Consider the following 1,061,448-nt stretch of genomic DNA (forward strand, 5'->3'; position numbering starts at 1 on the left):
AGTCAGGGCTTTCCAGGAAAGTTCTGATCCACCATGCCCACACCCGAGCCCCACCTTCCAACCGGAGGTAGCTGGGCAGCCAGAACCCTCCCTCCAATGGCCAGAACTCGCACTTTGGCTGTGAGGCAGCCCTTTAAACGTCAGGCTGTTCTAGCTGGGGTTTCTTCCCAGAGACTGACTTCACCTATCCGGAAAGCCTCACCTCCCAAACCATTGCGTCCTCCTGGTAAATGGTGGGTTTGCATTTGGCCACAAGGTGGCAGCCTTTCCCGTAAAATCTGCCTGGACTTGGCTTGGGTGTCCTAGACTGTTATAGGGAAGGTGTTAGGCAGCTAGAGGCTGAGAAGAAAGCGTCTGCCAGGAGAGCCAATTCCAGTGACAGGGAAAGTGATCTCCTTATACTTATGCATTCATAGAAACCTTCCCCCAAATGAACTGATGTCATTTGAACTTCACAGCCCCTTGGTGAAACAGGAGAAGATGAGAAACTGAAGCGTAGAGAGGGGACGTGACCAGGTGAAGTCACAGAACAGACCAGGCCCCTCCTAGGTGGCTGTTAATTCCGTTCCCGATCTCAGCCGGCTATCCTATTATTTCCATTCCCAGGCTACGCCCTCGACAACCCTTTACCTTAGTGTTATCTGAGCCGAATGCATGCAGATTTTACTCAAAGCAAGGCAAGAGTCACCAGCCTGAAGGAATTGACCCCATTGTAAGCCAACCACAGGAACATGGAGTAGAGAGGAGACGAAGATGAACACAGGCTGGCTCTGTCCCCAGGTTGCATGACAATATGGATCGGGAGACTGGAGATGGTAAGTGATAGATAGAACCCCAACCCAAAGCAAAAACTGGGAAGTCCAATCGCATGACTGACTTTGGACATGGTTGGATCCAGGGTTCAGAAAACATCTTTGCTTCACCTGCTGTTCCACTTCCCTTGGGATGTGGCTTTACTCCCAGGTGGGCTTTCTCCAGGTGATTACCAGCAGCCCCAAACCTACCTCCTTGTGGCACCCATGGATATGGCAACTCACAAAAGACCTTTGGTTTGGCCCAAATCCCATCAGACCTTTCAGGGCCATAAGGAGAAGGAAGGGGTGGTTCCCCAAGGAAGATACCTGCCCAGACAAAAACGTATTCGGTGCTGATATACTAGCCACAGAAATCAAAATTGTGCATTTGTCCACTCTGTCAACAAATCATGCTGGTAGACAAAGCCCGGTGCCCGGGACCCAAGCATGAATGAAACAGCCATCCGGGAGCCGTCTAGTGGGGAATGCCAACGAGCACATACACAGCAGCAATACACCAAGACATGCTGGGAGGAGAACTAGGTAGGGAGTGAGGGGAACACAAGGCAGGGTGGACAAGAAGTTACTTCAGCTTTGATGGGGATTTAGAAGGGAGGACACAGACATGTAAACAAATAGTGCATTGGGAAGGTCTAGGTTGAACCTTCATTGCTAAAAAGGCATCCAGGCCCTGAGGCTTCCCACCCAGGTTCCTTCCCAACCCCTGAGTACACCATAGGCCTGGCCCTTCCTTGGGGAAGGCAGGAGCCTCATTCCAACACCAGCCTGGAGAACCTGTCTCTGGGCAGAACTGTGGGTGGGGGACTGGATGTCCCCTGTTCCTTCACTCTGGGTCCACGCTCTCTCCCTCTCTCCATATGTGGGAAGCAGGACTTGCCCTCACTGTCAGGCATGTTCCGTCAGCAGAGATGGTTCTGCCCACCACACCAGCCTATGTGCTGGTATAGGGTTTCCCACTCTGGGCACTGAATATTTGGGGTCAGGTGGCTCTGTCGTGGGGGCTGTCCTGTGCATTCATTTAATAGCATCCGTGGCATCTGCCCACTTGATGCCAGCCGCATCCCCAGCATAGCTGTGACAAGCTAAAGTGTCTGCAGACCTTGCCAAATGTCTTCTGGGGAGGGAACATTGCCCTCAGTTTAGAACCACTGTTCCGTGAAGGGAGCTGCCTGGTGCAAGTTCGCACCGCTCCCCAGGGGAAGCCCACATCCAGTGACCGGTCCATAGATTCAGGGGCACAAACGCCTGGCTGCTTGGCTGGGTGAGTGACACATAATATTATCGCAGTCCTGCCTCCCTCCCTGCTTCCCAGGTGTTGTTCTGACACGCTCCCTAAGGAATGCCCAGAGTCTTCTTCCCGGAAACCTCAAACTGAAACACCCTCCCCGTCTCCCTCTAAAGAGGGAAGGTGCACAGGGCGATGGAAGCTGGGCATTGTGGTGCAGGGACTACAGCCCAGGAGGCCCGACAACCCACCCCTGTGTGGGTCTCTCCAGTGGGGTGTGTAGGTGGGTGGTGAGAGGCTGGGGACCCACGAGGTGCTTCCTCAGGAGAGGGATAACACGGCGTGTTTGTGGGTGGTAGCTGCTGTTTTCCAGGCAGGCATCCCTGCTGAAGGGCACCGCAAGGGGAGGAAGACAAAAGAATGTCACGCGCTTTGTGGATGTAGCAACACAGAGGACCTCTGCGGCCTTAGCCACCTGCTCTGTTGGCGACACCAGATCTGAGCAGGCAGATACACACCACCCTCCTCCCTACCTCCAGGTGCAAAACACAAGCCTCCCAAACACACAGCCCACATTGCAGGTCCTGGATTTTCCGTGGAGATAGGAAGCACTCAGCCCGGTTCACATTTCCTGCAGGCTGAAGAAGCGGGCCCCTAGCACCTGTCCATGCCGTCTGCATAACCCTTCAGTGTTCACGGAGCACGTTCGTTCATTCAGCCCTCAAAGCTTCACTGGGCTTGCTGTCACCATCCGGCTGGCTCGGAAGGTCCATTTGTGATGCGTTCCCCACTCACTCTTCACCAGGGGGTACCTGTGAAGCACTGGAAGAAGGGAGTTCCTGGGCCCCCTGTGGATAGGATGGCTCTACTAAACAAACGCCAGGCCGCGGACTGTGTCCATGGCAGTGGTTCCAAGTGTTGGCAGAATGCGCTTGCCACCTCCCCCAGTCATTTCCTTGCCCAATCTAGGCGCTTGCTGATAGCACACCTGTGAACCTTGCCCCCCGCATGGGGGCAACCATGTTACTTGTTAACTTGCTGATTGGAAATTAATTTCTCTTCTGAGACTCTGGAGCTCAGCATGAGTCTATGGAGGGGAAGGGCTTCCTGATCCTCGTACCCTCAGAAAACAGTAACACCAACCTCCATCAAGGTTAATCTAGAACTTCACCAAGCACTCAGTTGCAAGATCTCATGTGTGGGTAGAATCTTCTATATTCCCAGGGCTGGGGGGTGGTTGGTTGTGTCACAGCAGCTACTCTGCAGCCTGGATTTCAATGTCAGGCAGGTCTGAGCACCCAGGGTTACTTACCTTTTGAGGCTGGAATGAGTTGTGGACATGGGAAGTGCCACCTCAGACGCAGGAGACGGAGGCCAGGGAAGGGATTCCACTTGCCCACGATCCCTGTACACCAGGCAGGGGCAAGTCTTCAGCCTTCCAGGCAATTTTGGTCCTTAAGCTGGACAATGGGGTGGACGTCAGAGGGGCTGTGTGCCACCCGCAGCTGAGCTTTTGCAGGGACATCCAGAGAGCTGTCCAGGAAGGTGAAATGAGAGTGTCTCCATCCTTCTTGTTCTGGATCAGGCCAGAAATTGTGACCCTGGTCACATCCAAGTTCAGATGTCTTTTCCCTTATTTGGAACACAGTGGGCAAATTTCTCCTCTTTCTTTTAGTTTGTTTGTTTTCTGTGCTTTCACTATACAAATGTTAACCTATATGGAACACACTTGAAGCTCAGGTCATATGAGTCCCCCAGAGGGAGATGGCTGTTTGCTGGGCTTCTTGGTTATAAAGCTGCTCAAAGCCTGATCTCAGAAATTCATAGGCAGGAACTCAATAGATCATGTTTGGCAATTCTGTGCACATCTTTAGACAACCTGGTATTACAGTTCGGCCAATGTTTACTGCGGTGTGTTCCATGACAGACGCCATGCTACCTGAAATGCTGGGCATTGAACAAAATATAAAATACAGTACCATTTTTTGTTCTTATTTACCGGTTGTCAACATTTTCGCCACCTTTGCATTCTCTCCCTCCCTGCCTCTGAAATGCCCAAATGGTTGCTGAACAATTTGAAAGTAAGTTGTGTGACACTTCACTCCGAAATGCTTCAGCTTATACCTTCTAAGAACAGGACTAATCTCCTGCATAACTATAATACCGCTGTCCCTCCCGAGATGTGTAACACTGACACAATAATTCTGTCTTCAACGTATTCCATAGTCACAAGTCCCCTGTTGTCCCAGGAATGATTTTTTGGAGGTTTTTGTTTTTTTTTTTAAAGTATCCAGGATATACTCACGAATCAGACATTATTTTTAGCTCTGTAAAGAAAGATACAGAGTTCTCAAATAAAGACTTTGAGAAAGATCCATTACACTCAAACTAAAAGAAAAAATGATTCCATAAAAGCCCGTTGGATACTGCATAATTCTCATTCCTCACCACAGATGGGCAAATTATTTCTTAGAGGGGCATATGGGCTCCTAATTATTCCAACAGATTAATGCCATCTGTTCCCTACGAGGAGGAAAACTGGTTTTAAAAAGGTGGTGTCCGGGAGTCTTAGGTCCTGATCGGGGTATGGCCGCCATCCTCTAACACGTGCCCAGGGCAATCTGTGCTGGGCCTGTTTTAGGCACTGCAGAGGTGGGAGAAATAAAAACAACAACAACCCTGACCTCACAGGGTGTAAAGTCTAGTTGGGGGAGAAAAACAAAACAAAGCAGAGAAAAGTAAAGTGATGAAATTAGATTGCCAAAAGTTAAGGTAGAGGGAAGGACACACGATCGGACTTTGAACGGTGAGGGAAGAAGTCACATCTAACGTGGAAGCTGAAGAAGAAGAATCCACAAGCTGAAGACAGGGAGCCAGCCTGTGTGAAGAGTCCAATGTGTGCAAATGCCCGACACAAGCCCAGCTGTGCAGTATGAGGGGATAAAGGCATGAAACTGACACTGGAAAGGTGGCCCACGGCCAGCCCACGCTGGCCCTTATAACACAAGGTAAGGTGCTTGAACTTAATCCTAAACCCAGGGAAGCACCATGAAGGGGTATACCATGATCAGATACCCTGCTATATCGTGTAGAATGAGGGGGCAAGTAGAAGCCCGGTTGGGAGGCAGTACTTGTACAGGTGCTACATCCAACAAGCGGAAGTAGAGATGGAGAGATGGGAACCAGTACATATTCTGTAAACAGGATCCAAGGCTCTCGTAGATGGGATGTAAGGACAAAGGAGAAATCTAGGACGACACCCTGGTCTCTGTAATTAAAATGATGTTTTAGTTACAGAGGTAGGTAAACTAAAACCTGAGGGCCAGTGGCCTGTTTTGTAAATAAAGTTTTATTGGCACACAAACACGCCCATTTGTTTATTTATCATCTCTGGCTGCTTTCAGCTACCGTGAATGAGGTGTGTAGTTTCGACAGAAACAATATGGCCTGCAAAGCTGAAGATATTTATTATCTATTTCTTCACAGAAGTTTTCCAACCCCTGTTTTAGACATTGCACTCCAGAGATGCCTCAGGAAGGAAAAGGATAGTTTGGTGAAATAAGTTTGGGCAATTCTGTATTCTATTTTGTTTTCTTGGCTACGCACCATGGGTGTAGGTACAGTGGAAGCCCTGAGAAGTCCCAAAGTAAAGAAATCTCTTTACTTTTTTAAAGCCAGCACTTCCCAAGTGCATTTGCTTTCAGACCATTTTCTGAGGAATGCGCCTATGCACACATGCTTTAGAAAGAAGGTATGAAGGAGGGGTAAAGGTTGGCAAAAATACACGTTATGAGATAAGTTACGACACATTAAAATGAGAAGAATCAGGCAAAAGGGCTTAGGTCAAAAAGATGGACGTGCCCTGTGGGAGGCCTGAAGACAGAGCCCTCAGTTTCCTGCCTGGATACCTGCAGGGAATAAGAAAGAAGGCGGGGGGGAAGTGCAGGCGCACCAATAGGACAAGACGCTGGCCTGAGGAAAGGGGAGAATTCCAGCTTAGACACGTTGCGTTTTGTTGGCTCTGAGGAAGCAATGGCTTTCTGCTTCCAAGAAGATAGAATAGGTATATTTCCCTTATCCCTCCCACTAAGAACTTGGGACGTATAGATCAAACAAACGTAGGGAGAGTCTGAAAGTGCAGAAAAGGCAGATGGCTAGGGACCTCCTGACCTGAGGAATGACATGCTGACGGGATGGAGTTGCCCGGATTTTCTTTTTGCTTCACATATCCCAGATTGAGTGCTGGAGAAACAGAAAACCCAGGAACGTGACTGGGTCCAAACAAACAAAAAAAATGTCCAAAAAGCCTGCTCTCTCTAGTCAAAGGACCAGGAAAGGGGAAGACTAGCAAACAGAAAAACTTTTAGACAATAACCACCTTGCTCTAGCTAAATACCACAGGAAAAACTGTGGCCCCATTTTCACCCACACCAGCGGTAGGGACCCTAAACTTCCATCCTCAAGAGGATGCGATCAGGCAGTTGCTTCAACACTCCCCTGGGATGGTGTCAGAGAAGGGCAATGGGGACCCTGTCCCCCACCCCTCGCCGGGGGTCACTAAGGCCAAGTGGGAACTCAGACTTCTACCTCTACCTGGAAGTAATGAGGTGCTGTCCTCATGCCCCCCACTCCCCTATTGGAACGGTATCAGAGAAAGCCAGCTAAAACTAGTTTATATAAGATCCAGAGTCTCACAATGTGATATAAAAACGTTCAGGTTTCAGTCAAAAGTCCTTCGTCATACCAAGAACTAGGAAGAGCTCAAATCGAATGAAAAAAAGACAATCAATAGATGCCAACATAAAAATGACAGATGTTAGAATTATTCAATGTAGATTTTAAAGCAGTCATGATAAAAATGCTTCCATAAGCAATCATCAACACACTTGACACAAATGAAAAAAAAAAACAGAAAGCCTCAGCGAAGAAATAAATGACATGAGGGAGAACCAAATGGAAATGCTAAAACTGAAAAATGTAACAACTGAAAAGAATAGCTCAGTGGATGGGTTCAAGAGCAGAATGGAGAGGAAAGAGTCAGTCAGCTGGGAGAACAATAGAAATGACCTAATCTGAACAACAGAGAAAATAGAGTGAAAGAAAAAAAGGAACAGAGGGCCCCAGAGACCAGAGGGACTATAATAAAAGATAGGAGTGCCAGAAATAGAGGAGAAAAGCGGTGGGACTCTAAAAGTTCCTAGAAATAATGGCTGAAAACTTCCTAGCTTTGACAGGAGTCATCAAACTACAGACTGAAGTAGCTGAGTATACTCCAAACAAGATAAACCTAAGAAGCCCACACCAAAACACATAATTAAACTTCTTTGTTTAAGATGGTCTACAATCTTTTATTTATTTATTTTTTATTAAATTCCCTGGGGTGACATTGGTTAATAAAATTATATGGGTTTCAAATTGTACAATTCTACATCCTCTGTATATGCATTGTCTCTTCATCACATACTTAAACATCTGAAAACTAAAGACAGAGTGAGCAGAGTATCCAACCTTTACTACGCTGTCTTAGAACTTTCCAGATTACCGCAGCTGAGTAACCAGGACTGGGGAGTAGGGACTGTTCAGCCTGGATCAGTGCTGGAAACCACATGTTTAGGATCAGAGAACCTTGCAAGATTTTAAGGTGACCACCTCCTAGCTTGGATCCCCAAATGGAAACGACCTCCTGTGGTATTTCAGTGGAATGGAAACAGCAGGGCCCTTTGGGTCTGGTGAGCATGGTAAATGGTCAGCACCTTACTGCATGCTGCTCCCTTAGCCTGCAAAGCACGTCCTTTGCCTCTTCACATCACCGGCAACTTCCGGTGTCTGCTTAAATGTCACTTTCTCAGAAAGGCCTTCTTCTCTGACCCTATCTAGGGCAGATTTTCTACCAAGTCCAAGCCTATGAAACATTGTCAAAGCACTCTATTTCCTTCTTGTTATCAACCACAACGGGCTGTTATTTATTCATTTATTGACTTGTATATTGTGTATCTCCTCTACTAAACTGTAAGCCTCGTGACCAGAAACATGCCAGTGTCCTAGCGTTTGACCCATTGTCTGGCACACAAGTTGCAGACAAGGTTCTTGTGGAATAAACGAATAAAGAGCTGAGAAGGGAAGGGATCCACCTTTGAAAAAAACGCCTGTGTTTCAGGAGCTAAGCTAGCACGTCATTTACATCATCTTATTTCGTTGTCACACATCGACACAGAGGTGGGTATTGTTGCTCTATGTGACAGCTGAGGAAACAGGCTCAAAGAGGTGCAGTCTTTTGCTCAAACTCACACATCAACCAAGATGCAGAGCCAAGTTTCGTGCACAGATTTTTTTTTCCTGCCCATGTATTTTTCAGTACTCCACCCAGCTACCCTGTTGAAGCAACTTAGCTGGGTTTAAGCCCCAAGCCTACACCTTGCTTCCTAGAATCTTGTAAAACTCACTCAGATTGCTCATCTAAAATTCTGAGAACGAGATGTCAGCCGGGATCAGTGGACAGGTAAAGAGCCTTTTATTCCACCAGTGTCTAAGCAGTTGGGCTGGAGTTTAATTTAAGCGCCTGGGTACCATGGCGATGCAAGCTTTATAAATCTCTATAAATACCCTTAGACAGGCTTCTTTCAGCCAGCCTGCTGGTGACTGCACCCCACCCCCATTCCCACCAGGGGTCTTCTTCTGCTGTTGGGGTGGGAATGGAGGAAAGCACTGCTTTGCAGGAACTCCCTCCCTCTGCTCACACGCTTTCTTTCACCTCTCCCCACCCCCACCCTTGAAACTGAGATTTCATCTCCACCTCCTCTTTCAGTGCATAATTCATTTCCTCATTGGTGAAAGACACAATAGCTCCCGGTCCTCAGTACCCAGAGGACTTTTGGTTGGGAGAGTGGAAACCTCTCCTACCAGCCCCAGGATTGCCTCCTATCCCGGAGAAATTCAGTTCATTTAATGAATTGAACCAGCAAGAAAAAGGGGGGTGGGGTGGGGAGTGGAGGGAGAGCAGGCAGCACCGGGAGAAAGGTGCCCCTTCTTTCATGGAGACAGCTCCGCCTGTTAAATGCCCTGATAGCTAACCTCCAGGTGGGTCTGGGTGACAGCACTGGTGGAGGTCAAAACTCAGGTTGATCTATTATCAGCTTAGAATTCAGAACACCCACTTCAACTCTGCCCTTTCCTTGTAAACACAGCTATGACTTCAGCTATGCCCCCTCCCACCTCCAGCCACACCAGATAAATATGCAATCCAAATGGAAGTCCAAGTTCAAGACTAGTCTCCTGGCTGCTCTTCCACCCACGTCCAACCAGACTGTTAGTGCCCCAAAGTTCCTCCTTTGTTGGCAAGGTAGAGGCCACGCTGCTGTGAATTCAGAAGTAAAACCCACTGGGAGTTCAGTTGGAATCTTGGCTGTATTACTTACGACGTGACCATAGGAAAGTCACTTCATCTCTGAGTCTAGGTTACACATCTGTAAAATGGGACTAATAAGAACTAGGGCAATGCTAGACTTATCCATAGAAACTCCATCTCCCTATTTGTAAAAGAAGTAGGCAATGCTAGACTTATTTTATTTTCAAGCACTGAAGACCCAGAGATAAATAAGAAACCGTCTCTTCTGCCTCATCTCTCATACTGCTAAGGTTTCTTCCACCCTAATTTTCCCAGGCTTAGGACATGTTTTCCCATCATTGGGAAAAAAAAAAAAATCAGTCCATGAGTCCAGTTAAGAACTTCATCTAGTGCATGACTAAAGAAAGGGGACATTATCGGCTCAGCCATAGAAACGTAACTGCATTCCCTGGGACGTGTGGGAGGGATAGCATGAGGTAGGGCGGTACAGTTATGGAGTCGGAAGAAAATTCTCGGCAGAGGTTTCCATAGCCTCCACTTCCTTGAAGAATGCAGAAGCTAACCGGAAACTATTGCTGACCTATCTGTTCCTTTTTTTTTTTTTTTTTTTAAGCTGAATTTCTCTTCCTTCCCATCTTCGTGAAATACATTACCCTGATGCTCTGAAATTCTCTGAATCACATTTGTGGAAACTGGCCTTCCTTTGTTGTTGAGTGGGGGAAAGGATTTAAGTGGACTTCTTTTATAAAAACAAGACAATGTATCCCCGGCACAGGTGTCTCCAGTGAGCTGACTGGATATGAAAGCAAATGAAGAAAGGCTTGGCTTGTGGTCACTTCTGCTCGGCCCCCAGGCCGGCCATCCTGTCTCCTCCAGCTCCACTCACGGGCAGCCAGACGTAGCCCCAGGAGAAAGGCCGGGAAAGGCTGGGCCTCTTGCCTTCAGTTCAGATTCCTGCAGTTCAGTCACCTGTAGAGTAACGTCCAATTCACTCTGTCACGTGGCTCAGCCAGTTTTACCTTTAGTCCCTTTCAGGTTTGTCCTCAGCCTTGAAGAATGCCTGGGGATGATTCACCCGCCATCACCTGGGGCAGGCAGTCATCTGTTTTATTACCTCACCCTGCTTGCAGCTCCTGGGAGATAACCTGGGATTCTTTTGTTTCGGGGGGTGTGTTGGGGCGGGGGAGATGGAGGGAAGTACTGTGGACAAACAGACCAAGGCTTTAGAGAGCCAATTCCTGCTATGGTCTCACTTTCCTACTCCCCAGTTGAGGTCTAAAGGTCTGAAGGAACAGCCATTTGGTAAATGCCAGGGCTTCGGCACCTGGGCTAAAAAAGAAAGTCGGATTTGGCAGTGTAGAAGGTGTTTTCCCTTCACGACCAACACCAGCCAGTGAGAAGGGCTTGGTTGCCAAGCAAGACTAAAACAAACCCAGTAATTAGGATTATCACAAGCAACCGTGCACAATTTTCAGGAAGAGGAAAGGCATGGGCTTGTGTTTGGAACAGAAAAGACTTCATCGGTTCACATGTCGCAGGGGAATGCTTGCTGCCAGGCAGTCATGCTCCAGATGTACCACAGTGAGGGCGCTGGGTGATGGCTGCCTGCGGAGTGCCAAGCCCTCTACACTCCTCACTTCCTACTTAGCTCTTTCAACAAGCCTACTGAGTCTGTATTAGTCACAATGTCTTCCAGACCGAAGACTGAGACTTTGTTTAAGCAAGTTCCTCAAGGTCAAAAGGCTAGAAAATAGGGTGGATTAGGGACCCAAACAGACTGATTCCTGAGCAAAATATTATTCAAGGACCTGCTATAATTAAAAAACGAAAGAGAGAGAGAGAGAGAAAGAGAAAGTATAGGTCAGTATTTGAAAGCACAAGTGCAGGAGTAGGACAGACCTGGGTTCACTGATTAGCTCTGTGTCCCTGAGCAACAGAACAACATCTTGGAGCCTCAGTTTTCTCATCAGTGAAATGGATATAATGAGTAGTATTCCCTACTCCAGAGGGTTGTTGTGAGAATTAAATGAGATCATGTGTGTGAAGCACCTAGCACCATGTTGGTTTTACTAATCCATAGTGGGAGACTATTGATTTTTCTATAGTGAAGGCTTGGCCCAAGCAGAGCAAGTGTCAAGGGCTGTGGCAATGCCCCATGAAAGGATGGGGAACTCCTACTTTTCGGTGTTGGTGGTCAGTCGAAGGCCGTTTCTGGACTTTCGTGCATGGCATCCATGGAATGAAAGAGGGGAGGAAGGGCCAAATGCTGAGCCCATACATTGAGACCACAAACATGGGATTCCCACCCTTGCTCAGCACACCTGGGCCCACCCAGTACAGGATGCTGGCTTGTCAGGGAGATTGTGGGATTCAGCCAAGAGGATACACGGCACTGGGCCTCATTCCTCCAGCCCAGCTTCCTGACACGTATCCAGGGCAAAAAATGGCCAACCACACACTTAGGAAACAGACACGTCCGTTGATCCTCAACTCAGTCGTGCTACTTTCTTTTTTGCATTTAATTACACATTCTTCATTTCTCAAGAAATATTGTGTCGGATTTTTGAATTTCTTCTACTTTTTTTCAAGATGGAATTTTGCTTTGCTTTCTTTACTTCTCTTCATAACACCCTCCCTCAAAACCCATAACATACCTACCTCAAGGATATCGCAGGAAAGAACGCCTGTGAAACTGCTAGCCCACAGCCTGGGACAAGGTAAGTATTCAATTTAGCTAAAAACAACAACATCATTACTATTACTTTTACAAAGTGCGCACCCTGACACCCTCTGGAAGACCTCCCGGGAGGGGCTTCATAGCACTCCTAATTTTATGGACCCCTAGGAGAGCCTGCTACATTTGCAAATACGGGGTGGGGTGGGGGATGGGTGGACCAACGTGGGGAGAAGAATGGACTAAGAGGGAGACAGATGGTGCGTGTGTTGGGGGAAGGGATCAAAGATTCTGGAAAACTTATGTTCCCCGATTTACAAGAATGTTTCTATTTAACCACTTCTTGCCTGACTCCTAATTCTACATAACAGAGAAGCGGGGAGTTGTAAGATCTGGGGCACCTGTGCCAAGAGCCTGGACACGCGGGGTGGAGAAAGCCAGGAGCGTTGGGAAACAGAGGCAGAGCGGGTCCTGCTTTAGCGTCCTGGGGCTGCAGTCTGGGTCCGGGACCCAGGTAACGGGAGGTCTCCCCTTGCCCTGACAGGGGCAGCGAAGGGGCGGGGGGCCGGCGGTTCGGACTGTCCCACGAGGGGGCGCGTCGCGGGCCCTAGGACCCGCCCTCGCGGCGCTGGGCGTGGGGAGGAGACCTGGAAACCCAGGCGCCCGGCGCTCCGCCTCCCGTTTCCGGGGCAGCGCGTTACCTGTACCGCCCTAGCCGCACCTGGCGGAGGCAGAAGTCGCAAACCGTGCGAGCGCAGAACGCGGAGCCGAGAGGAGAAGCCGCACGGGGCTGCGGGGAGGGAGAGGCGGCGGCGGCGAGCGGCGTGGAGGGCGCAGCGCGCCGCGCGGCGGAGGAGGGCAGGCGGCCGCTGCGCTCGGCTCCTTCTGCCCCGCCGGCCCGGCGCGCACCCGGGCCCGCACCGCGCGGCTGCGGGCGCACATGGCCGCGTGAGAGGCCGGCGGCCGGAGGAGCGGGCGGCGCCGGGCTGGGGCCGTGGGATCTCAGGGCCGCATGGACAGCCGCGCCACCCGGGCCAGCCCTCGCTAGGGCCCCCAATCCGCGGACGCCCCCCCCCCCATTATGGTGCCTCGGCGGCCGCCCGGGCCGGGTACAGCCAGCCGGAGCCGCTGAGCCTGGGGCCCCCGCGGCTGCCGGGAGCTGCATGGGGGAGCGCGGGCCGCACTTAGGAAGATGCCCCGGCCGGAGCTGCCCCTGCCGGAGGGCTGGGAGGAGGCGCGCGACTTCGACGGCAAGGTCTACTACATAGACCACACGAGCCGCACCACCAGCTGGATCGACCCGCGGGACAGGTAGGACCCCAGGCGGCCCCCACCCCCCAACCCGGGCCCCCTTCTGTCCCAGGGACCACCAGCCGGGACTGGGCAGGGGATGAGGGAGAGCTCTTCCAGCCTCTTGTGCTTTCTTCAGTTTGTCCCCCCCCGCCTCCGCCGCCCCATCCCCTTCTGGAGCGCTGCTCCTGTCCCTGTGAGCTGCTGGGAGGAGGGGACGGCCAGTGAGTTGTCCCAAGCTGCCCCCTCTGCCATCCCTGGATGGAGGACTTAGGCCCCAGCCGGCACCTGCCCAGAGTTTTGACCTTAAGCTCTAGCCCCGCCCCCCGCCCCCTTTAGAAAGAGTAGTCGGCCGGGGGCGCGGGGAGCGACCTAGCGGAGTGATGCTGGGGCTTCCCGGGGGAGGCTTTCCCCAGCAACCCCAGGGGAGAGCGGCGAGGGGGGATGCGGAAGCATCTGGTTTAGAGGGGGTGGTAGGACCCCAGGATTCAGTGGGAGACTGCTGGAGGAAGGACACTACGCGGAGGGAAAGGCTGCCTGGAGTGTGATTTTTGACAGGTGACTTGGAGGCTCTGAGAAGAGTACTGGAGCAGCCGAGGTGGGGTGGGGAGAGGCCTGGAGGCGGGAGTGGGAAGGAAAGGAAGGAGCTAGGGAGGGCTGATGGAGAGACTGGTTCCCCAAGAATCCCACAGCAACTTGGAAGCTGTTAGGGTGTCGATGGGGTGAGAGGCCTCTGGCAAAGCCCAGCCCATCGCCTCTTTCTCCTGCCTTTCTTCCCCCGGGGACCGGGCTCCTCAGTTCTGCACCAGCACGCTCTGACCTTGATGGCCACCACGCCGGCTGTAGCACGGGATTTTTATTCATTTTTTTGCTGAGGCAGGTGGAGTCTGAGATGGCTGGTGTGGCTCTTAGCTTCCAGACTTTCTCCGGGTTTCCACTGGTTGGGATTTCTTTGCACACACGCACTTCCTCCCCGTGTATGTGTGCGGGGGAAGGGAGGACCACCTTCTGGGGTAGCTTTGTTGTCCTTTGCCCCTGCGGTCTGTGGTCAGAGTGGCTTAGGAATGTGACATTTTCACCTGGTCATTGTGACCTTGGGTGTCAGGTGACTGTAAAGCAATGGAGGTGAATTTTTTGGACCCTTCATCTTGCAGGAGTTGGGATGGAGGTCCCACAAGTCCAGAATGGGTGTGTAGCAAGGGGAGGGGTGAGAAACAGAAAAGCGAAAGATGTGAATTGAGATTTCCAGTAGTTTCTGTAAGCGTTTAAATTCGTTCAACATTTACTGGGTTCCTCTATGCTCAGAACCATGATGACTGTCTCATTAAAGTAAATCTGGAAGAGAACATTTCAATGCTAGAAAGCGTCCCTCAGGCAAGCTGCCTTTACCTCTGAGCCTCAGTTTCCCTATTTGTGAGACTAATGGTTAGCTTGGAAGGGGAGGCGTAAAAGTGGAACTTTTAAAAGCGGGGAAGGACGTAGAAGATCTGAGTCCGACTCCTGTTTTCAAACAATAGAAGACTTGAGGCCCGGAGGTGTGATTTGCTGGTTTTGATCCTTCCACTGCCCTGCCATATGCCAGCTCCGAAGGTCTAACCTAACGTGTTCTGACTCACTCGCCTTCGCCACCTACCTCGGGGTCAGTTGTCCCAGGGACTCTGTTACTGTGTGGGTGAACGGGGCAGCCCATCGTCCTCTCCTAGAACAGATACAAGTTCAAGCTTCTGTGTCCTCCCCCAGTTTAGCTTCCTGAGGAAGAAGTGCTGGCAGCAGCAGGACGTCAGAGGTGGACAGCCTCATACCTGCGCTGCGGAGCACCCCAGGTCATGCATCTGCGGACTTTTCTGGGGCTCTGAGAGGATAACACAGCTGCCAAAAGCTTGTCAAACAACAGTGATTCTTTACCCTTGGAAGAGGGGCCAGCAGTATAGCTTCCATGGAAAACCGACTGGGCTAGAGCATAATTTCCCAAATTTTAGTATTACGGGAATCATCTTCATTACTTTTTGCCACATCCACCTATGCTATTGCTTACGTGACACTTGATTTTAAATCAACTCAATTAGAAATTTTTTTACCACTTTCACAAATGGAAAGCTAGCAATATCTGTTGCCATAAATAGAAAGGATCCTTAAAACTACAGTGGAGGAAATAAAACAACCCAGTGCCATTATATTTTAGCTCAATACTTTGACCTGCCCCCGGCCCTAGCAACAGGCCTGTGCAGCCTTTGTTTTTAGACAGATTGGCAAGCAATGGAGAGGGATTAAAACCGTACTGGTGCTTAATGGAGCTGCTCTCTTCTTCACCTTGCAAGCCTTGGGTTTTGTACCTCCCGGTCATCTCACGTGCATTGGGCTGGTGTGAGCCCCTGAGGTTGGGGTGCTGAGTGCAACCCTGGGGTCACTGTTGTGGTGGGCCAAATTTGGAAGTTTTGGGAAAGAGCTGAGCAGAGGGCATCCACTCGTGGCTCTCTGGAATTTCCCTCCTGCACACCCTGGTAGGGATTTCAGCCTTCTAGTCCTGCCTGGGTGGCCTCAGGCAAATTGCTTGAGCTCTCTGAGGTGTAAGTGCTTCATTGGTGAGAGAAGAGAGTTGATGAGATGGCCCCTAAGGACGCTGCCAGCTCTCAGATATGATTTCAGACCCCTAGGCCTCTCTTTCCCCTGCTTCACTCCATGGCAGAATTTGAGAGGTGGGCAGGTGGAGGGTGATGGTGCTTTTAAAAACACCATCACCAAAACATTTAACAAAATTACAAAGAGCCAGACTCCTTCTTTAGGGTGTTGGAGGAGAGAAATTCTGCTAAGGTAGTTACATCTCTGTGACTGGTTAATGCTGTGAGACAAAAAAATCATACAAAAAACTTCTACTCGTTTCAGTGTGTGTGTGTTTGCATTTGTCTTGGCTTTTTCCTTACCTGAATCGAGGAGATGCCTGCCCATTGCCCTGAATTTAAAAGAAGTAAGTCAAATGGTCTTTCAGTCAAAAAAGTGATTTCTTAGCCACCAGAACAAAATAGTGTCTCGGGTTACCAACCCTGAAGAATGTCTTGGCACATTCCTGCCTCTGGGGCTGTGCTCTTTTGTGTGCTGTCCGGCCTGAGGCTGCTGGGGGTAGGGAATTCAGTTTTCAGCTTTCTCTTTCACCAGGAGGTTGGAAGAGCAGCCAGGCAGCTGGCCTTGCCAACTTTCTCCCCTTCTCACCCAGGGCAAGACTGGGAGGCTGGAATTCCTGAGGATGGTTGTCCCAACAACCGGAGAGGGTCCAGTGGGCAGCTTAAGCTCTGCCTACTGGGCCAAAGGCTCCAGCAACACCAGGGGCTGGCTCTTTCTGAGGCAAGGCCGGTCTGGGAGGGTGACCGTCCATGGGGCATCAGGTGCAGCCCCATGCAGAGGTGTTTCTTTAGCAGAATAACTCCCGAAGGTCCTGTGTCCTGCCTGTATTTGACTTACTGGTATGCAAAAAACAAATATGCTGATTATTCTCTAAAGAAGAATGGATTGTCAGAGCTGGCCTTGCCAGGAGAGGTTCCTGCAGCCTAATTCCTGTTTATTCTGTGGTTTGTGGTTAGACCTTCTTGGAGGAACCAGTTGGAAACTCGGGGCACGGTTTTGGGGTCTGTGTGATAAGTACCTGAGGCCCACATGGCTGAGAGGCCATGTTGAGAGGACTCAGCAACTTCTCTCCTAACTTGAGGAAGAACTTGAGCTAACTCTGTTTTTGCAGAAATAATGTGTGTTGTGGGCAGTTGGGTGTACAGCACTCCAAAGCTCTTAACCTCCTCTGGTCACAGACCCTTATGAGAGTCTGACACAAACATGAAGGACGCTTCCCAAAGAAAAGTGCGAACACAGTTTTTGGCACATAATTTCAGGGGGCTCATGGACCCCAGGTTCTTCAGCCCTGCCACAGGTTAACTTGTCACTAGCTATACCCCCTCCTGTTCAGCTAGGTAGGAAGGAAATAGTGAGTGAGCATTTGCTGCACTCAGGCTGTCTGCAAAGAGCTTTACATGGGTGGTTTCTTTTAATCCCCCTAACAACGCTGGGATAGGTGGTTATCTGCCTGGGGCTCAGGGGGCTGCGTTTGGTGAAGCCGCTCAGCTTTTGTGGATCTGAGTGCGAATGAAGGCACTCTGAGTCCAGAGTGCACATTTCTAATCGCTGCACCACTCAGCTGCCAGCTGCATTAAGCTGCTGAATCAAGACCTCTGCTGCACTGCCGAAGGAATTCGGCTTTGGGGAATGGAGCTGGGGCAGGCGTGATTTTACTTACCTGCAGCCATTCTGGCGTGGAGGCCATGGTTAACCAGAGAGCAGGTGGGGACAGTGATGAGAGGGTGAGCCTTCGCATCCCGGCGTCTTGGTTCTGCTACTTGCTACCTGAGTGACCTTGGCAACTTACATATTTTCTCTGAGCCTTGGTTTTGTCTTCTCTGGGATGGGGAGATGCACGTAAGCTGGTAAGGGCAGGTCTGAGCGTGAAATCAGCTAAGTCAGGTAGGGCAGCTAGCTAGCACAGAGCCAGACACGCTGGAGACTCTTGGAAATGCCAGTTCTTTTAGCTTTTACTAGAAGTACCTGCGAAACACTTACGTCAAATGGAGACTGAGTCTCTGTCCAGCTCTGTAGCAATTGTCAGTCAAGATGGACCTTTCTGGTCACGTAATCCAGCATTCTCATTTTATGGGTGAAACTGAGACTCAGAGACAAGTGACTTGCCCAAGCCCACACAGCAAATAAATGTCCACCTTGAGTTTCTAGTACAGGTCTCCTTTCCTCTTTTTTTTTTTTTTTTTTTTTTAATGAAAGCTTGTCCCTAAAAAGAAGATCCAGTTTCTCCTGATCCGTTGTAATAATTTGGGAATATTTATGCTTGTGGTTGAGTTATTCTTCAAAATCCTTTTTCACTGTGGAGACCGGCAAGTTTCTTTCATTGTGTCACAATCATTTGTGCGTTGTGCCACAGGAATTGGTTATGTGTCAAACAGTTAAAGTACCAGCAATTGCTAGTGAGTTACTATTTTTATAATCAATTAAAATGGATTTAAGGTTATTATCAGATTGATGATGTCACTTTCTGCCAATTTACATTTCGACATGCTTTCTTTTGTATTTTTTTTTTTTAAGTGTGTTTTTCCAGGACCCATCAGCTCCAAGTCCAGTAGTTGTTTCAATCTAGTTGTGGAGGGCACAGCTCACAGTGGCCCATATGGGAATCGAACCAGCAACCTTGTTAAGAGTACCGCGCTCTAACCAACTGTGCTAACCGGCCGCCCCTCGACATGCTTTCTTAAGTGGGAGTTATAACCAGCCCTACGAAGAATTTTTCCAAAACCTCTATTCTCTATGCTTCTCCCCTTAATGATCCACTAATACCTATCGATTGGGCCTTTACAAGTTAGTAGAGGGCTTTTCTTCTTTTTTGAACACTTGAGTTTAAGATCCACACATTCCATGGGAGTCTACGATGCATGAGAATATCATGCCAATTATAAGGAAAAAATAAGATTAAAAAGCAGGAGTATAGATAACAGGAAGAAATAAGAGACTTTGGAACCCATAAATGAATAAAATAATAATAAATGCTAACATCTGAATATTTACTCCGTGCTGCACAGTGTTTTATATTATCTCATTTAATCCTTCTGCCAATTCTACGAGATAAGTACTATTATTTCCATCTTCAGATGAGGAAACTGAGACTTAGAAAGGTTAGGTAATTTGCTCAAGGTCACCGGTAGGTGATTCACCCAGGATTGGAACTCAGGTAGTTAGACTCCTCTAACTCCACGCTCATATTGGCTGTAGCATTTCTGGGCTCCAGAGTGTCCTGTTGGCAAGTCGGGCTTGAGAGTTACCATTTAGTCCTCAACTGAGGCAAACCTGCTGTGGATCTCAGGGAGAGATGTGGCAGAGGAGATCTTGAACAGAGAAACCAGTGAGATCCACGTGGTAGGTTAGGAGACTGCTGGGCACACACTCAACCTTCTGGGAGTGTCCAGCTAAACCAGAGCTCTGGGAGGCAGAGAACAGAGATAGATGGAGGAGAGAGACTCTGAAGGATGCAGTGTGTGTAGAGAGTTCAAAGTTATCTCCAAGTCCCTTGAATAAATGCTCCCAACGGCCAGAGATTAGTAGCCAAGGAAGCTGCTCTCTGTCACCACCCCTCCTGCTTCCGGCCTAACCAAACTGACCTGGTTCTGCAATCCCCAGGGACCTCAGGTAGCTGGGAAACACTGCTCTTTTGAAGAGAAGAGAATCAGGTTGCCTTAGTTACTGGGAAGGTTGGAAGGCCAAGCTCAGGTGCATGTAAGGAGAGCAAGGCTAGAGTAAGTGGCAGTTGGAGGTGGCTGTGGTTCGGGTTGCTGCAGAGCTCCTGGGTGGAAGAAGCCTTGGTCAGGTTTTGATGTCACCTGCAAGGGAGGAGGGGGTGTGTGCCCACCTTGTGGCAGTTGGCTGTCCCGTGCTGAGTCAGGAGCTCTCTCCTGCCTGCAGGTGATGAGGTCCCCCAGCTCAGCAAGGGGCCCCGGATGAGAGAAAGCCACTTCTTTTGTGAGAAATGGCTTGGGTGACATCTCCCAGGATTTCCACTGGGACAGAGCTGAGAGCTGGATCTGGGCTGCGTCCGTGTGGAAACTTCCCACCAGAGAGGGCCAGCCGGCTGTACAACTCTTAGGGACAACAGCGAAAGGCTCTGCTGCTGACAGACTTTTCGGCCTCCTTGAATCCCGGTCTCGGAGTGAGCTAAAAGAAGGGAAAACTCAGAAACTGGATACAGTGGTGTTTTGTTATTGAACCTTCACCAGCAGGCCATTAAGCCTCCAGCTCCTGAGCAGAAAACCTGTTGCCAAAATATGGGGGGAGACTGAGGAGGGGACAGTCACTGTTGCTGTGTAGAGAGGACATGGAACATTCTATAAAGATGCTGGACAGGGAAGAGAGGGTGGAGTAGAGTGGGAAGGAGGGGAAAAAGGACAAGTACAGTGGGTCCCATGCCCCCCTCCCCCCATTTCCTTCTCAGTGTTTCTACCCGTGACATCTCACCATTGGGAAGAAATGGGATCTTTCAGTTTCAAATGTCTGCCTAAGCAAAAGGCCCGGGGCTTAAGTTCTCATTCAGTGATCAGCCAGAAAAAAGATGAAGCTGCATCGAGATTAGGGATACGTTTGTTGGCTTTTTTCTTCCCCCTCTCCATTTATCACTCTCTGGCAGCCGGGACACCAGGCCAACGGCAGCTGCTGACTTTCCCCAGCCGGCTGCCTGCTGTCGCTGGGCCTGGTTCAGTGGCAGCCCGGCTGGCTGTCCCCACGCTGGCTTCTTCCCCGCCCAGTGGCAGTTACTCATTCGATGCGTCACTGGGGCAGCCCTTAGGATCCACTGACTGGTACCTGAGTTGGAAGAGTAAAAGTATCAAGATACAGGCATCAGGTGGCTGCTAGGATGAGATGACCCTGGGACAGCCTTCCAATCCTGCATCTGTCGTGGCTTTTCTTGGATAGCAAGGGCTCTGTGAGCCTGTCATTGTGTATTTCCAGGAATTTCTGACAAGCGCGTTGTTTGTCTCTGTGTCACTAACAATGAGAACAATAAGAGGCCCCTGGGAGGGAAGTGGATCGTCGTAATAATCTTCAATCATCTTGATCTAGCGCCTGTCGGGTGCCAAGCACTGTTGCTTATTGCGTTTTTCTGGCATTTTGCAAATGGGGAAATGGAGGCTGAGAATGGTCAAGTGACAAACTCAAGGTCATACAGGTAGAAAGAGGCAGAGTTGGAATCTGAGTCTAGGTCTGTCTGATTTCAAAGCCTCTCTGTACCACTGCATTGTCTTTCAGTGAATTTGGAGAGAGAAAGGGGCAGCAAGGGGAAAGGGACCTTTTAACTACAGAGAAATAAACAGAAACACACCTATTAGCATACATACCTTGTTCACTGTGGAGTAAAATGTTTATGGGGTTCCAGACAAACGTTGGTTTGACATACCGCACTATCTTCAGAGGACACCAAGTCAAGTCCTGGCTCTGCTATTTACATAGTAAGTGACCTTGAATAAGTCCCTTCTCCTTGGCTGTGTGAAACGAGTAAGAGTAGGACCTGCCTACCCCCGAGGCAGTGGTGAGAATGAAATGGGCACCAGACACGTCAAGTCTTAGCCCAATGCCTGGTGCACACCAGGCTTTCCGATGCGAGCAGTGACGCGTTAGGCTCCTTTACCCCCCATGCGTTGGTCGAGGAGCTGGGACCATTGCTCCCTCCTCACCAGCTCAGGTCTCTTCCTGGTAAGCCACTGGTGACATCAGCGCTTGCATGTCACCTTGGCAGCACTCGTTGCATAAATAAGTCAATAAATTCTTTTCCCCCAGTCTTATCGGAGGCAAGCCCTTCTTAGGAATTTCTGGGGTGAAGTGACTCTAGCCAGTGACCTGGCAGCAGGGCTGTATGTGCAGCAGCGGTGATGAACCACAGTTGTCATGGCAGAGCTAAGAAGGCTGAGGCAGAAACCAGAGGTCTCTGGAATTCATGTGGAGCTGCTTTGATACCATGTCCCTTCACTCTGGAAGTCGTCCCCCCGTCCCCACACACACCCAGTTGAGAACCTGCTGATTTTAGCATGGTGATGGCACAGAAAAGCACTGGTTTTTATCTCTTCCCACCCAGTGGGGCCTGGCCATTCATTCAGCAGGTATTTATTGAGTGCCCCCTGGGCTCCAGGCTCCATTGCCAGTGCTGAGGATCAGAGCAAAGTTCTTGCTGCCACAGGTGTACCCTTGGGCGAGGGACATGGACAAACAGTTAAACAGATAAATTGCACTAGGACGGGGGCTTGGTGTTCTCTAGAATCCCTTAGGAAGGTGTGTGTGGGGGGGTGGATGTGTCTGTGACACCTGTTGGCAGTTGTGGTGTGAACTTACATTTGGAGCTGGGAGACCTTTGTGCCGAGATAGGGTGTTACCGAGAGCCTGCTATGATGAGCTGGGCGCTGGATATGCAGGGTGGGACAGGACAGACATTCCCCAACTCAGAGCCTTTCCTACAGATCAGTGTGAGACAGAGCCATCAAGCTGTGCAGCTATAGTATAAATGCCAGGTTCTCTGAATCTCGGTTTCCTTCCTCTCCCGTTTCATCTGGACTCATCCAGTCCTTTGAAAGTATTGAATGCCTGTAAATGGGTAGTGTCTGTAATATGCCAGGGATTGTGCCAGCCCTGGGGCTTCCGCAGTGATTAAACCAATAGAAATCCTGTCCTAGTGGAGTTTACATTCTAAAGGCACGGTTGTCAAATTGGGGGAAGCATCAGAAATGCTCCCCCCTCCCCAGAGCTGGTTAACCCCACTCCTACCTCCAGTTTGTCTGTATGGCTGCTGTGGGTTTGGAAATTTGCATTCCCAACAGGTCCCAGTTGATTCATTGAATCTTCACAATAACTTGGGAGGGGGTACCGTATTATCCCTGTTTTACAGTCGGGGAAACTGAAGAAGGCAAGTGAGGTAACTTGATTCTCCCTCTTACTCGCATGCTAAGAGAGCTGAAGGACGGGTTTCCTGAGGATTGCTAAGGGCGTACCATTGTTCTTCTGGAGGGTGGGGGGATCCAGAAAGGTTTTCTCCATTGTGAAATAAACCACTGAGAAGCAGGAGGTCTGAGGGGACTCCAGAAGCCACAAGGACATTCTCTTTACCTTGGAATGTCCAGAATTACATATCCTTGGTCACGAGAGGATCCACGGAAACACTCCCTCCTGTTTGTCAATGGCGCTGACACTCGTGCTGAGCTGCTCTTCAGAGGAAGGGTCCCTGGGCCCCTTCAGCCCTGGGAACTTCCGCCCCCCCCCCACCGTCCTCATCAGCTCTAGGAGGTGCAGCGACCCCGTGGGGAAGAGGCAAGTCCCTCCTCTGTCCCCTTCTCGCTGAGCCCTCAGCAGCCCCCTAGGGCGGCAGCGTCCCTGACTGCTCTCCTTGACCGTGACTTGGGTTTTACCGTCTGGCCTTCCCACTGGCTAGTCCTGTGACCGTGGTTACATTACTGAACCTTCCAGAGCCTCAGTTTCTTCACTGGCAAAATGAGAATTAATTAAAGCCTGGCTCCTAGGGTGGGTCGGAAGGAATCAAGTTTGAGGTCTCTGGTTATATTCAAATTCCGCTGTCCAGACCATTCTAACTGCAGCCTCGACAGCTTTATCCGTAGTTACATAGTTCCTGCTCAGTTTTTATATTTTTGAAAGCCACATTTTTGGGGGACACAAGCCATTTTCGTGTTTCTCTGGAAAAACCGATCCTACTGAAACAGATAGCCATATTCTCAGTCAACAATGCTGTTTGCCAACAGGAATATTAAGAGGTATCGTAACAGCTCGAGGAGTTTCAAAGCCAGCTTGGTGTACTTCCATTGCTGACATGAAACATTTGCCGACAGCCAGTGGAGAACCCTGGAGGTTTCTTCAGCCTTCTTCTTGGTCACTGCGCCCACGTGGTTCTCCGCATGTGGTCCCAGCCCAGCACATTGCCTTACCTGGGAACTTGTTAGAAACTCCGGTTTTCATATCCCACCTTAGACATAACTGAATCAGAAACTGGGGGGTGGAGCCCTCCAGGTGACTCTGCTGCCCCGTCAAGTCTGGGAACCACCGGCCAAGTGTTTGTAGCCAGAATGACCTCTGAAAGCCGGTTAGTGGTTGCAGGCAAAAACTAGCCAGGTTTGAAGAACCTACTGAGCACACATAGATGCGGCCAGTTGAAATGGTCTTCACTGGCTTATGAACATTTTAATGTCATCCCAAACCCTTGCTGTCCAAGCTGGACCAATTCTCTCCCTTCAACAGGCCCCACCATCACTTGACATCTTATTTGCATTAAGACTCAGCTCACAAACAAAGTTTAGAAAGGCCTTCCCACCTCCTTAGCCTGGGTTCCATGGCACCTTATGCTGTACTATAGTAGGGCAGCTCCCTACTATACTATGTATATACTATGTACTATGGCGGGCGCGCAGTAGGAGCTCCTAAGCCAGGAAATGAATGCGCCCCAGTTGGGAGTTTGGGATTGTGTTTCTGGCCCTTCCCCATAGCAGCAATCACTTGCCTTTCCTGAGTCCTAGGCTCCCTGGCTCTCCACTGGCGGACAATGACCTTTGACCTCCTTTGACCTTTGACCTCCTTTCCATGGCAGAGACTAGGCGGTTGTGTTTGGAGTGAGTGCTTCTCAAGTTCAGGTGTACATTGGACTTACCCGAGGGGAGTGCTGGAAATACTCATGCCCGACCCACTCCCAGAGATTGTGGTTTAATTCGCCTGCAGTTTGGCCTGAACATGGGATTTCTAGAAGTTCCCCAGTCGATTGTGGGGCACAGCCAGGTTGGAGAAGATCTCCTTCCTCAAAATGCTTGTAGAGGTTGAATGAGATTATGCAAACGTACCTTGTAAAGGGCTTTAAAATTTAAGATGTATACAGTTCTGCGTAGGAAAATTGAGTTCCTTCAGGAAGTATTAAAAAAGTTTGTGTGTGGGGAGAAGTAGATATTGGGGGGCCATCAGGCCCCTTGCTATCTAGTAATTTCCCCTCTTCTGTACCTGCCTTGCTATTTCTTTCCTGATGTGTTAAGTATCAAAGAGATTTGGGCTCATCTCTGCCTTAATGTGAAAATCTTTCAACTCCCATTGTATCAGGAATGCTTTTATATAAATTGGTCTCAGCTACTTTAGAGTTGTGGGCCTGGGGGTTGGGCCTCTCAGCTGCTGTCTGCCCTTTGCAGAACCTGGTGTGGATTCCATGCACACGTCTCTGTCCTTGAGACCACAAGGGAGTGGGGAGTGCAGATGTTGTCATATAGATCATATTCTGTGCATAGGAACTGATCATAGCAAACACTGATTCAGACTTTAGATTGTGCCAAGATCTGACCCGTGTCCTTTGAACGTATCGTCGGGTTTAATTCTCATAGCAAGCCTATGAAGTAAGCACTGTTACCATCTCCGTTCTGCTGATGGGGAAACTGAGGCCGAGAGAGTTGAAAACTTGCCCATGATTGCACCGCTGACAAGGAATGGCACTGGGGTGTGAGCCCAGTCTGTCTGCCCTTTACAGTGCATGTCCTTCACCTTCCTGGAGGTCAGACCAGGCTGCCCAGGAGAGCAACACTGACTTATTCCTGGTAATGCAGACCAGAGTCCATTTCACTACTGTGATTCCTGCAGTGGCAACTTCTCCCAGTGGCTCAGGCTCTGTCTGGAGAGCCAGACCTTTCTGTTTGCTCTCCTCCTGTTTTAGCAGATGTCCCTCTCTTGATGAGCAGAGGGCGTGAGCTCTTTTTCTGCGTACACGCGTTTTCTCAAAATCCCTCCAAGGACTGAGTCCCCTGACCACACCCCCTTTCCATGGTGGTGATCAGCATCTCTGCCTCGTCCTCCTTCCACACTGTTCTGCACAAGGGAGCCCCATCTCTTGTTACCCTGACATGAAAGGCTTAGCAGAATCAAGTTCCCTTTGCACGCTGGTGTTGGAGCAGCATACGGGCTTGGTCTGCAGCATTGTTGCTTGCCCAATAGACCATTCTTCAGGATGTTTGTTCTGGGCTCACTAGAAGCCAGATGGGTCATCTGAGACCTGAGGTGGCCCTAGCTGTGCACGAATTACCTTCCGTTGCAATTGGGTCGGACTGACACCAAAGAACGACCTTCCCTTGGTACCGTTTGGTTCTTGGTGGGAGCTGTGCTAGGAAAGGGGTACAGCAGAGAACAAAGACATTGTTCCGCAGGGAGCTTACCGACAAATAATAAAGACATAAACAAAATAATTACAGATTAGGAAAATGGAGAGGATGCCGAATTAGAAATAACAGGCCTTGTGAGTGACACCAAAGATCAAACTACGTTATAAAGTTCCGTCGTCAGAGAAACTGAATTTGCTTTTAATTTTAAATAAGATACCTTTATAGTGATCACCTCTCTACATCTGCAGGAAGATTGTCTTAGTTCCAGTCAGGAGATCGTGGCACCCACCGTAGTGGCAACAAGCAGTGCTGACCTGGACAGAGTTGTTTTTTTTAACTTTGGCAAGGAGCTCTGTTCCCCCCCAAGCAGCGTGATCTGTGACCACAAACATCGGAGCCTCCTTAGAGAGTGGCTGAAATGCAGATTTCCCAGCCAGGCTTCAGTGGACATCAGAACCTCTAGATGGGGTGAAATGCAGGCTCCATGTTTGTAAAAAGAACCCCGAAGTGATTTTGACACCATCTTATGTTTGAGAACCACTGATGGAGGGAATAGACGTGTCACACATTGCAAATCATTCTAAAGACCCCGGCCAGGACTCCAGTCCTTTCAGCCTCCTCCACGGCCTGGCCTACTTCTTGGTCCTCACAACAAAAAAAGTCTCTTCCTTTCTCTAGGCATCCATGGATTTTTCTCCACGGTGCTCAGGTGTTCCTTCTCCAGGAATAGCCTTCAGCCTTTACGCCCCTTTCTCTGAAGAGCTCGGATCAGTTCCATACCCAGTGCTTCCACCGCCCCTGTTCAGACTTCACCCTCCATCCTTCTCCTCCCTCACCCACCTTCTGAGCGTAGTTCCAGGCTGTCACCGGGAGAGGCACAGTGCCATCTTCCATAACCTTCCTTGGTTTCTGACTGTGTCACCGACCTTCCTTTACTGGCAGTCATTCTTATCCAGGAAAGGAAGGCATTTTGCACCTTCTCCCTCGCAGTGTCCTGTGTCCCCAAGGCTTCACCTGCTCTGCCCATTTCCTGTCTCCCGCTGGACAGCGTGTCTCTGTCCAGGCCAGCACTGCACACTCCCACACATCTAGAACGGGGTCCAGCCTGGGGCTCGAACCAACAGCTTTGCCCCTCGTGCCCAGCCCCACCTGTACCTGTCGACACCCCACCTCCCCCACAGACCATGCGTGATGTCACTTGCTCCACGAGGCCGTCCCTCATCCATGGTCTCCCTCCCTGCTCCTGGCTCGAGGTGATCTACGTTAAGTCAGGCCTGTTCTGGTCAAACCACCAGAGGCCCACACAGCGGTGGCTCTAGATAGAGGCTGCTGTGAAGTTGGAGATTTCACAGGAATCTAAAAAAAAGCATCGTGGCCCCCATTGCTGCGCAGGTGGGAGCTGCCGCTGGAGGCCACGAGGACCCGAGGCAGCAGCGTCTCCGTGCACCTCCCTCTATTCCCGTCTGTTTCCCCACCCCCATCGTGGTTTCCTCCAGAAGCTTACAAACAAACTACAGCAGATCTAAACTTTGTTCATCCATTTGTGAACCCTGTTATGAGTCAGTTCTGTCTCCATTGGGCAGGCTGCTTAATCTCTTTGAGCCTCAGTTTCCTCATTCTGTATGAATAAGGCTAAGAGTAATTAAATGACAGCCAAGATTTGATTGAGCGCCAAGCACTGCTCTCCATGTTTTATATGTATTAGCTCAACTGCCTGTCACACCGACCTTCTGTTACTGTGCCTAGTTAGACATGAGGAAGTGAAGGCACAGAGAAGCTAAGTAATTTATCCAAGATCACACAGGTAGAATTCAGACTCAGGCTACCTGGCTCCACAGCTCAGGCTCTTAGACTGCCATCCACTTTGAAGGATTGTCGTGAGAATTACAGCAATGAATTCTCTTGTGTAGGGCACTTAGCAGAGAGCAACGCGCAGAATAAGTACTCAAAAATGTTGACAGGTATGACATCATTACAGCATTAGCTTGCAGGTGACTCCTATGGCCTTCACGACCCCAGCCTATCTCATAACCCTTAGCTCAGCAACCACAGCTAACTCCGTGTCCCCAAATCCAAATTATTGTGACAGATGCTGATTGGGAAAGCTCACAGAGCTGGCCTTGCACTGGATTCACCTGGTACAGGAAACCACGACAGGGGTCGGGGGTCATGTGGTACCCAAAATGGATGGCAGGTGCCCATTCAGGAGAGGCCGTGGGCAGTTGGCCTCCTGAGGTCCTTCTTTCTCCGAACTTCCGGAGTAAAATTGTTCTGAATGCAGTGGCCGTTAGCAGGACCCAGTGATGCTGTGTCTGAGCGCTGTTCGAGTCTGAGCCCTGCTTGTGGCTTCACCCCTGGTGGCAGTCTTCCATTCGCCGTGTGATCCCGACCCTCTTGCTGCTGGAGGTGAGGGCTGTGGACCAGCCTGGTGCATGGGCATGGCCTGGGAGAAAATGCCAGACTCACCAATCGGAACCTGCATTTTAACGAGACTCCCAGTGACTCTTATGTACGTTAAATGTTGAGTGGCACTGACCATTCGCCACTACCTCTGCTCACCCGGCCTTATTGTTTTCTGTCTGTGGCTGACTGCGCCTCTCACCAGCTCTGAGATTGGGCACACCACATAGTTGTCATATTCATAAACAGCAAGTTGTAAACACATTATCAAGGGAAAGGAGCTTCCCTGCCCCTTGCCAGGGCCCCACATGGAATAATAACAATTGAAGCCGGACTGGGGGTTGGTGAAGGGGGCTCAAATGAAAGGGGATCACACCTGCTGAGAAACGGCAGGGTCCTGAGGCCACAGCATGTCCACCTGTAGGGTCAGATGCCAGCGGTCAGAGCAGATGTTGGCTGTGCAGGAAGTCCACCAGGGCACAGAACAGGACCTCGGGGGGCCTGGGGCAGTCAGAAGGTGGGAACCCTTGCAGGAGGGTAGGGCCTGTCGCCTGTAATGCGTAAGGATGACGTGGCCCAGCAGTCACTTGGCAGAGCTCTCACAGGCAGGACTCCATTCCTCAGAGAGCATTGGCAAGAGCAGGACAAGGAGGTCTGGGGTCCCTGATAAGCTTCCCAGGCAGGGGCTTGAGCCAGCAAAATAAATGGCGGGCTCCTTGGAACTAACTGGACGGCAGAAATATTGCCACGAGGGGACGAGCAGAAACAGTGCCTTCAACCGAGGCTTAAGCTGGCTGAGACAGCTGCCCCCCTTGCCCCCCGGCCCTCCAGCAAACCCTGCTCTGAGCTGTAGGGAGCCTGAGTGGGTGGCATTGAGGCTGCAGAGGGCAGGCTCCTGGTGGGGAACCGGTGACCAGAGAGGGGGGAGCCGGCTCCGGCTGCAGAGTAGCTCTGGAAGAGGCCCTGTGGACCGCCTGGCCTTTCCTGGCATGAGGGTGGTGAGGAGGTGTGGCCGGCTTCCAGCAGGCTTTCCCATCCTTGCTCACGGGCTCCGGCTCACCTGTGAACAGTGTTCCGGCATAAGCACGCACCTTGCCTCGACACATTCCCGAGACAACACCCACCACCGTCCTGTGGAACCCAGTGACAGCCCCGCAGCGGGAGCCAGGCTCCTATCACCCTCCCTGCTTTCATTTCCAGTTTGTTTGATGTTGTGTGTATGTCTGTGTAAAATGACTGAAGAACGAGTCATTAGTGAGCTGTCCAAAATTCCTTTGGGGACATTCCAGGAAAATAAACCAATATTCCGTCTAAGCCACAAGTGGCTTCCCCCTCCCTCCCATTCCTTTAAAACAGGATTTCTCAGAGTGTGGTCCACCGGCTTCCTGCATAAAGACTTGTCCAAAGAGCTTGTAAGACACAGATTCCTGGGCCCCCGCCTGAAACCTACCAAATCAGGCTCTCATCAGGGCTTCCAGGAATCTGCATTTTTAATGCTACTCAGAAGATTCTAATATGTCTTAAACTCAAAACTCTCTCCTTCCTCTCACCTATGAGGTGCTTCCTTTCCTTTGCAAACATGTGTGCGCCCTGCCTGCTGATACTTCCTCCCTGGGCTGCTACACCCAGCGAACAGCCACCTCTTCCCGGGAGACTGCCATGTCATCTTTGTCCCAGAGAATGAGGGAGCCAGCTGCGTACCCTTTGACACGAATCTGCCACATAGTTGTCATTTTTCACGTCTGTGTTCTCCACGGAATGGTGAAGTCTCCCCAGGCATAGCACAAAGTTTTGCACATAATCAGTACTAACGAATGAATGAATGAGTGAGTGAATGAATGAATGAATGCAAATGAAGGTGGCTGAGAGGCAACTAGGAAGCTACAAAGTAGAAGAAGATAAGCAAATGCTTCCCAGTAAGAAACTGCCACCTTCCGACTCTTCTCTGGGTCAGTCTGAACTCCTAGGGGAAGCACTGGACCCAAGGACAGTCCAGGGCTTGAAGGAGCAGGGGCACAGCCCACCTGTTTGGGGCTGAGAAGCCCAGCTCTCTATCTACATTTCAGAAAGACAGACGTGGTTTTCCATCCCCGGGCCCAACCCCAAATCCAGGGCGGCTGGAATGCTCCCGCCTCCCCGGGTCAGGCGGGAGGAGGTAAAGGAGAGAGCTGTTGGACCACGTAACTCCCTAGTCCTTTCCCTCAGCATTTCTCAGAGTTTGCTGCCATGATGTTAGTGTGAGGCTCTGCACTGCTATTTGCCAAACCGGTAACGACCGACCCAACCGAAACCACACACCGATCTGAGAAGCCCTGGGCAGGCTGTCTTAATCTTTTGGGGGAAGGGAGAGCCAGGTGCCTGCCATCTGAAGAATGCTGCCCATCGCCTGGCTCTGCAAAACAAAATGCATTTCCTTCTTCTTACCAACTTGAGCACCACAGAAACCTGCTTTTCCAGTCCCGCCAGGGTGCCTCCTCTGATCTTGCTTATCTCTGTGTGGGGGGGAGTGGGGGACCTCTGGGGGCCGATGGTGGGGAGGAGGAAGGGGGCTTTGGAAAGGCTTGACCTAAGGAGACTCTAGGGTCAGTGCAGATTGCTGTGACCGCAGGGGACCTCAGCACAGGAGACAGACTGACCACTTAATGTGTGAGGTCAGGGTGAGGGCAGCCTGCCCTCTCAGTCCCAAGCAGGGTCAGAACCTTCCTTGGTTCTTTGAAAAGAAAGGGTTGGCTGAGTTATTGTCAGAGCAACTGAGGACTCAGTGCAGAGTAGGCCCTCAGCAAATGCTTCTCGAATATGAGCTGGTGAAAGGGGGGCATCCAGTTTTAGTTAAATATGGGCTGTGTCCGAATCTTCCGATGTTGGCTGTAATTCCCTGAGGGAGTCGGGTATTATAAGATTTTAGGTAATTCCTGAGTTTCTCCTGTGCTGTTTTTCACAGGGATGTTATTGCTGAATCCACTCCCTTTTCTCGTCTCATCTCCCCACATTACACGTGGTTTGCTTCCTGAAGGAAGACATTACAGTGTTATCATTTGGTCAGGACTCCATATTCAAAAAAAGGATAAAGTTCCAAAATCTTGTTAGATCCAAAATCCAGCTGGATGCCTGACAGCTGCCATTTCCTGAGGAATTGTACGTGCATTTACTATTTCATTTGTGCTCATCTTCCAGGTGAGGCAGCTGAGGCCCAGAGAGGTTAGGGAATTTGTCAAGTTCACGCAGCAAGCTGGCAAGAAGGTTAGGTGTCGATCCAGAGCTCTCTGGCTCCACAGCCTGAGTGCCTGCCAGTGCTGCATTGGCGCGTTTGATGTAATATTGCGAGCACTCATTGAGTTCTCCACCCTTTCTCAGAGCGTTTTGTGTGGGTCCTGATTGGAGAGTGAGTTAAGCTCTCACAACCTCCGGGGTGCAGTGGCTGCTGGAATCCAGGCTCTGGCAGAAGTTCCGGCCTCCTTCCTAGAGTCTAGATCCCACAGAGCCTGCTCTGTAGTGAGAATGGGAGACGTGGCCCAGTGGCTGGCGGGCAGCATGGCCCTGGGTGCTGAGCAGGTGGGTTGGTGATGACTCACGAGGCGTCTGCTCCCTGTCAGTGCCCAGGCCCCGCCCCCTGCCCAGCCTTCCTCCTACTTCCTCCTTTGCCTCCTGCCCTCTTAGGATCTACAGCTATTTGGAAATGTGAGCACAGGGGCCTTTTCAGAAAGAGTCCTGTTCTCCAGGATCCCCAGTATCCTCCCTGGAAAAGAGAGAGGCAGCATTATGTGGGGAGCATAAGCAAGTGCATGGGAACAGGTTGCATCTGATTGCCAGGCTCCTGGAACGCGTCTCCCCAAGGTCCCCGTTGGCATTCAGGGCCTCTGCCTGCCTTTGTGAGGGGCCACACTGCAGTTCAGTGGTGTGTTATCAGTGCAATGCAATAGCCCAATGACGTCGGGAAAATCCTGCCTTTATGAGGACTTGTTCCTTGACCAGAATGCAGCGATGAGGTGGAAGGGCCTTGTTACACTGTGGCATCCAGTTTTTATTGTGTTACCCTGGGCTTATTGGCCCTTTGTTCCCGTTTTCTTTGACAAAAGAATTTTTTTTTTTTAACTTTCTGATTAGAAATCAGTAGTTTGAGCTTGCTAATCACCTCTTTGGCTTGGCATGCAGACCAAGGAAAGGCCACAGTACTTAATCTATTTTCAAATGTTCTCAGTTCCAGAAGTTCAGAAATGTAGTCAGCACCCTATTACAAAAAGAAAAGAAAAGAAAAGAGTGTAATTCAGGATAATTCCAACTGTAATCATAATAACACACGTTCCAAGGTTTATTACACAGATACTTAGTTTTACTTTACTCTTGTAAAGATTATTTTTAATTGGGGCAAAATATACATGGCATAAAGCTTGCCATTGTAACCATTTTTAAGTGTACAGTTCAGTGGCATTAAGTACATTCACGTTGCTGTGCAGCCAGCCATCACCACCATGAAAGATGAGCTCTTTTCCTCCTGCAAAACTGAAACTCTATACCCGTTAAACACTAAGTCCCATTCTCTCCTCCCCCCAGCCCTTAGCAACCCACCAGCCTACTTTCTGTCTTTACAAATCTGACCACTCCAGGTACCGCATATGAATGGAATCGTACAGTATTTGTCTTTTGTGATTGTCTTGGTTCACTTAGACTAACGTGCTTAAGGTTCAACTATGTTGTAGCTTATGTCAGAATTGCCTTCCTTTTTAGGGCCAAATGATTCTCCATTGTGTGTATAGGCCACATTTTGTTTCTTCACTCATCTCTTCTTGGACAGTTGGCCTGCTTCTATCTGTTGACGCTCTTGAATGATGCCACCATAAACACGGGTGTATAAAATATCTATTCATGTCCCCACTTTTAATTCTTTTGGTTATCTACCCAGAAGTGGAATTGCTGGATCACATGGGAGTTTTATTTTTAATTTTTTGAGGAACAGCTACCCTGTTTTCCACAGTGGCTTCACCACTTTACACTCCCACCAGCAGTGCACAAGTGTTCCAATTTCTGCACACCCTCCCCAACACACCTGTTGTTTTCTGCTTTTTCCTTTTTCTTTTTAGTAGTGACTGTCCTAACGGGTATGAAATGGTTTGTCCTGTGGTTTTGATTTGCATTTCCCTCATGACTAGTTATGTTTAGCATCCACACAGATATTTAAAACAAACAAACAAACACAAAAACACAGCTAACTCCTCATGTCGCTTCAAAAGTAGAGAGGCAATAAAGTGGAACTTCTTTATCATATTAAAAAAAAATGGCTAGTCAGGGTCAGGGAGTGGTGGTTCCATTGTCCCCAGGAACCCAGGTTTCTTATGTCTTTCTGTGCCACCATTCTTAGCATGTGACTTCCATCCTTAAACTTACCTCATAGCCCAACAAAGTTTAAAAAGCTCGAGAGAATTAAATTGATCTGCTAGTAAATTAACTGCTCATCAGGATGAAGTTTAACATTCTTTAAAGAAGAAACATAGAATCCAGATTCTCAACAATTTAGTGTTCACAATGTATAGCACACAGTAGAAAAAGGTATTAAACTTAGGAAGAAAGGCAGTCAATAGAAACGGACTCAGAGATGTCAGAGATGTTGGAATTAGCACAAAATGACTTTAAAATAATTGTCATGTATGTTTAAGGATTTAAAGGAAAATAAATCAGTAGAGAAATGGAACAGAATAAAAATTCTAGATGGAAACTACAGTATTTGAAATGAAATTTTGATAGATGGGTTTAACAGATCAGATGCTGTAAGAAAAAAAGATCACTGAATGTGAAATCAGGGAAGTGGAAACTATTTACACTGAAGCACAGGGAGAAAAAAAAAAACCTGGGAGAAAATAGTCAGGATCTCAGTGATCTGTGGAACATTATTAAGCAGTCTAACAAATGTATATTTGGCTTCTGGAATGGAAAGGAAAGGAGAGAGAGCTATATTGAGAAAGAAAATATATTTGAAGACATAATGGCTGAAAAGTTCCAAAGTTGATGAAAAACATCAACCCACAGATCCAAGAAACTCAACAAATCCCAAGCAAGGTATTCATATGGAAAAACCACACCTAGAGACATCATAGTTAACTTGCTGAAAACTAAAGATAAAGAGAAAAATCCTAAAATCAGCCAGAGAATAAAGACATGTTATATACAGGAGAACAGTGAGAATTACTGCTAACTTCTCATCAGAAACAGTGCAAGCTAAAAGTAATTGAATAATAATCTCTAAGGTGCTCAAAGGGGGTAAAAACTGTCAATCTAGAATTCTATAACCAACAAAATATCCTTTAAAAAATGAGGGCAAAATCAATACATTTTCAGATAAAAGCTGAGAGGAATTCTCATCAGCAGATTTATATGACAGCAAATGTTTATAGAAATTCTTCAGGCTGAAAGAAAATGACATCAGATGGAATCTTGGATCTACCTGAGAAATTAAGACCACTGGTAATACAAAAGACTTAAAATGTTTTTCTTAATTTCTTTAAAAGATAATTGACTGTTTAAAGCAAACACAATATTAGTGTATTGTGTGGGTGAATTTTTTTTTAAGAGGAAAAGAGAATTAAGAAACAGATAATACAGAAAACAACTGGCAAGTTGGTAGACGTCAATCCAGCTATGTTAATAATTCATTAAAAAATGGACCGCACACTCCCATTAAAAGGCAAATACTGTCAGGATGAGGGTGAAAACAAACAAGACAAAAGATTCCCTTTCAATATAAATACACAGGTTAAAAGTCAAAGGATGGGAAAGACATACCATACAAATACTAACCAACCGAAAACTAAGATGGCTATAATGATAACATACATACAAAGTATACTAAAAACAGGAGTATTATCAGATACAGAGGGAGAGCTTTTATAATAACAGGCCGATTCGTCAAACAGACAAAATGATCCTACATGTGTACACACCTAATAGCTGAGTTCAAAATACATGAATAAATGACTGGATCCAGTAGAGCAAGTTTCCCAGCTCTTGCACGGGGAAGGACTGATGGAGGCATTTCCTCATTCCCAGACTGATCTCCTTTGAATCAATGACAGGACAGAAGTGGGCAGAAGCAAGGTGAGCTTCACGGTCTCATTCTGTGCCCACCGGTCTCATTCTGTGCCCACCGCTGTGAGGACTGTGTCCTTCCTATGCCTCTGGGAAGGCAGGCCCTGGGGCTGTCTGACAAGAACCCTTAGGATACTCCTATATCCTCCAGTTCCGCGTAGGATACTCCACCTCTTCTTGCCATCGAGCGTGTTCTGCAACCTGCCAGTCTCACTTGGGATGTCAGCCAGGATGTGGGGTCCTGGTTCCTGAGGTTGGAGAGCTGGGGTCATGGAATGATGGGTGGGGTCAGTGTTTGTCACCGAGAACTTCAGGTGTCCCAGGACACAGGTTAAGGTGGCTGTGTTCACCCTCAGTCTGCCTTCTGCCATTCAGATACTACAAGGGGCTGAGTCAGCCCCAGGTGGGTTGGGGAAGGGGTTGGGGGGTTTTTAAAACAATAATGAAAAGTTGCCTGGAAGAAGAGAGGCGCTTTCCAGATGGGGTGTGCCTGGGTTACAAAGCGTTGCATTGTTTTCAGGCAGTCCCATTAGCTGACAATCCAGCAATGATTGATTGATTCCTTTTAAACTTTTTTACAAATTGTGGTAAAATGCACATACCATAAAATTTACAGTCAAGCATTTTTGAACGTACAGTTCAGTGGTATTAAGTACATTCATATTGCTTATGTAGCCGTCACCGCCATCCGTCTCCAGAACTCTTTTCATCTTGTAAAACTGAAACTCTGTCCCCATTAGCTCCTCATTTCACCTCCTCCCTCCCTACCCCCCGGCAACCACCATCCGACCTTCTTTCTGTCTACGAATTTGACTACTTGGGGCATTGTCTGTAAGTGGAGTCATACAGTGTGTGTGTGTTTTTGTGACTGCCTCATTTCACGTAGCATAATGTCTTCTAGGTTCATCCATGTTCTGGCACGTGTCTGGCTTCTTTTGCATGTTATGGCTTCATTTTTAAGGCTGGATAATATTCCACTGTACATACACACCGCTTGTATCCTATCCACCTGTCTGACCCTGGGGCTGCCTGCACTTTTCCGCTACTGTGAACAATGCTGCTGTGAACATGAGTGTACGGCGAAGATGTTTTTGTTTAATTTTGTTTTGTTTTAAGGTAATGAAGTGAATGTTGGGATTGAAGTTAGTGGGTTCAGGACACTGACGTGACAGCCTCGTTTCATACTTGAGACCTAGAACAAAAAGAAACATTTGGGGGAGTTTATCTTTGCAAATCTGCATGTTTGATGGGACAGAAATGTCCAGAACTTTCAGTAGTTGAGGTCTTTAAAGTCCACCCCACCCTTCTACCAACCCCTTGCCCTTCATGGTCCCCATGGCCGCTGTCTAAGTTATTTACGATGTCGTTTCATGCTTCGGCTATGGTAACAGTCCCTGGCTAACAGGGTGGCCAGACTCCAGAATCATTTTCCAGCAACTCACGCTGCAGCTACTTTTAGAGTTTTCTTCCATTGGGCTTCCCAGAGCAAATTGCTCCCCTTCTCAGAAACTTCTCGTGGTTCTCCAGTGCGCATAGAAGACCCCAAAACTTCTTCACATGCCTCAGGGCCCCCCCTGGCCTTTAGCTCCTTCCTCCTCTTCTTCCCTCCATTCCCTCATTTATTGGTGAGTTCATTTGTTCACCCTGTGTCCTGGATTTTTGCATTTGTTCCTGACATGCATGTTTCATACGGACTCATTGAAATGGTGTGTTAAAAGGCCCAGCACACAGTAAGTGCTGGCTGGAACGTTTATGATAAATAAAGAGTTTTACCTTCTGAGGTCTTGTGAGCTCTTCACTGACAGTCTTGTGAGGGTAAATCATTTCATCCCCCATTGACAGGTCAGGAAATTGAGCTTTAGAAATGCAGAGAAATGGGTTTGTAGTTTTGGTCCTTGGATCAAATTCAGGGTGTTTTTCGGAGTGAGACTGAGGCTGTATGACATACTGGAGGCAGCAAGTAGAAATGCCGAGAGCCTCTGGATGTGCTGTCTGGCCAAGTCACGATGTGGTCTTGCTGGGGCAGAGTTTGAAGAACCATGAAAGGCCTGTAGAAGTTCACTTCACGAAAGCTCGACTGTAAAATGCTTTAGTGTAGTATGAAGTTGTCTGCTTTGCCAACTCTGGAAGGACATAGAATGAGACTAGAAGCTCACATAGGAAGGGACGTGCGTCTCCCATCATAGGGAACCCAGGAGTGAGGAAGAAGCCTTACCAAAATTAGTTGCGATTTGTGCTGGTAAACTTCTGAATGCTCAGCTGGATCAGAGAGGAAGTTGGAACAAGTGGGCGAATGGAGACTCCTTCCTCCAGCATGCAGCCCACTGAAATTCCACTGCTAAGGACAGCGCTGAAGCCAGAAACACTTGCAGAGGGTTGAGTGACTTGTTCAAGGTCACCCGGCTAAAAAATGCTGAGCTAGGCCTCCAATAATTTAGGAGTCCAGGTTCAGTGCTGCTTCTAGCGTATCGTGCAGCCTGCTTTTAGTACACGTCTTCCATGTGGAGGCCTGCAGTGCAGTGGAAGGAGAGTGGAGCTGAGCAAAGTTTGCAACTTTGGCCAGATTAGCTAGCCCCAGTGATCTCATCTGTATGGTGAGATAAGAATACCTGCCTCACTGGACTGGACTGAAAACTGGTGAGCTGATCAGGGAAGGCAGCCCGCAGCAGGACAGAGCTGGTTATTCATGGTGCTATTTCTTGGGGAGTCCTTGCTTCCTCAGCTCTTCTTCACTGCGCAGGGCAGGTAACCATCTGCTGGGACCTGCCTCCCACGGTCAAGATTCTTGGGTGATTGTACCTTACTTAGGTGCTATCGCTGAAGGAATAGAGATTCTGATTGGATACAAACGCCACACCACTTCACGTCCTTCCTTCTCTGACTAGAGCCTTTCCACTGGCCTACACCAGCAGTCTTAGGGAAAGGTATGGTTTCTCTTCTTTTTACTCCGAAGTACCGACATGACGTCAGTGTCTGATGACTCTGCTATCTGGTACTTGCTCAGCCGAGCTGGCGGTGCCCTACCCCTCGCCCACCTCCAATGAATCAAGCACAGCGCATGGAGAAAATCAGCGGTGTCTGGAAGGAGCAGGTGGGGTTCAGGATCTTTCACACCTGTGAAGTTAGCCGTGCCCTTTGGGTCCCCCTTTGTAAGAACCTCTTTCCTCCTCCCCCCTCGGGAATATCTCAGTGAGGAAGAAAGTTCTACCCTAGAGTTTCCAGAAAGTCACTTGATGGCATGGCTGACGGGTAACCCCAGGTCCCCGGGAGCAGAGACCTGCAGTTTTGAGTTATGCCGAGGATTTAAGCCTAAATCCTTGCTGGTGTCAAGGCCAAGTGAAAAGTTGAGAAGGCCCAAGTCAGACATCACCTAGAAGGGGTTGAGGTTTCTTATTTTCATATATTTCAAAAGGGCTCCTTCTTCTTTTGAGACTGAACTTCAAAGGATGCATTCCAGGGCACACTTCCTTTTGGTAAATCTTAACCAATGTAAATGTTTACTTTTGTGTTGTAAATCCCAGGAGGTAGGGAGAGGAGGAATTTCAGGAGCAGGTGTCCTGCCAACAAAAGTTAAAACTTAATCTGCCCCCCCCCTTTATTTTTTGGTACTCGGAGGGGAGAAGGGTCTGGGGAGGGGAACGTTTATAATTACCGAGCCGTGCTAATGAACCTGGGATTAGTAGACGTAGCCTTTTTGCCGAGTTCTGTGAATTCCTGGGCTCTACTCCTGGCCCACTGTAAAGGAGGAAAGCTTAGGAGAACCCACCTTGTCTCCTCCCCTTTTGGGGAGGTCAGTGAATGAACATGAGAGGGACCCAGCGAAAGACTCATTAAAAGGGTAGAAAGATAAAGGGGAAAGTGAAATGATGTAAAGCAATAGCCATTGAAAACGGTTGGCTTTGGTTAAAAATGTAAATTCTTCAAAAGATTTCCAACAGCAGTGTCCGTTCCCCTGTCACCCCGCAGTGGGTCCCTCTTACCATAGCCAAGGACGTAATCGAACCGGAGGATCTTGGGGGTTGGCCTGGGACCCGCACCCTCCAGGAAAAAGATTTCTGCGAGTCAGCTTGCTGCCCAAGAAACACCCCCTTGGAAGAAACCTGTGAAAAACGGGGACATTCTGTGGAGGCAGGCCACTTATGGGTTGTTTAACTTAGGCAAAAGCAGTCACCTTCTCTGAGCCTCAATTTCCCTATCGGTCAAATTGGCACCTTCAGAATTGTGAGGGTTCATGGGAATGGGTGGGCTCAGCGTGGAGTTCAGTAATCATTGTTACCCCCCCCCCCACAGAGCTCACAGTGTGGGTATGGAATGTGCCCGAAGGGGACAGTTTGGTGGCAGGGAAACCTGGGGTCATGAAGCTGAGACCTCCCTTCACCTTCACACGCACTCAGTTATGGAGGCCCCTTTTCCTTCTCTGTCTTCTGTTTATATAGAAGGGGTGGGGGCTGGAAGGGGAGAAAAGAGAGCAGGATGTAGTGAGGGTGTTGGCAGGCAGCCGCTAGGTTTGGGGGCTACAGGGCTCTGTAGTTTAGGAAGAGAGAGATGGGAAAAGAGCGGGGCCCTCTTCACTGTCCTCTCCCCAAAGCTTCTGAATTTCTGACTCTAAGAAGCAGCAGGTACCTCCAGAATCCTCCACACCCAGTCCCTCCCCACCTCCTCAGAGCTTCAAACTGACCTCAAGGCAGATCTGCCAAGAAGTGACGGGATGGTCCCAAGCTGGGGGTCCCAGCTTGGGACCCCCAGACTCCTTCCTGCCTTGCTGGGGACCATACTTCAAATGCAGCTTTGCAGCGTCCTCACTTAACCTTGAGGGTGAGCGCCACAAAACCAGGAAACAGCCGAAATCTCTCACACTGGAGCTGGATAGATGAGTTACAGGACAGCCGTGCAATGGAGTGTGCCATGTAGACAGTGTGCCAAGAGAGCCAGGCAGAGCTAGAGGTGCGGGTGCAGAAAGAATTCCAAGACAGATGATTGAGCAGACAGCAAGATTCAGAATGGCATGTTTGTGTTTAAAAATGGGGTTCAAATTACTCACGCTTCCATATATATTATTATTATTAGGTTGGTGCAAACGTAATTGCAGTTTTTTGCAATGATTTTTAACCTTTTAAACCGCAATTACTTTTGCACCAACCTAATAACATCTTGTAGAGGTGTGTCAAGGAATTCTCTGTCCCATAAAAATGGGTGGCCCACATGGGATTCCAAGCTGCTGGTCCAGGACCCCCCTGGGAGAATCACCACTCTAGAGTCTCCGTGTTCACTGCAGAAGCACCTTTCCCACTTCACCCAGTTACCTGCCTGACTCATGTGATTTCAGTTTGCAAATCCACGTCAACAGAAGGAGTTGAGTTGAAGGAGATTGTGTTTGCACTGACCTGTAATGCATCAATTTTTTCACTTGTTTTGTTGTTGTTGTTTTACAAAAACAAAGCATTAACATCTTCAATTGTTAACTTGTTCAGATAGGGGATGAATCTTAGAAATGCCATTGGCCACGCTCATTGCCAGCACATACACAACTGGTGTCCCTGCTGATGGACCTGGGTCCTGGACCCCTCCACATTTCCGTTGCAAACCATTTAAGAACGACGGTCGACAGACATTTGTTCTTAGCAAAAAAAAAATCTTTCTCTGACATCGTCTGGTAAAATCAAGACAATACCAGGATCAAAACTCCAAGGTACTTTTCAGTGACTTGGAAGAAAATTCCAGAGACATTCTCGGAGCTCTCTTTCAGGAAATGCTGCCTCAATGCTCAAAAGCACAAAGAATGACACAGTGAGAAATACACAGGTGCAGGTGACTCAGCACTGAGAAAGCGTTCTGTCTTATCAACACCTTCGCTCATTTATTTTGCTGATATTTTTCTTTTCATAAATGGGAAAGACAGTCATATAATGAAGTCCGTTTCTACACAAGTCTACAGGAGCATTTTTCAAACCATAAAAAGTAAATAGTCTAAGATAAAGAAAGCATTGGGCCATAGTTTATTGGCAGTGTTTTTCTTTCTTCATTGTATAAATAATAAAACTAGTTTTGTAACTGAGGCTTTCTTTCTTAGGTTTGATGTAGACTGTATGTGCACGTGATCAGCATACATATGTATGTGTGTGTGTGTGCGCGCACGCGCGTGTGTATGTGTGTGTGTGTGCGCGCGCACACACACAGGCTGGGTACGCAAACATGCTGGTATGTCTGTGACAATATTTCTGGAAGGGCAGACAGGAAATCTTAACTTTCCTGTTAACTTTCACTTGCATCCGTGGGTGAGGAGGAAAAAGGTTTTCATTGCCTGTTTTTTAGGGTTGTTTTTGCTGATTTTTTCTGATTTACTTTTATATTTTCTCTGATTTATTATTTTTTTACTCAAGCCCCACCTCAAACCTCTAGGATCTCTGGGGGTGGGGCCCCAAGGTGCAGACAGCCAGGTTTGGTCATCCATCGAACCAGGCTGAAAGCCAGCCAGCTTGTCCACATTCAGGGGACCAAGAACTCCATGAGGCTCATCAGGTTTTCAAAGAAACCACAGCGGGTCTTCGAAGAACATCATGTCGTTGTAATGTTGATGAGATGTTGTGGGAGCTGGCCTCTTGTTGATATATCAAGTAGTCGATGGTAAAATTGGTTTCATTATATGTCATTTTGATGCTGCCGCAAGAATCTATCGATGACAAGAAGCGAGGACTTAACTATACTGATTAACTAGCAGACTAATTGCTGTTTTGCCCTCCTCTCTTCCTCCCTGCCTCCCTTCCTCAAATGTTTTTGGAGCATGTCTCCTGTGTGTAGTGTCAGACAAGCTTCTACAGAACTTCCTGTCCCTTCTGGAGCTGGGGTCGGGGGTGCCCGTTTTGCACTGGAGGTGCATAAAAAGCGTGTATGTCATTACAGTCCTAGGGCATCTCTTCACAGCCTTTAGGCCTGAGAATGGAATGGGAGTCCCCTATGTCCCCTTCCTGGAGTGATCCCGATGCAAGACCAGGTGTATCAGGTTTATCAGATTCTAATGGTGGGCAGCATCTCTGTGACCTTTGCAACCAGAGAGGCTGCTCTGAAGCATTATCCGTCCACGGGCACTGCGCTCAGGGCTGATGCTACCAGAGCTACCAGAGCCTTCCAGAAGGAGAGGATGCAGGAGAATGACATTTGCAAAGAGGACAGGCCACCCAGGCTCCATCTACACAGCACCCCCACCCCCCACCCATCAGCCCAGGTCCATCATTTTGACAGAGATTTTGCAAATGCCAGTCTTTCTACCTGGAATTTTCTTCCCTCCTCTCTTCACCTATACGCCTACTCATTCCTTCAGCCCGGAGCTTAATCACCACTTTCTCAGGGAAGCCGCGTCACCTTGCTGAATATGTAGACCCCCTTCCACACACTCTCTTGCCACTGTGTGCTGCTGCTCCTCCGTAGAACTGCTCACATTGTGTGACAGTCTGTCTTCTCCACTGCATTGCAAGCTGCTCAACAGCTGCAGCTCTGGCTGTTTTCCCGTCATGCTCCATCCCCACTGCCTGGCTCCAGTGAGCTCCGAACACATGTTGCACAAGTGAATGAATGAATGGACAACCCTCCTGCTAAGCAGTGATGCTTCTCCCAGAACCCGTGGCAGGCCTTAGCCCCAGCAGGATATGACTGAGGAGGCTGATTGGTGGGATGGAATGTGACAGGTCCCTCCCGTATCCTGGATACCGAGAGAGTGGGAATGTAAACTGGGCCCAGACACTGCATTCTTGAAATTTCACTTCAGCCCAGGAGGAGCCTTCAGGGAAATGAACCTGACCTTGAAGTTCTTGCCTTTATTTTTTTTTTCCTCTCTTGAAAAAAAAACAAGATAAAAGGTGCAATCATGCAACACATTCTTTCTGAGGTGCTGCAAGGTGGGGACGTGTAAGTCACGCTCCGCTTGTGACCCACTCCTGCTACTTGGTGGTGCAGGTGCGCCTTCCAAGATTCCTCGGCATTGCATACCTTGGAGGAGGTGAGGTTCCTAGTGCATGCCCCTGTTTCGCACTTGTAGGTACATCTCAGCAACCGTTCCCCCAGTGAGGGGCCACAGAGATTAAAAAGTGGTATGATGAGAAGAGCAGGTGTTTACTGAGCAGCTGTTATGTCCCAGACAATGTACTGGTCATGCTCCGTGTGATCTGGGTCCCCTATCTGTAAGGTAGGCATTCTTATGCCAATTCAACAGATGAGGTCAGGGCTCTAAGAATTGAAATAATCTGCCCGTAGTCACACAGTGGGGGTGGAAGTGCCGGAATTGGTACATAGATCCATGTAGGAGCTCTGAATCCTTTGTTCTGACCACTGCACAGTCTCCAAGTGGCCCTGAGAGCCAGCCGCCGACCACTTACCGTCCTCCGAGCCCTTCACATTCACTAGCTCATTTAATTGTGTACAAAACTTGATGAGGAAGATACGCTCTCTCTCCTTTCTCAGATATTAGATTCGAGAACTTTCGTGGCAGAACCCGGCTTCACACACAGCGTCATCAGCCTGCAAAGTCCTTGCTTTCTTCCCCTTCAGGGGACGGGAGTCTGTGTCACTTCAAGCAAATCACTTTTCCACTCTGGTCATCAGATTCTTCAGCTGCAAAGCAAGGGCACTGGACTTTATCCGGGGTGTCCGCACGTTCTTAGCAATGGAGCCATTTCTTCAAGTGGAATCTTACATTGAACCCTGGCATGTGGACCCTCCCCATGCCTCCCACCCTCACTGCTGCCAGCCTGCCTGGATGGGTAGGGCCTGTATATCCCACACAGTCTCAGACAGAACCCAGCTTGAGAGCCTGAGCAGTAGGTGGCTTGCAAAGGCCTTTCCAGTGTGGTCAGCCATCTCTGCTGCTGTAATTTTGGGTCCAGTAGAAGAACCAGGGCACGCTCTCTTTTTCAAAGCAGTACCCCGTGGTCTCCTACCTCCTCAGCACCCCAAGCCGGAGGCATCTGAGCCTGTGTCCCAGAACACCCTGCCCGTGTGTTTAGACACTGACTTTTTCTACTGGGAGTAGGGATGCACGTCACTGTTTTAATTGTGTGGTCGGCGTTTCTGACTTGCTAGGAGACCCATGTATTATTGCGAGGATTGCAATGGGTTCCAATCGCTGCTCCCTCACTTCACAGCTTGCGCCTGTGGGCAGGATCCCTAACCTCTCTGTGCTTCAGTTTCTCCCGTGTGTCAGAAGGTGATGATGCCCGTGTCACGTTCTCATGTTAAACTGGAGGGTGTACGTACTCAACAAATACTAGCCATTCTTAATCACCTTGATTGCAAAGCACGCATTATTATTTCTAATGTACCATGACCACAGTTAGAAATTGACACTGACATGGGTGTCCTTGGGTTATGTAAGGATCAGCGTGACATTCTAAGAAAAAGGGGCATCACCCTCTTCTCTCCTTACCAGCCGCCCAGCCATCTACACCAACTCATGGTGGCAAAATTATTGGGGGTCCTGCAAAGACCTGGACCTGTGTCTCTCCTCTCCCCCTAGACAACTATCTCTGGGGCAGGGCAGCTCCCTCCTTCCCCGAGTCTCAGGACACCCCCCGCCACCCCTCTGCTCTGGGGGAGTCTGGTTTCTACAAGGAGCCCGGCTGATGTGTTCTGCTTCTTCCCTCTCAAAGCTCCTTCGTTCACGTAACTCCATGTGTGTCTTCACACCTACAGGTCAGTGGCTTCCAGGGGGCCCTTGGTCCCTACAGTGGCCAAGCCTGGTTTCTTAGCACCTCACAACATTTTTTTTTTATTATTAAGGTATAATTGACATTCAACGTTAGATTCGTTTCAGGTATGTAACACATTGATTCGATATTTGTACACATTGGGACATGATTACCACAGGAAATCTAGTTAATATCTGTCGCCATGCATAGTAGCATAATTTATTTTCTTGTGATGAGAAATTTGAAGATCTACTGTCTTAGCAACTTTCAAATATGCGGTACAGTATTATGAGCTATAGTCACCATGCTGTACATTACACCCCCATGCCTTGTTTGTTTTATTACTGGAAGTTGTGCCTTTTGACCCCGTTCACCCATTTTGCCCCACTCCCAGCCCCCAGCCTCTGGCAACCACCAGTCTGTTCTCTGTATCCATGAACTTGGTTTTTTTGTTTCAGAGTGCACATATAAGTCGATCATACAGTATTTGTCTTTCTCTGTCTGACTGATTTCATGTATCATAGTACCCTCAAGGTCCATTCATGTTGTTGCAAATGGCAATAATTCCTTCTTTTCTATGACTGAATAATATTCGTGTGTGTGTGTGTGTAATACGTCTTCTGTATTCATTCGTCGGTGGACATTTAGGTTGTTTTCATATCTTGGCTATTGTAAATAATGCTGCAGTGAACATGGGATGCAGATATCTTTTCAAGTTAGTGGTTTTATTTTCTTTAGATAGATACCCAGAAGTGGAATTGCTGGCTCATACGGCAGTTCGGGTCCCAGGACCTTGGGGAGGGGTACTCTCATTCAAAGGAGAAAGTTATTTTGTCTGTTTTTGCCAGGTGGTTCCCACTTCAAGTGCAGAGGCCCTGGATTTGGGGAACATTGTTGTGTGTATATGTGATGGTTCAGTGCACGGGCTTTGCCTGCTTCTGCCACTAACCTGCCATGTTCCCATAGGCAAGTTACTTAATCTCTGGGAGCCTCAGTTTCCTCATCTGTAAAGCGCATGAGGCACCTCGCTGGCTATGAGGTTGAAATAAGGTACGATTTGTAAAGCGCTTAGCAGAGTGCCCAGCGTAGAATCCAGGTTTAATGAGTAGTATTATGTGGTTAGTTTAGGTAAGAAACACTTTCACAAATAATGCATTTAATTTAACCTTTGTAACAACAGTATGAGATAAGTACTATATTTTTTTAAACACCTTTATTGAGATGAAACTTTATTGGGAGAAGTGGCTTTTAGTAAATATATTCACAGAGTTGTGCAACCATGACCACAATCACTTTTAGAACATTTTCACTACCCCGAAAAGAAATCCTGCACCCCTCAGCTATCAGCCCCCACTCTCCTCCCGGCCCACCCCCAGTCCTAGGCAACCTCTGTTCGACTTTCTGTCTCTATAGATTTACCTGTTCTGGACATTTCATGCAAATGACACCAACCGTACAACAGGTGGCCTTTTGCGTCTGGCTTCTTTTACTTAGCATTGTGTTTTCAAGCCTCATCCATGCTGTAGCACGTGTCAGCACTCTGTTCCCTTTCCCTGTCAAGTACTATTCCGTTGTATGGTTCTACCACGTTTTGTTTACCCATTCATTTGTTGCTGGATATTTGGGTTATTTCCACTTTTAGGCTATTATGAGCCATGCTATTATTAACATTCGTTTACAAGCTTCAGTGTGTATGCAAGTTTTCATTTCTTGGGTATCTGGTAGGTACTGGTCTTATCCTTATTTTATAAGTGAGGGAGCTGAGGCACAGAAGGGTAAGTTACTTGCCTTGGTCACCCAGCGCATGGGTGACAGTTGTAATTAGAACTCAGGCCGTCTGGCTCCAGAGTCCATGCTTCCTGAGAGCTTCCTGCGTCGCAGCCGCTGGGCAAGGAGCTGGAGAGACAAGGAGAGCAAAGCAGACACGTCCCTGCCCTTTGGAAGCTTCCAGAGAGACCACAGTGCAATCATCAAAGGCAAACAACTGGTGTGACAGCTGTGACAGTAGAGTTACAAGGTCCTGTCATGGGGCAGGGGTGGGCCTTGTCCTCGTCCTCGTCAGAGGTGTTTGGGCTGAGATCCACAGGATGTGTAAGTGATAACCTGGAAGAGATGGAGGGAAGGGCAGCAGCAGCCTTGCACAGGTGTGAGCCCCCAGCATAGGATGGGCCGGGATAGCATGCCTCCTTCAAAGGCCAAGAATTTACTTAGCATGTAGTTAGCACTCTGTGTAGGCACAGGGCTCCATGGATAATGGGTGCTAGGGGCAGTGCTGACTGAGAAAAACCTCTTCGGCTCAAGGTCCAGGCATGAACAACACATCTTGCTGTCGGGTATTACTGAGGTCTCAGTCAGGGAGACCCAGATTTTCATTCCCACCTTTTATCTTCAACATTAAAAGGCTGGAATGCTTCAGATCTAAACCTGGGGTGGTATTTTTCATCTCCTTCCCTCCAGTGAACTGGCCTTTCAAATGGGGGAGAACATCCATTCCTCCTCAAAGGGATGCTGGTGGCATTTGCTGATGAAGAATGGATGTGAGAAAAAGTAAGGTGTCAGTCACTCGATAATCCCCTGCCAGGGACTTGGGCAGCCATGCCCCCTCCTGCCCCCTTGTTAAGTGAGCCATGAAGAGGACCTGGTGATTCACCCACGTGCAGAAGAGAGCGCTGCCATCTCCTGCTGGCAGCATTTGAGCCCACCCCCATTTTCCCAGGAGGGCTGGGAGCAGGCGTTAGCTAATTATGAGCACCCCCCCACAGAGCCATGCTCCTCCCTGCCCGGTGCCAGTGGGGTTCAGGGCCCAGAGTCAAGTCTGCAGCGTCTCAGACAACAGCCCGCGTGACGGGAGGAAGCAGCTCTCCATCCCCAGGGCATGGGTTCCAAGTACTTCATCAGACGGCAGTTCCACCCTCCACATGGGCGAGTTTCAGTGCAGGCAAGCCGGAGCAGCTGCTGAGAGACGTTCACATGTGGGGAAGACTACCCACAGCTCGAATCCAGATGGCCTGGGGGTATTCTGAACTGCGTGGAGCAGAGGAAGGGAGAGAGAAAAGCTACAGGTCAGGGTAATACGTTCTGGGGGCTGATGGAGCTGAAGCAGGGAGGGACCGTGGAGGGCAGAGGTACTGAGCAGACATCAGGCCATGAGCAGCTGGGCAGACGCTTGGCCGAATCCAAGGCACAGTGTTAGGTGCTGTCAGAGATGACAGAACCCCTGCATCCTACGTAGGAGCTTGCATTCAGCCAGTGATGCGTGTTCACAAGTTTTCAGCAGTGAAATTAGACACGGGGTTGAATTCATGCTGACCGGGTTCCGGCCCAGGGAGGTGCCTGGAGATTTCATGGAGGCCCTGAAGTTTTTGTAGGATTTAGAAAGGCAGGGGGTGGACTTGGCTTGTGGAAGACCCAGGCATGCTGACACGTGGAGGAAGCAGGAACTCTGTGTCTCAACCCTATTGGGTGGAGGAGGGAGTTCACGGAAAGGGAAAAAAACCCAAAGGATAGATGAGGAAGAGCCCAAAGACCCAGCTAAGGAAACCCAGAGGTTTGTTCCTAAGCAGAGAACGTGAAAGTGCTACAGAGAACAGACCATGTTGTGGATCGAGGGCACTGCTGTGGCGCTCCTGAGAATTTCCGCCCGCGTCCAGTGGGCTTATCCAAGTGCCCACTGCCAAGGACCCGTGTCTGGGCGCCAGGCAGGGAGCAAAGGGCATTTTCAATTCCAAAGTCAAGCAGTTGTTTCTGTTTATACCAGAAGCCCACCACCTCAGCCCTAGGAGTTCCCCTGGGGACTCTGTATGCACTTCCCATTGCACATTTGGGCACTCTCCTCCCCAAACTTGCCCACCTGTAATTCTCTCTCCCATTAACACAAACCGATAGTCATGGTTTTGAAGGCTGACTTACACCTCAAGAGTTGAACTCTGGCTTGAGAGTTGTTTCTTCTCCGTGTTCAGGGGTTCGGACCTCTTAGAGCTTTTTCCCAGCACCCCAACTCAGTCTTCCACTGATGGCATTTCTTAATAATTCCTGTGCTTCTTCCTTGGCTCAGTTAAGAATTAGAGAACGCTGCCACATCTAGCTGTAGCCAACAAGAAGCTGTCATGCAGCAAACCCACATAGTGGCTTGCAAGGCTCCTGCCTTCTGACCATATGAATTCGAGTTCCTCTGATACTCATCTTCTACCTAGAACATTCAGGATAGGGCCGTGGACATGTACTAATTATGTACTGCTTTGCTTAATGATTTTAGACTGTTTCTGCGAAAGGAGAGATGTTTGGGTGTGTTAAGGCAGCCTTGCAGATAGTTTCTAAAAAGACTTCATTGGCCTGAAAAAATGTTCATTAGCCTGCAGGATTTTCATTGGTCCTTCTAAGCTTGAGAGAGCCAGGTATCTCATGGGAAAGAATAAGCGGTTAAAACCTGGGGTGCAGTCTGAAACTTTTACCAGTGATTTACGAGGCTTCAAGCACATACGTTTACTCCCTCTGAAGCTCAGTTTCCTCACCTGTAACGTGTGAGTGTTCGTTTTGCAGAATTGTGCTGTGGTCGAGGTGACGGAGGAGAAGGGAGAAGAGCTTTGTAAACTGCAGAGTTTGGGGTTCGTGGGTAGGATAGCAGAACACACTTGAACTGCTGGAGTTCCTGAAGGCAACAGATGAAGCCATACCTGGGAGAGTTCTGGGAAGAGTGAAACGTTCTCTGCATCTCTGAGGCAGTGGGAATATTGGCTGCTCAGCTCTTAGCAAAGCCTCCCACAGCAGGGAGCTGGGAGGTCTTGACAAAGCAGTGCCGAGGCTTCATACTCCAAGGGGAGGTTTCATTTAGAAGACAAACTACTTAAAACAGAGATCAGACATTTATAGTAAATATTGGGGGGGGGCAGATTTTATTAGGGCTTAATTTTGAGAAACAAAAGTGAAAAGTATGACAATATGTGTATTTTAGGTCCCATTTAACAAAATTTAAGTTATCGTTGCAACTATGGCCCCATTCTTAGTACGAATAAAGTGTTGATTTATTTTTCTATAATTATTTGGGCACAATTAACGATAGCAGTAAGGAACAGCTTGCTCTTTTCATTTGACTTTTTCTCAGCAGACGCGTAAGGAAGGTGGTCAGTTTTGCAAAATATTGGAGAGAGTATCACCAGTTTCCCAAGGGCCTCGTTTAATTCCTTACTGGGGTTGGAGTTGTTCTCTTTTGAAGGGCCTATTGTCTGTCCTTCCTCCGCGTGGGTTTTCTCCTTAGTTGTTAACTGAGGAACTCGACCGCTCCTGGGGTGTGATTCGAGTAGTATTACAGCATCACTTTCACCTACTTGATGAAATCCGGCATCAGTTAGAATATCAGACTATCTGCCTTTCAGTGGATGTGCATCGTATTTGCATTGCTTTGTCGACTGCAGAGACATCTAACCAATGCATTAAGATGTTAACTTAAAATGTTAATGGGCTGGGCTGGACACTGATATTGAAAGGAGACTAACGTTTGAGCAGGCACTGATTTTATAAGGGCTCAGTTCACGGGTTACAGTTTTAGATTGTGGTCATTCTTCCCTCCCTAAGCGAGCTAAGTACACGGATCAAGATAATAATAATACATATCCAGTTATTGAGTTTTCCATAATCAAGAGTGTGGGCTTTGGAGTCAAGTGCTTGGGTTTGAATCCCAGTGTCTACTTGTACAATCGGTGTGACCCTTGACGAGATAATTAAATTACAGGTTTTCCCACCTGTGTACAGGGGATAATGTTGATCCCCTAATACATAAGGCTTTTATGAGGATTAAATGAGACAGGTAGTGGAGGTCAAAGAGTTTCGTTCCTGAAACTTCGTATGCCCCCAGCAAGTGTTACTATTATTACCACATGTTGTTCAAGGTTTTCACCAGAATTTTTCACTTATCTTTGGCCCAGTTTTTCTGTGGAGGCGCAGTTCCCTGTGTCAGTGACAGTCTACGTCCAAGTCCGAGGTCTAAAATAAATGAGGCTACAGCAGGAAGGAGGCATCTCAGAACCACATAAAGGTCGGGAACAAGAGTATGACCAGCCGGCGAGGACTTGGTGTGGTGCGAGGGTCTCTACCCAGCACGGCCTTGGTAGGGAAGACTCACTGACCCGTCTCATAACTATCAGATAGCCCACGGAACGCACAGCCCTTCCAGAGTGTGGGACCCAGATGCCGCAGCCCTGCCTCCCCAGGTGCTCCCTGAAGTGAATCAGGTGCCTTGTGCCTGATGGAAGAAGCACAGAGGAAAAGGGTGTGGGAAGGGCAGGTTCTTGCCGACCGATGTCAGCAGGTCTGGCGTTAGGCTAGATATCTGTATTTTGGAGGTGCAAAAACCCTGTCAAGAGAACCACATACTTTGTCCTTAGTAGGCATGCCTGAAATGCTTGTGGAGCGAATAAAGGCATGAAGAATACTTTGGAATACCTCCCGTTTTGCTATGAGCAAGGAATTCAGCTGAGCCATTGTTGAAAAACCTGTACAACTAGTTAGGATTAGTTAAAAAGTAAAAGCTAAGGACCTCCCAGGGCCCAGGCTCGGTATGTATGGTCTTTGAGTGAGATTGTTCTGTAAATTAGTGGCTGTTTAGAAATGATTGCCAGACGTGCCTTCTTTTCTGATGTGACAATGGATGTTTGGGTCCCTGTCAAAGGATTTGAATAGGCGCTGTGTGCTTACGTCAGGCACTGTGTCCGCCTCCCTTCCCAGGTCTTTCCCCCTGATGTTGGAGCACTGGACAAGCATTCAGGGGTCTCTTGGCCGTCTCTGAGGGGGCATGGAGGGCAGTAGGAGCGGAGCACAGCAGGAAATGAGCCTGCTGCCCCTGTCTTAAACAGGCTTTCCCCCCCAATGACCCCTGCTCCCCGCCAAAAAGAATCATTCTCAGTCTATGACACTGGGCCTGCATGCTAAGTTCCTCCTTCCTTTTCCTAAGGGGTCCTGAGAAATCACCCCAGGCATTGGCAATAACCCCCCATCCAGTCCCAGGGCAAGGCCAGGGGCTCTTGCAGCTGTGCAAGGACCTGGGGGCACTCAGGCACGGTTTCCTGGGGCCCGGGATGCTGTGAATTCTTGATGAACTCTTTCGGGCCACGTGCCCTTGGGGCAGACCCCAGAAGGGAGGCCAGTCCAGGAGGCTTATTCAGCCCACCTTGCTTGGAGGGGTCCATTCACAGCCCTCCCCCTGCTCACCCTCGTCTTGCCTGGAGAGAGGGTTTGGAATTCTGTGCCGCAGTTCCCAGCACCGCTCCAGGACCTCCTTGCCCCCTTTCGTCAAGATGCTGGGCTTGAGGAAAGGGTCTTGTGAAGTCCTTGCTCGTTCTGTGGGCGCTTGTTTGTGGGTCCCTCGCTAAAGTGCAACTGAAATCCTCTTTGTGCTACTCTGTCAGCTCATGGCTCCATCTGGACACAGCCTTCATTTTCCCACCTGTACCCTCAACTCTCGTGTCGGGGGCGGGGGAGCTCTGACGAAGGCACAGAGGAAACTGTGAGGAGCTATTGCATGTGTTAGCCTGGGCACAATCTGATAGGGTTGTTTTTCATGAAGTCATCGTCAAGTCCGTCCAAAGAACCAAATCCCGATATATTCGTGATCATCGTATGTGCCAGGACTTCTTCGCGCTATCCCCTGGGGAAACACAGTGAGCTAAACAGTCCCGATGCCTGCCCGGGGCGGTCACTGCCTACAGGAAACATTGTAAGTCATTTGACGCAAAACTGGCATCTCACCTGGTCTGGAGGGTCAGAGGAGTATTGTTTGGTGGTGGTGATTTAATTATTCGACATACCTACCCTGGTAAAGCGTATTGAGCACCTACTGTGTGCAAGCACTGTGCCGACCCCTGGCACGCCCCAGCTCCTTTATTTACCCCTGTGAGATGGGTGTTACTGTCAGCCCCTTTGACAGGTGCAGGGTGCAGCATCGAGAGATGCAGTGCTGTGTGCAGGTGCACAACTGCCGAGTGGCAGAGCTGGTCCTGAGTGCTGGACGCAACTGCTCTGCGTGCGTGCGTGCGTGCGTGTGTGTGTGTGTGTGTGTGGTGTGTGTGTGTTAGGGTACAGCTCGGTTAGACCCGAGCCGTCACCCTCACCCTCTCTCCTGTTTTCCTGCCAAGGAGGGGCACGTCCCCAGGATGTTTGCAGGCTTTATTCCGCCTGGGCACTTACCCAGGCTCCTTTAATCCACGGCCGGATGGGAAGAGCTCCTGGCATTGCTGGCAGAGGGAAGGGCCACACATCATTGTCCCATTCATGAAGCACACCTCTCAAGAAGTTCCGGCGTGGGGTGGGAGCTTGGCCGGGAGCACAGGCCTCCCTTTATCCCACCTCAACATTGGACGGGCCAGAGGAGCCTCTCCAACTTGCCAACTGGAGGTGATAGCCATCACAAACAAGGGCTTCTCCAAGGAGGAAACTCAGAGGCTCCCTCCGGAAAGCTGGGGACGGGGAGGATCGAGGCGTCGTTGTCTGGTTAGGGTCCCCTTGAGAAGCACAAAGAAAGATAGACATCAACCCAGGAAAGGGCCTTCCTAGGGCCCTTCCTGAAGGTAGCCTAGAAGGAATTTGGTTGGGGTGGGGCTAGGGGACGACCAGTCCCCAAACTACAGTCTGGGTTCTTTGTTTGGGGATGTGGGAAGAAAAGGGTTTATCTCCTGGTGGAAAAGGACCGGAGTCGACCCAGAATTATAATAGCTAACATGCCTTGACTGTTTTCTGTATGCCAGATGTAATGCCTGGTGTGTACACACACTGTCCTGTAAACCTCCCAGTAGCCCTGGGAGGTGAGGACGGTGGTTATCCCCATTTTACAGAGGGGGGTCAAGGCACAGCGAGGTTAACTGGCATGCCCAAGGTTCTAGAGCTGGTAAATGCAAGACAGAGGTGGGTTCTCCTCACAGCTCTTCCACTGAGTGACCGTGACCAAGTCACATCCGGTCCCTCAGCCTCAGTTTCCTTGTCTCCAAAACAAGGTGACCAGACACAGTGAATTCAGAGCCCTCTTGCGTTCCCATGATTGTGTCGCAGGGACTTGCAAGGTCATCCAGCCCTAGAATAACCTTGGACGTAGGTCCTCTCGGACCCCTAGGTTTCTGACACCCTGTCCAGTTCTCCTCCCCCCACACACCTATTTCTGAGCAAGCCTCGTAAAAATCTTCTTTTACGTATACTTATCCCCCTTTTCTTGGTTGTTGCTGTTGTTTTCAATGTTTTCCAACTTTGGGCTCAAGAAACCACTTATTTTCTTCCCTAGCAAAGCTCTCTGCCTCCAGCCCCACCTGCAGGGTCTAGTCGTGGCCGGGCAGCCCCTCCTTCGGCACTGCCTGCAGGCCGCTGTCAGCAGCCCTCTAATATTTACTGAGCACCTGTCAGAGGATTTGCTCATTTCACACAGTCCAAGCTGTGCCTCACACCCAGGTCTGCTCTGAGGCACATAGGAGGTCCTCCAAGGGTGCTGTTTTCTCTCCCCCTCGTTAGCCTGGCTCTTCTTCCCTTTGCTTCTATTTGCAGGTGGAGGTAGGGAAGGGCTGGGAGCGGGGTGGTTGCCTCTGGCCCCCTGGGCCAGGGTTTAGACCTGAGACCGGTGATCTGCCCAGTGATCTCCTCACTGTCTGCACACACTCCACCCAGGACACCCTGGTTTGCCCCACCTCCTTTTTCCAGTCTTCCTGGCGTGGCAGCTGGTGTTGTAGAAGGAGCTGCTTTGGATTCAGGTCCCAGAGCTGCTGCTGTCCAGCTGTAGGACCCTCTTTGCTGTTAGTTGGCGGTAACCTGAGGGCCTCCCTCAAAGGGAGACTGAGCACAGAGAGTGCTGAGCACACGGCCTGCCATGGGGCCGGAGCTCAGTAAATATTAACAAACATGGTTTGAAAAATATTGTTCCCCACGTGCTTCCGGATGCTTGCAGTTGAGACACAGGTGGCTTCCTGTCCCCAGTGCTTCCCAGCGCTGTGACTGTAACCAAGTCAACCTCCCTGGGCCTTCGTGTCATCGTCTGAAAAATGGGATCTCAGCTTCAGGGAATGAAATAACATTTCAAAAGTAGGAACCACACAATGCGCCATCTTCAGATACCTCCTTTGCCTGGGTCACTTCAGCCGTGCTTTGGGCTTCTCCAGTCATTAGTCAGGTATCATTCACTGGGCTCCAGCTTGGTGCCCCAGCCTTCCGTACCTTTTTTCCGGATTGTCGGAATAACTCTGCAAGGGATTAATATTTTTAATCCCTGTGTTATTCGTTGCATGGTGCATGGTGGTGAAGAGCACTGAACCTGCTTGCCTGGGTTCAAATCCCAGCTCTACCAGTTTCCAGCTATAGGACCTTGAGCAACTGGCTGAACCTCTCTGTGCCTCAGTTTTCATCTAAAAGGCAGATAGTGATCCTTAATTATACACAATAGTGTCTTCTCACAGGATTGCTATGAAGGTTAAACTAATCTGTGTAACTCGTGGGACAATACCTATCAAACAGTAATGCTCTGTAAATGAGAACTATTATTGTTACTATTGCTGATGAGATGAATGACTGAACTCAAATTCGAACCCAGACCTGCGTGCTGCAAAGCCCTTGTTCCTCCACTGGCGGCCTCCCTCCCATTTGGAAACCCTTCTGTGTCTTTCAGGCCCTTGCAGGGGGCCTGGGACAGCCCCTTCCCTGCTGCCTCTCAGCCTTGGGCCTCTCCAGACTCAGCTCAGCAGTTTTGCTCACCTTCCTCTCCTGCCTTCCCTAAGAAGAGGCCACCACCAACTTTCCCCCCTTCCTCCCCAGGCTTTCCTAGAAATGCCCTGTAACTGGCCTGGCTCTTTCTTCCAGAATTTTCTTCTAGTCCCATGCTATTCTTCCAGACCCCGAGGCAGTTCTTGCCCTTTGTATGTGAAGTTCTTACGTGAAGGTAAAGCGATAAGATGCTACTCCTGTGCGAACGGGACAACCCTGCTCCTGGCATCCTCCTGCTCTGACCTCGCTGCGCCTGGAAAAACCAGGGTTGCTGCCCTTTCCCTTCCTAAGGCCCCAGGGGGCCTGACCTCCATGGCCCCTGGACCATGGTCTTGAGGGCCGTTCCTCCACAGCTGTGTGCCATCGGGCCAATCACAGCCGCTCGCGAGGCCTTAGTTCTCTTCAGCTGCACAGTGGCCTGGTTGTGAAGGTTGAAGACAACCTTGGTTGAAAAATGGCTGCCCTTCAGGACCCAGGCTGCTGCTTCCTGCTTCCTTTCGGGAGCCTCCCGGGAGCAGTGCAGGATGCAGGCATCTCTCCTTTCTCTGAATCCTGGGGCACCTTTCATGAACGTTTCATTTTGAACAACGTCTTCATTGTTTTCCTTCGTAGATGTTATTACGTGTGAATGAATATGTTTATGTGTCTGTTTCCAGCTGGTTTGAAGCTCCTATATGGTATTTGGTGCTGGGCCAGGTAGTAGCTGCGTAACAGATATTTGTTCAAAAACGGCTATTTTTTTAATCTTTTGTTTTTCAGTATTGATGACCGGAACAGACAGAAATCGGAGAGGGGTTCATTGCTGAATCTTTTTTAATGAGTTTGCCTGTTCTCTAAAGAAAAGAGAAATGTAAACTATTTGGATACATTTCCGAAATATATTTTAGCTGACTTAAAAAAAAAAGAAATCATTCTTTCTTTCCTCCATTCTACATTTTTCAGGAACGTGGGGTGTGCCTACCACTCGCAGTGTCCTAGATATAGAAATAATTACGCCTGAAGCTTGTGGGACCCTCGGCTGTTTACTGCAGATCCAGTTCTAGGGCCTAACTTTTGCCCGTCCGCAGAGAGAGGTTTCTGGATGCCATGTGGTCACTCCATTGGCAGGTTTCTCCGGTGTGGACCTGTCCTGGTCCTGTCAGTTCAAAGTCTTCCCAAGGAGTGTTCTCAGAACCTGTTCTTTGGTAGTTCCCGGTGTGCTGTGGGGGGTTCAGAGAGCATTGAGGTGAGAGGGGGAATGACTCCAGCACCGGGCCCTGGTGGAGGGCTTTGGGCTTTGTGCTCCTGGAACTGTAGGAGTCTGGTGCTGGCCTTGTAAGTGTTGGGCTCAGGGGCTTGGCCTTAGGAGGGAGAGCAAAGGGAAAAAGAAAGGCGGAAAAAGAAATCCAAAACTTTTCCCCTTGGAGAGGAAGGGACACTCACAAGTCCTCTGATTCAGTAATTCATCAGGAATAGGGCACATCAACCAACTCTGTACTCCATCATAGTAAGACAGAGGGGAGCTGCGCAGGCTGGACCCATGCACGTGGGAAAGGCCATGCACGTGTCAACCACCAAATCTAGTGATAGGAAGTAACGGGACGGCCCGCTCCGATGGGTCTGCCTGGGAGCGCCTCTCAGAGATGGCGTCAAGGCTGGGAGCTGACAGAGGAAGACAGCCCTGGAAAATATCGATGGATCTGTGGGCAGGGATGTGTGTGAGAGAATTGCGTGAGCAAAGGCTGTGACATGGGAATGAGGTTGCTGAGTTCTGAGAATTACAGAAAGTCAGGCTGGAGAGCGCGAGGCAAGGGTCTGGCTCGGGGAGGTCCCTGTACGGGCCACAGCTCGGAGGGCGGGTTTCATTCTAGTTTTGGTGGCAAGGGGTTGAAGCAGAAGAGCAACAAGATTGGATTTATTGGGGTTTTTTACGGAAAGGTGATGAGCAGGAAAGAGCAGGTGGAAGAACTGAGAAAGCCAACAGCTGGAGAAGTGAGGAGAGGAGGGCTACAAAGTGGCACGAGAGGAAGAGGCTGAGAGAAAGAGAAAAAGACTGACAGAGAGATCAGGAGCAAGCAAGACACCAGTGATTCTCTGCGGGACCGTGATGAGGCCAAATGGGAGGGCTCTCGGGGCTTTGGGAAATCCAGCAGCTGAAGGTCCAGGCCACTGGCTGAGAACAGAAAGCTCAAGGATTAGTTTCCCAGCTATCTGGGGCGTGGAGAGAGCCAGAGGGAAGAATCGTGGTTCCTCAGCTGGTTCTGGACCCAAATATGTTCTTTTCCACCAGGAAATCTTGCCACGTGGTTTCCACTGATTAAACTTGTTAAGTAGCTGAAGAGTTTAGTTCTTGGAAGGCTTCATTCTGGATTGAAAGCAGAAGGCAACAGAGGAACCCACAGTCCTTGAGCCCCGTTCAGTGTTGGGGAGCATAAGCTCATGGCACCAGCTCTCCCAGCTGGGAACCCTGGTCTGTGGTCCCCAAGCTCTTGCCCACTCCCCTGGCCTAGTTAAGGCTCTGGGCTCCCCTGTGTTGGTGTCCGTGCACAAGAAGCCAAAGTACATTAGTGGGAAGCAAGGGCCCTCCGAGGCCCCGGGCTGGGAGAGTTTCCGGGCAGCACACGTGGCGATGGAGTCAGCGGGGACTCCTGCATCGCTGAAGCCTGTGGACAGTCCACAGGATCCTTTCCACCGCTTTTTCCCAGGACTCTTGAGCAGAGCTATTGAATGGCTGTAGCGTGCCTGTGCTGGGGAGGGTTTCGCTTCTCCATGATGATGATTATACTAATGAGAATGAAACAGGAGGAGGAGACAGAGGCCTCCATGGCTACCCAGTGGGTTATTCATTCCCGGGCGAAGGAGAATTGCCTGTTGCCACACTTCTCCAGTTACTAGCTGGGAATGAGGGGGGAAACCCCCACTGGGACAGCTCGTGGTGGAGGGGACCAAGCAGTGGGCCAGAGCTCAGATGGCTCCTGTCCGATCCTGGCACAAACCAGGGACCCGGGAGCACTGTAAGTGTAGGAAAGTCTTGAGTGTTGGTTGATTCATCTGGAAAGTGGGGGCATAGTAGTGTTGGCAATAACGCTACTCTTGCGATGGTTATTTGAGCATCAAATAAGTTCGAGAATGCAAGAGCACTTGGAGGACCCGACCACAGATTTCTCTTTGTTAGGACAGGCCAAGCGAAACTTGGACAGTAGAGGGCCTCGCTGTGAACCCTGCTGGGAATGCCAGTGAAACATTTTTTTCTTTCTTTGTTCTTTTGTGAGCTCGTTTATTCATTCAGTGAGCATTCACGTGGTGCCCTCTCATAGGGTAAGATGCTGAGGTTACAGTGATTAATAAGATACTGCTCGGGTCCTCATGAAACTCACAGACATGACAGACATATGGACACAGAATAAAAGTACATACATTGTAGAGAAACGGTTCTCCAGCCCCTGCCTCAGATAGATACAAGTGCAGGGAAAGGTGTTCTGGGCAGAAGGAACAGCAGAGACAAAGGCATGGAGTGTTTGAAATAGCTTGGAGTATGCATCACGTGGTCTTGGAGTCGTGTCCTGACGACGTCCCCAGGGAGCTGCCAATTTTCTTAGGCTAGAACATTCTCAGGGCAGAGAGGGTCGGGAGGTTGGGTGAGAGTGGTTTTAACAGCGCCTACTGTCGAGTATCCTAACCAGGGCCTCAGCACAGTTGATGTTATGAAAGGCGGGTCTGGTCTCTATCAGCTTTCTGTTTGACACACGGAAATTTCCAAGTGGGCTCTTACTTATCACCGTCCAGCAGCACTTCTCCAGCAAAATGTAACTGGCTGTAATTTGGGGCGATTGCTAATGGTTTGGTTTTCCCTTTGTTCACACCTGGACGCCGGTGGAGGGAGTATCTAGAAGTAGTTTTCAAGTCTCCTCTGGGCCTTTCACGTCAGGTCCTGACGGCCTCCCAGGCTTTAGGGAGGAGACCCGGGAGGGCCCACTCGGTTCTCTCTGGGCAGCTGGACCAGGGCCACTCATCGGCCTCCATTCTGCTTCACGGCCTCTCTTCTAAGCAGGGATCATGTAACTACTCTTTATGCTTGTTTTCTTTCAATCTTTTAATGTTTTTCTGTACTTTGAATTTTTTATAAGAAGAAAATAGGATTCATTTTAGAATAATTTTTTTTTTTATGAAGGCATTGTAAGAGATGCTGAATAGAAGGGCTTAAAGGTGGGTAGAAAAATGTACTTGGCATTTTTGGGTTCTGTGGTCTTATTTCTGGTTATAAAAGCCGCAGAAGCAAATGAGAAAACAAACACACACAAAAACCCTGAACCTTATCCTCAGCACTGAAAAGCAAACACTGTCAACATTGTGGCATTTTTCCTTAGTCATTTTCCCTTTTTCTTGTCGGCAGGTATGATTTTACTGTCTGCACAATGCTTTATCCCGCTTTTTAAATTTCTTTTTAAATTCTGTGACGTAAGCGTTCCCCCCATTCCGTCTTTCAAAATGCTCATGAGCGTACATTGTAAACAGTTGCATCAAATGGTTATAACCACAGTTGACCAGCCATTCATTCCCCATAGATACTGAGGCTGCGTTCATTTTTGTCCCCCGGTAAGTAACGCCGCTTTGCGCATCTTGGTATGTGTATCTTTCCACCTGGGTGAGAACAGCAGCAAGTCACTGACACATTTGTCTTCAGGACAAGCGGGTGAGTTCTTGAGGCCTCTTCTTGTCAGGGCGCTTCTCTGCCTCGTTCTGCCCGTCGTCAGCCGAGACGGCTGCTCTGGGCTGGGCTCCAAAAATGAGCATCTCTTTCCATTTATCCGATGGACGATTCTTTGTCTTTTTTTCTCCCACAGCCTCACCCACAGTGTTCCTAATTAACTAACACTCCTAATGTCCGTTCCTAAAACGTGTATCCAGGGGCAAAAATAGACCCCCTGATTTTCACAGTGTAAAGCTATCAGGGATCGTTTTAAATGCTCTGGTATTTTAAAAATTCCTGCGTCTGTCCACCCAATTGTGTAGAGTTGGCTGTCTCCGTTCACTTTTGAGTCGTAGTTAAGGTCTGAATTCAAATCCTCAGCCTACCTACCTCTTATAGCTGAGAGACCTCGGTCAAGTTAGTATAGCTCTCTAGGGCTCCATTTACTCATTTGTACCATGGGATTGTCAGAGGAAGCCCTGAACTAGACCCCTGTGAGAATTTAATGACCTCTAATACATGTCAAGTGCAGAACATGTTTTAGTGTCATTATTCTCTAGAGCCAGGGGTGTCCAAACTTTTTTCAACGTTTTTCACCAAGGGCCATATGGGGTAAAATACACAAACAGCCGGGCCACTCACTCGAGGTGAAGTACGTATTGCCTCACCTGGTTTATTTAAGTAAACTAAATGTATTTTTGGAATTTGCTGCGGGCCAATTAACAATGGATCATGGGCCGCAGTTGGCCCGTGGGCCGCAGTTTGGACACCGCTGCTCTAGAGGTTTTGACCCTGGGTCTTTACAGAGGAGCATGCAAATCAGTTCTCAGATGCTACATTTTCGTGACAGAATGGCACCATGGAGTGCCCGACCTGGGAGGATTGGCTGAGAGGGAGTCGATCCCCTTGTTTCATTGACGGGGAAACTGAGGCCCACAGAGGCGAAGGGACTTGACCACGATCACTTGGACGGCTACAAGATACGACACCACCGTGGTGCTCCTGTGTTCAGGCAGCGGGAAGGCTGATGGCTTCAGAGTCCAAGTGGAGCCCTTCCGCCAAGCCTGCTGGGTGCAGCCTTTGATGTCCAGACCTTGGGCAGGCTCAGTGTGTGGGGGGGTCAGCTGATGTCCAGATCTCATTGCCTGTTGAGCCTCTAAATCAATCCCAGAGCCGCTGGGAAGCTTGTGGGATATTAGAAACGCCACGCACTCGCAGATTCTTTCTCGTGCTGGGCAGGTGATTGTTTGCCTCCCGCCACCCCCTTACCTCCAACATGCGCACAAACCTCTTGAGCCAATCGGAAATTCATACATTCTCCCCTGGCACCAGGGCTGAAGGCGCCTGCCAACCTGTGGGTTTCTTTTCCGTGTGGCTTACCATCTGGAGTGGCCACCTGGCCTCCTTGTGGGGTGTGTGTGTGTGTCTGTGAGAGAGAGAGAGACAGAAAGAGACAGACAGACAGAGAGAGAGACAGAGAGAGGACACTTGCACGTGTACGCACACACTCGGGCACCCATCCCCAGGACCAGGGTACTGTGTCTGTCCCCTCTCTGTGCTTGAACAGCTGAATGGACAAGAGCAGGAGATCAGAGGACAGTGCCCAGAAGTCATCCTGGCAGTATGAATGAATAATTCATGTTGTAATCCTGATTTCCAGCGCTTCCCAAAATAGCTGTTTTAATTGCTTATTTGTCTCGCTGCTAACTTCAATTCAGCTGCCTCCACTGTGGTCCCTAATGTTGACTTGCAGGTAGGGTTTCCCTTGAGGGAACAACAGTCTATTTTCTTCTTTGAAAAGAAATGACGGGGGGAAATAACCCTTAAAGAAAGTAATACTTTTCAGGGATGAAAACCATTTTCTTCTCAAAGCCTGTGCAGCGCTCCTTTGTAATCAGTTCCTATAAAGCCTCTGTGGTCTTGGAGAATAAAGAAATAGATGGGCAGACAAGGCGAGCTTCTGGGCTATGTCAGTCTGCCCCTTGTGATGCCATCAGCAAACCCTTGGGCGTCTGCAGGTTTTCAGAGCCTCAGACAGTCCAGGCTTGTGCTTCCCTAGACATGCCAGCTATAGCATCTAGGAAAGATATCAGAATGGCCCACCTGCCTGAGCGGACAACCTGGGGGAATGCCCTGCCCCTGCTGCCCATAGAATAGGAGGGGGGCCAGTGTCCCGTCCCCTGGGGCTCTGGCAGGATTCGTCTAGTGTGAAATGCATGGCTCGGCTTCAAAAGAGCTTCTTCCAGTTTTCTAGTGGAAGGACCTGGAAAAGGGGGGTGGTTGGAAGCCAGGCATTTGGAGCCCCTTACGTGTGCATACAGGGCCAGTGAGAGGTAGAGATACAGAGTTTGGAGGGCCTGGGCAGATGAAAGCCCTGTGGGTTACAGTGACATGTCAGGTGTCATTGATAGCGAAGGAGCAGGAGAGGATTTCTTGAATGCAGGTTGGATAGCATTTATTTTTTAGGCCCCTGCAGTTAGGAGGTAGGGATGCTGCACCAATGGGTCCTGAGTGTTGTGGTAAGACCAGCAGCGTCAGCAGCATCTGCGTGCTTGTTGGAAATGCAAATTCTCAGCCCAGCCCAGCATCGGAAACCTATTGAATCAAAAACTGTGGGTGGGTTGCAGCCACCTGCGGTTTACCAAGCCCTTAGGAGGTTCTGATGCAGCTCAGGGTTGCAAACCATTGAGCCGATGCCAGGAGGTATTTTCGGGGAATAAGTGAGTATGGGCAAGGGGAAGAAGAGAGGTGTCAGGAAACCTGGATATCCCGGAGGATCCAATCCTCTGTGCCGCATGACCTTGGACACGGTCTTGGAAACTCAGGTCCCCTGGCAATCACTGTGTCATCTTCTCATGGTGGGGATGGCAAATGGCGGCCTGGGGTGGAAGAGGGGCTTGGCCACACTCAACGGCAGAATCATTTACCTGTCAGGTAGCTGAGGATTCCTGGATGTATCAGCCTCCCACTCTACCCCCAGTTTCCACAGCTGCAAAACGGAGCTGATAGTAGTATTTACAAGATTACTTTACACACGTTAATACCATATTGCACTGAACATGGGTTTCCCGATATTTTTTTCCGTACAACTTTATTGAGGAATTAATTATTGAAATGCTAAATTGTATATATTTAAAGAGTGCAATTCGATGAGTTCTGACACACATACATATGTGTGTGTGTATGTACGTGTGTGTATATAAATATATATATTATATATCTGTGACTCCATCTTCATAATCAATGTGACAGACACCCCATTGGCCCCAAAAGGTTCTCTATGCCCCTTTGTAATCCCTCACTGCCCCTTCCCTCATCTCTAGGCAACCACTGGTCTGCTTTCTGCCCCTACAGGTTAGTTTATATTTTCTAGATTTTTCTATCAATAGAATCATGCAGTATAGTCTGGTTTTTCCTGGACGTCTTATGCCCAATATAATGCTTCTGAGATTCATCGATGCCGTTGCTTGTACTAGTAGTTTGTTACCTTGCGTTACTGAGGAGTGCGGATTCTGTGGTATGGACGTCTGGTCAGGCACCAGCCGCCCAACACTTTAGTCTCCGACAGACCACGTACATGATGGTGGTCCCCTAAGATTACAGCGGAGCTGAAAAATTCCTCTCGCCTGGTGACACTGTGGCTGTCATCATGTCGTAGTGCAATACATTGCTCACGCTGCTGGGGTTGCTGGTGTACACAGACCCACTGCACTGCCGGTCGGAGAAACGCATAGGGCATGCAATTCCGCGCCGTGCGTAACAAACGACTGTTACTGGTTTATGTGTTTACTCTTCATTATTTTAGAGTGTACTCTCTCTATGGAGAAAAACGGTTGCCGTAACCCTGTCATGTTTGTTAAGCTGGCAGCAGCCTCATACATCTCGTGTTTGCGGGGGCTCTTGGTTGCATCGTTTTCCCTTGTGCTTGACTGAATCTCGTGTTGTTTTGTGTAAGTAGCGTGTTGTACAGGCTTGTCGCCTAGGAGCAGGAGGCTGTCCTGTAGCCTAGGTGTGCAGCAGGCTGTACCCTCTCGGTGTGTGTCCGTGACTCTATGACGTTCGCATGGCGACAAAGTCATGTTAACAGTGTATTTCTCAGACTCTATCCCCTTTGCTAAGTGGCACGTGACTGCACTACATTTGTCTATCCATCCATTCAACTATTAATGGACATTTGGGTTGTTTCCAGCTCATTACACTGATTTTAAGAAGCACCACTATTGTATGTGCCCCTAAGAAAGGAACAATGCTGGCAACTAAATTATGGCCCAATTTTTAAAAAATTAACTAGACTGTTGATTTCATACTTGTTGAAATAAATCTTTCACCCTTCGATTTTTTTTTTTTACTCACGTATTGCTTTTATACATACAGCGACAACAACAAAGAAATACATACACAAAACAAAGCTCCAGTGTTCCTAAAACATCTCCCTATTCTGAATCCAGTGCTTTGGAGTCGCCAACTATTACTGTCTGTGCTTTTCATATCGTCCCGGTGTCCTCAGGAGAGTTGGGGGTGTTGCCTCGTGCTGAGGACCCAGGGAGGAATCCGAAGGCTTTGATCTGGGCTCTGCAGCCAGAGGCAATTATGCAAAGTCAACCTACTCTTGCTTTGGGAATGTTGCGGAACGCGTCTGTTGACTGCCTCCTCCAGTCTTCCCCACAACCATTCCATTCCTAGGGGTTAAAAGTGCCCCCCTGTTGTCTCTGGGATTTGGTCCCAAGCCCATGGCACCGCTGACGGCTGTGCACACATAGGCAGTGACAGCTCCATCAGCCACAGCCTGGCTGACAAGGTGGTGAGGGGCCCACGGTGGTAACGCACGCCCCCTTTGCAGAGATGTTAAAAGGTATTTACAAGCGTGCCGCTCAGAACTGTGGGACTAGAGTCTCTGTGAGGGACCCTGAACAGGGCTAGGTGCTTTGTAAACACTCAGTGAAAGTTAGCTTGTATTATTATTACGAGCAAGCGTCCGTTTCCTTGTTGGTTAAATGAGGTGGTGGTGACCTGCCTCACCGAAAAGTCGTGATGATAAAGGAAATGATCTGTTTTACGTAGAGCATGTGGTCCAGTGCCTCGTACTTAATTGGTCTGCAGTAAAAAGATATTTTAATGGTTGTTTCTTTGCAACTTCACAATGCCCTGGAGGGGCCAGGGGGCCAAACGGGCCAGACTGTGGACTTACGCAGGCTGACACTGCAAGGAAGCCTTAGAGATGTTACATCCCAGCTCGTTCTGCACACGGGAAGCCCACAAAGGGTACGTGCCTTGGCCAAGGGCACAGCTAATGGCGGCAGGGTCAGGATGCAAACCCTAATCTGACCACTCTCCTCCCAGTGCTCTGTCTAAACTGCTGTCCTGGAAGGGGCCCTGGGTCAGGCAGGCTCCCGGACAAGCCTTCACAGACAATTCCATGTCTCGAAGGACCAGCAGCTCAGGCTGCATGGCTGGGGTGAGGGTCAGAAATCAAGAAACAGAGAAATGGCCAAATTCCAGGGAAGGGTGGGCTACGACTTCTGTTCTTAGAGCTGGAGGCTCCTGGACAGCCCAGCACCTAGGAAGACCCCGTGGGAACCCAGGTCATAGGACTGGAAGGCGAAAGCTGGGGGTTGAGTGCCCTCTCTGCATGCCTGCCCAAGGCTGTGTGCCAAGTGCAGTGTTGAGTCATGCCTGTGTACTAGTTCAGTTTATCCCTGGGAGAACCCTGCAAGGAAGATTTTCTTGGAGGCTTTGTACCTATGGGGAAAACTGAGGCTTAGAGCTGGGGAAGGAGCAGGCGAAGCTTACGCAGCCAAGAAGGATGGAGCTGGGAGTCCCGTTTGGTTCTGTTGGCCCTTCTCTAGGGCACAGGACTCCCTTAGCCTATTTGGGAACGAGAATGAGGATGAGGCTGGGTGAGGAGAAACACGTTTACCCGCCCTCTGTTCTGCTGTGGTGCTGGGCTGCAGGAAACTACCCCGTCGTGAGGAGATGAGCCAAGTGAGGGCCACAACCTTTTCTTTCCATGAAAGAGAGCATAGTTCCATAGGGGTTCTTGCCCAGTGATCATTTTCCTTCCAGTGTAGTGGGGTTATGACTATTCTGTGACCCCAAATGTACTATCAGTAGCTGTTTCTTGAAGGCTGTTCAGACACCTGCTGCATTTCAGATGGATCCTAACTCGGCACCTGGATGAGTTGCTCTCTTGCTGTTGTGGGTGTGAGGTAGGCCTGGGGCTGTCCCCACCTTTTAGTCTCATCCCTGCCACTGTCCTTGGGTGGCTCTGGGAAAGTCTCTCTGTGCCTCCGTTTTCTCACAGAGAGAAACAAAGCAGTTAGTTTCCAGATATCCCTTTCAATGTGAACACTCTTTAATACCCCTGCATTGGGGCCTCATTTAGATAACAATGGAAAGAATAATCGTGAATGGCTCTCACTTACTGAGCATACACTGTATACCAACATGTTGCTTGCTGCATTATCTCATTTTATCTTCACAGAACACTGTGGGGTGGGTCTGAACGGTTGCCTACCTGAAAGGGTTGTTACCAGGACCAAGTGAGTGAATATATGTAAGGTGCTTGGAACAGTCCCTGGCACATCGTGAGTGCTCAATAAATGTATTCTTATTTTTCCTGTCTTGCAAATGCGAAAGCTGAGGCCCAGAATGGTTAAGTATCTTATCCAAGGTCACACAGCTCAACTATGGCAGAGCCTGGGTTCAAACCCAGGGAGTCTGGCTCCAGAGTCCTGATGCGTCTTGAGAAGACAAGTGGCAGGAGTGACCCATGACAGAGCAGTGGGGACTGTGGGCCAGACACTGCCCGCCCCCAGAAGCCATGCTGATTCCAGTTTCAAAACAGAGCACTGTAATAGACAAACATGTCTACAGTCTGAACTGGACCCAGCAGTAGTCAGTTAGTTGGTCCATGATCTGGTTTTCAGAGTATAACCTTAAATCCCAGCGAATGACACACAGAGAGGAACAGCAGGATGGATTCACCACTGAGTCATTGAGCTGAAGGCACAGAGACATGGGGATGGTGGCCGAGGAAGGGGACAGGCCCAAGGCTCAGGTGTGTGGTCCCAGAACCGAGTGGGGGCAGAGTGAAGGCAAGATTGAGCAGAGAGAGAGGAGCCACTGGTTTGTGGGGACCCAGTTAGAAAGGGACGGGGGAGCAGTCTGGAACCTTCCCTCTAGCTCTCTCCCTCCTCCTCTCTTCCCCATAAAAGAATTCCGGGAGTGGGAGTGACGAGGTCAGGAAAGCTTCTGGATAAACCGGCCCAACCGAAGCAGAGAAACAAGGAGATCCGGAGGTCAGAAAACCAGAATATTGAGAGGAGAGGGAAGGAGAAAACATTTTTAAGAGAAAGAACTTGAAATTTTCTTCAGAGAGCAAATTTTGAGCACCAGATCCACTCCAGCTGCCATTTCCTAACTTCTCTGGTTTAATTTCCAAAAAGAGCGAGCCTGAGCATAAGCCGACAGTTCCCAGCCTCTCTAGGAAGGGAGCTGAGGGGGAACAGCGTGTGGCTTACAGAACTTGTAGGCTGGACAATTACTTTGCCTCGGTCTCCCCCTCATGACAATAGGGTTATACAACCTAACTCATACGAACAGCTCGTTTTAACCAGGGAGTCACACTCTGTACAGATGAAGCACTTCACTAATGAAGAAGCAGAGTCAGACAGAGTAGGGTTTGTGCCCAAGGGGACAGAGCAGGTAAGTGACGTGCCTGCATTGGAAGGTGGTGGCTGACTCTAGAGCCTGTGAGTTTTGTTTTTTGTTTGTTTTCTTAAGATTTTATTGGGGAAGGGGAACAGGACTTTATTTGGGAACAGTCTGTATTTCCAAGACTTTATTGGGGAACAGCGTGTTTTTCCCAGGACCCATCAGCTCCAAGTCAAGTTGTTGTCCTTTCAATTTTAGTTGTGGAGGGCGCAGCTCAGCTCCAGGTCCAGTGGCTGTTGTTCAGCCTTAGTTGCAGGGGGCGCGGCCCACCATCTCTTGCGGGAGTCGAACCGTCAACCTTGTGGTTGAGAGGACGCATTCCAACTAATTGAACCATCCGGCCGCCCGGGGGCTCAGTGGCAGCTCAGCGGCAGCTCATTGTCTTCATTCTAGTTGCAGAGGGCGCAGCTCACTGGCCCATGTGGGAATCGAACCCGCAACCCTGTTGCCCAGAGCTCACGCTCTAATCGAGCCACCCGTCCGCCCTAGAGCCTGTGAGTTTTAACCATCACCCATCGCCGGGCATCTGTTGGGATGAAGAATGATGGTGACGATGATGAGGCTGATAGCTGACATCTGAACCCCTAAAGATGAAAGGTGACACAATTCTCACAGTGCATAGAACACAGAAGTCTCTCGACTGATCACGTTAACAACCCACAAATACCGAGGGCTTAGGCCACGCCAGGCCCTGTGCTCAGCACTTTATGTGGGTTATCTCACTTAATCCCCACAACACCCTCAGGAGATCGGGACTTGTAAGTTTCACAGAGAAGGAACCTCCTCCTGACGAGGTTACGTAACACACCCATGGTTGTCCAAGAGGCAAGCATGTGTTTCAGCCCAGTTTCATTGATTCCTGAGCCTTTGTGGGGAGTATCTACCCCTTCTCTATTAACCGTGAAGCCAACCACCATCTTCTTCCTCTCCAGCCTCCCCTGGCTACACCCCGTTGCTGCTGTCCCTTTGTTCTCCCGATTCTCTGACCTTTCACATCTGTACGGCTGACCTAGCACCTTATCAGCTATCCCTGCATTCTCTAATTGTCTGTGGGGCACAGCCTCAGATAGTGTAACTGCCACATACACTGTCACCAAATGTCATGAGGCTGGGTCACTGCCTGCTCTCAGTGAAGCCGTCCTCCCTGGCTGGACCTTCTGCTGAGGACGGAAACAAGCTGACTCGAACTTCTGAGCCCTTATCACGCCTAGCATGGGATGGAGACGTGGTATCCACATGATATATTCCTGTCGCTTGGAGGACGGATGGAAATGACAGAAAAGAGGGAAGCGGAGGGTGAGGTGGTGAGCTGCTCCAGGTCACCGCCTTCAGGTCGGCACAGGGGTGGTGCTCAGAGCCCTTACCGGGGACCCCAGGGCCCTAGAAACCCAGCTTCTGACTTCTCTCTGCCTCTGCTTCATCACTTGTATCATAAAGAGACACCGTGCGTCTTTCTTTAACATCCCTCAAACTCATCAGCATTATCCCGCCCCAAAGCCTTTGTGCCAGCTGTTCCCTTTGCTTCCACCATCTGGCCTCCCCTCCAAGATCACCTCCCAGAAGCTTCCCTTGACCAGCCCACCCCTTTCACTGGTTCCTGCTGTATTTTTTTAAATGACCACGTTGATTGGCATCCTGGCTGGGGTGTCTCCCGACTAGAATGTAAGGGCAGGGCTGGTGTTGAGTAAATGAGGTTTGTCTCTGATCTGGGCAATCAGCCCTCCTAACAAAGTTGTCAGATGGTGATTTTTATTATCCCCACATTTGTTAAATGAATGAATGAAGGTGTTTGAACCGAGCTGAATTAAAGGAAGGAAGAACTTCCTTAGTGCACTTTCTTCCCGCCCACCCCAGCCTCCAAGATGCGAAAGGTGGAATTTGCCACTTAGAAATGGTGCTGAGCAGCAGCCCGGAGGTGAAGGAGTGGAATGAGGGCTTGTGAAATCTAAGCTATGGGAACTATGCGTGTGAAACACCCCGGGGAGGGAGGAGAACCAGCCTGTCCATTGTGCTGCGCAGGGAGGAGCGGTTCAGCTGAAAGTTTGGACAGTTCTTGGCATGGAGTCTGGGGGGCCCTTTAGAAAGTGGTCCCGCCCAGCTGGCCCAAGGAGAGAGCCGGGTCGGGGGCCAGCATCCTGCTAGAGGAGATAAAGAGGTTACTGTGGGAAGCGTTGGGATTGCTCGGGAAGCACCAGGAACTTGAAAGATATGTTATGTGTTTTTCAGTCCCCAGAGAATCACCACCCAGTGTTAGACTTGGCAAAAGCCTTTCCGCTCCTTCTCTGAGCTGCCTTCTTAGAAAAGACGCACTGTCTGAATACTGAATGCCGGGCGGCCGTGGCAGTGTGCTCCCAGACCCTCTCCCATAGCCCACAGGAAAGCAACGTGGAGCTGGGAGGCGGGACAAGGGTGCCGTGTGCTCAGGGATCCGCCAGAACCTACCTGTCTCCAAGGTGACACATCCGGGCCCATTTTCCAGGAGGGCCTATTGTGAAACACTCTGGAATGTTTGTATTCCTTCAGAGATTTGTAATTAAGAAGAGGCAAAACTAGTTCTTGCTTGGCACCTTTCCTTCCCTCTCCTCCCTCCCTCTCGCCCTTCCAGCATTTGGGTCATTTGATTTCACATCGGGGTTTTCAGCAGCCCAGGGAGTGGAGGCTGAAGGCTGGGACCGGATTGGGGCAAACCGCTTCATGGGAGGGCAGGGGGCTGAGAGTTCCAGGCAGGGCCCCCAAGTCCTGGCCACATCTGAAAGCGGACATCTCTTCCCAGCTCACATTCTTGGCACTAGCCCAAGGGGAAACGTTGCAGACCAGAGAAGCACCCACAGTTTCCCGGGAGGACTGGTTTAAACACTTCCTCTCCCTGGCAGGAAGAGGAGCACGTGCACGGGTATATGCGTGTGTGTGTGTGTGTGTGTGTGTGTGTGTGTGTGTGTGTTTAAATCCTCATGCAGCTCAAAACACTTCTCTTCATCCTGATTCTCTGAATGACACGTCTCTGCACACTGAATAATTCATCTCCCTCTTGGCATTTCTTCCAGAGAGATGCTTGCTGTCCAGATTTTTTGCAAGTTGTATAGTCTTCTAATAGAAGGGTCCTCTTTCCCATGGAAGAGCTCTAGGAGTCAGGATACCAGCCCTCCGCTCCCGCCCATGGTCACGTAGAAGGGAACCCTACACATCAAACCACCGCCCTCCTTTCCCCTCGCCCTCTCCCTGAGTGGGTCCTCTTTACTCCTTCTTCTTCAGCCCCGCGAGGCACTGTTCCGTACTCCTGCCGGTGAGAATCAGCATGTCAGCAGCCTCCCCGCCATCCACACGTCAGTCACATTACGGGTTCTTGTGGCTACCGTTTATTTCAGTCCTGACTTCTCGGTGTCTAAGACGGGAGCAATCTGCGGAGTTCATGGTTTCCTGGGAAAGGGATGCATTTTTGGTGTTTCAGTCCTGCCTCCCCCATCCCCATCTTCATACCCAGAGAGCACAGTGAATCTCTTGGGTTAATGACTTTGAAACGTTTAATTGCCTCTTCATTAAGCAGCTGTGGGTTTTCCAAGTGATGTCTTTGTATGGCGGGATATACGCGTGTAACTAAAGGTACAAATACGCCGGAGCTCCAGTGCCTTTTGCCTGCGTCAGACTTCCCTCTGGTCCATCTGTATCTCTAACATAGCTTACTCTGTATTCTCAGACTCTCGTGGTCTCATGGTCTCATTCATTTTTGTTAGCAAAGCTCAGGTTTGGAAATCAGGCCGTGGGGCTTCATATTATATTCTGGGGTTTACTAACTGCATGATGCTGATCTTTTCACATTGGTAAAATGGAGTAAGGGTGCCTGCTACCCAGAGAGGGAATATAATGTGTGTAATGTGCTTTCTAGGCCTAGATTTAGCCATTAGTAAATATTTTAGTAACAATTAATACAAGTAGTATATGAACACTATGGAGAAATTAGTAAAAAAAAAGAAAAAAGGAAAAAATTTAAATCAACATCGAAATCCCTGGGCCGAGATAACCTTTTACTGTATATCTTTCCAGTTTCTCTTCTACACACACACACACTCACACACACTTTAAGGCAAAATACACATAGCAGTATCCTGTAGATGTTCTTTTACCAATGTTTTTCTCATAGATTGAGAGCATCCTTCCATGATAGCAAACTATAGAACACATTGTTACATATAATATAGAATACATTGTTACTTTTTGTTCCTACGTCGCATTATTGTGTTCACCCATTCCACAAATATTTACTGAGCACCAGTTAGAAGGGACGTAGGATTCCGTTGCTCAGATGCATCCTGGATGGAATCATGTCATTAATCCCCAGGGAGGAATGTTGAAAGGTGGTGAGCCTTATACCGGAAGGTGCAGGGGGCTGTTGGAAAGGGACATATATCTTCTCGGTTTCCTGGGTTGCAAACTGTATGTATCATAAGATTTCTCTCTCCACAGCCAGGCTGGCAGGCAGGGTTTTCAGGGCAGCGTGCAGGGAGAGAAATGAGCCAGCAAGAGAGGTCTTGAGTGGGTTCGGCCTGAGCTTCCCTGTTTCCTCAGATGTACCTGTCTTCATTGATAGGGTCACTCACCGTGCAGGGGTATGCCCATGTGTGCTTTTCTTCAGAGACCCTTTCAAAGCTTTGTTGGGTAAAATGATGTTGGATGAGATTGGCCTCTTGGTCCCTGGCCTTCACTCTCCATAAGGAAGAAGGAGCAAACACATAGAGAAGATGGAGGAGGCGGAGGTGCTCTGGGATGGGGCCTTTTGTTTCTGAAATCTGGGGGGAGCACGGGGTGGTGGGGGGTGGGCTGAAGGCAGTTTTGCAAAAACTGTATCCAGACTGGCACGGACACTCCTGAACGAAGTGCATTCTTAGTTGAGGAAAGTTCCCTCCACGTGTGTATCTTCTCCATTTTTTCCTCCTTTTACTCCAAGGCAGTGGCTTGTGATTTATTTTCCTTGGGGCTGGGGAGATGCATAGAAGATGTCAGCTTTTAAGAGAACCCCTTGGCTCACAGCAGGGGCTCTGCACACACTGCCTTCTTTGACATCCCAGTTTTGTCATTGACATTGAGAATGTCATTCTTTCTTAGCCTCAGTTTCCCTTCTGGGAAACAGAATATAATAACTAATGTCTTCTGAGCACACCAGGACCTGTGCTAAATGTTCTTGCGCACGTGAGCTTATTTAAGCTAACCAATGACCTGGAGAATTATTATTATCCCCACTTTGCAGATAAAAATTCTGGGGCTCAGAGAGGTTAAGTAAGTTGTCAGACTCACACAGCTAATACAAGTAATGCTTATTGAACACTTATTAGATAGTGTGTAGTCTGTTGCATATCATACATACCTCTGGCTTCACCCTTATTATCTCCTACAGTATAGCTATAAATTACTAATAGAAACTTTTGAGCTATCCATTCATTCAGTCAATAGATAGTTTTTGCAGCCTACCAGACTCTGGATATACAGTGGTCGTGAACACACCAGATCTCTTTACCCGAGACTCTTAAGGTGTTGCTGTTTTTCCATGTATTTTGCTTTAAATTTGATTTGGAGTGAGTGTAAGAAGGAAGGAAATTGCACAGGACGAGAGAGAGTAGGTTTCTGTGGCCTGGAGGGAAGCTCTCGATGAGGAATCCCAGACGCCAACCTAGGCATCTTTCTTCCTGTCCTGTTGAACTTCAGTTTACCAGTCTGTAGAAAGAGTGGCGACTCCGAAGCTGAGCCTCTGGGCTTCCGAAATTGGGAGGCGGGTGGGAGCGGACAGGAGAGGGAGAAGATCCGAATATGTATTTTAGGCAGAGGCAGTAAGTGGGAGTAACCAAAGGAACTGTCTGGAGGGGCCCCTCAGTCTGACTGTTGTATGTCTAGATTCCTGGCTCCCTGCACTCTGGCTGAAATACTTGACCAGTGGTCTGTGGCGTTTTCCAAGCTTGACAAGCCTTTGTTCATTTAGCTGGGTGATTTCTTTGTCTGACTGGGTGCTTACTGCCACTCCACTCCCCGCAGAATGGGGACTTAGAGGGTGGTTAGTGCCGAAAGATCAGTTTGGCCTGGCTTGTCTAGGGAAGGCCATCAGGGGTGCCGGCATTGGGGAACCAGCGCAGGAGGCAAATAAACACTACTTTTGGCCAAACTCACAGGGATGGAACATCTGCTATTCTAGATGCTGCTCCTGCAGCTTTGCAGAGGGGAAGCGGGCTTGGCACACACGGGCTGGGGCCAGGAGGAAGACTGGGCATGGGCTGGGTGCGTGAGTTGCAGGTGGAGAAGCCAGAGAGGGCTGGAGTCCCAGCTTAGAAGCAGGACTGGACCTGCGAGCCCTTTCCCGCAAAGCCCTCCGTTAGAGATGCAGAAACAGAAGCCCCGAAGAGGAAGGTGACCTGCTCAAATTACTCTTTGTTAGTGGCAAAGCTGGGACGGGAACTCAGATTCCCTGCCTCCTTCCATGTGTTCTCCTTCCCGGGACACCAGGGCAGGTCTGGTGGCAGCGCAGTGTCTGGATCTGTTGGGCTAGCCCTGAAGAGCAGGAAAGCCAAGAGAAGCAGCGAGCTTCAGGGGCTTGGGGGCTGTCGGCTGATACGCTCTGTTTCTCCTCTCCCTGCCAGGTACACCAAACCGCTCACCTTTGCCGACTGCATCAGTAATGAGCTGCCGCTAGGATGGGAAGAGGCGTACGACCCACAGGTTGGAGATTACTTCATAGACCACAACACCAGTAAGTTCCTGGCCATCCTCCTTTCCCCATTCCCCTCCCTCCACGCTCACCCCCAAGTCTGGAAGAGCTACCAGCGGAGGTTCTTGAAGCCGGATTGTGTTTTGTGTTATTAGTTCTATAGAGATGTCAATGTAGAGATAGCTAGAAAATGTATGCTCGTGTAAGATAGCAGTTTCGAAGAGGTTTAAATAGAATCCGAAACTCCACCTCTTGCAACCCATCTCCCCAGGTTTACAGAGCCAGAGCCCTGCTGACAATTTCTTATGTATCATTCCAGAAATTTCCCAAACGTGTGTGTTTATGTGTGTGCGTGCATGCATTCTTTTCTTTTCTCCATGTATCAATTCATGTGCGTAAGGTTTTTTTTCATAAAAGGTAGAGGTGTCATTGTCATTGCCAGATCATTTTGGAGCAGCCAGAGCCCCAGCAAGTTCCCAGCCGCGTGCACACATGTGTCCATAGTGGGTTGATATGTGCGTCTCTACCCGACCCGTCCACCACCCTCGCTTTGCATCTGTGATCCAAATATCCCGATCCAGAATGAAGACTCCTAGGGTCTTTCTCCTTGGGCCTGTGATGGAGGACTAGGTTGAGAAAGGGAGAAGCATGTTGTCTGACAGGTGGAGGAAGCCAGGTTGTGGTCCTCCAGCCAGGGAGAGTTGATGTGTATTTGGGCCTCATCCGTCGTGTACCTTCTTGGCCAAGAGCACTCCTGTCCTCTGAAATTTGCTGCCCCATTTGTTCATGTGTACAGAGGAAAGAGGGTTTTTCTGTTTTTCTGTCTCCATTCTCAACCTTCTGAACAAGAGGATTTCCTTTATCCTTTCAGGCAGGAGGAGAATGGATTGAGATGAGACAGGCCTGGCAAAGCCTGCGGCTCCAAATCCTAGCAGCCCATTCACGGAGCATATACTCTGTGCCCTGTGCTGGGCGAGGCCCTTGATGGGCCGCTTCTCATTTAATCCTCTCAACTACCCTGAGGCGTGTAGGATGATTGTCCCCATCTTATAAATGGGACGAAGTGGTAGTAATTGACCGCTCCATACGCAGCTAAAACACCGCAGAGCTGGGGTTTGAACCAGCACTGGGATGCTTCTCCATCCACATCCACTTCCCTCTCTGGGTGTCAGTAGCACCTGGCCATACCTCTGTGAGCCCCTCAGCACCCTGCAGTGTAACCACTTAGCTGTTGCTGCAATTGTTTCTGGAGTAGGAGAGTGTCCATTTCATCTCTCTGACCCCAGGCCTTTGCCTGGTAGGACACACAGTAGGTGTGCACTTGACCTCTGCTAGAAAGAAAAGGGCGTACACGCATGAATGCGTGACTACAATGGATGAATGAACGGACTGTTGTTGGTGCCAAGGGGTAGAAGAGTTTCTGAGAGACAGCTAATGGCATTAATCGCATTGTTGGGGGTAGCAGAGCTTTTTATTAGCACTCATGATTGCATACTGGATAATGAGAAGTAAGTATGCCTAATTGAGTGTGTATGGGGAAGGAGGTTAATGCTGCAGGGCCGCATGGTGTGCGGGGTGAAACACGGAGGTACAGGAACCCTGATCAGTCCTTTCCTGTTTCTAATTGCTGAGTGCATCCCCCTCATTAAAGCCTGATGGTGAGAGCGGGCTTTGAAGGCGCTTCTGGGAGACGATGGAGAGATGGAAGGAAGGAAGGAGTAGCGGACAGGAGCAGAGTTTATTCTTGAGGGGACGATGGCAGAAATGGGGTGGGGATGTGGAGGGGAGTGAGTAAATGGGGGTCAGAATAGGAGTAATTCTGTCTGGTCATTTTACCAGCTATTAGGCTGCTGCTTTCCTTCTGGTTGGAAGGTGCCCTTGTTGCATGGAGGGTGCCCCCTGTGTAGATGGAGCCAGTGATACAAATGCGGTCTGAAGGAGACCATCGAGGCCCAAGCATTCAGGGCTGTGGACTCGGACCCGTCCTCTGTGTGTGTGTTTTGTACACCGACTGAAATTACACTCTTAAGAGTTATAGACACAACAGAATGGAACAACAAATTAAATCCACCATCTAGCCTTCATTCATTCAGCAAATGTGTATTGACTACCTGTCACGTTCCAGGCACTGTCCTGGGAGCTCGGGATACATGAGAGGGAAATGATCCTTGCTCTTAGAGAGCTTCCATTGTGGCAAATGAGGAAATAAACAGAATAAATAAGCAGATTGTGTAGTATGTTAGAAAATTATCAGTATTATGGGAAAATTTGAAAGCCGAGTGTGAGGCCGGGGTGTGCTGGGATGGGTTTGCGGGTGGCCGGGGGAGGGCGGGGGAAAGACTTGTTGAGAAAATGAGGTGTGAGCCAAGCCTTAAAGGAGGTGAGGGAGCGTTTCAAGTAGAGAGGACAGACAGAGCAAAAAACTAAGGTGTGATCACATTCAGCTTGCTCCAGGGATGGCAAGGAGGCAGGCGTGCAGACCGCGGGATGAGTGGGGCAGCAGGGAGAAGGACAGCAGGCCAGAGAACAGCAGGATGTAGGTGGGCAGTGTTCTGCCTTAAGGGTTCTTCTGGCTTTGGCTCCATGTCAGGTGGGAGCCAGTGGAGAGTTTCAAGCTGCGAGTGGCACGTTCTCCTGGTTTTGAATACCAGTACTTCAAAGGCCTTTGGGCTAAGCAAAACCTGTCTGCAGGCTGGATGTACCAGGTGGCCCCGATTATACCATTTCTGGTGTGTCAGTCATCCCTGACTCCACCCACCGAGCGGGAAATGACTGAGGAGTTGACAGTCTTGGGCATTGATGCTTTGACCTCTTGTACATCTGCTCAGCTTCTGGCTAGCCTCTTTTCTTTAACGTCTCTTTGTCTTCTGACTCCTCCCCCCCAAAAAAATTATCACTGCACATATTTATTGTACATAAAATTTAAAAAATTAAAATGAAGAATCAAGACAGTGACTATTGATCATTTGCTAAGTTTCCGCTTAATCTTTGGGAGAACTGCATATTTATTTTGATAAATACAAAATTATGCAGTTTTGCACCCTGTACTTTCACTTTTGTATCAGAAGCACCTTTCCAGTTTATTAATTTTCTTCAAAGACATTTTTAAAGACTGTATTAGTATATTATGTAAATATAACATACTTATGTGAACACTTATTTCCTGCATGACCTTGAGCAAGCTACTTAACCTCTCTCTCTGTTTCAGTTTTCTCTTTTGTGTAATGGGGGTAGTGAGAGAATCTCCCTTGATAGGGTTTGTGAAAGGATTGAAGGAATAAATAGATATAAAGTAATTAGAATAGTACTTGGCATAGAATAAACATTATTAAGTGCTTGTTATTTATTTTCATTGTTGTTATCATTATTATCATGGTTTTGTACCAATGCATCTTTGCCTGAATTTTTTATTAGTTTTTATAATAAATTAGGGGGAATTATTGGTCAAAGGGTATGAACATTTGCAGGCTCTCAATGTGCATGGTCAGATGGCCCTCTAGTTAGGGTGTTCTAATTTACATTTCCAGTAGGTATGGAGGTGCCGCTTTCTTCATATCCTCTGAAATGTTAGTTGTTTTACTTTACTCTTTGTCAAAACAGGTGTTAAACATCTACAATGTCGTTGAGACTCTTTGTCTAGATTAGAACTCAAGTCTGGTCTTTCTCCTAGCTGTTTTCAGACAGATTGACTTTAGGTTTGGAAACCGATCCTGGTTTATGGTGTGTGTATTTGCTTAATCGCAATGAAGAGTCTCTGTTCTTTAACAGGTAAGTTTAACCCATTCACATTGATTGTGGTTTTGTATTCATTATGCTTTTTGTTCTCTGGTAGTGGATTCCACAGGCCCCCAGCCCAACAAAGAGTTGTGAGGTGCTGACCTAGAGTCTCTGGGGTCTGTTCCAGAAACCACTCAGATCGAGGACCCCCGGGTACAATGGCGGCGGGAGCAGGAGCACATGCTGAAGGATTACCTGGTGGTGGCCCAGGAGGCCCTAAGTGCACAAAAGGAGATCTACCAGGTGAAGCAGCAGCGCCTGGAGCTTGCGCAGCAGGAGTATCAGCAGCTGCACGCCGTCTGGGAGCACAAGCTGGGCTCCCAGGTCAGCTGTGAGTACCTCCCCCCACCCCTGCAGCCCATCCCCCCCACCCCTGCCAGTGCCCATCCCCCAACCCCCCACCAGCACCCAGCCCCGCCCCCACCCCCACTACAGGGAGAGGGGAATGGCTGCCCTGAATCCTGCCTGTACCGCCTCTCAGTGCTTCTCTCTTCTGCCTGTTTTCCTTCGTGTCCACTCCTGCGCAAACCCTCTCTCCCTGCTCCTGCCCTGCAATGATTCATTTGCCATTTTCATTTCATTGTTTGTTCATTCATCTATAGTCACCTCCTCAGAATGCCAGTCCGGTTACATTATCTCCTTGTTTAAAACCCTTCCGGGGCTGGGGGACGTGGGGTGTGGAGAGTTCATGTTTAACGGGTATGGATTTTCAGGTGGGAAGATGAAAAAGTTCTGGAGACAGATGGTGGAGATGTTTGCACAACGGTGGGAATGCACTTACTGTCCCTGAACTGTACACTTAAAAATGGTGAAAGTGGTCGATTTTATGGTGCATATGTGTTACCACAATGTCAAAGCCCGTCTTCAGGGGCTTCCCATTGCCCTTTCTGTGGCCTCCACAGCCCTAGGTGGTCAGGCCTCTGCCAGCCACTTCCAGCCCATCTCGTGCTCTCATTCTTTAATCTCCAGATGCACGGAGGCCGCCCCTCCCCGACTTCTACTTCCCTGTCCTGTCCTGTACCTTTGCACCTCGGCACTTCTGCACGCGCGCTCGTTCCCTCTCATCCGTCCAGTCTTATCCTTCAGGTCATGTACTCCGAGAGTCCTACTTGTGACAACTCTATCAGCAGACCCCCCTGCGCCCCAAAGTCACCCTCTGTAATGGTGCTCTGTGTATTTTCTTCATAGCACGTATCACAGGACATCTGCTTAGATGCCTGTCGGTATTTCCTCCACTAGAAGAGAAACTATACAGCCAGGGCCTCTTTGTGCTCCCTGCTCCCTGCAAGGGGGCAGCAGGCATGTCAGAGCCCCCCCATTCTTCACTCCCCCTGCATGGCCACACCAGAACGGGGACTGTCACGGAGCCCGCTAACCTCGTCCAACGTGACTTTGTTTAAATCTTTGACCACTATTTCTAACACCCAAGCCTTTCCTGTGGTTGACGAGTGCTTACTTACATGATGGGCATTCTGCAAAGGTCTGAATTTGCTATTTCAGTTCATCCTTGTACCGACTCTATAGGCAAGTACAATTAATACGTCTTCTCACATATAAGGAAACTGAGGTTTAAAGGGGATCGATAACATGCCTAGGGTCCTACAGCTGGTGAGAGGCAATAAGTTCCAAACCCATTCCGTCTGTCTCCCCAACATTTTCAGTGTGGGCCAACGAGCCACCATTAGGGCCATGGTGTCAGGGAGGTGTCAGACCCCACTCCTCCTTATGAGGCCCTCACTTTGAGAAGTTTGGTCTGCCAGAAGCAAGTTTGGACAGAACTTACCAGGTCACTCACTGTCCCAGCCCCGCCCTTTTCCTGAGCAACTCAAGAAAAATCCCAGGATTTCAGATTATAGAAACAAATTCTATTATACTCATTAGCTATTTCTGGGTCAAATTATGTCCTAGAAACTGTCGTGAGGGTTTTAGCACTTAATCTGTCTTAGCTCAGGCTGCCATGACAAAAATACTACATAGACTGGGTGGTGTAAGCAACAGAAATGTATCTTCCCACAATTCTGGAGGCTGGCAGTCCAAGATCAGGGAGCCAGCATGGTCTGGTTCTGGTGAGAGCCCTCTTCCTGGGTGCCAGACGGCCACCTCTCACTGTGTCATCACATGGCAGAGAGAGAGACAGCATGCTGTCTGTTGTCTCGCTTCTTATAAGGACACTAATCCCATCATGAAGACCCCACCCTTGTGACCTTACCTGAACCAAATCACCTCCAAACGGCCCCACCTCCAAACACCGTCACATTAGGGGTTAAGGCTTCAACACATGATTTTTCGGGGATACAATTTAGGCAGTCTATAGCATTGCCCTTACCGCAATCCTGGAAGGGAGATACTGTCCCTAGTGAAACTGAAGAAGCAATTTTTTTTTGTCTCTAAATTCACGCAGTCTGAAAAAAATGACAAGTGTATAAACCTTTCTGTTTGAGGGGCAGGATGTTTACATAGACCCAAAGTATCAGCCCACAAATCAAGTAACTGATTTCGGAGGATGAAATGTGTCTGCACGTGGCGCAGAGCTGCAGCCACCGCCTTACCCAGGAGATAAGTTAGCGTTGCCAAGAATGAGACAGACTGACATCGTGTGTTTTCTGATGAGGGGCAGTAGGAACCGCGTAGAGGAGTCTTGACAAGAACGTTTACTCTCAATCGCATCATGACGACACAGCCAGACAAATCCATAACGTGGAACATCCTACAAGATAGTGGGCTTGGACTCTTCAAACACAATTGCTTTGAAAGACCAAAAAGAAAGGAAGCTGTTCTAGACTTTTACAAAAGTCTCAGGAGGCATAAACCAAATAAAATGTTTGCACCTTGATAAGACCCTGGATGAGGGGGTGAGGGTGGGAGGGGAAGCAGCCATAAAAGACATTCTCAGACAACTGAGACCTTTTCATAATGATGCGGTGGCTTTATAGGACCATGTCCTTGTTCTTAGGACACGCATGCCTGCGACTTAATTCCAAAAAGAAGGGGAGGGAGATTACGGTGTCAGTCTCAGTGAGCAGATGAATGGATGTCAGTGACACATTGATGGCTTTGAATATGGGATAGGTTTTCATCTTTGCCACCATGTCCGGTGATCATTCACCGAGGACTTACTATGAACCAGACATCTTACTGAGAGAAAGAATTGGGGTGGAGGGAGGGATAGACAGAACAAATGTGGGGACATGCTAAAACTTGGATCTAGGTGAAAGATATAGCAATATTCATTGTGTTGTGCTTTCAAATTTTCTGCAAATGTAGTTTCCAAAATAAAGTCAGGGTGGAGAAAAGAGGCGCACGGGCAAGAATGAAGAATGAAGTGCAGAGCAGCACTGTGGGGGGAGGTGCGGTCACTGGACTGCAAAGTCAGAAGTCTCGGGTTCTGGTCCCCGTTCTGTCGTTACTATGTCCACTTGGGGAACGTACCTCATCTCTGTAAGTCTGAGCTTCGTTCTGTTTAAATGTAGAACTATTCATAGTATGGACCTTCCTCTCATGGCTTCATGGCAGGGTTTCTTCGCCTCAGTACTACTGACATTTGGGTCAGGTAAATCTTCGTTGTAGGCGTTATCCTGTATATTGTAGGATGTTTTGTAGCGTCCCTGGTCTCTATCCACTAGACACCAGTCGTCCTCCTGACCCCAAGTTGTGACAACCAAAAATGTCTCTAAACATTGCCAAATGTGTCCTTGGGGGCAAGATTTCCCCATCAAAAACCACTGGTCCAGGTAAAACAATTCCCTTAGAATATATTAACAGCTCAATAAATATTCTTCTTGGCGGGAAACACTTTACGTAATATTTTGAGTATGTGGACTTTGGAGCTGGCCTGCCTGGGTCCAAATCCAGGATATGCAACTTACTAGCCGTGTACCCATGCCCAAGTTATGCCACTTTTCTCTGCCTCAAATTCTTCATTTATAAATGGACACAGTAATAGTATTACCTTCATTGGGGTGTTACGGGGCTTAAAGTAGTTAACAAATGTAGAGGGCTTGGAATAGTCCTTGTCATATCCTTAAGCTGTCAATAAATAATAAGTTTTTATTTGATATTATTAATTCATTGGCATTGAAATGACAAAGATTTTTGACAGATTCTTGGAACCTATTGAATAAATCCATGATTAATGCTAGGGAGTAAACAATGTAGTCCTGTCGTATGACTTCTGGATGCTCCCAAGAGCGCCCTCAGGCCCAAAGACACCTCTGTTAAAGAATGTTAAAGAACTTCCATCTGACGGGAGTGGGATCATCTCAGGCAACCTGAGCTGAGATCCACACTGGCCAGGAATTGGGGCGTCCCCCAGCCCAACCATCCCGGTTAAAGTGAAATGACCCAAGCTTCCTCATGACTTTCTTCGGGTTTTACAAGCCAGGTTTGCCTTCCAGGTCGAGCTCTTCCGCCTGTCGATAGACGGGTGAGGTTACATGCCTCGCTTCTAACTCACATGGCCTGCTGGGGCTTGTGAGAGGTTTGCCACCTGGCCTTGGAATGTGGGGCCTGGCCAAAGTGGATCCCCGCTCTGGGGATGGAGATTTTGTTGTCACCTCTGGTGCAATCTCTAGCTCCATGGGGAAGGAGAAGACAACTAACATTTAATGTGCACCTGTTATATTCCTGCAGGGCAATGTGCTGGCCACTCTACACGTGCCATTTAAAGTAACCTCCCCCCCCACTCACGTACACATAGACACACACAATCCTGCAGGATACTGCTGTTCTCATTTTATAGATAAGGAAATGGAGGCCCAGAGCGGGGAAGTAGCTTCCCCAAGGTCACCCTGGTAAAAAGTGGCAGAGCTAGTCTAGCCTCCTTACCCAGAGTGTCTTACCTTAAAGCCAATTCTCTTTAATTGAATCCAAGTCAGCCAAACAACTTCTAAGGTTCTAGGGCTAGACTGGGGTCTTCCCATCCTCTGAAAGATGAGAACTCAAGCGTGCTGGGTTCTTTGGGACTTCACCATGCTCTTTCCTCTCTCCAGGTCTTGGAGACAGAAAATTCGAAAAATAAATCATTGGGAGCCTTGCAATTAAAAAGGCCAGTTGAACCACCCATATGATTTCACTCACTCCTAAGAAAAGATCAGATAAGAGATTTTTAAAGGCATACGTGCAGAAAGACAGGGAAACTTGGAGAAAAAAGAACAGCAGTAAAAGGTGAAAGCAGACAGGTGGCAACCTAACTGATAGACCTGAGAAAAGAGAAAATGGACCAGGAGTGAGAAAAACCAACACTCTAGTCTACATAGTGCAAATTGGAGATGCACCTATGTCTGGGAGTGGGAGTGAGGTGAGGATGGTCTCAAATAGAGAGGGTTGGAAGAAAGTTGTTTCTGGGACAGACCGCCAGATCTCCTTCCCAAATTGGAACAGCCAGGCAACTGCCCATCCCCAACCTGGAAAAAGACTTGAGGTGTATTTTTTTGGAGAGAGTAAAACAGAGTTTCTGGACTCCAGGATCAAGGTAAGTTCAATGCCAGCGTGTACCATACTGACAACGTGATTAAGTGAACGTGGACAGTCAGGATTTTGCAGATCCCAGCCCCGTGTACTCCTTGGTTCCCAGAATGGTGCCAGGCTATTACCCTCCAGGCGGGACAGTAGAAGAGTCTGGGGAAATCTGAACAGAGAAAAGAGATGGAAAGATGTAAAGACACTGACAGTGAGGATTCCTGATGAAACAGTCCAGCCAAGTCATGTACCACGGAACCCACAGTGAACAGCTCTGCTCCAGTCAACGTTTTGGGCCCCCACTCCTAAATGTGAGCCGATAGCGGAGATTGCAGACATTAAAGAAAGGCTCACACATGAAAAATAGAGATTGATACAAACACATGGTGAAGGGAGGGCCTCGGAGGGAACAGGAAGTATACGTGGAGAAGAAAACAGAGAGGCTACACAACCATGAAGCAAGAACAGGAGGCTACCTCTTATCAAAAGGATCCTCCAGACAACAGGAAAGAACCTTTTTGGAAATTAAAATACGATAGAAATGAAAAATCTGTGTGAAGACTAGAAAGTAAAACTGGGGAAATCTTCTAAAAAAGCAGAAGAAAAATAAAATGAGGTGGAATATGAGAGGGAAAAATAGAGCACCCGGCCAGGAAATCTACTTTCCGAATAATGAAAGTTCAGACAGAGCAGAGGAAACGGGGAAAGAAGTATCAATGAAATTATGCAGAAGAGTTTCCCAGAACTGATGGCAGAGGGTTTTTAGATGGAAAAGGCTCTGGGAACAACCCCACACAGTGGATACAAGTCAACCTCACTAAGGCCTGTCGTTGTGCAACTTCAAACACTGGGAACGATTCCACATCTTAAAAGCTTTCAGAGAATAAAACCAGGTCACACAAAAATTATTAGGGCTCCAAACAGCTCCGGACTTCTCAGTGGTAACACCGAAAACCTAAAAGACAAAAGAGCAATGCCTTCAAACTTTTGAGGGTAATAATCGTTTCCGACCTACAATTCTATATCCAGCAAAACTACCTTGAATTAAGTATAGAACAGAATAAAGATATTTTTAGGGCCGGCCCGGTGGCTCAGGTGATTGGAGCCCCGTGCTCCTAACGCCGAGATTGTCAGTTCAATTCTCACATGAGCCAGTAAGCTGCGCCCTCTACAGCTAAGATTGTGATCAATTGCTCTCCCTGGAGCTGGGCTACCCTGTGCAGCGTGAGTGACAGGGGGGAAAAAAAGATACATTTAGACACACAAGAGTTCAAAAACATTATTTCCTTTGTGCTTTCCTTCTCATGAAGCTCCTAGAAGTGGTGTTCTACCAAAATGAAGGGGTAGGCTACAGAAGAGAAGACATGGTATGTAGGAAGGAGGCGGAGGCAAGTAGGGAATCTCGGGATGCCAGCTGTGCAGACAAGAGTGAGCAGTTCACACTGAAGCTAACACGCCTGGTGCCTGGTGAGGCAGAGCCAAATAGAGCAACCCGGCAGACTGGGCATACTGGCCTGGACTCTGAGAGGAGACTGAATTAACTGGCAGCCTGTAAGGTTGAATCAGTGATAAGTTTGTAGACAAACATAAAAATGACAATTATTAACTCTTGGAAAAATAAACGTGCTTGGAAAGGAAAAGCAAGCAAGAGGCTACATGCCTCTGCCCCAAATAGTGTTTACAGAGTAAAAGCAATGCAAACACCAAAGATTGCTTTCACCCAAATTACGCTGTCTCTGAGGGGTCTGGGGCATTGGGAGGGGTGCACAAGTGTGGTGTAGGGGCTGAGAAGTGAGGGGACCTAAGGCTTCCTTCTTCAGAGAGACAAGTGAATAAATAATGCCTAAAACTGATAAAAATCAAGAAGTAGCAATACAAGCATATTACACACATATAGGTGGATACCCGAGAAACTAGCTGACAGCGTTGAAATGGTTCCCTTACAGGGAGTGAAATATGGGGGCAGGGACCTGTGGCATGCTCTTTGTTTAATAGCAAAACTCGTACTGTGTTGGACCATTAAGCTGTGTGCCTATATAACTTGAGCAAAAACTAAAAATTAAAAACTATGAAAAGGTGAGACTTTAAAGGCAGTCACTAAGGTCCTTTTCAAATACAAACTTCTTTTTGTTGGAGGGGCAGTGAGGGGACACAGACACAAGCTGATGACCTGTTTCTTGATGGGGGAGGCTAGTTTGTTGAGTGTATTTTTATGAAAATTCTTCAAGCTGCCCACATATGGTTTGTGCACTTTTCCATATGTATTTTTTTACTTTGATAAAATGTTTACTTAAAAATGATAACAGGCCACATCCCATTTCAGCAGCTTTGGGTACAAATAGTGTGCATTTCTGAATGGTACTCCAGAGGATAATACTTCAAGCCCCGGTGGCCCAGGTGGCGGAGTCTGTTCTTTTTGGGGTTCCTGTTCCTTCAGGATGTATGAGCATGCCCAAGGAATGCTCCCACGTTCCACAAGTCAGCCCGGTATTGCTGGTCCCTGCAACCACCCTCGCTGTGTTAGGGACAGGTCTTGCCGTTTTTTATGAGTTCTCCCAGGCGGCTCCCATGCTCATCCGAACATTTCCCCGAAGTGTGGACCCAAGTCCAGCACCACGATCTGATGAGCGGGGTGGTTGGTAGGGCGGGGCGCTTGCTAAACAGGCACCCCCTTTTTGTGTGTATCCCCATCTCATTACTGGAGATGATTCTTGTCTTTCCCCAGGTTTTTTTCTTATTGATCAGTGGGTAACAAGTATATTAGCTACCTTAACATTTTGTTGCCCACCTGGGGAATATGCTTAAGTCACTGCCTCCAGCTCTGCATCCAACCAGGTTGTCCCCCCCGCCCCCAATCCCCAAGAGCAGCAAAGACCAGAGAAGTTAGCATGCAGGAAGCGGAAGCTTCCGTTTGGAAACGAAACGTCGCTGTGCCTGGAGACCCTGTGCCATGCTCACCACGAGGGCCACAAGGCCCTCCCCTCCTCACCTCTTCTGGGAAAGCCCAGCCTCAGTCATCCTCCTCAGCCTCACCATCACCGTCATCACCATTGTACACCCGGCAGAAATGCAACACTGCCCATGTGCAAACCATCCCATGTGCTGTTACGCAGAGCAGTTTTAGCTCTCTTTCCCACCACCACCCCCCCCCCACAACTTCCCAGTGTTACGTTGTAACTTCCCTCATGCAAAATCAGAAGGCCCATTCAAGTGTTTTGGCCACATCCGGAGAGGAGCATCCCCTTCACTCTGTGTGTCCCCGTTGATCTCCAAATAAGCTGCTCTATCCTCAGAAAACTCCGGGCAGGTCTGTAGCCAGCAGGTGGTCTTGCTCCACAGGAATAGGCAGCGTGCTGGGGAGTCGGTGGGATTGCTCACACAGGTGGGATTGCGGACTCATGGGAGAAACACATCTCTGGCCTCCCGGCCAGGAATGACTGTCCTTTTCCCAAACAGTGGGGTTGTGTTCCCCTTAAGGACACCGTGAATCCTTTATCAGCCCTGTTTCCCTCTTCACAGCTCCAGGGAGGAAGCTCAGCCAGGTTTGTGGCGACTGGTCAGGAAGTGGGACCTCATGGATGCTGTGAGCCCTAAGCTCACACCTGTCGCCACGTTGCTGCCTCATTCTTATTTTCCCTTTTGTCTCATTTCTCTTTAAATGGATTTTACTCTGTTGTGTTTATTTTTGCAAGCCTTAAAATCCTTTTTCAAGACATAACTATTTTTAAAATGCAGTAAGATGACAGTACGCGATGGAACTGTAGATAAACATTGGAAGGCAACTTGGAGGGAAAAAAAATCATTGTGTTAGGACAATAGGTTTATGGGTAATTCATTTTCCTTTTCAAATGTACCTTAATATTGTAAAGTACAATAAGTAATATTTTTTTTTTCTTTTTTTTCTGATTGTAAAAATATGTTTGTGTTAGAAAATGTGGAAATGTAGCAAAGATAAAAACACAAAGATGAAAATTAATAGTATCCATCATCCAGATTTGTAGATAATCAATGCTATCTTTTTGGTTTATTTCTTTCCAGTCTTTTTTTAGAGGTATATGTATATGTATATATTTATTTACTGTGTATGTTTTCCATATTTAAGTTATTTATAATTTTCTTATAAACTATCATTTTCACGTACGTTTTGGACCTTTTCTCTTTTGTTCAATACTCTTCTGCACCATTATTTTAAATCATATAAGTTGTATAGTCCCCATTTTATGCGTGTACCATATTTATTCAACAAACTCCCCTTTGTTGGACATTTAGGTTGTTCACTACTAGTCATTCCTTTCTGGGTTTATCCAGATGGCCAAACAAGCCAACTTTGCCAAAACGTGTTTCTTCTACAGAATTTTTTTTTTTTTCTTTTTCATTGCAGTGGTCTCCGGTTCATCATCCAGCTCTAAGTATGACCCTGAGATCCTGAAAGCTGAAATTGCCACTGCAAAATCCCGGGTAGGGCCTCTTTGTCTGTGCTATTGATGGGGTGGGGGGGTCACTAAAGCAGCCTTAGGCCCCTGGCCACCCCCTACCCCCCCAAAAAAAACAACAAAAAACAGAGTAAATCCTTCAACCAGGCAGTGGCAGCCAGTGCTGACTAAGGAGTCCCTAAACAGTAACATAAGTAGCAGTAGTTGTCATCGTCATCATAGGAATAGTAACAGTAACAGCAGCTTCCATTTCACAACCAGTCACTATATACCAGGCATGGTGCTAAAAGCTCCGCATGCATTGCCTCAGGTCCTTAGGACAACCCCATGAAGTAGCTACTGTCAGTATCTGCATTTGAAGATGAGTAAACAGAGGCTTAGGGGAGAAGTAACTTGCCCAAGGTCACCAGGGACGGAGTCTTATTCCAGAGTTCGTAGTGTAGTGTGCTACCTTCCTAGCTACTGCTCGTGCTACGTTAGCTTATTTAATTACATCACAATTACCATTTTGCTGACGTAGAAACTGAAGCACAGCAATTAAGTGATGTGTTCAAGGTAAAGTCAGTATTTAGAGCACTGGTTTAGTTAAGCTTCAGATGGGTTCTACCCACGCAGATGCCTGCAAGCAGCCATACAAGTGGGGCGAGGGCTGGGGGTGCGGGAGGCAGACCCTCTAACCTGGACACAGGCACCCTCTCTAAAGGAGCTGAATTTCGGCCCTCGCCTACCGTGGCCATGCAGGAATGTGGGCTCAGTGCTGGCACACCTTCAAGTATTTTTAGAGAAGAACTGCATAGCTAAGCTTATTATATGAAATTTCTCAATATTTAATTATTAGCCACTCATTTTTAAAAATTTAAAAACCCCGCAGGCCACGCACAGCATTCCTGCCTGCCGGAGCTGGCTCCCGGCCATGTCTTGTCTCTGAAGTTACTGTATTGCCTCTTGCATCCATGCACAGCACTCCCACACCCATTACCTGCTTTAAGGAATGCCATCGTTGTCATTCAGCAGAACCGGAGGGGAGGCTCAGCGAGGGGAGAGAACTCACCCAGCGAGGTAGTGGGCAGGCCAAGCTCTGTGGCACGTCCGCCAACTCCTGTCCGCCTCCTGTTTCCCTGGAGCAAGGGCTGGCTATGGATGACGTCCCGGACACCGGGCTGCAATGCCGGCTGAAGGGGCAGGCGCAGAGACCAAGGCAGCACCGGCGAGGGGAGGGTATTGTGACCAATGTGGCCCATGTGGTGGTGACCTGAGTCATTATGCCGGCAGTGGGGGTGTCTGGGGTTCCCTTTGGGGATAAGGCAGCTTGCAGCTAAGTGCCAACCTCTTACCTAGTCCCGTGTGTGTGTGTGTGTGTGTGTGTGTGTGTGTGTGTGTGTGTGTGTGTGTGTGTGTGTGTGTGTGTGGTTTTCTGTCACCCAGGTCAACAAGCTGAAGAGAGAGATGGTTCACCTCCAGCAGGAGCTACAATTCAAAGAGCGAGGCTTTCAGACCCTGAAGAAGTGAGTCCACTCCGCCGTGCCCCCCCACCTGCCCTCTGTCCTTCTCTCTGTCAGGCCCTTTCCTCCTTCTCTAAATGTGGCTTTCTAATCATTCGATTCCGTTCTGTTCCATGGGCATTTACTGACGATGTCATCACCCCCAGTTCAGGTTTAGAAAGGGAAAGGGGGAATCATTTCAGACCAGAGTTCCGTCGTCCCCTGAATTCCCGAAGCCGTTCAAGTCTGTTCCATTCAGTTGAGTTTTACAGGTCAGTCCTAGAAACACGTATCGTGGAGCATTTCTGTGCCCCATCTCATCCCCTCCAGTAGAGCCAGGAGAACCTCGCAGGCACACCAACAAAACAAGCTCTTTTTTCACCCACGACCTCCCTAACACAGCAGTGCCTTCCTCTGGTGTGCTCCACGGAAGGAGCAAGGATGTCCCCCACAAGAAACAAATTACTAGAAGAGTGCTTTATGGTGACTTACGGAGTTTCCGGGATAACTCTGACCGAGTTATCCTGGGTAACGATAATTCTCGCGTTTAGAAGCTGACTTGCAGCCAAGCAAGATGTAGCTCTGTCGTTTCCTGAGAGCAGATGTGTTGTTCACTGTCGTCCCCGCGGCTGTGCTAGCTCAGAGCAGTTGCTCCCTGCCAGAAAGTATTTTCAGTGTTTCTGCCTGAGTGACCTCGTTTGATCCTCACTGCAACTCTCTAAGAAATGTTGTTTTAGCTAACTCCATCTTAATAGACGAGGAAACCGAGTCACATAGTAAGTGCTCAGTAAGTGTTAGCTTACTGTTGTTATTGACGACACATGTGAGCAAGACTTACGCTTTGAGTACCGTTCAGTGTATCTGATGGACTCATTGTACAGTCATTACCACGGTGCCTGGTCTTGGCAGCTCCAGGGAGGACATCCAGTGGGACACTCTCTGTTCTCAGGGACATATCTCATAGATTCCCAAGGAGGTCACATCTGTACAGACAGCAGCTTCTGTAGTCACTGTGCTTTTTCTCTCTCCCTGATGGTACCTTTTCCTTATCCTCTGAACCTCAAATCCACTTCTACCAGTCTGTGGCCACAGCCTGAGCCTTTCGACGTCTAGCTCTAAGACCAATTTATTGAAGGAACTGTGACCACCAGTTGAGGGGCCGGTTGGTTCTTATTCACATCTTCCCACCCCCAAGTCCCCAGTGCCTGGGGTGAATCCCCCACAAGGTACAGGAAAGTACGTCTTTGTGTTATAGATGGTGTGTAATACATTTCTGCATTATAAATTACCACAAATTATGGTTTTATACGTATGTGCTCATATAGATATATGTTATTTACCTACGTATGGATACATACTCCATCCTGTCTCAAACCGGATTCTAATCTCATGAAGGGATCGTGCTTTATGTTTCTCGCTGATCTTTAGTGCTGCCAGGGATGGTTGTGGGCAGTCATGTGAGCTTAGGAAATACATATTCCTGACCTGGGCAGCCTGCTCAGACCTCCACTTCGCTCGCAGCGGAGCGGCTTCTGGGCACTTAGTTTCGGGCCCCTTGCTCCCTCCTCATCTTGCCCCAGCGCCCTCCCCTCTGCCCTCTTCTTACAGTCCTCAGGAGCTTGTGGTGAGAACACTTCCCATTATTCTCTGAGCCGCCACAAACCTGTTTTACCACTTTGTCACCCTGTAGCAGCATTGAAAATTCTTGTCGTTTGGTAAGCTGAGCTGAAACCCCAAAGACAAGCCTCCTTTTGATTCCCTCCCTCCTCCCACCCGACGTTTGATATCAGCCCAGATAAGTCAGACTCCACCGCAGCTCTGGCTGCCCACGCTCCCCAGCTGGAAGCTCGCTCCCGTGTTCCGTTTGGGGGAACTTCTGCTTTAATGCACACCTTGCCGTAGGGTCTTGGGAATGTAGCCTCAGGAGGAGATGGCCTGGGTTCAAATGCGTTTCCTGGAATCTCTGGGTTTCTGTTTCCTTATCTGAAAAATAAGTCATTGTAAAGATTGAATTGGAAAAGTCGCGTCAGATGTGTGCCAGTGCCTGGTACATAGGGGGAACCCAGTGAGTGGGAGGGGAGTGGGGTGACCTCTAGCTAGTTGCCTGCTTGGCCTTGGGAAAGAACTTGGATGAAGTAAATATCGGCCCTGGGCTAGAGGCTGTGCTGGGTAAGCACTACGCCTCATTTCATTGCCTTTACCCTGCTAAGAGACGTTTTTGTTCTGACCCATTTTATAAATGAGGCACTGATGGGGTGGAAAATATTCCCAAGGCCCCCCAGCTAGTAAGCGTCAGAGCTGGGATTAGAACCCAGCACAGTTGGCTTTCGAAGCCTGTTTCCTAATGTATACCTATGTCCCTTACTGGCATCATCCCAGATTACCCCCGCCCCGTCCAGAAAGCATAGGCTCCCTTGCCATCTATCTCCCTTAGGATTCTTTTCAGAGTCTAGTAGGGGACAATGCAGCCACTTCTACTTCCTGTCTGCCCTTCTTTGCGTTCCATGGGGCAAGGTGGAACGTAGCCATTTTTTGTTCAGTTCATGGTCACCAACCACAGTTTACAAAAGAAAAAAGCTTGGAGACTGAAGAATACCTCTTAGAGGAGACTAAAAAGTGAAGTCAAAAGCTGGGGACAGGGGCCTGCCAGCTGCCTTGAGCACAAGTAAATAGAAGAGTTGGGATGTGGCACATTACCCCTATGGGAGGAGGGCAGCGCCGTGTCTTTCTGCATGTCCCCAACGTCACCCTGCCCAGGTGAGAGCTGCCTGGATAAGACCAAGAGGAGCTGGCTGCCGTCAGAGCCTTTCCTTTGCCTTTCTTCTCTGTGGTGGTCCTGTGGCTCCCGGGCGTGTGAATCTCTGGAGTGCTGAGAGAAAGGACAGCTGCGTCATTTGGAAATCCTAAAACACATGTACCCCTCCCTTCCCCACAACCACACAACTTTTCTTTTCCCTTAAAAAAAAAAAAAAAAGATTCATTCACTGAGTACATAATGGTGACCCTTTGTTCCCCTCCCCCCATCCCAATCCCAAGAGTGTTCCCTCTCTGGAGCCAAATTCCAGAGCCGGGGTTGCTAAGGCTCCTGAGAGAAATCAGGTAGAGGCTGTCTGAAGAGCCAGAGGCCCAGAGACAGACCGCTTCTGTCTCATCCTGCTGAGGATTCAAAGCCATCCTGACCCTGTTGGCGGAGGACGACTGGGCACAGCCCCCTCCCCAGAGCCCCCAGCCCCTGCATGGACTCAAGCGCACAGCGCCTGCCCTGCTCTCCCCACCCCCCCCAATTTGGGACAGGGCCCCCTCCAGTCCAGGACACTTGCCCTCAGTGATCCTCCTTTGCATGGGGCGCCTTGGGCAGGCCTCCACTGGGGAAAGCTCCCTTTAGACTAAGTTTCTCAAAAATCGGAGACCAGTCTTCACTGACCTGGCAGGCTTGCCCAGGCCCAAGTTCTCGAAAGGAATAGACAGGCTATTTTTAGTGAGGAGACATAAATGGGGCTTTGTTTTCTCTCCACGGAGGCTGAAATAACGGAAGGGAAGGGGGAGGGCTGGTCTGAGGCGGTGGTCCCTCCCTCCCTCCCTCCTTCCCTCCCTCCCTCCCTCCTTCCCTCCCTCCCTCCCTCCCTCTCTCTTCCCCACTCTTGCTCAGAAGCTGAGACATGAGACCAGGATGAAAACCTGCTCCCGGTCAGTGATTCCCCACTCAGGTTATTTTTAGCCCAGGACAATTTGGCCTCTAGCAAGAAACCAGAAAGAAATGCCTATGAGCTGTTTCTCGTCCTGAAGTAATAGGTTTGTGGTGTTCCCTCAGACTGTAAAACTTCCTTTTCTCTACCTGGGACTGAAACCTGAGGCCTCCTCACCTTGGGCGATAGTGAGAAGCAGTTAAAATTCTTCTCTGTCCTCAGACCCTTTCCAACCACAGCCCGCCTGTCCCCGGAGGGTTGGGATCCACACCATCTCTGGTTTGATCTGACCCTCAGGAAACATCACGACTCTTAACTTTTTTTTTTTTTTTGATTTTTCCGTCCCCATCAAAATGCACCTGTGTGGGACCCCGATGAACTGATGAGTGCTCCAGGCTGGAAGTATTTGAATCCCTTACGTTTGTCTAGTACTTCCCAGTTCACCACCCACCTTTCCATCCTTTATCCCGCTGGCCGTTCCTAACAGCTCTGTGACATAAGCGGGGCAGGTGACAATATCAAGCTTATTTTAAAGGGAGAAACTGGAGGCTCCTTGTGGCTGAGGGCCATGCCCAAGGTCACATTATGAAGTGGTAGGTCTGGGGGTTTTCATCCTTCTAACCTTTCTTTCATTGTGTTCTCAACTCCACTCATGCTTATGACAGAGGGTAATTTTGTTCTTCTCCCCCAGATGACATTAGGCAAAGTAGGGAAACCTTTTGGGTTGTCACAACTTAGGGTCAAGATGATACTGGCATCTAGTGGGAAGAGGCTAGGCGTGATACTAAACATCGTCCAATACACAGGATGCATCCCCCCCAAAAAAACAAAGAATAATCCAGCCTCAAATATCAAGAGTTCTGAGGGTGAGAGATTAAAGAAATAGTCTATGCCAGATACTAAAACTACTCAAATATATTCCAGCCTGCCAGAGTCAAATGAAGGACACTGCCACATACATTATTAATTATAACACAACGTAGTGAGTGCAGTGTCGCATCTCTGTGCCATGTTATGGGAACACCAAGCCCTGCCTAGAGGACCCAGGGAGGTAGTCAGGGAAGGCTTCATGTAAGAGCTGACACTTAGGGGATCCTTGACTTCCAGAGTGGGATTGCCTCTGCCAGCCCACACTACGGGACATTTGCCATTTAACAGGCTCCTTCTGTGTCTTGTCCCCTAGGCAGGACAGAGAGGAGACTTCTTGAGGGAAGGAAGCACTGTGGTCTGTGCTTTTCTCCTGGGGAAACCCCTTCGCTCACCCCATCTTCATGTGACCTTTCCCATTGACTGTCTCCTAGAATCGATAAGAAAATGTCTGACGCTCAAGGCAGCTACAAACTGGACGAAGCTCAGGCTGTCTTGAGAGAAACAAAAGCCATCAAAAAGGCTATCACCTGTGGAGAAAAGGAAAAGCAAGATCTCATTAAGGTATGCGCGTTCCCTTGATGTGGACCCCTTCTCCATTTCTCCTGCACACTTTTCTGGGCCAGGACTCCTGCAGGCTATTTCCACTTGCTACACAGATCTCTGAGTTCTCCTCACTCGTCGCCTCGAGCTTTCAGTCTCGTCTTATAGGGGAGGAAACGGTGGTTCAGAAGCACTGAATGACTTGCCTAAGGTCACACGGCTAGTGTCAGTGGCAGAGCTGGACCAGGATCCCTTGAGTCCAAAGCCCATGTCCTTGCCACTAGCTCAGGGCGCTTGGATTACTTTTCAAACAACCAAATGGAGGGAGGTGTTTCAGCATCGCTAACCTTGACATCAAAATGGAGCATCTTGATAAGCATTTCGTTGCGTGTTCTGACTTTATGCTGGGGACTGAACAAACGGTAATGGATGTGATTTAACATGCCAGGCAGTTGTGTCTAGCGCTTCACTTGTGCTTCACTTATTCCTCACCTCAACCCTACTTTATCCCCATGATACAGATGAACTTACGGCTCAGAGAGTACATGGTAGAGCCAGGATGCAAACCCATGAACACCTGACTCAGAAGCCCCTTCTCTCCACCCCGGTACCTCTCCCTGCCTCTCCCAGGAGCCACCCCGACCTCTGAGATATGATTGTTCTCGTCAGCCGAGTAGGAGCCTGAGGCTCAGAGATGCTATACACTACTTGCTGCAGGAAGCGTTACGCTCTGTCCCAAACAGAATAATTTCGAAGCTCCTGCTCAGGGAGAGCATTCAGATGAGGCAGCAGTGGGCAGTGAGGCGTGTTCCTGTCAGGATGAGTAGTTCAGAGCACCGAGTCTCAAGGCAGATAGACCAGGACCAAATCCTGCCCTGTCAAGTGCCAGCTTCTCCATGTCACAACTCCCTCATGGGTAAAATGGGGATAATCGTGTCATTCCTGGCAGGACAATGGTCAGACTTGCATAAGACAGTGGCAAAGCTGACAGTTACCGAGTATTGGCTGTACCAGCTCTTTCCATTGGTCATCTCGTTTGATCAGAATGGTAGCCATGTGAGGTCGGACCTGTGATTATTCCCATTTTGCAGGAGAGGCAACTGAGGCACAGAGAGGTGAATCAACTAGCTCAGATCACACAGCTAGGAAATAGCAGAGCAGGGGTGCCTTGCAGAAAGTGTGACTCCCGAGCCAATGTCCACCCCGTGGAAGTCGCTCCCATGTAAGGGCCCTGGCACCTACTAAGTATCCACTCATTGCTAACTCTGTACAAGATGAGCAGAATGTCTGGATGAGCATGGGTTCCTACTAAATTACGAAAGGTAGAGAGAGAGGCACATGGAGTGTGACAGGCCCAGAGCTCCCTCCCAGGATAGATGTGTCCCTAACTCTGCCCTCCCCTCTTCAGAGCCTTGCCATGCTGAAGGACGGCTTCCGCACCGACAGAGGGTCCCACTCTGACCTGTGGTCTAGCAGTAGCTCTCTGGAGAGTTCGGGTTTCCCACTGCCGAAACAGTATCTGGACGTGAGCTCCCAGACAGACATCTCGGGAAGTGTGAGTATGCAGTGCGCGCTGCTGGGGGCCAGCCTAGGGGAAGCTGCTGTGGTGGGCGGTCACCTTCTCCTTACTCACCTGAGGCGTGGGTTGGTGGCTCTCTGTGGGGCTGGCTCTTAACTCAGCCTTCGGGAGCTCCGTCCTCCTCCAGCCCTCCTGGCCCCAGCGTGACAGTAGATAAACCAGCCCTGACTCCACGTCCGCCGGGTTGCCTGGTCATGTGCTTGTGTCTCTAGATACTGCACAGAAAGTGTTCTTGAAGGACCAAGGGTCTTTCTCTGGTTTCCTTCATACCATTTGGCAGCAGCGTTCTGTTTTTCTTTCAGTAGCTGGAAAACAGAAGATATTTTCCTCCTTTTCGTCCCGAAACAATGCTGCAGCTTTCAGACAGCTGCCTAACCCCCAGTTCAAAAGCTCAGTAGCGTCAGAAAATTAAACAGGGCAAGTCTGTCCAGATGTCGCTCAAGGAAGCAAGAGTAGGACTGACCTGTGGCAAGCCATTATTTTTAGAGAGCTTTTGTTTCCTAGAGCAGGTGACATTGAACAAACTCTCCTCCCAGCCTCCGTGCCTAAAATGCTATTCCTATCTGATTTCTATAGTTGTGTTCCCACTTGTGAAGAGAAGCTATATCTACGTCTGATTGGGTGAGCCTTGTAGCTTTTTGCTGCTCTTGTCAGATTGGCATGGCCCACAGGGCTGCCCCCTCTGCTCCCACGCCACCCATTGTCCATCTCTAAGCCACCTGTAGGCCAAAGTATTTATGAAGGAACTGTGTACCTCCTTCCACTTCTAGGACCTTTTCCTCGCTCACCCAGTGTTTTGCTCCTGACTGCAGCCTCCTGAGTTTTCAGTTGAGCCTCCCCTGTGCCCACAGAATGGCTTTCTTGTATATTGGCTGTCCCGATTTCCTCCTGACCAGCTGTCCTCCATGTTTCTGTGGTTTGAATGGGCTCCAAGCCATTTGTGGCTGCAAGATGATATTCTGGGCCCTCGGCTTTTCTTCTAGACAGGATCGAAGTCTGCATTTGGGGCTCTTCCCACGGCCTGAAAGAAGGAGAATTTTTGCCTCACTAGCTTCCTTGCGATCCTCACAGCTAGCTCAGTAATTGGGGGCTGTTCTTAGCTACTTCCCACGCAAGCTGTCAAGTCTCTCCTGAGTTCCTGAAATCCCACTCAGCCCTGGCCACACCAGCCATATAATTCCTGACTTTGTTCTTTCCTCCAGTTTGGCAGCAGCAGCAACAATCAGTTGGCAGAGAAGGTTAGATTGCGCCTTCGATATGAAGAGGCTAAGAGAAGGTAATGAGAGGCTGGGGGCTGGGGATGGATGGTTCCAATAGTAATGATAATAGTAAGAATATAACTGTTGTAGAGGGTCTGCTCTGTGCTTGGCTTTTTACATGCCTCATCTTGTTTAATCCTACAAAGGTTATGAAGATAGATACTGTAATCTTCATGTTTTAATCCTCTCTGAAACTCGGGAGAGGAAATGACTGACCCAGGGACACTTAGATAAAGGGTAGAGCTATGCTTTGAAGCCAGATCTGGTAAACCTCAAAGCCTAGTTAGTTATCTTTCCCTTTGTGGCCTCAGTTTCTATAATCAGGGTTTTCCAATGATCCTATATGCAGTTTAGTTTGAAGGAACATAACTGGGGTTTTAGCAACAGGCTAAAAAACTATGGATCTGACCCACTCCAGTGTTTACTGCCCAGCTGGGAGCAAGCTGTGCTTTTCAACTGTGTGGAGACCCCAGTGACTTTACGTGTTCTGTGGCTTCACAGAATCCTAAGCAGTTGCATTCCATTGCCACAAATAAAATTAAAATAACAATCAAAGCCGATGTATTTAGAGCGTCTGTTATGGGCCAGGCATTGTACTAAAACATTTGTATGTGCATTGTCTCATGTAATTTTAAAAGCAGCCATGTAGCATAGCTTATATCATGTTATCTTGATGTGAGAGAGGAGAAAGTTAAGATCAAAATGTTTCATGACTTTTTAAGGTGGTGGAGTCCAAATTTGAACCTGGTTGATCTGGCTTCAAGTTCATGATCTTGCTATACACTGAGCCAGCCTTCCTGGGAAAGGCCCTGTAGGGCAACATGTTAGTGAAAGAAATCAGGCATGTTGCATCCATTCCTCCTTAGGCTAAGTTGCCTGGCCCATCGATCTTCTAAGCCAGTTCCAGGTGGACTGTGGCAGCGCCCAGCTCTTGCCCTCTCTCAGCTCTGTGTGAGCAGCAGAACCTTTTGAGCAATGACAGAAATTCAATAGGAGCTAAAGGAAGCAAAAAAAGGAATTTCTTGGCTTCTTGAACTGCAAAGTACTGGGGCAAACTAGCTTCAGGCACAGCTGGATCCAGGGACTAACATGGAATTACACAGACTCCCTTTCTCCACTCTGCTTGCCTTTGTGTTGACAGATTTCCTGTCAAAGTGGCGAGATGACCCCTCGCAGTTCTCTGCTTACATTCTGCCAGGTTAGCAACCCCCAGCTGAAAGAATGCCTACCTTTCCCAACAGTTTTAACAAGTGTGGGGGCTGAGACTGACAGGCTTTTCTGAGTAAACCAATCATTATTGCAGGATGGGGGGGAATTAGAATTATCTGTGGGTCCAGGCATGGGTCACGTGCTCAACTCTGTGTAGAAGGGAGATTGAAGTCAGCTTTGTGGGAACCAAGTGACCTGAGAATACCGGAGGAGTGATTTCCCAAAGAAAACTTGGAATATTAACAACAGCAGGAAAATTGGATACTTGTCAGGTAGAAAAAACATGTGCTGTGCACTATTTCAGCTCCCCCTAGAGGTACAGCAAAACAACAGGATTTCGGCGCTGGGACAGCCACTTCTTGTCCCGTCTGAAGGGGGCCACCCTGAGCCCTAGATTTCTTCCAGCCGGCAGTCGTGCCTGTCTTAGGTGATGAGTCTGGAGAGACTAAAGGATTGGAATCTTCCCTCTGCGGTTGAGCCGTTACACTTCTCATCACTGAGAGACATTGCATCACAACTTCTCATCTCCTCTCATCCTGGCTTATCTGCATTTACAACTTTGTGTGCCCCACCCCCACCACCAAAGCTAGTTTAAGTGTAAGGGACAGAGCAGCCTGCGGAATGGGAAGACAGAGGCTGCAGGACTTGATGGAGGGAGGGCAGATGGCTGTAATGCAAAGTCTGGTCACTGTATGCCAAGCTTTGTCACATATGCATTTCTAGGGAGTGAGTCTAGTAGTTTTCATCAGATTTTCCAAAGGATAGATGGCCCTGAGTTTAAGGAGCACTGGCATAGGGAAAGTGCCACTAGAAAGAACATCCAAGAAAGCATCAATCACCCCTTCAATGTCCCACGCGTAGTGGAGCCCCTGCCAGATCTGGCCATACTGCTCTATTCTCAAAGCAGCCGGAGAACAGCAGCTATGAAGTTGTTCCAAAGCCGGTCTTGATGGATTGCTGTATATGTGAACATGGAATCAAAATTAATTAACTCTAAGAATCCCTGCTGAGACACTTGGCTGGGGAATGAAACACCTAGGTGTGTCTCTCCGTATAGAATTTTCACTACACAACCTGGAGATCTTGTCTCCAACAGTGTTTTCTTAAACTGAGAGTTGGGCCATGTTGTCTGCACATAGGATCAAACTGGGAGTCCAGCAGCCTCAGCTCTCAACAACTATTGGGCATGCTGAAGACTTGCAGTCTTGAGTGAGCCAGGTCCTTTCTGGACATCCGCCTGAAAGGGTTAGCCACCAGGTCTTACCCACCCCTTGAGGGCAGGCTGAGGGTAGGACACGGTCAACGAAAGCACTTTGCAAAGACTGAATCCTAAAGGACCACGTGAGTGCTTTGAGATACTTGTGTTAGCACTCTTAATTATACTATGACTCTTAATTTGGCCCAACCAGCCCCGTACCTGATACCTAAAAGCACTTGGCAGTATATAAAGAGCTCTTAATGGTAAGTTCTCACTGGTCCTCATAACCCATCTCACAGGCACCATTATTATCCCCCCCTTACAGATGACGATATTGAGTGTCAAAGCAGTGAAAGGATAGGGTTTCCAGCTCCCTCCTTTGACATCGTTTAAGTGCCTGCAGTGTACCAGGCACTGTACTAGGAGCCCATGATACCAAAATGATTTCTTAACCGAAGTTCCCTTTTGTCACAAAGGCCAGAAGCAGGACTCCATCTCAAGGCCTCTGGCCCCAAATCCGCAGTGGTTCACATTGCTGCCACCACTCTGAACTGGGGACACGTGGTTAGCAGTTGTAGTGTGTGCTGTCGTTGCAGTCGGCCCGTGACTGCCACTGGTTTAGCGGCTGTTATGTGCCTGGCAATGGCTCATTTTCACAATTCTGAAGCGTGAACGATTGTTTTCTTACCTGTGAGGCTCATGGGTTTCTCCGATGTTAATACCTAACAAATGGTCAAACCAGATGATAACAGCACAGGCAGTAGAGACATTCACTGAGTGCTTACTATGTGCCAAGTACTGTGCTTTGAGCACTTGCGGATTTTGTCATTAAGCCTTCACGCTCAACCCACGAGGAAAGAGCTTGTGTGACTCCCTTCAGAGAGACGGCACGACTTGCCCAAGGTCACAGAGCGAGTGGGAAGAGGCTATTGCCTAGTGATGAATCTTTCTATTCTGTCAGGCTCAGTGTCCCTCCGGGCAAGGGCATGGCTTGGTTTATGTGTCTCCCCTGTCTCTGCAGAGGGTATTCACTGTTGGTACATGGCAGGTACCACATGGGTTTGTTAGATAACAATATGTTCCTTCAGACGCCACGCTGATCCAAAGGAAATCAGTAACTGTCAGGTGACTCCGAGCTGTCATGGCTCCTGGTCCCTCAGGATCTTGGCCACGCAGCCTGGTACCCTGCCCCTGCAGTGCCATGGGCACAGCAGTCACCCTCACCTTCTCGGCACATAGGATCGCCAACCTGAAGATCCAGCTCGCCAAGCTGGACAGTGAGGCCTGGCCAGGTGTGCTGGACTCGGAGAGGGACCGGCTGATCCTCATCAATGAGAAGGAGGAGCTGCTAAAGGAGATGCACTTTATCAGCCCCCGGAAGTGGTCCCAGGGGGAAGTGGAGCAGCTGGAGATGGCCCGGAAGCGGCTGGAGAAGGACCTGCAGGCCGCCCGCGACACCCAGAGCAAGGCGCTGACGGAAAGGTGGGCTGGGCTGGGCCCGGGAGGGAGCCTGGGACCCATCCCTCACTGCCGGTCAGTCCTCCAGCCCCCAGCACGGAGAAGGGAGGAGGGGGACCACCTGGGACACTTGGGCTCCACCCTGAGAGCGCTCGGGTTAGAGATCTTGCAACTTTCCAAAGTGGCAAATTGGGGGACGTGAGTCACCATGCGACTACCCCAGGACGTCACATAGGGCGTCTCACTACCGAAAGGGTCCACACAGGTGCGGGTTTTCAGAAATTATCTTCTGACTGAGGTAAGCCACGTGACTATAGAATTTAGAGCAGTCGATTTCCTACTTTGTGACAGTGACTCAATTTATACAAAAGTTTCACAAAACAGTGCCTACTTTTTCCTTTGTGTGGTGGCCCTGTGATGTTTTCTCTCTCGTTTTGCATTTTTTTTATGCTGCTCACACTAAATTGATTGCAGGCCACGTGCTAAGGAGTTGCAATTTTTGGTCTGTAAAACACTTTTGGATTTAGATGGAAGTTGTAAACTGAGACATTATTGGGGTCAAGCAGATGACATAAATGCTAGAGGGCCACCTGGCCGTGGACCAAGTCAGACTGGAGTGGGTGCACCCCATTTGTCTGACGTGGGCGCCTGCGGCGAGTGGGAGTGCAGTGCCCAGGCTGCCAGAGGCCATATCTCAAGGAAAACATTGTTTGGATTGTTTTTTTAAATATTGGCAACGAATCCAAATTTTTCTTTTAAATGCTATAAAAGCGAAATCAGCTTCATCGGTGGGTTTGTTTTAACCTAAAAGCCACACTGGTTTACATTCTCTGGTTTAGTCCTCGTAACAGACTTTATTTCCTTCAGCGTCCCACCAGCCTCAACACCCACATTACACAGAGGACAACCCCGTGTTCACAGGAGGTGGTGTAATCCTCAGCTTCCCATTCATTCATTCATTCATTCGTTCTGTCTATCAGCCCAATGTTTATTCACTCATTGAAGAAACGTTTTGTTGTATGTTCTGTGTGCAAGGCAATTCGGAGGATTCAGAAAAGAATAAGTCATGATCCCTGCCCTGATGCTTTAAAATCTAGTTGTTTTCACTTTTCCTGGCAGCACACTTTATGGAGCAGGATCCTTGCCCTTAAGGAACCTAGATTTGAAGACAGTGATTTTCAAGCACATGCGTGTGTGTATGTTTGGGGGCAAGGGAATTCCTTTCCATGGTGAAATCAGAGGTTGAAGCCCGTTTATAAAGTAGTACACTTGCCTGTGCCCCAGTGGAAGCAGGCTGGGAGTCCTAGGTGCCTGGATATGCTCTCTCTATGTCACCGCAGGATGGGTCCTAAGACACCGTCAGGGAGCCTGTGAACTCTAAGGCACCCAGCTGACAATCCCATTCTAGCAACTGAGTAAGCGCCATTTGCACACGGTGGGGTGCCGAGACGGATCAAGCTGACCAACCTCTGCCTGGCCTCTTGTAAAACATCAGAGTCCATTGACCGGTCAATATCCGGGGCTCTCTCCCCACCAAGCCCTTTGTGAGGATTGTTACTGGGGACAGGTCACTTTCCTCCTGTATCCTCCCCTGGGAGGGACGGCTGATTCACACTGACCCACCACCAGGCAGGTGGGAGGAGGAGAAGGATAGGGCTTCAGTAACTGGCATTTTGGAAGCACTTTCTAGAAATCTCCTTTAGCGCCCAGACTCTCTGTCCTGCTTTCCCTCAGACTGTGTACCTTGGGGATCAGGCCCGTGTCTCTACACCCTCGTGCCTTTAGTGTTAGTTGAAAGAATAAGTGGTGAGTCGGCTTGGGCAGACCTTACCAGGTCTCTGTCTGCATATCCTGGTCTGTCCACAAGTCCTTTGGGTCCCTCCCTTGTTCCCAGAACTTACAGCTGCCACCAGGAAGTACTTAGCCGTTGCTCACAGCCAGCTGCTAAAGAGAATCAGACTCGTGGCAGCCTCACTCCTTGTTGGATCAAAGGAGGTCTCCTGCTTGCTGCTGCCCTTGAGCAGGTCATTGACCCGTGTGGACTTCAGTTGCCTAATAGGGAAAAGAAAAAAAACTGGAAATTACATTGAATACCTCTATAGTCTGACACAGGTGGTTGGATCAGTTTATGAATTGAGGCTTTTCCCTGGTACCTGCAAAACGTACCCTTATGGCAGACCCTGTAATAACCTATCTCATCTCATTGAAACGTCCCGGCCACCTTGAGGTTAATCTCCATTTTATAGATGAGGAAACTGAGGCTCACCCAACATCACCACGTGGCAGAGCTGGGATTAGAACACAGGCTCGCTGGCTCTGGAGCCCGTGTTTGCTTTAGGCGGCTCGCTGCCCACTCCTCTCTTCTCTCTCTTTCTCTTTCAAAACGAGAGTGTTGTGCTCCTCACCTTCACACACTGGCCTCTCCACTCAAGGTGCCTTTGACAAGGACAGGGATAAACGCCTCCTGAAAGCCACATAACTGAGCGTGCCAAACCCCACTCACAAACCAGTCAGTGCTGTAGACATCCCGACACCTCTCGTCCTCCCCTGCTTCCCCTCCCTTCCCGGGCGCCCTCCCCACCACTGCCGAGCGCTGCCCTGCAGTCATGCAGCTGCTTGTCGGAGCGTAGACTCCCTGGCTTCACCCTAGGGACCGGTTTCCCAGGCTCTTGCATTTTTAACCAGCACCCCAGGTGCTGAGCTAAGCTTGTGGGGAGTCCAGCCCCACCTTCTGGATCCTCTGCCTTCTACGCTTGATGTGTTTTTGGCCTCCCAGCATTTGCCAGGCGTCACACACAAATGCCACCTGGCCTGGGGAGGGGGCCTCAGCACCTGCCTATTGCTGCCGGTCGCCACACCCCGTGCTCAGGAAGTCAAGGCCACCTGACTCCCAGGGCCCTCAGCATCCTGTTGGGGGCTCCAGTGGGGGCTGCAGTGGGGACCTGCCTTTCCACCTGGGACACGCCTCTGTGGTTTGCTCCCAGGGAAGAGGAAAATGGAGGCAGTGGTGGTGAGCCCCAGAGCTCACACCGTCTCAGTGCTTTGTGCTTATGGAGGGTCGGGAGAGTCCATAGTCCTGTCCATTCCGTGGAGAGTCAAGCATTTTGTTCACTGTGGGCTCTGTCTGCCAGTCTGCTCCTGTCCCGCCCCAGAGAGGACTCTGGAAGAACAGTCCCAGGGGTTGAGCTGACCCAGGACCGTGCTGAGGCTGCTCTGCCCACTGCTCCAGTAGCCTTTTCTAGAACTTCACAAGTCTAGTTGCCCAGTACCTGGCCCCGCCCATCCCTCCCCACTTCTCAGTTGTTCTAGAGCCAGGTCTGGTCTTCACTGCAGGGCCCGTGGTTGCTGGAGGGAGGGTGTGGTTAGGCTTTTCTGCGGAAATGAACTCTTTCTCCCAGGCCCTAGGCTGCGTTGGCTATGCTTTGGGAGCACCAGGTCAGCCAGTCCCCTTCCTGCAGGATGGCATAGGGGGGCCATCATCCAAGAGGCCGCCCGTGGAACACATCTATGCATGGGAGATTGGAGGTCTAGGTCTTTCAGCAGAGCAAATGAACTTGGCCTACTTCAACTGGGGAAAAGTCCTGCCTGCGGCAGTTACTTGTTGAGCAGATGTGCATGCTGGGGGCTGGGGGAGACACAGAGCCTTGCAGTGCCCAGTCGGTGCAGCAGCTCCTAAAGCTAGTGTGCCTGCAACTCACCCGCCTCTTCCTCAGTAACCCCCTTGCCCCCCACGCGCTCTTGTGTCTCCTCCAGTGTCGCCTCCATCCAGACCATCTGCATCACACCATTGCAGCCACCCGGTCATTAGCCCACAGCCTCTGGCCCATTTTCTGCACAGTAGTCAGGATGACCTGAAAATGAAAGAGGCCTCTACTGAAATTCCCTGCTTGGAATGTTCTTTCCACTGCACTGCTCCTGTCCATCCTTTGTATCAGCTTAAATTTTTTTACTAATCAGAGAAAGCCAACTGCTGTTAAGAAACTGCCCTCCAAGTCTCTGTGGCCTAACCCCGTAGAAGTTTATTTCTTCCCTACGTAACCTCCAGGTGGATATTCCTGGCTGACAGGCAGCCTTCTGTGTGGTTGGTCATTCTAGGCCCAGACTCTTCTCGTCTTGCGGCCCCTCCCCTTTGGAGCCAAAAGAGACCTCCAAGGGACAGTGGAGAAGACCCAGCCACCTCTCTAAACCACACCAGCCTGATGCTCATGACGTCTCTCACATCCTATTGGCCAGAACCTCGTCACATGCCCCACCCAGCCAGCTGCAAGGGAGGCTAGGAGGGCGGTCCAGCTGTGGGTCCCGGGAGCTAAGGAGAGCACACACCTGGGCCACACCCACAGGCTCAACCACAGAGTCATGTGCCCAGAGAGGCTCACCTGCCCGTCGAAGGCAGGTCTCTCGGGACTCATGTTCTTTTTCTGTCATTCTGTACTTTGCCCTCATGGACCTTGTCACACAGTATTTTAATGAGATATTAGATAGTTGAGTATTTCTTAATATCTGTGCTCCCCCAACCCTCCCCAGTAGAAGGTAAGCTCCATAAGAGCAGAGACAACTTCTGTCTTGCTCACAGCGATCTCCAGTGCCAGTATAAGATGGGCATTCTACGAGTGGGTGGAGGGGTGGATAGATGGATGGGAGGAAGGGAGAAGAGGAGAGGGAAGAGGAGGGAGGGATGGTTGGGATTTAGGGAATCCTAATTCTGCCACTAAATCTGTAGCTTTAACTAAATTATTTAACTCTAAGAACCTCAATTTCCTTGTATGGAAAGTGGTAAAAACCATTCTGACCACGCAGGGTTATTATACACGTGAACTGAAGCAATGTCATACGTTTCCCAGCACAGCACCTGGTATATAGTAGGTGATGAATAATATAGGAGTTCTTATAGGATTCCATATCTCCCCAAATATCAGAGTAAAATGCCTCCAGGAAGTTCCTGTGTCTGTGGGTCTACCTGCAATTCCTCTTTCAGGGAGACAGAGGCTGGATTCCTTGGGGCTCCCACCTCATGACGTCTCTCCCTTTAGGTTAAAGCTGAACAGTAAGAGGAGCCAGCTGGTGAGAGAACTGGAGGAAGCCACTCGGCAGGTGGCAGCTCTACACTTCCAGCTGAAAAGGTGAGTGGTGGGCAGTGAGGGACTGCCCTGCTGGGGCTGGCCAGGTGCAGGCGTCCCGAGGTGGCCCCGCCCAGGATCTGCCCTGTGTGTGTCCTCTGGGGCCCGCGTGCACATGTTTAGAAGCACAGCAGGGGCCGGTTCACCTAGCAGACTCTGGCTGGGCCTGACATGGCCGAGGGCAGGGCACATCACCTCTCCAGCCTACAGCCCCCAGTCCTTCTGACAACACAGAGGACCAAGGCCCCGTCAGGTGCGGGTGTGTCTTATTCACGTCTCTAATTCCTGCCAACCCACGTCCACAGCGCACAGAATAGGCCTTGGGCCTGGGCCTTGGCCTGGTGGGCACAGTGTGTCACTGGAATTTCATCCCATTTTGTTTCTGTCAGATATTTGTAACAGTTGCCTTCTGTCTGTAGTAAGTGATACTGCTTTTCAAATTATGCTTAGGATAGAAAGTTTCCTTTTAAGATAAATGTATTAAAGCATAAAAAAAACTGAGTTGATTTGAAGAAAAATATTCAGAAGTATTATTTTGGAGTAGATTCAACTATGGAGAACTATCATGAAAATGGAATGCAGCCAGCAGAGGTCTGGGAAACAGAGACGCAGAGAGGAAAACGGCTTTTTAAGGCAGTTGGCTTGGGTTTGAATCCCGTGCCTGCCACGTTCTGATGATGTGGCCGTTTCGGGGTATCAGATTCCTCTTTAACGAAATGGGGGTGCATGGTCTCCACTGGAGACTGTCAGGAAAGCTCAGGGAGGTGATGTGTTCTAAGTACCTGTGGTGCTTTGCAGAGCCAGGCGGGATGTTCCCGGTGGCCCAGCCACCCTGTGTGTCCTCAGCCTCATTCTCCCCGTCCCCAGCCTCTCGAGCAGCATGCAGTCCCTATCCTCGGGCAGCAGCCCCGGCTCCCTCACCTCCAGCCGGGGCTCCCTGGCGGCCTCCAGCCTGGACTCCTCCACCTCGGCCAGCTTCACTGACCTCTACTATGACCCGTTCGAGCAGCTGGACTCGGAACTGCAGAGCAAGGTGGAGTTCCTACTCCTGGAGGGGGCCACGGGCTTCCGGCCCTCGGGCTGCATCACCACCATCCACGAGGACGAGGTGGCCAAGACTCAGAAGGCAGAGGGGGGCGGCCGCCTGCAGGCCCTGCGCTCCCTGTCTGGCACCCCAAAGTCCATGACCTCCCTGTCGCCCCGCTCCTCCCTGTCCTCCCCGTCCCCGCCCTGCTCCCCTCTCATCGCTGACCCCCTCCTGGCTGGAGACACCTTCCTGAGCCCCCTGGAGTTTGAGGACCCGGAGCTGAGTGCTGCTCTTTGCGAGCTGAGCCTTGGTAGCAGTTCCCGGGAGAAGTACCAGCTGGAGGAACCGGGGACAGAGGACAAGCCGTTGGGCCAAGGTAGAGAGCACCCCCCACCCGAAGGGTGGGAACCCCGAGGAGGGCGGAAGGTGGGCTGTGCCCAGGCCTGAACTCGGGGCCCAGGGATCCTTACGGCCATCACTGACTGCTTTCTATGTGCCAGATCTTGACGTGGTGTATCGTGTTGTTTATTCATTCAGTGCGTATTTATTATGTGTTCACTATGTCCCAGGTCCTGGGCAGAGGAAGGGTTTTTCTGTGGTGGATTCATTCCACAGATAATTATTATTCAGTACCTACTTAAACTAAATGCCAGGTCCTGTGCTAATGGATGGACATGGTTCATTCATTCAGTCACCAAAGAGGCCCTGTCCCAGGCACTAGTTTAGTCATCAGGATCCAGTGCTGAGGACAGGTGCCTGTTCCCATGAAGCATATGTGCAAATGGAGGCACAGATGGTAACTGTCCAACCAGACCAATCAAAGCCCTGGGAAGAAAACAGAACAGGATATGGTAGAGCCTTTCAGGTGAGGGTGGGCCTGCCCGTCCAGATGGGGTTGGGAAGGAAGGGGACATTTGAAGGGAGGCTTCAGCAGTGAGAAGGAGCCAGCTTTGGGAAAAGCAAGAGCAAGATCTCTGAGGTGGAGCAAGGGGCTGCAAGAGGAGCCCGAGGTAGGGGGTCGCCCACAACGCTGGAAACTCAGGCAGAGCCCGGGTCACGTAAGCCCTGTGGTGAGGACTTTGGGTTCTGTCCTACTGGCATGGGGATGCACATGACTGTTTGTAGCCAGGGAATGATCTGACTCCCGTCTGCATGGGGTCAGAAGGACCATTCTGATATGGATTGAGATTCAAGAAGTAATCTTCCAAAAACATGACGACGCTGGTGGTGACCACTGAGACTTACTGAGAGAAAACCTCTCTTTAGCAACAACCACATCCTAAATCCTACTAGTTAACATTTCCTGGGGTACATTACATGGTGAGCAGTGTGCTTTATACAGGTGCCTTTGGTTACGTCTGTTGTGCCCGTTTCACAGATGAGGAAATGGGGGTTCAGAAATGGGACGTCATTTGCCTTAGGTGCCCTAGCGAGCAAGTGGGAAAGCAAGGATTGGAGCCCACCCACTTTGTCATCACTCACCACACTCCTCTTAGGATGCTCGATAGCTCAGTGTGTTTGTACCTAAGACACTCTGGTCCTCGCTGGCCCCACCACGTCCATCTGGCCGTGGGAGTGAAGGTCGGGACTGAGCAAGGTGGTCAGTAAGCTCCCCGGGGTTCCTGGGCCTTCCTGGCCATGACTGACTGAGGACAGGTATACAAGACACAGGTACCGTTACCCGCGTTTACTCGTTTAAGCCTCATAACAACGCTGAGGTTGGTGCTGCTTCATCCCCATCTTACAGGTGAAAGAAGTGAGGCACAGTGAGGTTAGACGATGTCCAAGGCTAGTGGCATAGCTCCAAAGCAGTCGAGTCGGGACTGGTAGCAGGACTACCTGCCTAGAACCCTCATGAAGGCATGGACTGACTCCTGCTCCTGGTGAGCCAGCTAGGGAGGGGAAGCTGGACCCATCTGAGGCCTAAGGCTCCAGGAGGGGACAGGAGGCCGCTGCCGTGCCCAGCATCCACCATTCGTGTGCAAGAACCAGTGGCAGCAAGGGGGGAAGACGAGATTTCCTGGTTGTGAAAGACTCTGCTGGGTGAGTGCCAGCCATTCCCTTAGACAGGAGCCGAGTGATCCCTGGGGCTCCCTCCTCAGGAAGAGAGTCATGCTGAGTGCTCTCCAACAAAAATAAAAGCAGGCTTCCTACTACAGCAGGTGGCAAACTTCAGAAAATTATTATCTGGAGAGGAGGAGGTGCAGGTGGAACCTCTGACGAGGCTCAGGAAGAGTTCCCGATGCTTCCCACGGGAGTGTTAGAGCCAGCGGGGGACCCGATCCCGGTGCCGGGAGTGATCCTCCTTCCGTCCCCCACAGCATCGCTGGGGCTGGGGGCCAGACACTGCGTGTCTCAGGATGGCGTTCCCTTCATGCCACCTCCAGAACCCTTCCCTCCGTGAGCGATGCCGGGCTGAGCGCAGACGCTAAGCAGGTTGCGCGATTAGTGCTGCTGTTCAGTCAGCAGACACATTAATCTCCTTAAGTGGTTCAGTGGGGTGTGGGGGTGTGGGGGTGTGGGGGTGTGGGGGTGTGGAGGCGGGAGGTCTCCGCAGGCTGCAGCAGGCGGGGACACAGGCTGGGAAAGCTGCACCTGGATGGCTGCTTGCGTCTCCCAGGCGTGCTGCCACCATCCCTTGCCCCAGCCTGCCCCCCCAGTCTCTTCTCCAGCCTGTCCCCGGCACCTAGCAGGCAGCTGGTGCTCAGTAGCAATGGCTTTGAAGTTGAGGGACCTGAATTTGGCCTTTTGCCGTGTGGAGGGCAGGAATTGTCCTCTTCATCGTGGTCGCTCTGAACCTAGCAATGGGCCCGGCACAGTCAGCGCCCGTGATGGGGCAGGAAGGGAATGTGCAGCGTTTGCCAAGCGGCTGGTCTCAACTGTGGGTCCCAGACTTGTAAGGGCCTCCGTCAAGGGCAGGGAGACAAATGGGGTAGGCCGAGGGGGAGAGCCTGTGCTTCAGTCCTTCCCTCCCCGTTCGTCGCCTTCGCCGTCCCCTTCCCCAGGGTGCAGGGGCTGTTCCTTTGCCCCAGACTTGTAGGGATCCATCTAGAAGCCCTCGCCATAGCGAGAGGAATGACAGTCACGGTAAGGACATCGGTGACGGGTTTGATAGAGCACTCCCTCCGCACGAGTCTCTGTGCTGTGGACGTCCCTGTAATGTCTCATTGCATCCCCTCAACAGCCCCACAAGGTTAAGTATCATGATCTCTGTTTTACGGATGAGAAATTGGGGCTGAGAGGGGTTAAAGCGGTGTCCCAATATCATGAAGCAGTAAGTGGTGGAGCTGAGGTCTGAACCTGGGCGGTCTGACTCCAGAGGCTGGGATGCCAGACGCAGCATCTGGTGCTACCCTTCGCTTCACCCTAACGCAAGGCAGGGCCTGGCTGTTGAGTTCAGGGGTGGTTGGAACTCGGCAGGACCATCTTAAAACAGAGGGTGAACCGATCAAAAGCGTGTTGCAAAAATGGTACCTTGGTTTCTGAACCCCGTCTTGCCATCCTTCCTTTTCCCACTTCTTCCTCCAGCGGTGAATACAGCCCAGGGGTGTGGCCTCAAAGTGGCCTGTGTCTCAGCTGCCGTGTCAGATGAATCCGTGGCTGGGGACAGTGGTGTGTATGAGGCGTCCGTACAGAGGTGAGTCCTGGATCTCTGGGAACTCTGTGTCCACAGAGTTTGGGCCCCCAGGGTATGGGGGAGGGACCCACAGGAGGACTTTCCTGGGTGACCCCACGCCCCAGCCCCCCAGGCAGCCCTGTTTGGAGAAATGCCAAAGATGCAGACGACGGAGCTTCTTCTAGGGCTTGGCACGCTTCGAATTTGGGAGAAGGCTAGTTCCACGATTGCCATTAGGGGTGTAAGGCTGGGGGGACAAGTACTGGAGACAGGGCAGCCCCTTTGAAAGGGATCCAGAGCAATGATGGGATGGAAGGGTCTGCAGGGCAGTTGAGCAGACCTCCCCACACTTTCCTCCTTAGGATCCAATTGTACCTTTCCAGACAGAACCCTGTTTCTGGAAAATGACTTTGGCCCCAGGTCGCCGCAAGGATGTATGACCCTTTTTCTTTCCGATATTGCCTTCCAGACTGGGTGCTTCAGAAGCCGCTGCTTTTGACAGTGACGAATCAGAAGCAGTGGGTGCAACGCGGGTTCAGATTGCCCTGAAGTAAGTGACAGGGAGGGCAAGGTCAGAGGGGAGAGAGTGGTCTGTGCAGGGTCCCTTCCTCGAGGGCAGCGTCTTACCGGCATTTACCTACCCGGCTGCACAGAGAGGAAGGCAGCACCACCGGGACCTGCTGACAATTGTAGGCTCCTAGCTAAAGGGGACCTGCCTCTTCCCCTGCCTCCCAGCTCCTCACTTTACAGAAGAGAAACGTGAGGTTTTTGAAGACCTTATGACCTGCCCTGACTCACTGAGCTGCCCAGTGAGTCTGTTTGGTCCTTGCCCTGTGGCTTTTGTCTGACCATCCCATCGAGATGTCAGCCACCTGGACCGAAGTGGACCCCTGGGGCCTGCAGCCAGACTTATTGTTGTTTTCTCTTGATGGGGGGATGGCCTCAATATGTTTGTAATAGGAATTAATTGCCAACATTTAAATATCAGGACATGCCTCACACACGTCTGGCTTCTCTTTTAAAATTGAGACCGATAGCGCCTACATTTCTGAATGGCAGCAAAACCCTGGGTCTGTGCTCTTGGGCTCACCGCAGTGCCCGGAGCAGCCAGCAGCCACCACACCTGTGATGATTAGCGAGAGAGAGAGAGAGAGAGAGAGAGAGAGAGAGAGAGAGAGAGAGAGAGAGAGAAACGTTACTAAGAGATTCTCTATATGCCCCTTTCCGTTTCAGGTATGATGAGAAGAGTAAGCAATTTGCAATATTTGTCATCCAGCTGAGTAACCTTTCTGCTCTGTTGCTGCAACAAGACCAGAAAGTGTGAGTATGTAGCCCACGGAGTGTGGAGTGTGTATTATCCTGTCACCGCCTGCGGCCATCCCCAGGTCACTCTCTTTCGCTCTGTCCTGCTCAGACAATAGGCCCTGTAAACCCACTGGGGGTACTTAATGCCTATGGCTTGATGCCGTGTCAGTGCTGCGAATGTGGATGCAGGCGTGAGGGCAAACATGCTTCACAAACCCGTCCTGCGCACCTACCATGTGCCAGCACGAAGAACAGGGTGCTGAGCAGATCCCTGCCCTTGTGAACTTGCAACCTCATGGAGAAGAAGGTCATGGCCCCTTGTATCTGCTCTCACAAGTATTTCACGCAGAAAGACACAGGTCTTCCATTCTCAAGAGTCAGCGCCCGTCACTGTACTTCTATTGGAGGTGATGGGTGTTCCCTTGAAATTGATAATTCGGCCAATTCCTTCACCGTCTGCCTGTTGGCTGCTCCCAGCGCTGACTGGGTGTATGTTTCACTGCAGTCACCTGCCTCCATGTTCCCCTTTAACTACACCGTAGCCTCACAGCAGCCGTAGGAGCTTTGTATGTATCTGCGGTCTGCACCCAGCCAGCATCGGGGGTGCAACATGTGGGAAGGAGAAAGAAAGGCAAGAGGAAAGCAGACCACACAGACGGAAGATGAGATTGGACCCTGGGGTTGTTTTCAGTCTTTTGCTCGCACACACGGCGCCAGGGTGAATAACCTCCGGGTGTCATTGGCACTCGTGCAAGGGTTTCAGTGCGAGGGTGCCTAGAAGCGAGCTGTCTGGGTCAAAAGGGTAAATGCATCTGAGATTTTGTTAGGACTGGCACGTTCCCCTCCGCAGGGGTTGGCCGTCATGGTTTGCCCTCCTCCCAGCAATAATATGAGGATTCCTGTGTGTGAACAAGCACCCTCACCATAGAAGTTCACACGCTGCTGGCCTCAGGCTCCTTATGCTGTGAGGTCCTAAGGATTTAGGGGGTTCAGGAGAAGGAAGAGCCATGTATTATTCTTCTTAGGGGACCTTTCTGCAGCCCTCGCAAATACCTGCGTGACCTCTTGAGAGATAACAGGCCCTGGTCCACGGTTTTCCTCGTCATTTGCAGCAGCTAGTTAGCTCAACACGATCCCAGACCTGCGCTGACCCAGGCTGCCCTGCGTTTGTCTCCCTGTAGGAACATCCGGGTGGCTGTCCTTCCCTGCTCTGAAAGCACCACCTGCCTGTTCCGGACCCGGCCCCTGGACGCCTCAGACACCCTCGTGTTCAACGAGGTGTTCTGGGTGTCCATGTCCTACCCGGCCCTTCACCAGAAGACCTTAAGAGTCGACGTCTGTACCACCGACCAGACCCTTCTGGAGGACTGCCTGGTGAGGGCTCTTTGTCTGTCTGTCTGGACTTCTGTCCTTCTGGGGGTTGGTCCACCGTGTACTTCATGATGAAGGCTTAGAGAAAACACAGATTGGTGTCAGCCAGGATCATCTGGGGCTCTAGGCAGACTCTTCCGCAGGGAAACAGCATTCTCAGACTGACTGGGGATGAGAAGAGCTCTTTTCACGGGACGAAGAGTAACAGACCTGAAAATGTTTTTCTACACTATCAGAACCTGGAAGGAACTAGCCACATGCCATAGATTTACCATGCAGCATTAGAGGAGAACAAATAGACAGGAGCTCAGGTCCCACCTTTACCACTCATTATACAGCTGGGTGACTTTGGGTGAGTTACTTAACCTCTCTGATCCTCAGTGTTCTGATCCATAAAATGCAAATGATAATGCCTCCCTCATGCCCACTGGAAGAGTCATTATAAAGATGAAGTGAGAGAGTTCATGTAAAGCACCTACTCACATGTCTGACACACAGTAGGTTCTCATTGGATGGGACCACTGCTAGTCCCCTCGCTAGAGCAGAGCTCCTCCAGTGTCGTTGTCGTCCTCCTCCTCCTCCACTTCCACCTCCCTCTCCCCTCCCGTCCCCCAGCATTGGCAGGAGTCAGGATTGGAGAGGAAGTAGCCCTGGGTCCCTAGAGTCAGGCAGACCCAAGTGCAGATGGATGTTCCTCAGCTTTCTCATCTCTAAAATGGGGATTCGTAACTAATGCAGCGGCTTGATGTGGCGCCCAAATGATTTAAAAGAAGTGAAAGCTTTGTTACCCCTGTGCCGGTTAGAGTTCAGAGCATTTGAATGATAATAAGCCACCTTTGATGGCTACCCCTTAAACCAGTGAGGATAAATGCCGCGTTGTGTCGAGGGCCCTGTTGGAGAAGGATGGCTTTAGGTAACAGGAAACATGGGCACCTGCAAAGGGGAGACACAGGGTGTGAACGCCTCTCGGAGCTTCTCCCGCCCCGCCATGTCTGGAAGCTGGGACAGTGGCAGTGGCAGTCCTGCCTCCTTACGGGCTGGTGGGAGCCACACGTGACCCGCAATCTCCTTGCTCTCCATACTTGACGCATGTGCTTGTGCTATAAAACCTTTCTGTGCCATGGAATTGTGGGGCCACATGCCTTGGCCCTGAGCCTGAGTCACCAGCCCTGCCCTTCCCTGCCACGTCACCTAAGCCTCTTCCAATCTCAGTCTCAGCTTCTTCATCTGTAAAATACAGCTGACACTGCCTGTCTCACAGGTGGTTCTCTGGGGATTAAAGAGGCTTCAAAGCAGCACTTCCCAAACTTTCACCACCCCCCCCCACACACACACACACACACGAGTTCCCTGGGGCTCTGGTTACAATGCAGATTCTGATTCCCCACGTCTGGAATGAGGCCCGAGATTCTGCATTTCTAACTGGCTCCCAGGTCGTGCTGGTGCTGCTGGTCCCTGGACCGCACCTTGGACAGGAAAGATGGAAAGCAGCGAGGAGTCTGCAGGATGCCAGTTCCCCTCCCTCTCCTCCTCAGCTGGGGTACATACCAGCTTCGTTGCCACTTGCGTTGTGATTATCACTGACAACAGCGCAATAGCTAGTGTCGATTGGGGGCAATTTATGTGGCAGGCACTGAGCTGAGCTCCTTACATGTGTGATCTCTGTTGAGCTTCAGTCAGTCTTATAAATAGGTCCTGTTATACCAGTGAAGAAACCGAGGCACAAAGATGAGAAAGAACTTTCCCAAGGACACACAGTCAGGAAGTGGCAGGAACACAGTGAGAACCCACCTCTGAGGCCCCCCCACATCAGATTCCTGGTGTTGTCTCTGTGCCAGCACAGCACAGGTGGGGATGGTAACCGGCGGATGTGGCAAGCATGGTGGACGCTGAATGACAGGGCAGAACGCTTGTCCAAACCAGGGCTCCTCCAGTGAAGCGGTGCCTCAGCCCTGGCCATTCCGAAAGGAGGAGAGACTCAATCCTGTTTTCTTCTCCTAATTGGATGCCTTTTATTCCTCTTCCCTAATTGAAGTCTGGCCATTGCTGGTTGCCATGGCAGCAGCCAAGCGCTCATCCCACGGTGGCTTTTCTCCATCCGTGGCCAATGGGAAACCTACTTCTCCGTATCCTGTGGGGACATGGAGTGTCAGGCTATCATGTTTTGGTGGCTGGAGGAGGCGAGGTAGTGAGCTACGAGGAGAAAGGGCTGTCTGCTCCCACACAGAGTCTCCCTGCACTGCTGCGTTTGCAGAATCCCTGGTCTGTTCAGAGCCATTGAATCAGCCAGGCCACAATAGTACGTGTCCTGAGCGGTGTCTGTGTGTCCAGTACTGGCCTAAGAACTGTGTGCAGTACCTCATTTAATCCTCACAACAGCCCTAGGAAGAAGCATTAGGATTTCCCCCATTTGACAGATAAGGGATCAAGGCCCAGAGAGGCTAAGTAACCTGCCCGGGTTGTCCAGCACATAGGTTTAGAGGCCTGGATTTCAGCACAGATTCCAGCTTCCTTACGCGTAGCCATCAAACTCTCCGATCTTTCACAGGGTGACTTTAAGGGTCTCTCATGTCCTTGGACCTGGATTATGGTTTAGGAAGAATACGTGGCCTGCCTTCCCCAATACCACAGGCACCAGTTCTCCCCAAAGCTTTCGTGCGGCATTAACGGGTCCCAGCCTTTCCAGCTGGACCCTCGTTGCCCACCCCGCCCCCACCCCACCCCAGCTGCTAAGCTCAGTGCCACTAAGCTCAGGTTCCGTGGAGGCAGCCTTCTTCCCAGCCCCCACTCGTGTCCCATAGTTAACAACAGTTAATTACACCATTTCCTTGGCCCCTTTCTCACTTTGCCATCCCCACTTGGCAAAATCCTGGCCCTGTCAAAGTGAACTGTCCACCTCCTTTCCACCTATGCAACTGGACAAAAACACACATAGCCACACCAGATGGTGTCATTTTAAAGTCATGGTCACCAGGCTCCCGTGAGCCCTAATGCTGCCCAACTTACACAGCATCTCCGCAGACTTACACGGCATCACTGCAGACTTACACGGCATCTCCGCAGACTTACACGGCATCTCCGCAGACTTACACGGCATCTCCGCAGACTTACACGGCATCTCCGCAGACTTACACGGCATCTCCACAGACCTGACTCTCCGGTTTGTCCCAGGGGTGAACCCGTATCCTCCCCTACCCTGAAAGTTTCCGCAGCGGTCACCCATGTCTAGCTGTTCTCATAGCTTCTGCCATTTCTCCTGGCTCTAAGGATGGGCCCTCCCCAGTCCCATCTAAGGCCATTCTCTCTCAAGGGCATCACGCCAATAGTTACTCTCCTGCTCTCTCCTCTGTCTTCAGTTCTTCCTCCTCCACTGGATCTGACCTGTCAGTATCCCAACATGCAGCTTTTTCCCCATGCTTAAAAATCAATCTTTTCTTTACCCCACTTCTGCCTCCAGCTACGACATCATTTCTTTTCTTTATAGCAAAGCATGAAGGAGGCGTTCATGTTCTCTGTAACCCAGCCCACATGGGCCTTTCCCCTCATCATTCCACCGGAAATGTGTTCGGCAGGTCCCCAGGGACCTGCTTGTTGCTAAATCCAGTGGCAGGTTCTCCATCATCTCATGGCCTGACCACTGCACGGGGCTCGGTTGCTCACTCCACCTTCCTCGGCAGCTTTGCTGTGACATTTCGCTCCACTAGCATTTTCCCACCTCACTGGCTTCTCTCTGTGTCTCCTTTGCCAATTCTTCCTCATTTCCCCGGGGCTCTTTAGGTTGGAGGGACCCCGGGCTCAGGCCGTGCTCCTCTTCCCTTTTCTATTTGCATTGATTCCCTTGGTGATATCCTATCTCGGCTTCAAACACTGTCCCAAATGTATGACTCCAGCCTGAGCCTCCCCGCTCATCTCTACCTTACATGTTGGCTACCTATTCCACGCCTTCTCTTGCATGTCCAGTAGGCATCTCAGATAACTTGTCCACGAGTGCACCCTGATCATTCCTCCCGTGCCTTCACCGTCTCAGCTGATGGTGACACCGGTCTTCCATTGCCCAGGCCAGAGACCACAAGGTCATCCTTGACCCTCTCTTCCTGTTGTGCCCCACACAGTCTTTCAGGAACTCCTGGTAGCTCCATCTTGAAAAGAGCCCCAGCCCCCAGCCACCTCTCAACACTGCCCACACTACCATCTGTCACGTGGCGTGTTGCAGCGGTCTCCTTCTGGGTCTCCCCGCCTCTGTCCTCTGTCCTCGCCTCCCTTCATGTCTTCAACACAGTAGCCAGGGTGATTCTATTAAAATTGCAAATCAGTGTATGCCACTCCTGCTTGAAAGCTTCCTTCCCATGGCTTCTGTCTCCACCTAGAGTCCGCACCTGGGCCCTTTACCTGGCCTCCAAGGCCCTCCAGGATCTACTCCTTGTTACCTCTTAGATTTCATCCTCAAGACTCTTTTTCCGCCGTTTTGTGCCCCTGGAATACACCAGCATGCTCCCCACTCCAGACCTTTGTACTTGCTGCTTCCTCTGGCTGGAATTCTCTGTTCCCAGATATCGAGGCAGAAGGCTCGCTGCCTCGCCTCATTCTGGGTTTGGCCCAAGTGTCACCACCTATTGACAATTACATTCCCCTCCACTCTCCTATCCCCTCCCACCCTGTTTCCCCGAAAAGAAGACCTAGCCGGACAATCAGCTCCAATGCGTCTTTTGGAGCAAAAATTAATATAAGACCCGGTATTATATTATATTATTATATTATAATTATATCATATTAAAGACCCCGTCTTATATTAAAATAAGACCAGGTCTTATATTAATTTTTGCTCCAAAAGACGCATTAGAGCCAATTGTCCGGCTAGGTCTTATTTTCGGGGAAACATGGTATCCGCTTTTCCTGTATTATTTTGCTCTACAACTTTTCATCATCTAATAACATTTCTCTATATCATAGATTTTAGGGTACGCGTTATTTTCACATTTTATCATCTCTGAAGTCAAGATGCAGTTTATACTAGATGGCAGGCAGTTCATAGTTTAATTGGCAACTTTTTAATTTTTGTTCATAGTTTAATTGGCAACAAGTTTAATTTTTCTTTCTTTGTGGTGCATGAAATAATGTATGTATTCTTATCCCTCTCTCCATTTCTTGTACAAAAAGTAGCACACTGTGTATCCTCTTCTGCACTGTCCTATTTTTTCCATTAACGTATATCCTGGAGAGCTGGCTGTATCAGTATCTATAGAGGAACATTTAATCAACGTTTTGCAAGTGAGTAAACTGATGACTGACTAAGTCAGTGAATGAGTGAGTTATTGGAAATGATTAACAACTAGCACTTTCTTCCTCCAAGGGAGCTTCCATCTCACCTGGACAGGTATTGCCCATACTTTTCCCAGGAGCCAAATTCCCCGGAACTCCTTTTCCAGTCTTTGCTTATACTCTCCCATTTCGTATCCTCAACAGGGAGGTGCCCAGATCAGCCTGGCTGAGGTCTGCCGGTCTGGGGAGAGGTCGACTCGCTGGTACAACCTGCTGAGCTACAAATACTTGAAGAACCAGAGCCGGGGGTCCAAGCCAGGGGGAGCGCTGGCCCCCAGCCCGGGGCCTGAGAGCACGGTGAGCTGAGCCTCAGGTTTGCGCCACCCTCTCACCCATGCGGCACCGGGATGCAAGGAAGGAAGAAGCTCTCCCAGAATGGGAGATGTCTGGGTATCTGAGGTGGAAGAAATGGAGCAGAGGGGAGTGAGAAGAGAGGGAGAGGGGGCCAGGGTAGGAGAGATCTCTGTGAGGGGCCAGTCCCCCAGCTGCAACTGTCCCCCTTCCCGGTCGTGCTCTTCCTTCGGTACTCTGCTTGACCTAATTTGAAAACCTTAATTGATTTTTTTAAAAAATTAAGTGAAGAACGAAGGCGAAACCTGTGGAAGTCAGAAAATTCAGACCCTGCTACGTGCAGAGTAGTCTGTAATGGAGGCTTTCTGTAAGAGGCAGAGGAAGGTCACAGGAAGGACGGTCAGAAGACTGACCTGGTGTTTCTTAGTGGGCTGACGGGGGTCAATATTGTACCTCCCTACCCCTCCATTTCTTCATGTCAAATCTATTAAATCTAAAAGGGTTGTTATGAATTTTGGAAGAAGTACAAAGTTTTAAAGAGCACTTGGTAAGAGCTTGATCCATGCTATCTGTTTCATTATTTATTTCTGGAAAATCTTACCTTTGCCTGTTTTGGGCTAAAGATATGTGTTGTTTTCACTTTAGTGCAGTATACTTTAACCTATAAAACTATCCTTAAACTGTTTCCTGCCCTTGGAAAGTCCACATCTGCTGGCCAACTAGACTGGCCAGAACTCCAACGGAGCAGTGAAATTGCGCTTGAACATAGTGCCCCAGTGTATGGGATCCCATACACTGATGGTCGGTTCCTTGGGACATCAGTGCCCAGAATCGCAATGGAGGCGATGGGCTAGGTCACACAGGGAGGGCTAGGGTAAGGATGAAATCTATTTGCTCCCCTGCCTCCTCCTCCTCCTTTTTTATCATCATCCTCATTTAATGCACTTCCTATGATGTCAGGCGCTGTCCTGTTTGTTATGTGCATTTTACCAAGGCTCAGAACGGTTACCTAAGGACATATGTCTCCTAAGCAACCAAGCCCACTCCAAAAGGAGTCTGCGAAGGTCTAAAAAATAGACCCCTCTACTTTCTAGCGCCTTTTCGTGGATGAGGAACATCAAATTTAGCCATATTGGTTTCCTCATTCCCATTTCCCAAGGGACTAATCATAATCTCTCCCTATCGGGATGGTTGTAAAGATTCGATAAAATGCTGTATCTGTCAGGGCCTGGCGTATACCAGGCCTTCAGCTGATTTTCAATTTCCTCTTTCTTTCCCCAAAGAAAATTTCAGGAATTACCCAGACTCTGGCTCAGGGTTTTTGCAAATTAGCCGTTTTCTCAGGAAACTACGAGATCAGTTTCACTTTGCTACTAGCTGCCATTTACTGAGTGCTAATTATGTGCTAGGTACTCTTCTGCACACCTTACGTATATATTCTCAATTCATCTTCATAGCCACCCTTTGTGGTAGGTATTAGAGGAAACTGAGTCTCAGAGAGCGTAAAGCATTTCTTCAAGTCACACAGGCTTTTCCACTCTAAACAACATTCAGTATAGACCTTCCTCCTCCAGGAAGCCTTCCCGGACTGCAACCCCCCAAGCTGGCTCTGCCATTGTTCCTCTGTTCCCAAACATCCACACTTACCTCTCTCACAGTGCTTCTCACGTTGTTTGGTTATTGATGGTTCCTGTGATAGTCTCCCTGACTACATTGTGATCTCCTTACAGCCAAAAACCTCTAATTCTGTCTCACTCAACTACTGAACTTGGCTGTCTTCCAACACTGTCCACATAGACTAGGGTTCTTCTCAAGAGAACTGTTAGTTAGGAGAACTAAGCCCTGTATTTCTAATGTAGAAGTGACCCTGGGGCAAGACACTTACCCTCTGGTCTTCAGTTTTACCCTCCGTTCACTGGGAGGCTCACGCTCTGAGAAGCTCTGATTCTTGCCAGGAGGAGCGGCGTCCGTGGTGTGCAGATGAGCCCATGAGCCTTTGTCTCCACAGGACGCCGTGTCTGCTCTGTTGGAACAGACAGCAGTGGAGCTGGAGAAGAGGCAGGAAGGAAGGAGCGGCACCCAGACCCTGCAAGACAGCTGGTACGTGAGCGTTCCCTGGAGCCTCAGGAACGGGTCTGGCTTGGACCTGGGCCTAGGGCAGAGATCCCCAAACACCGGGGCAACCAAGCGACGTGATCCCCTGGGGAAACTGAGACACTCTCTCTCCTCATGGCTTCTCCACAGGCAACGGTGGAGTACAATAGCCTGGTATAGTGGTTCCCCAAATCCCTTCCCAATTTGTTATGTTGTGTTCTCGGAAACAGTCATGCTAGTTCACCTCTAATGTTAGTTTCTCTTGATGCACTTATATTTGTTTTGGTAAGAAAAAAAAGGAGAAAAAAAAACTTAAAGGCATTTTATATTATTATAAATGGGAAAGAAATGTAATTTGCCATTAAGTGAAGATTCCTCATTAAGGAATGGCGTTTGACTGCTACGAATAGAGAGCAGAAGTTTATTTCTTTGTGGCTTAGAAAGAGGGATGGGAGAAGGCAATCCAAGGCTCATCTGTCAGCTCCAAGATGTTACTGGGAACCCCGACTCCTTCTCTCCCTCTGCTTTGTGTCCTTACTGTGTGGCCTCCACCATCAACACTGCGTTAGAGCCCCAAATGGCTGCTGAATCACCAGCCATCGCACGCATCAGGAACAAGGAAAGCCAAACGTGTGTCTTTGTGCCTTTTAACCAAGGAGCGTTCCCAAAAGTCCCACCCAGCATTTTCTACTTGCTTCTCATTGGCCGAGCATAGCCAGTTGGCCTATCTAACTGCAAGGGAGGCTGGGAAATGAGGTCTGTTGAATTGAGTACAAAAATCAGCATTCTATTACTAAGGAGGAAAGTGGAACTGGGTATCGGATGGGCCATGAGCCAAGCCTGCCTCAGAAGGTAACCATGGACTATTAAATGTAATGAAAATAAGAGTATTGTTAGATATATTGCTTGCTATGGAAAGGTCTGAACGAATAGCTATTAATGAAGATTAAAAAGCTCACAGTAGACGCTCAATAGATGGTAGAAATTATTAAGAAAGCAAGAAGGTTGGGCAGCCGGTTGGTTCAGTGGTTAGAGCACAGTGCTGGTAACACCAAAGTTGCTGGTTTGATTCCCACATGGACCGGTGAGTTGCACCCTCCACGGCTAGATTGAAAACAACGACTTGACATGGAGCTGATGGGTCCTGGAAAAACACACTGTTCCCCAATAAAAATTTAAAAAAAAAAATAAGAAAACAAGAAGGAACACTGCTAACTGCGAGCTCAAAAGGAAGAAGGCAGATTCCATCTAGAAGATGATCATAGCCTATGAGTCTTGTCATTTGGGAGGAAGGACGTTGGGCTGCTTCCTGTGGGAGCCCAGGTCTGGGTGAGGCCTGAGCATCAGTACATTTTAAAACTCCCCCCCCCGGGTGATTCTAATGTGTAACCTGGGCTGAGAACCATGGCTCGAAGCCTCCTTTTGCTCATCTGTGAAATACAGATTTTAGGAATAGCCACCACCCATGGGTATTTTCGAGACTCAATAAAATGATGCGTAATAAGTTCAACACAGACCCTGACCCACAGGAAGCACTCAATAACTCTTCTGTATTATTCTGTTCCATCCCGAAATTCTACATGTGGTCTCAGGAGGAATCTTTCCTTAATCGCTTTTACTCCAGGGGTCAGCACATGTTTGCTGCAAAGGCCCAGAGAGTACCTGTCTGCTTTACAGGCCACATAGATCCTGTTGCATCTACTCACACTGCTGTTTCGGGTGTGAAAACAGCCACAGACCAAATGCACACCAACCACTGTCACTGCCCCTGTCACTGAAACTTTGATCCAAAATAGATAGTGGGCCGGATTTGGCCCTCGGGCTGACCTCTCTGTTACGCATCTTTACTATCCCTCCATGTGATGACGGGTATGGCAGCGTGCCTTAATTGTCATATGTTCATTTGTTTGTTTTAGGGTTCTCTCTAAATTGTCTCAATTCCTCCCTCCCCTACTCTCCCTCCCTCCCTGCCCCCACTTCTCTCTCTCTTCTCTCCTCTCCCCCACTCCCCTTTCCCCCTTCCTTTCTGCCTCCCTTTCTCTATCTCCCTCCCTCTCTCTAGCACACTGCTGGGCTGGACTGGGGTTCATACAGGCAAAGGTCTGATGCCGGAAATAGGCTCAGGACCTGTCTTCCAAAACCTTGGCACAACATCAGTGCTTTCCCCAAATTCCAAGCTTGTGTTGAGACTTTTCACACCATTGCCTAGCAACCGCCTTCTGTTCTCTCTCCCTTTGTGTCCCCTCTCTCCCCACCCTTTGCCATTCAAACTCCCCTAGACACTGACTTGCAAAGAGGGCTGGGAATCCCAGAGCTGCTCTACTGGGGTACATCCATCTGCAGCCCCCTCCCCCAGGCGGCAGGCTTCTTTGGGCCCTGGAATGTTAACTAGCCTTGCTGTGCCTGCCCCGCTCAGGAGTCATGTGCAGAGGCCTCCAAAAGAGCAGCCCTCTCTCCTCATTTACTCTCCTTCTCCCCCCCCCCCCCCCCAGTACCCAAGGCCCAGGGTGCCCTGTCTTTCCCTCCTTTGATTTGGTTAGGTTTCTTCAGCGCATATACTCAGAAGACTGGATTTTTTTTTTTTAAGATTCACAAGCAAAGCAAAACTCTAAAAGTGTTAGACAATAGAGGAGAATATAATCACAAACAATGCTAGAGTGGAAATCCCTGGGTTGGCCTCCTTGGGAACTTGTGTCGGTCTAGGGCAGATGTTGAGAAGTGGCCTTGTGGAATAGTTCTCAAATAAGACGATGCTAGGAAATGCTCCTGCCAGCAGTGATTACGAGTACCCCCAAACCTGCTGCCCCTCCGCCACTCAGTATAATCCAACTACCGTACTTCATAAAGACTCTGTCCATGCTGTATTCTGGCAGATTCTGCCAAGTTGACTTCAGAGTGTCAACCGGCTGCTCTAATTTACACGCCCCACAGGGATACGCCTGTTACCCCCACCTTCACCAGCCCTCGAGATTATCAGATATTTCTTTTCATGCTGCTCCAAAGGGTAAAAAGGTGTTGTCTATTTTAATTATTTTTCTCTTTACAATTGAGGTGCGTGTTTTCTTTTCTTTCTGAAAATATTTAAATCAGATTCATAATCAAAGGAGATTTCCATATGGTTGAGCGCTTAGAGGATTTGAACAAACCTGGGTTGGAAACCTGGCTCCACCACTGAGCAGCCCGTGAACGGGACGAGGCCTGTCAACTGTCTGAGCCTCAGCTTGTGAATCTATAAAATGGAGGCAGTAATCACTCGCTGCAGTGCTGCAAGGCCTTAGCATAGCACCTGGAGCTTATTAAGTCCTCAGTAAATGCTGGTTAATGTGGCGTCTGCAGAATTCCGGAGGAGGTCCTTTTTGCATGTTCCCATGTTTAATGGTTCTTTTATAAGGAGACAGAGAGGCTGCGGGTGCCGTGGAAGGGAGAGCAAAGCCCCGCCGTATCCAAGCCCCCATCTAAGTGCAGAAGAGGTTTTAATGGTGGGGCTGGGGGTAGAGAACCAAGACCTCCCCACTGGGAAAATCCTGAGGGAGATTTTAGGTTTACCCACAGTCTCACTGAGCCAGCCATCTCGATGTCAGATTTTCTGCTTTTGGCTGGAATTCCTTCAGCTCAGTGTGGTAATGCTGTCTCATGCTGATCAGAAGCCTGGCGGTTATGTATGTCTTTGAGAAGGAAAAGATGGACTAGAGATAGATTACTAATTAATAAATGGGGTCCATTTGTCACACCAACCGCTTCCAACCGTGAAGTCCATGGAAAAGACTAATTATGAAGAATATCACCAAAAGGAAAGCCTCTTCAACAAAGGATGCTGGAACAAGTGAATATCCATATAGAAAAAATAAATAAACTTTGAGCATCATGTACAAAAATTAATCTGAAATGGAGCGTAGAGCTACACATAAAAGCTGAAAACTATAAAACTCCTACAAGAAAATACAGGAGAATTTCTTTGCAACTTTGAGGTAGGCAAAGATTTCTTAGGTAGGACATAAAAAGCACAAGCCATTTTTAAAAATTGATAAATTGGACTTTATCACAATCAAAAGCCTCTGCTCTTTGAAAGGCACCATTTGGAAAATGAAAAGTTAAGCCACAGACTTGGGGAAAATATTTGCAAAGGGTTTATATCCAAAATGTGCAATGAACTCTTACAACTCAATAATAAAAAAGCAACCCAGTATTTAAATGGGCTAAGGATTGTAAAAGACACTTTGCAGAAGAAAATATAGGGATGGCCAATAAATGCATGAAAAGATTGTCAGTGGGAAAGTGCAAATTAAAACCACTGTGAGACGTGAGTACACACCCTGTAGAATGACTAAATTTAAAGACTGGCAATACCAAGTCTAGATGAGGAACTGGAATTCTCATAGCATTGCTGGTGGGAATGTAAAGTGGCTGTGGGGACAGAGCCCCAGAAAGCAGTTTCCAGGCTCTCGGCCTCATGTGGAAAGGTGCTGGCTCAGGTAGTAGATAGCCATCAGCTGTAACTGGTTGGCCGTCAGCTGTAACCATTGAGCCATTGGCCACTAATATAACTGCCGTGGCTACGGAGGGAAGTCGAGGAGAGAGGAGGAGACTGAAGGAGAGTGGAGGAGAGTGGAAGAAAGTCGGTCGGTTGGCAGCAAAGTGGACAGCAGGTCGCACGTCGTGTAAACCCAGCCGCCAGTGAGAGTATAGTGGTGTGACTCCCCTACCTATGGCTCCGTGGGTGTTCCTTTTTGGCCTAGCCATATCCTGCGTTTTTGTGTGGGGAGCGGGACCAGAGACCCCGCCGGACGCCCTGCACGACAGTGGCGTAACCACATTGGAGAACCAGTTTGTTGGTTTCTTAAAAGTATAAACTTAGACTTACTGTATGACCCCGCAATTCTATCCCTAGGTATGTATCTGTTATGTTCTGAATTATGTCCCCTGCAAAACACATATATTGAAGCCGGGACCCCAGGACCTCAGAATGGACTGCGTTTGAAGATACGGCTTTAAAAGGTGATTAGCTTAACATGAGGTTGTTAAAGTTACAATGAGCCCTAATTCAATATAACCGGTATCTTTGTAAGAAGAGGAAATTTCAGCACACGGAGAAATATCAATGACGGGAAAACCATCAGAGGACACAGCAAGAAGGTGGCCGTCTGCAAGCCACAGAGAGAAACCTCAGAGGAAACCAAGCCTGCCCACACCGTGATTTTGGACTTTTAGACCTACGAGAAATAAATATCTGTTATGTTAAGCCATCTACTCAGTGGTATTATGTTATGGCATCACTAGCAAACTAACACAATATCCAGGAGACATGAAAACCTGTATCTACACAGACCTGTCGGTGAATATCTATAGAAGCTTTATTCATAATTGCTAAGAAATGGAAACAATCCAAATGTTGATCACCTGATAAATAATAGCTAAACAAACTGTGGTCCGCCTATCCGATGGAATATTACTCAGCCACAAAAAGGAGTGAACTATTTGATACAATCACCAACATGGATGAATCTCAGAAACATTCTGCTGAGAGACAAAGGAGCACGTAGTCTCTGATTCCCATATATATGAAATGCTGGAAAAATCAGATTTCATCTATAGTGACAGAAAGCTGACCAGTGCTGGGCTGGAGGTGGAGGGAAATTAACTGAGAAAGGACATAAGAGAAGCTTTCAGGGTAATGGAATGGTCTCTATCTTGGTGGTATTGGTCACAGAGGAATACATTAGTCAAAACTTGTCACACTGTACACTGAAAAGGCGTTTTGCCATATGTAAGTTATATCTCACTAAAATGGATTTTTTTTCCTTCAAAACTACGTCTTAAAACATCCTGGAAGCCCTCCCCTGGGCACATTTAAAGGCAGGCGAGCAGATCAGGGTGGTCTCTGGGTGGGTGACCAGAGTTCTGTGTCATCACAGGAGGTTCGAGGAGGAGACCAGCGAAAACGAGGCAGCAGCAGAGGAGGAAGAGGGAGAGGAGGACATGTTCAGTGAGAAATCCTCCCCAGAAATGGATGAGTGCCCAGCGGTAAAGGTAGGGAGGGCCGGGGAGATGGGAAGGGCTATCTTAGGGAAATTACCTTCAACCTTTGAGCCCGGGCAGTTAGAAAAGGCTCAGGGCTAAACTAAGTAAGTTTTGTCCTCCAGCTTCAGGGGACAGGCCTTTGGAATGGGTTGACCTGCAGAAGGTGTAAAGTAGTCGTTGCCTATACTTTGGCTTATTTCGGTGATGGACAACCAGGAGAGGCGGACTTACCCCCTCTTCTCTCCTGCCATGTGCAGTTCCCCCTGTTGCTCTGGACAGACCCCTACCTAGCTTTGCAGTCAGAGGGGTCTGGGTTCCAACGCTGGTTCTGCTATGGCCTAGCTGCGTCATCTTCGGCAGGTGACTCCATCCCTCTCGAGCCTTCATTGCCTCATCTCTACACCAGACAGAGTAATGCTCACCGTGCAGACAGGTGCTGGAATGCATGTCTTCATTTGGGTCGGCCCAAAGTGCACCAGCAGAAGCAGGGAGTCTAGTCAGGTTCCTCTCGCCCCCAGCTTCACTGCTGCACTAAGGTGACGTGTTACAACAGGACTCACTCTCCACAGACATCTCTGCGCTCTTTCCACCGGCAGGACTCCTGGAAATAGAGCCCCTCCACTGTGTTTGTGCAGGGCTCCTGGAGGCGGAGCTGCAGGCCTTGCACAAAGGTGCCTGGCCAAGGGGGACCGGAGAAAAATCCAGGGTCGCCTTCTGACCACTCCACACCAAGGGGAAACCGTTTCGCAGTTTCTCCAGCCAAAGGGGGTGCCGTTTTCAAAATTACCCAAAGGCAGTGTTAAGGCTAACAGAGGCCCCGCATTTAGGTGTTTTGGTTTGCTTATCTTTTACTGGTGACTACCGTGAAAGGGCGGGAGAAAACCGAATCACCTAGTGTAAGAAACGAGATTTGCAGGTTGCCTCCGTAATTCCAAGAAAACATCAGCAGTTCTCGGCTGGGGCAGTGGAGGCCTTGGGTGTGACTTTGTCAAAATGCGCCTGGCACATAAGGCTTGAGGATGTGAAATCCAGGACATGCGTGTTTGAGGTGTGTTTGCTACTCATGCGAGCTAGCTTGGGGACTGAATATGCTCCCCTTAGCCCCAAGGAATAGCAGCCGGCACTCGGGACCTTGGGCTCTGTCCCGGCTGAGCAGGGCTGGGGCCAAGGAGATTTGTGGGACAAAGGCGAGGTGACAGGAGTGGGGAGTCGCTGGAGAGTCTTCCCCGTGGGTCTCGGGTTTGGTGGCTGAGACCCTGTGGTTATTGGGGTCCTCACAGCTGTGGCTTCTCCCTCAGGTGGACAAAGAGACCAACACAGAGACCCCAGCCCCCTCCCCCACAGTGGTGCGGCCCAAGGACCGGCGGGTGGGCACACCATCTCCGGGGCCATTTCTTCGAGGAAGCACCATCATCCGCTCCAAGACCTTCTCCCCCGGACCCCAGAGCCAATACGTGTGCAGGGTAAGCAAATGCTACGTTGTTCTTTCCTCCTCCCAGAGGGCCTGCTTCCCACAGGGTAGCCAAGAGCCTTCAGCCTCACACGGTTCTGAGTGCAAATCCCCATTGCGCTCCCATTGTCAGGTCACCTCAGGCAAGGTAACGCCTCTGAGCCTCAGTTTCCTCACATGGAGTTAATGGGCCGACTTTATAGGGTTGTTTGAAGGATTGACTTTGATAAAGTGTGGGAAAGGCTCGGTAACTTGTACGTGGCCAATATTATTATAATTCCAACCGACTCTCCCTCCTCCCTGTTCACACCCTGCCCTTCCACTCAGCTACTTGCTGAGATCACACTGACCCCTCACGGTCCCTGAACGGGTATTTCTTCCTCACTTCCTGGGCATTGATCCCAGGGTGCAGGTTCCATAATGACCACAGACTTAGGAAACTTAGGAAAACTTAGGAAAGGCTATTAAACATAGAAGAAACAGGGAGCAATTTCACTCAATGTCAGTTTCTCTTGAAGAAAAGGGATGGTCTGGCACCACGAGCCGCACATTCTCTCCCAGCAACAAGTGGCTGGAGCTGAGAAGTTGGGGTATCCGCCAACTCCTTAGGTGATTGGAGGGGAGGGGGTTTTCCGGTTCGCTCTGGCCCCCTGGCTCTTTTTACGTATTGGGTTGCCAACCTGTCTGGCAGGCCCTGCTAGCATGTAGAAGCCCTGCTCCCCACATAGTCTGCCCCTTTCCTAGACCAGCCCACTCCTTTTAGTCTTATTGTGAATGAGGGTTTGAGCACGTGCGTGGTGGTTGCTGGGGTTAGAGAGCAAGACCTGTTCCTGACCTTCCTCCGAGGATGGCACGGATGTGACACCTGTACATCTTACCTGAGTCCTGGGTTCAAGTGATGTGTCAACATCTATTTTTCCCTGCCACCATACAGAACCAGTGAACAGTAACTGGATGTGTAAGCAGAGCTTTCCTGCCTAATGTTCCAATAAATCATTGCGGTCGGAGAGGCCCGTGGAACCCGCCCTGTGTCTTCAACCTGCCACCTACCTATCTACTGTTATTTGCGAGGGGCAGGGCATATGGAGGGGGGTTCTCGAGATCAGATATTCAGTATCCAAGGCCTACAAGTATAAGATTGAGTAGAGGATCTAAAGTCTTCAATATATGAAAATTCCACTAATTTACTGGCTACTTATCAAATTAGTCCCCCCAGAAATATTCTCTCCAGTGCCTCCCAGAAATACCATAAACCCATCCCTTCTGTGTCAAGTCTCAAAAGAGCTAATTGTTTGAGCTTGTAAGACTTCGAATGAACGGTGTACGCAGTGTACGTTTGAATGAACAGTAAGCGCAGTGTACATTGGCTGCCTGTATTGCAAAAGGTACAGGGGTTTCCTGACGTCACTGCATGTGACCTGGACACTGGGGATTCCTGAATCACAGTCAAAGAATCCTGCAGTCAAACCAGCTCACAGCTGAAGAAGAGAAAAACCCAATCCCTGTTTTCAGATGTATTTTGAAGGATTTAGAAAAGCCCTTAGGATAGTAGTTAAAACCCTCTGTTTGGGGTAACATTACCGCCTTTATGAACACACCGTGGAAATCAAATACAAAGTGAAGAATGTCGTGGAAGAAAAATCATACCGAAAGAAATTAGTGTTAGAGTCATTCTGTTTCATCAGGATTAGCATGCAGTTGTAAGTTTGTTAAATGGAAGACATAAAACACAACTTTTGTAACGTGTCTTTCTTTTCCAACTGAAGACTCAAAACTTCCCTCCCCCCACCCGCACCCCAATGTTTGCTGTAAAATTCTGGTCCCCTGTTTAAATGGGTTGATTTTCAGGGGCCCTTTTCCAGGTATGGCACCCTCAAATAACCAGGCGCTCAGTTCTATTTATTAAGCATCGATAGCACACCTAGCACCACACTCCCCGTGTTTTATCATCTGAACCAGTTTCCAAACCTGCACGGCTGCAGATTAAGAAATTCCCAGTCAGCATGGATCATATACTTCAGGCCGAGAGGGCTTTTCTCAGTAAAGCCGTGTGGGTTTCCTTCCTGGCTTTCCACCTGGCCCCCTTCAGCCCAAGTTTACCTCTTTCTTGTACAATCTTACTGAAAGCTACAAGAAGTCGTCCCTGCTACAACACCCTGAATTGTTTCCCATCTTTCACCCTAAATCTCCTTAGCCATGTAGTCTGTCTCCCAAGATACGACAGGTAACAATTTAGCTCTCTGTCCTGTACCCTCAAAACGAGCATTATGATCCCCAACAGGGGACGCTGGGCTCTGTGCTGCTCCCCCACCGACCCCCAGTACCCAGCCAGCTCCACGTTTTCCAGTCTGTGACATGTCACTCCGCTTCCTAGCACCAAGTCCTGTGCTACTAAGTCTCCGTGGCAGGCAACAGAACCAAACTGTGGTCAATTGACGCGGGAAAGAAATTTTTGGAAAGGAAGTTGAGTCACCCACATATTTATCAGATGCCTGTAGAACCCGCCTCAGAAATCAGGGAGGAGCAAGATGGGCCAGACCACAGCCAAAATCATACCACAGAGGCAGTCAGGTGAGGACATCGCCCGTGCTGGTAGAACTCGGCCCCAGCTCACCCCACCATGGCCTCGGGGTTCAACACCAAGGCCTCCACGGGACTCCTGCCATTGCAGGAGGTCACAGCTCTGGGCACTGCTACTCACCACTCCTCGCTTCTTCCTGAGACACCAATGAACGTGGCATGCTGGTGGAACAAGAGGGTGGCCCGGGTGCTCCCAGAGGCTCAGTAACAGAGAACTGGGTCCAGCTAACCTGGCTGTGATTCAAAGATTGTGGCAGTTGCATCTAATTGTCTGAGTCTAGTCCTGTGCCTGCTTTTAGCTGAAAGGGAAGCCACCAAAACGAGACTGTGCCTTCAGCTTCATTAGTGGGAGGTGGGCCTTGTCTCCCCCCATGAGTTATAAAGTGGGGATTTCCCCACCCATCAAATCTTACAAACAATCCTACAAGGCACATTGCATTAACCCCATTTCATAGATGCGGAAACTGAGACTCAGAAAGTGAGAGCACTTTGTTCAAGGTCAAGAACTACTAAGTGCAAAGCCAAGAGTCTGACTCCAGGGCCCTCAGCCTTTGTATTACTCAGAGCAACCTCCTGAAGGACTTCTCTTCCTTCCTGCAGTCGAATAACAAGTAAGCCCCTCCACTGGCCTGGTGCCAACCTCTGTTGGCTGTGTCCCTCCTGTGGTCTTCAGCATGGCCTGCGTCAGTTGGTTAGTGTCCTGGGCTTGGGCCCCCACTGAGCTCCAAGTCCACGAGAGTAGGGACAGTGAATTGCACCCCTTACAGCTCTCTAGTACCCCATGTCTTAAAAACCTACGTATTGATCGGCAGTGCTGCTGAATGGGCTGGTTGGCTCACCCGCTGGATACAGTCCTTCTGAAATTCTCATTCCTGAACTAGCTGTCTGTGGCTTGCAGTTCTTTCAGTTTCCCTCCTTCGTCCATGGAAATAATAACAAGGCAGCAATATATTCTGCCCTGTTTGAGATAAAATGCATTATAATATTTTCTGTAAGAAAAAAACCCCGTTAACTTCAAGGACTTATTACGGATTTCCATCACTCACGTATAACATGGTCTTTAACACATCAACCCTTAAGGATCAAGTGTCCTGATTCTGCAAGTGCCACCTTTGGATTGAAGCAATGCAGAATAAAGCTCCCTTCTGGTATGACAGCCAGTCTGCCCATTTGTACGAATTCACCCCAGTCACAATGGTCCACACCTCCATCTGTGTATTAGTTTCATCTCTGAGCCTTGTGTGCATCCTGGGGACCAGGACAGGACGTGGCCTTGGAGTCAGACTGGATGTTGAACTGTTATTCTGATGCTCACCAGCGGTACGGCTTGTAAAAGTGTCTTGAACTCTCTGGTCCTCCCGTCCCTCTATTAGGATTGTTTGAGGATTAAATGAAATCATCAGTAAAGCACATGGCCCCGAGTAGCTGCTCTGACACGTGGCTGTAATTATTGCTACTATTCTAGTTCTGGTTCTGGTCGAGACTCTGCCTGGCACAGTAACCGTTTCATCTGTTACGTCCCTGGGGTGGCTGTTCATCAACGTAGCAGGACTATTGGTATCATTATCACTAATAATTATTAATAACCACAAAAATGATGACACACACACAGCTTCTCAAGAGAGATCTGCAGCAGTCAGCTGCCAGCTGCCAGAACAAACAGGCTCTGTAGCATCGGCCTTTGGGGATCCCACTGACTTGGAAAAATAGGACTCAAGAAAGAAGCCCCTGCCCCACACGTGCGGGGATGTGCTGTCATCCCAGCCTCCCTCTCCAGTCCTGTGGGGGACACGCACACTCAGCAGAAAAGCATCTCCCTGGACCACAGCCTTGATCACTGGCCATGGATGGAGAACGTCAGCTTTCTCGGGAGGATACAAATAACCAAAGGATTGAAGGGATTCTGAGGAGGGGAGAGCTGCGATGGGCGCAGCCCTTGACAGCCTGTCTGCCCCACCTTCTCCTAGGATACTACCCCTGGGGCTTTGCTCTTGTGCTACATTATATATATATATTTCAGCCATAAAGGGTGACAGGGAGAGTCTACGCAAATAGGAGTTTTTGTGATAGGTCACGGGGTAGTATATACAGGAGTCACACTGCTGCTACCAGCTCTCCACCCATGGGAAAGTCCCGCAATCCCTAAGTCTCTCTCTCCTCATTGGTAAAAGGAGGGTGCCCCCATGCCACGCGGTTGTTGGAAGGATTAAATGAGGTGTCACACGTATAGCATGTAACAGCATGCACTGTGCTGAGTACGTGCTCAGTAAACATTCTTCTAGAAAGGAAAGGCGGGTCAGAATGAAACCTGCCTCCTGCAGTCCCCAGGGAACAGGAACTCTGGGTGTTTGCACAGGAGAGCAAAGACTGGGCTGAGTGGGGGGAAAACACCACCCTTCTGGCCCCCACCTGCCTTCCGAATGCATTTGGACCTTAACTTCCATGACTTTTTTCCTTGTAGCTAAATCGGAGTGATAGTGACAGCTCCACGCTGTCCAAGAAGCCACCTTTTGTGCGGAACTCCTTGGAGCGGCGCAGCGTCCGGGTGAAGCGGGTAAGACCGTCCGCTCAAAGCCATTTGAACATGTGCTCTGCCCTTGTTTCCCCAAGCACATCCCCTGACTTCTGACTGTTTCTCCTCAGCCACTGGATTTAAGAAAGCCATTCTTGCGATTGTGATGGTGTTTGAGAATGGATGTTTGTGAACTATAAGGCCTGTGTAGGCCCCAGGGAAGGTGCCAGAGGGTAAATGTAACATGATCATCATAACGAATATGTTAGATCAGGAATGTGGCTTCCTGGGTAGAAATCCATGTCGCTAAGAACTAACCAACCCAAGACGTCGCGGTCACCGATGGGAGCCTGCCTCCCACAAGACTGCTCAGTGTGGCGTCCAGCTGGCTGAGTGGTTAAAGGCTCTGACAGCCCTCCTTGACGGCATAGACGCCAGGCACTTCCAGCACCAACCGGAAGCAGGGAGGCAGGAGTGGGCTTCTCTCAGTGCAGCTGGAAACGCCCAGAAGAGGCCACAGCTGTCCCTGGAGGGAAATCTCACCTTTCCTTATGGAGACTTGGCTGAGGGATGCGGGTGGGTGGCATGAGGCAAAGGACTGACTCCTGATCGGGACTTTTAGCAGTCATGCTACTGGAGAGGCAGAGAGGCCCTCCCCTCTTTGTGCTTGGAACACAGACTTCACAGCACTTCTGGTGAGTTTGCAGAACTAGAAGAAACCAAAAGCCAGAATGTCAGAAAGAGGTAGACAAAGGGAAAGGGAAAAGAGAGCGTGCTGACGGCCCCGAGCAGGGAAAGGGCTCCTGCGTGTCTCCTGCAGACCTGCGTGTCTGCTGCTGATGGCCGGAGTCAGGAGTTGGTCCTTTGTCGATCACCACCTGGCCCACAAATCTCCAGAAAGAACTAGAGTGAGCAGGAGAAAGCAGTGCAGACGAGGGTGCTGGCTGTGGGAGAATGTGGACAGGCATCAGGTGACGGGATGGCCGACTGCCCACCCTGGGTCTCCTACCCCTCCCCTGTCTCCTGTGGCTGCCGGGTGCTGCACAGTCTCCTGGGGAGCTTTGGATGATGCACCCTCCAAGGCCACATTCCAAGACCGTTGAATTCAGCAGCTGGGGTGGGGCCCTGGAAACTGCATTTTTAACAAGGTCCTCAGAGGATTCTAGATCCATTCTGGGAGAAATGCCACTGCAGAAGTTCCCCCTTCCTCACCTCCTCTTCCTCGTAGCCAAGGGGATGACTTCCTCAGGAACCTTTGGTGGTGGGTCTGAGCCCACATTTCCGGGGGGCCAAACTACACGCTGGGGAACAGGAGAGTCCAGAGACTGGGCCAGGGCCCCAGACGCTGCCCTGAGCTGTGCCTCCGTCTCCTGTCGGTAGGTTTTTAAGACTGGACATCAGTCAGTGCGAAGCAAAAGAATCTTCACTTCTTGCTCTGAGAACTGGAGCCACATAGATCCTCAGCAGGGTTTCCTGACCCTGTTCATTTCTGAGCACAGACCAGACAATGGCCACCCAACAAGCCTTCTAGAATTTCTGCACTGAGCTGTTTCCTATTCCCAAAAGTATACAGGTCAGCCTTAAGTGAGGAAGTCTCAGGGGAACATTTTATGTACCATGTCACAAATCCCTTCACTAGTCGTATTTGTTTTCTGTTGCTGCGTCACAAGGTACCATCAGCTTAGCTTAAAATCATACAAATTCATTATCTCACAGTGTCCATGCGTCAGGAGTTCAGGCACAGGTTAGCTGGAGCTTCTGCTCAGGATCTCACCGGACTGAAATCTAAGAATCGACGGACTGCATCCTCATCTGGAATTTTAGATTTCCTTCCCGGCTCCCTCAGGCCTTGGCAGGATTCATTTCCTTGTGTTTTCTTGCTAGCTGCAGGACTGGGGCTATTCACAACTCCTACAGGTCACTCCCTGGTCCTGGCCATGTGGCCCTCTCCACAACATACATTGCTGCAAGGCTGGCAGGAGATCTCTCTCCAGGAACAGCCCAGTTCACCTTTTAAGGAGTCACCTGATTAGGTCAGGCCCACCTGGGATAATCTCCATTTCTATTAACTCAGAGTCACCTGATTAGTTACCTAATCATGGGAGTGATATCCCATCGTATTCATAGGTCCCACCCACACTGAAGGGGAGAGCATTATACAGGTGTGTGGGTTAGGGGGTGGGAATCCTAGGGGCCAGCTTAGAATTCAGTCTTCCACCGTCGCTTAGCTGTTCTGTTTTAATCATGACTGGGTTTTGGTAGGAGAAGGAGAGTTAATGGTTCTATTACTCAGGACTTTTACATACAGATAACTGAAGAACTCAAACACAGCTTGAAAATGAAAGGGAGACATCATTGGCTCATTTAATGGAAAACTCCAGGATGTTGTGCTAGTTTCAGGCATGGATTGATCCAGGATTTGAAAGAATGTCCTCAAGCCTCCGTCCCCCTCCCGTGGCGCTGCTCCCTCCAGATAGCTTACTTCTTAAACAAAGTCACCCCGTGTGATGATAAAGGTTTATATATTGCCAGCTTAACAACCTCTGTGTAAATATACTGCCTTTTGTTCCAAGTAGCTCAGCAAAAGTCGCAGAATTGAGTATTATTGGCTGGCTTTCAATAACATACTCACCCCCAGAGCAGTCACTGCAGTTCTGATTGGCCACGTTCGGGTGGCACTCCCATCCCACAGGGGTTGAGCATGGAGGAGGAGTGGATCCCCAAGGGAAGATAAGGGTGCTTTGCTATAGGCCTGGGGAAGTAGAGGCTGGACAAGCAGAAACAATAGATGTCCATTACAGGAATACCAGGTCAGGAAGACTAGGCTTCTGCTCTCAAAGGGAAGCGGATCTGCATTGAGGAAACAGCTGGAAAGCAGGATGACACAGGAATGCACCAACTGAGTGTGAACGTTGAGAGCACTGAGAGTGGGGAATCGGGCATGTGTGGGGAGTGAGTGGGTAGGGTCTGGAGCCAGCTGCCTGGGCTGGCCTCTCAGCTTTCCCACTGCTGATCTGTGTGACTTAGCCTCTAGGAGCCTCATCTGTGCAATGATAACAGAGGAGCCCTCACGGGGTGGAGAAAAGGCCAGGAGGTAGTGGGAGTAAAGCACCTAGCACCATGCCCGGGACCTAAAAATGCTCAAAACGCATGAGCTGTAGAAGTGGGAAAAATCAAGACAGGTCGTGGGAGGCCTGGAGGTGGGTATTTGAGGATCAAAGATGAATGGAGGATGGGATTTGCGGTTCAGAGGAGGGGGTCACGTGGCCTCACTAGTCCCGGCCCAGTGCTAAGCAGTCAAAGCCGTCTTCGTCCCCGCAGCCTTCATCCTTCAGATCGCTGCGCAACGAGCACCTGATGCGCACCTCGCTGGACCTCGAGTTAGACCTGCAGGCCACCAGGACCTGGCACAGCCAGCTGACTCAGGAGATCTCGGTGCTGAAGGAGCTCAAGGAGCAGCTCGAACAAGCCAAGAGCCACGGGGAGAAAGAGCTGCCGCAGTGGGTGCGGGAGGATGAGCGCTTCCGCCTGCTGCTGAGGATGCTGGAGAAGCGGGTAAGTGCGGCGCGCCCAAGGCGAGGGGGGGCGGCGCCCGGCTGCAAAGGAGACAGGCCCGAGCTTTGAATGGGTCCCACAGTCCTGAGCCCCACGGCGAGTGTGGGTCCCTCGTTCGCATCAGCAAAGGGATGCTTTGGCTGACCCATTCCTGGAGGTCCTAAGGATTCTCCACCACCTCATGGCTTTGCCCTACAGATGGACCAAGCAGAGCACAAGGGTGAGCTTCAGACAGACAAGATGATGAGGGCAGCCGCCAAGGACGTGCACAGGCTCCGAGGCCAGAGCTGTAAGGAGCCCCCAGAAGTGCAGTCTTTCAGGTAAGCGAGCGGGCTGCCAGCTGCCCGCCAGCCCTCCTTTCCCTGTCACACCAGCCTACCGAGCCGCAGACTTCTCTCTCCGTCTCACGGCTCTCTTCTCTAGCACAGCAGCAGCATTGTCTGTATCAGCTGTCCATCCTCTGCCAAGGGGTCCCTGGTGATCTGTGCGCTCTGCAGTACTTTTCCTAGGCTGTCTTGCTCAGTCCCCGCACAACTCGAGCTAATTTGTCAGATCCTCTTGTTTAATGAACGAGCCACCTGTCCCGGCCTCTCCTCCTAGCATTTCATCACCAGTAATTGTGGAGGATTGGCTGAATGATAAATAAGCTGGAGGTGATGGATGCCTGCTGGGCCCCCCTGGCTCTGCCTGCTTCCAGCCAGGATCTCAGGGAGGCGCATTCTTGCTGTGCTGGACCCAGGCGGTTCACAGCAGGGCCCCCAGCACCAGTGATCCGGGCCTCCCATCCACAGAGGGCCTTGTGTTTAGACTCATGATATCCTCTCAGATAAGACTAACAAACATTCCTTTGTGGTACAGAAACATTTAAAATGTACTGTAATTTATATAACCATGTTTGGACATCTTCTAATTTTCAGCCAGTTAGGAATCTAAAACAAACAAACACTACAAGTAGCCCAAAGGTCCTTTTAAACTCAGAGAGGTCCCTGATTTGAACTAAAAGTCACTGACTCCGCTAATGCCCCCTAAAGCACTGGTTCTAAACCATGGATGATTTGGGCCCCCCCCCAGGGACATTTGGCAGTGTCTGGGGACGTTGTTGGTTGTCACAACTAGAAGAAAGGGTGGGGAAGCTGCAACTGGCATGCAGCGAGCAGAGGCCAGGGCTGCTGCATATCCTACAATGCACAGGACAGCCCGCACAGCAACGAATGGTCCTGCCCATGCTAGCTACCAGGCGAGGTTGGAAACTCCTGCTCTGAAGGGATGGCCTCTTTCACAGGGAGAAGATGGCATTTTTCACCCGGCCTCGGATGAATATCCCAACCCTCTCTGCAGATGACGTCTAATCGCCAGAAAAGTATTTCCTTTGTTCTCATGACCACGCTGTGAACATAGACTGTGGCTAAAGTTATTTATGTGGTGTTATATGAAGGTATTGAGTCACAAGTCCTCTAGCGCTCCTGTTGGTTGGAAGATGAACAGATTTTTTAGTTTGGGTTCTATTATTATTAAAAAAAACAAAAAACAAAAAACCAGCATTAAAATGACGAGATTGTATAGTTTGTATATTTAGGAATGTATTTTTGAGAAAAAAAATTTAAATGAACTAAAGCAGTGTTAAGTCGCTGCTCTTCTTAAAGTTGTTTAGATTTTTCTTTTTTTTTTTTTTTGTACAGCTCTACCTTCTAGAGGTTTCACTGCAATAAGTAAGTAATGTTTTGGGGACGGTAATCCTAAAAGGACGTCCTCCAGGCATCACAGCACAGCTGACCTTTCCTACTTAACATATTTTGTACAATATTTTAAAAATGCACAGGAACTGTTTGGGGGATTCTGGGGTGAATCCGTGAGTCTTCTTTGAGCTGTGATGTGTTTTTCTGTGGCCGCCTGATGTGGAGTGGGCAGCGCGGAGCTGGCAACGGGCCTGCCCACACTGGTCTCAGATGCCCCGTGAAGCCACTGAAGTGAATGAGGGAGGGCTGCGGAGAATTCCTTTCCGTTTTATCTCCATCAATAAAGTGGCCTTTCTGAACGAATTTCCTCTCTTTTTCTCCCCGACCCCTCCCGTCATCTGTTTCTCTGATTGTTAACTCCTCCCCTTCCCAAGCATTTCCTTCCCACCCATCCCCAACCCAGTCCAGGTGATGTTTGGTTTGGTTTGGTTTGGTTTTGGTTTTTTGCCCACCCTTCCACTCATTAAATGAAAATGGCTGCTCAGCTGGGACTATTGCGGACAATTGGAAGCCCACCTTTAACAAACAAGTGGCAAAATCTCTTCCTCCTTCCTTTCTCTAACATTGTCCAGTTCAACTTTCCTCAAAGTCTGTTGCCCCACCTGCCACATCAGAATCACGTGGGGCAGCTTGTTAAAAATACAGACTCCTGGAGCCTCCCCCGACCAGGATGGGCCCAGAGACCTGCTTTTTTATCCATGCTCCCACTGTCAGGCTTATGCACACTGCAGTTTTTGAGGGACCAACTAGTATAATGTGAATGAAACCCAGACAGAGATGGAAGCGTTCTATTAGAGAGTCACACAGGGGACACTAACATGCGGGCACTGAAGGCCACTGGGGGAGGCATGGTGGAGGAAGTGGAGCCTCCTTCACTTGGCTGTGGAGACTCCCCCACGTCCCCACTACATTGCTTACCTGGCTGTTTCTCCTTTTGTGGAAGGAACCTACGATGGCATTGAAGCCACCATTATTCCCGACATGGCTTCCAGGGCTTTCGATAGCCAAGCCTCCCTCCAACTCTCCAGTCCAGTTTCTCACCACCAGCTGGGACTTCCTCTTTCCCCAGGGTGTCACTTCTCTGAACACACCGGTGTCCAGTGCACTCTCTCTCCTTTGTGAAATTCCATCCCACACGTTGAGGATTGGCTTTGCATTTTCTTCAAATGAATATCAATGTCCCCAATCAATTGCAGCATGCCCAAGAGCTGAAGTATTGTGTCTTGTGCTGCTCTTTCTTGTGCACCCTAATACCTGCACAGCTCAGAGCTTTGAGACACCTGCTGTCCTTGCCCTTCTGTTAAGGGCACTGGCAGCAGCGATGGAGCAGATGACCCAAACTGGGCAGTCAGAGTGACCCATCTCATTGGCTATCAAGGATAGACGTGGGATCCCAGCTGGGCCAGTGAGAGCCGTTCCCCTGCATTTTCTACCTGAAGGTTAAAGACTGGATTTTCTCTTCCAAAAGCCACCTAGAGCCATGGTTCCAGCTTCTGGAGCCAACCCAGCAGAGAGAAGCATATAAGTAGTGGGCAAAGAAGGGGTGACCTTGGGGTCAGCTGCATCCTCGCTCTATTTGTAAAATGGGGTGGACTGTGTCAAGAGTGCTCAACAAAACTGGAAGTTCGTGCGATGGGATTTTTTCACTCAGTCACACCTTTATCCGTGTTCAGCTTTCCCAGCAAGGGTCAGCCCCTCACAACTCCGGAGCAGCAGCTTCTGTGAAGGAGAACTCTAAACGGCCTCCTTGTGTGTGGGAAAGGCTACATAGAGCAAATCCTCCTGCCTGAGAAGTGTGTTTCGGTGTCGCTTCAGCTGACGGAGCATTTGAGGGGAGAGCCAGACCCCCTCTTCAGAAGAAGAGGGCCCTCTGTCTACCATGGCATTGAATTCTCTAGAAACAGTCACAGGCCAACTACCAGGGCTTCCGTTGTTGTTTGCCTGGCAAGAAATTGAAGAATAAATAAACTGCCACTCATAAGCATGTACACGTGTTCTCCAGAATCTTCAGGAAACAGGAACTTAGAAATGTGAAATGACCTGCCCAAGGTCACTCAGATAATAAATGGCCAGAGCTAGAATGCACCTCCTGTCTTCAGACTCCAAAGTCTGTATTACCTTTCAGCTCTAGTTTCTGTTTCACAGCAATGTGGTCACATGAGGCCCTACTTGAAGGGACTTAGAACATGTGGTTTTCAGGAATGCAGTCCGGAGTCGTCTGGTTTCTCTGCATGGAGGTATAAAGATACTAGGATACTAGCCTGAGAAAAGACACTCAGCAAACCTCACTGTGTCTGATGGTCCTGTTCATAAAACCCATGGTTGCCTTTTGACTACAAATCTTTTGCAATACGCACACTGGCTATCGTTCTGCTTCCTGCCTCTAAGAAGGCTAACAAGTGAGGTTTGTTCACTTAACTGCTAATCAGACTCCAGCCATGCCCATCTTTTTCTTCTTCCTTCCCACCACAGAGCCTTTGCAATTCCAGTTCCTTCTGCCTGGCATGCTCTTCCACTGTGTCCTCATCCCGTCTTCATATGGCCCTCTCTTGATCACGATTCAGATCTCAGCTCAAGCCTCACCTGCTTGGAGAGCTGTTTTGACCCTGACGTTAGGCCTGCCCATGCCCTTACTCTCCCACAGGTCGCTCTGGCACGGCAACCTGATTTATTGGCTTCTCTTCCCTCCAGAATGTAAGACCTTAAAGAGAGACCTTGTTTGCCTTGTTTTCTGTTGGACTGGACAAAGAATGGATACTTAATAAATATTTGTGGGATGAATGAATGAGATTAAATGTTTGCCCCAGAGATGAGTTTAGTCCCTTCTCCTTTGTAATTACCAATCAGGAAAAGGGTTCTGGGTGGGATGGGAATACCGAAGGCTTCACCTTTTTGCCAGTCTCTCCACCATTGCCCATATCCAATACCCCTCCTGTTTTCAAATAAATTTAGTTCTTGCCTCATGCAATTTGCATTTGCTACCTCTCTGCCGAGAAGCCTTCTATTCTTTCAGTTAAGAAATAGTTTTTGAGTAATGCGCTGTGACAAGCTCCCCTCTAGAAGGGTCTTCCAAGCCAAGCTATAAGCACCCCGGCATAGAGGAAGACAGTTTAAGGGGCCTGGAAACATTATGGGAATCCGTTCCTGATCCTGAATTTTTGTATATCCGTACTCTTTCCTAAAATTGATTAGCCTGCAAACTCAGTCACCCAATTCTCTTTATACATATCCCCTTCTACAGGGAAAGGCATACCACCCTTCCTATTGCCGTAAGTGTAAAGTAACAGGAACTGAACGAGATACTCCAAGAATATGTCTCTCCTGAGGGTGACTCCTTGAGCGCCAAGCAAAGGGAGCTTAGTAAGAAGACGGCCCTTACTTTCTGCTTCATCTTGAAGGTGGAGATGTATCTGTCCATCGATTTGTCCATTCACCAACTCATCCATCCTTCCCGCCATCCTTCTTGGAATTAAGAAACGAGAAGGTGTCACGGGGACATAATATTAACACTTTTATTTGGTTTAAAAGTTAAAAATAAAGGCAAATAACTTTTAAATTTAAAAAAAGTAAGCATGATTTAGATTATTTGAATTGACAGAGGATTGACTTTGCCAATTAATATGGTAGATACTTCCCATGAATCGGATGAGCTACGTTTACAGCTCCACAGTTTTGATGAAAATACGTGATAGCACTCACACAAGAAGCGACATGCCATAATATAGTCCATGGCTATAATACTATTTAAAGTTGTGGCAAGAGTTTTCAGATGTCAACTTTTACAAATCTACCTGGAGTATGAATTTTAAAAATTCTTTCATGGGGCAGAGAAACAAAAAAGTTTAGAGAGCGCTGCTTCAAAGTACTGGGGCTACAGGGAAGAGTGGACAAGATGGGTAAGGCACCTGTCTTCTCAAAACGTACATCTCAGGGTAGCTGTTTAAAATGTTAACTCAAATGTTGCACAGAGAGGGGGCTTCCCTGACCCAAGTCACTCCAACACGTTATTTTCCTGGCAAATAAAACGATGAGATTGATAGCTACTATTTTTGTCCTGTATATATCTTCACTCTAAAATGTAACCTCCATAAGAGCGGGGACTTTGTCTGACTTGTTCCAGCTTGTGTTCCAGCGCCTGGACTAGTGTCTGGCATATTAATGTGCCCAATAAATTCTTGATGAATAAATAGATTTTGTTCTGTACCCATTTCACAGAGGGGCAGACTGTAGCCCTTGAGAGACATTAGCTCTAGGTAAGTGCCTCTGTCCAAGTCAGTCCACGCACAGAGCCGCTCTGGTCCGATTCCCCAGAAATCCTCTGCCCTCGCCCCAACAACGGAGTCTAAGGACGCATCCTCCCCGCCTTCCCCGCCGATTCTCCCCGCAGTGCCTCCTGGATTCCGCCAGGAGGCAGCAGAGGCGGAGGCACCCAATCAGCCTCCAGACGGCGGGAGGGGAGGGTTTCCGCTTCCGGGCAGGGCTGGCCGCTTCCGCTTCCGGCCACTTGTTGCAGGAGGTGCTGGCAGGAGGATGGAAGGGTTGGTGGCTCAGTGCTCCGCACGGCTGCAGCAGCAGGTAGGACCGCGTGGGGCCCGTGGAAAGGCTTGGAGGGGAGGGAGCAGGCGGCGTCGACGCGGGCAGACGGAGGGGTCCCGAGACCCGGGCCTGCCTGCCTCGGAGGCGATCGCCCTCCCCGGGACGCTCTCCCAGGGGTGGGAGAGGAGGAGCCCATCCTTCGAGGACCCCTGTGACAGTGAGGTTCAGTGGAACGGAGGGTCCCGCTCTCTCGTAGACCCTCCAAACCAGCATCTCCGGTGGCCGGAGCCTTGCGTTCGGTACAGACTCTCTCCACTGTCTCTTTGCCCGCGCACACGTGCTCCCGGGGGAGGCGGGAGTACAGGCAGAGGGAAGGGGGGGATCAGAGCAGGACCGCTGGGTTTGCAGCTCAGCCGCTGTCTGTCCATGACCTGAGCAGCAGGAATCCTCAGTAGCCCATGGAGTGGTTCATTATCCAATAGGAGTTTGCTGTCTGCCGTCATGGTCATAGTAGCTCCTAAAACTGAAAGTGGAACAGTTCCTTTACCTTTTATGCCCAACAGGGAGGAGTGATGTGAAAGTAGTTTATTCTTATCATATCAAAGGAACTGCTTTGTAGGTGGTACTAAGTCAGCAGTCACAAAGTACAAGTTGGTCAAGTAAATTGTTCACTGTTCTGAGCATACGTTCTTTGTCATTGGGGAGATATAATAAGTACCTCTTCACTGGGTTAGGGTAAGAATTACAGAGATAATTTCTGAAAAGTGTTCAGCTCAGTGCCTAGAGCATAATGTATGCTTATTTATGCCACCCTTTTTTTTCGGCCGTAGTTATGTCCTGGTAAACATTCTGAAATTTCAAATGAGGCCTGTCTCCCTTAGTAATGCAGTTAGGTTGGAAGCTTGGCTTCCGTCAGAGTTGGTGTATCTTTTGTTTTAGGTATTAGAGTAAAGAGCCTGGTCTAGGTCATAAGACACTGGAAACAAAGAGGAAAAACATGAGAAAATTGTTTTGTCCCAGAAAGGGCAAAAGGCAGACAGTTGAGCCAAGGAAAAAACTAGGGATATGAGGCTTATCCCACTGTGTGCTTAGCACTCCTATTCCTCTTCCCCAACACGTACACTTAATTTGTTCATATTACGGGTAATATGCTAATGTCATGAAAGACCTTGAGGAAGAAAAGTCACAATTTATCAAAGAGACAGTCCTTCATTCCTGTTACGTCTGCCATGCCCCGGTGGAGAGGGGAAATGAAGTTAAGTTTATGGACAATTTATTACATCATGGAGGTTATCCATCATACTGGACCAAACAAAGTGCCTTTTCTTTCCTAGGAAAAAGAGATTAAGTCTCTGACTGCAGAAATTGAACGGTTGAAAAACTGTGGCTGTTTAGAAGCTTCTCCAAATTTGGAGCAGTTGCGGGAAGAAAATTTAAAATTAAAGTATCGACTGAATATCCTTCAAAAGGTGAGTACTCAGTTCTGGTTTCATCCTACAAGTGGAATTATTGCACCTTTTTTTTTAAAACCCTTGTCAAAGATTCTGAAAGTAAACCCTGATGAACGTGGAAAAAGGAGAACAACCCTATTCTTCTCCCTGCCTGAAACAAGTTAAGACTAAGTTGTTGGTGCAAGTAATAGAGAAGTTGGTGTCCTGTACTCCCAGGGCTCATTGAAATGTTTCATCGTACTTAATGTTTGGCCAGCTTAACACTGGCTTCAGGTAGGGTTTGAGACATTTCTTCCAACAGTGTATGCCTGTGCCCTTTAAAAAAAATTTTGTTTTTGAATTTTAAGTAATTGCTTCAATCAAAGGGAAGTGTTTTAAAATACATGCACAGTCAATACATGCACTCCTTCACTGCCCTAAGTTGGTTTTTTTACAATTTTAGTTTTATATTTTACATAAAGTGTCATAGTGGCTGGGGATTTTTTTATTCCACTTAATATTTCAGAACTTTGTTTTCCATAAAGCTTGTGCTGTGTTTGTTATTTAATGACCTCATACTCTCACAGTGTTTATCAGTTTTGTCAAAAAATTGAGCTTGCTTCATTTGGGGTTTAATTTTTCGGCCTGCCTTTTGGGTCTGTCAATGACGCATCCTAAAGGGTGACCTCACTTCCATAATTGTCCTCCTGTGTGTGTGTAAACTACTTCCAGCCAGGCTGCACTGGCACTGTATCTGAGTTTTTCATCTTAGACTCTGCCTGACCCACGTCCTTGAAGTCTTTCTTATTATCTACGTATGATCTGTTCTGCTTCAATAGCTTTGTCTTAGCCTTCTAAAATCACAAAGTTCCTTTTCCATGGAATCTTCCCAGAAATACCTCACTTTTCTGATGACCTCATTCATTCCACACTTATTTATTATACTTATTCCTCTATTTATTTCAATTCAAAAGTATTATTTAAATGCCTAATATTTGCTGATGGCTATGATGGACAAGATACAAAAGGAAGTACGCACGGTGTATGCTAATACACGTGTCTGTAATAGAAATTAGCTCTGACGTGTAAATAGGAGAGTACAGTCAGTGTAATGTGGAAGGCGTATGGTTTCTTTCACAAATACTTTGGCCTGCGGAGTAACATTGGCAGAGCTGAACACGAGGTGCACAGACACACTGGAAAACAGCAAGCCACAGAAGGAGACACTCCTGTGTGGGACGCCCATTCACCCCGCCTCTGGCCCTGGCTCCCTCGCCACAGGTCCGACGTAGAAACACTTACTGGATGTCTGTCTCCGAGGCAGTCTACCCTTGTTTTCCTGATCTCAGCCACTTCACCTCTTCTTATCCCTCTATCTTCTTATAACATAAAGTCTCATGTTTAATTAGTACTTACTGAGAATTACGGATACCTGTTTAACAGTGATGAGTTTAAGACTGCTGTTGTAATAGTGCCCTTGTTACAAAAGCAGTGATTATGAGTAACCTGCTTCTGCTGCTGTTCCTCATAAACTGTTATTTTTAGGACGTCATTTCTTTGCATATTGTGAGGTGTTTCAGAAAGTGTTTCCGAGATGTTTGAGTTATAGCAGAGTTACAGCTTATGTTGAGTTACAGCAGAGATGTTCGTATCTTATGTAATATTTCTTAACCTCATGGAGCTTACTATTTTTGAGGAGAAAAGACTTGCACAAATCTTTGGGAAAAAGTATTAAATGTAATGAAATATGAAATTGCATGGTGCAGAAATGAAGTACAGTGGATTCATATGTGTGTGTTTACATATATATACACAGAAACCGACATGTGTGCATATATACTGGTATCTCTATCCTTTAAAAATACAAAGATAGAGATGTATTTATAGTAGGTTTGGGGTGTTAGGATCATATCTTGAAAGCTTCAGTATTTGCTATTGGAAATCTTTAGATTGTGAAAAGCGTATCTTCCCCTTTTTTGAGTGTCACCACAGAGGGGTGTCAATTATTGATCAACTGAAAACTTAAATCGGTGTTTTAGTAAATATAAGAACATAATTTTTTCCATATACTAAAGGGGGTGCTGAGGACGCATACAACTTGGCTTTTTTGCTCCGTAGAATTGAGCTGGAATCCAGACTTTGCCACTTAACCTTTGTTACCTTTGGCAAGTTACTCAATCTCTAGCCCACATGGAAAGGTGATACAAGTGACAAACTCAGTTTTGTTGTGTTAGATGAAGTAAGATGATGCATATAAGTACAGCACGTGGTTCAGTTCTTGGCACAGTACTACTTGAATAGTAGCTTTAATTATTGTTGCTGTTAATACTGCACGTCACTGACATTTTGAGTAACATAAAACTGTGACTCGTGTGCAGGCAGTATTTCGTTTGTACCCCATTAAAAGCATATGTGTTCCCTCACCACTTCCTGACCTTGGCAGGTACAGTGCTAGGGGCCGGGGGTAGAGCCATGAATGAGCACTTTCCCTGCGTCCAGAAGTCTGGTGGTTCAGGCATCTAATTCTGTGGAGGTATGATAAGTGCAGTGATAGAGGTAATTAAGTATACGCCATCTTAAGTGAATATGTTCGACTTCAAAGAAAATGCGAAATAGGTAGGTATCCAGCATGGGATTATTTAATATTAAGGCAAAACAACCTATGTTTCTGATATATTGATATTATCTATCAATACAATGCTCCATTTCATTTTGTGCGTGGAAGAGTTAACATTTTAATGAAGAGAATATATGAATACATTTTTTTACTTGTTTTTGTCCATAGAGTTTTCACTGTCATTTGACATACATATATCAAATTTTATAGTATTTTCTCAGAACTTGAGAGAAACTGAGATTTAGTCAGCCCTTTATGCTCCCTACTCCCAGTTTCTGTTCTGATAAAATGACTGCAGAAGGAGAACTGAGAGCATTTCCCATGTCCGCCTCAGGTGCTGTGGGGTAGACTTGTCCTGTTACCTTTCCTGGCATCTCCCAGATAGGAGAGCGTGGCGCTAGGAGTGTACGTTACCTTTTGATTCTTCTGCAGACATTTGAAGGTTTCTCAAAATATTTGGATACATTTTATATGATAGCTTTTTATTTTATTGGCATATTTTTCATTCTTGTCTTAACAGAGTCTTCAAGCAGAAAGGAAGAGACCAACTAAAAATATGATTAACATCAATAGCCGCCTACAAGAGGTCTTTGGTTGTGCCATTAAGGCTGCGTATCCAGATTTGGAAAATCCTCCTCTAATAGTGACACCAAGTCAACAGCCCAAGTTTGGGGACTATCAGTGTAATAGTGCTATGGGTATCTCTCAGGTGACTGTATTATTACAAAGCACTCTTGGTGATTTCATTTTCTTAAGTATTATCGTCATCGTTACCATCTATATAAATAATAGTGAATTGTTGTATCCTGAACTAAAATATTTTCCACAATTCTGAAAAACTTGAGAAAGGGAGATACATGTTTTTCTTTTTCAAAAAGCACATATTTAAATATTCAGTTAAATTTTTGTGTGTATTCTCAATATTGAAGGGCGATAGTAGGGACCGTTTTGTTTTGTTTGTTCTTCCTGTGTGTCCAAGATTGCTGTGTTATTGGTGAGTGTCGGAAGGGGAGGAATTCAAAGTTAGCCACTTACCAACCAACATTTGCATCAAATACTTGGTGCAGCTGTGGGCAGATATATTTCATTTCCAGTCAGAAGAATTCCCTATTTTTAATAGCTACATTGTCTAATGTGTTTATGGCTCATTGTACCTGGTTTGGGACTTTTTGCTTTCCTGTCTTTGTTGAATAGAAAGGGTTAATCTAAAGAGTCCAGATTTTTCTTCCAGATAATTTTTGTGTGTCTGCGTTGGGGTTGAGTTTATAAGGGTGCTATTTATTTCCCAGCTCTGCATGTTGCACGCTTCTGTGATTGGAAAATGAGAAATGTAAATATCTTGGAAACAGGCATAATAACTAAAGACTCTGTTATGTCTTCATTGAAAAGTTATAGATGTTTGTGGCAACTCATTTTCAAATGGAGATCGTGTGGTTTGGGCACTTTTGTATTCCTCTTAAGACTATTGATGCTTGAATCTGTCCATTTACAAGGTCATTGGACTTCTCTGCTTCTACCTTTTGATCGGTCTTATGTCAGATGCTTCTAATGCTTTGTCAGTTGTGCATTTCAGAGTAACTTGCTGAAACGTCTGTGTAATGAATCATTTTATATTGTGTTATAGATGCTCAAAACCAAGGAACAGAAAGTTAATCCAAGAGAAATTGCCGAAAACATTACCAAACACCTCCCAGACAATGAATGTATTGAAAAAGTTGAAATTGCTGGTCCTGGTATGACAATGTTACCCTTCTTAAGTAGTTGTATTGATGCTGGTCCTTTTTAAAATAAAAAAATGAAAACCACTTTTAAATATAAATGTAGGATTAAGACTTGTATACTGAATAAGGTGATGAAAGCATCTCGGATTAAGAGGTAGGAAACTGAGGTTTAGTCTAGACTTAGCTGCCCAATCTTGGGTGAGTTACTTTACCTCGTGATTCAGTTTTTGATCAGCAAAAAGGACATAGATAATGGCAGGTAAACCTGTGGCAAAAGGGCTATTTTCTGTTAAGGGGTGAACAGATCATTTGCTGAGTACGAGGGGCCCTGGATCAAGTAAGAAGCTGTCAGGAGAGTGGTGGTGTTTGAAACAGGTGCTGAAACTAGGAGCTGGTAAGAGAGCTTAAGTCAAGGCCCTAGGTAGTATTGGGATCCAGAAGCATTTTGCCAGAGCCAATCAGCGCTCTGGAGCCAGCACCAGTGACATCGAGGAAGCCTTTGGGTGTGCGCAGTCCTTCAAGACAGGAGGCTATCTGATTTTTTTCCTCTCCTCTGCTGTTCTTTAGGTTTTATTAATATCCACTTAAGAAAGGACTTTGTATCAGAACAGTTGACCAGTCTCCTGGTGAATGGCGTTCAGCTACCTGCCCTTGGAGAGCATAAAAAGGTATATGTACAATTTTCAGTTGACACCAATCGATACCTTAGAACTGTGTGAAAAGTTCTGTAACTGGGAATGCTTTCATTTATATTGAAATTTAGTCATTAATGTTTGAGATTATGAACATAACTGATGTAGCCTTTCTCCTGGGTCTTGTTTTGTGATTTTTCTTTTCACTTCATTCCACAAGGTCCAGCTGATACTTTTGAGCTGTCGCTGAAATAGAGAATGATAATTTGTATAAATGAGTTTGACTCTTTTTTTACTTAATGGTGAACAAGTAGATTCATCAGAAAACTTAACACAGTTGAATTACAAGCCAAGCTACTGTTTAAGTCTCTTTCAGTTTATTATTAAATATGTTATTAACGAATGTGTTAGCAGAATATAATGTTTACACCCCTTTAAAAAAAAAATCTTTGTTATTGAATATATTTGACATATTTGTGTAAATTTAAGGTGTACACGTGTTATTTGATTCAGTTATATATTGTAATATGATTGCCTTTGTAGCTGTATTTGTCACATTACATAATAGTAGTACAATATTGTTGTCTATAAAAAACAAATCTCTCTTTATTTTCTGTCCCAGGTTGTAGTTGATTTTTCCTCTCCCAACATAGCTAAAGAGATGCACGTAGGCCATCTCAGGTCAACAATCATAGGAGAGAGCATGTGCCGCCTCTTTGAATTTGCAGGGTATGACGTGCTAAGGTACGTGCTCTTGCCTTTGGAGATTCCCATAGAAATAACACATGTCACTTGAGAAAGAATCTAACTCAATCAGTGATTCATAAGTGTGGTTCTGCTTCTATTCACCCAGTAAGTAGGCCTTTAACATCAGTTATGTCCTGGATCTCTCTGAACTAGTGACTGTAGATTCTGTGGGGGTAGAACCAAGGAAAAGGTCCCCCCACCCCTCCTTCATTCCACAGATATTTCTAGAGTGTCTCCAGCATACCAAGGGTTTCTATTCTAGTATGGGGAGACGTAGGTGGGGGACAGATTATGTTGGGCCTTGTAGGCCATGGTAGGAAATTGGGATTTTATTAACTGTAATGAGAAGCTATTGGAGAGTCTTAATTAGTAGAGCAATGTATAGGCAGACCTCAGAGATGGTGCAGGTTCAGGTCCAGACCACCTCGATAAAGCAAGTGTCACAATAAAGTGAGTCATAATTTTTTTGCTGGTGGGGGGTCTTGCCGTCAATTTTTTTTTTTTTTAATGCAACATCTGTGAAGCACAAGCAGAGTGCAGTAAAATGAGGTATGCCTATAATCTAATTAAAGATTACTCTGGCTTCTGTGAAGAAGCTAGGCAAAGAAGGGAGAAGTATGGTAATCAGTTAGAAGGCTATTGTAATAATCTAGGCAAATCTGGCGGTTTGAGATTAGAAGCAGTGAGAGATGGGAAGAGGTTGGATTGTCATATTTTGAAGAATTTAGTCCATTGACATTTGAGAACCACTGGTATATAAATTAACCCTAAGAAAATTGGTTGAAGTTAAATTTTCATGAAATTGTGGTGCATGAGCTCAGCTTTCATTGTCTCAGTTAACTACACAATAAACATTATAATCCATGGATAGAAACCTCAGTCATTTCGCAAATCCTGGAGGCCTGCTGTGTGCAGTCTCTGCAACTGGGTATGCATTGCTAAACAGAACAGGTGTTGTCTTTGCCTCTCCTGGAGCTTGCAGACCACTTGAGGAAGCAACTAAGTAAAGAAGATATTACTAAATGTGATGTACTGGCACTTAAATGGTAGTGGTTCCTAATGGAATATAATTCCCCTAATTTAAATATATTTATCATTTAAAAATTATTTTATGTTCTCTGATTGGTATTAGATTAAACCATGTAGGAGACTGGGGGACCCAGTTTGGCATGCTCATCGCTCACCTGCAAGATAAATTTCCGGATTATCTAACAGTTTCACCTCCTATTGGGGATCTGCAGGCCTTTTATAAGGTTTGATACCATTTATTGTTGTGTTATTGGTGTGTTTACCATTCCGCATGATTACCCGTCTTCCTTAGGGAGTTCAGAATGGTATTTGAACCTTCCGTGGGGTAAATAAAAGTCGCTAAACTCTCCACCCCTTAACATCTCATGTTTGCTTTTGTATTGGTGTCTGCTAACAATTGAATTCTAATACGTTACCCATTAAGTGGGTTGGGAGTTTGTTAATCCAAATTTTAGTATTTAAAATGTTTTTGATGCTCTTGTCTTCTTCACAATACTTTGAAAATGTCATTAAGTATATGTAAGAGCAGTTTTATAAAAGACAAATTTACCATAAACCATAATTTTAGAGTCGAGTGCCAACCATTACACAAGGGAACCCATAAACCATAATTTCAAATCAATCACTGTGGTCAGCTTTTTTTGATTTTTTGACTCATCCATATACAAACATCAGTTTCATCATTTGTGATTGTATAGTATTGTGATTATTTAACATTTAATTACACACTTTATTGTTGCTTTATGATATGACTGCACATTGTTTTGTTGGATTGATGTACAAAGTTTATGTTAATCTCTTGATGATTTTTCCCCCCCATTTTGGGGAGGCTCTTTGTTTAGTAAACAACCTTGTCCACATAGGTTTTCTTCACTGTTTAAAATTGTATTCCAATGATAGACAACTTCCCAACAATAGGATTGCTGCATTAAAAAGTAAACATTTTAAAGAAATAAAAGAAAGAACCAGTGTTTTTAGATCTCGTAACTGAGGCTGTATAATGAGAGAGACATCTGGATTATAAATTTAGAGATTATGAATTCTGACTTAGTGATTATGACGTTTCTGGTTGTGCTATAGGAAAATGGTATGATCCGATTTTACCTCAGTTAAGTCATTTGTAATATAAACAATATCTACTGTGGCTGTTAAGAAATGAAAATAAATAGTACAATCAATTCTTGATTATTAAGGCATTACCTGCTTTGGGGAATTTTCTATAATTTTGTTTCATTTTCATTTAGTCTACACTACCCTTGTTTTGAAAATTTTGCCATTTATTATTGATTATATTGCAGTAGTTATTAATACAGAGCAATAGATTGTAAAAAAAATAAACATTTGTGGGTTGTTTTGTTGTTTGTCTTGGGGAGATTTTTTTTGTCTTTTGGTAAATATTTTCTAATGAAAAAATTGAAAACAACTGAAATGTTTACTGATACCAGACAGGTTAAATAACTAATGTTATAATCACTTTTTAGAATTCTGTACTCTGAATATAATGAGGCATATCTATGAGTGCAAGAAAATATTTATATACACTGCTAAATTTTAAAACCACTGTAAGAGAAAAGCCGTATATTTCCAGTTTTTGTTAAAATACAGTGGTGTGTGTTTGCAAAGAAATGTCCAGAATTATACACCAAAATGTTGTCACTGGTTTGGAGTGGGATTAACTATATACATATATATGTATTTTTTTTTTACAGTAAGCATGTATTACTTAGAAATAGAAATAAAACTATGAAAGTATTTTTATTTTTATTTGCAAAAAAAATAATTACTCATCTAGGACCACAGGCAGAATGAAAAATTGAACCCAGAAAATTCACTCCTACCTGTTAGCTATTTTTTACGTGTACTCTACTGGAACACAGTAGCATTGGTGTGAGTAGGCTTGTGTGAATTAGAAAAGTGGAGGTAGCACTGTGATGAGAATTTTGTGTTTTCAGGAAAAATGATTTCAAATGAAATAATAGGATTCTTGGGAACATTAATTTGTAACAATATGCTTGACTATCAAGATAGAACACATCTTTTGTTTTTGTTCTGGTGTTCTAAATTTTCACTTTCTAGTTTTTTTCTTTTGGGTTTTGTTTATTTGTTTTTTGAAAAATGAATAAATTCTTAATACAGAAATGCAGGTTTGGCTCTTTTTTAGAAACCTTACTTTTTTTTTTTTTAACACAGGAATCCAAGAAGAGATTTGATACTGAGGAAGAATTTAAAAAGCGCGCATACCAAAGTGTAGTTCTGCTCCAGAGTAAAAATCCAGACATCATAAAAGCTTGGAAGCTTATCTGTGATGTCTCCCGCCAAGGTGAGTTTCTGGGCTTTTTTTCATTCATTCAACAAATACTATTGCATGTAGTGTCCTTGAGAATTGACGTTAGGGTCCTTCAGAATTGACCTTACATGACGTGTTAAACTTTAAAGGACTAGCAAACAGATTTGTTTCTTAAACATTTTCTGAAACAAACAACTAAGAATGAACTAGAATAAACTCAAGAAAGTTTATTAAGACAGGCAGATGCAAAATTTAACTTTCTCAGAAGTCAGCAAAAATTAATTAGGGAAGAAAAAGAAAAGATCCTATTCACAGTAGCAACCAAAGCTATAAACACTTAGGGATGCATTTATCCAGAAATGTATAGGACAAAATGAAGATAAATACACAACAGATATAGTAGAATGTCTGAATAGGGTATCATGCACAGTCCCCCAGTGCTCCAAATTCATCTGTCGTTTTAAGACAATTTCAAGTTTTCAAACTTGATAAAGTAATTTTAAGTCACTTTGAAGGATAAATGGACAAAAATAGCCAGTAGATCTTTGAAAAAGAAGGCTAATGGTGGCTGTTTTCAGTACTAGGTAGTAAAATGGTTTCTAATGCTGCCATAGGTAATCTTGTGTCACTGATGCATGGCTAGACAGATAGGTAAATGGTACAAATTAGGAAAAACTATAAGAAAATTTAGTAAATATTTAATCTACAAATAAGAAAGGTTTTTCTCTTTTTGTACTCATGTACATTTTTTAATTTTTTAAAAGTCACACAAGAAGTATGTGTTCTTTGCAGAAAAAAAGTAAATGTAGACAGGAAAAAAGAAAATAAAAATTATCTATATAGTCCCATGCACTTTAATATTTTGAATGTGTGTCTTACTGTATTCTTTCCACATTTTCAAAATGGCAGTATGTATATAATATTCTGTATTGTACATTTTTTAATATTAATTTTCCTCCATATATTTCAATAAATAAAAAATGTATTTTAATATAAGATGCATGTTTCCTGTTTGTTTAAATTCTTAACCCTTTTGTTTTTTTTTCCCCTAGAGTTTAATAAAATCTACGATGCATTGGACATCTCTTTAATAGAAAGGGGGGAATCCTTCTATCAAGATAGGATGGATGATGTTGTAAAGGAATTTGAAGATAAAGGTAGGCACTCTTTAACTTTTATGAAAAATTTCAAACAAAGGCAAAAGTGGAGAGAATATTTTAGTACCCCCCTCCTTTATGCACGTGTCACCCAACTTCAGCAGTTATAAATACAGGCCAACCAATATGTCTGTACATTGCTTCCGTCATACAATTTGTCTATAACTATTTTGGTGTGTGTCTTTAAAAGAACCAGGCCTTTTCTCCAACTCCAAAAGCACGGTGTCACTGTCACTCCATGAAAATTCATAATGATTTTTTAATGTCATTAAGTAGCCAGTCAGAGTTTAAATTTCCCAGATTGATTCATAATCTTTTTTAATCAGGAGGGTTTTTTTCAGAGTCTGAACATTACATTTGTTTAATATATGTCTTAAGTTCTGTAAATCCGTAGGTATCTCTTTCCCTCCCTTTTTGAAGAAACTGGGCCGTTTACTTGTTTTACAGAAATTCCCACCTGGTGTTATTTAACCTAATTCCATTTTCTGTATTTTCTAAAGCGGTTTGATTAGATTGTGGTTTGTGTTCTCTTTTCTTCCTTATTCTGTCTTTTGTTTAGTTTTAGAATGCAGACAATGTCTGGTTGGCTCTTTTATGATGTTAAGATGGATTAGTGGGTTAAAGTGTTGTCGGCCGATCTAGCATTAATTTCCCTATTAAACTTTCCTCTAGTGGTTGTAGCAGGTATTAATGATCATGACTTGGATCCGTTACTTCATTAGAGGTTAGAAAGTAGTAGTATTCTGTCATTCTTTCTTTGTCTGTTGCCTGGAATTCTCCTGCACAGAGCTTTGTCACATAATTTTTTGGGTTATCCTGAGGTACAATTCACATAAGACCAGCAGTATAAATGCATGATTCTTTATTTTTCTTTATCAATTTTCAGAATAATAAATTAGTTTCTTAGCATCTTCCAGATAGGACAGCTGAATTGTTTTTATCATTAATATGAATGAGGATGAGTATATTTTTATATTTCTCGGTCATTTGCCTTTATTCTTTTTAATGCTCAAATTATTCCATTTTTGGCTAATGGTAAGCTCTTCAAATTGTCTTTCCTTTTTTTTTTTTTTCCTGACCCCTGTAATCTTTGATAGTTTACTTGCTTCCTGATACATAATATTTGAGAATTATTTTGCACATTCCCTGCCTTGTATCTGAAGTCAGCTAATCTGGTATCTCCAAGAAAGCCTGGTTCCTTGAATGGGAAATGGTATTTATTAGTCTGGGTCCAAGGGACCATACTTGTAAGATAATAAAATTGTAAGGACTTTCTTTTTAATGATGAGAAAAGAGGCAGAGAAGTTAGTAACTTGCCAAGGTCACAGAGCTGTTAAGTGATAAATCTGAGGTTCAAACCGAGGCAGTCTAGCTTCAGAGCTTGTTTTTAACCGTCCTCTTATACTGCCTTTACCTTACCAAGTATCAGTTTGCTAAACTGTAAAATAGCAATAATAGTATTTGACACATAGTAGCACTCATATATAGCTGTTATGATCATCATGTTCTTTCAATACATTTTAAGAGGCAGTGATAGAAATTGCATCTTTCTCCCAGAAGAAGGCTATGGCTCCGGCTCAGCTTGAAAACAAAGCACGGAAAACAAATGTTCTGTACCTGCTGAGCAGGTGGACTCCAGTGAGGTTCTACAAAGAGTTTGGGAGCCAAGTGTAGTGTGGGTCCAGAAAACTGTTCCCTGAAAACACCCGAGGTGCCTCGACAACCTTGCTTGACAGGAGCCATTTCCCAAGGTTCATAGTTGGTCATGGTGAGAAAAAAACGTGATTTCTTGAGCTCACTAATAAATATCCTGTGATAGCTAAGCATTTATATTGCTTCAGGGTTCTTTTAATGAAGTTTATTTTTTTAGGATTTGTGCAAATGGATGATGGCAGAAAGATTGTATTTGTCCCAGGATGTTCCATACCATTAACCATAGTAAAATCAGATGGAGGTTATACCTATGATACATCTGACCTGGCTGCTATTAAACAAAGACTACTTGAGGAGAAAGCAAATATGATTATCTATGTGGTGGACAGTGGACAAGTGAGTTTGTAGATCTTTATATGTTCTTACATTGTCTGATTGGAGACGAGGTGCTATGGTGAGGTCTGTGGCATGTGGCACTTGCAGACTATAAATTTTCTCCCAGAACAGCACTGTAACTAACATAGGTGAAAGAACAGGGTTTGGATTTGGCGCTTCCCAGCTTTTCAGTTTATCTCTGTAAACTGGAACCAGTGTTACTTCCCTGAACCTCAGTGACCATTCCTATCTGAAAAGACAGTTGTGAGACATGAAATTTAATTGAAATTAGTGCCCATGAACCGGCCCTAAATTCAGTTGCTTTAAAACCCTTCGAATATAGAAAGTATCTTTAACAGTCCTGCTCTTACTGTTTCTCATACATAGGGAATAAAAAAGAGCTTTTGTAATTATACTTGCCTTCCAAATTTTGTGAGTGATTTGAATTTTCCATATCTTTATTCTTAAGTGCGAGAGCTGTAAGTCATTTTTTTATTATTAGAAAGTTTAGCACGTCACTTCCTAATTTTGTTCTTTTGTAGTCTGTGCATTTTCAGACAGTGTTTGCTGCTGCTCAGATGATCGGTTGGTATGACCCAAAAGTAACTCGAGTGTCTCATGCTGGATTTGGTGTGGTGCTGGGGGAGGACAAGTAAGTCTGGACCATCCACAGGTGACAATGATATACCTGACCCCAGATTTCTTTGGAAGAGGCTGCATTTCGTTTGATTCCATATTAGAATTTAATTTAGTTCACAATTTTTTTTTTTTAAGTCTACATATGTTCTAATGGTGAATCAGCTGAGCTGTTTTGTACCTGTATCTTATCACTGCCAGAAAATGTAGCCTTTTAGGGAGATTTGTACAAAGTTGAATGGAAGCCAGACTATAGACTTAACAGATTACAAAGAGGGTTTCCGTTCCCACAGATGTAAATTGTAAAATCTATCACAGTACCGCCTCAATTCAAACAAAATACTCATTAGTGTATCTCAAACGTTTTGTAAATGTCTGTTTCTTCCTTCACTGTTGAACACCTGGCCAACACACAGAAGTTTATTGAGATTCCAGTTGAGTTTTAAGGTTGCCAGCTTTCATTTTTATGCTCATCTCAAAAATATATGTTTATTGAGACCTACATGTTAATATCCATATTTTCAGTTTTTTGTATTTTCCAGTTCTTTTCCCAGTTCTCTTTAATAAACATTCTACCAATGTTTATCAAATAAAAAGGTAAATACAAGCAAATATTTATATACAATACTCACCAATTCAAAGGCACAAAATTTTTAACAGTACCTTGGGATCACTTAACTAATTAATCGACATGTCTTCAAAATCTGGCGTTTTAGATTTAGATTAGGTGACACAGCCCAAATAGTACCGTTGCACAAAGATGGTAACGCTTCTGAAAGCCACATGAAGTAGCTCGGGCTGCTCCAGCCAATGTACAGAAGCCCCAGTTAAGCATATAAAAGGCGGGCTAGGTGTGTCAGGGTCTTCCTTCAGGTACAGGTTATATGGAGGTCATAGACCTTGTTGGCATCAGCAGCGGACATTTTTTAAGTATAACATACGAATCTTCTGTAGAGCTGGACTGTTTTGGAATCAGAAGACACTGGTCCTACGTAGTACGGTGTCCCTGATCCTGAGATGGTGCTGAGCTAACCAATGAGTTGAATATTGCTTATAGTATCTTAGTTTCTTAACTTGGGTTTTTGGACTGTCATTTAGATGATTCTTCCTACAGTTGGGTAAAATTATCAAATTTGCTTTTATTCCTGATATTTATCACCAATATTCGTATCTTACATTGAATTTGTTTATCATGTAATGGATAAGGGATTTTTCCCCTTGATTATTTTTTCAGTGTTGTTTTATATTTCTGCACTCTCAGCATCATGTAATTATGGCATCCTAGGCCATGAAAAATGAAGAATAATTTCAATGATACTTAACCAGTGGCAGCCTGCCATATTTTAAATATTTCCATTAAAATGCTCCCAGGTTCTTCCACCTATTTTTCAGTGAGATTTTTCTCTTTTAAGAGTTCTTACAATAAATAATTCCTCCTTTTTTTGAAACATCTTCCTGATGTTTCGTGGACAGCAGTCTTTTGAGCACCTGCTGTGCATGGCATTGGCTGGGTGCTGCACGGTGTACACACGAAGGTACATAGAACATGACCTCTTCCCTGACGGAGCCTGTCGCCTAGAGCAGGGCAGTGCTCTGGAGCCCTGGCCCCACCGGGGGTTACTGACTTACTAGGTCTAACGTGAGTATTAGGCTTGTTTTCAAAGCTCCTTCGGTATTCAGATATGCATCCCTTCACTGGTTAGAGGCGTAAACACAAAAAATTCAAGGCGCGCACAGGTCGGGAGTAATGAAAAAGACCAGTTATTGCAAAGTAGAGACATTAAGGAAGGCTTTCCTTAGCACTTTGGGTAGGCTTTAGGATGGGTATCATCTCATCAGACAGAAAATTTGGAAGCTGTTGGACACTCAAGAAGGAGAGGAAGGCATAAGGAAAGCCATGAAGTATTTAATATATTTTGGGGATAATAAAAGAGTCTTAATTCTGTGATAAAGGGCAAGAAGATCTTTCTAAGGCAACTCTGAAAATATAACTTTAGTAGGAAGTATCACAATTATTTTGGTAGGCTTTGTGTTAGAAAAGTATGCTTCATTTGTATCATTGTTGTGTTTGAAAGATTTTTAACTTGAAAGAAAAAGACAAATTATATACTCGGTGTTGTGCAAACTTCTGTTTAATAGGTAAAAGCCAGTTTTCATGAAAAGCTTTTAATGATGCAGTTGCCCAGGGCAGTGCTTACCAGTGCCTTTGCCCCATCCACAGATAGTCGGATTTTAGTTAAGTGTGAATGGCGTCCTGGCATCATTTTAAAGTTCTCTAGCTGATTCCAGCATGCACCCAGGGTTGGTTAGCACTGAACAAGTGGAATTCCTATGTAGAGAAATGCGACTGAGATTCCAGTTAGGAATTTGCCTACTTCCCAAACAATTCTAGAAGCAAAGTGTATTTTATTAGTAATTTTTCAAAGATAAAACAACGAAGCCAAACTTTGTGTTCAGGAAAATGAACAAAAGAACAAATGTCTCCTTTCTTTCCCTTTTAGGAAATGTATTAAAGGTGAACATGTAGGGAAAGCTGTTAGGAGCCTAACGCATAGAGTGCTTTGAGTTGAGGGTGCCAGATGAAAGACACTTGGAAGTACCCGTTTTCTTTCTTTTGGCACCCTCCCTGGTTGCCAGGTGGAACAGATTGGGGTCAGACCTTCATTTACAAAGGTTTCTAAGTCGGATGGTCTACTTCAAAATCTACTTAATGAGGACTTTCCTTGAATTTTTTAGGAAGAAGTTTAAAACACGTTCAGGTGAAACAGTGCGCCTCATAGACCTTTTGGAAGAAGGACTAAAACGATCCATGGACAAATTGAAGGAAAAAGAAAGAGACAAGGTAACCCAAGGCCTCATTTGCATATTGTGCACCATGCATTCTATTGTGGTTTTTTTCATTTTTGTTTCATTCAGAGAACTGAGAAGAATTATAAGGGGTTAGTCCACTTGGGACAGGCTTATGTTATTCAGATTTTATTGCACAGTAAGTTTGTTTCATGAATTGCTGCGCATTTATTTTTAAAATACAGTTCTTTTATACAAGGCCATGGCCTTTTTGCCTTTTGTTAGTGTGCATGTGGTCTCTGCCTTTTATTGGCAGTTCACCTGTCACTGCTTTGAACCAGTGGTGGGAGAACCTTGCAGACCGAGATGGGGTGAGTGTCCGGCTTCCGGCAGAGTCGACATCTGCTGAGCTTCTTTCTCCGGAGCTTTTGTAGAGCAGTCACCGCAGTCAGCATTGCCCACCCCAGGCCGCTGCTGAGCCATCAGAGTAAGGAACATGACGGGCTTTCATAGTGCCCTTACAAAGGATTATGGCTGGATTCGTCTGCAATTTGGAGGAATGACATCACAATGAAGAAAATGCAATGAGAAAATTTTTCAAGATGGGGTAACAGAGGTCAAGGATTGAGATTCAAAGGGTCTTATGTCTTTTACTCTCCAGCAAGTCAGGTGATACTTGACATAAACATAACAACTGTAAATGCAAAGGTAAAATTACAGAAGGAAAAACAATAGGATTAAATGTAGACATGAAAGAGCCAGTCACGGGCAGGAGTCCTTTGAGGAGGCGCGCCCTCAGAGATCCTTGATGACCCAGAGAGTAAGAAGGTGGGCCCTGAGGCCACGTTCTCTCCACCTACTCCCTCAAAAAAAATTGCTAGCAAAATGAAATGTAAAATCATTTTGCTATCTACTTCTAGTAGGTGGGTGCCCGGTGAACCCAGCTGGTTTCTCCAGAGTAGCTTGACCTTTTAGTCCTGGCCTAGGCACATCTGGTGCAATCAAATGAAAAGTGGAAATTTAGTTATCTAATAATTTGTTTACTCTGCATGATGACAAAAACTACTTTGGCTGTTTTTTGTGGCCAGTCCAGCAACAATTTTTTGAAGTTAATGTGCATGCAATAAAATATAAAGCTTCATGAATTGTTTTATATTCCTGGTAACACCAGCCAATCAAGTTCCATTTCCATCATCCCTGAAAGTTTTCTGTAACCGTAGATCACTTTTGTTCATTCTAGAACTTCATATAAATGAAACCGTAAAGTATGTGCTGTTTTCTGTGTATATCATTAGTTCATTTCTTTTTATTGCTGAGTAATAATACTGTTATACAAATATGCCACATTTTGTTTATTCTTTCCCCTGTTGGTGGACATTACGGTTGTTTCCATTTGTTGGCTATTATGAGTAAAAGTCTAATTTCAGTATTGTCATTCAAGCCCTTTTATGGGTACATGCACTTTTGCTCTATGATACATATCTAGGAATGGCATTGCTGGGCTGTAGGGTGGGCTTATGCTTAACCTTATTAAAAATTTCCAGGACTCAGGCTGTTAGAGCTCCATGCTCCTGACCCCAAAGGCTGCCTGTTCGATTCCCACATGGGCCAGTGGGCTCTCAACCACAAGGTTGCCAGTTCAACTCTTCGAGGCCCGCACGGGATTGTGGGCAGCGCCCCCTGCAACTAAGATTGAACAGCACCTTGAGCTGAGCTGCCTCCCTGATGGCTCAGTTGGTTGGAGTGCGTCCTCTCAACCACAAGGTTGCCAGTTCAATTCCTCGATTCCTGCAAGGGATGGTGGGCAGCGCCCCCTGCAACTGAGATTGAGCACAGCACCTTGAGCTGAGCTCCCCGATGGCTCGGTTGGAGCGTGTCCTCTCAACCACAAGGTTGCCGGTTCGACTCCCGCAAGGGATGGTGGGCTGCGCCCCCTGCAACTAGAAACGGCAACTGGACCTGGAGCTGAGCTGTGCCCTCCACAACTAAGACTGAAAGGACAACAACTTGACTTGGAAAAAAAAAAGTTCCCCAATAAAGTCCTGTTCCCCTTCTGTTCCCCTTCCCCAATAAAATCTTTAAAAAAAAAAATTTATAAGGAGCTCACCACGAATATATGATTGTTCCAGTTGCCCCATATCTTTACCAGCACTTGATTTTGTAGGTGTTTTTCGCCTTTCTCATGAGTGTAATGGCATCTCATCCCACTGTGGTTAAACTGTGTTTCCCTGATGAATAATGATGTTGACTACCTTTTCTTACACTTCGTGGCCATTTAGGTATCTTCTTTTGTGAAGGGTCTCTGTTCAAGTCTTTTGTCCAGAGTTTGTTTGTTTCAAACTATCAATGTTATGTTTATCTACATATTTATTCTTCCTGTGCATTTTATTCTTTCCCAGAGTTTTTTACTTCTATGTGGGATTACTTTCCTTCATTCTCCTTTCGGTATTTTTTGGTAGTGCAGGTCTGCTGGTGACAAATTCTATCAGTATTTGTCTGAAAACATCTTTATATTGCCTTCAGTTTGAACAATATTTTTATTGGTTGTAGAATTCTAGTTTGGCAGCTGTTCTTTCAGTATTTTAAAGATGACATTCCATTGTCTTCCAGCTTCCATGGTTTCTTTTGAATATCGCTATTCTTGTTGCTCAATTAAAGATAATGTATCTTTTTCTCAGACTGTTTTCACTGTGTTTCTTAGTCTTTGTTTTGGTGCTTTGACTAAGAAATGGTTGGTTGTGGTTTGGGGTTGGAGGGAAGTTGTTTCTCTCGTTTGTACTTACCCTGAGCTTCCTAAATCTGTGGGTTGAGTTCTTTTATCAGTTTAGGAAAATTCTTAGTCATATCACTTCAAATATTGTATTTTTCCCGTATTCTGTTCTTTCTAGACTTCCACGTACCTGTGTTATAACTTTAATTGTGTCCTACATATGTCTCTCACATTGATTTTTTTCTTGCACTTGTTTTCTCTCTGCTTCATTTTGAATATTTTCTACTTCAGGTATTATATTTTGTTCTACATTCCAAATATCTTGAAATTTTGCATCTTTTTATCTTAATTCTGTCCTCCTAATTTTTTGAATACCTTAATCATAATTTTCTTTTAGCCTTTCATTTTGAAATAATTTTAGGCATGAAAATTTACAAAGTAGTTCAAAGAATTCCCTTAATAGCTTCCCTAAATATTAATATTTTACATAGCCATAGTAGGATTGTCAAAATCAGGAAATTAACAGTGATACAATACTATTGTGTAATCTGTAGACTGTATTCAAGTTTCCCCTTTTGTCTCATGAATGTCCTTTCTCTAGGACAGGATCCAGTCCGGGGTCACATGTTGCATTTAGTCATCCCATCTGTTTAATCTTTTTTAACCTGAGCTGTTCTTTGCTTTCTTTGATTTTCATGACCTTGACACTTTCGAAGGGTGCTGATCAGTTTTCTTGTAGCATTTCCGTTGGCTGGATTTGTCTGATATTTCCTCATAATTAAATTCAAGTTATGCAGTCTTGGCAAGAGTTCTTACTTCATTATTTCAGGAGGCACATGATGTTGATAAGTCTCATAAATAAACGTTAATGTTGATTTTGAGGACTTTGTTACAGTACTATGTTTAGTTTTCTCCACTGTGTAGTTACAGTTTGTTGATAAAGGAGCACCATTAGATACTCATGCTCGCCTTGTGCCTGTGAGACACCAGGACAAAGGCAGCGGTCAGCAAGCTGTGAAGTATTCTGTTTGTTTTTCCACCAGGTCTTAACCACAGAGGAACTGAAGGCTGCCCAGACATCCGTTGCTTATGGCTGTATCAAATACGCCGATCTCTCCCATAACCGGTTGAATGACTACATCTTCTCCTTTGACAAAATGCTGGATGACAGAGGAAACACAGCTGCTTACCTGTTGTATGCCTTCACCAGAATCAGGTAATTGTGGGCACAACATTGTTTTATTTTGAATCAAATAATGATAATTTCTCATTTCTATCAGTCACTTCATGTTACATGTTTTTGAGTGAATAAGAATGTGTCTGGCAAAGGGAACGATGGCTATTGCCTGATTTTTCAGGTCTATTGCACGTCTGGCCAATATTGATGAAGAGATGCTCCAGAAAGCTGCTCGAGAGACCAAGATAATCCTGGACCATGAGAAAGAATGGAAATTAGGCCGGTGCATTTTACGGTTCCCTGAGATTCTGCAGAAGATTTTAGATGACTTATTTCTCCACACGCTCTGTGATTATATCTATGAGCTGGCAACTACTTTCACGGAATTCTACGATAGCTGCTACTGTGTGGAAAAAGATCGACAGACTGGTGAGTGCCTCCTCCAGTGATCACACTGGGGAAAGGGCACCTTTGGGGAAGGCACGTATTTGAATTGGGTGTGGGTGGTTTTCAGCTTGTTTTATTTATAGAAACCGCCCCCCCTTTTTTTCACAAACAGTTACCCAGTGAGTCATATTACATAATAGACAAAATTAAACTAGCTCTAATAAAAGCGTTAGTGGAATTCATCCCATTCCCAAACAGACTATTTTTTCCACACACAGGCACGTGGCATGAAACCGTAAGCCTCCAAAGAAAACAATTGAAGACCATTCATTAGGAATGGGACGTTTCCAACAGAGCGGTGTGACTGAGGGTCCCAGCATGAGTCTGTAGGAGTTCTTGATAATGGAAGCTGCCCTTGGGAAAAAAATGATCAATTTTCTTACCTTAGGCTTTCTGCTCTGTCATGTTCCATAGTTAATGACGTCGACTGAAATAAGGTGTCACAGGGCAGGTAGGTGTTTCAGAGGGGCATGCCTGTGAGCTGAAACTTTATTAGGAAAAGCCATCTCACCATTATCATGGTATTAAAGTTGATACTTATTTCAGACCCTGAGGCCTAGGAAAGAACTCTACATTTTAAAAAGCAATATAAAATTTACAGTCTAATCATTGCAAACCCTGTACCTCTTGTCCTCGTTATCAGATAAAAATAGACTTCTGGAACAGGAACACCTTTATTTCTTGGATTGTCTCTTTATAGTTCAAGGTAAAGTGATTCTAGTTTAAGCACAAGACACATATGGGTTAGGCTGTTCAGTTCTCAGTAAAATCCAGAAGTAACATAGATTCTTTAATAGTGATTTTCAAAGAGAAAAACGGATTAATGCCCATGCTCTTCTCTCTGTCTTCTCAGGAAACGTGTTGAAGGTGAACATGTGGCGTATGCTGCTGTGTGAGGCAGTGGCTGCGGTCATGGCCAAGGGCTTTGACATCCTGGGGATAAAACCCGTCCAGAGAATGTAGTCCTTCCTAGGTTCGAGCACTGTGTGTTTCTACCAAAGTGGCCATTAGCACTGTTTGCTTTTTTACAATCATGGATACAAAAACAAGTAAAAGAAATTTGTCAACTATCTACATAACATGTGGTTCTTTATCTCTAACACCTAGGCTTCTGAAAAGAAAAACAAAAATTCTTTCACGCATATGCTTGTTTCTGCTGAGCATTAACCCAGAATGACTTAGTGGGCACACGGAGTAACAGGGTTCGGGTACCAGTGAGAGTGTGTATTGGCTGAGCAGGGATGTGGTTTCATGCATTTTCATTAGATAAGGAATCCCATTGATTGAGCCCTGACATAGGCCCATGAACTTTGCACACCTTCATTGTCCCATTTATTCCTTATTCCATTGTTCTATCGTAGATACTGTCCCTGTTTCACAAATGACAAAACTGAGATTCCACAGAAATAAGTAGTTTGCTGTGGATTGCTCAGAAACAAAACTGACATTCGTATCCATGTATGTATCTAACTCAACTGTAAGCTCTTTCTATTTTAGCAAAATACGACACTGGCAATACAATAGCCCTGGATTCAAGGGAAGGAGCAAGAAAATGTAACAGATGGGAAATTTTCATGAAGTTCCAGATTAACCTCATTGGTCATAATGCCGATCCCAGTTGCAGGGAAAGCTGGAAGAACTTGACTATCTAAGCAAAGAACAGGATTGCCATGATTTGCTCAGATCAGTCAAGATTCATCCCCTGACCTTGGTATCATTTCACTCCATGAAATGGAGTTTTGCTCGCAAGATAGAAGGGGGAGGTTTTTGATGACAGTGGGGGGGGGTCAGCGGAAGGGAAGTAAGCGTGATGGTTGGGTCAGTTGTTGATGTAATCTGCCAACACAAAGCTGACATGAGGATTCCTGTAAAGAAGCTAACACAGTACCTGGAAAAACAAGCGCTTGATAAACCCGAACAGTATTGCTCCAGGCTGTTTCAAAGGGTCTCCAAGTTCAGAGAAACCTTAGGGAAGATCATCATGAGTGATAACAGGATCTGCCAGTTACAAACAAACTGGTATATAAAAGTTGAATGAGGCTGGCCTGGTGGCTCAGGTGGTTGGAGCACTGTCCTCCGAGGTCGCCGGTTCAATTCCCACATGGGCCAGTGAGCTGCGCCCTCTACAGCTAAGATTGTGAACAACAGCTCTCCCGGGAACTGGGCTGCCCTGAGCGTCCAGAAGTCAGCGTAAGCTGCCACACCGGTAGCCAGCATGAGTGGCCAGCAGCCATCATAGGCTGGCATGAATGGCCAATGGCCGGCAGCCAGCGTGAGCGGCCAGCAACCGGCGAGAGCTGCTGTGAGCTGCTGTGAGCGGCCGACCAACGATTGGCAACCGACTGTCTCAGCTGCCTGGGAGCGCAAGGCTCGTAATCCCAGCATGGACCAGGGAGCTGTGTCCTACACAACTAGACTGAAACGACGGCTTGAGCCAGAGGGGGCGGGGCAGAAAATGGGGGGAGGGAAAAGTTAGTTGGAAGGAAAAATAAGGAACGTAAAAGAAAAAGTTGAATGTGTCCACGTCAGATCACTGCTCCCTCCAGCAAACAAGGGAAGCTAAGCGGTGTCTCCCTAGCCTGCCGACTGCAGAGACCATCTACCTGTACTACTGAGTCCATGGGTCAGGAGATCTGGGAAACTTTATGGGTAAAAAACAGCATTCAATGAGGTATAGAAGGAAATCATGAAACCCCATGGGAGTATGTTACATTAACTGAAGGTCATGATTAGTTCATATATTGACAAATGGGGACTCGTGGCTTCCTGCATCTGATTATTTCATCTTTAAAATGTCTTACTAGAAATCATGGAAATGTGAATATGAGGTAACTGATATCAGACACTCTTCCCTTAGCAAGTAGTAAACCTGATGAGCCAGTTTTGGATGTGCTAGACTTTAGGAGAAGTAAGACTGTCGGAAAACAAAGCTAGACTTCTCAGTGGGGGAGTGAGGTTGGGGGAGAGTGAAATGTTACCAGACCAGACCTCGGGATGAGGGAAGGACTAGAGGCAGCCCTGTGTCAGACAGCCCCAGGTTAGGAGTCTTGGCAGATAGACCTAGCTCTGCCCACAGCTCCTGTGTGGCCTTTGGCCCTCGGGCTCCTTGTAAACGGGAGGAGCAGACTAGAACATTTCTACTGTCCTGCTTTACAACCCTGGCATCCAATGATTGTGACGTGCGGTTTAGTAACTGGCTGGCTGCTAGATTCTAATCGTCTTTGTCACTGAGTTCTGTTTTAATTCCATTATTGGAAAATTATATATACATTCCTAGTCTAAAATAGTTGTTTAGTTTTTATAAATGCTTCATGTGCACTTGAAAATATGTAATGTCTGCAGTTTTTTGGGTACACTGTCCTTTATAGTTCTTTCAATCCCTTATACGCTGTTTCCCAAAAATAAGACCTAGCCAGACAATCAGCTCTAATGCGTCTTTTGGAGCAAAAATGAAGACCGAGTCTTACAGTAAATGAGACTGGGTCCTGTATTAATTTTTGCTCCAAAAGATGCATTCGAGATGATTGTCTGCCTAGGTCTTATTTTCGGAGAAAGACGGTATATAAACTGCAGCAAAAATGGTGGAGTAAGGAACTTCAAAAGTCTGCCCCTCCAAAAAAGGAATAAAAAACTGGCAAAACCTGTTATAATCAAAGTTTCCAGAATTCTGGAAACTAACTAACAGTTTGCAATAACCAGGGCAATATAATCAACAAGAAACAGTTGAATCTTGGTAAGGATGGAGAGCTTTGTGGCATTTTAACTTACCTGGTCTCATCTCCCTCTCCGCCAGCTCAGCATTGGCTTTGAAGATAACAGCCACGTTCCCTGTGAGTGTACCAGTACTACGGCGAGTACAGCAGCACTAATTTGCAAGGAATTGTCTTTGTTTCTTTTGAACTGTCTGGTTGCTCCCTGGAGTACCAGCTCCAAGGCTTTGCCTCTGTCTTACCTAACTCATAACTCTTCCAGTACAAAAATGGTTACCTAGAGAGTACTTCTTGAAAACATTTACAGGTAAGTGTATTAGTTGCTGTTGCCAGGGGGGAATGGATAACAATTGGGGAAAACAATAGACTAACCAAAGAGCTCGGGTAAAGAAAGGCTGGGGAATGAGGTGCTTTGGAGAATAAGGACTTGAAAACTTCTGATAAACAGCTGGGTACCTAGAAATCCATGGCCATGCCCAGGGCTGTGCAAATCCTCTGGAAAGACTTGAAAAGGCCCTAAGCTCTTACCTTTAGCTGCTCGTAAGGCTTCATGCAAGCAGGAAGTAAATACTAAGGCGGAGTTGTGAACTTCCTGGCTGAGTGTTGAAGGTTGCACCAACATGCACAGAGCACATCTGCAAGACTTGGAGATATTTTGGAATTCCAGTCTTTTAAGGAAATACCTCTCCAATCACTAGTGAGCCACTAAAGTAATAGAACAGAGACTCCAGTGGCTACACACAACAAATAATACAGACTGTACAAAATTAGTTCAGAAAGTCATTAAACAAGCAATAACAATCCCTGGAAAGGGGGAAGAACCTGATTTCCACAGTTGACACACCAAAATATTCAAAATGTTGGGTTTTCAAATATTAAAAAAAAAAATTACAAGGCATGTAAAGAAACATACATAAGAAAAAATAATAGAAACTGGAGACGTGGAGAAAAGGGAACCCTTGTGCACCGTTGGTGGGAAGGTTAATTGGTACAGCCACTATAGAAAACAGTATGGTGGTTCCTCAAAAAATTAAAACTATATGATCCAGCAATTCTACTCTGGATATGTACTTGAAGGAAATAGAATCACCGTGTCAAAGAGATATCTGCAGCCCCATGTTCATTGGAGCATTATTTTCTATAGCCAAGGCATGGGAACAACCTAAATGTCGATGGATGAATATAAAGAAAATGTGAGCTATAGATGTATATATCAATATAACTCTATATATAAATGAAATATTACGCCATAAAAAAGGATATCCTGCCATTTGTGACAACACGGATGAAACTTGAAGGCATGCTAAGTGAAATAAGTCAGACAGTGAAAGACAATACTGTATGATCTTGGTGTATGTGGAATTTGAAAAACCATACCCCTAGAAATAGATTGATGGTTGCCAGAGGCAAGATGGGGTGGGGCATAAGGAAAGTGGGTGAAGGTGGTGAAAGGGTACAAACTTCGAAATTTGCTAAGAGTAGATCTTAAAAGTTGTCACTACACACAAAAGAAATGTTAACTATGTAAGGTGATGGATGTACTGGTGAGCACTTCACAATATATATACACTGATCACGTCCACCTTAAATTTACTCAATGTTAAATGTCCATTACAGATAGCTCAGTAAAGCTGGGAAAAAATAAAAATAAACTGATTTTATGTTTATTGAAACCACTTTCAATTGTCTGACACCTGGGAGAACTTCAATGGCAACTGGAATCATCCAGAGGTCAGTGGTACAGGAGGGGTCTCCTTTATTCTCATTATTTCTTTCTGGAAGCCTTTGATTTTCCCCGTCTTCCTAGAAATTCCTAAAGGGCAGAGACCAGGTTATAAACATGAGGTTCGGGTTCAGAAGGAGTCATGGGGTTATTTTAGAAAAAGTTTTGTCAGGCTCTGAATCTGACTGCTCTGACAAAACGAAAAATTCCTAGAGGCCACAAACAGGTTGTTTAGAGTTCCTTGGGGTCAGAGAGGATCTGTGAGAGCAACTGAAGCCCAAATATGTTGTTTCAGTTTTTGTGCCTATGTTTGGGGGTTTCCTGTTGACCATCAGATTCATAGAAAGCAGAGCAAACTAATGGTACAAATGCACTCATAGAAAACTTATTTTGAATATTGGGATAAATGAGTCATTTGGCAGCCTTGATTTTCCCCGTTGAACAATTATTCTTACAGTGGACTTAAATAAACTCGGGCATGAATAGTATCAAGGAGAGATTACTCAAAGTTAATTTGCATCAACAACGTAATTTTATTTTAATTTTTCCAGTCAGCCTTTGACATTCCTTCGTGGCCAATGTCAGCCCCAAATGGCCAGCATTAACTATCCTAGGAACTTGGTTAGATAATACTCAGTTGGGTCACAGAAACTTCATTGAGGTTAATGAAAGTCCATGGGGTCAGTGGAAGTAAAAAAAAAAAAAAAAAAAAAAAAAACTGCTATATTTTGTGTTTGGCATGCTTTGCGTTTTCTTATTGGCCAACAATTTCATGACAAGTGTAGGCATTGCTTGCAAAAGATAAAATGTAATGGACTGAAGGAGAGCCCAATTAGGCTGACTGTATTTTTGTAGGGTTTTAGATAATTTGTAGCAACTTGTGGATGGTTTAAGGATTTGTGGTGTGGACAAGCCAGCTAGCCTCTGAATCACAATTTCTTATTCTGTAAAAAGAGAAATTACTAATGATTTCCAAGGATTCTTCGAGAAAGAAGACCTTTGGAAAAGTAACTCATTACGATAGACTTAATTGTGTCTCCCCAAAATTCATGTGTTGAAGCCCTAACTCTCAGTGTCTGTATTTGGAGGAAGGCAGTCATTAAGGTTAAAGGAGGTCATATGGTGTGGCACTAATAGCTCACTCTGTCCCCACCTTAGAAGGACACAGTAAGAAGGCAGCCATCTCCAAGCCAGAAAGATAGAGGTCTCACCAGAAAGTGGCCGGACTGGTCCCCTGATCTTAGACTGCCGGCCTCAAGAACTGAAAAAAGGAACTTCTGTTTCTCTGGAGAACCCTGGCTGAAACACCTATTTAAGCCTCGTGAGCATTTACTGAGTGCCGGTCACTAGTTCTGTAGAGGGAAATAGAATGAGAGCCGGGGACAGTCCAGGGATGAAGTGCCACAGCAGCAAGGTAATGGCCAAATGGCATGGGATCCCAATTAAGGGACCTGAGCTGTTCTCCAAGGCCCAGAGACTAGAAAAGGCGAGACAGTTCTCTTTTTGTACTTCGTTCAACAAGACTATTAGCTATGACGGGATAGATTAGGACTCTGGGTTTTAATCATGTGGTAGTAAAAGGTATGACTTTTTGTCTTGATACATACATTTAGATATATGCACCTTAAACAGTAGATTTTGTGTGTGATCTTTATGTTGGGTACACGGTCCAGGCGCGCCAGCCTGACATCATGCAGGGGTAGCTGTGGCGAACTCAGTTATTGTTCACCCATTGTCCCACTCACATCTCCCAGCTGCCTTTCAGTGAGGGCGCGTGAGACTGGTTCTGGCCAGTGCATTGAGAATAGAATTGACTGTGTCAAACCCAAGGCCAAAACAGAAAAAAAGAATGTGAGTTCTCCATGTGTTCTCTTCCCCCATGGTAACAATGGAAGCCTTCTCATTTCTCATGTTACAGCCACAAGATGTTAGCGCCTGAGCCCTTCAGTGAACTGTGGAGCAAACTTCATACGGACCTTCACTGGACATGAAACGTAAGCAAGTAATAAACACAGTTGTATTAATGCATTGAGATTTGGGGGTTATATGTTTCTGCATCATGGCCCAGCTCATCATGACCAGATACAGCTGTGGCTGGCACCGGGGGTGGGGGGAGTAGACATGCAAATGCCTTGAGTCACCTTTGGAAGTGAACTATGGCTTACAGAAAACAGGTGGGAGAAGCCACTTGGCTCATGAATGATTAAGTACTAATGAGAACTGGCGTGGGGAGTCACAGCCTACAGCTATTCCAGTTTTACCTAAATCATGGCAGTCCCTCCTCAGGCGATTTTCTGGAATGGTGTAGGACAGAAGTAGAGCAGATTCTCACGTGTCTTGTTGAGTTTGTGTGTAGGACTGATGTACCCCATGTTCACTACCGGGGCCCAGCACAGATAGAACTGTGAACATCAGTACACGCATATCTTTCAGAATAAGAAGTCAGTTGTAATGTGAACAAATGTTGAAGTGACCACAGTTGTTCCTATTGGCTGTCAGAAATGTCTGGATCATAACGTCAGTTTATCCTTTTAGGAAGCATCTTGAGTAGATGGATCTCACTGCTAAAGAACCTTTGGGAATGAGACAGATTTAATGTTGTCAGCAGCCCGAGATGAAAGTTTTAGTGTAACAGTTTTTTTGACACCTCAGGCCCCTTATAATGCCAGTACTTGGCGTGAGTCCCTGCCTTGCTAGCATTCCGGGGTCAGGACAGTCATGCTGGCTGACGGGTGCTCCCAGCTGTAGCATCCCAACAGATGGGCTGTAACAAACGGCTGTACCAGGTTGGGGTCAAAGCCAGGAGACAAAAGGTGTCCGTGAGAGTCATCACACACCGCCCTGAGAAAGGACGCCTCTGGTCAGAAGCAAGATCTGAGAACTGTGGTTTGGGTCCCTTCCAAGACTGTCACCAGCAGTGAGGCAGTGAGGAAAGGCCTGAGTCAGCTGCCCTGGGCTTGCATACCTTGAGGGAGGATGGTTCTGGAACCCTTAGCAGATTATTGGTAATGACAGCAGTAACATGGTGAAATTGATGGGTAGCCTGGGGCAGATGTGGGAAGATACCTGGAGAAATTGTCACTGCTAGAGCATAATGGAGGCTGCCTTAGTAGGAAATCTAGTGAGCAGGATGGGACACGAAAACCTAGGGGAACAGGTACCACCAGCCAGGTGGCCCATCCTATTGGTGGTTTACAGTAATTATTCCCCAAGGTAACTCTAAATTCATGAACATGTTGCCCATTAGATGGAGCGTTTGTAATCACCAGCCACCCCTCAGTACCGTGTAGTGGCTCACACAGGAATGCACGACACCCTTGAGAGTATGCATCAGTTCTGAAATTAACAGCAAGTGCACTAAAAAGGGCACCTCAGTCCATTTAAAACAGAGGCTATGAACGCGGGTCTGGGAGATATTTGTGGTAAAGGAGAGTTAATGACAACATAGCAAAGTGATAAGACAAAGGTCAGAGTGTGTCAGTAGGTGTGCTCTCAAAGGCTTAAACCTGGAGTGGTGAACAGAATTATCCACTCTACCTAAAATTATCCACTTTACCTAAAGCAATTTAGGTAAAATTTTGGCGGAGCTCTTGGTGTTGGGTTTGCATCTTCAGTAGCCTGAGGCATAACAGGGAGGACTCATTGTGCGGGATTGGGCTTTAGTACTTTGAATAAAAGCAAAGAAGGAATAAGCTATCCAAATGTAACTGCAGACCTCTGTGATCCTGCGTACCACAGTGAAAAGTATTACTATTCATGGATGAGGATTTTGTACGGAGTTGAGTATCTGTATTACAGGTAGTATTAGTACATTTATAGTACGACTTTCTTTCCTGGTATAAGCAGCTTTATGAGCCCTTGTCCATTTTCTGAGTTACAAAGTCCTGGTAGTATCTGAGATGCAGTGGTCAAGTGAAGCAGGCACTGTCGATGCCCTACCCAATATGCCCGGTCCACTTCTGAGTTCACCTCAGGTGCCTACCTGTCTGCCTGAGAACTCTGCTGTTTCAGGGGAGTTTGCTGAGCCATCCACAGGAGCAACACAGAGGGCAAGGAAGTTAATGCCCTAGAAACAGCTGACAGTGGGGGACAGGAGAATGATGGATTAATGCCCCCGCCTCCCAGCCTGCCGTGGAACAATTCTGAGTTGCCGTCCACAGTTTCTCACAGGGTGCTCAGAACAAGTGAGCCCTAATCACCCAATGTGTTAATCTGCTCGTTAATGCACCCTTTCTTACAGCCTTTCTACCGTCCCTGTCTCATTTTCCCCAACCCTGTAAGTGCTTCCTGGGATCACCTCCCAAAAAACCACCTGGACCCAAGTCCTTGTGTCAGGGTCTGTATTAGTCATGGTTCTCCAGAGAACACAACCAGTAGGATAGGTAGACTGAGCTATCAATATCTGTATCTACATCTGTATAGAGGGATTCTAAGGAAATAGTTCACATACTGTGTTTCCCTGAAAATAAGACCTAGCTGGACAATCGGCTCTAATGTGTCTTTTGGAGCAAAAATTAATATAAGACCCGGTATAATATTATATTATAGTATAGTATAGTATAGTATACCCAGTCTTATATAAGATCCAGTCTTATAGTAAAATAAGATCAGGTCTTATATTAATTTTTGCTCCAAAAGACATATTAGAGCTGATTGTCCAGCTAGGTTTTATTTTTGGGGAAACATGGTAATTATGGAGGCTCAAAAGTCCAAAATCTGCAGAGCCAATGTTGCAGTTCAAGTCCAAAGGCAGACAAGCTGCTATAGGTAGAACCAGGAAGAGTCAGTATGCCTGTTCCAAGGCCGTCAGGCAGGAGAATTCTCTCTTACTTGGGGGAGGGTCAGCCTTTTTTAATTCAGACCTTAAGTGATGGGATGAGGCCCACCCACATTAGGGAGTGCAAGCTGCTTTACTCAGTTTACCAATTTAAATGTTATTTTTATCCCAAAACATCCCCACAGGACGACTCAGAATAATGTTTGACCAAATATCTGGGCACCCTGTGGCCCAGTCAAGTTGACGTATAAAATTAACCGTTACAGGGTCTAATTTGGGGGAACTTGAGTCCACAGCACCAGGCATAGCCCATCATTCTGGGGGGCACTCCTTAATTTGTAATGAGAGCAAGAGCCTCTAAGGAGAGTGTTTTTCGTGAACCAACCTCCTCAGGAATCATCCATTGCACTCTCTGACTTCCTGTCCACATTCCAACATATGGACTTGTGGCCCCCGTTCAGGAGGCACTTTTGCCCTCAGGGAAAACCAGACCTGGTGTTGCTGTCCATGAATTTGAAGAGTCCTGGTATAGGATGGAATGAAAGCTTTGCTGTGTGCACATTCGGCACCCTCTGCCTGATATTTTCCCTGATCTTCAGGTACATTTTGTCTCACATTGGAGCAGGCAGCTAGTCCCACTAATATGGAGGTCTGCTAGTTGCTTACACCACCTACACCACCTTCCCAGGCTATTGGGTGGGCCTCAAGCTAGCTCCAGTAGCAAAAAAATGGCCCCAATCGGTGTCGCTGTCCGTGGTACTGACCAAACGCTCAAGCTTCTGCGTTGGCATCTGTTTGCTGTCCTTGGTGCTTCCTAATGTTTGTTTGTTTGTTTGTTTGTTTACTCAAGAAGAGATTGCAGACAGAAAGAGCGGATTTTTGAAACATAGACTAGAATTCAAGGGTAAACATGAGATTTTGGCTCCTGCTGAGGTGTATTATAGGATTTAGGGCTCCGGCCTGTGTATCCCCATTCACACTGAAGAATCAACAGTTTCTTGCTGCCCCATGTTCCCAGAACAGGTTCTGGGATGTAGCACGGTTGATGGAAGAGAGAAGACTAAGTAGAAAGCAACTGTGGCTGCAGTTTGCAGGCTGTTCGCCACAGCAGAGAAGCACTATACTTTGGCAACCCCTGGCTTGGAATTTTCCTCCTTCTGACTTCCTATATCCAATCTATCAGAAAGTCCTGTGAATTCTGTCTTCTAAGTATCTCTTGGATTAGTCTTCTTCATCTCACCTCCACCACTACTTCCATGAGAATAATGGTCTTCACCAATGCTGCCATCACCACCCTTGTAGTTCTAACTGCTATCGTTGGTCATTGCTGGGCTCATCCCTTTAGGGTAAAATTTTCAAATTAGTTAACTAAGTCGAAGTTTAGGTACATCGTTTAAGTGTTTTGTATGTGTACCAATTTGCATCCCCACTAACTCTGTATAAGAGTGCCAGAGCCACTCACAGGTGGCAAACGCTCTAACAGCAATACATTTGTTTAAAACAAAATGGTACGTTGTTGTGTATGTAAACTATACCTCAGTAAAAAGACTGGCCAGAGGAAATACATTTTTTAAAAGAGCTAATGCTAATAGAGCACTTCGCATGTGCCATGGCTGGGTAGGTTGTGTTTACAGATGGGATGATGAGACACAGATAGCTCAAGACACTTGCTCAAGTTCAAACAGGATCCTCAGAGAGGGGTCACGTAAGCTTCCCGAGACCACACAGCAGGCGAGTGGCAGGGCAAGGTCCGAAGCCCATGCTTGTGTCCCCATCTCCTGCCGAGGAGACGCCCCCTTCCCCGCGGCTCGAGAGGTGCCAGGAATTCCTGATAAAGCAGAGGATGAGGAGGCGGGCAGAGGGGGCGTCACAAGGCCGCAGGCTGCCTGTGCGCCTGGTCTGGGAAGAGGGGCTTCCGGGGCTACAGAGTCGCCAAAGCGGGTGTGATGCAATCACGCCAGTCTCTGCGTCAAAGGGCGGCTCCAAGGCTGCGGGGACTGCGGTGCAGCTGGTCCCGACCGCTGCCCACAACGTCCCCGCCGAGGCTGAGCTGGCCGGCCGCCGCCGCCGCCGCCAACCGTCGCCCCGCGCCAGGGCCGCCGCCTGGAGCCACCGGTAACGCCTGACAACCGCCACCGGGCACCCAGGGCGCGCCATGAAGTCCGCGGCCAGCTCGCGCGGGGGTGGGTCTGGGGGGCGCGGGGGCGGCGGCTGGGGCGGCGGCTGGGGCGGCGGCTGGGGGGGCGGCAAGGGCGGAGGCGGCGGCGATGGCGGCGGCCCGGGCGCCAAGGGCTTCGGGACGCGGGCGCGCGGCTCGGGCGGAGGCCGGGGCCGGGGGCGCGGGGGCGGCGGGCAGCGGCGCGGCGGAGCGGCCAAGAGCAAGAGCCGCCGCAGGAAAGGCGCCACCGCGGTGTGCGTGGAGCCGCACCGGCACGAGGGCGTCTTCATCTACCGCGGCGCGGAGGACGCGCTGGTCACGCTGAACATGGTGCCGGGACAGTCGGTGTACGGCGAGCGGCGGGTCACGGTGAGCGAGGGCGGCGTGAAGCAGGAGTACCGCACGTGGAACCCCTTCCGCTCCAAGCTGGCCGCCGCCATCCTGGGCGGGGTGGACCAGATCCACATCAAGCCCAAGGCCAAAGTGCTGTACCTCGGCGCCGCGTCGGGGACCACGGTGTCGCACGTCTCCGACATCGTCGGCCCCGACGGCCTGGTCTACGCCGTCGAGTTCTCCCACCGCGCCGGCCGCGATCTGGTCAACGTGGCCAAGAAGCGAACCAACATCATCCCGGTGCTGGAAGATGCCCGGCACCCGCTCAAGTACCGCATGCTCATCGGGATGGTGGACGTGATCTTCGCCGACGTGGCGCAGCCCGACCAGTCCCGCATCGTGGCCCTGAACGCCCACACCTTCCTGCGCAACGGGGGCCACTTCCTCATTTCCATCAAGGCCAACTGCATCGATTCCACCGCGTCTGCCGAGGCCGTGTTTGCCTCCGAGGTGAAGAAGTTGCAGCAGGAGAACTTAAAGCCTCAAGAGCAGCTGACCCTGGAGCCCTACGAGAGGGACCACGCCGTGGTGGTCGGGGTCTACAGACCCCTCCCCAAGAGCGGCAGCAAGTAGCGCCCAGCTCAGGCTGCTCCACCCCCCACCCCCTCCCCAGATCGCCCCAGGACTGCTGTGTTCAGCGTTACTGTGTGTGTGCTGTGTGTGGTGTTTTCCTTACTTTCGTTTTTCTATTAAATGGCATAAAAACAGCCTCCAGGTGTATTGGTGAGATCAGATTGGGTTCTGCTGCACTAGCAATCCCCCAATCTCCAAATCCCCAAATCCCTCAAACAGCTGATAGCAGTCCGTCAAGGAACAGCTTGGGAGCTGTGCTTACTCTAATCATTCAGGGCACTGACTGCCCAGCGCCCCTCTTCACGCGTGCTTCTGCATCCCAGGGTGAGCAGGGAGAGCTGGGGAATTGGTAATGCGCTTGTAAAGTCCCCCTTGGAGCTGAGGGGCACTTCCTACACATTCCAAGTCCCGTGAGCAAGCCTGATTCCAGGGAGTGACATTGGATACTGAAGGACCATAATATAGTACAGTCCAACACACTCAGCCTGCCTGTCTCCAAACCAGGGTCCTGACCACCACAGATGTTTAGTACTTCACTCTTCAATTAAGCCCCTTTGCACCCCCATAGTCCATAATCACCACCACAGCCTAAGAAGGCTTCGTTACCATTTCTCTTGTACCAGGGAAGCATCGCGGCTTCTGAAGGCGAACTGGTTGCCCAAGTTTCCACAGCCTGTAAGGAGGAGGGACTTAAATGCCAGACTTTTGGTCTTGAATCCCCTGCGATTTCCTCTACACCAGTGGGACCTTCCCTCTTCTCCACGTGCCTCACACTGGACAGACGGCAAGTCTCAACACAGGAACACACAGCGTGGGCTCTCTGGCTGCACTGTTTTTTCTTCCACCTTCCCGTGCTACCCTTTTCTTAGATTTCAAAGTAGGATGTGGATCCACCTTGCAGAGTGTTCCACTGTAAGGCATGACATCACCACATGTCTGCGAAACCGCCGGAGAAGTGATTCTCAGAAAGTACCCGTCTCTGAAGGGCATTTCCTGCAGACCCTGAGTTGCTGGACTCAGCACATTAAATTCTGGTTCTCCAAACAAGTCCGAAGGGAGCGGGAGAGTAGGCAGTCCCAGGAGAGCTGGGAGTGCTCCAACACCAGGCCTTACTAAGGCCCCTCATTTACTCATTCACACACACTCTCAAAAAATCCCCATTCCCAATTGGCAAGGTCGTGGACATGTATTCCGAAATGACGGCTCCCTGGTGCATCTTTCAGAGAGTGGGTCTACCTTCCTAAAGATGTACTTGGGCAGAGATTGCGGTGAGTCTGCATTTTTCTGAGGGCATAGTTTTTGAACCCCAAAAGAAGAAAAATGAGATTTTTCTAAAAGGCAGCCACCATTCTACTCCTCCCCACCAGGCCCCCACCACACAATTCCAGGGGGAGAGCTACAGTTCAGATTTGTTGGCCCGACTGACTCAGGAAGAGAGGGTGAAGGGAGTAAATGTCTGTAAAATCCCAAAACAGACATTTCCATACAGTGTGAAATCTTCATTACAGCTCTGCAAAGGATTATTATTCCCATTTAACAGATGGGAAACTGCAGTTCAGAGAGATGACATGGATTGCTACAGATACCCCAGTGAGACTCACAGCCAGAAATCAAAACCATAGGAGTCTGACTCCAAAATCTATGGCGTTTCCATAGAGGTCTATGCTGGCTCCTTTGCTTTGAAAAGCCGTCTCTCCAGTCCTAGGCTAATTTGTTGCTGGGCTGAAACCCTGAGGCTAGAAATGGACTCCCAGGAAACAGATCCAGCCCTTCCTCAGAGCCAGCTCAGCCTCCATGAGAAGCTCTTGGTTCTGCCCTAGGGACAGAGCAGAAGAAACTTGACCTCTTTCCCTGGCATGAGCATTCGCACATACACACACAAAGACAGTTCACACAGCCCATGTCTGCAGCATGAAATGAGAGCATCAGTGGAGAAATGGCCTGAAAACAACCTCCCAAAGAATGCCTTTGAGTTTCAGGTGGGTTCCTGACCCAATAGAACGGCATAGTCAGCATCAAGAGAAATACGGGAATAAGCACTAAGAGAATATAGAAGGGTTTCGGAGAATCAGGGCAGAGGAAAGTGTGGGGCTGTAGCTCCAGTGGGCAGGAAGGCCCAGGAAATAGACAGCAGTGACACTGGGCACCTGACCTGCCCAGAGCCCAGAAAGCTTGGGTTCCCAGAAGGCTTGGAATTTGGGATCTCTAGGTGTCTTAGACTGCTCAGGCGGCCATAACCAAATACTACAGTCTGGGTGGCTTGAACAGCAGACGTTTATTTTCATACAGTTCTGGAGGCTGGAAATCTAAGTCAAGGTGCCAACAGGTTTGGTTTCTGGTGGAGTTTTTCTCCCCGCTTTGTTGATGGCTGCCTTTTCCCTTTGTCTTCACATGGCCTTTTCTCTGTGTTCCTAGGGAAAGAGGGAGAGATTGAGAGAGAAGAAGGGAGGGAGGAAGGGGTGGGGGAGAGAGGGAGGAAGGAGAGAGAAAAGAAGGGGAGGGGGAACGGAGCGGAGGGGAGAGGAAGGGAAGAGAGAAGGATCTCTGGTGTCTCTCTTGTAAGGACACGAGTCCCATCAAATTAGGCTCCACCCTTATTATCTCATTTAACCTTAATTACCTTTATGGCCTCATCTCCAAATACAGTCACACTGAGGGTTAGCGTTTCAACAATTGAATTTGGGGGAACACAATTCAGCGCATAACACTAGGGCTAGATGGGAACTTTCAGCTAAAAATCCTGTCTTATTGGCTTGTGAGAATTGACTGAGGAAACCAGTGCGCAACGTGAAATGCCTGCACGGAGCTCTGCATCTTGTTCTTTCCTCCTTGTTTCCTGTTACTATGATCACAAGGTCGCTGAGAGTCAGCCCAGAGGCCTGGGGTTGCATTGGTGTGTGGCTCTTAGTAGGGCTGCTAAGGAGTCTGGTTCACGCTGGGATCCGGGTGGAACTTCACCCAGCGGGTCGGCAGCCTGACAGCGGGTTGAGCCCGGCCCACATGTCCGTCTGTCTGTGAGTGGCCAGCTGCATTCACTTTCCGCAGCAGCTGCCCTGAGCAGGGAGGCTGGTGCTCAAAGACCAGGAGTGATGGATCCTGGAGCCAGAAGAAGTCGGCCAGCGGGAAGGAACACCCAGATCGGACCTCCCCCCACCCTGTGTCAGCCTCCCCCTGCCCAGACTCCTCCTGGGGTGAAGGGAGGAAGAATGGGGAGGGAGACGTTTTGAAGGAATGAACCTTTGTTTAGAAGGGACTATTTTAAACCAGAAGAAACCAACTTCCTTTAAATCGGCGGCTTCCCTCGCAGCTGCAATCCTGCTACCAAGCAACCACAGTGAGTACGTTTGGATTCTTCTATTCCCATTTATCAAGCACTTATGATGTCCCAGGCATACAGCTCAGCACTTATTTGTTTTTAAAATGTATTGTTTTAAAACTAACAATGAGAAGAAACATACCAGAAAATAGTGAAACGTCAATGTTCAGCGTAATGAATTGCTGTGAAATGAGCACTAATGTCGGAGCTTCCCCTAACATCTGGGTGGCCCGACGTGGCCTGTCCCCTGCTCTTTCCACCCTCATTTGTCCCAGATCCTGCAAGGCCTCAGGAGCCATGTCTGTAGAATCGCAGCCCTCAAGGTGGAGATGCATTTCCATGCCCTTCAAACAGCCTCTTTAAGCCATCCCTTGGGACCTGAGTTGCAAACTGGGAGCGAGGTCCCCTCTCAAGAGGACTGGCCTGAGGAAGATGATGGAAGCAGGCTCAGGCTGTGCAGGCTGGTTCTGGTTCTGGGTGCTTGCTCTAGAAAGTGGGAATATGGGCTCCCGGGGTCATGGGAGTTGTTTCCTATGGATCCCTGGCCCCGTGGGGCAGGTGGGGTCAGAGAAAGGCCACAGGGCAGTCCTCCAAAGTGCAGGGCCCAGGACAGGGACTCTGGTGTAAGACTGGTCCCATGGCCTCCCCACCCACCCAGGTCTCAGCATTCCCCCTTAAGGAGGCAAGTCCAGCCCTTCCAAGTTGTCTTGCAAGCCCTTAGGCTGAAAGAAATCTCCTCTTCTGAAAGCTCTAGATTCATGTTCTGGTGGAGACACCGTTTACATATTATGTGTCAGGTGCTTCCAGACTCCTTGTTTCACTCCCATATCACAGAAGAGGAAACTGAGGCTCAAGAAAGTGATGTGAATCACCCAAGGTGGTGTAGCTCGAAAGTAGGACACCTGGGATGTTATGGAACAGATTGGATCCCTTTTCTAAGTCAGTGGAATTAATATCAGAAGGTCAGAGGAAGGCATCGCTTCGGTGTGTTTTTATAAGTCCCCCGGTGATTCTAATGTGTGTGCAAGGCTTACACCCACTAGTTAAAAACCCCACACAATTCTCGTCATTGATGGGGAAAGGCCGACTCTGGACAGTATTTTGAACGACAGCTGAGCTTTTCTGCGGCACCTGTTGGTACCTGGGGCCTCTGTGACAGCAAAGGTTGCTCCCAGATCCCAAAGAGGAGGAGGGTTGAAGTCAGTGCCTGAAAACGCAGCGTTGACGCGCTGCGTGCAGATGGCAGTTGGTCTGGAGCTCAGCTGAGCTGGGAGGGAGCACTGAGCTGTCAGGTCTCAGAGCAGCTCAGAGAGCAAGGAGCGAAAAATGAAGGAGTTAAGTGTTTACAGGTGCAACTTAGGATTTTTCGACTTTACAGTGGTGCAGAAGTGATACATATGCAGTAGAAGCCACACTTCGAATTTTGAATTTTGGTCTTTTCCCTGGCTAGCAGCATGTGGGTGCGATAGATACTGTCTGCAATACTCCCTGTTGATGCTGGCAACACCCGTGAGCCCAGCGCCCGGTCAGCCCCGCGATCACAGGGTCCACAGCCCATCCCCTCGTGTACTGTGATTTTTGGATATTGTGTTTCCCATCCCATCATGACTACAGAACGCCTGTCCCTGCCAGGGTGCCTTCAGCTGTGTCCGCTAATGACGAGTACCACGTGACCACCCTCTTTTTCACTTTCCGTACAGTATTCAATAAATACACGAGCCACTCAACACTGCGTTGCACAGTAGGCTTTGCGTGAGATGACTTTTCCCAACTGCAGGCTGAGGTGCGTGTCCTGAGCACGTCTCAGGCAGGCTGGGCTAGCGATGGTGTTCGGTCAGTTAGGTGTAGTACACGCCTTTTCAACTGGGATATTGTCAACTTACGATGGGTTTCTCAGGACACAACCCCGTCGTAAGTCAAGGAGCATCTGTACTTACTGCCAGGAAATCAGCAACAGGGTGAAAGTGAGAAATCACCGACTCCCCTGTTCCGTTTCCCCATGGAATGGGGTGCGTTAGCCAAGGGTCAGGGTGATCAGAGCTACGTGGGGCCAGCTCATTGTTGAGGACGCCCAAACAAAAGGCTCTGGCAGCTTATGGCCCCTGAGGCGGGTGGTGCAGGGACAGGGGGAAAGGTCAGGAGGGGGAAAGTTCTGAGTACTGAGTCTGAGGGGGGAAGGAGGGGGAAAGAAAGGGGAAAGGGGAAAGCGCCTTCAAGTTCCCCCCTCCCCTCCAGGACACTTGCTTTTAACCAAAAGCCGTCAGCAAATATGTACATTTTTATCTTCTTGTTATTGTCCTGTAACTTAATTGTGATGTGCTTAGAGAATGTGGTCTTTTTTTTTTTTTATTGAGACTAACTCTATGGTCTTGTATGTGATCAATTTTTGTAAATGTTCCATGTGTGCTAGAGAAAAATGTGTACTCTCTTATTGCTGGATGCAGAATTTAATGTGTGTCCATTAGGTCAAGCTTAACTGTGGTGTTCCAACTTATATTTTGTTGATTTTTTTGTTTGCTTGAACTATCAGTAATTGACAGAGGTGTTGAAGTCTCCAACTGTGATAGCAGTTTCATGCCTTGTGTTTCATCAATGTTAACTTTATTTCCTGGCTGTTTTATTATTTGCATATATTTTTTGTTGTCTTGTTGGTTAATTGAACTTTTTATGATTATGTAATGACCCTATTTCTGATGATGACTTTTGTGTTCAGGATTATTTTACTTACCTTAATATAGGCACATAAGGTTTCTTTTCCTGTTTGCCTGATCTGTCTCTTTTTACCCCTTTGATTTCAAACTGTTCAGGTCCTAGCTAATATTTATTACAAAGAGCATATAGATTTTTCTCTTTTAAACCCAATCTCCTTTAATTGGCAAATTTAGTCCACTTATATTTGTGTTTATGGAGATATTTGCACTATTTCCTATAATTTTTCTTGTTCTGCTTTTTCTATATTGATTGTTCTTTCTTGATAGGGTGTTATAACCTAATTATTTTTTATTTATTTGATAACATTCTGGTGCCATATGCTATTATACTTCGCCAAGACGGAAAGGGTTTTGTTTTTTGTTTTTTGGGTTTTGTTTTTTTTTTAGCACTGGAATGGGTAAGGAGAGTTAGGGTTGAGCTTTGGTTCCGCCGATAAACTGCTGTGTGACCTAAGACAATCCATTGACTTCTCTGAGCTTTATTCCTCCCTGTAAAATCCTGTGTTTGAATTAGCAGCCTGTGAGATTCCTTCTAACTCTTGGATCCTCTGTTCGCAAACCTGGCTCGTCACTGGTTTGTGGTGTGTGAAAGATCTTAGGGCACCTCTGAAGTTCGCTCTTAGGCTAGGTGTCTTTTTATTTTTTCTAGCTTTATTGAGATGAGTCTGTTGAAGATTCAAAATAGCCTTCCTTTCTTTACAGTATTGGGAAGATTTCAGACTAATTGGGAAGATTTCAGACTAAATTAGCGTTATGAAAAGGCACCCGAGACAAAAAACAGACCATCAGTAGTTTCGTTTTACTTACTTGTCCAGAATTGGTTGAATCATAAATTTCATAATTAGGATCAAGAGAGGGAAGTGGCTGTGTTGACACAAGCGAGGGGTTACTTTGTATCTTTTTTTAAGCTTTATTTAGGCATAATCGATGCACAATAAACTACATATTTAAAATAGACACTTTGATGAGTTTCGACATAGGTATAGATCTGTGAAACATCACCAGTTAAGACCTGATCATACCCATCTCTCCCACAATCTTCCTCCTGATTCTTTGTAATTCTTGCTTCCCTCCAATCCCTGGACCCCACACATCAAAGGAGTAAGTATAGTGTTTTCAACAAATGATGCTGATCAACTGGGTGTCCATATGCCAACAAAGCAAACAACCAACCACCCCTTGACTCTTGACTCATGCAGTTATAGACCTAAATATAAAAACTAAAACTACAAAATGCCTAGACTAACACAAGATAAAATATTCATGATCTTGGGTAGGCAAAGATTTCTTAGGACATAAAAAATATAAACCATAAAGAAAAAAATGAGAAAAACGGACTGCCACAAAAGTTCTATTCTTAAAAATAAGAAAATAAAAAGAGAAGCCACAAACTGTGAGAAAATATCCAAACATATATCCAACAAAGGACTTCCAACTGGAATAACTATAACAATTTAGTAATAACAGACAACACAAAAATGGGTAAAAGATGTGAAGTCTTTACAAGATATATGAAAGACCAATAAGCATCTGAAAAGGTGCTCGGCATCAGTAATCAAGGAAATGCAAATGAAAACCACAGAGATACCACCCCATACACAAAAATGGCTAAAATTTAAAAAGACAGACAATACTAAGTGTTGAGATGCAGAGCAAGTGGAACTCTTGCTTTGCTGGTGGGCATGTGGAAATGTAATCTCTTTGGCAGCTTTCCAGTTGTTATAACAACCCAGCAATTCCACTATTTACCCCAGAGAAAAAACATGTCCACTAGAAGACTTGCATATGAATGGGTTAGTTCTAGAAAGCCTAAAGCTGGGAGGGATGGGGGATTGGGAGATGGGAAAAGAAAGGTGCGTACTGTAGGAGCCCACTTAGATGAAAACTCTAAAAAGATAAATTATAATCTAGTGACAGAAAGATCAGTGGTTGCCAGGGGATGGGGATGGGAGGGGCTTGACTGGTGGGGGGGGGGCAAGGGAACTTTGTAGAATGATGGCAGTATCTCTGAGTGGTGCTGACATGGGTGCATACATTTATCAAACTTATTTGAATGTTATTGTACTTAAACCATACCTCTATAGAGTTGACTATAAAAAAACCCAAACAGTTCTAAAACCAAAGTAAGCAAAAATTAGTCGTAGTTACAAAATTTACCAAAATCATTTTTTTAAGTATTAAACAGTTGTCCTGAACAATTGATGGGGTGTTTTAGGAAATCTGAAACCACAAAGTATCAGGATTTTTGATGCAAGCTGTTGAAATATAACTCCCAAAAAAAACCCCTACATAGTATGTATTCACTTGTTTCTCCAGGTTCAGGGCCCTGAATTTTCTGAAAGGTTTAATATAATGTTTTTTGGGTTTTTTTTTTGTTGTTGTTTTTGTTTTGTTTTGTTTTGTTTTGCAAAGAAATCAGGGTAGCTGACTCCAAACTCTTGCTGGAGAAAAATGAGTAAATTGGGTTCTTTACTTCCCAAGAACATGCCTTTGTGGCTTTGGCAGTCTGTGTTACTATTTCCAGAAACTATAAAGTCTCTGCTTAAAGCCCTCACTGGAAATATGAACTTCTTTATTCAAATGTCCAGTCAACTGCCTTTCTGGAGTGTATGCTGACCTCTGAGAAAAGCAACATTAAAAGGTACCAGTTTTTATGTAAAGGAAGAGGTAAGGTCCCAGAGATGAGTCAGGTTTGCCAAGTTTATCTTAGGAAAAAACAAAACTTAAACCCCCTCAAAACCCAGAAGCATAGGAATATCTTAAAGTAGGAATTTAGAAATCTTTTTGCATAGAAGTGATCAATAGACTTTAGATGCTGAAACAGTAACAATGTTTGCTCAATATACAATACACTCAGTTTTGGAACCTGTAAATAGGAGACTTCTTACTTTCAGAATTTACATACAATCCAATACAAACCCCTTTTCCCTCCTGGAGTAAGCTTATTTTGAATGAAGCTTACTCACACTTAGGTAAGTAGCCTGGAACTGTCTGCGCTTCAGTACTTCTAGTTGGAGAACTAACTACACCTCAATCTAGTAGTTATTTCCATACCAAACTCATTTCTCCCTTAGTCACCATCTCATACTTTTTTCATCCTAGTTCCTGCTGAATTTTTTTTTTAACAGAAAGGATTACGTCCTTCACATGGTAGTCTTCACATTTTAAACCATTCCTGTATACATGAAGTCTAGACAATCATATGGTTTGAAAACACACAAGTTAGTTTTCCAACTGAATTCCTCATGTATTAAAAATCAATGCCTTTTTTTTATAAAGCAAATTTAAAGGCTTACTATAGTAATTGCTTACTATAAATAAATAAAGTTTTGGTTTAAAGGAAACGTGTGAAATAACCCTCCCCCAACTGTGATACCAAAGCACCACAGGAGTTCTGGCTTCTCTCCTGTGAAGCACAGCTAAGAGGACAAAACGATGTCCACGTTTATTTCTGGTGTGGGATAACATGGCCTCATTTCAAGGAAAAGCAGAGCTTTTCACATGTTAACAAATGAAAGTCTTGAATTTCAAGGTTTTGCATCTTTGAAGAACTAACATTTGTGTTTTCTAATGTTGTGAAGAGGAAGGTGATGAAAACTTTAATTACTTTTACACAGACCAGACAGATAACACTTTCTTTATAATTAATTCACTCAACAACTATTTCCTGAATGCCTTCTCCGTGCCAAGTACTGGGGGGATCCAGAGCTGAACAAGATTATGCAAAGTTCTTGCTCTCAGAGTTTACATTCTACTATAGCTCATTTCAGTTAAACCTCACATTTAATCAGAGTGGAAACGTGGGAGTACACTCTCTAAGATAAAGAAATAATAAAAAGATACACATAGTAAACAACTTAGAGAATTTATTTATAAAGTAGGAAATAAAAAGCATGATTTTAACATTTATTTAGAATATGAACAAAACTAGAAAGTTCAACTACAGAAAAGGCAGAGAGTACTGAAGTTGGCTCAAAGGCCATACAATGTGTTTACATACAAACCAGCCAAACCCATTTCTTTCATGCAAGTAAGCGTTAAGGAAGAGTGTGGTAATGTTTCTAGAACAGGTCACAACAAATATTTTAAAAATTTACAGAAGAAACTGTACACAAATGAAAAAATAAATTAGACAATTTACAAGAAATGTCTTATAGGTTATAATAGGCTATAACTTAGTTTATTATGAATAAAATCTGTAGTATATCCATCATACATTTTTACATTGCAGATGCAGTGTTAGAAGAATTCCAACATGACAAACCTTAGACTTGACAAGAAGAATGCAATAGAGAGAATAAGGCAACTTAAACTGAAATGGCTTGTATAAGTAAAATGAACACATACCAAGATCTATGTATGATTTGGTCAATAACTTGGAAGAATTAAGACAACTTCAGTTACAAAGTCAAAAGTTTCACTGTAGTTCAAATAAAAAGTGAAAGCACACAATGTATTAAAAAAATGATAAAACTATCTTATCATGACTCACATCCTAATTCCAATAGTTACATTTGGAAAAGGAGACGAGGAAACTGATGTCAGGTCTATAAAGTTATCTTCTGTTTCTAAATGTTGTAAACTAAAAGGAGTACCTCAGAAAAAAGTGGCAAATTTCAAAATGGCTTAATATCTGCGACAACTACTGACTGTGTCAGTATAATATCCATATGATTCAGATATGATGTAAGGCTAAAATAATCTCAGACTACCTCCATTATTTGTGTAGACTTTACACATTCTGTAAAAGCAGCTCTGTCTCATTGGAAAGCTATTGGAACTGTTGAGCACTGCAGTGTAGGAAAGATGTTAGTAACAAAAAATATATAGCACTAGCTTAGAATTGAAGTTTACTTGCATATTTATACAATTCAAAATCTTGAATTTTAACTTCATTTACTCCTTTGAAAAATACATTCCTCATTAGTTCTTTTGAACACAAAACTAGTGGCAGCTGCGGCAAAGACTGAACATCTAAAAGAAAAATAACCTCTGACTACAGAAAGAGCCAGAGTGTAAAGATTTTCTTTTTCTTAAGGGGGGAAAGAAACCCGACTTCCCCCTTATGCATCACTCAGCACTGACTCAGCACCTGAAGTCCCACTGTCAGCTCACTGCTACACTGATTTTCAGTAGTACACTGGGAATGTCATACACAGGTCCAATCTGATTCTCCTCAGACATCCCGAAGGATAAAAGTGTTTCAGGTCTTCATTACATTTGAAGAAGACGACTATAATCCATAATGAAAGATTTCAACTAACTTGTAGGTAATTAAAATCGTGTTTTATAAATTTCGCTACAAATTATTTGACAAAAGCAATAAATAATTCCAGGAGGGGTTTATGACACATCTATCCCCACTCACAATGTTTAGAAATAAACAGCTTGAAGAAAAGGCCACTAAAACCCTCCCCCAAAATACCTAATATTCAAATATCTATGGATTTAGTGGGATGTTTTTCTGTACAATGGAAGAGCTATAATAATGCCCATATAATTTTGAAGTTAACAAAATTAAAATTCCAGACACCTTTACAGATTAAAGTACACACACTTTTATGGACATACTTGTACATAAAATCCTTCAGATTACTTTAAGGTAAACCTATCTGGCCCTTACAGGCAGTAACACAACATTATGAGAGAATAACTAATACCATTCTGTTGGTTTGGTGAGAATTCAAAATCTAGTACCTGTCAACATATACAAATAAAATAAATTCCCAAACATAATGCTAGTTATCTGAACAAGCTGTTTTAGTCATTCCAAATGCTGCCATGAATGCAGCAAAAAAACTCTTTCTCAGGATCCTGATGGTAACTGATCCTATTGTAACAAATCAAATCTCCTCATTTTACAAATAAAGAACATAACCTTCGAAGAAGTTACACTGGTAACCGGTGTTGTTGCTAACACAGTATCAAATTATGATCCCATATCCACTGACCACTTAAGACAGATAACGCAAAAGGGATCGCTTTAAGAAGATGTGAACTTTCTGGAAGTGGAGATTACTCAAAATTTAGATAAGGCTGCAAAGCTGGGATGACTTTTCATGCCATAATTTTTAACAGGCTATTAAAATACTTTAACGGAAGAAAAAAATTACTTTTTTGGGACTTTGATGATTTTTACCAGGCTCAGTAGAAAATATAAGACAATTACTGTCTAAAGTATTGAAAACAGGCGGTGGTATAAAGCACATTATTTGTGAGATTATCTGATGATAGATAAAAGTTGGCTGAATTCCTCCGGTATTAGAATAAAACACTGTAATAAACTTACTGGGGAAAATAGGACATCAATGACATTTCATGGCAAATCATCTTCAATAGGTCAAAGAGTAAGTAGTATTACAAAAAGGCAATATATTCCTAGTTTTTTTGTTTATACGTACCACAAAATAGTAAGTTAAATGCAAAATAATGCACACTCACTTTCCTGGTGATTATTCTGTTTCACATGGCTTTAAAGGAGAGTTTTTAAACTAGATTCTCAAATGCAATAGATTAAAAAGCATTACGTGCTCAACCAGAAAAAAAAAAAGATAAAACATGAAAAATTTTGAACATAACAAACAGCGGTTATGAAAGACATCTGGAAGCTATTGCCTTTCTAAGTGTTCCACCCAAGAATGCAACCTTAGAAGTCAAGGCCAGATGTGATGGACTGCTTTTAGAGGCAAGACTTATCGCTAGACATACGGGAATACCTTTTCCCTTTCAGCTGCATCCTTTTGCTTACAGAAATGAAACCGTCAGGAAGCAGTACTTATACAGCAATCACAGTGGCACACAGAGGCAAGAACTCAGGAATCTTTAGAGAGTCTAATATTTGGCAAATATTCTGACCCTCTTGAAGGACTGTCAGTTGCCACGTACGTATTATTGGCAATGGCACTGACTACCTAAACTCAGAGTCCACCCGTTTAGAGGAGCTGAGCAAGTAACTGCCCAGGTCGACAGGCAACCGAGTCAACTAATACTTTGTCTTTGAAGAAGTCAGGGTGCAGAACTGAAAGCCACGACTTGTGCAAGTCTCTGGTTATAAAAGGCAGTCTATTTTGAGTGGTGGTGGAAAGTTCTAGACCTTGTTCTTTACCAAGCCCCAACACAAATTGATAGTCCTCCCTGCATTTGCAATGTTATCGGAATTTTTAGGAATGAAAATTAAATCCGAAAGGTATAAAGAAGATTCTCTTGGTTGCACAAAACTCAAGGAAGAATTAAAAGGGCCTCTGTTTACTCCTAGACGATTGGCTTCTGACAGTTTAATTAGATAAGGTGGGGGGAAGTGTAAGTCCCTAGAATCATCAAATTTGCTTCAGTGAAGGAAATGTGCATTTTGGAGACTGAGGGCAGTCAGAATGTGTCTTGGGCAACTCCATCAGTATCACTGGAAAACGATACGCACGACGGTGAGATGGCAGGATGCAATGGAAGGTATTTTTGGAATGGTCAGAAATACAACTTGTCTGGGCGAAATAAACTTGCCCAAATGAGCTTCCTATCTATCCCTCTTTATCTGAAAAACAAGCTTCCCATATTTTCCCCTCAAACATTCTTTAAAAGCACATCTTCATGAAATTTTAGTGGATACATCACAGTACTCGTTCTAAAACTGCATTCATACAGTAACCACTACCCAAATGTGGCTACCGAGAACCATGGCTACTGAAGCGTGGTTAGTCTAAACAGAGATGCGCTGGAAATGCAAACTACAAACTGCCTTTGACGATTAAGTACAAAAAAACCAGAACGTAAAATGTCTCCTAAATAACTTTTAATATTGATTACATGTTGAAATAACATAGAGGATATACTGTATTCAACAGAAATATATGAGAATGAATTTCATCTATTTCCTTTTACTTTTTAAATGTGCCTACTAGAAAATGTAAAAATTACACGTGGCTCACGTTTTATTTGTTAGCTCTTTTCAAGAACGCAGATCTCGGAGGCATTATGTTGACTGGGACTAGAATCAAACCTATTCACCATTGTACACTTACAAGGAATTTGAAATCATAATAAAAAACTAGAAATCTTGGCAGCCTCCATCATAATTCTGTTATTATTCCAGTAATTCTAGGATACCCATGAGAAAAGTCAAGAGCAAGAGTGGTGGGGTGGTACTCCCCTTATATGCATTATAGCAGGTAACTTCAGTTACAAAGGACAAGAAGTCTGAATCAGTTCCAAATTAACCGAGGTATTGATGAAATTAACTTACATAGACTTTGATCATTCCATTTCTTTTCTTGAAGACCGCTCCAAACCCATAGCTGCTAACATACAGTTTGCCACAGGAATATAACTTGAAGTTATTGTCATTTAGAACGAAACACTTTTTGTACAGCTCAAATCACAGAATTTTAAAATAGACCGGAGAGATAGCTTTGGCCGAAATGTCTAGTCATTACAATGGAAACATTAAACGAAGAAACTTTTAGTCATTGTAGGTTTTCAAAATGACCACTGGTTGACATAAATTCAAAGTTCCAAATATTCCAAATTCTAAACATTACCTTGACATACTTTGCCCCTTACCCACTCACTTCTGTTATTCACGTTAGTGTCTTTAGGGAAAGCAAACTGGATTTTAAGTAATTGAGCACAAAATTTGAAAACTACAGAAATGTCTTTATCAAGCAAGCACCTCTTAATAGTCTAATGAAAATTATTCTCCACGGAGCAAAACTGTGTGTTCTGTAAAAACACATCGTAATACTTCTTTCTGTAATGTAAACAATTTTTAAGCTCTTCGGAGCACATCCAGATTTCCTGGTAATTTCAGGAGGCAAACATTTCCCCCAAGTCTCTCTACTTTGAAAAAATGATTCAAAATAAAGAACAAATTCCAAGGCAAAAGGATTTACAAATTTTGAAACTATAATCCCATTATTACCAGAATGTATAAAACACTGATCCTTTTGTAATTCTGCAAATTATTGAAACTCAGAACCCCAGTTTCAAAACAACTCATTTTTCAGATTTCTGTTAACATCCTTTTAGAATAAACATGATTTTGTTGCTGTTCGTAACAGAAGGAAATCTTTAGCTTTGATGGTTCAGAACTAATTAAACAGAACTGACTGAGTCTGGGCCTGAGAGAAGTACGGGATAGGAAGCGCAGGAACTCTACCAATGCATGCAAACCATACTCCATTAGAATAGTCCTGGGACTGCATCGAATGGGCTTTCAAATAAGTAATTAAGTCTCCAGTTAAAAAATATTAAACATTTTTAAATGTATTGATTAACTAATAAAATACAGAAAATGCAATGTCACCAAATATGTGCATTTTCTAGGATTCACTTAAAATTCAGGCTAATAGTTAACAGTATTTCAATTAAATTATGGCATTTGAAAAAGGTACTTCTGGGAAAAGATCACATAAACGTACTTTTTTGGAGGGGAGGGATATGTTAGGAAAACTACAATAGTGAAAATTAATATTGCCTTAACATTTCTAAAATCACATAAAAATGATCATCTTTGATTGCCATTTCACTTAACTTTGATACAGGGAATGTTACTGTCTGATTACTAGTAACCAAAACACACATAGAACAGACTTGTAACAAATATTCGGAATCAATTATTTTCATGAGCTGAACATTTCTGAGATTTTTAAGATTTGTGTTTGAGCATACAGTACTGTAATGTTGGCTGCATAAAATAAATAGAAAATCTTTTTGAGAGAAAGCTCAATTATCAGAGGCTGTATTGCATTGAACACTGAATATATACAGAAGGGAAAGCCCTTCAATTAGAAATACTTCACCTGTTACCGAGTTCTGTCTTTTAATACGGCAACATTTAGCGGCTTTCCATTTTGACATTTAAAAATCAACAGGAATAGTGCTACTCTTTTATCCTTTGGTTCCCAGTGACAAACAATGCAGTAATAACGCCTCTGGTTTTCAGTTCCTCTTGGATGACATTTATTAGCAGAGAGAAACTTGATGCTTTAGCTGAAATTTGGCAGCCCAAGAAGTGCACCAACTGCTCCAAAGTATCCCTGTAAAATGTGAAAGCAATTATTAATGAAGAACAGCTTTTTAAATGAGCATACAGCACTAACTACTATTAAGAACACATATTTATGTTATAAACTATTTAAGAACAGCTATTCAGATATTAACAATGTCTGTGTTGTCAGCTATTATAGAGTTTTTTTAACTGTATTCTCAATATATACACCTTTGCAATACCTATTTAAGTGTGGCTTTTAGACACTAAAGCTTCTAAGGCTATTATCACAGTTCTGTGCCCTGTCCCGTTTCCTCAGTAAACTTCCCATTGCTCCCGCTGCCACTCTCACAGCATAGCCCACGCCACGCGGATCAGACCATTCTGATCTGTCCAGTCAGAGCAGCAGCAGTGAAGCACGGGCACTTCTAAGGAACAAATACTGACTCTGTGTTATTACATTTGCAATATATCCCATCCCTTTGAATGACCAGAAACAAAGTAATTCAAGCTAGGTTTACTTAATCCAAAACATTATATGAATTGGTATTTGCTTAGATCAGAATTTAACTGGATGTAGTGAATAAATACCAAAGAAAAAAATAAATAAAAAACCTGGAAGAATAAACTCCAAAATATTAACAGTGGTCACCTCTGGAAGTGGGGGTTAGGTTGTGGTGGGAAGATTAAGAACAGTTTTCATTGCTAAATTACATATTTTTGTATTGTTCACATTTAACACTTGTTATCTCATGGGAGGGGGAAAAAAAGAAAAACAATTTAACAAAGCAAATCATCTAGTAAGTACACAAGTAGCCCCAGCATTTAAGGCGCTCGCAGACCTGATATAACTCTTAGAAGGCCTGTGCGTTCTCATGTTAATGGGGTGCCTGCCAGGTCCCACTAACCTCCCGTCCCCCAACTCAAAGGGAAGTGAGGGAATCAATGGACTACTCCGGTAAAGCGTCGTTTTATAGTTTTCTTATAACTACAGAGCAAGAAGCACTACATGGAACCTGCATGTAAAAGCATTATATTAAAATTCACAAAACATTCTTTCCTGTCCTACCTCATGTTCTAGAAACAATGCTTTCAGTTGACCTTTTGACCAATAATCCAGTGCATATGCCAAAAGTTTCATTGAGAGAGTATTGACACGTAAAAAGTTTCCAACAAAGACAACTCTGTTTATTTTCTAAAAGAAAAGAACAAAGAAAATGACTTGAAAAAAGAATTATGACGTAGATTTCACAATGCAAGTATCTTGACTTAATAACGTAAACTACCTTATATTAGTGTCTACTAACTCCTGGTACATACCTCCATAATCCTGACTATTTAACAATTAGTTCTGGACATGTCACTGCACACTTGTCAAAACCCATAGGATGTACACCCAGTGAACCCAAATGTAACCTGCGGACTTGGGGTGAGAACGCTGTCAGTGCAGGCTCCCCCGACTGGAACAGAGCAGCCATGTGGTGCAGCGTGTGGACGGTAGGGGGCGCTGTTCCTGTGGAGCCAGGAACATATGGGAACTCTGTACTCGCCACTCATTTTTGCTGTGAACCTAAAACTGCTCTAAAAAATAAAGTCTATTTTAAAAAGGAAAAGTTCTGGAAAGACTGTAATACATGGTTATAGATGAGACTGTTTTTGAAAATGGCCAAGAAATAATCTGTTTAACAACGTAATTTGGAGAAACGTTACTGATGAGATTAAAGGAGACAAACCAAGGAAGAGTATTTTAAATGTGTTTAGGGGTAAACCAAGCTGTAAACTTGGCCAGCATGTTGCAGCGTATGCTCAACAATGACGTGCAAGCCGTGGACTTTACAGGCAACACTGACTGGGGTGTCGCTTCTAGTATTCTCTGTCCCAGCCCAACCCGTCAGGTCACTCTCTCTGCTAAGATTCCACTCACTAATGGTTCCTTAGGTATCCCTGTGATTAGGAAATCTTAGCTGGAGGAACTGGTGTCTGTATCTACAGAAAACCTGTTTCTACTGTCGCAATCATACATTGACTTTTGAGTATACATTTTTGCACATTAAATTTGGACAGCGTCAACTATGGCCTTAGTTACTGTTAAGACGATTGGCCAGTGAAAATCTAGACCTGCAGGGCTACGAAAAAACGCCCCGTGTTATTGTGAGCCCCCAAAAGTGAAATACCGCCAAAACCTAGGTTAGAACGCCTGCCAGCGGCTCTTCCACCGACTTCCTACACTGTTACTAAGAAACTAAAGAGATACAACTCTGGATTTAAACAGAATAATTCAGAGGATCAATTCGGGTTTGTACAGTTATTCTCTCTGTTGGAGCCTCTTCCCCTGCTAAATATCTACATGTATGATTCTCTCACGAACTTCAGATCTTTGCCTAAAGGTCACAATTTCAAAAAAGCTTCCGTCAATCACCCAATTACTCAGCAATCTGTTCTCTGTCACTCTGGTCTATTCTCAATTCTCTTTGTCCTGTTTTATTTTCTCTTTTTGAAAAAGAGCACTTGTCACCTAATACAAACTAAACAATTTCCTTATTTACTACATCATTAGAATGAATGCAAGCTCCAGATCATCGTTTACTTCACAAATGTACCCCAAGTGCCTAGAACAATCCCTGGCACATGGTGTTCTGTAAATATTTACTTGATAAATGAATGAACAAATGAAGGGTTCCTTCAAAAAGCAAAATTCTCTATTCATTTTAAAGTGCTTGACATTTACAAAAATTAGATGGACAAACATATCTATCACACGCACGCAGAATTGTACAGCCTCCTTCAAATAAAAACCACCCGCCTATGAGCTAGCTGGAACAGTAAAAGCCGCAGATCTCGTGTGAAGAACAAGCCTCCGTGCCTTCATAGCCCTGTACAATGCTGCTTGATCCATATGCAACAAGGCAGCACTGTAAAGAAGCCGAGGGCAGGAAGCAAACTCCCAGGCATTCCACTCCTCAAATGCAACAGCAGCAGGAAAAAAACGAACAAAAAAAACCCACTTTTTTCCTTTCACATCCGCAAGAGATTTAGTTTGTATATAGTCATGTGCCACATGCCAACATTTTGATCAACAACTGACCGCATATACGATGGTGTTCCTGGAAGATGATGGACCAGAGAAATTCCTATTGCCTAGCGATGTCACAGCCATGTCACAGCCATTTTAACTGTTGTAGCACAACGCATTACTCACGTTTGTGGCAATGCTGGTGTAAACAAACCTACAGCCCTGCCAGTCTTATGAAAGTGCAGCATGTGCAACTGTGTTCAGAACATAATACTTTATAATGATTAACTATGTTCCTGGTTTATGTCTTTAGTATACTACACGTTTTATTGTTACTTTACAGTGTACTCTTTCTACTTATAAAAACAAAGCTCAGGGTAGAACAGTATGTCATATTATGCCAGCAGCGGCCTCGTGCATCTGTGTTTACCAGGGCTCTTGGTTGCATCATTTTCCCTCGCGCTTGACTGAAGCTTGTGTTGTTTTGTGTAAGTAATGTGCTGTATAGGCTTGTAGCCTAGGAGCAGGAGGCTGTTCTATAGCCTAGGTGTGCAGCAGGCTGTACCCTCTAGGTTTCGTAAGAGCTCTCCGTGATGTTTGCACAAGGAAATTGCCTATCGTTACGTGGCACATGACTGTATTTCTTTTTGAAAAGGTGAAATGTACATATCTGTTTGTCCTATTTCCGATTTGAGTGATCTACATTCTTTAAAGGTAATGTAACAACTGAGACTTAATGAGTCTTGGGATTTAATGGGTTAGGAGACCTCAACCCTATAGGCCTCCTTAAGGAACATGAAGAAGCCCAGCTAGACGTACATCGACTCCAATTCCCATTTTTCCTATAATTATAAATGTTCTTACCTCATTAACAGCACACATTCGTGCCACAGAACCAATGTTATTGGTGATAGTTACTAAAGTAGCTCTTGCTAGATCTTCTTTACTAACAGATTCTCGCTTCTCCTTATAAATCATATTCCCAAAACTGCAGAGAAATGAGAAAACAAACAAAATCAAATCTGATCAAAAGCAACATTTCATACATTTGGGGAATTTAGCCTACAAATAAATCTACGCGTACACAGGGTCACTCATTGATCTACGAAATGGACACAGCAAAATCCTGGAAACAAACACCATCAAACAATGAAATACCATGAAGCTGTTAAGAAAGGGAGGGAGGGAGAAAGGTTCAGGGAAGAAAAGGGAGGGAGGCAGACAGACTACCACAGAATATACTGCTGTTGGAGTGTATATACAGTACACTTGTTAATGGTATATAAATGTTACCTTCTGCATAAGGGAGGGTAAGGATATGTATTTATTTGTATAGAGAAACACTGAGGGGATACTCAAGAATTAATGAAAATACTTTCCTATAGGGTGCGCTCAGAAAGATTTTTCGTATCTAACTTTCAAACTAAAGGAGTGTTCAAAATTTAAAACCTAAACTGGGCAAGAGGAAGCCCTCTTCCAACTTCCTTCAATCACAGTTGACAAATAATATTATGTTAGTTTCAGGTGTGCAGCATAGTGATTAGACATTGTATAACTTACGATGTGATTCCCTCCATAAGTCTAACACCCATTTGACAGTATACATAGTTATTACATTATTATGCTGTACTTTACAGCCCCACGACTGTTTTTAATAACTGGCAATTTGTACATCTTAATCCTTTCCCCTTTTTCACCCGTTCTCCCAACTCTCCTTCCATCTGGCCACCACCAATTTGTTCTCTGTATCTATGAGTTTCTGCTGTTTGTTCTGTGCTCGCTTTGGCAGCACATATACTAAAACTGTTTTGTTTGTTCATTTATTTTGTTCTTTAGATCCCACATATAAGTGAAATTATATGGTATACGCCTTTCTCTGTCTGATTTACATCACTTAGTATAATGTCCTCGAGGTCCATCCACGTTGTCACAAATGATAAGATTTCATTCTGTTTTATGGCTAATATTCCATTGTATATATGTACCACATTTTCTTTATCCATTCATCTATCAGTGGACACTTAGGTTGCTTCCATATCTTGGCTATTGCAAATGACACTACAGAGAACATAGGGGTGCGTATGTCTTTTCGAATTAGTATTTTGGATTTCTTCTGATAAATACCCAGAAGTGGAATTGCTGGGTCCTAAGGTAGTTCTATTTTTAATTTTTTGAGGAAACTCCAAACTGTTTGCCATAGAAGCTGCAACAATTTGCAATCCCACCAACAGTGCATGAGGGTTCCCTTTCCTCCACACCCTCCCCAACATTTGTTATTTGTTGATTTACTGACAATAAGTGATACCTCATTGTGGTTTTAATGTGCATTTCTTGATGATTAGTGACGTTGAGCATCTTGTCATGTGTCTGTTGGCCATCTGTCTGTCTTCTTTGCAGAAATGTGTATTTAGGTCCTCGGCCCATTTTTCAATTGGAGTTGTGTGTGTGTGTGTGTGTGTGTGTGTGTAAGTTGTATTGAGTTCCTTACATATTTTGGATATAAATAAACAACTTCAATTACAACATAAATGTTAAACTTACCTAGATGCTACAGCCCAACCTGGCAGACCAAATCTTTCATAATCTCCTCCATAAATATCACGGACCAACTTGTCAGCGTGGGTGCTGTCACCTTTGGATGCCATTTCAAGAGCCTCTTCAAAACTTTCACAGCCAGTCAATAAACTGCATAAGCCCAGAAAAGTACCCCCTCCAAGGCTAAAGAAAGTAAAGAAACATGATGAGCGGTAATATACTACTAAGTGCTGACATATTAACATAATGAGGAAAGGTGAACAATGCTTAGCAAAACCAACTTGTCAGATCAAAGAATAAACTGAAGGAATAAATCACTTGCTGGAAACAGCATGAGGAGAGGAAGAGATCTTTTTACCTTCCACTATCTTCAGTTGACACTTTATATGTTGTAATTGCTAAACATAAATGTTTTTGTATGCATTAAAAAGGAATGTGTTAAAATCAGTACTATATTAAAAGGAGAGAAAACTTGTAATTCTAAATGGCTTCCCGGAAATGATTTTCTGAAAGGCCAATTTACTTGGCCTGACAAGGCTGAAATCAATTCAGTGTGATACGTTAACATTTCACATGACCTAGAAATGAACACAGTGAGGAAATTTACATCAGGCTGGTCATTATGTTAGTGGAAATTACCTGGTTCTGTTATCCTTTTGGATATGCTCACAAAATGAAACCAAGTGCTCGCTAATTCTTAAAATCAAAACCTTTGCTTCCTAGTCTCACTTAAAATTCTAACAGGGTCTATCCCTGAATAACTGTTGGAATTTAGTTAACAGGCTGAATTTCTGTGTTTTAGAATGAAGTAAGGTAATACTGTAGTCCCCTCTTACCTGCAGGGAATGAATTCTGAAACCTCTAGTAGGTGCCGGAAACTGTAGACAGCAATGAACCCTATGTTATTTGCTATATATACTTACTTATGATCAAGTGTGATGTATAAATTAGGCACAGTAAGAGATTAACAATAACTAATGCTAAAATAGAACAATGATAACAATGCACTGTAAGAAAAGTTGTGACTGTGGTCACTCGTGTCAGGGGATCCCTTGCTGAAGTCTTTCTGGCGCAACGCATTGCCATCAATCAGAACCCGTTTTCTGTTCGCGTCTTCCACCCGCAAATTTGATGCCTTTTCCATCGTAACTAAGCACTTACCACGCACTATGGCTTAATTTTTGCAGTTTGAGACATGATAGCAAAACTAGCAGGCATTTTTTTTTTCCTTCTTCACAATTTCAAGCATCGAAAATTCGTTCTTACCATAGATCTTAGGAAACTCAGCACACTCTTTTTCTTCTTTCCTTATTAAGAACCTTCCCCTTTTCACTTAAAGCACTTTAAGACTTCTTGGGATATCCGAATTGCCAGCATCACTACTCTTGTGCTTTGGGACCATTATTATTCAGTAAGAGTTACTTGAATACAAACACTGGGATACTGAGAGTCTATCTGATAACCAAGTTGGCCATTAAGTGACTAACGGGCAGGGAGTGTGAACACGTGGTGACACTGGATGAAGCAGGACAGCTATTCAGAACGGTGTGCAATTTCTAGCTTATAAATTTTCTCAGGAAATTTTGATTTAATATTTTCTGACTGCAGTTGACCACAGGTAACTAAAACTGTGCAAAGCAAAATCGTGGATGGGGGAGAGGGAAACTACTGTACTTCCCTGTAATTCTCTGGAGGTAGATTTTTAGCCATTACGGAAATGAAATACTAATTAATAATTTAAGTATCATTTAAGTAGGAGGACTATGTTGAAACTGAAATGAGTTTTTTCTACAAACCAATCTAAAGTATCCCCGAATCTTTCTTCCTCAATTAAATATAGAAGTCTCCACCCTCCTTAAAAGTTGATAAAAATACATATCAGAATCATAAAGAAAATTTAAAAATCTCATTTCACATTCATGTTTTAGGTAGTATAGAAAATTTGATAGGATATTAGGGACATTAATATTATCCCATAAACAGCTCATGTTAAATTAATCCTATAAGAATTCATTACAGTGTTGCCCTGTACTCTGCATGAAATCAGCATGTAGCAAGCTCTAGGCTGAAATACATCTATAAAAAAGTGAAAAATAAGGAAAGAAAAATGCTTTGGAAAATAGTTACTGGTACCATTCCAGACAAAACTTCACTCATGACATTATGGAAATTTTAATGCCAACTGATGCTAACGAAACATAAATATTTAATGATTTTAATTTGAGTCGTTAACACATACTTGATACAACGGTATAATCAGCAACACTTGCACTGATATTTGCACATCTACATTTTTGCTGTGGAACAAATGCACGTTATTTTCCTGATGAAGCTAGTATTAATTTAATGATTTTAGAACTTCTGTGTACAAAGCAATATGGAGGCTGCGAAAGAAAAAGGTTACTTACCTTGTCCCAGTGACTCGTTTATAGTTGTCTTTGGAATGGACTGCTAAAATGCTGACTCCCGAGCCAATGTTCACTACCAGCAGTGGGTAGGGGTCATCCAGGTTAAAAGGCATCTTTTGGCATCGCTCAGGTTCTGAGGCATTAGCGAAATAATAGCACTCTGCTTGTCCATTGAAACTGACAGAATCTATATACAGCAAGCCCTTTACAAGGCAGTCAAGTTCATCCAGTTTGTGCAGGTGGAGGTTTCCAATCTGTAAAATAATACCAAAAAAAAACCCCAAGAGAAACGTTTTACAAAGCGAACAAAAAACAGCATTCAGAATACTGAGTCAATTATACTGTATAATTTTCAAAATCATTTACAACCCCCCTCAGTTTCACTTGTCTTGTTTCGTGTCAAAATCTCTATGGGACTTCATTGAGTCCAGCGGTTCTCAATGATGGTGGTGGTACCTCTTAGAGGCATTTTGAAAATTTGTGGGGACATTTTAGTTTTCACAAAGATGCGGGAGAAGGGAGGACAGAAATAACATCTAGAAGCAGGGACTTAGGATGCCAGACATCTGTAATGGGTGGAGCAGTTGTGCGAAACCCAGAATTACCCCATTCCTGCATTATCTTGGTTTTAATGGACATTTTGTAGGTAGCAGAGGAAAATCTGTTTATAGTTACCATATCTGAGCCTATGTAAGCACAAAGTATTTATCTATCTGTGTGTATAAACATAGTCTTATTTACCTGGTTTTAATATACACTAAATTGCTAGGATGCAACCACCAAATTAACTGAGGGAGTACTTCTTATTGCTTGAAATTTTACCAAGTGTGGTTTTAGCATCTTATAAAGTTATATCCCAACAGCAACAACATATATGTTATTAGATTCTCCAATAAAACACACCATATCTAATCTAGGATTTGAGCTTTAGAGTTCACGGTGAATCTATGTAGGTGCAGGCATCTAACTACTTCATTACACCCTCCCCTGTGCTCGTACCAGAGGATCTACCTACTGACACACACACCCTGTTTCCCCGAAAATAAGACCTAGTCAGTCAGCTCTAATGCGTCTTTTGGAGCAAAAATTAATATAAAGCCCAGTGTTATATTATATTATATTAATGATATTATATTATTTATATTGTATTGTATTTATTATATGAAAGACCTGGTCTTATATTATAGTAAAATAAGACCGGGTCTTACATTAATTTTTGCTCCAAAAGATACATTAGGGCTTATTGTCCAGCTAGGTCTTATTTTTGGGGAAACACGGTGTGGGTTTGTGTGTGTGTGTGTGTGTGTGTGTGTGTGTGTATGCCTTAATTTCCTATCTTCATGTTACAGTTTGGGTACTAGTTTGAAATTATTAAATTCATTACAAATTCATTAGTAAAGAGTCTATTATAAAATATTTGTTATAAAAGACCTCAACTTAGATAACACTTCCTCTGGGAAGCTTTTCAATTCTCTTGGACTTATGTAGCACTCCTCTGGTGTTCCTATGGCACCTCTTTCCATAACAATAGTATTAATTATAAGGCATTGTACTCTTACTTGTAATTCACTTAAGATCTGTGTAGTCTAGAATACTGCACTTTGAGGGCTAAGTTTATGTGTTATTCCCAGCAAAGTGTCTATCTAGCACAGTAACTGACACATATTAGATGCTCAAATATTATCTTAATGATTGAGCATCAATAAAAACAAGTATGACAGAAACTCATCACTAGAAAAGAACTGATACTTTAAAAAAAAAAAAATCAGAAGTCCATGTTTGGATGCCAGTTATTTTCACTGCTTTTGGCAAACATATCCAACCAAACTGGGCTCAGATTCCTGAAATTTATGTTCAAATAACTCAATACGTTGAATACAAATCAGTATTATCCATCAAAGAGAAAAAATTTTAATAAAAATTTAGACTTTTAAATTATCCCAAATTGTTAGGGGCTCACTTATTGTAAGCCATGTAAGCGATCACTTACTTATGTTCTAGTAACAGACTTTTCTATGAATTGAGAAATTAAATGGTGTACATGCACATTTTCAAGGAAAACAAATTTCAGTAGCCCCAAATACCAACTTTTTAATCTTTATTCTAATGAAAAGGACTAGAAGCCTGGCAAACCCCAACTAGCATATACCTCAAATTAACACTTAGACAGTCCTCTTGCCACATCCAAATGGCCCCCTTTGAGACAACATAAAACCAGGAAAAAAAGGGTAACGAACTTTCCATCAGGTGTCTACTAATCAAAAGACACTGGCTTCAGTTGGGGTTTGGGAAGGAGATGGCCCTGGGAGAGATGACTATATGGATAACATTCCAAAAAACATGCAAGCACAGCACACAAGAACAGTGAAAGTAATTGAAGCCCCATTTATATCTGGCTTTGTACACTGCCAAATTCACTTAAGTCCTTTTTATTGTAGCAGTCTCTAAAGTTAGCAGGTTTTACCAAATATTATGTACAACAATGATCCCAAATCTGGGCAATTTTTACTAATCCTATAAAGGTATTTAAATGCCCCAAATCAAAACCTAGTCATAAATACGTACTTCCTCTGCATCAGCAGGAAGAACTAATGTACGAAACATGCCAGATGGCAACTTAGCCTCGTATTTTAAAAACTGAAGTGAATGGGTATCAATTTTTGGCTTTGAGTAAAGATACCTACTGTACGAAAATCTTTCTCAAACTTGTAAGCACCACCTCCTGTAGCACATAGCACCGTGTGTAACGTTGAGAAGTTTTTATCTCTTCCCATTTGGATAAAAGTAGGCAGGTCCTGGGTTGGAAACCTGATGAAGTGCAGGTTTCCTCTTCGGCCAAAAAGTGTTAAATCCTTCAGTTCAAGGTGTACGTCCCGAATACCAGTGGATCCATATGCTACATTAGAAGTCAAATATTTCCGGATACTTTTCAAGCTCTCCACTTCTTCTTGTTCTTCCTCTGCTGTGATATCAATAGGTTCAAAATATGAAAGCTTTACTAGAGTTCCCCCAATGTCCATGCCAAACCATGGGAAAGCTGTGGATTAAAAAAAAGAAAAACAAGAATAAAAGATAAAAAGATATTTTTGGAAATGCAAATTAGGAACTGGTTCGTTAGCCACAAACTTCATTTACTTGCAATCATGCATTCAGTCCGTAATACTTTGGGGTAAGACGTATCTTCTACGAGCAACTTACTTTTTCCCCTTCAAAGTGTTGTGTATTTTCTAGACTCCTAACATAGGATGCTGATAGAGTTGGCCCAGAGCCTTTTAACTCCCAGTCCGGTAGGCTTTCCTTTTCCTTTATGAAATCTTTAACATGTGAAAAATTTGGGCCAGTTCTGTTTTAAATAAATAGGTCATCACCTAGGGCTTGAAAACATTTCTAAAAAGATTTTAATGTAATAAAATTGGCCAATAATCACTTCAGGTACACTCCAGGGGAAAGTACTTCCTTGAAAACAAATCTTGGGCCCTCCCGGTGGCTCAGGTGGTTGGAGCGCTGTGCTCCTAACGCCGAGGTCGCTGGTTCGATTCCCACATGGGCCAGTAAGCTGCGTCCTCTACAACTAAGATTGTGAACAATGGCTCTCCCTGCAGCTGGGCTGCTGTGTGCTGCCATGGACTACCATATGCTGCCAGGAGCAGCCGGAGACCAGCGTGAATGGCCCCCAGCTGGAGGGAGCACAAGCCTCATAACACCAGCTGGGCCAGGGAGCTGTGTCCTACACAACTAGACTGAGAAACAACGGTTTGAACCTAAGTGAGGGAAGGAGGTGGCGGAAGATGGGGGGAAAAAAACCAAAAAAATATTTTCTTTGTTTATTGAGCATATTAGGTTTCTTTAGTACACCTGGTTAATAAAATTAGCTGTTAATAATATTGAAGGTACGTGTATTTGGGGGCAAGCACATTCTGGGGGGAGGGCAAGCCATGTATTTGGGTTTGGGACTTGGGGCTTTCTCACTGAGTGGGCCATATGACTTTGGAAAAGCCAATAACCTCTGAATCTTAGTTTCCTCAGTGTCTGTTTCTGTTCTCTGGGATTTTTATTACTATGACAGAGACTCAAAAATAATTTAAGACTTAAGATACATAGATTACAAAATGCCTGGTAAAATGTATTAATAATTTTTAATGTAAAAGTTGTCAAAGAAAACTACTTCCCTCTAAAATTCTACATTGTTTCTTAAGTATTCATATTTTATTTATCCGATACGTGTGTACCATTAGAAACTCAGAACATAATTCAATGAGAAAGCATTCTCTACATTTCTCTATTTCAGAATTTATACTTATTGAAATTAGTAAATGAAACTGAAGATGAGGAAGGAGTAATTCTCATTATCTTCTGGTGGAGAAATAGCTCATTTATTTTTTGTATTTGAAACCCAAGTTGCAGATCCAGCTCTACTTACATTAAGGACAATCTTTATAAAGAAATATATGTGTGTGTGTGTGTGTGTGTGTGTGTGTGTGTGTGTGTGTGTGTGTGTGTGTGTGTGTGTGTGTGTTTAAAGTAAAATGACTTTAGAACATCATTTGGGAAGCTAGGGCAGCAAGACCTTTTTTTATGTCACCTGTAGATTTGTGTAAACAACTAAGATGCAGAAGAAACGGACTCAATTTTCTCAACTCGTTGGGTGGCTAGCAACGGAGGCCATCTTAGATAATAATCTCTTGAAATGATCGACAGGCTATTTGCAATTTAAAAAAAAGTAGAAACCATATAATAATATACCTTTAGGTAAAAAGAAATGTGCTATCACTACATTTTACTTTCAGTTTACTTATGAAATCCAGAATTCCTGCTTTGAGATTCATCACGTAAAAGGTTACATATCATCTTTCTCCCCCAAGTTCAAATTAAGTCACTAGTAGCAAGCAGCAGTACTAGCAGTTAGAGGGGGAATTCACGGCAAGTGGTTGCTTAGACAAACATATTTAAAGAAAACAATATGGAATAACTCTATTGATCCAATAAACCAGAGATTCCTTCGGAATTTTCCTAATTTGTTCAACAGATGTGTAATTAGGACACTTCTCATTGGGCATTAGATAAAATAGGGGTCCTTCTGCGATTACATAACCAAAATGAATTCTCCCTATTTGATACTCGATTATTGCCTGCGTGGGGACGGGAGTGTGGAAATCACTACTGCCACATGAAGTTCATTTTAGGATAGAAAAATTTCTACAAGGCGAGATTACTAAGCTAAAAACCTTTATTTTCCAAAATTCAAAACACATTAAAAATCATTGAACGTTTTTAGTTTTTCTTTCTGTGCCTTCATCCGTGTCAAACACACAGATGTCAAAGTATACACACAAATAAAAACGTTACTCAGAGAGCAAACTACAAAGCTGAAGCTTTACCAGGTTCAAAGTTCATGGCATTTTTATTTTCAGTCGGAAGCCTCTCTTTGCTCCTAGGTAATAAATACCTGAACACTGTCCTTCTTCAAAGCAAAAATTCCCGTCAACTTATGTGAAGAACTTTGAATTCTTACATAAAACCATGAATTAAGTTTCAAAGTAACCTTACTGCCTAGGAAAACATTTCAAGTTTATAGTAAAATATTGCAGAGTGAGAAATGATCTGATTTTCTAAAGCTTATGTATGAGCACCAAGGTTTTTGATCCAAGGTATATCAGCAGCCAATTCCAAAAGACATAACTCTGGGGTGGGCAGTAGAAAGACTCACTGAATGAAAACCTATTTTTAAAGTCTAGACTGCTGGAAAGTGTCGTTTGACTCTTTCCCATAGAAAGAAAATGATTGTTTGGGTGTAACTATCATAAAATGATAAAGAAAAACCAAAACCTGCCACTGCTTCTTTTTTACAAGGCTTTTTGTTGATCTAGTTTCATCAAACAACCAAACTTGTCCTACCTCAAAAACATTACAGAGAAAGTAAAACACCTGTAAACAAAGCTATGTTATATTATTACAATACATTGCATCTCTCATTTGTCTTAAATTACATTCAGTACTGAAGAAAATTATAAAATTTGTATGGTATGTAAGACACAAAGAATAACAACCATCAATAACCAGGAACTCATGAAACAGAAAAGGACATTACCACTCAATTTTAAACCGTTGTGTGACCCGCTCGTTTGTATGTATATTTGACTAGAGAAACAGGTTTTATGAAATAACTAAATTGGAAAATGATTACATTTCCTTAAGGGGTACTGGCCACAGAGGTAGGTTTTTTTAAATCAACAATGCCAAAAGTCCAAGACTCATCTCACATCTAGCCTATTAGCTACGTCTGTCTTGTCTTTTAGCGCTGTCCTTAAATGGAGGATAACTAGAGAGGCCAGCTGGCAAATTTCTTAGGAACCATAATATGCAAACATTACATGTCCCTTCTATTTCTAGCAGATCTCAATTACGATAATTTTCTTACTATTTGGAAGGTAGGGACTGAAAGAGAACTCAGTATTGCCAGTAGTTCCAAAAAAAAAAAAAAAAAAGTTGGTAATAGCCATCTTTTGCATAGGGAGCCTTCCGACTGAGCAGATCTGGGATTCATTCCCTTAGGCCAGAGAAGCAGTCACCAAGAAAAAGTGTGGGGAGGCTCCAAGACCACGGAAGATACAAATCTTAAGTATGATCCATCCTGTCATTTAGCAATTGGTCTAATTAGGCACATTTACATTTTTCAGTGCATTAGGGAAAAAACAAACAAAAAACACCTTTATGTTTGTCGTGTTGTCACTGACCAAAAGGAGAGCGGGAGAGGGCACGGAGCCCAAACATTACGTGCAATGAAAGTATGAAAATATTAAGGGTATTAAGTACAACCACAGGTCCAGTAATAGTTCCACGAGGTAAGAAAAATATCAGTTTCCTAAGACGTCAGGCAAGGATCTAGCTTTGTGGCTGCAGCCAAGGTTAATAGGTGACCAGTGCATAAGAAGCCTACTAACTGCACAGAACCTAACATTTCCTATTCTTTTAAGAAGAAAATCATCCACTGCCAAGGTGAAAAGTGAACCAAAATACACATGTAAAAAACAAAATAACACATTCCATAAATTTAAGTAAGTACTTTGATGATGGCAAATATACATTACCTTCTCTAAACTGAGAATTTCCTAGAATCTCTATGATCTGTATATTCATTCGGTCTTCAAAAAATAGTAGCTTCTATTGTTTCTGATGGGAGCCTACAACTAGTTCCCCGTATGTTGCAAAAATATCCAAAACGATCATAAGGATAGTGCTATCAAAAATTATGTTTCTTATCAGATAATGTAAGCAAAAGAAGAAATCCACATGTCCGATCATCTTTTTATTTTAATACGAAAAGCAGTTACAATTCAACTCAGCCGATCATGTTTTGAAATGACTAAACAGCTTTAGATATCTAGCCACAAGGGCAGACTGATAATTTCTTAAACGCTTTGTTACAAAAGTTTGGTATCTTGCTAAGTATCAGTAAAGGGATGGGAGGAGAATCATTTAATTGTTATTGGCTCAATGCAGATTTAACCCAAAGGGATCCTATGTCAAATTAGGCTTTTTCTTTTGCATAGAGAAAACAAATGCTGAATATGTTCAAAACATTATTGGATTATATTAAGGAACACAATTCTAAAATGGGCATGTGTACTCGTAAATTCCAGATATGTTTCAAGTTTTTGGATAAAAAAACCCTTCACTCTTCCTAATAATCATTCCAAATTAAAATATTGGTGTTTTGAAACAGACTGAAAAGAAAACCAACATCTTCACACATTATAACTCGTTACATCTTCACATATTGTAATTCCTTAGAAGAGCTCCAAGTAACCCCTCTCCCCCACCTTTGCTAAATTAGTTACATCCATGGGGTTATCAGAAACTATCATATCCAATTGCACCTTATTATCTACTGGAAGTGGTAATTCCTCTTTTTTTAAATTAAATTGGAGTAACACTGGTTAATAACATGTAAGTTTCAGGTGTACAGTTCTAATACCTCATCTGTACAATGCATTGTCTGCTCACCCCCAAAGTCTAGACTCCATCCCTCACCTTACATTTGACCCCTTTAACCTTCTTCATCCTCCCGCCACCCCCGTAACCACCATATTGCTGTGTCTGAGTTTGTCGCTTTGTTGTTTTTGCGTCCTACATGAGTGAAATCATATGGTTCTTGTCCTTTTCCATCTAACTTCTTTCACTTAGCATGATACTCTCAAGACCCATCCATGCTGTCGCAAATGGCAATATTTCATCTTTTTTTATGGCTTAAATAGATTACATTATACGAGTATATATGTACCATATCTTCTTTATCCAATCATCTATCAAAAGATACTTGTTTCCATGTGTTGGCTATAGAGAATAAAGGTGCAAGGAAACAAGGGTGCATGTATCTTTATAAGCGTTGTCTAAAGGGACTGCGAGGTCATATGGTAGCGCCATTCTTAATTTTTTCAGGAACCCTGTTTTCCATAGTGTGTGCACCAGTTTACATTACCACCAGCAGTATAGGAGGCTTCCCTTTTCTCTGCGTCCTCTGCATCACTTTTTTCTTCCCTCATTGATAATAGCCTTCTAACGGGTGTGAGAGTATCTCATAATGGTTTTGTTTTGCATTTCCCTTCTACCTAGTTACACTGAGTGTCTTTTCAGATCTCTGTTAGCCATGTGTATGTGTTCTTGGGAAAAGAGTCTGTCTGTTCAGATCCTCTGTCCATTTTTTAATTGGATTTTTTGTTGTTTAGTTGTATGAGTTCTTTACATATTTTGGATATTAGCTCCTTACCGGAGCCATCATTTGCAAATATCTTCTCACATTCAGTTGGTTGCCTTTTGTTTTGATGATAGTTTCTTTTGCTGTACAGAAGCTTTTTAGTTTGATACAGTCCCATTCATTTATTTTTGCTTTCATTTCCCCTGCTTTCAGGGTCAAGTTCACAAAACCTCCTCTGAGACCAAGGTCTGTAAGTTTAATACCTGCCTATGATTTCTGGAAGTGATAATTCTCAAGTAATGATTCAATTTACAAACAGGGCAACCAAATTATACAGACGCTAACTACAAACATGTTAAATACTTCTCTCTGGTTTTGACAAAAGCTTCAGGTACTTTATTGCTTGGGTTAGCAAAGCCAGACGCAAAAACTGTATCACATCCAATTTTTATACATATATATATACTGTATGTATTTTACTATCACTTTGTTAATCACGTTACATGCCGTATGGGTAAGCAAAACAAAAGTTTTGCTTAAAAAATTATGTCAGTTAAGGTACAGCGAAACATGACTGTTCAGATTTTTAACATCTTTAATATCTAATATTTAAGCAGTATGAAAAACACAAGTCAAAGCAAACAAACATTGCCATTATTTTGGTTCTCATATTTTAACTAGCCAAAATTTTTCATTAGGTTGATGTTTGATTTCATCCTTACCCTGGAGTGGATTTAACACACAATTCCAAATGCTAAGTTTTCAATTATACAACCTAGAGGATAAAACCAATTCCTTTTTTTTAAATTTTCTAGTTAAACACATGCATTTGTTTTATAACCTGGTAACATATTAGAGATCTATCTAAAAGCAAATGTTTTCTAACACTTAGGGGAATAATGTAAGAAAGTGTGTGAAGCCACAGTCGCTTGTTCAACCAATATGAGAGAAAACTTCTAGTTACTGGTGCTGTTGTACGGGCTAAATGAGGTACAATGCATATAAATAGCGCCTTACACATACTAAGGGCTCACTAAATTTATAATTATTATTAAAAAAAAAATCCTAGACAAGTACTCAAAAAACAAAACAAATATCTTTAGCTAATTCAAGTAGTTTAAAAAATTAGAAACACTTTCCAGTTATAAACAGTGCCAAAAAAATGTATACACATTTTAAGAAAGGAAAAACCTGTATTAAAAGTACACGGATGGTAACCACTTTGAGCCCCTCTTGTAATTACAGAAGTCAAACGTGACTTGTAGTCATCTTTTGTTATTGGTATATATTGATTATTACAATTTTAATACAGTTTTTCTTTCTTAAAATGTGTCTACACTTTTTTGGCACCCTCTGTATTTCCAGGGCAGTTCATACTTTCTTTAACATACACACAAAGATATTCTTTATTTTTACCATAAAGAATTGAGTAGGCAGTAAAATCACCTTTTACATATAAGGAACTGAAAATGACATTTCAGACTTCTACATCAAATTAACTGACTAGGTTTTCAACACGACCCTATTTTAATATTAATGGTCTCACAATGTAATAGATAAGTTACTTTTAAACAATAGGTGTCCTTTTATTTCTCAAACTAATGTTTATTTTATAAACTGTTAATCTTTTCCAAAAACCTTTGACAGAGGTGGTATTCATACCTTATTACTAGTTTGCCCAAATCTAAGTAAGCAAATCACTATCATAGCAAGAAAAAAACCACAACAAAAAAACCCGTAAGAGTCAGAATCGGAGCTGGTCATTATTAAACTCATTTTACTAAATGGAAATTCCAAGACAAGCAGAGAAAAATATATGTGTTGAGGGAAGATGCCCAAGTGTTTCACATACTGCATCTGTTCAAGATTAGTTTAATTCAGCAAATGTAAATTAGAAGTGTTTCTATTTACTTTGTCATTTAAGCCTTCACATCACTATTTTATAGACTCTTTGAACAAAACTCTTTAGTTATCACGAGAAATCACCATTGATTTCTTTAAATTGGTAACTATAACTACCGGATCAGAAAGGTTTGTGTTTCTCAGGGTATTTAGACTATGCCCTATGGGTGCAGAAGAAAGAACACTAGACTATGAGTCAGCTGACTTCAGGTCCTGAACTTCATTAGCACAGAGTTGGTTGGCTTAGCCTTGGAAAAGTTACTCTAGGCCTCAGTAAGTTCAATTTACTCAACTGTAAAATTCAGAACAAATTATCTTACATTTAAATAACAATTAGCAGTTTTCAGAGTGCTTTGGTATGTTTCCTCTCCTTTGAGGGTTACAAGAACCTTGATGGGTGGGAAAAGATGGTGCTTCCCTTTTATAGATTTCTTAGAACTGTTGGAAAGATCACATGTGACACTCTAAAAACTGCAAAGTATCAACACCATTCTGAGATATAAGCATGCATTCTCACATTCCGAGTTGCTCTGTTAGAATGGACTTAAACTACGGGAATCACAACGACTGAGGGATTAAAACAGACCATTTACAGAGGCAAAAGGTTTTAAAAGGCTAAAAATAAAAGGAAGCAAATGAAAGTTGATCTGTTCTCTGAAAACATGGAAAGAATGTTTTCAAAAAGTACATACATATGTAGTCATTAAAAAAAATCTTAGTATTCACCAAAATATTTCATAATGGTTTCACAGTAGTCAACCACTAAGAGAGGTTAGCTCCGACTGGTGGAAACATCGCGATTTTTCTTTTTGTTCATCTGTTAGTTTTTTTTAAACAAACATAAACTCGTTATTCTTCTAAACAAAAATAAGCCGCTAGCAGGTTACAAGCATGTATATTTAAAAGCGCTAATTCTGACTACAGTGACAACTCCCGGGAACCCATCGAGATTTCAAGGACACAAGCAGGAAGCCCAGAAATCAGTAAAAATGGGTGGTATCTGCCCCTGCGCAATTTGACAGCCATGACCACCCATTTTCAACCTGACTGCAGAGGAAGCACAGAGAGGGCACTGGTATGGTAGCTCGAGTCAAAAATTTCCTCCAGCACCTACCAGATCTCGAGGAGGAAGTAGGAGAAAAGGGCCAGGGGGCTGCAGGCGTTGGTCGCACAAGTATAGGGGGATAGGGAGGGAGCCTCGAACCCCAGGCTGAAATGGCCCCTCCACCCCCAACCCATGCAAGGCACCGGCGATGAGCGACGGGTTTGGAACCAGGCCGCTCTGCCAAGAGGCTTCCAGACGGGGCCCATGGTGCTCTCCCAACCCAGAGGGCCCAAGTCCCCATCTTACAAGGTTTCTTGGCATCCTTGATCTTCATGGCGACGGCCTGACGGAAGAGGGGCTGCCTCGGGTTCAGTGCTCCGAGGGTAGTGGTGGCGACTCCGGAGGTGGCCGGGCAGCTCCGAGGCCTGGCGGGTTCCTCCCCGTAGGCCGGGCAGGCGGGGCGGGCCGAGGGCGGGGCAGCGGGCCCGAGGTGAGGCCCAGCCTCGGGGGCGGCCCCCCACCCCTGCGAGGGGCGGCCGGACCGAGGGAGCTGGGGAAGGCCACCGGCCTCGCCGCTCCAGGGCCCCCCCTCCCGCAGCTGCTCCAAACAAAAGGCCCGGGTCCCCGAGCCACCACCGCCGCACTGAGAAATAGCCCGCCCAGGCAGGGCGCCCACGTGATGCCAGCCCCCCTTCTCTCCGCTCTCTGTCAGGCTGCTGGGAACTGTAGTTCTCCGGGTCCTGAGACCCAACTCTCCGGCTGCAAGTGTGCAGATGGACTACGAAGCCCGGGATGCATCACGGTCGCCCCTCCAAGGCCCCTCCGATCCCTAAGATCTCCTCAGAGTGGTCCCAGAGAGAAGGGGGCGGGGTCTTAATCACGCCAGTGACGAGGCGACCAATGGTGACATATGGGTGGGCTGAAAAGTCTAGGGTTCTGGCCAAGCCCCGCCGCCAAAAGAGAAGAAGGGGAAGGGAACTCTGCGGGTACTGTCATGGCTGTCCTACGAGTCGCAGGCTTTCCCCGGAGGCAAGAAACCTAGTCCTTGTACCATGGAAAGCGCTAAGTACAGGGCTCTAGAGGCACTCCTTAGACAGACCGTTGAGTGCATTTACAAATTAGTCATTCACAAAGGAACCCCCTGGTTTTCATAGAGACATGTCAGATACTGGGTTTGGAGTGATGATGACGGCAAGAGTAGTACTAGGTAACATTTATTAAATGCTTAGCACGTCCAAGGCACGCGGCTAGGTACTCTTGGTGAATTATTTGATTTAATTTAGCAACCTTGTGAACTACTGACAATTATTATTCATTTTATTACTCATTTTAAAGATGGGGCAGGATATGAGAAGTCACTTGCAGAGCACATGCTCTTTGTCACCATTCCATGGTCCCCTGGGGAGCTCTGCAGCCCAGCTCCCTCCTCCCAAAGGGGAAATTGATTCCCAGGGAAGAAACTTAGGTGCTCTAGTTCTCCTAGCAAAGCCAGGGCACCCTTTTCCCTCTGCCTCCTAGATTGTGAGTCCTCTAGCTGGAAAAGGAAGGGATGGCATTGGGAATCTTCTCCTGGCCTCCCTTCCGCATCTGTCCCCCGTTAGCTGACCCAGGACTCAGGTCACAAATGGTTTGAGAATTGGCAATGGAGGATTGAGCCTTCTTGCCGTATTGCCCCTTCCTTGTACAGGATAAACCAAGGGTTGTGAATAAGGACAGGGAAGGACACAAACTACCACTTAGGGAGCATGCTCTAAGACCTGGCACTATGCAAGGTGATTTACTTCTAAAATTTTAATTTAAACTTAATCCTCATCACCACCCTTTGAAATATTATGATAAAGAACTCAAACTTGGAGCGGCCGGTTGTCTCAGTCAGAGTGCAGTGTCCTTAACAACAAGGTTGCCGGTTCGATCCCCACATGGGCCACTGTGAGCTGCACCCTCCACAACTAGATGGAAACAACTACTTGACTTGGAGCTGATGGGTCCTGGAAAAACACACTTAAAAATAATTTTTTTAAAAACAGTTAAAAAAAGAAAAGAACTCAAACTTGCATTTACATTTTGGTCCTACAACTTGGTGATAAATTTGAGCAAACTATTTCATCTCTCTGGTTCTCATTGGAAATAATGATGCTAGCCACGTTTCAAGGGATTGAGTTGGGGATTAGATGAAAGAAAGCATATAGAGTGCTTAAGGCATGGCCTGGCATGTAGGTAATGATAAGTAAGTGATGTCTACGTTTATTATTGTATTACAATTGTTATCCTTATCTTAAAAATAAGAAAGAAAGTTTAAGTGTCTATACTGCCCAAGGTAATTATTTAGGATTGGACCCCAAGACTGATTGGTGCTTTGTTACCTTTTGTAATTTTGATCCCAGGTTCCACATTTATTGTTTAGAAATATATTTTTTATCTAGGTTGTTTTATAGAAACATTCTTCCAGGCTCCAAGATATGTGACCTGATAACTTAGAACCCTGAGTGGTAGACTTAACTTTCTTCTCCTCTTGTTTTTCCCCTTTTGTCACTACATCCCACATAGAACCCCACATATTCTTGAATGGTCTTGTTTTCTCACAGTTTTATGGGGTGAGAGTCATGATTTCTGATTTGACATAACTTCAAACAGTGTTCATTATCTAATATGATTCACCCGCTGGTTGCGTAACTCTTGTATGCACACCCTGTTCTCTACCAGCATGTATCTTTTGGTTGGTTCCTGCCTCGTTTTGATAGCATCAGCTTGGAAGTCAAAGGAGAAGTGACACACATACCTTATGATAGGCTGGCCATAGTCCAAGAGGAAGGAGGGCTAGAAATGAGAAGCCATAGGAATTTGGGTGATTTTTCGACATAGACTCTTGTATCTGTGGCCACAGAGATGAGAGGACACATGGATGACTTAGCTTAATGTAGCTTAAAAGTTAGGTTTACAACAGTGATGTTATATGCTAGGAAACCAGGGAACTTTAAATAGTAAGAATTCTGAATATATGGTGATGGAAAGAGAACTGACTCTGGGTGGTGAACACACAATGTGAGATGTGGATAATGCATTACAGAATTGTACACCTGAAATCTATGTAACTTTACTAGCAATTGTCACCCCAATAAACTTTAAAAAAAAAAAAAAAGAATTCTAGTCTTAGATCAGCCCCAAAATTTCTTTGTGACTTTGAGAAAGTCCTTTTTCCTCTCTGGGCTTCAAATTCCCCATCTGTAAAACGAAATGTTTGTGTGAGATTTCTTCCATCTCTGCTTTTTGAGGTTCACAAAACTATGTCTCTTTCAGGAGCAATACGAGATGTGTCCAACTATGTTTGCCTCTAAGTTTCCCTCCCCCCCCCCCACCCCGTGTTACTGAAATTGACAGGTCATCCTGCTTCATGTTTTGGCAAGAGTCTTCTGTAGCCCCTGCTGCCTGTCAGCCCCAGTCCTCACCTCCAGGACTGTCTGGTTACCTGCCTTTTCTCTTTGCTCTAGCATGTCTTCAAAATCTTTCCCAGTAGAGTGGGTGTGAGAACTGGGAAGAGCATCTAAAGGGGCAAAGGGACTGTCTTCCTGTCTCAGTATTTATTGTCTACCAAACACAATAAATCCACCCTATGTTGCAAAGTGATAGAGGACATTTGACACATCTTCATTTTGCTTTTACTGAGTGGGTATCCATGGAGGCAGGCGGTAAATTATACCTAATGAGGACTCTGAGGTCCCCTGGCGTGAATTAAACACACACACACACACACACACACACACACACACACACACACACACTAGCTTCAAAGCCCAGCCCACACTTGTAACAATGGATTCTTTTTCTAATTAGATGGTCAAGAACATGCTATAGTCAATCCTTGGATCCACAAACTCAAACCAGCGTCTCACCCTGGGAGAGCATCGTCGTCTGAGCTTCATCGTCGTCATCACCATCGTCACCACCATCCTGACAGTGGGAGCATAATTTCATCCAAGAAATATTAATTGAGCTTTAACTATATCCCGGGCACTGGAGTACATGATGTGGGGAAGAGAGGTAAAAAGGGAGAGAAACAAAACTCAGGTTAACAAATCTATAAACAAGAGGAGGCTGGGATAAGCGATGTGAAGGAAACGGTCGGGTTGACGGGCTGGAGGGTATCTGGAGTTGCAGGAGAGGAGGAGGCTCTAGTTTAGTTTGGATGGTCAGAGAAGGCTTCTGGGACGAGGTGGAGGAGGTGGCATAGGGGCTGGGATCCACGCAGGTTGCTGGGGAAGACAGAGGTGTGGCTGGTCCTGGAGGTGGGTTTGGTTTGAAGAACAAAAGCCAAGGATGGGGAGTAGGGAGCAAGGAGTGAAGTGGATGGAGGTGAAGCTGGAGAACTGGGCATGCTAGGCCTTGAGGGCCACTGGAAGAGTGTAAGCAGGGGAGTGACATGATGTATGATTTTGGAGAGCTACTCTGGCTGCTTTGTGGAGAATGGGTGGATTGGAGAATTGCCACAACTTGGAAATGGAAAGACTAGTCACCTCAGGCCCGTCCCTCGCCCTCCTGGCCCACAGGCAGTCAGTCACCAAGTCTGGGGGGCTCCAGGAGTTGTGCGGGGGCTTAAATCCGTGTAGTGACAGCAGAGATGAGAGAAGTGCTTGAATCAAGAGCTCCATTGAACAGATGCTATTGAGCTCCTACCGTGTGCCAGGCACTGTTCTAGGGATTAGGGATATGGAGAGGAACAGGACAAGCCCCTGCCCTCCTGGAGCTTACATTCCAGGAGAGGAGGGAATAGACAGGAAACAAGTGGACAGAGGTATAAGATTATTTTAGATAGTATAAAGCAGATAGATAGTAATATTTAGAGAACGTCAATGCTGTGAAGAGAAAGAAGGAAAGGGGCGTCAAGAGTGAGCCGGCTGCTTAAGATAGAGTGGTGATGGATGAATTAGATGAGGTGGGCGGGGGAAGGGAAGGGAGGCTTTAGATGAGGGGAGGTTTTAGGGTTTGGGCTTGTGCTTTGGGGGTGCATGGTGCTGACACCAAGAAGGAGGCCCTTGGGGAGTAAATAAGTGGGACATTAGGGTTCTGCCTTGGCCTTGCTGCTCCTCCAGCGCCATCCAGTCCCCAGCTTGGGGACGGAATCCATGTCCTGTCACTTGTTTTAGCCGTTGACGATTAACAGCTTAGAGACCCCCAGCCTGGTTATCACATACTTCCATCCTGCCTGGGCTTGCGTCCTCCCAGACATTTGCTTATGGGAACAGGGTCGAGCCTCTCTCTGGAGCTGTGCTCTGCCTGCTGATCCCTACCTCCTGGCACTGTCCCTGAAGCCCAGACTCGAATCGCCACCCGCCCAGCCCTCTTCTCTTGCCTGCTCCCTTTCCTGAAGACCCTGCCTCAGCTGGTGCTGCCAGCACCTACCGACTCACCTGCCGTAAAGGTTGAGAGTCATCCTGGACTCTCTCGCCCCCCACAGCCCACGTCCAACGAGTCACTCAGTCCTCTCACTGCGATCCATGTGTGTCCCTCCTGTCCCGCCTCCCTGCTCTGGCCTGACCACCAGACTCCTCATCTCACAGTTTTATACTTATAAAGGCCCTCCTTGCCTCTTGGCTGGCTTTTTCCCACCCACCCTCCTTACTGATGCCAGAGTGAGTTTTCTCAAAAGCAAAGCAGACTGTATTATTTCCAGGGCTTAGAAACATGCCTCTCTCCCACCTTGTCTTCAGGATAAAAACCCCAGCCTTTTAGTTTAAGATATAAGACCCGTCATGATTGGCTGCTGTGAACCAATTTAGCTGCATCACTTGCATCTATGTACCCTTCATTATATGCTCCAATAGGACCAAAACTGCTTATAGTAAACTGAGTACACGCAACGGCTGATGCCTTCACCCCTTTTGGCATGTGTAAGGCTCTCTTCTTGAGTTCCTGTTGAACACCTATTCATACCTTACAACCCAACCCAGAAATCCCCTCCTCCAGAAGACTTTCTGTTGTCTGTGCTACTTTCGGTCCTTGTATATGCTTTTATCTTTGCCACTCATTGCATAGTAACATAGTGAGCCATTTACTTGCCTGTCCCCTTCAATACTAGAAGAGCTCTTTGAAGACTAGGGTTGTGATTTATTCTACTTGGAGCGCCCAAACCTATCATAGGATCTGGCCCAGAATGGTGGCTCACAAATAATTCAATTGGATGAGTTTGGACCTACGTCCTTCACAAGTAACCTAGAAGTTCTCATCCTTCTAGAAGCTTACAGCAACCAATAATTATTTACAACAAAGGCAGTTTAGGGGTGTGAAAGGTACTTTATGGGCATAATATTGAAGAGAGTATGACCTGGGAATCATCCTGTACTTCCTACCGCCATGTTGAATCAGGGGCAGTCCTAATTACAGCTGGCCTCTTCCTGGGCCTAGGATGCCTAGAAAAACGTATTCATCAGGGCTTTGACAAGGTAGAGTAGAGTGAAATAGTTGTAAACTAGGCAGCACAATCAGGCAAAATTAGGTTCCGATGTCTGATTGGTTGTGCAACTTTGGAGTGGTAAGTTTACCTGCCTCTGCCTTGGTTTCCTCATCTGTAGAATGGGGATAAAAATGGCTTCCCTGCCTTTCAGGCTTTGTGAAGATGAAGTGACTTCCTGCATATAAATTGCTTAACACAGTACCTGGCACATGGGAACAAAACGGTGGCGTTGACGGTGACTATTAGAGAATAAAGCATTCATGCTGATATTTGAGCATTGATTTATGTCTTTCTGCCTCACTAGTGTACACATCTAGCAGACTAGATTAGGGTGCCTGTCTGACCTTCTAAAACTTTGGTACTTTTTTTTTTTTTTATTGGGGGAAGGGGAATAGGACTTTATTGGGGAACAGTGTGTACTTCTAGGCCTTTTTTCCAAGTCAGGTTGTTGTCCTTTCAGTCTTAGTTGTGGAGGGTGCAGCTCAGCTCCAGGTCCAGTTGCCATTGTTAGTTGCAGGGGGCACTGCCCACCATCCCTTGCGGGACTCGAGGAGTTGAACTGGCAAACTTGTGGTTGAGAGCCCACTGGCCCATGTGGGAATCGAACCGGCAGCCTTCGGAGTTAGGAGCACAGAGCTCCAACCGCCTGAGCCACTGGGCCGGCCCCAAACTGTGGTACTTTTGTTCATAGCATTCCTCATGGTATTATTTCAATTACATTTGGTCTAACTTCCTCTCTAGGCTCAGAAAACTCTTAGAGAACAAGGGCCCTGTCCTTTAATCCTCAACTCTTAACACAGTTTCTGGCACATAGCAAGTTCTCACTGAATGTTTGAATGAATGAGCAAACCTTCCCTACTGGCTGCTACCACTACAGATCTTGGCATGGGGTGTGTGTGTGTGTATGTCTGTGTGTGTGTGTGTGTGTGTGTGTGTGTGTGTGTGCAGGGTGGCTATCTGGTGAGGTCAGAGGTGAAAACTGGTAGAAAACCATGGTGATGGCGAATGGTGGCAGACAGTTTAGGAGCTCAGTACCAGTATATCAGGAGACTAAGAGCACATAAGGACAGGCGCCTGGCATTTTTAAGGCTGTCACTGCCTCGGGCTGTGAGGCCAGTATGGACAAGAATAGTTGCATAGTTCTACGCTGGAAAGCAGGGCTTTGAGAGTGTAGCCAACTAGCCAGCAAGAATAGCTTTCTGGAGCTTAGAGCCTCATGAAAATTCCAAACCTGAGGATAGTTTAAAAAAAGGTTTTTTTGCTGGCTTTGAAAAGCAGGGTTTAGGAAAAAAAAAAAAAAAAGACTCAATATTCTCTTCATCTACAATACAAATTAACTGACAATTCTGTGCGTAGGCCCACAGATGAGAGGAAGGAGCCAGGAATCAACCAGGTGCTTCATCTGAAGTCACCGGCTAAGGGACAAAGAAGAGTCAGGAATACAGGTGTTGGCCACACCAGAGCAACGCTCTTGACAGTGCACTGCACAGGGGGTGCTGACTCCCCTGATGTTACCAGCTCCCAGTAAGACACAGAGCTCACAGAAGAATGTAAATCAAGTACCTCACCGAGCCCATGGGTTTTAGTTCGGCTGATATTTTTTTTCATAGCAACATATGCTCCATGAAGGTAGATTTGCATAGTTGTCCATTTTGGCGCCATCTGTCACTGCCTTAGGGTTGGGCCAGTAGCGGAGAGTTCACTGAGTAGCTCCTTGGACCAGCACTGGTCCAGAGCCTGGACCTTGAAATCAGTCAGATTTGGCTCTGCCACTTAACAAATTCCTCCATGCTCGCCGAGCTTTCGATTCCAAATCTGTGACATGGAGATTTAACAAACATTTTGAACACATACTACACACTAGGCACTGTTCCACAAGTTGGAGATATTGCAATGGCCTTGGCTGATAGGATTCCTACAGATAAAGTGAGATAATTACAGCTTGTGATAAATGCTGTTAAGAAAAGTCAACTCTTTGATGCTATGTAACAGATTGGATGATTAGGGAGGGGTTGACTTGAGAAGTTTAAGGAGCAGCCAGCTATGCAAAGATCTCAGGGATGAGTGCCCTGAGCAAGCAAAGGCTCTGAGGCATATTGGGAAATCAGAAGGTCAAGGGTGGAGTGAGCGTGATAAGGTGGGGGGAGTGTGGGGGGGTGAAGTCAGAGAGGATCCAGTTTCCCCAGGGCCCAGCAGGACACCAAGCGTTTGGATTCCATTCTAAAAGGGATGAGAAACCGTTGGAGGGTTTTAAGCAGACCATACAGTTTCTTGTGAACCATGTTAAAGAATTTGGACTTTCTCCAAAGAACCACAGGGACCCACCAAAGACTTCAAAGCAGGGGAGTGTCAGGATTAGAACCACATTTTTGGAAGTTTACTTGGTCTGGGGTAAAGATAACAGCCGAAGCAAAGAAACTTGCTAGAGGAAGACATCATGGTGGTGGAATGAGTGAACAAATGTAAGAGTGATTGAATTAGCATCTTAAAGAGATGGCAAGCCTCCCTTTGGCAGGAACCTCCACTTCTGCAGCACCAATTAGAGGTCGTTGTGTAAGTCAACTTTTAATTAACACCCACCTAGCTGAACTGACTAACACAAAATCAGACTGTACCCTCCATCCCCTCTACAGAGGTCGAGTCTGTGCACAGTGCAGGTCTTGCCCATGGTACAGACATCGGTCTCCTTTCCCTTATTTCCTTTTCACCTGTTTACCTTCATACCCACCAATGCTCAAGGTCACAAGGTGAGTCCGTTCCCAGTAGAAACTGAACTGGAACAGTTTCCATCTGGAACCAACCAAAGGCCCAAGCCCCATGTGACATGTCTGCTTCCAGAGTCATCCAGCCCCAGAGCCTTCAGTACAAGGCAAACGGGCACGTGGCCGGCCTGCTTAATAGAATTCTTAGTGCTTCTACACGGGAGAAGGGCTGTCTGTGATCGAGGCCTTGCCAGCCAACATTGACTCAACCAATATCCAGTAACAATAATGAAATATTTATCGAGCAGCTACTATGTGTCAAACACTGGGCTAGAGGATTTACGTTTATTCTCTGATTTTAAAGCTCGCAATCTACGTAATGGGTGTTCTTAATTCTATTCTAAAGAGAAACTGAGAATCATCAGAGAAGCTAAGTAGTTTATCTAATGTCATGCAACTGTTATGAGGCAGTGAAGAATCAAAGGTAGCAAGCTGATTAATATGCAAGCAGGGTTTATTAGTGATACGTCCTCTGGGAAGTGAACAAGACGATGAACGTGGGAGAGAGGCCTCTGACCAGTACCTTTGTCCTGAGGACTTACATAGTTTGCCAGGTGGGGTGAGGGAATTACATATTGATTTGCTGGCTCTACATATTGATGTGCAAGCTCTTCCATGGGAGGGCGTGAGCTCCTAAGAAGGTTGGAGGTCTGTTAACTCAGATCCTTATCTTGCTCCAGACTACCTCTTGTCCTCTGTGGCTATAAAAACAGATACGTGGCGGTGGCCGGAGGCAGTTAATCAAAGCTATTTAGAGCTTTCTCTGTGGGTACTAGTGTGGACACCCTCTTACTCCTCCTCCTCCTCCTACATTTTCTAACTTTTACCTAACACAACTAACAGGATGCCGAGTGGGATTTGAACCTAGTTCTCTCTGATTCCAAAATCTTCTGTCATTTTAATAGTAAAGTTAAATTTATTATTTCTTTTATTTTTGTGACTCCTTATAATTACTAAAGTTATTTATGCTTATTGTCACATATTCACACTACTTAAGATTATATAAGTAGTACTGAAAGTACTGAAAATACTTGTACTGGCTATCGACCGCTGTGTAACAAATCACTCGAAAGCTTAGTGGCTTTAAAAAAACCCAAAAAACAGTCTTAATTATTATCTCGCATGGTTCTGGGGCTTTACTGGTATCAGCTAGTTGTGTCACTGATTTCCACATGGTGTAAGTGGGTATCGGCTGGGTCTGGAATCTTGGTCAAGTTTTCTTACTATCACGTCTGGCACCTGGTGCTGGCTGTACACTGGGATCTCAGAGAAGTTTTTGACTGGTACACATACACTTGGCTTCTCTCCTTGGGGCCTGGACTTCTTCACAGCATGATGGGTGGGATCCAAAAGCCAGCGTCCCAAGAAAGAGATAGAAAGGACGTACACCATTCTTCAGACCTGGGCCCGAAACTGGCACAGTGCCACTCTGCTGTCTTCTTTCGATCAAGCAGTTACAGAGTCAGCATTGTAGGGAAGACACATAGACACCGCTCTTGAACGTCAAAGAAGTTGGAGGTCAGATTACACAACTACCACAGTCTATCTCTGACCACAAATTAGTTACATTCTTCCTTCACACAAAATGCAGTTGTTCCATCTGGCGACTCTTCCAAACATCTTAAAGAACAAAATTCAACGAGTGGATTTGAATATATAATTGGCTTTATTAAGCGATTCATGAAACGCACCTCATCCCACCCAGCAAATAGAAGGGAACCCCTAGAGGTTGTACAAAAATAGAAGGTTTTTATAGAAAGAAGGGTGGGGGCAAGGGAACCATTAACCAAAGAAAAGAAAGGATTATTTTTAGACCTACCGAAGGGGACATCTTTGGGGGTGGGGAATGAGGTGGCAAGGGTTTTTATCATGCAGACGGCCTTTCCTTTCATGGGAGGATAGGGAGGGCAGGCACAAGTGACAGATTATTTCATTGGTGTTGACCAGAAAATTCCAGACTGGTTAATTAAGGTTGTGTTTCTTGGAGGAGCTAAAACAGCAGTGGGGTCAGATATTAAATCTAGGTTTGCCATATGGGCTTTAGCACAAGTGACGCTATTTTGGGCCTGTGGTTTTTCTCTTTACCAATCTCATGCCATCAGTTTCAGGATCCAGGATCTCTTTGTCTGTATCACTTCCCAGTGTGGATGAGGTGCCTTGAGTGTGGTTCCTTAGTTATAGCTCTTCAAGAATGATTCTTCTTGCTCTGATTACCTGTGACCTAAAAAGACAAGTTTTCTGTCTTCCACACCCAACATATATTGGTGGGTTAGGCATCAGACAACTGCAGTAAACACAGTTGTAAATTCCTTGATTAGGGTCCCGTTCTATTCAGGATTCTCTGCACTCTGCCTTCTGAATTCTTGGTTCCATTTTGTGGATTTAACCTTCTTTTGCCATGAAATGTAACCTATTTGCCCCGAGTAGTCTCTGAGCCTATTTTCTGTCTGTTAGAGAAGTTCTGGAATCCAGAGCCCTCTTTTCACCCTGTACTATCTCCTCTTTTAGTTCAAGCCAATTCTAAAAAAAAAATTTGAGGATTTTTTAATGATGCTTACTGGAGCTCTTTCCACTGAGAAAAAGAACCACAATCACACATCTCTTTGGCTTATGTAAGTCCTTTCCTACCCTGTTTCCCCAAAAATAAGACCTAGCTGGACAGTCAGCTCTAATGCTTCTTTTGGAGCAAAAATTAATATAAGACTCAGTATTATATTATATTATATTATACCCAGTATTATATTATATTATATTATTATTTATTATATTATAAAGACCCGGTCTTATTGTAAAATAAGACCAGGTCTTCTATTAACTTTTGCTCCAAAAGACACATTAGAGCTGATTGTCTGGCTAGGTCTTATTTTCAGGGAAACACGGTATCTTGGGTGCCTTTTCAGGCTGCTGTGGGACAATGCTCTTAGGAGTCTTAAAAACTTGTTTAATAAAGAGAGACGGTGAGACATACCCGTAAGCTCTTTAGAAGATTTTTCTCTATTTGAAAGGGTTAATGAAATACCTTCCTAAACCTTTCTGAGCTCCTAACAAAAGATGCTATGGCCAACCTTTGCTGGAAGGGCATTTTAATTGGAGAATAGTTTTCTTTCTGGTGAGGCGTGAGAAGTAGATTTATTTCCAAATCCAGAAAACTCTGGCTCTTTTACATACCCTCTAAATTTTGCCCGAAACCAAAAAAGTTCCTTTTTTAGCTGCACTTTCTCTGTCGCATTTTATAATAGGCAGATTGGCCAGATCGTCACGTTCATTATGAAATATTTCCTACTTTTCACATGACAGCAGAAAACAGTGTCACCAAACCTTCCAGCACCCACAAAGGTCCCCTTTCCTCCAGCTTCCAGTAGATTTTCTTCACTTTCCTTTAAGTCACAATCAAGGCCGTTAGACAGACTCACTAACATGCTCTTGGAGACCCCTCCAGCTTCTGTCTGCTGGTCAACACACAGGATGATTGTGATATTGTGACTTATAATAGAAATATGTATTTGGTCTTTGGACTTTGAACTAGGGAGCAGAATTGTAACGATGCCACATGTTTAGATTTCTGCGATAGCAGCAGCCCACCTTTGATATCAAAATCTGTTTTATTGATCTATTGCCGTGTAATACTAAAAAAACAAAAAACAAACAAACAAAAAAACAAGCAAAAGAAACAACAAGCCAAAATGGAGTCACTTTTGCTAAGCCACTGCACCAAACCAAAACTTAATAACTAACCTACTTACAGTTTCAGCCTCTCCCAGGAGTGGAATTTTAAACCAATCAGTCTGGAACTTCCTGATCCATACTAGTGTGACAAAACTGCCATTCCCTTCCCCTCAAAAGAAGATGACCTGGCCTAAAAATAGTCCTTTCATTTCTCTCTCTCTCTTCCTCTCTTTTTCTCTCTCTCTTCTTATTTATTTAGTTTTGCTAATAACTCCCCTGCTGTACCCTTCTGCCTGTAAAAACCTTCCATTCTGTGAAACTGTAAGCGGAGGCCAAATGAATCCCGGCTCATGCTGCTTGCACCGCTCAGCCAATAGACCAACCCAGGGACTGGGTCATAGAATAAACATTTATTATCAGCTCACTGGTGGTCTGAGAAGGCAGTTGGTTAACACCTCCAGAAACAGCTCTACATTCTCAGACCGGCTGGGGGTATTTAAGGGAGATTCAGGGCACTCTCCCAGAGTCTGCATGATGTCCCGGAGGTCTGTTCTCCTTTCATGATGCCCCCCCTCTGTCATTGTATCTCTTGTGGCACCAGTGGTCCAGGAACGTTGGGGGAATAACCTGGGAAAATGCTAAGCGATAGCGTTTGTAATTAGTAAGCATCTACAAGGTGATCTTTTAAGATAAGGAGCCAGAGCCGGAACCGGGACAGGGCATCCCGAAGGCATTCTGAGTACAGGGGGTCCAGCTGTGCCCTGCTTCATAACCTCTTGGAGCATCCTTCTAGTAGCTAGAGATCATCCTGCCCAATTCATGAATCACTTTGTCAAGCCACTTAGATCTTCACATTTACTTGGTTGAATTTTGTGCTTTGATGGTAAAATGTCACCCCAAACATGGTTGCTTAAAAGAATATTTTTGTTGCTCATGGTCTTTAGGCTGGACGAGGCTCATTTGGCCCATTCTCATTCAGAGTGTCCCGTGCAATTGCAGTTGTCTGGCTGAGGCAGAGTCATTTTGAAGGTTAGCTGAGGCTATACAATCTAATTCCTCCTCCAGGAGGTATAATTAGGATATAAACAGACTAAACTAGTTAACGAAGAGCCAAGCTGAGAGGCCATTGAGACTTTAGAGGCAACGTGGAGCTGAGCCTGGTATATTGAGCCATAGGCAAGATGGTTAAACAAAGCAAATCATGTCGGGGGAGCAAACTAAGATGCAGCGAGAACAGCATGGGACATTCTGATTCCTGGTGGCTTTCTAAGTTCTAAGTCCTGACTGTGCTTTGTTTCCCAGATACCTCTGCATTCTCACCGTAGGCTTCCATTTTGACGTGAGTTGGCCTGGGGAGATTTCTTTTCCTGGCATCTGTGACATTGCCCTGACCAAAAACCTGAATGGATCTTTATTATTCTCAGAAAGTGGTGGGATGAAATGTGCATGTACTTCAGGGCCGTTGACTCGTGCATTTATTGATATCCATTATTAATTCAAGTAAGTCTCTTATCGAACTTCTGTTAGATACCAACTTCTGCTAGGCACTGGGTATAAGACCTAATGAGAATTACCCAGAGCCAAGTTCAAATGCCTCCTTTGCTAGTTACTAGCTGCGTGAAGTCCCCATTGATTCGGGGATTTTCTCATCTGGGAAATGGGCACACTTTGTGAAGATGAAATGTTGTGTGTGTGTGTGTGTGTGTGTGTGTGTATCATATGGCACATGAAATGCCCTTAAATATTTCAATCTCTTTTTTCCTTTGTTGTCCTCTTAAATCAGAGTTGACATTTGAGGCTGGGTAGTTCTTTGTTGTGGAGGGTTGTCCTGTGCATCGTTTAGCAACATCTGTGGCCTCTACCCACAAGATGGTAGTAGCACTCCCGAACCCCAAGCTGTGATAACCTAAAATGTTTCCATACGTTGCCAAATGGGCCCCTCGGGTGGAGGTAGGGTCCGGGCAGAATTGCTCCCAGCTGCAAGCCATCTCTTTAGATAAAAGGTGAAGACATTTATGCCTAACTGCTACAGACCCCACCCTCCACCTCTGTCTGCATTTGGCCTCCTAATCCATCTGACTCCCTTTCACTGGGGTTTTGCCTCCAAAACTAAATGGCATTAGGAGGAAAGTAGATACCAATGCCGATTTTGTACTGCTGGCACTGCAGAAAGGCAAAGTTGCATAGCAGTCTCGCTGCTTCCTTCTCGGAGGCCAAGCCCAGTCCTGCCTGTTTAATTACCTCCAGTGGTTTCAGCATTAACCAGGGCTGTTGATCCACCCTGGCACTGGCATGAAAAACAACAGGCTTGGCCAGATCTGATAGTGCAGAGAAATTGGAGCCTTTCCCTAGCACTGTTCACATGGGCCCCAGCTGGGGGTTGAAGGTCATGGCTTTGGGGCCTCATAGCTGGAACATACTTGTCATTGCCTGAGGGAGATAAAAGGGGTTCTGTTTCCAGCGGTTGCTCCTCAAGCACAGCAATCTGATTTGTGCAGAAACTGAAATTGCACGGCAAGCATACGATTTATCCCACAGACGGTGGTATAACACTGTGAAAAATATCTTAGTTTTCTAAAAAGGCCTCCGTTTACATGTTGCATAAGTTTGAGAAAAAGTCAGTTCTTTATGTTAATTATGATGGCAATGGTGATAGTGATTTCATTTGGTGTGGGTGCTTTTTCTTGACGTTCTACCCTCAGAGCCTGTGGTTATGGCTTAGGCCTGGCCTTGCTCTCTGACCCTTTGTCTTACCACATTCTCCCTTGCTCCTCTACTGGTTTCCTGCTGTTCTGAGAACACCAAGTTCCTTCTGGGTCTCTGCACTTTATATTCTCTTTACCTAGAATAGATTCTATCTTAGTCAAGTTGGGCTACCCTAACAAAATACCACAGACTGGGTGGCCTAAATAACAGAAACGTCTATCTCACAGTTTGGAGGCTGGGAAGTCCAAGATGAAGGTGCTGGCAAAGGAGGTTTCATTCTTAGGCCTCCTCTCTCGGCTTGTAGGTGGCCTCCATCTCTCTGTGTGCTCACATGGCCTGTCCTAGGTGCCTGTGCCCAGGGGGGCGGGGAGAACAAGATCTCTGGTGTCTCTTCTTAGAAGGACACTAATCCTATTGGGTCAGAGCCCACTCTTATGACCTCATTTCACCTTAGTTGCTTCCTTCGAGGTCCCATCTCCAAAAGCAGCCACACTGGAGGATAAAGCCTCAATATATGACTTTTGGAAGGACACAAACATTCAGCATAACAGTCCCCTGTCAGACCTACACTTGGCTTTCTCCTTAACATGAGTTAGCTCTTGGCTGTCTACGTCACATCCTCTTCCACTTTTTTTTCCTGTTACGCTCTGTCCTTTGCTTTTCTTCCTAGCACTTAATGCTACTGAAAATTATTTTACTATCTGTATCCGTCCCCACTTCACAGATTTGTTAAGGATTAAATGAGCTCGCTTGAATAAAGTATTTGTTGAACACATGTTTATTGAGTGTCTACAATACGCAAGCCACTGAAGTACGGTCTAGAGTTGCAGTGGTGACAAAAGCACACATACACCCTGCCCTCATGGAGCTTCCAGCCTGGCAGGAATATTTATTGAACATTTACTGTATACCAGGTGTGGTGCTGAGACTAGTACTTTGGTGATTTTGTTTGAACTTCATTAAAATCCTATGACCCAGGTTCTACTGTTGCTAAGTTTGTGGAAGGGACAACTAAGGCCCCAAATGGATCAGCCATGTGTTCAGTCATTTCAAAGCTAGTGGTTGGATCTGGGTCTTGCCGTGTGGTGGTGTAGCTGGTGCTCTTCACCGCTGTGCTAAACTCTTCCTGGAAGGCTCGATGGAGCAAAAAGCATGGCCGAGGGGGTGAACGAAGTCACAGATGGTTATAGTCTCAATGTCGAAAAGTTTTAAATGCTGGTTATCCCCATTACCCATGAGAATCATCCAGAGTTACACTTCACTATAAACAAGCTTGGATATAAAAACCTACATGCTCACAATTGATACTCTGCGGCATTATCAATAACGTGATAAAAGTCATTGCTTTAGGATTCCTTTTCTTTAGAGTGTGTGATAGAAAACACAGTGGTGGCTTGGGAGGCGGACAGACCTGAGTTCAAATCCTTGCTGGCACTTAACAGCCCTTGGAAACTTGGGCAGGTTGAGACTCGGTTTTCTAATCTGTGGAATGGAGATAATATCTACTTCATAGAGTTTTAAAATAGCCCTGTGAATAGAGGACACTTAATAAATGATAGCTAGTTTTCATTATTGTCTTCACAGTGCATTTAAACTACAATTTGATGTTTAAAAAAATTACTAACCTGTACAGAAGCATCTGTACTACATCAAGTAAGGCTAACCTGGGAGTGAGTTGTGTAAACTGGTCACTGAGAAGCAGTTCCTTCTCCATTAGTTCTCCTGAGGGCCTCAGAATAACCCCACCAATGCCAACTTCCCTTTCTCCTGAAAGAAATGTCTTTGGGATTGGGAGCCTGTCAAGGTTCTGGAAGGTCCAGGTCCGTTGGCATCACATGTGTCCCCTTTTTCTTTGCTTCTGCAGCAGGGGGGTATCTGGATAGTGTTTGTGGGTTGGGTAAGGAAGAAGTGAGAAGAGGAAAGAAGGAAACATTTGAACTTGAATCCAAGTTATACCCAGTTCTCCTCGGAGCCCCAGAAACCACCTTCCTCTTTTGGGCAGGGCAAAAAGAATTAGAATCTCACCGTCATTGGGCTTGTCAGACCATATGGTACCACGCTTTTGGCTGTGTGTGTTTGGAAGGCGTCTGTGGATTCTGCCTGTCCAATCTCCATTCTCACTTCTAAAAGTAACGACTTTATTTTTTTCCTTGGGAAACCAACCTTTTCCTGCTCTCCGTCCCTATTCCAGGTCAGCCTGTAGCCAGGCCTGGCAACCAGCATGTTCCATTCCTCTGGCCAAATGATTGGTTCAAGGACGGTAATACATTCCAAAACTGGACCAACGAGGCTTAATTTCGGTATTTTATTGGCCTCCTTTCCCCCCAGGGATGTGAAGCTCTGGGGGTGTAAGCCTGCTTCTTCTGCTTCAACCCTCTAGAGAGAATTGACAGCAGAGGGAAGACAAGGAGACAACATCCTCATGCTCCTAATATATTTGCGTTCCTCCTCTTGTCAGGCTTGGATTTTCGGTTCCTTGAGCCAAAGAACCCAGTTCCTCCGTTCTTTCTTTTCTTCAATTAAGTTGATTTTGGTTTGGGGCCCTTGGAATCAAGAGAGTCCTGAGTAATAGATCTGACTTTGTGGAACTGGAGTGAGGGGAGGTGGGAGCCAGGAGGTGAGGGGCCTGGAAGCCGTGCCCTCCCAGAAACTCTTAGGGAGACCGGCAGTGTTCACCCGTCAGGAGGTCATGTCGCTGGGGAGCTTGTCCTGTCTGGTCTGGTTAGCTGTGCTCTCGGGACAGAACTAGACCAGAGAGGGGGTTACAGAGGAACAGATGGTAAGGATGTTATTTCCAATAGTAACTGCTGGAGAAAAGAGGTGGAAATTCCTTGTATGGGAGTGAGAGCCTGTCATTAGGCTGAACTGACACCGCCAGGAATGGAAGGTACGAATTTGGAGTGACTTTGAGCTTCCTTTATATTTTGAGAGTTTGTGATTGAATGCAAAATTTTTGAAAATATCAGTTACCTGGACTATGTGTAAATAAGCCAATACTTCACTAATAAAATATGTCTTTGTGGGCCGGCCCGGTGGATCAGGTGGTTGGAGCGCAGTGCTCCTAACGCCGAGGTTGTCAGTTCGATTCCCACATGGGCCAGCGAGCTGCACCCTCTATGTAAGTTTGTGAACGACAGCTGTCCCTGGAGCTGGGCTGCTGTGAGCAGCCAGAGATTGGCGTGTGCTGCGGCGGGCTGCTGTGTGCTGGCCAGTGTGAGAGGCAGCCAGTGTGAGCTGCCACGGGCTACCGTGTGCTGCCATGAGTGGCCGGCGGCCAGCGTGAGTGGCCGGCGGCCAGAGTGAGCGGCCGTCTGCTGGCCAGAGCTGCCGTGAGCCGCTGTGAGTGGCCAACTGATGACTGGCAACCAAGTGCCTCAACCGACAACCGGTGACCGACTGCCTCAGCCGGGGGAAGCACAAGGCTCATAAGACCAGCTGGGCCAGGGAGCTGTGTCCTACACAACTAGACTGAGAAACAACGGCTTGAATTGGGGTGGGGGAGGCGGAAAAAAGGAGGAAAAAAAATACCTATTAGTCTGTCTTTTGAGCAATGAGTTTACTTTCATTGAAACTAAAATTAGTATTATATATGGGGTCTTGAAATCTTATTTTATGTTTACTAAACTTTATTTTTTTATTCTCTTTTTCCTTTCCTGCATCCCCATTAAATTGAATTTTGTTCTGTTGGTTTGAAATATATGCATTCTATTTTTTAACTAATCAAGACAAATATTTGTAGATAGCTTCCCTAATAATTGCTGAAATGTATTAATATCACTGTCTTCCTGTTGAAGATAACCATCAGGGATGCAATTTCTGGTTTGTAAGGTGTGCATATTTCAGCTTTAGTCCATACTGCTGTACAGATGTGTGTCAGTTTACACTCTCAGTGTATGAGAGTTCCAGTTGCTCCACATTCTCACCCACACGTGATATTGTTCTATCTTTTTAATTTCAGCCTTTCTGGTTCCAATGGGTTTGTAGCACATTGTGCTTTTGTTTGCATTTTCCTAATGACTAGCAAAATAAGTGCTTTTTCATATGTTTATTAGATGTTTGGTTATCCTCTTTTACAAAGAGATCTTTTGTATATTTTTCTATTGCGTTGTTGATCTCTTTCCTGTTTATTAAGGTGGAAGCCTAGGCTATTGATTGAAGCCTTTCTTCTTTTCTGACATAGATATTTGAAGATACACATTTTCCTCTAAGGATTGTGTTAGCTACATCCCATAAATTTTGATATGTCTGGAAGTACACACTGTTCCCCAATAAAGTCCTGTTCCCCTTCCCCAATTAAATCTTTTTTTAAAAAAAAAGTATTTTCAAAGAGGATCTTTGAATGTTAAAACTGAGATGTTTTATATAGATTAAAATTCTGGGAATGGTGTTCTTTTCCTTTAAAACTTTTGAAAATATTCTCTTCATAATAGTATTCCTAATGGTTCCAAGTTGGAAACAACCTAAATGTTCATCAACAGCAGAACAGATAAATAACCTGATCTGTTTGTACAATGGAAGACTATACAGCAGTGGTTCTAACTAGAGACGATGTTGCCTCCCAGGAGACGTTTGGCAATGTCGGGTGATATTTTTCAGTTATCATAAATTGTTGGGGTTGGAGGGAGAGGATTGCTACTGGTATCTAGTGGGTAGCGACTGGGGATGCTTTTAAGCCTCCTGCAATGCATAGGACAGACTCCCCATTCCAATGAATTACCTGGCCCAAAATATCAATAGAAGTTGAGAAACTGCTCTGTATTTCAATGTGAATGAAGGAATGATTGCTACATGGATGCAACCACATGGAGAATCCCACAGACGTGATGTTGAACAAGAAGCCAGATATAAAGGGGTATAACAGTGTGCTTCTATTTACAAAATTTAAAAAGAGAAAAAACTAGCTCATGGTGTTACTCGTCAAGATAGTGTTGTCTTCAGGAGCGAATGTTGACTGGGAAGGACCAAGAAGACTTGTTGGGCAGTGCTAATGTTCTCTTTTTCTTATGTGGGAGTTAGTTATACGAATGTGTTCACATATGAAAATCGAGCAGTACTTTATAATTGGTGCTCTCTCTATATAAATCATATATTTATTCAATATATATATATTAATTGAATAAATGTTTTCAAAACTCCATTATCTGATTTAACAGATGATCTGTTCTTCTTTGGAAGCATTTTCATTTTCTCCTTGATTTTGATATTCTGAACTATTCATATGTATCTATCACTCCATAAACTTTTTTTTTTTCATGTTTCTCACTGTCTCTTTGATCGGGCTTTTATTGAAAATTAGCTGTCCATAGTGATTTAACCTTTGCAGAATAAACAAATTTAAGTTTATGCCACAGGCTTCTTTTCTTCTGTGGTGGGTTTCTTTTCTGCCGGCTTCTTCTCAGCCGCTGGTTTCCTGGTAGCTGCAGCCTTTTGTCCCACCAAAGGCTTCTTCTGCTTTGTAACGCCAACAGCCTTTTGTCCTTTCTTCCCTATTGCTGGCTTCTTGCCTGGAACCCCCTTCTCACCTGATTTGGCTTCTAGCGCTGCTGCGGTTGCTTTATCCCCTGGAGCTGGTGGTTCTTGGCCTGGCGAAGAATGGTGTCCTGGCGCATGATCTTTGCATGTGGGTTTAGCTTCAACCCAAATGATTCTCAGGTTTTTCAGTGGGTTCTTCTTCAGGACTCTGCGATGAATCTTCTCGCGTGGTGCTTGGAGGGCTCTTTGAATCTCTGGACTTTTCAAGATTCGGCTCAGGTCTGTGTTGCGCGTCTTGTACATGGGAAGGCTGTAGTTAGTTACTCTTGAGGGAGGCCGCTTTACGCCAAGTGCCATCCAGACCATCCAACTTGCAGAAAGCACTGTGAGTCCAAAGGCAGAAACGGCCCACCTACCCACGGGGAGCAAGTTGTATTAGGCAGAATAATGCCAGGGATGTTTCTGAAGGCTCTGATGATGTCACTGTCTTCACTGAAAATGATGCAAGGTCCCCTGCGCTGGACGAGATGATGGTTTCTCATTTTGCCCGTGCCAGTTCTCATTCCTGAGAGGCATAGATCTTTTTTGATATCGTTTCAGGCCTTCAGCTTCTTAAGAGGCAAAACAGCCTCCTTGGTCTTCTTGTAGCCCTCGGGAACTTTACCTTCAACCATCAAAGGAAGTTCAGGAACTTCCTCAGTATGATGCCCTTTACCCATGACCAGCGCTGGAAAGGCCCAGGCAGCCAGGGCAGAGCAAATGGGCATGTCCTTCTGTGTTGCAGTGCCAACAATGCCAGGTTTTGGTTGTGCAGCCGTGCAGTCCCCACCACACATATTGCCAAAGACACGCTGATCAGGACAATGAGTCCCCACTGCCCGAGTTTTTCTGCTATTTGAATTGTTGTCTGTTCTGGCCTGTCAGTTGTGCTTTATCTGATATCCACTGTCCATCCTTTGGACCTTTCTCCATGGTGTCGTCCCCTCAGTTATTTATCTTGCGAGCTCATACACAATGACCTTCCCCTGGGGGGCTCACCATCTTGGCTGAAAAAGTGTGTCTAGGGCAAGTGCTGAAAGGCCTGGCCCTGGCTTGTGTTCTGAGCAGTTTGAGATGTATGTGTGGAGGTGTACACCTCAGCGTGTGTGCTCCGGCCTTACAATCTGGAACCTAGCACTGCTTATCTCCCTGTCCTCGAAGGGCCTGGCTCTCCCTAACCCTTAGGCCCTTTCCAAGAGCCGTCTTCTTTTTCTGAAATCCCCTTATTCTCAGGATATGGGGCAGGGAGGAGTGTCCAGAGCCAGGCTGTCTGCACCTGCTGTTCTCTCTGTCCTCACACTGCTGTTCTGCCCCAAAGTGCTGACTGGCAGGTGGTGACCCCTGGCCCCATGGAGATGTGAGGAAGAGAAAAGAGGGGCTCTCGGATCCCTTCAGAATCTGTCGCCCTGGTTGGCACTTGGCTACCTCTTATTTCCTAGGCTACTACTTCCCACCTTTATTGGGACCGGCTGTCTTCTGGCTTTCCAGGGGGATTCCTCACAGTTTGGGCATGATTTCCTCAGATTTATCAACTTCCTTATGACCCTCGTGTTTTCTCCAGGATCAGATTTGGGGGAGGGAGCCAGCAGCTCTTGTTAGTTTATCATCTTGCTGGACCAGAAGTGGTAATGAGTGTGGACTTTAAAAACAGCCTTTTGCTATCCATGTGACTGTGGGTTCGCACAGCTATGAAATACGGCTGATGATGGTACCTGTTTCAGGGGACGTGTGGGCAGCCTCAGCGCTGGAACATAGCGTCTGTTAGTAAATAGTTGTTGTTATTGTTGTGACATGGTTTGGGCAGTCATCAGTGGGGGCTGACAGTGGGGGCTGGAATTGTAGATTTGAATGTCATGTCTCTGGGGGAGTGAATAGAGTAAGGAATGAAGGAGGCTTAGGAAGTGGCCCTGCCATTTAAGGGTTAATGTAGGGGGGGGAAGCAAAGGAGATAGAGAAGGGGGCTGCATCTGAGCCAAAGGTAGGGTCACAGAGGCCAGGGAAAAGGAGACGCTCAAGCAAAGGATGGTGGGGTCATCTTCTTGGGGAACAATTTTTTTTTTTCAGTCTCTTAGATTTTGCAATTAGATACTCCCTCAGGAACTTAGATCAGCTTTAGTGGAGAGGAGGGTACAGAAGCCAGATTGCAGTCAGTTGAGAAATAAATAGGAGGTGAAGAAGTAGAGACAAATATAGACGTTTTCCCCAAAATGTCTGGCTGTGAAGAGAAGGAGATTAAAGCACTAGCTGGCAGAGAGTCGAGTCAGAAGAAATGTAAGCGGGTTTATTTCTTGTGGGGAAAGAGCTAGTTCCATCTCTCCCACCGCTTTCCTCCCTTCCTTCCTTGTTTCTTCTCCTTCTTCCTTTGCCTCTTCCCTCCTTCTGTTTTCCATCTATAGGTTTAACTTTGCATCATTCTAAAAATGAGCCGTAGGTGACTGGGTAGATCCAGAAGAGAAAGAGACAGAAGCTACTAGTCGAGAGGGAATAAATGGTAAATGGGTCTTCCCCTGACAATGAGGGGGGGGAGGGTCCAGAACCCGGGAGGGGAGGACAGGAATCAATGGGTGTCAGTGTAGGTAAGTTGGCAGTGGGCGGAAGTGGGGAAGGGGAGGAATGTAGTTAGGGTTACGTCCATCGTTTTCAGTTTGGTTCACTAAGAACATCAGCAGGCTTGAAATGACCATTTCAGCTTTCCCAGAGGCTGATACTATTCTCTTGTCGCAGAGGTCTGCACGAGAGTGAGATAAAGTGGGGTGTGCAGAAGGGCTTTGTGAACCATGAGCCACGCACTGCAGACGAGGGAGAGGCATCCATTGAGAATATCCAGTCTGGCCTGGTTATTGGCTCAGATGATGCCAACACTCAGTGACATGGCTTTGACCCAGTGATGACCCTTAGGGGGTACCCAGGCACAGGGGTCAGGCCCGACACTCCTTTTTGGGAATGATTTTACTGGGGGAGTTTAATGAGATGCCCCTGGGAGATTAGAAATGAAGGAATCAGACTGCCTCCCACAGTAAAATGAACACCTACTGTGTTTCCCCGAAAATAAGACCTAGCTGGACAAGCAGCTCCAATGCGTCTTTTGGAGCAAAAATTAATATAAGGCCGGATATTATATTATATTATGTCATATCATGTCATGTTATGTTATATTATATCGTATTACATCACATCACATCATATTATATTATATTATATTATATTATATTATATTATATTATATAAGACCGGGTCTTCTAGTAAAGTAAGACCGGGTCTTATATTAATTTTTGCTCCAAAAGATGCATTAGAGCTAATTGTCTGGCTAGGTCTTATTTTTGGGGAAACTAGGTAGTAGTACAACTGGCAGGGAGCCGAATGGACTCCAGGCCTGCAAAACTTCACCCTGTGTGGGCCAAATGTTTTAAAAGGGTGACTGGTGACAGGATATTTTGGGTCCAGATGATATTTGTGGAGATAGCACCTCCACTACCCAGGCCTCTCACACTCTGTTTTCAGCTACGTGTGTGTGTGTGTGTGTGTGTGTGTACAATGTGTGCAAATGGTGGACTTTATCCACTATATGCAGATGTGTGAAGGAAGGAAGGAAGGAAAGAAGGAAGGAAGGAAGGAAGGAAAGAAGGAAAGAAGGGAGACAGAGCGAGGGGCGAAGATGAGGGGTGTGTAGCATTCTTGATTTTCTAATATTCTGTTTATCTTGCTCATAAGGACCTGCAGAGCTGAGAGCGCAGGGCTGTTAAGAGCCTCCATTTCTAAAGGGGGTGCTAGATCAGCTATGCAGAACATGCTAAATGGGGATCCAAACACCTGGTCCCCTTGCAGCTTTGAGAGTATAAAAGAGGCAGGTAGGTGAGGAAGAGGGCAAAACCCAGAGCAGGAATTTCATTGACAGGTGCTGTGTATTTTCTTCCGCTGCCCGCACACACATGAGGGGGTTCGCTGAGAACCACTGAGAGAATGTGACAAGTGTCATTTGGAGGTCAGGGGTCAATCCGGAGCAGGGGCTTTCTCCTTTCTAACATTGCAGTCAAGAGGTGGGGTAGAGCCTCCCTGAGTAGACGAGGCTACCCCTGAGCAAGCTGGGCTCCCTCCAAGCCAGTAAGTGAGGGATCCAAAGGAAGCTGCCCTTGGGATTGGGCCTCTCAGGGCACAGAACAGGGTAGCGATGGTGGTGATTGCACTGGCTGACGTGGGTGCGTGCATGCTTGTGTGTGAACTGGGAGTCCGTCCTCAGTGGGCTGCTGAGAGAGCCTCATTCATCTCAGTGACTCCTTCAGACAGCTCCAGGTTGCAATGGCCTCAGGGCTTCCCATTGGAGTCCTCTTCAGCCTCCAGAATTCTCTGGGGTGATTAAAAGGAAATGTGGTGCCTGGAGCCAAGACATTTCAGCAGCTTCTCCTCATCTTGCAACACTCGTGTAGAAATACAGGGATGGTTGTTGGGCCAGTCTGGGCCTGGTATCCAGGGACACGACCCTTCCCAACCTCCACCATCCTGGAGCCCCCGGACTCCTTGTTACCCACCACCGGTTCTCTGATCTGTGACCCCTGCCCAGAGAGGTGAGGAAACCGAGCAACTGCCCACATTACCCAGTGCTGGGTGCTGGAGATGGGAGGTCAGCTCTAGTCAGAACCGCTGACTAAGTGAAAGAAGGGTTAAAGATGTGGGGAAAAGTCAGGAGTTACCACACTTCAAACACAATGTGTGACATGCCAGCACCCCCCAGAGAGCAGCTGCTTAGTTGAGGTCTCTGTGCTCTCTCTCTCTCTCTCTCTCTCTCTCTCTCTCTGTCTGTCTCTCTCTCTCTCTCCCTCCCTCGGAAGATTTCACAGAGCCCATGGGCATTAGCCTGGGGCATGAATCAGGCCTGCCTTCTCTAGTCAGTATCTCCAATCAAGACGGGACGCAGTCACACCACGAAGCCTTTTGTTCAGAAGGAGTCTGGACCTTCTGTCAGCAGCCCTAGGTGCTAAGCCTGGCTTTATCACGTACCAGCTGCAGGACTTGGGTGTATGTGTCACTTCCCCTTCCTGAGCCTCACTTTCTTACCCTTGGAGATGATTCTATTAGGTTGGTACAAACATAACTGCAGTTTAAAGGGTTAAAAATAAATGCAAAAGCCACAGTTACTTGTGCACCAACCTAATATCTCTTCTCAAGGACTATTGTAGGAATGGGAGGAGACGACACACACAGAGTGTCTGGCACAATGTCGGGAAGGAAAAGAACAGGGACACACAAGTTGCTTTCTTGTCAGCTTTTACCCACACCCCAATCTCTGATCGTATCCATGGGGTGACCACTGCTTGTTGGGAAGGGAGAGGGAGGGAAGGTTTCTGCCCCACACCCTTGTAATGCTGCTTTGATGGTAGAAGGAGTGGGCCTGGGTCCTCTTAGCCATTCCCAAGGGAATATCCTGCACTGCAGAATGGGTGGGGTGGACTCCCTGTGGGGTGCCAGGTGCCAGGGAAGGTGCAAGGCGAGAGGTCCGTGCACAGGCCTGATGGGGCGCATGAAGACCCACAACCTGAAAGAAAGACCTGGCTCAAGGCCATCTCCACTGGGGCCCACCCCCAAACCTGCTGGCCTCCTTACCTGATCCCTTGGCTCCAGCCTCACACCTTGAGCCCATTTCCGTGCTGCTTCAGGGGGAGCTTTCTCAAACACTAGCCTGTTCCCTTCACTCCTCTTCTGAAAACCCTCAGTGGCTCCCTGTTATTTAGAACTGCGTTTTTCAAATAATGCCAAACTATTTGGCAATTTTAATAAAGTTATCATACATCTACCCTGTGACCCCAAAATTTTGCTCCTGTTAGTACGGCCAAAAGAAATGAGTGGATATGTCCGGAAGAAGACATGCACAGGAATATTCACAGGACTTTTGTTCACTGTAGCCAAACACTGGAAACCACCCAAATGTCCATGCAGGGGAGAAATGGATAATTAAATTGTGGGGTGTTCGTCCAATGCAATACAACAAAGAAAAGGGACACACTACAGCTCATGCAGTATCGGAAATGTTTCTCACAGACACGATGTTGAGCTAAAGAAGCCAAAATCCCCAACAGTGGACATTCTTTGCATTTAGTTCAAGAACAGGTGAAACGAATTGATAATTCTAGCAGTCAGAATAGTGATTATCTCTTGGGCCTGGGGGGTGGAGAGGTTTGACAGGGAAGTAGCAGGAGAGAGTCTCTGGGGTGCCAGGTATGTTTTATATCTGGATCTAGATGGCAGTTATTATTAAATGAGTGCATGCATATATTGTGTTTCCCTGAAAAGAAGACCTAGCCGGACCATCAGCTCTAATGTGTCTTTTGGAGCAAAAGTTAATATAAGACACGGTCTTATATAATATAACATCAGACCGGGTTGTATATTAATTAACCGGGTCATATATCAGACCGGTCTGATATTATATTATATAAGACCGGGTCTTAATTTTTGCTCCAAAAGATGCATTAGACCTGATGGTCCGGCTAGGTCTTCTTTTCGGGGAAATAGAGTATAAGAATTTGTCCAGCTGCACACTTAAGGCTGTGCACTTTACTGAATATGTGTCATATTTCAACACAACATTGTTACAAATTATAAATGTCAAAACTATCCTAATAGCATGGCAAATATGGGATGCTCAAATTCCCATTTAGGAACATACTTACATTTAAAACGACCTAAAATAAATGTCTCAGAAAACAATCCTGGTATGTGATTGAGGCTGGCATTTAGTCTATTCAATTTTTTTTTCTTTTTTTTTGTGAGTTTCAGGCATACGGAACAACATAGTGATCAAACATCAATTTTTTTTTTAAATACTGGTTACAACTCACGAAATTGATTTCATGATCCACTAAATGGCATACGAGTTCTGACAACTAAGTTCGCGAACTTGTTGCAACGCTGTTGCTAACCTTTTTTTGATATCAGAGGGATTATTCATTATGAATTTGTACCAACTGGACAAACAGTTAACCAAGTTTATATTTGGAAGTGCTGAAAAGGCTGCATGAAAAAGTTAGATGACCTGAACTTTTCGCCAACAATTCATGGCTCTTGCATCATGACAAAGGACCAGCTCACACAGCACTGTCTGCGAGGCAGTTTTTAGCCAGTAAACAAACTATAACTATAACTATATTGGAACACCCTCCCTACTCAGCTGATCTGGCCCCCAATGACTTCTTTCTGTACCCAAAGATATAAGCAATATTAAAAGGAAGACATTTTGACGACATTCAAGACATGAAGGGTAATATGACAACAGCTCTGATGGCCAGAAAAAGAGTTCCAAAATTGCTCTGAAGTGTGGACTAGGAGCGGGTGTTGGTCCATAACTTCCTAAGGGGAGTACTTCAAAGGTGACCGTAGTGATATTCAGCAATGAGGCATGTAGCTCCTTGTCTAGGATGAGTTCACGAATTTAATTGTCAAACCTCGTATACTAAGCACTGTGCTTAGTGTTTTCCATTTCCAATTGCATGTCAGTTTCACGGCCCTAAGAGGTGAAGTTTCACTCATGCACCTTGTAATGATATTTTGGTTTTAGGTTGCAATCTCACTCCTGCTGCCCCTATCAGCACTCATACACTCATACACTCATACAGCTGCCCCTATCAGCTGTATGAGCTTATACAAGATGTTAGGCTGATTGGGGCCCTGTCTTCTTAGTCTTTGCAAAATGGGACTGATAATACCATTTTCATAATTTCTTTTTATTTGGGGTGGGGTGGGGTGGGGTGGGTGTTAAGGATTAATAAACTGCTTAGCACCCGATCTGATGACGCATAGCAAGGCTTTAACCAAAGGTAGTCACTATGGTTATTAGAGAGCGATTTGTTTTCCCTGAGGCCTGAATGGAGCAGGAACACCGCTAGAAGAATCTCTTTTCCAGACAGCAGGTGGGTGCCCTTTGTTGGGACTATGGGCCCTATAGACATACATCTGTGTACCCACTGTAGACATTCACAGTTGTTTGGAAATAAGCAAAGTTCTAACCCCAGAGTTTCCTTATGTTCTAGGTAAGGCTTACCATGGCCTAGAGGGTCTGAACCAGACCCTTCAAGAATTTTAAAGCTAAGGGACAAAGATGATGGAGTTAAAAAGATGCTGTCTGCAAGTGTGTATCAAGGGCCACATCTAGCAGATGCCGCCTTCCCCCAAGCCCTGCTCCAATTGGGTCCCTTCCCTGAGCTCGCCAACCAGTTACAAAGTGGTCTTAATCACCAAACACAAGCGTGTCTGGGATTCTTTTTTTTAATTGAGGTAAATTCATATAATAGAAAATTCCCATTTAAGCCATTTTAAAGTGGATAATTCAGTGACTTACAGTAAATTCACGATGTTGTACAACCATTATCACTGTCTAATACCTGAACATTTTCATTGCTCCCCCCAAAAAACTCCATACCCATTAGTCACTCCCCATTCCCTGCTCCACCCAGCCCCTGCCAACTACTAATCTACTTTCTGTCTCTCTGAATTTGCCTATTCTGGACATTTCATATAAATGGTGTGGGCGGAAAAGGGGCCACAGGTGAAACTGAAACCGTAGGCCAAACGAGTCTGGGGCTCGTGCTGCCTGCGCCACTCAGCCAAGAGGCCCACACAGGGGCTGGGTCATAGAATAAGCGTTTATTATCAGAGCACCGGTGGTCTGCGAAGGCAGCAGGTTAACCCCTCCAAAGACTGCCTTGACATTCTCAGACCAGCCTGGGATATTTAAGGAAAAATCTGGACATTCCTCCAGAGGCCTCATGATGTGTCAGGGGTTTACACGGAGTCTTCCCTCAGGCAATGTGGCTCCAGCATGGTCATCAACCCAGGAGCCATCAACCCAGGACCAATAATGACCTGGAAAGAACGCTGGGCCATAGAGATTGTGATCACTGGGCAAGGGGTATTGTGATCAGAAGCAAGCACAAGTTTCAGGGTAATTCTCTAAAGCAGGGAACTGGGACAAGGGATATTGCAAGGCCTCTTTTGTGGGGGTCCCTGTTTCAAAACCTAACAAGCTCAGGAGACTGAAAATAGCCACATAAGATGGTATGAACATAAAAATTCCTAATTAAAAGCAAGTCGTGGCCAGTAGTCACATCCTTGGCCTGTAGCTTCCTTGACAAAGGTCAATCTTTACCTTAAGTAAGCTTGTCTGTTGTCTTTTTGCATCTAAGATAACATACCCTTGGAATGTCAGAGGAATCCCTTTTTCCAGACCCCCCCAAGGGGCACAACCTACCATGTCAGAGCAGGAAACTACAGAATCCCTCGTTGTTATCTTGTTCCCCAGATACCATCTCTATGTGCTGTAAAATGCTATTAACGATCCTGTACCCACCAATGTAAAAGAAGTATGTGTCTCTCCATTTTATGTTTTATCCAATCCCAGAGATTTCCCCACTTTGCTTTCTCCAACCCTCTTAATCTACAATCAATGGATTTCATGTAACCCTCCTTCTTTGATTCTAATGTATAAAATAAGCTGTAAAATGGCCATTTTCCAGAGCATTTTCCTCAATCCTTTGAGACTTGCTTCTGGGTGAAGTAGGAATATTTCTCTGTGACGTAGGGGACATTTGAGTGAGTTAGCTCCTGGGATCGTGTCTCATGAGAACTTAGAATGGAAACACGGACCCAGGAGAGGCAGAGTTTTACAAAGAGGAGAGTTTATTGAAAGCAAAGGGTCAGAGCTCCCGAGTGGGAGGGGGTCCCGAATGGGGGTGCCCAGTGACTGAGGCAAAAGCTCTTACTTTTATACCTTCCCTTGCCTGTTTGGGGAAGGGGAACTGGCACCTTCTAATGAAATTCGTCTACCAGGTTTATTCTGCTTGCCATCCCAAAGGAATTAGCAAAATAGCCCACTCTTATCTATCAGATCTGCTCCTTTTGTCATGCCAAAAGGAATTTTATGTTTAACCTCAAAGTATTGTTACATTTTGTCCTGGAGCGAAGGAGTGATTTCTTTTTTTCTTTTTCTTTTTTTTAATTAATTGATTTATTTTTGTGGGGTTTTTTTATTTTTTAATTTTTTTTTAGGAGTGATTTCAAAACCTGGAGTTTTAGGATATGGCTGTCTTTGTTTATTCCACTAGGGACCTCCCTGTCTACCTAACTACATGCTAACTAACCTGTCTCACCGGCAATTGTCAGTTTGGCTCAAATAAATTCTTACAAGCTGTGTTTCTGCTCGCTCACGGGCCATGCGAGAATTAAGAATGAGATACAAATATGGAAGATTTGTTAAAGTAAGAGGAGGGTCGGCTGGGCAGAGTCTGCTGGAAACTACTGCAAACTACTGCAGCTGAGTCTTTGCTTGGTCTCAAGTTTTATATTTTCCTGTAGTTGGGGGTGGGAGAAGATGCGATAAAGCTGGTTATCCCCCCTTTGCATATGTCATGTAGATGTAAGTTGGAGCCAGGAGAGTGGATCCTACGTAATTACAAAACCTCTCCCAAGTTACAGGGCCAGCACTGGGCCAAGTAAATAGAAACACTGAAACTGCATAGTAAACGTATAGGGAGCAAAATCAGTAAGAGGCAAAGAAAAGAAAACTTTCAAAAAGTCCCAAGCTAAATTAATTACACTTTTTAATTTGAATTATACCAGAGATCGAAATCTCAAAAATAGAAGATTTAGTGCCACCATGACAATCCCCTGTCTTAACACAAGCTTTTTCTTAGGCTGGATGATTTTTGGTCGACAATGGAATCCTACAATATGTGGCTTTTTATGTTTGGCTTCTTTCACTTAGCATAATGTTTTCAAGGTTTGTCTATTGACTAGAATGTTTTAGATACTCATTTTTGCATAAGCTCCTGTGTCTTTTTGACTTTTGCCGGTTGACTTCGTCATGAGGTTTTCCTGTAGGGAACAAGGAACGTTGAAGAAGTGAGGATGGAGGTGACGCTGGGCACAGAGCAGGTTCACTTCCGTTTGACAGGTTTCGGTTTCTGCACTCCGTTGACAGTACTCTCGAGGCTCTTCTGTTAGGTATGGTGTCATGCAGGGTGGCATGCGGGGTCTCTGGTCCCGCTCCCCACATAAGAACGCAGGATATGGTGAGGCCAAAAAGGAACACCCACGGAGCCATAGATAGGGGAGCCATACCACTATATTCTCGCTGACAGCTGGGTTGGACACACAGGAAGCAGGAGCCACACTATCTGCAATCTGCCGTCCACTTCTCTCTGCCAATCAACCTCATTTGCCAGCTGCAACTGCCGAGCTAACTGCAATCCGCTCTTGCTAGCTCAGGTACCATCTTCTTGCTAGACCTCATTTGCTGCCAGCGTAGCCACGGCAGTTATATTAGTGGCCAATGGCTCACTGGTTACAGCTGACGGCCAACTAGCCACAGCTGATGGCCACCCAATCACAGTTGATGGCCATTTACTACCTGAGCCAGCACCTTTCCACGTGAGGCTGAGAGCCTGGAAATGGCACTCCTGGCTCTGTCCCCACACATGGCCGGAGGAATGAGTGGCGGGAAATTAAAATTGGTCTATTAGAATTTATTTGGTGTGTTTGAGCTGCGGGAGGTCAGGTTAGAAAAGACTTCCCCGAGTAAGAGGGGTTTTATAGGGGGAGTTTTTTAGGGGGAAGTAAACAAGCTGCTTCTCTTCAATGTACCACAAGCAAGTAGGGAGCAGGACAAGGTGGCGTCTAAGACAAGATGGTTTTATTCAGTGCATTCCTGGCGATTTCTCCAGGCCTAAGGTGGTTTCTGCTCCTGGCCTAACAGTATATTTTCTAACCAGGATGTTAGAAAATCTCTTGGGCCTGTAGTGGAATTTTCTATTGACTTTGGCTTTGTCCGCTGGGGTGGGGGAAGGTGCAGTTAAGCTACCACCTTTGCTTATGTTATGTAGATTTAAGTTGGAGCCAGAAGTGGATCCCATACAGATGCAAAATCTCTCCCAAGTCACAGGGCCAGCACTGGGCCAATAAAATAGAAATATTGAAACTGGTCTGCATAGTAAATATACAGCAAGCAGAATCAATAAGAGGCAAAGAAAGAAAACTTTCACAAAGTCCCAAGCTAAATTACATTTGTTAAATCAAATTATACCAGAGATCCAAATCTTAAAATAGAAGATCTAGTGCCGCCATCACAATCCCGTCTTAACATCTGTAGGAGTGTTTCAGTTTTTCTGCCTGAAAAGTCCCTCACCCCAGCTGCTGTCAGAGTGATATCTTTATAAAGCATCCAATTACATGCAATGAGGTCAGGTTCGTTTAGGAGGAAGTGCCCATGTTTTCGAGTGAGACGTGGATTTGCATCTCATTTCAGAGACTGCATGGAGGTCTGGGGAATCCCGGGGTAGAAGAGACCTGTATCCGTTTTGCAGGCAGAACCTGGGAAAGGGACACAAACCCAGAGATGTTCCTGTGCCATGGGTGGCATCCAGGGAGAGTAGGAATAGCTGATGAGTGCTGTTGGTAGAGGATCCTGGCGTGTTCCAGGGATTGTGACCTTGCAGTTGCCAAAGAATGGGAACGCGAATCGGAGAGGCAAGGTTTAATTGTAAAGCACAAGAAAACAGCTCTCCGAAGAGAGGGCGGGATCCGAAAGTGGAATGTCCCTTGAGCGGGGCTACGCTGGGAACTATTGATGTCTCTGAGTCCGAGCTGATTGGTCTCCTGTACCTGGGCAGTTAATCTTGGCGGGCTCTGCAGTTTGAATTTGTTTGTTAGCTATTTTAAAGTCATTTTCTTTGGCTTTTGTTATGTTCTCGGCCTTAATCCCCTCCACCGGTGGCCATGTCCCTGACTGCCTATGGTTTTTCTATCTCACTGTGGGGGAGGAAGAAACTGTTTCCTTTTAGGTCCTGCCGGCTGGTTTAACGCTTACATCAACGTGAGATAGAATAACAAGAGAAAATAAATAGTTCATTACATTTTATACCTATCAGAACCCCACCCGCAGGATAGAGTCAGAGAGAAAGGGAAAATGAGGAGTCTGTGCCAGGGGTGTCAAAACTGCGGCCCGCGGGCCAACTGTGGTCCGCAATCCATTGTTAATTGGCCCGCAGCAAATTCCAAAAATATATTTAGTTTACTTAAATAAACCAGGTGAGGCAATACGTACTTCACCTCGAGTGAGTGGCCCGGCTGTTTGTGTCTTTTACCGCATATGGCCCTTGGTGAAAAATGTTGAAAAAAGTTTGGACACCCCTGGTCTGTGCCGTTCAGAGCTAAGGGTGAGCTTGGGTACCTGGGGGCTTCAGAGTGAGATAGGCCCCTGGGAAGAGCCCATGGTTAGTAAACAGAAGTTTGCCCGATAGATAGGTCATAAAATGTTATTTCTGGTGGTAACTCAACTCGTACTATGGGCAAGGCCCCTAATTTAAATTCTTTGAGAGAGGTAAGAGTTTCTCACGAGGCCACAGGGTCTCGGCTGCCTTCCGCTCAAAATAGTCCCCCTGTCCAAGTGACCCATCTTGGGACCAGGTGTTTTGCACCCCTTCCATGCCCTGAGTCAGCCGTGAAGAGTTCCCAAAGCCCTGTGTAGGAGCGGGGGGGAGCAACAGAATGACTTTTCGGTGTGTGTGAGAGTAGCAAGCAAGTGGGTGAACAGCCTCAGCTACACCTCATTTCTTATGGCCCCCGTGATGCAGGGAGTGTTTCTCTGTGAGCCCCCAAATGACGTAGAGACTTTCGAGTGAGTGAGTGAGGGCCGGGACGTGTCTCGTGAGACCGAAGAATGAAAACACAGACCCAGGAGAGGCAGAGTTTTAAAAAGAGGAGAGTGTAATGAAAGCAAAGTGTCAGAGCTCCCGAGCAGGAGGGGGTCCCGAATGGAGGTGCCCAGTGCCGGAGGCAAAAGTTCTTTTATACCTTCCCTTGTCCTCTTGGGGAAGGGGGCTGGAGCCTTCTAATGGAATTCATCCACCAGGTTTGTCCTGTTTGTCCATCCTGAAGGGATTCACGAACTAATTCATTCCTATCTATCAGATGCAGATAGATAACCAAAAGGGATTCAAGATAATTTATTAACCTCAGGGAGCATTCTCATATCTTTGTCCTGGAGTGAAGGAGACATTCCAGAACCTGGAATTTCAGGGTACGGCTGCCTTTTGCTTATTCCGCCAGGGACCTTCCTGTCTACCTAAGGACATGCTAACTAACGTCTCACCAGCATGGCATAGCTGCCATCAAGTGTGCCAGACATCCATGGGGAGCAGAGGAACGGCATAAAAAAACCTCCATACCTGGAGAAGACCTGCTGGATAGACAGGGCAAATTAGCCAAGACAGATGTCCAGAGGTCCAGACGAGTAGCGTGCCATCTCGGCAGCTCCCAGGAATACTTGAAGACAGAAAGGGGGGGCACCTTTCTAGGACAGGAGACACCTAGAATTTAGGTTCCGTCCTGGAGAAAGGGAGTGGCAGACACTGAACTGATGGAGATTGAGTTTTTCTCTGCAGCAGAATTGGGGCTCAAAGCAGGAGCTCAGTTCAATTTCTAAAAAGGCAATGTACATTTTTAGCACTTCTGAATAGGTAAACTGAGAATCCTAAATTAAAAAATAATTATTTCCCCCATTTTGCTTTTTTCCACTTCATTTCAAGTTCCTGAAATAGGCAGGGACTCTCTTCAAAAACATGAAAGAGCCCATGATTGAGCTGAGGCATTGAAGAGGCAGAACTTTCTAGCTCCAGGGGACCAACCAGCTGGCTCAGGAGTCAGCTCCTGGGGAAACTGCTACTGGCACTCAGCCTGAGGCTTTGTGCTGAGTGTGTGTGTGTGTGTGTGTGTGTGTGTGTGTGCACTTAGCTCCTGCACTGTCCTTACAGCTGGCTCTTGTGAAAGCTCCACTTCAGCTGCAGGGCTTCCTTCCTCATCCCACTCCCCCACTTTGTTCCTTCCCTCTTTTAATGTTTTGTTGTTCTTTTTTTTTTTTTTTAATTGAGGTGGAAGCCACATAACATAAAGTTAACCACTTTAAAGTATACAATTCAGTATCCCTTAGTACATTCACTTGTGTAACCACCATCTCCACCTCGTTCCAAAACATTTTCATCACCTTCAACAGAGACTCCCCAGTCCTTCCCCAAAACCCTGGCAACCACCAGTCTGGGCTCCTGTCTCCATGTGTTTACCTTTTCTGCACATTTCCTATAAGTGCAACCATACAGTATGTGATCTTTGCGTCTGGCTTCTTTCCTCATCCCTTTTGTACTTTTTACTTGTCTCTTTGCCCTGAAGTTTTGGGGCCCACCCAAGCAGTCCCCCAGGCGTTTCCAAAGCCCATTTTCCGGGAATTAGGCCAGAGAGAAAAAGGAAAGAAGGTCAGAGAGCAGGGGTTGCGGGGCGGGAGTGTATGTGTGTGTGGGGAGGTGGGAACTAAATCAGTTTAAGTAAAAAGAAACCCAGCAGTTTCTGATCAGCTAAATTTGGTTTTGTCAACGTAAGAAACATCTAAACCTGTAGAGAATTTTTATAAGAGTTTATTTGAGCCCAAACTGACAACATATGCCGGAGACCTTGCTCTCAAATGCTTTGGAGAATATATTCTTTTAAGCATTTGAAATGAAGGAGGGGACATAAGGAACTTTACGTGAAGGTGGGACAAAGCAAGGTGGCGATTGGATTACAGGATTGGGTAAGACTGTGTGCCCTCCTGAGGGTGGTTATACCTTAAAAGGAGGGTCTAAAAAGGCCATTCATTCCCACATTAGGAGGGGTCTGAAAGAGAGGCGTTTCAGAGGGGTGTCAACCAGATGCACAGGAACAATGGGCAGGGCTGCTTTAAGGCAAAGATAAGTGTGGGGACAGAGCCCCAAAAAGCAGTTTCCAGGCTCTCGGCCTCACATAGAAGGGTGCTGGCTCAGGTAGTAAATGGCCATCAACTGTGATCAAATGGCCAGCAGCTGTGGCTAGTTGGCCGTCAGCTGTAACCAGTGAGCCATTGGGCACTAATATAACTGCCGTGGCGAGGCTAGCAGAGAAGAAAAAGAAGAAAAGGGGGAGCTAGCAAGAAGATGGTGGCTGAGTCTGCAAGCGGCACAGTGAGGGTTGAGAATTGTGTTGCTCCTGGTTCCTGTGTCTCCAACCCAGCCGCCAGTGAGAGTATAGTGGTGTGACTCCCCTACCTATGGCTCCGTGAGTGTTCCTTTTTGGCCTCACCATGTCCTGCGTTCTTGTGTGGGGAGCGGGACCAGAGACCCCGCCAGACGCCCCGCAGGACACTTGGCGTAGTCGGCAGGATCCCCTGCACTACAATAAGCCTTTCAGTAAAGAAGTTATGTGCCTGGGGCGTCACCATCCACCCTGGGACCTGCCCAGTTAGGAATCTGTAATCAATCACCCTTTGAGCTTACTTTCTCGCCCACAGCTTGGAGGCCAATCATTTCAGCCACTGGGTTTTAAGTGCCACGCCTGGGGCTTCTGAGCCCTGTTCTTTGGAAGACGGGCTTGTCCTGGCTGCTGACTTGTAACAGATGCTCTATGCCCAATAAGGAAAGTTGAGTTTTGGGGGAAAATGCAGCCCGATTGAGGCTGTGGTGTGGCTGGGCTTTCACAAAGCTGTATTTATAAAGGGGCAGAAAAGCAGGGGAAACAGGCACAGGATCAGGTTGCCGCTTACTGTCCAAGTGTCTACACCTCCCGTGAGAACCGGCAGTGCTGTTGAGACACGTCCTGAACTTGGGCCAGGCTGGCATTTCTCTGGTTAATACGGTGGCAGAGTGTTGAAACTAAGTGAAGGAAGTTGTCCCGGGAGGGAACTGGAGGTGGTGGCTTCGCTCTGACTCGCTGTAATCTGGTTAAAGAGCTGGCTGGTGACACACAGCTGCCTCTCTGGTTTCTCTCTCTGGTTTCTGTGGAACAAAATGCCTACCTTCTGTTCTCCGGGTCAGAATTATAGAACCTGTTTTGGGCAGACTCCGACTGGGCTTTCTTCATGCAGGATGGGCTTTTTAATCTTCACCGATGAAGGTGCGTCCACCAACGTATGGTCTCTGAGAATCAATGGTGGTGCCTCTGGCCTCTCTTCTCTCTCACATCCTTTTCATACATGAAACCGTATGAGCTGGGGTTAAGTCATTGCCCTTTTAAATGTGTCAGCTTCCTCGGCTATAAATGAAGACATCAGTTCCTGTAGTGGGTGGAATAGTGTCTCCCCCCAAAACTCATGTCCCTCGAAAGCCGGTGCCCCCTCCCCATGCCTGGCTCTGTGCTTCTCTTCTTTGTGGTTGATCTGGGTTATATCCTTTCCTAATAAACCAGTAAGCTAGTAAGTAAACTGTCTCTGAATTCTGGGAGTTGCTCTGGCAAATTAATGGAACCCAAGGGGCGGGGGCTTATTAGAATCTCTAGCGTGCCTGTCAGATGTACGTACAGGTAAAAACCTGGACTTGCGATTGGCTTGTGGAATGGATGGGGAGGGGCAGTCTTGGAAAACTGAACCTTTAACCTGTGGAATCTGGTGCTGTCTTCTGGTCGATAGTGTCAGGATTGAGTTAAATTGTAGGACACCCAGCTGGTGACCGAGGATTGCTTGGTTGTTTGTGGGGATGGGGAACCAGCCCCCTCTCCTATTGGAAATAGGGTGAATGCAGGACCTTTTAACCAGGTAACTTTTCTGGGCTGCAAGTAGATTTTATCCAGCCATGCAGATGCTCAGAGAAATGACGTATTTACCCAAGTGATGTAGCACGTCGGTGGCAGCCCCTAGCACTCTGGTTCACGTGCTTTTCTCTAGTGCAGGAAGGGGTAGAGGACATTGGTGATAATATTGAAGTGGCTCCTGTCAGCTGAAGAGTTTTGAGTCTCCTCGAGGATGTGTATGGAAGATGACCCTCAGCGCATGAGCTGAGGGCTGGTTGGGGAAGTGCCAGCTCACCAGCCACACCTGGGGGATCACAGCTAAGGCCTGCCGGTGCTACTCAGGCCTCAGCTTCCTGCATCACGACTTCCTCCTACCATCAGAAACCCTTCCTGCATTCCCTGTCCCAGTCCATGGAAAATTATTCTGCAGACCAAAGGTGGGGTTTCATGGTGGAGTGGAAAAGTGGGTAGTTTTTGCCTTAGCAGCCGGGTTTGAATCCCAGCTCTGCAGTTTACTAGCTACCCGTGGAACCCCCGGGTAATGACCTCGCTTCTCTAACATTCAGGTTCCTCAGCTCTAATGTGGAGATAGCAATCCCTACCTTGCAGATTTTTTGTGAGGATTGGGATAAACGTACAAAATCTCTGGTCCACAGCAGCCATTCCACAGAAGAGCTCTTCCATTATGTTCCCCAATAGTTGCATTGGCTTCACTCCAATGCTTACTACAAGGTCTGGTTTCACTCTTCCAATGAACTAACTTGTCGTCTTTCCTCAATCCCACGAGCTCCAGTATCTTGCACAACATACCCTGTATGTGGGAAGATGTCCAACAAGGGACATTCACTGAGGGCTTCTGCAAATCGTGATGCTGTAGTGGAAAGTACATGGGTGGGTGTTGTTCTGAGTCAAACGTGGCTCAAATCCCACCTCTGGCATTTCCTAGGTGTGGGCTTCAAGTCTTTCTCACTCACTGGGTAAATAGGGGTGAACAGAGCCTGCTGGCAGCATTGCTTTGGTCTGACACATAGTGTTGTGTATAAACGTGTGATAAAGAGAACATGCTCCATGAATGTCAGCGTTTCCACCTTCTCATTCTGGGAATTCACCTTTTCACCCTGTGATTAGCCAAACTCCCACCTCCCCAAATGCTGCTTTTATATCCCATCAGCCACCATCAGAAGGAGATTGGAGATGAAATCAGTTTCAAAACAAAGTCACTGGAGAAAAGGTCACCCTGAGAATCCCTCTTCTACTAAATTTTATTTTATTTTAGGATTCAGAGCAGGGTTTAGCAGGTATTCTCTCTCTCTTGCCCATTTAGGTAAAGCGATATATTTTTAGGCTGCATTTTAAAATTTAATTTTTCATACCAAATGAAAATAGCACCTTGAGTTCAATGAAGAAAGTTTTATAGACTTTCATGAATGTTAATAAGGCCTTAGGTGTTATTTTTCAGCGGCCGAATGTTGCCGTCTGCACTTGTCGATTAGGTTTACTTGAGGCGCTGGCATGCTCAAAGTGCATTCCTGTACTTAACTCATCGTGTTAAGTCTGTCTCGTGTTTTTGAGGTATAATTGACATATAACCTTATGTAAGTTTCAGATGTACAAATAACGATTTGATATTTGTATATGTTGCAACGTGAGCCTAGTTAATCACAATAAGCCAAGTTAACATCCATCACTACCCATAGTTATACATTTTTTCCTGTGATGAGAACTCTTAGCAATTTTCAAATATATACCATCGTATTGCTAATTTCCATGTAAAATACACTATGCAGTCCCACAGTCACCCATGTTCTGCGTTGTATTGCCAGACATTCATTTTATAACTGGAAGTGTGTATCTTTTGACCACCTTCATCCATTTTGCCCATCTCCCACCCCCCACCTCGGGCAACCACCAATCTCTTCTCTGTATCTATGAATTCAGTTTTTTTTTTTTTAAGGTTCCACATATAAACAAGATTCATATGGTATTTGTATTTCTCTGTCTGACTTATTTCACTTAGCCTCAGGCCCCCAAGGTCCATCTGTGTTGTCAAAAATGGTAAGATTTCCTTCTTTTTGATGGCTAAAAAATATTTATATATACATTTATGCCACATTTTCTTTATCTATTCATCCATCAGTGGACACTTAGGTTGTTTCCATGCCTTGTTTCCATGCCTTGGCTGTTGTGAATAATGCTGTTGTGAACATGGAAGTGAAGGTCTCTTTTGACACAGTGTTTTCATTTCCTTTGGATATATTCCAAGAAGTGTAATTGCTGGATCGCAGTTTTAATACTTTGAGGCACCTCCATATAGTTTTTTTATGGTGGCTGTACCAGTTTACAATCCCACCAAGAGTTAGGTATGTTCAGTCTGAAAGATAAAGCAGAGCGCTCCATAGAATATTACAGAATTTATTATAGGGTAATTTACTTATAGGCAGGCTGGGCTGGCGTGGACAGATGGCCCAGCAGTTTTGTGCAAATTATTCCGTTCCTAGACCCTGTTACAGTACTTTCTTAGTAGTACAACTCAGGTACTAACGATTGACAAGGCAGAGGGACAAAGAACACAGTAGCATCACGGACCATACCTACTGATGCTCTTGTGTTGGATGATTGCTTATAATTGATACTCTTACCAGTTTGATATTTATCTCAGTTGTCATATCCTTCTGGCTGTTGCTAACAAAAATATTTATGGCTATTTTTTGAGAAACACAGATAATAATCATCAACTAGGAAGCTTTGATATGCTTGTGAGGGACAGTAAAGTTGGTCAAAGATCACAGCATGAAACTGAAAAATGAAATGAAATCCAGGATACAGAGATGGAGTTTGTTTTGTTCACATCTATGTCTTTACAGTCTGTTATGTGCATTTGGTTGTAATGTGTCATTTAAGGCCAATATTTTCTTATTTTCTCTCCTAGTGATCTATCCATTGATGAAAGTGAGGCATTAAAGTTCCCTACTAATTAGTGTATTGCTGTCTCTCTCTCTAGATCTGTTAATATTGACTTTATATACTTAGATGCTGCTATGTTGAGTGCAGAAATATTTACAAATGGTTTAGCTTCTTATTGGATTTACCTTTTGTCATTATATAATGACCTTCTTTGTCTCTTGTTACAGTCTCTGTCTTAAGGTCAAATTTTTCTGGTATCAGTGTAGCTACCCCAGTTTTCTTTACTTGCTTGAAATATCTTTTTCCACCCTGCACTTTCAGTCTGTGTGTGTCTTCAGATCTGAATGAGTCTCTTGTAGGCAGAATATAGGTGGATCTTGTAATTTTTGTTTTCAATTCATTTAGCCACTTTGTCTTTTGATGAGTGAATTTAGTCTATTTACATTTAAAATAATTATATGAATGTGTGTTTTGCTATTTTGTTAATAGTTTTCTGTCTGTTTTGTAATTTCTTTATGTCTTCTTTTTACGATTTGATGATTTTCTGTAGTATCATGCTTAGATTTCTGGGTCTACTATAGGTTTTTGCTTTGTGCTTACCATGAGGCTTACATAAGACAACTCATATTTATAACAGTTTATTTTATGTTGACAACTTAAGTTTAAAAACATTCAAAATCTCTACATTTTTAGTACCTCCTGCATATTTTATGTTTTTGTTTTTAATTTTTTTTGGGGGAATACTGGGGAACAGTGTGTTTTTCCAGGACCCATCAGCTCCAAGTCAAGTCATTGTTTTCACTCTAGTTGTGGAGGGTGCAGCTCACTGGCCCATGTGGGAATCGTACCGGAGACCTGGGTGCTATGAGCACTGTGCTCTAACCAACTGAGCCAACCGGCTGCCCCACATTTTATGTTTTTGATATCACTATTTACATCTTTTAATCTTGTGTACCCGTTAACAAATTATTGCAGTTATATTTTCATTACTTGTTTTTTAACCTTCATACTAGCTTTAGAAGTGATTCACCCACCACCTTTATAACATTAGATTATTATCATTTTTACTATATATTTATCTTTACTAGTGAGATTTTTATTTTCATATGTTTCCTGTTACTAATTAGTGCCATTTCATTTTCACTTAAACAATTCCCTGTAACATTTTTTTTTAGACTTTTTATTTATTTTAAGTGTGTTTTGCCAGGACCCATCAGCTCCCAGTTAAGTTGTTTCAATCTATTTGTGGAGGGCGCAGCTCATAGTGGCCCATGTGGGGATTGAACCGGCAACCTTGTTGTAAGAGTACTGCGCTCTAACCTATTGAACTAACTGGCCGCCCCTTCCCTGTAACATTTCTTGTAAAGCCAGTTTAGTGGTGATGAATTCCTTTAGTTTTTGCGTGTCTGGAAATCATTATCTCTCCTTCGATTCGTAAGGACAACTCTGCTGGTAGAACATTCTTGGTTGGGATTTTTCTTTTAGCACTTTGCATATATTGTGCCACTCCCTGTGGTCTGCAAAGATTCTGCTGAAAAATCTGATAGTCTTATGGGGGTAACTTTGTATGTGACACGTTTTTTTCTCTTTCTGCTTTAAGATGATCCCCGTGTCTTTAACTTTTGACACTTGACAATGTGTCTTGATGTGGGATCTCTGTATGTTCATCAAATCTCTGGGCTTCCTGGATCTGAATGTCTGTTTCCTTTGGAAGGCTAAGACAGTTTTTAGCCATTTGATCTTCAAGTAAGTTTTCTGCCTCTTTCTTTCTTTTCCTCTCTGAGGCCCCTATAATGTGTGTATCGGTCCACTTGATTTTGTCCCAGAATTTCTCTTAGCTGTTTGTGTTTATTATTTTTCATTGTTTTCTTTTTGCTGCTCTTATGGGTGGGTGTCACTGCCTTGTATTTGAGTTCACGGATTCTTTCTTGCACTCCATCTAGTCTGTTGTTGAACCCCTCTCTTGTATTTTTCAACTCAGTTATTATTATTATATTCTTTAGTTCTGTTATTTCTATTTGGTACTTTCTTATATTTTCTGTGTCTTTATTGAAATTCTCACTTTGCTTATACATTGTTCTCCTGAGCTTGGTGAGCATGTTTATGGCTATTGTTTTGAATTCTATCACATAAATCACATATTCACAATTTGGTTAAGGTTTCTTTCTCTTTTTTTAAATGAGGTTTTAGCTTGATTTAGAATATATTTCTTTATTTCTTCTTCTTCTTCTTCTTCTTCTTCTTCTTTTTTTTTTTTGACTCTGTGTTGGTTTCTAGAATTAGATAAAGCAGCCACCTCTCCCAGTATTCAAACAGTGGTCTCGTGTAGAAGATAAACTTTATCATCTCCCCTTACCCTAGCTCTTGGTTGTCCCTCAAACCTTTGTCCAAGCAACCTACCACTTAAAAAAAAATAATGTGGTTTCTCCACAATTTTAAATATTGTCACAATTTAAAAAAATACTGTGCAAGCCAATGAAAGCATACCTATGGACCAATCTGTCCGTGGACTCCTTGTTTGCAAATTCTAAGGCTCATGACTATAAAGTTCTGACTGACATTTGATTCATAATGTGTATGCTGCTGATAGTCTATATGATAATTTTTCAGCTCAATTGTAGCAGGAATTCACCTGAAGGTGGTACTAGTTACACACCTCACATACAAGAGACTACCATTATTTAATGCCTAGTTTCTGGCAAGTGCTTTACAAACACTATTTCACTTAATCCTCACAACAACCCTGCAAGAGAGAACTACTCTTAGTAAATCCCAGTAGTTGAGGGTGTGCTAAGACATGTCAGTGTCTCAAAAGGGTGGCTCTCAGTCAACTGATTGGAAGCCAGACTCTCAGGCAGTAGCTTTTTTCCCCCGGTTTCTTTCGTCTGTCCCCACCCCAAATCCCCCCATTCAAGCTGTTGTTTCTCAGTCTAGTTGTGTAGGACACAGCTCCCTGGCCCGTGCTGGTATTATGAGGCTCGCCAGTCGTCGGTCGGCTGCTCACAGCGGCTCACGGCAGCTCTCGCCAGCTGCCTGCTGCTCACACTGGTTGCCGGCCACTCATGCTGGCTGGCGGCTGCTCATGCTGCTTGCCAGCTACTCATGGCAGCACACGGTAGCCCATGGCAGCTCACACTGGCTGGCACACGGTAGCCCACAGCAGCCCGCCGCAGCACACGCCAACCTCTGGCTGCTCACGGCAGCCCAGCTCCAGGGAGAGCCATTGTTCACAATCTTAGCTGTAGAGGGTACAGCTCACTGGCTCATGTGGGAATCGAACCGGTGACCTCAGTGTTAGGAGCACGGTGCTCCAACCACCTGAGCCACTGGGCCGGCCCGCAGTAGCTTTTAAAGTATGCAAATACATCTCTTTCAGGGGAAGATTAGGAGACAGGTGTTTCTGTTTGCTCCCTGTGCACGGAGCCATGGGTGATAGCCAGGTAAGAAGTGTTTCCTAGTTTGCCTCGGTGCCATTGAACCCATGAACACAAGCCCTGCTGGTCACCAGAGCCAGGTGATCCAGGGGTGTCAGGTGATCCAGGGGTGTCCAGGAGTGGCAGCCACAAAACTCAGGACACCAGATGTGTGCACAAGCTCCCTTCCAGGAGATACTGGCGATCTGAATCACAGCAGAGGGAGAGTGCAAAGATGGCATCTGCTGACCTTTGTCTATGGAGAGTATTTCAATAGGCTCCTAGATGTGTGTTAAATTAGATGCCTGCCCCTCGGGCTGGTGCTTTAAGACAAGCAAATAGGGCTCTTACACAGAAAGACTGGTCGCTTTCCAGTTGGCTGTGTCTGTGCTGGGCCTTGGGGTTGGTGAATCCAGTCATACGATCCCTTTGGGAACCATTTCTCAATTCACTACAGCTTTGAGAGGCTCGTGGACGTGAGCCCTGGTGGTTTTCAAAGCTAGATGTTTTGGGAGCTTGTCTCTCAGGTGCAGGACTTAAAAGTCGGAGGTGCCTGATGTGGGGCTTTGTTTATTTGTTGATTGACACTCAGAGGGTAAACTCTTGGGGCACAGGGACTCGGTCTTGATCATCCTTGGGGTCTCAATGCATAGGCCAGTACCTGACATGTAGTAGCTGTTCAAGAAATGCTGATGGAAGGAGTAAATAAATGAGGGAATTTAATTAGGCACTGAAGTTCCCAGGAGGAATCTTCCTTCACGTTTTACATAGCATTCACCTCCTCAGAACTGCAGTGACTTCCTCCTCTGTGACCCTTGGCACCCAGTCTGTGCCCATGCAAACCACACGCCCTGCAGACTCTACGCCGTGTGTTGGATCTTCTTTCCCATGTCTCTGGGGAGCTCTGGAAGCCAGTTTTCCCACTTCATGGTCCAAAAATCCATTTTTTCCCCCACTAACTCTACACCAGACTTGCCCAAACTCCGTAAATGCAGTAATCTTTTCCCCAGAGAGTGTGAAGGTCAGGAATAAAAAGAAAACACACCACAGAGCAGGGCTGAGCTTAGGGTTTTCACAAGAGCATCTGAGAGCTCTCCTGCAACTCATCCATTTATTTAAATGACATCAGAATATTACAGTCTGTTGAAAAAAAAATGCACATTATTCATCCCATACTAGGGAAGTGGCACTATAACATTGTTTTAAAAAACATCTTAATATTTTTCTTCTTAGAACCTATTGTGGAGTTAGAGAAATAAGCTTTGCCAAATGCTCAATTCTGTCTTTGCTGGTCCTGGCTAGCTGGCATCTCTCAACTTTCCCCAAGTGTGTCCTTTGGCACTGTTTAACCCAGAGCGGAAAACACGGCTAAGTGCCGCCAAACCAGACAGTGCCCCCGCTTGCCAGCCATCTGAGTGCACGGGGAGATGGCTGTGGAGGAAGGCAGGGGATACTTTCCCGGCCACCTAGCAGGTGTTGGAAGGTCTATCTCAGGCTTCACTCCACCTGGGTGCCCACTGTGGAGCAGCAGGAGGAACTGTGGGCTGGGTAGACACTGGGATCTGTTCCTGCTTCTGGTGATTTGCGGGATGACCTTGGTCTCTGGTCCAGACACTGTTTCTCTGATTCTCAGTTTTCCCACTCACAGGGACCCCCCTCAGTTGCTTCAGCTCTGAAATCCGGGACACTGAGTCTTTCAGGGGCAGGTCCATTTACGCTACGGGCTCCTGCTCCCAGCAAAGACAGTGGGTGACTGCTTGGCCTTAGGGTTCATCTGGTGAGAGATTTGTATGTGGTGAAGGGCAAGGTTAGCTCAACCCCCATCTTAGGCACTCCTGGTTCCCAAGGGTCATCCTGGGTGATTTTCTCCTCTTTCTCTGGCCCTGGGAGATCTCCTGTTCCTTGCCCCTCTCCTTGTCTTCCTGTTTGCCATCTTACTGAAGTGTTAGACCTGGGTTTTTTCCTATGAGATTCGAAAGGCAAAACCGTCTTCTACAAAGGACTTTTGGGCATGTCAATAATCGCAACAACAACAGTAATAACAACAACAGCATCTTACACGTAAGGTTTTTAGTTTACACTTTACAAGAGCTTTTAAATACATCATCTCATCAGTGATTTTAGGATCCCTTTGTTGAGTCAGAAAAGGACCCTCCATCCCCCTTTCCCTGAATCCTGCTCAGGGGGAAACCGAGCCCAGGCTCCCTTTTCTGTACATGTGCATGTTTCCCACACAAACACTGACCCATTAAACATGGAAATTACCTAACCGAACTCTTCCCACCCTGTGGGACTTTGTTTCTAGAATTTCGCTGCTCAAGTAAAAGAATTTTAATCTCCGTTTGTTGGAGAAACTTCATTTTAGGGAGCATTTTTTTAATGGTCTTGCATTTGGCACTTCGTAAAGTCAGGGCTTCCAAAACTGAGGGAAGGCTCACAGCCACCCACAAACCACCCTGAGGGGAGGCCTGGTCCTTTTGGCTGCCTTGGTGGACTGTGGCTGGGCTCGGGGTCAGGCCCAGCGGGTGAATGGCAGAGAGAGGGCTTGAATTCTTTGAGGAGGCAGAGGGAAAGCTGCAGCCTGGCAAGGCCTCCCAGAAAGCCAGCGACCCTGGGTGGGGCCGTCGAGGTGGCAGGCTGAGTGGGCTGTGGGCCGGGTGGGCAGAGACTATGGAGGAGTGCTCGTGGTGGATGAAGGCTCAGCTCTACCTGCCTGGGGGGGGGGTGGGTGGCGGAGCGTGGGGCTGGGAGAGGTGTTGGGCAGATCCCAGGACACCTCTTGCAGGGCAGTACTTCTGAGCTAACCCAGAGATTGTTGTGACCCAGCTGGAAATCAGCATTGTCAAGCCACAAGAACCAGGAGACCCCAAAGCCATTTTGTGTGGCAGAGCCCTGTCTCCTCTTCCAGGCCTTTCTCTACTTTGCCACCAGTTCTCTTTCTAAAGCAGAGCTTGTCTTGCTATTCCCCCACTCCACACCCTGCTGGGCTCATGAGCTAGCCTGCCACACATGGCTCTTTGTGGTCGAACCCCTGCCTTCATGTTCACCCCCCTTCTCTCTACAGTGTGCATGCCACCCTCCTGCCACCCCAGACCCCAGTTTGGTGATTGCTCTCCAAACATATCATCAAGCCTTTTCATATTTTGTTGCTTTTTAATAGGCCATCCCCTGGAAAGGTCAACTTCCTTTCTCATCTCCTGGCAAACTCCTATTCATCCTTGAAGACCCAGGATTGGAAATTCTGTACTCTGGTCAGCCACTCTCCTGGTTTATACTCCCATTAGTAAATTCACATAATAAAGCAACTGTCCTTTTCCACGATTGTTTCTGCCCTGGATGGTAGGATCCTTGAAGGTTAGGACATGTTTCCTTCCCACGAGGAATGAGTTCTGAAGTCAGATAGTCTGGGCCCAAATCCTAGCTCAACAATTAGACATCTGCTCTGGTGTAAGTTCCATAACTTCTCCATGCCTCAATTTATCCAACCATAAAATAGGTTAGTAAGGTCTTTGTACTACAGAGTTGTTCTGAGAATTAAGTGAAAAAAAATTAGAATGGTATCTGATGTATAATGTAGTAAATACTAAGTAAGTCTAGCTGTTGACATTTGAAACAAGGTCCAGTACGTACCTGGAACGTCATGTATATTGTGTGTTGTTAAGTAAATTGCTCCATCTTGTCCTTCTCTCCCTTTCTTCATTTCCCTCATTCCCCTTCCTCCCTCCCTATCTGCCACTTGCCTTATGCTCCTCCACCTTCCTTTTTCTTTTCTTCCTCCCTTCTGGATCCTTGGAGCCTTTGGCTTACCACTGGTCCTCACAATCGCTGGGCTCCTCTGTGGACCCTCAGTGCTGGAAGGTCTCTTCCCTGCCACTGGGGGAAGGAGAGGTGGGCGACTGAAACAGGGAGCTGAGCCTGAGGGGGGAAGAGGCAAGTCCCCTTCAGGAGGGCTGGCAGTTCTTGGAGTGGAGTTAGGGCTGCCTTTGCTCACATTCCCTGATACGTGTGACCCTTTGTCTAGAATCTTTCTGGCTACTAGGGAGGCAGAAGACAGACTGATAGCAGGAAAAATAGCAGGGAAAAACCTCCAATTTCATTTTTGGTGGGCTCCCCTGATGAATATAAGCTGCCCGAATTTCCCATGTTTACGCCATTCTGGAGACGGAATCTAGAGTTTGAGTCTGGGCACCAGGCCTGGCTCTTCCATTTAGCAGATGTGAGGCTTAAGGCAAGTTACAGAGGTGGAGAGAGGCCTCAGTTTCCTTATCTGTGAAATGGGGCTATGCTGTTTTTCCCTTCCCAGGGGCAGGAGTTACACAAATAAAATAAAGGGCAGTGCCAACATGCATTGGAAAATGACCAGATGGGCAAGCGGTCTGTCATCATGACAGTAGCCTAGAAGAACAGGTTAAGGCTTGTCTGTCCCATAGCAAGAACTTTCCAGAGTCAGACTTCTACCAGAGCTGAGGGTGGGCTTGGCTCCCGGCCTTCTCATCCCAGCAGCCCTGGCGTCACAGTCCAGCGTGACATTGACCGGAGGGAGGAGAGTGGGTCAGAACCGTCAGAGGAATGGCCAGTGGCTGGGGCCGAAGGACAAAGCACGACCCCTCTTGCTTCCCCAGGAGAACTGTGGTGGTTGGGGCGGGGCAGGAAAAGAGCAGCTACTCTAAAATTTGGCAGCACAGCCTCCGATCAAGCCTGTGTGTGAGCTCAGATAGTTTTGTAATGGAACCTAGGGCCAGTTGGGAGGGAGAAGAAGGGCCTGCAAGGGTCTGTCCCTGCAGGGGGTCTGGGGCAGACAGAGGCAGGTTTTTTGAGGTCACAGCACAGGCCAGAGCCCAGCAGCTTTTTTTGGAAGAACTGGGCATCCTGGACACCAACAACCAGGATTTAAAAACTTCTTAGGGAAGAAAAAAAGTTACTAAAAATAAGAAGAAACAAAGAAAAGTTTTTCCTTCCCTCTCTTCCTCTTATTCTTTTACCTGAGCTCATAAGCAGGTGTTGGTTTCTGCTGACATGATAGCATTTCATAAACGTAAAGACTCTTTTCTTCCTCAGACTGGCTATCACTTCTTTATTCTTATCCTTTTAAAACATTTTTATTACTTTTTTCTTAAAATTTTTAAAAGCTGTTTATAAAAACATGACAAATACACAACACAAAACAAAAACTCAGTAAAAATAACTCACTATATGGTACATATACTCAGATGGTGTGATATATTTATATAATAAAAGATGAAAATAGTCACTTTCCATAATAAAAATAAGTTCTATTTTTTGTTTATTTTACAATATACTTAATATTCTCTTCTTTTCCTCTCCAGCTTCCACCGCTTGACTCGGAATCCCGAGGGGGTCCCACGTGGCTGTCCCCTGCCACCGCTGGAGTCCCAGAGGCCAGGCCGGCGGGCGGCTTAGGAGCATGCGCGGCAGCCGCACTCTAAGTGTCTCTCCACCTCTTCCACGAACGAGGAGCCGTCTGTGCACTGGAAGACGTATTTCCGCCGCTTGCTGCGGGTCGGCTGGCAGCACTGGGGCCCGCAGCCCCCACGGCATTCCATTACGGGCACTTTGGAGGCTGTGGCACAGGATGCATAACCTTTCTGGCGGCGGATCGCCTCTCGGACTACCTCCCCCACGCATGGATTCTCTGCGGAGAGCAGCAGGGGAAAGTCAGGGCCGCGGCGGCAGCAGCGGTGGTGGTGGTGGCGGCGGGACAGGGCCCAGGGCAGTGCCTAGGAAGGCTGTTCTCATGACCACACGTACTTCTTCATTCACTCAGCCATCTCTCTCCCCACTACTCATCTGCCCACCCCACCCTTCCACATACTCACTCCCCAGTCATTCTCCCTCACCCATCCTCGCACCCACTCACGCACCCATCTACCCACCCAATACCTAGCTTCCCTCCATCCACATATCCACCTACCAGGCTTGGTCACTTCCTTCAAGGAACTTAAAGACCTGACTTTATGTAGCAAATATGGGACCATGGGCTAAATCTTGTCGCCAAACTTTGTGCCTCATATGCTTAAAAACCCAATTGTTAAAAAGCAAAACCACCCTAGGACATCTCTTTCACCTAATAATTGGGATTTCTGGCTTCTTTGAAAACCAGGAGGTCTGGCAAAGCCGAGCCTGATTGCAAGGGTGGGTGATGGCAGGAGCCCCGGTCCCCACTGTCAGAAGCCTGTGTCCGAGGTGCAGAATCTAGACACGAGTGATACGATGATGTGAATGGTTGTTTTTTTCTTTTTCTCTTTAAGTAGGGTGCAGCTCACAGTGGCCCATGCAGGGATCCAAGCAGCAACCTTGGTGGTATCAGCACCATGCTCTAACCGACCACCCAAATAACTATGTTTGTAATGCTAAATAGATGGATGCAAAGAAGGACCTTGCTTATAGAAGAGCACGCAGCAAAGGTGCCTGATGGGCGCCAAGGTATGTTTCTGGGAAGTGACACTGGGGTTAGATCCGAATGAGGAACAGGAGTCAGCCAGAGGGTGGGGATGGCTTTTCCACGAGACTTAGAAATAACTGGGGGGACGGGAAGGGGACCTTCTGGTTGGACTGACCCAGCTCCTCACTGGGTCAGCTCCTCACTGCGTTGGGAGAGTGTCTGGAGCATGGCTCCAGGGAGGAGAGGAGAGGAATGGACTCGAGCCAGGACGCTCAGCCACACAGCCTCCGGCCACTCACCGCTCACCCCTGAGCCTCATGTGGACTGTGGATGAGAAAGGGCTTCATGCATTTTAAAGCTTGATACAACTGTTGTACATCACGTATGAGATTGTTAAAAGGTTCAGGATGAGGCTATGTATATGGGCAGGGAATTGCCATGTGTGTGTTGTTCTGGCAAACCGGAAATAATTTCAAAATACATAATAAAAGTGTTTAAAATGACAATTTGGTTAAGGATAGTATTTCAACTAGGTATGAAATGCAAAGCATCCTTTAGTGAAGGGCGTCCTGCCCGGGAACTTGGTGGCAGGAGGAAGACTTCCGGTTCCCATGCACTTTTTGACTTACAGGGCCCGGGGTGAGAGTCTGCACCTCCAGTGAGTTCACAGGGAAACCTGCAGGGCTGGTTAGAGGGCGACACTGTCTGGGGCTCGTGTGTGGATTAGGTGTGAAGGGTCCCCAGGGTCCACAGGTAAGGGGCGAGGGATCACACGGCCTCCGAGTGGCTCCCTGTACACCCACCTTGTTCGCAGTGCTCCCCACTAAAGCCGGGCTGACACAGGCAATAGGGCTCCCCTCGATCTGAGATGTGGCACTGCCCGTGGTGACACTTGAAGGCAGAGCAGGCGTTGGCAGAGTCATTCTTGTGGTCACACAAAGCCCCTCCGTAGCCCTCCGCACACTTGCACATGTATGAGGTCCCAGTTGCCACACATTTCCCGTGGTTGCAGCTGTTGGCAGAGAAGGGGTGTCAGGGCTTCTGGAGGCCTCCCCCGCTGGGGACCCAGAGCTGTGGGACCGTCTCCATCCTGTGGGCTGCCCTCCGCCAGCCCAGTGGCCCTAGCATCATCCAGCGTCACTGCTTGGGAGAAGCTAAGTGTTCTCCAAGCATTTTAACTGCTTTACCATCTTAATAATAACACAACTATCACCACCACCACGAGCAGCTGCCATCTGCGAATGCCAGGCAGCGCACAAAGTGCTTCGCACCATCCCCACGACCTACAAATGCTGCTCCCCACGTCTCCCGTGCAGTGGAGGAACTGACGCCATTATAACTACCCTGCAGCGTGGTCTCTCCTGGGATGACACGAAGAGCTCGGGTTCACTGTCAGCCAACTCATAATAGTTACACACGTACTCTGGAGAGCTACTCAGAAAACTCAAACCCTTCATAGCGTCCCCTGTCCCAGCTTGGTCAGCCCACCAAATTACCCGTCGTGGCTCTGGTGCTATCTGGCTGATTCAGTTCTTAACGCTAAGATGCTGAGTCTCTCCAACAAGGCCAGGCACATAGTAGGCCCTGTCGGAGGCATGACGAATGAGTAAGCCATGACCTGTGATTTGGCTGTGCGCAGTTACACACAGCTGGTGCAGGGCACAGGCACCCCTGCAGGGGGCTGGGGTGGCGGCTGAAGTCCCCCTCCTCCCACGTGCCTGATGAATGCCCCCAGGGCTGCTCAAAGGCCCGCCTATTTCTAACCCACAGGAGGGGAAGTGCTTTGGCTGGAGATGCTATTTGCACAGGTCATCTTGTGACCTTTCCAGCAGTCACACCTAATCAGGTCCTGTCTACAGTCCGAACAGCTTCCTCAGGTGGGGCAGGGGCCTCAGGGGGGAGCCCACTCTCGGGACACTGACCTGTGGCCCAGGCAGGGATCCCGGGCCTCCTGGTCGCACAGCGGGCCAGTCCAGCCCGGGTGGCATTCGCACACCACGCTGTCCTTCTCCACCGAGCGGCACAGGCCGTGTTTGCACACGCTGCAGGACTTGCAGCCGGGCGACACGCCCAGGGCCTGCGGCGGGAGCGCTTTGAAGTCCTGCAGCTCGTTGTTGATGCGCACCTCGTGTATGCAGCCGTGGAAGCCGCCCAGCGGCCGGTCGGCGCCCTGACGCAAGGCCGAGAGCCCGGTGGAGGTGGGGATGCCTGTGGGAGGGGCGCCAGGGCGTGGTCTGAAGACCGGCCCCGCCCACCCAGCCCTCGGCCCACACCCACCCTCAGCGCCAGGTCCCCGGTAAGCGTTCACAGCCCTGGGCCTCTGCCGTTCAAGCGGAGGGAATGGGCCCAGACCTGAGACCTTGTGCACACAAGGTCACGTACCCTTAGTCCTGCACTGTGATTCTTTTAAAAAAAACTTGGAATTTGTTGTCATTATTTAAATATAGAAAATATCCCTTAAAAATCCGTATTTCAGGCTTCTCTAGAAAAAACAGATCTGACCACCCACTGCCACACGGCCACCCTGACTGGAGGAGGGCCAGCACCTGTGTCCCTGTGGAGGAGTGGATGGTACACCACATCCTTGCTGTCCCTACCCGGCCTCTGCGGATGTCACATGCCACCAGGAGAGCACAGCAAGCAGGATAGAGTTTGGGGTGGCAGCCTCGATCAGTGGAACTTTGGGGGTCTTCAGTGGGAGAGAAGCTGTGTTCCTTCTGGGACCGCTCTGGACCAAGGGCAGGTTCCTCAGCCATTCCAGCCCTCCAGAGGAGGCTCCTTGGGCAGAGGGAGTCTTGGGACTCTCCGTGTGGAACAAGCAGCTCTGGTTCACATAACCCCTTGAGAATTACCAGCCCAGGGCTGCATTTCAGGCCAGGCTCTCGCAGACTGGTGGCTACTTCGCTTTCTGGCCATTGTAAGACCTAAATCCCAGTCTTGTAAATGCACCAGCTGAGCCTCACAGTATCTGAGCAGGTGGCAGAGCACAGGGAATATGATCTGAAGCCCACAGATGGACGGGCCTGGACGCTGCCTCCATCTCCTCCCTCCCCCACCATCCTCCCTTAACCACTGGTAGTCCTCAGAAGGAGCCCTGCCCTCTCTCCTCCCCATGCCCTGGCTAACGATTCAGCCTTTAGCGATCAGCTTGGCTGCCACTTCCTCCAGAAAGCCTTCCCTGATTGGCTTTGCTAATGGTGCCTAGATGAGAACAGTGGAGCCCCAGCCAGGGGGTCTGGGTGCAGGTGTCCGAGTGTAGAGGGCAGGTGTGGTGTCAGGGGAGAGGGGCTTTACCTCCAAGGTAGAGGGGGCTGTTGATGCCCACTGCTGGCTGCTTCTGGAGTTTTCCCAGGCTCTTGGGGGCTCCTTTATCCACCACCAGGTTCAGGGTCTGGTTTAGCATCACCAGCTCCACGCTGTGAAACTGCCCATCATTCACTGTCTCCACGCTGGTCAGGAGAGAAGGGGAGAGCCAAAGGGATTGCTTAGTGCTTTCCACAGCTGGGCTCTGGGCCGTGCACTTGACTCATAATTACTTGCATTTCATTTCATTTGCAAATATAACTTCAAACTTACATAAGTTGTAAAAATATAAACAGTACAGAGAACACCTGTTAGAGCCATAGATTCTCCTATTAGCCCCATTTGCTTCATCACTGACTCTATCTATCCATCTATCTATCTATCTATCTATCTATCTATCTATCTATCTATCATCTCTATCAGCTATCTTCACAAACTCATGTATATACATACACATCTGCACATACATACATAGCTTTCTGAACTCTTTAAAGGTAAGGTACAAAAACATAGTGGCCCTGTCCCGAGACGCTGCAGTGTGACTCCCCTAAGATGGGGATTGTCTTGCATAAGCACAGCAGTTCTCAACTTCCCTAAATGTAACACTGACACCATGCTCGGATCTAATCAATCTGTATTCTCATTTTCCATTGGGCCCAATAATGTCTTTTATAACATTTCCCCCTTCCAATACAAGCTCCAGTCTAGGGTATTGCATTTGGTTTTCTTTGTGCATTCTTTTCTAGCATTTCATAGAGTTGAGCCAATTCCATCCTTAGACACAATTTTTGATCTACTGCACACCACTGCGGCCATTATTTAGTTCACATAAAATAAGACCAGGTCTTATATTAATTTTTGCTCCAAAAGACGCATTAGAGCTGATTGTCCGGTTAGGTCTTATTTTTGGGGAAACACGGTATGCACCACATCGTCCTAGGTGCTAGGACTCAGTGTCACACAGGACAGACAGGGTACCATCACTCACTCACAAAGCCCGTATTTCCTTAGCCTTTCTTCTAAATTGAACACCCAACTCATCAATGTAAGGCCTGGTCAAGAGATAGGGTAGTGGCGGTGTGGGGTGGTGGCTAAGAGTCCATTGGGGGATCTAGCTTTGTGATGGGGAGACAAGAAACTACACGAAGGCAGAGCTGTGTCTATTTCAGTAGCTGCAGCTACTCTAAGTAGTGAGTCCAGGACATGGCAGAGGCCTGTGGTCCCGCAGATGAGTAGGTGATGGTGGGCGGGTGGTGAGGGCTGGCGTGCAGAGACCACAAGCCTCTGACATTGGGCCCTCACAGTCTTTTCTAAACACCCAAGCAAAACTATGCTGTCCCGAATACAAATGAGGCCCCCTTCTCCCAGGTGTGTAAGTAGATGCTGGGCAGCCACCTGTGAGAGAGGAAGCTGCAGAGAGGCTGCAGGTCTGGGCACATGTCTTGGCGTTCCCTCCAACATTAATATTCAGGGTGTCGGGGGCAGCTGCTTTCCCATTATAGACACACAGACACAGCGACCACATACCACTGACCCCTTCCTGGCTGCTGGCTCCCTTCCCTTTGTCCTTCCTGTGCTGCCCCAGCTGGCCCAGGCCCCGGTGTGCCATCTGGAGGGTGCCTGGCCTGGATACAGTGGTTTTGCAGGAGCCGCAGGGGCAGAGAGGACCCGTGGCCTCCAGCGCCATGGAGGTCTGCCCCTGATGCCTGCAAGGGAGAGTCCTAGCAGGTCCCTTCCTCCAAGTTGTAAAATTGGCTCTTCAGCCAATCCACGCTCAGGGTTGGAGAGATTTAGTATCACACTGGGTCCTCCAACTGAGGGAACCTAGGCAAGTCACATCACTTGGGTAAGCCGCAGCTGATGCTTCTATACAATGGGGGTGGTGATGGCATTGACCTCACTGGGTTTTAACGGCCAGTGCAGAGCCCCTGACACCTAGCATGTGCTCAGTCAAAGGTGGAAATGATGATCTTGACCCTGTCCTTGGGCTTGGAGGAGCTGGGTGTGGCAGGAGGGCCTGGGTGGGGGAGGAGGAGAGTGGAGCCTAGAGAAGCCCTTCTCCTGATTCTCCACTATACAGCCGCCCAAGTTTTGGGTTTCTATCTGCTTCCACTGACTCATTACCATCTCTGGGAAGGGGACTCCCGTGAGCCCATTTTACAGGGAGGGAATCTAAGTAACTTGACCAAGGTCACACTGTTAGGAAGTGGTGAAAATGAGGTTCAGTCAGGGAAATTGACCGTGACTCCCATAACCGAATCCAAACCTCCCATAATCTTGTCTGTGCCAGTAAGTGCTCCTGGGCTAACAGGTTGCTGCCTTCCTGGTGCATCTTAACCAGGGTCTCCTAGAGTCTCTTAACCTGGGTCTCTTAATCAGGTCTCAAGTCAGTGGTTTGCAAACTTGGGTCCCTGGAGATTTGGGGTGGCTGGCCCTGAAGGCTCTGATTTCTCACCATCGTCTTGCCAATCAGGATGGCTCCATTTCTACTTTTCTTTTTTTTTTTTGAAACAAACAAACAAACACCTTGGCCTTTTAAGTAAAATATCAACAGGAAAGATGGCTCTATTGCTACAAAGGAAGAGAAAAAATTGGGAGTGACGTCATCAAAATGGTGGCGTGAGGTGAGCCTCTGGAAATCTCCCCTGGAATTTACAACAAATCTAACAAACTCCACAAAGGACTCACTGCACAGCAGACAGGCAAGACGAAGAGGCTCACTACTGAATTCACCCAAAGGTGGGCAAATTGCGTGAGCGGGGGAGGAGGGAAGAGAGAAGCGCGGAGACAGAGCCGCACGGGTGCAGGAGGCAGACCTAGCTCAGTGCTCCTAGCTCACTGCATCCCGGAACTACCACAGCTGAGGGAGAGGGAAGAACTGGGACTGCTAGGGCTCCGCTTATGGCCCACAGGGCTGAGGGGACAGCATATATCATGGCTGAACCCAATGCTCACGGCAGAGACCTCGGAGCAAAGACTAAGGGAAGAGGGCTGAAAACGGTGGTTTAAGCCCTCACTGCCGCAGAGAATGGAAGCCTTAGGCACTGAGGCAGCTGATGCTTCTATACAATGGGACTATACAAATGAGACTAGCCGCCCTCTCCCTACCCTCCCAGAGCTCACCCCGCCCCCAACTTCCCGGTGCTAGAAGTGGAACAGAAGCAGTGTCAGATCAAAAGAACAGAATATTTGCAGTTCTGAGAACTGTGGTCCGCAGACACAGATTTGCAGCCCAAATAGTTCCGGCAAAGGAGAGGGAGCTGTGGAAGCAGGACTAGTTGTGGTGGTGGTCGCCACCATTGCTCTGGGCCACCTCTCACAACCCACTCTGCCCCTGTCCCCACCTATCTGGGCAGATCTCTGCAGGAGTAAACAGAACTGCTGAAACACACAGACTCTGAATCTGGTGCAGGAAGAGCTTTGGAACTTCAAAAGCTCTCCGCATCGCCACAGGAACATGATGCCCTATGACCCAGGCGAACTATTAACAGAGGAGAAGCCTGCCTTCCAGGGAATCCCCCCATTGTGTGAGAAGCTGGAATAGTGCAGAGAAAACATAACACTCCAGTGTGAGAGAGAAAAAAAGGCTGCAATCGGAGAGAAAATAAAACATTCTACCAACACGTACTGGAAAACAAAAGAAAGACCTCTTCCTATCACCCTGTTGCAGAAGCCACTCCTGTAGATGTCCAGGAAGAGAAATAATCATTAATTGTCATGAATAACCAAGGCAACAAGACAGTTCAGAAAGAAAAAGTCTTCAGAAAAATGAACTTAAAGATATGGAAATATGTGACTTAAATGACAGAGAATTCAAGATTGTAGTTCTGAAAAAAATGAACGAAATGCAAGAAAACACAGAAAGGCAGTTTAATGAACTCAGAAACACAATCAAAGAACAACATGAACATTTTACCAAAGAGATTGACATTTTAAAAAAAACCAAATAGAATTTCTGGAAATTAAGAACTCAATAGGAGAAATTAAGAATGAAATAGGCAGCTTAGGTAGTAGAGTTGACCAGATAGAGGAAAGAATCAGTGACATCGAAGATAGAAACCTGGAAATTACACGGATGGAAGAAGAAAGAGACTTGAGACTTAAAAGAAAAGAAAGAACTCTACAAGAACTTCCTGACTCCATCAGAAAGAGCACTATAAGAATAATAGGCATACCAGAAGGAGAAGAAAAAGAGAAGGGAACAGAGAGTATATTCAAACAAATAGTTGATGAGAACTTCCCAAACTTGTGGAAAGAACTGGATCCTCAAATCCAAGAAGCAAATAGAACACCTAATTACTTCAACCCCAACAGGCCTTCTCTAAGGCACATTGTATTGAAGCTGTCAAAAATCAATGACAAAGAAAGAATCCTCAAGGCAGCCAGGGAAAAGAAGACGGTAACCTACAAAGGAAAGCCCATTAGATTATCATCAGATTTCTTAGCAGAAAATCTACAAGCCAGGAGGGAGTGGAACCAAATATTCAAACTATTGAAAGAGAGAAATCATGAGCCAAGAATAATATACCCAGCAAAGATATCCTTTAGATATGAAGGAAGAATAAAGACCTTTCCAGACATACAGAAGCTGAGGGAATTTTCTAATACACAACCTGCACTACAAGAAATACTAAAGGAGGCTATTCGACCACCATCAACAGGGACAATTTGTGGCAACCAAAACATAAAAAGGGGGAGAGTAAAGGCCTGAACCAAATATGGGAATGGAGAAAGTAAGCATGCTGAAGAAAATGGAATACTCCAAATATCAAACTTTCTTTTACATAAACTTAAGGGTAACCACTCAAAAAAAAAAATCCAGAACTGAAATATCTACTGTAATAAAACGAAGAAACAGAGGGAAATGTCATAGAATACCACCACACAGAAATAATAGACAACAACAAAAAGGCAAAGAAACAACGGAGACACACAGCCTTACCAGAAAACTAAAGATAGAATGACAGGAAATCCTCACATATCAATAATCACCCTAAATGTAAATGGACTGAACTCACCAATAAAAAGGCACAGAGTAGCAGATTGGATCAAAAAACTAAACCCAACCATATGCTGTCTCCAAGAGACACATCTCAGCTACAAGGACAAGAACAGACTCAAAGTGAAAGGGTGGAAATTGATACTCTAAGCAAATGGTATTCAGAGAAAATCAGGTGTAGTCATACTGATATCAGATGAAACAGACTTCAGGGTGAAAAAGGTAACAAGAGACAAAGATGGACATTTCATAATGGTAAAGGGGACTATACAACAAGAAGACATAGCAGTCATCAATTTTTATGCTCCCAATCAGGGAGCACCAAAATATACCAAGCAACTACTAACAGAACTAAAGGGAGAAATTATACAAAACACAATTATACTAGGGGACCTAAATACATCATTGACAGCTATGGATAGATCATCCAAACAGAAAATAAATAACGAAATAGCAGCCCTAAATGACACATTAGATGAAATGGACATAATTGACATTTATAGAGCACTTCATCCTAAAACATCAGACTATACATTTTTTCCTAGTGTACATGGAACATTCTCAAGGATAGATCATATATTGGGACATAAAACTAACCTCAGCAAATTTAAGAAGACTGAAATCATACCAAGCATATTCTCTGATCACAAGGCTTTGAAATTGGATATCAACTGCAAAAAGAAAGCAGGAAAACCCACAAATACATGGAGATTAAACAACATACTTTTAAAGAACGACCGGGTCAAAGAAAAAATTAGAGGAGACATCAAAAGATACATAGAAACAAATGAGAATGAAAATACATCCTACCATAATTTTTGGGAAGCAGAGAAAGCAGTTTTAAGAGGGAAATTTATATCATTACAGGCCTATCTTAAGAAACAAGAAAAATCCCAAATAAATAACCTCACGTTACACCTTAAAGAACTAGAAAAAGAAGTACAAATGAAACCCAAGGTCAGCAGAGGAAAGGAAGTAATAAAAAATCAGAGCAGAACTAAATGAAATGGAGAACAAAAAGACAATAGAAAAAATTAATGTGACAAAGACCTGGTTCTTTGAAAAGATTAACAAAATTGACAAACCCTTGGCTAGGCTCACTAAGATAAAAAGAGAGCAGACACTAATAAACAAAATCAGAAATGAAAAAGGGGAAGTTATCATGGATGCCATAGAAATACAAAGGATCATCCAAGAATACTATGAAGGACTATATGCCACCGAATTCAATAACCTAGAAGAAATGGACAAGTTCTTAGAAACATATAGGCTGAACCATGAAGAACTGGAAAATCTAAACAGACCGATCACCACTAACGAAATTGAGTCAGTCATCCAAAACCTTCCCAAAAGCAAAAGTCCGGGACCAGATGGCTTCACTAGTGAATTCTACCAAACCTTCAAAGAGGGTCTAATACCAATCCTGCTCAAACTCCTCCAAAAAATTGAAGAAGAGACAATACTCCCTAACTCATTTTATGAGGCCAACATTACCCTGATACCAAAACCTGGTAAGGACAGCACAAAAAAAGAAAACTACAGACCAATATTCTTGATGAATACAGATGCAAAAATCCTAAACAAAATTCTAGCAAATCAAATGCAACAATGCATTAAAAGATTATTCATCACGACCAAGTGGGGTTCATCCCCGGGGCACCAGGATGGTTCAACATATGCAAATCCATCAATGTGATACATACATAAACAAATTAAGGACAAAAATGATTTGATTATATCAATTGATGCAGAAAAAACCATTTGACACGATACAACATCTATTTATGATTAAAACACTTAATAAGATAGGTATAGAAGGAAAATACCTTAACATAATAAAGGCCATATATGACAAACCCTCAGCTAATCTCACAATTAACGGTGAAAAACTGAAGCCCTTTGCTCTACGTTCAGGAACATGACAGGACTGTCCACTATCACCTCTGCTTTTCAACATAGTGTTGGAAGTCCTCACCAGAGCAATCAGGCTAGAGAAAGAAATAAAAGGCATCCAAATTGGGAATGAAGAAGTTAAATTGTCACTCTTTGCAGATGACATGATGCTATGTATCGAAAACCTAAAGACTCCACCAAAAAGCTATTAGAAACAATCAACGAATACAGTAAAGTTGCTGGCTACAAAATCAACGTACAAAAGTCCATTGCATTCCTATATACTAACAATGAAATCTCAGAAAAAGAAATGAAAAAAAAAAAAAAACAATTCCTTTTGCAATTACAGCAAAAAGAATAAAATACCTAGGAATGAACTTAACCAAGGATGTGAAACTATATGCTGAAAACTATAAGACATTTTTAAAAGAAATTGAAGAAGACACAAAGAAATGGAAAGACATTCCATGCTCATGGATTGGAAGAATCCACATAGTTAAAATGGCCATATTACCCAAAGCAACATACAGATTCAATGCAATCCGCATCAAAATCCCAATGACATTTTTTAAAGAAATAGAACAAAAAATCATCAGATTTGTTTGGAACCACAAAAGACGCCGAATAGCCAAAGCAATCTTAAGAAAAAAAAACAATGCTGGAGGTATCACACTCCCTACTTTAGCTTGTACTACAGGGCAACAATAATCAAAACAGCATGGTATTGGCAGAAAAACAGACACGTAGACCAATGGAATAGAACTGAGAACTCAAAAATAAAACCACATACATATGGACAGATAATTTTTGACAAAGACGCAAAAAATATACAATAGAGAAAAGACAGCCTCTTCAATAAATGGTGCTGGCAGAATTGGAAAGCCACGTGCAAAAGAATGAAACTGGACTGCTATCTGTCACCATGTACCAAAATTAATTCAAAATGGATCAAAGACTTAAGCATAAGACTTGAAACAATAAACTACATAGAAGAAAACATAGGTACTAAACTTATGGGCCTTGGGTTCAAAGAGCATTTCATGAATTTGACTCCAAAGGCAAAGGAAGTAAAAGGTGAAATAAATGAATGGGACTATATCAAACTTAAAACCTTCTGCACAGCAAAAGAAACCATCAACAAAATAAAGAGGCAACCAACTGAAAGGGAGAAGATTTTTGCAAACAGTGCCTCCGATAAGGGGCTAATATCCAAAATATACAAGGAATTCATGCAACTCAACAACAAAAACACAAACAACCCAATTGAAAAATGGGCAGATGACCTGAAGAGACATTTCTCCAAAGAGGACGTACAAATGGCAAATAGACATACGAAAAAATGCTCAACATCACTAATCATCAGAGAAATGCAAATAAAAATCCCAATGAGATATCACCTCACCCCAGTCAGAATGGCTATCATCAACAAGACAAATAGTAACAAGTGTTGGAGAGGCTGTGGAGAAAAAGGAATCCTCATACACTGTTGGTGGGAATGCAGACTGGTGCAGCCGCTATGGAAGGCAGTGTGGAGGTTCCTCAAAAAATTACGAATAGAATTACCATATGACCCAGCAATCCCTCTCCCGGGTATCTACCCAAAAAATATGAAAACATTTATCCATAAAGACATGTGTGCTCCAATGTTCATTGCAGCTTTATTTACGGTGGCCAAGACATGGAAACAACCAAAATGTCCTTCGATAGATGAATGGATAAAGAAGTTGTGGTATATATACACAATGGAATACTATTCGGTAGTAAGAAAAGATGACATAGGAACATTTGTGACAACATGGATGGATCTTGAGAGTATAATGCTAAGCAAAATAAGTCAGACAGAAAAAGCAGAGAACTGTATGATTTCACTGATATGTGGTATATAAACCAAAAACAACAAAAGAACAAGACAAACAAATGAGAAACAAAAACTCACAGACACAGACAATAATTTAGTGATTACCAGAGGGTAAGGGGTAGGGGGAGGTAGATGAAGGTAAAGGGGATCAAACATATGGTGATGGAAGGAGAACTGACTCTGGGTGGTGAATGGGATTTATAGATGACGTCATACAGAATCGTACACCTGAAATCTATGTAACTTTACTAACAATTGTCACCCCAATAAACTTTTTTTAAAAAAAGGAAAAATTGGGGGAAAAAAACCCTGACAAAAACAACCTGTTAACGCTAAAAGAAATGATCCTACTGTGGTTCCACGCCCCGTAACTAGTTTGCTGGGGAGATATTCAGGGATTTCAGGGGAGAGAGGGGACTCAGAGAGTCTCTCTCCTTACCCACTGGGCCAGAGGAGCCAGCACATCTGGATGCTTAGCTGTGACCACCAGGTGGCGACAAAGCGTCACAGGAACAAAAGTGTTCCTGGGATTTCTGAGAGGCTGCCTGAGACCTCAGTGGGCATTGCAGAGATCCCCCACTCCTGGACCCGGACAGCAGGGCCCCACTCTCTCGGCCTCCCCCTTTGTGCCCCAGCACATGGCAGAGAGGGTTTGGGTGGGAGTCTGGGTTTGAATCCTAGCTCTGCCTACTCACTGGCTTGTGTGCCTTTGGGCCAAGGATCTCATCTGAGATCCTTTTGTCTCAAGCATAAAGTAGGAGTGATGATGCTTGCCTGGGCCTGTGGTGAGGATCAAATGAGACAAAAACCTTGGCAAAGGGTGGGACTGCGGTAATTAAGACTCAGGGAGAATGCACTGCAAGCCAAATAGGGCTCTCTCGTGGTGTTTTACGTGTTTAATGTGACCGACATGTAACACTCAGGTATTTCACATAGAAACCTTGAATGTCTAGCTTCTCTTGAGAACCCGCATTCCCACATGGCAGCATGTGCTGGAGCTGAGGTCAGCCGTCCCTTTGGATGAGGCCTGTACCCTCTAGGCCACCACAGTCCCCACCACTCCCTACTGGACCCCAGCCCACTTCCTTACGTCTGTCATCTTAGCCCGTGGGCCTTGCGTGTAGGAAATCATGCCTAAAGCTCGTCTGACAAGTCTGAGGCCTGGGATTAGTGTAGTCTGTCCCCATCCTGGGGCAGGAAGGGGTTGGGGTGGCTTTTCTGTGTACTTGCCCTGGAGCCTAGAATAGAACCTAAAGGTATCCTCCTTGCCACCTGTGACTACAGCCAGGCACCTGTGTGAAGGAAGCCCTGAAATCTGCCTGCTCTGGGCCGACTGCTTGTTTTCACTTTGGGGCCGGTCATCGAGGCCTCAGTGAGTGGAAGTCTGCAGGCTGCCAACTCACCTGATAGGTCAGCTTTAGTTGGTGCCCTGATCCTGGCTCTGGCTGAGGAGGCCTTCCTGGGTGGCCAGAGGTCACCACAGTGACTGCGGCTGGGATGGCTTCCTGACCCTGTCGGCAGCTGGTCAGCTTGGCCTGTGTTCTCCACAAACCCCAGCCCCTCCCAGCCCTGCAGGAAGCCCAGCTCCTTCTCTGCAAACTGACGGGGCCTGTGGAAAGGCTTGTCAGCCATAGGCCAAACCTCAGCTCAAACATTCCCTCCTCTTCCAGAGAGCCCTCTCTGATACACCCAGCAGGAATGTCCAGCGTCTCAATGAGACCTGTCTTATTCTGCCCGTGGGATGGTTGCTTATTTATATGGCCGTCTTGTTCCTTGGACAGTTTTAACTCTGTGGCCCCTACACCTTGCCCAGGACCCGGCCCACAAAAGGTGCCTGAGCGATGTTTACTGAATCAGTGAAAAAGGGCACTACTGGTCCCAAACTAGGGCTGCCTCAGGGAAGAGTATCTGAAGCAAGACCATTTCTAATATGGTTTAATACTGGGCACTTGATGATTGTATGCTAGAGGGCACTAAAGGCTTGGCACGGGGCACCAGGCATGGTCATCCTTCCCTGGGTTCCTTCCACGGGTAAGAGAAAGGGAGCTGGGTCTCTCCAAGGCCCCTGCTAAGCCTCATCTGACCCTGACAAGGGTGGAGGAGGCCACAATTCTCCCGGTTCCCGTTTCGTTCCCGTCGTCCTGATTTAGGCAACAGCAGAGGGTTCCAATGTCCTCCGGGCAACATCACCCCTTCACCACCCCACGCAGAGCTCACCTGAGTGTGGGGAGGGCTGGGGGAGGTCCCCGAGCTCCAGACAGAGCCCAGTGGCTCCGGAAGCCTGGATGCCACCTTCTGTCCTTGACATGCTCACGTGGAGGCTCAATTTGCCAAGTGCTTTCTCAAACCATAACGGTCAACAACACCCCAGAGGTACATCTGATACTCTCCCCAGTGCACAGGGGAGGAAACTGAGGCAAGAAGTTGAATACCGTGTTCAAGCCCAGATGTGGCTGACACCACAGGCCTGCCCTGGGTTCTCTCTCCCTTCCACTTGGCGCATGACCAGCGGCTCCGGGAACCATGTTCGGAAGCCCTGACTTCAGGGAACTCTGAGGCCACGGGATGCGCTCCTTCTGGTGTTTCTTGTACTCAACTGTCCTAACCGGCTGGTCCTCGCGCACCCACCCTCCACCTTGGACCTTCCGCTCGGTCCTTTAGGCTTATCACTGCTGCTCTCCCCGCTCACACAAATTCTTCCCTTTCAAGACCCTCTGCAAGGGGCTCCTTCCCCGGGAAGGTTCCCTTGTGAGCCAGCACTTCCCAGACTCCTCCATCACCAACACCTGGAAGCTCCTTAACACACAGATGGCCCTGCTGACCCCAGAGCTTCCCTCAGCCGGCCTGGGGGTCGGGTCTGAAGGGCGTTTCTAACAAGTTCCCAGGGGCCACTGCTCTGGGACCACACTTCGAGAACCACTGGTTTAACTGACGGTTTTCAACAGGGTTTTCTGGGGGTGTATTGGAGGTCATCGGGGAAGTCTGAGGAGGGGAGGTCTGCGCCCTCCAGCAAGGTCTGGCTCCTGTGTAAGTGTTCTTGAGTTCGATATAAAAGTTTCGGTTGGAGAAACTGGGGAAAAAAGTCTGAAAATGGCTGCTCTTGCCCCAATCTTTATCAAATGGACTCTTGCTTCAGAGGAGAAAGTCAGCCTCTGAATGCGGGTCTCAAATACCCTCCTCCCGCCAGCTGTTTTACCTGATTTTGGGTGTAACAGACCGACACCTCTCCTAAGAGTCATCTTTGTAACTATTACAAAAATATGGATAACTACAAGAATTCTTTACTTTAGTAATTCAGGGTTACTTTTGCTGAAAAGTAGACCACGAGTCTAACATATCTAAGATCTGTGATTGCACAGATGCTATTACTTAAGATGAAGCTTGAATTTAGCTCTCCCTGCTCACACAAATTCTTCCCTTTCAAGACCCTTTCAAGAAGTGAGCAGATTTCCAGTCGATGCGAGGCAGCGTGGTAAGGAGCAGCACAGCTGACAAACCGACACTGTAGAACTCAGCGTGCCTGTTGGAAAGCCCGAAGTTCAGGAACAACTGTCCTTCAGAACAGTTTGAAAATCACTTTAGGCACAGTCCTACCTCCCTCAGAGCCGTGGAATGTCTTCCCCTTGAACTGCATGCTAAGCTCCCTGTTTTCTTTCTTAAACTAATAAAAGATTAGGGTGACATTTTGAAAAGGGCACCTCATTAAGCAGCCTGGTCCCCATTGGAGCTCAGGGGCTCCTGCAGTAACAGCCAGCTGGCCATTTATCTTGTGGTACCGAGGTGTCACCTCCCCCGGGTCTGCCTTCCTCTCCGGCCTCTTCCTCCCACACCATCTTTCTCCCTCCCACCTGCCAGACCCAGAAAGGAACAGTGTAGATGTTGGGGACTCGGGAGAAGAGGCATCAGTTACCCAGCAGGGCTGGAAGCAGGTGGCCGACGTGGCGACCACACATGGAGGGACCGCGGCTCTTACCTGTACACCGTGGTTGGCGGGGAACTCAGGCTGTCGTAGACGAGCCTCACGTGGCCTTGGTACAGCTCCAGTGCCAGGGGGTCGTTGTCCCCTTTGTAGAGAAGGATGCCGTTGTCCTTGTCAGTGGCCACCTGGAGAGAGGCACGAGCATTAGGGCTCTCCTGAGGCCGAACCTCTCCACCTGATCTCAGAGCCTCTTCAGGTGGCATCTTCTGGACGACCCCCGGAATCCATGTCCCGATGTCCCCCTCCCTCTAGACTGTGAATTCCCGGCAGTAAAGCCTGTACTTATACATACCCCGGCAAATGCTGACGGGGTCATTCAACTCAACAGACATTTACTGAGCACCATCACTTTATGTTTCAACCTACCCACCTGCCTGTCGGGAGCCCTGAGCTCTAACCTGGCCTCTCCCGCTGACGGGCAGCGTGGTCCCACCCAAGTCCCTGCCCCTCTCGGGGGCTCAGTCTCTCTGTACAAAGTGTAATAATAATTACAAACAAAATGCTGACAATTACCATTGAGTTCAGTGTTTACTATGAACTGGGCACTGTGCTAAGAGTCCTCTGGAGAACTGTTAAAAACCCCCGTGTCTGGGCTTCACCCCAAACTAATTACCCATGAGTCTCTCTCTGGGGGGCGGGGCCCAGGCAAAGACAATTTGAGAAGTTCTCCGGGTGATTCTAACGTCCGGCCAAGGCCGAGAACCACTGGTTTCCGAAGTTGCTGCCCAGACGGCACCCGTTTGCCGGGCACCCGGCTGCTGGGCTGGGTCCTCTGACTAGTCTGCTGCTACCTGGCACAGGTACAGCCTGAAGGAACGGGCTGTGGAGCAGGTTGTCTGATAGGATGGAGTGTCTGGGTGCTGCTCTGGCTAGTTGGGACCCAGGGTGGGTGGGACAGAGGGAGGAAGGCAGGAGGGCAATGAGGACCCAGGAGGGGGTGACGGCAGCCAGAGCTTCCTTCTTGGTGGGGCCCAGGTCAGCGCTCCTCTCAGAGGCCTGCCCACTGGACTGTAGGCCCCACGAGGCAAATGAGGCAGCTTGGACTTCTTGCGCATTTCTGTAGCCCCAGCACCTAGAACGGTACCTGGCATGGACGGCACCTAACAGGTCTTTGTTGAATGAGTATTTGCTCCGTAAGCTTAAGGCTGGGCTAGCATGGCCTTAACAAAAGGGGGCCTTAAGGGCAGGGCCCCCTTAGCAACACGTGGCAGAAACTACTAATCGGCCTACACCCTCTACCTGTATCTGCGGGGTTCCCCCTCCCCAGCAAGCTCCTTTCTCTATCATACAGAACTGCATTTACTTCTCCCAGAAATGCAGTTTGGAATAAGTGTGCTGAGGTCCACAGATGAGGAACCCGGAAGAAGTTAGTTGAAAAGCACTGGGTTCATACTGAATGGTTTTCCATTCCCTGCTTGTGTGCGCCTCTGGACCTTTGCACACGCTCATCTCAGCCTCTTCATCCTGCCCTGTCAGCCCCTCGCCCTCTTCCCCCTTTCCAGGGAAACCCACTCCTCCTTCAGCTCCCAGCTTGGTTATAATGATAACCAAGGGGGGGAACCTTCCCTGATTCTTCCCAGCAGAGGGACCACTGCTCTCCCTGGGTGCTTCCATCACACCCAGGGCTGTCATCCTCCCTTGTTGTCCTGCTCTAGGCAATGGGCGTGGCCTGCCTCATCCACGATTGAATTCTCATTGTCCAGCACAGTTGAATGAATATTTCCTACAGACATGAATGAATGAGGCTGGAAGTGGGGGCTACTGGTCACCGTGAGCGCTGGTCAAGGGTTGTCTACGGAACCCTCTGGACACGGCCGGCCCAGATCCCCAAAGCTGGGGGGGGGGTAGGACCGCTCTGATCTGGGGTGCCCCCGCTGTTCTCAGAACAATCAGAGCTTGGGGAGTGTGGGATGCGTCTGCAGGCTGGGTGGGCTGGCGCCTACCTGCAGGGAGATGTTGGCCTGGGGCCGGGCCTTGGCGGAGGCCAGTTCCACGTAGGAGTCCTTGCCCACAAAGTTGACAGTGATGAGCTTCTCACACCGCGGGCCGGCGAAGCCCGGGGGGCAGCGGCAGGTGGGCTCCTGCTGCACCACGATGCACTGGGCCCCGTTCTGGCACTCATACTGGTCACAGGGGCTGGTCTGCAGCAGGACCATGGGTGGGGGGTGCTCGCAGAAGAGCCCGCTGGAAGGGGGTAGAGAAGAATGAGGGGGGATGAGACCATCAGTTATTTTGGCCAAAGAGCCTCTGGCAGAGAGGTGGGAGCAAGATGGGAGCCGGGATGAGGTCCACGGTCTAGTTCCAGCCCTGTTTCTAGCTGGGGCAAGTCTTCCTTGTCCAAGCCCCAGCTCCCCCAGTTTTAAAATAATCGGCTTGGATTAGAGCTCAGGTCCCCAAATTTCAGAGTGATTAAGAATCACCTAGGATGAACTTGTTAAAAGTGCAGGTTCTCATGTTTTCACAGGTGAATGGACAAATAAAATGTGGCCTATACACAAAATGGATGACTATTGAGCCTCCAAAAGGGAGGGAATCCTGTCACACGCTACCGGATGAACCTTGAGGACATTATGCTCAGAGAGAATATAAGCCAGTCACAGCAAGACAGGTGCAATATGATTTTACTTATATGAGGTCCCTAGAGTGGTCAAGTTTGTCGGGACAGAAAGTAGAATGGTGCTTGTCAGGGGCTGGGGGCAGCAGAGAATAGGGTGTCAAAATTTAATGGGTACAGAGTTTCAGTTTTGCAAAAATAAAAAAAAAAGCTCTGGAGGGTGTACAGCAACGTGAATGTACTTCATGTCACCGAACTGCACACTTAAAAATGACTAAGATGGTACAGTGTCTGTATAGTTTACCACAATGAATAAAAGTGTTATAAACAGTGCGGATTCCCGGCCCCTTTGCCTCACCTCCCAGTCCTAATTTAGCAGCTGTGGGGCGGGGCTCACAGGCTTCTGAGCTCGCAGGGCTCAGCCAGGCTTTGGAAGCACTGGCCTTGAGAACTCGGGTTTCTTCCAGGCTCTCCTTCCCAGCCTACGACCAAGGCTCATTTGCATGGCTGGGTTTATGCCACCCAGTGGGTACTGATACAGACGGAACTGTCGCCGGTCGGAACCCCTTACATGTGGTCCCTGCCTTCCCTCCGTCATCCCCGTGCCCTTTCCTTCCCGTCAGTGTGGGAGCTAGAGCTGGAACCCAGGCCCCTCCTTCCACACAGCTGTCTTCCACCACAGACAGCTCCTGACCGCCTGGCCAGTGCCTCCCATCTCCCCTTTCTCTCCTGGCATCAGTGACCGACCCCAAACCCTTCCATTCGCCTCCATTTCTTCTGCCACAGAGTACTATATTATGTTTGTTCTGTAACCAAGAAAGAAGATCCCTGCCAGCATGACCATGTGGTTCCCCCCACCCACCTCCTGCAAGCTGGGCTCCAGGGGGGTGGCACGTCCCATTCCATGGAATCAGTGCCCAATCATGACATGATGGGAGCTGGCCCTCAAGTCCAGCTGGACCTCACCTCCCATGCGGAGGTGACCTGGGCAGCTCTCCTCCCCGTCTACAATTCGGAGTTAACAATACCTGCTCTGGAACTTGGGAGGGCTAAGGAAGGTGTAGGGAGGAATAAAAGTGACTCAGAGACACAGAGCTGGGGCCGCCGTGGCCCTCCGGTAGCCAGCCCACCGGCCCCTGGCGTCTGGCCCAGATGGCACCTTCCTGAGGGCCCCGCCACGTACCTGAATCCCTGGGGGCAGACGCACGTGTAGCCATTGACCGCGTCCAGGCACTGGGCCCCATGGCGGCACCTGTGGGCCACGCAATCGTCACTGTCCACCTCACACAGCTTCCCACTGTAGCCAGGGACACACTCGCACCTGGAACACAGCAAAGCCGGGCTGCTGCAGGCCCGTCCAGGTGGCCGCACCTCCCTCCTCTACTGCCACAGGCTCCGAAAGCCTGTTCCCACAGTCGCTGTCCCCAGCCGTCCCCAGCCTCTGGTCCCTGCAAGTCCACTTTGCCTGCTTCCAGTGGGGCACCTTGTTTTCAGGAGCCAGGCTGAGGCATATAGGCCGGGACTCACTCAGGGTTGGGCTGGACCCACCACTTTGTAGAGAGCTCACAGCGCTTAGTCCTCGCGTGGTGCTGGGACAGTGCTAAGCACCCTCCTGAGTGCCTCCCTGAGGCCTCCCGCAAGGGGCTCCTCCATGACGGGGAGGAGACCAGGCTCCGAGAGAGTGGACTTTACGTACGTCCCCACAGTGCAGTGGGGTACATGCAGTGACGCCTCGTTTACACGGACTGTCGGACCCTGGTCTCAGGGTGTCAGCCACTCCCTCCCTCTCCGCTTCACCTTCTTCCTCTTTAAATGTGACTGACGATGAATAATTTCACCTCTTAAGGCTGTTTTAAAAACTAAGTGAGGCACACTGTGCAGCATGAGGCAGACACGGCGAATGATACATAGAAGGTGACGGCGATGACAGTGAAGATGACGCTCTTCGTACTCCCTTTGATTTTGTCTTATCCTTTGCTCATTTTCCCCAGAGATTCGGGCTGGGATAAGAAGTGTGAGTCCCCCTGCCCTTAACAAACACCTCATGCTCCCAGGTGACAGCAGGGCAGCTCCTGCCCCAGTCGAGGGCCCTGCAATGTGTCACCAGGGCCACCTGGTCCTGTGGGCCCAGGTTAACGATGTCAGAGAAAGCTGCTGTGCTGTGACTTGGTGTCCCTGAGTGGGGGCCCGAAACAGGCATCGCTGGGCTCCTTGTGTGGGGTAAGACTCTGCTGAAGTCCCAGGGAGAAACAGAAGGTACGGGACTCTCGGGCTTAGGCACAGCCACAGGCACAAACATAAACGCTTCCCGCCTCTTCAGCCTCCTGCAGGGCCTGGAGCCTGCGTACCTCTCTTGGCCCACCAGCTGAATTCTACTGGGCAGAGTGAAAATAACCACAGCCTTCCCAAGTCAGAGTAGGAAGGTGGTACCAACGGGGAGGTGGTACAGACAGGGGAATGTGGTACAGGCAGGGGAAGGTGGTACAGGCAGGGGAAGCAGGTACAGGCAGGGGAAGTGGTACAGGCAGGGGAAGGAGGTACAGGCAGGGGAAGTGGTACAGGCAAGGGAAGTGGTACAGACAGGGGAAGTGGTACAGGCAGGGGAAGTGGTACAGGCAGGGGAAGGAGGTACAGACAGGGGAAGTGGTACAGGCAGGGGAAGTGGTACAGACAGGGGAAGGAGGTACAGGCAGGGGAAGTGGTACAGGCAGGGGAAGGAGGTACAGGCAGGGGAAGGAGGTACAGGCAGGGGAAGTGGTACAGGCAGGGGAAGGAGGTACAGGCAGGGGAAGTGGTACAGGCAAGGGAAGTGGTACAGACAGGGGAAGTGGTACAGGCAGGGGAAGTGGTACAGGCAGGGGAAGGAGGTACAGACAGGGGAAGTGGTACAGGCAGGGGAAGTGGTACAGACAGGGGAAGGAGGTACAGGCAGGGGAAGTGGTACAGGCAGGGGAAGGAGGTACAGGCAGGGGAAGGAGGTACAGGCAGGGGAAGTGGTACAGGCAGGGGAAGGAGGTACAGGCAGGGGAAGTGGTACAGGCAGGGGAAGGAGGTACAGACTGGGGAACTGGTACAGGCAGGGGAAGTGGTACAGGCAGGGGAAGTGGTACAGGCAGGGGAAGGAGGTACAGGCAGGGGAAGTGGTACAGGCAGGGGAAGGAGGTACAGGCAGGGGAAGTGGTACAGGCAGGGGAAGGAGGTACAGGCAGGGCAAGTGGTACAGGCAGGGGAAGGAGGTACAGGCAGGGGAAGTGGTACAGGTGGCCAGGGTGGAGTGGAAAGCAAGACCTCAGAATACATAAAAGAACCTAACTGGGGAAGAAGAATCAGGACAAAGGATGGTCCTCGCTCCTCCCCGATTTAGGAGTGGACAGAAATGGCTCGAGTCACAAAGGGATCCTGGCATTGGTTTTGCAGAGCCTGGTTCAGGCTCTGGATTCATGGCTAGGTAAGGCAATCAGGGGCTGGGATGTCCCTGGAAGGGCACAAGTTCAACCACAGTGCAGTATGCTAAGATCTGATCTGTTTGCCTTTGCTCATTTGACTGGCAGAGTTGCGGGCTCTCACCTCGTAGCTCACACCCCCAGTCTTTTGAAGTCTCAGGTAGGGAGCGCCTTTGTGGGGTGCATGCTGAGCGCTGCCGTCCGGGATCTCGGCTAGTGCCTGCACCACCTTCCCCTCTGTACCACCTTTCCCTTCCTCGTAGGCTTCTGGGTCTGTGTCTCCTGAGCTCATAAGTGCCTGCAGAGCTACTCACGCTGGGGGGCCTTTTCCAAGGCATCAACAGCTGCTCAGTACTTACAGAGCGTCCCGCAAGGGGATCCTCCATGACAAGGGGGAGACCAGGCTCCGAGAGAGTGGACGTTACGTACGTCCCCACAGAGCAGGGACGCCTCATCAAGTCCAGCCCCTTAGGCATGGAGTCCAAGGCTACTGATCCGGTCTTCATGGGGAATTAGGGAAGCCGTGCTTACTTGCAGACCACGCAGTGGCGGTCTGGAGGCACATGTGTTTACGTCCTTCTTTCCAATGCCACAGTACTCTCCACACCTGCGCTTCTCAAACTTGGATGAGCACCCAAAACACCCAGGGAGCTCGTTAGTGCAATTTCCGCTTCAGGAGAGGCCGGGGCATTAGCCTTCCAGACAAGTTCCCACGTGGTGCTCACGCTGCTATCACGGGCCTCACTTCCAATAGCGAGAATCTACACATTTTATCCACCGCGAAAGAGGAGCCTGTGCTGTGATAACCTGCGTTCCCTATTGTTTTCAAAGGTTTCTTTTAAAGTATAAGGCTGATGCGATTTTCCTAGGTATTTGACCTACTGATTCTGGACGCGGGTGGGGGACCCAAGGGACAGCCTTGGTCCCAGGACACCAGGCATGTCCAGATGTCGCTGGGGACTCAGCCAGGCCTGGACTGACTCACGGCTGCCGCCTTCTCCATGCAGCGTGCCCAGGCAGCTCGCTTCACCCCACTCGGACAGCGGGTGACAAGCAGCCTCTACATCCTAGGATTGCTGGGTGTTACGTGCACGGTGCTGACACACGGTGAGTCCTCAGTGCATGCTGCTCACTGCCATCTTTACTTCTGTGATTATTTTCAGTGCTTGTGGGTCGTGTTCACAGTATTTTCAGTGCTTCGGCATGTTAGTATTTGAGTGTTTATATCGCAGATAGGCATACAGCACCGTCTGTCCTGTGGAGACCTCATTAGAACAGCACACAAGGAAATCTCCAAGGTTAAACAGCTTCAGACTCGGGGAAAGGTCTCTCGCTGACGTCCCTGCCGCCGGCCTTGTGATGTGAGTTGTTATGGTGATGGGAGCGGGGAGGGGGATACAGTTATAAAATGTTGCACTGGGAGGAGGGATTTTTGACTTAAAAGGAAAAAAATCCACATTATTGAGCTGGCAGTAGACCTCAGAATTCTCCATGTGTGCATAAAAATACTGTCTCAAGGTTCTGAAAGTTAGACCGGTTTCTTTCTTTTCTGTATTGTCCTAGAACTCAAGGGCCTTGGTTACAGTAGAGTGAGGTTTTGAGAGACAAGTACCAGAGGATCGTGGTCTCTGGCACTGCTTACGTTTCTGGCCTTCACTCCCCAGCACCCCGACCCCAGACCTGCACCCTGGACACTTCTGACCAGTCTTCACGCTCACTGTGCTTTTTCCAGCCGGCATCCTGAGCCTGTGGTCCACTCGGCCTAGAGTGCCGCCGACCTCCTCTGCACCTACACACATCCTGCCCACATCCCGCCCACATCCCAGCCACCATCACTGCCTGCTAGGCACACCCAAAGCCCTCTGCTTGCCAGTCCAGCCTGCTCTGTTTTGGGTTCAAGTTTATGGTCTAGGCATCTCTTCCCTCCCCTGTGCCTCTTCCTTCAGTTCTTCCTTCAGTTAAAGAGCAGCCCTGAACTGAAGTCCAATCCTGGGGCAGGAAAAGCAGGGGGAGGGGTCTTGGGAGGCACCCCTCACCCTCACTCACACACAGGTAACTGCTTTGCCTGAGAGCCCACCTGGCACATCTCTGGGGAGCAGGGGCAGATAAGGCAGCTTTGAAGGAGGGTACATGCGTGGAAGCACTGAAGCTTCCTTTGCTTTCAGCCAAACCAGAGGCCCTAACACACCTCGTGCATCTTCCCTGGTGACGAGCTCTAGGCTTGGGATGTCAAAAGAAAGGAAACAAGAAGACACACCCATGTTCCCCTCTCAGCCTCATCTACTCTAGACTCTTCTCCCACCTGTGGGCCCTACATCCTACCCATCCTTTGGTGTTCACTTTATATCCCGCCTCCTAAAGTAAGGGAGGGGGCGTCCCCCTCTGCTCCAACAGGTCCTTCTCTCCCATGCTGAGAACCCCAGCAGTACTCAGAGCCAGAATCAAGGACCCTAGAAATTTCTTCTTTTCTACGGGGAGGTGGAGAGAGAGAGCCCTAGAGCCTCTGCCTCAAACCTAGGCTGTGTGTGGCGTCCCCAGGACCCCATGCTGGGGGCACGAAGCCAAGACTTACCTGAATCCTTTGTCCAGGGAGATGCACTTCGCCTCATGCTGACACAGGTGCATCCCGGGCACACAGTGGTCAATCACCTCGTCACACAGCTCACCTGGTGGAGGGGGTGGAGAACTCAGGCATCAGGGGTCATGGAGATAGGAGCCCCGCATTTGCTGTCTTGGCACATCCTTTCCCCTGTACCTCAGCCTCGGTTTCCCTAGCAGTGACAATGGGAAGATTCCAGGATCTCTCCTTGGCCCTGACATAGCACTGGTATTTGTTTTCTTCGCTCCATCATTCAGAGGCTGCTGCAGTGAAACCACAGCGTGCCCGACCCTGGCCTTGGGCTCTGCTTATTTGTTTTTCTCATTCCACACCTCTTTATTGAGCACCTCCTGAGTGATAGGCACTGTGCCAGGTGCTGGGGACACAGCAGCGACCTGGTCCTGTTCCCCGTCCTCCCCATGGCCGTGTTGGGGAGACCTACAAATAAGCAGGCAATGACAACACAGAGATGGAAGCGGGAGGACGGGGGCCCTGAGGGAAGCCCAGAGGTTTCCTGGTGGTGCGGACATGGCGTAGCAGCACAGTTCACCTGTTACAGAGAAGTAAGCCCCTTGGATGTTCTCAGAGAAGAAACTATGGGAGGCATTCGGAATTCTGGTCTCTGGAGACATTCCCTTGGAAGTCCACAGAGCCACGAAATGCCTAACGGGCCATAAATACCCAGGGAAGGCCCTGGCATATAAGCCCTGCAAAGCTCACACCCTCTGAAAGTGTTTTGGGACTGTGAGGGGTGACATGGGATGGCAGGGGTGAGGCGAGTAGTAGGTGCACCTCTGAGCTTGGGATTTCCCCAAATTGCACCGGGTCACACCAGGTGGAGAGAGATCTCCGAGAGGCAGACTAGCTGTGGCCGATCTCTCAGAGCTGGGGTGTGGGTGTGGGTGTGGGTAAGAAAAGGCTGCCTACGGTCCCAGGGAATAGCTCAGAGGAAGAAGGGTCCAGAGGGTGGCTGGGGGGCGGCGGGGTGCGGGCGGGGGAAGAATGCCAGACACAGCTCTGGAGTCTGTTCTCCGCGGTGGTGAGACAAGCTGACCCTTAGCCTGTCCTCATTTTGCTGCCAGCCTTTCAAGACCACAGAGGGCACTGAGCTCTTGCAAGCCTCTTCTTCCTTCTCTGTGCAGAGACCCAGAAAAGTGGACAGGGGTCTGTGAGAGACCTGGGACAGACAAAGCCACGACACCCCATCCTCAGAACGAAGTGCACTACACCAGAAGTGCACCTGCTCAGCTGCAGACACAGGCGGTGCTCGGTGGGGGCAGAAAGCCACCTCCAAAGTGTCCCCTCAGCGCCAACCACTGCTCATTTGCCCGCCGTAAATTCAGCTCAAACTCTCTGCCCCAAAGCCGATTGTGAGCCCTCTGCCTTCTCTTTCTTCTTAGCTGTTGGGATGTTTACTCTCTCTCTGCTGGCCTTGAGCAGATTCTCTTGGGCCAATGATTTTAACTCTATGATTCCTCTCGTCGTAGGTAGAAGATGTCCCAGAAGGCCCTTGTGGGCGGACCTCAGACTTCTCTGTAAATCTAGCAGTGAGTTCAGTGCTCTGTGTACGGTAGGTGCACAACGAGTGTTGCTTGTTGCTAATTCAGCTTGGCTGTAATTACACTCTCGGAAGGTGGAAGACGTATGCCATGAGGGAGGCTGACCCTCGGCAGGTTTGCCCTGTACTTTCTCCCAGCACTGAGGCTTCTCTGGGAGCCGAGCGGCCTAGATTAAGGAGGTGGTTTTCTGGTGGCCTCGGCACACGCCTGCAGTCCCCAGGGCTTGGCCGGGACACGTGGCTGTTGGGCTGGAGGTCTGCATGAGGCAGCGGGGCCCCTGGGTTTCCGTCTCTGCCGGCCTCAGGACGGCTTCTGTTCATCCTCCTCATCTCCCCACCGCCCACCTCATGCGTGATGCCTCAGCCAGGGTCCACCAGGCTAGGGTGGGCGAGACCCTGGGTTGCGTCGTCCTGATCTGCATCCTGGTCTCAGGCTAGTATTTCCTGAGATATGTTTCTTGCAACACAGAGTGTCTGCCTGGGTAAGTGTGTTCGGGGGTAGGGCAGGAGGGAAGCTCTGAGATCAAATAAGGTGACAACATTAAACGGCTCTCTTTAAAGCAGGAATTGTCAGCACACCTGACATGCTAATTTGCATCGTGGGCTCCAAGAAGAGGGCTATTATTATACACAGTGCTTCCAAACCCTTTTGCTCATGGAGCCTTTTTCTCAAAGCATTCATGGAATTCAAGGAATCCCAGTTTACGACAGGCCAGGGTAGGTTGATCCTATAACAAAGTAGGCTGCTTGCACAACGTGGTTGCATTTTGTTCACAATCTAATGGTATGTTTAAGTATCCTCATTAGGGGCTGTTACTATGTTTCCCCAGAAATAAGACCTAGCTGGACAATCAGCTCTAATGCGTCTTTTGGAGCAAAACTTAATATAAGACCCGGTGTTATAGTAATATAAGACCAGGTATTATATTATATTATATTATATTATATTATATTATATTATATTATATTATATTATATTATATTATATTATATTATATTATATTATATTATATTATATTATATTATATTATATTATATTATATTATATTATATTATATTATATTATATTATATTATATTATATTATATTATATTATATTATATTATATTATATTATATTATATTATATTATATTATATTATATTATATTATATTATATTATATGACTGGGTCTTATATTAATTTTTGGTCCAAAAGATGCATTAGAGCTGATTGTCCAGCTAGGTCTTATTTTTGGGAAACAGTACTATAGGAAATACAGGTGTTGTTTTGGGGGTGGGTGGGGAATAACCTCCTGCGGGCAGCCTCCCTTCATGCTCCACTGGTTTAGGCTTCTTCTCTGCGATCGCACGACAAATGAGAACAAGCGTCACGTTCTCATTCTATTGACCGCGGTCTCTCTCTACTTCCTGATGAGCTCCTTATGAGAAGGATCTCTGTCTTGCTCATTTTTGTATCCCTAGCTCCTAGCAGAGTGTCTGGAAAATGTAGATTTGCAGAGAAGGCTGACTAGACCGGAATAAAGCATAAACACAATGCCAGTGTCTGTTACCCTCACACCTCTGGGCCTCCAGGTTCCCCAGGGAGGTCATGGCCATTAACTCAGGGAACAGACAGCTGACAAGGTCCTGGGAACCTGTTTCAAAGTGGGAAGGGGCTCGTGTTTTGTGGGGATGGGTGTGGGACGGGGCGGGCTGGGCCTCTGGGGGCCCCTCATGGGGTTTTGGGATTCAAGGCTCTGTCCATGGCGGGGAGGGAAGGAGGTGGGGTCCCTGGAAGAAGCTAAGAGAATGGCTCCTGCCCTGCCATCACACACAGCCCCACTTCGCCCGGGCCTCACCTGTGTAGTTAGGGGGGCAGACACACACGTAGGTGTTGATCCCGTCCACGCAGGTGGCGTTGTTCTCACAATCGTTATCGTCACAGTCATCTGGGTTGAGCTCACACCGTTGCCCCTCAAAGCCCGGAGGGCAAGAGCAGCTTTGGGGACGTGTGGGGTGGGGAGGAGGGGAGCCAGGGGTCAGGGAGGGGGTGGGTTGAGCGTCAAAAAAAGAAGATTGGGGGGAATAGAATTAGTCAGTTTTCTCTCCGGATGGAGGTCCAAGGCAGCACTTTGCAGTCCCGACAGGAAGACCTTCCGGACTTCAGAGGCTGTTTCATCTCGCCCCTGTCTCCGGGCATTATCGGCTCTCCCCTGGCCCTGGGGGGCTGTCTCGCCCCTGGGGACGGTTCCCCATGGCAGTGCCTCCCTCACCATCCCCACAGCTGGAAGTGGCTTCCTGGCTCTTGCTTAGCTCCAGCTGTTTTCTCCACCGCTCTTCCTTTGACTCTTCCATGGGTAGTCTCTCTTATGGACAGAGAGAACCATAACAAACATCCCCTTTTGAGGGACTTTCTACTCGAGGGCAGCCTCTCTGTCCTGAGCCGGAGCAGGACAAGGTGGCTGAGATCCGGCTCTGCGTTCATCCATCTGTCCGGGAGCAAGTTCCAAGTCTGCCACTTCCTAGCTATTTGACCTTGGGAAAATGACTTCAATTCCCTGTCTCAGTTTCCTCATCTGTTGACTGGGGCAATATTATTTACCCCCAGGGTGGTTGCGGGGATTAAATGACACTATACAAGTAAAATGCTTAGAAGGGTACATGGTACATAGGAAATGCTCAGAACATGTGAGCTGGATATAGTTCTAGACAAAACCTTTTCCCAGGGGCGCCATTTCTCCATTGTGTGTTCCTACTACTTCTGAGCCCCCTCCAGCTTCTGGCAGATAAGGGGAGGGGTTGGGAGGACCCTTCTCCTGCCAACACTGAGGCTGTCTGGGGAGCTAGGCTTTAAACACCACAGATCAGCATGGCACATTTCCTGAACTTGTCTGGATTGTTAAATCTCTGGGACGAAAACCTCAGCTCACCGTCCTTTGCTTCACCTTGGTCACGTCCCCAGGATTAGACATGCAAAATAAGTCAGAACCGATGCAGGCTGGGCAGATGAGAAGGGGCGAGGGGACGTTCGGGGGTCCAGGTGGAAGGTGAGTGTCTGAGTAAATGAGTACTACAGTGAGTCGGACTTCCTGTGGCCGACCCACCGTCATGGATTTCCACCCCATCCATGAATGTGTATGCCAGCTGCAGAGCTGGAATTCCAGGTCTGCTGAAACAGACTGCTTTGGTTTGGGTTTAGCTAAAAAAGCAAACTAATAGGAAGTGGATTTCCAGACTCCTACTCAACTTCCTTTCCTCTACAACCTGAAAACCACATCACATTTTCTATAAAAGGCCAGGGTGTCCTTGAGTCTGAGCCCTTAGGTAGAGACAAATGGCTCATTCCTTTTTTCTGGACGTTCATGAGAAAGGCTATTTCTTCAGAGCCAGGAGACAGAGGGGGTAGGTTTTCAAAGGTCTGACACCATAGTGGTGCCTCCTTTCCTGAAACAAGTTCCTCCGGCTGTCCCCAGAGCCTTTGGACCGCATGCAAGGGGGATATGGATGGCTGGTCAAGGGAACGGCGGGGTGGGGGGCGCCTAAAGTCTCCCCTGCCCTCACCGGAAACTCGGTGGGGGGAGTGTCAAGGTTAGCTGTAAGGATGTAGGACAGGTCATGTCTCCCTGGACTTGGTCTCCTGTCTGGCCAGCTCAGCCAGCCTTTGCTCTTTCCATGGGCAGACAGTGTATCAGGACTGAATGAGCATCTGTACGAAGAGGCACATGATGTTTCCAGAATTCCGACTTATAGATGTGTCACGGGTTGAACTACGTCCCCTCAAAATGATTTGTTGAACTCTTAACCCCAGTACCTCAGAATGTGACCTTATTTGTAAACGGGGTCATTGCATATGGAATTAGTTAATTTAAGATGAGGCTACACTGGAGTAACGTGGGCCCCTAATCCAGTATGGCCGCTGTCCCTATAAGAAGATGGCCATGAGAAGACAGAGATACAGGGAGAAGGCCACAGGAAGATAGAGACGGAGATCGGAGGGAAGCAGCTGCAAGCCAAGGAATGCCAGAGACTGCCAGCCACCGCGAGTAGCTGAGAAAGACAAGGAAGGATCCTTCCTTCAAGGTTTTATCGGGAGCACGCCAGTTCCCTGCTCACACCTTGATTTTGGACTTCTGCCTTCCAAAATCACGACAGAAGACATTTCTACTGTTCCAAGCCACCAGCCTGTGGTACTTTCTTGCAGCGGCCTTAGGAAATTGATGCCGTGGGAGAAGGAGCAAAGCTTCCCTGGCAGGTGTCCTTCCTAGCAGGTGCTGACCTGAGGAGAGAGAACGCTCCTGCCCCTTGGGAAGCCCCCACAAGCTGTGTCATCCTCGCCATGGAGCCCTACGGCCTTCACCCTCCACGTGCTTTCCTTAATCCTGTAGATCTGGGCCCTTCTCCTTGAAAATTAAATTCTAAAAATATTTCCGGTTCATTTGAATTTCCTCAACAACTGAGGGTGGAAATGCTCACCGCACCTACAGCTGAGAGGGGAGAAACCTCATGGCCCGTGGGGCACACTCCTCCCTCTTGCCAACCGCCATCCCTCCGCTGGGTGGGCAGAGCCAGGTTTCACCCTGGAGGTGTGTTTTCTGGCTGGGGCGCTGTGGTTTCTCCTCACTCTCGGGGACAGGGTGAGGGTGGTTGGGCCCACCCCAGGCAGGAAAACGAATTCTGCCTCGAGTTTCACTTTCCAAGAGTCAGTTTGTTGGGCCTGGCTTGGCAGGTGGACATGTGGGCAGGCTGGGTGCCCTGGGGAGAACAACAGAGCCCGGGACGCGATTTCTTTCACAGACCACACAGCAGCCCCCGGCCAGTGTGCCTTTGAAAATTAATGGTTTGCAACCTGAGCTCTGAGATGGCTGCGTACAGCTTGGCATTAGACACCCACTCCTTTACGGCCTAACCCACTGGCTCACTGGGTGGGCAAACAAGCCAGTTCCCACCAGTCTGCTGATGCCAAGGCCCTGGGCTGGGGAAACTGGGCATTGGAGCGCAGCTTGGAGGGTGAGAAGCAGGCAGGGGGCCCGAGGTTTGAGAGGGGTCTGGAAGGCCCACGCCTAGGACAGGGATGAGAAAAATGTGAATGACTTCTATTCTCTTTTCTTTCTTTTTTGTTTTTAAAGTGTAGTTGGCATACACTACATTACTTTCATATGGGATTCGACATTTACATATCTTACGATGTGATCACCACACTAAGTCTAGTACCCATCTGTCACCGTGCAGTTATCCCAATGTCACTGACTATATTCCCCTTCGCCTTTTCACCCATCCCTCTCCCGCCTCCCCTCTGGCAACCCTCAGTTTATTCTTTGTTTCTATGAGTCTGTTTTTGTTTTGTTTGCTCATTTTTGATTCTTAAAAATTCCACATGTAAATGAAATTATACGGTATTTGTCTGACTTATTTCACTTAGCAGGATGCTCTCTAGGTCTGTCCGTGTCATCACAGATGGCAGGATTTCATTTTATTGCTCATATTCCATTGTATATGTACAGCACATCTTCTTATTCCATTCATCTACCCTTTTCTTCCTGAGCTCTTAATGCAGGGCGGAAGAGGTGGGCTGTAAGATTCAGAAATGAGTTTCAGGATATGTATCCTGAAGGAAATCAATCTCTGTGCCTCAGTTTCCTCATCTGTTAAATGGGGATAGTACCTACCTGTACTAGATAGGGTCACCGGGAGGATTTAAATGAGATCATATGTGACTAGCTCACATAAACAGCATGTAATCCATGTCCCCTACTATTAATGTTTTTTACAACCCAGAAAAGAGCGGTGGCATTGCCAGGTGAGCGGGTCTCTGAGCCATCATCCCATCCTCCTTTGGTTTTAGCTTGCAACAGCAGCCTCCCACGGAGTCCTCTTGGCTCTGAAGACAGACTACCTGCACTGAAATCCCTCTGCCAATGCTTACTAACGGTGCAGCCGCAGGCAAAGAATTCATCCCTCTGCTGCCTCAGTCTCCTCATCCGTACAACGCGGATAATCGTAGCCCCTTCCAGGAAGAGCCTGGAAATCACACACAGAAAGGGCTCGGCGCAATCTGGGCACACAGCAGGCCCTCAGGGAGTGGCTATGCTTCTTCACCTGCCCGTGAAGCCCCGGGAGAGGGAAGGCCCAAGGGTGAGCTGTTACCTGAACCCATCCTTGTGGCTCTCGCTTAGGTGGCAGGTGCCTCCGTGCTGGCAGGGGTTCTGGATGCAGGTGTTGATGGGCGTGGTGCAGTCTTTGCCCTGAGGAGCAGAAGAGGGAGAAGCGCCTGGTTAGGGAGGCTTTCCATGGCTGCCATGACCCAGGAGATCGCTGGGAGTTCCGGGCATCCTCTGGGATGAGGCTGCGGAGGTAGCAGGGGGCCCTGGGACTCGGAGAAATCCAAAGGGAGGAATGTGGAGAATTCAGGAGTCTGGGTTCCAGTTCCACTGTGTCCTGGAATTCACACCCTTCTCTCTATGCCAAACCGCAGGCAGAGCGTGGGCTTTGGGACAGGAAGACCTGGCTTCACAGTCCATCTTTATCTCTCCCTAGTCGGCTGACTTTGACCTTGTAGGAGCCTTTTTGCCTCTCGAAATCTAGCTCAGCGTTGTCATAAGAATTAAACCAGACCTTCCATATAAGGAAATGCTTAACATTATATAACACGTTTAGCACATAGTAGGCATTCTGTAGCTGCTAGTAGATATGATTAGCCTCACTGAGGCCTAAATATAATCCACAAGTTGCGTAGGGTGTGGCCAACTGTCCTTGCCCTGTGAAGTGACAGCTCCCCAGAGATTCATCTTTGATAGGTCTGGACGTTGGCCCGTGTGGGTATTTATGCTAAAGACCTGCAGGTGATTCTGATGTTAGGCCAGCTGGAGAACCCCTGTGAGAGAAGGTTTTGGGTGGGGTGGGGTTCCTTCAGAGCAGGAAGGAGCCAACTCTGTGGTAGGTGGGGAGGAGCAGGCAGAGCTGAAGGAACAGAGAGGGCACAGGCACCCCCACTGAGGTGGGGGGCTAAGCAGTGCTGTGGGCATTAACCCCCGCACCCCAGGGAGCAGCCCCACGCTTGGCCCCCTGGCTCCAGCCTCTCCCCTGGGACCCATGGACCATGCTGCACCACAGTCTTCACAAACAGTGCCTTAGAGAACCTCGGGGCTTGGGGAGGCATCTGCTGCATTTGTTTCTGGGCTGTGGGCTCGGTGTGGGCACCATGCCAGGCAGGGGTGATCACGGGAGCCCTCCCATGGCCACACCGCCTGCTTATCATCCGCCTGAGAAAGTCCCTCCCCCTCTGCTGCTGCCGGTGCCGATGACGGAGCAGGACTGGGCTTCCTGGCTGGCATGCTGCTGCCAGGTGGGCGCAGGACTCTGGGGCACTGCCTGCTTGCGACTGTCTCAATCTCCTAAGCCTCAGGTCCCGTCTCCAGCAGCCAGGAGGCACAGCATGCTGTCTGCTTCTCTTCCTGCCCCATCACATTTACAGGGCCAGAGATTTATTGGAGGGAGGAGAACGCAGGTGGGGTTGGTCCTAAAGCAGAGCAGCATGGGGAGCTCTTTGGGGAAGTCCGTGTGGGAATGGAAACGGCAATCCTCCTTCTCACTCAGGTTTTTTGAGCACATTTTCCATTCCAGGCCTCATGCTAAGTGTTTTATACTCACAATACTCATATGGATGTTCACCACAACCATATGAGGTTGGTACGATTGTTATTACCCCCATTTCTACAGCCTGGGAAGGCTGACGAATTAAGTGAGGTAATGTGTCTGAAACCGCACAGCAGTCAGTGGAACAGGCAGCCACTGAGCCCAGACAGCCAGTCCAAAGCCAGCCCTGGGAACCTCTGCTGGGCCACTTATTCTTCCCCTCACGAGCATGGGGTCTGGACTTAGGCAGCTCTGGCGCACCTTCCAGTCTGGCTGCTATGTGCCTTGAGGAAATTACTACCTCTGAGCCTCGTTTTCATCATCTATAAAATGGGCATAATAATACCCACCCTATGGAGTTAACGGGTGATTAGAAATGACATATGCGTCATATAAGGCACCTGGCGTGTCATGGCAGCTCCACAAATAAGAGCCATTCTGATGGTACAGGACGATGACGACTGAGTCAGAGGCAGGGCTGAATATGGGTGATCAAAAGACTTCCAGGTCTGTGGTTGGTGCTAAATGGAAGTGTGTGTGTGCGTGTGCTGGATGAATCGGCCATGAAAGGCAGGACAGGAGAACTTGAGAAGGTCAGGTAGGCCTTCTTAGCCCCTGCCTGGGCCAGCCTCTCTGCTCTGGGAACTTTCAAGTACCAAGGACTCTACGTGGAATCCTCCCCTGGCGTGGGGGTGGTAGAGGAGTTGGTGGGGTCTCCTGCAGACCCTTATGCCAAGCTCAGACATCCAGGAGACAGAGTGTAGCACTTGATGATACGGTCCTTGGGCCTGGAGGTGGGGATTTCTGTCATACACGTCCTTGAGAAATAATCACCATTGTCAGAGCTTGGCTAATTAACTTTTTTCGATGTCATTTTGCTCAAATCCACCAGGTTTGTGATGCTCCTTGGTCATCCTCCTCTGCCCCTACCTCCCCCTTGCGCATGTGCGTGTGAGGGACATGGCTGGGCTCATGGCTGCCTTTAAAGGGCGCTGGGAACAGCCGTCCTCACTGGAAAGCTCTTCCTGAGATGGGGCCAGGAAGGCTGCTCTGTGACCTTGCTCTTCAAACGTGGCCCTTGGACTAGCAGCCGGGGCGTCCCGGGGAGCTGGTTGGAAATGCACAACCGTGGGCCTGATCTCCGATGTAATGAACCCAGAAGGTGCGTTTTGTTAAGATCTCCAGGTGACTCTTGTGCCCATTGAAGTGTGAGAAGCACTGTTTTGAGACACTGAACATACGTGCATGCAGCTAAATGGCTGAAAAGGAATCAGCCAAAACATGTATTTTTATTTCCCCAAATTATAAAACAGTGGCAGAACATTCCGCTTTGTGAAGTATTGGCTGAAGCCTGCATTGAGGCAGGCAGAGGACATCCATGGCCCCTCTGAATCCTTACAAGAGCTCTGCCGGGATGAGCGTTCCCATTACAGGCGGGGAAAGTGAGGCTTAGCGGGAGTTGGTGCCAGAGCAGTGGCTGAGTGCAGGTTTTCCCGCGCGAGAGCTGGGTTCTGGGGCCAGCACCTGTGCTCCCCAGGTGTGGGAGGCGGGGTGAGGTGTTTGAACTTTCTAAACCTCAGGCTCCTCATCTATGAGAAGAGGACCATACAACTTGTTTCGGAGGATGATTAAGAGCACTAATGAACGGTGTCACAAAGGCCTGGCATCAGGGTAGATTAACAGTAGCTTCTAGTGAACATGAAAACAGTGGTTGTTATCTTTTTTTTTTTGTATTATTATTATTATTGTGCTTCCCAAAGCCACCCGGCTATTGGATGGGAAAACTGAGATATCTGGAAATAGCTAGATAAATGCCTGAACTTTGAGCTTGGTTTTGTGGGTGTCTGGTGACCACTGTCGCACCCAGAACTACTACCTCCATTGTTCTGTCTGGGTGGGCGCCAGCCCCGGAGGAAAGGTAGGCAGGGGAACAAACAGGACAGGGGCTGTGATGCAACCCACAATGAGAGGACTCCTTCGGTTCTACCTGCTGCATTTTACAGTTGAGGAACCTGAGCTAGGGAGCAGAGCAGGAGCTGTTCAAGGTCGTGCAGTCAGGTAGGAATAGGACTGGTGTTCTCTCCAACCCACTCCCTACTTTGCCCTGTTTTGGAGATTCAGACAGGTCCCAGATGGCCAGGGACCCTCGCCCTCAGCCCTGGTAATCACGGTGCTTGCCAATAGGCAGTGAATGTGGTGGTCAAGAGCGTGGGTTCTGGAATCAGTTGGCTCTGAGCTTTGAATTCCAACTCCCTCACCTACTATCCTCAGTTTTCTCAATTGGAAAATGAGGATCATTTTAGGACCTGCCTCCTAGGGTCCTGATGAAAAGTATACAAGACAATGCATGAATCTGGTTTAATATGCTGTCAGTGCAGAGGAGGCACTCAATAAATGCTGGCTGCTAATACGACTGTTGTTGTCATAGGCATCATTGTCACCACCACCACCACCACCACCACCATCACCACCACCATCATCACCACCATCACCACCACCATCACCACCATCACCACCATCACCACCACCATCACCACCATCACCACCATCACCACCACCATCACCACCATCACCACCACCACCACCACCACCATCACCACCATCACCACCACCATCACCACCATCACCACCACCATGACCACCATCACCACCACCATCACCACCATCACCACCACCATCACCATCACCACCACCACCACCACCACCATCACCATCACCACCACCATCACCACCATCATCACCACCACCACCATCATCACCACCATCACCACCATCACCACCACCACCATCACCACCATCACCATCACCATCATCATCACCATCAAAATACACCCCAGATCTGCCCGGGTCCAACAGATTCCTAAAGGTCAAAAATTCTGTCCAAATTCATCTGAAATCTACAAGATGTTCAGAATCTTGTGAGCTAAGTCCAAACAAGTGGTATCATCCTGTAGAAGCCCAGAGGACGCACTCTGCTCGGGCACTGATAGCCAGGCCAATTTCATGGTGTCTTCAAGTGTAGATGGAAGAAACCTGGGTCTTCAAACCCAACCCCACTGATTTCAGACTGAGGCCAATTTTAAAAAGAAGGAAGTAAGATTCAGGATGTGAAGTGGTTTACCTTATCTTTCAAATGATGTAAAAATTAGAGGAGCGAGTACATGTATAAGGTCCAGTTGAGTGCCTAACCCATAGGTGATGCTTAAGAAGGTAACCATAGGGCGGCCGGATGGCCCAGTTGGGTAGAGCGCGAGCTCTCAACAACAAGGTTGCAGGTTCAATTCCCGCATGGGATGGTGGGCTGCGCCCCCTGCAACTAAAGATTGAAAACAGCGACTGGACTTGGAGCTGAGCTGCGCCCTCCACAACTGGAGTGAAGGACAATGACTTGGAGCTGATGGGCCCTGGAGAAACACACTGTTCCCCAATATTCCCCAATTTAAAAAAACACACACTATAAATGTATGGAATTGGGATATTGTAAAGAGATGTCACCATTCTAGGGGAGCAACTGACAGTCTTTGGCACTTCACAGTGTCACAGACTGAGGACCCCCCACCCCACACCCTGGTCTTATGGCGCAGCACGAGGGTGAAGGTAAAGGTAGCAAGGTGCCATCTACTGAGCGCTTCCTGAATGCCAGACATTTGATTCTCACAGCAAACCTGTGAGGCAGGTAGGTCCTAGTTTACAGATGGGAAGGCTAAGGAGAAGCCACTGGCCATTGTCACACACCTAGTAACTGACAGAGCTGAAATCCACACCAGCCTTTGTGTAATTCCACAGTCTGAATTTTCTCCACTGAATTAATACAAGGGAGTTTGAGGCTCCAGGCCTCCTAAGTATGTCTGCTTAATGTCTATTCTCCCCCTACAACCGTTGAGTGTGCATGTGCATGTGTGCACATGTGCGTGTGTTTGTGTGTGTGTGTGTGTGTAGGGGCATGAATCAGGCCCTGTGGGTGGGCCTGGGCAGGGCTGGCTGCCTGGCTGGCTTTAAAGGGAATCCTTTGGCTCTGTTGTCTCAGGCCCGTAGGTGGCACTCTGACACCGTCTGCTGGAGGCACAGCTGCAGCTGAGAAAGCCACAAGGGCGTCATATTCCCCAGTGAGTCTGTCTCTGGAGCTTGGCCCCACACACACAAATCCCCCTGGAGATGACAGCTCCCTCCCACTCAGCCTGTGCCAGGCGTGAGCATTAGACGGACCAGGGGGCTTGTCGGGTGCCCAGGGAGGCTGGAACCTGAGAAGCTGGAGAATCCTGAGGAAGAGGATCGGTCACAGCTTTGCGGACCCCAGGAGGCAGACTGAGGGGCTCAGAGAACCAGGAAAACCTCCAGGGGAAATGGTGGGGCTCTGAGATCACACAGCCCTGGGTCCCATCCTAACCCTACTGCTTACAAGCTTTGGGACACTGAGTAAAGCCCTTGCAACAATCGGAGGCCCAGTTTCCCAATCTGTAAAATGGGAATGAATGAGTCCCTTCCTCAAAGGTTTGCTGGGAGTGTTTAAAAAGAAAAGGTGAGTAAAATGCCAAGCAGATTGCTTGGCACATAGTTCATACTCTGTAGATGTTAGTAAGGATAACATGTTCTGGATGGTGCTGTGTGAGGAGAGAGGAGAAAAGGATTGCTCTGGCATTAGCCTGGATTTCTGCGGAGGACAGATGGGGAGCTGGGCTCTCCATACCCTTCCTGGCTGACAGCCTGTCAACAGTGTGCTTGGCTTGGCAGCACATAGGCCTTTTAATCCCCATCCCCTGTCTCTTTCAAGCTGGAACCTTGAAAGAGGCACTTTCAGGGCTGGTTGTCCTGAGGGCAGAGTTGGGGAGGTGGGGGGAGGGTCTAGAAATCCCCCTGGAAGGGGAGCCAGGAGAGAGGGTTTAACGGATGCTCTATTTGGAAGCACTTGGACTCTCTGAGTCTTAATTCCCCCACGTTTAACAAAGAAAATACAAATATTACATTTCCTCCTTATCTCAGAGCATCACTGCCAAGACTTGATGGGGTCCTTTGTGATTGGCAGGCTCACGAGAAACTGGGCCGTCCCTATCACTGGCACCGAAGTGTTACTGGCAAATGCCACTCTGGGGTACCCTGTGAGATGGAGTTATCCAGACTGCCCCTGGAGAAGGGAGGGACAGCAGGGCACAGGGCCCCCCTCCTTGGGCCAGGAGGGGTGGGGGCGGGGCCTCCCGTCTTACCTTGTAGCCATAGGGGCAGGCGCAGTGGTACAGCTCCACACGATCCTCGCTACACGTCCCGTTGTTCTTGCATGGGCTGGAGAGGCAGGCATTGCACTTGGCTACAATGTTTATGTCCACTGGCCCTGGACAGCAAAAGCACAGAGTATTTAGTGGCAGGTCCCCAAGAGGGCTCCCTGTTATGCCTCCCTTCCCTTCTGCTCTGGTCCCTTCCCCAGCCAGCAGCCAGCCCCTCCCCACCTCTGTGCACAAAGGGCAGCTGGTCCTCCCCAGCCAGCACATCCAGTTCAGCTAGAGTCCCATTAATTCAGCCTTTGTCCAGTGAGGAAAAAAAATCACAGTGGGACATCATTCAGAAGCACTTCTGCAGTCAAATCAATTACTGTAATTAGCCTGATCCGATTTTGGTACTAATCTGTAAACAATACACTGTAATTAGAAACCTCTTGTGTATCTTTTTTTTGTTCCGGAAGCTCTGGGCCTAGGCTCCATTTGGACCTCCCATTCCTCCGTCCCAAACACGCGGCCCCATGGGACAGTCTGTGGCAGGCAAAGAAGGACATGGCGCCTGGGCCATAGGAAGTCCTCCTTGCAGGAGGAAGTAAGAAATTGACAGGAGGAAATCAGAAATGGCCCCAGAGGACACAGCGACGAGCTGATGACGGGTAGCAAGCTGTGCTCAGGTACGTTTTGCATCCATGACATTTTCACCTGTTCTCTTCAGCTGTCAGGGCTGGAGGGAGGGACAGAGCTTTGCTGTGACCAGCTTTGACAAAAAGCCCCGGATAAGCATATGCCAGCTCATGGCAGGACTTTAAATGAACCCACAATAACAGTCGTCAGATTGGAGGCCGGGTTGAGATTGAGCCCAGTGTGTGTGTGGCCAGTTTTGGGGTGAGCGAACGGAGCGGCTATCTGAGAACGAAAGCCTATGGCGGGGCCTCAATCCCGGCTTCACATGAGAACAGGGAGATTCTCTGTCCCAGGGAGACTGTGTGTCCTAAGCACACAATGACATTTTAGAGGATAATTAACGTATATCTGTAAAAAACAAACATTAAGCAAAGGACATTAACGGGCAAATGTGTAATACAAATGGAAAGCCAATTTTTGAAAAAAAATTCAGTTTCCTCGATAATCAAACAAAGACAAAATAGGAGGAGATACAATTTTTTAACCTGTTGAGTTACCGGTGATTGATTACAAATGAGGTAAAATAATAATGCAAGAGTGAAAAATACACTCCAATGGTGCTCGTGGGGGCATACAATGGTTACAACCCTTTTTAAATATCAGTTTGGCAATGTGTGTGAAGACTTTAAACATCATCATATATTTTGGCTCAGTAATTTCTGTTCCCTGAATCTTATGTAGAGACATCATTTTAAACAGAGAAAGACCTTTATGCATCAATGGTAAGGAAAAAACTGGAACTACTCTAAAGGCTCAAAACTCGGAACTGGTTAGAGAAGTTGCAATGGAATATTACAGCTTGGTGGTCAAGTGCGAGAACCCGGAATCAGAAAGACCTGGAATCTTCCTACGTGGTCTTGCAAAGTCATTTCACCTTGGTCAGCCTGTCTTTTCATTTTTGTAAAAATGAGGGTGATACTAGTGTGTACCCCAGAGAGGTGTTGGAGAATGAAATAAATACGTGGAAAGTGAACATTAAATGAAACAATGCCTGACAAAGTGCTTCACGTGATGCCTGCCACGTGGTAAGCGGGGGTTTGTTACCCTAGTAACGTCGCAGTCCATCGTCACGTGGGCCAAAAGTTCGCTGTAGTAACAAAGGGAAAACCACGCTTCCGTGTTAAGAATGTTGGATAAAAAAATGCAGGTTAAAGATTTTCTCAACTGTGCAATACTATATACAGAAAGGAGTCAAGGAGGAATATGTAGAAATGCCAGCAGGAGGCCTTGGGGGGAGAGAAGGACAAACGGACTCTTAGATGCAGATTCATATCAAGCTTCTCATCTGAGTCTCTGTGTGTGACCCGTGGAAGAGACAGAGCAACGGCTTTAGAAGTCATATCTATTGAGACATGCAGCTCTGACAGGCTGTTGGAGGCAGAGCAGACCCCGGGAGGGGCAGTGGGGGGGCGGCGAGGCGCAGCACCTACCTTTGCACTGGAATCGGTGGGCGGGGGTGGTGAGCAGGAGTCTGTCAGCCATGGACTCGGGGCTGCTGCAGCGGGCGATGCCAGGCTCCTTGTACCCCGCCTTCACCCACTCCGACAGCCAACGCAGGCTGCAGTCACAGTGCAGCGGGTTGGTTCCCAGAGCCCTAGGCGGCAGAGCAAGAGGTCAGGCCCCGCGCACCCAACTTGACCTGGAGACGCCATACCCTTGGCTCTCTGGAAAAGCTGAATTTTCTGACTTTGGCTAGATTGGGGGTGTCTGGCACGAGGACCAGTTGACTCCAGACGGTACCTCCATCCCCGCAGATATTTCAACCCCACCCCAGCCCCTCCCATCTCTGAGGCTTTGCTCTCACCTACCCTGGTAAGACTCAATCCTCAACCTCAATCCTGGCACCTCCAGGAAGCTCCTGGGCCTCTGGCCATCTCATTATCTGGCCCTCTTGCCCTACTGAAGGGCCCATTGGAGGATGTACTTTGCAGAGATTTTAATACCCAGCAACCTAGCAAGCAGCTTCAGACAACTGACGGGGAGCAGAACACGCTCAGAACAAATATGTGGCTTTGGCATTTGATTATTTTGAACTAAAGGCCACGTGAAAAATAGCAGATGCAGGAAGGGCTCTCTGATGTCCCCCCTTCTACCTAAAAGCAGGTCGTATCTCCCACAAGAAAGGTGCTCTTCCTGCACCAGCAGGAGAACATTCTTATCACCAGACATTGGGAGTCGATGTTGAAATGGACCTGTACAAACAGACCCACTCAACGGCTCTGCTTTTCCACTGGGTTCCTCCATGTTTCCTAGTCACTGTCCCACAATTTACGGCCCCCCAGCCCAAGCCCCTCTGTCTTCTCATGTCCCCACAATTTGTCATCCTCTGTGTCAAAAGCTGTGAGCTTTGGGGCCAATGGCTTCTTTGGATCTTCATTTTCCTTTGAAAACTCCCATGCACCCATAAAAATATTAAATAAGTTCGTGTGCTTTTTTTCCTGGTAATCTGTCATGGCAGAATAACTCTTAGGCCAGCCACAGAGTAGAAGAAGAGGGGATCTGGAAGCGTTTCCTCCCCGACACCACTCAGCTTGAAATGCAGGAGAGGGGGTGGCACTGTCCAGGGCTGTCCTCTCCAGAGTGGTGTCCAGGAAGAAAACACTAGAACCTCTGTTTGTTATTTTGTTAAATCATATCCTTCAACATTTCTATTTTGAATACTTTATAATATGCATACATGTCAGTATAGGCACACAATATGAAAACAATGAAACACATATCGAGTAGGTTACAAACTCAAACATTTTCACTTGGCAGCGGTACGTGATAACAGTTAGGGCCTCAGCTTCCCCTGGGTGTAATGGGAGGGGCGTGCCTGACTCCCTGAGTGCAGAGGGAAAGAATATGCGCTTTGGAGTCCAGGCAAACTGGGACTTGAACTGGAGCTCGCCCACAACTAGCTGTGCAGCCCTTGGACAAATTCTTTAACCTGTTTCAGGGTCATCATGTGTAATAGGGGGATACGAATGCCTATTGCAGTAAGAAAAAAGTGAGATAATTCATGTAAAGCGTTGAGCGCACAGTAAGAGTTTTGTGTTAGCTCTTATTCAATATGTAATTACACTGTGTACATAATTGATGGAGCGTCTGAAGGCATCTGAGGCAGAGAACACACAGTGTGCCACTGTGGGGACTGTGTTGCAAACGTTCTGCATACAGAGAGAATACCCGGTGCGACAGAACAGGGATGCTGTGATCTGTGGTGCTGTAATGACGTTCCGTTTAGCTGGGGAGAAAAACATGGCTACTTACAGATGAGAAAGAGATGCCAGGTCGCTGAAGGAGCCTTCGGGAACACTGGAAATGTCATTGCCGTGGAGCGTTCTGAAGCAGAAGCACAGGTCAGGGGGTTAGCACCCAGTAATGGGTCTAAACTCAGGACACGCCCATGGTGTCCCAGGCTGGCCCAGTCACCCTTGGGTTTCCCTCAGAGCCCCACTGCTCGCAGCAGCAGGTGCCATCTCCTTTGTGGCAGGTGTGAATGTTTCCCTGCCGGGGACAGCAGGGAGGTTGGGGGTAGAGCGTTTAGGAAAGAAGAAGATGGACTTTTGATTCAAACAGGCCTTCAGAAGTCAGTCCCTTTTAGCTGCGGAACAATACATGAGTTACTTTCTTTCTGGGCCTCCATGTTTGCACCCGGGAAATGGAGAGATAAAGTTATGTAATGGAGGCACTGGAGTTCAGAGAGATAACGGGAAGAACTGGGGTCGAGACCATAAGTTCTGGAGCCAGGCCGCTTGCATTCAAACCCTGATTCTGTCACTTACCAGTTGTGTGACTGTGGGCAAAGTTATTACCCTCTCTGGGCCCTGGTTTCCTATTGTAAAATGGGAATGAAGTAAAAAGATTTGCCACAGAAGGTGGTCGTGAGTGCATTAATCCATGCAGAGTCTGTCATTTGCTAAGTGCTACATGATGAACCGTTACTAGTATTGGTGAAAGGGTCTTGAAGAATGTCTGGTACAGATCAAGAAACTGGTTTCCTTTATAGTCACCTGGAGAGATTTTGGGGGGCTGCAGAGATGCTATCAATCCCAGCTCAGGTGACAGAGAAAGGCGGGCACTCAGCTCTGGGGCAGACGGCCTATGAGCCTGACACCGGCGGGTCTGGTGTCAGCCACACACACACATGGGTCTGGTGCTTGGTGTACATCAGAGTGCATTTCCCTACAGCACGTCCAAGGGGCCAGACAGCCTGCCTGGTATCAATCATACCTCTCTCCACCCTGCGGTGTCGTAGCTAGGAGCTATTCTCACCTGCAGAGTGGTGGCATATACTGAGCTTTCAATAACTGCCTGGAGAATACGTACAGGGAAAAATGAATGAACATTGCCTCACTGCTCAAGTAACAACACGAGCAAATCCACAATGCATGGATTATACCCTCCACTGAAGGCTTAACCATCAACCGAATGCAAAAAACCCATCAAATTGATGACTCACTTTGTGTCTGTCCTAGGAAAGGCAAGGTGGGTGAAATTCATAGACTCACAAAGGCGTGACTTAGTGACTGCTGGGCACCGACCCCCGTGCTGTGAAGGGAGCCCCAGTAAAAGGGGTGATTAGCATTGACCATGGCAGTGTAAACAGGATAACAACTCGTGAATCTGCTCTTTTATTTTCCTGGTAGCTGAAGGTAGCCTGCCCTGGGTCTTGGGCTGACATACAGACATGAGGTTAATTATACTTAATAAAGAAGAAAGGCCCTCAAACTGAGCACGGGAGCTAAGGCACATGCCGATTTCTGAGCCTGGTCCCAGAGATTCCGATTCAGGGGGTCTGGGGTGGGGCTCCCAGGTGATGCTGACACTCCTGCTCCTCTGAACCACATTTAGTTGCCTAAATCGTCATCCTCATCGCCCTAAGCCCCTCTTCTCCCCCTCCCCAGGAAAGCAGGAAGAGGGTGACCCGTGCTCTAAAGAGCGGTCCAGGTAGCTTCTCACCTCCCTGGGCAGGAGGGGCCAGCGGCTTCCGAACCCTTGTATCAGTATCAGTTAATCTCTAATTCATGTGCTATTTATGAATCACACTGGCCCCTGCCTGCTATTAACTCGGGTGACTTCATGGTTGCTTGCTGTTTGGCAAATGCACCCAGCCCCGCTGTTAATCATTTCCAAACGAGGCCTGGGCCCCTGGAGAGGCTCGAAGCCCTAATTTAAAAACACCAAACGACCGAAGGCAGCTTTGGCGCTGTGACTCCTGCAAGTCACGCTCCCATTTATTCTGGACCGAGCGGCTGAGATCTCTATAATCTGCAGAGTAATGGGGCTATAATTTACTGGGACAACAACACTAAGGAAACCTGCCTACACTGCAGGTTCCCGTTCTGGGTCTGGCCCCAAAGAGGGACTCTTGCACCACCCTAAAGGATGGCAGGGAAGCAGGAGAATGTGCCCTCCCTGGAAGCAGTTTGCACTCCTTGCTTCTCTCTCACACCACACAGGGGCTGGGCCAGGCAAGCAGCTCTGAACTCCCAAAGACTCATCTTTAGGCACCTGGGACTCCATTTCCCCTCTTGACTCTTGGGGGTGTTCAAGGTAAACTTGGGAATTTTGGGGTACAGATGGGGCTGCCCTCAGAGCAAGGTGAGGACATAACCATCCTGTGTCAGTCCCAGGCTGCCTGAACTTGGGTCTCCGAATGCCCAGGCCCTCTGTACGACAGATGTCAGGGAGTGTCCTCATCCTAAACGTGGGTGGGGCCAGGGTGGTGGTGGTGGATTCTCTCCTGAGCAGGCTGCACCCCACCCTGGTGATGGGGTTAAAAGGTGGAGTCAAACTCTCTGATCATCACTGGCTGTGTGAACGGAGACAATCTTCCCGTGTCTCACTTCTGTCACTTCTAAAATGGAGGAATTCTCAGTATTGTACTAAAAATCTTTTGGGGCGGGTGTGGGTTGCTTGGCTTTACTCTCTTTACTGTAACAGTTCCTCCCTTTTCCATTGGGGACCCACCCCTCCCCCACTTTTAGTCCAAGGGGTTTGGCCTCACGGGCGGGGGGGCTGTGGCTCAGGTCTGCCCCGTTGGAGCCACAGTGAGTGGGTCTGAGGTTGAATATGTGACCTAAGTGGGTCAATGAGAGACACTTGTGGGGCTTTCTCTGGGACTACAAGGACAGAGGCAGAGACAGACACATTTCTGACGGGAATGTGGCCGTACCTGCAGCCAGCTCTGGAGCCCAGTTGTACTACTGCATTTTCCAGTTAACCTGCGTCGCTAAATTCTCTTTTCATTCTCAAGGTGGTCTGAGCTGATTTTCTCACCCTTGAGTCAGGAAGAAAGTTAATATACCGCTTCATAAGCGAGTCGTGAGGATTGAAAGGAAGGATGCAAGTGGTCCAGAGGGTGTTGGTCCTACCACAGGCCTGCACGTCAGCATTGCCACCACTCCTCTCCCTCTATGCTCTTGGACATATTTTGGGGTCACTCTTCTCCAAGCATTACCCACCTACCGTCACCATAGCCTGAAGGTATGCGGCCTAGAGGTGTCCAAGGTGGTAGTGAGCCCGTGACGGGACCCCAGGACTGGAGAGGAGACACCCTGAGTTTTGGCAGAATGATCCTGTGCCCCTCAGCTTTCTCCCATGTCTTTCATTCCACCCCACTCTTTAATTCTCATCAGAGGACTCTCTGCGCAAGGAAGAAAGGAGCCCATGTCCCTCCAGTCTTTAAGAAAAAGTCTGAAATGGGTGGCGATAAAAATAGATGATGACCTACGATGGGGGACATGGTGGGATGTGGTGGGAAGGGCATTGGGCCAGGAGCTGGGAGGCTCGGGTTCCAGCCGGGGTTCCACTCGTACCTCTTGGCTGGTCTGCAGCCGCTCTTCCTGCTCCCAGCCCCAGAAGCCACGTTTCCAGGAGCCTCCTGGGATTCCCCTAGCGTACATGCTCTTTCTGACTTCAGGGCCTCCGTGCAGAGTATTTATATTCTCCCTGCCTGGAATGTTCTCCACACCCCTCCCTACTTAGCTCTCTCCCACCGGCTTCTCAGACTCAGCCTTGGGAGAAGTTAAGAGTGGTGATTCTGAGAGCAAATAATCTTGGGTTCGAATGCCGCCTTTACTGTCTCTGGGGTGGCTCACTTTGGGAAAGCTACTCCGTCTCTTTAACGCTCTTTGCCCTCATCTATGAAATGAGGATACAGGGGTGTATTCTTCATAGGGTTGATATGAAGAGTGAAAATAATAATGTAACTGAAGCATCGAGCCCCGTACATGTGATACGTAGTGAAGGTGTAGTAAATGTCAGCGGTGATCACTACCTTCCCTTCAGAAAGCCTTTGTGGTGGATAAAGTTGGTTTCCTTGCCTGTCACTTGTACTCCAGTGACTCACTCACTCACTCATTCACAGGTCACCCCCTGTACTGCACTGGCTTATTTCCTGGACGATTTCCCCTTCTAGACCAGGAGCTCCCTGAGGCAGGGGTGGTGTTTCATTCCCTGTTTTTTCCCCTTGGTGTTTATTTAGCACAGCATTTAACTCACAGGAGGCATTCAGGAAAGGATGGATAAGCAAATGATCTTGAGCAAGTCACTAAACCTTTCTGAGTCTGTCTTCTTATGAATGAGAGGTTTGGACAGGATAATTTCTAAGACTGACTCCCCATTTCTAAAAATCCCAATTAAACTTTTTTTTGTGTGTGTGTGGGGGGGGGGGGGGGCAAAGGGCCAAACCAGGACCATGGTGTAGAAGTCAAAAGGAGCCCCCTTTTGGCTCACCAGAATTATCTAAATTCAACAGCTGGTCAAAAATGAAATGGGGTTGTCTGGGAAGGGAGTGAGCTCCTGTGTCTCTGAAGGTAACCAAGCAACAAAGGGCAAACAGAGCCCTTGGCAGGGATGTCATTGGGAGGATCTATGCAGTCTGTAGAGCATGACCAACAGCCCCCTGTGCATAAACAGCAAAGACCATCTTACTCCAGGGACTAGGAGCTAAAAATACTGAGGACAATGAATGCTAATCCAGTCCCTCCCTTGTGAGCACATGCAGAATCAGCCCTCCCCGCGCTAACTGATTCCAGGTGGCTTTCCTGCCTGCTGGGGCTGGAGAGTGACAGTCGGGACCACACACACACAAGGCATGTGGCTCGGTGTGGGGCAAAGATCAGGGAACACACAGATCCCAGAAGAAGAACTAGAATGTCCGCGAGAATGTTCTCATCTAGCTATTTTTAGATTCGGAGCGAAGCAGGAAAAGCATATTTTCACACAATGTTTTGTACTCAGGGCTCCCTGACTACCCTCCTTTCATAGTCTCTGAAATGTGTTCATATCCACCCGCCGACACACACACTCTGTCTCTGTTTCTGTCTCTCTCTCTTAAATGTCAGGTGCCTCCTCTGCTTTCCAGATCGCTTTTGGGCCTCAGTCTGTGGTGGGACCTTGATGCTCCTTCTCCCCCACCCCAGACTGCCAGCCTCCCTGGTTCTCTGGTCATTTCTGAAATTTAAGCAAAATGATGAGACCCTTTAGAAATGAGAAACAAATACACAAATGCTTAAATGCAGTTGCAGATATTCAATTACCAATTTCAAAAAACCCCTTTTCCCCCCAACTCTCGAAATTGTAAATACGCTAGTCTTCATTCATCTTTCACTTCACCTTCACTTATTCTGGAAATGATGTAACCCTAGCAGTTAGCCATGGATGAGTTTTTTCATTTGTCCATGTCCCTTACAACGCTTCCTCAGATATAAATGCTTACCAGTTATGACTGTAACAGATGGACAGATTAGGTTTATTTTTCCCTGTCATGTTATGTGGCAAACGCTTTGCCACATTGCCATCCAGCTTTCAGCTTTACCTCCTACAATAGCTGCACTTCATTGACTGGTGGCATCATGGTTCCCTTCAACATTTCCCCACTGCGGCACTTGTAGGTGCCATGTAAAATTTAGGTTAAAAATAACAGTGCAACCAAGATCTTAATGCACAGAACCTTTCCCTCATTTTGGATTATTCGCTAGCATAAATTCCTAGATGTGCAATTACTAGGGGGAAAGGATACAAATATCATAAAAGAAATGTAGCCCATGAACATTTTTATTTTTCCTGAAGTAGCCCTTATGCAGGAAACGGTTGCTCCCCACTGAGGTAGACGGTTGAGATGAGGTCTCTAAGACCCCTTTTTATTTACGAGATCCCATGATTCTAAAGTCATGATGCTAAAATCTACCAGCTCTTAATTCAAGAAGCAGGCACAGTGTGTTGTCTATTTATGCGTATTCCTGATGCAGTAATGACAGTGGTGGTTCTGGAGTGAGGCACCTGAGGTGCTGAGGAAGAAGAAAACCCTGCTGAGGTCCACTCTACCACCCAGGCAGACAGACAGGTGGACAGGCAAGCATTCTCTTTCTCCCCATTATGTGTTGAGTTGTCCTACCCCAAACCACTCTAATTATGAACATATGCACAAAGATCCCATTAAAATTGGCAGGTCACATGCCCTGGCAGCAAACTTTTGCACAGAACTGGAAGACTGGGGTGGGAGACAAGAGATTGGGATTGAAGCGGGTGGTAGAAGGGGGAGCAGGTCCAGCCTCAGCCCCAGCCAATGAGATGAGCCCCTCTCCCGTGGTGTTCAACTGCAAAGAGGGAAATGGTTCTGCTGATGTTTCCATTCTCCAACTCCCCAGAGAAGGTGGGTAATAAATAAGTGACAATAACAGATTGCACACTGTCAGTGCAGGCACTCCTTTGCCCCCAGAGAATTGATTTTTAATAACAACGCAGATGACATGTGGCGGAGTTGTCGCTGACACTGGTGTTTCCTGGGTCTCAATAAATCACATCAGCCGGGAAGCTCTGAAATGGACCAGCTCATTGGGTGTGAGTCAGGAGGCTGGAGTCTGCAGCGTCCTACTGCTGGACCTTGGGCCGCTTCATTCACCAATCTGGGCCTCAGTTTTCCCACCTTTAAGATGGGCATAATCCTCTCAACCTCACAGCACTGTTGTAAAACGTGCTTTGAGGCAGTGGCCGTGAAGAGCATCCCCTCCCCCCCAATATGGTTATCGCCATTATAGTAATAATGGGCCAGAAAGGTAAGAGGCTGATAGGTTTGGGGGCAGAGTGTCTGGCACCTCTGCTCTCATTCAAAGGATCCTCCTTGGCTAACAAAATAGGGGCCAGACGGGAAGCTACAAAAATCAGAAGACAATCAGGCCCAGGGTTGGGGGTGGCAGTGAGGTGCCATTCCTGCTTTTGCAAGTGCCAACATGGTGACACTAATAACAAGTGAATATTTACAAAGGGTTTACCGTGGGCCAAGTGCTTCATATACAGTATCTCAGTTAATCCTCATAAGAGCCTGAGAGGCAGTTAGCATTATTATCTGATTTAATGGATCAGAAGACACACAGCTAGGACGGGGCAGAGTGGTGCTTGGAGAACAGGTGACTCCATCTGCCTCAGTGGGGCAGGCCAGGCAGGTGTTATAGGTGACGGGGGCTGGGGGTGGCAGGTGTAGAGACTGCAGACTGCATAACCCCATCCAACGCGGAGGGCTACTCAGCCAGGCAGGGATGCAGAGGGAAGCTCTGGAATGGCCAGGCCTCTCCATTTTCCAAGACAGCATAGAAATTAGGGTTTGTATGAGAAACCTCCTGATATTTAAATGTTGGCTACTTGCTAAAATTTTGTTTTTTAAAGAAGATACCCTATGAGCAGACTACAAATGCTAACTAATAGCTGTCAGTGAGCTAGACCAGCGCCCTGGGCTACCAGCCTGTGGTCTCTGGTGTACGAGCTGGGTTTCCTTACGGAGGGTCACAGGGAAGCGAGAGGGACCAACTGTGGAATAATGGTCATCGAAACGGCGCTATGTGCTACACACTGTGCTGCGACTGCACAGAGTAGGACCGCATATCCTAAGCCTCGCGAGGCAGGCACTACTGATCCCTTCTTACAGGTGAAGAGACAGAAACTCAGAGGGGTTAGTGATTTGCTCAAGGTTGCACTGTGGCAGTGGGCTGGGCCCGGGATGGGAGCCTCTCAAGCGTATGCTCTTTCTGCCCCACCGAGCAAATGAGGGTGGTAGGTGGGCAGGTATGTATGGGGGCGGAGTGGGCACCGAGCAAAGGAGAGTGGGGACCAGGAGCGCCCAGTACTGCCTGCTGTTACCCGGCCTGAGGTGCACGGGCCCCGGGTACTCACAGCACTCGGAGAGACCGCAGTCCCTTGAAGGCGTGCACGGGGAGGCATCGCAGCCGGTTGTAGCTCAGGATCCTGTGGAGAAGCACACGGCGTGGTCGGCTCTCCTATCTCAGCTCCCCGTGGGCACCCTGTCCACGCTGTGGACCAGCCCACGCACGTAGTTTATCTTCTCCATTTTAATATAGTGAGAAGAAGCATCGCGACAATAACGGGAAGAGAAACATCTCCCATCACGGGCTTCATTTCCCCACTTTCCTCCCATGTTCTCTAGCAGGCTGGTTCCCGAACCAGCTTTGCCATCATCTCCCTCTATCGTCAAATGGGGAGTGCTCACAACATGCAGAGCTAATGCGAAATAAATGGATCTGAACAAAATAGAATTGTGTAGGGAAACCCTCCACTGGGAAAGAAATTTGCAAAGCTCCAAAGAGGACTTTTTTCAGAAGTAATTAGGCGCCAGTTGCTCTCTAACTGCCCAGGAAGTGGAGTCCAGAGCTACATTATTTTACTCCTGATGATTATGGTCTGCCCTGTGCAGGGGCAGCCACAGCTTTGAGGATCATTAGAGCAGAGGACCTAGGCCTGGGGGTCAGGAGGAAGGGATGGCACGGGCTACTTCCTGCCAGCACCTCAGTGTACTCACAGGGTGGAGAGGTGAGACATGTTACTGAAGGTGTAATTGGTCAGCACGCTAATGCTGTTGTTGCTCAGGTCACTAGGAAAAATAAAACAAAAGGGTCACAGTTTACCGTTAAGTGTATCCGACGGGGGTCATTCCCAATGTTCACACATGCCATCCATCCACCCATCCATTCACCTATCATCCATCCATCCACCCATCCATTCACCTATCATCCATCCATCCATCCATCCATCCATCCATCCATCCAGCATCCATCCATCCAGCATCCATCCATCCATCCATCATCCATCCATCATCCGTCCATCATCCATCCATCCATCCATCATCCATCCATCCACCCATCCATCCATCATCCACCCATCCATTCACCCATCATCCATCCATCCATCCATCCATCCAGCATCCATCCATCCAGCATCCATCCATCCATCCATCATCCATCCATCATCCGTCCATCATCCATCCATCCATCCATCATCCATCCATCCACCCATCCATCCATCATCCACCCATCCATTCACCCATCATCCATCCATCCATCATCCATTTATCCATCCATCATCCATTTATCCATCCATCATCCATCCATCTTCCTTCTTTTCTTCCTTCCTTCCTTCCTTCCTTCCTTCCTTCCTTCCTTCCTTCCTTCCTTCCTTCCTTCCTTCCTTCCTTCTTCCCCCCATTCTTTCATCATCCATCCAGCCATCCGCCCATATATCCATCTACCCACCTATGCATCTACCCACCCATTCATCCAAAGTTCATTTATTCATTCAATATTTATTCAAGCAATCAGTCAAACAATTGTTCGTTCACTCATCTATTCACTTAGCTAGTCAATCATTCCATTACATGTTTATCCATCCATTTCATTCTACCAGCAAAACATAACACATAAGATAATCTCTCCTGATTCTAGTACTTTGCTTTCCTTATCGGTTTTTACTTTCACTGCCCCTCTACCCTCCCTCTCTTCTGGCATTCATTTATGCCTCTTATCAGATTCTCTCTTAGGGGGAATCAGGTAGGTGAGGGTGTAGTCCTCTGCCAGCTACAACCACCAGCTTCTCCGTAGGAGTAAATATTCAGAGCAGTGGTTTTCAACACTAGCTGCACATTAAAATCACTTTGGGAGATTTTCATCCTCTGAGGCCTGGTTTAGGGTGGGCTTGACCATCAGCATTTAAAAAAAAAAAAATCCAAACCAACTACTCAGGTGATTACTGTATTCGGCTGAAGTTGAGAACTACTGCTTTGGTTGTCACTGCTGGGGAAGGGAGCTACTGGCATCTAGTAGGCAGAGGCCAGAGATGCAGCTAAACATCCCACAATGTCCAGGACTGCTCCCACAACCAAGAATTATCTGGCCCCTCATATCTATAATGCCGCGGTTGAGAGATTGTCATCTAGAGGCTGGTTTCGGGCTTATCAGGGAAGCCAGTTTGAATGAGGTGCAGGTGGCTTTCTTCTACCTTTCTTCAGTGGTCCCCACTTTCCCAAGTGGGACACTGTTTGATTCTGAAAGAATGAAAGCTCTTTTTCCCCTGTGGATGGTCTCCCACCCCTGAACAGGCATCTTTCAATGACCACTAGCCAAGGAATTATTTGACGCCCTCCTGGGTCCACCTCCTTGACAGACAGGGATGCTGTTGAGGGACAAATCTCAGACCACCCAGCTTCCTGAGTCCTGCCTACACCCAGCAGCCCTGCCCCTCCTTTGGGGGTTTCCCTGTGTCTTGGCCCACTTGGAGTTGGGTAGCAGCTACCACCTGAGGGAACCTCAATTTGAACCATGTACTTAGAACATTTTCTGGGAAACTAAAGGAGGAAGGAGAAGTGCCCATTTATGCTTTTGGCAATCATAAGGGCAGCCGTAACCTGCAAGAAGCTGGAGACTGAAGGGTCTCAGGAATTTAACTGCGGCCCTGGAAAGTCAGAGGCTCTCCTACCTCCCTCCAAGCCGAGGGGAAAAGTGATATGGAAGGTCGGTGATGCCAGGCGCTGGGGTTCTCACTGGGTAAGGTGGCAGGCACACCAGACCGACCCGTTTCTCCCAGCTGCCTCTCCCTGCCCCGCGCAGGGAGAAAAGTGCAGATATGCTGAAAGCCTGAAACACTGTCCTCCCTCCCTCTCTATATTGGTTTCCCGTGCTCCCCCAGGAGAGAAAATGAAATGTCCCACCCAAGCCCAGCTCCTTACATAAGTGTCAGGTGTCGGAGGGTGGACAGCTCCCTGGGCACGGCCGTTAAGTGGTTTCCTTCCAGGTACCTGGAAAAGAGGTGCAGAATGAAACCAGGCAGACAGGGCACACACGGGCGTGTTTTCAGAGACGCCTTCCCTGACTTCCCAGACTAGGTTGGGTCCCCGGTTTACTCTCTTATAGCTCCCTTCTCCCCTTTACAGCACACACTACATTTGTCATTTAATATTTATTTGTGAGATTGTTCAACTAATGACATCTTCCTCCACTGGACTGCTAAGCTCCACGATGGCAGAACTCTCGTCTAAAACTGTCTAGTGTTGACTCTCCCCAAGACCATGTACAGAGCAGCACACAGTAGGTGGTCAATACATATGTGCTGAATCAAGGCACCCACTTTGTACCCAGCCCTCACAAGACCCTTATGTGACAGGGATTCACAGGTGAGGAAACAGAAGTTCAGAGATGTTGAAACACTTGCCCAAGGTCACACAGCCAGCAAGTGGCTCACTGCACTCTGACCACAGTACCACATGGCCTCTACTCAGCATCCTCATCTGAGACAGGGCGGCTTAGGGCCCTGGAGGATGAGCACCAAGACAGATTCTTCCGCAGGCTCGGGGCCCACTGTGCCAGCTCCCCGGCGCCCCCGCCTGGTTCTGATCAGTGCTATGCTGGTGATCAGATGAGCCTCTTTACCTGCTTAAAATCCTTCCCTGGCTTCCACTGCTTGTTAGAGAAGGAGTACCCATCTCTCTCTCTCCCCTCGCCCCACACCTATCAAGAGAATATATTTATTTAAAGGAATTGATTCACGCCACTGGGGGGCTGGGAAGTCTGCAATCTGTAAGGCGGGCCACCGTGCTGGAAACTCAGGCAGGATTTCTGTGTTACAACGTTGAGGAGGCAGAATTCCTTCTTCTCTAGGCAACCTCAGCTTTTTGTCCTTAAGGCCTTCAACTGATTACAGGAGGCCCCACCTCCACATCAGCGCAGGTACGCTCCTCCACGTAAAAGGCCAGCTGACTGTAGATGTTATTGAATCTACGAAATACCTTCACGGTAACATCTAGCTGGTGTTTGCCCAAACATTGGGCACCACAGCCTGGCCGAACTGATGCAAAGGTAACCATCCCAGTCCCTGACTCCCTTTCTGGTTCTTTTTACGGCAAACTCTGGACCTCTGGCTCCAACCCCACTGATCTTACTCCTCCCCAGATGCCCCACGCTCCCCTTGGGGGGACAGGTCTTTGCACATGCAAGTCCCTCGTCTCCCTCCTTGTCTAGTCACCTCCCACAGACGCTTAGATCTCAGCTCAAGTATCACTTCCCTGACATCATCTCCCACACCCACCGGCGACACGACAGGTTCCCAAGGCTTTCGGTACATTTTGTTCACAGCGTTTAACCCCCATGGTGACTTCTTTCGTGTGATTCTGTGATTAATGGGGCAGAACTGATTCTGTTGTGCTCGCCACACAGCCCGTACACTAGCTGGCAAAGCACATGCTCAGGAAACTTCATCTGTATGATGAAAACCCCGAAACCCCCAGGTGCGGCTGCGTCGCGGCGCTGGGAGGGAGCAGCTTTAAGTGCAGGTCCCTGGAGACCTGGCATCGCAGCTCAGAAGATAACCAATCAAAAGATTTCCCTTCAGAAATGCAGATGTGGTTGTGTGGGAAAACTTCTCTTTGTAGGAAGCCCTTCGTGACAACTCTGGACTCCAAAGCTGTCTGCAGCCTGCAGCCCAGGCCCCAGAGGGACGCCTTCGGAAGACTGCACTCTTGCCCCGCCAGCCTTAGAACTACCAGAGCATTTCCAGTGGGTTAACCTTCATGTTGACCTGCATTTAAATGCTGTTTCAGCCCCAGAACTAGCACAGGAGGACACACCTGCCTCGCATGAAAATCCATACAGATCTCTGTGAATGGACGTTTCCCAGTCCTGTTTCGAGCTTTGCGCTGTTGACTGGTGCCTCCTGCTGCCTCCTCCCCCAAAAAAACCCCCACAAAACTCTAGGGGCCTGCGCAATGGTGAATGACAGAGAGGGCAGCCACCTTCCAGGAGCTCCCACTCCATGCCAGGATTTCCACAACGGCCTGCGGTGATGATGCAGGAGCAGCTCAGGAGTCAGGCAGCAGAGGCTCACATAGCTAATAGCTGTGTGACCTTGGGCAAGTTACTTAACCTCTCTGAGCTTGTTTCCTCATCTATAAAATGGGGCTTATAATAATCACCACCTTAAAGTGATCAAGAAGATTAAATAAAAGTGTCTGTGAAAAGCTTTTGGAGCAGTGCCTGGCACACTAGTGTTCAATACATTTTGACTGTATACATACATATCGACACACACACATAACTCCATCCAATAATACATACGAGTACTGAAAGACAGATACTCATCCCCTTGCTGCCTATTCTCTATTTTTCTTCTGGAGTAATATTTCTAAAATGAGAATCAGATCATGTTACTTTGCTGCTTAAAATTCTTCTTTGGCTCCCTCATTCTCCTGGGAAAAAGAGCCGTATCCCTTCTCCAGTTTTCAGCACACACCAACCTCTTTTCCATTCTATTTGCTCCACCTCACAGCCTTCTCGTTCTTGACTTTAAGGACCTACCGCCTTGCAGTCTTCACAAAACATGTTCTTTCTACTCCGTTCCCTCCTTTCCTTTCCTGGGACATGCTATTCTATTCCGTCTGAAATGCCCAGTTTACTGGTTAGCTTTCGTAGAGTCCATCTCCCGTATTCCAAGTTTCTGACATCAGAGGTCTTATCTGTCCCCGTGGCTGCTGTGTTCCCAGCTCCCATCACAATATCTGGCACAATAAGCTCAATAAACACTTGATGGAGTGAAGGGGGCTCTCTCAGCTCTCAGTGGCCCCCACAAATGGTCGTGACTGCCCAAGGGCCTAGAAATGTCCTCTGCGGAAGCCACGTGCTGAGGTCTTCTCAGAGCCTGCGCCAGGCCTCCTAAGTGCTACTATGCCCGGAGCCAGCCTGCTCTCCAAAGATGTGATCACCCCCTCCGGCTGGTTGCAGGCAGTGTCTGTCCCTTTCCCTGGGCCAGAGAAAGGCAAGGAGGCAGTCAGTGATGGGCCGTTGCTCTATAAAGTCTCTGGGGAGCCTGCCCAGTGCTGGGGGGTAGGGGGTGCACAGAAAGCTGGCGTTGCACAAGAAGGTCCACCTGTCAGGATGGACCCAGACGGAACCACTGACAGGTACCTACAGCGTCCTGGCAGGGGTGCTGGATTTGCCTTCTCCCTGCTTAAATACAGGTGCAGGTTCCAAGGAGACCTGTGGCTACCTTCTGCAAATCCCCAATAAGGCAGTGGCCAATAAGGCAGGCCACTGGGCACAGCACATAGGGACCTGGGCCTCTGCTAAGAGGACAAAACTGGACAAAAAGCCACAGTTTAGTGGCTAAGGGATAGCCTTGGGGTCAGTCAGACCTGGGCTCGAGTCTATGCTCTGCTGCTTCTTGGCAAGCTGATCTTAAGAAATCATTCAACCTTTCTGAGCCTCAGTTATCTCATCTGCAAAATGGGAGTAAAAATACCTGCCTTATGGGGTTGTTGGATGAAATGAGATCACACGAGAAAAAAAATCCAGCACAGCCCCTGGCACACAGTAAATGCTCTATAAATGGTTAACTGTGGTGGATTTCATGTAGACAAGGCACTTTCCCTGCTTTCCTAAAGGCCCTGGGTGGGCAGGATTTCCTGGATCCCTCCCTATTCCGGAGCACACACTGTCACTCATTTGTGCTTGTCACTGACTGTGTGGCTCTGCCCCTTGTCTTGCATGCACGTCCCTCGCCCTCATTGGATGTGAGATGAGGAGAAAGCTTCCTCTGAGCTGCCTGCTGTACCCCAGACCTCCATTCTCTGATCCCTTGGAGCTACTTGGTGCCAGGCCAGGTCCCGCCTTCCCCTGAATCAGTGACTCTTGTCATCTCCTGCCATCCTCACTCTCAAAGAGCTGCGTCTCAGCCTGTGTCCTACTGGTTAAGCCCCACCCCTCACAAGTCTGCTATTGGTGCACAGTGTGTGTGTGTGTGTGTGTGTGTGTGTGTGTGCGCGCCTGCAATGCCAGCCAGCTTCCCATGACATCCTCAGACCCCATATCCCAATAGAAACCCCTTCTTCCAACAGCTGTTCCTGGGGCGACATACGCCATATTTCCCTTCCCCTCTCCTTGGGATATCGGTGGTACGACAACAAAATCTAAGGTCAGGGTCCTCAGACCAAAATCAGTATCAAAACGACCTGCTTATTAACCAGGAGTGGCTTGGCGGAGGGGGTGGGGGTGGGGGTGGGGGAAGCGCTGGATTCTGACTCCCTGTGTAGCCCTCAGGGAGATGTGGGCTTGTGGAGTTGCTTCCAGAACCAGAAGTCCTGATGTTTGTAAGGCCTGACGTTTGCTCCCTTAAATGGGAGCAGACAGATTTTTAGATTTAAGTTGTTCCAGAATGGCACTCTGAGTCTAGAAGACTCATGGCACAGCAATAGCAGCACTCTGAAGCCGATGAGGTCCTCCCTTTGCATGGGGTATTTGTGTCAGTGACTTTGGGGGCTGAGATGGCCCACATCTGCTTCTGCTCTGCTTTCAATAAGACTTTGTAGGCGTGCTTTGAAATCAGGAACTTACTGCTGACTTCTGGCGGGCGTCTCTATGTATGCTTTGCCTGCTCGTGTGCAATGACCTGAATGGTTCTCAGTGTTACCCACAGACCCTTCGTGGTCCCCTAGACTCTTTCCGGGCTCTCTGAGGCTCAGACTATTTTTGTGATTAGATTAAATCATTGTTTTCCTTTTGCACTGTGTGAGTAACATTTCTGGCACCTCTGTATGAATCAAGGCAGTGGCACGAAATGGTATCAGTGGCTACTACATTCTCCACCTCCATGTATTTGTAGGACAGAAAAAAAAAAGAAAAGAAAAAAGCCAGTTTCATTTAAGAATGCCCTTGATGATGCGGTAAAAAATGGTTAATTGCATTAAATCTCAACCCTTGAGCACACATCTTTTTAATATTCTCTGTGATGAAATGCGAAGTGTGGACAAAGCACCTGGATTGCAGATGAAGTACATTGGTTGTCGTGAGGAAGAGCACCTATGTTACAAGCTGAACCAGCCTGTCTCGCCCCATCAAACACCATTTTTACTTAAAAGAATGGCTCGCAAACAAGTTATTCCGAGACAAATATTCAGTAGACAATTTCTCAAAAATGAACAGAGTGAGCCTGTCGCTTCAAGGGAAAACTACTGACAGTATTTGTTGGCGATGATAAAATTTGAGCTTTCAAGTGAAAATTACAATTCTAGAAAGCTTGTAACTGCCACATTGAGCTTGACAGCGTCCCTTCACTTAAAGGCTTTGCCGATGAGATCGGTGGTGATATGAACGGCTGCGGCATTTTCGGTCGTGTGTGATGCAACGTGTCAGCATCGGGAAGGCCTGCATAATTCTCGGCGAATCCGTATTTTCCAAATGACCACTGAGTGCTGTTATAAGACCACACAGGGGGAAAATTCCATTCAGAGTGCAAGGCAGACCGGGGGATTTTCATGTCATTGAGCATGGTTTCGAGTTCCACGCTGCAATTGGCGCTTAAGAAACGATCACTGTGTGGTTTGGTGTATCATCAAAGAAGAATAGCGACAATTATTTGAAAAGGCTATTAAAATTCTCCTTTCTTTCCTAACTACATGTCTGTGTGAAGCCAGATTTTCTACTTAGACTTAACCCAAAACAACATGTCACACAAAAAATGAATGAATGCTAAAGCAAATATGAAAATCGAGCTGTCCATTACATTTGTAAAAACATAATGTCACTCTTTTCGATTCAATTTTTTGGGGTTTGTTTTTCATAAAAGAATGCTTTTTATATAAATATGGAATGGGTATGTTATTAATATTATGAATTCTAAATGAATTCATAAACTCATATTTAAAAACTACCTCAGTTGCAATTTCCAATATGGTTAACGCCAATAGATAGAACCCATGTAAACAAAAGTTCTTCGATTCCATGATGCTTTGGACAAACGTAAAGGGGTCTGGAGACCCCACAGTCTCAGAACTTCTGGGATACTGGACACGGGCATGGGATCTGGGGTCAGACTAAACCGTTTTCTCATCCTGACGGGGCTGCTTCCCGAAGGGGAGACTTTTTACTTCCCTGGGAGGTGCTCATCGTGACACAGCGGGCACGTGGTGCTACAGCCCTACTTCAACGACAACACGCAGGGACTGAATGAGCAGATGCGAGGGAAGCAGCTCTTAGCTTGGCCTGTCTCCCCCAAGCAGAGAGACTAGAGAGGAGACAGAGAAGGGCGGAGGGATGCAGGAATACCACTTCCCACTGGGACGACACCGCCCTGCTCTCTCCTGCTTGCAACAGGCTCTCACACCCTGCCCTTTGGAGAAATGTCACGTAACTTTGTTTCTTCTCCTTCTCAATGAATTAAACTTAATTTTGCTTTGTAAGCTGGCAGCTCTGCCTGAGATAACTAATGGTGCCTGAGGGAGCTGGGAAGTCAGCGTTGGAGGCTCAGTGATGGCCCTGAACCACAGGCCTCCAAGCCCGTTTCCTGGGGGCTTGCCAACTTTCACGTTCTCTGGCATCTGTTCTCCTGCTCTCCGCCCTCACTTCTCCCCTCCAGGAGATGGTTTGGGGACAGAGGTGAGTGCTGCTCTCCTTGGTGAGCTTTGCAAAACGTCTGGCTGAGGGAAGCACCATCATTTCCAGAGCAGGAAATCGGGTCTCCTCCCAAAGCTCTTAAGTTTACTTTATAATTACAGCCAATTATCTTTGTTATTTCAATCTCTGTTTCATGAGCTTTGGGGAACAGTATCCACGGGCCTGTTTTTATGGCATTTTCTTCTCTTTGACATGTGTCACTTGGCACTCAATTAGCCCCAGAAGGAGGCAGGTACCGGGGTCATTTTCTGCAGCCCCCCACCCACGGCACAGCCCGGTGGAGGAAAGGGCCCGGAGCTCACTGTGTGAGGGGCGTTTGCTCACACAGATCTCCAAGGGCACGGCCTCAGCCCCAGCCCAGGGCCGACACGGACTTTTTAGTGACTGTTAAGACCTCCGTTCCTTGCTTCGGGTCTCCAGCCCTGGTGACAGCTTCCCTGGGTCTCAGGAGATGCCAGAAACCACAACACACACCCAGGAACCTATCTGCTATTCCAAGACAATGGCACACTCAGGGTCCGCCCCAGGAGGCAAGGGCAGAGCCCGTCAGAGAAACCCAGAGAAGGCATCTGGGTTGAGTTCTGTTGCTTGGGTCTGAGGGCACAGGCTAAGTTGGTCTGGAGGAAGGGGTGTGCCTGGGGTCTGGGGAGAAAGTGCAAGCTTGAGGCGTGGGTGGTGGTGGTGGCGGCGGTGTGTGTGTCTCCTGCTTGGGCACGCTGGGTTTCCGCCAGTCCCTCTCCTGGCTCTGCCTGCTCCTAACGCAGGCCTGTGCTCAAGCAGTGACTTGCGCGTGCAGCAGCCCTCCCGCCCTGCTCGCCCTCCGCGCCTCCCTTCAGACTGCAGCTCTGGCTTCATCTCCCCAGAGCAGCTTCCTCTGCACGTCACATCGAAGTCAAACCTCTACCACATCACAGCGTCCGTGCCTCTCTTTCGTGCAGCACTTTTCATGGCTGTCAGCGCACAGGAGCCTCTGAGACGACGGAGCAAATGTCCAACTTCCCAAGAAACCGTGACCCCACGACAGGAGGGGCCATGCCCGTTTTGCTCACCACTGTCTCCCCAGTGTTAGCAGAGTACCTGACACACGAGGCACCCCACAACTGTGTGCTGAGTGAAGGTATGAGGAAGGAAGGAACACAGCAGTGAGCATAGCTGTGTGGGCGGTGTGCGTGTGCAATGCTGACTGGCTGCTGCTGGTACATACCAGAGAAAATGCCCTGCCTGTGGGACTGCTGCGCTCTCCAGGGGCAGAAATCAGGTTTTCTTCACAATATTAAGGGCCCCCCAGGAAGAAAACAACATGTCTTTCATTTAACTGGGAGTTTCTGGGGCAGAAACAACCCCTGAGGAGTTAGTGTCAGGAGCTTGGGCTGTGAAATAAGAAGGCTCCTGAGTGGACAGTGAACTGGATTCAGGACTCAGATCTCATCTGTGAAATGGGTTGTTTGAAGGTGGCATAAGGTCATCTCCGTGGGGTGCTTGGTAAGCCATAGTGCCTGCCGAATGGTGTTTTGACGATTATTCTGTGCTGTGTCTGGTGTCAGACTGAGAGATTGTTAGGGAATCTAGAAGGGCGGAGTACAGAGCAGGGGTTTGGCGGAGGGGATACAGAAAAGGAGACAGTAACCCTCCCACTTGTATTCTGGAGGATCAGGGACTTGTCACCTGCCAGGCAGAGGCACAGGGAGGAGTGCTCCCTGTCCCATGTCCAAGCTGCTGCTGTTCCCAGGCCAGGCCGAGGCTCTGCTGCCATCTCACTGGGATCTGTTCAAGTGGGGCTCCCCCAGGTAGCCTTGGGGTAACGTGTGACGGATGCAGGTGGGGCGGGCTCCAGGGTGTCCAGGGGGTACTTACAGCTCGGTCACGTCCTTGGGAATGCCCTTGGGGAGGGTGCGGAGCCCCTTGTTGCTGCATCGCACCACCGTCTCCACGCAGGTGCACTGCTCCGGGCAGCGTGGGCCCAGGTGGCAGCTGCTCTCATCGTTGCCTGTGGAGAGCCCCAGAGTCAGCAGGGCAGGTGACAGACTCCTACAGTGCGGACGGGTGAGCAAGGCCAGGTGTGGGACCACGCTGTCTTCAGTATAGGGAAGCCCTTGGCTGCAGCCAGACCAGGATGGGGGAGCCTACCGGTCTCATCCATGGTTGGAGGGGAAAAAATACATCACCTGCCTGGTTGGGGAGCAGGACTGCCCATCTTCTACCACACTTCACATAAAACGAAGACTCTAGAATCTTGATGGACCGAGTATTACACAGGAAAGCGGTCACTGTTAGCGCAATCAGGAATGAACCAAACGGACTAAAAGAGTGGCTGGGGCGCAGGGCTGAGCGCTGTCCATTCTCTCCCTCGTTCTCCTCCTGTTCTTCCCTTCTTCCACTACACAAACCCTCTGTGTGGTGACTGCATCCCCAGCGCCCACTGTACCTTAACTCAGTTAATCTGGAAACCAGTTAACCTGTCTCTAGAGAACCTAAAGCTGACCAAGTAAAAACTGTGCTGGCTTGTACTTATGCAAACAGATTACACCCTCTGGTATCCTGACACCCAATGCCTTGGCTCTCCAGGTGTTCATATGTCCTAGCCAGTGACAGGAATCTCCAGGAGCTCATCTGGAAGTGTGCTTCTCATTCACACACACTGAGCCTCATGAGGCCAGCAGGAAAACTGAGGCCCAGGGCGTCCATGTACAGTTGTGTAGGTTGTGTACTGCACAAGGGCATTGTATCATCTCATGGGCACCAGTCGCACTGTGAACATGGTGGGGGTGAGAGTATTTGGTTCAACAGTGCTCTAAAGTGTCTGGTTTTAACAAAATCGGTATATTATGACAAACTTGAGACTGATGGAAGCAAAGTGTGTTTAGAAAGAGGCACCTTTTCCTAATTTGCACGGAGGAGCCCCATGGTCTAGCGGCAGACCTGCAGAGCCCTTTCCTGCTCTAGTTGCATGCCTGAGGGCAGAGTAGAGTCCGCTCTCAGGAGGTCCTGAGCTTCAGCACCTGCTGGCCTCTCCTCTCTTGCCCTCCCAGGTTCTGCCCCCTGCCCTGCACACAGCTTTCTCACCTTCACAGGTGAAGTCCTGGATGGCCACGTCCTGGATGGGAATCTCTTTGAGGAAGAACGGCTTCTGGCATCGGGGATTCCCGCTGACGATTCTCCTCTTCCTCAGCCACTTGCCGAGCCAGGCCAGGTGGCAGTTGCAGTTGAAGGGGTTGGACAGGAGGTTTCTGGGGGGAGAGAAGGGCCTTCTCTGAGCGGTAGGTAACCTTCTACTGTGGGAGCCGGCCCTGTGGGTCCTGTTCTGCAGCCCTAGGGCCCAGCTCTCTCGGCAGGGCTGCTCTGGGTCCAGTGAGAGGAGGCAGGAGGTCTGGGAAAGGGAACGCAGACTTTCCTCTAAAATCCAGATGCCGTGTTTGCGAGTGTGTCATTCCAGACTGCCTCCGACAGACATGACCCTGCTCTGCTGCCACGTTCTCCCGTTTGCTGAGCTCCAGCTGCGAGAACCGCCTTCAGTTCCTCATCAGAGATTACCTGACTGCCACACGTGCAGTTTAAAGCCTTCATGTGCGGCTCTTCCTGCCTGGGATGGATCTCTCTACTCTTTGCCTGGCTGGCCTCCCCCCGCATCCGTCAGTCCTCAGCTTACGTGACCCCTCGGCAAAGAAGCTTTCCCCAAGCCACTCATCTAAAGGGAAATGCAAAGGTCCACCCTGTCCCTTTCTTCTCCCTCATCTGCCTTCACTTCTTCCATAGCACCCCCCAGAGCTCGTAACGACTGTCCAGTGTTTGCCACCCTCTCTGCACTTTCTGTGCCCCGAGGGGAGGCACCAGGTCTGTGTGTCTGCCTCTGTGTCCCCTGGCACTAGTGTGACGGCAGCACAGGCTCTCCTCACGCAGCTGCTGGATGCAATGACTGGGTTGATGGAGGGATGGATGAAGGGATGACAGCAGCTATCACGTTCTGAGTGTTTCCTAGACGACTGGAACCAGGAGAAGCACTCTGTAAATCCACTCTCTCACTCAGACTTGTCACAGCCACCCTAGGAAGGAGGTAACACTATTCTCGTTTCACAAATGAAGAAAGTAAAGCTTAGGGGAGTTGCACAGAGGGCCAGATGGCCCTCGAGTGGCGAAGCTATGACATGGCAACGAGGAGCTTGGGAGTCACACACTCCTGGGCTTGAGTCCTGGCTCTGACACCTAGTAGCTGCGCAAAGTTGGGCCTGCTGCGTTCCAAGTCACAGCTGCTTCCCTTAACACTTTGGGACCCTACCCCTGTCAGCATCTGACGCATCTTTGCTTTCCCAGCGTGGAGGCGCCCAGGAGCGGCGATAAGTGGGCTTGAACGAACCAACCCCCTGGTGCTGGTTCCTAATCCATTGCCCCCATCTCAGTGTCGCTCGTTCATTCCATTGATCCACTTGTTCAACAATTAAATAATGGGTATCTGCTTAGTGCCAGGCACAGATCTAGACACTGAGGATACAGCAGTTAACAAAACAGTTGCACACGAGGAGCCTTTTTCTTGTGTCCTTTAAAGAGTCTTTGGGGAAGAGAAGAGCCAGAGGATGAATTAGCAACTGAGGGTAAGAGCGCCACATGGCAAAACGATGAGCAAACATAAAAGCTAACATGCAAGTTGAGTACTTTCTGTATCTCAGGCCCCTGCTGTGTGTTTTACAAATAATAACAGAATCAATCCTCGTAATCGCCCTAGGAGGTAAATTATGTAGAAAGGACAATTAAAGCCCAGAGAGATGAAGTAATTTTTCCAAGGTCACACAACTAATGAGAGGTAAAGCCAGGATTTGAACGCAGGAAATTTGGCTCTAGCACCCAACGTTTTAACTGTTATTCTCAACAGCCTCCTTTACCAATACAGTGAATTACCTGGGCAGGAAGGAGCACTCATTTAGGTATCCAGAAAGCTATTAGGTTGGTGCAAAAGTAATTGCAGTTTAAAAGGTTAAATTGCAAAAACTGCAATTACTTTTGCACCAACCTATAGATTTGAACTCTAGTTTTGATAAGCAGCCAGTGACATCACTTAAAAACCCCTGTTGGGGTGGCGGGTTAGCTCAGCTGGTTGGAGCGTGGTGCTAGTAGTACCAAGGTTGCTGGTTCGATCCCCGCATGGGCCACTGTGAGCTGTGTGCTCCTTAGAAAAAACGAAACAGAACCCTGTTGCTTCATGTCACGGGCCTGCTTAAAACCTTGAGTGGCTTCCTGATGTGCTTTGGATGGGGACCACAGTGGCCCACAGCAGTCCTGCAACCTGGCCCTGGCCTCCTCTGCAACCTGGCCTCACACCATGCCCTCTCTCACTCATGCTACGACCATGCTGGGCTTTGCTCAATCCTGTGCATCTGCTTTGCTCCCGCCCACCACAGGGCCTTTGCACAAGCGCTTCCCCCAGGAGGAAATGCGCTTCTCACTTTCTTGAACAAGCTAACTCCGGCTTATCTTCCAGAACACAGCTCCCGTCTTCCTCCACAAGGCCCACGCTGGGTTTTCATATCCCTGTGGGCCTCCTTTTGTGATTCAGATGCTGTGAGCTCCAGGAAGGACCACGCTTGTGTATCCTCAGCACCTAGGTGGTGCCTGGCACGTGGAGGGAGCCTGACAAATGTTTATTAAGTGTACAGATGGGTAGTTGACCTTGACCAAAAAGGGCGAGGAGGTAGGAGGGGAGAGGTCTGCAGGGGAGGAGCCCAGAGTGAATGTGCAGCGGATCCAGGAGGACTTACATGGTAGACAGGGAGACGAGTGTGGTGAAGGCTCCGGGGTTGATGGTGGTGATGCGGTTGTCATACAGGGACAGCAGGCGCACTGCACTCAGGCCAGCAAAGGAATCGTTGCTCACACAGCTGACCAGGTTACTCCTCAGCATCCTGCAGGGCGAGGGGTGGGGATGAGAGAGCACAGGCCTTTCCTTCCCACAGCGGTGCCACAGCGTGTGTACGTGTGCGTGTGTGTGTGCGTGCGTGCACTCGCACGCGTGCATGTGTGTGTGAAGCTTTTGCCATCTCCAAGCCCAGACCTGTCACACTGCTGGTTTGTCCTATGACAGCAGGGCCTGGGTCCCCATGGGGACTACCTGTAAATGTGTATGGACATGCTTGTCTGCACATGTTCCTTTTATAGTGGGGGCAGGTGTCATGCGTACATACTGTGGTGGACAGTGTATGTATGCCTATTTCTGGGAGGAGGGACATCAGCTTGTGTGCGTACGCGTGTGCTGTATGTGTATGCTTGCTTGTGTGTTTAGCTCCACGTTGCGTACGGATGTCATTTTTATGTACATGTGTATATGTGTATATTTGTGAGCAAATGCGTGAGTGTGTGTGTGCCTCTCTCAGCATGTTTCTTGTACGAGTTTCCATATGTCTCTACATTAGGGGGGTGTGTGTGTTGCGGGGGCTTAGCATGCTAAGCTCTTTCCTCTCGAAGGCTGAGAAATGTGGGAAACGTCTGATGCCACTGTGGCTCCAGGAGAAAGGGATTCAGCAGGCCAGGCCAGCACCCGGCCCGCCAGCCTCCACACTCCCTCCCTGATGCCCTGCCCTCCACCTCCCTCTGCCCTGGCGCAGGCCCCGGGCACTCACAGGGTCTTGAGGCCACTGAGGCCACGAAACATGCGCCCATGCACAGTCTCCAGCTGGTTCCCGGTCAGCATCAGCTCCTGCACGCCCGCGGCTCCGTCGAAGGCGCCCTCTCTCACCTCCTTGATCTTATTGTTACTCAGGTTTCTAGAAGAAGGGACAGAACGGGTCAGGACAGACGCAGAGAAGGGACCACCGGCCCTGCAGCCAGCTGGGGACCCTCCAGGGCACCCCTGGAAGACTGGATGTTGGGGAGCGCGGTGTTGAACTCCCTGTCGTTTGGTCGACAGCACCTGTAAGTCAGGGGAGCAGGGACCCCCATCCACATAGCGGGGGCTACCTTTGTGAAGCAGACTGTGAGGGTTTGAAGTCTTTTCAGGGTCATCATCGTTTCCATGCTCTGGGGACTAGTAGATTTAAAATAGTGATTCCCAAGTTTCCTTTCTCTTTTCGACAGATACTCTCGCTAAGCAGTGAATCTCAAGAATTCTTGAGGGCATGAGAAAAATATAAGATAGGCTCCCCCCGGGAGGGTGAGAGATTTGCAGAACTCTCTCTCTTACCAGTTGAGATCTCTGAATGTAAACGGATGCTTCCTAGTCACCACACTTCGGGTACTAACTGTGTACTAGATACCACGTGAGGGGTTTGGCCAGCAGAGTCACGACAAATCCTCACAACAAGGCCTACCAGATGGGTATTACTTTTATCATCATCTCTTTTCATGGAGGAGGAGACTGAGGTTCAGAGAGTTTCAGTAACTTGCCCACAGTCACAAAGCTGATAGAACTTGGGTTTGAGGCCAGCTTTCGGGTACATGAAAAGTCCTCTAGTGAACTGCCTATTCCTAAGTTACTGTTCCTCTGGTGATGTGATACGGCTTCCTCAGATAACTACTGTGCCGAATTCGGGGTCTGGTGCTTCCCTAACATGGACGGGGTCCTATCACTGAGAGCAGGACCTTCCCTCCGATGCCCAGTGCCACGTGGCCGGCCTCCCAGGACATCTGAACGGCGAGCAGGGCCTGCAGCACTGCGGAGATCCTTCCCGGGCTCTCCACGGGCCACCCCAATGTCCAGGCCTGAAAGACATCCCAGGTGGGATGGGCGGAGCAGGAAGCGATGGCGCTGACACGAGCTGAGGGAGGAATCCAGCCTCCCAAGCCAACAGCCAGCCGGTCAGAGCCACGCCCAGGGACCGAGCCTGTTCTGTGAACGAGAAGACCCCCCACGCGGGTGGAGACAGAGCTGCTAAGTGGCTGAGCACCCTGAGGTCCTCAGAGCTGAGGGCACGCTGGAGCTGGACCGGCGGCCCACAGTGCCACTGGCCATGCTGCTCCAGGCCCAGAGCACCACCCAAGGCCCTGGCACTTTGGCCTCTCTCACACGCCCTCCTCCCAAAGCTCTGGGCGGACCCACAGCAAACTCTGGGGGTGAAGCCCCCCTTAGTGACAGACTTGGAGCAAGTGGCGGAAATGGGCACCCGAGGGCTCCATGCGGGCTGCCCACCCCCTCCTAAGTAAGTGCTGGGCCTGACGGTGCGGCAGTGCCCCCGGCGGTGGGCAGGTGTGGGGGAGAAACGCTAGGCCTCTGTCCCACTCTTGCTTCACGGGCCCCTCTACGCTCCTCGTCATAACCTCGCCCCCCCCGCCCCCTCCGTCCTGCCGTCCTGCCAAGGCAACAGGCACAAACCTCCTCAGAACCCCTCCCCCAAGATCAGAGAGAGTTGGGAGACAAACACTGGATTTCTGCTCCTTGCCTGGCCCTCCTGAAACTCAGCCGGTTTTCTTATAAATCCTGGTAGTCCTGGTCTGTGATAACCCAGGAATGAAGGTCGTGTACAGGGGAGACTGCAAATTACCCCCGAACTAGACATGGGAGGAGAGAGAGGCTTGCCCTGCAGCTATAACTCATCCGAATGCTGGAGGAGAAGGAGTTTGCTCCAGAGAGCTAGGCTTCTTGGGGAATTAAAGTAGCTGGGCCGAGCGATGAAGGTGAGTTACGGCAGCCATCAAGGGGGAGGGCTCCCATCTCCTGACATCTGTTTCTTTAAATGAGCAAAATTAACATCACATTACTATAAGGTTTGTGAATTGGATTTCCTTGGGCTGGGAGAATAGAAAACATAAGGAGACTACAAAAGGGGGATAGAATTTTCCAGAAGACCAGGCTGCTGTTCTCTCTCCATCCATCAAAGTACTGTTCAAAATTGCAGGCAGCCCGGGCTGAAGCACAGAGAGAGAGCAGCTTGGGGCAAGAACTCTAGACACACCGAGTGCGTCAGGCCTCTGCAGAACCGCCTGAAGGAACCCTGCTTCAAACTCTGACTCTGACGAGGGTGGGGGTCTCCCGCCCCAGAGGACACAGCCTCAGGAACTCCCACCCTAGGCCCAGGCTGGTTCAGAGGCATGAGAGCAGGACCAACCTCGGGCCAGGCTTGCTGCCTCTGTAAGCTGCTGGGTGAACCTTTCGGACTTTGTTCTCCTTTTGCCCAAGAAACACCGAGGACCCTGGAGGCTTGGGATTCATATGGCACCTCTGCAAAGTCTGAGCCTGAGGAGGAAGCTGTGCCTCTTCTAGGTCCATCTCTCTCCAGCTTTGCAGGACAGCATATAAACTCTGTCTGGCAACAGGAAAGGAGCTGTAGTTCTGTTTAAAGCCCAGCCCCAGATGAAAAGGCAGTAGGGAGAGAGCTAAGGGTTTTTTTCTGGAAACCGAGGATACGGGGTCATGACTGAGCAAGCACTACGGCTCACTGTCAGTCGGGGAGGTCCTGTCATCCTCCTCACGAAGCTCCCTCTCCTTGAGGTGGGAATTCTATTTCAAACTGGGGTTGCAAGCGCAAATGTCCCCAAGGTCCAGGCAGACGACTTAAGGCTGGCAGCAAGACTGGGGACACGGCCGTGACTAGGAAAACACGCCCCATGTAAGCACACGGCAGCTCAACTCACTGCAGCTGTGGGAATGTGGGTCCAGTTCTGCCAGAACTTCTGATTTTCTGAGATGCCAGAAATCCAGATTTTTTCTTTCCCTGTGCAAACTCCTGATTTTTAAAAGTGGGCAACCGGGGGCTGGCTCAGTGGCTCAGGTGGTTGGAGCACCATGCTCCTAACGCCGAGGATGCTGGTTCGATTCCCACATGGGCCAGTGAGCTGCGCCCTCTACAGCTAAGATTGTGAACAACAGCTGTCCCTGGAGCTGGGCTGCCGTGAGCAGCCAGAGGTCGGCATGAGCTGCCGTGAGCTGCTGCCATGAGCTGCCGTGAGCTGCCACGGGCTACCTTGTGCTGCCATGAGTGGCCGGCGCGAACGGCCGGCGAGAGCTGCCGGGAGTTGCTGTGAGCAGCTGACCGATAACTGGCAACCGACTAGCGACCGACTGCCTCATCCGGGGGAAGGCAAGGCTCATAAGACCAGCCTGGGCCAGGGAGCTGTGTCCTACACAACTGGACTGAAACAACGGCTTGGACCGGAGTGGGGGGAGGAGGCGGAAGAAGGGGGGAAAAAAAGTGGGCAATTAACTCTTATTAAAAACATAAGCATAGCCAACAATTCCACGCACGTGGGGGGCTGCCATTTTCCAGCCTCTGGTTGAGATTCTCCTCCACAGAAGCTGACCTGCAAGTCCCCTGAGAGAGGCCTCGACTGTGCTCGGAATGTGATGTCATTTGAAAAGTGGCCTTGGCTCACCCCAGTCCTAATAATCCTCGTGGGTAACAGTTCGCACTAACCCTGCACCCCTTAGCCCACGTGATACTCAGGGAGATCTCGTTATTTCCACCTGACAGGTAAGGGCGCAGAGGTTCAGCACGGCTCGCAAGGGCACGCGGAGTCTAAACCCCTGGCTCTGTGTTCACTCTCCCTGGCCCACAGGCCCCGTCAGGGTCCATCAAGAGCGTAACCTTAGGACCCTGGCCCCCCAGCTCTTGAGGAAGCTCAGCAGACTCAGGCACAGGCACAGCTGGCTTTAACGACGCTGATGGGCAGAAAGCCAGCCGACCCACCACCTCTATGGGGTGTACGGGTGGTCCCAGCGCATAAGCATTCTTTACTTAACAATAGGAGTTGCCATCAAGTTATTTCATGAGAGTGGTTGCAGCTGGTGGCTGTTGGGACTGGATTTGCCCCATCGGGTCACCTGGTTGGTCGGCTGGCATTGTTTATATGGATTTATGCACACGTGTGCACGCACACACGTACTGACTGCCTTTGTACGGTGCGTGCATTCCCCTGTCACCTGCCCTGTCACCACTCCTGGCTCCTGGTCTGCTTGTTGGTTTTTGATCTTGGACAAGGTACTTAACTTTCTGTGTTTCAGCTTCCTCATTGGTAAATGAAGTAATCTCCAAGCTCTTTTGTTTTTCTTGGTGAGGGTTAAAAGAATGAACATCAGTGCTGTGTGGCACAGAGTAAAGCCTTTGAATAGAGTGTTAGTGGCCAGCTCCTGATATGGTTTGTTGTTCTTTACTACTATTGCTACTTTATCGGGGCCCTGCACCCAGCCCCTTTGCACATGTGTGCAATGACCTGAGCTCTGGAAAGTATCTGAGTCTGCAACTCCTGTGGTAACTATATAACCAGAAACCCTGGGTCACTCAACTCAGATGTCCTCTGTCTTCCTGCACCTTCTCGCCCCTGTCTCAGGGCCACAGGCCATGTCTTCCGTCTTATCTCTTCATTCCTACTTCTGATCTTCACCATAACTTCCAATCGGTAACCACAAGATGGCCACAGGGACAGGAAAGTCAATTTGGGGAATGTAATCAATAATGTTGTAAAGATTTGGTAGGGTATCCGATGGACACTTGTCTCATCAGGGAGACCACCTCAGGGACGGTGTAGATGCCTGATCACTGCACTGCACACCTGGCGCTGAAGCTGAACAATAATGGATGTCAACTATAATTTTATAGATATATATATATAGTTATAAGAAGTGGAGTACAGCATTAGGAATAGAGACAGTGGAAATGTACTGACTATGTGCGATGTCAGAGGGGTAGTAGACTGGGGGAGGGGGGTTATCACTTTGTGAGGGGTATAAAGGATAAATGTCTAACTATTACAGTGTTTTGTACACATGAAACTAATAAAAAGAAAGAAAAAATGCTAAAGTAACAGTAATGGGGGGAACTTACAAGGAAGGTGGATTTATTTGTTATGCAAATAATGGGTTAAGGCTCAGAAAGGCTAAGGACACTCCCAGGGTTACACAGCAGGGGAGGGGCAGGCCTGTCTGTTCTTTCCTCACATCTGGGTTTTCCTGGCTGCTCTGGAGAAGTGGGAACATTTGGCAGTTGGGACCTACATTCCAGCAGGGGAAATACTGGGATGAGCTGAGTGGCACCTGCTGAGTGACACTCTTTTGTTGGGAACTGGGCTTACATTTTGCCACAGTCCCCACCACTCCCTTTTGTGGCTTGGATGCTGAGGCCACTTATCGTGTATTCGCACTATTATTTTCCTTGGCGTACAAAATAGTCCTGTCAAAGTGGAACAGTGAAAGATAGACTCAAAGTGCTTGAGTTTCACCTAAAATGGGAGCATGCATGTTTCTTTATGGAAGCGAAGACTACCTGATCCAGTTACTACGCAAATATACACTTGACCCGCGTTACTTATTTTAATACCTGTATGTAAGTTTCTGTCTTGAAGTTAAAAAAAAAAAAAAAAGGGTGCATTTCACCGGGTTGAATTAAAAAGGACTCTCTCCTGGCTGGAGACAAGTGATATTTGTGCTGGGTCCCTAACGCTACAGGGGACCACACAGACAGTCACGGTCCTCATCAGGACCCACGTGTGCCCCTCTGTCAGCTGTCCCTTCAGAGTGCTCTCTGCAGCTCCCAATTACAGAGCCGTCACTGCGGGCAGGGAAGGAGGGAAGAAGCCTGAACAGCACTAACGGAATCCAGATGCTGCACAGAGCTGGAGACGCACTCTCTCCTTGCATGGAGGGGACAGACGGCTGGGAGAGTGCAGAACAAGATAAAAACAATAACTGCAGTCAATTCTCATTATTCTCTGTCGCTGTGTGCTACCAAGTCACCCGGAGGATGAGGGAGGGAATGCCGGACCACCGCTCCTAGGGGAGAGACAGGGTTAGGTTCCTGTGAGCCTCTGGTCAGTACAGAACCTTGTCTGACGTGTGTTTCTGTAGGAAGGAAGACCCCGTACTTGCCTTACATCGCTGATTTATTTACACTGCACTCACAGCCGGCAGCACTACAATTGGTGCCTGAACGAAGCCATGTAACACGCGTGTTTTCTCCACAAGACACGTCACGGCCTTGTTGTGTTTACGATCACTAGGCAGCCCTTCAGCATTATGTTCTGTGCCATTTTAAACAGTGAAATCGCCAACAAATGGCCCAGACATACCAAAAAAAAAAAATGTGACACAAAATATACTGTGAAAAGGACACTTGTTTACAGTATGAGAGCGGAAACAAGAAAGCGTGGCCTTGTTCGATTTCGGCGGGCGACATGCGTGTGAGGAGACTCAACGCTTTGCTGCTCTGACCGTGTTTATGAAGGACCATGGAAGCACCACGAGAATTGATTTTGAGATTACACGTAAAGTTTAGCGAGGATGCAAATTAGCAATTAGGGCAGGGGTGGGGGTGGGGAGAGGGGTCAAGGAGACGGGAATGTGATGGTAAAGAGCCCTGCGTCTGGGCTGGTGCTTCTGCTGGGGTTACCAGGGAGGGGAGAGGGGGGTAAACAACCCTGGCCTCACACTGTGCTTACAGAGGACCCGAACCTGAATGCCAGCTCTCATGTGTATTGGCTGTGTGTTCTTAGAGAAGTGCCAGAACCTCTCTGAGCTCTGCAGGCTTCCTCATGTGCACAGAGGGGTGTGAGGCCACCATCAAGCAGGTGAAATGTGCAAGGACTAAAGGAGACGATGCACAGGATGCAGGGAGCACAGCCGCTGGCCCAGGATAAATACGCTAATAACATCGTTCCTGTTATCTTTAGGATTTGGCCCGAAGTCCTGGGCAGGCACCGGGGTGTGACAGAGCACGTGGGTCCTTTACCCAAACACAGACTCTGGTCACGCCTAGAGAGTGCAAAGCAGCTGGCATTTCCTCTCCAAGGTGCCTCACTGATGCTGAGGTCTTTAGAGTCCATTTAAAAACAAACCTTTAAACTGTCACCTTATAAAAATCACTAAGCGACATGCACCCTAGACCCCATGTCCCATTCTTGGTCCTTTCCTGAGTCCTCCCCACCACCCCTTGGGGTCGACAGTGGGTGTGGGGTGGGGGCTGGGGTGAGCGGAGGCGATGGCATGGAACCCCGCTCTGCACACCACCTGACAGTGTGCAGTGACGCTTCAATGTGGTCTGTGCCCACGGCCGTGCCTTCGTGTCCTGCTTCCCAACACACGCCCCTAGCAGGGGTCAGGGGGAGGCTGAGGGAGCCCCCCACGCCCTGGCATTCCGCCTAGTCTCCCGAGGGCCCAAGCCGACTTACATCTTCCGTAGGTTGGGCAACTTCTTGAAGATACCAGTGGCCTCTAGAACAGATATCTCGTTGTCGTTCAGTCGCCTACATGGGAAGGAAGCAGATGAGGTGGGTACCTCTTTCGCTGCCCTCCACTGGGTGCCCCCCCCACCCCCCGGGACACCCATGGCTTCGGCTGAGTTGCTGCCTGGACGTCACACTCAGCCAAGATCAACAGACCCATGGAAAACTTCAGGGTCTGCCCCATCAGCCTGGCCTGGGGTCGGGTGGAGGGAAGCGGGGAGAGGAAGAGTGAGGGGAGGAAACGAGAGGCCAGGCTCCTCCTCCTGGAGGAAGCCCCTGGGACTAGGCGTGCTGGAGTTTTTGAGTACTCAGCACCCAATCGACTGCGAGTGATATGCGTTCATTTTGTAGCGGCCCACTGCCAACTTAAACCCCCCAGGGAGGTTTCCCCACATTCTCCCAGTGCTCCAAGCCTCTCAGCTCCTTTCCGACCACTTCCCTCTGCTGGGGGCGGCTCAGGGACTCCGTGCCCAACATTCACACGTGCGCGGGACAGCAGGAGAGACACGTGTGAATGCGCCTTGCCGTGTCCTACTGTGACTTGTGAAGGCAGAGAGAATAACAGTAATAATAATGAGGACCAGCTTCATCTATCCAGGATTTCCTGGGTTCCAGGATTCAAGATGAATTCTGTGCTTGCATTCTCTTACTTAGTTTTCCCAGACACCCAAGGTAGTAGGATCACTGCCTCCATTTTATGGCTGAGAATCTGACACTCAGATCTGAGAAGCAACTGGCCAAATGTCAGGAAGACGGGAGAAGACAGGCGTCGGACCAAGTCCGTCAGCCTTCGTGTGTTCTCACCCCCACCAGGCTGTAACTTTTTAGCTCTTCCCTTTCCAGATAAACCAACACCCCCCTTTCCTAGCGTGGATAATTGGAGGCTCAGATACAGCTAATCATCCTAGTTGCTTTCTCGCTTTATGACAATTACTTATTTAATATCCATCTTTCCGGTTACACTGTACACTCATAAGGGCCAGGAGGGACTGCCTGGTTTGTTCACTGTGGAAGCTGGTGGGCCTAGCACAGTGCCTGGCTCACCGGAGGTGTTCAGAATGAACGAACTATCTTGAGGTGAGAGCAAGCTGTCCCCAGGGGATGCCTGGCTATCTGCCCTCAGCCCAGGATGTAGAGGACAGCCAAGGAGAGCCCATGTGACTGAGCCAGGAGCGGGCCACCTCCCGGAGACCCTGCTCGGGCTGGCTCAGGGTGACTGAGTGTGTGTGTGTGTGTGTGTGTGTGTGTGTGTGGGAGCACGTTCACGCCCGGGCCGCACTTACAGGTCGGTGACGTATTCGGGGAGGTGGCTTGGGATGCGGGCCAGCTTCTGGTTGGAGCAGTCCACAATGGTGCCCTCACAGCGACACTTGTCGGGGCACACGAGGTCCATGAAGCAGTCGCTGCTGAACCTGCTGCGGTAATCCTCTGAGCCTGGGCAGGGTCAAAGAAGGGCGTCAGTGTCACCGGGGTTTCCAGTACCGAGCAAGGCTGTGGGCAGTGGGGTGGGGGTCCAGGGACACAGTGACAGGCACAGCATTGCCCCTTGGCTTCATTGCTGGTGCCCCCCCAAACCCCTCACTTTCCTTCTGGTCTTTGTCATTCAACACTCCCAGTGCTCTCAGAGACCAGGCCCCAGCTCTGCATTTTGTGGGTCACGGACCTTTTTAAGAAGCTGATGAAAGTCAGAGAAATGCTCCTAGAAGGCACCTGTATACAGAATCGGCCTGTAATTCAGGGGACTACTTCGTCCATGGTGCCCATGGTCATGACAATCCAAAGGAAACATTCTGATGGGGCTTTGAGGGGGGCTATGCCAGGGGTGGGAAGGAGGTAAGGGAGGGGGTCACAGGCTTAGCTGTCCTCGGGGCCTAAGTAGGTAATGAAACGATAAAGGAGGCCCAGCACATGGCGCGCCATGACCACTGACACCTGGCTTCATACTGACAGTACTGCAATTGGGGGGCCTGGGGAGTGGGGGCCCACTGCCCTCAGGCTTGGGAATTTGGCTCAGGGTTGCCTGATAATCCTTTTTAAAAAAGCTGGTAAGAAATACAAAACGCTGTGAAGACAAAAACAACTCCTGTAAGGGTCAGATTTGCCCCCCTCTGCCTTTCAGAGGAAGCCCTGCTTAATGATAGTGAAAGACCGGTGATGATGAGCTAAAAGCCGTTGGCGCTAAGATTTATTGTTTTTGAGACTTAATTCCTCTTGAGGCTGCACAGTAATGGTAACAGGACGAACGACATGCTGTCTGAGAGGTGCCCTGGGGAGCTGCATTACTGGCCAGGAAGGACCCTGGCACCTGGGCAAACCTCTGTGAGACTACGCGTCACGCCCAAGGTGACGGGGGCAGCTGTTTCTCCTATCAGACGCCAGCCAGTTGATGGGGATCCCGGGTCTTCTTCACTGTTTCCCCATCAATGTTTCATGACCACGATGCTAGTCTCAAAACGAGAGCTGGGTCCACATTTGTCCAACGCATCAGTGGGGCGCCACTAGCACACCAGGCCCGTACGTGGGTATTTCTTTAGTGTTCCAGAGAACGTGAACATTGTGTGTTTGCTTACTAGTCGCTTACAAGGAGTACCTTGGTGATCCTATCTGCAGGAGGAGCCCCGTGGGGCACTGGCGGATCAGAGGTTTTAGCAGCAGAGGGCGTGGGTTTATCCAGGCTTTGCCACGTACTCGCCTCAGTCTCTCCACATGTAAAATGGGCATCAAATAATTGCCCCTATCTCACAGGGGTTGTTGTGAAGGTGCGAGGAAGATCAAAGCAGTAAAAGGGCTCTGGGAAAAGGGCCAAGAGTTGTCCAGATGTTTGTGATTCTACTACTGTTTTTTCTAGAACCTGGTGGAACATTTGGCACGCTGGAAGCCGCTAAAACATCAGTGGAGCCTGTGATATTAGCTGACGTTTACTGAGCATGGACCACGAGCCAGGCATTATTCTTTGAGTAATGGGTAAGCCCATTAAATCCTGACACACTGTGGTTATTATGACTCCATTTTATAGATGAGGAAACTGAGGGCCGCAGGTCACTGAGTACATGGCAGAGGGACAAACCCAGGCAGGATACTATCAGCACCCACGTGACTAGCACTACGCTTTGCTGCAGGCGTGCTTGTTTTGACAAAACCTTTCTCTTCGTCCTTCTAGGGATGATCATGAAGTCCCACTTGGTGGAGGTAATCTCAATGGTAGGTTCTCGCTGTGGGCTGCAGCGAGGCGGGAAGCAGGTGTCTTTCACCTTCTTGGTTTTCCCATTGTCAACCTGTACTCATTCCTGACTGAGAGTGAACATGGTGGGTCTCTGGTTCTCAAGTGAACCTTCTACCTAAAGCAAGGGGTCAGAGGCCTGGACCTGTCTCCTTTCTCTCTCTGCTCCCTCCCTACCCACCTCCTTCACTGCACCTTCCACCCCCAGGCTTCTGTGAGCAAAATCTGTCACGGATCCCCATGGTTATTTGGGTGGCTTCCCGGCCCAAAGCCTTATGCAGGTCCCTTGCCCTTGGCTTGCCCGTGTCCGTCCCACTGACTAACTCTGACCTGGGCCATTTGCTCATTTCCCCCCAGACACATCAGTGTGCCGAGTCCTGGGTGAATTTCGTTTTGCAAACCCTGCTAAATGACAGCCCTCTCTTGTCCCCTGTAAGTGGTTCCACGCGGCGTGAAGGGGCATTTCGTACACATGCATATGTTTTTCCTTCAGAGGTGTCTATGGGGGGGAATCCTTGCAAAGTGGAGGATCCCCGAGTGCTGATCAAAGGCAGAAACACAAGACGGAGCGCAGTTTGCTCTTCTCCACAATGAGCCTGAAGACGCGCCCCGGCTGGGCTGTGTCTGGGGACAGCCGCCGATTAAATGTGTTTTCGTTTTAATCAAGGTGAGAGTGGCAGTAGTTAGCAGGAATAGCTCTCTGTAGTATAGTTAGATTATAACTGGCGGACCTCTGCAGTGGAGCCACTGACCCATTTTAATAAAATGATTTCGCAATTAGATTCGACGGACTAATGTGTTCTTTCCAGCATTTCCCCCCTGCTGTTTTTGTTATTGCCCTGGTTTGTAATAATGAGGGGGTCGGAGTGTAATATTTTATGTGAGTGGGAGCCAGAAATATTAATAATGGCGTACGGACGTAACCGAAAGAGTTCGTTCCCCAGTCACAGCCAGCCTGTAATGCCACCTCCATCACTTCATATTTCATTACTGAAACTACCCAGGGTTTCTCGGAGCCATTTGTTATGCCTAATGCTCATAACCACCCAAAAGTATTTTTAACTTTTCCAGAGCTTTAAAAGTCAATTTCAATCTCAATGTATATTTGTCACTGCCAGAAATACTTAGTAGGAGAGGACGAACCGAAATAGGCTGCTGCTTCTTCCCTTTGGGGCGAGTTCAAACAGGAGAGACCTCGGCGGATTTCAAGAAGGGCCATAAAACTAAAGCCCGGTTGAAACGGGTCTTGGGAGAGCCGATGTCATCTGGCATTTCACCGGCTCCTGCCCCTGTCCTGGAGTCCCCCTCCCCTTCCCCCGGCAGCTCAGAACAATGACACTTGGTACATGATCACAGAGATGCTTTAATAGACCAGGGGGTGGAAACGCGTAGCAACCACGTGATTTTATTGTGAGTCCCTGCCCTCCGGCCTCTCCCCAGGAGAGAATGTATGTAAGACGGTCGTAGGCCTGGGGCGGGTAGGGAGCCGAGTGCCCGTTCTTTGGATGGACTTGGCTGCAGAGGCAGCACTGGGCCCAGGATGGCTCTACTGTCACGAGCAGTCTGCCTGTTTGTGTCATCCGCTGGGCAACCAGTTTGTTGAGCGGAAGTCACAGACTCGCTGTTATCTGATGACCATGGACCTCTCAATGCACATGTCCAGAGACCTCTTTTTCTACCTCTAGTATCTCTGAGATGGGAAGGATGACAGAAAGAAGGAGAACAGCAGGAAGAGGAATTGAGGGGAGTAGGAGGCCTGCTCAGCTTGAAAAGAGAATTATGTGGACAAGAAAAGGGCCGTCAGTCATGGACGGAAACAAGAGAACATGGCCAGGCACACAGTTACCACTCGTGGGCAAAGCCCAGGGGACCAGACACCAGTGGCTGGCGTGTTCCCAGGAGTTTGGTGATCATTTGGGTAAACAGCTGTCCTAGTAAGCTGTCCCCACCTGAGTCTGTTATGTATGTAGCCATGTGCCTGAGCGCAGAGGGAAATGCCTGTGGCCCGTGGCTGGGCACGGCCTGGTCACAAGCCTGCTGCTGTAGGCCTGGAGGGTGCCGAGGGAAGGGCACCATTACGGACACGCTCCTTGCATGGGGGGGCCACACTGAGCAGCTCAGAATGCCCCCTCTGCTCAGAAGGAAAGAACATTTCTCTGGGTCAGAGCACTTGTTCTGTGCCAAATGGATCTTGGCATATTGATGCTGGAGAGGAGGACCCATTTAAATAGTGCTGGTTATTCTCTTTCCTACTCGTTATTTTCCATGAACGGGAAGTAAGCTTGAAAGGGAATATGAAAAAGAAATGTCAATTTTTCAACCCTGTATCAATTCAAGTCAAGGTCTTCTTTGATTTTGTAATGCAAGGCAAGGGGACTGTCCATGTCTAGGAAGGCCGAATATTACAGCTGTGAAAAACATTCATGCTGGAGTCCAATGACCCTGGGCAAGTCGCTGTGTTTCCCCGGAAATAAGACCTAGCTGGACAATCAGCTCTAACACATCTTCTGGAGCAAAAATTAATATAAGACCCGGCCTTATTTTACTATAAGACCCGGTCTTATATAATATTACCTTATATAATATAAGACCGGGTCTTATGTTAATTTTTGCTCCAAAAGACACATTAGAGCTGATTGTCCGGCGAGGTCTTATTTTTGGGGAAATACAGTAGTTAAGCTCCCTGAACCTTGATATCCTCATCTGTAAAATGGGACTTATGGATAGGGTTGTTGTGAAAATGAAACAAGGTAATGATGTAAACAGTCCAGCACCTGGCCTACGTAAGTACGTAATACATGGTAAAAGACTTCAGAGAGGTGCACAGGACTCTCCATCACTCAACCATGCTGGGCCCTGGCTGGTCAGTAACCTGAGAGAGAGAAGACACATCCCCGTGGGAGCCGAGAGCCCGATCCTGGGCCTACGCCAAGCTTTGGTTCCCACCATGGCGCTCTCTCGTGGGACAGGACATAGACACCACGGCATGAAGCATCTACACAATCTTCTGGTTACACCGGGTCTAGGATTTATCAAGAAACAAGCAGAATGGGAGGCACCAAGATCCCTCTCTTTATTGTCAGAGACAGCAGGTTTCTACGGAACTAGCACCATGGAAGGAACCCAGTACTTTGCCTCCATGTGAACTACGCTTGGAAGGTCAAGGAAACAGACTGGACTTCAGGCTGCACGGGGATTAGGGCCAAAGTACTCAAGAGGCGTGGGGGGTCGGGTTCAGGCACAGTCTCATAGGTTCAACCTCAAGTCTCAGACTCACGCCAGTGTCATCCATTCTTGCGCTCACATTCTTTCCCAACGCTTCCAATAGAGATGGTAGGTGTGTGTGGGGGGGTGGGTCATAAGCAGCATGACCTTTGGGTTAGTGACCACTTGGGAAAATGACCTTGGGCTGGGACTTTTCCATGAAACAATGATGTGTGTGCCTTGGGTATACCTGCTCCCTTTGGATAGAAGAAGGTACGACGGCGATTTCTGAGCTTGAACCTATCTCTCTACCCGGTGGCGGGCATCGGGACTGGATTTGGGGGATGGCAGCTCCATCTGGGGTAGGAGATGTGGCTACAGATCCTAGCTTGCCCCCGTTGCGCTTCTCCATACCCATTCCAGCCCACATCTGCTCCCCGGAGGGGAGGTACTCTGTGGATGCTTCAAGACTCCCACCCCCGCCCTCTGTGAGGCTGGACCGGGGCAGGCGGGCGGCGGTGCTCCAGAGCAGAGAAGAGGTGTCCAGCGATGGTGGCGGCGGTGGCGGGCCATGCTGCAGGAGAGCGCGGTGCTTTCCGCGGTGCTTGACAGAACCATGTTCCGTTTCCATCGTTCCACCACATGGTTAGATCAAGCACAAAGGAAAGCCCCACGGCGACCGGTCAGAGTCAAGGTCAGGAAGCAGCGTCAGAGAGAGGACAGGAGCGTAGAGAGGAAGCCGCGTGGAGAAGCGGAAGCCGGAGCAGGCCCCCACCGATCGTGATTAGTACCAGGAGTGGGGTTCCACGGGAGCACTTCTGAAGCCAGGAGCCCCCTGGCCCGGGCCCCGCCCCAGGGCAGACACAGGAGGGGAGGAGGAGAATGGGTGGGCGACTACTGGACACTCGTACTCAGGAGTATCAGGGCAGAATGGACCCTTCCTAAGAGAACTACAGAAGTTAGGGGTCTGTGGTCACGTCACAGGCCTGAACCGAGCCCCTAAACCCCACCCGATCACACCATCTGACCTGACGAGACATCAGACTCAGCAGAAGCATCTTCTGCTCGCTCTGTAACCTAGAGTCCATCCCTGCAGCAGGTGGTTCCATGCGCTCTGTTCCCCCAGCCCCTTCAATAGACAAGCCACAATTCCCAGTGGTCTAGCCAATCTGCAATCATCTTCGTTAGGACAAAGTCCTCTGACGTGCCACAATTCAGGGGTCTCCTGTGTCCTCAGGGTCCCCAGAAACCCTCTGGCTGCCAGACGTTCCTCCCAGATCGCTTGAGGTACAATGGGGGGTAGTACTGAGAGAAAATACATGTTCCTGGTCAGGGAGAAAGATGGGGGAGCCGATGGGACCCCACGTGTGGGGCTGGAGACCTACAGTCACAGAGGTCTGAGAACACTGACTTTTTACAGAGGAGGTGACCAGTGCCTTCAGAATGAGGGGTTAAGGGAAGGAAGGAAAGGGGAGACACCCGATGCTAGGGTCCTTCTTGATTTTTCTGATTTCCTCCATGGCTGAGAATCACGACAGTGGGTCAACTATTTTGGATGCCAAGAGCCCATATGAGGGCGCCCCGTCTTTAAATCCCTACCTGCAAGAGGTCAGGGCAGGTTCCATGCACCTGCTGGCTTGGGACTTCCTCCCAAGCCACGGGGAGGAGATGTGCACCATTCAGAGACCAGAGCCAGGGCCGGGTAACTGGGACCCTCCTGGCCCAGCACTGATCCTCCACAATGTGTTTTTGGGACAAGATGGTCTCAGCATCTCCACGGCGCATGGGTTCACGGCAGTAGTGGGCCGGTCAGTCAAGGTCACTGCACAGCTCTGGGTCTTCTCTTCCTAAGCTCTCCCATCTCACCGCCTGGAGACGGCCACTGGAATCTCGACTTAACTCTGCGATGACTCCCAGACATGCAGAGTTTGGGGATTTCATGTTCAAGTTTGGTCAGGCCCTCAGGATCAGAGCAGGGAAAAATGTATCCCCCTCAGTCCTGCTTCCAAGCCTTTAAATCTTGTCTCCTTCTCTCTGGTGTCCTCAACAAAAGGAAATGGAAGGACCAGGGGAAGAGTTACCAAGAATCTTCCTGGGTTTTGGAGCTTGTCCTGAAAATACTAATCTAAAATCTTAGGTAAAACTCTTCTGCTGTGCAAGCCCCAGTTTGTCCCTTTCCAGCATGGACTGGGTGGTCCCCGGCGGCTCCACAGCTCGAATTCCCTGAGAGGTGTCTTGCTGTCTGCCATCTTTGGACACAGTAGGTCACCACCCTCTGTATTTTTCACCATGAGAGCTTCTCCTTGCTGACTGGCTCTCTGCACACAAACCAGGGAGGCAGGATGGAAGACAGGCAGCATCTTCCAAGTGCTAAGTGCTTCCCCGCCCCAGGGAGGGCTTGGGGTCCCAGGCAGCCAGACGATGCCTTTTCAGGAGGACTTAGGCTGATGGTCAGATTATCCCAGCTGGCAGCCTTCACCTCTAACCTCATCTTGCTGCCCAGGGCGGTGGGTGCAGCTGAGAGAGGCAGACACAGGGCAGCTGGAAGACCAGATACCCCGCCTGCCGAGGGGCTTTATGTGCTGCAGGAGCAGCCCTCAAATTGGTTCCTAATTACATCAGCTGTCTTTGCAATGGGGTGCTTTTAGGGGAAAGCAAAACAGAGTTATTATCTGTCAAATCCGGTACGTGTCACCTGCCCCTCCTCTTTTCTTCTGGGGCTTCCTGGAAACAGAGCCTTAGACCTATGGCTTCTGTCCCCCACAAGGGCAAGGCTGGTCTGGGCCCTGGAGTCTCTGAAAGCCAAGGCCTGTGGAGCTCAACAGTAGCTCTCTCTGCCTCTCTCTCTGCCGCTACAGAGGGTAAAAACATGCAGAATGCTGTATGTCAGGCTTATCACAGCTCTCACGTTCTCTACCTTTATAGGAATAATCTTTCTGCTTAGTATCGATGTAATACAAAAGCTATGTTAGAGAGGGTCAGTCCAAGAACCCTGCCCCTTCTCCCTGTTTGTTTCTTTTTCACATTTCCCAGCATTCTGACCCCACAGAGGAAAAGCAGCCAGGACCCCTCCAATGCAAGGGTAGGCAGCTAGGGGCGGGGCCAGAGTTAGAACTAGGCTCCCCTGTACTGTTTCCTCCGTCTACTTGCTATTTGCTCTTCTCCTGCTTAGTTTTCTCTGTTACTCCCCCACCCCCTCCAATTCCAGCCTATAGTCAATCCTAGACAACTGCCAAGATTGTGTCCCTGGGAGACGCCAGCCCTCACACCCTGGGCTGATTCTCCCCCTCCCACACACACTCCCCCAGAGCCCTGGCATCAATCTGGAGCCCAAATCACGACAGGACTCCCATGAGAACGAGGGTCGGGATTGGCAGATGGCATCCTGCCTTCCTCTGCCTCTTATCGCTCCTCTTCCTGGGCTTAACTGCTTGTCAGAGCTAATGAACACAGCCCTGGCCAGACAGGGGTAGGGACAGAGGGACTAGAGGTGTAAGTCACAGGGAAGGCCCCTGGGAAGGAGTGGTTGTGCCTCGGGTGACAGCTCTGAGCTGGGAGAGGATTTTCCTCCCAGAGATGCTGCCAGCTCCAGGAAGGAACTTTAGGCAAGAATTCAGGGGTGGGGTGGGGGTGGGGTGGGGCCATAAGACAGGGAGAGAAAGTCATTCAAGCAGCTGGGCCTCCCTCTCCTTCTCTCCTAGATGCTGCACATCGTCCGGGAGTGAGGCAGACCTGGGGTCTGGCCCTGCCTCCACCACTGCTGGCTGTGACCTTGGGGTGCCCCTTCACCTCTGAGCCCTCGGCTCCCTGCGCTACAGAATGGGGACCTGTCCTGCTGATCTCACAGGACTTTCGGAAGAACCAAATCAAAGCAGAAGTACTCAGCACAGGAGAGACACTGCCCTCCAAAGTGACATTGTTATTCTGGGAGCAACGTCTCATAGTGCCACAAATTCCCTCCATTATCCCCAAGCCCTCTCCAGGTGTTTGCTTCTGTTGGAAAAAAAAAAAAAGTAGCTAAAGTTTACCATCCTGGAGACCTGGGCTACAAAATCTGACTTTAGAGAACAAGAACCACTTGCAAGAAGCAGAAGCCAGCCTGCTGCTCCTCTCCCGGCGACCAGTGCCCATGCTGGCATTCTCCCCAGCAAAACTCACTCACACAAGGCGCTCTGGGGCCGGGGGAGAAGAAAGGTTCTTGCTGACACACAGATTGTGAGGGTTGGCTCCAGCCCGTCTCAGCACATCATGCTATCAATCTCTCACCACTGAGAGCACAATGCAGCTTGGTGATTTTTTTTCCAGTAGCAAATGACACAAATGATAGTCATTTTTAACTGCCTGTTCACCTAGCTATTGGGTCAAGGAGAGCTACTTCTCTTTCCAAGATGAGCTGAGAATTCCTCTGCCATTCACCCTCCTGCCCCCGTGTCTTTCCGGGGTACAGTGGGAAGGAAGGTTTGTAGAGAGAGTTTGGGAACCGGAGAGCAAGGTTTTGCTATCTTCCCAAGCACAACCCTTTGCTGTTCTCTCCATAATCGAAATGTACCCGTCTGCGGTGGGGGCGGGGCTGGCGAAAATGTCTGTGAAAACCTTTAAAACCCTGTGGTCTAAGGACGGTACTAAGGTGGTCTTAGAGGGGATGATAGGCCCCCAAGATCACACGCTGCCTGCAGTCTGGCCTGGGGTACATTTCTCTATCTGCCACTTGGGGAGCATGCTTTAGAAACTAAAACAAAAAGAGAAAAAGAAAATACAGAAAGGCTGCCCCCAACCTCGTTGACCGAGCCCTGGAGCTAGACTCTCGCCTGGGTTCTAGCTCCCCTGAAACAGCGCATCACCCCACCCCATGCTTTTATTGTGTGTGTATTTTATTTTAAATCCATAAGGTAATTGGTTTTCTGCAGGACTAACTGAATTTCCCCAATTTAATTTGCAGAGATGCTCCCCAGGAGCCATTACAGCACTCGCCGTCCTCCAGATTGGATTACTGGGCCTCTCTGGGGCTACTGTGCTCTGAGTCGGAAAGTGGGGCCCAGCCCCGTAACCTGATTACCTGAGCAGCGGAACTTCTTGCTCTTGACCTGGCTGATGCGTTTGTTGGCCAGCCGGCGAGGGCTGCTGCAGCGGGCCCCGCTGGTCTCGATGGGGTTGTCCTGGAGGTAGTCGGCCAGCCACTTCAAGTGGCAGTCACACACAAATGGGTTTTGGGCTAAGTGGCTGCGAGACGGAGGGGAGTTCATCAGGAGTGACCGTGGTGCCTGCCCCTCCCCCACCCCGCGTGGTGCTGGGAAGTCCTAGGGGCACGGGGGGAGGGGGAGGGGGCCTGAGGCCTGCTATCTGCAAAAGACAGTCACAGGTGTGGCTGCCATCGGTCTGGGACTCAGCCTCCCCCTACTTGGGGTAGGACCCACGAGCGATCGCCTCGACGCGCACCCGCGCCGATTCTGAAGGGCAGAGCACGCTGCAGGCCTAGGGTTTACCCAGAGAGCAGACTGCATTTTACTTCTCCCAGCTCAGTAACACCAGGCGCCCAAAGCAGCTGGCATGGCGACTGGCACAGGGCAGGCATTCCATATATAGTAGCGGGGACTGCTATTATCCTCAGCATCCTGACAGCAGCACCGTGGGGCTCGCTTCCCCGGGCTCAGTCAGGAAACTCTGCAAAGCGCAGCACACAATGCTTTGCACGTGGCAGGGGGTCAGCATGCAGCAGCTGTTCTTACTCTTTATTGGTTCCTGTCTCTGGCTATGAGGCTAGTGAGAGCCAGATGACTCAGCGAGGCTCCCGAAGCCCCTGGGCTCATGGTCAGGCCATGGGCCGGGGCTAGGGTCTCAGCCTGGGGCTGCAGCCATCAGAAACACGTGCTGAGGTCTGCAGTCAGTGGTCATCTATCTGACTGAACTATTTATAAACGTCGGCAGCGCTCGGGAGGGAGGTGGGATACTCCCAGAGTACCCGCACTGGAGGCTTGGTTTTGCAGGGTGTTGGTAGGCAGGAATGGGTGACGAGCAGAGACGGAGCCTGCTCAGAATACAGTGGCTGCAGAGGTTAAGAGAGCAGCTGAGCAGCACCTCTGCCTGGATTCATGTCCTGCTTCTTACTGGCTGTGCCACTGTGAGTAAGTTACTTAACCTCTCTGTGCCTTGGTTTTCTCACATAGCCCTGGGGGGTCTTAACAGCACCTACGTCATCGGGTTGTTATGAGGCTTAAGGTTTGCACAGAGGGAAGGTCCTGAGCATGGTACTGAGCCCAGCGTGAGTGCTCAGCACAGCATGATGCGACCCTTTCATTCTTACGAAGGCTCTAGAAAGCCTCCTGGGCCTGCTCACTCTGCCCTCATTTTGGGGGTTCTCTGTGCCTGGGCATGCGCTAGCACTTGAGGCAGCATACTCACAGCGTCTGGATGGCCTGCAGGGGGGCGAAGAGCCCCTTGCTGATGGTCTGCAGCTTGTTGTCATACAGGGAGAGCAGGTTGAGGTTCTGCAGGTCCTGGAACGTGTTCACCCGTAAGCAGTTGATCTTGTTGGCGTTGAGGAGGCTGCAAGCAGGAGAGAGGCCGTGACTCACTAACCCTGGTCAGGACCCAGGGCCACAGGCCCTAGAGCTCCCCGGGCGCCCCCCAGCCTGGGTCTCCTGCTGCTGAGCAGACGAAGAGAGGGACATGCATTCCTGTGGCCCCAGAAACTCAGAACACGCCTGGGCACCTGCATGCCTGGTTCCCACGGACGCTGTGCCACACACTACCCTCACCTGGAGCCTTCCCTCCAGCCCGCTCCCCTACCTCCAGGAAGACCGGAAATGGTACCCCGTGTGCTTCACTCTCAGCTTGAGAAACAGAGTCCAGGAATCAAAAACCAAACGAAAACAAAACTCATTTGCCTCAATTGTTTTCAAGCTTTAGTTGACAAAGGGCAATTTTGATTCAGAAAAGTCCTTAGAGTTGTTTTGCATCACCTACCCTCCTGGAAATCTGATGAAAGTTATAGGTCATCCTCCCAGAAAAAATACCTCCATGGGTAGGCATGCATGTATGCATATACTTAGTCTCCCTCTCTCTGTCAAAACACACACACACACACACACACACACACACACACACACACACACACACGGCCCTGTGTGATCTGACCTCGGCCCCTTTAGCCTCCCGTCCAGCCACCCCACTCAATACCAGTCAATTCCTAAAATACACCACGTGCGTTTTGGCCCGGCCCTTTGAATACTCTCTTTGAATAGCTTGAGTACTCTTGAATACCTACCTCTTTCATAGGTGGTTCCTTCTCCTCCGCTATCTCAGCTCAAATGTCACCCCCTCAGAGAGGCCTGCCCTGACCACCAGACCCCCCCAGTATTGTCTCTCATAGCCCCATTATTTTCTTCATAGCGTTTCTCTCCATTTGTGACGATAGGATATTTGTTTTTCTCATCGTTTGCTTCCTAGGCAAGACTGAAAGCTCTACGTTGGCACAAATGACATCTATTTTCTTCCTCCCTTTATTCTTAGTGCTTAGCACAAACATTTATTAAGAAACATACCCAAATCCTTATGCAACTTCTGGGGGTGACACTCCTCCAAGGTGGCACTGATGCCCCCAGGGTCAGCCTTCCTATCTGCGAGGGACAGTCGGCTGTGGTTTTAATTTTTCAGACTCCTCCCCCATCATTAAAAAGCATCACAGGAAAGTGCCTTTTTGTGAAACTCTGGTCTAGCACAGATGATGCCGAGAGGGTTATAGGAGAGTTTTCTAGAATGGCGCTGGAAAGTCAAGCAAATTTGGGTCCTCTTAGTACCCACATTTCCTTTATGATTCTAGACTGACTAGTTGTGCCCTGAAAACTAGCTTAAAATCATTTCTTACTCGCTTCTGAATGGAAGTAGGGGAGAGGGAACTAAACTACCAGCTGATGTGTTGAATTTTAAAAGTTTCTATATTTTTGAGGCTGGCTCAGAGCTTTCAGTGACCCGTGAGGTCTGTAACAGGCAGGCTTGTCTCCGGGGGCTCTTGATTCCAAGGTCCGGGGGGACTTTGGTGGTAAGGGTTGGGCTGCCCATGGGAGCTCCATCAGCCGTGCCACCTGTCCTTGCTGCAGCGCTGTGTGCAGGCGGGCAGCTGTGGCAGTGACAAGTGGAAGAAGGACGGCCTGTTTAATCTGGCTAATAACAGGCATGGTCCCAAGGGTTCACACAGATGTCCTCCTGCCTCGCAATGGAAGAAAGCGCATGCGGCTAGAACACGTCTCATGTTTTGCAAAGTGCCTTTCCGAAAGCCTGTCCTTCTCACCATAACCTGCGGAGAAGGGCAGAGCCAGCCTCACAAGCTACAGGTGAGGAAACTGAGGCTGAGAGTTCGGCGAGTTTCCAGGGAGCCTGCTGGAAGCAGTTACGATAATTCAGGTCTCTAGAGGGTTCAGTTCCTTCCCGACGGATGCCTTCTCTACCCCACCCACGTGTCTATGCCCTTTGTAGCATTTCTCCCAAGAACTTCCTGTCCTTGGCATACTACGTTTTCGTCAAGGCCACTCCATTTTGGACATTCCGGGAGAGATGCTATGGAGCAGAGAATCAGGAAGAAAAGCTACAAAAGCCCAACAGGGAGAAGCGCCAAAGAGTCAGGAATGAATGGGACACACACACACACACACACACACACACACACACACACACACACTTCTATTTTCTCCTGAAAACAATTTCAGAAGGTCTCGCCACTCTTGGCCCGCTAGAGGCAGCTGTAGAGTGGCTGTCCCCTTTAGGCAGGACGTATGTGCTCTGTTTGCCACTGTCCTCGCTGCCCCCTCTTGTCTGCCCCCATGCTATCTACCTCGCCTGAGGAGGCCTTTAGAGCTGAGACCCCAGTACAGAGTCATAAGCCCACTGCAGGACTTGGCTCTGGGGAGAGCTGGACCTTGGCCAGGATGGGAGAGAGGAGTGGCCTGCCTTGAAAGGGTGTCCAAACGGCATGCCACCCAGGCGACCGTTCATCCTCAGAACTGCCAAGCCGTCTTTTTCTGATCCAGATGCTTTCACGTCCCTACTGCTTCTAGATCTCTCAGCACGGGATGGTATCGCAAAGATGTAAGGCATCACGACCACCCAGGCTGGCCGGATTACTGGGTGAACACAGCATGAAGTGCAGCTGGCATGGGGCAGGAGCATAAGAAAACACAAAGGGAGGAGTCGCAGGTCACCTACTCTCTCCCAGGATGCTCGGCTCCCTAAGGCAAGGTGCGGAGGTGCCGGAGGAGATAATGTTAAGCTGCTTATCCCGATTTAGATGCCGAGGGCAGCCTCGCTGATCCCCAGCACCGGCAGGATCTAACGGCCTGGCCTCTGTCGTCTCCCTTTGGGAGGAAGGGTGGCAGCTACACCACTCAGCCTGGCTCCCGTGGATGGATCTCTGAGCTAATTAGGCCATGGACAAGAGTTGGACGTGAATTAAAAAACAAAAACAAAAACACCCTATGCTGGAGCAAATGGAGAGGAGACAATCTTTTGAAGCAGGGTTCAGCAGCTCTCCCAGAAGTCCTGAGCACAGGCCTCTCCCTCTTTCTTGACCTGTCCTGGTTGAGCCTGCAGGAGCAGTGGTGTAACCGCTATGTGACATGATAATAACGTGGCGGCACCATCTATGAGACCACAGCTGTGTGTGCAGACTGTGTGTCGTGCAGGGCGGCCTGCGGGGTCTCAGCTCCCGCTCCCCACATAAGAACGCAGGACACGGTGAGGCCAAAAAGGAACACCCAGGGAGCCATAGATGGGGGAGTCATCCTGCTATATTCTCACTGGCGGCACTATAGTCTCACTGGAGGCTGGATCCACACTGTCCGCAACCCTCACTGCTCTGCTTGCAGACTCAGCCACCATCTTCTTGCCAGCCCCCATTTTCTGCTAGCCTAGTCACAGCAGTTATATTAGTGGCCAATGGCTCACTGGTTACGGCTGACAGCCAACTGGCCACAGCTGATGGCCATCCAATCACAGTTGATGGCCATTTACTACCTGAGCCAGCACCTTTCCACGTGCGGCCGAGAGCCTGGAAACCGCACTCCTGGCTCTGTCCCAACACTGTGCCAAGCATTTTCCAAAGCACTTTCCACGCAGTCTTTTCTTTCATCTTCAGGGCAGCCGTACAATCGTCCTCATTTTGCTGATGAGGAAACTGAAGGTCAGAGGGGTGATGGACATGGTGCAGGTCACCCAGCAGGAAGTGAAGCTCCAGCCTGTCTGACTCCAAAGCTCATCTCTTCTCCACGACATAACATCCATATTCTCATTCCCTTGCCTGATGGAAGGTGTCTCTGTCTCTGGGGAGTGGCTATTTTTGCTAGCTTTGGAATGCACCTGGGCACGCTTCCGGTGGATGGAGGTCTGGTTGGGTCTAGAAGACTGCTTGCGTCTTGGTTGTGTGGTGGCATTGGAAGCCCTGCCAACTCTTAGGAGGACTTGGCACCAAGCTGGCAGAGATGGGCTTCTCACCAAACTGCCATTGGCCCAAAGTGGCAGGCTCCTCACTGAGCGGCTTGCACCTGTGCAAAGCAGGGTTTCAACCTTCAGGGGTCATTGACTAAATGATGACTTGGATGCTTGGCTCTGCGCTCCCCTCATGTAAAACGGGGTGCTCCAGCTCACCTCATTTAAGAGGCTGCCTGGCATGCAAACTCAAAACTTGGTCGCCCCCAACTAGGTGTCAGCTTGATCTACTTATTGTTGGATTGAGTCCAGGGGTTGGGATCGTATCGCGTTCATAAATATTTCCCCCAAAGCATACCTTTTGGGACCACCTGTTCCCAGACCCACCTCTCAAAGGAACCTCGGAGTCATATAGACCAAAAGGGGGAGGGGGCTGAGATGACCAGGCCAGGTGCACATGACCAGGCTGAGCCCACATAACCTAACGGGTAACATGTTAGGTCATACCTAACAGGTAGGAAGCACTACCTGTAGCCAGGTACTCGCCAAGCACCTTACAAATATTAGCTTTTGAAGTTCCCCACACCCTGTGAAGTGTTATCCCCGTCAGACAGAGGACACCTCTGGGACTCAGGAAGCCTATGTATCTTTGACCGAAGTTGCACGATTATTAAGTGGTAGGTTGAGATTTGGATCCATGCTATCTTTGTCCAAAGACTCCCCTCCCCCCCATAACGTCACCCTGCTGCGCAGCCCCGCCCTAAGGGACCACAGGAATCACCTAGTGCTTATGGGACGAGGTGGCACTACTTCTTGTAGCCACTCTCATTAACTTAGCAATGACTCTACAATAAAACAAACCCCCAAAAGCCATGTTCCCGTCACAGGAAATTGAGGAGAGCGGCACATCTGAGAGTGGGAGTCCACGCACATCACCTTCTAAATTTATTTCCACGTGTTAGCTGTATGAGCCACCCCTGCCTCCACTTCTTGGAGCACTTTCGGCGTCCACATATGTTCCATGTCAAGAGGTATTAGCACTCAGCTCATTGACTAACCAACATAACGAAGCTGCTGAGAGATAATCCTTTCCAGGAGCTGTTGCCTCCAGGAAACGCAAGGCAGGAAACAAGCCACTGAGAACCCCAGAGCTAGAGCTTGAGGGGAGAAGTGAAATACCCCAAGTCTCGGCTAAGGAGGGCTCTTGGGACTCATCCTGCTGCTGGGGGACTGAGCCTGGCTGGGCCACAAACGTCTCAGGGCTCTTAGCACTTGTAGCAGCCTGCAGCTTCATTCATTCCAGGTCCAGGTAAAAGGGCGGACGGACCACAGGAGGGAGACGAGGTCCACCCTGATCCGTGAAAAGGACCCACCACACCCAGTCTCTCTAAAGAGACCAATGGGCAGAAGACCACTGAGGCCCCGTTTTTAGCTACTAGCTTGGCCACATCTCAGTGACAATTCCCCTGGGGTTCACAGGCCTTTGCTGCAAGTCTTGGCACACACTAACATCTGGAGTCAGGTTTAAGGATAAACTGCATTAAAATCACCTTGGCAACTCCAGCGGTTCACGTGTTGATTCGGTGGCCCAGAGCTATCATTCTGGTGGTATTTATATTCTCCACACCTGCCTGCGGGTCTGTGGAAGACAGCGGTCTTCACCCCCCTACTGATAGTTTTTGGCACCTCCAGTTTGTCTGGAAATGCTAAAAGCACATTCCAAACTCCGCAGGACAAGGTCTTCTCAGGAAGCTGGTGCCAGCGAAGAGTGTAGCTGCCCCTTCCTGGGCAATAAGTGAAGCCCGTCCAGGAAAGACCCTGAGATGGAATGACGGGCCCAGGCTCCTGCCAAGGGGGCGTCATGGAGCCTCCTCTTCCTGACGCAGGGCTGGGGAGTCACTTTCTGTTGCATAAACACTCACATGCCAGCACACAGGAGGGGAAAGATGGTACCAGCAACCACGTGGCATAACTCTTTCTCTGGCTCCTTCCACAGGAGGCTAAGTTTTAAAGAACGGGTGAAAAGACTCTTAGTTATTAAAAGAAGCTTCCCCACGTATCCCTGGCAGTACTTAGCACTCTCATGCACTGGCATAAACTGTTAGAGAGAATACCAATTAGGGGAGCTGTTTTGGACCCGATGAAGCTGCAGGATAGACTCAAACCTCCCTCATTAAAAATCTTTAAAAAAAAAAAATTCTCTAGAATGAACTCTCTGCCATCCTGAATTTCCTTATCCATTAACTGTAGTAAGAACCACTCTCCAGCCTTAGAACTAACATGCTCTCATCCTTCCCCTATAAAATATGGGGGATTTGTTTTGATCTCTAGCAAAGCCAGACATAGAGGGAAACCTGGTGATCCTTGGTGCCGTGAGGTCAGGGAATTGTAACCCTGCCCAGAATCTTCTCTGCATGTGGGAATGAGGGTTCTGGGCTACGTTATGTTACGCTGAACATTCCCTAGAGGACACAGGAGGAGCCCTCCTAGTCCCAACGGGGGGCAAGGTGACTTCACTTCTCTTCTGATAATGACTGACTGCCGGTCACGGGTTGTGGGTTGCCATGGTGACTCCTGATGCAAGGGCAACTGCACAACATACGGCAATGCCACCGGGTGGCCTGTCTGAAAAACAGGGCCTCCTTCAATCCCACAGACAGGGGGGCCCTAGGAACAGGGTGAAAGCGACTGGGTTTTCCTAAGGCAAGCGGCAGGAAGCTGAGATTCTGAGACCAGATAGGGGAGCCGTCACCTGCTACCAGGAGATCAAGAGGCCTCCCCTGCTGTGATTTGGCTTGCCCCCTCCATTTCTCAACAGCTGGTAGCATGGCCACTTGCCTATCTGATTGCCACCTGGTTACTAATAAGTCCTTTAAGAGGGGGTCAGCCATTCACTCAATGACCAAGAACGGGAGGATTCCAGAACTTAAGTCTCCCCAAGGGCTTTCCTTAGGAAGCTCTGGGTACACAAGAAAGGGAAGAACTCTCTCCAGAATGTATCACCAAGTAAGTCTGCTTCCGCTGCTGGGGAGAGTTCTCATCATCTCACCTCAATCCTGTTTTTAAAAACAAGGAGCTTCTTGTTTGCTGCTGTCCAGGGTTCAGGGCAAGTGCTCATGGGGGGAATGGCAGTGAGCCAGAGAAGTTCCGTGGAGACTGAGGCATAACAAGAAGAGCTGACTGACAGTCACTTCTTGTTCCGTGTCACACAAAAGCAGGTCAGCAGAGCTGCCCGTGACTGGGCCTGAAGCAGAAGTCTCTGGCACGTACTCCGGAATCGGACTGCGTGGGTTCCAACGCTTAGTCAAGTCCATGCTGAGAGGCAATGGCCAAGTTACTTAACTCTTCAGTGCCTCAGTTTCCCCACCTGTAAAATGGGCCTTTCAAAAATACCTTCCTTAGCATTGCTGGAAAGGTGAGATGAGATGGTGCATATGAAATTACTTAGCACAGGCTCTGGAGCATATTAGGTATTCATAAACGTTAGCCGCTGTTATTAGCAGCAGTAGTAATACTAGTGAAACAGCTGGCGAGGGAAAGTGAGCTGTAAGGAGTGATGTTTTGCCGCTGCCCTGTAATTGGCACATTGCTTGGCAAACTCCAAGATCCTCAAATGGTCTTGTCTGCCTTCCAAGAAAATCAAACAACAGGTGCCTGGGCTGCGTTAACTTACTCCAGCCCCAAGACAGTCTGCTTGATCTCAGATCTCCTGGAGCGAGTTTCATATTGACCACGGCCAGCACTTACACGAGAGCTGCCACCTCAAATGACTGCCTGCCCCACCTGAATGACTTTCCTATACATGCCAGGCAATCAGCGAGCACTGCACGAATGCTCTGTTTCCCTAGGGAAGCTGTCACAGTGCAGCCTGCAGCTGCCCATCAGAGGAGGAAGTGATGGCTCTAGAGACACGCTGACCACTTTTCTCGCCTGGGGGAGAACTGACCTCTGAGCTACAAGGCAAAGGGTGTGGGGGCACTCCGGCTGGCTGCACACCCAGGATCACCATTTCCACAGATGGCCCAGAGCCCAGGAGCCCTGGAGCCTGGGGAGGCAGAGGACCGGAGGGGAGCAAACCCTAAATTTCCAGTGCGGAAGGGATGGATGGGGCTTGGGAGAAGAGGGCAGGTCACTTTTCTGGTCCCCCAGCTGCTGCCGTCCCTGGAGGTGGGAGCATGTGCCAGTGCATGTCCTGCCCTAACCTTGGACTCTGAGATGCCTCCAGGTCTCAGCAGTTTCGGAGGGAGTCTCTAAACACACTTCCTGTTCAGATGGGCACCTGACGCGCTTCCCAGCAGCCTGTGTAAGAAGGGAAGCTGACACACTATCTTGCATCTCCCAGATAGAATAAGGGTTGTTACTAATTACTAACGAATGTGTGTTCATACCATGAATGTCTGCAGGAACAATCTATTTAGGATTGGATATAGGGAGACATACTAGCTATTTTCAAACATTTGGAGACTATGAGAATAGCCTTTTCCGAATTTCCCAGAGGCCTTTACTGAAGTTTAGTATAGGAAAGAGCTTCCTAACCTTCTAACTAGTATGCGGTGAGGACAGAAACCACCACCAAATGACCACAGAGGATTTGTCAGAGTGCAGGAGAGGGGCTTCTGTGCCAGCAGGTGGGAGGCTGTGCTGAGAGAGCTGAAGCTCCTTTGACTCAAAGACTGTGGAACTTAAACTAAAGGAAGTGACTTGTGAGGGCGACACCCAGAGGACGGTGTAGGGGGTCGTTCCCAGGACTACTGAAGTTTGTCCATGTGACCCATTTGCTGCAGCCTCTGAGAAACTCTGAAGGCTGAGATATTCTGCTATCAGTACTGGCCATTGGTCAAACGAACATGCCAAGAAAAAGACCCAGGGGAGCTGGGTACATACCAGGTTGGGCAAGTTTGGTGGGATGGTTAAAAAGTTTGGAGAAATGAGGAAAGGGGGGTGGGGAGTGGGGAATGGCCGGACAACCGACTACAATGTACAATGTATCCATTTTATTACTGGCAGCATCATGACAAGTGCCAGAAAGGAAATATGAAGGATCACTGCGTGTGACAGAGCTGACGTGGCTTTGTGATGCGCCAATAATTTGAGACGGAGAGGGAAGAAAAAACACAAACCTCTCACAAAAAGCCTTCGAGTCAAAGGAGAGGAAATTATCCAGACTACCCGGGTTGTCTAATCAGAGCCTTCTTATCAGAGTGTCTCTAGTGTAACAAGGAGACAGCCAACCTACAGCAGGCTGAACGCTAAATTAGATCTGATCAGGACCTGCTTTCCAGTTGCTCAGCAGCAGGTCAAAAGCCAATGAGGGCTACACTCGCTGCTTCTTTCTGGAAACTGAGCCTGCCTGAGTTGTGGCAACTCTTGGTCTCGAGAGGGGAGGACGCTTTGTCTTTACTCCCAGCTACTCAATTCCATCTGCGTAGAATGGTGACATTAAACGAGAGTTGTCTCCCCGGCCCATGCAAATTCCTGTTACTTCTGTTAACTTGCGACTGCTGTCAGCTTGGAGTTGGGAGACGTTTCCTTATTTAAGAAACATGCGTTTATTGAATGTGCTACGTGCCATGCACGGAGCTACGTACTTTGAGGCACGCTGTGTTTCTCCTTCACATGTGTTTCTCCTTCAAGGGCATTCTCCTCTCCACACCAAACACACAGATTATGAAAGGATATTCATCCCAGCCCAGTGGAATACAGCACCGCAAATCCTCAAGGCTAATGCTATTGTTACTCTTCCTTCAAGGGATTGATAGCTACAGTTAACTAGCCTTATGGTGGCAGTTATAACTTACGGTTTCTTTGCTACAAGCAAAGAACGCCATCTGTGCAACCCCAGCTCTTGGGGTGTCATTCTAGCAAACAGCCTTCAAGGCCCACTCAGGGTGGGGACCTCTGGACAGGAATTTGCCCGCACGGAGACACACAGAGTGGGTCCACATGGAGGCACGGGTGGGGGAGATGCAGGGAAAAGATACAGACTTTTCTTTCTCTTGATCTCAGCTTCATTGACAGAGGCCTGCCTGCTGCCTGGAAACAAGCTGGGCACTCGCTGCACTGGGCATGATTCACATTATTCTATTGTCTGGGGAGGATCTGTCCAGGATGAGCCGTAAGGACATAGGGAGGGAGGACAGACCTGAGACGGGAAAGGCTGGAAGGAAAGTCTCACTGCCTCTTTCTTGAAGAATCTTGGGCGCCACCATGTCAGATGTGTCACCTGTTTTCCTCTCTCCACCCCTGCTCCTGGCCTCTCACCCATCTGGAGACCCAGCTTGCCCACCTCGTCTGCAAGCTCATACTGGAGCTCCAGGTAACCGCACACGGGGGCAGGGAGGCCTCCGGTCCCTTCCTCACAGCCTGTGCCTTGGAGCTACACACACACACACACACACACACACACACACACACACACACACACACACACCCTGGACTCAGATGCACACCTCTGTGCACACACATCCCGTGCTGTTCGGCGCGCGGGGGGGGGGCTCTCTGAGCCACAGAACCACGTGGTTCCACTCCCGTTTCGATCCCTGTTTTGCTGCGTGTCTGAGGGCAAGTCATTTAGCTCTGAGACTTGGTACGTTCCATTGCTCACAGGATACTTACGATCGATTCCCAATACCAACAGGAACCGTGATGCAGACATGGAGCCGACGTGGACGTGGACATGCACAGACGTACACTCCCATATCCACAGTCCACGCGTGTGATGCTACAGCTACCCCCTCACAAACCAGAGATAATTCGCCCCCATCATAAAATCTTAAGCTACAGGATGAGCTAAATTCCTTTCCTTGCCTCTCCACATCAGAGTCCAATTATCTTCTTCAAACATTTAAGCTCAAATGACCAGAATGAAATAAATGCAAATAAATAATCCTGGAGCTTAAAATTCAAGGCCACAAATCTTCCTTTAAATTAAATAAACGCTTCCCACCCAGCCATCTCTTACCCAGATAGAGTCATATCAGTGACGGATTACGCTTGTCCCTAATTATTTCCTCACCCACCCCCACCCTTCCTCAGAATCACACGTCGATCAGTATCTCTGCTTTGCCGTTAGTATTGGCCCTTGGTGCGTGGATGTTTCAGTTTGCTATATTCCTAGCACACGCTTGTAGCCCAGCTAGTAACCTGGGCAGGCTCCTAGCTCTATCATTTAGGTTTGTTCGCACTGATCTTGGCCTCCCTGTGCCAACTCTCTGGCTCTCCTTCCACCGTAAGGAGGTGATGGACGTGAGGAGCAGACAGTTCGGAACTTTTTTTTTTCCTTTTGGTGCACATAAAGTCCAAAGAAGAACTCTACAGAGCATGGCTGAAGGTTGGCAAGAAAGAACCTACAGACAGTCCCAGAGACACAAACAGTGACAAAGTGCCTACTCACAGCAGCTGTAGGGACACGAGCCCATCAAACAGCCCCTTGGCAATCTCGGTGATCTTGTTCCCATAGAGCACCCTGGAAAGGAATGGAGAAGACAGCGGTCACCATGGCTGTGAGGCCACTGGGACCCCCTCATGTAGGAGGCCGTCACCTGGGCCAGCTCCAAGGAGGCGGACTCTCAGTGTGCCCTTCTGGCTCCACCTCAGCCCTTCTCCCCCAGTGAGACAGGAGGCAAGTGCCACCAGGGGCTGGAGGGGGGCAGGCTGCCGGGAGGAGAGGAGAAATGGGCTCCATCCTGTTTCACTCCTGGGCAGCCCAGATCCATAAATAATCCACAATAGGAAGAAGCAGTCCCTCTGTGGTGTCTCCCTGAGCCGCTCATGACTCACACCCCAGAAATAAATAAGATGTGTGGGAAGCTGACTGGCCCTGTGTCTCCTTGTCTTCCGTGGGTATTGATCAGGCTGAGCCCAGCCTATAGGATGTTTCCTTCTCATATCCCATTGCACCCTAGGAATTCCTGAGCTGAGTCCCTTCATCATTCACCTAGACAGGGCTTTGGATATCTGGGGGCCCGTCCAGATGGCTCAGGGACTGTTGAGTCCAGGAATGGCTCTCAGGAAAAAAGGAGGCACAAGGAGCTGTTACCTCAAAGGGATGGCGGCGTCTATACTCCAGCCCCTTTTCCTATTCTCTGCACTCCAGGAAACAAGGAACTCGGACTTCTCTCATCCCCCTCTGTCAGCCTGCAGTGTCCCTCACCCTGGGTCTCCTATTTGTGGGCTGGTCTCTGGTGACTTGTGAAGCTTGGGGAAGAAGCCTGCTGCATCTGCCTGTCCAGCCTGGCGCCCATGGTTCCGGCCGGTCTCCAGCATGACAGTGAGGACACTCTGGCCCCTTTGCTCTCACCCATGGCACAGGCTTTGCTGTCTCTTGGGTCCAGTCTCTCTGAGATGGAGGGAACTTAGCTAAAGACAGTGTTTCTTCTTCTTTTTATAAATTTCCTCTTGGGCCCTGAAGCACACTGAATGAAATGCAATATTCAATCCTCACTAAGGGTCTTTGCGGAGGCAAAATGGTAGGACCAGGAGATGGTAAGTGGGAGCGATTAAACAAACTCCCCATTTTCCAGACGCCACCAGGAGTGAACAGTGAGCGTCTCTCTCAGCCTGTGGGTATGTTTCATTAATGTTTCAACAAATTAATGACTAAATAAATGTCAGCATGATGGCTCAGGCTCACATTTCTAATTCATATTAATGTGCCACCGCTCACTGTGCCACATGTCGTAATGTCACAGTCTGCTCCTCTCTGCAGATGTCCCAACTTCTCTACAGTAGAAGCTGGAGGGGCCCGCGGGGCCAGGGGTCCTTGCATCACCCATCACACATCTGCGTGGGACGTCTCAGAGCCGAGTGGGTCAAAACCACTCTCCAACAGGCTGACAGGGGTGTCTGGGTGTAGACCCCGCTGGCTCTCCCCCAGGATCTCTCCTTGACTTCCTTCTTCACATCTTTCAGGTTTGAGCTCAAGCACCTCTTCCTTGGGAAGTCTCTCTCTGGAATATTCTGGTTAGTGTTTTTCACTACCTGTCACCTAGTGTTATTTCTTTCTCACTTTTCATTATATCCTGTTATGTTACTTACATGTTCGTTTAGTTTAGACTTTTTTTTGTACCTCCCCTCCCAACCCCCCTGAATACAGGCTCCACGTGACATTATGTGGCTTGTTCATGGCTGAGTCCCTAGAGCTGAGGACAGAACAGGGCTTCGCAGTCAGAACTGGCAGAAGAGTGAATGCACAGACGTGGGGTACAGGCTTTCCTGCCCTTTGCCTCGGCTGCTCTTGAGTTTGGATTGAGTGTGTTTGTGTTCAAAGCTCCATGAGACCAAGGGTCTTGTCTGTCCACTTCACTGCCACAGTCTCATTCCCTGTACTACTACTCTGCATGCAGTAGGCGTCTAGTGAATGGATGAATGCATACTTTGGCAGTGAGGAGCATTTCACTTATTAAACGGCGCCCCGATATATTTCAGAAGTGGCTAGTGGCATGTCCTTTTCATGGTTGGCAGCCATATTTTGAATTTCTTTTCCTGCAAGACCAGAAGCATCTCACTGTCTTCAGGCTGTCCCCAAAGGCCAGCAGAGGGAAACCAGACAAGGGGAACAGGACGGTGGGGGCAGGGATAGGGTCCTGGTGGCAGACGGCTGCTCTCCCTTCTCCTCTGTGATCTTCAGCAAAATAAGCAGACACTAATCTCACACACAATCCTGTCTTTGATATCCCAGCCAGATGTTCTACCCGATAAATGAACTAATTTACTCTGCCAGCAGCAGGCAACAGCTGAATCAAGAGACTTCCCTGTTCTCTGCCCGTTCCCAGAGGGATGGGGCCAGGTGGGGGAAAACCGTATATCAGATTACCTGCCCACTCATTAATTAAGCAAACAGGTTGCATAGAGGGGCAAAGCATGGACAGCTTGACTCTGAGCATCCCCGGTCTTGCCCAGGTGGGCAGGTCACCAAATGATATCTTTGTTGTATCTTATGGACACTTTTCACATTATCTCAAGAGACAGCATAGCCTAAGGATTGTGGGTTCTGGAGTCAGACTGCCTGGGTCCAAATCCCTCCTTTCTCACTTGTTACAGTGGACTTTGGATAAGTTACATTGATTTATCCACCAAGATTTTTTTTTCACACAATAACTTTGTGCCAGGTACTGTTGGAGGTGCCAGAGGCTCAGCCAGGATGAAAACAGATAACCCCAGTCTGTGTGGAGTTATTCTAAATGAGAGAGGAGGACAAATTCTATATTCCAGGTCGTTGTGAGGATGGGACATATAAGGCGCCTACAACAGTACTTGGCACACAGTACGTGATCCACAAGTACTGCACTTCTTCTAATTACTGCAATCACGGTCATTGCTGCCTGTGTGTTAGGCAGGAAAGGCAGCTCTGGCCCCATTTTGCCTGTGAGGGAACACGCACGGGAGACTCCAGTGACATGCCCTGTGCCACACACTGAGGCACCGACAGAATTGGGACAAAGCTTTATGCTTTGGTGCCCTTGTGGGTTTCTGAGCTCCTGGGGTGAAGCTCTGGTTCCGCCCATGGGACTGCCCTAAGCTTTCAAATCCAGAGAAAGGAAGGGCTTATAGGATGGGGTTGATACTTTCTCAAAATGGCCATGAAGTTGGTTGGGAGAAAAACCTGAAAATCAGGGAAAGAAAATTAGCTCCTCCCCTGCCAAGGCCACATTCATGGGGAAAATACAGATGTCGGGAATAAACAGATGTCACATTCTCTCGCTCCATCTCCCTAGAAGGCGCTGTGAGGCCTGTGGGGTGGGACTGGGGAGTACAGTTAGAGTGGAAGGTGCATTCGAATTAAAAGCCAATAACTGGGCAGGCCGCTGGGCACTTAATCAATAAAAATAACGCATTAGGGTTGTAGAAAAATTCCCCCAGATCAATTTCCCCTGAAGAAATATTTGTTTCTTTGACCAGGTTGCCACAAGTGTGTAAGGGAACATAAAGCCTTGATAAACACCTCCTGAAAAACATGGATGCATCCAGCTCCCATCCCCCCGCGCCCCGGCCCCCACCCCCCACCACTCTGCTCCCCACTTACAGCGACGTGAGTGACTTCAGACCCTGGAAGGCATCTGGGGCAATGTCCGATATCTGATTTTTGCTGATGTCTCTAAAAACATGAACGGGAGAGTCTGAGAACACGGCCATTCCTAAACGTGAATCAAGCATGTCAGGTATTCAAAATGGTGGAGAATTAATTAATCACTCCATCAGTTTTATTTATTTATAGTGCAAGAGAAGGGGCTAAAGGACAATTCAGTTCAACCGCCTCATGATAAAATCAACTCCATGTGTGTCACTCTTCTCGGCTTCCAGAGAATGTTCAGCCCCGGCACCTGGACTTGGACACATGGCTTTGCACATGTGAGTCCACATTTTGCAGGAGGGAAACTGCACCCAGTCAAGTTAGGGCCTTATCTAGGTCACATTCCCAGGCCCTTATTGCATAAATGAGGCAGGAACTGGAGTCCCCCAATGCAGCGCAGGGGTCCTCTAAGCATCGCCTTCTGCCTCATGCCTCAGCAAATGCTTATTTTTGTCCCCCCAAAATCCTGAGTCATTTCACCTCCCCGGTGACTTTTCCTCCCTGACCTGCAGGGAGGTTTTGAGCACTGACTTCCGGCTCCGTGTGACTCAGTGCACCCTCCAGGCCGTGTGACGGAAACGCATCACAAGATTCTCATGGGATGGCGTTGAGCCGTGGGCAGGAGCAAGCCCAGGGTGGTGATGCCCCGGGCTTTGGGACAACAGGAGCAAGAGGGATGCTGTGTGTTAGGAGGCAGCTAGCCGGGCCTGGCTGGTGCAGGGGACCTGGCTCTTCCTCAGAGCCAGGCTGCCCACTCTCCAGCACCCCAGTGACTTCTGAGCACAGTGCTAATGGCACTTCACTGAGAGGGAGGGCGTTCTCTCAGCGTCATTAGCTCAGGGACAGCCGCTGAGCTCCTGTCACTGGAAGGGGAGATGCTCCAATTTCCAGCCACAAGGAGCCTCTCTGGCTGTTTAACAACATAAATCAATGGGTCTTTTGTGCAGAAGAGGGGGAGCTGGGGTCTTGGAGGGTCAACAAGGAGGAGACAAGGGAACAGCGAGAAGAAAGCACATCTAAGCAGATTCTTGAGCAACTGCCTCCAGCGAGGCCTGGCTCCCCGCCCCCAGCCTCTGAAGCACACACTCCTCCAGCCTGTTTCTCGCCTCCTCCTCCTCGTAGCCTTCCCAAACGCCTGCCACCGCCTCTGGCTAGGCCTCTGCTCCCTTTCCTCCCTGCTTCCAAAGCCTGAACGCTGAAAGATACTTCACAGGTTAAGGCTCCTTAGGCACAGCTGCCGAGCTTATCCCTTTAGCTGGCAAGATCGCCTCTGACAAATCCACAGATTGTGCTTGCAGACTCCTCAGCTTACACCAGGCTTTTCTTCAGCGCTCCATTTTTGTATAAGGGTCTTAACAAGCAAATGCCCGGATTATCCTGATCTTGCTCACCCTCAGCATGGCTGCCTAGCAAGGCATTTGAGGCCAGCGTGCAAGGTCTGTGTTCCGATCAGACTGGTGACAGCAACTGGTGTTTCCTCCCCCCACCCCTATCCTGGGATGCCCCTTCGAGGTATGTAGACCTCTCCCATGCAAGAGGAAGTTCTATGATCAGTGGGGAAGCCTTCTGCCTTAGCTTTGTGGGGGCAAACTGGTTTTCAGTCCCCAGCTGGGCTTTCGGACGCACCCCTTTCTACAGCACGAGGTGAGATGTCTCGTGGTTTGGGATGGTGGGGAGTGGAAATTGGAGAAGTGGTAGTCTAGCTGGGACTGGACCCTGGGGTTCATTTCATCTTACTTCTTAATTCTGCAGGCATGGCAGGAAACAGCAGCCCTGTGAGGTGAAGGACCTGGAGTCACAAGTGACAAGGCTATTTCGGTACAGAGCTGGCATCTCGACCCTCCCTTCACTTCATATGATGGATGCAGAACGCAGTGGCACTGGACAGGAAGGCAGGCTGGGAGAGGCGTCAGGTGCCCACTGACCTCCAGTGCTTGACCCCTCCCACTACGGGAGGGTGGTCCCAGAGCAGACTCTCGACCAGTGGTTCTCAAACCTCCAAACTTCACCGGGGTGTTTACTAAAATGCACCCTCAGAGAGTCTGACTTGGTCAGCTGGGGGGCTGGGGTTAGAAATCTGCATACGTTACACAGCTCCAGGTGATCCCCATGCAGGTGGGCCCTGAGTCAAACTGTAGGCCACAGCGTTTTAGAATTTGGTCTCAGACTCACCCCAGTCGCCTGGGACTTATAAACTGAACAACCCAGAGGGAGTGAGTGGCCTTTCCAGATGGCTCAGGACAGGAGGGCAAATTCCAGTGCCCACAAGGGTCAAGCGGGAAATAAAGGGGCGTGCTCTACCTGCGGGGCATGCCACCTGAGATCATGCAAATGAAGAACTCCACACACCATTCTGGCCAAACAACACAGGTTTGTCCTCAGGCGTTAGCGCTACCAGCCAACCAACCCCGTAAGGCAGAGGGGTCCTCTCCAGCGCCAGCTACTCTCCCTCCAGATGGTTTCTCTACCTTGATACTAGTGTTTAACTGCAAGTGTTTTTGTACTAAGCTGACCACTAGAAATTGGTGGGGACAAAGCCATTCATTCAGGGAGAATTCTCCTTCTTGGTGTTATTATTAGAGATAAGAGAAGGATGTGGTTCATTCATAGCTGAAGGGAAGCCTGTTTTCGTTAGATATTAGAGATAAACTCGTCACCTGTACGGAGGAGGAATCCACACTGAGGGTTTTAAAATCCATTCTCACCAGGAACCTTACTTCTCCTGAGCTATCACACTTCAGTCAAGGTTTCTGAAATTCTGTGAGCTGAAAACATTTTTAGTGGTCTCTCTTCCCTACCACCATCCCCTTGGGGGAAAAAAAGGCATCATAATAAATACCATTATAAGTGATCAAAAATTAAATTCACTTTCCAGGTTGTGACTGAGAAGGTCTTATGAATTTTGAATGCACAGATCACGGCAAGTCCAACAGGATGGAGAAAGGACGGTAAAACATAGCCAAGCTCTATATTACCTGGACTTCACAAAAAATTCGAGCAGTAACTTAAATCATGCAAGAGATATAGGTTGGGGCAGTGACTGAACTTGTCATTTTTCACTGGAATTACTATCTGGCTGCATAATCAGGCTGGGCTTTAAAAATGAACTGGGGTGGGGGTAAGGAGACTCAGTGGGGAAGCAGGGAGCCCAGGAGATTAATGGCCCAAGGTTTTAAATATTAAGGCCTATATTTCTACAGCTCCTCCAGCAGGAACGCTGCCAAGGGGAGGGAAGGAAAACATGCTTCGGGCTGGCTCATTATGTCGGTTTCTACTTCTGGAATTGTACCAGCAGAAAATCTTGTTTGGTTTGGATTTCCAGGGAGATGGGAAGTTGGCTTCCTGCGATCTGAGGGAAAGCCTACCAATGCCAGAGTTTCGTGGGGATGTTTATTTTTAACACAAAAGGAGTCAGCGGCACTTAACCTCTTTCACATAGGCCCTCCTCCTCCTCCTCGAGGGAAAGCAGTGACTCAGCCTGGAGTGGAAGGGAACATTAAGTCCAGGTATATTTCTACCTGCCTTCTCGGTCTCCTCGGTGGGGGCCAGAGAGAGCCAGTGCGATGAACACAGCATCTTGATGACTGGGCTGTAATAAATGAGTTCGTAGCCTGGAAGAGGGAAAGACGTCTCTCTCCCAGATTCCTGGAATCTGACAGCAATGGATGGGCCACTTCTGCATCCTACCAGCCTCCCTCCAGACGCCCAGCTCTGGGTGACTCACGGAGCAGTGCCCAGGGCGCTCACAGGATGGGGGCGGGTGGTGTGGACGACATTGCCACAATGGTGGGGATGAGGCCCCTGACGCTCTCAGTGGCTGCCGCGGTACGGAAGGCACAGCGAGCGGTGCAGGTGTCACCAGGCAGTGATAAGACGTAGTGGTGGCAGTGGTATTGGATTGGTCAGAGTGGTGATGGGGATAACCGTGGGCAAGTCATGTTGTCGGGGGATAAGGACCTTTCCAGGCTTCTCATCTCACTTGGAAAGAATAGAAAGTGCTTAGCATAGTCTACAGGGTCCACAGGGTCTAGGCCGTCCCTACCTCTCCACCACCATCCCCACCGCTGTACCCCTCACTCACCCCCCCGCCCCCCAGGCACAGTCCCCGGGGCCTTTCAGTGTCCTGCCCCGAGAGCTTGTCATGCCTCACTCCCTTCCTTCATTCGGGTCACCTTCACACAGAGGCCTCCATGGGCAAAGCCCCCTGAAGATCACCCACTGCCACGCCCGATGCTCTTCTTCCCCTTTGTTTTACTTCCTAGCACTTACCAATTCCGAGGGCTCATCAAGTTCATTTTCTGTGTTCTCCCACTCAAATAGTCACGCTCCACGGGAGCAGACTGTGTTTTAGCTCATTGCACCATCCACAGATCCTAGCACAGCTTCTAGCTCACAGGGGACATTCACTGAGTGGAACTGAATGTGTGCATGGTTGTGGGAATGCTGGTGACAGTGCTGCAGAACGGTACAGTGCCACTGTCACATCTCCCCTGAAACTCCTACTTCAGGGCCACAGCCCCAAAGCCAGGGGACAATAAGAAAAGGGAAGAAAAGCCAGCTGAGCTTCACCTCCCACCCAGGTCATTGTACTTTGCTCGAGTTGGAGAGGCCCTTAGCTCTGAGGTGCCCAAACCCATACGCCTCACCCTCTGAATGCAACACTTGTGACCCTTACCTCCCGCGCTTAGGAGAGCTTTCCAGGCCGGACACTGCACTGTCCAGGCGGAACGTGACCCGGCCTGTCTTCTGAGTAGGCTACCCACCACACCTGACATGTTATCCCCCAAGCTGAAAACATGTGGGCTCGCTTCTCCCCAGGGGAAACTCACATTCGCTTCAGCTTCTTGTACTGGGTGAAGGCTCCGGCAGGGATGGATTTGATGGAGTTCTGTTCCAGGCGTCTGGGAAACAGAGCAGAGAAGAGTCAGTGAAGCACCCACCCACAACCAGAGGTTGCTGAGGGCCCTGCGGACAGAATGGTCTCTCCCGTCACGTGGCACATATTCTTGCTCACAGGAGGCCAGGCGCACTCTGTGCAAAAGCCAAAGACTCATGTTCTGGTGTATGGAGCACCCAGCCCAGGGTCTCACTGACCTTGGGAGAAAGCTAGAAAAGACGACTTCTCCTTGAGGAGTTTTGGTTCTTGCTTATTATAAGATGGCTTTGGAGGCAGCCAGCTTCTTCAAAAAAAAAAAGCTGTAGGAAGTAACCAGAGTGCTGGAAAAGTGAAACGGATAAGAGAAGAAAGAGTAAAAAGAGATGGACTGTGAGCTAGCAATGCTTATATGGAAGCACGTTACTATTCTGTTAAAACGCAACCACGCTGTACAGGGGGTCTATGTAGGCAGAAGTGACAACGGCTGACTTCATTTCTGGGTTTTTCTTTTTTTTTCTTTTCTTTTCTTTTGTCTTCTTTTCTTTCTTTCTTTTTTTGGGTATAATTGACATATTAGTTTCAGGTGTAGAGCATATGATTCAATGTTTGTTTCTGGGCTGTTCTAATACGGTGGAGAAAAAGCCTTCAAGTCTTTAGCTTCCAGACTGACATTCATCAGACTGGCTCCCTGACATACTGGTGGCCCCAGGGGACCCGGCTGGACCACTTCCCCGGGCTGCGGCACAAATCTATGGCTATAACATCTTACGGACTTTCCTGAAATGCTTCTTCCTGTCCTATTACTCTGGGAAGACAAGAGATGCTGCAGGCCCAGGGCTCAGAGCTTCCTTGGAAGAGAAAAGGCCGGGAGAGCAAGGAACATTTCCATTCTTTATTCTTTCATCTCTCAAATGACTTCCTGTCACCAGGAACAGGTGTGGTGGGAAAGAGGCCTGAGCAGGAGGCAGGGCCCTCTATTAGAGGTGATGAATGGTACCCAGGCCCAGGCTGAGGACTCAGCATCTCCCCGTCATCCATCTCTCTTGTCTCCAAAGGTGTGGATCTTTTCATCACTTCCTCATTTGGCATGGATGCTTCCCAAACCCTCAGCTGGGGAGACTTACAGACAAGGTGTGTGTGGGGAGGGGGGTGGGCCGCTGGAGGAGGAAACGGGAGGAACTGGCTCCCTCAGAGGCTACATCTCGTGGATGCACATTTCTGGCTGGGATGAACCTGTTCATCTTGAAGAGTAATTCTTGCTGCAGAGCCGGGGAGACAGTCGTATTAATTTGTGCCTCTGCGATCTCCTCTTCATTGGGGGAACAGAGTATTTGTTACTGGAACCGCTAATGGAGCAGTTTGCCAGCAATTTTCCCATTTCAAACAACATCTCAGCTGCTAATGTGGAACGGTTTGTCAGGCCTACCCATAACACAGACAAATCACTCTCCGGGCCGAAGGAAGGGGGAGAAAGATGAAGGGCGGGTGAGGGGAGAGAGGGGGCATCAGGACAGATCATTCTTGGATGCCGGAAGAATGGAGTCTACCAATGAGACTGCCACGGTCTGTTAAGAAAGCCTTTGTGGCCAGCCAGAAAGCGGGGGTGTGCTCTGCTGGGCCCGTGGGCACAGGCTGGCTGGGCAGGGACCTGGCTGGCTCACGGTGAGCCACAAAAACATGCCACACGGTCTCAGAGGCTGCAGACTCCTGATGCAGCTGCCCACCGAGGCAGCGGGCTTGGGCAGGCTGCCTTCACTGAGAAGTTCCAAGGACATTCTCGGTTTCTAGACGAGCAGAGTTCAGCAGGGGTTTCTCAGCCGAGGAGGCAGCAGCTCTATGTGTAGGTCTCTGGGGCGGCCAGTCAGGTAGCAAATGCTCTCCAGGAATCCTGTGATTCACCTGCCACTTTGGCAAGGGACTGTGGCTGGATGATGCCTCTGGAGAGAGCCGCTGTCCGTTAATGATGGTGATCCCATCAGCTTTTCCAAGAGGACCCATTGCTCCCAGTCATGTCAGCACTGGGTGTGAGGTCAGGTGGCTGCCACGCAGTTCAAAACCAATGACCCTCCACTTTAGGGATGGGTGCAGGGCTAAGGGAGGGATGCATCGGTGAGCAGGAGGTGATACCTGCACCCAAAGAGCTTAATCCTCTGGTGACAGAGGCCAGCTCAAAACGGCCCATCACAGAACCAAATTTTATTGCTACTGCACAGGAAGAACTATCTTTTATGGCGTTGAGTTGATTTATGTCTATTATCTCTTTTAATCCTTACACTTATGAGGCAAGTTGTGTTGGCCCCATCCGGTGGATAAGGACAATAAAACCTGGAGGGATCAAATAGCCTGTCCAAGCTGACGGAGCTAGTAAGTGGCAGAACTGCCATCTCTCTGTTTCTACCCGCTGGACACACTCCCTATTTTTTTGAAAAAGCAGAAACTGAGACCCAGAGACGAAAGTGGCTTTCCCAAAGTCACAGAAAAGTTTCAGGGGTGACGAGCCCAGGGCTCCTTCTGACATATCGTGCAGCCTCTGCAGAAGTACGTATTTTGTAAAACGGCTGTAGGAGTTGAGGGAAGATGGAATGCAGATGTGACTATGGATGAAATACGCGAATAGCACAAAGGTGTGATTTTTGAACAAAGAATTCCAACCTAAGCCTGTGACCCTGGCAGGGACGTTGCTGTGCATCCTGTACTCGAGACATAGTCTCTATGCAGCAGGTACCCGTGGTGGCTTTTACACGTAGCCCAGTCCTACAGCCGGGAACACGCATGCAGAGATCCATTCTCCCGGGGACAAAAATTCAGTGTGAAGGACAAAAGGAAGCATTCACATCAGCAGAAACGGTCACACTTAGGGATGTGTCTGAAGCCAGCAGCTGTTTTAGGTCTCTCTTAACTGGCACATGTTGTCTTTCTTTGTCTGGCAAACATTGTTTAGGCTGCAAACTGCTTTCCTAGAACTAGCACAGAAACAAACATACCAATCAAACGTCTGAGCGTCTTCTGGCACAAGTAAAAACAGTGGGAACTTCGGATGGGGATTTCAGTCATTTGCGCTGGTATGGATTTGCCCTAGTTCCTTGGTGCTTCCTTAATGATCCGTCGTTTGCAAACAGGCAACTGAACACAATATATTTCTAGCAATACATAAGTCAACATGTCGCCAGAGAGACTGGCAGGGACACGGCTATGTAGGGCCTGGCTGCGGGTCACCCGGCAAAGGGGTCCCGGAGCTGGGCTGGACTCCTGGTGGGGGTGTGGCTGAGGCAGTGACGATGAGGGACAGCTGCCATTCACTGCGGGCTTTTTATACGTCAGACACGGGCTCTTCACACACTGGCTCACTGTATTTAAGACCACAAAGCAAGTGGTCTTATTCATATGCCCATTTTACGGACAAGGAAGTCGTGGTGCAGAGAGGCGAGTTTGCCTAACTCCAGGCTGCACGTCAGGGCCTGGACTGACCCCAGACTGGTCTGACTCAGACGTCTGCGTTCTTAACCCCTAGGCTACACTGCCTCCTGTAGAAGTCACCATAGTGAGAGTTTACGATGGTTCTTACGTCTTTCCCATCTCTCTTAGTTTTCCCTTGACTTGGGAGCGCGTCAGGATGTCCAGATCCATGTTTATCCCTGGCCCACGTCATCCGGGGCCATTTGGTTGGAGACCAGACCATGATTCAGTTTCGGATGCTTCACTGTGCTCGGGATAGCGCTGAAGGGGAAGGTTCCCGTCAGTCACATCCCTGGCCTCTCCCTTTCTTTTCCTTAGCTGCTGGTGGTTCTTTGGAAAGGCCGGGAGCCCTACCCTCCTGCACTGAGTTTACGTGTTTGGGCCACAGCAAAGATGAGGAACGTATGTGTGTGGCATGAGCCGTTCCTACGCTACTCTGCAGAACACCTGGCATTGCCCACAGAATACAGGGGTGCAGACCCGGAGCCCGATTTGCTCTTGTTACATACAGATGCCCAGAGGCCCTCCAACAGAGGACACCTGTGTTTCTTCTTAGAAAAACCATGCGTGAAGAATAGTATGGGACCTTGGGACTAATCATTCTGTCACATTGTATATGTATACATGTGCGTAAGGTTTTTCTTTTTAGAGTCCATTTGCTAGCTTCCAAACAGTGTGCCCCTTTCCTACATGGTATGTTATTTAATCTTCCAGGAACATCTCTAGTAGGTACAACGAGCCCCATTTTTCAAAGTGGGATCTGAGGGAGCCAGCTGTTAAGGAAACATGCCCAAAGCAAGAGGCAGAATGGGATTCACACCAGGACTATTCATCCCGAGGCTCCGTTCTGAGTTCTCCTGCGACCTGGTCGGCTTCCCTTTTACACCCGCTGCCCCGATCCCATCCCACCTCTCTTCCTTCCACGATGGCAGCCCCGCAGACACACACCTGGGGCTCTCAGAGCATTTTGAGAATCACTGATAGCAATGATTTCCAGAGCGCTGCTGCCTTTCCATTCTGCCTTTTTGTTGTTGATTTTTAGTTCTCTCTCGGTCTCTCTCTTTAAAATCCCCTAGTGACCAGTGAAATGGGAGGATATTTGCTTTTGTTGTCTCCCCACCCCAGACAAACAATGGGGTGCGGTGAGGCCCGGTGCAAAGGGGGGCTACTTTCTTCCCTAGATGCCTTCTCTTCTCACTTGGCCTTTAAAGCCCATCCACAGCCGTTCCTCAGCAAATAAATTAACCAGCTACAGTGGAAGGCACGAGACACTGGATGCCACCACGTGGGGGTGTGGAGCAAACATGGAAGAAGATGGGACAGAGATTAAGGCGGGGCGTGAGGTACAGATGGCCCCTCTCCAGCCTCGAGGATCCAGGAGGGTGGACTGATGATGACAGAACAGAGAAGCATGTGGGTCTCTGGCTCTTCCTAGAACCCATCCCTGCTGGAGGCGGGAGCGGGTTGAGAGAAAAGTTGGGGAGCAGCAAGAGCAGTGCTGTTCATGGGAGCTCAGTTTCGAGGAACACCTGCAGCGAACCATCTCACTGCGGGTTCTCTGGAAGAAAGCTATTATTAGGAGGAACTGGCTGTGTGGGGAGACCAGCACACACTCCCCTGAGCTGCTCTGGCTTGGGAAAAATCTAAAATCCTGCCTGATTGCTTTGCGTGAAAGAGAGAGCACCCCCTGCAAAATATTGGAGAGGACAGAACCCCTCCCAAGGTTTAAGAACACCACTACCAGCTAACGACTGAGGAGTAGAGAGCCAGACATGGTGCCAAGCACGCTTAAGGAGAAAGGAGAAATATGGATGGTGGTTATGGACACGAGGCGGAATTCTTGGTAGTAAAAAGAAAAAGTCCCATTCGGCTGACTTTGGGATGATAAATCAGACACTTCCTATTCATCCTGGGGTGTACCCTGAAGTTTCAACTCTCTGCTCCCTTTTTTCTCATCTTCCAACCTCCTCCATCGGCTGGTCTTCTCTCACTGCTAAGAGGATGCATTTTAGCTGCTTTAAAGACTTTCAGGCCAACCCACAGGTCCCTGAGCGCGGGCTTTGTTGCTTCTAGGAACAAGCAGGTTTCCTCCTCCAAGTTCTTTCTTACAGGTCACCTCTCCCAGGACCCTCCAACCGTAGTCTTGCCTCCTCTGCTTTAATGTCTCAGCTTTATTTCATCTCAGGAGAATGAGGCAAGCACAGCACGTGAATGAAGACCTGGGCAATCTGTCTGATGGGCTGTGGGTGCCAGGTAAGCAGGGGCAGTCTTATTTGCATGTCTGCATACATTTGCATGAAAATGAGCTACTGCCAGGCTCAATTTATAACGCTCGTGGCTAGGCTAGTTCTTGAACCTATTCTTTCAACCGTAACTTTCAAAGAACTGACCTAGCTTTACGGAGGGACCTCTTATTCAGGCAGTTCCAGCTCCTATGGATTCTAACCCCTCTGATCGCGCCTAATAGAAGTGGTGGGAGTAATAGCAGTATCACTAAGAGCAGTGGTAAAATCACAACTATCATTGCTAACACAGTATACCCATGTACCAGACCCAATGCTAAGCATTTGACAGCAAACGTTCACTTAATTTTCACAAGAAGTATTGAAAAGGTACCATTAGCCTCTGCATTTTTCAGTTGAGGAAACCAAGACTCAGAAACGTTATTGGTCAATGCCTAAAAGGCAGGGCTGGCGTGAGAATGTGGATTTGCCTGAATCCATGGTCTACACGCTTAACCACCTGGTTGTCGTTTGTGGTTGCTTATTTTTGGAAGTACTCTAGGTTAGTCATTCCCAGACTTTGGGATTTCATGGGCTAGGTGGTTACAGACCTTTTATTTTGCCAATTAAGGCATTCTCTCGCTCTCTCAGTTATACATACTACACATTCATATAAAGATGTACATTTAAAATTCTATAATGACTATGTCTATAATTAAACACATATTTAACACATACATGTATCCTGCCTTCAGTGGCCGTCATTTTATAAAAGAAATGGCATTTTTAATAACAACAAAAGCAGAATAAGGAAGTCCAGGCATTTACAATAAAGGACATTCCTTTAAGCTGAATATTTTTGCTCAATGGAAAAACATCATGTTGTTCTTGTTTTTCTCACTTTACCCCAAATCAGGCAAAACTCACTAATAATCAGAGAGCCTCTGGGAAATCACTTCTCCAGCTTGTTAATATCCCCTTTAACATTCGGTGTTCAGGTGTGAGCTCAACAGCCCAGGTGTGGTGTGGTGTGCGGGGGCCCCACCTATGACGTGGACATCTGCAGTTTCTCTTTCCCAGACACCTGAGCCGTGCGCCTTTGAGGTAGCGAGATGTGGAGCAGGAGAGCAAGGTGGGCAGACCTCCTGTGCCAGGGGTGGGGGAGGGGGGCAGTGGTGACAGCCTGACCACACAGACTGACCTCTTTCCTCAGGCTGTGGTTTGAGACCTGGTCAAGGGGAAATCTGTGCCTGCCGAAGAGAAAACCTGGCAGATGGAGAAAGAAAGTAACCATCTATGGGGATCTGAAATGACGAATGTTGGCAGGAATTCTATCTTGAACATCCATCTCGGAGCGGGGGGGCAGAGTCCTCCCTTGGAGTGACGGGGGTGCATCTTATAAAGAGGAGCAAAGGGTTAATTGGGTGGAGAGAGAAATGGGGCTGGGAGTGAAGTGGGAAGACCATGGGCGGGGAGAGGAAGAGCAGGGGGAGGATGAATCAAGGGAAGGGAGAAAAAGAGAAGGGAAAAGGCTGCAGAAAGGGAAGAGAGGGAGAGACAGGGATAAACAGAAATGGTAGGAGGGAAGCAGAGGGATAAGGAGGAGAGTCGGTGAGGTCTAAGGGAATTCCATGCAAAGAGGGGCTCCTCAAGGCTAGAGTCTGGACCTCAAGGAGTGAAGAAGAGTTACGGTAAAACACAAAGGGAGTCAACTGGTGATTCTTGCTGAAAGGATGACTGAGGGCTGAGTGAAGGTGGATGAACACCACAGACAGTGTGGATGTCAGGCCAAGAGGACACTTTGCTAATTAGCTTCTACCTGCAGGAAGGGTGCGGAGGCATGGATCGCGTCCCCTGGGGCTGGGGAAGAAAGTATTAAAGGAAATCAGAGAAAAGCTGGCCAAGCTGATGAAGAAAGAGGGAATAAGGCCCCACGGTTGGAAGTCACATGTTTCTTCTCCTCTCACTTAGGGTGAAACCAAAATCCTTAACATGCCTCCGTGATCTGGCCCTCATTACCCCTCTGACCTCACCCTGTGACACTCTCCCTTGTGTTCGCTCCATACTGGCCTTCTGGTACACCAGGCAGACTCCTACCTCAGGGCCTTTGCACATGCTATTCCAGCTTTCTGCAACACTCTACCTTCAGATAGTCACTTGTTGTTGTTTTTTTCTCATTTACTTCAAGTCCTTTCCTTGGTTTAGTTTTCTCCATAGAACCTACAACTGTCTATTATATGATCTCACTTGTTTTGCTTTATTGGTTATCACAGTCTTCCCACCACTAGAACACAAGCACCACAAAAGCAGAAACTGCGTCTGTTTGCTGATGCTCCCAAACACAGAGCAAAGACTGGGACACAGTGAGCTCCTAACAGATGTTTGTAGAGTGAATGCAGGAATGGAGGAGCCAAGGGGCCCCCTATTGGACTGCACTGGGACCCAAAGGGCAGGCCGAGGAGGGTGAGGGGGAGGAGGAAGAAAACGAGGAAGATGGGGGAGGGAGGTGGACATGATGCAGGAGCAGAGAGGCGAGGGAAATGAATGCTTTTTATTCAGAGGGATTCGGCTAATGATGTTTTCAACAGGAGGGTCCCACCTAATCATGTTTTTAATAAAGCCACCTAAAGGTGAAGGCAGAAAATGAGAACAATTGTTGTCATATAAAGAGCGACCTGGAGGTCAAAGCCGACTGGCGCTCTCCTCAATCCCGGATGAGACACCAGCCGTTTTCTAGCGCATGAGGGAGTAGTGGGCAAAACTGAGCTCCGTGGACAAACACATTTGACTGGAATTTTGGACAGCTGTGCACACACACAAACACGTCCAATCTTGTCTCTACCCGAAGATCAATCTAGGGGACAACGGTCCAATCTGAAGTGATTCAGAGCTCAGTCTCTTGCTATGGAGTCAGTGCATCCTTCGTACTCGTCCCACCATGACCACCACCACCTTCCAGAGCACGTGCCCATGTGCCAGGGATGGTGGTAAGTGCTTACATGCAGTATTTCATGTCGTTTTCACAAGGGCTCTCTGAGAGTACTATAATTATCCTGTTATTAGAGGTGAGAAAACGCAACATGAAAGAGCAATCATTTCGCCCAAAGTCAACCAGCCGGCCCATGGCGCCAGGACACAATCACGGGGTGACTCCAGGCCAGGACCTGGCAAACCTCTCCTGTAAAGGGCCAAATAGGACGTGCATTAGGCTGCTGGGTCACAGCCACTCACTCCTGCCTTAGAGCCATGCACAATACGTAAACAAACAGGTGTGGCTGTATTCCAAGAACATACAAAGCTAGGTGGCAGGTATATTAGGCCCACGGGCTGTAGTGTGCTGATGGAGTCTACGCTGTTGACCACAGAGCTACCATACCTGGGGGAGCCTGGAAGCACCGCAAAGAGATTCCTGAGGGTCAGCTCTAGCAGCCCAACAGGCTGCCTGCTTACTGGGGGATTGGCTGAGGCAGTGAAGTGGACTCGCCAGGGACAGAGGGTGGCAGAAGGGGCACTTACATTTCCACGATGCCCTCTGGCAAGTTGGCGGGGATCTCCGTCAAGCCCTTCCCGCGACAATCCACGATGTTATTACTGCAAGTGCAGGCCGACGGGCAGGAGATGGAGTTGGCATTGCAGGATGGAGGCTCTGAGTGGGGGCCTGTGGGGCCAGAACACAATGGTCAACTCACGTCAGTGTCAGGAGCCTCCTGGGCTTGTGGGCCCCTTAACCAGCTTCCCAATGAGACGGCGCTGCTGATAAAGCTACCTGAAAAATTATCAGCAGCTGACATCTCCGCTCATCTCAGAGACACGGCTGCCACTGGCTGAATACTGAGCCAAGAAGAGAGACTCTGACCTTGAGCTGACTATTTCTGGATTATTCCACCTGCTCTGTCATTGCATCATTCTAGCCTTTCAGAGAAAGAGGTCCTCTCAGAGTCAATCACACATGAAAATATGCAAAGAGCTTATCCTGGGACCGCTTTCTCAGGGTGCCCAATGTCTGAATGACACCCTAGAGTTTTTGGCTTTTATCTGGGAATTGATGCTGAGTGTAGATACGCCTTCATTCCTTTCTCAAGTGGCTGGAAATCACTATCAAAACCAGGTGGGAGGAAAAAAGGTGGCAGAATTTCCCCATCTGGGGCATCAATGTCCATATTTCAATACAGTCATCAGCAGGGACACCCAAGACATTTTAATAGCTGTTATGCCCAGAGAACATGCAAATGAAACTTATTAGAAAAAAAATAAGTTACTACATATTTTCAACTCGGCTCTTACTTTGGTCTGAGATGAGAACCAGTGTGATGTTAAAGCAAACTGGTAAAAACCCAAGAAAATGGAATCCAAGGAGGTTACTTAGAAAGGCAAACGTAGACAAACACACCCATCTGCCAGCGAAATCAAGATTCGAAGAGTCACAAGAGTCATAATCACTGTCGTGGCCACGTCAAATCTCTCATACGAGAAGTAAATTCAAATGTTTTCAACACAATATATACGTTTTCATGCTATGACTACTTCTTCAAAGTGAGGTAAGAATCTCAAACCTGTGGTTAGCTTTTCAAGTGTGGACATTGTGGTCCAAAAGGTAGACTCAGCCCAATGGCTCTCATCCCTCTCCTGCTGGATTCAGCCACAGGGGTCATTTCAGAGTCTTTCCATCTCCCTTTTCCCAGAGCAAAGGGCCACAGGCGAGACCAAACCCAGCATAACTCTGCAGACAGCCTCACAGCTCAGACACGAAACTTCTGGCTGGGAGCTGTCGATAGAGACTAAACATGAAACACAGAAAATGACTGCAGGGAAAAGTGATCTGCGTTTGGCCTCTGTTCACTGGACGAGCTGAGTCTGGGCAGGCAGAGTGAGTCCAGCTACAGAAGTTGCATCAGAAGACTGACTGGGCCTGGGGCAAGTCGTCGTGTGGACACTGAGTGAGACTCACGAGTACGATGGAGACGGCTGCCATGCTCAGTAGTCCCCATGCCTGGGGGTGATCCTTCTGTAGGGGTTCAAACGGATGTCTGTGGCTTAATTTGGGAGGTTTGCCTTGCCAGAAAGTGCCAACCCAGTGATCACAGAGTCTTATTTTTCCCATGGTGCCTCTCTCTCACACTCACACACACACAATTTTCTTTTTTTAAACATCCTCTTCACTGGACATTTGAGAAAATATTCTTGTCTAGGGTACAAGGACTTCGAACTCTCCAGTGTCACACTAGTGGGTCCAATGGAGACCATGGGAAATGCCAGAGAGATGATAACTTACACTAAACTCCCCACCTGGAACATTCATGTTCTTAGAGAAAGAGGTGATACTGGCTTTGTTCCAAACTGTGAAAGTCTTTACATTTCTAAGACAATGGCAAGCCGGAGAGCCTCCCTGTCAGAGCCTCAGATCAGGAAGGAGAATGTCACGGCGGAGAGCGTGGGCTCTGGAGTCCCACTGCCCCGATTTGAATCCTAGTTCTATCATTTCACCCTTATGTCCCTGTGCCTCAGTTTTCCCCATCTGTAAAATGGGTGGGGGGGGACTAACAATGCTTATTTCATAGCATGGTTTTGTTGTGAAGGCAAAGGAAGTTAATGCATGTAAAGTATTTACAAGAATGCATGGCACAGAGTCAGAGCTCAGGAATGCCTGCTATTGTTTCCATCCTTTTTAATGTTATTATTACCAACTGTCTGCAAGACCTTGGGCTAGTCGTGGTACCCACTCTGAGCTTTTCGCTACCTTCTCAGTGAGTAAGGAGTTTGGATTGCAGATGTCTGAAGTCCTTTTTGGGTCTAACGACTAACTACTCCTGTTCTTCAGAAAAATGGAAGCAGAAGTGAGATACCTAACAGCACACCTCTCTTTGCAGGTGACTAAGAGGACCTACAGTGTGATGGCCTCCTATCCCCTCACCCACATCCCGGGGAGGCTGGGAGCAGTACAGCTTCAGACGCGGGGCTTTTGGAGCACAGATGGCGCTCCTCCAAAGAAAACTGCCAGGTCTGGCCCTCCACATCAAGGGGTAAGCTTCAGACAAAGTCAGGGAGAATTGCCTCAGCCCGGGTACCGTCCTGTTTGGGAAATGTTGGGCTCCTGGGAGGGCTGGAGTCGGAGCTCCTGCATTTCCATCCATGGAGGAGGGATGACTGCCCTCTTTTGATCTGTCCATATATTACTTGGTTGGGGTGTTTCTTAAAAAAGGGGGGAAAATAAGACATTATGGTCAAGGGCTTCTATGGGCAACAGGAAGTTCTGAAATGGGAGTTTTTTCAAAAGTGCTCCTTTGGGCGGCTCTGCTAACATTAGTTCTGTTTAGACCAGACCCAGGTTGCAGCCTTGAGTCCCTCCGGGAAGGAGCTGGGTGTTTCCCAGGGTAGCTCTGATTCTGTAGGCAGTGTGTGCTACATTTCAGGGGATGTTGTTAAGGCAAAACAGCCTTTGAAAAAGACTCCTTAACCAGGTCACTAACAACACCTTTAATTACGCACAGTGGTAATTACAGCCTCCGTGAGCACCTGGGCTGGCAGCTCCCCAGCCAGCCACTTACACATAGTAAGGACATTACTCCCTTGTTAAACAAAATTTCAGGTTGAAAATGGTGCCGAAAGATGGGTTCATTTTCCCTGGAAACATTCCCCTCTGATCAGTGCTTGATGGACCAAAGCCCATTTCGCTTTGGGCCTCTGAGTGACGTCAGAAGTCCCTCCCCTTTGCTTTTTGTGTCTGGACAGACTGAGTCTAGAATGTAAATTCTATAAGGGCAGTAACTTTTTTTGTCTTACTTCCTGGCACATCCCATGTGCCTAAAACAGGGACCGACACAAAACACCGACTTAGTAAACATACCTTGGGTGAGTAAGAGGACAAATTCACAAATGAAATTGGCCCAGAAGCTTGGCAGACATGGGAGCCGAATGTCACCAAGCTATGGTGGTGAGCCTTCCTTCTGGAAGGGTGCTGAGGGGAGCCCTTGAGTTCTGTGTGCCCTGGGCGCTGGTCACAGAATCAGCCAAGGAGTGGGGGATGGGACGGCATTGGGGAGGCGGGCTCTCATGCCTGAAGTTGAAGGCTTTCTGCCACATCTGCCCAGTGCCCTGGGACTGCCGATAGGCCTAACTCACCTGCATGGGTCAGGGTGTCCTGCGTGCTCCACTGAACTCTGCCAGCAAATCCCTCCCTCCCAGCCCTTCCTGTCCACACAGGTCGAAGAGGACGGGGGTGGTGCAAGGGGCAGTGGATTTCCAAGGGGACAACGTGAGGAAACACCTGCCTTTCTACAAGCTGGGAGGAAGAGAGGAATGGGAGTGGAGTTTTCATATCAGGATAAGAAGAGTCTCTCCGTCTCTTTGATGGAAGGGACTCTCTGGGGACGGGCCTCACGCGTGTCTCCCTGTTGCATAACACGTTCTCACGGTGCCCACGAGTCCTCGTCGTCCTGGAGCAGCCTGTCTACTGGTGCCATCTCCTCCTCTCCCTTACACCAGAACGCAGTGATGGACGAGCAGGCAGAAGCCCCTGTAATCGACGTTCTACAGTGTTCTAGTCTAAGCTTAGGGGTGAATGCGGATTTGCTCTTCATTCCTTCCCTTTTAACTAAGTGCCCAAGCCCTGTGCTCCTGGAGGCAGGAGGATGTTCTCACCCTGAACTGGAAATGAGGGTGTGGGCCCAGAGCCCATCACCCAGCCGGGGCCCCTTCGCCTTTCCTCAGTCACGCGTCTGCTCTACAGTTCTGATCTGGAGCCAGGGCGACCTCTGTGCCAAACAAGAGGAAACGGAGATGCCCGCCTTCTGAAGTCTCCTAAGCTTCCCCGCATTGTGGCCTCATGTGTTGATAAAGGGCAGGGCAGAGCTTGGGGGAACGCGGCATTGGCCCTTCTCTGCTCTTCACTGATCACTGGGGTGCCCATCCCGTCAGGAAGAGGGGCACTCCATGGGCAAGGGGCCTCAGACAGGAAACATGCTTGTAATCACCAGCGAAGACAGAGAACTAACCATCCTGCCTCTGCGGGCGGCACAGCTCCCCCTCTGGTTCTGAGGGACAAGAAAGCTGGAGGGATGACCAGGGAGGTAGATTTGGCCCAGCTGCCACCTCACCTTTGTTCTCCTAATTGGCAAACGGGGATGATCGTCACGCTGAAAGCAAAAGGCCCTAACTTATCCACCCCAATGAATGGGGCAAATGTCACTGAGCTTCAGACCTACAAAGGGTCATGGAGATGGCGAGGAAACAGGAGCCCTGAGAGAGGAGAGCTCTTGCCCAAGGACACAGTCGTGGCCAAACTAAGAATAACCATCATTCTCGTAAAAGCAGCCAACATTTACGCCATGTTTCCTCCGTGCTAGATGCTGTATTAAATGCTTTGTGTATACGATCTTACTTGCTCCTCATAACACCCATGGCGTAGGTTCTATTACGATTATCCCTGTTATACTGGTGAGGAAATGAAAGAACAGGAAGGGTAAGCAAACTGCCCAAGATCATGGAGTTAGTGAAGAATAAAGCTGCACATTTCGGTCCAGTGCTCTTCTTACCATCTCCTCTGCCCAAAGGACACCCACATGCCTCTCTTTATTGCTGTGAAATTGAAGACCATTAGAGCTTTGGAGCCTTGTGAGGGAGAAAGAGGCAGTTCGGGTGGTGACATGGAATGGTCAGACAGCTTGTGTTAGAGCTGCGTTTCTTTCTTTCTGTCTTTAAAGAGAATATCACCGAGCAGAATGCACAGAGTCGAAACATCCAATGGCCTTGTGAGCATGTGGAAATAAATTAATTCCAGTATTCAAATTAAGCATCCCTGTTGGCCTCTGGCCTTTCAAAAGCCAACAACAGACTGCAATGACAATGGGACTCAAGCAATTATGATGAGAATATAAATGAACGTGATTTAAATACCAGAGGCATGATAATTTTGGGAATGGCTATAAACCTAATAATCTCATTCTTGCAATGTCCAATTATGGTGTTTTAATTAAAATCTCCTAAGGAGATGGGCGGCCAGTCAGGCTTACCTTAATTATCTTTATACTTAGTAGCTGGTCCCAAATTAAAAAAAAAAAAAGAAAGAAAGAAAAAAATAAGCGGGGCGGGGTGGGGGGAGTTTCCTGTTTCCAGGGAGATACACCTATTTCATTTTCAATAATAAATGAGAATATGTTCGTTGAGAGGCTATTAGGATCAAACACTGTTCTAGGTATCGGGGTACCTGAAATAAGCTATGCCATGGCCCCTTATTGCTAGAAGACAAGATTAATCTTCATGAAAAGGTATCTTCCATTCAAAGGCCATGGGCAGACGAGTGTGAAATGGGGGGACAACCCAATGGGTTCAAAGATGTTCAAAGGAAACAGATCACTGACTCAGGAGGTCAAAGGTTTAACGAATCCCCTTGAATTACAAACTGTGACTGGTAAAAACGTTCTCAGATTAAGGTGTCAGAAAATTGACGCAGGGAAGGTAAATCCTAGAGTTTAAAACTCCCAAATAAGCCCTTTAGGTCAGGACGGAAAAAACCCATCAAACGAACAAAACTTTGCAACTCACATAACACGAGCCAACTAATGGCCAAAGCGGAACCTTTCTTCGGGGCAGTGATAAGAACTCTGAGAAAGTCCCAGGCAGGTTCAGGCAACGAGACCAGGACTCACCGAGTCCTGGGGCGCTAACCTTGCTCTTGAATCAGGAAAAGCTAACAGAGAAATCATTTCAGCAGTGGCTGAAGGAAACCAAGCCGTTCAGTTGTGTATCACAGAATGACGCTCATAATAAATAAAACAAAGATATAGTCCCTCACCCTTGTGAAAAATTCCTAATTGTCTCCCCAGAGGAAAAAAAATAAATGCCTCCGACGGGAAGGGTGCAGGTGACAGAGGAGATGAATTTTGTCAAAGCTGCTAGTGCTGCTAGTGAATTCCTGGGTTAGCTGGAGTGATAAGGGGCCCGCAGCTGGGGCTTCTGGGAAGAGGCTGGGCTCCAGACAGCTGGATTTAATTCAAAGGGAGCTATCAGGGACTCGGACAGGCAAGGCCCTCACAGCCTGAGAGATCAAGCTCTTTCCTGTCTCTGCAGGCGGGTGTTTGGCGAATTTTTTGATACCGTCTAAGGGCCCAGGGAGGTTTCCTGATGCTGCCTGGACAGGGGCCACTGGTGATGAAGCTACACGCAGGGATGGCTTAATTGGTGTCACACACCTTTCTTTCTCCTGAGCAGATAACCTCTGTTTTTAAAGAGACGTTCTTGCCTCCCCCGCCACCCCACTGCCCCTGGCCCTTTCTTGACTAAAGTCTTCTTGCTGCAAGTTATTGGGGGAATAGCTTGAGTGAGGAGGAACATTGGTGGTTTTGCAGCTAAAACAGCCGCAGTGGGGTCGGGACAGAACCACCTCTTTCAGATGTCCTGCTGGGCTGCTGCTGGGTGGGGCCTGCACCCCGGGGCGATGCGTGGTGGGGGGGTGGTCAGTGCATGAAAATAACCCTTCTCCTTGACCTCTTCTGTGTACACAGCCTGAGTCTTGCTCCATGCTGCTTCCTCTGGCATCCTGTCATCACAGTCTCACCAACTACCTTTAGCAATTATCAAAGAGTTAGCACTTTTTGGAGAAGGTGGTCCTCTTGGACCCCACTAATGATGGCGGTGGTTCGTTCACCATGGATGTTCAATACACCAGTTCCCCCAGACCATCCTATCTGCCTTGGACCTTTGCAGAAAGGAGCCCGCACAGTATTCTATTTTTAACCCGAGACCTGGGAAAGCACCTAAAGAACTCCTCAATGGACTGTGGTCCCACTGTGGTGCTCCCCTGAATTCGTACTGTGCTGAAAGGGTGGAGGTCAGTGGCCTGGTCACGCACGGAGTCTGCGGACTAAACGCTCATGTCCTCCAAAGACACCTGGCCTCGTATTAGGAAGCTGCAGGGTCTCCCACAAGCAATGGGCTTCACTGCCATAAACAGGGAAGGCGATGCGGACATTTCTATGTGACAACGAAGCCGCCTGTGAGGTCTAGCTGCTCCAGACGAGGGACATCTGGGGAGCTAGCACCTCCAGGACCCACGAGGGTCGCCTGGCCTTACGCCCCTGGGGTTTGGATCCCGACTACGGTTAGATAAGCAATGTCTCACGACTCCTTCCATGGGAAGGCGCTTCTGTGAGGAGGTGGTTATGTTCGTGTGTAGCATGAAGCTTGGTACCCACCTATAACGATGTGTTTTCACATTCTCTCTAATTAGTTTTTCTCATTAGCTCTTGGTTGACTCCTGCACTCTATAATTATTTCTTTCACTGGCACTTATGCCGGTATTGTACCCTTTGCCTAATAATTACTGTAATTACAGTCACTATGTTTGAGTTTGGTGCCTGGGTGATAAACGGTTTTATTATCCGTGTTTGATGGGAAGTGATTTCTAAGTGGGCGTCTATAGGAAATTATTGAGGTACTGCTCTGAGACGTGTTAGGATGTCACTGGATAATAAAGAACTTGATGAAGTAGTAACATGACAGGAGCAAGCAGCAGAGAATGAGATGAACTTGAATTCAAGGAAAATTCTTACATACTGCAAATGCCGCCCAAGAGAAGAAGAGGGCTGATCCGTACTCCTGTCATAGCAGGTCCTGCAGCGCATTCTGCTCAATAGACCTGCAGCACTGAAAGCTGCACCAGTTAAGAAAGGTGGGAACTGCAGCCCCCACCCGTGCTAAGCCCCCTGGCGTCCTCTCTTCCTGCACCAACTCCCTGAGACCGGCCTGATCTCAGTAGGCCGTTGGGCCCCGATCCCAGGACTGGGTTCCTGGATGTCAGAGATGCCTCTTTGGGAACGTCCTCAACAACCAAATAGTTTCTATTTTTTCCTTTTTTGAGGAAATCAAGGGATTAGCTCTACTTCTTTGCCAGGAGAATCGGTGGGACTGGAGGATGTCAACGGAAAGTGCAAAGCAAACCAGCAGGCACATTTAGGATTCTGTGTAAAAGCTGCTCCATCCTCTGGGACGTTCTCGGTCTCTCAGCCACCTCCCATCCCTGGACGTCTGCGCTGCCTCAGTACGTCTGTGCACCGTTCTGTTTTCTGTGCTTCTATTACATTTGGACCGCCCACAGATCAAACGCCTATGTTTGCTCAGCGCATTTTGTGGGCCCACTAAACTATAATAATTAAGCCTCACTTCTAGCTCTTACCAAGTGCCATGTATTATGCTAAGCGCTTTCTATACATTATTTCATTTAATCCTCCCACCCATCCTGTGAGTTATGTACTAGTATTATTTCCATTTTGCAGACAAGTGGAAACTTGCCAAAGTCATACCCTGGTAAGGGGCAGAGCTAGGATTTCCAGCCAAGGAGGCTGACCCCACAGCCTCCATTATCCTGTCTCCCAATTGCTCTGAGCAACTGGAGGACAGAAACATGTTTAGCAAATGCTAAAGTACCTAACGAATGTTAGGTTTCTAACAGAAAGTGATTCATGAGTTCTTTGAGCCTTTTCATTGAACAGATGACAAGAACTCCTTGAAGGACTCCAGCATTCTCTAAGCACTGGGGTGACCTGGGGTTCCACACCCAGCTCTGGGCCAAGGTGTGTGCTCAAGGTCAGGGTGACCTCATGGGTGGCTGAGTCACAGCGCTGGAGGGCAAGCAGTGGGGCGGCCTCACCTGGGCACACGTATTCCTTCTTCTGCACGTCTGCCACATTGAAGCCCCTCAGGTGCACAGGAGCCATGCAGAGCGTGAACTGGCCGATCGTCCGCCGCTGTCGCAGCCAATCCGAGAGCCAGGCCAGGTGACAGTCGCAGTACAAGTGGTTGGAGTGGAGGCGCCTGGGAGAGGCAGGGACAGAGGAAAGACACGGTCACAGCATGAAGAGGGGAGGCTGCCATTGGCTGGACAGAGCGGGCCAAACCTCTGTGCCCTCTGTGTAGCGTGATAATCCTCAGGAGCCCAGGGGAGCTTTCCCCTCTGCGTGACTGAATTACTACAGGAATCTCAACCCTTTTATTGCCAAGCCACAAATGACAGTTATCTTCACATGCAGGCCACACCCAACGGATGCCTCCAGGGGCTGAGCAATTCCCCAGTTCTTAATAGTAATTCCACCCTTTTCTTTCCCTCTCAAAACACCTTCAGCACATAGGAGGGGGAGAGTGACACGATGACAGTGACAGTCCTGATTCCAGTCAAACTTCCATAGGGGTGGCTCATGTGCGAATTTCAGTACTTTAGCTAGCATGAGTTACAGATGGCTTGAAACAGCTTCTCCATCTCAATGCCCCAGGTTATGGTGGCATTGAAGCTGAGACCTGCTGCTGCTTTTACCCTTTCATTCTCTCCCTACGTGTCCTTTCATGAAGCCCCTGCACGTTATGCTGGTGAGCCCAAAACCAGTACCACGGAGTGCACCAGCCAGGGTGAGCAGGGCATGGAGAGAAGGATGCACCTATTGAAATAAGTGTCGTCCACACCAGACTCCTGTCACCCACAGCCGTCTCTCCGTAATGCCCTTCATCTTCCCAAGTTCAATTCTACCTGGTCTATCTGCTCTTCTGACTGGCTCAGGTGCCTCTGAAAAGACGTCCTAACCAGCTCCAGGACTCCCTGGCTTTCGCCCTCTAGTAGCTGACTCCAGATCAATTTCTTGCCCTTAACTGAGCAAGATTCCCTCGAGCCATCTGCAGGTTCCACTTCTGAGGGCAGTCCCGTCTGTCACATGACTTGAATTTCCTTTCCACTAATTGGGGGACAAACTAAGGATATCCAGGGGCTTCTAAAGGTTCTTCCCCAAGGTTTCTCTACTGGACCTTCCAACTTCCACATTCCCTAGAACCCTATGTCATTAGAAGGGGTGATAGGCCAGTTTTAGTCCCAGCAGCTTATCATATACTTGGCTGTCTGATGCCCAATCCGGGACATGGTAATCAGAGAGCAGTATCAAGCACTCTGTGTCAAGCCAGTTAATACTGAGCGGCAGTAGAAAGCAGGGACTTGGGCCGCCACCATGCCTGAAATGGAGAGAGCTGAAGGGCTCTTGACCACACTTCACTTAGCGTGAGGCCAACGCCGCTAAACATCGGGCAAGTGCAGCCAACTTGTGCTGTATGCTGGCGTAGCCTCACTGCCCGTGCACAGGGGAAAACCCTGGGCACGCCGGAGCCCGTGGGTGCCTTGGTGGTCTCGGGCGGCCCCCACAGCCCATCCCATCAGAGGAACTACATGAACCTGATTCCCACATAGAATGTCATTTTATTTTTCCTGCTGAAAAGATTTTTATGATTTTGTTTTAACATTAATTTTGATGACGTAATTTTCTTTTTGTATTCCAGGGCCAACATTTAAGGTCCTACCCATTTTAACAGGCTCCTAGGCCCAAGCTACAGTGCCTATAACGGGCCCCAATCAATTCTCCCCGTTGAGTTTCAAAGCTCAGATCCCCCAGTGCTGCTGAAGGCACTTCAGAAAGAAGTGCAGCAGTTGGCAAGGGTTTGGGGAAGCACCTCAGTTCTAACAGGGGGCCTGGGGGTGAACTTGCAGCTGGCTCCTCTTTCCTAAGGAGCATGAGGAGAGAAGGGAATTCCTTTACCACATGGGGCCTTCCTGGGGAATGGTGGCATGAGTGAAAATGATCTGTCTACTGACCCATTCCTGAGCTGTCCTGAGAGAGAGAGAGAGAGAGGACTCTATGGCCAGACATAGACCCTGGGGTACAAAGGCTGCCCGGGACTGACCAGTGGGTCAGTCCTGGTGACAAGGTGGGGCAGAGGCAGGCTGGTGGCATGCACAGGCTGAGGGGCGGAGTTCTTTCCTGTGCCAGGAGAATGGCACCTTTTAATGAGAGTGTTGGGCTTTCGTTAGGAAAGGCCGTGCCCTCTGTGGCAGTGACGAGGGAAAGCTGAGGACACAGGGACTCACTCTGAAGCACCCAGTGTGGACCTACGAGGCCGATCAATGCGAACAAATTCCCATCAGTTCCACTCAGGGGTAAGAGATCAATGGAAGAACCAAAATGAGGTTTAGGCAAGTCAGATCCTTACTGAGAGGATTAATTTCTGAGATAATCAAAATGTCAGAGGTTTGTTCCCCTTTTGGAAGATCATATTAGGTTGATTCTTCCTCAGTCCCCGCCTGCAGCTCAAGCCGCCTCTCTTCTTATCCTTGCTACAGAGGGTCCCTGTTCCTTTGTCTGTCTTTGTAAGAATCTCTCTTCTTCCAAAGGGGACCAGGAAGAGAGGTGACCCAAAATAACTTAGAAGCCACGAGAAGGCTCTTGTCAGAAACCTGAGGCAGTTGACGGGCTCAGCTCTCCCGGTTCTCGGAATGTTTTACCCACGGAAACTGCTGCGAGGGAGGTGCCAGAGCTAGTGGTCGCAGACTCTTTCAAGCTGCCTTTCATATCATGTCTGGGAGACCGAATTGAGTAATGACATCCCAAATACTAATATTAAAAGAAAAAAATAATCATGTTTGTCATGAAACGTGAGCCTGAAAACCGCCAGGAGTATTTTCAGTCCTCCTGAGTGAGAAGGGAAGTGATTTTACTTTCAATACCTTTGGTGAGTCGGGAGGGCGATGACACGGGGGTGGTCCCTCCCTTCCTAGGTATCGACACGATTCACGAGAAGCGCTTAGCACACGGCCTGGCGCGTTGGAAACCACTAAAGCAAAGCCTGCTGTTACTGTCATTATGAGGAAAGTAGCTCCACACTGCAGTTTCGTCCCAACCCACGGTCCTGCCTGTACAAGGCCCTCATCTCTGATTTGAACACCAAAGCATCGAGGCAGCCAGGAGGTTCCTGCATGGTGTCCTGCCATCTTCTGCTGACGGACACACCATATTCCAAGTTGGCTCACCCACCTTTACAGAAGATAAGGTGAATGAGTACAAATGCCAATTTGTAAAAGGTGCCTTTTAGCAACAGACACTAAATTAAATTTCCAGCAAATCCTTTTAGAGAGGGTCAGTGTTCATTTTCTATAAAATGTGGCTTTCTGAATTCAATATAAAAGCTTTCCTTTAGAAATCCCATTTATGACTTCCTCTGTCCTCTTCCCCCCATTCTCCAGCACCAGTTCCCCTCCCCCCCCACTTTAATTACAGTGAAGGGGGATTAGTCAGCTCAAGTCTCTGGAGAGTTCTATACAGAGCCATCTCTGAAATTAAACTAAAGAGAAAATGGCACCAGGCAGGGAGCAAAGAGAACAGACGAGATTGATTCATTGATTTGAACTCATCAGATGAGTGTGTTCAGGACCACAGGGGAGGACGCCAACAGAAGCAAGGAGAACACTCTGTCCCACCCTCGTCCCTCACCCCATACAGCCGAACCAAGCCCCCAAGACCCAGACCTTGCCATCTCCCCGCTTCTGTGGACCCAGCCCAGCTTGTCATTGCTGCTGCTAAACTGGAAACAAGAAGCAGGGGAGTAGAAATCACAGCAGCCCCTGTGATCACAGAAGAAGCAGCCCCTGGAGCTGAGCCAATGTCTGCCAGCCAGAGCCATATTTCTTCTACTCAACCCACTCGTGGACACAGGCCCAGTACCCCGAGGCCAGGACCGCTGGGCCATTCTCTTCTCTAGCTCATCGGTGGTTTTCTGGAGACTCTGAAGAGGTCTTTGAAGACCCAATGGTTTCTCCTTAAAACTCCATTACGGGCACCATTCCATTTTGAAAGGGAGAGAAAAGGGTAGATTTCCTTGAAGGAATTATGTTATCCTATGAGGGATCAAAGGGAGAACTGGGGAACAATGATGGAAGCTGGGCTTGGATCATTCTTCTTCTTCTTCATAATAACTAGTATTTGTTGAGTGCACACCATGACTTTACACCTTAGCACATTTCATTCTCATTAACTTATTAACTAGCTGTCCCTGAAGGGCAGCAGTGGTAAGAAACTTGCCCAGAGTACATGGTTGACCTTGCATTTAAATTCAGGTTTGCCTGACTCCCAATCTGTGTCCTTCTTAGGGCACTTTGTGCTGTTTCCTTATAAACTGCTTCTCGCTTAGTGAGGTTGCTTTCTCGCTAATGCAGGGGTTCTCAGACTTTAAAAGCATCAACACCTCCTGAAGGGCTTGCTGGAAACAGGTGGCTGGTCCCCACCCCGGAGATTCTGATTCCATGGGTCTGGGGTGGGGCCTGAAAGTTTGCTTTTCTAATAAATTCCAGGTGATGTTGACACTACCCATCTAGGGACCCCACTTTGGGAACCACTGCTCTAAGGGTTTGCCAATTTCTGTGGATTCCATGTTAATTAGGCACCACTGCTAAGCTGGGTGTTTGGTACTTTCGGTCCAGATTTCTGGCTAAATAGTGGGATGATAATGATTGACGATGACGACGATGGTGATGATAAGAAAACAAACAATTAATATCATTTACTGTCTACTCCGTGTCAGGCACTTTCCGTATCTAGCTCATCTGCTCCTCACCCCGCCATGGTTTGTAGAGGAGGAAACAGAGGTCCCGGAGCCAATACAGGCACAGCAGGAATCCAGCCCTTTCTCTCAGCCCTAAATGAATTTGGCTGAAAGCTCTTGGGGGCTGGTGCTCCCTTACAACTGTGATGCTCCACCACCGAGGCTCCACCGACACGGGCAAAGCATGAGCAGGAGCCTCTTTGGAAGGGCCAGCAGAGTCCATTCGCAGAGAAATTTACACAGGTTTCTGGCTAAGAGTAGAGGGGAACTCCCCAGGCAATAAGGGCACTGGAGCTGCTCTCGGTCTGGGGTGTTGTGGGGAGAGCTGCTGTCTGAGCACACACCCTGCTGGGCTTGAGCCACCCAAACAGTAAAGCTCAAGAACCAAGTTAACCGCATTCCAATATCAGAATATCCCCCAGCGTGCAGGTGAGCACGGGAGTATGGTGAGTGGGGCTGGGAGGGAGGGGACAAGGAGCGATCAAGACTCTACTCCACCGCTCCCAGAGGGGAAAACCAGTGTGACCACTGGCAATAAGGATAGAACTGTCAGAGGTATGTGGCATTAGCCAGGGAAACGGTGAGTCACTACGGCCTGGTTCTCTATGCTCTGTGACAGCATAAACGGACCGACTTTCCCACCAAGATGGAAAACACAAAGAAGATTCCCACAGTCCCAGGATGAAGAGCAACAAGTCTGTCTGCTGCGGAATGGGGGGTGAGAACGACGGGTGGCACCGTGACCCTTGCCCCCATCTGCCCTGGCTCACCAGCACCCCCCTTAGTTAACAGCAGGAGGAGGCAGCATTTGGATAGTGGACGCATCGGGCACGTCACAGCTCTGCAGGCTTGACAGGCAGCTTGGAGGGGTGCACTTTGGGCTGCCTACGGGGGTGGGAGGAGGGGGCGCGGCGGGGAGGACCAGGGCCCTTTACTCACAGAGTCCGAATCTTCGGCATGTGGTTGAAGCTGGTGACTAGGATACGGCTGATGTTGTTGTTGTTGAGTGTGCTGCAGAGATCAGGAAAAACGGAGACGGTCAGCAGGGAGCAGCCCGAGGGGCACCAAGATCCTACTCGGTCAGTAAGGAGCCGCCTGAGGGGCACCAAGATCCTACTCGCATCGCTCATCGGGAGGGACGGATGTGACTGCAAGAGGGACCACACCTCAGCAGCCGCGGGCCAGTGGGTGGAGCAGCTGGAGACAAGGGGACGGCCTGCTTAGAGAACCCGATTCCTGTCAGGGGCTCCCTCCCCACCTCGGCTGCCCTATCAGTACTTACGTATCCACCTGAAGCAATAATATCGCTTCCTGAAATCCTACTATGTGCTGAGTGCTTCATGACAGTATCTCTAATTCTCACTCTTGCAATGCCAGTTACGTATTACTGTTCTCAGTTTAGGGAGAAGGAAACGGATAGACATCACTTTGCTCAGTAACACATAACCCTACGAGGTAGGCATTAGCCTCATTATAGATCAGGAGGCTGAGCTACAGAGAGGTAACATGGCTCTTCCAAGGACCCACAGCTGAGCTCTGGCGATGGGACTTGAACCCGGGGCTATCGTGCTCCACACTCCTGTGTTGCCCCGGGTACATACTGCCTCCCACAGGATGCCATGTGCAAAGGTTATTCTGTAAGGATTTTCTCGGCATCTGCTGACTCTTCAAGCACACCTCACTTATCTTCAGTGAGTCTGTGAGCTCTGTGGGGACAGGGATTAAGTGTCCTCTTTCTTGGGCGTCCCCGTGACCACGGATGAGAACTCCTACAGTGCAACGTCAGCACTACCTGGTTTGTTCGTAAGCGAAACGAGAGAGATGTGAGCTCCGTAAATGGATCACGGTGAAATGAGGCTGCCGAAGAATGAAGTCACGATGTAGCTAAGTACAGCCCTGGGCTTACCCTTCTGCAGGGACCTATTATGGAAGCCCCAGGAAAGCGTGGCAGCCAAGGAAGCCATGTGCAGAGATGGAAGGACACATTATGTAGCAGGAGGGCCTTTTCCGGTCAGTCACTGCAGCGACTGTCCAGATGGACAGGCAACCGCACGTGGCAAGGCCGAGCCTCGTTCTCTGCTCCCTGGCCCCATCCCCACCGCACTGTGCATCCCTGGGAGCACGAGTTGTTCCCACAGCCTTTGACCCACTCCTTCATGGGGAGAACTGGCTCCTCTGCTCTTCTTCTGTCCCCCTTTCACCAGCCCAACTCCTCTAACTCTCTCACAGGCCAGCCATTGGTCCAGGAAGGAACCTTTTCTTGGAAGCCTTCATTGTTTAAACAGACTTTTTTTTTTTTTTTAAGGCCCCCTGGCCCTCAGCGAACACATTCTTTTCCTCTTAAAATGCCCTCTAACATTTTCTGTCTTGTACATTACTACAGTCCCATGACCAAGTCCACACGTGGTTCAAATTGAGTCTTATACACTCTAGATGTGTGGTTTGGGGCAAATTATCAACATCTCTTACCAACGGGTTCTTTACTGGCGGAAGGAGGCAGGTCATGGTACCACCTCATGGGCTGTAAAAGGCTTAGCGTGTAAAAAGCTTAGCACGCAGGATGTACTCGGTAAACGGAAGCTACCATTTTACTGACGTTGATGGAGACAATCTAGTCCTGTCCTGGTCATTCCTGTTCCCGCTCCCCAACCCCATGGAAATAGAAGCAAAGCTTCATCTGGCACACAGCGGCCCCCGTACCACACCCACGGGGCCCTGCACAGATTTCGCCTCCAGCCCTTGGTGACCCTAGTTCCCAGCAGGAGTCCAGTGGTCACATGGCCCTCGCTTCAGTCTGTTCCTCAATCCCCCCTGGTCTACCTGGCATTTCTTTGGCCAGGAGGAAATCCGTTCACACAAAGGCACAGAACCTAATACTTTTTCCTCCCGCCCTCCCGTAGTTATTGTGCAGCTACCATGCGTCTGGCATTATTTTAGGCATAGACTGGGGTAAAAAGGACCAGACCCAATTTCCATTATCTGCTTCTGTCCACTCTGCAACTTTCCGAACGCACCAGCACACAGACATCTTGCATTTTATGAAGTTGAACCTACGGAGCTATTTTGTTTTATGTGGCTTATCTTTCCTATGAGTATGAGTGTGTGTGTGTGTGTGTGTGTGTGTGTGTGTTAATCCATCCTATCTCCATCCACTCAAGAAGCGTTCAGAACATCATCAGACCAGGCTCTCCTGTTTTTGCAGGGGTGAGGACTATGCCCCCACCCCCGTTTGTGCATCAGATTAGAAATGCCTCTGGGGCAGAAATGATGCCTTCATTTCCCTTTCTATCCAACCCAGAATTCTGGGCTCCCCACGGGGAGGATAGGTACCTAGTCAGGATCGTTGACTCACCACCAGCCAACATCCTAAGCAGCCTCTTTCTCTCTCAAAGGCACGAAGCAAGATGCCTTTGCAGAAAAGAGGCTTCCTTCTGACCGTGCTCAGCCAGTCACCATCAGGGTTGAGTTCACAGCCAGCCCTGCTTTAGCTGCATAGACAGTGCAGTTATACGCAGGGCTTTGACTCCAACTGCAGCCGGCACTGATCCGGCAGCGATGACCTATTAGTGTATTACTACGCTGATATTTAAATGTGAGCCGTAATGAGGGCTATGAAACATTTATGATAATAGCAATTATTCTAGGACCAAAATGACTAAACGCAGTGTTTAGAGTTCTGTGATTTGCTGCGTGGGGCTGGCCAGCCCAGGGACGTCAGAGGGTTGGTAACCTCTCAGACGCTGATCTCCATGGCAGCTAGAGTTTTTGTTTCCCTAATAAACACAGATTTATTTGATTTCCAGCCTTGGTGGCTTTTGCCCGCGCAGGGAGCTCTGTGCCCTGTCTGGTTCCTGTGCCCCCTGCCTAAGCACCTGGCATTTGCCGGAGGTGTCGTTGTGATAACCCTGACATGGTGAATCAGAGCCGGTGAGCACAGGCCATGCAGGTGGAGACCTGGTTTAGATTCTGCCTCTGCCACTTACAGCCTGTGCAACCACAAGTAAGTTTTCTCAATCTTGTGAGGTTTCTTCCTTTGTAGCATGCAGATAATAACAGCACTGGTTTCACAGAGCTGCAGTGGTGATTAAATGATATACTAATGACTGTCAGCATTAACTGAGAGTTTATTGTATGCCAGGCAGGCACTGGGTGGAGGGTCCTACTTGAACCATCTCATTTAATTCCTCCGCCACCCTATGAAGCAGGTACTGTCTTATCATCTCCATTTTCTGGATGAAGCAAGTGGCGCTACCAGGGTCTGAGTTCAAACGGGCCGAACTCCAGGAATGATGCCTGTATTCATTGTCTATTGCTCCGGGAACAGATTACCAATCATTTAGTGGCTTACAGCAACACCAATGTATTCGTTCTAGTCTGGAGGTCACATGTCTAAAATGGGTCCCTGCGACCATGTTTCTTCTGGAGGCATCAGGAAGAGAATTTGCTTCCTCGCCTTTTGCAGCTTGTAGAGACCACCCACATTCCTTGGCTCATGGCTCCTTTCTTGCACTCCAGCCTCTTAGTTCTGTTGTCACATCTCCTACCGTTCATTGTGATCTCCTACGTCAGTTCTAATGAAGACCCTTGTGGTGACATTTAGAGCCTAATTGGAAAACCCAGGATAACCTTCCCCTCTCAGGATACTCAGTCACATCTGCCAAGTCCCTTTTGCCATATAAGGTAATATTCATAAGTTCCTGGGATGAAGACATGGACATCTTTGGTGGGGCATTATCCAGCCAACAGCCATGCACTTGAAATAAGGCATGGGAAGCATACTTCTTAGTTAGCACAATGCCCGATTCATACCCAATGGTCAATAATTACTAGCTATTATCACTGTGGCTTGTTTGTTTAGTCCTTTATAGTTTACAATACACTTTCACATTCATCTCATTTGATACTTGTAGCACTCTGAGGTTGGAATTATTATCCCCATTTTACAGATGGGCAATTTGAGGCTACGAGAGGTAAGGGACTTGCGTCTCCCGGAGGAGGAGGCAGACCTTGCTATTCTTCCTTTACACCAGTTTCTCCCAACTTACCCACTGCCTTCTGTTTCCAGGGCAAGTTTGTGATTCCAGCATGGATATGCTCTCTGTCATCTCCACTCAGGGACCCAAAGCTAGAAATAGCTGCACAAGCCTCCCATTGCCTCGCGTTCTATAAACTTCCTTAAAATTTAACCCACAGAACAATAAATGGTTCAGTCTGACAATGATCCATGCCCACCCCCACGGGACGGCTGGCTCTGATTCAGTGATGGTGACCTCATCAACCTCATCTTATTTGCCTCCATGTCCTGGAAGAGTTTTGCTGGCTCCAGGGTTTCGTTTCATCCTCATCTCTCTGCTCCTCTGGAGATATCTTGAGAAAATATGCTTTACTCAAGTCACCCAGATTGGAGGTTTTTCCCCAGGTAAATGCTCTCAATTCAGCATTTTTCGTTAGGGTTCAAGCTTAAGCTCAGGGTCAACTTAATTGTATAAAACTTCAGGACTGTTCTCGCCTCCCCTGGTTGCACAATCACAAGCTACAGAATGGGCATTTCAGTATGAACTAGAAATAAGGCAACCCCCTCCCCTCACCGGATTTAAAGGACAGCCCTTCCCCATCACACATACTGCATTTATACTAAGACTGAGTTTGACCTGTATACTGTCTAGTTCCTCTTCTGTTTCGTCCAACTTGGAGCATAAATGCCTAATTAAAAGGGATCATTTTCCATTTTAAAATGATCCATCTGGACAATGCTTCTTCTACTGATGGATTGTACTCTCTCTCAATTGTGAGCACGAGAGAGGGGGCATTAAACATTTTTTCCAGGGCCCTAGGGATTACTGAACTTACTGCTGTTCCTATAGCGCGTAAACTGGACCTTATGACCCTGAAAGAGTTGTGCTCCCCTGTGTTCCTTAGTGAAATACTGGGGCGCTATGGCAAGATGAGGGCTCCCTCGGAATGATGAATGTATCAGGAAGTGGTGAACATGCTGGTTTGTGCCAGAGGCTGGCAAACTACAGTCCACAAGCCAAATCCCATCCGACACGGCCTGTTTTTGTGAATAAAGTTTTACTCATTTGTTTATGTACTGTCTGTGGCTGCTTTCATGTTTCAACAGCTGAGTAGTTGCGACATAGACCATATGGCCTGAAAGCCTAAAATATTTACTAACTGGCTTTTTATAGACAGTGTTTGCTGACCCCTGGCTGCTCCAGAACTGGGCAGTTCCTGTCCTGTCTTTGCCAGTGATCACATGTAATGTGCCGGCCACGTTGCATGACCGCTCAGTAAGAAGAGAAGACCAGGTCGGAGGCTTTCACAACTAAAAACCAAAAACCACATGCAGGAAAGGCCAGGGAGCAAGTGGCAGAGCTGGGATTCAAAGCATGCCGTCTCCCTCTGGACTCCACACTCCTGGCCCCACTTGGGCAGACGGGTCCCACTCTCCTGGACCCTGCAATGCTGGGATGGAAGGAGAGCCTAGGGCAGGTAACTTACAGCAGTGAGCTCACTAAACCCTAGTGCCCTAGAATCCACATGAGTTGGGTGAGGAATGAATTTGGCAGTGGTTCTCAGTGTGGGGTTCCCAGACCTGGGGCATCACCTAGATCTTGCCAGGGATGCATGTCCTCAGGCCCCACTCACACCTGCTGAACCGAAAACTCAGGGGTGGGCCCAGCCTTATGTCTTTTAATGAACCGTCCAGAGAATTTTCATGCAAGCTCCAGTTGGAAAACCACTGAACAAGGGAAAAGGCTAAGAAGAAAGCCTTTACCTGAGCGTGGAGGGCAGCACACAGCTGTCCCCTTGCCACCTCTGGGACAGAGGCCTGTGGTGTGGAGGGCATTTTCCTGCTTAGGAAGAGGCCCAAGCTCTGAAACGGTACACGGCTCTCAATGGCGGTGGCTGATCCCTTTGGAGAACTTCAACGGGGCGTCTGCCCCTGCTCCCCGCTCTTCTCTGCTGAGAGCTGAAGTGCAGCTCTCCCGTGCACCCCTCAAGATAGCCATCTTTGATCTGGAGAAGCTAAGTCCAGCTGCAGCCACGCCACCCTGGCAACCTTAATCAGGCTGACATTTCCCTCTGTCTCCTCCGATTAGGCCATCGCTTTATCACTCTGTGCTTTCCCGGCTCTGGGTGTAATCTGCGTGTTGTGTGTCCATAACACTATGTAATTGGCTCTAATGCAGCCATATTATCTGGGAGCATGGATCACATCATTGCAAAGCCAGGCATCCGCAGTAAGTAAGTGCCACTGCGATCTGCCAGTGTGCCAACCTTCCTGGGATACCCTTGGAACCCTTCTTTCTCCCCTCCACGCAGGTGAGGATCCAGACTTTTGGGTCAGAGAGATTGGCCCATGCATCCCTGTCTCGAGACAGGCTGACATTCCTCAAGTCTAGATGAGTAAGATGGTTCCCTCCTTAACATTCCCCAGGAAGGAGACTCAGTGAGTCATCAGCAGCCATGGCAACAGGATGTCTTTTTCCGTGAGCCTGGAGATACCCTGACTTGCACTTACAAATGTGCTGGTGCCCAGTGGCCAGCACTCTACGCCTGGAAGATGTAACTACCTCCAGCACTGCCTGTGTTGAATTCACCATGTCTGAGCACTTCTCACACAGTGTCTCATTTAATTCTCCCAACCATCCTGAGATTCTATGGTCATTTTCATTTTGGATCCTAGAAAGATCAATGAACTCTTTCTCTAATCACACAGCGATCGAGTTGTGGAGCCAATATTCCAAGTGTGATACCAGGACCTAGGTTTTTAACCATTACACAAAACTGTCTTTTCCAGCAAGTCTTCCGACAGACGTTAGCTGCCGAATTTCCGTGTCTTCCCAAGGTAGAGGTGAGTCACGGAGGTTAACGGTGGACTAGCCCTCACCGACTTGGATGTGGCAGGGACAGTGGCATTGGCCTCTCTGCCAAGGCTGCTCAAAGCAACAGCGTTACCCTCCATAGATCCGCGGGACAGAAAGCGCTCAGCACACAGAGTGTGGGTGGTGTCGGAGGTGACATGGAAGAGAGGGTGATTACATCTCAAAGCCACCTAAGGTCAAGGATTGACTAACAAGTCTGTTGCCCAAAGCCACCCTGAATGTTGGCTTGGTTGACTGGAATTTTTAATACCCTCAAGAACCAAGACTACAGAGCTGCTCCTTAAGCAAAGCTCATCGTTCGCCTGTTTGGAGCAGGCGATGAGTCTCCGAGGGCACTTGAGGCCAGAGGAATGAAACGCAGAGGGAGAGAGGAAAAAGGAGGGCGAGAAGCCACCTCTTCCGTTGCTCACGTTCCTGGACTATCCTGGGTGCTGCATATTACTCATTTCCTTGATCTCCCTGCGGACCGTTTAAATTAAAGCTCATAACCATTGTGTGGGCATATAATGAAAACAACTGATGCCGCACTGATTAGTCCATTACTCTCAACTGTTAGAAAACATAATGATCTCACAAGGGGCCTTATTCACTGCCGGATAGCAGTAGGGCTCTCATTTGACACCTCAAATTAGCAGCCAAAGCAATAACAGCTGGGGTTTTTGTCTCAATATTTGTACCCGACTCTAAAGTGCTTTGGCACTGGGTGAGTGTTATTTTTAAACACAGAGCTCTCACCGCCAAGTAACATTTTAAATGGTCTCCAGGTGTCATGTAAAACCTACAGAAATAAATAAAAACAATCAGCTGCCAATTGGGGCCTTTGATGATATGGATTCCTTAACAGAAGGGTCCGTCTTTGGGTCTCCCTTTATTATCTATCCCTATTGTGACAGGCAGACACGCATCTCCTGCTGTCCAGCAGAGCCTCAGTGACAACAACAACAACAAAAAGATGCCTTCAAAATACATGTGAAAAAGTGGAAGATCAAAAGGGAGAGACCAATTTTCAAATCCCGCCATCGCTCAGTCAGACACCGGTGGTGTACGTTTTCGTACTGCTCCAGTGTTGCTGGTCCCTGGATTCTGAAGCACTCCTCACTCATGTACCGAGAATGTCACACGTATTGCCTAGCGGTGATTCAGAATGAGTCAACCGCCTCCCAATGACCAATTTAATTGTAAAATTGTACCTTAAACGACAACATGAATGAGATGGCCTCAGTGTGCTAATTCTATTTCATCATCTATACACCGGGAGCCTGGACCATCCATCTTGTCTGCTACATTATTTCAAAATCAGGCAGCTGCCAGGGTGCCCAGATGTCTGCAATGGGCTGAGGCTGAAAGAATGACCTCCGGCTTACATAACTGGACATAGAGGTTGTCCATAGATGGGGACACGTGGACAATTTCCACGTCAGCCGCATTTGCTGTCTAGCCCCGTGAGAGGAAAGTGTTTAAATACCCACTGCTGTGGGCACGAAGTCAGGACAGACAGCACGTCTGCTTTGGTCCCTACTGTATGGGTGGGGCCTAGCCCTCCATTTGGCACATAGGACAACTCAATAAATGTTTACTGAATCGATGGATGAGTTTCAAAATGTGGAGGGCCATGCTTTTGGCACCTTTTAATAAAAATAAATTTCCACTCTGAACAGCGTTCTGGGCTGATCGGCGAGTATGGGAACAAGGCTTGACATCTGATTAAGTAAGTGTGCTGTGTGGGGCTGGAGGAAACACAATTCTACTCCCGGGATTGTCACTTTTCGTGTCAGAGGAACGTTGCTATGCTGGGATGGGGGTGCAGCGGTGCCAGATGTTCCCTGTTTTAACGAGAAAGCCAGACATCTAGAATTTTTATGTGAGGTCTCCTGCTTTTTTAATATGGGTGACTAAAGCACCTTAAGGTACAAAAGTCACAAATGAAACACCTGGGGGAGGGATCTGGCTTGCAGATGCCAGTTTTCGGTCGCTGAACCAAACAGATTCATTTAACAATGTGAATCAAGTATGTATATTTCTCACACACACGTGAGCGCATGCGTGTGTGTGTGTGTCAAATACATATATTGAACACATATGTATACAATCAAAGTATTTTAATGGCCTGTGGTAAAGCCTTCCATCCATACTGCATCACCAGCTGAGATACACTCTGGCAACCCACTGTTCCAATGAGCTATCTTTAAACAGTTGAAAATGACTCAACGCTTTCTTTCCCCACTACCATTTCGTGGAGACAAAGAGCCCTGAAGAAGTTTCCGTTTAAAGAATAAAGCTGTGTTTCGCCCGGCAGGTGTGCTCCTGTCTGGTTTCTGCACGCCACTCATCAGTTCTATGGCCAAACATACAAGTTGCCTCTTGTGCACAGTTCAGAATGGAGCCAGACCAGAGCTGTTAGCAGACAAACTGCACAGGGCGCACGAGGCTCAGTTCCTGGGCTGAGATGCCAAACAGGTCCTGCTTTTACCCTCTGCCATTTGTGAGGGAGGGACCCTCAGGGAGCTGGCTGCAGTTACGCCTTGGACTATTGGGGCTCAGAGACGGGCAGGCGACCCCAGTGTGACTCACTGGGCTCTGGTCAGCACGGGTAGCCGAGATCAATGATGTGGACATCCATCTCTTTCCAGATTGCTCTTCTGATTGGACAGCCACCGGTTGGGGCACTCGGGGGATCAGCCCCCAAGCAGTGGCCGCAGGACTGGAAGGCCCTAGAAGGGGAGGGTGTGGTCCCCATGCTGAATGTAAAATGCTCCCTCTGGCAAAATGCTTGAGATTAAAGGAGGATGAGATGGCAGGACTCAGAGGCTGTCTTCACACATTTTTGTTTCCTGCTTGCTGATATAGGGGAAAGGTAGACAGCCATATAGAGATCATTGGATAAAGTCAATAGAGCTGGCTGTCTTCTGGCCTAATTCCTCCCTGAAATTTCCCTGCGGCTGTGAGCAAGTCACTTAACCTTTTGGGTAGGTTTCTTTCTCTTACAATGAAGTGGTGGGAACAGTTGACCTCCACGGTCTTTCCAGTCTACAGTTCCCCTCTTCGATTCCAGCTGGGCTGGTGCTGGTTCTAAAATGTTCTTTCTGGAACGGGAATAGTTTTCTAGACAGCATTGGAAGGGATTGTGGATGCCCAGATCTGTATAAAGACAGGACATCTGGCCAAACTCTGAAAGTTGCCACCGGACTCCACTGTGCAGCATTTGAAAATAGTTACATGGGGTCGGCTCTTTTTCTTTCTTTTTTGTGCAGACCCCTGGCTCAGCTGCTGGGGGGCTAATGGCCTCGCTTCCTTAACTGGCTGCCACATTTCCAGCTCATGTATGCAGAAGGGACGGGTCCAGACATGGGAGTGATTTCCCTAACCAGTTGACACGGTGGAAGTCATTTACAAGGCGGAGAGAAGAGAATAATTGGGATCAGGAAACTAATTCACGCAGAGAGGGTTTTGCTTTGTTGGGAGATGGCTTTATAATCATACTCCAGGGTTTCCATGCAAATGGGTTATTTAGGGGAATCAGATCCAGATGTTTAAATTAAGATAGAGAAACGGGAGAGTGGAGGGTGAGGGGAGTGGCAGATATGCCGACGTATTTAGTTTCAGAAAATACACTGTTTAAACATCGTGCTTCTTAGTGAATGTGAAATGGCCCCTGAGATTTGGGGCCAGGCAGGCAGGAAAGCTGGGCTGGTGGGAGCTATGGAGACCTGCAGAGGGCAGGCCCTGTCCAAATGGGGTGCCTGCCACTGGGCTCTAAACCTACGCTGTACAATAAGGTAGCCACGAGCTAAATGTGGCGATTTAAATTTAAATCAGTTAAAATGAAATGAAAAATTCAGTTTCTCATTTGCAGTAGCCACATTTCAAGCACTCAAGAGTCACCTACAGCTAGTGGCTGTCATCCTGGACAGCACAGATATGAAACACTGCCTTCATCACGGGAAATTCTATTAGATAGAACTGCCCTAGACCCTCCCAGCCTATGCGGGCCTACAACCTCTAGATATTCAAGGAAAGTTCAAATCATACACTTTCAAGTAAAATCACCCGAGTTTTAAACGTTGGCAACTAATTCTGTTTAAACAACAACAACAACACTGTCAAGACCCAAGCAATTCAAAACACAAATCAAACCCCACATCTGCAGGTTTCATTCAACCTATGAGCCAATAGTTGGGGTCCTCTGACGTCGGTATCAGTCAAAGGAGAAATGGGCTCTCTAGAGCTGCTTTACGATGAGTCCAAAGGTGACCCTGGAGAAATGGAATCATATTGCCTGCTCACCATCCCCTGCTTCTGTGGGCCTTCGCAGACAGGAAATGGAAGCTCAGGGAAAGGTCGGAACTCTGAGTCTCTCTAGCTCTGCATCTCCACTCTCCCCCATGCCTTCCTCCCCACCACGAAGCCAGCTGGCAGGAGGAGGACAATTTCCTGCTTGAGTTCCTAGGATCTTGGCTTTCAGGACCCACGTCTGCAGAGTCATGCACTCCTGACCACAGGTACGCCAAGCCATCCAACATTTCACATCCTGGACGGAAGTGGCAGCAGCAGCAATAGGCAGGTTTGGCTCTTCAAGGGGATCATGGCACCCATGAGAGCCATGAGATGAGAGCGGATCAAGGAGTAAGATACTCCCTGAACATGCTCAAATCCTGGCCACCAAAGCCACTGCTGGCAGCTGGGGGATGGATGGGAAAAGGGCAGAGGCTGACTATTGGCACAGGAGCTCATTTGCAAATCGGTGCAGAAGCTCCGTTTTGAGAATGAACTGATCCCCATACGCATTTGGCAGCTCGGTGGCATTTCCCCACTGGCCTCCTTAGCTTGCGCCTGGGAGGAAACCCTCTGGATTCTCTTTTCAAAGACAAAGAGCTATTTTTCCATTTTGTTTTAGCTGGGACAAAGCAAACCAAAGGGATGCTCCCAAACCTAGTTTGTCAAGACAGAATTTCAGCCCAGAGACCCGGTGGCCAGAGTCTGCGTCCACTGGGGACAGCAAGACTTCCATTACCTGATTCCACCTAAGTGCCGCTCGTAGGAGAAATGGATAACGGGGGTCCCACTGACTCAAGAGCCCACCGATTCAAGACCAATTCAGTGATCCTCACCGTAGCCTCTTAACCCAGGAACGCACACCAACGCGTTTCCATTCAGAGATGAAACAAGCCTTAGTAAATAGGAAGAGGAGATCCAACGGGAAACACTAAGCTCCCCAGATCCTAGCTAGGTACCTCAACTGTGAAAGACTGCTTATTGAAATGGAACAGAAATTACCTTACATCTCAAAGAAATGTTTACGTTTCTCTGAAGCGGAGGTTCTCAAAACCAAGCTAGTCGTTTTAAGAACAGGACTATGATGAAACTTCAAGTTGGGTGACTCTGAAGGATGGACGTGTGGTGTGGCACAAACGAGTGTTTGTAGGAACCCCAGGTCCTTTCCTAGCGTTCTGGGTGCTGAATGGAAGTGACTGGTGCTTTCTACAAAGTGCCATTTTAATCCTGATTGCCTGAACAAATCACAATTTGCAGCAAAGTACCAAAAAAAAAAAAAAAAAAATCATACTCTGGAGATTATTTTAAGACTTTCATTAAGCCATGACAGTTCTATATTCAAAGCTGTGTCATGACTAAACACTCTGAGTCCAAAGTCTATTGAAAAAGCAAAATGTTTGCATTTCCCAGAGAAACCCAGGTGAAACATTTTGTAAATAAACAAAAGCGAGTCTTGTCTGTTGGAAAACACCAATTTTCCCGGTGGCTCTAATTTTGTTCATTGTTAATAAGAAAAAAAAAAAATCGGCATTTAGCTGGAGGAATTAAAAAACAATGGTAATGTGAGAAATGTGCTGGTTCAGTAAAATATTATATTGTTCAATATTTAAAATAACGCTGGGACAACCACCATCGTGTGTGGGCCAAAACATAACAGAGAATCTAGGGGCTGGGGCAGAGTGCGCCTCCATTCACTTAATTTCAACTCGATGTGGTTCCACATAGTTAACCAACGACCTACTATGTGCTGGGCTTGTGGGAGGCACTGGAGATCAGGCAGTGAAACAGTACAGGGCAATTCTTTAACCTCAATTATTATGAGCGCCCTGATTGGGTGTCTGCTACCATGTTTCCCTGAAAGTAAGACCGAGCCGGACCATCAGCTCTAATGCGTCTTTTGGAGCAAAAATTAATATAAGACCGGGTCTTATATTGTAGTATATACTACAATATAAGACCCGGTCTTATATTAGATTATATTTTATAACACCTGGTATTATATTATGTTATGTTATATTGTATTATATTATATTATACCCAGTCTTATATTAAAATAAGACCGGGTCTTATATTAATTTTTGCTCCAAAAGACTCATTAGAGCTAATGGTCCGGCTCGGTCTTATTTTTGGGAAAACATGGTACTTGCCAGGCACACAACTATGGTGTATCTCCTTTAGTCCTCATAACTAGCCTAAGGGGTTGAGACTACTGCTTCTATATCGCAATAAGGAAATGAACCCCAAAGCACCCCATTTGGTGAAGCTGGGTTGGTAGCCAGCCCTATAGGAGGACTCCGCCACCCCGAAGCTCAGCCCTGGCCTCGTTCCTCCACGTCTGGGGCAGTTTTGTGGATCTGGATGTGATGCTGATTAAGCCGAGGTCATAGATTTTAGTTCTGAGTGCCTTCTGGGGCCACTATGGTTCCTGAATTGTGCTGGGCATTCACTATAGCCAGTAACCTCACTAGTGCCTATAACTGTTTCTCTGGTGTCTGTTTCGGTGTACATTTAACCATTTTAATCGTTTTGTAGCAGAACAGCTAAGTGCAGGGGCTCAGATCTCAGGCCGAGCTGGGATTGACAGGGGAAGAGCAGCCCCCCTGTCCTCGCCCGTGTCACACTGGGCAAGTCTTTCAACTTCTCTCAGCCTCAGTTTCCTCACTGGTCAAATGAGGAGATTAACAAGATCCACCTTATAAGGCTGTGGGGAGGATTTACATAAAACGCTTCATTGTACTATCTTATCGTAGTGCCTAGAAGATAGTAGATGTAAAGAACAACAGAAACAAAAACAAATGGAGGCTAGAACAGTAATGAAAATATTTATCATGACTATACTACTACTAATAATTGTTAAATATCATTGTATTACCGTAGTTCCCCTTTTATCCACAGTTGTGCTTTCTGTGGTTTGTTACCTGTGGTCAACTGCGGTCCAAACATGTTAAATGGAAAATTCTAGAAATAAACAATAAACAATTCACAGCCATTCTCAGTAGCGTGATGAAATCGCATACCCTTCCACTCCGTCCCATGCCGGACGTAAACCAGTCCTCTGTCCAGCGTCCGTATGCTGTACATACACTAACCGCAGGTTCGTCACTTAGTAACCATCTTGGTTATCAGATTGACTGTGGCAGTATTCACAGTGCTTTTGTAGCCCTTATTTTGCTTAATAATGGCCCCACAGTGCAAGATTAGTGATGCTAGCAATTCAGATATGCCAAAGTGAAGCTGTAAAGTGCTTCTTTTAAGTGAAAAGGTGAAAATTCTCAACTGAATACGGGAAGAAAACAGATCATATTCTGAGATTGCTAAAAATCTACCGTAAGAACAAATCTATCCACGAAATGTGAAGAAGGGAAAATAAATTCGTGCTAGTTTTGCTATCATGCCTCAAGCTGCAAAGATTACAGCCATCGTGTGTGGTAAGGGCTTAGTTACGACGGAAAAGGCATCAAATTTGCGGGTGGAAGACGCGAACAGAAAACGGGTTCTGATTGATGGCAATGCGTTGCGCCAGAAAGACTTCAGCAAGGGATCCCCTGACACGAGTGACCACAGTCACATCTTGTCTTACAGTGCGTTGTTATCGTTGTTCTATTTTACTATTAGTTATTGTTAATCTTTTACTGTGCGTAATTTATACACTAAACTTGATCAGAGGTATGTACGTTTGTTTGGAAAAAACAGTATATATAGAGTTCGGTACTAGTCAAGGTTTCAGGTATCCACTGGGGTCTTGCAACATATCCCCGTGGCTAAGGGGGGACTACTGCATAGAATATATGATTGCATTATTATTATTGTCTGTTAATTAGAGCATCTAGTTCCACATCCAGAAGAAGCTCGGATGAAGTAGAGGACAGACTGCCACTTGTATGAAGTGCTGGGTTTGGTGAACTGGACCGATAATGTCTGAATGTCCCTACACCAGTGGCCAGCACCCCTCAGCCCAGACAGCAGCCCAAGCTAGGAGAGTGCGCACACCTTATCTGGGTATCAGGACTGTTGTCAAGTTCTTTTCATTGCCTTCTGTTACCACTAATGGGCTTTCTTCTCCATTCTTCTGTGTCTACAAGAGGGGTTCAGGGTCAGGCCATGTCGTACCCACTGGATGTGGAATTAGAACCACCCTAAAAGTCTGGTTGACTCCTACCACTGCTTTAAGTCTTGAATCTCTCTTCTCTCAACATGGGCTGAGAGGAAGCTCAGTACACAGGTTGACGCAGGGGTCTGGGGAGCAAGAAACTGGGTGGGGGGGCGTTCATCTCTTATTTCTCATCATTTGCATAAACCCAATTACCACCACTTTAAATGAAAGGGAATATGGAGGCAAGCTGAACTCTGGAGAAGAACTTCCCAGAAGATGCAGCTTGAGAGATTCCTGCTTGCTTCTGTGGGGTCCTTGCTCAGTTTGGGGATTCTGGATGCCGCGTCACTTAGTTCTAGCTGTCTGTACATGTCCATTCAACTATTCTGGTGAGCTCTGGCCTAGAGAGTTTGTGCACCTGCTCACGTAAAACTTTACTGTCCCTGGCATCAGGCACTTTGCAGTCCTTGCCTGGATGGGTTACAGCAGGCTCTGCCTGGGCTGGCAGGTAACTTAAATGAGTGGGGACTGGTGTGAAAGTGGTGTCTACACACCCCATCGAAGGAGGGTACGTGCATTTCAGCTACAATGGACGGTTGCAATGCAGAAATGCAGCGCAGGGCCACCAATACTTCTGGTGTGTTAAAAGTCCAAAGTTGGAAATCTAGACTTTTATGAAAAAAATATTGTACGTTTTAAATATTAAATGCTAATTTCAAAATTGTTAGAAAACACTCTACAGTATTAAAAAACTCATCTGTGGGTGCAATATTGTCTGTGGTCTAGTTTGCAACCTCTGGGTTCACGAGAGCTGAAAGTGGGATCCTGGGTTAATGTTTGCCCTCCCCTAATCTCCTAAATAATAAAAAACACTTAATGATGGGTTCAGAAAGGACAGCTGCACTTAGGATCCCTGTCTTATGGGTGGGTTTCTCCTGAACAGCCTAACTGGATGGAGGTGCCCAATGTGGGCAAAGAACATGGGATCAGGGCTCTGGAGACCCCGCTTCTAGTCTCTTTGAACCGCCAACTTGCTGTTGCCCTGGGCGTCTCCTAGCCAGGGCCAGGACTAGGGTGAGGGAAGCCCAATGTGCAAAATGTTAGGAGGCGTGGGCCTTACTCTACCCTCGGCCCAGCTCTCAGCTTCTCTGAGCCTTATCTTAACAATAAGAAGTCATCCTGCAGACACCTAAGGTCCTTCCAGGGCCAGCCCATAATAATGTCACTGAATTTCCAAAATTGGCAAGTGCCATAAATGGGAGCGAGACCTTCAAAACAGCACACACCGGTTATCTGCAGACCTGTAGATCTGCATACAATTTCGTGGTGCCAGTGATTTACTAAGGGCAGGCCACTCCCTGGAAGACGAGAACGTTCTCAGGGTGTGTTCCTGACATCTCTGGTGTGGCATTTTGGCAGCCCATCTACTTGAACTTCTGATTGCTACATGGAGTCAGGAGACAATGCCTGAAAACCTGTTTTCTTCTCCTGTAAGACTACTGAAGAAAACATAATTAAGTCTTGTTAACTAAGTTTTCTCATTTTTGCACACTCTTAACATTTCTTTTTTTTTCATTAAATATTTTTCTTACCCAGCGTGGCATTTGGGCAGGCAGGAGCCTGGCATACTTGGTGAAATACCTGGCTGTCCTCAACCTCGCCAACAGGGACTAGAAACCCATGGCTTAGAGCACCCCCACAAATGATTCCTCACCACACGGGGCTGGAAATGCAGTCCTGGCATATTCGACTGCAGTATAAGCACACCTTCCTTGGAGAAAACCTACTATGTGAACAGCCAAACATATAGAACAGGTGGAAACAAAAGGGCAATGATTTGGGTAACAGAAGGGTGTCTGACTCACAGAAAACAGGGCCCCTAATTAATAAGCTTAAGTGCCATACAGAAAGCGGGGCTGTATTTTGGGGAGATCTGGAGAATGGAACCCCCAAACCGTTGACTGCCAAAGTTAGTTGGCAATATTCAAAAGTGAGAAATCTTTTCTGGGACTGGAATGTTAAGTTATTGAAAAAGCAGGATTATTTTCTTTCCCTAGTGAGTCTGATTTCCCCTGAACTCTGTGGAGACCCCTAAACTGGGTGAAGGGAAAGATATCTCACAGGGTTGTGGGAGGCGCTGACTTTCTCCTCAGTGGGGTTTTGCGTCCCTGGTAGCCTGCCTAACTGTGCGTCGGGGGCCAGTGCACACCACGCTGTGGCATACGCTGGAGGTGTCAGGGGAGCCAAGGCCATGGGTGCCTTGGCAACACCAATCAGAAAGGCAGCCTGGCAGAATGGTTACTCACACAGCTCTACTACTTAGTAGTTAAGCCGTGCCTTGGCTCCTCTGACATGGGTTATTCCTCTGTACACGGAGGGCGACAATGGTAGCACTTTCATGGCAGGATTGGTAAGGTTGCAAAGAGGTAAGGTATGGAAAAGCACTGCTTATGGTGTTGGGGACGGGTAACTGCCCGAATGCTAGCGATTGTCACTGGAGTTGGGATTTCTCTCCTGTGGTGGCACGGGAGCCTTGAGAAGACTCACTTATGCTGTGCTTGTCTTAATCTCTTTTCTGGCTACCTGCAAAGGGGACGTGGTGGCTCCGTGCCTTTGTCCACCATACTCTGTGCCGGACATTCCCCCTTAGGCATGAGCCAAAAACGAGGTCAAGGTGGATAGATTGCACAGTCTTTTCCAACCTGGCACTGCTTCCTCTCTCCTTACTGCCAGTAGTTCCTGCTGTCTCGCCTCCTGAGTTCTCATTCAATGCAACCAGTGAAACCAACCTCAGCCTCGATGGAAAGAAGTTTTATGGCATTTCCATCACAGGGTGATCCTGTGTTAAATATTTCCACTAGGACAGCTGACCCCTGACCAGCATGGGTTTGAACTGCGCCGGTCCACTCACACATGGATTTTTTTACACTAAATAGCTATACTGTTTTCAATCCGAGGTTGGGAGTCTGCAGATGCGAAGGGCTGACTGTACAATGTCGACAATTAAGTTTGCGCACTTTCCACCGTGCATTTGCTCTACACCATTTTATATAGGGGACTTGAGCATCCATGGATTTTGGTATCTGTGAGGGGTCCTGGAACCAATCCCCTGATTGGTCCTGGAACTAAAGTTTTGGGGGAGTCAAAAGTTATATGTGGATTTTCAACTGCGTGGGGGTTGGCACCCCTAACCCTCCCTGTTGTTACAAGGGTCAGATGTAGTTGACGTCCACATACTTTCTTTAAGTTAATTCATTCTGATGGAGCTTTTCATGAGGTAAGGAGTCCTTGTTTTGTACTTCATGCTGCATAATGTCACAGAGGAAACACCCCTGAAATATTATATTTTGTCTTCTTAATTTGCAGACTTTTAAAGCTTTAGATACTCAAAGAAATGACCTTTCCAGGGACAGGGTGTTTGCAACTCCTTTCTCTTTCTCTGAATCTCTCTGAAGAATTTATTAAGTTCATGTGTGTGATGCCCTCACTTCGTTCCTATTTATTATTTCATTGTGAAGATTCTTTATGGTGCCTACGTTGTGATTACAGGGAAGTATTATAAACTGTCAATATGCAGATGAGAGTTGGAAGGTCTGGGGCGGGGGAGGGGAGGTACTTTAAATGGAGATGTCAGCATTAGCCAATTTCAGATGGCTCACCATTAAGATGGATGGTTCCAAAGCTGTGTGCCGCTGCTGGAAATTAAAAACCCATGGAATAACTGATTATGATTAATTTTAAGTACTTAGCCATGTGAAGCCAAATGAGAGTGTCTTTAAAACAAAGCTATTGATCTGGCTTTGTTTGGAATTGAGAAGATAAAGTAATCAGATTTTTGTGGGCTTTTTCATCCCCCCCGCCTCTTATTCCTATTATAATGTTTCAAGCTTTAAGTTTGAGAGACCTGGTATACCTGGATACCAACATTTTATTTATTTGTTTTTAATAGCAAACATCTGAGCAGAGAGGAACAGTCCAATTCTGTCCTGGACAGGGGTTTGACGGGGAGAAAGTGAGGGAAGTGGAAGGGAGAACATTTGGAGAACCCTTCCTATGAAGCATATAAGGCGCCTCTTCTGAACGTTAAGGAAACAGACTCAGAGAGGTTGAGCAGCTTGCCCAAAGTCCCATCGCGTCTGGGATTCCACAGCCAGGTGTGCCTGACTGTTAAGCCCTTCCCTCTCCCCCAGACAGCCTTCCTGGTGAGGCGAGACACCACACTCCTAGGAGAGAGAACGAACATGCGGCTGTCAGGTGGCCCAGCTGTTTCGTGGCAGCTGGTGACTTTCATTTCCTGGTCTCTTCCCAAGGAATTTGCTCCTCCTTTTCAAGAACAGGGGGATATGCTCCTAGCAGCCCTTTCCACAAAGGCTTCACTGCAGGCAGGGGGAATTGTGCCTACTCTTTAGTTCCAGCCTCTTGATAAGAGAAGTCCTAGGTTACTAAATTTGGGCTGCCATCCTCTCCCTAGCAGACATGCATTAGTTGCCGGTTCTGGGGTCAGAGTTTGGGTGAGGAGAAACCATCCATCTTAGGAATGACAACCTAACCTCCCAGGCTGGGTGTCCTGTCTTGTCTGTACGGGGAAGTCTCAGCTTTCACCAGATTCCCAGCAGCTTGCAGCATCAGCATCCCCTTTCATTTCCCGTGATTCCTTTTGGAATCACCTTCCTCTCACGCAATGTGGAGAGGAGCTCTCCAACACGACGAGTGCTGCTGTCTGCGGGGCCAGGTGAAAAGGAAGGTGAAAGGCGGCCCTTTCACTCCTTCCTTTCTGTGCAAAGGGACGTTTTAACATATTCATTCATTTATTTGTTCAACATGTATTCATTCTCCTGGAAGTCAGAGATATGTAACCTGGTGACTGTAAATTTTTCATCTTGGAGGGATGCGCAACAAATCCCACCTTTACCACTCACTGGATGGAACTGTACCACCAGAATTATTTTTAGAACCAAGCAATTTAGAACTTGGAAAGAAGTCACTCCCACGCTACAGTAACCAACCCCTTCATTTGCCAGATGAGAACACTGAGGCTCCAAGGGTGGAGGGGACTTGTCCAAGGTCACCCAGCTAATTAGGGGCTGAGTCGGGGCTGAACCACGTATGTCCTGACAGGAGTTCTGCTAGGTTTCACTGCCTTCCTCTCCAGCGTCCCCCAAATCAGGGACAGTAGAAGTGTAGCATGAGGTGAGAACAATCAAAATGTTTTCTTACACAATTCAACTTTCCTTTGACCCCAGGATGATTCCTGGCTGACTTTGCCCCTTGATATCATGTTTCCTTAGTAGACCCATTTGAAAACCCGGAACACAGAAAGGCAGCTACGGTTTCCTAGATAAGGTAGATAGAGTGGGATTCTGGGGAGGGTCACTTCCTCTCATCCTTCCCCACCCCCACCACTTTAAGGTTACTGTTTAAAGTTTGAGTTTAAACCTGAGGTGAGAGCCCAGGAGCAACGGCAACGACTGGACTTTACCTGCCTGTCTGACATCCCCCCCCAGTTCTGTGCCAAGTTCCCTTTCTGATTCTAGGGGATTCCAGTGGACCCCCTAATGCTCCCCAGACCTGTAACCTGGTCTCCCCAGACCTGTAACCTGTCTCCTGCATGCTCACACTCAACAGACGCCCCCTGAATATGCTGGCAGGTGCTGGGGGCTACTCCAGCCCATCTGTTTCACCCAGCAACAAACACAGTGGGAGCATCGGGGGAAAGGGCTCAGCTGAGACTTAATTAGCAGGAGCCCGTTGGTGGGAGGTGAGAAATCACACTTTGCTGCCTGCAGACACTTTGGCCAAGGTGAGCCGGAGGGATCCCCCACTTCCCAATTTTAATAGCACTGCAGCAGCAGACCCAGAAATGCACCCGCACGGAACCCCCTGCACACACACTCCCCCTCTCTCCTCCTACACGCGCGCGCGCACACACGCACACATACACACACACACATGCACACAAGGCAGCGATCGCAAAATCAACTCACAGGATCTCCAAGTCGCGCAGCGCTCGGAAGGCTCCATCTTCAATGCAGCTGATGTGGTTATTGTCCAGTTGCCTGTGGAAAAGCAAGGGGAGAGCATGAAGGCTGAGTGGGGGCAGTGCTGAGAGCCGGCTCCTGGGCCGGCGTCCCTGGTCACCCTAGCGCCGGTCCCTCCACCCCTTGCAGGCTCTGCTCGTCCCCGCCAGGAGCTCGCGCAGAGCCAGCCTGTCTGCCACGCTGCTCCGTCTCTCCTCTCTGACTGTCTGAGAGAACTACACAGACGAGCGCACCAAAGGCTGTCAGGTCTCAGTAAATATTAATTGCGCATTTTTTTTTTAAGGCAGAAGGGAGTAATTTCATTACATTAGGGCATCCAATCCATTACGAGCTCTTACCGTCATGTCACTGAAACAATTTCATTAAGCTAAAGGCCTGTAAATCATTGGAGGTCACTGCTCTGCCCTCCGAGACCTCCCAGAATGCTTTTTTTCCCTCTCTCCCTCTCCCTGTCTCCCTTTTACTGGAAGTTGCAGTCTTCGGCTCTGACACAGTGCTAAATCTCAAGGCTTTATCTGCCCAAGAGCGGCAAGGGTGCATGGGGAATATACCAATTCCAAATTAGACTCAACTAATCTAATTTTATAGTCTTTTTATTATTCTAAGCACCAAATGTCTGTGGTGGTTTGATGCCTCTGTGCTTTGTTATGGGGCCCATCTGGTAGGTCATTCTATTGAAGCTTTTTCTGACTAAATACAGATTCCCTCAAACTGCACCAACCATCACCAACATTAATGAAATCCATTGATGGAAATGTTCCTGATTGGGGGGGGGAAGGAATATTGTTATGGCCTTAAAGACGTACCACTTAAATGTAAATTGGGGAGAATTAAATGCACCTATTTCAGGACTGCCTTTTTTTTTATGTTCCTTTCCATTTCACGAGAATGAAAATAATGTCTTTTAAAAAGATGCCTTCATCCATAGATAGTCTAGTTGGAGACGGAGGAATTTCAGTCGAGAAATAACAAATAGATACCGTAATTTCTGAATCAAAATATAATATATCCGATGTGTAAGTCAGGATATTTTGCCATGACCACACTCCAACTTAAATACCATATATTATATATAACTCATTTGATGTCTTAAAAAAAAAAAGACGTTGTACAGAAAATGGTTAGTAGCACCAGATTGTCTATTGTATTTTGTGTGCAGAACACACCCCAGTCTTTGGAGGTGGGGGTGGCTGGCCAAAAGAAGTGTGGCTGAAAAACTCCATTACAGGCTCCTGTTTCTTTCCTTTGTTTCAGAAAACACCAGTCCCTCCCAGGTGGAGGGGTCTCCTGATGCTGGAATTTTCATTTGTTAAACTTGTGTCTACCTATCCCAAGACAACTCTCCGCAAAAGATATGTCAAAGCTGCGTTTGGTAACCTTCACGGAGTGTTTCACATTCTGCTGAAGGAAGGCAGAAGTAGAATAAAAATACTGTTATCGCTGAAAAAATATATAGATGTAGGATTGTGTAAATGCACACGCGTGCAATGCGTGCAATGAGAGTGAGACAATGCATCACGACAGATACCCTTTGCCACGATAATATGGGAAGCGAGTCATCTGAATGGATGCTCACGGTGCGAGATAGCAGACAGTCAGAATTCAACAGTAAACAGGAAGCGGGTACCGCAAGAAGCAGAAGCACTCTTCAGGTTGACGGGGTCGGTATCTGGTACTCCAAGTTCTTGCTGAGGCCCACTCCCGTTGAGTCTCAGAGTTCTCTCTACCCCTGATTCTGCTGGAGCCTCTCCTAATATAAGCTTATTGAGCATCCTTTCCATAGACTTCCCGTAAGTGTCCGGCCGCCGATTCCCTGCAAAGCCTCCATTAAGGGAGCCCATGACTGCTGCCCAGCTTCTGGATTTATCATCAGTTTCAGGGCCGATGAATCAACACCCCTGCCCCGCGCCAAGGCCACCAGACCTTACCAAGCAGAAACGCAGTGGAGCTGGCTCTTGGCTCCAAGAAATTGCTCAATAAACATGCTGAATTCGGCAAAAACGGCACCATCCACTTAAGTAGAAAATCATCTAAATCATCAAATTGGGAAGTCCAGGGTGGTGTGTAGAGATGGCAGTCTGTGGTGTGTCTAGTTTTGTACAGACATTTTAGAGAGGTCCCTGCGATTAGAATAGTGTTTATTTGCTGGATTTGTGAAGTGTTTTCTATTCCTTTTCTTTTTGAGAACACTAGAACTCAAACAGGATACTCTAAATGTATAGAAGTTTACATAGAAAGGATGCAATCTGCAGGAGAGAAGAGAAACACAGAAAGAAGAGGAAAAAAATAATACAATGATGGAGAGAGGGGAAAGGAGATGTGAAAAAGATAAAAAAAAAATTAAAAAATCCACCACTGAATGTCCCATTGGTGTCCTGCGTCCCATGATGACGAGGCTTAGAGAGGGCCCTGACCATTTTAAGGCTGAAAGCAGAGATGTCTGCTACATCATCGATTGCACGATGTTTAAATATTTTCAGTGGGTGGCACAAGTCAACACCCAGTTGTTTATTAGTAACGGGGAAAACCAAGCTTCACTATAAACATTTCTGTGGGTGTATTTTTTATAGACCATTCTAGAACATACGAAGTGTATCAAAATTTAAAATATTTATGCTGAAGTGTGCTTTTCCAGAGACTATTATTTGTCATAACCAAGATTGTCTCCTTTCATTCGAACCACAGGGAAACAGTACACCAACCCCGGTTGTTAGAGTCATTCCCAAGATGCATCGTGCGGGTTACCCGAGTCTATGGGCGGACGATGCCTACGAGAGTCCCGCCAGACAAATGAAAACCTAAGTCACTTCACTTCCCTGCTAGTACATCCTCATGGCACCGAATATCAGCGTGTTCGTAAAAAGCTCATTAATTGTCTGCAATCAATCCTGTTATTTCATGCAAATAAGCTAGGTCCCTAAAACAAAGTAAATACACGCTTGGATCACACAAGGTTGCTTTTTCTTTCAAAAGCACATCGCGGACACACAGAAATTGGTCCTGACGCTCAAGAGAGGGGAGGTGAAATGAACACAAGGCCAGCACTCCTGTGAGGGTTTGTTAAACACACAGAACCATCTGGAGCTAAGGCCAAAGAACGTGACTTAGTAGTTTGCTTCTGGGGGTTGTTGGAGGCTGCTGAGGTGTTTTAAGCTCTCAGGTCAAAGGTCTGGATCATGCCTTTGAAAGGCCTCCTTCAAAGATCCTCTCTAAAACTAATCAAGAAAGCCTACCGGCCAGTCCAAACGAAACACAGGTACCCAGGAGGCCTGTGCAAAGCAACTCTGGAAAAGGAGCACAGAGAACTCAGCAACATTAGGAAGCCTTTTAGGGCTCTTTGCATTTTCCTTGGTGACAAGAAATGCATTTAGTACTGTTCCGGACTCCTTTCTTTCTACCACACGAAGTAACCCACTCCGGCGCCTAGCACAGGGCCGGGGAGTCACAGCTGGTCTCAGATGGCTGCGGAATGACTCCTTCCATTGAAAGTGTGGCAGGGCTGGGCTCAAACTGTATGGAAGAAAGGCCCACGCCATAGGCCACGCAGTGCTGGCTGTGGCCCTACGACCCTGTTATCGCGAGTGCACAATGACTGAGCACTCCCGCTACGACCACATGGGGAGCTGTCTTTCTGCCACACAGACCTCTGCTGGGGACCATCTGAGGAGGGCACTTGGAATAAAGTAAGATTTCTATGGGCTCGGGGTACAGGCGAGGAGCAGGGAGGCAGAGGATGGAAGGAAGGCTGGCTCTTTTTTGGAGGCAACTTTTTTTGTCCTTTGCTTTCTACAGAATACTCAATTTGATTTACACTCTCCTGCCTGTGAATAAGCTGAGAAGCCCCAAAACGTTCTTCATATTAAATTAACAGCTCTAATTTCCCTGGACAGCTCGGATTTCGGCAAACAATGTGAGTGCTAGAATGATCCCAGAGTCCATTTAGACAGGAATCCTCAGACAAGAACTAAATGCAGACTCCCTGAGAGGTGCTTCCCGGCTACTGTATTTTATACTCTGAGAATATAAACAAGTCAGAAAGGAAAGCCAGCATGAGTGAGAGCTCAAAATAAGCTCCACAAACAGCAGGCAAGGAGGCAGCACTTTCGAAAGAATTCCCTTCCCGTAAGCGGAATGTTATCACAATTCATCTCTTTCAATCACAACGTCAAATTGCATAATTGAAGCAGGATAGACTTATTTGCGTGGTTCAAAAATTTCAAAGAAGCATATCTAAATCCTTCTAAAAGGGTTTTTAAAAACCTGATCGTGATATTAAGAGCACTCTACCTATCTCCCAAGCACCACCTCAACAACAAAAGAAGAAAGACAATTCCACGGTTTCGATCGTGTAGTTGACTCCCCGTGAGAAATACCTTGACAACAGAAATCTCCAAAAACAGGCTTTGGATATCTGGAAGGAAAGTAGAATTCTCAATTGGTTATCTAGATGCAAGGTCTACGTACCTGGGCACACCCACCAGATGTTCACTTCTCATCCAGATGTGCTGGGGGTCCCAGGCCTCTCTGCCCTTGGGTGGTTAAACTTAGCCTCAGGGTGCTGTCTCTCTGGGCCCCCAATCCTGCAGCAGCTTTCCTCTCTAGGACCTCAGCTACTCACTGCAGTTCTCCTCATGCTAAATGGGAGAAGTAGCTAAGGTTCAGTACCCTTTCGAGTTAAACAGTTTGCTAATTTCTGAGCAAAAAACTACATGAAATGTGCTTAACAAGCGGAAGGACTTCTGCATGAAATTTCCAAGGGAAGCCTAACTAGAAATTCAAAGCAAGTCCATGGTCTCCGAATCCAACAGTAAATTAACCCATAAGACCATTGAGTCTTATTAGACATCCATGCTGTATTAGGTATCCAAGATGTAAAATAAAGCGTAAGGCGGCCTTTGAAACTATTTGGAAGAATGTTACCACCTATGGTTTTTACATCTCAACGATCTTAAGGGGTACAAGAGAATTCTAAAAACTAAAGTGATTTGGATTTGCTTTTGATGAATTAGGTATGTTCACACACACACACACACACACACACACACACACACACATTTCGAGTGTACTTCTTTTTCTACACTGAGGAGAAATAGAATGCTATAACTATTTTAAAAAAAAGTATCTGGGGGAAGTCCTGCTTTCTTAAAATAAACCAGAAGACAAAACATGAGGTAGCCTTGACATGCTATTTCTCTTCTCTCAATTATCCATTTGTCCTTTAAGCAGAAAACAAGAAATCTAGTAGCAGTTCTGAAGGTTGTTTTTTATGACAGTTTAACGTTCTAAAAAAGTCATTATTGAAGAACAAATTATAGAAGCATTTGTCTGCTGCTGGCTGGGGTCTTCAAAAGAAAAAAAAACCACAAAGCTCAAGGTTATTTTAACTGAAAAAAATTATGTTCAAAAGAAATGCATACACTTCATATAATTGAGTACTGGTCACACTTTGTAGGCAAATCAAACACGATCTAAGCAGTAGTCTGCTAATGAATTGTCACTACTTGTCATCATTAAGGAGCTACTGTAATTCCACATTAAAATGACATCTCAAATGAGCAAAAAGAGGTGAATCTGTTACTTTGCACATTTTGTACACTTGTCCACCAGACCCAAGAATACATGCATATAGATGTTTACTGATCCATGAATTATTTATGTATCCACAAAGATTCCTGTCTACAGAACTGACAACTTTATGCCTATTTTTCCTACATAATAATTACATGTAATCTCTCCCTATCGCATGCACGTAAATGCAAATGCGTATTATAAAATAAGTGATTGTTGACGGCCAAAATGTAATGTACCTGTATCGTTATATTTACAGATTTATTTGGATCATCAAGTGATTGTTAGCATTCTAAAGGTGTCAAGCAACCAAACCTTCTTTGTAAAGAACAGAGTCCCAGGTTAACTAAGCTCTCAGATCAGCATATCCTGCCTAGAATTTAGTTAAAAATAGAAGCGTGACTCTATTTTAACAAGCATTGTTACTATGCATGCTGTGCCCAATGGCTAGCATAATGCCTCTTATTTAGTATGTATCTTATTATTGTTCAACACTTGCAACTCCTCAGCAGGAGAGTAACTGCCTCCACTCCAGTAGAAGCTCCGGAAAGTGAGCTCTGGTGTAATGCCAACACAGATGATGGATTAGTACCAAAGAGGCACTCTGGAGCTTGGGGAAGAAAACGGTGTTTTTACACACCGCTGGGAAACAGCAATAACTCCACTTCTGTGTTTACATAGTTTCCGGTTTGTTGGGGACTTGGCAAATGAATTTGTGCTGAAAAAATGCAGGGGGAGAATCCTTGCAAACCAATTTAGCATGAAGGAGAGTTGTTGGAAAGAAGCTGAGCTCTCATTTAATTTAGACAAGTTTCAGTATGAATCAAATTCCTGGCATTTCTAGATAAATTAAACAACAACAGCAAAACCAACCAAACAAGAAGCGAATCAAACGAAAGCACCCCACATTCATGATGAGAGAGTTTTCATTTGTTTCCCAGCAACTTTTAGAGCAAGGGACCAAACGCGGCTTCCAGTCAGGACGGCTCTAAAAGGCTCCTCACTCATCTACTGTAAAATGGGCTGTTCCTTTGCAGACAAACACACCTACAACCAGGCTGGCGGGAGCCCTGAAAGTCGCTGAAATGTTCTAATGTGCATTCTCAACCGCCCGCAATAGGAATTAACATTTCTTTGTAAGAAATATCTGTTTTACTCGGAGGCCTTGCTGATGTCATGAATACTCAGAGGCCAAACAAATAAAAGGCTGTCTCCATAGCAATTGGGGCAGGTCTGTGGTTTCCCTAGTTACACTCTTGAGCGATAACCATCTGGGGTGCCTCCCTGGCAGAGGGGAGAGGAGTGAGAAGAGACACCGGAAAGATGAAATGTAAAAATGTGCTTGTGTTAATGGGCCTGAAAGTTACCTCCCACATGTTTTTACTTCTTCTTCTGCTCCTCCTCCTCCACCCCTCCCCTCTCCTTCCCCTCCCCTTCCCCTCCCCCTCCCCCTTCCCCTCCCCCTCCCCTGCCCCTCCCCCCTCCTCCTCCTCTTCTTCTTCTTCTTTTTAAATCAACAAGCACAAACTGTAGTCACTTTTAAAATTTTTTCACCCTCATGGGGGTTTCAGAAATTTTCCCTTTGGACTCTAGAGGTAAATTATCCCAGCAGTGCGAATATGACCGACAAACAGTAGCCAGAGCAGAGAATTTCTTCCTAGACTGAAACAGCTGCAGGCATGGGAGCCCAGGCGGTGTGCTGATTTTCACTCAAATACAAGGACCCTCAGCAGCACTACTTTGGGGTGAAGTCCCGTTTCCTCCCCCCACCCCCCACCCACAGTGCTTGGAAGCTGTTTCATGGGAGGGCAGGGATGGCCTCCTAAGACTTCGAAAGGTCTTTGTTTCCCTTTAAAACAATCTCACGGATCTTGCATGTAGAAATTGAAAACTAACCTTTTGGAGGCTCTCAACATTTGCTGTCCATTTTATAAAACGGAAGCCTAGGGCTCCTGTAAATGTCTAGCGGTGTGAACGATGTGATACACTTCTGCCCCAGTGATCCTGGGTGGCAGAGCATCCACTCAGAGATCATTCTTAAGTCTTAAGGTTTCGGCTCGCTTGGGACCTGTCACTCCTTTCTTCTTCCCTGTCTCTCCCTTTTGGAATGGGAATGTCTGTCCTGGGCCTGACCCACCATTGTATTTTAGAAGCAGGAAGCACATAATACGTTTGATTGCACAGGTTCACAGTTAGAGAGCAGTCTGCCTCAGAATGAATCTACCTCGAGTCTCACCCATATCTGATTTAGATCATGTTTAGATGAGGCATCGGATTTTGGACTTTTAAGTTGATGCTGGGCTGAGTTTGGACCCATTGGGGTAGAATGAATGTGTTCTGCATGTGAGAAGAACATGAATTTGGTGGGGGAGAAGGGCAGAATACCGTAGACTGAATGTTTCTATCCCACCAAAATTTATAGGTTGAAACCTGTTCCCCAAGGTGATTGTACTAGGAGGTGGTATGTTTGAGAGGTAATTAGGTCATGGAGGCAGAGCTCTCACGAATGGGATTAGAGGCCCGCAAAAGCTCCCTCGCCCTTTCACCATGTGACGTTACAGAGAAAAAGATAGTCAGTCTTCTAGGAAGAAAACCCACGGCAGACCCAGAAAGTGCCAGCATCTTGACCTTCGGCTTCTCAGCCTCCAGAACTGTGAGAAGTAAATTTCTGCCGTTTGTAAGCTACACAGTTTGTGGTATTTTTTGATGTAGCAGCCTGAACGGACTAACACACCCCGCCTGCCCCCAAGTCTCAGTTTCTTCATCTGTAAAATGGAGACAATAACATTTAGCCCAAAAGGAAGTTCTGAGTATGAAAGTAATGAAATGTATGTAGCCTGCAAATATATTTGTGGCATTGCTCAATTTGCTTTGAAACAAATAATATTAAATATAGGAATTCATCTGACATAATCTCCAAAGTCTCTTTCAGCTCTGAAACTATGTGGCCTGAGGTCAATTTCTCATGAGATTCTCAAGGAAAAGTTCCTGTTCATCTTACTCAGATCTTTCTGTGATTTGAGCCTATCCCTTTATCCCTTCTTCTTCTGTCCCAGACCAAAGAATCTATTATTTGAGATATTCAATATAGTCTTTCTGAACTGAGGGCAGCAGTTCAGACTCACATGCTTTTTTGTACTTCTCTAGCTGATATGAGATTGAAATAGGAGATGCCATCAAAAACCTATGCAAAATACAAATTTTTCTCTTACTGGGAGAATGATGTTAACATGGGCCCATATTCACAATTCCCATAGATGAGAACCATTAAGAAGAGTTAACTGAAAAATTGAACCCCATTGCTTGGTGGCCATTTCCAACGAATAGCCAATCAAGTAATGTATGGAGCATCTGAAATAGTCAAATGCCACACCGTCCTCCAGGGTGTATAATTTCTTCATCTTAACATACCTTAATGTGCACATAAGCCTTCAATGATTCCCTACCCTGGAAAGTGGAACCACAACACAACCACAGTAATAACCGCACGGCGCATCCATCCACCATTTCGTAGGCAGCAAGTACTGGGCTGAGCGTCTTCAATGTCCTGTCGCAGTTGGGCTCACAACAGCACCACCCCCATTTTACAGAAAAGGCCAGCGAGGCATTGAGAGTTCCGTTTCTGTGCTCGGCTGGGAACACAGGTCTGTCAGGCTCGCAGTGACTGTGGGTGACGTGCTTCTCTATAAACGGCCAGGCTCCGCAGCGTGGCGCTGCTGCAACCCCTCTGTGCAGCACGTGAACGTACCGAGTACGTGCGCGTTCCTGCCTCACTCGTGCTGGTCCTTTCTCCTCCTCCGTCTGGGGACTCCCTTCCCATCCGTCAAGGTCCTCCTCGGAGGCCGAAGCCTCTACGAAACCTTCTGGTGCAAACCCAGGCAAAATAAACTCCTCCCTCCAAACCCTCCGGGCCCTTGGATCATCCCTCCATTAAAGTACTTCTTTCCCCGCAGTAGGACTAGGTGCAAACACATGAGGAAACCGAGGTGCGGAGAGGTTATGCAGCATCATCAAGGGAACTCAGCTGATGGTGAGAGTCCGGGTCAAACCTGTCTTCCCGTGCGTGCGGGAGGCTGGGGCTTGCCCACCGTGTTATTCCACCTCTCTCTGACTTTCCAAGTGCAAAGCTACGGAACCTGTACTATGACTGTGCGGTCTTAACCCAGTTATCTCACGTGGGGAAGAGGCTGCTGAGAAAACTCAGGGCTTGGTTTCAGCATTTGTCACTGGGACCTAGTTGCTTTCACTGATCTGCAAGCATTCTTAGCCAGGACATAGCAGGTGAGGGCAGTACATGTTACAGTGTCCCCTCACTGTCCCCTGTGTGTCTGTCTCTGTTAGATTCCCTGGGAGTCCCAGGCCACTTGACTTTTGGGCTTGCTGGGGGAAGCTGACGGATTTTAGTTACAAATGCTGGGATGCTGGACAGACACCCACACCCTAAGGAGATGCTACTATGCCAGGTCACCTTTTGGGACCTGACGGGTGCCTCCTGACCAGGCTGGACAGCATAGTGCTTTGTTGAGTAGGGGCGAGGGAAACCCCAAGGAAATGGCTCTTTGCTCCAGGCAAGTGGCAAATTGCACAGACTTTAGTCAGTCCTTCCCCAGGCATGGCCTTCACCAGTGGTGACACAGGCTTGTCTTCCAAAGGTGTACAAGCTGCAGGTCCGGAAACAACTGGCAGCACAAACGAACCAGGTCGTGTAGTCGGATGTGCGGGGTCAGTGGCCATTAGCGAGGTGTCACTCAAAGGTATCTTTGTGGTAACAGAAGCCAATTAAAATGTGTCCTGGAAGCTCAGTGTAAGGGGGATATCAAGGTCCCCATAATTAACTGCTGAAAAAAGGTGCATCAGAGCTCAGCACATGGGCAGTGCTGATAACTACGCTCAATCCAGCTGACGCGCAGAGCTGAAATACTCTCGGAAAAGGCCAGCTGCTTTTTCTGTACTATTACTTTTTATGAATAATGAACACCTGGACTCTTCAGCAGCAGGACAGCAGGGGCAGGATCTGTCTTGCTCAGGACTACACCTGCCACACAGTGCCAGGCACACAGGAGGTGCTCGGGACAAAACCCTAGAGGGGTCAGGGTGAGGTCCCACTTTATACCCCGTAGGGCAGTTATAACGAAAACGATGGGAAGCGAGTGCTGGCGAGGATGTGGAGAAATCGCGACCCTCCTCCATTGCTGGTGCGAATGTATAATGGTACAGCTGCTGTGGTAAATAATTTGGTGGTTGCTCTAAAAGTCAAACAGGGTTACCTGATGACCCAGCAATTCCACTCCTACGAATATACCCAAAAGAACTGAAAACAGGTGCGCAAACAAACACTTGTACCCAAATGTTCATAGCACCACCATTCTGAGTAGTCAAAAGGCAGAAAAAACTCAAACGTCTATCAGCAGATGAATGGATAAACAAACTGTGATTTATACCTACAGGGAATATTAGTCATAAACAGAGGATGAAACACTGATATATGTTACAACATGGATGGACCTTGAAAATATTATGCTCAGTGAAAGGGCCAGACACAAAAGGACACATTTTGTATGTGAAATATCCAGGTAATAATACACACAGAAAGCAGATGAGCCAGGAACTGAGGGTAAAGGGGGAATGGGGAATGACTACTTTGTGGGTATTGGGGTTTCCTTTAGGGGGATGAAAATGTTTCAGATAAAAATGATGGTTGCACAACATTGTGAATGTACTAAATGCTACTGAATTATACACTGCAAAATGGTGAATTCTGTTGTGTGAATTTTACCTAAAAGAGAAAAAAAAAGAGGACCTCATTCTTTCTGTGACACAGAAGACCTTCATGAGAGATTCACAGTGTGATGGTAATTTTCCTGTGACATCACAGAGAAGGGCAGGGCAACCTTGGGCCAGAACTTGTGTTAGTTAGGATCAGGCAGCAAACCCAACACTGTCTGATGTGGAAAGAAGTATCTTGGCATTTGAAGAGCAATGAGAACGAAAGAAACATGGCGGGATTTGATTCGCCTCCTTTGGGGGTTATTGAGAGCAAGTTTTAAAACTCTCTCTCCTGGCTTGCTCTGGGGACACAACCCATCACTCTACACTCAGGAAAAAACAAAATTGGCTGAAGCAAAGAGAATGAGGTCGGTCAAGTTGATCGGAGGGGGGAAAAAACAACACCTGCTCGACTCCCAAGTCAAATACAACAGGTGGGCTTAGCCAGTCTTTGTATTTTCCACACCACTGCTTGAAGCTCTCCATAGGTGCTGGCACAGATCACTCAGGGAGTTGTGTCTGCGTTTCAGAAGCTGATTCCTCATTTTCTTTTTGCCTTTCCTCAGACCGGTTCTTTGCCTTCCCTCTCTGAGAAGGCTAGAAAGGAGGTCTGGCTGTTATCTTCCTGGCAGTGAGAGAAGCGTCTCTAACCACAAATTCTCCCTGCTTGGGCCTCTGGGCTGGGGGGGCTATGGGAGCCCCACGGGCAAGGCTCCTGGGGAGGGCTGAGGGCGAGGGCCAGGTGAAAACGGGGTGTCATTCTTCCCACTGCGTGACTCCAAATTCTCACGGGACAGTTTGGAGCAGTCCCATTGGTCTCACTGCACTGAATAAATCCAAAAAAGTTGAACCAGAAGGAAGAGGCCAGAAGAACAAAGGAAAGAAAGGGCTGGAAGCCAGGGGTCCCCACTGCGATGGCTCCCACCTGGGTGCAAGGGGAGGGCCAGCTCCACTGACAAGCTCCCTTCTCTGAGTGCCAGTCTCGGCCTTTCTGTCATGGCTGCTGCTTTCCAGCTGTCCGCCTCAGGCCCGACGTCAGTTTCTAATTTCTCCTGATTCCAGAAACGAGAAACAAGGAGATGGCTTACATTTCCAAACTGAGGATAAGCACTGCACTGGGGAGAAAATGGAAAAGAGAGTGATTTTCTTTTCCTCATGTGCCAGCAATAGCGTTTTAGCGAAGATGGTGTGGTGCTGGGTGAGGGCCTAACTTTTTAGGGCTAAAATGTCTCTATCAGTAAAATAAAGGCAGGAAAGGGAAGATGTCTCTGCATCCCGCCAGAGCTACCAGTCAGGGCTGCAGAGTTTTAATCCAGCTCTCACCTGAGGATTTTCTCATGTGTTGTTCCAGGCACTGTCAAGGAGCCAGATTTTATTTTTAATGCAGTATGTTGAGAATGCAAATGTAAGTTTCCTCCTGTGGAGAACTGTTAGGATGGGAAGACTCTAACGCACTGGAGCTTTGAACAGTAGGTTAGGGAAAAAATGCAAGTGTGAACGAAATGTGGTATTAACTTCCGCCAAACTGTTCCATGGAAACCCACCAAGCTCAGAAACCCTCAGCAGTGCCTATCGGGCAGAGATTCATGCAGCGCTTCTTAGGTAGGACAAGACCAGCTCTCTCAAACTTCTGGGTGCTTATGGGATTAGAAATAGGCGGTCAGGCTGCTGTGGCTCCCTCCAGCTTATCTCCTGGAGATGTCGCCACTTCTTGGTCAGAAACATCCTCTCTCTCCCTCTCATTCGTCACAGAGACGTGTTTTGAAAAGCATTCAGTAATTTTTACAGTGGCCCCAGAAAGCTCAGGCTAGCTATCCCCATCAACAGAGGACTAGCAAACTGACAGTGAGTGTGTGGGGGACACAGCCATCCCTGGTGATACACTCATGTTGAGTGACTCACCAAGAAGTTCCTGAGAGGTACAAAGGCAGAGAAAGCCTTCTAGACTTTAGAGATGGGATCCCTCCAGAAATGACCTCTGGACGCGCACTGCTCTTTCTGCCAAGTTCATCCTATTTTTATATTCCAGCTAACAGCTAGTTCCGTCACAACCCTTGGTTTGGGCCAAGCAAGGCTGTTTGAAGTTGGCCCTGAGGAGGCGATCTCATTTCCAGGTTAAAAGTGTTGTTTTCTCCACCATCTAGACGTCACCTGGACAGTCTCCTGGCCTCTGTCCACAATGTGCCCGGAAGCAGCGTCCCTCACTGAACGGACACCCGGCAGCTTTCCCGTCTCCCATGGCTGTTGCTGGGCCCCTAAGCCCGGTGCCTGATGGATGGAAACACACGAGCTTGTGTCTTCTAAGACTTCTTCAAGCTCTCATTTTTTTTCCCCCTTAAAAAATCCTTTTACAAATTCACCACCCAAAGTTCCAATTTTCCATCCCAGGTTCTTCTCCTCCTTTCTTGGGCGCTCACATCCTGGGATGGACCTCAGCACTGGCCACGACATATTCCCATCCCAATACACTCTGGAGCCTTTACCCCCCGGCCAGATTGGGTGCAGGGGGTTCAGGATTCACATGTGAAATGTGGCCCGGGGTGATCACTGCCTCGAGGCTTCTCTAAACAGAGTCCAAATGAGGCCTGGGGTGGGGTGAACCCAAGCGCCCTGCTACAGTGAGCAATGCCATCTGCCAGGACTTCAGAACTAAGAAGTCAGAACACATCTGATCAGAGGAAAGGGTTGGATAGTCAGAGCTAACATTTCCTTTGTCTGTGATGGATAGCCACTTGGGAACTATTTCCTGTCCTGATTTTCCCTTCGGTCAGCATTGCCGTGGAAGCAGGGGGTAGAGAGCTGGGGTCTATTTTGATCGTGATGTCTATACAAACCCCTCCAAGAACAGCGCAGCCCCAGAATTGTGTCTGTACAAAAGGTTTGCATTAACTGTAATGAAGCAAATGACAAAATCAATAAAGCAGGAATTGCGCGGCTGTCATAAAGATGATGTAAATCCAGGGTTCACGATGGTTATGAAGCTATTTGGAATTGTAATTAAAACCAGCACCATTTTTTTCAAGATAAAAGCCCCTTTGACAACCATAAATGCAAGCTACAGGAAATTTTCAACAAATATATTCAAAATTAATGTATGGCACAAAGATGGCATAAATTAACTGAGGATAATCCATAAGTCCAGGCTTCAGAATGTAAGAGCACTGAGTAAAGAGATTTCGATTTCGCATTTGGTTTTCAAGCAATGTGGTTTTCAATTTTAATCAAGTTAAAGCTTGACAGAGCACTTAGAGACTCTGAATGAATGGCATGTTTCTGACAACTACTTTTCAATGAGACTGAAAATGCTGTCTCTGTATTTGCCCAACTTGAGATCTGACAGCATTTGCTATTTTATGCATCCCACATATTTCAGAATAAAAATCTAGGTGTGTGTGTGTGTGTGTGTGTGTGTGTGTAGAAGATGACCTTTTTGTTTATTTGGGAGTGGGAATAGGAGAGGTGACAGAGGAAGGGGTTGACATAACCAAGTCTTCTAGTTCTAATGAGCTATCTTCCTTGGACTTATTTTCTGAACCCTGATTGCAAATTGTAACACTGAGATTTCTTGGGAAACATCCACCTGCCTACCCACCCACCACCTACCCATCTACCTACCTAACCATCCACCCTCCTACCTACCCACCCACCCTCCTACCTACCCACCCACCCTCCTAACTACCCACCCACCCTCCTACCTACCCACCCAGCCTCCTAACTACCCACCCACCTACCTACCTAAGCAACCCCTAACTTCGGAGCGTCACTGCTTGCTTTGAGGTCATTCACAACATCCCCTGCTACGGCCATCAGTCCTGCTGAAGGAGACCCCAGCCCTCTGGGTGGTTATACTGTGGAACCACAGAATGTCAGTGTGCAAAGCGTCTGAGAGATCATCAGGTCCAAGTCCATCATTTTTAACAGAAGAGGAAAGTGAGGATCAGGGAGAGGAAGAGTTACTTCAAATCCTAAAATAGCATTTGGCAGAGTGGTCAGAACTTGATCACAAACCCCTTCGTCACACTATTTGGATAGAGAAGAATGACATGAAACACCAATAAAAAAAAAATAAGACAATAAATGATGAGTAAATTGCATTGTCAAGTCTGAAATGCCACTAGAATTCAGGGATGCTTAATTCTTTCAACCCATGCTGGCCTTCAAATGTGATGAGCAGGTAGGGAGCTAATAAGCAGGAGCTAAGGAGTCCCAGGAATTTAGGGGTGTATCATCACGTTTTATATTTTATGATGGTTTCACAACTTGCGGGGGACTGGGGAGAGACTGCCCCTCTCAGATTCCTAGAAATAGTAGTAAACAACTTGGCAGTGAGCCTGTCTTTCGTATACAAACCACCCAATCCAGAGTCCATCCCCCCAACCCCCTCCTTTATCTAACTTTCACAGACCAAGTCCATATTTCCCTTTCCTAAGTCACCCAGAGCCAGGTATCAGACCCCTTGGACAGTTGCTAAACTCCAAGGCCCACGGGAATTACTCAAAGTGGCCAATCCCAAACTGTTTACCCTGCCCTGCCCTGCCTTGCTTTTCCCGGGGAAAGCTCAATAAAGGCTGTGGCCCATGATCTCCTCTTCCTCCTGCTTCTGCCTACTGTTTGGTGCTTCCCCGGGAGGCCCTCCATGGAATGGTGTGCCTCTCAGTTCCAGGAGAACTCTGGGTAACAAGGAACTTTTCTTTCAATGGCACTGGCTTCCGTTCACAGCCACTCAGTCACTTTTATACGAATAAATTAAGAACCAGGCTCAGGTCCAAGTGACCCAGGTTTTGGTCACAACTCCTGCTCACTGTCTGAATGATCCTGGACAAGTTTAATCACCACATAAAAAAAAAAAAAAAAAAAAAAAGAGAAGCGGGAGAGAGGTGTAGACTGTGTTTCCTTCAGGTTCCTTCTAGCTTGGTAAGCCTCTGACGCCAAGTAGAGTGACCTGAATTCCAACCCCTCAATTCAAGAGAGGCAGAGAGGCAGGCTGCAGTAGAGACATTGCACGCCAGTCAAACCACTTCTTATAAAAGCACAGCTTACACTTGTCTCAGTGGTAAATGGGCAAAGAAAGGAATTCATTTTAGGAAGTCTAACTGCGTTAAGGAGTTGATTCCAGAAAAGGGTTTTGGATTGATAGTCCACTGAGAAGGCTTGTCTCCTGTGACAAACAATCCCGCAGAGAAAATTTGCACATCCACAACTCAATTACACTGGTTGACAACAAGTTCCCAAACGGCACACGGGCCACCTTAATGTCTGGAACGATGCAAATGCTTTGAAACAATTTCACAATGGACGCAAATGGAAGTTCAGTGCTAACCCTCTCTTTAAAATGGCCTGAGACATGTAAAGAGGACCCAGTAAGATCTGATTCAAATTGTTCAACTTCTGAGACACACAATAAGGAAGACCCTTAAAATTCAGAGCAGGAACCCTGAGTTTGGGGGCCTTGGGATTTTTGCTTGCAGAGCAAAGATGGACCCTTTTTTAACACTAGCAGCTGGTTAGTGGCAGCAAGAGCATCCCTTAATGGGCTGTGAGAGGTGCAATTAGGAGAGACCAGCCTTCTTTTTAGAAAGAGAACAAAAAAGTACCATTTCTCAGGCAGTTCCAGTTGATAGTCTTGGTTTTGTGGTCTAGGAATTTTCTCTGCATCTGGAAAGCATGCTGAGGGCTGACATGGGTCAAAGGTCAAAGGAATCCCTCGGGGCATTTAAAATAAGGCCTGGGCAATAAAAGGCAGATCAAAGAGAATGGTGGCAGGGACATTCTGCTTAAGGAAACTTTTGGAGAACCCCTTTTGTGTCGACCCCCGTGAATGTCTTAAAGTTAGAGTGCAGAAAACCAGAAACTGATTATAGTTCATTGAGGTTGTACCGCCTGGGGGGGTGCTCTCCTTGTTCTGTTGTTCTAAGTTGAGTCACTATAACTTCCTCCCCATTCATTTCATTCTAGTCCCTAACTGCTGCAGATCATCTAAGAGAAAGCTGGGTTTTATCTTCTTTATTGTCGGGTGTGCTAGGAGAAAAATGCCATGCATGAGACACCCCTACTACAAGACCGGAAATGTTCACAGACCTAAAATAAACGCAGTCTGTTTCCACCACCACAAAGTTTGATTTGCCTGACAACTGAGTAATGACTCAAAATCTGTGTCTCCCTAATGAATCAATGCACCGGCTTCTTTCTGCGACCACACAGAGCCCGAGGAACGTTGAACTTGGGTGTGGAGTCTTTTTCTTCTTTTTCTTTTTTTAAGAAGAAAGCAAGCACACATTTGTGTGTTTGTGAGCTGAATATGCTTAAGTAGACAAAAGCAATATTTAGCCAGTGATCTAATTGACATTTTACTTGGGCAAGAGACCTGGGGCCGGCCCAACAGCAGGCAAATTCATTTTCCAAAGGTCAGGGGGTTGGCTGCTGGGGGTTCGCTGTTGAAAGATATCTCAGGGCTGATCAAGGCCATAATCAGAGATAACCTTGGAATACAAATAATTCCCCCTCATTCAAAACTGGCACCTAGGTCTGTGGGTCAGTGTGGTTGTACTTATGCAAATGGAAATGATCATAGTTTCCAGTTACGAAGGGTCAGCCGTGACAGAAACAGGAGACACAGGGCATAGCTGGCTCAGTCTTGTGAGTTTTTGTTCAGAAAAGCACACTCGAGTATCTTGTGCAAGGGAATCAAGTGAAATGAGTGTGCTCCAATTCTTTGGGATGAGATCAGATGATTTCTTTAACTCACAAAACTGTTTTAATAGGTAAATATATGCACATGATAAAGGAGAGTTCAGAGACCATTGAAGAGTTCAGCGTGAAAAGCAACACCCTTCTGCCCCTGCCCCTCCAGTTCTGTATTTTCCTTCCCCAGCAGGAACTATGATGAGAGTTTCCTGTAGCTCTGTCCACAGATATTTCACACATATAAAAGCATGTGAGAACAAACACAAGCGCACGGTTTTAAAAGCACAAATAGTAAAAAACGACACCGACCTTCCTGCACGCTGTTTTGTCATTTTTCGGCCTTAGATGCTGTACTGGGTCATATATAAAGATCAATCTCATAGCTCTTAACAACTCTGTAATAGTCCCGTGGACGACACGCCGTGATTCATTTAACTAGTGTCCTCCTGATGCGCGTCTAGGTGGCTCCCCAGAAATTTCTCTACAAATGACACTTACCTATCTATCTTTTGGGGACTTGTATGAGTTTATCTTTAAAATAAATGCATAAGAGTTCAATGGATGGATTGAGGAGTACGTATGTTTTCCATGTTGATAACCACAGACAGATTGCTTGTTAAGGGGATTATACGAAGTGACACCCCCATTGTCAGTGTAAACTATGTCCCACACCCTGATCAATCCAGCGTCCCATAAATTCTTACCCGGCACTGAAGAAAATAAATCTCTCTAATCACATCTAAATTGCACAGGGAGAAGCTGGATGCACTGCCCTGGAATGGAGACAGCCACGGCCAAAATATATTAAGGCTTTCTTTCCCCATTGATGGCAGCGTTCTAAAACAGTGGGATGCAGGACAGGTTTTCCCGACTCTGGTATTTGTTGTCATTGTTGTTAAGTAATGTATGTGCATTGTAGAAATATTGGAATACAAATAAAGTAAAAAAGTAAAATAAAATCAGTCTTAGGTATTTACCCAAGAGCAATGGAAACGTAAGTGAATGTCCATGTCAGTTTTATTCACAATAACCAAAATTTGGGAACAACCCAAACGCCTATTGATAGGGGAACGGACAAACATATGTTGTACGGTATCCATACAGTGGAGTACTAGTCAGCAATCAAAAAGAACAAATTATTGACAGACAATGCAACATACGATGAATTTCAAAATATTATGCCGAGTGAAAGAAGCTAGGTACATATGACAACATATTGTAAGAATCCCTTTATATGAACTAGGTCTACAGGCAAAACTGCAGCGACAGAAAGCAGACTGGTGGTTGCCAGCGTCAGGCCTGGGACGGGGGCTGACTAGAGAGATACAAGGCACATCTTGGGTGGTGGTTACATGACTATATACTTGTCAAAAGGCATTGAACTGTATAGTTAACACGGGTGCATTTTATGGTAGGTAGATTACACCTTGATAAACCTGATTAAAAAATTAAAATCACCTTTCGTTTCCAGTTAACCATTGTTAGCATCTTGATTTATGGCCTTCAGACTTTATTCCCCATGCAAACATATACACACAGAAAACCAGACTCACACTTTTCCATGTACCTTTCTTTTTATATTTTTAATAAATGGGAACATATGGTTTGGTAACCTGATTTTTAAAAACACCTTAATAATATATTGGCTAGATTCTTAACAGTTTAATGCCTCGTCTCAGACTGTTTTCTGGCTCCTAACCGAGGCAGTGGTCCGAGTCGCTTCCCTACCCAGCCCAGCTGTAGGTAAAGTGTCACCCTGGCAGCTAACCAACTTTGTAGGAGCGCCGTGAGTTTGGGCATCTCTTTTTTTTCAGATGCCGTCTCCTTCTCCCTACAAGATGTGTGGGTTAAGCTGGCCGCAGGCAGATGGCAACTGTCTCACTGCCAAGCCGGGGTCACGTTTTCAAGGTACAGCGGAGTCAGCATAAACTGAGAGCTGGGCCAGGGTCACCCACAGCTCGTAGGGCACTCACAGGGAGAAACCCAGAAAAGGCTCCAAAGAAAACCAGAGGTCCTCCACCCTCCACTGTTTGGGGAAACAAACGCCTCAAAGTAACTGAAAGGGAAGTTTTGTTCTCTGGCTTTGCTCCAGAGGAGACCCTCCCAGTCCTCCAGTCCATTGTCAGGGGCGGTGTCACCACTGACAACATTCCAAGGGGTTGACAAATTAAGATGGCAGAGGTGGGGGATGGGGGAGTGGTGGAGTGGGGGTGGTGGGGGTGGTGATGGTTAGGCACAAATGGAGTCAACGTGAACCACAGCCTCTCAGCCGAAAGGAACAGGGAAATCCAACGCAGACAGCTCTAGCCTGGGGTGGGTTCCCCTCTTTTCTCCTCCAGGCCTCTTAACTCTCGTGTTAATTCCGGATTGAATTCCTAGTACTGTTTTCAGAACACTTAACAGTTTGAGTCAGATTAAAGTTGGTTCAAACTTCAGCTCTGCTGTGTGGTGTCTGCAATTCCCTATCCTTGCTGAGTCTAAATTTCTCATCTTTAAGAAGGATAATCCCACCAACCCCACTGAGTTGTTACAACAATTAAATGAGATAATAATAATGAACATTTGCAGTGCTCACCACATGTCAGTGCTAACTACTCTACGAACATTATCTGATTTAGACACTAGTCTCCTGAAGAAAACCAAGCTTGGAGAAGTTAGCAACTTAAGATCAGTGGGGCGGGCTGGCACTCACACCCAGATTTCTCTCACTTCAATGCCAAGTCCTTACTCAGCACGCCAGTAGTTCTCTTACGTTATAGAATCAGCTGAGGAGTGGGTTAAAATGCCGATTTCTGGGCCTACCAGGACTCGCCCAGAAACCACGATTCTTTCAGTCACTAACAGGACTCAGGAACCTGCGTTCTTAACCAGGCCCAGGGGACTTAAAGCAGCTGGTCTTCAAACCACATTGTGGAAACACTGCATATGGCGACAGTGAAACAATGCAATTATTACTTTACAATTGTTACTTTAGAAAGCAAAAGGAGAGAAATTCTGGGGTCCCCAGGGACAGAGAAAGGAAGGGGACGATAAGACTTGTAAGCTCTTGATTCTGGCCAGTTTCCAAAGAGCAGGCAGACAATCAATGACAGGTAGAGATGACACTGGGGACGGGGGTGGGGGTGGGGCCACACAGACTGTTTAGTCAATACATGCAGATCACCTGTCTGAATAACTGAGTCAAGCTAAAGAATGTGTCGGTCCCGTGGGGTGTAGAGGCTTTGGGAGGCTTCAGTGAAGATGACCGCTGGGGTGTGACTTTGAAAGAAGCATGCCAAAGTCAACTACTTCAAGAATGGACGAGGGCCATACACGGAGGTAGCCAAGCCAAGAGTATTTGGCTGTGATCGGAATAGAAGTTCAAGTCCAGGGTTAGTGCTCTGCTTAGCACATTAGCAAGGGTCCACGCAACGCAGATGTAGGTGTAGGTGTCCCCACATTTATCCCTCTCTAGCCATCTTGATTGCCACCATCAGAGACACTCTTTCAGGGCCTTTGGAGACAGTCGGGTTTTGAATGGTTAAGGAATTAGGACACTACAATCTGCCAACACGTTAGCGAGGATCAGATCATTGACACCCAGGGCTTCGAACCTCAAGACCCTCTATTGTCCCCAGGAAGTGGGGGCGCCACCTAAGCCAGATACCTGTGGCTGAATCTGACCCATAGATGGGGCGACTTGGACCCACCCGATGTGGACACTCAGTGTTTAAAGAGATTCTGTGTTAAATGCCAACATCTCAGAATCAGATGATTTCACATAGAAATCTAAATTTCTTGCTTCTCTTAGGAAAATGAAAAAGACAATTGTTAAAGCTGGGCCTAGATGCATCTGGTGGAACCGACTGGCAGTGACGTGTGAGCACACGTTCTTTCTTTAGCCACAGTTCCCACCACTTCCTGGTACTTCCTAACAGCACCCACGCTGAGTCCGATTGTCATTTGTCAACTCGTGGTATATGAGTTTACAATCCCTTATTGAAGAGTTTGTCTTCAACATACTGGATCAGAGAGAATCGCCACGACCACCAAACCAAACCCTCCCTCTCCTCAATCTCACACGCCAATAGTCCAACCGTGTGACAATCTCCCTTTGCATCTATAGAGGTGAAAGGATGTGTTAGGATGCAGTGCAGAATATTACTACTTATTGAGCATCTATTTTGTGCCAAGCTCTATTTTAAGTGTCTTCCACTTGCCATCTCATTTAACTTTTACATGAAAATTTATGGCTCAGGTCATGGTTAATCATCTTCATTTCATTGAAAAGGAAAGGAAAACTCAAGGAGGAGAAGCAGTGTGCCCACCTATTGTACTGGAGACAGGGGCTCTTCCTAGGGTAAGAGGTGGGTTGGTAACTCTTCCTTTAAGATGACTCACAGGACGATGGGATTCTCCAGAAGCCGGCAGGTCTAGTGCAGCAGGCCCGCCCGGGACAGGAGGGCACACGCTGCATCCAAGCGGGAAGGTGAAGCTCAGGTCCAGTGTATTGTTGCCATACAGGACTGAGCAACACATGATTCAATGTCTGAGGTTTCCAGAGAAGCTGGAAATCCAGATATTTCAAGTGAAATTACTGGTTTTTGAAACCCTATACAGAAGAAATAAAACCTCTGTGGAGGTGGGATTCGGTCCATGGTTTTTGATTTTCATTGCATGCTTTTCTAAGCTTAGGCAGTATTGTGTAGTGGTTACAGGCTCTGGATTTAAACTCTCTGAGTTCAAATCCCAGCTCTGCCACGTACGAGCGTGTGACCCTGGATAAATCATTTCTCTGTGCCTCAGTTTTAGCATCTGTAAGCTGGTGATGAAATCCTGAGGTAGTCATGAGGGTTAAGTGAGACAGTAGGTAGAAATTAATAAGACCATGTCTGCTGCATGGCTAGGGTTCTATAAGAGCTCATTGCCTACTAAGAAGGATGAGAGTCTGTTCGAGGCTACTCCTCTTTTCTTGAGACAGCCTCTATTTATTCTCGGTGGGGGTGAGGGGTGGGTGTAGACACGAGCACTTCAGCTTAAATTATGGGCGTTTGAGGGATCTCACAACACACATCCCATCCCGGAGCCCAAGACATGGTGTTGCCTCTAAGAGGAGAAAAGGAAATGCAAACTTCCATGATAAAACGTTCTTTAGCTATAAAATCTCACAACTGCAACTGGACCATGCACCATGTAAACCAAACCTTCTCCACTGGGTGCTTATTTGTGTGGCTAGATAGTTTTCCCGGCAGACACAGAACCTGAGAGCTGATGGTTGGCATTTAGAAGTAATTTCGGTTTGCACACTTGTGCCTGGGGACTGGTTGTTGAGAGAGTTTTAAAGGAGAATGTTAACAATAGCAAACAGTAGCTGTCGTTCTACATGGACACATTGCTACACGCTGTCCATTTACGGAGCTGAACACCTGAGGAAGACACAGAGTGCTTCGCTCTGGCACAGCGGGCTCTGAGCACGTGGATTTGTCAGTTCTCATACAAGGCTCTCTGAAACACCAGCTCCAATAAGACCTGCACCCACCAGGAGCAGAGTCGCGGCTGAGATCTCAGGCTCTGAAAATCACTGTCCCACACCCTGCACACACGACTTCTTTATTCTCCCAGCAAGTATTTTCTGAGCTCTGTGGCTGGCCAAGTCTTTCCCTCTGAGTTCTGAAGAACTCTCCTTCCAGAACCAGCCATTTCTCTGAGACGCAGAGTTGTTTATCGGGTAGCAAGCAGGAAGGGAGGTAGTTCAGGAGTGCTGGTTGAACTAGACCTGCTGCAGAAATGTCTACCCCCTCCTGAGGATATCTGAAAGATTTCAGAAGACTGCAACTCCATTCCAGGGACTATTTCCCAGTCAACAACCAGCTTTCCCTTTTCCTTTCCTCGGAAGGCAAGTCCAGTCTAGATCTTCAGCCTCTGGGACCTGGTGTTATCCTTATTCTCTTTTCTGCCATCCCCCCATCTGGCCCATTGTGTCAATGACAAACCCCAGCTCCTCCCTGATGGAAGATGGTCTCAAAGAATCATCACACGTTACACTCTGAACCCACCTGAAAGGTAATCTATCTAGTCCAATGATGTTTCAAGCCTTGTTTGCTTATTTTTAAATAGGACTCTTTGTTACACAAAATCTCACGTTGAGCCCTATTGTCTCAAAGAGGCAACTTAAAACTTTATCATTATTGAAAAGTAACTTTTCATTGGTGAGATCTTGAAGCACTAGCTTTCTCAGAACACAAATTGAAATCCATTGATCACGACGCATCCATGCCTTATTTTAACAGATGGAAAAATGAAGACCAAGAGGGTAAGCAGCAGCCAGGGGGCTTCCTATTGCTGCTGTAACAAAGTACCGTAAATGTAGTGGCTTACAACAGTGAGAATGTATTTTCTCAGCATTCTGTAGGTCACACGTCCTAGATCAGTTTCACTAGGTTACAGGCAAGGTATCAGCAGGGCTGTGTTCCTTCTGGGTCCCCAGGGGAGGGTCGGTTTCCTTTCCAGGATCCGTTCTGTCGTCATTCCTCCATCACATGGTCTTTTCTACCTCTGCGTCCAGCACATGTCTTCTTTCTTGTAAAGACCCTTCTGATTACATTGGGTCCACTTGATTCATCCCCCATAATCTATCCATCTCAAGATCCTTCATTTAATCATACCTGTAAAGTTCCTTTTGTCACGTGGGCCACAGAGTCATTCCGGGACTAGGGGGTGGGCATCTTTGGAAAGGGGCATTATTCAGCCTACCACAGGCGGGCAGCAGTTAATGGCCGAGCTGTGACGGAGCCTAGGACTCCTGGGCTCTTTTGGTTCTCTCTGCGTCTCCATGGGGACAGGGGGAGGGGGAGCGAGAGGGGGAGGGGCCAGGGGTGGGGAAAGGACACTCTCTTTTTCTCTGACCTATTTTGTACCTGGCCTATTGTAAGCTATACACGAAAACAGGACAGCCCCACTGGAAGAAAGAGAAGGTGTGATGAAGTTAAATATTTTTAAGAGTTCAGGTTGCCTGGGAGCCAGAACACTATATATATAACCTTTGTCTCTGGGCATGGATTTTCTAGGAAGGGGAGATTTAGTCCATTAGATGTCATAACCTGAGCCAAACTGACTCTCAGAGATGGAATAAAAGCAGAATAATATTATTACTCTTCATCACAACATCATGACGCAGGTAATATTCTTTTTACTTAATATCTGGGGAAACTGAGGCTAAGCATGAGTTATGTAATTTGCTTAGCACGTAAGTGGTAAGAACCAGGCTTTGACTCCAGACAACCTGACTCGGAACTGAGAATACTTAACTATTATCTAAACATCCTCAGCGTTTATGCAGAGTTTATATACGACTCCAGGCCTGGGCAGATTCTTTGAACCACAGGTCTTCTCTGCACTAGAAGGAATTCTACCGCTCATGCCCCAGGCTACGGGTGGAGAAGCTGGGGCTGCTCTGGGCTTTCTTGCTGATTGGCTCTATGGCACTGAAACTTGTGGGGTGTCACCCTCTCTCTCAAAGAAGGACCAAGATTCATGTTGCTAGAGTGTAAAAAACTGAATATATATAAGCTGTTGTGAAGGGCTGTGAAAAGGCGAGGGGATTTACCTCAAGTTTACACTTCAGGGCTTGGGAGAATAGGCAGCACACAGGGGATTTTTAGGGCAGTGAAATTACTCCACATGCAACTACAATAGTAGATATAGGTCGTTACACATTTGCCCAAACCCACAGAATGTATAACACCCACGGTGAACCCTAAAGCAAACTATGAATCTTAATTAGAATGCATCAATATTGGTCCATCAATTGTTACAAAAGTTACACACGAAAGCAAGACGTTAGTGTCATGGTAGGAGAAACTGTGGCAGGGGGCCGGGAGGGGGTATATGTAAGAACTCCACTTTCTGCTCAATTCCTCCAGAAACCTAAAAGTGCTCTAAAAATAAAGTCTATTAAAAACAACAACAACAACACCACCACCACACTTTTAGACCATCTTGACAGTCTTCTCAGAAAATCTTTCCCACGGTGACCATGTCTGCCTGCGCCTACCTGGGGTCTGCTGGCCCGGAGCTGGAAGCCAGAAATGCTCTTCCAACAGCCCCAGCTGCTCTGTCGCCGCTGTTTCCTTTAGGACATCACTCCATGCTACGGAATCTCAGAGCTCTGCGCAGCTAACCACTCAGAGAAGCACTGGCTGAGATGCCAAAGCTGTCCGGGGATGCCGTCCTCGCCTTGTTACTGACCAGCTCTGCTGCCTTGGGAGAGTTCCTGCATTTCTTTGAGCTATAACCTCGCCATCTGCATCTCAAGGCTAATAAATGTTTCCCTAATGATCTGGCAAGGCTACTGTGCTAATTAAACAAGATAATGCGGGGGAAGGCTTTGGGCGAACCACAAAGTATTCTTCACACATGGGAGGCACATTTTCCTGTTTTTCTCCTCACTAGGATTTTTTCCATTTCATAGATTAGGAGACTGAGGCACAGAAAGGTTAAGTAAGTTGCCCAAAGTCACAAAGGTCGGAGGCAGCAAAGCTGGGATTGGGGGGGAAAAAAAATCAAGTGTGACTCCAAAACTCATACTTTTCATCACTATGCAAAACTGACTCCAACGAGGTAAAGAATGAGAACATTAATCGTTACTACACTCTCAAAGCGTACTCGCCACGGTACTACTCATCTCCCCTCAACCCCCTTTCATTTCTCTTTGGAGTTAAAAATCTCTAGGCATAACCTCAGTCCAGGGGCGAATGTCCCATACGACCCCTAAGCCCAACTCCGAGCCCAGAATCACCGCCTTCTTGTCAGAATGTAGGAAAAACGGGGACTGTATTTTACATGTGTGTTTTAAACGCTTTGCTTGCTGTGGATTTAGTGCTCAGAGGGGTTAAATATGTGGTAAGTTAAAAAAGAATTTTGTCCACAAATAAAAATGTCCCAGATAATATATTTTAGCATTGGAGCCAGAAGAGTGGTCTCCATTATGCTGGAAAAAAAAAATGAATGCAGGCTTCTTTGGGCTGGTTCTTGCTGCTTTGCTTTCATTCTTCTTCGCGCCAGGATATAATCATGTACTTTTATGCAGGGTTTAGCTGCTCTCTAAGTGCTGGAGTCTCTTTGTGCTGAAAGTCACCCATTTATTCATTGTTTATTGAATGACTATTACATCCCAGGCTTGGGACTAAGTCTTGCAAATAAAACAGTGAACAAAGATCGGACCTCTCCCTCTTCGTCGCTTCCAGGCTATTGGAGGAGAGACAACTGAGCAGACAGCTATAACTTAGGGTGCACCAGAGGACCTCTAACACAATATATGAATTTGTGTCATCTGGCCGGGAAGGGGTTCCATGGACTACTCAACTTCCAACTCGAGGCAGAGCTTCCGGGATGGGGCACTGACCAGCAGCATCTCCTTGCCATTGGACAACACTCTCCTATCTTTTTCAGACAAATGGCATCTAATTTACTGGTTTCCCCTCATTTCAGGGGATTTACTTTAGTAAACCCGCTATATACTGAGCACTTACATTGTTAGCCATGGGGCAGATACAGAAGAGAGCTCTAGACGCGTATGTACCAGGTTATATACGCTCTTCATGTATCTGTTTGCCTCCTTCCGTAGGTGAAATTTCTCAAGAGCAGGCACTGTGTTTTATTTGTCGTTTTACTTCTAGGACGTGCTTTGGGCCTGGCAAGGGTAAGGGCTCAATGATGATGTGTGGAAAGATGAATTGAAAAATGGAAGAGCGGGAGGAAAGGAAGGAGGGAGGGAGGGAGGGAGGGAAGGAAGGAGAGGGGAAAGAGGGAGAAAGGAAAAGGCAGAGAGGGAGGCAGGCAGGCTGACCCTTTTCCTGAGACAGCTCATTTGGGTAGCACTTAGCGGCTGGGGCCCAGTCCAGCTTCTTCCAGCAGCGCTTCTGAACCAGACACACTCAGCCAGGAATGCAGAGGAGGGAAGGCCAGGGAACCTGCTGCACCACAGGAAGGTGATAAATCAGCATCTCTGTGCCTCCTGTGGGCAGATTTCCCCAAATCCCTCTTCCAAGACACAGCACTGCTTTCGGGAGAGGTGGGCACTGTTCCCGTCAGCACGGACAGAGATGTTTTGCACGGAAGGCCGCCTCTGCCTCAGCCTGATAAGCCCCGGGACAGGCACTCAGTTCACCCGACCGGTCAGCTGCCAAAGGCTTATCGGCTTTCTCCCGCAGGTCTCTGTAGTTAGACACTGACTCTTTTGGTCCAATTTGCCTGTTTGATTCAGGCTCCCACAATCTTTGAACAACTGCAGAAATGCCTGGCTCACTCACGGTGCTCCAGTCACGAATCTCTGACAAGTGTCAACTCTTTCACACACCTCTGTGCCTTTACACAGGTCGCTGACTTTTCACACGCTGTTCCTTCTGCCTGGAATGCTGTTCCCTTGGATAAACTCCTACTCATCCTTTAAGACCCAACTCAGGTCACTTCCTGAATGGAGCCTGAATCAGGCCTGTCTCTCTGGCCTTCCCCTCATTTCTGTGCCTCCAGCAGAGTCCTGACCATGTCCTGCAACTGCTTGTTTACCATTTGCCCCCTCAGTAGTAGGCTGTGACTACAAGGACGGTGTCTTATTCTTTCTATAATTTTCATATTAAGCATTTTAACAATTGTGCCTGATTTCCTGTAGGTAATAGGCCCACTGCAAACACTTGAGGAATGAATAAACAAATACATTCCTTCGATGTATTTTTAGTCCGCTTTCCTCTCTGCAATGAATTGTTTGCACGCTGGGGATCCCACAGTGGCTGAGACAGGCAGGGCCCCTGTGTACACGTGTTCATTCTGAAACATAACTGGGTACGGGGATAGAGAGGAAGGGCAGTGGGTGCCAGGGAACTGCTTTACATGGGTCAGGGAAGGCCACTCTAAGCCGACACCTGAAGGATCAGAAGGAGGCAACTGTGGAGAGGTCTGAGGACTTGGCACATGCTGTCCGTGTGAACAGCAAGAGCAAAGGTCCTGAGGCAGGAAGGAGCTTGGGGTGTTCACGGAATGCAGTGGAGCATGGGAAACACAAGCTGAGCGAGAGGGGACCCGACCACGGAGAGCCTTGCAGGACATGACCAGGAGTGCGAACTCTGCTCCAGGTGCAGGGACAGCATGAACAGCTGCCGAGATGAGCAGGCAGACGCGCTGCCAAAGGAATGGGTGCTCCGCGTCCCTACCATCCCCCCTCACCCTCACGCCCGGCAGAGACAGCCTCTCATTAATCTCAGGAAGCGGGAGGGCAGACTTGGGCAGCGCAGCCACTCAGACTGACTAGAGAACACAAAGGAGACGGCCCAGCTTTGTTTTGAAACTGTCAATTCCAAATTCTGCGAGCTGGCAGAGACAAGGGTTATTGATTTTCCCTTCTGGAATGCATGTCCTACAGAGTCCTCGCAAATAGGAACCGAAAAACAGAGGAAAACATGACTGCTGAGAAAGACAGGGCAAGGGGACGTTTTTTTTAAAAAAAAAAACAATCTATACTGGTTTTTGTCTTTTTCTTATTACGCTTTGTTGGATTGTGGCTTGTCATCTCTCGTTTCCTATCTCTATGTCGTTTTGATTTCTCTCTCTCTCTCTCTCTGCTTTTGCCCAGTACCTACAAAATGTTTGCATACAGTAGGCATGTAATGCTGGTGCATCAAACGTTGGTCTACTCACAGGTCAGTCTCTCCGAGTGTCTCTTCCTGCAGATCAAATTGTCCATCTCATTGCCTCTTTACCTAGAGCACCTCTCTCTCCCCCTTACAGACAGGCAGCAGAGTGGGACCAGCCCACGAAACCGGCTTTTAGTAATTGCATAGAGAGGTGTCCCCAGCTAAGTACTGTCTCTTTCTTCCCTGGAGAAGCAGGAAGCAATTAGGGGCTTCCTTCCACAGCCTGGCGCTCTGGGCACCAAGTCCCTTCAGCACCAGTGCTCCATCGGGGCTCCCCACCCCCACACGGTTCCAACACCGCCGGCCTGCCTCCTTTCTCTCAGCTCTGATAAAAGCTGCTCGCTCACCTGCTTGCCTGCTCCACCCACCAGTGGCCTCCTTAGTTACTTTTCATTCTTTCTGCTCCTTCGTGGCTGAATGGGGAGGAACCTGTGTAGACACACGTGTCTATGAATAGATGGTTGGGTGTGTGACTGAGGGCAGGCTAGGTGGGGAGGCCGTGGCCTAATTGTGTCTGTTGACTTTTACCAAATGACACACGCCAATCGAAACTTAGTGTCGGCATCTGCAAAGTGGGGATAACACAGACTCTTCCTTCTTGAGGGGAATGTCAGGAGAAGCAAAGACAATGTCAAAATTACAAAATTATTTTTAAAAAATAGACCAGCCTTGATTTTCTCCTCTTCCTGAAGCGTATGGTCCTACGGATAGGCCCAACTGTAGCCAGGTCACAGCCTGATAGTCCAATAATTCACCTTCTACTCCTATTTGGCTTAAGTAATAGTAGAATAATGTTATATTCCCAGGCTCATACAAGGTGATGGACGGGACTCGGGGTCTGGGAGGTGGTTCTCAGACTGAGGACAGGAATACACATTCCTGAGATTTAAAATTCACTACTCATCACTCACAAGAGAGGCAATCTCCATGCGGGTAATTGAAGTGTGGGAGGAGGAGTGTTTTCCCTAACAGGCTTTACACAAACTTAATTTCTGCGAAGCATCTCCTACTTCACGTGTACTGACGCAGATTTAAATGTACAACTTCAATTACCGCTTCTACTCAGATGTTTCCCTTCCCCTTCTTGAACTTGCTCCTCAGCTCTGGGCCTTGTAGCTCCAATTACCAGCACCACCTTTTCTCTTAAGGCTAAAGGTTATTGAGTGAAACTCCCTCTTATTAAAAACATGGAAGCTGACATGTTTTTAATAAGCCGTCACCCACAGACCAAAGTCATTTTACAAGCAGGGACAGGAAGGCATGTCAGAATGACGTTTCTGAACATAGAAGATGCTCCACCCACATTGTCCGTGAAAGATTTGACATCGCTTCACATCCAATTCATGTTCTTCAGGCCTGGTTCTTCCTCCTGACCTTTCAATCTCTGTGGAGTGGAAGCTCCAAGAAGGCAGAGCTCACAGATCGACATATCTTACTTCCTATGGTTTCCCCCAGAACTGGCCTTTCATGGGCTCAGAAAATATTTCGATGGCTACATGGATGAATGACTATGAGAACTTGCCATCATTCTCTGTATTGTTGGAGTTTGGAACTCATCATTTTCCACTTCTTTTTCCCTGGCTTCCAAGAACTCATTGTTTTTCATTAGTTGGCCCCCAACGGTCCTTTCACTTCCCGCTGCTCTCTCCCAAGTCCAAGCCCTCGTCCCTCATATTGAACCACACCCCCATGTTCCACCCCCATCTTTCCTTTTGCCCCTCATCCTGTCCCAGTTCCGCTTCCAGAATGAATGCTTTCCTCATGACCTTGCCCAGATCAGAAGCCACCCACATTCTTAGAACCTATCTCAAGTCCATACTCCCTGCGGGTGAGGCTCGCCGCCACCTGGCCTCCATCTCTTCTCCTTCTGCCTCATACACCCCCGACCCTCACTTCCACGAGGTGACTCTGTGTCCCTTGAAACACGTCGCACACAGGGTTGCCGCCACACTTGGCACACACGATTTGCCTTCTTTACTCTGTGAATTCCAGTGATCACTCAGGCTCAGCTACAGTCTTTACAACTGTAACAACAACAAAGGAATACAGCACAATGGTAACAGTAGCTAGAACTTTCTAAATACCTCCCATGTGCCAAGCATAGTACTGGTCTTCATTCGCGTTATTCATTCTGTTAACCTTCACAAAAACCCCAGGAGGTTAAGGACAGTTCCTATCCTCATCTTATAGTGGAGGGAATCTAGCTCAGAAGCATCAAGTGAACTTCGTACGGCCCCAGACTCGGTACCCAGCACAGCTGGAAATCAGACATACATCTATCAGATGCCACAGCCAGGACGCTAACCTTCAGGCGACACTGCCTAAAGCTACTTTTCTTCTCTGAGCTCGGACAGCCCTTTCCCATACAGAGCCACACATGTGCCAATTATCATGTGGACTGCTAAATCACGAAACGCTCTCTTGTATGCACACGTTTCTCTGGTCCCCAGTTTTACTGGAAGCCCCCTGAGAATAGGAATTATACTTTTGTACCTTCTAGGTTCTGGCCAACAACAAATGTGTGCCGACGGCACTGATTAGAGGTGCAAAGCAGTCGATCCATCTTTAGTTTTGCTGGCTAATGCACCCATTCAGCAGTGAGTTTACTCCCCTCCACTCTGCCCCCAGGACCACATGCTGACACTGGGTATAAACCCAAGAGAAGACCCTTAAGTGATACACATCTGTGTGGCCTGGAGGAGGAGAGCCTGACAGGAGTTTCTGAGACTCAGAAGCCTGTGTTTGTAGAATGTTGACTCTTTTAGCTCCTGAGGCCTTTACAAGGTTAAGGGTATTATGGGAAAACAACAACAATAATCTCCGAACCCTCCAGCAACTACTGAGGACCATGGTAAGATGGAATCACTTTCCTGAGAATCAAAACTGCAGTTGGTAATTACAGTTCTTCTTCTACATCATCACTACATACACAGACATACATATGTATATATATATACACACACAGACATATTTTGTTGTTAACTGGCCCATGGAAAATGAAAGCCGTAACATCTGACAGATACACCACTTCCCATATGTAAAAGGCTAAGCTGGGGCTCAATCATCAAGAAGCTGGTTGGCCCTGTTTCGCCACTGCCCTTCTCTGGGCCTCAGTTTTCTCACGGCTGACTGTGGGGTTTTACAGGCTCTCTAGGGTCCCCTCTGGCCTTGCCTTCGTTTCTGGGAAGCTACTGAATACAAACATCTTAGTTTTGGTTTACAGGCACAATCTTGAGTCACTTTCTCTGAGGCTTCGTCCGCTCCAGCAGCCCTGTCCTCTCCTCTCCTTTCCAGGGCAAACCCTTCCAGATGAAGCCGTGGGCCGCCTTCCATCTGGGAGCCCCTTACAAAGTCCTCCCTGCCCCCTTCCCTGCACCCGAGATGCCTCTGCCCTCTTGTGTGCTTTGCTTGTTTAACACCGAAAGCTTTCCGACAAGTTCTCAGCACCAGGGGATGCAGATAACCTCTGTCTGGAAGCCATCATCAGCTTCCCAGTGTACTCCAAGAAAAAGTGACAGCTAAAATAGTTTTAAAAAGCCTCCTTCAAGACTTCTCAAGTTGAAGGTGAGCCCACGGAGGAGGCCAGTGGGCAGAAACGCCTGCTCACACAAACCAGAACTTCTGTGCCCCTCTCTAAACACATGTTCTGAACACATCGACACAGTGATGTGGGTAGAAAATTCAGAAGGCGTGCTTCTCCTCAGGAGCCACTAACAAGCACGCAGCACAGAGGAGGCCAGGTAGGAAACGACCCAGGTTGTCCGGCAAGTTCAAAAATGCAGTGATGGGACAGTCCTGCATCGAAGGCAGCAATGGGCACAGGGATTGGCACGTGATCAAGTTACGCAGAACTGCGCGTGTGCATGCGTGCACACAAACATGCACGCACGCGTGCGCACACGCATACATACATGCACCCATGTGCACACACACATGCAAGTGCACACACACGCACGTACAGACGCATACACACGTGCACACCAATGAGTGCTCGTAAAACTGTGAAATCTAAAGAATAAAGTCAGTAAATTACACCAACATCAGTTTCCTTGCTTTGATGTTAGACTACAGTTTATAAGATGTCACCATTGGGGGGAAAAAACTGAGTACATGGACCTGTCTACCATTTTTTGAAACTTCCTGTGACTCAATAGGCATTTAAAAAAAAAAAAAATCCGAGCCCCTCGTGCAGTGGATCTGCCTAAGTCCCCATGATCTTGGGACACAAGTCCCAGGGCTCTCTCACGAGATTCTAATAACAAGTGACATCTTCACCACCGTGATCTTCATCATCTTCTTTATCATCACCAAGTCTCCCACGAACTGAACATTTGCTATGCCCGATACAGGAAGGATTTACAGTATTTTCTCATTTGCATCCACACCCCCCCAGCCTACATCCCAGTTTTAGGGACAATAATGACACTGGGAGAAGCAGAGCTGAGCAGCAGACCTACTGCGGGGCCAGGCTCTGACCCAGGTCTGAGACGCGAAGGCGCCTACTTGGGGGTGAAAAACCGGAGAACAGGACCGTGTGGCGCTGCTGTGCGTTGGACGTGTGTTCCCTGGGAGCCACGTAAGCACATCCCTCAGTCTGTCTCAAAGGTGCCTGGCTCAGGCAGTGCGACGGTGACACGGCCTCCCTGCCCCGTCCCTCGTCCCTCGTCCCTCACCCCTCACCCCTGCTCCGGCCAGAGAGCCACATCTGCAGCAAAGCAACAGAAACATGACTTACAGGTTCTTCACGTCGGCGATGCCGCGGAAAGCCTTCCTCGGGATGCCCAGGATCTGGTTCTCGCTCAGATCTCTAAACAAGGAGAGAAGAGGCACACTGCATTAGCCGCTGAGGCCGGCTTTATCTGCATCTCATTATGATAACAAAACCCCATGGAGGCTGTTTGGGGGACTGTTTAGTCTCAGGCCCCAGGCTGCTACAGCCTGCACATTGTTCCGCCAGAGATGGCCTTTGCTGAAATGGTTACAGGGCCAGCAGCTCGCCTCCAGGGCGGGCTCTGTGGGTGGTCTCACACCTCCAGGCCACGAGCCAGGACTGGCCTCTTTGTTGCACAGACAGTACCCAAGTCTCTGTTTTGCCACCTCCCGGAGACGACCCCTGGCCCCCTCCCCCACGGCATCCCTCCCCCTGCTGGGGCAATACCACCCCAACCCCACATCTCGGGGACTCTGCCTTTGTCCTCCGGGATTGGAATGAGAGCCTGGCCATCCTGATTTTCTGAGGGGGAACGACCATCTCTGCTTATTCTAGAGCCCCAGAGACCCCCCAGGGGGCCTCCTGGATCGTCTTAGTGACAAGCATGATGAATTCAAATTGCATTTCCACAAAACCATCCAAAATGGGGGTCCCCGCTGGCAGCGCTAACGTGTCGCTGAGTGAGGAGGAGGGTCAGGGACAAAGCCTCAGGGCTCAAAGCGGCTCAAACCCAAGTCCCGTGTCAGGGTCCTCTTTAAGAACACCCAAAGCCGCAGACTCCTTCCCGAAGACCACGCGGTCTTCTTTATTTTGTTTTCCACTTTTACTTATTTATTTCTTTATTCTACTAGACCAAACACATGTACTTGTTTTCATTCCTATCTCCAGCTGTTTGGGATCTCAGAGAGTAATCAATCATATATATCAATCATATACATGTATATACACACATATGTATATATATTTAGTTATACATGTATATATAATATATATGTAATATATATATATTACATATATATGTAATATATATATTATACATATATGTAATATATATTATGTATGTGTGTATATATATAATATATATATTATTTTGAAAACAACACAAAAACCTTCAGATATTATGGTAAAAAAATTACCTACCCAGACATAGCCCGTTACTAATTAGGAGTGACATACATAAATTTCACCAATATGATCTCATAGTATATAGTCTGCTACAACCTCTGTTTTCACTCATTACACTGAGAACATCTGCTCATGTCATTACCAGAACATCTATGCCAACGGTTTTAATGCCTGCATATCCTCCAACTGTATGGATGGCTAAAGGATCCCACAACGTTGGGTATTAATTAATCACTTTGCTATTTAAGGAAACACTAGGATGGATTTTCCTGCCCACACAATTTGGGGACACCTGTCCAGCTACTTCTGTGGTACAAAGTCCTATGAGGAGATCGTGCGGGGTCACAGGGTAAACACATCTTTCACTGCCGCGTTTTCCTGAAGTCCGAGTGTACCAATGGTCACTCCCACGCTGATTTCCACGGACACCTAATCAAACGCTATGGATTACTCCAAATATATTTGGAAAGAGAGGTCAGACCACCATCCTGCGCCAAAACCCGGGCCATCGAAATGAACATTTTGCAAGGGGGGCAGGAGGAAAAAGAGAAAGCAGCAGAGAGGTGCCCATTTTCCTGCTCTCACCTGAGAAGATGAGCCACCACACTCTGAGCGGCTGGCTGAAACTCGAGACCCTTGGGGACTGCCTGGGGACACTGTTAACAAGGCTTAGAGTTGGGGTGCAGAATGAATACTCGTGGCTTCTGGGGCTGAATCACAGGGTGCTCCCCATCCCAAGCCCAGTTTCCTCTGTCTGCAACTGATGTAAGGACATTTAGATGCATGAGGAGCCCCGTTGAGGCTCCCCCTGGCTGGACCTGATTCAATGAGCAGGGCTCCAGCCTGGAGTCCGGCGCTGAACAAAGCCCACGATGACAGCAGAGGTCAGGCAGTGTCACCAAGGCCACTTCTCTGCTCTCCATCAGCCTCCAGGAGAAGGGGGCCCATGTCCTGTCATCTGAGTAATGCAATTTCCACCAGGCATCTGGGCTGTACCCAAGGCTCCGGTAGCCACCTCGGGCCCAGACTTTTCTGCCAAGCGAAGGTTGGTCTCTGCCCATCACCCTACCCTCCCAGGCTTGGCTGCTAAATTTGGCCGCCCCGGCAAATAGCTCAGACCGTACTTCTTGGCAAATGGCTGATGATTAAAATCAGAGGCAGGGGGAGCAAACAGGAGAGAGGTTCAGAACTGTCAGCTCTAACTATGCCTGGAAGCCAGAGAAGGGGCACACACCCAGGAATGCATTAACCCTTTGAGTTTAAGGTGCCCCAACCACACTGAAGGAACAGTGACCGCACAAAGGTCCTGGTTTGCAATACGGTGGGACGGGGAGAGGAGAGCAATATTTAAGCAGAAAATTCTGGTCGAGCTGCTGGGAGGTCTCCCACAAAAGGGCGCACACAGGCAACATCCTGCACTTGGGTTTCTGTTCACTAGTTTCTTGCGGTAAATATCCCCAGTCCTGCTCCAAGTTTGGGGAGCCCAGTTTAAAGCCCAGCTTCCTTTCCACCTCCCTGCTGTGACTTCCCTCCTGCCACAACTGAGCAAACCAATAGATTGTAGGGAATTTATCTGTTCTCCATGACGATCCGCTTATAAATTTTATTAATTTTATTTTCCATTGAGGGTCTCTTCTCCAGCTAACAGTACCGCTGCCATCCATCTGTGGGATTGTATATTGATTTCATAAATACCTGTAGTGGGCTGACAGACTGACAGCTTTAACGGTGTTACTGCTGGGACCAGGAGGAGGGGCGGGGCTGCTGCTTCATTTTCTGTCCCTGTCCCTTTGCCATCAACTGGAGGGCCTCGGTGAGGGCTCCCAACAGTGAGTGCAGCTCAGCGAGGTGCTGGAGCACGGGGCTATTGTGAAGTACTGTCCTTGAGAAAGACAAGAGCTACCGTTTTTCAGCGGACACTTAACATAAAAATAACAAAATCTATCTGTAGTGCCCTGGAGTCTAGTTCAGGCCAATTGCTTGTTGTGGCTTGAGTGCCTCATCCTTCCTGAGGGAAAACGCTGGGAAGTGACCAGGAAAAGGGGACTTGGTTTTTTTTTTTTTTTTTTTTTTTTTAAACATCAGATGAAAGGTATAAGGTTGGAGTAGGGTGGGGGTATGCTGGGGTTTTCTGGGGAAATAAAGGAGAATGGCTGGTAGGAAAGGCTTTCTTGTTTGGGAAAGAGGGTTATGAATTTGGGCACCTTTTTAAATAATTAGGGCTCTCAAAGAAAGGGGAACTGCATTAGCTAAAGTGCATTTTCCTGCTTCCGGAAAATGATTAACTGACTGATTATTCCATCCAAAAACACAAGACCAAAGAGGACTTATTAAGGAGACAGTAAGTCAAATAGGAGTTGGCAAGAACCAATACATCTCCCTTCCAGCCACACCCCCCTTTTTAATTTACTAAAATGCTTTGGACACAGATTAACTTTCTTCGCAAATTTATTATTGCTTCATCTACCTTGAAATGGGAACTGCAGACACTTTGATAAATGGATTGAAAGGTTGTCTAGTTTCAGTGGAGCTTCTGAAATGCTTCCCGGGGCTCTCCCTGCAATGTCAGGCGCGCTTTGTTCTCCGAGCACCAGTGAATGACAGTCCCACCTTCACCCCCATCCCTGCCCACCCCATGTTTACCAGGCAAGGAGCAGGAAAACAGTCTCCTCTTTGCTCCACTGCAGACAATGTGCTCATCTTGGTCACATTCGTATTACCAGGAAGTCCTGTCTGTGTTAAATGACAGTTTGGGGGGCAGAGAGGGGATTTGCTCCTGGATATCAATCTTGAATTATTCTGAAGTTACAAAATAGGGCTTGGAAGCTCCCCCAACTTTGGGGAATTCTTGTTTCTGAAGTGGGTGGAGCTCATTATTAGCTGTATGTTCATGCAAACTACTGAAATGCTCTATGCCTCAGTTTCCCCGTCTTTGCAGTAGGACTATTAATTTTACGGACCTCAGAGGTTAATTGTGAGGGTGAAATGAGTTGATATATGTGTGTATTTTGCACAGCACTTGGAACCCTGTAGACATTCAACGAATGGCTGCATTTATTTTTTGGACTTCCCCCCCATTAAGCCCTGGATTTACATTGCTGAAAACGTCCTTTATCATTACCCTCAGGACATATACCTACAACTTTGCAAAAAATAAAACTCATGAATGTTGCTAATATTCTTTGGATAAAATCTGAGGGAGGGATTGAAGAGTCCCTCACCTATCATCTAGAGAGGAATAGCCATATTTGATTCTGGATCCTTTTGGATGAAACAGGAGAGGTTGTTCAGGGTCTGTCTTAGGTTGGGCTCTCTCAGAAGCAAACACTTAGTCGAGTGATGGGTTCACAAAGTGCTCTTGGAAGAGGCAGTAAGGGATGGAGGAAGCAGGATGGAGAAGGGGAATGAAGGACAATTCGGTCCCGTCCTGGCCTTAGCCCAGTAACCTGGGAGCTCTGTCTCTCACCAGCAGGTCTGGGCGTTTGCAGCCCTGCATCCGACAGTCCTTGGCTGGAGAGAACAGAAAGGCAAACTCCCCTGGCTCTGCCCGCTCTCCACATGGCTGGACGAGGTGAGTCCAGGAACCCAAGGACAGATTGCTGAGGCGGTCCCCAGCCATGACCTTCAGCAGCATAGTCCAAAGAAGCAGGAGATGGGGGCCCGTGTCAGTAACCCACGGGGATTCAACCCCAAGTATTCATAAGAAGGCTTCAAGGACAGTTCTGAATCAGGAAGTGATCAGAAGGTTAAAAAAAACAAAAACAAAAACAAAAAAAACACTCATGAAAGATGACATAATCCAAGACCGAAGATCAAGAGGCCACAGGTGGAAGTTAAGTGACCAAAGAAAACTGAACAACCCAGTCTGGAACCTTCTTTCACTACATCCCCAAAGCCCCTCACTGAGACCGATCAGGTGCCTTTTCAGTAACATTAAAAACAAACAAACAAAAAATCCATCAACTCTTGATTAGCCAAACTAAACGAGGGAATGATCTAAAAGCACTTATATTTCACACCATGACTGGATTTGGGATTAGGGCAGTGGATTACCATTCTGATTCTCTTTGGCCTGAGTATATATTAAAATTACTTTCTCAGTCATTGCCTCGTAGGAGGAAACCAGCCCATTGGTGCAAGAGGTATCAATCAAAAGTCATTTAGGGATTTTTGAATTTCTGGTGGACAATCCATAAATCTACAATGTCCTGTATTCTCAATACTACCCTCCTAAACAAAAGCTGAACCCTGCCCCCCCCACTCCGACTCCTAATGTATAGTAACGGTGACACAGCACTCTGCTCCAGAAAACAAGGAGAAAGATGTTATTTCGCTTATTTTATCCAGCAGGAAGGACAGGAAAAATTGTTCTCTGGGGATTTTACAATGTGGACTTCAGGGAGGATTTAGCTTAAAAGGCAAATCTCTTTTGCAGGCAATTTATCTTAATAAGCAAGATTGTATGTTTGCAGTTGGGTCACTGTCAAAACCAAATGTGCCCGAGCATATGTCCCAGCTGAGAAGCCCCAGTGCCTCCAGCAGGCTGTCTGGCCAATGGCATCCTTTGTCCGGGGAGAGTACAGGGAATGACTGAATCATTTCCTGAAAGAACTGCCACCTGTCTTGGGGATCCAGAGAATCAAAGTATCAATGGCGGACACAAAAAACCATACCAATTATCCCCACTGCTCTAGTTGGGTTTCTGAATATTTCACAGCAGCAGGAGTTTACATTGCTTCTTCCCTTGATGTTCCAAGTTACTGAGTGAAAGATATCAATAAGAGCCCCTTCTGTTCTGCCTTCTCTGACAAGCTCATTCGAAAAATCCTAATCATACCACTCAGACATTTAACATGGGCGGATTACATGTCACCTCAGAGATTTATTTCATTCACATAGTAGGCGCTCAATTGAAAAACTGAACTGAGCACCTACTATGTGCTACACCATGTCACATGTTGAAATACACCAGTGAACAGAACCAAGTTTCTGTCCTCCTGGAGCTTGCATTCTCATTGACCCCAGATACAAAGGAACAGACACCTAGACATTTAGGAAGGTAAGATAAACCCCTAGATACCTCAAAACATCAGAGCCGCAGAGTTTTCTCCCTTTTCATCAAGAAGAACGTCTGTAGCGCGACTCACCCCTCAGACTGTTCCTAACCACCAAGGACTATAACTCACACAAGCTTTGCTTGAGGCCCCAAATTCTTTTTAGTTTTCTAAGGGAAACAAAAAGGGAAAGATGCCGATCTCAGTCATCGTTCCATCAAGTACTTTGGCTTTCAAAGTGGACAGGTTGATAAACATCAGGACAGTTCGATGTCATTATAAAGAGTTGGCGTGGCACCGGGCAGCTGTTCCCACTGTGGGACTCACAGACTACCTGGCCAGAATTTACTGATAGGGCTTTGAAAAAAATGTGTGTCCCTGTTTTTCTGTTTTTAACTGAGATGTGAATATGGTATTATGGATTATTGTTTCTTTCATTTATGTCTTTACCTTTGAGTGATACACACTGAAATAGTTAAGGATGAAATGATGACTGACACAGCACCGGGGGCAGCAGGTAGCTGTACAGAGGAAACAAGACTGGCTGTGAGTTGGTACTTCCTGGAGCTGACTGATGGGTACCAGGGGCGCTCATTTATAATCTGTTCTTTCCTTACGCATGTGTGAAAGTTTCCACAATAAAACATTTAAATGCAGATTCCTGGGACCCACCCCAGACCCAGTGACTCAGAAACCCCGGAGAAGGTTTCTGGAGACTAAATTTTGAACAAGTTTGAGAACATGAGTAGAATGATTAGTGTATGGGATTAGGTACCAAGTTCATGTCCCAGCTGTGCTACGTAACAGGCCAGGTGTCTTTAGGAACATCAACTCAATTCTCTGAGCCTCCACTTGAACGTCCGTGAAATTAGGATAAGCATTGCAGATAATGGACAAGCAAGTGCTTTCTATACTCGAATGCAATGCACCAATGCAAACCACGCGCTTCCTTTTATTAGCATGAAGTTAACAAATTTAGCATCCCACTACCTTGAGTGTCTCATCTGATTTAAGGAAAAATCTTGGATCCAAGACGCAGCGGCCTCCTGTGTCTCAGTGTGAGCCTGCTGGTGTTGGGCCAAACGCCTAAGGGATGGAGAGACTCACTGGAGGTGGCTGAGGGGTAAAGAACGAAAACAAATGGTCTGTATGTTAGGAAGCCAGTCAGGGGCCCAGTCCGGAGGCTCCCCTAGAAGGGGTAAGAGTCCACAGGTGATGACACCTTTCCTTGGGATCTCAGAGGCACGGCAGGAGGAGAGCACACACTTTGCCCCTGGGCTCTCCCAAAGCAGAGGGCAGACTCTGGCTGCCTGGGATTAGGACGTCCCTGGTGACACCTCACAGACGGGTAACTTCCTGCAGGTTTCCAGAAGGGCTCCAACCACGGGGGGAGGTCACTGGAGGGCAGGCAGTGGGCCGGACTGAGCGGCGGCCAGCAGCGCTTCCAGGGCTGTGAGTACGCGTGGTGGCCTGCTGTCCAAGGACAGCGGTGCCAATCGCCTCTGAGGCACTGAGGCCTGCGAGCTGCTACAAGGGCTGCGGATGCAGCCAGGGTGCTCTGTGCTCAGTCACCAACGTGGGTGCCCGTTTTGCCTCTTTATGGGCAGATGTTCTAGAGATCACTGACTCAAACGCGTTAGGATTACCCAGGGAAAAGTAAATGGGTAAAGCAGGCTGAATGTCGACACTAAAAGTCATGAGCGGGGAGCTGGGCGGATGCAGGGCCCATCTAAATGAATTTCCCCCAAATGGTCAACGAATGACCCTTTGTGCCAACAGAACAGTTCAGCCCGGGGCTGAGAGGTGCAGGGGCCAATCCTCCTCGGCGGGGGAGCTGCTCATTCTAGGACAGCGCTGTCCCAGGGAACACGACATACCACGCGGTTATAATCGGTTCACTAGCTGCACTAAAAACAGTAGAAAGACAGAGTTAAAGTGAATTCTAACAAAGTATTTTACTTAACCCCAATATATCCAAAATATTATCACTTCAATATGTAATCAATACAAAAAATTATGAGTAAGATCCGTGACATCCTTTTTTTCTAACAAGTCTGTGGGTTCCTGTGTGGATTTCACGTACATCTCAGTTCAGACCAGCCACATTTCAAGTGTTCAGTAACCACATACGGCTCGTGCCTAGTGTAGTGGACAGTGCAGTTCTATGATAAGGCCAGAAGCTGGGTGCTACAGCTATGTGCCCACTTACGGGTGAGAGAGAGAGAGGGAGAGGGGGAGAGGGGGAGAGGGAGGGAGAGAGGGAAAGAGAGAGGGAGAGAGGGAGAGAGAGACAGGGAGGGAGGGAGAGGGAGGGAAGGAGAGAGAGAGAGAGAGAGAGAGAGAGAGAGAGAGAGAGAGAGAGAGAGAGAGAGAGAGAGAGAGAGAAAGAGATTGGAACCGATCTCAAGGATCCCAATATGGGACTCCTTCAGGGTTTAGGTATCAAATAGGGAATGTGAAGGGGAGCCCATCAAGATAGAAACCTCTGGATTAAGGGAAGCAAGCCATGGTTTGAACTATTCTAGTCACTCAGCCATCCTTCCTATGAGCAGAGAATGACTTTTAAGTCATAGGATTTAATTTGAATCTTTCTGAACGAACACCCTTCCAGGGCGGGCAGGGTTAACAGAGGCTTCCAGTCTAAACAGAAGCTTTCTTTATTTAATCATCACATGCCACTCCAACGAAGGCTCTTTGTGTTCAGGAAACAGCATTATGACTGAGGGATCACCTCCAGCAAATGGCAGTGAGGCTGGGCTTCTCAACAGCTCACGGATCTCTGGGATTATCACATTTCAGCAACGAGGCCGTCCTACCAGGCTGACCTGGGGCGCGCTCACTAGTATCAGCCCGACTGCGCCTTCTGCTCTGGTCCAGACTTCCCTGTTTAGCTAAGTGGTCCAGGAAACACCACCAGGATTCCAGCTACAGGCAGCTGACTCAAGTCCATGCATCTGTCACCACGTTCCCTTCGGGGGCACAACTGAGACTTTGGTGTCCTTATATCCCATGCAGGAATCTGATGCTGGAAATCATCTGCTCATAAGGATCTAATTTTGTAACTGAGATAGCCCCCTGCCAAGTTTTAGGGCCAATGAGATGTTTTGGTTTAATTTATCAGTCTTGGTTATGGGGGTGGGGAGGTCCACCTAGTTCAAAAGGATGGAGACCAGTGTTTTCTTTCCTTTTTTTTTTTTCCCTGTTGGAAGCTATGTGTCTGCCCAATGGAGTTTGGGAAAGGGAGCCTATTTCTGTGCAATCCATCCTCCTCCCAGGCTCACACACTGTTCCCAACCCCTCCCTCCCCGCCATCCCACTCCCTTGGCAGCCCTCTGAGGCTTTCATCCCTAATTTGATTGTCGTAGCCGACACTGTCAATCTGAAATCCAGTAGCATGTCTAATGCTGGCTGGACAGGGGGACTGCAGGGGGAGGAGAAGGAGGCAAATTCATCCTGAGAAGTAGCTTTACGTAAATCGATGCTCTCTGGCCGAAAGCTGGAGCCAAGCATTTGCTGATTAATTGGAGAAGCGCCCTTGTTCCCGTGACTTGATGGCCCAAATTGAGTCCTCCCTTCTCCACAAAGACATCTCCATGCCAAAAAGCTTTTGCAATTAGGAGATGAAACCTCGGGAGCCAGCGGGAGGTGGTGGGGGTTGGGGGGGACTTTTATGGAATTGTTCTGAAGTGCAGTGTGTGCTTGGCGTGCTTCGTGATTAATTGCTGCCCTGGCCACCCTCATTTGCCTCCCAGATGGTGGCCTGATAGCCTAGGTTCTGAGGCATAATATCCCATAGGTGAAGACCTGCTTGTGCCATAATCAGCAAAAACTAAGGGGATGGACGGAGAGCGTGCTTTCTAACTTGCTTTTCTGGTGGATTCTAAGTTTGTATTTGCAGTTGCCGCTTGGGCCCACTTCTGTTGGCACCAGGAAGGAGGGAGTGAGTCTGTGATTGAATCAGTGTCTTTCCCTTGTCCCTCATACCTTTTCTGAGAAAGAAAACTCAAGCAAAATGGCAGATCATCCAGCAACATGGTCCTTTAACTTAGGAACTGTCCCAGGGCACTGTCAAAGCTGACTTTACCAAAAAGGTAAATGTGAATTAGGGTCCTGGGCACAGGGAAAAGTGAGTTTGGATCTGGGGAGAACGCTTGTTTGCTAACCTACGTGCTGACTGAAGGTCGAGCTTATAAGGGGACATGGCCTTTTCCACTGGCAACCTTATTACATTATTAGTTTCGTATGGTCAGAGATTTTTGCTGAGCACAAGGCCTGACACACAGCTTTAAAAATATGTGTTGAATGGATTAAAAAAATAAAAAGCAAAAATGATTTCATGCCTATTCCTGGTTCATGGATGATCGAGAATAAATCTCAAGCTATGGGGATTTTCTTTTTCCCCAGTTCATTTTGTCCCTTCAGATTAGAAAGAGGCTCTTGTCCTATTCCTCCACCCTTCTTTCTCCGTCTCCCTGGTGGCGTGTCATGCTCGAGAACTAGTGACACTAGAATAGGCTTTGGTTGGAAGGAGTCTCAGATAAGGTCTCCAACTGGGAAAAGATTAGTGAGCTAAACTGAAGCATGGGAGTGAGCACTTACATTGGGAAGGTTGGCTGAGCAGAACTCAGGATAGAGTTGAAACCTGACCTGAGAGGATACAAGAGATTTAGAAAGTGAATTCGATCCAGAAAAGGGCCACGTGTGCCCGACAGTGTTTCACCACCAGTAACAACTCCCCCTCTCCCCATTTCTGAATCCTGAAACTCACTGAGAGTAGGATAATATAGATCCTGAAAGTCCGGGTACAGAAAGAGACACTTTTAGCATTTAGCTCCAGGAGCTGTTAGAAGAGGGTGATTGGCAGTGAGAAAGTTTTGATTATCTTTGTGATAATCTGCTCTGCGATCAGTTTCCTCCCTGCCAAACTGTCTAGAAAATCTGAAAACCCTCACAGAGCCTGAGGATTAGCAGAAGTCAAAATGGGGTAGGAGAGGAGGAGGAGGTGGGAAGAAGAGGGGCAGTCCGGAGGGCTGAGGGACCGTAGTTTGGGAGCAATTGAAGCCACTTCCTAATTCCCAGCTTAACTATTCAACTTGATCATGAAGACAGATTTCTTTGAACACTCCTCTGGATGCCCCGTGTGTGCCTGTCCCTATTGAACAACTGCTCCCTTCTCCACTAGAGGGGTTACTCTCCTGTGGTCCACTCTGTTTCACTGAAGAAAGGTCAGCACGGCGAGGGTGGGTAGGGAGGGATTATGCCTTGCTTGGAATTTGCAAGGCAGAGCTGTAGCTCAAGGAAATATGGCTTGCACATGCCTGTTCCTTCCTGTAACTTCTTTTTAGAACCCCATTAAATAAGTGAAACCTCACTGGTGAAGGTGAGATGTTATCCTGGGGCCATCCGCCGATAAAATCGATATGGCTTCAGAAAGGCTCAAAATTATCTTTTACTGAAGCAGGAAAGCAATTCAGCAAGAGCTCAGCACCCTGCGCTGCAAGGCTAGCTTCTTGAAGCGAGTGTTGCAGTATATAGCACCTTAAGCCATTAAGCTATGTTAATACTACAGCTGACATTTCTCATCATGACCCCCTGCACTATTTATTGCATTCAAAGCAATTGCAGTTACTGCTAATATCTCACACCTGTGGATGTCCTGGTCCTGACCAAAGGAGAATAGATGCTATTCTCTTGCTTATTTACGTAAAAAAAAGAGTTACACCGAGATTGAAGTTAACACTAACATTTAATCCCAGATCTGCTTCTGGCTGTTTAGCTTCAAAGGCACTAGACAAGGGATCTGAGTGCTAGGAGAACCTGGTGAACTGTAAAGGTGAAATTAATTAGTGACAAATGTGAGGCTGCTGCCACTAGTCTTATGCCAAATACAATAAACTCCTGTCCCAGGGAAAGAGGAAAGGACCTCCATAGGAGGAGGTGGGGGGCAGAGAGAAGGGATAAAGGGAGACTTCTTCTGGAACACCTCCCTTCCTTCTCTGAGACTTTTCCTGGTAACTCGACTCCTTTCCTTTCATACCTGACCCCAGAAGTCCTGCACCTGGGCTAGACCCCAGGAGGCAGTCAGGCCAAGTATTGAAAGCATCACTCAGGAGCCTGGGAGAAGCCGGTGTGAACTCCACGTTGGCCTCTTGTTAGCTGTGTGGCTTTGTATGAGTAGATACCCTGTCTACCCCTCAGTTTCCTCATCTGTAACATGGGTACAAGGAAAATACTTATGGAATTACGATGAAATGACTAATGAATTTAGAGCTCTTTGTATGTTACCTGGCTTTAGCACTTTAAAAGTACTAATTATTACGAGTACTTGAATCTGTTCAAGTCTGCATTCAAACACTCTGAGCAGAAGACAAGAAAATCCCTTAAACTCCTTGGCCCAGAGAATAGTGCGCAGAAACTCAAAAACTGTAAAGCAGCAACTGCAGGTCAAGTTCAATACCGAAGAAAGCAATAATTGGGTTCCCCTCAGCTTTCTGTGCCTCAGTGCTTCACTGGGTCCTGCACGGGGACTCAACCTCATGGAATCTCCCAGGCTCTCCCTACAATGAAGAGGGTGTGACGGCCGAAGTGGGGCACAGGTGACAGCCACATGGCTCTCTGTAGCCCCCTCGGAAGCTGGCTGCAAATGAGGGACTGTGCAGCAACCGCTGAGCGGAGGAGTCGGCAGGAGACTTTGCAAGGAGAGAGAGGATGGAGGAGGACAGCCCGAGGCAGCTGGTGGGACAGCTGAGAGGAGGGCTCCGAGGTCACAGCCCGGGCAGGGGGAGGTGGAAAGTGGCCTCAACCCAAACACGGGTTCTGGGCGGAGAGCAGAATGTTGACCCAGCCACCTGGGCACAGAGTCAGGACAAGTCACAGCATCCTCCACCTTCCGAAGGAGGCTGGGGACCTGGGTGAGCTCCCAAGGGGTCCAGAGGCAGGCAGGAAACATCCCTGAGGGGAAAGGCTGAGATAAATCAAGGGAGAAAGGCAAGTTGAATTGGCAACCAACGAAAACTCCCTGGCTGTCCTCACGACACTGTAAAGACTGTGGGGGCTGACATTGCAATGAATGGTCATCATTAATAGGGTGACTACAACGTACCCACAAAGTTAGGTGCTATGGGTCAAAGCTAAGAAAATGAGAAGGCACGGTTTGTGGGAGAGGACAAAGGGGACAGCAGGCATGATGTCACCTCTTAGGAAATGAACTTCCCCTCTGCAGATGGACCCAGCTGCTAAGGCAAGATGCAGGGGGTCTCTGTCCTCTTTCCTATCCCCACACCCAGTGGAGGAGGCTTCTCCAGGAGTGAGGGGATTGGACCAGAAAGACATCCTCTCAGGGCCAGTGTGGAGGGGCTGAGTCTGTGTACAAGCTGCTTCTTTAAAGTCAGCTTTCAATGAGCAGGGGAACTGAAGTGAAGAGGGATAGAGAGGGAGGGAGAGATAGATAGATGGATGGATGGATGGATGGATGGATGGATGGATGGATGGATAGATGGATGGATGCTAGCTAGAAAGATGTGATGAGAGAGACAGGAGGACAGAGACAGAGAGGGAAAGGTAGAGAAAGAGAGTGAGAGAGGGAAAGACAGACAGGCAGAGAGACAAAGACCAAGAGCGAGAAACAAAGAGAAACAGAAAACTAGAGAAAACAAAAGAGAAAGTCACAGAGAAACACACATACACAGAGAGGATGATTTCACAGAAGCGACTGTGAAAGGCAGAGACACACAGATAAAGAGAGAGGCACAGACGTGAGACAAAGAGAAACAGGGTGAAGACTGGCTCACACACACAGAAGAGATTCACAGAAAAAGACCGAGAGAACGAGAGACAGAGGAAAGCAAGAGGGAAAGGATCAGGCAGAAGCCAGCAGGAATTTGCGAGCCTAGTAGAAGTTCCTTTCCAAAAGATGCTAGCTTTGGGGCTTTCCCAGGATGAGGGGACCAAGAACCAGTGTGTGTGTGTGTGTGGGGGGGGGGCGGTGTCTTGCTCACATCTGACTTAAAGGCTGCTCTGGGGACAAAGAAACGTCATCCTCTCTGTCCGGATCCTGCACTGAGCTCCGGCTTCGGTCCCCCAGCCCAGCCTTGTCTGCCAAGAGAAGCCCCCAGCAGGAGGGGAGTCGCTCAGACCAGGGGAGGTCAGGCGGGACCTCTAAGCTCCCATCTCAAGAGGATCCCATCCTTCCTGTCTCCCTCTGCGGCGGAAGCCAGAGAGGAGCGAGCGGTTTTGGCACAGAGTACTTGTGGTGGTTTCAAACTTTTTTACATTACGAAGCGAGTTTTTAAAAGCACCATAAAATTTCAAGCCACATACTTCATGTTCAAATGGCAGAATACATCGATCCATGCCCACCGTCTAGTATCTTAAGTTTACCCGGAGGACCATTTTATTTAATTAACTCGGTGCTTTATTAATATAAATATTCTCCTATTGATCACAAGAGGGTCTGACAGGCACTCAAGCTGGGTATACATCACCTTCTATCCAAGCAGTGCCACTCAGAGGAGTAGCTGGCTCGGAATCAAGGAGAGTGGCACGAAGTGGTCCCCTGGGACATTAGGCACAGATGAATCTATAGCATTTTTATGGAGGGAGTCTTTTTTTTTAAGATCCAGCTCCTTGCTTCTCTGAAAGCAGAAAAGCATATGGAAATGAGATATGAAAATGGTCTTGGCTTACACGTATCAATTAAGCATGTCAATACCTTAATTAAATCGCTCAACTTAATGAGATTTATACCAATGAATATGTTTTATAGTTATAATAGCTTTTTTGGCCACTGTTCAAAATGTCAAATAAATTGTGAAAAGGGGATTAAAAAAAGACATAATTGACGTCCTGAACTGAAGCCAGCTTTTTTCTTCCTTCCTTTCGTTCCCCTTTATTCATGTGGTTTTGGAGAATATATATAAAGTAATGGACCCCATAATGGATTGGCTTTTCAAGGGTCTTTTTTATTCTTCAGTTCTAATCCTTCTTATCAACTTTTCTAAGCCTCACACCATTGAACCTGCAAATGCCCTGCCTTCACTTTCTTTGGGTCCTTTGGAGCTTGCTTTTTAATAATCTTCAACTGGAGTTCCCTGGTGCCCCCCCAGAGAGGGAAATGGACACCCTCTGCCCTGACAAACAAAACCCCAAACAAAACAGGGCAGAAGGTTAAAAGGTATTATTCCTGAGAAAGCTATTACCATCACATCAAAACATCTGGGTAGAAGGATTCCTAATCTCTTATGTAAAAGCCAGGTTTAAAAGCCGATTTTCTCTAACGGAACCATGTGGCCAAGAAGTCAAGATCCTTGCTTCTTTCTTCTTATACTCTTTCTCCCTCTGAGCTTTTCTACATCAATTTATTTATGTATAGAACTACAGTCTATATTTTCCTAGGGATGGAAAACAGAAGAACTTCTAGACATGTACAAAGACAGAAGGTGAGGATGAAATCGTACACCTGTTGTGGGAGCCTCCCAGTAGGTCAGACAGAAGGAGCAGACTGTGAGTATTGCTACGGAAGTTCAGAGTTACTATCGAAATCTGCGATTGCAAAAAAAGAAAACGAGAAGAACCAGAAAGGATTTGGGGACTCTCATCTGAGATACACAAGTGTATTCTGAGTCTTGGTTAAATACCCCAGTCCTGATACCTCAGCCAGCCCACTGGGTGGCATGCTGCCCTAAAGCAGGGTGACAGGCAGGAGGAGGTGGGTGCCCCGTGGACTCCTGTGCACCCTGATTCCTCTAAGGATCTGGCATGCGAGGGCTGTACCTGTGGCTGCTCAGCCTTTCACAGCCACCCCGGCCCGGGTCCTGGGGGAGGACGGCTCCATACAGAGGATCTAGAGTGAAGCAGGGACCAGGTCAACGCTCCCAGTTTGATTCCCTTTGCTGACATGCTCTAGCCAAGATGAGGAGAAAGGACCAAACACCCTGAGTCACTGGACACTCCTCAGAATGAAGCATCTTTGCTCAGAACCCAGGATTCTTAACAAATTTTAGAGCTACAAGATCCAAGCTTCTTGGCTGACATTTGGCAAACCCAAAAGAGAAAGGACCTGTCCAAAGTCACATGGCCTAGGGCAAGAATGCGGAGCCCTGCCCCACCTCGTGTGTTGTTTCTGTTTTATAGTAAGGGGCAGGATGGGAGGGAGGTCTGGGTGCCGTAGCCGTCATTTTTCGGTTGCCAGGAAGCACCTGGCTGACCTGGCTAACGGGGCAGGTGCCGTCCGTCCCTCCTTGGCTCTCTCTGCGACACGCGCTGCAACTTGTGAACAGCCCTCTGAATGCTCTGCCCGCAGTTAAAATAGGTCCATGCATTCATCCATCCGCAAACATTTACTGAGTACCTACCATGTGCCAGGCACGGTGTGAGGCACAGGGATAGGTGGTGAACTAGCTCTTTGTTCATGGAGCTTATAAAATTGTGGGGGAGACAAATATAAGCAAGCAGTTGTACCGATGAGTTTTTATCATTCATGTAGACGCCACGAAGAAGGACAAGACGCTTGTAGGATAGGAGCATGTATAAAAGGAGCGCTCAATCCATGGTAGGCAGCCAGAGGGAGTGGGGCTCCAGCGGAGCCGCGAAAGATGAACAGGTATCAGGCAAGGGCAGGACGGGCGTGGATGGGGTGGGCGCAGTGCTTCTCAGAGTGCGGGGTCCTGACCAGCGGCCTCAGTATGACCTAGGGATCTAATTTCTATTAGAAATGCAAATTATCAGATACAATCCTAGATGTTCTAAATTAGAAACTCTGGGGGTGGGGAACAGCCATCTGTGGTTTTTTTTTTTTTTTTTTACCCCTCCAAGAAAATCATTTTTAATGTTTTAGTAGAAATTTAAAAAGATACACGGAAGTAGAGAGAATAGTATAATAAACATCAGCTTCAACAATTACCAATATTTTGCTGAGTGCATTTCATCTGTCCCTACCCCCGTCCTCACATACACACGCTTTGTTTCGGTGTTTTATTTTTTATTTCTTCCTTTCTAGACTACTGTAAAAGCAAATCTCGGACTTCATGCCAGTTTACCCATATATATCTATTTCAGTATTAATTCCAACCAGTAAGGACTTTTACTTGAACCATCGAGCATCATGACACCTAACAAAATGAACAAGTCCTTCAACTTGGTTTGTAGTCAAGGTCGAAACAAGTCCAGGCATTGCATTTCATTGCATCTCACTGCATTTTGCTGCATGTCAGCCCCCTGTGTTTTAAACAGGCCCTCTGGATGCTAATGCAGGCTGGAGTTTGGGAACCACTGGTGGAGGGCATGCTGGGAGAAGGAGGGGGCTGGCAAGGACTCAGGTGCTCCCGCATGCAGCATGCTGGGAAGCAGACAGAGGTAAGCGTGGCTACAATGGGGCGACGGGAGGGCAGTGGCTGAATGGAGGCTGGTTGGGAAGACGGGAGCTGATGGTAGATGGGATCAGGTTTGGACTAGATCCCAGGACACGGAGAACCCCTGAAGGGTTTTAAGCAGGGAGAGGACAGTTCTTCATCGAATGCTGATGAGAATCTCCCAACTAAATGAGCAGACCAACAGGAATAGGTCTTCCTTACGCTGATTTGGAAAGCCAGTTGAAACATAGCTGATATTTTAACTAAGTCACAGTCACACGTACATTTTCATTTAAAAGGCCACAGACGGCTGCTCTCTCATCGCATGCCTCTTCCTCATCCAGTTCTCTGCAGCGAGGAATAAGCCCACCTAAGTCTCCACACTGGCAGGAGATAGGCAGATAAAAACATCAAAAGCATCTGCTCCCTGAGGGTGCGAACCTGGTGCCCCTGGAAGCCCGTGGTTTCCCTGTCAGGGCTGTACTTCTTTGGCATTTCCTGATGAGTTATGGACCTCTCAGCACCTCAGCGTTTCAGCAGAGGAGGGAGCTGGACACCATTGTCCAGGTCAGAGGGGAGGCTTTGCTCCGGATCCTACATCACAGAAAGCCAGGCCAGGACCCCGAGTCCTTGCTCTTAGTTCTAGCTGCCCAATGCCGCCCAGGTAAAAAGAGGGCACTTGTAGGGGAGTGGGATGGGTGACTTGCAGTCAGAGGGCATTCAGGTCTGGCCCTGTGGCCGTGTGTACATGGCAGGAGCACACTGCCCTCTCAGCACCCTCCTTGAGGTCACTGCCCCTCCGTCCTCTCGGTCATTACCCCTGACCCCAGCTCTAGCACCTAACCCTCCTTACTCCCCGTAAATATCAATCATGGGATTCCTTCCAGCATGTTTTCATCTAGTCCTGTGGGTTTAAAACTACTGTGTAAATGCAGACTGTTTTGTCGAATGGGCATTTCCGTAGTACCACGATGTACAAAACAGGTACAATGACAGGGGAGCCGGCTTGGCTGCACTCCTCATCACCTGGGGCACTTGGGCATCCTGTGAACGTTACCAGCCACTTCCACTCCCTCAGGAGGAAGCGGAGGCCCCCATTCAGCAGAGGGGCCCTGAAACCAAGGCTCCCGACTGCCTACTTCTAGAGCTGCACTCCCCTCACTCTGTTTCCAGAAGCTTTGGAAGGTTCAGAGCCTGGAGACTAACTCAGTGGACTCCCGTTTCTTACCTCATCTGCATTTGCTTACTAGTGACCAACGTGGGGGCCACACATGCTAGATAAAAAACACTGCATTACATTTTCCTCATGGCCTTTCCTGCTACGTTGGCTCGGAGTACAAGACCAGTGATTAAAAAAGACAAACACCCAAATAGCCTAATTCTCCATTCCCGATAATCAGTCTCTGTGTTGTTCATGGCAGTGAACCGGAGCTCCCCTCAGAGAGGAAGCTATGGAATTTGAAATTCAGAGCTTCCCTCTTCTCTGGGGCTAATCCAGAAAACTTTACTTTAGAAATAATAATGACAATAATAACAGTGATTATAACACCTTCCATGTACTTAACCAGCACTTAATCACGTTGCTAGTATTCTTCTAAGCATTTTGGCATAGGTTTCAATTTCTCTTTCCTATCAGCAGAACATAGGGAAAAAAAACAACAAAAATCCTCCCAGACATCACTGCAGAATGCTAATTCCGGCTTTGGGGGCAGGATAACGGCAGGAGTGTGAATTGCCATGGAGATAATAGTTCTGTGAGACGTATGCATAATTAGAGGAACTCATGACAAAAGGGCTCATACCACTGGTCTCTGGGGGTGGGGGGCAGTTCCTCTATGCCATTATTTTGGCAGTCCAGGGTGCCCTGAGCTGGCACCCAAGTTCTAGATAATCCTGGGTCTCTTCAGTGTTTTATCTCTCAACCGTCTTTAAAAAGACAGAGATTTTCAAACCGCTCCAACAGGAATGCACCCATAAGGCACCACGACATGCTAGGAGTGCTGGCTTACGTCTGCACTCATACTCAGAGAGACGAGCATTTGATGAGCACCTACTATATGCTCGCTTCAACTGCCAAAACAGTGATGAGGCAGGTCCCACTGTTCCAGTTTTACACATGAGGACACCACAGTTCAAATACTAGGCAGCTTGCCCAGGGGCACAGAGCGGAGAGGAGCTGGGATTGGACGTGTCTGTCTGATTGCAGAACCTTGTCCTGCCCTTGCTAAAGCACAACGCTTGCTCAGAGGAGCCCGGTTCATCACAGCCGTCTCCCCGATACCGCCCAGTTAGAAAGGACAGACTTAGGTACCCATGAACACAAAGATGATTCTAGAGTTTTTGACCTTGGAAAGAAGACGGTATCTTTCTAGTTTAATAGTGTCGATTATTCTGGAGTTAAACAGTATTTTATTTCAGCACATTTCATTCACTGGGGTCATGCAAAAGCTTAAACTTTAATAAGACACTTGGGGGTACAAAAAGTTGAAGAGTCAGTCTCTTCTGAGAAGATTTTAACTCATGTCCCATGTCGTGTAGCATGAACTCGTGCATGGAAGTTGGTTCTCAGTAAGCTCTTGGTTGAGGTATTGAGTGTTAGAAAGCGAAACATTTAGAGCGGGTGAGAGTTAAACAAATACAAGGGGCCTAAGAGGACTCAGCTGGAACCCCAGAAGCAGCAAGGCCACAACCCTAATTATCGGCAAGTCCAAGTTTCTGCCCTACACCCCTCCAAATCTGCAAAAATGGAGTCAGCAGTATGTTTTCTCATCAGGAAACTATCACGTTCCCCTCTTCACATCCCCCCTATATTTTAATGTTCAAGAAAGGAAAGAAGAATGAGAGGGGAAAAAAAAAAGTCTTAACACACCGTACCATGCTATTATACTTAAAAATACAGAAAGAATTAAAACTGCCAGACCACATTAAAAGTAATGACTGGTTTCGTACGACCTCATTGCCTTGCCATTGCCCATTGTCTCGAGCAATGAAGAAACATCACAGGCAATTTATTGGGAGTTATTCTCAAATGAATTGCATTTGCTGAGAAGCACACATTTAGCATTTGGTGATTCGTATGTGGGACACATTACTGTGCTGGAAAACAGCTTAGACTAAGTGAGATTTAGAGCCCAGGGGATAAAAATCCTGAGAGTTTAAGTTTAATTAAAGAAAAAAAAAAAAAGCAGGCACCCGTTATGTGTCTCTGTGTGATTATGGATATGAAGGCAAGTGTGTCAGAAAACTTCAGTCCCGTACCGTGTTTCCCCGAAAGTAAGACCTAGCTGAACCATCAGCTCTAATGCGTCTTTTGGAACAAAAATTAATATAAGACCCTGTAGTGCGGGGGATCCTGCCGACTACGCCAAGTGTCGTGCGGGGCATCCGTCAGGTGGGGTCTCTGGTCCCACTCCCCACACAAGAACGCAGGACATGGCTAGGCCAAAAAGGAACACCCACGGAGTCATAGGTAGGGGAGTCACACCACTATACTCTCACTGGCGGCTGGGTTGGAGACACAGGAACCAGGAGCCACACAATTCCCAACCCTCACTGTGCCACTTGCAGACTCAGCCACCATCTTCTTGCTAGCTCCCCCTTTTTCCTGCTAGCTTAGCCACGCAGTTATATTAGTGCCCAATGGCTCACTGGTTATAGCTGACGGCCAACTAGCCACAGCTGCTGGCCATTTGATCACAGTCGATGGCCATTTACTACCTGAGCCAGCACCTTTCTATGTGAGGCTGAGAGCCTGGAAACTGCTTTTTGGGGCTCTGTCCCCACAGACCCGGTCTTAGATTATATTATATAAGACCCGGTATTATATTATATTATATTATATTATATTATATTATATTATATTATATTATATTATATTATATTATATTATATTATATTATATTATATTTATTATAAAGACCAGGTCTCATATTATAGTAAAAGACTGGGTTTTATATTAATTTTTGCTCCAAAAGATGCATCAGAGCTGATGGCCCGGCTAGGTCTTATTTTCGGGGAAACACGGCATTAGCAGTGGCCACACTTCAGTGAGGAGTGGGGTTGGGGGCAGAGCGTTAAGGGGGAATTGTCCACATTATTTTTTCAATTAAAAAATAGAGGGAAAGAAAAAATATATGACCAGAAACATACAGTCTATAACTCTTGATATTTATGTATTTTAAATAACTTTTATAATAAAGTATTTACAGGTTGTGTGCACTTGAAAGTTAAAATGAAAGGGAGTGATTACCCTTTCAGAGCTCCTTTTTACCGTCCCTGGGAGCAAGGTAGGGATTTTTTTATCCTTTCTCATCAAGTATTTGAGACCTCTATGCTCCAAGTGGCTGATGCCAGGCTCTCTGCTCTGCCAAACCACGTGCCCATGCAGAATCACAGCTCTGAGTGAGCGAGGAGAGTAGCCTTGGTCCTGGGACCACACCCTGAAAGGCAGGTCACTGGAGCATAGCTGCCCGCTTTCCTTTCTCTTCAGTTTGTCTTGCTGGTTTATCAGGCTGCAAATTTATTCCCAATTGCCTCCCAGGTCTAACGCCATTCTTATTTCCTTCAATACCTGTATGCGTGCAGAACCAGCATTCTTTCTCTGAAAGTTATTTTTTCCATTGCATAGGTAATAGAAAAGACATGTTGACTATTTTGTTACTTAGTAGCCAAAGTATTCAACCGTGTTAGAGTGTGATCAAAGAAAAGACCAGGGAGGTAACCTGCAAAAAGAAATTAAGTACCATCGACTGTGAGTTTTGGGTTGTGAGAAAATGAGTCACTTTTCTTTTCTTCTTTTTGATGATCGGTCATGTGCAATTTTGCTCCAGTGACTTCAGTGATGGTATTAGATGTATAATAAAGAAATTTATTTCCTTAGTGCAATACACATAGAAGGAAGACATTTTGGAAAATACCGGAAGGTAGAAGCAACTACCTATAATCTTTCCACTCAAAATAATCACTGTAAATATTTTGCCTATTTCAGTCTTCTATTCATAAGTTGGTGTGTGTATGTTTATATACATACACATATATGTAAATAAACATATAAATCAATATACATACTTAGGGAGCGAGAGTTGGAGAAAGCTTTAGCTTTATACTCTTTTTTCATTTAACGTCATGTCACCACATGGACAGCTATGTACGGGGTGGGAAGGAGACGTCATCATATGCCCTTTTGTATCTTTCGGATTTTGAGCCATGTGGATGTCTTGCCTACTTTAAAATGATTAAAATAAAATATAATTCCGTATTGTATTCAGCAATTGCCACACTCATCTTTTTAAGTCGTTGTGTTGTTTTCCTTGCAAACATTCTGGAAGGACCTTGACCAGGACAGCCACCACGTCAGTGGTGGTCAGGGCCCCTCGGTCCTCCTGACCGTCTCATCCCCTCGCTCTCTCTCTCCACCTTATCTGCCCGGGTGGCATGCGGTCCACGGCTTGGTCTGTGGAGGACTGAGGGCAGGTTTCCAGCCGAGCTGATGTCACTCTATGGGAATGTACCCTGATGTCAAGGATGAGCGGGGGAGGATCGGAGCCTGAATTAATAGCGTCTCTAATTCCCAGACCTTTCCCAAGTGCACTGCTAAGCTGAGAAGGCAGACACGCTATGGATCGACTGCTCCTGAGGTGGCCCCAGGGACTTCTCCTTCCTCTTATGACAAGGGATTTTGGAACACCTGTAATCAGGGTAACAAGCTGTGGAAAGAAACACGGCAGAGACCTACACTAGGAAAAAAGGAGGAAAGGGATTCTGAAGACCAGCAAACATGACTGATGATACATCGTCCTTGTTCTGAAATAACAGAATAAAGCAGACCAGTTAACAAAGCTCGCCGCCATTTTTCTAAGCCCGATTAACCCTCTAGCATATATTAAGAATGATGGAGGCGTCCAACCTCCATTTCAAATGAAAATGCTTCCCCTTTAAGACCTGTGGAGGAATTGTAGAGGCACACACCCCACAAACCCTATGTCAGAGGCTCCCCAGCGATGCTCATAACCCCAACACCTTGACTTGTGACCTTCCGTACAGATACGGAGATGATGTGGGGACAAGTTCAGGGTGCTCACCCAGTCTTCTTGCCTTTTCTCCCAATATGCTCAGGGGCTTCTCTATGCCAACCCCTATCACACACGCAGACATTTGTCCTCCAGTCACACATCCATCACGCCCATGTGTATATGTGAATCAACAGCATCTAAGACGGAAGGGAATATTCTCGGAGCTGTTCTCACACAGGGGACTAATGTTTAGGGCAGAGTTTTTCTTTGACTACAGCAGATGTTGCAAACTGGTATTTAATTTGGCTTGCACATTTTTTTTTTTTTTTTAAATCTGAGCTAACGTTTTCAAATCTCAAAATTGACGGAAACATCTGGATTTTTGGCTACTCTTGAAAACTCCAAATGTCCATCAATTTAGGCCCTCTCTCCCATGGCAAAGCTCAGTGGCAGCTGCCCTCTGGGGAAGGTGCAGGCAGGTTGTATTTCAAGTTCTGCATCACACACAGAAGTCCCTATTGCCTCCTAATATCAAGGTTCCTGTGTCCACTGCCATTTGTCACTGAGCTTCCATGGTTGTTTTTATCCTAGAGAAATAATTTTATTATGCCTGCCCACTTCACTCAATTGCTTTACCTGAAGGCATTTGAGTTATAATCCCTGGCCTAGAGTTCTGAGAATGTGGCCTGAAGATTTATTTTCGCATTATAAAAAAGTAAGAGATGCAAGAACAGAACAATGTTTTCTGCTTTCCTCTCCACTGTGGCAATCCCCTAACTCAGCTACTTCTTGCATCAAAACTGGGTTTCGAGCATGTTCGAAGGGCCTGGAGCTCACGGTCCACTGAGCCAAGACTGGACATGTCTGCTTAGACTTGGCTCTCCCGAGAAAGTCCCGCCTTCCTTTGCAGGCTCTGCTTTAAACTCATTAACTTAATTTGCTACAAATGTGCAGTGTTTTCCTCCTTGTTAAACAGGGACAGATAGGTACATGATTTCAACGCTGAGAGAAGCACATAATCAAATGATTTTGTGCAGAACGAAACCATCTGGGCTGGAAACAGCTTCTTAAAATAATTGTCTCCTCCCCTTGCTGGTGGATCACATTAGAGTATTCGGCTGTTTGGCTGATTCAGCCTAGCTATGTAGATGGAGTCTGTTTATTTACATGGTAATGAAACTGAAGGCTCAATGTTACGTACTCTCCGTACTCTCCGCTGTCACAGAAAAATCAACGTCAAGACCAAAATATCTAAATGAGCAGAATTTCCATTACATTAGCTCATTGCAGTTGTTTATTTAAAGAAATATTTTTATCCGTAAACACACACATACACGTTTATATAATCACCTATGCACATCCGTATGTTTACACACTTACACACATACACACGTATTTGGCCAGGCATCTGTGAATGGATTAAACCATCACATGATACTCCCAAAGTTAGATGGCAATAACAAGTGGGCCTATGTACTTGACCAAAATGACCTCTGCGGCTAGAGCCTCTCTTTGGGCTTTGTCTCCTTACGAAGGGCATGTGGAGCCCTCCCTGTGAGACGATGAGGGAAGCCACAGCCATCCTTCTCCTTTTGTGAAGAAAACACTACCAAAAATCCTGGACTCTGGGAGATGGAGAGTGTGCAGCCTGATGTTTTGCACCAGGTACAAAAGCAAAACCAGAAAAAGCTGTGTTTAAAATCACACAGCTTCTTCATTGGTTTGATGAAAGCCAGCCTCCTCTCTTTAGTCCTGACTTTCGTCTCAGCCCAACTTCCCAAGACAAATAGTGCATGTTAATTAAATACCACATGATTATTAAAAACACTTGTGAAGGAACCATTATTATGTACATAACAGATATATGTATGTTAGGCCGCAGTGCATAAGTTTTGAATAATTTATAGGGCATCTGAGCTGTAGCATAGAACCTCTTAGCGTTTCTCCTTTTCTGTACAGTCTCCAAATGCTGGTATAGCGAGTGCACATGGGAGAACAGCTGCATGGTGGATTTAAACTTATTTTCTGCGACTTTTCATTAGCTCCCAATGAGTATGCTTTTAATGAAGAGTCTCAGATTAAAAATGGGCTTCTTGCAAAATCTAAAGTAAATGCATGGCTTAGGAAATTTTTTCTTCAAACTGTCTCGCCGCATGTTGAGTCTTGCTAGCATAACAAAAACGTATATGTACTCTAGCAATAAGAGCTGGCCATCATTTAATCACGTTCTGGTTACCTTTCTAACTAAGTCCAGCCCCCGATTTCAGAATAAAGGAGGTTTATATTGGATGTCATATTGGATGCAAGCTGACAGTTTACAGCATAGCAGGTTCAGGTTTGAGTCTGAACTCCATCCCTTTTCAGAGAAACCTTTCCCTCCTTGTGTCTTAGATCTTATCTTATGTATCTTAAACACTGTTGGATACGATTTGATACAACATGGTTTTAAAACAGCCTGAAACCTAGACTGCATGAATAAATGCTGGCTGTGTTGGGCCCCCTTCAACTCTGATTGGCTTTCATTTGCACAACCACCACTACCACTTACCAAACACTTAGTATGCACTAGTTTTTTCACCGTTCCCCATCTCCCAGACAAGAAAACCAAGGATCCCGGAAATCAGAGGAGCCTCGTGTCGCACAGCTCCGAAGGGGGCGAGTGAAGAATCAGATCCAGACAACCTGACTTCCACATCAGTGCGTGCTCTGCCATCGGCTGCCTCTGCATGTCCGCTCCTCTGATTTTGCTCTCTCTCCCCACACATACTCACACAGAGCCAGAAAAACTTGGCTGTGTGTTACATACAGACTGACCGCTGAATGTGCATTATCTTTTTTAATCCTTACAATGTCTCTATGATGCATTTTCCACATTTTACAAATGAGGGAACTGGGGTGCACGTGCTTGTGTATGGCTCCTCAACAAGTGGCCGACTTGGGTTACAAACCCACATCCTATCAAACCGCAGCCCTTGAACTTCTACACTCAGTCTCAGCTCCACTGCTCTGGTCCTGCCTATCCTTTCCCCAAACTGTTCTCCCTCTTCTTTGTCCCAGCCAGCACGCATCATCCACGAAGGTTCGTTTGGCTTAGGGATTCCACCCCTACCGCACTGGTTTCCAGAGAGAAGATTCTCTTTCGTATTGTGAGGCACCAAGAGCCTAAAAACCAAGATCAGCATTTCATTCCAGACCGGTGGTGTTCCAGTCATTTTCAGGTCTAACGGTCTTTTCTCCCTAATTGGACATCAAGCTCCTTACCACTGGCCTGTCCCTCCTCACTGCATCTATTCAGTGCTTAGCACCTCCAGGGCTCAGTAGGTAACTGTAGTAATGGAACTGGATGCCGCTGGTTTGAGAAGCACTACTGTCATTTTGTTCAGAGACCAGAAGACCACATTTAAAAAATAAAAAATTGTTCCATTAGTTCTCCTCTAACCCAGTTGCTTTATCTGAACACACACACTTGTTTATAAATTCAGTATTTAAAAACTACTTGTCTATGATTAAAAAGAAACAGATAGATATAAAAAGTAAAATCCATCTCTTCCTCATTCTGACTTCTACTCTCTTCTTTTAAAGATCTTAATATTTTCTTGTATGAGGTGTGATTATACTATACGGTGAATGTTTAAATAAAAAAATATTACAGTAAAAGACACATCGCCATTAAGTCCCCTCAGAATACTCCCCTCGCTTCCAACACACTTATCCCATCGTTCTTGCCACTTTTCCAGAAGCAGTTCTGGAAGTCCTCTTTCGTGAGTGTCTTTAGTTGCACTGTTGTGGCTGCCTCAGGTCCTGAATCATTTTGACTTTGGGGAAGATCCAGAAGTCACATGGTGCCAAATCCAGTAAATAAGGTGGATGAGGACACACTGTAATGTTTTTATTTGACAGAAATTGCTGTATACTAGAAGAGATGTGTGACACGGAGCGTTGTCATGGTGGAGGATGATTTACGGCACACTTTAACACACACCTTCTCTCAACCGCAGCTCACACCCTACTGACTGCTCCGAACAAGTTGAAACTTGTCACACACTGTTACTAAGGTTCGACGCACCAGTTTCCATATTGAAGATCCCTGCCTTTCCACTGGATGGCACTCGGCAGCAACATTCACCATATTTTGTGATCACAATGGAAAGGCTCTGTGTCACACATCGCTTCTGGTACAGCAATTTCTGTCAAATAAAAACATTACGGTGTGTCCTCATCCACCTTATTCACCAGATCTGGCACCGCCTGACTTGTGGCTCTTCCCCAAAGTCAAAAAGATTCAGGACATCGAGGTAGCTACGACAGCACAACTAAAGACCCTCAAAAAAGAGGACTTCCAGAACTGCTTCAGAAAGTGGCAAAAATGATGGGATAAGTGTGTTCGAAGCGAGGAGGGTATTTTGAGGGGAATTGATGGCAATGTATCTTTTACTGTAACACATTTTTTTATTTAAACATTCACCGTATTGTTTGATCACACCTTGCACTTTTCTTGAAAATGTAATGCATATACTGGCATGTATACATAGCATTTAAAATAGCCCCAAATAAAATCTAACACTGCTATACATTTTTTTTTAAATTAACGATACCTTTTAACTTGACTATCTTTCCCATATCTGCACATACAGCTCTTTGTAGCTCAAATGACCACATACTATTCCTTTACATATGGATGGGCCATAAATTATTAACTGGTCCCCTATTGAAGGTTGCTTCCAGTTTTCTGTAAGGACAGTGAACTTTAAGTCACATACATCTTGGAAAATTGTGTGAAGATATGTTAGAAAAATTCCTGGCAGTGCAATTGCTGGGTCTAAATGGGTACATGCACTTAAAATTTTGATAAATGTTGCCCAAGGGGGTCTCAAAAGAGGTTGCGCTAATCTTATTTACGTTGAGTAATTCACGTTGACAATGTAGGTTGCAGTCCCCGAGGAGAGCCCTGAACTGGAGCTAATGCTGTGGGCAGAGGCAGAATCTGCCCAGGGCTTGGGGAAAATGGGATCTTGGTCAGAGAGCAGCACCATGGCAGTAGCATTAAGCTGTCCTCTGCATGTTGAAAAGGCAGGGCATAGGCTGAACAGGCACCTTCCCCTTGCGACGCCTGCTGCTCCTCAGACTTCCTGGGAAGAGCCCCTTGGTCCCTAAGAATCAGCACAGTGGTCTCCTGGGACAGAGGCCACCCAGCTTCTGGTCCCAACTTGGCCCTTGCTTTGCTGTTCCGCCCTCAGCCAGTCCCTTCTCCTCTCTGTACTTTAATTTCCTTATTTATGACAGAAGGTGGACTCGGGGTCACACACTCAAATACAAACAGAGACAAGACAGAGAAGCTGCCTCTGGCTGGGTGGAGAAGGCCTCCAACAATATTTATAACTGTTACATCTAGGTGATGGCTATCAGAGGGATCTCAGTTTTAAGCGAGCTTTAAGGTCTCTTCCAGAAGGACATTTGTATGACGCTGGTTGTATATCTGCCTTTGAATTCCATTGCTCTGGGGAAGGAGAAGCATATACAGCAAGCAGTGAACTCTCACTCTCATAGGGTTTTTCACTTTCCTTAGAAAAGGGGGCTGGGAGGTCCCACAGCCAGGGGAGGCTTTCTCCCGAGCCCTGCACGGAGGGCTCTGCACAGAGGGCTGCAGCTCAGGCAGCAGGGCCTAGGGAAGTCAGGTCCCAGCTAAGCACGGAGCCAGAGGGCGGGGCCCCCTCCAGGCGCCAAACGCATCACTTACCGGACTCCAGGCAGGACGCATCCAGCACTGTCCTTCATTAGCACTAATGGAATTTCAAGGTCAATGACCAGTCATAAACATCAGCCCTAAATTAAGTGTATCTGAGGCTCCTTGCCCAGAGGATTTTTTTTCTTTTTTCTTAAAAGCCAAGTTGCTTGGGAGATAGGGGAGTGTCAAAAATACAGTTAACCTTTCAAGACGAAAACATTATCAATTCTATTGATTTAGATCATAACTTGCTTCCACTTAACTCATCAAAAAGGATGGCCAATTTTAGAAATAATGCATTTTTCAGTCTTACGGAGTTTTTTGTTTTTTTTTTTTCCCTTCCCCATCTCTCTTTCTCCAGGCAACTTTTCTCTCAGCGCCACTGGGGAAGCCTCATGCAGGAGATTGACGGGGGTCTGCCTGGATTGCTGACAACACCAAAATGCTGTACACCTCACCCGTGGTGCTCTGTATTATTGATAGCAGCTTCTCCGCCTGTCATTTCTCCCCCTCTGTTTCCGAACAGCTGGGAATAGCCCTGCAATCCTTGTCATACAACATGACTAATATGTTCAGCTTCAAAGGTACAAAGGAGACGGAAATAAATGAAAGGATCGCTAAACAGGAGTTTTCCTTCCCCTTCAGGGGGGATAATGAGTACCCAGCATCAGTCGGCCACGGGCATCACGGCCATAGTAATCATCAAGTTGAGGGCCCGAGAAACTCTCACAGAATCTGAAATCAACACCCCAGCTAAGGTCAAGTGTCTAGTGAGCTTAGGTTCCAAGGCCAGAGTCAGCAGTAATACTTAGCTGAATCCTCGTGTTATAGCACATTGGACTTCCAAGGCAGATTTTAGCAGCACCGAACCCCTCCTGCTCAGCTCTGTCCGGGGCCTTGTGCCTCAGCTCTACACGTCAGCTCATCCCTTGCCTACTTCTGAATCTGTGTGGGGCACTGCAGGAAAGGAAAAACTGGGTTCCCTGACATAAATAACAGTCAAAGGCGTGCCTGTGTGTGTGTATGTGTGTGTTTGTTTTCCATGCTGAAGAATTCCAACCAGAACTCCAAACAAGGCACACCCTGCTCTGGACAGTAACGCCAGTATTTTACAAGATTCTGTCTGAAGAATTATGGACAGAGCCCTTCCACCATGCCCCTACGGCTCCCTGCCAGCCTTGTCTCTAAATCCTGAGGTCTGTTGTACTGTCTCCTGTTTCCTATTGAAAAAGAAGCATTGGGTATTGCTTCTTTTGTCCATATTATCTCTAGAAACAGACCCTCCAGTACGGAAAATTTTGGTGTGTTCAAATCTAATTTCGCTTTGGAGAAGCCAAGGAAACCTTTGCAGTGCCATTGTATAATTCTTTTCTCCCCAGGCTGAAAGGGTTAGCTTTATCAAGCTAATAAAATCTTCTCTTCCAAGACAGGCTAACTCTGACTTTAAACAATCTGTGAATAAATAGCTCAGCCTTCCCCCAAGTCTCTTTCCATTCATCTCAGCTGAGGAATGAGGGCCTATGGATTATCATTTTGATTACAAATACATTTCTATCTAGAGGAAGATCTACAAAGGGCTAAAGTCACCTCTATAAATTTAAACAGTCTCCAGTTAGCCCTGAAGAGGTAAAGCCTCTTTTTTAAAAAACAAAAACAAAAACATCTTCGTGCTTCAAAGATGTTATATTAGACAGATGTCACATTGATATAATAAACAGCAATGCCACATCTAATGAATTAAGGGAAAAGAGAACCACATGCTGAGATTTTCAGATGAAATCAGGTAATGACAGGGAAGAAAAATGAAGCCGCATTTAAAAACGGCTCGAGAGTCCAAAATTCAAGGTGTGGAGAGAGCCTCATAGCAGGAGAAAACTCAACTGTGCACTGCATTCATCTTACACGTATATGCGTTTCTGCCTGATGTTCTGACTTGGGTGAAAATAAAATGAAATGCAAAACAGAATGAGATTTTAAGGGTCCCTGGGGTTAGTCGTGCTTTGGTAAAGGGAGTTCATTTATCGGTGGTCACTGAGACCCCAGCCATGTCGTCAAGGACTACACAAAGGTGAGGGTTTTTGAAGATATTTTATACGAGGTTTGTGAACCTGATTTGTGTTTCCAACAACTTCCTTGCACTTGCCATTAATTACGGTCAGATGGAAGCACTCAGCTCGTAGTGGTTTGGATCCTGCACAGACATGGCATGGCTACCTCCCTAAGCATCAGTGCGGTGATGCAGCATCTTTAGCAAAAAAGACGTCACAGCTTCAGGGATGCATTCAAGGTTACACATGAATGGCAATGCTGTATTTTTTGTCTAAAGAACTCTGGCTTTAATTTGTGCCTGTTTCATTTTTTTTCTTCAAAATGTTCTGCAGACATCGCAACCTCCTTCTCAAAACAAAAATCAAAACGCCCTCCAGAGGACCAATTAGCAATACCTACCCAAACAGAGTGTGTTCATACCCTTCACCCCAGCTATTCCACTTTTAGAGATTTAGCCTATAAATGTACTCAGAATAATGTGCAAAGATATAGACATAAGGTTGTTCACCACACCATTGCATTGGCAATACTAGAAATAATTTAAATATCAATGATTACTTGGTTAATGTTAAACTAAATTCTAGTGCATCTTGACAACAGAATACCATACAGCTTATTAAAAAAAATTATGTTCTGATATGAAAACAGAGCTATAATATAGTAAGTGAAACAGCAAACCTCCAAACAATATACAGTCTAATTCCATTTGATCATGCATAGAGACTTTCTGGAAAGATACCCAAGCTTTTAATTATGGCTGCCTCTGTAGGGAAGAATATGAGAGGGGATAGAGACTTTCATATTGTAAGTTTAGGTAATGTGTGTTTTTTTTTTTAAAAAAAAACAAAGAACATTATTACTTTTATAATTAAAGACTAAAAAAAAAAAAAAGTCCTTTATCTAATAAAGATAAATTGAATCACACATTAGTCTTTTCTTTTCCGGTCTTTTTCGGATTCAACTCCACCAAATGCTTTAATTTTCAATAATAATATAATGATAATAGTAAATTACATTTTGGATTCTACACATTTATTATTTAAAGTCACTTCCTCATTGATAAAAACCGGGAACATACACGCAAAGACCCTTTTTCCACGCCGTTTCAGTGGCTACACTCAATTTGATATTATTTAATACGCTTTCCTCTATTCAGAGACTTTGCTTCGAGAAGAGTCCATGTCCACAGTCAGTACACACTAAGCAACTTAGCAGGGTTAACATCAAGGGCGGAGGGTTGGTTTTTACTACATGGAAGTGACTGTCATTTCTTTTCAGCAGGGAGCTCTAGCACCTCGCGTTCCCCAAACAGCCAACTCTCTGTAAAAATGACCTTGATTATGGAAGATAAGGGACTTTCGGATATCTGGTTCCATTTGGGCAGAATTCTAGAAGAGGACAAGCAAAGGATACAAAGAAAGGAAATCAGCCCTGCCTTCAGGGAAGATGTGTACATGTATTCGATTAATTTGGCTTTTATTTTGGGAGTCAAAGATTTCAGCAAGCTGGAGCCTCTGGCCCCTTCACATCAGTGCCCTGGGCTTCGGACACCCTATATCTGTGAACTTCACCAGGTTACTAACCTCCCCTCTCAAGGACACCTCACACTTATGGAATCACAACAGCTTCACACACCCGGGCCAATTTTGCAGAACACAAAAACAATAACCTAACTAGAGGTGGGGAAGATAATCTCAGGATGAATTATTCACCAGTGAGACAGTCACGCTGCACAGAGGGAATGCAGGTGCCCATGGTGGGGCTACGTCCATGGACGTCCTCACTCAATTCTGATGTACATTTCCAGCCCTTGTGAACCAAGTGTATTGGCATTCAGGGAACTCCGGTGTCCAAAACACTGCCTCCTCTCTCCATCTTCTGGTTCAATCTTACTTCTCCGTGTGTGGGTGAAGTCTCTTCTCCTTAATTCCTCTTTTGTATGAGTCAGTTTCTCTGTCTCTCTCTTTTTCTGGCTTATTCAAATTGAGTCTCTCTCCCTACTCACTGAAATAGAAGACACAAGGCACTGCACAAACACCTACAGGGCACCACTCACTCTTTCATCCGTAGCCTGTGGAATGACTAACTGCATCCTCACTACCCTGACACATTGCTGAGCTCCTTCAGTGGGGGGCAGCTTAGCATACTGCGAATGCAGAAGCTCTGGAGTCAGACTGCTGGAGTTTATCCCAGGTCTCTGATTTAAAAGCCGAATTTTGTTCTCAAAATCTGTGTATTTTGATATCATCTGTCTCCTGACATGTGGAAGGAAAAATGACAGAGAACCTCTAAGAAGGTATTTCTCCATGCACGATCGTGCACAGAGCACAGCTCTCCCTTTCCTTGTTCCTCTCTTCCCAACCTCCTTGAAAACTCCCACGGTCCCACACTCCTCACATTCCCCGACACCCACCTCCCTCAAGCTTCCACTCAGAGGCACCCACCAACGCTCATCCATTCCCCTCACGTGCAAGATGAAGAGGGCAGTTTGATGTAGGAAAGATGTATGAGACAAGCCAACCTCAAGTTCACATCCGTTACAGCATTTCTCTGTTGGCAACACTTTTACAAGCCTCGCACAGCTATATGCTTAATTAAAATAAAAGGGTGATATACATCATTGCACCAAATCCTTGCTGATGTAAAGGAAGGGAGGAAAAAATGAGGGCATTAGTTCTCCTTTATTAAAAGAGTTATTTCAGCATGACATCTCAAATAAAGGCCAGCCATTAGCAAAATTAAAAATTAGGTGAAGTTGATTTTGGGAAATGCACACATTAGTGCCCTTTTCCTGCCTCTGGCTGCACCGCCTCACGTCTCAGTTCCAAGCTGCGTATCCCCCTGCGCAGGTAGCAGTCTTAGTCTTCAAGTTTCCCAAACTGATTATCATAATGATGGAGCGACAAGCAGAGGGAGAATAGTTTGTTTATACATTGTGCTGATACTTCCTCAAATTAAGTAAGAAAAAAAAAAGTCAACTTGTACTGAGTACACACTATGTGCCAGACACTGTTCTAAGCACTCGATTCATAAATTGTTTAATCACTCAAACCACTCTTAGGGAGTATGGGGGAAGGAAAGCAATATTTACCAAACACCTGCCACATTCTAAATGTATTTCTGTTATTACGCATACCAACCCTGCGAGGTTAATGAAATGAAGCCCATTTTACAGATGAGCAAACTGAGCTTTTGAGAAGGTAAGTAATTGGCTCCATGCTGCAGTGTTAGTAAGTCAAAGAGCAAGGTTTCACCCTGAGGTCTTTCCTTTTGCAAATGAGATTAATCCTGTATAGAACACAATAAGTGGAGCGTGGGAACAGACGTGAGTCAAATCTGCAGAGGTGAGAATGCACATGGTACATTCGAGAGAAGAGGCTGACCAAGGTCAAGGGGTCCGGAGAGGGAAGAAAGAGAGCAAGATCAAGGTCGTCGACAGGGGCTGGGCTGCAACTGCAGATGTCAGAATGCCAAGTGAACGGCCATGAGCTTCAGTTTGGAGGCAGTGGGCAACCATCTGAGGTTTTTAGGCAGGTACACAAAAAAGTGCTTCATGAAATTCAATCAGGCACTGATGTATAAATGGATTGCGAGAGAGCCCCGTATGCGAGTAAAGGGTTCGGGGGGCCCCTGGGAGTGATTAAGAAACTATGGGTGCTGCTCAACAAGGGAACTTCTGCTCCCCTCGCTCAGGAAATGAATCGATTCAGAGACGTCTTTTGGGATTCCCTTGTTAGTGGAACATGTTATACCCAAAGTCTTGCTGTCTGAAGTAGGAAGTGAGTAGATGAGGAGAGCAAGGATATTTGCATTTAAGCGATGTTGCGGAGCTGAGTCGATAGATCATGAACTTCACTGGAGGACAGCAGGACTGGTGGGAAAAAAGGAGTCCAGGATGGTTCCTGCCTGGAGCCTGTGATGGGGACAATGGCAGACAATGATGCATAAACAGAGGCGAGATGCCTGGATGGAGAATGTGTTGGGGAAATGGTTGACTTGTATAAATCTTCAGGTGAAAGAGAAACAGGGAACACGCTGACCCTCGGAACAAGCCAGGGTCATGGGTGTCCATCTTGTTGTTTCCCTCCTTAATTCTTGTATCTGACCAATCACCAAGTTCTCTCGTTTTTACTCCCAAATATGCGTGCAATTCACCTCTGTCTCCACTGGCAGCTTCTTCATTCAAGCCACCATTATCACCTGGGCCTCTCAAATCCCGCTGTTCCCTTCCAATCAACTCTCTGCCCTGCAGTCAGAGGGCTCTTTGACAAACATAAATATAATGAGGTAACTCTGGGCCCCCTCCAACCCAGGCCTGAGAGAAAGTTTCCTGGGACACAGCCATGCACACTCCCTTCTGTGCCGTCTCTGGCTGCGTGTGTGCTGCTCTGCAGAGTTAAGGGTCGTGACGGAGCCTGTTGGGCCCTTCACAGAAGAAGTCTGCCAACTGCTGGACTAGACGAGACCTTAACGTGGTCCTGAGGCACACACGACGTGATCTCCAGCCTCTCTTCACATCACCGACCCCCTTGCTCCCGGCTCTTCAGCCATCCTGGCCAGCTTCTGGTTGCCCAGGGGGGTTGCAGAAATGGGGCTAATGGCCATGGATTGACATGGCCGTAGAGCTCCATGCGTTTCTGGGGGACAGTCCTTGGGACTCAGGGCAGTGCTGGCTGCAGCCTTTGTCTGGTTTCCCCTTCTCTCCCTCCTGTGGATTGGGGCCCAGTTACCTCCATTGCTCTCACTCCTTCCCCCTCAAACTTTCCTTTTAGGAAAGGAGCCCAAAACAACTGCTGCACCTCCCTTCTACTCCAACCTGGATAGTGAACATAGGAACATTTGAGTTTGAGCCTTACTTCTAAGCGAGAAAGACTTTGCCCGTTTTCAAAGCCTTCTGAAGATCAGTGAGCAGCTGGGAGGACTTGGCAGAATGGAGGGACAAGCGTAGAAAAATCCCTTCCTCACATCCCTGAGATTGAGTCAGAGAGGAAAGCAGCGGCCCCCTCCACCAATTTAAGCCCCCATTAAATTTACTCAGCTTCAGAGTAAACCAGTATGTATTGAGCATCTTCTAGGAGCTGGAATGAAGCTAGGAATTTTTCCTTGTTATTTTGTGTTGTTCTCCTACACCGTGTAAACGAGTCTGGGTTCTGCTGCGGGTAGTAGGAGTCCCTCGCTCTAGATTGTTTCAGTGGGAAGACTGACAATTTTGGAAGCATCTATCAATTTTGTAGCAACTAGGATTGGATGCTTACAAACTTCCTGGATGGGCTGGAGGAACCGGCTCCAGGATGCAGCTCTGGGAGTAACTCGTTGGAAAAATACCGCAGAAGTAGCCAGCCAAGGGAGCTGCTTGTATGCACACGCTGGGGAAGCAAGACGCAGTTGCCACGACTGCTAGTTCCAGAATCAGACCATCCTGGCTGCCACACAGGGTTTCAGAAGCTACATCCAGAGCTGCTGGCTCCAGAGCTATACCCTGCCAGCAAGACGGACCCCTGGCAGGCCTCCTCCCTTCCCACATCACTCGGTTCTGGATTCCAGTCTTGTACAAGTGCATCTGGTAGCAGATGTTAAGTCACCCCCAGAGCCCTGGCTGCAGGAGAGTCCAGGGACTGTCATTTGCAGCTTTCTCTTCCCTGCAGTAAAGTGCATAAGGAAGATGGAGTAAACAGTGAGTAAGGCAATCCATAGTCTCAATTGTGTAAAAGAAAACAAAAGGAGCTGTTTCCCTGATCGTACAGAAGCAGACACTGAGGTTCTGAGGGCAATGTGCTCAGTCCCAAAATCAAGTCCAGGTTTGCCTACTCTAAGCTCCACTGCTTTTTCCAACACAAGAGAATGCCATTTGCTACATTCAAAGGCAGTAACCAAGTGAGGCCTCGGTCCTCTTTCTGCCAAAAAGACACATTTTGGAGCTCAGCTAGCTGCTGGAAAACTGATTAAACGTCAGTTGACAAGGGTTAGCTCGTGACCCCAGATGGTAGGATCTGGAAGCTCCACCAGCTTTTCCCGCAAGTCACCATTCAGAAAGTGATTTGCAGAGGACATGTTTCATCCGACAGGGCATTCAATGACAAGTGTTTTTCTCCGGGAGCAGTAACTCAGAATTCAGGATCGTCATAAATCTCTAAGCCATAGGTCCCAAAGAGCAGGAAGCCTGAGTCCAGCCACCCAGCTGTGGGGGAGGAGTGGTTGTGAGGTCCTGAGAAGCCCGTTTCTCTAGGAGGGATAGATATCTCCGATTTGGGGGGCCTGCAGTTTTCAGGAGGGAGTAGACATAGTTATTCTGTTAGTCGTCACCCCTGCCTTGGTCCCGGTTCTCATCATTTTTCAACTGGATCTTGCACAGCCAGCTTCCTGGGAGCCCTGGGCTGTGTTTCTATTTTCCAATCCGTCTTTCTTACCGCTAGACCTATGTTTCTACAATCTGGATCTAACTGTGCTAATTCCCTGCTTAAGAATCTTTGCTCGTCACTGCTTAACAGATAAAGTCCACTCAACAACTGCAACACCACCCAACGGAAAAAAATGCGCAAAGGACTTGAATAGACTTTTCTCCAAGAAGATATAAAATAACCAACAGCCTCATGAAAAGATGCTCAACATCACTAACCGTCAGGGGAATAAAAACCAAAGCCACAATGAGATAGCACACTACACACACTTTAGGATGACTGCTATTAAAAAAATTATTACTTTCTAACAGTTAAGTGTTGGCGAGCATGTGGAGAAATTGGAAGCCTTGTGCATGGTTGCTGGGAAATGCAAAATGATGTAGCTCCTATGGAAAATGGTATGGTGTTCCTCAAGAGGTTAAAAATGGAATCACCTTATAATCCAGCAATTCCACTTGTGGGTATACACCCAAAATAACTGAGATCAGGGTCTGGAAGAGGTATTTGTACATCCATGTTCGTAGCAGCATTATTCACGAGAGCCAAAGGGTTGAGGGAACCCAGGTATCCACGACAGATGAATGGATAGACAGTATGTGTACACACACACAGTGGACTGTTACTCAACCTTAAAAAGGAAGGGACTTCCGACACGTGCTCGAGCATGAATGAGCCTTGAGGACATTCTGCTGAGTGAAATAAGCCAGACACAAAGGACTAATACTGCATGATTGCACTCATGAGAGGGACCTGGGGCAGTGAAAGCCACAGAGACAGAAAGTAGAGCACTGGCTGCCAGGGTCTGGGCGTGATGGGTGAGCAGGGTACAGTTTCAGTTTTGCAAGATGGAAAGAGTTCTGGAGATTTCTTGCACAACAAAGGGAATATACTTAATGCTACTGACCTGTACCCTTAAAAATGATTAAGATAGTTAATTTTAGGTTATGTGCATTGTACCACAATTTAAAAACAATAAAGTCCAAGGTAGCTAGCGTGAAATCCAATGCCTTAGACCAGTGGGCTCCAACCTCCTGCTCTAGATTTATGCTGCTACTTGCGATGAATTTTACTGGTCATTCCTGAAGCTCACCACACCCCTTTATGTCTCTGGGCCTTTGCTCAAACTATCCCCTTGATCTGGAGTATTTGCCAGACAAACCCCCCACTCATTCTCTTGACTTCTCACTGAGTTTAGAATCAAAGGCACTCTTTGTGGGCAGCCCACAAGATCCTTTGTGATTTTTCCCGGGGGCCACCTGCCCTCTTGCTCCCTGTTCAGCAAACACGCTGGCCTCCTTTCAGTTCCTAGAACACCCCTGAGTTCTTTCCTGCTTCTAAGAGTTAGCTCACACCCTTCCGTCGGCTGGAACCCTCTGGTTCCCTTCCTACCGGGAGTGGCTTCTAACCATTTATGTTGCAGCTTTACTCCTCAGAGAGACCTTCCTGATGCTTCACTATCTTTATCCTGCAGCTTTTTCCTTCGCAGCACTTGTCAAAACTTGCACTGGCATCACGTATTTCCTGGACCTTTAGCATTTGCCCGGCTTGCTGCACGAATGTCAGCTCCATGACATTCACTGCCGTGACTGAGTGCAAAGCGTTAACCGGTGACTGAGTTCAAATGTCATTCCTCCCTGAATTCCTCCCACCTCACTTATCCTAGCAGAATGGATCACTGCTGATCTGGACTGGTTTGTACTTTCTTCCACTGCTAGCACATGGCCTATTACCTTATGTCACAGGTAGCGTGGGTGTGGTTATTTCTCCTACCAGATGGAAAGCTTCCAGGCAGAGACCATACACTGTTACTTGTGACATCCCAGTACCCCGTAGACACTTGGCAAATAATAGGTGCTCAGCAGAAGTTTGTTTAATGGAGCATTTCCCAAACGTTGGTCATTTTTCTCACCTTCAGGATTTTTGTCATATCTACTTACACTTTCCTTTAAGTCAGCTCACATTTAAAATATTATTCAAGGAGGAAAATAGTAGTATCAGGGAAATCAAGAATTGAATGTATTAGTTATATTTTCTCTATTATACATTAAATTAATGCATAGTAAGAAATTTCAAAACGTTTTCCATATAGCCCTAAAATTATGTTGACCGCCATTCTTTACAAAACACTGGTTTAAAGAATAAGCACCTGATTCCATGCCACTCTGGTGTCCCTCCAGGATTTCTGGCAATGACTGGATTTGGGGTCAAGCCCCGGAAAGAAGGTAACAGAGGCTACTGTGTATATCACATCTGCCCACCTTTCCTCCCTCTGCTTAGAAACTGCCCCAGTAGGCTACTTCTTGCCCCCTTGTGTATGCTCACGTCTTTCTAGGAGGAAATGCCAAACGTAACTTAAAAATCTCTAGTGTTTGACATTCTACATTCTCCTTTGGAGGATTTTTAAATTTATTGTTTTAAACATTTAAACAGCTCAGAGTGACTCTAATGAATATTTCTGTATTGAAAATAGAACTTTTAGAGCTTCAGCATGTCCACACCTGTTCTCCCCTTTTCTCTTCACAATCTCTCTGGAAGGAAGCTGGGAAACGGGCACGACTTTATGGATGGAGAGACTGACCCAGGCTGAGAACGTCTCAGTCCCTCGGCCCCCAGTCCCCGAGCTGGTCCCTGTCACATCCTTCTGGCTCTTAGTGTAAAACTCTCTCTATTAGGTTATATGTCACTGGTCTGGACCCAATAATACATCCTTCATTAGAAACACGGAGTAATAATAATGATAACAGCTAATACTTGGTGAGTGCTTACTGTTGCCAAGCACTGTTCTGAGAACTTAATTCTCACAACTCCGTGAGTCAGGTACTCTTACTGTGTCCATTTCACAGATGTGGAAACCAAGGCTAATAAAGTTTAGGCTACATGCTCAAGGTTACACCAGCGAGTGCTTCCCAACCTCACCCAACGTCCTATAAGAAGAATTGCTAGTAGCATTGCTGTTGCTATGGCAACAGCTGACATTTATTGACGGCTTACTATGTGCCACACACTGTGTTGAACATTTTATATGATTTCAATAATTTAATCACAACAATCCTATGGGTTGGTGATATCATGACCTTCGTTGTACATATGAGGAAACTGAGGCACTGAGCAGTTAACCAACCTACCGAAAGCTGTGCTGGCAGATACATGGTGGCAGCAGCGGGACTCAAACCCAAGCATCTCCGGAGCCTGCATCAGCACAGGTCAGAGCAGAGAGAGAGTAGAAAGTCTGCACGACTGGAAATGAGGTTTTCTGGAATTAAGCGGGAGGGATAGCTGTCTGTACTGACTGGCAGGTTATTTACCTGAAGTCTGTCTGAGAAGTCTATTTGTGCATGAACGGAAAATGAAGCCTGGCTCCTGTGGGGAGGGAAATGCCTGGGAGACTGTCCAATAAGTAGTTCACACTGGCCCCCGGGCCATGGTGAAAGGAGCTTCTGGAGAAAGTGGACACCTGCGAAGTGGCTGGGGCTCGTCTCCACTGCAGGGGAAGAGGCGTCCTCGCAGCCAGGCTCTGGCCTGGTTTATTCTGTGGGCTGTTCCTCCCTGGGAACCACACCCACATCTGGGCCTGGTGTCTGCATTTAAGGCAGGCAGGCAGGCGTGGAGGAGACACGGTGAGCCCAGGGGCCTGAACACATCTCTCCTGAGACAGAAGGGAGGGACCCGTCAGTGTTACAGAGGTGAGGGGAGCGGTCCACCTGCACCGCTGGGGAGAAGTCAGAGTACAGATTCCCGGGCATCTTCCCCGATGCAACAGCGCCAGCGCGGGGGAAGAAGGGAATGTAAATGCCTCCCTTTTAATTTTCTCTGTACAGGCCTCCCAGGGGAACAGGTGTACATGTAAGCAAATGATAAAACAGGCGGATACACTGGCAGGTTGGATGGTTTATTGTTTGGGGCTCTGAGGCCCAGCTACCTGCTTCCAATATGGATTCTGCCCCTTCTAGCCGTGTGACTTTGAGAAGTTACCGAAACCTCTCACAGGCTTGTTTCCTCATGTCCACAGTGGACGTAACTGTCCTTACTACACCCGAGTTGTTGGGAAGCCATAAGGAGACAGAGCTAAGAATCTGGCACGCAATACGCGCTCAGCAAGTACAAGCCCTTACACTGTTACTGCTACTGTTATCATTAACGAGGACGTCTGGGGTGCTGTCTTCCCCCGTCACATCTAGAAACAACCTTGGTGAGGGGTTCACAGCTGACACCTGCTGCTCGGTTCACACGAGAAGGTGAGCTCCAGTTCTGGACATTCTCAAACCAGGTAGAGGGAGCTCCCTCTAGGTGACCCCCGAGAGACCTGACCCGGCCAGCACACTAAGTCCTTTGTGCCATTTCATGGTGCCACATGGCATAAGGACATGCATCCTGGTCGATAACTTGTGGGCTTTCAGGCCCAGGGAAGATGAAACCTCCTGTTTCAGAGGATAAATGTCACAAATCTATGGAGAGCCTTCTGGAATCTCCCGGGCCTGACAATGCTGCTGCCTCCCTCTGCTGATACCTTCTCCAGCCCCTACTGCTGCCAACCAGGCCAGGCCCAACGACCTCCATGCCCCTATCAGGGAAAACTCGGGGGACCCATCTAGCTGCATTATTGCCTATGATTTGGCAGAAAGGAAGCACAGGCATAGATCAAACTCCCCAGAGCAAGTCACCTGTGCATTCATCCATCTATCCATCCATCCACCCATCCACCATCCATTCACCCATTCATATACCCATTCAAACATCCTTTCATCCATCCATCCATCCATCCATCCATCCATGCTGCAAGTATTATTGTACATCTATTATATGCCAGACGTTGTGTTAGGAACTGAGGACGCAGGGGTGAGCAAAACAAAGAGATGTCCCTGGCATCAGTGAGCCTAAGGATGAAGTAGGAGACAGACCTTTACCCCACCTATTCCTCCACAATAATCTCAAGTCACATTCAGAGTTCAGATAAAAGTTCTCTTTGGGAAGCAAAGGACAGTGTGTTTTGAGAACATGTACCAGGGCAGTGACCTAGCAGATGGGGTGGGGTGGCATTGGACCATCAGGGGACCTCATGGCCACAGGCCCCGCTTCCTGGCTTTAGAGCTTTGCCGCTAGGCTGCACTGAGTGAGTGTCAGGGAATGAAGCGGTGCTTCGTGGCCGGAAGGTCTGTGGCACGGTTATCTGTCAGCACACACTGTGCACAGGGAATGCTGCCGAGGATATGCTGGCCCGAGATGACTCCTGGAGGCTCCCCTGCCAACATCTGCTTTAACAGCTTCCTAGAGATGTTTTCACCGTGTACTCATGCACTGGAGCCAGACTTTCAAGCGCTCTTTGACACTTTCCCTCTGAGGCACAGACCTGCAGGCGAGGGCAGCCCACCCCCCTTTTCAGGAAGCCCCATCTGTTTGCCAGGGCTGCGGCCATCCCAGTGCTGCTTGTGGGGTGGTGCTGAGCAGTCGTGTCAAATGTGGTGGGATCAGGCTAGGGTTTATCAGGGAGAACCGCCGACTGGCCAAGAGAGGGCAGGCTGCCTGCTACAGGGGAGCACGGCTGCCATATGCCAGGAGCTCCCTCTAGGTGGCCGAGACCTGTTGGTACCATTTCTCCTAACTCAGCCCCAAATCTCAACTCCCCACCCCATTCCTGACACTCTTCTGTTTGATAGAAGGCACCCTAAATTTTCAAGTCATTCCTCTGGCCTAGATAAGAAGAGAAAGAGGATGCGGAGAAAAAGCCACGAATGTGTGGGTTTCTTCTCCTTAAGTCCTCTCTCTTCCTGGGCCCCTGTCTTACAAGGAAAACAGAAAGAGTGGTAGTTGCTGCTTTTGTTTTTTTTTGTTGGCAAAATTCCTCGCAGGATGCAAAGCCCTGGTCTACTCATCTCAGTCAAGCAACCAACTTGTGTGACATGGGTAAGCAACTGGGGACACCCCGTGGGGGCAGCAGGGAGGCACCAGTGAAGTTGGAGGGAAACAGACCTGGGGTCAAGTCCCAGCTCCTGCACCTCCTAGCTGTGTGACTGGTCGATTTTTACCCTCTGTTTCCACACCTTTAAAATGGGGAAGTGTGCTTCCCAGGGCTGTGGTGAGAATTGAGTGAGGTCATGAATGTCTAAACCAGCCCAGTGCATGTCAAGACTTTAGCAGCATAGACTACAATTTGGGTAGCGCCCCCTAGAGTTGAACACTGTGCAACATGCATAACCTTATGTGGCAGCTGGGCCCCTCTATCAAGAGCTCCATCAACACCAGCTATTCCTATAGGTGCAATCCTTGTCTTTGGAATCTGACACTATGGCTGAGCTTTCCAGGTGAATCATACCCCCAAGCACATAAGGCTCAGTGGGAGAACCGCTAGCTTATAGAGATGACGACATCCAGTATCACTGGAGAAAGAGAATCTCAGGACGGGAGAGAGCATGAGCAAAGATTCAAGGCAAAGACATGTGAGGGTATCACACAGAGCAAATGGGCTGAAGCGGAGGGTATTTGACAGTTATTAGCATATGACAAAGGACCTTCTAGTCTGCTAAGCGTTTCTGATCAGCATCTCTTCTAATTCTTGCCATCACCAGGAGGCAAGAATCGCGATTCCCTTTTCAGGGTTGAGGAAACTGAGGCTCCAAGGAGCTGTGTCCCTTCCCCTAGAAAGCGTCATTAGTAAGAGATGGAGCCAGGCCTGGAGCCCAGGGCCACTGGCTCCAAAGCATCAATTTGCATAAAGTGTCAGAGAGAAAATGACAAAGATCGTCTGGGACCAGACCTGGAGGTCAGCAAAGGCAGAGCGGGACAGTTTGGATTTTACGGAATAAGCAATGGGGAGGGAAGGAAGGTCTTTCAGCAGAAGAGGAACATGATGACAGAGATGTTTTAAGAGGATGCACCTGGCTGGGATGGGCTGAACGGCACACGGAATGGGGAGAGAGGTGAGGGAGAATTCACCCTTCGTGTGTTACGCACTGATATTTACTGAGCAGGTGCTGCTTGATTGACCCCCCACTCCCGCCGTTTCTGACGTTGCTGAAGGGGAGCTTGCATTCAGCAATCCCAAGCAACAGTGACTCTGGAGTTGTCACAAATACACAAACTGCGGTACTTCTGGGGTGGGGGTGGGGGGTTGCTTTGCCTCCCAGAAGCCCACCAGGACTTCAGCTCTGTCTTTCTCTACGGAGATCCATTTGCCAAAGTGGGCAAGTCCTCTTGGCAGATGGCAGAGCCCTCAGCACCCACAAGAGCTTCCAAAAAGAATTATTAACCTACCGGAAGCTCCTGCTTGTGGGAAGAGACTGGAGAGCCGAACAGGCTGATGGTTTTGAGGCACCCCAGCCTGCTTCCCCTTCCTGCTGTTTGGAATTCTACTTAAATAGCTCTCTTTAAATGATCTATTTCCGCTTTCACATATTCTCTCTGTGGAGTGAAACTACAGGAGATAAATCATTCGTTCATTCATTCTGCTAATAATTATTGAACCTGTTGTGGGGAGAAGCAGAGGTCAGTGTGACAGTGTCTGTGCCCCTGGGAGACATCAGGCTGATACCACACTGAGATAACAAGGAACCGTGAGGCTGCAGAGCCGCACAGGACGCACAGGACGAGGGACAGCCTTCCCACTAGAATTGACATTGAAGTTCAGTCCTGAAAGAAGAGCAAAGTCAGCCTTTGAGACTGGCCAGAATGTTTTTGGAGGGCAGAGCACCTTTGCAAAGGTCTGGAGGCAAGACAGCCTGTTTGGGGAACTAAAACAACAATAAATAATGACTCGTTATTCTTGAGCACTTCTTGTGGGCCAGGCTCTGTGCTAAACACATGGTATACATTATCTCATATATCTTTAAATACAGAACAATAAAAAAAGAGTAAGAGAATAACAGCTCTATAGGTAGGTCTTGCCCTCACTTTGTAGTTGAGACTCAATGAGGGTAGCTAATTTGCCCAAGGTCACATGTTACTATATAGTAACGTCGGGATTCAGGTAAAGGTTAACTCCCTCCAGGTCCTGAAATGGAGCCACTGCGCTGTGCACTGAAGGCCTTTCTGGCCACACCTCCTTCAGGAAGCCTTCCCTGACTTCATCAGCCTGCAGGGAGGGTCTGCGCCTTCCCTGGTTGGCTCTGGATTCCATCTTATCTGCACAACCAGAGAGCACCTTCCTCAAAGTCAGGGGTACAGCCTCCACTCTGTTGTTTTGGTGCGTTTGTTTCATTCCTTTATTTTAATTAATTCTCCCACAGTACCTGAAGAAGTATTTGTCAACCGATCATTCTTTTGTCCCAGTACTGATGAAATGATTTTTTTTTTTTTAATGGAAAAGTCTGTTGGGCCCACATATGCCTCTAACTCCTGGCCACAAGGGAAGTTTGAGTGAGTTTCAGCTTTCATGGTGTTTCCATAAATAGGGGTCTGTCTAGGGTTACAAGGAGTAGCTAGGAGATTGAGCTTCAGCACAAATCACAACACTCCGTTCTGAGCGCCTAGGGCCCTAGAGAAATTCAGAGAAATTTCATGACAGCACTCACAGGCCCCGTGGTGTGGTTTCTTTGAGAAGCATCCTTTGTATTTGTGTCTGATTTTTGTTTAAAGAATATTCTTTCCAAGATGGCAAACATTAAAGAAGCAAATCTGTTTATATTTGTCTGGCAACCAAAAAAACAAAACAAAACAAAACAGCACATCAGAAAGTAAATTTCAAACAATGAAACGAACCTGGCCAAGCAAATAAAGGCTCTGGAATCCCATAGTTATAATTAGCTTTCCTTGTACAATTAGGGATGCTTAACCCAGGGAGGACCCCATGGATGCGGTGTTAGTGAAGTGGAACAAAGAGATTCTAAGCGAAGGTGCCCCCCGGCACTCAAGTACTCGGATCCCATTATTTGTGGAGGGTGGGAAACCAACCACCAGTAGGCCAAGTCCACTCACATGGCCCTCCTGGCCCACAGCTCTTCACTCAAAGCAAGCGGTCATTTGCAAAGACCTCCCAAGGCCTAGGGTCCACTCAGTAAAAGTGAATGTCCCAGGAGGAAATTAACTCTATGAACAGCCTAGATCGTGCTGGACTAACAAGCATGGAATAACACAGCTAAATTACACATGCTGGAGTAACACAGCTTTCCACGTCCAGGACTACCCGTGATGTCTTATCCCCAGGCTGGATGAGAAGCTGACACTGCTTCCCAATAGATGCAGGGTGGTGCTCAGCAAAGGGAGGGGGCTTTGGAATCATTTGGTCATCATACATTTACTGAGCACCTACTAGGTGCTTGTCCCATGCCAGGTACCGGGGCTACAGTGGTGAACACTTAAGCTCTCCAGGAGCTTACAGTTTAGTGGAGGTACCAAGAGCGTAAACAGCCACACAAGTAGCTCTTTAATTATAACTGGAAGCGAGTTTATCGCACACAGAGGTGTATTATGGGGGCAAGAGTACAGTCAGGGAAAACTTCCTGGAGGAAAGGACACCCAAGCTGGGGTGTGAAACACGAGTAGCATTTGACCAGGTGGAGTCGGGGACAAGCTCCGATGAGACCCTGTAGTAGGACGGGGTCTCGCACACGGGAGAGGTGGGGAGAAGGCCCGTGTGTTCACAGCACACAGGCGGAGAGCACGCACGTGGCCATGATGCGGGGGTGAAACCAGGCAAGGCCCGGAGGCCACGGGGGAGGATTTTCATTTCTGCCCTAAGAGATGGGGGGCACCAGGAAAGCGCTTTAAGCAGGGAAGTGAAAGGCTCAGATGCGCATTTTGGAAGAGACACTGATCCCACGGAGCATGAGTCGGATGGGACAAGAGAGCGTGAGGAGAGACCATTTAGGAGACAGCGGTGAGGAAAAAGGTCATGGCAGCCTGGCCTTGGGTGGTGTCAGTGGGAGCAGTGGAACAATTGTATGTTTCAGAGATACCGTTTATCCCCGGAAATAAGACCTCGCCGGACCATCAGCTCTAATGTGTCTTGTGGAGCAAAAATTAATATAAGACCCAGTATATATTGCATTACATTACATTACATTATATTATATTACACCCGGTCTTACAGTAAAATAAGATCGGGTCTTATGTTAATTTTTGCTCCAAAAAATGCATATAGAGCTGATGGCCCGGCGAGGTCTTATTTTCGGGGTAACACGATACAATCAATCAGACTGCTGAGATACGGAGTTGGGGAAAGGGGGACATGGAATCCAAGGTGGCATCAGCCTCATGCACCTGGATGGCAGGGCCTGGCCTTCTCTGAGCCCGGGACACTGGTGGGAGCTGGGGCCGGGAAGGAAGATCGCAGGCACGGGTACGGATCCCAGATTGGCCACCCACTAGCTGGGTGAGTCATGCAGCCCTCCCTGCATCTCAGTTTTCCTTTCTGAATAAGAGGAGTAGCAACAGCTACCTTGTATTTTTTTTATTTTTTAGGTCCAATAAAAGTATGGTGTCTAGCACAATGCCCGGTACATAACAGTCTCTAAGAATTGAGAGCAGTTATAATCATGATTGATGTATTTTCTAATGCAAACCCTCAGACTCACGCTAAAGCTCCTGGTCCAAATGACCTTAGACGGAATGTCTAACTTCCGGAATGCAAGTATACACGGTGGCCATACCCCTCAGGGGTTCTGCCGATATTAGAGATACTGTAGGGCTGTGTATTTATGACATTTTCCTCCCCAGAACATGGCAACACGGTCCTTGTTTTACATATAACAATTTTCCGACACGCAGAAGTCAACTGGAGGAAGGATGAAGTTCTATTTCATACAACTTGCTGTGATTCTGTCCATGATGAGAGAACGTGAGGTGTATTCTGGCAAAATACTAAGCAAAAAAAGCACCTTACAAAATTCTGTCAGCATTTAACTGTCAGTATGGATGGATTTTAGCACCTAAGTTTCATAGAGAATGTTTGATTCTAATGCCAGGTAGGAGAGAAAGGGTCGTTTAACAGGAAATAGGTGAGAAATGCATGTAAAGTGTTTAGCCCATCTTCTGGTGCCTCGTTAGTGACAAATACATGGTGACATGATTGGGCTGCTGCTAACGATGACATTTGCCACATTCTAGAATAAGCCTAGGTATCCGAGGACTGTAATTTATAAGAACCCTCTCAGGGCATTTAGACATTGCAATTTGATTTTAAAGCCCCTCTATCCTGCTTTATTTCTTTCTCTATACAGTAATTGTAGCAGAAACCAATCTACCCCAATTTGGAAGCTAGAGATACTTGTACAAAGTGGAAGACATGATAACCTTCAGATCCACTGCCAGACAATGACAAGGAAAAATGTTCTCATTCCTGTAGACAACACAGGAATGGACACCCAGGGGGAGACGTACAAGGAACCAGAAATACAGAACAAAGGAGAACCCGAGGCAGACCAAGCAGCCGCAGGCCAGATAAAGGCACCTGGCTAACAAGTCCGCTCCGCTTGCAGATGAGGGCTGGACTGATGAGCAGGGTCTCCCGGTAGTACTGCTGTGCTTGGGACATTTTACGGTGGGATGCCAGCGTCACCTGTCCCCTGACTCACTACATTAAAACAGGTAACAGGGAAGAGCAAGATGTGTACCTGGCTCAGAAATTCCAGCTAGAATTGCTGTCTGGTGAGTGCCCCAGGAATACAGTCAAACTTGTAGCATCTCACACTTTAGAAATCTGGAATTTTTGCTAACTCAGAAGGCTTAAGATGCTCTAAGCATATTCTATGAAGGAAGCCTTGGCTAACCAACTTCCTAAAGCAGACAAGATAGACGGAGAATTATGTTGTCAGAAAAAGCACATCGGACAGCTTCAAGCGCTCTCTATTTATAAAGTACGCTGCCATAAGCATTGCTGCTGGTCACTATTTTGCTGGAGGAGATATGTGTATATATGTATATATATATATGCATAAATGTGTATACACATATTTATAATATAAAATAGTACATACTATTTTAAAATGCAGTGAAACGGATTTTTGTCATAAATGTTCTATAACCAAGAGTCTTCTCAGATGTACACCATCTACTTTCGTGCAAGGCACTTTGCTGTACAAAAATGGAAAGTAACATTTAAGACCATGTTTTATGTTGTCATGCTCTCTGTATTAATCATAACACCAGCTACCAGTTATTCAGCAGTTTCCACGTGCTCGGCAGTCTGTTACAGATGCTTCGTACATTACTTAATACAATCCTAATAGCCAATTTTTATCCCTGTTTTATAAAGGAGCACACTGAGATTAGGGGTTAAGTTAAACAGCCACGGTTACCCGGGTAGTAAATGGCAGAGATGGGATTTGAACTGGAAGGGACTAAGTCTAGGGCCCATGCTCTCAGCAGATGGTAAATACGTGTGGGAGGGTAAACTAAAAGCTAAATAAAACTGTCAGGCAATAAATGAGAAGTGTCAAATGAGATGTGGGGGACAGGATGCTAACAGAGGTTATGGCCCTTGATAAGTGCCACTAGCTGGTTTGGTAATAACAGGTTTGTTCTGTTCACGTCTTTGTCTTGAAAAAGTATGATGGCTGCCCCGGGCTTAAGAACGAGAAGACTTAAATGATGGAATGTTTCTGAATGGGGCGTCTATAGGCTTGTCATATCGAATGCCAGATGTCACTAGTCCTTCACGCAGAGTGGTAATTCCACAGAAAGTAGGTGGTTTCCCAGTGCTGCAAATCAACAGTTAAGGAGAACCACATCCTTGAATGTATTTACCACCATTTATATTCAAATGACATCACTGGTAGCAAAGAAGGAAAAAAAAAAAGAAAGAAAACAGAATCTCCTAGACACATAAAGTATTTTTATCATCTCTGTTTAAAAAAAAAAAGGAAGCAATTAGAGTCTTCAGGTTCTTTTACAGCCTGGTCTATTTTGCAAACACCAACCGTCATATTAAGGGTATCAGCAAGACTAGGGTGATTTAGTTCCAACCTGGAGACGTGAAATAAACTACTAGGCAGGTTGCATTAAATCAATCCTGAAATGAATCTTCCAGATATCAAGTCTGGGCTTTTCAGGACAGTTTTATTTGCTAATAAGCCTAATAAATTGAAAGCTGCCAGTGTTGTCATGAGATATGTACCTGGAAAAGTATAAACGATGGAAGCACGCAGGTTTGCAGCAAGCAGACATGGCAAAGGGGAAGGGTGAAGGTGTGTGTGTACTCTGTCTTAGTGGGGCTCTGGCAGGTCTGCCCGCATCTCCAGATGGAACCACCCAGGATCCCTGAGAACTGTTGTCATTCCTGAGTGAGTCAGAGGAGCCAGCGAAACCCAAGACTCTCATATGAAAGCGAACTCGCCCACAGGGCTTGGATAATTAAAGTCCAGTCAATTTTAACTTGGGAATCTTTGAAAGATGATCTTCTTGTTTTCGCCTGCAGTTTGCCTGCTTATTTATTTCTCATTATTCTGGTTTGAGGCCTTTCGAATCACCAGGAATTTGTAAACAATTTAATTTTGTTCCACTTTTTCTGGGTTTCCACAAAGTTTGGGATGGATGCTTTCCTTGTTTCCCATTTCTATCCAGTTTTCTAATGAATTCTAATCAGGGAAAGAGATCAAAGACATTGGGCCCATTTATCTGTCAATTGGAAGAATAACAGAGTTGAGTCAGCCAGAACTGAGTTCAAACTCTGGCTCCACACACTACCTAGGTTAGGTCATTTTATCCTTACTTTTCTCAGCTGTCTAGTAGGAATAAGAAGTGCTATTCCATAGGGTAATTTTTAAGCATTAAATGGGATGTTCGTTTTAAAGTGCTTACATAAAGGGACTGACTGGCTGGTCTGGCTGTACCTCTCAATGCTTCGAGAGACGTGTGGGGTCACCAGAGTCTAAGATAGGATGGTGAAGAGATGCCATCTTGCCAGCCAATCCTCAACTCTTGGTGTGGCTGCGTGGAGGTCAGTTTTGAGATGTGTTGGAAGTCTGCGCCAGGCTAAGTAGAGAAGTGTGTGCTGGGCCATTAGTAATGGCTGCAATGGGCTCAGGAGGAAGAAGTAGAGGCACTGCTAATCCTGAAAAACACCAGGCGCTCAGATTTACCTCCTTCGAGTTTTAATTCTTACCAGTCCACCCAGAGGAATTGGGGGCCCCAAAACACTAAGTGCTAAGTGAAATGATAAGAGCTTGGTAACTTACATCTTTCCACTGACCCTAATATCCATGTTTCTAACCCCAGGATCCTCAGAAGGGGCTCAAACATTTATTCTAGGGACGTGAAGTTATGACCAATTTCCTCAAGGAGGACAGACTCGAGTGAATATACCAAAAGAAGAGTTTGGGGAAATGCCCAAAGAACAGTTCCACGATATTTCCGTGTGCAACATTTTCCCGAGCTCGGGAAGGGGAAGACAGTATTTGGCAACTAAATTAGTTGTTCAAAACTGATATATATTTTTCATGGCAAATAAAGGAAGAAAAATGATCCCAACCAACTTGGTTAGTCCAAATATCCAACCGCCATGAGCTGAACACATACTTTATGGTTAAAACACATATACGTAAACCATGTTCATATGTGTTTGTAGAATGCTAGACTAGGAATAGCAGATCTGAGTAGTAACCTCCGTTCTAGGGCTATCGAGCTTGGTGACCACAGATTAACCTCTCTGAGTCTCAGTTTCATTATCTGTAAAATCATTATAATAATGCCTATTTACTCCAAAGTGTTGCTGTGTGGGTAAAATGAGAAATGTGAAAGTGCTTTGTAAAGCTATGAAACATTATGCAAATGCGACGTATTATACGGGCACACACTCTCTCTAGACGCGCACATGTCCACACAGTGAATGAATAATGCATGAGCTCCGTGGGCCTCAGATCCACTCTGATCAATAATCGCACCTCCACGCTCATACAGAACATCAGGGACAAACATCTTGGATTAGCACTTTGACAATAACTACAATGGCATTGAAGAACAGTGTTGAAAAAAGGAAAACAAACAGGAAACTGCTGACAGCTGCTGTAAGCCACAGACTCTATCTGAATAAAACTCCTCGGTGAATCCCTAAGCAGTAATTCAATAAACAAAGCCATTCTCTGGGTTTTACCCCCAAAGTCCTTGGTGGCCCAGTAGCGTGCATTCTGAAGGTTCACTTTGTTATGCGCGGTCCCCATCCTAGGACTAATCTTTTTATAATGAACTTAATCCAGTTAGAACTCCCTAGAATGGCCACATGTCAAAGTAATTGGATAACGGCCTGAGATTTTATAATTATTCCTACTCTTTAAGCAGAGCTGGTTTGAGCCTGCCCCCCACCCCGTTCCTATCACTGACAACCCCTCCCAGTGATAAAGCCAGTGCCAAGGGAGAGAGTCAGATGAGCTCTGTGTTGGGGGGAAGGGTGTTGGCGGCAGAGAGCCGACAGAGGGAAAGGAAAGAGAGGTGGAGAGTCAGCTGCTCTTCGTAGACAATCTGTCTCTCTTAATAGGCTGCTCCTTGCATTAAAGAAACGCAGACTTGGGAAGGCGGAAGGCAGAGGTGTCTCTGCACCACGGGGAAGAACAATTAACCCAGTTAAGAAAATGGTTTGGAACCATTTTGCAGCTGCTCGGGCACTGCTTCCCTCCTCCTTTTCCAATTTACCTTTCCCCACTGAAGCATGCCACACTCGCCTCTGTTCTCCCTGTTACCCTTCAGACACAAAGACACAAAGCCTCTTTAGGGCGCACTAGGCCCAAGATGCTCTGGAAGAGGAAGTGTGGGTCGAGTCAGTGATTATGGAAATAAGGTGTCAAAAGTGTTCCCTAAAAGCAGAAAACTCAAATGAACAAGAAAACTAAAAGGGCGCCTTCTACTTCGCAGTTTGTTTGATTGTCTATGGGTGGAAGTCATTAGCAAGTCTGGGCTTGCCATCCCCCAAGCCATTTTGTAAGGGGACTTGATGGCTCTTTAACATCAAAGGGACCACTCACTTGCATCCCTAACTTACTCTGAGCCGAGAAAGGCAGTCCCGAGTTAATAAGCCCATTTGAATATGTCGAAGGGGGTCTGCACCTCCATTCATCCAAAGGATGCTGGTGAAATAGAGACGAGTGTCAGAACCCCAACTGGGACAGACCTGTGATACTAGAGGAGAGGAGGTGGGAGGTGGTGACTAGGTCCTGAGGTCGTACCTCTCTCCAGGTCAGCAGATCTGCAACACTGACGCTTAACTTGTGCAAAGGGAATGGGACGCCGGTAAAACTGGCAACCCTGGGTCACTGGAGGAGACCCGGGTAAAACTAGCTCACACTACCCAAAATTCCACCACATGGATTCGTATCAGGGAGTCGTTTTAACAATTTACAGTGTGAGGTCTCATTCCAGGTTAGAAAGCCAAAAGATCAAAGGTGCCTGGACAGGAGTCCATGCTTAGGGCAAAGGAGAGGCTGACGAATTCTGGCCTGGCCTCACCTCAGTGTTTCTGCGCCTCTTCTCGCTCATTAATGCCAGAGAGACCCTGCTTGGAGCTCAGCTTTCCTTGTACCGTGTTTCCCCGAAAATAAGACCTAGCTGGACAATTAGTTCTAATGGGTCTTTTGGAGCAAAAATTAATATAAGACCCGGTATTATATTATATTATATTATGTTATATTATATTATGTTATATTATATTATATTGGGTCTTATAGTAAAATAAGACCCCGTACTATATTTTATTATATTACATTATATTATATTGGGTCTTAAAGTAAAATAAGACACGGTATTATATTATATTATATTATATTATATTATATTATATTATATTATATTATATGACTGGGTCTTATATTAATTTTTGCTCCAAAAGATGCATTAGAAGTGATTGTCCAGCTAGGTCTTATTTTGGGGGAAACACAGTAGTATGTTCTAGGTCTGCTTTCAGTTATTTCAAATACATCAACACTGAGAAGGGGGAAAATTCTCCTGACTGCTTTAGGGCTAACGTCGAAGGCTTCCACCCAACACATGGATCAAAACACATGCATATGTGGCTCCATGAAGAGGCAGCCAGCGTCTCAGGAAACTCAAAACCAAGTGAAAGGAAAAGAGGGCATTGGTTCTGGTAGGTCTGGGCCAACTCTCTCTTGATTTCTTCTAATCTCTGAGCTAGTGCTTATTTTCATGATTGGATTAGGGATGAGATTTTCCTCCCTGGCTAAGGCTTTGGAAGGTTCTTTGGGTACTTGTTCTCAATTCCTTGTTATAATGATAGCTGCACTACATGTATTTAGTTTCATATGCGTTCCTCCCATTTAATTCTTACAGCAATGCTGTGAGGGAGCCTCCTGTAACGCAGGTGAAGAAACGGAGGCCCTTAGATGCGGGACAGTTTCCCGAGCTCACCTGGCCTGTTCAGTGAGGCTGAGGTTTGACGTCACATCTGTGCCCTTAACCACTTCACACGCTGGCCCGCAACCCTCTCCCGCTGCTTCTGACTTGGCAACGAAGGGCCTGAGAGCCACGGAGGGTGGTGGGCTGCGGGGGAAGGGGGGCCTTGGTGACCCTAGTTCTCTTAGCCCCCTGGCCTCTTCAGTTAAGAGAATCAGTCCTGCCCCAGGAAAGGCGGCACCAGGGAACCCTGGTGTCACCCCTGCGTGCCATCACGGGGCAGCAGCATTCACCTGGGGACATTGAGCCCCAACCTCCCAAACGCCTGCTTTTGGGACCGGGCCTGCCTTGTCCCGCTGTGCCTCCCCCAGACCCAGGGCCAGCACTTCCAGGGAGGGTTTTTCACCCTCCACACGTGCTCCCCAGCGTTGTTCACACAGCACAACAGTGACATCCAGGGGACAGGCTGGGTGACAGCAGGGACCGCCTGTCTCCAGCATCTTCCGCAGGTTTCGGGGTGGACTTACGAGCACACAGACCCTGAGTCATCAGAGGACAGGATCTGGGAGCCTGTCAGTCAGTACCCCTCCCCCTGCAGCTTGCCTGGGGTCCTTCTACACCACTGTCACTATTACATGCCCTCCCCGCACGCCCACCCCACCCCCCGCCTGTGGTTCAAGGAAGCCAGCACGTAGGGAGGGCGTCGCTAACTTGACCTAGCTGAACACACAGCAGCTCTCCATGCCCCAAACACCTCTCCATTCATGAGGTCTTTTATCAGCACCATCCTGTGATAGAGAAGTTTCTGGAACTGAAAATTTGCTCCATTCTTCCCTCACAGAGACAACGTGTCACAAGCAAATGGCAAACGTGCTAGGGTGTCTTATCACTACTGGTATGTGTCTCACTATTATTTTATCATTCAGAGTCATGTGGTTCCTTTATGCTTGATCAGCACTACAAAGAGTAAAGGTTGTCTATGGAAGCAAGGAACATATACCACACATAATTAGACGAGAGAGAGAGAGAGAGAGAGAGAGAGAGAGAGAGAGAGAGAGAGAGAGAGAGAGAGAGAGAGAGAGAGAGGGAGAGACGGAGAGAAGCACATTTAAGCATCTAAAGAGACACCGGGGGGCAATGTAAACGCAAAGGTTGACAGAGAAATGCAGCGAGAGAGAACACAGATCCTTGCCTCTGCGGGGGCCAATTTCTGGGGGAGCACTTGAGCTGCTGTCGGCCCATCACCCGTGCGTGGCCTGTGGGTGCTGTCTGCAGACTGTACTCCTGGATACTCCTTGGATCTCTCAGGAGCGGCCCGGCCATCTGGACGTCACCTCCCAGGTCCTGCTCCACACCCACTTTGGCCAGGAGGTGGCAGGGCAGAGACGCTGCGCTAGACGCAGGCCCAAAGAAGCGGCATAAAGGAAGGCCTGGCTGGGATGCAGGGCCTGCTGCTTGCTGCTGCTGTGCTGCAGCCCTGCACAGGGAAGGACGGAAGTTTCAGGGCTGCCGGCAATGCCGTCAGGGGCCCGTTCCTCTGCACGCTTTGTTGGGTTTGGAGAAATCCTCTCAGAGCAGGAGCCCCACATCCAGGGCCTGAGGCAATGGGGAAGGAGCCTGACAGGTGGTTTGCACCATCTGGGAAGAAAGGCCGGAGGGCAAGTGCACTGGAACTGCTGCCCATGAAAGGGTGGTGACAGACCACATTCCTCCCTGTCACCTCTCCAGACTGGATGGCCCACTGAGTATCCCGCACACTGTGTCCAGGGCATGACACAGGGCCTGGCGCATAGTAGGTGGTCAACCACTGTCTGACTTGCAGTCATGGCTACAAGAGGCATTGGAGCAGCTGAGGTTAGAGGCCAGTTTGCAGTGGGCAGGCTTTAGGTCTGATGTGATTTAGGTACAAACAGGACAGAGCGGGGCCTGGGGGAGCTGTGCAGGCAGCAGCTTCCTCTCAGCTCCTGAGAGAAACGATCGTGAAGGATGACGATTGGGTGACCCCCTCTCTGGAGATTTTAAAGAAAAGGGGAATCTGGTAGAAAATATTCTGTGGATTGATTTGTTGCAAGGTGCAGGGCTGAGAGTTTTTTTGTGTGTGTTTTCCCCCCTTTTTCTTTCCATTAGCAGATATGTTTTCTTGCCTGCTCTTGCTCTGGAAACAAAATCTGACATGAGCCTAATACATAAAACACACAGATGGAGTCTGGCTGAACACAGACGAGGCGGAGCTCTGCTACCTGCCCCCCACCCCCCTGCACACCCCCTGGATGTCCCTCTCTCCCTTGGACAGCCTCAAAGCCATCTTTGTAAAAACTCAGGGCTCTGCTAACAAGGGAATCCCAGGTGGGGACAGACTGTCAAGGCCCCAGGGTTTGGCCGCTGTGGGTCATCTGCTGAGTCAGTTTTGGATGCCTGTTCCTGAGCTCTCAGGGAGGAATGCGGGTCTAGATCAGCAGCTGCCACACCCCGGCTGCTCTTCAGACCCCTCGGCAAAGCTTATTCAAAACACAGACCCGCACAGCCCACATCTCTGGGATCAGAACTTCCTGGGGCAGCATGAGCATTTCTGGGGGCTCATAAGCGTTTCTGGGGGCTCTGACGACCGGGACACACTGACCTGTGAGACCGCCTTTACTGGGAGACTTCCAAGGCTCTGCAGCCCTACTTTGTACCCTGAACACACCTGACTAGTTTGATTAAGCGTCCCTTCCCTTCCAATAACATGTCCCCAGAGCATCGGCCACAGCACGTACAGGCAGTCAGGGGGACCCAGAGGCCAGGGGCTCAGTTTGCAGTGAGGTTCACAGCGGGGCGCCGCTCTTGTTATAGCCAGCCCAGCCTCTGGAGAAGGCTGCCTTTGAGAATCCTCCAAAAACACGTGCCATGAGGCCAAAAACAGCTGACCATGTTGGGTTTAAAAACAGCAACAACAACAAAAAACACCAACAACAATCGAAGTGCCCCAGGGGAGGGGAATCTTTTTGGGGAATCTATCATACAGAAGCCAGTGTGTAAGGCAAAGTCACAGCTAGTTAAAACTGCCCTTGAGTCACCCATAAAATACTGCAGTGATGGCTTTGCGTATACAGCTCTGTATAGTAATGTGTACATGTCAATATACAAGCAGGGGTGGGAAAACTGTTCTTAAAGGGCCACATGGTCCACATTTTAGACTACGCGGGTCCTACAGTCTTTGTCACAACTATTCAGTTCTGCCGACAGAGCGTGAAGGCAGCCACAGACACAGGAAGCACGGCTGTGTTCCAATAAAACTTTATTTACAAAAACAGGCAGGGGGCCAGACGTGGCCCTCTGCCCAATTTCCAGGCCATAGTTTGTCACTCTCTATTATAATACAGTAAAGAGGGAAAGATCCCGATTGCAAGAAATCTCTGCCTCCTCACCACCACACGAGGATGTAGGGTTGGAATGAGGAGCAGACCCATGTTTCCCAGCTCAGGCTCTCCCTGGGCACACTGACCAGAGTGCTTGGTGAAATCACCCAACGACTGATCCACCTCTTGCGCCTCAGCACACAGAGGTGAGTTCTATAAAATTGACTATTACCCTTCATGACCCGAAATATAAAAACAAACACCATGTCTGTTTCCCCCGCCCCCTAATTTCAGTGAGCTATGCTCCATCCTGTAGGGTTCAACTAGGGCACATCTCAATCGTGAGTGGCAGGAAAGGAAAACATTACAAAAGTCCGGTTCTATTCCTTTATCTGAGAGATGGCAGTCACCGAGAGAAAAATCAGCCCCAGGGAAGAGGATTAGCAAGGGTGGCTATCGGTGTGGGAGGGGGTTTTCTGACCACGAGGTTCAGCAAGACAATAGCACCGTTCTGTTTTTGTATAATAGTCAAAGCACAAAAGTCCTTGGGAAAACCTTACAGATAGTTGGCCTAGAATTCAAGGCACAGTGACTTAATGTTCCCTGGTGAAAGAAACGACTTATTCCCAGCCGTAAACAATGCTTCTGAAAAATATCACTTCAGGCAACAGGAACGAACTGCATCATTTGATGGCACAGTCCGAGAGATGAGCTCCTGGCTTACTCCTGTGGAAGGGGGTGTGGGAACAGAGCTCCAGAAAGCAGTTTCCAGGCTCTCGGCCTCATGTGGAAAGGTGCTGGCTCAGGTAGTAGATAGCCATCAGCTGTGGCTGGTTGGCCGTCAGCTGTAACCATTGAGCCATTGGCCACTAATATAACTGCCGCGGCTACGGAGGGAAGTCGAGGAGAGAGGAGGAGACTGAAGGAGAGTGGAGGAGAGTCGGTCGGTTGGCAGCAAAGTGGACAGCAGGTCGCACGTCGTGTAAACCCAGCCTCCAGTGAGACCATAGTAGTATGACTCCCCTACCTATGGCTCCGTGGGTGTTCCTTTTTGGCCTCACCATGTCCTGCGTTCTTGTGTGGGGAGCGGGACCAGAGACCCCGCAGGCCGCCCCGCATGACAGGGGGCCTGCTTTATAATCAAGGGTTCCTGCTGACCAGGAGGCCGACCCACGGCCTGGCCTGACCTGTCACTCTCCCCATCTGTCCCTACAAAATGGTCTCGTGAACACAGACCTTTGCCAAAGGAAGATGCTGAGTCGAGTGAACTGACTGAAGTTCTTAAGTACACAGGCTATTCCAATGTGGGGGAATCCAAACACAGCCTGAGAACCCCAGCTGGAAGGATACCTCCCTCTTCCCCGTTCTCCCTCACCCCTGTCATCCGGGCTCAATGTCAGGAGATCCACCATGTTCCACGCCTCACACCTGTCTTGAATTTCCTGGTATTTCTTGGAGACGTATGAGGCAGCTCCAAAGAGTTGGGAAATAGACTTAATGAGAAATATTCCCCCAAAGTTCTCAAGTTCTGTGGGTTATGAGGCCATGAATCACGGGGCCACCTGTAATATTTTATAAGTGGTATTGGAAAACCACCTTTAATAAACTTGGGGGAAGACAGATCACCTTTCTGAAGAAGCAGAAAGGGATTTGGAGGCATAAATATATACAAAACCCCGATTTTGATCCATCTCTGGTTAGGAAGCATTCCCGGCACCCCAGCTGTAAGGGCTTTATTACTGGAGCTCGGCACAGTTTACGGTTCCGGTTGATGATTGGCACCAACGGCACATCTGGTAGGTTATCACTTCCCCTAAGATGCCACACGCCGCCCCCATCCCAGGTCTGTCACCCCAGAAATTCCTGCAAACATTTCCCCTAAATCTTGGAAGCCTGAGGAGTGACTTTGTGGGGAGCAGGTGAAAGACGAGGAGGAGGAGGAGGAGGAAGAGGAGAAGGAGGAGGAGGAGAAGGAGGAGAAGGGGAGAGGAGAAGAAGGAAAGGGAGAGAGTGGAGGGAGGGAAGAGAGCAGGGAGAGGTCGAGGAAGAGGAAATGCCAAAACGTACAGGAGAGAATGGAAAGGGAAGAAAAAAATGAGATCCAAAGAAACGGGAAGATGACAAAGAAGAGAAAAAAGACAAAGGCAAAGAGTAAGAAAAGGAGACATGAGGAGCAGAGAGAATGGGAAGGCAAACCCACTGACTCGCTCATTGAGTGGCCGGGCTTCTTTGCTCTGACCCCTACTCCACAGAGATTTAGGTACAGCCCGAATGGAGGTTTCTCCTCCTGCTACCATGGCTGTGAGCGGATCAGTACAAATGTTGTTCCTTGATTCCACAGGCATTTCTGTGGCATTTATCACGTCCATGTCAGGAGGGCTGTTGTGAGGCGTCAAAGAAACACAAGTGCTTAGCAGAGGGGCTGCCTCCTAGGAAGGGCCCGCCAGCGTCTTAGCAACTATTATCATCCCAATGAACTCACAATTTAGGGAGGAACAGGGAGAGAAAGACGTGAGACTATTATCTTCCCTTTCTTGGCCGGTGTCTACTACACACAACAGGTCAGTCAAAAACAAGCCTAGCAGGTTCTCATCTGTAAAATGAAGGGTTGTGTCAATTAAAGGAGAAGAGTGCAAAGCACGAGGCAGGCCTCCAGGCACCTGCGAGCAAGCACTGCCTAAGCTGTTATCACCGATGCAGGGCCCAGGGTGTGCACACAGCACACGCTCAGTATCACCTTGCTGAAGGAACTCAGGTGCCGAATGCATATTCACTCCCACTCTCTTTTGGGCTCCATAATTGACTCGCAGCCCAGGGAATTGGGACAACAGAATCAAACATTTACTGTGCACAAAGAGCCCTCGTACATAAATATTTATTTGCCCTTCAAAATGTTTTCTCTGCTGCTGGCGGCTGAGAACGGAAGAAATGCTCTGTTTAAGCGTCTGAGTTGATGGCTTCTAGAATGCAGCCATAATGGGCCCCAAATAGGCTTTTCCTGTGGAGCCAGGAGCTGAGAAAATTTTACTTCAAAGGTGTCATTGCTGCTCCGGGGAAAAGGTGTCACTCCAGAGCCCGACAATTCTCTGAAAATTGTCTTATTCTAGAGGATCAAGCCCCCGCAAAGAAGGAGGCAGTGGAGGGGGCAGAACGCTTTGGCGAGTGCTTCTCCAAAGGAGTGGTCCAACCTCCTGGGGCCTAACTTTTCATCAATAAACTAGGAAGAACAACCCTAACCCTGCTAGGCTGGGAGGAGCAGATATCAGACCTAAAGTGAGAGAAGTGTGTCTGGCACATAGAAGGCTGTCTATAAATGTTAGCTATTATCATAAATCAATATTATTTTTTTTTTATTAGAAATAGTGGCTTAGTTCTGGTTGGGATCTGGGGAGCAAAAACACATCTTTGAGAGGAAAGGAAGAATATTCCTTTCTAACACCTTCAAGATTCTTACCTCACAGTTTTAAGCTGGTAAACACTCTGCAAAGTAGGCTCCTGGAGATAATTATTCTGTCGGTTAATTGACAAAATACTACCAATTGAGCATTATCACTTCCATTTCACAGATGAGAAAACCAAGGTTTGCAGGCAGGATATGACCTTTCAAGGTCATTTGAAGTCAAAGTTCCGTCTCTAAAGTCTAAGAACACAGGGAGCTCAAACTCCCACACCAGTTAGGAGCCAGGTAGGTGAAATAGAAGAGTGAATGGCTGGAAGTAAAGCCATTGTTTGGTACAATGGAAAATGGAGGGACAGTTGTTCTAGCTGATTGCTGCCATAAAAGAATATGGGCCAGGATGGCCAGATCTTCTGATTTCCAAACAAAACAAAAACTCTGGATTCTTAATGGTGACAAATTAAAAAAAAAAAAAAGTACCTACATGTGAGATTTGGCTGGACCCACCCCGCACCTCTGCCTCCAGAGACCTCAGGATGTCATCTTGCATTCTGGAGGAAGCTTTGTCCCCTAGCCATACTTCTCTGGCCACCTAGTGGCCCTCCTGTCCTTCCCCATGGTGGGGGCCCAGCTCACCAGGTGTTTCCTATTTAATTTTGATGTGCAGGTTTTAACAAGAGCAATTTATACGTTTGACATTGTCAGTGGTGGTCTGAATGGCTTCTCAGACTAATACAAAGGCTGCCAGAATCCATTAGCAAATCAATTGGGTAGCGTGTGTTTTTGAAAAGAAAATTATTTTTCTATTTTTGCAGGTTAGACAGCAGTGCTCCCTGGACGCTCCCCCAAGAGGGACTCCATGTAACTGTTTTCTTGAAGTTGCGAATACTAATGGTTTGGACGAAAGTGCTTCCTGCTCTCCCTCCCACACCTCCCTCTCCCAGACAGCAGGCTCCAGCCTGTTCACTAGTTGAGGTTGCTGGAGTTGACTGAGCTCCTCCTGTGGGGGTCAGGCTGTTCTGAAGGGTAAGAAACGAGGAAGGCATGACATCAAAATCCATGACCCTGGTACACACATTCCAGCTATGTGGCAGATAAACTGCTGCATGCAAGTGACAGGCCTGGGGAACATGTCACCATTGGACCAATTCCAAACCTTTATTGGGCCCAGAAAGGACCATGGGCTTCAGGCTACTGCTGAAAGGTTCAGGGTAAGAGTGGGGGTTTTAGAGACTGTTGATTGAGGTGAGGGAAGAAGACAAACCCAACAGAGTCCCAGCAGGGAAGGGACCTCTAGTGATGAATCTGTTTAAATGTTTTGGGACATGTGATGGAACCTTCCTTTCGGCCCTCTCTACCCCTCCTGGCAAATCCTGCAGAAACACGTCCATTAGTGGCTAAGATTTCTGGTTTGGGGATGTGATTCTGGCTGAATCTGGTCTAACGTTGCTCAAGAAGCAAGAGGAGAGACCAGCCAACAAAACATTTGGGTTATGTCCATGCCAGCACACAGCAGGACAGCAACCTGCTGGCAACACACACACTGCACAGCCACACCGTGACAAGGAAAACTCACTTTGAGATTTAAAGGGGAAGCACACACACACACACAAATGGTACCTGTAAAACTAGAAATCAAACAATAAACCTCCCTAGTGAGAAATGAAATTCCTTCCCACCTCATTTCAAATGTAAAGCCTGTTTATCACACACACCATGTGCAACCCCTATTAGAAGTAACAAAAGAACAAAATTCTTCTTCAAAAACAATCCAAAGGGCATAAAAAGCCATTAGGGTCTCTGAGAAATCAGAGTAAGACAAGCAAGGTAAAGATGTTCTCTGGATGTGAGATAAAGACAATTTGGGGAAAATCTGTCTACGTTTCTGTAGGCACTAGTAAGACTGATGCAAATACATTTGAAGAAATTTCATTAAAAAAAGTTCAAATCACCTTTAACTTGCAACGAGAAGGCTCAACCAGCTGATCCATGAAGAAAGTGGCTGGGATTTGAAAATATTGCTGACATGCCCCCAAGGTCCAAGGTTTAATTTTACTCCATCGCAGTTCTGTATAGTCTCTTCAGGTCAAGGCAGATATGTTTGTTCATCTCGGCCCCTTCTGAAGCGCGTTGCTACTGGACTGGCCTGTGAGGAAACTTGTCCTTGACTATCCTGTAGAGCGTCTCAGCCAGTAGGAGGCGCACATCCACGGGGGGGTAGGGGAGTGGGGCTTGTTAACGTGCAGATTCTGACTCAGGAAGGCTGGGCTGGAGCCTGGGCTTCTTTGCTCCCAGGTGATGCCCATGCTTTGGTTCTCAGGTCCACTTGGAGCAGCCAGGGCCCAGCGATGATGGTTGTCTGACCTGAGTGCCTCAGAATCAAAACCCGTGCAATCTAAACCCGTGCAGCTGGTTTAATCATACAGGTTTCTGGGCCCCACCCAGGTGGCTCTGAATATATGGTACTGAGGTATATTTTTCACAAGCTCCTCAGGTGATTTGGTTCTACCCTCTACTGTGTACACACACAGGTGGGGAGGGACCATGGTGCCATGGCTTTTAGTCCTGGTTCTTCTCCTGTGCGACCTTAGACAAGTCACCTAACCACTCTGAGTCTTAAGATCTTCAGCTCAACACTGGGGTGGGGGTTCAATATAAATACCATGTTTCCCCGAAAATAAGCCCTAACCGGAAAATAAGCCCTAGCATGATTTTTCAGGATGACATCCCTTGAACATAAGCCCTAATGCGTCTTTTGGAGCAAAAATTAATATAAGACCCGGTCTTATTTTCTAGGAAACACGGTAGCTCAGTTTGGTTGTCTAAACATTAATTCCTTCCTATTTCTAATACAACTATTTTAAACAATGGAATGATCACCAAACCATTTCATTTTATCTCCCCTGCCCACACACTGCCTTTCTACAACTTTTTTGCAGGGCTGTTGAGAATTGTTAGCTTCAGTCCTGACACTCAGGCACCTTTGGATGGAGTATTCTGATAATTAAAGTATCCTAACTAACCATATACGATCACCCTATAATCCATTAACTCATATTTCAAGATATTAGGATGTAACAAAATTCACTTAGCACAAAAATTTGTTTAAAGCTCTCACAGTTGAGGAAACCTAGTAGTGAATAAGGCTCTGAGGGCCTCATCATACATGAACATCAGTTACCCAACTGGAAGAATGACTGGTTTAGTAGTTCACAGCTAGAGGGCACTCTGCACAGCACTTTATATTTTCAAGATGTGTACATACATGTCCAGCTGCCATTTTGTTACACGAGAGTTTATTATATGCCAGGATCTGTCCTCAGGGTTTTCCATGTATTCTCTCTTTTTATCTTCACAAAACCCCTATGAGATGGGCTTTATCATCCCCACTTTACAGATGAAAAAACTGAGGCCCAAAGAATTAAATACTTGCTCAGTGTAAGCCAACTATCAAGCAGAAATCTGGGATTCAAAGTCTGCACAGTCTGTGTCCTTAACCACTATGCTACAACTTCCACCTTTCTCATCTATAACCCACGACAATTCCTTGGCATAGACTGGATGGATTTTTACCTCAGGGGGAAGGGGGGCTGGAGAGAAGGGAGATTAGATGTTTGCCTGCAAGGGGCAACTGGATTGTGTGCGTGCTGATGGGAGGGGGTGAAGTGGTGTACTGACATACTCGTCCACATTCTCCACCTACCTTCACCTCCGAATTTAACCTAACGCCTTAGATTTTCCTTCCTACCTGTGGCTTATGATTGAAATTCTACCACGAGTGGTGCCTCTTTTGACTTACATTAAGCCATGGATAACGGATATGCGCAATACATGGCTCTTCTCTCCTGTGCGTGGCAGACATTGCTAATTGATCATAGCTCTTATCGCCAGGAGGCTGAATGTAGCCTCACCACGCTTTCTTGCAGAAGACTCCAGGTAGGCACAGCAAATAGATTTGGATTGAGATTTGAAAAGAAAGTGGTTGCCTTTTGGCACTAAGCCTTACTGGCACTGTGGCAAAGTAGAAATAGCACTTGTCTGGAAATCTGGAAGCCTGAGTTCTAATCACACTCCTTGCACTAATTTGTTTGTGATCTCATGGAGGTTATGTCTCATCCTGGGCCTCAGTTTACCCATCCGTAAATGAAGGAGTTGGCCTATGCCCTAGAGAATCTAAAGCTTAACCCGAAAATAACATCCTAGCTTCTGACAGGTGTTCAAAGCCAGGTGGAGCTCATCAGGAGAAAGAGAGGCTCTGCCTGTGTTGGTTAACACATATGACTGCACAGCCAAACTTGAGCAAGAAAATCCCTCACACACATATGAAAAACCAGCTTGGAGAGACCACTATTCTATATCATCTGCAACTTTGCAGAATAAAGTGTCTGTAAGTAAAAGAAAAAGCAAACACAATATCCTTTGCTCAAATTATGAGCGACAACCTGGCAGAGGCCCTACCTCCCCAGCTGTCTGGAGCAGGTGAGCTCTGTAGAATGGAACCTGAAGTGTGGGGCCAAGAACCTTTCCTATGATGTGGGCAGAGGGATTCTGAACCTCGAGACATGGCTGCTCAGTTCTCCTGCAGCCCGCTAGCCTCTAGCTGTCTTCTCTGTGCCTGGGATCAGCTCCAAGTTCTCTTCTGTTCAGCTCAGACAGGACTGTTCAGCTCAGGACTGTGGCTGTGACTTCCGAATGAAAATGAAGACGTCTGGCATTTTGAGAACCATGTTGCCCAGATAATAACGGAACAATCACAGAGAGCTCTCTCTGCGCCAGGTACTGTTACCTACGCTCGAACCCTCGCAACAGGCCTACGAGGCAGGAACTGTCAGTCTCCTCATTTCAGAGATAAGGGGACTAAGGCACAGGGAGGTTAAGTAACGTGCCCAAGGTGATGTACTGGGAGGAGGCAGAGCCAGGACTCACCTGCAGGCAGGCAGACTCTGGAGCCCTTCATTTCAGCCACATATTATACCGTGTCCCTAACATGGCTGGTGGCGCTAAAGAGACTCAGGGACACTGTTGCGTATTTTCTACACACTTGTTTAAATAACTATCTTCTCTGCTGGATTATCAACTCCAGGGGTGCAGGGGCCATTTCTTCCTTGGTTACTACTGCACCAGTGGTGTCTAGTAGACACATGGCAATGTAGCAGGTGCTCCGTGACTGATTTATAATGCCTGCAGGAATAGATGAGTGACTATGATTCAACAGACAAGAGTTTAGGAGCAATCCCTCCTCCTTAGAATGTTAAGCTTTCCAAAAAGAAATTACACATATTTGTTAAATGCCCACTATATGCCAGATAGTGAGCCAAATGTTTGCCATGATTAGTTTCTTTAATTGTCATAACAGCTACGTGACGTACGACGTCACACTTCCTTTATACATGGGTGAGGGTGGGAACGGAGACGTTGGGAACTTAAGGAAATCGCCCAGGGTCACGTAGATTTAAATGGCAGAGCTGGGATTCAGACTCAGAACCGACTGACGCCCAAGAGCCATGACTATTCCATGAAGGTGCGTTCTTACCAGTGTGAGCCCAAAATTAAACCAGTCAGAGATACCTTCTTGGGCTGGCCCGTTTGGTTTGGGAGAAAAGAAAGAGGCACAACATAGCGACATGTAGATAAGATAAAACCAACCGAGTAGCAGGAGTGATGGGTTTTAGCGTGGCACCTTAATTATGTAGGCACAGGAAGTTTCTCCGGTCTAGAACCACCTGTAAAACAAAGAGGCTCAAGCAAATGACTGCTAAAGCACTTCCCAATTCTAATGGTCTGTGACTCGGTGGCAGAAACAGAGCCTAGCAGAGGGCCAGGTAATGTAGCCGTGGTGTTACTGGAGTCGGGAGAAGATGCCCTCCCTCTGGGCAGCTGGAGGAGGAAGGGCCGCAGGAGACAGCAATGAAAACACAGATGTGCCCACCTCAGATTTCTTTTTTCCCCTAAATTTTCCCACCCTGCCTAAACCTTGGGAAGCTTCAAAACCCTTAACTCATTCGGACATTCATGAGCTCAATGGCAGAAACTGGTGGCTATTTCTTCACTGTCCCAGATAATGCTATTATTTTAAGACAGAGCTGACAATACAAAGCCAGGTTATGGTTATTGGAAGGAGAATGTCTGGGCGTGTAGTAAGGATTTGTAGTCACAGAACCAGAGAATACTGAAATCAGATCCCTAGCGCATTGGGAGGTACGGACTAGACACTCACCCAGTATTTTTATAATGAAATGTGAGCTAAAACTCCAGAATTTCAGATTTTCTTGGGGGGAAAAAAAGATCTGAAAACTGTGGGCCTTCACTCTCACATGGTAAACATTGGGTGGAGTGAATCAGGTAACGAATCTTGTCACAAGTAAGAGGAAACCCAAGCCAAATACCTGAAAAGCCCAAGAGGTAGAAGGAAGGCACGGGTGGTGAAGTTTAGGGCTCAATAAGGTCATCAAGTGTCCAATTTATGTTTGCGTCCCTGTTCTTCTAAGATATTGGCTTCATTTTAAGGCAGGGGACTCATGGGGGCAAAATGGACACTGGTTCTAGTCTATACTTCTGAGGGGGAACCAGCTTTTCTGTGTTGCAGAATTCCTGAGCTTTGGGCTGACGGGGTCATCTGGAACGAATACTGGTAGCTTTGGGAATACCACGCTGTAGGGCTTAAAACTAGGTTACCTGAAATAATCATGAGAGCAAAGTGTATGGGAATTCTCGGATTTGTTTATACCAGTCAGGGGCACAATGTGCGGCTTGGGGTGGGTCCCACTATAAGCACATGGCTGCCACCCAGTGGGGGAGGGGCAGACTTGGTGTTGGATGCAGTGTCATTGTCCACTAGATCCTGCTGTCCCCCTGGTGGGCACATGCTCCCCAATAACCATGCTCCCTACCACTCCCCACTGTCTGACACCTTGCTTAGCTTACCCATGCTTCCCAGGTGTTAGACAACGAATCTAATTCATGCCCCCTCCTCCCCAATTAAAGGAAAGAACATGTAGGCACCTAGAAACTCACAAAGGGCGGTAGATGGGTCAGAATCATTTTACAGATGGGGAAGTTGAGGCTCGGGGGGCTGGGGCATATTCCACAGCTGCAGGTCAGGCAGGAGAGTTAGTTCCACGCGGTGGGGCTGAGCCAGCGATAGAACCAGGGAATTTCTCACCGTCCACATGTCGGCAAGCCTGAGGCGGACCTGAGTGATTTTCAGTCCACGTGTAGGTGGCAAGGGGTGGTGAGATCAAGTCAATTCAGTTTGGATGAGCAGAGGCAGCCTTCCACATAAGCAAGGCTGGGGGAATCCCTGTTTTAGAGGTGAGTCTAGTGCCTTTTCTGCTGAGAGCAGGGCTGGACTAGCTAAGGCGGCTGAAAAGCTGCCACAGTAGTTTGCAACAGTGTCCCAAGTTCCCACTGCTAAGCGGCTCCTGTGGGTTAACTGAGCTGAACTGCGTATAGACTCATGGACACAACCAGGTGGACGGTTTGACAGGTGAGTCAGCAAAGGTACAAATCAATGCGTATGGATATAGGACAGGTTACGTTTTGAGGATGATATTAGGTCAGGAAAGGTGGGCCTAAGCTGCACCTTCTAGAAGACGCGGAACACCCTTTGAATAGAAAGGGGCTCTGGGCCTGGTGGGGGTGCGAGCACACAGAGAGGAGAGGAAGAATCCAAGGGGAAGGGGAAGGGGAGCTGGACCTTTCTTTAGTAGTTTGCTGAAGGCTAAATCTGTCTTAAAGAAAAAAAAAAAAGGCAGCGCACTCAGGAAAGATCTTGGACTGAGACAGAGGGCAAGCAGCAAGACTTCTGGTCACAATCTGTGTCCTAAGAACTGACTGTTTGGGCTGTAAAGATGGCTGATAACTAGTGACCTTGAAAACCTTTAGCTCCTCACCTGTATAATGAGGAGTCAATGGATAATCCCTAACATCTTCCTTTGCTCAGAAAAATCTTCATTTCCAGAAAGAATGAACATTCCTCCCTCCTCCCCTTCCCTCTTCACTGAAATACCCAGTCAGGGACCAGTGCATCTTTGATTGGAAAAAGTCCTGGTAGGGGAGAAACCAGCAGGTAACAGGATATAATTACTGAAGGCTACTCAGGTGCTCACTGCAGAAGGAAATAGCCAGCAAATTCACTCACTTATTTTAAAAAGTATATTTAGTTTCAACCAGGTACCGGATACCATTTTAGTGCAACAATGAACAAAAACAGAATTAACCGTATACACAGAGCCTGCCCTGTTTCTTGCCCCAGGATTGATAAGGAGGGTGGGGCATGAGAAACAAGACTAACTGAAGATTAATCAACATTAATCAAATAACGTAAGTAAATATAAAACGATAGTAGTAATAAATGCTTTGAAAGAGAAATACAGAGTGTCATAGGAGTTTAGAAAGGAGAAAATAGACTTCATAAGGTGTTTGAGCGGAGAACAAGATGAAGAGGTACCAGGGAACAGAGCTTTCCACGAAAGAGCAGAGGCTCTGTTTCAGGAGGAAGCAGACTGCGTGGGTGAATTGATAAAAAGTTCAGTGAATGCTGGAGAAAATGCAAGATGACTTTGGAGAAGAAAGAAGCCCAGGGCCTAACTATAGGGATATTTTATGCCATAGTGCTAGGAAATTTATCTTTATCTTTAAAGCAATAGGGTACGATTTAAGATATGCATATGCCTATGTGTGTGTATGTGGTTATATATGTACATGTGAAAGACACACACACAGAGAAAGAGCGAGAGCGAGAGCAAGAGAGAGAGAGAGAGAGAAAGAGAGTCAGAGCTCTCTTTCCTGTGCTTTCAGATCGTTCTGGGTATCGCCCTGTGCTTTGAGATCGTTCTGGGTATCGTATGGCGCATGGATGGGGAAGGGCAGGAGGTGTGGCGAGGCCACAGGTCCATGGTTCACCTCTCTACTGCACAGAACTGCAGTGTTTCAGCATTCTTACTGGGCAGACCTATGGACTCTGATGCTCTCATCCACCTGCTCAACTGCTGCCCCCACCAGGGATCTCTGACCAGTTTTGGTAGCCACGGGGTTCAGGGAATTTCTCTAGTGGCTGGCCACACTAGAGATGCGGCTTCCAGATGTAGAAAGCACAAGCATTTTGCTTTCCAGACAGGACCAGATGATGAAATTCTGCCTTGGAAATCAAACACTCACACACACACACACACACACACACACACACACACACACACAGACTCACACGTATATCGGTACCCTGCATATCTGTCAGAAATCTTTTCCCTGGACAAATGATGATTTATGGGAGGCTGCTCTATTTCCCGCCTTTCTCTTGTTCTATTTTAGGAGAATTTATCCAGACCATGTGTTTTTGCTTAGCCTGACACATTCCAAAGAAGCTTTCTGTATTCCATGTGCTGGTGAAAGGTCCTCTCTTAAGAAGTAGAAGTAAAAAAAGAGAAAAAGAAAAGGTGAGCCCAACCCCCATCTTCCCAGGGTGGCTAGAGGAGAAGTCATTATCCATCCACTAAAAGTCCCAAGGAGTCCCCAGGGCAGCCTGCGCAGCCACCTCCACGGCCTGGTTCTGGGGTATGCCAACAGATGCCCCATGTTTCATAGGAGCACCCTACTTCAGGCATGACGAAAGTCTGGCAGGGATGTAAGGTGGCCCCAGTGGGGGCCACCAAGCACTTTCCCTCCCTGGGGCCTCTGGACCTGCCAGTCTCACTGTCTGAAATGCAGGACTTGCTGCTACTGAGCTCCGTCAGGACTGAAGCAACAACGACACCCCTCCAAAGCAGCCATTCCTGTCCCGACTGTGCTATCCAGAGCGAGTGTTCCCTGTCCCCGTCCATCTCAGCGTCCTGCTTCCGTGATGGCAGTGATTACCTCTGGTGATTATTATAGTCAGTTCTTACTTATTTTCACTTCTTTCTTTCTTTTGGCTAGGGGTCGGCAAAACTTGGCCCATGGGCCAAATCCAACCCATTGCCCATTTTTGTAAATACAGTTGTGTTGGGACATAGTCTCTCTCTTTCTCTCTCTCTCTTTTTTTTAAGTGTGTTGCAATAGCAAGCTCAGGACCCATCAGCTCCAAGTCAAGCTAGTTGTTTCAATCTAGTTGTGGAGGACACAGCTCACAGTGGCCCATGCGGGGATTGAACCGGCAACCTTGTTGTTAAGAGCACCGCGCTCTAACCAACTGAGCTATCCGGCCGCCCCCTTGCTCATTTTTTCACAGACTGTCTGGCTGCTTTCATCACACACAGCAGAGTTAGTGCTTGTGACAAAGACCATGAGACTTTCTAGGCCTAAGATACTACTCTCCGGCCCTTTTATGGAAAAGTTTAGTGATCCTTGTATTGGAAAGCAAACTCCATGAGGGCACAGACGGAGCCTGTCTTGTTTACCAACGTGTTACCAGTTTCTAGCCCAGAGTCTGGCCCATGATAAGGGCACTTGATAAGCATTTGTTGACAGATCTTAAAAATGCTAGGTTGGGATTTGCTGAGTCAATGACCAAAGACGATGACTTGCATCTTTAAACCTCAGACTCTTTTTTATTATTATTATTATTTTTTACATTGTTTAAGAGTTGCCTTGAACTTAGTTTGTGGTTAAAAACCAGGAGAAAATACTTTTAGTTCCATAACATCGTGCCTTTACAAAAGAACAAATGGTAAAGTTTTAAGAGAAAGGAAAAAGAACAAATCCTCAAACTGCATTTTAAAAGACCAACAGGGCCATAAATATGAACAATTCTGATTTATGAGGCCACAGAGGGCTGTCCCTAGTTGCAATAGCAAGCTCCAAGAAGGCGGCCCAAATGGAGAGAAATGTGAGGGACTGGGGGGAAAAAACACATTAGCTTGACTTTTCTCCAAGTGGGCAAAGACAGGCTTTCCTGCTGATAAAAGGCTAGTGTCTGTGCAAATCTTAATTTAATAAACATTTGGGCAAACACTTTTGTAGCACAACCAAGATTTTTAAAGTCACCCAGTCATGGGAAAATATTAGGAACAATTTAACTGGATTCAGTGACGAAATACTTTGAAAATTATAATTTCAACAGAAACATCCAATGGGGCTGTATGTGGGGGAGTTGAACACCTAACCTGTTGGAAATAAGTTTGCTGGATAAATTACTACAATAGGAGATAAGAGAGACGCAGATATTTACATGCACTTCCAGATGCATAAGGGGAAATTAGGAGACTGCTGAATACATAGCACTAAAAACAAACTCATTTCATTTTCCAAGCTGAACAAAAGGTAAGAAGCCCGTTGAATGAAGTGAACTTTCCTGTTTATAAATAGAGCAACAGCTGAATAAAATGATCCAGTTCAACACAGCCAACCCGTGAGGTTTCCGGTCACTGGCAGTACTTGTTTTAAAATTTTGGCCCAAATGTTGTAATGGAGGCAAAGGTACAATACAAACTAGGCTGAGCGTGGAAGAAAGAACAATCAGTCTGTGCTGCTAGTAGCTAAGCCACCTGGAGATCAGCAAAAAGGCACCCCCTTACCATAAGACATGTCTGTTCTTCACCTGCACACAACACAAAGCACATTTCCTGACATCTAGTAAGGCCCTTAATACATTTCTAGTGAAGATGGCTCAGTATCATTGCTGTGTCCAAAAAGGGTTTGGAGATCACCACCAGGCTCCGAGCCAGGACTAGGGTGAAGCCAGGAGAGGCATCTTGTACACCATTTTAGGAGGCGCTCCGTCAAAGGTGCTGACCCTGCACTTGACCCCTGAGGGGACGCGCCCTTCTTGGACAGGGTGCCCTGGGCACCTTGCTCACCTCACCCTCGTCCTTTCGTTCTTCTCAGAACACCTGAGCCCACGTGGATCACTCTCAAAGAGGGAAAAATGATTTCCTTCAGACAGAGTATCATGAAAGCGAAAAATCTTTAGATGATAAATATCTATTAATGACAAAATGTTAAGAACCACATTAAGGCATAAACTTATTCGCATAACAGTTAGGAGATAATGACATGCTACTTAGGGATGAGAATTTGCTCACTTTAACTCGAAAAGATACTAAAATACTTCAAGTAAAACTAAAACAGGAAGATGAAGTTTCAGAGTATAAGAGCCAAGAAGCAAACAAACTTTGATACGGCATTTTGAGGTAGCTATAAAAGCTACTAAAGTACTTGGTCTGTTCTAGTCAGCCCCGAAATATATCATTGTGACTTTCAATGCATTTTGATCAATATTAAGTTAGTTCAGGAAAATATGACGAATTCTGCCTATTCAAGCATGGTTCCCTGCCGGCCTATCTCTTGCTAGCCATCCAAAATGGACTTCATGCCAAATGCACTTTGATACACCAGTGTGGCAAATGGCTATTATACGGCTCCTGTAAGTACAGACAGAATTCTTCTCTATCACTTATCAGCAGTGACACGTACAAGTTCACTGTCTTTCTGAGGGCAAACCTTCCACATGATTCTGAATTAGTTAGTGTTTCTGGTTTCTAGGTTAATAGCTCAACAATCCCACTGGAATGGACTGAGACGTGTCTACCTTCCCAATTGTGAACTCACCCCGACTCTCTCTCTCCCTGCCCTGTTTAGTTGGGGAAACAAGAACTGCCTTCTAAGTCACCCATTGGTAAGGTCTCAGAGCTGAGTTTCTCAACAAGGGAAAACAAGCCACAGCATATGGTTCTCTTATCTGAGGCAGGCCCGGGCTTCAGTGCTCGGTGCTCGTGATGTGCAGAAGGGCCTGAAGAGATGCTATATTGATTATGAGATACAATTGTGAATTTTATTACCTTCTGGGAAAAAAATAGGAACATAAAAGCAAGAGTGTGGTGCCAGATGTAGGAGCTAAACGCTACGGTTATCTGATTAGCATGAGAGACATGTGCTTTGAATGCGAAACACTTGTAAGTCTCCCCAGGTGAGCTCTCGATCTTATCTGCACCATTTATGTCAGACTTTCAGATGCCTGCTCTTCTCAAATGGGACCCAGATGAAGTTCAATCTTTTGCCTAGAAGAGACTGAGGAGGTCGCTGGATTTTATTTTAAAGCCAGGGTGATTTTTGTCAGAGAAAGAAAAAACGTTGGGACCTCGCTTGGAATCAGCAGGGAGAACGAGACAGGAAGAAGACCAGAGGAGTCAGCGTGGTGCTTGCTTTCCGTAGGTCCCGACCATGGGCCCGCTCGCTTGTTTCCCTACGACGTGTGTACACTCCTGTTTAAACTGTCGGTTGTGGCGGCAGAGGCTGTCTCTTGAGTCTATATATTAAACCTGACAGAGAGAACCTCCTGGTCCTTGCCATCACCCATACATTAAATGCACTCTTTTATGTTTTGTTTTTAAAACATTTTTCAGTTACAGTTGACATTCAACATTAATTAGTTTCAGGTGTACGGCATAGTGGTCGGCCCTTTATATAATGTATGCAGTGATCCCCCGATTCATCTAGTACCCACCTGGCCCCAGACATAGTTGTGGGAACATTGCTGACTATATCCTCTGTGCTGTACTTTACCTCCCCGTGACTGTGTTGTAACTACCCACGTGTACTTCTTAATCCCTCCACCTTTTTTATCCAGCTCCCCAACACCTACCCCCCATTCCTTCTCCCCACCAGTTTGTTCTCTGTATCTACGAGTCTGTCTTATGTGTTTTCCCCAAACGCCATCACCAGAGGCTCTAAATGGCAGTGCCTACCCCTTTTCAGCCCCAAGAGTGCTGGGGTTCGGGGGTTCCAGGCAGTTAGGTCATGGTGTTCCTTCCAGCCTCTCAAACTTGAACAGCATTAACTTTCTAAAAAAAAAAAAAAAAAAAAAAGATGATACCCTGTGAAAGTGAGGACGGGGAGAGGCAGATGCTCTCACTCGCTTCTGGAAGGAATGTAAACTGGTAATGCCTTTCAGTTGGGCAATTTGGCAATCTAGCTCAAAAGCTCTTAATGTGTGCATAACCTTTATTTGGCAACTCTGCTCGTAAGGAAATAATCTGACAAAGGTACAAAAAAATGATATGTACAGGGCTGTTCACTGGAGTACTTTTGATGAGGGAAAAATCTGGAAACCACCTAAGCTTCCCAACTGTAGGAGCTGAATATTATGGTCTGCCACTACGAAAGACCAACGGCCGTCTCGAAAAAGGCTGTTTTTCATAAACTTAGGAAAAAAGCTCTGTATATATATTTTAAGTGAAAAGGGAAGTTTCCAAAGAGAATGCACAGTGTAATCCAATGCGATAAACATAAGTGTGTGTGTGTGTGTGTGTGTGTGTGTAAGGAAGAATTTCTGGGGAAAAATTGTACCACAATATTAATGATTATTTTTAGGTGATGGACTATAAATAAATCATTTTTATTTCTTGGCTTCTCTATCTCATGCAATTTTTCTACAGTGAATATCTAACACTTGTATAATATATTTTTTTAAAAAAACCCTCGCATTCCTCTGGCACCCCTACGTCAAATCTCTGAGGGGTTTTTATCACCGTACTTACTTGCACCTGTGCAGCTCATAGCTCTACAGCTACGATATTTGGTGTGGTCAGCCTTCCTCTGCAGGAAGCATAATGCATCAGTTTCCCAGAAAAGATGTGAGCTGCACTCACATGCTCACACCTCCTGCCAGCATCTCCGCCCTGGCACCAGATTTTCTTCCCAAGCCTCGCTCACCTGCTCTGGCAGGCGTTCAAGTTCCTTCCTCACTACACTCCCTGGGCCTTGGAAAAGAGTGGGTTTTTAAGATTCCTTACCACCCTCCTCCCTGAACAGAAAGATAAAGAATTATTTATCTCTCCCCTCCGTTAACCGTGTCAGTCCTTCTCTCACAGCCTATCTCTTCCTCTGCTTTCCCAGGTCAGCGGGACAGGCATATTGATCATCACCGTCTTATCAGCCAGCTCCCCACTCTGCCTCCCTCCCATGCCCTTGCTCAGCTGTTACTCTTCTGTGTCTCCCAACGCAACATGTAAATCTTCTCATTTGCCTCTCCCTGTTATCCTGGAATTTCAGACTTCTCTCTTCCCAAATATGGCTGGGATGGGTGCCCCCGTCTCCCCACTGGACAGTGGCGCATCCCATCCCTGTCGTCACTCTGGCAGACACCACCCTTCACTGTCAACATCGTAAACTGTGGAGAGTATCTTTTGTAGTTGGCTCTGTTGGGTGCACTACAAAGGACAAACTTTCGCAGGCCTAGTGACATGCTCTTTTGAAGTATGTATCTTCAAGGAGCATAAAATCTCCCTGGGGAGACAGGACACAAACCTTAACTTGCTTTTCCACAGTTGTCCAGCTTCCACCTCACCTGTCAACCCAAACGACTTTTCCAAAGTTAGAGTAACTTCTCTATTTACCAAATATATCTCCTATTTCACTGTGTCTTGACTTCCTGCCTTTGTAGGTCTTTGCCCTACTGATCATGAAAGGCAGGGATATTTGGAGGCTCTGACTCACAGCGATTTACGTCTGTCTTAGCTCTGATTCTTTCTAGCTGTGTGACCTTGGGACAGTCATTCTACCTCTCTAATCTTCATCTATGACATGGGAACAATAATGTCTACTGTGCATTGATGTTTTCAGAAACGGAAGAAAACACAGTTGGAGTCTGTGATTGGGGCTTTGCTTTCCTAGTCTAGAGAACTTTTGTTCAGGAAAAAAAACACACACACACACAAAACAAACAAACAAAAACATCCAGAGCACTTTTTCCCCCCAAGAGATACCAAACTTGAAATAATGATAATCATTTTAATGCAGTCATTTTCATCTTAACCAGCAGAGAGGAACAAAGTTATCTGAGGAGGGAAATGAAAGAACTGCTGTGCAGTTTTCGTGTCTGGGTTTATCTTAACTTCGTCTGTTGATTCTTATGTTTTCTCTTTTAAACGGACGTAGTGGAAGCAGTAAAATGAGCTGAAACTGAATGCAGACAAGCAGGGAGTCAATTTTAGGTTGTGAGGAATAAATTACACAGAGGTTTTCAGCTTTAATTTTCTCCTCAGTTGACATGTTGTCCCTTGAACAGCATACTGCCCAGGAACCAGCGTTGAACCGGACAAAAATAGCCAAAGCCAACCTGTGCCGTCCTGGGCAGAGGCGGTTCTATTGTTGGCTTCTTACATTTCCCCCAAGTGCGGGCTCTGTTTGTTTTCCTCCTGTTCAGAGGAACAGCAGCAGAAAGAGAATCCCCTCCTCTCAGGTCATCCTGAAAACAGCCATCAAGCTAAGGGCCGGAAAAACAGCCGGATGGATCTGCTCGACTCAATCTGGCTGCGAAACGCAAACACATCTAGATGGTTTTCTGACAGGTTAGGAGTTGACAGCTTGATAAATGGGAATGAGACGCCCTGAATTTGTCTGTGACAGGTGCAGTTTCCACAAACTTGCTTTCTATCGCTGGAGCAGCCCCAGCTCCTGGAGATGGGTAAAGGAATGCTATCTCAGGTTCTCTTTAGGGTCCTTGAAACAACACTTCTCATAGTGACAACAGGTTAGTTAACACCCTCATTCTTCCTCACCATCCTTTTCTTTAAAAACAGGAAGGAAAAAGAAAAAGACAACGCTTCTGAACTGCCCACGAGTAAGAAAAGCCAGAAGCAGAACCTTTGCGGGAGTCCAGTGTTGATTTGCCTTTTGCCCACAGATGCCATTGTTTCAAGCTGTCCTGGCAAGTCACAGCACTGTGTGTGCGCTTGTGTGTGTGTGCTTATCTCAAATTCACTCCACACCTTCACTTACTCTTTTCTATGCAGCTTTTTACTCCTACCCTTCAATCGCAAGCCCCCTTTTCTCATAATTATTAGGAGCCTGGATTGCCATTATGTTACCACTTCCCGGCAATGTGACCTTGGGCGGGTTACATAATCTCTCTGGGCCTCAGTTTCCTCGTTTGTGAAATGGGCCATCATTCATTCAGCAACTATTTATTGAGTGCTTATTGTATGTCGGCCATTTCCGAGGCACCGCATCTGTGGTGGTGAACCACAGCCAAACAGCCCCTTGCATGCAAAGAACTTGCATACTTAGAGAACCACCCTTCTTTGTTCATTCGCCCAACAAACAATTACTAAACATCTTGCACAGGCCAGACACTACTCTAGATGCTGGTGATTCAACGGTTAAAAAGGCAAGTTTCCTACTCTCAGGGAGCTTATGTTTGTATGGAGGTCATGTGGGAACCAAACAAGATAAAGCCGGGACAGTGTGCTCAGTATCTGCGTATTGTGAGCGTGGGCTGTATGGCGACCACTGCTCTCGTCATCTTCACCGCTATGCTCCTGTGTGAGTCACCTGAGATCACAGTCATGACTCGGATACAGGGCTCTCACGCTCTGTACCCGAAAAGGTACATCACCTCTCTAAGCCTCAGTTTCCTTATCCGTAGAAGTGGTAGAATAGCACCTACTTTTAGGGATGATGTCGGGATCAGGTGAGCTGACTGTGAAGCACCTGGTGTGGTATGGAACGCGTCAGGAGGGCTGCGTGCCTCTTGGCTCCCTTTCGTTCTCCTGCCCTTGCTGTCTTCTGTACACTCATACCTGCGTCTGCCTGTTGGGACTCAGTGTGTGTGTGCTCGCATCGGGTGTGAGCGGCATGCAACATCTCACCCACACGTCAGGGCAGCTGTTGTCACTCTGCCTTCTCCTCCTCTTTCCTGGGTCAAGTGCATTCTTTCCAAAGTCCTTCCTCCCCCCACGCTGTGCCACAAATATCCCCCACATGGATTTGGAGGTCCCCTTCTCCTCTCTAGGTGTAATTTCCTGATAAAAGCAGAGATTAAGAAGTGTTTGGCTGAGGCGGAACACTGGCAGTGACTGCGGCATGCTTTCCTTAGATGACCTTTGAAATTCTTTCCAACTTAAGGGAGCTGAGCTCCAGCTCGGCATCGAATCTGCGTATGGTCCTTGCAGAGCCCAAAGGAATGAAAGGGCACAGACAGCTTCCTGCTGTCTTATTTCGTGTCTGTCATGAATATAACTATAGTTTTCTAACGGTTGGCTTCTGACTCAGGGCCAGAAGCAAAATCATCTAGAAATAACTTTACCCCCTCTATTCTTCATTGAAAAATTTCAAACCACTTTATCGAGACGTAAGTCATATACCTTACGATTAATCCATCTAATCATTCATTGGTTTTCAGTGTATTCACAGATCCATGAAACCATCACCACAGTTAATTTCATGACCTCCAAAAGGAATCCCACATCCTTTGGCCATCCCTCCACACTCCATCTCTGCCCTGCCCCCAGTCCTAAGCAACCACTAACCTACTTTTTGTCCATAGGTTTCCCGATACTGGATTTTCATAGGCATTGAATCATACAATACGTGGTATTTTATGACTGGCTTCTTTCCCTTAGCTTAATGTTTTCAAGACTCATCCACATGGTAGCATGTATCAGTATTTCATTACACTTTATGGCTGAATAATACTCCATCGTATAGATACTTCATATTTTGTTTATCCATTATGGACATTTGGTTGTTTCCTCTTTATGAATAATGCTATAAACATCCGTGCACAAGGTTTTGTGTGAACATGGTTTCATTTCGGTTTAGAAATAACTTTTCAAAAACTCCTCTTTGAATAAATGGATAGGATGGTAATAATCAGTCATAACATATCTATTGTGTTGTCTGTTGGTGCCCAAACTGCGCTAAGTTTATCTCGTTGAATTCTCAGACGGCTGGCCCGACCGAGTTAGGTACTTTCTTATCCCTAGTTTACAGAGCAACCTGAGCTTTACAGAATCTGAATAACATAAGAGGGAAGAAAAACTCCTAGATATCATCCAGGTTTGTTTCTCTTCTTAGGAGAACCACACGTGAAAGGCATAGACTCATCCTGAAAACTTCTTCTTCCAAAGGGTCACAGTCCCGGTGACACAGCCCCGCCCCCAAATTTTATATTCATTTTTCCAGTGAGATTCACCTTCACAGTTTGCATCCACCTCCCTGTCCTCTAATGACTTCAATATAGAAAAATAATGCTGTAAAGATGACACAAACAAACATAGGCATCAACAGACATAGACCTGAGGCTTGACCGGTACCCGGATAAAATGAAGGCTCTGTTTCTCCCTGGAGTTATATGTCAAGAAGCAGTTAGGTGGTGAAAAAGGAATTCCAATATTTACTTGAATCTCTTAAATTACACTTTTCTGGAAAAGACTTTTCAAACACCCTTTTTCCCGATCTCCATGCATCACGTACGTACCTCACGGATGTTCTGAACACCCTTACCTGCCAACACAGGTAAAACCCTCAGTTAAAACCCTGCCTCTCAGGTCCTGTCTCTCTACCCGTGCTCCAGATTTCACATCACAAGACATCCATGAACGAGGTTGGTAAAGACGGGCCTTTCCTTTGGACAGCGGGAGTCAGGGAGGCAGCAGGGAATGGTGGAGGAGAGAAAAGGAAGGGGACGGAGAAGGAGGGAACTGTTTGTGGTGTTTATGTTTTCTTCTTACAATGCATTCATTTTTCACTTTGTTTTTCCATAAGTGGGAATGGGAACATTCTGACTTGTTCAAGGGGTCCACTCCGATCATTTGACTGACAGATGACCAGGAAAGGCAAATAGATATGTAAGACGTACTGTGCACATGAGCAGCAGGATGGTAGAATGAATAGTTTACCTAGTTTTGACTAGAATGCAAATGGCTGACATTACACAGATAGCTGATTTTCATTATTCGCAGATTCTGTCTCTGTGAATTCACTTACTTGTGAAAATGTATTTGTAACCTCAGAATCAAACCATGCAGTGCTTTTGAGGTCATTTGTGGACATGTGTACAGTGGCAAAAAATTTGAGCTGCCCAATGTAGAGGTCCCCAGCTAAAGACAAACAAGGTGACGCTCTGCCTTCCTGTGTCAGGCCTCCTCCAGAGATGGCCGGGGGTGGAGGGTGTGGTGGCAGGGTAGTGCCATACGGGAGCTGGCTCTCAGGCCAGGTGAATGGGGTTGAATCCCAACTGTGACACCTGTTGAGTGGGGTGGCCTCAGGCAATCTACTTAACACTTACTTCTGAACGTTGCTTTTCCTTTCATAAAATAGAGAAAATAGAATTTGCCAGGATGAATTGTTTTGAGGAATCAAGATGATAATCCATGTGAAGTGTGTGTGTGTGTGTGTGTGTGTGTGTGTGTGTGTGTGTAATTCACTAATTCAGTGGTACTAGGTAACTTTATAGACAGTAAGGACCATGTAGAACAAGACTCGACTACCTATTGGTTCTACGGTCCTGGGGCGGCTGGGATGATGGAAGGGAATCCACACCCACTCTTGGAAATCAGCATAGAGCTCAGGATACGTCTGCCCAGAACTCACCAGCTCAGATTTCTGTCTGTTTCTCTGTTTACAATCACAAAACTTAGCCATGGAGACTTTAGACTTTAAAGATCATCTGTCTCTTTTTTTTTTTCTCATGACATACCCTTTCTTTAAATGCAATCTGACACAAAAACCTTAATATATAAATCAGATAAAAATGGAGCTGTATCATTACAAGTAGGGGCCCAGGGATACCTGGAGTCTTGACAGCTAGAAATTTCCTCACGTCTTTTCTCCCCACCCCATTCTGAAAAAGGGGGCACGTCCAGAGAACCCAAGCAAAGGATGCAAAGACCATGAATGTAGCCCGACATCCTCAGGGCCTGTTTAAGTAAATTCCCTAAAAGTGTAAATTAACAAAGTCATAAACAATATGGTCCTCCAAGTTCTTAAGGTATCACAGTTCTCTGAAGTTATCTACCAGAGGCCAAACTGTCAGTCAAGACTTGCCTCTAATTTAACTTCTTTATCTCCAATACACACGGCATCTAGTATATAGTGGGGAGGAATTTTTCTCAGTTGACAGGAGGACATCACAGTTGTTAGCTGATTTTAGTCCTAAAATGGGATATATTCAACACTTTGTACATACATTCTGGCCATCTGTAATCCAATTCAACAATATTAAAGGGAAAAAGTTCAATTTCTAAATTCATAGGGCTTTAGTTTAGTGAAAAATACAGATAACAATAAAACGATAATTATAAAAGAATCCCATTCTCTTGTTTGGAATACTTCATACATTTTTTTTTTTTAAAGGTGGGATTGATGTATCTAACTACTTACTTATCTCTAAATATTTTCACTGAGTTTGTTCTCAAGTTTGGAAAATTAAGGTCAAGTGTCTTGTTCAAGGTCACACAATTAGTTTGCAGTGGAGCTAGACCTCAGTCTGCGGTCTTTCGCCTCTTGGTTCACTGCTTTCTCCACTCTTACCATTATTTACTGAAGTTACATCAGTAAAGGCGTCTGACTGATGAACCAGAACTATACTGCTCAGCAAAAAGAGAAAAATCCTTTGTCATCCCCATCCTCTTTCCAGTTCAATCTAGATCTTGGCCTCTACTACTCCAGGGAAGGCAAGATCTTAAAAGGAAAGAACATTTTAAAAAATAAGTTCCGTTTTGGCTTTTGAGTTTTGAAGGGACCCGGTTCTGGAGACTTCAGGGTGATTTAAAGGATTTTTCAAGGGTACAGCTGGTCGTACAGATTTTCACATGACTGCTGACTTTAGAACCAAACACTTGTATTCAATGGACTATATTGCATTTCCCTTCAAAACATGTTCCACTTAGAAGAAGCTCTTGGGCTCTGGAAAAGGCTTGGGAGAAGAGGAGAGGTGACTCTTTAGTAACAGTTTAGAATGTGGTTTCCTCTGCTCATAGGGAGGGGCTGCCAGCTTCCTACTTTCCGCCCTGGGCCCCTGGGCCTGACAGACGAAGGCTTAGCCAAGCCGATTTCGCCTTTGCTAGCGTTATTCTTGCTGCCCAGCTCTCATGACTGACCTCAGCTGCTGCAAGGGATTCAGAAATCCCCAGAGGAGGTGGCCCTGGTCTTCTACCTGCTGACACCTCTAGCCTCTCCTCTGACGACAGGGAAAGGACTGGGAGTGTCCCTTGCAGAAATTCTGCTCATTTGCCGGGTCTTCCTGCTTGGCCTCAGGTGGCTGGTCGCCCACCGCTCCCTTTCTCAGGGTTGGCTACACAACCCCCGCCTCCTCAGACAGGTCCTCTATTAGGTAGAAGAGTCGGTCACTACAAGGGACAAACAGACCCTTGAGCAGAACTGCAGGTATTATAACGTAGGAAGGGACTTCCTGGGCAACGCGCTTTCCTAGACCTGGCAGGTGATGTCCAGCCAGACCCCCTCAGTCTACACAGGTGTAGGTGGAGCAGGACTCGCCTCACTTACTGAGGAAGCCCTGTGTCCCCCGAGTCTCTCCAGGGGGGAGGGGCAGAAACCAGGGCTGTTCCCAGTCGGCTCTTGTCCTGAGGTCCTACTTCTGCTAACGTAGATCAGCTTATGGATCATCTGGCCAATCTCACATGTGCTGTTCTGTCACGTCCCCCCAGTCAGGAAACCCAATTTCCTTTCCTTCACTTATGACCATCACACCTACCCTGACACACACACACACACACACACACACACACACACACACACACTCTTATATAAGATGCAGACAATTGTGAAGGTACTGGACATGGAGGGAAATTTAACAAAACAGAAACAAACTCATAGATACAGAGAACATTTTGATGGTTGCCAGATGGGAGAGCAGGGGTTGGAGGGATGGGAGACAAAGGGGACGGGATTAAGATGTCCAAATTGCCAGTTATAAAAACAGTTATGAGGATGTCAAGTGCAGCATAGGGAATATAGTTAATAATATTGCAATAATTACGTATGGTATCAGGTGGGCACTCGAATGTTGGGGTGATCACTTCGTAAGGTATATGGATGTCTAGTCACTATGTTGTACACCCGAAACTAATACAACGTTGTATGTCAACTGTCACTGAAAAAATAATTAAAAAAACTGGAATCTCAAGCATCTCTGCTTTTAAAAAACTTCATCCACCTTTTCCTGCAAGGCGCCACCTCTTGAGTTCTTCCCTGAATTCTCTCCTTTGCTCTTTTCTGTTCCTCACCCCACTTCCTTCCATTTTAGTAGGCGGAACAATTTAACTCTGCCGACTCCCCACCTGCAAGGGGAGGGCCTACTTTTGCATCCATATCTCTCTGTGGGCCCCAGACTAGGGTCCCATTCACTCTCGTTCCTCCAAGCACAAGGCAACGGCACAGAGATTAATTTCTACAATCGGTCCTCCTGCTTTAAGAGCCACAGCAGCTAGGTGGGTTTTAAAATGTTAAACAGCGGTAAATATCTCTCCATAACCACCAACTTCAGACTGACTCTGGCCCACTAACTCCACCACTGTCACTGAGAACCATACCAAACATGTTGGTTACCAGGGGCCAGCGTGACTCTAGGCACTTTGCGTTTATTGTCTCAGGCAGTTCTCAAGTGCCTTACGAGGGGGGTGCTCTCATCTCCTTTTACAGGGAGGGAAACTGAGGCTCAGAGAGACTATGTAACTTGCCCAAGGTTGTAGAGCTGGAGATTTCCTTCAGTATTTGTCTTCTTGACTCTAGTGTTATGCTTATTTGCTCGCTACAGATTCCACTGTCTACACCATGGTTGTCGAGCCCAACTTCCTGGGAAACTGAAGACCCAGAATTTCCAGGGAGGTGTCCAGGAGGGAGTGGGGCTGCGTGTTGTCCATACCACTGCCTAGTCACTGCTGGAGAGCCTTTGCAACTTCAGGGAGTGTGACATTCCATGCTAACCAATCATTTGAAATTCCTGCAATAAGTGAAAAAATAAACACACAGTTGAGGATATAATTCAGCAAACCTCGCTCCCAAATGAGGCTGATTGCAGATAGAAAGCAGATTTTCCTATTTACTGTATGTGACAGCCGTAGGAATTAAATGAATCATCTGTCTATCTCTCTTGCCTCGTTCCTCCTGTGCTGTACAGATCTCTCCCTGGGGTTGTCTGTCTTCCCATTCCAGGAAGACGGATCAGTGTAGTTTCAATTATTAATTCCATGTTTGGATCACAGCAACACCCGTTTCAGTTCAGTGACCTGCAGTTCCTATTGATTTAAGTGATGAATTATCTACACCACAATGTATTATTAACTTTATTTGGTCTCTTATTCCTTCTGCATTCATGCATCAAAATAATAAAGCACCATTCACAGACTAAAAGGACCCATTTCCCTCCTCACATTTCCCATAAGGGCGAAGCCAACACACACCGGAGAGGTAATGACACAGAGCTGGGGCTGGGGGCTGGGTATTTATTTTGCCTGTGAATTATTTATCTTAGCTGTGAATTCGGGGGAGGGCTGGGACAGAGATGTGAGTGGTGGCAGGGATCTGAATGGGGAACAAGGAAACCCAGGAGGTAAGTTAATGAAAGCAAGTGAAGATTAGCCCCTTGCAGATTCAAAAGAAATACGCTCAACGCGAAAGGTCACCTTGTGGGAATGGATCTGCCCATTCTGATGCTGACAGGTGCCTGGGTGCGGGTGAGGTGGCCGCACAGTGCAGGGAAGGAGCCAGGGAAGAGTGGCACCAGTTTCTCCTGTCATGTCTGTTATCCTGTGTTGCTCTGTGTGCTGCCATAGCGAGACCTACCGAGAAAGTCCAGGCCCTAGTGAGACCTGGACGTGTGGCTGTTTGGCTAAAATGGGCTACTTCTTGTCTCTCCCCCATGGCCTTCACCTTCTTTGGATAACAGCTCCCTGTCCTGCTACCTACTGAGAAGTTGCCTTGCCCTGCATACTATCTGGTAGGACCGTAAATCAAAGACGCCCTACCTTTCCCTGGCCAAATGCCTGGCCCGAGTTGGGCCAGTCGGAGTCTCTGTCCATGGCACTTGAATTACAGGTAAAGGGACCGAAAACACTGAAAGTGGTTGGCACCTGTCACTAGCACTGGTGCCTGGGTATGACTGTTAAGTGACTGCTGTTTTGAAGACCCTCTGAAGATGAGCAGTGCCTGTCTCGGCAAGCCCTGAGTTTCAAACTTCCCTTGGAGTCGAGATGCTCCATCCCACACACTTTCAAAAACATCCCTTCTTATGTAACTAGATTTGTTGTGTTTTGTTACTTTCACCTAGAGAACTGGCTAGGCAGCCAAAGAGATGTCTGGAATGTCACTGAGCCCTGAGAAATGGGAAAGGTGAAGAGAGAGGTGCTGGGACCTTGTCTATGCCTCTCACATCCATCAAGCAACAATCGCGCAAATGGGGAGAGATGCGCAGGAGAAAAAGAGAAAGCATTCCTCTGTTCACTTTCTCCTCGTTCTCACTGGAACGGAACCCAACCTCCCAGCCTCCAGGATTCCTGTTAGGGCGATCCCAAAGCCAGAGAGCCTGGAGAGACGCCCCATCTGGCAACCCCACCCGAAGGGAAGACCTCAGTACGAGTTGCCTGGGGTCAAACATCCGCCAGTGAGCCAAACCCAGAGAGGAAGGAGAGACACCCAAGACCTCCCAGCTTGAAAAGGAAGGGGAGGAGGCTACATGTGTAAAAGTTTCCATGTGCAGACAATCGGAGGATTACCTGGTTCTCCTTCCTAACTCTGTTAACTCCAGAGAGTTCGTGGGAGGAGGCCAACCTCACCTAGGGCTGCACCCACTTTGTGACTCACAGCTCGGGAGACAGCCTTGGTAAGAAACGGATGTCACAGCCGTTTTATTGTGGCTTAGACTTGCCACCCTTCATTCATCTGATTCAGACAGGAGAGGCTGTGGCCTTCCTTTCCTTCCTTTTCTTCTTCTCTGCTTGCTCTCTCCTCTCCCATCTGAAGAGCACAGAGCTGAACATCCAAGAGGTAGAGCCTGATTTTACCATCAAGCCAGCCCCTTAAAAGAAGTAGAGAATGGCCCGCGATGCCCGAGAAATGGAGTTCTTTCTCTTTTCTGAACTTCACCAAATAAGGAGAAGAGGACCCGAAAACCAATGTGATTAGATTACATAGAAGAGGGTCAAAGATTAAAAATCGCTGCCTCTCATTATTAGAGCAGGGATGACAGATTCAGACCAGAGCACAAAAGAAAATACATTATTTCAAAACAGGATATGAAACCCAGTCCCAGGCGATTAGTCTCTGTTAAGTAAATTTACTATCTAATCTTTTAACTGTCTCCCGAAATGGCCGGTCCAAGATTCTCCCGCTCTTCAGTTGGAAGCTCAACCGTGGGCGGTGCTGTCATCTGCCCTGACTCCATCAGCACGTTGGTGGGACTGGGATTCATCTCATGGGGGGGAGGGGGAAGAGCATGGCGGGGACTGGAGCAGAAGTGTCTGGAAGCGAAAAGCATCTCATAATAGAAACCGGATGTGCGCACCACAGACCAGCCTGACCGGCGGAAGGACAAGGGATGGAGGGCAGGGCGCTGTCCTGCCACGGAGGCAGAGCCAGGCCCGCCAACCAGGAGACAATTCTTCAACATCACTTTGAGCTCATCCTGGGAAAACTAGACTCTTCTCTTTCTACTCAGAGGCGCGGGACTCACATGCCAAGGAATCCCGGGCTCCCGGATTGTTCTCAAACAGGACCAGCCTTCAAGGCTTTGATTTTAAATGAATGCTGCTTTGCGGGCCAAATACCTCAGGCCTGCGTTGGGGCCCGAAGAGGACAAGATGTGCGCTTGGAGGCCAGACAGGCTAACAGAACCATCCAAGTGATGAGAAAACAAAGAGAAAACAGGGCCGGTGAAACACGGGGTCTGTTTCTCAGTCTCTTTCTTGGCTTGGCTGCCACGGTGAGCATGGAGCCTAAGCATCAGAGAGGTAGAGAATGTCAAACCCAAAGCAAGCCCTTCTTTATTTACCAAAAGGAACTCTTTTTTTCTGTCTTTTTTTTCTATGCTTCACTATTTTCTCATCGTCTGTTTAGTCTAAAAGGCTGAACTATTGCACAAAGAAAGTTCTCTCCAAGAATGAGTTTTCCAGAAAAAGCTCTTCAGACAAGGGCAGTGTGTGCAGTACTCTCCACAGCCTGGAGAATGGGGCATGTGTTTAACAGGAGGGGGCTGCAGCAGCGCTGACTCCCCAAAGGATTCCTGAGGTGCTCTGTTTGTGTGATTTATCCCCTCTGGAAAATCCAAACATACAAATGTGCCTGCTGCAGGAGCAAGGGCAGACGCAGGCCTCGGGCTCCCAAACAAAGCCAACCACATACCATTTGCCATCCCTGGGGCTCTCTCAGTTTTAACCTTTGTTGGTTTCAACCAGAACAGATCAAAGGGAGGTGGATGTAGTTTTGCTGGGGTTCAGCGGGTGTCATTCCTCTTTCTCGCCTCCCTCCTCAGGAGCGTGCTTCACAGCGAACCCTGGGAGAGTGAAAACTGGGCCAAAGGGACTCTTTTTCAGTTCCTGGGATTGCAGAACCTGACACTGTCATCTTGTTCATCAAGGAAGCAAAAACACACATCTCTAAGGCCCTGCACATGTAGAGGATGGGACACAACCCTCAGAAGACTCAAACCCCAAACCTGTTTCATCCAGTAACCATTTGTTCACACCACAGAAGAGCAAGGCCAGTTCTGCACGCCTTTGAAATTCCAGCACCCCTTTTTCCCACCTGAAATGTACTGTGGACCCAGGCCCAGGTATGAGAGTTGTGCCAAAGTTGACGGAGATGACAGTCAGAGTTGAAAATGTGTCATCACTCCTATGTCATTTGACCAAGGGGAAGGCTGCTTCCTAGGCCAGGAACTGTGCTCCGGGCTTGAAATGCATGATTTTATTTGAGCTTCAAAACAGTCCTGTGAAGTCAATGCTCTTTCTTTGATCCCTGTTATATGGAGGCAAGTGAGGCTCGGAGAACGACGGTCCTTAACGAAGCCCACTGAGCTAGGCAAGTGGCAGAGCAGGGATTGGGACCAAGGCCTGTCTTTCTCCACAGTCCAAGGTCTCGTCTGTCCTTGGCAGGGCAATATGACAAGGCTTCAGGAAGGCCCCAGAATTATCCATGCCCTTTGATCCAGTGCTTTCAAGGCCATGGATTTCACCTAAGAAAACAATCATGATGGCAGACAGACATATTTATAAAGATGTTCAGTAACACTACTGATTTAACAGCAGAAATTTGGGAGAAAAATAGGGAATCATTTCCATACAATAGAATACTCTGCAATAGTCATTAAGTCGCTAGGATAAAATAGTATTTAATGACCTGGGGATGTTTACAATGTAATGTCAAGTGAGAAAATGAATGTGTAACCAAATGTCCATCGATGAAGTAATGGTTACATCCATTTTAATATAGCCAAACAATGGAATATTATGATGCTATGAAAAAACATGATTGAGTTCTATATAATACTGACTTAGAAGGATTTCTGCTTTTTGCTAATTTGCATTTTTCCTTAAAACATATTTAAAAAATAATAATAATAAAAAAAGCATTAAAAACAATTTTCAACAATCATGTGCAAGGCACTATTTTTAGAGACTGTCTCAATTTGTGATTTTGTCATTATGTGTGTGATGACTATATATATATGTTTATCAATATACCTGTAGTTTGACTCACACATTGATTTACTGTTGTGTACTTGGCACAAGGTGGGGTACAAGCTGAAAGGGATCTGACGATGCAACAGGTCAGATTTTGGTAAATGGGGGGAATCCAAGGGAGGTGGAGATGCGATCTGAAGAGGGCGGGTGGAGAAGACACAGGACTATGACGAGACTTGGGGGCATCTAGGAAGGAAGTAGGGGGATGATTCCTTCCTCATAAACCGGCGTGCCAATGCAGACGGCAGGGGTTGCATACAGAGATCCTCCCTCACGCCCTTCAAACAAAACAAAATAAAATAAATAAAGCCTCAGGTGGCAGGCCCGAGAGCAGGCCTGAGGGCTGGCACTGTTCCCTGACTTTGATCACTGCAGAGCGAGTCAAACGAGTTACCCACTCAATCGCTACCCCCATCTCTCCCACCCTTTTACTATAATAATCATAAGTCTTAATTTCATCTCCGATCAATGCCTCCACGCCTGAATTCTTAAGGTACATCATGGGCTCTCATATCCCTCTGATAAATGGTCTGAATCAATGTCAGGTGCATTACTCCTACAGTTCTGGATTACTGTATCAGAGACATCAGGTTTCCTAAGAAGCTCCTAGGACCACGGCTATTTAAGGACACTGAAGGTTGGAGCTAAGACTGGCGTCCCAGGAACTCTCAGGTGATCACTGCCAGTCCATGAATTATTGATTCCTGGTCTCTGAAGACATAATACAGAAGCTGAGAGTAAATTATCTAGAAATTTTTACAACAGTTTGACATCACCACATCCTACCTAGTAAGTGACGTTAATCACGTATACATGCACGGGGGTGTAATTATTTTCCCTTTTTCTTATTACGGTTATTCTGATATATTTTTTTAAATTTCATTCTAGGCCTGTCTCATACTTAAATATTCAGGCTTTTATTGGGTGTGTCCTTTTTATTCCATTTTTATTATGTTTGGATGCATTAATCTATAGGTTAGAGTTGCTTTTTTTTTTAAGGCAAAAAGTCTATATCCACAGGTAGTTTGGGCTCAGTCCGTTCAGCTTTTTTTTTAAATAGAGCGAATCAAGAGTTGAACAGAGCTGGCTTTTGGGGTCCTGCTTTGTTACTGAGCAGAAGCCCAGCTGGGGGGCACTTGCAGGATGACCAGGGCTTCTGAGCATCTCTGTGGCCTAGGCTGACGGGAAGGTCAATGACGGAGAGCATTCTGGGTCGCAGTCGTCTTATTTTGTGCCGAGGGACTGCTGGTTATTAACATTGTTCTTTCAAACAGTCATTTTCCCCACCGCACCCTGCCTTTTGCAAATCTTACTGAAACGTTCTGGTCTGCATACTTGTGGTCGGCAACATTCACACTGTGTTGAAAACCGCCTCTGCCACAAGCACACGTATGTAAGAATGGTGTGCGTGGCTAAGCTATCAGCCCCATAGCATTTAACTTACGCGACTGGTTTCCTTTGAGGAAGGATAACCATGCATTTTAAGCCAAACAACCTAAGGCACGGAATATCCAAACTGGAGGATGAGAAGTAGTTATACAGTTGTCCTGGAGACCTGGGTGAATCGATGCCTGTCTCTCAGGGGACGTTTCCATTCGCATTCGAGATGGATTGGAACGTCAAAAGGCTAAGTCAGACTTCCTGATATCTACTGGCTCCAGAAAACTTAGCAATCAAAACATCCCTCTCTGGACAATAAAATGCCCCTCACTTCGTAGAGCTCTCGCAAGCCTTATCCTCTAGGTAAACTCCCCAAGATTACCTAAAGCCAGGGATTTCCCTGTCTGGTGCCAATTTATCTTTTCACATAAATCAATAGTAGGTTAGGGCTAAGGTTTTTTCCACGTAAGCCCTGCAATCCCTTCTCATAGGATGAGAGCAAATATCTTCTTTATCAGTGATATTGCAAATCCTAAGTGGGACTTTGATGTGGCCCTGTTTCTCTGAGGCTAAGATTCTTTTCGAGAGGTGCCACAGAGTGGTGGAGAGAGACAGAGGCCTGAGGTCCATTCCCTGCTTAGCTGTGGGCCTCAAGGGGCATCACTTACCATCTCTGTGCCTCAGTTTCCTCATCTGCAAAATGAAGGAACCTGATTCCTAGAGTTATTGTAAAAATTAAATTATAAAGCACCTAGAAGAGTGCTTGGCACATAGTAAACATTAGCTGCAATAATGACTTATTTAAGACGGTCTAAGCTATTCCCAGAAGGATTTTTTTAGGTGCATGATATGGATAGAGAAATTATAGAAAATTATTTCCTTTCTCAAAAGAACCCTCCCCCCAAATTTGAATCTTGGCATGAAACCATATTAGGATATCATTACCACATTAAAAGGAGGCCAAGAGAGAAAGGAAAAAGAAATGGAGAATTTCATAGGAAAAATAATGGAAAAAGAAGGGCAAACGTTGTAAAATGCACTTGTGACAAACCAGAATACCACTTGACTTTGGAACTGAGTACAGGCCTACCTGGGAGACACTGAGGGTTTGGGTCCAGACGATCACACCACCACAGTAAAGTGGTATCACACACACACACACACACAAACACACACACACACACACACACACACACACACACACACGTTTGCTTCTATCATAAAATTAAAAAAAATAATAATGAAAGAACTTAAAAAACAGTCCCAAGGGTGGAGGAAACAGACAAACACATCGTGGATTTAAAATGCGGGTGAACAGGAGGAGAGGCGAGAACTCAGCATTGGAACTGGCTGGGTTGTCGGTGTCTGATACAGACTTCTCAAATTACATCGCCCTCTTGCACAAGGGAACTGGTTATTCAATCTGAATTTCCTAAATGAGAAACAGTTACCCCATCTGAATCGCCCAAATTCAATTAAGTCACCTGGCGTGCTTCCTGTCATGACCCTCGCTCTGAGCTGGCTTTGTCTTTTAACCATGATGGCCTCTGATCATCGTGAAATTGGGGAAGCCATGCTGTCTGTATGAGACCCAGAACAGAAGGAAGCTTTCCCAGTCCCCGAGAAATATCAAGGTGAGACTGCATGCGGTTTAATGACCTCGCTGGGGGAAAATGTCAGGGAAACTCAGAAAACCTCTTGCTTGCCCTGCTTTTCCAAGAGGAGCGGGCCGTTTACAATGTTTTCTGCTTCTTAATGGTTACTTCCAGAATTCAGAGGAAACTAATTGGAGTATGAGGCTGATTTTTGGTTAAGTGTTGATAAAATGGGAGCTACAGGGGACATTTGCACATAATGGAAGAGGACCTCAAGCTTAGCATCCCAGGGTGCTGTTCAACAGGCAGCTCCTGTTCTCTCATCCCCCATTCTGAATCACGAGGTCCACGGTAGGAGAGTTCTGCACCTTCAAGCACCCAGATGATTCCAACAATAACCTTTAGGAAATAACGATCCAGAAACAACACACATAGAAGCGAAATGTAAGAGAAAAGCAACGAGAAACCACCAAGGAGTCATCTAAAATTTTCTGGTTCTTTCATAGAATTACCGTGACTCGCCCCTCACGGTCCTACTAGAGGAGGCCAGGGATTTTCAGTGTTGTACCTGCGGCCACCTGGGTTCTGCAGAGCAGGAAGAGTTCAGTTCCTGGGAAGGGAACTAAACTAGGATAAGTTCACTTGAACCGGTTCAACAACCAGCTCAGGAGTCAGGACCCAACTCCCTTATAGCTCTCATTTGAGCTGAGCCAGGAATATGCCATCCTGGTCCCCAAGGTAACTGCCCATTTTCCTGGATTTTGTAAGGTCTTAGGAATCTCTGCTCTGCTGTCGTTGTTAGCAAGTCATCAGAAGAACAAAGTAGCAGCTTTGGTTCCACAGGGGGGAGTCTGCGTCCCAAACCGAAGGGCAAGGCAATGGTTCCACAGGGGGGAGTCTGCGTCCCAAACCGAAGGGCAAGGCAATGGTTCCACAGGGGGGAGTCTGCGTCCCAAACCGAAGGGCAAGGCAATGGTTCCACAGGGGGGAGTCTGCGTCCCAAACCGAAGGGCAAGGCAATGGTTCCACAGGGGGGAGTCTGCGTCCCAAACCGAAGGGCAAGGCAACGATGGTGTCATCTGGTGATTAACGATTTATTTCCCCAGCATTTCTTTCTCTGCTTTTTATTTTTCCTTTTGAATTGCAACAGCCTGAATTTGTGTTTGCAGAGCCAGTCCCCCCCACATTTCAGTTCCTGTGCGTGAGTAGGAGGGTCACGTGGCCCTGGGCTGAGCCAATCAGAGCTCCGCATTTCTCTGTCTCATGACCCAACCGGAACCAATGGGAGGAGGTATGTTTGCAGGAACAAGGGAACAAAGACAGAGGCGGGGGTTATTCTCCACTCAACTTGACCCTGGAGAATGTGAGGTCTGGGGCTGTGATGGCCATCTTGCCACAGTAAAGGGAGCACCTTTCTGCAAATGGAGCTCCTGCAGAGAAAACTAGTGGAGGCAGGGAGGGAAGGAAGGAGAGAGAGAGTAAGAGAGAAAGAGAGAGAAACTGGACGTGGCGGTTGTAGCTGAACCCCTGATTATGTAACCCAGCCCTGCTCCTGCTCCTGGGCTTTTCAGATCCATGAGGCAATCATCTCTCTTTTTTTTAAAAGTAAACTTGGGTGGGCTTTTCCTAAACCTTTGTAACTGCAAGATACCTAACTAATCTAGTAAGGCATTTGGCATGAGCTGTCCAGCCTCACAAAGGAAGCACGACTTTCAGTTTTTTTGAGCAAAGATGCTGACCCTGAGGCTACCCCATCACGCGTGTACATTTGGTTGAGGAAATCAGAACACAGCACAGAAGTCAGTTCTTTCACGTCTCTTCTTACGTTTGATTCTCACAACTTCCCATCCCAGTGCTAAATGCTACTTAAGTAAATTCCGTGAGGTAGGGCACAAATGGTGATGTCCATGAAAGACATGAGGCAACTGAGACCAAGAGAGGAGGAGTTACTTGTCTGAGATCAATGGATCAATGAAGCAGTCAGACCACCGCATGGCCCAGAGGTGTGGAGAAGGGAAAGTCACCCCTAGAACAGTGAGGTCCTCCTCTCTTGGGCTACGTGGTCCTCCTCTCCCCCTGGCACTACAAAGGCAGCTCTCAGCCCACACTGGTAGCTGGAGAGGATTTTCAGCATATTTCTCAGCCAGAACACTGGCATCCAGGCGTCCAGCTCAGCTCCCAGTGTCCTCACCCATCTCTCCCCTGCACAAATCCACCGACGATGCTCGCATGACTTTGATTCTTCCAGAAATACTGTGAACATGATTGCCAGTTCTGTTTCCCTCCACGAGGAAACATGTCGAGGTTTTAGCATAGGCTTTCGGTCACAAGGGCCTGGGTTCAAATGGTGACTCTCACTTATTATGGATGCGACTATGTGTAAGCGAGAATCTCTAGAAGGCTCAGTTTCCTCACCTGTAAAATGGGGTTCATAATCAGGTCACATAGAGCTTTTGCAAATTAATGAAATACGTGCCAAGCCCTTAGCATGGGTCTCACTAACAACAATAATAAACATTGTTAACAGAAGCTAATATTTATCGAGCACGGACTCTGTCAGCACATCACTTAATAGTCACTAAGCTGCAGCTTGCTCTGTTTATAGAGTCCTACCTGTCCTTCAACGGCTACTTCAAATCCTGCTTTCTGCCTTAACCTTTAATCCTGACAACTCTAGTTGTCTCTCCCCCTTTACTGTGGGTTCCACTGCACTCGACGTCGGAGCCATGCCCTGACCGGCACCCATCCTTTATGTCTATTTACCCAGGATGACCTATTTCTCCCACTCAGACTATCAGTGCTGTCCTGTGTTTCTGGTCATGCTAATCTTACCTCCAATGTAGCCAAGTGGGCAAGTTCATGACGTTTAGGACCATGCTTATCCTGGTTGCAGACTCTAGCTCTTAAAAAAGTGACGACCTCTGTCTCACTTTCCTCATCTGTAAACTGGTGCTAATAATACCTACCACTCAGGGTTGTTGGAAACTAGGAGTTACGGCACGCGAAGTGCCAAGCATGTTTGTTTATCACGTGCATAGCACAAGTCCCACCTTTGTCAATCTCGTCACAGTCTTAGCTGCACAGCACTTAGCTTGCTGCTTCACGCCAGGTAGGGGCTGAACTGACTTAACCCAGAGGCATTTCCTCTCCGTGGCTCCCTGCGCTCTCCCACATTCCCCCTCATGGCCACGAGGTGGCAGCCTATCCATTAGAGACGAAGCATCCACTCCCAGAACAGGGAGAGGATGCAATGATTTCTTAGGGAATACGTAGATGAGTTTTCTTCTTCTTTTTTGGGCGCGGGGGTGGACTGAAAATCCTCGGGCTTCTGCTTCCACTTTCTGCGAGTTTAATAATAGTGCACAACAACCCAAAATGGCACAGCTGAAGCTGATTAAACAAGTCAACTGCAAGTTAAGGTGTTACATTTGGGGGAATGTGGTTGCCACCTACCTGCTCATTGCATCAGCCAGGCTCTGTCAGCCGCTGGGCCAAGAAATCCCCTCGAAGCTGGGCGGCCCCTACGCATGTCTACAGCAGGGTTTCAGGGAGGCTGATGAGGGCACAGTTAAGTACACCTGGGAGACCATCCTGGTTTGCAAACCGCAAGTCCTGTGTCTCAGGAAGGCCTTCAGTCCCAGGCAAGCCAGGCCAGTCGGTCAATCTCGGGCATTTCTCTGCCCCGTCGCTCCTCTAATTCAACGACGTGGTTTTTTCTGTTTTTCTCAATGACGTAGACATAGAAATTTGCCAAAGCCCTAGAATTCTTTAATTTTGTATTTGTAAGGGATCACAGACAATACTTCCTTTCCCCAGCACGGGGAGAATGGAAAGGGCTTGCCCAGGTCATGTGCAGGGGCTGGCAAGGAAAGATCCAGAAACTTGGGTCTCCTCCACAGCTCTTTCGAGGGGCTTCCACTCCACTTGGAGCCATAGGGGACAAAGGAGGGGTGTCTGGCTTCCGGGCCACTCTCTCAGAAGAGCTTCTGGAAATGAGCAACCCCGGCAGGACATAAACACAGGAAGGCTGGAAGATCTAACTGAAAGCAAACTTCACACCAGATATTTAATTCATGTGCTCCTTAACTCACACACATCGTATGTGAGGATGAGCGGTGGGATTTAAATTTAACCTTGGTGGCAAGCCTTCCCAGATATTACTTTAGTCGGCTAGAGGAGGATCAACCAGGAGATTCCCGTGGGGCCAGCCGGGCAAGCACTGAGCCACGGCAGCAGGCTGGGTTTGGCCTCCACAGCCAAGAATGCACCAGCTTTCTTCTGGAATCTCTCTGCCGCTCCCTGTCTCAGCAGTACCCGTGGTTACTCTCCTTGTTCACTTCAGAAAGCAAAATTTTCTGGATTTATTTTCATTAACAAATCCAGCTGCAACAAACTCCTGCTCTCAATGTTATCGGACATTTACATCTCCACAGTTTCAGCCCTGGCACTAAATTGATTTGCCTCAGAGACACACCGCTGAATTCAAGTTTTTTATTAGAAAGCTAAACCGAATGCAGAAAAGCTTTGCAAAACAGGACAGAAAGAATGCCTCTTTTACAGAGCCATGAAAAGCAGACAAATCCATTCACGATTGAATACGGTAAGTATACATCTTTAAGAAATGATCTCTTTTGGGTTTTTTGGTTTAAAAGGTTCACAAAACAAAATTCTTGTTAGTGAAAAATTTAGAAATCGGTTTCTCAAAACAAATTTTGTGGGGAATGAAAGTCTCTACAAAAAAAAGGAAAAAAGCAAAGTGATTCTTCTACAAGATAGAAGATGAACTGTAAAGTCAGGTTTAGTTTCATGAGTGAAATCTGCTAAGAACACAGTAGAAAGACTTCCTGCCATCTGTAGGATGTGCCGCACTTGTGTCCCTCCCCAGGGTCAGAAAGGAAAGACCGACCAAGGGAAGACCATGGAAACAAGTCACAACTCATCTCTGCATCTACTGTAATTCCAAATGTTTGACACATGCGTTAGCTAGATCCTAATAGACCTAGAGAAGTCTGAGTTGTCACCAGTGCTCACAAGATACAAACTAATGCAGAGCAGTTGGGCAAAAGACCCGGAAGAAGAAGAGCTATCAAAAAGTGGAGCTATCAATGCCCATAGCTCCACTAAAATGGGAGGGCCAGAGAAAATGAGCTGCGAAATCGATCATCAGCTGAGAGCTCTGGGGTTTAAGCCCAGGGCTGCCAGAATCCAGTGCAAGGACCCTGGACAAGTTATTCACCTGTCTGAGGTTCATGTCCTTCTCCTGCGAAGTGAAGGGATCAGGTTGAAAGTCCTTGGGGGTCAGACCAGGCCGGCAGATCCAGAGGGCCTTTCCCCTGAAGACGGGAAGGGATGGGCTTGACTAACAACTGACTGCTGTCCAACGGAGTCTATACGTGTGTCATGTGTGGCCGTCGGGGTGTCCGTCTCTGCCCTTGGTCACTGTGGCCAAGAGGGCATCTTGGTGAAGAGCACCTTCTCATTCTGACCGTCTCATCCCACAATCTCCTCTCTCATCGGCCCCTACCCCGCCGTCAACAAAGGAGACAGCAAAAGAGGACTGTGAGGGTGGGACCTGGCGAGAAACTCCAGTCCCAGCTCCAACACGTTCAGGGAAAGCCTTTGGTTTCATGCTCTGCGCGTATGTTTTTGTTTTGTTTTTACATGACTCAGATCCCGTGAAATCCTGTCACTTCTATTTCACTGTCTTATCTAGGTCTTTATCTCTCACCATACCTTCCTTCATCACCTTGCAGTCTTAAGAGTGTTATCTGTATTAAATTTGATGAGAATCAAAAAGTTTAAAACAACATGTTCCTGTCCCAGCCAACAACCTGGACACCTTGGCTCCAAAAGGGGACTCAAGGGGACCAGGGTACAGGCCGGTGGGGGCTGGGGGGGCGGGTGCCCTGTCCCTCTCTGGTGGATCAGCACTCTGTCCATGATCTGGCCGCTGCTTCAACTGGGGGGACACAGTCTGAGGAGACTTTAGGGGGAAAAAGCACACGTTCTCCTTGGAGAACTCCATACTTGGGAGCCAGCTCTAATAACACTTACCATTTACTGACTGCTGACTCAGTTTGTGCCAGGCCGTGTGCTAAGCACTTACTGGTATGACCTCGTTTCATTTGTCACTGCTGCCTTGTGAGACGGGCACTAACATCTTTATTCGGCAAAAGGGGAAAGTGAAGCTCAGAGAGGTCAAGGAGTGTATCCGAAATCACACAGCTAGCAATTGGCACAGCTGGAGACGGGCACCCAGATCGTTTTTACTACAAAACCCATGTTCTTACTTGCTTCCCCACAAGACGAACTCATAACTGCTGATGTTTACGGAGTGTCCCTGTGTGCCAAGGACTGAGCTGTGGGTTCCATGACGATTGTCTTCTTTCATCCTTCCAAAAGCCTATGAAGCAAGTGCTATTTGTAACCCCATTTTAGAGCTGAGGAAACTGAGGCTCAGAGTGCTCAAAAGGAGAGAGCGGTGGGACTAGGATTTGAAATACTCCAAGGTTCCTTCCCTCACCAGCAGCGACCGGCACAGCCTCCCCCTGCCACCTGGCTGCCAGGCACTCATTTTTCATTTAAAAGCAAAGCAAACAGCGCTATAAAAGGGCCCACATAAGAACTCAGTGTGCAAATAAGACCTGCCTTGGGCAAATTCATCGAATTTTCGTGAAAATGGCCTTTTACCCTTCGGCCCCAGAGAATAGAGGGCTCGTGCCCCAGGCTCAGGAGGGGGCATAGCAGCCCCCGGTGCTCTGCCAGCCGGAGCATTCTCGCATCCGAGGCGAGCTCACGGCATTGTAAACCACAGATGCCCACCTTGGCGTTTCTTTTCAGCCCCAAACCTGTAGCCAGAATTGGGAAATACAGTGCCATGGTGGTCTGTCGGAGGAACCAGGAAAAGGGTCTCCCTTTCCCGTGTTTGCTGAGACTCCTAGGAAGGTCCTCTGTAGTCTCTTTATAGCAGGCAAGTTATTTTCCAGGACTCGCCCCAGAAACCTGAGAGGAGAAAACCCCTTAGAGTGGCCACCCCTGCTTGTCCTTCACCGTACAAACCCAGCCCAGACTCCTGCCTGCCTCCACCCCACACTCCCTCTTGAAGCTGGACTGTTCCCATCTGCCTCTGACCCTGGAGCGTGGGGGTGGGGCAACACTGTGCACACCCTTTCAGGGCCCCCCTGGCTGGCAGGCACTCATTTTTTATTTAAAAGCAAAGCAAACAGGAATATAAAAGGGCCCATATAAGAACTCAGTGTGCAAGCAGGACCTGCCTCAGGCAAATTTATCGAATTTTCCTGAAAATGTGCATTTTACCCTTTGGCTCAAAGCCATTACATTTGCCTCTGGACTTGCCCCCTACCCCACCCCCTCTCCTGGGTCACCATGTAGTAGTTGAGGAGTTGCCCCTTGCAGAAAAGAGACTGACCCCCTGTGTTTTGTTCAGATAGGGAAGATTTCTCAAGTTTTCTCACTCTCCAACCAGAGCCCATGGAAGTTACTCACACAGAGTGCAGGGAAACTTTATGAATTAGGAGTGGGGGTGGGGTGGGGTGCTTGATGACAGGTTCAAGGACCCTCCACTACATCCGAAAGGGAAAAAAAGGATTATGGTGACTCAGGATGCTGAAGGATTCTGCTGAGGTTTACTTTCACTTTATGCAAGGGCTAATTAAGCTGGATTTGTAAATGGATTTTTATTTACTTCTTCCTGTGAATATAATTATAGCTTGAATCCTGTGGATAGAATCTCTAAATAAGCCGGTGGCCTTCCAACTCTTCAAAAAGCAGTGGAACCTTCTGTCAATGAAGCAGAACACAGATCCACAACATAAAGGGCGGAGAAGAGCAGATGGTCCCGGATCGAGGGACGGCCTGGAGCCTGGCCCACTGGGCTTCTCTAGCAGCTGCCCCTTTCCTCCTGGTCCCCGACCCCTGTCTCTGCCTCTTCCATGGAACCTTGGTGTTCCGAGGAATGCGGTTTGAGAAACACTGCTCCAAATGAATGAACACTCCTTGGAACATATTTCCTCGCCTCTGCTTCCCAGGATTACTGAACACAGAAGGGGAACGACTGTTGCATATCCCAGTGTTATCAGCATTTCCGTTTTCATCAGGGTTGATACAGTGGCCCCCTGGACTAGAAAATGCCGGTGGGTGTTAGCACAGGCTCTTCACGTGCAGAACAATGGTCACAGAACTTGGTGAGGTTCAAAGAGTTCTCTTTATTGGAAAGGGGGACAAGGTGCAGGATTTAGCCCTGAGTCTCTCAAGGAGGGTCAGCTTCTGGGGCTTCAGTAGGTGGGTGTTGAGGGAGTGGGTTCGGGGAAACCCATGCAGCTCTTTCAGAGCCCAAATGAAAACAATCCTTATGTGCTCACTGCAGGCCTCGGGTTTGACATTTAGAGATTTATCTTCCTTTTCAAACCGAAAATACACATTTCCTCTCCCTCTCCTAAGGGCCCAAGGAAACCTGAGACGTCAGCCTAGAATAGGTCCACGGGGAGCTGTGCACAGGCTGATGTGACAGAGCAGGACTCAGGGGTTCTGTGCTCTGCCCGGGCTCCCAGGGTCAGGGCACAAGCTCTGACATGTTCGTCTGCGCTTATACAGGCCTTGCCAGCAAGGATCCTAGCCTTGCTTTTACAGAGACTCCTTCCGTAACCCTCTGACACAAGCAGGACCCACAGGAACCCACTATACAGATGGAGGCGATGAGGAAGTGTGAGGTGAAAGGTCAGCCGATGAAATCCCTCAGGTGGGCAGTCTCTCTCCTTAGCTCAACGTGCCCTTACTGCCTGCTCTGACGTGCTTGAGTCTTAGAAGGATTTTCCATTTGTGGTGACTACAGCTTTCTATCTCATCAAGATTGATGGAAAAGCGTCTTTGTTTTCTCATATACTTTATAAGTAATCAGGAAAAACTACATTCCGACTAAAGGATGAAATGCAGGAAATAAAAACAAGAAAATGTGTTGACCGGCCTGGAAAGCCGTCCTGTCGCTGCAGGGCGGTGGCTAGCTCCTCTGCTGCATTAGCTACAGAGCGACTTCAGAAAAGTGCTCGCAGCACCCTGCCTCTCCCCGATTCTGGCAGAGCCCTTGGATTTCTCTTGACGTTGTATTACAACGTAAGTAAAACAAGAGCAAAACACAAGGAATGTAAGCTTCAGACAGCAGTTGACTGAGGGCTGCTCCAGTTAGCTAGGATTGCGGGGCACGTGGGACTACAGTGGGGAAATGGACACGAGAACTCAGGAGGCTGGGGTTCTCGTTCTGACTTGCCCCTCACACTAGCTGTATGGCTTTAAAAAGAGATGAAGGCAAAGAAAAGGACTTTACCAGGCTGCCCGCAGACAGGCTTGTCCCATAGGCACTGGAGTGGGAGGGCTGTGTGGGATCCATGGGGGAAGCCTCCAGAGCCCCATGGACTAAAAGCTCATGACCTTGTGGAACAAACAGGCTAAATGGGACCCTTGGTGCTGGGAAGGGATGATGCAATGCTGCTCTAGCTGGTGAAGACCTGCTCTCAGGGCTTCCTGGGACATATAGAGAATCCAAAGGCATCTTCTGGGTTCCTACAGGAAAAGAGCCCTAACTTCCACCGTCCTCTACCTTTATTTTCCATGCTTTCTGACCTGGATTTACTCGAACCCCAGTAAGGGTGAAAGGACCGTCCCAGGATTCAGTTATCTGTCCGTCTTGGTCTCCTCCCACTCCCAACCACATACTTATGTACACGCTCACACTAGCCCCACCTTGCCGCCAAGACGGACAGCCTCTCTATATCCTGGTCAAAATGGTGACGGACAGAGGAATAATATTTAGCCTATTAAACCCCGCCATGTGTCAGGCTTTCTACTTTGCACGTGTGGTCTTACTTAGTGCTTATACCAAGCCGGTGGAGTTAGGAGCTGTTAGTATCTCCATTTTCACATGAGGGAACCAGGCACAGAGGCATCCGCTGTCTTGCCTAAGGTTACACAATTAGTAGGGGGCAGAGGCAAGATTCAAACCAAACTTAACTTTAAAAGCCTCATCTTTTATGCGTGCCTCTCAATGGCAGTTTGCATCTGCCCTGCAGGATATGCACAGCACAAACAAGCAAACCAACACTGTGTCAGAGTACTCCGGGCCTTCCTGCACACAGAACAGAAAGATATTCACAGGGAACTATCCAGGGCTGGGCTGAAAAGCAGGCGGTGTGGGAGAGGACAGGAAAAAATTAGCCACTTGGGTCATCCAAGATGACGGACACTCCAAGAATCCCTTATTCTGTGCTCACGTTAACTACATGACTTTAAATATATTCTCCCCACTCCTAATGGTGATACCTTAGTCGTGGTTTGTACAAGCTAACACTACACCTAGTTGGTCTTCCCTGGCTACTCAATGGTTAAGTGATGAAAGCAAATGATTTGAATTGTGTTAGGGGCTAAGAAGAAGAAAACAAACTGGGTAATCTACTGTCAGAAAATTGAGAACTATCAGCGTCAAGAGGTTGTCCCCTGAGTGGACTCACTTGACGCATTTGCAAAATAAATGATTGTCATTAGTTAGATGTAAATGGTTCCAATGGCTTGGGAACTTGCGGTCTCCAATGGCGGCTTCCCTGGCAACCCCTCCCCACCGCCTTTTGTGGCATAACTGCTTACTTGGCAAACCAGCGTTAAGCTGGTTCCTGCCAACTCTGCACACAGCCCAGCTCCCAGAGAGCAAGGCCAGAATGCATTGGGCATCTGGGCCTCTGTGATCGTCTAGAGCTTGAGAACTCTGGTTGATTTCCCAGAGAAGGATCACCTTTGAATCCAACTCCCCCTGACCAGCCGTGAGTAGCCTTCCACGCTCTCCCTGACCCACGTGCCACTGGTGGCTGCCAAGGTCATTAATGGACATGAGACCCTCAGCTCAGCACCAGGCACAGAGCAGGAGTGAAGAGACTGTGTTCTGGGGACAGCTCTTCCCTTCGAGGGAGGGCTTTGCCCTTTCAGACAGAGGAACAAACACCCAGGTACCAGGTCTGCTGGCAGAGACCTCCAAAGCCTGGCCTGCTCTCCTCTTACGCAGATACACAATTTACCTAGGCCCAAGTCAACATGGGGACAGCTACAGACATCCTGTCCCATTTCACACCAGAGTGACAGAAAACCGTTCCATGTGAAGTGGAGGGAGGCTGGGAAGAGGGACCCCAGGAGCTAACCTTTCGTTTTCAGTGAACACCAATAAACCGTTCTTCTCTAGGCACTCATACCCGCTCCCCGCAATCTGCACTCATGCAAGAGAAATCACCTATGATTTCCAGTAACCCCGAGAGTGCTTACATATATTGGAGGGCCTCAGCTACAGCGTCAAGCCCCTTCCCGATGCCACCCTCTGATCTCTTAAAAACGGTGAATTCAGACAGCCGTAAGGAACTGTCCACTCGGCTTGTAAGCATGGACCTGACGAGAGTTACAGCAGGGCCTTTTTAAATGGCCCTTCACACATGGTCACGCCACTTGGGCTGGTCGGTGATGGCATCCAGCCCGTCCATGTCATCCCCAGGCATGGTGATTGGAAGTAGCACTCCTCTATTGACAGGCTCTGGCCACCGAGGTTTTTTATGGTCTCCGAAGGGATGCAGAAGCCAGTGAGACTCAGGCCTGCCTTGTTAAGTACCGTGGGCCAGAGCTGGGGTAGAATCAAGTCTGGCTCACGGCCGGCCCCAGTTTAGGAGCCTCTCAGCCACTGTGGGACTATCAGGTTCTGCAGGTGTGCTGCGGGAGAGCCTCCTTACTTACAGCTGGGAGGCAAGGTTAGGGCCCCTCAAGAAATCGTGGTGGGAGGGAAGGACCAGCTTCCTGACTGACAGAGATTCCTCCATCTCCTTGCAAAGGAACTCAACGTTCTGCCCCATAGAGAGGGGACTAGACACTGTTAGCCCCCTCCTGAAGAGTGACATCTGTGCTCTGCAGGACACGGCCTGGAAGCTGGGCCCGCGAGAGTTCACATCATCACCTGGGAAAGCTGTGCCTCTGGTATGCTGATCCCTAGCGTGAGGGGGGCTGGCGAGGGGCACCCCCTTCTCTGAGAACCATGGCCCTAATCTAAAGGCAGTTACATTGTTTCAGGATCAAATCTGAGCTCTGCTGTTTCTCCTGCAAGGACAGAGTGCAGCTATGTTTCTGCATAACCTGGAAAGAGTTGAGTATTTTGGGCCCTGGGTCTATGGGCATGAGGTCCTGCCTGGAACGAATGGGATTTGAAGGGAGATGCAGAGTGACCTGGAAAAGAGGTGGGAAGGGGCTTCTTTCCTGAAAACTAGACAGGATGGGGGAGGGAAAGGTATTCACAGGACACAAATATTTGGGAGTGGCCTCGCTCCCTGCTGTGCCTCGGGGGGGAGGAAGGAGCCCCAGAATCACAGCTGTGTGGCTTGTCTAGAAATGTGGCTTCCAAATCCCTTTCTGAGGGACCTCAGTGGCCTGGGCAATGGGGGCCCGGGCAAGCCAGCCTTTGTTTCTGGGCACCAGGCAGACTCTTAACTCTGCCAAGACGGATGCTGGAGGGAGAAGGGCATTCGATCCGGACAGCGACTGACATGGAATTTCCAACCAGCCAGGTAAGATGAGGACTGAAGGGTCAAAATCAGGTTCGTGGGAACGGTATTTCTTATACACCTGACTTTGTCCTGTGCACGTCACACCCACCTGTAGCCCTTGCTTGGCCTTATCTTTGGTGTCTATAAGGGACCAGGGGTTCTATTCTTCATGTACTCACCTTTCCCTGAATTTGGGACCAATTTCCAATCTATTTATCTCCATCTCTGTCTATTTCTCTCTCAATTGTTCATAATCAAAACTTTGTGAAAGCTCTCAGTAAAAAATTACCGGAATTTCTTGGGACTTACTAGGAATGGTTCCTGGTTTCACAGAGTTACAAGAAGAAACGTCATCCAGATTGTCTCTAGAAGAAAATGTCACCAGAAAATGTATTTTAAGGATGAAATATTCTGTCATGGCTTAAAGGGACACATCCTTTCATCCTTTCTTCAATTCATTTTCGCTTTAGAAAGCACAAATAACTCCAAATGTCTTCAAAAGGATCTGGTTTTTATGCAACATCATTGATGTCTTACTTAATTATTCAAATAAGCTGACTTTCCTAGTTCTAGTGTTTTGCACCAAAACTTTATACCACCTTCATGTACTGGTGAACTCTGAAGCTTGGCACTAAGAAACGGCCACTGGACAGAATGAGGTTGATTTTACAGCAGTGTTCTCACGGTGGGCTCCTTGGATCAGCAGTATAGAGTCCAAAAACCATTAGTCAAAAACCAAAGAGTTGTAAGAGTTATAAACATGACCCATTCCAGAATTGGCAAGTTCTTTCAGTTCCATTAAAGCTCAAGTCTGCAATTCAGAATTAGACAAAGAGAAAAACAACAGAGGAATCACAGAAAATGTTCAAGAACCCGAAAATAATAATGACAACAAAAAAAACCTCTAGTTAAGAACTAATAACGGGAACTTTATGGTATTAGAAGTCAGAGCATAAAGTGAATCATACAACGCGGAGTCGAACATCACAGGACTCGTAAACATTGTCTGCACTGAAGGACGGTCGGAAAGGACGTTCATACCACCATAGCCACAAAAAGAAAGACATACACCTGCCAGCTATGAAAACCCTGAGCATAGAGTACGCAAGCATCCGATAAAGACTGATCAACTGACTGTTACAACAACAGTCCCGAGAACCTAGGAAGTCATTATTTATTTTATCCTAGATGCTCATTTTTTGGAGGTTTAAATTCTAAAACCTCTCTTGGATAATTTTTCCTGCTAATCTGTCCTTTGAGTTGTCTCCAGCACCTTTTTTAGTGAATTCTGCACTGAGCAGGGTCACAGGTAGAAAGCCTATCACTTTGTCATCTCATGTATTAATAAAGTTGTGATATGTCAGAAGAGCATAAATAGTCCCGTTCAATTGAAAAAATGCTTTTCTGAAAATACATAGTATTTCTCACATTTTAAACCACTTCTGTGTTTACCCAAGTGCTTTGCTAATTTTTAATGAATGTCTGATGGGGATGAAATGAAAATATCTTGGACAACACTTCCAGAAGTTCCTCATATCTAGTGCCTCTCCATCATCCTAATCCTGAGAAAATAAAAAGTTCTCAAACTACCCCCGCTTACTAATCTGCAGTCACTCTCTTCTACTGATTCACTTAAAATTCACCTTCGGCTTGAAACCGAAAGCCCCGCCCCCATCTTTCGAGTTGGCCTTAAAATAAAGACTGAGATAAAAACACAAAATATTATAACTCTCAGAGGTACCCACACACTTGCTACTCATGTCTCTATTTCTTTTTATCCTCAAGTGTTTACAGTGGAGCATTTCATCTTGTTAGAGTGGGAACGAGAAAGTGAAACAGACTAGAAACAGGCCAATTTCATTTTTCTGTCAGCATCTCATGACAGGCCAAAGATAAACCTCATAAACTGTGAAAAATGAACAATTCTTGGTTTTGATAACCCTAGCTGGGATGAGGACCAAGGAGTTAATATTTCTGGAACCCAGGAGTTTATCTCACTTGTTTTTCAATGAATAATCGCAAACTTATCCCATTTCGTCAACAACTCCAACAAGCCAAAAGGGAAGTTTTAGACACCTGGCTGTAGCTCCGCTCTGGGTCTCGGCTTACGGGTGCCAAACAAAGTGGTCGTTAACCCAAAGTCCCCTTTCTTGTGACATGCACAATTGCAACGCAGCAATGTTTCCAAGAAGGGGGGCACCAGGGCGAACTGCAAACAGAGTTTTAGGGCGGCAGGGGCTGATGAGAGAAAGAAGAAGAGCACGGATCTGGAGGGAATCACACTGGCGAAAGCAAAGAGACAAAATGGACATGGGACCTTGGCAGCTGGGGCGGACGGTGGAAAGAAGAAGAGTTTCCGAAGGGGGAAACAGAGAGAGACGTAGCATCAGGTGGAAAGCCAGCCTTGAAAACCCAGGCAGAGGAATGTGGACAACGTGGCGGCCTCAGGGAGCCATCGTGTGTTCTGGGGCAGGAGTCTTGGGATCTGAGAGGGTGTTAGGGTGGCAGTGGTGTGCAGGCAACTGGGGAAGAGACCAGAATCCGGATCTAGTTTAGAAACAGCTCAGTAATCAGGACAAGAGGTGAGGAGGGCTGCATTCTTTCATGTTTTTCTTCCTCGATCCAAGTATTTCCTTATTCAGTATTAGCGAATTTTGCCATAGATACATAGAACCTATACTAGTTACTTATTTATCCTTATCCACTAATAACTTGACTCTTCTGTTTACTCACATAATCTGTTTTAGCCTCACCTCTCTCTGTAATATTTGAAATCATAAAGTTGATATATTATATATATATATATATATATATATATATATATATATACATACACGTATTTAACCCACACGAAAATAAGTACATGGCTAGTAAAATAAGAATTTTGTCTGAATTGTACTTAAAATCATCTCAAACTGTCAGTGGGGCATGTATATTTGGGAGAAAGCTGCCTTAGTCAGGGGTTCTTAAGCTTACCGGGGTCCCAAGACTCCTTTGCTTACCTACTAAGACCTACAGACCCTTTTCCCAGAAATGAATGTATGTCTGCACACACACACAATTCTGTACATCATTTCAAGTCATCACTGTCCCTTGGGTTCAAACCCTCTTGACTTATCTGAGGCTTGCAGAATGTGAACCTTAGCTTCTCAGCAAGACAGATCACTTGCAAACCTTCCCGAAGGTCACCATGGCTTTGGAGAAGTTCATCCAAGAGCCTGGAACACCCTCTGGGGTAGTCTGACCTCAGCTTCTAGAATGTTCTATGGTGAAAACCATTCCTAACAGCTCCTCAGACACCCTTGGTCTTTTCAGAGGCTCCCACCAGACAATTGCCACAAGGAAACTTTTCCTATGGTGCTGTCTGCAGGGGCCAGACCCGGCAAGTGCACGCACACACCCCCTCCGGGCAGAACCTGGCCGCGGCTGGACCAGCTCCAGGGAGCGAAGCAGCCTCATCCATTCTCCCGGCCTGTTGCTGAGAGAAGCGTTTGGTCTCACCCATGGCCTGTGGCTTGTGATTGCGCTGTCAAATCAATTCAAGAGACTATAAAGATATAAGAGCTGAACAGCACCAGCAGGGGACTCCTTTTTCTTTTAAGGCTCCTTGCCAGATAAAACAAGAATAAATATGAAATGGCTTCATATTCCAAGCATGAACTAATGTTGGGGTTGCGGCTGATAAGTACAGAACAGCTAAACAGTCTTTGACACGGTGACTCTGGAGAGGGCAACATTCTCACTGGAAGTGGGGGTGTGGGGATTTATCGGGGAGGTTGGGGAGTGAACTGTCTGGAAGAGGTTCCTCCCTCATAAAACACCCAGGCCCCTGCTGACCGATTCTCACGTTAGGAAAACACTGGTAAATCATCACCATAATCCAAGAAGTATTCCTTTCCTCTGCTCTGAGCAACGGGCCCTTCTCTTATCTGTTTTTAATTTTCTTCATGGGTGCTGCTCCTCGTCCATTAATTGAAAGGATTGTTGGCTGGAAGCCCATGACCCGCCCGGAAAAAACCCACAAAACCGGAGGGGCTGATATTCTGTGTGTCTCAGAGAAGGAACAGTGGACGGAAATGGGAATGGTTCCTTCAGAACCAATGATTTCTGCGGGGTTACGTCTGGAGCCCTGGGGCACAGGTAGGGGCTGGACATCTCCCCCTCGCCAGGGAGCCACGGTAAATCACTGGCTTTCAGAATGTGCTCTGGAGAAAATAAGGCCATTACAAGGCTTTTAAGATCAACCCTCATAGACTCCCTACAATTAGTTTTTCTTCTGTTGCTTTTACTGACCCCTCTGTGCCTTCCTCCATTGCCAAGTTTGATATTGCGCAGCATGGCGGGGAGGTAAGAGAAGGGCCTTTGGGAGCGTACAACACGCTTGGATTAAAATGCTGCCTCCATGCTTTCCTAAGCAAGGGGCTTTGGACACGTAGGCTAAGTCGTCTGGGCTTCAATTTCTGTGAAATCGAGAGGAATCGAGTAACTGCATTACTGAACGGCTATGAGGCTTCAGTGAGTTGATGCGTGTAAATTGTACAGGAGATTTCCTGGCACCTGATTGGCTCTCAGTTAATGGTGAGTATCATCGTCATCGTCACCAACACCACCAAGATCTTCTCTGGGGACCTGGGCCCATGTAGAATAAGAACAGACGCAGTAAGTTCAACTCAACTCACTGGCATTGAGAATGGATTTGCAAATTGCATTTACGATCGCACCAGTGCACGCACGTACACACGTACACGTACACATGCGTACACACACACACACACACACACACACACAGAGTTTCATTCTTCAGCTACACAATCGGGATATGGGAAAAGACACAGCTGTAACATTCATTCATTCAGCAAATATTGTCCTTTCTCTGTTCCAGACACTTTTCTGCAGAGGTGGATACAGCTGTAGCGAGATGGACACAGTCCTTTCCTTCTGGAGGGTGCCGTCACCTCTGTCATCGTGGCTATAACACAGCCTCAGCAAACACAGGGCAAGACGCCTGAGTTATCGCCCAGGTTTAGTTTTACAACCAAGTTACACTACACAGCAGTCGTCAGGGCCACAGTAGCTTAGATGCTACCCTTTCCCCAAACGCTGACAGGAAATCCCACAGGAGTTTTCTGACGTCTCCTCGGTAGCAAGCGCTATGCCAGGCCTGAGGAATGCTACGGTGGGCAGAGCAGGCACAGTCCCAGGACCTGAGGTTAGGGCACATGATCCAGCAGAGGGAGAAGAGAGACAAGAAAGCAAGCATCCTGTGACATGTCAAGGCCCGATGCCCACGGCATCGGCCACATCCCTGTGTTTCAGGGCTCCACAGCATCAGCATCCACGGGGCAGGGCATCTTCTGGAGCAGAGTGTATGCTAAACCTTAAGCCAACTTTGCGTGTTCTAATCATCTATTTCATTTACAAGATAATCTTAAAGATAAGGGAAGCAAACATTACCTTCCCCTTGTAGAGATGGGACAACACCTAGAGAATTTAGCAGATCTGAACTGTATCCGACTGTCCCCGTGGCTGGTTCCCCAGCCCTTAACAGCAGGACTCCCCACGGGACCCACTGGGAATCTGCCCCTTCCCTCCTTCTTCCTTCCCTAGCCCCCAGCCTCCCACATGAGCACATAAGTTGTGTTCTGGGACTAAGAAGGTTTTGTTTTTTAAACAGTTAAATCTTTCATTGCAGACAAATTAAAATTTAAAGACTCTCCCTCCTCCCCCTATCTTCCTCCCCCACCCCCCACACACCTCTGAGTACAAAGAGCTGATGACAGCCTGGTGTTTACTATTAGAAACAGGATTTGAAAATTCAATGAGAGAAAACCTAGCTCTTGACCTTCATTTGTTTTTTCCTGCCCAAAGTTCCCCAGGCGAGAGCTTGCTCTACCAGGAACCCCGAGTGCCTCCCGCTCAAGCATCCCTTTTATCAGAGGGTAAAGCCAATCCCTTTGGCCTTCTCAGCTGTCATTCCCTGGCAGAGTGCGAGAAGGCACATGCGATGCCCAGGGAGTGGCCTGGGCACTCGGTGAGACACGCCACTCCTGTCACACAGCTCTGCCCACTCCACTCCCCAACTGCCACCTGCATACCTGCCAGGCCTCAGAATTTTGGACATTTTCCTATTCTGTCATCATGACTCACGGACAATTTCAGGGGAAGTGCCTGATCATCAAGGACGGGAGAGCGGGACATTAGGTCACCCTTCTGGCGCCAACCTCGTTCTACACACTCTTTGATCCCCAAATAACAGACTTTAAAATGAGATCAGGTAGAGGGTCTAGGAGTCTCTGGATAGGTGTGTAAATGTGTTTATGTTGCACTTGTGCACGTGTGTGTGTTCTTGAAACTGTGCATCTTGGGGTACACAGTCTGCGAATGTTTGCCCATGTATACTGCATCCTATCTGCTTTAACTTTCTCAAAGGAGAAAGTTCCTCTCAACAGCTTCTCTTCCCAAGATTCGTCAGAGCTGGAGATGGCCTCTTCCCAATGCAGTTATGTTGTGTGTACACAAGCGTGTGTACGCATATATGTACCCATACACATATCTGCACAGGTGTGTATGTGCACAGGCACACACACATATATGCACAGGCGCACACTTTGCTTTTAGGAGTCTTGGGTTCCCCATGAGTCTATTGCTGGAATACTCACAGCCCAGGAAGTCGTCTCTGGGTGTTAATGTGGACAGTAATCTTCCCTGCTAATCTCCCTTTTCCCTGTTGCCTTAAAGGGACACCAAACAGTGACCTCCTTGCAAAGCAGCCAGCCTGTGAGGAGGTCCTGGCACCCAGGTCCAGGGGAACCGCCACTGTCCTTGGATATTAGTGCCGTTTCCCTGAAAGTAAGACCTAGCCAGACAATCAGCTTAATGCGTCTTTTGGAGCAAACATTAATGTAAGACCTGGTCTTATGTTACTATAATGTCAGATCAGGTCTTAGATAATATAATATAAGACTGGGTCTTATATTAATGTTTGCTCCAAAAGATGCATTAGAGCTGATTGTCTGGCTAGGTCTCATTTTCGGGGAAACACGGTGGGTAGAGAGCAGTCGTCCTGCCATGGTGTTGGGCGTATACTCCCAGCTCTATACGGTTCTTAGTGGAGGGATAACTTTATTCTTCTCCTGTGTAAAGCCCATTCAAGGAAAGTCAGAGACTAAAGAGCCAAAGCAAGATCAATTCTTTGTGATGGAAAGAAATCATCTCCGGCAGGATGTGAATTAGAAAAATCTCAGGGTCCCATGGAGAAGAGTATCTCTAGCCTCCTACGAGACAAGGCGAATGATTCCTGTGGTCAGGCATCTTTGGGTCACGACATAATCTGTGGTAATGGAGCTGAGAGGTGGGGAGGAAGCCCTAGGATAAGGAGGACACCTAGAGAATGGGCCCTGATTTCCCTGGCCGCACTGAGGAGCGTGGAGGCTTGGAAAGGCAGCCGTGATTAGAGCTGGCATTGGAAGGAGCCAGAGAAACCCACACAGCTTGTGGTCCTGGCCAGGTCTACCTTACGGAGGAAGAACGGCCCCCAGCTCAGCTACTGACTTCCCTTGTAGGTTTGGACAAGCCACGTAGCTTCTCTGGGTCTAGCCGTCCCTTTTTAAAATGAGAAATCTTCCACCCTTCCTTTCCTCACAGAAAAATGATTCCAGAAGCAGTAACAGCAAACACTCACTGTGTTCTTGTCATACGCGAGGTGCGGCAGTGAGCGCTTGGACATATTTTCTCACATGACCCTCGCACCGCCTCATGGCAAACACACGTATGTGCTGTTATTTTTATTCTGACGAGAAAGCTGAAGTTCAGGGATGAGCTCACTTGTTTGAGGTCACACTGCTCCTAAGTGGGCGAGCTGGGATTTGAGCAAAGCAGTTCGACTTTTCTGCACCCAAAGCAACATTTCAATATGAGCAATAGTTACTGCTCCTTTTAGAAGAAACTGGGAAAGGTAAATTAGGAGAGAGAAATCGCCTTGGAACACAAAGCAAGCACAAAAGGCCTTCAAACGGTGTCAGCCTGAAAATCACCTTCCTCCTCTTGACACATCCATTTTCCGTCCATGCCCTCCCCCACAGCTTTGGGAACCCGCAGCCGGCTAATTCACTTTCCAGATCCCAGGCAGCCATGTCTCTGGGTGACCATTAGTTGGTTGAGTCTGCTGTCAGGGTCTGCAAGGCTCTTGGAAAGATATCTCTAGTTGGAAATTATGGCAAATATGCAGGGAGTCTGTTTGCAAATACTATCCTCCCTCCTCACCTAAGGGCAAGCATTCTGTGTAGCCAGCCACCAGCTCCCTTCCATGCCAGCTTCCTGTGCTGGCTCCTCAGGCCCACTCAGCGACCCCTGCTGGTGAAGATGGGGCCGACAGTCACCCAGGGAGGTAATATCTGCTCCGTGGTTGTCATCCACCATAGCTCACTTTCCTGAAAGGTGCTCAGGCTCCAGAGGGTGAGAGCCCTGCAGCTGACGGATGCTACATCCCAATACCACTAAGTCGTCATAAGCCACCAAAACAAGTTCAACAAACATTCACTGAGCACTTCCTTCAGGTCACACAGCAGACGTGATAAAGTATGGCGCCTACCCCTCCGCAGATTGTTTGAGTGTAGACCAGAAAATGACCAGTGAAGAAATGCCACGATCTAGGGTAGAATCAACTACATGCTAAATCAGCATTGTTTTAATTGTGGCTGGAACATATTTTGAACTATTAATTTGTGTTTAGTTTCCATCCATGTTTTCCTTTCCTGCCCACTCTCCTCAAGCCAGCAGCCGACCATCCTCGCTTTCATTGACTCAAAGATGGCTCGTTGCAGAGACAAAGAAGTCACGTGTAAGACTCCCTGGATTTAATATTCCAAAAACTGATGCCCAGAATCTAAACAGTGGGGTTTATGCAGGAGGAAGGAGAACAAAGAAGAATTGGGGGACGAAGCAAAGTGAACTGGAGAAAGCCAAGGTAGGAGAGGCCCTCTCCCAGAATAGAGAGAACTATCCTGGGGTGGGGACAGAGGTAGGGAAGCATGAGAATGAGAGAGTGAGAGACACTGGCTGAGGCTGGGATTGTTGGGGGCTTAGGCAAAGGGGGCTTAACCCCTTGATTCTTGCCTGAGCAAGACCCCCAAAAGCAATGGCTGTGTGGTATGTCTAAGCAAACACAAGAGGACAGGTGATTCTGAAAGGAAAAAAAAGTCTCAGGTTCCCAGGGTGACCAGAGAGATCTGCTGGCCCTAACAATGCCCTGTGGAGAGGATAAGGGGCATCCCAGAGGTAAATGCCTTGGCTTCTGCCGTACTTTGACAATGACAAGTCCCTAGAACTGTGGCTCAGACTAAGGCTGGAACCCAAGCAATTGCTACCATAGTGACCTGCTGGTCTGGAGGGGTAGGCTCAGGTTGCCAGACACGATACAGGAGCCTGTATTGTGCCCTGTAATTTTATTTGTCCAATGTGACGACCCTAGATTGGGCTTGAGGTTGAAATTAGCAGAAATTATTTGGATGAAAATTCATACCTGAGTTTGTAGAACTGAATTTGTGGACTGAGATTTATACCCATTCAAATACAATGCCTTTTGTTTTTGGAGGGCTTTCCAGTTTATGAAGTACCTTCCCATATACTATCATGTGATTCTCCCAATGACCTGGTGAGATGAGAACTGTGGTCTAATTATTTCCAGAAAAAGAATCGGGTCTCAGGGAACCTAAGTCTGCTGAAGATGCTAAGTCCATGTGGTCCAAAGCTGTCACCAAAACCTGCTTCGGCTCCCAGGTGGCTCTGCTCTGGGACCCTGCTCTACCTCTGAGGCCCAGCCTGGCCCAGGCTCCAGCGTGCCACAAATGACACTCCTCAATTCAGCTCCAAAATGCCTGTCACAATGTACAACGCCTCACCATGCTTTTGTGAAGCATGACATTTTAGGGGTGTCTGATTCCAGATGACTTCTGATTTGCAGAAGAGCCGGAACTAGACAACGGTTCTATGTACTTTGTGAAATGACCATAGTGAAGAGTCCACTGCATGTGGGTTCCAGGATGACAAGCCTGTAATGGGTTTAGCTGCTAACCCTCCGGTTCATCATGTCCCAAGCCAGGCAACACCTCCCTACCATAAGATGGCTTGACCCCACAGCAGCTCAGAGAAGACGGTGTGGATGGTGATTTATGGAGAAGAGAGCTGTGCAAAGAACGAGGCCAGACTTTGGGGCTGCCTTGTGGACCCCTGAGGACACCAGGCTGCAGAACGTTCTGTCCCACACACTCAAGGCAGCCATTTGCGCGGGGGAGGAACCCACTCTGTCAGAGCTCAGGGTTTTACACATCCTAAAATCGTTACTTATGGACATCAGGTCAAAGGGAAGGGAAAAAGCTCAGCCAGACTCAAAAAGTTACCTGGTGCTGCTGTCAGTGAATGGACTGCAGCTGTTTTTGCTGTTACAAAAGCTGGTGCTTTTTTTCTTTTTTTTTTTTTAAGGTATGTTTTAGAAGTAAAGCTATGATTCTGGGGAAGCTCCCTGTACTCCCTGTATACCACTGCCCACTTTGTACAAATTTCATTTTTCACAGTACATAGAGGACTTCAAAGGCAGGGAAATGCCCTTTTTTTTTTTTTTTAAATGGATGTTGGAAGATAGGAACCAGTTTAGTTGTCATTTTTTAATTCTTTATACCTTGATATGCTATAAATATTATTTATCATCCACTAAGTAATTAATACAAGCAGGAATCACTCTTCCTTATTGGTAGATGCCATTTTTTGGTTTGGGGGAAGGGCACCTTCTAGATGGGGAAATGAGACAAGGATTTTAATGATCACCAAAATATTCATTATAAACATCTATTTTGTGAGATTTTCAAAGCAAAATGACACGAAGCTCTGTGGACCTGTGATAACGGTATCGGAATCTTTCTTTCAAGGATCTCTTCGACTGGCAGCCGTGGAATTGAGGCTCGTCCTTGGAAGGATGCCACCGCTAAGGAGCTGGGGCCAGCCTTGTGTCACTGTCAGGACTCTCGGGCACCGTGTCTGGGCATGAGCGTGCTTCGTGGAGCGTGATGCTCTTTTACCTGCCTGGCTCACCTGAATGGACAGAAGGTCAGCAGGACTGAGCTCAGGGCCAAGGTCCGAGTTCCCTTCCTCCACCCAGAGCTGGTGACGTGTAAACGTGGAACCTCTGCTAAGCACTGCGATTTCATTAGGGTCCTCGTTACCATTTATTAATCAAACAAAGAAAAGATCTAGCCGAGGAAATCATTCTCCACCCATGTGTCTCCCTCTCACCGGTTCCCCTGACCCCCACCCCACTTATTTATCCAGTAAACAGCTACCAACTGAGCTAATTCTGGAAAGTTGTCCGTTTCAAATATCTTTAGAAATCACTTCAGAAAACGGCATTCGGAAGGTAGATTACCTCTCTCCGTTTGTCTTACTATGGTAGGTCTGGTGCTTACACAGGGCAGTAAAGCAAAACTGTGAAGAATCTAGACTCTGAAGTCAGACCCAAGATAAATCCTGGCCACTGCCTGCGCCCAGACGACCTTGGGCAAGTTACGTAATCGCTCTGAGTCTCACTTTCTGCATCTATAAAACAGGACTAGTACTCTGACCTACTGTAGAACACGTGGAGAAGGTTAAGCAAAATAATGCATATCAACTGCTTAACTCAGTGGCTAGCACATAGCAAGTGCCAAAAATGTGAGCTATCAACAGGGGGTCTCTTGCTGGCATCGCCTGTCTTCCCGTTGCAATGTTGTATCTCGTGCGGAACAGAGGTTTTGCCAGATGCATAAGAACTAAGGGGAGGAAAAGACATAGTCAAGCTCCTGGACCCCTAAGTCGTCCCGTCCTTTTGTGATGTCATCATTTGAGCTGCAGCCCACAGCTCTGAACTCTAAACCACTGCAACCAGTCCTCACTTCCCACATGCTTTTCATCACCCACTCGCACACATCTGGGCTGCTGTTTCCATCCTACCATTTCATGAGCCTGTCCAACCCAAGTTCCATGTCCAGCCTTATCCGAGCAGCCATACAGAGCAGGATCTGTATGAGGGAAGCATCCCAGGGCCTACAGGATCGGAGACAGGAAACCTTCCTCCAGGGGAAGCTGAAATGTAGCAAAATGGGACATAGGCAGCGGACATCTCTTTGGTTTCATAATTAAAACTGAAAGTCGATCTCTCTGCTTTGGGAGGCCTGCCCACAGGTTTCATTTTTCAAAGGGCTACCTGGATGTTCACGAAGGGCTGACTTGTCCCCGGGATCGGGTTACGCCACTTGCAGCAGCTGCTTGACCTCTCCTAAGCCCGTCCTGAGATGAGGACTCACCTGGAATTCAACCCTGGCTCAGTAGCTAGTCCAGGGCCGCTAGGGCCAGAGGCAGTTCCTGGGTGGACAAATGTTTCTTTTGAGCAAGGCTGGCTCCTTGTACTTATTCAGGTTTCTGCCCAAATGTCTGCTCCTTAGAGAGTTGTTCCCAGGCCTGCAAATACGAAATCGCTCATCCCTTATCTTCTCTGCACAATTCCCCTTATATTTCTTCATGCCTCTTATGCCAAAGCATCTCATTTATATATTTGCTTACTTGCTGCCCCAGACAGTCTGCTCCATGAGAAGAGAAACTCTGCCTGTCTTGTTTATGCTACCGGCCCGGGATGCGCTAGTTTCTGCAGTGAGTAGATGAAGGAAAAGAGGAAGAGATTTATAAAATGCCACACAAAAACCAAGAGACCTGCCTGCCAGTGGGGCTTGGAGTACAGAGAATGTTTCCGGATGAAGGGAGGGAGGGAGGGAGAGAGGGAAGGAGGGAGAAAGGGAAAGAAAGATAGTTATGTGACTCCTGATGTCCCAAAGCCTTACGCCGCCCTCGTGGACTGAGTTTACTCTTCACGACATGATACACAAGGGCTGAGAAATTCAAGATGCTTTTACCTGGAAGTATCACCTGCCTCTACACATTATACACAGTCATACTCGTTCTGTCTCTATCTCTCTCTAGCTGCAGCTGGTGAATTTTCTGAACCTAAGTACATGGAGTGGAAAGTCAGTATAAATTTGGTGAGAGCCAAGAAACCTGAAGGGTGGGTGGGTGAGAGAGGATGGTCAGATGGGAGCAGGGACAAAGATAATCAGGGCTTTCCTTTGCCAGAAGTCTAAGATTTAAAAAAAAAAAAGGACAGGTCAAGAAAACGTCCAGCTGGCTTCCCTCCCATGGACACGCACGCTGTCCTTCTCTTCTCTGAGCTGGGAAAATGTTCTCGGTGCACAGGGCTGCAGAGAAGGGAGATAAGCGGGCCGAGAGGGGTAGCTGTGTTTACAGGAAGATTAAAAAGCAACCTCGAAGGCTGGAGGGCTGTAGGCTACAGAACAAGACTTCCAGGACGGCACAAAGCAAAACCTGGTCACTGAGGAAGGCTATGTATCCAAACAAAAATAGACTGCAAACCAACTAACAGAACAAAGACAAGCTGCACCCTCGCTGGACTGATGTATTTGGCCCAGTGTGGATTTTCTGTATATTATGAAAAAACAAAACGAGAGCAGCTCTGGCCGCCCCGTGTCCTGGTAACTATCATGTCCCACCCTGGCTGTTCTTACCCCCAGCATGGATGTGCTCCTGCAAAGGTAGGCTTAGAGCATGTTCTCTGGTGACCCTGAATCCAGTGGGATAGCTCCTGGAGCTGTGGGTGCCTCTGCACAGGGAATTCCAAATTCCAGGAGCCAGTTAGCAATGAGGTTCACAAACCCAGAGTATGGCAAAGTGCACGCGTGCAGGCACGCCAGACAGGCAGGGACAAAGTTTCTGCTACGACTGTCCACGATTGCCACATCATCCGTAGCTGTGTAACTCTGTGCAATAGCCTCTCTAGAACTTTCTAACCTCACTGATAAAATAAGACATTGGAATAGATACTCTCTAAGGATGTTCCAGTTTAAAAATCCTACACTTCTATGACAAACATTACTTACTCTTCACCCTCTTTTCTTTCTCTCTTCTGTGCCTTTTCCCTGCCATTATCTGCCTTTCTTCTGTCCTCCCTCTGGGTCAAGTGGCTTCATCTGCCTCACAAAGGCCACTGACCCCCAGCACCAGCCAGGGAAGCCAGCAAGTCAGTAACTGCTTTCACAAGGTTTGAAGTAGCTGATGTTCCACAAATATGCCTCAGCTCTTTAGTCCTTAGGCTCTGGGACAAATCCCCAAGTCTCCTGTTGAGTAATAAAGAAGAAGACCAGCCAGGCAGCAAGCAAGGGTCTCCTAAGTGAGTCCTGGTCTCAAGTTTGGTCTAACACAGAAACAGGTGCCCACAGAAATGTAACATTTCTGCTGCAATCTATACAATTATTGAATTGTTATGTTGTACACCTGAAACTAATACAATGTTATATGTCAATTATACCTCAATAAAAAAAGAAAAAAATAATTCAATGGGAAAAAAAGTTCTGCTGCAGAAATCAAGACAGAGAGCTAATGGGTGAAATGCTAGCAACTAAGGTATCGTGCTGATTATAGGAGGAGTAAATTTTATGGATCCAGAAATTCTTCCTAGGAGAAACCACATAATGTACAAGTTTGATGAAACATAATAGCATTTTTCATTAAGTATGTCTATTCCTATAAATTGAGAAACCACTCCATTTGGGACAGGCCCATCCATTAAACACGTGTAATACATGTAATTATCATTTATCGAGCACTGAATGCTCTGAACTGTGCTGAGCTCCTCATACACATTTCATTCAATCCTGACAATAAAATGTTAGCACAGTGTTAAAAGCATGTTAATAGTCACACAGATTCTGCCCTTCCCTGCAGTTCAGTTTTTTCATCTGTGAAATGGGGCAAATAACAGTATATGCTCCAAAGGAATGGCATGACTTTTCAAGTTCAGAATTCTGTAAAGCACGTAAGGCAATGGTAAGAACATAGTATAATGCTCCACAAATGTAATTTATTGTTTTTAGCATCATTTTGCACATATGGCTACGGGAGCCTAGAGAGTGTTAAGTGACCTGTCCAAGGTCACACAGCTCGTACAGGGTTCGAACCCAGCTCTGTCTGCCATCCCTTGTGATACAAACGATCACTGCTGAACTTAAGACGGCTGGATGGCACCTGCTTTAAATGTTCACGTAAACTGCGCACCTTCTGTGTGATTTGCCCTGCAATCTACCTTTACAAGTCATTATGGGTCTACAGGTCCAATAGATTGGACCTGATAAGGTCAGGTAAATGTGTGGCATATGCAGCTGGGCCTTAATTCGAGTTTTTACTTTGAGGTAGGCAGTGCAGGCTGCTTCATGCATCACCTGTGATTCTGAACATTGTTCCTCATTGCCCAGCCCACATTCCAGACTCTCTGGGACACTGCCTTTTGCTCCTCCCTTAATGACCTTCCTCCCAAGGAAGGGTGATGGCAAGGGTGGCTCAGGGAGGCACAGATCTGGGGACATGGGAGGCTCTCTCCAAAGGAAGCTTTTATGGAAGGGAAAGCAGCCACCTTGGCAGCTTGGGGAACATTCGTAACGCTTATGCCAGCCCTTGCTTGCAGCAGGGCTGGGAAGGGCGGGCCAAGTTCACACCATCTGCAGCCAGAATCTCAGAGTGGGCAGAATGCTTCCCCGAGACTGTGCAGAGCAACGGGGCCAAGTTTCCTGCAGAAATGGATGACCTCAAAGGTGTGTGCTGCAGTGGTAACTCTAGGAAGGGTGACAAAACGGCATGGATAACCCGTCTTATGAGGAAGTCCTAAAGGAATTTTGTCTATAAGGCAAAAAAAAAAAAAAAAAAAAAAAAAAAAAGGCAGGAAAAAAGGGATGGGGATGGGTTAGTGTCTTCAAGCAGCTCCAAAGTTTTATTTAGTTTGCTTTTATGAGGAAGAATCAGAGAAGTAATTTGGCGCCACCAAGGATCAAAGAAAGGAATATAGGCTTAGGTGGGAGGAAAATTCCAGTTGAACAAAAGAAAGTCCTTTTCGAATGCAAACTGATGAGACTGCTAGATTTCACTGCTGAGCGAGGTTATGGGTATACCCAGAATTCTTCAAAATATGATTCCCAAGCAAAACACAAGTCTCCTCCCACCCCTAGGCTCCTGTGTCCTTCCGATCTACACCAATTCTCCCAGCATCACCTGTAGCAGGGTCACCTGGAAAGCGTATAGAAATACAAGTTCTCAGGCCCCTCCCCAGACTTCTGAATCAGAATCCCTGGGAGGGGGGTGCCCTGTAACCCACATTTTTACAAGCTACCAAGATGATTCCTGTGTATACTGAAGTCGCTGGACAGTCCTCTGTCTGCGTTAGGGGCGTGAATCAATGTAAGGTGACTTTCCTTTTGCCTTGTATTCTCTGATTGTACACATTTTACCAAACTCATCAGAGGGCTGCTGGCAAGGGCACTAAAATAAAAATAAGCGCTGCCTTTTCCAGGGACATGGGTTGCTCAGATGCTAGAGCACCATCCCGAGCCCAGGGCACTGCCAAGCTGTGGGGTTGAAGAGGAAGGTCTGGCTTTGGCCACCGTTGTTTGCAGACAGACAGGTCAGGAGGCAGCCGGGCCTCCTCTTAGGAGGGATCGGGAGAAACTTCACTTTAGGGCAAATCCCCATGCTCAGAAACCACCTCTGAGCATAGGACTGCTGTCCTCTACTAAGGAAAGAAATCTCAGGGCGGTATATCTACCCCTCTCTTATCCCTGAGTTGGGTGGTGAACTGTGGAAACGCACTTATTGATTTGCTCTTCAGCCCTCACTGCTGTGCAGTCTTCTTGTGGAGGGAACCGAAAACACCCCCGGTGATTCTGGTGGTAGGTGACTAGCTAATTCCAGGGAAAGGAGGGGGCTCCAAGGCAGGTTTCTTTTTCCTTATATTTCTACTACATCTTTCGAACAGGAACATGTGGGCTGGCGTACGGGACGCCCTTCACGCCTGGGCACTCCTGTGCTGCCTTTCTCCAGGTCACCCAGAACACACTTTTGCCTCTCTCCATTGGGGTGCCCATAGCACCCCGGCTTTGACACCTAGCCACTCCTGACTTTGCCGGGTCCATTTGCCTCTTCCTACTCTGGGCTGCTGGGTGACAGGAGGGAGAGCAGGTGGCTAGGACTGTTTCACCGCCTTCAAAGGGAGAACTTCTGAGCTGTGTGGTGGGGAGGGGAAGGGAAGTGACATGGTGTTAGAGATCAGTCACCCAGCTGTGTCAACTCATTCCCTAGGACTGCGAAGCTCTCTTGCCAGTGCAAACACTGTCCCTTCTCTGATCTGGGGGTCAACACTTTTCAGAAGAGGGACGTAAGTGATGGAGTGCCTAAAAGCAGCAAAACGGCCTGCCGGGCACAGCCGCTTGGAAGACTTGACTCCCAGCTTCTTGCATCACAACCAACTGTGGGGTGTGCCATGCGCAATCCATTAATAATCAGATGATCGCTTAAAATAATACATTAGAAAGACCTATGGGCTCACTCCCACTCCTTTGCCTTCTGATAGCTTCCTTGAAGGAAAGAGGAAACTTAAGCTCATCCAGATCTGTGGATTTGTGCACACCCTGCACGTGACTTCCGATGTACCCTGAAGGCTCAGGACTGGTTACATCCATGAGAGCCAGACATGCAAATGGCTTAGCAGTATCTAGCAAACTGTGATCACCCACCACCTCAACTGTTTGCTTAAAACTAGCTGGAGAGCATCCTGAAAATGCAGATTCCTGGGCCCCACCCCAAAGATACTGAGGGTGGAATCTTGAAATCTACATTTATAGTAAACTTCCTCTTCGTAACTATCACTCTTTTCCTTTGAAGCACAGCTAAAAACATTTCTCTTTTTATAAAGGATTAATTAAATACATCACTGACTCCTTTTAATCACTTTAATCCACTTTCTTTTGCTGCCTGTAGCACCCAGAGAAAATACACATACTGTTTTTCAGGTCTTTGCAAATACTCTAAAATGTGCCTAAGCTGTGTTTTGCTTGGGAACAGGTATCTTCACTGTCTGGAACAGAAGTTGGCAAACTAGAGTCCTTGGGCCAAATCTGGCCCACTGCCTGTTTTTGTAATAGTTTTATTGAAAAATGGTCATGCCATTTTGTTTACATATTGTCTGTGGCTACTTTTGTACTACAATGACAGAGGTGTTTGCAACAGACAGGATGCCCTGCAAACCCTGAAATATTTACAATCTGGTTTTTTGTAGAAAAAGTTTGCACAACAGTGGATTAGAAGGGTAGCAGAGACTGGCTCGCTATTCAATAAACTCATTTCCTTGTCTTCCTGGCCATATATCTAGACTTCATTTCCCAGCCTCCTTTGCAGTTAGGCATGGTCATGTGACTGAGTTCTGTCCAAGATTTCTTGAAAGAAAACAATATGAGTCTAGCCTAGCCTGGCCTATTAAATCTCCCTAAATTAATCCTCCATGCTGCAGACAAGCCTAGCCTTGATCCTAGGCAATCTCCTGCTGAAAGTGACAGAGCCTCATGAAGGCGTTTGATTCTCTTAGTCATTACTTGGAGGGAAGCCCTCACCCATCAGGAAAAGCCATTTTGGACTTTACATGAGAGAGACATAAACCTCAATCAGCAGGAGTCGTTACACATTACACTACATGCATTTGTTGCAGCAGTCCAATTCAATTTAACTTAAACACAGAGCCTCTTCCCGTGGGCTAGACGTGAGAGAGAGCTGAGGAAGGTCCTTTCCTTATTCAGAACACCCTTGGCATTTCCAGAAGAACGGATGGGAAGTATAGGGACTGCTGCTTGTGTACAAGGAAAAGAGAGGATGGAGGGGATCACAGAGGGTAGTGGTTGTGGGAAGTATTTTTGCACAACGTCTCTGCTCACGTCCTACAACACCAGCACACGGAGTCGGTTCTCCCCATCTATGACTGGTAGGTGCCCCACCACCTACAGTGCTAGAGGAGGAGACATGCCCCTTTGTCCAGGAAATACTTATTTCCAGAGGGCATGGAACAGTCTAGCGTCACGGTTAGAATCCTGTAGAAAGCTATGAGGTATAGGAGAAAGCGTTTGGAATAAGGTGGGCAGACCTGGCTCTCAGATATTTCCTGCAAAAATTAGCTGTGTAGCTTAAGGTAAGTCACCACCCCTTTGAAGCCATGACTTCCTCATCTATACAGGTCTATATTTTCAAATGCAAGAGCCAGACTGGATTTCAGATATAACCGCCTCAGTGATTCCCAAAGCAAGTTCCAAGGACCCCGTGATCCTTCAGAGGTGTCTCAATATCTTCTGTAATGTTTATGGGATGGGCAATGGGCAGATTCTGGGGTGTCCACCGATTCAATCAGCACAACACAACTTTTTATTTATTTGTTGTGGGACTGCAGTGATAACCGAGGTATTCCATGATGCACCCTCCAATACATGTACAATTTCTTGTACCCAAGCAGACAGGATATATTCCACCTTTGCCTTAGGGATGGATTGTCTCAGCACCATACAGAGAACAAAAACATCAAGTCTTGGCTTTTAAGTTTAAAAAGTCCAGACATGTGCTGTCCAGTATGGCTATTTGTACTTCAGTCGATTAAAATTAAACATTCAGTTCATGGGTCACCAGTAACACGTAGCTGTGGCTACTACAGTGACGATCCCCATCACCACAGAAAGTTCTGTTGGACAGCAGGGAGCGAACTGCTGTCGGGGTACACTAGATTAGTGAGCGTGGGTAACCTCCCTCCTCCCAGGATTTCTCCAGCTGGGGAAAATAAAAGGATGGTGAAGGAAGCTGCGACACAGATGAACACATGCTGAGAAACCCCTTTGTAAATATCTCTGTTTGTACCAGGATGCAAGTGGGCGGGATGAAGGGGAAAGACCAAAGCTGAGCTCTGAGGAGTCATACGTCTCTCCACCAAGTGAGATGGCAAGGGCTCCCCAAACCCCCAAGGCTCTATCCTGGGGCAGGAGCATTAGAAGATGGATAGACTCATGGTGGCAAACAGCAGCCTTGCCGGAAAGACAGTGGTTTCCCACTGCTCTGAGGAGCAAGGAAACTGAAGGATGATTTCCTGAGCCCTGGAGATTTGCAGGAAGAAGAGAGCTGTGTGAAAAGGGCTTGTCCCATTGGATGCCGAGGTGGGCAGGCTGAAGAAGCTCAGCGCCACCTCCCTAATGCTGAGCACCATTTAAACACCCTGGAACCTGGACATAGCTCTGCGAAAGGGTGTGAGGGACCCAGTGCCTGAGATTTAGTCTACGTGGAAAGTGGACACAAGTGAGAAATTGTTGTATATGGTGACGTTTGCAGACTGAGTTTATACCCACTATGTATTGCTTATGCTTGCCTTGCCTAAAACTGATCTTACCGCTGAAAACAACGAAAGGTTGAAAAATTATGTGAGTCAAAGAACTCTGTTTCTTGGCCCTAAAAGCATCCTATTGGACAGAATGGGTTTTTGGGTCAAACAGGCAGGTACAGGATGGCATTTCAGGTGTCTCACCATTTTGGATGCAATGCTGGGTGTGTAGAGGTGACAGAATTCTCCCACGTGCCCTGACACCCCTCCTGAGGGGAGCAAGAGCCATGCCAAGTAAGCAATTGTGTGTGTGCTCTAAGCTTAAACACAGAAGTGCACCAAGTGAGAACACAGCCCATTCAAACGTAAAGCCCTGCTTTGTTCAGCCAGAAAATGAGCAAGATGGGAACAGGTATTAAGCAAAACAGTATCACCTTCTCGGTAACAGCACTGTATTGTTTGTACTTCTAGTGACGCTTCCTCGAAAATGATGTCCTCTGCACACATGAAGATGTCTAACGACATGGAAGCTCTAGCTTCCATGATCTGAGCATGATTTCTTAATTATGTTCCTGAATATTTTCTTAACCAAGTTATCTAGTGTCATGCCAGCCACCTTCTGATCCCTGTGGGTGCCCATCTCTCGGTGAGGAGCTGTGCAGATGTCCAGACGCACAGAGCTGCGTCTAACGCACACACACTGGGGAAGGGCCTGGGAGCCACGCTGTGAGCTCCTCAGGCTGGTGTCCAGAGCAGCGGGCCCCCCATGACGGCCTTGGAGTGTCATGTCCTCCGTTATCGTGAAAAATGGTTTGTTCTTTGTAAAAAGAAGGGGTTGAGTTCTTTTGGGGCTCTGTTAAAATAATATGCCGGGGGGCATGGAATTTTCATTTAAAGAAGCATGATTATAAGACGAAAGATTTTCAAAGGTCCTGACATCTGCTTTAGAGACAGCTTGAGAGCTCTGGGTTGGAGGCACTGGCATTGAGAAGAGGCTACGATTCACCTTCCTCAAAGGTTTCTGTGCACCTGGGAGACTTCTAAGCTCACTGAGAGACCTCCTCTCTCCCTCCTGCTCATGCCTCTCGTATTTCTACCCTCTGTTCTCTGTCCTTCCCACCCTCTGCTACTTTCTCTCTCTATCGCCTTCTGTAATCTTCACCTGCCTTCTTCTTTGCCCTCGACTCTTGCGCTCCCCTCACCCATACCGAAGGCCTTGCGTGCAAGGTGCCAGCAGAGGTAATGAGACTCGGGTAAGCGTTGTGTGCCGTGTGAGGAAAGGGGGGCAGAGCCTGGGCATCCTACCTGTGCTTCCCCATCTCTGCAGACGGGGAGCAGGTGTCATAAGGGCACATGCATCTCCAGAAACGCCTGGGGACTGAATACAGAGAAAGAGAAAGAACTGTTTTCTGTCCCCAGTGGAAAGATTTATGTCCTGAAGTTGTGCAATTTGATCCTGCCAGCAGGTCATGCTGGGTGTGTCCTTAAGTGCGGGGCTCACGCATGCTGTTTTATTCATCCCCCCAAAGCAGCCCTGAGGTAGGCGTCATGATTCTCCTTGTATGGGTAACCACCGGAGGACCAGGTGCAGGACGTGGCCAGTCACCCAGGTGGTCAACCTCTGAGCCAGGAGCTTACTCCTCAGAGCAAGGTCGTGCATGTGAGCGCAGCACCTGGATTTAACAACTGCGAGGCTCCCGGGGGGCCAGTCCACCCCGGGAGGACGTGGAGGGGTGTTCCCATGGCAATGAGACAACAGCTCCTATTTACTGAGCCCTGTCTGTGTGCCTTACCTAGGAAGCAGCAGGGCTGGGGTTCACAGGAGTTTCAGTCTTCTTTTAATAAACCCCAACGTGAGCTGTGGGCAGACACCCATTGTCCAACTTCGAGAGGCAAACTTTTCCACTGAGAAGGGAAAGCAACTGGTCAAAACCTTCTCACTGGGCAGTGGGAGCGGATGCACTTTTTGGGCCGGAAGTTGCCAGAACAGCTGTGAGATGTTTCCGGCCGACTAGGCCACGATCCTGCTCCAGATCGAGCTGCGGCTGCTTCAGTTTCCAGAGCAACAGCACAGAACTGGGAGAACATACGTGGTATCCGGTTAGGACAGGGAGGCGAGCAGCAGTGTTTGTCGGTGGGAAGGGAGTGAGACACAAACAGCCTGGGCCTGTGCTTTACCCAAGCCGTCACACACACCCGTCCTCCAGAAGCAAATAAGAAAAGGAGCGGAGTAATGGGGGAAAGGGGGAGGAGACAAAATAAAGAAAAGATACAAGCCCAAGGCAGGTTCAGCTTCAAGCAATTCCTATGCAGGCATACGGAACCCTCAGAGGGCCACAGGGTTAGAGAACGACGACAGTGACTCCAGAAGTCTCCAAACACCTCCACATCTCACCAAACGAGACAACAACTTGCAAAATTGACTTGCTTCTTCTCAGGACACTGTTCTTCATTATTGGCGCTAGCGCTTTTTCAGAGAACAGGTCTGAATGGAAGTGTGAGTCAGAGAGTGGGAAGCTTCAGAATGCAATCCCTCTCTTCTGCTGGGCCACAACCAGAGGGGGCTGTTTAGAAAGGAGTTCTCTGGACATGGTTCTGGAATCAGCCAGATTTGAGAGAGAGGATTTGGGGAAAACTGTCTACAGTCCATCTGGGATCTGAAAGAGACTATCATTCAGGGAAGGAAAGAGGTGAATCCAGAAATGGCCTCTGCCCAGGAACGGAAGCAGCAAGTTGGACTTTCCTGGATCATTCTGGAAGGTCATACTGCATGTTTCCTCCCACATCTCTGGCCTGTGTTGGAGTTTGTAGACGTGACGTACAAGAGACCACAGCAGGTGGGTCCAGAGAAGAAGGAGAGAGACTCACAGCCATTTCCCCGGCACACATGGACAATTCTTTGCTCTTCTTCTTTTCTTTGGTCTTCTCTCATGAGTCCCTGTTGTAGGATGGCCTACACGGAATCCAGGAGCCTCATGCCATCCCTGATAGAGACCAGACACATAGGACACCTGGCCCCCTTTGTGGTAAAGAACCCATGTGATGGCTGAGATCAACTCTGTTCTTCATAGAGAGGGAAGCACACAACTCTAGGGAACTCCTAGAGCCATGATATGCAAATAATCCAACAAATGGTTTAACAGCAATGTTGTCAAAAAAGAATTTCCAATTCCATCACCATGGTGACAGCTCCTCAAAAAAAGTAATCTAAAAATTGCCTTCATTTGGCTGATGAAAAATAATAAACAGCGCTCCTGGGGCCTGCCCTTTGTATTAACTCTCACTCACGGTCCTAACTCTCCCCCAGCTCCACCCTCTTACCTGGCCAGGTCCTTGCATAGCTGTCACCAACTGTGATTCCCCAGGGTGCACGGGAGCCCATGAACTTTAAAGAGAAGTGGCTCGTTCCCTAAATGTCCAAGTCCCCAGCCTGCCTCCGCTCCCCATGCTCTGGCTGGCAGTCATTAACCTCTGACCCCGGGTTTATTGGCTGTCCACAGCAATTCCACACACAGGCCATTTATGGAAATGGCTCTGAGCCCTGGGCTGGAGCACCTCCAGGGAGAGAGTGCTTGCAGCAGAGGCGACCAGGATGTTCTTAGGGGCTGAGTCAGGAATAGCGTGTGTGACTTCCTTCTGTTCTAAGGGAAGTAGCCTAATTGTCGTATTAAAAACTGAATTGTACAAATCTCCAAGGCGTCCTGAAACTGACAATGCAGATGCGCTGCCATTTCTAGGAGGACTGAAGGCCAAACAATGGCCGTGAGGGTGACGTTTTCAGGAAGTGGGTACAAGAACAGGGTCTGAGGGACAGGAGTGCCTGATTGTAAGTGCACGTGTGTTTGCTCCGTGTTTGCAGAGACAAGCGGATGTCAGGGACCACGCAGGTCCAGCAGGTGTGTGTCAAGGAATTCTGACACACCAGCCAAGGGAACTAGGCTACAACCTACAAACTGCTGACCATCGATGGTTATCGATGTACAAAGCTACCCACGATGCGCTGTTAGCAAAAAATCAGGCTACAGAACAACATAAGCAGTACAATCCCATGTAAAGCATATCTTTAGGGGTGTGTGTGCATAGGAAAAGAGGAGAAGGCTATATACCAAAATATTAAGGACCGTTATCCCTGGTGGTTTCTTCTTTTTATCTTTATATGATTTTGGTAACCAGAGCAATATTTTATGCAGTGAGCTTGTATTGATATTATCGTCAGAGAAAACACAACACAAAACCCTAAAGCCACCTGTAGATCTTTTCAAGAGCAAAGGACAGGGATTCGTTCTCTCCTGGACCAGGCACAGCGGAGGGAGACATAACACAGTGCCTGCGGGGGTACTTTAGGGAAGTGCCAACTTTTGTTATTACTTCATTATTATCATTCTCACCGAGGGCTCTGGGAAAGCAGGTGTGGGAACGGCCTTAGACGGAAGAAAGCAAGCCTGCCCTCTGGTGTAACACCTCCTGGAGGCGTGCAGTCATCTATCTACCTTCTGCAAAAGACCCTTCCTTTCGCTTAAGTGTTTAAACAAGTTTGAAATGAAACGGCGCTCACTTTCCCAGGAACATGGGAAGTCTGGCCCACACTTCCCTGGCACAATGCAGTTTTTATTGTACTGCTTAATCTGTTGGTGACTTAATCTGTTGATGAAGCCAGTCGATGGCTGCCCCCCTTCCTAAGCAAATGACTCGCCTCACTCCAATCAAAAGGCACCTTTAATCTGATTCCTTTTCACTCAACTCTCCACCATGACCCACATGTCATTTCATTCCTCCTTTCCCCTCCTGAAAGTAATCAGCCTGGTCCAATTTGCTTGTATAAACAGGAGGCCGAGGCAGGGGACGTCAGTTGGCCATGGCGGTTCTGCTTTTTATACATCCCCCCGCCTTGTTTCCTGAGACCTTTCAATAGAGCCAGACTTGGAGGAGAGTTATATTAAACAGTTTGACTCCAAACCTAAACAGCCCCTGAAGCATTAGCGGTTCAAAGATCTCCTGGCGCATTTATGAAAAGCCATTGATCTGGGAAGAGGTGTTAGCGGACTTGAAATGCACTAAGAAAACTCCTTTGCTGGCAGGAGGCAGAGTGGTTTTCATTAAGAAACTGCCCTTTATCTCGTCACATTACTGACCTGCTCGAGCCGTGATGGGTACTTCTGCTCGCCTTGAAAGGAGGCGGCCTCTGGTCAGAAACCACGATAAGAAAGCGTTCATTTTTAAGACAGACACAAAGGACAGAAGTAGCGGGCTTTTCTGAGCCCGAACTCCAAAGTGCCTTTAAATTCTAAGTTTTGTGACCACCTCGGACACATAAAAGCCTTGAGAACGCCACAAGTCATTTCCACAACATTCGGTTCTTAGGACTCGGAAAAAAGTTCTGAATCCTGAGACTTCAGAGCTCGAGGAACTTGAAATATCACTAAAGCAGGGTGCATTCTTAACTCAGAGTCATGCATTCCCAGGGGACCACTTATCAGCTTCAGGCCTCAAATCCCCCTTGTACTGCGGACTACCAGGCGACCTGAGATGAATACCTTCGCGTCTCTGACAGGATTGTCTCATCTAGAAATTGGGCACGGGGCCCTCACAGGGTTGTTGTGAGGATTAAATATGATCATACAGGCAAGCGCTTTGCACAGTGCCTAGCATATAGTTGACACTCGATAAAGGCCAGCTATTTTTATCGCTTGTTATTACTACCTTTTTATTTATGCAGTCTAAACACTGTAAGCAACATTTGGCATTTATGTGCACATGTGCATTTTCTTAGGAAGAGGTCCATACATTTCATTTTCATTTTTTCCCTAAAGAGGAAGAACCACTAATCTAGCTAGACTAACTCTCTCCTTTAATTGATGAGTGAAATCATGCCCAGGGGTTTAAAATGCTTTTTCCACAGTCACATGGTACAACAGATGCAAGGCCAGAGCTAAACCCCCAAATTTGTTGACTCACTGTCTAGAGCTTTGCAAAGTACTGGAAACATTAGCAAAAGTAGCCCAAGCCTTACCCAGCCTTGCCTAGAAGAAGCAATCTGTAAATAAACGTGGTACAGGATTAGACACACATTGGTGGCATCAAGGCAGAGGGAATGTTCCGGGGTCTGGAGGTGAGGTGTCTGTGGAGATGTCAAAAAACAACTTATCAGTATGACTCAGAATAGGAGGGTATGCAAACCAGCCTGAAGGAGGAATGGGTGAGGGCCACCAGGAAGAACCTGCCCCAGTTCCAAGTCCTCTGCATTTGTCATAGCAAAGCACCTTTCTCCCATAAACCACACGCTGTGTAAAATCCGAGAGAATATATGCATATTTGACTTAGGAAGTAGTTTTTAAGGTCTGAGTGACTGTACCTCCTCTTCCAAGGAGATGCGGCTCTAGGACCCTGAGGTTTGTATTCTTTTCTCTTTTCTTTCCCCAGGTTCTTGAAAATACTTAGACATTTTCTTAGTTCAGGGGTTTTCAGAGTGTCTTGGGACCACCACCATCAGTGTTACTGGTTAGAAATACAAGTTTTGGGGGAGACCCTCCTGAGACCTACTGTATCAGAGACTCTGGGTTGGGGTCTCTCAGGGGATTCAAGCACACTCAACATCGAGAACCGCTGATTCTGGTCACTGGTGTGGTAGAAAAACCTAGCAAGAAAAAAGGACTTGGAAAAGCTTTCCAGAAATCTGAAATACTTTTTTTTTTTTTTTTTTTTTGGTACTATATAAACTGGAACTAGATTAGTAACCTAGGTCCTCTTGTATTTTGCAAACAAGGGATCTTGGAGGGAAGTGGAAAATAAATTTCAAGGCCTTTCATCTCAGTTAAAATGACACGTTCATTTAGCGTTGTGTGAAGGGGGAGGGAGGGCGTGGGGAGGGCGGTGGGGAGGCTTGTGAAGGGGGATCCATGATTCCAATGGAATCCACTGTAATTTAGGCGCAATTCTCCATCCATGAGGCTTCATTAATCCAGGTAATCCTCATCTTCTAGTCAAAAACAAACACCCTTGAGTGTACCTGGGATCCTTTTAACACGTCTGCCCACCTGGATGCTGTCCTCTGCCCTGTAATCCAGAGCTTTTAGGAGCCACTTCAGCTCCTGCAAGGGGTGGGGGGACTACCCACCGTCTTGGCTGGGTCCCACCAGCCCCTTGGAAATAAGCCCTCTCCCAGGCTGCACCCTTGCCTGAAGCACACGTTCTCTCTCTCGCTAGACCTGCCCTCTCCCTGCCATCGTGCAAGTCATTCTCGATACTTCCTTGCTATTTTGGGCAGCCTTCCCTGGCAACTCCTTGCCTGCCCCTTGGCTAAGTAATGCCAGTGCTTGGAGAACTTAACGCCTCACATTGCTGAGGCGCTTTACGGTTTCATTCGATCGTCCAAGCTGGGCAATGTCGTTAGGACTCTTACTTCCTCACCTGCTCTGCCCCCTGAGGGGCCACGGAGGCTTCCAGGGGTTATGTGACCTACCAAACTCACACAGCTCATCACTGGATGACAAGGTGGGTTCAAACCCAGGTCTCCCGATCCGCAGGCGAAGCTCTCCCTGCTGTACCACCCACCTAAATCCCTAACGCTGGTGAATGATGTGTTTGTTCTTCACCGTGTTTGTCTTCGGAACGTCTTGGTAGCTGTGAAAATCAGTGCATCTTCCTTCATTTAAAAGCCCTGAAGGAGGAGAAATCACGTCTGTGTAACTCGGGCTCAGATAATAATGTAAAGCGCTTCTACTTATTCAAAATATTTTCATTTTATCTTATTTTGCCTACACAACAATCCAAGGAGCTACGTACGATAAGCAATATTACACCTATTGGAATGGTAAGAAAACTGAAGCTTGGCCAGTAAAAGCGACTCACTGGCTCAGAAGTAGAAAATTGTATCACTGGGACTAGGTTACAGATTTGTCATTTCTGCTGCGGTGTTTACCTACTCGATATGTGGTTTTAAATTTATGTTCCTGAGAGACCTCAGGGTTCTTACATGCTGCCTCGGGAACTTCTGGGGGAGCCATGGAAGGGTGGGGCCGGCAGGGCTGTGGAATTCTACCCCAGGTTGAAGGAGAACATTCTCTCCCCACTGGCAGGTCCTCACTTCCTGTCTGGAGTACCCAGCGTGGTGGTAGTACTAGTCCGGTGTAGACCATCGCTGCGGGATGCTATCAGTGCAGGCAGCCCCGATCAGCCTGGAAGTCCTTGCAAACACTTCCGACCTCCTGGCTTGCTCTCAGCGTAGGCAGTGAACACTGCACTCTGTCCTCAGGGAGGGTAAGCTACCCCTCTGCATATTCTGTTCATCAATCCAACAAATATTTGTGGAGCGATTACATGTACTTAAGTTCTGTGCGAGGGTCTGGGACAGGAATGGGAGAAAACCAATGTGGAGGTGATTCCATCTCTGCCCTCATGAAGCTTCACACCAATAAACAATTCGAATCATAATAAGAGCTCTGCAGGAAACATCTGTCTGCTGCATGAAAGAGTAAAGATGGGGGATCTCATCCCACTGAACTGATCAGGAGGAAGCTGGGTTTTCTCGGCAGAGGAGAGAGAGGCAGGGTGAGCAGCCTTGTCACATGGAACAGTGTCATCTAGATGTGACGTGACAGGCACGTGGCCTGTCTGAGGAATCGAGATGAAGATGCCGGTGCCCAGTGAGCAGGACCAGAGTATCAGGAGATGGGAGAGGGGTCAGGAGGAACAGGGCTCACAATTTAGAGGAAGGAAAATGGACAGCCATTGCCGCGGTCTAAGTAAGGAATGTCATGCAGGACTGACATGTTTTCAAGATGATTTGGATTACTGTCCGGTAGGTCAACAGTACAGCGACAAGATCTGTGAGGAAGTTAGTGAGGTGGTTTTTCTATAATGTGACCTAACTCGCCCAACTAATTTCCGGTACTGGAAACACTGAATGCTCTTGGGTGCGCAACAAGTTATGGAAAAGAATATCCAGTCACACAAGGAGAGATGCCCCCGAGGCAGCTTATAACTGTATGTGGGAGAGAGAGCTCTTCGAAGAGTGATTAAAAAACACAAAGTTGTACGTTGGATGTAGGTGATGAGGTTCCAGTCTTAGAAGTGTAATGTGGGACAGGCCACTTCCCTGACCCTCCGGGCCTCATTGTCCCCATTTGTGACAAGAACTAATAATCCAACCTCCGTTGTTAGGAAGCCCGATTATATAATGTATGTGTAAGTGCTTCGTAAACGGTAAAGCATTAGTAAAACGCAGGATGTCATTTTCATTAACCGTGGCAATATATACAAAGTAAGTACAGTTCAGAGTAAATATGAATAACATTTTTATCTCCGATTGCCTCCTGAAAATAAGTTACTAGAAACCAAGGATTTTGTGTTCTTAGGTTGGTTAGAAGTTTCGCAATATTTCATAAATCTAACTTTATTTTTTCCCAAATGCTGAGAAATGTATAATTACTGAATAAAACACTTTTATTCTTTGGATGACACGTTTGCTCAGACTTATAATCATATTTGTTTCAGATTACATTTCCCAAACCTTAGTTCTTCATGCACTAACGTTGTATTTTACACTATACATGTGTAACTATTAACTTGATATTTTATTTAAATTGACTTTATATACATTACCCTCCACTTTTTTTTTTTTACCAGAAATTTCAACCTAAAGAATATTTCCTGTGAAATCACAGGGTTGATATGCTAGTTACACTTTTTCCTAATTTACATTAAGATAGTTGTAGCTTTAGGAACATAGAAATAATCTAACGTATCTAACAGGCTCTTACACAACACCACCAGTAAACACTATGCTTGGGAAACAATAGCTTATACCACTCACATTTCAGGTCTTTTTTCAATATCAAAACAAGTAGGGCCCCCACTAGTCCAGTGGTTCTTAACTAATCACCTGGAGAGGTCTTAAAACAATTCATGCCAAGTTAGACTCCAGAGCAGTTACATCATAATCTCTGGGCATGAGAACGAAGCATCAGTATTGTGTGAATTTCCTGGGGCGACTCTTGTGAACCCAGGTTGAGAAGCACCTGGGTTCTTGGACGCCTTCCAGGACGGCCCAGGCCTCCGAGGACTGGACCCACATTGAGGATAGACTGTAGGGGAGAACCTGGCAGTACTGGACTCAATCATTGTTTTTGTCTCATATAGAAGGGAACGGCCATCTGGATAAATACCAGTAGTAAGAGTCGTAACATTACTAATAATAGGCAACATTAATTGAGGGATAACTTAATGTCAGTTACTCTTCTAAGTACTTTATAGGAATTATTGCATTTAATCTTCACAGAAACACTGCAAGAAAAGCACTACAAAGGTCCATATCTAAGATGAGGCATCTGAGGCCCAGAGAGGTGTAGTAACCTTTCCAAGGTCACACAGTAGTAAGTGGTAGAGCTGGAATGGGAGGTTCCCTGAAAGCAACCCCAAGTTTCTATTCTGTCTTAGGTTTCCTACTTAAAACAGGGACGCTAGAACCCAGAATCCTGTTATACAACCTTTGGGGCTCCTTTCTCTGTGCCTTTTTCTCCCCCATCCCTGATTTTACAGATGAGCACATCTCATCAATGTGAAAATGAAGAGCTATAGAGACTGCGTGATTTTCCAGGTCATATAACCAACTTCATGTGCGGTCTGGTGAACGTCCCCTAACTTCTCTTGGACATGGCTTTTCTCATTCGAGTTGCAAAAATAAACCCTTCTGCCTTGTAGCCATTAAAGCCGAGAGAAGAGGAGGCATCCCATGTTGGGTTCCCCACCACTCCTTGCCCTGGAGAAAGCTCTGAAAGGAAGGAAGGATGGTTGCCAGCAGCCCCAGAAATCACTTTTCTCTTTTGTTGGATCCAGTTACACCCAACAGACTTCAGTCTGAATAAACGATACCAGATTGACACACTTAGGGGATCTGTGCGTCCAGCCTCCGTTTTTTACTGTCCAGTTACAGGGAGGTGAGAAGAGTTTGTTGTTTTCTAAAAGAGAGATGAAGACACCACCCTCCAATTATGCAGCAGAGCTGAGTAAGGGGCATGAAATCGGATGTTTTTCAAGCTCACAATAAACCAGTGGAAAACTGACCTCCCTTCTCCCTCCATAAAGAACATTTAAACACACTGCTTTTCATTTCCGAATAGGGCAATGTTCTTTTTAAGGGAAATGTTAAGTAGGGATTAGAGACACGATGGGCTGTGTAACCCTATCCTTAGCCCTTTCATTGTTCATAGTATTTTTTTTGGCGGTGTCTGTGCAGAGATGTGGGAAAACCCAAAGTCATGTAAATGAGAATCGACACGCTGATAAGCCAAGCGCCAGACCTGAGGTCTTAATTACACAGGAGTCTAGATGTCAACATGAATGCAGCTTATTGACAGTCAGAAATTTCACTCAGTATTAAGTTGGACGACCTTCTTCCGGGAGCAGAGAGCAAAGTGCAGGTTTCTCGTTTCTCAAGACCACGTTCACAAATGGCAAAGGGCTATGGTCGTGCCCGGACACTTTTCGGGTGGACCGTACTCCTGAACTCGGACACCCACACCTGCTTGTCATGGCACAAGCCAAGCACGGTGTTTCCAGCTGTGGGGTATACTGCTGCTAATAGACCAAGGGTTCCTAAAAGCCAAGGTCTCTAACTGGCATCTTTCCCAACCCTCCACGCTCTACCCCGCCTATGACAGATGTAAAATCATGCATGGCACCTGGAGCACTGTCAGAAGCATTATCTCCTTGCAACAGCTAATACTTCCGTGAGATACATCAAAGCATTAGTAGCTACGTTTTAAGGCTGAGAAACCTGCAAAGCCCCTCATTAACGAGTGTGTGTGTTGCTGAAGATGAGGACATTTGGGGGTGTAGCGAGCTCACACAAGTTGTTCCTGGGGACTAGAACCTAGTGAGGTTTGTACCGCCTGGCCTACGGCTCTGCTCTTTTCATCGGCTGACATTCTGGCCATCGTCCTAGGGGGTGAAGGCTGTGTTTTTAAAAGGAGAGGAGACCGCATTCAGGCTTGGGCATAACCAAACAGTTCTCAGTGGGTGTTAGGGTCTTTGCCTTGGAATAGAAAAATAATACACCCTTTCCCTCCACCCATACTAATTAAAGTGTCAGAATGGGGCCCCAACCCTGATTTGACACATGACATGACGTCCCGTGTAATCTGACGTGTTTTGCACTCACATCAAAGCCCGTCAGGGGTAATGGGGTGGGATACTGAGTGCACGCCTGCTGCAGTCTGACATATAACTCTATCCAGCTTCATTCGCAGGCCCTCGCTCACCAGGAGATTAACCCGACCAGCCACTGAGTGAAAAGGGACAGAGCAGACCAAGGCAGGCGACCTGGGACGCAGCGGAAATCAAAACCAATCCACCTGCTCAGGGAAGAGTTTCCTGTCGACGGCCACACCGTGACCTCGTCCTGCTGTGGACATCTGTGGCAAGTGTTATCGCGACCACTGAAGTGGCACTGGGTCCATTCATGACTGCCTGTGACATCATATTTCACTACTGTGTTTGTACTGTTGTTAAACAACTTCGTGTAACCATCTCTTTTCACTCCAGATAAACCTTAGCACCTGGAAAGCTTTGGTCTGTGTCTATTCCAGCAAACTTCTCCACTGATTCCTGTGAAGGGCCAGTGTGTTTCCTTTTTAATTTGCCATTTTTCATGCACCAATACTGTAGAATATTTATTATATTGTAGGATATAATACAAATGAGGTATTGGAAAAATGAACATGGGCATGGATGTTTTAGGGGTGTCAAATTCCTGTGTGTCTAAATGCTTACTCTCAATTTCTGTACGTACCTGTCTCAGACCAGTAACACACAGTTTGCTCACTGGCCCCAATCTGTGGGGCACATTTTGAGCAGCACTGAACCAGAACACTGGACCGCCTGGAACAAGGTGGAGTACAGGATAGCTCATCAGCACGTAGCTGCTGGTTGAATATATATGTATATGTAACATACTCATATATGAGCATGTCATCTGTATACATACACATGATACGTTCATACCAAATATAGCTACATGCACATACATTCAATTAAGTTATACTTGACACATGGATGTACTTAGAAGATAGACTTACAGAATGGAGACCTATATCTAGGGGAAAGTCAGCAAGTGGCTACCCAGACTCACTTGAAACGGCGCACAGGAAAGGGAGTTAGGACCGAGCAGCGCCTGGCCTGTGCTCCGTGCTCTCCACTTTAATTCTCACAAGCTCTCTGCATCAGTTCTCAAACTCATATTCTACCCATGGGCCAGTGAAGTTTACTGAGGATAAGTGACCCGCCTGGGTCACACAGCACGTAGCGTGAGATGGGATTCCAGTGCAGGGCTGACTTCGCACCACGGAGCTCGTGACGTCATGGTAGCTGTGCGTTGGTCCCACCAGAGAGGGTCCTGAGAGGAGGGCGGTGTTCCTCCCCCCACCTGCAGGCCAAGGTGGCTGTAAATAATCACACGGGGGCTACCTAAACAGGTTTCTTGGGAGGGCAAGTCTTCTGACGAGCCTCTAGGAAGTTGAGTCCCTCCCAAGAGCAAGGCATAGAGAAGAGATGACCCTTTCTTCTTCTGGAGACTGAAGCATCAAGATATGACAGTTTGGATATCCGACAGTCATCTAAGACCCAGGGAGAGGGTGCTGTCAGCACACTGCGGAAGGCAGAGCACCAAGAGAACTTCAGAGAAGCAGAGTAGGAGCCCGAAGTTCTTGTATCTGGGGTACCCCCTCCTCCCATCTAAAGACTTCTATCACGTGAGTCACTACGTCCCCTTATTCAAACTAATCCTAGTGGGGGCTGTTCTGTTACTTGCAGCCAACGACACCCTGCCTAATGCAACCTTCTCATATGATTCTGTGACACGCAAGTTCACAGTCCCTTTTAATAAAAGCCAATGCTTGGTTCACACTGTTGGGCCTGAATCTGAAAGGAAACTTTCATCTAATTGATGGCAGCAACATACATCTTTCAAATCCCAATTTGCAACGAAATTTAGATGTCTTGATGGGACCGTAAGGAGTTTAAATTGGAAAAAAAAAAAAAAGAAATGAAAGAAACCCCACAATATGTAACGTAATTCCTTCTGACGACATCCGGGGTTTAGTTCAACTTTCGGGGCGCAGTACATCAAGCCACGCGCACTCACAGTTTGTCAGCTCTGTTTAGGAATTCCCCTGCTCCTTCCTGCTGTTTACACAACTTTAATACTTTTCTATATTGGCTCAATAAAGCATTTTTTCTACTGAGATGGCATTGCTCATCTGTATTTATCCCACAGTGAGGAGGCTGCACTCTCTTAACAGCCCGTTTTGGTAACTGTAAAGCTGATAAATTGTGTATAAACAACTCAAATATTTCTCAGGAAATAAAACTGGAAAGAAGAGGCTTTTGCTTCAACCATGGAAGACAGTCGTGCATATTTAGAGATTAAGAATGAGGTGAAGGTTTCTTCTTTCAGCTAAACCCTCATCCCCCTGCCCTGACAACTTAATTTCCTGTCCTCTTTGGGAGACAGAAGTATGAATATTTAGTGTAGAACATGATTGTGATTAAGCTTCCAAATGTATCTTCATCTGGATTCCAGCTGGTGTGGCATCTCAATTACTCCTTCGTCCCCCTATGGAACCGTCTTATTGATGTAGTAAGCTTTGCCTGATGGCACTGGATTAAAAATCTCCCAGGACCCTCCGAAACTTCTGACCTCATCAATTATCCCTTAATAAAGGGGAAAAAGGAGTCTTGTGCGTCTATTAGGACCTGAAGAATCCCACCAGTAGGCAGCAGACCACTGCTGATTAGCTCCCCTCGAGGAGCAGAAATCTTTCTCCCCGCCGGCCCCTCCCTCCTACTGCCCACCTCTGCAAAAGGTGATCCATGCATTAAAGTGAGGCTGATAAAGAGATGGGGGTGGTGAGTAATTGGGGTGCTGTCCATGAACACGAGGAAGGTTGCAAAACGTGCAGCTCCCACAATGTCTTTACCTGACCAGTATTCCATATTTGTCACTCTTCCCATGATTCCTGGTACTATGACGCCCAGACTAAATGATGAACCTTCCAGTATCCTTCTCCAAATCAATTGTGAGGATCTTGGATAGTCACGTATCATTTTTCAGGATCATGTCTTTTGAGAAGAGGCCCCGATTCATTTACACGACGTTCGTGCATTCACTCAGTCATTCATTCAACATTTCCTGAGCTGTGTGTAGCCTTGATGCTAAGTGCTGGGGACAGATCTGCAAACAGAACGTAGGCATACAACACGTCCCTGCTCTCCAGGAACATAGTCTAGTTGGGGTGACCTAGAAGGAACCAGGGACCAGACGCTGTGGAGACACATGGCAGGGGCCTCTGCGTCAGGCTCGGGAGGATGGGCAGGGAAGGCTTTCAGAGCTTTTCTTGTGATCTATTACATTTGCAGTGTTCTCAGCACTTAGGTTGTCTCCTTAACTACAGAATAACCACACGCCTGCCTCGCCTCCCTGCCTTCCCTCCCTCCTTTCAGACGCTCCTCCATTCTTGTGTTCACAATCCAGGAAAATATGATATATTCATGAAATTTTGGGAAAGAAAGGCAAGCTAAAAGGTATTTGCTTATTTTTTTCCTGCCACAAATATATCTTACCTGACGAATGGCTATGGAGGATTAAATGCTTCACCCAAGGTTGAAGACAGCATGGTTGCTATAGGGGTTGGGAGAACAGGGCCGTCATGTGGATTAGAGTACTTGGGAGATGCTTCAGAAAAGGAGGCAGCCGACTTCGTTTTCTAAGATAAACTGATCTGAAGTCAGTATTTCCCACTTCTGTTAGACAAGACCTTCATTTCCAGCAAGCAGACCTCTGAAAATGAATCTTCTTAGGAACCTAGGTGGGTCGGAAGAGAGCCCCCAGACCACTTCCTAGGATGAAGAGGGAAAAATAAGCTATGGACATCATCCCTCATTCAAACCTTGCAGTTCTAAGGAAGGCACTTCTCTCCAAGAGGGAAGCTTGCTTCTCCCACTTGCCCTCTTGGCTCCGTGGCTGTGTGTATACAGCAGGCCCACAGGGCACATGCAAGGAAACTGGGAAAATGAGCAAGAATACTTGGCAGCGAAGTGAAAGAGGCCAGTTCATAGGGCCACCTCGAGGAGTTTCAAACTTTCCAGAATCACCCTTCCAGGTAGTTGCCATGAAGAAACTAGAGCTCCTCTAATACCTTCATATGGAGATGCTTAAACTAAATCGCTCTACACAGTTAAAACATCCTCAGAAACCAGGAGAGGTTGGAAAGGTAGCCTGAAGCGCTACGAACTCATGAAAAATTAATTCAGCCGTCCAAGTCAGCACCAGTCAGGACTGTGCTATGTAACAAAAAGTTCTCAGTTGCCTTATTAAACACACTGCTTTGGAGTGACCAATTAATTTTTCAAAGGCTGCATACTCTGCATTAGAAGTTGTCAAAGACAGATGTGCTGAACGGTTCCTCTGTCAAATCCAGTCCCATCTGCTCTCCCAGGGTCATCACTGAGATCCTTATTATCATCGGACCCCTTTTGCTTTCATTTTAACCGAAACATTTTTGTGACATTTCCCTTAAAAGTCCAATGCAGAGCAAGATTAGTGAAATAAGCCTTTTTCCCCCAGGCGCAGTATCTCCTTTGACCCAGAGACCCCAGGCTGTCACATACAGTCTGGTCACCTGAAGGGGGTGGTGTTTGTTGGCCACACCTGCGTTTGCCAACCTAATAATAAAACTGTGACATTTTTCAAACCAAGGCAAGAGATGAGGGCTTAAGATCGATAGGTTGTGTCCCATTTAAGAAAAACACAAAAAACCCTGCTATTCAAAAATCGAAAGTATATAAACCAGACAAAACTTGAAGTGATTCATCCATTTACAAAAGAGGATTCACCATGGGGTTCCTTAAAAATCAGATCACTAATGTAGGTAATATGTTTCATTGTCCAGAAAATAAAAAATAAAAGGATGTGTACGTGCACCATTTCTGGAACACATCTATTATTTAAAGAAAGGTGCATCCATTGTACGGCTACTGATAATGGCTTCTCCTTCTTGAATGGCTGGTATTTATGTGACTGTCTCTGTGCTCACACTTTACATAAGTAATCTCATTTACTGCTCAGAACAGCCCTGCAATCTTCATACGAGAATCTCGTTTTCTACTAGAGAAAAATGACTTGCTTGCCGTCACACGGCCAAAGCAGAGCTGGAATTCAAAGCCAAAGTCTGTGTTACTTTGCACTTCACTCTTCTGGTCTTGTTAGAAATCAGATTCAATGGTTGTACTCTAAAGTCTCTTTAGTTTGCGCTGGTTGAGACACATGACAGTTTAAATCCGCTAGAAAAGTCTGAATCACAAACTGCACACCGATTATCCACAAGTACCCACAATGGGTTGGTGACGTCACTGTTTGCAGGAGAGCCTTTAGGACTTACTTTAACGATAAGAATTAATAAGTCGTAACCCTAACGCATAGAGGTAATGAAACACACAACTGAAACACATGAAAATACTTAGTTTCCTTAAGTGGGCTTAGCATAAATTGATAACTTGCCTATCACCATCTCTTCTGAGGGCACTTTATACAAACTTACGTTCAAGGGCTCGCAAATGCTTCAACAGTAAACCTTCATGTGATGATGCTTTGCTTTTAATTTCTTCCAAACCCAAGTTTTTTTTATTTGTTTGTTTTGTTTTATTTTTTGTGTTTTCTAGTTAAGTAACCCCTTGGTTTAGAAATAAAGAGAAGCAAGAAATAAAGAAACAGCACGGGAAAGCGATGAGCTCCTTCTCTCTCCATTTGCCGGGGCAGGAAGGGCGGCCCGTTTAAGAGGCAGCAGCTCTGCCTGTCTTATCAAATCCAGGCCCAACAATTAGCCAAGAAGGGGAGTAAGAGGCATCTTAACCTTTGAAAGGCATGGGATTTGGGAGCTCAGGATTGGGGTGACGCACATTCTGGCCAGGTTAACATTAACCATGCTGCAATGATGGGAGTCCCAAATATTAAAAACTGTCTATCATCTTTTTTTCCATTCTAGGAAAAAAAAAAAGTGAATCCTAGATAGGAGGAAACTGCGCTAACAGGAGCAGTGAGTACAGAGAAGCAGAAAAAGCCTAGCGTGGCCAAATGGATGCACATCAGAAATTGTACCACTTCACAGTCTGTAGGCACTAGGATGGCTATCCCTAAAAACAAGAAAAACAAACAAAAAGGACAATAACAAGTGTTGACAAGGATGTGGAAAAAATGGAACATTCGTATGTTGTTGGTAGGAATACAAATGTGACAGCCACTTTGAAATTTCTCAAAAAGTGAAACATAGAATGACCATATGACCTAGTATCCCCACTCCTAGGTATACACCCAGGACAACCGAAAACATATACGTCCACACAAAAACTTGTACACACATGTTCATAGCAGCATTATTCACAATCGCCAAAAGATAGAAACAATCCAAATACCCATCAACCGATGAATGGATAAACCAAATGCGGTTTAACCATCTGGACAGTAGAATATTATTCAGCCATGAAAAAGGAATGCAGGACCGTTACACGATACAGAATGGACGAACCCTGTAAATACTATGCTAAGTGAAAGAAGTCAGACACAAAAGGTCACATGTTACCTGATTCCATTTATATGAAATGCCCAGAAAAGGCAAATCCACAGGGGCAAAGAGTAGCTCAGTGGTTGCTAGAGCTGCAGGGAAGGGCCAGGGGGAGAGACCGCTAAGGGGTGGCAGGTTACTTTTGGGGATCACGAGAGTGCTCTGGAATTAGACAGTGGGGATGGTTGCACGACATAGTGAATATACTAAAAACCACTGAATGGCACACGTGAAGATGGCTAATGTGATATGATTTGAATTCTATCTCAAGAGAAAAAAAGAAGGGCGAGGACTTTGCTGGAAAGAGAATGGCCCCAGACTGTGGTGCTTTCCTGTCTTTCAATTCCACGGGACTCAAGAGCCCATCTGTGCTCGGGACATGGAGAAGGAGACCACTTAGTGCTGCATTTCTGGAGAATCAACAGGAGCAACAGGCAGGGTTTCCCTAGCGCCCGACTGTGCAAGCTTATCTTCTCTGGAGAAGCAGCCCCTGTCCGTGGAGGCTGGGGAGGACTCCTCCACAGCTCAGGACTTGCTCTGGGACAGAGATGCTGGAGCTCACTAAGGTTTCAGCGGGCTCAGGGCTTCAGTCTCCTCCTCGCTCTGGGCGGGGGGTCTGACACAGCTGCAGCTGGACACGTGAATGGGATGGCCAGGTTCTCCCTGAGGAAAAGCTGGGAGCAACGTGTGTTACTTCTAAGAATTTCAAGTATGCAGCAGCAGTGGCTGCGTGTAAAACTTGAAGGATCCTATTTGGTTCTTTAGGCTGCTTGTGACAGCAACTGAGGATAGCGACGCGTTCCTCTGTGGCTTGTCACGGTAAGCAGACCTAAATTTGAAATGGGCTGGGGGAGGAGATGTGGGGTGGCGGGGGGTTGACTGCCGTTGGGCTGGAGCCAGTGGGAAGCCAGCCTGGAGCCCTACATGTAGAGACTGGGAACGTGCAAACTGGGTGCAGCTAGGCTTGCTGCTTCCTCACTGCCTGGACTCTCCCCATCCCCGGAACAGTCCTCCTGGAGGCTGCTCCGACAGGCAGCAAAAGAGAATGCGTATTAATCATATTTGTAAGACTTTCTCAAAATACGGTGCTTGCAGAAGATAAAGGACTGAGATGAAGTAATTTACGTCCTAGAAGAATTGATATTTCAAGACCTGGGTACACCTGAACGCACCCTCAAGAATACTGCTTGGCACATGGTAGGTGTTCAATAGGTGTTTACTGAACGAAGGAGTGAATGAATAAATGAATGAATGGTTGAATGAATACGGGCTTGTTATGCATTTACTATGTGCTAGGTACTTTACTAAGGTTTTAATTTATCATAAAGTTTTAAAGCCACAGAGGAATTAAGTGACTTGCCCAAAGCAACACAGTTTGTAAATAGATCCAGGACTCAAAACATAGCAAGCTCTTACTTCCTAGTCTACGTCACCATGGTAGGGGTCCACACAACACAGTACTTAGTGTATCACTCAGTGTAGACATACTGAATGAATGAATGTGACTTGATGAGTGACAGTTACACAGACTGAACAGGGAAGGTAGAGAATGAGAAGGGTTTGATGGATAAACGCAAAGGTGTAGGAAGCAGTTATGTGGATGAAGACCACCCCCCCAAACACACCCCGTATCTTACTTGTGAGCTTGGCTGCAGGTAAGGGGTGGTATTGCCTAGAGAGACTGTAACGAGCTGGGGATCTCAAAGCAAATTAGGGGGCACCGGGTCTGGCAGTGGAACATCTGTACAGCACATTGTGAGCGCCAGATGAAAGGCATGCAAAGAAAAGCAAAGATCACAGCACAATTTTTGCAGAAATGAAACATTCCTAAATTAATACAAGAAGGGAGGTGTGGCTCCCGGAATTGGATACACTGCAGAGGATACCGGTTCCCTTTGACATTGCTTGAAAAGCAGGTAAGGAAGTAAGAATAAGGCACAAGAGAGACTGAAGATTTCTTTTGCATCTTTGAAACTTCTCCAGATCTGTAACCTCAGGGTCTACTCTGGGCAAATCAGAGCTGAGAGGTGGACTGCACATTTAGAAAAGCATGAAGAAAGCCATGGAACGGTTGGGAATCACTTTCTCCTTGCCCTGCTCCAAAACGACATTCTTTGGAGCACCAGGATCTGTTCAGCAGAAAGCAACAGTGCCTCCAGCCTCTCAGGCAGGGGGCTCTCACCCTTATCTCTCCATCTCTCCCATTGCTAAGCCCTGTTCTTAAAAGTATTATGAGCCCCATGTGTATAAAATTAAAAACAAAAGTGATTTCTTCTTAGAGATAATTCTCCTGCCCCCTTTTCTCCATCCTTCCCCAAAAGCCCTCTGCTTCCGGCCCCTTTTCAGGCCTAAAGCCCTCCTTAGCAGCTGGGTGCCTATCCCAGACTGCCAAAAACACCATTTGCTTTCTATATTCTGGGCTTTGCCACAGGGAGTCTACTTCGGCCACAGTCAAGACACAGTAATTCTGGCATTATTTTTACTGGCATCTTTACTTCTTTAAGGAGGATTCAAGTTCTATTTGTAGATTGGGAAAAACAAAGGAATACAGTAATGCACAACCGAAGAAAATATACTTCACCTGATGTCCTGTAGGCATCACAAACCCAACATGTCTAAATCTGCACTTGTTGACGACTCCCTGACCAATTTCTCAAGCCACCTCTATACCCTCCATCCTGGTAAACAACACCCCCACCCACCCTATTGCTTCAGCTAAAAACCTCAGATTCATTTTCCCCTATTCCTCTCAGCCCCTTTTCAAATGTCTAAGTTCTGTGGATTTAACAGTTGAAATGGCTTTTGAATCCAACCCTTTCCCCCATTCCTGCTACGTTCCGTCCTAACATAGGCCCTCACACCCCTCTTTACTGGGGTCTCTGCCTTCAGCAACCCCTAGGGGTCTTCATCGCTCCAATGGCTCTAATTCTACTGAGGCTTGTAACCATCACCTCCCACGCTGATTCCTTCCATCCGTTTGGTCTGACAAAATCCCCCGATTATGGTGTCACGCCGTGAATATGCTGTATGTTCTCATGTTTCTGGGCCTTTGCACACAAGGCTGTTTCTTTCTCTGCAGGGAGACTTCTCTCCCCACTTTCCTGGCTTTCTCCCCTGCACTAGTACAAACCGGACACCACTGTATGACGGGCCTTGGCCCATCGTGCCACGAGGGCGCACTGCGTTGTCACATGCTCTTCTAGGTGAGAGAGACTTGAAAACAGGACCAGAGTACAGTTAACTTAGTACGATGTCTGATAAATGTTTGTGGACGGAAGAGAGGAGGAGGAAAGAAGACAGAAAAGAAGGAAACACAGTGGAAGAAAATGTCAAATTCCTTTTCCTCACTGCTGGCAGGGTCCACATACTGCCCACAAAATTCATTTAGTTTCTTTTCATGCCCCTTGAATGAAATTCAAGCCAGAAAGGAGAAACTGAGGAGGCTCAAAACACAGACTTTGCAGCAGACAAAGGTTTGCATAGTCACCCTCTGTCCGTGGGTGATCTCACTTCACTTCACCTCTCAAAGCCTCAGTTTTGTCATTCTTTTTTTTTTTTAGATTTTGTTTATTTTAAGTGTGTTTTTCCGGGACCCATCAGCTCCAAGTCAGGTAGTTGTTTCAATCTAGTTGTGGAGGGCGCAGCTCACAGTGGCCCATGTGGGGATCGAACCGGCAACCTTGTTGTTAAGAGCCCTGCGCTCTAACCAACTGAGCTAACCGGCCACCCCAATTTCCTCATTCTTAAACAGAGAATCAGCAGTTTGTCCACAGAGTTCCCTTAATTTTTGACCAGCAGGATAAGGCATAAAACATTCTGATGACAGAATCAGGCATTTGGTAAGCATTCAGTGAATGATCATTTTTACTATTAGCCCTTATTATTGTCCTGAATGATCTTTTACTGAATATAGTTCCTCAAACTATAAGACAATCTCTACCCTGGTGACGCTGGTCATCTAGCCGGTGTGACAGATGAGGTGTGATGATCAAAAAAGGAGACTGATTTCCTTAAACCTGACTTATCAGCATTAGCATAAAGATGGCTGTTCACAGCAAGGTATTTAGTTTGCCTACCGACTGGTTCCAGTGTTGCTGTCAAGGACTCCAAAAATGTTTGTACTTTTTAAGAGTTGGGTATAAAAAGCAACAAGTTCCAGTTCAGTAATACACATTAAAAACCACCATATTTTCGCTTCAATAATAATAATAATAACAATAATAATAAGAACCGTATTACGTTGTTATAGTTACCGCATCGACCTCATTTCTCCAGGTGACATGGGATTCTTCTGGAAGGAATCACAGCTTGAAAAAGGGAACCCAGCTCCCCACCGGTTCGGTTGCTCAGCAAAAGGCCCCACTTAGCTAAGACATTGCTCTGGAAATGTGGAGTGGAGACTAGACTGAGCAAAACAGAGGCCGGAACTTGGGGCCCCTGGAAGCCAAGCATATTGCCGGGCCTTTCGTCGAGGCCTGAAAATCCAGCTTGACTGAACAGAGAGGACAGTCAGGCTGTTTTCTGATGAGAGCCAACAGCCTACGAGGAGGCCACTGGGAGTACCATGGCCGGTGGGGCCGTCTTACAGGTCAGTCAATGCTCAGGTCACCTGGGCTTGCTCAGGGCACATGGAAACGTTCGCCCCGATCTACAAAAAAGTATAAAATCAAAATGATAAGAAGCAACAGTATGAAAATCGCTTCAGTTTTTCTGTGAATTTATGACATTTAATGTGTGAGGTAAGTGCAATTTCCTGTGTACGCTGTGGTAGGAGGCTGGGACTCCTCCAAAAATCAGAGCGCTAGGGCTTTTAGAGGTTGTCGGGGTGATCAGAACAGACCGGCAGGAATCAATACAACACACTTCCTGGAATCAGGTATTGCTTTGTTTGACTGCTGGTCTCTTAGGTCAGGTTATGAACCCTTCCTCTGCCTCCCTCCAAAAGCTTTGCAAGCAAGAAAAACCAACCGGAAACGGAAGTGGTGAAGTGGAGAGGAAGACTCGAGATGTAGAGAGATGGTGATTTTCTTGAATGAGCACGAGTGGAAGCATCAGGAGTACTCGTCTTCCCCCAGGAAGGCCAGTCCAGGGCCCCAGACTGCCTGCTGAAAGCTGGGAAGTTTCTACTTGTCCCAAGATTTATTGCAGTGGTAAGAGGAAGTGGCATGAAGATACAGACACTGGTATTTGTGGATGACAAATGATAGGCAACACGCTTACATCTGTTAGACAAAAGCCTAAATTTGGAAGTGGGTGAAAGAGAAACAAAATGAAAGTGTTCTGTAACTCCCAGGGTGGGTTTGTGGTATTGTTTTAGTTGTTGGCTCCATGTTGGTCAAGAAATACTGCCACAAGTGTTTAATCTTTACCAGGGAGGTGGTAGCCATGCACTGTCAGGCGTGGACACTGGTTTCCGGGCAGAGTTGAGCCATTTATTCCGTGTTGGCTGTCTCCCTCCTATTTGCCCTCTTAGTAAATGCCATAGCTCCAGAACAAGAGGTAAAAGAGGTGTGTTGGGGAGAGTATTTTTTTTAGTCAGCAAAGGTGTGGAGTAAACACATCAGCAGACCCTAGATTTCCCAGACCACACTGCTTGATGTCGAGGGTTCTCTCACCATTCTTCCCACTCATTGCCTAAACCTAACCAAAGGGGAGTCATGCAACAGTTAGGGATGGAATGTTATGTCTCCTTCTCCACAAATATTCAGAGTCTATGAGCTCTTTCTTGAGAGTGAACATTGAGCCTTATTTACCCATCATCGGTTGTTTGTCCAAAACAAAATCTCTTCTCATTTCCCTTTATCTCACCTTATCCATCTGTCCGTCCACCCGTCTGTCAATCCATCCATCCATCCACCCACCTTCCAATAATTATTCTCTCTGACCAGCTTTCCGAGCACAAAGTTGGCCCATGTTTCTTTGAAATTATTAGGTTTGTGGCCAGAAAATTCATTCGTTTAACACATATCCATTCAGTATCTGTGACAGGCTAAGCACAGTGCTAGGCTATCAGAACGTGGTAATCAGCCAGGCCAATATTGTGTCAGCCCTAATGAGATTTATAGTCAAATAAAATACCAGTTAATGTTAGGAGTTGCCTAACCACTGCCCCCTTTGAACTGGATACTATGCAGCCTTTAATAGCACTTTTTCCTTTTATGCAGCCACGTAACACTGTTCATATTGAGCTTGCTGATGTCGACTGCAATACTTAGATCTCCTTTCTGACTAAGAGGGCTACACATGGAGAAAAGGGGATGCCACAGGCTTCGCGGCCAAATCACATCCACCCCTTCTAGAAGTTTCTATGTACCTGGCACATAAGAGAAATATGTGTTGAATGAATTTGTTGACTTTATTTCTTTTATGGCTTTTATTTCAACTCAGTATCATTCTAGCCCTCTGCTATCTTTTGGAGCCTGGTTTGTTATCTGACCTCTCTCTTATTTGGATTTTTTTTTAATCTGAAAATACCACTAGAAAGCCATCGAGGTCTACAACCAAAAGATGGAAAAATTGAAAGCTGGCTGTACCAGAAAGTTTGTGTCAACTTTTGAACTTGTCAGAAGTAATCAGAAGTAGACTTTGTGGGTCCTTCAGAACCAGAAAGGAAAGGGAAATCAAACATTCAAGGGATCAATTTAGATGCATAAAAAAATAGAAAGGAAGGAAAATGAAAGCCAACAGAATTAATGCTAGTTTGATTCAAAAATAAATTGCTTTTTTTTTTTTTTTTTTAAGTTCTAGCCTTTTCTTCCCTCCACAAGACACTGGTGCTGTATATAAAGGAGTAAATCAGAGCTGTGGGTGCTGAATCTCAATTCTCTATTTAAGTTTCCTCCTGCCCAGGAGTGACTCCAAGAAGGAAATGAATTCTCAGTGGGGCATCCTGTAGTTGATTAGCTTTTACCTTCCAGAGGAGATGTCAGTCATGTTAATTGGAATCAATAGACAGCTGTTCAGGGGCCCAGGATAATTAAGCAAGTCATAAAGGGTAGAATTAGAGTTCTCTTTAAAAATTAAAAGGGATCCCACTGTTTGCTAACATTTTAAGCCACTTTGGCTACCTAAGACCGATTCTGATTTAAACTCACTGATCAAAGAGAGACCAACTTTTTTGGGGGAGGGCACGGGGGAAGAAAGCATATTCTCATCCTGTGGGAAAGAGAAAAATCCACCATTAGAAGTGAACTTCCGTGGCATTCCAAGGGGAATCTGCATTTGTTGAGTTTTGAGCTTCTGAGCCAGGTTGTTCGATAGAACTGGAGAGTGAATGAGTGAGCACACCCCAGCGCTCTGGGCGCTTGTCCATTTCACGCTTGCGCAACCTTGGTGTCCCCCAACCAACCTACAGAATTCATCACCTGTGACCCAGGTCTTCCTAGAGGGCGGCACAGAGAAAACTTCACAGGAACAGAAGGAAAGAAGACATACGGACAGTAAGTTACACTAACCGGACCTCCTCAGCCCCTTCAAAAAGACACCCCTCCTGCCAGAGATCTTCTTCCCAGAAATGCATGTGCATTTTTATGCCCCCTTTAAAACTTGAAAGGGAACTCACATACCCCCCACGCCCCCACCTCAACACACACACATTTGCTTAAAGCCAGAGAGGGTTCCTTCACCCACATGGCAACATGAAAAGAAAATGAAATTCTGTCCCAGGCTTTGTGATTTTTTTTTTTCCCTTTTCCTGAGTCAATGAATGCCAGATGTTCTCACAAAACGTCTTCATATCTTTAGGACAGCCTGCGAGAATACTATTTATTATTGCTCAGAGGTCAAGAGGCCATAACAGAGTTATAAGAAGGCTGTGGTCACCCTTTGTGTCCCCAATACTTAGGAGATATATGTGGCAAGAGTCTAGGCGGCTCTTCTTTCTACATAATTTACTTCCTCGGGGCCAATTAGCTGGGTCAGAGTAAGAGCAGAGGTGGTTTCCCGCCTGCGGCAACAGAAAGCTTGTCCAGGCCAAGGCAAGACTTTCCAACTGTCAGAAGAACTAGAGGAGGGAAAATGTCCAAAAGAGTACGAGTGTGAGAGCCAGTAAGCCCGTCTGTCAACAATCTGTAAACTGTGGTGGGTCACATCCGCTTTGGCCTCGACCTGGCAATGTCTCAGCCCAGTAAGCGATCGTACTAGCGAGGTCCTCCAAGGTTGAACTGGGTCCTAAGGAGAAGGAAGGTGGATTTCATTCTGCACCATCCATCCAAGCTTCCTCTCAGGCCACTGCTGAAATACTGTATCATCGCCTCTGCCTGGTGCCTACAAATTCAATCGGCCTTTTCACGGGGATCACCACCCACCTCTGCCCCTCTTTCAAAGCATGGGCGGATGTTGCAGAGAGCCACGGCCTCCAGGTAAACATGCTGAAAAGCACCGATGCCCATGGGAAAGCGGGTTGCGTTTGGTCTGGACATCAAAGGGGCTCGGCAATAGGCACCGGATGAACCATGTCGGAACAAGACCCTGGATTATGGGGGCCAAGGTGGAGGGTGCTGTACCTGTAGAGTCGGCTGTTTCCTGTGCAAGTGAATGGTCTTCTGAGCATTACGACCGCTAGAGTTGGCCTCCCTTTTCTAAGGTTTTCTAACCAAACAAGACACTATTGATTTCAACCTGGCTCCCGAATGAATGAAGGGTCAATAGATTAGGCTGGGAAAACAGGTTTCCTTCCTTTTCCTCCACCAGGAAAACTCAGGTTGTGTCTGTGGCTCTAGTTTTTAAGAAATCAATTGAATTCAGTAATTTGATTTCCATTTTGGCTTCTGGTCTGAATTTTGAGGAAGGTAATGTTCCCTTATGCTTGACTCAGGCAGTTGCTTTTTTTTTGCCATTACTTCCTCTCTCGGGGAGTTCTTCAGGCTATACGATTGCTTTGGAGGATGTGCTAAGTATTTGTAGAAGAGAAACAAGGATCTTGGGTTCTCACTCCTTGTATGATGTACCCTATAATTTAATGAATGGCTTTGCCCTCACCCGACTGCATAAACCCAAAACATGGGGATCTTTCTAGATAACCCTCTCCTTTAAACTTTCACAAGCCGCTTAGTTTCGAAGGCTTATTGAATCCATTTCCATTCAAGTCTGGAATTGTCCCCCTTCTTTCCATTCACTTCCTGTGGTTGAATTATGTCCCTCCCCAAAGATATACTGACGTCCAAACCCCTGTGCTATACGTTGAACATCGGTGCTTCCCTCCACCATTGCTGTGCTGACACTCAATGTTCAATATGACGGTCTTAGGCTCAAAGCGTGGAGCCCTCACGAATGGGATCAGGGTGCATAACACAGACCCCGACAGAGCTCTCTCTAGCTCTCTTTCTGCCGCGTGAGGATACAAGAAGTCAGCCGCCTGCAGACCCGAGGAATGGTTTCACCAGACATGGGATCTGTTGGCTCCCTGATCTTGGACTTTCCAGCCTCCAGAACTGTGAGAAATCAATTTCTGTAGTTTATAAGCCACCTAGCGAACGTGCCCTGATGTCAAAATGGGGTCTTTGTAGATGTAATCAAGATGATGTCATCAGTGTGAGCCTTAATCTAACACGATGGGTGCTCTTTAAGAGGAGGAAGATACCTTATGAAGACGGACACACAGGAGAAGAGGCCATGTGAGGAGTGAGACAGCGGTGGGAGCAATGCTGCCAGAAGCCGGAAGAGGCAGGAAGGCTCCTCTGCTAGAGATTCAGAGGGGACGTGGCCCTCCTTGCACCTTGATTTTAGACTTCTGGCCTCCAGAACTGTGACAGAATGCATTTGTATTTTAAGCCACCCAGTTTGCGGTGATTTGTTACAGATGCCTTAGCAAAGCATTACACTTCCCTAGGCCAGGCCCGTAGGGTCTCTTAAGACCAACGTTTTCCTCCTCTGACACACCCTTCCCACTGGGGCAAAGCCATCTTCCTAAAACCAAACCGACATTCGCTCCCCTTCTTAAGAGTTTACGGTTGATTCAAGGTAAAGTCCAAACTCCTTCACATCAGGAAGGTCCTTCTGAATCTAAGCCTCTGTAGTTCCTGCTTCTCCTTCACGGGGATCTCTTACTCCAGCCACCATGTGACAGGTGTCTGCCAGAATCTCTTGGGTCTCTTAATGTTCGCGTTTCCTCTGCTGAGAATACGTCAACCCCTCGGTTGTCTAACTGCTGTTCATCCTCCAACATACAGATCAAGGTTTGAAACCCCTTCCTTGAAACCCCTGACCTAGAGTCCCATTCTTTGTGTTACAATTCTTTCCATGCTGAACAGGTATACAGAGTTTTCTGGATCCTGATATTTTTTGAGGTCAGAGTCTGCTCTGTGACCCCAACGTGTGGCATACAGGCTGGCAAATAGAAGGGAATTAGTGAGTGTTGAACAAACGCATTTTAAAATCAATGACGGAATCTCTGGTAAACTTCAATATGGTTGTTTCTCAACTGGCAACGGAGGCCATGGTTAGTGGGGAAAGGAATTAGTCCAGTCAGTCAAGTTTCACGAGGATACCCACCCTGAGCCAAGAGGCAGGCTAGGGACTGCGGCTGTGTCTGCGAATGAGACAGACCAAGTCTTTGCTTTCTGGAACCCTCCACTGTAGATGGAGAGATGGATAGTAATTGAGTAAATAAGTAAATTTTCAGATGGTGATATATGCTAAAGGGAATAGAACAAGATAATACAACCGATTCCAGGTTCTCCGAGGAGGTGACATTTGCGATTTGTCTTGAATGATGTACTAAGTCCAAAGCAGGACATTCAGGCCGAGGTTGAGCAAAGGCCCAGAGACAGCAGCATCTTGATCTAATGAAGTCAGAAGAGCAAGCAGGCCAGAAGAGGCTGCAGCTCAGGGAAAGCGCCGGGCTAAGGTATGAGACGTCAAGGAAGCACGCAGCGGTCAAAAGACGCAGGGCTTCATCGGCCATGGTGCGTAATTGGAATTTGATTCTCGATACAATGGGCCATGCATAGAGCTGGGTTTGAGCAGGGCAAGACATGACCTGACCCAGGCTCTCACTGGAACACTCCGGCTTCTCCATGGATGTGGGTAGTAGCGGGCAGAGTGGAGTAGCAGGCTGGTTAGGGCAGGCCGGTCAGGGTAGGCCAGTCAGGACAGGCTGGTTAGGGCAGGCTGGTTAGGGCAGGCTGGTTAGGGCAGGCTGGTTAGGACAGGCTGGTTAGGGAATGCTGGTTAGGACAGGCTGGTTAGGGCAGGCTGGTTAGGGCAGGCTGATTAGGGCAGGCTGGTTAGGACAGGCTGGTTAGGGAATGCTGGTTAGGACAGGCTGGTTAGGGCAGGCTGGTTAGGGAAGGCCGGTTAGGGCAGGCTGATTAGGGCAGGCTGGTTAGGGCGGGCTGGTTAGGACAGGCTGGTTAGGGAATGCTGGTTAGGACAGGCTGGTTAGGGCAGGCTGGTTAGGGAAGGCTGGTTAGGACAGGCTGGTTAGGGCAGGCTGGTTAGGGCAGGCTGATTAGGGCAGGCTGGTTAGGACAGGCTGGTTAGGGAATGCTGGTTAGGACAGGCTGGTTAGGGCAGGCTGGTTAGGGAAGGCCGGTTAGGGCAGGCTGATTAGGGCAGGCTGGTTAGGGCAGGCTGGTTAGGACAGGCTGGTTAGGGAATGCTGGTTAGGACAGGCTGGTTAGGGCAGGCTGGTTAGGGAAGGCTGGTTAGGACAGGCTGGTTAGGGCAGGCTGGGTAGAGCAGGCTGGTTAGGACAGGCTGGTTAGGGCAGGCTAGTTAGAACAGGCTGGTTAGGGCAGGCTAGTTAGGGCAGGCTGGTTAGGGCAGGCTGGTCAGGGTAGGCCAGTCAGGACAGGCTGGTTAGGGCAGGCTGGTTAGGGAAGGCTGGTTAGGGCAGGCTGGTTAGGGCAGGCTAGTTAGAACAGGCTGGTTAGGGCAGGCTAGTTAGGGCAGGCTGGTTAGGGCAGGCTGGTCAGGGTAGGCCGGTCAGGACAGGCTGGTTAGGGCAGGCTGGTTAGGGAAGGCTGGTTAGGACAGGCTGGTTAGGGCAAGCTGTGTAGAGCAGGCTGGTTAGGACAGGCTGGTTAGGGCAGGCTGGGTAGAGCAGGCTGGTCAGAGCAGGCTGTTTAGGGCAGGCTGGTTAGGCAGCTCTCATAGGAGCCTAGGAGGGAGTGAAAAGGGCCTGGGGGAGGCAGTGGAGTGGGGTGTTCAGTATTTTCTGCTCTGGTAAGAGTACTGTGCAGAAAGGTGTCTGATGGGGTTCTGGAGGCCCTCCTCTGGGCAGCAGGAGTTTCACTTGCTGTGAAGCCCAGTGGGTGAGGACGGGGCTCCTCCTTGATCAGGGGACGTGTGGATTCTTAGCCGGGCAGACTTCCCAGCATGGGAAAGGGTGGGTACAAAAGATTCTTCGATTATTATGCCGGTGTTTGTTCCTTCTGTGCTCCGTTAAATATATATGTTGATACATACTTACATATCCATGTGCTGCTTTCCCAAAGCACCTTTGGAGAGGCCCGGGGATAATTGATTTGTCTTTTCAATGCGCGTTACGTCGAGTGATTTTCGACATCCCATTGCCATCAATAGAGAGGCTTGACTTACAAATTATTTAGTGCTTACAACAGATCGTTGGCCACCTCCCAGACATTCATAGCTGGCAATCTCTTAAGAAAAGATTCCACGAGGCTCCCAGTGTTTTCAGCAGTAACTGCTGGATTCAGGGTTTATGCCTATTTGAGGCCGAGTTCCTGCCGTTCGTGAAGCTGCTGATTTCATGGTTTCCACTTTATAATCATTTTAAGGGACCGGGGAGCAGATTGGCAGAGCTGATGTTGCCCCATGGCTGACTTCACAGCCCCGTGGAGGAAACAGTGCCCTAGCAGCGACGTGGCATGGGCTACAGAAGAGCATTCCACCAAGTCAAAACACCCATGTGCTCTTCCCCACTGTGCCATTTGCAAGCTGTGTGACCTTGGTGGGTCGCTTAACCTCTCTGGGCCTCAGTTTTCTCAACTGTAAAATAGGAAAATGCTATCTATCTACCTTACTTATTCTGAGAGAGAGAGAGAGAAAGAGAGAGAGAGAGAAAAAAAAAGAGAGAGAAAGCGAGAGAGAGGGAATGAGAATTCAGAGAAACTGTGTTGTGTGTTATGAATGGAATTGGTGCTAAAACTTTTGAGAGCCTGTTTTTAGATTGAGATTGTGGGGCATTCTTTTCAGGTGCTGGTCTGTGGTTCTGCCTGTGCTGGGACAGGCTGTGGAGCAATATGGCTTTCTATGAATTAATTTCTAATTCTGTTTCCTACTCTGGCTACCCTGCACCTTGGCAGTTGAGCCCTGCACTATCTCTCACACTTTTTATGAGATTCAGACAGTAGGCTGAGACCAGAGGGAAGAGAAAGATGGCCTCAAGTTTGTAAAGTGCATCTCCCCAGGGGAAGGACTCTCTGCTGCTCCAGAGGGTAGCAACGGAGAACTTCCAGAATATTCCATGCCAGGAAGCCAGCGTCTCAGGCCCCGTTGCACAGAGTAAACACAGTTAGGATGCTGCAAGGTCCAAAGTGAAGAACACAGGTGCGGGAGAGTTTTTCAAGAGAGCTAAGAAGAAACCCTGAATAAGAGTGTTTATTTTAAAGCATGAGCTGCAAGAACACGTGCTTTTGTCCTGAAGCTGGTGCTGAAGGAGCAGATCATAAGCTTATGGCCTCCTTTGACCTTCTTGGTAAGAGAGTCACTATCCGAATCCTCCTGGCAAACAGAAAGCTGCGATTTCTTTGGCTCTAGAAGACCATGGAGATTCTATGAAGGACACCACGGCGTAAAAACGCCTTCCTGTCTTCCTGGGTAAGGTCAGGCAGCTCACCCTCACGCCTACTTGACCACAGGCGTAACAATAGCCGCATTCTTTAAGCACTTAGAACTTCCCAGGCACTGCACCAGGCATTTCCAAAGCAGGATGCATTTAATCCTACAGCAAGCCTGCAAGGTGGCACCAGGGTCCCTATTTGATCCAGATGTCCAGTCATTTATGTAAGTTGCACGGTGAGGAAGGAGAAGTCCAGGGATGTGAACCTAGTGCCATCTGTCCCAAAGCCCTAGCTCTCACCCTCTCCTGCAGACGTCTCAAACGGGCAGCCCCTGGGCTTCCTTCAGCCCACAGACATGCTGAGTACGCCCGGCACAAAACTGAAAACAGTTCTTTAAATTAGTTGCCAACATTTGAAAGGTGGAAGATTTCACCTTTAGAAACCCAAATTCTGGCTTGACTTAAGACATGATTAATAGACCTGAGTATCCCAGCCTTGCATTACCCTGGGGCTCAAGAGGTGAAAGCTGAGGAACAGCAGCTACTTGGACAGACTCGCATTTGCCTGGCTTTTCACCTCTCCAGGGACCTTCCCAGCCGCACAGGGAGGTGAGTTTTCTAGTCGTGTGTACTGACCTTAGATCCCACTGCAGGGCGAGCAGCCCTGGGGAGGAGTCTGGCTCAGGACTCTGCATGTCTCTTGCTCTCTAGAACCCCAAGTGACACACCTGGGTGAGCACCCTGGGTGAGATTCCAGCCTGCGGTTGACCAGAAACACCGATGGAGGCAGAAAAGGACGGTAGATGACAGGCTGTGAGAGGCACTCACCACAACCTAGTTGGATGGACTCGGGTCCTGGGTTAGAAAACCGGACGGCTGTTCAAACGCCGCTGGGAAAAGCACAGCCCCTCCAGCTGTCTGCTCAGGATGAAGCACCCATCTATCCTGAATGGGAAGTGCAGATGTGCCCACCTGGGCTGTGGGGTCACAGACACCTCGGCATAGGTCTCACGTAGTCACTCCGTAAGCTGTGTGCTTGAGGAAGGCTGTCACCTCTCTCTACACCAGGCCTTATTTGCAAACTGGGGATAGTAACAGGAGCTGTGTCCTGAGATGCTGGGAGCATTCAATGAAGCAATTCATTAGCGTGGTGTCTAGAATGAATATTCCATAAAGAGAAGCAACTCTTTATCATTTTCCCATTAGTGTTTCCTTCTTGGATAACTTGGAGGGCTTGTCAACTCAGGCCAGGGAGGAGAACGGCCCTCAGAATGGTGTGGCTGCTGTGTGTGGCTTCAGTGGTATCTTTGGTGGCTCTCTCAGCAGTTTGGTCCACGAAACCAGGACAGGAAAGTTCTGAACTGATGTTTCCCACATGATGTGTGTGTGTGATTGGATGCTGACTAGTGACGTGCACTGAACTAGAACCCAGGTCTGCTTGCCCCTCAGGTCTGTTTTGTTCTACGTAAGTCTCCCCTCACTCACCTGTGACTATAATCACCATTCTTCTGAGACGGAGGCCCACCTACCTGCCCCTTGGCTCCCTCCTGTCACCCCATCATCCTGACCGCAGGGAGGATCCTGTTGACCACACGAGGTGAGGGCTGACGGGCACATACTCCTCTGCAGTGTCTGCGCCCCTGTGTCATCTACACTGGAGCGTCTGACAGCTCTCGCGGAGCTCTGTCATGTGAGCTATTGACGGTTTAGTTCCACAGCCAGAAGTGCTGGGACAAAGCAGACTTGAAAGCAAACATCAGTGAGTGGCTACCAGCCCTTCCTGGGAAAATGTTGGAACGTCTAAGGTCATGCCTTAGGCCCTGAGAAACCTCCCCCTTCCCTACAGCTGGAGACCAGTGTCACGATGATGGAATCGTTCCCCGTCCCCACCCTCCACTCTCTTGGGGTCAGGAAGGCACCTCCTAGAGAGGCTGAATCTACCCCTCTAAGCTGGGGACAGTTAGAGTCTGTCATCCCAGAAAAAACTCCAGGCAGTTCATTTGACAGAACTTTGCCAGTCATCCTTCTAGGCGGAATCTTTATTGCTGGAAGATAAATCCACCCAATTTGTTCAGTGTTCACTAAAGCTTTAGGAGCCACATTATTGCTCAGGGAGTCTATACAGATGTCTAGGAATAAACTTTGGAAACGGCTCAATCCTCCTCGTACCTTCACGGTGCAGACAAGCACCTCCCATCTTTGAGTCCCCACCTTGATCCTTTCCATCTGACCTCTCCTCCTTCTCTGACTCTGCTTCTACCCTCTTCCCCTACTCACTGTGCTTCGGCCACACTTTCTTCCTTTCTGTCCCTTGAACTTGTCCAGCGCGGCCCCTTCTTCTTCCCTTGCCACCAGTCACCACTATATTATATTATTTTATTATTATTATTATTATTATTATTATTATTATTTTACACTTTCTGAAATTAGTTCATTTACTCATGAGTCTGGTTACTATGGCCTGTCTGCCCAAGACAATGCAAATTCCATGAGAGCTGAGAGGTTGCCTGTGAGGTTGTCTTACCCATGAGTCCCTCTGGCACAGGGTCAGGTCCAATAGGGTGTTACTCTTACCATCATTTTCTCATTAATGTTCCCTCCCTGCTTTACCCATATGGAGAAGTTCTCATTACAGCCAGAAAGGAGAAAGACCTTTAACTATGAATGAGAGGACGGTCCCGGAAGATGAGCAAGACCATAAAAACAGGGTGTGTGTGTGTGTGTGTGTGTGTGTGTGTGTGTGTGCATGAGAGAGAGAAAGAGTGAGAGACAGAGAGAGAGACAGAGAGAGAGAGACAGAGAACCTCTTCAAATCAAGCCTTTGCTAAGATGTTCCTTATATTTTGGAAAATTTGCTTGTATGAACTATTATAAAAAATGCACCTGTTGGGTTGTCTGCCAAGTAGACAGGACACTTGGACAAACTAAGACACTGGCAGTTGGATACAGATATAGAGGGAGGTTGGGAATCCTAAATTCAACTGAGCCCCAGCGCCAGCTGTGCCCAGAGGGCCACGACTCGCCCTGGCGCCAGATGCGGGACCCTGATGCACCCTCCAGGGTCACTTAGTTCAGTCTCCTTTCACAAGACAGCTCCTTGGCATCCCATTACACTAGCTCCATCTTGGAAGGAGGGCTGCAGGTTTCTTTCCCACCAGAGGCACACGATACCCCTCAGCGTTTCCTCTCCTCCAGGTCTCTGCTCCCCCAATCCTCTCACATTCTCTTTATTCTTTCATGGCTGAAGGAAGGAGTGGGGACAGACTTGGCAGAATGGAGGCTCCCAAATACTGCCAACTCCAGCTGGCTTCTGGATGCTCTCTCCTAGACTTTACACCCTACAGGTGACTATCAGTTCCACAATCGATGCCACTTGGGGCAACAGTCCACCTCCTGACTTCTTCCCATGCATGAGAAAGAGGGAGCAGCAAGTGAAAGTTTTATGTGTGTGATGTGGACCCCATAAATCAGAACCCTGGCAGTATTTAAATCTGTGAAATGCAAAGGGAATTTAAATACCAAGCCAGCCATGCAGGCAGGTGGCCCCTGAAGCTCCGGAATGTTCATCTCATGCTAACAGCTTGCACATTTATATTATGGGACTGGAAGCAGTGAGCAGAAGGAGTAGAAGGTGTTAACAACTACTGCAAAATATTTCTTTAAGGATACATTTCCTCCATTTCCTCTCAACATAAATTCTGACAACACAAATGTAGTATTTATCCATGAAATCATGTATCTGGGAGGACTGCTTTTAATTTATGGAATGATTTGAAAAAGCAGTCCTTTAATCTATACCGGGAGTAGTTGGTTAATGTGATGTAATTAGCAGGGTAAATTATTTTCATAAGGAAAGGGTTTAAGGCATAAAACCAGCCCATTGCAAATGAACACCTTTCCATTTTGGTTGGTGCCAGAAAAATGGATTCCGCTGCTCTCTTTTAAACAGATACACAGATGCTCTTTCTCGGATTACTAAGTCACACTTAACTCTTGTGACTCACCTGTGACTTCCTGGAAGGACCCTAACTGAAGTGGGAAGGGGAGGCAGGGACAGAACAATCTTTGCTTGAATATTTCTTGGCTTGGGGCCACTGCCTATCGACTGGGGGGCTGAAGTAGAAACGTGTCTTCTCTGTTGTAGTCCAATAATAGCAATGGTGGTCCCACGAGTGAATGCCCACTCTGTGTGAGGTCCTATGACAGGCACGCATTTTAGACATACAATCTTATTCGCCACTCACCAGACTCAGCAGGTGTATTTGCCTTTTTTTTTTTTTTTTTTACAGAGATGGAGGCTAAGGTCAGAGAGGTAAAATGATGTATTTTTAGTTACATAGATAGAAAGTGACCCCGGAGGATTTGAATCCAGGTCTTCTGCTGCCAAATGTAACGTCCTTGGTATGTAATGCTGCGTGTGTGCTGAGCGTTACCGCTTCCCATGCCTGACTGTGGCTATAAGCAAGGGCAGGCAGTCTCTCCTCCATGCACATCTGTACTGTGCAGCTGGATTTCCTTCAATATTGACTGAATTCTAGGCGCACCTTCTGTGTTCTAGGGATTTGCTGTTGATGAATCCCTTTGGACATTTCACATGACTCCCAGATTGTTGTAACTATAAGGGACCCAGCTGAACTCATCTTTGAAGTGAGATGGTGAAAGAAAAGCTTCAGAGGGCTTTTTCCCAGTCGTTTTAAAACTAGAACCCAGACTAATTGCTCACCTTGACACTATGAGTTGACCTTTCACCCCTACAATTTAATTTTCTCTTCCAAACTTTTCCTTTGAGGAAATTGTGGGAATTATTGCTATCTCCCTTGAAGAAACGGAAACCCAGCAGAACAAGGGTCACATAGTTAGACAAGTGTTTCCACCATGCAATACTGGTGGAGAGGTTCAAAGCTGGACCTGTAGATAAGACCCAACTGCTCAGAGGATTCCTCAGAGAGTCTTAGACGTGTGTAAAAAGTAAGATTAATGCTGCTCTCAAACCAGCTTGAAACACAGTCCCACCTCCTCTCCAACCCCCAGATAAACATTCACCATCCACCTTTACAGCAGCTACGGTTTATAGCATCATACACGGTGCTGGAATCAAAACCGGCAGCCAAGATTCTCCCTACTCCATCCCAAATGGATAATGTGGAAGCCATGACACAGAGCAGGGCCCAAGGGTCACGTCTGTGTCCTCATAAATCCATTTCTCTCCACTTGGGCGGCCGCTCTGAAATGTTGGTAGGGCTGAGCCAACGTCCTGATGTCCCCAGAAGTTCTAAGCCTGTGTCCCTTGGGAACGAAACGGAGGAGTCTGACCACCAAAGTTATCCTCCTTTTGATTTGACCTTTGCCTTGACCTTTCACTTGACCATATTAGGCATCCCACTCACTGCTGGGAAATGTGAAGGCCAAAGCATCCCCCACAAGGTGTCCTCGGGTCCTGGGAGCACTTGTCTTCTCACGACATTGCGGGCGAGGACGGAGGAGGGATATATGCAAATGCCCAAAGAGGGGCTGGTGGACTTCCTTCTAACACAGCATGCACCTCTTCCCACGTGTCCTATTAGCAGAGAGGGAGGGAAAGAAGGTGGGGGAGGTCCCAAAGGGTACATCAAGGCTACTCAAACCCGACATGTTTCAGCAGAAAACTGGACATCATTCTGCACAGTCTTGAATGATAATAATGATTCTAACGTCTTTCAATGGCTGCCCTCTGTGTGACAAGCGCTGTGTTTTCTGAGCTTTACCACGTTTGCTTCTAGAGAAAACTCTGAGATAAGTGTCATTATCCCCTTTGACAGATGAAATTGGGGATCGGAGAGGTAAGACAACCTGGCCTAAGTTCACAGGGCTGGTAAGTGGCAGAGCCAAGACTCAAGCGAAGTCTAACTGTAATGACACAAATAAAACTAGAAAGGGTTGTAAAGTTTTAAAAATACTTTGGGGCAGTCTGGAATTTGTTACACGTACTTTGTTAGACTCGATTGCAATCCTAAACCCAGAGTTGAGCCTATCCTTCCCTTTAGCATGAAGTAATAGAGCCAGTCAGTGGGGGAAACTGTTTTGGTAAAGTAGGAGGGCTACCTGAGCCGCTCACAAGGTGGTCACACCAGAACTGATGCCACGACACAAAACGGGTGACACAAGAGGGGACAATCCACGAAACAAGGAATCTGAGTGGCTGACACACACATGAAAAAAAAAATCAACCTGACTCGGGTGAGGAAAGCAAAAAGCACAAAATGAATCAACTACTATTCCTTGTTCCTGGAAACCTAGAAAAGAATATTAATCATAGAAATTCTAATCCCCTGCATTGGATAACATTAGCAAAAACATTAACATTCTCTAATCCCTTTGACCAGCATCTAAATTTTTCATGCAAGAAAATACTCATGACTGTGCTCAAATCGTTTTTAAAAGGACATTAATTGTAGTGTTGCTTATTATAACAGAAGTCTTAAAAATCATTTACAAGTTATTAAATTATGGTACAGCTTTGTAATGACATACTCTGCAGACCTTAAAAAATGATTGTGTATTAGGTGGTTTACTGACATGGGAAAATGTTCATGATACGTTGCTAAGGCAACAACACGATGCCATTTCTGGAAAAAGAAAAAAGTAGAGATAAATACACGCCTAGAAAAAGACAAGAAGAACAGACGTGCAGCATTAATAGTAAAACAAACTGATTGTTCTGTTTCTTCTAGGCGTTTTCAAAAATTTCCACAATGATCACATTTTTGGTTTAATATATATATTTTAAAGGATAAAGAATGAAGACTGAGCACCTCAGTAGGAAACAGGGCTCCCTTCATCCTCTCCAGGGCAATCCAGTCACCTCTGTCCCTCTAAGGCGAAAGAGCTGGCAGACTGAGGGAGGATGTGGCAAGTTTGAATTCTTAGACCACTGGCCAGTATGGATGTGGCTGAAGCTTTGCATCAGCCTTTGGCAAGCTCTCACATCTCCAGCGAGTGGGCTTCCCAACTTACATCCCAACTAGTGACCTAAACGTAGCTGGGGAAGCATTCCAACTGGGCCACGCTTGTTAGAAGGCCTGCTTAGAGGAATGCACTGGAGGGTGTTGCAAGCAGCACTCCATAAAACACAAAACATGAGCTCTGAGGGACATCGCGGTCTGTCCCCTGTGCTTTCTGGTGTCTGCAGCCTTCCCAGCCTCTGACATAACACAGTAGCTCTGTTGTGCCCAGAGAAACAGGTAGCTGTGGTCAGCCACCGCTAACACGCAGAGCGTCAGACTGGGCGGGAACACTTGAGGAAAATTATTTAGTTACGATCTTATTAGCTGCTTTCAATCACAATGGTGCACTAATATAGCAGTGCTTATGCTTGGGAAAGTCAAAGAGGATCCATTAAAAAATCTAATTAAGAGCCAGTCCTTAAGAAGAATCATGGCTTATTTATCTCTCTATTAGGTAATATAAACTAGTGAACTGTGCAGCTTGGAAATTTTCTGCCGGTCGAGCTGGTAAGGACTATTCCCTGTTTGGCCGTAAAGTACAATAAATCCTGCTTTAAGGAAACTCTCACTATGTTTTAAGAAGAGAGACAATGAGGACAGAAAAAAGAGAAGGGGAGAGGAAAAATGTTAATAATAACATTTCTTTATTATCTTGCCATTTTCCAAATCTCTCTCTCTCTCTCTCTCTCTCTCTCTCTCACACACACACACACACACACACACACATTTCTATAGAAAAACCTATGAAGAGTAGTCGGTTGGTAATAGATTTTGGAAAACAGATTATCATTAAACAGTATTTACTATGGGCCAGACATAGAGCTAGGTGCTGAGGCAAAGAGATTAGCGAAAGGAAAATAAGATAGACCACTAAAATGAAGCCTGGGATAAAGTCAGAAGACGATACTGATTAGCAGAGGGACTTGTTTAAAGTAGGCTACAAGTTATACTCTGAGCTTCCCAGTGGCCAAAGCAAAGAGTGATACAAACGTTTACAAAATAGCAATAGTTTTATAGAAATAAGAGTTCTTCTTGACAACCAAAGGCCGAAAGGAATTTTTTTAGTGAGTCCTCAAAAAACAATGTCCCCAACAAGACCCTTCGCGAGGCCACATCCTGGCATGTTTCACAGGACTGCCTCTTACGATGCCCCGGGAACCTTATGTTTCATATGATGCCCCTTGTTCAGCAACAGCTACTTTTCAAAGGCCTAAAGCCATGAGACCTGAGTGCCGAGCTGTCTCACAAGACAGGCAGGGAGGAGAGCTTTGATGGCACAGCAGCCCTGGCACTGGATATGTGTGCACGATGCACGCACAGTCCACCCCGGTGGAGAAGCTCTGCCACAGCGCTTATCCTCTACTTACTGTGGGAACACACCTATGAAACATCTACATTTTAAAAGCCTCAAAAGAAAAATGCAGAATCTTTTTCTTATGATCCCGCAGGAAAAGGTTAACTTGTAAAGTAGCGGCAGCTCAGGGGCATTTCGGTTTCAATCAGTAAGTTTGTTGGGTGAGTTTTTAGCCTCACCCACGGACAGGAGAACGAGTGGAGAGGCGCAAATGGTGCTACAGAAGGCACCGAGCGGAGAGAAGAGCAGCGCTACCCTTGACTGACCAGCAGAAGCCCGACGTGGGCTCTGTGCTGGATACAAATTCTCTCAATCCTCCCAACCTTTGGAGGGTGTTACAACTCCCATGCCCCACTGACAGAAGGGGCTCAGACCAAGAGGCCTGAAAAATCCTGCGTCAGAGACGGGAGCTGAATGCAAACCGGACTCGAGACCATGCCTCATGTCTGGGGACTGTCTTCCAGACGCCCCCATCTCACGAAGGGCAGAAGAGTGGATGTGGCTGGCAGGTGAGGCACGTGAAGAGAAACGGCCATTGCAGGGCCCCAGGAAGTGCGAGGCAGGAGATACGGAGTCACATTCGGACCAGAGTCAGCATCGAAGGCTCATTCAGTCCCCATTCGCTCACTGGCAGCTCTGAGCATGACCTATGAGCCAGGTCCTAGGCAGTTCCCTGGAGAGAGAGGACCCTGCCTCTTCTGTGGGAGTGCTTCCCAGGGCCTTGGGAGCCTGGGAGGAAGCCATCTAACTTCCACTGGGGGCTCAGCATACTCAGTGCAGTAAAATCATTACAGGTAGAGGCAATTGTGTGAGAGAGCGCGGCCTATTGGGGAGGGAGGGTGGCAGAAGGGTGGGGGGAGGGGCAGGTAGTGGGTAGAGAGGCAGACAGACACGTAGATGGAATGAAATTGAAAAACAGAGTGTGCAGAGTGTATAACTCCTGAGGACAGAGAAGCAAGCAGGAACCTGTTGAATCCACGAAAGAGTTTGGGTTTCGTTCGGAGAGCAGTGGGGAACTTCTGAAAGATTTTAAGCAGGATGAAGTCAAGGTCAGATGGGTATTTTAGAAAGGTCACTGTGCCTGCTTATCGGTGTAGGAAGGCAGGATGAACAGGGTGGTGGAATGCGCCAGGCAAAAGGTTATGTGGTGTGAATGAGGGCAGAGGCAGTGGGGATGGAAAAGGAAGGGAAAGAGAGGAGAAAAGGGAGGCAGACGGTCCCAACAGATGCAGATTTCTCGGTTCTGGCTGAAGGTGACAAGTGACTCAGAGGGGAGAGGGGACTTTCAGGGGTTGCACCAGGGCATGAGTGGAGGGCCTGCTGTATAGTCAGATGACGTGTCTGGGAGGTGGCTGCCTTGTGTCCAGGAGGTGGCTGCCATGTCTTGGGGTTCAGGAAGCATCCCCGGGGAGTAGCCCACGGCAGACTGAAGAGATGCCCCTTGGAGAGGTGGCTGCCTGTCGCTACACTCAGGATGAATGTCTAACTCTGCTTCTGGCCCAGCTGAAGAGAAACTTTTTGATCACCGGGCATTCTATATTGGGTCTAATCTCAGATTGTTTCCTGTCCCTGAGCAGATGTTGCAAAGTGGATTAAAATTTGAGGTTTCAGCTAAAACTCTCACCAGGGAAAAGCAAAAGGCAAACTTGAACTAATTGCTCGGCCGGTTGAGGTGACCTTTAGAAACAAGTCTGAACTTTGTCAGCGTGCTATCGGTATTTCCATCAGGAAGTATTTCAACCAGCTAATGTTTGCCAACTGGGAGGACCGAGTGTTCGGTTCAGCATCAGGGTTGCTGTGCTATTCTGACCTTCTGAGGTATTTAAAGATGCAAAGGCCAGATTCATCACTTGAGTTCCCAAACCCACTGCCTGAATGCCAGCATGCTACGTCTACCAACATATGCCTAGACTTTCTCTCTCTCTTTTCCTCAAAAAAAAAAAAAAAAAAAAAAAAGTCTGATGCCCTAACTCGCAAACCGACTTTACAAACTTTCTAGAATCCATGATGCTAAGCCTCCTTAATCATCATCCATCATCTTCCTTAAAAGGAAGCATGTGTTGCAGTTAGGTACTTGAGCTTTGAAACCAGCGAACTGCACTGGGCCTGAGTCCTGGCTTCCTAGCTGTGTGGCCTTCAACGAGCTCCTCAGCCTCCGGAAGCTTCCATTTCCCCACCTGCAAAGTGCAACTAGCAAGAGAACTCATCTCACAGGTGAGGTAGTGATGAAGCTAACAGGAGAGGAGTCTCACAACTGTGCTTATCACCGCAGTGGCACATGGGTAGTTAGTTCTTGATACGCGTGGCTGTCGTGCTCAGCAAGCCTTCATTACACTCAGTCACACAGAAGGGGCTGGGTTAGTTTCAGTCCCTGATGGGGCCTGTGTAGCTGACACAAACCAGGGACTGTGCTTGTGTGTCTTCTTCTTTATAAGCAGAAGCAACCGGTAACATCATTTCTGCACAATCCAGTACCTCCAGCTGTATTTCCCTTCTCTAAGCAGCAGCAGCAAGAGCAACCCAGAGTTTAATTAAACTCTTATTTTGTGTGACATAAGGTTGGAGGAAGAGCCTTTGAGGGAGAGGTAGTTCATAAAACACTGATTACTGCGGTGGAGGCACACAGAGCGACAGAGGACTAAACTAGAACAAAGCATTAGAAGAGGGCTTTTCCTCACTCTAGGAGTTTCCTTCAGGTCGCGGTCCCTCTAAAGAAGCCGCATGCCTCTAGGATACTCGGTGCTCTCCATTGTCCGCGAACAGCACAGGGGACGTTCTGTGTAACCCTGTGATGTGAGTCATCGCTGGGGGTGAGCCTAGAATCCAGGACTGCGACTGGAATGGAGACTGTCCCCTCTGTTCCCACAGCAAACACACTGTGCCTTCGAGTTACCACCACAACTGACGTGGCCTCTTGTTCAGGAAATGGCCACTCGTGCCTTCTCAATTCCTCGTGTGACGGTGGGGCCAGGCAGGCAGGGGGCAGGCATTGGGTCACTATGGTTAGAGGAGAAAGGGGGGGAATGACAGGTGCAGGGCCCTCGGAATGCCACACAGAAACACTAGAAGGTAACAAAAGCTCCCTTTGATGTTTCTTGGATCTAAGTTGACTTGAGTTGGGAATAGAACAAAAGCTCAGTTTTGATCCCCCAAGAGCCAAAGACTCCTTTATTTACAGGTATGAGAATTACTACCTCAGATGCCAGAAACTACTGAGGGGGAGAGGAAGATGACCCTCCCATGAAAGTATTGTATCAAGAGAGAGGGGACTGTGTGCAGTGACGGAAGTGTGCTGCTGGGCTAGAGGACAGCGGAGAACAATGACAAAGCAGGAAGCATAAGGGCATGGCTGAGTGCTGTCATCTGACTGGCTGAGTGCTACGGGTTTTACATCATTATCTCCTCTCACCCTTACAGCTGCCCAGCAGCCTAAGTCCAGTCCCAAGGCTGTCAATCACACACTGCACTGTCCTCTGTCCTCCTACGCTGCCATGTCTCCAGACAAGAAGATTGACAACTGCACTGGAGCTGCACTGGGAGACTGGAGACCTTCGATTCGCCCTCTACTCACTGCTCTGTGACCTTGGAGATGTCACTTCAGCTTCCTGAACCCCATATGCCTACCTCCTTTATCAAAGGAGGTTTGTAAGTATCTGTTGGACCTTCCCCAACGGGTTGAGAGAAGCAAATGACTAAAAGCATGTAAGCCTTTGTATAAAATCAACTCTTCCATTATTCACATCATGTTTTTCCAGCTCCAAAGGGACTGTGACGAAAGGGGAGGACAAATGAAGATGTGACTTCTTACTCAAGGCTGAAGGGTCTCAGCTCGGTCAATGGAGCCACTGTGCTGGGTCTCGCCTGTCTGGAGAGGGTTCATCATCCTGACATCGCCACCCAGGGAGAGGGTCAGGGATGTTTCTAGACTCCAGCTGGGCAGGGGTCACCACAGAGCAGTGAGGGCCTGGCCAGGGAGGCTAAAACACACGGTCTATGTGACTGACTCACTGGCCAGAGTAATCGCTCAGGCAACCTCATGGCTGAGCTGGTCTGAGCCTCTGGAGACTCTTCCTGCCGCCTTCCTTCCTTCTCTGAGCAACTCTGTAGGCTACCCAAAATAATTTTAATGCATGCCTTTCCTGCTCAAATCAGCTAAGTCTGATTTTGCAGCTTGACACTAGGAATCCTGAGTGATACACCAAATGACACAAGTAAATAATAAGACCAATAATACCAATAATAGCTAGCATCTATTGAGTATTGAGTATGCATTTCCACATTCCCAAAGTTTTTCATATTATAACTCGTTCACTCCTAAAACCTATCCTAATCAGTAGGCACTCTCGTTAACCCAGTTTTACGTGAAGAAGCAGAAGGTCTGAGAGGTGAGTAGCTGCAGATGTCTCAAGTGTAACCGTTTCCTTCTACCCCCTCCTAAGGAGCGGGCTTGGGCACGGAATTCAGGCTGAAAGCCATCATGCTGGACTCCTAACTCTGGCTCCTTTGTGTTTGGACCTGGGGTGAGCTTTCTTTAAGGGGGAACCTTTACACCGTCAAGTGTTCTCTGTGGCGATGCTGAAACTCCTTCCAGAGGACCAAACTATGGTCTTTTCCCTTGGCCAGCCTTGCGACAAACAGCTGGAGTGAGGGCTCAAAGTGGGCCAGGCCCCCGGAGCTCCTTGCGTCCAGAGCTCCCCGAGGGGCTTGGGGCCCTGGGACCAGCTGGCTGCAGGGAGGACAGAGGGTTCACTCTGGAAATGTCACTGTTGACCTCTTAATCCCCATCCTGACAGGAGATTGATTAGGCCAAGAGCTGTGCAGATTGAGCTGTTCTCAGACGTGGAGCAGCTCTATAACGCAGGACACCCAGCGCAGAGGGCCAACTGTCGGAAGGGGAGTCAGATAGAAGCAGAATATGTCACCAAGAGCCTCTGCTGCTGGCCAGGTCATGATTCATCACCTGGGAGTGATTGCTTGTCTTCCCTTGGTTCTGATTTTGGATCAGACACTTTGGGGTGACAGTCGGGTTTGACGTTTTAGCTGTGTTTTCTCGTTCCACCAGAAAGTCTGAAGTTGCTGTGACTGCAGGAGGAGAGGGAGGGGGGACGGCATCTGTTGACACCAGGATTTCTACATTTATTTTCTTGAACCAGCTCTACTAAGTACACACTTAGGAAATGAAGTCTCTCTGCATTGAGGGCGAGGGAGGACCTGGAGCTTTCTCTGTTGGTGCCCGTTGGTGCCCTTTGGTGCCACTGGGCACATCTGTCTAGTATGATTTTGGTGCCTTGAACCAGTCATGCTGGTCCTCACCTGCCTCCTACTGGATATCCCCCTGCCTGGAGCACTCTCATTCCACAGCAAGGTCCAGAACAACCCCCAGGTGATTCCTCCCTGGAGTCTAGGACCTCACTACTCAGAGTGTGGTCCAGGGATGGCAGCATCAGCACCACATGGGAGGATGCGAGAAACGCGATGCCTCAGGCCTCCTGCATCAGTCTGCGTTCAGGGGATGCTACCCCTGTGAGACGGTGAGAAGCTCAGAGTGAGAACTCAGCTGGAAGGTCACCCCCTCCCTGTCACCGTGGAGGTCTTCCCTGACCATCAAACCCTCCCAAGCAGGGTTCTCCCCTAACCACCACTACTCTATTACCTCCTCCGAGTTTGTTCTCTGCATAGGACTTATTGGAACTTGACATTTCATCGTACTTTTAGTCTGTCTGCACGTTTGTAGGCTCTGAAGCCTCCGTGGGACCATGGCACTTGTCTGGTTTACCTGAGTGTTCTCAGGGCCTGGACCAATGCCAGGTGCATAACTGGAGAGGGTACTTAATAAATATTCCCTCCCACTACCAATGAGTTATTCTTTCAGCTTCACTGAGGTATAACTGACAAATAAAATCGTCAGATATTTAAGCTGTACACTGTGGTGATTTGATATACATATACACCGTAATGTATATACATATACACCGTAAAAGGATTCCCCCCACGTCGACTTAATTAAACATCTATCAGCTCACATATTTATCTTTTTGTGCAGTAAACATTGAATGAACGAATGAATCAATTACTATAAGATATAAATCTTCCCTCCCTACGTCTCTATTGATAAATCAATTGATCTCTTTGCCTAGTCTGTCTCTGTGGGATTTAATAGAACAAATCCCCACCAGAGGGGTCAGGGAAAGGCACCTGGGGTGGGATGGTGAGTTCCATCCAGTCTTTGGAACTGCGGTATGGCGAGAGGAGTCACAGCAAGGCTCCTGGCAACGCTGAGCTCCTGTGATCTGGGTGACAGTTCCCTGCAGGAGCCTACCAACAAGTGCAGGACCCTGAGGGGAGGTTCCATGCAGGAGAGGACGGGCGTGATGCTGGCCCTGGCACTGGTTGGTTTGACCCTGACCATAGGTCACTGCAAAAGGATGACAGGAAAGAAGAGAAAGCGAGACTCTCCGGTAGTTTATGAAGAGTGCTACTCAAAGGCCAAGGGGATTGAGGGTCCTTTTCAGACTTGAGAGAGATTTAAGAGACCATGTATTAGGGCCAGGGTTTGTTCAGGAGTCTGGGATTATTACCCAGGGTGGCATATGATGGGCATTCAGTACACACTAGCTACACAAATGACCACTGCAGGCCGCACAGCAGAGGACAGCACAGCCAGACTCTCCTCATTTCTCTGCCTTCTCTCTTTCACTGTCTTTGCCATCTCTCTCCCTTTACTTCCCTACTTTCCCTCTTCTCCTCATCTCTCTCTCCAGCTTGCTAAAGCCTCTTTTTATAGAACATATCCAGGAAAGAATTAGTCAAAATCAGGTTTTCCTGTTCTCATCCTTGTTCTAAGAGGAGAGATACAGCAGAGGAAATTTGTCCTCAGAGCATAAGAGAAATTAGGGGAAATACTTGTATTATAACTCAATCCTTGGGAATTCTAGTCTTTGGAAATTCTAAAATAAGTTGTAGAGTATTGCAATTAACATTTCCCAAGAATATTCTTCTTAACTTCAAGGAGTTGAGAAAAGCTAATCAGAAACAATCTAGTTCACAGCCGTTGAGTACAGGACTTGATACACAGTGAATGAAATGTTACTGAACTGATAGGTCTTGGGGAACAAAAAAACAAGTACGTAGAAAATAATAAAAATATACCCCAATTTTATACCACCCTCACCAAAAAGAAAGGCGCACGTGCACCCACGGAGGTATATATGATATTTCAAAAAGCCAGCGGTGGATTATCTCTGGATGGTCTTATAGGTGTTCTTTTCTACATTTTCCAGATTTTTCAGAATGACTGTCCACAGTTTCCTCAATTATTAAAAATGAAACTGTCATTGTAAAAATATTAAATGTTATTTAAAACAATAACAACACTTGCCAGGTGTACTTTTCTCAGGCCGTGGCTTTGTTCACACCGACAGTTTGCTGCCTGGCTTCCTGGTCCAAAGCTGATCCCAGCCCCAGCCCACACAGGCTCAAGACAGTGGCCCGAAGGTCGCAGAGTCCTAGGAAACCTCACTTTACTTTCTAGACGCATCGTCTGGAACCGCTCTTCATTTTGCTTCCCCCGTAGGAACTGTATTCTGTGTACTCCCTACCCACTCCTGACCCCAAACAGCCCCTGCTTCAACGGAATCACGTCAAAATACCGGGTTCAGCGATGAGCTGAGGTCCAAGTGCAATGACTTCTCAGGCTTAAGTGCAACCCACATTCGCCAGGGGCGGCAGGAATGGGCTAGATTTTGAAGCGAAAAAAAATCCAACCCTTCCTTTTCTCATTCTCTTGCTTCACCTGCTGCATAGTCTCTTTCTTTGTATTTTCTTTGCCTCTCTTTTCCTCTCCACCTTCAGATTTCACACAATTTTGTACCTGATGTACCTAATATATGTCTCCTTGGGTACACACCACCAATAAAATGCACGGTCTTCTTCCCATCGGATAGTGGAGAAGCCCGAGACTCAGAACTGCAAATGGCCCAGGGGACGTCACAGACCCAGTGTGTGAAAGGAGGCGGGCCTCCTGCAAATCCTTCCCACTTCACCGCCTTCACCACCAAGCTTTCCCTTCCTTCCTTATTCTCCAGCGTCCCCTTCTGATCACATTCCTTTCTTTACCTTTTACACCTTTCTCCTAAGTAACATGAGAAAAGGTAAAATGAACACACAATGAACCTAACTGGGCTAAGGGCTTTCACACACAGTAGCTCATAAAATAACTCCAATAATTCAGTAAGGTACGTGGTGCGCATTCACTCAAGTATGTACAGGGATTTGACGGTAACGGTAACGGTGTGGCCGATATAATACTAAATGCTCCAAGGGAAGTAAGTGTTTAAAATAAGACCCACCTCCTGCCCTCAAGTCACTTAAAGTCTAGTGGAAACTCCCACTGGCATTTGTTCTCCAAAGATAAAGAGCCTGAGGCTTGGAAGAATGGATTCACCTCCTCAATGTCATAGTTCAAACCCAGAACTGTCCTTTGGGATTCCAGATTGCAAGCCTCGTAACAGCACAGAATTCTGGGGACTAGCAGAAAAAACCCAAACATAGATTTCCAGAATCAGCCTTAACCTGTAGCTCTCTGAAAAGGACAGAAAAGAACTCAGAGGGAGCGCGAGGGAGATGGGAGAGCAGGAGAGGGGAAAAGCAGATCCTTGGCTCTCATCCGTGTGTATCCCAGGGCAATGAGTCACCAATGAATTCCTTCCTTTTCCAGCTGGGAGGGAACAGCTTCAAGGGGCCCAGGGCTTTCAGGCCCGGGTTTGCCCAGGTGGTTGTGTAAACCAGAGAATTACAGGGTGAGGCGTGTTGTTACACACCTGCCTCTTTTCAGCTTTTTTTTTTTGTTTTCGGCTTTCACAGCCTCTAGCTAAACAAAGAAGCTTTGCTTCTCATCCTTGGTCTCCCAGCAGAGAGCATTTCAATTCTTTCCGCTGAAAGGAAGCCTCCTGCTGACCAGGCCAAGGGAGCAGGGTCAGAGGGGGATCTGCAGCTTTGGGGCCCCACAAGAAGGAGAGGATGAGGATGGTCATAGCACGTGACACTGACTGGGTATTTATGTGCCAAGCCCTGTGCTAAGTGCTGCTTTATTTAACCCACGTGAAAATCGTTCGGTGAGGGAGGTGCTAGCGTCATGCCCCAAGGTGTCGAGGGCTGGGAGACACGACAGAACTCGCCCGAGACCCCCACAGTAGGTGACGGATCTAGGATTTGATGGCGGGCAGTCTGGCTCCAGAAACTGCACACGCACCGCTATGTCATACCGCCTCCCTGGACAAAACTGTCAAGCGCATGGTGGGCACTCAGCGAATACTATTTGTGTCCTCTTCTCTTTGTGTAACACCTCTGGGGGAAACTGTTGTTCACAAATCTCTCCCTTCCTGACCATCAGCCACCCTCCATTCCACCATTCGGCCAACTCTGCGGCGGGTGGTCGGTCGGGTGGGGGAACTAACACTCCCTCCCTTCCACCCCTCTTGTCGCAGATGAGCTTCGGAGTGCTCAGCTGGCTGCCCCCAAATGTCACCTTTGTGCTGCAGGGTTTCCCCACCACTCCCAGATGCCCGGGTGACTCTCAAGCACATTAACATTTAAGAACCACTGCTCTAGAGAACACTTGTGCTTTGCTTCTCCGAACAACCATTTATCATATTTCATGGTTTTAGAGACGAAAAACAAAAACATAAAAAGCCAGGCACCCTGGAGGAGCTGACAGGATAACCTCTGACCTGTGGCTTAGGATGGGAAGGAATGCACAGCTAGCTCCCTGGCTGTGGCTGGCTGCCCCCCACCAGGGCTCCTCTTCCTCCTGGTGTGTGGACTTGTAAATGGCCTGAGGCCAGAGGGGGTTGGACAAGAGAGGGCCCAGTACTGTCACAAAGGGCCTGGGCCAGGCCTGGTCAGCCAGGTGCCTGCCACTTAGAAGAAAACAATTTTCTCAGGTTGAAGTTTACCTCTTGTTCTGGAGACCCCCTGGAGGGGTAGATGCCTTTCTCTTTCATTAAACAAGGGTAGGGGGTACTCAGCGGGGTGGGAAGGAGCCTGGGAGGAGAGGAAGAGGGTTTCAGGCCTCGCAGGCAGGGGGCCAGCCGGGCCTCTGCCTCCCAACCTGGGCCAAATTGAGCCAGAGAGACACATAGGTTCATAATTCATCTTAATGAAGGGCCTCTGTAAACCTGCCATGCCCTCGGGTTTCAGCAGGAAGCTCCCGGCCATTTTGCTGACACGGGTCCCCAGTTGTGCAGGTGCTAACGGGCTCTTTCCTCCTGGGGTTTTATGACATGTTTTGGAGTGACTGGATGCTTCCCAGCCTTCTTCCATCAGGGCCTCCAAGGATAGGGGATGCTGAACGGAGGGGTCTGCTCTGGGAAGGTCCCAGAAGCCACTAGAAACTTCACTCAGCAGCACACATCCCTGTTCAGCAGATAGCTAGAGGGGCGGGTGAGTAGTGGGCAGCAGTGCTTGTAGCAGGAGGCTGAATAGAATGAATTATATTCAAAGCAGCTAAAAACACCCCAAATTTATAAAAAATCCATCCTGCACTGTACTTTTTCACATACACTCACTCCTCACAAAGATAGGCATCATCAGCACAGGTTTTCAGTTGAGAAAACAAAAGCTCAGAGTGGCTAAGTGATTTGCCCAAGGCCACACAGCCAGAGAGCGGCAGAGCCAGCATTTGAACCCAAGCCAGTCTGACTCCAGACCCCACACACCACAACATTTAATAAGTACTGACAAAGTACTTATTACTTTGTCCCGAAAGTAATATATATTCACTTTCCCTTTTAACGTAAAGAACTCTGTTAAGGTCCTTATTATTTACACATTTTGCAGATGACAGAGACAGAGCTCAGAGAAGCTTAGGGATTTGCACAAAATAACAGAGTAACTGTCCTTAGCTGGAATGGGGGTGGCGATTCCAGCAACCCCATCCTTGAGTGGAACACTATGCTAACCAAACCACTGCTTTTCGTGGTTAGTTTAAAACACTCAATCTTTTCTAGCTTTTTTTCTATTTTTCCCTTACACTCCCAACGAAACTCACAGACCCTGAAGATACAGGATTCATATTTTATGCTCTGATTTTTTTTTTTTTTAAATCTACAGAGCTTCCAGTTTTAATTTCTGGCCAAAGATCCAGTTAAGCTAATGTTGGAGTAATTATTTTTTATATTGTATGTCTCGCTTATTTCCAAAAGAGTAATGAGACTGTTTATTTTTTTTAAAAAAAGTAACACACAGGCCTCTACCACCCTGTAAACTCCTCGGGGTTGGATGTTTGTCTAGTGACTTGCTATACCTCCCCCAGTGCCCAGGTTTGGGAAACGTGTGTGTGTGTGTGTGTGTGTGTGTGTGTGTGTGTGTGTAAAATTATGTGGCAGATGGGAGAAACGAATGCATCAGGACAATCTGCCATTTAATGTTCAGTTCAGAGTATCCTGGTAACTCTGGAAAAAAGTGGAGATGATAACTCTCGATGTGCCGTTATGTAACCCTTCCTTCCTGTAAGAGGCTGTTGATCTCTCCCTCTGATCAGGTACCTTCATCAGCAACTGTATGTGATTTCGTACACCTTTCAGCTAAGTGAAATCCTGCTCCTTTCTTGCCTCAATAACACCATCCACACAGTCATTGACAAATGTGTTGCCAGCAGCTCAAAACAGGGCAAAATCCACAATTTGAACTTATCCATTTTTCTTTGAAGGAGACCAAAGTTTTGCCTTTTGCAATATAGATTTTACACTGGTTATTATGAAGCAAAAGACTCAAGAAGATTCTTTGATCCTCCCGCGTTCCTGCCTAAGAGATTTGGAGGGCAAGGCTTGCTCCAGGAAGGAAATCTTAGGATATTTACTTCGGCCTAATTTGAATTAAGCATGGTAGATAGGAAGGCACCAGCAGGGGCCTGTTTACTCACCAACCCCATGGCCCACTGAAGCAACCATTTACCTGCTGCTCTCCCTCAACTACCTGTAAATTGCCTACTTCCTTTGAAATCTCAGATTCTTCACCCCCTTTTCTACTTTGTCCAAAATGACATATATACTCAATTTTACTTCACTGCTTATGTGCATTTCCCATGAGCACGTATTAAAATTTTATCTTCTCCTGTTAATCTGTCTCTGTTAATTTGATTATTAGCCCAGCTACAAGACCTTAGAAGGTGCAGGAAAAGTTGTTTTTTTAGCCCCTACATCTTACAGCTCCAAAGCAAATGGAGTGATCAAAGAATCAGATAACCTGATCTTTATCCAATGACTACCATATGTGACATAACTTATCCAAAATAAGAATTTGGCTCCTTTGGTGGCTGGTAAGAAGCACAGGCTCTCAGAACGATTTGGAACCAAGTGTTCACCCCGAAGAGGGAACAGGATACACAAAGGCCCCAAACCAAACTAACCTCATCATTGACACTACTTCCATATATATAATGTGCTTTTGCATTTACCCATCAAATGCATGGTAATCTGGATAATATATGAATACACATATATGGCCAGCAGGACGTATATCTGTTCCTTTAATAGATTTGTACAAAAAGACTGTCTGGGTTAATTGGGCCCCTAATGCTTGACTAATCTAAAATCCACCTCCTCCCCCAAAGCACACATACTGAAAATGAAATGTGGGAAGAAAAGCGATCACCAGCAACCTGAGATTAGAACTTGCAGCAAAAAGGGAAAGGTGTGGAGCGCCATCAACATGCCTTAGTTAAACTTCACACAATCCCAAACTGATGAGACCTGGGCTTGCAAACTGGCCAGCAGGAAATTGTCCCCGTGATCTCCTGCTCTTCAAAGGGAGCCTCTCCAGTGTGCTTGTCAGTTTAGAGTTTAATTAGCCATCTCTATGCACTCAATCTGGGCTCAGCAGGGAGGACCAAACACTGTCAGGGCTGGAGTCAGCTGTCACAGGCCTCCGGGAGCACGGAACATTGCTCAGAGCTGGGGGCACCAGGGAGCTGGCATGCCAACCACCCTCCAGGAATTCCTCCTTCCGCTTCCCCGTTTTTAACTCCCCAAGGGGAGACCCGGGATTCTTCTAGTCTGCCTAGCAATTAAAGAGGTACAGCTCACTGTGGGCGACTGAAAATACCCCCCTGGAGCACGAGTGGCCCTTCTGGTTCACTCTGCCTGCTCACTTAAAACCCCCTCTTCTCCCAAGGGCCCTGTGTCTCACTTCTTTGAGATTTTACTCTCTTCTCTTTGGAGAGCAGTCTCTACCTTACCAGTCTGAACACGCTCATGTTTGGCGTTTGTTCTTTTCCAAATGTGCACTCATCTGGGTGGAAGAATCAGGAAAGAATCCCAGAATCCTCAACTCTTTTGTTTCAATTGTGTGTGTGTGTGTGTGTGAGTGGAGGTGGTGTATTGTAATTCCTTCACCATATAACACCAGAGCCTGCAAACCTGCAGCCCAATCCACCCTTCTTCATACATGCCTTGTTGGTTCACTCCAACACTACTTAGGGGAAAGAAAACTGAAGTTGTGGCTTACGTTTTAAAATCGGGGTGTTTCCCACCCAAAAGTTAGATGTCCAGTATATTTTGAAAATAACAAATCAGAGGCAGTTAGCCAGCTGGCTCCACACCTCTGCATGACAAACGCTGTCTTGAGCTGAGCGGTGCACCCCTTTCAGATGGGCAGGCCACTGCATTTGGTTGGGTCGGTAGTGCCTGCTGAGGGGGTGCAGAGGGGCTGAGATCAAAGCTGGTCCAGTTGGCGTCCGAGGGGCGGAAGGGGCCCCTTTTCCTAAGTCACACAAAGGCTCCCTGTGGGCCAGAGGGGCCCACTTCCCTCCACGGGCCACCTGACCAGCTTCACCCATTCATGTCACCTGCCTCTCCCAGCAGGAGCGTCTAATCCCTGCCACAGACAACAAGAACCTACAGCTATAAACTTTTTACAAGTTCAACAGCACCAACACGTCCATTAGATTTCTACCCAGGCTTTAGAGAAAATTCTTACTAGGTTGCCAGCCAAGTCCAACCTTTGCTAGACCCCAGGTTTCTTGCTTTCTTAAAGTCAGCCCTGACTTCTGCTCAGGCTTACGTGCTTTGCGGGGTTCTGGAAAAACACAAAACATGACTCTCAGAGCCAGGGCAGATCGGCTAGAAACACATATGGCTTATTACCCCACCAAGTTATAAAAAATAAGAAGAGCCGGTGCAACGTGTGGAGCGGCCCGCTGTCTCGGAGGCTGGCAGCAACCTTGGGCTTCCGCTTTGATGGCATCTTCGGACCCAGTGAGCAGACCTGGGCAATAAAATGCAAATCATTGCAGCAGTCAATTAATCCCACTGAAATTGCCTCACACAGCAGTAAAAGAGGGGGGAAAGAGTGGTTTTTCTCTAGTCTTTCTCTACTCAGAGATAACCTGCAGAACCTGAAGAACTTTTAATTGTCCAGATCCACCCCAATTCCCCAAATCCAGGCCACAGGCATGGCTGCTTAAACCTTAATGAAAATTAATGAAACGGAAACCAGAAGGAGGTAACTGCTGTGAATCAGAACTGCCTGGTGTCAACACCCAAACCAAACACAAGCTGCCCCAACACAGCAAGACAGAGCCAGTCTTAAAGGGACCAGCGAGACGTCTGCAACGCTTGCCCTGGGCCTAACGCTGATCCATCTTCTCCCTTGTTTCTGGACTAATGAAAGTCTGTGAATTCATGAAAATTCCTCCTGTGATTTTCACAGCTGGATAGAAAGCATGTCCAGGCTACAAACGGAAATGACATGGGCATTGCCAGGCGGCACCATCTTGCTCTCTTTCGAAGCGGGCCCAATGTTGGCATCTTTGATCTCCAGCTGACTCAGCCACAGGGCACCAGCCTGAAGCCCAGAGAGTTGGCACCAACCTTTGTATCCCACAGTGCTCCCGAAACCCTCTGTCAGAGGCCGTGACTGAGGGAATCGGCTTCCACAGCAAACACAGCAGCCCTGCTCTAACGCCCGCGGCGGGGCCACTCCCAGCCACAAGTGTCCTTCAGGAGCTCTAGCATCCTAAATAATCGATTCCTATTCACTGTGAGAACGGTCAAAGCCAAGGAGCAGGAACACTTTCGTTTCTAAGAGCTTAGAGGTTAGACAGGCCGACGCCCCATTTCGCCCATGAACAAAACATAAACGACTCGCGGGAGGGTGAACAGCTCGGGTCAGAACCCAAGAATCCAGTCATATTCTGAGTTCTGAAAGTGTGTTGCCATCACCCCGATCCCTCCCCACGTTCTCTTTCTTCTCCAACCTTGCTGTACTTCCCAGACCACTTACAAATGGGGGCTCCTGTGGCTTCTAAGGTGGGCAATTGAGGCAGGAGGGCAGGGAGGGTCCCTAGATGCCAATATTGATGCCTCTTTACTTTTGCAGAATGCCCGACTCTTTTCTAGGCTGATTGCTCCCCAGATTCTGTAAAGTAGGTAACAAAGGACAGTGGCTTAGATAAGGTGGGAACGAAGCACCTGTACCTCCTAGAGTCGGGGGCTATCTGCCTGGTATTGCTGAGGAGAAAGGGCTGCCCTCCCTCCTAAGTTGTCCTCAGCTTCTCCAGGGGGTATATGGCACAGCAGAAGTTTTGGAAGACACAACATGTGTTACAAAAGGTCCAGCAGCGAGTTTGCAAAATGCTGATATCCTCACTGCCCTGCGACACCTCTGTCAAAATGTGTTAGAAGTTGTTCTTTGTCACCATCACGACAACAACAAGAACAACAACAAACAATGGGCACTGGAACAGCCAACCCCCAAAGCATCACAGCATGAAACCAGCATTTCTGAACCAGGGATTTCCAACCAGCCCAGACGTGAGCAAGACCGGAGAGATGGAGGTAGGGTGGAGGGAGCAGTAATCACAGCACCAAAACCTAGCCCCCTTCCTGGCCACAGCCAGTGTTCTCCATCCTTCACTCTTGCTATCCCTCACTGTATCTTTGGTGGTTTTTCCCCAGTTACCACCTGCATAATGAATGGCATAGAATGGAGACAAAGACATATCAATACATTAAATTTAGTTTTATGCCACACCTGATCTTGGATTCCTGATTTAGGAGAATACCGCCCACACGATGAGGTTAATACATTCCAATATTTCTACCCTTCTATCCAGCCTCTACTCTGCAGGTCTTTCTACCCTGTAATCCGACCCCCACCCTCCATGGCGCTGCAATGGAGACTCTCTGCTTTAAGTGGCAGAAAACACAGTCTCCCGGTGACAGTTGGGGTCCCGCTCTTCCTGCCTATCCTTCCTACCCATAGTCCCTGAAAGGGATGGTGAGCAATGGGAGAAAAAGCACCTCTTCTATCCAGCTTTCCTTTCGAGTCATCCAAATCACAGCGATGGGTCCGGGCAGAGTTTCTCGAGTCCCCTGTGTTAATGAGCTGGAAGCCGAGGGGCACAGTGTGTGCAGCGTTTTTCTGAGTAGTTCATGATCGAGGGGATAAGCTACCTTGATGATCACTGAAGCCAGGAGCCTCACTGTGCAGTCAGCAAGAGGGACAGACGGGGTTCGTTTCCGGGGAGACAGCAGGGAAATGACAAGGCAGGCAGGCTTGATGGAATCCGCGGCTTCCTGGGTGCTACTCCTCGGCCGACTCTCCTTCTGCCCACAGTGCAACGCAGACATGTGCTAAGCCATGCGGCGAGGCTGACACGGCCTGACAGTTAGTTACCACTCGGTGCTGTGGGCCCATTTAGAGTCTGCTCACAGATGGCATGAGCCGGACTGAGGGCCTTTTGGAAATCACACTGCCTGAGGCGGATGGCCGGGGAGGTAACAGGTTCCAGGCAAATCGCTGGGCGGCCCAGAAAAGTGACTCACAGGTGGGCAGGCTGGGTCAGACCATGGGTTCTGCTTGACCCACGGGGGCAGGAGGTGAGCTGTGGCAGTGGCTAAAGGCCAAGGATGGTGAGTGATACCCATGCAGAGTGGCAGCTTTTCTAGGAAAGGGAAGATGGGCCACAGTGCATAGGTGCCGTTGTATTTTATTTATTCCTACTCTACTCACTCCACTCCATCCCTTTTTTTTTTTCTGCTACCTAAAGTCTCAGGGAGAGGGGCAGTCAGTCTGTCTCCCTCTAGAAGTCAAAATGGCCACTTCCCCAGACTCCTTTGCAACTAGAGCAGGCATGCGACCGAGGCGTAGTGAATCAGATACACCAGCCTGAGATTTTGAATCTGAACTTTGAACGGAAAAGCACTAACAGTCGGCATGTAGAAATCTTGCAGGGGTGGTAGCACTGTCCATTTATGGGGCAGCAGTGCCGGAGAAGGGTGTCTGTGTGCAGGCCCAGCACCCAGCCAATACCGGATGTGTCGGCAGTGCTGTGGCCTTCTCTCCATTGTGGCCCTTTGTGTTGCTGATGCACCGGTCGTCCTGGTTCCCGGCCCATCTTGAGCCCAGTTCTTCAGGTCTCTAGCAGTTCTGAGACCTGCCTGATTTGCTTTCTATAAATAAATTTGCTTTTTACCTCGGCCAGCATGGATGACTGTTTCTTGGAACTATTAACCAACCTGGCCTGATCCAGAGTGTCTCCTGGCTTATTTCTAAATGGTTAGAGGAAGCGAGAGAAGTTTGCCTTGTTTTATCCAGAGCAGAGCTCTGAAAAATGATTTACATTTTTTTTTTTCTGTCACAGCATAATCGGTTGGATATATTTGTCAAACCTCTTTGAAGTACAAGCGACAGAAACTGGTTTAAGAACAATGACAATTTATTTATAACTTTAAAGTATGGGGGTTAACAGGATCCAGGTACAGCTGGATCTGGTGAGGAAAGTAATGTCAAGAATTTCTCTCTCTTGCTTTCCTCCTGACTGGTTTCCTTCACAGGCAGGTCCTGCTCACATAGTGGCTTTGGTTCCTCCAGGCTTGTGTGCTCCCAGCTTAGCAATTCCAGTAGGAAAACAAAAAGCTCATTCCCCCCCCAAAGTCCGGCAAAAGCCTGGGACAGGCTATAATAGGGTAAACTCGAGTCTAAGCTGTGGCCAGGGTTGGGCTGGGTGGCGGGGAGGACAGCAGCTGACTGGCCCAGGTCTGGACTGTGCTGGGGGGTCAAGACGATCGTTCCGTTCAATGTTCTCAGCTTTTGCTTACGACCCTTGCCTGTCATTACTTTCACTTCCCCAATTTATGGGAGCTCATGCTTTAATTTTTTTTTTCTTTTAGGACAATTTATATATTATTAGTAGAATGTAGTTGCTTGCTCTATTGGTAGTGTCAGATATAAGACAGGCTGTTGATCATAAATTGATGTTCCATTCATTTCTCACCTTCGCCAAAAAGAAAAAAAAATTATATTGCAATGCATGGGAGTAAAAGTGACCTTATTATCGGGTTACCTTGAATCAATTTTAATTTATTAATTTTTAAGGCAGGTAAAATCTATCATTATTTAAAACAAAGTACTTCAAGTAGAAGTAATTACTGCCACTTACGACCAGATTACACTATGTTCCAGTGCTGTTCTAAGCTCTTCCTATCTGTGAACTCACATCACCGACCTCACATACGATAAAGCAGGGATCTTTATTAATCCCCCTTTACAGACAATGAAACGGAGGAATAGAATGATAAAGAACCTGGCCCAGTAATACAGCTGAGAAATGCTGGAGCCAGGATTTGAATCCAGTAAATCTGTTTTCTGTATTCTCAACTACTATGCTATCCTTCCTCCATTTGTTAATCTGACCTCATGTATGGAGAACCCAGTGAATTGGCTGCTGTCCCTATTTTACAGATGGGGGTGCTAAGGCTCAAGAAGTTACACCATTTGTTCAAGTTCACAGGACTAATAATGTCCTTGGGCCAGAATTCAGAGCCGCTGCCCTTAACCACCTCCCAACACACGGCAAGAGCCCTGGGGGCAGAACAGTGTTGGCACCCGGGGATGTAGAGTCATTGACTTAGAACAGAGGTTGCAACGATATGGAGGGACCTCGAGAACATTATGCGAAGTGAAATAAGTCAGACGGAGAAAGACAAATCCCATATGATCTCACTTATATGTGGAATCTAAAGAACAGAATAAATGAACAAACTAATCAGAAACAGTCTCAGAGATATAAAGAAAAAGTGGGTTGCTAGATGGGAGGGGGGTGGGGATGACGGAGAAGGTGAGGGGATTAGAAAGCGCAGTCGGTAACCACAAGACGGCCACGGGGACACGGAAGTCAGCTTGGGGAATGTAATGAATAATGTTGTAAAGATTTTGTAGGGTATTTGATGGACACTTGTCTTATTAGGGAGACCACTTCATGGACGGTGTGGATGCCTGACCACTGCACTGTACACCTGAAGCTGAAGCTGAAAAATACTGAATGTCAGCTATAATTTTATATATATATGTGATATATACATGTATATATGATATATATACGTATATATGATATATATGTATATATGATTACAGGATGTGGAGTACAGCGTAGGGAATAGAGCCAATAGAATTGTAACAGCTGTATACGATGTCAGAAGGGTAGTAGGTGGGGGGGGCGGTTATCACTTTGTGAGGGGTGTAAATGTCTAACTATTACATTGTTTTGTACACATGAAACTAATTTTTAAAAAAAAAGTACAGAGGTTGGCAAACTATGGCCCATGGGCTAAATCTAGCCCGCCATTGTTTTTATAAATAAAGTTTTATTGGAACACAACCATCCCCATTCATCTACATATTGTCTATGGCTGCTTTCATGTCACAACAGAAGAACTGAGTAGTTGTGACAGACACCACATGTCCTGCAAATCCTAAAATATTTACTCTCTGACTCTTTACAGAAACAGTTTTTGCCAACTGAGCCCTGCCTGGAGAGGACCCAGAACAGCTCATGATTCACTGGTTCCACTTCACCCCACAGGGACCACCGTGGATGGGGTGGAGAAAGACAACACCTGCTTCCCTGCCACCTACCCCCAGAGATGAAGTTTGACAATCATGTCTGCAGCGTTGAAACTTGATTTCCCTATTTCCGCCAAGTGCTCAGAGCCAGGGCACACCCTTGTTTCAAACAAGAGCCCCAGATCTGGCCACCTACTCGGTTTCCTCTTGTACAATGTACAACTCCTGCTCATCCCCGGAAGCTCATTTTAGTTCTCCTCCAACTGGGTGGATTTCCTAATGTTAAAAATATGAATGCAGAGTCGTCTCGCCCAAACCACATCTGACTGGCACTTTTACATGTTATAGCAACTGTTTTAGAAACAAGCATTTTTTTTTCCTCCTAATGCTAAAAACCAAACCCAATTGTCTAGTCAGTTTTGTGAAGCCCAACAAGTTCTCTGGTCCTCTCCTGCTAGAACATAACGTGAAGAAATTACAAAATCAGCATGGGGTGTGGACTGAGAAGAGTATCCCCCCACCCCCTGCCCCAAACCCCTAGTTTGGGGTGCCGTGGGACCCCAGGGCTCTGGCTAGCCTCACCTAAGTATCCATGACCTTCCCACGTGCTGCCTCTCTAGAGAGTGGCCCAGTGTGACAACAGCTGTAATGCTTTTGACGTTTCCTGTGAATAATGACTTCCCTCCATGCTAGCTGTCTGCTGCCCCCCTCCCCCCGGCCCTCACCTCCTCCTGCCCGTCCCGGGGCCACGTTGGTCACTGTCCTCACTGCCCATGACACCAGTGCCTTTCCCGTCCCATCGTTTTGCTCTTGTGCTCCTTCTGCTTGGTATCACGTTCCTCCCCCATCGTTCCACTATCAGAGTCACGTCTATACCTCAACGTTCTGCCCAGGAGTCTTACATTCTCTATATAATACTTTTTCAATCAATGTTAATTAAATAAGAAATACATGAATGCATTCTCCTGAGCATAATGTAAAAGCATTAAGGACAGGGCTGAAGTCTCTATTGACAAAAACCTTCAAGCTCCATTCTTCCTCAACGGCCAGCATTCTTAGATGTTTGTTGCATATTTTTCCAGAGTCCTTTCTACGCATTTGCATATTTACGTAAGAACTGGTAGAACACATACAATATGTCTTGCATGTTTTACACAAATGGTAACATCCTCGACTTTCTGTCATTCAACAGTCCCCACTGGAGACTTTTCCACGGGACTCAACATGGGTAGAATGTAGTCTTTTGTTCTGCCATAGTATGAATCCCGCATTCCTCCTCTGACTGACAGTTAGATTTTCCCCAGGGATTTGACAGGACAATGATGATGTTATCAACAGCCTCGTCTGTGCCTCCTTGTGACCTTGTGGGTTTCTCCAGCGTAAATTACGTATTGTTTATTGTGTCCGAATTGTTTACAGCAGGGGTTGGCAAACGCTTTCCCGTAAAGGGCCAGGTAGCAAATATTTTAGGCTCTGCAGGCTAAACGGTCCCTGTCACAACTACTCGACTCTGTGCTTGTGCTTTGAAAGCAGCCATAGACAATGAGTAAATGAATGGGTGTGGTTGTGTCCTAATAAAATGTTATTTACAAAAACAGCCCGTGGGTAGCATTTGGCCCACAGGCCCCAATATGCTGTCCTTTAGTTTGGAGCATAACTTCGAGCTAGACCATTGGTGTTTTATGGGTATTTCTAGACTATTACACCGAAGCACCAATGATGATGAATATTTACTGAGCCCTTTAACAAGAAGTTCATGCCCACTGCTATGTGCTTTGCCTGCATGACCTCATTTAACCCATTGGACATTCCTATGAAGTAGTCCAATCACTGAGGCTCAGCGATATGAAATAATTCTTTAAGGTCACCACGCTGGTCACTGATGGAGTTGGTATTCCCCTCCAGGCAGCATGACCCCAGAGCTCGTGTTTTTAGCTACCACTACACCACAATGTCTTCCTCCTATTAAAGAGACAAGAGGTAGCATGCAGATGGGTAAAAACGCAGCTAATCCGTAATTTAAGTCCCAGATGGCTCTGACAGATAAGAATCTGATGATTTTGGTGGACCATCTCCCCAGGAATATGCACATGCGTTTTGTCTACAATTTCAGTTCACTCAGTGCTCTGGAGCGACACCCATAAGCCTCAGGTTAAGATGCCTTACATGCCCCAGTGTGGCTGGACATCCATCCGGGGCTGAAACACCACCACCTGACTGCTCTACCCGCAGTATGCACCTACCCTGTCTGCCGGGCTGAGCTCCAGTAGTCTGAGCTCCCTTCCCTGGAGAGGGACCCTCCCTTTTCTTCCCCACTTGGTCCAGTAAGTTTGAGAAGTGGCAATAAAGCTGGCTTGTATTTCACCTACTAAAGGATGAAATGAGGATGGATGGATGAATAGATTGGTGAACAGGTAGAGGGAGCAGGTAGATGGAAAGGAGGGAGGAAGGGGAGGGGAGAAAGAATAGAAGGAGGGAGGGAGGGAGGGAGGGAGGGAGGGAGGGGAGACGGAGAAAGGGAGAAAGGGAGGAAGGAAAGAAGGAAAGAAAGAAGAAAGATAGGAAGGAAAAAGAAAAGAAGGAAGGAAGGAAAAGGGAAAGAAAATCCCATTATTAAACGTATATGCCCCCACATTTTTAGGTTATACAAACTTTATTTAACACTTCATGAAGAGTACAGCCTCCTTTCAGAGAACTGCTATATATGCCCTTTTAAAATTATAGTTATCTATTACCCAATATGCTTTCATCTCTTAGGGACAGTTTGGGGACCCATTAAGACTATCAAGGGCAGACTATCAGGGAGAGGTCTCTTCTGCAAGGAAGCAGTTACGGGATAATGGGAGCCTAGCAGCCACGGACAATTCGGGCCACAGGACATTCTGGGGGGAAGCAGTCAGGTGCAGCGCAGTAGCAGGAGTGCTGTCAGTTTGACAGTCGTGTTTTACAGCTCGCTGTGGAGCCCCCAAAGGTCCCTCAATGCTGCTCCCCATCTGCCCTTTGTTAGGTCCAAACCCAGATCCCCAGGCACAACTTGGAGAATCAAGTGCATTTTCCACTCCGTTTCTGCCAACTGGAAGGCGGAGACCTGCCAAAGCCAGAGCTGTTAAAAACATAAGTGGGGTACCCCCAAGGGCCTGAACTAGGGGCCATTCAAAATGTTCTCCTCCTTTTTAAATTTTTGAATGTACTTGACAAGCGCTTACTCTCAGTTTGGGGAAAACCTGTCAGAAGGGATGCCCAGAGCAAAGGAAACCTCTGACTCCGGGCAAACTGCCCGCACCTTCCCGATGGTTATCACTGGGCCCCGGCTTGGTTTTATTTCTTTTGGAGAGCTGACTTCTCACACATGATGTTTCATGGGTTGGGGTTCATTACTCAGTTGCAAATTACTCCTTCCCTTTCCATGGAGTCAAGTGCCCAAGTGTCTTTCTTCCTATACAAAGAACCTCATCTTTTGAAATATGGGCACCCCCCCGCCCAGACCACGCCCATGCTCTCTAGACATGCAACTGGTAACTACACGCAATCTTAGGCACCTTTGGCCTGAGTGTGAATCCATTCAGAGTGGATGCAGAAGCTTTTCTTCCCTGAGCCCAGAGACTCAGGGAGACGATTCTGATGACATTCAACCAGAACATGAACAAATGCTGGTAGGATTCCACCTCCCAGTGGATTCGCTGTCTATCGTTCCACATATCACACGAGTCTAGTTTGAGATATTTGCAGCTCTGATAGTCTGGAAAGGGAGACGCTGCATATAGCTTGGTGGCCACGAAACAGCTCAGCAAGCAAACACAACAGCGCAAGTGGATGAAGTCGACATGCCCACCTACAAACGCGTCCAACGATGTATGAGTTACACGTGGACGGCCTCTGACAAAGATGTCATTTGAAATCTTAGATGTCTACGCGGCTGCACCGGGTCATTACAATGGACAATTGTTCACGCACAAGAAGCAGAATTCACATATTCCCAACCTGTCTGTACTTTTCCCCTCTCAAAGGGGCACTTCTTGAGAAGTCAGAGGAATTCTGCTGATTACATCTCCAGGGCAGCCACATTCCAGGAGGTGGGAGGGTCGCACACCTGGGCAGGGAGGAGAAGGCCAGAGCGCCGAGCTCTGAGGTCAGCTCTCGGGTGTCAGCCCTCTCCCAGCAGCACAGGAGCTCACGGCCTGCTCCCCGTAGCCTGGTGACGGTTTCATAAGTCGGCCACCGCGGTTGGACCTTCTCCAGAGATGGCTTGGAGATGTGAGGAAGCATCTTCCCCCACCTCACCCCTTCTCCCCAGTCTTCTGCCATCTCATCTATGGACGGTCGTTTCTTGTTTCTGGAATTCACTGAGCAGCGGAATGTGCCTTTCAGGTTATATAGCTTGTGTTTGCACAAAGCAGGTGATGTATAGGTGGAGCAGCACCCAAAGCCAGTGGCCTCGACGTACCAGGCTGGTAGGAAGGACTCAGAGCATCGTCGGGGGCCCCGTTCTGATCCTCGTGTTTATATGTGATGCCTAATTTTATGCGCCAACTTCACTGCTTATGGGTACCCAGATCAAGATTATTTCTGGGTGTCTGGGAGGGTGTTGCCGATGAGATTAGCATTTGAATCCATGGACTCGGTAAAGTAGTGCACTGTGAGTGCGCATCATCCAACGTGCTGAAGGCCTGACTAGAACCAGAGGTGCAAGGAGGAGGAATCACCTTTTTCTGCCTCACTGATGGAGCTGGGGAAGCTCATCTCATCTTCTCCTGCCCGAAAACTGGGGTTTATACTGTTGACTCCCCTGGTTCTCAGGGCACTACTTTCAGACTGAATCACACCACCGATTTTCCTGGGTCTCCAGCTTGCACATGGCAAATCATGGGACTTCTCAGCCTCCGTAACTGTACGAGCCAATTCCTTATAATAAATCACATCTATCTATCTATCTATCTATCCATCCATCTATCTACCTGTCTATCTCCTTTGGTTCTGTTGCTATGGAGAACCCTGACTAACAACTTGTATGACTTGTTCATCATCCACTCAATCATTTGTCATTTCTTAACTCAATCAATTCTTCCTTCCTCCCAGGTTTCCTCCTTTACATGTGCAATTCCTAGACACCGGGGGTACAAATATAATAATTAATAATAATAATCATTAACATGTCCTGAGCACCTACTGAGCACCCTTCATAAGACTGAATGTTTTCTAGACATGACGCCATTTTATTCTCACAATAACTTCTGGATGAGTTTGCTTATTAGCCCTGTTTTAAAAGCCCAGATGTAAAACTGATCCTCTACGTGGGTCACACAGGTATGAAGTGCGAGAGCTGAGGTTGAAATCCAGGTAGTCTGACTGCACAGCCCAGCCTCGTGCGAACGGTGACCGTGTCCTGACACAGAACCTTGCTCCTTGCTTCAACCTGAGTGTGCTTACAATGCAGGAGGCGAGGTGGCCAGGTCATGTGGGGTCTGCAGATGCGGTGTGACAAGTGCTACTGGAGGAGTACGTGTGCTGGAGGGGCACCTAACCCTGCCTGAGAGGAAGGGAGAGGGGACACGAAGGTGAGCCCTAGAGCACGTGGGACTGTTGCCAGCTGGGAGAGGAAGGGCCAGGCCCACATGCTGGGTTTACCTAAACAAATCCTCGTGACCATGAGCCACATGGCACTTTCTTCCCTGGGGAGCAGGTGTCAGAAAGATGACTGGCCTTTAGCTTGGGACGCCTTCTTCTGTTTCACCTCCTCTTATCTAATCACCCTGTCAAGCTCTCCTCTGGCACCCCGAAAGCCTGGGATGCAGTGATAACACAGAGCAGGCAGCACTGGCCCATGGAAGCAGGGAGGGGCAGGCCCAGAGCAGAGCCAAGCCGAGTGCGGGATCCAGTCCAAAGCAAGAGGCGCCAAGGGAGAACGGCCAGTGGGGAATCCCGCTGGGCCCAAGGAGACTGACACACAGCCCTGGTCAGACAGGGAGGAGAGGGCAGCACAACACTCTGGACTTAACCCCTGGGTTCAGGACTCGTGGCATCACATGGGAGCTTGGGAACTTGGGTCAACCCCTCCGAAATAGGTGAGCCTCAGTGTACCTGTTAGTTAAATAGGGAATATGATATCCACTTCGCAGGGTTGGTGCAGGCACACAGGAAAAGGTGGCAAGAAAGTGCTTTGTAACGAAGGCAGGTAAGGTTCTCTGCAATGTACGGGAGTCAGGAATATGGGCCCATGATCTCACCTAGGCAGAGGAGAGTAAGGGTATCCCAACAAATGATGTGTGAGGTCCCTTCTGATGCTGCGTCATTCCTTCAGACACTGAGGGTGGTGAGAACAGGGGTACAAAGATGCCAAAACCATGATCCATAACCTTCATCAGGACCATCTGCCACCGAGCATCTATCCCCGAGCCTGTGGTGGAGCGAAAGGCTGGAGCAGACAGAGGCCTTCCATCTTCCAGGCTCCTTGGCTAATTCCACGCACTCTACCCTCACTAATGGGCCCTGCGACACCTCAAGGTTGAGGAGCAGGCTGACTCATCCGTCAGTGTTCTCCCTGTTCATTGGAGGACGACAAGTTGACACAGGGAAATCCCATTCATCAATGAAGTCTGCTGGCAAGAAAATGCTAGTTGCTGCCTCTCCAAACGTCCTCCTGTGTTTTAAACAAACAGCCCAGCATGGGGAGCCAGAGGGAAAGTTGACAACTGGAGCCTTCCTCCCTGGTGCTCGTCCTGGCGAACTGGTTTTGACTTCTGTTTGTTTTGACAAAGGAAAAGTTCGTATCCAGCATTCATTCCCACCCCAAGTCCCATGGATATCTGAAGTCAGTGTTTTCACTTTGATGGTCTAAGGGGGTAAAGGAACACTGGTCATCACCTTCCAAGAAGAAAACCATGAACGTGAGCATCAAGGGACAATGAGAACTTTGGTTTGCTGCACAATGTTTAGCACAGAAGAACAGCCAACTAACGTCCCAAGGTCATTACTGAGCTCTTAAATGGTCCCTCTTCACAGGACAGAACCTGGGCAGAATCATGAGGCCGGTGAAGTTTGTTTGTAATGCCTGAGTACCCTCTATGCCTCCTACCGTGGAAACACAGGTATGAAGTGCGAGAGCAAAAATTAATATAAGATCCGATCTTACATTATAATATAATGTATATAATATAATATAATGTATATAATATAATATAATGTATATAATATAATATAATGTAAGATCGGATCTTATATTAATTTTTGCTCCAAAAGACGCATTAGAGCTGATTGTCCGGCTAGGTCTTATTGTCGGGGAAACACGGTATATATAAATATGAAACATCTTATTATATATACATATTACATGTATATAAATGTGTATCACACACACACACACACACACACACACACACACCATACACACACAGATTTAGATGGAGGCTGCTAAGTCCAGAATCTGCAGAGCTGATGTCTCAGGGCCAGTCCAAAGGCAGACAGGCTGCTACAGAGCCAGGAAGAGTCAGTGTCCCAGTTCCAAGACTGTCAGGCAGGAGAATCTCTCTTATTCAGGGGAGATCAGCCTTTTTGTTCGATTCAGGCCTTCAGTGATTGAATGAGGCCTGCCCACGTTACAGAGGGCAATCTGCTTTACTCAGTCTACTGATTTAAATGTTCATCTAATCTCAAAATACCCTGACCTAAATACCCAGCCTAACGTTTGCCCAATATCTGGGCACCTCATGGCCCAGTCAATTTGATGAAATTAACCATAACAGGTCACTTTTGTTCCAAATCAATGGATTTCAAAGATGTTTTTATATTTCAGGAAACTCTTCTTTTCTTCAAACAGCATCTTCCCCACAACTCTTATATGATAATGACCAAGGTAATAATACACAGGAGCAGTAATATTTGAGTGATTATGTCCAGGCCCTCTTCGTACTGCTTACACGGATCACCTCACCGACTCTTCATAGCAATCCTGTGAAATAGGCACTAGTCTTCTTCTTCCCATTTTACACAGGTGGGACGTGGGGGCTGAGAGAAAGTAGGATAACATGTTCGAAGTCACACAGCTCATAAGCAGTGGAGGCTGCATTTGAAACCAAGCAATAGGATTTTTTCCCTAGCATGTTACATGAAACAGACAAACCAAGCCTGCGCTGTTGGAAGTGGAGGTGCGGCCCCCTTCTCCCGCGTGGAGTCTCTGAGAAGGGGTTTGAGGAGCCCTGGCTCAGGTGGTCCTGAGTCTGTGAGGAAAACCAAGCCACGGATATGCGATCCTGTGGCCCCCAGCTCAAGAAAGATCAACTCTGCCTGGCGAGTTTTAGAGCAAGTGGCTCTGAGTATCCTGAGTCGTCCCTTGGGCCAGGGCCAGTAGCATATGTGGAGAGTGAGACCTCTTTCCTACTCTGGGCCATTCCTTTTCCACTGGCAAAACACAGGGATTAAATTACACACCGTCCCCAGGGTCCCCACGCTGTGACTGGGCGATGGCAGGGCCTGCCCCTTCTCGGCCCGATGGAAGGAATCGCCTGCAGCCAGCAACACAGGAGCTTTCTGAAAGCATGGCCTGGTGCCCCCTTCCCCCTTGCCCCCCCTCTGACTAGGGGCAGGCCGCACAGGCCTGGGGCTGGCTATGCTGCCCAGAAGCCTGGACTCCCAGCCTTTGTCTTTCACCAGCATGGAGAGTTGCGAGACCAAGGAGAGAGTGAACCATGGCTGTCCCTGCAGCCCACCCCTGCCACCAGAGTGGATCTGCCCCTGGCTGCTCCGTGCTAGGGTTTCCTCAAGCCCGGTCTGTGAACTCCAGAGTCACTCGTTAGCAGGGCTGGCTACAACTTGTCAGGGATCCTGTTACTCCCGCATCCAGTTCCAAAAACAATACGCGGCCTGATATATTAACCCTGATTAAATTGGCCCACAACATGCTTTTCACTTAATTCACCTATTTTTCTTCTTGCCTCTCCTTCTTTCGGCTCCACCCCTCAAAGCTCAGTTGGGAAATACCCCCACATTTGCTCTGAAGGTGGGCCCCCTGCTGAGAGGTGTACCCATGAAGCCGTGCCAGCAAGGAGACAAAGCTGGGGAATCACCTGCCTGTTGTGCGTTTTCACATCTAAGCTTCCATTAGGGGAAAGGCCCGCAGAGCAAATGTGTGAGAAATAAATAGGCCTGTGCAGAAACACCAGAGAAGAGGGAGTGCACGCCCGGCTGCATCATACTTTCCCACTTCCTCTTGTATATTTTTCCTGACATCTTTACGTAGGGTAATTCTGATGAGGTTTTCACCTGTCAGAATGAAAAGGCTTTACACACTAACAGCCAATTTCACACAGGGGCGCTATTTAATCTGAAATCAAAGACCCACTGACCGCCTGCGAGGAACTTCACATCCACAAAAGGATCCGCGGTCAGCTTTCTCCGCGGTCACCGAGCGCGTGTGGGCATCCCACCTTCGGCCACGCCTGGAGCCTCATCACCTTCTCCTGGTCACGCGCTTCGGTGAGTTTTCCTTGTATTTTGGAGGGGGCACTTCAGGAAACCGTTCATCCCCTTGTCCCGTCTCCTGGCAACCAGGGAGCCCTCTGGGAACCACACAAGCATATCACACCCCAGTGGTCAAAAATCGGCAGCTCCAAGGAAAAGTTGCCAGGCAGAAAAGGAAGAAAGCCACAGAGGTTTCCCGGTTTCCCGGAGCTGGGCTAATGGGTCGGGCACTCGAGCCTGCCCTCGGCCGTGTGCCCTTCCCGAATGCAGGAGACATTTTGAAAGCAGCATGCAACAACATTTTAATGTCAAGAGAAGAATTAGTGTCTCAGAAAAGCCTCAAGTATGATCACATGTAATTGTTTTATAGGTGCTGGCACAGGTTCAGGGAAAAATGGGTTTTTAATACCAAATCTTTCCATTTCTTTTTGTTTCCCTGTGATTTGTGGGCTCTATGAGTGGCAGGTTTCTGGCAGATCCACAATTTCGATTTCCCCTTTGTTTTCTCACGCTCGTGGAGTCCAGGGTTTCTTTTCTTTAACTTTTTTCCCCCATGCATCACAAATACTGTTTAATAGGGTGGGAGCGGTTTTCTCCCGCCCCCCCCAGAGATACATCATTTGGATAAACCGCATGTAAAGTTAACCTCTCTCCAAAGAAACATTAAGGATTCTAATGCACATATATGTACATGCTCACACAGATTGAGAACGCTTTTCTTTTTCCTTTTAAACTAAGGAAATACTCAGTACCTATAACTCCTTGCCCCATCTTCGCCCCCATGGGAAAGCCGTTTTCAGGCAAAGGAATGCAGGAGGGCCATACTCGGCTGTGCTGAGAACACTCTCCCTTGGCCTCCCAAAGGCACGACGAGTGTTCCTGAGACTGGGGATGCCTTCTGGGGACACGACAGCCTCGGGAGGGCATTAGGACTGTGAAGATAAGACTTAGCTGCCAGCTAATGCGCTTCAAGGTCATTCTTGGATGAACCAACATGTTCCAGAGCAGGAAGTAGAAAGAATAGGATTCAGAGATCCGAGTCAGCAGCCTTGGGTTTGTATAGAATGCAGAGGTCAAGAAGACTTTTAGACAGACGTGTTTTAGAAAAATCCCGCTGGCTGCAGCATGTAGCGGAGACTACAGAGCGTCCAGTGCTTGGACGATTGCAATAGTATGAGTGAGTGACGGTGACGGTCTAGACAAGGGTGTGAAAGGGCAGGCGAGATGGGGAACTCAGGGAAAACTTCTGCCAAATGAACCCTTCTCCTTAGCATTGCCAGGGCAAAGCGGTTTTTCTGATGTGATCATCTTGACAGTCATTTCAATGCTAACAAATGTTGCATCAACATGCAAAACACTGTTTTAAAAATCACCAGTGTTGAGTGCAACCATCATCTTGTCCCCGATGCTGCACTGTTCCTGACCTCCTCATTCTTTGTCTCAGTCCTGAGCCTCCCCCATTCCCGATGCCACGTGTCCCACCACCTCCTCCCTGTCTCCCGGCAGCACGTCAAGGCATTGCCACACACACTGACAATTTACTGGCTTGATTTCTAGGTCATGTCAAAATGACCCCGTGTCAAAATAGCTAGGTCAAAACATCACCCATTCCGGTGCTGAACTTCAAAATAAGCAACGGTCCTTTAGCTTTTGCAGATAAACCCTCAACAGAGAAAGCCGGGGAGACAGCCATTCCCTGTAGAAAGCGGTCTCCAGAACCTCTAGCCAAACTCAGCTTTCCTGTACATTCCAAGGTCACACGCATCTCGAGATAAGCTAGCTGCAGGAGCAGGTGAGATGCTGCCAAAAGTATCAGAGGAGGCAGCACCTGTCGGCCCCCTCATCCAGGGCTGCCCGCCCTGTGCAGGAAATGGTCCCCACTGGTGTCCTTGCAGCCACTTCAGCCAGGCCTTCGTTTGCTTCTGATTAGTGCTGAGCAGGGCACGCAGTTCTGCCTCCTCACGGCTGCCCATATGGCTGGACCTCACTCCTCACTGCTCCTGCACAGGTGAAGGACTCTGTCTGTCTCCCTTTCTCTTTTTCATACATCAACCCTGCAGCTCGCAGTCCTCCCAGCTCAAGCTTGCATTCCAAACCCAAAGGTGTTGGGGGCGAACAGGGTAGAAAATTAAGCTTCCCTCTCGCACTTTACAGACCTGAATGTACTTGTTGGCTTTATTAAATCTCCTATGAGCTGTGGCATACGGACTTCCCTGGTGCTAAGAGGTATAACGCTGGGCTTTTCTTCCAAGTAGATATGGGTTTGACAGTTCCGAAGGCTTGAAAACAGCTGTTATGATTCTAAGCTGTGTGCCTTGAATGTGGTAAGAGGACTGGTTGGGTTTCTGCGTGTGATAGCCTCTCCTAAGGGGTGATGGCCCCAGACAGGAGGCCTGGCAGGGCTCTTCAGGATGACAAATGGGAGGCCTGGTATGACATGATCACAAGGAGCCCAGGAAGGAGGCGGGCTTAGCGCCTTTCACGCTGTCTGTTTGGGTCTGGCCGTCTGATTTCAGACTGAGCAAGAACCACCACCTGGCCCTCTTCTCTCCAGCCCAACCCGCCTCCTTTCAGTTCCTCCAAACTGTCCCACTCCAGGGCCTGTGCCCACACTATGTCTTGTGCCCCTCGGCTTGGCTGGCTTTTCTTCTTCTTCCTATTTCACTCAAGAATCCCGGCTTCAGGGGTGCTTTCCCCGACATGGGTGACCAGCTCGAATGCCACCCCTGTGGGTTCCGCCATCACCGTGTTGTACCCACTCTTCACACTCATTTCAGAAATGGAATCACATGTCATTTCCACTTCTGTGCGTGCCACTTCAGCCCATACCTGTGTCCCCCAGCGAGGGCAGGCACACTGCCTATTTTCACCTCAGGGCCCCGCACACAGGGTCTGGCCCTGTGTAGGCACTCAGTGAACACCTGTGGGATAAGTGGGAGCTCAGGAGTCCTCCAGGAGGCAAGCACAGGGTCTTCAGCGTCAGGCAACCTGAGTGCAAGTCCTAGCCCTGACCCTTGGATGCTGGTGTCGCTACATTTGAGAACAGATTTTCATCACACCCAGAGATGGCTGGCAGACCATGCTCCAAGGACCAACGGTACAGCAGGCCAACGGGAGCCGTCCGACCACTGGTCTAAAGTCCAGAGGGCCTTTGCAGAACCATAGATGTTCCTCAAGACTAGGGAAGAAGCCGGGTGGAGAAGTGGTCGAGGCAGGAGAAGGGCTCAGGCCGCAGAGGGCTTGGCTCCATGACTGTGGGAGCGAGCAACGGCGCCTTTAGCCGCCAGGGATGGTGGGGGGCATTGTAACCCCTGAGGTCTGAGGGGTGGATAAAGTGGTGGCTGGGCCGAGGACCCTGCCTCGTGTTCCTGGGGGTGGAGCAGCAATTGAGAAGGAAAGGCCTCTACATGTCAGGCTGTCAGAGGGGAGATGTCCGAAGACCTCCCCAGTGAGTGTGTCCTCCCGCCTCACTGTGCACTCTAGCTGCTCTGAAAGCAGAAGCTCCAGAGGGTAAGTGGTCGGTCTGGCTTGTTCTCCACTGTGTCCCCAGCACCGAGAACAGTGCCTGAGACAGAGTGGGAGCTCCGTTAATCCTGCCTGAGTGCAAGAGTAGGTAGTTGGTGACCTCGCCCGGTTCTCTTTCAGGCCTCTGTGGGACACAGACTCTACAGTGACCCTTGATGATTCTCCACCAGTTGGTGTCCACGTCCTTGAGTGCTCTGTCCCCTGGAGTGAGGGTGGGACCTGTGACTTGCTTCTAACCAACAGAATAAGAAAAGGCGATGGAATGTCATTCCTGTGAGTCAGTTCAGTTCTATAGCAAAGGTAGCAGATGTCCCTCCTGTGATGACTTTGTTACATGGCAGAAGTGACGGGTGGTCCCTGCTGCGATTCCTCTGGTTGCACGAGACGTCCTAGTGGACTGGAGAGAAGGTGTCCAGGTAGGCATGATAAAACGTGCGTGGCAGGTTGAGGAAGCCCACTTGAAAAGAGAGTGCAGGAGGCCTCTAGGACGTGAGGGAGGCCTCTAGCCCATAGCCAACAAAAAGTAGGACAGCTGTGTGTCCTACCACCACAAAGAAAGGAGTTCTTCCAACAGTCCAAAGGAGCTTGGATGTGGATTCTTCTGCAGTCGGGCTTGCAGATGAAAATGCAGTCCAGCTGACACCGGGAGTGCAGCCTTGTGAAACCTTGAGCAGAGGCGCCAGTCAAGCTGTGCCCGGACTCCTGATCACATACGCTGTGAGATAGTAAATGTGTGGTGTTTTAAGCCTCTAAGTTTATAGTAATTTGTTATGCAATAATAGGAAACTAACGCAGCCTCCAGGCCTTTCATCACGCTGTTCCTCCATCTGGAAAGGAGGGACAAGGGGACTCTCCTGAGACAAAGTTTAGACACCACCTCCTCCAGGAAGGAAGCCTTCCCTATTTCACTGGGCCCCCACCTTAGGGGTCCCTTATCTGTGCTCCTACAGAACTCCCTATGTTTGCTCTGTAATAACACTCGTGGAACTGTACTGTCATTTTCTGTTTGGATGTTGATTTTACTTACTAGGCCCTGTGCTCTGACATGGCCGAGGCCCTGCCTTTCTGTTTGTTTGTTTTCTTCCCTTCCCCTCACATTGGGCAGTTGTAGAGAGCCCACAGTGGGCCAGGCAGTGCGCTAGTTGCCAGGAAACAAAGACACACCACAGCAGCAGTGTGAAGATCCTGTTCCTATTGCATGGAGTATCTGATCTAATAACAAAACGACACTTCAATCCCAGAATCCACACACTCACACCCAGGGCCTACGGCGGTGGGTAAATGCCAGGAAGGTGCTATAAAGACAATAACGGTTGATGTGACCTTGTGAGCGAGGTCAGGGAAGCTGCCTGAGAAAGGGACGTTTAGGATGAAAATACAAAGGACGAGCAGAGGCAAGCTGAGGAACGGCCTAGGCAGAGGGGCAGGTGACATAAAGGCTAGGTAGGGGAAGGATGCCAGCAAATTTGAACAGTGGAAGGAAAGCCGGTGAGGCTGCAGCAGAGAGAGGCACGTGGGGTATGAGGACCGGTAAGGTCTCTCGGCAAAGCCCACGCAGCACACCACAGACCATGTTCAACTCTGACCAACTGCGTGTGCACCGGAGGGCTTCAAACACAACAGTGACATAATTCAGTGTAAACTGAAATGACGACCCTGCGACGTGGATGGGTTGGAGGGCGGCGTGGTGTAAAATGGCTGTGGGCAAACCAGTTAGGATGCTACTGCAGTAGTCCAGCTGGGAAATAATGTAGTGTTAGGGGCTGCACCTTGTCCCCCAAAAGATGTTAAAATCCTAATCCCTGGTACCTGTGAATGTGAGCCTATTTGGAAATAGGGTCTTGGCAGATGATCAAGGTAAGACGAGGTCATTTTACTTAGCACAGGCCCAAATCCAATATGATTGTCCAAAAGAGAAAACCTGGATGTGGAGACAGACACGCCCAGAGGGAAAACGAAGTGACGACACAGGGAGAATGCCACCTACAAGCCAAGGAATGCCTGAGGCTCCTGGAAGCCAGGAGAGAGGAATGGAACGGATTCTCCCTCAGCGCCCTCGCAAGGAGCCAGCCCCGCTGACATACTAGCCTCCAGCTGGGAAACAATACATATCTGTTACTTGAACACGCACAGTTTGTGGTCCTTTGTTAGGCCAGCCCTAGCAAACTAAAACACTTGGTTTAGGGCAGGAGTCAGCAAACTTTTTCTTAAAAGGGCCAGATATAAATATTTTTGGCTTTGGGGCCATAACGTCCCTGTTGCAAAGGAACTGGGATAATGTGAAAGCAGCCATGGACAGTAGGTAAACAAGTGGGCATGACTGTGTGCCAATAAAACAGGCAGCTGGCCAGATGTGGCCCACGGGCCACAGCTTCTGGGCTCGGGCTCTAGGCGATGGTGGTGCAGATGAAAGAAGGGGGTGGTGTGTGAGATACCCAGGTCTGCACCTTGGGCCTCCCTTACGTCCAGTTCATACTGGGCTCTAGCCCAGCGCTCGGTATGCACTGAATTCATGAACTGAACTCCCGGTGGACTGAGGGTCATTTTGGCCCAGGGGCTTGCTACACGGTTTCAAGCGTGTCTCTCAGCTCTGGCAGGCTTGTGTCTGCGGACTGGGAAGGACAGCGATTTGGTGCGTGTTTAGCATTGCTTGTTACAAAGTGGGTGCCCAGGCCTGTCGGCTCAGGGGGTGTGGGAGAGGCACGGGGTCTGTGCACAGTAGCTGCCTTTGTCCCGACACAAGGCACAATGCAGCCCTTGCTCAGTGACTGCATCCTGATGCTGGTGGTGGTGGTGACAGCAAGCCGCGGCCTCCGCGAGGGCTCTGCAGTTGGTGGGAAGAGCTCGGCTTTGGAGTCCGAAATCCTGGGTGCGCTGCAGATTCACTGCCGGACCTTGGGCAGTTACTGAACTAGGCTCTCAGAGTCTCTCTTTTCTCTCCTTCGATGTGGAGAAAGCAGAGCGCTGGCCACACCACAGACCTTTGTGACGGTTCAGTTTCTGCCCTTTCCCTCAGGGGGCTCGGGGCCCGCCATCTCAGGTTCGAAGCCTCTCTGCAGTCACTGACTGGGTGACCTTGGGGGACTTACTTTACCTCAGTGCCCTCATCTGTAGAATGGGAATCGTGTAGATACGGTGAAGCTTCTCTGGTCGCTGCCCAGGTCTGTTCTCCACCCTCGGCCCTTCTCTGAGCCCTGGGGAGGCTGACTCAGACGACACCGTTACCATCACCTTGCCCTCTGATTCCGGCTGGCTGGGGCCAGCGGGACTCACGGGCAGCAGTACAGAGGTCTGACCACGTGTCCCCTGGCTCCTCTCTGCTGGGCTGTGGCCTGGAACTGCTGAGTTCCTGTACCTAAAGCCACAGCTCCCTTCTCCCATGGCCACTGTCCCCACCTCATTCTGGCAACTGTTCCTTCTGTTCATCCCTCGGCCTATGGGTGGACATGACTTGTCATGGTTGCTACCTCCACCATTCTTAAGCATCACTCAAGGACACTTAAAACCCACCTGTATCTTTTGTAAATTTCCCCTTCCTTAGGCTCTATTTTTAATTGTAGTAAAATACACGTAACATAAAATTGACCATTTCAATCATTTTGAAGAGTACAGGTTAACAGCATTAAATAGATTCACACTGTTGTGCAAACCCTACCACCACCCATCTCCAGAGCTCTTTTCACCTTGCAAAACCAAAACTCTGAATCCATCACACAATAAATCTCCTGGTAACCACCATTCTACTCTGTATGATTTTTCTACTTACGATACGGCATGTAAGTGGAATCAGACAGTATTTGTCTTTTGTGACTGGTTTATTTCAGTTAGCATAATTATTCTCACGGCTCGTCCCTGTTGTAGCATGTGTTAGAATTTCCTTCCTTTTTAAGGCTGAACAATATTCTACTGTCTGTATAGACCGCATGTTGTATATCCACTCATCTGTCGATGGACATTTGAGTTGCTCCTACCTTTTGGCTGTTGTGAATAATGCTGCTATGAACTTGGGGGTACACATGTTCTTCAACCCTCTTTAATTATCCCTTCAAGGGTTCCAGTGGATTTCTACCAAGACACTCACGGGTATATAATAGGTATGTACATTGTTTCGGGTAATTGACTTAATATGTGTGAAGCAGAACAGCTCTGGACACCTGGCAGGTACGTGATAAATGCCCGCCACTGCTGTGACTAGGAAGGTGCCTATGGGCGGCAGAGACGGGGTGGCAGAGCCTCCACATCTGGAGCACCAGCTAACTGCCTTCCCTAGCTGAGTTAGGCTGGGACAACATGACGCCTCCTAGAGAGTGGGATGTCACTGGAACCGGTCACCCCTCCCAAAACCCCTCGCCCATCTGCCCATCAAAACCCCTCCCATCCAGTGCTTTATGCTTTCTCCCTTTCTGGGGCTTGACACCCAACCTGCAAGATCCTGGGTGCCACATGTTAATGACGGCAGAGCCGCTATCAGCCTGGGTGCCCCCACATGTGGAGGAGAGGTAGGTGCTGGTATTGCTGTCCATGTGTTATAGATGATAAAATCAGGAGATTTGGCAACTTTTGCAGTGAATGGCAGAGCCTAGATTTGAACCCCAGCATGCGGTCTGGCCCAGGGTCCAGTCCTGAGCTCTGCTGTACACCGGGTCTGTCAAACAGGAACGAGGCCTCCTATTTAGGTTTTCCTTTCCCCAGACAAACCCCAGAGCCCATCTGAACTCAGGATTGCTATGGTGGGAGTCCATGGAGGTAACCGCTGCACCACAGTGTCCTGGACGTTCCGGTTCATTGCATTTCATTCCCAGTGGGGCATGCGGGGCAGGGGAAACAGATCAGTGCTTGCAGCAGCCTCCTGGTCGCCTCTGTCCTGCTCGTTGGTGCTCTTTTCTCCTAGAGCTGGTGGCCTGCTCTAACCACTCAGGAAGTAGATTGGAGAAAGAGGGGTGCTCCCTGGTTCCATAGCAGCAGAGTCGGGATTACCTACTGACATTACAGCTGGCAGTCTCCGGCTGCTGGCAACCTTTAAAAGAGAACATGCTGGCAATTTTCCAGCTAAATTCTCCCAATTAGGCAGTTAGAGAAACATTATCCACCCCAGGATAAAGCTGATGAAATGGAGAAGCAAGGCTGGGGGAAAAGGGGCTAATCTGTCTTTGTTGGGCCCACAGCCCAGAGCACGTATTTTCCAGGGGTTCTCTGTGTGCATGGAAAGGCATGTGCAGGGGGCTGCCGAGCTGCCTGGGGGGGAGTACGTGATCTGTCCACCTCAGCCACTTGAAGGGCCCATCTTTCTAAGCTGGGAACACAAAATGGTCTCGGAAATCCCAAAGCACTCCCAGCTCTGGTCTGGACTTAGTGGGTGAAGGGGGACAGAAGAACAGAATTACAGAAAGTTAGAGGCAGAGGAAGCTTCTCTTCCCCACCCCAATTAGACTTCATGTCGGGACTGGGGAAACTGAGGGCCACCGAGACCAAGACATGACGTGGGTCAGCATTCCCGAGCGTGTCACCACAGCGATTCTCAAAATTCCACAGCTTCCTCATCAGCGGAGCCTTTCCTGAGTGTAGGCACTGTACACCCATCCTCACATGAATTCTACAACCAAGGGAGGTGGGGCCTCCTGTTCTTTCCTATTTACACCTGAGAAAACAGACTTAGTGACGCGTATGAGATCCAGCCAATGGTTCCAGGCACAGACCAAGCCCAAGTCCACCCCTCTGACCGGCCCTGGGTCCTATCACCAGACTTCTATTCAACACTCATCTATTGAATGAGAATGACAATAATAACAGTGAACTGAGCGCCACGCCAAGGGCCTAACCCAGAATATCTCATTTAATCCTTACGACGACTTCTGTCAAATGAGTCATCAGTCCCCCCACCTTGCGAATGAGGAAACTCTGGGCCAGCGAGATGAAGGAACTTGCCCAGGCCTGCACACTGGCAGGCGAGACAAGCCTCAGTCCTCCTGACTCAGTCAGTGCTCCTGATGTCCACATCAGCCCAGCTCTACTCTGACGAGGCCCACGCAGCACAGCAGGCACAGGGGGGCACGTGGGGTCGGGGGCAGAGGCAGAGAGCAGCCCCTGCCCTTCAGGCAGCCATTCCATAAACAGCGGAAAATAAGGTCCTGGCCTGAAAATGCTGAAGGACAAGAGAGACAGAGCTAGAGATAGAGATATGTAGAGAGATAGATAGAGAGACATAGAGAAAGAGAGATAGTGATTGATAGATAGATAGATAGATAGATAGATAGATAGATAGATAGATAGATAGACAGACAGACAGACACCCCCTGGGGTTGGGGCTCTCAGGATGGTCTGAGAGGGATGTGAATTTGAATGGAGCATCACTGCAGGGCAGTCCAGCCAAGGGAGGCCATTCTGAGTGGAGATGTGTGTGGTAAGACGGGTGTCTGAGGGACCATGAGCTCCCTGGCTTGGTTTCCACAGAAGAGGGGTGGGACGTGAGGCCAGAAACATGGTTTGAGACCATGCTGTGTGGCTGTGTAGGGATTCAGACGTCAGACCCAGAGGTAAGACTTCACCCCAGGGAAATGCAGAGCTATTGAATGTCCAAGGACAAGGTGCCGAGATATCGCTCTAGGATCAATGACCTGGTTATGTGTCCAGGATCATTTGAGGAGGGACAGAGTAGAAGCCCAAAGACACTGATAATGGAATGGGGGGGGCGGTGGGAGGGTAAAGGCTAACCTGACAGAATATGGTGGCTGATTGCAAAAATATAAGCAACCAGGACTATTACCATCACTGATAAGATGATGGTTAATGTGCATGATCTTTCACTTAATTACACTTCCTTTGGCCACAAATACTTCTTCCCCTCAACAAAATGTTGAGGTCGGAGGGAAAACCAGGCTAATCAAGCCTGCAGTATGAGAAGAGGCTCCAACTGCTTGGCACCCACGCTGGAGAAAAGTCCTCAAGCGTGAAACAGCCTCCTGTCCTCAGATTCCCACGGCAATCACGGCCTGATTGTTTACACGGAATCTAATAAAAAGCAAAAGGTAGCTGACTTGTTGAGGTTTTCCTGGGCCAGCCTCAAAGGCCACGGAGACTTTCAGATTTACATACGCCTTCAGGGAGGCCGCGTCCTCACGGCCCCTTCATTCCCACAGCATCCGGGAGCTGGAGGACCCTCAGCCGGGAACACAGCACATCAGAAGCTGCCCTTGGTCCAGAAGGAACGTGGCTTCCTATGAGGGATGGAGGAGGTGGGCAGGGGAGGGGGGCAGTCCCTCTTGATTAATCAGGGACGGCGTGAGAGGGAAGGCACCAACAAGCGTGTGTGTGCCTGGTCTGTCCTGGGGCTCCAATAAAAACAAGGAAAACACTGCTTACAAACTGCCAGGATACATAACTTCACAATGGACTTACAGTCTATAAAAAGTGCAACTCTGCCCGGCCTCAGGGAGCTGGGAGAGCCAAACCGGAAGTGAGTGAACAGAGCTCTCGTGAAATGACTTCCTGGACGCAGCTCTTCATCACCAGGCCATTCACAGCAATTACCCCGGACAGTCTCCCCAGCCCTCCTTCCTCTGCACCCGCCCCCCACCTTCTCCCAGCCCAATTTTGCAAGCCATGGATATGTTTCATTGGGGCTTGGCTCAAGTCTGCCAGGAAAAGCAAATTCGGGCCAGAAATAGTGAAATCTGGACACGATGGCAGAGCCAAGCTGTTGCCAACCTGAACTTCACCTCAAGTTTGATGTGGGAGGAGGAATGGAGGATTTCTACCACCACTGATGGGCAGTGTTAGCCAGAGTTCTGTTTGTTTAAAACATCTTACCCAACCCACGGCCAAGGTTCCCGTTCCCTGGAGATGTCTGACGAATCCTATTCCATGCCAACCAAAGGTCTCCCTTCTCAAGAGAACTCTCTTATTCTCCTACAAGGTAAGCGCTGGATATTGGCAGTGAAGTCAAAACTAGATTGAACAGATTTGAAAACTCTGGGTTCCTTTCCCTTGTCCATTTACAGTAAATAGCACTTGATTACCCTTCAGAGTGTTTTAAGCATGAATTGGCATAACAAGGAAAAACCACTCTGATACGAGCTCATAGTTCTTTGATGCACGCTTTCTACTTTAATATTTGTGCAATGTGTACCTTTCCAATGTGTATGCATAATAGTCTTTATTCCCTCAATAATTTCTGTTAGACAGGTTGTGGGACGCGTTCAGTGAAGTCTTCAGTGCAGGACATTTGTGTGCTGGGGGAGGACCGTTTGGCAGACGGCACTAAGACCACACATTGGTCTTCTTTGAGTTTGTTTCCCCTGTAACAGTGCCTGGAGTTGATTCTGACCTGAATGCTCCCTTAAGTCTTTGAGGGTTCCTTGACCTTGGAAAGGCCACGTGAGACTAAGAAGGGAAAGGAGAATTTGGAGTTAGTGGTGTTGCCCTGCTCTCTTGAAATCCTAGGCAAGACCAGGCCAAGACCAGGCTGTTAGCCCATGAGAATTGGGTCAAGGAGCAGAAGGTAGAGGTATAAGATGCAGCCTCCCAAATGGTCTGCTCTGGTCTCTAGAGGAGAGATTGCCCAGGTCTGGGGGATTTAGGACCTCTGACATCACTAGGAGATGAAACTTGGTGTTTTTAAAGGAGAGCGCGAGTCATTTGGCAACTGCAGGAATACGTTTATTGGCAAACCTGCCACTTTGCCAGTGACTTGGGCAGCAGGGAACATTCTAGACACATTTTCACCCGAATGGCATGTATGACATTCTTCAGTTTGTTTCTGCCTTTCAGGACATATCCCATGACATTCAAGTCCCAGAAAATAGATTGAAGTTTCACGAATTATTTTTTAAGGATCTGAGTGGTGTTCTCAGTTTCTAAATTACCCTTTCTGAGCACTCACTATATACTAGGCACCATATTTAAAGTATGCTACATGACTTTATATTTACTCCTGTGTTAAAATTTCCCACAGGCCCCACTGCCAGTTAGTGCTAATGCTCATATTTAAACGCAAGTCCGTCTTGACCAAGATCCCACACACGTCCACCAACCCTTCATGCTGGGACTGCCTCTGCAGCTATGAAAGCATCAAAGCCGGTGCCTGTGGGTGTCAAGGCGCTGGCTGATCCACAGCAAAGGGCTCCCGGTTCCACCAGAACGGACTTGTTCAGCCTCACAGATGATCCCTGGAACTGATCCCGAACTCAATCTCCCACAGGAACCTGCCCTCTCCAGGGGCACAGGTGGCACTCCTAGGGAATAGTGCCCACCAGGGAATGAGTTTCCGATATTCGTGCAGGTGTGATAAAGGCACAAAACCTCGGTATGTTGTTAATGATTAGAAACTGTTATCATGCTGTTTAATGCCGCCATTGTAAAAAACAATCATTAACCCAGTAGTAGGAAGACCCAAGGCAATGAAATAGTGACGGATCAATCTCAAAGGAATTGTCAGGTGATGTTTATTTCGTGAGAACTGGAGGGAATCAAAGACACGATCATTTTCTTTGACACTGATGTTCTGTGCATCCTGTGGGCAGCAGCAGCAGTCAGAGCCCATCCACGTCCCATTTCAGGGGTCCAGTCGGCAAATCCTCACGCCGGGGCAGCAGGAAAGGGATGGGGGTGTCTTTGGCTGACCACCCAACCTTGGTACGCTGCCTCTGTAGGCTTCCCATCTTTCCTCCAGTCTTAACCTCTCCTTTCTCAAGACCAAGTGCTCACCTGAGTTGCTAATTACGTGATTTCCTTGTTCCTCTGACTTGGATGGTTCTCTCGCAGCCCTGCCGCGTGGAAATGGCTGTTAGTGATGTCAGCTCATGGAACCACACCAAAGAGCCTTATCGGAACACTCATTCGTCATATTATGCAAAGAAGGAAACAAATCAGCTAACTGAGGGGAGACCCTTAAAAGCCCTTTGCAACATAAAGCTCTTCGCAGCTGCACCTCTCATCGGCTTCCAAAAGCAGCCTTGGATCTGGCTGTTTAAAACCCTACTCCATGTGCAGGAACAGAATAGAACCAAGAAGGAGACCTTCTTAAGTAGCAATGTAAAGAGAGTCCTACCTTTCTTTCCATTTAAAATTAGACTTAATTTGATCTTTGAAGAAACACAATGACCACAGATATAAATGCAAAGCACTCGGCTTGGGGGTGATGGCATAACACATCCGCATACCTGCTCTGGGAACACATGCTTTGGAGAAACCTTATGGGAGGGAAGTGATTTCTGTCTAATGCCACCCATCATAGTTCTACTCCTGGCCCAGGAGGAGAGAGAAAGTGACGTGACAACAGAAACAGAGAGAGATTTAAATGCTACCCTGCTTCTTGGAAGATGGACAAAGGGGCCATGAGCCAAGGAATGAAGGCGGCCTCCAGAACCTGCAAAAGGCAAGGAGACGGATGCCCCCCTAGAGCCTCTAGAGGGAGTGTGTGGCCCTGCCCACATCTTGATTTCAGCCCATTAAAATCCACTTAGTCGTTACCAGAGGGGAAGAGGGGAAGGGGGCAAGTAGAACAGGATAAAGGGGGACAAATATATGGTGACAGAAGGAGATTTGATTTTGGGTGGTGAGCATACAATGCAATACATAGTTGATGTATTACAGAATTATACACTTGAAACCTATATAATTTTATTAACCAATGTCACCCCAATAAATGTAATAAAAAACAAACTTAAAAGATCCACTTCAGACTTCTGATCTCCAGAAGTGTAAGAAAATAATTTGTGTTGCTTTATGCCACAAAATTTGGAGCAATTTGTTACAGCAGCAGTAAGAAACCAATACAGCGTGTGATCCAAGACTTCTACCTCGCGCACATACCTGCTCTGTGCCCACCCCCACAGCTGTATCCACCTGTGCACAGCTTCTTCTATCTACCACAGTCTTGCCCACCACCACAACTCAGCCTCCAGCCATCCCCGTTCTCCCTGTTTCAATGTTGCCGGGTCTGATCCTAGTGTTTCAGTCTAAGGGTCACTATAGGATCCTCTCCTGTCACCCTAGCCTCCATTCCTTAGGAATTTACCGTGAGATCTCTTACTTCTTAGAACTACTCACTATACTATATTTCCCCCTATTTAGCAGTAAGGGAGCTAAGGTTAGCGAGGTAGTAACTTGCCCAAATCGACATAGATACTAAGTGTAGAGCCAGGATTATAATCCAGGTCTGTCCAACTCCAAAGTCCGTCTTCTTAGGACTGTTCAGCATGGCCCAGACCTGCGAGAGACCCGAGCTGGCGCAGAACCTGGTCTCTTAACTCCAATGGCTCAGAATGAGCTTCAGGGTCTCCACTACCTACATTCTTCTCATGAGAATCAAGACTGACTTAATCTCTACCTGATTTCATTCTAGAGAGAACAAGGTTAAATCTAAGTTCTAGAGTGGCATACTTTGTATAGCTGTAGTGTAGCTTTGTATAGCTTTAGACTCATCAACTACAGTGATGCAAAAAATACTCCCCACCCCTGTGGACTTGTGTCTGTGTGTGAAATGCCTGGCTCTTCTACAGGGAGACTGTCCCATGACCTCTGATGGCCTGTCTGCCCCAAACGCTGACTGACACGCAGGCTGTCCTAACCTGTCAATGTCCAGTGTTCAGAACTGAAAGGGCTTGATTTTCCTAGTCAACCAATGTACAAGGGGTCATTCATCTCAATATCCCTTTGCTGCTCTGTACAGTAGCATCTGCCATTTCGCTTTCCACTGTTTCAGTTATCCTCAGACAACCATGGTTCAAAAATTATTAAGTGAAAACTCCCAGAAATAAATAATTCATCAGTTTTAAATTGTGCATGGTTCTTAGTAGTATAATGAAATCTCACACTGGCCTGCTCCGTGCTACCCAGGACGTGAAGCATCCCTTTATCCAGCACGCCCACGCTGTACACGCTCCCCACCCTTAGTCACTTTGTAACCATCTAGGTTAACAGACGGACTGTGGCATTATCACAGAGCTTCTGTTCAAGGAGCCCTCATTTTACTTAATGGCCCTAAAGCCACTCACATGACTTTTATTACAGCAGATTGTCATAACTGTCCAATTTTACCATTAGTTATTGTCGGTAACTTCTTACTGTGCCTACTTGATAAAATAAACTTTGTCATAGGTGTGTATGTATAGGAAAAAGCATAGTGTATATATAGGGTTTAGTACTGCCGGTGGTTTAAGGCACCCACAGGGGGTCTTAGAACGTGTCCCCCACAGATGACAGGGTGACTATATTTACGTGTGGAGGCATTTGTGTGAGGTAAACACAATCTCATCATTCACATGTTTTAAAACCCCTCTGTTGGTAAAAATTGGAGGTACTTATTCTGCGAAGAGAGAGAGGGGGGAAACCAATTATCATTTGTTTCTGGTTTGAAGGCTTTTCCTTGCGAATAATGTTTCTCTAAAGCATCCTTAGCTAGCGGTTCCATGCACAAAGCCACGGGGTTTTATGGCAGGAAGGACCCCTCGTGAGGAACTGGAGATGGTAATATATCAGGAAATACCTGAGCTGCTGTGTTTCCTAGTTTGGTGCTTCTCCTCCAGCTCACATCACCCCCTGACACTCCCATTCTACTGATTCCTCAGAGAATTCTAGAGCTGCACACAAGCCGTCCAGGGACACTGCCTCTGCTTACCAAATGGTGGGTCTTTCACTAATGTGGGGGTGACTTCTTGTTGCTTGTCACTGAGCGGAGAGTGGGTAGTTGACTCTCTTGGTCCCAGACTGCCCTGCAGATAATACTGCTCCTACATCCCGCCTCACTAGGGCTATGTGTGAGTGACCCAGAAAGGAGGGTGCTCTGGAATAGAACCCCAAGTGAAGGCTGCCCCAGGGTCATCAGGAGCACAGGCTGATGGCATTACACTCAGACAACACAAGCCAAGGTCTCGGGCCACACTCGCATGAGGAGATTCCAGGATGGATAACTATTCAGTTGTTCATTAAACTGTGATTATCCCAACCCTGAAATTAAAACAGGGCCGCCCCAGTCTCTGGGGACAGGGGACCTATTTCTGGCACATGGCTGCCCTTTGTATGTGCATCAAAGCCCTAGGCTCAGGTAACCCAGCGTCCTCCAGGTTCCTCACAGCTTTTCTGTGACTTGAGGAAAGCATTCTAGGAGTCATTTGGGTCCATTATTTCAAGCTTACTGGGTAGCTCATGCTTCTCTGTTAGGCTACCTCAGTTTCTCCAAACTGAACAAAGGTGAGACCATACAAAGAGATGTAGATTGAAAAGAGGATGAAATAATTTGACCATCTTCTATCCTAGAGCACAGCAACATGGTCACAGGCCACTGGTGACACCATCACCACCCCCCAGAAACACGAAGGTAGCTCACATCCTACCGGCGCCGGGGGGGTTACTTGGGTGTTTCATTGGGCAGTATCTGTTATTGACATTTCAAAGTCCAATATTTTTGCTCGTCTGCCAACCTATTCTATTCCCAGGAAATATGGAGTTAAGCACATATAAGGAATAGCAAGGCCCAAAGAAGCTGGTTCTTGTGAAGAACCCTTGAAATTCACCTACCACTACAGAAAACCATTCCTAAAATCTGAACCTGAGAATAAAGAATCCTGCTACATTTACACTGGGAAATAATTCCCCTTGGTAATATAATATGGTGGTTATATGAAATGGTCAAAATGATTAACATGGAGAGAGAGAGAGAGCGAGAGAGAGAGAGAGAGAGAGAGAGAGAGAGAGAGACTGAGAGAGAGAGAGAGAGAGCGAGAGAGAGCAAGAGAGAGAGAGAGAGAGAGAGAGAGCGAGAGAGAGAGAGAGAGAGAGAGAGAGACTGAGAGAGAGAGAGACTGAGAGAGAGAGAGAGAGCGCTGCAGCAAGAAAATCCATTCTCACTGTGAATTAGAAAAAGGCATCTCTTCTGGGCAGGTAAGTTAGAAAAAGTTTCCCTTTCCTCTGGGAAGACATAGTCCAGGGATGGTTTGGCAAGTGGATCAAGAGATGGATTTCACACCTTATTCATCTCTTTTAAACCATCACAATCCTAGACAAAAGATAGTTGGATTTGAATATGGATATACGTAGAGGTTGCTAGAACTAGAATAATCGTAAGTCATCAGGAGAAAGAAAAAACTTGGGAAAACAGAAAAACTCCAAGGAAAAATAATCACCACTAATATCACCTTGAGAAACAACGATTACCTTTGGTGTACTGTTTTCCATTCTTTTCCAAATACATATGTAGAGAGAATTCCAACACCATATGTCCTGTACCTACTGTTTTATGGCCTTTGCTTTTGGCCTGTTACATCCTGCCCATCTTTGCACATGAGCTAAAACATATCCTCAAGTATTACCTGCAACAGCCATGCAGCATTCCCTGGAACTCTAATGCATTTGGCCAAGCGTGTAGTGGAACTTCAGGTTAACTAGGTTTCTGTATTCCTGTCTTAGCCACCTGCTTGCCATGAAAAGTCATCTGGCTGGAAACAGAAGCAAAGGGAACAGCAAGCCTCCAAGTCTGAATGGAGCTATGGGGGTGAAACGCCCTGCTTTGGGAGCATATTTGCAGGGCAAGCTAAGTCCTTGCCACTCCTTTCTGACTTGCGCTGAAGGCTTATCTCGCCTCCCACTGGCCACCCACCTCCACCATTAGGCACATTCCTGGCTTCCACACTCATAGAGCCAGATGCCATTGCTGGAATCCGCTGACAAGCGGCAGCTGGCTGAAACTGGGACAGCTTGTTCTGCAGTCCGCTCCCTGCAGAACATCCCCCTCCAACATGGTTTTTTCCCCAAAGCAGAGAGAGGACGGATAAGAACGTGACTCCCATTTGTGCCTGGGTACCATCTAATTCCTGCCAACAAATGCATTCCTTCCATACCTGTCCATCAGCTTGAGAGCAACAAGGCCTGGGAACAGGGGCTCACATTTCCTGAGCAAAGTTCTTTATCTTTCCTCAGGTGGAGATGAAACCAGCTTGCTAAGAGATAAGATGTGCTTCTAGCCTGGCTGTTGGAAGAGTGTGCCAACCGGTGTCCCAGAGTTCACACTTCTCAGGGACTTCATTTTGGAGAACTTGCTTTTGAGCTCATCTCATGACAACACATTTGCATTAGGATCCACCGAGAAAAGGGGCCCCACGGGATTATAGCAGGAGATACTGCATTTAACCGTAGAAAGACAATGAGGCCACGCCAGATTGCAGCTCACCAATGGTGCATACACAGTTCGATCGCAAAGGACCTTGTAGAAATATCTTTCCATGCAAGAGACCGTGATACATTTTTATTTACAGCTTTTTTAAATTAAAAAAATGATCCACTATGGACATCCTATTTATGTTCCAAAGTGAATTGTTCCCCTGCTCTGAACAATTGAAAAGCAACCGCATATAAAGGAGAGAGAGACAGAAAGAAGGAGAGCAGGAGAGGGAGAGAGGAAGAGGAACAAGGGGAAAGAGGGAGGAAAGAAGGCAGATAGAGGGAGAAAGAGAGAGAGAAAGAGGGAGGAGGAGGAGGAGAAGGGGAGAGAGAGAGAGAGAGAGAGAGAGAGAGAGAGGGGTAAGACTCATTCCGGGAACACCGTGCTGCTAAACGTTATTTTTAGTGATCCTCAGAGCCTCCGTCTCTTTTATTACCAGTGAATCAAACGTGTTAGCATAAGAGAAACGACCGTGATTGAAAGCCAAGGGACTTCAGTGGTGACACGGTGAAAAGCACAGCCTGGGCCAGATGACCCTCTCAAATGACATCACGGCTGACACAGAGCGCCGCCTTCCACACGTGCTCCTATCAGCTTTGCTCAGACGTAGGCTCTGCTCTCTTGACACGGCGATGGCAACCACTGCGGTGCCGGGGGCCGGCGGGAGAGCTGGAGCTGCATGACCCGGACGGTGTGCCTCCAGCTCTCCTCTGCGGAGACTGGGCGGCGGGCCCTGAGGAGTGCGAGACCCTTGGGGACAGGGGGCAGCATGGGCTGCAGGTTGCTCGCAGACAGGACTGCCTCAGGCCTTGTCCCGGGTGGCCCGGATTTTCTCCCTAACTCAGCCCAATGACCCCGTGACCCCTGAGTCACTACTGATATCCACCAGGAGTCATCGAGACTTCAGGACCCACATAATTACAATGAAATGTGTGCACTGATGTCAACGATTCAGTGATTTATACAAAATGCTCCTCAGACAACTGAGCGTGGCGTCATCGTCGGAGCTAGTCTGAGACTTACTCCTGCGGCCTTCAGTCACAGGCGGCTAAGAGGCAGACAGTCGTTCCTCCAACCCCATTGGGGAACCACTTCAAGACGACACCTCTCACGACCGCTCATCAGCACAAAATGGAAAACGTCAAACAAAAACCTTTGGTGTGAGGCTAAGAGGATCAATGAGTAGGATCCGAAGGGTAGAGTGATACAATCAGGGACTTTCCTCTCCAACACAGACAACGGCAAAATGGGCATGGTCCTTTAAACCGCTGGAGATAGCGTCCAGGCTGCACTTTCCATTCTTATCAGAAATTTGAGGGTATTTCAATTGTTAAAAAGAAGCGGCAGCAATAAGGCCCAGGGGCACCAGCCATCTCATCAAAATGGTTCGCTCACACACAGAGACAATGCTTTGGTTTTGCCTCCTGGGCTCAAATCAAAGGTCCCTCAAATTGAATGTGGAGTGGCCGACTTTCTTTAAAATCAAAACAGCTCAGTTAGAAAAACAAAACTGGAGGTAGATAATCGGCGTTGAACCATCAAGCCTCTGGTGGAAAGAGATGCTTTCAAAAGGGGTTATGTAACTCTCTTCTCAGCCCAATCATGAGCCACCTGCTGTTCTGGACCGGAGAGCAGTTCTGGCCTTGCTCAGCATCTTATCTTCACAGCTGCTAGAATGCTTGACACACAGACTTATGTCGAAGGAATGAATAAGTGAATGAATGAATGACGCAGAACTTTAGTTGTTGTGGCTAACTCAAAGTTGAAGGCCAGAGAGCAAGCAGTGACTGACGCAGGACAGGGTTAGAAAATTCAGCATTATTATTTGGCTTCCATAGAGCTCTAATAAAATGTGTTCCCCCTCTACCCCAAAATGCATCAAAAGCCTTAAAAATGTTTATAATCTTTGGTCCAATAACCCCACATCTAGGACTCTAGTTTATAGAAATAATCTGATCTATAAGGAGAAGAGAGCTTTATTTCTCTCAGCATTGAAAATTAACCAAATGTATCACAGAATGATTAACTAAAGATTTAAATGAGAAACTATTTTGTATTTATTTAATACCATGTTTCCCTGAAAATAAGACCCAGACAGACAATCAGCTCTAATGCGTCTTTTGGAGCAAAAATTAATGTAAGAGGTATAATCCCTCGGTAAACTGCTTGTTCACCGAAACCTACCATTTGCCAAACTCTGCAATCATCTGGCCCCTCTAGTCTCAAGACAAAATATCATTCTCTTGTTTCCCTGTGTCCTCGCACCAGGATAGCACCCAGACAGCGGTGTCAAAAAGATGCCCCTTTCTGATGGGCTAAAATGTCAATTTCTCATAACTGCTGGGACCTACAAAACCCTAACTCTCAGGTGAGTTGGTTATGGCTCTCCAAATTCTTGATATTACCTCATTTGGACATTTGTCATAAACTAAACTAAATCAAGGACTCAGCACACTGTTTGTTGAGGTCATAAAAAACACGGGAAGACTGAGAAGATGTCACAGACCAGAGGAGACTGGGGAGACATGACAACTAAATGCAAGAGGGTGACCTGAACAGGATCCTGGAACAGGGAGGACATTAATGGAAAAACTGGTGACATCCAAATAAAGTCTGGTGTTTAATAGTACATACATGTCAGTTTCTTACTTTGGCAAACATACCATCCTAACAGAAGATGTAAATAAGGATGGCAAAGCAGTGTACATGGATGACAGGTATATAGATGCTCTCTGTGCTACCTCTGAAACTTTTCTGTGAATCTAAAGTTATTCCTAAATAACAACAACAACAACAGTAAGTCAAGGCCTCCAAAGAGAATCAAGATGAGCAATGATAATTATCATTAAGCTTGCTGAATATTGGCTCACCAAAAATCCTGCTGAAATGTTAGAAAGAGTGTTAGAACTACAGTGAGAAGATTTGATTCAAAACTCTTTTCAGGGGGTACCTGGGTAAGTCTTTAAATTTACAGAACTTCAGTTTCCTCATCTGTAACATGTGAGGAGCAACACTTGTTTGATAGATTTGTTGCAAGCATCATGATGAAAGCATCAGGAGGAGGGGAGGTATTAATACAGTTCATTCCAGCGATAACCCTGGTGTCTAAAACAGCCCGACACAAAGTAGCTACCTGGCAAATGTTTGTTACATGAGTGAATATATGAAAAGAGTTCAAAATGGCACTTCACCTCGATATGTTGTTGCTATAGTAATAATATCAAAATCTTATTAATCCTATTGAAAAATAACTGGAAATATGGGGAAAGATAATGCATTATAGTATATGAAAGTGAAACAGTACAAAACAGTTAAAACAAATAAACTAGATTGAGATGCATCACCACCACTAGAGTTCAATATCATGATGAATAAAAAATAGTAAGTTATGGAATAATATATGCAGTATGATATTGTTTATGTAAAACGTTTGCAAGGTTGCCAACCGTATATGGCAACCAAAAGGGTGCCATATATCGTTTATAGATACTAATTTATGTGGTGGAAAACATCAAGAAAGTGGTCATCTTGGGGAAAGAGCAGAGTGACTGAAGATGGACGACTGCCCATCCCTTTTGAGGCACTTCAGGCCATAGGAGCAAAGAGCCTCTGGCATGTAAACAATGTAACCATTGATGATTCCAAGGTTGAGTTTAGCTGGCCTGTAAACAGCATTAATTATCTGCTATTATGTTATTTAGTTGCTAAGGAACAGAGAAGCACAAATTAAAACAGTGTAGTTTAGAAAACTCTGCCATGGGAAGTACTGGTTGCAAACTGCATGCCTGCAATCGGTTGGCACGGTGGTTTTCAAAGTGGAGTTCCTGGGTCGGCAGCATCAAGACTGCCTGGGAACTTGATAAAAATGCAAATTCTCAGGCCCCACCCCAAACCCCTTCTGGGGGTGGGGCCTAGAAATAGGGATTTTAGGAAACCCTGCAGATGATTTTGATACTTATTCCAGAAGAGAACCACCCGGTGAGTAGAGTCTGCCAGATTTGAATGGTTCTTGCCCTGCTGAGCCATTACTGTGTCCCTTTATCTCTGACTTAGTGTCTTCATCTCTTTAAATATGGATCAGGTCCAAATGATCTCTAGATTCTTTTCCAATTCTACAAGTTTACGACCATATACCAACCTATAAGAGTGTAAGGCTAATTCATACCTTTTCAAGTGGGAAAACGAAGATCACCGCGTCTACTTCTCTGTAGCTTAGCTACCCCCAAACTACCCATAATCCAGTTCTCCTTTGTCTTCTGCTACTGTTGAGATGGGCAAACTAAAATCTGCTCTCTCCCACTTCCCTTGCAGCTAGGCACACCCACGTGACACAGAGCTGGCCAATGAGATGTGAGTGGAAGGGTCTCCTTCCTAAATGTAAAGCACAGCCTAGAAGGAAGCAGGCCTTTCACAGGCTCACGTCTGTGGAGCAGCCTTCTTGTGAACGTGAAGATAAACGTCACATGGGAAGGCCGGAGACCCAGGAAGGCAGAAGGTGCCGGGGACTTTGATGTCATCCTGAAACAGCCAAGCACCATCTCTGTTCTGCCTCCTTCAGGGCTCACAAGCCCGTGTTTCTTTAAGCCGCTCCCTCGTGCTTCTGTCCCGGCAGCTGAGTACACTCCTCCTGTGGGATGCACCCGTGTGCCCTGGGTGCATTTCATATTAGGCTCTACGGAAAGCCTGCGGATGATGACAGAGGAGCGCGAGGAAGCAGAGGAGAAAGAAGAGGAGAAGCAGGACGGGAGGGTTAAAGGGACACGGGTGGGATTTCTGAGGTTGGCATTCCTAAAAGGAGTAAGCTTTGAGCAAGTTTGTAGTGAGAAAAGGCCTAGAAGAGAGGGAAAAGAAAGCATGCCAAACCTGTATTTATACAAGAAACTTTATTACAGCTATTAAAACACGGGTTTCATGGGCTGGCTACACATATTTTAGTGCACACTAAAATGAATACGTGACTATGAAAATAAAAATATGTATCGGTCCATGTGCCACCAAAAATCATCCTGTGAAGCCACAGAGGTCTGCCTGGCACTTGGGGAGCGCTGACTTGTACAAATTCCTGGCCAGAGGGTTTCGGCTTTTGGTCTGAAACAGCAAAAGTAACCTGGAATGATCCAGACCTAAGGCTGCTTGAACTTAGCGGGAAGCACTCCTTCTCAACAAGCACACTCTGTACCAAGCCGAAGGTCTTTCTGTCTATTCTCTTTATTTCCCTCAGGTGCACCAAACTTCTTGGCTAACCCCAAGAATAAAGGAAATATAACGGACACAGAGAGGGAAGAAGGGCTCCTGCTCAGGCCTTGGGGAGGCTCTGTGATCCCCAAACCTGTGGGACATTTATTTTAATGTATATGCATAGCAGGATTGTGTATATATTATATATTTTAATGTGTGTTTGCTATAGGTTGAGATATAGAGCCCTGTAGCAAGGCATGTTTTTTAAAAAAATGCCTTGTGGTATTCTGGCAGCTTTCATCTTCAAGTCATTCGCTTCTTTCTTCTTTTGCTCTCAAAACTTCTTTTTTCTTATCGAGTACCTTCCCCCCAGCAGAGAGATGTGAACAGCCCTCTCCTGTGTGTGGAGAGGCCATTACAGACACACCAGCCAAGATGAAAGACCAGCAGGAGGTGTTCATCTGTCTGTACATCTGTCTTCCTCCACTTACCCCAGGGGTGACTTTGGCATCTCTGGCGGCAGCAGAAGCTTCCTACCCCTTCATCCCCTTCCTTCCGCAGAGCTCCCAGCCTTCAAGTCCAGCTCTGCAGGCATGGCCAGCACCAAGGCTGACATGGCTTTAGAGAGCTGTCAATGGGCCCCTCTGAAGCGCACGCGCAGCCTTGGTCCAGCTTCTTGGAATCTTGAGTGGTGAACCCACCTTTGCCACCTCCCTGTGAATGCAAAGCCCGGAGCCTGTCTGTCTACCACCCAACAGCCGCTGGGATGTGTCACCTATGCTGGGGAGTCAGCTTGCTAGCAGTCTCCATGGAGAAGGTCGGAGGTCATAAGAGAAGCCACAGAGAGACATGTCAACGCATCAAAGGAGGCTCAAGGACTACAGGGATCACTTTCCATTCTCAAAGTGGAAAAAAAAAAATCAGGTCTTTATAGTAGGAGCTAGATCACGGGGGAGGGAGAGGCAGAATGGGAGGGGTGAGAATGACATCTGTGTCAACTGTTTATTTTGGTAATTGTCTGCAAGATGCAGGCAACATGGCTGAGCAAAGCTGTCATGGAAACATGATTTCGTTGCAGATGACAAGTTGGCATAAAGATAATGTAGGTGGAAAAGAGGTACGGGAAACAAAACTACCTGTCAGGCAGGCGGAAGGAGAAGAAAATCTACTCTCACATACTTTCCCGTAATTAAATGTCAGATTTACACAATGCAGCCAAATAATTAGCATGGCATAATTACTGTTCCGATGGAGGCCCGTGTATATGCCAAGCAAATTGCTGTACTAGAGCACAAGCTGCTGAAACAAATTGAGTTACTTAAGTTTTACACATAGCAGCCTGTTTTATCATTTTCAAAGATGCACATGTTTCATTAGAAATGCAGTCTCTCTAAGTGTGCAAAGCTCCAGGCCACTGCAACAGGTCCGCTGGTCTGCAGACAGAAATCAACTCATCTCCCTCTTTCCACACTCACCCCACCCCACGCCACCCCCACACTCCTCTCTGTACATTGTAGCCATGGCGATATTTTCAAGCCCCAAATCAGGTAGTGGTGCATACCTGCTTTAAGATCTTTCAGTGGCCCCCACTGACCTCAGAATAAAATCCAAAGGCCAAAAGGAGTGGGTTCCTGTGTTGGACAATTCCTCTTGGAGCCAAGGTCTTCATATTTGCTCGAAACACTCTTCTTCCACTCCTCCATCTCCCACTCCTCCATAGTTGCCTAATTCTCTTACGTTTTGCATCCTCGGAGAGACCTTTCTGATCACCTTATAAAAAGCTGGTATCTACTAGAGCTCCCCGCTTTTTTCGCCCTTGTTTTTCCCTTATAGCGTCGATCACATTTTATACTAAAATTTTACATGTCAGTTTGTGTTTGGTTTAATGTTTACCTCCCTCATGAGACTCTAAGCATCTCAAGGGTAGACATCACATTCGTTTTGCTCACCACTGAACATCCACTGCCTAAGGCAATTCCTGGCATGTAGTAGTTGCTCAGTAAATATATGTGGATTGTGTGTGACCCTGGGTAAGTCATTTCCCTTCTGTCTTCTCCTCTAGAAAATGGGAGTGTGGACTAGATCAGTGTTCTTTCAACCAATGGGTCTCTCTCTGTTCCTAGGTTAATGAGACAAATTTGGTGGTTATCAAGACTAATACTTTCAAAATGTGAAATGGCATAGAAACTACCAGAAACATGGAAACAACACTTGCTGTCTCCACCAGTGATCCCAGAAGGGTATTATTTTGTGATACCCTTTTTTCAGTATTTATATATTTATATGCATTTGTTTACTGGGTCATGATGCAAAATATCCGTATCTTTTTCTGGGAACACAGATAAAACATGTCAAAAAGTATTAAAAACATTGCAAGCTGGAAGAGGACTGGACTAGACAACCTCTAAGATCCCTAAGCCGGCTCCCAGCCTTGGCTTGCTCAAATCCTTCTGACCCCCCCTTTCTCCACCGAGGGTAGATGGGACCGTCCTTCTCAATGGCACAGCAGCTCTCTCTGCCCCAGGAGACTGAGAAGAGACTGGAAGCAACAGCTTTGGCCCACAGGAACGTGTCCCAGTCTGTCCTGCCTGTAGTGCCCTACCAGTGTGGTCTTGTGGGTCCCAAACAGGGAGCCCCGTCGCCTCCCAGGAGAATCTTCTGAACATAAGGAAATGCGTCAGAATGCCAGACAGGGAGAACTAGAAGCAAAGGTGACTCTCAATTTTCCCATCACGTGGGGAGGAGCTAGGCTGGACATCACAGTCAGAACTCAGCTCCCAGGGGTGCGGGGGATCCCTTCCCCAGAGCAGCCCCCAAAACGGCAGACTTCTCAGTGGCTAACACGAATCAGGAAACATGAGAACAAACCAGCACGGCAAATGAGATGCAGCGATGACCCGAAAGACTCGTAAAGGAAAGGGAGTTGGGGTGCTGCCTCTTGTAGGGGCTGACGACGGTTCCCCACATGCCCTCCAAAACCCATGCGCCCAAACCCCGTCCACTCCCGGCCGCTGAAGCAGAGCTGTCCCTCCTCTCTGACTGGAGTGAGGCGTCGTGGCCAGAGTTCTGCTCTAACCTGTGGTGTGACCCCGGATGATCCCACGACCACCTCCACGCCCAGCGGGCAGGAAACGCGGTCCAATCAGGAGCCACATTGGACCGTGTGTCCACAGTGCTATGGGGGATTGCTGACTGGGTCATCCTGGACATTCAGTGGGTGACCCTTGGCCCCTTCTTTCAACGCTTAAACACAAGCCTAAGCGCAGAGTCTGGGCCTGCTCTCCGCTTTCTCATCTGGAGAATAGGCCAGGGTATTTTTCCAGCGAGAAGGGTGTGTGTGTATGTGTGTCGACACGCATGCACGTGTGTATATATGTATACACACACATGAATATATGTAGGTATGCATACACGCATATATATGTGCTCATTATATAGATTATTCACGTGTATGTGAGAGCTGAGCCATTAGAGCCTAAGACTTGATCCTGGGGACCCAGGACCCAGTTTTGCTTTCAGGCCTCTGCACCTCAGATCTTATCCACCCATCTGCCTGTTACACAGAAAGCTTCACCAAAGGACATGACTATTCATGAGTTTCATGGCTCCTGACTTCATGATCATTTTTCTTGTCAGTTCCGCAGAAGATACTCAGATTCAGACGAGTGGGCCCTTCAAAAACACAGGAAGAACCTATTCCCTGGCCCCGCCCTACGGATGGGGTCGGGACCAAACAGGACAGCGTTCACTCGCTGGACTGATCCAAATGTGCAGCTCTCCCCCCACCTTCCCCACCACACACACACACGCACACAGCAGAACAGCCTGCTTCAAAGCAGGAGGCAGGAGGAGGGTATCTATTTCTGGCAAGCTCCCCAAGGAGGCCTCAGGGGGCTGGTAACTTACTCCCCTCCCCTTCTCTGCTCCATCCAAGTCTCTCCTCTCATTAGCCCACCCTGGATCGCAGACCACCCTCTCTGCTCAGCTCCCGGCCAGGATACCCTCCTGCCCTGGACTTTTCCTGGCTTGCTCCCCCTCACTCACGTCCCCTAAATACCCCAGGATGTGGGGCTTTCAGTGCCCAAATTGGGAAAGTCCTGGGCAAAGCAGGATGAGTTGGTTACACTACAGAGCCCGTTGGGCTCCTCTCATGACCTTTAACCTCACTTCCAGGCCTCAGGAGCTCATGTCTCACACATCTCTGGTTTACTGGTTCCTACCTGGCCCTCGCCTGGGACACATGAGTTAACAGGGAGGGAGCGTAAGTCACGCCAGACCAAAGGCACTGGAGATAGTAGCCTGGACTTGACGTCTGGCTCCACACAGCTGCGGGTCAATGACATAAACACTGCAGGCCTCAGTTTCCTCATCTGTAAAATTGGCCTATTAATTGGATCAATACATGCTGCTGGTGCCCCGCCCAGTTCTCCCTCATAGTCCCCCAGCTGCCATGAGGTTTGGCTGCTAATAGCTCAAAGCTGCCTTGGAACATGCGAGCCCCTCTCCCAGAAATGCACAGAGCGTTATGCCGCACCTTTTCCTGGCAGGTGTGACCTTCAGCTAATGACTGATTGACAAGAGAACAGAAGCCCTGCCCCGCTGCTGCCAGAGAGAATGGATCTGTGGTGCCATTCACACTCCAGTACCCCCCCAAGGGACCAGGCTGAGGCTGGATTTGTTCCTGCAGCCACATCTCTGCTTGGCTTCCTCCCCTGTCCTAGCCTGCTTCCCTCACTTTCTGAGGTTCTCTCCTGGAGCACTTCCTCATGGAATCACTTGAAGCATCCCGAGCGCAGGCCCCACTTCCAGGGAGCATGTGCTAAGCCACCTGCCTTCCAGAGCTGCCGGGAAGATGAAATGAGAGTGTGCACATAAAGTGCTCTGCCAGCGCCTGGCATGTAATCAGTGCCCCTGCTGTGGCGGCTCTGTCCTGAGCTGTGCGACTCAGTCTTCTCCCATGGAGCTGCAGGTCTTGGCCCGCCCCCCGCCTCCCTTGGCGCCACAGTTGCTATCTGTGCCCTTATATACGACACCCTTGCATAGGCATAACCAGGGGTGTGCCAAACTCTGCGGACCCCAGCAGTTCCACAGCCTCCGGCTTGCGAGGCAACCAAGTGCTTCAGAATGGAAAGGGCCCTGAGTGACGCTGTCAGGGCAGGTTGTTCTCATTTTTACAGTAACCGTTTGGAAGCCTCAGGAGTACTGTCAGTAACAGGTTGCTCACGGCTGGCTGATCAATTGATTGCCGCTGAGAACTGCTGCTTACATCTAGCTTCCCCCCACCTTCCCCGCCGTCCCAGCCCTTCCTGGAAGGAAGACCTTCCCTGGCCTTTAACCCACTTCCCAGAGAGGCCACAGACAGAAGTGTCCTGCTCTCAGTTTTCACTGCAAACCCCGTCCCAGGTCCAGGGACAAGTCTTCTCCTTGGTGCCACTGTCTGGGGCAGTGAGGGCGCCAGCCTCTGACATAGGACACTTTGATTGAAACCCCCACATTATAGGAGCCTTCCTGTGTACCCAGCACTGCGCTGTTAGAACAGCCGGAAGAACCACAGAAGAATCTGAGGGTTCAGTCCCGTCCTTGAGAAGCTTAGGGCCAGCAAAAGGATCCAACAATCGCTAGACATTTATTGAAAAACAATGATTAACAAGAGCCCGGCTTTATTGAGCATTTACTATGCATGAGGTGTTTTGCTAGCTGCTCTGCATGTCCCACGTTATTCAATCCTCACAGCTCTTCTGTCCTCCTCCTCACGCGCCGGACGGATGTCTGAGGCCATGAGAGGGCAGCAGCTTGCCTAGCATGCGGGTCCAGCTGGCGAGAGCAGGGTATATCCCAGGAGCCCGGTCTGGGCCCACGCTCTGCGCTACTAAGCTCCGTGCCTCCTAGCACTAGCCTGACTCCTGGGGCTTCCAGCTGAGTGGTGGACACAAACAAACATGGGAATAAGGACCAAATTCTCGCAGAGGTAGAGTGAGTGACGGGGCACTGACAACATCACACAGTGCCAAGCTGTGAGACCGAAGTGCTCCTGGGAGAAGCCGGGGCTCCTTTTCCATTGCCTCTTGTCAGCAGCCAGTAACCCCCTCCATCCGTGCCAAAAAAATGAAGAATGCTGCAAGGGAAGAATCTATCTACCAGCGTCCCAGGGACCTGCTCCGTGCCAAATACCCTCTCGAGCAAATATTGATATATTAACCGCAGCTCAAACACTGTGAGCGCAGTGAGCATGCCTGAGCAGGGAGGCGGCGGCTGGCCCACTGCCACGTCCCACAGCCCTCGTCAGAGGGAGCAGTGGGCTCTCCTTCCCAGTGGCGGGATCTGTGCACCCTTCCTTGCCCCAGCGCTGGCTGGGGGACAGGCGTCCAGGATGCTAAGAACTGCCCCACCCCCACCCCCTGCCGAATGGGCAAGTGACACAGCCAGGCTGGAGATGGAGTGAAAGCCTGTTCACAAAGAGCTCCAGGGGCTGCCAGCACCTCCTCCTGCAGGCTTCAGGGACGTGCAAACCAGGCCGGGAGTAGGGACGGGGAACAAGGAGCTCAGGAGGCATGCGAATGCCGCCGACGGTCTACGTGGAGACCTAGCACTGAGTTCTGCTCAGTTACACACGACAGAGCTCTTGTACACAGAGTACACATCGTGATAAAACCCGGGAACCTGTTTGACCTCTTTCCCTTGTTATTTCCTCCATCACGAAAGGCAAGACGGGAACCTAGTTTCTTAGATTTTTAAAGGGAAATACTTAATTAGATCAGAAAATGCCAGAGCTGGATGAGACACAAGACACCACTTCATCCAACTCTCATTTGAATGATGAGGAGACTGAGTCCCAGGGAGGTGGACTGATTTGCCCAAGGTCCCAGCGAGTGAACAGCACGCCCCACACGGGACCCTGCCTCCATCCTCCTGCAGCAGTAAGCCTTGCCCTTCACCATTGCCCCCCCCTCAAATACCACTGCCATTTCCAGTGGAGGCCAGGGTGTCTCCTCAGCTTTGACTGACACAGGAGGGGGTGTGTGGGTGGAGACATGAGGGGAGCGCGGTGGCAGGTGGGGTGGGGCACGTGTGGGCCTCCAGCGAGCCTCCAGTCAGGGGGAAGGAAGTTGGGCAGGCCCAGGTGGTGTTGGGTAAGGATGTTCAACAGGCAAGAACTATCCCAGGAACACACTCTTACTACGAACTGGAATTGGCTGCCTGGAGCATTTTGTCAAGAATGATTCTGAGACATCTTCCATGCTCTATGAGACAGTGTTTTGTGATCAATTTGCAAGGCAGGGCATGGGCACGGGGTGGAGGGGTGTCTCAACTAATAGGCCAGTTATTTGCCATTCCTTCCTAAACTTATAAGGATAACGCTAATGCTTGTCATCTTTCTCTCACAAGAACCCTTCCAGGTTCTTCCAAGGAGAAAATGGAGTGTTCTATGCAGAATACCAAGTACATAACAGAAGCTTAATAAACATATTCATTAGGAGAAAGAAAAGGGAGGGAGGGAGAGTGGGAGGGAATGAGGGAGGAAGGGACGAAGGACGCAGACAGGTTATCTCTGGCACCCAGGAGTTTCACTGACTTAAACGACTCCACCTTCACTCTTGGACTTCTCTTTCCTTTGGCAAGACTGCTACAGGAAGATTCCAAAGAACCGTCCCATCCAATAGGGGCCAAAAATTACCTAGAAAGTCTGGAAGCAGCAGCAGGGCTTGGGCAAGAGCCAGAGCCCATGCACCTCACAGGGACCCTGACGTTCCCCCTTCCACCCTTCCTTCCAGGAGCAAAGCTTCACACTGGGCCCACCTCCCCTGGGGCTGCACCAACAGGAAGACCAGGAGCAAGGGGGGGAAGAGAGACTGGGGGGCAATCGGGAGAGCGATGTGGGCTGTTCTTCCAGGGTGTAAGGAAGACACCAGTTAAAAGAGGGGGGAACCATTTCTGAAGGACGGTCCTAGTCGGAAGAATCATGTAGGTCAAAGGTTAGTCCAACCATGCTCCTCCCCCACTTCAAGAATCAGTGGTTCCCCGTTGCTTCCCAAATCAAGTATAAAACCCTTTGCACCTGGGCATTACCCCCCAGCAGGACCCTAGGGTCTCTCTCGTCTCCCTTGCATCTCCATGCCCTCTTCAAGTCGATCCTCTTACAAAATCCTAAACAACCCCAACTTTTCCTCTTCACCATGAATTTGAGTCGTTTTTTTCCCCTCTTCCTTTTCGCTTCTGTATTGGTCAGAATCCGATCCATCCTTCAAGACTCAGCTCAATGCCACCTGCTCCAAGAAGCCTTCACTATGCCCTTGAGTTGCAACCTCTCTCTCTCTCTCTCTCTCTCTCACATACACAGTCAAATAGAAATACACTAACCTTTACCCTAATTCTACCTCCCAAATCATAGAATTATATTCAAAGACATACTGCTTCAAACAAAAACAAAAACATAAAATGTTCACTGCCACGAGCTGATTTTAGGATCGTCAAGTCCTCTACCCCAACTCTCCCCACTTTGGAAAAGGTTTCGTCCAGGCCACAGAGACCTTTAAAAAAATCTTTCTTTAAAAAAAATAAAGTCAGGTCATGAGTGCGCATAGTTCTGTGGTGGGTGCCCATCCATTGCATATTCACTGTGAATATAAACTAAAACTTAACCAGTTAACTTTATTTATACTCTGGATGGAGCCTTCTCTTTTAATAAAGCAGAATCCGTTAAGGATTATAAACAAACAGTGTTTTATGAACTAAAACTGCAGTACACTAGTCACTCAAGGGCAAAAACCAGGCTCTGGGAGGCTCAGCCAGCTATAAATAAAGATAAGGCCCTGCCCGGCCTGGGCTCGGGCAGAGCAATTGCTGGCTCCCTAACCAGCGTCTCCCTCCTCCCTTCAGGCCCATAAATCACTCGGGCGTTGGGTGACTGCCCACTGGATTCAGCCCAGAGACAGAGAGAAACGGCAAAGCAGTTCATTAGCTCCGAGACTGACTGTGAACTGGGACTCATGAACCGTCCAGGTTCTGTGTCCCCCTACGGGGCCGTGACCCTCGGCGCCCATGTGACTGACGGGTCAGGTTAAGAGCAACTGTGGGCTGAGCTTGTGTTCCACTCTGGACATGGGCCCTAATGAGGGGGTGTCTCTGCTAAATCGTCCCACCTCCTATGGGGGACACTGCTCCCACCCCTTGATCCAACCATGTGGTGGGGCTCCATTCAGCCAAGCTCAGATGCCAGAGCCCGAGTAATCGGTCCACATGACGGGTACGTGTGCCAAGCAGAGCCCATGAGAGTCCACACTGGGGGGGGTTCTAACGGGAGCTGAAAGAGGACCATCCCTTTCCAGGTTGGTCACCAATGGGAGAGCACGTTTTTGGAGCTTCTGGCTTTCTTGCTACGTAAAAAGCCCATCCACAGTGAAAATACTCTGTGTGCTACAACACTGATGGATGCTTACTGTACGCTTGTCCAAACACATGGAATGTGCAGCACCAAGAGTGAGCTCTGATGCAAACTATGGACTCTGGGTGGGTATGACGTGTCAACGTAGGTTCATCAGTGGTAAGAAATGTCCCACCGTGGTGGGGACGTTGATAATGGGGGAGGCTGTGCCTGTGTGGGGAGAGGGGGTGTAGGAGAAATCTCTGTCCCTTCTTCAATTTGCTGTGAACCTAAAACTGTTCTAAAAAAATAAAGCCTTAAAGAAAAAAAGAAAGCCTGTTTGCTGCAGGGAGAAAGAAGCTGAGGTGCAGAGAGGAAAAGGGAGTGACTGGTAAAAGCCTGTAAGTCTTCACTTTTGTGTAAGTTGTGTCTCTGACTCTTTATTCTAAAGGATCCTTCTTAATAGTCTTTCTAGGAACTATAATATCATGGATTGAGCACCTACTGGGTGCCAGACATTGTACTAAGCCATTTAGTACCCATGATGTTTATTATCGTTACTATGTATTTAGAGTTTATAGTTAGCTAAGGGCTCTCCATGGATGGTCTCATGTAATCCAAACCCCGTCAGTGAGGTAGACACGCTCCCCTTTATTCTGTGGATGAGAAACTGAGGCTTAAAGAGGTTACGTACAATATCAAGGCCATGTGATTGGTACAGCTAGGATATAAACTCAATCTGACACCAAAGCCCATCCACATACTATCTTGCTGCAGTATGACTTTGATTTAGTTTGCAGAAACAATATGGATCTGTGTGTGTGTGTGTGTGTGTGTGTGTGTGTGTGTGTGTGTGTGGCGGGTGGGTTACAATAGGCAGAGTCACGAGTACATGGTAAAAAACGGGAGACAATACAGACATATCAAAGCACAAGGCCCCGTGATCTCACACTGCCAGCATTAAGCTGAGGACTGCGGTTCCAGCCTTGATTCTCCACCGTAAGGAAACAGCCTGGGAGGATCTCAGTCAATATTGCCGTACAGATAACACAGCCACAAAGCTATTCTCTCACCTGATCCTCACCATTTCTCTGTGATGTAGACAAGGCAATGCCATTTTTGTTTCATGGATGAGAAAACCGAGGTCCATCAAGATACCCAGCTTCTTCCCTTTGTCTTGTGACACTCATCCCTTTTCCCTTTGTGCACCAGTCTACCCACCTGTATTTTCTGTTCTTTGAAGGTGTCACGCTTACTCTTGGTCTGAGCCCTGGTACCTGTTCTTCCCTGGGACGAGAATACTCCCTCCTTCTGTCCCATGTTGACCTGTCTAAGTGAGGTCCACTCCTGACCGCATCTCAAAAGTCCTTTTCTTGGGGTCATCTTACCTGACCACTTTGATGTCCCTGGTTTATGCTCCCAGAGACCCTTTCCTTGTTTGCCATGTTGTACTTCTTCCAGTAACATATTTGGATTATGATTTCATTCCCCTCCTACTGGCCCATCTGAAGGCATGGAACATGTGTGTGGAGCTCACTGTTTCATCCCAAGGGTCTAGGACAGTGTCTAGAATGCTCTCAACAAACACTGGAGGAATGATGAGTGAACATGTATTCAGGGCGATCCTGGAATAAAAGGTGCCCCTAACGTATAAGGTCCTAAGAAGGGGTCTAGTCTTTTTGGGAAGCCATGTCCACCACCACTGAGCTTGGCCCAAGTCTCCTGGTTGACTTCGATGGCCCACTGGCCAAGACCTCAAAATCAAAGACCTATAAGATGCCAAGTCTTGTAACCTAGGTACAAAAAGATGGGCTTGTCCCACACCAGGCCCTGTAACAGCAGAGGCAGTTGGGAACAGAGCGAAGAGATGCCAAGAAGGAAAATGTCGCCTGCCTGGGACACAAGCGCCTTCCCTCGCTCCTTCCTTAATCTGCCAGGGAGCACCTTTTACATCCAGCTGATTATGTTTAACCACGGGCTTTGTGTCCTTGCCTTATAATTACTGCCTTTTTAAATCCAGTTGCAAAATTAATTGCCCCTTAATGAAGCAGCGTAGCAATGAAAGGCAGCGAACCTTGTGAGGAAGGAGAAACACACGTTTGTTTGAGGTGTACCGTCAGGTGTCTGACTTCGCAGCCATCGTCATTCCAGTTGTAATTATTTTCTAAGGCTGTGTGACACCTCCTTAGACCCAATCAGAACTGCCAGGCTCTGGAGAAACCCATAGTTCCCACAGCGTTAATTAGGGTCCAATTTGGAGCTTCCTGTCTCCTGGACTGGAGAGGAAATGCGATTTATTATTGCTCGATGCTACTAGGTTCGCCGAGGACAAGAGGCCTTCCCAGGAAAGCTATCGCACTGCACTGCCACTTCTCCCCCGTCAACACTTCTCCTAAGGGACAAATGTGCAGACGCTAGAGAAGCCCAGAGCTGCAGGCACAGCCCTCCACTGGGTGAGGCTCCCCAGATACAAGGAGGCCCCTCCATGCTCTCGGCCTTGTGGGAAGGAGGCTGAATTCGGTTCTTCACAGCCAAGCGGCCGGGTTCATGCACCCTTCGGCAGAGCTAATGACCTTAGATGGCTGAGGAACAGAGGGAGGTCCCTGCCATCCTCCGGGCTCTGGAACAATGCTCACATCCCAAAGCTGAAGACGAAGAGGATGACGACAGGAGAAACATCACAGCTGACACATACTGACGACCGATCACAAGCAGGCCCTTCAGTTCTCATAAGAACCCCATCAGGAATGCACTGGCACTCCCTCCATTTCACAACTCAGAAAACACGGAGGCACAGAGAAACTGAGTCACTCTTCCAGGGACACACAGCGAAGTGTCAGAACAAGAGCACAAAGCCCAGGCATTTGCTCCTAACACAAACGTGCTCCCTCTCAAGCACATACTGGTGTTGGTGTAAACAGCAGTGATGCAGTGGGTGACCCACGACCCTGCTAACTGAGGGCAGTTTCCACCTATAGGACAACGAGACCGACTGTCCTGATGGACGCCGGTGCCTGGTCCCCTGCCCCCCAAGATTCTGCTGGCTTCGGGGCTTTCATCACTTCATTTCCCCTGTTCCGGTTTGATGACAATGGCTTGAAGTCCCAGGCCGTCCACAGGCCAGCTGGCCTCAGTCCTCCTGCTGCCCTTCACATACCCTCCTCTGCTGCCCACCCGCCTAGACCTCCCTGGCTCTTCCTTCGCCCCACGTTGGTAAGGGCTTCCAAACCCAACTGGTACACCCCGTATCTATGGCATCTTTGCCAAACACCCAGCTCATGGACACCCCTTCCTCCTGAAACCTTTAGCCCCGAGTTTTTTCAGGCCTTACTTGGCATGTACATTTTTTGCGCTGGTATAAAGAAATACATATATACGTGTGTATATGTGTATGTATATACGTGTGTGTGTTTGCATGTGTGTGTGTGTAAATTCATGATACATTTTTCGTTTGTTTGCAGCAGAATCCCTGAGTGACTACTTACTAGCTGTGTGACCTCAGGCAAATAGCTTAGTTTCTTTGTGCCTTAGTTTCCTTGTTTATAAAATGGAGACCACGGTCGGGCGCACCTCATAGAACTGTTTGTAGGGAAGCTGCTCAGCCTTGTGCCTGGCTCATAGTAAGTGCTCAATAAACGTCAGCTGGTATTATCTATCCTCCTGGATTACAGCTCCGTGAGGACGGAACCATGTCTGACGCTCATGCACAAGGAGAACTTACTAGTGTGTTGGAGAGCACCTGGACCTCTGTACCTTTCTTTCTAACTCTTTGGACATGTCAGAATAGGAGCGTGGAGGGCCCTGGAGCCTCCTGCTTCTCAGTGGACGGCACGTGGGCCAGCCTGCCCCAAGTCCAGTGTCCCTGGGCCTTGGGTGTCTAGGGACTCGAGTCCTCCTTACTTCACAGTGCATTGAACTGCATTGCATCCCACGCGTGCAGAGGTGTGTGCCTTCCTTCTGCCTCCATGTCCTGGCGCCTGGGGGGCTGCCGCCCTGCACTACCGAAGCCAAAAGAGAGTCCCGTACTTCTCAGAGAAAGATCCTAAGCTGATCTATCCCTGATCTATCCCTGTCTGGTTTTGAAGGTTAGAGTGAAACAGGAAGAGATGTGGGATAGCAGCATTGGAAGCCAACCATCAGGTCTCCTTGTACCCAAGTTCCTGTCTCTGCTCCTCCTTCCACGCAGCTCCGAGCTCCAGGGGCTGCCGGGGTCTTTCACGTCTCAGTCACTATTGCTGCCTTATGTGCAGCGTCAGAACCGTGCAGGTATGTTTTGAGGTGGCGGGAAAATCCCAATGGGTTTGGAAAAATGGAGACGATCCCAGTAGCCAGTGCAGGGCCCGTATTTAACCAATTTAACTGCAAAATGCTCCAACTACACATATGTGTGGGCTGCTGCTAACCCTCCCCCACCCCCTCTAAGGCCAGAGAGGAAATAAAAATGAATGATGACAAAATGTCCACATGGGTAGAAAAACAGAATAGCCTGAAAGCTCCAGGGCAGGAACTGACACAATTTAATTAACTATTTGGAATAAACATGTTTGGTGCCGCTAGCAGACCTGTTTGTTTGCCTTCACAAAATAATGCTCTTAATAAGTTTGAGATTAAACCTTCTAGAGACTAATTAAATGCAACACCTTGACTTGAGATGTTAGAAATGGCTAAGAAGGCATAATATTTTCTTTGCACACTGTTCGGTGGCTGTTGTCATCTTGCATAAATAGCGCTCGAACTCTGTTATGTGTTGTATAAAAATTGTCACTAATTGTGATGTGGCATTGTTGCTATATATGAAATGCTTACTTCTTAACTAGTCTAATAAACATTTAACAAGGAAATAGGTGGATCAAATTTAAACTGTGACAGTAGTGAGGCTGACACACTTAACTGTATCTTGAGAGTCTTACGTTGCTGCTCTCCAAGGTGTTTGTGACTGTCACTGTCTTTTAAAAAATCAAAATAATCATCATATCTGCCATTTATTGAAAAGTCACCATATCCCCGGTAGTGTGTATTCACTGTACATCTACTATTCACAGAAGTCCTTGAAAGAAATCTCCTTATACCCATTTTATAGAGGATAAACTGAGGGTCAGAAAGGTGACATGATCTGCCAAAACCTAAATAGTTGGCAAGTGGAGGGAGCTGGGATTTGAAGCCAGACTACTCTAACTCTGAAGTTCAGCCACCAGCCACGTAGCCTCCTAAAACAGAATAAAGAAACATAGTCTGGGAAATTCTAGTCACATGCTAATTGCATGACAAATTAAGAGGAAATGATACTAACAGATTTTATTTAATTGCTTATAGAAAGGCATTTTGTACTCGATGCTTGTTTTGGGGTAAAATCATGGTAAATGGTCTTGTTAGAAAAAGATACAGGCTGACTTCACAAAGGAATACAACGCGGGGCTTTTCTGGTCATGTGGTGAGACTCTTTATTAATTCCAGCTCCAAAATGCTGGTGCTGTCATCCGCACTGCAGCCTGCCTCTTCCCTGGGAGGGTTCTGCAGTTACTGACTGTGGACTTCTCCGTGTACCAAACAGTAGGAGGCCGAGACCCCAGAGGACTCTGGGGCGCCCTCTAGTGGTTATGCGCGCGCGTCCCTAGAATCAAACAAAGGGGGAGCTGAAGGGGGCCACAGTTGAACTACTTTTGCTTGTATGTGTGAAAGCAAAGTGGAGCAATTTGTCTGACGTTGCACAACCTGAATGATCAAGGGTCTGAGTAACGTACAATTATTTTTCAAATCTGGTTATGCAATGGTGTCCTGAACTAGGAAGGTGTTGAGGTGCTGCTCCCCTAACAATCAAATTCTAACCGAGTCTTCTCTCCGGAGTTAGCAGGAATGGGCATTAGATGGCCCTGCTTCAGCAGCCTCTGAGCTGCAGGCACAGTGGTCCAGCTGGGCAGCGGGCAGCAGAGGGGGTACACGGGATTCCCCACGTCTGCTGACGTCCCTGTGACCCAGCGACAATGCCGAGGGCTCTTTGGCTGAAGAGCTCACTGATTCCCATTTTATCATTCCTGTTTTACAGATGAGGAAACTGCAGCTCTGAGACGTTATAAACAACAATCCCAGGACCCTTCGGCCAGTGAGTAGGACTTCAACCCTGGCAGATGCCCAAGCCAGGTTCTTCTTTGTTACATTTTGATATGCAATTGCATATTGTAAATATTCCTTATAGGAGCAACAGATAAATAACTGGTTTCTGTTTTATAAAGACATCTGCAAATTAGCAAGGGGTTTTCGGATCCAACCCCCCCCCCCCCCCGCAACATCCTGTTGCATTTAAGACCTCAAAGTTAATTACTGCACCAGACACTCCATGGCAGAGATAAACATCAGGGCCCCTTGGTTAGTGTGTCTGCCATTATGATCTGCTCCAGGCAGGGCCTGCAAATGGCTAATGAGGTTAAATATAAAGTAAAATAAAGATAAAGCTATGAGGCTGTGCAGGTTCTCGGGGCCAGCAGATGACACTTGGGTCTAAACAAGGAAAGGAAAATGATCTCTGTCCCAGGCAGAGATCAAAGAACAATGTCCTACCTTACTTCACACGCATCCCTCCCTGACACATGCACTTTTTCTCACGTATGGACACCTCTCACATGGGGGGGGGGGGAGGACTTGGGTGAATGGTAATTTCTCTTCTAGCCACTCTGTCACCCCTTCGCCACATGCAAGTACCAGAATGTAGAGAGTCAGAGGGTTGGCCTGGGAAGCAGGTAACCTGGCTTCTGTTCTTGGTCGTGACTGAAGCACCGTGACCTCGAACAAGAGATTCCCATCTGAAGAAGACGGGTCTGACCTACGCATCTTCAAAGGCCCTACGGGTGTCGAACAGTGTCCAGCTATCACTTTGTAAATTACCTGTCATTCTTACAGGACTACCCTTGCACGTGGCTTTGGGAATTGGCAATTTGAACTCATGCCAGAGGTGCTGGAAATATCTACTGAAATTTGCCCCCAGCAATGTGGAGAAAGCAGAACGCAAACCTTCCCTGCCCCCGAGAGAGGGCCCCTAAGCATTTTGTAGCTGGACTTCTACACTTGATCTTAGCCAAACGGCCGAGAAGCGATAGGAGCTGGACTTCTAGACATGAGAAGTCCAGCAGTGGAAGAAACCCTAGCAACACAACTTGGGACGTGGAGGCCAGGACATCAGGGCTGGGAGTGAGGGAAAGAGCTAAGTGTAAGGAACACTGGGCTCAATGTTTGAAACCGAGGCAGCAATCACCCTGCTCCCCACTGAGCCAGTGGCTACCGGCCTGGCTGGGGTCACCTCCCTCAGAACAGCAGGTGGCCATTTCATGAAATGCACCATTTGCAGCCCGTCACTGCCTGGGAGTGTATGTGGCTCCTGGTTGCATGACTCCGCTTCCCCCGCCCCCGTTTATGGGATCAAACTTCTTGTCCTCATTTCTGAGACCTCACTGAGCTCCACGCACAGTGCGAGGGGGACCAGATTCTAACAGCCCATTGCATTGTGGCGCTCCAAGGACTAACTCACTTGAAGAGTCAGTCTGGAATCACAGCGTTGGCAGGAGGAAGATCAGTGCGGGGCCAGCCCTCCTGTCAGGGACCCAAACTCTTCTCTGGAGAGTACAGTGTGGTGCGGTATCTGAAGAATGTTGTCAGCCCTGGCAGGAGGGGTTGGCCAGGGCTTCACTTGGGGTCAGTGTCATCCTTCTTGGGACTTCATTTCATCAGATGATAGGGTTACTTGCTACAAAGTTCCTAGGTAAGGAGCAAGACAGAGAGCCCGGGATAAGGTGCTCGGGTCTGCTCCTTCTAGCCTCTGAGGGGTTGGCCTTCCCCCCAGCGTATGTGGGCACATGGTTCCCTGGACGGGCAAAGGGTGAGGAAGAAGCAGACGAGTGAACTGGTTAAGGGCATGGACTTGGGAGACACCTAGGTCTAGGTTCAAACCCTGCCCGTGGCTCATACATGCGGAGTGACCTTGTTCAATCATTCCTTGCCTTAGTTTCCCTATCCATAAAATGGGCATAATCAGATCTCCTCTCTGAAGAGCAAAGGAGACAAAGCATGTATAACATTTAATGCCAGGTGAGATCTCAGTACTTGTTGCCATCATTATTATAATTATTATCATACTACTATTATCATTACGACTGAATGGTCAGCAGTTCTGTTGCCCAGGCAACACCAGACCAACGGAGGCCACATAACGAGTCCTAGTTTTGACATCAGGGGGCTTTGGCTGAAATGTCCGTCTGCTCTGTAACTTACAGTCCACATGCATTTAAATGGGGCTCATTCAACTACGTGTGTTTGTCACAAAGAAGAAGAGAGAGAAAGCCGACACTGGAAATAGTTACCTGTCACACCACTTGGGAGGCAAGTCGCGCCGGTGAGCTTGGGAGGGGAGGCCCGCACGTGCCCCTCCTGGGGCCGTCTCAGCTCCTACATGCCTCTCACCTGCCTGCGTCTCAGCACACTGAGCATTAGGAGGTTTTCCTTTTTTTGTGAAACATGACCTCTAAATGCAAATCCACTATTTCAGCTGGCAGTCCACGGAGGAAACTGCTCTCTTCCAATTCTGGAGAGCAAACTGGTCCCGCACGTGGGGGGTGTTTTCTTATTTTTCAGGGTAATTTGGGTGGTAAGTTATTTGTTGCCTCATGTGCTGAGTGTAGCAGCAGAAAGTGTCGGCGCAGGGGCTGGGGGCCTCCTGTAACGCTGTGTGACCCTCATGACCCTCATCAGAAAAGTGGGGGGGCAGCAGGTCTGGCCGCTGCATCCAGTACTGGTGATGATATCAAACCAGTTTACGCATGTGTTTTGTAAACCCCACTGACAAATACAGGGAATAATGATTTCCTTCCCTGACACTGTGGGTGTCCTAGTCTCAGGCTAAACAGAGGGGCAGCTACGATTAGAGCTGTCCCCTGCATGTCACATCCGCAGAGCAGAACGACAGGCTCTCCCACTACCACGCCAGGGGAGCAGCCAGGGGGCCTCCCCCAAATCAGGGATGAGCCTAGTGTGGCCCGAGTCATTCTCAGCTTTATGGTCTCCAGAAGGTTGGCACTTTCCCTTTTTCAGGTTAAAACATTCTAAAAATACCTTCAGAAGGCCCTGAGGTCCCCATAGCCGTCCCTGCTCTGATTTCAATCCAGTTCACATCTCCTATGGTGAGTGTCTGGGTAAGACCTCACTTTTCTGATGTGGGCCAAGTTGCAGAACTCACAGCTGAATACTCACGAGTTGCTTCCAATGAAGTTACATGGACCACGCCACCTTCACTCCATTTGGATCCAGGAGGAGGGGAGGAGGACTCCTAGCTCTGCTTTCACGCAGAGCAAGTTTCCAGTATTTGGAAAATGGACAAACAGTGATTTTCCTCTCTCTGAACAACCCCCGAAGTCCGAAAATTTCATATCCAACTTCCAGACTTTACAAAGCAAAGGAAATTATATTGGGGAGTTTACAGGTCCCTCCGTAGAATTCCCATTCTCTCGACAAATATTATATCCTGTAAACTGTGGCAGCAAACAGTGTTTTATTTGAGTGAGTGGCTAGGTGGTATTGCAACACCCAAGTCTGCTGTTTTCCTATCTCCACTAACAGACTCTCAGACAACGTTCAGATACTTGGCATTTTTTTTTGGAAACGCTCAGGCCTGGGTTTTCTCTTTGGCTCCAGGACAGGCTGTGTGTCAGGCGTAGCCAGCTTGTATTCTGCCTGGGGGACTGGTCGATACTAGGAGTTAATTATCACTTGGGCAGAGAGGATCTCAGGATTTCTGCGTCACGTGTTGGGGACTCCCCCCGCCCCATCATCAGCATGGCTTGGACTTTGGTTCTAATCCTGATCTTTTAGCTCACCTTTTGCCTTCAGTCTCCGTCTTGGACTCTGGTTTCGACATTATTATTTCCAGACATTTCCCTTTGGTCTGGCCACATTAAAGTGCATTATGTGGCACCTGTGTCCCTTCACTTGTGGGTCCTGCTTCTGAACTTTACCGAGCCAACTGAAACCTTGACAAAGTCCCCTGATGCTGCCAGCCTTTCCAGATGTCTGGGAAACACAGACTCCTGATTTTTCCATCACTTTCTTCTGCTCCCATTACTCCTAACTATATCTCCACGGGCTGACAGCTCCTTGGCATTACCTGTGGCCATACCTGCCACTTCCCTCACCAGTGCCTGCTACCATCACCTACACCTGGGCATGAATCTGCCCCTTCCGTCTAGTCCTCAAGTTCTATGTCGAGCCTCTGCTTGCCTGTCTCATCTCACTGCCGGGAACAGTGCCGTGTATCTTGAGAAGAGATGCACAGGCTCTGGGGTTAGACGGCTGGCTTCAAATCCCAGCCCCAGAGCTTCATTGGCTGTGCAACCTTGAACATATTCCTCGATCACTCTGGGCCTCAATTTCCTCATGGTGAAGTCAAGATAGCCTCATGGAGTTGTTAAGGAAATTACATGTGATAATGAATAGAAAGGAAAGCATGGTGCTTGGTGCCTTTTAAGTGTACCATAAATATTAGCTATTATACAAATTATGTAGTGTCGATATTTGGGAATTCTAAAATGTATTTTGAAATCTGTAGCAAACTGAGAATGAGGATCAGAAATGAGCATGATTAGTTGGAACACTCTTTTTGAACGTGTAGTCTCACCACGGCTTTTCCAGATTAACCTTCAAAGCAACCTCAGATTGAGCCATCTTTTCGCCACACAGCTTATGGCAAAAAGATTGCTTTACTTAGGATCCTTAACAGAGGAAGCCCTCGAAAAATCAGCTCTAAGAATGAAATAGGATGAGAAAGTCAGAAACAGACATTCTGGCCAAACAGCTTCAACCAAGACCTGGTTAAAATAAGTCCAACGTGCATAAGCAGTTGCGGTTTTGAGTAACCTAGTAATCGGTGGCTGGGGTTTGAGCCGTTGAGCCCTGTGTCTGTGAGTCCGATAAGGACCAGTTTACAAAGCACATCCACATATTTACCTCGACAAGAGGACAATGCTCTCACGTCTTCCTATCAGCGTGGCCAGCCCTCGGAGGTTGCATTCCTACTCAGACAAAGCGAGACTGTTCCAACCACTGTCAACACCTCAGTGTCTGCAGCCGATAGCGATCAGAGCTTTTCTCCTGGCTTGAGTCACGTTTACATAACGCACCATCACGAATAATTTGGATCTGAAATGAATTCATTGAAAACCCCAATGCCCCACAAGCTGCCAAAGTTTTAACCTTTTGTCTCAGGTAAAATCAAATCACTGAAGCAAATGGGCCCAAATGAGCAGAGATCTCAATTCCATTGTGGGTAGAGGGCTGCCACGGAGAGAAGGTAGGAGGAAGACAGGAACCCGAGTCTTCCTTCATATCCGTGGAATGAGCCTGTACCCCTGTGTAAGTCGGGGGACTCGACTCTTTGGGGAAACCCAAGGCAGAGTCTTGGGACTTTTCCTCACCTTTAAAATAAGGGTTTGTGGGGGCCAGAGGTGTAAGATATCACTCTCCAATTCCCCAAGTGACAGATGGAAACTGGCATTGCCTTTTCTAAAGGCACAGAGGGGGCACGGATGGGGAGAGAGTTTGCTTGTGCACCTTGGTTAGGAAGACCAGCAAGACTCTTCTTCAACGCTGGGAATCTCAGCCTTGTCTAAGGAACATGTCCTATAAGATGTCTGCCCAGGACACGAATATCCGGCGATTCTCCGTAACAAAATGGAGCCACGACCAGGCCAATTTGGGAAACACTGCGCTGCAGATTTCACAACGCATGTCAGCACGTTAAAGATTCTTAGAAGTCTCACAATAAAGAAATTTAACTTATTTTAACCTAGTATTTCTCAAATGTTTTTGACCATAGAACTTTAAAATTTATTAGCCCATGGAATCTTCAGAAAACATTCTGGGAAAGGTCAGGTTTATCATTGTAAGCTGCCCTGTTCTTTCCTCTGACTGCTGAAGGAAAAACCAGTGGCTCTCACGCCAGCTCATTCCTTCCTGACAAAGAGTGAGAAATCCCTATGACAGTGAAGGGAAGTCTCTGAAAACACGGTTTCCTCTAAGACAGAAGCCTCACAGAAGTCCACAAGGCGCGTGCACGTGCACACACACACACACACACACACACACACACACACACACAGCCAAGCAACATCCAATTTAATGACCTTATGACCTGAATGAGGCCATCCTGACTGATCCCCATCCCCAGTGGCCACTCTGACAAGTGTTCTGCTCAGCCTGTCAACAGTCTTCCAGCTCAGCAGCATGGTCCTAGGATCGGCGGGCAGAGCAGCGTTCCCAGGCTGTGGCAGTGGGAAGGCCCATCCGCATCCCCTCTCTGCCCTGTCGGGGGCTGTGTCGTCCCCTCCCCTTGAGACCGGCTCTTCCCCAGGAACGCGGTGGAAAGCATCTTCCGTCTCATTTCTGATGGACACTATGCAGAATCTTTAAAAATAATCACCAGGGAATTTACAGATGGATTTAGAGATGAACAAACCATGGCCCAAATCATCCACTGGCTCCGGTCTGCCCTGCTAGAATCATCGAGGTACCTGATGAAATGCTTAAAAAGCCATTGCAGAGGACTTCCCCTTCTGGGAAGGTGGAGTAGATGAACCATTTTCTTTATTCCACTCTGGGATGACAGAGTAAAAGGACTATTCTGTGGCTGGGATTTTCCTTTTTTCTCCCACTTAGTTCAATTTAAAGCCCTGGACATGATATGAAACAAATATCAGAAGACTCTAGAAGGTGGAGAAAAGAAAGTCTGGCTAGAGACTCAGAGGAATCACACGGTGGTGGAGGCTCTGGGGTTTCTTTTTGCCTCGTATATCCCTGACCTGGTGCTAGTGAAGCCAGTAGCCCCAATATGCCAATGGACACTCGTAAAGCCTGCTTTACTAGTCAAAGGAGCAGAAAAGAGGCAGCTTAGCAAATGAAAACTTCTGGACAATAACTGCTCAACTCCAGCCAAAGATCACGGAAGAATCTTTAGCCCCACCTCCACCAGCACCGGTTGAGGGGGAACCTAGACTTCTACCCTCATCAGTCTGACAAGGCACGCCGACCCCTTGCTGGGGTAGAATCAGAGTTATCCCTGCTGAACGGTAATGAAATCTCTCCCCGCAGGTGTCAGTGGGAACCGTGTGGGGAACCTGGTCTTCTAGCTTCACGTGGTGGTACGTAACCAGGTGGCCCTCACCAGTGACCTTTGACTGGGGTGGGGTCAAAGGAGTCCGAGGGAGGGTCAGCACTTTCACCACTGCCCAGCAGTAACGACGTCTCCCCTGGTGTTGGGGAGGCTATCTGAGGAGCAGGAATAAAGCACTTTTGACCTCCTAGCCACGTGGTATCAGCCGAGGCCTAGTGGGGAGCTGAAATTCCCACTCCCGTCCAGCCTTAACAAGGAGCCCTCTCCCCCAAATATCACTGGAGGCCAAGTAGGGAATCAGGGCTTCCGCCTTCATCTGGCAGTGACAAAGCCGTGCCACACATTCCCAGAGCAGTGTCAGTAGCCATCTAAAACAGAGGAATTAAATAATAGCCCTTTACATAATAGCCAAAATGTTCAGTTTCAATAGAAAAATCACTCATCATCCCGTGAACAAGAAAAGTCACAAGTTAAATTTGCAGAGACAATCAAAAGGTGCCAACACTGACGTGGATTTTAAAGCAGCCATTATAAAAATGTTTTCACTAGCAATAAAGAACATGCTTGGTACAAATGAAAAACTAGAAAGTCTCAGCACAGAACTGGAAGATAAAAGAAGAACCAAATGGAGTTCTCAGAACTGAAAAATACAAATATCAAAATAAAAAATTCAATGGATAGCCTCCACAGCAGAATGAAGTGGGCAGAAAAAAAGAATCAGTAAGCTTGAGGATAGGATAACAGAAATGGCCTAATGTGAACAACAGAGAGAAAATAGACTGAAAAGAAATGGACAGAGCCTTTGGAGATCTAACATTTGTGTCACTGGAGACCCAGAAGAAGAAAAGAAACACAGCAGAGCTGAAAAGGTACTTGAAATAACAGCTGAAAAATTCCCATATTTGGAAAAACACATAAGTCCACAATTTAAGATAAGCAGATTCAAACAGGATAAACCAAAAGAAATCTCTATCAAGATGCATCATAGTAAAACTTCTGACAACTCAAGGCAAAAAAAATCTTGAAAGCATTCAGAGAGAAACACCACCTTTTACCTATAGGGGAAAAACATTTCAAATTACGGGAGATTTCTCATCATAAATCATTAGGTCCAAAAGGAAGTGGCACAAATTTTTTCAAGGGCTGAAAAAAAGAGCCATCCACCCAGAACTCTATACAGCAAAAGCATCCTTCAGAAGGAAGGGAAAATATATTCTCAAATGAAAACAGAAAAATCTAAGATAATTTGTCACTAACAGATCTACCCTAAAAAAAAAAAAATTAAAAAAAAATGGGTAAAACAAATTCTTTAAATAGAAAAGAAATGAACATCAGAAACTAAAAATGGGAAGAGGAAAAATATAAGTAAATTTATTTCCTTCTCCTTTTAAGATTCTTAAATTATGCTTGATGGTTGTCTGGTGTGGTTCTTAATGTATGTAGAGGACATATTTAAGACAATTATAATTTGGAGAGGTAAAGGGACATAAATGGAGGTAAACTTTCTATACTTCACTCAAGCAGGTCAACTGTCAACAGCAGTAGAATGTGATAAGTATGTATAATTAATACCTAGAGAAACTATTAAAAATGCTATATAGAAAGACACTCAAAAAAACATTATAGATGAATCAAATAGAATTCTTAAACCAGAATTCTGTAACCCAGAAAAAGAAAGGAAAAGGAAAATAGAGAAACAAAAAACGTAACAAACAGAAAACAGAAAATAAAACATCAGATTTAAAAGATCAATAATTACATTAAATGTGAATGACCTAAATACATCAGCTAAAAGACAGAGATTGATGGTTTAAAAAAAAAAAAAAGAATGACTCAACTGTATACTAATATGTAAGCAGAAGTGTTATGTGGTTACTTCCCTTAAAAGGCAACTGGCACAGGTCCTTTCCCTTTATTGAGTTTTCCTCCATTCTGCTTCTTGGAAAATGTATGCGATGGCTGCCACTCGAATTTAGACTCCTATCTTAGACTACTAGGTTAAGGCCACAACAGAAGAGATAATGGAACAAAAGCCAGGGCAATCTGGCTCTCTGAGGACTTGTTCAAGTAGGGCTTCTACGCCAACTCTGGACTTCCTCTCCATGGATTCTTAGTTCAGGGAAAAACAAATCTCTACCCTATTTAAACTCTGTTACTGTGGGGGTTTCTGTTCCTTGCAGTTGAACCTAATCCTCACTAAAACCAAAGAATTACAGTTACTGAGAGTTAGTCTGGTTCTATCACTATGCCAAGCCCTTCACAGAGACTTTTTTCTTTTTTAATGAACTAAGCAGAAAAGTACTAGTTTTTTTCCTCGTTTTATAATGGTAAGGAAACTATTGCTCAGAGAAGTTACGTGATGTGCTCAAAGTCACACACATCTCATCTGCCTGGTGTAAACCTGATTAGTACAACTCTAGAGCTTGGGCTGATAACCTCAACAGTGTACTATCAAACCTCCCCTCACTACCCCCTTCCCACCCCCAAAACAAAAATAAAACAGGCTTGTCTCATTCTCTCTAGCCTGGATGAAAGGTTTCCTTCCATAGTGACATGGGACCACGAAGCTCTCAGAGAAAGCTTTTATTCACCAGACATTTCTAAAGAGTTAGCTGAGACTCTTTTTGAATGTATTATCTTTTTTGAACATAATCAATCAGTCCCCTCATTCATTCAACAAACATTTATAAAAGCTTCACGGACAGGCCTTGAGATAAGCTAGAAGAATAAATCAAGTGATGTGACCCTGGTCCTTCAGGGGTCTCCATTATGGGTTGGCACTGAGCTCGTTTATGCTGAAAGTTGATTTTCCCCCATCTCATTGCTCAGCTCCAAGCCCAAGATGTCAAACAAGCAGACCCGGCAGGGGATTCACTGGGGAATTCCATTTTTCCAGAAGCCCTACCATTCCATCCCATCTACACTTTGAGGGATCCGGGTCAATTTTTCACTTTTTCTTCTCCAGAGACTTTGATGTCTCACCTTGAAGACAGAAGAAAGGGCAAAAACGCTTCAGAGATGGTGGCCAAAAAGGCCTTGAGATCATGGCAAGCCCCAGCAGTGTGGCTCAGTCTTTCCTCTCCAGTCCCTGGAATGAAAAGTAGATTTTTCTAGCTTCCATCTCACTCCCACGTCCCCACCCAGTTCCCGGCTCCTGGCAGTGCCAGCACTCATATCCAGGGAGAACAGTCAAAATCGCCTCCTTCTTCTCTGACAATAAAATACAACAACCATTTGGCATCCCAGCAGCGCCCCGGTCTCCTGACCCCTGGCTGGGTCCCAGGGGATTTGTGGTCGGCTGCTAATCAGAGCCCTGGCCATAGCCATTTCCCATGACATAGCTGGAATTCTCCCACTGCCTGCCCTCTCGGCTTCAGTTACCCAGCCAGGCTGAAACTATTTGCTCCCCGCCCGCCCTGTCCATCACTGCCCTCTCCTTAGGCTGCCCCTCTGCACTGCCCGTCCGCCAGGCTCCCTGAGGCCCTCAACTGAGGGGGCTGCAAACCTCTCTCTACTTTTATTACTGACCCACAACCTACCTCCTACACTCCTCCAGCCCACAGGCCTCTTTCAAGCACCCTCCTCCTGAGCAATGATAAACCTTGGTGCCAGACAAGTTTAAAGAGAAACCGCCACTCCCGACTGACCATATTGATATCAGAAGAGAGGTCAAGCATGTGATTTTCCAGCTGTGGTCACGAAACAGTCTTCTTTTCTATAAACGAGAAAAACAGTCTCTCCGGCCTTTGGAGGGCCCATTCTTAGCCTACCTGGACACGGGAAAGAATGCTTGCCAACCACAAGCCAGGTACTGCACACTGAAGCACTACTATGGCCCAGGTGCCTGGGTTGCAGTCCAGCTCCGCCGACTTAGGAGCTACGGGATCTCAGGCAAATCATGGACTGTCTCCGGGCCTCAGGCCTCTCTGTGCCATGAAGAAAATGGGAGGACCACCTCCGAGGCTCGTTACAGGCATTAGATGAGTTCATATTTGTAAACGATGCCAACAAATGCCTAGCACACAGCAAGAGCCGTATCCGTACTCGGTAAAGACATAGTATGTATTTTTCGTGACCTCAGTTAATTTTCGTAACAGCTTGATGGTTTTATTATTTTCTTTTTAGAGAAAACTCTACTGGGTCTCCCAGAGTTGTACTAACTTGCAGCAACTTTCGGTCAGACAGTAAGTGGGAGAGTAAGATTTGAACGTGGGTTGTACTTCTCATGACAATGCTTCTCAAAGTGAGGCCCCAGACCACCCAAGAACTTGGTGGGAATGCAAATTACCCAGCCCCACTCAGACCTCCTGCCTCAGAAACCCCGGGGCTGGGTCCTGGATGTCTTAACCAGCCGTCCAGGAGGGTGTCTGCCCCAAAGCTGGGTGCGCCATCATCACCTTCCCCTCGCAGCGGGAGAAGAAGCTCTCCTTCTTCCTGTCTCCCGGTAATTGGTACAAACTGAACACAAGCTGCACACATCTCTCAAACGACACAGACATGTAAGTCTTCTGGGTACAAAGTGCTGTGCTAGACGATGCATCCAGGAGGATGCAAAGAAACATGAGCCTCCTGCCTACAGGCTGTATTCCCTAATTATCAAGCCCAGACAAGCATGTGCCTAAAGTTATGCGACGGCCCAGACCACACTAGGAATCAAACACATCAGCATCCAGAGTCTGAGGGCCTAACAGAGCTGGGCGCCGATGCTGACCTCCATCCTTACCAGCTGAAACTTGAGTGGACTCACTTGACTTCACTAGGCCTGGCTTTCCTCACCTCCTCCGGAGGCCGCTCTGAGGAAGAAATTCGGGCAACCACCCGGGAAGGTGGCCAGCAGAAGGCACGGGGCTTAGTTACTAAATGGCCTTCTTCAGATTGGTCACCAGGTGATACGGGTTTCACTGCCAAATCATGATAGGAAAGTAAGGCGGGGGTGGGGAGAGGCTCTGAGGGAGAAAGACCGACAGAGAATGGCAACTTGACCTTGATTTCAACGCAGGGTGAACATCTCAATAGATGGGTAGAAGGGAAGAGAAGAAAATGGCACCATTGAAAAAGGAAATTAAAAGGCATGCCAGGCTAACCGTTAGTAGGCCAAATCAGTCTCCTTTACATGACTTTCACCTTGAACGTGCAGACTCAAACGCAGACAACCCGAACTGCACTCAAGATCCCGGAGCATCTTAGCCCCAGGCACAGGCTCACGGAGCCAGGCTCTGTTCAATCACCGCTTATTTAGGAGGCGGCTGTAGATACCACTGCGGCATCCCTTTCTCTGGACACTCTTTGGAGGAACACCCAGAATATAACTCAAGGCTGGGAACGGTAACAACAACAACAACAACAAAATATACATAGAGAGAGAGAGAGAGAGAGAGAGAGAGAGAGAGAGAGAGACAGATATATATAGAGAGATATAGAGAGAGATATATATAGCGATAGATAGATAGGTACCTATCTCTCTGTCTCTCTCTGTCTCTCTCTCTCTCTCTCTCTCTCTCTCTCTCTCTCTCTCTCTCTCTATATATATATATATATATATATATATATTTATGTAAGTTCTGATTCTCCCACACTTTTTCCCTGTTGTGGAGGCCTAAAACCTCATCAAAGTCATTAGCCCAGAGCCAGGGCAAAAACCTGGAAATTTCCCTTCGTCTCTGCCCGGGGTGTATCAGGAAACACTACAGAGGCCCAGGAACAATCTCCTGGAGCACAGCAGGATGGGTGACACACTCCCTCCATAGGACTTGCAGGGTAGTTTTCCCGTAAAGCTCATCAAGGTGGATTCCTCAGACTTTTGCCCCGTCAGTTCCTTCTGTTCCTGGGCAGACACGGTGCTTGTGGGCCGGGCCAAGAGCGGCCCTGGGGCGGAGGGCAGAGTAGAAATGAAAGAGCCTGGTGGAATGGTACCTGTTGATGGGTTCTGACAGCACCCAACCCCCACCCCCTCACCCCAGTGACTTCTGTTCTAGAAGGATTTTAGCAAGTCAAGATGTTTTGGCTGCTCCTTTTCAAAGCCATCATAAAGCAACCCAAGGCATCTCAACATGACCACATATTTGGAAGTCTGGCCTATTGTTTTAGGATTTCCCTTGAAGGCCATCTGATCACCGCCCTCAGACTCCCCACCAAGACCAATAAACATAAGTCAATGGGAGGGAAAATGTGACCTTAAATCTTTCCAGCTAATTCGATTCCCTCGGAGAAAGCTCTGCTTCCAAAGGTCCCACTGGAAGCGAGTGAGGGGCACCGACCGCAGTGTCTTTTCCTGAAGAAGCAGCAGGGTCGTGATTCCATTTTGCTCGATTGTTTTAGTAAAAATTATCTCTGTGGCTTCAGCCTGTGCTTCCACTCTGGGTGGGATAATGAAGGGAGTCATTTGTCTGTCACATTACTCAGCCCCAAAGTATATGGCACTGGGGACAAACTTGGCTTCTGCATTTCCCATTCTCTCTGGGGTGTTCTCTCATCTCTTGTGAGTCAGCCTTTTCCTGGGCCATACCCAGCCAAACCCTCCAGGCCCTGGGTCTGCCGGATAAAGAGCAGTTGTTTGGGTTGGGGGCAATGACCGTGCCCTTTCCTGCTGGTATGTGGAGCTATTGTTCCCTTGGTCCACGGCTGCTTTTATCTCGGGCATTCCTAGCTCAGAATCAGCAGATCTGGGCCTGTCTCATTGGGTTGCTTTCCACTTCACTTCAACTGCAAGCCGACCACAAGCCCTGTCCCCTGGCTTCCCGTGCCGGGCTGGATGCCCCGAGGTGGCACCCCAAGTCTTCACACAGGGACAAAGATGGGGGCAGGCTCATAGGTAACCCATAGAGGGTGTTGTGCCACAGGGTACATGAGGGTGAGCTCCAGCCAGGCCGCTTACTGCTACACCTTTCTGGGCCAGCCCCAGCCCCAGCCCCCCTGCAGACACACTTGGTTTTCTCAAGCAGTGGCCATGATGCTTATCCTCGGGGGGCGGGGGGGATTAAGGAACCAACGTACACATGTGAATGAAGCTACTGCAGAGCACCTGGCCCACAGTAGCTGCTCAGGAAACGCCTGACCCCTTTGCCTCTTCTAAGGCAGGTGGGCAGCTGGCAGGCACCTGCCTTACCTACCCCCCCAGGGGTAGGAACAAGTAATGCAGAATACGGAAAACCTGTAAAGGACTACGTGTATAAGGGACCGTTATTATGACCCATGTACTATATGTGATGAGTCTTAGAACTTGTGCCTATACCAACCAGAAAGAGACGGCTACTGTACACTGTTTGCCAACGGAATCAGAAAGAGCTTTCTGTGGCTTTTCCTTCCGCCTATCTTGAAAGTGACTTTTCAGAAAGCCAGAAGTAGGGGACGTGGCAACTTCTTTGCTTAAGCTGCTAAATATAAAAATAGCTAACACATATTGAGCACATATTATGTGTCAGGCACTATTCTAAATGATTTACACTTATTATGATCATATGCGTATTTCATCCACACAACCTCCTTCATTCACTCCTTCATTCAGTAGTGTTCTTTCCCCAGGTATCCACGTGTCCTGATATTTCAGCTTCTCCGAGTTATTAGTCAAATGGCACCTCAGTGCGGGCTTCTCTGACGATCTTACCTAAAATTCACTTTGTCACTCAATCGTCTCTATACTTGTTCTTAGCCTGTATCGCTCTAGCCAACATGCTAGTTGTTTTATTCGCTAAACTTGTTTATCGTGTGCCTCCGCCACTAGAATACAAGGCCCCTGGGGACAGGTATTTTGCTCTGTTCCACTCCCAGCCATGTCCCCAGGACCTGGAACAGAGCAGCGTCTGAGTGTCTACATCAGAGTGGGTGTTCAACAGATACGTGTTGACTGAATGAAACCCATGAGGTAGGTACTATTAGCATCATCAAACCTGTCTTACAGATGGAGAAACTGAGGCCCAGAGAGGGTAAAGACCTTGCCCAAAGTCACACAGTAAAGACTGAAGCCAGGATTGGAAATTGGAAACTGCACATTATGTTTTTCTCCTTTCAGTCTAAGGTCAGAGTCTGACTAACGCTACCATCTTTTATCATCCTCCACCTCCTCCACTCCTAAGGTCATTGCTTTTTGTTTCTGACCTTTTTTTCCACAGAGACCAGTGACTCCCCCAAAGGACACGTTCATGCCGAGACACACATGTTCTTAATGAGAAACCGCTGCCCGGTGAATGACTCACTCCGCGTGTTCATGCTCAGATGCTTCGTTTAGCAGCGGGCCCATCCAGGTACACGGAGGCACTGTGATTGCTGGCAGGGCTGTGGAGAGCTCTTTACGCTCCAGGGCAGCGGTGTGAGGTGGCACAAGCAGCCCGGATCCCAGAGCCACACACACCTTGGTCTGAATCGAGGGAGACCTTATTACGACCCGGCTGTGGCCGAGTCAGGTCTCCAACCCCGACATCTGTTTCCTCGCCTACAGAGAAACAACGTGCCAGGTTTGGGTTAGGCTAATACAGTAAGTACTTAACAGAGGGCTGGGGACATGGTAGGTTCTCCACAGATGGTATTTCCATGCTTTCCTCTGGCCCCGGCCCCCAGATCACCTTCCCTAAAAGGCCACAGGACTCTTCTTTGCCTGTTTCTGGTTTACGTCAATAATAGCACTGAGAGTACAAGTGAGAGAAACTCAGAAATAGTAGAAACAATGAAGAATGAAATGGTAGAGCAGAATCAAGCTTTGTATCCAGAAAAGCCTGTGTATGTTCCCATATCCCTTGGAGAATCTGGAATATTCTCCAAAGTGACTTTCCCACCTCCCTTCCCCCATCCCTGTGCTAGGAACAATGACATTGGCCAACATGAACTGAATGATTATTTGGTTCCAGGTCCCATTCTACATACTTGTGTGCGTTAACTCATTTTATCCTCACAGCAATCCTGTGAGTTGAACACTATTCTCATACCCACTTCACAGATGACAAAACTGAGACCCACTGAGACAAAACTGAGACAAAACTGAGAGGTTAAATAATCTGCCCGGGGTAAGTGGCGAAGGGTTCAAACCCAGGCAGGCTGTCCCCTGCCCGCCCCCACCTGCCTCCTAGTGTCTCCCTCATTGGTCCCCTGGCAGTACTACTAACTGGAGATGAGTAACAGGGAGGAAGGGCCGAGGCTGGGTGAATGCTGGAAAGTGCTCCGGTGAGGGGGGCAGGGGAGCGCACGGCTCTCTTGGAACACTACCTGAGAATTTCCTAACCTCTGCACCGTGAGGGTCTGAACTCTACTGTTCTGTTGAGGTTTCTGGCAACAAAGACGGGCATTAACGAGGGAATTTCCTGTGGGGGCTCCTCTCCGTCTTTCCAAGCATTTCTCGACACCATAGGTCAACAGAACCCAAATCCCTCACGTCCTCCTGGGCCATTCATTCTGCGCACGGGCCGGCCCCGCGTTACAACCTCCTGGTAGTGCAGACACTTTCCGGAGAGGAGGCTGCATGTCTCCCCGTGATTTAGTGCTTATTTCCAAAATTGTTCACTCCGATCGACTTCAATAAGGTAAGAAATAACTCTGTGGAAAATAATATTCTGCCATATTGTTTTCTATTGTTCCGAAATTGCAGAGTCCCCGAGCCCCGGGACTGCTCACTAATCTGGTAAGTTCTCTCCCCTTTTGACAGAGGAAAACGCACTCCACGGAGTCAGAGGATAAAAATAGCAAACACTTACTGAGACTGTGTTAATTAAATTCTGTGCACTGTGCTAGAAACTTCACATACATCATCTCACTTAATTTTTACAACAGCTCGATGAGGTAGGTGCTGTTAGTTACACGACTTCAAAACAGAACAAAATGAAATTGAATCACTGGGAAATGAACTAGCTTGTCTAAGGACCCCACGGGGGCGCCGTCAGGATTCAAACCCAGGTCTGTCTGGATGTCAGAGCCTTAAACCAATCAGTTAGACAGGAGCCTGTTCAGGTTCTTAACTATAAGGAATGCCCCCGCCAGCTGGTGGCTGATGTCTGACCTGCCTGCGTCCTTCAGGAGGAACAGAGAGAGAAGGTGACGGGAGGCAAACTGTAGAGGCTCCTTGTCCCACTGGCCAGAGACCTTGCTCGGACAGAGAGTCAGGGGGAAGCCCAGCTCTGCAGCACTGAGAGACTCTCTCAGGAGTCATCCCAAACCCTATGACCCTGGGACACTGTCAGCCCAGAGCGGGTGCCTTTTCCAACTTACATAAGGGTGTTGTAAGGGCTAGTAGCAACCTCGCTGCCTCATCTGTAAAATGGGAGTTTGAGCTTCATCGGGGTGGCTGCACCTAGGGAATATGCTGCCACTGCCAGTCCTGGGTCCATGGCAACCAACCAGGGTGCCTTCCTGAGTTTGGATGGGCCTCAGAATCCTTTTCAACGAATGACCCCGGGCACCGTGTATCTAATCACAGTGGGCACTCAGGATGTAATCTACTTGCAATGCCTACACTAGAAGGTCTCCAAGGACCCTTTCCGATTAATACATCATTTTCTGGTACATCTATACATGAAGTGTAGGAAAACACACATTTTTCTGGAATAAATAATGGAATCAGCTTTCAATGACATAACCGGGGAAAATAAATTATCTGGCTTCTCCCAAACCTTTCCGTGCGAGAAGATCCTGAGCCCAGGGGCCCTGGGGATGTCAAATGAGAGAGAATGGAAGACGTTTTCACGGTGCAGAAAATTAGAGAGGGGATCCCTGGCAAAGGGAGTCTCACCACAAATTGGTCCCTATCAGAGATTGCTGCGCAGTCCAGGCAGGAATTAGCACGCCCCAAATCACTTGCCGGCATCAACACAACTAAGACCCGGGGACAGAGGGGCCTGAACTTGAGAGAAGCTGTGTCACCGCAAAAACAGGGCTCTGACCGAGGACTTCAAGATGAAATGAAGTCACTGTTTCAATTAAAAACAGACCTAGCAGTTTTTCTCAACCCCTTATTTGTAAAACCCCACCAGGCAGAGGAGCTTCAAGGCTGGATCCTGACCCTGTGAGGCTGCGTGGATTAGCCACAGACGGGCGGTCTGTGATGTGGGGCAGGCAGCACAGCCATGAGAGAACGCTCTGAACAGGCAAAGGATTTCCTGCAGGTTCCAAGCCAGGATCCTCTCTGTGCTTCCCTGACAGCACCCACTGAGGGCATTTGGCCGTGCCGGACTGGAGGTGGCAAGTGTGTTGCGAGGGTCCAGAGATGACACGGACGCCCACTTTTGAAAGGCTCGTGCTGCCTCCCCACGCCCTGGCTTTCAGACTCCCAAGAAGAGCATCTGAAGACCTTGGTATTGCTGGGTACCCTATTCTATGGGATGGAGATCACAGTGTCTGGCACGCCAACCTCTCAGGGATGAAAAGACTGTGGAAACCATCAGAGAAAGATCCAGTAGAGTTTAAAACAATTTGCACACCCAGCAAAGGAAAAGGGAGCCCTGCTAGGGGCTGCTCTTCATACAGGGGGCAGTGAGGAAGAGGCCTGATGGCCAGCCCCGCCAGTGGTCTCTACCATCACTGGCCAATCGGCTCTGACCTTGGGGGCCAAGGTCACCTCTTCTGTGCAGTGCTGCTGGAGAATGAAGCTCTTGTCCCCAAATCTTAAATGGCTACACGGGTTATGAAGAGAAATGAGCAAGGCGCATGTGGGCTGGTGAGAGTGATGGGCACTTTAGCAAACTGGAGAAAGCCTGCTCCTGAAAAGGGATATCCCAAACTTGGCTCTGAGGACTGTTGCTCTATGGGACTCGGGGCCCAGTGCTGCTCCCAGAGCTCCCCATCTGGGGGGAGGAACAAGCAATCTGGATTTTCATATGAAATCTCTCAATTTTTTAAATATAGTCAACTCATTTTTTAAATAATTTTGGGGGCCAAACACAATGTATCCGTGGGCAGGATGCTAGCCGCAGGACCACCATTTGCCATTTCTTTAAATGAAAGGGTGGTCGCAAGAGGAGGAAGAATGGGGTGATTTTTTTTTTTTCAAATCCTTGACTTTAGCCAATCAGGTGGCTCAATTAAACAGACAAGTAACTTCACCAACTATGCTACGCAGTCTACCCCAGCAGACGACGTGATTATCAACCACACTGTTGGAAGACAAAGGCAGAAACAGAGGGAGCGTCCTGTTTCGTAAGAGCAAAGATGAGCAGCAGTCCATTAAAACAATGCAAAACTACCACGAGAGGTGTCATCTGTGTGGTACCGATGACCACGCTGAGGAACGCGGGGACCCAAGCGGGGTGAGAGCGCCACAAAGTCTACACTGAATGCGGAGGATCTGAAGCTCGGGGACTAGATGAAAGGAACTGGTGTTTCCTGAACACCAGGCAGGGAGCTGAGTGCTTTATAAGGATTACTCCATTTAATGTTTGCAAGAATTGTCTACTGTGGCACCCTCACTCTTCAGAACCACACACACTGTCTCCAGACTCGGTTAGGCCTTAGAAGAGAAGCAGGCATCCCAAGCAGGGGGAATGGCAGGGGCCAAAGCATGGAGGTGGCAATGGGTCCAACAGATATGTTGGAAGGGGAGGCGGGAGTCTGCATGCGTGCTACAGGCTCCTTTGTGCTGTGCGTTTTATGCAAGTGTATGACACCGAGCTGCTAGAGGGCTAGGAGCCCTGAGCTGGGGAGCACTCCCTTGACCTGAATCCTCAGGAAAAAGATTTCAGCTGACAATGGCGTCTCCCTGCAGGAGGTCCATGGGTCAGACTGCACTCCTGAGGGACAGGGTGGCAGAGCAGGGAAGGTTCCCGTCCCCTGTGGACTGCAGCCCACTTCGTGAACGCATGGTTAGTCACTGCTTTGGGAAAGCTGCTGAGTCTTTGCAGGCATCCATCTCATCGCGCAAAGCTGGGAGGAATTTCCCCCACCCGTGGAGGGAGACTGGGTGGGGTGAGGTTGGGATATTGGATTCAGGCAGGAATCTGGGTTCCAACAACTCACCAGAATGCCTCAGGGGCCCATAACTGTTCTCTGCCTTTGGGGCCAGAGAAACCCCTAAAGACAGAGTCAGAGAGGCAGCGTTGAGGGTGATGCGCTAGGAGAGGAAAGGAGAGGACCAGCGAGCTCAGACAGGGTGGGAATGGAGGGGAAATTCCCCTCCATTCACGCTTCTTTTAGCATCAGGGGAAGCTTTGAGAAAGAACAGGGATGTGAAGAAAGCCTCTGAAATGCTTCTCGACTTCAGTGGAAGGAAGAGTTCGGAGAAGGGCCTGGATGCTGTATCAGAACGGACAACAGAAAGGCCCTTAAGCGTCACACTGAGATTGCAATTAAATGGGCCTTAGAATCACCAACCTGAATTGACCAATCTTTGGTCCATTTGATCACCATGGTGGTCCAGGGGAAATACCGAATTGCCCTCAGATATTTTTTTCAGGGTCTTTTTATGGATCTTTTACTTACAAATTAACCTGACTTTAAAAAGTTCTAACCTCACATTTTTTCCACACCAGTGAACACAGATTCCACCGTCAAAAAATGTTTGGGAACTAGCTCTGCACTTATTTTCACCTCTTGGAAATTCATAATGCATATGAACAAGGTAAAGGCTCTGAGAAGTCCTGCAATCAAGAAGCCGTCTATATTTCCTTTAGCACATTTCCCAAACATATTTGACCAGGACACATTTCTTTGTTTGTTTTACTGAACATCTATTAAGATGGAACACATTTGGGAATGTACATCTAGACATTTGAAGCTGACGTTCAGATCCTCTGCCTCAAATACCTCAAAAGGTAACAAGTTCCATGACATCAACGTCTGCTCTATGGCACTACTTCCCATTTATTAGGGACTGAACGTTTGTGTCCCACCTGCCACCCCAGATTCAGGAGGCTGAAGTCCTAATCTCCAACGTGATGGCATTTGGAGGTGAGGTCTTTGGGAAATACAAGTAATGAGGTTTAGACGAGATCACGAGGGTGGTGTCCTCATGTTAGAATCAGCGCTCTTGTCAGAAGAGATCAGAGAGCACTTGTGCAAACTGAGGCCCAGAAAAGCAAAATCATGTCCCCGTGTGGCAGGGCTGGTCCACGGCAGTGTGTTCTGTATTTGTTGTTCCTCCCCCCACTCCCACCCCTAGCATGCCGAATGGCTAAGCCGTCAGGCAGATTGGGTTTTCAGCTCCCCCATGTACACATCTGCTTAAGCAAATTACACTGAGTGACAATTCCTCCTCAATAAAATGGAACAGTTATACTCACTTCCTAGGATGATAATGAATATTAAATGACAAAAAAAATAAAGCCTGGTACTTTGTAAACATTCAACAAACGGTAGCTGCTGCTACAGGGTTGTATTAATGACTATTATTTCCACTACGCCCTCCCGTTTTCCCAGGTTTGGACCCCAGGCCTATTTTGCAAGAGGTGCTTTTGGTTCTGTTTCCAACCCTAGATTTCCACAGCTGCAGACGGCACACTGGTGGCATCAGCAGGCCTGCGGACACACCACGTTTCCCGCACGCACTGCAGATGTTCAGGGCATCAAGTCGCTCCAGGGTGCCCCAAAGCCTAGAGAACTGCTCCCAGAGGTTGCGAGAGCCAAGACGATCCTCCCACCTCGGCTGCAGCAGAGCTGGTGGCATCCAGCCTCCCCCACATGGAAGCCACATGGGTTATGTTCTCTGACAATCAGCACTACATAGGCAACAAAGGCCACGGAATAAGCGTAGTGTCACTCAGGTCTTCTTCCCTTTGCTTTTCTCTTAGTGCCTGACAAACAACATGATCAAGTACCCTTCGGTCTGCTCCACCATCTACTTTACCGCAAGAAAACAAGATCCCCTCACTTCTCCTCTACTTGGGGTGTTTCTTGTGCTTTGGCTGCTCACACACCCCTTCTGTGGAGACAGACGAGGCCTAGATAAATCCTCCCCACTGCCAATCCTTCTCCCTTCTTTTTCTTGGGAAGCAGTGAAGTTTAGCTGCAAGAAGACAGAATTTGAAGCCAGACAGGCAAGGCAGTGGGAAGGATTCCCAGTTCTGAATCCCAGTTCTGCAATTTCCTCACTGAATGACCCTGAGCAAATCACTTCACCTTTCAGAGTCTCAGTTTACTTTTCTGTCAAATGGGCTCACGAAACCTATTAAGTCACATGGTTTCTGAAAACAGGCCACATGAATAGATGCAGAAGCACTAGAGTGAATGATAAACATTCTAGTTCCCTTTGAATTTCCTTGACATGGGATTGAATTATCTGAAGGAAGAAAAGTTAAGGGGTGTGATCCAAATTAATCTCTCCATAGCCATATAAAACATTTGTTTGGAAGTTCTCCTGGTAGAGCAAGAATTGGCAAACTTTTTTTCTATAAAGGGACATACAGTAAATATTTTTGGCTTTGGAGGACACGTTGTCTCTGTCATGACTTTGCAACTCTGTCCCTATAGCACAGACACAGCCATAGAGTGCCTATGAATGGAGGGTGTGACTGTGTCCCAATAAAACTGTATTTACAGTAGCAGGTGGCAGGGGGTTATACGGGCCCATGGGCTAGTCGGTCCAGCCATAGATGTTTAGAGAATTTGAAGCCAGAAAGAGCATCCCCCTTGCCCAGCAGACTGGAAAGCCAACATCCTTTCTGTGAGCACATTCTCAGAAACCCACTATCAGAGAGGAGGAACCCACGCCACTGCTGCAATTCCCTCTCTGCCTCTGAGAAACTGGAGGTCTAGATTTATGGGCATGGCAATTTGTTTCACATAATTCTGTCTGTAATTACACCGGCTTCCACCAGTAGCCATTAGGTAAATGATTTGGGCCTTTCCCCTGAGTAATATTTTCCCCCACTGAAATCAATGGAGGGTGCACTTCTCTCCCATAAGTTAAGCACATTATTTGCCTCATCACACAAGGCAAATGCAGTAGCTCGGAGCTATTAGTCTATCACTGAGGCAATCAGACGGCTGGGAGCCAGAAGTAATTTACAACAGGGAAGTAAACAGGGCCCCAGATAAATAAAGAAGAAGCCCGGGCTGGTCTGGGGCCTGAAAAGATTAAGTAATGAGAGCATCTAGCGAGAGATTTAGTGCTAAGTGAGCTAGGACCAGAGCAGCCTCCCATGATGGAATCAAATTATATCATTGGAAAGAGATATTACTGGTCCCTCCTGCTGATCTGGGAAGTCAGCACCTCTTGGGAGCGGTGGGCTGCCATCATTAGCATAGCAACTGGGGACTCCATACTGGAGGCTGGCTGATTTGCTATAGGTAGATGTGACATGTGACAGGCAAGTAGGGTGCAGAGCCCCAGCCCACTAGGAAAACCTGGTCAGCTCCTGGTGTCTGGTCAGTTGTAAGTAACAGGCCAGGGTCTTTTTGCTTAAGTGCACGGGCTCCTTATAAAGAATCTGTCCTTGGAGAAGTAAGTAGCTGGGATGGGAAAGAAACTGCTGCTGATGCTGATATCAAGCTGACTTTAGCTTTTTAACATCTGAAATTGCTAGAGGGTGGCAATTCAGATGTGCCAGGGAGGGCTGCAAACTCTGAGAAGTGGTCTCCATCAGACCCCGCCCAGAAGACTTCCTCTTCTCTTCCCACTGATGGCACCTCCATTCTTCCAGCACCAGGATGAAAGCCTGAGGGAGTCAGCCTCTCCTCCTCCTTTTTGGTTGCCGGTTTTATTGTATCTCTCCTTGGAATGGCTCTCACATGAGGTTTGCCCTTTCAATTCCCCTCCTTAGTATGTCGTGACAATAACCACAAGCTTCCACAGAACCTCCACCATCATAGGGATCAATCACTCATCCTTACTTGGATGAGCAAATTTATAACCAGTATCGCCTCTTTCAAAAGAATATCCTTTTTCTTAAAAGATAAACTGTTACCCAAGCCACACTGACCCCTGGAAGCATTAATCCTTAATCCCTTGTAAGCCAATAATCCTTCTTCCATAGTTTTTCTTCCTCCTCACTTAACGAAAAATCATGACCAAGGTAAGAAGGAATCTTTGGGCTGTGCCCACAGCACCGGACCAGGAATCTGAGGGCTGGGGTTTGTGAGTTCCCTACTGCTCCATGCCTCAGTTTCTCCAACTATAAAATGAAGGCCGAGAAGTTCCAGAAGGTACCAGCCAGCTCTGGCACTGTATGAAGATGATGCTTCCTACCTCCTGACGGGGTGCTGTAGAGACAGATGCTTACGTAGAGCTTGGCACGGAATGGAGAGGTATGTGTGTGATCAGATTATGTCCCATCTGCCTTGGGAGGAACCAGAAAATGACAAACACAAACCTAAGGTGTATTTTCCTCCAAAGAGTCCTCTTTTCCTTCTTTCCTTTCTCCTCTACTGTATCTCTATTTTTACCACCTCTGTTCCATGCTTGTTGTTGTTCTTCCTCCTTCCGTCTCCCCCTTATTCCAGGGTTTCTTCCTTTCTCTCCATCTTATCTTCCCCCTTTCCCCATTCACCTAGGGGATATATCCTCACTGAAAAGACACATCCTCTTTCTTCAAGACACGGAATTCAGGATGGGGACTTTGTCAAGGGTTCAGAAAAGCAGCATCGATCATTATCCTGGGGGTGGGGGGGGGAGGGAGAGAGGGGGGGGCCTGCCTTCACCGTGCCCCTGGGGGGTCGGCCCACTGCTGAACGATGATAGGTTTGCAGAAAGGAGAAGTGACAGAGGGGCAGGGGGCTTGGTGGGTGGAGAAGAGGAGCAAACAGTGGATTGGTGGTGTAGCTATACCAGCCAGAGACCCAGAGTGAGTTAGTTTGGAAAACATTAATATTTTGATGTTCCAGTGTGGTTCTGGTTCAATTATTTTAGAAGATATGGTTCACTTCAGGTTTGGACTCATTCACCAGATGTCTTTCAAACAACCTCTGGTTTAGATCTCAGATCAAGGGGGAAAAAATAATTTGGAGGGTTAGGTCAATGTTCACTAAATTAGTGTAATCAATTTTTTTTTTCCCCCCAGAAAATCAGCATCCCAAAACAACATTCCCTCACCAGCTCCCAGTCTCAGGCATGGGCTCACATCTGCTCGCAGAGGATGCTGGCACAGGCTGTTTCTCTCTCTCCGGTGGGAGCACGGAATCACACCCCACTGGCCCTTCAGGTCAGCTCACCTTGTGCTGCACGGAGGTGTAATGGAGGGACGTGGGTTGCTTCTGTGGATGATGTGGTTGAAATGGGGAATGAGATCTGATTTGTCTTAAAACGAACATGGGGGCTTTTGGATGGATGGTGAGGGAACATCCATAGAAGCAGGAAGATTTAGTGAGGAGGCCCTTGTAGTCATCTAATTAAGAAAGGATGGTGGCAGCAGAGACAGAAGGTGGTGGACAAATCGGTAATGCATGGCGAAGGAAGAGCTGACAAATTCTACCCCATCTCCCCCCCAGTCTGTGTGACTCCCCACTTGGGGACGGTACCCTTGTGGAGAAAATGGTGAGTAGAGTATTCCCTGGGCAACTCCACTTTCCCTGCTGCTGCTTTTCTGGCCTCATTAGGCCTTAATGATCTCCCATCTTTCACTTTATTTAAATAAAGGAAGTGCCCTGCATAGAGGAAGAGGATCCGCAGAGAAGGCCCGTTAGCAATGGAAGCTATAACAATTATTTCCTAAGCTAATTTTGTTCAATGGCTGAGCCCTTGGGAACTCGGGTGGACAATGCTCTTCTCTGTGTTGTAAAATGCAGTAAAAGTCCCTGAGGGTCTCGGGTAGAAGCCTGACCCATGAATGTCTCTTCCAAGGAAAAGAGAAACTCTCTGGAGATGAGAAAACATGCATAGTAATTTACTGTCTCTGACACAGATCTGCCACTGCCATCTCTATGCACCAAACACACCAATTATGAGACAAGGAGACAAAGCATCTCCCCTCCCTGTACCACTGCTCGTGCCTTTCTGACCCCTGGTATCTCCTCACAGTGTTGCTCAGTGATTTCAGCTAATTGACAAGGCAGTATCCTTCACTAATGTGAAAGTATGTCTGTGCTTTCCTTCAGCAGCCTGAAAGGGATCTTCATCTATCTGCCTGCGATCGTCCTATAGAGAGAAGGTTTTAAGTGTATGTGTGTGCTGTGTTATGTGTACGTTCATGTACTTTTGAGGGAAAAACAAAGGAGCGGAGGTAATATAGAGTCACAGGAAAGAGGTGATTAGGGCCACGGTATTAGTGAAATTGATGATCCAACATTTTTTTCTGTATTGCTACTCCTGATTTCCATTTTCTCAAAATTTATTGAAGCTGGGTCTCTCTGAGCATCTGGAGCCAGAGCTTGGAGTCGTATGAATCCTAAATTAAAATGAAACTGAGATGAAAGGGTGACCAATCCTTGGTCACCCTTTCATCCTCTCAAAAATGCAGTTTTCTCCCTTTTCTCCGTACAGCATTTTGACCTCCAAAAGTCACTAGGAGAAATGTTGGCATGATTCTATGTATATTCCCATCAAAAGCTGACTCACTGATAAAAAATTCGAGCCGACCACCCTAGACACACCAGTGAAAGGCCAAACCATCGGCTCAATAGCTGAACACTCTACTTGGCCAACCGTGGGGAGAGTTCTTGGCTATACACCAGGCAGCGCCAATCTAGACGGGGCCAGACTTCCAAGGGGCGTCATCACCCTAAGTGGGGTGAGGAGAATTAGAGAAGGAATGATGGGAAGAAAGAAACATCATGAATAAAACATTAAAATATTATTGTAAACCATGAATCAGAAACTCAGGTCCAGCACACCACATCCAGGCAAGGAGCGTGAAATTTACTTAAACTTCTCCATTTCTATTTGGTTTGGACAGTACTGTGTTATCATAGTTTTGCTGTTGTTAATACTGTGTCAACACTTTCATTACAAGTTTCAATCTCCAGGACTGTGTAAATGGACTGCAAACCTTACAAATGGAAATTAATGTTCAATATCCAGAATCCTGTGCCCACAGGAAAGCCAGAAGAAAGCCAAAGTTACAGACTTTTTGTGTGTGAGTGTGATCTGAAATTATGCTACAATTTGGGGCATCAAATTCAAACAGTATTTGTCCCCTGGAGAGATTCCCAAATGTTGGTTGAGAATGAGAGATGATTAGGCTCTTTAGAAATGTTTCTGTTGATGGTGAATGTGATTCAAGAACAAATATTTCAGGATTATTAGATGTGGGTACATTTGCATCATTCAGGCAATTGAAGAATGTGTGTTTCGGGTCTGCCCACCTCAAAAGGCTGATGTTTTTCTACATACAATGCGGTATTTCCCTGACATTGTCAATTCCCTAGGCAGTTTCTATCTCCAGATTCGAGAAGGAGGACCCCGCAGTGTGGGTGAGGCTGGCCTCTGGGTCTCATTCTCCGCAAACGGCTGTTGTCACTGGAGGACGCAGCTTTTACCTGAGCACTCTTGGAAATGGCCATGCAGTCCTGCCGGCTGGCCGACCCTACCACATGCCACAGCACATGGTGCTCTGAACTGTTCCAACCCTGCAGGTGGGTCCCGGCCAAGGAAGTCTGAGGAGCAGCCAGGTGGCGAGGAGCCCGTACTCACACCCTGTGGGCTCAGCTCAGACACGTCTGCATTCTGTCCTCAGCATCCTAGCCACCGGCACGTGGCAGCGACACACACACACACACACACACACACACACACACACACACACAGTAGGTGTTCAGTGAATGTTTTCGGGATCCTGGTCACGCAATTCTTTTCCTGGGAACTGGACAGGAATGTCCCCAACTGGGAATTAATTGACTGATTTCCAGGTATCAGCTGGGCGTTTGTTTTATTTTTACATTTTCCCAACTCACTGTTTCCGTCCACAGCACAGAGAATGCCCGGCCGGATGTGCGAAGGCTTCCAGTGGCATGTGAGAGAGCTGAACTCTTCTTGCCATCAGCTGTTTAACGTACCACCCACGCGGAGGTTCAGGAGGTTTCCTGAGGTCCTTACACACCTGACCCAGTCTCCCTGCATTCTTCCCTTTTCCTTGCAATTTCAGTTGGCCCAGGGTTTCAACATCATCACCAGGGGCCAGTGTTTTTGACCAAAGGTTGGGCTGACTTCCTTTCAGGGTAGCTTGGCTCACCCTGATCCAGGGCATGACTCTGGAATGGTTAACCCTTTGCACACATCTTCAGAAAAAACATCTGGGAACCCCCACCAAGTAGACCAGCAAAAACCGTTTACCTTCAAACCAAAGAAAATACTGAATCCATGAAATCACTTAAGCCACCCTTCCAAAGAAAGGGAGACTCTGAATGTTTTATGCAGCAATCTATAAGAAACTCATTTTGTGGGATGTTTCACATTCCAGCCTATGGTTTATTCCCCCATATATCCCTGCCAGTAATATCAACCAGATGTGGCAAAGAAGTCTGCGCAGAATTGTAAAAATTACAAGCATATTCTGTAATTCCAAAGCATTGTAAAGTCACAGCTTGGTTTTCTTTCTTAAAAAAACAACAACAACAACAACAACAACTTTCTAAGCTAGTAGAATGTTCTCAGTTCAACTATTGCCTGATCACTTTAGAAAATCATTCTGCTGGCCCAAAGAGCTGAAGAATTTGAAAAAGTAAAACCCAAGTTTATCTTTGATAAACTGGAGGGAATTTACAAATGTCTACTTGCAAACATTCATTTAAGTCTGTAATTTTTTCTCTTTTAATGTTTCAAGTCTTAATACCCTAGATCTCAGATATGAACATGTGTTCATATATGCTCATAGGAGCATAAAGTACAAATACTGAACTTTGAAAGCTGCAGAGGTCCATGATTGTTTTTTTTCTCTCTCTCTCTCTTTCTCTACTTCAAGGTGTGCTTCAACATAGGAGGCACGTGATAAAGTACAATAAAACCACAGAATTGGGTGTCAGAAAGACCTGGGTTTATTCCTGGTGAGTTAAACTCCTGAAGACTCAGTTTCATCATGTGTGGTGGGCATAGAAATACCTGTCTTGCAGGAGGACCAAGGAAGGTGGCACAGGCAGAAGGTAACACATCAAGAGATGTTTGATTCCTTCCCTGCCCCCAAATCTATAAAATAATAGGGGCTGTACTAGATCATGTTTCTCAAAACATGTCCCATGGGTGCCATGCACCAAAATCACCCAGGGTGCCTGTTTACAAACTCAAATTCCTAAGTCCATTCCTGATCTACTGAACTAGACTTCTTGGGTACATGGCCTGGGAACCAGCATTTTAACCAGGACCTCAAGGGATTTGTTTTCCTCTCCATATGCTAAGTTTGAGAACCATATAGCCTAGATCCTTGCTCTGCAGAGTGTGGTCCTGGGCCAGGGACATCACCGGAAGCGTGTTAGAAACGCAGGCCCTAAGGTCCCACCACAGACTTCCAGAACCAGGACCCATATTTTAACAAGATTCCCAGATCTTCCGAAGCAGGGTACAGTTTGAGAAATGCTGGCCTAGATAACTTTTGTTCCTAGCCCTGAAATTCTATACGATGTGTCTGCAAGACAACTCTAAGTGTTAGCCGTGTCATCAAGGATAAGACAACAGGCTTCTGTGCTCGGCTACATAAAACTGCAGTGAAGGAGAGAGAAGAAAAGAAACCTTGCGTGACTTCTTTCCTGGTTCCGGTTAAGGTCCTGCAGAGACAGTACAACTCACACAAAGGAGAAACCCCAAGAGCGACATGGCCCCCACTGTAATCCATTACTTATCCACCCGCGGATTAGAGCAAAGCTGTCTTCAAGCACAGGACGGAAGTTGCCATCGAGGAAGTATTCGTATTCCGTAACGCAAACCGAAGGTCTGCCTCACCACAGTGTCAAGCACAGGAGGAATGAAGAACGAGGAGGAGGAAACAGAGCTCCAATTTGCAGGGACATTTTCCATGAGCTTTAGGTGGCTGTGCCCCTGGAAAAAGTGACCCTGTGTCTGCGATGGTGAGGCTGGTCTCACCGTCCAACCCTGGCCTCTGAAGGCTGGGCCAGCACTACGGGAGCAGGTGTCTGGGATCCAGCCACAGGCAGGCAGGCGGTGTCGGAGGTTGCCACCACCACGAGGGATTGGTTTTCCCATCATCGTATTATCATTTCACCACGTCAGGTAACAACTCTGCTGGAAAATTGAGCAGCATGGGTTTTGTTTTCTCCACCAGTTTTTCACTTTTACAGCACTGTTTCACATCAATACAGAGTTTTATGGCGACACATGTTCCATGTAGTGATGCTTTAAAGTTCAGTGCAGAATTGGAAGACTAAGGTGGCTGCAAAAGAATCTGTGAATAGCAGAAGGTACTACCTAGAGGTACGAATCTGGACTCATTTAGGGCCTCACAGAAATCAAGGAACTAGAGCCAACCAAGCTTCCACTACGTGCCTGGCACGTTGACTAATTACGAACGTCTCGTGACTACAGAATGGAAACCGTGGTTAGCATTGTGGGCTCTGCAGTCAGGCAAGCCTGGGTTTGAATTTTGGTTCTGCCAGTTACTGGCTCCGTGCACTTGGGCAAGCTGTCTAAGTCTCGAGCACCCTTGTTTCTTTATCTCTAAAATGGGGACAGTCTAGCATCTAGCCTCCTAACCCTGAGAATGAGTAAGAGAATATACGGGAAAGCAGTTCGCAGAGCACGTGACCCACGGTAAATATGCAGCACAATTTGGGAACGGTTATGTGTTAATGTGTCCCCCCTCCCATCCAATTCACATGTCAAAGCCCTTGTCCCCCAGTCCTTCAGAATGGAGATCAGGTCTTTCAAGAGGTGATTACGCTAGAACATGACCGTGAGCGTGGGGTCCTAAGCCACTATGACTGGTGTCCTTATGAGAAGAGGCAGAAACACCAGGGGTGTGTGAGAACAGAGGGGACGGCCATGGGAAGAGGCAGCAGGACGACCGCTGTCTGCTGGACGAGGAGAGAGGCCGCAGGAAAGCAACGCTGCCAGCACCTTGCTCTTCACCTTTCAGGCCCCAAATTCCTGTTCGTTAAGCCATGAACAGGAAACGAATTCCTGTTCTTCACGCCATGCAGTCTGAGGTACTCGGTTACGGCAGCCTGAGCATCTAGGACAGGAACTACGATGGTTCTTCCTGTTGCATGTAGCAAACCAGCTGGAGACTGAGCAAGGCGAGGTCACTGCCCAGGGTCACCAGAGAGGAGGATGCAAACCCAGGCCTGTACGCTTCCCTAGTTTCTGTTCTTTGCGCAAATACTGGGTTGCCTCAAAGAGACATGAGGTCACCTTGCTGAATGCAGCTTCCGGGTTGGTTGGGGAGACAGGGCATGTACTCACACGGCTGTGATAAGAGCTGAAAACGGCCAGCACAGAGGAGAGGGACAAGTATGCAGAGATGAGGGTTCCGAGGAGGGCTCGCTCATTGGAAATAAGTTCCCTGGAAACGGAAGTCTCATGTCCGAACTCTGAGGGCCACTGCTCAGCCATGATAGGAGCCCCAGGGACTCGGGCTAAGTTGGTCGACCACATTTCCTACTGTTTTCATCTGCCTGGGGATTAGCTTCCCGAGTCTCTGCTGCTCCTCTGACCCAAGTGAGCAACAGGTTTAACCTAGTGGCATCTTTTAAAAGCTGTCAAATACCCCGCAGGACTGAGTAGAGAACAGTTGGAGGTGTCTGCACCACTGCTAGCATAACTGCCTATCCAGCTACTGGTTTTCAAGCACTGCCAAATACTTAATGGGCTCTTTGGACCCAAATCCAGGAGAGGTGGGCCAAAAGGACCCCGGTGGTCTGCTCATCCTCAGATGGCAAAGCCAAACCCTTAAAAAACAGTTGTGAACCACTGTGTCCCTCCTCTCCTTCCAAGCTCTCTAATTGAGTGAGATGGAGAAGGCTTTTAATCACTGTTTTCACCTCGTCTTCTGCTCCTGCTAAAGAATTTCTAGCAGTGTTAGCCGCTTAACCTCCAATAACCAGAAATCCCTCACTCCCTCTTTCATGTGTAGGTGAAAGATATAGTTGGAAGGACACACACACAACACACACACACACACACACACACACACACACACACAAGTTAACCTACAGACCATGTAACAGAACATGCCCCACCCCACCCTCCCTAGATAACCCACCTGAGACCCAGAGCACTGAAGTAACATGCCCAAGGCCACACAGCTTGTGGTTGGCAGAGCCAGTGTGAGGACCAGGCTCTTCCCACTCCAGGAGCAGTGCTTCCCTCAGCCCTCATCTATGTTGGAGCCTGAATTCTTTTCCAGGTGCTGAAATGTTCCCACCACAGATGCCAAGGCCCCAGCACATGCACCAGTCCACCAGTCAGCTAGCGGAAGTGAACCAGTCATCTCTCCGTGAGCACTTGCTATGTGCTATTCTTAGGGCTAAAGACGGCCCACGGATGGTTTCCACGTATCTTCACACCGACACAGAGAAGGTCCTGTTGGTGTCCGTTTTACTGATGAAGAACCTGAGACTTGGAGACGTTAAGTCTCACGGCACATAATTGGCAGCCCCTTAACTGTTTCACTTCCCTGCCGTCTCCTGTGCTCTGCTCTGGATCAGGAGCCCCTTGGGAATCTGGAAAGGGCGGAAGCACAGTCCCGACCTTGGGAACCTTATGATCTGCATCAGGATGGGAGGGAGCCAATGTCCACTGGGTGGGAAAGGCATGACAGGGAACCTGCTGGCGTTTCACAGACCATGGTGATATGGTACCTGAAGCTCAGGGCACTTCTAAACCCTAGCATGCTATGGCCATGCTCCATGTGCTTGAGAGCAAAGTAAGAGGACAGATACGCCAGTAATACACACGTGCATCGATGAATCAGATGGCGCTAGGTCTGCGGGCGTGGGAGCGGGGTAACCAGCCAAGGCCTCACAGAAGTGCTTGGATATATGGCAGGGCCGTTATCGGTCCTTTCCAGACTAACTTTACGTCTCCATAAATAATGAGCATGGCCATGTGGCATGGTAGTAAGTGTGGTGGTGACACAGGCACACATGTGAGTCCCTGGCCCACTGTATCCTGGTTACATGAGTACAGATAAGTTAGATAACTCTTCTGAGCTTCAGAAGTAGATTTAACAAAGATTCCCTTCTGGTGTGAAGGTTCAATCTGAGCCTGAGGCAGAGTGTCCAATGCAGTGTTGCTTCTTAGAAACATGGGATGTACGGGCAAGTCACTGAAACTCTGAGCTCTAGTTTTCTCTTCTATGAAATGGGAGGATTGAGGCAGGGAGCTGATTACAGTAGAGAAAAGTAAACTCCGGTGTCAGATTATGCAAATTTGAGTCCTGGTTCTGTCACTAAGTAGTTCTTTGATACCGGACAAGTTCTTTAACCTCAATAAGCACCAATTTCATATCTATAGGACAGTGATATGCATAGTACCCACCCTCCCGGGTTGTTAGGAGTATCAGATGCGTTACATGTAAAGTGCTCAGAACAGTACCTGGCACCCAATGCGCTTACGCCTGTTACTATCTTGAGGAGTTACTGTGCAGTGCCAAAGCACTCACTCACAATACGGGGAACTGCAGAGAGTGGATGCTCAGTACACGTGCAGATATCTGTTGTTTTCAAGTTTGCATCCGTTCTGTCGTCTGATAACAGAATTATTCTTTCCTTTGAGAAACCCAGGCCCAGGCCCTCATCCCCAAACAAGTGGGATGAATACCTGACCACGGCTTCCTCGCCCAGAGGACACCTATCACTGCAAACAGGAGCTTGCTCAGACACGGTTGTGTGGCCATGTTAAGCTATCCACCTTCAGTTTTCTCCTGCAGGACTGCTGGCCAGGGCACCTGCTCCCCTGAGTTGCTGGAGGAGAACCCTCGGAGTCTTCTGCTTTTGGCCACTGTCATGAGTACGGAGCCAAAGGATGGACACCACTGAGCCCCTGGATCCTGCTGTCCCAAAAGCCACCTACAACGATCACTGGACTCGTCAGGCATATGAACTAATATATGTCCTCTTTGGGTTACACTAACTTTAGTTACATTTCTGTCACTAGGAAGTAGTATTATTACAATAGCAAAGCTTCTCAATAAATAGTATTTCTCTCTCCCATCACTACTTGAAACATGTCTAATTACACGTCCATAGCCCTTGTATAAACATTGAGTATTAAGGAGTTTTTGTCTATAGCTCCAATAAGACAGGGTGTGACTGGAGTTGCTGCATGTCTCACGTGCAGGCTCAGGCGTAGACAGCCACACAGTCTCCACATTTACCATTCCCTAGAAAATGGCCCGCTGTGTCTGCTGAGACGCAGCGCTCTTTTAAAACAGAGCCGGTGGCATATGTGTATACACACTCATGACTGCACATTTATTGATTTCTAATTTGTACCCTGTTTACTTCCCCAAAAGGCCCTGGAGTGGCTGATAAAGTAAGACAAAGACACAATAGGGCCATTAAGAAAAATCAAGGATCAAGCCCAGAGAGAAAAAAAGGATTGCTGATTACAGCCCAAACCTGGGTTAATATAGCTGCTTCAATTAAAAAAAGAAAAAAAAAATTCTATTTAGCTCTTAGCTTTTTGGTAGCCACTCAGAATATCTCATGATGGGGCACACAGAGAACTGCCAACCTGGAACAAGCATCCGGGAAAAGCCTACTGAATGAATTAATGAGTGAATGAATGAATTGTGGGTAAAAGAACCAGAGTTCCCCTGAGAACGCTGTTTATACCCTCAGGCCTGTATCATTCATCTATTCATCCGCCTGTTCACGAGTGTCCACGTGTACCACACTCTGTGCCTGGCTAGGGGCCTAGATAGAGCAGGAGGGGATACCGAAATGAGTCCAGCGTCGGCCCAGCCTTCCCGGTGTAGCTCTCTGGCTTGAAGCAAAAGCTCAGCACTGTAATTTATGTCCGTGCTCATAGCAACTCCTAGTTTCTTTGCTGCTCCCAGAGAAAGGAGATTGGAAACCAAGGTTGTGAGAGATGCAGGAGGAACAACAACTATCATGGTGGTTACACTCACATCACACTTTATACCCTAGAAAACACACGCACACCGTCGTCTTACTGGATACTTACAGCTGCTCGTGAGGTAGGTAGAAGGGAAGAGGACATGTCTTCCTTTTCCTGATGAGCACATTTAGGCACAGAAGGGAAAGTGACTCTCCCAGCCTCCCTCAGTAAGAAAGGGGAACACTCAGACCCCACCTGCTCAAAGCCTCCTAGCAGGCTCAGCCTGAGGTGCCTTCTATTTGCCTAGAAAGCAATGCTGAGATTCCAGACGAATAGCAGATAGTCTGCATTATTTAGTTAGGAGCAGGTTGAGAAGGCACAATGGGTGAAGAGATGGCTATTAGGTGAGCATTTAAAGAAGGAACTATACAGAGGAGAGGAAGTTCAAAATCAAGGTGCTTTGCCTGTACGCCCTCTTAGTTTTGCTCACTCGGCCCTGCTAGACACTCACTGCACTTCATCCACCCTCGCGCCCATCAAGGTGGATTCAGAGTGGAAGAGCAGAAAGGGAGGCATATACCTCCCCACATTTAGCAAAGTCGGCCAGGTGGACTGAGCAAGAGAAATGGAACACACAGCACGAGGAGAACTTGACAGAGCACTGGTGTGTCCTAGAGAAGGCAAGCGAGGTCACTGTACCACGGAAACACCAGCCAGACCTTGCCTATTCTTGCTCCAACAAAGCACCCTTAAAAATACATTTATGTATATAGTCTCACTGTGTGTGTACAGACGGACATAGTGATATAGATTCCTAATTCAGAACTCATTCCTCAGGGTACACACCGACATGAGGTTCGTATTTCCCACTTTATCCCGGGAACGGCATGCACTGTTTGACTGCGAAAGTTGGTGGTAAACTCGGCCATTGGAAATGAGAATGGTGGCCACCGCTTGGTGCCTCCCTAGTACCGTAAGAGTCTTCCCAGCCAGGCTATACATCTCGCTGCCTGACTGCTAAGTAGCGTGTCACTGTGTCACTCCACTGGCAAGCTTTGGGCACCCCAGTTCACCCCACAATGTATGCTAGTCACTGCCAATAGGACTCTCAGGTTCAAAATCACGGAGCGGCTCACCGTCAGTAATTAGCACCTGCCTAACGCCCACAATACGTGAACCACAGTCTCCATCTGATGTACTTCTCCAGGTCCTGAGCTTCCAAATGCACACTCAGTAAATGCACGGAGGCCTCTCCAACTCTTCCCGCCGCATTATATCCTGGACCATTCCGAAAGACAAAGCAAAATTCAAGGTGCTTCTTTCTTTTCCCACAAAATGGTTCCCAGACTGGCAGTGGTAGCCAGCAGGCGACATGCCAGACTTGTAGCCAGCAAGGAGGTAAGGCTGAAATGAATAGGCCAAATCCATGCCCTCGGAGACCACTGGGGGGCTCTCCCGTGAATAAACTCACCTTGAATCCCCCCCTCAGGGCATTCCCCTGTGGTAAGTTCAGACCCAAGTTAAAGGGCAGTGTTTCCTCCACTACCACAAGCTGCTAGCCCCCACTGGCCACTTCGGTCGTGATCCTGGGAGGGTAGGGTGGGGGCACAGCACACGGACGCCCTGCCGAGGCCTAACTGCCAACGTCCTCACAGCCTGAGGCTCCACACACAAAGGCAACCACGTTCTCCACATGACCAAAGCCAGGCAAGACACCAGGCAGAGAACACAATTCAACTCTACTCACAGTCTGGTGAGCTTCGGCGTGTTCTGGAAAAGCAGTTCTGGAAGGACTTGCAGCTTATTCTTGTTCAGACGCCTAAAACGGAAGAGAAGAAAGAGAGGGTGTCAAGGGGACATTATAGTGAATCAAGCATTCAGACACCAGTTCAATCAATCAATCAACATGTATTAGAAGTCTTTCCAGATTGTTCCTGGTGGGATCCTCAGCACCTGTCAGGCGTATTCCGTCCTGCGGAGCGTGTAGTTCCTCAAGTAGGGGATGGAAGGCGGAGGTCAGTCAGAAGCAAGGACAGCCTGGCCACTGCCCTGCCCATCACGAGCCTGGGGGAGACACCACGAAAGGATCACAACATTCTTTCCCACCGACCCAGACAAGCCTTTGGAATTTTTCTCACCATATGCTCCAGAGAACTATTGTCAAGTGACAGAAGTGGCATGTGAAATGGGTGGCCAAAAAGAAATAACATACCAGAGAGAAAATTTCAGATCCTAAACGGTGAGGTGGGAGGGAGAGACACCGGTTGCTATAGGAACAGAGACGAGGGCCAGGCACATACCCATGGGTTGGAGGGCCCCGTGGAGTCTCTGCCAGTCTGGGTCTTTGGACCAGAGCAAGCAGGGCCCCTTTCGTGGGCCCTGGACACCTGTGCCTTCGTGGGCACCTTCTTCTATAAAATAATAAATAATAACAATAATGATAATAATAATATATTTTACAACTGTGTTGGTATAAAGTCCAATATGTTAATATTCTATATTATAACATGTCCTTTGACCTGAAAGTTCAGTTTTTTTCTTCTATTTTTAAAAGAAATTAAACCATTTTCATGGGCCCATCCAAGTATCATTGGCCCTGGTTACCGTCTACACAGGCCCAAGGGTACAGCCGGCTCTGGGCCAGGGATCGCAGTTCTAGGAGATAAAACGCAGCCCGGTAGGGATGCCCCCGGTTGGATGCTGCCAACAGAGCTCGACTCTCCCCTGGGAATGGCCCATGCTAACATCACAGAAAAGAAGGCAGCCCGGGTTTCCGAGGGAGGCCGGCCCACTGTTGTGGTCTCCGTGCTGGCTGCCGTCCTGGGGTCGTGCGGCCCAGAGGGACACCCTGTTCCACGCTCCCTCGCATGCCTCTCTGTCCGAACATCGTCCGCAGCATAACCACTAGTGAATACCCAAACCGGTGTCCCCACATCTTCTGCCCCAGAATCCTCAGCATCTCACTCCCCCAAATGTCCCAGGGCCAAGACCGGTTTCTAGCCTGGTTGAGTTTCTCCACTTAGCGTGAACGGTGTTTGCTTGGTTACGGGGGAGGACTGCAGCGCTCTATCCGTGAGCGAAGCTGCCCGAAGGGAAAGAAAAGGTGAGCTTCCTCTCAGCTTCTGGCCCCAGAGCTCACGCTCTCCCCACACACCAAGCAGCCACATTCCCTGGGTGCAATTTTGCTATTTTCCCCCTTGCATCCTAGGAGATAGCTGAAAACTTCAGAAGGACAGGGGACGAGAAGGAAGTCAAAAAGGGCAAAGTGTGTGAGAGAGGAGCATTGAAGAGCTCAGAGGGTAAGGCTGCCGTCAGACGTGTGCCGCTCGGCCCGGGGCTTCACGCAGTGTGTGGCCGGCTGGCCGGCGTGGACCAGCGGTGCTGCCGCTGTGACCCCTAAGGGGACCTGACCGGGATAAGCTCCGAATCCCTGGCCCCAACGGCAGCATGACTCCCGCACCCGTGCTCTTGTGGGTCAGGTTTTTGTTTTGTTTTCTAAATTCTGGTTAAGAAAAAGAAAAATCACACAACATAAAGCTGACCATCTTAACCATTTGAAGTGTGCGGTTCAGTAGCGTTAAGCACATTCACTTTGTTGTGCAACACACCCCCAGCACTTAATCGTCTTGCCAAACGGAAAGGCTGCACCCGTGGAACAAGGCCCCATTCTCCCCCCGCAGTCCCTGGAAGTCACCATCCCACCTTCTGTCTCAGGGCTCTTTTGATCACCCCTGGTATCCCCTCTTTAGTGTTCCTATCACTCAAGTGGAAAGAAAGTGAAGAGCCCTGGGGAGCAGAGGGCGAGGAGGGATCTGGTTCCTTATTTAGAGCAGTTCCCATACAGTCAGCGATAAGTCCCTTTAAATCACGTGGCAGCACTGACTGGTCCTGGAGAAGGCGTGGTGGCAAAACCGCGGTTGGCCAGGGCAGGGTTGAGGTCTGGCTATGTCACACTTGCTGTGGGTGCTCGGGGACGTTATCTGGCCCACTGAGCCTCAGTTTTCCATCTGCGCAGTAACCCTCCTCACCGGGTTGCCCCAAGTCTTAATGACCCAGCCTATGCATAAGTGTCTAGCATTGCAATAACAGCACGGTCATAATATAAATGGTGCTTGTCGAGTCCTCATTGCATGTCAGGTGCTGTGCTACATGCTGGATGGGCAGGATCTCAGGCAGCGGAGCTCGGAGGCGGGACTTGTTACTGTCTGCATCTGATAGGTAAGGACCTGAGGCCCAGAAATGGTGAGCACATTCCAGAAGACCGCAGCGTTAGGAAGTGTGGAGGCAGGGCTGGGACCAGGTGGTCTGCCTCCAGAGCCCTGGCTCGGAACCACTGTGTTACTGGCAGCCTTTCAATAAACAGCTCCCTTCCCTGTTCCTTTCTTTTTCCTCGTCTTCCTTTCATCCAGGGTTGCCGCCCAGACAACCATCCACCCTGAGTGCACATTCCTCCTTGAAAAGGACTCTCCTGGAGGTCCCTAAGGCCAGAATTGGGACTCTTTGTGGGTCTGTCTGGAACCACTCTCTATTGTCACAGCTGCACAAAGCCTAGTGACAGTTACACTCAGACAACCAACACTCCAGTCTAGGCAAAAATCCTAAAATTCGGCCCACCGTTGCCTGCTGTGGGAAGGGTGTTTAGCATGCTAAAAGTCCAAAACCATAGTTGAAGCTAAAAATATAATCAGCCTGGCTCTAGGAAGGGAAGGAATCGTTTTCTGTTTTTTGCCGGTATTTGTGGCTGGACAAAAATAAAAACACAACCAAATTTAGCCATTTTTGCTCTGCCTGCTGCTTCATAAACCCTGAATGAGGATTCCAGGGCGGCTGGGCTGGGCCCGGCTCTTTTCCCCAAAGCCTCAGGGTCTTTCTGATCCAGCTTGGGCGGGCCACATGCGGGTTCTCTGGATCATAAGGAGCTCCACACTCCATTTCATTTCCAGTTGATTCCAGAATTAATTCATGTTTCCTTAGTGAACCAAGCTGGCCTAGAAGGTCTTCCTGGAAGAGCTGATGAAGGTTCTGGGCTGCAGAAGGTGCACTTCTCATGTGGCTACTGTAAGAGCAGCTCCCCAACAGCGAAATGAACAGAATGAAATGTGCCATTGTCCCGAGAGGGACAGGTAGGCACTGGGCTGCAGACAGTGGCTTCGGCCATGGTACCCTCCATCACTAATGCCATCTGCTACTCTGTCAGCCTGGGCCCAGAGGTGGCATTCTCCTGCCATAGTTCAAGCTGGAAATAAAATCTGAGATGCCTGGACGGAGAAAAGGACTGAAAGGGACCCATACGAGGACACACCTGAGGAGGTGGACAAAGAGGCTACAGGCCAGGTCGGCGATGGGATAAAGCCCCCCTTGGGGTCCTTACTTCCCTTCCTCTAAGATCGACACACTTTCTGAGCTTTCCTGCTGGAACAATGGGGAACATCAATGTCAAAAACCCACTGGCTGCCAGTTGCAAGGCCACACTGCTTTTCATCCTGAACTGGGAAGCTTCAAGAAATAGAGACTGTCTGTAGTACCACAGATGACCTTCCTGGAGGTGCCTGGCTGTAAGGTCTAATTAGAGCTTTATGGCACTTTGTTGAATTCATTCATTTATTTATCCATTCAACCATCCAACCATTAACTTATCCATTCATCCAACCACTATCTGTCCATCCGTCCATTCATCTATCCACCCATCCAGCCATTCATTTATCCATCTAACCACCATCCATCCATCCATCCATCCATCCATCCATCCATCCATCCATCATCTCTGCAGTCATTTTTCAATATGAATGTACAAAGATTAATAAGGTGCAGTCCTTTCCTGCATCTGCATAATAAAATGCAGATGATTAAGAATGTTAGATGGTTAAGAATGTTTCTTGTGGAGGAAACAGACATGAGAACAAAAAGTTACACCATGATCTTGTAAGAAAATGTACTGCAGGAGCACAGAGGAAGGGCAGCTACCCCAGAGACGAGTAAAATAAGGCTTCTCCAAGAGAGTGGTTTGGAGTTTGCTTTTGACGCATGATTGTGACTCTTCTGGAAACAAGGACAAAGGTTTTAGACTTCAAGGGCAGTATGTGTGTGGCCATGGGGCACGAGGGGGTGGGGGCAGGGGACGGAAAAGCATTTGGGGAGCAGGCCCGCATTGCTGGAATATGGAGGTGACGAGAAAAATTCTGAGCCATCTTTTAAGAGCATTTATCTTCGTTTCCCTCTCAGACCTAAAGGGTCTGTCCACACAAAACTTCACCAAGGGTATTTCAGCCCCTGCCTGCCCTTGGAGGTCACTTTATCCCTAGATATATAAGACGTATGATCAAACAATACGGTGAACGTTTAAATAAAAAAAAATTATTACAGTAAATGACACATTGCCATTAATCCTTCTCAAAATACTCCCCCTCTCTTCGAACAAATTTATCCCATCGTTCTTGCCACTTTCGGAAGCAGTTCTGGAAGTCCTCTTTTGTGAGTGTCTTTAGTTGCACTGTCGTGGCTGCCTTCGTGTTCTAAATAGATTCAAAATGTTTACCTTTCATGGTCATTTTGACTTTGGGGAAGAGCCAGACGTCACACAGTGCCAGATCTCACAATGTTTTTATTTGACAGAAATTGCTCTCCCAGAAGCGACGTGTGACACTGAGCCTTTCTGTTGTGATCAGAAAATGCAGTAAATGCTGTTGCCGAGTGCCATCCAATGGAAAGGCAGGGATCTTCAATACGGGAAGGGTGAGTCAAACCTTAGTAACAGTGTGTGATTAGTTTTAACTTGTTCAGTGCAGTCAATTGGATGTCAGCTATGGTTGAGAGGAGGTGTGTTTTAAAGTGTGCCATAAATCATCCTCCATCATGACAATGCTCCATGTCACACATCACTTCTGGTATATGGCAATTTCTGTCAAATAAAAACATTATGGGGTGTCCTCATCCACCTTATTCACCAGGTCTGGCACCATGTGACTTCTGGTTCTTCTCCAAAGTCAAAATGATTCAGGACATCGAGGCAGCCACGACAGCATAACTAAAGACACTCACAAAAGAAGACTTCCAGAACTGCTTCAGGAAGAGGCGAGAATGATGGGATAAGTGTGTTCGAAGCGAGGGGGTTATTTTGAGGGGTATTAATGGCAGTGTGTCTTTTACTGTAAATTTTTTATTTTTTATTTAAACATTCACCATAACTTTTGATCTCACCTCATATACAGTTCTAGAGAGCTCAGGGGCTCGCCCAGGATCTCACCTTACTGGGATCCACCTCAGGACTTCAGCATGAAAAGAAAACAAGCACAAAGACCTCCAAACAACCGCTTTTGAACTTTGCCGCCTCACATTGGACCAATTTTGCTCCAATTACACGGTTGTTAGGAAGAAAGCAGAGCACATCAGTGGCCTGAGCCTGCCTTGCCTCTGACCCTTGTTCCTACTGCTGCCGCCTGCTCAAATACAGTCCAGAAGACCTTGACTTCCCAGAGGAGAGACAGGGGTGGGGGAAAGAGTGGAAGGAGTCCTGTCTACACAGCGGCAGCGGACACTAGTGGCTCTGCAGAGCACGAGGCAAGGGCAACGAGCGTACCCTGGTTCCAGGGTGGGTAACCCACAGGCCTAAGTCATGTTTGCCTAGAACAACGCAGGGAACCCCAGGAGACGTGACCAACAGGCTGCCATCTAGGACTAAAGTCATGAGCTGGGGTCTCTGAGGATCCTCAGCAGACTGCACATAGAACTGCATTAGTACACCGAGGGCTCAGACTTCAGGAAAACATGTCTAGGGTGGGAGAAGACAATACTTTACACATGTGTGTGAATTCCCGTACATAGACATGCAACACACATGCGACAAACACTGCAAACACAATGCACATGCCCCGTCAGAGTCACGCATACCCTTCCGAGCTGGCCAGATCCATACCAGGTGGCCAGACCATGCAGCTGTGGCCCACGCTCAGATCCCCTTAGCAATGTCTTCACCCCACATTTCTAAGGTGGTCAACAGGGCACGCAGCTCCCCAGACTCAAGAATCATGCCTCCATCTTTTCTGAGACTCTCCCGCTCTGTATCTCACCCGACGCAGGGTTCTGCACACACCCCTCCCTTCTCTGGGAGTTCTCTTTGCTCTGCTACCAGGGTGGCAGCTACAGAGGTGTTAAGATGGAAGTATTGTGAAGGCAGAGCAGACAGGATTTGCTGATGGACTGGAAGTGAGGCATGGCGGGGTGAGGGGGCGGCCAATTAGGGTAACGGTGAGGTTTTGGCCTGTGTATCTGACACTTAGAATTGTTGTCACCAGAGATAGGGGAAGACTGTGCACAGCAGGTTTGAAGGGACTCAATGTAGACATGTTACATTTGTTACGTCTATAAATATCCAAGAGTAGATACGTCATGGACAATTGGACAATTGGACCTGAAGCAAATGTGAGCTTCAGGGATAAGACCCAGGTAGACATGTAGAAGGTATTTAAAGCCACGAAACTTGATGTGGTCATCATAGGAGATGAAGAAAAGAAGGGAAGAGGAGGAAAGTCCGAGTGCTGGGCTGCACTGGAGACTAGAGTCTGGAGGAAACAGCTTTCGGTGTGGTAGGAGGAGAAGCGAGAGCCAGTGGAGATGTGGAAGCCAAATGAGAGAGGCCTCCAAGGAGAGAGGGAGGGCGGGGCTGATTGCCAAATGCTGTGCCAAGGGGGACGCTGGATTTGGCAAAGTGGAGCTCCTTTTGTAACCCGGAAAGAGCAGCCTGGTACAGACGAAGGCAGGAACTGTGAACTGGAGTGGTTCGAGGAAGAGCGGGGAGAGAAAATCAAGGGAAACCAATGGCTTTGAGAGATTTTGCTCTAAAGGGGGACAGAAAACAGGTGGATAGCCAGCAGGAAATATGGGGTCAAGAAAGGTTCTGTTGCTTTATTTTTTAAGATAAGGGAAATTGCTGATGCTGATTGGAGTGACCTGGAAAATAGGGCAAATTGATGATGGAAAGGATAAGGGGGAATCTTAGAGGCTCACAAATAGGTGACAGGAAATCCCCGGGCACAAGGGTTGGCAGTGGCCTCTGACAGGCCCAAAGACAGGCGATCTGTGCCAAGAGCGGGTGGGGCGGACAGAGGTTAGGGGACAGTGTGCGGCAGATATGGTGCTGGGAGTCTGTGGAAGCCTTTTCCGACCATGATTTCCTCAGTGAAAAAGGAAGCTAGATCCTCAGCAGAGACGGAGGAGGGGACGGAGGTGTTTGATGACTGAGGAGAGAAAGTGAGAAATAGTCATCTGGGAAAGAGAAGGGCAGTGAACTGACTAGGAAAGGCTGGCGGGTGGGCGGGCGGCAGCCAGTCTCACTCGAGGGTAGTGGCCCTGAGTTGTAAGATTTGTCCACGTAAACATGTGTGCATTCTCCGGTCATCTCCAAGACGCCTGGGTGGCAGGGTGCAAACCACCCAAGATTGAAATCAGCCAAGATTAGGGTTTATCCAGGTCACAGTGGAGGAAGACGGGAGCAAGGGAGTCGAGGAGATTTGCTTATAGTAATTGTGAAAAGGGGCCGTGAAATGTATGCTGACTGAAGTAAGGGAGGTTGCTACGCTCTGAATGTCTGTGACCCTCCACCCAATTCATGTTGCAATCCTAACCCCCAAGGTGATGGCAGTAGGCGATGGGGCCTTGGGGAGTTGGTTAGGACAGGGGAGCAGAACCCTTCTGAACGGGCTCAGTACCTTTATAAAAGAGGCTCCAAAGACTGCCCTCGCCCCTTCCCCCATGTGAGGAGACAGCAAGGGGCTGGCTGTCTGCAACGAGGAAGAGAGTCCTCACCAGAACCCCACCACGCCGGCACCCCACTCTCAGACTTCCAGCCTCCAGAGCTATGAGAAATAAGTCTCTGTTGTTTATAAGCTACCCAGTATTGTGTTAAAGAAGCCGGAACAGACTAAGACGGTGGTGATTAGGCGGATGTGGGCCTGGGCCTCAGGGAAGCCAGGCTATGGTCCTAGCTCTGCCACCAAGAGCTGTGTGACTGTGTAAACCACAGCAGCTCTCTGAGCCTCGGTTTTCACAGAAGTCAGAAAGCATCAGTGGGTTAGATGGTTCCTATTCTAAGATCCCTATTTTACTCTGATTCTGGGAGCTGGATAGGATCCTTGGATTCTAAATCCAGCTCTAAATGAGCTGTGTGTCCTGACGATTTAACCTCTCTGTGTCTTGGTTTCTTCATGTGAAATATGGGGATGATGATATCTATCAGAATATTCCTTAGATGTGAAGGACCATGAGAATAGGGATTTTTGTTTTATCCACTGTAATTCAGAGTTTAGAATAGTTTCTAGCAACTAGTAGGTGCTCAATAAATATTTGCTGGTTGGTTGAATGAATAAATGAATGAATGAACGAATACGTGAAGAACCCACTTCCCCCACCCACAGAACTACTGAGGAACAAAGGAGACGATGATGGTAAACCGTGTGAAACACTTGAAGTGCTCTAAGGTGCTGTGCTGGGTGCTTCACTTCCGGCTGTTCCAACCAGGGTATCTCACTAGGGGCCTTCCAGAGTTTTGCAACCAGGTTCTTGGAAGGCTGCAGCCACGATGGTACGGAGTAAACGCTTTTGCCACAGTGCTTGACAGAGGGTCCTAAGCATTCGGAGTATGAAACACACGTCAGCTGATTTGTAGAAAAGGGTGACGGGGAAGCAGCTACAGCTTCCAAGTTGAATGAAGCCAGACGGAGGGTGAGGGTCTCTACACCACGCGGGGCATTGAGTGAGGTTTCTACCTCAGCAAAGTGAGGGGTGACAAAAGGCAAAGGCAGAAGGCCCCCAAAGGCTAACTCTTCCCTGTATTTGCTGCCTGGGCATGTATGGGAGAGTTATGCTGGGGGGCAGGAGAGAAAGACTGAGAATTCCTTAGAAGTTCGTATTGCTCTACAAAAGCACGCTCCGTAAGACACGAAGCATGCCTGGAGCAGCCTACCGTTAATGTAGAGTCATTTCTACTAGGAATTAAGAGGAACATACTTTAGGCAGCTGAGGATATTCCCCCCTTAAAATTTCCCAAACAATGCAGCAAGCTGGTTCTAAACTGGAAGGTGTGAGCATAGCACACCACAGACTTCCCACGTTCCCTCTGGATTATTCTAGGCCCTTCGTTTGGGTCTCCAACCTCTTTGACCCACAGGTAGGAAAATGAAAGATGCAAACTGAAGGATAAACACTCTAGCTGGTGTATTGCATGGAGGGCAAGCACGACGCAGCACACATTTTCTGGAAGTGTACTGTTTAAAATGGTCCTGCTTGAGAAAGTTCAAAGTGAGGAAGGAAGGAATGAAGGAAGGAAGGAAGGAAGGAAGGAAGGAAGGAAGGAAGGAAGGAAGGAAGGAAGGAAGGAAGGAAGGAAGATAGAAAGAAAGAAAGAAAGAAAGAAAGAGAAAGAAAGAAAGAAAGAAAGAAAGAAAGAAAAGAAAAGAAGGAAGGAGGGAAGGAATGGAAAAAACCAGGCCTGACAGCTAAAGATTCGAACATTCCTAGCTTGTGAATGACAAATTTCCCTTTCATTTCTGTTCTAAACACTTGCATTCTGCAAGCTCTGTTAATGATGATATGCTTCCCTGGGTGTTTATCGAGGTATCTAGATATATGTCTACATATCTAACAACAAAAGAGATCTTTTGAGCCTTCTCAGGCATGAGCTAAGGAATGTAGAGTAATTATCTGTGACCAATTTTCATCTATAACTAATTAGAATTTTACTTTCTCATAGCATATCCTTCCTGGTTCAGGTCCATTTTTTTTCCTTCTTTTTTTCCCTAGAAAAGGAAGATACCTGGATTTACTTAGAACTTAGGGTGGAAAGAGAACCAACCGAGTGAAAGAGCAAAAGGGCGCTTTTCAGATCGCTTTATTGCTTTGATCGGACTGAATCTCCTTTGGTTAATTCCTGCTTTTGAGTGCTTTTCCAGCACGGGAAGAATTTCTCAGCTCTCTGGCTATTGCATTTGAACCAAAGTCTGGAGAATAGTTTAAGAGCCTCTGCTCACCTCGCTCACTCCCACTTTGGGCAAGCACACCCCCATCCCAACCACGGCTTTGAGATCCCATCCAAACTTGTTGGCCTCGCAAACTGAACCCCAGATGTTCACTTAGCGAGAAATAAATGAATGGCCCAAGCTGTGGACTGAGCCAGTGATCTCACAAATAGATTCCAGGTGTGTTGGCATCTGGACTGCTATCTCTTTTTCTGTTTTACACACACACACACACACACACACACACACACACACTCTACCAATTCCATCCTGAAAAGAATTCGACACCATCTCCAGATGTAGAGCTGATGGAGAACGCCAGCACGAGTTACCTAACATGAATTACATCTTTTCAATCATGGACAAAGGCAAAGGGGTCCACACATACCCCCTTTGCCTTCCATAATCAAAATCAGGACACGTTTGGTGTTCAAAATCAGTTTAGGCCCAACAGAGCTTAGAATGGCAAAACTGTCTTAATTGGCACCGATTTTCATTGTCAACCTTAGCCACCTCCTGCATTTCCTTTGCAACTCACCTTACTGCAAATTTAACAAGCACCCGCTGTTTGCCTACCTGGGGCAATGCTGGGAATGGAAAAGAGAGAAGGCAAGATTTCTGCCCTCAAAGAACGTATAGTCCCGTTGAAACAGAAACATTCAAGTTACTTAATTCATAAATTGATGAGAAAATTCAATATTTACGAAATGCCTATTCCATGTCATGCTCTGAGACGCACAATCCAGCAGGATCCTGTCCTTAAGGAGCTTACAGTCAGATTGGGGAAAAAGAGAAGTACACTGATGACCACAAGGACGTGTGATTTGTGCTAAGAGAGAAGGACAGGCAGCAAGCTGTGGGCGAAGTCTTTACGGCTTCATGGAGGAGGCAATATGTGACTAGCATCTTTAAAGAAAAGGAGGAATGAGCCAGGGAATGAAAACAGAGAAAGGGTAGAGAGAATGCATGGTGAGAGGTACAGTGATGGGGTACCACAGCCCCAATTTTCATATGCAGAGTGGAGGAGGAAGAATCCCCCTGGGGTGGGCGGAGAGAGACTTGGCAGGCACAGGCCGTGTCAGGCTTGAGGCTCTTGTGAATCACGTTGGTAAGATCAGCACATGGGAAACGATGAGAAAAGCAGGAGCTGGAATACTGGGCGATGGGCTTAGACTATAAGTGAAGCAGGAAGGGAGAGCCGGCTAGGGCCTAGGGGCCTGGTGGAAGGGGCAAGTCTTAGAGGACAGGTGGAGAGAAAGGGGTAAGGTCTTCCAGGCTCAGAGGGTGGGAGGAGCAAAGCTCTGGGCAAATGCCTTTCCACGACAGGCACACAAATAACAAGGGGAGCATGATGACCTTAAATGAAATATGTAGAGATGAGAATGGAGACTAGACAGGTGGGATGAAGCTGCAAGGGCTTGTGGGAGGCCAGTGTGTCCCAAAGTTACCCTCTGGTGATTTCAGAGGGTAAACGCACAAGCATGTGTATTTCAATCAGCATATATTTCTATGTTTTTAGAAAGACGTATAACTCTCACGGTCATTGTTACTTAAGATGAGGCTAAAGAATAACGTAAGTTGACTTAAAGTCAAATTAAAGATAATAAGTAATAATAGTACAGGTGCGACCCAGACTGACCAAACCATGACAGGGACACAGAAATTACTGGCATCTGGGGCACCCTGTGTTGCTAAATGGCTGGTCACTGACGTTTCTTGAGCAGGATCAGCATGAAGAAAGGATCACATAGGAAAAAACTCAGGCAGGGTCACGGAGCAGGGGTCATCGGGGAGGAACAAGAGTGGACGGGGAAGAACATGAAGGAAGCCACTTTGTGAGGCAGTGTGTGAGGTGAAGAGGATCAGAGATGCCCTTTCTTTCATCAAAGGAAGAAAGACACAGGAAGATAAGGGAAAACTTGGTGACATTGGATGAGGACAATTGGAACAGACAGGGAACGTGGTAGCTCGATTTATTATTTCCAATTCTTCCCTCCTTCTCTGCTGAAGAATCATATAGCCAATCGTTAGCCATGTGTCTGTAGCATCTCCCGTTGAAGTGGGCTGTTGTATATACATCTCCGTGCCCCACTGAGGTTGGGTTTGGCCGTGGGTCTTGATTTGGACAATAGAAGGTAGGTGGGAGATGACCAGAGCTTTAAACATGCTCCTGCGACTCGGCCTGATCCCATCTCCTCCCCCGTCTTCCATGAGAACACATTTCCTTGGGCAGCCACCAGCCGAAGGAGAACGAGAAGTCACCTGTAAGATCCGGAACTCAACCTACAGCCTGAATCCAAGCTCAGCTGAGTCTAGCTGAGAACAGCTGACAGCAGCCCAACCCATCCAACCTATCATCTGTAAGCAAAGAAAATAAATACTTATTTTTGTAAGCCACGGAGACCGCGGGGTTGTTTGGCTGGAAGGGAAAACTGACCGACAGAGAGGAGGGGCCGAGTTCAGATGTGCAGTGATCTCTCGACTGGCCCTCCAGTTTCTGTTCTCATGCCCCTTCACCCCACTGCGCCCTCCTCCCCACTAGCACTGCAGGGATCCTTCAAAACCCACACTACTCAAGTCCTTCTCTTGCTCAGAAGCCTCCGATGGCTCCCATCTCACTCAGACTGAAAGTCGACGCCCTTGCAATGGGCCACTTGTCCCTTCAGGGCCTGTTCACTACGCTCGTCACTTACCCCTCAAACTTCGCCTCCTCCCACTCTCCCACGTTCTCTCTCTGCTCCAGCCATACGGCCTCCCTGCTGCTCCTGGCACACATCACGGTGCGCCTCCCTTGGGCCTTTGCCTTGCTTTCCTCTTCCTAGAAAACAAGTCCCTCAGGCACCCAAACAGCTAATATCTTCACCTTCTGTCTTAAAGCCGTGGAACGAATGGCACGGGTCGCTGTGGAAAGAATCCAACTGGACATCTCCTCACGAGGCCCCACAGCCATACCCACCAAGGACGTCATCACCTCCCTCTACCCCAAGGCTGCTCGTGCCCACGCGGTCCCCACCCGAGGGAGTGGCCTTCTTCCATGCTTCCCTTCTGTTCCCTTGACACTCCTCGTGAGCAGTCCGCCACCATGTGCTGTGAGCTTTGCCCGTTGAACATGTCTCCAAACCACGCCCCTCTCCTAACTCTGCTGCCACTCCCCCAGTTCAGGCTACCACGGTCTCCCCTGCCCTACGGACATGGCTCCCCACTGGGCTTCATGCCTCCAATCTTGCTAACCACAGTCCCACTCAACTCTTAAAGCCAGCCTCCGTATTCCAGGGGGAAGGATGTCCCTAAAACACAAGGCTAATTGTGTTGTCCGCTTGCTGAGAAGCCTTCAGTAGCTGCCCACTGCCCTCAGAGGTCATCAGGGCGTCCTCACCCTTCCTGGGAAGCTATGTGTCATCTCTCCTGATGCTCCAGCTGTGATGGATGTCACTCAGCTCCTGAACATACCCTGCTCCCTTTCACCTCTGGGCTTCTGCAAATGTTGTTCCCTCTCTCCAGAATAATTTTTTCCCTTCTTCTCTACTTCTTTAACTCCTACTTACCTCCATATCTCAGCAAGCTGAGAGAGCATCTCTTGCTGCCTGATCCTCCTCTCTACTCCGACGGTCCTCTGAAATTCCTTTACTACACTGCCCGTTCCCATTGATCTGCCTCTTTCATTAGAAAGGGGGCGCTGTACTGCAAGGTGCCTCTAGCTCAGGGTTGGCAAGTGTTTTCTGTAAAGAGCCAGGGGGTCATGACTTCAGGCTGTGCAGGCCCTGAGCTGGTTTGTCACAACCACTCAGTTCTGCCAATGTAGCATGAAAGCAGCCTTTAGTAAACGATATATGAATGCATCGGTGTAGCTGAGTTCCGATAAAACTTTATTTACAAAAACAGGCAGGGGGCAGGTTTTGGCCCACTGCCGCAGCTTGCCAGCCCCTGTCCTAGACTGTCACTGTATCTCTGGGTGCCTTGCACATCCAAGGGCCTCAACAAAGATGTCTTCACTGAGGAAAGAAAGGTTGAATGAATATATGAATAAGTGGCATATTTCAAAAGCCAAGCTACTCTTTTTGGAAAAACTTTCCTAGACTCAAACTCATGCTTTAGGAACTGTTTTTCTTGTTCCCTCATGTCTAAACCACTGCCTGCACATAATAATAATATTTGTGGAGTGCTGCTCTTTTAAGTACTTCACACTGATTAACCTATTTTACCCTCATCATAGCCCCGTGAACGATGAAATAGTACCTTCGACTGCCTGATGAGGCAACCTCAGCAAGGTGCCTCAATGAGGGGTTCTGCCTCGCCCGTGGCGAAGCCCTCCTTCCCCAGGGCCCCTCGCAGTGCCTGTTGGGCTTCTTCCCCCTGTGTCTTTGTGGTGGGCCTGAATCCAGGCCTCCCCTTGGCCTGCTCGCCCATGTGCCCTGCACCCAGCCTGGGGTCAGACATCCCTCACTCAGGTCGCCTGATGGCCTAAGCCTCTGATTTCCTCACCCACAGTCTCCAGATCTGACGCCGCTCGCCTCTTCCCCTCAGGTTTCTCTCTCTGCTCTGAGCCCCAATGACCCTTTGAGCTCTATCCTATCACTTTTTCCCTTTCTCTCACCTTTTTTCTGTTCTTCAAGGAAGTTTTAACACCAGCATAACAGGTTTCAAAGGCCAACACACAATCGACTATATCTAGAACTTGTAAAGTGTGAGAGAAATCCGAGAGATGAGAAATGCTCTGATAGAGGCAGTAGCAAGCTCAGCAGTCTTCCTATGGAGATTCGGCCAATTACAGAAAAGACGTCCTTTGGCTGAAAAGCTCACCATTGAATCAGTCTCGGGGAAGAACACACTGTAATGTCAAACCCCAAAGGGCCGCTCTTTGCTCTGCGGCCCTGATTCCATCTGTAATTCCTCGATGGTTATCTGAAGTATGTTCCCCGTGAGGATTTAAGGGCTCCTAACAAAAGCAGACCCCTCATTGAGAAGCTGGAGGCAGCACTTGCAGCCTGAATTTGTCTTTCCCCGCTTTTTGGGACATGGGTCTCTGCCTCTCAGCCTGAGCTCAGCAGCGCCCGGGGCTGGTTTGAATCTGCCTTAGGAGCCGGTGGCTAACACCATGGTGGGATGCCCGGCCTGGAGGCTAACTGCTCATTAGCCATCTGTGCGTGCTGGGCCTCAGCTGACAGACAAGAGAAAGACTATCAGCCCCCGATACCTGGGAGTCCAGCTACCGTCACACGTGGAAACCATCCAAGGAGACCTCAGGTTCAATCCACAGCTTGGCCACATACTTATTTCTCACTAAAATAACATCTGGCTTTCATTTTTTGGTGACAACTCGTTTGGACAAGACCTTGAGTAGGTTGAAAAAAAAATTAGATGTTCTCCCCCCTTCCCCCAGCCTTGGGGAACTAAACTTTGTTTAAGCTCTTTTGTGAGCCACTGGTGGGAATAAGGGATCGGGATGAGGGACACAGCCGGGTGTAAACAAGAGTCATTTGTTTCTTCTTATTAAAAGATGAGGACGCTGAGGAATTCACACACGCCTCGCTTGTACGTATGGCAGAGTTCCTGAGGCGAACACAGAGCAAACTGCCTGAAGTTCCCAGGAGTCCACAGCAAAAGTACCTGGCAATCCTCGGGTGGACGCCATGGCCACGGCCTTTGGGGCCCCAGTGTGGGAGGACTGGGTTTGGAGCCTGTGAGCTGTGCAGTGACCCAGAAGATGACATCCTGCCAGACAGTCTGCGAGTCCTTGGAAGAGCTAGTGGCCCCGGCGGCTTCAGCCTGGGGCTCCTGGAGCTTGTATCATAAGCTCCGTGAGGATGGAGGCTGCATCCCTTTTGTTCCTTACTGCACCCAGCAGGGTACCTGCTTGTAGTAGCCACTCACAAGTGTTTGCTGAATGAACGAACCGATGAAGAATACAACACACAGTAAAACTCTTCCAATGTAGACCCAGAATATTTCCCATCACCCTGAGAGGTGGGAGGCCACCAGCCATATGGTAAAGAAGGTTCCTGGAGACAAAAACACAAGATTCCTTACTGACTGGAACCGCCCGTGAGGGAATGGCAACTCCTGTGTCCTGACTGTCCGGCTGGGGCAGTTCTGAGCAGGATTTGCGTGAGGTTGCACAGGAAGGGAGACATCGCGTCAGCATCACACATCCAAACTTGAAATTGAATTCAGTGCCTGCTGTGTGCAGAGCACGTGGTATGAGAGGAGGGAGGTGGCTTGAGCTCTTGGGCTCGCAGAGCTCTCCTCGTAGGCCATGCTCTTTTCTACCACAGACCTCTTGCACATGTTGCTCCATTATTTGCAGCACGCCCTTTGCACCTCCCCACATTCTTTTCAGTAGCTTCAGATCTCTGCTCAATCACGGCGACCTCAGGAAAGCCTTCCCTCGTCCCCACCCCCACCAGCCTAGGTCGGACCTCCCTAGTTGGCCTTCATGCAACCAGGGATTCCTTCTGCAGAGTATTCATTACACCAGTAATTGTCTATCGACTGTTTGGCGGTCATTTGATGAGCAAGTCTCTCCTAGTACCTGACTGTCCGATACAGCAGCCACTAGCCACATGTGGCTATTTAAATTCATTTTAATGAATTAAAATTAAACAAAACTTAAAAATTCAGTCCCTCCGCTACAGTGGTCCCAGTGTAAGTGCCTAACGGCCCCATGTGGCTAACGGTGATCGTACTGGACAATACAGGGATAGAACACCGCCAGGCCTGCAGAAACTTCTACTGTACAGAGCTGTCTCGACGGCACCCTCGATGAAGTGAGACACCATGACGGTTCTCACCTTCATCACAGGCCACCCTAAGTATCCCCGTGCCCACCACACAGTGAGTGCTCAATGAGTGGGAAACTTCCCACTTGAGCAAAGGAGACAGACTTGTACGCCAGAACACAAGGCAGCATGACGCATTGCCACGCGGGAGCCCAGGGGACAAGAGTGTCATGGGGAAGAGGACTGTTCTTACAGGTGAGACTCTGAAGGTTTAGTGGAAGAGGCAACATGTGTGTTGGGCTTTGAAGAGTGAGTAGGAGTTTGACAGAAAAGAAGAGGTAGGATATTATGAGCAGTAAAAGAAAATGGTACTTCATTAGGGCCGTGGAATCAGGAAAGAGCATGTCGTGCCTGGGGAAGAGCAACGACTCGTCCTGGAGGCTACATGGGTGTTTGCAGCGAAGGACTTGCAACGGCATGCTGAGAAACCTGGGCTTAATCCACACGCAGTTTCAGGTAAGATTATCGTCCGCCTACTATGTGCCAGTGCTAAGTGACACATGTGTGACCTCCTTTGATGTCCGCAGCATCCTTCTGGAGTAGGTACTATGATGATCTCCACTTGTAGATGAGAAAACTGAGGTTCATATGGACCATCTGAGTTCATGTGGGTTAACTAACCTGATATAAGTCACATGGCTAACAAGTAGCGACAATGTGATCACCGGGATGAGCTCTATAAGGGTAGGGATATACCTGTTTCGCTCTCCATTGTATCACCAGTATTTAGCACAGTGCTGGGACATACTAGAAGGCTAAGGTAGTGGTTGAATGAATAAGTGATCAAACATGTGTTTGATGGTGATGCCCCGGCTGTAGTGGAGATAGACAGGAAGGAGAGAGGCAGTATTGCGGAGGGGTTAGGAGTGAAAGCATTGGATTAGTCTCTCGGGGATCAACACTGGAGCCAAAACTTACTCTCTGGGTGACGTTGAGTGAATGTCTGACCAATGGCAATGATGAAAGCGTCTTTGCTGAACAGTGGTACCAGCTTAATGAAGTACGTACTTCACGTATCAGCTATCATATAGATAATGGCCCTGTTATTAAGAGGTGATCAGGGCCTTGTCCCTTTCTCTAGGTTTTGGAGAGAAGAGATGGCAGAGATACGATGTAGGTTTGAACCACTCTAGGACAACCACAGGAAAGCTGGGGCCAAGGAAAGAATCAAAGACTCCTAAGAGGAGAACGAAAAGCTAAATGTGATCATGACCAGAGGTGGGAAGCACAAGAAGAGAAAGAGGTTTGAGTGCAAAATAAAGGTCATGGTGACTTCCTCTGGACCCCAAACCCAGAAATCCAGCCAAGACTAGAAAACAGACATGTTCAAGGGCACAGAAGGCCCCTCTCTCTCAGTCCAGTGGGACTGATTCAAGACAGATAGCAGAGGGGTTACCCCGACCAACCTCCTGAGAACAGAACAACCACGCAAAGCCTCGCAGGGCTTAGTGTCTCACTTGCTGAGAGCCCCACCGGACGTTACCTACACCACGAGTGGGTGAGCCAATGGCTGCCAGGCAACTGTGCACGAGGTGAAATGTTAGACCCAGCAAAACAGATAACACACCAAGCTAAGACTGTGTGGCGTCCTGGTTTGGTGCCATGTCACTCAATGAAAGAAAGCGTGGTCCAGGGACCCGCTGCATCACCTGGGAGCCGGTGAGAAATGCAGAGTCTCAGGCCAGGCCCCGGATCTGCTACACCGCCTCTGCCTGTCAGCCTCGTCTCCCAAGGACCTGCGCGAACGTTAAGGTTTGAGGGTTTAGAGCTGTGCAGACGGGCTGCCTACATTCTGGTTCTGCACTTATAGCATCTGTGACTTTAGGCAAGTGATTTAACATCCCCAAGCCTCCAATTCCTCTTCTATGCAAAGGGGAAAATAATCAAACTGACTCACTGGGTAGTTCTGAGGCTGACCCAAGATTACGCATATGGAAGTGGTTAACACGGAGCTTGTAACTGGCAAGTGCCAGCGATGGCTACTAGAAACCCACTGCCCAGACAGGAGGCAGAATGATGGTCCAATGGACCGCTCTTCGGGTTATAAAATGTTCTGAAAGAAACAAACGGGTACAATTAAAGTAAAGCGACCACCACCCGGCCACCGTCCCCAGATGCATCTGTATCACGCCCATGCTTGGAGGCTCCACCCTGCAGAGTACTTGAACCAGACCTGGCCCATCTTCTCCAACTTACAGCTCGAGACAGACAAGATCAGGGCCAGAGCCAGTGTAAACATTGGAATGGGCCCTGAATCACTGTCCTGATTAGATCAGCAAACACACCAGGGCCACATTCTCCGAGGACAGAGGCAAACATGGGCGGTCAACCTCAGGCCCTGACCAGCAGTGGTTTAATGGCCAGAAGCGACACAAAGCCCACCAGACTGACCCCCCCCCGCCCCCGCAGCACGGACAGTACCATCGGTTGACACAGAGGCAGGATAAGTTTCCAGAAGAATAGTGGCAACACCCCCGAGGCTTTCTTGAGAGCCAACCAGCAGTGTTCTAGGGGTTTTATAGGTTTTAACCCAGAGAATCCTCTCCACAACCTATAAGGCCAGACCATCATTAATCTAATCTTACAGAAGATAAAACCGAGGCGCAGAGAACATGGGGTACTTGGTACAGAAGTCATCACCCCACTAGCAAGCGGCAGAACTCGGAGGTAGGCCGGGTGCAGACGGCACCTCTCACCTCTTCAGCGCCTTCACTGACCACTCCTGGCTCCCCTGCTGTCCGTCTGTCCTGTATGGCCAGAGGCTTTCCGTGCTGCCCCGGGGCGGTAAGGGTGGGCGGTTTGAGGCAGCGGCAAGGGGCTCACCTTCCTTGGGAGGGATGGATTCCAGAACCCCTTGAGGGAGGCTTGTCATCTTACTCAGCCTCAGCGACAAGCGAGCGGCAACACTTTCTGGGATGCCTATTCCTACCCCGAGAAACGGCAACGTGGAAATTCAAAAGATGAGATCAGAGACACAATTTATCACCAAAAGTACAAAGACAGGCATCTGTCAACAAAGGCACCTGGTCACAGGGAGCATTCATTGAATGGCTCCTTCTTCCACTGCTCTCGCAAGCCTTCTCAGACTCAAGTGGTCGAGCAGCCTCTAGTTTCAGGGACTCAGGGTTGGGTGTGTGGAGACAGGTGCAGAGGCAAACACGGAGGCCGCGATCTCTGCTCAGTACGAGCTTCTTCCGTCTCGGCTCCTCCCTCACCCACCCGGCGGCCAATTCCCGGGCGCCGGGGTCTCCTGTGCCGCGGGGTCTGCAGTACCGGCTCCTGGCTCCCTTCTCAGACCGGCCTTGCTCTCACCCTCCAATTCTGCTGCACTCAGCGCTTTCTCATTCCGCCCCTTCCCTGCCCTGGGGACCCCACGCTGCCCTGGACACCACGGTGCCCCACGCAGCCCACACCCCCACGAGGCCCCCGCAGCAGAAATAAGATCCTCAAATCAACCCACTTGTGCACAGGCCCTCTTCATTCACAAACGGGCAATGGGTCCTCACCAACTGCAAGACAAGTCTTACTTTGGAGGTTAAAAAAAAAAAAATCCAAATCCAAGCCCCGAGACTGTACAACACCAGGAATAAATGGTCATGTAAACGACGGGCTGTGGGTGATTATGACGTGTGAGTGCAGGTTCGTCACTGTAACAAATGTCCCGCTCTGGAGGGGACCTTGATAATGGGAAAGGCTGTGCTCGTCTGGGGGGAGGGGGTAGACGGGAAATCTCTGTACCTTCTTCAGTTTTGCTGTGAACCTTAAACTGTGCTAAAATATAGGCTCAATTTTTTAAAATCTGAAAAATAACGTTCAAATGATTAAAAAAATTGGATCCAGCCATGGCAGGTCCTGAGGTTTAAGGTTGTTTGTTTGTTTTCTGTTTTGTTTTGTTTTTTGCTTCCTTCTGGTTTCCTTCAACTGTACCAAATAAATAATTATGTTCTCCATCCATGGATAAAGCTCTCATTGGTGTATGAGATCTCTCTCTCTCTCATAAGTTTGCATAAGAATAATTTCTGGAAACATACAAAAAAAAAAAAAAACACAAAAAACGAAACCCTGAGGCAATGGCTACATTTGAGGAGGGGAACTACAAATCCGGTAAAGCAGGGACACTTACATTTTGTTGCCTTCTAATCCTTAATAGATTTGTACCGTGAATATAGTACCTGAGACTTTCAATTTCAACAGCAGGCAACAGTGGAGAGAAGTTTGGTCACGCCGTGTGCCCGCTCCAAATTGGTCCTTCAAACCAACCCCTCCTCCCAGAGCCCCCTGCACGCGTGCCAACAACCAGGAGCAGTGACTTTCAGAACAAATCTCATCCACCTCAATGCCGCTCCCCTTCCCGACCGGATGCTGCCCTTGGCCTCTACTTCAGCCCACTCTGTTTTCATCAGCTGATCTGGTTTTTGGGGACAAAGGATTTGCCCAGGATGTGCCCTCAGGCTTTTCCTTAGAGTGCTGACTCCTGGATCCCAAGCCCAGAGGGTCCCACCCCAGTCCCTGTGAGGGGTCAGGACTCGAGAACTCACTTTCTCTATCAGGCAAGAATGCCTTTGTGCTAGTTCCTGATTTCCTTGTGGAATCAAACTGGAGCTCTTGTGGAGCTCCAAGAGGAAACGTGAACCTGTATATGGATCACGCTTCAAAATCCTGGCTCACACGGACAGAAGAAAATCTCATGACTAACTCAGCAAACAGGGCTCAGAAAATGAGTGCTTCCCCTCGGGCTCAGGCTGCTCTGTCTACGCACCACTTCTTCCCATTCAACGGGCTGTCATTCTGTGAGCGCCCATAAATCGGGCCGAATCACAGACACAATGTATCCTTGTGCCGCGCTGCCAGAATCGGAGCATAAAGACCACTAAACCCAGACCCAAATCAAGGAGCCCACAAATGAGTCACCTCAGAGGTGCAAAGACAGTTTTAGTCCATTCACTCCACTCCACAGTATCAGGCATTTGAATGGGTGTAGGTCCCTGGGAGGCGTGTGTGGTGGTGGTGGGGTCTATTCACTGCTTCCGGGGCCGGCACTTGCTGAGGCACGTCTGACCGGGGTCCCCACGCTGCTCCCTCTGTACGTGCTCTGACCTGTAGCCAGCAGCTCGTGGGGCTGCATCTGCCTTTCGCCGCGTCCCCAGCACCCCCTTCCGACCGACGCTAGCGTGAGAAGTGGGATTTGCAGTCTTGTGGGACGTCCACTTCTCCCCACCGCGTCTCCTCGTCATCCAGAGAGAAGGATGCAGGGAGCGGTCTGTATTTCAGTGACACTGGCATGTGGACAGTGGGAGGTACACAAGGACGTGTGTGAGAGCGGTTTCATTAAAAGTCCATTACGGCCTCGCTGGGCGGAGAGCCAGGCAAGCTAATGACCAGGTCTTGTGAAATACTCGAAGGCCCTGGCTTACCTCCCTGAATAACAAACCGACTAGCTTCCTTGGGGATGTGTGTTTAAGTACATCCAGGGCAGTGGCTTTTGAGATTCTAATCATGCATATGCCACCTTGTTATCGTTTCTAGGCATCATTTGCATTCTTATTTAATATATTTCTGTACATTAACACACCTTTTTCTTTTCAATTAAATGCCTGCTTTACTCTCATTCTAAGCAAAATACCCATAAAGGCCACACATTTGAAGACTTATTTATTTAATACACATCACACACACAAAATCCATGAAAATGTTATGTCTGTCACAGCCTGGCACACTAGGAAGGAAAGTTACCGCTCGGAAGTCAATAAACTCCACCGTGTTGTGAATTCTTTGTATTTCCCACCAGGCTAGCGAGGAATCTTGTACACAGCAAGTGCTCAATAGCAGTTTGCTGGTTTGAATTGATCTCAGGTGCCATCGAACCAAAACTGTCAGGATCGTGATTTTTAAACAAAAATTATATTCCAGGATCTAAGCAAATTATTTTCCTGATTTCTAGGCCTTGAGACTTGGAAGCTACTGGAAAAACATCTTCGTCCTGAACTTCTTGGCTCAATTAGAAGGGTCTGAGGAAACTGACACAGTTATGCCATAATTTATTCTTAGCAAAACAAGACAGCACTCAGGAAAACAGAGCTTGCAAAAACGATGCAGAACTTTGCTGCAAGTGTCTTGAGGAGGAAGAATGTGTGCAGACGCAGACCTTTCATGGAGAGTTGGTATATGCACACAGGGACCATGGCTGGATGACTGTGCTTCAGCCATTGTCATCAGGTATAAACCTCAAGGGCCATGGTGAAATCCCCCAGCCCACCCCTGATCAAAGCTGGTTCTGAACCGAAATGGCTAAGGCATGGCTGTTCACTCAACAAGGGCACAAACAAAACCCAATGGGAAGGTCTGCTTCCCACCGGAGAAACTGGACTGTGCATGGAATATTCCATGCCACCGTTCAAAGGGGCATTGTGACCTAATAAATTTAGCTGCATGGGTTATTAAAGGCAACTGTAAATTCTGCCTGAGGTTCCCCCCTCCCATCCACCCCTTGCTTTTCCCACAGCTGAAACACATGTTAAAATGGAGAAAGTTCTCAAAGAAGCTTAGTGCCTGTTTTGATTGCATCTGACATCCCAGGGCCAGGATGAGGGATGCCTCTGGAAATGACTTGTTACTGAAGTCGTGACCCCAGGAATGCCAGCCTGGAATCTCCACTGAAGGCCTCGGAGTCTGGCATCTTGGACCTCCAGCTAAAGAAGACCAACGGTAATTGGATCTGCAGCCAGCCAGAGCTGGGAACACTTCCTGTTGCTGGCTGGTTCTAACACCCGGTGTCACCAGAGAAGCCCTGTCAGAGTGAATAATCCATGTGCCCTTGTTCGCGGGGTTGGCAGCGTAGGTGTCCTGACAGGTCAAGCAGCAGTGACAGCGATGTATCTTTAGGGATTAGTGCCAACTTGACTCCCATCTGATGGAATTTAGCTCTGCTCAGCCCTTATTCTGCAACCTGTGCGATCTCAGGATCAGAAAATAAAGTAACAAAGGCAGAGCTCAGGGTTTAGAAAGCATTGCCCGGGGAATAGCATACGTAGCCTCTCTTTAACTTCTTCTTTGGTATTTTTAAGAGAGACCTTTGGAGATAAAGATTTTGAAATTCCAAAACGATGTACAGAATGGGTCCTTGTCAAATAAATCAACCAAGAAAAATAAAACCGGCAAAGAGGTTTCTTTTTTTCCAAGGGCTGACTCAGAGATCCATTTCTGTAGCAATGCCTACATATGTGTCTCCCAGGCCATCTGCAGGGATCTGGGAGGAAGGGGGAGGCTGTAGAGACGGGGCCTCTGCCAGTGGGCTGCCTCCACAGAGCCTGTTCACACGGCTCGCAGAACAAGCAGGCTTTTGACTGTGGAGGCACAGCTCATCTTTACCACTTAGGTCTTAAGAAAAGGCAGCGCATCAGGCGATGGCAAGGCCGTCCGCTTTGGAGGTAACAAGAGCTGCTTTCGAATCTCGCAATGAGGCTCCGGTCAAACTATTTAACCTCTCTGGACTTCGGTTTCCTTACTGGTAAAATGGAAGCACAATAATCACTACTCCCAGGGTTACAGTAAAGATGGAATAAGGACAGGTATGAATGCCAGGTACATAATAGGACATCACTACAGAAAGTAGACAGTATACAGGACATTTCTGTGATGAGAGATTGCCCAGCTTACCGACATACTATAATTACTCAACCTGGCTCCGAACAGTTTATCCGGTTTTAAAATTAAATGCACACTCTAAAAAGTCATATAACACTCAAAATTTACATATTTTATTTTACATAAATTACACCTCAAAAAAAAAATGCCGCTGAGAAGGACGTTCAAAGTAATATGCTGCTGAACATTCAGCAAATGTTCCCGGAATACCTACTGTATGCCAGGTTGTCTATCAGAGTCTGGGGACAGGTGAAAGGAGTTCTAGAGGAAGTGTGTCACAAATAGCTCTTCACTGGGATGGGTACATGGCCTCAAAGGTAACAACTGTGACAAGCAGGTACTCAGAATGAAGTTCTAGATGCTTGCCATTCCCACTGGGGTGTGGCAGAGGAGAGGCCAGCATACACCGTCTAACTGGAGATGGAAGGGAAATGGTGAGGGGTCACCACGGCTACCCTTGGGTCTGGCTGCACGTCCACCTGGAATCACCAGCAACACTGCTTGAGCACACGACAAATGTTAAGAAGCATGGTTTGTGGCCAGGCATCGTTAGGTGCCAGCAGTGCATGCGGGCATGTTGTTTCCATCTCAGGGGCTCACAGTCTCATGAGGGAAACGTCAGCATCACTAAGGGATGCAGAAGTACAGGCTGAGATGAGCAAAGGGTCCGAGTCCTGTAAGAATGTGCCAGAGAGGAATTTAACAGCCTAGAGAGGCCTGGGTGGCTTCCCTCAAGAAGTGACCCTGTCACTGAGAGCTGAAGTATGAATGGCTGTCACTAAGTGAGGGTTTGAGGGAGAAAGGGAGCCTGGAGGCGGGTGGGGTTGGACCCCGTGGGCTCTGGGGCCCACGACAAGGGGCTGAAGCTGATTTTAAGAGCCAAAGGCAGCAGAGAAAGGATTGTAAGCTCGGTCTGTATTTGAGAAGCTTGCTGCGGCTTGCTCTGGCTCGGAGAACAGTTTCCCTGGGGTCACAGTGGGAGCAGGCAGTTAAGAGAGAAGGTGTCGTGGTCTCTCGAGTAAGAGAAGATGCTGGTGTGGGTGAGTTAACTGGCAGTGGAGATGGAGACGAGCGGAGAAGTGAGAGGATGCGGTCAGAAGGCAGCTCCCCCCCAGCTCCCTCCCGGTCCTGCAACGCACAGAGGTGGGGGGAATCCCTACTCTCATGTCCACTTACCGCTCATTGCGGCCCAGGGAGCTCTGGGGTTACAGAGCTGGGTAAACCCATGAGCTCTTGAAGGTGGCAGGAGGACTAGAGACTGAGGCTTAATTTTGGGCGTCGGTGGGGGACAGTCTCCCACCCAGGTATGCCTTTGGGAGACAGGACCTACGCTTCCTCAGCTCCTGTCTTCTCCCTGACCCATCCCCACTCAGGATGGGAAATGAACTGGCCTTATAACCACTCCCCGCCACTCGGTCCCCACCACAAAACCAAAGTCCCATAGAGACCTGGAGCACTTGTTTTGGTCTAATCTTCGGTCCTAGGTGCCACCCCCTGCTCCGTGGGACAGAAAGCAAGGGATTCACCTTCCCTGAGATCCAGTGTCCTCCTCCGAAAAATGCTGAGAATAACCTCTGCCTTGTAGCATAGTTCAGAGAATGAAGTCATACAATGTCTGTAAATCCCCAAGCACTGTGTCTGACTGAGTCGGTGTCGAGTAAGTGTCCATTTTTCTAAGGGAGAGGTTAAGTCCAAAATAAAAAATGCCAGCCTGTTGTCCTCAGTCCCTTTTCTCACTTTGTCACAATCTGCAGTGGTAGGTGGTGATGGTGGGTCTCAGGATGCTCAAAGACCCAAGTAAGATTCATTTTCATTTGTGCTCAGACCCAGGCCTACATTCTCTCTGTCATCTTACAAAGTGGAAGCTGAAGGGGGCATATTAACACTATGAGACTAGGGGACGCCTCAATGAGAAGGATACTAGGACTGGAGGAGTGGCAGTGACTCATCTGAACTCCCCACATTCCTCTGCATCCTTCAGTCCTGTCATTACAGCCTCCACCTTATAGGAAGTGGGGACCAGCTTGGAAAAGGGCGGATCCCAGGCAACAGCACATGTACAAGATCATGGGTAATCGAGAGGCATGGAAAGTTGCTACGTACAGGTCACTGGGGTGGCCTCCCTGGATGGCCACTGGTATAAAAAGGATGCACAAACTTGAGCATCCGTGAGTTAGGGATTAGCTGTAGTCCATCTTCAAATTTATACTTGCTTCCATTCTTAGAAGATATCTTTATATACTAAGTTATGTCACTTAAATCTGTCATGTCGATGATGATGATGATATAATCAACAGCTAATATGTATTAACCGGCAACTTTACTTCGTGTCAGGTGCTTTGCTAGATACAAGACATGCATTATTTCGTTTAATCTCAACAACTCTGGGGGAGGTGATTCTGTTGCCTCTTTTTACAGATGAGAGAGCCAGGCCCTTGCCTAAGGCTGCACGGCTACCCGTGGAGACCCTGAGAGTCCAGGGAGGTAGCCTGGGACACAGCCTGCACTCCGAATCACGAAAGCCATCTCCCACAAGAAGCAGCATTTTGGCAATACAACATGGGTAGCACGCTACAGTCTTCCACAAAGGGCTGCAGTCCCAACTCTATCTCCTTCGATCCGTAGAAACCATAGCATCACCTGTGCCAGGTTCCCCACGGAGGACCTGATGATATACTTGTCTAGAAATGACCACCACTGCCCTGCGCCATCAATTATAAATGGTATATGTGCACACTGTACAGTAGAAAGTTCTCCAAAGTGTACACAGATCAAATGAACAAAGTAGCACAAGAACCAATCACACACGTTTAATCACATTTTATTTATTTAGGTGCTCCTGGGAGAAGAGCCTCGCGGAGCTGAGGAAGGCTGTGGGACTTTGAGAAAACAGCTGGAAGAATCTTGGGGGGAGGGTCTGAGGCCAAGAGCCAGAATGAGCCCCCAAGAGAGGGGCACTGCCATTTAAGAGAGATTTCCTAAATGACAGAAGCAGGAGAACATGCTCTGAAAACAGGAAAACTATCAGAGTGAAATTACTGTGTGACAGGAGTGAGAACTGCCAAACAGAAATTCTCTAAGTAACAATATGGGTGTAATCGATAGCGGCCTCTAACCATTTGAAGCATTTTATGAAGCAAAGGTGTCTCGGAACTATTTTTTTTAAAAAAATACATTTGTTTAGCATATCTGTCTCCCTATAGCATTCATATCTCCAAGATAAACTGTTTAACAACTTATGTTTCATGTGTGCTTGTTTTGTGCCATTTGGTCTCTGGCCCCTAAAAACAAAGCAGCACACTCAAAACATAAATTTAAAAAGAAAAGAAAATGAAAGCATCGTGGAATGTCCTTTTTCCTTTTACCACTCTAAAGCTCCTAGGGATCTTCCTAGTTAGAACCTTAATTATGGAAATTCTCATTTGTATTACATGATTTATTTAAACCCCTGTCTTTCCAAGAGAATAAAATCCAGGTTTTGAAGCACCTTTCAAAACAATTTATTCTTCTCCACTGACTAACTGCTTTGGCCAGCAATCATGAATTTATAGTACATTATGCCAAAGCAAAACACTCTAATAACTTAATCAAACATTTAAAATCCAGCTCACAGCCATACAATATACAGAAGCAGTTCTCTCAGCTCTCTCGTTAAAGGTCAATCACCATTTTTATTCCAAACCTCCGCATCTTGGAAAAGTGCCCCCCCACACACACACACCACACACACAGAGCAAGAGAGAAGTCCATAAGCATTTTAAGATTCAACGTTGGCTGACATATTCCCAAGTTTAGAGCAATTCTCCTTGTTACATTTTGAAATGACAAAATTGATTCTTCAGACCTTCTTTAGACTCTAGCAAAAAAATGATATACAGAAAGAGAATAAAACAAATGAACTTAAAGAACTGGTTCTTTCGATCTTCAAGGCATTCAGAGAAGAACTGCGCACAATTCTACACTGCTTATGTGGCCACGCCCCCACTAGGACAGGAACCGAGAAGTATTAATGATAATTTGTATCATTTTATCTGTTTGCCTTTTTATCGTAGGTTAGTAGACAATGTACTTTCTGACAATGCCCTCATTCCTATCAGACAGAAAATACTATTAAGCTCATTTATCTGATGAAAAAAACATGCTTTGACAACTTCTGATGGGAGAACGGGGACAGGAAGGCAATTTGGGATGTGTTTAGCATGGGGTGTTTGGCCTAAGAGATGGAAAAAGCCAGTGAGTAAAGCGTAGTCATTGGCCCACTTAGTCAAATCAACTGCTCTCTCTCTTTGGCCTGTGACGATGACGAAGACGGGGAAGAGAAGGAAGGCTCAGGAAGACGGCTAAATACATCGAGTGGTAACTGTGGGAGCACTTCCCATGGCTAATGTCATGAGTGCCCCGCGACGTGGGTTAACAGTCATGCCATGTGCGCGTTGAGCCTGAGAGTGAGCGGGAATGTGGGCGCTCTGCAAAACTCAGAGGAGAAGGTGAGAAGTACAAGGTGCAGAAGGTCCTGCCAGACATTCTGCTCCATGAACCTGTGCCCGCAAATGACCTTGGCGTACAGACGTGAGTCTCCTTTCCCCTCAGCCTCTCAGGCCTCAGGCACTACTCCCAGCGAGCATCTCGGCAATGGGGACACCAGCGGTCAACGGTGCTTTTCATATAAAATGGTCCCGACTGGTCTTGTGTATGGGAGATAGAATCAGCGATAATTTCGAATAGTTTCCATTTTTGTTTTTGGTGCCAACTTTAGAGACGAGCCTGTTTTTTTTTTTTTTTTAAAGGCAACTCCGCTCCACAATGATTATACCCATTTAACAGATGGTTCCTGGGGCTATTAAGAAACTTGCCCGAGGTCTCATGGCTGGTAAGTGAAACGAGAAGATTTATCCAGGTTCCAGCCCAGGCCAATCCGAACTCTAGAGTCCACGCTCTTAATCGAGAACCATACACTCACTCTCACTAAATCAGCAGATCTAAGGGCCTGTGGAAACTTCTAGGCAGTGGCTCTTGCTGTTCTTGCCTCCAGCCTAAAGAAGCCTGTCTTGGAGATTCTCCAGGAACACATATCATTTTTTTCCCCCAGTTTTCTTTAAGGGACGGCAGTGAAATTCTTATGAACATTTACTGTGAGCCAGACAGCATCCTAAATTCCTCTCATGTATGCTATTTAGTTTTCCCAACAACCCTATGAGGCAGACATACAGGCGTTTTATAGCTGAGGCAGCTGAGGCTAAGAGAGGTTCATGATTTGTCCAGAGTCAAACAGCGTGTAAGCTGGAGCCACGATGCTAGAGCCCATGTCCCTTACCTCTCTGCCATTCTTTCCTCCTATTTCTCTGATTAAATTCTTGTCATCATTAACTTACAGTCCTGAGTTTTATTCTCCAGAGACACAGCCCCGTCCTCCACTAATTGGAAGATTTTAAGTTTACGTCTTCCACCAACCTCCTCCTCATCTGCCTTCGTCCGTCCAAAGGAGAAAGTGTGGCGGGAGATAATCCACCTGGGCTCGTCTGGGCCACAGGCCGACAGGCCCTCCTGGGTCTTCTCGTGACCCCAAAGTCTTCTCCAGCTTTTAGTTTTCCTCTTAATAGTTCCCTAGTTTTGTGGCTTCCCTTCAGTCTTTCTTGTAATTCTTGAGGAAACGATGGGGAGTATATTCCCAGATAGAAGTTATTTTTTTTTTAAATATAAGGAATAATAACGTAAACCAATCAAAAAATCTGTCAACAGTGGTGTTTCTGGCGTTGGCAGGTTACACACCCACACAGACACTGGGGGTTTTTCATGGAGTTAGAGTAATTTAAGTGTAGACAGCGCAGGCGATTCATTTCACAAAGAAAACCCTGTGCATAATTCTGAGTTAATAACAATGGGCAGGGTTTGATGTTGATACAAATGAGGCCCCGGTGAAGAAAAAGCCACATTCATGGCTGTTTGAGGGTCTGGTCTCGAAATGATCAGCTCAAGAAACATAACATACGTTAGTGCTAGTGGGACAAGCAGGGTTCTATGTACAGGAACAAAAGAACCCTTGCAATAATTTAAATATAAATATATATATTTGCCACACGTATGCATTTAAATATGTAATATAATTATTTACTTTACATCTAATTAAAGGGTAAGTGGGAACTGGGGGTTAGAGCTAAGGACACCCTGTGTTCTGCTTTTTGGAAAAACTGAGCTAGGCCCAGGCAACCCAACTGCTCCAACACTTCATGCGGTATGAGCATTTCATGGAAGTCCAATTCCTCTCTAGCTTGTTTCCTTGTCTGCAAAATGAGGACACTGGATAATGTCATGTCTCAATCTCCTTCTGCTCCTTTCTTGTTCTGAATTCAGAATAGTCCTGGATTCAAATTTTGGCATGGTAGGTGACTTAAACTTTCTAAGCTTCAGTTTTCTTTCTCTGTGAAAAGGACATACGATGATTTTTAAAACTACATTTAAAATTGTTTTTTAATCAAGAAATGGTCAAAGGAGAAAAGGAGACATGTGTTGAGCATTCATATGCCCACTACTCAGATTCAACAATTATTTTCATTTTGCTATATGTTTTATTTATGTTTTTATGGAATCATTTGAAAATAAATTATACACATAACGAGACTTGATCATTAGATACTTCAGCATGCATCTCAAAAAGTAAGGAGATTTTTCTCACACAACTAGAGTACCATTATCACATTTAGCAAAATTAATAATTCCCTAACACCCTCTGACATCCAGTCCACTTTCAGATGTCTCCATTTACGTATCCCAAAATGTTACTTTATACGTTCATTTCTTCAAACCAGGCTTTAATTAAGAGCCATGAATTGAATTTGGTTGTTATATCTATTTCTAAAGTCTTTTAAAATAAATTATGTTTTGAAGTGCAACATAGATACAGAAAAAAGTACCAATCAAAATGGTAGGGCTTGAAGCATTCTTCACCCAGGGAATAGATCCACAAACCTCTACCCATATCTAGAAACAGATGACAATACATTGCAAAAATCCCTCAATGCCCCGTTCCATTTACAAGCTCCCAATGATAAAGACTACCCTGACTTTTAATATAATTAGTTTTGCCTGTTTTGAAGATTATGTAAATGGATTCAGGTAATATATATTCTTTTATGTCTGGCTTTTGTCACTCATTCTGTTTCTGAGATTTATCATGTTGTTACATGTAGCAGTTTTTTATGCTGTTATTTTCATTTGCAATCTATTTTTTCTCATGTTGATGAGCATTTCGCTTGTTTCCAGTTTGGGGCTATTACAAATAGTGCTGCTATGAACATTCTGTGCAGTCTTTTTGTGGGGTGTATATCCAGGAACAGAACTGCTGGGTCACAGGATATGTGTATATTCAGCTCCAGTCGACACTGCCAAAGTGTTTTCCAGAGTGATTGTATCAATTAGTCCACAGCAGTCTAGGACAAATGTAGTTTGTTTCATATTATCTTCAACATATTGTAAGTTTTAACCATTCTGATGGGTATGTGGTATATGTGCGAAGTTTGACTTTAAATTTCTCTGAAGACTAGTGACACAGTGAGTATCTTTTCATGTAATCATTGATTGGTCATTTGGATGTTCTCTTGTATCAAGTGCCTGTTCAAAACTTACCCATTTTTCAACTGGGTCATTTGTCTTTTTCTTATTGATTGGTGCGAGTTCTTTATATATTCTCAATGTAAGCCTTTGTCAACTGCATGCACTGCCAATATCTTCATCCACTCTGTGACATGTGTTTTTTTCACTTATTCGATGTTTTTTGATGAATGAAAGTTATTTATTTTAATGTAGTCCAAGTTATCTGCTTTTTCCTTTAAATTTAGTTCCTTCTGTATCCTGTTTAAGAAATATCGACTACCTTCAAACCATGAAGATATTTTATGTTATTTTCTGCTAGTGCTGCTTTATCTCTCATATGTAACTCTACAATCCACTTGTAACTGATGGTAAGAGGTAGAGGGCGAGATAGTTTGTTTTCCAAATGCACACCAGTTACTCTGTCACAATTCCAAGTTGCTTCATGGTACCACCTTTGTTACACATCAAGTGTACTTTACATCTGGGTCTCCAAGATGATCTTGGCTCTTCTTAAACTTTTGCATTTCCACATAAACTTTAGAATCACCTTAATTTCTATAAAAACCTATTAGCATTTTTATTAGGATTTCACTAAATCTCTATATCAGTTTGGAGAGAACTGACATCTTTGAGATAATGAGTTGTCCAATCCATGGCCATAATATTTCTCTCTATGTATCTGAGTCATCTGTCATTTCTCCCAGTAATGCTTATTTTTTTGTGTTAAGATTTTGCACATCTTTCATTAGCTATATTCCTGGGAAGCTGATATTTTTTGGTGTTATTGTAAACATCATTTAAAAAAATGTCCTAATTATGTGTCACTGGTATATAGAAGTTATCCTGATTTATTGGTATATTGATCTAGTGTCCAGTGACATTGGGAATTAACTTAGGAATCCTGATAATTTATATGTAGATTATTTTGTATTTTCTATGTACTCAATACTGGCATCTGCAAATAATGACATAATTCTTCTATTCCAATCCTTATATCTATTCTTTCCACTCCCTCCTTCTCTGCCTCCCTTCTTTTATCATTGCCAGGACCAGGATTTCTAACACAATAGTGAACAGAAGTCATGATGACAGGCACCTTGCACGAGAAACAGTTCAATATCTCACCATTAACTATGACGTTTCTTTTAGGTTTTATGTAAAGGAGTTCCATTTTATTCTTATTATTTTAAATGCTCTTAAATCATGAATTAGTGTTGCATTTTATCAAGCACTTTTTTCTTCATCTATGGAGAGGAATGACTTTTCTTATTTACTCTGTCAATAGGATGAATGAATTACATTATTATTTTTGAAATAACAGAAGTTTATTTCTCATTCATGTAAGAGCCAGATGCATGTCAGCAGGGACCGAGAATCGTTTCCTTTTGTGTTTCGACATCCTTTAGGTTCTCGGAGAGCTGTCTGTTTAGCCAGCATAGGGAGAGAGCAAGCACGGAGGACTGTGGACAGCACAGTCCTTCTCTCACGGGATGCTAACACCGAGTCACAGGTCCCCACCTAAAGTCCAGGGAGTTCTGAGGTACACTCCGTGTGTCCTCAGGCCACTGTCTCTCCACTCGTTCGGTTGTGTGCAACTTGTTCTCTGGTGGATTCCTCAGCATGAGCTCCACTGGCGCTCTGATGGCTGAGTCCCTGAATTTTGGTAACAGTCAGCTGTCATTACACTTTACATGTATGGCTCTAGTTCACATTTTATAAAATCTCTGCGTCACGGTTTATTTCCTTAAGATGTTATTCAACCGTATTCTGGCTTTGGTGTCAAAAGTACACTGGAAATCTGATTTTCTTGCCATTATAAGTCTCTCAGTGAAGAATGTGTAAGGATTATTTTTTTTCCTTTAAGACCCAATAGTTCTATTAGAATATGTTTTGGTATTAAATCTTCAGGGTCCATTTTTCCAAGCATCCAGTGTCCTTTCAAAATGTACCTTGACATTATCTTTGATTTCAGGAATTTTTAAATTAGTGTTCGTTGTGTTTTGTTCCATTGCTTTAGTTTTCTTCCTCAGACATTCATATTGTAAATCTTAGAACTTCTTTGACTGACTTCTGTATCTTTCAGTTTCTCTTAAATCTTTTTTACCTCTATATTAATTTATAGATTTTTAAAGTATTCTCTTTGCCATTTTCCATTTCTCTTAAAGCATTATCCATTACATTTATTTGCTCCTGAATTCCAGCTAGATTAGTATGTATTATGTGTATTTTATATAAAAACAGTAACATTTGTTTTGCTCATGAATCTGTAACTCAAGCAGGGTTTGGCATAGTCAGCTTTTTTTTTTTTTTTAAATATAAATGTTTTGTATTAGAATAGATTGAGATTTACATACAAGTTGGGAAGATAGTGTAGAGTGATCTCATGTGCCCTGTAATTTCGATCTTTCACTAGTGCAGTACATCTGACGCTGTGAACCAATATGGACATGTTATCATTAACTAAAGTCAATGCTTTATTCCCTCATTATATATATATATATATATATATATATATATATATATATACACACACACACACACACACACACACACACACACACACACACACATATATTTCCCCCCTCCCCACCCACCCCGTTCTGGGATACCATCCAGGATGCCCTATTTATTATACATTTTGTTGTCACATCTCCTTATGCTCCTTTTGGCTGTGACACTTCTTGACATTCCTTGATTTAGATGACCTAGACAGTATTGAGAAAGACTATTCAGATGTCTTTCTCTGACATCCTTGGTGGGGAGTTCTCTGATGTTTTCCTCATTAGCCTGTGGTTATGGGTTTTCGAGATGAATATCATAGATGTAAACTTTTTGCATCCGTGTGTCGTGTTTACTGTTCCCTGCTCCCGTTTCATACAGTACTTGTGAAAGACCATTAGGTGAAGCCCGCATTTTAGGAGTAAGGAGTTATACTCTACCCCCTTGAGGGCAGAAAAATCTGCCTGAGTTACTTAGAATTCTTCTGCATGAGAGATTTCTCCTCTCCCTATTTATTTACTTATTCAATTATTTATTTATCTCAGTACGGACTCATGGATATTTATTTTATACCTTGGCAATAATCTAATTTATTTATTTTGTTGCTCAAATTGCTCCAGATTTGGCCATTAAAGCTCTTTCAGTTTGCTCCTAAGTCCTTTGATATACCCTAATAAGTGTATGTTGTTTGGGGTTTCTTTTTTACTCCCTCTCTGGCACAACACATCTCATGCTGCAGCCCTAGAATCAGCCCATTCTCCGAGATGCCTTAGTTGCTTTTTACTGGAAAATGGCATTAGAAACCACAGTTGGGCATGGGGCATGCTCACTGCCACTGCCTCTAGGGCCTCCTGCTGCCACAACAAGGGGATGTTTGCTTGTACACAAATCTGTGTATATTCGCATGCCAATAAATGTATGAATGTATATACATCCATCTGGATTAAGGGAAGCATCTATATTAGGTTAGACATTCGTTCATACTGATGTCCCCAACTCTAATCCATTACCATATGGATCCCTACAGCTATCGCCATTGCTTGTCGGTACCCACCATTTCACTAGTGAGAAACCAGTCCCCACCATCTATCATCCATTGTTCAATTGCAATGTACATATACAGTGATTTCAGAATTGTTAACCTGTCACCATGTGGTAAACAATGTACCAATTAGAGTACAGTACGTAGTGCTGTTCCCTTTGCTTTTAGTCTTACAGACTCCATTCAGTTCCAAATTGACCTCTTCCCCCATCACCTTCAATGAGGTTGACTCATACGAGGTGTGATCAAACAATATGGTGAATGTTTAAAAAAAAAAATTACAGTAAAAGACACACTGCCATTAATTCCCCTCAAAATACTCTCCCTCACTTCGAACACACATATCCCATCGTTCTTGCCACTTTTCCAGAAGCAGTTCTGGAAGTCCTCTTTTGTGAGTGTCTTTAGTTGTGCTGTTGTGGCTGCCTCAAGGTCCTGAATCATTTTGACTTTGGGGAACAGCCAGAAGTCACGCAATGTCAGATCCAGTGAATAAGGTGGCTGAGGACACACCATAATGTTTTTATTTGACAGAAATTGCCATATACCAGAAGGGATATGTGACATGGAGTGTTGTCATGATGGAGGATGATTTATGGCACACTTTAAAAAACACCTTCTCTCAACCACAGCTCACACCTGACTAACTGCACCAAATAAGTTGAAACTTGTCACACACTGTTACTAAGGTCGACATGCCACTTCCCATATTGAAGATCCCTGCCTTTCTGTTGGATGGCACTTGGCAGCAGCATTCAGAATTTTTACTGATCACAACAGAAAGGCTCCATGTCACACATTGCCTCTGATATATGGCAATTTCTGTCAAATAAAAACATTATGGGATCTGGTATACCGTGTGGCTTCTGGCTGGCTCTTCCCCAAAGTCAAAATGACCATGAAAGGTAAACGTTTTGAATCGATTCAGGACACCGAGGCAGCCATGACAGTGCAACTAAAGACACGAAAGAGCACTTCCTGAACTGCTTCAGAAAGTGGCAAGAACGACGGGATAAGTGTGTTCGAAGTGAGGAAGAGCATTTTGAGGGGGATTAATGCGAGTGTGTCTTTTACTGTAATAATTTTTTTTTAAATTTAAACATTCACCGTATTGTTTGATCATACCTCGCACAGTCATCACAGACTGCATTCCACTTGGGGATCCTCCAATTTCCGAAAGATTTTAAATATTGTCATGTATTAAGTTTCACTCTGTGCTGTAAAATGCTTTGGGTTCTGATAAAAGCATGTGTCCCCCGTGTCAGTATCCTACAGCAAGGTGTCACCATCCTGAGCCCCTCCTTTCTCACGCTTCGCCTATTCAACGTTCGCCCCATCTTCCCGGAACCCCTAGCAACCAAACCCTGATCTGGATTGCACAAAACTCTGTGAAGATATGTAAGAAACTGCCCAACTGTCTTCCACAGGGGCTGAAACATTTTGCATTTTTGCATTATTGAAGAACAATAAACGAGAGTTCCTGTTACTGTGCCTCCCCACCAGCAATGAGTAATATCAGTTTTCAGTATTTTCTCCATTCTAATACATGTGCAGTGGCATCTCATTTTGCTTAATTTGCATTACCATAATGAAAAACTATGTTGAAATTCTTTCATGTGCTTATTTGCTATCTATTTATCTTCTTTGGTGCAGTGTCTGTTCAAATCTATTGCCCATTTCTTTTTTTTTTTTTTTTGGGGGGGGGGCCTGCGTGATTTGTTTTCTTACTATTGAGATTTGAAAATTCTTTGCATATTTTGTATACAAGTCCTTTACCAGCTATGTGTTTTGCAAACATTTTCTTCCAGTTTGTGGCTTGTCTTTTCATTTTCCCAACAGTGCCCTTTGCAAAGCAGAAGTTTTTAATTTTAATAAAGTTCAATTTATTACTATTTTTTTCTTTCATGGTTCATGCTTTTGGTGTTATAGCAAAAAAATATATCCCCAAACCCAAGGTCATGTAGATTTCTGTTATATCTTCTTCTAGAAATGTTATAGTTTTACATTTTAAATTTAGGACTACAATACATTTTAGAATTTATTTTGTGTAAGAAGTAAGGTTTGTGTTTAGGTTCAATTTTTTACACATGAACATCAAATTGTCCTGGCAGCATTTGTTGAAAAGACTATTGGTTCTCCATTGAATCATCTTTGTACCTGTTAAGAATCAGTTGACTATATTTGAATGGGTCTATTTCTGGACTCTCCATTCTGTTCCATTAATTTATATGTTCTATTTTTCACCAGTACCATGCTATCTTGATCACTGTAGCTTTATAGTAAGTCTGAGATTGGAAACTACAATTTTTCCAAGTTTGTTCTTCTTCAGGATATTGGCAGTATTTATTTTGAAATGACTTCTTTTATTTCTAAATTCTTTTTTTGATTTCTTCACCCCTCCTTTCAAATCCTACATTTTTCTAATCATCTAATAACTGAGTTTTTAAATTTAGATGTATATTGTTCTTTTATACTTTATATGATCTTAAATTTGTGTAGCTTGTTTTGAAGTAAGCTATTATAGTTTTCATCGGTTTTATTAGTACCTTTTTTTCATTGTTTCAATGGAGGTTATGATGTTTCTTATTTAAATTTTTTCTTATAAAAAAACTTTGTATGAGCTTCAATCATAATCCTTTTGGTTGTTTATTTCTTAAATGAAAGAAATTCCCTCTAGTTTTATGAGGGAGGGGTGGGAAGTGATAACTTTTTTACTTTCAAGAGTCTAGAGCTCATTCTTGGTTTTTCTTGCAAACTAATGAAACACAGGGCCTTGTATTTTCTAAGATACGACTCTTCTGGTGATTTCTAACACTTTCATCAAGAAGTTCTCTTTTCATTTCTACTATTTTGCCTGTTCTGATCAACTACTCCCAGAAGTTTCTTATCAATGCTAGGCCTTTCTTTGAAAAAGAGCCTTGTTTTTGTTCGTTTGAAGAGTTTATAGGGCCAAAAATACTCCAAATAAGTCATTATCACATATGGTTCCTTTGTACTTACCATAAATTGGATCTAATCAAACTCCCTTCCGATTTGGCAGCTTTTCTCAGATTGTCCACTCTATTTTCTTTCCAGTGAATGCATATTGGTAATTTAAATGATATCCTTTTCTCAGGGTCTTAAGAATTTCAGTGACCTTCCCTCTGCTTTCTCCGACACAGAAGACATAACACAAAAGTCTTGTAATCGTAAGTTGTTTTCCCCCAACACCTTAAAGGGGCAGGGATTTACTGGGATACTTCATCCACTAGTTTTACTGTAGATGTTGTCTGTGTGTCTTTGGTTTTGCTATTCTAGTTGCTCAGCATGTGTTTATTTGGGAGAGGAGACTTTCAAATATTAAACCAACTTTGCCTTCCTTAAATAAACCAAACTTGATTGTAATATATCCTTTTATGTATCACCAAATTAATTTTGCTACTATTTTGTTAGGATTTGGAAAGATATTCATGAAATACATTGGTTCATATTGTTACTTGAAATTCTCTTGGTGGGTTTTGCTATAAAGGTTATGCTGTCCAAATGACAAATATCCATTCTTTTTGGAGAATGAGTTTATGTTAAATTGATACTTATTTCTTAAAAGTTAGGTAGAATTTACTGGTGAAGCCATGGAACCTAGATGTTGTTGGTGAAATGTTTTAATTAAAGATTTCATTGTTTTAATAGGCAAAGGACTATACAGACTTTCTATCCCTTGTCTCAGTTCTGAATTTCACTTAATCTTTAACATTATTAAAATAAACTTGTTCAAAATCTGCTCTTATCATTTTAATCTTTGTAAAATCCATAGTTATGTCCTCCTTTTATCCTTTGTATTGGTAATTTAGCCTTCTGCCTTTTTGTTTTCTGATCAGTTTTGCCAGTATTAATAATTTTATTGTCTCAAGAATGAAAATTTGGCTTTTTAGAGTTTTTTTTAATATAAATGTGCATGTGTGTGTATTTATTTATTTTATATTTCATATACTTCTGCTCTTACTGATTTCCTTTCTTATACTTTATTATTTCTCTAGCTTTCTATGATGAGTACTTTCATCAAGAATTTAGCCTTTCTTCTTTTTAAATATATACTATACATAATATATATCATAAATTGAGTAATATAGCTTAAAGGCTATACATCTTCCTCTGACCATGGCTTTGGCTGCAATCCACGCATATTGTGTGTTTACTAACATTCAGAAAAATATATTGTTTAATTTCTTCTATGATATGTTCTCTGAGAGGTTATTTAGAAGTATACTACTTAATTTCCTAATATTTTGGAATTTTTAATTTATCCTTTTCTTATGACTTCTTGAACATTTCTGTTGTGGTTAGAGGAAATAATCCATATGTTTTAAATCCTTTGATATTTGTTGACACCTGATTTCTAGACCAGTACTTGATAAGCATTCCATATATATACTTGAAAAGAATGTTTATTCTAGAGTTGTATGCTTTTGTCAAAATTTGCTTTATGTATGTTTTTACTCCTTTATCATTATGAAATATTCCTCTTTATCTCCAACAATGTTTCTTGTTTTAAAGTCTATTTTATCTATTATTAATAAAGCCACACCAACCTTTATGTGTGACATCTTACATGACATTGTCTTTTTGAAGAGACCAGGGCAGTTATCTTATATAACATCCCACCTACAGGATTTGTTTCCTCTTAGTTTAATTTCACTTGTTTCTTTATCCTGTTCACTTTCTGGAAACCAGAAGTGACATCTAGCTAAATTAGATTTAGGGTAAACATATTTAACAACAATACTTCATAGGCAATACTTTGAATTTTATATTTTGTCATGTCAGGGACATGATAATTCTAATCTTATAATATTGTTGTATGGATCAGATGAGAGGGCATAAGTCATGTGCCTAAGGTACTATCTGACACATAATAGGTAAATATAATACTAGCGTTTCTCAACCTACGCACTATTAACATTTTGGACTAGATAATTCTTTACTGTGGGTGTTGTCCTGCGCATTGTAGAATGTTTGGCGACATTCCTGACCTCTACCCATTACATGGCAGTGCATCCTCCAGTTGTGACAACCAAAAATATCTTCAGACATTTTCAAGTATGCTCTAGAGGAAAAAATTGGTCCCACTTCAGAAACACTGGTATAAGACAAAAACCTAATTATTTGATGATATTCCACAAGCACTTACTATCATGCCTTATGTAAGGCTTTGAGATTAAGAGCTAAATGCAACATGATTGCTGATCTCAACACATTCATATTTGGGGGAAAGACATCAGGCAAACAAGGAATTAAAATATGGTGCGATTAAGGGCTGTGACAACGACAAACATGCTATGACAGGAGGGACACCCCCCCTCGGTCTCGAGCAGGGATCCTTTCATGGAGAAGTAGAGAAATCTGAGTTCAGTCCTGCAGGTCAGAATTCTCTCCCCTTTCTCATTGAGCCTCAAGAGAGCAAAGCAATATGGATCGTTCTGAAGAAAAATAAACAGTCCAGAAATGAATTATCACGACCTGTATAATTTCCAGCCTGTATTTCAGAATATGACCAAAAAAGATGAATCTACTACCAAATACAGAGACACAGATAAGGTAAGTCAGGAGTGAGAGCTAGAGATGGAACAATCAGCCCTCTACTTCTTTAGCTGTTAATAGCAAATACATTGTATTTTCCCATTTTATAGCTCTCAGTCTGTTTGGGGACAGACTGAATAATTAAAACCAGATTAACGCTAGTCAGGATAATGTCACACACACACCCTCCCTCTCGCTGGCACTGAAAGACCTTAAATAAAGGTGCCTACCCAGCTGTGCATACTAGTCAGCTGCCTATACTTCCATTCTTCTTCCTAACCAAGCACTTCGTCAGCTTGCTCACAATATTAACTCAGAGACTGGTTAGTTGTTTACGAAGCCTGTTTCCTCTAGATCCTGGGCATATCACTTGACCACCTTTCCCAGTGTCCCCAGCAGTTTCCTGTGCCTGAGTTCTAGCCCAAGGTATGTACGAGGGGGAGTGACATGTACCCTTTCCAGGTCTCGTCCATGAAAATACTCCATGTGCAATCCTTCACACGATATTCCCTTCCACTGGCTTGATGCAGACAAAGATTGGTACCTGGAAGGCCAGATGTAAAGACAACAGGGCTAAGGATTGGAGAAAACCCAGGTCTTTGAGTCTCCTTGCAGGAGAGAGGCCCAGCCACCAGGATAGCCCTTACTGGGCTTGATATGAATAAGAAGTGACTTCCACAGGGTTAAGCCATGAGATTAGAGGGTGTATCTAGTACAGCAGCTAGCCTTATCCCCCTAATAAGCCAAAGGAGAGCAATAGCCAGGTTTATCCTGCACGTGTAATACGCTTAGTCCCCCGACATGCGTGGTATTTCAGCCATGTTCACCAAGTCAAAGAAAAGTGCCTTTGCCAGAACATTTCCCTGATATTCCCTAGAGTTAAATGGGTATGTGAGAGGCTATTTGCAGGGCCATTGCTAAAGATCACACTTCATCTAATGTCTGCAGCACAGAAGTATGAAAGGATGTGGGCTTTGATGTCAGACAGACGTGGCTTTGAATCTTGGCTCCCCCCCTGACAATTCTTTGGCTTCATCTCCCTGGGCCTCTATTTCTTCATCTGCAAAATGAGGGTAATAACACCTCACAGGAATTTTGTGGGGATAAAATAACAGCATATAAAATACTGGCACAGTTCCTAGCATGTCGAAGGTACTCAACTAGTTCCCTCCCAACAACCATGAAATTAATGAATTGGAAATTTATTTACTCTTCTAATCAGAAGATTAAGTAAGAGGTGGCCTTTTCACTAAGAACTGTATATTTATTCTTCCACAGAAAGGTTGCCTATTTCAAATGAAGGAACCAGGTCCAACAAATACTTGTATTTTTTTCCTTGGTCTAAGTAAGAAGCAGAATTTAAGATTTAAGAAACTTAAAAACAAAAGCATAAAGGGAACCAACATTCATTATTTTTATAACTATTTTCCCTTATAAGAAAATGCCCTATTTTCACACCAACAAGAGTAGAACATAGGCTGATCTTTGACCCAGCAGGAGAGCAATAAATGAGACAGTTCACACAACAGAAGGAAGAATGGAGGATTCTGCTGGGTTCCACCCCTTTCCATTCCCATGTTGCCCCAGACGGAATGATCACGAGCTGACAAGTTGGTGGCAGGCGCCCCACCTTACCCACGCCCATCTCTGTAGGTGAGGTCTGACAACAGCTCAAATGGAACGACCTCCTAGGTAATGTGTGGAGCAGGGAGCTGTTGCAGCCCCCCAGTGCCTGAGTGCAGAAGAAGGAGGCTGAAATGTCAGGCCAGCCAGGACGTGGAGACAAGCATGGAAGAGAGCCGCCCACCAGCATGACTAAGTGCTCTTGGGGACAATCCCCGCTCAGAGGGCAGAAAGCAAATATCCAGATGTTCTGAGCTGCCAGATGTGATTAACTGAAGAAAGGTGAAGCTGCCCACTTAACCATCTGAGCAGCCTCCCTCATCAAAGTGACCTAAGAGTTTTCTGCTGAAGCATTAATCAACAAAACAAATGGGGGCCCCATCCATCTCCCATCCTGCCCCTTTTCCTCTCTCCCTCTGATAGAGTCAGAACAGCGGCCTATTTTTAACCCACTGGCAATGTATTCTCTCGTGGAAACGTGTGGGCTTCTTGACACAGGCTGATGCTCGTTCAGAGGAGATACATGCACTCCGAAGGCTTCGCCCACTCTGCCCTTCCTCTCCCATGAGAATGGGGCAGAGGGGGCGCAGGGAGGAGGTGAGGGCCTGAGGAGGGAGGCGCCCTCTGACGCTGGTTGCCATAACCGGAAGTAACTGCAGGCCTCTTTCCGCGAAAGGGAAGGCTGAGGTTTGAGCCAGAAGTAGCCCCACACAGATACCAAGAGCGAGCTCAAGGCTGGGAAGAAGAAAAACCAACCCCAGATGCCAATTCTAGCATCTTTTTTTTTTTTTTTTAAAGTGCTTATATGAATCTTTGTGCTTCTGTAACATGAATCTAATGTGCTTTAAATAAAATAGCAAACATTTTATTACACATTGGAGACTTTTTTTTTTTTTTTAGCACGGTCACAATGAAGCCAGTTTGCGAAAAGCTAAATAAATCAGACTTCCAGAAAGGTGGCGTGCTGTACTTACAATCGCTCCAGCTGCTTCAGATCCTGGAAGGCGCCTCTCTCGATGACGCTGACCTGGTTGTCTTCCAGATGCCTAGAAGCAGAGACAGCGTGGTCAAGGACAGGAGGAGCCCGGGATAGTCACGCTAGACTCCAGGCCATGCAGGTGCGGTCACTCAGGCCCCTGACCCTCGGGTGCTCCCCACAACCCTCCACAAGATCAGTATGGTGGGATGAGAAAACGCACATCCCAGCTTGGTGTCACGGTAACCAGGGTTTCGCCGCCTGCACACTTCTACCTGGCAGATTGGTTTCCATGCCTCTATTTTAAGAATGTTCTCAGCAAATGTCCCCCCAAGCACTGCAGGATGTTTCACAGAAAAGGAAGAGGTAAGAGCTGCTTCTTATAAAAACCACACATATAATGAGCATCTCTTCCCTTGGAGTTCCCTCCCTCAGGGATTCAAAATTACTTCCTTGAAAAGGGCCTTCTCTGCTCACTCTGTCTCTGGGTGGCTTAGTAGAAAGGGTGGAGCTATTGTTGGACAACTGCCTGTGACGAAGGAAAACCAGCCTGGTGCCAGCAACTCCACTGCCCAGGGCCTGGCTGTTCCCAAATGAGGCTGATGGTCACAGAAGCTGGCCCGGTCACGGGCTCTGCTGACCTCCAAAGTCTTCCACGCAGGTGTTTAAAAACCGAAACATTCTGCTTAAATGAATTGGGTTCATGCATGTGGCATAATCCTAAGAATTGAGCAAACAGTGAAACATCTGTTTCCCTAACTTAAAAAAAAAAAAAAAATGGCAACTTAAACTGGATTAGCTGGATGTTGGGAAGGGAAGCAATGAAACTGCGTAGTTTCCATCGGGGGCTGCCCCTGGTGGCTGAATGGGGCTTAGGGGGGATGTCGTTCTGACTGAAGGATGCTTCTTTGGAGGGTGGAGTTCAGGAAGGGCTGAGGGTTGCTCTGGATTAGGCAGGAAGAGAGGCACCCTGAAGCACCTGAAGGAAAGGCCGAAGGAAGGCAAAGGAGCCTCGAGGAGGCTTAGCTCTCTGTTCAGAAGGAGTCCTTCCATGACAGCCCTCCAGCTCTGACACATTTCAGAACCCCTTGCACTTCCTAGGCTTAACGCTCAGGCCGCTGTTATTTTCAAGTCTAGCTCCCCAAGATGCCTAAGGACCAAGAAGGGAAGATCTTCCATTCATCTTCATCCTCCCAGGCCTAGCAAGTCACCAGCACTTAATTAAGGCTTACGGAACGGATGAAAAACTAAAGGGGACTTTGGGCCACAGCACATACTGGTTTTGCATCAAGGGAAAGGCTAGTCTAGGAGACATGTAGTTTCTAACTGAGACTGTCAGAGCGATGCGGCCTTGTGTTTGGGCTCAATGACAGCTTATGTGTTTGTGAACTTGTTGCGAACAATTGAAAATCAGGATCTCTCTCTCTCTCTCTCTCTCTCTCACTCACACACACTCACACACACACAAACACACCCCCAAAAGAAACTCCTTTTGAAAAATCAGCTCTCCCATTTCCAAATATCAACGGTTTGCCAGAACTGAGTATGGGTCGGGCAGGACGCATGGGTTCCCCTGTTTCCACAGTCCTCATCTACTCTGATTCACACATTTATGTTACTTCCGGCCCCTTTAGGCTGGTCTCGTATAGTCTCCTCACTTAACGACTATGCACACCACAGAGCAGAGAGGTTAAGAGACGTGTGTCCCAGGAGAAATGATTTGTATAAAGTCACAGAGCCAGCGAAGTGGGCCCTCTAACTCCCAGGCTGGTGTGCTTGCCAGATTTGGTTAAGAATCACTTTGCTGCCGTCTCACCAGCTGACAGTGTGACATTGGGCTATCTAGTCAACCTCACTAAGACTCAGTCTCCTCCTTTGTAAAGTAGAAAAAATGAAAACATCTCCTAAGTCCTTGTGAAAATAAAAATGAAGTGTGTAAATTATCTCGTCTAGGATCTGGTGCACAATAAATGTTCTTTTCCTTCCCTCCTCTTCCTTTTCCATCCGCCATATGGCAAGGAGGGCCTTGGAATGCTAATAGACTCACACTAGCACATCTTGCTAAACAGGGATGCAGTGCAGCATTAGTGATGGGTGGTTTGTTCAGCTGGGTTTTTACTATCAATCAATCCATCACAGAGCTGGTTGTCATCACTTCCCAATTATAACAAGGAGCAACACTAGGGTAGCTAAGTGTCACATCCCCTCTGGGTTTCTGAAGCAGTCAACCTCCTATGTCGAATCTCTTAGTTCTGTACTAATTAATCTAACACTGCTAGCTTCTTTCAGAAAAGGGAGTAGAAGAAATGCAAATATATCTGTACAGATATCTGCCCCTTTCCTGCTTTGCTCAGGCCCCAGGAGGCTACCTTCTGGCAGCTTCATCAGACTCTGGCTTCCTGTTAGGTTTGGCCAATGGGAGTCACCAGCAGGTGATCAGCAGGTGAGAGGACATCCTTCTACCTAAGAGCACAGGTCTTGTCAGGTAGTCCCTACCTTTCCTAGAGTAACCACTTCCTCCCACTGCTCCTCGAGGCCTAGGGCCCTGTTGTCACAAGCTTCAGGGAATTTCATCATCTTTTCTTGGTTTCTCTTAACCTTGCCTCTACTAAGTCTTTATTCAGTGCTCCTCGTTTGTCCTGTGTGAGTATCTCTCTTTTCTTCCAGGATCCTGACTGATAAGGTATCTCGGGCCCCTTCCATATTACTTCCTAGATCCATCAGCCTGGCACATAAAGGCTCGACAAATCATCATTGTCTGATGAATCGATGAGCTGTGAACCTCCTGCCCAGACTTCTGGGTTGAGATGCAGTTCAGGAGCTTGTGCTAAAAAGCCTTGGGTATCGCTCTCATCTGACTGACCAGATGCAGGCGCTCAGGGGATCCAGACAGGGCTGGACTGTCCCTGGCTTGAGTCTGTTCTGCATTAGAGGATACAGACTGTGTTCATTTTCAGCTCCTTTGGCACTGTTATTTTTTCAGTTTTAGCACCGGCCCAGAATCGGAAGTCGCTCCCATGTGATGATGGCTGGGTGGAGTTTAGCTCTTTTATTAACCCCATTTGGGATAAAGCTGTTTCCCACATTGTGGGCATCGCAGGGTCCTTGCAACAGAGTCCTACGCAGGGAACTACGTGACAGCACCAGAGGAGACCTTTTCCTGCTCCTACTCCCCGGGAGAGAGAGTCGTCACGGGTCACTCTTGTGTCTTCTTTCTGAACGCACTTTATTTGGGAAAAACTGCCTTCGAATGGGGCCCACGTTCCCCAATCTCCATCGTATCTGCTTCTGTCCATCCACCAGCGCCATATTCGCAGTTCTGCTTGGAAATGGGTGGCAAGCTCAAATTATTCCAGACTATCGAGTCTTTTCTGACTTCACTATAAACTGTAAATAAGAAACAGATACAGGGAATGTGCCAAGGTGTGATGAACGCTTTTCAGAAAAGATAATTGTCTAGGTTACTCAGCTACAAAGAATAGATTGAGGGACTCCATGGTTGATATGTCTGGGTATTTTCCTGGTGTTTGTTAGAAAGCATTTCAGCGATCCCACCTAACCGATTCTTTCACAGTAATAAAGGGCCACTTGAATGCGATTGTCTTGGAGTTGATAAGGAAGATAATGAAACCCAGTATATTAATAGAGTCTATAAAGTGGGGAAAGGGAGAGGGCTTGGGCACTGCTTATCAAAATAAGAAGAATGTGCCAATTAACTGAAAACATAAACTGTAGTCAAAGGAATGTCGCAGACCATCTGAAGGATATTAATACAACCTTTTGTGATTATTTTAAACTTTCTATTTGCAGAGAACAGATATGGAAATTGGAATTTTTATTAGTCTTTCTGAAGTAATGGTAAAAATCAAAAGATTATTTTTTTACTTTGTGAGAAAATGAAGCATTTTCTGACTTGTCTGAAAGGAAATCTTTCACAAAGGCAGGGGTTAGACACGGGGGGGAAAAATAAAGAGAGAAGACAATGCCTGTTCTTTAAGCTGGGAAATGACCTGGAATTAGGTGTTTACTACCTGTGTCTCCTTAATAAAAATCACTCTGAAAATTGAGCCATGGAATCCCCCATTCGTATCCCAATCTCAATTCTGATCCACACGCACTTGTCAAAGCTGCCAGTCATTTGACAGACATATAACTGCTTAGAGCTGAAGAGAGACTTGGCAGAGGGTGGGGTCTGCCCTCTGAGGATGGAGAGAGGAGAATGTACTGGCCAAAGGCTGGAGAACACGTCCTGGGGAGCGTGTATCCTGGCTGGGGCCCCGCATTCGGATCCCAGGGAAACTCAAGTAAGCCGCCGGGACATCAGCGCTGCATTTACAAAGCAGGTAGACAATTCCCTTCTTGGTTTTCTAAACTCCCTCTAATGCAAACAAACAGTGGCACTGCACGGAGGTTAGAGAGCACACATCCTGGGCTCCAAGTCCTCCTCCTTCAGTCACCTGCTGTGTGGAGTGGGGACCGCTTACCCGATCTGAGCCTCTGCTTCTTCTGGACAGACGGGGGTTAATAACTATGTAACACGGAGCCTGGTCTGTGGAAGGTACCACATATACTTGGTCACTGTCATCCGCATTACCACCATTAGTTCTCCATCAGGAAAACACTTACATAAGCAACACGCCACAGGTTGCAGTGAGAATACATAGGCTGTTCGTGAAAATGTTAAAACCATAACGCACTGTATGTGCGCTGATGAGAGTCAGAAGGAATTTTATTTGTTACGGATTGAATTGTATTCCCCCCAGAATTCATATGGTAATGTCCTAACCCCCAGTCTATCAGAATCCGACTTTCTTTTGGAGCGAAGATCCTTACAGAGGTGATCGAGTTACGATGAGGTCATTAGGGTGGGGCGTGATCCAATGTGACTGGTGTCCTTATAAAAAGGGGGGATTTGGGCAAAGAGACAGACAGGCACAGAGCACAGACAACAGAAAGAGACCCAAGGACGAGACAACCATCTAAAAGCCAAGGAACCCGAGGCCACCAGAAGCTAGAAGAGGCCTGGACCAGATCCTTTCCTCACAGCTTTCCAAAAAGAACCAACCTGTCGAGGCCTTGATTTTGGACTTCTGGCCTCTAGAACTGTGAGACAATAAATCTCTGTTATTTAAGGCCCTCACCTTGTGCTACTTTGTTACAGCAGCCCTAGCAAACTAACATGCTATTCGTTCCCTATGTCATGGATGAGAAAACTGAGGACCAACGAGCTATGGTGATTTGCCCAAGGCCGCGTAGGCAGTCAGTTCTGCGTCAGGACCAGAACCTGGTACTTCCTGTCCTTAGAATAAAATTCACTGTGCTATAAAGGGCTATTAGTAAAAAGAAGGAGGTGGCTTCAGATGCCAAGCCTGTCGCTGCTGCTTCTAGTAACGATCTGCCAGCCAAGATTCCACGAGAAAACAAACACCGAGGCAGTGACCACATGGCCCAGATCAAGCTCCAAGTCTGCAGTCACACTTATGGGGAGCAATCCACTTCTGAGTCCAGAAGGAAAGAGGGTGTGCTTGCACCTCTCTTGCACGACTGAATGTCTGAGACTCACCAGTGGACAATCTTTGGGCAGACTTATTACTCGCAGACTTGGAGATGGCTGTTCAATATTCAGCAGTGATAGTCCCTGCTCCCCCATTCCACCAATGCCCATCTCAAATTCTGCTACCTGTCTGCACAGCTGTGCGTGTACAGCGAGGGCTCTGACCCTATCTGACTCTCTCCCTCCTTCCTCCCCGCCTCTCCATTAAGCAACAAGATAAATAACTTTCGTCTTGATTGCTCTTTTAACGCACAGGCTGGGGAAGAAATTACAATCTCTTTGGAAGGGAAGCATTGCTGTCATCTCAAAAGCTGGGCATGTTGATTTATTTCTGTGTAGCCTATGGTTTCCCTGTTGCTGGAACCGACTTCTTCCATTGGTCTAGCCCAGCCAGCAGCACCAAGACACCTGTGAAAACCTGGGCACACCAACAAAAGGCTTTCTGCTTCAGGATGCTGAATTCCTGTTGCCCAGTGCTTGTGATGTCAGGGCAACGGAACATTTTTACAAGGCAGAACAGCTGAAAATGAAAACGTGTTGAAGAGTCACATGCTACTTACAAGACTCGGAGGTTCTTAAGTCCAGCGAAGTCCATCTTGGTGATCCTGGTGATATTATTTCTGTCCAGGTCACTGCAATGGAGAGCAAATTCGGGTCAGATTTTTGCAGGTTACATTTACGGTCTATTCAACCCAGACTGGCTTGGACTGGAGGGATGTTGTTTGTCAAGGAGAAGGCAATTCTGGTGATTAATGATATCCTCTGAGCACGCCCAACTAACCTTAAGGACACTGCATGGAATAAGCTGTCCGTTATGTATGCAGTAGAGCCCTGTTCTATGGAGCTGCCTTGCTTCTATTGCCCCTTCCTCAGGTAACGAATTTTTCACTGGAAGCTCCCCTCCCCCAACTCTCAAACCCTGTCCCATAAGCGAGGCTGGCTCCTTGTCCCAGCTCCAGAGACGGGCACCTAATCCAGGCCCGGCTTAAGCCATCTGCACTCCCTCTGACCACAGTGATTGTTTCAGGAATGGGTACAGGACTCCACTTCCCAGCAGCTTTCTCTCCAGTGAAGTCGCTAAGCTGCCTGAAGCCACCTTAGCACCACAAAGGGAGAGCCTTCCAGAGTTGGGAGACAAACATATACAGACTCCTGCTGCTATCCCGGATCCACCCATGACTGAAGCCACGTACCTCTGTATTTTAAGATTACATGCGCCACTCTGTCCCACCTCCCTTAAACCAGTTTGAGTTTTATTTGCTATCACTTGAAACCAAAAGAATCTTGACTGACTGTGGTACCTAGCTAAGTACTTGCCGATTTTCCAGCCAGTTTGCAGACTCTGTGAAGGCAAAGACCATACCTCATTAAACTCCATAGCCCAACACGGTAGCATACGTGCCTAGCGCAAACTACAGGTCATCTCCTACATCATTAATCTCATATAGGAGGTAACGACAGCTACATGGATCACTCCGGCCTCAACTTGCAGGCTTAAGTTCCTGAAAATGGCCCCAATGAGAAAAGTATACCATGGGAGCATTATGGTGTCACTCATGTTGGGGAGAAAGGAGAAAACCAAAGTCCAGAACGAACCTGTGAACAACTGTACAAACACTGTGTTCACAAAATTATCTAGGACACACAAAAAGGACCGTAAATAATAGGATAATTCTCAATAACGAATGTTGAACGATTCATTCCCATTTATTACGCATTCTTTATGAGAAACTTTTCAGGGTTTTGGTCAAGTTGGGGTTTCAACAAGATACCTGTAAACTGGCTTTGCTTACTTCCAGAACATTTAGGTACTAAGAGGCCATTTTCTGGTGATGGTTCCCATCCAACTGTTGGCCACCATAGTCCCCACATAGCCACAGTTTTGCTTTCTGCAGTTTTAGGTACCTACGGTTAACTGCAGTCTGAAAATATTAAGTGGAAATTTCCAGAAATAAACAATTCATAAGTTTTAAATCATGTGCCATTCTGAGTCGCGTGATGAAATCTCACGCCTTCCCAGCCCGTCCTGTCAGGACGTGAGTCACCCCTTTGTCCAGCGTGCCCACACTATAAACGCCCGCCGCCCGTTAGTGGCCGTCTCCGTGATTAGATCGACAGTCGTGAAACCACAGTGCTTGTATTCAAGTCACTCCTGTTTTACTCCATCACGGCCCCAGAGCAAAAGAGTCGTGATGCTGGCAATTTGGATACGCCAAAGAGAATCCGAAAAGCGCTTCCTTTTAAAAGGAAAAGGTAAGTATGTACAGGAAAAGACATAGTACACAGAGGGTTCAGGGCTAGCTGCAGTTTCAGGCACCCACTGGGGTCTCAGAACGTAGCCCCCATGAATTAGGGGGGGCTACGGTACTTCTTTGGTTTTCCTACTCAGGTCTTCAAGTTGCCCTCCTGCAGTCACGTCTCAGGAAGACTTGTGAGTTCTACAGTTGCATAAAAAGAAGGAAACAATGTTCAGATTGTAGCACTTGGCACAAGGCAATATCAAATTGGAGGAAGGATTAGTGCCCTGAGATCAGAAATACTGAAAAAAAAATATCAGTGGGTCCTTGAGCAACGTCCCCTGGGAAGCACCTCCCTCCTCAGCCAGTGTTCCGCCCTCTAAATAGCAAAGCCATTTCTTATCTGGCCTGTGATGGACAGCAGCAGTATTTAGACTGCTCAGGCCAAGCTGAATGCCGGTACAAGAAGAGCGAGAACGGCGCAGGGAAAAGGCCTGCTCCTGCGAGGAGAAGGCCCCAGCACACAGGCAGGAGTCTGCATGCTCCTTGTCACCCCGCGTGCTCTGCTCCCCCCGTCACAATCGGGACGGTTGTTCAGGGCCCTTGACGACTCTGAATACGACAATGCAACCCAGGGTTTAATTACTGGGACACAACATGGCACCCCAGCATCAATATTTTCAATCACTATGTATTACGTGAAGGGGCACGGAGCGGAGCGTGCTGCGGAGGTGCTGAGGGCTTGAGGGTGCAGTGGGGTACTGTGGGGCGGCCCCCGTCCACGTTTGGGAGGCTGAGCTCCGAGGAAAGCAGCCCCGAGTCCGAATCCCTGGCCTGCTCCTTAATGGGTGACCTCGGCAGCTCACTTCATCTCTGAGGCAGAGTTTCTCTGCCTACTAAACGGGTATAATCTTGACCTCAAGAGTTATTATGAGGGTTAAATGAGATAATGCGTACACAGCTCTTATGTGACCCTTGGTAAATATTCAACCATGGCAGCTATTGTTACTATAGTAAGTTGAACTACGTATCCTCCGTACCTGTACTCTGAAATTTCAGTGCACCAAGAACAGCTGACTGCCCCACGCCAAACTCTGGCCTAGAGATGAATCCTGGGGTCCTCCAAGACATAGAATATCTACCAATAGGTGAAAAGAGTGGCCCCCTCACGCTGCCTGTGACACCTATTTCCATGGTATCTCCCCAGCGCCACCCAACAAACACAAACCGCCAGCCTGCCAGGGAGAAGGTCAGGGAGCATGTGTGTTCTGAGGTGAGACAGGTCAGGGTTCAAGTATCTGTCCTCCCCCGACTCCCAGCTCTGTGAGTCTGCATAATTTCCTGAAGTTCTCTGAGCCTCCATGTAACCCTCACCTACAGGCAGACCTTGGCATGGTGAGAAGCTGCAAAAATGCTTGGCTGAAAATGGGGACTAAATAAATTGACACTGAGGGGGCTGGGCTACCTCACGTACCCATCCTTCCCCAGGCCCCATCCTGCCAGTCCAGGCTCCTCTGCCTTGTTAGCTAGATTTCTCAGCCCTCGGCTTTGGCCGCAGACAGAATCAGCACATCTCAGCCCAGGACGCATTCTGAACCATCTGCAGGCATGGTCCCACCCAGGGTGATTCTGGATGGAGACGCCATTACAGTATCTAGATGTGGTGTGGTTTTAAAACATGCCTGCAGGTGGTTTCTTGGATGCACCTGCCATCAAGAGGGGAGTGTATGCCCCTTTTCCTTGAACCTGAGCGAGCCTTTGTGACTGACTGGACAAAGAAGATGCAGGCAGACGTGATGTAGAACTTCGGAGGCTGGGTTAGAAGAGACAATAAGTGATTGACTGGCTCTCTGAGTATTCGCACTGGAACCCTAAGCTACCATGTAAAAAGACCAGAAGACCATGGGGAAGGGAGGAAGGGGTGGGGGGACAGGGGAAGAGGGAGAGGGAGTGGAAGAGGAAAAGGGAGAGAGGCAGGGCAGAGAGAAAGGGAAAGGGAGGGAGAGAGGGAGAGAGGGGTGCCTGAGGAGCCCCAGCTGTTTCAGCCCTGGCTGTTTGAATCTTTCTAGCCTAGAAGACCAGCACATAAATGTACATACCTTTGAGATTCCAGCTCCAGCTACCATCTGGCTCTAACTTACGAAAACCTCTGAGCCAGTTCACCCAGATGAACCACTCTTGAACCCCTGCCCACAGAGACGGGGATAGAGAAGACTAAAAAGGACGCTATGTCTTAAGCCATTAAGTTTTGGAGTGGTTCATTTTGCAAAAACTAGAGCGATGGAAGAGAAAGGAAGAGAAAGCCAGTTTCCAACATTTAGTTTCCCACTAACAACGGAACTACAGTCACATAACACTCACATGTCCTTTCTGAGGCTTGTCTGTCACCCCCGAGATTCAGCGTTATGGTCACGGATGGTTCACAGGAGCCAAAGGCACCCGTGCCAGTCTAGGGATGAGGTGTGAATGACCCTGCCCGCAGGGTCTGAGGAGTAAGACTGCATAACTAGGGTTGCCCATCCCTCCAAGAAGGGCTTAGGATACAGTGGGAATCCCCCAAGGGTTCTATGAATCACAATAGTGGGCAACACTCATTGAACATTGGGGCAGAGACTGGCAAGCAGTCCACGGACCCAATTCTCCCTCTTTCTGGTGCACACAGACAGATCCATCTCTCAGCTTCCCTCGAAGGTAGGTGCGACCACGTAACCAAGTTCTCAGTAGGACACGGGCAGAAGCGATATATGCTGTCTTCAGGCCTGATCCATAAAACTTCCTGCCCAATCTTCCACACTCATTCTCTTTCCTCATCTTGGGCTGGATTCAATAGGTCCAGGGGAGGACTCAAGGATGACAGACGGAAAGAGCCTGAGTCCCTGAGTGACTGCATGAAACAGAGACCTCCCCTCCCCTCTCTCCTCATGTACTCACATTAGGGTCAGGTATGTTCAAGAAACCACTCTGAAGCCACTGAAATTTGGGGACTATTTGTTATAGCAATCTACACTGACAAATGCAATATCTTTGAATCAGGAGCCCTCCATCCTTTTTTCTTTCCCTTCTCTTTGCAATGGTTCTAAAAGGTAGGTGTTGTCAGCATCCTTCAACAGATAAAAATACCGAAGATCAGCCTCAATAAGAGTTGGTATTTGTTGGGCCCGAACTATGCACCAGGCACTGTGCTAAAAACTTCGTGTTCACTCTCTTATCCAGGCAGCAATCATATGTCGTAGGTACTATTATTATCCTACGTTTCACATGAGGAAACTGAAGCTTAGTCTCCCCCACCGCCACCCCACGTTAGAAGATTTTACCAATAAAGCAACTTGCCATGAGGTCACATGACCAGTAAGTGGCAAAGGCTGGGATGTGAACTCGGGTCTCTGGATGCGAACGCCATGTTATTTGATCACATCACGCTGCCCATCTAGAACTGAAGCATCTTCTACTGGGTCAGATTAACTGCCAACTGAAAGAAAATGAGTCAAGAAATACAACAGAGTTCCCTAACCCTGTGTCTTGAAGAAAGCAAAGGGGGTGCTCCCCGCGGCCTCGCTGCTCCCCACTACAGCCAAGATGGCACAGCTCCTATTCTGCTGCCCAGTGAGGTCAGGCCAGGGGGAGTGCTGAGCTCCTCTGCCACGTCCGGGCACAAGTGCTTCCTTGCTCTTTCTGCCCAGGTCCGGTTGCTGCCATGTTGCTCATCCTCTCTGTGAACAGGGCATCACCATGGTAACCCCCTGTGTTATTTTCCCCATCCCAATCATGAATCATACACCAACCCTGTGACTTGCAGCTCTGTGGTATTTTCACATCTGTTTGACACCTTGGGTGGGGTGGAAGAGGATGGAGGAATTCAGAACTACACTGGAAAAAATGAAACAACAATGTTCTAGGGCAGGCCACTGCCCCTATCTTGGCACGTGTGTATTCATAGCCTTCTTTTGATTCATTCTGTGGCATTCCTGTACAATGTCTTTCCTGCCGTGGCTCATGTGGGAAGGGGGAGCAGTGAAAACATCACCGAGTGAAGCCGTCAGCGCAGAGGAAAGCAAAGGCTTCAACTGTAAACCAGAAGGTGCGGACTTGAGTCCTCTCCCTCACTTCTCAGCGCAGAGGGAGACCTCTCGAGGCAGATGGGAAGGGCGTGCGTCGGGTGGGGTGGTGACAGCAGGGGCCATGGTGGGAATCAGAGAGAGGGAAGGGACTGAGGACCAGGGCAGACGGCGTGATGCACTCACATTCAAGATCCCACAGCTCGATTTGGGGGCTCCTGCTCAGGAAAAAGGAAAGAGGGAGCAGCATGAAGACACCTTATGGCCCAGCCTGAGACCTGTTTACCACCAGCAAAGAAGAGGCTCCGACCAAATCAGAATAAGTTGGCCAGGGGGCTTTGGCTGCAATTGCAGTTATTCGCTCTCCGCCTCTTTCCACCCTGGGAGGCTGACCTGAATGGAACCCGTGATGGGACTGGCTTTGGTGCCCTTCTGCTTCTCTGAATTGAGCAGGAGGTGGGAGGAAGGGAGCAGAGTGAGTCAGAGGTCACGCAGGTTAGCTCGTGTCTCCACCAAAGGTCACAGCTCCTCTTCAGGACCTTTTCCTGTTTCTAGAACATTATACCTCTCCTCATCTCTTCTGGCCCCAGGGTGGTAACAGCTCTGTTGCTTCTAGTCCTGGCTCCCCGAACCACGCTCACACTTCTGAAATAGTCCCTTCGTAAATTAACCTTCTGTGTGACCAATCCTAATTTGAGTATTTCCCACTTGTTTGTCTTTTTCTGATGGATATACATCATTTATCATTCATTCAACAAATGTCTTGACCATTAAGTTTCAGGTGCTGTACTAAATGCTGACAAGACTGGCACGGTCTCTGCCCTTGAGTAATGCAGAGTTTAGTGGGGAAAAATAAACAAAGGGTCCATCACCACAAACTGCAATAAATGAATTAGGGGTTGGCAAACTTTTTCTTTAAAGGGCCAGGTAGTAAATAATTTAGATTTTGTCAGCCATATTTTCTATCACAACAGTTGGGCTTCCTAGCATGAAAGCAGCCAAAGACAATACACAAACTACTGAGTATAACTGAGCTCCAATAAAACTTTATTTACAAAACAGGCTGAAGGCCAGATTTGGCCTGGAGGCTGTAGTTTACGGATTCCTGCTCTATACGTGTCGGAGGGATAAACAAAAGCTTATGAGAGAGAATGGAGGAAGGAGAAGGGAGTAATCAGGTTACAGGGGCCAGGAGTGGCTTCTAGGAAATGGTAACATTTTAATTGAGATCTCGCAAATGAGCTGTCCAAAGCCAGGATGGTTGGCAAGGGAATATGTGAGAAGGAGGGAAAGGATTCCAGGTAAAAGAAACAGCATGTATAAAAGCCCAGAGTCATTGCCTTGGGATAAATGCAAGCAGATTTGTTTGGCTATTAAAGGATGTTGCAGGGGAAAGCAAGATCTTTCTTCCTCCCTCCCTCCGTCCTTTCCTGCCCCCTTTCCTCCTTTCCATCCTTTCTTTCTTCCTACAACGTACCTTGATGAACACCCACTTTGGACCTGGCACTGTGATTATGGCTAGGGATAGACTGTTGAACAACAACACAAGATTTCCTTTCAGGGAACTTTGATTCTCCTGGTGAGTGTGGCAGACAGGTTCTAGGGTGGCCTCTAGGAGCCCCACCTCCTGATATCAGCACCCTTGTGTAATCCCCACCCCTTGAGTATGGGCGGACCTACTGACTTGCTTCTCACCAGCAGAATATAGCAAAGGTTGCAGGATATTACTTCTGTGATTACATTACACATGACTGCAGTGCCCATCCTGCTAGGAGACTCTCCCTTGTGACCTGTGATGAAGCCAGTGGTCAAGTTAGGGAGCGCCATGCGGCAAGGACCTGAGGGCAGCCTCCACAGACAGCCAACAAGGGACTGAGGACGAGCAGCAAGAGCCTGAAGCCCTCAGTCTAACAGGCTGCAGGGGACTACATTCTGCCAACAACCTCGAGAGCGTGAACATAAACTCGTCCCTGGTTAAGCCTTCAGATGAAACCTCAACCAACACCTCAATTGTAGCTTTGTGAGACCTTGACAGAGAGGCCCCCAGCTAACTAGAAGGTAATAGATGGGAGTTCTTTAAAGCTGCCAAGGTTGTGTAAGGCTGTTACACAGCAACAGAAAATTAATATAGTGGAATACAGGCAACCACAAATCAACAACAGAACTAGAGATTACGAGAAAATAACTAGGAAGTCCTTTCACAGTAAGGTGAAAGGAATGAAGGTGGGGGTGGTAGGAAGTGGGGTGCACAAGCTAGGATGGTCACGAGGAGCCTCTCTTAGGGAGAAATGTTAGGTCGGAGACCTGAAGGAAAAGAAAGAGCCAGCTGAGAGTAGAGGCTGAAAGGAAAAGTTTCCAAGTGGAGGAACAGAATCACAAAGGCCTTGAGTAGAGAATTTGGAGGGTCTGAGATGATAAATGAGGTCGGGTGACTGGACCCAAATGGAAGCAAAGGGGAACACAGAGTCACATGGCACCCAGTCTGGGGAGCACCCATGGTACAGATGTCATGCCTTCAGCAATCAGAGCCACAGAAGGGATCAAGCAGGAAATGCCTGATTCAACAGCCCTCCAACTTGTTCCCTATCATCAAACCTGCCCCCTACGACCAGATTTGTTTCTCCCACAGGCCAATTTCTTTCACAGGGCAACAGCACTTCAGCCAGGTTGGTCTCACTGCTGTTCTCAGCCTGCCTCACATAATTCTTTCTTCTTTTGGTCCACAGACATTTACTGAGTACCCACCAGATCAGGTAACTGAGCTAGGCACTCCAGGGACACATATGTCCCTGCTATTTGCTGGCTTCTAAAGCCACCACCATGCTTTCTCCATCCAAACCCTACCCTTATGTTATGGGTTGAATTGTATTCCCCCAAAAGGTGAAGTCCTAACTCCCGGTACTGGTGCATGTGACCTTATTTGGACATAGGGCCTTTGCAGATGTAATCACGTGAAAATGAGACCATTAGGGTCGGTAAGCCCTAATCCAATACGACTAGAGTCCTTCTAAGATGAAGAAGCAGACACACACAGGGGAACGCTGTGTGATGACGGGCAGAGACCGGAGGGATGCACCTGCAAGCCAAAGACTGCCGGCCCCGGCCAGAAGCCAGTAAGACACAAGGACACGTCCTCGCCTGCAGGTTTCAGAGCCACTCTGGCCCTATCGACTCTTCAATTTCAGACTTCTGGCCCCCAGAACGTTGACAAAATGCACTTCTGTTGTTTGAAGCCACCCAGTTTGCGGTCCGTTGTTACAGCAGCCCCAGGAAAGTGACCCACCCTCTTTTCAGGCTTCATGAGGCGTCCCATCCTCCTCTGTGCCGCTTTCCCAGCCCCTCCATTCTACTCCGTCCTCTCCCTTCTCGGAACCTGTAAACTTCTGCATCACTGAGCCTCTGCACAACTCATTTTGATCTCTCATCACATTTCCTTTCACTCCGTGTTGCTGCCTGCTTCCTGTGTGTTTGCCTCATCTCCCAAAGGAGTGCGAAGCTCGGTGGCAGCCAAGACCACCGGTTACACGCCCCTCACTTCCTCCCAGACCCCTCGGCTGAAGTGAGGCCCCTCGGAGACGTGCAGAGAAACACACACTAGTTTTGTCTGGGTGTTGGGGTGAAGAGTGTTTGTGTTGTTTTCTTAAACCATTTTACATTTTCCTTATTGGTGTCTACCAATCTTTTCCCAGAAAATACGTATTACTCATGCACACTTCTCTTGCCCCCAAAAATGTTGAAAAATGTGGTCCTGTGAAATATGACTCTGCCCACAGCTAAAGTGACCGGCAGAGCTACAGACATTCAAGACTCTGGAAATCTGGCCAAAGGGCAGTTCTTGGGAGCCCTAGCCTATGGGTGTCTTTCTGTCTGTGCTTCCTCTCCCCAGCCCAAAGGACCTAATGCCCCCTGCCTGTCATCCCTGATGGAAGAGAGGAAACAGCATGTGTTCAAGAACTGCCAAATGACTGCCCGCCCGGTCACAGGCAGCCATGTGCCCCTGGGGTCGCCCTCACGGAGCCGCCATCATGATTTACCAATCCTGACTTGCACAGCAGGAGGCAACATTCAACTATTCTCTGACTCGTGCACTTCATTCACATCACTTACTTATAAGTTTAAAAACACGTACACACATCCGGGAGAGAAATTGATTTTGATTTAAAAACTGGCTCCACACTACCTCAGTTGTTTGGGAACTGAGCCTCCCTGGGCTAAATTTCTGGCTTGGCAACAGTTCTGCATATATAATTTTACACCTGCAAAAGTGTGCAGCCAGCACTGTGCAGACAGCTACCTGCAGGGAGGAGAACGGGCCAGACGGAGGGGCAACCTGGACGGCAGGCTGAGGGTCCTGCAAGGAGGAGGGGCGGCCATGGGTCTCCACTCTCCTCCTCCTCCCAGCAGGAGGGCTCCCTGCCACCCGGCCCCATCTTGCTCTGTTCAGCGCCATGCCCAGCAGGAAAGGGCATGCGTGGGACATACCTAGCTCCCGGCTGGACGCAGTAGAGTAGAACTTGCAAACTGGGAGCCCACAGGCCAATTCTGGCCTACAGACATGTGCAGTCTGGATCTCAGTATGGGTTTAAGATTTGTAAATCAATTGCCAATGTGGGAGAATTTCACTTACAAATCTGGAATTTGGGGTTGTCTCCAAAAAAATCCGATGATCTAATAACCCTGGGCCTTCGGGGCCACTGTAAACTGGAGCTAAGAGGCAACTGCCCATTTCGGACAAGGCATACGCTCTGCATTTCATCAGTCCACCTGAGCTGCTTCCCTCACTGACGCCACGTGTTTGGGCCTTACAGGCATCTGGATTTGAGATCCCCGCTCCGAAGCATAGTGCCTAAGAAAGACGGCCTGGACTCAGACAGCCTCGGCTCAAGTCTTACCAGACAGTGGAGTGATTTGAGGCAGGTTACTTAACCCATGCCTAAGCTTGTCTTTCCTCATCTGTAAAATGGGTAAAATGACAGTACCTACCTCCTAGGATGTTGTGAGGAGTAAATGAGATGATAAAGCGATTCTAGAACAGGCACCTGATTCTATGCTGAGCAATAACCTCCAGGTGATAACTATCCATCCAAAAGGGTCACCCTTTATGTCCCACTTTATCACTACAAGAAATCTCAAATTCTTCCAAACTCTTCTCAGAAGGCCTGTTCTTAAAACCTCACCCAAATCACATATAGAGCATATGAAAATATGGTTCTGCAAATCCCTGGGGGTCAGGGAACAGAAATCTCAGAAGAGACTGGGATCAGCCTTTGGAAATGTGACAAGGAATGGCATATGGCATGGCAGAGACAATGCTATCTGTCAAACAATCTATTTCATTTTCCTCCTAGGTACATAGCAAGATTAAATTTCTCAGCACCCCTTGTGTCTAGGTGGGACCATAAGACTGATTTCTGATTAAAATAATGTGGATGGAAGTGATCTACACCATTTCTAGTCAAGGCCACAAAGCATCCTACAAGACGTTACACTCTCTGCCCTTTTTTTGTCTTGATATGTGTAGGACACGTGTCAAAAATGGTGGTATCCTAAGATGGAAGGAGCCTGGGTTCTGGAGTGACTGCATGGAGCAAAGGCCACGGCCCAGACAGGCTGTACTGGGCTATGATATGAGGAGGCAGTACCATCTTACTGTGTTTTGTCACAGATATATCTGGGTTTTTGGTTCCTGCAGCATACCCTTGTCTGTGCTGACTAATACACATGGCAATATGGCAGACTAGGAAAGAAAGGCCTAGAAGTTTAATAATCATGGTCTTTCTCCATGCTCTGCTTCTATCTCATAGCATGACCTTGGAAAAGCTACCTCCCCCAACTTTAAAAAGAGGAAAATAAACTAGTTAATCACCCAGGGTCAGAATCTCGGTGTCCCTGAATTATCCTCCAGGATAATTCTCATAGGCTTTGAACTCCATTACCGTGTTTCCCTGAAAATAAGACCTAGCCGGACCATCAGCTCTAGTGTGTCTTTTGGAGCAAAAATTAATATAAGACCTGGTCTTACTTTAATATAATAGAAGACCAGGTATAACATAATATAATATAACATAAATATAATACCGGGTATAATATAATACCAGGTATAATGTAATGTAATGTAATGTAATGTAATGTAATGTAATATAATATAATATAATATAATATAATATAATATAATATAATATAATATAATATAAATACTGGGTATAATACCAGGTCTTATATTAATTTTTGCTCCAAAAGATGCATTACAGCAGATGGTCCAGTAGGTCTTATTTTCAGGGAAACACGGTAATGGAGTTCAAAGCCTATGAGAATTATCCTGGGGGATAATTCAGGGACACTGAGGAAACACGGTAACATACATTACCTTAAATTATGCCTTTTTAAGAGAAGGCTACCAAAGGTCTAGTCAACAGAGGTACCACAGATGCAGTCAGTCCACAGTAGGGTCTAAATAAGTAACTCTGAAACAAGTAATTATTATGCAAGAGCCAGTGTGCACTGGGTACTTCCCAGGTGCCGAGAACTATGCTTAGCACTTGACATTGAGCACGTCTTGCAATCCTCACCACCAGCCTATGAGGTCAACGCTATGATTACCCCCATTTTATGAATGAACAAATGGAGACACAGGGAGCTGAGACCCTTGTCTGTGGTCACAAGCTGATAAGTACATACGTATGGGCGTCTATATCCAGGCAGTCAGGTGTCAGTGCCTGAGAACTTAGTAATCACCTTCAAGGAAGAAATACAGAATACTGAAGGGCAAAAGACAGACTGAAATGATCTAATCAGGTAATTTTTGTAACATTCTCAAAATTTTATCTAAACCAATAACCTCTAGCTTCCTGAGAGTCGGGACCATGTCTTATTTAAGTTACGTCCTCAGGGTTCAGCATCGCGCCTGGCACGTAAAAGGCACAAAGAAACATCTGCTGAGTAACTGAATGATTTGGACTTGAGCTTTTTGTTGACAGTTTTAACTGAGTTACATTTGTTCTTCATCGACCATAACTTGCGATCCAAAGTCGATGTCCATATTTCACTTATACCAGCAAACCTGCGCACCAGGTAGAACTACCGTGACCAGGTAACTTACCATCCAAACTTGAATGCTTTTGCAAGTCAAAGGAGAGGTCTTTAATCATGATACCAGGAAACCAGGAAAACCTGCGACTTTCCTGAGCAAATCAACACAAATCGTGGTCCTAGGTCGAGCTACAGAACACCCACGACGGAGGTGGGTAGACAAAGGAAGTGCTCACAAGGGGGCTTATTGCCCACCACGCCCTTGTTTTTAAGGAGTCCCCTTGTCCACTTGGGCCACACCACTCTCAAGTTGATGCCATTTGCGGGACGTATCATGGTTAGGTGTCATTCTCTGACTGGTGCACGTCTCCGGGCCCCACCAGCCATAGAGCACACACAACTATCAGCTCTTAATATAGGTGCAGCAATCACTTTAAGAAAACAGGAAGGGGCAGCCCAAGGAATGCAATGCTTGTTGCAGGAATATAAACATGGATTGCACTGGAACAGACTACATACTTTGTATAAACACTAATAAAGAAAGTTCAGGCTGAGCTGTGACTTTAAAGGAAATTCTTCCCCATACACATGTCCCGCCATGCCCTAATAACTCTTTAATTTGATGCACATTTGGGAAAGATGATGGGAAGTAATCACAGAACAATGTTAAGGTCTGTTGCGAAGGAGGAGTGGTGGAGGGGATGTGATGTAACTCGGAGCGAACACCATCCACCACAGAGTTGGCTTCGATGCTCATTTCACACATGGAGGGAATTTGCTGAGTGACATGCAGGAAATCAGAGACGGGTCTTTGCAGGTTAAGCACAAGAAAATGCTGGGTGTCATCTGATGGCGCCATGTAAGACTCCTGGCTAGTCGATTTCTGGCTTGCCTTTTCTTGTTGGAGACAGCGAAAGTGGCTTCCCCTGGAATGTGGACTCTCCATTTCCTAGATCAAGGCTCTGTGAGTTTCAACTAGACTATAAGCTCCCTGAGAGCAGAGAACACTTCTTACCCATCTGGCATCACACACAGGGCTGACACAGCCTCGTACCCCTGTGAGAAGGCAGAATGACACACAGTCGATGACAGGCAGACCAGGAGCTACAACACCACAGCTCAGAACCCCGTTCCATAACTTACTAATTGTGTGGTTTGGGCAAGCCACTCTTCTCGTCTGCAAAATAGGGTAACAGTACTTGCTGAATCTCAGAGAGCTTTTGCGATGATCAAATGAATTATTATAAGAGAAAGGGCTTTATAAATTAATTAAGAGTTGTACAAATGCAGGAAATTATCACAGCTGGGAAAGTATAAAAATAATGATTAACAATAACAAAACTATTTGGCCTTGTAGCGAGTTCTCCTGATTTATCAAGTGCTGTTCATCTCCTTTGAGTTCTCACAGCAATCCTAGGAAGTGCATATATTATCTCCATTTTACAGGAAACTGAGGTCCTGAGAGGTTAAGTAACTTGCCCCAGTGCACAAATCTTCTGATTATTATCCACGTGGTAATGCTTCTGGAGGGCAGTACTAGATTGTTGGGGCTCCCTGCTTTTTGCCCCTGTAGCTCCCAGGAACTTTAAAGAATTGAAAGAATCAAATCTGTATATAGAAGGCAAGGGCTGTGTAGGAGCCCCTTCCACGTCTTCAGGACCCAGCTAAGAACTGGGGAGTTAAGGCTTTTTTAATCCAAGGACTGCAGTTTCTTCCTTCCCCAGACACTCCTACTTGGCTTCAGACCCAAGAGCATTTGGCCAAACACACAGCTGACTTTTGTCCAGCTATATGGCACTGGTCCCTCAACCCATCATGGTTCTCTACCTTCACCAAGGGAAGAAGCCTCAGCTTTGGGCTCTGGACGCTTAGAAGTGGAGCCCAAGTAGCTCGTCCATCCACGCAGGTCCCTCACACCCAGCAGGCTCATTCCACGTGCCATCCTTTTGCTCGGGCAAGCCCCCCATCTGTAATTCCCTCTCCCATGGCCCAAAATGCTGTAGGAAGCTTGGCTGGGGAATGAGGACCCGTGTCAGCAGTGTGCTGAAAGAGAAGAGCTGGAAAGGAAGAGAATATTTTTATATAATATCAGTTTGGTGCAAAAGTAATTGTGGTTTAAAAGATTAAAAATAAATGCAAAAACCGCACTTACTTTTGCACCCACCTAATAGTAACACACTGGACCAGGATGGGCCCACTAACCCCATTCAGATGGAAGCCATTCTCCCCCATCTGGCGCTGATAAAGAAAAATGCCAAGGGACAGGAATTGGGCAGGGAGAAAGAAGGGCCCGTCTGATTCTCCAACCGGTCCTGTATGTCCAGACCCAAGGAAGGCAAACCTTGCTTTCATCATTCAGGAAACGATATCTTGCTTATTATAACAATTTGAAAAACTTCTCTGATTATTCCTTTGAGAATCCAGTTTGTTTCCTTTGTAAAGAGGAAACAATTCTCTTCTCAGTTTGGGAGGTGGGGACATTCCATTTTTCTTCAGGGGAGAAATCTGTTTCCTATTTTAAATCACATTCTGGAGGTCTATTTGTGACAAATCTCTAACTTTATGTAGAAAACACAAAATCCCTCTTCCCTCTCCTACAAACATTCGTGAAGACCCACCGAAGGAGGCTCCTGCCCACTTCTCAGCCACGGTGACAAAGACTGGATCTCCACCCCCTGCTTTAAGCAAGGGAAACTTTGGACTCATTCTCTGAAAATCAGCAGCGTCCCGGGTCATTCAGCAAACCTGAGAGAGTCTACCCTGGAGTAATTCATTCAATCAGTATTTGTGGCTGGAGACTGAGCCAGGACAAGAGAGACCCTGGGAAGGCAGGGATTGAAAGAAATACAGAACCCTCCAAACCCGGAGCTCTAGGGCGAGGGTCAGTGCACTGAGGTCACGGGCCGAATCCAGGCCACTGCCTGTTTTGCATGGTTCACAAGCTAAAAATGGTTTTTATATTTTTAAATGATTGAAAAGAATCAAAAGAAGAATAACACTTCGTGACACATAAAAATTATAGGAAATTCAAATTTAACTATCCACAAATATAGTTATCCTGGAAGACAGCCACGCTCACTCGTTTATAGATCGACTATGGCTGCTTCCATGCTATCTGGGCAGAGTTGAACAGTTGCGACGGGAACTGTACGGTCCCCCAAACCTACATATTCAATGTGTGGTTCTTTACAGAGAATTTTTATGGAGCCCTGATCTAGGAGCTTCTACAGTCCAGTAGCGTCAAAAACAAGACACGGCAGCGTGATAAGTGTCTTCTCCTCAAATTCATACATTGAACAAAGCCCCAGTGGGATGGTACTTGGAGGTGTGGCCTTGGGGAGGTAATTAGGTTCAGGTGAGGTCATCAGGGTGGCGCCCCATGATGGGCTTAGTGTCCTTATAAGAAGAGGAACAGACACACAATGGCTGAGTGGCACCAGGGTCACCCCAAAGCCCACTCTGCACTCGGCACACTGCCCTCGTATTCAATTCCCCGTACCTCCACTTCCCTGTGGGAAAGACGGAGAGAATCCGTGTCCTTCTTGGGTTGGGCTGAGAGTGAATCAAGTTTATACATGTCAAGATTATAAAACAATGCTGAGCCCGTAAATGCTCAATGTCTCTTTGCTCTTATGACCAGTCCTGCTGCTTGCACACCCCAGGGGACACTGCTCAGGAGACACAGGGAGACGGGCACCGCCGCGGCATCTGATGTGTTTGGTGACCCCAGGAGTTCGGGAACATGGTGGCCTTGGTTATAGCTAATATGACAATGATGGCTGCACAGAGTTTTGAGCAAAGAAGGGGAGCAGATGCTCCATTGAGATGGCATAGGCAGGTCCCATGTACTTTTATGGCCATGTCATTCACTCTTCCATTAAGAAAGAGACCCAAGAATACAGCATCAAATGAGCCGTAGGGGAGGACCTTCAGCCCAGACCCCCAGCCTCTATGCCTGTCTCTCTCCTAGCCCCCCGCCCCTGCTCAGTGATCCTGGGGTGTGTCTTCAACACCCATTGCTGCGATTACACCTTGCTTCTCGTCCCTCCAATCTCAGGCTGTGGGCTATTTTAAGCCCAAATTAAAGACTCCTCTCTCCTGAACGGCTGCAATTTCAGTCTGTGGTTTGTTCACTCTGACGTGGCTTGGGGCCATGGTCTGGTTCGTGGGGCACTGCAAGAGGGTAAACTGTTTTAGGAAGGATGCAAGGGGCTTTGCAGGAACCGTTTCACGGCAACACACTCTCTGTGGAAAACAGAAGCGCGTGGATGGATAAATAGAAAGCAAACAACAGTGGGAGAGTTCCATATATCTAGAGTAGGATGCTAAAAATAGCACCATGTCAGACGCCAGAAAGAACTGGAAGCTATGTGGTGCTTCCAACCCAGAGAAAGGGACATGCCCCTCGAATCCCATAAGCCCGAGCCTGCGTTTCTTGGTCAGCCTCTTAAAGAAAGGCCCCTTGAGGCTGACACAGGCCACTTGATGTACAGAAACCTTGCCACAGACCCTGGCATCCCACGGTAGAGCTCGAGAGGCTGAACCCACAGGCAAAACCTCCAGGACGGCCCCTGGGGGATGCTGGCCAGCAGTGTGGTGATGGGCGAATGAGCACAGCGCTGGTGAAAGAAGGCAGGCGAGGACAGAGGGGGACCAGAGGGAAATGGGTGGGGTGGGAGCAGGGCAGAGCTCACCAAGCCTTCAATATGAACAACTCCTGTCTAAGAATGGGTGAGAGTGCTCAGGGGCCTAGCCTTCCTTCTCCCTGCCCCACGCGTCTCATGTTTCTAACGGGACAAAAAGCGAGAGGGAGCCTTCGAGTCATACTTGGAGAGCAGAGTCACTGCGACGCCTTCCCTCCCCCACGTGCAGCCTCACCAGTGGGTCGCCCACACTGACCCCGACCCAGGCCAATGCCCAGTTTGTCCAGGTGCACTGGGAAGCGTCCGCAGCTGCTCAGCGTGGGCTTCCTAAGCAGCCGTGGCTCCCAAAGAGCTCACTCCAAGGTCAGGAGTCCATTCTGGGCTCCTGGGCTTTAGACCCTCACACAGACGGAAGGGAGACTAGGGCCCTTCAGCCGAGCGCTCACCACCCTCGGTGGCTAGAAGTGGGTGTCACACCGCTGTCCAGCATTGAGCCCCATTGTACAGACTCTGTTTTGTTAACCTGGCAAAGAGGGATTTTAAAAAATGACTGTTGGCTCGGCGTGTGGTCCCAGTTCACTTATGGCCCCTGTCAGCCCCCATCACTTGCTATGGCTCCGCAGGCAGCCCAGTTCACCCTTTCCTGTTACCGGTCTGGCCCAAGCAGGTAATTGGATTTGATTCCAGCCTTGACCATGACTGGGTGTTTTCCCACCTGGGGTAAAAGCTCCGTGAGGAGAGAAACCACGTCCTACACACCTGTCCTTGCTCCAGTCCTAACATGACGCTACTTCTCAAACCACAGTGAACGATCTGAATGTACTGCTGTGGTCACGTCTCCACACTCAGCTTCTGAGTCCACATGAGTAGAGAGAAGGGAAGGGAATGAGACTTACTCACCCAACCATCTCTCCGGGAGACTTGATCCTCCAGTTCTGCGGACGCGCACCCCCACCTGACCACAGCCCAACTGATGAAGATGGCTGTAGGTGAGCCAAACCTTGGCTCTAATAAAATTGAGAACAGCTGGCACTTCTGAATACCCCACTCCCTGGGGGCCCGGGCTGAGTGCGCACCGGTAAGCACCAGCCCTTTCCCCTTTGGCTTCTTGTCATGCTTAATTACACTAGGATTGTGCTGAGTCAAGCAACCTGCTGGGGGAGAAAAAGGGGGCACGCATGACCTTTCCCACTGCTCTCAGCCAGCTCATGGGTGTCAAGTAGCCGTGTGCATTTCCACCGAGAAACCCAAGAATAAACTCAGTACCGATACACATGATGCCAAATGCTAAGCCCCACACCTCAGATCCTGGGAGGACGGCCCTTTCTGGAAGAGGGTGAACAAAAGGGCCTTGCAGCAGCCACACCACCTGCATTCAGCCCTGAAACAGAGCCCCCTTGGCTATGAAATGTGGCAATCAGCAGTCAGCCGAAGGCGGCCATCATTGGTAGGCAAGCTCGATGCCCTCAAGTACCCTCGGGCTTTGCCAACTTTTTACCCCAGGCTTGACTGCCAATCCCTGCATCCTCGTCCTAGAGTCAGAGAGGCTCACTCTGTGCCACTGAAGAAGCAGTACATCGCCTCGCACAGCTCTCCACACGTGTGCAACCCCATGCACGTACGTAATGTGTCTCTGTAAACACCCCAGAGAAGTCGTGCAGCCAAGTGCTCTCCATCAGGGTTCTCTATCTCAGTTGCACATCAGGATCACCAGGGAGCTTTAAAGGTCTTGCTGCCCAGGCCACACTCCAGAGCAATGTAACCAGAATCTCTAAGTGTAGATATCAGGCTTCAGTATTATTTTAAAGCCCCCCCGGTGACCCCAGTGTGCAGCTAAGTCTGAGACTCATTGCTGTAGGTGAACTGAAAGCCCTGGAAAATCCCATCCACCAACCTATGCTCTGAGTCTGAGCTCCCAAGCTGGAACCGGGTTCGAGATCTCAGGTAGATCCGGAGGCTGCTGGCCACAAACCCATCAGGTGATATTCATTCAACAAACACGACTGAGCACCAGCTGTATACTAGACCCTCTTCTAGGTTTCTAGAGACTGTCTCAAGAGCTGTCCTCGCAGAATTCAACGGGCTTGCAATTTGGGTCTTAGCGAGGTTGGTCTCTGAATCAAGGAGCCAACCAGCGGACACTTACCTGACACCCAGTGTGTGCTAGGCTCTGCAAAAGGTGCTAAGAATTAGAAGCTGAAATTCCTGACCTCCAGGAGTTTAAACCCTAAATGGAAAAGCCTAAGAATTTGCACATGGAGAAAGAAAAATACTACATGGTACATAAAAGAGAACCGAATGTGTGAAGAATTCAAAATAACATATATATCATACTACGTACGACTGTGTGCCGGGCATCGTGTAATGCGACAGGAAACCAGACAGGAGCCTGGTGCTCGAAGAGCTTGGACGAGAGCAGTGGTTCCCAAAGTGGGTTCCCCCGGGCAGAAGCAGCATCACCTAGGGAGCTGATAGAAATGCACATGCTTGGGTCTCATCCCAAACTACTGAGTCATAACCTCTGGGGCTGGGGCCCCCATCTGTGTTTGAACAAGCCTTCCAGGTGACTCTGATGCCTGCTCACGTCTGGGAACCACTAGTCTGGAAGACTAATTAATGCTACAGGAGTTGGTAAAGGGAAGGTTTCTCCTTGGGTCTAGGGTTGACGAAAGCCTTGAAGGATTTGAATCCTGGTTCTCACATAATTTGGGGGACCTGAAGCAGCTACTTTAACCTTTCTCTGGCATCTATTTGGTCAACTGTTAAAGTAGTAATAAGCAGTAAGTGGTAACGAGGTCCACCATGTAGAGTTGTCTGCCGAGCACGGGAGATAATATGAAAAAGTGATGAGTCAGTGCTTGGGGACTGGTAAGTCAACGCAGGAAACAATCTCCAGTGCCTGCAGCCATGATACAAGGGAGCTGTGCAGCAAACGCCTGCTGACAGAATGAATGAGTGAACTAATTAATACCTGATTGGAGGGGCTGGGTTTGGCAAGCTTGGAAAAGCAAGAAAGAATGAGGCCTTCATTGAATGGGAAAGTGGGGAGATGGTCCAGATAGGACAAGGGCCTCTAAGACTGACGGGTCAGAGCACAAGGCAGACCTTGAGACTGGCATCTTCTCGGCTCAGCTTCCTAAGTGACTCTAAGGATGGGTTTCCTGCCACAACAGCCAGTGTGTTAGTGTGTGGACAGAGCCCCAAAAAGCAGTTTCCAGGCTCTCGGCCTCACACAGAAAGGTGTTGGCTCAGGTAGTAAATGGCCATCGACTGTGATTGGATGGCCGTCAGCTGTAACCAGTGAGCCATTGGCCACTAATATAACTGCGTGGCTGCGTTAGCAACAAGTGGGGGGCCTAGTAAGAAGATGGTGGCTGAGCTAGCAAGAGCGGATTGTGGATTGCAGAGAGGTGGATGCCTCCAGCGAGAATATAGTGGTGTGAACCCCCTACCTATGGCTCCATGGGTGTTCCTTTTTGGCCTCACCATATCCTGCGTTCTTATGTGGGGAGTGGGAGCAGAGACCCCGCATGACAGTTGGTTATGCACCTGGGCTCTGGAGTCAGACTGTCTGGGTGCAAGTACGTACTAGTTGAGTGGTCTTGAGTGAGTCATTTAACCTCATTAAGCCTTAGTTTTCTCTTCTGAAAAATGGGTATAATAATAGTATCAACACGATAGAGTTGTGAGAACAGAACATGATAATATGTGTACAGCATGTAGTCTGGTGCTTTAAATATACCGTGTTTCCCCGAAAATAAGACCTAACCGGAAAATAAGCGGTAGCATGATTTTTCAGGATGCTCGTAATATAAAATTAGCCCTAATGTGTCTTTTGGAGTAAAAATTAATGTAAGATCTGGTATGATTTTCAGGGAAATATGGTAGGGCTTATTTTATATTAAGAGCATACTGAAAAATCATGCTAGGACTTATTTTCCGGTTAGGTCTTATTTTCGGGGAAACACGGTAGTGAGTGATCTCTTTGTATCATGGCAGGCAGCTGGGTACTACCGTGACCTCTGCTCATTTATGGCTGGCTGGGATTCTTCAAGCAGACCAGCCTCAGTGCACTCCAGGCCAGATCCAAGAACCCAAAATGGCCGTTTGATTGCTTCGTGATAGCAGTAGCTGCCGAGTACTGGACAGCTGCCTACCTGCAGGTTGTATACAGCTGCTTCTCATTTATAGGTGCTGTCCACATGAACCCTGGGACGTAGGCATCATTGGGCCCATTTAACAGATGAGCAAACTGGAGTTTAGTGACTCTCAGTTATACAGCCATCAGGTGTCAAAGCCTGGGGTTAAATTTAGCTCTAATTCAAAACCCAGTGGTCATTGTACAACCATGAAATCACCCCCAGAGGCTGCCTAAAGACATTGCAAATGGAGTTCACCCAGAGGCAGTGTCAGAGGGCCACTGCGTCATACCTGTATCAGGAGGGGATATAACTCAGAACTCTGAGTTAGGAAGAGGGAAGTCCTAGGTGGGCTGGGACAGGATGGTGCACCCTGCAGGAGGTCAGGCTTCTGGATTCTAAGTCAGCTCCCCCCTTGCTGACAATGATTAAGTGTGTATATTTCACATCTGTGCGTATGTCTGTCGAGGGAAAAGGGTTGTTGAAGGGGAGGTGAGGCAAAGACTTTCCTTCCGAATCCAAAAATAGTTACCAACTTAAACACAGAGGGAGAAAAACCAAATGCAACAGAAAATTCACATCAGCTTTTAGAAACAATTTTCTTCTCTTAAAAGAAGCATTCTGGCCCATGAAACAACGCAGCAAGACAAATCTCTTGTATCTCCTCCCAGGTCTACTTCTTTAAGGGCCAAATTGTGGTCTTCTTTCTTCTTCCTCCCAGATACCACCTGTGACCCTGCTACCGGCCGAGGAGCTCTGTAGACTCACAACGCCGATTCCTGAGGTTTCGAACTATGTCATCGATAAACGGAGAAAAGTGTCGTTGGCCTCCTGTTTTCCCTTGAGAGTTTCTAACAAAGGTTCCTGGAGTCCAAATATCAATTTGGAGTTTATCCCCCACCCCCTTTGGTTCAACTGGTCCAAAGAGCCTCCAGGACGCTGCGACTGGAACAAAGAAGACGCAGCTTGGTTGGGATTCTGAGTTTTTATAATAATTACTAACAATTCACTTTCCTTCAAATTTTATATTTACCTGCAACAGGCCCTGTCACCTCCAGCTAACCACACCTGCCAAAAATATTACTGCATTTTCATATTTATCATCTTTCTGTTCCACAGTTGCCATGGTAGTAAAACTTACACTCAACAGCCTCACTGCCATTTTCAACTACAAATGAAATTAGCTGTTCCCAGTTTGGTTCAGCAAAAAAAAGAAATGTATACCTACTGTATGTCAGGCCCTGTGCTAGGCATAAGTCTGGGTGCTGAGTAAGAAAGGGACTTCTCTAAGATTTTGCTCCTTTACAAAGCAGACTTTGTTCCTCTTGTGATGAGATTTTTTTTTTTAATTAAATTGTGGTCAAATATATCAACATAAAATTGACCATTTTAACCACTTTTAAGTACACAGTTCAGTGACATTAGGTACGTTCACAATTACCATCTCAATGATCTATTTCCAAAACTTGATCACCCCAAACAGAAACTTGGTACCCATTAAGCACTGACTCCCCACCCCCACTCTGCCAGCCCCTAGTAACCTGTAATTTACTTTCTGTCTCTAAGAATTTGCCAGTTCTGCATATTTCATATAAGTGGAATCATACAATATTTGTCCTTTATGTCTGGCTCTTTTCATTTAACACAATGTTTTCAAGGTTCATCCATATTGTACCATTTATCAGAATGCCGCTGCTTTTTGAGGCTGAGTACCATTCCATGATACGTTTACACCACATTTTGTTTATTCATTCATATGTTGATGGACACTTGGATTGTTTCCAACTTTTGGCTATTGTGATTAATGCTGCTAGAAGACTGGCATCCAAGTATCTGTTTGAGTCCCTGCTTTTGATTCTTTTGATAAATCTAGGGGTAAAACTGATGGATCCTATGGTAATTCTATGTCTAACTTTTTGAGAAACCTCCATACTGCTTTCCACAAGGGCTGTACCATTTTATATCACATTTAAATTTCTCCACATCCTCACCAGCACTAGTTATTTCCTCGGCTTTAGTCTTTTGTTGTTTTTAAATAGCCATTGTAGTAGGTATGATAAGGTTGCTCTTTGTAAGAACAAACTGCTGAGGGAAGAACTGGCCCGTCCGCCAGAGCATGGCACACACGGGTGTACTGAGTACAGCCTTGTTGACTGAATGAACGAACGGGCCCTCGTGTTTACAGCATTGTATTACTCCCTTGGACTTGATGCCCAAGTCTTCTCCGAGCTCGCACAAGGAAGCCCCACTCCACAAAAGAGACCCAGGCAACAGCTGAGATCACAAGATCTCAGGGCTTTCATGCAGGGACCACCTGCGCCTCTCTCTGCATTTGTTCCTACACGTAGCAATCAGTAAAACCTGCTGCTTTAGAGTCAGGGGAGCCCAGTTCGTAGCACCTTAAAAGTAAGAAGACTTTAAGCTATAGAGTGTGTCGTTAAGAAACCAAAGCTACGGGTCAAACAGACTGGCCTGAATGACAGCGTTAGCCTTTGTCACGTGTGTGACCACAGCAAACTGCGTATCCTCTCTGTGCCGCCACTTAGATTTGATCCTATCCTGGTGAGGATTAAATGAAACAATAAATACTTAGCACAGTGCCTGACGCACTGCGGGGTCTCAATAAAAGTGAGCTCTTATTGTTACTGTGACTGCACAGACCCAGACAACCCCCACTCGGCTCCTGGGGACGCAGAAGGGGCTCAGGAGGAGGGCAGACTCCTCACTTAGTCTCTTCACCATCTCCCACGCTGACAGGAAGGGCTGACAATACGTATCCAGGTCCGCAGTCAGGACTGAAGACGAGGACCTCAGCCTGGTTTCCTCTCCACTTGGGCCACCAATCTCTCCAAGCTCATTTTGGCAAGAGGTTTGAGGAGAAAGCAGAACCATCGCCACACAGCTCTCCTGCCAAGACCTAAAAGCCACACCCCAAGAGGTCAGAAAGAACTTTCACTGTATTAAAACCCACAGATGGGTCGAGTTACCAAAGAGAAGGTTGACTGACAAGCCAAAAATTCAGTAAGAACAGCAGGGGACTGTACCATGAGGACCCGAGAGAAAACACAGAAGGAATGAGCTACGAGGCTAAGCAGAGTGGTATTTCATGCTGGCAGCCCCGTAATTCTTATGTGCGTGGAAGGCAGCAGTATTCAGCTTGGCCTGACAAGAAGCTTTGTATTAGACTGAAGCATATTGAAAATATCAAAAATCCCACGGAATAAAAAATAGCTCCTGGGCTCAATACTTCACCTGTAACGTAAAAGTTTGATTGTACGTGGAGACCCTCAAACCAGAAGCCAAGCCACTGGGGATGAAAGAAGGAGCATTCCATAGCAGGCCCCTGCAGGTGTGTGGGAGCCATGGCTGTGACTGAATAATCACAATAGATCCTATTTATTGAGCACTGTGCTAGGTGCTTTCCACACATATTGTCTGACAGATATGGTACAGCAGCTCCACGTGGCAGGGATGTTAGCCCAGTGTGATGGACGAGAAAACCCGCTGCGTCGGTGTGTATACGTGTGTGCGTGTGCTCTTTCTGAATATACAGACATACACGTATGCAAAGAGTGTAAGACAAAGCCAGTGACTTCAGTATCATATATTATGATGAACTCTATACAATTACTATTATTCAACCTCTTCTACCAACAAAAATGCAAACCCCTAGGGTTCAACCTAATGTAACACCTTATATGTTAAAAATTTATATCAAAAATTTATAGGAATTATACCATACATTACAAATTATACCTAAATTATATCACACATAAATGTTCTACTTATTAATGAGATAGTGTTATCTATAAATTGTATACCATGCATATAAGGCACGATGCATCGTGGTTGAGAAGGTGCATTCCTGAGTCTGACAGCGTGGGAAACTTGACTCTGTCACTTACTAGCTATGGGACACTGAGTAAATAATACATACTCTCAGTGCCTTTGTTTTTCATCTATAAAACGAGCTAATAGTAGTACCGACCTCATAGGATTGCTGTAAAAATTGAGAAAACACAGGCAATGTGCTAGAACAGTGCCTGGCACATATTATTTATTAGCTGTCATTGTTCATGCTTCTATTCACTCACTCCTTGCAACGACCCTTGGCAATAGTCAACGCTACCTGGATTTCACAGTGAGCCTGTTCACAGATTCAGATCTGTCCAGGGTTATACATCTAGCAAGAACGCAGCAGCAATTCAAACTCAGGTCTTTCTAACTGTCAAACCCTGCTGCTCCTTCTAAACTGCCAGCGTCTCCTGGTGGTCTCTGTGGTCTCTCCGAGTCTTCATTTACCGTTTAGTGGAAGGACAGGGCGGGCCAGCTGACTTCATGGTTCCTACCAGCACCCCCGTGCAAGGGGGCTGTATCAAAGCTGCAGCACCAGATAAATGGGATCGAACACTTTCGGCTCCACTGAACGCTGTATCCTTAGCCATGTGGCCAGAAGCATTTCTGTATTTAGGGTTCCAATTTTTTTTTTTTCTGCTATTTCTTTCCAGAGTCCTCAGTACATTTCCTAATTAATCACTCCCACTTAATTTCCTAAAGCAATCACATCCTCCCCGCAGGCAAGCGGCCTGTCTCAGGCAGAAGCACACACACCAGCTGGCCCCTCAGCTACGTGGGAGTGTGTGAGCAGCCTTTGGACACAGACCAAAGAGTGGCACAGACGCAGGGAAAACGCAGCTTGGGAGCTACACTCGGAGGACACTCTTCCCATCCTGGTGACATGTGGGTTTCCTGGTGAGCAAAAGGAACACTGAGATTTGGTTCTCTGAGCAAACCCTAAGAGGCAGAAGATCTGGCTGGAGCATCCCAGCATGCAGGAAGACTCTGCCAGCGGCTTCTCTGTGATGCCAGGCAGGGCTATGCTGCTGAGGTAGGAAGGCTTAGCTTCTCTCCCAGCTTTGCTGCTTCTTTTCTGTGTGAATTTGGTCAGACCCTTCCTTGGTTTGAGCCTTAGTTCTCCTATCTGTAAAATGAGAACAGTAATATATCCAACAGAGTGTGGGTGTAAGGAAAGAGCCACAAATACAACAGCCCAAGATGGCATCCACGAGAAAAGCTGGGCTGAGCAGAAGAAAACAACACGATGCCAAACGGCAGCTGACACATAGTCTCAGCGCTGGAGTCACTCAGGGAGTGGTGAGGACTGCAGTGAAATAGTCACGTGTCATCTCAAAGCCAGTCAATTCCTGCCTTAGAGCCAAGCCCACCCCCTGCTGCCAAATTTCCCAATTTTTGAAAAAGAAGCTTAGAAGTAGGTTTTTATATGAATTCACCCAATCTTAAAATGTTGGCAAGAAATTGACATTAAAAAAAAAAACACACACAAAACAATGATATGAGCCAACACATGTGAGCCAAGCACAACATGTCGGAGGCCTGGATTTGGCCTACTAGCCACCGGTTTGCAAACTCTGTCAGTGTGAGTATTAATTGAGACAATGTAATACATAAAGCACTTAGCCGTGCACGTAACACATAATAAACACGCAATAAATGACAGCCGTGGTTATTATTACTATTAACTTCTCGGTAACTCAGAACCCCTACCCGTAACAATGGAAGTTGGGATTCCTGGGAGCTGTCTGGCTCACGGGCATCTGGGAAAACCTCTGCAGGCACTACAGAGATTAACGAGTGCCTATACATAGTTATGCTCTTCCTTAATTGAAACGCACTTCACTGAGATTGGGCTAGAGCAGTGGCTGTCAACCAGAGGTGATTTGGTCCCCGCAGGGGACAAGTGGCAATGTCTGGAGACATTGTTTGGTCGTCGGACTGGGGATGGGGTAGGGGGTACTATATGCCACGGGAATCTAGTGAGTAGAGGTCAGGGATGCTGCTAAATTTTTTTAATGAACAGGATGGCCCCTCACAACAACAACAAAAAAACACCTAGCCGCCAATGTCAATAGTACTGAGGTAGAGAAACACTGGGCTGAAGGGAAGTTTCCCTTTGCAACCTCTTTACAGAAAGGACTTTATAAGAACAGAGGATTGGATGGTTTCCTACGTGGTTAGGTATGGGAGAGGGTTAAGAGGAGATGAACGAACCAACATCTATAATTGTCCCCTCTAAGAGGCTCAGGGTCCTGCTTTCATTCTGCTTCCCACAGGATCTTCTCATCATTGTTTTAACTGCTGTCACATCAACATACTGCCTTAAAAATTCTGTTGAACCTGCATCAACTGGAACATGGGCTCTGGGGAAACTGAGGACTTAAGAGATGAAGTCCTGCTTGAGCCAAGGTCACTCGGCATGTTGCAAGGCAGATCTGGGTCGTGGTCCAGGTCCCACAGGAAGACAACACTCAATGTTGCTGTTGCCATGGTAATTATAAAGCAATTTCATCTATCCCTTAACACAGTTACTCCATAGAACGCTCTCACAAAGCATTGTTGAACTCACCCGTTATTCCATGGATATGAAAGTAATCACATTTTTTATATTCCATAATTCTGGCAACACGCGTGATTGGCCTTCACCTCAAATGGTATAAATAAGTAGGGTTGTATTGCACTGTGGTTGTCATGCATTGCTATGACTACTCCAAACAAAGAAAACGGTGCTGGTGGCAAAGCAAGTGATTCTCATTCACCTTAAGAAAGGAAAAAAAGAGTAACTTTTGTCAATTCCTACATTATGCTAAGTATTTTACATAACTTATTTAATCTTCCCTTGATTTGAAGAATTTCTTTAGGTCAGTTTTCTGAAACACTGCTGAAAATCAGATACCTGGGAGCTGTATAGAATCACAACAGCCAGGACGCACCCCAAAATCATTAAATCAGAATGGCTGGGGATGAAATTCAGGCATCGGTAATTTTTAAATCTCCCTAGGTGATTCCAGTGTGCAGCCTAGTTTGAAAATCAGGGTTTCTGGACTCGTTATCCTTATTTTACAATGATGCCAACACCCTAAGAGAAAAATGAACTTGCCTAAGGGCACTCAGCTGGTGAATGGAAAACTGTGATTCAAGTCTGGGTCTGCCTTTCTCCAAACGCCAGGCATAATCTTTCTCATTATGCTACTTTCTACCCAGAAGTTTGTCGTCTGGGGCTCTCAGTTAGACTTATCTGGTTACAAGCGTATGAGCTTGAGCAAAAGGTAAATCACTAGAAGGCTACCAGGGACTTGTAGATTCAATGGGGAAAAGGAAAACAGGCATGTCTGGTCATTACACAAGTGCTCAGATGAAACGGCAGTCCAATCTCTGTGTCGCTGTGGTCAAGATTTCAAGTCCAAGGAGGAAGCATCCAATCGAACTGACTTGGGTCATGAGCCTATCCCTTGACCAGGAGACCGTAAGGTCTCTGACCAATTCCAGCTGACTATATGCCATGGAGGAAGAAGACGATACTCCGCTAGGAGGGGACACTGAATCCTGGGCAGCCAAAACACAACACACGTCCACTCCAATGGAGGGGACAGAGGCATGTCTAAAAGCAAAAAGACGTAAGAGCGCCTCCCAGGTACATTGTGACCCTCAAGTAGAGCTCAGCAAAACCCCAGAGGCCACGTAATCAAAATCCCTGAAACAGGTAGGTCACTCAGAAGAAATATGCCACCTGGGGAGGTGCTCATGAATGGCCTCAAAATCATTTGCAAAATATGAGTTGGTGCATTTTTCCAAAGACAGGTCGGTGTACTTTATCAGATTAGCTAGATTCTTTTTTTTTTTTTTTTTTAAAGGCTAAGGCTGGGGCTTTGGGGCGATCTTAGGGAGAGAAAGGAGAAGAAACTCTTAGTCAATAGTTTCTAACAGAGCCGTGGGTCCCACAAGCTATCTAAAAAAAGAAAGCTGATGTCCTGGCTGGTACCACACAGATAAGGCTGGTACGGTTTGCCAAACTTGAGCCAGGAAAACGATGCTTTTAGAAAGGCAACAACAAAAACAGGCACAAGGTAAGAGGTAACACACTTGCTTGTAGTAAGGAAGAAGTTAGACCCGAAGAGGAAAAGGGACATGTGGATATCTGAACAAAATGGTTAGAACTCGAGGAAGCCAGGGCTGCTCCGAGGTCAAAGCCCACAGGGGCGATTACAACTCAGTTGCACGTGTTCAAATAGAGTGCTGTCCCGAGCTGCTGGGCTGGGCCTGGGAGCTCCTTTCCAAGGGATGACCTTCATCTCGTGCGGTACCTTCCCAGATCTAGGCATCAACACAGCCCAGCAGGCAGGGCCTGAGAAATGAGGCCACTGTGAGTGATTAGCAGTAAGTCAATAAGTGCCCAATGCATAAATTCACGGATGAATCAATATGCAGACAAAGGAACTACAATTGCTACCTGTGACTACTCAGTTTGTAGGAATTACGTATTAAGTACCTACTGTGTGTGAGGGATGGAGCTAGACTTTTACATAACGGGTTTCTTATCCTCACAAGAACCCTAAACGCAGAATATTATACCCATTTTATAGATAAGGATCCTAATACTCAAAGAGAGAAAAGGACTTACGGTAGTCACAGAACAATCAGCAATGGGATTTGAAACCGGGTCTCCCTACGCAGAGCGTCTGTGTACTCGCCACAATGGCTCACAATGTTCATTAGCACCAACTGCGTGTGGGGCATTTGGCCTGTATTATCCCTAATGCCCACAACAATCCTTGAGACAGATACTACTGTCTCTATTTTATTGGATGAGAAAGCTGAGTCTAAAAAGACAAGTAAGATTTGCCAAAGGGTACATTTTGAATACAGATGTTTTTCAAATCTAAATCTCTTTGGCTTTGAAGCTCAGGGCCTTTCCACCAAGTCCCCTGCCTATCCCATTTGATTTTTAAAAATGTATTGACTTAGTCTTATTTTCGCAAGCATGTACTAAGCCTCTGGAGAGAAATGTACAGCTCCTGCCGTCAAGCAGCTTTAATCTAGTTAAGAGATTAGTTACACACGGTAGAAGATAAGGATGATATTTATATGGCAATAGAGGATTTAAAACATGGTGGCAGAGTCTCTGGGACTTCTTGCTTCACGAGGTGGTCTCCACCCTTGAATCTGGGCTACCGCAGAAGAGACACTATGTTGCTTGGAAGGCTAGTTCCTGAAATGCCACGCATCTTCTGAGTTGTTCAAAGGTACAACTATTCTCGGAGCTCTGAGCCTCCATGTATGAAGTCAGACAACTCTAAGGCCACCTTGCTCAAGCCCCATCGAGAGGTCACCTGTAGGTACTCAGGTCAGCAGTCCCAGCTGAGTACAGCCCTCAAGTCAGCTGGGCCTGGGTGTCGGACACGTGAGCCAGCAGCCCGTAGGGGGTTCCAGCACCTGCTGCTCACGTCTCCCCCAGTCATCCGCGCACTCTCCTGCTGAAGCCTCAGACATCAGGGAGCAGGGAGAAGCCATACTGCTCATTGGCCAAAATCCTGACCCAAAGCATCGTGCAGCATAATCAAATTGGTGTTGCTTCACAACACCAAGTTTTGGGGTGGTTTGCGAAGCAGCTGTAAGTCATCAGCATTACGGCTTTTGGAGCAGTTATTTAATGCCAGCCAGGCACTGTCCTCCGAGCTTGACATTTATTACCTCATGTGAGCCTCCCAGCAAGCCCAGCACGTTCCTGTGAAAGAGCATGCCTGAGGTTACTTAGCTTGTGATGGCATTCAAGCCCAGGTCGCAGGAACTCCGGCATGGATACTCTGAACCGCTCTGCTGGAGAGGGAGGGAAATGATGTCTATGCAGAAAGTACACAAAGCCCAAAGCCACGCAGTTGTAAGAAACACCAACTGCTATTTTTGAAACTAAACATCTTTTTCTTTCCTAATTTCAGAAGGCTTACTGTGGAGCTGAGCTAATTATTTGAGCCTTAATCAGGGACCAGCCACTCCCTGAAGCAGCTGTCCTGGCCTCTCGACTGCCTCCAGAAAGTCCCTTGGGTTGGCTGGATGTTGGCTCAGGTTTAAACCCCAAATCCCAGCCCCCAGAAGTGAGAATGCATCAGGCTGAAAGGATCCTTAGAGACCTTCCAGTCTACTCCTCTCACCCCCTTTAAAGATGAGGAAACTGAGGCCCAGAGAGGTCAAGTGACTTGTCCAAGGTCACACAGCGTGACTGACGTCCAGCCAGGTCCCCACGTTCCAGGCAAGCATTCTACCCATTGTCCCATGAGGCTGTTGCTAACACTTCCCCAGAGCCTCCTCCCTCAGTCCTCCTCTTGACAAAGCTGTTCCCCCCACACAACTACACACAGCCACATTTGGCAAGAGGTGCTATCGGGCCCACTCTGCTCATGAAATGCTGTTTTGCAATAAGGCCTCTTTGTTCATTAGCAACACAGACAAAGAAAACTGGAGTGCAGTCTTCTCGGAAGGAGATGTTTCCTGTTTTAAAGGCAGAAGAGAGCTTCCGGGCTGAATATGGCTCAAATCAGCATGCAGCTCCAGTCAGGAGAGAACCCAGAGGAGATTTAGGTCTTTGGGAAATTTCTAGAACATCTAAGGAGGGCACATGGCAGGAGGAAGCGTATGGGAAACATTTTAAAAAGTATTAGCATGTTCGCCTAAGAGAGTAAACAGAGCACACTGGTTACCATCTTGTGGTATGAAGTAATTAGAGGGCGGGGGGCAGGGCATTAGGGTTGTTAAGACTCCCAGGAAGCAAGTGGCCTTCCATTTGGATTCCTGCTCAGGTCTTGGTTCCCAGTGCTCCTTCCCTGCAGATTTCCTATCTGAGATCTTCCCACTCTAGAAGCTAAACAAACTACCTTGGTGCTGATGGCCCTCAGGACACGATCTGCAATCCAAAATCGCCCATCTGGTGCCTCTCCCCTCTGGCTCCACAAGTCCTTATTTTTTGTACTAGATTCCATCCCTCTTCTGTCTCCCTAGCTTTCCAGATTGGCAGAAGCTTCGTATGGCTCTGAGAGATCTTTAGTGAGCACCAAACACTGTGAACGAGGCTGAAAGGAAAGCAGGGCGAACTTCTCCTGAGGCCCCCTCCCATTACAGACATTCAGCTGTCCAGGAGGGCCGAGATCAGTGGGGAGGGGGAGACTAGATGACCTCCAGAGAGACCTCAAAAGCCTGAGAATCTCTTGGCCACCGGAGGAAATGAGCGGGGAGGGACAGAACCAAGTTCCGTGGCAGAAATTCAGGCTTGTAAGCTGGCAGAGGATGGAAAGAAAAATGCCAACTTCTAGTAGGAGGAGATGTAGTGCACGTGTTTCTTAGAGCTATTGCAAGCCACAGAGCTTCTATCCCAAAGCAGTAAGTGAATGCTGCCTGAGACCCACCCGCCTACATACATGCATGACAGGTCTCCAGACGCAAGACGAGATCTCCAAAAAGAAACTGGACCAAATGACAGTTCTCAGACCCTTCCCCTCAAAGCCGAGTTCCCCCACAGACTATCCCACAAAGCTGCCCAAAGAGCAAATTTCAGTCCAAACTCCGCCCCCCCCCCACCGCCCCATTTCCCCCCAGGGAAAACTCCTACCTGCTTAGTTAAAGCTAAGAGAGGAGAATGAGGGAATTAACACCACAGGGAAACCATATCCAGTGGTTTAGTTATAGCTGGAACAGCCCGAGAGGGGAAGCTGGCCTCTCGAAGGAGGCCCTGTATCTCATTGTAGCTCAAATGCTGCTGTGCTGTGTGTCCGTGTTTACGAAATGTTTCTCAAATAAGGTCAGCGCTCTAGTGCTCTAAGACTTAGGGCTCTAATAAAATGCAGACCCTGCTCTGTTTGCCAGCTAGCTGCAGAGGCATACTTGAATGCTTTCTCAGAGACAATTGTTCTCAGATTAATATTTTCCCCATGAGTTTTTTTCTTTTCTTAATTTTATATGTACTATTTTTTTAATGATGTGTGAATGTTTCTACATATTTGTACCTCCTTAAAGGGATGAGTGGGACTTGCTTTCCTCAGTGGTTCCTGAGGGCTTGGTGTCTAGCACTGCCCCCCACCATCTCATAAATCACTCTGAACCTAGCATGGTGGCCTTCCCCTCGTCAGTCATTGGGTGGGAAGCCATACCCCAGACTGATTTCCTATTATTTTGAGCTGTTCTAGTTATGCGGACATTTCACTCGCTTATTCATCACTGTTCCTAGCACATAATAGGCTCTCAATAAACAGCTCCTGTAAATAACCCTCCATCACGGAGCCCCTTCGTTGGTTCTACTTTCTTGGAAACTGACACTTTTTACTTATTTAGGCAAAAAGTCCTCTCAACTCCACCTGCTTGAGTAGCTAGCATCCCTGGTGCAAAGCCACATTTGCATTTGTGAAAGATGCATCTTGATGAGTGAAAAGGAAAAGCCCGGTAAGAGTTTGAAGACCTGGGTAACTCTGAGCAAGGCTTTTCAGCTATCAAGTTTCCTCATCTGTGAATGCAAGATTCTAAGACAAACCCTGATCGTCTTTCAGATACAGGATCCCGTGGTTAAAATCAGACATTGCAGGTGGACTAATTCAAGTATTTGCATAGCACTGATAGAGGAGGTATCTGATCTCATTTAAAACCTGCATCAGTTCTATGAGAGAAGTGTTATTCCTACCATTCTAAAGGTTACAGATGAGGCAAGTGAGACTCAGAAAGACACTCCAACAACGTCCCACAGTTTAAAAAAATGACGCAGACCACAATTCTGCCTAGGTCTTTTTACTCATTTAAGGTTACGTCAAATTGTACTCCCCATTGGATTCCCATTAATACCATTTAGAAACCTCACATACAAAATACTTTTCTACCTACTGTCCAGAGCTAGGAAGAGATGAGAGGAGAAAAAAAAAAAAGAATGTCAGGAAAGTTTTAGACAGTCCAGAGATTCCTGCAACACATTTCTGAGCAGGACAGCTCTCCAATGACACCATCCTCACTGAGCCTCCGAATCACAGAACAATCTGCTGTGTTCTCTTGGGTTGTAGGGAGCTCAGGGGCACATTGTCATTCATCTTTGACAGAGTCCAGCCTTGGTGTCCTCTACACACCACCCTGGGCATCAAAACAGGCTTCAGATGGCCATGAAGATGAAGTCTGAAGTTGTTTCCAAGACTCAACTATGGGTTGGGAATCTCCAGTCTCCAGTGAAGGCCCAGGTCATAAAAATCCTCCTCAGATCCAGTCTCGGGAGCTGAGGCCCAGATGGTACGAGTCCAGGTTCAGTCCCGAGGCTAAGGAGAGCGGCACGAGGGGCAGGAGAGAGCAAGAGGCCAAGCTGGATGGCTCTTGGCGGGGGCAGGAGCGGCGCCGGCTCAAGGAGAGATGCACAAGATATGTACGTCTGCAGTCAAGCCCACGAACCTCAAAGGAGAAGAGGTCCGTGGAGTCCGCACCCTGCAGACCAGCCTGAGTTACGGCAGACACCACCTATAGAGGGCAGGGGAACAAGCAATGGGTATGGTGGTAGCAGACACGAACCAGGGAGGCCAAAACACTCAAGGGAGAGGCAAGGTGGGTGGTTAAATGTGCTGGCAGACTTTCAGGAACCACAACCCACACTGTTGCTAAAGTGCAGATGAATCAGGGGTCAGGAACCCAGACTGGCGTTTCGGACATGAGAAGAGGAGTCTGAGCCCACACAAGCAGTGATAAGGCTGTGAAAAGTGAAGTCACATTCATTCCTGCCAGGACGCATCGTATATCCGTCTGTTCTAGTAGGACCTGATCTCAAGGTAGGGGGAGCCTGAAGATCATGGCTGAGAGAAGGCGAGTGGTATTAAGACATCTAACTGGAAAAGGAGGCAATTCCTGCCCAGAGCTAGGCAGATACTTGTGGGGGAAATACTGGCCAAGAGGGCTCATCAGAACTGTCCTTGGAGGGTTTATCCCCCAAATTCAAAATTAAAAAAAATAACAATTAGCCATATAACCACGTGACGTTTTTCCCTAAGACTTGACCTATTAGATTCTGTTCCAAATGCCCATGTTAGATAAAACTCCCTAAAGAGCAGCTCCCATCATTTTAAATTGGGCTCGTGCTCTCTTAGGTTCTGTGCAACCACAGACATCTGCGAATCTGTACATATTCCCATTTCTACCTATGGGAACCCTATTCAAGCTCCAATTCAAATGCCACCTACGTCCCCAATCTGGACACCAGGTGTCCAGAACATAGCATTGGCATTCCTCTCTGGATGCCTTGCATCGAATAGATGCCCACTGGTTCAACTAGGACTCATTGTTCTTCTCTTCCAGTTGTTCTTTGAGAATTGAGTTTGGAAGACAGAGAAGGGGCTGTCTTAAAAGATTTGGGAGGAATGACATGACCAGTGGTTGCAGGGCAGACCTGAGACCAGCCTACCTGATGAACCCTGATTCTTCTGCTCCTACCTGGGTAGTGCCTTTACTTCTGTGACTCAGTTTCCTCATCTATAAAGTGAGGACAGTATGAGTTCCTGCCTTGCATGATTGTCAGATGATGAAGTGAGTCCGTGCGAGTCAAGTATGAAAGCGGTGCTAGGCACAAAGAGGGGCTCGATAACTGGTAGCTGTGGTGGTGGTGGTGGTGGTGGTGGTGGTGGTGATTTACAGAGATTTGGGGAGAGCCTGTAGACCTCCGTTCTCTATGCTTCATCCTTCTTCATATCCAGTCACAGCAGTACTCTAGCAAGGGAGCCTGTGCCAATGGGTACCCAAGATGGTGAAGGAAATCACTAAGAAGCTGAGGGTTCTCAGACAAGCTCTGCTACTGACAGAAGGGCTCAGTTTCTCAGGCTAAAATATTTTCCAGGAGAAAATCACACACAGACACACACACACACACATATACACACACACACACACACACCACATCCTTCTCCTGATGGGCTTCTGGCACCAGCCTAATAGGACAAGGACGAAGCTAACGTCATGATGGAACGTGCTATGAGAAACCAAGAGGTTAGAGAAAATTCAACAAACAAAGGAATTAAGCATTAATAGGAATTCATTCCAGAGAAAATATGAACAGAACCCCAGGGAAAGAAGATGCTCTGGGCCAATAAGACCTCAACAGTTTTATCCATCCCAGCCAGAAAGAACAGGACAATGTATTTATGTAATCCACACCCCAGACCACAGAACGACTTTGAGAAAAGCAGACAGGACACTGCTGATTATATCGACAACCTGGATAAAGATCCATAGGGCAAGGCCACTGAAATTGCAGAGGCAATGGGAAGAGCAGTGGTTAATATGCTAGAGGAGAAAATCAAAATAGAAAATGTTCCTGAAAAGCTGATGAAATGAAACCATTAGCCAAAATTTAATCAGGATAAGTGCAAACTGTTGCACCTAGACTCCAAAAAGTCAACTGCGCAAGTCTGGGTCTGGAATGAATGAGAGAGAATAGGATCAAGAGCAGGAGGGCCAGGGAGACACTGGGAATACAGTGAACAGCCCAGTCAGAATGACCAAACCAGGCAGTGGCCGTCCAAAGTGAAAACATCCCTTTAAAACACATTGACGGAAGTCAAGATAGCATGAGAGCGGATGGTCTCATAGTCATATAGGCAAAGAACACTGGAACCTATTTAGAATAAGATAACTAGGAATGGGGATAAAGCCTGCCTCAGAGTCTAACACATGCACAATAGTTGATGAAATTATAAAAATCTATGGAAGAAAAGAGAAGACTTGGATAAGTGGGTGGTGAGAAACCCAACAGCAATAGATTTTTGAAATCCTATCATTTGAAAGAAGGATTATACTTGCTCTGTGTAACAACAATCAATGGAAGAAAAGTTCAACCCCCAAACAAAAACTTATTCTTAGAAATGTTTTTAAAAATGGAATAAATTGCTTTAGGAAGAACTGAGTTCCTCACCATTGAATGTAATCAAGTAAAGGAGAATGACCACTTTCACTTTCTCCAAAATTATGAGGTGTGATAAAAAAATATGGTGAATGTTTAAATTAAAAAAAAAAAAAACTATTACAGTAAAAGACACATTGTCATTAATCCTCCTCAAAATACTCCCCCTTGCATCAAGCACACGTATCCCATCATTCTTGCCACTTTCTGAAGCAGTTCTGAAGTCCTCTTTCGTGAGTGTCTCTAGTTGCGCTGTTGTGGCTGCCTCGATGTCCTGAATCATTTTGACTTTGGGGAAGAGCCAGAAATCGCAAGTTGCCAGATTCAGCCAATCAGGTAGATGAGGACACACTGTCATGTTTTTATTTGACAGAAACTGCGGTATATTGGAAGTGATGTGTGACACGGAGCGTTGTCATGATGGAGGATGCTTTACTACACACTTTAAAACACACCTCCTCTCCACTGTAGCTCACACCTGACTGACTGCACCGAACAAGTTGAAACTTGTCACACACTGGTACTCAGGTCCGATGTGCCACTTTGCATATTGAAGACCCCTGCCTTCCTGTTGGATGGCACTCGGCAGCAGCATTCACCGTATTCTTCGATCACCCTTCGTATGTTGGTGGAAGCTCAACATGCACGTGGTTGGAACTTCAACCCTAACAATGTATCATATTTTTTTCCAAATCTGATTTTATCTTGAGCATGCTCTGGAAGGAAGACTAATCAATAAGGATTACAAGAATAATAATTATAAGAATACTTATGGAGGATACACCGTGATTGAAGCAATCGATGTGAGTTAATTCAATACTCACACCATCCTATAAAGGAGATATTATTGTTATTCCCATTTTACAAATGAGGACACTGACATCACCCAGCTAGTGAGTAGTACACCAGGACTGGGGCCCCATCTGGCTCTGGAGTCCATCCCTTCACCCACAAATATCGTTACCTTCCCCACCTCCCTACCTGCTCAATATTGAGGACTTCAAATCACACATCCTCCACCAATGTACAGGGAAGAGCTGTATCAGATGTTTCTGGCAACAGAACTATGAGGACCACAGTGGGTGGGGAGGAACGTATAGCCTTTGGTAGACCAGTACTTAGGAAACACAACCCAGGTCTTCAGAACAGAGAAGCAAAGGATTCCCAGTGTGAGCTCTTCCCACCTGGGTGAGGCTGATTTGAATTTCAGAGAGTGATGACTAATGAGTCTTGAAAAGTCAACACCGTGTACCCCAGGGGGAACCCTCTACCCTCTATCCTCTCCGGAAGTAGTGGTGGTTCAGAAAAGCTCTCCGGAAAAGCTTCCAAGCCTTGGTTTTTGTTTTTGTTTTTTTCTTTTCAGCAGCTCTAAAAAGGGTTAAGACCACCTTACATAATGAGGGTGGAGCATGCTAGTTAAATGCAGCTGTTTCACGTAAAAGCAGTAATGGAGGCAGACACGGGAAGTCAGTATGAGGAGGTATTTAGGGAGAGACAGGAGGAATGAGCATTGAAAAAAAAACAGTCAGGGCCAAAAATTCCCCTTGAAAATCCAACCCGCCCTCACCCCCAAATAAATAAGTAAACTGCATTCTTTATTTAAATATACCACAAAGCAGCACACGCATGGAAAAGACATAAATCACTTCAACCGTAATCCCCACTTCATGGACGGGAGGCCAACCTGGGCTTAGCTAGAGAGGAGAGGGAGGAAAGCGGGCATGAGGGTGTTGGGCACAGCCTACCCACAGGCTAGGAACTTACCTCCACAGGGTATGTTTAGAGTGGGCATCTCGAACCTTCCAGCTGAATGGGGCCTGAGGTGAACAGCTGGCAATGATGGCCATGGCCACCATCTCTACCAGTGTGAGGCGGACTCCGTGCCAGGTACCGCGCTAAGCACTTGCTGCCCATTAGTTCCTTTCGTCCTCCCCTAGAGGAATGTTTACTGTGCCCTTTACAAGTAAGGAAAAGGAGCAGGAGTGGATGAAACACTGTGCTGGGCACTGTTTTGAGCACATTACATGGGTTGTCTTGGGCCACGTGCATGACATTCCCACGGGGCCCATGCAATTATCATCCTGTATTATCGGTGTGGAAATATGGTACGAAGGGATTAAACAGACCGTAGCCCAGAGGACTGGAATGACTGCCCAGGGTACAACAGCAAGGACGTAACAGCCGACATTCAAACCAGAGCCATCTCCAGAGCCCACACCCGAACCACGAGGTACGGGGCTCTGACACCTTGTCACAGCCCATTTAGTCGACGCAAAAGATCCCACAACGCTCAGACCCACTGTTCTCACCTTCTAGGAGGGAAAGAACTCAGTGACAACAAACGGAGCTGGAGAGAAACAATATAACAATCAAAATGGCAAATATGCAGAAATAAAACAAGATCCAGATGATCGGCAAAAGCGAAACTTAATAATGATCCTACAAACACATCAATCAATACAAGAAGAGCCACCATCAAAAGCCACAGAGAGTGCAGGATGACGCCGCTGAGTGCCTGATTAGAAAGTCCTATGGTTTAAGTGTTCAGGATTTCCAGCTCTTTTCACTGGTATGTGCACAGTAGGAGTTTTCTACGGTTGCTAAGCAACACCTGGCAACCAGACTCCAGAGTGAATCACTCATTAGGAATCCTTGGTAACTCTAGTAAGGAAATAATGTCTAGTTCAAGAAAGCCAGATTTTAGAAACCCTTAATAACTCATGTAATAGGTTACTAGTAAATTGCCCGAAGCCAAACATAAAAATACAAATCTGTTAATTGCCCATCTTTCACTTGTAAGAACTAAAGAAAGACTTGCATTTTTTAAGAATCATCATTCATTTAGTCAGCATATATTACTTGAAAGCCTACTATGTGCCAGGTCCTGTTCTAGATACTGGGGAAGAGGACCATACACGAAAAACCATTAAGACTACACTAGGTTTCTACTTTCAGGAAAACAAGGCCCAGAGAGGTAAAGCAATCTGCTCAGCGTTGCACAGCACACTGGAAGTGTGTGTGCTCAGCTGCTCATGTCCAGCCCAGCAGACTTGCCAGGAGAGCACTGGGCCTCCCGAAAGGCCACATCGTCATGGTTGGCTCAGACAGGCCCCGTGATTCACCAGCTTGCCCCTGGCATTGTTAGCTGGCCCTGAGGGCAGAGAGTACCAGAAAGCAGGGCTTGGCTGTTGAGCATCTTGGAAAGTCTCCCACTTGACCTCGGGACCTCTGTGGTCAAGTGAGGGAAAGCCTATGATACGGTGTGGGTTTTTATTGGACCCAACCACCAGCGAAGTTTGCCGTCATCTGGAGTGACGGAGAAAATTAAGTTACCACATTCTCACGTTTCAGCCTTTCGCCCGTTTTCCTTCGCAAACAGGAAATGTTTATTTAAATACAGCAGTCTCCAGCATGTTCTGGAGCCAAGTGAAAAACCAAAGATGTCCACTCTTGCCCCACTCCGCTGTTCGGGCCACCACCTCGCTGCGGGTGAGAAGTGGGCCTCTGCCTCTAGGCAGGCCGGGGAGAAGGGGCCCCACAGGAGAGTTCATTTTCATCTGTCTCCTCTTTTCCAGGCCGAGATTGTGGTTGGAGAAGAATTACATCTGTGGGCTCCTTTTGTACTCAGAAGGGTAAAGGCAACATCTGTTTACTCTGTGCTCTACGGTAAATGTTTTGTTTCAGGCACCACCGTTCACTTCCTCTCCTCCTGTCCTCTATCTTTGCTGCACCGATAATAAATTACACTGAATTCTCCTCTGCGTTTATTTAGCTTTCTTGTGGGTGTCACCTCCTCATTGAGGGGGAAAGGACTGTCAGGAGTTTATAAACGACAGAGAGTTTCTCTTTTTGTGAGATGTGCTGACATTATGGAGAAGGAGCTGGAACACAGACCCCCAACTCTGATAGCAGCTTAATTACAAAGAATTCCACAGGCCCCATTTCAGGCCGAAAGCAAAGTCCAAATGGTGACCACATTATCCCCATGCAGGTTTTTCTAAATGGCACAGCATGAATGGACGGGGCCTCAGAATCAGAAACACCAACCAAACACACACACACACACACCTTCAGTAAAGCTTCTTTGGGAGGTAGAGCAGCAAAAATAAAGAAGAGAGAAAATGCTTCTTTTTTGTTATAAAACACAATGTAAACATTTGGGATCAGAAGAGTGGACTTGAGGAAGGTCATCTGACGGCAGTGCTGACAAAACTTACGCCCCTTGGAAAACAGCCCTGAGGAGTTTGAAGTCCTCACTAAAGGAAGTTTCCTTCCCCCCGTCCTTTGCTTACATTCTTTACGTTGAATTTCTGGCTTTCTTCTGTATACGCAATGGTTTTATATACAGTTACTGGAATGCAGTAAAGGCTCAAGTAATGTTTGTTGAATGAATGAAGGAAAGAAGGAAGGAGAAATTCCTCCCTAAAGAAATCCTTTGCAGAGGAATGCCAACTATCCCCCTACATGTCTGCAGACTTGAAATGCCACATCTGAGTGGACTGAGACAGTGAGGGATTGAAAGACCCCTGCAGCCCCCCTGGCCCAGCTGGCTCTTAAACATTGCCCCTCTCCTGGGGAGGGAGGAGACGAGAATGAGGGCCAGCCTTGGCAGCCGTATCAGCCCCCAGTACCCCAGCCTAAGCAGTCCCAGTGACCAGAACCAAGGCAGGTGAGACACAGGTATTCCTTCCAAAACACCTCCTACCCTGTCAATGCCGGCCAGTGACCGTGACTATAGCAGCGGGCCCAGGGAATGCCCAGGACTCCGGTGTCTGCCTAGCTTCTCCAGTTGTAGAGCAAATGGGCTGCCCGGAGCTGCCTGGGTCTCCTGGGGGAGGTGGTTGGGTGGCCTGCTCGCTACAGTGATGTGCCTGCAGTGTTTGAAGACTTTCTATATGCCAGGAGGAGAGGGGTCTACTCTCCTTGGTTTCCCAAACATGCAACATGATTTTGAAGATGGGGAGAAGTAATTGCAAGACCCCAAAAGGACAGCTAATGTCAAAGCAAGCTGAAGGTTGCAAGGTACAGCTGAAGTGCCTATGCCGTGACCCAAGCCCAGCCAGAACCTTCCCAAGGCCGTCTGCTGTTTATAGATCTTGGCCCAACTAACCCTTGCTCCAAGAACGTCCAGCAGAGTACTAGGTGTGGCTTTAGGAGCCAGACACGCTCAAATTCAAACGCTTCACTAGCTATATGACCTTGAACAAGTCACAAGATGACTTAACTGTTAAGTGAAATAATAAGCATTACCTATATAACTAATAAGACTATTAGAGAGATTCAAAGAGATAGCACATGTAAACAAATTGAGCAGGAAAAGCATCCATTAAACATTAACCACAGTTATTATTTTACTAACTCATGTGGCTGGCCCTGACGTGAGGACGGAGGGGGATTTAGTTTATAAGTTGTAGGCATCCACAAACACCACCCAAACCCCCTTTTCACTGGTATGGTAGAACATACTGTCTGAATTAAATTGTGGGAACCTGGATTCTGGTCCTTTCATCACCGTCAACTTAGGGTATGACCTTGGGCAAGTCATTTCACATTTCTGAGCCTTCTTTTCTACATCTGTTAATGAGGGTTCAGCTCTACCCCTCTAGAATCGCATGGTTCAACCCCACAGAATAATCTCTGCAGTGGGAGGAAAAAAATGCTTTGAGCCAAAGGAAAGCTCCAGGAAAAAGGCGGTTCTATTGAGTCTCCACCCAGGGACATGTAAAGAGGAAAAGGAAGAGAAGAAATGGGGTGACAGGAGGTGGTTAACAGGGATCCCACACTCTAGGACAAGTCCTCTCAGTCTCATCACCATTCTCTCCCCGCCCAAAGTCAAGAAGGCAGAACGGAAGACTCAGGCACCTACCCCTAAGACACGTGGGGAAAGAGGATGGCAGGAGAACAAGACCTGGAGAAGTCCACCACCGGACAGCAAACCCTCACCCACTTCTGGGCTAGGATCCCAGGCCAGTTCCCACCGGCTCCACCATTTCTTCCTCCTTTCCCAACTCCCCAACTGAGGGCTAGCAAGAACCCACCCCAAATCCAAGTTTTCAATTTGGTCGGAGGATCAAAATGATAAATGTTTCCAAAACGTTGACATATGAAAAGTAAATATTTGGTTGCACAATTGAGGTTAAAACGAGGGTCAATCCATCCCACTCTCCAAGTGCCTCTCCTCTCCCTGCCAAGCCCAGGATCCTAGGCTGAGTGCGGTTTGTAAGATTATAGCGCTCGGTCTCATTTAAAGGGCTGTCAGCATTTCCATTCTCCAGCCCTTTTGGGGAGGCATTTATAACCAAGCAATAAAAAATTCACCGGGGCTGCAACTTGGCATCTCCAAGGCTGCGCTCCAGGCAGGGCAGGTTTTGCGAGCACCCACTCTGAATTCTTTTGGTTCCTCAGAAGTTAGACCTTCACACACACGCTCAACTTTCCTTGCAAGGGCAGCCAGAGAGCGGCTGGCCCGGCCGTTCTGATCTCCAAGCGGGTCACAGTCTGGGGCCCTCTCTCCGGTGTCGGCGCCCTGAAGCCCCATCACCCCTCCGCTCTTCCCTTCAAGCCCCTCTGTAATGAGCGCAGATCCTTTACCCTCACCCTAAGACCTCGCTGGCTGCAGTGGTCTCTCTCTCCTCCCCACATCTCCTGCCAGCGTTCTGCTTGGAAGCTGTCAGCGGGCCCTGCATCTGGAGCCTTTAACCCAGGAGAGGCTCTACTCTACTCATCACAGGGGGCTTCCAGACCTCTATCCCCAGACCTGCTTAAAGCCACAAACCCCTAAGTCAGAGAGTGGAGGATCCCATCCAGGAGAGGGTCAGAGCAGAGAATGCATGCAACGTGACCGAGGGCAAAGGCAGGATCTGGCGCCGGGGGCCCCCTCTGTGGGACCCAGGTGGGTGGCCCGAATGGAGGCTGGCAGGGGTACTCACAGGCGTTCGGCGTTGCGGGGCATGCCCCGGGGAACCGCCCGGAGGCCCAGCCCGTGGCAGTCCACGCTGGCGGCAGAGCAGGTACACTTGGTGGGGCAGGCGGCGGCGGGGGGCCCGCTCAGGACGCTCGCCAGCGCCAAGGCCAGCGCCAGGCGGGCGCGCACAGCGGCGCCGGACCCTGTCCTCCCGGGGGCCATGGTGTGCAGGGGCCCGCGCCCGGAGGAGGCTGCCTTGGCGGGGCAAGACGCTTGAAGCCCGGAGAGGCGCGGGGGAGCACGGGCGGCCTGGGGAGCGGGCGGTGGAGTTGGCGCGGAGGAGGAGCGAGCTCAGCGCTCAGGCGCACGGGGCGCGGGCGGAGTGGGGCGCGCCGGGCGGCGGCGACAGCAGCAGCTCCATCGGCGGGGCTGGCGCTGCCCCGCTGCGCATCGTTCGGAGTGCCCAGGTACCGAGCGCCCCCTGTCCCCGCTGGCCCGCGGCCCCGAGCGTGGGCCGGGTCGGGGTCCTGGGGCTAGAGCAGTGGGGCACGGAGCCCGGGGAGGTCCGGCTTGGGGCCGGGCTGGGGAGCGCAGCGTCGGCGGCTGGGGCACCGGGCAGCCAGGCGAGCTGGCCGGCGCTCGCTCTCTCCATTCACTGAGCAGGGCAGACACCAGAGACGCGGGCCCACCCCTCCTGCGCCTCCCCCCCCCAACCCCCAGCCAAAAAAAAAAAAAATAAAACACGCCAGCTCCGCCTCCCATTGGCTGCGCTGCGCGTCATGTAGACTAAGTTGGGAACTTTGCTGGAGCAACCGAGAGCCCGAGGGAGGAGGAAGCAGAGGAGGGAGAGGGAAGTAACTGGGTAAGGGACCGGGCTTTGCCAGGAGAGCCCAGAATTGAGACTCATTCGCTCTTAGGAACCAAGGATAGATCAGGCTGGTGGCACTTTTTCTTGATTCTGTCACTGAGCTAGGCACTCTGTTCATAGTCTTTCCTTCTGTCCCAACTCAGTCCCGCCCGCAAGGGGGCATCTGAGTGTCCCCATTTTATAGATTGAAAGAAAAAAGAAGAAGAAAAAAAGCTCAAATTAGTGAAGTGACTTGCCGGAGGTCACACAGCTACTAGGGGGACGCCAAACCGTGGCACTCTGTAATTCACCCACGTTCTACATCACAGTCCATCAAAGCTGCGTCCCTACCTCATCAACAAAGATACTCAAAGATCCTACCTCATCTTAGCAAAGATCCACAACTTATTCCTAAAAGACCTACTGTATGGACACGAACGCACTCCTGTCACACGTGTCACAGAACTGGCGAACCCTACCTGGAGGCCTGCCCTGCTCTGCCCAGAGCCAATGCCGGCTGTGCAGCTAAAAGCAGAGATGGCGGGATGTGGACCCCTGGGTTCTCCGAGTTTCCACTTCCGGACTGGGTGACTCTGAGCCAATCATGTCACCTCTGAGCCAGGGGGCCACAGCGGTGTCTGGGGCCTCCTCACTGGGGTGCATGGAGCATCAAAGAAGAGAAAGTGTTTCTGCAAAACATTCATACGCGAGGCATCACTTCTGCCCCCAGCGCCTTCCTTCTTTCAGTGCCTCCTCTAAATTAGCCAGGTCTGAGCTTTTCCAGATGCCTTCGGGGAGGGGCTCGGGTGTTAGAGGCTCCATAAATACCTGTAGGAATGATTTTGTTTGTTTGTTTGGAGGCAGAGAACAGGAACTGGAGGAAGCATTGCCCAGACTTCCTTGATGTCTGCTCACCGTGGAAGAGTCTGAATGAGCCCTGCACATACACACATTCACACACAGACGTGCACACACACACCTGTGCACACACATGCTTACACATCCATACTCAATCACATACGCAAATGTGCACATCCATTCTCAAAAAACCCATACACTATCACATGTACCACAATGCCAACTCTTTTTCTTTCATTTAAATGCTATTCTGATTCCTTCTACTTGATTTTCCTTCAAGAGAACTTTCAACTACTTGACCACATCCTGCAAATACATGGTAGAGGTGCAGATTTTGTTTTATTGTGCTTAGCAGATTTTCAAAGTCATAGCTCCAGGCACCCAATTCTACCTACGTGCACGCACACACAAGCACACTTCAGCGTCCACCATTCACGAACACATTAGGTGCAATTTACTGCTGTTATTCTTGGGAGCCGCTTTCTGTACACACACTGGTGTGATCGCCCTCTGGTGGCCATAGAGGTCTTTGGGCCTCGGGGCCTCAGGGTGACTTCAGCTTTTAAGAACTCTAAACATCCTTTCCTCTGAAGCTTTCCTCCAAACCTTGAACCAATTTAGTACCAGGTCTGAGGCAGATGAGAAAACTGGGTAAAGGCCCAAGGGCACACAAGCATCTCAGACTGTCTGGAGTAGAAAAGAGTAGGGTTTTCTTTGTTTTCCCAAATGCACACTAGAGCATGTTTTGTTTTGTTTTTTTGCAAACCCTTCAGGCTGGGCCTGGGTCTGTGCCCTGAGAACAGTGGGGAAGGGGAGGGGAAGCTTTGTTTCCATTTAAGCTGCTGGGGGTTTCGTCAGCCTGACTAGATCTGTAAGTGGCATTCAAACATGCTTTTCCCTGGGAGAACCACTTTAGCACAGAGTACAGGGGTCAATCACCACCAAGGAAGAGGCCAGTGGCAGCAACAGGAGGCTGCACAGAATAAGGGAATATTTAGGCTGGAACCACCACAGAAATCACGTAACCCAGCATTTCTGCAAGTGCTTTCTGATCACTACTAGTTCCACATGTTTTTTTCATGGGTTCATCGCGGGGCTGGGGGTAGTTTCCTTGGACAGAAATGCAATGAGAAGTGCTGCTCACCTTCACCTCTCTTGGAGATCTGCCTCACAGATGAGCGAATTTAAGACCCTGAGAAGTCCTGCCGTAAAGAGACAGGCTGAAGACTTGTTCAACCCAGTCTTCCAGTACAGCTGCCTCTTTTACCTGTAAACTTAGAATTCTTTGGGAATTTTTGAAGAACCCTCAATATAATTCAACCCTGTATTTACTAATATGGAAACTGAATCTCAGAGAGGAGAGGGCGTGGGTACAAGGTCACCCAGCTAACTAGTGAGAGCGCCACAGCCAGGACACACGGCTCCCAGTGCCTAGAATGGGGCCCTGTCCATGTCGCCCACTGCTTCTGGGGCATCTGCAGAACGTGTCAGCCTCCCCTTAGAATTACCCGCCGCCCCGGAGAAGTCTGGATAAGTCCTTGGGAGGCCAGGCTGTTGGGTGGGACTTTTTATGTCTAAGTGCCAGAAATGGCTTTTACTCTGTGTGGTGTCATTTTTTTCAGAGTCCCACATATGCCTCTGGGGCCTGCTTTTGGATTTTTGTCTATTTTTCCATAGGCTTCTCAAAGCGAATTGCCCACCTTCCCCAAAGTAAGCGCCCCTCACACGTGCGCCTCTACCCGTCTTCTGTCTCTCAGTGAAAGACACCACCATACACATGGCCGTGTTAATCAGTCGAGGTTTTCTTGTTGAAGCAACAGAAAATGACTAACTGGAGTTTAAAACAGGACTTTTTAAGAAGGCTTTTGGGTGGCCTACAAAATTTATGGGGAAAAAACTGAAGAAGGAGCCTTCAGAAAAGACAAGAACCAAGGCATGATCTAGGTACCAAGCCCAAGATTTCCAAATTCCCAGGAGGGCAAGACTGGTTGGCCTGGCTAAAGGTCACGTGATCGCCCTCTCGGCCCGAGAAGACAAGAACCTATGGATGATGGTTCCGCGGAAACTATACTCAGTGGGATAGGTAGATGCAAACTCTTAACAGAAAACTGGGGAGATATTAGCTGAAAAAGCAGGGGGTGATGAAGTGGCCAAACAGCACCGAAGCACTTTCGCTCTGTCTTACACCACAGCCATTCAGTCCCTGAGTCCTGTTAATTGTCCCCCAGGATTACCTCTTGAATCTGTCCCTTTTAATTTGGGGGCCGCCTCCCATTGTTCAGGTCCTGGTTTCACGCATGGCCGTTGCTCACATTGGCACCCACATCAGCTCCCTAACGTTGTTTGTTTGTTCCACCAATCCATTCTTTACCCTGCTGATGGAGGGGTTTTTCTAGAATGCAAAGCTGACGATGCAGTCCTAACCTTTGAAGTAGATTGCTGCCTCCACCAGCTCATCTCCCACCAAAGCCCAGACTCAGTTTTGCTTTGCTGTCCAGTCCTCCAAGAAACCTCGCTGATCCAGGCTATTCGATTCTCAAGGGCAGTGTCTCTATATAATCTATTTATTCCAACATTTTATTATAAAAAGTTTCAAGCACACAGAGATGTCTAATCCATTTTTGCATGCTTGATGCCTTAGAGGTACAAATAAATCTTTGATGATTGATGAACGAATAAATGAACAATTATGTGAATGAGTAATCTTCCTAATCAGCTAGTTTATCTGACAATATTTTGTTGCAGTTTTACTTATTTTCATCAGTGCCACGTGATCATTTGGGGGAGGATGAGGAAGAGGAGGAGATTATGTTCTTTCAGCATTTCTGGGAGAGAGTTTTTTGAAAACTATACACATCCCCCCTGCCCCCTCCACATGTCAAGAGTTGTGGGACAAGAGTTGTGGGAAGCAAGGAGGGCGGTACAAGGTTAAGAAAGACAGTAGACAAGAATAGAGTGCAAGCGGGGCCAAGGGACTGCAGCCTCAAGGACTGAGCCCCAAATTGGGCCAACGCATGGCTTTTATTAGTTAGAGGTAGAAGTAAAAGAAGTAAAGCTTGTCAATCTCAAGATCTGTGAATCCCATACATTACAGTAGGAAACCGATTTAAACCAATCACCCTTGCCTGCAGGAAGCCGAACAATAAGTCTCAGGATAAGTACTTCCCCAAGGGACAAAACCTTTATGCATATGAATAGACAGAGAGCACATCATTGAGTCACTTCCCCTGCAGGTTGTGGGAAGGAATGCAGCCACAGGGGCAGAGGCTCTCCTTAGCCGGGGGAAGGTGGGGGGCTGTGCCGACCTCTATCAACCCTGCGAGTTCCCCAGATGGTCCCCACATGGCTGTGTCTGGCTTGCGTTGCCTCCCCCCCCACCGTGGGGAGTCGTACCCATCTTTGACTAGCCGGCCATCTTTCTGGGGCCAAACAGGGAGACATAAGGTGTAAGCACAAAGGTGAAGCAAAGTCCCTGAAAGGATCCGTCTCACAGACTCTCCTTTCTTTAGGGGCAGGTACAAGGAGACAGACGGGTAGGCTGCTGTGTGGCAACACCCACACAATTCTGATATGTTTGTTCCCACCCCATTGAAAGTTGCCATTTGTTCTGGTCATTCTCCAGTGGGTTGTACAGATCACTCTCTGCCCACTGTCACCCTGTTCTATTACCCAGGATGCTTATCCCTACAGTTTGTACCACCTACACTCTCTTGGGTCTGGCCACATGGGAGGCACATCAGAGAGCTGGAGGAGAGGCCAGAACTTCCTCCACAAGGACAGCAGTTTGGCAGTGATTACCTTCGCCTACTGAAGGTCATAGTTCATGTCCTCCAGCCCTGTCCTCCGGGTACCATACCCACCACCTTATCTCTTTAGAGGATAAGAGTAGGGATAGCTTCCCACTGTTGCTAAACCTTGAGCAGCCCATCCCTTGTTGATTCTTTAACCCTGCCTCACTTTTCTAAACAATCCTTTTACTAAATTTCTTCAATTACTTCTTTGAGTTGTGTCATCTGTTTCCTACCAGTGACCCTGAAACTGACACACTACCTCACTGAGTCACTGAGGCAGATCTCTGAAAAGTAGGTGAACAGGGAGGGGAGGGAGAGACAATGAAAACTCCAGTTTGATATAAGACTATGATCCCTATTAAATCTTCCTGGGAGAGAGACTAATCACGTATGTGAATTTCTGGAGAGTAGGGTTAAGGGAAAAGTATACCATCAGCTAGACCTGGGAGGTCATTTTTTTTTCAATGCAAATGCTTCTTTCTCTCTCCCTTGACAATAAAAGGACAATAAAGGCTTACTGCCAGTTAATCTATTGAGCTTCCCTATGGGGCAGGATCTATTATGACTAGATAAATGTTTGGTGAATAAATATGTAATTTTAAAATAAATAACCTATCCTGAAGAAGATAAAGCAAAAGACCTTTCCAAAATCCATATTCACCTACAGTGGACAAGTATTATTTTGTCTTTCGCTCCAATCATGAGCCTTCTTGTTCTTATATGATCTTTGCCTCACAAAGACAGTGATTTTCTAGGGGTGGGCACAGGACTGAAATGAGCCAATCAGAGTCTTCCCTGGGATTTTTCCAACTGGAAATGGAGAAAGAGATGCAGTACTTCTGTGGCTGGAAAGCTGGAACATGTAAGGAATAGGAGTGAGTGGCCATGTTTTTAGCTGTGTGGCCAAAACTGGTACGATAGAGTGGATTTGGCCCATTGTCCAGAAGTTTAAGTGGCATTTAGCTTAACTTAGCACTCAAACAACAATTTTGATAACCTCATATATGCTCAGGAGAAGATACAGTGCACAGCTACCAATAATTCAATTAGGAAGACAAAATTAAGATATATGAGAGAAAAGATGTGGTACATAATTAAATGTTAATCGATGTGGATCACATAGTAAGGGCTATGAAATTTTAAAGAAGGAGAAATCACTTCAACCTGCATTGGAAGGGCTGAGGAATACCATTTGACTTTTGAAGGATGCATGGGTTTGATGATATCAGTGGGAGGGAAAAGAGTGTTTGCATTAAGGGAGCAGAGGCAAGGAGGCAGGAATAGAATGGTGTATGGGGGTGGGGAGAAGACTTTGGGAATGTGGATTATAAAAGAGTTTGGGGCAGATTTCTACTGGTCTGAGAGAAAATTTGAGAAAAACAGCTTTGATGCCTGATTTGTCCTTGGATGCGGCTCAGCCTCCTTGCTTTAGAAGCTGGAGAACACTGTGCGGAGGCAATGGCTCTAACCTTGAGAGATGAAACAGATTGTAATCCCCAGAAGGGAACCAGCAATGTGCCCCCAGATTGACTTTGTCCTGAAAGGAGGTCTGAAAGGAGGTCAGATGATGTGGGGAGCTCTTGTTTCTCTAAACTGGTGCATCTAGATGGGCACTGAGTCAGATGTGGGGTCAGGCTCTTGGTCTTCAGCGCCAAAGGGCTGACCTGAGAGGCCTGGCAGACAGGTGAGTGCAACCACGGGCCTCTCCAAACTATGCAATGAAGATTTGTCTCATATTTGAGCAAAGCAAGAACGATCACTGGGGAAACGGCTCTCCAACTTGAGGAGTATTAATCACCTAATTAACCAGAACACCTGCTCATAAAACTCATGCCACCCAGGGAACCAAGCTGAACAGTGCATGAGGATGTGCTGCACAGACATGGTGGTGGCATCTGCATCCTTGGCTGGCCTCCTTGGCACTGGGGCTCACAAAACTCTCCAGCCAGCTGTTGGGCTTGACAGAAACTTCAGAATCTCAGCCTTGTTTAGCAAGCAGTGATTAGTGCAAACTCAGAGGAACTCCTCTTGCAACTTATTTGGAACCATGGATGCCCCTGATGTGCTGGGCATGTTCTGAGTGTTTTGCATATATTAACTGTCCAATCCTCACAACAACCAAGTGAAGTCCCCTATTGTGGAAGAATCTAGCTGGGTGCTCACAGATCCAGTTTCTTCCTCCTGGATACACAGGAAGACTACATGTCCCAGCCTCCCTTGCAGTTAAGTTGGGGCCATGTGCCTCATTTTGACTAATGGAGCGTATGCGGAAGTAATGCATGCCTCTTCCAGACTTGGTCTTTGAAACCTCGTACATAATCAGTCAAGCTTTCTCTTTGTTGGCTGGGCAAATAGAGGGGATCCAGTGAAGGATCCTAGAGTGCCCTGAGAGGATGGGAGCCACAGAAAGGAAGACACCGGCATCCCTGACTCATCACATAGAAAGCAGTGGCCAAATACTCAGTCTATAATATGAGAAAAACCTAAACTCCCCACTGACATTTTGTTTATGATAGCCATTAGCATTCATTACCTAGGCTGACATACCAATGCAATCTTGGCCATTATGTTCCCCCAAATCACAAAGGGCCGCTCTTAGGGAAAGCTACTGTCTATGTGGTATGATTTCAGAAACAACATAAAATTCCTCCCTCCCCAAAATAATACCTCCTCCTATTGATTAATTGATGAAATGCTTTTAATTTTAGTAACTCATTATCTGTCCTTAATCTATTTCTTATTTATTCATTCCACATATATTTACTTCCTAGGTACAGCTAATGTTATACATGCTACAGTGAAGACAAATTAAACATGATTGCTATTCTCATGGAATCTGGTACAGGCAGCTGATATAAAATAATCAGTTGAACAAGAAAGTAAATACATAATTACGAATTATAAAGTTTTGGGAAGGGAATTAATAGGGTGATGTGACAAAGACTAAGTGAGTCTGGCAAAGTTTCAAAAAAGTGGTCAGGGAAGAAAACTCAGAAGATGAGAAGAAGCTAATTATGATATAATAAGATATGAGTGGGTAGGTCCCTATTCCAAGAGACAAACAGTCCATGCAAAGACCCTACAGTATGAGTGGGCCAGTTGTAGGAATATAAAGAAGGGCATTGTGAAAGGCTCCTAGGACATAAAGGAGACCTGTTCTGGAAAGGTCAGAATTATTTCTCCTTCGCTGCTCTCTTGACCTCAGTCTATATGAAGTATGACAACGAGTATTATTACCGCTTCCATTTGTATGTATGAAGAGAAGCCTAAACGTTTGGATCAATCTGACGTGACATGGAGTCCATTACAACTGCAGGGGTTTCTGCAAACAAAGGGGCTCATAAACTAATTAGGTGATTTGTATTAAACTTACCTTGTATATGCAACATCATATTTTTCTACAGCTTTTAAGCTTTTGTGGCTAGTGGGTGACGGGGGGAGTTGATGAAGACCACGGGGGTAGGAGGTTAGAGACCCTCTAACCCACTCTTAGAATCAATACCTCATTGAGTGATTATGTAAACATGAATGCACCCAACAACAGAGTTTCAACATATATGAAAACAGAAACTAGTAGAACTAAAAGAAGAAACAGATTAATCCACATTTATAGCTGGAGGTATCGACACTCTTCTCAGTAATTGCTAGAATATGTAGACAAGAAATCACTAAGGATATAGAAGAGAACTGAAAAACACTAGCAAACAAGTAAGCCTAATTGACATTCAGAGAACTCTCCACCTGACAGTTACAAAATATACATTATTTTCAAGTCCACTTGGAACATTCACAAAGATATACCACAGTTTGGACTATAAAGCAAGGTTCAATAATTTTAAAAGTACTCAAATTATATAAAAATATTCTCAGACCATAATAGAATTAAACTTAGAAATCAAAGACACAAAGATATGTTGTAAATCATAAAAAATTTTGAAAATTAAGTATCATTCTTCTAAATAAATCATGGCCAAAAAAGAAATCACAAGAGAAATTAGAAAATATTTTGAATTGAATTAAAATGAAAACACAACATATGAACATTTGTGGAATGAAGCTAAAGCAGTGTTCAGAGGGAACATTTTGGCACTAAGTGCTTATATCACAAAAGAAGGAAGGTTAAAAATCAATAATTTAAGCTTCCATTTAAGAAACTAGATAAAGAACATGTTGAATCCAAAGTAAACGGAAGGAATGGCATTATTAAATAAAGAGCAGAAATCACTAACATTGAAAAAGGATTGCAAGGGAGAAAACCAATAAAATCAAAATTGGTTCTTTGAAAAAATAAAAACAATTGAAAACAAAACTAGAAAGAATAATTATGAAAAAAGAAAGAAGACAAACTATCAATATCAAGAATGAAATAGGGGTCATCTCTGTAGAGCTGACTAACATTAAAATAATAATAACAGAATATTATGGAAAGTTTTATGCCAAATATTTGATAACTTAGACAGCATGAACAAATTCCTTGGAAGACAAACTATAGGAGCTCACTCAAGAAGAAATAAATAGCCAAATTAGTCCTGCACTTATTTAAAAAAATTGAATTCACAGTTTCAAAACATTCCTACAAGGACAATCCAGGTTAAATGGTTTCCCTGGGAAACATGACAAATTTATACAAACTCTTTTAGAAAACAGAAAAGGAGAGAATGCTTTCCAAATCATTAATGTGGTCAAAATTACTCTGATAACCAAAACTAGACATTATTTATCAATGTACCTTATAAATATTAAAAATTTTTAACAAAATATTGGGAAAAAATTCTGTAATAAACAAAAATGATAATATGTCATGACCAAGTAGATTTTATCCCAGGTGTGAAAAATTGGTTCAACACTTGAAAATTATTCAATGTCATTTACTACATTAACAAAGTAAAACGGAAAAATAATATGATCTAGAAAGATGCAGAAAAAGTATCTCAAAAAATAAATTCTCAGAAAACTACGTGGTAAAAAAAAGGAAACTTCCTCAACTTGATAAAGGACATCTACCAAAAACTACAGTTTAATATATGATGTAAAAATGAATGCTTTTCTCCTGAAATCAGGAACAAGGCAAGGCTGTCTGATCTCATCATTCATTTTCAACACTCTACTAGATGTCCAAGCCAATGTAGTAATATGAGAAAAAGTAAAAAGGCATGCAGATTAGAAAGGAAGACATAAACTTCTATTTATAGACATGATTATCTACACAGGAAATCCCAAAGGATCTACTTATAAGGGAGTTTAGTAAGGTTACAGGACACATGGCTTATATATGAAAATCAATTGTTTTCTTAGATACTATCAATGAATTAACTGGAAATTGAAGTCACAAAAGCAGGCCCACCTGGCCTGTGTCTTCATGATCACTGCTGCAATGAGCTTCCTCAAAAGTTTCCCACCACTGGGGTCAGCTGAGGGGCTCCTGCCAGACACCCAGGCTGTGCTGAATGGGAAGGGGGAAGGGCCTCGGCACCGGCTCTCCTGACATCGCTGAGAGCCACCTGTCTTGGTTAGGTGGCTCTGGATTAGGATTCTCACTGGAACAGTCATCATTAGTTTACATGCAGTGTCCAGGGACCTAAATGCATCTCCATGAGAGCATCTGTATGTTATGGTGAATGCCAGATTTGAAGAAGAATCAAAAGAATCTGTTGCTGAAGAAGAAGAGGAAGACATCATGAGTTGAACCTATTGCTGAATTCAGATTTGTGCCTAGTGATAAGTCAGCATTGGAGGCAATGTTCCCTGCAATGTGTGAATGCCAGGCTTTGCATCCTGACCCTGAGGATGAAGATTCAGACGATTACGATGAAGAATATGACGTGGAAGCACATGAACAAGGGCAGGGGGACATTCTTACATTTTACACCTATGAAGAAAGATTATCCCATTTAACAGCAGAAGGCCAGGCCACACTGGAGAGATGAGAAGGAATGCTTTCACAGTCGGTGCGCAGCCAGTGTAACATGGCTGGAGTCTGGACAGAAGATTCAGTAAGAGATTATGAAGATGGGATGGAGGTAGATGCTACACCAACAGATGCTGGGCAGTTGGAGGGTGCAGGCGCTGAGCACTGAAAATGATTTTATGCTGTTTTGGGATTCTGCTCATAACTGTAGGAGAGACCTTGGTGCCTTTTCCACTGTGCTGTGGGTGTTGATGAAAGTATTTTTCCTTTTCCAAAACTTACCTGAACCAGTTCTTTCTTGAGACAGACTATACTGAGGCAACAAGTTGTCAGCAGCAGAAGAAACTATGACCTTTACTAACAAAGGTGAATTAACTAGGAGGGTGTTTGTAGTTTATCGTTTACCTGCAAACGTCCTGTGTACAGGTACCCACTGAGCAGGCCAATATTCCTGCGTTCAGTGCACACATCTTCCATAACCCAGCAGGGCTCTATGGTGAAAATGCACAAGTACCTGACGGTCTAGGTAGACTGGATGGGACAGAGGCTGAATCTCAGATATACACTCTTTAGGGCCTATGGATACCCTTATCCCTTAAAGAGAGAGACAAAAAGATCTCAAAGAAACCTTGGCCTCTGCTCATTCTCCACAGGGGTAAGGGTCTTTTTTTACTAATTTGGGACCCGGATTAATTCATTCAGGCATCTCTAGGGAGCCTCTGTGGAAACATCCCAGCCACACATACTACCACTAACACAAGTGCTTCTGACTAGCTTCTGTTCCTTTAACCACGTCCATCAGTTTGTTCTGTTATAAGCTCTTTAGTTACATCCTTTCATTTCCAGCCTCTTAGGTCAGTTTCTCCAATAGAACAAGTGAAATTGGGGTGAAGTCCTCAAAGAACTTCAGATGATAATTGTTTTGTCTTTGTAATAGCTGAACAAATAAATCTAGGTTTTCTATATTAAAACAAACAAACAAACCTTCAAAAGCAGTACGATTTACAATAGCATTAAAGAACATGAAATACTTGAAGGCAAATCTAACCAAATATGCACAATATTTAAATGCTGAGAATGACAAAATGTTGATGAGAGAAACCAAGAGGACCTCATAAATAGATTGATATAACTGCGCTCATGGATCGGAAAATTCAGTATCATTAGGTGTCAATTCTCCTCAAATCGATCTACATATTAGGTGCAATCCGAATCAAAATCCCAGCATGATTTTTTTTTTTGGTAGAAAGTGACAGGGTAATTCTAAAGTTTATATAGGAAAGCAAAAGAGCGAAAATAGGTAATTTTTAATAAGAACAAAGTTGGAGGATTCACATTCCCTGATTTGAAGACTTACTATAAAAATACAGTAATCAGGATAGTGTGGTATTGGCTAAAAGAGACATACATAGATCAAGGGAATAGAATCAAGAGTTCAGAAACACATCCATATATATACAGTAATTGATATTCAACCAAAGTGCCAAGGTAATTCAATAGACAAAAGATAATCTTTTCAGCAATGAGTGCTGGGACAATTGGTTATCTATATGCTAAATCAGTAAATATCCTTGACCCTTTTCCTGCACCATAAACAAAATTAACTTGAGGTGGTCCATATCTAAATATCAGTGTTAAATGTACAAAATCTTTTAGAAGAAGACGTAGAAGAAAACCTTTTTGAGTTTGAGTTAGGCAAAGACTTCTTAGATAAGAAACATTAAGCACAGACGCTAACAGAAAAAACTGATAAGTTGAACTTAAAATTAGAAAAATATCTGTCATTTGAAAGATATTGTTAAAAAAATAAAAACATGAGTGACATATATCTGATAATGGGCTCGTGTCCAGAATATATATATATATAAACAAAATTCAATGCAACAAGCAATCCAATAGAAAATGGATGAAAGCTTGAATAGATATTTTACCAAAGAAGACATATAGATGGCAAATAAAAGCATGAAAAGAAACTCAACATAACTCATCATTAGGGAAATAAAAATAAAAATCACAATGAGATCCACTACACGTTCATTAGAATGGCTGAAATTAAAAAGTGCTGTTGAGGATATAGAGAAACTGGATGCTCCATACACATTATTGATGGGAATACAATCTGGTAAAGTCTTTGGTGGTTTCTAGTCAAGTTATGCATTCACTGTGTGATGCAGAAATCCCACTCCTAGCATTTTAACCAAGAAAAGTGAAAACCTATGTCCTCAAAAGACCTGTATACAGATGTTTATAGAAGCTTTACTTATAATAGTCAAACACCAGAAACAACTCAAATGTTCATGAACTAGTGAATGGATAACCAATTTGTGGTACATAATATAATGGAACTTAGTGAGAAAAAAAACAACAATAAAGCATCTGTACAGGCAACAAAATGTATGAATCTCAGAAGCACTAAGCTAGTGAAAGAAAGCACAAAACTTGCATAGTATATTATTACATTTATATGACATTTTGTAAAGGCAAAAAGCAGATCAGAAACCAAATCATTGATTGCTGCAGACTGGAGGTGAGGGGAGAAAACTGACTACAAATAGAGACAGAAACCGTTATTTAGTGATGGAAGTGTTTTATATCAGAGTTATGGTTTGGGTTACAAGACTATATTCATCTATAAAAACTCATCATACTACACTCTTAAAAAAGGGAAAATTTTTATCATCTATAAATATCTCAATAAATCTGATTCCTCCAAAATTTCACCTGCACCTCAACTTCATCTATAAAATTGCAGTGACTGTTATTCTTCTTCTCTTAGAAATGATCCTTTTCCATGAAAATAATGTCCTGGCCCTGATTTCTAAGTCATTGCTTTGATTATCATTTGTCATTTCTGTTATGGATAAATAAAATAAAAATACATTTACAACAAGCATCTATTATTATGCTCCATATGTGCTGGTGACTTGCACAACACTTATATGAGTACTTATATGAGTATGCCATTTAATCAAAGAGGCAGAAAGAGTCATTTTATTAGGGTCCAAGAAGACACTCCATACAGACCATGGTGAGAACAATTTGCTTTTTGAATCCATGCCCTGCCCCTCTTTTCTTACTTTGCAATGGAATGTTGACTGGGTTAAAGGAAGAATTCTCAAAACTGTTTCTATTTATTTTTCAGAACCTATGAAGTCTCAGGGTTCTGACATAGCAATGTGACTTGTAAATGCATTTTCATAGCTGACAGAATTACACTCAGAGTTACTGAATCCGTTTTGTGTTTTCTTCCCTTCCATTTCCTCTGGAAGTTTCCTTCTTTCACGTGGCCTCTAACAATAGTCCCCATTGCTTCACCTTCGTGTCTACTGCCTTCACCAGTCTGTTCTGCTATCCTGATGTATCCCATCCTATGGGCCCCCATTCCTAGTCATTTATTTCAACTAGAGACAAACTCCTTAATCCCACCAATACTGGGATTTTCTAAACCAGATCTATCTGCCAAGTGCGTCACCATGATCGTTATTTTGCTTTTTAATAATCATCACGATACTAATAATGATAAGAATATGGCAGCCATTACCCTTAGTTGGTAATTGGGCTCAGGACAATCCTACCTACTTATAACTAACCCTCATGACTTTCACGTGAGGTAGGTATGGGCCCCACTTTACAACAAGGTATGGAGGCACAGAGCGTCTCAGTCAACGGCTGCGCCCAGCCACATATCCTATGAGTGGCCGATCTGGCCTCCAGCACAGGTCTGACTCCAAAACGTATGTTCTTTCCCTGGCTTAGAAGGATCAAGAGCTCACCTTGCCTATCAGCAAGGACATATTTGTCCAGAGAAACAAATGAGACTTCAAAAACTACTGGCAAAGCTTTCTTCTTGATCAAGCCACAGACAACCTTTAGACCTCTTGCTTAGCCACAGCAGGGCCAATCTGCAGATAACTGCTTTCCTTGATGGCAGCTGGTAGGCAAATTCTGGCTTCAAGTTAATAATTATCTGCCCCTATGACCACATACTTATTAGATCCAACCCATGGCAGACATCACTAATCAAGCACAGAGCTCTTAGGTGGCTTCCCAATCTCACTGCTCTGCTGATGCAGCTTCCAGCCACTGAGTACCACTGATAGATGAGTTCAAAAGCATTTGCCATCCCTGTCCTGGCTGAGCTTGTTTGGCTTGTATTTTCATTCTTCCCTTCTACAGGTGAAAGCACAGACAGAGGTGGCAGATGAATTGCAAAGCTGTTATCTAGTGACCAGTGCCCTTTCACATCTCTACTGAAACCATATCCAAGGATATCCACAGGTGCTCTTAAGATCCGTCATCTCCAGATACTGAGCCTCATACTCAGCAACCTTGATTTTATTCACCTAGTTCTACATTTATAAAGCAAAAGGTAACTCTACCTGAGAAGGATACAATCTAGAGCAGTGGTTCTCAACTCCAGATACATACTCGAAGCCTTGGGGAGCCCTTAAACTATACAACTGCCAAACACTGTTCTAGACTAATTAATTTCACATCTAGATATTCATCCTAAAGAACTCGACAATTCCACATCTAGTGCATGCATGTAAACGATGCTAATTATATTATAGTACTGCTTGCAAATGTGAATTATTGGGAAAACCTAAATGTTTACCAACAATAGATAAGTAAATTGTGATTATACATACAGTAGAAAATATGCAGCAGTTTAAATCAATGAGATCATTGTGTATCAACATAAACATCCTTTTAAAACACAATTAAGTGAAAAAAGTTCAAAATGACAATGTGAAGTATTACGCCCCTTGTAGAAAGCTTAAAACAAGCAAATTTCATACCGTCTATTTTTTATTGACACATTCATATGAACAAATTAGAAAATCAATAGAAATGTAAACACTAAATTCTGGATAGTAGTTACCTACGGGGAAGAAGGGAGACCAGTGGGATAAGGAGCTTCACCTCTATCTGTGATATTATTTCTTTAGAAATAGACCTATACGTATGTTCTATACGTATGTTGTATAGAAGTATTTCAAATAAAAATCACTCCTTCTGCCATTAAGATCATCAAATGAGATGCATGAAAAAGCATTAGCACAATGCTCCATAACTGCTAGTCAATAACTGGTCATTAAATGGTAGACAGCTTTCTTATGAAGTCATCAAGTATGCTCAAGTATGCTCAGAGACATTCATTATAATAAATTTTATAACATATTTAAAGCACTTTAAATGTCCAGTAATAAATTGTTGTGTAAAATATAGTACATTCATTCACTTGAATATACACATTAGAAAATGCAACTAATCGAAATGATGGCTTGGAAGATTAATATTATGGAAACTGCTTCATACATAATGTTAAACGAAAGAAACAATATATAATGTTGGATGTACATGTGCTATTTAATTATGAGAATGGAACAAAAACTGGCATAAAAAACGCAAAACACCAAGGAGAAGTGGTAGAAGTATGGGTGGTTTATCTTCTTTGCTCTCTTTGCAATTTTATGCTCTAAACCCTTGTGATTTAAAAAATTAAGACATCAGATGGAGTTCATACTTTTTCTAGGTACCATCCAAAGAAAAAAGTACTACATGATTCCACAGTCTCAGAGAACTGAGAGGCCGAGAGAGAAGCGGATACACACAGGAGATCTGATGATGGTTAGCTGTGAGGTTCTGAACATTGGCTTTTGCTATATTATTGCCAACCCTCACAAAATCTGTGCAATTTAGGAATTCCTGTCCCTAATATAACTGAGGCTCAAAGATATAGGTGGCTTTCACATTGGCTCTCTCCCACTCTCCTTTCCCTTTCCTCCTCCTTCCCCCCCTCCACTAGTCTCTCTTTGAACTTGGTTCTTAAATCACTGAGGAAACTGAAGCTATCGCAAGAGAACTTCCACTTCTATAGATCCCACTGCCACATCTTGCCACTCGCTACAATTTCCATCCACAGACTTCTCCTTGCTGTCTCATCTGTGTGTGAACCATCCGTGTTCCCACCCAAAGCTAAGCCCCTCCACCTGTACATCACATCCTACCTCATCTTTTCCAGGATCATTCTAGCAATTCTCCCCTTTCTCTTCTTCTATTTAATTAAATTTTCCCTACTGGGCCTTTCCTTTCAGCATAAAAATGTATTTTTTTCCTCCTATTAAAAAAGAGGAAAATTCTTCTTTACCACACTTTAGCATCCATCACCAACTTTTCTGCACTTGGACAGGTTTTCTGTCTAGGCTGCTGCCACCCATGCTTCTCCTCTACTCCACCACTGAAAACCCTCGCCGAGGTCAAAAGACCTCTACGTGTCGCTGAAGCAACAGTCAATCCTCAAGCCTTGTTCTGACCTACTCCACACAGGTGACCACTGTCAATACTTTATCCCATTGCACTGGTGCTTTTCCTCCTTCTTTGCTGAATAATCTGCAGCTGTGTCCTTTGCTTGTTCCTCTTCTCCCCAAACTCTCACGTTCAAGTGCTTCAGGACTCAGTCCTTGGACCTCTTCTCTCTTCTCTTCATTAATTTCACTAATTTCTTCAGTGATCTTATCTGGTTCAGGACTTTAAACACCATTACATACTGATGGCTAACAATTTTATATCTTTATCCCAGACTCCAGATTTGTACATCCAATTGTCTATTCAGCATTTCCACTTAGATGTTTAATGGCAATCCCAAATTTAGCAAATTAAAAACTGAATTCCTGGTCTCTCTCCTAAAACTTTCTGTCGCCTTCTCCATCCTTTTAGTCTCTCAACTCTACAACTTTGGAATCATCCCTGACTCCTTTCCCTTTTCTCACCCCTACTACGTCTTAATATATCAAGAAATCCTGTCAGTTCCATTTCAAAATACATTCATATTCTGGCCACCTCTCACTACTTCCAAAAACCTTCTCCAAGGGCGATCACCTTTCCCCACTAATTGGGCTGTTTCCATCCCTGCTGCCCACAATACTCCAATGACTCCCCATTTCTCTCAAAGCCTAAGTTCTTACAATGCCCTGAGCTTGACATGGTCTGACATTGATGGTCTCCCTCCTTGTTATTCCCCCACTGTGTTTACTCCATCCCAGCCCCACTGGCTTCCTTTTTTGGTCACTGAATTTTTGGTCAGCCTCCTGCCTTGCTTGGCCCCAGAACTTCTCTCAGCCTGGAGCAAACCTCCCTTCCATATCCACTTGGCTCATCCGCTCAGCTTCTTCGAATCTTTGCTCATGTCTAACTCTTCAATGAGTCCTCCATGGCCGTATTACTTAATATAGCAACCCCTACCTCTAGCCCCCACCTACTCTCCAGATTCCTCCTTACCTGCTGTGTTTTTCCCTTTTTGTCAAGCACTAACTTATACATTTTTTGTACCGTGTAAGTCACTTTTTTCATCTTTATCATTTATTAACTACTTCCTGTACAAGCATAGAACTTCCTAAGGGAAGGGCCCTTTATTTTCATCAGTGATGTATTGCAGTGCTAAGAACAGTGTCTGGCAGACGTTCAAAACAGTGTTGTTGAATGTAAACAAACTAATAAGCAAATTGTCTAAGGTCTCCTGGTAGGTAATAGAGATGGGTCTGTCAGACTCCAAAACCCAAGTTTTTCCACTAAAGCTCACGCTAATATAAGTTATGCATGTGTTCAGAGGAAACCATTTAATGAAATAAATTTTTAAAAGAATTTCAAAGGACCCTTAGGAACCTCTGTTCTCTTCCCAAATGTCTTTCTACTGGTGAACGGGTAAATCAACTGTATTCCATCTATTCAATGGAATACTACTGAGCAATAATAAGTGAAGTATAGATACACAACAGCTTAGATGAATCTCAAATGCATTATACTGAATGAAATTAGTCTGTCTGAAAAGTCTACATGCTGTATGATTTCATTTATATGATGTTCTAGAAAATGAAAATTATAGGGACTGGGGTGGGGGAATGGGATTGATGACAATGAGGCGTGAAGGAATATTTTTGTGTGATAGAACCATTCTGTGTCTTCACTATAGTAGAGATTGCATGACTGTATGAATTTGTCAAATCTCATAGAGCCATGCACTAAAAGGAGAATTTGTCTCACAGAAACTATAAAGAAACTATACTGAGTAAATATATGTATATCTAGTATATATACATCTAGGTTGACTGCTGTTTCCTCCTCAGCACTTGGAAATTATTTTTCCACTGCCTTCCATCCTCTACTGCTGTTGATAATGGTATTTCTGGGCTTACCTACAATATATAAAAGGGTGTGTTTATTTTCATTTATATTTATCCTGCTTTCCAAATCTGAGGAGTCAGATCTTTTATTATGAGATCTGAAAAATTTCAGCATTACCTCTTTGAATGTTTAATCTCCTGTTCTACTTTCTCATTATGTAGCATCTATTATAGATAAATTTGATCTTTCTTATTCTTACATTCCTTTTTATATTTTCCATCTTTTTATCCTCTCGTTGTATCCTGGAGGATTTCTTCAGATGTATTTCTCAATTTTCATTTCTCACCTCAGTTGTTGTCTGATCTCTTTCAACCAATCCATTGCCTTTTCAAAGTTAAACTATTTATTGAAATAGAGCACACATACACAAATACGCATAAATCATCAATGTCAACTCAAATAGTTTTCACAAAGCAAACACACTGTGAAATCACTGTCCAGATCAGGAAATTCAGCGTTGCCAGCACCCTGTAGACTCACTTTGTACACTCTGTCAGTCACGAGACCCCTGGCCAAGGCAACCAGAATTTTGATTACAACACCATAGATTAGTTTTACTCGTCTTGAGGTTAATGTAAATGGAATTTTCGATCTGAATTCTTTTGGCTCTTTTACTCACCATTATGATTGTGAGAGCCATCCTACTGTTGTGTGTAGCATTCACTCTCATTGTGGTTCATTATTCCACTGTATTAAGACATTTCATATGATCTACTGTACATTTATGTAAATGTGAGTAGTTTCCCATTTGACGCAATCATGAATAAGACTGTAAGAACATTCTTGCACATACAAGAATGCCTTTCTATTGGGTATATTAGGAGTAGAATTAGGAGTAGAATTAGGAATAGAATTACTAGATCATAAGATAGATTAGTTTTCTCTTGATACTGTGACAAATTGCCATCAACTCAGTGGCTTAAGACAACAGAAATGTATTAATTTACAGTTCTGTAGATCAGAAGTCCAACATGAATCTCACTGGGCTAAAATCAAGGTGTTGGCAGGGCTGCATTTCTTTCTGGAGGTCCTAGGAGATAACCCATTCCCTTGCTTTTCCAGCTTGCAGAGGTCAGCTACTTTCCTTGACTTCTGCCCGCCTTCCTCCAGGAACTTTGAGCCAAATCCTCTTTAGTCTGTCATCTAGTTCTCTCTTCTGATTCCTTCTTCCACTTTTAAGGACCCTTGTGATCGTACTGGGCACATCCAACTAAATCTCCTCTTTTGAAGGTCAGGTGATTTGCAATCATATTTTCATCTGCAAATGTAACTCCTCTTTTCCATGTAGCCCAACATATTCAAAGATCCTGGAGATTAGGACACGGACATCCATGGGGAGCCATTACTCTGCCGACCACATAGGATATGCATATGTTCAGCTTCATTTTACTGTGTGATACTTTCCCAAAGTGTCTGTACCAATTTACTCTCCAACAGCAGTGGAGGAAAATTCCAATTGCTTGATACCTTTGCCAATACTTATTTTATTTTTTCATTTTATTCATTTTGCTGGCATTATACTGGCATCTCACTGAAGTTATTTTTTTTTCTATGTCCCTAATGACTAATGTTGTTGAGCATCTTTTTCAGTGTTAACTGGCTTTTGGAAATCTTCTTTTTTGAAGTACTTATTTGAGTCTTTTGCCCAATTTTATCTTTATTATTAATCTGTAGGAGTTCCTCAGATATTATGGGTAGCAATCCTTTGTCAGATATATGTACTGTAAATATCTTATCCCCCTATGGCTTGCCTTCTCACTTTCATAGAGGTGTCTTTTGACAAATAGTTCTTAATTCTAGCACCATCCAACTCTCTTTCATTGTTAGTATTTTATGGTTGGTTATCCTATAAGAAATCTTTGCCTAAAGATTTTTGCCATTTAAAAACTTTATTTTTATATTTAAATCTATACTATAGGGAATTTTTGTATAATATGAGGTATAAATCAATATTCAATTTTCTCATATTGATATCCAATTGATAAAATATTAACTTATTGAAAACACACTTCATTTCTTATTGTATTTCCGTTTCACTTTTGTCATAAAATGAGTAAACATGTATGTGCATGTGCTCTATTGACTTTTCAATTTGAAATGCAATATTTTTCCTTTTTAAAAGATCTGCTAATTTCTTTTTCAAATAGTTTTTTTTTTAAATTCCCAAACAGTACCCTATATTTCTGTAAATGGTACTTCAAAAACTCAAAATGTACCCTTTAAGATAGCCTCTATCACATAATTCCATTACTTTAGGCTCTTGGAGCATTAAGCCTCAGTTTGCTATGTCTGCTCTTCTCCTCATAGTGGATTGCTTCCCTATGCAACATTCTTTGTATGCAATCTTTTTTTTCAATAAGCAGTGTGTGTGTGTGTGTGTGTGTGTGTGTGTGTGTGTGTAAGGATCACATGTGACATGAGTTTTGGCTCAACACATAAAAGTTTATTGTTCCCTCATGCAAAGTCTGAAGCTGCCTTCCAAGCAGCAACCCAGCAATCCAGCTGTTTCCATCTAGTGGCTAAACTATGTCAAGATGCAGCTGCCACTGTCACTGAGGAATGAAAAGGAAGAGGAGGAGACCCTGTGATTTCTCTTCTATGCTTCAGTCCAGAAGTGACTGTGTCACTTCCACTTACAGTCCACTACCACGAAATAAGTCACATAGCCCTCACTGCAAGGGGCCTGGAAATTGTGGGGTGGCACGTGACTATTGGGTGAGCAGTAAATGGTTCTCCTTTCTAATTACCAAATAGTCTTTATCCCCTTTCTTCCTAGTTATAGAAAACATTCATCCCCACCCCTCCCCCCAAGGGAAACAACACACAGTCCAAACCAGTCACTTCATCCGGTTCAAACCCTATCAGATCCAGACATGGTTCCTTTTTGCCTTGAGGTCTATGAACCAAAAAGACAAATATCTGCCCTTCTCCTCAACACAGTAGAAGAACGCCAGCAGAATTTCAGGGAATTTCATCCATCCATTCAGAAAGTGGCAAAAGAGAGAGGCACCGCAGTCATCTGTTTGTAGCCAATCTGAAAGGGCACTGAGCAGACGTCATGAGGGCCCACTTCTTGGGAACGGGAAATTCTTGATTATCGTGTAGTTTCTTTAGGAGTGTTCTACAATATCAGTTCTTGGAAGGCTCCTTCTTCAGTCAGTTGTGTCAGCTGACTCTCCCTTATGATTGCCCACCTTCTACTTTCTTGCGTATTTTGTAATTTTTGTTTGTGAGCTGCTCATCAGTAGGGATCTGTGTGCATGAGTGTGGTCAGTCATCCGAAAGTGTTTCTGCCAAGTGCTTCAGGGAATTCACCAGTCCAGGACTGCTTTTTTTTAAAAACATCAGTTTCTCAATTGGAGATTTTATGTCATGCAACTAGGGTAGATTTAGACTCACTCACCCAAGAACAAGTTTGGGGGTTTGATTTCTCATTGGAAGTTTCTGACTTCTCTGAGCCACAGAGCATTCAGTTAGAGCCTTTCCTCTTCTTTCTCCAATGTCACTGCCCAACTCTCTTCCTCAGAGTTTATTAATATTATGAAGATGGTTTATATCCTTTCCATTCATGTATTTATACTTTATCTGTGCGTCTAAAAATAGTATATAGTTTTGATGGCTGTTTTAAGATGTATGCAAATGGCATCATATTTTGGTTATTCACTGCAACTTGTTTTTTTCCCCCAGTTAACATATTTTCAAGATTTAAATATGGTGATAAATACAGATCAAGTGCCTTCATTTTAATTGCTCTGTAGTATTCCACTGTAAAACATCGCAAATATTCATCAATTTTCATTAAGGAATGAAAAGGAAATTTAGGTTCTTTCTAATTCTGCACTATTACAAATTACCGGTATCTGAATATTCTTTGCACATGATTGTGGAAGTGTATATGGGCTATATACTTGTTATGGAATTATTGGATCCAAGGATTTTGGACATCTTTAAGTTTATTAAATATTGACAAATTACTATTCTAAGTGGTTTTACCAATTTATATTCATAAGCATTTTGATAGAGAATATGATATTGGCTTTTCAATATCCAAGTCAAACTTATTTTTTTTAGACCTTTTACTTTTTATCTATATAATATAAAATGCTATCTCACTGTGGTTTTAGTTTGCAGTTACAAGATTACTATGAGGTTGAGATTTTTCAACATTATTGGCTGTTCAGGTTTCTTCTGTGAATGATCCATTTTTCTATTGTGATTTAATCTTTGCTTTATTGATTTATGAGGAAGTTTTATATTTTCTGGATGTAATCCTTTGTCAGCTTTGTGAATTGTAAATATTTTCTTCCAGCTTGTGGCTTGGACGCCTTCCTTAGCATCCTAAGAAAGCCTTACTTGATTGAAATTTCTGGAGCCTGTTGCTAAATTGTATTGTTCATGCTTTTCCACCTTGCTACAGTGTGGCCTGGACATCATGGGAGCAGGTGACATTGCCATGTTCCTCTTGGACCCATGAAGACACTGCTCTTGAAGCTGGATTGATTTTCCTCACTGAGTTGTACCCCTGGACATCCCGACTACCAGCAGGATCCAGGGTTCACTGGTCATGTTAGACCTTCTGGAGCCACTTCACTTGATGACATTGAAGTGAAAGCTAAAAAGACTGGAGGCCTGAAAAATCATAATTTGAGCAAGAACTCACTAGCAGCCAGGGGAAGACCTCCTATAAGTTACAGACTAGAAATGGTGCCTAGATTTAGGAACACTGAATTGGTAGCATTTATTTGACATGGAAGACTTATAAGCTATCAAATCCATTGGACAAGGTTTCTACCACAATTGTAAGATTTAATTGTGAGAAAGCATCACAGAAGTAGGTCTACAATTTATATTAGAGCTAGCCCACATATAGGCTATTTTGTGGTTGTTATTTAAAGAGCACTGGAGTGCCTTAGCTGTGCACCCCCAGGCAAGGGCTGCCTTCTCTTGAAACCTCATTTTCTCTATGTCCAGTTAAAGATACATGTGTGCAATATAGGAACCAACACTATAAGATGCTATTCCAAGCTCCAGTGGGCATCACTGAGCCACAGGAAGGCCCCGCACACTAGGGAGAGGGCCAGAAGAAAGGGTACTGAAAACATGAATTCCCCCAGAACCTACTCCCTTTCTTCCAGCTGACCCTTTTTACAGAAACCGAACTCTCACTCACCCTGTCAGTCTGATACCATGCCTGGCCCCAGCAATCATGCCTGCTCAGCATTTCCACAGATGGATATCGTTTTCCAGAATGGAGTGTGGAAAACGATATTTTTCTTCTGCCATGATAACATCCCCACAATTAGGGGGGGAAAAAGTCAGGAACTGATATTTTACAAGGTCATGCTTCATTTTGCCCAGCTTGATGCAGCCTAGGGAGGAGGACTTGGTTTCTAAGGGGCCAGTGGCAACTCTAGGGGCTGAGGATCTGGTAGAGTCTGTACCTTCAGAGTTTGGGGAGTGTTTTGCAGAGTCTCGTTAAGTGGAAGAACTTAAAGTTGTGCAGAGAAATGGTTTAACATGCAGCCCGTTGGTGAGGATTTGTCAGATCAGTGATGGCCAATTCTGAGTGTCCCCTGCTGGGCTTCCTAACGCCCTGGGACACTCAGCTGAACTATCTATTAAGAATATTTTCCCAAGTCATTTGTGGTAGATTATAGGCTATAAACTGCTTATTGTTGCCTGTTCCCCATAAATATAAAGCAATCATTTTAATGCAGGCAGCTGCTGGGCTGGCTTCTCCAAGAAGCTTTGCCCAGGGACTCACATTTTGCTGTTTTCTCCTTCATCAAGTGCATTTCTGATGGTTTTTCTGCTCCGCTGCATACCACACACGTGGTGGTGGTGAGGTATAAATTTTCCTTGCAGAGCTTTGTTTAGACAAGGGTTTCTATAAATATCCAAAAGGAATTGAAGGTGCAGAGGGGCAATTTAACTTGTGTGAAATCTGGTGACTCAAGCCCTCATCACAGCCTCTATTTTCTTAAAATGGCCTTGGAAGCACTAACCCATTCTTTCTACCCTCCAGCAATAGGATTTGGGGTTTCGGATTATCTGTATCGATTCAAAAATTCATTCTTGAGGGTTTGCAACGTACTGGGGCACTGTGCTAGAAGCTGAGGACACAAAGGTGAGCCAAAATCGACAAGATGCCTGCTCTCCTGCCTCTTTCCACCGCCAGCTTTATCAAGGCATAACTGACAAATCAGATTGTGAGATACCTACCTAAAGTGTATAACGTGGTGATGTGATATACGTGTCTACTGTGAAAGGCTTCCCTGCAATGAGTCAATGAACACATCCATCACTTCACATTTTTACCTCCACCTTTTTCCAGCGAGGACATTCCAGTTCTACTCCCTTAGCACATTTAAATTATACAACACAGTGTTCTCAACGTAGTCACCATGTTGTGCATTAGATAGTCAGACCTTATCCATCTTCTAACTGGAAGTTTGTACTCTTTACCAACTCACTACTTCCTCCGCTTCCCAGCCCCTGGCAACTACTTTTCTACTTTCCGTTTCTAGGAGTTTCATCCCCTGCCTCTTGAATCTAGCAGCAGAGACGGGCTGGCAAAATAATTGCATACATTGTGATCGGAGATAGGAAGAAATCTAAGAAACAAATAAAATGCCTAATCTAGTGATTCATGGAGACTTTCCTAAGAAAGCAGCATTTGAGTTGAAGGTTAAGTAGCGTCAACACTGCAAAGAGGGAGGCGGGGGCGACGAAGATGAGATTTCCAGTGAAGGTACTTTCAGGGGCTGGGAGGTGAGAATGAGCATTGTAAGAACTGGGTTGAGGCCGGGGCGCCGGATGAAGAGATGAGACAGAAGCAGCACCGTGGGGCCGGAGAGGAGGCAGGGTCTAGTCACTGAGGGCTTTGGGGCTGTGTGAAGGGGAACTCTGGCTCCATCCTGAGGCCAATGGGAAGCCATTGGAATCTGTAGCCATTACGGCCTCAGGAGGAAATTGCTGGTTTCCTCGAACCATACTTAAGTGAAATGTTTTCATAATTTGGGATTCTTTTCATGGGTGTGGGTGGAGTTAAAGGAACCAAGGGAGGATGTTGAGACACCCAAACAAACCAACATCAAGAAGCTATTATCACCTCTAGGCCTGAAGAGGCCAGGGGAGGAAAGAGTGAGAGCTGGAGCCAGGAAGTTGAGCCACCGTGCAGGAGCTGTGGTCATGGAAAGTCATAGACGATGACAGAACTGCAGGATTCCAGTGGAAATCATACTTCAAACCCTCTTGCCTCTTATCCTCCAGTCTCCTACTGGATCCTTCACTGAACGCTAACAGAAGCAAGAAAGCTAGAGGAATCCTTTTATATCAGTACCCATCCCCACAATCAGGCACGAAAAAGGGCAGAGAGAGGGGCAAATGGAGAATAACCAACACAGAAGGCTGTTTAGCCCGTCAGTGACATGATCAGATCCGTATCACAAAGTAGCTTATTCCGACGGCTCTGCAGAGGACCAACAGGCAAAAGATTAAGCATTGTAGGAGGACCGTAAAGAGGCATCTGTTGTACTTAAGGAAGCAATAATCAATGGTAGCCTAAGCCAGAGTGGTGGCCGAGTTGATGAGCTGATGGGGAGAAGTGGCCCAATTTTGGGATTTCTAACATGATGGAGCGTGGCCAAGATGAGAAGAAACTCATTCGCGGTCTTCGAATCAACCCATCCATTGCTGCAAGACAACTAAGGCTCCGAAAGGAGAAGGGATCTGAGCCAGCGGCAGTTTCCCCTACCCCCCACCCTGTTTACCACACTTCCCTGCCAGACAACAGCCTGCCCCTCACTTTTATTCTCCAGGACAAACTCCTTCCTTCTTCAAGGCCCCTGAGGGTCACCTTGCCATACGCACCCCCAGAACCTTGATTTTGTCTCCCTGACGGTAGTTTCCTCGACTCCATGACCTCCTTGCTGGGGAGATCTGAATACCAGTGGCCCCGTCGAGCTGGATACCTAGAGGTCACCTCAATGGTTGTATCAGGATAAACAAAGGGTGCTGCAAAAGCAAAGCACAACCTCTTTTTACATTTCTAACAGTGAACAATTACTGAATGCTTATTCTACGCTGGGCAACATTTAAATCCCCAAACCACACATGGGGGCCACATATATGATCACCCTTTTACAAATGAGCCAAACGAGGTTCAGACAGGTGACATGACTTGCCCGAGATGCAAAGCTGGTAAGTGGAAAAGTCCAGACTCAAATCCAGGACCCCCCGCCTCTAAATATCTACAGTTTGCGCCCCTACTCCATACTGCTTCTCAGCTACTTGTCAAGCACTGTGCAGGCTCTCTTGTGTGGGGCACTGGGTTTGGGAGGGAGAGTCCCCGGCATCAAGGAGAAGGTAGTGGTAAAAAGCCAAAGATGGTGATCACCAGTCCCTTCCTTCCTGTGTGTACACGCTCCTCTTTGCATCAAGAGGTCATTTAATTTCCCTCCCCTGGGCTGGCCTTGGTGACTTTGTTGTAACCAACTGAATTCTGGGATTTCCGAGGCTAGGTCATAAAAATGCTCCCTCTTAGAAGCTGGGTAGCCTGCTGAAAGCAGCCCAAGCCACCTGGAGAGGCCACGTGCAGATATCCCAGTGCAGGCCATGTGGGTGAGCTGTCTTGGACGTCCAGGCCAGGTGAGCCTCAGATGACTACAACCCCAGCCACCACTTGACTACAACGACTTGGGAGAAGTCCAAGCGAGAACTACCCGGATGAGCCTCTCACTGAACAACTGTGAGCGATCCTAATGAACTGTTTTACGGTGCTTAATTTAAGGGCAGTTGGTTATGCATTCACGGGGTAGTCAGAATACAGGGAAGAGCTCTGACGTCACAGAAACACTATTGAGACAAATGGAGCATAAGCATACTACACAGTCCCGTTCTATGTTAATAAAGCCCCCTTTCTGGAAGCTTACCCTCCTCTGAAAAATGTGGACCCCACCAGTTCTTGAGCCCAGCCTAGTTCTTAGTCTGCAGGGGCTTCCTTTCCTGTGAATGCCTCAGTGTGCCAGCGAGAGGCACAGCCAGGAAAGGTGGGGAGCACCCTGGACCACAGCTCTCTGCCTTCTGCTCTCCCAGCTCTGGCCATGCAGACTCTCCACCAGCTTGGACTGAGGGTGTGGAACAGACTCGAGAGTTGGAAGACTCGGACGAGAAGGAGGCGAACCACGGGTGAAACAGAGGGTGCTGTGGGCCTCGCAGGCAAGCGCGCATCCTAGAAAGGAAAGGAAACACCCCTAAGTTACCCTACGCCAGGACTAGGAGGGTTCTCAGCCTCAGCACTAATGACATTCTGGACATGCCCACTCCTCCTCGTGGGGGGTGTTCAGTGCCTCACAGGAGGCTTAGCAGCATCTCTGGTCTCTACCCACCAGATGCCAGTAGCACTCACCCCCTCCGCCCGTTGTGACAACCAAAAATGTCCCCGGATGTTGCCAAATATTCTGGGGATGGGGAGGAAAGGCAAAATAACCCCTGGGTGAAAAATCACTACCCTACCTGGTGCCTTCTTTCTCTGCTCTGCATACTCTTCCTCTGGGATGCAGAGGAAACCCGGGCCTTCCTGCTGCAGCTGTCATTCACCCTTCTATTTGCGTGACCGGCACGGCATCCCGCCATCTATCTCCCCCTGGCTCCCCTCCCCCCAGTCTGTCCCCGGCCAGATGGCACTCGAGCTCTCCAGAGGGCATTTCATCGACATGATGTGGTGTTACTGGCTGAGTCCATTCCACACCCCAGGCTAAGGCTGCTGCAGGCCGGATTAGTGGGTGAGCCACTGGGCAGCTCTCCAGAGCACCAATCAATACGGGCTACTGAAATGTCACTAGAATAAAAAGAGGGGAGGGAGCCAGTTAACTCGGGTCTCCACACATTGACTGCTGACAAAACTGGTGAGATATAAATTGGTTTGGCTGCAATTAAACACTCCCCACTGCTGCCAGCCTATCTCCGTTGATAGTTTCGTGGCAAGTACATGCAATTTACATGGTGTGTATAAGGCCTCACCACTAACTTTGAGAACGGCCCTCTGAGAGTTTCCTGCCTGCTAAGATTCTGAAACTGAAAAATTCACGATGCTGTCTGTGCTCTTTCCTGGGAATGATTTATTAGAATGTCTACGTTGAAAGAGTTTAATATACCTCTCAAGAAATTGTCTAGTTCAGAAAATCACATGTAATATGTGATGAAAAACAAACCTTCATTTTGAACATAGGAGAACTACTTTTATCACTGTTTTCTATTCCTACTAAATACTGAACAGACGTGTAAAGAATAATAGTGTAAAAGGTCCCCAATTATTCACCTGCCATGTCCACATCTCGTTCTGCTTTGAGTGCACGGACAGTGGTGATGGAAGACGATGGTACAGAAACTCAGAGAAACGGTATTAGAAACCCTTTCTTTCTACTCTCATTTATTTTCACGTTAAACCAGATTAAAATGAATTTTCAAAGTAACTCTAATGTGGAAATAAAGTAAAGACCAAACAAGAAAGAGTCTGAAATATAAGTCAGGAAATGGGGAAGAGATCATCCATTTGACCTGGGGTTTTGAGATAGGCCAGGTGCTGAAGTCATGTATGGAGGAATCCGGGATCATTAGGCAGAGCCAACTTCTCTTGCTCCAATTCATTTTTCCTTCATTCACTAGTCAGCACTCTCTCCTACACCCCAAGCAAGGAAGCACTCACTAGCTGCCGGGGTTGGAGAAGTCTCCTTGCTGCATGTTTCCTGTGCAATCTCAAGGTCTCAAGTGTGTTATTCCTAGTCCTGTAAGAAGCACAGGCCAAGAGGGGATTAGATATGCAAGATATCTATTGGGAGAATGTCTGCGAGAGTATCAGAGCAGGCGTCAGAGGAGGCTAGGAGAGCCATCACACCACAGTGCAGGTGGGGCCCTGTGAAGGAGAGACGGAAGGAAGGAGGGCTGAGTTGACACAGAATTAAAAGTTTTGGCCAACCTGATGGAAAGTCCTCGAGCCAACCTATCCAGTATCTGCAGAAATGAGACTGCCTTAGTAACGCCTTCTGCTCAATCACTGGCTGAGAGCAGCCTACGGGAAGCAAAGTCTCAGAGCAGATGGCATGAAGGACTTGGAACACAGCATTTGGGTCTGTCTATCAATTATGGTCCCTGTGGCACAGTCGGAGTTTCAAGGCCACCACAGGTGTGGAAGCCTCGGTGCAGCAGAAGCCCAGGTTTGAGCAGGAGCAGAGAGGAAGGAAGAGGAATACGAGCAGGTAAGGGAGGCCAAAGACCCATTTGACCCAGGTCTGCTCAAGGCCCAGCTCACCTCTCAAATGAGGGTGGGGACTATTTCTAGACCCCTAAGTCCCAGGCCAGCACCAAATCCACCAGGTTAGCTAGTGCACACTAGCCTGCCTGGAAGGCAAGCACCGCATTTTCCCTAAAAGAAAATGTAATTCAAGTTCCAAACAACCAATTTTCAATGGGACTTTGGGGATGCAAGCCTGCCAACACAGGGGATTGTCAACAAGAAAGTATTTCTGCTCTTACGATGGTGCAGCCATCAGCAGAGTATATCCAAGAAGAGAATAAGATACACAGCTGATACTGCTACATGGCTGAGAAAATCCCATTAATTCTTTTCAGAAATATTTACTGAGGCCTTTTGTGTTGTCAGAAATTGTCCCATGTTAGATGTTAGAACAACTGGTAGACATATTTGGAGTTATTCAAGAATGAAGGACTAAGAACATGTGGGTAGAAGTCAGAGGGAGATAGATTTTGATTTAAAATAACAAAGAATACCTTAATTTTTTTTTCAATTATTCTGTTACACATCACCTTCCAATGTGCTTCTCAGCCCTCTTTTATGTTTATTCAGCAACAGATTTTTTTTCTTTGAGTGCTTTGTCTGTGCCTGCTACTGGCATCTGGGGAGGCCTAGATAACTAACACACAATATCTGTCCTCTAGGAACTCACGTGAAGGCGAAAGACGAGGAGCAATGCAGTACTGAATGGTGTGTGCTATTGTTGTGGTGAAAAGCGCAGGAACCTCAGGAGGGAACATCTAACTCTGCTGAGGGGGTGACCGAAGGAATTCACTCATCATAGAAGTGATGACTCTTGAGCTGAATTATTAAGAACAAGTAGAAGTTACTCAGGATTTTATACCTAGTTTCTAGCACAGAACAAGTCCTCCGCTCATCTCTGCAAAATGAATGAATGAATGCATGAATGAATGAAAGAATGAATGAATATGAATAAACAGAGTGTAACTGAGAGTATCTTTTCCTATTCAGCAACTATTGCCCTTGATTCCGGTAACAGCAGCTCACCTCTGGCTCCAGAAGCGGCCCTGTGACCCAGGCCTCGGCAATCAGATAATGGACGGACCCTGGCTAGTGACTGGTTAAGAAGTGTGGGCATGGTTGAACTCTGTCCAGTAAGCAGTAAGCCTCATGCCAGGCCTTGGTTGAACAAGGGGAGGATAGAATCTATCTGCTGACATGAAGCTGTGAGGATGTCAGCCTGGAGCATCCGGGAACATCTTGGTTGAGAGAAATCTGCCTCAGGGTGAAGTCACATAGAGAAAGCAGGACTGAAAGGTAAAGACAGAGAAATTGGGTCCTGATGGCATTATTTTAGCCCCTAGATCCAGCAATATAAGAAGTGAGTCTATTCCTTTTCCGCTCGTTGTGTGATCATTAAATTGCCATGGTGGGGGTGGGGGATGAGGGGTGAGGTGGGGGTTAAGCCAGTTTGAGCTGACTTTTCTCCTACTTGCAATCAAAAGTGTATTGACTGATAGGAACAAATAGATATCTAGAGTATGAGTTGCTTCAAAAAGTATTGAGTTTCCCCTTTCCAAAATGGTTCACGTAAACTCAAGATAAGTCCACCAGAAATGGCAATGCTGATTCAGCGGGGAACCCTAAGGCCTTGTCAGCCTTGCTGATAGAGGCTGGAGGTTTCTGTCTGTGGCCTGGAGCAGAGAATGCACGCGGAAGAAAGAAAGGCAGGAATGGAGGGAGGGAATCTTCACCATAATACCAACCAGACTGCCCAGCAGGCTCCCCATAAAGGCTTGAAATGTTTAGCCTAAAATATTATTTCAGAATTACTATTTACTTTCTGCATTTTTGGTGAGTGACAAGATTGACCCAAACCAGAAAGAACTGACACACAAAAAATTTTGTTAAAAAGGATTAAGTGTGCAGGTTGGTTGAGAGAAAGAGATGTGGCCATGAGACCTGGCAGCTGAGAAGAGTATTTTTCTTTTCAATGCACCATCTGAGGGGGGAATTACTATCCACGTCCAAAGTCCCCCAGCTTCTTGACAAACACAAACATCCTCACCACAGCGCCAGCCTTGGCAGGCACCAGAGGAGAAGGTGCCCACTGCCCCTACCCCCAGGGCGTTGGGCCCAGAGGCTGAGGAATCTGCAACACATCTGGGCAGGAGAGCAGACTTCTGATGGGGCAAGGCCTGGAACCAGAGAAGATGCACTTTATGGAGTGGAAATACAAATAAATAGCTGACACCAGAAGACAGAGTGTCTCCTGACTTTAGAAACCACTAGACTCTGGTTCTATTTATAAAGATGACACATTCCACAGAACCAGTTCCCCTGTTACTAGAGGCCAAAGCACCAACATATTCCAGGCACGTGTGAAACGGAATGGAGATGTGGGTTCCGGGCTCCGACCTCTTTAATGAATTCATTCTGGCTTGGGGTCAGGACACATACAGTGTGTTTTTGTATTTGCTACTCTCAATAACTGGGGCAGACAGAGATGCATAGCCTCCGTCTATATTTCTAGTCCTTCTCACCTTCCTGTCAGTTTCATCTTTCTTCTTTCTTGCTTGCCTGTCTCCCGTACCTTCTTTTCATTCCCTCTTATCAGAAAGAATACTCCTGACTAGTCAAGAGGCATGGATTCTGGTTCAGGCTTTGCTACTATACTGACTATTCAACATAAGGCATCTTAGTTAATCTCTCTGGAGCCCAGTTTCCTCATCTGTAAAATGGGCTTAGATAAGTATTTACCCAATTCATATTCTCCAAAATATGAAGAACTGGGGTGCATGTGTGGATATTAAAGACCCCGAGATATATTGCAGTAAAGAATCATGTTTAACTTTGCTTTTCCAGCATGGCTCAAACTCACTTGAGAACAAAACATCTTTTAAAAAAATAACATCTACGTCTCACTATTCTATGGTATATAGGTTGAAAAATGCTTGTTGGGTCCAATACATGGGTTGGTTCTCAAAGCCTTTTTATCATCCTTCTATTCAGAGAGGTTGGGAACAAACACTGTATTTTTCAGACCTCCTTGCAGCTCGGGTTCTGTATTTCTATTACATTCTGCCAATTAGATATATTCATGTGAGATGGGGAAGACATTTTCATTTCTTGCCCAGTCCTGATGGATACACTGTTCTAGACGATCTCTAAAAGCTTAGTTCAACTCTATGAGACTTTTATATTTTCTCTCTTGGCCATAACATCTCTTAGGCAAAGAGCTCTTATTTAGATATAGTGGGTCTAGTTCATTTCTTCTCTTCTGAGTTGTAATAAATCCTAAGAAAGAGACCCATGACAGATTAGAAAAGGGTAAATGCTAGCTGGATCATCTTGCTCTGAAGTTTCCATCATCTTTTACAGTTTATTTCGCATTCAATAGGACATAGTTCATCTTCCTGGGGTCTTGCAGCAATTCCAAAAAGAGAGAGACTTGCTAAGAAGTTGGAACTGTAATCACGATACCCCATGAATCCTCTGGCATCCATTATGAGGATGGATTGAGCTGGGCATGCAGAGACTGTCACCTCTCAGCATCCTCTGTTGTTAATTTTATTGGGGTGATTGCATTTCTCATCACATTCCAGGAGCATCTTAAATGCTGCTCCAATTTAAAAAGAGTTCTGGGATGGGAGAGACCTCGCTCTGGCTCCCTGATGACTTAGTACGGAACTTTGGTCAGGAGAGATAACCACTCTATCCCTTAGATTCTCTGGGTCTAAAATCAACAAAGCACCATTTTCCTTGGCAGCCACTCCTTTAGACAAATAGGAGAACCTGTACTGCAATGAGTTTTAAAATTGAGCTTTTAAAGTGGATGCCAGATACTACCGATGTCAATCTTGACCTTGACTCCAAGAAGGTTAAACACTGGAAGTAAGGGTCACCCGGGGGGAAAAAAAAAGGCTCACCAAAACATGGGATAAAGGGAACCTCTCGGTGGCTGGTCCTTTGGCAAAACTGTGAAGTGGTTAAAATTTGTTTTTTTTTTTCTTTTTCCAAATGTGAAAATTTCAGTTTTCTAAATTTCAGTACCAGAAACCTTTCCCTGCTCTCCTCTGCACCCTAGAATTACAGTGTTTTAGCTCTATTCTCTTTCTCAGGGCAGGGACAAATAGTAAGCTCATTTATCCTGGGGCTGTGGTTTTAACCCTGGCTGCTCATCAGCCCTGGATAGCTTCAGAAAGCATGGATGCCAGGGCCCCACAGCTAGAAACACAAGTCAGTTGGTCTTGGATGGGGCCCAGGTACACTACCTCTTCCAGAGTTCCCACGGGTTGAGAACCATTAGGGTATTGTTACCTACAAACAAACGCCTCTGCACAGAGAATCACAGGAGATGTTCTAGGGATGAACTAATCTTGCCTCACTCCTACTCAAAATTTCCAATGCCCTTATCTCCATTCACTTTTACTTGCAAGCATCAAAGTAGCCAAACTGAAAATGTGGCTCTTGCCATAAATAAGCTCATAGAATCTTGCAATCATGCCAAGGTTAATTCAGTAAGTCTCTACATAGTAGCTGGTGCCCCATTCCAGAAATTCTGTGCCCATTCTGCCTGCTGGCTTGATTGTGCTCAATTATCCCATCCTCGAATACCCCCAGAACCTAATTTTCAGCCTCCATCTGGTGTCCTGTTCTTCATCTAACCTTCTAGTGCTAACCAAATGATGACAAACATATGGGCTTTGAGTTAGATCTCATTCAAGTTTTGACCCCACCACTCTGAAACTCAGGATACCTTGGGAAAGTTATTCCGAGTTTTGGTTTCTTCATCTGTAAAGTAGGAATGATATCACCTATTCTATCAGCTTAGGGTTTGACACATATTAAATACACAGCAATTGTGAGGTCTCTTTTCCCCCAGTCTCATTGCTCACCTTGTACTATTTCTACCTCTCACTTATGTGACTGTTAACCCAAAAGATTTTTAAAGGTAGGATTCGGGGTATTAGTAGGAACACGTTTTAGGGACAGCAATACATTTGTGGTGCAATTGAAATTACAGCCTACTGGTCCCCACTAACTGTCTCAGCTCCCTCAGTAAGGGGTATGACCAAGGCATTCAGGACAGTGATGGGATGGGGGAAATTAATGAATGCTGTGGGAGGAGTGATCTGAAGAACCTCTGACAATCACTTGTGGGAGGCTGAAAAATGAACCCAGAGAAGACCTGAAAGGGCAGACCACCAGATGTCCAATTAGGAAGCAGAAATCCTAGCTGGAGTCTGTTTCAAACCACAGAATCTGAATTTGGGAAAGAAAGCATTAAAAACAATAAATTACCCCAAATTTAGGATTCAACTGCCTCAAACTGTAACAACTCATACACTTATAAAAGAGAAATATTCCAGATGGTAAAGTGGAAGGATGAATTATAGAGAAGGAAGTGGCTAATATCCTGTGCAAGACTTTGAAGCAATGCAAAGAGAGAAGCTTCCTTGAAGGAGGAGCTTAGCTGAGAGCCTGGTGTTTCTGAAAAACAGAAAAGGGGTGCCATTCGGTCGGGGTCAGCAGGCCTAGCTGGCCAGCCCTGGGTGCTCAGGGCTCAGGTGTGCTTTCAAATTGCCTTCTATCTTCCAAGAGATTCTGGAACAAATGGCTCTGGTGGCCTCAGGAGGACGTCTGGAGTGACCACTTAACACGTATACGACTTTGATTTGACATGGTCCATCTGGCTTCATTGCTTACTTCAGGGTTCCATGGGCCTACGTATGAATTCAAAGTGTTTCGGGTCCCTTTTAATCTTTTCCCTCTTTGTATATGAGGTCACTCAGCCCTGGAATCAAGGGGATTGAATCTGAACAGGTGAACTGAAGGCAGTTCAGGAATTTGGCTGCATCTTGGTCAAAGAAGCCTTACTTCTGGCTTCTCAAAATATACAAGGTGTGATTAAAACATACAGTGAATGTTTAAATTAAAAAAAATATTACAGTAAAAGACACATTGTCACTAATCCCCCTCAAAATGCTCCCCCTCACTTTGAACACACTTATCCCATTTCTTGCCACTTTCTGAAGCAGTTCTTGAAGTCTTCTTTTGTGAGTGTCTTTAGTCGCGCTGTCATGTCTGCCTTGATGTCTTGAATCATTTTGACTTTGGGGAAGAGCCACAAGTCACATGGTGCCAGATTCATTAAATAAGGTGGATTAAGACACGCCATAATGTTTTTATTTGACAGAAACTGCCATACCAGAAGCAAAGTGTGACACGGAGCCTTTCATTGTGATCAAAAGACATGGTGAATGTTGCTGCCGAGTGCCATCCAATGGAAACGCAGGGATCTTCAATACGGAAAGTGGTGCATTGAAACTTAGTAACAGTGTGTGACAAGTTTCAACTTGTTTGGTGCCGTCAGTAGGGTGTGAGCTACGGTTGAGAGAAGGTGTGTTTTAAAGTGTGCCCTAAATCATCCTCCATCATGACAATGCTCCATGTCACACATCGCTTCTAGTATACAGCAATTTCTGTCAAATAAAAGCATTACAGTGTGTCCTCAGCCACCTTATTCACTGGATCTGACATTGCGTGACTTCTGGCTGTTCCCCAAAGTCAAAATGATTCAGGACATCGAGGCAGCCATGACAGTGCAACTAGAGACACTCACGAAAGAGGACTTCCAGAACTGCTTCAGAAAGTGGCAAGAATGATGGGATAAATGTGTTCAAAGCAAAGGGGAGTATTTTGAGGGTGATAAATGACAATGTGTCTTTTACTGCAACTTTTTTTTATTTAAACATTCACCACATGGTTTGATCACACCTCGTAGTCCTCAGATTATATGCTCTGGCTGCATGACACCCCAGCATCACCTGGGGGATTACTGGAAACGAGGCACCCCAAATCTGCCAAATCAGAACCTGCATTTTAACATGATCTGCAGGTGTTTCAAGTTCATGCTAAGGTTTGAGGAACAATGTTGTAGTAGGTTTTATAGACAAAGGAGGGATGTAGTCCCACAAAGATCTCTGTGTCCTTCAGCAAGGACACTGCCTGTTGAGGTTGTCTAATTCTGAATAATATTGCACCTCACGGAGTCTACAGCTTCCTAGTAGTACTGCCAAGGCCTTGACCTCAAGACTACTAATAAAAGGTCTTTTGGTCTGAAGCTGGGTCCATAAGAAAAGGGCCATCCAGTGTTCAATCTCAGCCTTAGTCACTGTTCTATGGTTTCTCCTTCTCTGCTCATGAAATAATCCATCCCATGGAGGAAAGCCATGGCATGAATGAAAGTTGCACAAAACCCTCTACTGCTTTCCCATCACACTCAAAACAATTCAGGTTCCTTTCTGTGTTCTTCCACGGCCCTTCATTCTTTGGCACCTGACTACCTCTCTAGAGCTTATTTCTTGCCCTCTCTCACTCTGCTCCAACTACTCTGGAATTTTTCTTTCTTGAACACACCAAGTGCATTTCCAACTCTGAGCATTTTCCGTCATTGTTTCCTCTCTGGAAATGCTCTTTTCTCATATCTTATCATCGCTGACTTCTCATCATTTATATCTCAGCACAAACACTATTTTCCTAGGAAGACCAACAATGCTACTCTATCTGAAACCCTACCCCACCTCATACATGTCTATCACATTACCCTGTGTGATTTTCTTCATTGCGTTTGATGTTATCTGGGATTGTCTTGTTTATATTACTGATTTATTTCTCGTGTTCTACCACATATAACATAAACCATAGAAGAGCAGAGAACAGTTTCCTTTTACTGATTGCTGTATCCCAAGTGCCTAGAACAATGCCTAATCGAGTATTTGTCCAATGACTACTTACAGAACTCGAGTCAATGCTATCATGAGGGCGAACCTACTGATTTTTCAGTCACCTGTGCATTCCTGCTTCTCCTGCTGTAACCACTCCACTCATGCCCATGGAGAACTCGGAAATGTTTAGGTGGCAGAGCCTGAGTTAACGATGCGTTAGGTCCTATGGAGGACTGAGACAGCTCACGTTGCGGTCACTTCAGAGCTGCGTAATATTTCAATTCAGTACAGTCCTGTGAATTCCTATTGACTGCCTGCCCATGTACAGGACACTGTGAACTACAAAGGCAAAATGTAAATACAAAGGCAAAGGCATTCCAGAAAGGCAAAATGGCATGTGCCAAGGTACAGAAGCAAGAAAGGGGGTTGGGGGAACTGCAAATAGTTTGGTAATGCCAGAATGCAAGTGCACAGTTTGGGCAAGCAGAAGGAAACAAGGCTGGGAAGGAGCCAGGGAGCTTGAGATAATGCAACTCCTTCAGGTGTTGGACCTACTTTCTGTTTGAGGTCAGATACAAATGTCTCTAAATCTTTCTAGTCCAAAGAGCCAATAGTGAGTTTAGCTGAGAGCCTGTGGCCACCTCTCACCCTCCTCTGGGCTCCCCTTGGGCACCGTGAGCACTATAACCAACAATCTCCAAAGCCCCCACATACTGGACCTATTAGGTACTGCATACTCCACCGTCTGAGTCATTTCCCCCTCTGCCAATGATGGTAGAACCCAGAGGAACTCTCCACTAATTGAATTTGAGATGACTCACTCTGAACCAGGGACTTGAAACTTGAAAACCTCAGCAGAAATACCTTGGCAGTAAGACTCTTGGTTCAAATTGTCTAGCTTGTTATCTACAGAGCCAGTAGGAATGGGGGGCTAAAGTGGGGGTGTCTGCGGGGGGAGTTTGGAGTACGGACTTTAGGTTTTCTCAGAAAGCTGGAAAGACAACAGCACCCACTGCATGTCATTGCTTGTTTGAGCTCCAGCTGGTTGCCAAGAGCTAAAAAGACACTCAAACATGTTTTGTTTGGCACACCTAGTTTTGTTTACAATATTTGATGCAATATTTAAAAATAAAAAGCTTTCACATTGAAGTTTAGATTTCTGGATTTTCTCAAAGATTCGAAAGAGCTGGCAAAAACCCACTGCAAGTGAAGATTGGCTGCCCTTTATATAGGCTGCATGCTCCCCAAGTTTCCCAGGTAGGCTTCCATGGTTCACACCCCAACTTCTACATTCTGGTGCCTCTGCACCAACACCCAGAATGCTTTATTGGTTTACGGTACCTTTGTGGTCCTTGGGGGTATTTGAGTTTGCAATCCCTGTTTTGAAGCCATCACTGAGAGGACAAACTCTGATGATATTTTCGGTAACAAAAGAAAGGACCTTAAAATATTATCTGTTTGGAAAATTTCACCTGCTCAATCCTGAGGAATTTATTAGAAAATAATATAATGAAAGGGCATGAAAATACCAATCTCTATCCCCTGCTTCTCTCTTGGCAGAATATATGGCACGTTCATGTGAGGTCGGGGTTATATTTTCTTTATTGTCTTATGTTCCTCATCATAATTGCATCACGGTTTGCATTTCACTGTTTCCCAGTAAATAGGGAAGGAATGGAATGGCATTGCTGGTCTAGGTCCTGTGCATTTGTATCCTCCCCCAGGAGGCCTGACACCCGGGATAGGACATGTTTTGTTCTTTCCTCCATCTATTCATGTTTTAATGCTCTCTTTCCTTCTCATCTGCCTGCTCTTTCAAGAAGCATTTCATGATATCCCGAAGCTGGAAGTATTTGCTTTCTCTTCTCCAATTAAAATGAGTACTTATTTGTTTTTGTCATGTAACTTTCTGAGTTTTTGCTTCCTTCATGGGAAAAATAATATCTACTTCATAAGATCATTATGTACATGGTCTGGACATGGTAAGAATAATCATTCCCATCACTCACATGTCACTTCCAGGAAACCTTTTAAGTGTGGAGTCTGTATGTGTTGACTTATTTAATCTTCACAACATTACTGTAAGGCGGGTACTGATGTTATTATAATCCCCGTTTTACAGATGAAGAAGCTGAGGCATAAAAAGGTTAAGTAACGTGCTCAAGGTCACCCAGCTTACAGTGCTGAAGACAGCTTTCACACCTCAGAAGCTGAACCCCGCGTGTGTGGCCCTAACCACTAAAAATCCCACCGCGCACTTCCGAAGAGAGCTCTACACTTTATGGAGGATTCTTCGTGCTCAAGATTGCAAATTGTCCTCCATTACCCATTCTATCGGTGCTATTTTGTATTTTTAGTACATAAAGCCAGATGAAGTCCTACTTGCTTTTAAAGCATGAGTTGACTAGCTGAAGGAGAGAAAGGTGGGGAGGGAAGTTTCAAATAACATAAATAAAACTTCAGAGGCGGGGTCCTCTGTCCTTCCTTCTCTTCCCTTATTTGGGCAGGAGAGTCTCCAGGCAGAGAACACTTTGAAAAATAGCTTTATCAGAAGATAAAAGAGCTCTCCCTTCTGAGAGCTCTTTGTGTTCCAGAAATACCATCCATACACTCAGCATAAACACAGAATACCCCCGAGGCCAAGCAATGACAACTGTCAGAATGCAAATGGTACTGGTTTTCCATTTCATCATTTTCAGATATGGATCTATTCCCAATTCTAACACTAATGTACCTGTACCATTTGGTAGAGACTCTCTTATATTTGTCCTTAGTTTCTTTAGCTGTAAAATGAAGGATTAGAAAAGACCACAAGTGGCAAACAGATTTGCTTTTGTAGGCCAGATACAATTAATTAGTTGTATTTGCCTGGAGAACTGCAGGCCATGGCAGTATTTGACCAGCCCCCTCTGCCACTGGAGAGAAGTGTGGGTCAGCATATTTTCCAAGAATTTGCCTCCCTGGATTTGATGATTCTCCAGGCTCCTATACAATTTTATGTTCATATGAAAAGAGCTACAAGGGGAAAAGAGAATAACAAAACAAGAGACATGAAGAAGATATTTTTTAAAGGATTGTGAGGAAACAAGGTTTTAACTGTAGAACTATCATTTCTACTAGAAGCAGTGAAGAGCAGGATTGATATGGCAGACATTCAAATCAGTAATGTGGTAGACAAACATAAAATCAACGCAGAGAAAAAGAACAAAGTGGGAAGTGAGGCAAGAAGGACTTGGGTGTAATTATAACCAGGCACCATGAGGGGTCTCTGTGGGGATGGGAGTGCTCTGTGTCTTGGCCATGGTGGTGGTGAGTGGATCGGCATGTAATAAACTTCATATGACTAGGTACGTACACACACACACACACACACACACACACACACACACACACACGTACAAGTAAACCTGGGGACATCTGAAAAAGATGGGTAGATTGTACAAACGTCAATATTCTTTTTGTGAGTCCCTACTTTTGCCAGGAGTCATCGTGGGAGAAAACTGAGCAAAGGGTACACGGGATCTTTCTGTCTTCTTTCTTACAGCTGCATGTAAATCTAAAATGTCTCAAAATAAAAATTTAATTCAGAAAAAAAGAACAAAGATATGAAGACAGTAAGGGAGAATTAGAGATGAGAAAAGACATCTAACATATAGACAAACAGTGTTATAAAATGGAACTAAAAGCAATGATCAAAGGTAAAAATAGATTAAAAGGTTTCTATGAGGAGAAAATGCCAATATTCATGGATTTAAAAGGCTCTCCGAAATCTAGGCATGATGAAAGAAAAGAAATTGATTCTTAAACATATTGTGTCAAACTTTCTATTCTATGGGGCTTGCAGCCAAAAGTGACCGCCAGATTAACGAGCTAGGAATCAAGAGCTTGTGAACTGCCCTGGGGGGCCACAGTGGAAACGCATGGTCCGTGGCATCAATGAGCCCTCCCCCTATAGCTTGTTTTAGGGAGGCCATTCCCCACGGACTGGTGACAAACTGGAAAATTCTGCTGAATCACAGATGCTGAGAGAGAACATCTGCACTGAGCAGGAGAATGGATAATGTTCCCTACCATTCTGAATGATTCCCTACCATTCATAAATGATTTCCTACCATTCATAAATGATTTCTTGAAAAACATGAAGGCAACTTTTATAGTTATTATTTAGATGTGGATCTGGGTAGAAAGCAAATTCAATCATCCCTATACTTGCCCTCTGAAACATTTCTTTTTTTATCAATTTTATTGGGGATTATTGGGGAACAGTGTGTTTCTCCAGGGCCCATCAGCTCCAAGTCATTGTCCTTCAATCTAGTTGTGGAGGGCGCAGCTCAGCTCCAAGTCCAGTCGCCGTTTTCAATCTTTAGTTGCAGGGGGCGCAGCCCACCCTCCCATGTGGGAATTGAACCGGCAACCTTGCTGTTGAGAGCTCGCGCTCTAACCAACCGCACCATCCAGCCGGCCCTGAAACTTTTCTTTAGTCTTAATGCCATGCACTCAATTAATGGACATTTATGGACACGTGGCAGGAAGAAGGCACTAGCAATGTACAAAAACACTGCGTCAGGCATGAGCCCTTCCCCAAAGAACCCATTAGAGATGAGGATGTAACACTAACACTGAAAGCTGTGATTTGAGTGTTATCTGCATTCCAGACACTGCACGAGTACCTTATAGATGATTAAGTTTAATGACCTCAACAATTCCACTGAAGGCAGAATTGGGAGTTTTCTTTATGTTTCTGTGACCCAATGACTGTGCTATTCTCTGTGCTCACTGCCTATCATTTTTCAAGATGAAGGTCAACTCATATAGCCACCATGCAATTTTCTATAAATGTGTGCAGATTCGCCACTGATTTATTCATTCATTCACTCATTCATCAACAAATATTTACTGACGTCATCTATGTACATGCTAGGTCCTGGGATACAATGATGAGAAAAACAGACAGGAATCCATCCTCAAGGAGCTTCGAGTCTAAGGGGAGAACTGGTATTACTGAAATGACCAAATGAATGTGGAACTACACGTGTCCATGGCAAGGAGTATTGAGAAAGATTTCTTACACATGTTTTTGAGAGCATGTAAGAAACATATTTGACCTAGTTAGGGAATTAGTGAAGGTTTCTCCAAAGAAGTGATCCTTGTAAAGAAATCGGAGGAGGGACTAAGAGTTACTGGTTGAAGAATGGAAGGAAGGACTCCTGGAAGAAAAAACAGCATGGGGAAAATTCCCGTGGTGGGAAGAGGCATGGCAGATGATGGACTAACAGAGGACCACAGTGGAGAGAGGGAGAGGTGTAATGCAAGATGAGGATGGAGACTTAGGAAGGGCCAGGACACGCCAAGCCTTGTGGCCCGTGTAAGGAGTTTCACCTTCATCTGAAGAGCAAGAGGAAGCCATGGGAAGGATTTAAAAAAAGGAGTGTAGGGACATGATGAGCTTTGCCTTTTCAATCTTTTTTTTTTTTTTTTGCCTGCTATAGCCAAAGATGTTAGTGTGAACGTCCCAATAATATTCTGTCTTATACAGTTTATTGTAACATCAAACATAAAAAATATCATCTTCCTAACTACTGTGTTTCCCTGAAAACAAGACCAGGTCTTACATTAATTTTTGCTCCAAAAGACGCATTAGGGCTTATGTTCAGGGAATGTTCTCCTGAAAAATCGTGCTAGGGCTTATTTTACGATGAGGTCTTATTTTCGGGGAAACATGGTAGAGGGGAAACACCTGGAAGGTTGAAGCCACTTCATAAACCACAGTTGACTGGATTTAAGACACCCCAATAAATGCTGCATTCCCCTGAAAAAGAAAATAGGTTAACAATTAGACATGCGTTGATGACAAATAGCATCTCTAGTTCAAAGATTGTAAAATGTGAAATAATGTGCATCTTTAACTTGATGAAATAGTCTGCTTCCTTGGACTCTCTTACAGAGCCCAGTGCAATACCTAGTTGGTCATAACTGGAGTGGGATAGTACTCGGTGTCAAATGAGGATGAATTTGCACCTGCCTCTGCCCTGCACCTGAACAAGCACGGCTTTTTGGGTCCCACTCCACTCTCTGTAAATGACCACGTGACCCTGGAGCTTTCTCCCAGAGCTACATCTTCTCTGTGCAACAGCTGCCTGTCAGAATCTCTAGGAAGATGATTTCGAGGCTTCCTCTGCTGGGGGCAGTGCCTGGCAGGGAGCTGTGGGAACGCCCCCCCCCCAATACTTTTCCAGGTAGAATGCCTAGTGAATCGTCATGTGGGGCGGCCTGTGGGGCCTCTGGTCCCGCTCCCACATAAGAACGCAGGATATGGCTAGGCCAAAAGGAACACCCACGGAGCCATAGATAGGGGAGTCACACCACTATATTCTCTGTGGCGACCGGGCGAGACACATGCAGTAGTAGCCACATGATCCACAGTCCGCCATTCACTTCTCTGCCAACCAGCCGACCCACCAACCCACTGACCCACCGAGCCGGCCAACCAACCTGACTTGCTCACTGCAATCTGCGCCTCTCTGCAATTTGCAATCCACCATCCGTTCTTGCTAGCTCAGCCACGGCAGCTATATCCGTGGCCAGTTACCAACTGGCAACAGCTGATGGCCAACCAGTCAAAGCTGATGACCGTCTGCCACCTGAGCCAGCACCCCTCCACAAGAGGCCGAGAGCCTGGAAACTGTTCTCTGGGACTCTGTCCCCACACTGAATGTGCTTGGAAGCCACGCAGCCCTGAACGAGAGGCAGAACACTGAAAGTTTAAGAAATCTAGAGGCCAAGGAAAGTTTCTGTAGGCCCCATATTAATCAGAAGATGAGAGCAAAGGATGGGCTGTGTAGTGTTACTCTAGAGATCAAGAAAAAACCCTATATTTGTGATTTAAAAAATTAGTACGGCCCTCATTAGTATGGACTTGGCGAGACGTGCCTCAGGAGCAGCAAACGTGAAAACAACTTGGTGACTTCAGTTGATTACAAGCTCAATAGGAATGAACAACGGGGCAGGCGGCCACTTAACCTTTGGTTGATTCAAAGAAACGTAGCATCACACAGTGAAGAGGATGGTCTCAAAGTGTCCTGGGCTGGTCAATCTGCACCTGGAGTTGCGGTTAAATCTGAAAATCATATTTGAAAAGAACCCTGACAACCTGAAGGCCACTCGGGAAACATTCCCAGGAAGGTGAAAGGTGTTCACAACCTTAGATGAGAAATACCTTGGAGATACTGAGGAAGTCTACAATAGGGGAAAACAACCTGTGGGAGACATTACAATAAAGGAGCTACCTGGAAGAAAGACTTAACTTAGCTGTACAGATCCAAAAAGTGGGCCAAAGACCTTCCAAAGGAGACATCTCTCAGGGCAAAAATGGATGGCAGCAAATCATGATGAAGGCTACTGCGTACCAAGCACAGAGCTAATATGTATCTACTTTATTTCTCACAAAAGCCTTTTAAGTAGCAATTCCTCCTACCTCCAATTTACAGATTGAAAAAAAAAATCAAGCTTAGAAAAATTAAAATAACTTGCCCAAGGTCCTAAAAATCTAGTGAGTTCTGGAGCAGGGATGCACCTGTGTTATAGGTTATTATTTTAGTTACAAAAGACCCGGGTTACCAAATCTGCTAACAGCCTAAGGTGACTACACAGTGGGACTGGCTTAAAAAGCACTTAATTTGTGTGAGGACCTGGGCGATACATTTTACAAGCACAATTTATTTTAATTCAACAATGGCTTGAAATGGGTATTGTTATTCCCTTCTTACAGATGAGGAAACTGAGGCATAGGCAGATAAAGCAACTTGCTCAAGATCGTAAGTAACTGAGACAGAATTAAAACCCTGTGGGGAGGAACCACTGTGTTTCTATGCAATCTTTCCTTGAGAAGAAGAAAGAATTTTCTAGAAACTAAAGCTCTCCGAAAATGCTTGAAGAGACAGTCAACTCTTCATCCCTGAAATTCCTGTGTGAGGGTGGAATTGTCGACTGAGATGGCTGGAAATGCCAAGCCTTCATGATTCTGTCCAATTTGCTTTTGGAATTCATTCTTCACAGGGTGTGCTGAGTACCAAATAGGTGCTCAGTAAGTAGATGTTGAGTTGCATGGAACAGAAGTCTGCTTTCTAGAAGGGGACCCCTCTGTGCATGGCTGTGGGAGTTGTGGCTTTGCAAGTGAACTTTCTAGCTATTTGTGTCAAGGCTGAATTAGAGGGAGGCAGGCTTCCCAGCACAGCTAGCAATTAGAGTCCAGCCCACAAATGCATGCACTGGAAGGGCTGCTTGCGTGGGAAGGAGCGGGAAGGAGGCACCTTTAAGGGGCCGTGGAGTAAAGTAGGGGCAGCAGTGGGCAGCAGCCCTGGGAGTGTGGCCACAAGAACAGCCTGGGCAGCTGGCCTCAGTCTTGATTTGGATTAAGATGTTTATTCTGCTCTGCCTCCCAGGCCTCTCCCTTCCTGCCCCAAGGGCTGTCCACTTGAACGACTGGAGAGGTGATTAATTAGATACAGACTCTCAGACGCAGCCAAGAAGTGTTCTCCAACTAAGATTCACCATGGGAGTGAAAGATACCCTCCCAGAGGTACTATATAGAAGTCCCCTCCCCTAGCTCACTCCTATAGTTTTAAGGTCATGATCCATGAAAGAAAAAATCTGAATTAAATGCATGTCACTCTAAGCTTTCGCCTGAGCACTGATTTAAGTGGCACTGTAAAACGGCAATGTAGGGACAGCACGTAACCCAACTCTTGACGGGGGGGTTCCCTGGGTGCAGATGTTCTCAGAGGAACAAGCATAGATTGTCCATTTCATTTTTGGAGGGAGGATAAAACGTCCTCTTCATTCCACTGGTTTATCAGAAACACACAAATCATCACTTCTTTGGGGTAAAGCAGTGGTTCTCACGCAATCTGGTCTCAAGTCCCACTTATCCTCTTAAAAATAATGGAGGATCCCCAAGAACTTTTGTTTATGTGAATTATACCTCTCAATATTTACTATAATTTACTAATTCCTTTTAAAATGGCAAAATGCCATTACATGTTAACATTTTTCTGAAAAAACAAAACAAAACTATTTTCCAAAACAAAAATATTTAGTGAGAAGACTGTCATTGTTTTACAGTTTTGAAAATTCCTTTAATGTCTGACTTAATAGAAGGCAGCTGGATCCTAATATCTGCTTCTGCTTTTAATCTGTTTTGATATGCTGTTTGGGTTGAAGGTTATGAAGAAAATCCCACCTTACACAGTATGTAACTGGGATAGGGAGGAGTATTTAAATAGCCCTTTTAGACAACTTTGGTGATTCATTTTTTATGACACCAAAACACATTAGTTAGACTGTGGAACCTGACCACATGTCAATGAACTTTTCGTACCCTTTCCCTGAAAATAAGACCTAGCTGGACCATCAGCTCTAATGCGTCTTTTGGAGCAAAAATTGATATAAGACCGGGTATTATATTATATTATATTATACCCGGTCTTATAGTAAAATAATACTGGGTCTTATAACAATTTTTGCTCCAAACAATGCATTAGAGCTGATGGTCCAGCTAAGTCTTATTTTCAGGGAAACATGGTACTCTATTACATTAAAATCCATCGATCTGTCCTGAACTTTGAATAGATCTTTTTAGCCCTGTATGGTTTTGTAATATTATACATTAATCATTTGGAAAATACTGATTCTCTAAGTTATGCAGATCTTCCAAATGTTGATACATTTCATTATACAATATAAAAAGAATCACTGTGTTAATATCACCACTGATCTTATCAGAAAAATCTTTAAGTATTGGGAAACTGTCAAGCTCACAGTGGCAGACACACATTTTTCAAAATTCTAATTCTCACTTGGAAACTCAGGTTTTATCACTGACATCAGATACTGTCAGTTGTTTTCCTTGAAGTGACAGAATCACTTTTCATTTTTGAGAAAATGTCTGCCAAATATTCAAGTATGAATAGCCAGGTTTTTTTGTCAGTCATTTTTTTCAAGAAAAAATGGTGTTCCATGACAAAAGTGGCAAGTTTAGTTCACAACTCAAGCAATCCCACAAGTGCTTTTCCTTGAGAAATTTGGTATGCAGCACAAGTGTTTTATGTGTGCTTCCCATTTTGTCACAGAAAACATTAAAAATATATCCACTTAATAGTTTAGATTTTAATGAAATTAACAATATTACTTCTTCATAAATGTTCTTAGGAAAACTGCCTTTTGGTTTTTCCCACGAGTGTGTGGTGCTGTAGAAGGCAATGCCAGCTGAGCATCGCTGCCTTGATGTGTTCTAAGCACCAGCAGTTAAGTCCACAATTGCTTTTGCATGATCAGTGCAAATGTTAACTCGGTGAGCATGGCTGATAACATCTTAGTATTATTATGAAAATAGTTTTGACTTTGCAGACCTCCTGAAAGGTTCTTGGGGACCCCAGAGGCCCAGGGACTGCACTTTGAGAACTGTTGAGCTAACGTGTTGAAAGACCTTATTAAAATGCAAATGTCATCTGGGAAGGATGGGTAAAAAAAATAAACTCTTGGCAGTCACTGTCAGCTTTGCAGGGAGGCAGGAAAGTTCAGCAAGCATGACCCTCAACTTGAAGGGCCAGAGAAATCTGAGATAGAACACCAGACCCTACTCTTTTCTAGCTTTGTAAGTCATGTAGTTTTTTAGGTCTTGGGTTTTTCCATCTGTAAATGGAAATAAAAATCCTAAACCCTTAAATCTGCTATTAGGATTTAATATGGTTAAGTACCTAACGAACAGTCCATACTCAATAAACATTAACTGATTTCATAATTTATGTTCTTATAACCAAGAAAGAATGGGATAAAAGACAGATAAGCTTTTATAGGTTTCAGAAACAGGACAGGAAGCTTCCTGGGCGCCACAGGGTAGGAAACTTCTGTGTATCAGCAAGATTAGCCATCTAGGGGGTGCAGAAAAAAGAGATGAAGAAGGAACTAAAGACAACCTTCGATTTTTCATTCCTCCATTCAACGAACATATGATGATCACCTAGTACATGCCAGGCTCCAATTCTGCACTAAGAAAAGCCACAAGGTAATGACAACAACGGGTCCTGGGAGCAGGATGTGGGACTCGAGTCAGGAAACCTGGCTTTTGGTCCCAATTTTGTACGAGCTGTGTCACCGACGGCATGCCCTTTCAATCCTCTGAAATCTGGTTTCCCTATTTGCATAATGAGGAAGATATTAAATGTTTCACTGTGATGTTTCAAAGAATAAATGTAAAAATGCGGTTAAAGCAATCTTTAATTATTTTGGTGCCTGTGGTTCTTGAAGTGACTCACCTTTTAATGTCTTAAAAAGCAGCGTCACAGGGAGGAAGAAATCCCTCTATCCTTGATTTCTTTTACTCTAAATTGGGATAATACCTGCCTACTTTTGAGGGGTCTTAGTATAAACAGCACCAATCTAGTTAGTGTGTGTCACATGGTAGGTGCCCCGCAGAGAGCTATGATTTCAAGATGAGATAGATATATTCCCCATGGAAGCTGGCACATGAGAAGCCAAGAAAATAAATGACAGAGAAGGACTTTTAGCATAATATCAACTAATAAAATACATCAGCAAGGACTTAATATTGATAGAATAAAAGGTCTGATTGTCATGTAGACTCATTCTATGGCAAAACCATGGTGAGGGCATCTTCTTGCCTCAAGCTCTAACCTCCTACCTTTAAGCAGTATTGGAAGAAAGAAGCTGTATAAATGATAAATCGTGCTTCTCTCAGTGAATGATTAGGCAGAACCTTGGTGGGGGATAAGGAGTGGACTGTGGGGGAAACAAAGGATTTTAAAGGATTAAGGAAGTGTGGGAGCAGAGGGACAAAGTAACACCCAAGAAGGGATGTGAGGGCTTTGGGGACACTGGGGATGCTTCATGGAGCACCCCAGAAGTCCACAGCTAATATCCCAGGCCTGTTCGATGAACTGTAAGATGGAGAGAATAGCACAGAGAAGTCTCCTCTACTCTCTACCTCAACATAGAGTACGTATGTTCAAGATGGGAAATACCACAAACTCAAAGATTGAACATTAGCCTGTGTTTCTCATGGGAGTTAGACAAGCTGACAGTTAATCCACGGAGTTATGGCTGTATTTTATGCTATTTGAAAACAAATATTCATCCAGTGCTTATAAGTGCCAGGAAGTACTTCACACATATGCTTTTAATCTCAGTAACTTAGAGTGAGGGAAACCAGAGTGCCCATTTTATAGCTAGAGAAAAAGCGGCACAGTAACTTGCCTACAGTATTCCATTAGTCAGGGCAGGTTCTCAGGAGCCGAGAATCAGGCCCCAGAGTGAAGCCTCGCAATCATCTACTGTATGAAGGCAGTAAACAGGACCCCAATGCCTTTGATGCTGGTGAACGAACGGTACTTGATGGGGTGACCACGATAGGGGAAGGGAGGCGCTGGCTGTCAAGTCAATCTTGACACTAGGGTAAGACTCGCAGACTGCAAACAAATATGACTACTATTCTTATTCTTTCAAATGAAAATCAATGTGTTTTAACCCCCAGTTTAACCTGCTGAAGGACCGTCTGAGGTCTGCACAAGGGCAGCGCTGTGAAAGAGGAAAATGAGAGCACAGTCAGAAAGCTTATTCATATCTCCTTCTCCTATCCAACTCGGATCCTTAACGCCTCATCCTTCCCCAAACTCCCTGCAGAACTTCACCAGGCTTGCAAAGCTGCAGCCACTGAAGCCCCTAGACATGGATGGAGCCTCAGCCTTCAGGCACCATTCGTCTCCCACTTGAAAAGAAACTGTAGAACGGCAGGAAGAGAGATGTGGAGTGCATTCCTCAGGGGCTGCTCAGCACGAAATGAATTTTCGGAGGAGATCTGAAACGATCATTCGCACGATCGTTTGAAACCAAATAGCCTCTAGAAAAGCTCTTTATTATGTTTGCCTCTCAAAGCACTCGCCTGTCCAGGAACACTACCCGGGCCCTGAAGTTGCCTGCTCCCCTGGGCTGGCCAATGGGCTTACAAAGGGAGAAACAGCCCAAGAGGATGAGCTCAGCTGGAACCAGGCAGCCTCCTTCCATCCAAACTGGGACAGCTTCTCAGTTCTGGCAGCAGGTTAGAAACCCCGAAGGCAGATTTAAAAACATACCTGGAGCCCAGATTCCACCACCGTCCGCTTCAATCAGAGTCCCTGTGGGGAGGGGCTGCGCATCATTCTTTTATGAAAGCTCTTTATGATGCCAGTGTCAATGGACACTGTTGACGGTCACTGATGAAGAAGTTTAAATTCTGCACAGCCAGGACTCTTTTCATGGTTTACTGGTCTTGAAAGAAGGCTTCCTAGTAGAAGAGGAAGTGTCATTCCTGTAGCATAGGAAGAACCCAGGCTTTGGAGTTCTGGGTTCAAATTCTGGTTCCAGCAGGTGCTGCCACTGGATTGAAGGCCGTATGTTTGTTGAGTGCTGAGTGGCACCACCGATAAATCAGACACAAGGTCCATCGTGAAGTGGAAGCAGTCTCGGGTTGAGCCCAGGTTCTTCTAGTCACTAGCTGTGTGACCTCGCATCTAGACCTCTTCATCTGTAGAATGGGTATATTGTCTTTCCGGGGAGTGTGGTTTGAGATTATAAAGTCTACAAATAAACCATTTAGTACAGGGCTGGGCACGTGGTAGCTATTATCCTAAGGACTTTGGAATCTCTTACATACTCTCCCCCACCGCAACCTAACATCAAGCCAAACCAGGCCTGTGAGGGCTGAGATTTCTGAGAAGAGGCTGGGGGTAGGTAGAGACTGTATCTGGGAAGGCTTGTGGAACATTGTAATTACTGTGACCAGTGTGCTAAATTATGCCGAATGGGGACAGTCCAACTTGCACATGGAGAAGACCACTCTCGCTGCTGTGTGAAGAACAGGTTGGAGCTGCATAAGAATGGGGACAAGGAGACCTGTTAGGAGGCGATTGTAGTAGGACGGGCGATGATGACGGAGGTTTACAGTAAGGACATGGCAGGGGGGATGAAGACACATATCTAATGAGATCGATTTTGAAAGTGGCAGGGAGAGGGCTTGTAGATTTACTGGATGTGGGAGGTAAGAGGGAAAAAGGGAGCTTCTCATGTCTCTCAGTTTTCTGATTTGGACTCCTGAGGGGAAGACAGGTCCATTTGCCAAGATGGAAGAAGGCTGGAGAAGGGTTTTAGAGGACTATTGAAAGTTGAGTTTCGGTCATGTGAACTTTGAGATTCATGTGAGTCATTGAAGATGAGAAACATAGAGACAGTTAGGGACGGGTATGAAGCGCCAAAGAGAGGACTGGACAGGCGACATATATTTGAGAATCATCTTTATAGAAATGGTGTGAATTCATGAGACTAGCTAAGCTCACCTTGGTGAAGATATAAAGTGAAAACAGAAGGAAAGAAAAGGGACCAAAGATGGATCCCTACAGAGCACTAAAAGAAGCCTGCTGTGTTTCAACTAGAGTGTAAATCCCTTGAGGCCAGAAACGTGCTTGAGTCACTCCTGGGCTCCCAGTGTCTGACACACAGTAGGTAATTACTAAATTTGAATGAATGAATGAATCAACCAGCAAATCAGTGAAGTATGTGATGTACCAAGAAATGTCTCTGATTCTGAAATTCTAGACTGTTAGTGTGTGTGTGTGTATGAGTGTGTGTGTGTGGTGCGTGAGTGTGAGTATATCTGTGTGAGAGTGTGTGGTGTGTGAGTGTGTGTGTATGAGTCTGAGTGTGAGTGTGAGGGGGTGTGTGGTGAGTGTGTGTATGTGTGTGTGTGAGTGTGTGTATGAGTGTGTGTGTAAGTGTGAGTATGTGTGGTGTGTGTGTGTATGTGTGTATGTGTGTGAGTGTGTGTGAGTGTGAGTGTGTGTGGTGTGTGTGTGTATATGTGTGTGTGTGTGTGAGTGTGTGTGTGGTATGTGGTGAGTGTGTGTATGTGAGTGTGTGTGAGTGTGTGTGTGAGTGAGTGTGTGGTATGTGGTGAGTGTGTGTATGTATGTGTGGTGTGTGTGTGTATGTGTGTATGTGTGTGTGTGTGAGTGTGAGTGAGTGTGTGGTATGTGGTGAGTGTAAGTGTGAGTATGTGTGTGAGTGTGTGAGTGTGAGGGTGTGTGTGGTATGTGGTGTGTGTGTATGTGAGTATGTGTGGTGTATGTGTGTGTATATGTGTGTATGTGTCTGTGAGTGTGTGTGAGTGTGAGTGTGTGTGAGTGTGAGTATGTGAGTGTGTGTGTGTGTGTGAGTGTGAGTGTGTGTGTGGTATGTGGTGAGTGTGTGTATGTGAGTGTGTGTGTGAGTGTGAGTGAGTGTGTGTGTGTGAGTGAGTGTGTGTGAGTGTGAGTGAGTGTGTGGTATGTGGTGAGTGTATGTGAGTGTGTGCGTGTGTGAGTGTGAGTGTGTGTGGTATGTGGTGAGTGTGTGTATGTGTGTGTGAGTGTGTGTGAGTGTGAGTGAGTGTGTGTGAGTGTGAGTGAGTGTGTGGTATGTGGTGAGTGTGTGTATGTGAGTGTGTGTGAGTGTGAGTGTGTGTGGTATGTGGTGAGTGTGTGTGTGTGAGTGTGTGTGAGTGTGAGTGAGTGTGTGTGTATGCACATGTACTTTCTGTGGAATAGTAGAAAGTTTGGGAGGGAGGGCAAGCTCAGCCCCTGAGGAAACATGAGGACTCTTAATGGTGCAGAGCATTCTCACTGCGGTAACTCCATGGCTCCCACTGTCTTTTGCCCGAGGAAGCTATTTGATGTTCAGGCCTCCACACAAACAAGTACTTAAGGCATTAAGAAGAATAAAAATGGTTTAGCTTAATTACATGCTTTCAACCCATTGGTCCTGTTTAATGAGGTTCATCTCCTGAGACACTTTAATCAAGATGCAAAATAATCCTCTATGAAAGGGACTGACATTTCCACGGGGACCGAGATGGGGCCAGTTCATCTCAGAGAGCTGTCACCCCCTGCACCTCCCTGGTAACCTCTTCATGTCCCCTCTGAGCCATTGCCTCTCTTTTCTTTAAAATTCAGTGAACTCTCCCATTACTTCTTATGCAGCTCTGACTCCCACAAGGGAAAGACAAAGAAGCAATTCCTCTCCCAGGTTCTCTTTAAAAAAAAAAAAAAAAAAAAACAACAACTGACCAGCCACCTGGTTTACATTTGCCAATAATGGTATGTTACAGACCCAAAAGGAGGCTGTTCAGGCACCCTGCAAAAAAATGAAAATTCAGAAGAGGAATGTTCTAGCTGGCCTCTTTTCTCCCGCCGGGAGGGGTGGGAGGGGTGGGAGAGCAGCACAGTGGTTATGAACGCGGGCTTTCAAGCCTGCCCGAGCTGGCAACGCGTTCTCCTGCACCTTAGCTGGGTCTCCTCGAGCACACTGCTTCATTGCTCTATACCTCAGCATCCTCATCCATAAAATGGGGAAAGGTACCTGTAATCTAGGGCTTTAGGGAAGAGGAAATTAAATAATAGATACAATGCATTTAGTACTGTCCCTGGCGCAAAGTAAGTACTCGGGAAATATACGCTGTTCTAACCAAACAAATCCCGGGTTTCTCTGTCCTTCAAGGCATCAAGTCTGAATATCAAGTCTCCACTTAGCATTCTCGGGCACTCCAAGACTGTCTACAGAAATCATCACTGGGGGACCAAAATTGGGGCTTTCCCAAGTTGTTATTATCGCGCTGGATCTCTCTGATTGCTTTCTTATGCTTTAAAAATGTCCAAGTCACATCTTGACATCCACAAGCAATCAAATGTAGATTAAAAAGTACGCGTGTGACATTAATAGAACTTCCCCCAGGTACAAGCAGATTAAGAGAATATGCTCATCACTCTGAACGAGAGTCATGTGCACAGCACGTCTGCGTCCCATCGCGGGTGCAGAATATTTGCAGGAGTAACAATGAAGGATTCTACTGTTTCATATGTAAATGGTATCTCTGGCCGGCTGAAACACCTTGAAGGAGAAGAAATAACAGACACCACGCTGTTCACGTCTGGCATTTATGTTCCATTCAGGCCCTATCTAGGCACCATTCTGGAACTCTATCACATACAGTGTTTACATTACTAAAGCCATTTGCTCAGACCTCCCCAGTTCCTTCTGGGAGCTCTGATCCAAGAGAGGTACTAATGAGTAAAGCTTGTTTAATGAGGACATCTAGGAGAGACAAGGAGGGTTGAAATCATGTCGTAAGTATGTAGCAGGGGCCCTTTTAGGAAGGTAATTGTTGTTTAGGAAAATATTTTGATAAATTGCTTTGGTGTAGAAGATGAGACCCTGTGGACATGGCTTGGGAGGAGCAAGCCCTGAGTAAGTAATGAGCAGGGATTTTAATACTGTTAAAAAAAAAAGAGAGAGAGAGAGATTATGATGTAGGGAGAATAACGAAGAGAAGGAACTAGAGCAACGTGCTAGAGGACATAGTCCAAGGTAAACAGGGACAAATAATAAATTGCTGGTGCAGAATGAATAAGAGATTTGAAGAACGATAATACCAAATATTTATTTTCAAATTGTGTCTGTTTGGAAGTGGAAATCGCCTCTATTACCACCATCAGTAAAATCTGCCATACACCCACATGTGTGTAGTTTAAGGGTTCAAAAGGATGATTTTGATGTCAAGATCATTGTTGGGTAAAGAGTTGAGAAGATCCAAGGCAAAGAAACATAAGTGAGACAGAGTTCTGTGGAATTAGAAACTCAAAGCCTGAGGTCACCTTAAGAACATAAATCCCAAGAATTCACAGAAACTTGGGTGGGGCCTTGGATTTCCCACAGGATGTGGGATTTGAGGCTCAAGCCAATTTTATTTAAATCTCAAAGGACCCACTGACCTGAATTGACATCTGGTTTTTATGAGGAATAATAGAAGTTACTGGGCATATCTGGCTTGTAACGGAAGGTACCTAGTGGATCTATGAGCTGTAGTGCAACATCTGAAGGAAGATTCAGGCAAAATAAAACAAAACCAAAAAAGCCTGATTTCATGCACTTCCAGAGGGCAGAACCAGAGCGTATTCCCTAAATTTATAGACCATTTGTCTTCATATAAAGGAAGAATTTTCTAAGAATCAGATCTTTTCAATAACAGAGTGTGCTGCCTTGTGAAAATGGTTAGTTAACTGCCATCTCTCTTCAGAGGTTCCCTTAAAAAAGGACTCCCTTAATGAGTCAGATTGGATTACGTAACTTTTAAAGTCCCTTTTTAACTCCAAGATTTGTGTGCTTATATCTTCATACTTATTGGGCACCAATACTGTACCTGGTACTGTGTTAGGTGCAGAGATACTATAACGATCAAAATAACCCACCCAAGGCGGGAAATAAAGCAGCCTGGTGAAATTCTATGAAATGTACAATTCTGTGAAATGTCTCTGCCTGTGTAGACAACAAACAATGCTGAGTGTCTATCACATGCAAGGCATACTACGTAATTACCTTACCCAATCATCCCCTCAAGGCTAATCACTATTCATGACTTTGCAGGTGGAAAATATAAAGCTAGAAAGTGTAGTAAGAACTGACTCAATACGTTGACTTTGGATGATTGATTAAACTTTATTTGCATCCATTTCTTCATGGGTATAATAATGGCATCCAGTGCCTAGAGTTTTTGTGATATCACAGTGAGTTAAAACTTGTGAAGAGCTTAGTAATGCCTGTTAGTGATTATAATGATACTTTTATCACTGCCATTATCACACAGCTTTCAGTAATGGATAGGAAAGGGGAACAGTGGTCTGCTACTTTCAGAATGCCTTGGCCTCACACAGAATGGGGCAAGATCAGCAGTGAAGGGAGTTTGGTGCCCTTTATTTCTCTTGAACAGGAAAACTAAAGCCGTTAGAGTCACTGAACATGGGAGGACAGGCATCTGAAGCTCCCAGTTGATATGGTCTCATTTCAAGTGTCACTAAATCAGGCAGTCACTACAATCTATAGAGAACTCTCAGCAGAAAGATAGAGGAGGAAGAAATTAAATCACCCCATAGGTGTCATGACCTCTGGTTCATTCCACATTGTGAGAAATTAATGCACTGTGTTGTTTCTCTGACAGACCATGTAATATTAGAGTGTGTTAAGTAGATGAAGACTAGAAAGGCCAATGGGATTTATTTTCCAGCAACACATGGAAGATAAAACACAAACAAGATTAAAAAATACTAACTGACATACTTTCCATAATCAGTGGATAATTGGTTGAAATGTTTAAGCAGCAGAAACGGGTTCTAACCAATCTTTAGCGGTATCTGCTCACTCCCTTCTGATTATCTTAGCCACAGAAGTAAATCTGGACTGGAAACACCTTTTCTTTCCATTTACCCACCTTGAAGTTCTCAATGATGTGCTAATCATAAAATTATTTTCCCTCCTGCCAGAAAGATTTAATATTAATAGTTGCTGCATAAGTATAACAATTAGTAAGACAGAGCCTGTACCTATAAATAATGGTAATAATAGATATTTTTAATTGAAAGGTCATTATATGCCATGTATTCTGCTAAATATTTTATTTACACAGCATTTGGGTCTACAACTAGGGTCAATATTTATGGACTCAATTTGCCAGATGAAGACATGAAGTATTGGGTAATGGTGGGTTAGGTAGTTCAGGTTGAACTTCCTAATGAAGACAATTTTTTAAAATCTAGAATATGTACAACATCTTCCTCTAAAAGTGTCACAGAGCAATCAAGTTAGAAGTGGGATTACTAAGAAGAGATCTGGGAGAAAACAAACATCTCAGAAAAGTGAGCTTGCTTTGGCCTGACTGTAGCTCAGAGGACACTTACAGATGCAGCAGAAGTGGACAGAAGCTGAGCAGTACTTTCACAGTGCCATGAAGGTTTACAGAGACAAAAGTTGAAAATCAGGCCTTGCCAAACTTGAAGGTCCTAAGAAAACATACTACGCTAAGGATCAGAATGTGGAAGGACTAGACCTAGAAATATTGATGAAATCACATTCATATGGAACAGTTTTAATTCACGCCAGTGGTTCAGAAAAATTCCAAGTCCTAAAATTGGATCTGGATGACCCTATGTTGTAATAGGCACCTGGAAAAAGCAAATGACAATCCTCTCAGGACAAAGGTAACAGCGTGATAGTCATTACATTATTTTTCTAAAGTCATTTTTATATACAAGAGCAAGTACACAGTCAACAATAAACAGGCTAAGAGAAAATATGACAATATAAAAGAAAACCAGTAAAAACAACTTAAACAGACCACAAGTGCCCCAAACAGTAGAAATTCTAGGCATAGATTATGAAAACAATTAGCTCATTATTCCCATAGATGTAAAAGTTGAACTTAATATTTTCAGCAAATTACTAGAAATTATTAAAACTAGTTTTGCCGATCTAGAAAAATAACTAGAAATCCTAGAATTAAAAAAAGAACGCTGGTTAGATTCAAGTTTATTAAATAGATCTGAAGAGAGAATGAGTAAACTGGAAAAGGAGGCAAAAGAAACGATTCAGAATATATCATGGGGAGAAAAATGTACTTAAAACAGAGTAGAGTAAGTAGGATCCCAGAAGATACAATGGAGAGGGCTAACATATCTGTAACTGGAGAACCAAAATAATTAGAAGGAAAAAAAAGACAAAATAGGGAAGAAGGGATGATGGCTGAAAATGGTCTAAAATTGATGAAAATATTGATCCACAGTTTTAAGATAACCTAATAAATCCTAATATATATGATGTGTGTGTATATATATATATATATATATATATATATATATATATATATCTCACACCTAAACATATCACGTTGAACTTTTGAAAAAGAAAATATTCTTTAAAGTCATCAGAGGAAGTGCAGATAACGTTCAAAGGAGTAACAGTAAGGGTGTCAGATGAATTTCAACATTAATCATGGAAGCCAGCAGACAGTAGAATGACAGCTTTTTATTTTGTTTAAGAAAACAATTGCCATCATAGAAATCTATATCCAGCAAAAATATTCTTCAAGAATAAAGATGTGAGATGAATTCTGGGAAGATGGCTATAGTGGTGACAATGGGTGTCTTTCAATCCCTCTGAAACACCCCATAAAATACACTCAGAGCAACTAAGATTAAAAAACAAAGAGACCAAGAACGACATCTGCAACAAAAATAAAGATTAAGGTATCCCTACCTACCCTAATGTAAGTGATTTAGACCAACAGCTACTTGACATGTGTGGTGTCAGCATGTATGTGAGAGAGCAGAGAAAAGAAATGGCATTTGATTGTCCTGAAATGAGAATCACAAAATCTTCAACAGCTATTCTCTGAAAAATGTAAGAGTCCAATTTGAGATTGAGGAGTTTAAACGGGGAGGGATTTTTTCACATTATAATTCACAGTTGAAGTCAAGGGATCTGTAGAAAGGTTTGAATGGCTAGAGCAGATGGGGCCTTTCGATTTCTCTAAACTAACCAGTTAAAGTTTCTTTCCAGAATGAAAGCTTCTACTGGAGAAAAATGGCTAGACAAAGAATTAAAATTCAGGACAGGGTCAACAGAGGCAAAGAAAAGAGAAGACCCAGATAACAGTGGAGAAGGGGGAAAAAGCCAGGAGGTCTCATAAAATATGAGGATATATATATATATATATATATATATATATATATATATATATACACATAAACATTTTACAAAAACAATGGAAGGAGGCACTGTTGAGTAGCAGAGCTAGAAAAACTATTCACCCTTCCTAAAAGGTCAATAACACATTTCATGCGTAAAGAAAAGAACCGAAAGGAATCTTGATCATTACCTATTTGAAGTTATCATGAGAAAAAAGAAAATGAAGAGCAGGTTAACATTCTTACAGACACTGAAATTACACGAGAAAGACATGTCCACAAAGATTGTAACCTAATTCTTTATCTAACCAAGCTGAAAAGAGATTAAGAAAATCACCAAAATATAAAAGAATAGCATACAGTAGTCCCTAACGCCATCTGCAGTTTCACTTTCCATAGTTTCAATTACCTGTGGTTAATGGAGGTCTGAAAATATTAAACAGAGAATTCCAGAAATAAACAATTTATAAGTTTTAAGTTGCCCATAGTTCTGAGTAGCTTGATGAAATTTTGTGCTGACCCACTCTATCCAACCTTGGACATGAATCATACTTTTGTCCAATGTATCCACGCTGTATATACTTCCTACCTGGTAGTCACTTCGTAGCCTTCTCGGTTATCAGGGGAAGAGAGAGAAAGACAGAGACACCACATTCACATAACATTTATTACAGAATATTGTTATAATTTGTTCTATTTTATTATTAATTATTGTTGTTAATCTTGTCCTGTGCCTAATTTATAAATTAAACTTTATCATAGGTATGTATGTACAGGAAAAAAAAACATAGTATATATAGGGTTCAGTACCACCCATGGTTTTAGGCATCCACTGAGGGTCTTGGAACACATCTTCTGTCAATAAGGGGATATTACAGTACATCAGAAATTTAAAAACTCAGAGGGGATTCGAGGAAGAATGAGAAAGAAAAGGAAAGCAAATGTATTTCAGAAATAAAGATTAAACTAGAAGGAACATACTAATAAACAAAATAATGCCTTAAGAGAAATATGAAGTGAAAAGAAAAAAAATCAAACTGAAATGAAGAGACTAAGATTATTTGAGAGAAAGTAAAAGATATAGAAGGTAGGTGTATCTGAAAAAAAAATCAAAGAGATGGAAAAAAATTTTAAACTATAATTTAACAAAATTTTGTGAAAATTAAAAAAAAACTTAAGACATGAAAGTACATATTGAAAGGATACACCTTCCATGGGAAAATCAACCCAGACTAACAAATACTAAGTATATTCCAGAAAAACAATTGAACTTTATAGAAATAGAAAAATTCCTTTGGATACCCAAAGTTTCCAAGTAACTTATAAAGGAAAAAAAAATCATATTGTCATGTGACTTTTTAATAGCTATACTTCAATGCCAGAAGACAATGACGTACCATGTTAAAAATTCCTATGGAGGGGAATGTGAGCTAATTATTTAGTCAGTCAAACTGTCTTTCAAGGATAAAGGCCCAAATAAACCATGAATATGTAAGAACATTATTTACATTAGCACTTTTGGAAGAAAGTAAGAGATGAAAGGTTTCAAACAACCAAAATAAGTTGTCGGACATAATGTGAGAGTTATTGGCATAATATGGTTACACTTGGTCAATAACTGCTGTCATCACACACACACACACACACACACACACACACACACACACACACAAAATGTGCCTCTTGATGAAAGGACTCAATACCATGTCTGAAAAATCTTTCCAAATAATTGAATCTGCATTCAATAAATCCATTAACTACCAATCTGTGAGAAACACAGGGAGAGAGGAACATGCTAAGTGACAGTCCAGAGATGCTTTCAGCAAAACTACGTTTATAGGGAAACTCTACAGAAGAAATGATGGTAGCTCCAAAAAAATAAATAAATAAAATGCAAGCAAAAAGCAGAGAGAGAGAGAGAGAGAGAAAGCTGTTGCTTAAAATAATTAAAAATTTTATTACGTCATTACCATGTATAGACTTTATTAGGATCCTGCTTCAAACAAACAAACTGGCAAAAAACGAAGATTAAAACTGCCATTTTCAGACCAAGAAAAGCTGATAGAATTTGCTGCCAGTTGACCTGCAGTAAAGAATGCCCTTCAGACAGAAGAAAAATGATGCACATGAAGGGACAAGGGACAATTAAAATGTAAACATGGGAAATAATCGAAATGGAATGACTAAGCAAAGTCAAACTAACATGGTCAATATATCAAAATCAACTGTGTTTCTAAATTCAAGTGGCAGTTTGAAAACAAATTTTATAAAAAGGAAGCATTCACAATAAATTTAAAAAAATCAAATTCCTAGGAAAGAATTTAACAAAATCTGTGCAATATCTCCTCATAGATTATAAATACAATGAGTGAAAATTTTTAAATCCTAAATAGAGATACATCTTCATTGTGAATTAGAAGACTCATTGCAAAAGTGTTCAATTCTCTCCAGATTGGTTTTCCCTTTTAAAAAAATCCCAAAATCTCTTCTGTGGAAATTTTCAATCTGATTTTAAAATATAAACAGAAATGCAAATGGACAAGAATAGCAATGACAACTTAATGAAGAAAAACAAAATGGGGAGACTTGCTCTATTGGATATCGAGATTTATTATAAAGTTATAGTAATTAAGGTAATGTTTTATCAGTGCAAAGTTAAGACAAATAGACCAATTTCTCATAATAGAAGCAGATCTACACAATAAGTGGACATTTTATTTATGCTAAAAGTGTCACTGCAGAGAAGCAGGGAAAGGATGGCCTTTGCAATAAACAGTCCTGGGATAATTACATTCGCATATGAAAAAAATGAGACTCCTACCTTGACATGATAAACAAAATATCAATTATAGGTGGATTATAGACCTAAATATGAAAAAGCAAACAATAGCATTTTAAATGATAATAAAGGGGATTATCTTTATGACTTTAGTTTGAAACAAAAATTCTAAAATGTGATGTAAAAAACACTAGGTTGATACATTTGACATTAAAATTTAGAATTTCATTTTCTCAAAATGTACCATTAAGCAAATGAAAAGGCAAACCACAAAGTGTGAATAGATAATAGCAAAACATATCACCCGCAAAAGGCTCATATCCAAGACATATAAAGAATTCTTACAAATCAATAAAAATAAGACAGACAATCCAGCAGAAATATAAGCAAGGGAAAAAAGTAAAAAAGAAAAGAAAAATGGAGAAGAGGATCTAATAGGTTCTTTGCAAAAGAGAAAATCCAAATAATCCCTCCCTTTCCATAAGGAAAGATACACAACCTACCAATAATCAAGAAAAGTCAAATTAAAGGCAAATGAAATATCATACGTCTAGCAGAATGGCTAAAATTTTAAAAAGTAGACAAGATCAAGTGTTTGCAAGGATGGAAAGCGACGGGAATTGTTGAACTCTACTGACAGAATTATAAATGGCACACTCCAGAAACAATTGCATTACCTACTAAATTTGAATAGAATGCATGCCTGTGACGCAGCAATTCCAAAATGCACGCACATGTGCCCTGGAAGACATGGACGGAAAGGTTCCTAGCAACACTACTTGTCACGGCCATAACTGGAATGACCCAAATGTCCACCACAAGAAGAATGGCTGTATAAACAACCCGTGGTTACAGTCATATCATGGAATACTAAACCATAATGAAACTGAGTGAATCACAGCTACACACAAGATGACTGAATCACACAGACATAATATCGAGGAAAAGAGACCATGCACAAAAGAATGCATACTACAGATTTCCATTTTAACAACATCCAAAGCAGAAAATATGAACTACAGCAATTCAGGATATTTAGGTGGTAAAACTGAAAAAATGCAAAGAAGATATCGGTATGTAATCCAGAATTGTAGTTACATTTAGGTGAGAGGGTGAAATGTGATGGGAAGAGGGCAGAGAGGGCTCCCAAGGTCCTTATGAAGTTCTATATCTTATGCCCGGATTGGTGTGACCTGGTGTATTCACTTTATAAGAATTCATTAAGCTGCATATTTATGGTTTAAACATTTTCTCTGTATAGTTTCACATTATACAGTTTTAAAATAAGATTTTAAAATTTTAAATTATACAGGTTTAAAATAAGATTTAAAAATTTTAAAGCTCAGTGCTTTTAATGGCGTTGTCTCAGGTGCTATGCCTATCAACTCAGGACAGCCCTGACCCCAAAGCCCGTGCTCTCAAGCATATATACAAGTTACCATTTAGTGGAGAACACTAGTTAGATCTAACATACGAGCAAGAAATAAACAGTGATGTAAGAGAGGTAGAAAGAGAATTAAACCCAGGAAGAGCTCACGTCCAGCCCGACTATTAGAGCAAACAGTGTGGAAGTGACGTAACCTGTAATAAATCTGGAAGAGCACAGCGTTGAGCACGCTGAAAGCTTCCAGGCCTCGATGGACGCGGCCATCCTGACCCAGGAGGACAGACATGGTGCCAGTGTTGCATCTGGTAACCCTGTCAGCCCTCCATGACATGGAGGTAAGTTTCAGTTTGGGGACCAGGGACTTGAAGAACAACAATCTCAGACCTGACAGCCCAGGTTCTTCACAAACAGGAAATCATAGCTGCCAGGAGTAAACTTTGAAGGATTTGCAGTCACAAAATTATTCTCATTAAACAACAGCTTAATGAGTTAAATGAATGAGCCCATATGGATTTAATTTCTCCAGCAAATGTGCAGATGGGCTCAAAGAGCAAGAAGGAAAACACATAAGGACAACCATCTCTAGAGAATGGATCAAACCTAGTGGGACGAGAGCTTAATTCCATCTAAATGGAGGAGACTAAGAGCTTAATTCTATGGAAAAGCAAATCTACGTGTCCCCAGTCCCGCTCATTTTCCCCTCCCCACTGTCAGCCTGATCCCCCACCCTAAACCGCACGTTTTTTCCCAGGAGCCAGAAGCTTCTGCATCTTCCATCTGGCACACACAGAAGTGACTCACAGCAATAAATACCAAGAAGAAAGGAGCCCTTCCTGAATACGAGGAAAGCAGTGGAACTGGCATGAAGCACTCAACTCTCCTTCCTATGCAATAAATAAATAAAGCAATGCCAACAACTTATAAGTGATATGCCTCCTTTCCACATTCCCCGTCACATGCCCCAGTGTCTTTTCTGCATCTGACAGCATCACAAGGCAGAGTCACTCACTAATTCCTGTCTTTCTGGGTAGGTAGAGACATGCTGTAACTTTCAGAAACTTCCTCCGTATGCCTCCAACCCTGCACGGTTGGCCCAGCTCCTGAGAAAAGAAACACTGTCTAGAAGTTGTACAGTGCTGCTGGAGTGGATGGGTCCATCTTGGTTTTCTTCTAGTCACCAGACCTCTGGGCACTTCTGGGCCTGGTCATCTCTTTGGCAGCCTCTGCAGTTCTTTTCATCTGATAGAGCATATACGAAGGGTCAGCTCTGCCAGGTTCTCTGACAGGTGGTGCACACAGGACCTAGACGCAGGGCCCACTCTCAGGAAGCAGTCTAGCAAGAGAGACAGCCACAGCAATACGCGAAAGCCATTTAGAGGGAACGGTCAGTAAATTAAAAGGTACTAGGGGGATGGATACATTCTACCTGAGAGAGCAGGAGAGGTATCTTAGAAGAGCCAGAATTTATTGAAGAATGATTTGGCATCTACAAAGAACACAGGGGAAGGGCGACTCTAGACAGAAAATATTGCAAGGACATGGAGTGCTAATATTAATACTTACCCTAATTCGAATCCCAATTCCAATTAGTATTGCTAATCCAAATACTAATGCTCCATTTATTGAGGATTACTATGAGTTTTGCACTGTACCACGCTCTTTAATTGCTTCATTTAAATCCTATAAAAAATCTCACAAAGTAGTAGTTATTATCATCATTCCCATTTACATACAAGCAACTGTGGTTGGAGAATTCACACTGCTGGTCCTTGAGGGAACCTGGCTAGTGAAGCACACATTTGGCCATTAGGTTACACTCTCTCTGGGATGGAGGCATCCTAACCAAGAATGACATTATGATTTGTAAGAAGATAATCCAACGGGTCGAGTCTTTCCACTTGTGATAGGACACCAGAGGTGCTACAAGAGATATGTGTGAATGGCTCATTAAGTAGGCATCTCCACTTGTGAAGAAATTCTGCCTTGTAGGAAAGAAAGGTGTATAAAATCGTGCTGAGCACAGATAGAGTGAACAGAGACGTGTTTATGCAATCCTAGAAAACTAGCTCTCAAAGGATCAGATCAACAGCAGCTGAAATACTACTTTACAAAGCAGAAAGGAACCTTCTTTAGCTTTTGAAAATAACTAGAAAAATACTTCAAAAATGATTTGGGTAAACTCCCGGATAAAAAGCAATGTATTCAGGATATAGAGCTGACATCAAGAACATCCATTTCTACCTGGGCTCCAGGTAGCCTGGTCCCGACCTGCCTGTCCTATCGCCATGAAGAAATGAGGTACTGGGGAAGGCAGGCTTCAGAGAAATCCATTGGAAAATGCTGTGTCTTCCCCAGTTTACAATATTGACGCACACTCACTTGTTAAGGTGTAATAACCATAACAGCAGCAGTAATAATATTAGCCATCACTTACTGAGCTGACAATATACTGAGCACAGCCTGCCTTGGCTCTCTGACTCTCCCACCAGTCCTGTGGGGTTGCTTTACAAGGTCCCACAGTCAATATAAATAGAGAGAAGAGGGCTCAAGGCCTGGGCTTCTGGACTGCACGTCCTACTCGCTTCACCTGGGTGTTAAGAAAAAGTGTGAGAACAGAAAGCATGTCCTGGAGACAATCAACAGCCTTGGCCTTCAGGGATTGCAGGAAGCTGAGTCAGGAGCCAGCTTCACACAAATGCAAACCACATCTGTCACTTTGTGGGTGTCAGCACAGAGAGCATTGACTCTGCAGTCCATGGGGAAATTTGAATGGAATTTCTCATAGGATTCCCAAAGCATCTCCAAGCAGGGGGAGTTTCTCCTGAGTGTTCTATAGGCCTGAGATCTTACAAGTGTATGAGCTGGTCTAACCAGACAATGCCCACACTTGTCTGCAGCAGTGAGATGCTCAGAACTTTGTCATTAGGCAGGAAGCAGCCAGAATCACCCACGAATCTGTTCTTTGTGACAAAAGCTGGCAAGCCCATTTCTGGATTCCCAACAGAGGGCCACTGACTTAGCTGCTGGGATTTCTGAAGGAAGAAGAGCTTGGTTCCTCTGGCCCAGGCCCTGGGCCCATCTCCAGAGGGTTGTGAAGACGAGGCCATGTGGGTCTCAGAGGAGACCCTGACTCCGCTGGACCTTGCATTAAAATAAATGGAAGGCTCTGCTCTCCAGGGTAATCCTCTCCTGGTACTCCCAAAAACCTTAGGAACAGGTTACAACCCCTGAGAACCCTTGAAAGAATCTCGCCAACCTCTGTGGTCTTGATTGGGATGCTTTCTCTGTATACCCAGAGCTGCATACTGCAATCATAGCATGTTTGTGTCACTTAGCAGCTCAGGTCATTCGTCAAGCTGCTGCAGCTCAAATCCCAGCTCTGCCACTTACTGTTACTTTGGACAAGTTATTTAATAACTCTGTGCTCAGGTTCCTCCTCTGTAAAATGGAGATAATAAAAGTACACACCTTGTAGGGGTGTTATGAGGATTAAATCATGCAATATATGCAAAGCGATTATATCAATATCTATCCCATCCAACACTCAATAAAAATGGGCTACCATCAGTTCTTATCACTTATTATGGTCACCTTACTTTTCTGTACCTCTCTGTCCAACTGATCTGTGAACATTTTCATGATACAGTTTCTGTCTTTTATTTCTGTATCACCACTTAGCATAGAATTTAGTGTATGACAGACACTCAGTAAAGTTTGTTAAATTCAAGAGGACTTCATTCACTCACTCATTCTTAGTGAAAGATAACAATATTAAACGTATTCAAGAGGTATCCAAGGAATAGTAATACGACGATAGCAACCCAGGGCAGGATACATCCCCCTTCTTTTCCCACCACATGGCACTTGACAGAGCAGGAAGCTTTCATCTGAAAACATCCGAAAAGTCACACCATTGCCAACCTATAGTCAATCCAGAAGGAGATTTTGATTCTAGAAGATTATTTCTATATAGAAGATTTGTAAATCTAAAAAGATTTGTAAGTCTTTCCTTGTTCCATAAAATAAAACACTTCTCCCTCTTCCAAAATATTTGATAGACAACTGCTTCCTTTCCTTTCGTGTCCCTCTCCACTTCTTGCCAAGGAGGAAGGAATGGTGTGGTTGATTTGTGAGATGGAAACTGGAGCAGGAATTGCAGGGCTCGGCCCCCTGTGGGTTGACTCTCTGAGACTCTCCACAGAGCATGAATGTTCTCTGTTCTTCCTGCAGTCCCATGGAAGAAGGTGAACTCACCTGCGCAGGGTTTTTTCCACCTTGTCTATGGGCGGGTGCATAAGTCTAATTCTAGGTGGAAAGGGAGAAGCCCATTCTCAAATAGTTAATAAAGTTGAAATCTTGATTCCTCTCTGCCCTCTGCCTCCATTTCCCAAGTGGTTCCAAAGTCAAGGAGGAGACTGAAGACTGGGCTCTCTAAAACAACATTCCCACTCAATGAGTTAATATGTCCACCATTCAGTAATCCAAGGGTGATGGTTGGGAGAGAAGTGAAGAACTCTGGAGCTTCGAATGCAAGATAGATGTCCTTTGAAAAGTAATTAGTGCCATAATGTACAAAAATCAGTCTTCTTTTTACCCTGACTTTTGTATACAAGGGTTATTCTATCAGTGAGGGCCCCAGGGATACACTCATTGAAGAGGGTTTATTTACAAAGGAACTAACTGCAAAGCAGTGGGGGGAGTGCAGGGCAGTGCTCCGAAGCCATCTCCTTCTCGTCTGCCATTCCCTTTGTCTCCCACAACTGAGGACAAATCTGGCAACCGATGCTAGAAAATGTGGCTTAGTCTACTTCCTCCTTTAATGGATGTGGCTAGGTCTAGAGAGCAGACCCTGAGTTCATTAACCCACAATCCGTGTGGCCAGGGAGGACCAGTCTATTCGAAAAGAGCAAGGCCCTTTGAGAATAGCATAAGGAGACAGAAAGAGAAGAAGACCATACGCGAGGCCTGACGCAGGTAACTCCCCCACTAGCAGGTGACTCAGTAAATGTTCTTTGTTTCACCAGTTGAGTCAGCAGCGCTCTCTGCGGAAGGATAGAGTGTATATGTGGAGATGGGGAGAAGGGTAGCTCCCCCCTCCGGACTGAGGCAGAATTGTGGAGGGAGAGGAGTGCAAGCTCCCTTCCCTATCAAAGGCCTTTCCGCAGTTTAGGATGCCCCAAACCAGCTTACTCCATTGGAAAATGACCTCAAGGGGAAAGGATCATTTACCGAAGTGAAGGCTGACCCTGGGCTGTGTACAGGTGAGGGAGGATTTATCTACACACAAAGATGCCCCTGGACCTACTCTGTCTGTGACCAGAGCTTGAGAGAGAGAGTCCTGGTGGAGAGAGCCCTCCCCTCACTCCCTGTACTCACATGGACACGTGACGGGGACCCTGGAAGAAGACAGAAAGAGAAATGCCTGCTACTTCAGTGGGATGCAGTTCAGAGATGTTTCCCTGCCCTCTTAGGGGAAGACTTCTCTACCCATCTCAGACATGTATCACTTCATCTGAACCCGAAAGATCTCTGGGGAAATGACATCATGATTTCACTTGAAAAATCCTCAAGGTCCTGATAGGAAGTTCTTCTACCTGACCCCCGGCAGTAATGGGAATCCATTTCCTTTCTACGGGTCCTAGGACGGGCTTTATTAAGTCATTCCTCAGCTTTGATTTCTGTCACTAGGTAACCACAATCCAGTGGGATTTCCTCATATCCTGCCTGTCAATAATTAATCAACCTCTCTTGAGAGCTCTGAAGAGCTTTGATAAGGTTAAGTGACGATATCCAGAGTCAATCTTGTCTAATCATTAGGTCTAATGCTTGCCTGGCCTCCTTCGAATTATGAGAAGCTGTTCCTGCTGAAAAGTATACAGCTGAACTAGTTTTTCACATTTAAAGAATCTAGAAATCCATGTTTTAGACTAATTGTTCACTCTGCTGTCCTACCTGTGACCTGCTAATTTGTTGGACCATCAAGACTATCACCAACCTGGACCTTCCCGTCTCATGATCAATAGGGAGAGATGTTCAGATCACTTAGAAAGAGTCTCACGGCGTTTTGGTTTGTGCAGACAAATACTGAATCACTGCCATGCATTCATTCAGGCATTAGCATCACAATTTGAAAATGACAAAGTGCATTTGATATAGGAGACGGGCCTCTGAAAAGCCAGGAATGTGCAGAATTTTTGTAAACCAGAATTAGCTTTCCATGTACATTGTTAACCACATTTTAAAGATCCTCAGTTCCGGAGTCATTGTGGGCAGCCTCGGGTTTATCTCCAAATTCCCACTCTACCCCATCCCTAGATGAATAGTTAATTTTATGGACAACAATAACAACAAAAATCCAAGCTTTATGGAACCAGTGATGGCCTCTGTTTAAGAGATTGTTTTCATAAAAGAAACTCTTTAGTGTAATTTCACTAACAATTGTCACCCCAATAAATTAAAAAAAAAAAGAAACTCTTTAGGCTTAAGCAATAAAAATAGGACTCTCCTATAACAGTGATTCTAATACTTTTGGATTTTACTGTGTAGTAAAATTGCCCAAAATAGTTTAGGAATTGATAGGATAGTCAACACTTTAGTTTGCTAAATAAGGGCATTATAAAATTTAAAAAATAATAATAAATACCATTTAGAATCATCAGTATTTCATAATAGAAGGGACATTTGAATACCACGCTATAATCTCACAATAAATGAAGAAACAACAGTTGCCAGTAGTGCACTGATTTTTAAATAGATATTTAAATACCTTTAAGTGTTGAAGAACTTCAGGATACATTTTAACTTGTGGTGTTATTTTGCATGTAATTTTTTTTGGTACATTTGGTCAAGTTAGGGATATACATTCACCAGTAGGATACAAATTAGAGCTCAAACATTCAACTTTTGTTGTCATGGATCTTGTTTAAAAATCCAGATTGATATAAGCATGTGGACCCAAATGGAAACAATATACCTAATACTACCATTTCTTTCTATAAACACTATTGGAGGTTGAATTGTGTCCTCCAAAGAGGTATATTGAAGTCCCAATTTCCAGTACTTGTGAATGTGATCTTATATGGAAATGGTCTTTACAGATGGAATCAAGTTAAGATGAAGTCGTACTGGATTAGGGTGGGCACCAGTCCAGTGATTGGTTCTTTAGAAGAGAAAGGAGAGGGGCACAGAGACAAACAGAGAGGAAAGATGACAGTGTGAAGATGGAGGCAAGCCAAGAAATGCCAAGGATTGCCAGGATTAAGCAGACGCTAAGAAGAGGCAAGGAGGATTTTTCCCTAGAGGCTTCCGAGGAAACATGGCCCTCTCAACACCGCAGTTTTGGACTTCGGCCTGCAGACGTGTGAGACAATACATTTCTGGTTTTTTAAGCCACCCAGGTCGTACTGTAACTTTGTTACAGCAGCCTTAGGAAATGAATACAGAGACGATTCTGGGTGAACTGAAAGAAGCCAAGGAAAAACAGTTCCTCTTCTAGTTGCTGGCTCTGCCTTCTTACTACATGGCCAAGGAAAGAGCAGACTGGGGATGTAGACATCAGAGGTTATAGGAAAATGTGTCTCACTCAACAGTTCCCCGTGGGAGCAGCAGTTCTCAAGGCCCTGGACACTCACAAGAAACAGAATTTTCTATAAAAGGGGTGCCACACATTTTGTCCCAAATCAGCACTGGTCATCAAAGCTTTCCCAATTAATTAAAAAAAAAAAAAAGATTAAAAAGCAGCCGTGACAAAGAAGCAAGAACACTGTGCATTTGCACATTCTCATTTTTGTGTAATAGGTTTTCTTAAAGCAGGGTTACCCTCCATTAACCAAAAAGGCTCTTCTGGGGGAAAAAAAAAAAAGGGGGCTCTTTTGGAAGCTGAAGCCCAAATGGCCAACCCTGAAGAGAAAACTCTGGGGCCTTCGGCCTTCTAAATAAAGAATTCTCTTTCTTTGCCCTCCGTGCTCTTTAGATAAGTCCATTAACGGCGAGTTTCCTGCAGGGCCCAGCTATCCCCAGTAGCGAAGGGGCAATGGTCTATAGGGGAACAACTGTCCAGGCCACTCAAAGCACTTAAACAAACCTAAGAGAGCAGCTCTTAAAGTGTCCCCGCTGTGTTTGCCCTCCTCCACGCTTGTTTGCAAGCCTAGGGAGGACGATGTCTTCTTAGTGGCTCCTGGGTTATGGAATGTATTTAAGTGCCTGGTTCAAAGCCCTCATCCACCCCTCTCAAATTTGACAATTGTTTAAGCATTATTGCCTGAATGGATGCAGATGTTCAGCTCATCTCTTATTGGGAGGAGTGTTTCTTTAGAAAAAGGGGGGAAATTGGCGTTGTTCTTCTTTCTTTTTTTTTTCAGACACATATTTTATCTTTATGTTTGTATCAAGAACTGCCAAGAGATGCATCTGGTCCCCAAATCAAGAATCTCACACTCCTCCTCCCAACTCACAGCTTGCCGAGTGTCTGTCTTTCTTTGTGATCTCTGCCCAAACGAGCTGTAGGCAGAGCCCACTGGACAGATGACCCACACCTCATGCATAAAAACAAAGAATCACTGTCTCATCATTGCCAGGAAGAGTGGCACCAATGGCATTTTTCATGTCACCCCCGCCTTTTACTTCTTTTGTGCAACTCATTTTCTGATTAATATTTTCAGCAGCTAGAACAAATGCCAGTTTAATTAAATTTCCACACCATTCCCTCCCCTTTATCCAATTACTGGGTTCACTGGCTCCTCAACAACCTTCAGCGGCTGCGTTTTCAGTGAATGCTCAGTTGCTTCTGGCCTCGCCAAAAAAATCTGTTACATATTAAGTTATAATAAGATATAGGCAATTATAGTAGCAGCAGGACAAATAGATTTGTATGGTTCATTACAAGGGATTTCTGGAACATGCGTAGTGTAAATAGCCAGTTTCTGGGGCAGAGCATATTTTGGAGGAAAACTATATATATAAAAAAAAAAGAGGGAGTGGGAGGAGGGAAAGAGGCCATTATAAGAAAATTTTGAATATAAGAAAATCCTACAGCTCAGTCGCTCTTGCTGTTTAGTTGAGCAACATTCCAATATGTGAACCAAAAATGGAAGTGAAAGATAAAAGGATTTTTAATGGAAAATGGAAGGTGACTTTTTTATTTATTTTTTTAAGGAGTAATACCATCGTTACAGCACTGGAATAGACTGAATAAAGAAGAGGAATGAATTAACACTAGAGGAGCATCTGAGGTGTGACTAGTTATGTGCTACACACTTTGCACCTTCATCTCACTTAAAACTCATGACAGCGCTGGGGGATATTAGGTTGAGGCACTAAAATGACAATTTCACAGAGTTTACCCTAATAGCTATTGTTTCATACAGGGCAAAGCTGAGGCCGAAGAAGCCGTAACTGCTCAAGGTCACCCAGGGTCTGCCTAGCTCCAGACACCACGCTATTTCCACAATGCTATGCCAGGCACAGAGGTCCAGGGTCATGATTTTATAAATACCAGAGAAGTCCCTCTTTTAGGTTAGTTAATATATTAGACAAAGAAGATCACTCACTACACATTAGGTTATACTTGATATTTAGCAGGTTTTGATAACAGAGTAAAGAAATAGTATTCTGCTTCAAGGGGGAGAAAAGAGTTTCTGTGATGGGGTAAAAATGTGCCAAAGGAAAGCTAGAGTAGGAAAAACACATTGGTTGAGTTCACAATTTTGTCTAAGTAGACCCTGAAACTGATGGACCTTAATTGCCACAACTCTGCCTCAAGGGCTTAAAAAACAAAAACAAATACAAAAACAAATTGAGAAATGTAGTATTTTCTTCTTTACTGTGTTCAGGAAAAACACTACTATCTCAGAGCTATACCTGGAAAGAACCTTGAGACATCTTGCTCCTCCTGTCACCCAATTTGTCCCTAAACTATAAGCATTGTTGTTTTCGTCTTCATGGAAAGTAACTTCCTGGAAGGTGGTTCTCCAGCACTTTTCTACTTTCCATATGGATAACTATTTTTTAACCAATACCACTCTACAGAATCCATTTTACGGTCCCCAGGATAAATTCAAGGCATTCTGCCTAATTCTTCAGCCCAGATTGGAAAGTGGGGTTGAAAAATCCCATATAAGTAAATACTCCATGATTTTATATGGGCTGAAGTCACCGAGCCCAGAATATTATCGAGCTCCCCCGAGAGCCTAAAGCAGCATGTGAAAATGGCTTTAAGGAGTCGTGCCAAGATGCTGACCTCTTTCCCTTAGAGAAGCAAGGGTGGGAATGGAAGATCCTGAGCCAACACTGGTCACTGAGAGGGGCAGGAAGTTGGGCTGAGCAAAACCTGTGTACCAACTTAGAGTGAGAGTCAGCTGAATCTGCAGATGCCAGCAGCCAGCCGAGGAGCAGAATCCTGGCTGCTAAGTTGCGAGAAAGTGGGCAGCGTTTTCTGTCTGAATGGGGCTTAGTGATGTCAACATAGGACCGCCTACTCGCTTTAGTGTTCTGGGTCCATATTTGCTGGCCTCTGAGCTGCCTGTTCCTCCCAGGGAAACAACATGGTACAGCGGGGAGTGCTGGATTTGGGATCTTGGAAACGAGTCTGGTCTGTCTCTCCAGTATGTAGTTATTTTTAATCAAGACTCTTCTGAATTCTCCATTTGCTCATCTCTAAAACGAGGGGTCAAGAATTCATGACCACATGCTCTTTTCAAGCACTAAGACACAAGTGTATTCTCTGAGTCAGGGACAGCAGTGGCCAAAGTTAAATGCCAGAATTCACAGAGGCTGTCCTGCAGAATTATGTGACAGAATTTAAGAACTGCAAACTGATTGTCAGGCACAAGCAGAGACTCTGGAACTGACTTCTCCAGGCTGTTGGTCCCTCTGTAGCGGCACTAGTTAATCATCAAATCCAATGGGCAAGGGCAAAGCAAAAACAATTTGTATAACACATGGCTCCTAGAGAGACTGTCCCACCCATGACCCTAAGGAGAGGGCAAATCTGGGTTGCTATGTTTAGTGCCATTGGGCCCCACCTAAATCTGGCTGTAACTGACAGGACAAGAGTTGAGCAAGCAATCCATAGTCTGTACAGGGAAACTTTGAGCCAAACAGGGTGCTCCATCAAGAATTTAGAATCTGTAAACTGAATGATTAAGCCAGTGAGAGTAAAGTGAGGAACTTGAAAGGGTGTCATAGAAAAAAATCTAAAGGCCAGAGGCAGCAGTCAAGAGGGGTCATAAGCAAATCAAAGTTACGAGGGAGCAGAAACTATGGATAAACAAATAAATAGTTCTATGATATCTGGTCTTCAAACGTGGCCCTTCCAATCGACCGGTCGTCTGGGTTTTCATGCTCTGTTATAGTCTTCTCCCCTTGACTCTGTCCTGACGCTGTAACCAGTCAAATATGGCGGGGGCCATATTTGTGATTTCCAAAGGTAGGCCGTGAGAAGCCTTGCAGCTTCCACCTGCGTCTCGTGGAATGCTGGCTCCTAGGATGCTCTTTCTTAGAACCCATGCCAAGAAAAATATGAACCACACTGAGAGGCCACATATAATTCCTCCCGTCAACATCCTTAGCTTAACTTCCATCATCAGCAGCTAGCATCCAGTGCTGGCCGTGTGACTTAGCCATTTCGAAAGCCCAGTCCAGTTGAGCCTTTAGATCGCCCCAGCCCCAGCTACCAGCGGACTGCTCGTACATAGAACACCTAGGTGAGAACCGCAGGGTATAACCCACGCACAGAACTATGAGAGGCAATGATCATTGGTAGTTTAAGCCACTAAGTTTTGGAGTGGTTTGTTGTAGTGATGGATAACCAGAACAGGTCCATAGAGAAAGGAGCAGGTGGACAGAGAGAAGTGCAATCTCCAAGAGAGATACTGGTTCCCAGGGCTGCCTTGTTGGCCAAGATTTCTGGTCTTCAACAGAGCCACATCTATTTTCAAAATACCATTATTTTATTTGAAGCAAGTTAAGGAGATCTCGATTCCTTATAATCTGAACTAACTAAAATCCAACTGGAAAGAGACTGAAATAATGATAGTTCAGGACAGACGTTTTTAGAAGCTAATCCATGGACAAAGAGGTTAACAAGGTTTTCACAACTCTGTAACGTAATGAGAAATATAAATACGATGTAGAATTTTTTGTTCATGAACCTAAATTTATTCAAGTTAATGAAGGCAGCCTGTGAAATGATCTACTCAGAGTCTCAAATGTGAAATAAGAGGGAATCAAATTCCCACCACCCAAGCATTCACCATCAAATTCCTGGCCACCAAGAGATGGGCACATTCGGGTCTCTCCTTGCCTCTCCTCCCTCTATCTCTCTTCTTTTCCCCACAAGCCCCAGGATTGAAAAGGTTGGGAGTTGCTTTTACCTCCTGGATCTCATCTACCTGCACTTCCCTTAGCGACAGGAGGATTCCGATTTCTCACTTCCTCTATGTCATGTCCTTCGTCTCTACCCAAGACTCATCTCTCTCATCAGCGGTACATAGCATAAGACAGGCTAGTACAAACATTTGGGGGCTGCGGGTGGGTACATAGCTTTTATCAGATTTAATAAAAGAAGCCTCCAATATGAGACAAGTGGAAAAATCTATTATTGCTCAGTGCCCTTAGCCTTGCTCTAAATTCAGCTTCTTAACCTACATTTGAGGAAAAGTAAGTAAGTAGAGAAAATCTTGTCAACAAGACGCCCTTTCCACCCTGGCCCTCCAATGCCTCCTCGGGTGTAAATCGCCGTATCTCAGATAGTTTGAGGGCTGCTGCTACGAGTCCGGTTACTTTTCCACACAGTGAAAAGGAAGGCCCTTCCACAGGCTCCACCTCCAAGGTCACAGAGCAGCAGTGGATGAGCAGGGCCAGGGCACGCAGCAGTCCCTGCCAGCCTAGTCCTTAGGTAAGCACTGCTCAAAGCTTGGGCAGAGAGCCCGGTGAGCCTGATTTGCATCATGAAAGTCACCTGTCCAGCTCTGCTCCGGAGGCAAAAAGATCAAAGCTGGGAGGGAGCTGCGGTCAGCGAGGAAATAAAATATTGATTTAATGGAATGCATATTAATTCTCCTCCGTCCACCTTTTCAGTAATGCAAGTGGCGTTGGGACGTGGCAGTTCCTACCATACTCATACCAGAAGCTCACATCATGGCTCCCAGTTCCCCTCCCAAGTGGATCACATACAGCTTTGCCCAGAAAAGAAAAAGCAGGAGGGAAAGGAAGACTAAGCAATGTACATTCCGACACTTTCCTAAGCACTTGCTACCACCTCTGCAGACACCTTCTGGAAGGAGGTACGTTTTGAATTCTTTCAGACCCAGTTCAACAATAATAATATGCAGAAGCTCAAAATCTAAAACAGATAAAAAAGCATCTAATGTCCTCAAAACGAAATGGGGAGCGGGGCTTACTCTGGAGTCCCCAGTCCCTCTTCCCGGTTACTGAAGAAGCCGCAGAAGGAAAACAACTGTTCCATCTTTGGGCATTTCTACTGCTGCAACACTCTGACGTTCACCTTACTTGAGCTGGGCTTTAATGAAATGGGGTTGCGGGGTTGGAAGTCGATGAGACTAAGAAGAAATGTCTAGCTTGGGGGCAGGGCGAGATATTAGAATAGCATATAAAATTCAGAGAATGGACATATTTTTCTGGCTGGGAAGGTGATGGGGGCAAGAGATATATTGATTGAGGTCCTTGGAGGATTCTCCATCTGAAACTCCTACCGAAGGTGACGTCACTATCCTCATCAGAGGCCAGGCCCCGGGGAGCTGCGGTTCACCACAGAGGCAGCTCCAGTTTCTGGGTAAGAGGAGCCAAAGCCTCTTTGGCCCTGGCTGCAGGGTGGGCGGGTGAGGGAAGATTTAAGGATCACGCGGTGAAAATGTTAAGTGAACATGGGCTCCTTATTCATTGTCTGGATCTTAAAATCTTTCAGTTTCTTTACTGCAATACCCAAAAACAGCTTCTGTATTTGTTCCTCATATTTCTAAAAATGTAATAAAAGTTGCCTTAAAAAAAAAAAAAGCTGGCTCCTTTCCGCATGCCCAGTAACCTCCCTGCCCTGGGGCCAGGTGCAATCAGGTCGCCAGCTGAATCTCCCCACTTCTCAGAATGTCCCGTTCTTTCATACCTTTGTCTTGTGCATAAACACGTCTCTTCCCAGATGACCTTTCCACCTGCTCTATAGGAAATACTGTCACCAATAGCAAGGAATCTTGGAGTTCTGGGTTCCAGTTCTGACTCTCCTACTTACTGTTTATGTGACTTTGGGCAAGTCATTGGGCAACTCTCTGAGTCTCAGCTTCCTCACTGAGGGTAATGCCGAAAACAGAGAACCGATGTACAGCTAGCTGTCCAATCACATGGCATGTGCTTGTGCAGTGTAGCTAGTCCCCTGGCCAACTTCAACTCCATTCCTCAATATGCAGCTTTGGGGAAACAAGCCCTGAGACTCTCCAGTGCCTGGGGACTCACGTCTTTACAAGCAAGGTTCTGTATTGTTGACAGAGAGTTGTCATTATATTGCCAGAAAACTTCTTCCACCAGCAGATGTTGTGGAATGAACACCCCTACTTCAGCTCGAGGAAAATGTTTTGTGCAGGTCACACTGCATAGGTAAGATAGAGAATCCACTACCCCAATATGCCTTGCTCCCCTCTATTGGAGTCACAGCAGAGCCAAGGGGGTTGTAATGCAGGGACTCAGCTCCTGTTCTCCCCACAAGAACGCAGGATATGCGAGGCCAGAAAGGAACAACAACGGAGCCACAGACAGGGGGTTCATACCACTATATTCTCGATGGCGGCTGATCAAGCCACAAAAGCAAACATCTGCTAGTACCCCAATGAGGGGCCTTCCTGCACCCCAGTCTCACTAGCAGCGGCCGGGTGATTCACAGGAAGTAGGATCCACATAATCCGCAATGTAATCCACTGGCTAACATACTTGCTAGCCATAATCCGCCGTCCGCTTCTCTGCCAACCAACCTCCCAGTACAGGCACAGCAGTTACATTAGTGGTTTATGGCTAATTGGTTACAGCTGACGGCCAACCAGCCACTGCCGATGGCCATCTGATCACAGCTGATGGCCATCTAATAACCGAGCCAGCACCTTTCCATGTGAGGTCGAGAGCCTGGAAACTGCTCTCTGGGACTCTGTCCCCACAGGAGTGAAATTCACCTCTTCTAGGCTCAACATGACTCCAAGCAGAAGAGGAGAAAGTCTCCAAAGCCGCTCTCTGCGCCTGTGCCTGGATGCTATAAATCCTATCTCCACCAGTGCAGCAGCCTGGTGATTTTCAAGCCCCATTATTCCTAACGCCATTCATCTAGGCTTTGTTTCTTTTTCTTTCTTCTTTTCTCTTCTCCTTCTCTTCCACCTTTTCCTCCTCCTCCTCCTCCTTCTCCTCCTCCTCTTCCTCCTCTTCCTCCTCCTTTTTTTTTTTTTTTTTTTTTTTTTGCCAAGAACCCACCCAAAGCATCTGGATCCCTGAATGTAAAGTAGATATCTTGGATGATAGAATCTCACTAAGGAAGGTGAGAGGAAAAAGCTTTGGAGAAACACTGAAAATTGTAATCCAGACACTTTATGGGTTTACACTTGCAGAGGCCTCAGGGCGATGGGGTAAAATGTGTCATTGGGCAGGAAATAGAAGGTAAGAGAAAGGCAGTTTGCAACATTCAGGACATCTGTCTACAGGCTTACGTTCAACAAGGAGAAGAGCTGGAATCTCCATGGCAGGAAGGCAGACAAGAAGAGAGATTCAGTATGAGATGCCTTTGCAGATATTTCTCAGAGAGATTTTCTTGACTACTGCTGCTGCTGAGAGCCCCCTACTAGATTCCACATCCACCCAACATTTTCAGCAAGCCATCAGCCTCAAAACACCTGGGCCACACAAAGACATCATTCATTCATTCACAAATATTTCTTGCACATCTAGAACCCTCAAGGTACTGTTCTAAGTCCTAGAGATGAAAACAGACAACAATTCCTGCCCTTGGGGAGCTTACACTCTAGTGTAAGGCGTTCTTTGTCTGGCTAAAGCATCATAGCACCTTGAGATTCAAGGTCAGGATTCTTAAAGCCAATGCCTCTAGAGGCTGGACGGCAGCAGCCAGCAGTAATCTAGTTGCAAGGTATCAGGGAGTGCTGAGGACTGTGGAAACTAGAGGTCTCGTACTCCATCGAAAGGAGGGCACTGCTTTTTGGTTCCACACAACAATGTCATTTCTTTGCTTCCAGATCTGGTTTGTCAATAGAAGCCAGAAATCACGATTCCTGTGAAATTGTCCAATTTTTAAAACTTGGAACCAATTGAGCTAAACCCATCTGATGGCCAGGTCCTGTCTGAAAGACATCTGCTTGTGACTCCTGCTCTTGGTGTCCAGCGGGGTTTGTTAGGAATTGAGGAGTGGGGTAAATCAACTACAAAACCTGGAGTCAAAAAGACACGGTCCACACGAGCTTCACCATTTTGTACCCGGGTAATAAGGTTACTTTTGAAAGGCAGGTTACTTCACCTCCTCGAGCCTCAGTTTCATTACCCATGAAACAGAAATCAAATCATAACAGGTTACTTTAAGCAATAAATAATAGGTGTATAGCCCCCATGTCTGGTACATTATAATAGCACAATAAAGGTTATAACTGTCAGGGTCCCAGCAGGAAACACATTCAGGTAAAACCTTGCACCTTCAAAGGTTTTAACTGTAGGAGTTTAATTGTTCTCCTTATAGAGGCATAGACAGGGTTTGGGAGGAAAGCACAAGGGCTGAGGAAGCACCCAGACTAAAAATATTGAAAAGCCTTCACGAGCCCTGGCCTGCAGGAGCGAAGGCACAAACACTCACCAGGTTCTGTTGAAAGACAGAGCTGCAGAAGAAGGGCACTTGGCAGGAGCTGTGGTCCTACAGGAATGCCAACTCTGCCCGAACTCAGTGAGGCATGGAGGGAGCAGGAGAGAATAGCGCACCTCACAGCCTCTCCTGATTTCCTGGGGTGACCTGCCATTGGCCAAACCCCTCCCGAAGCCGTGAGGCAAGAACACCTGCGCGGTGCGATGGGCAGAGGTCGGTCCCCCAGGGCACAGGCAGAGGTACACAAGAGTGCAGTGGGCTCAGTGCATCGGAAAGGAGACAGAGTGACCTTCGCTTCTCCTTCCACTGAGTGTGCACCAGCTGTTGGCAGCCCAGGGCCAAGGATTCCAGTGGAGCCATCTCCACTCTGTCACAACAACACTCCTGACTTTGAACTTGTCAAGCAAAGCAAGAAGAAGTGCTCCGAGTGCTTTTCTGGGAGCGGCATCTGCACTGAGGTCCCCACGGGAGATCTGGGAGGGGTGCAGGACTCAGCAGCTGAGTGGACAGAGCTAAAACTTACCTGGTGCTGAGCTATTCCTGATCAAGCCCCTTGCTCTTTACAAGTCACTAGGATGGGAGGGTTGCCGAAAGAGAGGCAGCAAAGGAAAGAGCAGACTAAAAGTGAGAGGAAGAAGGCAGGGGAGAGGTGGGAAAGAGGTTGTCCTGCTTTTATCGCCACCTTGGACTGCGAGTGCGGAATTGAGTAGGAAAGGAGGTGATCAGGAAAAGGCCAGCCTCAAGCAATAATTGAAAAATATTAGTTAGCCCATCGGTAGTCTGCAAGTAACTGAAAACTCGTGTAATCACTGATCAGGTGGGGCTTGGGCGGTTCTGTGGACCTGACAGCTGGTCCGGGGAAGGCTGCCCCAGCCTCAGGACTCACATCCAGACATAACAGTATTTAGAAGAAAGAAGAGGTAGCTTCTAGCACGTCAGTTAGGAAAGAATCCTCTTTTCAGATGCACCCAGCAAATTTCTCATCCCATTTCTTGAGCCCAAACTGAGTCATTCTACCACTCTTTAAACAATTCCTACGTCCAAGGAAATACCACGTGACCACTGACCTAGAGCTGGGTTACCAGAAACAACTTCTATGGCAACGAGAGTGGGTGGGATTACTCTATTCCAGTGCCAATTTTCTCAACTCCCCCTTGCATGGTACATAACTAGCACCATGTTAGATGTATAGGAGAAAAGCTCATCCATTACATACAATAGACATCTGAGAGCATTCAGGCTGAGTTCTCCCAATGAACCCCACAGAAAACAACCCCCAAATTTTACTGCCTTTTTAAAAAGAAGATTTATTTCTCATTCACATGAAGTATCCAGTGAGGGTCGGCTGGGAGCTTTGCTGCATGTCTCCTCCCTCAGAGACCCAGGGAGGACAGTGTTTTTCACACCACCTCATAACCTTCCACCTGGAAGTGACACGTCAATTCCACTTACATTTCAGTGACCAAAGCAAGTCACACAGCCACTTCTAACTTTAAGGCATTAGGGAAGCACAATTTGATATTATATCTGGAAGGAGAAGAAGGAAAATACTTGTTAGAAGCCCTAGTAACTACGTAGTACAACATTGGCAAGAGTTAGGTGAGATGGACACTCGCAGGCCCCCCGGAAGCAGTGCAAATTGGCAGACGCTCTAGAGAGCAAGTTGGCACTGGTGTTAAGGGTCTAAAGAGAAGTTCATTCTCTTCACGGAACCTTCTCTTAGGAAGCAGAAACTCAGACAAAGATTATGAACAAAAGTGTGTGCTGAAGCACTGCATATACAAACCAAAACGCAAACAACCAGACTGTCCAACAGCAGGGTATGCTTAAATAAATCAAAGAATAGCCACATGATGGATAAATATCTAGTGCTTTAAAGTGTTGCTTTGGAAGAGTGTTTAATGACATGGGAAAATGCTCACGGTCAGCAAAAGTTAAGTGAAAGATAATAAATTGTTCTGTACAAGTTTATATAAAAATAAAGAACCAAGAAGAAAGACAAAGAAGATACACTAAAATATTAATGATATCTATCTCGAGGTGAAAGCTATTGTCTTTGTTTTTTGGATTTCTTTAGTTTTCTATGCAGATGAATAAGTATTTTTTAATAATCAGAAAGATTATTACAAACACATACGAAGATATTCACTACAGCAATTTTTGCAATAGCAGAAATGGAAAACATCTAAACTCCATTAATAGGGAGTTTGTTAAATGAATTATAGTCCATTCAAATAATAGATTATGATGAAGCACTTAAAAATTAAGATCTATTTTATCTGCTATGGAACATTTACTAAAATATATTAAGAAAAAAATCAAGATGCAGAAAATTAGGTGTAGTATACTGCCATTGGTACACACACACACACACACACACGCACAAAAGACCAGTGAGAGTGGTTGCCTTTGGGGGGGAATAGCTAGGAGACTGGAAAGCTGATTTATATTCATAAAAGAGAGACTTTCAACTCTAAACCCTTTACATTATTTATTTTAAACTGTGTGTGTGCATTGTTTATCTTGAGTTATAGTTTATAAACAAATGATAAACAAATAAATATATCAGATCCTGGCTCAGGCAGATACGTCGTAACTACTGGTGACCTCCCCTGCCATTTTTCTGTCTTTAGATGATTTCGCTCAAAGCCTCCGTCCTAAGTTGGGCCTTAGCTACAGCTTAACAAGGCTTAGGAATTGAGAGTGAATTTCATTGATCTGTTTGCCATTCTGAGCAGGAACAGCAGAGGGTTCCCCAAGGCGGCTGGACATATAGGCACAGGGAACACGAGTCATCCTTCCCCGGGCCCTGTCTGCTAAAAACATAAAAGCCTCCCCTGGGCTGGTACTGAACATTTCCTACAAACAGTTGATATCTTGGGCCCAGGCCTTTATGTCTGCTTAGGGCCATTTGATTCTGGGGAGTTACTTATATCCATGGATACTGAGCTGGACCAATCACTGCGGACAAACCCAGGGACAAACTTTGTAAACAAAGAGAGGCTTCAATGCTGATGCAGAAAATTTAGCTCTTAGTTCCCCAGAGCGAGGCATTAGAGAATGTCTCTTCAAATGCTATGTGTCCCAGGACAAGCTTGGTGAGAGAGCAGTCATATGTAGAAAAGATTTTGCTTCTGAACTTTATTCTGAAATTGGGTTTTATTGTTCTCTTGGCTTCAGCCTCTCAGGCTCTCTCCAAGTACCGGCAGCAACATATTTCCCGTGTCTGTGGGAATGGTCTCTGATAAATGTTACTTATTCAAACAGCAAATGCCCACTCCAGGCATTGGGGATATAGTAGGAAACAGAACCAAAGAATGATCTCTGCTCTCATGGAGTTTACATTTGAGTAGACATACACAAATAATAAACAGAATTCGAAAAGTAAAATATACAGTATGACACAAGTGCTGTGGAATTCAATCAAACAAGGATGTGGACGGGAAGTGCCAGAGAAAGGGCTCACTTCAAAAGGGAAGCTTGAGTGAAGATCTGAAGGCAGCAAGAGAGGGAGTGATGTGGGTATTGGGGAAAATGTGCTCTGTGGGAAGAGGCTGAGCGTTACCCCCCCACACCCCCCACTCCCACACACCCCCATTCAGAGAAGGTAGACGTAGACAGCTGAAATGCAGGAATAATGTTTTCAAATTTCCATAATAAAATGCTTTAAAATGTATTTCCAAGATCCGAATAGTTACAAGAAATAACCTGAATGTCCAATGACGGTTATATCACGGGACAGCCATGAACTGGATTATGATCTAGGCACTCACAACCAGGAATTTGAAAGAATACTTAATAAGGTGGGAAAACACACTTAAAATAAAATGTCTGGTGGGAAAAGTCGAGTGCAAAATTATATTCTAGTTTGGCTTGTTTACTGTGATAAACTGGTTTAGCAGCCAAAACAGGGCTTGGTATATGATAGATACATAACAAATAGTAATAAATACTTGATTGAATTAATTGTTGAATTTAAGTATAGTCGGAAATAAACTAGAAGGCACATCAAGTCAGTAACGGTTGGACCTCAGTGAGGAAATTCTTGATAATGTTCTCTGTTTTCCAAATTTTCCACATTGGAAAAAAAGGGTTACTTATTTGTTAAAGGATTTAAACACGTAGGATTGCATTTGAGCCCCTCTGCCATGGACACATTTGACTGTCCGCTGCCCTGACATAATATTAGCAGCTACAAAACAAACAAACAAACAAACAACCCACAGAGATTTCTTCACGCAGCTTGAAGTTTCTACCATTCCTAGTGAAGTATTATCTAAGAACTTTCATTTATCAAGTGCAGATTTGGGGGCCAAACAATGTGCTAGTCCTTTTAGATGAAGTATTTTCAGCTTTGGCTGCACATTAGAATCCCATGGAAGCTGCACTGGAGACCAATTAAATTACATTTTTGGAGGCGGAACCAAGGCATCAGTATTTTGTAAAGCTCCCCACATCGTTCCAACATGTAGCCATGGTGGAAAATGACTATTGAACGTACGTCTTATTTTATTTTCTAAGGCGGTAGGTATTTCAATCCCCAGTGTATAGATGACAACTAAGGTTCAGTGGTGAAGGTCAGCTTGCTCAAGGCCACATGCTAGGAAGTAGGAGAACCAGTAGTTTAACGGCAGACCTGACGGAAATCACTTGGCCTGATATTTTTACTTGAAGCAGCTGGTATGCAGGGAGGGACCAGGAAGAGATACAGACAACAGATGGGGGGTAATCAGAGGGGTAGGGGGCTAGGGTGGGCAAAATGGGTGAAGGGGGTCAACTGTATGATGGTAACCAGACTTATCATGGTGATCACTTTGTGTTCTATACAAACAGCGAATTACTATGTTGTTCACCTGAAACTCATGTGTATGCCAATTGTAATGAATAAATAATTTTTACGAAGAATTCCAGGTTTGGTTCTCGCTCGTCCCTCGTTGGTTAGATGCAAGTGCTTCCTTCTCACGCCAAGACATGGCCTCTAGGAGTACAGGACCCAGCCTCCACTCAAGGATACCTGAGGAAGCTGGGCCAGTAGAAGAGGAATGTCTGCCGGGGTGGTTGGACGTGGACCAAGCAAATTCTTAAGCCCACACAATCATTACTTGATAATTGGGGGACCATCTGGCTGATGATTGGTCACCCGCCCTGGTTGGCAGTGACAAAGATAAGTGGGCGATACCTTAGCTGCCCCTGGACTCTGGTGATGACTGGTTTCTGCTGTGTTCATCAGCCTCACATGGTTGGGTCTCCCTGCTTTTCTCTCCTCCTTTTTTTCTAGTCATAGGTAGGAAATGGATCTGCAGGTAGCCACTAGAATCTCCTTTCTGCCTCACTTTTGGAAATTGTTAGAGTAGGTTTGTGGCCTTTGTCTCTTCGTTCTGTAGTAGGTGAGTCGTGCCTTGTGTCAGGAAACACGGTGGAGGGGGTACGGGTCTTCAGAGTCATACTTTTCCAGTCCTACGGACTCAAGAGCAGGGTAAACATGGAGAGGAAACCAAGATGACTGATAAAGCAACACTTTCCTGTGACAAAGACAATAGGCCAAGAGCCTCAACAAAGGTTTTAAAATGCTTCTTTTTGTTCCTGGGTGAATGTATGTGAAAGTAAACTAGGTGTTACTAATATTACTATAGCTATTATCTCGGCTTTTGTCTATCTACATTAAACCTTAAAAGAAATCTCTTGGCCAGAAGCCTGGCCCTCTAACAATTAATTTCCTTTTCAGGCAGGCCAAAGAATTTCCTTGGCAGGCTGCATAAACCACCAAGCACTCTGGGCTGAATAAAACACACTGGTGCAAATGCAAAAGGTCACCTTGGACTCGGCCAATGAACTGGCGCTCCCTGATACCTCAGCGTATGCCTGTTGGACAGCTAATTTCACCATCCCACCGAGCCCTGGCCTCCGCCTCTACAGCCCAAGTTGACCCGAGTAGAAGGGTTTCATTCACTGAGGGACCCTGTCAGAATTGCTCACACAGGAACCTGTCCATCCATGGTTCTCAACCTGCTAAAAGCTCTGGTCAGGCCCTTTGGCAAGCTAGCTTTTTTTCTGCATATAACCACTTACAGATTGGGGTTTCCTCTCCCTGACATGAGAAAAACAGTAACAGGAGGCTCACGAACTTGCAGGATCATGGAACACAGCTCTCGGTGCCCTTTCTGCAGGCACACCCTCTCCACTCCATGCAGGAGCCCAATTCTTCACTGCTCCCAGGGCTTTTTGCCCAGAAGTGAACTTCAAAGAAATAGGAACATAAAGATACACATGTCAACAGGTCTATAGAATACCCTGAGAATCTCACTGGAATGGGAGGCCCAACACCCACTGAATATTCATCTCTTCCCCGCAATCCTATTGCCTTGGCTTAAGTCAGTTGAGAACTTGGTCTTCTACTAAAACACGTACTTTCCTAGGAAAGGTTCTGTTCCTGGTTAGATATCTGCATCTCTTTGGAAGTCTGTATGTGTACAGGGACTGCCTGCCACTCAAATCCAGAGTCCTGCACTTACTTATTAGGGCCTGTTCTTGAATTTCTCTGGGCCTCAGTGACCCCACCGGTAAGACGGGAGTTACAATGATGTCTACCTCATAAGGTGCTGTGTACATTAATGGAGTTGTTCCAGGTACAGTGCTTAGAACAGGGTCTGGCACATAGTGAGTGCTCAAGAAATGTACTTATTTTACTCCCTAAAAGTAGGCTTTGAGCAGGAGCAGCACTTGGGCAGAACGGGACCCTTCTGGGGAAAAAGGACAGAGAAGGTGGAAAAGGACACTGAAGAAAAACAGCTGGGGGTGCTGAAATTGAAATGCCATCCTGAAGCTGTGCTCTGGGTATCTCTTGCAGACAGGTCCACAGAGCCAGGTAGAGATGGAGACACAACGACAGGCCCCAAGCACAGTGGGGTACAGCCCTAACTGGATGCTAAGGGATGCATGGGTGACAAAAGCAGTACTGCAGTTTTGAAGGGTTAAACCTGCATTAAAATTATAAGTATAATGAACACTTCTGTAGAAAATTTGAAACAATACAGAGAAAAATTTAAATCGATATATCTACTATCCACTGACCATTTTGATGTATTTCAGTCCAAACTGTTTTTTTCCGTGCAGAACTTATATGCCTAGTATGTATTTTGTCCTACTCCACATTCAATTTTAACAATATTGGGATCATATTTTAAACTACTTATTCCCTACTTAATACAGCGTAAGCACTTTCTCCTCATTAAACATGGCTTTTAATAGCTACATTATATTCCATCATATGGATTCATTTATCCGATTCACTATAAACATTTAGGCTGTTTCCAATTTTTTTATCATTATAAATCAGGCAGCAATGAACATCCATGTACATAAATCTTTATGTGCATATCTGGTAACTTCCTCAGGATACATTCCTAGAAGTGGAATCACTGCATCAAGAGCTGTGCTCATTGTGAAGGACCTTGAAACACATCACCCTCTTTCTTGCTGTAAATGTCCACACACAGGAATGACACTGTCTTAAGTCAAGCACCCTTTCTTCCTTCCTCTACTTTCTAGCCTTAGCTAAATATTAGTATTTCTCATCTTTGCATACTCAGCCCAAGAATCGCCTCCCCCAGGAAGCTTTCCCCAACCCCTCCAGACTGGTTTAAATGCTCCTGTTCTATATTCTTTTAGCCCCGGCCCTTCACTCTAATATAGCATTTCACATACTAGACTGTACCTGCTGATTTACCTGTATGGCTTCCTGACTGGACTAGAAATACCTTAAGGGTAGAATAATCTCTACAGTCCTGACCTGGCACATAATAGACGCTCAGTAGTTTGATGGAGTCGATGCACAGCCAGCACCTGAGTGGGCCGGCACTCTGTAGGGGTACATGTGGGGCTCGTCTCTGCTCAGGTAAGCCTCCTCCATCATGACCAGGGTAGGTAACGTGTGCTACTGACCTCCCAGCCCAAAATGCTAACCCAAGGGCTCTTATTACACCTTTCACAGAAGGCTGATCGACACAGAGGATTGAGGGAGAAGAACATACAAGGCTTGTTTAATAGAAGCTCAAACTCTTGACAATTATAACCTCTGGTCAGAAGTGTCAGGAGACAAAGGCCCTGAACAGCGCATAGCAGGTCATTAACAAGACCACAGATTTTTTAAAGAAGCTGAAAGGAACCTAAGCGACTACCTTGGATTACAGCTCAGTGTACCAAGACTAGAGAAGTACGAATAATAACACTTACACCATTGGATCGTTCTAAGGATTAAAAGAACCACAAATGTTAAATCCTAGTAAATACCCAATATATCATAACCGCTCAACAAAGGGGATTCATTAATTAATTAATTCAATCACTCATTCAGCTAATACTTACTAAATGCTTCTTGAGGGCTGTTATGGACTAAACTGTGTCCTCAGAAAAATTACATGCTGAAACCCTAACCTCCAATGTGACTGTCTTTGGAAACAGGGTCATTGAGCAGGAAACAAGGTTAAATGAGGTCATCAGGGTGCGATCCTAATCTGACAGGACTGTTGTTCTTACAGGAAGAGGAAGAGACGCCGGCGCGCGCTCTCTCTGCACGGAGAGGAAAGGCCATGAGGACATAGCAAGAGTGGCCTCGCCAGAAACCGGCCCTGCCAATGCCCTGGACATCTATCTAGCCTCTAGAAGGGGGAGGAAATTCATTATATGGTTTTAAGTCACCCAGCGTGTGGTATCTAGTCATGGCAACCTGAGCAGACTAATGGGTGCGCCATGGTCCAACGGCTAATGTGTTGCAGTGCTCACACACAGTGTAACTTGTGCAGGGAAATGATTAAAAGACACCTGGGATAAAATGCAACAATAACCTTCTGATCATGAAGGGCTCTCTGCTTTCTCATTATTCAAGGATGCTTCGCAGCTCCCAGTTGGAAAGCCATCCAATTCATTACATTCTACAAGTGGCTACCTATCCGGCATTGCTGCTCAGTTCTATGACCAGCACAGAAATGTCACAGAAGGCAGCTTGCTGTCCCAGAAAAGGCGACCACTTCTGAGTCACACAGATCCAAGTCTGAATCTCCCATGTGTCACTTACTAGAGCTGGGATTGCGGAAAAGTCAGTTCACCTTTCAGAGTCTTTGTTTCCTCATCTGTACAATAAGGCTATTTGTATATACCTTTGTGGTAAGTAGCATAAAAGCTCCCCAAATATGTCTATACTCTAATCCCCAGAATATGTGACATAGTTATTCTACATGGCAAAAAGTACTTTGCAGATGTCATTTAGAATAAAGACCTTGAGAAGAAGAGTTTATCCTGCATTATCTAGGTGGAATCATATGAATCCTTAAAAGTGGAGAATCTTTCCTGGTTATTTCCCGAGGCCGAGTGTAGCAATGGAAGCACATCACAGAGCTAGCAACATGAAAAAAACATGACTCACTGTTGCTTGCTTTGAAGATGGAGGAAGGGCCACAAGCCAAGAAATGCAGTCCGCTTCCAGAAACTGGAAAAGGTAAGGAAATAGATTCTTTCCTAGAGCCTCCAGAAAGCACCTTGGTTTTAGCCCAGTGAGGCTCATGTTGGATTTCTGACCTACAGAAATTAAAGACAAATCTGTGTTGTTTTAAGCCACTAAATTTGTGATACTTTGTTACAGCAGCTATAGGAAACTCATACAACTTTACACAATCGTCGTAAGTTTCAAGAGAATATGTGCTTGAGGCGGCTGGATGGCTCAGCTGGTTAGAGCGCAAGCTCTCAACAACAAGGTTGCCGGTTCAATTCCCGCATGGGATGGTGGGCTGCGCCCCCTGCAGCTAAGATTGAAAACGGGGACCGGACTTGGAGCTGAGCTGCGCCCTCCACAACTAGATTGAAGGACAACGACCTGGAGCTGATGGGCCCTGGAGAAACACACGGTTCCCCAATATTCCCCAATAAAGTAAGAGAGTATGTGCTTGCCACCTAGGAGGCCTGCACACAGCCTCATTCATGGTCCTCTGAAGGAGGGCAGGATATCATCATTGAAAATAAGCAGTTTATATTTAAATGTCTCATAATAAAGGAATCAATAAACAACTGTCCCTTAATGGCAGGTGATGAACGTGTGTTTGCATCTGTTCTCTACCCTCCTTTCCTCACCATTCCACGGAATCAGCAACAGTTCACGGGCACAGGCTCCTCTCCCCATGGCCTGGCTGACAATCCCCAAAGGGTTTGCACTTTCCTGTCTGTTAACACTCATCTTCTCCCTTCACTCCACTGAAGGCAGGCTCCTTAAAGGATTTCTTATGCTTTGGCATAGCCACGGGCCAGTCAAATTTTGGGTTCAAATTTTGTTGCTGCCATTTCCTGGTTGTGGGACCATGGGCAACCATTATACCTTTTAGAGTCTGGGGTTTGCCTTCTGACAAGTAAGGGTGACTTCTACTTTACATGGTGAGTCAGAACAGGAAAAGAGATACGTTTGCAAATTGCTTAATATAGTGCCCGTCACACAGAAGTTGCCAATAAGTGGATTAATTTATCCAAAAATATAAAAGGAGAACTAAAAACGCTGTATGTACATACACGTAAGAAATACATATTATATATAATTTACATATTGTTATATATAAATATACGTACATATATAAACATATACACATACATAAATACACATATATACATATATATGTGTATATATATGTGCTTATAAATGTGTATATATGTGTGTGTGCACGCACACACACACACACACACATGCACACACCCCACATTGAGACCTAGGGCTTGTCTTCAAATTTTCCAGTCCAGTGGGGACAAGACAGGTAGAAGAGGCAATCACAAGGTAATGTGGTGAGCCGTAAAGCAGGAGGAAGCAGCCAGTAATTTTGGTTCAGAGACGAGAGGCATCTAAGCCAGTTTGTGTGGTCATGGAAGGCTTCTGGGTGAAGCTCCTTCTAAACTGAACCCTTTAGGATTAAAAGGAATTGGGGTGCGTCAAAGAGAGAGGGAATAAATAACTATTATATGCAGATCAAATAGCCTGTACAAAGGCCTAGCATAAGGGAGAACACTAAAAAAAAAATTAAATGAACATAATATTACAGAGTGGGAAAGGAGAGGCAGTATAGAGAAATTACTTATCGATGCAATTGTTACATGTGAATATGACTATTATTATTAGGTGTGTCAGACAAAATCTACTTTTGCATTAGTACATAGCCTATTTCCTTCCCCCATCTGCTAAGGAAAATTCTGGTTACCACTCAACCCTATCCTAAGACTTGATGGGAAGATTGAGGCAATCAGTGAAGTAGAGAAGTGCTGAGAAAGGTAGAGAATAATTTACCCAAAGAGATGAGAACTAAGGGGAAAGAAAGATTGGTGATGAGGAGCAGAAGTACTCTAGCTTTTGTGTTGCCTTGAGAAGTTGTAGTAGAGATTTAAATTAGTTTCGATTTTTCTATTAGTTATCTGGATTTGATTCCATGCCAAGAGTGGACTTTGTGAGGCCTGGTTTTCTATAGCTTTCACATATATGTATAAATCCGAACCGTCTCCAGCCAGACTATTTTATTTATTGTTCCTTCAAAATACCTATCTCTAACCCTTTACTTATGCTGTTTGCCCTGCCTGGAATGCTTTCCCTACTTATCTAAATCCCTCTCATTCTTCAAGGCCTAGTTTATGCTCCATGAAAGCTGTCCCAGCACAGAAGAATGTTCCTTTGATGAATTTAATGCATTTGTGGCCTTTAGTGCTTATCTTCCAGAAAATCTTCACAAAAACATCAAAGGAAAATATAGGGGGGAAAAAAAAGCAAGCATCACCCCTTAAGACCACTGCCCTAAAGGAATAATTATTTACCCACAATCCCTTCCAATGCTTAATTATGGGTATAGCTAATCAATAATATCACAACCATGGCAGGAATTTTGATTTCCTTTCTTAACCATCTTCCTTACAATATAGTGACCATTTTACGTCTAGAGGGCATGTCCCCTCTCCCTTTCTGGCTTTTATACAGCATGGGGTCTTACAAGGTTGCAGTCTTAATCTGCAGTAGAAAGCAGTGTCTCCAACAGAGAAGTTGCTCAATAAATGTTAATTACTCCTTTGAGCAGCTGAAAGCTTCCTAGAAAAGGCTGTATCATGTTTTTTTTTTTTGTTTTGGTTTGTTTTTTTGTTTTTTGTTTCTAATCTCCCCAACAACTTAACAAAGGCCATAAATTCAAACACCCCTAGGAGCCAAGCGGATTTTGTAAATGAATAAATCAGGCTGGTTATGGGATGATATGGACAGGTTAAATAATGAGCGCGCTACAGAAGCTGTTACCAGCTTGTAAGAGCCAACTGTTGTATTGTGAGGACTTTTGCAGGCCTGAAACAAATTTTGTTAACTTACCACTACATATTAATAAATTATATTGAAAACAAAGGTAATAAACTGTCCAAGTCACCACTTCCTAATTATTTGACTAAATGCAGCTCTTATCTATGCTTTTGAGGTCGTTTGCATCTGTATCTCCACGATGGAATCCCATCTGTATACTGTGTGTCCCTATACATCCCTGGCCTCGTCCTCCTTCAGTGATGTCAAGTCGGCAGATGGAAATTGGCTATGGTGGGCGTGTAGACATTACGGAAATTAGCAAATGCTACAAATCAGGGGTTGACTTGTTTTGTTGATTTTCTAGACTGAAGTGAGTGATGGCAAAAATGTCTTTAATGATAAAACTTAAAATTGTGCTATGTTTATATTCGTAGCATCCTGAATGGTACAAAAAAATGAGGAAATAGTTTCCTAGTATTCAAAACCTAGTATGTGATTCAGCAAAAAAGCCACTCGTGTCATTAAAGAACAAGTGAAGTTCTTCAATGCGAAATAAAATATAGGCCGCCCAGTTACAAGTGAATTTCAAATCAACAAGAACATCTTTAGCATAAGTATATCACAAATATTGTTCAAAACATACTTACACTAATTTTATTTGTTGCTTATGTGAAATTCAAATTTAAGTGAGGCATCTGTATTTTTACTGCTTTAGGCAACCTGAGGCATATATCTTCATTGTTTCACTTTTATCTTACTTGTTAACGTAAACAAAAATATCAGTAAACATTCATGTGAGAACAACACTTGTTTGTCAGTTGGGCTATGGATAAAAGAGCTTGTTAAAAAGCAATAAAATAATCCTGGGAGAATCAATTGGCTATATGAAATTTACCACAAAGAATATTGTGTATTTTATTATTACTTACAAGCTTTATGCTAATATCCTTTATGTCAGTAAAATTTACAATAAACTTATGAGTGTATATACACACACATACACACACTTTATTAATTTTGGGGAAGCTGGTCATTAGATATTCATCAGCAAACCACTGGAGACATTGAAATGGTGATAAACCATCCCTTGAGAATGCACACAAATTCACTTTTTAAAGCACAGCCCTTCTAAACAAAACTTTTTCACATCTCTCTCCTCCAACTGCCATTTTGCTGCGTCAGACCTAGGACAGGTCAAGGTCAGGGCCAGTGGAATAATAAAGGCAGAGTTTTCACTATTAAGAGATCAGTCATCTCCAAAGCATCTAAACACAAGCAACTGAAATAGTTATCTCCCTGCTTCAAGACTAGTTTAAAAAGAACAAAGGAAGATCATTCTTCTCTAACCCTCCACCCTCTTTGGGAGCCCCATCCAGCCATCTGAACTATATTCCACACCACACCCATCTCCACCCAGCTTCCCACTGGAGCTGAGGCAGCATCTCTGGGTGCCATCAGGCTCTGGCAAATGGAACTCATAACCATAAGCAGACAGTATTCCCACTTGTGCCAGAGTGGGGTTCTTCTTGGGAAGGCTGATGCAGTTGGTGAGCCTGCCTACTTATGCTTCTGCTGCCATTTTCTGACTGGAGGCCACCTGGACCTTGCTTAGGGCAGTCCTGGGGCCCAAGAGGCCCCTGGAATGAAGATTCCCTCTGAATCCACATGGTTTTAAACACATGAGAGCAGGAAGCATGTCAATGAGGCGACATCTTTAGACAGTGTCATCCTCAGAGAGGCAGACTGGCAAAGACAGAAAGGAAGACACGCTGGGCCTCCAATCCCAATGCCTGGAAAGAGCCAGGGGCTCCAGACAGATCGGATTCCACATCTCAGAGCTTAGCTCAGCTCCCGCTTGGTACTCTTGCCATACACTTGCTTTGTGTTAATAACAAGAGAGAATCAACAAACTTCAGAGCAATAAATACCCTCTAGCTTATTTTATGGGTAGTTTCTCTCTCTCTCTCTCTCTCTCTCTCTCTCTCTCTCTCTCTCTCTCTCTCCTTTTCTCCCTCCCCAATAAACAAAGATAATAGGAAAATAAAGAATAGAAGAATAGAATCTCTTACGTGGATATAATCATGGTATTAAAATACTTGACATATTCCCAACTCTATGCCCTAAGCCAGCATTTTCCAAAGTATGTTCAGACAGATGTGTATTTTATGGAAAAATGGGAGAATTCCATGGTCAAATAATTTTGGGATAGTGTAGGTTTAAAGTTTTAATTACAATTCTTTGCAGAAGAACTTCTCAGAGCCTTTAATATGCAGATGTGCTTTGAGAATCTATTCCCTGGAGTGAAATTCACCACATTTTCTAAATTCATTCATTTGAGTCAGGAACCCCCTTTTCATAGAGTATCTTACAGAACCAGTGTTCTGTGGAGGCTATTTTACAAAATTCTTAGGCTCCAACTATGTTCAGTAGCTTCTCATTGGTCAACAATAGACTGACGTTCACATTTCCATGACTTCATTCACCTACTCTCTCCCCTCATCTTCAACTATAAAATACTTGCTCTTTCTTCAAAGCCCTTTCAGTGTTTGCAGAGCCCCTGACATAATTCCCTTTTCTCCTTTCTTTGCTCAAACAAGATTTCTCAGTACCAGTGTCCTCATCATTACCACAAGCTCCTGGAAGGCAGTGGGGCTTTGTCGAGAGGGCTTGAACTGGAAGCCACGTGGCCTGGAATCCAGGTCTAGCCCCAGGTGACCTTAATCAGGCTACTTTACCGTTTAGAGGATCAGTTTCCTTCTATGTAAAATGGGAATGATAATATTTTTGTCACAGACTCATGGTGAGACGCTCATGAAGCGCTTTGTTATCATAAAGTGAAACTGAAAATTTTCATTAGCCCCATTTCCCCTAATTCTTTCGATCCTAAGAGTCACCTAGGCACTTATTAAAAAGAGATTCATCTGAGGAGTCTGCTTCCATGGGTAGAAACTAGAATCTGTGAGTTTACCAAGCATCCCGGGTGATTTTTACCATCAGTAGAATTTAGAAGGTACTGAATTATCTGAAAGAAATGAAGAGTGAATGGTAAATTTAACAGCAAAAGCTACAGACAACTGGGAGATATTTAGTCGGGGGTGAAACAGGTGAAACAAAACACTACAGGGCTCCTTCTATGTATTACACCAGGTAAGCATGTGGATCTCCCTTCGCTGGGCAAAGATGGGCTGAGCATTTGACTCTTTACAGTAATTCCTGGAGTACACATTCCAAAAATATATTGTGAAATATCCCACTGGTCAAGATTTATGCCAAGTAGCCCTAGTTACTTCTTTATTTGAATTTTGGATCTTTTTTTTTTTTAAATCAATTATAATTTTGTAGATCATCATAAATAGAAGGTCTAAGTTCAAGAAACTGACCTCTCTGAATTTCTGATCAAGGATTTGCTGGCACAAGAGAATACACGCACGCGCGTGCACACACACACATCCACACACACATCTCTGCACCATCTGGTGTCACATTTGGCATTTATAACTCTTTATGTAATTGTTGAAGTGTTCATGAATGACAAAAATAATAACCCCATCTCTGCAATAATCTCTCTCTGTTTGTGTATATTCTTTATGCCGCCTGCATCCAGGAGCTGGGATTACTTAAAGATTTTATTTCTTCAGTGGAGAAGCAAGGGGATAAAAACAATATTTGCTTTATTAAAAACAAAATAAACACCCCCAACAAAAACTCATTATTTCTAGAAAATCCCCTCTCATGTCCAACCACGAAGGGAGACTCTATTGCAACTGATTTCTTGAAAAAGTCCAAATCAAAGCCGGGAAAATCTTGTAGCCATTAGACTGTAATCTCTATGAATCACCAATTTGTTTTTCATGACTTTTCCTGCATTCCTTCTACATTTTGTAGTTTATTTTGTTCAGTGTTTTCAGCAACAGCTTTGCCAAGCCCCAGAGTGTAGAAGCCATCCAAGCAGGGAGCATGTGTGCTCCACTCCACAAGCTGCTTGTCTAAGGAACAAAGCATGCATCTGACTTCTCTGCCATCCCATGCTTTCCCTGTTCGGTTATGGGGACAGACAGAAAACAGCCAGACCTAAACTGTCATGGAATAAGACGTCATTCCAGCTAGGGAATCCAGTCAAGGATGCCATGAGCAAATCCTGAGCCTTAGGACCCGTTCTTTCCTATTACTCAAGAGCACAGCTTACAAAGACTAGGCCTTTAAGAGAAAAAAAAAAAGAAAAAAAAACCAGGAAACTGCAGTTGTGACCCCTTGGCAGCGGCCACATTGCGGCTTAGTTAGTGCAATAAATAGTTTACTTTAACTTAGCTCCAGCTTACCGAGTCTCTCCCTTCTCCACTCCTATACACAAACAATCCACTTCTCGTTTACAAATATTACACATCTGCATGTGTAACCACACTCTTTCTTGTTCAATAGATATTTACTTCTCTTTGTGCCCAACATGGGGAACTGGTTTTAAAGTAAGTTAGCCACATTAGCCTGTTTCACTGTACAAAGTAGACTGGGATTTTGGATCTATCTTGGTGGTGACAGCAGGGTACGTATCTGATTTATTCATTCAACCACCCATTCTTTAATCCATTCACCCATTTATTCATTGAGTAAATATTACTAAGTGTCTATTCTGTGGTGCAGGGGCATTGGGGTAGGCACTGGGGGTAGGGGTACAATGGTGAATTCAATACATGGAATCCATGTCCTGGTGGAAATGTCCTGTCTAATGGGAGAGACAGACATTAAACAAATAATCATACGTATTTACAAATGTTAATTCTACTAAGGGCTGCAAGGACAGTAAAGAGAGCTATGAAAGTTAATAAAAAGGGAACTGAGGACCGCATATTGTCTGACTCCATTGATAAGGAATGTGCAGAAGAAGCAAATCTGGACAGGGAGAAAAAGGAGATTGGTGGTTGCCCAGGGCTGGCGGTAGCATCTGGAGGGATTAGGGATGACAGCTAAGAGGAACAGGGTTGCTTTTTTAGGTAATAAAAGTGTTCTAAAATTGATTGTGGTGATGGATGCACAACTCTGTGTATATACTCAAAGCCTTGAATCCCTCTCTCTCCATTCACTGCTACTTTCTTTGGGGCAAGATTCATTTTCAGGGTGTATGTCCACCTACGGCTGTTGTTTATTCTACCACCCTAGCAACCCTAGGCCAGTGAGGGCCTTTATCTCCTAGGTCCAGCCAAAGCCTTAAGTCGTTGTGTTTAACTGATCCTGGCTTGTTAATACTATCTGCTTCTGCATCCCTCATTGGTTGGGCGAATGTGGTACCAGAACGGGTACGTGCCTGCCCCGGGAGGTGGAGGCAGCTCTACCGGAACCTCATGCTCTGTTACCGGATGTAGAAAGGCTGAGCAGGCAAAAGCAGCAGCGGCCCACCTGGGGGCAATCAGTTGCCTCACACATCCTCGGAATAAAAGGTTCATCTTAAGGGTCCACAGCCCTTAAGGATATAGACTCACTACATTTCAACTGTTACATAGAGCGTCTAATTGCTGAATCATTCAAAGTGTCACACAGAGAGCCTGAAAAACTTGAAACTCTTAATGAATTCCACTACTTAAATTAAAAAAAAAATACAGTCATTAGCTTCGGAGTAAGACTTTAAAACAGTTAATACAGTTGCAAGTTGATGTATGTAGACATATTTATTTCATATTAATAATTCTGATTTGCATTGTGGCTGTGGAGTTCTTTTGAGGGGTGATGTTGCGAGTTTCATTTGGTTTGGTTTGGTTCCTAGGTGCATATATCGCTTCTGTGAATCCTGAAGTTCCAAGGGATATGTAATAAAAAGCAGTCAAGTAACTTAGATCTTGGGATAGTTCCACTAACAAATAGAGAGCAATTATAGGCAACACATTGATCTGTTACTTGCTGTCTTAGGAAATTCGCTTTGCTTGCAGGAAAATGTAATCACACAGTGGCGGCAAATGCATGGCTGGAAGTCTCACTGTCCCTCTTCCATGCACGCCATGAATCGATCCCAGCGCTCTTTCCCACTGTTATTCAAGGTGACTTCAGAATGCACTTTAACACGACACTTTGGGAACTACCAATAAAACATAGATGGAAACCACCAGGATGAGCTGTGTGAGCTTGGAGAGTTATCTCATTTTACTAAGCCTTACTTCACTTGTTATACTTACAAAACGTGCGTGTGCTAGTTACTAGCACGTTTGCTCTCATAAATGGTCAAAATGAGAACATCCAGATGAAACCCTGAACATTCTGTAAGAAGCCATGGAGGGAGATATTGCCCATTCTGTCCCATGGTGTCCTTTATACAATGACTCATGTGATGAATGTCTAAGTTTGGTTCCAGGAAAAAGTTTGTCTCTGCAGAAAAATGTGTATGCTTTCCATTGTCAGAAAACCAAAACTAAGTAACTGAACATGTTTCCACTTTGCCTTCACTGCCAGGAAGCTTGTGCCAAAAATGTACTACCCAAGAGTTATAATTAGCCCAAATCAGGTGCCCAAACACATCAACAATTTTTGATTCCTTCAGACATTCCCAGTTTTCTTTTATCCTTAAATAGTTTATTTTATACTGATTAAATGTGCAAGCATCTTTAATCCCACTGCAAGAGTTGGGTCACCTGACCTTTTAAGGTCTCTTTCAACTATAAAATTCCTTGAAATCTTCAATAAAATTTAATCATTAGAGCAAATATGATTAGTTTCAAAAAGGACCAATGGTCTCTGGTATCCAAATAAACACAAAAGAGAGATGAAGAGATTTAAAACACATTAAGAACCTACTGGAGGTTAGGCAGTGTACATCTGTAACTAGTGCTCTTGGGCTCACTGGTCTGTGGGTACAAATGTGCCATGTTGTCATTCAGAGCCTCATCTGTAGCTCAGCGCCCCCACCATCCCCTGCATAGCAGCAGGGCTTCAGAGTTCCCCCTCGTGGTTCCGGAGACTCCGAGTGTCTTATGAATATCCCATGATCTTAGGTTGCTGCTGTCATGGATACAGGATGTTGGCTTTGTTAGACAGCCGAGCGTGTCTTCATTCCTGCCCACCCGTACCGCTCCTCTGGTAGGTTCTGACCTACCTAGGATTATGTCTTCTGGAAAAATCCCAAGCCTGAAAACCACTTGGGGTACCAATATGTGACTATATATTTGCTTCCTCTTGGCTTTGTTCTATGAAGTAATGGGAAAACCATTTTTCCATCCCTTCTCGTGGAGTAAAAGTAGGTGAAGAAAACGAGTCTGTGAAATCATCCAGGAAGAGAGTATCAAAGAAGAACACAATTGTTTTTAGCTCCGAGCCTTAAGGAGTTTCAACTCAAGCTAGCCTAGAGGAAGAAAACAGGAGACTGAGGAGAAGGAGCCAGGGAGGTAGGAACAAAATGTAATAGGGAATGGTGTTGCAAACCTCAGTGTGTTTCTTAAAGGAAGACCAACCCCTGCTCTACATGATATCAAACCTTCACAGCTCCTTCACCATTTCTTATGGAATTCAAAGTGATAATAGATATTACCACTCCTATTTTAGAGAAGCAGAATCTAGGCTCAGACAGGTTAGTTTTATTTGGCCAAGATCACAAAGCTAGTTAGAGTCAGAGCTGAAACTCAAAGCCAAGTCTGCTGTGCTCTTTCCATGACACACCTGTGTGAAATGGATTGTAGAACACGCCTTTCCTGTTTCTCTAATTTCGTCATATCTATTTCCCAAATCTGCAATAGACCATTTCTATTACAATGCTTCTAAAGTCAACTTCTCATTCTGATAAATGCCAAGGACAGCAACCAAGGGCTTAAAACTCAGACTTCCAACCTCTTATTTGGGCCACAGCGGCAAGGAGGTCAGGACTTGCAGGGCAGATTGGAAACTGAGATAGAGTTTGGAGGTTTTACTTTTTAATGTTGCCATTGTCTGTGAATATTCTAATGGATGCAAATATGCTTCATAAAAGCCATAACCCACACATACATAGGATTATTGGCTTTATTGGAGTATAAGAAGAGAATGGCTCTTTGGGATTTTATATTTGCTTATTCTAGCTCCAAGCCAACATCAATACATAAAGTAAGACTATAATAAGACTTGCTCTTCACTGAGAGAAGTCTTTCTCCACCTATATCATCTGTGTGACTGACTTTTTTGGAGGTGGAGCAGGGCGAGGAGGATTAAACAGGCTAAAAATATTCCAAGAGTTATGAGAAAAACATTTTTTGAGGGGAAAAGCATACTTTCTGAATATCGTGCTAGGTTCTGGCCTTCTGGCACTGTAGCCCCTTTGACTCCTTAGAAAAGGGCGAACAAGCTCCTGGAAATGTGCCAAGAGGAGTCCTGGCCAGGCTGAGTGCTCCAACATGTACTCTTCCCAGATCCATGACTAGAAGACATGTAGTAACGCATTTCATGCTGACAGGAAACTTTGTTTCCCTAGAATCACAGAATTTTAGAGGCTGAAAACACCCTGAAGACCTAGCCAGTGTTTTTAATATTTATTTTTAAGATACAGAACCCTTTGTAGGCATATATAGATAAAACAAGTTGAAAAAATATTAGCTTGACATTTGACATCTTAATCCCTCTTAGGGAGGAAGCTATCATTGTTTGAAAAATACCTTCGTCAACATACTTGGGACATGGCATCAGCCGGAGCCAAGACCTCAGATGAGAAAGAAGACACACTATTCTGGGTGAGAAGAGAGGAGAGTGATGAACAACATTTTGATTCTGTTTCTGAATGCAGGGAGAAGAGGTGAAGAAAGAAAAGAATGGAGCGGGGGAGGTGAGAGGAACCAGAAACTCAAATACACACTATTTGAATTTATACATACATATAGATATAAAATGCACGTCTTATTTCTGTAAACATACACATATATGCACTGTTCTAATTGTTTTACTTATATTAACTCATTTTATCCTCATACCAATCCCGTGAGTCAATATTATCATCTGCATTTTAAATATGAGAAACTGAGGCACAGAAAGGCTAAGTAATCTATCCAGATCCAACAGCTAGCAAATATGGGACAGGCTGGGAGTCAGTGAAATGGCGTCTTAAAAACAGTCATGTCTGTGGTTCCATGAAGTTGATGTACCTTGCTACAAATTAAAATTTTTCTCTGCTTTCCCAAACCTGCCCCCACCCCTATGTAAAGTATCTTCTGTAAAGTCTACAAATATTTGGGGTGATTGAGTTCGTTTTTTGTGGAATTCAAAAAAAGGACCAAGTCCCATGTCTGGGCACCGCACAACTTCAAGAAGTAATCAGTCGCCTGAGAGCTACAGGAGGTCATGGAAACACACGCTCCACTTCCAGGAACTCTCGGAATATTGGGCAGGTGTTTGAACTTTGGAATTGGCAGATTTCAGACACTTTAACCTGGATCTCGGGGGGCAAGGAAGACTCGAGTGGTATCTGGAAACGCTGGTAGAAACAGCACTGCTCTGGTTGGCACTGGGGGGGGCCCGTGCCCCAGCGGATGGCTCCCTGCGGCCCCCACAGGGGCCTCTCATCCTCACACAGAACATCACACTTCACAGACTTAGGACTTCTCTCTAGTGAGCAAACCGAGAAGAAGGACATTGTACCCTAAGAGGCTGCAAACTGTATCTTACTTAATTTTGCCCTGACCAGTGTTTTTAAAAACGAAGTCACCAATATTTAAAAGGAGTGGATTTTTCATTTGAAAGGTCAAGATTTCTTGCTTTTCTCGAAAATCTAGAAAACGGTGCTGTTTTCCAGCAGAACCACACTCACTGCCCCCTGCACATGGGCATGGAATTTCCAGAGTGTCGTGGTCCCCACTCTGTCTGCTTCATCCACTTACCACCTGATCAAGACCTGAATTTGAAGCTACCGATAAAGCACGCAGGCAACAGAGTCAGTGACAACACAGACCTGAAGCTAAACCTTGGTTTCCCTTTTCAGAGCTTTGCTGTGTCATAAAGATCAGGTTCTAGCACCAGGGTTTACTTACCAATGCATTCTGGTGTCTAGTACACTGCGGGGTACATCAGAAGAACTCAATACATATTTCTTAACTCATGGATGGATGGATGGATGGATGGATGGATGGATGGATGGATGAAAGCTCGCAGTGTCCATGGCGGAAGGAGGTACATCCCCCTTTCTCTTCCTACCACCACTACCACCATCACCCAAAACCTTCACAGACAGGTCAATTGCCCTGTTGACTTTGTCTCTTTCGAGAACCTGCCAGATGCAACCACTGTGACAAGGCCTGAAGCTCTCCACCTAGGGAAGAAATGTACCAGCCCTCCTTCTTAAGTATCAACTGCTCCAGCCGGTTCCCAGGGTCATGTTCTCAGACTGGGGACCTTAAGAGGAAAAGCCAACGCAAACAAAAGCAGGGGTGTGGACAACTCAACTCAGAGGGTCTTCAAAAGACAGGCGGGGCCCAAGGAATCAGACGCTGAGTCATCATGATAAACCCCAGATCCCAAGGCACAGCTCTGTGCAGCTTTGCTGTTGGCTCGATGGTATTTTACGCCTTAATTATTATTCTGTTTTATACTTGCAGTCTCAGAGCCTCGCTATTAAAGTGCTTTCAAATGTTTGGGAAGTCAGTCGTGTTCAAGTTTATCCTCTTACTGTTTGGTTGACAGGAACTATTTGTAAACGGAGCACTCTGCCAGTTACCAGCATTTATTTGCAGTTATATCACAAATGTTTTTGAAACTTGTGTTTATCTATAATTTGACACATCAAGAGGACTTTTGCTCTTGGCCCGAGCTGCTGCCAAAGCAAATGGTTATGTGTTAAAGTTGCTTTCATCAGACCTTCACAGACCTAATGGCTGACTCTCGCATCTCCCTCGCATCAGGGTTACCCAAACTGATGTTAAGAAAGCGATTGAACACATATGTGACAAGTTGGAGAGCCCAAGTAAGAGAAAAGGGGGTGGGGTGGGGGGGCAAGCTCAGTTTGGAGTAATGTTTTAAATAAAGGGCTGTTTTCAGAGAAGCTGGCTCTGACGTCCACAAAGGCAATTTGGCAGAAGACCTCGTTACTCTCTCATCTATCTCTGTACTGATTATGATGATTGCTTTTTGCTCTGTTGCTAAACTCAGAGGAAGATGTGTCGGCACCCGAAGGCACATGTTTCACTTGCCTTGCTTATCCACCATTTCAGTTAAGCCCTAGGAAATCCTATTTTGGCCAATTTGTGGAGCAAAGCTCTCCATTGGAAAGATGAATGCTTTCTGTGATGGATTTTGAAAATCATAGTATTTCATAGCTGGAAGGAGACCCTCCGAGATGATCTAGTACAAACCCTGGCTTATCTAATTCATGTATTCATTCAGCAAATATTTACTAAGCTCCTTGCACTTGCCAGGCACCAGTCAACATGATGGGGAAATATGGGAACAAAATAGACAAGGCCCTCTTTTATGGAGCAAGTAAACAAATAGCATCATTTCAGAGAGTGTTAATTTCTATAAGAAGATAAAAACACAATACGAGATCAAGAGTGACCCAAGAATTATTTTTTTCGATAGGGAGACCCTGAGAGAAGGTTCTACTGAGATTGAGTGATCAGAAACCAGCCGAGCAAAGATGTTTGGAAAGGCAGACAGAGGAAAGAGCAAGTCCAAAGGCTCTGACAGAGAACAAGTCTCAGACGATGCAGAGCAGAAAGCTGACCGGGAAACTGGGGCTTATAAGGTTAAGTTGGACAGGAGCAGGGACCAGGTGAAGCAGGGACCAGGTGAAGCAGGGACCAGGTGAAGCAGGGAGGGCCCTGGGGATGATGATGATGAGGCAGAAACAACGGAGGGATTGACTGACTGTCTGTCATACAGCACATGCAAGCACAGGCCTCTCCACCCCTATTCAGAACTTTCTGAGCAGCACATGTTATCCCTAAAACAAAAGCCACCATCCTTTCTCTCATTATATGTATTTTCCCACCAGATTTGTGCTCCAGGAGACATAGAATATGGTGAAATATGTCTTGGCACAACACAGAGAGATTAATCCAGGAGTATGCTGCTTTCATAATGAAAATCACTCTGGATTAAAATGATCTTTCAGCCTGAATTGTTTTATGTGCTTGTTTCTTCACATGCTTTTAAATATTTTTCATCCCCTGTGATCCAGGTTAGAAGAAGACAATCCCTATAGGCAGCATTTCCCCAAATTCACCCATTTGTGAATCACCTTCAGAGCTCATGCCATATCTGTATCTCACCTCTACTCTTTTTTACTGAATTTTTCTATTTAAGCTGACTTATTATTTTATACTTTTTTCTACCTGCCCCAATAACATCCACAAAATTATGAGTTTGATGTGCTAGCCAGTTTTGATTTTATCACACATAAAGTAAACATAATTTTAAAGTTTAAAAGTTTTGACTTTTGTGCCACCTAAAACCATACCCTCGGGGTAAATTTTTTTTAGGGGGAAAAAAACCCACTTCTTGTGTCCAATAGGGGCATGCTGTCTCAGGTTAGCGATATAAGCTTCCCTTTATGTTTCTCTCTTTATTTTTGCTCGTGACAAACAATTATGCCAACTTGAAATTGCTGCACTAGCTCAATGATACAATTTCCAGAATCTCTTATTTCTAAAAACACTAGGATCCCTAAATGAGAATAAGTAATACTACCATCAACTCTTTTCGACTCCCTTGGAAAGTGCCCCTTATGTTGGGGAAACAGGGAAGGAGAAAAGAGATGCCCTCTGGAAAGCCATCGTTAGGTGGCAGATGCACATAAAAGCCACGGGCCCAGGACAGCAAAACAGAGCCACGGGCAGTATTTGTCAAAACCAAGCACATTTCTAAAATCCCTCTTTAATCTTTATTTTAAAAATGTTTCCGTAAGTAAAGACAATTGCATAATGCACAGTCATGTATGCATCATCTGCTTTCAAGGATTATCAACTTGCCAAGCTTGTTTCCTCTATTCCCACACCCATTTTGCCCTCCCCAGGGGATTATTGTGAGGCAAGTCATAGCGATCGTTTCATTTCATCTCCTCAATATTTCCGTACGTGTCTTTAAAAAGAGGTTGATTTTGACTATAATCATACTACCAGTATTGTACTTAACAAAATTAATCATTCTTTCATATCATAAAATAGCTAGTGTTCCAAACAGAATTTTTTACAATTGTTTTGTTCAAATCAGGATCCGACAAGACCCACATCATCCATCCGATTGTTATAGTTCATACGTCATTCTTAAGTGATGACGCCCCCAACCGCCTCAGCCTTTTTCTTACAACTTATTTGTGAAAGGAACGAGATCATTGTTCTAAAGAGTTTCCCACGTGCTGGATCTTTCCCGATTGTATCCTTGGAGTGTGTATAATGTGTTCCTCTGTACTCCAGTCATCCCGCAGATTGGTGTTGAACTCCAGACACGCTCTGTCCGAAATGGCAGCCACTAGCCACACGCCTACGGAGCACCTGCAGTGTGGCCCGTCGGAATGGAGATGTCCCGTAAGTGTAAAACACACACCAGATTCCAAACACTTGGCACCAAAAAAGTAAAACAGCCCATTAAAAAGGTTTATGTTGAAACAATAGCACTTGGTTTATACTGGGTTGAATAAAATGTATTTATATTAATTTCTACTTATTTCTTTTTATTTTTTAACGTGGCTATTAGACAATTTAAAATTACATACATGACTCACATATTTCACATAGCCAGTGCTGCACTCGAGGTCGGTCAGGTTCAAATGTGATGTTTTGGTGAGAATATTTCATATACTACACAAGGGGACAAGAACAGCTGGCTCTCTCTCTTTTTGTGGAAAGATTGATCAGTGTTTTCAGTCACATCCCCCCCATTCTAAAATTACCTAACAGTCCCTCATCAGACAGTTTTCGCAGCAATTAATAATTAAGAATTACTGTCTCAGCCAGGGTCTTGGCACTACATTCGTGTGTCGCATAATGACGTTTGGGTCAACGACAGACCACATATATGACAGTGGCCCCATAAGATTATAATGGAGGTGGATCATTCCTATCCGTAGGGACGTCGGAGCCATTGCAATGTTGTAGCACAACACATCACTTGTGTTTGTGGTGATGCTGGTGTAAACAAACCTACTGCGTGGTCAGTCGTGGGAAAGTACAGCACACGCAATCGTGTGCAGGGCATAACACTTGATGACAATGATTACTAAACAACTATGCTACTGCCATACGTACGTATCTACTATAGTATACTTTTAATCGATATTTCAGAGTGTGCATTATTTTGACCGCTATGGTGGCTTAAGGACAGGAATACATTCTGCGGAACGCATTGTTAGGTGATTTTTGTCGTTTTTTGAACATCTTGGAGTGCGCTTACACAGACCTACCTGGCACAGCTGACTACACACCAGGCTGCGTGGTACACCCAACGCTCCCAGGCTACAAGCCCGTCCACCACGTTACTGTCCTGAACTCTCTAGGCATGTGTAACGCAATGGCAAGTATTTGTGAACACATCTGAACATAGGAAAGGTACAGTAAAAATACATATAAAAGATAAAATATGGTCCACCTGTTTAGGGCACGGACCGTTTAATGGAGATTGTAGGCCTGGGAGTTGCTCCGGGTGAGTCAGTGAGCGGGGAGTGAACGTGAAGGCCCAGGACCTGACTACACACTATGGTAGACTTTATAAACACTGTCCATGTAGGCGATGCTAAATTTATTATACATATTTTTCTCTCTTCAATAAATTAACCTTAGCTTACTGTAACATTTTTTACTTTACAAATGTTTTATTTTTTTTTTAACTTTTCAACTCTTTTGTAATGATACTTAGCTTAAAACACAGACACATTGTACAGTTGTACAAAAATATTTCCTTTCCTTATATCCTTATTCTATAAGCTTTTTTCTATTTACTTTATTTTTTATTTTTTCACTTTTTAAATTTCTTTGTTAAAGACCAAGCACAAACACACGTTAGCCCAGGACCCACAGGGTCAGGACCATAAGTGTCACTGTCCTCGCCTCCATCTTGTCCCACTGGAAGGTCTTCAGGGGCCATAACACACATGGAGCTGTCATCTCCTGTGAGGACACTGCCTTCTTCTGGGACACCTGCTGAAGGGCCTGCCTGAGGCGCTTCATGAGGAAGTGTCACTCTTCAGAAATATGTCCACGGTGGTTGGCTCGGTTTGTTTCTTTTTTCATCATAGATTTGCTTGTAAGCAGATAATGCACCAGGGACATTCTTCTCTTTCATGAAAACCTTTAGGTGCTGGGGTCCATGTTTTCAGACTTTTTAAGGAGCTTGTTGAAGTCTGCAAAAGCTTCTGCTAAGCCCTTCACTGGTTCTCTCCTGCAGTTTCCTTTTCTCTTGCCTCTCCTTCAGCTAAGTGTTCCTCTTCCAGTTCCAACACCTCCTCTTTAGTGGTTTCCTCAGGAACCACGTCCAGGAGCTCCTCCATGTTGTCCTCACCCACACCCAGGTTCAAGTTGTTTGCCATCTCAGCCACAGCCGTGTTGATTTTTGCAACCTCCCATCCTTGGTAAATCCTTTGGAGTCATGGACAAACCTCTTGAGTGTCTTTTTCCAGATGTCATTCATACACTTCTTGGTGACATCACCCAAAGCCCAAGCAAGGTCATAGATGCCGTCATGGATGGTGTAATCCTTCCAGAATTGCATCAGTGTCGTCAGCTGCAGCAATAGCTTGGGCAAAGGACTTCTTGGGTAGTGGGCCTTAAAAGCTGCTAAAACTCCTTGATTCATTGGTTGGATCCAATAGGTGGTGTTTGGAGGGAGAAACACCAATTTGATATTGGGTTGAAGATCACCAATAAAAGGAGGATGTCCGGGAGCATTATCAACAATAAGCAAAATGTTGAAAGGTTTGTTATTCTCCACACAGTACTTCTCCATTTCACCGGCATAGTAATCCAGCAGGGAATCTTGGAAGAAGAGCTGGGTCATCCATGACTTCCTACTGCCCCTGTGGTACCCGGCAGTGTGTGCTTATTGATATACGTGAAGGCCCTGGGGGTCTCCCTGTGCCAGATCGCAAAGGGTTTCAATTTGTGGGCTGTAACATTGCCCCTAAGCAAGACTGTTATCCTGTCTTTAATAGCTTTGAAACCTGACAATGACTTGGCCACCTTATGGATGAAGGTCCTTTCAGGCATCCATTTCCAAAACAGGGAGGTTTTATCCATATTGAATATTTGCTCTGGCAAGTCATTTTCTTCCCCAATCAGCTTATCTGGAGTTTCCAAAAATTCTTCAGCTGCCTTTACATCAACACTTGCAGAATCATCACTCACTTTCACATTATGTTATGAATAACAATTCTTGAATCCTTTAAACCATCCAGAGCTAGCAGTGAATTCAACATTAGAGTCAGGTCCAGTCTTTTCTTTCAACATCACAAACTTTTTGTTTTGGTACCATGATCACCATGGTACTGAGAAGGATAAGCAGCTTCTGTGTCTGGTCATCAATCCAAATCATTAGAAGTTTCTCAATATCTCATATAGACCCTTTTCAAAGTTTTGTTAGCATCATTCCTTTCAATGAAGCAGATCCTTTAACAGCTTCTTTGTTCTTGTTCTTCAAGGTCTTGCAGCTATGGTGTAAGGGGACATATCTCACTGGTGAGCAGTAACATCACTGACTTTCCACCTCCATGGTCCTTAATCACTTTCAGTTTTGTTTCCAGGTCAATGGCCTGGGACTGACATGGCCTCTTACTGGCAATATGAGAAGTGGATTTTACATGCTTAGGAGCCATAATGAACAAAACAACATGAGATTAAAACAATCACAAGAGGAAATGATGCAATCAAAAAACACAGTAAGCATAAGATACATGAGGCCGCTGCTGGCATAACTCAGCATACTGTTTTACAGCAAATTAATTTTTTTATAAATACAAAGAACACACTCTAAAAGAACGATAAAAGTTTAGTGGGTGAACATAAGCCAGTACCACAGTCATTTATTATCATTATCGAGCATTATGTACTGCGCATAACTAAATGTGCTATACTTTTATGTGACTGGCAGCACAGGTTTGTTTACACCACAATCACCACAAACACGTGAATAAAGCATTGTGCTATGATGTTATGGCATCACTAGGTAAAAGGAATTTTTCAGCTCCATTATAAATTTTGGGATCACAATTGTACGTATGGTCTGTCGTTGACTGAAACATCGTTATGTCACATAGCTGTACTTCATTCCTTTTTATGGCTCAATGATATTGCAATGTATAGATATACTACTTTTATTTATCCATTCATCTTCTGATGGACATTTGGGTTGTCCATCCAGGACATTTGGGTTTCCATTTTTTGGCTATTAAAACATTTGTATAAAAATTTTTTATGTGGACATATGTTTTCATTTCTCTTGGACATGTCAGTAGGAAAAGAATTATTGAGTCATAGGATAATTCTATGTTTAACTTTTTGAGGAATTGCCAAGTAATTTTCAAAGTGTCTGTACAATTTTATAATCCTACCAGCAATATATGATGGTCCAATTTCTCCACATCCTCACCAATAACCGTTATCTGTCTTTTTTATTTTAACCATCTAAGTGGTGTGGAGTGGTATCTTATGATTTTGATTTGCATTTCCATAATAACTGAAGATGTTGAGAATCTTTCACATGTCTGTTGGCCATTTTTACATCTTTTTTGAAAAAAATGCCAATTCAAATACTTTGCCCATTTTTAATTGAGTTATTTGTCTTTCTATTTTTGAGTTGGAAGAGTTCTTTGTATTTTCTAGATATAGGTCCTTTATAAGATATATGATTTGTATATATATTTTTCTCCCATTCTGAGAGTTGTCTTTTCATTCTCTTGATGGTGTCCTTTGAAGTACCCCAAATTTTAATTTGATGAAGTCCAATTTACCTATTACTATTTTTGTCCCTTGTGTTTTTGGTGTTATACTTAATATGGCTTTGCCTAAGCCAAGGTCACAAAGATTTACTTCTATATTTTCTTGTAAGAGTTTATAGTTTTAGCTCTTACATTTAGGTCTATGATCCACTTGTATTAATTTTTGTATGTATTATGAACAAGTCTGTTCATCTTTTGCATATAGATACCTAGCTTTCCCAGCACTATTTGTTGAAAAGATTATTCTTTTCCCATTGAATGGTCTTGGCACTCTTGACAAAAATCAGCTGACCATAAATGTGATTCTTTATTTATGGATTCTCAATTCTGTTCCATTACCTAAACATCTATCCTAGGACAGTTACCACACGGTCTAGATTATTATAGATTTCTGATAAGTTTGATAACTGAGAAATGTGAGTCTCCCAATTTTGTTCCTCTTTTTCAAACTTGTTTTGGTTATTCTGGTTCTCTTGCATGTCCACAAAAATTTTAGGTTTACCCTGTCAATTTTTGGAAAAAAGCAAGCTGTAATTTTGATAAAGGTAGTGGAATCTTTAAATCAATTTGGATGGTACCATCATCTTAAATCTTCCAAACCATGAAAATATAGTGATTTTCCATTTATTTTTGTCTTCATTTCAACATTGTTTTGTACTTTTAAGTGTGCATACTGTGTACTTCTTTTGTTAAGATTATTCGTAAGTATTTTATTCTTTTTGATGCTACTGCAAATGAAATTTCCCTTTGGATTTCATTAGCAGTGTATAAAAGTACAACTAATTTTCATATGTTGAACTCATAACTGCACCCTTGCTAAACTCAGTTATTAGTTCTAATAGGATGTGTGTGTGTGTGTCCTTCTTGCCTAGTTGCCCTGGCTAGAATCTCTAAAATAGTGTTGAATAGAATTGAAAAGAGTGGACATCTTTCCTTATGCCTGACCTTAGGGGTAAAGTTTTAAGTCTTTCACCATTAAGTATGATGTTAGAAGTATGTATTTTATAAATGTCCTTTATCAGGTTGAGGAAGTTGCCTTCCATTCCTACATTGGTAGGTGTTTTTGTTTGTTTGTTTGTTTGTTTTTTATTATCATGAAAGAGTGTAGTATTTTGTGAATGCCTTTTCAGAGTCAATGGTATTATCATATGTTTTTTGTTATTTATTCTAATAATATGATGTGTTACATTGATTGAGTTTCATATGTTAAGCCAACTTTGCGTTCTTGGGTTAAATCCCACTTGGTCATGGTGTATAATAGTTTAAATATGTTGCTAGATTCAGTTGGCTAGTATTTTGTTGAAGATTTTTGTATTTATATTCATAAGGGATATTGGTCTGTGGTTTTCTTGTCATGTCTTTGTCTGGTTTAGGTATCAGAGTAATACTGGCTTCACAGAATATATTAGGAAGTGTGCCTCCCTCTTCCATTTTTTGGAAGAGTTTGCATAAATTGGAATCCTTTTTTAGAATTCTGATAGAATTCAACAGTGAAGCCATTTGGTCCTGGGCTTTTCTTTGTGTAATTTTTTTATTATTCTTCTTATTAATTCATTCTGTTTATATTTTGTAGGTCTATTCAGATTGTCTATTTCTTCCTGAGTCAGTTTTGGTAGTTTTTTTTTTTCCCCTAGGAATTTGTCCATTTCATTTATGTTATATAATTTGTTGGCATACAATTGTTTGTACTATTCCCTTGTAATACCTTTTTTAAAAAAATTTCTTTAAGTTCAGTAGTGATGTGCCTTCTTTCTTTCCTGAATTAAGTAATGTGAGTCTCTCTCTCTCTCTCTCTCTCTCTCTCTCTCTCTCTCTCTCTCTCTCTCTCTTTCTCTCTCTTTCTTGATAAATCTGGCTAAAAGATTGTCAGTTTTATTGATCTTTTCAAAGAATCAACATTTTGGTTTTATGAGTTTTCTCTATCTTAAAAAATTTTTTTCCCTTTAACTTCCATTTTTATCTGAATTATTTTCTTCCTTCTGCTAGCTTTGGGTTTAGTTTGCTCTTTTTTCTCTAGTTTCTTAAAATGGCAGATTAGGGTTTTTTTTGTGTTTTGTTTTTATGTTTTTTTTTAAGTTTACTGGGGTGACAATTGTTAGTAAAGTCACATAGCAGGTTAGGTTTTTTTACTTAATATCTGTTTAGCGACTTTCCAGTACTAATTCTATGAAGTCTCTATTATTTCTTGCGTGGAGCTGCTGAAGTCTCTGCTTGGTTAGCTTAGTGTTTAATGATTAGACAAGAGATTTTCTTAAAGTTCTTGAACCAAAAAGTCTCTCAGCCTTCACCAAGAGGTTCTCTGTGTTTGCTGGGGCATGACTTCAACGCTCCAACACGTGGTTGATGACTCTGCCTTAGCCTTCACTTTCTGATTGTGCAAATGCTCAAGGTCAACCAGAGGTGTGATTAGGGTCTTCTCATGTACTTCCTGAGCATGTGCACTGCCCTAACTATATGCACGGCCTTCTAGATCTCCAGGGATACGCCATAGCTTTTCAAATTCTCCTACGAACATTTCCTTCCCCAGCTTTTCCTTTAAAGGTTTTTGGTGGTGGGTTTCTTGTTAGCCTTAACTGGTATCGCTACCATAAGCAACTGCAATGTTAAACAATTGCCACTGATTGTTTTGACAGATTCCCAAGGGATAGGCAGGTCTGTTCACAAAGAGCAGAGCTCTGCATCAGCCAACCAAAGACAAGCCCTAAGATTGGAGCTTTTACATTTTTTGACATTTTTAAAATTCATGCTTATTGTGGCTTATGCACATAGAATGAAATTCACCTGTTTTAAGTACACATGCTGATGAGTTTTAACAATGCCTACATTCATATGTCACAATCAAGATGATAGAGAACATTTCTATCACCCCCAAAACTTCTCTTTTGTTCCTTTGCAGTTAATTCCCTCCCCTAGACACAGGCCCTGGAAACACTGTTTATTTTTCTTTTCATTTTACCTTTTCTATAATGTCAAAAAATGTGAGTCTTCTGTGAGATGCACATTTTTAAAAGTTCATTCCTGTTGCCTTGTGGAGAATGAACTGGAGAGAGCCAAGAGAGGAAGCAGTGAGAACAGAGGGTAAAAGGGGTCAAATATATGGTGATAGAAGAAAAACTGACTCTGGGTGGGGAACAATGTGATGTGATAAAAGGGGTCAAATATGTGGTGATAGGAGAACTGACTCTGGGTGGGGACAATGTGATACATAGATGATGTATTATAAAAATGTACTCTTGAAACCTATATAATTTTACTAACCATTGTCATCCCAATAAATTTAATAAAACAAAACAAAACAAACAAAAAAACCCAGAGAGCTATTATCCTAGTCCAGGTGCAAGATGGTGAGAACTGAGGTACATTGGTGACAATGGAGGTAGAGAAAGGACTCAGAGTAATAGGGGATGAGGGACATGGCAACCCTCCAAATGACTTCTAATTATCTGGTTGTGGCCTTTGCTGAAATGGGGACACTGGTAGAGGGAAATATCAAGAGGGCTATAATTTAATCACATTGGAAACCTTTCAGAGTAAGAAAAAAATGATGCTTCCTATGGCAAGCTATCAGAATTTCCACACTTTAAAATGTAAACCCATTCATCCTTTCTCATGGACTCTCAGAGTTTCCCACACAAATACCCGCTTCTACATACACTCAAGAAAATGCCACTATCAGGCAGTTCTACCATGGACTATATATCTGTGGGCAGAGTCCTAAGGAGAGCTTTCATCTTCTCCCCTTGTACTGACAAGCTGAACAGGAGACACTTTACTTTGCCAGTCTTCCACTTAAGAGAGAACCTAATTAGATCATCTTCTGGCTTTGATCAGAGATGGTCTTCAGAAAGTTTAACGGGTCAAAAGGAACTCGATTGCCAGACAGAGACCAGTGTGCCAAAAATAAAGCATGAACCAAAGCCAAGACAGCAGTGTTGGCTGAGGCAGGGCTTGGTACGGGGCTCTAGGTATTTCAAACAGCGGGGTTTGATGGAAGCAATTAGGAACAGCAGTAATTGCCTGTCAGGCAACATTGCCATTTGTTAAGGACAGAGCTGATACATTCAGACACAAAGGCTGCTGGGCCTCCATTGTAGCCTTTTCCTTTTGGAGATTGTCTTCTGGTTTCCATTACAATGAAGCTCAAGCTGCCGACCCCATTAAAATGTCAAGGTGGGAGAGAAAGGAGGTCTTGAAATAAGTCTTTCAAGGCTATTGCCATAGTTGGTTTTATTTATGGAGTAGGGTTCCTGTACACACTTATTTTACCGCTTCTTTACCTTAAGTGATGAAAGAACTGAGTCCCTTTGCCCCATCATCAAGGAGCTGAGGAGCCAACTTTTGTTCTCTCGGTGGTAGGGCTATAGTCAGGTCAAACCTTCCCTTCTTCTGTTCTTCCCCATACCTGGAAGACTAATCTCAGGTGCTCTAGGGGGAACCTTTCTGCACAAGTCCCTTAACCAGTGACTCTCAACACTTCCTAGGGTTTTAAATACCTAGTTCCACCACTAGAAATGCTATGGAAATCTGGAATTCCTCTTACTCTCCCTTTGTTCAGAAACGTCCCATCACAAGTAGCTGTTCTTGCAGCAGATTATTTTATCTCAAATTCAAGGTCAAGAAAAGAAAGAAGGGTGCCCATCCTCAGGGTTAGAGAGGATTGTGATAATACACGTAATGTGTCTGTAGAGAAATACGTTTTCCAGTACGGAATTAGGCTCCTAGGCTCCCTAGAGAATAGCAGAAAACTCCAGGCTCATTCACAGGCAGTATAAGCATGGCCAGCAGTACAGTCATTCCTTACGTTGGAAAATATACTTGAAATAAACCAAAACAGGAAGGCTGATCTGGAAGCCGGAGACCTGGCTCTCTTCATATTATTTGTCCTTAACAAGCTGTGTACTCTAAAGCATGATTTTAACTTTTTCTGTGTAGAGCCGTATACCTAGGGCCTAGAAGATGACCTGATACATAAGAGGTTCTTGGCAAATACTTGCCCATTCATCGTTTTTGAACCTCAGTATATCGGTCAGAAATATGGGGAATTTATTTAGTTTCCTCAGGCTTTCATAATAGTACCACACACCAAGTGGCTTAAAACAAAAACAATTTAGTCTCTGACATTTCTGGAGGATAGAAATCCAATATTAGGGTGTCAGCAGAGTCATGTTCCCTCTGAAATCTGTAGGGGAGAAGTCTTCCTTGCCTATTGGCTTCTGGTGGCGACTGTCAATCCTTGGCATGTCTTGGTTTGCAGCTGTATCACTCCGGTCTCTGCCTCTGCTGTCATAGGATGTCCTCTCTGTGTGCTCCTTCCTCCTCCTCTTATGAGGACACCGGTCAGATTGTATTAAAGTCTATTGAGTCCAGTATGATTTCATCGTAACTAATTATATTGCAACAACCCTATTTCGACATGAGTTCACATCATGCGGGACTGGGGGGTTAGGACTTCAATTGCCCTTTTGGCGGACACAATCAAACCCATAATTCCAGTTGTCTGATCCATCCCATCATTTGTTATGGGGACTGATTAGACATCATGTGTTTGTGGGAAAAGTGTGTAGAAGTTACAGATTACGATTCACAAGGTCTGGAAGAGTTTCTTCCCCTTACTATTTACTGTGAGGGTGCAGTAATATTTCATGAAACTTAAATTGCCAACATTCATACTTAATAGAACTTCAAAGCTTATTGATTCCATTAATACACTTTAGCCTATGAGATGGGCAGGGCAAGAACTATTATTCTCATTCTAGAGGTGAAAAGGCTGAGACTGAGATATCAAAATGACACAATCAAAGGCAAACAGCCTAACAGTGGAAGAATCGGTACTAGATCTCAGGGTGTCAGCCTACTGTTTGTGATGCTTTCTAGCTCACTGCGATGCTGTGATGACAATTTCTTCTTGGAGCTTTCATTTCCTCATTATTAGGTGGTGTGGTGCAGAGAACCAGGGTTCATTTCCCGATCCACTGAGACTTGCTATTGCCATGAAACTTCAGTTCAGTTGGATCTAACTCCCTATTATTGTGGTACTGGAAATGCAAGGTGGGATAAGAAACAAGGGGGCAATAAAAAAAAAATGAGGATAAAGAGTAATTACAATGAGAAGGTGAACTCGCAATTCAGCCAACAAGGCATGAATTAAGTGTGGTGTATAGGATAATTAGCAGTCATTTAGTGCAGGAAAATTGCTACCAGCTGTTCAAAACCCAAGACCGAAGGGCTGATCTGTAAGTAGTTATCGGAACGAGCAGGCAGACAGCTCCCAAACGGAACTGTGCCCCAGGGCCTAAAGGCTATGTTTCATTGTCCAGAGATGGCCTTGCCCAGAGATGAATTCACTGCACACGTTAATTACTGTGACACAAATTTATTGACCTGGCCCAAAGCTCCTAGAGAACACTGGGTCACGGATCTGTAGGCAGTCAGACCAACAAGAGGGTAACGATGGAGGTCAGAGTCCTGAAACCGAGAGACGGCTCTCAGTATGAATGTCCCACTTTTTTCTCTGTAGCCCAGTCAACACATCCAGTCTTATTCAGGGTCAATGCCTGTTTCCTCATTGAATCCCTCCTCTGATTTCTCAATAGATGAGCATAAACACTATTTCAGCGTCTGACATCACTCTTTAATTTAGCACTCAAATGCAGCTAAGTTACTTGGGAACTTTGGAACAACAACAAAAATCATAGGCAGAAAATGTACAAGATGACCTGGGAATGTCTCATCACACCTGAAAAGCAAGGACGCTGTCAAAAACTATAAGAATTAAGTCAGAAGGTCAAGAATCAGCTTAAAGAGGCTTCCACTGATTAAAACGGGGCACTGAGAGCACTGACACGAATAATATCATAACAAGGAATTAAAACAATTCAAATATATTAAAATCCATGAGTTCATAAAACACTAAAAACAATACTTAATATGATGTCATCTTTGGCGCTTGCTGAGGGACCAACACATTACTCTGGAAGCTGGTAAATAAAGGAAAGAATCAATCAGTGAACATGATTTCCTGTAGGACCTGACCTGCACCTCAAATAACAAAAGTTGATGAGGAAAAGTTTTTCTTTATAGAGGGGTTCCCAGTAATAAATGAAGAAATGATAGTATCCTTTTTACAAAGCCCCTAACTAAATAATGTACCTAAGCAAAGATAATTGAAAAGAGAAAAACAACAACAAATAAGAGAGAGAATGGGGCATTCTGGTCCTCCTGATAAAAGTACACTTCATTACCTACAAAAGATCCTTGTGAAGTCACATCAGACAAGCCTCTAAATCTAACCACCAATTTACAGAAAATGCAAAGACCAGAGAAATATGTCAAATGATACTATGGGTATGCCATCAGAAAAATCTAGAATGTGGGAAATTCCACAGGACACATTATTTGGTTTCTTCAGCAAGTAAATTATAGGGAGAAAAAAAAGGGGGGAGGGAAGGAGAACAGTGATTGACTGAATTGTTGGCCTGTTATTCACCCCTTTCTACATCTACACCCATACTACAGCCCCACTGTGGGAGGAGTGTACTTCCCTACCCTTGACTCTGGGCTTGGCAATAAGAATTGCTTGAATAATAGAACGGAGTGGAAGTGACAGGGCAAAGCTCTGAGCTAAAGGCCTTAAGAAGTCCCTTGGGTTTCCACTCCCCTCTTGTACTTGGAAAGGCCTTGTCTTGGAAAGGCCTTTCCTTGGGTAGCTGTTGATCCTTTAGTCTGGACAGTAAAGACATCAATGGCAATAACAATGTATTGAAGACAGGAAGCCAAAACCCAATATTCTAGACAAGATATACAACCTTCCCATCCTACCACCACCACCACCACCACCACTACAGTAAAATGTTCTGACTTCTCTACAGATGGAGTGAAACCAAAGAGTGCTGATTGAAGAACAAGAAATAGTGAAGCACCCCATTCAAATTCTCTATAAAATAATTTTGTTCCTGATCTTTAGTAGCTTAAGTACCAAAGACAATAAAATACAACAACTGGCTCCTAGGACAGAATCCTTTACTCTTGTGGCAGATAAAAATAAAATGTGTTATCACCATCACCATGTTAAAATATTTATGTGGAATATTTCTGGGTAGAGACTTGAGCATGTAAACAGGCAGAGATAAAGATTTCTTACAAGCAGCTCTCCGGCAAAAAAGAATGATTGCTTTTCTAACTTGAGATAACAATTCAGGTCCCCATCTAGGTTTCTTCCCTGTGAGAAGTCCGGAGGAAGCATGATGGTCCACATCGTCAACTTTGTAGGACCTTGGGATCCAAATGTAGGGAGCAGGGGGATCAAATACACTTTCATCAAAAAGACAGAAGATGTGCTGAGTTGAATCTTTTAACTGTTATGAACAGAATTTACTGTGGATGTTTGCGGCTTGGAGCAAGGCAAGAACATGTGAAACGATTCTCTGCTGTAGTTCCTCACTTGCTTCTCAGAGAAAAACAATTGGGAGAAACCCTAAAATGACAGGGCCACACACAGCTCTCAGCATAGCTCATGAACTCAACCCATGAACCCAGGGGACGCACAACCACTTCAACTAGCAGGAAATCCAGGAGTTGCAAGTCTGCCATGATCTCTCCCACCCCAGGAACTTCAGAGCTTATAAACGGTGAAAGGTCCTAATTTTAAAACATGATTAGGGCAATATTTTCGGTCCCACATCCTCTTCCAGAACCTTCTCATCAAGAGGACTCTATTTTTGATTCCCTTGAAACTGGGCAAGACTTTGTGACTAATTTGAACACAATGCAGTAGCAGTGACGCTGTGTGACTTCCAAGGCTATGTTATAAAACGCAGTATCTCTCAAGATTCTTGTGTTTGCAACCCAGACACCCTGCTGTGAGGAAGTCCAATCAAGCCCACGTGGAGAGACCATTTGGTGAGGACAACGTGGAAAGGAATCAAGGCCACAAACCAACAACCAGTATCAACCACTGCACATGTGAGTGAATAAGCCTTCAGAAGATTCTAGTCTCTAGCCTATGAGTCTCCCAGCTGAGACCCCAGGTATCCTGGAGCAGAGCAAGCTGTCCCATTTGTGCTCCGTCTGAATTCCCAACCCACTGAATATACAAGAAACAGAGAATCAGTATAGAAACTCAGCTTCTGAATCTCAAGGGCCAAGAGCCCCAGGGCTCTAACGTACCTCTGGTGGTTTCCCATCATACTCATACAGGCATTGGCGATGTGTAAATAAAAGACCAGAGGACTTCGTCCTGGTTGGAAGAAGATTGTAGTTGATTTCTCAAGGATTTTGAAGCCATGCTATGGTTGGTGAGACGTTACCTCTTTAGAAGAAAGTACTTAAGAGGGACATAAACCCGGATAGTCTGCAATGGCAGCAGGGAATCGGGGCCACACAGCATGGGAAGAGCCTCCTCCGAGAAGGATACACAACAGTGGAATGAGAAAAGAGAGAAGGAAGAAAGAGAACCAGACACTCACTAGAGAAGGGTCCATAGTAATCTAATAGAGTTTAAAATTCTAACCACTATAGGTTTAAATCTCCAAGAAGAATAAAACAACTCAAAAATAAGCTATTTTTCTCAAGGACTGCTGTGGGGACAGAGCCAGGAGTGCAGTTTCCAGGCTCTCGGCCTCACGTGGAAAGGTGCTGGCTCAGGTAGTAAATGGCCATCAACTGTGATTGGATGGATGGCCATCAGCTGTGGCTAGTTGGCCGTCAGCTGTAACCAGTGAGCCATTGGCCACTAATATAACTGCCGTGGCTACACTAGCAGAAAATGGGGGGCTAGCAAGAAGATGGTAGCTGAGCCTGCAAGAGCGGATTGCAGTTAGCAAGTGAGATTGGTTGGCAGAGACAAGAGGACGGCAGGTTGCGGATCATGTGGCTCCTGCTTCCTGTGTCTCCAGCCCAGCCGTCAGCGAGAATATACTGGTGTGACTCCCCTATCTATGGCTCCGTGGGTGTTCCTGTTTGGCCTCACCATGTCTTTCACTTATATTAACTTTCACTTATATTAACTCCATTTAACTTTACAACAACTCTGTGAGAATTTACCATTTTATCACCTTTTTCTTTTTTTTATTAGACTTACAATTTCATTGTGATTATTTTAAATTTAAAAGTCTTGTAAAAATTAAGGTTCCCCTTTATACTCTTACCTAACTCAAATTTTCTCCCCATTTCAAAAGTACCAAATATGACATCTCAAAAGTATCCCCTGGTCTTCTACATCTTTCAAGAGACCTTTCTCTCTCCCTCTCTCTCTCTCTCTCTCTCTCTCTCTCTCTCTCTCTCTCTCTCTCTCTCATAAATATATGCAATACATACAGATACATACACACACACACACGTAAAATATATACAGTTGACCCTTTACCAACACAGCTTTGAACTGCATGGGTCCACTTATATGTGAATTTTTTTCAATATATAGTTGGCTCTCTGTATACTTGGATTTTGAATTGCAGATTGAACCCAACTTGGATCAAAACCAGTATTTTAGATCTGCAGTTGGGAATCTATGTATGTGGAAGGCCAACTATAAGCATTGTTCTTCATCATTTTACAATAGATCAGGGTCTTGAGCATCCACAGATTTTACCCTGTGGGTACCAACCCCTACAGATACCAAGGGATGACTATAGTTAAGTTTTGGGGGACTGAAAACTTATATGTGAATCTTCAACTGTATGGAGGGGTTGGCACCCCTAAACCCCCCAGTGTTCAAGGGTCAATTGTGTGTGTGTGTGTGTGTGTGTGTGTGTATACATATATACATATATATCTTTAAAGAACATAAATGGGTCATATTATTTTGCATCACGCATTTGCTTTTGCAATGAATAATATATTGTGGACAGCTTCCCCACATCAGCACATACAATGCTATCTCATTTCTTTGAAAAAGTCTTGGGTATTCTACGATATGGACACACCATGCATGAGTTATTTAGCTTTCCCTCAGCTATGGACCCGACTTTAGACTATTACACACAACAGTTCAACAAGTGTCTATGTACTATAGATACTATCCTTTGGGTACCTGTGGGAGTACTTCTGTGGTGTTGACTCCTAAAATTATAATTTCTGGGTCAAGGGCATGTTAATTTTAAATTCTGTATTATCCTCATTTTTTTTTTTGTCCCTGAAAAGTTTTTTTTTAAATACTTAGATGTTTACCTTTTATATCCCTCACACTGTGTGAACCCCCCTCCCCCCATCCACTATCCCTCTGAAATCACACAGAGCCATTACATTTCCATTGTCTCTATTCCTAATATATATACATACAAACTTGTAGTTGACATTCATTATTGTTCAGCTTCAGCTTCAGGTGTACAGTGCAGTGATCAGGCATCTACTTCATCCCTGAGGTGGTCTCCCTGATGAGACAAGTGTCCATCGGATACCCTACAAAATCTTTACAACATTATTGATTACATTCCCCAAATTAATTTTCAAAACCCCGTGGCCATCTTGTGGTTACTGACTGTTTTATAATCCCTTCACCTTCCTCCTTATCCCCACCCCCCTCCCATCTAGCAACCCTCAGTTTTTCCTTTATGTCTCCAAAACTGTTTCTGATTAGTTCATTCATTTATTCTTTTCTTTGGATTCTACATATAAGTGAGATCATATGGTATTTGTCTTTCTCTGTCTGACTTACTTCACTTAACATAATGTTCTCTAGGTCCATCCATGTTGTTGCAAATGGTAAGATTTCTTTCTTCTTTATGGCTGCCTAATACTCCATTGTATAAATGTACCACAGTTTCTTGATCCAGCCATCTACTGATGGGCATTTCGGTTGTTTCCATGCCTTGGCTATTGTGCATAGTGCTGCAATAAACATAGGACTGCATAAAGTTTTTTGAATTAGCATTTTGGATTTCTCCGGATAGATACTTAGGAGTGGAATTGCTGGATCATAAAGTAGTTCCATTTTCAAATTTTTGAGATACCTCCATACTGTTTTCCATAGCGGCTGCACCAATCTGCAATCCCACCAACAGTGCACAAGGGTTCCCTTTTCTCCACATCCGCGCCAGCACTTGTTGTTTGTTGATTTATTGATGATAGCCATTTTGACCGGGATGAGGTGGTATCTCATTGTGGGTTTTATTTGCATTTCTCTAATGATTAGTGAGTTTGAGCATTTTTTCATATGTCTGTTTGCCATCTGTATGTCCTTTTTAAAAAAATGTCTCTTCATGTCCTCTGCCCATTTTTTAATTGGGTTGTTTGTTTTTTGGAGTTGAGTTGAGTGAGTTTTTTTATAAATTTGTGGTATTAACCCCTTATCAGATATATCATTGGCAAATATCTTTTCCCATTCAGTAGGGTCCCTTTTTGTTTTATTGATGGTTTCCTTTGCTGTGAAGAAACTTTTTAGTTTTTTTTTTTATTTTTAATTTATTTTTAATTTATTGGGGTGACAATTGTTAGTAAAATTACATAGATTTCAAGTGTACAATTCTGTATTACATCATCTATAAATCAAATCACATTGTGTGTTCACCACCCAGAGTCAGTTCTCCTTCCATCACCATATATAGGATCCCCCTTACCCTCATCTCCCACCCCCCACCCCCCTTACCCTCTGGTAACCACTAAACTATTGTCTGTGTCTATGAGTTCTTGTTTCTCATTTGTTTGTCTTGTTCTTTTGTTGTTTTTGGTTTATATACCACATATCAGTGAAATCATATGGTTCTCTGCTTTTTCTGTCTGACTTATTTCGCTTAGCATTATACTCTCAAGATCCATCCATGTTGTCACAAATGTTCCTATATCATCTTTTCTTACCGCTGAATAATATTCTATTGTGTATATATACCACAACTTCTTTATCCATTCATCTATCGAAGGACATTTTGGTTGTTTCCATGTCTTGGCCACCGTAAACAAAGCTGCAATGAACATTGGAGCACACGTGTCTTTATGTGTAGATGTTTTCAGATTTTTTGGGTAGATATCCAGGAGAGGAATTGCTGGGTCATATGGTAATTCTATTCGTAATTTTTTGAGGAACCTCCACACTGCCTTCCATGACAGCTGCACCAGTCTGCATTCCCACCAACAGTGTATGAGTGTTCCTTTTTCTCCACAGCCTCTCCAACACTTGTTACTATTTGTCTTGTTGATGATAGCCATTCTGACCGGGGTGAGGTGGTATCTCATTGTGGTTTTTATTTGCATTTCTCTGATTAGTGATGTTGAGCATTTTTTCATATGTCTGTTTGCCATTTGTATGTCCTCTTTGGAGAAATGTCTCTTCAGGTCCTCTGCCCATTTTTCAATTGGGTTGTTTGTTTTTTTGTTGTTGAGTTTCATGAGTTCCTTGTATATTTTGGATATTAGCCCCTTATCGGAGGCACTGTTTGCAAAAATCTTCTCCCATTCAGTTGGTTGCCTCTTTATTTTGTCGATGGTTTCTTTTGCTGTGCAGAAGCTTTTAAGTTTCATATAGTCCCACTCGTTTATTTTAGCTTTTACTTCCATTGCCTTTGGAGTCAAATTCATAAAATGCACTTTGAACCCAAGGTCCATAAGTTTAGTACCTATGTTTTCTTCTATGCAGTTTATTGTGTCGGGTCTTATGCTTAAGTCTTTGATCCATTTTGAATTAATTTTGGTACATGGTGACAGATAGCAGTCCAGTTTCATTCTTTTGCACGTGGCTTTCCAATTCTCCCAACACCATTTATTGAAGAGGCTGTCTTTCCTCCATTGTATGTTTTTAGCTTCTTTGTCGAAAATTATCTGTCCATATTTATGTGGTTTTATTTCTGCGTTCTCAATTCTATTCCATTGGTCTATGTGTCTGTTTTTCTGCCAATACCATGCTGTTTTGATTATTGTAGCCCTGTAGTACAAGCTAAAGTCAGGGAATGTGATACCTCCAGTATTGTTCTTTTTTCTTAAAATTGCTTGGCTATTCGGGGTCTTTTGTGGTTCCAAACAAATCTGATGATTTTTTGTTCTATTTCTTTAAAAAATGCCATTGGGATTTTGATGGGGATTGCATTAAATCTGTATATTGCTTTGGGTAATATGGCCATTTTAACTATGTTGATTCTTCCAATCCATGAGCACGGAATGTCTTTCCATTTCTTTGTGTCTTCTTCAATTTCTTTCAAAAATGTCTTATAGTTTTCAGCATATATGTCCTTCACATCCTTGGAAAACTTTTTAGTTTGATGTAATCCCACATGTTTATTTTTTCTCTTACTTCCCTTGCGCGAGGGGATATATCAGTAAAAATCTTACTCCAGGTAATGTCTGTGAAGTTTCTTCCTATATTTTCTTCTAGGAATTTTATGGTTTCAGATCTTACATTTAAGTTTTTAAGATGTTTTGAATTTATTTTTGTATATGGTGTAAGGAGGTGGTCCAGCTTCATTATTTTGCATGTGTCTGTCCAGGTTTCCAGCACCATTTATTGAATAGACTGTCTTTACCCCACCATACATTCTTGCTTCCATTGTCATAGAGTAAATGGCCATATAGGCATGGATTTATTTCTGGACTCTATTCTGTTCCATTGATCTATGTGTCTGTTTTTATGCCAGTACCATGCTGTTTTGATTACTGTAGCCTGTGTGTGTCTTTTGTTCTGAGGTGAGTCTCTTGTATACAGCATATACAAGGGTCTTGCTTTCTTATCCAGTCAGCCACCCTATGTCTCTTGATTGGAGCATTTAATCCATTTACATTTAAAGTGATTATTGATAGGTACATAGTTATTGCCATTTTTAAATTTGTAGTTAGATTGCTTACATCTTTCTTCTATTTACAGAAGTCCTTTTAGTATTTCTTGCAACGTTGGTTTGGTGGTAATAAATTCCTTTAGCTTATTCTTTTCTGGGAAGTTCTTTATTTCTCCATCAACTTTAAATGATAGCCTTGCTGGATAAAGCAATCTAGGTTGTAGGCCTTTGTTTTCCATCACTTTGAGTATGAAGGGTCTGGATGGTAGTTTCTACAAAGTCAGTGCAGTTTCTGCCCTTTCCTGCACATATGCGCACTGAGAGTAGCATCACCAGCCCTGTGTCCAGTTCTCCTGAGTCTTAGGGCACTTCTTCCGTGTGTGTGTGTGTGTGTGTGTGTGTGTGTGTGTGTGGCGGGCGGGAGATTTCTGAGCTGCTGAAAGCCCAGAGCTGCGTCTGCCGCTTACTGCTGATCCCTGGGAGTGCCTCCGCAGTTGTAATTGCCCTGCCCTAGGCAGACCAGAAAGGGTGGGGGCTGGGGATGGAGGGGTCTTCTCTCTCCCAGCTCAGCCATGTCACACTCTTCCCCCAAGCCAGCAAAGGTGGTGGCTGGGGGTGGAGGAGTCTCTTCTCTCCTAGCCCAGCAAAAATCACACTCTTCCCAGCCTCTTCCCTGGGTCAGAGCAGCCTGCCAGTCTTCCCAGAGCCTGAGCACTAAGGCTCCTCTGTAACCTGACACTCCTCCTCAGTTCAGGGGCCAGTTTAAATCTCTGGAAGGGCGGGGGTAGGATTGGAAGAGTTGGGGGGAGGGGCCCAGGTATGGAGTTTGTGTCCTTTGTCTGAGGTAGAGCCCAACTGGAAGTCTCAGCTGAGGTTATTGCCTCAAATGCTGGATATGCTGCCCCCTCGGCGGGAGAGATCAGCTGTGGGACGCAGGGAAAGAGCCCACCTCCTGGCTTTTGTGTTCTCTGTTCCATCCTGGGATCCCCTGCGTCTCTGCAGCTGTGGATGCCGGCGGCTGTGGATGCCCACAGCTGCAGACGAGGGCCGCGTCTCCACTCCGCTCCCTTCCCTCTTCCTCTGCTCGCCCAATTTGCCCACCTTCAAGTAATCCATGCACGAGTCTCTTAGATGTTCTGTGTGATGAGCAGAGAGTCCTTTGATGGGTTTTAGATGTCCCGTTTGTGATAAGATCTGGAGGAGAACTCAAAAAGTGCGTCCCGCTGCCACCATTCCTATGACGTCCCACTTTTCCTCATTTTTAAGATAATAAGACATATTGAGAGAGGTTACACAATTTGTCCAAGGTCCCAGAGTTTGGAGACAGAGACCCAAGATTGAAACCCGAGTTATCTGCTTCCCGGTGCCATGTGTTTTACATGGTGTCACACTGTCTAGGAAGAGCCAAAGCTGAGTCACAGCCAATACCTGGAGATGGAGCCCTGTATTTTCTCATACCCTCACCCACTCCTCAGGAAACAAGAAGGAAAAACAGAGTTCTAACCGCTTCCTACGTAGTTTTGAGCAACGTGACTCACTTTTATTAGTCAGGGTACACTAACAGCTACAACAAACAAACCCCCAAAGCTCAGTGGAAAACACAAGAAAGGTTTATTCCTTCTTTGTGTCACAGTTCAAAACAGAATGGTGGTGGAGAGGTGCTCTGCTCGTTCCTCACAGCCATTCAAAGACCCGGGCCCTTGACTGCACATGGCAACCTCTCACTCAGAAGCCCTCCAAAGGGCACGGACAAATGACACTTCCCTAAGCGCAGTGCCTGAAGGTGTCTCATCACTTCTGCTTATAATTCATTGGCACACCTCAGTCGTATATCCAGACAAAACTCTAAGGAAAGTTGGGTATTTCAGTCTAGCTGTGTGCCCACAAGGAGAAATCATGGTTTTGATGAACATAAAGCATTGTCTCTGCCACAGCTATGGAACTAGCACATGTAAAGTATAATGAACATGATGATGGGTAAGTTTACATCAACTTGACTGTGTCATGGAGTCCCAGGTACATGACTTCTGGGTGTGTCTGGGAAGTGCTTCTGGATGAGATTAACACTGGCATCAGTGGGTTTAGTAAAGCACACCGCCTTCTCCACCATGAGTGACATCATCCTGTCCCCCGAGGGCCTGAATGGAGGAATGTGCCCCTTTTTCTTCCTGCTTGCGTGCTTGAGTTGGACATCAGTCTTCTGCCCTTGGACTGGGATTTCCACCATCAGCTATTCTGGGTCTCCTCTAGCTTGCAGATGGGACTTCTCGGCCTCCATAACTGTGTGAGCCAATTGCTCATAATCAATCAATCTCTCTCTCTCCATACACACACACACACACACACACACACACACGTACATGTATACATATGTATGTATGTATACATATATTTACATATTTATTTATACATATATATCTAAAGCATTTGCCCAGTTCACATAGCTAGTAAGTGGTATGGCAGGGATTCAGACAGACTGGCCAGGTGCCACACTCCCTGGAATTTCCTTAGGTGGCCTTTTATATCTCAAATCAGATACTCTCATCATGGGGCAGGGGGTTAGGGGAACCTATAACAAACAGTACTCCTTGTGTTACAAAAACAGTTTTAAATTCAATGTTTTTCATATAAATGTCTTTGAAATTTTTTCATGAATGTTCCTCATTGCATCCTGGCTTTGACACAAGACCTAATTAATTATCTCTCTGGGTCCCACATTATTCTTTGTGGCAGCTACAAATTCCTCCCTAGAAAGAAAACCTTCACGTCTCACCCTAAGAGGAAGGCTGGGGAAGAAAAGGAAGGGTCTTTTTCCTGTTCCAGTCAACTGTTTACTTAACCCTATGGCTGAATTATAAACACCTTTTTTTTTGTTGTTTTTAAGGTGAAACAGAGAATTAAATTGATTCAATAAAGTGACTTAGAAGGAAGAGGGCCAAAGTCTGACTAGGGCTCCAAAGGTTCAGGAATGCATCCATCTTTTTTTCATATGTTTGCTTGTTTGTTGTTTCCTATGTTTTTCTTTGACACTGGGTTAAAAGTAGCAAGGAAGAGGAGGATGGGGGAGAGTGGCGGAGGAGGAGATGGAGATGAAGAGGGAGGAGAGAGCAGGTAAAGTGAAGGAGGAGGAAGAGGAGAAGGAGGCAGCTCCAGGCACACTGCCCAACTCCTTAGAGACAGTGAAGATAAGGCTGGAGTTTGTTATGCCTGGGGAAGAAGCAAGTCTGCTACTCATCTGCTAGTGTGAGCTTAGGCATCAGGGCAGGCCTATGCACTGAGAATCCTGGAGACTTGCAAACAAGCTGGTAACCATCTTTCGCTCCCAGCACCGTCACACCAGATGCTTGATCCTCCTCCTATGACCGAAACCTCCACACCACCCAGCAACCAAAGGGCTGTCTCGTGATATGGAAGGGGTCCCCGGACCTGCTCCATCACCAGGGTGGCAATGCCCAACATTCCTGCCCTAAAGGAGTACACTGACTATCCCCTTGGGCAGAAATCTCTACTCTGCAGCCTGTGAATGAGGCTGCCACTCTCCCAGGCCTTCCTTGCTTTGTTCATCTCTCACTATCCCTGGCTGAGCACTGCAGGTCAACTTGCCTTTTGCCACCCACTGAAGACAAACAACGGTAGAGGGACTGTGTGCCAACTCTGAGCTGGGGATGGAAGGGATGGAGAGACTAAGGAACAGGGAATGGGGCAGGGTCAGTAAAGTTCTCAGGCTGAGAAGAACAACCTGTTCTTGTTCACATAACAGAAATTCATAGGGTGACTCCCTGTTTTGGGTGCTGTACAGTTTACATGATGTCACACAGTTTGTAAAACTCTTTCACATACATTCTCTCACCTGATACTCATGACAAATATTTTGGTAGGCAGGGCAGGGCTGATGATTCTGGTTTCACAGGAAAGGAAATGTGAGTCCAGAGAAGAGATGCGACTTGCCAAGGTCCTGGAGCTAAACTTTGAATTTCAGCATATAGATGCCAAGTCCAGCTCTCCACGGTGCCTTGTTAGTGATACATGCGGACTGTCAGAAGAAGAGTGATCAAGTTGGGTCTGACATCTATCAACATCCCTGTTTTCATAGCATGTTATTCATTCCGATTTTATTTTGCCCTTGTTCTTTCATATGTCCTTCCTAATAACGCTGTGAGGACATCAGAGGACACCTCAGTGCCTACATTTTACAACAAGGCAATGAGACCTCAATGACATTCAGCGATTGACAGGACCACCCACGCACACAGATGACAGCAGAGCCGGGCTGAGGGGCGATGTTCTGAATCCCCGGGCAAAGCTTCCCTGCACTGTGCCATCTACTGCTCACACATCTTGTGTCCTTCCAAGAAGGAAAGAGACAGTTTGGGTAAGAAAATGATGAATCATCAGCTGCTGATCCTCCACTGTCATGAGAAGAGTGGAGATGCAGATGATCCACAGCATGAAATACACCAAAGAGAATTTATCATTTGAGAATATGTTCTTGGGTAGGAAATCTACCTCTTCCATCATGTTTTGTTCTGCTTCCAATAGAAAGTAAAAGAGGTTGGAAAACATGAATGTTTACCACTTACACTACATTATCTCATTTAACCATCATAACAACTATTATGTAAGAGTACTATTATCCGCATCATATAAATGAGGAAAAGGGCTCTGAGGCATAACATAATTCGCTCAGTCTTGCAGGCAGGAATTGGCCCTCCCAAATGCTCATGAACTGGATAAGAAGGTTCCCCTCTAACATGACACAGCTCTGCCATTTGGAGGAAGAAGTACAAATTCTGGCTCCATCCCTCAGAACCTGTGAGCCAGTTATTGTGTACTTCACTGACACTCAATTTCCTCATTTCCAAATTGCAGGTGATATACCCCCTTCATCAGGTTACGGGGACTAATATCAATAGTTAACAGCTGCTGAGCGTTTACTGCATGCTAGGAGCTGTTTTAGGGACTTCCCACCTATTCTCTCACCAACAGCTCTGAACATCTCTATGGAAGTGTGTATACTTTTATACCCTATTGCCCAGGTGAGAAATCTGAAGCCCGTAGCATTTAAGAGACTCATCCAAGTTAGTGGCTGGAAGGGCCAGAGTTTGAAGTCCAGGGGTCTGACTCCAAAGACCACACACATAATAGGAGCTCAGTGGTGTCTGTTTCATTATCATTATGGCTGATAGCTGAAGTGAACCTGGGATGGGCAATTCACTGGGCCCAACCCACAACACAGCTTAAATGACCGATCTAAGGTACATAAATGGGGGAGACGCAAGGAGTCCTCCACAGACATAGAGGGAACTAATAGAAGCATCAACAGGTTTTCAATGGCCTGATGGAGGCCTCAGAGAGAGAGGCCACCCACTGCACTTTATAGTCCAACAGGGGCACACACCATCTGTGGAAGGTTGGGGGCTCCCAAGCCATTATTCTCTTCTCTAGGTTTCCCTTGAGAAGCATGGGTTCTAGAAACATTCAGAAAACCTAAGTGTCTGTTATTAAAGAACGAAGTATTTTTAATAAATAAAATGAATGTTATATGGACACATCCAGCTTCTCTCTCTCTCTCTCTCTCACACACACATACACACATTTTTCACAATTTTTCTTCTCTCTTTGACATACTTTGCAAATACTCTCTTCAGCAGCTGGCAAGCTGTCGCTCGTCCTCCCACTCAGCGAGTACCAGTTGTCCCACCATCCCAACCCAGCCTCTCACAGTGGTTTCAGTTTCCAAGAGACAGCTTGACTCAAAATGCCATCCAGTCTGATGCCAGGGGAGGACTAGGACTCGTCCAGCAGGGAGGGACGGAAAAGATAACAGCCAGAACCATCATCCCAGGAAAACTGTAGGAGCACGAGCATCTGTAAGGCGTCCAACATGCCAGCCGGTCAGGGAGTATGTCATGGGGCATGAGGGTCTTCAGTATTAGCCTCTGGCCAAAACCTACCTTAAAAGTTAAATGTATGAGACAAATTATGCATTTCATGTTACTTGTCTACATCTCGGTTTTGCTCACTAAATGGTGCATCATAAGTACCTCACTTTGTCCTAAATTTTACTCATATTTTAGCAAGAAACCCCAGAGACCCAAGAGAGATAGCGCCTGAAAATCTTAGAGTTCTCTGATGTATCTTTCTTTCATTCAGTCTCCTATTGCCTATCAAGTTTTCCTGTAAGGTACTGGTGATAATCCTTTGTGGAAATATCTGTGCTATAACTCCTTCATCTGGAAACAGACCTGGACTCAACCAGGGCCATGGAATTGGATGGGTGACCAGGCTGGGCCAATCATATCTTCTCATCACCAGGCACAGAGGATGGTCCAAGGTATGAGCACATGATCCAAGCCAACCAATCAGAATCCTTTCCCTGGATTTTCAAAACCGGAGCTGGCACTGAGAACTACTTCTGATTTGGTTGTAATACTTGGCAGTCATGAGCCAAGCACTGTCTGCATCCACAGTTCCAGTCTACTGAAGAGAGCTGCCCAAAGAAAATAGAAAGATAAGCTGAAAGGCCATGGTGCTTCCTGGTTCTCCCCTTCTTGGTTTTATGAACTAATAAAACTTTGCTGTTTTTTGTTGTTGTTGTTTTGTTTTCTTGTTTGTTTTGTATAAGCCAGGCCATTTCATTGGTTTTTGTCTTTTGACTAAAATAATGGCCAGGGTTTGAAATGTGGTGGGGTAGGAGAATGAGCTGATAAGTCATCTAGCCTCCCAAACCTTGTAATAGTATTGTAGCCAAAGATGAACAGATTTTCAGAGATTACATCTCGGTTAGGATAATGTGTTGCTAAGTTACAAAAATAAATAAAAATTCAGTTCAAAATAGCTAAAAAATAAAGGCAATGTATTGACCCATGCAGCTGAAAAGTCCAGAAGTGCTCTCACATACAGACAACAAAGGTCGATCCAAGAGCTCAAACATTGTCCCCAGCAAACAGCTCAGACCCTCTCTCTGCATTTCTCCTGCATGCCTTCTAATGTCAGCTTTATCTTTGGGCTCCATTCAGACAACTGAGAAAATCCTGGTAAGGCAGGCTAACTCGCACCCCAATTATGTAACTTGCAGCCATGTTTAGTTGTAAAATCAATCTACAAAGTTTAAGTATGGTGCAAATGGGAATTGTGCTTCCATTTTTATAGAATAATTTCAAAATCATTTACATGGGTTGTGTCTGTATGACCGTATAAGCACAAAAATGCATGAAAGGGTACATATCAGGTCATTGAAATTGTTTATGTCGGGTGGGGAAGTAGAGACAAGGAAAGGATGGTGAAAGACTTAGAGAGGAAAGTGTTTTTCATAATAATAGTATTTACAGTATATATTAGTTTCATGTGCTTTTCCAGTTTCTAGAGGCCACCCATTCCTCAGCTGGTGGTCCCTTTCTCTATCTTCAAAGCCATCAATGACCAGTCGAGTCTTTCTCACATCACATCACTTTGACACTGACCCTTCTGCCTCCTACTTCCACACTGAAGAACCCTCGAGACTACACGGGGCCCATCGGAATAATCCAGGATAAGCGCCCCATTTTAAGGTGCACTGGTTAGCAACCCTAATTCCATCCACTACCTTCATTCCCCCTTGCCATGTAATGTAACATACACACGATTTCTGGGGATTAGGATGTGGACACCTTTGAGGGCTCTGCCTACCATAAATTATAATCCCATTTATGAAAATGTGGATTCATATACACATAAAATGACAGGAGATGGTCATCAAAACGATTCAGTGGTTCTCACAGGTAGTAAAAGTCAGTTCTTTTTACTTTCCCTTCAAATTTTTATGGAGTGTCTTATTTTATTTATTTATTTATTTATTGCGTATTTGCGAATCTATGTACAGAAAAAAAGCAACAAAGCTAGCTAGTTTCATTGGTAAAAATGATGAATTTTAGAGAGGTGTGTGACCCAGACTCCCCTTGCATATCAGAAGTGCTGGGCCCTGGACCGGGATGTTTGGCCCCAGAGGAACTTTGTACCTACTACCCTCCCCCAACACCACCAGCAAACCACCTTCTTCTGTACACAAGGGGAGGTACTGAGCCAAGGCAATAGAAAGACTCCATCTGCTCATAATCCAGCGAGAGACTCAAAGCCAAGTAGAACATGCAGACTGATGGATTTGCAGAAACCTATTTTGCAGTGGCTCTGCGTGGAGGTAGGGAGGGCTCAAAGGGGTTGAAAGCAACTCTGAGGGTCGTAGAACATACATCCCCAAGGAAACACTTGCTCTTCCTTCCCCCACAGCCCACTCCAAAATGTCTACTAGTTTTCATCACCCTACAGCTGTCCCTTTCCATATCCTTGGTCACTCTCACGCACATCCCTTTTAACTTCTCCATTTCCTGGTCCCAGAGGGTCAGCACTCCCTCCTAAAGCTTCCTCCCCTCACTAATTCTTGCTCCTAGAAGACAATCTGTGACAGCAGCATCACCCGAATCATCAGATATTTATTAGGTGTTCAGTGAAACATGATTCTGTGGTCAAAACTTGGGAAGACAAAGCAAAAACAAATGAAATTCATTCTTCTTCTGCAGGATGCGCTGGCCCTTAACACGCTAACGTGCACCGCAATACTCCAGACAGAAGGTGGCTATAGTAAGCAGTAAATCCACCTTTAGGAATCATGTTATCAAAGGATAACTAGTGAAATTAGTTCTCCACATGTTGGAAGCAGTATTAAAAACCTCTGTATGATGGTAGGGCATGTTATAAACCTAATCTTGGAGCCTGAAAGAGCCTTAGAGAGCATCTAGTCCAACTTTATTTTAAAGCTGAATAACGGAACAGAGAGGACAAGTGACTTGCCTGAAGTCACAAAGCTAGTTAATGGCAAAGAAAATCTCATTAGAGTGCCCTTCCCCGGTGCTCCCCATTTTATACTGTCTCAAGTTACTTCTACCACACACAGAAAGGAGAAACACCCTGTGTGGCAGACCTGTCAGAAATCAGCAATTATCCCTGGACACTTGAAGCCTTATCTAAGTTGGTACACTAGCTTTGTTACCTCTTGAAGGTATTTCAGACATCATGCTAAAAATGACTTGAGTTTTTTTGGTTTGTCATGGAAGTGAGACAGTGAGGCATGTAGAACTCTAACGCTGCTTAAGGGTTTCTTTTTTCAACATTCCACCTGGGACAAGAATTTCATTTATGGAAACACACACAAAAAAATGATTATAGGATTCTTAAAAGCTTCTTTATTAGGGAGGCCAATTAATGTATCATAAACTGCACATAATGAATAAACTACACATTTACAATTTGATAAGTTTTGCTGTATGAGTTTCACCCATAAAACTTGCACCACAGTCAAAAGAGTAAGCCTATCCATCATCCCCAAATATTTCTGTATCCCGCACTGTAATCCTGCCAGCTTGCCCTCCTGATCTCCGCCCCCAACAACCACTGATTTGCTTTCTATCACTATTGACTAATTGCATTTTCAGGACTTTTATGTAAATGGCAACTTACGAGCTACTTTGGTTTTGGTCTGACTTCTTTTACTCAGCATAACTATTCTGAAATCTATCCAGCTTGTTGCCGGCATCGGTTTTTCCCCAGTTATTGCTAAGTAGTATTCCACTGTGTGTATACACCACAGTTTGTTTATCCATTCACCTGCTGATGGACTCCGGGGCTATTTCCAGTTTTGAGCTCTTACAAATAAAGCTGCTATGAATATTCATGCACAAGACTTTATGTGGGCATGTGCTTTCTTTTCCTTTGGGTAAAAACCTAGGAATGGAGTAGTTGGATACCATGCTAGGGGCATGTTTACTTTTTTAAAGAACATGCCAAACTTCTTCCTGAAGTGACTGTACCCTTTATTTGCATCCCCAGTGGGAGTGTGTGAGTTCCCATTCTTCCACATCTTCACCAACTTGGTAGGGGGCAGTCTTACAAATTTCAGTTATTCTAAAAGGTATTTAGTGTATATAATTATGACTAAATTTCCTTTTCTTCAATGACCAATATTGAGCTTTTTTTTTTCATTTGCTTACGTACCACTTGAATATCTTTTTTGCAGAAATGTCACTTCAAGTTTTTCCCCATTTTTAATTGGGTTGAGTATTTTCTTATTGAATTATGAGAGTTCTTCATATACTATTCTGAATACAAGTAGTTTATCAAATATATGCTTTGCAAATATATTCTAACAATCTGTGCCTTGTCTTTTCATTCTCTTAACTTTGTCCTTCAAAAGCCAGATGCTTTTTAATATTGATGAAGTCAAATTTATCAAGTTGTAGTTTTCTTACAATATCGTGGTCTTACTTTGGGATCATGGTGACACAAGCACTAAAAAATGAGTGGGACAGTATGACCGCTTCATTTTCCTTGAGAGTTTATGTAGAGTTGGTATTATTTCTTCATGAAATCTTAGGTAGAATTTACCAGTGAAACCATATGGGTCTGGATGGCTTCTTCATAAGAAGATTTTTAATTACAAATTCAATTTCTTAAATAGATTTAGGCTATTCAGGTTATCTATTTTTTGAATGAGCTTCCGTGGTTTGGGTCTTTCAAGGAAATTTGTCCAATTTATCTAAGTTGCTCAATTTATAGGCATAAAGTTGTTCATACTATCCCCCTTGTTATTATTTTAATATATAGAGAATCTGTAGTTGGTTACTCAGTAATCAACTGATACTGTAATCTCAGTGGTTACTGATACTGGTAATGTGTGTGTTCTCTTTTTTTTTTCCTCAGCAGTTGGCTACAATGATCAATTTTTATGATCTCAAAGGACCAGTCTTTATTGCATTGATTTTCTCCATTGTTTTTTATTTTATAATTCATTGATTTCTGCTTTATTCTTTATTATTTCCTTTGTATCCTTAGTTTGGTTTTAATCAGCCATTCTTTTTCGATTTTCTTATGGAAGAAGTTGAATGCATTGATTTGAGACCTTTTTTATTAATTTTCTAATACAGTCATTTGTAGCTATAATTTGTCTCCTAAATATTATTTTAGCAGCATCCCACAAATGCTGATATGCTGTATTTTCATTTTCATTCAGTTCAAAATACTTTCTCATTTCTCTTTTTATTTCTTCTTTGTCTCATAGGTTATTAAGAAGAATATTACTTAGTTCCTAAACATTTGGGGATTTTTCTACATATCTTTCTGTGATTGATTTCTAATTTAATTTCATTGTGGTCAGAGAACATACTTTGTATGACTTGAATCCTTTTAAATTTATTGAAACTTGTTTTATGGCCTACAATATGGTCTATCTTGATAAATGTTCTGTGTGCACTTGAAAAAAAGTGCATTTTGCCACTGTCGGATGCAGTGTTCTATAAATGTCAGTTAGGACAAGCTGGATGCTAGGATTACTCGAATCTACTACATTCTTGCTGGCTTTCTGTCTGCTTGTTCTACATTATTAAGAAGGAGTTATTTATCTCAGTGTAATTGGGTACTTTTCTATTTCTCTTTGTGTTTCTATCAGTTTTGTTTCATGTATTTTAAAGCTCTGTTATTAGGAGCAGATGTATTTAGGATTGTTATTTCCTTTCAATAAATTGGACTCTTTTATCATCGTGAAGTGACCTTTTCATCTCTGGTAAAATTATTTGCTCTGACAGCTACTATGAGATCAATATTGTCACGCAAGCTTCTTTTTGACTAGTGGTAGTATAGTATGTCTTTCCCATCCCTTTACCTTTAATCTATTTTTGTCTTTACATTTAAAGTATGTTTCTTGTAGAGAGCATCTAATTGTTTTATACCAAACCTACAAATCTCTGACTTTTAAATGGGGTGTTTAGACCAATTACATTTAATATGATTATTGATATGATTAGATTTAAGTCTATCATATTGCTGCTTGTGTTATATCTGTCTCCTTTGTTCCCTTTTGACCCTCTTTTTCTGAGTTGTTCTGAAATCATTGAATATTTGTATGATTTCATTTTATCTTCTTTATTGGCTTATTATCTATAGCTTTTTTTTATTTTATTGATTGTTTTAAGGTTACAAAATACAGTTGTAACTTATTAAAATCTAGCTTCAAGTGATAGTATGACACCTTATGTATAGTACTCACAGCACTATACTTCATTTCTGTCCTTTCAGGCTTGCTGCTATATTTGTCATATATTTTACCTATGATTATATAATAAAGCTCCAAAGACACTGATATTACCATTGTTTAAACAGTAATTTTCTTTCAGAGCTTTTTAATAAGACAACTTGTATATATGCCTCCGTACAGTTACTGTATCGGCTATTCTGCATGCCTCTGTGTAGTAATTTCCATCTGGTATCGTTTTCATTCTGTCTAAAGGATTTCCTTTAACATTTCTTGTAGTGCAGGTATTCTAATGATGAGTTCCTTGAATTTTTGTATGAAAATATCTCTATTTAATCTTTAGTTTGAAAGATATTTTCACTGGGTATATAAGTCCGGCTTTGTAGGTTTTTTTTTTTTCCTTTTCAGTACTTACAGATGTTGTTCCACTGCCTTCATTGTTTCTAATGATAAATTTGCTGTCATCCATATTTTTGTTTCTCTGAACATAGTGTGCTTTTCTTTCTTTAGCTGCTTTTAGTATTTTATTGTGAGTTTTGAGAAATTCACTATGGTGTGCCATGATGTAGTTTTCTACATGGATTCTTTTTCATGCTTGGGGTTCATGATTTGTGGGTTTACAGATTTCATCAAAATTGAAAATTCTTCAGTCATTAATTCCTTTAAAAAATATACTCCTCTCTTCTTTTAGGGACTTAAAATATATGTACATTAGGCTGCTTGTACCTTTCCTATAGCTCACTGATATTCTTTCTATTTTTTTAAATTCTGTTTTGGTGTGTTTCATTTTGAATCATTTTTATAGTTATGTATTCAAATTCATCAGTATTTTCTTTTGCAATGTATAATCTGATGTTAATCTCACCCAGTGTATTTTCATCTCAGACACTGTAGTTTTCATCTCTAAAAGTTCGAGTCAGTTCTTTTTTATATCTGTTATGACTCTAATTAATATATTCAATTTTTTTTCTGGATCTGTAAGTACATGGGATACAGTTATTATATAACAATGATTTAATATATTTGTCTATTATTGTTATCATCTCTTTTATTTCTGAAGCAGTTTTAATTGATTAGCTGGTAATTTTGATTGAATACAAGACATTGTGTATTTTAGATTGTTGGCTGTTGGATATTTGGTATTCCTATAAATATTCTTGAGTTTTGTTCTGTGACATTGTTAAGTTTCTTGGAGAGAGCCTGATCCTTTTGGTCTTGGTTTTAAGTTTTGTTAAGTGTATTTATTCTTGGGGTAAATTTATCATACTATTAAAGTAAAATCCCTTTGAGTACTGATATCCAATTAAGATAAACCCTGATATCCACTTAAGATATTAAGACTTTCCACTCTAAGTGGTAAAAACAAGCACTAATCCTGGTCTCTTTATATGAGTCCTAGGGAGTGTCCCTTTTTTTTATAGCAGGTCCTCAAAACATCATTTTGTTCAATGTCACTTCATTATAATGTTGATGAGATGCCCTAGAAACTTAACTCTTGTTTATGTCAATTAGCCTGTGGTAAAATTGGTTTTGTTATACCTCATTTTGCTTAAAGCCACAGAAGCTATCAAAGACATACAGAGAGAACTTACTGTACTTTCAGGTGACTCTTACCTAGGTTTGAGGTAGTGTCTTCACATGCATGCACCAAAGAGTACTTATCTGAATACTGGAGTGACATTACCTTCAGATCTCTAAAGATCCCTTTCTGTGCAGTTCTCTCCCTCCAGTATTCTGTCCGGTCAACCCTAACAGCCTTGATCTCGCCAGATTCTCTACTCCATTTCTTCAAATTCCAGAATCCAACAGGCACTGTCAGGGTTCCCTCTGTGCTGCAGCCTGGAAACTCTCTCAAAGCAATAAACTGGGATAATTTTAGGGCTTACCTCATTTTTCCTATCTGACATGGATCACTGTCTTTTGTTGCTTGATGGCAAGTATTTTAAAAAGTGCTGTTTTATAATATTTCTTTGTTTTGTTGTTTGTGAGGTTTTTTTGCTTTCTTTTTGTTTGTTTGTTTGTTTTTCCAGGCAGGAGGATGGTCACTTTTACTCTACATTAAATGAACGTAGAAGTCCCTGATTGTATTTTGATAAAGGTATGCTTCCTCAATTTTTCACTGACTTTACCTCCGTTCACTCTTTAAAACTCGGTATGTTTCCATTCAATTGTTCTTCACCCTCATCCCTCTCTTCCTGAGATATCCCATCCCAGCATTTCAAGTAAACCCACGTATTGATGAATCCTAAATTTCCATCATCATCTCAGTCCATTTTCCTAATTTCTATATCTACTTGCCAGTGACTTACTGGTTATCTTATGCTAGATGTCCCATAAGCTGCTTGAATTCAACATGTACAAAATAAACAGCTCCCTCCTACATGTTCTTACCAACTCTTATTTAAATTTCCCTGTAGCATTCACCACACTATTTACAGCTAGTTGTTTGTGTTTCTCTCTCTTCTTAAATTGTTAGCAGAGATTATGTTTTTGTCATTGTTATTTTTCTAACACCTAGCACAGCTTCTGAAATTAAAGAACTTCTTAATAAATATGTTCAATTAAACCGAATCCCACATATATGGGGATCTGTCAGAAGCAGGGGAGATAAATAGTCTAAGCTAAAAGACATCACACTGAACAGGACTTGGTCCTTGTCTCTCTGAAAGAATGCATTGGGAAGCAGAGCCAGTCTGGGGCACTGGCTGACTTTCCATCTCTGGCCAATTTGAAGGAGATACCTGGGGAGAGGCAAGGATGGAAACTTAAGTGGAAAGAATGAAAGGGAGCCAAATTTCTGAGCTCCTAAATATTAAACATTGCCTCTTAGAACTGTTTCCAAATTAACCACTCCTATTGCTCCCTCGTGTACTGAATGTGCTTATACCAAAATCATTATGCGTTGCTTTCTGAAGTATTCTTGAGTTGTTTTATGTGAAGATATTTCATCTCTTCAATCATATTATAAACTCCAACTGGACATAATAACACCTATTTTCTTAGTAGCTTTCGGAGACTTTAGGAGAAAAGACCGTATCTCTTTATAAGACTAGGTGTATCCCAAGGATAGGGACCGTGACTTTTTTTGTCCCCAGGGAAAAGTAATGCATAAAAATACTGATTATCTGTAAAAAGGAGTAGAGATGCAGGGCTGGCTTGGGATCTACAACCCTGGTAACCCCACATCTGGTAATAAACCTCATTTCTACCACACTTTCTTTATCCATACTACAACCATCCTCCAATCAGACTGAGGAACCGGGCTGTTCCACATTGGCAAGCCAACTTCAGCTTTGCCTAAAGCTTGTTTGCCAAAAAAATCTTGGCCCAGCTTCTCTGGATGCAGACTCCCTGGCAGAGCATGTTGGTCTGTCTTTGGGGAAAGTTCTCAGCATGCTCTGCCTCTGTTCAAACTGGCTGGGTGGAGCTAGAGTCAACAGGGGATTCGGAGAGCAGGCCAGCCAGGTGTGAAAGCCTCTTCCAGAAACCCAAACATTGAAAAGCCTTTTCAATCATCTTGTCTGGTGTCCAGGTCTGGTTCCTCTCAGAGAGGGGGCTGGGATGGCTCAGCCCTCTAAGTTCCAAGACTCAACGTTATAGAAAGTATAATTAGACTTGCCTTAGAAGACTATTGTTATAAAGAACAGTCCAACTTCTCAGCAACCACACTGTACTCACATCCTGTTCTAATAAAGTTTAATAAAAATTTCCAAACTGAAGATGCAAGGCCATAAAGGCTTAAAATAAGGATTTAAAAAAATGATGTTGAATAAATTTAAAAAAACATGTGATCTTATTATTTGCCCAAATTGACAATTTTTTTTTGAAATTGATGATATCCAGTGTTAGGAAAAGGAACAGTAATTGTCATATACTCTTGGTGGAAGTATAAATTGAGACACCATTTTAAAAGGGTATTGTAGAAGTATACATCAAAATTTACTGTGACTGCCTTTCAACTCAATAATTCCAGTTCTAGCTGACTGTCCTTGAGAATGACATTCACATATGGACAAAGATACCCAGTCAAGGGTGCTCAATTCAGCATTGTTTTTAAAGTCATAAAGTTATGAGTAATGTAAATACCTATTAATAGGGGCAAGGAAAAATTATTCTATCTACCAACATTATGAAATACTAGACCACCACTCAAAAGAAGAAGGGAAGCGCAGGTGAGGGGAATCTATCCACCGCGTGCCCTCGTCTCCCATTTCTTATTAGTCAAGTTTTGCCTAGTGGTGAACTGATCCCTTTGTAGTATGACCATTTCTTAGCTATATTGTTAAATGACAAAAGGCATTACAAGACAATACAGATAGATATCACGTTTATGCAAAACATAAAAGAACCTGGGAACTCGATGTCTATGTATGAAGTACACGTCTACAAGGCAGCGCATCAAAGTATTTACAGTCGTTAATGCTGGGACTCTGAGAAAGTGAGTGCATAGGGAATGGTGAGAAAAAGAAATGGTAAAGAGTGAGTTTTAAATTGAATTCTAGACTTGTTTGGGAAAATTAAGCAAAGGAAACAACATGAAGAAAAACCCTATTCCTAAGTGATATTCTTGAAGAGGTGGGAGTTCGGGTCTTCCTCAGAAGCAGTGTTTTTCAATTCTGGCTTGTATGGTAGAATCACTTGGGGACTTGAAAAAAAAATGTCTCTATTAAAGTTCTATAGAAAGCAGAGCCTGAGGAAAGGACTGAAATGATTGACACTTTATTTGGGCAGTGCAAGCCCAGGACAACGAGGTGAAGAGGTAAGAGAAGTGGGCAAAGAGAGAGGCAAAGTAATGGTATACAGTCTTACTTTGATGGCAGCATGTCATAAAACCATTGAGGAGACAGAGTAGTTGCTCATCGGGACTTCTCCAGATGTGTAAGGAGCAGCCACATGTAGGGGCAGTCCACAGAAGAGAGAAAGAGCAGGTGAGGGGAATCTGTCTACCGCGTTCCCTCCTGTCTCCCGTTTCTTATTAGTCAACTTTTGCCTAGTGGTGAACTGCTTTCCGAGCCTCATCCAGTCCACTGCTACTCTCAGGAAATCAGATACCATGCCCTGAGGTGTGGCATTTTATCCGTACCTTTGTAAAAAGAGAGATGACTTGCAGTAGCTAGAGCTCAGCGAGTGGGTCGTGAGATTCTTGTTTCTTTGGGTTTTACCTTGAGCTCCAGCAAGCTTAAGGGGGGGAGTTGAAGAGGTGGTGCTGGAGGTGGGTGTTCAGCAAGGGCCTAGCAAAGACGGAAGCAGTGGAACATGGTCAGAAAGTCAAAGAGGGCCTTCAGGCATGTGGAAGAGATCAATGGACGCTAACAAGGTGCATGAAGCTTGTGTCCCCTAGGGTAAGTCTGACTCTACCTCATTCTTGATTAATTAAACCAGAGTGTCTGTGAACTTGAATTAGGCTCTCTAGATTATTTGAATATTCAGCCAGGCTTGAAAACCACTGCTCTAAAGCATTCATCAAAACAAACAGCTTGGAGCAATTTCATATCATGGTACCCTAATTTTTCTTTTAAACTAAAAAATGGCAAAACTACCTTGAAGGACATCTTAGAAAGCCATTGTGACTCAGAAGCTTAAGTTATTTCAGAGTAGGTTCTGGAAGATGCAAACACTTCATGACCTTGACTTCCTATTAGAGAAAAGGTCACAGAAATTCTTCATGCAAAACAATGAAATTTTCTACTAGGTTACATTTAAACAGCAATTTTGCAAAGGGTAAGGAGAAACAGCAGGTTCCTTAGTCAGACTGAAGAGGTTTTGTTTGAAAAGATATAATCAGTTCCCTGCCTTGGGTTTGAAGGGCACATCCTTCTTCAAAACAAATATTGTCACGTTTTATTTACTCCACAAAAATTGGGCCCTAACCATGTGTATCCAGATGAAACCAAAACATGAATAAAGTGATTTCTTGGGTTTTTCCTAGTACATATTTTCTGGTACAAACCTCCAGTTTTTACACTTGTACTAAATTCACCGCGTGCTAGTTTACCTACGAATAAAGAGTAAGAACTTCTCTGAAAAGAAGTAAAGTATTGCAGTCAAATGCAACTTTCTTAGATGGACCTTTGTCACTTCAGCAACTAGAGTAAAAATTATCACAAGTGATGATGAACTTGGCGCCTACCAAGAATAAGATACATTAGTAGTATCCCGAGTGATATATCTCTTAGGTATATCCCTTCTCCTATCCGTCACAGTTTCCCCATCTACAAATGAGGGGGGTAGGCCTCTGAGATTTTACATTTCTAAATTCTTGGACAATTTCCCATATACATCTGTTAATATACACACTCGACTGTGAATTCTACCCACAAAATTTCCAAAGACTTAGTGGTCAAAAAAAATTATCTCAAAATAAAATAACCAAAATGCCTATTTAAAACAGGCTTGCAGACTGGGTATTTTATATTCTGCAAAACAATGTAGAAAGATGTAGAACTCTCCTCTGGGAACTTACAATTCATTCTCTGTTATCAGCAGAGATAGAAGCAAAAGCGATAACAACAACAGAATCCAGATGTTGAGAAAATGTATGCCAAGTAAATTTTTTTAGAGTATATATTATGGTTTGGGGATTTTGAAGATTATATTTGTTGATGATAATCATGAGCTAAATATGGATGAATTTTTAAAAATGACAAATAATAACGAGGACCCAATTCTTTATATGTAAAGCATCTCCTTCAGTCTCTGTCTACACATATCAGCCAGAGAGCTTGTTGGTATCTACAACTCAGATTCACGGGGTACTAGGAAGCCTTTTCATAATATGTACACATGAGGATCACGTATTCCTGCACTTCTTATTTCCCATTCTTATAGGGCCCCTGCTTCTCCTTTTTAGTGATTAAAAGAAATTACTTGTAAAATTATTTAATATCTATCATTTCCAGTGGGTTCTGAGAATCGCAGGAATGGAGGCCGAGGATCTTATTTATCTCTGATTTCTGTGCAAACAGCACAGGGTCTTATTTACCTAGTACATGGTGAATACCCATAAATATCTGTTGGGTGCTTGTGTGAATACATCAATGAACAGGTAGTATCTACTTCCAGAAGACCTGAGGTGACTAACGATGAAGCATATGCTGACCATTTAAAGAAGGACATTGGATCACAAACCATATAATGGTGGAGAAGGGAAATATAATTTGACTAGAACCCTTGCCTAAAGCTACTCACCACTATTAAACACAAAATTTTAACTTTGGGATTTCTGGCAATTAAGGCATAAAAAGTAAACATCATTATGAGCATACAAAAGAAGCATACTGTTTTCTGCCCAAAGAGAAGCACATGAAATCAGGACTCTTTTTTATAAATATCTTAAGGAATAATGACTAACATAGAGGAAACATCTTCACTCACTTCACTTGACACTCAGAACATGTCAGTTACTTGGGTACCCGACAGTGAGCCTATCTTGATGTATGTTTTTCCGAGGTGAGTTGTGTTTGGTGAGCATTCCTTTAGCCTGCTTAGGGCTCTGTTCAATGCTAACCATTCGGATCCACAGCTTTTTGGTTGGGAATATTCTCAAGGATGATGAAATGAAGAAAGTGTTTTTCTGATAGAGTGAAACGAGAGAAACCATTTTAAGGATTTGTGTCAAAGTGGGGAATATTTCATCATTCCTTTCAGCATATCAGGGAAAAGTAAATGTCCACTTTCCAACGTCTTACAAATGACAATGACGATGAAGAGGTTCATCGATAACTGGTACCACACCAAGAGCACTACACCCAGGTCTTCTTCATTCAGGGAAGTTTAAACATCTGTGAGTAAAATGGAATGCTCATTTGATGACTTGTTTAATACAGTTTTAAGTAGATTCATGAATGGGAGAAAAACATGTCTGTGTTTTAATACAGTGACCGGTGGCACATAGGAGAAGCTCAATATTATTACTACGTGTAATTTTATTTAATCCTCTCAGTAACCATGGAACATGAAGATTATTTATTTCCATCCTACAGATAAAGAAACTCAGATACATACAGATTAAGCAAATGGCCCAGGGTACCGAACCAGTGAGTGGCACATTAGATACTTAAGCCCAACTATTTGAGACTACATATTTCAGGCCCTTTTCACTATAGTATGTTACTATCTCAAAAGAAAAAAAAAAAGCAAGGTCTATTGCTTTTGAAATCCCAGAGTACCTGGTATAAATAACTTGGAACATTAAAAATACTGCCCTTGATTATGAGACATAGTTAACCTTTTAACAAAATAATTTATCAACTAGTAGCACTAGAAACAACGGAAGCTTCTGGCGATGTGTGCTATGTCTCCACTTAGAAGAGTCTACCGATAGCTATCAGTAAGGATGATTTTTGTGCCAAGTAACATAAGTCCCAACTATTATTATAAGTATCCTCAGTAATATGAAGGATACGCCTTACCCCCAAAGCAAGATGCCCAGTAGTAAGTAACTACAGAGTAAGGGTCAGAGTTAACTCAGCGTCTCAGCAATATCAGCAGGCCCCTGACAATACGCCCCTCACATCCATAAAATAATACTCGTGGAACACCTATTATTTCTAGACAGTTCTAAATGTTTTACAAGCATTTCAACTCAGTTGGTTTTCTCATCACACCTATGAGATAGGTATCATTATACTGGGATAGACAGAGATGCTTCATAGACATAAAATAGCTGCAGCGGTACCAAGTATCAAAGCGAGAGAAGAACAACCAGTGAGAAAGAGAAGGGGTGTTGTGTTCCATGCACCTCTTCTTCCCAGAAGCCACTGAGCAGACTTTCTTTCTCTAAGTTTCCATGCTCAAACTAGTCACCAGCCAGAGAAATGGAAATTATCACAATTATCTCAAGCAAATCATGATTCACACAAGTTCCTCTAGAGTAGAAGTCCCCCATTTCTTCAAGCACAGGGCCACCAAGGGAGGCAATACCTGAACAAAAGCGGGGCTTTGCTGCTACACCTAACTTCACCCCCAGCTATACAGGGAACATCCTTGGACAGAGGCAAGGTCGATGGGTTCTCTGAAAAGCAAGGCGAGCAGGCTGGAGATATTGAAAGGATTTGTTAGTGTCCTTGATAGAGACTAACAGTGTCCTATTTGAGCAATTGTAGAAGCACTGAAGAAAGCCAGGCACTGAGATGAAACAAACAAACAAAAAGCGCTGGCTCTTGGAGGAGACAAAGTCAAGGTCTGAGTTTCACACGTCTAGCATGACCGAAAGTAATACCGTTTGGAGTTTACAGACATGGGGAGAGAAGCCCCAGGGTGACTGTAAAGAGTTCTGCAAAGCAGGAAACATTCCTGGTGGGCTACATCATGCTGTATGAGGTAGAATTTACTGCATCACCCCTGCCATCATGCCTCCGGTGATGGCAGAACTCCTTCAAGCTTCATGAAGATGTGCTTGTGTTTTTGTGTAGCAGCTAAAAACGTGTGTTTTCAGATGCAGGGAGTGTGTGTATTGACGTGCATGTGTGTAGAAATTTCCCCAACTGTAGACGCCATACTATAGGCTGAGTTTTATGTTCCCTTAAAATTCATATATTCAAGCCCAGGCCCCTAGTACCTCAGAATATGGGTGTATCTAACGATAGGCCTTTAAAGAGGTAATTAAGGTAAAATTAGGTTATATAAGTGCGTCCTAATCCAACAGCCCTATGAGAAGCAGACATTGGGACATAAAAACACAAACTGAGTAAAGACTGTATGAAGAAAGGGGAGAAGTCCTCCGTCTTCAAGCCGAGAGAAACCACAGAGTGAAATCAACCCTGATCAACCATGAGCTCAGACTAGCCTCCAGAACGATGAGGAAGTAAATTTCTATCATTTAAGTCGTTCAGTCTGTAGTATTTGTTATGGCAGCTCTAGCAAACTACCACACTTAACAATTTGTACAGGATAAAAGCATTTATGAAATGCTTCCTGTATGGAAAGCTGTCTTTTTACAAATGGCTGCTCTTCCTTAATTCCTCCCTCCTGAATGTACTGCAGGATGACAGGTAAAGTGGCTGAGTAACAGCCTATTGACCAGTTCAGCTATCTTATCTGAATCAGACAAACCAAGCAGCCGATGGTTATGTTATGCATAAATTAAATAGCAGATAGGCCTAAAATGTGACCCAGACAATTGCTATCCTCCTGAGCTCTGGCTCTTGAATCATGAAAGCATTTTGGTCACCAACATGTACATACGACTTACCTCCTCTTCTCTAAAGAAATCAGATTTCATGAGAGGGGTGAGGAGAGAGGTGGGAAGTACTTTAAGCTAATCATCCTTCACAGGACACCTTACAGCTTGCCTTGGCCTTCTGTATTCTCTCTCAAAGCTTTTCCTTAGAATTGACAACTTTGGGAGTCAGCTCTCTTCTCCTTTCCCAGCAGCATTTATCCCACCTAGATGCCCACTAGAACGCCAAATCCCAAATTCTGTACTCTATTCAGCCCCACACCCGTCTCTACTCCTCTAAGAACCTGAATGCCGGATGGCATTTCCAAGGCTCCAAGACCCTGACGTGAATGTTACCAGTGTATTTTCCAACGAAAGCCAAGGTCTCATTATCAGAAGTTCTAATACCAGCTGTTGAGAGAGTAAAATTATTCTATCTTTATAAGGAAAACAAAAAGAAAGACAGAGAGAGAGAGAGAGAGAGAGAGAGAGAGAGAGAGAGAGAGAGAGAGAGAAAGAAAAGACAGAAAAAGTGGTTGAATACAAGAATCTTAGATCCTCCAATTGTCATTTGTCAGAGAAGAGAGGTCAGTGTTTTGTACCCTAAATAATTTGACAAGCTTACCAGCCTAGAAAAACTAGAATATGAAAAGTCATATAGCACTGCCCGTGAGGGTTAGCAAATGCCATTCTCAGAGACAGAAAACAAAACAAAATGCTGTTTTCCTTTTGAATTAACATTAACTTGCACTAAACACACACACACACACACACACACACACACACACACACACACACACCCACCACAAATTATATTTAGAAATGTTCTAGCCCTGACTTCTCAGTAGGGGTAAGTGCCTCAATTTCCTGCAAATCATTGTCAAGTGTCTAGACAGGAGAAGTGGAAGCAAAGATAAGAGATCCTGAATTTCAACAGAGGGGCCATCAAGCTAAACCCAACTGGCTGTGCTTTTTCATTTGGCAACAAGCGATAACCCTCTGATACCCATACATCTTACTTGTTGCCTTTGACTTCTGATAAGGAAGAGGAAAGTGGGAAACAATGATGAGCGTTGATGATAAACACCCCTGGTTGTGCATTTTCTTTGGCCTTTTTATGTTAACTGAGCCCCCGAAGAATTCCAAACCCTACAGGCCTACCTAATATCTGGTGAGGTTTATGAGTACTTGAAGCTACAGGTTAAGATGAACAATAGTTTAAAAGGTTTGTGATTTGTTTAGCGCCTTAATATTAAATACACCTTTAAGTCAATCAAACATGCTTTGGAGAAATTCCTAAAGTCTCAACACCCTGTGTGAAAGAGGCTTTTACAGTCGCTTAATCGTTAAGAACTGGACAGGACCTCAGAGGTCAGCAGCAGCCTATCCCCACACAGTAAATTCACTGTGGGAATAGCTAAGATCAGCAGCCAAGTTTCTTTCCTTGGACACATTCAGAGGATACCTTCCCTGAGGATCTAATCTCCCACTGTGCAACAAGACATGAACATATAATTTGCCTGATCCATCCTCATTTGCTTACACATCCATTAAACCCTTCTGAGTGCTTTATTGAACAGGGCAGGGATTAAGTGGGAGGGTAGTGGGCTCAGGTTGCCTAGTTTAAAACTCTGACTCTTCTCCTCACTAGCTGTGTAAATCTGAAGAAGTTATTTAACCACTTGAGCCTCAAGTTCCCTCTCTGGAAAATGGGGATACTGACAAGACTTACCTCTTCAGATTGCAGTGAGGGTTAGAGAGTTACAGATGCAAAACAGTAACTTAGAACAGTGTTTAAAATGCAGTAAATGTTCAATGAATTTGAATTATCACTACTCAGTGCCAAGCACTAGTCTTTAGTCAGAAGAAGACAATATAGCTGAAAAGAACCTTGTAGGGATGATGGTGAAGAGAAAAAAATCTACCAATTACTTAAGAATTAAGAAATCAGACCACCCAGCGGCACAGAGTTAATTCCTAGCACTTCTTTTGATATATTTATAATGATCTTCAACAGTAACTTGTAAGACAGTGCTAGCTTAGATTAAACTTAGAACAAACAATTAAACAGTGTGGTTTGCAGGGCTGTAGGAGTGCAAAGAAGAGAAGATCAATGTGGACTGAAGGGGCCAGGTGAGATTTCACGGAGGAGGCATGACCTGTCCCGGGCCCTGCTGGACAAACAGGATGCAGGTGAGCAGATGGAGAAGGAGGTTATGGAAAGAAGAGCATAGAGGTGAGAATTATACTGTGACAGAGGTCACAGTGAACATCTGGACTAATTCTCAGTGGTGGGTACAGGAAGCTGGCTTACCCTCTGCCTTATAGCTTAAACATAGACCTCTGTATAAGCCTCAGGTTTCCTCCCTTCCAGTAGATTCTACACAGTCTCCACCAGTTCAACCTTCTTTCAACACTTCTGCCTTCTTGTTTCCACCTGCTCCTAAAGCCTTCAGTGTCCGCCTCTCCTCCAACCCCCATGCTTTAGGGGCAAAACCAAGCTCCTTAGTCCGATACTCAGTGCTCGTCACAATGTGACACTTTCACGCCTTCAGTCGTGTGTCCCAGTATCCTTTCCCCTCCTTTTTCTCACAATTATTTCAGCTATGCCTTTCTTTTGTGCTTCTTTCTATCACTCCAAACTCCAACATGAAATTACCTTCATTCTCTCCTTAACTATCTAATCCATCATTATATATCTGTGTGCAAATTATTTGTGAACTTTTTGGTTCTTTGCCAGGTTTCTAATTCTTTTAATTTTTTTGCTAACTTTCCAATCTCTTTGCTTTCTTAACTCATCACATTTTCTCTCTCCTGTGCTCACAGAACACATCTGTTCTACACACCAAGCAAGTACATTTATAATATTCCTTCAGCTAGAATTTTATAGTTATTTCAGTTAGCTGATTTTCTAAATTGAGATCTTAGTTTTCAACCTGGACTGTAAGTTCCTCAAGACCAAGATTTGCATCTGAGTCTTCTTTTTGCAAGCACAGTAGTTGACTAATGACTAGGGATGACAGAAAGCAGGAAGGGCAATTTACAAAACTAAACTCCCCAAATGGGGACAAGTAAAACGTAAGAAAAAGTTGGATGTCAAGATTGGCAGGTTATAGATCCTGGTCCCTCAAAAATAAAACATGAAATGCTGAGGTTTTCATTGTTTTGGTTTGCTTTTGCTTTCCTTTTGGGAGCTTGAGACTTGCTTTCAGGAAGTTACTGCTCTTGGGATCAATACGAGTGGGGCGTGAGGCACAAGGAGTGAGGGATAGACTGGGCAGAGGAAGAAGTAAGAGGGTGAGCTGTGAGGGGGTTGTAAGAGTCTTTATTCCGTCTCCTGGGGATCTCTGGAGCTGGGACGGCCCTTAAGTTGTCCCAACTGAAGCAAGGCGGCCAGGATTTTGTATGTCCATTTAGACCACTCTTCGGATGTGGACTGGACCTGGGGAAGGGGAATAACTCTGTGCAAGCAACTGCTTTTGGCAATTCCTGGGGAGGGACGTGCTGTAAGCGGTCCCCTAAAGGCAGAGTCTGGTAGCATTTCACAGTGTCCACTGGACCGTGTTTCCCCGAAAATAAGACTGGGTCTTACATTAATTTTTGCACCCAAGGACACATTGGGGCTTACGTTCAGGGGATGTCCTCCTGAAAAATCATGCTAGGGCTTCTTTTCCCAGTTAGGTCTTATTTTTGGGGAAACACGGTAGTTGGGTAACAGGACAGCATGAGTTACTGGCCTTCTCACCTTAACTTCTATGCTGGACACTCAGCTCCACCTGGGATCATTCTGTTTGCTCTCTACTATGTCCTCCATGCCCGACCTGACTCGAAGCATGTCCACTTGTGGATCAAAAGCGAGTCCTTCATAAATGTTCCCTTCCTTGAAGTTTCTGTTCCACTTCTAAGAAAGAGAGAAAACCACTTTGAAAACCTGCTCATTAACTGGGCCAGCAACCAATCAGCGCCCAAATCATCAGCACTTGCTCTGACATCAGATAGGTAACTTCCATCAGCTGATGTCTGGGATCTCAAGTGAAGGGACTCCCCAGAGGGTCAGCCTTCGTGGGATTCATTCTAGGCAAGATTGGCAGGATAGCCTTGGGGTTTCAGCACTTCCCGGAAACACCGGCTGATCAAACAGTTGGAAATGTCAAGAGGCCAACAACAGGACGAACCTGTCTTAGCGCGAGGAAAGGAAAACTGACTTAGCAAAAGGTAACAAGGAGACAGATGTGCTGATTCACGACCACCTGGAAGAGCTGCCCCTTCCATGTGGGTGGCCTCCCCCCAATCCATCACCCCTGCCACTTCTCATCTTTCCATCTTTCGTTATTAATGATGGTAATGACGATTTGAAAATTTAACAAATACAGAAAAGAACCCCAAATAACGAAACAAAAATTTAGGTACCTCCTTCCCCAAATTCACTATTGTTAACTTTTTGCCATATTTGCTTTTGTGTTTGTAATAAAAAATGTACTATTATAAGTATAATTCAAATTGCCTCTGTTCCTACTTTCCATAGTCAAAACCATGACTTTGATGTGCATCTGTCCAGTTCATTTTTAATAATTTTAAATGCATATGCTAGTATCCATGAGAAGACAAAAATGTATGGTTTTTAAGTTGGCATAAATGGTATGGTATATTATACTATCATTTGTTTTCCTTCATTAACTTTTTTTGAAAATTTTTCATATTGTTGTATGTAAATTTTGTTCACTTTTAACTGTTTATGATAGTCCATCAAAGAACCATACTACATTTTATTTATTCATTTTCCTATTGATGGACCTTGAAGTGGCTTCCAAATTTCTTTTTGTGCCTTTTCTTCCTGACTTCCTTGACAGCTCAAAATGAATGAAATGTCTTTTTCTTTCTTTCTTTTTCTTTTTAATTTCTTGCTGAGATTGACCAGGCCTCCAGAGAAGAATTCCCGCTGTATCTTTGTTCTTTGCCCTTCTGCCTCAGCCCTGACAAATACCAGGTGCTGGTTTCTAAAATTTCCATTGTTTCTGAGTTGCTTCTGCCAACAGATTTCAATCCTAGCCAGACCTAAGGAACAGATTATAGAAGTGACAAATATAGGCAGAAGGAGTACAGTTCATTTAACCTCAAAATAAAATAAAATTGGAGCTACTTCTGGGAATTTATCCCAAGAAAATAATTCAAAAAAATCTATATACATGAAGGTTTTTATTATCGAACTATTTTTAATGGCAAAAAATGACAAATAACTAAAATAGTCAACAATGGGGAGTCATTACATAAATCATAGTATCTCAACTCAATAGAATACTAGTCATTCTTTTACAATGATGATTCTGAAAACTCTGTTTTAGGCAGAAATGTATGAAATTGCTCTATCTAGCTCACAATAGTTGAATACCAGCACTTTCATGTAATCCAATTTAAGAGTAACAGGGGAAAACAGATGATGGTATAATGTTAGATGAAAAATGCAAAAAGCAAAATCGCATCTACCGTGGGGCGGCCCGGTGGCTCAGGTGGTTAGAGCTCCATGCTCCTAACTCCGAAGGCTACAGGTTCGATTCCCACATGGGCCAGTAGGCTCTCAACCACAAGGTTGCCAGTTCGATTCCTCGAGTCCCGCAAGAGATGGTGGGCTGCGCCCCCTGCAACTAAGATTGAACACGGCACCTTGAGCTGAGCTGCCGCTGAGCTCCCGGATGGCTCAGTTGGTTGGAGCGCATCCTCTCAACCACAAGGTTGCCGGTTTCGACTCCCACAAGGGATGGTGGGCTGTGCCCCCTGCAACTAGCAACGGCAACTGGAGCTGAGCTGCGCCCTCCACAACTAAGATTGAAAGGACAACAACTTGACTTGGAAAAAAGTCCTGGAAGTACACACTGTTCCCCAATAAAGTCCTGTTCCCCTTCCCCAATAAAATCTTTAAAAAAAAATAAAATAAAATCACATCTACCGTATGTGAAAGCATACCTGCATTTGGACAAGAACTTGAAGAAAGCACAGCAAAATTTAAAATGGTTATATTGAAAAAGGAAAGTGGGAAAGAACTGAAACTTAGACTTACATATCCAGGACCTAATAACCATGATAATTTAAACACACACACACACACACACAGCTTTTATTATTCCTACTTATAAATGAGAAAACTGTGGTTCAGAGTGATGAAGTAAGTTGTTCAGTGTCATAAGTCAATGGAATGGCAGAGACAGGATTTACAGCCAGGCTTCTTTCATTCCAAAGCCTGGGCTCCACCCACGTCCCTTTCTGAGGCAGATGAAAGAACCATCTTTTCCTTATAGTTCTCATATTATTATTGGTGTAATAAATAGAAATTCAAATTAAAAATTCCCAAACGGGATGAGGATAAGGAAGATGGGTTGTGACACATCGCTCTGTTTCTGTCTGGTCCAGAGTGACAGGGCATCTACTAGAAAGGCTCTTTGATTTTCCCTGCTTGCCCTTAGGGTTCCTGCTGTAGAACAAAAGGCTGCTGGGGAGAGGGTGACAGTCAACAGACAGAGCTGACTGAATGGGGAGTGAACTAAGCCATATATTGCCTAAGGCCACTTGATCAAAGCTCTTGAACAGAGACCTCAGTATTCTGTGACTCTATCACGAGCAAGCTGAAAACCATCTGTGGGTGTGTGGATGTTCTGAGGGAGAAGCCTCTGAGTTGCAGCCTGAATCAATGAACAGAAGAACACTGGGCCGGGAGTCAGGACTTCTGGGTTCCTGAAAACAGTTTCTAGGGGCCGGCCTGGTGGCTCAGGCAGTTAGAGCTCCATGCTCCTAACTCCGAAGGTTGCCGGTTCGATTCCCACAAGGGATGGTGGGCTGCGCCCCCTGCAACTAGCAACGGAAATTGGACCTGGAGCTGAGCTGCGCCCTCCACAACTAAGACTGAAAGGGCAACAACTTGAAGCTGAACGGCACCCTCCACAACTAAGATTGAAAGGACAACAACTTGACTTGGAAAACAGGCCTGGAAGTACACACTGTTCCCCTTCCCCAATAAAGTCCTGTTCCCCTTCCCCAATAAAAATAAAAAATAAAAATCTTAAAAAAAAAAAACAAAAAAAAAAAAAACAAAAAAACAGTTTCTAAGCAAATGTGTGTCGTTAGGTGAGTCAGCCAGGTACTCAGTTTTCTCATCTGCAACATGACAGAGTTTTCCTCTTTCAGCATTAAGTGTTTCTCTGGCTCTTTTTCCTACCCACAAAGAAGAGCTCTATGGTCTGCTACCTGGAAAATTCATGTGTTAGATTTCTGAGTGTTGAACAAAGAGCATATTCCTCTAACCTTCACACTCTCAGAAAAGAGGGGGCTTCCACCAACACTTCTGCTCCTCTCCACCCGCTAACGACATCACTACCTCCTGTCCAGTGAATTCTCCGGCCGGACATGTCCTGGATCTAGTGTGTTGGACATACTCTGTCGCAAAGGTGGACGACAGGCTCTGAACAGTCTTCCTTCATCCACCGGCTAGCAGGTGGGCCACGGTGCACTTCGTGCTCCCCTCTTAAGCAGAAAACATGCTGGGTCAGGGTGTGGATCTGCCTCCAAGGGGAGACCTGCAGACCCAGCCCCTCCTCAGCAATCTGTCCCACCCCGGAACTGGCTAGCTAAATGTCAGCTGGGGAGACCCCAGAGAGGGCACCAGAGTTTAAACTCAGGGTAAGGGGAAGAGGAAGGAAGGAGTGGGAGGCCCCATTATGACTTCAAGGTCAATTTGTATATTCCAGCATAGACTGGAGCCCCAAATCTGGGGGTTCACAAAGCCGATTCTGAAATTTGATCTTCCCCAAACTCCTTATATCTGTTTGCCCCTGGTAAGGAACCCAGGAGAGAAAATGAATGGATAACTGGCATCCCCAAACCTCAAATACAGAGCCAAGGTACTGAAGAAATACCAGTCCAGGACCGGTTATAACCTCCTCATCAAACTGTTGCTAAGAGAATGAGAGAACGCAGGGGTCAGAAGAGAGACAGAACACACGTGGATGGCACAAGCGAAATAGCATTTCTGCAACTGAGCTCTGTGAGGGGCAGCACTGAGTTACAATAAGGATGCCAAATGCTGAACTCCAGCGCAGAGCGAGATGTGAGTAAGCCTACACCCAGCCAGGGATGTGTCCTGGTTCCCAGTAAACCGACACTTGTAAACAGGGCAGAAATAAGACATATAACTGTTAATGGGAGCACATTGGGAAGTGGGAAAGCAGGATGGATAGGTGGACTGCCTTCCACCCCAGAGTGCCTAAAATCAAATGCCACCATCACTACCTCTAAGAAAAATGACCACAGGCAAAACGAAACCACTGCACCCTCAGTTTTCCTAACTGCAGGACAGGGATGATAACAGTCCCCCAACAGCGTTCTTGGGAGTATTTAATGAGATCATCCATGTAAAGCACTAGCACATACAGTGTTCTAAAAACACCGGGCTCCCCTCCTGACACACGAGATGGTGAGTTCTGAGAAGGCAGAGGCCATGGTTGAATTTGCTAATTGGTAGATTCTCAATGCCTAACACAGTGTCTCAGAAAATATGTATTGTTGTCACTGACATTTTGGTATTGGATAAAGGATTTGAAGAAACAATATTTGCATCGCCTTCATTCTGCCTAGTACACCTTCCCTCTCATGTGAAGCCAGCTAAATATATTGCTAAGGGTGAGCGTACATCTTTCCCATCTAAAGATTCGGTTTTCCCTGTTCCTTTAGGAACCATAACTGTATAAGGAGATGGAAACGAACCTCCATCAACCTAGGTGGAGTCTCAGTCTGATTTTTGCTCCTCCAGATGGGTTTAATTTGATTTAATTTGATTAATTTGATTGATCTGAAAATTCCTTTCTTATGCTCACTCCAAGTTCCCCAAAATTTGAGGGAAAGGGAACCACCAGGTTCTAGGTAGTATGTGATAAGCTCCAAATCTCCACTGTCAGAATAAGTGCCCTTACACGGTTGGTCATAGCTGGAGACAAAGGGGTCGCTGGTGGAGTAAAGACTAAAGGAAGAGATGCTTTTTCCAGCTTAGATAACTTACTTTCTGAGAATAAAATTTATCCATTTATAGCCAGACTAAACAGTTGGCAATGAGGGTTTTGGATCCTGGATTCCCGCCAATCAGGAGGAACACTGAGTTTCATCCATGGTAGACCAATGCTAGGAGGCTAATCAAGTTCCTAGTATCATTTAGCATCTGGATTCTAGGTAGAGTGTAGGGAGATCCTTACCCATTCACCAATTCCCTATCTTGTGGCCCCTGAGTTGCCAAAATCACACAACACCTTTGGTGGCCAGGCCCCAGGTGACCATCTGCAGGCTGGCGTAGCATGAGGAGCATCTTAGATGATTAACAGATGTTCAGTCAAGTTTAAACATTGAGGTTGTCTGTCTAGACAGCTAGTCAAACCTCTTCACACATCCCACGAGCCCTGCCCTGACTTCTCCCTCCCTCCAGCTGCGGGGATGACTGACATTTTGGAAACCTTAGAGACGTATACTTTCTAAACATGGGATCTTGAAGCGAGAGAATGAGAGAACTGAATGGGGACCACGGGACCTCCCTAGGGAGGATTCACAAATGAAGGAATGTGTTCAAAACCCCACAGTCTGTAGCAGAATAACAACTTGAGCTTAGGTCTTTGGACTCCAAGGCCAGTTTTGTTTCTATTAGATGACCTGGATATTGAGCAATATCGTGACTTTTTTCCGTATTTAACAGAGTATCGATTGTGGAAACAGGATTTATTAAGCCGTCTTCTGCACCTGCCAGCGGGCATTATAGACACTCAAATGTTCCCACCATTTAAAAGCCCACATTTCTGAGATGTCAACAATCTCATCCAGGAAGCAGTTGGTCTGTCTCAGGCATATGAAATAAGCTCTATTAGTTTGCTAGGGCTACTGTAACAAAGTACCATAAAATGGGTGGCTTAAACAATAGAAATCTATTGTCTCATAGTTCTAGAAGCTAGAAGTTCAAAATCAGGCTTTTAGCAGGGTAGGGTTGGTTCTCTCTGAGGGCTGTGAGAGGAAGGTCTGTTCCAGGCCTCTCTTTTCCGTTCGTTTATGGCTGTCTTCTATGTTTCTTCACACTGTCTTCCCTTTATGCCTGTCTCTGTGTCCAAATGTCCCCAGTGATACTGGAGTAGGGTCCACACTTAGGAAGGGACCCTCTCTCTAAAGAAGGACACATTCTGAGGTACTGGAGATTAGGACTTACACATATGAATTTGGGGGGAACACAACTGAACCCACAGCAAACTCTAAATCAGTGTTTCCCAAGCTTCAGGCGCTTGTGTACATGTCATCATCATACCTTGGCTACATTCATATGCCATCTATATGATAACCCCTTAATATTTAAAAACCAACTTGTTTCACTGAAATCGATTTAATGGAAAAGGTTTATTACGTAAATAATAAACCAGTGCTTTTCTAATATATATTAACATTATTATTAAAATTAAAAAGTCCTCATACCGCGTAACATTATCTCATGAATCACCACTGGTATGCGTATCATCAACCTTTGGGAAATGCAAATTTAAATGGCTAGTGAGTATGTGGGTTTGCATGCATTCCGTCTGAGATGATGTTTTATAGATATTTATTGAATGAGGCAAGTCCCATATGAGAGGTAGTTCCTACAACTCCAAGTGCTCCGAAGCAATTCTCTGCATCTCTCCAGCCTCACAGAAAGAGCCCACCTAAATTTCTGTATGGTAGGATCACAAGATTCTAAAGTCAGAAAGCGGACAAGGAAGAGTCCACTCCTCACCTTCTTTCTCTCTAGAAATTTGTTCAACTGCTGCAAGTGACATCTAGGAGAGACAAATTTTGGAGAGATAAATTAAGGTGGGGCTAGATACCTTCAACCATGCAGCCCATTGGCTAAATGGTTTCTGAGTGAGTCACGGAATCTTCTGTCATGGAAGGCTTGCCATGGAGTAAGTTAATCTTAAAGGTGAAAGTATATCATTCCCATAGTCTTCCCAGCTCACCTTCTAAACATCACGCCACTAGACAAATCCTTTAGAACAGGATAAATAAATATGCTCCAGGAGCCCCTGCTCCTCCCACAGCAGACATGATGACCCATTTTCCATGGACCTCTTTTCTACAGGGCCCATAAGGACTTCGGAATCTTTTTCAACGCAACACTCCAGGAAGCCACTACCAATTTATTGTCATTGCATACAGAGAGGAAACAATATGCCAGCTCCTATCCCGTGCAGCTTTCTTTGGCTTCCACGAAGGGCCAATCCAATAAGTCGTGTAGAAAAAGCTCTTCACTGCTCTATTCTCCTATTCTCTCCACTCCCTTCTCACATTTGACTTCTTACTCTCCAGGACTCAGCTTAAACGCACCTCTCCAAAGAGGCCTTGCCATAGAGACCTTAGCTATCTAAATAAATGTCTCCCATTATTCTGCATCTCAGATTATCGCTTGATTCCTTCGTATCATTTACCATGACTTTGGGTGCTTAGTTGTTGCTTATTTTTTAAACAGTCTTGCCCACTAGACTAGATTCCTGAAAGTAAGAGTTACATTGTTTTTCTTCACTATTATTCATACACACTACCATGTTTCCCCCAAAATAAGACCTAGCCGGACAATCAGCTCTAATGTATCTTTTGGAGCAAAAATTAATATAAGACCCAGTCTTATATTATATTAGACCTGGTATATATTATATTATATTATATTATATTATATTATTATTATATTATATTATATTATATTATATTATATTATATTATATTATATTATATTATATTATATTATATTATATTATATTATATTAAAGACCCAGTCTTATATTATGGTAAAATAAGACTGGATCTTACATTAATTTTTGCTCTAAAAGACGCATTAGAGCTGATTGTCCGTCTAGGTCTTATTTTGGGGGAAACTTGGTAGGTACTCAATAAATATTTGTTAACAGGAAAATAGAAAGAAAAAGGGAAGGAAAAAATAAAAAAATAAAAAAGGAAGGAAAGGGAAAAGAAAAACGGGAAGGGGAAGGGAGGGGAGGGGAGGAAAAAGAGAGGAGGGTTATCTCATTTAATCCCCATAACAACTTTATAAGGTAGTTATTGGTAAGCTTATTTTTCAAACAAGAACACTGAGGCACAGAGAGAATAACTGCAACACAATCCCTGCCCTTGAGTAAACGGTTCACCATCTGTTAGGGAGTCAGAATGGAAAATGATGATGATGATGATATATTATACATAATATTAATTAAAGTAGAATTTAAATACAGGTTTAAGTGAAACAATGTAAGATCACACGAGGCGGACGATATGCCAGGGGTATGATTAGTGTGTGCGGCATGGCGGGGAGGGATACAGCATCTCAGTCAGATGAATGAGTGCTTCTTTTCTTCATAAAAGTAATGGGTGTGATCCAGAGTGTTGATGACTGTTTAACAACCAGATTTCCAGCTGTAGTTCTTGGTGATTGTTGGGGAGGAAGAGGAGAAGAGGGAAGGGCTAGAGGAGAAGCATCAGTAACAGAGACTGTATGTGATCAGCAACGCCTAAAACATTTATTATCTGGATCTTTACAGAAAAAAGTTTGCCAATTCTTGGTGTATATAATCAATAAAACAATAAATCAAGCTTTGATTTTGTGGCATTTCTGATTTCTGTAGTGTAAATACTCGCACCATGGCTGACTTCAATGCAGAGTTGAGAGGAGATGCATCGTCATGCACTGTCACATAATATTTCCACCACACAGAAATAATAGACATAAATAATCTCAAGAACATAGATAATCATGTAGTAAAATAATGGTGATAAAAATGGTAAAAAGGTGTAGTAAAATAATTAGGAAGGGGTGAGTTCTGAGTATGTATTACCTTCAAAATATAATTGTATTCCATTGTAAATTTATAGAATTATATTTCTAATAATGGCTATTTTAAACAATTGCCTCACAAAATTCATGAAATTTTAACAACTGCTTCTTCCAAAAAAAAAAGAAAAGAAAAAGAGCCGACCCCAACACACCACGGTGTGGTCACAGAAGCAGCTGGTTGCCCTTGATGTCAACATTGATGCTACAACAACCCATGTATTCCTGTACAGTAGGCAGGGCTAGCTGGTGTAACACGCTAAAATATCCTTTAGGAGGATATTCAGTGCAGCCTTGTTTATAATTGTGAATATTTTTTTTAAAAATCTAAATATCCACTGGTAAAAGAATACATGAAACACTGTATATTTGTATTATGCAATTCGTGTTATGCCACAAGGTAATGCATTATCTAATACTGTATGCATCAACAGGGACAGATCTCAAAAACAAAATGTGTAAAAAAGAAATTTCAGAAAAATATGTACGGATGATGCAATGCATGTCGATTTAAAAAAAACAAATAACACAAACCTACAAATTATTTTATAGTTTATAGTGTGGTAAATGTATAAAAACATGCAAGGGAAGGATGCCTCCCAAATTGTGATATCAGGTGCCTCTGGGGGGTTAGAAGAGCAAGAGAAAAGAGGGATGGAATGGGTGAGCAAAGAGAACATCAACTTGATCAATTTATAACGTTTTGTTCCTTTAAAAACAAAAAGCAAGTAAAACAGATATTGGTAATTATTAGTATTATACAGTAGGAATAAGAGTGCTATTATATTACCTGAGTTAAAATTATGCAAATAATTGTTTTTAAAAAAACAATCATAGTCCAAAGTACAGCAAACACAGCCCTCCCAAGACCAAACTTGGTGAGGGAGCCCTGTCTTTCTTCATAGTGGGCCCTTCAACCCCTTTGAAGTGTCCAAATAGTACAAAGACGGTGGCAATTTCCCATCATGCTCCATGATACAGACTGGTGCTTTCACCTGTGGACTCACATTGTGGCTGGGGTATCCCAGCCACTGTCAAAGAAATACCTGTTTGCCACAATGCCTCCGCTGGAGTTGCACTACCCACTGGAGCCCTGGTCATTCTGGAAATATGCATCCCAACAGGATCACGAGTTTGGGACGTCCCCACACCCTACTTATCGCTGCCGTGCACAGCAAAGCCAGAGCCCAGGTCAACATTCCAGGAAATCCCAGCAGTCTGAAGAAAGGTGACTGCGCTGAGTCACCTGGTGGCTCTGCTGACATGGCAGCTGTTGCGGATCACTGATGCGAGCTGACTGTGGCGCTCTAATCCTGGTTTGTACGGATTCACGCCCCCTGTCCGGCTCTAGGACTGTGGCCTGACACTAAGATACGTGAACTGGGAGAAGTTGTAATGTGTCTGTCATCTCACAGACCCTTTAGACCACCAGTCAACTGGTCCCATCTCATTCAACCACCAAAGTGATTTTATTTCAGGGTATACTGAAACATTCCTACTGCAGGGACTTGGCAAAGACCAACTTCAATCCATCCGGACAGATTTCAATTCTTCTGTGTGTCTGGGAAGAAAAGTTTCTCTCCCAAAGGTGCCTAAGATCCAAATGCAAATTTACCCATTCTTTTCTCTAAACCTCCAAGCTCTAACAAGAGTCCTTGTAAAGCAAATATAATACTAAAATATTTAAAGGTACCAGCTCTAGAGTAAGGGCTTTATTTGCACTTTCTCATTTAGCCTTCACAACAACCTTGAGAAGTTCATATTGTTCATTAGCCCCAAATTACTTCCCCAAAGCCACACTTTTAGTAAGTGGCAGAGTCAAGACTCAAATTTAGAAGTATGCATGTCCAGTAGGCGCACTTCATGCGTCCTTTCAGTGACATTTCTCTGCTCCTTCATTCCCTGCCTCTGCACCTTTTCTTAGTGGCCTTGTTAAACCTCTGGACCATTTCCAGTGTCCCAACTCCAGCTAGAGGGGAAATCTTTTTCATTTTTAAAATATCTTTATTTTTCAATTATTATAAAATCGTTATTATACACTGAGGAATATGCAACATATACGTAAGTTAAGAACAACAATAGCAAAGCTAAAGCATGACCTACTCGTGTACCCATGGGCTCCTCTGCCCAATCACTGCCCCCTCCTTCCGTCCACTCCCCAGAGTAACTGAGTTTTAGAGTCACCACTTAAAAGTTTTATGTAGGTGTTCCCAAATAGTATTAGATTGGTGCAAAAGAATTCGCGGTTTTTGCATTGTTGAAATTTGTCGTTTGATATTGGACTACATTCTTAAATAAATGTGGTTATATTATACATCATTTCAATGCGCATTTCTTGCTTTATGTTTTTTTGTTAATGACTTATTATTTGCTGCTTATTTTATATTTAATTTAGACTATGGAAATGATGTTAGACAAAAAAGCAAATTCGAGCTATTTTCTTTTTTCATTTTTTTAAATTAAAGTTTACTGGGGTGACAATTATTAGTAAAGTTACATAAGTTTTCTTATTCAAGTTCAAAATGGGTTGTAAAGCAGCAGAGACAACTCGCAGCATCAACAACGCATTTGGCCCAGGAACTGCTAATGAATGTACAGTGCAGTGGTAGTCCAAGAAGATTTGCAAAGGAGACAAGAGCCTTGAAGATGAAGAGTGCGGTGTCCAACCATTGGAAGTTGACAAACGACCAACTGAGAGCAATCATCGATGCTGATCCTCTTACAACTACATGAGAAGTTGCCAAAGAACTCAAAGTCGACTATTCTACGCTCATGCTGCATTTGAAGCAAATTGGAAAGGTGAAGAAGCTCGATAAGTGGTGCCTCATGAGCTGACCGCAAATCAAAAAAAAATTGTCATGTTGAAGTGTCGTCTTCTCTAATTCTACACATCAACAACAAACCATATCTTGATCGTATTGTGATGCGCAATGAAAAGTGGATTTTATATGACAACTGGTGATGACCAGCTCAGTGGCTGGACTGAGAAGAAGCTCCAAAGCACTTCCTAAAGCTAAACTTGCACCAAGAAAAGGTCATGGTCACTGTTTTGTGGTCTGCTGCTGGTCTGATCTACAGCTTTCTGAATCCCAGTGAAACCGTTACATCTGAGAAGGATGCTCAGCAAATCAATGAGATGCACTGAAAACTGCAACACCTGCAGCCGGCATTGGTCAACAGAAAGGGCCCAATTCTTCTCCACAACGCCCGACTGCATGTTATATAATCAATGCTTCAGAAGTTGAATGAATTGGACTACGAAATTTTCCCTCATCCACCATATTCACCTGACCTCTCGCCAACTGACTACCACTTCTTCAAGCATCTCGACAACCTTTTGCAGGGAAAACGCTTCCACAACCAGCAGGATGCAGAAAATACTTTCCAAGAAGTAATCGAATCCTGAAGCATGGATTTTTATGCTACAGGAATAAACAAACTTATTTCTCGTTGGCAAAAATATGTTGATTGTAATGGTTCCTATTTTGATTAATAAAGGTATGTTTGAGCCTAGTTATAATGATTTAAAATTCACTGTCCGAAAATTGCAGTCCAAACTGCAATTACTTTTGCACCGACCTAACATATTGTTTCATTTTGCTTTCTTTATGAGGTTTATAAAAATAGTACCCTATGTCATCTTTTGTGACTTTTTCATTGTATTATTGGTTCAACTGCAGATGGATTTTTGGCAGAGGTTGATTGGACTAATAATAATACCAAGTATCAATGAGCATTTGGAGCAACCTGAACTGCTTCCAGTATTGTCAATGAGTATAAGCATCAAACAATTGGACATTATTTTGTAGGACAGAAAAAATGCATTTACTATTACCCAGAAATTCCTCTCCTAAGCCAATGCACCAAACTCTTGCATCCATGCACCAAAAGACACATGCAAGAATGTCCATAGCAACACTGCTGATGATGCAAATACTGGAGGTGAAGTATTTTTATCTTAGGGAATATTCCTATATTCTCTCTCTGAACGAACTGTTTTTGAACTAGGCAATGTATGACTTGCAGTAGGAAAAGACAGGAAAAAGGTGGTTTTATCTGTTTCATTAATAAGTAAGCAATTTGGATTAGTGCTAGGCTAAAATATGGCTTTTATGATTGCATCGTATATTTAGGCTTAACATTTTTAACGTGCTAATTTCTAACTCTAGGAAATCAACAGGGTTGATGTCATAATTTAGTAGCAACTTCTCTGAATTCATTTGTCACAGAGTGGAGAGGGTGGGAGAGGTGATGGCAGAGGCAGATGGAGGAGAAATGAAAAGCTTATAGATTTCATACCCCAGTCACCACCTTCTTCCCACGCCCTCCCATCCCCGTCTGTAGAGAATCAAAGTGCATCTCCTGTGCAGAGAACCGTGTTTGTTGAGCCTGAGACAATAGTAGATGGATTTTTGTTAGCACTTGTTACCAATTTAGAAGTATAGACATTTGGACTTCAGGTTTAACGTTGAAGGTTCTCTTGTTTGGGAAGGAGAACTGAGAAAAGTTTGAGGTTTGAGCTTTCCCACCAAATGATTTTTTATTAAAAAAAAATAATTCTTTTCAGATTCTTTAAAAATGGGCCACATAAGCCCAGAATGCCAAATCCGCTACTCCTTCTGAGTGACTACTCAATGGTTAAAATGTGCCACAGAGATATACATATACAAATATATCAAGTGTTAGAGTAGAAAAGATCTTCCAAAACGCAAAACAAAACCCCAAACGCAGCTGTTAGTGAACACGGCACTCTCACCTTCCGCAAACCCCGCTTGCCCAGCACTCACAAGATGTCCCTGCATTTAATGGTGGAATTTCCCCAAAGAGAACAGTTAACCCTGTTAACTGCCGAGGTCACGTGACCTGCCCCTGATCTCTGGGCGAGTCTTAGAGTCAGGACCAGGACCCAGTCCCCAGGACAATCTTTGTTGCTAGACAGGCTGTTTCCTGTGTCTCCAGCAGTTTCCACATACAGTTCCCTGGGAAGGAAATGCTCTGTTGTTATTATCTTTGTTGTTTTGTCTCCACACTCCTCAAAATGCTTTGAGGACTTTCTTAATGTCACTTCTGGAGTGACGCTGTTTGCGTCGTCATCAAGTGAGAGGCAGGCTTGATAGCTCACCCCCAGCCCCACCATGCCATATGTAAGAACACCAGTTACCACGCATAAGATCAGTTTGAGCTTCACTTGTCATTAGTTTCCTTCCTAAGAACAGCTCCTACAGCCTTCATAGGCGGCTAGCTGGGCTCCAGTTCCACAGAGTACACAAGTCTGCTTGCTGCAGACTGAAGGGGGAGCTGTTCACAAACTTGGGTCACTCCACCTCCTGCCCACTCTGTTCGCTTCCGAGTACAGCCAGAGACTTAGCAACAGTTGTATAAGCACTAACTGCAGACAGGCACGTGATGGGGGGAGTGTCCATGAAGAATGACAAGCTGATGCTTTCGGGCCATTCTAAGGGCTTTAGCTCTTTGGCTGCAGAGGATTGCGAGGGAATGAGACTCTCTCAGTGTCCTACAGAAGAATGCGACATGTACTGCCTACCCTCCAATTCATTAGACATGTTTGCACACACAAATACACACAGACAGACTGCCTCTAAACAGTTCTTCAAAATGTTACGTGGCGGAACCTAATACTTTTACTGTGGGTTTACTGTGGGTTTACACTGTACTGCACGAGTCTCTGTGGTTAAAAGGAAATACAGTGTCCCTGAAAAGGTAAGGCGACACTATCATGAGAACGATACAGAAACCAATGCTTTAGGAAACTCCTGCAATATTCAAGATCCAAAGGGATGCTTTGAAGTTAAGGCAGTTGGCAATTTATCTCTCACTTAATCAATTTGAACCAATAGGAATGTTCTTGGCATCCAGATATACTACAAAGATTGTTGTACACTTAACCATCCTGTCCAGGGGAATATGGATATCACACATAGGGATAAGCAAAATAAAGGAAAGAGAGGCTGACTAGCCCTGACGCTTCAGACAGGATATTCCCACAAGACCCCACAAGCCCTTAGCTCAAAGATTCCCCTCCTTGATGCTCCCCAAATGCTAGTGATTTAAGCAGCAGCAGAGGGATTCAAAGTGGGTCCTCTGTGTGGATGAACAAGACTGGGGAATCGACGTGAAAACCAAGATGCAGAGCTAGAAATATGATGTCCTTGGGCTGTACATGAAAGGATTTATATTTGCAAATGTGTGTAGAAACATTGCTCCCAGGAACCATCAGGAAAAATGCACCGTTTGAGGCTGGAGCAGGCAGCTGTGACCACAGAATGGGTGTCTACATTATCCCTGGCAAAATCTCTATGGACATATAGATTCATTCTCAAGAGGAATGGTTCCCACAGCTCTGGACTCAAAAGCCATTACGGATAACCTCACTGGAGACAGGGATCCCAACTCTTTCCTTCTCAGTGCTTCAATTCCCACATTTGGAAGAAGGTGATAATGGCTTCTGCACAGTTTTGTGACTAAATAATATACCAGGGATGACAGTGCTCCAAAAGGGGATCCATGTAATACCTCAGTCAACCAAGAGCAGCTGCCTGGTTGTGTAAGGTGGGCAGTCCCCTCGACAACAAGCCAGTAACAGGAGGGCAAGTCTACTTTTAGAGAATGTGTATATTGTGCCACATACTCTTTTGGGTACCTTTTAACCCCTACTTAATTTAGTTCTTGCAAGACACCTACAAGAATATGTATTACTATCTCTACTTAATAAATGAGGAAACTGAGGCTCAGGTCGGAGAAGGCTTGTCAGGGGAAGGAAGTCGGTAGTGATTGCCCTTCCTATAAGAGGCTACAAACGCCATACGCTCACTTTCAATGCCTCTCTCAGCTAGAGTAATGGGTGTCTGCTCCAATTCAGGTCCATAGGACCCGAGGGGTATCTGCTGGGGCCTTCTATGATGGATCCAGAGAAGAAAGGCGTTTCTATTTCTATCAGAATACAAAGCTACTCCTGGCTCTGCTCAAAGTTCAGGGTGTTGGCTCTTTCGAATGGAATACAACGATCTTCTCATTTCCCAAGACTAAAGCTGAACAATATTTTTAAGAAATAAATAAAATAGCCAAGTAGATATTAGCTGAAACGAAGGTAGGGTAAATGTGGAAGAATGAACCCATACTGAGAGTCCACTCGGCGTAAGATCCTTTGCATAATATCGCTGTGGTCTATCCAAGTCAAGAGCAATGCTAAGTGTGCCGCATGTGCTAAGTAAGGGAGGAGAAAGATCAGGAAGCAGTGGAGAGCATAAGACGTGCCTGCCGCTAACTCTGAAGTGTGGTTCAAGCAAAGGACATGGAAGACATTAATGCAGCAGCTCTAACAGGACAAGGACTAATTGATAGGAGAGCGAGCATTTCATACATTTAGGTTCTTTTCGAAGGAAACGTTTCCAGGCTACCTGGATGCAAATCCCGGCTCTGACTCCTACTGCCTGTGTCCAAATACCTTAGCCACTCTGCCTCAGTTTCGTAATGTGGGAATTCCTAAAATGGGAGTAACAATAGCATGTGCATCGTAGGGTTGTTACAAGGATTAAATCGGTTATTATTTGTAAAATACTTCGAATAGTGTCTGGTACATATTGTGCTAGATAAAATAGTGCTTATGAAATAAAACAGACAAGGTAAGTAGCATTAAGGCATTGTTTGTGATATTACAATGATATCCTCAAGAACTATAATTTGTTAGTTATGTCATATTTATTTACTTTCATTTTTGTCATATGAGATTTCCTTTCAGAATATTTTAGCCAGACCTAAAACAACACTGTGTGTGTGTGTGTGTGTGCGCGCGCGCTGCGGAGGGGCAGGGCAGGTTACAGGAAAGAGGAACGTAGAGCTAACAGAGATGGATAAGTCCCGCAGCTCTTTGCATTTTCCTTCTCTGACATCTTTAAGAAACTGACCCACATACACAGTCCATGTGGATCTACTTAGATGATCAATCACAGTGTCAACATACTCCTTGAAGTTTGACACAGAAATGCCAAGAGAAAGGTCTCTCTCTCCCTTTGGATCCTAAGTCATTATGATAAAACTAGGAGATTGCTAACTGCCATTTTTCTTACTATGTGTTAAAAGCCTGGCTGAGGACCTCTAGTGGGAACCAAAGCCAAGAGATAAGAAAAAGGAAGAGCTCCTTGACATCATTTGATACCCTGGATCAGACTATACCTGAAGCCCTTCTTTGGGTATCCCAGTACCATCATCCATTAATTTTTATTTTATGTCTATTCCAATTTGAGGTCTCTTTCACCGTCTTGTGATACCAAAAGAATATCATCCAATTCACTGGAATCATCCAGTGGAGATATTTTAATTTCTAAATGGAGGTTTGGGTCAATACAAAGTATGGCATTCCTAAGAGATAACCAAAGCCCAACCCAAGATCTCTGACTCAAGCTTTCCTCAATCTAAATGCAAATTTACATACTGGCTTCTTCACACAGGACAGTCTCAGACACTCTGTTTCTCAAAGAGTTTGCACTTGCCCCCAGACACTGTGTGACGACCTTCCTCCCCAGTCAAGCCTTGCCCCAGGTCCCTACCCACCATTAGCCCACTTGGAAGTCTGGGAGGGGGCAATGGAGCAATCAGGGCCTCACGTGAGGAAGGCCTAGCCTCTGTACCTCATCAAACTTCACAGGGCACTGGGTTGATTTATGAGAAAAGGTTATTAAAGTATGTAAGAGCTCCTGCTGGAGAGAAAATTATCTACATAAACAAAGTGTTATTATGGGAATCAGGGAGGCCACATGTAGGAAAGGTCATTAAAATGAGAAAAAACTGGCATATGAATCTCCTCTAAGTCACTGAACTCACATGAGAGAAGTTAAATATCTTTGTATCTCACAGGTTTCTTTTTGATCATTAGTCCTTCCAGCTCAGAAGGGGACATTCTCAGATGCTAAACTGTTGAGTACTTTAAATTAGAGGAAATTTCTAAGACATAAGTTGTCTTATGTCTTGAAGTTGGATTTTTGAAGAAGGGCTCAATTAGAGATTGCCTAGTAAAACAGAGCAGGCATCTGAATCCCTGGGGTGTTATTTTCTCTCCTACAAATGAAAGACTAATTTTTTTCCTTTGCTTCATTTGACAAGATTTGATATTTTCCACTCTTTCTCCTAACAAGGGGAATGCACGACAGTCATATTGTATACAGTGCTATACTTCATACAAATGATTTTCAGGCTTTGGGTTAAGAAAACAAATCTCTTTAGTAGATTAGTTTGTATTTGAAAAAAAAATTTTTGAGCTAGGGCCAGATTCCTCCCATGGAAATCATATTAGTAAACAGTTGGTTCCATTAAGATGTTTTACTCCACTTTGGTTCTCTGAGATAGATTCCTTTGTTCTTAACAGGGGTTTTGACGGCCCAGCTCAGACTACTGATCTATATTCTTTAAACACATGACCTTTATAATGTGCCTCTTATTCATTCTTTGGACCTTTAATTCTGGAGTTTAAAGTCAATAATATTTCATCTAAATGTTCTCAAAAGTATTTTTTTTGCAAGGTAATAATTAGGTGCAATTAAGTGGTGGTATAAAGATATTATAACGGTATTTTAGCCAGGGGGCGTAGCACTACCTGAATTCTTGCCATAGGTTCACACTGCTTCTTTTATAATGTCTCCAAGGGAGTTTTTAAACAAAGGAGGCAAAGTAGAGGGTCTGTGACCCCAAATGTCAAAGCAGAATTCAAGCTAAATGGGCTCAAATTCATAGAAACCTCCTTCAGCCAAGTGATTCAGGTTTGACTGGATTAGAAGCAAGTAGGAAAGCTATTCTATCTCAACAAAGCCCAACCAGTTTGAATGCTTATCTCTGCAAAATTTTCCGTGCCATGCTGTACGGGGCCTTCTTAGGATCTAGTGGGAAACAAGCATCCGAAGACAGACGACTGACGCTTTTCCCACTGCAGCAGAACCAGACTGATACACCACCCCAAAGGAGAAGAGACAAAGTTTTGAACCATGTACAATGACTCTGCCCAAAGTGGTCAACTCTAGGCAGAATTCCCCCTTTTGAGAGTGGAGAGAAGAGGTTATAATGAAAAGGAGAAGTTCGAAGAGCTCTTCCCCATTCTTAGAAACCCAAGTGGGACAATCTTTCACACCCCAACATTGTGTATGTTACCATAGGTCCACTTGGCTCATTTAGGAAGCTTACTCTCCCAATTGTATGTGTTGTCTTTTATACAATGCTTGACATAATTAGTCATCCAATGTAACGGGTTTGGACATACAACAGAACTGAGTTGTAATAGGTACTGGAGTCCCCGTAGCTGCACTCCAAGTCCTTCGAATCTATTAAAAGCATTCATGATGTGAAAATATATTACTTTGCTGTCTGGAATCTTTCTATCTTTCTTCCAGTAGCTATACCCCTATTTCCCCCACTTTCAACCCATGCGCTTCTAGTGGAGTTAACTCCACCCTTAACTCAAGAATGAGGTGAATGATCCAGATGTGGCAGAGTCCTGCATTCCTGAATTCTGATGGCATCAGGAATCAACTCAAAGGTGAGCACATAGACTGACCTAGTCCAATCAGAGTGGACCCCAGAATGATTTCTGGAAATGGCAGGATAAAGATGCTCACTGTTTCTCACCGGCTTACGACACAGAAGCATGCAGCTCCAAGAGCGGATGCAGGCCATCTTTCAAGCATAAGAAGGGAACCACTAAGAATGGAGACAATACCAAGGCAACATAGCTGAGAAATTTATAGAGAAATTTATGAATTCTGGAGACACCATTTGGACCTGAATCAAGCCATAGCTGAAGCTGGTATGTCTATGAATTGCTTGAATTACAAGCGCCAATACATACTTTTCCATGTTTAAGCCAGTTTGGGTTAGTTTTTATCCTTTACAGGATAAAAGAATGCCATAAATGATACATGTATGTACATCTCATAAAAATTAACCAAGATAAAATAACACTAAAGGATAAAGATAATTCTATAAACTCTCACACTTAGATAATAATAATAAACTTAGATAATAATAAAATTTAGATCTAAGATTTTTGAGTACTTACTGTGGGCCAGACACAGTTGTAACTTCATTATATTTTTGAATTCATTTAATCCTAACAACAAATCCATCAAGTAGATGTTATTCTCCCCCCCCCCTTTTCATATGAGGAAAGTGTGACATAAAGAGGTCAAGAAACCTACTCAAGCTCACTTTAGTATTAAGGTGGCGCTCCACGACTAACACAGGTCATCTGATTCCAGAGCTTGTGTGCACAACTGCTATATTTCATTGCTAAGACCTCCAAAACAATCTACTTTTCAACACTCATCAGCTATAAAGATGTCTGCCTAAGAGATCAGGGTCATCACATGGTGTAAAGATCAAAAAGTGGCCTAAAGGTGAAAACGAAGAGCCTCAAATAAAGGTCTCTCTTTAATGTGCAGTATAATGGAAACCAACCCTATGACCTCAACAACGTTCGTGTTAAGAGAATGGCCTTAAGTATCAGTCTTTTTAATCATGAGCATGAAGACAGGTGTTTTGAGGCTTCTCTCTCTGTGTGGGAAGGCCAGTGGGAAAGGGGTGGAAATCAGGATGTGGGGCAATGGGGTACAAAAACTAAGGTTTCAATTTCCAGTGGCTTCACAATCTAAGGGGCCCCCTCCTATAGGATGGTTCAGGTGGAGTGTATTCCAGCAGGGCCGGGGTGAGAGTCAAATGTAGTCAGATATAATACTGGGGACCTGAGTAATCAGTTCATGGGTAGCAGGCTCTCAGTCCCTGTAATGGGCTAAATTGTGTCCCCCCAAAAATTGTATGTTGAAGCCCAAACCCCCAGTACCTCAGAAAGTGATTGTATTTGCAGATAGGATCTTTAAAGGTAATTCAGTTAAAATGAAGCTGATAGGCTGGACTCTAATCCAATCTAATGAGTGTCCTTATGCAAAGAAGAGATTAGGACACACAGAGCAACACCAAGGACACACACACAGAGAAGAAGGACCATGTGAGGACACAGAAAGAAGACAGCTATCTGCAAGCCAAGGAGAGAGGCTTCTGAAGAACACAAACCTGTGACACTTTGATCTTGGACTTCCAGCCTCCAGAACTGCGAGAAAACACACTTCTGTTGTTTAAGCCACCCAGCCTGTGGTCTTTTGTTATGACAGCCTCAGCAAACAAAGGCAGTCTCTAACTGAGAGCTCAGGGTAAAAGGTACAGTCAGGACTGCCCAGTGGATGGTAGCTCTAAATCTAGCTGGGTAGAGTTTACCAAAAGCTAGGCAAATGCCGAGGTTCCCAGCCAAATCGGGAGCTGGCATACTGAAATGAATGCCTAGGTAAAGCAAAATTGTAGGGACAAGCCATTGGGCAGTGTTTGGCAGGCATTGGATTAGAGACCCACAGAAAAATCCTCACTCTGCGGCTAACTAGCTGTGTGACCTTGTGTATGTTTTTAAGCAGTGAGTCTGAGTTTCTTCGTCTCTGAGGACCCCTATCTCACGGATGTAGCAAGGATTAAATGAAAAGAGATAACACATGAAAAATGCTCAGTGCAGTTCCAAAATCAAAGTAGGTACTCAATAAATGGAAGTCATTTGGTAACAGTTTGGGCAGATGCTGCATCACCAGGTTCACCTTAGTGAGAACCTCCGACTTCCAGCCTGACTCCCTGCATTGCTCATGAGTATGCAAAGTCTTCTGGCCTCCTGCCTGCCTTGGTGGAGATCAACCTCCTACTGGGTTGTGCTGGCAGGAGCAGAAGTTCAAGACCCATAGCTGAGCAGGCTGAGAAGCCAGAGTTGAGATTTTTTCCCCATGCCCCCACACAGAGATAAAAAAAATTATCCAAGAGAGTCATCTTAGAACAAAAAAGGACATCACCAGGCATGGATTCCAGCATCCTGTTTAGCACCCGCTTCAAAGCACTCTATCTGACCCCCTAGACCTCCCTTGAAAATGATGAGAGAAAGCTCTGGATGAGAAAATTCCAGGGATAGTATGCAAGGAAAGGTCATCATTTGGATATGTAGATGACATTTGCCGGGGGGAAAAAAAAAAGCTGTTGAATAATCAAAAACACACCAAAGAGCAAGAGTGAATTAGAGTACAAATCAAAAATGCCCGAGACTGCCGCTACAATGAAATTAAAAAGATTTTTTAGTCAATTATGATTCTAAGAAAGGAGTTTGATAAAAATGGAAGCTAGATTTTAAAAATATTTCTTGAGATTCAGTAACTTTAGGGAGGAAATCATTTTTCTTAAGATATTTTCATCAAGGATGACTTTGTTTTCTCTCTCTGCTGAATAAGAAACACATTTACAATGCCAAACTATTAGAACAAGACCAATCCTGTTATGACAAATATCACTGCCTCAGCCAATGGTCCACTCATTGCAAAATGTATTTAATAAACATTTCCAGAACCACTGAGAATGGAAAAACTATGAATGCCATTTCCTGCTGAAGGGTCTGGAGCAAGCCTAATGGGAGAAGCATACATTTAGAGGGGGGCCTCTGGTGCTGAACCTAGTGGAGTGTTTACTCAAAGTATCTCTAGGGAGCGTGGCTGGAAATGGGTAGGGGAGGAGGAACCAGAATCATGAAGAAGTCAAAACAGTCACCAGGAAAACGACTTCAGATGTTAAAATAGAAGGGTGAGGCAAGGACAGAAATTGGAAGGTGAGTAACAGTCTTAGCACACGTGAAACTAAAACGTAAGTGGGAGAGAAATGTGAAGTCAGAACTGGAGCCATGAAACTTGAGTACTGAGGCTTTCTTAACAGGCCAGGTAAATAAATAAAGAGTACAGGGTTGGACATCAACTGAAATTTATTTCCTGACATACGCTGTTGAGAAAACTGAGCCTATGGAAGAAGACACAATTATTCAATTATTGTATAAAACCATTAAAAACTGTTCTAAGTGACATGCTGAATTTCCATAAAAATGAAGACAATTTTATTTTTAGTATTTATGCTTACAATAATATTACTGCAAGTTTTTAGTTCTAAAAATTGCAAGTAACTGACACATGTGAACACAGAACAAGTATAAACAGAGGTTGAAAACTGAGTGTCTGTGGGTTGAGTCTCGTTGTGTTTCCCCTGCGCAGCATTTGAGAAAACAAACTTGTTTTTCCAATGTGGAAAACGAGTTTTTCCTACCCCCGGGCCTTCCTCATACCTTATAGCTTCACGTGTATGTGATGGTGAGTCCAGGGGGAACTTCCGCTCGGGAGCTGTCTGATCTCTCCCTGATGGTGGGAGGCTAGGGCTCGCATTCGTGGTCCTCATTTCTTAACTGGGGAATTATTCTATTAACAATCGGAGAGTGCTATGATTCCCCACCTCCCCACTCCACACACACAAGGCAGTTCTGCATACCCAAGGTTTCTTCTGAGGACAGTGGGAATTAGAAAATACATCTGCCTGCAGATGCTGCCTTGTTCTTCAATGAGCTTTATCAGTAATAATCTTGACATCTTGATCGCCATCTTACTCCTGTGTCATTTCTCAAGTGGTCACGAATGCAAGAGGAGAAAAGAGGGAGTATAATAATTCATTGGCTCCCCAAAACTCCAAGACATTACCAACATTTAAACATTGGGACATTTCATACAGAGGTCTAGGTTTCTGACTCTTGTGGAAAAATGGATGGTCTGGCAGGACTGGGCCTTATTGACGCATAGTGTCCATAATGCTGAGTAACGGACGCCACCTTTAGATGGGGCATGAGTGTCCCAATTTGCCATAGTCCCCGCCACTCCGTATTATTTACACTCAGGCATTTAATTCAGCCCTGAATCTTGTCCTGGCATTTAACTTTGCATTTCCTACTATAATCATAGAATGGTGTTTAGAATGATGATCCTTTTTTTTTCTTAGTGGACTCCTGATGACTGGATAGAAAGATTAGTAAAAATGTTGAAAACCTTTGGTGCGACAGGTCCTTTTATCGATTAGGTTTGATTGCAAAGCTAAGTGTTCTGGCATTCTGGTCCCTGCCCTCAAACAGCTACACATCTCTGTTATTTCACGCCACACACTCCCAGTAAACGTCAACCTAGATCAACAGTCTTTTTCCTAATGTTAGATGAGACTGCACCTGTCAGCTTGGAAAAATCCTATGGAAACCCTATAGCAAAGAAAATCCTGCATCTCTAGCTTATATTTTGTGTCCAGACATTATAGGGTTGTGTCTCTCTGACCAAAGCAAAGTAGAGGACTGGAAAATTTATTGAAGTAGTTCAAGCAAAGCACACGTCAAACGACCCAGGTAATTTCCAGAAGAGCCAATGTTTTCTCTGCATTAGAGTATTTGGAGATTTGCCCCAACCACCTGTATTGCTTAGGTCATGGAGACGGAGACTGTGTTTTCACAACTAAAATAACCATTTTGAATCAGCCACGGAGACCTGTTTCAAAACAGAATTTTGCTACATCACTTGTGGATCACATTACCTTTAACACAATCAGTTGCAGGGATAGTAAAACATATTAATTTGATTGTCCTGAAGTAATTTAATCATATTACACAGATATGACTAATATTAAACTCATTCCCGTTTCACATTACAAGATAGCAAAATGACTACTCAATCAACCATTTGTCCCACTCAAATGATACTAACAGCTGCTTTGACATTTTTACTTAATTAATTGACTGCAAGTTTGAGATTCCTTCATGTACTGTTATGGTGTCAGTGCTACAGGCTAAGATTTAGCTCCATTAATTACTTTTTCCTTTTTTGGAAACTAGCATTCTTCTTCACAAATGCTTGTTGGATGTCTTCTAAATAAAACTAAATTCCTCCACTGGTTTCTCTCCATTGGCTCTTGCCTATGTCTTTACTGTTTGGAAATAGTCTCTGCTGGCTTACCCTCTGAAAATCTTTGACACAGATGTTTTTGCAAGGTGATGTATCGCTGAACTACCTGTGAGTGCTCCATACCTGGAGTCCTGGCGCTCATGATATCATTCACTTCAGAAAATAAATGCAAAGTAAATATGATTCCAGATTTACATCCAAGAACTGGAACAAGCACTACAGACTGGAGTGTTTGGCTTCACTTCTCGCTGTGAGTCAGAGCCAGGAGGTTCCCATTAAGGTGTATATGAATTGTATTACTACACGCTGCAGTTTTCTATAACGTAATGTTGTAAAGCAGCCAAGTTCTTCTAACAATCTCATGGACCAATATTCAAAACATGTCAGTATCTCATTAGATCCTTCATTTGTAAAAAGCTTTACATTCTACTCAGCAAGCCATAGCTGCACAGATATTTTGTTTCAAGGTAAAGTAAAACCAGTTTTAAATAAGTTTATTACTTCCATTGTATTAGTACTTCTCAGGTTGTCACATTCGTCTGGAATGAGTTGCCATAAAAAGAGCAGATAAGTGCACAGAATTATACATGCAGCATGCTTTGATATCGTTCAAAGTACTAGGGGGGGCGTTTTCCGGGAAAATTTGTTCTGCACCCTCATCACTTTGAAAACCAGAGAATAAATCCCTCAAACTAAGTCACTTGGCAGGACAAAAACTGTTCAAATAAGCACAAAACATGACAGAAAAAAAGCAACAAATAGTCTCTCTTCAGCTTCAAACCCCTCTCTTTTCCTCTTGCTCCTCTCATGTAAATGAACCCCTGAAGAATTTTAGGCACATATAGTTTGATAAAGTGATGAATCCCAAAAGATTTAGCAGTTGAAGAAAAGAGTTCACTGCTAATCTTCCTCCCACATCCCCTCCTTATTCTTCAAAAACTACTTCTTCAAATGATAACTTGTGAAGACGTCCCTCATCGTTAGGTCATCTCTCACCCTAGTATGTCACCACCTTCAAAGATAAATGACCTGGTAAGAGGATGAAACGTACTGTGGTTCAAAAGCAACCATGGACTGATGGTACCAGCACTATAGCTGAAAGATTTCTTTTCTTGCCTCTTAAACCTGGGGTTCCATGCTGAAAGGACAATGGTTATTTCATCGGCTCCAGAAGTGAGACATGAAGGATCAGGGCTGACAGCAAGGCTGGAACCAGGGACTGTAATCACATTGTTTCTAGGGGAGAAATAGCAACCAACCAACCAAACAAACAAACTGAAAAAGGAAACTCAATAGACTCTGATAACACAAAATGAAGAATGAACACCGGTCTGTGAAACCTTAAAGAGTGTATTATTGAGAAGCTTTGAGGAAGTAATCAAATGTTCTCTAATATCATTGAGAAAAACAAAATTAAATGGCACTGAAATATATTAGAAGATAAGATTATATGTTAAGCAAAACTCCATGACTGGGCAAGCATCTTCTTCCAAAAGGTCTTTAAAACTTAAATAGTAATAATAAGAATAATAATAATATGATAATAACAATAATAATTTCCTGTTCTAAGCAGGGGAGTGTTTGAAATTTCTAGCAGAATCTATGCATCATGTTCCTGTTCTCCTTCTACCCTTGCAACCCATTTCATAAAATCTGACTACTAACAGGTGATAAATGGGTTTGTTCTTGTGTCGCTCCTATCAAACATGGATATGCATTGTCTGTTTCTACATGCCTATTTCTTCTACTAAATTGAAAGCTCCTGAAGGAAAGAATGTTGTCCTGCTCAATTTTGCAAGATTATACTATGGAGGTGTATTGTGAGAAGTTCAATGTCTAAAGGCAACATGAAAGGCAAAAATTTCCTATGTCAAATCATCCTGGGAAAACTCTCAGAAAGGGACAATTTGGAGACCATTTTTTATTAAGTTCTTAAGAGCCAGGTTTCCTCTGGTTGGAACAGGTCAGTGTATCAATACATTTTTTATTTGTATGAAGCTTTATATTCTACTGTTTTTTGGTTGATTATCAGTTTGGTTGTGATTATCGCCCACATTATTTGAAAAATATAAACATTAGAATCTCATTCCGGGTTACAAGATATCTCAACCATGAGAAGTACACAAGATTTGATACTGAATGAGGAAAGGGAGCATTCACGTCTGTTATCTCATGTTCACTGCAGTCAGGATCTCACCAAAAAAGCAGAAGCCATGCTAGGTGTTTCAGACAGTGGTGATTTAACACAGGGAATGAGTTATACAGTGATTGGAAAGCTAAAAGAGCTAAGAAAGGTTGCTAAGGTAACGCTGGTATTAGTAGCATGGGAAGCAGCTGCCACTCTGGGCTGTGAGAGTGAAAGAGAAGAAACGGTGTTAACAGAACCTGGGAGCTGGGGGATGTGTCTCCACAGAGCAGATATTCAGACCCCCAAGGTACCACTGCTCAGCTGATACTGGGAACTCTGAGGGCTACATCACGATTGCCACTTGGACTTTTACAGGGAACTCGAAGAGGAAGTGTGGCACAGTTGCTACTGGCACCTCTGAAGGGGCCACCACAGAACTGGTGCTAGAAATATGGAAATAAGCTGGAGGTTAGAGTCCTACCTGAGTGCTACTGCTGAAGGGAAGCTGATTAGAACTGAAAAGAGGAAGAATATTCCTTCTGCTCTCCTATCACCTTCTAATCTCCTACTAGTGCCTCTATTTGCAGAAACTAACCAGAAGCCAGCCAGCAAAGAAGTCTGGGACATGCAGTTTGCACAGTCTCAGCTCCAGTGTCACAGCAGAATGTAAAAGTCTGGGCTTGAGGCTCAGAGACAATAGGTAAAATATTCTCAGATATAAATTCATTGAGTGCAATAACAAGCAGAATTTTCTTTCATTTTCTTTTACCATAGTTGAATTCCAGTAAGTTAAACGTATACATGATGCAAATTCATTTGTTCTTGTACCCATAGTTCATTAGCTCAATATTCTGCCTATAGCATGTGATTAAACTATATACATTGAATGGCTAAAGGAATGTCTTTTTAGCTTTTTAGTACTTAAGGGATCTATTAGTCTTGTTTAATGACCACTTAGAGTTTACACCAGAGAAGATATATAGGAACCAACTTCTGCCATAGTTCACTGACACTGCAAATGTACCTGCCCAAAAGGTTCAATTAGTTTCTACCCGTGGCTGTGTTTCCTAACTCTCCACTTGGAGTTTGTATTGAAAAATCTCTACTACAGCTACACTTGCATAGCTTAAGAGTGACATCCAGTGGCTTATAACTTAATCACTTATTTCAATACATCTGGAAATCTAATCAGCTCTCAATGATCAGTATAAATAGAAAAGGGCATAATATATAAAACCCTAAACAGAAAATAAAACCATTACAAGTACTTTGGAAGATTACTGAAGATTTGCCTACTAATTGTTGGAGATCTCATAGTCACGTTTGTTTGCATTTGTCCTTTCCTGAGAATATGCCTGTCATAATTCTGGTAATGTCTGCTACAGGCATAAGCTGATGAGCAGAGAAAGAAACTAGGACAGCGAGTATTAACCGTTGTACAGTTCTAGACCTAACTCCCAAGGCCAGAAGTTCAGTACTCAGGGCCCCAAACAGTACGGAAAAACTCAGCCGAGACCCAGGTTTGACCTAATACCTCAGGTGTCCAGTCCGGCAGTAAAGCCTGTCTGTACAGGGTTCCAGGCAGAGGCAGTATTTAGAATTGGGCAGATTCTTCAGTCAAGGTATCAGGCGATCAGCGACTCAAGGAGAAGTCCAAGACAGTAGTTGCTCTAGGGAGCCTGGGATCAGCAAAATGTGGGGGCAGCAACTACACTGCCTCAAGAGCAGAATCGTGCTCCATTCTCAATGACACAACTGCAGGAAGCTGAAGGTGATTTTTATTGGTGGCTTGGGAATCTCATTCTAGAATAGACAATCTTGAAAAGCAAGAACAAAAACAGAAACTTCATACATGTTTTAAATTCTCCTCTTTTTTTCCCAATGGAATAGTCCAAGACACCAATAACTCCATCATAAAATTTCACACTTAAATAGGAATATCTTCTCATCTCTGTGTAGATAACTCTTAGCCTGAAAAATACTACCAATTCAGAATTCACAGTGATTTGAGTATGTTCTCTTACTTGAAGGAATTTGGCACAGACAAGCTCCTTCCCTACTTAATAGTATTTTCCAGAGGCAACCCAACAACAGCAAAAAGTATTTATTCGTAAATATGCAGCCGTGAGTTCAAAGGAAATCTCAGTGGTGGCTGGAGTTAGAATTATTCAGATACCTTTGTGATTCTCCTTGATTTGGAAGCAGGATAATAATAGTGAGTCATGCATATGATTAACACAGCTCATGGTGTCAATATCAGAAAGAGATTTGTTGTGGCTTCCTCCCAGGTAATCACACCCCACAGGGAAGCAGGATATGATATTTTTCTAATACAGAGTCTGAAAGGAAACAGTTCCCACCATGTTTGCTTGTCTATCACATCAAAAGGATGAGCAGAGTTAGCCTCTCCTATGGAGACTTCCATGCATTTAAATATATATATATATATATATATATATATATATATATATATATATATATATATATATGAAAACTTCAAGGCAGAGCACTATGAAAATCCATAGATGCTTTTAACCTCAAAATGGTCTTTTCTTCAGTGAGAATGTGCTCTCATGATGAGAATGATGATGATGATGATTTTACCTTTTACCAGGACACTTTCTTGCTCCTGTGGAAAACAGGAATTGTCAGCAATCAAATGGAGATTATTTCAAAGTTCAGCCTCTTAATGATAAGGTTTTAATTACCAGGAAAAAAAGGCAATGACTGAAACTTAAATAGCAAAATAGATGATGTACATCTTTCATCTTTTTCAATTAATCTGGGCTCACAATGTCTAGTTAGTCAAGAGAGTATAAGGTACATATTTTGATGAAGATAGAAACTTCTTTATCAGTATTTTGTCTAGTGGTTTCTTTTTTCCAAAAATGTTTTTTTTCTAGGACATTAGATTTTAATACTAGGAAACAGAGTAGTGTATTTCTCAAATCTAATCAATAAACGAGAACGTTCACTTCCTCTAGTTTATTGTTCATAGCAAAGCTGCCTTTGCGCTTTATTTACTTAACGTTGGGCATTTTCCTACCGAAAAAGGAGACCACAAGAGATAGAGTAAATCTGGGAAATGCTCCAGAACTCAAAATTATTTTGTGGCTTGTTCTGCGTGATGGCAGAACTAGTGATAACAGAGGGCACTATTTTCAAGAGACCCCTCAATTTCATTAGCTCCATCTCCTCTGATGGCTCAAGTCTGACGGCTGCTCACTCACTACAGGCAGAGCTCACCAGCACACATTCCCTTCAGAGGAGGGAGGTCCTCTGATTGGAACCCCAGCTCAGGTGGAGGGTAATTTCAAGGGAGTGGCTCACAAGAATCTGGGAAAAGGTCAACGGTATCTCTCAGGAATTGACTTTAACTCAATGATAAGACTTTTATATTAATTTCTGTCTTTGTGGAAAGTGAGAAAGGTCATTACTTAAACAGGCAATGGAGAGTTAAATTTTTTTTTTTTTAATCTGACTGAGGGCATCGTATGGTGTACATAAAAATGAAGAGAGGCTTGTAACTGATTTCTCTTAAATACCTGATTTAGACTTTCTACCATCAGTTTACTTGAGGGAAAAGGAACAAAATACAATACCAAATATCTATGAAGGTCCCAAAGGAGCATAGATTGTTTTGAATATAAGCATAAAGAATATCTCTTAGAAAAGCAGAATATAATTCTACCAACAAGCACAGCCTATAAGCTCAAATTCTGTCTTCTCTAGAAATTATAACAGAGTCAGGCCCTTTGAAAAATGTCCTTCTTTGCTTATCCAGGTGGAGCCCTTTCGTGTAGTTCCCAAGAGAGAGAAGGGTTCATATTAAACAATATTTCTGACTCTCTGTATCATACCCCTGCTCACTTCATGCCCAGGGCACTCAGAGGTAAACCCTTGCTTGCATTTCCAGTAAATCAAGGAAAAGATACTTGGCCACTCAGAAATTCCAGCTCTCTGGACCCAGTTAAGGTACCCATCTAAAAGAGAAACCTGACATAAATGTGTGACCTTGGATGAACGACATCTATGTCGAGTGTTCAGTATTGTGTAGAAAGTAAATATGCTGACTTGCAGGGGAGAAAGATAGCAAGATTAGTAAGTAAAAGTAAAGAGTTAAATTAGAAAATCTAGGGGAAAAAAGAGTATAGGCTGATGAGACCTTTAAGTAAACAAAAAAATGTCAGAGAACATGTTTATATTCTTGTGACCACAAGAATAAGCATAACCAAGAGCACTTACAGCCCAACCCACCAAAAAGATCTGAGGAGGTCCCAATGAGATGGAACTCTCTGGTCCTCACTCACAATCCCCTGGGCAATCGGACCTCCTCCACATGCTAATTGCATCATTAGGAGACAAGTCAAATGCAAATGAAATAAACAGTAATTTGGGGCAGAATGTGCCATGTGGACTAGGCAACTCCTCCTTGGAGACAGATCAGGGGAGGGGTTCTGGAGTGTCTGTGAAGCAAACGATGAGATCAGTATAAAAGGATAGACTGGGCTTCAAAGCTCAGACATTTCTCAAGTTCTCCAGATGTACCGGTTATATTTTCCTCTGAATTTGTTCATGGTCAAGGTCAATAATAACCAAATGCAACAGCCCTCCTCGTACCTGACCTATCACACTCTGAAAAGGAAATGACTTCGGACTCAGAGAGTCAAAAGGGCTCTTTTGAGATGCCACAAGAATATTTGCAAATCCACACAAAGACAGATAAACAGGGAGTTCTCAGTGCAATATCATTTATAATAATGTAAAGTCAGAACAACCTAAATATCCATGAATAGGGGAACACCAAATAAAGAATAATATATTTATTCTAGGAACAAAATGTAGTGGCTGGAACAAAGTCTGCAGAACCAAGCTGCTTGGGTTCATGTCTCACTCAGCTCCACTGCTTACCAGCTAGGTGACCTTGGCCAAATGGCTTAGCTTCTCAGCGACTTAGTTTCCTCCAATGACAAAATTTCCTTCTTTGTAAAGCTATTGTGAGAATTAATTGAGATGCCACTCTAAAGAGCCAGAACATTGTCTGGCACATAGCAGGTACCCAATATATGTTAGCATGATTCTTATTTTGAACACATGATTACACAGCATTTAAAAAGAGTGAATCCAGCTGTAGCTCCTGCCATAGAAAACTGTAAAATATACTGTGAGGTTAAAAAAAAAAAAAGTTGCAGAAAAATATGTAATGGAGGATTTGATTAATTTTTTAAAGTATATATAGGCAAGCATGCATATGTATGTATATAAACGCACAGTGGAAGGATCAGCCAACAGCAACACTTCTCTCTATAGAAGGAATTGAATTGGATGGAAGAAGGAGCTGAAAGGGATCTTCACTTTCTTCTTCTCTGTATTTCTGCACTTGGGGAATTGTTTTACAAGCATAGATTTACATGTTTCTTATATGCTTTTGAAAATATAATAAATAGACAAATAAATAAGTAAATGAGCAATAAGAACAGTGGAAAGAATCCTGAACAAGTGAATGCAATCTGAGTTTCCTAGGAAAACGGCAGTGGGCCTTCTGAGTCTGTGGTCACGGTCTAACACAAGGACAGGACCAGGATATGGCAAGTGAGGTAGCTAGTGAAAAAAAACAAAAAACTGAAGGGGCACTCACGTGTAGGGCCATGACTTGCATAATCCTTAGGTCTGGTCCTGGTCTAACACTGCATTGAAAACATACTCAAAGTCAAAAATATTGCACAAAGCCAATATCCTGGACTATACAGTTTAGATGTTTTTCCCTCTCCACTCCCATTTTAAAGAAAAACAGTAATAATAACAATTGATTTTTAAATCACTGATTTTTAACATCTGGAGTGTAAGTCTAATGTATTCGAGGCACAGTCTCCCAGAATGCAGACGAACAAAAGTCCTATCCTCTGCCTAGCTATTCACTCTGTCCTTTGGGAATGTCATCCTGAAAAAAAGGAGATTATTTGGATGGGTGGGAGAGGGTGTCGAGGAAGTTTTCATGAGTCTTTTTAAACGCTTGAGCACTAATCTTTGGACTTTCAAGTGGTTTGACAGAATTCACCATCTTCCTTTGGTTAGTGTGATATCAGCATAATCATTTGTAAAGGAAGCTGGCATTAGGAATGCAGTGTGACACTGGCCTAGCCCAGAGTGAAATGAAATATCCAAAACAGAGTGGTATTTGTCTATTTGGCTGAAATGCCCTAGTATGGCCCTACCATTTGAAAGACATTCATTCTGATTGGTCAGTGCCCATGTCTTCTTGTTTGTAGATAATTTTGAATATCAACCCTGGAAAAATTAAGACTGTGGCCCAATGAATAATTTCATGCATTAACCAGTTGAGCTAATACCTATAGATATTAAAATGCTAATGTAGTCCTCTTAACTGCATGGCAATACCACTAGATGGCAACAGTTCCTGAATGCCATACACCAAACTGGACTGAACCCCCAAACATGATGAATTTTTTCAAGTGTTGGCCTTCGTTATCCAAGGGAAGTTGATCCCACATGAAGACCACAAAAAGTAAATCAACTTAAAATGGGGATCAAATTTTCATATTTAATAGGGTGGGGGAGAAAAGTGTGGATTTAACTTACAAATAGAAAAAAATTTTAAATGAAATTGCTTTCATTTTTATTTTTGTAACTTATAAAATTTAAGTGATAATCATAACTATCTTCTGATTATTAGGACAAAGAATGAATCACCTTTTGATTGTGTTTAGAGAGATAAAATTAATTTAACAAATGTTTTGGGAGCGAGCCTAATACCATACCCTTTGTTTCAAGACTTATGACAACAATGACAGTCGTAGGCAGCAACTGCAGCAAAAAAATAAAACCAAAATCACACACACACACACACACACACACATACACACACAATTCTTAACCCAAACTAGGAAAAGAGAAAAACCAAAAAGTAAGAAACCAGAACAATCTACAAATGTGTTATTTTTTGCACACTGAACCAGGGTTAGAGAAGGATGTGAAAGATTTAAGCTCAGAGTTCTTGGGATGTAAGGCATTAAGAACAAGTACGTTTATTATTACATTTGCCTTCCTTACTATCTTGTCAATCGTATATTTTTATATTATCTTATAGTGGTTTTCCTGAAAATTACAATATTCATTATTAATGTATCTGATCTAATATAAATCAGTACGTTTACCACTTCCCAAGAAATTCAAGAGTTTTAACAACATTTTAACTCCATTTACTTCCCTCTTGCCTATGTTCAATATATTTTACTCCCTTAGAGATATCTGCCCATTTTTCTACTGGGTTGCCTTTTTTCCTTATTGATCTGTGGAAACTTTTTTATTTTTAATATTCTGGATACCAGTCCTTTTTCAATTTTATATATTGCAAATATTTTCTCCTAAGCTATGCTTTCTTTTTTTATATAAAACAGCTTTATGGAGGTATAATCAACATATAATAAACTGGACCTATTTAATGTGCATAGTTTTATGCGTTTTGACATATCTGTACACCTGTGAAACCATCACCATAATCAAGATACTGCACACATGAATTATCTCCAAAAGTTTCTTCATGCCCCTTTGTAATCCTGCCCCTCTCAGACCCCTCCGCCCTACCCCCATCTTCAGGCACCCAATGGTATCCTTTCTGCCTCTACAGATTACTTTGCATTTTCTAGAATTTTACGTGAAAGGAATCATACAATATGTACTCTTTTTGCCTGGGCTTTTACTCAATATATTTTGAGATTTATCCATGCTATTGCCTCATTTCTTTTCATTATTTTTTCTGAGTAGTATCCCATTGTATGGACATCCTAATGTATTCCCATGTTGACAAACATCTGGGTCATTAATACTACTTGATATTAGCAGTCTTTTAGTTTTTATCCATGCTTGTGGGAGTGAAGTGATTATCTCATTCTAGTTTATATTCCTTTTATGACTAAAGTTACTGAGCACTTTTTTGTCTGCTTATTAGCTAGTGTCTGTTTGTATCTTTTGCCCATTTTTAATTGGGTTGTTTGCCTTTTTACTATGGAACTATAAGAGATCTTCATATATTCTGATATAACTCCTTTATCATACAAGAACATACTGAATAATTTTTTTCCCAGTCTGTGACTTGCTTTTGAAAGAAAAATTTTGTTTTACTTTTCCTTCACATTCAGAAGCAGCAAAGCATGTTTTGAGGTTTAGTTTAGTAAATATGAGAATCTGAGCTCAATTGTTTACGCTATTATCTAAACAAGAATAATTACTTTCTGTGTTTCCATCAGTGAAGTATTTACACAACATCTCCCTGAAGTCAACTAAATACTGCCTAGAACAGCACAAAAGGTCCTTACTTCACTGACATAAAGTTGTTAGCTTTATAATATAAGCCTTTCAAAAGTGGCAAGGTTGTCATGGTAAAAATCTGCAACTGATTTAAAGTTCACAAGTTATCAGCTCTAATTAATAAACTGAGCTCATCCTGCAAAAGACAGTTTCAGAGACTATGGGAAAACAAAGACACTCTTAACTTGCTATACTTAAGTACTACTTATGCTTTCAGCTACATGAGATCTGTGTGAAAGCAATTCACTTGGTTACCAGGATCTTGCAAATTTTCATCAGCAATATCACTAATTTCATATCTGATCCTTCACATGATTATCCGTCTAAATTTAGTCAGTGTCCAAAATGTCCCTCCAAGAAGCCATCTAAAACTCTTTTCTCTCTGGCATCGATTGCAATAATACAACAGAAGGATGGGGAATCAAAAGAGAGGAAGGTGAGAGGGAAGAACATTGCCTGTATAAGGCAGAGCAAAATGATACTGGGGGAACGATCAAAAACACCCCAAGAAGAAAAATTCACTTTAATGGGAGACACAAATCCATTTTTCTGTGATAACACTGGGGCAGAGCGATAATTTGAAGGGTAACATCAACTGCCATGGTTTTTCCTCCCTCCAGCTTTCCTTTGCTGGCACTCACTGCCCACAAGGATAGGAATCTAAGAGCAAAAATGCAAACAGTGACAAAAGAATTGATCTCTTGGCTTTTGAGCTTTAAAAACCAAGGGCTAAACCTAAAGAACAAAGTGAGTTTTTCCCTCCCCTCTTCCACCTCCTCTCCCTTCATGCAGTCTGACAAGAAGAGGAAAGAACAATGATGACTAAATGCAGTTAGTAATCCCAAATTGGATCCTAGATTAAAAAGAGAAACATACCTCCCAAGGGCATTGCTGACATGATAGGGAATTTTTAGATACACTTGTAGATGTATATTATTAGTGATACCAGTAAAAGCATTGTGTCAATATCAAATTCCCAATGTGATAAGATAGAAGAATGTGTTGTTCTTGGGAGACACATAGTGAAGTATTTCAAGGTTAAATGGCATGATGTAGGTAACTAACTCTCCATTGATTCAGGGGGAAAAAGTGCGTGTGAGTGTGTGTGTGTGTGTGTGTGTGTGTGTGTGTAGAGAGAGAGAGAGATAAAGCAAATAAGACAAAAAGTTAAGTACTGGTATATCTAAATAATATAATAGGTATGTAACTGTTCATTGTATTACAACTTTACTGAAAGTGGAATTTTTCCAAATTAACACACTTTTTGAAATAGGAGACATAGAATCAGAAAGGAAAGTAAAACTGAGATGCTGATCAGGGCTCTCAGCAAAGGGGCTAGCATTTGTTGTAAAAGGGAAAACGACACAATGAGCAGATGTGACACTGGGACAGTAGAGGGGACTTCCACCCCACTTCCACCCGGATTCCTGGGAGACACTGGCCGTGCCTGGGGGAATAAGACTAAGAGGGCTGCGTGGAGTGTTGAGGGTCACGAGGGCTCAAGCCAGCCAACCACATTGCCCAAGACAGAACAGAGCACTGAGCGTTGCCTCACGTGTAATGTGTGCTCCAGAGGGATCTGCTGGCTGCCTGCAGTGGGCTCATCGCCCTAATGCCATGGTTCTATCTGCCACTCCAGGAAGAAGGATGGCGAGAAAGAAACTCTCAAGTTACTGAGTTTAAACCTGGAGAGATTGAGTCTACCCACAAGTGACTAATTTCATATTTTATGCCACTCAACAGAATGGGGCTGGACATTGAGATGAGCTAATGCTTAAGAAAAAAATGGAACGTTACATTTTACACACCTGTGTTTCTGTGGCCTGAGGGTCTATATCCACAACAACATTTTCTCTCTAATAAGCGAGATATTGCTTGGAGGTTGGTGACTTATTCCAAACCTTGGACACTGGTAACTCAATCTGCATTCTGTTCCCAAGGAATCTCAGCAATCAGTAATAATGAACTGAGAGGAGAAGGTGATTTCACTTTTATGAATATCAAATATGAAGACTCAGCTTTTTGCCTTCCAACCACCACATTTCTCTTTTGGGAAGTGTTTCTCTGTTAAAATGACACACACTTTTAAAGTGACAAATAAATTTAAAAAACTAGTGTGTGGGAAGGCTTTCTAAAATCAAAATCCAATTTTGGTGATTACACAGTTGTTTCTTTAAGCTCAGGCAAGGCACCTTGTATACTCATAGAATTTTGGAAGAATTTACAGCTACAATTATCAGCTTAAATATTGTTTTAAATGTCAGCCCTCTAAAAAAAAAACAACAACAACAACAAAAAAAAAAACACCCAGAAATATTCCTTGTAGTCTGTGTCATTAAGCTAGATTTTCACTTGGCAGTGCTCAAGGTGGGGATTCTTGCAACATTAAAATAATCTCTTCTCTGTAGGTTTTTATTACCTTGGGAATTCAAAGATCAAGTTGCTTAGAGACCCCATGGAATTTGCAGAAAAAGCAAACTCTAAGCTTGACATCTGTAATTAATGTTTTATCTTACTCTGAAAATTCAGTTTGCTGGCAGCTTAGCTGCTCTCTGGAGCTGAATCATATTCTTGCTACACCACATCCCACATGCCTTTCCATCCCCAGGGTGGATGGGGTGCTGCAGGGTTCTCCCCAAGCTCTTCTCTGGTGGGTACAGCATCGAGTTCTTGCTCTTGGTATGTAGTGGCTACAGATGCCCAGGTTTCCTTTCAGTCAAGCTCCCTGCAGGTTTCCTAAGCTAGGCTAATGCTGGCCTCGTTTCAGTACTTTTTACATCGGGGTCTCAGACCAATGTGTATGCAGGCACAGCACACAGGAGCAGTGGAAGGTTGTGAAAATATAATACCTCTATAACATATCATGCAGTGAAATGTGAAAATATCTGTATAATTCTGGCCACATCTTAAAAATACATCTTATCTTTTCCTCAGTAACCCAGACCATTGGCCACTCAGGCAAAAGTAAGTTATATAACCCTGACTGATATGTACACACACACACACATGCACAAGTATGAATTTTAACGGGACTACGGCATGTGCTAGTTCTAACTGTTCCAGTACTTTTTCCACATATTTATATTGTAACTCTTTGAACTGAGGTGCACGAGTACTTGTCTAACACACAGATCAAAACCCTCACCAAAATTGAAAAGGTAGAATCCATCTTACTCTTAAAAGACACCGTGTTGACTTGATTAAGTAGTCAAAGTACGTAGACAGAGCATCATAGTCACCCTCTCACTCCTTCCACAACTATGGATTGAACTCACATTCCGGGGCCTGGCACCTTTGCTGAGAAGGCCACAAGAAACAAGACAGAGTGGGTCCCGCTGCTTCTCATCTAACACGCTAGTGAGGGGAGACAGACACTGGACAGGAACAAAACTAATAAAACAATAGTCAGATGGTGAGAAGAGCCTAGAAGAAACTAACATAGAGTGATATCTTACTAGAGTGGCTGTAGGTCTGCCTCAGACTGAGGGATCAGGGAACATTCCACTAGATGTGATTTTTGAGCTGAGAGCTGACTCGCAGGTGTTTAGGATGTAGCTCTGTCTTCTGATTGGGGGTCATTTTATGGCTTGGCCAGGAGAAAAAGATCCTGTTAGTAGACATTCAAATGTAGTTATTAGAATAAACATCTTGTGGATGGGGTTCTATATTATACCCTCAGTGTGAACCTTTTCCCTTTTTAAGCTTTGTTTTAAAATGATATTATACCACTGGAATCCACTTTGGAAATATAAACGGCAAGTCCAGGCCCATTAGCTGTGAGTGATACAGAAACCTCAAAAAGATGTTCCAGCAGAGGCTGAGCTGGCCTTTGAGACAAAAATAATGAGTTCATTGCTGTGCCGGCTGCCACAGGCTTACACATCTCAGCTTCTATCAGTGACCAAAATCATCCGACAAAAGGACTCTTTAAGTGCGGATGATGAAGAACAGCTACCAACACAGCCAGGCAAGCATTCTTCTATTCCTATCTTCTGCAAATGCATCAGCCAGCAGTTCCCATGCTCAGGGTAAGGAGCAGATATAGCTCTGGTCAGGCAGTTGATCTATTGAGATGCTGTAGGATGTCCGTAGTCCATCATCTTGTGCTTCATGACTTACCTTGTAGCCATGACTCATGACTTATGACTCAAAGTCAACAGAAACAGCCACCCGAAGGCATTACCATGCAAAATTCTAAAAAGGTTTATAAAAGAAAATAACCACTCGCTGTATAACCTTGTGATAATCGTCTACTTACTCTCCCTAAATTATGACTTTTTTGTATATAAAAAGAAGAAGTTTAACCGATGAACTCTAATTCTAATTCAGTTCTAATTTTAGTAGTCTTTAAGGATTCTTTGAAAATGATTCAAACAATATCTCTATGTAAGGTAAGATATAAAACGTTTTTATACGCAAGAAAGAATCATACCTGAGCTTGAGTGTAGATGCTTGATTGCGACCAAGAAAAGAGTTAACAGTGGCTTCAACAAATAAGGGTTCCCCAAACAAACAAGAAGACTAAAGGTGAGTCTCAGCTGGCTTTGGTTCGGTAGCACCACATGTTAGGATCAGGCTATCTTTTGCTCTTCCCCTCACTTGTAGCCTCAAGTTCACAAAACGGCTGCTACAACTGCAATAATCAGACCCTCAAAATTTGCTGAATAGTGCAGGGGAGTCAGGAGCAGTGCCAGTTAGATGTGATCTTTCTACAAAGAAAACAAAGTACTTTGTAGAAGCTCCTGCAGCGGCCAGCCCATTGGTCTCATGTGTCACATGGCCAACACAAGGTCCCAGGATGGCTGCAAAAGTGATTACACAGCTTCTCCAGCCTGCAGGGTGGAGATCCCTTCAACGGCTCTAGGGTCAGCCAAGTAGCCATGCCGATTACAATCATTTCAGTATTGTATCTTCATACCCCTACATATTTCCTTCATTACAATGCCCAGGATAGTTGTATCTAGGGTTTCACTAAAATGTAGATGTAGAATCAACATTAAACTATTAAATAATTGAACATTTAGGAAGGTACTGGCTTGTAGGAAATGTTAACAGGGAAAACCAATACCAACTGAGTCAAACAGGAATGTCTCAACATCTGTCAAAACAAATTAAGTCTGAAAGTTGGCTGATTTTCTAATTGTAAAAGAAACACAAGCTTATTGAACAAGAAACTTAGATTGTTAGGAATTATGAAGAAAAAAAAGTGAAAGTCACCTAAAAGTAACCCCTGATATAATATGTGTGGCATATGTCCTTTCATACGTTTTTCTAAGCAGTCTACACATATTCTCCTTCCTCCACTCCATTCTTTCTGTAACTATGCTAGATTTTTCTGCAATCTACTTCCTTTACCATGTCCTCTTTCCATATAGTTGCTGCGTTATATCCCATATGTAGGGGTTAGAAAGTACAGACTCAAGCCAGACTGCCTGGATATCACCCCCAAGTCTACCACTTAGCAGCTGCATACCCTTGGACAAGTTATTTGACCTCTTTGTGCCTCACTTTCCTCCTCTTCAAAGTGAGATAATAATACTGTCTATGCTCAGGATTATTTGAAAATTATGTGAGTAATCCATGTAACAACCTAGAACAGTGGCAAATAGTAAGTGCTCAATAAGTTGTCATCTATTTTTATTGTATAAAGATATGTCAACTAATTTCATTAATCTTGAATTAGTGGATATTAATATTGTTTTATTAGTAAAATATTTTATTGTATAAATGTTCCATCCATTTATATCCTTGAAAATACATCTTTGGAAACATGTCCAATAATTTTCTAAAAATACACGCCTTCAAATATGATTTCTGGGCCAAAAAATATCCACATTTTGAAATTGGACACTTATTTCCAAGCTGCCCTTCAGAAAACTTGTTCCAGGTCACGTAGGATTGCTTATTTTTGGTACAAGACTGCATGTTTTCCCACACCATTTCCAACATTGGATATTAATTTGTGCTAAAATGGTCAGTGAAAAATCTCATTACCCTAAATTTGCATTTCTTTGATCAGTAAAAAAGTTTTAAACTTGAAAAGTGTTTTGAAACCATTCATATTCCTTTTTTTAAAAAAAATGAATTACTTGATTGGATCCTTCAAGATTTAATTGCTTTTTATGATAGGTGTTGGTTGACCCACATGCTCTTTAAATTAAAGACTCCAGTGACAAAAGTGAGACTGACAATTTTTGAAACATTTCTTTTTACATTTTCAATGAGTGTTACCAATTTTTTTCAGTTTGAAAGAAATATCTAGTCAAGAGAAATTTTCAGCCCTTGTGAGATACGTATCTCAGAAAAACCTACGAAAAGGAACACAGTGAAAAAAATGAGGGACAAAAACAGAAAGAAAATTATTTCAAATGAGAATAAGTTTCTGAATTATTTAGTTGATTGTTTTAAAAATTTTGATTATATTTTGATTTGTCCCAATCTGCCAGGGACACAGGGTGTTTTCTAAGTGTTCCTTGTGTATTGTCTTTGGAAGAAATAAATCACATGACGCAGCTTTTTCAAAACCTCTTTCGAGGACAGTTACCGCAGCGTCACGTGGAGAGCTCAAATATCTGATTCTGGAGTTCAATTCTCATACTAATGATGAGAGTCTCTAAAAATATAGATCAGACAGTTACATCTTACAAAGTGCTCCCCAAAGGCTTCTCATACACACCAATATCAGAAGAACTTTGGGAGATGCCAGTTTATTACAACATTAGTTCATTCAATTATTCAGCCATTCACTCAAAAAATAATTAAAATAATTACTGAGCACCTACTATGTGCCAGCCACTGTTATGGGAATATAACAAAGCCCATGTTCTAATGGAGGTTACATTAAAATGGAGGAAGGTCAATAAAAAGCACATAAATACATACTATTATGTGATAAGCAGTAATACAAAGAAGGCGGCAAATTAGGGGAAAGAGTGATGAGTGATATGGAGGAGGTACTACTTTGTATTTATTAGTAATCAATACCTTTCATTTATCTCTCTTATAAAGTTCCCTTAATGTCAATCTTAGAAGCATTCCAGTTTCTCAGTTCACCTGAGTTTCGGCTGGCCCTCTAACCTTCAGCATGCTCTTGCCTCCTTCCATCCTTACCTACTCCTGGAGAATACTGGGCCCTTTGGAGCATTAGCAAGGGATGGACTCAGTGGCCAAAGGGCTGGCCATTTCCATTAATAAGATCATGAAAAAACTAGTGTGTGTAAACAGCATAGACAACAATCATACACTGGTAAAATACACGTAGGAATGAAAGCAAATATTTATAGTCTGCACAAGTCTAATAAATTAGCAACTACCATCTTGAAGAAATGCACAGCCAGTCCCGTAGAAGCGTCTGGCACATCGGACAGCAGCGCAGCATGGTGGGGCTCTGCCACTGTCCCAAGCATTCTACTGCCCAGAGCTTAGACTAAAGGAATGTCTGGCGTGGAAGAATGAAATGTGTCTGATTAAACCAAGCACTGGTCAAGAAGCTTTCAGACTTTAAACCTGAGATCTAGCCAGAAACCCAGACCAACAGCTCCTCCTCATTCACCAGTAGCTGGAACAGCAATAGCAGTGGAAACAAACACCTGGCCAATAGTCATGCACAGATACATGGCAGTTAGAGTTGACTGCACAGCCCTAGGGATTCAAGGAAGGGTCTGCTCACTCAAGGTCAGAGTTGCTTAACTGTATCAACTGGTGCATGTGCCGCCACGAAGTAAGCAAACTTGTGTGTGGTGGCAGTGGGGGGTGGGAGGGGGGTGGCAAGGGGATCATGTACATGTGCATTTTATTTCTAGGAAGAAGTTCTATAGATCTTATCAGATTCTCAGAAGAGGCTGTGACCCAATAAAGCTTAGATCAAGGATCAGCATACCTTGGAACTTAGACCGGAATATCTAATTCAGCCACAGAAGGCTCACAGTGAGAATGAATGTCATGGAATACTCTTTCCACACTGACAGTCTCCCTCAGAGTTATAAAGTGTCTCACGCCTCGTAAGTTCAGTCCCCTGGTGAGGATGGTAAAAGCTTCATGTTTATGTATGAGGACCTGTGTTAAGCTCTTTAAAAAACACATCTCTGTGCTAGGTACTACCGCTACATGAGAAACCACCCAGAACTTAGCAGTGTTACCTGTTCATGGTTCAGTAAGGTCAGCGACTTGAATAGGGTTCAGCACAGTCCTTTTTTCTAGGGATTACAAGGCCTGAGTTTGGAATCCCACAATATTACTTTTGCTAAATTCATGCATCAAGACATTTCACAAGGCCAGAAACAGACTGCACCTCCTAATGGGAGGAGACGCAAGTTACACTGCAAAGGGGCTGCACACAGAAGAATCAATGTGGCCATCTTGCAAAAAATCACTACACCTGCATGCTGAAGAATTTATGCTTAAAAGAATATGATCTCTGTAATTTTCTCAAAAAGTCCCAGACAAAAATTGATGGGGCAATAGTTGAAAGGAAAATGGTAAAAAGTAATCGTTGTTAAAACTTCATGATGGACACATAGGGTTCTTTACATTAGTCTGTAGCATTTCTTTTTTGGTCCTTTCTTTGGGTTTCCGTCTCTCTGCTTACACTGCCCATCCATTCATGCATTCTGTCTACTTTATCCATGAGAGTCTATATCCACATTAACCATAGTTGTTTTAAATTCCTGGGCTGGTAAGTCCAACATTCCTGCCATGTCTGGTCCTGATGCTAGCCCTGTCTCTTCAAATGGTGGTGCTTTTTGTTTTGTTTCGCTTTGTTTTACTTTTGGTATGCCTTGTAATTTTTTTCTTGATAGCCAGACTCGACGTAGCAGGTGTTTACTGTTGTAAATAGACTTTTAGTGATGTGTGGTGATGTGTGGGGAAGAGCAAATACTCCGTAGTTCTATGACAAGGGTTCAGTGTTTGGTAGGCCTGTGTCTCTGGACTGTGAACTCACTGTGGTTCTCAGTTTTTTTTCTCCCGTTGTAGGTGAGACAGAAAGGCTAAAGCCGGCTGAAGTTGAGTATTTCCCATCCCCTGGTCAGTTAGGCTCTGATAATACCCCGAGAGGTTAGGCTCTGGTTAACTACTTTCTCTTTAGTCAATCCTTGTTAAGAAGAACAGAGTGCTCTGTCTTATTTCAAAGTGGTTCCTTTCTCTTCCCTCTGATGGAAGAATGAGGGGCTATTTCTCCGATATTTACTGTGGGAACGTGGTCCGGCTCCTGACGGTAAATGTGACAATATTGTGGGCGTCTCCTTATGCCTGCATCCCCCTCCGACTTGTCCATTGAGCCTCCAGCTCAGGTTACAGCTCAGGTTTTCCTACCCGCTCTGAGTCTCTGACCCTGGAAGCTGTACTTCCTGTGCTCACCTGTCTGTCTCTCCGATCTTGGGGCTAACAGTTTGCCCTGTGTCCTGCCCTCTCCTCTCCCACAGAGCCTAGAAGAGTTGCTTAGTTTTCAGTCCAGCTTTTATTTGTTAGGATGGAGTGTGACTTCTGAGCTCTTTACATGTGGAATTGGAAACTGAAGTCACATTAGTCTCTACTTTTGTGTGTATTTATAATTTTTTAAATAAAAAGGTTAACACTAACAAAACACATGCTCTCAATGAATCCTTACAAGAATTCTCTTCTTCCTTATATACATGAGGACACTGGGATGGGGGCAGTCCTGTGACTGGCCCTTGCTAAGGTTAGGTATTTAGTACTAATGCCTAACCTTTCCTAAAAACATACAGTGGACCTACACCTCTCCAATCACATTGCACGTCACGTCTCTTTTAACCCTCACAACACTATGCACTAGACACTATTATTATCTCCACTCTGGGATAAGAAAACAAAAACACCAGGAGGTTGCCCAGGGACACAGAACAAGTGAGTAAAGCAGGACATGGATCCAAGAAACGAGGCTGCAAAGCCTCCACTCTTAGCTTCCTCCCTGCAAAGAAGTAAAACAGAGATGAGACTCAAGGCCTGTGTGTCTCCAGTGGGAGTCTGGGACTCGCAAAGCTGGGTGCTTCCCCGGTCATGTTCTTTAGTCCGCTGACCGTCCAAGTTCCTCCTGCCAAATGTGCACATTGGACTACAATGAATACCCCAAACTCAATCACGATCTGACTACATTGCACAATCCATTTTCCACTGGGGGAACTCCCCGATTTTCTTGTACTAAATAATATAATGCGCCTGCAAGTACTTCACAAAGTGTAAGATAATATGCAAAGTTCACTCATCCTCCAACCTAAGTGACATTTTAAACCAACAAAATAGCTATTTACTAATAACAAAAATAACTATTTGAAAGTTATTTTTAAAGACTTTCAATAGAAGCCAAAACTTGTGGTAAAATGCCCCCTTTAGAATTTTCCTCCCCAGCATTGCCACTGTAAACGGGCTTTGACCTGTAGGGTGGGAAGGAAGAAGACGCGTGAATGATAGGGTATTTGAACTATGAAAGTTTGTGGAATAATCTGAGAAGGAGTGCATGGGGCAGCCTGGGGTTTTCAATTACTCTTCTTTGTAAGCTGAGGTGCTCTTGTCACTTCTAAGTCCTTCCCTGTCTGTGCGTCAGAGCCTCAGGCATCCCAGCTTAAAGCCGTAGTTCATCAATCCTGACTCTGAGGAAGTGAGAAAGTGTAATTTACCAAAATACTTCGTGAGGAAACAAGAGGGATGGGATTTCAGGCCTCTGTCATGGGAAGTGTCACTAGCCTTGCCCGAAGGGATCTTTTTCAACTCCATCAGCCGCAGTGGTGCTATATCCCAACTGCAACCGGAAGGTCTATAGATACAGATAAGGGACGTAGGGGTGTGTGTGTGTGTGTGTGTGTGTGTGTGTGTGTGTGTGTGTGTGAATGTTGATTTAGAAGTTAAAAGAGGACATAACTTATCTAGAAACATACCAAAATGTTAAAAAAGGGAGCAGTCCCTCTAAGAGTTAACTGCCGATAAAAAAAGTTGATGCAATATTTTATTGAGATTCTCTAGGGTCCTAAAGTATCCTTTTGTAACTAGGGCTTTGTCCCTTCCATGATGAAGGGAAAGGAAGTAAAGCGGTGCCTTCCTCACAGACACAAAACATTGGCTCCATTTGTCAGTAGTACCCGCCCCCCACACACATCTCAGCTTTGCAGAGGGGACATGAAAGGACTAAGGACACTAACAGATCGATGGACACTGAGCTTTCCAATGTTCTCTGATGATTCACCTTCTTAAGCACTAAAGATTAAGAAGCATGAGAAAGTAGAGTATTTAAAAACTTAATATTTGCAAAATACAGAGAAGAGACAGAGACAAAGAGAGAAGAGAGACCAAGAGGCAAGCTCCTTACAGACAAGCTCCTTCATCAGCCAGGTCTCCGACTCGGTCAATCACCATAACACATAAAACAGTCAAATATTTAATAAAAACACAGTCAGAACCTGACCTCCAATACTCATAGGTGCATTGTATGTATCAGGTTTCCCAGAAACAGGAGTAGTAAAAACAGATTATATATAAAGAAGTATTTTCCCTCTCCATCCAAGTAAACTCTTCCCCTGGTAACCACACAGCTGTTGCAGTAACTGTCTTTGGGGGAGAGGTCACGTGCTAACTTTCCATTAAGTTCCCTAACACTAGACAAAGGTTAATCATAAATTGAGTTCTCCTTAACTTTCAGAATTACTGAGAAAATAAAAGTCCATACCAGAAAACTGGGTCAATTAGCCAGACACTGTGAAGGGATCATAAGTGAGAGAGTTGCAACTGCTGGATTTTTCATTTTAAAGTCAGTACTATGCAGCCTGGAATGCACTCCAGGTCGCAGCCCTCAGCACATGCCCCTTGCAATCATGGCCACCATTTTTCTTTCACTGTGGGAAAGTGTCAAATCCTTTCTCTTTGTGTGTGCGTATTTGAGTCACAGGAAATGGTCTTTACATTCCACTCACAGGAATGAATGAGGTGTGAGAACATTTTAATTTCACATAAACGCTTCATGCCTTTATCAGACTGAATCTGCTTTCGTTTCTCTTATGTAATTGCATTTAAAATTCTCATAATTATAAAAGTGATATAGGTTCACTATGGAAAATTTGGAATGCAGATAACGAAAGAAGTGTGGGAAGCCATCAAAAGTCATTCAAAGAAAACTACTATTAGCATTTCCTATTGTTTGGAAGCCTTTTTATTAAAATTTGATTACAATTTTTGTCATTATTAAGGGTCCCCTTTATATATTCAATAAAAGTACCTAGGAAATAATTTATAATTTCACCATACATGATTATGATAATTATAAATAGATCATTATGACAATGTTATAAGTTTTATTTTAAAAAAGGCTTATTGTAATAAACAATAAGCAACGATGAAAACTGAGAAATAAATCTGAATTTGCACCTACATAATTAGAGGCAATTAATGATAGCACAATTAAAGTCCCAGCTCTGACACAAACGTATAATGTGATGAAAAATAAGTTGCTTTACTGCTCTTTAATCCAGTTTTATCTGTAAAGCAAAGGGATCAAATTTTATCCCTAAGGTCCCTTCTTGTGTTAAAGTTTTCTGATACTAGGTGGAGTAGAGTCAACAGTTGAGCATTTCTTTGCCAGATATTACCCATAAGGCAACCACTTCTAAATATTCAAATTATTAATTTCTGTTTTTCATTTATAGTTGAGCTTTTCCAGATGATCACTTTAATTCTCCATCAATAAAAACACAGAAAAGAATAAGTGAATGAACTAATCAGAAACTGTTTGGGAGACAATGAGGAAAAACTGAGGGTTGCTAGATGGGCGGGGGGAGTGGGGGGTGGGGGGGAGGGTGAGGGGATTGGAGGGCAGTCGGTGACCACAGGATGGCCACGGGGTTTGAAAATTAATCTGGGGAACGTAATTTGGTGGTTACCAGAGCGTAAGGGGGTTGGGGGGTGGGGGATGAGGGTGAGGGGGATCAAATGTACGGTGATGGAAAGGGAGCTGACTCTGGGTGGTGAACACACAGTGTGATTTATGGATGATGTGATTCAGAATTGCACAACTGAAATCTATGTAATTCTACTAACAATTGTCACCCCAATAAATTAAAAAAAAAAAAAAAAAAAAAAAAAAAAAAAAAAAACACAGCCAAAGAAGTCAATGTAAGAGTTATTCTACTAGTTATAAGTGCATTCATACTGTAAGCAGACTAAATTGAAATAGGACAGAAATGACATTTGAGCTACAATATAGTCAAGTCTCTTCCTAAAGCAAAGTAGTTGACAATCTATAACAACCTTAAGAACTCCATTTGTCTAAAAGAGAAGAATCATAGAATCAGTGTGGAGGACAGTGGAGCAGTAATATAACCTAATCTTGCCTTATATCTTGGATGGTAAATTCAAATGCATGCAGAAACCATACATATAGGTAATGTCTCCTTATATCTGACCCATTTCAAACCCAATGACAAAGTGACAGCGGCTGGGGTAAACTGCAAAATACGTGCTCAATACAAGATACAAAGATCCACCAGATCGCTGGCATGAAGAATGTGGGCACAGCACAGCCAAATCTGATTTTAAAGAGAAACTAGCGATCCAGCTCTGTGTGTGTGTGTGTGTGTGTGTGTGTGTGTGTGTGTGTGTGTGTGTAAATTCCCAAGCTTCTAATTTTGGCTCAAAGTTTTTTCTTCACTCTGTGGACCAAATAGCACAACAGTGGGCCGCCAATTTGCAGATCTCTAATTTATATAGAAAAATTAAGTTCCTCCATTTTCTGGAATGCATGCTACGTAGGCATGCTACTGAACCATTCAGGCAAAAAGTGGAAGGCCAGGGCAACCACCTGGCAAAGGGAGGACTTCAACTACAGTGCCATAAAACAAGCTCAACATTTAGACCCAATGAGATCAATTCTGAAAGTATTGCCTCCAAATAGCTACGTTTCCTCACCTATAAATCAAATAACTGATGCGAATTGGGCTTTATCTGTACGTGAATAAACATGCAGCTCTTTGGTTTTCAGACTTGGCACCCTAAAGCCTATTATCAGTGTATGCAATTTCCTTGAATTCAGTTTGAACAAAATTATCCCAAAGCCCCTCATCCCCTCACCTCCACCTCCAGGCATGAGAAAGGAGAAGCATCATGGGAAGCGAGCTATTCCACTGCTTGGCTGACACGCTAAACATTAGAACACTTGTCTCTCCTTCTCATTCCTATAAAAACATCTGTGCAAAGAGGGCCCAGCTGGCGTGCAAATATGTTCCATGATGCAGGCCAGCTTCCAGCCCCTTTCTATCACCCTTTGTCTTGTCTCCTGTCTGCCATGGTGCATTTCCCTTTTAAACAGCTAATGCTTAGTGAAAAAAATCGTTGTTAACAGGTTAAAAGTTAATGCGCTTCATCTGTTTTACCTCCTTCCATTAGTAAACTTAGACCAGCAAAGGGGTATTTGACACATTACCCGTTTGCCTATCTCCTCCATGGAAGAAACTATGAGGGGTGCTCAAGAGCTGTTCATCAAAATGTCAGGCTCTAATTTGGTAAAATCATTACAACACCTGCTTTCTGGGAATTACTGTGAAATCTCACTCCTTTTCCCTTTGTGTACAGCCTGCTATTGGCCAAGAAATACACCCACTCATGACTTTTATTTATAGTTCAAGGCCTGTTTGGGATGGTGAGGAGAAAGGAATTTTCGGGAATCAACTAGTGGTGAACAGTCCTTAGAAGAAGAGGCTGAAAGGTGCTGAGACTACTAGGGAAGGAAGCCCCCTGAGATTCTGGGGTTCTTATAAAATTGTTAGGGACTTCTGAAGTTTCCATTAGTTCATACTCAGTAAGCGATGAGAACAGTTTCACCTGGAAACTATCTCAACTCCAGCCAAAGCAGCAAGCATCTGATATTCAGATAAATTTTAAAAATACAATGTGCAAAAAAAAAAAAAAAAAAGTAAGTCTGAAGTGCTTGAAAGTCATAGAGAAGGCTCAAAATGGCAATCCTTTGGAGACCACAGAACTGGGGTTCTGGGAACCAAAGCTTATATTCAAGAGTCAGGTCTTCACCTATTTCCACCGTCCATTTTCCTGCACAGTGACTCTCCTCTCCTACACTCCTCCCTGCTGGTCACCCAACAATACCCTCAGCAAAACGAAAATGCGGGCCTTCTCAGCTCATTGGGGGATTTGAAGTAGTTTTTAATTCCAAAATTACTCATGCCTTTTTACCTACCACCTCTGCAGCTAGAAGAGATAAGAGCTAAAAAACAAGTCATAAACCCTGACGATGAAAAAAGATGGAAGTCTCCTGGAAATCAGCTGCTGATTTTCCTAAGAATGAACCACCATGCTGTCCTACCAATTAGCATTGTCGTATGTAGCAAATAAAAATACAGGACACCGGTTATATTTGAATTTAAATTCAAATTCAGATAAACAGTAAATATTTTATTATACATCACAAATATTGCAGGAACATTATTTATATTAAAGAATTATTCATTGTTTAGTTGAAATTCAACTGGCCATCCTATATTTTATTCAATAATCCTACCACCAATGGATTCAGGAAAATGGCTGGACTTTAGAGCCCAGTGAATTGAAGAAGAAAATTCATTCACCAACATTAGAAAACAATAATTTAAAAATGTAACAAGCTCTTAATGGCCAGAAAAAGGCTGAAGGACCTATCTTCTCCTGCCACTTTACACAGTCAGCTAGCCCAGTGATTCTCTACCATGGCTACACATTAGAGCCACTAGGGAACAGCTAAACATCGCTGACATTTACACTATGTCCTGGACCAAATGTCTCGGAATGGGATTTTTAAAGATGCCCCATGATTCTAATGAACAGTCAGACTGAAAACCATTGCGCTGAAAAAGCCGTAAAGAAAAGCTGAAGTGTGATAGAGAGTGTGCATGACTGTTTCAGCCCAGGTTCCCAAACTCTGCTGCACACTGCATTCTCCCGGGGATCTTTAAACATTCCTGTTGCCTGACACCCACCTCCAGGCATTCCAATTTAATTAGTGTTGGGTACAGGCTGGGCATCAGGAGTTGTAAAAGCTCCTCAGGTGTTTTAATGTAGGACAAAGTTTGGAAACCACTCTGAAACTTACATACCTCTGTTTCTTCGGATGACAGCAGCACTAATTACTTTTGTGGGTGTAGGAGTGAAATCAGACCTGCCAATCATATTTAAGAATAAATTAGATGTTACTTTTTAAGCTTATCTTTCCCATGTTGGCTGGGAGATTTAAACCCTATGAATGGAATGCTGTTTTCAAGAACTTAACTCTGCTTCTGTTTATAGGACACCTATTAACCCCTTTGCCAGAAGGTTTATCGGTGGGAGGGTAATGGTCACCCAAGACCTTTGTAACTCCCTGCTTTCAATCAAAAACAATAATAATGATTACGTGCTGATATAATTCAGAGGCTTCTTTTGTGCATAGAATTTGCTCTACGCACAAATGGATGGATTGGCTTGGAGGGAAGAGCGTGATGCCAACCTTTTGACTAATTCACAAAAAGGAAGAAAATAACCTGGGCTTTGCTACATTCAAATGTAGTCATAAGGAACACTGTATTCCTCTGATTTTTCTTACAAATTGCTAAATGCACAGTGATCCCTGGAACTGTTAGTCCTCCAACATTTAAAAGGTTACTCACCCTCAAGAAATTATTCAGCCCTGATCTGACAGGAAGTGCAAGAGCATGACTTTTTAGTGCCAAAGCCAATAGATCTGAATTTCCAAAGAAGCATGCTTTGTGGGAGGATATGGGCTTTACCCCAACTGGATGGGTAATCTGAGAGCCAAAGGAAGACATGACTGTCAGAGAGGACACCTGACAAGTTCCAGAACTTCAGCTCAGGGAGGTATTTCACAAGACTGACCAATTTATCAAAAGCAGACAAATACTGCCAGCATGTGGTGTGTCATGGGGGAGTTGATGGGGTTCATTTGTGATGAAGCCAGAGTCTGAACATCCTGCCTGATAATGGAGAGGAAAATAAAATGATAAAACTATAACCAATACAAAGGAAAGCTTACATCTACTATCAGGGCTGCCTTAGGTTTTACCACCATGATAAGATAAAAAGGACTTTCACTGTCTGTGTAAGGTATGTAAAGACCATAAAACATTTTCTCATTTCTCGTATTTTGAGAAAACTTTGGAAACATAAAATTATCTTTTAAATACAAATAATTAACGTTTCTCATTACTGTGCTTTTGAGCCTTATTCATGTAGTTCATCATTTCATAACTAATGGACTTTAGGATTACTGAAATTGTACACGCTTTTTAATATTTTCTAGTTTGTGAAGAGTAATAGGACAATAGGTGCCAGATTTATATTGCAGGAAATAAATAAACCGGTCCGAGACATAATAAAATATTAGGAAAACATGAGTTTAAAAACTTGACGTACATCCAGGGTGGCTCTTCTTTTAAGAGAATTGAATACATGAAAGTCTATGTTGACACAAAAATCAACATTTACTTCAATTCAGCTTAGGATTCTATCCTTCAGAGGCCTCCCCAGTAGGGTTGTTTTCAATACTAAGTTTTGGAGTACAATTTAAAATGAAATTTTAACATCAACACATAAATTCTCAATGAAGAAATATTGGTTCAAATGAGGGACACATATTGTCATAGGTGAAAGAAGCAATTAAAATTTCAGAGGGTATCAAATACCCTAAACTACTTATTTGGTATACTGTCTCTGGGACATTTAATTTGTTTCATGTAAACTCATTAACACATTTTCAGCATTTTTCACTGAGAATTAAGAACAGTAATTTTTTTTCACAAGTTACTTGGCTTGGATCTCTCAAAAAGAGTTTATAGATTCCTCATATAAATCAATGAATTGCATTTTTCCTTCATTCCTCAAACTTGACGTTAGCACTTAGCACGTCCAATCACTATCACACTAGCTGGGAGAAACCATAGTGAGCAAAACATATATAGGCCTTTCTATCCTCAAAGAGCTTATAGTTCAGTGAGGGAGGCAGACATAAATTACACAAATTACCAAGGCTAAGGATTCAGAAAAGGAGAGAGAGAGAGATTTGAGCTGAGACAATGCTCTTAGTAATAACAGCTACCAGTTACTGACATTATGCTAACTGTTGAAAACATATTAGCTCACTGAAACCGTGCAACTACCTACTGAATCAGGTACTTCGTATCCCATTTTGTACTTGAGAAAGCTGAGGCTGAGACAGCCTAAGCAGTTTGTTAAAGGCAACTCACACAACTAGGGAGTAACAGAGCCTGCAAATGAACCCAGATGCTGCCTCCAGAACATGTACTGTATTCTTAACCATTAGTCATAGAGCCTCTCCAGGGAAAAGGATGAGATGGAGTATAATCGTCTGCTCGGGCTGTGATGAAATATTTTAACAACAGAAAAATTATTTCTCACAGTTCTGGAAGATGGGAAGTCCAAGATCAAGGTGCTGGCCCATTCGGTTTCTGATGAGGGCTCTCTTCCTGGTTTGCAGATGCGGCCTTCTCACTGAATGCTCACATGGCCTTCTTTCTGTGGTGCACAGAAAGAGAGAGAGAGAGAGAGAGATCTCATTCTCTTCCTCTTCTTATAAGGTTACCAATCCTACTGAGTTAGGACTCCACCATTATGACCTTATTTAATTGTAATTACCTCCTAACGCCTTTATCCCCAGATACAGTCAGATTGGGGATTAGGGCTGCAGCATATGAATTCTCAGGGACACAGTTCCGTTGACAGCATAGAGTAAACTAAGTAGGAGAAGACCAAGTGTTCCAGATAAGAAATAACTATGATTACAAATGACTAAGAGTGTAGGTTATAACAAATATGCGTGTTTGGCTAATTTTCTAGCTTAATCTAGCAACGTAACTACCTACCGACAGAATCCAATTTCTGTAACAGAAAATACCCTCCCTTCAGATAAAATATTTGCAAACACTGTCACCTAGTGGTAATGGGCAGGAGGTAGCTTATGGGCAAGTATTACTGACTGAACAGGTGTATTCAGCTGCTTACTTGGGGGTGCTGACTTATCAATTTCCTCTTTTACTGTGTGCACGCCCAAGTTGCTTTTGCTAGGAATAAAATACATTAAATTAAGCATTACAACATCAAGGCAGTTGCCACTTCTTTCCACTGAACACACACACACACACACACACAGTTTCAGCCTCTCAGAGAAAGATCAGGACCCTAAGTTTAATCCCATCCCACTTGAAGTTAGACCAAATACATGTGGGCTAACAGAACAGTGAGTAATATAAACCATTAGTTGTATTCAGCCGTGTAGATTTGGGACACTGTACTGGATAGAGTCTCAAATGGTTGAGTAATGTCAGAAAACAAAAGGAATATGTAATGAGTACTGGAATATAGGAAGTCATAGTAGCAACTACAGCTTTGTAACTAGTTGAAAAAATTCGGACACTAGTTTTTTGTTTGTTTGTTTTTATGTACATATATATCAAACTAACTGGAGTCAGTACTATTCTTGGCAAGTAAGAATCATAATTGATATAAATATTCAGTCTTAATTCTAACTGGCTTAGGTGCTAAAATCACCTGAAGAAGTCAGCTTAACAGGGGTGTAATGGTAAGGGGAAGCGGTGCCAATAAAGGGATTACATACAAGCTGTTTGGATCCTTATTTTCCTCCACTACACATGAGGATCCTTCATTTAGGATAAACCTTCCTTCTGGTTCAACCAAAGTACTTTTCTCAGAGGAGCCATCTCTAGATCCTCTCTCTGAAAGATAGCAACTTTCAATTTTAGCCTCATAAAATCCTAAATGTAGAATAAGAACTTGACAGGTTAATTAGTCCACTAAAGCTCAGATGTAAGTATCATTGAGTGCATTGGTTAAAACTCTTTATATTGCAAGTAACAAGAAAACTCCAATTGAATCCACTTGAGCAAAAACTAAACAGTTCAGGGACATCTCAAGAAAACCTCATGTAGGGCCCACACAGCACGACCAGAACTCTTTTTCTCCCTCACTATTTATCAGCGCAGCTTTTGATTCTATTTGAGGCTGACTTAAGCTTCAGGGACCCAAGATGGCAGCTGGCAAATCTGGGCTGCAAAGTTCAAGTACAGAAGGGGTTAATAAAATCCATTCTTCCAGCAGCCCCACAGAATTTGTCATTTTATTTCATTGACTTAGATTCAGTCACACCTCTGAACCAATTATATAACCACAGTGATGGGATAATCTAAAGCTGAAGGGCACTATCAATTTTAAACAATCCACATGGCTGAAAATGGAAGGAAAGATGAATTACCCAAAGAATAATCAACACGCTTTTGGCAGGAAAAGGACGAGAAAATTGATGCTGGGATGTTAACCAATAAAAGCCCACAATATTGGAATGGTGTGCCTTTGCTCCAAGTGAGGCTTGCACCTATTCAGGGTGAAAAAACGTATACCGTGTTTCCCCGAAAATAAGACAGGGCCTTATATTAATTTTTGCTCCAAAAGAACCATTAGGGCTTAAGCTCAGGGGATGTGTCATCCTGAAAAATCATTTTAGGGCTTATTTTCCGGTTAGGTCTTATTTTTGGGGATACACGGTAGCAATAGGGCTCGTGGAGAGTTGAAGCTGATGCTCTCCGTAGCAGAGCCAGGAGAGACTGCAGACTGACTGGGTCATCATCATCATCACTGTTAGTCAAACCTGCCTCCTGGTACAACTCTTCATTTTGATATCAAAATAGCACAGGAGCTGTGACAGTTCAATTGCCTGATCTCTTCTCAGATGGCTCTTCTGTTGCGTTTGTCAGATCCTTACTCTCCTCCCTGTCAGTGAACCAGGGCAATTACTAAAGTCCTGCACGTAGCCTCCTCTCCCCTCTCTCTGACCTTCTTTTCTTGATCTCAGCCATTCTCCAGGTTTCAATGACCACAATCTTGAGCGTAACTTCAAAAATGTCATCTCCTGGCCCATCTTATGAATCATGGAACTTTGTAAATCACTCCAGTTCTCATTTGCAAACTTTGTGTCTCAGAGTCCTGGGTTTGTTCTTGCTTGATGCCAAAAAGACTAGCTTGGAGTTTTACTAAATATATGAAGGAGCAAGAAGTCTAAGCCACACTCTGAGTAAAGGTTTATTGTTTGGTAAATACCCCTCCCACTAAATGCTAAGCTCTGTGAGGACAGAGACTATTTCACCTGTGGTACCCAAACCAAATTTAATCAGAAAGTTCATGTCAAAATACACACAGCTTTCACTACAATGCAACTCTCCCTTCTACACCTTTTCTGATAACCAATCCTCTCATTTCCACTAGAACAGGTACAGGAAGGAATGCTGGCTAGTTTACTATAGCCATCTATCGGAGCTTTGAACAGCTATACTACGTATCAGGAAGTGCTATTAGGAATTGCATTGGTGTGTGTGTGTTTGGTGGCGGGGGGGAGGGGGGTTATTTGCCAGCATGAAAATTCCCTTCCCATGCTTGGTGAACTCACCTTCTGTGTGAGGAGGCAAAATACAATCTCTCATTGTGTAAACTGACAGTGACAGATAAATGTTTTTTTCTTTGACTTTTGACATTCAGTGCACGGTATGCGGACCTCATCTGGGTATACGGACCTGCATCTGGAACTGTGAATCTTAAGCAATTTTTCTAAACAAGCAGGGACCATCTAGAATTCATTTCACTTGTGACATCTCACTTGTGACATCTAGTGTCCATCGGTGCTAATGGCAGTTCTCTATTCAGACAGTTCCTAAAGAATGATCTTAATAATAATATGGGTAGCTTCTGTGATTTTGCTAATTACCCCTTGAATAGACTCAACAAACCCAGATCAATTCTTTATGATCTGGCCTACCTCAATCAAAAACAGAAGTCTGCAAAGGAAATTGAGAAGAGGAAAGAAAAAAAACGGTGTGGCATCCCAAGACGTAATGGCAGACTCACTGAGAGCAACCAACTCTGTCAACTGTCAAGAGAAGTGAGGACTAAATAATGCATTTTGTAAGATAGAATTCACTGGTGACTTGAGAAGAACCATTTCACTGGATTGGCAGGGACCACAACCTGAAGTGGTAAAACGTTAGAATAAAAGGTAAGAAAATGAAGATACCAAGTCTAAACTTTTTTTTTCCCTCCCAGGAATTTTGTTATCAAGGGAAGTGAATAAATAAGGTGATTGGGGCCAAGGGAGGTTAGCATTTTTTTTGAGATGGAAGTCATTACAACATGTTTACTTGTTGATAGAAAAGATCAAATAGGGGGGGAAAAAACTAATGACGAAAAAGAGAGGAGATATGGCCAAGTCCTAAAGGAGGCAAGAAAAGACAGGCTCAAAAAACATGATCCATAGAACAGCTGCTAGGGCTCAGCAGTGCTTCATACATGTTGGCTATCATTATTTCCGATTGCTTCAAGTTTTGAATAATGAATAGGTGTCAGATTTACGAAACATAAATTCATTATTTAAACACATGCAAGAGCTTGGAATCTAGCAGCAGACTGCATTAGTTCAAATTCTAATTCTACCACTTGGCTGACACATTTCTTCTTGGGGCTTTGTTTCCCTGTGTAGAAGAATGGGATAATAATACCTACCTAACTCACAAGGCTGCTTCGATGAGATCGTCCCTGTAAAGTTGAGCACTGCACTGGCACACAGGGAAGGTTCAAGTGTGTTAATGTCACTTGAGCTATTAGTCTGTCCTATAAAGGTACCCGAGAGTCTGTCTTAGGATGCTTTTAGGCACTGTCACATGATTCAGAGTCCTGGAACAATAAGCTAAGTACCAGAGAGCAGGGCCCTCAGCGCACACACTGGCCAATCCACTGGAAGGATGTGTGAGCCCCGCACAACTCAGAATTCCCCAGTGCCTCACTTTCTAGTGACACCATCTCTCCAGAAGGTACTGTCGTTTAAAAACAAAAGAACAACAACAAAAATCCAAAAAACCAAAACCAAACAAACCAAAAAAAAACCCAGGCACCTCAAAGCAGAAACCTGGAAGACAACCAGGAAACATACTCTGACTAGAGTTGACGAGACAACGAATCACAACCGAGGCTACGCCAAGCCCCCAGCTCTCCGCTCGCACCTGCGCAGTCGCACTAGGTGGGCGGGACACTCGGTTGTAGGTTCTCGCCGTTTCCTTTACGGGCGGCTTGGGCGGAACATCTCGTGAGATGTGCATGTTCTCGCGGGAACTGCATTCAAAACGCTGTGGCGCTTCCCTGAGAGCAAGCTGAGGGAGTCGGCTGACGTCTCTGACTGAGGTGAGTTAGTTGCCCTCACGGCCCTGGGCGCGGGGAACTCCCGCCACCCGCACCAGGGGACAGGAGGGAGAGAGGTAGAGGCAAAGGACTGACGGGAGGTGCGTGTGCAGAGGAATGGTGGGGAGCAGCGTAGGAAGGGCTCCTGGGAGAAGGGAGCTGGGCCTGAGGAAACCTGGGGCTGGGTCTCCGCCGAGGCCCTTCGCCCGGGCAGCTTCCTCAGCGGAACCCTGAGTTCTTGTCAACTAAGTCGCGAGCGGGTCTCAGTTTTCCGTTGGGCCGCCTCGCTGCCCCGGGCATTCTGCATAAAGATGGAGGGCCGGTGTGGCGGCTGGGCTGCCGGGGCTTCCCGAAGATGACAGACACTCGATCTGCGCTGTCCAGTACGGTGGCCACTAGCCCCGTGTGGCAGTTCGAATGAGGAATGCTCTACATATAAAATACACACTGGGTTTCGAAGATTCCATAAAAAGTAATATCTCGTTCATAATTTTTATAATTATTATATGTGGAAATGATAATATTTTGGGTGTAGTGGGGGAAGTCAAATATTATTCAGGGGACTTTCACCTGCATTTGTGTGTGTGGTTCCTTGAACATGAAAAATCACGTATATAGCTCCCGTTATATTTCTGTTGGACAGCGCGTTCCCAGACTCCTGCCCATCAGGTTCATCCCTAATTGCTTTTCACCCTTTGGTTGGGTTAATCTTCTCAAAAATCCTCTTAGTGCCCTTATTTGATTGATGACAAAACAAGACAGTAAATAAATTGCCCGAGTTCGTGTAGCCAGGGAGTAATGAATGTGGGGTGGGAACACAGGCAGCTTGAGTCCCAGAACCTCCTGTCTCCTGGATGCTCTGTGCACGCTGTTCCCGAGCGGCAGAACAGAGAAGTTAGGGACACCAGGCTTTGGAGCGAGCCCCTGGTTCCCATTTCACTTAGCCACTTATTAGCTGACAACCCTTGGGCAAGTTACTTAACCTTTCTGTGCCTCAGTTTGCACATGTGTAAAATGGGGGGATACCTTATATTTCATGGGGTTGTTGAGAGGGTTAAATAAGGTAAAGTATACAAAGCACCAAGCACAATGTCTGACACATATTAGCTGTCGTTGTCATTCAACCCTTTCTTTGCAGATTGATTAACTCTTACTCATCCACTAGACCTCTGCTGAAAAGTCATTTCCTCAGGGAACTGTCTTGTCCATATCCGCCCACCTCCCTCACCCCCACCCACTACCCAGATGAAGACAGCTCCTCTGTGGTATAGGCTCAGATAGCACCATGCATCTCTCCCTCTTGCACGTATAACACTTGTTTGGGGTTTTTGTTTGTTTGTGTTTTGCTTTGTTTGATTTTGTCTCACATCAGGTAATAAAATTGTCAGACATTCTTAGAACAAGAATGTAAATGTAACGGCTTAAAAACTCAGGAAGAAAATCTTTCATACTATGTTTTTATATGGCAGTAGTATTGGAAAAAATATATATGTATGCTTTAATTGATATCAATGTATGGAGCTTTTTGTTTCAGCTTAAATATTTTTATTTTCTCTATTTACAGTAGACTGAAAAATAGGAAAAAGTTATGGAGGCAGATACAATCTCAGATCTTCGTTGTAAGCTCAAAGAGGTTGAAGAAGAGCGACTGAAAGCTGCACAGTATGGTTTACAACTAGTGGAGAGTCAAAATGAATTGCAGACGCAATTAGATAAATGTCGTAATGAAATGATGACCATAACTGAGGTAGGACTCTAGACTCCTGTTTACAAGGATGTGCTTAGCTATTGAAGATTTGTGTTATCTAGCAATTATTATTAATATTATTTTTATTCTTTTCTAAAGATTTTAGATCTAGTTTCCACCCACGCTGATCCCCAATAAAGGGGAATGAACTAAATGAATTCCTAATGCTCTTTCTAACCCAGTGTGTTCTGAGTTTGAAAAAATCAAGTTGTGATCGCTTTCTTCACCACATATTGGATTTTGTATTTTATATTGTCTGCTCTCTTCCTAGGTGACCTCACTTGTTTTGTAGCTTTAGATAACATTTGAATGCCCCATGACACTACACCATTTCCTTAGTTCTCCCCTAATGTCTAGACTTGTATATTCAATTGCCCGCTAATAGACATCTCAATATAAGCAGACAGAAGAATTGATTCACTGCCCACTAACCAAACATTCTCTTGCAGTTTTCTTTAGCTTACATAGTAAATGTAGTAACATCCATCCAGTTGCGTGAACCAGAAATATAGTAGTTTAACTCAACATCTTTCTGTCCTTTAGTTCTCATTTAATCCACTAATAAGCTCTAAGAACTTGACCTACATTCATTTATACTACTGCCACTCTACTCCAGACCACTGTCATCTCTCCCCTAGACTACTCATGTACCTTTGAGCCAGGTTGCCTGCTTCCCTCATTGCCGTTCTTACCATTCATTCTTACACAGCAGCCAAGTGGTCATTGAAGAATATACAAAAGATCATGTCACAGCCCTGCTAAAAATGTGCAATGGCTTCTTGATTATATTTACAACAGAATCTGAGCTCCTTACATGGGTGTGACGATCCCTATGTGATCTCATCCCTGCCAACCTTTGACCTCATCTCAAACTACTTTCCCTTGTTCTTAGCTATATTTGTCTTGCCTTATGAGCTTCACATGAGCTCTTGCCTCCATCTGAGTTGTTCATACCCCACTTGCATGGATTGAACTCACAACCTTCAGGTTTCTGTTGGATGTCACCTCAGCAGAGAGCCCTTCCCTGACTATGTGTCGTAAAGTTGCCATCATTTACTCTCTTAATTCTCTGCAGTACTAATTATCTCCAGATTATAAGCATCATGAGACAGGGAATTTTGTTGTCTTGTTCACTGCTGTATCTCTAATGTCTGGCACACATTTTTTGAAAGAATGAATAAACCAATTTTATTTAGTAAATGCTCAGTAACATACAAGTATATAAACTTTCATATCAAAATTTAAATATAGCAGGTAAAAATAACTAGTGGCAACTCTTAATTTTTCTTTTTCCTTTAATCTACTTGTATTTTTTTAAAACTTGTTGAAGGAGTTTGAACTGATGCCCCTTTTGTCTTTAAACTTTGTCAGTAAGCAAAAGTTCTGTTAATACTCCTTTTGTCTTAACACTGTATTCATTCAAATGGTCATTTGTGAACATTCTCAGATGACTACATTCTAAAAGTAAGGACTGACTTAGTATTTCACTTTCCACATAGTCCACTGTTTGTTCATTTTATTGAGAGCTGCAGGTAGGACAAACCAAGTAGTTCTCACTAGGAAAACATCAGTGCTATTAAATCTTTTTTTGTGTTTTTTTTTTTTTTTTCCTGGCAGAGATTACTTGACACATTGACTTGCCATGGAACACTTTGCTTCGTTGACAGGGCATAGAAGCAATTACCATATCCCTAGCATGGATTTGAATGTAGTCTCAAAATACACCTTCAGGGTTTTTTAACACTGATTAGCTACAAAGTTATTCCAGATTTAACATGTAATTGTTACATAGAAAGCAGCAAATGTGTAAAACAGGAATGAGACAGTTGAAGGTGAGAACTGCTTATACATGGCTTTAAGTTATTATATTTTTATGCAATTGAATTATAATTGAGTTTCCTTTCAGAATTATGAACAAGAAAAATATACTCTTCAGAGAGAAGTTGAGCTCAAGAGTCGAATGTTAGAAAGTTTGAGCTCTGAATGTGAAGCTCTTAAACAAGATCAAAAAATGCACCTGGAGAAATTAGAAGAACAACTGAGCAGAAGCCATGGACAGGAAGTAAATGAACTAAAAAATAAGGTTTGGATATCTATGCATTTCGGAACAAAAATAGTCCATGTTTATGCAGCAATGTGTAAACTTTAGTTGATGAAGATTTTCTTAGTACCATCTATGCAAACTAGCTGACATTAGGATCATGAGCTCTATTGTCCTAATGTTAGGAGTTGGAACAGTGAGAAACAAGAGTTTACCTAAGGAACTTGTATATGTAACACTCTACTAATTAAATACGATTATTTCATTTTAGTAACCGGATATTTGTTACCGAGTTTTAGTTTAGTGACCAGCATGACCTTCTTGCTTATAGTGTATAGTATGGCAGCCCTTTTTCAGATAGACTAGTCCCCTAGCTTTCTCTACAATTAGTACACTCCGTAATTCCACAAAAGAAACCAGTAGCTTCTTGTAAGTTAATGTACATTAGAATTGATACTTTATAGTTTGTTTATTGAAAATAGTTCATATTATCCAATTCCTATAACGTCTCCATAAGGGAGGTTCCATTATTATCTCCATACAACAGATGAGAAAACCAATATTTAATCAAATTAAGTTATAGAGCTAGAAATTATCTGTCAAAGTTTGAACTGAGCCTGTCCGATTCTCAAGCCTGTATTGCTACACTGAATCCAACGATGCATTATACTGGCTCCATTTCAAGCACACATACAAAATAAAAGGTTGTTGAGTGATTGTCCGTTCCTTTTTGACATCCTTATCTACACAGTGCCCTCAGGTTACCTCTAAGGAATCCAGAACTTTTATCATAGCTCCTCTTTGTATAAAGTCCATACTTTTCAGAACTCTCTCACCCAAAATGTGCCTGACTTTTGTCCTGATTTCTTAGAAGCCTGTTTTCAAATTTTCAGTGTTTGATGTAGAATCTTAAGATTTTTCCATATCTGTGTCTCATCTATACTATTACTTAATTTCTCATTAAGTGGACTTTTCAAGTCTTTTCTCATTTTAAGTAATGTTATCAATGAAATTACATATTTGAGCTGGTTATATTTTTTCTTAATATGCAGTACAAACGTAACTGTCAAAATAAATGTTTGTGTAATGCTTAGAATCATCTTGCATACCACTCTGGCAAATAATAATCCAGCTTATCTGAAACTAATGTTAGTTGAAACATCAGTGACTGGTAATGATGCATTCTTTTTTCCCCCTGGGTGTTATGTTCATTTTAGCAGTAGTTTTCATTACCTAAACAACAAAAAAAAGAGTAATGTAGGAAATATTTAGGGACTAAGGCAAGGCCAATTACAGAAATGGTTTTTGGATGAAGGAAATACTAAATCAGTCAAAAAATATTTTCAGTCTTACTGATGTTCACAGATCACTTGTGCCAAAAATTTGGAGTTTTTATGCTATCTTTCTTTCACTTCTCACATTTAATCCATCAACAAGTTCTAAAACTTGGCCTGCAAAACCTCTATCTGCACGACTACCACTAACTAGTCCAGATCACCATTAGCTTTCTCCTAGATTGCTACTGTGGCCCTCTGTCCAGGTAGCCTGTTTCTATCATTGCTGTTTATGCCATTTATTCTTCACACAGCAGCCAAAGGAGTCAGGAGTCCAGACCTACTCTGGTTACTTATGTGGATTATTTGAATGTTTAAACCTCACGGCATGTCACTGTCTATTAAAAGATAGCTAGCCTTGGCCAAATAGGAAACACCAATAATCTCATCATGCAGTAAGTTTGAGTCAATCAGTGATGTTTTTTAGAAAGATACACATAGACATTCAGCTGAAATTTTTATTTCATATGAAACTAGAAGTGGGAAAACAAGGTAAGAGGCTCTTATTTTTTAAATAGAAAATAAATATCAGAATATATTCTAAAAATGTGAAAACCCTGTTGAAGATAATTCAGTATAGATGATAATTATGACCCTGGACATTAAGCAATAGCTTTTCATTAATAACAGGAGCCATTTAGTGAATGCTGGGCATGGTGCTGAATGTTTTACCCACCCAGTCTCAATTGTGATGGTGGTACAGTCATTTACCAGTTTCACACATGAAGAATGCAACTGAGACAGGTTAAACCTAGGCCTGACTCTGAAGCTTCACCCTTCTGCTATAAGTTTGTTCCCTTTGAAGCTATATACTCTCAGTTTGCCAAGATTTGGAACTATGTGGCATTTTAGAAAGAGTTATTAAGTAGTTTTGTTCAGCTTGATTATCTTCAAAATAATTATCCTGCAGGGACCAGAGAAGTTTGTACTGCAGCTTATGTTCTGATACCCTTTGGTAACCTGATTTATAAGATTGTGATTTTTTTTTTTTTTTTTTTACTTTAGTTAGAAAAACTGAAAGCAGAATTAGATGAAGCTAGGCTTAGTGAAAAGCAGCTGAAGCACAAAGTAGATCATCAGAAGGAGCTCCTCTCTTGTAAATCAAAGGAAATGCGGATAATGTCTGAACGTGTACATGAAAGCATGTCTTCAGAGATGCTGGCTCTTCAAATTGAGTTGACTGAAATGGAAAATATAAAGGTAATTTTTATGGCATATGTGTTCTCAGGTTGTCTTTTTTTTTCCTTGCATATTTTTTACATGTTTTTGTAATAATCCTTATGAGCTTCTTTTAAGGCCAAAATTTTTTTTTGGCCTATCTTTGATCTAACTAATTAAAAAATCTTTTACAGAGTTTTTAAGTGAAGTACTTCATGCATAATAAAGCTTTAGAGTACATAATTATATAAGGTAGACGTTACCTTTAGATTAATAAAACCTCTGGAAGAATTTAGAGACATTTGCTCTGATCCTAGTTTGTGTCATAAAAGCCCGATGTAAAACATTGGTCCCTTGGAAGTTGATATGCGTATGAACGTAGTTGTTTTCATTGCAGGCTAAAGTTAATTAAAAATTAAAGCCTTAAATTCATAGGAAAGAAAGTCTCTAGAGCCTTTTATTTGGTTCCCTGCTGAAAAATGTAATGATTTTTATTATTTTATTACGCACCTTACAACCTTTAACTAGTTTTTCTAGTTTTAGGTGTGAATTACTGCTTATAGGTAAACTGAGCAGCTGCTAAATGAAGGATTATTCAAGAGATTTTCCTCTTTTTCAATTCCTATTAAATAGACCACCCTCAAAGAAGAAGTGAATGAACTACAATACAGACAAGAACAACTAGAACTTCTTAATTCTAATTTATTGCGCCAGGTAGACCGGCTTAAAGAAGAAAAAGAGGAGCGAGAGAAAGAAGCAGTTTCTTACTATAATGCCTTGGAGGTATTAGGATTGCGGTACCATCTTCTTTTCCAATTTATAATAAATTGTTTTCTTGCTAATCTAATTTCTATTAGCTAAATTGTTTTGTTTTGAATTTAGAAAGCTCGTGTAGCAAATCAAGACCTTCAAGTGCAATTAGACCAGGCACTCCAGCAAGCCCTGGATCCCAATAGTAAAGGCAACTCTTTGTTTGCAGAGGTACTTACAAACAGTCCATTGATTCAATTGGCATTTCACTTAATACAAGCGTAACTAAGCATGTTAATATTTTTAGGTGGAGGATCGAAGGGCAGCAATGGAACGTCAGTTTATCAGTATGAAAGTGAAGTATCAGTCACTAAAGAAGCAAAATGCATTTAATAGAGAACAAATGCAAAGAATGAAGGTATGGAATTATCACCATCAAAGGTTTAATAAACCTATTCCATATGAGCATGTACAAATGTATTAAAGAAAGCATCTTTTCAAGGAGTGTTCTTGAAAGTTATTTCTAGAACGACATGATTTTAGAAAATGAGTATTTTTAAATTGAGCGAAAGATTCATATATATTTTATTTTTTTAAATCTTGTTAGTGAAGATTTAGTAATAGTATATTTAGTATCCATTGATTGATTGATTGATTTTTTGTTTTTTAATAGTTACTGACCTTGCCAGAGAGGTATAAATCTTCTGTGGAGTGGGGGACGAAAAGAATTAAATGTTTTTATTTCCTGCTGTTGACTTGGTGTCTTTTGAGCATAGCCCTAAGATTTCTACTTCAACTAAAACTAACTCTGACATTCTTCAGTTCTTCCTCTAAGGCTTATTTATAGAGTGAAATTTGGATTTCCTTTCTTTGCAGTTCCCCAAGTCAAGCATATAGGCCCTTTTAATTGTAAGGGTTTGTTGTTCATCCTTTTAGTCAAACAGGAGGTAAGAGAAAAACATGTGGAAATTGGAAAGATTGCAGAATTATGTCAGCCCTTAGACTCCTGATTCCTGATCTGTTATACCTAACCTCTCCTAACGTTGTAACTTGCAGTCTGGAAGGTTTCTTGCCTTTTATTTAGGAGATTTAGCAAAGAAATAGGAAAGGTGAGTGATTAAACCTTGGTGTTAGATGAATATGGGATTGAGTCCTCATTCTGTCACTTGGTAGCTGTGTGACTTGCAGTCTGGAAAGTTTCTTGCCTTTTATTTAGGAGATTTAGCAAAGAAATAGGAAAGGTGAGTGATTAAACCTTGGTGTTAGATGAATATGGGATTGAGTCCTCATTCTGTCACTTGGTAGCTGTGTGAACTTGGACAAGTAGTTTTACTTTTTTTTTAGAATTGTCCTGGAGTTAAATAAAAGCATAGAAAGATACTTGCATGGTGCTTGGCAAGTAAGGAAGTGCTGACTTAATATACAATAGCTGTGGCTTTTATTTCTTAGGAGTTTGACCATGCTGACTGGTTTACTGAGGGTCTCCACTATCTGGGAATAATTTCTTTGTAAATTTTCTTACATTTGCTTTTTGTTTCCTTTCACTATTTGTTGGGCTACTACTGCTGTTAATCTCCTAACGTTCCCATCATGTCCCAGACTGTCTTTAGACAAAAGTAGCATACTGGATCTTCTTAGGCTAAATGTGTTGTCTAGCCTCCAGTCTGAAGAAGGAACAAAAGATGGATTCTTAAGAATGTTAAAAGTCATATTACTCTTTCTTGTAGCCATACCTGCACCCACATATCATTGCTTGCTTTACTTAAAATTATATTTAAACTAACTGACACTTTTTTAGAACTCCAGAAATTTTTGAAGGCAGAAAGAAATTCTAGGTTTAGATTTTAGTTAATTTCCTTTCAATTGCTATGAAATTCTAGTTTTAAATGGAGTCATAATTAGGTAAGTTGATTGCTGCTCTTAAATGTATATGTATATTGAATATTTTCTGAATATCCTTAGACTGCTTTTTACCCTTTGCTTTCTATCCTTGTGCTTTGTGAATCTCACATTTGTGAATATGAATAGCTTAATAATTTCCCCCACTTAATATTAATGAAGTTAATTAAAATTTTTGAGGAACCCCATCAAACCCTCAATGACAGTGCATATGATGAGTAGAGTACAGCATTTGGCCAGGTTATTTATGAGTTAAGTGACGTCCTTGCAGACCACAGCCATGCAGTTCAGTTATGTTTCACCGAAGTACAAAGATTTGTTATGGACTTCAGATATCACTCATAAGTAGTCAAAATAAGTAACTAAATTTATTGATATGAGTGTTTTCAAATTATTGGATTATTAGACTAGAAATAGCTAATTAGTTTAATTTCCAAAATGAGTTCAGAGTAATATAGTACAAAATATGAATTATACCAAAAATATGGTTATCAGAATCTTCCTCTTTCAAACTCACTTTTATGGGGGTGGGTAATTTTTCTTCTTCCAGTTACAAATCGCCACATTGCTACAAATGAAAGGGTCTCAGACTGAATTTGAGCAGCAGGAACGGTTGTTTGCCATGTTGGAGCAGAAGAATGGTGAAATTAAACATCTCTCAGGTGAAATTAGAAAACTGGAGAAATTTAAGGTATGTGTAACAGCTTTTAAAAACACAACTAAATTTTGGTTTGACTATCTAATACTTTTAACTTCAATAGGATTCTTTATTATATAATTATAGTTTCAGTTGAGGTTGACCAATATTTAAATTAATTTTTTCTTCTAGGTTATTTTTGCTTTTTACTGATTTTAACTGTTACTTCTTTTAGTAGAGCCAGCGTCAACGAACCTTCCTCATACTTGTTATTGTGTGTAAGTTATAATTCAAAGTGCCCGTATCTTTAGAGTTTGACTCATTGAGTTTTAATGTGTCTCTTTTTTATCAGCATTACATGTACAAATACTCCTGAGCTTAATGTAAATGGAATCATTCATTATATACTCTTTTGTTTCTGTCTTCAACTCAATTATGTCAGTGAGACTTGTTCCTCATGTTGCTTGTTATCAGTAATTGATTAATTTTCAGTTCTGTCCACCTCCATTTTTTAATGAATGCACAGTAGGAGCTTTGTCACATCCAACATTATGTGGCAATTGGAATTTATAGAAGTCTTTAATAAACTATTTGAAAAACTTATTTTGAAATAAATTCAGATTCCCAGAAAAGTTATAATTCCTTCCTCTACACTCTTCACCTACGTTCCCCAATGGTCAATTTTACCATATTTGCTTTTATATTTCTGTCTCTCTCTTCATATGGGTATATTTTTTTCTTAAACATTTGAGAGTAAATTGCAAACCAGATATTCTTTTTCCCTGTAAGTTGCACCTCAATGTTACTGAAGTTCATCCTCTTATATAACCACAGTACAATGATCAAAATCAGGAAATTAGCCTTGATACATAGTACAAGCTCAGCTGCCTTTTACATTTTACCAATTACTGTTGATGTCCTTTATAGCAAAACAAAAATACCCGAATGCTTTCCGTGCTAGGGTCCAGTCCACAATCACATGTTGTATTTAATTGTCAAGTTTCTGTAGTCTCCCTTAACCTGGAACAATTATTCCGTCTTTTTATGTCTGTCATGACTTTGACATTTTTGAAGAGTAAGCCAGTTACTTTGTATATGGTCCTTCATTTTGGGTTTGTGTGAAGTGACTAGAATCAGGCTACTGTGTTTCCCCGAAAATAAGACCTAGACGGATCATCAGCTCTAATGCGATCATCAGCTCTAATGCGTCTTTTGGAGCAAAAATTAATATAAGACCCGTATCATATCATCTCATATCATATATTAAAATAAGACCAGGTCTTATATTAATTTTTGCTCCAAAAGACGCATTAGAGCTGATGATCCGTCTAGGTCTTATTTTCGGGGAAACACGGTATGTATTTTTGACAGAATATTATAGGAGTAGCTTTTTTTTCTACGTGTTTTCTTGGCTATTTTTGCATGTTTGTTTTTCTCTGTGAATAAGTTCCAAAAAAAGCTTATTGATATTTTTAATTAGAATTACATTACATTTATAAATTATTTCAGGGAGCACAGCTCTCTTCTCATTAATGAAAGAGCTAAAATTTATAAGTGACAGATTTTTTAAATGTTAACCTCTTAGGCATTCTAAATTGTAGCTATTAGTGTATAATAAAAATTTAAGTTTATGTAACTTTATTTCTTTCTTTTATAAGAACTGCTGAAAGGACTACAGTTTTGGTTAAATTTGCCGGTACATGTGGCTCACCCGTGGGCTCAGCACTATACTTTGAAAATTATGGCTTTAGGAGGTTTTAACCTGCAATCTTTTAAATTGTTTACAAGTTTTTAAGCAGATTTATACTTTTTTCACCCTGGAGAAGTCATGTAGAGATTCCATCAGAATCTCAGAAGAGTGGGTACCAAAAAGTATCTCTACTCTTTTTCATATTTTCCTAATTTTAGGCTTTCTCATAAAGGCCTTAAGTAAACCCACTGAGTATGTATTTCTTCCATTTTAAAAGGAGAGGGAAACCAGAGGATACAGGTGTGGTTAGGAGCATACGCTTTGGAGATAGATCTGGGTTCAGAGTCTCTCTTCTCAGTTTACTTGCCTGTGGCATCTTAAACCTGTGCCCTTATGGGCCTGAAAGGAATGCTCATTCTTGTACCTACCTACTTCAGAGGATAAAGTTACAATGGCTCTTGCTTAGCACAGTGGCTGCTTGTGATAAGTATCCAATAAGTGGTAGCTGATACTATTAATAAACATATACTAACCTAATTTGTTATTTAAGTAATAAGTATTGTTTTCTTTAGAGTTTATATGAAAGTGTGGAATCTAAGCCTTCAGACAGCTCTGATGCTTTGAAAGATAACACCTATTATACAGATTTACTTCAGATAAAGCTTGACAACTTAAAGTAAGTGTTGGTTGGATGGAAAGATGGAGAATCTTTTGACTTTTTTATAATAAGTAGTATTAGAGACTACAGATTTTTGTTTTAATATTGCCAAAAGAAAATTCCATAAAAGAAAGGCAACAAAAATATCTTTGGGCAGTAAATGAGTTTTATTCAAGATATAGTTAGTGCTGATTATTGAAGAAAAAATACTTTTAATGAGTAATTAAATATTTTTATTTCTTTGTGTTTAGCTTTTTAGTTTGGTAAGAACTATATGAAAAGAAGTTTAACGTAGAAAATGTTCTTATAATCTAAATTTTCAATAATAAATAGCACGTAATTTTAAACTTAAAAGAATTTAGTTACACATGCATAAACGTGGAAAGAATAATTTCCCCCTTTTGTCCATTTCCTTTGAGGCATGCTTGAGACTTTTTAGTGTTTTATTTAAAAGTGCCATTGTTAAAGCTTATTTTGTTTATTGTTACTTTGTTACTAAAAACCCCACATGGAAATGTATTTTTTGACTAAGAGTTCAAATATAGAATAAAAGATATTCACTAACAACTAAACGTATTTATATTATGTTATTTTAATACCTTTTGTCCTCCCCCCCTTTTTTTATTAATATAGCAAAGAAAATGAAAGCAGTAAAGGTGAATTGTCCATACAGAGAATGAAAGCATTGTTTGAGAGCCAACGGGCTCTAGATATTGAGCGAAAACTTTTTGCCAATGAACGATGCCTCCAGCTTTTCCAGAGTGAAAATATGAAACTGAGAGCTAAAATAGATGAGTTAAAACTGAAGTATGAACCTGAAGGTATGTATGTCTCATATATTTTGTCTTTTAAATCATGAGACGCTCTGAGAGTTCATACCAATTTTTTTTTACTACAGCTTTATATGCAAATCCCATTGCAAACTAATTTGTAGCTATGTAATCTCTATTTAGTAAAAAAAAAAAATCGCTTCAAAATGGGTAGGGAAATTCAAAGAGAACTGGGTACTAGGTATGTATGAATATAACAGGTATTTTTTGGGGGTATCTAGTAGAACTTGACATTTGAGACTTTGCCGTTTAAGATTGAAGCATTGTATGTAATACCAAAGAGTCAATTTTGTTGAGGCAGTTGATGTTTGGAAATTCTGTTAGTTAATACTATTTATAGAAAACCTAAAATTATGGAAACTTAAACAAGATAGGTAGTTATTCCTCCCCCTGAAAAGCGTCCGGAGGAGGCATTCCGGGACTGGTCAGAAGGTCAGGATGTAGGCTGCGTTCTCGTTGTTGGTCAGTATCCATCTTGAGCGGAATTTAGTCATGACCCCTCCTGCCTATGAGAAAAGCTGAGAAATGCAGTCTTGATTCTCAGGGTTCAGGTTCCTAACTACGTCTTGGGGATTCTGTTGTTAAGGAAGAATAGTAGGACAGATATTAGAGGACAATTAGCAAGTGGAATCACTGAGATAGGAAATAGCCTAACCATACAGGCTGTGCATCTTACACACTAAAAAGAGTGATGTTACTGTATGTAAATTTAAAAAATGAAAGGCCAAAGTCTAAGAATATGATGGTTCTTGAACCAAAAAAAAAGTGTTATTACAAGTTTTAGGTTATAGTTTTTGCCCCTAACCTCACGCTCTCTCTTCATTATTGCCTCAATGTCTGGAGTTATTCTCAACAATAGTGGGGAGGCTGTCCGCAAAAAGGCTTCTTTTTCTCTCATCCTTTTTCTCTTCCTTAATTCTAATAGGCTCTCTTAATTAAGAATTATCCATTTTGAATTTCAAAGGTTTGCTGAACTAAACATAGCAAAGAGACTTGAGAAAGAACAGTGAATCTACGTGATACAGGCTGCAAAGGAGCAGTGTAAGAGAAAGGGAAAATAGTGACTTTAAAACATCACTGTAGAGCAGGAACACTACCCCATGTTCGACAAGGATTTCTCCAACTTCACTAAAATTTCGATTCTGAAAATGAAAGATTCATTGGTACGGGAATAGGGAAGACATATTAGAGCGATTACTTCAGTGACTGCATAGGGGTTGGAATGACGTTATGTTAGGCAGTGAGGTAGAAGGCTATTGTAGTAGTCTGCCGGAGACATAATGTGGTTGGAACTGGGGAGGTATCATAGGAGAAGTACGCAGGTTTTGGATATATTTTGTAGGTGGGGCTAACAGGCATATCCAGAGAATTTGACCTGTTCTTTACATTTATCTTTATAACACACAGTACTGAGTGAAGTGGGTACTTTGAATCCCCATTTTAAAGATAAAGAAAATAAAGCTCAGAGAAGTTAAGTACTTCCCCCAATTTCAAGGAGCTGCAAAGTGCTTATACTAGAATTTGTTCCTGGATTCCTTGACTCGTAACCACTGTATTCTTCCTCATCTCCTCACTGCGACCTTATGAAGCCCCATACGACTTTTATCACAACACCAGTAAAGCACGTTTAAGTCGTCATTCCTAAGCCAAATATATTGGGCTCCCAAGGGAAAATGTATAGCCAGATAACCTTTAAAAGATAAAGTTAATGGAGTCCGAGAAAAAGAAAGATAAAAGACAGAAACAGTGTGTATCAATAAGGAGATGAGTGGGTTTTAAAAGAATGGGAAAAAGGAAAGGAAAGAAAAAATAATATCTATAACTAGTTCTACCTCTTTACGTTGATTGTCTTTGATTTATTAACTGGATATATTTTGAATGATTTTTATTCTCAGAGAAAATTGAAGTGCCTGCGCTCAAAAAGAGGCGTGAGGTGCTGCCTGTGGATATAACCACCCCAAACAATGTGTGTGCCGACAGTGCTGTTGGGGAAGAAATGTGTAGATTACCACCTCAGAAAGAGGAGGCACAGTCCTGCACTAGCAAGTTACAAGATGATAACTTGCAGTTCGAAAAGACAGTTTCTGGAAGCACACCAGAAGTCATTCTCTCTCCGCACAAAAGTCTGCCTATGAGTAATCAACCAACAAAGGAAAAGAAATGTGTGAAACTTATAGACGTTCCAGCCATAAGTGAAAGATGTGGAAACACCCCTAACTCGCCCAGGTCAGTGCCCTCTTTCATTCAAGGCAACCAGCACACCTCTCCTTCTCTCCTCTGTCACTGCAGGAACTGTGCTGTTCCTTTACCTGTTTTCTTAGTATTACATGCATTATAATTACCCAGTTTTATCCATCTACCTTCAACTTTTTTAAAACTTTAAGAAAGACTGAAATGATTGCAAGGGTAAAGGACTCCCGAATTAGGGAATTATTTTTAAATGTTACACCTTTCGTTTTCATGAAACAGAAATATCACAGTCTAATACCTCTCTGAATTTTTTTGTTGGTTTAAATAAGTGTATTGTTATTGTTTTCCTGATTCAAGTATGGCCATGGAAGAAAAATTAACTTACCCCTTGAAGCATTAAAAGGGCTTTCCAGTAGTCTAAGAAATTTTAGCCTTCTAGAAAACTGTTAGGTAAAATTTTTTATGGCTTTTGAAATTGTTTATCTTAAGCTTTCAAGAATGGGCCTTGATACCTACCTATTTTGACATTTCAAAATATCAAAGTTAATTTATTTTCGTTTTACATCAAAACTTCAACGCTTCTAGTTTTTGGGTATTTTGAGTTTGTGACTAAAATAGAAGGTGTCGGACATGTATGTCTATAGGAATTCACGTTGTAAGGGTGTTATCATTTAAAAAAATAATACAGGTCAAAAGGTAGAGAAAGTAAATGGAAGAGAAATCTCTCTTCACTTTGTATTTTTTCTTAAATTATTATTCTGCTAGTTGAGAATCAATTTGAGTTTTTTTATGAGATAAATACATCTATCCATACAGCCCAGAATTCCATGTTATTTTTATGTTGCATTTTGCCTTTTGTATATGATGTTAACATTAAAATAGTCCTCTAGTGTTTTATTTATTTATTTATTTATTTATTTTGTTAGGTGTGCTTATGATGGGCACCCTCATTATGTTTTAATTCTTTAATTTAGGCTTTCCTGTGACTTACTGTCAACCTTAAAGATAGTTCTTTAGACATTTAAAACATTAACGCTATTGACATTAAAAGGTTCTTTTAGAAAGGCAGTGACTTAGTTTTCTTAATGGTATTGGAGCCAACTATATATTTTTTTCCTTATATACATAAAAAAATCACTGTCTAATTAGAAGCCCATTGTACTAGAGGATTGTCTCTTCTTAATTCTTCTTAACGACTCTTGAATTCAGAGTGGATGCTTTAATGCCTGTAGGTTAGCTGCTGAATCAAAGCTTCAAACAGAAGTTAAAGAAGGGAAAGAAACTGCAAGCAAATTGGAAAAGAAAACTTGTAAGAAATCACACCCTATTCTGTACGTGTCCTCTAAATCAACTCCAGAGGCCCAGTGCCCTCAGCAGTGAAGACTTTCCTTTAATAAGAGTAAGGTACCACTTGCCCGAAAGGTTGCTTCGGAGCTTAGTAAAGGTTGTCTTTATCTGAAGTGTACCACCTGGCAGGTTATTTCTTTCTGTTCATTGTGCCAAGACATGGCATGTCCGTGGTCTTTTGACCAAATGTTTTAATTTGGTTGAACCACGAGATTTCCTTAAGTGATGACACTTCATGGAGCTTCTATGAATCACAGTGAATAGACTATTAATGAAGGAAAGTGTTATTATAAATCTATTTGTTGTATTTTATATGGATTTTTAAAATGATTGAACATACCGTTAGAGCCATATGTTATATTGTAACTAGATTTTGTCAGTGTTTAAAGGACCTATGTTCATCTTTGTATTTTTAATTCTAAACTTTACAAATAAAGATTTTTTTTTCTTTAAATGACTATAGACTTGCGTATAACTTAATTTCGTATATACTATAGGTGGGTGTGTTAGTCTATACTATATATAGTATACATATATACACATTGTATGGATATGTGTACACACACACACACACACACACACACAGATTTATTTTAAGGATTTGGCTTATGTGCATAAGGAGGCTGGCAAGTCCTAAATCTGCAGTCCAGAAGCTGTCAGTCTGGAGATCCAAGGAAGAGCCAGTGTCGCAGTTTAAGTTTCAAGTCCATCTGCTACAGAATTCACCCTTGCTTGGAGAAGGTCAGTGTTTTGTTCCATCTGGGACTTCAACTAATTGCATGCATTGGCTCACCCACCTCTCCGGAGGGCAATCTGCCTTATTCAAAGTCCACTGATTTAAATGTTAATCTCATTCAAAAACACTCACATAAATATCCACAATGTTTGACCACCTATCTAGGCTCTGGCTCAGCCAAGTTGACACATACAATTAACTATCCCAGTGGGTTAATTAGATAAGTCTGTTGAAAAATATTAGGTAAAAGGAAATTGCCCTTCCTAAATAAATCAAATAATAAACTTTTATTTTTAATTTGCTGCAAAAAGTATACTCTCGGGAAATTAAAATTGCATATTTAATAATGTCTCTCAGAAGTAGCTGAAGGTACCAGGAAGCAATTTTAACCTAAGAAAAATAACAAATGAATGACCATATTTATTGCATTGAATGTAGATCAATTTCTTGCAGCACTGAGTTTTTACTGTGAGCTATGTGCCAGGGGCTCAAAAAAAATCAGAGCTCACATTTAGTAGACCCCCAAAGATGAGTATTGGTAGTGGTGTTATTACTAGTAACAATAGTTATAGCTAACAATAACTAATGTGCCAAGCACTCTTTAACCCCATTCGTATATTACCACGTTTAACCTTCCCAATCTCTCTGTGAGCTGATATTATACCTATCCTCATTTTACAGATGAGGAAACCAAAGCCTCAGAGAGGTTGTTACTTGTCCAAGGACACAGGTATTAGTAAATGATAAAAAAAATTAGAGTCGTAGAGGTTGTGATGGAATATGCAAAGTACTAAAAGAACAGAGAAGGAAACAAAACTGCCTGGGGGCTTTTTATATTTTTTTTCAGCTTTACAGGTTTCCAAAGGCATGGAGAGAACAAATAGCATCACAGGTAGAAGAAATAGCTGTTCAAAGAATAAAGGCATGAAGCAACTCTAGTTCAGTAAACTGAGGGCTTCAAAATGGCTGCATGGATAAAGTTTGTGAAAAATAGTAACAGTAAATTGAATTTGAAGAGATAGCTAGAAATAAAATCACAAAGATCTGGAATTAGGGAAATCTTTTTTTATAAACAAAAACTTAGACATAAACATACTGAGCAACTGATTAAAGTTTGAAGGGGTGACGAGACTTATCCATCTAGCTTCTGCCTTACATCCTTGGGGATTGGGGTAATTCTCTTGAATCTTGTGTCTTTTAGGAATATTTTTTGAAAAATCACGGCTGTAGATGATGGGAAGCGACTGAATAATTGATATAAGCAAAGCAATTGAATTTGAAAGGTTGAATAAATTATTCAGTTTATTTTTAGTAAAAATACACTACAGGCATAATGGAAAATGGATTTGGAAAAACATAAGAATGGAGGCAGAAAAGATTAGTCTGACCATTTGGTAATCCAGGCAGGAAATATAGGTGCAAACTGAGGCAGGCAGTAGGAATGTAGGATCGTGGTTGGATTTAAGGTGCCGTTTAGAGAAGCAAAGTAGTCAGGAGTTGTTGGCAAAATATGTGGGATTCTAGGGGGAAAGGATGCATGTACTGTATGTGGCTAAGCAGTTGTGGTAACAAGAGGAGTACAAGATATTTCTGTTTTGATGAGCACTTTAACTCAGGTAACTTTGGGGTGTCCATGTTGAAGGCAAGGGCTGTGTTGTGTTTCTTTATGTAAGCAAAAATAAATCTTGACCAAACCCTTATACTTGTAAGGAAAATGGAACACTAACAAAACTCTATTCTAGTAAGCACTTTTCCTTCCTCCATTATTATTTAAAAAGTGGCCTTGTGGTCAAATGTTTATAATCATAGTTTTGATTTGTTCAGTTTTCACTGATCAGACAGTATGGGCCTAGAACAAAGATGGTAAAATAATTATGTTTTGTCTCCCCAGGTAAGGTTGTTGGTGGAAGGGAGCTAGTGTTAATTGACTTGCTAGGTGCTTTACCTGTGTTAAGTCTCTTAATACTACATAATTTAGCAAAGTAGTTATTCTTGTAGCATCTGTAGTTAGATATCAGGACTCAAAATCTGCACATAAATGTTAGACCTGGGCAAGTTTATGACTCTGGGAATAGATTTTTTTTTTTCAGGTAATACTTTTTTTGATGTTTTAGTTGTTTTTAATTATGTAAAATGTGTGGATCCAAAGTAAAATCTACAGACCAAGGTATATTTAAGAAGTCCAGTTTCTCTCCCTGCTGTCTTCTTCCACCAGGAGACATTTAAATTCTGTGGTTTATTTTTTCTTTCTTTTTTACATCACAAATATAGATAGGTAGGTATAGATAGATTCTTCATCCTCCTTTTTAGAGAAAAGTAGAATACTGAGTGATATCAGAAAAATTGTGGATAGGAAACATCAAAAGCACATTTGTCCTCAGAATCAGCCAATAAACTGGCAAGGACTGTCAGAATTAATTTTATTGGATGCTAATCAAGGATTTGTAGCAACCAGGTGAACAGTAATCAAGAAAAATCAGCCGAGTCTTGGCATTTCAGGAAATCTCTGAAATCGCCAGCTGACCACTAAGCTAACGGAACGGAGAGGAGATTTCAGTGGCCACACACAATAGAGAACACAGGCTTTACAAAATTAGTGCAGAAAAGTCATTTAAAAATTACAGCAACAGCAACTACAATGGGCAGCAACAGACTGAGGAGGGGGTGGAATCTAATCTCTAGAGTTGGCACATTATAATACTCAAAATGTTCAATTTTCAACAAAAAGTACAAAGCATGGAAGAATAAAAGTATGATCCATACATAGGGAAAAACAAAATAAACTGTCCACGAGGAAGCCCCGACAGTAGACTTCCTAGACAAAAACTTTAAATCACAATTTTAAATGTACCCTAAGAGCTAATAGAAACCATGGATTAAGATCTAAAGGAAACCATGAGAACAGTGCCAAATAGAGACTATCAAAGAGACAGAAATGATTTAAAGGAACCAGATAGAAACTGGAGTTGAAGAGTACAATAACAAATGAGAAACTCACTGGAGGGGTTCAACAGCACATTTGAGCAGGTAGAAAAATCAGTGAACTTAGAAGATTGGCCAATTGAGATTATTCAGGCTGAAGAGCAGAAAGAGAAGAATGAAAAATGAACAGAGCCTAGGAGACCTATGGGGCACTTTCAATCTTAGCAATATATATAAACCTAAAACTGCTCTAAAAAAAGTTAATTTCAAAACTAGAAATCAATGTGTAATTTCCATCACAAAAAGGGGAGGGGCTACCTTTGTAGACTGAAAAGTAAGGGGGAAAGAAGCTAAAGAGAAAACGAGGGTCCTTATAAACAAAAGAGCCACAGTGTCAGTGAATTCAACTCTTCTCACAACTCCCCAAACACTGGCAACAAAAACTTTATTAAAGACTGTGCTTCACTGTGATGACAGAAGGGGGCGACCTTTGACTAAAAACCTTTTTAAAAACACCCCGAAATTTCCGTCCATGACATAGAAAAAAAAGACTAAAGCTATGCAAAGCTATTATATGAAGGAAACAGAAAACAAGACCACCTTAGGAACTGATGACCCACCACCAACACTCAGCCCTCCCCTCCCAAAAGCACATGAAGGAGAAGCAAAATGTAACAATAACTCTAAACTAGGAAAATTCATCTAGAACACTCAAAACTATTAATTTTTATTTAAAATAAAGAGCAATCCACCAGAAGTCAAGCAAGAAAAAAAAATCAACTTACAGACATGAGAGAATTAGTCTGACACCACACTGCCAGAACAGTATTCGGAAGAAGGCATTAATGAATGATACAGACTTTAAAAACTTCAAGGAAAGAAACTGAATCAGATTTTATTCACATTATAGTTATTCTTTAGGCATCAAGTCTTAGGAAAACTTTTTTCAAATGCTAGAACTCAAGGATTTTTGTACCTATGAACCTTCTGGGGTAATCTAAGAGTAACCATCCCCAAAAAGATGACATAGGAAGCTTTTGCAGAAGAACTGAAGGATTGAAAAAAGAACTAAATATGTTGTGGATAATTGGAACCAGATTTCTCACTGTTGGAGAAGGAAATAAAACTAAACGAGGAGGAAAGCTAAATAAATGAAGAGGAAGGCAGAAAATGAACACTGTGGTGTTGCATTGGAATTGAAGGTATCTGTATAAAAACATGGTTTGGGGGAGATCGATTTTTAAAAATTACACAAACACGTACCTGCTGATGCCTAGAAACAGCATCTCGGTGGCAGTTGAGGAAAGCATTACATCACTGTGGTATTCCTGCTATAAAATGTATAACTTGCATCTAATCATGACAAACCATCCTGAAACCCTAACCGAGGGCATCCTTTTCAGTAACTGGCCTATAATCTTCAAAATGCCAAAATTATGATTGACAAGAAAGGTGGAAGAACTGATCCTGATTAAGGGAGACTAGTGAGACATATAGCAAGTGAATGTAATGTGTGATACGGAATTTTCTTTTGCAGTAGAAAACAATGGGACAACCAGAAAAATGTAAATGAGGACTTTGATTATCTGTTAGTATGGTGTCAATGTTGATTTCCTGCATTTGATCATTGTGCCCCTCCCCCTTGTTTATAAGAAATGCACTGTGACGAATTTAAGGGCAAATGGGTATTGTGTCTGCACCTTGTTCTCTAATGGTTCAGAGAAACATTTATATTGAAAGGGTCATGATTAAGCAAATGTGAAATGTTAAAATTTGGAGAATCTGGGTAAAGAGTCTACAGATTTTTTAAACTATTCTCAAAACTTCTGTAAGCCTGAAATTATGTTAAAATTAAAAGTTTAAAAAGTCGTTATCTAGAGATGACAGTGTATGTAGAAAATCAAAAACATTTTGTAAATAAGCTATTAAAATTACTGAATTTACTAAGAGAAACTATTAAATGCAGGATCAATTTTAAAAATCAATTATACTAGTTAAAAATGAATAGAAATGAAAAAAATTAATTATACAATAGTATAAATTATTTAACATGCCTAGGGATATTAGATGTACAAGACTTCTACACTGAAAGCTATAAAACATCGTGCAGATAAATTGAAGATCTAAATAGTGGAATATACCATAACAAAGACATCACTTCTCTCCAAATTGATCGAAAGATTCAACACAATTCCTATTAAATTCCTTGCAAGATTTTTTTTTGCCCCCTGAAACATGGCAAATTGATTCTAAAATTTACGTGCAAATGCAAAAGGCCAAGAATGTCCAAGGAAATCTTGAGGAACAAAGGTGGAAGACTTACACTAACAGATAAAGAGGCCTGTTATAAGACGATAATTAATTTCGTGTAATATAAATGCAAACGAGAAATATATCAAAGGAGTAAAATAGAGAATCTATAAACAGAGCCAAATGCACGACCAAAAACTGATTACAAATACAGGGAGCAAAGAGTAGTTTTTGAAAAATAACGCTGGGTCAATTTGTATAATCTGGGGAAAAAAATAAATCTTCATCCCTATCTCCATCTAATGTAAATATCAATTATAAATGTATTGCAGATGTAAATATAAGGCAAGATAATTTTCCCTTAGAGCCCAGTCTTAAATCCAGAAAATTTGATCCCATATCTATTGCTCTTTTGTAACAATGGTACTTCCTGTGAACCTTGAGAGATACCTCATATAGAAAAAGAAGACTAAGGAAAGCAAAGAAACTATAACAGAAACACAAGCAAAGATTAATTCAAAAGAGAATAAGAATAGTGAAATTTAAAACCTAAAAAAAGTAATTTCTTCTAACTGAACATATGGCCCTTTGAAGCAATGTTTTCCCTATCTGGTTACAATGAATTATTTACCATGAATAATCTGTTACTCACATTTCCCCTAGATTCTGTTTGTGAAAACCTCTCTCTTTTTAAAATAACTTTATTTTGGTGTTGTGCATTAAAAAGTAAAGAGAGGAGAGTTGGCCTGAGTTGTTTTTACTATGCAAACTCCACAAAGTTGGGAAACATAGGCTAAACTTACGTTTAAACAATATATTAGTTGCATGCCTACCTTGGTCGCCCTACCACCCCTAGTCATGGACTGTGAGCAGCCCATGGGAAGTGTAGTCTTGGCGTGATTGACTAGGAAAGATGTTTAGAACACAGCACGTGGGACCATAAGCAATTGCTTTCTTTACAGATGGAGATTTGAGAGACATATCTGTGTGGTCACCACACCTCTTTTAATTTCTTCTTCATTCTATGGTCTCCTCCAGCTACCACCCCATTTATCTGCTCCCTTTTCCAGTAAAACTTCAAAAGAGTCGCTTATACTCAATGCTTCTGTTTCCTTATCTTGTGTTCTCTCCGTAACTACCTCCAACCAGGCTTTGTCTTGCCCCTCCACTGTCTCAATAACGGTTTTCCTATTCTTCCACAATAATAGACCATTTAGTTGGGCGTATGGCCACGAAAAATAAAGACTGTATTTCCCAAATTTCCTTCCACTTATGTGTGGCCATAGGACCGGGTCCTGGATAAAGGAATGTAAACAGAAGTGATGAGTGCTACTTCTCAGACATGCCCTCTTCTTCCTCTGTCTCATTTCCAGCTGGAAATGAGAATGTGGTGGTGAGCCGTCTTGTATCATGCACTTAATGTTTGTAAATTTGAGGGATGGTGGAATAGCAAGAAAGGAGCCTGCGTCCCTGATAATTTCATCGAGCTACAGTGCCAGCTAGGACTTTATGTGAAAAAGCTGTAGGCTTCTATCTTATTTAAGCTTTTTCTTATTTGGGGTCTCTGGCTTTGGCTGCGTGCCTGTCTCTCTCTTTGTACCCATGCACTTCATTGGCAAGTCCTGCTGACACCACTTCTGAAATGTATCTTGGACGTGACTGCCTTGTCCCATCATCTTTCCCTGGATGCTAAAACAGCTTTGAACTGGTCTAACTGCTTTTATTCTTGACCTGTAGAGTTTCTTTTCCAGTGAGAATTTTTTTGTTGTTTTTAAAAAAATTGTATCACCTCCTACCTAAAACCTCTAGTGACACTTATCGATACCTCCATCAGAAGACCATCCACGATACATCCAAAGTAAAACATGCTGGGTTTATTGCTTGTGACTATACAGCATGGGGAGCCATAGGGCGTCTGAGTAAGAGTGTGTTAGAAAGGATTTTATTACGAGATTGATGCTTGTGATGTTGGGTAGTGTTTAAGGAAGCACAGTTAATGCTACGATTAGATATATTAATAAATCTCATACAGAAGGATGGAAGATTAGAATGAGGCCAAACCTGAAACTGATTAAAAGAAAACAGCACCGGCCGCTCATATTAGCCATAGGGAGATGTGTGGGCATTTTTGTAGTTTATATAACGTTCACTTTTTTTTTCTGCGTTTATTCATGATTGCAGAGTGGTCTATTTTTTATCTTTATACATCATGGCCACAAATTAGCCTTGTCTGATGTTAAGTTCTGAGAAATTCTTGATGTTCCAGCAGCAGAACACCACAATCTAGCTGTAAGTGCCACGCCAACGCCTGACTTGGGCTGTTTGTCTCTTTATCACTTCCCAGTGTGCTTATAATAAGATTGAAATGTGGTACCATGGCCTTCAAGGTCCTACACGATCTAGTTCGTACTTAATTTCCAAACTCATCTTCTACCACATAGTCACCACATTCACATAACACTGGTCCTGTTTCAGTTTCTTGAACGACCCAAGTTTGTTCTCCCCTTAGGACTTTTACATCTGTGGTTGGTTCTCCCTGGAACACGCTTTTCCCAGGTGTCAATTCTTAAATATGACTTCCTCAGGAAGTCCTTCTCTGACTTCCCCTTACTACACCCCCAAGATACTCTTTATATCATGTTGCTATTATTCTCTTTATTAAACCTTATGTTCTTGTTGATTTTCTGCCTTCCCTGCTAGGCTACAAGGTCCAGATAAAAGGAATCTCTCGTCTGTGTCGTTTGCCAAGATATAGCCTCAGTGCCTCTCACAGTGCTTTTCATGTGATCGGCTCTCAATAAATGTCTGTGGAGTCAAGGAGCTCAGCCTCTAGGAAAGAGTGAAGGCAAGTACGTCAGCTGTGACAGCGTCTGCGCAGACATGCGTTGCACGTCTTAGGGAACAGGTTCGCCCACATGGTTGGTGGCCTATTGCCAAGATGCCAGTGCTCACGAGGAGTCCGTTGTCTCCTGTGAGCCATCTACTTGCTCTGATCTGGATTTCTCTAGATTGAGACTGTTCAAAAGGCTCCTGGTCTCTAGCAATGTGCTTTCACCAGGAACACCTACCATTTGTAACTGAAATGAGAGGCCCCGACTGGCTGGTTTACTGTCGCCCAATACAAAGCCTCCCTATTGGCCAGAAAGGGTTGGCCTCCCTCATTTCCAGTGCACCCACCAGGCGGGGGTCACAACTCACACGTCTGCAGGGACTCGGCAGTGAAGTAACTGGGTTTGCTTCTGTTAGAAGAACTCTTTAGACTCAGACCTATATCTAGGATGATTTTTCACATCTATAAATATATGTACCCTCTCCCATGTTTCCTGAGACATATATCCTCTAAGCCTCTCTTGTTTTCCTGCTTTTGATAGAACACGAGCTCAAGTAGTTTTAAATTTTTGTCTATCTTAAGGAAAATACTAGTGCAATGATAAATGGCGATTGAGATTTGGCCTCGGTACTGGGAGGAGAAGAGGAAGAGCGGCGAACTAGAACGCATGCTCTGGCTCAAGAATGGCAGGGAAAGTTACTTCCAGCTGATGTCTGCCTGTGGAGATGCAGACCCTGCATTGCCAGACCTTCATATTTGTTTTGAGAAAAACCAGAAGTTTAGGTGAAATCCCTTGATGGTTAATTGTTGGCATTTTTCTTTTTAACTAAACACTGTGACTCAAACGTGCTTGTTAAACAAATAGGTCACCCTTCAGACTTGGGCTTTGGACTCCTGGTGCTGGAGCTCTGTTGCATGTATAGTTGTCTCTAGGTGAGGAGTCAGTGCCAACCAGACAGGAAAAAGGGCTGGTGTCCCCATACGCACAACCTGAGCCTAGACAGCTTTGTCTGGAGATTCTGGACAGAAGAGGCAGTTAAGAAGTAAGGATAGAAGTTCATGAGAACGTACTGCTGTAGGTACCAGGGGGTTGTCCGACGGGAGAAGAAGGTGGGGATGGGGGTGGGAGGCGAGCAAGGATGTCTTCCCATAACAGGTTAGGCCAGAGGAAAAAGAGGTGTTTTTGTTAGAGGAAAGATGAGAGCACATAGAGATAAGAGAACTTGTGGCACTTTTATGAGACTTCAAACAGTACCTTGTGGTAAGACACCATCTCTGTAACATGGTATCATGTGGTGAAGCATGATTATGTATTTTGGTGCAGGGGAGCAGGGCTGTAAGAAGGGGCAGTGTGGAGGAGACAGGAAGTGAAGCTGTAGAGAACAGCTAGAATCTCATCAGGAGGGGCCTTCCAGGGTGATGCTGTAGAAGTTTCACTAGTACCTGAAGGGTGCGGAGGATGCACGGATGGATGTGAACCAGGGCCTTGACATCTTGGTTTTGCAGTTCAGACAGATCTTCCCCGCCATGTGTGAGTGTTAATTAGCAGTAAGGTTTGAGGCTATTAGCATTTAATGGAACAGAGGAAACCCCTGAAGTAGGAAAGCTTTTGATCTCCCTCATCTCCAACCCCCATTCCCACATTCACTTCTAGAGATTTGACTGTTACCTTAAGGCAGACTTACCTAAATGTCTTTGTATCTACATACAGTCTTTGTTGCTGCTGTGGCTGCTTCCTTTAGTGTAGGGAATTACTTCTGAGCACTCTTACCTAGAGTCTTTTTGGTCTAGGAACCTGATAGGGACCTAGAGTTTCCTCTGATAAGGAAAAGTTAGGTATGTACCAGGTTTAGCTCCAGACTATTTGAACTGCTCGGAACATGCTCATCGAAGCTGTTTGCCTTACGAGTAACACAAGGAGAGACGTTGATGAAAATACTGAATAATACTGTGGAGGTCATGTTCCCAAAGGCACGTGACAGACACCAGTGGAGGGTGGGTTGGAAGACCCTCGGCATTTACCTACTGACACGCCAGGGCTAACTGCAGATATATGTCTCCCTGCCCTGGTCCAAAGCACTCTGCCTGAAGGTCAGGGAGACCCACAGGGAAGGGGGCGCACCCTCAGAAACTACAAGAGACAAGCTGGCAGGCACCAGAGTGACTCCAGAGGTGCCAGTAAGGGTTTCGCAAGGCACGAATAGGATGAGACAATGACTTCTTAGCAACTCATATTGGAAATATTTCAGTATCTAATAATCGTCACAACCGTACTAATGAATTGTAGTAAAATCTCAGACCTGAATCTATGATTTGAGAAAGATGGACCTTAAAACCTTCCCCTTCTGCTGTGCCTTAAACAAAGAGATTTCTGCGATTTAACTAAATATGGGCCCAGATGGAGTTCTTTGACCTGCACTTCAGGTTTGGCATGGCACTTTTTGGTGGGATATCTTGATTTCAAAAAAGTAACTAAAATCCCCCAACGTACCACAAACGTGTTTTGTTTATCTTTTCTAGCTTATTTTGAGAGTCTGAGGAGACCGCAACTGCTTGGATAAGGCATCTGAGAAGTAGCACGATGAAGAGATTGGAAGGAGGCAAGACTGGAGGCAGAGAGCTCAAGTCGAAGTTTCCGCTCAAGTCCAGGGAGGATCCTGACAAGGTATTCACGTGGGGGAGAGGACAGATCCCAGAGCTGTTTCTGAGATGATAATGTGGACTGAAAGGGGGACTAAGATGAATGCGTCTCTGACCCCGTGACCTGGAGGGTGACGATACCACACGTAGGCAGACCTGGTGCTCGGTGGCCAGCGTGAGTTTTCACCCATCTGACCTCCATGTACTTATTAGCGAAGTGGGGTTAATAACGGCACATACCTAATAGGGCTAATATAAGGGCTAAGTCACATAGTGCCAATAAAGTGTTAAATCAGTGACTGACATACAGTAAGTGCTCAATAAATGTTAGCAGTTTTTTTCTTTGGGAAATTGAGGATTAGAAAGGTAAAATAATTTGTTCTAAACTGCACAGCTAAGTAAGTGATGGAGTATGGATTCTAGTACATCCGTTGGAGCACAGAGCCTGGTCACTTCACCTTTTACATAGGATGGAAACCGTCAGAGGAGGGATAGGCCTGGGCTGTGGCTGTCATGATGAGCGTGGTTTTGGAAAGGGAGACATTAATGTGGGGTAGGAAGGGAGGTCCCAGGGGCAGCTGGACACAGGGGCTTGGACCCAAGGAAAGGTCTTGGCCAGAGAAGTCCTTGTTCCCACACTCATCTCTCAGAGTCTGTGTGACATTAGAGTCATCAACAGTGCACTACCTGATAGCCCGGTGTCTGACAGATGGTGCTTAATAAAATTTGTGTGACCAAGATAATTGTAAGGTTTTGAAGTGGTTTTAGTCAGATTTTTATATTCGACCATTAGTCTCTCTTGCCAAAATGTTTCATCGTGCCATAGAATCATTAACTATAATAAAAGCTTATATTTCAGAAATATAAAAGTCATATTCTAGTCAGTATGAAGTTCAAGGATTTCTATATTAAAAACCACTTTATTAAGAAGTTAATTAACCCTCAGTCAAAGTAACTTTCTAAACTTCATCTCCCTTGACTGTAAGCAATTTTTCAACTCTTTTAATATGTTGAATAATTTGTTTGTTTAACTTTACTCAAAAAACAGATACCTATTTTAGATTGTGTTTTAAGCTAATTGAGGGAAGAATCTTCAGTGCTCTTCAAATCTCAATCTTTTTACTTTCTGGCATTCCCACCCTTGGTTCCCCACCAAATACTTTGCCGTACTGTTGATGTGAACTTGTCTATATATATGTCAGAAACCTAAGATGAAATACAAGCATCTCTTAGGTCACCTGGCCATGGGTTTATAAAGGTAATAGAACTGTGTATAGGAAGGGATGACAAGCTATGGTTTACTGGCCAAGTCTGACTCACCACCTGTTTTTGTATGGATCATGAACTAAGAAAAATTTCTACATTTTTAAATAGTTGAAAAGAAATAAAAAGAAGAGAAAAGGAATATTTTATGACGTGAAAATTATATGAAATGCAAATTTCACTGCCCATAAATGAATACAGTTTTGTTGGAACACAGCCATGCTCATTCATTTACATATCATCTGTAGCTGCTTTAATGCTACAATGACGGAGCTACTACTTGCAACAAAGACTTCATATGATGCTCTTATTACTTTGCAGTGCTGTCCATAACCTGTAAATCTCATGGATGTGATTATAACTCCACAGTGTTTCAAGTGCCATGCATATCACTGTACAGCAACATTTTAATTACAAGTGCAATAGCCATCATGTCAAAAAAAAAAAAAAGGAGAAAATGCAGTGGAATACAAATGGCATGCTTTTAAGGTACAGTGGAATATGGATTATTTTGTTATCCAATTAGATAAGAAAGCATTGTGTTTATGATGCCAGGACAGTACAACTGTGCTAACAGAATGCAACAGTACAATAGACTAAATACACATCACAACAGTCTCAACTGCAAGAAAACAGTGCCCAGAAAAATTAGTTAAAACAAAACATCTCATCACAGCATGATTTCTTTATAAAAATAGAAAATGAAAATAAGACTGCAACCAAAGGAAGACTTCAAGTGATTCACTTATTAACCATGAAAGGAAAGACATTTTTTGATGGTGGATTAATCAAAATACCTTTGATTGTAGCAGCATATGAAATGTGTCCAGAAAAAGTAGTTTACGACTATTCGCCATTTGGTGACAGTGGTTTCTTGAAGAGTTGAGGACATTGGGAGCAACGTCAATAATCAGTTTAAAAGCAACACAAATGATTTCTAATAGTTTTTCTTGACTCTTGATAAGTTGACAGATGTTACCAATACAGCTAGTTGTTTATTTGACAAGTCAATGCTAACTTTGCAGTGAATGAAGAATTAGATTCTATGAACAGTTCATGTGAAAACGCTATGGGCAAAAATATTTTCAAAGAAAATGAGGAAACACTAATTCAGTACAACCTGAAGTGGAATCTGCTAAGATGTGTTACAATAGTTGGTAGTAAAAATATGTGTGGAGCAGAAAAAGACTTTCTGGACAAATTTACAAAGCTTGTAAAAATATAAGTTAATTAAAGCCTATACTAAAATTCTTCTAATATTCATCAGAGGGTATTTTGTGGAAAATATTTGAATCTTTTATGTATTATTGAACCAGTTGTGTCAAAGGTGAATTTCATTAGCTCTTCTGGACTTAACTATTGCCTGTTTTCTGAACTTTTGTCAAAAATAGAAGCTGAATATCCTGACTTGCCCTACTGATCACATAGCAGTTGGCTTAACAGTAGTAAGTCATCTGTGGCTTTTTGAGCTCAGGGTTAAGATTGATTTTTTTTCCTAATAAGAACAGCCTTCAACCACTATTATTGAACATAGGATAACCTTGGAAACTACCTTTTGCTCTAGACTTCATAATGTTTCTTAATGAATTCAACCAAAATTACAAAGCAAAACAATGGCTAAATGCAGAACACTGTGGTAAAGGCATTTTGATGACAATTAATGTTTAAACAAGTAACATCAAATTGCTTTAAAAACTTTCTGTGTTGTCAAACATTAAAACAAAAAGTTAAATCTCCATTCCTACACAAATTTTCAATGAGTGCATTTTTCCAGGCTCAAACACAGTGTCAACAATGTTTTTCAGACCTCACTATAGCACAAAGCAGCATTTTAAATGTCAAAATCCATTTTAACTGTGCAATTGAGGAGCTTCTATCTGACCTTCAAGTGGAATTGATTGATCTGCAATATAATGATGTGCTAAAAGGCAAAAATCAAGAGGAGATTTGATAGAATTCTATAAATGCCTTCTGAGCAATGAAAATGCTTAATAAAATCTTATGCTCATGGATTGATATCAGTATTTGGCAGTACCTTTCTTGGAGAGTTTTAGCCAACTGTGACAGTTAGCCAACTGCAAAGTTCAGATGGCACATAGTCAACAGACGACTATCCTCACTTCTGACACAAATTGCAAGTTTGGGGGAGTCCCAAAATTATTAGGGTCAATAATTTACTGGAAGGACTACAGAACTCACTGAAAGCTGTTATGTTCAGTTACATTTGTTATTGGGAAAGGACACAGATTTAATTCAGCTAAGGGGAAAAGTACATAGAAAAGAGTCCAGGGACCTGCCAAACATTTTGGTTGTCCTCTCCACATGGAGCCAGGACATGTTACTTTCCTGGAATCAATATGTGACAATATATATGGAGTATTGCCAATCAGGAAAGCTCACCCGAACCTTGGTGGACACCAGAGCTCTTATTGGGGGCTCTATCATATAGGTGTGATTGATTGCCCACGTGATTGATCTCAACCTCCAGGTCAACTGATATCCTGTGGCCCAACGCCCCCATC

General features: G+C 45.9%; 6 protein-coding genes and 1 pseudogene across 7 annotated transcripts; 5 read left to right on the plus strand and 2 right to left on the minus strand.

The window, feature by feature from the left end:
- The first annotated feature begins 13,043 nt into the window (after positions 1-13,043).
- On the plus strand, positions 13,044-140,249 carry WWC1 (WW and C2 domain containing 1). Its single transcript, XM_033096266.1, has 23 exons — positions 13,044-13,370; positions 74,941-75,050; positions 78,913-79,116; positions 88,624-88,700; positions 90,101-90,180; positions 95,144-95,273; positions 96,661-96,807; positions 98,034-98,107; positions 101,737-101,979; positions 106,986-107,075; positions 107,940-108,475; positions 111,628-111,736; positions 112,185-112,265; positions 112,949-113,035; positions 114,202-114,394; positions 119,855-120,007; positions 122,010-122,101; positions 128,008-128,122; positions 129,412-129,576; positions 134,605-134,697; positions 137,977-138,210; positions 138,409-138,530; positions 139,493-140,249. Exons 1-23 carry the CDS (start codon positions 13,252-13,254, stop codon positions 139,557-139,559), a joined length of 3,321 nt encoding a protein of 1,106 aa, XP_032952157.1. The 5' UTR covers positions 13,044-13,251; the 3' UTR covers positions 139,560-140,249.
- A 4,180-nt stretch (positions 140,250-144,429) lies between these two features.
- Positions 144,430-166,955, plus strand: RARS1 (arginyl-tRNA synthetase 1). The gene is made up of 15 exons (XM_033096589.1): positions 144,430-144,521; positions 145,817-145,951; positions 149,050-149,238; positions 150,154-150,262; positions 150,818-150,918; positions 151,505-151,626; positions 152,762-152,882; positions 154,849-154,978; positions 155,998-156,102; positions 157,973-158,151; positions 158,673-158,782; positions 161,503-161,608; positions 165,307-165,479; positions 165,622-165,869; positions 166,741-166,955. The coding sequence occupies exons 1-15, from the start codon at positions 144,477-144,479 to the stop codon at positions 166,848-166,850; spliced, it is 1,983 nt and encodes a 660-aa protein (XP_032952480.1). The 5' UTR covers positions 144,430-144,476; the 3' UTR covers positions 166,851-166,955.
- An 11,297-nt stretch (positions 166,956-178,252) lies between these two features.
- On the plus strand, positions 178,253-179,331 carry FBLL1 (fibrillarin like 1). The gene has a single exon (XM_033096515.1). It carries the CDS (start codon positions 178,253-178,255, stop codon positions 179,219-179,221), a length of 969 nt encoding a protein of 322 aa, XP_032952406.1. The 3' UTR covers positions 179,222-179,331.
- Positions 179,332-189,094: 9,763 nt separating this feature from the next.
- PANK3 (pantothenate kinase 3) lies at positions 189,095-215,498 on the minus strand. Its single transcript, XM_033095959.1, has 7 exons — positions 215,132-215,498; positions 205,868-206,220; positions 203,184-203,437; positions 200,782-200,958; positions 199,105-199,228; positions 196,297-196,422; positions 189,095-195,276 (listed from the first exon to the last, which is right to left on the minus strand). Exons 1-7 carry the CDS (start codon positions 215,157-215,159, stop codon positions 195,226-195,228), a joined length of 1,113 nt encoding a protein of 370 aa, XP_032951850.1. The 5' UTR covers positions 215,160-215,498; the 3' UTR covers positions 189,095-195,225.
- Positions 215,499-264,871: 49,373 nt separating this feature from the next.
- On the minus strand, positions 264,872-819,999 carry SLIT3 (slit guidance ligand 3). The gene is made up of 36 exons (XM_033096396.1): positions 819,375-819,999; positions 775,149-775,220; positions 769,033-769,104; positions 725,068-725,139; positions 453,295-453,366; positions 418,822-418,893; positions 397,523-397,594; positions 391,827-391,990; positions 382,700-382,841; positions 373,459-373,530; positions 368,582-368,653; positions 364,952-365,023; positions 353,542-353,685; positions 352,199-352,362; positions 342,002-342,152; positions 340,665-340,739; positions 333,194-333,337; positions 332,336-332,479; positions 329,652-329,815; positions 328,443-328,575; positions 319,880-319,948; positions 317,681-317,752; positions 317,038-317,109; positions 309,133-309,204; positions 307,311-307,474; positions 305,188-305,312; positions 298,499-298,596; positions 294,214-294,353; positions 290,790-290,883; positions 285,958-286,095; positions 284,164-284,404; positions 282,215-282,345; positions 269,483-269,637; positions 268,111-268,396; positions 266,992-267,200; positions 264,872-265,438 (listed from the first exon to the last, which is right to left on the minus strand). The coding sequence occupies exons 1-36, from the start codon at positions 819,569-819,571 to the stop codon at positions 265,203-265,205; spliced, it is 4,572 nt and encodes a 1,523-aa protein (XP_032952287.1). The 5' UTR covers positions 819,572-819,999; the 3' UTR covers positions 264,872-265,202.
- A 10,220-nt stretch (positions 820,000-830,219) lies between these two features.
- On the plus strand, positions 830,220-830,922 carry LOC117016972 (methylosome subunit pICln-like; annotated as a pseudogene).
- A 198,990-nt stretch (positions 830,923-1,029,912) lies between these two features.
- SPDL1 (spindle apparatus coiled-coil protein 1) lies at positions 1,029,913-1,046,672 on the plus strand. 2 transcript variants are annotated; one of them, XM_033095712.1, is made up of 12 exons: positions 1,029,913-1,030,007; positions 1,031,572-1,031,751; positions 1,033,658-1,033,834; positions 1,036,132-1,036,326; positions 1,036,918-1,037,067; positions 1,037,167-1,037,265; positions 1,037,342-1,037,452; positions 1,039,484-1,039,624; positions 1,041,833-1,041,936; positions 1,042,552-1,042,739; positions 1,044,644-1,044,974; positions 1,046,171-1,046,672. In XM_033095712.1, the coding sequence occupies exons 2-12, from the start codon at positions 1,031,593-1,031,595 to the stop codon at positions 1,046,316-1,046,318; spliced, it is 1,803 nt and encodes a 600-aa protein (XP_032951603.1). In that variant the 5' UTR covers positions 1,029,913-1,030,007; positions 1,031,572-1,031,592; the 3' UTR covers positions 1,046,319-1,046,672. The 2 variants fall into 2 exon arrangements, with proteins under 2 accessions (XP_032951603.1, XP_032951602.1); XM_033095711.1 differs by having other exon boundaries at positions 1,029,922-1,030,007; positions 1,031,569-1,031,751.
- Positions 1,046,673-1,061,448: the final 14,776 nt, after the last annotated feature.

The sequence above is a fragment of the Rhinolophus ferrumequinum genome, chromosome 24 (assembly GCF_004115265.2).
Source record: "Rhinolophus ferrumequinum isolate MPI-CBG mRhiFer1 chromosome 24, mRhiFer1_v1.p, whole genome shotgun sequence".
Classification (NCBI taxonomy): domain Eukaryota; kingdom Metazoa; phylum Chordata; class Mammalia; order Chiroptera; family Rhinolophidae; genus Rhinolophus; species Rhinolophus ferrumequinum.

Coding starts and splice junctions, on each gene's coding strand:
- SLIT3 (XM_033096396.1), bottom strand. CDS start 819,571: ATGGCCCCCGGGAGGACAGGGTCCGGCGCCGCTGTGCGCGCCCGCCTG. Junction 397,595..418,821: donor CTGCGCGACTTGGAGATCCT/GTGAGTTGATTT, acceptor TGATCTCTGCAG/CACACTCAACAACAACAACA. Junction 382,842..391,826: donor GAAGGAATACGTGTGCCCAG/GTGAGGCCGCCC, acceptor CTGGCCCCACAG/GCCCCCACTCAGAGCCTCCA.
- PANK3 (XM_033095959.1), bottom strand. CDS start 215,159: ATGAAGATCAAGGATGCCAAGAAACCTT. Junction 206,221..215,131: donor CAAGGATGCCAAGAAACCTT/GTAAGATGGGGA, acceptor TTTAATCCACAG/CTTTCCCATGGTTTGGCATG. Junction 196,423..199,104: donor GAATGTGTGCTGTTAATGAG/GTAAGAACATTT, acceptor CTTTTCTTTTAG/AAAATAAACAGAGTTGTCTT.
- WWC1 (XM_033096266.1), top strand. CDS start 13,252: ATGCCCCGGCCGGAGCTGCCCCTGCCGGAGGGCTGGGAGGAGGCGCGC. Junction 88,701..90,100: donor TTGCCACTGCAAAATCCCGG/GTAGGGCCTCTT, acceptor TCTGTCACCCAG/GTCAACAAGCTGAAGAGAGA. Junction 114,395..119,854: donor CCCTTCTGGAGGACTGCCTG/GTGAGGGCTCTT, acceptor TATCCTCAACAG/GGAGGTGCCCAGATCAGCCT.
- SPDL1 (XM_033095712.1), top strand. CDS start 1,031,593: ATGGAGGCAGATACAATCTCAGATCTTCGTTGTAAGCTCAAAGAGGTT. Junction 1,031,752..1,033,657: donor AAATGATGACCATAACTGAG/GTAGGACTCTAG, acceptor GTTTCCTTTCAG/AATTATGAACAAGAAAAATA. Junction 1,041,937..1,042,551: donor ATAAAGCTTGACAACTTAAA/GTAAGTGTTGGT, acceptor TTATTAATATAG/CAAAGAAAATGAAAGCAGTA.
- FBLL1 (XM_033096515.1), top strand. CDS start 178,253: ATGAAGTCCGCGGCCAGCTCGCGCGGGGGTGGGTCTGGGGGGCGCGGG.
- RARS1 (XM_033096589.1), top strand. CDS start 144,477: ATGGAAGGGTTGGTGGCTCAGTGCTCCGCACGGCTGCAGCAGCAG. Junction 144,522..145,816: donor CCGCACGGCTGCAGCAGCAG/GTAGGACCGCGT, acceptor TTTCTTTCCTAG/GAAAAAGAGATTAAGTCTCT. Junction 151,627..152,761: donor GCAGGGTATGACGTGCTAAG/GTACGTGCTCTT, acceptor GATTGGTATTAG/ATTAAACCATGTAGGAGACT.